The following is a 1,153,433-nucleotide window of genomic DNA, read 5'->3' as shown; positions in this document are numbered from 1 at the left end:
CAGGCTGCAAAGTCCTCCTATGTGGCCTAGCAGGGCTGCTCCTCCCTCGGGGTAGGGGGAGGGAGGTCAAAGAGCCAGCCATTGAGTTCATGTCAGAAACAGTCCCTGTTCCTCTTACTAGGGTACCCACTTGGATACTGAGCTACCATGGGCTACATCCCAGCAGGGGTTCTACGTTATAACCATAAATGGTCCTTGGTTGGATTACCAGTCTCATAAAAGACCCCTGTGCCCAGATATATTTGTTTATTTATTACAGTTTACTCACTTTGTATCCCAGCTATAGCTCAAACCTCATCCTCTCCCAGTCCCCCCCCCCCTTCTTCCCTCATCTCCTTCCATGCCCTTTCTCCAGTACACTAATAAGAGAGGTCCTCTTCCCCTTCCATCTGACTCTAGCCTATCAGGTCTCCTTAGGACTGTCTTTCATAATCTTCCTCTGTGGTCTGGTAAGGCTGCTCTCCCCTCAGGAGGAGGTATCAAAAAGCCAGCCACTGAGTTCATATCAAAGTCAGCCCCTGTTCCCCTTACTAGGAAGCCCATTTGGAGACTGAGTTGCCATGAGTTACCAAGTGCAGGGGTTCTAGGCTATCTCCATGCATGGTCCTTGGTTGGAGTATCAGTCTCAGAAAAGACTCCTGGGCCCAGATTTTTGGTTCTGTTGTTCTTCATGTGGAGCTCCAGACCCTTTCACGTCTTTTTATCTCCCCCTTTTTCCAGAAGATTCCCTGAACTGTGCCTAAAGTGTGGCTATAAGTCTCAACATCTGCTTTAATACCCTGCTGGGTAGTGTCTTTCAGAGGCCTTCTATGGTAGGCTCCTGTCATGTTCCTAGTTTTCACTTTCTTCGGATGTCTATTGCATTTGCCTTTCTGAATGAAGATTGAGCATCTTACCCAGGGTCCTCCTTCTTGCTTAACTTGTTTAGGTGTACAGATTTTAGTATGATTATCCTATATGTCTAATATCCACTTATAAGTGAGTATATACCATGTGTGTCTTTCTGCTTCTGAGATACCTCACTCAGGATGATCTTTTCTAGTTCCCACCATTTGCCTGCAAATTTCATGATTTCCTTGTTTTTAATTGCTGAGTGGTATTCCATTGTTTAAATGTACCACAGTTTCTGTATCTATTCCTCAGTTGAGGGATAGATCTAGGTTGTTTCCAGATTCTGGCTATTACAAATGCTACTAACATGGTTGAGCAAATGTCCTTGCTGAGTACTTGAGCATCTTTTGGACATATGCCTAGCAGTGGTATGGCTGGATCTTGAGGAAGCGCTATTCCTAATTTTCTGAGAAAATGACAGATTGAATTCCAAAGTGGTGGTACAAGTTTACATTCCCACCAGCAATGGAAAAGGGTTTCCCCTTCTCCACAACCTCTTTAGTATGTGTTGTCACTTGAGTTTTTGATCTTAGCCATTCTGATGGGTGTAAGGTGAAAAATCAGGGTTGTTTTGATTTGCATTTCCCTGATGACTAATGATGATGTGAATTTCTTTAACCGTTTTTCTGCCATTCTCTATTCCTCTACAGAGAATTCTGTTTAGCTCTGTACCCCATTTTTTTAATTGGATTACTTGGTTTGTTGCTGTTTAACTTCTTGAGTTCTTTATATATTCTGGATATTAGCCCTTTGTCAGATATAGGGTTGCTGAAGATCTTTTCCCAATCTGTAGGCTGTCATTTTGTTCTGACAACAGTGTCCTTTGCTTTACAGAAACTTTTCAGTTTTATGCGGTCCCATTTATTGAATGTTGATCTTAGAGCCTTAGCTATTGGTGTTCTGTTCAGAAAGTCATCTCCTTTGCCAATGAGCTCAAGGCCCTTCACTTTTTTTCTAAGCGGTTTAGCATGTCTGGTTTTATATTGAGGTCTTTGATCCACTTGGACTTTAGTTTTGTGCAGTGTGATAGGTATGGATCTATTTGCATTTTTATAAATATTCAGTTAGACCAGTACCATTCGTTGAAGATGTTATCTTTTTTCCATTGTATGGTTTTAGCATCTTTGTCAAAAATCAGGAGTGCGCAAGTGTGTGGGTTTATTTCTGGGTCTTCAATTCGATTTCATTGGTTCTGTTTCTATGACAGTATCATGCAGTTTTTATTACTGATGTTCTGTAGTACAGCTTGAGATCAGGGATGAAGATACCTCCAGAAGATCTTTTAGTGTAGAGGATTGAAAAAACAGAAAAATTTAAATTGTTTTAATCCACCAAAATAAGGAGTTTAACCTATGCTGGTCTCATCTAACAAGTACTTCTATAGGAACAAGTGCTTCTATAGGAAAAGTATAAACTATGGCACACTGGCTTTTTGCTAAGTTATTGGCAGAACGTTTATATCAGACACTTGGAGAAGTCCTAAGCAAGAATGCTTTTGGCCCTCTGGAGTGCTCATACCAGAGCATCTCATTAATCAGAGAACAATGAGATACCTCACAATTCAAGACAAAGCTTATGTTCATGCAGTGCTTGGAACTGATAGAGGCTTTTCAGGATGAAAATCAGGATAAATTCCAGTAGCCATATCACAGCAGAGTGAGGTGGACTGAAGAAAGGAAAGATCCTGAGAGATGGAACTTTGAAAATCTGTCCAGCTTTATTGGTGATCCCTGACCCATGCATGAGCAGAAATGACTGCAAGCAGTAGAGGCACCAAGAAGGATGGATGTGTTATTTAGCTCCTCCACAATAGATGGAATTTTCAGTGTGAATACCATTGACATAGCACAGGCAATAAATGAAGGAAGAAAGAAGGTTTGCCAAAGCAATACAATAATGCCCAGAGCTTTCATAGAAAACATTCATAATATTTACTATACAATTCAAAAGTACCGAAAATACAAAGAAACCAAGTAATAAAACTCACCTTTAAGAGAAAAGGAAATGAAAGTCAAGACTGTGCTTATAATGAGTAGAAAATCTCAGAGGAAATACAGATGCTATAGAAAACAAACTTAAAATTTGTTGAGAATATTATCTGAAATTTTAAAATTCACTGTGTTTGCCTTAAGAGAAAAATGAAGACGGAAGACACATCACTGAACTTGAAGATTGCTCCATAAAAATTTCCCAACTTAAAACCCCAAAGGAAAATGATTTGAAGAAAATAAAAATAATCTCAGATGTCTATAGAGTAACAGCAACAGGTAGAATATGTATGTAACCAGTCTCAGTAGGAGAGGAAAAACAGAGTAGAGCCAGATATTTGGATAAATAATGATCAAATTCCACCTTAGTTGTGTAAAAGGTAAAATTTATGATTATAAAAGTTTGATGAGATTCAATAAAGATTATTGCACATCTAATCAAATTTAGGCCTCCCTGGGTTAAGAGTTGAAGAAAATAATGAGAAAAATCTTTGAGGAAGCTAGAAAAAAAAAAGACACATTTTTACCAAGGAACATCAGTTCAAAAGACCTCATAGTTTCATCCGGACAGTAGAGGCCAGAAGACAGGGTCTTTTAAATGACAAAAGGTTTCAGGGAAAGGAGGTATAGAGGTGCAGAGAACCATAGAGCTTGCCAACCAAGCTTATAAAGCATTCATGAATCTAGGCAAAAATAACTATCTTTTCAAATAAAAGTCAGAAAAATAATCTATGCAATAACCTTGTCATTAATGTTGAAATTAAAAGAAAGCCATATGCACACTGAGGCAAAGATGGAAGGGTAGTGTTAGAGAAACGGTGCATCCTGTACTTACAATTAGTCTTCCTAGGAAAATATTACAAAAAGGTGTAAATTCATAGAAGAGTTGGTTGATTTCTCAGTAAAAATAGAAGAGGAGGAGGATAAGTGAGAGAAGGAGAAAGAGGGGGAGCAGAAGGAGGAGGAAGAAGGCGAAGGGATAGAAGAGGAAGAAGAGGAGGAAAAGAAAGGAAGAGGAGGAGGGTGGTGAGGGGGCCTAAAGGAAGATAAAAGCCTAGGAACTGAAGACATTAAAGCCTAGAACTAACTGGGATTTATTTGTGGAATAAAATTCTGTTTTATAAACCCACAGAGATTTTGAGCTTTTTTCTTTTCTGTGAGAGCTCCATTTATCATAATTAATCCAGCAATTATAACTGTCTTCCTCTTGATGAGTATCTGCCTGCATACACATATAAACCAGGATAAGCAACCTGCTTGTGACATGCAGTTCTGGCATACTGGTTTGTGTTTACTCGGTACTTTGAGAATTGGGATAACAATGTAATAATTTCCTTTTCATGTTTATCTTGTCAAATCAATCCTGTGTATGGATAGATGCAATTAAAATATGCTGTTGATACAATATAACAAAGTAAAAAGAAAATCTACTATATCTAAAACAATCATCTCAAAAGAGGATTTGTATTTCATTATCATTATTGCCAAGATAGTGTTTTTTGTTTTTTATATTTACCATTTGGTCTAAAGAGAATAGGAATAAAAATGAAGCTTCAAGTTTCTAAAATACCACAAAGGGTTATGTGGAAAGTGGGTGGCTTGTGAGTGTAAACAAATTCTTCCTTCAAAGGTCTATAATATTTAATCTTGAGTTCAGAGAAAAATCATTTCTTTTTCTATTGGTCATCTCATCTTCTAAATAATCTAAAGTTATTAAATTTTTGCCTTTTTTAAAAAGAAAAAAAATTCAAGTCCTGTAAAGGGATGGATATAAATCAAGCTTAGTAAATCCTTACAAGCTAATCAGTGAAGAATGTAAGCCGGGAAAGTTTACTCACCCATTTGGTTTCCTGAAAGAAGAGAAATTCAATCTTATCACGACTTATTAAGTAGAACTTAAACTACTTATCTATTGTCAGTTGAAATAAAAGTTAAATCCCTGACAGATAAAAAGTATAGATTTTTTTTTAAATGACTAACCCTCATCTCCCACCAAGCAGCTATAGCTTTTCAGTCAGGTCTAGTATTAAAATCTCTCCTCTTCTCTCCCTCCCCTTTCCTCCACTCCCCTTCTTCTCCCTCCCTTGCCTCCCTCCCACCCCCATGGGTTGGTTTCCCGTTGTGAGAATTGAGTGAAGTCTTGTACACAGTCAGGTCCTTTGAGCAAAGTTAGACTAGGAAGCTTATATGGAAAGGGAGGGAGTATGGGGAGGGGTCTTTTACACAGACCTAACTGAAGTGGACGTTTCTGGGCTCAGTTTGGTCAAGTGATATTTTGCTGCAAGCTGGGCACATGATGTTTTGCTGTAGGTTGGTGTGTAAGAGGCTACATGATGTTTTGCTCTCTCATGGGAAGAGAATGACTTTGGCCAGCTGAGAATATCCATGGGTGGATTTAAAGAGAGGACATATATAGAGGCCCAGGCAGAGTGAGATATAGCTTTTTTGGATCGACATTGCTGCACTGATCTTCATGCTTCCACATTTGACTTCAAAGAGAGAAATGTTCCAGAGAGCTTCTCTGGGCAATCACCTAAGTCTTGTGGCTTTCCCTGACTTCATGTTGCTGCTCCATGTTGGCCTTTGGACTGGACTACTGGTATCCTGACCATTGAGTCTGGTAATCCCCTAATGACCCATGGACCCTATCAGCCGGAAGTAGATAAAGAGGACTACAGTCCTTTTTTCTATTAATCACCTTCCTAAGATTGCACAGTTGGGGTTTGGTGAAAAATCTGAGCCTACACCTAATTGCAATGGAATGTAGAAAATGGTGATTCTGCTAGTAGATCCTATCTGTTGCTGAGTGTGGAAACAAAATCATCATTTCAGCTAAAGTTCGCACATTTTTAAGAATTTAATGCTTTAATGGATTATAAACCAGGTCTCATGTTTTCCCCAAGGCTACATCAAAGTGATAAACTAGAAAAAGCAAATATTAAAGTACATTTCTTGTAATAACCAACATATTCCAGAACAGAAATTCACACAATGATACATGTGGAATTTGACATTTATGTTATGATAATACATTAGAAAAAAGTCATCAGATGCAGTAGCTCAAAGAAGTACCTTGCCAATGTGTTTTACATGATGATTATGCTCTTGTTACCAAATATGTACTAAACATGTAAGGAATATGTTGATAAGATCAATAACAAATTACATAGTCTATAATCAAATGCTTTCCTTTTTTATTCAATAAATTAATGTTTCTACTATTTATACAATGTTTTACTGAAGATAAAGCAACTCCTTTAAAAATTTTTACTACATTAATATATCAAAATCTGTAAGAAAGTTTTAACCCTTCATTTTCCAGAGATTACAAGTAAGTACACAGAATTGCATATTCTAATGACTAGGTCAAATTAGAATTTAAAATGATATAATTTCCTAGAAATGTTTGATCCAATACCAGCATCTTATGTATTTATTTGACTTAAGCAAACCAGGCCATGTTAAAATTCATTTCAGACAGTTGTACATCAGGTCAAAAGAATGTTTATAGAAGTAGTTTCTCGAGCTGTGAACTATCAAATAAATATAAGTAGATAATATCCAGTGTGAAATATTGTATCACATTGAATAAATCAGCGCTGTACCTCTTACGTCCATGTGTCATTTGTTGTCTGAGGAGTTCCATCAAAATCCTGGCTGAACAGAAAGGGCATGGAACTCAGAGACTGGCAGACATGGAGATGAACCTTGGCATTGTTAGATACTATTTGTATAATTAGATTCATACTTAGAGACACCAATTATATAATTTGTAAAATGATGTTATGAGAATGATGATCATGATGATGATAATTATATGAATTGGCTTGGCACTTCAACAGAGCCAGTTCGGCTGGACCTGTATTGTCCAAGAGAGCCTTGCTACCACATTTGGCAAATGCTCCTTATAATTTTAACAAAATCTTCAACTTTAAACTCATTTATACTCCGTATAGCTTATCATATATATCAACTTATCTAAGCCATTTCACATCATGGTCAGGCCAAGGGATACAAATAGAACGGAGGGGGTGGAAAAGTCCCAGGATAAAATATGTCCAAGTCTTCCCACTTTATTGCTGGTATCTCAATAAAAAAAAAGCAAATTGCCAGCCAGCCCACCGTTATCTTGAGTCAGTATGGGATGGCAATGTAACACTGGTAAGACATGAATAGGTGGTATAAAATCCCCAGTGGATGACTTCATAGTCTGCTTCATTTTTCTTATCATCTTCGAACTCACAACACACAACCAATTTGTATGTCTCCTTTGTACTTTAACACCTGTTTTATCTAATCCAGTTCATTGATCCTGGACATGTCTTAATTCTCTCAACCCTAATTCTCTTTTCTAGCCAATGATGGAGTCTAGAAGTTGTAACATGTGCCTATGTCCTCTAGCCCTACAGCTTATTTCTTGTAAAATTGAAGACAATGTACTAATGACTGTCCTGCCAGCTCACAAAAGCAGGTAAATATATAGTGCCCGACTTTTACACTATGCCCCAATGATTGCCAAAGCATTTGCCTAATGTCTGTTGCTTGGGCAAATGCTGTGTCCTTTTGCTGTTTGAGGAATGCTGCTGTTTAATGTAGACAGCAATTTTTTTTCATACTCAGTTGCTCTGTCCTTGGCTGCTGTAGTTACTCAGTTCTGACCTCTGTTGGGTCATTAGTGCAGACTGTGAATTCAGCAAATGCTTCAAGTACATCCCCAGGCACTCTTGCTCAACCAACATCCTTAGCTAATCTAAGCTAATTTTCAGTCACTTTATTCTTCCATCAGTCATAATCTTTAAATGTCTGAGCCTAGCAAGGGTCACTTTTCAATTTTTTAGAGCCTATCTGCTGAAAGCTTTACCAACCGAGTGTTACAAAGAGCAGTTTCTAAGAAACAAAAGTAGAGCGCCCCTAAACAACTCAATGAGATATTTACAAACACTCCCAGTCAGCCACTAAATAAGAATGGACACATCCACACCACAGGTTAAACACAGCTAGAAACTATCAAGGTCCAGACCAAAATCAGCTATGCCTGCCGCTAAGGATGCAATGACAGGAATTTCAGGTAAAATTCAAAATACAAGATTACCAGCTTTCTGAGCATGATGTTGTTTTCTATAGCTTGATAGCAAATGTGGGTTTAAGTAAAAAATTGCTTCTTCCTAGAAGACTGCTGCATTATTTACAGTCTCTGAAGGCAATGATGATTTGTCCTCTGATGTTGGTTTATTTGAAATTGTGAAGCATTTTAGCCTGAACACATTCCAGGCTTTCACTGCTATCACAGTAGATTTGACTTGAGTTTTGTGCTTTTTTTGACCACAGCCCAGTCTAGGAATCCCTAAAATTGCTTTGAATCACAAATGGTCAAACCGAGAAAGACTAGTCACAATAACAATAGAAAGGAAAATAATTTGGGGTTAGTAGACCTGTCAAGAAGGCTAACACAACAAGCCATATGTTCTTCCAGTAGCCACAAAAGGGAGAGCTTGCTCAGTCTTGCTGCTTGTCTCCACTGCTGTACCTGGCCTGTCACTGATGGAAGGCTTTTGTGTTTGCCTACACTGTGCAAACTGTTTACCTTATGCTTGCACCACCAGCGCCATTTATACCAACGAGATAGGTGTATGACAATATTGCCTAAGAATATTCATTTGCATAAATAAGTATGGGCTTATTTATGTTACTACACAGTACCTTCCCAAATAACTTTCCTGGGCCTTGCCTGGGTACTGAACTACCTAATCCAAAATCCTCAATATCATTTATTCTAAGAAATCCTGGGCTAGTAGGATACTTAAGGCAGACAGTGGCTATCTCTTATTTCTAAAAACTATGTGGATTAGCTTGTCAGCTCCTGGACCCTTTTATACTTGGAAAGGGCAAACTGATATTTTCCCCTCATTCTTTCAGCACTGATGCCTCATCACTAAGGCACTACATGGGAGTGCCCTGTCCATCTCCAATAATTATATTCCATTAGATGAAACTGTAAATGGTTTTTACTTTCTAACAATAAAAGTCACGCTAAAGGCCCTATGTCCAGGTCTCCTTGGGCCTTACCTCTAGAGTACGCTCCACCTTTTCTCCTATTTTATCATGTACTTCTTCCTGTCAACTTCCCCCTCCTTTTGTAATTTTTTTTTATTTCTGATATACTTCTTATTTTCTATCTCTTGTTTTCTCTAACACTAGAGGCATCTCTGTAGAGAGTTTCTTGGAGTCTAACCCTAATTTGCTTTGTATAAGTGAAGGAATGCAGGAGATGACACAGGGTGTGTCAAAAATTAACACAGTGAGAGCAGAGATGGAAATGGTAGTCAATTGAAGCAGAATTCTTACTAGTTCATTTATGAGAATATTTGAAAATTCTTCCCTAAAGTAATCCAGTGGATCTTTGTTAGCTACAGATAATGATGAGAAATCCCTTCAGCTTTGACTCAGAATCCTCTAACATTTGATGTACTTTTTATTTGTCCCTCCAAGGCCTTAAATACAGAACATTTCAGCTTATATAAAATGCATAATTTACTCAAGTAATGATTATTTAATTTTTTCCTGTAACGTAAAATTTCAATGTCCTGTTCCCATTTTCCTTGTTCTCTTCATTTGGAGCAGCTTTTCCTACCTGATCTGTCATGTGCATTTTCAATGAGGCTCCCTGAGGTGGTAACAGTGATGAATAAAGGATTCGTACATTTGTCCTACACAGCCCTCGCTGATTTAATGAGAGCCTTGCCAGGGCTCCTAAATCAAGCCTATCATTTCTGAAAGGCTTTGATTTTTGTAAGCATTAATACCAATTACCATGTTGATGTCAGCAAGACAATGAAAGATCCAGGATAATGTTGGTCAAAATTATATTTATGGAAGAGAGAAGGATCGTGTGGACTGAGATGTCACATCAGCTTTCTCAAAGGGGAAGGTTTTTCTCCCCAAGAGAAAAACAGGAATAAATAAACTTTAGCTTCCCAGGAGAAAGAGAACACTACTATGCTTTGATTTTTCTTTTCATTCAAACTAGACTTAGTGGGACACAACAAGGCAATTCTAAGGACAGTCTCCAATTTCTGGGTCTGATTCCACTGAAATATATTAAGCCTTTGGAAGCATCAATCAGGAAACAGAGAATTGATTTTGGGCATTTGAGGTAAGAACAGAAATTATCCTACTGCTTTTTCCACTTCCTGTGTTTTTTCTTCTCCTGGCTACGGCCTGCTGTTCTGTCTCCTCACTTGTTTCTGTCAGCTTCTCCAGTTACTCATACAAGCTGCTAACCGTTTTGGCATTGTCTCTCACCAGCCAACACTGCTGTTTCCCCATGGTTGCCAGGCCGCCCATTCCCTTATTCCATCAGTCTCCTCTTCTTCCACCAGATAACCATGAGTGCTGTGGGGATTAACATTGTGTCACGGTGTGTATTGTTTGTGTGCTTTTCTGAAATACAAACAGGACTATTTTATGATGTGGGAAGCATAGAACAGACATCATCAGAAGATAGGAACCTTAGCAAAGATGACCCCTGTGAAAGATAGAACTCGGCAGAAATACAGAGGAACTTGAGCAGCAGTAGAGTGGAAATGTCCTTTGCCTTTCTCCATCTTTCCTCTGAAAACTCAATTGCAGGTTTGCCTCAGAGAAACTCCATGAGCACACGGCTGCTAGATTTACTTCCCTTCCAGTGGACTCCCTGTTGGCAGGTTCTCACCTATGATGGGAGGAAGCGAAGGCAAACCAGAGAAGTAGCCAAAGCAACAGGCAGAAAACAGGAGTTGAGCCTTTCATCACTCACTGTAATGCCATATGCAGAGCTCTAGCCAGGGGAAATGCTGACTCTTCCTGTTTCACTTTCCTCAGGAAACAACACTCAGATGCAAGGTCAGGGGATCGGTACAGATGTGGAATCATTCAACGTTGGGGGAGATTTATGGACTTTGACATATGACAAACAAGGGCTACGAATGCGGAACAGTGAAGAGTTCAAGAGTCAGAAAGATTCAGAAGCTTGTCTGGAATTACAGTGCAAGTTCCCAAATCTGCATTCTTGCTCAGTGCCACACATTTCCATCTGCTCAGGTCATCCATCTATGAGGAGATACCATCAGATGGCTTTGGGCAAGGCCTTGATGCCTGTGTAAGGATAACCAAGCGCATCTATATTCTGTAACTTTCTCTACCTGTGTCTGTTACTTCCTATCTGACTCACAAAAGTTGTTCATCCATGCCCCGGGAGCTTGCCTCTCAATATCTTCCTGGTAGTGGAGAGGAAAGAAAATAGTAATTGTAAAATACATATTGTGCTTGATTATTTAATGGTAGGTTTGCCTTTCTTCTCATGGCAAGACTGTAGCTCCCAAAGCATCAAGTATATTGTTTTGTGAAAAGTGTCTGGCTGTAAATGAAGAGGTGTTTACAAGAAAAAAAAAAGAAAGAAAGAAAGAAAGAAAGAAAGAAAGAAAGAAAGAAAGAAAGAGAAGGCTGTAAACATTAGACTTGACCCACAATTAAAGAATTATTTTTCAGAACTTGCTCTTATGGCTCTCTGGTTATGTTGATTTTTAGAAGCTTAATCAACTGGGAATACTTGCGAATGGCATTAGTGAACAGATCTTAGAAGTTCTATGTGGGGCAAATAAGCTGTGGGAGCAGGGAACTGGCCTGGAGAAAGAGTGAGGTGGACGCATGTCCAGACCCTGAACATCTCACCTTGAGACGGACAGGAGAAAGGGACTTTCTCCCTGTTCTTGGCCTGCATGCCTTGGTGCACATAGCTTTGCCTCCCCTACCTCTGCCACCCTTAAGGTAACCACATAGCCTGGTGGTCACGTTTCAGGCTAAAACTTTTTATTTCCTGATGAGGACATGTTCAGCTAGTCTCCGGAATTTCTGTCTATGCCAATGAAGCGTTCCCAGCACCTCAGCTCCAACTAATAATGTAAATTCACCCCGAAAACCACTGCCCATTTCCTCAGTGTTTGTATAGCCCTTATTACCCAGAATAAAAGAGAGCTGTTTTACTGAAAACCATCTCAGAGATGGCTTTTTTTTTTTTTGGCCCAGCATTCATTGCTGGACCAACATCCTGTTAATCTACCTTCTTAGTTTCATTCCTTCCAGCACCAGTGTGCAAAGATGTCTGGAAAACCCAGAGCCCAGAAGCAAACTCAGTGTGACAGTGACAGTTGTGAACAGACATATAAGATAAGTAAGAATTTGAATACAGTATTTTAAGGTAAGTGTATAGTGCACACCAGTACATCCAGCACTTTGGAAGCAGAGGTTGGGGATTACATTGCAGCATGACTCTTTGCCAAATAGTGGATAAAGTCAGCCTGGACCATCCTGTCTTAAAAAAAATCAATCAATTAATTAATAAATGGCAATTCACAGAATGAAAGGAGGGACATAAAAGACATAGTTTTCTTACCTTGACTACTTTGTAGTTTTGAGAGCAACACTATGCACCAAAGCCTTTTGGAATTTAGAAACAATCTCTTTTTGTTTTACTTCTATGAGATTCAATCAAGAAAGGACCCTGACTTATTGAACAGTAACCAAAATTGCAGTGATGAAACACCATGACCAAAACCAATCTATGGAGAAAAGGGTTTATATCACTCACAGTTCTGTGTAACACTTCATCATCAAAAGCAGCAAGGGTAGGAACTCAAGCAGGGCAGGAATGTAGAGATAGGAACTGATGCAGAGGGCAGCCATGGAGGGGTACTTCTTACTCGCTTGCTCATCATGGCTTGCTCATTGTGCTTTCTTACAGAACTGAGAACCACCAGGCCAGGGATGGCACCACCCACAGTGGGTTGGGCCCTTCACCATCAATCACTAATTAAGGAAATACCCTACAGCCAGATCTTATGGAGGCATTTTCTCAATTGAAGTTCCGTCCTTTTCAGATAACTCTAGTTTGTGTCGGGTTGACATAAAATTAGCTGGCCCAGGCCAATATTCTTATATTCTTTGACCTGACTTTTATCTGGCTACAGTTCAGTCCAGCTATTGTGGTGCTGGTTGCAGTGAAGACCCAACAAGACTCCATCCTGCTCCCAACACTGAGAGCAAAACAAGCATTCTGCAGAAGGGACTGAAAAGCTTGAGACATCCTGGTGGTCCTGTGTGAAGAATAATAAAGAAAAAAATCCCTTGTTTTGATTATTCTTTGGTGATTCAGTCTGTGGAGAGTCTAGTTGGAGCACAGCCTCAGCTTAGGCTATGAGTGAATGTAAACCCCAACAGGAGAGTCATCCCCACTTAGAGGGCCCGTGGTCTGGAGGGCTTGGGACAGTGCCTGTTGGTTATTTCTCTTTTCTTCCTATCACTTGACCTCAGATCTGCAGACCTTGTTGTGAGAAGTATAAGGTAAAATCAAAATCGAGAGACTGCTGTCTGATTTTTGACCAAAGAGGTAAAATGAAGACTCAAGGAACCAGAAAAGTATCAGGGGGATCCTGGAGAGGACAATATTCAAGAATCACTTTATGGAGTGGTACAGACATTTCCAGGCTCACTGCTCCTTACATTAGATCCTAAATAAGAAAGGAGAGAAAGGAGAGAAGGTTTTCTGTCAGTTCAACATAAGACAATCAGAATTCAAAGGCCCAAATCTGAACTCATGTTGACACCAAAGGACACAAAACACTAAAATAAGAAAGAAAGAACTGTAGGTCTGGAGATATGGCTCAGTGAAAAAAAGCTTTTCGCACATGAGAGTGAGAAACTAACTTTGGATTCTAAGCATACACGTAAGTGCCAGACAGATTGGCAGTCTTGCAGGTAATATCAGCACTTGGTAGGTGGAAACGGGACTCCAAGGCAAGCCAGATAATTAGACTCACCAAACGAGTGACCTTCAGGTTCAGTAAGAGACCCTGCCTCAGTATATAAGGTGGAGAGAACAAGGGTAGAAGACACTTCCTGGTGCCACTTCAGTTCCTGCCTTGAGTTTCTGCCACAGTTTCCTCTACAACTGTCGGCTGAAATAAACCCTCTCCTCCAAGGTTGCTTCTGGCTGTAGTCTACATCACAGCAGTAGAAACCTTCCTTGGACAGAAGGATAGCTACCATATGTGTAGACACTTAGAACTAGACAGCACAGACTCTAAGAATTCATAGAACAAAGAGAGTGTCTCATGAGAAATGAGAACATATTCTGAAATAAGTGAAATTAAAAAATTCTGCATTTTTTAAAAGATTTATTTATTTATTAGGTATACAATATTGGGTTTTGCATGTACACCTGCACACCAGAAGAGGGCAACAGATTTCATTATAGATGGTTGTGAGCCACCATGTGGTTGCTGGGAATTGAACTCAGGATCTCTGGAAGAGCAGCCAGTGCTCTTAACCTCTGAGCCAGCTCTCCAGCCCATGCATTTTATAATATGAGTGATGCAGAAATGAATGACTGTGGAAAGGGAAAACAATGGAGAGAAGTAACTGAAGCATGGTTCTTTAAAAGATGGATAATAATGACCAATATCTAGCAAAACACAAGATATGAGACAACACAAATGTCAACACAAGGAGGAAAATGAGTGGTACAGTAAATTGAAAAGAAGAATTCTAATAATAAAAATTTTAAATTAGCATAATACTCATGAACACGGATGATCAATTCTGTAGGCATAATGCATACCCCAAATTAACATTTTACCTTCGCCCATGACAAAATGAAATCAATAACTTGAGAAAGCCTTTGCTGTAGTAACTGAATTCTTAGTTTTAAATTATCTTTAAAACACAGTGACTTCATATAGTTACTTTCAAAAACCTGAAAATGATGGAAAGGCACTTTTTTTAAAGATTATGTTTTTTGAGGTCACTGTGACTGTGGCAGCAGAATCAATACTTTAAAATACAAGTAAAAAATATAATCAACAAAGTCCTATGAATTTAATCCAGAAACATTATAAAAGAATTATATGCAATAAAAAAAAATACTTGTTCTAGGAATCTACAAAGCTGCTGTATCTCTGGACTCCTGTGTGAGTTCACACAGTGTAAATATAACACTACATTGAGAGATTGTGTTAGTTACCGTTCTGCTGCTGCAATTAAACAGCATGACCCAAGCAATTAATAGAAGGAAGTATTTATTTGGGCTTATGGTTCCAAAGCAAAAGTAGTCCATCACTGTCACAGCGGGGAAAGAGGGTAGACACAATGCCAGTGTGCCTGGAGCAGCTGAGAGCTCACACCTCGAACCACAAGCCTGAGTAAAGACAGAGAAGTGGAAGCAGTGTGAGGTTTTGAAACTTTAAAGCCCACCTTCAATGATGCACTTCCTCCAGGAGCCCTTACCTCCAAACCTTTCAAACAGCACAGCCAACAGGGGATCGAGTGCTCAAAGACTATGGGGAGCATCTCATCCAAACCACTACAGGAAAGAAAAGGAAAGGAAAGAAAGGAAAAGAAAAGAGGGAAGGGAAGGGAAGGGAAGGGAAGGGAAGGGAAGGGAAGGGAAGGGAAGGGAAGGGAAGGGAAGGGAAGGAAAAGAAAAGAAAAGAAAAGAAAAGAAAAGAAAAGAAAAGAAAAGAAAAGAAAAGAAAAGAAAAACAATCATGTTGATCAATGCACAAACATTGAAAAGAAAAGAAAAGAAAAGAAAAGAAAAGAAAAGAAAAGAAAAACAATCATGTTGATCAATGCACAAACATCAATAGATAAAATTTAACTTCCATTTAGTAAAATGTTCTGAGAAGCCAGGAGTTGGGGGGTGCAGACCAATTACCCCTACTATTCAGAAGAATAAAGAAATTATGAACTTTGAAACATCAAGGCCCACCTGGGATACATAGCAATCTCAAACCAGCCAAGACCCTGTGCTAAAATTTTAGAAGTAGTGAGGATGTAACTCAATGATAAATTGTTTGCCTAGAATACACAAGATCTGAGTTCATGTCCTGTTACTCTTTAAAGAAATGTAAAGGAAAAGGAAAAGGGTATAGGTGTTTTCTGGTTGGTTGGTTGCTTGCTTGGTTTGATTTGGTTTGGTTTTCATTAGGTAGTGCAGGATGCCTGTAAAGTCGTGGTGATCTTCCTGTCATGGCTTCATAAATGCTGGGATTATTAACGTTAGCTGCTGTGCTCAGTCATAGTAATGAATTTTAATCTCATGAACACTACCCATAAAGTCCCTAAGACAGGAATGAAGCAAGGATACATACTCTACATATTACTACACTATGCAAAGTAAGTGTCTCTCAAAGGTATTCATTGCCTAATCCCAGAAACTGTGACTGTGTTAGGTCCTATAGAAAATGGAAATTAAGCCTACAGATGGCAATGGTCTTCCCAAACATCCAACCACAAGTTGTGAATCCTGTTTTCCCAGCAGGTCCCAACGTTGTTCCCAGGGTCTTGTTAATTGGAATAAAGAAGAAAATAAGTCAGTGACAGAGAGCAGTAGAAACAGCTGACTTCAAAGATGAAAGGGGGACATGAGCCAACAAGAGCTTGCAGGCTTTAGTAAGTAGAAAAAGAAAGAAAATTGATTCTCACTAACAGCCTCTAGAAAGGAGGGCAATGCTGCCAATACCTTGATTTTAGCCAGTCAAGACCTATTTCTCATTTCTGACCAGTAAAACTGTAATATAGTCTGTTAGCTTTCTTCAGGTACTACAGTCAGTCATTTATTACATCAGCAATAGGAATAGAATAGACTTATCAACAAAGTGATCAAAGATCAAGTCAGTGTAGTGAGGAAACATTCAGTATTTTTAAATTCAGATCTAAGTTGAAATAACTGAAATGTCTCTAATTGCAGATGTTAAGAGTCTGTGTAGCAAACCCAAAGACAACCCTAAGGACTACAGAAGAAACTTCAGTGGAACTAAAGATAAAATTTCTCCCCAAATTCATCTACAGGAAATGTAATTTTTGCATTCCTTTTAGAAAATGAAAATCTCAGCCAGGATTTTCTTTTTTATATAAACAAGCTGGTTTTAAATTCAGTATTGAACAGGTTAATGAAAAGCCAGAACACTTTTGAAAAAGAAGGAGTATGGAGAAATGACATCTTTTGGCTTTAAGACTTCTATAAAGCTGCAGAATCTAAGTCAGTGGAATATTGCCTAAAGGGCCAGCACATACGTCATTCATCCAATGCAGGCCAGCTAGATCCAGAGCAGCGCAACCTATCAAAAGATCCACAGCCCACTCTAAAGAGAAAGGATATTCAACAAATAGTGATGGAAAAGTAACCATCTGTGCCTTAGCTCTTGCTGGTACATCAAAACACCATGGACTTTTTAAAAAAAGTAGACACTTACTTCTCTCTGGCCCTAAGGCTAAAGAGTACTATAGCAAAGTGCCAGCAAGCCCAAGGTTCCTGGTAAGTGCCCCTCCACCCCTTTATGGCTTTCTGAAGGCTAGCTTTTATCTGAGTCTAAAGACACTCCTTGAAAAGGTCTCATTAAGAATATATGCTTCTATAATCACAGCACTTGGGAGGCAGAGGCAGGCAAATCTCTGTTGAGTTCAAGGCTAGTCTGCTCTACAAAGCAAGTCCAGAACAGCCAAGGCTACACAAAGAACCCCTGCCTGTGCTTCAGCATTATCATGGAAATATTCAGCTTAAAACAGTCCAAACACCAAGAATAAACATGTGGACAATTGAAGCTAAACTTAACAGTGTATGCAAAATATCCAATGAAAAGCATCATAGATTTAGAGACAAAATTTAAGAATATGAATTCTGTAAAATATAAGCCTTTTTGTCATGTGATAGAGAATGCAGAGTATGATGATGTTTAAATAAGAAACAATACATTGAATATTCTGAAATTTAAATGTTTTGTTCTGTAAAAGTGACTATTGGCTAGAACAAAGAGATTTAGTACAGCATATGAAAAGTTACCTACTAATCTGGCAAAAGGATTTCTATTTAAAATGTTTAATACTTTTAGTAACTTTTTGAGAATTTCATACATTGCGTTTTGGTCATATTCATCCTTCTCCCTAGATTTCCCCAGGATCCATCTTTCCTCACTTTTCTTTGTTTCAACTTTTTGAAACCCATCCACTCTAGTCCATGCTGCCCTCATTCTTTCAGATGTGTGGCCCTCCACTGGACTGTGCTTTACCTATCCTTGGCCAATTGTTAAAGACAATTAATTCTCTCTCTCCTAGCAGCTATCAGTCACTAATAACTCCTCAGTTCTACAGTGCTGGAACTTTGGATTGAGCTTATACAGGTCTTATGCTATCTGGCACCATTATCAGGATAAAATATATTTTTAAGAACTCGAAAACCTCAAAATAAGAAATCAACTCAACTGGTTAAAAACTAAACCGAGGATTTATGTTTTATGTGTACATCTTTTTTCTTTTTTTATTGCTTTATTTATTTGTTTTACATACAGATCAGAACTTCCCCTCCCTCTTCTCCTCACAGCACCTCTCTCTGCTCCCCTCCCCTCTCCCTGTGCCCTTCTCCCTTTCTTCTCAGAGGAGAAGACTTCCTATGGATATCAACCCACCTTAGCATATCAAGAAGGACTAGATATATCTTCTCCTATTGAGGCTAGACAATGTGGTCCAGTCAGGGGAAAGGGATCCAAAGTCAGGCAAGACAGTCAGAAACAGCCCCTGCTCCTGCTGTTAGAAGTCCCACATGAATACAAGTTGTACATCTATTACATATGTGTGGGGGGGTGGACAGGATTAGGTTCTTCCATGGATGTTCTTTGGTTGGTGTTTCAGTATCTGTGAGCTCTTATGGGCCCAGGTTAGTTGCTTTTCTAGGTTTTCTTGTGGTATCCTTACCTCTCTTGCTCTTTTAATCCTTCTTCACCCTCTTCCATAAGATTCTCTGAGCAAAACCTAGTGCTTGGCTGTGGGTTTCTGCAACTGTTTGCAGCAGCTGTTGTGTAAAGCCACTCACATGACTGTTATGCTAGCCTCCTGTTGGCAAGAACAGCAGAATATTAGTAGTGTCAGGGGTGGGCTCTTTCATGGCATGGAGCTTAAGTTGGGCCACTTATTAGTTGGCTGGGTTGAAGGTTTTGAGGGTGGTTTGGTGTCCTACTCCCTCCTCTGGAGGTCCCTCTAGGCTACAGGAGGTGGCCATTTCAGGCTTCATAACCTTCTCTGCTAGGAATCTCAGCTATGCTCACCACCATAGACTCCTGGGAGCCTCTTCTATCCCAGAGATGCCCCTCCCCAATGATTTCCATTCTCTCTCCCAATCCTTTCCCCTCCCTCTGTCCATACCTGATCCCTACCTCTACTCCCCTTCCCACCTCCCTTCCCATCCAGTTCCCTCCCTCCATCTACTTCAGACATTTATTTTATTTCCCCTTCTGCGTGATATTCAAGCATTCTTCCTTGGGCTCCCCTTGTTACTTAACTTCTCTGGGTATGTGGATTGTAGGATGACTATCCTGTACTTTATGGTTAATATCCATTTGAGGGTCTTGAGGTAGAACTATTCCCAATTGTCTGAGAAACCACCAAATTGATTTCATAGGTTAAACCAAATATTTAAATAAGTATTTTACCAAGGTGATGTCAAGCTATGATGGACATGCATGAAGACATTCAGCATTCTGCACAATCAGGGAAGACAGACTAAACCTGTATGAAGGCGCTCTACCCTTAGCAAATAACTAGAGTCCTAGAAATCATTCTTTCAAAGGCTGAAAGTATGGATTGCAGGGCTTTTGGAACCCGATACTGGGTAGTTTTATGTCAACTTGACACAAGCTAGAGTTATCTGAAAGAAAAGAACTTTAACTGAGAAGATGCCTCCGTAAAACCCAGTTGTAGGGCATTTTCTTAATTAGTGATTGATAGGGTAGGGTCACCCATAGGCTGGTGGTCCTGCATTCTGTAAGAAAGCAGGCTGAGCAAGCCCTGGGGAGCAAGCCCGTAAACAGCACTGCTCCGTGGTCACTTCATCAGCTCCTACTTCCAAGTTCCTGTCTTGATTTTCTGCCATAATGAACATCAATACGGAAGTGCAACCAAATAACCCCTTTCTTCCCCAACTTGCCTTTTGGTCATGATGTTTCATCACAACAATGAAAACCCTAACAATGACAAACCCTCATACACTGGAGGTTATTGATCAATGCCTACAACAAAACGCCACACATATGTTGGAATTCTGTATCCCATGAAGGATATGTTTGAAGATGGGGCCTTCTAAGGAAATCAATACCATTAAATGAGATCAGGAGGGTATGGATTAATCCCACAGGGGCAGTTACAGCCCCTTAGAAGAAATTCCGGAGATCTGTACTTTTCCATTTGTGAAGACACTAAGAAGAGAGAGACCTCAACCATAAACCAAATTGATCAGAGCCTCGGTCTTTTACTCATGAATACTAGAACCATTTTACTCACCGATACTAGAAAGTACGTCACCTAGTCTTTGCAGGATGTTCAGTTCAGTTCAGCTCAGTTTAGTTTAGTTTAGTTTGTGTTGGAGGAGGGTACATCTGGGCTAGTGAGATTTCCCACTAGGTAAAGGCAATCGCTGCATAGCCTAGTGACCTGCATTTAATCTTTGGGATGCACATGTTATTAGAAAAGAACCTACTCTGCCCAGTAAGCTGCCCTCTGACCTAGCCACGCATGCCATGGCATACAGCATACACAAACACATAAATAAACACATGCATTTTTAAACTTTGTTCATTGTTATTTTATGAGTATTTTGCCTGCATGCGTGAATGTTTGTGTACCACATGCGTACAGTGCCCAGGGAGACCAGAAGGCTGTGTCAGATCTCTTGGAACTGGAGTTACAGATTGAGAGATACCACACTGGTGTTGTGAACCAAACTCAGATCATCTGGAAGAGCAACAGTGCTCTTAATCAAAGAGTTCTCTTCAGTCATCCTTGGTTAATGTAGAAATAAGCGAAACACGCTTCAAATAATTAATGGATGAACAAACAGGGACATCTCTGCAGTGGAATAAGGAGAAATGGATTCTCCATCCATGCAATATCACGATAAACTGAAAATTTGAAAAGATTGCAGACTCCGTAGTTACATATTTGTGTCATGCTCAAAAAGTTACAGTTAAAATAGCAGGAAACATCAGATATCAAGAATTAAGCATAAGGAAAGGTTTTTTGTTTTTGTTTTTTGTTTTTTCCTTTACTGCTGTAGTTGTTTTAAGACCATAGAACTATGCTGTGTTCTGACTGTGGTACTAGTTACAGTAAATAATATGTGTAGTGTATTAAAGTCCCATGTTCCAACATCGCTCAGTAAGCATGGGAACTGTACTTTGCATTAACTGCAAAAATAAAGAATAAATCTCACTGCTAACAAATTAGTAAGATTTTACTAATAGTTGCCAAGCGCATCTCCTCCTGGCCTTTTGTGTGTGAATGATAATGTTCCCTATGGCTGGCAGTGCTCTGTGGCCAATGGGCTATGAATGAAACCAGCATGTACCATTTCTAAAACAAAATGGAATGTATTAGTGCATTCATCTAAGTTGTCTTGCTATTGCCCATTAAAAAAATCTCTGACATTTCTATAATCTCTACAAAGTTCTAGAAATTTTCTAGCCCAAATACTGATGTCATTGTCCTTGGACACTCTGGTCTTGAGGAAGACACTTCTACTAGGTTTGTATTTGTAGAATACAAAGGAGAAAATGAACAGTTTGAAAGCAAAGTGAGCAAGAATAAAATATTCCTTTTATTGGGTTTTCTCAATATTGGAAGCTCAATTATTTAGCATCTTCAAAAAGGAAGAAAAAGAACTGAGAAGACTCCATAAATTTAAGACTTGTGCCAAAGGGTCAGCCACTAAGCTTGGCCTTCACCCATCTGCAACTGAGACCTCTCACTGGAATGTAAAATAAGCCCCAAGGTGAAAGACCCACCTGAGACACAACACGGAGTCAGACTTGACAGTGGGTAAAGAAGCAAAGCAAGCAGATAACAAGGGAACACCACTGCCTTTCCTCAGAAAACCATGATTTATTCAGAGAGAGAAATAAAAACAAAACAACAACAAAAAAGCTGTGCAGGAAACTTGTAAAATTTCTCAAAAATTATTGAACTAGACTTTCTAAAATTTGGAAATGACTGGGATAAAGAGAGACTGTGTGATAAACTTTTTGAAATTTATAGTTTCAGAGCAGTCAAGTCCTGAGTGTCTCTCCCTAAACAAACCCATGATCAATGGGATATTTCTCAAAACTTATTTGAACAGAAAAGCAGCAGACTGAAAAGCTGCCTGGCTTCAGTAAGCATATGACCCAACAGCAACTTTCTGCTGTCTTCAGGATAAATAATGTGTAAAAGGCAATGTCAGAACTAGGAGCCCCAGTAAGTAAGGGGTTTCCCATAAACAGACTTCACACCAGCCCATAAAACATTATTTTGTTTAGATGTCTCCTACAGTGAGAAAACGTGGCTGGCTGCTGTTCTGAGTAACTGTAAAGTTAAGTGTGTCTTTTAAATGCATTGTTCTCAGGGCAAAAGGTGACACTTTCTTATTCCCATGGTGCCTATTCAATAAAAGTTAATAATTAGGCAAAGCAGAAGATCCCTCTCCCTCATTAGGAAAGAATGTGTATTGCTGCTATTTTTTTCCTGTGTTTATGCTGTATAGACAACACACACACACATACACACACACACACACACACACACACACATACACACACCTAGGAAGAGAGGAACTAACATTTTGTTTCAAAATCCTCCAAGTTGAAATTTCACTAGGTTCAACCCTAGATAAAGACCTATAATCAATTAATAACCGGTGGGTGCAGAATCCGTCTGCTCCAGGGGCCACCTCCAGATAGGCTACCCAATCTCAAGCATTCAGCTTTTAACTTACATACACATGAGAAACACTAAATGGACACAGAAGGTTGTATTCATATATGCATATGTCTGTATGCCCCAAGCAACAGTAAATAAGAAGATTCTGAGGTTGAGAGGGAGGACTCAGAAGGAGTTGGAGAAGATAGAGTACGGGTAGAAATGATGTAAATATAGTAATCATGTGAGAAATTCTCAAGCCATAATGAAACATTTTAAAAGACGTGCCCTAGTTGGGTATTGCGTTGAAGAACACAATTCACAACTATTTGAAAACACTGTTAATACATCTTTATCTCTTTGTGTGTGGAAGGCCAAAGTGTCCATATGTATTTCTGTCTAAACAACATAGAGAGCATCTTAAACATGGGATTAAGTTTCAGCATAGTGAATTATTCAAGACATTCAAGCAGTCTGCAGGAACGTAGCATCACAGCATTCTCTCAATGCTGAGGTGGAAATGAAGGTGTGTCTCTTTTATGATTAGATATTTGTGTAAAAATGAATTTGATTGTATTTTTATTCCAATAAATACATTAAATACAATACTCATATTTAAAAACCAAATTCCCCAAGTAAGCAAACCTCATTTCTGCCTGATGTATGGGTCGTTGTCGCTCTGAGGGCTGGAGTCCAGAGCTCCGAACTAGCAGACTTCAGATGGAGGAAGGTGATGTCATGAGAAGGAAGTGAGTGAGTCCTTTATTGAATAGAAGCAGTCAATTTACATTTTGGGGACTAGAAGAGAGACCTAGTAAAAGTGTGTCTCTAGCTGAAGCATACATGAAGAGGAATGAAGCATACATGAAGAGCCAAACATCCTTCTCCCCTGCTGTACTGTAGTGACCAGAGTAGCTTGTGTGCAGCTACAAGATGGTGGATTCTTAAGCCTGGGTGACTTCATGGAGCATAGATCTCACCCTCCCTGGCAGCCCTCCTCAGGCATGTAGGGAGACTAATGTCTTCAGTATTATATATGTCCTAAATTATTCTGGTAAGTTTCTGGTAAACCAAGAATCATTCTGACCATTCAAAGGAGAGAGATAACTAGCAGAAGTTGAAAAGACTAGCAAAATGAAGAAGAAAAAAAAAAGAATAAAACACAACCCAAGGGCCACAATCACAAACATCCAGTAAAAACGGCACCATAGTTCACAACAGTAATTGTTTTGCATGCTTCAGTGTTTGAAATGTGGAAGATAACCTTATACACTGCAGTGATTTGATACGAAATGTCATCCGCAGGCTAAGGTATTGAACACCTGGTCCCCGTTTTTATTGCTGCTGTTTGGGGAGGCAGTGAATCCACCGGAGGAAATTCATCATTGAGGGTAGGCTTTGGTAGTTCCTAGCCTCAGTTCATTCTCTCTCTCTCTCTCTCTCTCTCTCTCTCTCTCTCTCTCTCTCTCTCTCTGCTAATGCTGTGATCTCTCAGCTACTTCTGTCCTCCCCACTATCACAGACTGTCTTCTAGAACCACACCATGAAAAACTCTTCTTTCTATAAGTTGATCATGGCATTTTATCAGAGCAACAAAAAGTGACTCATAAGAAACACAGCTTGTTCCTGGGATATTTCCACTCCAGACTAGAAATGTGAACAGAACAAGCCAAGCTTATGGAGTGACTTTGTTTGATAAGTAACATGAGGGGGATATTCAGGATGCATGCCACTAACCCTGTCGATCTCCCGATTTTAACTTTTAGGCTAAATCCAATATTTATTAGCAAGTCTCTGCATTTTGCTTCTTTCATTTGGGCTGAATGCTTTCTCAAGTGAACAGAGTTTGTGAAGGAGAGAGCCGGCAAGCAGTGCCTTCTGGGGCAGACATTAGTTTTTATGAGGTTGGTGCAGAGAACTTTTTGTTTCATTTTTCAGCTTCTGCAACTGGGACTGTGTATTAGTTTCATTTTGATAGATGACAAAGAGATGTACAAACCACAAGATATATTTTTTGGAACACATTTGATAGAATAAGAGACCTTTTGCCCTTTTATATACTGCCTGGAAAAGTCAAATAAGACAAATATAATAATTTGTTGTCCCCAGACTTTGTTAAAGGAGCTAGGTTTGAGAGATAAAACTGTATCTGGTTTCTTTGTTCTCTGTTATGAAACACAAACATAAGACAAATTTATAGATCAAAGGCTACACAAAAGATGACATATCTGGTTTTCCTTCATAACGGATTTCCTGTTATGGTATAGATAATGTATACAGTCAGCAGGAAATACCGTACAATCTTGACAAGTTAACACAACAAAGCAGCATCCTCCAAAGATTTATTCTGTTTCCAAAATTTTCTCAGGAGCAATAACTCCTGTTGTTAAGAACTGAATTAAAGAAAAGAAAAAAAACAAAAAACAAAAACAAAAAAAAAAACAAAACAAAAAACAACTTTCAGAAAGCAATCTCAACATTCCTTGTTTGCTCTGCCTGAAGTCCAAAATCAGAAAGTAGAGGCTTTAATACGTGTGAAATTCTTCTGCTGGTCTAATAATAACAACTTGTTGGTAAATCTGTAATTATAGACAGGGAAACTCTGTGGACATGGAACACTGTAGACTGACGTCTTCACTTCCTGCTTACCTTCAGGATTTTTGCCTGTATAAACATAATAACATAGAGCAGTGTTTTACTTTAAAAAAATAAATGAAATGAAAGATAAATGAAATGTATCCAACATCATTGAATAGGTCACGGAGCACTGAGCATCACTCATGCAATCCGTCAGCTTCAGTTGCTTCTCAATCCTCAACAATCCTCCCTTCTAGAGTGATTCCAGGAAGCATCTCTAGCAGAGCAGAAGGCCTGACATCCTTACTGATTCAGGATTTGCAGTAATGATACCACCTCTTGCTTGTGCATCTGTCTTGCACTAATTTCCTCTTTGCACTTCTTTGTGTCCTAAAACATCAGTTATACAGTTTATGGATGTTTACCAGATGCCAAACATTGTTCTATATGCTTTACAGTAGACAATTTGAACCTTATTAAATGCTAGTTCCACTACTGAAAACCTGAAAAGGTAACCCGTTATCTGTAGGAAATTAGCTCTTGGTCTCCCACAGACACTGAAGCTCAGAAAGCCTAGTCTCTATATACCACAGCATGAGGGCTGGGAATGTGGCTCAGTCAGTTAAATGCTTCCAGCATTAAGGATGAAATTCCAGGTCCAGTCTCCAAAATATCAAGGCCTGCTGGTACTCACCTGTAATTCCAATCCTGGGAGATAAAGACTGGAGAATTACTAGAGTTTGTTGGTCTACACCATGTGATTTGGTGAGTTCTAAGCCTGTGAAAGACCCTGTCTCATAAAAAGAAGACATATAGCCCTAAGAAATGACTCCACAAGCTTGCATGTGTTCAACCAAAGGCAGGTGATAGTGTTCAAATGCACAGAAATGTACCACAAACACAGATAAAATAACAAAATAACATTTTCCATGTAACCTATGTACATCCTTCCCCAAATTTCAGATTATTTCTAAATTTCTTATGACTAGTAAAATATAAATACTATATAGACCATTATAACATTATTTATGGAAAAACGAAAAGTCAGTACACACTTCATACAGATGCTTTTTAAAAAGAGAAATATAATCCGTTCATACTGTTGAAGCCATGCATACTGAGCCATCAGACACCTTGGACTGACTCTTCTGTCTATTTACTTGTCACCTAAGAAATAAGGTCATCAAATGCAGAGTCACATACTTGCTGAGGTTGTAAAACTAGCAAGTGGCAAAACAAATCTTTTGCATTAGTGGCTGGACTCTGCGTTTGTACTCATCAGGACATCACACTGCCCAAGCTAAGTCAATGTTATCCAGGGGTTCGTTCCCCTATGAAAGAAAGAGCAATAAGTCAACACATAACGCTCCAAGGAAGAAGGAAACAGACAACTTTTCTCCTATGTTCAGACCTAAAAGTCTTCTAGAGTAATATGTTGTTGTTTCTTAAATTTCTGAAGCAGAGGAGGAAAATGAAAGAGAGAGAAAAAAAGAGCTAGAGTGGAAGAGGCAAGTTGGGCAGAGGAATCTGGAAAAGCATCAAGAAGAATCTTGGCAAGGTAAGACTCAAATCAGTAAGAAAAACTTATCACTGGACCACTTCAGACTTTTCTGTAGAAGAGATTTCTCAGAGAGGACATTGAGTATAGGTTAGGTAGGTTGAGAAAGACATTGCATTAGAAACTTACAAAAGAAATGAAGAAAGAAAGAAAGAAAGAAAGAAAGAAGGAAGGAAGGAAGGAAGGAAGGAAGGAAGGAAGAAGAAAGGGAGGGAGGGAGGAAGGAAGAAAGGAAAGAAAGAAAGAAGAAAGGGGGGAGGGAGGAAGGAAGAAAGGAAAGAAGGAAGGAAGGAAGGAAGGAAGGAAGGAAGGAAGGAAGGAAGGAAGGAAAAGAAAGATCAAGAAGGGAAAGAAGAAAGAGAAAGAAGAAAGAAAGAAAAAAAAGAAATAAAAAGAAAAGAAAATGCCAATAGAGATGGTTCACTGTTGGGGTGTAAGGAACAGCTTTGTGTAATTCTCCTGCTGTGTTTCTCTTTCCAGTAACCTTCAATCTGCAGTGGTCCTGATGAAGCATAAGATGGTATCTCTCTGTGAATCTGGGCGGTCAGTTCTATACAGGAGACATTATTCTGTGTAATTCTCAATATATTACACATTACCATACTCTCTTGCTCTGTGTTTATTAATATATCATGCATCTATGTGTTTATTTATTAATATATTATAGGTGGATTCAATTGTATTTGTGCTTCAGAGAGACATTACTTCACTATTTTCAAATAGCTCCTATGGCTTTAAAAGAGTGAATAGCTCCTTATTACATGACTATCACACACTTGACTTGAGAAAGTTAGGTTTAAAGTCACAATTTTGTACATAATCAGATCAAATTATAAAAAAGACATTACCGTATGCAATGGAATAGGATATTAGCTGATAGCTTCTAAAGTAGAATTTTAAACTGCATTATGTTCTTCAAATGTATTAACTATATCTAAAAACTTATATTGAGTTCTTAATTGCTTTTCAAAAGAATGAAAACTTTAAAACTTATCAAATGACTATAACTACATATCAAATTAATTTATTTTTTGCTGTATCTGAATGAGAAAGTAAAAATTGATTTATTCTCCTTTCCCAGAAAAGGTAGTCATTCTTCCCCGCAACTAGACAATATAAAGACAGTGAAAGACTTTGGAGCACTCAGTCTCAAATGAAACGTCTTCATCAGACCACTCCCTTCAACACTCAGCTATGCTGAAGAGGAGGTGGAAAGAGTTTCAGAGATGGTGGCTGACCCAAGGCAAGAGTCCAGGTAACAAAGAATTGACACACATGAAGTCACTGAGACCGTGATGGCTTGCAGGGGGCATGCATAGGTTCAGACCAGAACAAATCTCAGTCTGAGAAGGGGAAGTGGGTCACATTCCCACCTTAACCAAAAACCTATTCACAATTGATATCTTCTGGGAAAGGAAAAAAAAATCTGCTTTCTCCAAAGTGCCTCTGGTTATATCTCCACATTCCATGGCAGGCCCCACGCACAGGAGAAGTTGGCCAACACAAAATGGAACCCATGTTTATTTGTACATTTTTGTTGTTTTGTTGGGGTATGGTTCTGGTCTTGTTAGGTTTTTGTTAATTTGTTTTGATTCTTGGTTTTTGTTTTATTTTGCTCTTTTTATTTGGTAGAGAGAAAGAGAACATGAAGTTGAATGGAGCATAAAGTTGAGTGGTTAAGAGAGTAATGAAGACCTAGAAGGAATTAAAGGAGTGGAAGGAATATGATCAAAACATTGTATGAAAAAAATTAAAACAAGGAATCATAATTATAGCAAAAGACTGATTATACATGTTGATAATACATTTCTTTGTCACCCTGAAATAATTATCATATAGTCAAAATTAGTAAACATATATACATATATAAGATATACTACTATATAAATCTATGTGAATTTGTCTGAATTGTAGTGTAAAGGTAACAAATCAGGACACTTTTTATTGTGTAGCTATGTTATTGAAATACTCTCTCCTGAAATTAGCAGAGAGACTCATAAAACTCAGAAAGTTAAGGGGGGAGTGAATATGACCTGGGGAGGACAGGAGTTCCACGAGGACCAAATATATCTGGGCACACGGGTCTTTTCTCCAAACAAGGACCATGTATGGATGCAACCTAGAGCCCTTGCTCAGATGTAGCCCTTGGTAGCTCAGTATCCAACTGGGTACTCTAATAAGGGGAACAGAGACTGTTTCTGACATGAACTCAATGGTGGCCTCTTTGACGTCTTCCCTCTCCCCAGGAGGAGCAGCCTTGTTAGGCCACAGAGGAGGACTTTTTAGCCAGTCCTGAAGATACCTGATAAACCAGTATCAGATGTAAGAGGAGGAGGGTCTCCCTTATCAGTGGACCTGGAAAGGGGCAGGGAGGAGATGAGAGTGGGAGGGTGGGATTGGGAGGGAAAGAGGGAGTGGGATACAGCTGGGATACAAAGTTAACAAACTGTAACCAATATTAAAAAAAAAAAGAAAAAATGTAACAGGAAATAAATGCTTTCCTCCCTTAAAAAAAAAAGACTCAGAAAGTTCATGAAACTTACAAGGCTCAGGGAATTTATGAAAGTAGCAATTTTCTCAAGACCCCTTCCCAAAGTCACAAACAGAGCAAACAGTGGCTGGTGGGAGGAGACTCTCTGGACAAACCAACTACAGGTCCAGGGAGACAGGTTTTGTGAGCTGTTACCCATGCAGGGTAGGCTTCTCAAGATGCAGCTGCCTTTGAATTACGCTTGTTCCTGTAAGCCACCTTAATAAACGTGTAACTCTTACTGAGCTACGAGCGTGCAGAATCTCTTCTCTACTGTAGGTGCCCTACATAGGATGAACAGAGTTTGCCCTGGTCATCCTAGGAGACATCAGGGAACAGTAGTTACTCAGTTTGAACAGAATTCTTTTCTTTACTTCACTTTCAGAAGAATTCTGATTACTTCCTATTTACAGCTAATGTTTCCAGGACGTTCATCTCGAAAATGAAGAATATCAATAGATAATACCTAAATAGTGTATGTAATATTGCATCCTTTCAGGAGGGAGTTCTTCAATTCAGATCACATAGTTACGCAACACAACCATGTCTGGGATGTTTCTGCAGGTGTGAAGGCAGGCAGTAATCCATGAAGAGATAACAATGAACATGTGGCTTAGATTGACTTTTCCAGCCTGAATCAAACTTCAGGGAGTAGGATTCCAAGGAGTTATTGCCAATATGTTCAAACACAATATAATTTTGTAAAACATTTTCTGGTATACAAGTACATAAGGAAGCATAATTACAGAGAAACTCAACCTAGGGTACATATCATTTCTTCCAATAAAATGGGTGCTGGAAAAGTCTACTCATATTAACTAAAAGGCCTAGGGAAGGACCTAGCATGGTATTAGTCACACATATAGCTTAGAGGTCATTTGGTCTATTAACCATCTCTGGTCTTGGTTATGAGAGCTTTGGGGAGCGTCTGGCTATGTAAATAATGTAACGGTCATTTAGACTATTAGGCATCACTAGTCCTGGTTATGGGAGCTTGAGGGATCCCTAGATATACAGGTAATGTAATGTTTATTTATAGCACTAGTCTCCTTTGGTCCTGATTATAGAAGCTTGATATGGCCTGGCCAAATAGATAACACTATTAATTATCTCTAATTACCAGATTTCTGAAAAAACAGCTTATATATCCTTCCCTTTTGAAAGCACAGTCCAGGGCACTTACATTTCTGGTTCCCCTGGAGATCTGTGGGCACAGGACACTCATGCTTGCAACACATAAATAACATAATAATAAACAACACAGATAGTCAATAAAACAAGTACATGTCTGATTTTGTTATAGTTAGGCATACTTTACTTTATGTTTCCATGTGTATACTGCATCCATGCTATTTTGTCTGAACTGATTTTGCATCACAGCATCTATATTTCAAACTTGCTGCTACAGTTGAAGTCCAAAGGATGATATATATGGTATAAAGGATGATATATATATTATATATATACACAGACTTATATATATTTACATACAATATATGTATATATGTATGATATACACATACATATGTATATATATATATGTGTATACATGTATATGTATACACACACACACACACACACACACATATATATACCAGAGTTTACACCTGTTGAAAAAAAAAGCAATGGCCATCCTGAGGAGGCCTTGGGGGTACTGAGAAATGTGTAGCTTAGAGCCTCTCTGCCTACTCCTGAACTGCCTGATCATAAGAGAATACCAAGCTTACTAACACCAGAGACAACCAAATGGCTAGAGGCTAGGTTAAGAACATAAGCAACAAAACCTAAGAGTACTATACCGAGAGCAAAGAGCCTTGAACTCATTGGCACAGGAGACAACTTCCTGAACAGAACACCAACATCACAGGCTCTAAGATGAACAAGCAATAAATGGGAAATCAAGAAACGGAAAAGCTTCTGTAAAGCAAAGGACACTGTCATCAGAACAAAATGACAGCCTACAGATTGGGAAAGGATCTTCACCAACCCTATATTTGACAGAGGGCTAATATATAAAATATATAAAGAACTTAAGAAGTTAAACACCACCAAACCAAGTACTCCAATTTAAAAATGGGATACAGAGATAAACAGAGAATTCTCAATAGAGGAATATTGGATGGCAGAGAAACAAACAAACAAAAAAATGTTCAATGTCCTTAGTCATCAAGGAGATGCAAGTCAAAACAACCCTGAGATTTCACCTTACATCCATTAGAATGACTAATATAAAACACTCAAGTGATAACACAGGCTGGAGAAGATGTGGAGAAGGGGAACCCTCCTCTATTGCTAGTGAGAATGTAAGCTTGTACAACCACTTTGGAAATCAATCTGGCACTTTCTCAGAAATTAGGAATAGTGCTACCTCAAGATCCAGCATACCACTCTTAGGCATATATCCAAGTATCCCAGAAACAGAAAGACACACACATGGTATATACTCACTTATAAGTGGATATTAGCCATATGATATAGGATAAACATACTAAAATTTCTACTCCTAAAGAAGCTAAACAACAAGGAAGACCCTAGAGAAAATGCTCAATCCTCCTTCAGTAGGACAAAAGTGATAGACACTGGAAGCAGGAGAAGACAGGAAACAGGACGGGAGCCTACCACAGAGGGCCTCTGAAAGACTCCACTGATTGAGTAATCAAAGCAGAGGCTGAGACTTATAGACAAACTTTGGGCAGAATCCATGGAATTTTATGAAAGAAGGGAGAGATGAAAGATCTGGAGGGGATCTCCAGGAGGATACCAACAGAGCCCTGCCCCCTAGAAAAAACCCTGAGCCCTGGGGTCCCTGAAAAGAATGTTACCCTAACCAAGGACCATGCATGGAAAAGAGCTAATACCCCGGCTCAGATATAGCCAATAGACTCAGTATCCTAATGGGTTCCTTAGTAAGGGGAGCAGGGACTGTCTCTGACATGAGCTCAGTGGCTGGCTCGTTGATCACCTCCCCCTGGGGAGTACAGCCTTAACAGGCCACAGAGGAAGACACTGTAACCAGTCCTGATGAGACCTGATAGGCTAGGGTCAGATGGAAGGGGAAGAGGACCTCCTCTGTCAGTGGACTTGGGGAGAGGTATAGGGGGAGAAGAGGGAGGAAGAGTTGGATTGGGAGGAGATGAGCGAGGGGGCCACAGCTGGGATACAAATTGAATAAAGTGTAATAAATGATAATAATTTTTAATTTTAGTTTTAATAATTTTAATCACCATAAAAGGAGAAAACAAGATATTCTAGGACAAAATTAATTTAAATAGCACCTACTCACAAATCCATCCCTACAGAAGATACTAGAAGGGAAATTCTAAACAAAGAATGGATACAGAAACTGTGGTACATTTACACAATGGAATACTACCCAGCTAATAAAAACAAGGAAATTGTCAGGCAAATAGATGGAACTAGCAAAGATCACCCTGAGTGAGGTAACCCAGAAACAGAAAGACACTCATGGTATGTTTTCACTTATAAGGGGATATTAGCTGTATAATAGAGAAAAACCATACTACAATCCACAGACCTAAAGAAGCTAAATAACCAAGAAGACCTCAGGGAGGAAAGGCAAATAGAATAGACAATGGAAGAAGAGAAGGTACCGCACTGGAGCCTACCATAGATATCCCCTGAAAGATTCCACCCAGCAGTGGATCAAAGCAGATGCTAAGACTCACAGCCAAACTTGGGGCAGAGCACTTGGCGTCTTATGGAAGAGTAGTGGATAGTAGGAAGTGGAGGGAACAGGAGCTCCACAAAGAGACCAACAAGGCCAACAAATCTGGGCCCAGTGGGGCCTGTAAAGACTGATGCACCTACCAAGGTCCATGCATGGAGAGGACCTACACCCCCTGCTCAGACGCAGCCAATAGGCTGCTTAGTCTCTGTGTGGGTTCCTAGTAGGGGGAGCAGCAACTGTCTCTGACATGGGCTCTATTCCCCATTCTATAACTTTCCCCTGGTGGGGCAGCCTTGACAGACCAGAGAGGAAGAAGACTCAGGCAGTCCTGATGAGACTTGACTGGCAGGGGACAATTGATAGGGGAGGAGAATTCCATCTTTCTGAGGACTAGGGGCGGGAGATGGGAAAAAGAGGAAGGGAGGATGGGTCTTGGAAGTTATGACTGTGATGTGAGGTGACTAAATTTAAAAAAAAAGAAAGAAAGAAAGAAAAAGAGCACACCTGTCCTTTTCCCCAACGGTATCTTGATCCATGGCCATTCAAAGATAAAACACTGAGAATCGTCACCATTATATAATCTGGCCCACAAATGGAGGACAGAAGCTGCCTTTCAGAGTCTTTTGGGGTCTTCAAAGATGAGTAGGACTATTGTATTTCCACCTCTGTAGTCACAGGAGAGTTTTGATAGAGACCTACCAACAAAGTCATCTTAAGCTGTATCGTCATCATAAGAAGTCTTCAGAAAACACACATTTTAACCATTTGCTTAGCACCCATCTACTGTATTACATTGCATTACATGTATATGTTCTTGATGTGTTTTCTTTATGTAAAAGAATCACATAAGCTTTTAAAACGAACACACAGACTACTTAAAAGCATATATTTCATTTAAACACAATTCAAAGCAGATTTTTATAGCTAGGAACTGAGTATCAAGGCCATTTAGCATTTTATGTTTTCTTGTTCATTATCCTGTAATTCATCATCGCAGCCAATGTGCAAATTATGGAATGATGAATTTAAATATTCACTTTCTCTCTTTATGAGGTGAAATATTTACTTATTTATCCATTGTTAATTTAATCCCCTGCTAACCTTTACTAATATCCACTCATAAAAAACATTCCACAGTTACAACAATAAAGATCTAACTGGCTTGTCTTGGTGTTTCAGGGAATGTGCAGCCCTTGTGTGCAGCAGCAAGATGCTCTGTGGCTGGGACTGGAAAGGTGGGGTCTCGTGAGGCAACTCAAACGAGAAGAATAACAAAGCGCACTCCAAAGGCAGAGCATCCAACTTCCCTTAGCAGAGTTAGGGCAGTGTTTTATAATGTTGCCTCCGGCTGCCTGAGACCTTGATGATTGCTTATGAATCTCTTGTCTTTTTCTGGGAAAACATTCCAGTTTTTAAGTTTTATTCTTACCATGTGGCATTTAACATGAGTTTCTCATCCTGATCTGGTCTGATCTACTGAGCCCTAGTTAGCAGTGCAACACAAAACAATGGCTTCCAGTAAATTTTATTTGACTTATACCTATATCTATCTTACTGGCCTTCCTTCCCACTGCCTATTTGTCTAGCTATCTAAATATGTTTTGAAGAAAGATTGTTTGCTTCTTTTATCCAACTTGTGCTAATTAGACATTATTAGGGAGCATTGTCTTTCATAAATATGGTTCCCTTCTTTCCTGTTTTACATGGATATAATTTATAACATAGGTATGTCAAAAGAAGAAGTTTAAGAAAATAGTCTATTACAGGGACTGGAGATGTGTCCGGTGGTAAAGGTGCTCATGATCTCAGTTCCATCCACATGATGGAAGGAGAGAACAGAGCAAATCCTATAGGGACAGAAGCTGACGGTGAGGTATCTCCTTTCAGAATATCCTTTCAAACTTGTTTAAGTGCTGTTTTTCTGTTCTTTACTTCTGTTGGAAGGTACAACACAAAACACTGGGACTGAACACAGGAGACAACAGGAAGCAGGTGACTCATCCCCAACAATGTTTGTTTGATGGGTTTCCACACAAGTTTTTCTGATTGCTACTCTCTTTATTCTATTTCAGAGTTATCAGAGTCTATGATTTAAGAGAGAGCAGGGACTGGGTGTGTGGCTCAGCGTGCTAGAGAGCTTACCTAACATGTGAAAAGGTGTGAATCCAATTTCTGTCACCATTGAATGAGAGGGAGAGGAGAGGAGAGGGAGAGAGAGGAAGGGAGTCATAGAATTCCAGTATATATTGCCAGTTAGATTGTCTGTGTAACATGAGGGTGAGGTGTCAACTTGAAGTCACTGATGATTTGTATTTATTTGTTCTTGTCTTTTGAAAACTTATCAGCAGACCAGAAAAAAACCAAACAAACCAAAAAATTAAAATGAAGCTGGCAATACGAAGATTTGGCAGATTCACAAATTGGCAGGGATGTTTAGTTTGTTTGTTTTCTATTCAGGATTTTCAGAAATGACTTTCATCTCAACAGCCTCTGGCTATTATCATAGAAAAAGAAGGAATAATAGTTAGCATTCTGGAAATCTATTAGAATTATTAAAAATGCACTCATGGCAAAGACTCTGGGCATATGTACAAAATAAACACGTGAGCCTGCTACTGGGAAACTATTTTATGAAACCTCCATCTAATATAATCTCTCAAGTGGCCAGGACGAGCCCTGCTAAGGCTCATTATTGTCCCAGACCCCACAAGGGTGATGGCTTTTCCAAAACTTTAGACTCAACTCCATAGGAAACATTCAACTTTTGTTTTGTGAAACAGATTTCTGTGACATAATAAATGTACATAGCCTTTCATCTTTCCAAGTCCTTGCTAAAGGCTCCTTAAACTTGTAGAATCCTTAAGGATTCCAGGAGGAGTGTCTTCACTTCTAAATTTTGTCTTTGACTCTGATTTCTGACTCATAAACTTCTAAAATCTTTCAAATATACAGAGGGATGACTTTTTTTTTTGCATGCTAATAAGATGCCTGGTAGCATATCTAGGTGGCTGCAGAATAAGGGCCGATCACCAGAGAGACTACAGCATTATTAGAGGTTTGGAACTTGGTGGAGCTTTGCTGGATAAATTAAAGTCTGACATCTCCAGATAGTCATTTGTCAGTCGTGATGGTGGACTCCCTTTTCTCAGTTGTGCTCTGAAAGTCTTCCCTCCCCACCTGGGTGACCACAGATTTTGTGAGCCCTCAGTGCAGTTTACAGGTCAAATCCTTTCCTGATGCGATCTTGGTCCAGCAAGATCTGGGGATTCCTAGAAACGATCCACATTGCTCAGGATCTTAGTTTTCAGCAGTGACCGTCAATTGTACTTGGAGATTCCCCTACCCACAGAATAATTAAATACTGTGTTCTCCTTCTTGTGATAGGACCATGCTACTACATACAAATGAGGCACTGTATGACTATGGTACAGGAATCTGACCCCCTGACCCCAGCAAATCAAAGGCATTCACACTTGATACCCATTTCAATGCCCAGGGTTTAGAAATCCATAATTTCAAATAAACCTTTTAGCTGGTTGAGAATGCTGCATGATACCACCAGCCTTCCACCATGGCTGGCTGAGATTTGTCATTTGTCATTTATTCCTCCACCCTCATTCACCAGGATTGGGTTTCACCTGCAAGCTCACCAGGCACAGGCTCTGGCCCGTGCCTCTGCTGTGCTCAGCACAACAGCTTAACCAAGAGCTGTAACACTTTGGAATCTCCATAGGCGTTGGAACGCAGGAGTTTCCACTGCCGTCAGCAATACCATTCATAAGAGCTAGCTAACTGTAATACTCTGTGGAAAAAAAAAAAACTTTTCCACACCTGCCTAAGCCTAGCATGGAAGCCTCTCCCTAAAGTACTCTAGCCACTTCTGAGAGAAATGGAATGACCATTCTCCATCTGGAAGCTGGAGAATGGTGTCAAAATCCAGACCCCTCACCAAACAAAGAGCAACAGAACTTCAGCCCCTTGCTAAAACGCCTGAAAAAGAAAGGGTGCTGGATATATATCAGAAATGGCTAATAATTGATAAACTGTGCTTGAAAAATGAAAACCATATTAAAGTCCTTAGCACCATATCCCCAAAACTCCATTTTACAGCCCACAACTCTGCCTGCTTTCCTCAGGGCCCACTGGCATGAGGAACACCAGGTAAGACCATCAGTCCCAAGCCCGTGTCTGCCAAGTGCTCTTAATGACTAAACTGTGCCCCATCCCCTAGGCTCTATTTTCCTGCCCACAACTCTACCTACGTTCCCAGAAGCCATTCTGGCATCAGGAACTCCAGGCCACACTGGTACTAGGGACCCAGAGGCAAAGTTAGTACACAAAACCCCAACATCATACAGGCCAAAAAAAACCCTGGGAGACATGCTACTCAACTTGAAGACTCACTAGTCACCATAAATCCAGGCCACTCAGGCCAGAAGGCAGAGAGGAGACAGAAACCAAGAGAAAAACATTGAAAGGACATCCATCCAACAAAGATAAACTCAGAAATCAGCACCTAAACCTATAATTAATGACCACAAAACCAAGATGGCTAGAGGCCAGCATAAGATCACAATCAACAAGAGCCAAGACAATATGGCACAGTTAGGGCCCAGATATCTTACTAGAGGAATCCCTGAATATCCTAACACTGCTGAAGCACCAGAAAAGGACCTTAAATCTAATCTTACTTAAAGGTTTGAATAAGAATGCTGCCCCCACCCCCATAGGCTCATATATTTGATCGAATGCTCTGTCCACAGTTTGTAGAACTGCTCCAGAAGGATCATAGAGTCTGGAAGTATTGGGCAAGGTTTGTCATTAGGGCTGGGCTTTGAAGTTTCAAATGCCAATGTTATTCTTAGCCTCTCTCTTCTCTCTCTCTCTCTCCCCATCCCTCCTTTTCTACCCCTTCCTTCCTTCCTCCTCTGCCTCATGAATCAGGATTTAAGATCTCAGCTACTGCTCTAGCACCATGCCTGTCTGCTTGCTGCCCTGCCTCCCACTGTGATGACCATGGACTCTCATCCTCTAGAACCATCAGCCAGAATAAACTCTTTCTTTTTTATAAGTTGCCTTGTTTGTGGTGTCTCTTCACAGTAATAGAAAAGTAACTAAGGTAGAAGTTGGTTCCATAGAGAGGGCTATTGGTGCGATAGTCCTGACATGCTTTCTTTTTTAAAGAAATGTGGAAGACTTTGAGACTTTGAACTTGGAAAGCAGTTGAAATCTGCAAATTGGGCTTAATGGAGTCTCCTAATAAAAGCATGGAAGATAGTAGTACTTAAAACAATTTTAACTATGGAGGCCCAACTCAATAGGTTTCAGATGAGAATACTATCAGCAACTGGGCTAAATACCATTTTTATGATATTTTGATAAAGAATGTAGCTATTTTTCCCTCTTGTCCTAAAAATCTGCTTGAGATAAATTGAAGAGTTTTGAACTAATTTTGTTGGAAGAGGAGATTTCAAGGCAGCCTAATATTGATTCTGCTGCTTGGTATTGTTGATCATTTGAATGCAGGTCTACAATAAAAAAAGACTAAACATGGCAAAAAGAAATACAAAATGTATAGTTAGAGAGGAAAAAAAGAATAGTACCAGGAAATTTAAACTTGAAGACATGCTTTGTGCTGAAAGACATGAATGGAATGGATGAAAAGGGAGCAGAGCTCTTAGGGAGGGGACTCTCCTCAGCTAATTCTGCAACTTATGAAAGGAAGAGGCTTAAAGAGTTATCTCTTTCTAAACAACAACAAAAACAGCTTCTGCATATGTAATTCAAGGAGGGGGTCAGGTGCCATTCTAAACAGGTACCAGAACTTAGCAACATGGTTCATGTAGAGTCATGAATGATACAGAAGCAAAAGTATTGTGGAATCTTTCTCCATGGTTAAGGAGGAGAGCTACTGAGAACAGGTGCGGAGTCCCTACATAAAAGACTAGAGAGACCATCCTGTGATGCTGTAACAATAAAACCTGGATTGTGTCAGAGATGCCATGATATTAGAGGTGTCAGAGAGAGAGAGAAAGAGAGAGGGAAAAGAGCGAGAGTGTGTGTGCAAAGCCTGAAGGGTAGAGTCACATAGAAGTACATATATGATTTGAAGTTTACCTTGCTGATTTTCTGTCTTGCTTTGGTCCAGCATTTTCTCACTGTGTCCCCACTCCTCCCTTTGAGAATGTGCCAGTATGTGTGGAATTATGTAATTTGCTTTTTAACTTTGATTTTACAGGGGGTTACATTGTGAAATTGTCTTGAGTCTCAAGAGAGGCTTTGAACTTTGTTACTTTTAAACTAGTTGAGACTGTGAAAGAGTATAGGGACTTTTGAACTTGGACTCAATGCATATCACAGTATGGTATGGCTTCAAGCCTATGGGAGCCAGAAAGTGCAATTCAGTGTTTAGATTAAAATGGCCTTCAGAGGCTCATGTATTTGAATGTTTAGTCTCCAGTCGTTAGAAATGCTTGGGAATGATTAGGTGGGTGGTATGGCCTTGTTGGAGAAAGAGTTTGTCACTGGTGGAGGTAGACACTGATGTTTAAAAGTTCATGCTACTCTAACCTCTCTCTCTCTCTCTCTCTCTCTCTCTCTCTCTCTCTCTCTCACACACACACACACACACATATACTTTCTCCCTCCCCCTCCCCGATCTCATGCCTGTGGATCATGATATAAGCTCTCAGCTTGTTTCAGCACTATACCAGCCTGACTGCAGCCATGCCATAATGATCATGGCCAATAAACTCTTTCATAAGTTGCCTTGGTTATACTGCCTCTTCACAGAAAAAGTAACAAAGATAAACACTATAATTTATTATTTAGAGGGGTTAGAATACATTTTTAAATAATTTGTTTTAGGTTTCTAATACCACTGCTGATATAATATTTAAACAGGATCTGGATTTATAAAATCCTCAGTTCGCTCCTTAGTAAGTATATGGGTAAAGGGAAAAGAGAATTAAAGAAATTCCATAAAGACAGTTCTCATGGGAGATTCCTAGTTATTAGTCTCACACAGCCTCTGGTTTTATTTCTTCATTCATACTCTGTTTGCTAGTCAAATATCATTTTGACTAGTAAAATTAAAATTATTTTAGTGTTAATTAAAACTTCTGCATGATTTTCTTTTACCTAGTTTCTATCTTCTTCAACTCCTATTTTAAAGTTTATTTTATAATTTTCAATACAACATTGGTGTCTTTTTGTCTTTCTATGCACAATATCCAGAGTAAGAAAAAAGAAAGAAAGAAACAAAGAAAAGAAGAGAAAAGAAAAAAGAAAATGCTTCTCAAAATCATTTGAACTCCTTTGGCTTCCCCTAACGGACCCTGCCATTTAAGTATGGACACTTCATTTTCTTGTAATTATTGCCTCTGTCGCCTCAAATCATAACATGTCATGAGTTTCATTTTCCTCTGTTGGATTTATGGACATACTCAAGGGCTGAAAATGCACCTTCTAATTCTGTTGTATGACATGGAGCTGCAAGACACAGAATTGATGCTTTTAATTGTATTGGCATATAGCCTTTACGTATGAATGTGCATCTGAGAGCACAGTTTCCATACAAATTTAAGAGATCTAACAAACTAAGCGATCCGTGTCCAGGTGAGATTTTTTAGGATCTGGATTATCAGCACTATCAGAACTATTTCCACTTGTAGTCTCTCTCTCTCTCTCGCTCTCTCTCTCTCTCTCTCTCTCTCTCTCACACACACACACACACACACTCTTCCCTTAGCCAATGGCAGTTCCTATGTTGAGAGCCCACCTGGACCACACCGTTTCTTTATCTTGTCCACTGTGAATTGGCACTTGACAAATACTTGCTTTTGACTAATATGGACATTCCTCTAATGAACCTCTCTCAGTAAATATGATCTTATTGCAAGAAGCCTATTGTTAGAAATGGCATTTGTAAGGAATGGGTTGCATGGAATTTTAGTTTATTTTGTTATGTCACTTTCTGAGATTGTAACAGTTTGTGTTAGAAGCACTGTTGAAAGTCTAAGCTGCGCCATGTTCCTGTTACCACTTGAGTTTGCCTAATTTTCAGCATATGTAAGTTTATAACTGCCTTGCTCCTTATATATAATTATAAAACCTATGATAGTAAATCAATAGTGTGTAAAATACATAACAATTAAAGAAATTCCTACTCTTTAAACACTGACGAGTCCCACATATTTATAAATTAGTGCTCTTCTGGTTATTTTGTTTTCAAAGTATAGTAAAATTTTGTAGATTGTAATTATTCTATGTTTTAAAACACTGGAACTAATTCTCATTATCTCCATTTACTAGCTAGCCTGTCTTTGTGTGCCTGCATATCTACCCTTCCAAGTTTCCACTGGATCCTGCTTTAGACACCTCTAGGAAGTCATGTATTTTAGCTATGGGAGATCAGAAAGGATAAACACTATTTGTCTTTTGATGCTTGGCTTATTTCAATTAACACAATGTCTTCTAATTTTACCCCTGTTGTTACAAATAACAGATTTTTTATTTTTTTATGTTTATTACAAGTTTTCAATTTGTATACTAGCTGTAGCCACATCTATCATCCCCTCCCAATCCTACCTTTCCTACCTCTTCTCCTCCCATGCCTCCTGAGTCTACTGATGGGGGAGGTCTTCTTCCCCTTCCATCTGACCTTAGCCTATCAGGTCCCATCAGGACTGGCCGCATTGTCTTCCTCTATAGCCTGATCACCTCAGGGGGAGGTGATCAAAGAGCCAACCACTGAGTTCATGTCAGAGACAAACACTGTTCCCCTTATCCCCTTACTAGGGAACCCACTTGGAGATTGAGCTGCTATGGGCTACATCTGTGCAGGGGTTCTAGGTTATCCACATACGTGGTCCTTGGTTGGAGTATCAGTCTCATAAAAGACCCGTGGGCCCAGTTATTTTGGTTCTGTTGCTCTCCCTGTGGAGCTCCTGTCCTTTCAGGTCTTTCATCTCCCCCTTCTTTCATAACATTCCCTGCACGCTGCCCAAAATTTGGCTATGAGTCTCAGCATCTGCTTTGCTATCATGCTGGGTAGAGTCTTTAAGAGGCCCTGTGTGGTGGCTCCTGTCCTCTTCCCTGTTTTCTTCCTCTTCCAATGTCTATTCCATTTTCCTTTCTGTGTGAGGATTGAGCATCTTACCCAGGGTCTTCCTTCGTGCTTAGTTTCTTTAGGTGTACACATTTTAGTAGGTTTATCCTATATTGTATTTCTAATATCGAGTTATAAGTGAGGATATATCATATGTGTCTTTCTGTCTCTGGGAATACCTCACTCAGAATGATCTTTTTTTAGTTCCCACCATTTGCCTGCAAATTTCATGATTTCCTTGTTTTTAATAGTATTCCATTGTATAATGTACCACAATTTCTGTATCCATTCCTCAGTTGAAGGACATCTGGTTTGTTTGTTTTTTTCCAGATTCTGGCTATTATGAATAAAGCTGCTATGAACATGGTTGAGCAAATGTCCTTGTTGTATATTGAGCATCTTTTGGATATATTCCTGGAAGTGGTATAGCAGATCTTGAGGAAGCACTATTCCTAATTGTATGAGAAAGCACCAGACTGATTTCCGAAGTGGTTGTACAAGTTTACATTTCCACCAGCAGTAGAAGAGGGTTCTGTTTTCTGTAGAGAAAACAACTCTCCAGCGGTTGTTACTTGAGTTTTTAATTTTAGCCATTCTAATGAATGTAAGGTGAAATCTCAGGGTTGTTTTGATTTGCATCTCCTTGATGACTAAGGACATTGAACATTTCTTTGTTTCTCAGCCATCCGATATTCCTCTATTGAGAATTCTGTTTATCTCTGTTCCCCATTTTTAAATTGGATTACTTGGTTTGGTGGTATTTAACTTTTTGAGTTCTTTATATATTCCAGATATTAATTAGCCCTCTGTCAGATATAGGGTTGGTGAAGATTCTTTCCCAATCTGTAGGCTGTCGTTTTGTTCTGATGACAGTGTCCTTTGCTTTACAGAAACTTTTCAGTTTCATGAGATCCCATTTATTGATTGTTGATCTTAGAGGCTGTGCTGTTGGTGTTTTGTTCAAGAAGTTGTATCCTAAGCCAATGAGTTCTAGGCTCTTCCCCACTTTTTCTTCTAACCGATTTAGTTTGTCTGGTTTTATGATGAGGTCTTTGATCCACTTGGACTTTACTTTTGTGCAAGGTGAGAAATATGGGTCTATTTGCATTTTTCTACTTGTAGACATACAGTTAGACCAGCACCATTTGTTTAAGATGTTGTCTTTTTTTCATTGTATGGTTTTGGCTTCTTTGTCAAAAATCAAATATCTGTAGATATGTGGGCTTATTTCTGGGTCTTCTATTCAAGTCCATTGACTTACCATTCTGTTTCTATGCCAGCATCATGTAGTTTTTATTACTATTGCTCTATAGTACAGCTTGGGATCAGGGATGGAGATACCTACAGATGATCTGTTTTACATTATTGTTTCAACAGCTCTGGGTTTTTTTCTTTTTCCAAATAAAATTGAAAATTGTTCTTTCAAGTTCTATAAAGAACTGCGTTGGTGTTTTGATGGGAATTTCATTGAATCTGTAGATTGCTTTTGGCAGGACGGTCATTTCACTCTGTTAATCCTACTGCTCTGTGAGCATGGGAGATCTTTCCATATTCTAATATATTCTTCAATTTTTTTCTTCAGAGACTTGAAGTTTTTTTTTTTTTTCAAACAGGTCTTTTACTTGCTTGGTTAGAGTCACACCACAATACTCTATGTTATTAGTGGCTATAGTGAAGGGTGTAGTTTCCTTAATTTCTTTCTTAGTTCTTTTTTCTTTTTCATACAGGAAGACTATGATTTTTTTTTTTAGTTAATTTTCTATCCATTCACTTGCTGATGGTGTTTATCAGCTGAAGGAGTTCTCTGGTAGAATTTTTGGGCTCACTCATGTATACTATCATATCATCAGTGAATAGTGATACTTTGATTTTCTTCTTTTTGATTTGTATCCCCTTGATCTCCTTTAGTTGCCTTATTGTTCTAGCTAGGATTTCAAGCTCTACGTTGAAGAGAAAACGAGAAAGTGGGAATCCTTGCTTTTTCTCTGATTTCAGTGGGATGGATTTAAGTTTCTCTCCATTTAGTTTGATGTTAGCTATAGGCTTGTTGTATTTTGCCTTTACAATGTTTACATATATGCCTTGTATCCCTGATCTCTCCAAGACTTTAAACATGAATGGGTGTTGGATTTTTGTCAAATGTTTTTTTGGCATCTAAGGAGATGATCATGGGGTTTTTCACCTTCTGTTTGTTTACATGGTGGATTACATTGATAGATTTCTGTATATATCTGAACCACCACTATAAGCCTGGGATGAAGCCTACTTGTTCATGGTGGATGATATCTTTTATGTGTTCTTGAATTTGGTTTGCAAGTATTTTATTGAGTATTTTTCAATGGTGTTTATAAGATAGATAGAAGTTTTCTTTTTGTGTTGGGTCTTTCTGTGGATTATGTATCAAGGTGACTGTGGCTTCATATAATGAGTTTGGTAATGTTCCTTCTGTTTCTATTTTGTGAAATAGTTTGAAGAGAATTGGAGTTAGTACTTCTTAGAAGGTCTGGTAAAATTCACTGTTGAAACCATTAGGCCCTTGATTGTTTTGGTTTTTTTTTTTTGTTGTTGTTGTTTTTTGTTTTTTTGTTAGAGAGACTTTTGATGACTGCTTCTATTCCCTTGGGGGATATAGGACTGTTTAATCTATTTACCAGATCTTGGCTTAGCTTGGGTAAATGGAATCCATCAAGAAAATTGTCCATTTCATTTAAATTTTCAAATTTTGTGGCAAAGAGGCTTTTGAAGTAAGACCTAATGATTCTTTGAATTTCCTCAGTGTCTGTCTTTATGTCTCCCTTTTCCTTTCTGATTTTGCTGATTTGAATAGTTTCTCTCTGCCTTTTAGTCAGTTTGTTAAGAATTTGTCTATCCTGTTGACTTTCTCAAAGAACCAGCTCTTGGTTTCATTGATTCCTTGAGATGTTTTATTTGTTTCTAATTTATTGATTTCAGTCCTGAGTTTGATTATTGCCAACTGTCTACTCTTCTTGGGTGTGTCTGCTTCTTTTTTTCTCCCTAGGGCTTTCAAGTCTGCCATTAAGTTGCCTTTATGAGATGTCTCAAACTTCTTTCTGGAGGCACTTAGTGCTCTGAACTTTCCTCTTAGCACTGCTTTCATTGTGTTTCATAAGTTTGGTAAGTTGTGCCTTCAATTTCATTGAATTTTAGGACGTCTCTAATTGCTTTTTTCATTTTTTTTCCCTGACCAACCTCTCATTGAGTAGAGAGGTGTTTAGTTTCCATGTGTATGTAGGCTTTTTGTTATTTCTGTTGTTGGAGTTTAGATTTAGGCCATGGTTGTATGATAGGATACAGGGAATTATTTTGATCTTGTATCTGTTGATGCTTCCTTTGTGCCCAACTATATGGTCAGTTTTTTGAGAAGTTTCCACGAGGTGTTGAAAAAAGAAGTATACTCTTTTGAGTTTGGGTGAATAGTTCTATAGACGTCTATTAGGTCTATTTGAGTTAGGGCCTCTGTAGGTGTTATTATTTCCCTACATATTTTCTGTCTAGATGATCTGTCCCTTGGTCAGAGTGTAGTGTTGAAGTCTCCCACTATTAAGGTGTTGGGATTGATGCGTGATTTAAGCTTTAATGATGTTTCATTTAAAAATGCAAGTGCTCTTGTGTTTTGGGCATAGATGTTCAGGATTGCGATGTCCTCCTGGTGGATTTTTCCTTTGATGAGAATTAAGTGTCCCTCCTCATCTTTTTTGATTAATTTTGGTTTGACAGTCTATTTTATTAAATGTTACAATAGCTACTCCAGCTTGTTTTCTGGGTCTGTTTCCTTGAAAAAACATTTCTCCAGCCCTTTACTCTGAGGTAGTGTTTATCTTTGTTGCAGAGGTGTGTTTCTTGGATGCAGCAGAATGTTGGATCCTGTTTCTGGAATCAATCTGTTAGTCTGTGCCTTTTTTTATTTTTTTTGGAGAGTTGAGTACATTGAGGTTGATAGATAATAGTAACCAATGAATGTTAGTTCCTTTTATTTTGGAGTTGGTGGTGTTAATGTGTTTCTATGCATGTTTTCTTTGAATTCTTTGTTGTGGAGTTATCTATGTTCTGTGTTTTCTTGGGTGTAGTTGATTTCCTTAGATTGAAGTTTTTCTTCTAGCATCTTCTGTAGGGCTGGTTTGCTGTGTAGATATTGTTTAAGTTTAGTTTTGTCATGAAATATTTTGTTTTCTCCATCTATGTTGATTGAAAGCTTTGGTGAGATAGTAGTCTGGGTTGGCATCTGTGGTCTCTTAGAGTCCTGTGACATCTGCCCAGGCCCACCTGGCTTTCAATATTTCTGTTGAGAAATCTGGTGCAATTCTTATAGGTCTACCTTTATATGTTACTTGGCCTTTTCCCTTGCTGCTTTTAACATTTTTTCTTTGTTCTGTAGATTTAGTGTTTTGATTATTATGTGGCGTGAAGAGTTTCTTTTCTGGTCTAGTTTACTTGCTGTTCTGTAGGCCTCTTGTATGTTTATGGACATCTCTTTCTTTAAGTTGGGAAAATTTTCTTTTATGATTTTCTTGAAAATAATGTTTGGACCTTGCAGTCTGGAATCTTCTTTTTGGTCTATTCCTATTATTCCTAGATTTTGTCTTCTCATGGTGTCCTTGATTTCTTGGATATTTTGTGTTTTGAACTTTTCTGATTTTATTTTTTTCTTCGAGAGATGTATCAGTTTCTGCAATTGTATCTTCAACACCTGAGATTCTTTCATCTCTTGTATTCTATTCGTGATGCTTACCTTTTATGTTCCTGATCTTTTCTCTAAGTTTTCCAGCTCCAGTGTTTTCTCTTTTTGTGTTTTCTTTATTGATTCTAATTCTGTTTTCATGTCTTGTACCATTTCCTTCATCTGTTTGAATGTGGATTCCTGTCTTTCCATGATGGCCTCTATTTTAGATTCATTTCCTTTTCAATATGCCTCTACTTGTACCTATATTTGTTTGGCTATATTTGCCTGTATTTTTTTTGAGAGATTTGCTCATTTCTTCTTTACGTGCCTCTAATAACTGGGTAAGCTCACGTTTAAGATCATTTTCCTGTGTTTCCAATGAATTAAAATATCCATTGATTTTTGGAGCTGCTGGAGAAGCTATGATGCCCTGCTTTTTGTTGGACATGTTCTTACATCAACCTGTATCCATCTGATTATCTTTAACATTCCCTGGAGTCTGTACTTTAAACTGGATCTGTCTGTCTCTGGAGTCTGGATTATTCTTCAGGAAGATGAGAGAGGTCCACTGGTAGGAGAAGAATGTTGGTATTTCAGCTGTAGCTAAGGGATGAAGGTCACAGGTGCTTGTGCACAAGTGTGGTAGTGTGTGTGGAGGTGTGCCTTGAAGGACAGGGTGCTAGAGGGTGTAGATGCCTGGAAGGATGGAGTGTAAGTTCAGGTAGGGGTGCTGGTGCCTTTCACAGACACAATGCAGATGTGCAGGTGCCCTGAATGACTCAGTGGCCCATAGGCCTATTGTACTATCTTTCAGGTATTCAGATCTGTCTGGGTTGTACTATCTTGGCTCCAGGAATTGTTTGCCTGGACTCCACTGGGAGATCCACAGAGCAGGGGCTTCAATGTTGAGAACGCTGACCCAAGGATCCCTATGTTGCCTACAGTAGGGCTGTGGGTGTGAGGGATCTTATGTTGGATCTGGGGCTCTGCACACACTCAATTGAAGGTGCATTCACAAGTTCGCAGGCCTATGTGGAAAGCGCAGGGGTTACCCCTGTTCTCTAATCTCAGATTTGAGCCTGCAGGAGCAAATGAGAGTGAAGGAGATCCATCAGCTAAGTGGTGTCCACTGTTTGGCCACAGAGTAGAGAGACCCGTACTTGGGGCAGCTGCTTCTGCTGTTTCAGTCACCAAGCTTGGAGGCTCCTGCTTGGGGCAGTGGTCTCTGCCATCTATTACTGAGCAGGGAGGGTCCTGCTTGGGGCAAGGGGAAGTTCAGGAAGGTCAAATATTCACCACTCTCAGACTCCGGAGATGCCCATAGGTGACCTGTATCCAAACTGTCCCAGCTCGTGTATTGTCCCCTCTCACCCAGGAAGGCCCAACATGTCGATGTTCTGGCTGCAGCTGCCCCTCCACTCACCAATTTCAAAGTTTTGGATACTCTGCCCCTTAGATATGTGGTGCTGGTGGCCGCCATCTTGGATCACCCAGAATTTTTTTTTAATAGATGAAAAATATTACTGCTTGCTTCCAAGCCTGGGCACCTGAGTTTGATCACTAGGGCACACATGGACCCATTGGATTCATTTGTCTATTTGTTTTGTTTTATATATTATTGTTTTGTTTTGTTTTTTGAGACAGAGATGGATATAGCCCATCCTGACCTCAAATTCAATGTGGAGCCATGGATGACCTTGAAGCTCTAAACTTTTTCCCTCAATCTCATTACATGAATCTACTATCATAACACAGTTTATGTGGTTCTGGAGATCAAACCTAGGACTTCATGTATAATACAGAAGCATTCTATCAACTGAGCTACCTTCCCAGCTCTGATTTTGTTCAATCAGCTTCCAAAGACTTCTCCTTCCTCTGCTCCTTCTGGAAAACCCACTTTTATTTGGTTAATAATATTCTGTAGGTATTGCTAGCTTTATTCATTAATTTTATTCCTTTTTACCTCTTCATCATACTCTGCCTCCAGTTCTGTTTTTTGTTATTGGAGTAGAGTATCGATATGTATTATTGACATGTACTATTACAAGATGTGCACCATCATGCACAATTGTAATGTGTTTTTTTCCTGACTGTGTTATTTCAACAGACTTGTCTTCAAGTTCATATTTTATGATTTCTATCACTTGGTTAAATTTCTCATTCATCTATATGTATTTCCTCATTTTGTTGAATTGGCAATGTCTTTATTTGGAGGTATCCTGTTTCCTTGATCTCTTGTGCTTTATGGGTCTTCATTAATATGTACACATCTTGTGTAATGGCCACTTCTAATTTTATTAACTACATTTCTGTTAAATACATCCATTTAAAAAGATCATATGATACTGATGAAGCACATGGTTTGACTTTGTGAATGGGACAAAAGTGTGAATGCTGTAATTCTTTCAGATATCGTCAACATTAGCAAGTTTTCTGAGTGCTCTGTAATGGTACAATTTTAGTGTAGATTTTGAACATGTCTAGGATATGACCACAAGCCTCACCATATATACCAACCTGTAGGAACTCTGGGGATGAGAGCAATGTGTGTCTATTCATTTTTTAAAAATGTGTGATGGTACATTTTATCATATTTTAATTCATATTAAAGTCACATATGAACATACATGTTAGATACAGTTTTTTAGACACACGAGTTATGCCATATTCTAAAATTGACTTACCCTTTCATTTCTTTTAAAAAAAGGTGTGTTAGTTGCTGAGTAGTATACTGTGTATAGTATATTGTGTTAGGTATACAATTTTGTAAAAGTACCACAATTTCTGTATCCATTCCTCAACTGAGGGACATTTGGGTTGTTTCCAGGTTCTGGCTATTACGAATGAAGCTGTTTCAAACATGGTTGAGCAAATGTCGTTGTTGTGTACTTGAGCATCTTTTGGATATATGCCTAGGAATAGCTGGATCTTAAGGAAGCACTATTCCTAATTGTCTGAGAAAGTGCCAGATTGATTTCCAAATTGGTTGTACAAGTTTGCATTCCCACCAGCAATGGAGAAGGGATCCCCTTTTTCCAAGCCTCTCCAGCATATGTTGTCCCTTGAGTTTTTGATCTTAGCCATTCTGATGGGTGTCAGATGAAATCTCAGGGTTGTTTTGATTTGCATTTCTCTGATGGAAATCATGAAATTTGCAGGCAAATGGTGGGACCTTGAAAAAAAAATCATCCTGAGTGAGGTATCCCAAAAGCAGAAAGACATACATGGTATATACTCACTTATATAGACCTATAAGATAGGATAAACATACTGAAATCTATACACCTAAAGAAGATAAGAAAGAGGACCGGGATTAGATGACCAATCCTCACTTAGAAAGACAAATGAGATGTACATTGGAAGTAAGAGAAAACAAGTAACAGGACAGGAGCCTACCACAGAGGGCCTCTGAAAGACCACCTAGCAGTGTATCAAAGCAGATACTGAGACTCATAACCAAACCTTCTGCAGAGTGCAGGGAATCATAAGAAAGAAGGGGGAGATCCCACCATTTGCCTGCAAATTTCATGATTTCCTCCTTTTTGATTGCTGAGTAGTATTCCATTGTGTAAAAATACCACAATTTCTGTATCCATACCTCCATTGATGGGCATCTGGGCTCTTTCCAGGTTCTGGCTATTACAAATAAAGCTGCTATAAACATGGTTGAACAAATGTCCTTGTTGTGTACTTGAGCAAATTTTGGGTATATACCTAGCAGTGGTATAGCTGGGTCTTGAGGTAGCACTACTCCTAATTGTCTGAGAAAGCGCCAGGTGGTATCAAAGCAGATGCTGAGGCTCATAACCAAATTTTGAAATGGAGAGTTCTCCACCATTGCCATCTTTCCATAGCTTGGTAAGTCTCATCAGGACTGCTTGGATCCTCTTTCTCCATGGACTGACAAGGTTGCATCACCAGGGGCGAACGATCAAAGAGCAGTCAACCGAATTCATGATAGAGGCAGCTCCTGCTCCCCCTCACTTGGAGACCCACATGGAGCTGCCAATTGGCCACATCTGATCAGGGCATCTAGTTTTGGTGGGTATAATAGTCACAATTGGTCTCTTGATTTTTCTAAGCTTAAAAAACATCTGTTCAGGATCCTCTTGTCTCGATTGAAAAACAGGTGCTAATCTAATGGGCCTGCCTGTGAGTATAACACTGTCTCTTTTCCTTGCAGATTTTAATGTCTTTTCTTTGTTATGTACGTTTAGTGTTTTGATTATTCTTTGTAGATGGTGAATTCTGCTCCAATCTATTTGGTATTCTGAATGCTTCTAGTACCTTGATAGATAACTCTTTCTTTAGATTTGGGACATTTTCTTATATGGTTTCATTAAAAAATATTTTCTGTGCCTTTGACTCAGATTTCTTCATCCTGTATTCAGATTATTCATAAGTTATATCTTTTTGAAGTGTCTCAGATTACCTGGATTCATTGTTCCTGAGATAGTGTAGACTGCATATTAAGTTTTGCTTGAATGCAATTATTTCTGCCATGTCTTTAAGCATTGAAATTCTCTCTTCAACTTTATTCATTCTGTTAGTGAGGTTTACCTCTGACTTTTAGTTTGAATTTTTGAGATATTTTTATTTCAAGTTTTATTTCAGTTTGCCTTTTTCTTTTCCTGATTATTATTATATTATTATTTTTATACAGTTTATTCACTTTGTATCCTAGTTGTAGCTCCCTCCCTCATCTCCTCCCAATCTCTTCCTCTCTCTTCTTCCCCTATCCCTCTCCCCTAGTCCACTGATAGGTAAAGTCCTCCTTCCTTACTGTCTAACCCTATTTGCCTTTTTTTAGAGATTGTTTGTTTGTTTGTTTTGAGACAAGGTTTCTCTTTGTGAAGCCTTGGGTGTTCTGGACTCTTTGCAGACCAGGCTGGCCTCAACTCACCTGCCTCTACCTTCCAAATTCTGGTAGTAAAGGCATGCACCACCACTGCCCACTTAAAGACAAAACTTGACCAAAGAGACAAGTAAAATCCCAAAGTGTAGAGGCATCTGAGTATGATGAAGCATTGAGGGGACCTGGGCAGTTGTCCTGAACATTCTTTTCTGTTGTTGTTTTTTGGTTTGTTTGTTTGTTTGTTATTTTTTTTTGGTTGTTTTTGTTTTTCAAGACAATGTTTCTCTGTTAGCCTAGGCTGTCCTGGAACTTGTTCTGTAGACTGGCCTCAAACTCTCAGAGGTCCTCCTGCCTCTGCCTCCTGAGCACTAGGATTAAAGGCATGCATCACCACTGCCTGGCATTCTATTTTCACATCTTGCATTGTTTTTATTATGTCATAGATGGTGGTTAAGACAGAAAGGGACCTACAGCTGGACAACATGTAGAGCGTGAGACTCTGGAACACTTAGCCCTAAATGGGATGTCTATACACACCCTCCCAGTGAGTCTCAGAGATCTCTGTGGAAGAGGGAGCACAAAGATTTTAAGAGACAGCAATGACAGAGGGCTCCAAGGAAACAACATTTTCTAAACATAACAAGGATGATGTTAACAACATCACAACACAATATAACAACACAAGAACTCATAAAGACTGTGACAGCATGCACAAGACCTGCACAAGTTCAAACCAGACAAAATCCCAGCATGGAGAAGGGAGACTGAGGACAAAGTCTTACAATTAGCCAAGAAGTTATCTGCAAGATGGCTGTTATAAGAAGAGAAACCAGTTTTCTTTAACAGAGTAACACTGGGTATATCAGCTACATACCAGGACAAGTTCTATGGGCAAGAGTAGTTGGCCAACACAACATGGCATCTATTGGGGCTTATTTGTTTTCATTTTGAGTACTATCTGTAGTTTAGACTCTATTTTGTTTTTAAGAAAAATAAAGAATATTAAGTGGGGTGGGTATGGATGGAGGAAATCTGGGAACATGACTTTAATATATAGTGTATTAATTAATTATTAACTAGGCTTCACCATGTGTTAAAACAATTTGATTGAGCACTTAATGCATCATGAATTCCACATTTCCTTATGTTGTGTCATTAACATCTGACCTCAATCCATTGTTAAATATTCAATTGTACTGTTCGATAAATGATACAAAAGACTATTTACTTTTAAATGTGAAACTTAGATGAAAAATCAATACATACTAAAAGTAGAATAAAATAAATAAATAATAGTGGGTGAGTCCTTTGTCCATCACCAGATTTTCCAGTCCAGCCACATGCTTTCTCAGCTACCTTGCTGGTGTGGGCTCCTGTGAGAATTCCTGAGGGATTAACTCAGTTAATTAGAAGAATTTCCTAATCCCTGAAAACTTTTTGTCTCACTCATGTTATTGTGACCTGTGACAGAGACTGCTAATTGTCTGCCAGTATCCATTTCCTCTTTGATTATTAGGAGCAGAATCCCCTTCCTAACAGGCTTCAGCAAGGCATCTCAGTGCTCAGACATAGATTACATTCTTCTACCTATTTTGCAGTCAAGTGTGACTGTTTGATTGATTTCTGGTCAGTGATATTTGAAAGGAAATGATACTGTGATCTTTGGAATCACGTCCTTCAACAAGGAAGCTGTTTGCCTTTCTTTCTGCTTACTGGCCAGCTACTTTTATTTATTTCTGAACAGACCCAGTCTCCCATGAGACATCACCTTTCTTACTCTGAGAAATGTTCTCTTTTCCTAGATCACCAAAATTCTTATAAGCAACCACAAAAAGATGGCTCCAAGAATACCCACTCAGCTTGCATAATACTGAGAAGGATTTCTTGGGTTTTATTCCTATGGAGCCGATTGTTTCTAGCTAGCTAGATCATGAGGACAATGGACGAGTTAATGTGGACCAAAAAACACTTGCTACTTGAGTACTCTGAGGTTAATATGCAGGATATTTTCCTTAGATGAAGGAAGGTGACCTACCTATGAACTGTGATTAGAAAGTTCAACTTTGGTATATTTAAAGATTGGCTTTTTGTGCTTTCCTTGTAGTAAAACTTAGCGTGTATTCTACATTGAGCTACATCACTTAGTATTCAAATCTGCTCATGCTCTACCATACACTGGCTGAGCCATAGAACAAAGACAATTTGTGTTGGTTCTGTGAAAATATTGATCCTATCAGCATAAAGTTGGAGAAGTTGATTAACGACTTAATGATAATATTGAAGGCCTATATAACATCTTAGAAGAGTTTAATGCTCATTCTCTATGCAAAACTGACCAAATCATACCTGCTGATATAGTTTAAATTATATCTCATAAAAATATATGCTCATCCCAATATTGTGTGCTTGCAAATGTGACCCTACTTGGAATTATGGGTTTTTAAAAATGTACCCAGGCTAAGATGAGATAATTAGTGTAGAACCTTGCCCAATATATATTGCTTTAAGTAAAAGGAAACAGCATGTAAATACAAAACACAAAGCCCAAGTTGGGTATGAGAACAAAAACAGGTAAATAAGGAATTCAGCCCTAAGCTAGGGAATGCCGAGGACCAGATGGTCAACACCAGACTTTGGGAAAGGGAAGGAAGGATTCTCTTTCACGTATTCACAGAGAGCACATTCTGCCAATACCTTGCCTGAGGAAACTTACTATCCAGAAACTTAACGAGGTGTTGCTTCTCACCAATAAATTTCTTCCAGACATATTCAACTTCCCTCCACATGCTGCCTTGCTCATCTTAAAAGCATTTGTTTTTTGCAGCTCGCCCATGTTTTTATAAAGTTAACAGGTTAGAAAAAGACAGACTTGAAAATGAAATTTTAGCTCGTAAATGACTTGGGAAAGTTTCTTGAGTTCTCACTCCTCTGAAGTAAGTAATGACATAAAACATCAAAATGTATCATAACTCTAATCAAGAAAATATTTACTTTCTCCCAACTATCCTTGTGCATATATTAGGAACATACTTTTCCCTCCCACTTGTACCATTCCTGGAAAACAATATTTTTCCAAATTTTCTAAATTCAAATCCAATGTGTTTTCTAACTATGACTGTGAAGTTAAGTACATATTTTGTACTTAAAAACATTGCTTCTTGAGGTGTGTATGGTAGAAAATTTTGTGAATCTCAGCCCTCCAGAGGTAGAAGCAAAGGGAGAGGTAGGAATTTGGTCTGACTTCCGTCTTCCTACTTTGAGCTGATTCTAATGAGGCTGAGTAGGACTGCATTGAAACAAATTACATTTCACAGTTATACTCACTTAGTAAAGGCTGGCTAGCCCAACAAAAATTGAAATACGACTTAAAATATTGCCTTCACCAAGGGTTGACTCATATCGTAAAATAGTTGGTTCATTGCTGTTCTGGAACTGTATCATCATCTCCACTTGGCTATTGCTGGCCAGTAATGGATATGCACTTCAATTTCCTGTTCTTTCTTTAGTTAGGTAGTGATAACACAGTCACGAACATTTTATAAACAAAGTCTGTTCCTTAGATAAAAAGTGGATAGAGACTCAGAGACCCACTCATGCACACACTTAGGAATCTCATAAAAACATTAAACTAGAAGCCAAACTATATCAAATGTAAAAGTTAGATTAATTTAAAATTTAAAAGGAGTCTTAAAACATTATGAGACAAGGAAGCTCTGAAGACACCACCAAGTTCCGTTTCTTCTGGCCATCTAGTGCTGGCCATGAAGCCTGTCCTTCAGAGTAGTTTGTTTCCCCAGTGAGACTCGGTTGGACAAAACTAGATTTTTATTTGTAAGTACTTATCAACTGTATATAGTTTCTGGGTTAGACATGGGGTCATGTGTGCACTTCTTTCAGCTTTTGGAGCCCATCTGTTGCAGACCCATGTAGATTAGTTCCCCTTCACGCTGCCTCAGTTGCTAAGAGTTCCTATGTGCATCGATCCCACTGGTTTTAGAGGGCCTTGTTTGTTTTGTTTTGTTTTGTTTGTTTGTTTGTTTGTTTTTGGCTCTCCTTCATCCCCTCTGGCTCTTATACCCTTCTTCCTCCTCTTCCCTGATCCCAGAAAGGAGAATTTGATAAAGGTGTTCTGTTAAGGGCTGAGTGTTTCAAGGTCTGTCACTCTCTACATAATACCTGGCTGTGGGTCTCCATATTTGTTCCCATCTGCTGCAGGGGAAGCTTCTCTGATGATGGCTGAGCAGCATGACACTGACCTCTAAGAATAGCACAATGTTATTAGTAGTCATCTAATTGCTACATTCTTTAACTAGAACAGTAGTATTTGGTTTTCACCTAGGTCCCTTAGCCGTCTAGTCTCAGGTTCTTTGTCATTCAAGCTATGTCAGATGTATAGACTTCAACTGGTGGAGACTGCATTAAGTCAAATAAGATATTGTTTGGTTTCGTCTGCAAGTTTTATGTCACCATTGCTCTACCATATCTAATAGGCTAGACACCATTGTAAAATAAAGAGTTTGTGGCCAGCTTTGGCTTATGTTTCTCATTTGACAAATATAGAATACCTTCCTATATCAAAGACAATAACACATTGTAATGAGGGATCTATGTAAACACAAGCTTGGCTTCTCTATATTCAGTGAGTTGTATAGGTGTTGCTCTGCTTGCAGATAGGAGCCCAACTTGACTGCCATATGGGAGGCTCCAGCGAGCAGTGGATCAGTGGATCAAGATGGATGCTGGGACTTGCTGCCAAGCATGGGGAGGAGCTCCAGGGTCCTGTGGAAGTATAGAAGGAAAGATAGAAGGATCTGCATGGCACAGGAACCTCACAAGAAGACCGACAGAGACAACTAACCCAGACCCATGGGAGCTTAGAGAGACCGAGGCATCAACTCAGAAGCATGTGTGGTATAAACCTAGGCCCCCTGCACATATGTGGCTGATGGGTGGCTTGGTTTTTATATCGGGTGCCTGGTGAGTGAACGGAGAAGGTGTTTCTAACATGGACTCTATCCTTAACCCTAGTATGGCTGCTTTGCCTGGCCTCGGGGCATGAAGATATTCTCAGTTCTGATATGACTTGATGTGCTGGGGAGAGTTGATATGAGAAGAGGGGACTCCCCCTTTTCCAGGGATAGGGGCAAGAAGTAAGGGGAAGACTGGGAGGAGATGAGGAAGGGGGTATCCTTGCAATGTAAAGTAAATTAGAAAACAAAAATAAAAATAAATTTAAAAGAAAAAAGAACAGTCCTGTTCACTTTTGATAAGGGAACCTAAAAACAGCTAGTGTCCCTGGGTCACCTGGTTAGTGTGTGTACGTGGCAGGGGTCTGTTTCTAACAAGAACTCTATTGCCTGCTTTTGGATCACTTACCCCTGGCAGTGCTGCCTTGCCTGGCCTCAGGGGATGAGAATATGCTCAGACCTGATGTGACTTAATATGTTGGGGAGGGTTGATATAGGTGGAGAAAACTCGCCTTTTTTTTGGTGGGGGGGGAGTGGGAAAGAGGGGAAGGGAAGACTAGGAGGGGGTACCCTTGAGATGTAAAATAACAAACTGAAATGAAGAAAGAAAAGAAAAGAGAAGAGAAGAGAAGAGAAGAGAAGAGAGAAGAGAAGAGAAGAGAAGAGAAGAGAAGAGAAGAGAAGAGAAGAGAAGAGAAGAAAAGAAAAGAAAAGAAAAGAAAAGAAAAGAAAAGAAAAGAAAAGAAAAGAAAAGAAAAGAAACCTGCTGTTAGCCTATCTGTTTCTTTGGCTAGAGTCGCTGATGGCTTTCCAGGGAATGGCTGCTGGTGTTGGGAGCTGGGTTAATGGAATGAGTGGGGAACAGAAGTTTGGTGGACAAGGTCTAAATGATCCATTGGGGGTAGAATCAGAGAGAAAAGCCAAGGGTTAAATTTAGTAACAATATGAAAGAACAATCCTAAGAGATTAATTTATCAGTATACTAGACAATGAGTGACTATGGGGTGTCCAATCCTAGTTGGCACATTTACAGCACAAGCCCTATATCTAATGCTAAGAAAGCATAGCAGAAGAAGGAACAGAAAAAGTATAGTAGGCAGAGGACCAGGATGTCTACTGAGAAATAGTGTCCTCTAGACATGACGGGAATGTTGCACACCCATGAAACTCAACAATATGTTTGCCTAAAGAAGACCTGTACAATGAAAACATTGTTGACCACAACAACATCCATGCTAACTCTCAAAAAACTTTTAAGCATTTCTGAAATGTAAAGTGTTGGTTATAATTCACATCTTTGATCTTCTTTTTGAATCTCTTTTGAAGTGTTCAAGTGTTTATGCATTCCTGCTTCCCATGGAGATCACAAAAGGACATAGGGTTCCTTGGACTAGAGTCACAGATGGCTAGGAGCTGGGTGCTGGGAACCAAACCCCCAGGTCCTCTGAAAGAATAGCAAGTACTCCTAATCACCAAACCAATTCCCTAGCCTTAGCAATACATTATTCTTATCAATTAAACTGTTATTAAGAAAAACATCCCATCATACTCATTCATAGGCATAATTATTCAATAGGAAAAACTGTAGTTTCTCCAAGTTTTCTCTTCCCAGGTCACTTTGCCTACCTTGTTCATTCTATTCATTGTGCAGTGTCATGCATTCAACACCAACGCTCAATGGAAAGAAATGGTAATTAGAAAATGGTAACAAAAAGGTGGGTCCATGAGGGAGATGACAATGATGTGAAATCTACACCAAAGGAAGGAAGGGGAACCAGAACATGTAGCAGGACATCTAGGATGCAAAGTGTGTCTCTATCAGGATAATAAAGTCCAAGTAAGAAATCTCTTATATATGAATTAGGATAATGCTAATGCTTAAAACAAATTAATTAAAAACTATGTAATGCCTCATGCACAAGAAAAATTATTTCCTGTTTATATTAAAAGCAAATGTGTTCCTGATTATTGAATGGACAGCTCTCTCTGAATAAAGAGTTAAAATCTTAGTTTAATTCTTCATAGTTCTTGGTTTCTCCACCTTCATGACCACGGTGCTTATGTGAATAAAGCCACTATAAAAGCTAACATCATGGAAGATCATCCGAGGAAGGTTTGATAGACCATGTGTGTAAAGTGTAAGACAAGTATTCTATTGACACATCTGTGACCAGATGTCATTTACAAGTTAGCCCTGTAGCTTTGTAGTGGAAAACTTGCATGGCCCTTGGTTTACTCTCTACCATTGCCTGTTTCTCAAAAAACAAACAAACAAACAAACAAACAACAACAACAACAAAAACAAATGTCCCTCAACTGAAAAATTGATACAGACATTTTGGTACACTTACACAATGAAATATTACTCAGCAATTAAAAACAAGGAAATCATGAACTTTGCAGGCAGATTGTGGGATCTAGAAAAGATCATCCTGAGTGAGGTATCCCAGAAGCAGAAAGACATACATGGTATATACTCATTTATAAGTGGATACCAGACCTATAATATAGGATAAACATACTAAAATCTGTACACCTAAAGAAGCTAAGCAAGGAGGAAGTCCTTGGGTAACATGATCAAACCTCCCTCAGAAAGACAAACAGGATGGACATTGAAAGAAGGAGAAAAGAGGAAATAGGACAGGAGCCTACCACAGAGGGCCTCTGAAAGACTCTACCCATCAGTGTATCAAAGCAGATGCTGAGAATCTTAACCAAACTTTGGGCAGAGTGCAAGATACAGTGGTACCTGGAGAGGACAAGAGCTCCACAAGGAGAGCAACAGAACCAAAATATCTGGGCACAGGGATCTTTTCTGAGACTGATCCTCCAACCAAGGACCATTCATGGAGATAACCTAGAACCCCTGCTCAGATGTAGCCCATGGCAGCTCAGTAGCCAAGTAGGTTTCCTAGTAAGGGGAACAGGGTCTATCTCTGACATGAACTCAGCGGTGGGCTCTTTGATCCCCTCCCCTGAGGGGGAAGAGCAGCCTTGCCAGGCCACAGAAGAGGACAATGTAGCCAGTCCTGATGAGACCTGAAAAACTAGGGTCAGATGGAAAAAGAGGAGAACATCCCCTATCAATGGACTTATAGAAAGTGAATAAACTGTAACTAATATAACAAAAAATCTTTGGTTGATCTGATCTACATACAATGATTGCAAATAAATTTGAAAAAAAATGGGCTACACCCCAATATTTGTCTACAAAAGATAGAAACATAGTCTACTATATCCAGACAGGAAAAACAAGGCTTTGCAGAGGGGAACGGGGAAGGTGTTGGTTGTACATTATAAAAGGAAAAGTTCAAATACTTATTGCAAGAGGGCACCTCATGCATGCGTTCAGCCTGAGCCAGTGGCTTATCTGCAGCATGAGTACAGTATGAGTTGATACAGTGACAAATGAGATATTGTGGTGCATATTATCCCAGTGAATTCACTCACTGCTTTCTTGAAATGGAGGATACCCACATTGTTTTTTCTTTAACCTTGATGCAAAATAGCACATCCAGTATGACAATTTCCCTACGACCCATCACCATAGCGACATTCTGTATACAATATTTTATAGTACGTGCTTCTCTCTCTCTCTCTCTCTCTCTCTCTCTCTCTCTCTCCTCTCTCTCTCTCTGTTTCAGTTTGAGAGTAAAATAAAAGGCCTTGTGCTTCTAAAGGAGGACCACTCCATCTTCAAGGTCTTAGAACTTCTTTTAAGCTCGGAGCCAATCCATCAATGGATTAACTGAGAAACTGAAGACCAGGTATTCATTTCCTCTGGAAGGAAGTTAGCCCTCCACTTCTGCAGCGGCTATCATTCTCCTTTGGTGAAGGAAGATCATTTGAAACTGGGTTCTCACTGACTGAGTTGACAATGAAAACAAGTTAGCCCTGCTGAAGGGCTCAGTCTTTCATGTGCAGCTTTGGCCAAAAGGCATTTTACATCTCCCAGGGAGCATGACATTTTACCAATTTGAAAATACACAAGATGAATGCATACAGATTTACGTCTACATTTACTGCAAATGGTGCACATATGTTTTAACATGAGCAAATCAGCGGCATACCTGCTGTGTGATAGATTTTTTTTTTTTTCTGGGTACAGGCAACACTCACCTTAGATAGGGCTCTCACAACAGACCAAAATACAGATGTCAGCAAAGTCCAACTTGGTGAACCAGTGAGTATGACAGGGTGAGTTACAGGAATATAGGCAATGGAAATGGAATGAAAGTGATTCAAGGACAGCTGCATCACTGAAGCCCACCCTAGCATGGGTGACAGCTCATAAAAGCTGGAAACCTACAGGAAGCTCAGCAGGGTTGGAGAAAGTCCTTTCCAGGTGGCTCAGTTGGTCTATACCTACTCAAGACAGCTCATATGGTCTCTGCTTCTTACAGGCAGCTTCAGTAGTCTTCTTTGCAGTGTGGCCCTTCTGAAAGTGATGGTCGGGAGTCTTTACAGTTAACCCTTTGGGAGCAAGGAGGTCTAGTGAATCTGGTCAGTTTCAGGGACATCCTAAAGCTATTTTGAGATGATCACATTCTGTTAAAGAGCTTGGCTGAAGGAGGGAATAGTCCACTGTTGCTGCACAACAGTACCTTGCGTAGAGAAATTGGTAAAGGTAACAGCTGAATGAGTCAACGCGTGGAGGGCTGGAGAGATGGCTTGGCGCTCTCAAGTGCCTACTGCTCTTTTAGAGAACCCTTGTTCAGTTCCAAACACCCACACTGGATTGCTCACAACTACAGGTAAATCCAGTTTCAAGCAATTCCATGCCCTCTTCTGGCATCTGCTGACAACTCCCATGCACAAGGTCCTCATGCAGGAACACATACATAAATAATGACAATGACAATGATAATAATAATAATAGAATTGGGGTACTATAATTTCAATGGATAGTAAAAACAAAATCGAGCCTTTGTTTTTAGGCATCTCTCAATGTAAAATGACTCATATTCACAGATCCTTGTCACGGGTCAGATATATAAACTGTTTAGTAAAATGAAACTAATTTCCATTAACATTGCAACATAAGAATGATGAGAGGAAATAAGCCTCATATACGCAGAGTTTAGTGGTAAAAGAAATACAAAAAGATCTCCACATCCCACAAAAGGAATTCATACCTTTTAATTATTCATTCATTCAGTTAGTCAATAAATCTGTTGGGATCCTGTAGGGCTGTGTTCATCAAAGGGTAGTCTGTAAAATGGCAATGTGGGCATCACTTTTAGCTTGTTAAGAAGGCACCGCATTAGAACCCAACTCAGATTTCCTGAATTAGAATAGGATTTTAACAAGATCCCCAAGCGACTTTCATGCATATTACAGTCTGAGAAACCCAACACACCCTGAGTTTACTCTCTTGAGAGAGAGAGAGAGAGAGAGAGAGAGAGAGAGAGAGAGAGAGATTTTACATTAGTAACCATTTCTCAAAAAAAAAAAAAAGAAGCTGGAAGGGGTAGCTGTGGAGGTTCTCAACCAGACTGATGTGGCAATGGCTAAGGATGTTGGGTATGGTTGCTACTAAGAGAATACTATTGGCATAAAGTGGGTAGTGGCCTTCAATATTGTGAAATGCACCTAGAATGCACCAAATAAATTATCCTAACTAAAATGGCAAGAACATGAAGGTGAAAACATGGTTGTCAAAATTTAGATGGAATCACAATAATATACAGAATCCTGTTAAGACACATTATTCAGCAAAGCATAGTACCACACACCTGTAATCCTATAACTTGGCAGGATGATGAATAAGGATTATTGAGTTTAGTGACAGCCTGGACTATACAGTTAGACTATCAAAGACAACAAGAAGAAAAGAATTAAAGAAAGCTCAATAGGTGTGGCACTGAGCATGGGTGTTCTTGTTTAAAACCCTTGATAGTACCAGTATAGAAGCCATTCTTGCCATTTGAGTTCCAGGAGATGGTGAGTGGCCCATAGAGTTTTCTTCTTTATCCTCTTCATGGTTCTGAATGTTCCTGCATCCAGTTCACCTGGACATTCTCAGTCAGAGCTTCTCAAGTTACCTATAGTCCAAGATACATTGATACTTATAGGTTGACAGAAGAGAGGCAGTGAGATGCTTGCTGGGGTGGCTGGGAGCAGAGGTCAGGATTCAGGCAAGGCTCAGTAAAGAGAGAAGATACAGTCTTGTTGTCATTTACAGATGATACCAGATGGCAGCTAAATTCCGAGTCCAGACTGCCTGAGGGGCTTGCTAATTACAAGAGGTTTCAGCTGCAGGAAACACCCTAATCACCCCAGTGGCAGCTGGACAGCCCCAGGGAAGGCCCTACTGCCAGAAGGAAATCATGTTTGTTATAAAGCAGGATTTGAAGGGTACAAACCACTAGTGCAATTAAGACTGTATTTAAGAGAGAGAGAGGCTGTGGTGGGGATGAGAAGACGGGAGTGCCAAGGAAGCATCAGGGGAGACAGGTAGGTAGGATGAAATGAGAACCCAGGAGAGACTGGCTACAGAATCCAGGTCAGGCTCTGAAATATCCCTCCCTCCTGACCCAGAGAGCCTGGCAGAAAAGAACAAAGACTTTGAGATAGAATTTATGGCTTCCGCTTACCACCTGCTGTATGCTCTCTACTACTTGCTATTCCTTTCAAAGGAAAAACTATTGATTTATCACCTTTAGGAGGGTGAGAGGCATCTTCTACTTTGTTTCATCCGCTAACTGCCTTTCTTTGATTGGCAACCAACACTGAGATAATTTTGTTCAACTGGGTGGCATTTAGCAACGCCCTAGGACTGTGAATAAGGAAAAGCAGCAGGAAGGGGAAGGACTCCAGCAGCCGCTTGGAGGCTACATTCCAAGGTTTTGGGCATGGGCCAAGTTTGGGATGTGCACTTCTCCTGGCAATATGAATAAGAATTTCTGTAAATCTGGAGTAAATTGAAGAAATGTACCTAAATTTTTGAAGTTTTATACAGTAATTTATAGGATCTTTACAGTGAAAAAATTAGTAGTAAACATTCCTATAGAATTCTAGCTGGAAAACGATGCAGGCTCTTTACATAATTTTCTGAAGTGAACACAAGAACAGATCATTTCTAAAAAGAAATTACTGGTTAATAATTGACCTCAAACACATTTTTCCCACATGTCAAAAAGGCTTCATCTAGATATGTCTTTCTGCTGTCACCTCTCTTCCACTATCTCTCTACAATGCCTACAGGACCTAGGCACAGGTTGCATCTTTGGTATATTTTTGGTCTCAAGAAACAAGGAGGAAGGTACATGCAGGCCAAAATTAATGCACAGATGGGGACCTTTGGATGTTTTAACTGTTTGGCTAGCAGTGAAAATTCCCTTTCTGTTACTTACCTACTCCAATGATTGCAAGCCTCATAATTAAGTTCTAAAGTTTCCTTCTTATAAGCTTGAATAGCCATTCCAAGCTCAACAGCTAGATAAGCTTGGAAGTGACCACTCTATCCTAACCAATGAAAAGATGAAGAAATTGAAAATGCACTAGCCCTTCTTAAATCTCAAGTAAGGACACCAAACAAACCACTCTCCCCAAACTGACTAAACTAGTCTTGAGTAGAGAGAATCAGAACTTAAAACAGCAGAAACTCATGGCCTGAACCATGTCTGCAAGAATAAAGGCAAACAGGGGTACACAGACTTGAACTCTTAGCACAAGGACATGCAATAGTCGGAAAGACACAAAAGCTCCACCCTGCCAGCCTTTTATTGACGATGCATCCCTGTGTCAGCTTATTACAGACTCCCTGATCATTTTATTGTCATTTTTTTTTTAAATACTGAATTTGCAGTCTTTGGGTTGACAGAAAAGGGCACTCTTTATATAAAAGTAGTTCCTGATCTAACTTCAAGTTATGTAAGTCATTCCATACCTATGATCTATTGAGGGGACAACACTCTCCTATTAACGGTGTTTGACTGAGGTGGAAAGCAATGTCATGTTTTCCCATCAAGTCCTTGTGGTGAAGAATCTCTACAGAAAAGCTGAGGATGAGGCTAAGTTGATAATGAGCTTGACCTGCAAGTATGGGGACCTCAGCTGAACCTCCATGTGGTTGGGAAAAAAAAATAGCCTAGTATGGTGGCACAAGATTGCAATCCTGGCATGGTGTGGATAGAGACAGGCAGATCTGACAGGTGTGGATAGAGACAGACAGTCAAAATTGGATAGCTGGTGGTTCTGAAGTATGTAGGGATGTTTTATAAAATAAAACATAAATCATTCAGTAGTGACTCAAAAGTTGTCTTTCCTTTAATCCTGCTAACTGCTAGCTGACTAATCAGCATAACATATTTCTGTGAACAGAGACTTGTCTTAGACAAAACTAGAAGCAACAATGACTAGATTTACACTGCCCGGTGATAAGAATTTAAGAATTCTGTAAGAATCCTAAGGGATGGTATGACCAGAACAGAAACAGGAACAAGAGCTTAGCCTACAAAGACAGAAGGAGGAAGAAAGAAAGACAAGAAATGAAAAGAAGAAAAAGTGGCTGCTGCCTGAGGAATGAGTCTGAAGTCGCCCTCTGACCTCCAACATGGCACAAACATGTTTGTACCTGCGGGCATACCCAAATACACCCCCCCACACACACACACACTTTTCTATTCAAGGATAAATGCATACAATATGCCAAAAATCCTATGTTCTTCTGCTGTGTGGATGTATTTTTGCACACAAACCTTGCATACAAATTAAATCTCTTACCTTTGTTTTGTGTCCATGCAAAACCATCTCATGGTAATCTACTGCCTGCCACATTGTAGTCATCCTAGCTTGGCAATTTTGCAAAGTTATTGCCACAGTTGAAATTTTCCTGACAGAGTTCTCTCAGAACTTGCCCTCCTCATTAAATGAATCATGACTGCTGAATTCCTGCCATTACTAAACACAAGTTATCTTGGGAATTTTAACATTTCGTTAATCAAAACCCACATCTCACCATTATCTGCAATATTTAATTAAAAATATACCACACACAGCTATTTAACAATCTTGATATTTGAGGATAATTTTCTACTTTGAGTCATAGTATCATTTCAAAATTAGAATGGAGGATAACGTCTATCAATTGCCACATATACAGAGGAGTTAAAGAAAAGTTTTGAGCTAAAGTGCAGCTAACAAAGCTACAAATTTTAGGCTTTTTATTGTGAATTAAGTGGTATAAATGTAAGCTAATGACCTTGCATCATGGCTACGAATATGTGTTTTATTCTCTGTTCCTGTTGCTAGGCATGCCCTCTTAGCTAGAAGGTTGTGGTAAATCTTGCCTCTAGAACAGAGAGAATGTGTAATTCATCTTGCTATTTATTGTTTCAGACAATCCGCCCATGGTAAAAAGACCACAAGTAGGTTTACTGGTTTGAGAAAGAATAAAAACACAGGATAGTGTCTTAAGAGACGGAGAAATGAGGGAAGTCATTCCTAATGTTAGCTAGGTTCTGAGAGTTTACAGTAGATAACAGTATTGAGACTATTTTGTGGAATAAAACGGAAAGCATCTTGTGGTGACTCGAAGTTTTGTTTCCTGCCATTCCTTCAAAACTGAAAGATGTGTCTGCATAACATATTCCTATGAAGAGAGGCTCATCTTAGAGAAAATGTGAAGTGATGATGTCTCAGTTTTCACCGATCGCCAGTCAGAAATAGTTAAGAATTCCGTAAAAATCTTAAACAGGAGTGTGGTGCAGAACAGGAAGGAGAACACTTTTATGAGGCAAAGTGTGTGACACAGGGTCTCCGTGTGTTCATTTTCCCTCCAGTTTTCACTTATTCTTGTGAATTCTGATCTTTGTTAACATTCACATCTCTGGGTGTTTTTAGTGCTTGAACCTCTTTACCTCTAAGGAGAGTTGAGCGTGAAAGCAGAATAATTTTGACTTTGCACACATATGTCCACACATAACTTCCTAGACAACATGAGTAGTGCTATTAAAACAAAATCCTTATGCAACCTATTTAAAACGTGAATGGAAAAAGATAAAGGAGGAAAATCATGTTTTAAGTTCAGATCATCCGAACGTGAGTGGCATGCCTACCAGTTGGAGGTCAGCCCCACTGTTCCACTCCACTTCTATCTTCTCTTTGTCTAAAGTTGTAGGCAGTCTGTAACTGGCACTGACATAAAGAAAAAAACTCCCAAAGGACACCAGGTAGAAAGGTGGTGTGGATGAGCACCATGAAGCGCCGAGGCACTGGCCTGAAGTTCATGATTGCTCACTTTGTGACAAGAACTCTCCTACAAGTGTGCCTCATCTTCACTCAGTTAATACTCAGATGCTCTCACAGAAATTAGCATCACTGTTGTACTCATCTGACAGACAAGGAAACTGAGGCACAGAGAAGTAAAATGATACACCAAGGTGTGGAGTGTGATAGCTGTACGCCGAGGATTCCTGAAGCTGGTAACCGGAGGGATGAGTTATATTATTTATTTGAATTTATTTAACGGCACAAGGAGAAAATAAGATTATGCCCACAGGACTGTAAGTGACTAGAAGCAGACACAGCAAACTCAAGAAGGTTTCCAAAGTCAGCCTAAGAAGTTCTGCCAAGTAAACACAAAGCAGGTGATTTTTATCAGCTCTCATTTTTCTTTAGGATGTAGTTCAAATAAACCAATTACTTAGTTCCTGAAGAGCTATGGGGTCAGTTAACCTAGGTCGGTTTCTACATCTATAAAATGAGTACAGTAATAAATAATTCCTGTCTGGCCTCCTTCCTACAAGTTGCTGGGAGAATCTAATAGATAGAGTGCGGAGAGCTCTGCTGTCTCTGTGTGGGAGATACCTCTGTCCAGGTATTTAACACGCCTCCATTGAAAGCTCCAGGTTCAGTAGTTAGTCAGAGCTCCGTGTGGGTACAGCTGTGTCCCTGTTGATGATTTAGTGATAGCACAGCTGTTGAAAACCCACTGTGTGCCAGATACACCAAGTATTCCATCAATGAGAGCCCCCAGGAATCCTGTGAGGTAAGTTATAATACAGGGAAATTGAGGCATGGAGAGGTTACTCTGTCCACAGTGACACGGCGACAGCTAATGATGGAACGAGGAAGTTAAAAAATATGGCCTCAAGGATATGCTCACAGAAGAGTCATCCATGTGAAATGACTCCGTCCTCTTCTGGGAAGGAATTCTGTGAGGGCGAACCATGCATACCTAACTGTGATCATTAAGATCTTGCAACCATTTACTATTATCCAAGAGTTACTGCTACTTGTCTTATTCATTTTAATGGAGAGAGTACTGCATACCCGGCAGAGGAAATGAAAAGGCACATGCATGTGTGTGGTTGGGGGGGGGGGAGTCATGCAACCATGACAGCTTCTTACCTGGAGGCTGAGGATTTGCATTCGTGTCCCCATGCTTACAGAGCGAGTGTGCTCACCCACCGAGCCACCCCCAACCCTTAAGGGTTACCTCTTCATAACCAACATCATGTGGTGACACAAAATGGGAACTGATGAGAGAAAAAACTGAGTTTCTATGATTTTAGCTCCATTCTATGGCATTTGCTCAAGGTCTGCTGGCAGGAACATAACATGCATTCCATGCATACAGAGTTCAAAGTCCGGGAAGATAAAATACTAAAGAAATAACTTCAGCAAAACATCGCAAAATTTTTATCTAAACACCAAGAGAGATGCCTATGCAACTGTCTGCAGAACATAAAGAAACGGGAACTTTCACAGCACGCTGAGGAGACACGAATGAAAACTAGAAGGTTTAGATGAAAACTAGAAGGTTTAGAATCTTCTAAATCTTGACCTAAATTTTAGGTGAATTGTTCAAATTCACCAGCTATCTAGTTTTGGGGTTGATAACATGGAAAGAATGAGCAAAGGAGGAGAAAGACGAACAGTGCAAATGGAGCTACAGGTCAAAGGTCTTCGTTCAGCTTCTTCTTTTCCTCCAGGTCATAGTCCACTCACTGCACTGTCACTGTACTTGCTTACGTTTTTTTTTTTTCCCCTGTTGCTTTCTGCTCTCCATTTCTGGGACTCCTGTCCCAGATGTAATTTTGCATTGGTAGTTTTTGTCAAGTCTCAGATGTTGTCATTCATTTACTTAATAGCTTTTATCAGACATATTTTACATTTACAGAAAATCTACGTAGAAACTCTCAGTATGTTCCATTTGCCTTCACTCTCCATCCCACATACAATGTTATTTTCTTTGTTATTAGTCATAACATTAGTAATAACATATATACATTCTTTGTTATTAGTCATAAGGTCATATTGGCATCAGATTTCAGTCTTTGTTTTCATCATTCAAGGCTACATTAGAGTACACACATATGCACGTGTGCACCGTTACAGTATCTCATGAGATAGTTACAGTGCCTTAACAATACCCCGTGCTCCACCTGTTCATCCCTGCTACCACTGACTCTTTTCTATCTTCATAGCTTTGGTGTTTCCCGAATGTTGTACAGTTGGAACCATGTACTATATAGCCTTTGCAGTTTGACTTCTTTCACTTAGCAAAATATGTCTCCTTGTCACCTTGTAGCTTGGTAGTTCATATCTTGCAATTAATTGCTAAATAATAATGTAGATAGAACACAATTTATCCATATGCTCTGGAGCGGCATCCTGATTGCTTTCAATTTTTGACGATCATTATTGAAAGTCCTATAAATATTTGTGTGTAGGCTTTTGCATGCTTCCATTTTAAATTCATTTTGGAAAAAAAAATCAAGAGCATAATTTCTGCATAACCTGAATTACAAGTCTTCAAGTTCACAGTTATTTTTTTTTCTACCATCTGGGTCTCCAAAATTCAATAAATTTCACCAGAATACATAGTGGAGCCTAAAGAGGCAGACTAAGGGCCACAGCTGACTAATAAAAAGTGGACTAGAAAGCAGAACCAACACCAGACATTTCCAGAGGTAGTGGCAAGCCAGGGGTGACTTGACCCTCAGATAGTGACTGTTTAGTTTTCTTAAAGTACTTTAAAATATATTATTTGAAAACTTCATCTATTAATATAATGTATCTTGTTGAAAAGTAAATGTTTTTGCAGAAAGCAGTTGACTTTCAGGGAAATAATAGGGTTAGTGCTTATGGCACTAAACTGTAGGACTTATGGCCAGTCCTACAGAGGAGAATGACACCTTAACTCTGCCACAGCTTAGGTATCCTCTTCTGAAAGTTGCAAACTAATGCTATCCTCTGAAAGAAGGGTATATCAGTTTGTATGCACTAAAATATAAGAATGAAAGGGAAAAAAAGAAAATTCAATGACTTTCGACTCAAGCCCATGAGATTTTGTTTTCAGTTCAGATCTTTTTGTTGTCATTCTTCATTTAATAAGACATTATGTCATTTTCTCTAATTCTTTAGATGTAATTTTCTTTGAATATAATTATAATAGCTGGTTTAAAATATCTGCTTGGCACATCAACCATCTGTTACCCTGTTTATATTAACTGCTTTCTGGGCCATATTTTTTCATCTTTTTTTTACATGTCTCCTGATTTTTCTGTTGGAAGATAGACAGTTTAATCAATTCAGTGTAACAAATCTCAAAGTGAGTTCTTTCATCTTTGAGGCTTTTTATTTTTTATTTATTGTTATTATTATTGCTGTTGTATATTGCTTAGCGACTTGCTCAAACTAAATCTATAACATGTCTATTTATATTTGGCCACTGAGTTCTCATCATCTCAGTTGTTATCTAATAATTTGGACAGAGACTTCTTCAAAGGTCTTTATCTAGTTTGTTTCTTAAGCTTTGCTGGGTGGTCTTTGAGTGAACCATGGGGCACACTGTTAACTTGGGCAGCTTCCAATGCCACTGTAACCTTCACTCCCACCCCTGCTGAGAACGTCAAGGTTATCCAAAGGTGAAAGGTAGTTACTTTCAGATTTAGTATGTGACTAAATCTTTCTAGTAACCTGGGATTCTATCAGAGCATTTAAATCTCCTATGGACATCTTACACTAATCTTTAACTTTTCAGGTTTTTATTTTCATCTACCCTTTGTTTGCCTCCACTATTGTATTTGTGACACATATCTATAACAACAAACAATGACCACTGATTGCTTTCAGTAATTGTGTCTGAGACAAAGCTGTTCAACAGTAAGTGAGTTTGGACTTGAGTCAAATAAAGATTATGTGGAAGTGCAGCCTGGGAAGAGCTCCAAACCCAAACAGCCTAGCCAGAGCTTTCTAATCTGCAGCTTTGCACAGACACTTCCATTGCAAGGAAGTTGGATTGCTAGATTCCCACAGACCTAGAGAGAGGGCATTGGGAGTGAGGTGAATTAAGATACCCAAACACTCACTGTTTTTACTGGCAATTGGTGTTTTTCTGTAATGGGTTCATCTCATTCTTGTTTTTTGGTTAATGTCTAGAGCTCTGACTAAGTTGATTTGAACATGATTACAGTTTCCTCATGGTTTTCATAAAGTAATTTTTCAGAGACCCTTTCTACACCCTTGGAAGTTATTTTGTGATTACTAATTCTTATATCCAAATAACAGTACCCACATTTCACCTCCCCCCAAATTGTGTGGAATGATAAAACATATCCATGTGGAATATGAAAAGAAGCCCCAGAGAATATTGAGGCACCAAATGATTCAATACAGTTTAAACTACGCAAAGGACATCTGCTAGGATTTAACTTATTTGCTCATTTCTATGTTGCTCATTTAATTTTAGTTACTAGTCAAAATGTATTATTAAAATTGTCTTTGCTAAATTAACCAAAGAAATATATTGCTCCACTCTCAGCTGAATGATTGGAAATACATAGCTATCTTAATGTTGTGGTGAGACCCTAGAGCAAATCTCACGAGCAAGGGGAAACATACAAAATGGGCTTCCAAAGAGGACAACCTGGTAATTAATATGCTCATAAAAAAAGATATACTCACCGTCATTTGCCCTACTTCTGAAGAGCTCTGACCACGTCACCTCTAAGAATGACTTGTGGCTAGCTACAAATGGTCCTTTTAGAGGGAAAGAATGTATTTTACTTCATAGAGGAGCTAGACAAAATAGAACACTCTGATATTCACAGAGATCTCCAGAATAAAAATTAAGACATCTGATGTATAAATATTACAGTAATTATTTCTTTGCCTTGACCCCATGCTGACATGGTTTTCTTCATTGGCCTTCAAAACACAGCTTGAAACTGGTGTGAGGACAGCTCTTTCAGTATTGAGTTATAAAATTACCTCATTCATTTTTATCTAGTTGCTTGTAGAATTCTAGTTGATATCATCTTCAATTATTTGCATAACTCCTTACAGATAATGCCTTTTACTCTTGAATCTCACAAACCCCTCAGATATTAAAATATTGACATGCCATGGTTATCGCATGGCAGCCCTGCTTCTTGTGCACTGTGGAGACCAGCAGTTCACTCTTCCCTGGGCAGATATGTTCCAAGTCTCCAGTGGCTGCTTGGAATCATAGGTAGTACCAAATCCTATCATTTCATGCCTTTTCTGTCTTTTTCAAGACTTTACAATACATCGTACCTTAACTTCTTTTGTTTGAAGTAATATTTTAAAAGGTGTTATGTCTTTTTCTTTCTTCAAAATTTTATTGGAAAGATCTTATCACAGATCTTATCAACTCCCTCATATGACTGCTTTTCTTTCCCTGCTAAGTTGGCAACTTTCATCTTTTTACTTTGTAGGAACACTGCACAGCTCAGCTTTGACAGCATCATTGCATGTATCTTGAAGCAACTGGTAAGTGAAACAGGTTTACTAGAATACAAGCCCAATCAGAACGCTGGGTATGATACCTGAGACTGACGGTCAGGCAGCATATACAGCATATATGCAGAAGAAAAACTCATACTTTATATCCTGGGAGAAGTGGTGTGGGATAGTGAACGAGTTAATTCTGCTATTCTGAAGAGCATGTGGGGCTAGGAAAATGACTCGGTTGGGTAATGATGCTTGCTGCCCACCCTGACAACTAGAGTTTCATCTTCAGATCCTACGTAGTGGGTGGCAGAATAGAACAGAAAGGCATACAGCTTAAAACTGACTGTTTCCGGGATTTTCCATTTAATATTATTGGAAACCAACTGAACATGGTGACTATCACAGTAGAAATTAAACCTTCATAGAAGGGAGGATGAATTTTTACAGAAAACCATAAACTTGTGAAAGAGGCAAGCAAATTCTAGCCCTGAGACCAAAGATTATGGTCCACAGAAATAATGTCAGACTCCATTTTCAGCTTTGAGAAGCCTTTATGGAAGAGTAGAGTAAGGTATATACTATGATCACAGTTTTCTCTATTCTCTATGGAAGTTCTTAAGGAAAATCTTGATTGCTGTAATCCTGGCACTCAGGAGGCAGACAGGAGAATTACTACAAGTTTGAAACCAGCCTGAGCTATAAGAGTATCAGGCCAGCCAAGCCTTCATACCAAGACCTTGTCTCAAAAAAAAAAAGTACCAATCTTAATTACACCCATCATTATTGTCGTCATCATCTTTCTTCTTTTTCTTCCAACTCTAATAATGTGAGAATATGTGAGCCTACCAACTTGAATATTCGCTTCTACTCTCAGTAGAGAGTTAGGCCACAACTGAAGGAATAAGTAGCCTTAGAAACAGTATGGGTTTGCCAGCTGGACAGAGACCAGCAGCCAAAACAGGCTTTTACCCAGCTTCTGGAAGATATGAAAGCATTCAGACAATTTGAAGAGGCACACAAAGATACATGGAAACTGGGTGATGGAGCCCAGAAAATAAATCTAGATGCAAATTCAGAATAGAGAGAAAGATAGATTTTGGGATGGAAAGTCTCTTGACCTTCACTATGTAATTTTAAAATATGTCCTATTTAATGCTGAAATGTTCTTTTCCCTGAAAAATCTGCTAACACATGTGAAGACAAATCATCTTTCACCCCTTACACATTCAGTTCTCATCAACACGAGACCTGCTGGGGTTTTTTTAATTGAAGTTTTTTTTTTTTTCACAAGTGAGAAAACAGTATTTCCCAGCCTTTACATATTGAAGTATACTGGTGCGCCAGAATGTCTTCCCCCAAGCTGTGAAAAATGACTGGCTAAAAAGCATATACAATATATTTGTTCAAATATCAGGAAACTCATAAATTTGAAAGTATACTAATGAATTGGGGTGTAAATATAACGGAAAATGAGGAAAGCCACATGTGTCTCATGGCCACAAATTAATGTACTGTTCTGCCTTGTCTCTCTTTCTTTGCCTCATCTAGTCATGGTTCAGAATCCAAAGGAAAAAAGTAGACAGCCTTGGTTGAAGGATGACATCTATCCATGTCTGGGGAAGACTTAGGACCTTTCTAGTTAATCTCACTAAGCCCACAGGATTTAAAGAGGTCACAGCATAATGGAAATCATTACTGAAACAGAAAAGAAATGAAGTTGGCAGACAAAATGCCCAACATTGAGCAGCAATCCTTTAAAACTGACTTAAATAGAATTTCTTTTCTAAAAGTAAGAATTTATGGTAAATTCAGGATGATATGAGGACAGAGACATTCCAGAATGCATCCCTGAAAATCACTGCCAGCAGGGTAAATATAGGTATGAATGGAGTTTCAAGTTAAGTGACATATGTCTACAGTAGTGGGACAAATCAGTCACTAAAAACATGAACCAATGCAAAAGAACATGTAGAAGACCAATAAACTCATATTCATTACTACCCATGCAGACTTCAATGATCAAAAAGGTGATAGAGCCTATGGGTAGAGGAAAATAGGTAGACAGATGAGCAAGTAGAAATTGGACATAAAAGAAAAACCCTGAGAATCAATAAATGGCCAAGAATGGATAGCTCTTTCTTGAGTTAGAATACAAAGTAATATAATAGAACAAGGAAACAGGTTTTAAAAACCCGTCTTCACATGTTCTAGTTAGCAATTACTATTTCTGGGAGGAATCATTTTTGAATGCTCAAATTAGATAGCACAAGTATGATGATGCATGGGATAATTCATAGGGCCTTACAATATTTTCCTATATGTTCCACATGGAGAAAATTAGAACTTTACACCTGAGAACCAGAGCAGCTGCTACTGTAACCAGATGAGAACAGTGAACATCATTGGTAATAAGATATCCAAAACCATGCTAGGAAGATACCTCAGTGCTTGCTTTACAAGTTGAGAACCGCAGAACCCACACGAAAACCAAGCAGACATGGTGCTCTACCAGTAATACCAGCACTCCAGGAGGTGGAGATGGGGTTCCCCTGGGACAAGCTAGACAAGTCAGTTTTCAAAGTCCAGAATCAATGGGAGAAGTGACCACAGAAAATAAGCATATAACATGTACACACCTATGCATGTACATGCACATGCAAGAAAATTAAATGGATGTAAATCATGCACCTGTCAGTAAGAATCATTGGGAAGAGATCTTTAATCTTCTTGACAAAACTTTCAGTCTTAATCAGGTTCTCTAAACTAACTGGGTAACAAACAGCTAGCTTTCTGAAATACATGTAGAAAGATTCTTAAATACTATCAGATGATTATCTAAGACTCATGCCACCTAAAAGCAAATATGAGATCTTTTGTGAAATCCAGAACCTTGAAAAAGATACTAGGGGATGAATGAAAAATTCCACTATGTCTGTGGATAAGTTGATTGGGTTGTATCAGGAAATAGTGTATCAACATTAACTTCCTGGTTTGAATAACTAGGAATTTTACTACATACATGTACCAGAGGAACCAAATATAAGCAATATACATACTTAAAATGTTTTTAAAGCTCTAAATTAGTTCAAAAATAAATGTTTTATTTAATGTCCCAATTATAGAGAAAGAGTAATAAGAAACATAGATAGGAAGGGAAGGAGAGAGAGAGAGAAAGAGAGAGAGAGAGAGAAGAAAGACAGAGAGAGAAAGGAAGGAAGGGAAGGAGGGAGGGAGGGAGGGAAGGGAGGGAAGGAGGGAGGGAGAAAGGAAGGAAGGAAGGAAGGAAGGAAGGAAGGAAGGAAGGAAGGAAGGAAGGAAGGAAAAAAGGTGAAAACGGAAGAAATCTATATACATTTTCTGTTAATGTTTTATTTGTCTGTTAATGTTTTATTTGTTTTTGTTGTGTATCCATCTTCCTCACTCCTCACTAAAGCATTTCACACTACAGACAAGCTCTTTAAAACAGAAACCAAACAACTCAAAATAGGTTCAGGAAGTCCCTGAAACTGACCAGATTCACTAGGCCCCTCCCTTCCAAAGAGAAATCAGTAAAGGCTCCCTGGAGTCAATCTCGGAAGAACCAAGCTTCAATGAAGATCTTTGAAATCAGACTAGCTGCCTGGAAGAAGCCGAAGCCTTCTGAGCTGTCTTGACTAGGTATAGAACAACTGAGCCACCTGGAAAGTACTCTCTCCAACCTGTTGAGCTGCTTGCAGGCTGTGCAGAGTGCTCTAGGTGACAGCTTTTGTGAGCTGTCACCCATGCTGGGGTGGGCTTCAGTGATGCAGCTGTCCTCGAGTCATTTCTGGTCCTGTAAGTCACCCCTCACCCATATTCCTGTAAGTAAACGCATTAAACCTCATTGATTCAGCAAATTGGACTTAGATGATACCTGTACTTTGGTCTGTTGCGAGCTCTCTAGTGGGATGAGAAGACAGTGTTTTGCCCTTCCCCAGGAAGAGTCCCATTACACAACAGCTTTTGCAACTCCTTTCCTCTCCTCCAGATAAATAGAGAATGGATCAGTTGAAGCATCAGGTTTAAAACACTGGTATTCGTGCTTTCCTTCCTCATTTTCAATCTTCCTGTCTATCTCCTGTCACCTGGCATAGTGAGCATCATTGAGACTTCGTTTCTACTGGAGTGAGGACCATTCTCCACAGTACAGGCAGCAGGTGCATTTGAAGTGCAGGTGAATGGTCCGGTGTTGATTCCGTCTGTCTTTGCTGTAGCTCCCAGCATTCTAACAGGTTGGTCAGCTTTCTTCTCAGACTTCCGCTACTGCTGCTGACTCTATTTTTTCTTGGTCATTTCCCAGTGCAAACTGAAACGGTCACGATCCATGTGTCTCTGCTCACCACTGTGACTGCACAAACTTACGCTGCCAAGTGCATTTCTCATTCTAGCTAGTCATCTTGACACTGCAAAGCAGCACCCACAGCTTGTTCTAAGAAACGTATTCCTTGTCGCAGCTTTTAATTGAACAGCAACTTACAAAAAGAAATATTTTCACATTCACACTATACTAGTAATAACTTTTATTGATCCTCTAAAAAGAAACTCAATTTTTAAAAATTTTAGTTATTTTTTATCTTCTTTTCATCTCATGATTATGAAGAATAATGGTTTTATTTCACCACATTTTTTTTTCTCTAATGTGTCCCATTCCCATTTGCTGAATTAGTGCCAAATACTAATCAGGCTACATATATACAATCAAGCTAACTAAGCACATGATATGCAAAGTATATCTGTACATTTGAAGCCATGTCAACTGAGTTGCATTATCCGTAATGAATATGTGGCTATACAAAAATGAGATTCTGATGAACTTCATGACCATGGATTGATTCAAGCAACTTTCCACTAAAGAAAGGTAGAGGGATAATCAATCATGAGGTAGCAATGTAGATCTTGGAAGCTCGTAGATTGTCTCAGCAAAATTTGAACATGCTTACATTTCCTTTACAATGTTCACCAAATAACACTTTCAAAGCAGCTATCAAAATACTATTAGCCATAGGCTATTTTAAAGTCAGGAGGGATGATTTCTTAATAAAATAAATTATACTTATTTCCAATGCAATGAAAGTCTCCTACATCCATCTATACATAAATATATGTGCATACACAAAACATACATATGGAGATAGAGGCAAAGGGCGAGAAAGATTTGAATATAATTACACATGATCATGATTTGATTCTATTTAGGATATTGATAAGTCTGTTCTTTCTGAATAGTTGACTGTTACCCCAAGTGGGAACAGAGGATAGTGGCAATTGTGAAATAAGATAAGAACCTCAGATTTACAAAAAAAAAATAGTTTCTAAAGCAATAAAATACCTTCATTAATGATAATGTTTGGCCATTACTGCACAAACCCACCCTCTGTTAACTTCCAGTGATGGAGTTTTAGTATAAGGATGTGAAAACTAGTAAGAAAAATTAGAAACTTCTGTACATGTAGGCTTCCCAAAAACAAGAGTAATTTCACATTTTTATATTTCCATAGTTGCATGAGTAATCATAGTGGTGAAAGTGTTGCCATTCGTTTTACAACCCTGCTGTGGACATCTTGCCCTCAGTCTTCTTCCTTCTTGCATTGTTGGCTTTGCTTGTCTGCCTTAGTGGCTACTTCCGGTGTTTTGACTGTGTGTACATTAACGGCACTCTGCAACACCACAAGATTCTCACTGGTTTGTTTCCTCTGCTTCCTAATTTCCTCTGGATCGTCATGTCTTGCTAACTTGTCTCTGGGTAGCACTCCATTTCTGCATCACTCTGCTGTTTCTTTCTGCGTCTTTTATACTTAAGGCCCTACACACACCATCATCAGAATTGTATTTCACTTTGGATGTTCAGATTTGACGGTGGTCTCCTCATTTTTACCAATGAGTTTTCTGTAAGTGGTTGGTGTTTAGTTTACAATCATTCCAGGCTGATTTAGTGAGTGTTAGCACTTATAGGTCAAATCAGACGAGGCCTAGAAATTCCTAAAATGAAGAGAGCAGACATGGCAATTTCTCTGCAGACTCTCAAGAGAAACTTACAAACATGTTGCAAGGCTCGTCTATTCCATTTTATTTACCCCGTATATCATTATAAGTGCATAAAAATTCTTTTTTCTGTATCTACAGTTGTCTTTATATTGAGATCATTGGTGTAATGTGATACATCCAGACAGGCTCTGAATGTTTGTGGTAGCTTGCTGCTAAACAAATAAATGCTAACTGGTCTGTAGAACCTGGCAGATTTTGCTGTACCTTCTATCAGCTCTGCTAACCAGCTCAGCTAAGTAGCCTGCTAGTTGCAAAACTTGAACAGAGCCTCACACCCAAACACAGCCATCACCCACAAAGCCATCTGTGATGAATGAGATTCAATCAGCCTCTGGCCTCCAGGGCTCAAGATAACATTTCGGCTATTGATAATATCAATTTATAATTTAATTTCTGGTCCCAGCTCTTAAGAGATAAGACTGTTTGCAGAGCTAAAATCTAATCCAGTTGAAGCTATTGGGCAGGGCTCTATAAATTCTGATGGCCACAAGATGCCCTGGTTTCCTTAAAAACAGCTAGAATACATTTTATAAACTTGGGTCTCTCTAATGAGCAATAATGAAAATGGTACCACAGAATTTGATATCTGCTTATCCATTTATCTAGAGAGCGCAGACTTGTGGGTCTCACTGAATGTGCCCTTAAAAAGAGCGAGAGAGAAATACACTTGCTGACTTGTCTCTGGGTACTGCTGCATTTCCTCATCACTCTCATATCTCTTCCTGCATATTAAACAACCCCTAAATATAAGGATAGCATCAGTTCAAGAAAAAGGCAGCCTCCTTTTCAAGGGGGAAATGACACTGCATCTTTACTTGTTATTTGCTATTTGCTTTTTTTAAAAAGTTCTTTTTAAAATTTCGAGTCCCGCAGAACAACAAACAGACCTCATCATTCACAGCTGGAGATGCAGTTCCGAAGGGCCTGCCTTCTGTGCCTGTATTTAAGACCCACAGCTGCAGGCTCTGCCACCTTCAGGTCTCCTTGACAGTACGGGCCCCACTGCTCTGTGATTGATGTAGGCGTAGCCTGACTTATCAGGCAGTTCCTGACCCGTCCAACGAGGATAATTTTATTGCATGTCTGTTTAGCCTCTGTCTTGTGCTCTCTTGAAGACATCAATTCTCTCAGGTGAAGAACACAAATAAAATTTAAGAAATTCTTCCTCAGGCTAAGAGGTTAGGAAGCATGCCAAGATTTCACTGAATGAAGTCACCCTCTGCATAATCTCCAGGGCTCTGGCCATCGCTCACCGCCATGTGCTGCTCTTTGATTAGAGGAGAATTAAAGGCACTGTGGATTTACTCAGGGGTTTGATTGCCAGTCATTTTCTCCTCTGATCCAGAGTCTGTTTTATAGTTTAATCCCAAAATGAACTTTTGTCTTCTCTTTCCTTTGTCATAACACACACACACACACACACACACACACACACACACACATTGTGTGCAAGTGTTTATGAACCCAACTAAGTGACAAACCCAACTAAGTGATAAACAATAGGCATTTTTTATCTACCTCCTCCCCTTTGAACAAAGAACTTTTGAGAAACAATCTTTGCTTTTCTTCCACCAGTGACATGCAAAATCATTAAATAAAAATTATAGGGTGGTTTAGCCAATTTCTCCTCTCTTCTCTGAATTCTTCAAAGCCATTATCTTAGATTCTGCCAGTATGTTTACTCCCTATTTGCAGCTTCTACCTTTAAGGTAAAAACAGCAGAAAATCCATCATAGAATATATCCCTTGACATTTACCCTCCATCCTTCTTTCTCCAGCCAACATTCAACTCTATTACTCTAAAAACATTGTATTCTGAAATAATACAGAAATTCTTTGTCCATTTTCTTTTCTCTGCAAATCCAGACAAGGGCATATGTAGCATTTTTTGCCACTTAAATGTATATATTTTGGAAGAAAAGTAAGAATATAAAAAAATCAATATTATTTAAAAAAAACCAAAACTTTTCCTAATGTCAAATGCTGACTATAGTCTTTATGTAGAAATTAATATTCCTACCTCTTCACTTTAATAAATATGGTATTGAAATTCATGAAAACTGGCATCTATCTAGTCTTGTTTTAAGCCTGCCTCTCCCACAGTCTTCTACCTCAAAGGGATCCAGTTGAGGTACATATTTCAGGATAAAGAAACCCATGAATCTTTGCTCCTTCCATAACTACTAAGGAACAGGACAATAAGGAGTCAATTCTCTCTTGCCCTGTCTCTACACAGACAACTTGCACCTGGTATCACCCAAGCATTTGCCTCATATGTCCTTATTTCTTTACGTAAATTAAATTAGTTATAACCTGATACATAAAAACTTCATATGAGTGTCATGTGATGCTCCTGTGTATATATACATTGAATAATATTTAAAGCAGTCTAAATTTTATCAAATGTTTTTTTTCATTTTTTTCATTTCTTTTTTTTATTTTTATTAATTACAGTTTATTCACTTTGTAGCCCCCTGTAGGGCCCTCCCTCCTCCCGTCCCAATCCTGCCCTCCCTCCCCCTTCTCCACCAATGTCACTCCCCAAGTCCACTGATGGGGAAGGTCCTCCTCCCCTTCCCTCTGATCCTAGTCTATCAGGTCTCATCAGGAGTGGCTGCATTGTCTTCCTCTGTGGCCTGGTAAGGCTGCTCCCCCCTCAGAGGCTGGTGATCAAAGAGTAGGCCAATCAGTTCATATCAGAGACAGTCTCTGTTCTCATTATTATGGAACCCACTTGGACACTGAACTGCCATGGGCTACATCTGTGCAGGGGTGCTAGGTTATCTCCATGAATGGTCCTTGGTTGGAGTATCAGTCTTAGAAAAGACCCTGTACCAACAAATTTTGGTTCTGTTGCTCTCCTTCTGGAGCTCCAGTCCTCTCCAGGTCTTACTATCTCCCCTTCTTTCATAAGATTCCCTGCACTCTGCCCAAAGTTTGGCTGTAAGTCTCAGCATCTGCTCTGATACCCTGCAGGGTAGAATCTCTCAAAGGCCCTCAAAGGACAGGTAGGCTCCTGTCCTGTTCCCTGTTTTCTCCCTCTTCTGATGTCCATCCTCTTTGCCGTTCTGAATGGGGATTGAGCATCTTCTAGTTTTAAAGTGTACGTAGCATGATATCCATAGTTACCCTATTGTAGAAGACCACACCAGAACCTCTTTCTCCCATGTAACTATAACATAACCCATTATTCCAAGTCTCCCACCTCCCATCTACCTATTTCTTTCCAGATTAATGAATGTCAACACCTGTCTAGACATCAGCTTGATTTCCATTACCTTAAGACTTGAATTTTCTAGGGCAGAATGCTGCTGAGAAAGCTCACGTTTTCTAGCTCTGACCATGACTAAGAAATTTTAATTCTAAGGTGAAGGGTAAGGTAAGCATAGCTCAAGACTTCAGAGAACTTGAGTAATGAAGGAGGGAAATTGACAGACATTTTCTGGACTCCTGTGGTTAGCTGTCTACTGATTCTAAACATGAAAGAGTAGAAAGAACTATTATGTGGTTAGCCCCATGAAAGATCCCAGTTAAAGATACGAGTTTCCAACCATGCTTGGGGAGAATGTCTTGCTTCAATGGCTGTAAAGGCCTGAATGATCATGGCTGCATCATACTGTTGTGAGACTCTAATCTTGCATATATACCACAGGCAAACCAAGGAGACCAACACCAGAAGGCCTGCTAACGCTCCCATGCCTGCCCATTCCTTCAGATGATTCATGGCTGCAGCAATCCATGTTGATAATCCTGTGGCTAGTCCTGTGTCCACTCTGGTAGAATTTACTGTGACAATGGCCACTCTCAGCTGCTCCATCGTAGTATCGAATTCTCCAGTCCAATTACCTAAAATATAGCTTGACAATTGTTTAGACAGATTTGCAGCACAGGAAAAATTCTCATGTTGTATGCTAGTGACACAAAGTCCAGCATACTTTCATTGACAGCCAGGTTGAGCGATTTGCCATAGGGTATCAATTTGCTCCTGCAAGAGGTCAATCCTCTGATTGAACACCATTAAGCTTCCTTTTAGTTGAGCATTAATTCCTTTATGTACAACTAAGGCATGAGCTACATTGGCTAAATGATTATTCAGGGTCTGAGCAGTCTGCCCAGTATGACTCACATTCTCCCCAAGCATGGTTGGATATCATAAAAAGCTAAAATGATACGCTCAGGATGCGAGGCTAAGCACTGCACTCAGGGTCAGCCGCTTTCGACCCAGAGAAGAGCATGTCTGATTGCATGCAGGTTGATGCCCCAGGTCCCGCCTCTGAGAAAAAGGTATTGGACGGGTCTGATGCTCTTTGGGTGGATGACACCTAAATGAACATCGGTACAAAGTCCCAATTTATTTCTAATATCAGAGATCAGACCTCTACTCTTGCCTGATGCCTCTAAAACAAAAAGGGGGAACTGTAGAGAGCTGCGGAATGCTATGCCTTAAAGATGGAGCTGGTTTCCGCCTTCCACCTTCCCGATGGTGAGTGCTCTCTGTCAGGAACAACTCCACATTTGGCTAAGGCCGAGGATCTGGCTTGCTTCCATGTATGTGGACCTATCTGCATTGCCCACGTGGCACGCCTGGGTTGGCTACCCAGAGGCTCTTTAAGCTGTGGGCTGGCTTTCCCCAGGGTCCGAGGATTGTTCAAGGTTCCTGAATAAACTGCATTGAAAAAAAAAAAAAAAAACATTAGACCAAGCAGTGTTTTGCACTCACTCAAATGTGTAAGAGGAATAATTCACAGGTATTGACATGCTTCTAAGAAACCTAGTATGTTTTATAACAAAGCTTAAAAATATTGAATTTGTATAAAATTCCTACCTCTACCAAAATAAAATCCAATTCAATTACAATAAAGGAAAGCAAAAAAAAAAGCAAAAAAAAAAAAAAAAAAAAAAAAGATACGAGTTTCAGGATATGACGAGGGGGGACTAAGAAAGAAAAAAAGGTCAAGGAAGAAATGAAGATTGAAACAAATTTATAATTGGTTGAACAAGCTGATGAATATGTAAATGAACAAGTTAAATGATAGGAATTTTACATAAGTGCAGATTGAAATGAGACGCTCTACAATCTCTCTCTCTCTCTCTCTCTCTCTCTCTCTCTCTCTGTGTGTGTGTGTGTGTGTGTGCGTGTGTGTGTGCATGTCTATAAACATGTACTTATCAGATCATGGTACAGAACAGTACATTCAGACCTCACTGGATTGTTGGAAGGGTACTGCATAAGTACACACTGAGCTCTGATCTAGCTCTCCCAGCAATGAGGTTACAGGTGGCTACCATTGCTCAGAGTTTATGTGGGAGCTGGTGGCACAAATGCAGGCAGGTCCTCACCTCCTGCTTGTACAACAAGTGCTTTGCCCACTGAGCCATCTCTTCAGCCCAGGAACTTTTTAAAGAACTATAGGAACTATATTGTAGACTCCTCTAAACTAAGACCTTTGTTTTGGTTTTCTTGTGCCTGGGATCTGGCTTTGCACTTGAATGGCCCTGAAAGGCCAAGTCAATGGGATTTGGAGCAGTGTCCACAGGCTTTTTCTCACTGAGTGCTTTCTCAATGCAGAACACATTTGTTAATGTCAAATGCTGACTCTGTTCTCTAAGTGGAAGTTGATATCACTTTTATTGAATATGATATGAAGATAAGTGAAAATTAGCATCCTATTATTGGCAGGAAATCAGGGCCTGACACTTAATAAAGGAAGAAAATGAATGTTTTTGTTTCTTTCTGTGCATCCTCCCTTTACTTGGTGATCATAATCACAAGTGAGAGTTTAATATCTTAATATTAGATATATTTTAAAACTAAATATCTTCATAAAACGGACACTATTTTATACATCATTAGTGAGAGTATAAACTGAAACAATCTTAAGTCTCAGAGATAACCAGTAACTTTTGCCTATCGATGTCAATTTTAGAGTTATCTTCAATGTAGCATCATATTTATCCACAAAAATGTAGACACACATTTCTTTTAAGTTTTCGCTGAGAATAGTAGCATGTAAAAATAAAAATACTTTTCATGTTTAACAAAATAAATTTTATTGTCTAAATCGGTTCCTCTTTATTTGGAATACCATAACTGCAGAGAATTAAAGAGTAAAAAGCACAATGCACATACATTTAAGCTCAGAAAACAGTATTACCAAAGAAGTTAAATATGCACATACAGTTGTCTGTAAAATATATATTATATATGCATGTGTAAATAATATTGATGCTATGAAACAGCCATGGGGCATGGAAACAATGCCTCCCTTTAGAACATAGGTCAGTTAAAGGTCCAGTTGAATCAAGACAACACTTCCCTGTGAGATCACATTACAGGGTCCCTGTAAACTAGCCCATTAGAAAAACTGAAAAACTCGGGTTTCGTTAGCTCAAGGTTTCTCTCTTGTAAGAGACCTGCTGTGGTATAGAAGCGACGATGCACCTATCCCCTCCTGTGAAAATCGAGTCTCAGAAACTGGGTGAAAGCCTGCTGGATTATATTTCTGCAACAAAAACTATTATTCTCTGTCATAACCTAGAGGCTCCCTGACTTTTCAAAAGTACCAGTGAAAGGGTGGCAGGGTAGCTTTGCAACTTACAGTTCTTGACCCCCCCATACACACACACGCAAACAAACAGAGACAGAGATAGACAGTGAAACAGAGACAATGATGAGACAGACAGAGAGAGAGAGAGAGAGATAACAGATAACAGATAGACAGAAACACACGGAAAGGCATCTATGAATCATTTTTGTTCATTTGCAATTTAATAAGCATGGACAAATGTTAGGATCAGATGTTCCTTGCTCTACTGTTTGGTTTGCTTATTTTATTTGCTTGTTTCAATACAGTTTTTTATAACCTATTCTGGTTTCAAGCTAATGGTAGCCTTGAACTTCTGATTCTTCTGCCTCCATCTTTATAATGTTGGGAATATATACATTTATCATCATTCTCAGTTTTATGCCATGTTTCACCTTAATGTCAGGTTCCCTTACATGCTAAGCAAGTACTTACAATTTATCTCTCCCATGAGATAGAAACGATCCTTGACACTATTAGTGATACTCTCCTGTGCTTGTAGACAAGACTCTAGCAGAGTTCCTCTGAGAGGTTTTACCCAGGAGCTGATGGAAACTGATGCAGAGACCCACAGGCAAACATTAGGCAGAGCCAGCAGAGTCTTGTGGAAGAGTGTGGGTAAGGAAGGATAGAGGGATCTGGCGGGGACAAGGACTCCACAAGAAGACCAACAAGGGCAATTAACTGAGGCCAATGGGTACTTACAGAGACTGAAGCACCAGCCAAAGAGCAGGCATAGACTGGTACGAGGCCCCCTACACATATGTAGCTCATGGGTAGTTTGGTCTTCATGGGGGTCCCCCAGTGTGTAACTGGGGCTGTCTCTGACATGGATTCTGTTGACGTTTGTATCACTTTCTCCTAGCGGGGCTTTCTTGTCTGGTCTCAGTGGAAGAGGATGCTCTTAGTCCGCATGAGGCTTGATGTGCTGGGGTGGGTTGGTATGGGGTGCGGGGACTACCCTTTTTCTGAGGAGAAGAGGAGGAGGGAAAGGGAAAAATGATGGAAGGGTGGAACTAGTAGGAAAGGAGGGAGAGGGATATAATTGGGATGTAAAGTGATAAACAAAAGAAAGATAAAAATAAAGAATTTAACCAGTAGGTGCAATGTTAAAATAATATTTTGACAATAGTATTCCAGAGTGCTGGTTTCTCATGACAAAATGACTGGCAAAATGACATGGAAAAATGCTATGAGGCAGCTAAGTCATTTTGTCTGTTGGCAAGCTTGTGCCCTTTTGTCCTGTGTCAACAATGGCTTAGAGCTCTGCTTTCAGCGTGGAACCTCTTAAAGTCACACAGAATTCACGCAATCCACTGAGAACTCTTTGTGAGAATCTTGGAGTGAAGAGCTGTCCCAAAAGAGTGTAAATAGATCCCTTACAAAATGCCGCCTGTAGTAGCTGACAGGGAGCCGCTGCTTATGCAGAAAATTCAGGATTGGTAACCTGTTGCTTTGACATATAACTGATAAGTGATCAGTGTCCACTGGGAAGTAGTGCTGGAACAGGGCTACTTATAGATAGATGAGATGTTATAGTTGCTGTGGCTTTTAACGGTTGTAAACAAGGTTGTGTGCGCATATGCTCGCTCAGCATCTTTCTTTGGATACAAAATGATTGTGAAAATAGCCTTGTCCAGTGGGATCTCCATTTCTAGTTTTTGAAGAGGAAAGAAAGAAAGAAAGAGAGAGAGAGAGAGAGAGAGGAGAGAGAGAGAGAGAGAGAAAGAACAAGAGGAAGGAAGGGTTGCTTGGTTAAGAGTCCTACTAACTGCCATTTCAAGAGGATCTTGGTTTGCTCCCCAGCACCCACATAACACAAATCACATCTGCCTTTAACTCCAGTTTTGTGGGCACTTGCAGAGATTTGGTACACTTAAACATCCACACACATACACATAAATTAAAAACAAATAAAAAAATTTTTTTAAAGAACAAGAATTGACGTTTCCCTGTTTGTGAAGAAAAGGGAGAGAGACTGAGCTCTCTTTTCATGACTTTAGAGAGTGCACATAAGAATAAGGGCTTCTTTTTTAATTTCTAAAATAATTTTAAAGCAGCAATTCTTATGCAGCGTTGAGCAACAAGAAGAACCTTAAGTAGGAGCTGGTCCCGATGTGAAAGAGTTGATCATTGTAATTGATCATCAAAAATTCATACAAAGCCTGGCATGGTGGTGCAGGCCTGTAATCCTAGCACTCAGAGAGGAAGGGACAGGCTGATCAAAGTGAGTTTGAGGCCAGTCTGGCCTATAAAAAGAGTTAAGGGCAGCCAAAGCTACAAAAAGAAACCCTACCTCAAAAAAAAAAAAAAAAAGAATCAAACAAACAAACAAACAAATACGATTTGTGCAATTCTCTAGCGTAAGGGTTCCTCCTTCATATTCCTTTAGAATTTGGTTTGCTTGTCAACTATGGTTGCCAGTCACCTTGGTCATACATACTCCATGCTCATGAGTCTCTTGATGTCCCCAGGGTAAAAACTATTAGCTTGTTTCACCTGCATCCATTCTTACCTTCCACTTGAATCGCAGAATTCCAGTTTTATTTTTCATAATCAAAATAAGAGACTTTCCAGTGTTATTTGAAGTTTGAAGTGACCACTCATGTGTGAGTTTCTGTCATTCCTTCCCTTCTTCTTCCACAAGAAGGCAGACAGGACCCCTGCAGTGAGTGATCTTACCATGTTATCTTGCAGATTAACACAACCAACAGAGCAGAAAGAAGAAAGACCCTGGCTGTATTATCTGTTGTATCATTGTCACTTGCTTCTCACTGACTCAGTCTGCCCTCCTAGCACAGCTTTTCTACAAATTGTCTTTGATGAATTTCCTTAATGGATTAGAAAATTTCCAGTTTTAGAAAAGTTATGAAATGCCAGGATAAATAGAAAAACCTGTCCTGCCTGTAAGATGCACTGGGGCAATGGTAGTTCCGAGTTTGTGGTAGTGGCCACCAGTGATTGGTCCAACTTGAGACCTAAGCCTAGAGAAGGAGCTCCTCTATAACGCTGCCTGGATGGCCAGGATCTGGAAGCTGCATGGCTCAGAGACCTCAGGTAGAGCCAAACCAAACACAACTGATAAAAATGTCAATAAAGTGATTCCTAATGATACTCTGCTAAACTCACAGCTCAGTGCCCAATCATCCTCAGAGAGGATTCCTCCAGCAGCCGAGGGGAGCAGATAGAGCTAAACATTAGGTGGAGTTTGGGGAACCCTGAAGAAGAGGAAGAGGAAGGATTGTAGGAATCAGAGGGATGGAGGACACCAGGAGAACAGGGCTCACAGAATACACTAAGCAAGGCTGAGAAGGGCTCACAGAAACTGAAGCAACAATCATGGAGCCTGCATGAGTCTCCACTAGGCTTTCTGCTAGATACTGTGGATAGATAGATAGATACTGTGGTTTAGCTTGGTTTCCTTGTTGGACTTCTAATAGTGGGATTGTGGGTATCTCTGACATTGTTGCCTGCTCTTGGGTCCCTTTTCCTCTTACTGAGTTGCCTCATCAAGCCTTGATATGAAGATTTGTGCCTATTCTTTCTGGATCTTGTTATGGTGTGTTTGGTTGATAGTATTGGGAGGCCTGCTCTTTTTTGAAGGGAAATAGAGAAGAGAGTGGATCTTGAGGAGAGGAGAGGTAGGGGACAAATTGTGAGGTGAGAAAGCTGCAGTTGGGGTGTATTGTGTGAGAGAAGAAAAAAGAAAAGGAAAAACCTAGATAATGAAGGATAAAGTTATTTTCAACCATCAAAATGAAGAGAGTCTACATTACCACAAATGTAATAGTAACGAATATTTATTGAGTGTTTTCTTCAATGCTTGTTTTATTTTATACATGTCTAGGTACCGAGGAAACCTAAAGTCAGAATGATGAGAACAGGAGAAGGAAACTGGCTGAGTAGAGCAGCGACTCCTGAGATGCAGTTCTGAGAGAATGCACTTGTTAGACTCTAGGAATGCCAGAAGAGAATTCTGCTTCCTCATTATATCTTCTCCTGAAGGAACACTTCTGCTTGAAATCTATGTGTGAGATCATGGCTGAAACCAAGAGGATGCGAGTGGGCACATAATCCTTTTGCCACTGGAATGAATAGCTCAGCCGCTACATACCTCATCCCAGTTTCTGCCACTGGGTTTCTCAAAGGACCTAGACTAGAATCTAGTTGGAGCCCTACTTCCTAGGCTCTGCACATACTGTGTGGATATTCAGCTTTTTTTGTTTTTCTTTAACAAAGCACACTGAAACGAAATGCTTCTTTCTAAAACTCACCATTTGTGGACCATAAATCACATCCTTCAAATTTGAAAGACCCAGAGGTCACTGACTTATTTGAAGGTTTGTGTAACTGTGGGCATCTGGTACCCTAACTGCATAAAGCCTACACAGAATGAGATGAAAGCCTCCTTCATACTCAAAGATACCATCCTCCCAAATCAAGTTCCTAGGTAGGAACTTCAGTGAATGTCATGTTATGACATACATGCACAGGACCACAGAGGCTGGCTGGCATGTTCTATATTTCTTTCTTTCTTTTTAATGCTGTATACTTTTATATATACTGTATAAGTTATAAAATTTGTTGGAGTGGCAATCTTTAATATCTATCACAGTGATTAGATTCTACAGTTCTGCAGGAAAAGAAAGTGACTCTTATGGAATGTGTGTGCTTATGTGAATTATACCCAGTAAGGTGGAAATTAGAGGTAAGCAGACTGTCAAGAATATGAGAAAATTTTCTCTCTCTCTCCTCTCTCTCTCTCTCTCTCTCTCTCTCTCTCTCTCTCTCTCTCTCTCTGTGTGTGTGTGTGTGTGTGTCTGCTTCTCTCCCTCCATTCTTCCCTTCCTCTATATCACCAAAATGTAGATATCTAAAGATGATAATTAATCAAGTATCATGAGAGGCGGGCTTCCTTAACAGTCATCCCAATTTTGTTTGTGAGGAATTTATTTCATTTACTTTCTGCTATATTTCCTTAGCTTAGTGCCAGCAAGAGGTTTAAACTTTCAGTGTAAATTATTGAAGCTATATTAATATTACCCACTCTATTGAAACATATTAATTTCCTCTTAAAGCAGAGTCTTATTAATTTCAAGAAATGTGTGTTGTGGTTTCAGGTATCCTTTTTTAAATTTTTTAAAATTCTTTATTAATTACACTTTATTCACCATTTTCTCTCTGTGTGCACATGTGTGGATGTGGGATCCGTGTGGGTGTGTGCTTGTACATGTGTATGTGTGGGTACGCTTACCTATGCCTATGTGCTTTTGGTGGCCAGTGGCCGACATCAAATGTTTTCTTCTAGTCCTATCCAGCTATTGTTTAAGACAAAGTCTGTCATTAACTGAGAGCTCACCATCTAGGCCAGACTTTTAGCCAGCTGCTTCTGGGATCTGCCTGTATCCACCCTTCCCCGGGGCTGGGTTTACATGGGATGCTCTGCCTGGCTTTTACCTGGGTGCTAACACCCTAAGCTCAAGTTCGCTTGCTTCTGTGGCAAGCAACCCACCCACCGAGCCTCCCCTGGAGCCCCTACTTCTTCTTATTTCTTACCAAGCTCAGAGCAGTTTCATGTCCTACCTTTAGGAACATTAAGCCGTTTTCTAAGCATCAGTCAAATTTGTTTAAGATGACTCTCAAATTCTACTTTTTCCATGTAACCAGTCTGTCTCTGCTGCATTTATATTTTCCACATTTCCACCTCTCCTTTGAGGTTATATATCATCATGGCTATTGATTATATTTCTCATATCAAAAATTCTTCCCCAGTCTGTCGCCATCAATATGTATGGATTAGACCAGCCCTAGTAATACAAGATGTTTAAAGCCACCTCCGTTTCTATTATTTCCCAAATAACATAACCAAAATCACCTTTGCAAGGTGAAGAATTAATCAGAAAAGAAATTCCAAATGAGTTCAAGTGGAATCCATTGTCTATTATCTTGTTCAGAGAGACAAAACCTTTGTCTTACTAAATGCAGAAGATGTGACTTCTTTCTTCTGACAGTAGAAAGAATACACACAATTGCCAGAAGCACGGAGTGTTATAGTCTACTAGAGATGAATTTTATATTTGGGGCTTTGTTCAAATTCTTCAGCAAATGGTTTTAACAACATTGCCTATTGATGGAAGGTTTGATAGTTTAAAGCTTACTGAGATTTAATTGCCTTTCCTGTTAAAACTCTAACTGTGCTGCTTTGTCACCATATCGAGGTACTCTAACCCTCCCCCCTTTCTTTCGCTCACTCTATCTATCTCTCTGTATTTCTGTCTATCTATCTATCTATCTATCTATCTATCTATCTATCTATCTATCTATCTCTCCCCTTCCCCTCACATGTATATCTTATTCATTGTCATAAACATAGAATAGAAACAAAATAGTAGATTTTTCTTTTAGTTTTGAAGCAGGGCCTTGCTACCTAGCTCTGGAAGGCAGGGACTATGTTACAAAACAGGCTGACCTTGAACTTGGAGGGCGTTTACCTCCTGAGTCCTAGAACTGTGAGTATATTCCAACATTATGAAGTAGCATCTTAATAAATACTTGTTAAATGAAGAAGGGAAGGCTGGATGTAGTAATAACAGATAACCACTAGCAGACTCAGCACATTTTCAAGTATACAGTAAAAAAAGTGAGAAAGTTATACGCCCTGTATAGGAGCACCTGTCACTGTGTCGGGGTCATAATAGTGTGTCAGAGTTATAATAACATGTTGAGCATTTTCTACATAATAAAAATGAACCACGGATCTTTTACTCCTTTAAAGAAATTCTGCCATTTTCTGTATGTTCTGTATGTCTTCTTTTGCAAAAACATTAATTTTTGTTATGTTTTGAAGTTAATGTAATTCTATCATTACCATCTCTTCTATTTCTTCCACCAAACCCTCCTATAAATTTCTCCTTTCGTTTCTTTCAAATTCATGGCCTCTTTTTAGAAATTACTTGTTATTACATTCATATGTCTACATGTATATACATTTGCTCAGTCTGCATAAAGTTACTTGCATGTATATGTTTTCAAGGTTGACCATTTAGCATTTGGACTTGGGGAAGATGATTTCTCCCACTCTCAGCATTCCTTAGCTGCTGTAGTTGATTGTGTAAGGTTAAGGCCTCATGGATTTTTTCCTGTTCACATTAGTATGTCTACTGTTGTCTTCATACTGCTCATGTTTAAACAGTCTTGGTGGTGGGATTTAAGGATATAGCTTCACATTCCTAGAAAAAATAATATTATAGCAAACACCTCATTTCACTGGCCCTTATGACTTTTCAGCCTCCTTTTCTACAATGTTCCCTGACCCTTAGGTGTGGGAGCTGAATGTAGCTGTATCCATTGGAAGGCCTACAGACTGGGAAAGGATCTTAACCAACCCTATATCAGACAGAGGGCTAATATCCAGAATATATAAAGAACTTAAGAAGTTAAACACCAACAAACTAATTAATCCACTTAAAAAAAATGAGGTACAGCGCTAAACAGAGAGTTCTCAGTGGAGGAATATAGAACCGCAGAGAAACACTTCAGGAAATGCTCAAGTCCTTAGTTATCAGGGAAATAGAAATCAAAACCCTGAGATTTCACCTTACACCCATAAGAATGGCTAAACTCAAGTGACAATATATGCTGGAGAGGATGTGGGGAAAGGAGAACCCTCCTCCATTGCTGGTAGGAATGTAAACTTGTACAACCACTCTGGAAATCAATCTGGTACTTTCTCAGACAATTAAGAATAGTGCTACCTCAAGATCCAGCCATACCATTCTTAGGCGTATATCCACAAGATGCTCAAATATACAACAAGGACATTTGCTCAACCATGTTCATAGCAGCTTTATTTGTAATAGCCAGAATCTGGAAACAACCCAGATGTCCCTCAACTGAGGAATGGATACCGAAATTGTGGGTACATTTACATAATGGAGTACTACTCAGCTATCAAAAACAAGGAAATCATGAAACTTGCAGGCTAATGGTAGGAACTAGAAAAGATCATCCTAAGTGAGGTATCCCAGATTCAGAAAGACACACACGGTATGTACTCACTTATAAGTGGATGTTATACACATAATATAGGAGAAACATACTAAAATCTGTACACCTAAAGAAGCTAAGCAAGAAGGAGGACCCTAGGTAAGATGCTCAATCCTCATTCAGAAAGGCAAACTGGATAGACATTGGAAGAGTGAGAAAACAGGGAACAGGACAGGAGCCTACCACAGAGGGCCTCTGAAAGATTCTACCCAGCAGGGAATGGAAGCAGATGCTGAGACTTGTAGCCAAATTTTGTGCAGAGTGCAGGGAATCTTATGAAAAAGGGGGAGATGAAAGACCTGGAGGAAACAAGAGCTCCACAAGGAGGGCAACAGAACCAAAAATCTGGACACAGATTTTTTTCTGAGACTGGTACTCCAACCAAGGACCATGCATGGAGATAACCTAGAACCCCTGTACAGATGTAGCCCATGGCACCTCAGTCTCCAAGTAGGTTCCCAGTAATGGGAACAGGGACTGTCTGTGAGTTGTACTCAGTGGCTGGCTCTTTGATCACCTTCCCCTGAGGGGGTGGGGGAAATAGCCTTACCAGGCCACAGAGGAGTACAGTGCAGCCAGTCCTGATGAGACCTGTTAGGCTAGGGTCAGATGGAAGGGGAGGAGGACCTCCTCTATCAGTGGACTTGGAGAGGGGCATGGGAGAAGAGGGAATGAGGGTGGGCTTGGGAGAGGATGAGGAAGGGGGCTACAGCTGGGATACAAAGTGAATAAATTGTAATTAATAAATAAATAACTTTTTAAAAGACTGGATTCCACAATTCTGCATTGTAGTGTGTGTGTGTGTGTGTGTGTGTGTGTGTGTGTGTGTGTGTGTTTTCTGTAATGGTTTCTGTATGTTGTAAAGAGAACTCTCCTTGATGAGGAAAGTTAGCTGTGTTATAAGGATAAATACTTAGAATATAGTTAAGTAGTAAGCTGGTTTAATGAAGTGGCAGTTGTAGGGTGTTCACCAAGATCCATGATTTAATATCCAAGGATAGTTATCTAGGTTTCTGTTACCAGGAATAATTTCTTTTTAATTGAGATATCAGTGTTTATTACTGTAAAAAAACTTGATTAAGAAACTTAATTCAGTGGAGAGAAAAAATATTTCAGTATATCTCTGGAAGAAAAAAAAAGGTCTGTTCTTTACAATAAGAGTACATATCAAAACCTCTGTCAGCTCAAGTATTTATTAGAGCAGCAATAAGACTGCCACGCTGTTGAGGGTTGTGCAGAGGTATAGACACATTCCTGATATGTGGTATGAATCTCTGACATTCGCAATAACTGGAAGGAAGGCAGCAACTGGAAAGGAAGTTTCAGGATGAGGTCAAAGGGAGCACACGTGTTTCAGTTAGAAAATGTTGCTGAATTAGGAGGGAGGGCACCTGGGCACTGGTTCCAACTATTCAGCTACCTTGAAAAATTAACTTGTTTGACCAGATCTTTTGTAAATTAATTTTTTAATCTATGAAATGAAGGTCTTATATTATAGGGGCTAGCCCTAAAATTCTGTGTGCATTTTTCTCAAAGTAAATAAAATTATATCGTCATTTCAAAAACAGCCATGTCAGGCCATTGATGCCACCCGTGACTCCAGCTCCATGGCATCCAATGTCCTCTTCCGAACTCTACGTACACCTGAACTCATATGTATATCCTACACATAAACTTATATATACACACAGTTTTTTAAAAGAATAATTAAAAATAGTATAAAAGAACTATTATAGGAGAAAATGGGCTTTCAAATGAGAGAAGCATGTTACATAAACCTTAGTAATGCTCGTTGTTAGGTGAAAGAAATAAAGGTATTTCCTTCTTTATTCTGTACACAAACATGATTTCTAGGCAACCTAAAAAGTTCAACATGTGACTTCAAATGAAAATTATCCACACAAAAAGATAACAAAAAGTAAAATGGCATGCTATAACAGGTTTTGGGGTGAGAAAGCAATTAGAATTCATAGAATCAATGATGAAAATCCTTTTTAAAAGGACTCCTGCGGTCAATAGCATAAACATTAAATTTCTGTATTTTAAAACCTACAAAAATTAAAAGGCATATGGCATTCTGGAAAAACATGTGTCATATGGAACTGATAAAGAGCTTTTAATAATCAATAAAAAAGATATGCAAAAACTGTATCTTAAAAATGGACATGGAATATGAAGTGGAGTTTGCTAAAACCACAAAGTGAACCTTCCCTCAAACTTCAGGAGGAGAAAAACAAATAAAACCAGCAATGAAGTAGTTGGTTCCCCAATTTAGAATTGATGTTCTGTCTGCTTTATGTCGACAAGGGATCAGCAGAATAAGTATTATTTGACACTGGGCAACACATAAATCACCCCTTAGGGGACTTACATTTGCACTAAATATCAATAGCTTTAAAAATATGGCCTGCAGCCCCACTTCTAGGAATCTACACAGAAATAATTAGAGCAGCACATGAGATTTATGCACAAAAGTCCCCATTCTCTAATTTAATATGAACATAGAAATCAAGCAGCAACGGGAGAATATGATTAAGTGAATTATAACTTAACCGGTAACAAGATATCATGCATTTAGTCACTTAAGAAAAAAAAAAACAGTATTGAAACATGTTGTTGTAGATACATAATAGTGTTCAGTGGGGAAAAAAAGAGATAAACTGTTTTTGCAGATGATTTAAGAGGTTCAAGATTTATTTTATCTCTAATTTTGTTTATGGAGAGAGTGCTGCATGCATGCGTGGAGTACGGATACCCAAGGAGGCCAGAAAGTTGTGTCAGATGTCCTAGAGCTGGAGTTATAGGTGGATGTGAGCCACAGGACATGTATGCTGCAAACAGAACCCTGGCCATCTGCAACAGCAGTACACTTTATTAACAGTTGTGTCATCTTTCCGTCCCCAGGATGTCTATTATTAACAAGCATGACTCCATCTTAAAGGTTAGTTATTTTAGGTGTTGGGATCATGGCTTATTTTCTCTAATCTACACCTATAGGTTGTTCCCTTAGTGACCATGGCAAATTGATTCCAGAACCTGTCCCTCTCTTTGCAGTTTCCAAATCAATGGCTGCACAAGGCCCATGTGTAAAATGGCATAGCATATGCATGGAACCTCTGCATATCTTTGAGGTTACTTAAAGAATCTCTAGGTTACTTGCGTTGGCTAATATAAACTCAATACTAGAAAAATTGCCATAAATTTGAGGGTGAAAATGGCAAAAGTCAGCATATTTTTCTTTCAAGGGTGGACATTTCCCAAATATGTTCAATAAGCAAGTGGTTGAATCCGTTCAAGCAGAGGGATAGCAATTGTTTTGAAATGAGCCTGTAATGTTTGGCTAATGCAAGATACAACAGTGAGGTTAATAGAAGGGAAACAACCAACGTGATATAATGGAAAGTTTCTGGCCAGCGCTTCTTGCCAATAGGAAGTGTCTTTACTGACTTATTCATGAAAAGTGAGGGTGATAGCATCCAGCACAGGCAAGCAGACTCATGGCGTGGCTGTGCAGAGTCATTATTCAGCTTGCTGTGTAAGCTGACATGATCCGCATTCTAAGGACTGAGGACTCACCAATGGATTCACTTGTGTTGCCCTGAAAGTTTCTGTGTTGAAGCTGTAAGGCTCAGAACCTCAGATTATGGCCATATTTGGAAAGAGGGTTGTTATCTTTGCGATTAATTAGGATGAAGTCAGACTGGAGTACAGTGGGACCATAGTACACCATAACTATTGTCCTTATTAACAGGGATATTTGGGCATAGAGACATGATAAAGGAATTCTGGGAAGCCATGTAGAGAAGAAGCCCTTGGAAGAGAAAGGAAGTCATTAGAAAGATGCTTCCAGAAGTGATGAAATACCAAAGGTGGCTGCAAACCAGGAGTTTGAGGATAGCACAGAGATAGTCTTACTCTCAGTTTACAAAAGAAACCACTCCTTCTGACATTCATGTCCTAGAATTTAATTTAGTCTTTCCACAAATGTTCAACAGTACAGTTCTGTTTTTGAAGCCACCTACTTTGTGAGACTTTGTTACAGCAGGTGTAGGAAACCAATATGGACTCCACAATAATTGACATTTCTGTTAGGCGTCTTTGGCTCTGAAAGTTAAAGCCACCCTGGAGGGAAGTCTTTGCTTTGTTTAGGGATAGTCCTTGTATAATCACATGTCCATCAAGCATGTCCCCATGTCCATCACTTCATGTGGACGTAGGTATACCTCAACTAGGTCCTTGTCTCCATTTCCCCAGCTAGGCTTTTGTACAATTCCCATACTGCTTTAAAGCTCTGCGTATTTTTATGCCTTTCTAATCCATTTTCCTTCTAGCAGTTAGATTAATGAAAACTGGCCATTTAACCTTGTAACAGCCCAATTAAATTGTTTCAATACTTTTGCAAGGAAAATGAATCAAATTGTCAGCCTTGCCTGTGAGACTGAATACCTTGGTTCAGCTTATAAAGCTTGGTTCTAGCTTTGAGAGCAGCTCTCTCCAGAGTTCTTCCCTACATCCAGCCTAACTCCTAACTTTCCTTCATTTCTAAATCTGACATCTCTTTTCCAGCAGTCCTGAATCTAACACCACTCCATTAAATCATCACCTTTGTTTTTTGTTTTTGTTTTTGTTTTTTTGTTTTTTTAAGTACTGGCTAGACTTTACTTGCTCATTGGAGATTAATTTGACAATGTACATTTGTTCAATTGATCTTCAGAATGTTTCAGTATCAGAAAGGTACAGAGGTCTTTTCTATTTGGTTGTGTTCTATATTCATATTAAACACAATTCCTGATGTATTGTAATTAATTTTTAAGTGTTCAGTAAGCACTTCATGATAGTTTTAAATACTCAAACGTGATGGTAGCAAGATGACTCAGTAGTGAAGAGTACTTGTTCTTAAGACCCATATTCTGTTTTCAGCTCCCTGTGGAGCTCACAACTATCTGTTCTGCAGTTCCCGGGGATCTGAGACCCTTTTCTGGCCTCCTGGAGCACCAGGCACACATGGTGCACACATACATAGAGCCAGTTCACATACACAGAAAATAAAAATTAAAAGGAAATTTCAAAAAACTAAAATATTCAAACATAATTGCAGTTGTTTTTAGAACTGAGATTTGATTATTATTTTTATAGGGAGTAAAAATCTTTCTACATAGTAAATGATGATACAAAGACCAGATCTTTAAGTTTAGAACTATTGCTTTCTTTTTAAACTGTCTAGATTCTAGTCTGAAAAAAACTTAGTACAGTCAACATTTGATAACAATATCTCAGGACCTGTTACAGTGATACTCTTGGCTGAAAGACACGCATAATAATATAATCTTTCTCCATTGAAGCTTGTCTGTTTATTTCATCACCTGTCCTTCTGTTTTAAATAAGGACCCATCACTTTTTTTCATTTCTATTTCCCAGTCTGGTTTGACATCTTCTTCATGTATACTACTGAACCCACAATTTCTCAAAGAGACATAGTACCCAACTCTTGAAAAGAAAGAGCTGTTCAGAGGATCAAGGATTAAATCATTTAAGATGCAAAATCGGTTATGACATAGAAAACATTAGGTACAGCATGATTAAATTAACATTTGCTGAACATATACCCAAATGTCGCGTTGCCTTACCACTGTCTAAAAGGCTGTCATTGTGTTAGTATTTATATGCATACACCTGTCAGTAAGTTTCACTGCTGTTAAGGAAGTTAGGAAGTCTAGAAATAAAGAAATAGAAGAGAGGGGCAAAAATCCCACAAAAACAGGCTTGTTAACAAAATAGAAGCAATTAAGTTTCCAAGGTAGAAAAAAAATATTCAACCCAGTCTTATATATTTTATTTATGGAGTTTACATAAGTTCCCTTATTTCCTGGCTTAGTTTTCAATGCTGACAGTTTTATTAGTAATACTGAAAGATTTTGAACTATCATTCTATCTAATATTCTTACCAAATCTCCTTGTTTCCTTGGCAGAAAAGACATAAATTTTCACTGCCTATTCCAACTGAACTTTGAAGTGTAAAATTCTTTTTGCTTGGCCAACCTAAATCAGCCATGTAATGTAGCCCCTCTGGGTAATAATTATACCTGAAATATGCACCTGAGTAGAAGAAAGAAAAACATCTCAATTCATTTTCATTTAGTTTTATGAAAACTGACATGTATTTCTTGGGTCTCCTATTCAACGGATAACCCTTTATATTTCTCAAGATACTGACTTACTAATATATTCTTTTGAAATCTCTAGTCCTCAGCATAACATGCATGTGCATGCGCACTTTTTGTTTTTTAATAAATTAGCAAAATGTGTACATTACATGTCCTTTAAACATATAATCTATTGTTCTAATAAATATACTATTAAATCAACTTACAAATAGTAAACTTTTAAGTTTAGTGAACCACTTTCTGAAGTAGTTATTAAACATTTTGGACAAGGACTTTTCCTTCAGCATGAATGTCAGGAGATTTCCTATGTCCTCAAAATATTTGTATTCATTACAATAATAAATTGTTCATATGATCATCAATAAGGTAGAAAATTAATATTGATAAAGGCATTTCATCCATATTGGAAAAGCAGTTCTCCATTAGGCCATAAAAAGAAACTCTTGGTCAGCTTCAAGGCTCTTTTCATTATTTAAGGAGAGGATTAAAACTATACCCTCTACAGAAAAGCTGAGATGAAATTTCTTCTTGTTGATTGTTTTCAGTGTTAAAATTGACAAGCAATACGATAATTCATCTGTCAAACAGGATGTCCTCTAGAATAGCGGCAACAATGCACAAGGGAATGAAACACGTAGTTTCCCTATTGGGACCATCTGCTCATAGCCATAGTCTCTCTCGCTAATCAACCTGGACGACTGACCTACAGCAATGACAATAGCGCACACACGCCCCTCTGTTGCACCGTCTTTCCCTCTCCAGGGTTCTGGATTTCACATCCCCATAGTGCCTGGTTAAAAAAAAACAACCTATTGTTGCACACTCAAAGAAATTACACTCTTCCTTTCCCAGAGTACAGTCATGGCTCAGGGTCATGTTCTAAGTGGATAGAAAGTCCGGCCCAAATTCTCTTGTACAGTCTGTGGACTCTTCCGTACAGCCAACCCAAAGTATAAAAAAACAAAAACAAATAAAAATAAAACAGTAGTCTATTCATTTTATTTTATTAAATAGGATATTTATCTGTTTTAATTAAATAATAATGAATTTAATTAAATAAATGATGTTTAATTAAATAAATTTTAGTTTATCTCTTTTATTATATGGAATGAAACCTATAAATCAAGAAATAATCCAAATCCTACCTGTAGAAGAACTTCCAGAAATCCTTTTATTATACAATAATATATTGGCAAGAGCCAACGCTGAGAGCACAAAACTTCTGCTGCAATTTTTTAAATATTGCTTTTTAATCTCAGGACAATCACTTTATTTTCAGGTAAGAAGTTAATAATTTTCAACTTAATGTCAATTTGTACCTGTCATACATTTTAGAGCCTTGTAAGATTTGCTCAAAAGAGAGCATGTTTTTATCAATTTAGTTTTCTACCTTTTTATTATTTGCACAGTCATATCCAAGTTGTTCTCACCAGCTTAACCACAGTTGCACTATGGATCATTTATCCATAGTTTATTTATTCACTGGTCTCTAAGGATGTGGTCTACACAATCTTTAGTCTTCTTCCCTTAGACATGGTTTTCCAGTTCTCTTCTTTCAAGGAACAAGGCCCTTTGGGACCCCAATGTCTGACAGTCAAATTCACATGCTCTTTGAGGGGGAAGGAAAACAGTTAGCCACTCAACTACAATTCTACAGAGCTTCAGAAACAGTGATTCTTGCTGCTATGTGTCTATCTTAGTAGGTGTTCTGTTGCTGTGAAGAGACACCTTGACCACCGCAACTCTTATAAAGGAAAACATTTAATTGGGGATGGCTTGCATATTCAGAGGCTGAGTCCATTATCGACATGGTGGGATGGAGGCACACAGGCAGACATGGTGCTGCAGAGTTAGCTGAGAGTTCTACATCTGGATCATCAGGCAACAGGAAGAGAAAGACACTGGCCCTGGCTTGAGTATCTGAAAACCCCAATGCCATCCCCTAGTGACACACTTCCTCCCACAAGGCCATGCCTACTTCAACAAGGCCACATTTACTCCAAGGCTGCACTTTCTAATCTCTCTCAAGTAGCACTACTTCCTAATGACCACACCTTCAAAGAGTTGAGCCTATGGACATTCCTAGTAAAGGAGCACAGTTTGTTAGAGATTGCAATCAACAAAAGGTGTCTTTGCAGGGCTTCCTACCTCCCCAGCAAGTCTGAAGCACAAGACACAGTCCCTCCTAGCACGTTTCAGCCCTGTGAGAGCAAAAATCTGTGAGAGCAAAATCTGGTTGCCTTCCCTGCTAAGCCTTTTAGAAATACAATATTCTGGCCCCTCTGGGTCAAAAGCACAGCTTTCCAGAAGCTCTCTGCTACAAATCTTAAGAGTCTATTTAGAAACTTGGAAATCAAGATATTGGCATTTTGTCCTCTGTATTCTATGGAATCTCTCCTATGAGAGTTCATGTTAATGAAATAGCAGGGGGAGAGGGCACAACAAAAAGAGAAATAGAGCTTACGGAGAATCTCTGGGAACACAATGGAGCTCTTAAATCTGTCAGTCAGAATGCCTATTTAGCAGCTATCTGTCTCGTCACCTGCCTCCTCAGCCAGCCATCTTTCTCTAGAAAAAGGCATGTTTTTCTTCATTGTTTTGGTTTGAGTTTTACCCCTGAAGAAGTCAATCTGCCCATTCCTCAAATTCTAAATGGTTCCATATTTGATTTGCAGCTCCCTGTTGCAGACATTTGACATATCTGCCTTCACATTTTAGAGTTATTTCATTTTATTTGTCATTGAGTTGACTGGGTCACTTTGCTTCTATCTCCAATCATGAAGTTTTATATGCAAGATGAGCAATGTGTAACACGGGATTCTCTAGAACAAAACTTATAATGGATACACATTATATGAGGAGGGGCGGTAGAGTGGCTTACCACAATATTTGCTGGGTAGTTTAACAATGGCTGTCTTCATACTAAAGAGGCTGCTCAGTCCATGAAAACCTTAATGGTCCCAGTCTGGTACTGAGATATTGGAAAGTTGTGGGAGATATACTGGCCTTTAATGTTACAGTGGCTGTAGCAGCCAAAGGATGGACCAGAAGCAAACAGTAGGAAAGAAGGCAAGAGGGTAAAATGGAGTTTTCCCCAGGACTTCCTTATGTCTATGCCCTGCAGAAGGTACCACCTCTATTTCAATTAATATAATAAAGAATACTGTTCACAATACAGATGTTCTGCATGGGTAATTCTAGAGCTTCTCAAATTGATAGTAAACATTAGCCATCACACAAAATGTGTCCAAAGGCATATATTTTTATTGTGTAGCAAAATAGGGTTGTTTTCCTTGACATTTACTTCAGGTCTCAAACTGAAAAAATATTGCAAATATTGCAGTAATATCTGGATGGATTTGGACATACAAACCTTTCAAACATTCATCAAAAACTTGCTATAAAATTCTTCAATGTTCATTGTTACTTCTCTTTAACTATTCAGTTGATTCCTTTCTCCATCCTCATCACGGTTACCGGGGGACTAATTAAATGTTATCTGCAAGGAGCCACATAGTAAATGTTTTACGTTTTGCATACCATCTGGCCTCTGTTGCAACTACCAAGCCTTTGTGTAGTATGTCAAAAGTGTCTCAAAAACACATATATAAGTGGGTTCCATTGTTTGCCATTATTCAGGTCGTTAAGCACTGTTTTAATTATCTTCCATTGTCTAAAACACCCTCCCTTTCCAATTCATTTTTCTTTATTGATCTTAAGGGTTACCGCCGACATGACAGTATAAATATTATACTTATTTCTAAGCTAGAATTGATGATCTTTGGTAAAGACCCACTAGAAAGGAAAAAGAAATGGGACCATTAGGAGAAAAAGGTGTTGAGGAAGTAAACTCTTGCCGACATGACAGTATAAATATTATACTTATTTCTAAGCTAGAATTGATGATCTTTGGTAAAGACCCACTAGAAAGGAAAAAGAAATGGGACCATTAGGAGAAAAAGGTGTTGAGGAAGTAAACCTAACCACTCACCAGAGTGAAGACAGAAAACACTTTTGAAGAAACACTTTGAAAAGATGAGGAAACTTCAGCCATAAGTCAATGCATGGCCTGAAATACATTACGTGTCTTTCTAGTAATATGGGACACCAGTTGAGCACATTCAGAAAACTGACACACACTAGGTGGTCAAGACATAATTCATAGTGCTTCTTTACCTATCAAAATTCCTCAATCAAAAGTCTGAAACGATAGAACAAAATATAATTATTATATGATCCAAGAACCAGCTATGTGACCACTTACTGTCAACTTAAGTGAGTTTTGTTTCTGGGCATCTGAATAACATCCACATAGTGACAATCGTGTAGAGCAGGGGACCTAGAGACATAGTAAGTCAAAGAAATAGAGCAACTCAGTAATGAAGAACACAGAGAAGCTCAGTTCTTTCTTAAAGGAGGTAAAGTAAAACTGTATCAAGAAAGAAGTCAGTATAACTGCCTGGGGAAACGCTAAATTAGGGAAGTCACTCCAGAGGCTTGCCCATGTAATACATCCTCTCCACTTCTTCTATTGTGTTTTACATGTTAGCATGCAAAGTAATTAGTTTCTTTATGTACTTTGTGCTTATGTCTGCTCCCTTTATTCCTCTTTCTCCCACTTGCTAAACCTCTCTTCCCATTCTCCCCAGCAACCTCACTTCTGGTATCATATCTCACACAGCCCATTATCCTTTCTCTTGCACCTCCCTGTGGCTTCTGGTTTAGTGGTTTTATGGGGTTCCTGAGTATATGTAAGAGTGGATCTGTGACACTTGTGCCCTCTCTTGAGCCCTTTTCCTTCTGTTGCTCTATCTTGTATGACTTTGATGTGATAGTTTTTGTATGATGTGATCATATTTTATTTTTTTATGTTTTTAAAAAATGATGCATGCTTGAATGTAAACATAGCTACTAAGGTAAAGGGTAACCGTGGAACTGTCACTTACACCTGCTGGGAGATGGAAAACCGGAAAACCAGTTTACGCCAATGGAATGACACTGGGTATATCAACCCACTCCAGGGCAGCAGATCTCAGGCTTGGAGGTAACAAATAATGGGCTCCACAGCTTTTTTTTTTTTTTGGTTATGTTTCCATTTGGTTACAGTTTGGTGGGGGTTGTGTTTGTTTGTTTTTCTTTTGGGGTGATTTTGACTATTTTTTTCCTAGATTTTGGGCAATTTGTTGTGTTGGGCTTTTGCTTTGTTTATTGAGAAGGAAAGCTTTGGGTGGGTAGGGAGCAGATGAGGATCTAGATAAACTTGAGGAAAGAAAGACTATGATAAATACATATTTAAATGTAAGCATTGTTTTAAATAATAAAAGTACATTTAACAAAAAGCAAAGTCAAGTTATCCAGGCATGGAAGTACACACCCATAATCCAGAGTTTAAAAAGCTGACTTAGCAGAGTCAAACAATCAATTGGCTACCTAGTGAAACCTTGTTCAAAACACCAAGGGAAAAAGGAGAAAATGGGAGAGATTAAGTAAGAGGAGGAAGGAGGGATAGTGAGAGAAGTGAGAAAAGAAAGCAAACAAGAAAGGAAAATAAATGATCAAATAATATTTAAAAGCTACTCTAGCCATCTAAAAATCATTGCACAAATAGTAATGATATTTATTATCTACATGAGGAGCAGCTGTTAGCTTGTAGGAAGAACTAAGTGGAAAAATCAAACTATAATTTGACGGTAAGTAAATAAGCATGGGATTGTGGAGAGGTTATTTAATATAAGAATAGTTTAATGATATTAGGGTAAGATAATAGGAAATTTGTCTACTTGCCCAGAGAAACACCCTTCTGAGTGGATCCAGAGCACTATATGTTTTGCCTGCAATAGGTTCAAATTCCCACAAAAGAGGAACACATTTCTTGGGAAAACAAGTATGTGAGTCTCAAAGGTATGACCACAAGAAGGTTATTATTATTATTTTTGAGTGTTGTGGGATTAACGCTGGCAGCATTTACCTTCTATCAGCCTCTTTTTCTATGTCTGTATTGCTGGACAACCATTACTTTGCTAAATACATTTGTTGTTAGTCACGAATGTAAACTTGATATTGAGATCATATCTGGAATTAACTGAATAACAGAACTCTGGGCAGGTCTGTGAAGGCATTGGCAAAAAGCATTCCCTGAGAGGAGGAGACTTTCACTCACAACAGAAGTTTTCAATAACAGCTCAAATATAGAAAAGGTAGGTGAAAAACTATCATTGCTTTGCCTGTCTGTCTTTACTTCCTGTTGCTAAGTACATCCACTCTGTTGCTGCTACCAGTGCCATTATTTTTTATTGACAAGATCCCATATTCTGCAGCAGCTCCCTTGGAACCCTTCAGGCTCTCAGAACCAGTATGGGACTGCTGGCTCATCCAGTTGCATGCATTATGCAGCTATGGGGTTCTTCACTCCTCAGTGTGCAGAAAGTCATTATTGGACTACCTAGCCCCTGTTGTATAAGCCAATCTAGTGAATCTCATATATTTTTATTATACCAGTTATTAGATTTTTTTGTTATTTTAAAATGTTCTTTGTCTGGATTTATATATGACAGTCTACAAATACACTATATTAGTTTTTAATATTTTTAAATTTTTTAAGATTGCAACTACACTATTTCCTCTTTTTCCTTCCACAAAACCATCTCACTTCCTGCTCTCTTCCAATTTATGGCCTTTACCCCACTAACGGTTCTCTCCTCTCCATCCCTCTCTCTCTTTCTCACACACACACACATACTCACATATACATACATATATATTTATAAAGAAAGTACTATACAGGTTGAGAAAGTTGTATTTATTTAGGTATATAGAGTTTATATGTATATAGATATCATATAAGCCAGTCTAATAATTCTCTTGTATATAATCATTATATCAGTTGAATTCCTCTTGAGTATTCTAGTAAAGATTTTTATTTAAATGAGTTTTAATATAGACAATTGAGTTTTATTCAAATCCTGTAAGCATGGGGACCATTATTTACCTTTCCCATGGTTTTGCTTCTAAGTTTTTGTTGTTGTTGTTTTGGTTTGGTTTTTGTATGTTTTTTTGTTTGTTTGTTTGTTTTTGGTTTTTTAAGACAGGGTTTCTCTGCATAGCCTTAGTTGTCCTGAACTTCTTTATTGACCAGGCTGGCCCTGATCTCACAGAGATCCACCTGCCTCTGCCTCCCTGAGTGCTGCAATTACAGGTGTGCACCATCATACCTGGCTTGCTTCTAAGTCTTAAAGAATATTATTTACTCACTATGTCATGTGCTGTCAATAGGAACATCATGAAAACTGCCCAGGGACACAAACACACCCACTACACACATGGGATCCCTCATCTGATTAGGAGAATGGACATGTCGGAGCCGGCTGTGGGGGTCAGCCCAGTGGATTATGTTACAGCAACAGTGGCCTCCTTCCTCACCCAGTGTTTGCACAGGGACAGATACGGAGCTCAGCTTATGGGGTAGTTGGTGGAGTGGGGCATATTCAAGGCATTGGGCGGGGGCAGTTGTAAGTCAGGAGATCCAGACTCAGGTATCTCGGAAGTAGCAATTGTGTGGTGCAGAGGCCATGAAGTGCGGCCAGTGGGGAGATCGGGATAAACAAATGCATCCTGGCTAGGGACCAAGAGGAAAAAGAAATCAGAATCTACGGAGATAGTAACCGAGAATTTACATTGCTCAGTTTGGATATCAGCTTTGCAAGGTGGAAGATACAATGAAGAATGTAAGAAAGGACAGCAGCACATGCCTGCGTGTAGGCTAATAAATATTCTAAGCTTTTCACTTATAACCTGCTTAAGTGTGGACAGGTCACTGATGTTCACCAGCTCATTTGAAAAATGCTGACAATAAAACTGCCTCGCAGGGTTATTGTAAGAGCTAAATACAATGGTGCATATAAAGTGCTTATTATAATATCTGACACATAGGCTGCCCGGATAAAAAGCTATCACCTTTTTATCTAGTGTTGGAGAGTCTCAGTACAGACAATTGCCAAGGAGAATCACAGCTGCTGGTCTGAAAGTATACAGGTGTGTGAGTGTGTGTGTGTGTGTGTGTGTGTGTGTGTGTGTGTGTGTGCTTTTCTAGGTAAGGCTTATTTGATTTTTCCCATTTTCAAGAATGCCATGACTAGAGTAAAGATTGAAAATTATGCTTATATGAAAAAGATAATGCTTAAACCTTGACAAAAAGAGGAAATTTGACACTAATATTTGAACACACTGGTTTTCCACTGTTTATAAGTAAGTAGGAGTAATCTCAGGACATGTTGGGATTTAAAATTGTGACAATGCTATCTATCAACATGCTTGCTGCTGAAGAGTAATTACAGGGCTCTGGTTGGGCTAATTCCCCCTGTTGGTTTGGTCATGCATTGAAACTTCTCTGTACTGGGTTTACTTCTGTCACTGACACAAATTTTGAACTAATAATGGTCTATCCTTCTACTCAGGACAACAAATAATATCAAACTTACTCTATATTTTTCTGGTCAGAAAGCAGTAGTGACATTGCAATGAGAATATACTAATTTTTCAGCTAAAACGTGTTTTAAAAAACGTGTTTAATAGCATAGTATTTATATACAACTCTGATGTCATAGTGTATAAATTATGATGGGATATGCTGTATCATGAAGGCTGTAAATCTGGCCTTCCTTAACAGGACTGAAATAACACTTCAAAGTATTAAAAATGAGATTTTTAATTGATATAAAGTATGAAGCATATTTGAAATTAGAATATTTAGAATGAAAAGAAATTCATTAATATTTTATTATACTGTGAAGGCAACAAATTTAGACAAAAATATTTTTTGCATTTAAGAAGTCAATAAATTTTTTTCATACAAGTCTTTGACTTGCTTGGTTAGGTTCACACCAAGGTATTTTATGTCCTTTTCGGCTATTGTGAAGGGTGTTATTTCCCTAATTTCTTTCTCGGCCCTTTTGTCTTTTGTATACAGGAGAGCTATTGATTTTTTTTTAGTTAATTTTTTATCCAGCCCCTTTGCTGAAGGTGTTAATCAGCTGTAGGAGTTCCCTGGTAGAATTTTTGGGGTCACTCAGATATATATATCATCTGCAAATAGTGATACTTTGACTTCTTCCTTTCCAATTTGTATCCCCTTGTTCTCCTTCAATTGTCTTATTGCTCTAGCAAGGACTTCAAGAACAATGTTGAAAAGATATGGAGAGAGTGGGAAGCCTTGCCTTGTCCCTGATTTCAGTGGGAATGATTTAACTTTCTCTCCATTGAGTTTTATATTGGCTATAGGCTTGCTGTATATTGCCTTTACTATGTTCAGGTATGTGCCATGTATCCCTGATCTTTCCAAGACTTTAAACATGAATGGATGTTGGATTTTGTCACATGCCTTTTCAGGATCTAAGGAGATGATCATGTGGTTTTTCTCCTTCAGTTTGTTTATGTGGTGGATCATATTGATGGATTTCTGTATATTGGACCATTCCTGCATGCCTGGGATGAAGCCTACTTGGTCGTAGTGGATGATATCTTTGATGTGTTCTTGGATTCCAATTGCTAGTATTTTGTTGAGTATTTTTGCACCAATGTTCATGAGGGAGATTGGCCTGAAATTCTTTTTCTTTGTTGGGTCTTGTGAGGTTTAGATACCAAGGTGACTGTGGCTTCATAGAATGAGTTTGGTAGTGTTCTTTCTGTTTCTATTTTGTGGAATAGTTTGAAGAGTATTGGTGTTAGCTCTTCTTTGAAGGTCTGGTAGAATTCTACCCTGAAACCATCTGACCCTGGGCATTTTTTGCATGGTAGAATTTTGATGACAGCTTCTATTTCCTTAGGGGATATAGGACTATTTAATTGATTTACCTGGTCTTGATTCAGCTTTAGCTTGTAGAATCAGTCAAGAAAATTGTCCATTTCATTTAGATTTTCAAATTTTGTGCCATATAGACTTTGGAAGTAATACCTAATTATTGTTTGGATTTCTTCAGTGTCTGTGGTTATGTTTCCCTTTTTATTTCTGATTTTGTTGATTTGGATAGTTTCTCTCTGCCTTTTAGTTAGTTTGGCTAAGAGTTTGTCTATCTTGTTGATTTTCTCAAAGTACCAGCTCTTGGTTACATTGATTCTTTGAAATGTTTTATTTTTTCTCTAATTTATTGATTTCAGCCCTGAATTTGATTATTTCCAGCCGTCTACTCCTGTTTGGTGTGTCTGCTTCTTTTTATCCTAGGGCTTTTAAGTGAGCCATTAAGTTGCTTGCGTGAGATGTTTCAAGTTTCTTCTTGAAGGCACTTAGTGCTATGAACTTTCCTCTTATGAACTGCTTTCATTGTTTCCCATAAGTTTGGATATGCTGTGCCTTCATTTTCATTGAGTTCTAGGATTTCTTTCAATATTCCTTCTCTGACCCAGCTGTCATTTAGTAGCAAGTTGTTCAGTTTCCATGTCTGTGTAGGCCTTTTGTTATTTTTGTCATTGAGGTCCAGCTTTATTCCATGCTTATCAGATAGGGTACAAGGGATTATTTCAATCTTCTTGTATCTGTTGAGGCTCGCTTTGTAACCAACTATATGGCCTGTTTTGGAGAAGGTTCCATGAGGTGCTGAGAAAAAGGTAAATTCTTTTGTGTTTGGGTGAAAGGTTCTGTCGATGTCCATGAGGTCCATTTGATTCATGACCTCTGTCAGAGTCAAGTCAAAGACTTGTTTGAAAAAAATTTCTAGTCTCTGAAGAAAGAATTAGAAGAAGATATCAGAAGATGGAAGGATCTCCCATGCTCATGGCTTGGCAGGATTAATATAGTAAAAATGGCCATCTTACCAAAAGCAATCTACAGATTCAATGCAATTCCCATCAAATTACCAACACAATTCTTTACAGAACTTGAAAGAAAACTTCTCACCTTCATATGGAACAACAAGAAACCCAGAATTACTAAAACAATTCTCTACAGCAAAAGATCTTCAGTAGGTATCTCCATCCCTGATCTCAAGCTGTACTATAGAGCAACAACACTAAAAAAACGGCATGGTACTGGCATAGAAACAGACTGGTGGATCAATGGAATCGAAAAGAAGACCCTGACATAAATCTACACACTTATGGGCACCTGATTTTTGACAAAGATGCCAAAACTATTCAATGGAAAAAAGACAGCATCTTCAACAAATGGTGCTGGTCTAACTGGATGTCTACATGTAGAAAAATGCAAATAGATCCACACTTATCACCCTGCACAAAACTAAAGTCCAAGTGGATCAAAGACCTCAACATAAAACCAGACACACTAAACAACTTAGAAGAAAAAGTGGGGAAGAGCCTTGAACTCATTGGCACAGGAAACAATATCCTGAACAGAACACCAACAGCACAGGCTCTAAGAACAACAATCAATAAATGGGACCTCATGAAACTGAAAAGCTTCTGTAAAGCAAAGGACACTGTTGTCAGAACAAAACGACAGCCTACAGACTGGGAAAGGATCTTCACCAATCCTATATCTGACAGAGGACTAATATCTATTATATTTAAAGAACTAAAGAAGTTAAACAGCAAAAAATGAAGCAATCCAATTAAAAAAATGGAGTACAGAGCTAAACAGAGAATTCTCATTAGAGGAATATTGAATGGCAGAGAAACACTTAAAGAAATGCTCAACCTCATTAGCCATCAGGGAAAAGCAAATCAAAACGACCCTAAGATTTCACCTTTCACCCATCAGAATGGCCAAGATCAAAATCTCAAGAGACAACACATGCTGGAGAGGTTGTGGAGAAAGGGGAACCTTCCTCCACTGCTGGTGGGAATGTAAACTTGTACAACCACTCTGGAAATCAATCTGGCACTTTCTCAGACAACTAGGAATAGCGTTTCCTCAAGATCCAGCTATATCACTCCTAGGTATATACCCAAAAGAATCTCAAGTACACAATAAGGACATTTGCTTAACCATGTTTGTAGCAGCCTTATTTGTAATATCCAGAAGCTGGAAACATCCCAGATGTCCCTCTGTGGAGGAATGGATGCACAAATTGTGGTACATCTACACAATGGAATATTACTCAGCAATAAAAAAACAAGGAAATCATAAAATTTGCAGGTAAATGGTGGGATCTGGAAAAGTTGGTCCTGAGTGAGCTATCCCAGAAGCAGAAAGATGTACACAGTATATACTCACTCATATAGACATATATTATAGGATAAAATCTGTATACCTAAAGAAACTAATCAAGAGGGAGGACTCTTGCTAAAATGCTCAATTCCTATCCAGAAAGGCAAAGAGGACGGAGAAAAGGCATCAGAAGGAGAAAAGAAGGAACAATTCAGGAGTCTGACATTGAGGACCTCTGAAAGGCTCTGGCCTGCAAACTATCAATGCAGATGCTGAGACTTATGGGCAACCTTTAGGCAGAGTGCAGGGAATCTTAGGAAAGAAGTGGGAAACAGTAAGATCTGGAGAGGACAGGAACTCCAAAAGGAGAGCAACAGAACCAAAAATTCTGAGCACAGAGTCTTTCCTGAGACTGATACTCCAACCAAGGATTATGCATTAGATAACCTAAGACCCCTGCACAGATGTGGCCCATGGCAGTTCAGTATCCAAGTGGATTCCATTGTAATAGGAACAGGGACTGTCTCTGACATGAACTGATTGGCCTGCTCTTTAATTACCTCCCCCAGAGGGGGAAGCAGCAATACCAGGCCACAGAAGAAAACAATGCAGCCACTCCTGATGAGACCTAATTGACTAGGATCAGAAGGAAGGAACAGAAGACTTCCCCTCTCAGTGGACTTGGGGAGGGACATGAATGCAGAGGGTGGAGGAAGGGAGGGATTGGGACAGGAGGAGGGAGGGAACCACAGGGGGGATACAAAGTGAATAAAGTGTAATTAATAAAGAATTAAAAAAAGAAGACAAGAAAATATCTTTTTGTCAAAATTAATATTTTAAGTTCAATAGGAAAACATAAAATTAATGGACATTCGAACCTTCATGACTCTAGTCTATCAATGTATTAATGAGCCAGTGAAGAAAATATGTCTGATATTACATGGTTGGTTCAAAGAAAGCTCGGTCTGTTATTCATGGGATTACATGCTAAAGTTCTTTCTCCTATCCAACCTATAAATAGTTAATGCTTGTTTTGTGTCATTTTCATAAAATAATCTTGACAACTGTAGGACAAAACTGAGATTTATAAGGACAAAATTCTGCTTTCTGTGTGAGACTCTCACCGCAGGGGGTAGAACGGTACTTACAGACCTGAATTCCTTTTCAAAGGGAATGCCCATGGATGGATTCTGACACACACTTACATAGCTTTATCTGTCAGCATTTTACTCACTGAGCTTTCATGAAGCAAACTGAAAAACATAGATTAAGAGGAGTAAAATTGAACAACATTCTAGCATGTTTGTCTTTTGGCATAGGATTGTAAGCATTTTGCTGAAATCCTTTGCGTGCAATCTATGTCACTGCTAGTTTAGATTTCCATCTGGGCATATATCCGAAAAGTGCTCAACCATACAACAAGGACATTTGCTCAACTATGTTCGTAGCAGCTTTATTTGTAATAGCCGTAGTCTGGAAACAACCTTCAACAGAAGAATGAATACATAAATTGTGGAATTCAGTATTACATTTATATAATGTAATACTACTTAGCTTTAAAAACAAGGAAATCATGAGATTTGCAGGCAAATGGATGGAACTAGGAAAGATAATCCTGAGTGATGTAACCCAGAACCAGAAAGACACTCATGGAATATACTCATTTATAAGGGGATATTGGCCATATAATATAGGATAAACATACTAGAATCTACAGACCTAAAGAAGCCAAACAATAAGGAGGACCCCCTAGAAAAGATGTTTAATTCTCATTCAGAAGGCAAACAGGATAGACACTGGAAGCGGTAGAAGAGATGGGAGCCTATCACAGATGTCTTCTAAAAGACTCTACCTAGGAGGGAATCAAAGCAGATGCAGAAACTCACAGCCAAACTTTGGCAGAGAGTAGGAAATCTTATGGAAGAAGGGGGATATAGAAGTACACGGAGGGGACAGGAATCCCACAAGGAGAACCACAAAGCCAAAAAAAGCTGGGTCCAGAGAGGACTGCAGAGACTGATGCATCAACCAAAGACCTTACCTAGAGAGGACCTAGGCCCCCTGTTCAGATGTAGCCCATACGCAGCTCAGTTTCCATGTGGATCCTCTACTAAGGGTAGAAAAGATAGCCTCTGACATGAACTTGGTTGCCTACTTCTTGATCCAGGCAGTCCTGATGGGACCTGATAGGCTAGGGTCAGACCGTAGGGCATTAGGACTTCCTCTATCAGTGGACTAGGGAAGACAGATAGGGGATGAAGAGGGAAGGTGTGGGGGACCTAAAGGAGATGAGGGAGGGGCTACAACTGGAACACAAAGTGAATAAACTATAAATAATAATAATAGATTAAAAAAGAAAAGAAAAAGATTTTTGCATTTTTTTTCAGATTTCTTATAAACATTGTATAGCAGCAGAGATGGCTTGGCAGTCAAGAGTCCCTGTTACTCTTTCAGGGGACTGCAATAAAGCTAACAGCATCCATGTCAGACGTCTCACAACTGTAACTTTAGCTTCAAAAGATCTTAGGCCTCCTCTAGACTACATGCTATCTGCACACATGTATACACACACACACACACACACATACACACCTCAGAAATTATTTGACAAAAGATCGTGTAAAATGTGCAAATATTGAAATAATGAAAACCAATTTTAAAATATAAACATTGGCGATAGAATTTAACGTAAACTTTTAAAAGTCTATAACTTATACAGGAATTGTGTTTGCTGAGTCTATAGTGAACCTCTATTTCTTAGGACCATATATGTCATATAATGAGAACTAATTTAAAATTCCTCTAAGTTAGCGAATTCATAAACGAGACAGAACTCCTTAAAAAGTACCCTAGAGAAGACAGAATAGTTCTGTAAGAGGTATGTTGTCTAAAAGGCAACGAGTTCTACCCAAGTGTTTACATGCTCCTTACTGCAGTCCTCTTCAGTCATGAATATGTGTCATCCCAGGAGAGAATGGTTATTCTAAAATATATTTAAAAGATGTTGGAAATTCTCCAGAGACTGACATATATTATATTTGTTAAATAAACATTTTGTTTTTAAATTTAGTCATCAATATTACTTTAGTTGATGATTGGACTTGCCAAGAACCAAACAGCAAGTAAGCTTTTCAACTGTGAGGTAAGTTGAGGTTATTATTAGTCTAATTAGGAAATCCCTACCCAGTTGCCTGAGTGTGCCTGTGAGAAGTCATCTAGATTAGATCAACCTCTGTGCATGCCAGTAAGGAAGTGTCTGACTTAGGTTAGCCCCTACCTGGGAAGAATTATGTTGATTAATTTAATTATAGTTATTAGGTTAAGATGGGTTCTAGACTGCAAAAAAAAAAAAAAGGTTAACTGAGTACCAGCATTCATCTGACTATGTTTCTTCACTATGATCACAGTGTAACCTCTTCCTCTTGCAGTTATGACTTCTTATTCAAAATGTACTCTACCCTCAAAATGTAGCCCAAACACACTCCCTTTCCCTTGAATTGCTTTTGTCAATGTATATTGCCACTGTTACAGGAAAACTAATACAACTAGTAATCCAAAACTTTATTACATTGTAGAAGTTTTCTAATTTGTACTTGACTAGATTCTTTCTTAGGGTGTCCTTCTGTTTTTTAAATTTTTGTGTAAAGCCACATTTTCAACATCTTTCTAATTAAATTACCCCCTTTAGATACTCACATAATTTGTGTTCTGTTGTCATTTTCAGAGATGGCTTAAATTGAGGCCATCTCTATTCAGCCTGATGCCACAAACATCTGCTCTTTCATTGCAATATGCTACTTTTATGATTTTGTTTCAAGAATCCTGAGTTTTATTTACATGTGTCAGATTACAACCTATAAAACTTGAAGTGACTGCTTATCATTAAGACTTTCAAATGATAATAAGATATATACAGGCATATGCTAATAAATTCCCTTCCCATTATATTATCACCCGTGGCATACTAATTCCTAGTTCCTCTGTAATTCCACAGAAGAGAGGCAGAGACTGAGCAGAGGACAGTTTGCTTCAAACCTGTCTCTAATTTCTCAGTAGAGGTTAATTACTGTAGAGTTTGCAGTGCATGTTAAAAGGCATGAGTGTGGCATGAGGCCGATAGGGAAGGAGGCAGATGCATCTCTGTGACTATTGAGTTATTCAAATTAAGTAAGAAATACTACTTTTCGTTGCCTTAAATTATCTTCATATAGCATGGGTTACCTTTTTTTCTGTTTCTGTCTCTCTAATAAAAAGCTTATGATTCTCTTGCTGAAAAGTGAATCCTAAATGTTCCACCATACATTTGCTCAACTATGTTCATAGCAGCTTTATTTGTAATAGCCAAAATCTGGGAACAAACTAAATGTCCCTCTCCTGAAGAATGGATACAGAAATTTTGGTACATTTACACAATGTAATACTACTCAGCTATTAAAAACAAGGAGATCATGAAAATTTCAGTCAAATGGATGGAACTAGAAACGATTATCCTGAATGAGGTAACCCAGAGGCAGAAAGCCATTCATGGTTTGTACTCACTTACAATCTAATATTAGACATATAATACAGGATAACCATTCTACAATCCACAGACCTAAAGAAGCTAACAAGGAGGACCCTAGGAAGGATACTTAATTCTCATTCAGAAGGGCATATAGAATAGACACTGGAAGCAGTAGAAGACAGGAACAGGACAGGAGCCTACCATAGATGTCTTCTGAAAGACTTCACCCAGCAGGGGATCAAAGCAGATGCTGAGACTCACAGCCAAATTTGACTTGTAAAATCCTTCCTCAAAGTTCTCAATTACTTCAAAATCCAGGATTACAGAAAAATCCATACTTACTATTTTTATCTTAAGGAAGTTTTGTGTATATAAGAACAGGAGCTAATGGAGAGGCGATGCTGCTTACTGGCTTGTTCTCCATGGCTTGCTCAGCCTACTTCCTTAGAGGACCCAAAGCCACAAGCCCCGGGGTCTCTCCACTGACAGTGAGCTAGGTCCTCCTGCATGAATCATCAAACAAGAAAATGCACCAGGTCAATCTTGTGGGGGTGTTTTCTCAATTGCAGTTCCTCTACCAAAATGACTCTATCTTGTATCAAGTTGATGGAGGTAACATTTAACCTCCATCTTCAACCCTCCTCTGTAGGTTTCATATATCAGCCAGTGCCTAATTGAGTATCTCGTTTCAGGTGCTTTAGATGAACAATTGCCATTTAATCAATAAAAAGATCCCAAGGGAGAGTAAAACTTCTAGTTATTCTTATCCATATAATAAAATGAGGCAAACAATATTTTTTTAAGTTTTCTTCAAAACTACAGTTCTAAGAATATAGTGCCAAATGATGGCTTTCAGTTAGTAGTTCTTAAATGCTGAAAATATACTCAAACTGTTGGGCACTATGAACTATAATGTTTTTATGTAAGTGTTAAATCTTGCATATGTTGGATTTAACATATTGTGATTCTATTCTCATAATTGAGACTCAAGTGTTTTAAATGCATGCATATCAATCCAACACACACTCTTTCCTATTCAATTTTTTAAATTAACCACCTTTTTTTAGGGCAAAGACTTTTGCTCAATAGTAAGGAGTAAGGCCATTGCTTTTGTAAGGCCATTGGTTTCATCTCCAAAGCTGCAAAACAAATAAACAAAAATAAATTAGAATCTTCTTACCCACAGATTAAATTATTTAACAAAACCTTTTTTGGTAAGTGTTGCAAGAATGTGGACCAAGACCATTCAGGGAGTCTAGGCAATGCTCACAGCAAGCTATTCACAAACACACGGGCATGGAATGTAGCACCTGGAAAATTAAGACCTGATACCGGACGTACTGTAGAACAAAGTCAGGGATGCTGAAAAATCATCAAGCTGTGTGATAGTGACAGTGGCAAATGGGAGTTATGGAGGAAAACAAATTAAGACAATATCTAATACAATTATTTCAAAGCAATACATCTTACACTCAGGAGCCTGAGGCCATAGGCCAATATGTTTAAAGTTAGCTTGAGCTAAACGTGATATTCTTTCTCACGAAACAAATGCATTCTTTGAGAGAAAAAAAAAAAAAAAACACCTGTCATCACACCTGATTATTTGATTTCGGTCTTTCTGGGGACTCGCATGGTAGAAGATAATTTAATCCAGCAAGTTGTCCTCTGACCTCCAGATGCACGCCTTGTTATTCTTGCATGCATGTGCAGCTCACAACTTCTTGAAAGTCATATATCTTGTTAATGTCTCATCATAAAGATCCTATCCTTGCTAAAGTGCACTGGGGAAGAGAAAGTTAATTCATCACATGATCAGATAGATTAAATAAAACTGTAAAGATACGCCAAAATAATTTACCTACTTTATTTTCTGATTAAACTTGATATCAGAAAACACAGTGGAAAGTTCACTTGTACACATGCACAGCATTAGAACACAGGCTCTTTCTGTTACCTGACAAGCCTTCCATGCATCCTCTCTCCCTTGATCTGCACATCTGCTAATGACATTGCCAGGAGCCCAATGACAAAAAGCATTGGGCTGTGTTACTTTCCTTATTTTTACTCAATTGCTTTACCAGCCCTCTGGCCCCTTCCCAGTTGCCTGTGAACCATGAGGCCTATGACCCAGCCCCTCTCTTCCACCCCTATCAGGAAATCTTCCTGCAGCTTACTTCCCTAGGGTTCTTCCGATGGCTTTCCCCCTGCTGTCCATTCCACAGATTCAGATTGGAGTTCTTGTTTTTCTTTCACACACTAACTGTTCTGCAAATACCAAACATTCATTCCACTGCAGGGTATTTAAAGATTGTTTCCTACTGTAAAGAAAAAAATAGAGAGAAAAATAATATGCATAGTTTGACTTGTAATCCATAAAACTGATGAAGCAGAGAGTGAAAATATCAGACATCTTTTTCCTCCTTCTGTGTTTTCTTTACCTTCTTTATGTAACATTTCTTTACATTCTTCTTTATATAACAAAATGACTACTAATATTTTTCAAGTAAAAAAAATCTTTTTAAACTTTCATAATTAGTTAGCTTTTTCAATCCAGGACTGAAGAGCCATGCATAGTGGCACATGTCTTTAGTCCCAGTACCTGGAAAGCAGAGGCAAGAGGATCTCTGTGAGTTCAAGTCCAGCCTAGTTTACTTAGTACATTGCAGGACAGCTTGAGGTATATAATGAAACACCGTTTTGGTCAAAGAGAGAGAAACAGACAGACAGACATACAGACAGAGACAGAGGGAGACAGATAGAGAGAGAATGGTATTTAATGGGAAAATGACAGTATTATACTATCTGAAATCTGTCCATATTTGAATTAAAGTACACTTTGGGATCCATCATAAAACCTATAAAAATCAGGTACAATAGTAAACACCTGTAATCCCAGCACTCAGGAGTCTGAGGCAGGAGGATTGGACATTCTAGAATAAGTTGTCTTTTCCAACAAGAAAGTGAATCATGATAAACTAATTTTTAATCTTAAATCATGTGATAAGAAAGCAGAAAGGGAGGCCAACTGGAGGAAGATGGACAGACATTGGAGGAGAAGGTGGGCAAGGAATGAGCGGAGGCAGTAGGGAAGGCGATAGATAAAAACAGCACTCACATGCCTAGGAAGATGTCACAATGGCATTCCTCACTTTGTCTGCTAACCTTCAAAATTCACTTAAAACAATCATAGTTGATTTTTAAATGGAAAAGAAGCTTCTGATTATAAATGATACATAATTATGAATATTGCACTTTTATTTCTTTTTGAAAGCTGAGTAAGATTGTATCTGTAGTTCTAAATGCATTCTTAATTTTTCTGTTTTCTTTCTACTAAGTTGACTGTTTTGTTTTATAAGATACATAGTTAACATAAACATTACTTAGCTGAGTTTACTTATTCTATATCATGTATATATGTATATTTCAAAACATGAAATTGTTCATGGAAAACATACACAATTTTTACTTTTCAATTTATTAAGTAAATGAGTTGAATTTCTATTTGTGTTTTTCTAAAAAATGAGTGTATTCCTCACTCACAGCTAAGCTGGCCATGGCCTTAAGCATTTGACTACCTTGGCATTAGTCACAACTAAGTAAAGATGAAAAGTGCTGTGACCAGAGCAGCCCTCTGCTCAGTCTCCACGCAATATCTCCAAGTAATCAAAGACTCCCAAGAATTATAAAATGAAACGAAGTGTCTGGGAGCCTCTATCCTTAGTCGGAAGTGCCAGCGTATTAGCTGTTTATTGTAAAGGTGTGATCTGGCCTGGTGTTGCAAACACCTGCAAAAGGCTACGCAATCTGCAAACATTCCTTAGTGACGTGATATCATTCCCTGGGTGAAGCTGGTCTCTTGTTAATTTGGGATCACTGATAATACTGTACAATCATCTACAAATTGAAATCAAAATTAGAAGACAGCCATATAAATGACTTCGTAGAAATTGTTTGAAAAATCGAGACTTCCTAAAAGTCTGGAGAAGGCAGGCAGAATAACTAAGGCTTAAGAGAAGTCTTACTAGTAGAAGACAGGTGACCCATAACTTCACTAAATAGAACAGAATATTAAGATAATATCAGTCACATTGTTACTTAGCATATAGATCGATTCTAACATCACATAATATAAAGTCTCATTTTTTTAAAGAGTGAAATGACATTCAAAATTTATTTTCCCTGAACATTTATCGTGACATTTTGGTGGGTTTTTAATTTTTTTTATTAATTACAGTTTATACATTTTGTATCCCACCTGTAGCTCCCATCCTCTTCCCCTCCCAAACTCACCCTTCCTCCCTCTTGTCCACCCATGCCCCTCCCCCACTCCACTCCTTCTCTTCCTTCTGATCCTAGTCTATCAGGTCTCATCAGGAGTGGCTGTATTGTCTTCTGTGGCCTGGTAAGGCTTCACCCTCCTGCAGAAGAAGTGGTCAAAGAGCCAGCCACTGAGTTTATGTCAGAGACAGTCCCTCTTCCCCTTATTAGGGAACCCACTTGGACACTGAGCTGCCAAGGGCTACATCTGTGCAGGGGTTCTAGGTAATATCTACGAATGGTCCTTGGTTGAAGTATCAGTCTCAGAAAACACCCCTGTATCTAGATTTTTTTGGTTCTGTTATCCTCCTGTCCCCTCCAGGTTTTTCTATCTCCCCCTTCTTTCTTAAGATCCCCTGCACTCTGCCCAAAGTTTGATTACAAGTCTCAGCATCTGCTTTGATACACTGCTGGGTAGAGTATTTCAGAGGTCCTCTGTGGTAGGTGTCTTTCAGAGGTCCTCTGTGGTAGGCTCCTGTCCTGTACCCTGTTTTCTCCCTCTTTTGATGTCCATCCCCTTTGCCTTTCTGAATGAGGACTGAGCATCTTACATAGAGTCTTCCTTCTTGATTAGCTTCTTTAAGTGTACAGATTTTAGTATGTTTATCCCATATTGTATTTCTAATATCCACTTATGAGTGAGTATATACCCTGTGTGTTTTTCTGAATCTGGGATACCTCACTCAGGATGATCTTTTCTAGTTTCCACCATTTGCCTGTAAATTTCATGATTTCTTTGTTTTTAATTACTGAGTAGTATTTGATTGTGTAAATGTACCACAATTTCTATACCCATTCCTCAACTGAGGGGCATCTGGGTTGTTTCTAGCTTCTGGCTATTACAAATAAAGCTGCTAAGACATGGTTGAACAAATGTCCTTCTTGTTTACCTGGTCATATTTTGGATATATGCCTAGGAGTGGTAGAGCTGGATCTTGAGGTAGTACTATTCCTAATTGTCTGAGAAAGTGCCAGATTGATTTCCAAAGTGGTTGTACAAGTTTACATTCCCACCAGCAATGGAGGAGGGTTCCCTTTTCTCTACATCCTCTCCAGTATGTGTTGTCACTTGAGGTTTTGATTTTAGCCATTCTGATAGGTGTAAGGTGAAATCTCAGTGTTGTTTTGATTTGCATTTCCCTGATGACTAAGGACGTTGAGCATTTCTTTAAGTGTTTCTCTGCCATTCGATATTCCTCTATTGAGAATTCTGTTTAGCTCTGTACTCCATTTTTTAATTGGATTGCTTGATTTGTTGCTATTTAACTGCTTGAGTTCTTTATATATTCTGGATATTAGCCCTCTGTCAGATATAGGGTTCTTGAAGATATTTTCTCAATCAATAGGCTGTTATTTTGTTCTGAGGAGAGTGTCCTTTGCTTTACAGAAGCTTTTCGGTTTCATAAGGTCCCATTTGTTGTTGATATTAGAGCCTGTGCTATTGGTGTTCTGTTCATTAAAGACATCCTTTTTTATATGATGTGAAGACCTATAACATGCTATTAACAGTATAAACTTTAATAATAAACACCTCTTTTGAGGAAATATGCATATGCTAAAAATCGGGGATTTTATTCAAAAGACATTTCATAATCACAACTCCCACCAACTTCCCACTGCCAGTTCTCACCTGTCTTCACCAGGTCTGATGAAAGGAACCTAGGACTTCTATAAACACAAAGCTACCAACACAGTAGAGGAGCCTCTACTGAGTAAAAAATAAAAGGTGGGAACAGAAATAAGAAGGGAAACAGTTTCAAAATCAAAATGAATGACAGGAAGAAATGTTTGTAAGAGTTGTAAGTTGCATGAACATGACTGACAGATGAACAATGGACTAATTTGGTAATACCATGGTAAAGGTATTGAGAATCAAAAATCAGTGGAAGTGAAAATATTGGGTATTACTCTTCCCTGATAGAGTATCTTCCTCTCATATAATGTGTACTTTCTTTCATCTCTCTACTGAATCATCCTTTTTGCCTAGAATAACCTCTATGTTCCTTCCTAAAAAATACAGATCAAGCCATATAATCTACAGAATTCCCTGGATTAGAGTACTTCAGTCTTTAACTACAAAGTCAGTCTTTCATTGCTAGTTATGTTGTATTCCTATGACTGCAAGTTCCTTGTAGTAAAAAACTGGGTCTTTTGTCATAACCACATTGCACATTGCCTAAGAGTCAGCAATGAAACACTGGCCCGGACAGGGTGTAATATAATTCCAAGGCTGAAGCACCATCATTCTATAAGGTTGAGGAAATAAGTGGCATAATCTTTTGATCCAGTCAGAGGTGAGTCCTTCTGAGTTTATCAACACTTGAATTTAAGTTTAAGGGATTTTTTTATTCCCCTAAAATCTTTAATGGTGAATATTAAGAGTAATTTTCTCTCTTGGGTTTTCTTACTGTGTTTCTCCTTTGTCACTCACGAGGCAAAGAAAGAAAAATAGTAAATTAGTATTTTCTATCCTGTGCAGGTGTACAAATTGATCGGCTTTGCTATTTGCAGGTTTATTGTTAAGTAACCAGAGAGATGTTGAGGTCATTATCTGTTCTGAAGCGGGTTGCTTATTCTTAGTACTGTCTAAATTCCAGTTTAATGTAAATAAAATTTGAAGTTTCAAGGGAATTATTATGAATGATTGACAGGTTGTTGAAAATTCTCTTTACAACTTTTCTATAATTCTAAAGGAATTTCAGGACATAAAGTGTTTAATTATTATAGGCCTCTAGGCATGTTGGTAGGTACCTATTATCCTAGTACTTGGGAGCCAAAAGCAAGAAGGTTTACGTGAATTTGAGGCTAGCCTGGAATACTTTGAAAGATCCTATCTCAAGAAAAGGAAGGAAGGATAGAAGGAAGAAAGGAAAGAAGGAAGGAAAGAAAGAAAGGAAAGAAGGAAGGAAGAATGGAAGGAAGAAAAATGATAGAAAGGCAGAAGGAAGAAAGAGGAGGGGAGGAAAAGAAAGGGGAAAAGTATTACTGACGTCAAAGATCTTGTGTTTATAAATCTACCATGTTTATATGCTAAGACTATAATACTGGGTAATATGCTTGGGGAGATGACTCATGCTGTAGACACTTGCCGCCAAGTCTGACAACCTGAGTTAACCCCCAGAATCCACGCGGTGGAAGCAGAGAACCAATTCCTACAAGGTGCTCTCTTACTCTCAAGAGCACCCTGGCAGGTGTGCACGTGCTCACATGTGCACACACACACACACACACACACACACACACACACACACACAATAAGTGAATGTTAGAAAATAGAAACTAAGAAATGTGTAAGACACATTTATTAAAGCATTTCATCGAATTCATCTGAACGTAAGTAGGATTTTATGTAAAATAACTGTGTGTCTGTTTTAAAAGTTAACCAGGAGAGAAACTCCACTTTTTGCCTTTATAATCCTTACCCTTGTCTAGCTTAGAAGAGACATTCTGTCTCTTCATGTATTCAGTTCACTATGTGGAAGTGAACTAAATAATGCAAAGTCTAGACTTTTTTAAAAAGGGACATTTTACTAGTCCTTTTTTTAAAAATGATAAGTATTTTTCTTTGATTACCAAATTTTGCAAATGGTGACATATCAATTGTAATATTTTATTCTATTATACTAAAACTCAGTGTCTGGCATTCTGTTTGGAATGTCTTTTTACCACATTTTTATTTTTATTATCAAGTATCAATGATTTTAAAATAATATATTCACTTAGTTGTGCAGGCTTTCTAAATGTTAAAATTTTGAATTATAAGATAGAAGAGGAAAAGGTATGTGATAATTTATCTACCAACTGATCAGAAAAGTCCTTATGCATCATTGCTACTTCAAATGACTGCTGGCAAAGGTATGACTTCAAAATCCCAAGTGTTGCTTGAGAAGATGGGTTTTATTATAGGCAACACACACTGTCACTGTATCCAGAATGGACATACTTTGACTCATGAGAAAATACAAAATCACAGCCTATTAAACCATGAGCTCGAGAGCATAGATGGGGCCACATAACTGAATGTCAAGGGTTCATAAAAAATTGGCAACAGTGAAAGGCTTCTTAACACACAATCACCAAAAATTACTTCAAAGTCAAATAGCTGATGAAGCTGAAGTTTCTAAGGCAATGATTACTGTGATACACCATGTAAGTCACTATATTCTTGGTTGTGAACAAAGGTCATACATGCTTTAATCTGTGCATGACAGCCAGGCATTGACACTGAGCCCTGCCTGAGGTACGGTGCAGGTTCTAAGCTGTTTCTGAATTTCAGAATTTTTACTGTATGAACCATCTTTTCTGCTCTCATAGACACAAATGTTTAATTAGAGAAAACAAAGACACCATTTCCTTATCATCCTTCTTCAGTATGTAACTATCACGTTAGTATGTCCTTTCGATTTTTTTGTATTAGAGTGTTTGATTTTTTTTTTCTTTTAGCTCTTCTGTTTGCCTTTGTAAGTGGGTAAGTGGTTTGATGATTTGGGGTTTGTTTTTATTTTTGTTTTTGTTTGGTTTGGTTGCAGTTGTTAATACTGTCTCCTTGGATTGAAGCTTAGGGATTTGACTACTGTTTGACTACTGTATGTAATAGAGAGTTTCTTCACTGGTCAGGGATATTTAGGGTTCAAAGTGCCTCTTATGTTTGGATGCCTTCCCACCTCAGATTTAAGTACATTTCTGCTACAATTTTATTGAATAGACTTTCTATGACTTCAGTTTTCCTCAAGCTCTTTCTTTGTCCACATAGATTCTTCACTTTGGTGTGCTGATCATGCTACAGAGTTCTTAGAAGCTGTGGTCATGTTTATTTGTTTCTTCCAGCCATGTCTGACTGTGGTGTCTTTTTCAAACTTGCTTTCCATAGCTGAAAAGTGATCTTCTGCTCAGTCTATTTTATTGATGATGCTTTCCCCTGCCTCCTTCCACTTGGTTCACTGAATAATTCATGTCTAACATTTCAGATTCTTTTTCAAAATTTTAATTCCTTGGTGACTTTATCTATGTTACTGAGTTTCTTCCCCAAAGCTTGATTTGATTATATTGTTCCATTCATCTGCTTCATCAGATTCTTTCTGAAATTACTGATCATTTTTACCAGCAACTTCTGAATATACTGTCTGGCATTTTTCTCATTCGATGCATTTGTTCTACTTGATGTCAAAAGTTTTGTCGGGGTCATAGTGCCCGGCTTTTCCGTGAGTCTCTTTCTCTGTGGGTCTCTGTCTCTGTTTATATACTGGGTATAGTTCTCTTCTAGTTGTATGTGGGAGTCTCCATAGTGAGCGGCTTTAAGTAAGCCCTCATACCAGGGCTTAATCTCTAATCCTTATGAGAAAGGAAGAACACCAACAACATTAATTTAAGCCAAATACATATTTGGACTTTGCTGATTAAAGCCAACCACGTTGTCTCCAATTGCCATCGATAAGAAGCCCGCATAAATCACACAGAGTAAACTATGATGGTCCACATTAGTCAGATAAAAATAGAGAAAATAAGTGAATGAAAAAAGGAAAGGGGCATGGGTAGGAAAGAGAAGTAAAGGTGAAGTAAAATTATTAAAAAGCAGAATACAAAAGAATCATAGGAAAGGCAACGAAAGCAACGCAGCCTTGAGTCATACAGCTCCTTTCAAGACAGAACTTGGATATTTCGCTGTCAGGAAGGTGTAACATAATTGCCTTTGCTATCCATGATGTGTCACAAACCCCTGCATTTACCAGCATATGGGACTTTGCTAAAGCTAGAATTGTCTGAAATTCAATTCTCTTCTTACACATGGACCCCATTGCTTACCTTGTGTAGGTTTTAGCTGCTGCATGCAAGCGAGTGGACTGGTTTCTCTGTTTTGCTGTTTGGTGCCTATTTTCCTAGCTTTTCCTCTTGTCTTATGGTATCTTCAGTAGTGTCTGATGTCATTCCCCTCTCCGAGTCTTTGAAATAGAGTTTATCTTTTCTTTTTTCTGAGCTTTCTTAATCTTGCCAGCACCAGGTAGCTGTTTCTACCATGCTGTTATGCATGCCGCATTTTCTTATATTCATAACGTCTTTGAGGCCCACTCTAGGAAAGGAAAGGAAACTCTTCAACCCCACCTGTCATGTGGACAGTATGTTCAACATCACGTTTCTTTATGCACACTGAGCACTCTGGATAAAAGCTTTTTAGGAAGTGCAGACAGACCAGAAGATCATGTCCCCTGAACGTTCTTTGCCAGAGGCATGTAAGAGGGCACAGAATTGAACTCTCAAGGCTGGAACGAGGCAAAGAAACAATGCCTGGAGAGTTCTTGTCAGGAGTGTGAGCCAGAGACAGGTAATAAAACCAGCAAGCTCTATTTCTGTATCTAACAAAAATACCTATCAGAATAGTAAACATAGTTTTAGAAAGCTGAGAAAACATAGTTTTGCCAGAAACCGTGAGAAGAAAATTGTTGGAGGAAGTTCCTCAAAATAAGAGAGAAAATATACAAGATAGAAAATGGAATGCTAGAAATAACAAAAGTTAGTAAACATACCTACTTGCAATTTGTTAAGGTAATTTAAAGAAGAAAATTTTCACTCAAAAGATTAGAAAAGGAACCAAAATTATGAAAGTATCCAATTTCACTAAAATCAGCACAATAGGAATGAAAACACTAAGATACCATTTCTAACATATCAAACTGGCAAAAGGAAGCAGCAATACATGCCAGCAGTGTGGTGGATAAACAGGCACTTTCAAACAACTCATGCTTGTAGGTGTCTTTGGGAATAAGAATTAGCAAGATTTAGCAAAACCAGGTATAGATGTACATATATACATACATATACATACATACCTATAGGTTTTAGCAATCCCACTTTTAGAGATATAATCTGATATTATTCTTCCAACAATATGAAAAAAGCATATGCTCACTGTTACTTATTTTGCTGATTTTATTTGCAGGATAATGAAAATAAGTCAAGTACCTGTACAAGAGTACTGGCTACATTAATTATGATCTATTTCATTAGTGGAGGATTATTCTACTGTAAAAAGACTGAAGGTCCTTTTAAGTTATATTGCTATTTCCAGAATATATTGTAATGTAGAAAAAAAGCAAATTACAGAAGAATATTTGTAGGAATCTATATTTTATATGTAAAAAAGATACTAACATGGCCAGAACATAAAAGATAGATAATAACAGAGTATTAAGAATGTAGAGACACTGGAATCCTCCCACAATGCTAAAGGGAATGTAGAAATGATGCAACTGTTTTGAAAAAAGAATAGACTGGTAATTCCTCAAAAGGTTAAATATAGAGTTGTCAAGTGACCCAACAAGTCCACTTCTAATCATGCATTCAAAACCAACATGTAGTTATCTTCACAAAAACCCTGACCACAGATATGTACAACATCATTACTTAGAGCCAAACTATCCATCAAATGATATATGGATAAATAAAATGTAGTGTATCAATATAATGAAATATTATCCACCTATGACAGGAATAAAGTACTGATCTGTGTCACCACATAAATAATCTTTGAAAATGTTGTAAGCAAAATTGTCAGCTATACATCTGAATGTATACAAATTAGTCATTACCTATAGCTAATGCAGAGGCAGTAAGGAATGGCCAGTTATCACTCGTAGAAACATTTGCACAATCCTACAGTTATGCTGAAACTTGGAATCTAGATGAGTGATCATTGTAATAGCTAAATTATATCATAGATGCTATAATGCTCAAATAAAATTAAAGAACTATAAACATGAATATGTTTACTCAAAATAAACACCAAAAAAATGAAAATAGAAACTAAAGAAGTTCCAAGCCAATAGCAGGTGAGCAGGGAGCAACAGAAAAAAAGATAGAAATGTTAACGAAGGTGAAGATGGCTCAGCATTACTGACTGACTGTATACCAAGAATAAAGCTAACTCTGTAAATATTTCATTGAGTTATACTTTTATGTTCATTTAGGTAATTTCTCTGTAGTTTTTTTTCCTTGTTTGTTCTTTTGTTGTTGTTCAACTCTTCATCCAGTTTTAATATCAAGGTAAGAATTCTGACATCACAGAATGGGTTAAGCAGTGTTTCTTCCCCTTTTATTTTATGTATACTTTGGGAAACATAGGTTATCCAGAAACTGCTGAGATGGCCCAGTGGGTGAGGACCTTGCCACTTAGGCTAAAGACCTGAATTTGGTCCCCAGCTCTCACATTATAGGAGGAAATAACTGCAGTAAATAAATAAATGGGTTTTAAAATGTTCTTCAGAAACAAATATAGCCAAAGAACTCAGTTTTCTACCACAGATACATTTGCAGATCTATGTTTAGTGGTTTACTACTCAAGAAGGCACAAAAGTGCAGTCAGTCTAGATGACCATCAACAGATGGATGGATAACAAGGACGCAGCACACAGTCAACGGAGTTCTGTTCAGCTCTAAGGAAATTCTGAAATTCATAGACAAATAGATGCAATGGAAAACTACAATGAGTGATGCAACACAAACTCAGAAAGACAAACGTCTCCTGTTGTCTCTATATGGGAACCACAATTTTTCTGCATGCGTATTTGTCAGAAATGGGGTGTGGATAGAGGTCATGGAACTAGAAAAAGGTTCATAAGAGGTGAAAAGGCTTTAAGGATGGGCCTGGACCACAGGTGATGGGAAAGTGGGAAGGGAAGGGAAGGGAAGGTAGAAATGGGAAGCATAGCAGGGAAATGGGGGTGACATTCGGAGGCACCAACAAGACAAATTAATGTGTGGACACACCATAAGGAAACCGTTACTTTGTATTCAAATTTGAAAAACAATAGGAAGTAATTAAAACATATGTAATATAAATGAACTCCAGCTAGAAGATAAGGAAGGGTCCTGCCCTGGAATGTTAGCATTTGCCTCCAGGCAAAGGTTTATTGCTCATCAAGTGGTAAAGAGTGGATCTAGGTCTAATGCCCAGAGATTTCCAAGGTTGATCTTTTAATCCAGCTTTTAGTTTTCTTTACTCAGAAAACACCAACTGTGAGAAGCACAAAGAACTTCTTATTAAAGCCATAATACTACCTTTAGCGTATTTTCATGGATAGTTTTGATTCTTTCAAGCAAAATAAAAATCTCATATAACCACAAAATACTTAAAGCTACTTTATAGATAAAAACAATTAAAAATTAAAAATTATCAAAACTATACTGGTGGGTATTATGAAGGTCCAAAGTAGAATACAGAACAGTAATAATTTCCTTGTATATGTATAGCAAACCACACTGAAAGGAGTAAGAGAAAAGAAGGTACCTAAATAATTTTGAAAATCACTGTTTGGCTTATAGATTATATAACTAAAAACGTGGTTTTGGAGAGATGTTTCAGTAGTTAATAGCACTTGCTGCTTTTGCACAGGGCCCAGATTGAGTTCAGTACCTTCACCTAGCGTCTCAGAACTGCCTGAAACTTCAGTTCCACAGGGAACCCAAAAGAGTCTTTGGCTGCTGCAGGCCACCATACCTATGATGCAAATGCAGGCAAGCAGGCACATACAAAATCAATAAAAATAAATGTAAAGAATAAATGCATAAGTGTTCACAAATAATGCTTTCTGATTAGTAAACCTGTTTTTTGTTTTGTTTTGTTTTTGTTTTTACAAACAGCATGCCTACTTATTAGACAGATAGGTAAATACGCTGTGATGATAAAATCCAGGTCTTTAGTTGTTAAAGAAATCACAAATAGAAAACGTTAACCCCACAGCATCGTAAGAATGAAAGCGGTAGCAACTTGGAGGAAAACACAGCAGATAATATTCTCATGAAATGATCAACTTTGATAAGCCTTACGGCACAACATGCTGCGTGCATCATGATGCCACGGATCTCCACGGTAGGGCTGGATACTCAGTAAGGATGGAGCGTACATTGCGCTCACAGGAAAACGCCGGTCAAAATGGTAGGAAGCCTCTCCGTAGCACAACTGACCAGCATTTGTAAAAATTATCAGATCCAAAATGGATTAGCAATGATTAGAGGGAACTAATGAGATGTGTAAAGTAAATGCATGTGAAAATTCAGGGTAGAGTTTGAGATGGAAAAACATTTGTGGGAAAATTAATAAAATTCTGTTAACAATAAAGTATTATGCTAGTCAATTTCATTGTTTTGACAAATATCCTTAATTTTGAGAGGCTGAATGAAAGCATTCATGAATTTCATGAAATCATACATTACTTTTTACAATAGTTTATATGATCCCCACCATGCTGTTCATAGACTCACCTCTGAAGCTGTAAACAAGCCTCATGTTAAGTGCTTTCTTATGTTAGCAGCCATGATCATGGTTTCTCTTCACCGCAACAGAACAGTAGCTAAGACAAAAGATGCTGCCATACAGAGAATCAGTTTCTTTAGAGAAGTGGCCTGGGTAGATCTCCTATGATCTAGCTGATGGCCCGTGCATCCGTGCTCATACAGAAAGCACTGACTGGAGTGAATAAGTTATGAAACGACATGAAATTGAGAGATAAAGGTGATGAGGAGGTCTAAGGTGAGTTGGAGAAGGAGTGAGTGTGATTAGGATACAGTGTACAAAGGTGAAACTCCCAAAGGATGATGGAATAAAGTAGCACAAAAGGGAACAAAACAACAGGAAAAAGAATGTAAGGTTCTAAACAGAAAAAGATATAAGGAAGTGATGTTATATACAGTTAGACTGTGATAAAGTAAGGATGAATTTTCTTAATAATACTTAACAAGCTGCTAAAATAATACAACGAATAATGATCAGTAAACCAAAAACAGACTTTGAGTACTGAAAATATGCAAATGAAGCTAAAGAAATTAGGCCAAAGGGATTTTAAAAAATAAGACAAGCGAAACATCTAGTGAATTCTAATTATTTTACTAATTATTTTAAAAATGTTTCTGAGGATTTCATTTAAAAGACAAACTTGGATTTTAAAACAACACTTGGGAGCTAAGGATAGGGTTGCAGAGCCATTACGTAGCATGTGCAAGGCTGTGGGTTTGATCCAAAACATTGCAGAAGGCAAACCAAAACAGACAACATGCACCTAGAGCAGAGACAACTGCTTCCTATGTATATTTGATAAATCCAAAACACATATGTGATGGTTAAATGATGTTAAAGTGAACGTGAATGCAAGGTTGCACTCCCACCAGCAACGGAGGAGGGTTCCCCTTTCTCCGCATCCTTTCCAGCATGTGTTGTCACTTGAGTGTTTTCTTTTGTTTTCTTTGTTGTTTTTAAATTTAATTTTATGTATATATTTATTACAATTTATTCACTTTGTATTCTGCTTCAGCCCCCTCCCTTGTCTCTTCCCAGTCGCACCAACCCTCCTCCTTGTCCCCCTATGCCCTTTCCCTAGTCCCCTGATAGGAGAGGTCCTCCTCCCCTTCTATCTGACCCTAGCTTATCAGGCCTCATCAGGACTGGCTGCACCAGTCCTCTGTAGACTGGCAAGGCAGCACCCCCAAGGGTGAGGTGATCAAAGAGCCAGCCACTGAGTTCATGTCAGAGATAGCTCTTGTGCCCCTTACTAGGGAACCCACTTGGAGACTTAGCTACTGTGGGCTACGTCTGTGCAGGGGTTCTAGGTTATCTCCATGAATGGTCCTTGGTTGGAGAATCAGTCTCAGAAAAGACCCCTGTGCCCAGAATTTTTGATTCTGTTGCTCTCCTTGTGGAGCTCCTGTCCCCTACAGGTCTTTCTCTCTGCCTCTTCTTCCATAAGGATTCCAGTACTCTGCCCAAAGTTTGGCTATGAGTCTCAGCTTCTCCTTCAGTACCCTGATGGGTAGAGTCTTTCAGAGGTGGAAAGCTCCTGTTCTGTTCCTTGTCTTCTTTCTCCTACTTCTGATGTCTATCCTGTTTGCCCTTCTGAATGAGGACTAAGTATCTTCCCTAGGGTCCTCCTTGTTGTTTAGCCTCTTTAGAACTATAGATTTTAGTATGTTTATCCCATGTTATATGATTAATATCCACTTACAAGTGAGTATATACCATATGTGTCTTTCTGTTTCTGGGTTACCTCACTCAGGATGATCTTTTCTAGTTCCCATCATTTGCCTGCAAATTTCATGATTTCCTTGTTTTTAATTGCTGAGTCGCATGATCTTAGCCATTCTGATGGGTGCAAGGTGAAATTTCAAGGTAGTTTTGATCTGCATTTCCCTGATGAGAATAACACAGAATCAAACTTTTTTTTAGAAAAGCTGTAGTGTACATTACAGAGACAAGGTAACACTTGAGTCCAGCTCAAAAAAAAAAAAAAAAAAAAGAAAAGTCAGCGAAAAAAATTCTCAAAGAGAAATGAGCAAGCAAAATAGCTGCCTTCAGTGGACAGTGGGGCTGGTGTGGGGTTAATGGTAAAGAAAATTAGTACAAGAGTAACATATACTTTATGTAATCTGTCAGGAGAAGGATTGGAAAAAATAACCTGGAAAAACATTTAAAAGACAGATTTCGATAGTACAGTTTGAACAAAGAAACCACCAGATTTCTGAAGGAAAATGGAGCCTATAACAATTGGGTACAAGGAACAACACTGTTTATGTCAAGAGAAGCTTACACAAAAGCAATGACAGTGGTGGGGGTGGAGAGAAGAGACCCAGAGACCGTAGCCACGATTCAGAGGTAAGAGATGTTGGGGGTGGCGTTCATAACTTACAGGGCCCTACTGTGTCGTATGACAGCTCCCAGGGCAGAATTGGGTGTTGAGAGAAAGGAGGAGGTTAGCATCGCTGTAACAGCCGTTGATCATGAGTCTTACTAGAGCACAGTGTATCTAAACTGGATTGAGTTCCACCTGCTCACCCCAGACTCATCTAGTCATCTTCCATCAAATGTATCTAAGCAAACAGCACAGATGAGTGTATTTCTGAGTAACTGAGAGAGCTTTCCTTAATTTCCCTGTAACTTAATCTTTCTTCATTACCCTTTTACTGCTATTTTCTTCATTAGTTTTTAATTAAAATGTTACATTATTTTTCACAAATGACTGCTGGAATCACAAGAGGATTTTTTTTAACTTAATAATATCAGATGGTGTCCTCCTCTCCTTCTGTCTGGCCCTAGCTTATCAGGTATCTTCAGGATGGTTGCAATGTCCTTATCTGTGGCCTAGCACGGCTGCTCCTCCCTCAGGGGAGAGGGGAAGCTCATGAGTTCATGTCAGAAACAGTTCCTGTCCCCCAGGGGAAGAATAGGAGGGAAAGAGGGAGTGAGCTACAGCTGGGATACAAGTGAATGTATAAAATTATTTAAAAATTAAAAAAAAAGAAAAAAAACACATTATGTATCATAATGAAACTTTTATTATTTGAAATTAACAAATGCTGATAAACCTTAAAATCATAAAAAAATAATAATATCAGATGGTATCTGTTGTCTAAGTTCATCTTTGCTGCTAGAAAACAAAAGTGGCAAAAGAAACTCTTGGTTCTTTCATTTGCATTTATGTGAAAAAGACACGTATCTTTTTATAATAAACTATTCCAAACTGCTTGACTTTAGCTAGGTATCATATCAAACAATATACTGGTGAATTTTAAATCTTCTTTGGAGTCTTTGCCTTTAAGAGAATGCACTTTATATTTTTCTTACTGTTTACACTTTTTGTTATTATTTGGATTGATGGATATTTCTTTTTTTTTTCTTCTTCTTCTAATTTAGTGATTGAGATATATTGATGGGTGGAAAGACAGACAAATAGATGTTAGATAGATACATTGGTTGTTTTTTTTATTATTAAATCACCTTAGTGCTAATTATTTTTTGACAGTTCATTTATTTTATGTTTTTAATTCTTTATTAATTACACCTTATTCACTTTGTATCCCCCCTGTGGTTCCCTCCCTCCTCCTGTCCCAATCCCTCCCTTCCTCCACCCTCTGCATGCACGCCCCTCCCCAAGTCCACTAAGAGGGGTGGTCTTCTTTTCCTTCCTTCTAATCCTAGTCAATTAGGTCTCATCAGGAGTGGCTGCATTGTCTTCTTCTGTGGCCTGGTAATGCTGCTTCCCCCTCTGGGGGAGGTAATTAAAGAGCAGGCCAATCAGTTCTTGTCAGAGACAGTCCCTGTTCCTATTACAATGGAACCCACTTGGATACTGAACTGCCATGGGCTACATCTGTGCAGGGGTCTTAGGTTATCTCCATGCATAGTCCTTGGTTGGAGTATCAGTCTCAGGAAAGACCCCTTTGCTCAGAAGTTTTGGTTCTGTTGCTCGCCTTGTGGAGTTCCTGTCCTCTCCAGATCTTACTGTTTCCCACTTCTTTCCTAAGATTCCCTGCGCTCTGCCCAAAGGTTGCCCATAAGTGTCAGCATCTGCATTGCTAGTCTGCAGGGCAGAGCCTTTCAGAGGTCCTTTATATCAGGCTCCTGATTTGTTCCCTCTTTTCTCCTTCTTCTGATGTCCACCCTCTTTGATAATTCTTAAATGTCTCAGAACACATTTAATTATTATCACAGTCATTAATAATGCATTAATAAATGGCTAGATTTTCAACTATGCATACCCCAAATTTAATTTCCTTACTAGGCTAGCACAGTGCTTTTTATGCAATTACCTCAAACTGTTTTAAATATTAATATTGGCAAACAAATTTGTATAAATTGATGGGGAAATGCCAGTTTAACATTTAAAGGAGGATATATGAAAGAACCATTAGCCTTCTGATTTACAACTCTTTAAGCCTTTGGGTGAGTGACACCATTTTTCAGGAACATACCAGAATGACAAAGGAGACATGCTTATTATGCTTTCTAGGCTCTTTAGAAAACAAAGGGTGTGTGTATGTGTGTGTGTGTGTGTGTGTGTGTGTGTGTGTGTGTGTTAGTGCATGCAATTGCAGACATTCACAAACCTATGAAAAAGATAACATACTAGGTCTCAAGGGGGATAAATTATTAAGCAAAGGGGGCACAGGTGATGGCCTTCAGTGAAACCATGGTGAAAATGCATCTACAGTGTTCCTATAGTTGGAAACAAAGATGGTAAATGGCTAGATCCTTGTCAAAAGAACTGATATGCAGACAAAGCATTAAATAGTCTGAATTCCAAGAAGGTATCCTCCAATTCATGAAGTAACATTTTTAGTGAAAACAAGGATGCCAATGATAAAAGCCAGCTCAGAGAAGCCCCTTCTGAAGACCAGAAGGGAAAGAAATAAAGAAATCTATTTTCTATGGATTCAGAATATAGTTGAAGTAAATAACAATTCAAACAATAATTGTTTAATTAAACAATGATTGTAAAATATGTATCACTATTTATGCTTGTTTTCTTATGATCTGGTGATTGAAGTGTTTAGATGGATGGATGGGTAACTGATATAAACAGACAGACAGATAGATAGATAGATAGATAGATAGATAGATAGATAGATAAGCAGACAGATTTTAGGTAGATAGATACAAAGGCACTCAGTATTGATTTGAGTTTGTTTTGATTTGGTGCGGTTCCTTTGATTTAATTTAAAGAGGGGTTGCTATAGAGAGAACATTATTTTTGCTCTATACTAAATTAGGGCACCAGTGCTGTGTGACACAACTCAGTATTCAAGTAGCTGGCTTTTCTTGAAGAAAGAAAAGGCTCAAGTTGACTTAACAAATTCCATTTATTGAAGGTTCATTCAAAGCTCCATTTTCAGTTCAGACTCTAGAAAGTGACTTAGTTAATTGGAAACATTAAGAATCACCAAGGGTATAATTGCCCCTTTCATTTTGCTTTAGGAAAAAAGGAAAGTGATTTATCTCAGAAAACAAGAGCCAAGGGGCCTAGGAGAAAAGAGAATGAGAAAATTTTGGTTCAAGAGAAACATCAGGAAAAGCCTTGTCATTGACTCAAGAGTTGATAAAAAGCCTTTAGTGTCTCTCAAACACAATAGAAATTATAGCATGTCAAGAACCCACCCGCTAACAAAAAAATACAACCTATATTCTACTTTGGCAAACCAAGGATTCTGTCAGATGTGTCAGCTCAACCATGGTCAGTGCTTAAACACACACACACACACACACACACACACACACACACACCACATCAGGAATGAGGAAAACAAGTGTTGATTTTGTTGGGATTAAAATGCTATCTTTCAAAAGCATTATGCTTTATAAAAAATTTCTTCCAGACTGTGCACTATCTTGGAAACCTAGAAAATTTATTTATTTATTTATTTATTTATTTATTTATTTATTTATTTATTTCAATGTATTCACTCTGTATCCCCACTGAAGCCCCCTTCCTCTTCTCCCCTTATGCCCTTTCCCTAGACCCCTGATAAGGGAGATCCTCTTCCCCTGCTATCTGACCCTAGCTTATCAGGTCTCATCAAGGCTGGCTGTACATATTCTGCTCAGTTTCCCAGTGAGTTGCCTAATAAGGGATGAGGGACTGTCTCTGACATGACCTCAGTGGCCATCTCTTTGATCACCTCCCCCTGTGTGCCAGCCCACAGAGGACGATGATGCAGAGAGCCTTGATGAGATCTAATAGATTATTTTTTTTTCATCCAGAAATTTAATTTACATAAGCTGTTTTTTTTTTCAATGCAGTTTATTCAGGAACCTTGAACAATTATCTGACCCTGGGGAAAGCCAGCCCACAGCTTAAATAGCCTCTGGGTAGCCAACCCCAGCATGCCACGTGGGCAATGCAGATAGGTCCACATACATGGAAGCAAGCCAGATCCTCAGCCTTAGCCAAATGTGGAGTTGTTCGTGACAGAGAGCACTCACCATCGGGAAGGTGGAAGGCAGAAACCAGCTCCATCTTTAAGGCACGGCATTACGCAGCTCTCTACAGTTCCCCCTTTTTTAGACACATCAGGCAAGAGTAGAGGTCTGATCTCTGATATTAGAAATAAATTGGGACTTTGTACTGATGTTCATTTAGGTGTCATCCACCCAGAGTATCAGACCCGTCCGATACCTTTTTCTCAGAGGCGGAACCTGGGGCATCAACCCACATGCAATCAGACATGCTCTTCTCTGGGTCCAAAGCAGCTGATCCTGAGTGCAGTGCTTAGCCTCGCATCCTGAGCATAACATTTTAGCTTTTTATGGTAGCCAACCATGCTTGGGGAGACTGTCCTGCTTCAATGGCTATAAAGGCCTGAATGGTCATGGCTGCATTACGCTGTTGTGAGACTCTAATCTTGCATATATACCACAGGCAAACCAAGGAGACCAACACCAGAAGGCCTGCTAATGCTCCCATGCCCACCCATTCCTTCAGATGATTCATGGCTGCAGCAATCCATGATGATAATCCTGTGGCTAGTCCTGCATCCACTCTGGTAGAATTTACCATGACAATGGCCACTCTCAGCTGCTCCATCGTAGTATCGAATTCTCCAGTCCAATTACCTAAAATATAGCTCGACAATTGTTTAGACAGATTTGCAGCACAGGGAAAATACTCATGTTGTATGCTAGTGACTCAAAGTCCAGCATACTTTCATTGACAGCCAAGTTGAGCGATTTGCCATAGGGTATCAATTTGCTCCTGCAAGAGGTCAATCCTCTGATTGAACACCATCAAGCCTCCTTTTAGTTGAGCATTAATTCCTTTTTGCACATCTAAGGCATGAGCTACATTGGCTAAAAGGTTATTCAGGGTTTGAGCAGTCTGCACAGTATGACTCATGGCTAATGCCGTGGTGGTAGCTCCAACAGCCGCCAATGAGATGGCAGTAACAATGGTGGCTGTAATTCCAAGATCCCTTTTCTGTCTGAAGAGAGTCATAGCATGAGGGGCATCAACGGGCACAGGCACCCAGCGAGGCATGCGAGTAACCAGCTAGTAAATTTACTAGCATTCCAGCATTGGGCAAAAAAGCAAGTATCATTACCACAATTACTTGGCTCTATCTGGCTAATATTGAATAAAAATGGGGGATATAAACAAACAGGTGTGGGATTATAGGAAATATTATGAGAAGCCTTAACCCCCTCGTTGGAACATCCTGCATCAGTTCTAGAACTAGCAGTGGTGGTGTCCGAGGTCTGAGTAGGTTCAGGAGACCATTGCCCCCAGGGGCGAGACACGCTCCATGTAAATTGACTAACTCCATGTTTTCCTCCACTTTTGAAAGTCATTTAAGGTTCGTAAATTTATTATTTTTTCCCTTTTTTTAAATTTTTCATCAATTACACTTTATTCATTCTGCATCCCCCCATAAGCCCCTCCCTACTCCCCTCCCAATCCCACCTTCCCTCCTCCCTCTGCATGCATGCCACTCCCCAAGTCCACTGATAGGGGAGGTTCTCCTCTCCTTTCTGATCTTAGTCCATCAGTTCACATCAAAAGTGGCTGCATTGTCCTCTACTATGGCCTGGTAAGGCTGCTCCCCTTCAGGAGGAGGTGACTAAAGAGCAGGCCAGTCAGTTCATGTCAGAGGCAATCCCTCTTCACATTACTATGTAACCCAATTGGACTCTGAACTGCCCTGGGCTACATCTGTGCAGGGGTTCTGGGTTATCTCTATGAATAGTCCTTGGTTGGAGTATGAGTCTCTGGGAAGTTCCCTGTGTTCAAATTTTCTTGTTCCTTGTGGAGACCCTGTCCTCTCCAGCTCTTACTATTTCCCAGTTCTTACCTAAAATTCCATTCACTCTGCCCAACAGTTGCCCATCAGGCTCAGCATCTGCTTTGATAGTCTGAAGGGCAGAGGCTTTCAGAGGCCCTCTGTGGTAGGTTCCTAGGTTGTTTCCTGTTTTCTTCTTCTTCTGATGTCCATCCTCTTTGCCTTTCTGGATGGGGATTGGACATTTTAGTTAGGGTCCTAATAGATTATTTTTAAGCCACTAAATTTTGGAGTATTTTCCTATCCATCAACACTTTACAATAATGCTCTGTCATTTGTAACTGAACTAATGCAGAGAAGTGTAACAGTCTATAGTGTAAAGGGCCAGATGGGACATTCATAAGATTTCTGTCACAGCCAGCCCAATATAGCATGCAAACAATCACAGACAGGACACACACACACACACACACACACACACACACACAAATGGCAATGATAACAGTTGGTGTGGAAGATTTGGTGCTTGCCAGCCCCTGTTGTTGATCAAAAATATACATTCTACTTCCTGCAAAACTCAACTCCTTCTTTTAGTACCTGCCCTTCCCAGAGAAAAATATAACCCATGTTATAGTTAGTTAACTGTGCACAGGTCATCATATATATATTGCGACAGTATGGTTGCAGAAATCTAATTTTGTAAATCCCATGCTAGACTGCTATTGATTCTTCCATAATTACAAATTTGACATATCTCTAATGGCTAAACCTAAGGATATATTTGAAACATACATGTCCTTCAGTTATCATACTTATAACCCTACTACTTAGTCAAATCGCAATCCCCACCTCAGCCAAGACCCCACCCCCAGCATACTAGGACCAGAGGGACTCCCATGTACATGTGGTCATGAAAACCACCACTCCATCCATCAAAGCCTGTGAGGTTTCCACAGACTTCATAAAATCTACGTATGAATATGCTTAACTCAAGGGAAAGTTGGCTTCTCTGCTCAGAAGCTAGCCCTATCCTTAACTGAGCCCTAGCTTAGCCCTAATTTCAGAGACCCCATTCACACATTGTATCAGTCACAGTTGTCTAGAGGAACTGAAATACATATATGGGGCGATTTATTAGAATAGCTTACAGGCTGTAGTCCAGCTAGTCCAACAATGGCTGTCTACCAGTGGAAAGTCCAAGAATCTAGTAGTTGTTCAGTGTAGATGCCTCAGCTGGTTATCAGTATATGTCACAATCCTGAAAAAGTAGGCTCTAAGGCCAGTGAATGAATGGACTTGCCAGACAGAGTAAGAGCAAACAGGCAGAGAGATAGATAGAGAGAGAGAGAGAGAGAGAGAGAGAGAGAGAGAGAGAGCGCTTCCTTCTTCTCTGTTCTTGTTATTGGCTGCCAGCAGAAGGTATGGCCCAGATTATTGCAGAGAGCTGCTTATTTGTCAAGCTGCATTGTTGTTGCGCTCTCAGCAAACAAACAAACAAACAAAACAAAAACAAACATGTTTTCACCCTGGCCTTTACCTGGAGACAGGGATAGACAAGATGTTTTGCCAAAGTCCACTTCCTTTTGTTTGGGTGAGGAACACACAGACAGGTGGTCAAGGTAAACAAGTTTGACTTTTGGATAAACTTCATTGTATCAAAGTGCTTTGCTCTCACTATAAAAAAAGGGACTGTGAAATGAACCAAGTGCCTAGTTTCTATTGGAAGCCCTCTCGAATAGATCCATGTATAGTGTCTTGTTTTGTGTGTGTGTGTGTGTTTGTTTGTTTGTTTTCTTTCAGTCAGTCCTCACTCCCCACTCAAGAATTATTCGACTCTGCTGGTGGGCTCCAGCAGTTTATCTTCCCACCTCAAAAGACCTGTACTAAAGGTCTATTTTTATCACCTCAGGAAATTCAGATTAAAAACTGGTCTTCCCACGTGAAATGATTTAATTAAGAAAAAAAAAAAAAGTCCCTCACTGGTGTACCCAGGTGCTTGGGTTAATTTTTGTTAATTCCATATGTACTCAAGTTGACAAACAAGAATAGCCACCATACACATCAACACTGAGTTGTTCCAGTACTGAACCACAAGCACCATTTCACTGATCCCAAACCTGAAAAGTTGGGTAACAGCGAGCCGATATCTAAACACCTACTCAGAAAAGATGGGACAGATATCCGGACCCAAAGCTATCTAACACAGGATGCCTGGGTCACACCAAATCAATGTCTCCTCCCATATTAATGGCCTCTGAGAAAAGCAACTTAAATGAAACTTAAGACAGTGAACTTAAAATATATACATATATGTGTGTGCATGTGTGTATGCACATATATAAATGTATATACCTTAAATGTTTATATATTAAAATGTATATATATCATTTTATACAATATATATGTATATATGTGTACATATATTCAAGAGCTCAAAGAGGATATCAATAAATGCTAGAATGAAAAGAAGGAAAACACAGGCAAATGCTAGTATAAAATGAGGAAAATAATTCAAGATACATATACTGTTTTTAAAAGGCATTTTAAAGTTCACACACACAAAAAAGCTAAACAGGCTTTTGGGGTAAAAACAAGGAATCTACTATAGAAGCTTCTGTGTGTACCCACTATGTCAGCCTTACACCAAAGTACAAAATTTTATCAGCTGTTCTATTTTGTTTACATAAGACCATTCACCTGTCTATGGAATCTCCCATATGACAATGTTCTTCCCATAATGCAGAGTTTTTTTTTGCCAGACAAAAATAAAATAAAATAAAAACATTTTAGTCATCATTTTAATAACATTGCAACGAATTTCTTCTAGTCCTGTATTTTCAATTTTATTTTAGAAAAGTAAGAGCAATAGAATGGATTAAGTCAGATTGGAGATTTAGTTTGTTCAATTACATTGAAATGACTTCATCATGAAGCAAAGGTAGTATCTGCTGTGAGCTCAATAAATGTTTCCTGCTGTAAGTGTACAAGCAACATGAGCCTTTAGCTAAACTTCATCCTTCCTTGATGTTCTGAGTGCTGCCTCAACCTTACCAGAGATACCCTGTGCCAAAGTGTGGGAAATAGACCTGTGTTACCTGAAAAAAAAAAAAAAAGGAAAGTGGGAAATTGGTAAAGTCAACATTTCTGTGGAATATTCCTCCTGCCAGATCATTTATCTTTGAGAGAACTTCCAATGACCTCAAGGAATGATTGCAAATATTTCAGTCTAGCCACAAAAACTGCTCTTCTCTAGAAAATGCCTCATTTAAATTCTTTGATTCTTATTCAACAACTGTTTGATCAAGAAATTGAATTTTGGCTATGAAACCTTGGCTAGTCTTTACAACTTTCTTATAATCTATTTAAATATCACTTTTAATTTAAAGAGCACTAAAATTGGGATAGATGTCCCTGTAGGCACATGATACCACACCACAATTCTCTTTTTCTGCTGTTTTTTTTTTCCAAAATTACAAATTTAGAGCCACTTGTCTAATCAAACTCGTTCAAAATTTTCCCTTTCCACAAAGAAACACAAGCTTTCTTTGGTCCACCCAATGCTATATAAGGCACACAACCACAGAGAAGAAAAATCTGCATGCAATTAAAATCACAGTTCTTATGCAAACCAAAACTACCAGCTATTTCTGTTAGGAAAAAAAATGAAAACAAAAACAAACAAACAAAAAAGCATACTGTAAGTTTATCTTAATGTCTCAAGTAAGATAGATTTACCACCACTAAGTCTTTAGTCTTAGTATTCTGGTCTAGATTCATTCATCAGAATACAGAGTTTGCATCTTGAACCTGAAAAACCTAGACACATAAATATGGAGTTACTGACACACAGCTAGTTCACAGCTAGAAAAAGCTCCACTGCATACCACACAGAGTATATGCAGTATGTAACATTGTGGTTGCTGAACATCGAGAAAGAGACATGACTCTTTAAAAGATAGACTGTGTTTTCTTAAGTCCAAGAGGATTCTGTCCTAGCATTGTTAATAAAGCCAAAACCTTGAACAATACTATTCATTTAATATTAGCTTAAATTCTCAAGGTCGATAGACTAGAATGTGGCAACACGTGTAAACTTGGTTCCCTCTAAAATCAAGATTCAGTGGTAACTGTACTTTGAAAATTGCTCAGCTATACCCTCAGATAATCGCATTCAAGCTTCCAGCAAGTGAACATATTCTTAGCCTTTGGGAGGAAATGGTGACCTGTGTGGCAATATGCTTATGTTGACTGCCCTGGCTTTCAGATGCTTGGGAGACACTGTTAAAAAGAAGCTTCAAGGGGCAGGCATGGTAGTGCCTACATACCACCCCAGAGTTCAGGAGGTCAAAACATCCTGAGAGTACAGACCTTAGTTTTTTAATGTAAGTACCTTTAAAACTCACAAACAGAGATACAGGCACACAAACACGTGACATACACCAAAATGAAAACACATACATGTATTCACATGACCACACACACATGAATTAACTTATGCAAATACCAAACTATGTACAGGGTCTTCCTCATGTACAACCAAGGGCAAACATTTCTCCACACGCATGCACATATGTCCACACACACACACGCTCACATGAACACATATACAAATGAACATACAAATACGTGTGCACTATGCATACAGGCACACAATTATGTGCATGCATGTTCAAGCAGGCGCATGCACATAACTGTTCATACGCTCACCTGTTCACTCAAATGTGCAGACCTACGCAAGTGTCTTCCTATTTCTACATCATTCTTCAGCTCAGACTCTTTCAAGGCATAGCAATATGTTAAAACATTTTCTTCATTCCTCTCATGAAAAATTAAATCCACCTTGCACTCAGAATTGGTGTCCTCATTCCCAAACTCACACTAAATCCCAGGAATCTTTTGAACAGTGAGCTCATTGTGTGATGTCATTTGTTCCATTAAATTATCTTTTAATCGTATTTGAAGAATAATGATTTTCACAAACACTGAAACAACCATGATTTATGTAGTCCCAGATTGTATGATTTATTTCCAGTTGGCAAGTTTTATTAATTAGAGTGAGAGGCCGTTTGCCTGCAGTAACAATTATTGACGTGTACCCCTCAGAGGGTAAGCATTGTAAAAGAAAGGGATGAAGGTTACTATGCAGAGCCAGCACTGAACTCCTCAAGTCAACAGGTTGAGGGCTTAACTTAATCACTTCTCATGATAAGCCTCCAATTTTACAAGACAGTGAACTAATGATCAGAAAGTTTTGATAATTTCTTCTATATCTGATACCACATAAATAAAAATCAGTACTGTGAATCAAGTCTTCTTACCTCTAAAGCCAGTTTATATCATCATCATCATATTATCATTATTATTTATTTATTATTTATTATTTATTATTTATTATTGAAGACTTTCAAAATAAAGTGAGGCTAGGTGCAAGGGTCCTGAGAAAAATAATGTAATGAAAATGTTTCACAATAACTTTAAATTTCTGAGTAATTTATTTGCCATACTTGATTCTCTTTAAGTCTAATTTAGAACTACCACAATAGTTTGTTCAAGAGACTAGACAAAACACAATAGTGATCTGTAGTTTTATTTCTCCTGATTGAATATTTTTATATGTTTCTATAAACATGTAAGTGGCATTCTATCTGTTTTAGCTTTTAGCTATAGAATACAACTAGCTGATGCTGTAGCATTTCCCCATTCCTCCTCAATGCTCACTGGGCTCCAATTTGAAGCCACCATTGTATTTAGATGTGGCCAAACCACTGGGCTCCTGCCAGCGGGATGTGGGTGATCATGATTGCTTCATGTCCAGGCATGGACCACAGAATTTCTGGATGGGTTCACCAGAGCCCGTGAGAACCAAGTGTTGCACATAAGAAGAGTCTCTAAGCCTGAATTAAAAAATGATGGTGTGGGTCAGACAGAATGTCTGCACATACACCACGCCTTTTGTAAGAAACAGGCATCTGTCACACGAGTTGAAGTGACTGACTGTTCCACTCCATAGAAAGCAGGCCTGTCATACCACTTGTTTCAGTGTTGGAAGAGCTCTCTGCATCATAGCACTATTCTCATTTAATAATAAATATTAACTCTGTAATACTAGGATATTTATATATGAGGACGAATACTAATAATTTAATTAAGACATCATTTTTATGTTGTTCATTTTCTTTAGTGGAAAATAGTAAGTGAGTTATTTTATGTTAAAAGCTTACAGGAAAAGTAAAGACATATGATGTAACTTGCAGTCCATGATTTTTTTTATTTATTTTTCTCTCGTACATTACATCTTGAGTGCAGTTTCCTCTCCCTACACTTCTCCCAGTACTTCCTACCTCTCTTCTCCAGATTCACTCTTCTATTTCTCTTCAGAATACCAGGGAAATCAACCAAACATGCCACAAGTTACAATAAGACTATACACAAGCTCAGTAACCAATTGGTTTCCCAAAGTGAGGGGAACAAGGACTGTTTCTAACAGGAACTCAATGACTGTCTCTTTGGTCTCCCCACCCCCGAAGGGAGGAGCAGTCCTGTTAGGCCACAGAGGAGGGCTTTGCAGCCAGTCCTGAAGATACCTGATAAAACAGGATCAGATGAATGGGGAGGAGGTCCCCCCTATCAGTGGACTTGGAAAGGGGCATGGTGGAGATGAGGGAGGGAGGGAGGGACTGGGAGGGAATGAGGGATCAGGACATGGCTGGGATACAGAGTTAATAAAATGTAACTGATAAAAAAATAAAAAATAAAAAAAAAAGAAATGTAAAAAAAAAGACTATACACAAACTCAGGGCAGAAATCAGTAACTTAGAAACAAAGAGAACAATACAAAGAATCAATGAAACCAAGAGCTTGTTATTTAAAAAAATCAACAATATAGACAAAACCCTCTGCCAAGAAAGCATCTGAAAGACTCTACCTAGCAGTGCTCCAAAATAGATACTAAGACTCACAACCAAACCTTCGGCAGAGTGCAGGGAATCATATGAAAGAAGGGGAGTTTGATGTGGAAAGGATAGGAGCTCCACAAGGTCCAAACGTATCTGGGCACAGGGTCTTTTCTGAGATGGACACTCAAAGTCCATGAGAGGATAAAACCTAGAACCTCTGCTCGGATGTGATCCGTGATAGCTCAGTAATCAATTGGTTTCCCATAGTAAGGGGAACAAGGACTATTTCTAACATGAACTCAATGACTGGCTCTTTGACCTCCCCACCTCCCAAGGGAGGAGCAGTACTCTTAGGCCACAGAGGAGGACTTTGCAGCCAGTCCGGAAAATACCTGACAAAAGCGAGTCATATGAAAGGGGAGGAGGTCCTCCCCTATTAGTGGACTTGGAAAGGGGCAGGGAGGAGATGAGGGAGGGAGGGTGGGATTGGGGAGGGAATGAGGGATACAGCTGGGATACAGAATTAACAAAATGTAACTAATGAGAAAAATAAAATTATGGGAAAAAAAAAACCCTCTGCCAAGCTAACTAAAAGGCAGAGACACAATGTCCAAATCAACAAAGTCAAAAATGGAAAGGGGGACATAACAACAGACCCTGAGGAAATCCGAAGAATCATTAGGTCTTACTTCAAAAGCCTGTATGCCACAAAACTGGAAAATTTAAAGAAAATGGATTATTTTCTTTATAGATTTTATTTACTAAAGTTAAATCAAGATCTGGTAAACCGTTTAAACAACCCTAAATCCCTATGTAAATAGAAGCATTTATCAATAGTCTCTCAACCAAAAAAGCCCAGGACCAAGTGGTTTTAGCATAGAATTCTACTAGACTTTCAAAGAAGAACTAATACCAATGCCCCTCAAACTATTCCGTAAAATAAAAACAGACGGAACATCGCCAAACTCATTTTATGAGGCCACAGTCACTCTGATACCTAAGCCACACAAAGACTCAACAAAGAAAAAAATAATTCAGACCAAATTCCCTCATGAACATTGATGCAAAAATTCTTAATAAAATACTCAGAAACCATCTGGTCCTGAGCTTTTTTTTTTTTTTTGGAAGGAGAGACTTTTGATGACTGCTTCTATTTCCTTGGGGGATATAGGACTATTTAATCTATTTACCTGATCCTGATTTAATTTGAGTAAATGAAATCTATCAAGAAAATTGTCAATTTCATTTAGATTTTCAAATTCCGTGGCATATAGACTTTTGTAGTAAGACCTAATGATTGTTTGGATTTCCTCAGGGAAATGCAAATCAAAACAACCCTGAGATTTCACCTTACACCCATCAGAATGGCTAAACTCAAGTGACAACACATGCTGGAGAGGATATGGAGAAAGGGGAACCTTCCTTCATTGCTGGTGGGAATGTCAACTTGTACAGCCACTTTAGAAATCAATATAGTGCTTTCTCAGACAGTTAGGAAGAGCACTACCTCAAGACCCAGCTGTACAACTCCTAGGCATATATACAAAATATGCTCAAGTATACAACAAGGACATTTGCTCAACCATGTTCATAGCAGCTTTATTCATAATAGCTAGATCTGAAAACAACCCAGATGTCCATCAATGGAGGAATGAATACAGAAATTATGGTACATTTACACAATGGAATACTACTTAACTATTAAAAACAAGGAAATCATGAAATTTGCAGAGAAATGGTGGGAACTAGAAAAAATCATCCTGAGTAAGATATCCCTCACTCAGAAAGATACACATGGTATATACTCACTTATGAGTGGATATTAGACATATAATATAGGATAAACATACTAAAAGAAGCTAATGAATAAGAATGACCCTGGATAAGATGATCAATCCTCACTCTGAAAGGCAAACAGGAAGGACACTGGAAGAAGGAGAAAACAGGGAATAGGACAGAGGCCGAACACAAAGGGACTCTGAAAGACTATATCCAGCAGGGTATCAGAGCAGATGCTGAGACTTAGAGCCAAACTTTGGGCATAAAGTAGGGAATCTTATAAAAGAAGGGGGAGATAGAAAGACCTGGAAGGGACAGGAGCTCCAGAAGGAGAGCAAGAGAACCAAAAATTATGGGCAAAGGGGTCTTTTCTGATACTGGTAATCCAACCAAGGAGTACCAAGGAGATAACCTAGAACCCCTGCACAGATGTGGCCAATGGCAGCTTAATGTCCAACTGGGTTCTTAGTAATAGGAACAGAGACTGTCTCTGAGATGAAATCAGTGGCTGGCTCTTTGTTCACCACCCCTTGAGGAGCAACCTTACCAGGCCACAGAGGAAGATAATGCAGCCAGTCCTGATGAGACCTGATAGGCTAGGGTCAGAGGGAAGGGAGCAGGACCTCCCCTATCAGTGGACTTGGGGAGGGGCATGCATGAGAGGAGATGAGGGAAGGAGGGTGGGATCAGGAGTGGATGAGGGAGGGGGCTACAGCTGGGATATAACATGAATCAATTGTAATTAATATAAATATATAAATAATGCTCAGAAACTGAATTCAGGAACACACCAAAAATATCATCCACCATGATCAAGTAGGCTTCATCCTAGGGGTTTGAGGATGGTTCAACATACAAAAATCCATCAATATAATATACAAAATAAACAAACTGAAAGAAACAAAAAAACCACAATCTAGATGTCCCTCAATGAAAGAATGGATAAAGAAACCGTGATATATTTACACAGCAGAATACGTCTCAGCTTTTTAAAACAACGGAACCATAAAATTTGTAGGCAAATGGATGGAATTAGAAAAGATGATCCTGAGTGAGGTAACCCAGACCCAGAAAGATACTTATAAGTGGGTATTAGCCATATAGTACAGGATAACCATACTACAATCCACAGATTCAATCAAAGAAGCTAAGAAGCAGAGAGAACACAAGGGAGGATGCTCAAATCTCACCCCTAAGGGGAAGTAGAATAGTCAGGAGAAGTGGTTGAAGAGAGGGAACAGGATAGAAGAGGAAACACTGCGGGAATGAGGCTGGGGATCAGATATACTCTGAGTAGGGTGAGAGCACAGAGGCTTGCAGAGAGAAGAGCAACCATGGGTGGGCATCTCTTAGACAAGCCAGAGACCTGCCACAGGTTGGACTCTCAGGATGACATGTGTGACTCTAGCTGAAACCCCTGGTGGCAGGAGTCAAGGAGACTGGAAAGCCCACCCTCTAACCAGCCAGGACTTCCAGTGGATAGAGAATACCAACCCACCTACAAAAACTTCCTTCCAAAATTTACCCTGCCTCAGGATATGTAGGGGTTAAGATAGAGCAGAGAATGTGTAACCAATTGATGCCTGGTCCAACTGAGGCCCACTCCATGGGAGAGAGCCAACCCCTGGCACTATTCATGACACTCTACTGTGTTCCCAGATAGGAGTCTTGCATGGCTGTCTCATAGCGATTTTTTAAAGATACAATTCATCATATACAAATAAATATGAATAGTCATCTCATTAGTATACAAATTTCCTCTCTTTAATAAATGGCAAAATTATGTATATAACAAAGAACTATTTTAAAATAAATTTCTCTATCATTCAGAATCAAAAAGCAATATGCTATTTTACAGAAATCTTTTTGCAAGTAGATATGACCCTTTAAAATAACAAAATTTACAGAATAATAATGACAGAAGCCAATAATGCAATTATTTTTTCAGATTATTAAATATTATGTATTAGACACAATTTGTGTTCTAGGCTTCTATGTGGCAGAAGAGTAGGTTTGCTCATACCAAAGTGTAAAGATGATCAGTCCTCAGCATTAGAAGCAGACAGTGCTCCCAGTAGAGGCAAGAATTCCCAGGTACGCTCGAATCTTAGAGGAGCACTTTTGCCTATGTGGCCACCAACTGAAACAACATTATGAAGTGTATGACTGTGTGAAGATATAAATAATGTTCAAAGAAAATTATCAGGGGATAAGTACACATGATTGCAGAGGACTGGAAGTCTCACGGCAGATCCTCTCTACTGAAAAATCAGCAAAGCCAGTAACATGGCTCAGTCAAAAGCCCAAAGCTTCGGAACCAAGAAGGAAGATAATGCTATAATTATGCCTATGGATAAAAACATTAAATCTGCAGGAGATATTGATTCTGGAGTCCCAGAGTCCAGAATGCAAAGATTCTACAGTTGTCATGTTCATAAGGTGAAAAGGGTATCCTAATCCTGGGACAGAGGGAGAGAATACAAGACCACTCACCCCCTCTCTCCCCTTCCCTTCTTCCAGGGTCTTCTACAGTTGTATGGTCCCCACTCACAATGGATGAGAATGTATCTTTCTCTCTGACTTTGTATAAATATCCTCCAAAAGCAATCGTACGCAGATTTTTTTTTATATTAAACAGTCAGCTTAACACAAACCAATGTCACTTGAAAAAAGATTCTCAGTGGAATAGCCATCTGTATCAAGTTGATCTGTGGGCATGTCTATAAAAAATCATCCCACTTGCTAATATATAGGAGAGCCTTAACCCAATTAGGATGTTACCATTTCTTAGGCAGGTTGGTCCTGGCATGCACAGTGAAGCCAGTGAGCAAATTAGAGAGTGAGCCATCAGGGAGCATTATTCCACTGTCCCCATCTCCAGGTTCCTGCCTGACTTCCCTCACTGATGAATTGTGCACTGGAAGTGTAAGCCAACTAAACGCTTTCTTTCCCAAGTTAATTTTGTCAGTGTTCTCTCATAGCACCAGGCAGGAAACAAGAACATCATCTAACTAGGTATTTCTCAATGGAGCCAGCTTTTCACCTACAGTGAGCCATCATAGTTTAAGTATCTTCTTCTGAGTTACAAAAACAGGGTATAGTGTGTAACCAATGTTATTTGTATAAAGTAAGATAAAATTATTGAATATTGATGAAGTATCAAATTTGTGATATATCTTTTAAGTTACTATTTAGATGTCGATATTTTTAAAACTTTTTATAGATTCTTTGTGAATTTTCGCATCATGGATCTCAATCCCACTCATCTGGCTATTCCTTTGTACACACCTTCTGCAACCTCCCGCTCAAAAGCAACTAAGAATCTCTCTCCCTTGCCCATACCACTGCATGGCATAGAAGTGCTGGAATTACCTCTCCCATGCTCATGGCTTCAGGGCTGGTTCACTTGCACCCCACCATCAGAGTCAGCTCTGCTATGCTGCCCAGGCAAGGTGTAGGTCCCACTCTCCCTGCACCCAGTGAGGGGCAGGGCCAGCTCTCCCACACATTCCCTAGGGGTCAGCTCACTTGCAGTTCTTACAACCTGGGTCAGCTCTACTGTACCTCCTGGAGTATTGCATTTGGTAAGGGATGGGGCCAACTCTGCTTAGCTTGGTATGCTGAGGCCATCAAGAAGACATGGTCTGCATTGTAAGGACAAACATCCACTTCTTTGAATGAAAACAATAAAGGAAGGAAAGGTGAATATCCAGAAATGTAGACAAATCTGAGAAATTTAAGGATCACAGTGAACATTATAATCATGGCAATGTTGAATAGCCTTACTTTAGGTATTTTAGCAATTGGGTGATAGGTGTAACACTTCAATACATAAGAAAACACTAGCATATAAACACTATTATGTCCTACTAAATATTATCTAAAAGGAAATTTCCTATTTAATTTTATAGTATAATCATTTTCATCTAATGTCACAACATAAGTATCCATTCCCACAAAACAATGTAACTGAAGATCTAGCACCAAATGCTGTCACTAGACAAGAACTGCATTTTAACTAGAAATCTCTCTATTTTCTGCTTGATCAATATGGCAGAAAATGTGATGGCACTGTAGATCGTTGTGAGGTTTCTGACTCACAGATGTACTTTTCTTCGTGCAATCCTACTATGGATTTAGTTTCATACAACCAAACTAAATTAAAAACATACTAAATGCTGAAAAATATATACATGAATAAAGAGACACATGAAGGAAGTGATGGGCTAAATGAAAAAGTGTTCTGTGTCTTTTTGATATTTAGTTTAGTGGTGTACCATCATATTATGTTTTCTGATAATGTATAATGAATGTTTGCCTGTGGTTAGTATGAAATAATCATACCTACATGACTAAGATTTGGGTTTGCCGTCTAGGAAAACCCTTCTAAGCCTTCCCTGTGGAGTTGTGAGGCTTTCCTCTCAGGTTAAACCACAGGAGGATCTTAGAGCTTCTCCTCTTCCCTTCTGTCAGTAGAACAGGTTCATAATTTGGTCTTGTAATAGGCAGGCCGGTGAAATAGTTTCATTTTGTTAGCCATTGAGTTAAAGCATTCTTCAACTCAGGTGGCTTCCGGCACAGAAGGTGCGCTAGCAGATCTTCGTTCCTCATAACCTTCCCTGGAGACTCCAGCTACCTCAGCCACACCCACAGCAGTGTGCATCAGAGCAAGCAGGCAAGACTCCCTGCGGGAGAGATCACGTGTTCATGGCGCATCATTTATTTCTCCTGAACAGATGGGCTATGTACCACCGTCCCTATGGCACAGGGTGGCTGTTGGGAGCTGTTTTTAAGAGGACAGAGATGACGTGATCAAAAAGCAGGCAACATAGCCCATGCAAGAGATAATAGCTTTTTGTTCACTTTCCCCTGATGGGGCGTCCATACAAGGCCACAAGGGAGGAAGACAAACTCAGTCCTCATGTGAATAGGTGAGCTGGGGTGTCTGGATGGGAGGGGGCTCCCCTATTCTGAAGAGTAGGGGAGAAGGGACATGGAGGGTGGGACTGGGAGGAGAAGAGGGAGGGGCCTATGACAGCGATGTAAATTGAATTAATTTTTTTTTTTTTAAAGAAGGACAGAGATTCAGAATTCTGCCTGTATTCATGGGTTCCCTGATCTCAGCTGTGGGCGGTCAGCACTTCAGCCCCACACTGTTCTGGTGACATGATTTTCCAGCCACTGTGCTGGAGCTCTATTTCAGGTAGCGAAGAAATGCATAAAATCACACCCTTCCTTGCCAAGACTTTGGCCAAAGTCCATCTTCTAGAGTGGACGTTCTCAACCTTCCTAATGCTGCAACCCTTTAATACAGTTCCTCATGTTGTAGCCACCAACAACCATAAATTTATTTTTGTCGCTGCTTCCTAACCGTAATTTTCTTACTGTTATGAATTGTAATGCAAATAGCTGTATTTTCCGTTGGTCTTAGGTGACCCCTGTGAAAAGGTCGTTCGACCCTCAAAGGGGTCATAACCCACAGGTTGAGAACCCTGTCCTCTTGCCCATTAGATGGAGACTGCCCTACCTGTAGTCTGGCGGAAGTCCTCAGCAGCCCCCCACTTTCAGGGTTCAAATGCCATGTGTCAAGGCGTGACTATTCTTTTGGAATAAGTTATTCTCATTCCCCTTCTCCGCTCCATCCTTTCCTCCTCCCTTTATCCCCTCTTCCGCTTTCTTTCTCCCCCGTTTTAAAAACTGGCTGCCCTCAGCCAAATTTAGCATCAGGACACTATGACTTGGCTTTTAAAATTAGAACATTTTATTTTTTCCAGCAAATAAAGCTTTCTGTAGACATGCAATGAAGGTGCTGCCACTGTCTTCTCTACTACCAAGGGCTCCACAAAAATGGTATTAAATCCCAGATCCTTTAATGAACTGAGGAGACTTTACAGATAATTTGGCTCTTCAATTTAACTAAGAGTTTGAGTGCCCTGTGGCACAGCTTGAGAGCAGCCAGTTTTTGGCAGGGCAGAAGGCAGATAGGATTGCTCTCTCAGGCTAGCAGCTCAGGTAGGTCCTTTCAGGAAATGCAGTAGCCTCACCACCTCAGAGAGCACCTTCAAAGCACCAGAGCAGGAGCAATGCTAGCTGACTGGGGAGCACCTGCAAACCACACCAGTAGCCACGCTACCTTGGGGAGCACCTACAAGTCTGAGCAGTGGCGGCTCTACCTCAGGGAGCACCTGAAAAGCAGACCAGTAGCCCCACTACCTACAGAAGGCACCTTCAAATTCAAGCAGGTTGAAGCTTTCATTTTGCAGACAAGTGTTGAACACATTAATTACAAATTTTATTGGAAGAGTAGACATTTAAAAATGTATGACTTTCATATACAATTTCAACTAAACTGGGCACATTAGTTATTGGACTGAGCTTAAAGCTCTCAACAGGAATTTTTAAGGTGTCTAAAGTAATTATTTAAAACATGAGTCTGATCCTAGGAGCCTGTATTTCCGAGGCTTTACCACCAGTAGCTGGATGGTAATAGTAACATTTTTCTCTCCACAGATTTTCAGCTGGAGCTCAAGGCTTTCTCTAGCAGGGGCGGGTTGCCGTGAGTTTTTGCCAACTCTGATTGTACTTCCTGCCCTCTCTATTAGATTATGAGCAGAATGTAGACATGTCAAGCTTCTTTTATCTTGTTGTGTAGCAAAAACAAAAAGGGAAGTCATTAATAAATTTACTGGAGAATTATGTCAAAATTTAAAGTCTACATAGTTTCTCTCTGGAAACTATGACCTCCCCCTTCTCTGAGTTTAATCTTGGGAAAATCTGGTTTAAAAAGATATCAGAAAATCTCTGTCACCTCTAATATATCACTGAGCCACTGGGTCTGTAGGAGGGCCCCAGATCAAAAGACAGATTAGCAAAAAAGAACCTGATTAATGCGTGAATGCTTTATATGATACTTGGGCCTTCAGATCTATGATGTCCTAAAGGTACAGGGAAGCAAGAATGTTGCTGGTGGGAGGCCTGATGAAGAAGAGGGTCACCACAGCAAAGTCTAACCTAAAGGTCAATACACCAGGGGGAAGCTAAAGAGACTTAACTTGGTCAGACTCTTTTCAGCATCCCACTGTGTTCTTTATGTCCCTGAGGTTGTCAGGGATTTGGAGGATGCTCTGGAATGACAGTCTATAGCCTGCTTCAGGGGAGGATGGCAGGGACAGGTGGGCATGGCCTTCCAGCCTCCACTGCCTCCACAGTGCCCCAGTGAGTCATTTCAGAGTAACATACCCCGAATCCCGCCAAAGGCATGCCAAGTTACTCAACGTGCAGTGACTTTCTGAAGTCGCCCCTCAAACTCCCCTGGGCAAGTGAAAAATGTTAAAAGTACAGACTTTTAAACTGGGTAATATCTTCTTCGCTCTTCCTTATACTGGTGTATGGTTTGGGCAATTTAAGTGACTTTTAAATCTTATTTCCTTTTTGATAAAATGGAGATGGTGACGTAGCATATGTCACCGCTGTTTATTTTTTCTTTCTTTCTTTTACACCACTGTTTAAATGCTTGATCATAATCATAGTTGGTTCCTCATATATCTTGCCTGAATTTTCTTCATGCAGAGTACACCGATAGCAAAAAATTGTGTTATTTTTTTTAATCATGTTTATGTCCCTCCTTGCTGTAAGTTCTCGACCAACTCTCCAAAACTGGGCATTGGAATAACAAGAAAACCCTCTCAGAATCTGCTACTTGCTTACCCATCCCAAATCAGGTCCTCATCACCACTATTCTCCTTTATAATTCTACCAACTGCATTCTTCTCTTTCATAATCTAATCTTCAGAAAAGCTCCCATTACCTAAAACATCTTTTTTGACCCTAAGTAGCCTCAGACTAAATACCACCTTTTCTAACCCTTTTCCCACTCAGTTGTTACGTTCAAAACACACACACACACACGCACATATACCTCTCCATGGTGTTTTCATAACACACTGTAATAAACTGTCTCACGTTGACATTACTAATTAATTGCAGCCACATGTACTATGCGTCTGACATAACACCAAACATATCAGATATCTTATCACATCTTTTACCCCCAACAAATCTATGAGATACTTTTTTTATTCTTACTTTACATAGGGGAAGAAATATGCACTACCAAAAACATACAATGACAAATGCATATAGTTATTCCTTGTGACATTATACTTAATGGAAAAAAAAATGGAGACAATCCAGAAATCCAGGGACAGGGTTGACTGAACAGATTATGATACAAACACTAGAAAATACTGTTCACTCCATCAAGGGAAGAAGTACAATCTTCCTATACGTGTGTGGAATTATCTTTGAGACATTTTTTTTTAAGTAAAGAGCCTAAAATTGGCTAAAGAAAACTAAAATCCAATACTATTAAATTGTAAAAAGACAACCCTAATGATTAAAGAGGAAATATGTACATACAGTAACATACAGTAGTTTGGACTTATTCACTCCCACATTACCCTCTTTTGTTCACGCTTACCTCTCCTGCTGGTCCTAATTTTCTATATAAACAGTCCTTTTTCAACTTTTTTTTTTTAAACCAGGACACCACATATGAGAGAAACACGTATGATGTTCATGTTTCTGGGGCTCTCTTATTGGGCTTAACCTAATGATCTCCAGTTCCATTCATTTCCTATGAATGACTTACTTCCCTTCTTCCATAGATCTAAATACTACCTCACTGGTGCATCTAATGTTTATCGGGCGTTTATTTGGTAGACACCAGGGCTGATTCCATCATTTGACTATTTTGGGCACCGCAGCAGTAAAAAGGGTGTGCGCTGATATTGATTATGCGCACTGTCTATTCTGGAAGTGACACAGCAGGATCCTGTGGTAGTTTGCTTGTTTCGTTGAGATTTTTTTTTATTCTTTATTGATTCCACTATTTGCATTCTCACCAACAGTTTCTCAGGTTCCTTCTCTCACCTTCCTTCCAGTGTTTGTTTTTGATTTCTCCCTGATAGCCAATCAGAGCGGGTAACATCTGACCTCAATGTAATTCTGATTCATAGTTTCATTGATGGATCAAGATGTTCAATGTTTTTCTCGTATATTTATTGGAGGTAGTGATACTTATAAAGTTCATTTGCTGACTAGATTATTTGCTCTTTCCAGGTTTGTTTGTTTGCTTGTTTTGAATTCTTTATGTATTTGCAGTATCAATACACTATTGGATAAATACCTGAGAAAGATTTCTTCTCTTGGGTAGGCTGTCTTTTCACTCTGTTAACTATTTCTTTGTACTTCAGAAGCTTTCCCAGTTTGTGCAATTATTTCTGTCTTCTTGTAATTACCAGTACTTTTAGGGCCCTATTTGGAAAATCTTATCACCTGTGCAAAATCCTGAAGTGTTTTGTTTTTCCTGCATTTTCTTCTAGTGTTTTTAGAGTATGAGGTTTTATGTTAAGGTTTTATGTTAAGGACCTGTAGTTAATTTTTGTGAGAAATAAGGATCTCCTTTTATTCTTCTAAATAAGGATACCTAGCTTTCGCAGTGTATTTGCTGAAGAGACTATTTTCTCGAATGCTTGTCAAAAATCCAATGGCTTTGGCAGCATACACTTACTGGCTCTCTTATTTTAATTATTCCATTGGCTGTTTTGTCGGTCATTATGGCTCTGCGGTATAATGTGAAACCGAGAATTGTGGCACCCCCAGTATTGCTCTTATGCTTAGGATCGTTACAGCTTCTTAGGAGTTTTTATGCCTTCTTCTTGTAGGACTTTCTTTTCTACAAGAATATCCTTAAAATGTTAGTGGAAATTGCATTTATGTAACATTCAGTAATAGTCAGTATTAACAATGCTGTGTTAATATTGTGTATAAAACAGTAACAGTATTAATTCTGCTGATCCAGGAACATGAGAGATTTTTTCATTGTTCCATTATCTTTTTCAATTTCTTTTTTAGAGGTTTCTGTGTAGAGATCCTTAACCTCTTTAGGTTTGTTTCTAAATGAGTCTGTTTGTTTCAGGATATTGTGGGTTTGATTACTAACAGGTTTTGTTTCTTGGAGTGTTCATTCGGGATATATAGCAAATCTACTAAATTTTGTGTTGGTTTGTATCCTGCTGCTTTGCTGAAAGTGTTGCTCAGGTCTAAGTTTGCTGGTAGAGCCTTTAGGGTCTTTACTATTTATATCGTTTTTATTTCTATTTTGTCTCTTATTCTTCTGGCTCAGAATTTAAGCACTGCATTGAATATACAAAGAGATCATTGGCAATCTCTCTTCTCTCTCATTCTTTATTTTAGAGGAAATATTTTCAAAACTTCTCTGTCTCTTGGAGTATAATGGTGGCTCTAATTTTGTTTTACATTGAGGAACATTCTTTCAATCCTTCATTTCTTTAGGGCTTTTATCTTGGCCTTTTATTATTCAGTTAGCATGTCCTTGTTCCTGTATTTTCTGTTGCTGCTGATTTCTAGTTTAATTCTGTTATGACACACATAAATTATTTTCCTTCTAGGTTTAAGATTTATTTCTTAAAGTGTAACCTGTTTTGAAAAAAAATATCCACATGCTATTGTAAAGATCATGTATTTCTTCTTGAATGAAATATTCTTTAGTTATCTATTAAGTGTACTTGACCTATGAAGTAATGTAACTATGAAGAAATGTGTGCTTATTTTTTGTCTCAATGATCTGTTAATGAGAATAGACTGCTGAAATGATGCCCTAATATTATATTCTAATTTATAGCCCTTTTTGTCCAACAGTATTTGCTTTTTTAACTCTATGCTTCAATGTTTGATGCCTATATAATTGTAATTGTTTTGTGCTTATGATAGGTTGTTACCACTATCATGTGAAGTGGCCTTCATTATGCCTTTAAATTTTGTGTTGAAGTTTGGTTTCTCAGGTGGAAGCATACCTCCTCCTGTTTGGTTTGGTATTCCATTCACTTAGAATATCATTTCTCCTGTTTTGTTTTCAATTTGCATATCTTTCTAAATATGATAAGCTTTTGGCAAATAGCAAAAAGTTGGTCTCAATTTTTTTAATCCATTAAGCTAATCCACATTTTTATTGGGAAGTGAGGATCTTTTTCTATTAGGGCACCTAATCGATTGAAAGGAACTCACTAATTCTCCCCTTCTTCGTGTTAGAGATTTGCTGTCACGCTGCATGCATATGTGGGTAACACACATTGGAGTCATTGGGTTATAAAAACAAAAAACATGAGGTTGAGAAAGAAAATGAGGGAGTGTTAGGTCTAGAAAGAGCTAGGGGAAGAAGAGTTGTAAATTCAAACATGAATTTATAAAATTTTCAAATAATTAATACAAACATATTTAATTAATATTATTTTTTTCCAAATTCTCATTTGTTTAGCTAGCCTCGTATTGACATTTATTTCTTCCTGAGCTCTACTAATGCTGTATATCTTTTATTCCTTTTGTGTGTGTGTGTGTGTGTGTAGTGCTTTGACTACCATCTGCAATCCTAGTTTTACTGGTTTCGTTTATGCTTATCAAGAAAAGCTTTTCTTTTCTCTTTTGAAGGGTAACTTTGATAGCTACAGTAACCTTACTTGTTAGTTTCTTTGTTCCGAGTCATCAAATACATCCAACCATGCTCTCCTTTTCTGTAGGGTTTCCAAAGACAAGCATGCAATGTTTCTGAGAAGTTTGACTTTGTAAGTGACTCTGCATGTCTCTCTGGAGCTTTACATATTCTTTCTTCGTTCTGTACTGTTGGAATTTTGACAGTAATGTGGTATAAGAAGGAGAGGTAAGAGACTATCTAAATGAAAATCTGCTAATTTTGGAACCTGAGGAGTAGTTACATTGATGTTCATTTTGTAATTCTATATTTTGAATATTCCTGAAGTTATTCATTAAAACATTTAATTTGATTAACCAATTCTTGTATTTAGAAATGTTTTAGAAGTACTTATATTTTTGTGAGTTATAATTCTTCCACTAGTATATGATTCTTTGCACTGAAATAACATTTTTAATTTCATTTAATGTTGATCAAGTACATAAGTCAGTATATGTCACCTCTTAAGTAAACAGAATTATAGAAGGAACTGGCTAAGTAAGCTAAGGCACTGGACATAAAAATATGTGTGAGCCGGAGCAAGGCATGGTGGTACAGATCTGTTGCCCTTGCACTTAGTGTTGGGGAGAAGCGGGGTAGAAGAAGGTATGGCACTGAAGACCACCTGCCTCAAAGAGAAGAAAGGGTAAAAAGGGGAGTAGGAGAAGCCAAAGGGGAGGAAAGAAGAGAGGGTAAGGAGGGGGAATAGGTCCTAAAACCTTATTAGCTATTACTCCTGTGATTACCAAATCAGTATTGTCTAGTTTCTCTGAAGAGACTGCAGATGAAGTGGTGCCACACTCATTTAGTTTACTTAGGATTTTTTTTAATTTAATGGATATGATATTTTTTTTTCATTTTCTTACATCCCAAGGTTGCCTCCTCCCTCCTCTCTTTCCAGTTTTCCCCTTCCTCCTTCCTCTATCCCTTTCCCCTAGAAAAAGGGAGCCCTAATCCCCATATCAACCTTCCCCAGAACATAAAGTCACATCAGAACTGAGCATATCTTCATGCCAGGCAAGGCAGCCCTGCCCAGAAATAGTGATCCTAAAGCAGGCAATAGAGTCCATGTTAAAAACAGCCACACACATACACATACACACACACACATACATAAACACACACACACACACACTCGCTAGGCCCCTGATATGAAAACCAAGCTACCAACATGGCCATCCTGCCAAAAGCCGTCTACAGATTCAATGCAATTCCCATAAAAATTCCAACACAATTCTTTACAGACCTTGAAAGATTAACTTTCTTTATCTTTAAAGATAAACCATTAACTTCATATAGAAAAATAAAAGACCCAAAATAGTGAAAAGAGTTCTGTTCAATAAAAGAAATTCTGGTGGTATCAACATCCCTGATATCAAGCTATACTACAGAGTAATAGTAATTAAAACAAACTGGATGGTATTGGCATAGAAACAGACAGATTGATAAATGGAGCCAAATTGAAGATTCAGAAATAAACCCACATTCTTACTAGTACTTGATTTTCAACAAAAAGCTAAAATCATGCAATGGAAAAAAAAAAGCATCTTCAACAAATTGTGGTCTAATTCAATGTCTACATGTAGAAAAATGCAAATAGATCCAGGTCCAAGTGGATCAGAGTCCTTGACATAAAACCAGAGAATAAACCTATTAGAAGACAAAGTGAGGAAAATATGGAAGTCATTGTCACAGGAGACAACTTCCTGAACAGAAGAGCAACAGCATAGACTCTGAGATTGATAATTAATAAATGGGATCTCATGACATTGAGAAGCTTCTGTAAAGCAAAGGACACTGTCAATAGGGCAAAACGACAGCCTACACATTGGGAAAAGATCTTCACCAACCTTATATCAGACAGAGGGTTAATATCTAAAATATACAAAGAACGTAAGAAATTTAACATCAACAAATCAAATAATCCAACTGAAAAACGGGGTGCAGAGCTAAACCGAGAATTTACAATAGAGGAATCTCAAATGCCTGAGAAGCACTTAAAGAAATGCTCAATGTCATTAGCCTTTAGAGAAATGCAAGTCAAAGTGATGCTAAGATTCTCTAATGCACTAGTCAAAATGGCTAAGATCAAAAACTCAAGTGACAGCACATGCTGGTGAAGATGCGGAAAAAAGGAGCCCTCCTCCACTGCCAGGGGGGTGCAAACTTGGACAACCTCTCTGGAAATCAACCTGGTGCTTTCTCAGAAAATTGGGAATTGGTCTACCTGAAGATCCAGCTATACCATGCTTGGGCATATACCCAAAAGATGCTCCACCATGCAACAAGGGCATTTGCTTAACTATGTTCATAGTGGCTTTATTCATAATAGCCAGAAACAGGAAGCTACCTAGATGTCCCTCAATCGAAGAATGGATAACCTAGGCTTTTAAGAGGTCTCATAAAGGATCAACATGTATGATTTCAGTATTCTTGACCAACCTGAGTAATACATACTCTCTTTGAACTATCAAGTAAGACACAGAACTAAGCCCCAAACTAGCTATTTTCCCTAATGTAACTATGGCATAAGCCATAATTCCAAAGATCATAAAAAAAAATTAAAAATCTAAGGGTAAGACTTGAGATAGGTGGACACAAAGGTTCTTAGATATCCTTTTCCCAAACTTATTATTTGTAAAACTATTCTAAGTCAGGTACTGTCAATTGTGAAAATACTATCTAAATACAACTTGCTAAATGCTCCAGATAGTGATGAAATTAGTCACTCACTGTAGCTCTAATCAATAAATCGTTGTTGATTTATGACTCATGTATCACCTCATAATTGTACAGTATTTGACAGCTTACAAATCACTTACACATACATTACCCCTTTTTTCATCTCACAACAAGCCTACAGGAGCACTTAGATTATTAAGCTCATTTTATGCAGAAGGAAATCGCTCCACAGATGCCCTACAGACCTCACTGGGACTCCACTACTAATGGGGATGAGGACGGAGACCCAGCTATAGAATCTGCAACCTGCTATTCAGTCATGCTTGTAGAGTTCAACATGAAGAAGAGACGCTGACACAACCAGGACCTAATAGGACAGGACAAGTCTCCCAGTAATGCCTATTCTACTTTGTGAGGTATAAGCTAAACCAGTCAAATTCTTCCAAATAGTGCAAGACAGGCTTTCAGGAATCTTAAATCAAAGCATGATGATCCAGATAAATAAAGGAGAAATGGCTAAATGGCTTACCCTGTTTTATTGTCAGTGTTCTTAATTCCAAGAGCCACGCTCAGAGAAGCAGAGGCAGGTGAATCTCCGTGACTTTGAGGCCAGCCTGATCCACAAAGGGAGTCCAGAACAGGCAAGACTAGACATAGAAACACTGTCTTGAAAAACCACAATTTAATAAAAACAAAAACAAAAACAAAACAAAACAAAGAAACAAGAACAGATAATGCACATGTTACATTTGTTAAGTTTGCGTACTTCCTGCAAGACACAACAATGCATTCTGGAATGGTAATAATAGCTGCAGTGATGGTTTATATTGTTTGTCAAAGTAACAATATCTAGAAAAGCTGGAAACACATCTCTAGATGTGTCTATGAGGAATTATCAAGATTAAGTTAACTGAAGCAAAAGGACTCCACCCTAATTATAGGCAGCACCATGCCATGGGCTGGCTGTTAGAGTTTCTATTGCTGTAAAGGGTCACTATGCTATGGCAACTCTTATAAATAGGGGAGACTCCTAACTCCATCCAGCTTTTTTTTTTGATAAATTTTGTATAGAAGGGTGAGAATTAATACAAAAGAAAGTCTTATTAAGCCTACAGTTGCCAATTGCAACCATAAATTATTATCTGAGAGTCCTAATAACCCCACAGCCAATTCTGAGATGGACACATTACTTTGTTCTATAAGAGTGTCTTTTCTGTGCTTTCTCCATGTTCAATAAATGTATAGTCTTTGAGCCCCAAATTCAGCTTGTATAGTAAGTATTCTTAAATCAGTATTACCCCTTCCTGATTTATCTAATAAAATATGCTGTTCTAAATTAATCAATTAATTAATTAAAAAGAAAAAAAGGAAGAAACAAACAAACAAAGAAAAACTTTAATTGGGGCTGGTTTACAGTTTCAGAGCTTTAGTCCATTATTATCATAGTGGGGAGTATCATAGTGTCCAAGCAGGTATGGTGCTGGAGTGCTACAATTTGATCCACAGGCTACAAATATGGACTGTGTCCTACACTGGGCATAGCTTGAGCATATATGACCCCAAAGCCCATCTCTACAGTGACACATTTCCTTCAACAAGACCACATCTACTTTAACAATGCCACAACTTTTAGTAGTGCCACTGCCTATGGCCAAGCACTCAAACAAATGTGTCTATGGGGGCCATAACTGTTCAAGCCACCACATTCTACTCCATGACACCTTAGCCATGACATAATGCAGAATGCATTGATTTCAACATCCAAAGTCTTCATAGCCTATCACAGTCTCAACAGTGTTTAAACGTCCAAAGTCAGAAGTCTTTTCTGAGATTCTCGCAATCTCTTAACTATAATTCCCTATAAAATTGAAATAAAAAACATATCACATACTTCCAAAACACAACAGCATAAGATACACCATACTGTTTCAGCATAAGGAAGAGAGCCTAGTGAAAACTACTGAACCAAAGCAAGACTGAAAACCAGCCAAGAAAACTCCAAACCTTGCATCTCCGTGTCTGATGTCAAATGCTCTTCAGATCTGCAACCTGTTTCAGCTATGTTGACTGCAACATACTTCTTTCTCTTGAGCGGGTTCCACTCCCTGTTAGTAGTTTTCTTCCAGACATCCCACAGCTCCAGCATTTTTAACATCTTGGGATCTCTAAGGTAATTCAGGCTTCACCTTCACAGCTTCACACATGGAATCTCTGGGACTCCATACAGGGACACCCCTGTGACATGCCTGGCCTCAGAGATTTCCTTAGTTGAGGAGGGAGAGTCTATAATCCTTTTCTTCTCTCCTTGACTTCAAAGCCAGAGCCATGTGGCTGAAGGTGCCAAGTTCTGCTGTTTTCTAGGGCTCTTGTTTAACTGTATCTTCACCAGTTTTCTGTTTTTTATTTTTATTTTTTTCACTGTCTAAGCTTGGCTATTCTGGGACTTTCTCTGTAGATCAGGTTGGCTTTGAACTTAGAGATCTGCATGCCTTTGTCTCCTGGGTGCTGGGATTAAAGGGATATACCACTATGCCTGGATTTAAGCTTTTCCTTAAATCCTTTCCTTAAGATGGAAGCTTAGTTGGGTAGGATCTTACCCCAAGGTCAACACTCCCTTAATTCCATTTAATATCTTTAATATGTTTATTGCCTTGAACACAAGATTTAGATCCATTTCATTTCCCAAAGCTCCTTTAATCACCATCCCATATATTTTGTATTTTTCCTTACTCAACTTGCTTGGTTTCATCAAAACACTCTTCATAAGAGTGATGCAAACTTGTACAACCACTTTGGAAATCAATCTGGCACTTTCTCAGACAATTAGGAATAGTGCTTCCTCAAGACCCAGCTATACCACTCCTAGGCATATACCCAAAATTTGCTCAAGTACACAACAAGGACATTTGCTCAACCATGTTTGTAGCAGCCTTATTTGTAATAGCCAGAACCTGGAAAGAACCCAAATGTCCCTCAGTTGAGGAATGGATACAGAAATTGTGGTACTTTTACACAATAGAATACTACTCAGCAATTAAAAACGAGGAAATCATGAAATTTGCAGGCAAATGGTGGGACCTAGAAACGATCATCCCTAGTAAGGTATCCCAAAAGCAGAAAGACACCCATGGTATATACTCACTTATATAGACCTATAAGATAAGATAAACATACTGAAATCTATACACCTAAAGAAGATAAACAAGAAAGAGGACCCAGGGTACAATGATCAATCCTCACTTAGAAAGACAAATGGGATGGACATTGGATGTAGGAGCAAACAAGTAACAGGACAGGAGCCTACCACAGAAGGCCTTTGAAAGACTCTCCCTAGCAATGTATCAAAGCAGATACTAAGACTTATCACCAAACCTTCGGCAGAGTGCAGGGAATAAAAAAAAAAAAAAAGGTGGGGGGGAGTTAACATGACCTGAAGAAGACAGGAGCTCCACAAGGACCAAATATATCTGGGCACAGGTATCTTTTATGAGACTGTGTCTCCAAACAAGGACCATGTACAGATGCAACATAGAACCTCTCCTCAGATGTAGCCCTTGGTAGCTCAGTATCCAAGTGAGTACCCTAATAAGGGGAACAGGGACTGTTTCTGACATGAACTCAATGCATGCTCTTTGATTCCCCCCCTCCCCCAGGGAGGAGTAGCCCTGCTAAGCCACAGAGGAGGGCTTTGCAGCCAGTCCTGAAGACACCTGATAAACCAGTATCAGATGGAAGGGGAGGAGGTTCTCCCCTATCAGTGGACTTGGAAAGAGGCAGGGAGGAGATGAGGGTGGGAGGGTGATATTGGGAGGGAGAGAGGGAGCGAGATACAGCAGGGATACAAAGTTAACAAACTGTAACTAATATTAAAAAAATAAAAATTATTAAAAAATTAAAAAAGAAGTAAAAAAAAGAGTAAACGGTAGTAATAATACAACATAGTCTATACTAGGCTGTTTTTAGATTTCCTTTGCCAAGCAATGAGTCTAAATCTCTTTACCTTGGTCTCAGGCAGACTCTTGGGACAAGGGCAAAAAAAGCAGCGATATTATTCACCAAAATATTACAAGAATGATGTCTAGACAACATTAAATTCTTCTCCTCTGAAACCTCTTCCCACAGTTCAAATCACTATCAGCACCAATCTCTTTCATAATCCTACTAGTATTGCCCATTAAGCCCCCACTTAAAACATCCCACTGCTTTTGTAACCCAAAGCTCCCAAATTCACATTCCTTCAAACAAAAACATGGTAAGGCCCATCACATCAATACCCCAGTACCTGCCACGAACTTCTGTTTTAGTTAGGATTTCTATTCCTGTTAAGACACACCATGACCACAGCAACTCTTATAAAAGAAAACATTTAATTGAGGTTGGTTTACAGTTTCAGATGTTTAGTCCATTATCATCATGGTAGGAAGCATGTCAGATCCAGGCAGACATGTTGCTGGAGAAGGAGCTGAGATCTACAGGCATCGGAAGGGGACTGTTTCCCACACTGAATGTAGCTTGAGCATATATAAGACCTCAGAGCCCACCCCCACAATGACATACTTCCTCCAACAAGGCCACACCTACTGCAACAAGGCCACATCTCCTAATAGTGCCACTGCCTATGGCCAAACATTCAAACATGTGAGTCTATGGAGGCCAGACCTATTCAAACCACTGTACTGGAGTTCTGAACTAAGAAAAGAAGAAGGAAAGAAAGAAGGAAAGAAGGAAAGAAAGAAAGAAAGAAAGAAAGAAAGAAAGAAAGAAGGAAGGAAGGAAGGAAGGAAGGAAGGAAGGAAGGAAGGAAAGAAAGAAAGAAAGAAAGAAAGAAAGAAAGAAAGAAAGAAAGAAAGAAAGAAAGAAAGAAAGAAAGACAGGAAAAGAGGAGAGGGAGGGAGGAAGGAAGCTAGGTAGCTGGGCACCAGCATTCATTTCTTTCTGCTCCCTGGCTGTGAACGACCAGGGAGCACTTACTTTCTATGTAGCATTTTCCACACTTTCTTACCATGACTGAATGATCTTGTCAAACGTGAGCAACAAGAGTATAGTGTCAGTAGAGTGTCGGACACACGATGAAACACTGTAGTTAGTGTCCATGATGAACAAGATGTTCTGTAGGCTTTGTTTTGTTCTTGTCTATTTTCTGTGTGTGTGTGTGTGTGTGTGTGTGTGTGTGTGTGTGTGTGTGTTTATTTTGGGAAGGAGGTTGCAAGGGCAAAGAGCAGACAGGAGGAGATGGGGAAAGGAGTAGGACTGGGATGCATGATGTGAAACTCACAAAGAATCAATAAAAAGTTTTTTTGTTTTTTAAATAAGCCCCTCCTCCATGAAATTGTTTTCCATCACCATGTGTCACAGCACTGTGGGCAGTAACTAACACAGCTACTAAGACTATCTGGGTGTGATTGGCTGTACAAAATATATGTTAAGCACTATTCATTTTGGATGATTCTTCCTCAGTCCTTGAGATAATGTGTTTTATAGAGGATCAAGCTGAGAACTGGAAAATAAAAAGCTGCTTTATACAAGCAGAGTTAGTAAGTGGGACTAAAGCCAGCACTGTCAGAACTTGAGGCTCACGCTCCTTAACCAGAACTGCTTTACAGCCCTTCACTCTTTATGCCAGTAAGAGTACCCACCAGCAAAGATGCAGGTTTTTATGCTTCGTTTTCTGCGATCAGAAAATGTATTTAAATGGAATAATTCCTTTATTTATCTGACAGATTTATGTCATGTTTCTGCCCTGTACATAAAAATACATCACATGGATCATGCTACTAAAGAGTTGCTTTTCATTTGAGAACACGATGGAGAAAAAGAGTGAGAAAAGGAGGATGATTATAGAAAACAAGAGAGAAGATAGATTGTAGGAGCCAGAGGGCTCAAGGAAACCATCAGAATATGCCCCACAGAGCAGATAGGTGTAGAGGAATTTAAATCCAGCAACTTGGCTTCTCTGGCAAGGGAGCACATCTAAAGATCTTCTAGATCTACGTGATCCAGCTGGAATGAAGACACACCCTGGATTACAGTATGATCTGGCTGGAACACAGACAGATGCTTAGTAAACATCTTTAGTCCCAAACAGAGAAAGATTAGTTTATAGAAGGAAGCAGCATTGTTTGAAAGTGACATCTATTTGAGGGGCAAAGTGACGAGTCAGAGAGAGGATATGCCCAACTCCCATGAGAACAGCGCGGGAGAGAGGGGCTACTGAAAAGCAGTGCAGGGAGAAAGGAGGCCGACTTTTTAGCCAGAGAGGCAGGAAGTTTTTACTGGGTCCAGTGTTACAGGGACAGGTGGCAAAGAGAACAAGGTAAACACTTGTGAAGACAAAATGAGCAAGAGAATGAGAAGGAGCCAAAGGATTAGAACCTATCACCAGAGTTAGTTTGAAGCCAAGCAGAGCAATTCATTCAGAAACCAAGAGAATCAGTTGAAACCAGGTTGAATCAGTTGGTTTGGAGAGGACTTTGGACCAACACAACTGAGTTGAGTGAGCCAATGAGAGCTGAGAAAGAGAAAGTGTGAGCTAATGCCGCAGTGAATCTTGTAGGCTGAAACATTCTAGGAATAGGTTAGCAGACAGAGGCTGGAAGCTGAAGCCTTCAAGGTTCACGTTCACCAAAGGCCTTAATGAGGAGGTAGCTGGCATGTTTGAAAGCTGTGGTTAGAGCTAAAAGGAGGCAAGAACAAGGTGTCACGTATTCCTGTTGTTCCCCAGAGTTCCTGCAACCAGAAGGAGCCTAGATACATATCCTAAGAAGAAATACCTTAAGAAATACCTGAAGACTCAGTTTCCCTTTAACATCACTTCCGCGAGGCATCTGCTTTCTCTGTCTCCAATCTGGTGTCAAAGCAGTGAAGTAAGGCTTTTGAGAGAAGGATATTCTAAAAATATGCCCTCAATCAATCAACCCAGAATTCTTTAAAATCAAATCTGCATAGCTTAAAGGAGTGAATAGGATCAAAATAATTACAGAGCTCATGTTTTCTTTTCTCCTGAGTTAAAATGTGCAACTGAGGATCCCTAAGAGATTTTCTCCTTACCTAGTTTCCATGCCCCACCCTTATACAGACTGTCTATTAAGATCTGAATTTGTCTCAATCAGGCCCCAAGTCTAGACTGGCTGATTCTAAGGACTCACATTAGTGGTTATGTGTATTTCTCCAAGTGGGACCAATTGGTGTCATTTTCTACTAGGTTCTTCACTCTAAGAACTTCAAAATACTGGAGTCCAGGAACTGTTAGTTCATAGGAGAATGAGAAAAGTCATAAATGATACCAAATGCCATTCTTATTTGAGTGAATGGTAAAACTCCTTTGTGTCAGGTTGTATTTACTTATTTATTTATTTATTTATTTATTTATTTATTTAGGAAGTATATATATGTATATATTTATGTGTGTGTGTGTGTGTGTGTGTGTGTGTAACAATCATAAAAGAAAAAGGAGGTCATGAACCTGAGAGATAGAAACAGGGGTACATGGGAAGGGTTGGAGGGAAGAAAGAGAAGGGGGAAATAATGTAATCAATAATTTTAAAACAAGCTTCATTCTCCATGCTCCAATCGACTGAATTGGAATCCTTGTTCCTCTTCTTGCTACAGTTGCCTAGCCAGAGAGAAACTTCGCGTCCACACTTACTTCTTCAGCATAAATGACTACTGATCAGTTCAGAAATTTGATTAAATCAAGATAGAACTACGTCAGAGGCTGTATGTCAAAATCAGTTAATTAATGTTTAAGGCTTACTTAATTACTCCTGTACCCCGGATGTCCCCCATTCTTTTCCACCTGCATTTAGTCATGTTGCCAATCTATGCCTATAACTCACACGAATGTCACATTGCTACCTAACCCAGGCAAACATTTCAGTGCCGATTTCTCCACGACGGGAACTATACTCAAAAGACCAGACACAGGAAGTTGCAGTTTCCTTTTCCCTTTACACTGTCATAGTCCATGTGATCTGAGGCTTTGTAAAATAGAACTGTGAGTGTTCATTCCATTACTTTTTGTTAAAAAATATCAATTTATATTTGTGATAATGTTCAAATTAAGTTTTGGAAGTTTATTCTCCTTGATCTAAAGCACGATGATATATTTATTTTGTCTAGGATAATTTCTTACACACAAATATGCTAAATCAATTAATATACAAGTTAGATACTGGTTATTTTAATATTTCAATTCCAGAATTCATCTCTTGTCCCTCTCCCTGGGTGCATCTCAGTTTTCTTCATTTGTCTCTTGGGTATACTCCCTTGCATTTCAATTCTTCTTTTAGACCTGAGATTTCATCCTTAATCCTGCCTGTGAACTATGTACTGAAAGACAACTATGTATTAGCAAGCAATTTTTCACAGGAACAAATTATATCCCCATTATCATAATGTTGGCAAGGGTCTTGCTCTTTTTCAAATACTTCCCCGAAAGGATGCAATACCACGAGACTTCAGAGATAGAAATCACATGGTAACATGGGTAAGACTTCCTGCATCTTAATTAAAACATACTGTTTTGACATGCCCTTCAGATAATAAGCCCTAGAGCATCTCTGCTTGCCTGCCTGTCAATTCCTCCTTTCTATCCTAGACTTCAGAAAGTGAGATTGTTACCATATCTCAGCATGGATCTCTCACGAATATGTACTCACTGCACAGCAGTGAATATGTCTATGTGGTTCCAGGAAGTTGGACACCATTTAGAAACTGATAAGCACAGGCATAAAGTTGTTTCAGAAAAGGATATGATCAAGGACAAGGAGAGCCTAACACCTGCTTGAGTTCTTTGAGGAGTCTTCTTTAGACTGTAAGGTTCATCTCAGAAATTAAAATGAACGATGAAAGGGAATGAAAATAGATAGCGGTGCATAAACTAAATTCTCATATGTAGGGAAATTCTGTATATTAATGCAAACTACTGTATATATGAAATAATGAAACCTCAATGCATTAATGCAACTTGCAAAGTTGGCAAAAATTTTCTAGTAGTTATTATTTTATATGGTACGAATTGAGAAATGTGAATTTGCTTGGTCTCAAAGATTGGCACGATTGCTGGGTGTAAGGTGGTGTCTGCTAAAAAAAATAAATAAAATGTATTAAAATACTCAAAGTGTTGTGAAACAAAATATATGCGCTAGTCAAAATCTTTCTGGCAGTGAGTGTAAGTGCTGATTTGCTGAAAGGCTAGTATGGGAGTGGGGCGATGGGTCAGTTGATAGAGTGCTTATTTCACAAGCATGAGGACCCTAGCTCATCCCTAAACCCCACACTGAAAAAGCCCGGTGTCGTAACACAAACTTGTAACCTCAGCTCTAGGGAGGCAGAGAAAGACAGACCCTTGGGTCTTGGTGACCAGATAACCTAGCCTACTTGGTAAGTTCCAGACCAGTGTGGAGTAACAGCAGCTAAGGGCATCGCCCAGCACTCACACACTACTTACATCAGTCTGCGGGGGTTGCTCTAACCCTTTACAGATAAATTCAGGGCAGGTTTTGAGGAAGGAGGACAAAAGAATTTGGCAGTGAATGTCTGTTTTCAAATTTTAACACGAATGTTCAGAAACTGTAATTCTTTGCGCAATTCTTACAACCTAATACTGATTACTCCTTTGTAGGAGGTACCTATCCCAAATGTTGATATAAAAATTGCAGTAAATAATCGATATATGGTTCCTACCCTAGTGTATAAGACCTAATACAAGATCCCCAGAAATGACAGCTTTCCTTGCACTCTTAGAATTGTGCTTTTATGTGTGTATGTCTATCTTAGGAAAGTAACTAAATCTTAATCTGCTTTTTTTTTTTTAAAGTCTCACTATGTTTGCCTGGCTAGCCTGAAACTCACTATGTAGAACAAACTATCTTCAAATTCACAGAGATCCACAAAGAGTCTTTGTCTCTTTCATGCTGAGATGGAAGTCTAAAGAATGAAACTGTGGTGGCGGTAATAGTTCAAACAATTTTTCCAACATGAAGAAGACAGGTACATCACTATGAGACATCATCAAAAGGATGCTTCATTATTAATAAATATTAAAAAATAAACAGGAAGAATGGAAAAATAGTGGGTTTATAAAAAAAATCGTGGGAAACAAACTGTAAATAAATGAAGAGTACAGATAAATCATTTGGGTTTATAAGATTACTCAGAGACCTTTTCTTTGCTCTTACATACTTTTCAACTTCAGTTGTTTCCATAACTGACACGTTCCTGTTTCTGGCATGTGTTGAGAATGGATCCATGCCGCACTCTGTGATCGCTAAGGCACCACAGGGGAAACGTCCCCATGCCTCGGCCTCCTGGAGGAAAAATCAGCTCTACAGAGTAAAGAAACACATTGAAGTGGTATTAACAGGGGGAGTGAGGGAGAAGATGGAGTGTGGCGCCGCCGTCCTGAGGAAGGGGAGTGTTTCACAAGGACCTGACAACGAAGCTGAGACTGGAGGACTGAGCACATGCCAGACAGCAAGGCGCTCACACACTAGAGCATTTAACTGCCCTTTCTTCTCTAACATCTACTTTCAAAAAAAGAAAAGAAAAAAGAAAGTATGTCAGTTTAGGACCATACATTCTCAGTAGGATCCATAGCACCTTACAGTACCAGACATGAAGTCCTATGAGACAGCTGTGCACTGTCTCGCAGTCTATACAGCCCTGTTTTATATCGCTTCGAATATCTGGCTGTGTTCGGCATTGTTTTGGTTCATAGCAGCGTAAGAATAGCGTGCTTTTTTTTTTTAACTTGTCAAAGGTTAGGGTCATTTAGAAAGACAGAACGTCCATTGGGGGGAAAAGTGACCCTAGGAGACTGATCTGTATGGAAGTCTGTGGGCAGTTTTATGATTAATTATTGGAGAGAATACCCTGCTGTGAGCAAGGCTGTCCTTGGACAGATGATTTTGAGATGTCTAAGAAAGCGAACTAAGCAAGCGATGAAGCACCAGCCAGTAAAACACGTACCTCTGTGTTCACTGTCTTGCTTCCTCCATAGCTTCCTGTCATGTGTGAGTACTTGCCTCCCTTTACTTCAGTGATGTAATGTGATCTGAAAGTAAAGACGAAATGAAATAAAAAAAAAAAGAAAAGAAACTTCAATTACTGACAGAGGAGAGAGAAGATCTACTAACCAGAGATGTGATTTATTCTTATTATTGAAAATTCTGGAAATGTGAAGCAGCAAAATGTTCTTTGAAAGACAGGAACAAGAAGCAGGTTCTTTTTATTTTAATTTTTATTAATTACACTTTATTCACTTTGTATCCCCCTCTTCCCCTCTTCCCCTCCCAATCCCACCCTCCCTCCCCCTTCTCCACGCATGCCCCTCCTCAAGTCCACAGATAGGGACGTCTTCCTCTCCTTCCTTCTGATCCTAGTCTATCAGATCTCATCAGGAGTGGCTGCATTGTCTTCCTCTGTAGCCTGGTAAGGCTGCTCCCCCCTCAGGGGGAGGTGATCAAAAGCAGGCCAATCGGTTCATGTGAGAGACAGTCCCCGTTCCCATTACTGTGGAACCCACTTGGATACTGAACTGCCATGGGCTACATCTGTGCAGGGGTTCTAGGTTATCTCCATGAATAGTCCTTGGTTAGAGTATCAGTCTCAGAAAAGACCCCTGTGCCCAGAATTTTGGTTCTGTTGCTCTCCTTCTGGAGCACCTGTCCCTCCAGGTCTTTCTATCTCCCCCTTCTTTCTTAAGATTCCCTGCACTCTGCCCAAATTTTGGCCATAAGTCTCAGCATCTGCTTTGATACCCTGCAGGGTAGAGACTGTCAGAGGCCCTCTGTGGCAGGCTCCTGTCCTCTTCCCTGTTTTCTCCTTCTGATGTCCATACTCTTTGCCTTTCTGAATGGTGATTGTACATTTTAGCCAGAGTCCTTCTTCTTGATTAGTTTCTTTAGGTGTACAGATTTTAGTAGGTTTATCCTCTATTATATGTCTAATATCCACTACCCTGTGTGTCTTTCTGCTTCTGTGATACCTCACTCAGGTTCTTGTCACTCACAGGCACCAGGAATTTTTGGGTTTTCCAGCAGACCTTCAGAACTGAGATGAAATAAGTCACCCTCACAGACTAGGGAGTGTCCTCGTATCTGCAGGGAGACTTAATAAAACCTCAGAGGCATAGGCATCTCATCTTTCTCTGCCCTCATTCCGCAGCCACGGGGACCCACTAAATCACAGTCTCTGGTGACAGAGATTGAACTTGGGAACTGAAGGATAGAATCTACCATCTCAGTTAATAGCCTTCTTGTTAAAAATTTTACACTTGTGTATATTTCCATTTTCATTTTTTTTTTCAGAACAAAGTTTTGCTATTATTAAACATGCCTTTAGAGAATAATGAGTTTTGATATATACCAAGGGAAACCATTCTTTTCTTAATGTTACCAAATTAATAATGTTGTAGCCTTCAAAGATACAGGTTGTTAACTTAGTGAGATATTTTCAAAGTTTAAGTGTATCTAATTATAAGTATTTTATGTCCACAGTTTCTTAAGATAAATGACTCTTCTAAGCTTAAAACTGTAACTTCTAAAATTGTTTAAATTTTCCTCAGGTCAAAATTGTTTATTTTTCTCTATCTTTATGATTACAATTAGCTGCATCAAAGAGCACTAGCTATTTTAAAAGAAGAAGCAAAAAGGGGTGAAAATTATTTCTTGTACAGATGACTATTTTTTAAGGAATAAATTCGAAGAGATTTCATCGTTAAAATTAGCTATCCGTATGGAGAGGTTACATGAGACAAGCCATAAGTTATTATCTCTGCTGTATAATTCAATAATTTTAGTGGTTATTTTCATTGTTTTTATCTGGACACTTTAGGACAATAACCGGTGAGGGCATGGGTAGCAATTCTAGCTATCTAGATCCAAAATTGAATTTGCTAGGCAGCATTTTGTGTCAGTGCAGGATTTTTTGTTTTATTTATTTTGTCTTTCTTCTCATGAAATATATCACCATGGGTACATTGTTTTTCACCACTGTGTAAAATTTTACCACAGTCCTGTCAACTTCAAGACACATGAAGTTATTCATTGTTTGTAGGGTCTGTGCGTCAGGAGTCAGGCTTAGCTTAACTCAGTTTTCCATGCGGCTGATATCAAGGCAATGACTAGAAGGACTTTCTTTAGAAAACTTGCCTCAGGAAGCATTTAAGTCACATCCATCCTGTTGTGGAAATTCATTTTCGGTCTTTTCCCCTTTCTTCTCTCTGACTTCCCCTGCTCAGTCTCAAATGGATTCAACAATATGACAGCCAAAAGAAGACCTAAACGATGACAATCCCAAAATATGTGCTAACATAGAAGGGGGAAATTTCACATGCTTCTACCCCTAGTCAAGTACTACAAGCAACTAAGAATTTCTGATAAAGGGAGAATTAACCTCTTCCAGGGAAGAGCCTCTCATTGGTTATCCAACACAGAGAGGCCCTAAGCTGATAATGTGAGTCTTGAGTCTCACTTCTTAACAGCTATCAGTTGAAGGCCACTCTTCCATCTGGGTAGTCATTACAAAAGTTCTGTCACATCCTCCTCAGACAACTACAGGCCACTGAGACAGTCTGATATGATCTAACACAAACATGACCTGAAATCTCACTGTTTCCCATAGCCAATGTCTTCACACAACGCTTTCCCCACTCAAATGGGTTTTACATGGTGAAATGACTCATTAAGGGTTACCTCAAGGTATATCTACCAAAATCCAAAACTTTATACCTTGTGTTTTAATTTTTCCTTTACTGTCTTCTCTCTGTAATATTAGATAGATAGATAGATAGATAGATAGATAGATAGATAGATAGATAGATCGATCACTTGGGGTTAAGAAAAATAAGCAAAAATATTAGTGGACTATCAGTCCATGTGAAAAGAAATCCAGCTACAGAAATTATTCAAATGATCTTTGTAAGTTACTGGCAAGTTAAAAGAGGCTATATGGGTAGATCAATAGTTAAGAGCATGTGTAGCCCTTGCAGAGGACAGGGTTTGGTTTCCAACGCATGTTGGCTGACAACTCTCTTTAACTTGAGTTCCAGAGAATCAGATACCCTCCTCTGACTTCTGTAGACACTAAGCATGCATGCGCACATACATGAATGCAGGTAAAGCACTCGCAAAAAATAGGTAAATAGATGAAATCAATCTCCAATAAATCACAAAAGAGATACAGGTTCATAACTTATTATTTATGTACAATAGGAAATACTGATTTTATTAAGTTCCCATTAGATTTTTCTGATTATCAATTGACTGGAACTTTGAATAATCAACCACAAACAAAAATATTTAATAATGAGACTCAAACCTAAATAGGCTGAACAAAAGAGGTGGTAAGTCACAGATATAAGTAGAGCACGCATTTATTTTCCACCCAACATGTAGGCTGGTGCAAACTTGCTAAGGCAGCTTAGCTCTACAGAGTCAGTCACAGACTCAGGCTCCTTCTGATTGCTAACTGTGTCATGGTACTGTAAATCTGCTTGAACTAAACCAGGCCAGGGACATGTGTATATTCCAAAAAATAAGGTGAAATGGAGTACCAGAGAGTGAAGCAATGAGAACTGCTAAATGTCTGTTTGGTTGTTACAAAGTCACTCTGAGAGGCAAAGAAGCAATGAAACACAGTCACTAGTGGTACAGATAAAGGCCAGGATAAGAGTGAAAACAAACTGGAGGATACAGCAAGAACCCTGCATGACAGCAAAATTTAACAGAGCTCCAGACTTAGAGAACAAAATCAACTTTGAGCAACAGCTGCCCTCTCATTGCATTTCATTGTGAATCCCAGCTATCGCTCACAGCCGGGAGGTCAGCGTGAATCCCCCTTGAAACATACACATTTGATCACTTACAAAGCAGAATTTTTATGAGTTTTTCATAGAAGCCTTCCAAGATTTCTGTGATGAATAATCAGAGGATGTTGCGTTTCACAACTACTCTCTCAGGCTTCAGAGGCTGTCTCTAACGTTGGCTGCAAGAAGTCACTATATAAGCATTTCCTTCTTGGACCAATACGAGCCTATTTCTCTCTATGAAATAATGTTAGCGCTGTTCTTTTTTAATATAACTGTATGAAATTCTCTTTTTGAATATTCATGGCTTTTAATTTTCAAATTCTTAATTTCCCAAATTGTGCCTAATTGTGATTTACCAACGTTTTATGCTCTTCTTTTTACAAGTCTCATTTGGCTTGTTATAGGCAGTATAAGCAAACTTCTATCTCTAGATGCAAAATGTTGTTTGGAACAAATTATATCCTTTATAACACAAGTTTCTAGAAAAACTAGGCAGGAAGATGTCTTTCTTTTCTCCCTGACTCAGCAAATGTGTGTTTTCTTCCATTTGAATATTTAACTTCGTTAAATCATGTTTACATGTCCTAACCATTAACTGTAATGGTGATAGGCCATTTGCTCATGCAGCAGTGTGTACTGTACCAAGTCTTGTGCCTATCAAAAGAGTATTTTCAACTACAAAAACATGAAGGCACTGTGTACTGTACCAAGTCTTGTGCCTATCAAAAGAGTATTTTCAACTACAAAAACATGAAGGCACTGTGTACTGTACCAAGTCTTGTGCCTATCAAAAGAGTATTTTCAACTACAAAAACATAAAGGCACTAAGTTCAGGCAAGACTGAAAGAGTGAGTCAATATGAAAGAGAGAGGTGACAAAAAGGACTTTGAAATCCTATCATCAGTGACATGTGTATTTATATATAACACATGTGAATCGGGCTGTTCTAAACAGGCTCAAGAACAATGGGTACAGTGAACTTGGCATGTCTAATAGCCTAGTCTTCTAAGTGACTCTGGGAGGGAAGGAGTTTGGGTGCAGGTAAAGATAAAACTAAAGTAAAACCAGGTTTCCACGAGTGTTCAAAACCAAAACATAACCAAAACTGTTTCTTAACCAAAACTATTTCTTCAAAAGCATTTGGATTTAAAACATCATGTATAGGTTCTTTTGGCAATTACAGTAATCAGCTCCTTGCCAACTGCAATGCGCAGTGAACTTTTCTTAACTACTACTATGTAATTTACTATTACAGTGAAAACATGCTCTTATTAGGATGCTATTAAGTGAGTGACTGTACGAAGAAGACAAACTTCTCCTTAACTCCCTTCCATGCTATCACATGCAAGCTCCTGTTTTCCTCTCTGGGGTCTAGAATGCCACACCCTCCTAGAGCCTTTTGAAGACTCAGATCAAGCACCACCTTCAGGGACCCTAAGGATTTCAGCGTACTACCCGTTCTCACACATTCTGGGTGTTATAACTTGACCTTTACCACAAAAGATTTTATTCAAGGTTCTCTCTCATATTTGTTTTCCCAATTTGTGAAAAGGCCTGCATTTGACAAGGATTATAATCTGCAATACATTTAGATACTTTAAGATTAAAACACCTGGTGCATAATTATGTAACAAACTCTCAAGAAATACAAGCTAGTTCACTTCTTAATTAATTAGGTTTTAGATTTATTCATTTTCTTTTATGAATAAGTGTTTTGTCCCATGCATGCACACACACCACATGCACGCCTCATGCTTTCAAAGGTCAGGAGATATCAGGTCCCCTGGAATTGGAGTTACAGATAGTTGTGGACCACTATGCGGGTGCTGGGAATCGGATCTGACTCCTTGGCAAGAGCAGCAAGGGCTCTTAACCACTGTGTCATCTCTCCAACCCCTTATTAATCAATTTAGTAATTTCAAATATTTGTATGAGACTAGAAATGAAACACTGAGTTTATCTAATATTTGAATGAATGTATTACTTGCATTGAAATAGATCTGCTTAAATTGTCCAAGTAGCTTACCTCTCTCAGAAATAAACTTGCTGATATTCTGAAGTTCATGAGTACAGTTTTAAAAATCAAGGTTCTAATTTCAACTCTTCAAGACATAACAGTTACCGAAACACAGTGATAATTCTGACATGGATTTCTTTAGTATTAATTTCTTAAGAAGTTTCTGAAAGCCTTCTCAGTAAAAAGTTTCAGGAGCATTTGAATGAGAACCGAGTGTTCCCTCTGGCTTCTAGAAGGCTCATCACAAATGCTGAGGAGAAGATAACCCTAAAATAGCACTACTCAATCTACTTCATTTATCATACCAGGCTTTGAAAATGGAATATTTTTATGTGCTGAACCAATTTGATTTCTATGTATGATTTGCCATTCATATTTTTTTCATTTTCCACTCAAGTTTGATTTTAATAGTGATGATACATAATAGCAAACATGTGAATAAAAGTGATTTGGAATTTCAGTCATTGTTATTCTAGACAGAAACAATCTGCAACTTTGAAATTTTGTTATTAAAATTTACCCTGTGATAATACTAGGGAGAGAAGAAACTGGCTTTCTTGACTATACTTATTAAAGGAGTGAAGGTAGGTGTTGACAGCTTTCTGTGAATATCATTTCCCAGACTGGAGAATTCCAGATAGTAAATGCATTAGAGCATCTCCATTTTTTTTTTTTTATGTTCCTGCTTTGAATCTTCTAAGTACAGGCAGTACCTAAGAGGCAGGATCTCTAGATCTTAGGTTAGTCCTTTACTAGTTAATTGATGCTAATTTTATGAATGATCAAGAAATGCATGTCGTCTACCATTTAACATGGGAGGAAATGCTACCTCACTAACTGATCACAGCTCACCTTAAATTTTAAGCCCCAACAAAGTCCGCAGTCTAAGGGGGTGATGTACCTTTCTCTCCCCTTGCTATCCTCACATCCAGAGGACCTGAATACCAATGAAACCCTAGGTCTGTGCTCCTAGAGGAAGGTGCTCATGTCACCCTTCGGCTCAGAATTAGTATAGTAAGTAGCATTTTGTAAAGGGTATTGCAGGCATTCGACACATCAGTTAACTTCACTGCTTTTCACACACTGTGTCTGATCAAGACTTCATTGTAAACCTTTAAAGTGTAATTTCCCTCTACGCATTTTAATTGGGAGCGCTTGCTTAGAAGCTTAGAACTTTAGCCTACATCTTTTACACAGCACTTTCCTTCCCACTTTCTTCTGTTTTAAGTGTCTTTCTTCAAAACGAGTTCTTTCTATGGTGCACAGTTTCAACACTCGTTTTATGTTGTATGTTATGAACTGTAGCTCAAACTATAGTGGCCATCTTTTCAAAAGCTGCCACATATCTGGTCGTGTGGCTCAAGCCGCCCACCTGCCTAGAACCCAATGCAACCTTTCGAGTTGTCTTCATTTGCTGCTTTCCCTGGTGATTTATCTTCAGGCGCTACCATGGATTTTCATCATAGACATTAATTAGGTCAACGTGCTCTCCTCTAATTAAAGTAAAGAACTAATATCCTTTAAACTCATTGTCCTTTGATGTATAAAGAGCCTTCCGAGCACATCCTCAGAATTTAGCTCCCGGTTCTAACCTAATCTAAACTCCCTTCCCCGTGTTAGTCTCTCTTGATGGCCCTTTGTGGCATTCCTTGGATTCTGCTGTCCTCTCTCCCAGGACGAAGCCACAATGGTTTGCTCCTTCAATCACTCAGCTTCTGTTTGCATAGAGAAGGATTTATGGGCCTGAGTGCTGCATGGCTTCTTTTCCTGCTAAGAAATTACCTTCAAAAACATCTGTCTCAGCACCCCAAATGGATTACACTTTTAAACTCAGTATTCCCAAAGCATAAGTATTCTTTTAAGATACAGTGAGTTTGTGCCTCAAATTAGAATATAACTAATGTCTTTTTCAGTATCTTTTAATGTTCCTTACATGGATGAGGTCAAATGAATCAAGCCAGGATCCTCGGATAAAAATGAGTAGGGGTGAAATGTGGTGATAGGTGCTTATACTTTTCCAACTCACCATTTTCTTCACTCATTATCTAGGCCCCTCATAAATGAATTGCTACAAGCATTGCTGCCTTTGGCCGCCTCGTTGGGTCCATCCTCCTTGTAGTTTGTGCAACAACACACATAGATGTTTTCTTTCTCCATTTCACTCAAAACAAGCAAACAGAAAAGTGACCACATGGCTTTTATTCAATCAACATGACTCTGAGAAGCAAATGCACATTACACTGCCAATTGCTTGTAACAGCGTCACACTTTTTTCTTATTGACAGTAGCCATATCCTTAACGAGGACACTTAGAATACAAAGATTTTGCCAAAAAAATGTATTTTTTTTTGTTCTGTACTTTCAGGAAATGTGATGAAAGATAAATTAGAGTCAAGGAAATTTTTCTTATTTCCCTTATACCCAAGAACATGAAACAGCTCTGTTATTTGAACTTGGAGTTCCATTTCCAAATTTCACATGATGATAAACCTTGTTTTATAGAAGCCTCTTCACAGAAACATTTGTGACTTTTCTTGAGTGCTGTGTGCCTCTTCACTGTGAGCCCTGTGGTTCCATCCGGTCCCTTATGATGTGTGCTGATGTTATGATGTGTGCTGATGTTATGATGTGTGATGAGCTGTTGTCCCTTCATTTGCAGGTAAAGAAACCAGGTCCCAGGAAAGGGTAGGTAGATACAGTATTCACTCAAGTAAGTAATAAACGCAAAATTGGACCCCAGGCGTACCTACCCCACAACCATAGTCTTCATTCATGCAGTTTAATCTAGCTTAACACACTGATGGAAAGAGCTCAAATGGTTGTTTGAACAATGGTATGTCTAGAAATATCATGAGTGTGACCAATCACTAACCTTCTAGTAACAAAGCTCTGTAAATGGGAAGCTTATTTCAGTATTTTATATTCCAGTGTGTCTAAACCTAGATATAAGGCATGCCATAGGCTGTGGCAGGCAGTGATGGTCCCAAAAGTTCCCCAAACTCTCAACCTAAAGCCTAAGCATGTGTTAGCTGACAAGATTAAGGGTATGATTTATTGGTAAAGGGTGAAGTCATTAACCACATGAATAATTTTTTAATTTATTCTCTGAGAACTTTAAAGGAGTTTTGATCATGTTCACACTCCCCCCAAAACTCTTCCCAGTTATACTCCTGTTCCCATCTTACTGAACTTGGTATATTTTTCCACTTCTAGGCCAATGTATTCTGTCCAAATATTTTTGGGTCTATGTCCTACTACTGTACCAAGGTCAGATCATCAGGGGCTATTAGAAAAAAACAGATCCCTTGTTTCTCAGAAGATAACAGTTGTCAACAGCTCCAGACACAGGGTGGAACTCTATACCCATATCTCTCCATGAGGAATTTGGTCTGGTTTGGGTTTGCACAGACCTTTTGTATACTGTCACAGACACTGTGAATTCATACGAATTACATGAATCTTGTAAGTGATAAACCTTCCAGTCAATGGGAGATATAGGAAGGAAAAAAAAGAATATTAAAGAAAAGTACAGAAAGGTAGGCAGAGGTGGACTCTTATCCCTGGAAAATCAAGAGAGAAGCTTTTCCCCAGATGGCCCCAGGGAAAAAAAAATTCTCAACTTCATATGGAATAACAAGAAACCCAGAATTGCTAAAACAATCCTCTACAATAAAAGATCTCCTGGAGGTATCTCCATCCCTGATCTTAAGCTGTACTATAGAGCAACAATAATAAAAACTGCATGGTACTGGCATAGAAACAGAATGGTGGATCAATGGAAGCGAACAAAAGACCCAGAAATAAACCCACACACTTATGAACACCTGATCTTTGACAAAGATGCTAAAACCATGCAATGGAAAAAAGAGCATTTTCAATAAATGGTGCTGGTCTAACTGGATGTCTACATGTAGAAAAATGCAAATAGATCCACACTTACCACCCTGCACAAAACTAAAGTCCAAGTGGATCAAAGACCTCGACATAAAAACAGATACTCTAAATCGGTTAGAAGAAAAAGTGGGGAAGAGCCTTGAACTCATTGGCACAGGAGAGAACTTCCTGAACAGAACACCAACAGCACAGGCTCTAAGAGCAACAATCAATAAATGGGACCTCATGAAACTGAAAAGGTTCTGTAAAGCAAAGGACACCTTCATCAAAACAAAATGACAGCCTACAGATTGGGAAAGAATCTTCACCAACCCTTTTTCTGACAGAGGGTTAATATTCAGTATATATAAAGAACCAAAGAAGCTGAAAAGCAACAAACCAAGTAATCCAATTTAAAAAATGGGGAAAAAGAGCTGAACAGAGAATTCTCGATAGAGGAATATCGAATGGCAGAGAAACACTTAAAGAAATGCTCAACCTCATTAGCCATCAGGGAAATGCAAATCAAAAGGACCCTGAGATTTCATCTTACACCCATCAGAATGGCCAAGATCAAAACCTCAAGTGACACCACATACTGGAGAGGTTGTGGAGAAAGGGGAACCCTACTCCACTGCTGGTGAGAATGTAAACTTGTACAGCCACTCTGGAAAGCAATCTGGCGCTTTCTCAGACAACTAGGAATAGCACTTCAAGACCCAGCCATACCTCTCATAGGCATATATGTAAAAGAGTCTCAAGTATACAATAAAGACATTTGCTCAACTATGCTTGTAGCAGCTTTATTTGTAATAGCCAGAAGCTGGAGACAGCCCAGATGCCCCTCAACTGAAGAATGGATGCAGAAATTGTGGTACATCTACACAATGGAGTATTACTCAGCAATGAAAAATAAGGAAATGATAAAATTTGCAGGTAAATGGTGGGACCTGGAAAGGATCATCCTGAGTGAGTTGTCCCAGAAGCAAAAAGACACACACGGTATATACTCACTCATATAGACATACAACGTCGGACAAACCCACTAAAATCTATGCATCTAAAGAAACCAAGCAAGAGAGAGGACCCTAACTAAAATGTTCAATCCCCACCTGAAAGGCAAAGAGGATGGACATCAGAAGAAGAAGAAAACGGGAAACAACCTAGAAACCTGCTACAGAGGGCCTCTGAAAGCCAGAAAAAGAAAACAGGAAACAACCTAGGAACCTACCACAGAGAGCCTCTGAAAGCCTCTGCCCTGCAGACTATCAAAGCAGATGCTGAGCCTGATGGCCAACTGTCGGGCAGAGTGAATGGACTTTTATGTAAGAAGTGGGAAATAGTAAGAGCTGGAGAGGACAGGAACTCCACAAGGAAAGCAACAGAACAAGAAAATTTGAACACGGGTCATCCCAGAGATTCATACTCCAACCAAGTACCAGGCATGGAGATAACCTAGAACCCCTGCACAGATGTAGCCCATGGCAGTTCAGTGTCCAAGTGGGTTACATAGTAATGGGAAGAGGGACTGCCTCTGACATAATCTGATTGACCTGCTCTTTGATCACCTCTCCCTGAGTGGGGAGCAGCCTTACCAGGCCACAGAAAATGACAATGCAGCCACTCCTGATGTGATCTGATAGACTAAAATCAGAAGGAAGGTGGCCTCAGGGAGGGTCATGTGTGAAGAAGGGGAAGGAAGGGTGGGACTGGGAGGGGAGGAGGGAGGGGCTTATGGGGGGATACAAAGTGAATAAAGTGTAATTAATAAAATAAAATGAATTTTTTAAAAAAACAGCCTTGTCAACAATGTGATTTTAGTTCAATTTGTTTTTTGTTTTTTGTTTTTTTACTTACTCACAATTTTATTTGGTTTTATGATTTTTTTCACTTATTTATTTATTTATTATAATTTATTCACTTTATATCCCAGGTGTAGCCCCCTCCTTAATCCCCTCCCAATCACAACCTCCCTCCCTCTTCTACTCCATCCCCTCCCCCAGTCCACTTATAGGGGAGGTCCTCCTCCCATTCCATCTGACCCTAGCCTATTAGGTCTCATCAGGACTGTCTGCACTGTCTTCCTCTGTGGCCTGGTAAGGCTGCCCCCATCTTAGGGGGAGGTGATCAAAGATCCAGCCACTGAGTTCATGTCAGAGACAGTTCCTGTTCCCCTTACTAGGAAGCCCATTTGGAGACTTTGCTGCCATGGGCTACATCTGTGCAGGGGTTCTAGGTTATCTCCATGCATGGTCCTTGGTTGAAGTATCAATCTCAGAGAAGACCCCTGGGCTCAGATTTTTGGTTCTGTTGATCTCAACGGAATCTTATTTCTCTTTCTTTTTTATTCTTTGACAATTTCATATGCATATATGAAATATATATATATATATATATAATATTTATCCTGCACTACCTTCTTTTGGCCTTATCCTATCTTTTATGAATACCTCTTCTTTCTAAAATGGTCCCCTCCCACATACTTGATTTTTTTTTTATTTTAATGGCCTATTGAGTTCAGGTAGTGCCTGCGTAAACATGAGTGAAGAGGTATTGATTAGAGCATGGGCAACTTATCAGTGTTTCATCATTGATGAAAAATGGCTCTATGTCTCTCAAAAGGCATTGACTGTTTATAATGCCTCCCTCAGACATGATAGAATGCTGATAGGCTCCATCTTATGTAAATCTTGTGCAGGTCACCACAGTTTCTCTGAGTTCATATCCATGAAGGGAAAAAGACAGAAAAAATTGTGGACTGAAGAATGAGTGAGGAAGAAGTCAGAGAGTGACAACAATTAAAGTAAAGAATAATTTATACAGTTTTCTGAAAGCATACCTGGTTTGTGTGTATATGTATGAGAGAAATAGAGAGAGTTGCAGTCTCTATACTTCTGTAAGTTCAGCACTGTGTCCAAGTGTGTTATAAGGTCTAATTCTCAGAGTTGTGATACTTGGGCAACTATGAATCTCTGTTTGCATGACCCCTTACCAGAGTGTTTGTGATAACCCTGCCTTCATTTGTCTCTATTGCTTCTCTGAACCCAATGTATCAGTGTCAAGATGAGCAGAACAGAATGATTTCGGTGATTGAGGGTTCTCCTGACACTAAAATATTATGCAGAATGAAAAGAAAGCCAATATTAAAGCTTTTCACACACATACACAGAGAAACAGACAGACAGACAGGGAGACATAGAGGATAGACAGAGAGAGAGATCGAGAGATCTTTCTCTCAAGATGTAAGGTGCTGCGCTACAATATCCAAATTCCCTCGTCCCTCCTGCACTATGGCTTTGTTTAGTCTTACTCTGTTTAATGCTTTCTGCCTGTTAGCCTTAGGGACTGCTAGGTCACTTCCTGCCATTGTACTTACACCAGGTCATCTCCAACTGAGCCAAAATTACAAATGGCCAAAGGTCATTCTATTGCAATAGAATGAGATTGTTTTCAGATAACGTCCTCAGCCTGATTATGATCAGTGAGTACATTGAGAGTAGTGAGCGATCCTAGGCTGGAACTGTATGTAACATAGTCACTGCAGAACATAAGAAGGCTACTGGGGCTCCAGATGAGTGAGTGAAAAGGAAGCAGGATTATAATGGATGACTGAAAGGGAAGGAATCAGTGCATGGGAGAGAGCTGCCATGTACTTGTAAGAAAGAAGCTGCGCAGAACAGATGCTGCATTGCACTTTCGGCGGCCAAATCACCACAAGGTAAGTGTGACATTCTGGCATAATTGTGGATTTCTTCATCAGTTTTTCTTCTACTTGAGAGCAGCTGAATGTCATGGTGTTTGTTTTTAAGAACTATTTGTTGGGTGTGTGCACACATGCAGGTATCTGTGTGTAAAGGACAGCATTCATGGGTCCTGATCTACCTCCCACCTTCCTTGCTGAAGCAGAGTCTCTTTGTGCTTCTGCTCCACCACACACTCCATGCTAGCTGGCCCACAAGCGTCAGGCCAACTCTGCTTTCCTGGCCTCCCATCTCACTGAAGACATGCAGGACTTGCTGATACACAACACCACATCTGGCCATTTAAATGGAGTCCAGGGGTAGAAGCCAGGCTATCAGGCTTGCATACTTTGAACTCTTTGCCTGTTAAGTCATTTACCCACCCACATTGTGGAATTCCTTAACGTTGTTCACCAAAAAATTCTGGTTCTTGATCAGAATGCATGAATGGGCCTACTTATTTCTTGTCCTATAATCTCTGTTGGAGGTGATGTATTTCATCTACAGGCAGAAGTTATGATCATTGGTGCAGAGGGTTGGACACATAGCTCAATTAGCAGAGTATTTGCTCAGTATGCATTAGGGCCTGAGTTTGATTCCCAGCACTGCATGAATGAGCCTTGGTGGTATGCATCTATAATATTTTCTAGCCCTTGTGAGGTGGAAACAGAAGGATGGTCAGAAAGTCATGGCTGTCCTTGGCTACATACAGAGTATGAGAGCAGGCTTGGTCAAAAGAAACAGAAATTAGTACAAATGTACATGTTTCACCTATATTTGCCAACAACAAACTCCAAAACATTGCTGCATTGCCCTCAGCCATGGAATGATGACACTTGAATTAGGTCTGTAGTAACCCTGTGATACGCATGTCATATGAATAAGAAAGAAACATTTGTGGCGAAAAGCCAGTGGTATCCTAGGACTGTTTGCTTCCACAGCATAACTTATACTGACTTCACTCAAACAATGTATATCTATCTTGTTTATTTTTATTTTTAACAATCTATGAAAAAATTTAAACACCTAATCTACAGTCGAGTTATCGCAATGAATCCTACCAATTGAAGTTAATACTATATTTTCCTAATAATTATAACAAACTAAAATCTATATCTGAATATTATCTCCCAAAGCTTTGCCATGTTAGGTATTATGTGTATTAAGTTAATTAAATATAATGTCCATATACATGATAATTTTAAGGAAAAATCCTATTAGTGTCTACATCTTTTGAAAAATTAAAGATTTTTTTTTTTTGGCTTTTTTCAGAGGGATGTTGAGGGTCTTTTTGTTTATTTGAGTGTTTGTTTGAATCATGGAACTAGGCTATTGCTACCTCCTTCAGGAATCCCAGGATTTTTTTTCTACCTAAATGAGTAAGTACAGTAAGCTGAAAAGATTGGCTCAGTAGTTATGAGCATTTGCTGCTCTTGCAGAGGGTCTGGGTTTGGTTCCCAGCACCCACATGGCAGCACAACCATCCATAACACCATTCCAGGAAATCTGATGCCCTATTCTGGCCTCCAAAGGCACTGCACACATGTTACATTTGCATGCAAAAGGGGAAAACAGTCATACACATAAAATTATTATAAATCTTTTGTTTAAAAAGGCAAAAGAGTCATGGTATATTTACAAGTAAACCATGAGTTTATCACATTAAAGTCATTTTTTGAGACAGATTAAGAATACAGCCATACAGTATTTCCTTGAATGTGTCTTAAAAATCTTGATCTATTTAGATGATGCTTAAAAGAGATGAGGACAAGCACAATCACATCAACTAGGAAGAACATTGAATCTTTTTCATCATATTACAAATGATGGTCTTCATTTGTTATGTGAAAACATAACATGTGAAAGACATGAAGATATTCTCTGAAGAACTTCAACCTTCTCCATACTCAGCATTAAAAACTAGGTGTTTATTTTTGTGATGTTCTTGAATGCTGCCTAGAGATTTGAAAATAATTCTCTGGCTGATTTTAAATCATTCTGGTTTAACATGTGTCATCGATAAGGACAAATCATTCTGGTGTTTAGTCATCACATTGCCCCTCAGCCTTTAAAAGCAATTTCCATTTATAGAACGGAGTGAACCACTCTGCACTGTAGAAGCTCACTTCTTTTTATAATCGTTAGAGCCTTTGGCATGGCATGATGTTCATTTGCAAATTGTCTGCATGTGCTATTGCTCTAACTCATCTGTAGAACTGTAGGAGAACCGACAGGACGGACACAGAGCTTTCATCTCCTCAATGGGCAGACAGCAGTGTGGGCAGCAGGAAGAATCTGAGTGTATTTTGACAGGGAAGCAGTAGACAGTTCATGGCTACACTGAGAGATGCTGTGTATTTATCTGAGATTGAAAGATGTGTAAATCATAGACCCAGCAGAAACGCTTACACACCACAGTCACTCACCTTGTAAAAGTGAGTGATTCTGTAGCTTTTATTTGGCATCATTCTTTTGTAGAATTATGACCGCAAGAGCATAAAGTACCAACTTCCAACAGCTATGACACTTGCTTTACACCCTTGGAAAATTTCTCACTGCTTATCTGGCCATTCACCTCCAAGATGTTTCTCTTTATTATTTTCTCTAATTCCACTTTTAAAACTAGATATCTAGCATAACCAAACAGTCTTCATTTCTCTAATGAATGAGGAAGGTATCTTTCAAACTGTATGAGTAGGGGCCATTATTATATGCTTGGAGGGTACTGAACTCTATTCCAAAGTATTCTGAGATTCCTTATTCATTCTTTGTGTATAGATGAACCATTTCAAGAAATATTTTATCCTGAGTGAGGTATCCCAGAAGCAGAAAGACACACATGGTATATACTCACTTATAAGTGGATATTGGACATATAACATATGATAATCATACTAAAATCAATACACCTAAAGAAGCTAAGCAAGAAGGAGGACCCTGGATGAGATGATCAATTCTCATTCAGAAAGACAAACGGGATAGACACTGGAAGAGGAGGAAAAAAGGTAACAGGACAGGAGCCCACCACAGAGGGTCTCTGAAAGACTCTACCCACATGGTATCAAAGCAGAGGCTGAGACTCATAACCAAACTTTGGGCATAGTGCAGGGAATCTTATGAAAGAAGGGGGAGATGGTAAGACCTGGAGAGGACAGGAGCTCTACAAGGAGAGCAACAGAACCAAAAAATCTGGGCACAGGGGTCTTTTGTGAGACTGATACTACAACCAAGGACCATTCATGGAGATAACCTAGAAACCCCCTGCACAGATGTAGCCCATGGCAGCTCAGCGTCTAAGTGCTTCCCTAGTAAGGGGAACAGGGGCTGTTTCTGACATGAACTCAGTGGCCTGCTCTTTGATTACCTCCCCCTGAGTAGAGTGTAGCCTTACCTGGCCACAGATGAAGACAGTGCAGCCAATCCTGATGAGACCTGATAGACTAGGATCAGAGGGAAGGGCAGGAGGACCTCCCTTATCAGTGGAATGGGGGAGGAGCAGGGGTGATGAAGAGGGAGGGAAGGTGAGATTGCGAGGGGATGAGGGAGGGGACTACAGCTAGGATACAAAGTGAATAAATTGTAATTTATAAAAAATAAATAAATTTTAAAAAGTAATCAGAAAAAAGAAATACCTTTTTTCATAGCCTAGTATGTTCACATACAGATAAAATTACTTAATGAATGTAAAGATTTAAGAAAGAATCGAAACAAATTAACTGCTATTTATATGCCCTCCATTGTTGCACATAAAAACCTTAACAGCTTATTGGAGAACATCTAGTTCCACCATGGTCTTTATCAAGAAATGATAATTATAGTGGTAAAATTATGTTGAAGACACCCAAATCACCCTGAATAAAAGATGAAGTTATAGGCCACAGGCCAAGAGAAGCCCTACTTCAGTAAGAATTAGGAACTGCTTCATCCTTATAACTCTTCTTATGGACTTAATAAACCTTGATGTTCATTGTCAATGCCAATTTTCACCACTTCCCAGTACTGAGGGCTTACAAGTTCAGTAGAGGACATAGAACATCCCTAGGTTGTCCTAATCTTCACTGAGTATCTGAAAAGAGCATCATGGCTGCTTTCAATGATGGGGATGCCAACATGGCTGCCTTCAAAGATGGTGATGCCCATAGCAATGCAACAACCGAAAGTCCTCGGTGTGCTAAGATGTCCAGTAGAGCCTCTGTTGCTGGGCTCTATATTGTGGCGAACTTAATAATCTGAGTAATGTTTCCATCTTCTGCCCTTAACAGCAAATCACTTCATTCATTCATTCATTCATTCATTTTGTTTATTACTTACCAAGAAAGTAGTTAAACAAAGACAAATATGAGCTTTTTCTTTTTTTGGGTTTTTTTTTTTTTAAGACAGGTTTTTCTGTGTATCCTTTGCCGTCCTAGACTCACTTTGTTGACCAGGCTTGCCTCGAACTCACAGAGATCTCCCTGCCTCTGCCTCCTTGAGTAATAGAACTAAAGGTGTGAGGCACCACCAGCCAGCAAGGTTTCTTCTTTCAATAGGAGTTTAGTTACTGGTACCATTTCTCTCACTGATAATAACAAAATTGGTAGAAAAGTATTTGTTGTAATTCATGAAAATAAAAATGTAATAAGATAATGCAACATTTTCTCTCTGAAGCCTAATAGAGTCAGAGTGAGTTTGGTGTTCAAAATTGCTTTAACTAAAAAACATTGAACAATTTAGTTAAAAACTCATCAATAATGATTTAACCTTGTATGGACTAATGGTGCTGCCAAAGACCAGAATTCCAATTGTGAAATAATAAATAATTACTACCAATAAACCAGCCTAGTAAACCAATCTTCAACTTCAACCTTCAAACACCTTGATTAAAAAAAAAAGTAGAAATGACTATACTTTACGGGATTAGACACTGCTAAAGAGACCACTCATACACTGGAAAATAGGGAGTGAAGAATCACCCATACTAATAAACTGATTGAGTTAAAAATGCCTAGTAGAAAGGTCAGGAGAATACAGTGACCCAGAAGAATGGGTAATAAAAAGCAGAATAAATATTTCAACTGATATAATTAGCTCTCAAAGCTAAAGACAAACATTTCTATATGAATCAAAGCACATTTTTCTTAAAAACGTGCAGATTCAGTAAAAACATTATGAGTATTTGTATGTGTATGTGTGTGTGCATATGTGTATATCGTTTATATATGTATACATATATGTGTGTGTACATTTATACGTGTATATTCATGTATGTGTGTGCATGTGTATGCAACAATGTGTGTGCATAGTGTAAGTGCATATAAACCAAAAGTTTTTTTCGCATGAAATCTTGAGTTGCAGCAACTCTTCTACCATTTATAAGTTCTGGAGGTTTGCATGATTTCTCCTTCTTCCTGGGCTTAAATTTCTTTATCAAGATCACCATAACCAACAATAATAGAATTGATTATGTGATGTAGACATTCATGATCAACTTCTTCCTGGTGTACCCCACTTCCATAGCTCCACTACAGAATAACAGACTCTGCAGACTTGTTTGGTTAGAGTCAGAGTTCCGGCCCTGACTATGAGTGCTGCCCAAGTGCGTTCGATTCTCTCCACCTTAGTTTTCTCCTGGATAAAATAAAGACTATTTTAGCATCAAAATTTTAAAGTTATTTTAAATATAAATGAGAATATAAATAAAATATCTGTAAAATGGTATCAACAAATATGTAGAGAATAAACTTTAGAAACGATACATTTGTAATCACAACATGAAACACAAAACACGGTAATAAATCTAATTTTAAAAGTAATACACTTACACAAACACTATGAAATATTTAAGAGAAATTAAATTATGCCCAGGGAGAACTACACACCATGTTCTTGTTTCATGAGACTCCTCAGCAATTATCTCTAAATTAAGTTATAGCGTCAATGTAGGCTTCCCCCAAAATCATAAAATTTAAAACTTTAAAAACATTTCTAAATTATGAAGAATAACTAAAACATTCCTAAAGAAAAAAAACAGATGCAAAACAAAATTCATAAGTTTTCCAACGAAGCTACAGTAGTTCAAACAATGTAATATTGACACAGAGTAAAAATGGTGCAGGAAAGATACAAATTAAGCGAAGGTATACAATAGCAAGAACTAAGATCTCCAAAGCCAGTAGTACTGGAGCTGTGGAAGAACTGGAATCATGCTTCCTGCTGATGGCAAAACAAAGTAGAGCAAATGTTTTTGAAAGCTGTATGGCATTTGAGCATAGTGGGAGGGAGGGCATTCTTTAGTTTGGGGTTTTCAGTGATGGAAACTTCGTATTTAGTCACCTCCGAGGTGGTTTTTCATCTAGCAGTACCTGTAACTTATTCTGTTATCTCTGATACTACGTATGTTAACAAAGAGTTCCTGGAAGAGTAGCCTACATAACATAAGACATACTATGGAGAATTTTTTAAAGTATAAACTTCATCTCTTCCTGGGGAGTTGTGAATTTACTGGGGAAACAAATTACATACCTTCACTTGACAAAAAAAAAAAAAAGGAAAGTAGTATCAATGAAATGTGTTAAACAATTATACTAACTTAACACTTGGGATTGGGACCCAGTATAGTTGGATCTGGGTAATGGTTTCTGGATGATGTGGTCTCATAAGATATATCGAGGGATGGTGGGGAAGAGCACTTACATGGTTGGAATGCTTGCAATTAAGCTGTCATTGAGCGAATGAATTCTGGATACACATTTTGTATGGCTAAGGAAAGTGAAAACCGCGGGTCATGTTTAAGTTAATTTATGATGTGATTTGTTCTTTGAAGATGTTATCATTTATTCATAATATAGCTTAATCTGATTCTAGTTTAAATTATAGTTTATTCTTTTTATGATCATCTTAATCACTAACTAGTAACAGGCCTTATCAGACTCAAACGTCAATGATCAGTTATCTTTCTTCTAGAACATCCACATTAAAGTCTTACATAATTAACAATAAATACCATTACTTCAAATCAATAAGTCATCAGTTAATCAATAGAGACAGGTCTTAAGAAAAGATAGAGGGCAAAGAAGATAGCCTGCAAACCTACGATCTCCAAAACCTATCCTATGTGGGGAGAGGACCAATTTTCACAAGTTGTCCTCTGACATTCACTTACAAAGTGGCATATATCCACACAATGAAGAAAGAAAGAAAGAAAGAAAGAAAGAAAGAAAGAAAGAAAGAAAGAAAGAAAGAAAGAAAGAGAGAGAAACAAACAAAGAAGGAAACAAAGAAAGGAAAAGAAAAGAAAGGTAATAAAAGTTTAAATCAAGACACATGATAAAATGTATCTAGGTTTGAGGCAAATTAAATCATACAATAATAAATATATACTTGTATTTTATGCATCATAACTTAAATCAAATGCTACACTTCTTTTATCTAACAACTGTGAGATTGTGGAATGGAAAGAACATGACTGGAAATAAGTGATACTTTTTATGTAAAGCAAGTTCCTGAGGAACACAGGAGAAATGAGGCTGAGTCACCCGAGGCATCTACATAATTTCAGATAAGTCAAAAGAGGGATGGAATAATTCTGCACTGGATGTAGGGGTGGACAGTGAAAGTCTGTATATTTGGAGCATTCAGAGCCAAGCAACCTGGCACGTATATACGTACCATTACCGTATTTGCTTTTTAAAAAAATTAGTAGATAAATTTCCTAATATAGTTATTTGGGGAAGCCATGAGCCGAAACCTATCCATAAGAAGAAGCAAATTCCGTATGTTCAACCAGTTAGCTGTGTTCCTCTTCTAATCACCACTGCTGGTATTATTCTAAAATGGAGATGGCAGCATTCATTTTTCTTACAGCTGCCACGCAACTCCATAATCTTTGCAGAGGTAAAGTGTAACACTAGAGCTTTCACAGGACAGACCTGAGGAATTCCTGCCCCTCCACTCTGAGCAAACGGCATCTCCTCCCTGTATACCAGTGTTGAAGGCGTTCCCTGAGCTGATGTATTCGGCAAACTCAGAGCACTGACTCGCTGTGGTCCCACAATAAGACTTCATAACATCCTGCCACTTATTTTCTACCAAGAGAAACATCAGTGACCGTAACAGAACATATGACTGACATAACATACTTTTACATAATGCCGACTTTACTAAGCAAATATTATTGTATATAATAATATTAAAGTGTCTATGATCATTAAATTCTAACAAACTTATGTTTTATAATATATGACATTTCTCCAATATTTATTATCTTAGATTCTTGGACTCTCATGCAACTTGGGATAAGTTCCTTTGTTCTAGGAAGTCAATGATCTTACTCCATGCACCAAAGCAACTACTCCAGAACTTTAGAAGTAAAACAACAAGAAGAAACAGCTCATGGTATGTTCGGCAACCCATGGGCTAGAAAGAGAACACCTGAAGAAGGCTTGGTGTGCAGCCACACATGGAGACTAGGCTTAGAAATAAGTTTATCCTTAGTCATGGTGTCATGAAAGTAGATGTCATCACAGCCCCGATAGTCAACATGTAACTGAAATCATCCCAAGTGAGCAGCAGTAGAGAAGGTTCTAGCAGGAAAGCACACGTTGGTGTGCTGTTGCTTCAGCTTTCAAAGAACTCAGCATACTACCCACAGCCAGTAATTACGGTATCATAGCTATGCAAGTTCCTAAATGTCATAAGTCTAATTTGTATTCACCTAATTAGTCGTCATATTATAGACTACTTTTTCATTGATGTTTTGGTATAAATAAATAAGGAGTTATTAGAAACTGAAGCACACTGCCTCCAGGTAATTTCCAAGATCATTTATATGCTGTGTCTTCTTCCAGGTCAGGCATTTTTTAATGTAATTATTCACAATATGTATAGCAAGAGCTCCATTTATTATGCTCAATAAATAAACCGGGACATATTCTATTAAACCACAAAGTTTTAAGAAAATAAATTATCCTCAGTTATTAGTGGAAATGGGGTAAGTATCACCCTCATGGCTGTTTAGATTAGCCCATTCTGTCCAAGGCAGCACGAGCCTAGTCTTGGTAGATTGCTGAGTGTGTGGGAGGTATCTCGCTTCCCCCTCCTCTTTTCTCCTTTTTGACTACAGCTGTTTGATGGACGCTCTGCGAGGGAGGATGTAGTGTTTGCTTGATGTGTCGTGAGTAAAGAAAGTACTGCATTTTCAAATAAATGCCAGAAATCCCTTCTTGACAAAAGCGCTGGAAATGAACTCTGACTGTACTGGCAACATATACACAGATCGTGTCTGTGCACATAACACTTTGATTTCTAAATGACCAAAAAGTGTCCATTAGTCATCAATGAAAGATAATCCCCGGGAAAGAACTGATCTCAGTTTTATGTGCTCCCCTGCTGAACTGACATTCACACCTCTGAAGATGCTTGCTTTTTCACGTACTTGGGTTCTGTGACTGAAAAGTAAAATACATATGTAGTTAGCTATTTCTGAAAGGCACAATGAGAACATTGTGTCCCTGTAGGAGAGGCAGGCAATCCTTTCCAGTAAAAAAAAAAAAAAGAAAGAAAAGAAACCTAGGGATTTGGTCCATCAAAAATACCTGCTTTGAAATATTCACCCTAAATCAGCAATGATAAGAGTTCCTCTCCAGAACATGAATGGTGATCCAAATTCAAAGAACAAATCCCAAGCACAGTGTATAAAATTTCATTTTGAATAATGCCTGGTGTGGAGTTATTATCTGCCTTCTTTCCACTATTCTGAAAAGAGTTGATTCTAAACTGAGTGGAGAAGGCTGGGGGGAAAATTGAAGAAGATGGAAGGCTGTTTGAAAATAAAGTGCTGAGACTCTCAAAACCCAGCCTTCAATGAAGAGGTTCTTATGTCTCCTCAGTACTTGCTCTGTTTATTCTAAATCATCCAGAGCTTTCTAACAATTAAAGCCTGGAATAATTTAGTGGAAAGGGGTGATAGTGCTGTTAAAACTTTCAACACAACAGCACGTTTTGCATAAGTCAGGAAACAGTGAGTGTAGTACAGAAGGCAAGTGACCCCAGCCCTTCACATCCCACGCACTGGAGGGAAGAGGCAGCTCTCTACGGCTGTGTCACAGCCTGAGGAGAACCCCAGATTTTAAAAGAGGAAGAAAATTCGGCAGAGATAACATCCAGAGAGAACAAGGAAAGTTAATGATGGATAGAAATGTATTTTGCTATGGCCGTTGTAGTGAATCATGCCTGGAATCCTGGCACTTGGCATACTGAAGCAGGAGAATTGCAATGAGTTCTAGGACCAGACTGGGCTACATAGTGAATTCCAAAATAGCCTGGTATTTGGAGTAAAACCCTGATTTTAATTATTTTTAAAAGTCGCCAGGCAATGTTGGCATATCTTTAATCCCAGCACTTGGAAGGCAGAGACATGAGAATCTCTGAGTTCAAGACCAACCTGGTTAGAGAGTCTTAGCTTGGAAAAAAGGGGGTGGAGGGAGAGAGACAAAGAGAGAAGTGTATGTGTGTGTGTCCAAGATCTGCAAAGCAGAGTGGAGACTAAGAAAGGAGTCAGTGTAGCCTTCCTGTCCCAAGAGTACCTACCTGCTGGAGACAGGAGTGCAGCCAGGATTTTCCCTATGAAAACCTTCCATTGATGGTGTAAGGCCTACCTCTATCATAGACAGTAACCTTTGCAGACAAACAAATACACTTCCTCAGCTAAGACAGTACATAAAATTAACCATCCGCTTGGTTCTTCATGTGCCCTTGGATGATGTCTCCCTCTTTATTTTTTGTTTTGTTTTCTTTGACCTCTTTCTTTCAAGGTCCTTAAAGCATACACATTCTTGGTCTCAGGGACGAGTTTTCACTTGAAATCAAAAGTGCTCAATACTAGATATCATTGGAGCTAAAAAATACACTAGCTGCTAACATGAACCACATTCCTAGAACCTGGCTCTGGACTTGTTCTCCTCATGCAAACCTCTGCCATCAAATCTAGTAATGCAAGCTTCAGACCTTATCTCTTCAAAGATTCTTTGGAGTTTCGAGATTCTTAATATTTCATAACGAGTTTTTCCTTTCACTTTTATGGGTAGTCAGCATTTCCTGTGCCTCAATTTTTCCCTTTTGAAAAAAAATCATTTTCATTGATTTGTGATAATTTTGGTAGTTTCTAATCATCTTTAATTTTGATAATAATTGTACCTGATTACAATGCACCCAACTGCTTCCTCGTTTATGATACAGACATGAATGTAATTAGCCTCATTTTGAAACATGCACTGTACTTTTTGGCATAGCCAGACACACTCGTGCACCAAAGCCTGGTATCAGAATTGCTTTCCAATGGATGAGAATTTATTATTTTTCATGGCACCATATTTAGAGACTCTGCCTCCTTCAGGAAAAGCTCCCTGAACATTTCTAGGAGTCTTAGAAAGCCAAGGTCATGGACACGTAAGAACTTTAAGTGGGAACAGGTAATTTTTAACAAGCTTCTCATCTTCCAATGAGCAGCCTGACTCCCAAGCATAAAAGAAAAGAGAACATTGTATGGGCTCTTGCACTAGTTGCTTTCTTGTTGCTGTGACAAAATGCCTTGCAAAAGAAACTTAAGAAGCCCAGAAGGTTCCGTGGGTAAATATTCATCCTGTAAGGTGAGGACCAGGATCTAATACCCAGAGCCCATGCAAAACAACAAAAATGACAGTACCAATGTGTTGGCATGGTAATGCAGGTTTGAAATACCAGTGTTGGAAAGGTGAAGGCAGGGGAAGCCATTCAGCCCAGCCTACTTGGTAAATTCCACGCCAATGGAAGACCCTGACTCAAAAGAGGAACAGGGCATCTGCTAAATGAAACTACGGTTCTCTGGCCTTGATTCATGTTGACTCATGTGCATACGTAGGCATACGTGGCTCCGAGCTAGTTGCAGTGTCCAACTGGGATTGCTAAAGTATATTGCTAAACATTGTTAGTCTTAACTCCAATAATATCTGCTACACTTTACTTCAGCCACTCATTCATTTCTGTCTATACTGTGCTTATGTGTTGTAAACTAAATTGTGTGTTTCCCTCACCACAGTTTATATGCTGAAGTCCACAAGTGATTATTATATTAAAAAAAAAAAACACAACTTTTAAAAACTTAAAGTTTTTAAAAAGATGCCTGTGGTTAAATGAAGTCACAAAGATGGAGCCCAATTCCAATATGACTGATATAGAGAAGTGACAGGGATACACAGAGAGGAAACCCAAGTAGGGACAAAGGGATTCAGCCACCTGCAAGCCTGGGGCGAAGCCTGGGAGAAACCAGTACCAAAAGCACCTTAATCTTGGACACATAGCCTATAGAACTGCAAGCAAATGATTTTCTTAACTAAGCCTTAATTTTCTTATGTTGTTTGTTTGTTATAGATGTTCCGGCTGTCTCTCAAGGCATAACCTTTAAAACAATGAAGTCGAAACACTTCTCTTATTTCAACTGCCTATTTTCTCTCTCTCTCTTTCTCCTTACCCCTCTCTTTCCTCTCTCTCCACTGTCTTTCTCTCACTCTCTTTCCTTCTTTACTGCTTTCTTTACCTCTTTCTTCCTTTCTCTTTTTATTTCTCTTTCTTCCTTTCTTTCTTCCCCACTCAGCATAGTAAGGACTCCAATCCCTGAATATCATTGTCCTCTCACTTTCGTCTTTCTCTTTTGACATCCCCAGATGTCCACAAGGTACAATCATTCAATAAGAATTTTATGATCTTCCAGGTAACATTATGCAACCCCTGTATGCTAGTTTTTCTGGTTCACTGTGGCAGATTTCAGGGCAGAAACAACACAAGGAAGGAGACAACTATTTGTGATCACCGTCTCAGTGGGTGTCAGTCTGCCAGTGTGGAGAAGGCAAAATGGAGGAACCTGTGGTAGAGTCTGGTCGCATCATGATGGACAAGAGAGCAGACAGTGGGATAGGGCCCATGGACAGGTGTAATGCTCAAAGATCTACCCCAAGTGGCCTACTTCTACGAGCAAGGTTCTACTTCCTAAAAATAATTCAGCCTCCCCAATAGGGATGCCACCTGGTGAATAAGCATCCATTGCAAAGTGCAGGGAACAGGCATCTCAGATTCAAGATAACACACCATCCTAGACAAAAAAAAAAAGAAGAAAGAAAAAGAAAAGAAAAGAAAAGAAAAGAAAAGAAAAGAAAAGAAAAGAAAAGAAAAGAAAAGAAAAGAAAAGAAGACATCATGTGGAAACCTAAGACTATCTTTGCTAACAGCCTCCCCCATCCACCATTCCTCTTAACTTAGCCTGCCTCACGTTTTACTCCAAAACTCCAAACCTGGGCTGATATTGCTGCTCTGTGTCTCCTCTCCAGAGATCATCCTGCCAAATGCTATTGGAGAAAAGGACAGAAGTTTAGCTTGTCTCACTTTGGATTCCTGCTGTCCATGTTTCTGTTCAATTTCCTCTCCCATTTTCTCCAGCTTCAAATATTTCACTTCCAGTTTCAAACTCCATAAATGTTATCACCTTTCTCTGTCTTGAGTAGTGGCTTTGCCTTTTGCTTGCCATTGAATTATTGTTCTTTCTCTCTCTCTCTCTCTCTCTCTCTCTCTCTGTCTCTCTCTTCTTCCCTCCCTCCCTCTCTTCTTCCTCCCTCTCTCTCCTTCTTTCTGATAATGTTTAAAATATCTTGATGTTGGAGCCAGTGATATGACTCAGAGAGTGAAGGCAATTGTGGCCAATCCTGATTGTCTGAGCAGATCCCAGGATCCTCATGGTGGAAGGAGAGAACCAATTCTCAAGAGTTATTTTCTGACTTCGTACATATGGTCTGACATAGATATGTATACACACACACACACACACACACACACACACACACTAAATGTAGTAAGATTTGACCTTAACCAATTCCAAATAAGAGTCTTTTTCTATTAATAAAAATAAATAGAGAAAAAAACCTCTGCATCAGTTTCTAACAACCTTCTAGAAGATAAAGATGGCTTTTCTCTTGGTTCCTTGAATTCTTTAATGCCCATTCCTAACACTATAACTGCATATGCCGTACTATTTCACCAACAAGGGAGCAGTAAGCTGCTTCTGTGAAGTTCTGGGGCCTTTCCAGCAGACACAGGGTGTCCCTTGGAACAGCTAAGCTAAGCATTGTAGTCCAAAGACCAACATAAGTAGCTGACATTGGCTATACTTAAAACTCTATGGTCATTGGTTGACATCTAATGTAATTTTTTATAGATGACAAGTTATAACTTACCTTTGTTTATTTTTCAACCATCTAAAAATATAGATACACATAAAAAAGAAGCAGCCCAGATTTGACTCTTGGGCAGTAGTTTAACCCCTGTATTAAGATGTTTTTTTTTTTAACTACCAATTACTTCTATAACATCAAAATTAATAGGAAGGTCTTTCATTTTTTCCCTTGTCCTTGCCCAATACTGGTCCACTGGGCCATCCCCTTTCGAAGCATCTTCGCCATATTCTATACTCCCTTCCCTACACTGCCTTTTCCTCCTCTCCAATGTTAGTTTTTGTCTCTTCACAAGACCTCAGCTCCAGCTGCCTCTTCAGAATAACCTTCCCCAAACTCCTTTTTCTTCTACTGTTCTGCCCCACCAGATAGGGTCACGTATACTCATGGCCTCAACAATGAAGGTAATGTCTTCCTTCTTTGATCCTGATTTTCTTCTGAGCCTTAAACTCAGCCATACCTGATTTTTTCCTCTGGCTATGCCACTAATTTCAAATAGTACCTTCTCCATACAAGCCAGCACTGGGGAACAAAGCTGTCGTTATAAAGCAACGATGATATATTCATTTGTCTAGATTAAAAAAAAATCATGGACTGAAAAGATGGCTCAGTGGTAAGGTGCTTACTATGCAAGCCAGAGAACATGAGTTTGATCCTTGGAGAGACAAAAAGAGACAAGTGACAGCACTAAGTTGTCCTCTGACGCAGAACATACCCACATGAAAACACACATACAATAATGATAATAAGAATAATTTTTAAATCAAAGAAAATTCACAAGTTATCCTATCCTATGTTGATTAGATAGTCTTCTTTCTCTCTCCTCCCTACACACACAAACACACCACAAACCACACATACACACACTGTACACACACACCACACACACATACACCACATGCACACACACACAAATCACATACATACACAACAAACAGACACACACACCCCACACCACACTCCACACACACGCACACACGCACACGCACACGCACATATATTGCCGAGTCTATCTCGTCTACCTTGCTCCTCTTCCTCTCCGATTCTCGATGCTTCTCTTCACCTCAAGAGGGTACCTGCTCTTCACTACAGCCCCCACGTTTCCTTCGCTGTGGCTTCACACTGAGGTTAGTTTCTGATCATGAGCTTAGGGCAATAACAACTTCATACTTTGTGGGTCGGTGGCTGCCTTCCCATCTTTTGTTCATGTTCTCCTCCTGTCCCCACCATGGGCATGGTCCTTGGGGATAATTCTGTTTAACTCAGTCCTTAAGCAGTGCCATCTGCTTCTTGCCACGACTCTAACTGAAACATAAGCTAATCATGTTCCTCGGCCCACCCACTCCTATCCATTCCAGGCTGGGCTAGACTGACACAGCTTAGTCACAGATCTGACTGTAGGCCAGGGGCAACCTGGAGAAGCTTTCCAGATAAAGTCCCCTCCTCTGCATTTGGCTGACAAGCCTTCCAAATCTGTGGATCTGGCCCTAGCAGCCACATCAATATTCCCTTCCTTAGATGAAAATATTCTCTTGTTTCTCAAGTAAATATGGCTACTTGCTCCCCTCGCACCTACACCCTGCCCCCTTGCTTTGCATTCCGTGTTCTGCCTGTAAAACCTTTTTACTCTTTGGCTAAGCAAGTCTTACTTCATCAAGTGAAAGCTCGGCTCCTTTTGCTGTGGAGGTTCCAGCCCATACTGATCCTCCTCATCCAGTGGTCTGTGCAGTTGAAGGACCGGACACCAGTGCCTGCCTGCCTCTACTCCAAAATGAAATTCTTTCTGTGTGTGTCTGTCTCTGTCTCTCTCTCTTCCTCACTCTCTCCTTTTTCCCCTTCTCCTCTTCTTCCTCCTCTCTCCACTCTCCCATTCTCAAGTATATAAAAGTTCAAATGGTTCTGTTGCTCTCCTTGTGGAGCTCCTTTCCCCTCTAGGTCTTTCTATCTACCTCTTTTTTCATAAGATTCCCTGCACTCATTAAAAACAAAGAAATCATGAAATTTGCAGGCAAATGGTGGGATCTAGAAAAGATCATCCTGAGTGAGGTATCCCAGAAGCAGAAAGATACACATGGTATATACTCACTTTTAAGTGGATACTAGACCTATAACATAGGATAAATACATTAAAATCTGCAAACCTAAGGAAGCTAATAAAGAAGGAGGACCCTGGGTAAGATGCTCAATCTTTATTCAGAAAGGCGAATGGGATGGATATCGGAAGAGGGAGAAAACAGGGAATAGGACAGGAGCCTATCACAGAGGGCCTCTGAAAGACTCTACCCAGCAGGTTATCAAAATGTGCTGAGACTCATAACCAAACTTGGGCAGAGTGCAGGGAATCTTATGAAATAAGGGAGAGATAGAAAGAACCTGGTAGGGACAGGAGCTCGCAAGGAGAGCAACAGAACTAAAAAAATCTGGGCACAGGGGTCTTTTGTGAGACTAGTATTCCAACCAAGGACCATGTGTGGAGATAATTTAGAATCTCTGCACAGATGTAGCCCATGGTAGATCAGTGTACAAGAGGGTTCCCCAGTAATAGGAACAGGCACTGTCTTTGACATGAACTAATAGGCTGGCTCTTTGATCACCTTCCCCTGAGGGAGAAACACCCTTACCAGGCCACAGAGGAAGACAATGAAGCCAGTCCTGATGAAACCTAATAGACTAGGGTCAGATGGAAGGGGAGGAGGACCTCCCCTATCATTGAACTGGGGGAGAGGCATAGGTGAAGAAGAGGGAGGAAGGGTGGGGTTGGGAGGGGATGGGGGAGAGGGTTACAAGTGGGATACAAAGTGAATAAACTGTAACTAATAAAACTAAAATAAAAAGTTAAAAAAAAAGATTCCTTGCATTCTACCCAAAGTTGGGCTATGAGTCTCAACTTCTGCTTTAATATCCTGCTGGGCACAGGGGTCTTCTCTGAGACTGATACTCCAACCAAGGACATGCGTAGAGATAACCTAGAACCCCTGCACAGATGTAGCCTATGGCAGCTCAGTCTCCAAATACTGATCAGTCTGCAAATATCTCTGACATGAACTCAGTGACTGGCTCTTTGATCACCTCCCCCTGAGGGAGAAGCAGCCTTACCAGGCCACAGAGGAAGCCAATGCAGACAGTCCTGATGAGATCTGATAGCCTAGGGTCAGCTGGAAGGGGAGGAGGACCTCTGCTATCAGTAGGCTGGGGAAGGGTCATGGCAGAAGAGAGAAGGGGGGTGGAATTAGGAGGGGATGATAGAGGGGCTACATCTGGGATACAAAATGAATAAATTGTAATAAATAAAAAAAATAAAGTTCAAATGGGGGCCTTTGGGCCTCAATATTCCTTCCAGAAAATGACTTTTATTACGTGCAAGCCAGAGTCCAAGGACCAGTGATAGAAAGATGCCTTGGAGATGACATTCTCAGTAACTACAGTTCATGCAAAGGGAGACTGCGCTCATTTGAGATGTACAGATGAAAATGAGAAGTTGCAGGGACTGAAAAGATGCTTTCCAAAGATGTTGAGGCCCAGACATACATTAGAAATGCATTTTTTAGTTCTTAGCTCTGGGAATTTCATGAGGTATTTAGTATGTGTACACTACCTGCTTGTCTTTAAGAAAGTAGAAAATCAAGCATTAAAAAAGAGGTGTGAACGTTTACTTCACAAATAAGTTGAGCTGAGTACATCACAGCACATGCCTTTAATCCTGAGCACTTTAGAATCAGAGGCAGGCAGATCTCTATGAGTTCAAGGACTGCAAGTTCTAGTTGGAGAATTTCAGGACAGCCAGGGTTCCATAGAGAGACGCTGTCTCAAAAAAGATTCAAAAATAAAGAAGTTGATTTCCTTCCATCCACAGCCTGCTTCTTCGCTACTCTCCTGAGTGCAAGATGGAGGCAAACTCAGACAGAGAAAGGAACAAACAGGCACGTGGATAGTCAGAGGGAGGAGGAAATTGTCAGCAACTAGTGATGTCATATTACTGTTGCTTCCTAAATGATAGATGTGATTGCCCAACGGTTCTACATTTCACGATAGTTTCTCCTTTAGTAAATACTTTCCCCAGAGGCCGTGGGGATAGGTACAGAGTGAGGACAGGCACCAGATGCACCCCTACCCTAGCCGGTCCCCTCCTGTCCTCCAATTATACACATGGTTTCAGTTTGTAAATCACCATGGTAATAGCATGAAATAAATAACTTCTACAGTTCGATAGAGGGAAAAAACTCTGACAATCAAAATGAATAATTGGGAAGTAAGGGCTGCCGTACTACGTCCATCCAGATTGCTATTAATAAATAAATATGTGTACGGGTACCTGTCCCCGTCTCTTAGAGGAAAGAAGGACAAACTTACTCATATGGAGAAAATGGATTCATTGATTCAAATGCAGTATTTAAAATAAGAAAGCTGCCCTCGGGTCTAATAGGGGGCCTCTGCCATTTATACAAAATGATGCAGCACACTTCAGATAAAAACAAGCTAATTTCTTAAAGAAAAATTTTAACAAGAAAAAAAGATTTCCTCACAGGTTAGGGTTAAACATAAAAATTAGTGACTAAAGTGAAAACAATCATGCTAAGAAATGGTTAACAATGTCTTGCAAGGTTGGCCAGGGCAGGATTCATGAAGGGAAAGTCTTACGTTCAGTATTTTAGCTGTAACCTTGATAAAGAAAGCCAACAGGGGCTTTTACACAGCCCCTTACAAGCCTGTGTTATCCTTGGGGTTTCTGCAGCCAATGAAAGTTTGTCACGGTGATGTAATGCTCCTGAGTTGTGCTTCAGCCCGGAGTATGTGGTCACCGGGTCTCATGCCTGAAAGCTAGGTAAGTTTCTGAATCATATTTTTCTTTCCAGCCTGTTCCTCTGCGAAAACTAATTCCAGCAGAGAGATCGTTTGTTTCTGGTCTATTTTACTATCTCTGAACATTTTTTTAAACGTGGGCTGGGTTATTATAGAATTGGAAAGACAGCTGGTAAACAAAATGATGGGATCTTAGAGTCAATTTTCCTCTGTTATTAGTCTGAAGGCTTTTACTCCTCGGCAATTTGTCATCACTTCAGAGAAAAAAGAGCAACAAACATTGGTGTTTTATTTGTTAAGGGAGCCTCAGTCATTTAGCAAACAAGTTTTACTAGAGAGAGATTTTCAGGGAGATGGAAGAGATGTCTTTTGAAAGGTTGACACTGGATGTGGCCGATATCATTGAGTGAGTCTCATTGCACTGTAAGCAAAGTTTCAATATCTATTATAAATAGAAAGAAAGTACATGGATTTCATACTCCCAGAGTTTATCCTGAGAGAGAAAGAGAGTATTTAATTAAGTTAAAAACAATTTGAAAATAAGCCAAGTCTTTTTTTTTTTTTTTTTGTGAACCTTGGTAGCCTAGCAGACTATGACATTTAGTGAAAAAAAAAAAAAGTTCAATATAAGTAAAAAAAATCTACATCTAATTCATGATGCATACATGATGGAATATTCAAGCAACTTTTAAATTTTGTATAGTGTTTTTAAAATGTGAACTATATAACAAACAAAACCAATGGCAATGCCGCTTTTCCTTTTTATTCTATGATGCTCTGCAGATGTGGGGATGTGAAGCTGTTATTAATATCAGTCAGACCAGTATCTATCCTGGGAACAGGGAGACCAGAAACCAGTCACCCAGATAATACGTGACTGAGAAAACAATGCCTTAGTGGTTTCCTAGCATTAAGGAAAGAGGACCAATGGGAAAAAGAAGGGGGCTTAGCTACAAATTTTCATCACGGAAATATCTTGATTAGACCTGGGTCTAACCTCAGCTCGGACCCCTATAGACACAGACTCAGAGAAGGGAATCTACAGAGTATGGGAAATATCTGCTGTCATAACAAACAAAAAGCCAACGTGTTGGATAATTTCTAACAAGGAAAAAATGTGTTTTATCAAGTTCATTTGGCCCAAAGGCACATGGTTTTACTAAAACTTAACTTTCCTGCTTGAAAGTTACTCTCTTCTGCTGAGTTAATCAAGAACACATGGTGTCCACCTCACATATGTCCTTTCACGTTACATTACAGAAAAGTCGCCCATTTCTCTCCCATGTTTCCTAGATGGTTCCTAGCCATTCACCCTCCATACAGGAAATTAGTCACCCGTCATTATGTCACAGTTAAGTTATTTTTATCTCAAATTAATAATCTCAGTGCCATATAGTTTCTATTCTAAAATAAATCCTATTTAAATTAAAAAATATTAGTCAGCACAATGTAAATATGACTCATTTTCCTTTTATGAGCACAATTTTCCGTGTCATTGATTTAATAGAATGATTGGTCCTGGTAGAACCTTAGCAGATAAAACTCTACATTTCAGCAACATCCTGTGCTGTGCTTTCCAGTTCATAAGTTCTGAATGAGATAACATCACGCATGCACGGAGGCCCACAATGCCCTTGGATGAAGGGAATGAGGGACAGTGCTGTAGAATGACTGATAGAAAAAGCATTTCCATCAAAGGAAAAGAGTAAGGAGAAGTTGGGGAACCGTGACGACATCCCACAGTGTGGGATGAGCGGCTTTTCTGAGGCAGGTGTTATTTGTCCTAGGGTCCTTGGACTGCGCTTGTACCTTCAGCCCAGAGCTGCTGCGCATCCGTGTATGGCTCATTAGATTTGGGTTCCTGATACCCAGCAGGAAACAATAGAGGGATGAGCCTGAAGTAAGCACAAATCATTAGTCTCTCAAGTTGGTCTTCAAAGACGCCTGAGAGGAGTATGCTAGTGGCTCTACTTGAGCTAAGAAACTTCTTTGATCTTCGCCCTCACATGTAACTGTGCAGGAAAATTCAGGAATCCCAGTAGACAGTGCTCGTGGAGGAAGATGTTGGAGTGACAATCTGAAAGTCTACCGTGCCAATGACTGGGACAAGTTACAAATCCCTGTGACTACCGAGGACAGAGTAGGTCCTAGAGAATGCAATCCAGGGAAGATCTCTTGACCTGTTAGCTTTAACAGTGGTTCTCAACCTGTGGGTCATGAACCACCACAGAGGTTCTACATCAGATAGCTTCCTATCAGATATTTACATTGTGATCCATAATAGTAGCAGAATTACGGTTATGAATATATCTGGGCACAGGGTCTTTTCTGAGACTGACATTCAACCAAGGACCATGTATGGATATAACCTAGAACCTCCACTCAGATGTAGCCTGTGGTAGCTCAGTAACCAATTGGTTTCCCAAAGTGAGGGGAACATTTCTAACAGGAACTCAATGACTGGCTTTTTGGTCTCCCCACCCCCGAAGGGAGGAGCAGTCCTGTTAGGCCACAGAGGAGGGCTTTGCAGCCAGTCCTGAAGATACCTGATAAAACAGGATCAGATGAATGGGGAGGAGGTCCCCCCTATCAGTGGACTTGGAAAGGGGCACGGTGGAGATGAGGGAGGGAGGGAGGGAGGGACTGGGAGGGAATGAGGGATCGGGACATGGCTGGGATACAGAGTTAATAAAATGTAACTGATAATAAATAAATAAATAAATAAATAAATAAATAAAGAAGTAGCAACAAAAATAATTTTTTGGTTGGGGGGGTCACCACAACATGAGGAACAATATTAAAGGGTCATGATATTAGGAAGGTTGAAAACCACTGGCTTAGGACAGCCTAACTCAATGGTTCTCGGAGTCTGAAGGTTGTAGCTCTTTGCAAGACCAGCTAGAGACATGCAAGTTGGCAAAATTGAGGAAGACACGAAGTGAGGTACCGACTGGTAATGATCTATTGCAGTGGCCTTCTATATTTCATGAAACAGGTATTTGGTAAAGAATGCCCTGTTTTTGTTCAAAGATCTTTTTAACAGATTCTAAATACGTTAACATTTCACCCTTCTGTTCACCAAAAAAAAAAAGAAGAAGAAGATTTTTCCTCATTAAGTAACAATAAGTATTTTCCATAAATATACGCGGTTTGGGACTATGTAGTTCTTTATCCATTTATGTGATGCAAAGGTAATCATGTTGGCAACATGGTTAGAAGAAAAAAGTAGTAGGCAAAGAGAAAAAGAAGTTGTCTATGTCCTTCTCCCCGCCAACACCGTGCTGTCAATACTGGGAGTGGCACACTCCTCGGATACATAGAAATGTAGGGATGAGAGACATGAGAAAAAGTATAGGGGTTTATGATTGCCTTGAATAATAATTCCATAGTAAAAGTCCATAAGTTTCATACCATACTAAGCACAAAAGAAATGGTGGGAGCTGAGAGAATAAGGCGGCCATTCATTCCTGGAAGAGCATTTGGCTTTCCTTAAATTGATCAAGTCTGAGAAAACACAATTATAAAACAGGGAAAGCAGGGCCACACATATCCTAGTTTGGCAAAGATTGCCAAACCGTGTCCTGGTATAGTTGCCAATACCACTTCTGCTCGTCCTCAAAAGCTCATTTGACCTTCACAAATGGGTGACTGTGACACACAAGGCTGTAAATCCAAGTTAGCATTGGCTTGTAATCCCAGCCACTCCCAGAGGCAGAGGCAGGAGGTTTTCAAGTTCAAAGCCTGAGTGCACTTCTCTCAGAAATGAATTTTGAAAGGAGATTAGGGCAGGGGGTGTAGCTCACAGATAGAGTGCTTCCCAGAATGCACAAGGCCCTGGGTTCCAGCCATAGTAGTGAAAAGTAATGAGCTGAAGGAATAGTCACCAACCCAGGTACAGAGACTATAGTCGTCAGATCCACAACAGTAAATCTGTCAGTGGAGGAGAAAGAACTTCCATCACCTCGTTCTTTTAGAAGCAGTACTATCACCTCCCTGGGAGCATCTTGATTCTTCTCCTTCTGCCAGGTGGCTGTGAATCAGCCTGCGGAGGACTCACTCTTTCAAAACCTAGTACAGGCATGTGCCCATTGAAAAAAGGGCACCTGCTGAGACTCAGGCCGCTTGAGTACGAACCAGAAGAGAAACAAGGAGAAGCTGGAGATGGCCCATTTAGCAGCAGTGACTTGGTCCTTTACTGAGATGCAGACATAGCCTAGCCCTGTCGCCGGTTTCTTCAGCCTTCCTTTTATTCTGTAAATTTCTTCGTAGGATCTCAATAAGAAGCTAGTCAGAATTCAGTGTCTGCTGCTCAGACCAAAGAACTCACACTGATTCTATTGTCAATAGTCTGTATTTCTTACTGGAGGGAAGGAACCAAGGGACAATAAGGTGGCATGCCACACAGCACTTCCTTTTCCACCCTGTATCTAACCCATTGATTTTTGCGATTGAACTGGTGATCTTTCTCCATTGCATATCTCCCAATCAGCCTCTACAAATATTCACACAGAAATGGGTTTGCTTTGCGAAAGGTAATTACAGCTATAGAATTCGGAGCATCCAGCAGCCCGGGACCTCTGCTTCCTCCCTTACTTCTTAGGATGGTTCCCCTAGTGCCCCAGGGTCTGCGAAATAAACTGCTAAGCTTGGGTTTAAAACCTCGCAAACCAAATCAGCCTTTACAGATACACCCGCCCTTGGAGGTTACCTGCCAGTGAAACAGACTGTGTGAGGCTGGCCAGAAGTCAGCCTTGATTTTGGCAGGGTTCTCCTTTAAACCATGTGAAGCTTGCCTTCACGCCTCTGCGAGCGAGCAGGGCAGGAGGGGCCTGGAGGGGGCTGGGCGGTCACCTCACAGCTGCAGCATACCCTTGCTTCAGGTAGGGGGAACAAATGGAGGCTAGGGAGGGCAAGGCTCTCCCCTGCTATTGGTCAGATTTTGATGCAGCGCGCACTCTCGAACCGCCTGAAATACGGTCTGCAAAAGTCTGCACAGATGCTCCGCGCTGCAGTTCTTGAAAGGCAGGAACAAATTTAAACCGGCTTTTGTGAAAACAAATGACATCATTCCTACATACACTCAAAGGCTGCAGCCCGATGGGACATTTTCCCCCTATTCCTCCTTTGCTCTTCTGGGTCTGACTGCGGAATTCAGGTTTTTTTTGTGCTATGCGTTTTACTGGCTAAATCTTACAGAGAATAACCTTTCATCGCTGGCCTGGAAAAAATAAAAATAAAAACTATGAAAAAAAATAAGCACGTAAACGTTCATTTAAAATCACATTTCATCTCTGTGGGGCTGTTATCTGGGAAGAATTCTGCTGACCAGGAGAAATCAGGAACAACGTGTGTGTGGAGGACCATCATCATTGAAATCATGACACCGCCTTATTCTGTGTGGTGTTTATGGTACGGTCCTGAGAACTGGGAAACTTTAGGGTCAAGATTTCCCCGCTGGGGTCTTCTGGGATCACATTGTTAACTCCAGTGAGGTGGTATTCCTCATTGGAGTATCCTACCAAAAAAATAAAAGTCAGATGAGCCAGGGGTTTATTTTCAACATCTTGAAAACAGCAGAGGAGATAACGAAACTGCTTTTAAAAGCTCATTGTCACCTGGGAGCACACGTGACAGTCAATCTGCAGCTTTCCGAACCTGATTGAGATTTTCCTCTCAAGACATTATTTGCTTTATTCTCCTCCTAAGACAAACAGTGGCCCAGGAAGCGCTGCCCCTCCTGTTTGTTGACCTGAACGTATCTGTATCTGGAGGAGCACAGTGAATCAGGGCTCAAAGCTTGCCTCAACTTTCTGTCCCACCCCAGGAACCCATTAACATGAAACTGTATAAACCTGTTTCCAGAGCTAAGTCTGAGATTTGCATTTCTTTGTTGGGCGATGATTATTAAAAATCTTCTCAATCTAATTCTTCAATATTAACAGCAGAGAGCAAACAGACAGTGAACCTCAGGCCACCAAAGATGAATTTCATCTAACAAGTGATGAGAAATGACATCTCTTCTAAGGTAAGGCCAGGATGGATGCCTTCACTCTTCAAATCTGAGATACTTGGTTTGAAAGGGTGGTGGCAGAAACAAGAGAAACAAGATGACATGGCTACAGCCCCACCACCGCCACCTTGAGCCCGAATGTCACGTATTTGTTCTTCATTGCCACGTCTCTTTGAACTTCACTTTGCTGTGTTTCATAGCCCTGGTTGTATTCACGCCACAATGAAATAACTAGCGGCTACAGTGTAGACCTAAAGACAATTATATGCCACCAATAGGAACAATCTCTAAAGCAGAGATAGACTTGCTCATATTGAAGGACAGTAGGCTTTTCAGTTCAATAAATATTGGAGGTTACCTGCTAGTGAAGCAAATATGTGGGGCTGGCCGAAGTTCAAACTCTGATATTCCATCTTCTTTCTAGTTACCTCTTTCTTTCATTTCTCCCGAGCTAGGAATGTGGCATGTCCTGGCTACGGGGGTGTTGCTTCGATCTAATCACCCTTGAGCCTGAAAATTAAAAAAGAAAAACAGAAGTAGAAAAATGTAGAAAATAAGAAGAGGACAGATCCCCAGTTTTGCTCCCTCTGGCATACACACAGTGACTGTTTTCCATCAAAGCTGTCCATGACATTTCTTTATAAATCTATGCCACCAGCATTAACGGTGAGGTAGTTTACTTCAGAGTGAGCAAGTACTGGGGGATGTGCAGAAACTTACAACTCTTAATTTGAACAATTATCATACAATTTAAGACAAATTGAGGGGCTGGGTAGATGGCTCAGTTGGTACCATGCTTGACATGCAGACATGAGACCTGAGCTTACTCTCCAGAATTCATGTAAAACTCCAGACACATCAGCAAGAGCCTGTAATTCCAGCACTGGGGAATTTGAGACAGAGGGATCCCTGGAGCTCCTTTGGCAGCCAATAACAGTAACAAAGCTTGTCACTGAAGCAAGCTCCAGATCAGCTGAGGAAGATGCTCAATGTCAGCCTCTAGCCCCGCTCCCCACATACGCATGCGTATCTATTTGCACACATGTCACACACAGATAGATAAATTAATAGTACTTAGAGAATACAATAGAGATTCTACAGTTGATTAAATGTTTCTAAATAGTTAATAAAGTTGGATAGCCCATTACAGTTTATGAGGCAAGAAAATTAAAAGGCACTCAGGAAGAAGACAGAATAGACTTAAAACACAAAAAGCTACCTATAAAGCCTGGGTCAGATCACATTCTTCTTCCATTCAGAATTGGCTTACGTCTTCTCATCTCTTTCACAGAAAGCTCAACTCCTTAAGAAGCCCAAGACTGTCATTTGCTCTTTTTTTCTTCTTTCTATAGGATGTCAGCACCTCTCCTCTCCTTTTCAGTCACCCCGTTTCAACCACATAAAACTGGTTGTTTATCAGTGATCCAAAGCATGCATCAAGCTGAGGACCCCTACATAAACTAACTAGTATGCCTAGAAAACAGTTTGTCCAGATGAGGACACCCAAACCCCTAGGCTCCATGTTTTCAGTCAGTTCTTCTCAATATTATAGAAGGCAGCAGCCTCCATGATCAGTTAAAGAGATTTGCTATTTCCAATATTCGTGGTCTCAGTAGCTTTTATTATTTATTCCAGGACACATAAAAATGTCTAAAATCCTATACATTTGTTGATTTTCTGATTAGTTTATTGTCTGTCTTCCCACTGGAAAGCAAGCTCTATCTAGGAGTTTGGCATGGTTTGTGGTTCCTTCCCCAGTGTCCACAGCAATCTCCAGCGTAAAGAAGGGACTCAGCAAATATTTGTTAGATAATTACCCTCCAAAATTTTAATACTAAGGTAATTTTAGATTTCTAAAACCTCTTCATTTTCACATCTTCAGAAAAAGATTGCTTGACACTGTTCCCAAATCTTAAATCAGCGAAGTTGTAATTAGATATTTTTAACACTAAAATGTTAACTTTGAACTTTTTCATATTTAAAATTATATACCAGTGTGATACTTTCTGAACACAATCCCCTTTGATATTACTTTGTTATTTATCATATTGCTCTTCTCTCTTATTTTTCTGCTTAAGCGGGGGTGGGGGCAGTAATCAGAGGTCTTTCCAGCAAACTCTGATCCAATCATCTTTTTAAATTAGCTTCAGCCTGAATTTTCTTTGGCTACAGCCCCAAATGTCGTAGCTTCCCTTCTCTTAAATCCTGTTATAAATCTGAACATGTTTGTGGGTTATGGTATGCATGCTCTTCTAGTACCTATACAAACCAGAAGAGAGTTTGGGAAATTCAGATGTCTTCTTGTAGCTCATTGGAAGTATTTACTACAATATTTTTGGTCACCGTCACTCTGCTCTGCAGTAGACTAGTAACCGTGTCTAACGGAACCGTTACCCATCATTCCTCCTGTTCTGTAAGCTATTGGTCGGCTCCTGTCCTCCCTCAGCCTCTATTCTACTTTCTACTTTTATAAGACAATTTCCATAGATTCCACAGATGAGTGCAATCATGCATTCTGGACCTTGCTGTGCCTCGCGTATTTCACCGACGTTGAGGCAGTTTCTACAGCCTGACTATTCAGCAAACATACAGTAAACCTTTCGGGTTTTTGTTTGTTTAATGGCTATTTATTTCTTTTTGTGGTGTTGGTGTTTTGCCTGCACGTGCCTCTATGCAGCACATGGTGCCCCCAGAGGCCAGAAGAAGGCATTTAATCCTCTGAAACTGGTGTTACACATGATTGTTAGACGCCATGGGGTGCTGGTAATTGGACCCAAGTCCTCTGGAAGAGCTATTGGGGACCTTAAGCATCTCTCTAGCCCTGCAGCTAACGTTTCGATATACTGAGTTCACATCTTTGGTGAAGTGGGATTATAAAATATTATCATATTCCTGTTGTTTTATTTTTAAAAAGTATTTCAAACTTCTTAGTTTAATTGGAATCAATATTTTCTCAGTGCCCATTTGCATTGCCAAAGCCATTGACACTACACACTGAATACTCTCAACCTATAGCTCTAAAGTTCGTCTGTCCCGACCGCAGCTGTAACCACTATTCTACTTTTTCTTTCCCTGCAGGGAATTCTGTTCTCTCAGTTATTCTGCTTTTAGTCTTTGGACAACCACAGTGGATTTGTGGCTCTCTTTAAAATGATCTGCTATGAAGATATATGAACACAGAAGTTCTTGATTTTATTAGCCATGTAAATGATACTGTCAAACAAACAGGCTCATTCCCTTCCCTAATGGAGCTAAGCTGATATGGAGCTAGAGGTTAACGTAATTTCCTCTGTATTTCCGCATTTTTATGCTTTATTTTTATTAAGCGTAAAATTCTTTTTATCAAGAGCTCTAAACTGCCATAAAGTTCAGGACATCTTACTTCTCCATCTTCAGAAACTTCACAAACTAATCCCTACAGGCAGGACCTTAGCCTTTCTTCTCTTACCTATTTCCAATGGCCAGACTCCTGGGTCACCACTGCTGCTAACTGAACTTTTCACAGTGGTAGAGATGGCCCAGACTCACAAGTTCCGTACAGAAACCAGCTGTCCCATGGAGCACTCAAAGCACATAGGAACATGCAAAAGAGCATGTGATACCTGCTCAGTTTCATGATCAACATCAATCGGCACTTCTAAGCCCGTGTCCTTTTCTTTTCTTGGACACATTATTTGTTACCCTCAGACTTCTGTGCAGTTTTCTCAGGAAGTGTTCAGATGCTGCAAAAAGGTGTGATGTCTAACCCTCAAACGCGTATAGAGAGGCAAAACATGTTTATCAATAATACGATAGAGATAGAACTTCACGCTAGCACTCAGCCCTCTACAGTGCTTCTGCTGTTGCAGGAACAGACCCCATTTAATCCCCCCTGCTGACCACACTTCAGAAGTACTTAAAATGCATGGTTTCAACATGGTGACGCTCGAACCTTGATGTCCTGGTGGCTAAAATACAAATATCTGAGTCTCTAAAATGTAAAATCTCCTATTTCTATTGGTGTTTATTAATTATGATAATTTGACATTACTTGAAAATTAACCACGTTAACTGTGAATAAAATATAACATGTCAAGCTTACAAAAGAAAATTCACTCAACTTAAATTGTGTTAGGTGTTATGGAGAATGTTTTATGGGTTTTTTTTAAATATTTTTCTCTATATATTTATAAAAATATGTCTGCTTAGTGATTCTTTGTTGGGGAATGGGGATTTTTGAGACAGGGTTTCTTTATGTAGCCTTGGCTGTCCTGGACTCACTTTGTAGACCAGGCTGTCCTCAAACTCACAGAAATCCACCTGTCTCTGCCTCCCAGAGTGCTGGGATTACAGTCGGAAGCCACCAAGACTGGCTCTGCTTAGTGATTCTTACCAACATTTTATTTATCTTTTGTCCTTTGTATTGAAGTAGGATTCTTTCTGTACTGAGCTGTGTACCCTGACCGCACAAGGATACTACAATAGTAAACACCACTGGATCTGATGCTGGCCTCCAGCTGGACACAAACCTATGGAAAGCCTAAGGGACAGGCCAGATGCACACACTCTACAGCTCTACAGAGACGTGTCTGTTTTGCATCTCTCTCCTGGAGATACTGTGGGGTTCTCCTTTTGCAAAACAAACTGGAAACACAGCAACCCCATTCTCCTGGGAGAGCCGGGATCCAGACTCAAGTAGCAAAGACGCTCTTGGCTTTTATAACTCCCTGTTTATCTGTGGAGTATGTGCCCCTGTCTAAGCCTTAAGCTTAGAAACAATATCCTATTTGCAAATATTCTAGCATTTTTCTGATTTCAACATCTTCTACAGATGCCTGAATCCTGCAGATTTGCTGGGGTGCTAGGTATTTTGGGCTTGAGAGGTTTCCAAGAGATTAATAAGAAAATGTATGAATGATTTTTTTTATTTCTGTGAATAATGCGATGGAGAATTTTTAGGGGTATTATACTGAATCTATAATTTTCTTTGGTAGGGTGGTCATTTTCACAATATTAATTCTTCCATCCCATGAATGTAGGAGGTCTTCTGTCTTTCCATCTTCCAGTATGTTTCTCAAACTCTTTTTCAGAAATTTGAAGTTTTCATTTTAATGTCTTTTACCTCCTGGATTAGAACTATTCCTAAATTTTTTTTGAGGCTATCCTCAATAGGAATGGTTCCATGATCTCTCACTCATGCTTATTATTAGTGTATAAGAAAGCTATTGGTTTTCCTTGAAGTTAATTTTTTTATCCTGTCACTTTGCTAAAAGTGTTGATCATTTCTAGAAGTTTTCTGGTGGAATTTATTTTGATTCCTTATGCATGCTGTATTATTTATAAATGCGGATAATTTTACTTCTTCTAAAAGGAGCAAAAAGATTCTAGGAACTAGAGGCCCATGATGTCTGTTGCTAAATATTTTGCTCTAGGTATGGCAGAGAAAATGTACCCAGGAAACCCAAAAATCTAGTTTCTTAAACACAATCATAATAATGGTTACAAGCTATTGACATATCAACATGGTCACACTTTAATCTATGCTAAGGAATAATTTGCTCGCAGACTAAAGCAGCAAATTGCATAAGATAGTATACACACACAATGCTAAAATATATACACACAAATGCTAAAATAGGAAAAAAAAGGAAAAACCCACATTCAAACCCTTGATGCAACCATTATAAATTTGGAGCCATGCTATTCCATGCTATTGAACTTTCCAAGCTATCACTTCCCCAGTCTATGAAACACATATTATAACACTAACAGGGAGTGGTCAAGGGAATAATGCGATCAAGGTAATCTATACAAAACACTGAGAATGAGTCATGAAAAAAATAATTAGAATTTTCTAGAAAGGAAGAATGTGTAGTCAAAACTATTGGGCATGCTTTCAGAATAATTTCTGGAGACAGAAAACTACAAGGCAATTTTGTTTGTTTGCTTGCTTTTTGCTTTTTGAGACAGGGTTTCTCTTTGCAGCCCTGGCTGTACTGGTATTCTCTCTCTAGAGCAGGCTGGCCTTGAACTCAGAGACCCACCTGGCTTCTGAGTGCTGGGAATAAAGGCATCTGATGTGCATCCCACTGTGTTATAAGGACACAACGCAGCAAGTGCAACATGGAGAGCTATTATCCCAGTGGTCAAGAAGAACGTTAAAGAAAAATAAGAGTGGTAATATCTCCTCATTATGAATGTGCACCTGTTAGGATGGTGTGAGGAGCCAAGTCCAAGGGGATTCATGGAATTGAGGGTAGGAGGAGTCTTTCAATAAATCAGTCAAAAATGAAACATTCACAGAGGCCAAATAATGCATATGTCCAACCTGTATTAGTATACTAGAAAGGAAATGATAACGTGGATATGTTTTTAAATATCACTGTGGCTGCCACAGCCCAGGATAATGGAGCTATCTGTTTTCTCATCGACATCATATGGCAGCATCCTGAAATGTGGAGCAGTACTACCTGTCTTACAGATGAGGAACGTGTGTCTTGCACAAGCTGAGCAGCTTGTCCAAGGTCACAGCCCAAGAAATTGGAGCTGCTTGGATTCCAGCCCAACTGTGTCAGGCCACCAGGCCTATATGCCAACCTAACCTCTATTTTAAGCAAGGGAACCAGCAGGGGTCTTTAATCAAAGGGATGACCTCATCAAAAGTATTTTCTTAGAGGAAAATAAGGTGACGGGGTAAAATAAGGTGAGGAACAGAGGAAGGTAAGGACAGGGCTTGGGGTATGAGTTGGAGGTCATTGTAGCTTTGCAGAGAAAGATCAGGGCAATCTCAACTAAAGCAGCTCCTGCAAGGAGAGGTCTGGAAAACACAGCCTACAAGGCACTTTCAAAGGTTTGATTACCAATGAGACATGAACCCTGCTCAGAGTACAATCCCTGAGTCCAGATGCAGTGAGATGGATAGGGAAGAATCCTAAGAGCTACATTCAAAATCTTGATACAGATTTGAAATAGCAAAATCAACTTGAGGTGTTATGCCATCTAAATTCCAGATTCCCTCTGTTCCGAGCATAGCAGTCAGCCCAGCTTTACCTAGGACACTGTTGGAAACTCAAATCCTCCCACTTCAGATATTCTAAAACAATCTGATTTCATAAAAAGATTCCCATGACTTTGGATGATTATATACACTCCATAGCCTAAGTAACAGCCATCTAAAAGAACTGAAATTGAGCGTCATGCAGGAGGTATTTGTAAGCACACAACCAGTTAATTTTGAGACACAAATCTCTAAGCTTTCAAAAGCATTCTGATAAGTGATTCATTTATATTTATATGAGAAAGTTTCTAGAGCTGGACCTGTAGCTTAACAGTAGTATACTTCTCTGGAAGATACCAGGCCCTGGATTCAATTTCCAACATTTAAAGATGGAGTAGGGAGTATTCCAGGAGGAGCAACTAATGCAGCTGAAATATAAAAGGCAGATGTTCCTTCAAATTTGGTATTTTTAAAAAGAGTGAAAGATCCAAGCTGACTAGGTGGCATTTGAACTGTCCGTTTGGAATGTCAGCAGAGACGATGTTTCAGCTCCACATTATCTTATGTTGACCTTCATCTGTTGGGGACATAGAAATCTTGGAGTCTATCTGATCATCACAACTGACTCAGAGGGGGACAAAGTAGGAAAATCTTAAACAGTCTTTGACACTTATATTCTCCTCTCCATTAAATTTGTATGTGTGAATGTGTGCTGGGTTGAAAATGCTTAACATTCTTGAACTTACTTCCTGGATTTACTCTGATTCAGAGTCCCTAGATAAGACCCCATCATTCATAACAATTGGAGCTACGGTGAGTGTGTTTGGGAGAGGTGGGAGGGAAAACAAAACAAACAGGCTTAAGAAAGGAGACATCAGGTAATAGCTTCCACCCAAGGTTTGCCCTGCAACCCCTTCTAGACCATGGTCCAGTTTCCCTTCCTCATTGACTCTTAGAAACACTGGCTCCCTGTGTGGAAAGAATACCAGGACTATGTGGACTCATGGTCCTGTAATTTGGTCCTTATCCATGATGTGCAAAGTCTTATATCAATGGAGAAAAGCTTATTTACCTCTTAGAACTAGGCAGTAGAATTCAGATCCCCCTGAATCTGTATTAGTTATTGTATTACACACAGGTATACTGCAGACAGTAAACAGGTCAAAATAATTAGCCATAAAGAAATGTCAAGTAGTGAAGAGTGGTAACAAAGAAGCAGAGTAGAGAATTATGGAAAAGAGAGCACCAGGAACACCATTTTCAGCCGGTGTTAGGCCAGATTCGCCCATAGTGTTGATATTTTTAACTGAGAAGTGAATGAAGTCATAAGAGTAGGGTTAGTAGGCAAAGATTTCCAAACGAAAGGAACTGGCAAGACAAAATTCTTCAGGCATGTGTACAACAGATGTATTTGGGAAACCTCAAGAAGGCCAGTTTGGCCGCTGTAGAATAAGAGGGATACAGAGAAAATGGCTAGGGTGGAGGTAGATTGCCTAAGCCCTTAAAAATCTTTTGGATCGTAATGTTACAATAACAAATAAATTTTCCATTTACTGAGGCAGGTGCTACGTAAGTGAAGCATACATGGACTCCTCAGTTTACTCCTCACAATACTCATACACGTGAGAATTATCATCATCTTTCGAGAAATGTAAAGCTCAGAAACATTCACTACCATGGCCACGTTCCTAGGTACTGAGTGCTGGGAGTGGGAGACGAATGAAAAGCTGCTTCACATGAGGCCATCATATTCGCTCTCACGATGTTACTATAGGCAGAGCTCGCAAATCAAAATGCACATGCACCTCACTGGTGAAAATACTGTGAAGTTCCAGGCAATTCTAAATTTAACAGAACAGTAGAGATTTTTCGCCACTCTTCACCAAAATTAAAATTCACAGTTTTCAAATTTTACTTGTTTATTCATAAATAGTTTACAGAGTGGCAGGAATTGTCAAGGCATTGTCTCACAAAGTTGTTTTGATTCATCTTCCTTCCCCATCCCTCACTCCCATCCTCTAACCCCATCGTGTGCGCACTACCAACTCTAGAAGTCTTTTGTTCTCCTTTCCTGGCGTGTGGATTCTAGTCCCCCTTCCCAGCCTGGGTCTAGTTTCATGACCTGTACACAAAGTCACATCCTCCTATATACACACTTATGTTCTTTTTGTTGTTGTATTTTGAGCTTTTTGTTTTTGTTCTGTTTTGATTTGATTGTTTTGCTTTTTGATAGAAAGTCTCTCTGTGTAGCCTTTGTTGAGTTGGAGCTCTCTATAGAGATCAGGACGGCCTCTCCATAGAATCCCACCTGCCTCTGCCTTTCAAATGCTGGGATTAAAGAGCTACTCTGCATATGAGAGACAACATGAAGTATTTGCCTCTCTGAATCTGAGTCATCTTACCTATCACAATAATTTACAGATAACATCCATTTTCCTGCAAATTTAATAATTTGCTTTTGTTTATCATTAAATACAGTTCCATGTGTATTCCCTTTTTATGACCTTCTTGTCTATCTATGGAAATCCGAGTTGACTCTGCTTCCTGGCTACGCTGAATACAGCAGCAACAAGCATGGGTGCACATATCTGCTGTGGATACGGAGTCCTTTGGGTATATGTCCAGGAGTGGAACAGCTGGGTCACATGGTAGTTCTATTTTTACTTTTTTGAGGAACCGCTGCACTGATTTCCGTAATGGCTGCAACATTTCATCTTCTCAGTAGTGGTAAATAAATGTTCCTCTTTCCCCATATTTTTACTACCATTTGTTGTCAATTGTGTCTTCATTTTAGGTATTCTGATATGGATGAGACAGAATCCCAAAGCAGTTTTTATTTGCATTTTCCTGGTAGCTAAGGATGTTGAATATGTCTTTTAAAGATTTATTGACCATTAGGATTACTTCCTTTGATCACTCCCTAGTTAGTTCATTAGCTCATTTATTGATTGGCAATCTCTCTCTCTTTCTTTTTTTCTCTCTCTCTCTCTCTCACACACACACAATTTTTCTCTCTTTCTTTCTCTCTCATGTGTTTAAATTTTTTAGTTCTTTATATATTCTAGATATTATCCCCGGTCTGAAATACAGCTGACAAAGTTTTGTCCCCCAATCTATGGTCTTTCTATTTACTCTTTTGCTGTACAGAGCCTTTTAATTTCCTGTAATCTCATTTGCCAGGTTATTTCTTTTATTATCATGTGTCCTGTCCAGAAAATCATGTCCTGTGCTTATGTGCAAAACTATCTTTACTAAGTTCTATTGTTTCAGGTTTTAAACTCAGGTCTTTGATCCATTTTGGTTTGATTTTGTGAGAATAAGAGAGAAGAGGCTCTAATTTTTTTTTCTCCAACACTTCCACAACATTAATTGATTAATTAAGAGAAGAAACACGAGAATTCTGTGAAAACAAAAGCAAAGATCATGCATATCAAAACACCTCCAAAACTACAAACAGTTTTTTTTTTCTGATGAACATAGATACAATTTTCTCAAAAAAATGCTTACACACTAATTTGCCTACTAAGAAGATCATATCTGCCTGGAATGCCACCCCAGGAAGGCAGATGCAGTCAGGAGTTCTGTGCTAGGTGGAGCTACATGGGGAGATGCCACCTCAGGAGAAGCTGACCAAGTCAGCTTCATCACAAATATGTAAGGTTGGCCTAACATACCCAAAGCAATTAATGGAATACATCATATAAATAGAATTAAGGAAGGAATTACATGACCATTTCACCAACATATGAAAAACAAAACTATGATAAATTTCAGTATGATTTCATGAGAAAAGTCCTGAGTAAAATTCAGTATTTTCTCATTTTCATACTCCTGCCAGGGTAAGGACCTCAATGAATATATACAGTGTTCATACATATGTTTATTTATGGTACCAAAAGCCTGTGTTTATTAGCCTACGTCTGCCAGCTGGACTCCACATCCCAAAAGTCTGACAAGCAACCACCTCTCACATGATCCCTCACAAACCTTTCTCAAACACATGGCTTTTTCTTCATTGCTGCTGCTGCTGTTGCTGCTGGTGTAGTGTGTGTGTGTGTGTGTGGTGTAAATACAGTCTGTACCCATTTGGTGTTACTCCTATATGTATGTGTTGTTTAGGACTGACACTTGGGATTGGACAACCTCTCAGGAGGCTTGTCCCCAGAGAAGACCAAAGCTACCTCTTACGAGAGTGAGTCGTTGGTAGCTCCCCATCTAAGGGTGGAGCTTGTGAAAGCTTCCCATCCATATCTGAATATCGACATGTGTTCTCACATGTACATATCTTATTTAGGCAACCACATTTTCATGTTTTCATAGGTACAGCTTGCCAGTCACATATAGAAGACACACTCGCCAAGCAGATGCGTGCTGCTCTGGCTCTTATGATCTCTCCACCCCTTCTGTAATAGTCCTTGAGCTGTAGGTATAGGGGTGGCATTACAGATGAAAATCAAAATCTGCACCCTCCAGATAACCTCCCACCAGACTCTGAAGACAGTGAGCCATGGTGTACACCACTAAAGACCTTTCAGTTTCAAAACCTATTGCTGTTACCTACTTAACTGAGATGTAGATATTCATCAAATTTTGTGTGCTAGTTATGTCTGTGGTCACTGAGACAAAAGACTTGAAAAAGGCAGCTTAAGGAAGCAGAGCTTCATTTCCATTCATTGTTTCAGGGATGAAATCACTGATGGCAGAGAAGGCCAGGTAGCTGAGGCAGCTCTAGTAAGGGGAAGAGCTTATGGCATGACTTTTTCTCAGACTGCACTTGGATACAGAACCAGATTAAAATTAGAGGTGAATGCAACCTTCAAAAGCCTGTGTTTATTAGCCTATGTCTGCCATCTGGACTCCATATCCCATAGCTTCGATAATCTCCCAAAACAACAATATTTGGGGACCAAGTATGCAAACATATGAGTTTGCAAGCAGACATCTCAAACCCATCAAAACACTTAGTATTTTTTTTTAGTTCTTCCTAATTTGAATCAGTTTTGTTAATTTGTACACCTGTTTTTTCCAACTTTTTCAATAATGTATATACATATGTATTTTTATGTGTGTATATTTCATATATTTTTATATATGTAATATATGTTGTGTATATTTTATGTAATATATATATATATATTATATACCCAGTCAGGGATGTCTGCTGCAGACATATTCAAGCATTCTCTCTTCCATCACTCTCTAAGAAACACTTGCTTCTCCTTTGTGCCCATTAGGCGCTATCTGGTCCTTTAACACCCTGCCTTCCTCACTGGACTATTTAATACACTGTCCTGGCAGAGCAATGGCTTAACCTCTGTGTCTGCATTCTGCTTTACCAGCTAAGTGTGGACAACTGGACTTTGTCTCCAGTTCTTTGAGGATCTGACTTTGCCTGTCAAGGCTTGTCCTCAACCTCCCTCACCACCACAAACTCCAAGGCCTTCAAACACCAACATTTACCTCAGCCTCCCAGAGGCACTCCTGTCTCAGGCTGACCAGATTGACCCTCTCATTCCTTTAGTAGGCCGGTTAATTCCTAACTCATGAATAACTAATTTACCTTCACTTCATGATAGTATGATTTTTTTTTCAAGCTTGCAGGAGTTTCCCCAGAAAATCCCTGAGCTACACATTTTAATGACAAAAAAAAACTTAATTGATTTAAAAATCAGAGCCCCTTAGGACAAAAATAAACCATGCAGGTCCCCCTTTCTCCAATGGCCTCAATCCTACACAGAAGGAAAATTTAGATTTAGTGCTTTAAATAAAATCCTGTTCCGTGGAAGACTGGGTTATAAAATAAACAAAATAAGTTTGTTTTCCTATAGTCCAGTGGGAAGTACTGGTGCAAGGTGCTCTTTCAATGGGTGCGATCTATGAAGCATCCTTTCTCACACTGTCCCTGACTTCTTAGACGGCCCTAGGATCGCAGACCCTGTAGGTCATGTCTGAACTGTAAAGTCTGCTATACTTGCTTTCAGAACAAATACAATGTTCGCTTTCCAGCAGTTTATGGAGGTACAAAAACCGAAAGAAGAAAAAAAAAAAAAAAAAAAAAAAAACAAGCATGTAAAGAAACTGCAGTGCCTAAAACTCTCCAGAAATACTCAGAATGGCAGTGCCCTTAACCAATGAAACGTGAGAGTCAAGGCACACATTGTTACCATTCAGCAAATAATAAGAAGCAGGTATAAGTATGACGTCACTGAAAGCCGCTCTCATTGGCCATTCCTCTGTGCACTGGTTACTGTTCTATTTGTGGAAGCAGCAGCCTTATTCAAATTAACCTTTCCACACAGGGGGGTCAGGGTGAGTAATACACTCTGCAGTCCTTTCCCTGAAGGTGATGCGCTCTTGCCTTCTCTGCACACTGCCTCTGAGCAGGCAAAATAAAAATAAATTCAGCTGGGGCAGGGTTTCAGAGAGAGTCTCTGTTGGAATTAGATCAGGTCAGTTGAAAGAATCTGTGACTGAGTTACAACACATTTCTGAATCTTCTCTTTGCTCGCTCTCTCCTTCCGTCCTCCTTATTATTTCTCTGTGTCTCATTCTCCGGCCTTAACTGGCTGCAGAGACTAAACTTGGTAGGCCTCCAAAGCATCATTTGAGGGAGGAATGTCTTTGAATACTAATACCCCTGTCCTGTGCTGTGTAGGGGTCTAGCAGACAGGTCATATTAACAGATGGTTTTCTGAAATAGTGGAAATCCTCAGGAGAGTGAGGCTGATGAGATAATTTAATCACATTTACTGTAGGCTGAGGAACTGTCATTCCGTATCCTGTGATGCTTATGTAAGACAGGGCCTCTAGCTACATCGACGACACAGGGGAGGCACCACTGTCTTAACTCTAAGAACATTCCTCCAGCTTCACAGGGAAATGTCCGGAGTCGAGGCTAAGTTGTTGTTGTTGGATGGTTGGTTGGTTGGTTTACCTCTTTACATTTCTGTCCCATTGTCCCTTGTCACCTGTGAAGATCTATCATCTTAGACACCATGTAAGCTTTGCTTTTGAACTCCGCCTTGAAGAATATTGGCTGTGGTCATTGCATGCTTTCAGGTTTTATGGACATTTTTTTTCCAGGTCTTTCCCACCACTTCCTTCCTACTCCAACTCTCTTCCGCTCACCAGAGTCAAATCGGCAATGCCAGTGAGCAATGTCCACAGAAAGTGGAAGCTTGGCAAAGATAGTATTTCAGGTCAGAACACAAATTGGCTCATGCAAAGAACCGGCTATTGTCATTCAGTCAAAACGTATGCCTCCTAATAGTGGCGTTGAACGATGCCTTCTTTAACAGGTGCTGGCACCTGGAAGCACAGCGTTGCTGCACTACTCAGCAAAGACTGTATGAAAAAAAAATAATCAAAATTGAATGAAATATGAAAGAAAACAAGCGTTAGTAACAGCCTGGGGGGGTGTTGCATTTGGGTTGGGTTTGGTCTTTTTTTCCCCCCTGTTATTTTTAGTTCCTTTAAATGTATCTGGATGCTGTAGCAGCAGCTGGGCTCTGAAGAACGTGTCCACAGTTGAGCAAGTAGCCTGTGAGGATGGCTCCTGCAGGATGTTTTCCTGGGTTGTTTCATTAAAGAGCTCAATAATGCAGAAGGGTGAATGCAATGGGTGCTGGGAAGATTGTTCGCCAGAAAGGGAGCAGATGCTACTGAGAGACAGACAAGCAGACAGACAGGCAAAGGAGCAGAAAAAGAATGAGGCACAGGTTCAAGTCCTTCCACCCCAGTGCTCAAGGCCTCACCCTGCCCCACCCTGCAGCCTTCATGCCTTTTGAGCTGTTAGCTCCTCTCTGCTGAGCTTATGGGAGTCGACACTGATTAGAAGAGCTTTGCGTGTCTCTGCAACTCACAGGCATTAGGTTTCTTAACTTCCATATCTTGACTCTCTGCCCCCTTTCCTGACTAAGTCTACCCAGCCCTTCCTTTGAAATCAGACTGTTTCCTGGCACACCTAGCCAGCAACCCCACTGAGAGGAGCTGAGAGGCGGCGTTTTGACCTGGCACTGCACGTAGTCCCAGCTCCTTATGCCTGAATGCCGCATTGTTCCTGCGTTGAATGAAGTTTTGGAAAATGACTTTCAGATGTGAGCATCCCCCTCTGGGGCTGCTTTACCACCACCCCCACCCCCCTGAACTGCTTCTCTGACATTTGGAATGCCATAAAAATCATCTTTGTTTGGCTCAGGATGAAAACAGAAAGACTCGTGAGATAACATCTTAGGTGACATGGGCTGATGAAATTCGCAATGCTTCAGCTTGCGGCCACTACCACATAACTTAACTATTACCTTTGCCTGGCTTTAGTTTGCTTCTTACGTAGTAACTCTCCTTTCCATGAGGCTATTTTAGTCAGTGCCCACAAATTACTGTGACCTTCTTTATCTGAACTCTCATCAGAAACTGCCTAGTCCTCCTCAGCTTGTTGGGTATTTGGTCTCTCTCTCTCTCTCTCTCTCTCTCTCTCTCTCTCTCCCTCCCTCCCTCCCTCCCTCCCTCCCTCCCTCCCTCCCTCCCTCCCTCCCTCCTCACCCCTCCCCTTCAAACCAGAAAAGTAGCTGCTGAAAGCTGAACAGTTGCCATGGCAACCTCTTGGCAGCTTCCTCAGCGAGTAACAGTGTTGATTTCCCCGCGGGTGGGAGGGGTGGAGCTCTAAGGAGGTAAAGAAAGGTTACTGTGCACTTAGTTAATATGCAAAACCACTTACGCAGTGCCGGGTGAGCAATGAATAAGTGCAAACAAAGCCATGCTTGATCAGCTAACATGGACTTTGCACATGAGTACATCTGTCCAAGGATGCAGATGTTGTCTCAGATAGAAATTTTGCCATTGGACAGGAAAGGACAGAAGAGGTCACACTACAAGAGGTTAAACATGATTTTTGTAGTGGTTGGAGAGCATGGGTGAAATAAAGGAAGCAGGGTTTTAATTGCCTTGCTCTTTTTTTCTTTTTTTCCTTTGTTCAAAGGAAAACATAGCGATCTAAATTGCAGGATGGTGTTTTCCCTGAAAATCTAACATACTGAAGTTCAAGTTTGCATCAATTAAACTCTCTGTAAGATAAACCAATATGTTCAGATATATGCAAGTATAGCATAATTTGGTTTGAGCCTGAACAAAACATAAGGCTGAAGTGGCATCGTTCACCCCAGAGTTTACAGACAAAGAAGCAGTTTAGTAACTTAGGGCTGGGCTAGGGGGTGGCTAATGTTGAATCATCTGTCTTACTCTCTGTCTCTCAGTCTCTCTGTCTTTGTCTCTGCCTCCTCTCTCTTTCCCCATTTCCCTTTCTCTTCCTCCTTCTCTCTCCTCTCTTTCCTTCCCCAGCATCTTTCTCCATTATTGCCTTGTTTTAGTGGCCCCCTATATTTGATTCCTGGGGTCTAGTCAGGTGGGAACTCAGGGCCCCTCAGAATGTGCTGCCAGGTCTGGGCCCCCTGCTTGAGCAAGGGAAGGAGCAAACCGGCTAGCAGCTGAGGAAGCTCCAGCCAGCCCCTCACCCCCTGGTCAGCAGCGTTCATTGCATGGTAGAGAACAAGCAGGCCAATGGAATCCTGCAGCAGGAGCAGAGGTCTGCCCAGCAGGTGTCACTAGGGATTGAAAGCTTACCAGGCCTTTGGGACTGAGGCATGAGAAATGGCCATGTAATGATTAATGAAGCTTCTTTTCAAATATTTCTGAGAGACAATATGTAAGTTCTCTTTCAAGGGAAGTTATAAATGAAAGATAAAGCTTAGCTGAAAAAGAGATTCTAGACCAATCTCTCTCCAAGGTTCTTATTTCCATGCATGAGTCTCTATTCCAAATACCAAAAGTCAGGGACAGATGACTCAACAAGGGCACACTGAGTCCAGGAGTGGGAAAATATGCACCTAAGCAAGCACTAAGCAAGTATTATGATTCCTGCCTACTAGGTCAGCCTCCTGCCTAACCACGCAGATGCTGACTCCGGGGGTTAAGATCAAGGTGCACTTTAAAACTGCACATCTCCCAAGAGCCTTGGTGTCAATTAAGTCAGCTCATATTCTACTAGGGCTTAATAGTTTTCTTGACAAAGCTATATGAACACTGAGTTTCACATTTTGAAACTGCATTGATATTATTAACTTTCTAATTTATACACCTAGAATTATGAATATATGTATCTGTACATCATAATATATGCACATACATATTACATATAATGCACATGTGTTACATATATGTGCATTATTTATACATATATATTGCATATATATATATATATATTCTTCCCTAAGGGTTAAGATTTAAGTAAACTTTATCTCACGTGCATACTCTTTGACTGCTTCCCCTTTGTTTAGTCTTTCCTGGAAGAAAAAAAAAATTCATCATCAATTTCAGTAGATTTTTCTCTCACACTTTTCTTACATTGTTTCCCATCGTGACATTTTACCTGGTATTAATGATTTTAGAATTTTAATGGCTATATCATTTACATTGCTTCATACCTATTTTAGTGCATACTCATGTATAATGAAGAAAGTAACAGGAGAGAAAGAAGCAAGCGGTGGCCTAGCTTTTCCAACACTCAGCTTCTAATGATGCATTCATTAGTCTTGCTTACCTTCAGTTATCTGGGGGTACTTGGAAAGAGAGAGCAGAAAACGGGATGGAGTGAGGAGACTTTAAGCTTGGATGTCTATAGGAAGCCACCCTGTGACTGAGGGGTGCGACACCAGAGTACAAACCCTGGAAATGAGAGCCTCAGGACAATGTTGGAAACGGTCAGGGGAGTGCTCAGGAAGCGCTTGGTAGAACGTCAGTCAGTTCCCTTTCCCCATAATCCAAATAAAAATTTTATCACATAGACATAATCCTCCTTTGACACATTTGAGAAACGAAGCTTCAAAGACATTGTCCTGGGGTCACCTGGCACTGTGTAACCAAGCTGAGGCTAAAAGCCAGGAGCCTGCTCATTTCCACTGCTGATGTGAACTACAGGGCAGGAAGAAAAAAGAAATCCATGAGGCACTTAGGAGCAGCTCGCAAATGGTGCTTTGTTTTCTCTTCTTTCTCCTGGGAAAACCTCATCATTAGATACCACCAAGGGCATTCCCAAAACAGAACCCCCAGTCTATAGTTATGCGGTTAGGGCAGAGTTTTATTAAGCTCTTAGTAGGTCATTATTGCTCTCTGTATTTGATAAGGAAAAAAAAAACAACAAAATAAATGACTTCAGCAGGACTGATGTCTACAAGCCCGTTTTCTAACCACAACCTGAACCATTTCTCTAATCACTCTAATCACTAAAACAACTGATGTTGTTTTAATGAGAGCTATTGTTATTATGCATTATTAATAAAAATCTACCATTACTATTAATATCACTTATGAAGATTCTATAAAGAGCTTTGAGACTGCATATGCGATTAACAGGAAGCCAATTTTCCACAGAGTAAAAAAAAACAACAAAAAACAGGTAAGTCTAGCTGTATACATTTGATGTCATAAAAAATAAGCAGTCCAAATAAATTTTACATTCTCACAAGAAAAACCATGAACCTATGTGGAACTCTTTGTACTTCTTCATATGCAGAGAAATGTTGTGAGTTGAGAGAAATGTTCATGAGCCTCTAGTCCCATGGTTGTGCCCAGGGAATTTATTGGCTCTCATTTCAGAAAGTGCAGACTTACCCAAAAGACCATATTCACCATGAGTAAAAACAAGCATATTTCTGCTGTCAAACAGGATAGAGGATGTTGGCATAAGAAGAATGGTGTCATAATTCTATGACATAGTCTCAATATACTCTAAGGACTTCATTGTATGTTTAAGATCTGAGAACATGGGAGCTGTGCAGAAACCTGTTTCCTGTCCTCCCTCCAGTGATATGCCTGTCTCAAGGATCACCAGGCCCCTCAAAGCTGCCATCTTCCATAGTCTCCAAGTCTACTCTGCCTCTCTCTAAGGGAGGAATGAATCAGAAGCCCCAAGGGCCCAGCAAAGACTGGACTGGCAAAAAGTCCAGTACTCAGGGTTAGAACTATTGTAGTCTGCTCTCATTGCCTTCTACATGAGGGCCAAGCTCTGGGTCATCCTGACAAAATGAGACAATTTGTTCAACATCCTGAGGTGTCTTCAAACAGCTTCTCATGTTTATTCTTCAAGAAAGGGGGTTTGTTCCAGAGCTTCTGAAAGCTAAATTTTGTAGAGCATTTAAATATTTCTCCAAAACTATGTTTCTGGGTTTACTTAAAGGACTTGCTAAGCTTATATTTTTATCTGGCATTAGGCATTATGGTGAGATTCCAGAGTCTATGCAAGCTGAGGATCACAAAAAGTGAGGTTCGTGCTCATGAGACAAAACAACAGGAAAGGAAAGGAGCCTGCCTCCAAGCATGATGATCCGAGTTTATGCCCAGGTTTCTTAGGGTAGAAAGACTAATGTTAATGTTACTTTTATAAAACTGTGTTTCTCTCTTAACCCAGCTATCACACAAATAGCTAGGATTCTTCCATATTTGTCTAATAATAAGCTTCGGAACACAATAACTGAGCAGTTATTACTCTATCCTTAACCTGGCTTCCTCCCAGCGTCCATTCCAGAAATACTTGCACTTTGTAGCCTTCTCTGCTCCAGCTCCTACTCCATCTCTCATGTGGTTCAGTCTCCTACTTCCTCTTCTCATTCCTGCTCTGCTGGCTGGCAAAAAGTCCAGTCCTATGTTCTCGCCTGCTCATCGACTGGCTACAAGCTGCTTTATTGGCATATAAGGGGATAATTGGAGAGCAGAGTTTACACAACCTCCAAACAGGAGATTCTCAGAACAACAATTGCAAATAGATATGGGGGTGGGGGTACAGAAATTAGCATTTGAATTACACACTAACCTTATGCCTACAGACTAAGACCAGGACGAGTAGTAACATGTTCATTCATACATATACACACAACCATCCAGTCATTAAAATAAAAGTATTAAAATTAAAATTATTTAATTAAACAAAGATCATACAAGAACATAGACAAAACTTGAAGTTCTTAATGTTTTGAGGTAAGGGGGTTAAACTCAGTTCCTCATGAATGGGGGGTAGCTATTCTGCCATTGAACAACACTGTCAAGTCCTTTTCCCATTTTAACATTTATGGAGACAGAGACACAGGAGCAGAAAGTCCTGAAAGTAGTGGAGTAAAACCTCGATGATCCAGCTACAACCCAAGATCCCTAAATTTCAGCCCAATGCTTCGTCTCTCCATTGACGTCTCTCATTAATTAGGAAAAATTCAAAGCCCCTCAGAAGGCATGGCTGCATGTGAATATGATGTGAACTCTTTGCTGATACCTCAGAACTGACTTTTCTTCTGTTAATTTAAAAGTCTTGTATACACTATTGAAATTTGCTTAGCTTTTCCAAGTTGTGTCTCAGCAGGTAATGGAAATGAGCTTTTCACAGGAGTCTTGGACCATACGCGTAGCTCTTCCCCATTAGTTTATTGGGGAAAACATACTGTTTACACTAGCATTTCATGAAGAACCCTTGAAAGGCAGTGTGAGTATTAAATGACCTAGTCTAGAATGCTGCTTGAGGATGGCTTTGCCATGCAGGCTGCACTCTTTGCACTTCCTCTGCTTTTTCTAACTGAGTAGGTGAGGAGACTATGTACATTTTTTGTGTGGCAGGGTATAGAATTTATAAATCTGGAGACTTTGGGTAACTTCAAAATTAATATGCTTGCTAACCCACCACAGTGCATCAAAAAATGAGACATGTTTGTATTTTGCTGTAATAGAATAAAAAAAAAAACATAGTGAAAGTTAAAATGAGAAAATAGAACTCTAAGATGTTGGAATTATAAAACATTCCATGAATCATATTAATGCATCCACAGAATGAAACTGAGACCAGCAGAAGCATCTTGTCCTAAGCCACACTGCATCAGCAATAGGACTGACACCTTAAATGTCAATTCCAACCCCTGGGACCTGCCTGGACTCCATTATTCCTTCCGTGCCTTTTGGGTTCTTTGCTTCAGTCTGTGCTTTGGTTTGCTGGTTCTTCTCCCCATGAAGTTATTGTTTCCATACCTCCACATGCTGTTGGGGTGTCACAGATGGGTGTGAACCTCACAGAGAACCTCGGGGTAGAGGCCTCCTTCACACTGAGGACAGGGTGGTATGCAAAGATCTAAACATCACTGTCTTAAAAAACTTTCAACGATTAACACACTTCCAGTGACTCCGCCAGAAAACACTGGCAATTCCAGGCGGTATCAGCATGGAGAAAATCTACAGATCCAATTGTCAATATCCATAAACCACATATGCGCCAATGAAGAGCCCTGGATTTCTGTGTCTAGCAGGCAAGGCGCCCTCTTAATCACATCCTACCTGCTTAAAGTGTGCAGAATCTTAAGGCTGACTTTTCATCTAAGCTGTGAGCTCTGAAGATGAATATTAAATTAGGCTTCAGAAATCAGTGTGTGCTCCATCACAGAAGCACACTTTCATTTCAACCTTTAATTATGAAGCTGCCCCACTAGGAGCTCTGAGCTTGTGGCTGCCAGAAATTGAGTCATACGTGCGAGGGCTGCAGTGCGACAGCACAATCCCTGCCCAACCTCCTTCAGTCTCAGCCGGTACTTGACTGACCTCCTAAGGTTGACCAAGCTATACTTTTGAGATGTCCCTAGGTCTTCCCAGGCTGAGCTGTGATTTTAAAGGTATGTGCATGGAAGCAGCCTTGAAAAGGCAAAAGGAAGCCCACCTGACAAGCATTTCCGAGGAAAAACTCTCAGTTGCAGAAGCGAAGTATGTTAGTACGAACAATTCTACCTCTTCCTGAAGAGACGTCAACCAAGTTTTCATTTATTCCAAACTGCTGTGAGAAATATTGAGTTGTGCAGGAAAAAATATATTCCTTACCCACCAAGAAGATTGCAACAATCTTCCAAAATGGAGAGCATCTCGTAACCAAGTACATAGATCAAAGGCAGATTTATGTGAGCCACACAACTTGCTCATATTTCATGCTGCTCATTTTATAGCCTTCTTCTATTACCTTGACAGAAAAAAAAAAATACTTGTCTCCCCTAAATTTGGCTTCCAGCTAATTTTTAAACATATTTACAGTTTTGGTTAATATATATATATATATATATATATATATATATGTGCTATTGGGGTGTCATAGATGAGTGTTGACATCATTCACAGAGCTTTGGGATAGGCTCTCTCTCTCTCTCTCTCTCTCATCTATCTATATACATACACACACCCATATATTATATATATATATATATATATATATATATATATAGGTACTAAATTTTTGTTTATTTGATCATCTCTGATTAACTATACATCCCATCCCACATGTGGCTATGTCTTTCTCCATTCTGTCATAGGAGGAACATGAACCTTTTACAAGTCTACATTTTTAGACTTTCAAGGTTTTGAAGGCGAGACAGGCTGGTGTAACTTTAACCATTGTTCTGGTGACATTCACTGCAAAACTTACATGATGGCTAGTGTTATGTCAACTTGACGCAGCATGTGTCATTTTAGAAGCAGGAGCCTCAGTTAAGAAAAGGCCTCCACCGGGTAGCCTGTCATCCAGATTGTGATGTACTTTCTCGATTAGTGATCCATCAGGGAGGGCCCAGCTTACTGAGGGCGGGACCACCCTTGGGCTTGGGGTCCTGGGTGCTATAATAAAGCAGGCTGAGCAAGACATGATGAGCAAGCCAGGAAGCAGCAGCACCCTCCATGACCTCAACATCAGCTCCTGCCTCCAGGTTCCTGCCCTGTTTGAATTCCTGCTTTGATTTATCTCGGTGATGAACTGCTACTTGGAAATTAAAGCAAAACAAACTCTTTCTCCCCAAGTTAGTTCTGATAATAATGTTTTTATCAAGCAATAGAAATTTTAACTAATGTAGCTACAAACAAACTCTTTCTCCCCAAGTTAGTTCTGATAATAATGTTTTTATCAAGCAATAGAAATTTTAACTAATGTAGCTACTTCGTTGTCTTAACATAAAAGAACATGGTTTTCATAGTAAACACAATTTCTACCAAACAGACCTCATGGTATGACCAGAAGCAGCACCCACGCGAGTTATTTGAGATGATACTTTTTGAGTTATTGTTGGGCAGAGAGTGTTGTTGCTGGACATTTTATTGTTTGGGCATTTTATTTGAGACTATGTCTCCTTCTAACCCGCTATTCAGCCCACACGGGACTAGAACTCACAGAAAGTCTCTTGATTCTGCCATCATGCACTGGGAATCCAGGCACGCACCACCATACCTGACTTACACCTTTTAAAATATAGAATAACAAGTTTAGATTTTTTTTTAATTTAAAAAAAAAACTGGAAATTTAAAAGCAAAGAAAATGGGCAGAAAAATAAAATAGGATGAAGCATTGGCACACAAGACCTATGGCAGATCGTGGAATCTAGAACAAGCCTAATGAACCATCAGTAATGGATTACTGATGTCCTCTCAGAATAAGTTACAGGAGAGTATTCCAATCATACCAGATAGTGGCTAGTAGATTGTCGTTGAAGAGGATTAGCTAGCATATTTTTGAGTTTGTTTTCCTGGGGTCTTTTTCCCATAGTTTTGATAATTGTAATATTTCGTCAGAAGGGTTTTGTGTGGCTTTCACCACAGTTAACCTTTCAGAAGTCTCTTAGAGAAGAATACAGACAACACAGAAAAGTGTGTTTTGTGACCTTCAAAGGGTGGCTACAATCCAAATGCTCCCGTCCATTACAATGCTTCTTCCTAACAGCTTGCAGAAAAACGGGAGAGTGTGAGCAGAGATGGTGTTTGGATCCCAGAGTGATTCCCTAGAAGCGCCCTTTCCTTTGCTCTCCCTGACGCCCAAAGGCACAGTTTTCATCATTGGGATATGACTGACTGCTGACATGCTTGTCAGTTTCGTGCACATATTCTTTGTATTTCTTGCAGTTAAATACTGTCATAAGGGAAGCTCACTTCTCTGACCAGACCTTTATTGGTAAGCTAGGGAACTGATTTTTACATGTATTATGTCGTTGGCGGTTTCAAGGACTTTGTTTTGGGGAATGTGCAAGACAAAGCTGGTCAGCAGACTGTACTCATAAACATTAGATGTTGTCAGTCTTCAGTCATGAACTTGGAAGCTGGCCAGATTTCTTGCCATCTCTGTGTACCTGAGCTCTCAAACATGGGGTAAGTAAGAGCCAGGGAGCAGTGTTATCCTCAGGATGGGTGATTATTCACTGGATACAGAAGTAACTTAATACACAATGACAAATACTAATACGTTCAGCAACCACCCAGCATGGACAAAGATCTGCATGCCTATTTCTCCTCTAGCTAAGAGAAGAGCATGACTGTTCAAATCCATCCTCTTCCCATAGCACAGACCGAAGGACACTGTAACACTCCCAGGGCCCTCTGCCTCTACATCTCTCAGCGTTCAGAGTTTCCTCTCTTCCCACATATTTGTCCAAGCTTTTGATTCTCCTAGCTCTGCCCTCACCTGTGTTGCTCTAAGCCTTTGGAAGGAATTTAAGGATCCGAAAAAGCCCCAGACTAAACCATCTTGATAACACTTACCAGTCCCAGTTCTGTTCCCTGTGTGCTTTCTCTTTGAGCTGCTGGCGGGGGTAGGGGGCAGGCAGTCCTCCTCCCATGCTTTCCTCTCCTGTGTGTTTCTGTTCCAGCTGAACTCTCAGCCTGGACTGTCTCCACTATTTTTGTCCATTGGTTACAGACCTAATGTTGCCATTACTGTGCTTACCATGCTGAATTAAGCTCTGTGCTTTAATTACCCTCCTCAAAAAGCACTTATGACTGAAGGAAATGTCAACAAAATCTCTGTTTATTCCAATCCATTGTGAAAGATGCTGAATTGTGCTGCAGAAAAGTAGGATTTCCCCCCCCTTACCCACTAAAAAAATCAGACCATACTTTACAATGTAAAAGGTTGGGTTTCAGAAGCTTATTAACATTTCTTCCAGGCTGCCAAGAGTCTAAGCACAAAGGCAGGAGCCAAATATAATACTGTCAAGTAGAGTTGTTGAGGAACCCCTTGCACTGTCACATCTGCAGAGCACACTGTGACTTCCTACCCCTCAATGCTGTCATGGGAGAGTCTTTCCTCTGGGGCATTTAATGGATGGGTCGTCCTAAGAGAAAACAGAGATGTCCAAGGCAGAGATCCTTAATATTTTCTCATTTTATCCTCAGAAATTTTTAGATGGCTCAAGAAACATACTTCTATAAAATAGAGTTACAAATCAAATGTGCTGATAAAGATCATTAAAACTATTTTAAATAATTCTTTGATATACATATAATTTTACTATTTATTAAATTTGAAGATATATTTGCACACTAACAAAACATATGTGGTTACTTGGTATTACATGAAGGAGAAAATCTTGGCTGAATATTCAATATTTCAAGATGTAGAGTAAGCTGAGTACAGTGACACACACCTGTAATTTCAGCACTCAGAGAGGCAGAGGCAGGCAAATCTCTAACCCAGCCTACAAAGCAAGTTCAGGACAGCCAAGAATACACAAAGAAACCCTGTCTCAAAAAAACAAAATTATAATAATAATGTGGAGTATCTTCAGCATTTTTCAGAATTTATTGCTATTTTCTGTCACCAATGTTGAAAATGTTCTTTGCATAAATATATTATACAAAATAATAGAAGTATGTTCATGACTGTTTTAAAACTTTTTGCAAATTGTATTCTGATCTCAAACCAAAAACTCACCTAATAATTTTTGATAATATGAAGTCAACAACTCAAATGGCAGATTTTAAAAAAGCAAACATTCCAACATACTATAATTTCAAGATGTACTAATATGTTGCTAATGGTTAGATGCTATGGAGTGATGATCAGAAAAATATTAAGAAGTCTTAGTTTTCCATAATTAAACCATTATGTTGTATAACAGCAGAAACTTTACATGTACAGTAAAAGCACTGTAATTCATACCATACATCAGACTTGAATCTGAGCCATGGTGTTGCAGGCAGAATTCATTGGCGTTGTGTGGAGTGATGGCATGTGTATATAAAATGCACATGTTGTATGTTTAAGACCTAGGCTGAAGTGAAATCATGAGACGCAATATGAGTGAGCATTGCCAGACACATCTTGGATTATGGATTTGATTTGGAATTGAGTTTTTGGTTGTTGAACAATCAGAACCTTTTACTGTTGTTCAATGTTTTACAATCCCATGTTGACTTAAGCGACCTCAGATGGGATCCCACTGTGACCTCATGGTTTATGAAACTCCAGTCCCTATCTCCTTATCTAATGCACATGGGATGTAGCTAGGAGCTGTGTCCAGTTTCTCCCCTAGAATTCTCATTAGCTGGTCATCTTGGGAAGAAGTATTTCTTCTTTCTAGCAAAACAGCTAGATTCTCTCCCTTTGGTGGTAAAAAGTGAGGAGTCAAGGGGTGTGCATGTCTTTCTAGACATAACAGTCTAAAATAATTACATAAATGGACGTTTAAGTGAAATTCTGAAATATAAAAACAAAAGACAATGTGTTTTAAAGTGGGATTTTAAACAAACTACCATAAAGGGAAGTTATTCTATCAGGACCTAAGACAACAGCAAACCTTTTTATAAAGTTCAGAGGAATCCAGTGAGATGTGGGGGTGCTCATCTGTAATCTCATGCCTGGGGAAGTTGAGTCAGAAAATTGAGAATTCAAAGCTAGTCTGGGCTACACAGCAAATCTCTCACAAAATACGCACAAAGCAGAAGAAACTGGAAAAAGTAGGAATGGAAACTAGGACAGGTTTTTAGAGATAGTTATTGGAAGAGGGCATGCTGCTTACTCTGCCTTTAGTCAAGAAACCAGTTTTCAAAAGACAACTGCTGGGATTGAATATTCATCCCTAGCTCACTATTTGATACTGGCACACTGGTGCCCTCATTGTTGCTTGGCAAGAAAGTCTAAGAAGCAGGGCTGTAGGATGCAGAGTAACAGAACAAAAGCAAGCTGTAGCTGGTTTGGCATTTATAGACAGACCAGCCCTTTAGGAAAGGTGGGAGAATGATAGATGTAGGCAATGAGTGAACTGTCTGTCCATTAGGACAGATATGGCTAGGTGTGACCAAGAACAATTTTTGAGGGTTACCTTAGATCCTGATCTAAAATGCTACACAAAGTAGGAACAGACTTTTTATCAGAGATAACCTGGCAGTATTACCAAATGTCAGAGCTAAGAATAGAGAATAATCAGCCCAACCAGACAGAGAAGTCTTCAGCCATTGTGCAGGTCAAGAATGATAGGAAGTTATAGGAGGAGTGGAAGTCCACAGAAAACTGCAAGCAACTGTAACAGGAAGCATCCATGAGGCAAAGAATAGCTCCATGGAGAGCACAATAGTAAAAGGATTGTACAAAGCACCTTGGTCCAGCCTATCTTTACTCCTATCCTTTTCCCCACCATTGGAAGAGCAAGAAAAATTCACAAATAAGAGAAGAAAGATGAATCCAAGTCTTGAACTTTCAGAGTAGGCAAATCTGGATGTCAGTGGGAGACACATCAACCGGAAAGCAAAGGCTTTACACTTCATGGTATAGTTACCCTAATTACTAAGATGAGAGATCATTCGCGTTCTCTAAAAGTGAGGGTCTTGTAAAAGTATCCTTTATTAGTCTGTCTAATGTTGTCTCAGAGGCTTACTGCCTCTGTCTGTTAACCTAGGCCTAGTCCTGGAAGCTTCTAGCCTTCACACAATCTAATCTAGGCCTAGAATATTTTCAGTCTCTGAGACTTACTGATGAATAAACTCATCCTTTCTAGCTTTTTCTGAACTCTGATTGGCTGGGTCAACTCAGCTGTTCTGGCTAAAATTCCTCTCCAAACTGATTGATTCAATCTGGTTTCTCTTAGCCTCTGACTGAATTACTCTGCTTGGCCTCCAACAACTCTGGCAATTTGTTCTAATCTTCTGGCTCCTTCTTATTCTCTGGCTTCAACTGCCTGACCTGCACTGAACTTCATGAACTCACAAACTCAACTCCACTGTATTACACTGTCTCCCCACTCCTTTACTCTGAACTACATGAACTGACTGAACTCAGATCTGCATGCCTCTATTTCCTGAGTACTGGGATTAAAGGCAACTATCACCACTCCTGGACCTAAGCTTTTCTTTGCCTGAAAGTTGCTCTATACCAGGCTGGCCTTGAACTCAGCTGGGTTTGCCTCTGTCTCTTGGCATTAAAGGTGTATCTGTATTCCAGCAGGATAACACATATCCAGAAGGTCTTTGATATGATCTCTTCCTAGAGCAACCATGGTACTGGATTGAAATTCTAGTACCATTATTCTAGTTGTTGTTGTTATTATTATTATTATTATTATTATTATTATTATTATTATTGGTTCTTTTTTTTGAGACAGAGTTCCTCTGTATAGTCCTGGCTGTCCTGGAACTCACTCTGAAGACCAAGTAACAGCAATAGCATATATTGTTTTGGGAGTCACTTAAACTATTGTAACTAATAACTCAAATGGAAGTTTTTAATTTTTTATGTTTTGTTGTTATTTTGTTTGTTTGGGTCTGCTGTGTGTGTGTATGTGTGTGTGTGTGTGTACAAATACTCATATATATAATATACAATTTTAGGTAAATATAAACTGACATAATTCCTTGAGGTTTTATCAAACATCCTTCGTATTATTCATTTTTCCTCTGTCCCTTTCTTTCTGTACCTTATTCCTCTCCTCAATTAAATCCCTGTTCCCATTTTCTCATTTATCTCTTTATATCTTCTATACCCTGTTCTTCTCTTCTCTATCCTCATTCCATTGCCCCTATTTACTTTCTTGGTTATGGGGGGTGAGTTTTTTCTTTTAATTTCTTTATTCAATTTATATCACTAATAACAGCTTCCTCCCTCCTCTTCTCCCAGTCCCACTTTCTTCCCCCCCACTTACCTCTTCCCCTTTTCCTCAGAAAAGGAGAGCCACCCCCACCATCCCACCCCAGCACATCAAGTCACTTCAGGACTAAGCATATCCTCTTCCACTAAGGCCAGACAAGGCAGCCCAGAGAGGGAAAAGTGATCGAACAGCAGGCAACGAAGTCCATGTCAGAAACAGCCCCCATTCCACTTGATAGGGGACCCACATGAAGACCAAGGTGGCTATCAGTTACATATGTGTTGGGGTCCTAGGTCCAGTCCGTGTATGCTTGCTCTTTGGTGCTTCAGTCTCTGTAAGCCCCATGGGGTTAGGTTATTTGGTTCTGTTGGTCTTCTTGTAGAGTTCTCTACTGTGTCCTTTTATTCTTCCTCCTTCCCCCAACACCTGTTCTTCGACAAGACTCCTTGAGCTCTGCCTAATGTTTTACTGTGAGTCTCAGCATCTGTTTTGATCTGTTGCTGGTTGCAACCTCTCAGAGAACAGCTATGCTAGGCTCCTATCTGTAAGCATAGCAGAGTACCATTAATAGTGTCAGGAGTTTGCTCTCTCACATAAGGTCTGTCTCAGTTGGGCCAGTCATAGGTTGGCCATTCCCTTAATCTCTACTCCATCTTTCTCCCTGCACATCTTATGGGCAGGATAAATTTTGGGCCAAAGGTTTTGTGGGTGGGTTGGTGTCCCCCTCCCTTCATTGGAAGTCCTGCCTGGCTAGGAGGTGGCCACTTCAGTCTGTATGTCCTGCATTGCTAGGAGTCTCTGCTAGAGTCTCCTCCATATCATCCTAGGGGTGGGTGGCAATGTGGAGCCAGGCATGACATCTTGTAGTAAATGAGAATAGAGTGGGAGAGTAGCCATAATGAGCCTGCAGAGTGCCAAGGCCATCAGCATGCTGGCAGGTCCTGAGACAGAGACAGGTAAAGCTTATTGGAGGAGAATAGATGAGAATCACACCAGAGGCACATCCTAGGCTGTACTGTATGGTTCACCAAGAGGAAGCTGTCAAATCAGAAGAGAACAATGTCTATCTGAAGTTAGAGAATGAGGTCCTATGCTGATATAAAAGGACTTTGCTTCTCTGGTGATCAGCTTTTATAAGCATGAGAATTAGCTTACCCTCATAGTGGGAGTTAAGTGCAAAGCTAGAGGAAGAGAACATCAGATTCAAATAAGAAGAAGCCAAGTGGAAGGGAATGAAAATGGCATAAACTGATAGATGGGTTCAGCTGAGTCAAACTGACTAGGTTAAATCAGATTGAGTTAACTCTCCTTGTAGCTTTCATACACCAAACCCCCATCCTTGTTCTCAGTCTTGTTTTGTTCATTTAAATGACTGATCCTTGCATAACACTGATACAGATATCACCTCAGAACACAGAATGTTGAGGCTGTTATTTCAAGGCAGTGAAATTTGAGGGAAGTGCCCTCAACTTTTTCAGTTGGTGAAAATGGAAAATTATAGAAATGGAGTAACATGACAGACTGCTAGTATGCCTGAGCGTAGAAGTTCTTTCTATTGTTAAAGATCACTTTTTACACTGTTATTTATTATGTCATTATGTCAGACTGGCTCTGAGAGAACTAGGTTATATCAGACTGAGAAAATGGAAAACAAAATAAAGTGTGAACTGGGCATGGTGAGGCACCCCTTTGACCCCAGCACTTGTGAGGCAGAGGCAGGTGGCTCTCTGAGTTCGAGAACAGCCACAGCTGCACAGAGAAACCTTGCCTTGAAAAACCAAATAGATGATGATGATGATGATGATGATGAAGTAATGGCTCTGGAGAGCAAAAAGACTAAGTTCCTGCTAGAAACAGCATCTGGCTTTTTTGTTACTGTAGATCTGCCATGGAGGGTTATATATAGACTTCCAAGCTCAGAGGGAAACCCGCGTTGTTACAAAAGCCAGAAAAGGAGAATGCATTGAGTGGTGACTTGTGCTATAGCCTACATAGCTCACCCTATTTTATCTCCAAAAACACCATAAGAGATAATTAGCCTCCTACCATCTACGAAACTTAGCCTCAAACAGGCTAAACAGACATCATAGCAAGATATATCAGAGGCAGAGCTGGGACTGAAATCCAGATCTGTCCAAAATCAAAAGCCTCCACATCTCTACGTACAAGGATGCTCCTGTGAATAAAGAGCATGAAGCAATGGACACACACACACACACACACAAAGGATCCCTTCATAAAGTGGTTTATTATATGGCAGGCCTGACTTATAACACTGTATTCACAGAAACACTGTGATCAAGAGAAATATTAAGGTATCTTAAAGCAATAGAATAAACCTAAAAAATAAGGACTAATATACAAGACGTACAGATAATAAAACCTTACCAAAGAAATTGAAGGAGTGGGTTATGGAAGATGTATAGCACAGCTTTTAGCTCATCCTCCACACAACTTGGTTAAGTTATGAAAATCAAAAACCAATGAGATTTTTAAAAACATGATCTCAATGAAGTTTATGTAGAGAAAATAAGTGCACAGAAGGCAAATATTTTGAAAAAAGAGTAACATAAAGGACTCTGTCCAGCTATATTTTAAATATAAGTTAAGGTTCAATAATTAAAACACTTTTATATTTAAGCAAAAATAAACTTAAACAGATAAAATAAAAAGTCATAAATTAAAGCTGGATGTACATAAGAATTTAATAAGTTATATATTATATTTCATTAAAGTGAGCTTCTAACCCTGGAAAATATATTATTCAGCAAATAATTTGAAGACAAGTGATTATGCTATTTATAAAAATGAAGAACTTTTCGCTTACAGTGAAAGTTAGGTCACATAACTCCTTTACTTAAAACTCTGACAGTTTCCATCTCTCATGGTAAAGAGTTCAACTTCCCTTTAAGGCCCTACATAATCTAAGCCACATTTTCGCCTAAATTCAATTCATACTGGTCTCACCTTGTGTCATTATGCCTCAAACACTTTGACCCCAGTGCTGGACCTCAGGCAACACAGAAAAGCTGCAGGCACATGGTTCTCACATTGCTGGCTCCTGTGCCCCCAAATCTGTGCACGTCTTTGAGAACTTTCCATAAATGTAACTCAGTCAAGATGGCCTCACTCCATCGTGATTTTAAAAAGCACTAAGGAAGAGAGCATAGTGAAGTCATAAATGGGAGTAAACACCTTCCCTAACCACTCACTCACAGACCAGTGACTAATAAATTTAGCAAGATAAAGATGGAAAACATCTGTGAATTCCAACTATGACTAGACTTAAATAGCCAGTAACAGCTGGAAGAATAGTATTGATAATAGGCTCTGAGTAAAAGTTAAGTTCTTTGAAATAAAAAATTACCTCTATGACATATAACAGAATTACCAGTGCAAAGTTGGACAAAAGAAGGGCAAATAGAATCCTTGCCCATGTGTAAAAACAAGTGGCTAATATAGTGAAAAAGTATCCCACCTTATAGAAATGAATGAGTTAGAAAAATCTTTTTCCCCCCACACACAGCCAGGAGATGCACAAAGAACAACGTTTGTCGAGAGTAAGTGGGCAGCATGAGGGAAAATTATTTAAAAGCATGCTTACCTTTCGATCTTGGAATTTCACTCTCGGAAATTGACCAGAAGGAAAAAATTAGAGGCAAGTGTGTGTGTGTGTGGGGGTCGATTCATCTCCAAAGATATAATTAAAAAAAAAAAAAAGTAGTGTGCGACGTAAGAGGGAAAAAGGACTAGGAGGTGAGGCATTTCCTCCTCTTGGTGGGGGTAGGAGGACAAGAGCCATGGAAGCTGACTATGTCTAAAAGAGCACTAGGAGTGTGGGTACGTGCATGCGTGCGTGTGTGTGTGTGTGTGTGTGTGTGTGTGTGTGTGTGTGTGTGTGTGTGTTTTAAGGGCCATCTGGTAGTGGCAGCTGCATCACGTCTTCACTACAGCTATAAGAGGAAGCAGTGGGCTTAAGCTTGCACACAGGGATTTAGGTGAAATATAAGGAAGCATTTCCTTACAAGAAGCTTTGCAAACACCGGTATAAGGCAAAGAAGGGACATGTAATCACATTTCCAGAGGCCTTTGCCACAGAATGAATTTTTATCAAATTAAATGATTTTTTTTTTTTTTTTTTTTTTTTTTTTTTTTTAGTGCAGGTTTCCAAGAGGTAGGGTTTGGTCACATTCCACTCTGTATTTTAAATTGTGCTTTAATGTCTGATCAGCGTATTTGTGTATCATGCGACGGGAGCGCATGTCAGAATAATTTGTCTTCCGGTTCATTAGAATATCGCGGGATTATATTTTTACTCTCCATATAAAGTAGATGCCTTAGTAAAACTGAGGGAGAAAAATCTGTTGCCCACCAGCTGCTGTGCATGACATAACCGAGATAATATTTGAAATCCTCTGTGTGATCGCAGCTATTCCAGAAAACTGAGTCTGAAACCAATTTATTGACCTTCTAGAGGCCAAAGATACTATAGGTCTGCTTCCCAGTTTCTGGTTTACAACTCCTTTAGGTTTCTTGTGAATACTATTGCCGGGGTATTTTTTACTCAGCATTGAACACTATGATTATAAGAATTATTGGGCACAATCTTACTACAGTTCAGTAGAACTAGACACACCATTGTGAAGGAAACATTCACAGCTACAAGAAAAACATTTGTACACACTCATAAAAAAGCTGCATATCAAAACTATGTTACAGGAATACATTAATGTTCAGTCAATTCTAATACTTTTTTTCAAGGCAGCACAGATATATTTACCAAGGAAAAAAATGAACTCAAAGAGAAAGACTATAAATTGCTTATTTGGAAAGTAGAAAGGATATTACTGCATTATTTACAACTTAAAGACTCATATTTTCATATTTAATAAACTTCAAATATTCTCATTTTTCAAACAAACGCAATCTGGCATTGTTGCTCTAGGAACAGCATAGAAGCATAAGCCACACACACTCAAAAAAAAACTAAACCAAGCGTCATTTGAGAGAAAGCAAATGTTGCAGACTCCTTCCAGGAGACACGGAGCCTCCCTGTTTGTGGTTCCCCCGCCTCTTTTGATCTAGCTTGCCTAAGTTATGTGAAGATGATGTGAAGTGGCTCCTGGGGTCCCAACCTTTCCAGCTGTTCTATCTTTGTCAAAACTCCCCTTTGCCTTCTTTCTTCGCCACAGTCTTGTTTGCCTTGCTCAGAGATCCAGGCATCTGCTATATCAAGGACTTTTCAGCCTACACATCAGACCCCTCATTTGACTTCAGAAAAAAATTTCCTCCCCTGATTGCCTGAACTCAATCTGATGGCATTCTTTGGATCACTCCCTCTTCCTTCTGAACACAAAGCCTATTCCTAAGTATTTCTGGTCGTATTCTGCAAACTAGATTTTTTTTAATTACTTTTATTTTTCCAGCACTTGATCACTAAGTGCTTCATGGAGTCCTGTCTTTGTGCCTCACAGAGTCACATTAGACTTCCGTCCTCCTCACATCATCACATCCAATGTTTTACTTTGTTTTCAGGCTTTCGTGTAAAGTCCCATTCCTTCTCAAAGACACTAACATGACATGCTTCATGTATAAATTGACAACAAGGAAGTCTTTCTCTCTCTTTCTTTTTTTAGTTGATTCAACATCTATTATTTAAAACTCAGTATGTTTTGTATTTAATTTTTTTCACTTATTTATTTAATCAATTAACTGCCCAATCCCAGCTCCCTCCCTCATCTGCTCTCATGGGTAGAGTCCTACCCTCACATCCCTTCCCCCACCCCCTTCTCCAAAGAAGGTGTGCAGCCCCCATGTGAACCAACCCAGTCTGGCACCTCAAGCCAAAGCAGGAATAAGGATATCCTTGCCCACTGAGACTAGATAAGGCAGCCCAGGGAGGGGAAAGGGATCTAAAGGCAGGCAACAGAGTCAGGACAGCCCCTGCTTCCATTGTTAGGGGACCCACATGATGACCAAGCTGCACATTTGCTACATACGTGTAGGGAGTCTAGGTCCAGCCCATGCATGCTCTTTGGTTGGTGGTTCAGTCTCTGTGAGACCTCATGGGCTCAGTTTAAATAGAACAGTGATTTCCCCATCTTACCATTTGCAACATTGTAACAGCATCTTGCCAGAGGTTTGAATTTGCTCTTTAGTAAAGATCTAAAAAATAAATATAAAAGAGTGAATTTACACCAAGAGGAACATGATGGGATCTTAGTCTCCTCCTGCATGACTATTTGGCCATTATGTAAATAGCTAATAAACTGAGTATCCAAGTATTTAAAAACATGTCGTATTATTAGAAATAAAAAATAAATTCTAGATTAAACAGATTATATGCTAAGAGTCAATATAAAGAGATCACTAGAAGTTAAAAACAAAGCAATAAAGCAACTTCCCTACCAACTGTGCTTTTTGTGATGGTAAGGTACACAAGGGACGATATTCTTGGACTCTGTTGCACTAGGACTTGTAAAGGCCAGTACACAGGTAAATGGAAGTCACTGACTTCCGTAACAGCGTTTAGAAAGAGCTTATTCCATCCATGAGTTCTTTTCTTTTTCACTTCAGCCTCCTTTCCAGCTAGAGTCAAGTCAGCAGGCTCATTAGGACAACCACAATCTTCAGATCATGCAGAGGGTGTCATATGCTTGAGGAAACGAAACAAAGATCTTTGAACTTCCTTGCTATTACAGATAATGTACAGAGGTTTCCTACCAACATTCCTTTCACTTAGGAGAAAATTAATCCCTTTTTAATGCCATTGTTATGTAGGTGTCTGTGACTAGCAAACCAACATTTTTCTGACTGATATGGTCGGGGAAAAAAACACTTTCATATGAGGTTTTAAACAAAGATAATTTGAGAAGGTGCTGGCCAGGATTTTGAGTGAAACTTTCATCTGGGACAAACATCACATTATCATAGAGGAGACTTGTTATTGTTTCTTAAGAGGTTCTTCAGCTCCACACGGACCTTTTCTGTATGACATGAAAATAAAAAAATTGCCTTACTACTACTTGACATTTTTATTAGCTATTGATTATATGTTTTCTTAAAGAAAATTATATGGTTAGTGATCTTTCATACATGTCCAATGCTTACTTTTGGCTCCTACTAAGGTTTAATATAGTTTTTCTCTGTTATCCCTTATGTTGTTGTGCTTCCTGTTATACAAATATCAGAAAGCTATTCTAACCCAAGCAAAGGGGACATTTTCTGGTGTAATACAGGATGACTCTGCAATTTGAAAGGCAAGTTAGACAACGCAATTTCGATCCTTAGCACCCAGAGTGAGGTCACATCCCATATGAAGGATACAGTAGTTCCTAAGACACCAAATATAGAAAACAACCTACAGGCTCCTCTGCACATCTGCATTGATCCTGTTTTGTATTATGGCCAAACACTCGATAAGGAGTAATTTAAGATTACATTTTTGCTCATGGTTTGAGGGGATACCGTGCACCATGGTGGAGACATGCAGCAACAGAGGCGTGAGATTGCTTGCTCTTCTCTCCTCAGAATGGAAAGCAGAATTGCATGTAGAGCACGGCTACTATCCTCAAGGCCCATCATACCTCCCCTGTGTCATTACAGGGGAGGTATGACTCATTTGCTCCCATGTAGAGACTCCAAAACATCCCGAAAGAGCACAACTAGCCAAGAATTCCATGTTCAAACACAGAAGTCTATGGTGGGATATTATACTCTGAATCATAACAATATCTAATCAACTAACTATGAGCTGGAAGTTATCACTACCCTTTCAGGATCAATAATTTGCTATAATAACTCATTCAATAATTTGTTATAAAACTCATGAGTGTGTTATATTTACACAATTCATTGTTTATTTTTTAAAATACAAATTATCATTCTGGGTTTTATTTTATTAATTTAGATGCCTGTTTGTTTTCTAAGTGAGAGAAAGAAAGGATGTGGATTTGGGAGGGTGAAGAAATGGGAAGGATCAGGAAGGAGTAGGGGAAATGGAAACTGTAATCAGACTATATTGTATAAAAGAAAATCTATTTTCAATAATACAAAAACAAAACAATACAAACTAAAACCTATGAAATGAGGAGAGATATGTAGCAAGGTTTGAGGGTGTTCCAAACACAAACATTTCATGATTTTAGGCTGTTTCATGCCTCCTGCATGCATATATGTGGTTACCATACAGGCAGGTTCACTTGCAGTTTGGGTGTGTAGAGTCTTTACGGGGTTTTCAGTTATGTGTTCTGACTGGTTAAATCACTGGTCACATGGCTGAACTAAATCTCCAACTCCTCTTTCCTCACTAGAGGTAAGTGGACTGGGCTGCTATCATCGGATCTCTCTAATTATGTATTTCATCTTTCTGATTTCGTCAAACTTCTCTTGAGTCAGTATTGTTAGTCATAAGACACTGTATTAGCACAAACTATCAAGGCATGATCTAAAGGGCGACTATGACTACAAAAATACACACAGGAAACTCCAATGGTTTCTAGGTTCCCAACTAGTAACCAGGCTCATAATCAATCAGATTTTATAGTAAATAGCACAGAAGAACCATGCTCAAGAAATTAACAAGAAAGGGTTAGAGTTAAGTTCTTTCTAACATTCCATTCAGGTGGAATGCTCACCTGAAGACATTAGCCATCACTGTGGGATTTCCTGGAACCCCAGAAACTTCCTCACAGCAGATAATACATGTGTTGAGCACTGATTGGAACAGACACCTTTCTCCTAACAGGACCCACGTTAGACTATTTTTATTGTTTCTCCCAGATCCAATAGTCCTAGCAGGAACAGTCCACCGCATCCAAATATATAGGTCATGGCACACCTCTGGCTGATGGAAAACAAGGAACATTTATCGTTCTCAGGCTTCGTACTAAGACTTCCGCCTGAAGTGATGGAATTGCTATTATAAGAAACTGGGTCCATGGCAGCCAAAACATGACAATTTTCATACATACGAATCTTCCACTCACTAAAATCCATACGTAACATTCCCTTCTCTCAAAATGTGTTCCTGTAAGATATCATGTAACCAGTTTAAAACCTGCTTTTTAACTCATAAAACTAGAGGATTATCCAAAATCAGCACAAGCCCAACTGAAGGTCTCCAGTCTGGTCCTAGTGTCTATCTTTCCTTTAACTTTTTCTTCATTCTTTAAAATATCATTCACTCTCCAATCTATGTCCTTGATAAGCAAACAGTACCTAAAAGCTGAGTTAAAAATGTAACTGTGTATGCAAGGAGACACCAAATAAAAAGTCAGATACTATAGAAACTCTTCAGTTCTGCAAAATCATGAGGCTGACCTCATTACCCCTCCATGTTTTCACTGTCATTCAGTATCATTGCTATGATCACTCAAGCCCGTACTCATGGAGTATCAAAAGAGGGTAATGGAATATCTTTGCCGATAATCCAGAGGATCTCCTCTCAAATTTTAAATTTAATTATATTATGAAAACCTGTCAAATAAGATCACAGTTCTAAGGTCTGGATATTGGAAGGTAGACATAGATTTGGGGAAGGGGGAGCCATTAAGTCCATTACGGTAAATTTCATAGCTATCATCACTGTTGCATAATTAATGGGACCATTAAGCAAGGACTGAGAAAATTGGAAGAGATAGATGATTGACATGTAGAAAGTGGGTTACTGTTAATCCTGACTCTTAAGAGACTTCTCAAAAGCATTTAAATTGTATGTGAATGTCTTTCTTATATGTAAATTCAAAGAAGGTCACCCACTACTCTCAGACCAAAAGTCTTATATTTCCAAAATTTTAATCACCTGCTCAAACTATTAAGTTTTACTCACTACTTATATCAATATTTAAGTCAATTATTAACTTTTTCCAGGAGATAGACTTTTTCTAGAAAATATAGTTCTTTTGGCACTAACTGAGTTGAGTAGACAGTAAAGTTTCATAAATACATTAATGTTGGTCCCAGAAAATCAATATTTATATTTATATTTATATATTATATTTATAAACCAGGCTTTCTATAAATCTGTGTGCCTAACATCTACCTATCTATATGTATTATTTTGGTGAATAATCTCAACTTAAGTTTATTTTGAGAAACTAAAGTCACAAGTTCAGACATCTAATTGTTACAAAAATCAAGCAACGATTCAAGGAATGTTTCCTTAAAAAAGTAAAAAGAGAAAGTGAAAGAAAAAAAGGAAGGAAGGAAGAGAAAGAGTTTGCTGAAGAGTCTGAAGATCTAAATAATAGTAGAAATAATACTTGGCATCCTGACCATGAATTTGTTCCACAAAACATACCAATCTAAGACCAAACAATTCAAGCTTCATTGGATCTGCCGGGTGCTATGGACTGCCAGGTAGAGGTGCTTGTACTACAGCCTAGACTGGTTGCCAGGGGCTGTATTGATTGGAGTTAGCTAGGAGACAAAATCTGCAAGAGCAGCTGCCCCTGGGAACGCCACCTAATTAAGTTTATGATAATCTACTCTCATTCTCCAAGACCCATCTGTCTTCTGCATCAGCCTAATTGGGGACTTAAATGGAACTGTGATGGAAATGGCCACTCCTTATCCTTCCAGACATTGTTGCTAGAACTAATCTGTGGGATTCTCTACAACTGTTGGGTTTCTCTAGAAGAGTGACTGTTCTGGTCCTTTCCCTGAAGATAATATTTATAGATCAGAAGACACTTGAGAGTAATGCCCAGTTTTTCTGGATGCCTTTTCCTAGAATACACACAGAAAGGAGAAGGGAAATGAAAATGTTGCTGTAGAGCCCACTGTGCCTAATATAAGATGGACTTTGGTCAAATTGATTTGTCATCTGAACACTTTGGTTCTGCTCATGAGAAACCACCAGGCCATTCTTCTTAGCCAAAAAAAACTAGGCATTTTACAGACAGAATCCAAAAACAAGTGAAAGTTTACCTGTATTCTCCTTTTTAACAAATATTTATTGCCCAAAGTGACAAGTGAGAAAATAGAACAATGATGTCTCCTAATTTTGTAAACTTACCTTCAGACAAAGAAAATTTAGTAGAAACTATAAGGGGTTTTGTGAGTTTCCCACACACTTCCCATCTATAGGTTTCATGATCAATAAGTCAACGTTAGGGAAAGCAGAAACACCCAGCCTCTAGAGACCAACTCAGGAGCAGCCTCTGCACATGCCTTCCTCTCTCACAGGGTCTTTCACATTTCCACTGGAAAGAGCAAGGACATCTCAGCATCAGTGTTTCCTAGAAAATATTCTAAACACAATTCTTAACTATATGAAGTAGTGGTACTACTGGCTCTATCACTAAGTATTTCTCCGAGCTTTATTGAGGAGGTCATCTTCTGTTAGGGAAAATATCTATACATATTGTGACAAATAATTTACGTCAGCTTAACTTTTGTTAAGAATTTCCAGTTACCTAATCTACCTAAGCATAACAACTACTACACTCATTACTTTTCTGTTGTTGTGATAAAACAGCATGGCCAAGGCAACTTATAGAAGAAAGTTTATTTGGGATTACGGTTCCAGAAGAATAGAGTGTGTTGTGGTGGGAAGTCACTCCTGACTGGAGCTGGAAGCTCAGACCACACCTCCTTTACCACAAGAAGGAAGGAGAGGGACCTGGAAATGAAGGCAAGGCCATATAACCTCAAATCCCACCCCCATTGACACGCTCCCTCCAGCAACTCCACACCTAACTGTCCCCACCAAGAGCACCACCAACTGAGAAGCCTGTGTTCAAGTTTTCCAGGATATGAAGTCACTTCTCATCCAAAGCAGTACAACTATATTACATCCTCCATGAATTCAGATAATTGCCTTATGCCTCTATTTAACAAGAAAAAAAGGATTAGACTAACTTAAATCTATTTTTCTCTGCTCTTTGATTGAGCAGGTTCAGAATTTAGCACCATCTATTTTCCCCTTGGGTATTTTATTACATAAATTGGTAGATGGATTTGTTTGGTTATATAAACCTATTATAAAGATTGTCATCATAATTGACTCTCCTGAAAATTAACTCTAGTTATTGATTTGAGATGAACATGAAGGACAGAGGGTTAGGAACTGAAGGGAACCAGAACAAACAAGAGAGGAATGGCTCTCTAAGAAAAATAAAAAAAAAAGGAAGTTGAAAGATTTTTGGCATTCATCACTCCTTAAAACATTCAGATCTTTCCAGCTATCCCTAATGCAATATTCCATGCCCATTCTGTCCCATTTAATACTTTAACATTTCTACCCAAAACCTGGAAAGAAGATATACTAAATAATGTGCTGACTTGGCAGCCTGGGATTAGCCTTTCATTGTGTCTTACTTAGCTCATTCTGGTCTACAACTCTTAACATCAAAGAATTCTACCAGCACAACCAGGCATAGCCCTTGAGGTGAAGGTTTTTTACTTAATAATACCACATTTCTCCCCTTTCTGAAGGCCACCCAGTGTGGTTCAATACAGCTATGCCCCCAACAACTGAAGGTCTCCAGCTGTTGCTCACCAGCGGCAAGCTGATACACAAAGCCTTTTCTCCAGTGTCTGATGGATTCCAAGTGATGACAGAAAAGTTGACTGTTTCACTGCCCACCGCTGTATGTCATCTGTCCTTCACGAGCATGATGACACGTTTTTCTGCTTATAACTCCAGTTATGCCAGGTACAAACCAGACTCTCTCTTCCCTGAAGGAACACGCACGAACACACACACACACACACACACACACACACACACACACACACACACACTTTGAGCCTATATCCAAGCTAGCTAAGGCACTTGATTTCCAGGGAACATATACACTGGCCACAGAGACAAAACTCAAATTAGTTAGAGGAAATGTGTTGACTCTTCTGGAATAGAGGGAATAAGAAGCCATGGAACATGGTGTGGGCTTATTATGGAGCTGCATGGCCAGACCTGTGGTGATGGGGCAAAGTAAATGTCTATTCATCTTCACTGACCACCACTCTCTTAAAAAGAAAAGACAGAATGAAACTGTATTTTATAATAAATTTGGATTGGGGGACTAGATAAAGATGGACATTAATGCCATAGTACTAGAAAAGTAAAACATGGACTAACAGTACATCATAAGATGTTCAAGAAAGCAATGATCCCAACCTAATTCTTTATGTCCTGTATTATGGGAACCCACAGAGATTAATCTTTGCTTCATTGTAATGTATACAGTAGAGACAGGACTATAAACAAAATCCTTGAGCTTATCCAGTTTTCTTGAAAAACTCTGATTCTAGTTTTCTTATGGATAGTGAAAGTTAAATGCATTCATGATGCATTACTTTTTTATGTGTATGTGTGTTTTGTCTGTGTATGTCTGCGTGCTATATATGTAGTATCCATGAACACCAGAAGAAAACATCAGATACCAGGGAACTGAAATTACAAGTGGTTGTGAGCTGCCATATGGGCACTGGGAATCAAATCAGGGTCCCTTAGAAGAGCAGCCAGTGCTCTTAACCACAGACTCATCTCTCCAGGCATCTATTATATCTTGAGCAGTTTTATGATATAGAAGTAAAAAGCATTTCAATTAGAAGTCTAAAGAACTTATTTTAATACCAATTTTCTTTTGTAAATGAAAATGTCTTTGTTGATAATAATCACTGATTTAATGATTTGCATCTTAATGTTTTAACATCATTACTAGGAAGTCACTAGCTCTGAGGCTAGTCTTTGTGTTAGAAAGTTATTAAGAATCAATATCTGACATTAACATTTGAAAGTCTATAGTTCACATGCTATTCTCGAGAGGGTCCTCAACCTGAGTACAGCAAATATAACTGAGTCTGGGTGGTGAACAGGTTACTTATAAATATTTCATTAGCATTTACATTTTTCAGGGGTGTTTTTTTCTTTGTTTTCCTTGAACCCCGTGGAGATGTAACATGTCCCAGGACCTTCCAGTAAACATCAAAGTAGCACTGTTCCATCATTCGCAGCTACAGGTTCACTATAACTCCCACAATACCAAAACATAAAAGGAACAGTTCCCTATCATCCATTCAAATCCACTTGACCAATTCTTTGGAAAAAAAAAAAAAAGAAAAAAAAAAACAAACATGAACAGGCAATTTATTACTGAGCTAGCTTCTTCTCTGTCCTTACCAGCTAATTTCCAATACAGACTTTGGCAGTTCAGAACCGGAGACCAGACCATGCAAGAGAATACAAAAAGACACTCCCAGCAGAGAACAGCACACGCTAAGCAAGGAACGGAACAGCACACACAATAGTGCTACATGTTGTGCTAACGCTTATTGGCTCACGTCCACTGTCATGTAACTGTACAGCCCTCCTGGTTAGTTAGTTAAGAATAAGAAGTTCCTGGCAGGCATCGCTTTCCAGTCTATTTTATGCGTTCATTTTTTTAGGAAGACACTTGTCTTAGTTAGGGTTTCTATTGCTGCAACATAACACCTTGACCAAAAAGGCAAGTTGGGGAGGAAAGGATTTATTTGACTTAAACTTCCACATTGCTATTCATTACCAAATAAAGTCAGGACAGGAACTCAAGCAGGCAGGAACCTGGAGGCAGGAGCAAATGCAGAGGCCCTGGAGCACTGATACTTACTGGCTTGCTTACCCTGACTTGCTCGGTCTGCTTTCTTATAAAGGCCGGGATCACCAGCCTGGGAATGACACCACCTACAAAAGCATGGGCTTTCCCCTACTGATCACTAAGGAGCCGGTGCTCTACAACTGCCTCTCATAGAGGCATTTCCTCAACTGAGTTTCCTTCCTCTCTGATGACTCTCACTTGTGTCAAGTTGACCCAAAACCAGCCAGTACGATAGTATAGAAACTACAGTGCTTCAGAAATGAAGTATAGCTATATATGTTTCCTTATTAAAATGGATTTTAAACACCTATGAGAAATGCAAAAATAGGTATTAAATTTATACATAGTTATTTACATGTGTGTTTATCTGTTTTTGTATGTTTTCAAAAGAAGCTAAAAATGTGGCCTATTACTTCATAGTTTGCTACTTGATTACAATCTCTTTTGATCTTTTTTAAAGACAATACTCAAGAAAAGCTAGTAACTTTTTATGCATTTTTGTTTGAAGAATGGGACAAGTAAAAATTCCTATTTAATGCTTGAATAAAAATACTTTGTATTTTGAATGTTTTCTATCCATTCCTCCATTTAGAAAAAAAAAGAAACTACATATGTTTTGGAAGTTAAATCCACAAGAAGATAAAATATTCCAACATGAAAGTAGTGATCTACTTCTATTTGTTTTTTGAGACAGGGTTTCTCTGTGTAGCCTTGGCTGTCTTGGACTTGCTGTGTAGACCAGCTGGGCTGGAACTCAAAGAGATCCACCTGCCTCTGCCTCCCTGAGTGCTGGGATTAAAGGCGTGCAAGTGAACCTTTCTTACGTCTGTTGATTTTTTAATTGTACCTTTATCAATAAAACACATTTCAGAGATGTTATCTTTGTATAATGATTACTGATACTATTCTGTTCAATATTAGGCATTTTTAAAGCTCGTGTTCTTTTAAAATGTGTTGATTTTAACGGAATAACTTTTTGTATTAATTGTTTTCCTTTTCTTTCATCTCTTTTTAAAATATTCATAGCCACAAAATCTTATGCTTGTGTTTGCCTTTCATACCAATTGGCTGGTGGGTGGGACTGATTGTTGTTTTACAGTTATTTATTTTATTTCTGCACATATATTAAGCACAAATAACCAATATGTTAATATTTAAATATTTCTAAGTTTTCTCTTCACTTTTACCAATAATGTCCACTTTTAGTACCTTTATTATCTTTATTGATTTTGGAACATATTCATCTATTGTTTTATATTCAAATCCAACTTTATTAATGACTTTTTCTTAGGTAAATAATGTGTTCTATTTGAATTATTGCTGTAACTTATCTAGATAGGAACAATGAGCCTCTAAGATTCTAAATCATCACTCACCAAAGTGTGAGACAGAGATACAGGGCCTTGGAGTTATCAAGTTGATTTAATTTACAATCATTTTTAAGCCCCTACTATACGAGGTACACTAAATACAGATCTTTACAGAGGATGCAAGAAAAAAAGTTCCAGCATTAATATATTTACAAAACTCTTTAGGTAAAAACACGCTTATAAATATTAATGTCATATTGTTCATTAAAAATCTCAGTTACCTCAAGTAGCATAAACTACTCACAAAGCAAAGTCTGAGCAGATGATCCGTGCCAATCAGTAGGCCAGGTTTTAAGAGAGCGAGAAATCATATTGCCGAGACTCACGGCCTTCGGAGTAGACTCTGGAATCCTGGTAATCACAGATGTGCTGAGCACAAGCAATGTCAAGCATCACAGGCTTTTGGAACAGGCAGCATAAAAATCTATCCTAATCATGGGAATTGGAAAAGGCTGTTGGGGGCGAGTGTGTCTACATTCAGAAGATCAGGAAGAAAGGAAGGAGCGGACATGGTCTAAGGCATTGAGTTCAGCTTTGAAAGGGATAACCTGTAAGAAATATGTAATTGCTCAGGAGAAAAAAATCAACACATTGGCCATATTCCCAATGACAATCATTTAGCAAGGAGAGCATGGAGTGTTTGTAAATGACTAAGGGGCAGAGAACAAGCACAAGGAACAGCTTAGCAAGAATGAGAAACAAAACTATCTATGTTACCTTGTCCTAGAGGAGAAGCTGATGGGTGACATGGTACAGAGATGAGAATAATCAAAAGAATCTTTGCATGACGGCACTATTTCCTGTATGGAAGGTATAAAAAATATGAGAGTAAGAGGGAATTGAGGCTAGAAGAGGATTCCTTGCACAAATACACTGACTTGGAGTAGGGTGCTATGGCAGATGCTCTTGGTGTCCTGCCCAAACCCCCTTGGCATCTCCATCCCCATTTTCATACACACCACCTGCTACCTACCACAAGCATCTGTGACACTCCAGCCTTGGGCTTTCTCTGGCCACAGAAGCATGCCTGGCCTATCTGGGGCACAGGCCATAATTTGGGTGAGCTTACTCCATTAACAGGGGAGAGATGAGAAGCAGGATATTAATGCCTCAGTTGTCTTGTCCCAGCAGAGGGGCATCTCCTGAGCATGCTCTGCTTGGCCTTCCAGATGTGTCCAGCAGGGAGAAATGCCATGCCCTTTTAAAATCTTTCATTCCTCTTTCTTCTGCACTCTCACCTCCCAATAAACTACTCACACCAAGCCTGTCGTGCTATCATTTTTTGCAATAGCCCAGTCTGCGCAGTACAGTTACTAAGAACACTGGGGAAGCATGAAGAGTGTTTGAAGGTGGTGATGGAAAGACACTCACTTCTTGAGAGGTCAAGCTCTATAATACCTGAGCATCACTATACATATCAAATGTCCCTGATAACAAAAATGCAGCTTCTGAGCTGACTCCGTTTAGCCACCGTTTTACTTATGGAGCACACCAACACCACAGCAACCAACATGGTCCTGTATCAGCATTTACAAAAATGCTAGGCTTAGTGCTTTTTACATACCTGGGACCCAGTTACTGATTGATCTTCAGATTCTTTCGATTTCTTCCTAACAATGAGTGAACAGCCAGGGAGCCGGCAGAGTTCTGCATTGGTGAAGACCCAACGTCACTTACTTGGGTCATCCATTTTTTTATACAACAGAGCTAAAGTTCAGAGACTAGACACCTCTCCAAAAGAAGCACACAGAGGGCAAATGGAGGCCTAGGGACAAAAGCAGTTTTCCCAAGCTCTTTTCTATGCTCCTGCCCCCAGCTATCTGCCAACAGAGAAACCATCAAAAAGAATGCTGAATTGCCAATGTATACATATGTAGATATGGCAATGGACTAGATAAAATGCTTGAAGGAAGTTATCCTAGTAGTGATGAAGGAGCGGCATTTTATTTTCTTTAATGGTAACAAAGTGCTTCATAGGAAAGACATTTTGGTGGTGTTTCATAACAACTGCCCCAAGGATACTTATGTCCTAATATCTGACATATCTAGATGTGATAGGTGCAAGAGTTAGGGGAATTAGGTTATACATACAATGTTTTCTGCGTATGACTTTTTCAGATGTCCTTAAAACTAGTTATGCCTCCACGAACCACCTCTTCTGTTTTACCTTTCATTCTCTTTCCCTCTCTAACCTTCCCTTCTCATTATCCCCCCACCACTTCATATCACCTGTGTTCTTCTATCTTCCTTCCACTGAAATCTATTATTTTCGCATCTCAATCAATAGTCCTTTCCTAGTTCCCTGTGTTCTACAGGTTTTCCAAACTAAACACAAACACATTTGAAGGTTACCTGCTAAGATCTACATATGCTCAAGAATGTGACTCAGTATAACATTTTCCAACTTTATTTACCTGTAAATTTCATAATTTTGTTTTTTTTACAGTTGAATAAAATTCCATTAGACATTGGTACTACATTTTTATCATCTATTATATCATTTACAGATAATGTCTAGGTTTGTCAACAATGATACCTCTCTGAACATATCTGCTATCATTAAAAAGAGCAGGTTTTAGACTGAAAAATCATGACTTATAAGGTTCTAAAGCTTGACCTCTTTGCCATGTGATGTCTTGCTGGATTAGGACTGTAACTTAATGTGTGAAAGCTGCAGTTCATTACCCTCTGTTGATTAAAAGGTATAAAGTTAGGTGACCTTTGTTATTTATTATTACTATAGACAGAACTACTTAATATAAATAATAGCTGCTAGTGCTATCAGGGCAAGCATTCACTAGAGCTGAGAATTCAACCCAAGATCAGGAAAGCTGTACCAGAGCTGAAACCGGCAACAAAGACAGCTAACATTGCATCAGAATTTCATGAATATTAATGCAGTTGAGTTGTGGAAACTAATTTGTGTCCAGAAATCAGATGTGTAAAAGTACATTGTTTTCTTATTGCCATATAACTGAAATTAATTTCCCCAGGAAGCTCACAGTCTCTAAGGTGAAAAAACTTAATTTCTATCAAATCCCGTAGTGTATCTAAGTTTTAGGGAGGTCTTGTGGTGTGTCAGAGCATCAGTAGAGATGAACTCTGGATCTTAGTCCTTGGTCCATTCGGTTGCTGTGATGAAATTCTGGACAAGAACACATTTAGGGAAGAAGATATTTATTCTGGCTCAGGGTTTGAGGAGATGCAGTTCGCGGTTTCTGTGAAGCATGGCCACAGAAGCAGTTTGCAGCCATGCTGATGGGGCCTTGCTAATGTAGGTTTGGATCAGGAGCCTGAGCTGGCATAAGAAGTGCAGCTAGGCTATAAGCCTCAAAGTTCATCCTCCAACAATCTATGTCCTCTTGCTAGACTCCATGTCCCCAAACACCACTGCCAACTGGGGACCAAACCTTCAAGTACTAGAGCTTGTTGGGGACAGTTCATATTTAAACTATAACCTTGGCCATAATAGTCCATTCTGACTTTCTGTGCCATGTTTGTGTATTCTGGGGTTGTCTTAACCCCTGGTGAGTGCAGAGGATGGGAGCTTCAGAACTGAGACAGAGCAACTTGCCTAGAGGTCAATGTGACATTTCGTGAGTTCTTGCACCACAGGACAGCTCAGGGAACACACTGTTTTCCCAGTGCCTGATCAAGAGAATCAGAACTCCACTGTGTCTCAGGTTTGCAGTCACTTCCAGCCTGGGACTTAGGCCACGGGACAGACAGAAGGACTCTCTGAAACAACCAACCTCCAGGGATCCCACTTCCTCAGGCCACACATCTCCCCAAATACAAACCGTATGATTAAGAAGACTAATGATGTGTGATTATATATTCTACCAAATCCTGCCTTGAGTTTTGACCTCAACTTCTGAGAGTCCTCAAAGCCATTTCTCTGGTTTTTCAGTTCCCCCAATACTACCTGATTAAACAGAAAGGATGCTATGTATTAACAGCTGCTAGCCCCAAAAGCAGGTTAACCAACAATTACTATGTGAAACTATGCCTCAAAGGACAGTGAGACAAAGTTTAATTATCATTCTACCATTGTGTGTGTAATATAAGATCAAAATGTGATTAAAAATGGAATGGTGGATGAGAGTGAGTCTCTGCAAATGCAAAACCATTTCCAAAATTGCTTGATGACCATCATGAAATATTAGAGAACCCCTGCTCCACTAATAAAAGAAAAACTTAATACAAATAAACTCAGGGCACCAGCACCGCCAAGGAGCTGAAATGCCGGCCCTGCTCTGCTGGTCCACTGGGAGGCTCCAAGCAGCATTATCCCACCCGCAGTAATTTACCTGCTGATCTATATGTCCCCTGCCGGTCATTTCATTTTGATTGTTTTACTGCACCAATCTTTCATACAGTTCCTCCCAGACCCTCATGGTACTTGGGAACTTTTCACCCTCATAACAATGAGGATGAGTTCCAGCCTCTTGATTTGTAATGAAAAGGAATAGGGACCCACAGAGCACAACAGCAGGGCCAGCTGGGACTGAAGTGCAGGTGTCTTTATTTAAGGTATGTTTATTGTTCTCTTTTGCTTGTGTTTTTCTCTCAGTTTGTTTTTTTTCCTTAATGCATGGGGCCATCCTGATTCCAGTGCTAGCTATTATCAAAGATGTGTTGCTCTGCAGCTTGAAGCTGTTTTTTTCTCGACTTATCTAAGAGGATGAGGCATCATCTCAACAGATGATGACATTAAATGGAAGTCTAAGAACATTTTATTTGAATTTTATGGAAATATATTTATTCCCCCAGTAAACAGCAGCAGTCTGTGGATCGAGTTAGTTTCCCTTATGTAGCAATATCAGTTATGGAGAAGCATTTCTTAAGAGATAATTTCTAGACTACAAACACAATCTTAATTAAGTAGAAGCCATTCCGTGTAATAGACTCTACAAGTCGCAGCTTGGTGGATATCCTTCTCAGGTCAAAAATAATTTGGTAAAGCAACTTCCTGAAATGATATCCATTTTCTGTCTCACTATATCAAGCAATTGAGAGCTGAATGAATTTCTGATTAGTAGCCTGCTGTTAAATGATGCAACATAAAAGGCTAAATGTCATTTAATTGATAAGCAACTAAAACCCCAGCTATCTTTATACCTTCAGCAAATGAGTGTCCTTCAAAAACAATGATGTGGTCCTTCGCTGTCAGGACCAGAATCGACTCTGGCACATGCGAGAATTGGCACCCAAGTATTCTCCCTCAATACCTGGAACAGTCTCATATTCTCTTGTCGAGTAATATGTATTGAGCCTCTACCAGGGACAAGTGACCCATGTTAAGCAATTAAGGAGGTCTCAAGGGCAATAATATGAAATTGTCCCTTCCTTAAAACAGCTAAGTATTTTCATACATGGGGAGTTTCAATGTCATATTTATAGAAGCAAATTATGGACATTACAGCAAGCATTGTGGTAGCTCTAATTGAAACCACCCTAGAGGTACCAGTATCTTCTGTTCTCCTGCTACCTAGGCACCTGTGACACACGTCCCCAGTCCTAGGTGGGTGGGAGAAGCACTCCTTCTTCAGCAGGACCTCTCCTTCCCGCAGCCCCTCTGTGGCCATCTTTTCTTTCCTTTACTTACTGAGGTAAAACCTGAGCATTCAAATGTTGTTTCTTCATTGAGGGATCCTGAAAGGAGAAATGAGTCATGCGTACACAGGCACAAGATGGCATAGTTTAGCACCTAAACATAGGGAGTCATCTCCCTGCCCAGCATCTTGCTTCATTCCACACAGACTTGGCCATACTCGGCCTGGAAGGCTTGGGAACACACTTTAGACCTGTGAATTCATCAAAAAAAAAAAAAAAAAAAAAGGATGGATGGATTGTGATCTAGGGTTTTGAGGTCATAGAGAAAAACAAGTCAAACCCCAGCTTTGCAACATACCTGCACAGACGGCAGCTTGTAAATGTCCACAAGCCTTGGAAAGCTGCATTATAAGCTCTGCTTTTTGACTTTGGAGGCTGAAAAGAGGTAACAAATAGCACACTCCACACGTGACATGTGCGATTAGTGTGACACCCTCCAGCAGTTGTTGGCCCGTCACTCAAGCGGGTGCCTGTAATCTCACCCAGGGATACAAAGTGAATACATTGTAATCAATAAAAAAATAAATTAGTAATAATTAAAAAGATATTTCCTATAACACCGCGGCAAGCAGTGTTGAGTGATGTCACTAATACCTGACTGAGATCGGTGTGGTGGGGACCTGCCTACACACGCACTACAGGCAGTGCTGACTTTAGAAACCGCAGGGGCAGTGGTCTCTCGGCACCAGTGTCTGAGGCTAGAGCGCACCACATTTCCTGGGCAAGGCCTGCAGAGCCAGCCCCCTCCTCAATGACGTCTAAAGAGAAAAGGGCGCAAGCTAGCTCTGCCGCCGGCCCCAGCTAAAGGTCTCCAAGAAAGCAGAACCTGGACATCAGAATCAGAAATCGGGATCTGGGTTAAAGTTCTAAAAGCATCATTTCCAATAAGGTTTGTTAGCATGTAAGGGTTAAAGATAAAGATGTAAACAGAGGGACAAACAAAATCCTGGCACAAGAGCGTGCAGCTTCTGAGGTCCTTGGTGGTGAAGCAGATGCTTGCTGGAGTGAATCATTGCCACAGCTGTCAGTTGCAGCCTGGCCTAGCCCCATGCCGGCCTCCCCTAACGATTACCTGCCATCTGGGTTTTCAGCCACTCCCATCTGAGGACCAATCAGTAAGGCAGGCTAGCAGAACTAGAAGCTCAGCCTCTGCTCACTGAGTCTGGACAGGGCCCAGTTCTGTCTTAAGTCATTGAGCTTGGAGGTCAACAGAAGCCTCTTTGCCAGGAAGAATATTACATTTCAGGTGCCCTAACTAACCCCCATGTCACAGCCAGCTAGTCAGGTCAAGTTTGTTGAGCTTGGCCTCCTTTATAAGCGTTTCACTATCAGTGATTATTAGGGTTCAGAATCGAAATGAACTTCATAGGCCTGTTCTTTCACCTCTTGTCCCCCATCTGGGGGGGACAAGACACTGTTGAGAAGCTGTGGTGGAGCCTGGATGGCAGGCATAGGTCACTGGGGATGGCCTTTGACAGGTTATAAATAAGCGTTGGCTCCAGGCAGTCTTATATTTTCTGGTGCACCAAGAAGTGAGAAGCCTCCCCTGCAAGCTCTCAGCTCCCCAAGCTCAGCGTTTCTCCCGTACTTCCCATCTAACAATAGACCGCAAACCTGTGACCTGGGAGGCAAAGTAGATCTCGCAATGCTTACAGAGTGTAGCAACATCTACCTGGGGAATGGGGCAGCCCATAAGACGTTGGATCTTCCCATATCAGTTAACAACCAGGACAATCTCCCGTAGATGTACCACATGGGCCCACCTGATCAACACAATTACTCACCCAGACTCTCTTCCAGGGTTAGTCTCAGCTATGTGGGGCTCACAGTCAAAATTCAGTAGGGTAGCACTGAAACCCAAATGTTTTTGGGGACAGAAAGAACAAACACTTCCCTCAGTGCAACTTAGGATAATCGACCTAGCAACCACACATACAAAGCGAGAACTTGGTTCGAAACCAGACTTTGTGTTACAAAGTCATTACTGGACATGTCTCTAATTCCTTTAACCCAATGAAGCCTATAGGTCTCCTAGAACCTGAAAAATCACGCTCCGTTTGAGGTGAGTTGAGACACTCCGGTGCTGTGCTTCTAGGCTTCACAAGTCAGTACTCTGTTTAGTTCCAGTCTACATATTTGCCAGATGTCAGAAGTCTCTTTCCTCAGCTCCCACATAAGGACACCGGTAGAGGATATCCAACCAAGTGAGAGGAAAGTGTATTTACACTTTACTTGGGGGAGATGAGGAAAACCTTGTAGCATGTGTGTAATCCTTCCTTTCTTTCTCCACCTATACACAGGGCTGGTACATTCTGATAAATAACAAAAAAAAAAAAAAAAAAAAAAACTGATGACAGAGGAAAACTCAATTAACAGGACAAAGATCTCTCCACGATGCCCTTGTGTCTGATGTTTTTATAGAGTTCTCATTACAGAGAAATGCTGCTATTTCAATCCAGGTCACCGCCATGCACTGTGAAAACGATAGCAATGGAGAAGCCATGTTTTTTTGTAATTGTTTTTAGTTCAAAGCCGTTCAGACTGATCGATATCATCAGGACCATTTGCCACACTCATCTTATCTCATTATAAAAAAAAGAGCAAAATATCAAATATGTTGTTTTCTCCACTTTGTCTTTTTCTACAACTCTCAATTTATTTTCTTTGAAATCCAGAAAGCTCTGCAAGATGTTGTTTATTGCTTCCCACTACACTAGTCAGATAAGATAATTTTTATAGGATTCAACTTAAGGAGTCTCTTCTAAAATTAATGTCAGCATACCAGTTAATTCTTCCGAGTGTTTCAAGTGGTTGCCATAAGTAATTAACTTCTCTATCCTCATCCCACATCTTTTTTTTTTAACCCTTTGAACCACTTCATTAGCACTATGACAGTTGGGCATGCTCCTAACCCCCCACATACAGACAAACTTCAGCCAAAACACCCTGGTTTTCAGGTGCCATTTGCAGCAGGATGCTGAGACGGCCTCTTCTCAGAGGCTCCACAGACGTAGGTTTTTATTTCTGATGGAAACTCCACCAAAGTAATCCTCACCGTCTACGCAGGCTGTCTTATGAGGGACGGGAACTCACTTGTCACTCATGTTGACCTGGACAACTTCTCCCACCTATCAATGCCAGTGTTGGCTGACAAGCAGCCGTTTTCAGTTTTCTCTGACGCAGAGAGAGTGGTCCCCTTGTATTTGAAAGAAAGGTAAATGGTGCCTGACGTAATTTAACCATTGCTCAGAGAATGACAGCAAGGAACTGAGCTCATAGCTCTTGGCAACAGGAGACTAAACCTAGGCAACATGCTTCGGAGTGCTTCCACTTTGCTCTTCTGAAAGACAGGGGTGTTGTGGTAATTTTTAAAAGATGTGGCCTAATAAATGCTTATTGTTATGCTATAATTATTATGGTGGTATTGTCTAACCATCTATCAATCAGATACAGTCACAGACACATGCTGTATTTTATAAGCTAACCTTTAGCTGGGGCATTGCAGACATTAGCCCTCTAAACTAACTTTATCTCCCAGACCCAATCTTGAGCTACCTCCCATCCATAGTCCAAAAAATACTTATTAATGTTCTCCATCTCCTCCATCCACACTGATGCACTCCTTTCTCATGCTAACTCATGAAGACTCTCACCTGTCCATATCCTTCTCCTCTGATCCTGTCTCCTCCTTTCCTCATGGTCCCTGAACCCCAGCCTGTACATCCCAAACTCCACCCTCCTTTTCTTCTGCCAAATCCCAAGCTTTAGCATTTTTAACTAACCAATCGGCTTTAAATTAGGTGGAGCAAGGTTTACCCAACAAGGACAGGTATATGTGAGAATGTGCTCCTCTGAGAAGAAAAGATCTTAGCACTAAAATACATAGAACCAGGCTAACCCCCAACACAGCAAAATGTCATTCTCATAGAGGATCACCCACCCCTGACTTGGAGTAAAAGAACATTTCTCTTTCATTCTGGAACTACAAAGAAGAATTTGACCAACCACCTCCTACTGGGTGATCTTACCAGAAGTGCATAGAGGATACAGAATTGTTTAAAAACAGCAGGCGCAGTTTTGAAGTTCCTCACAGTTCCTCCGGTTACTTTGTTAGTGCAGATGAAGGACGTGTCGAGAAAACAGGACTGGCTATGGTGGCAGAGCAGGAGGCTTACGGCACTGCCACAATACCAGAAATTGAGAAAAAAGGTCTCCTGTGCAAAAAAAAACAAGCTCCAAAGAAAGTGTAAGGAATGCCACACACAGCCTTCTGCCAGGTAAAAGTGTCTGGAAATAGAAGGTAGGGACAGCCTTGCTGTAAGATCTAATTGGCTTTCTCCTCGCGTTTTCATACATAGTTGATAAAAAAATAATAATAATTAACTGTTACTCTTCCCTCTTTCTTAATTTGGTCTGTTCAAAATAAAACTGCCCACTTTTGAAATAGCATTGTATTTTTTTTTAATTTCACTCATTTACAGAATGTCCTTTGAGCGCAGGCATTCACCCTTCCTCCCTCCAGCTCTGCTATCGACTCCAACTCCATCTTTCTCCAAACTTCATGGCCTCCTTCTTTCCAAGAGATAATTGGTTTCTTTCTCTCTAAAAACAAAATCAAAACAAAACAAAAAAAGCCCTTTCTTCCTTAAAAAAATATGTATAGGTGACCACACTTTTCAAAATACCTTTTAATAATGCCACGATACATGCTATATTAATAAAACATGACAAAGTTATTGATAAAACAAGCTCTATAAAGTATGAAAATAACACTCCACCAGGAGTGAGAAAATGCAATTAAGCTTCACTGAGTGCCATTTGATTTTTCTAAGCCCTTCATGTTCTATCCAGTGATAAAGTATGTTGGGAGGGCTCTACATTTGTGTACAATGTTGACATTTCTAGGTCTCTCTTCATTTATTTATTTGTTTGTTTACTATGTTATTACTAATTAATTCAATTTCCATCTCAGTCATAGGCCTCTTCCCTCCTCTCCTCCCAGTCCCACACTCCCTCTCGAATTCTCCCTCCCATAGCCCTTAGAATAGCCTCCACCTTCCCAGGTGCTCCAGCTCATCTAATGAGTTCATTTTCCTCCCCTGTGGCCTGGTGCAGCAGTCCTATCAAAAGGAAGTGATCAAAAAGCAGGCAACACAGTCATGTCAGAGATATCCACCACTCCTCTAACTAGTGGGCCTACATGAAGCCTAAGATGCCCATTGGCTACTTATAAGTAGAGGACCTAGGTCAAGACTACACATTGTCCTTGGTTGGCGTTTCAGACTCCATAGGCCCCTCTGGGCCCTGGTTGATTGGTTCTATTGATCTTCTTGTGGAGCTTTTGTCACCTCCTCTTTTCCAATAGACTCCCTATGCTTCGCCCAATGTTTGACTGAGTCTCAGTATCTGTTTCAAACCTTTGCTGGGTGGAGCCTCTCAGAGGACAAATCTGGTAGGCTCCTGTCTGCAAGCATATCCAAGTATCGGTAATAGTGATAGGGATTGGCTTTCTTCCATGGGTTGGGTCTTAGGGTTGGGCCCTGTGTTGGTTGCTGGATACACTAAATCCTCTAGAGGAGAGGGTGAGTAAGATCCCTGAACTCATTGGCACACGAGACAACTTTCTGAACGGAACACCAACAGTTCAGGCTCTAAGATCTACAATTAATATATGGGACCTCATGAAATTGAAAAAAATTTCTGTAAAGCAAAGCTCACTATCAATAGTACAAAACAGCAGTCTACAGGTTGGGAAAAGATCTTCACCAATCCTACATTCAACAAAGGGCTAATATCCAGAAAACAGAAAGAACTCTCTTCATTATCACTAGTTCTGCTTTCCTTCCTTTTCTTTATCTTTTATGAAACTTCTCTCTCCCTCTCTCACTGTATCTCTGTCTGTCTGTCTGTCTCTGTGTGTGTGTCTAAGTCTACATTATTTCCCTAAAAACCTGAAAGTCCTCCCATGGCTCTATTTTTTTTTTTAAATTCTGATTCACAAAAGCAGGTATATAGATAGATGGCAAGCAGGTAGGTAAATAATGGAAATATACCTAAGTTATTGATTGATTGATAGATTAGCATTTCCTGTTCTAAAAACTTACACTCATCTTTCCATGCCTCTACCTGGGTATCTCAAATTTGCCTCACAGATTCACATCAAAATTAAAAACTCTCCTCTAGTCTTGTATCTCTCTGAACAACTAACAACAATAATAAATCAGATACTAAAATCAAAAAAGGTAAGTTTTCCTTGAAACTTCTTGTAAGCAGTCAGTCGGTCCCCTGGCTTGTGCATTAATTCTTCCTCTGTCACCCTGAGGCCTTTATCTCATCATCCAGGCTACCACCAGAGTGACTTTTCTGAAGTCCAGTCTTAAGATTTTAATAACAACATACACAGTGAAATTTTTATTTTAAAAATACATTTAATCTAAGTTTATTGCTGCCACCACCTGCTGACAATACCCCAGTATCTCCCCATCACCCACACATACTTCTCAAAGTGGACACCCGGTGCCCAAGAGAGCTGGCAGTATGCCGGCATAACTGAACACCCAGAGTAATCAAATTTCAATTCCAGTTGATAGCAAATTTCACAGTATTGCTTTAGTACACACTAGTAGAAGAATGAACAGGAAAAAAAAATCATAGAGGGAGAGGCCAAAGAGTTTTCAGTTGCAGTAGTTCACTCCAGGCCAAACTCTCAAAGCCATGGTCAAGGACAGAATGTTCTTCTGATGCTTCGGGATTGTTTAGACAAATGCAGAAGAAAACCAAGCCTCCTTACTGAAGCATTTGTAATTCTTTATTATCTGATCCACGTTATGACCTCGACTGCCCCACCCTCTTCTTCCACCCCTGTCCACCTAGAGCTTCAACCTTGGCAAATTACCTTTATATCTACTCACTGTTGTTCGTACAAAAAGGTGTGAAATAGGAGAGGGTATGGAATACGGTGGGGGTGATGAGTCATCTGTAATATAAACTTAGTGGGTTTGGTTGGAAGTAGAAAATGATGCTTTTAAAGTGATGTTTGGAAGAGTTATTCAATGGGCTATGCATTGAAAACCATCATCCATCACATTAAGATTTAGGCCTTTTAACTAGAGGGAGCCACTAGGTGTTCTGGGTAAAAGAGTGACAAAACTACCTGTCATTTAGATGTACAATGCCTGGCCTACATTGTGGCTCCTCTTGGTGTAAGTGAGAAAGGCAACAGCGCAGACTCCAAGCCACAGTCCGGATAAAACATGAAATTCTTAACAATTACCAAAAAGTCAACCTCTGGAATGTAAGCCACAATTTTACTCTCAGGGCTTGAGGTTAAAAGCAAAATAATTCAACCACAAAAGGAACTGTGATAGTGATTTATGTGGTGGACATCCTTTGTTCAGTCTTTTAGATACTCTGGTTAATGAAAGCGCATTCAGATTTTCTTTACCCTCAACATTTATAAATTTAAAACAATAAAACAGATCACAATATGTCATGGTGTAGACACTGAGTGCCCGTGATTGAGCTTCTGAACTGGTTTCAGGCATCTTACACACTTGCCTGTGCATTCTGCTTATGTTGTTTCTATGATGGCTACACTGCAGATCTATGCCAGATGGAGACCCTTAATGGTATATCAAAACCCCTATGGAAAGAAAGATGCCTTCTTAAAGAGTACTATGTCACTGTCGCTCAATACAGTTGCATCAGGAGGCTCCATTGCCACATGCCCAGAAGTTCTGTGCACACATGGTCTGATAGTCTCATCTCATTGTAATACATTGCATACCAACCTCTCTATTTTAGACTGTGCATTCCTCACAAACAGATAACAGCTAAGTGCTCTCACTCTGCATCCTGCCCAGGGCCTGACACATACAAAGAAAACAAAGCTCATTAGAGAAATATGCCACAGAATAAAATTCTCAGAGCAATCAGACCTACCACTCTGTTCTATCAAATACACATGTCTACCAACAACAAGGACACGCAAACAGCAGAGCCTCCTGGCACATGCCAGCAATCCCAGCACTCAGGGAGGCAGAAGCGTACAGACTGCTGTGAGTTCAGGGATAGCCTGGTCTATGAAGCGAGTCCAGGACAGCCAAGGATACACAGAGAAACTCTGTCTCAAAAAAAAAAAAAAAAAGACATGCAAACTCACTTCCTAACAAATGTCCATTCTATAGGTTGAGATGCACCTGCCATAAATTTGACTATAAAAACAAAAATGTTCATTCCTAATCAGTACCCATGTCATTAGCAGACATCTTATATTTGTAGGGAGATAAAGAATCAAACTTGTAAATATACAATTGTTTTGAAAGTTAATTCTCTGATAACACTTTACAAAATAAGTAGGAGACCTTTCAATGTTTCTCCTTTAAGGTGAGGGGAGGTTAGAAATTTAGCTGTGGTAAGAGCCTCCCCAATCAGCAGAAGAGTCTGAATTTGATCCTTGACACCAGGGAAGAAGAATAAAAAAACTATGAGGCTTTAGGTTTGCAGATGCGCTTCAGTGGCACAGCATGCTCTTAGTGAAAGACCCGTGTTCAGTAGTATATGCTTAGTGTGGACAAGGCCTCTGTGTTGAGCCCTCTCCACCAACATGCATCTGTACACTTCTTTGGAGAGCTGGGAGCTGAAGATAAGAGTAGGTGTTCGACTTTAACTGACCTTCCATTAAAATGCTTTTATTTATGTTAGGAAGAATTTCAACTTAAAGCAAAGCTAGGATATTATTTAAAAATATGAATATGAATGTGCCTGGCTTTTTTAATTTTTTCTTGAAACAAGGTCTCATGGAAACCATTCTGTTCTCTCAAACTCTGCTTAGTCCAGAATGACTTTGAACTTCTCACCCTCCTATCTCCACCTCCTGGGAGCTAGGATTACAGGCCTGTACCGCCTGTGTATGCAGTGGCAGGAAATGAACTCAGGTGTATTCATGCTGACCCTAATCCAACACTCTACCAACTGAGCTATATCCCCAACACATGCATGTATTTCAATATTTAGGTTCCTGAACATGTACTGTTTGCTCAAAGGAGAGAAGCCAAGTTTCCTGTTTGCCTCACCAGCACCTCAGTCTAATGCCTCAGTGACTTGAAGCAAGTATAGACATGAGAGCAATCATCATCAGAGTTTTGCTTTAATGGATGGATTAAAACAACCTCTGTGTCCCTCAAAGCTCTGGGATGGATCTGCTTTCATGAGTTGGCCAATACTCACAGCAGCTGTCTCAACAAAACCAGTGGTACAATGACCACAGAGGACATCTTGGTTAATTTTATTGCATCCAGAATGTGTTAAAATGTTATAATGGAATTATTATCTGTGCTTCTGTATGTATATGTGAATATGTGTGTCCTTACATGTAAAAGTATACCTTTACACTAACTTTAAACAAAGAGAAAGCTATTCATGTGTAGTACAAAATACCAAAATACAAATACATATACTTATATGTATGTGCATGTATAGCAAGCTTCAGCAAGGGAAAGAAATTTTCACAAAAAAAAAATTAGTCTTCAATGACAAATGAGAGTAGGAAAAAGGAGAGTCAGGGCTGGAAAGATGGATCAGCTAGTCTAGAAGTATAACAGATGCTGCTATTCTAGAAGTTCGGAATTTAGTCTCAGCACCCACATCGGCAGCTCACAGCTACCTGTTCCAACTCCCGGAAATCCAACACCCCCTTGTGGCCTCCTCAGACACCTCCACTCACATGCTCTCTCTCACACACACACACTTAAAACTGAAACAAGTGGTTAAAAATAAAAGCTGTAACATGAGTAACACTTTTTAGATGGTCTTTGAATGTATGGGTAGCCAAACAAATGAGTCACTTGTCCCTTTCTTTTAGAGAGACATTTTCCTTCCTCCAGTAGCCTTTCTTACCACGTGTCTCATTCTGTTAGCTTTGAAATGAGGACAGTGCTTCAATGTGGCTTCATACATTAAGGATTGGATATTATCCATTATTGTACATTTACGCTATGTCACACAGCGTTTAAGTGGATTGCCATCATAATCACATTTAAATGATGCAATTGCTGTCATCCATGTTTTACAGATGATAAAAATAAGGTCCAAGAAAAAAATTAGAGCCACTTATTTATATTCAGTCAGCTTTTGTCCATTGCAGTGCTCTGATTTTGGTCCAGATCTGTCTCATTTGCAAGGCTGGATCTTTCTCACCGTGCTGTGTTTCCTTTCAAAGACTCACCCCACGTGCTGTATTGAATATAGGGATTTTCTTTATCTATGGGCAATGTTTACTAGAGAGACGAAATACACATATACATACCATTTAAATGGTATTTTTTAAAATTGTTTTGATATTTAATATTATGCTTAGTTTAATAATATGCTTCAGAATACCTGAAGTATGTTTCAGGTAGTCATAACTATGATTAAAAAGAAAAATCAAGCAGGCAGTTCAGAGATTCCCCTTACATTCTCTCTGGCCTCCACTTTCTTTGTTATGAACCACTCACGTTAATTTGGTACATTGGCTACAACACACAGCCCAGTACTGATAGTTTATCATTTTTGCAGGTGTAGTGATATAGCAGCAACTGTTCATATCTGGTCAGATGTATGAGGGCGAATTTCATTTCTTCATTGCTAATCTTAATGGTAAGGTGCTTTTTAATTCAAACCCAATCTATTTGTTTCTGATATATGACAAAAACACTGAATGTTTGTTTTTGTTTGCTTTTTACATTACCCTCTTATATTGCAATGTTGCTCTCACCTATTAAGAAAATTCTTTTAAACATTACAACACATCTTTTATCACTGACTATCAGAGAGTGCCCAGAAAGTAGCGACTTCCTTACAAAAAGAATTTTCTCCACTTAGTTTTTTTGTCGTATATTTTGCACAATTCACATTAAAATTATTTTCTTTTTTATCTTTAAATATACTGTTTGCCAGATAAAACATTTCTATACATTTATTTCATGCTATTTTTAGTTAAAAATCGCCATGCTTTCCCAAACAACACTACATATTTAGAAACAAAGAAATTACACTTTATTATTATGGGCGATGAATATGAATGAGAAAATATGCTTTGAGAAGAAGTGCCAATAACACCTTTTAATCATCACTCACAAATACAGTCCTCGGGGCTCTCTGAGGATCTTTTTGCCACGGACATATGACACAGCCTTCTTCTGGCACAGCAGCCCCATGCAGAAGTGCTTTTCAAGACACCCATTGGAGAGAGGATTGAGAGTTACAGGACATAGCAAGGAAATGACCAAGCTGCAATGTTTCGTGGAAAAAGGTCTCACTACACCGATGGCTATAGTTGAAATGTGAATCTCTTACTTGTTCGTCCATTTGTTCCATTTACTAGGGTGTCCTTGTTTATAAGCCTGGTTCACAGTGGTCCAGATAAGAACAATAGCATAAAAGCTTCCTGGTGCTATGAAGAGGAGATACATTGTTAATTACCTTAGGGAGACTGTGTATTCTGTCACTGAAATTCTGTCACTCTTCTTGGAATGGAATGTGATTCTATTCTTATTGTTGTCAACCTACATGGAATGGAAAAAATAAAATTTTGGTGGCATACAAGGGATGTATATAACTTTTAAAGCTTTACAAATAGTGCCAAAATATTTTTTAAATTTTTATGTTTTATATTAATTACATTTTATTCACTTTGCATCCCAGCTATAGCCGCCTCCCTCATGCCCTCTCAATCCCACCCTCCCTCTGTCATCTTCTCCCACGTCCCTCTCCAAGTCCACTGATAGGGAAGGTCCTCCTCCCCTTCCATCTGACCCTAGGCTATCAGCTCTCATAAGGACTGGCTGCATTGTCTTCCTCTTTGGCCTGGTAAGGCTGCTCCCCACTCAGGGGGAGGTGATCAAAGAACCAGCCATTGAGTTCATGTCAGATACAGTCCCTGTTCCCCTTACTAGGGTACCTACTTGGAGACTTAGCTGCCATGGGCTACATCTGTGCAAGGTTCTAGGGATTCTAGGTTATCTCCATGCATAGTCCTTGGTTGGAGTATCAGTCTCAGAAAAGACCCCTGTGCCCAGATGTTTTGGATCTGTTGCTCTCCTTGTGGAGCTCCTATCCCTTCCAGGTCTTTCTATATCCCCCTTCTTTCATAAGATTCCCTGCAGCTTACCCAAAGTTTAGCTATAAGTCTCAGCATCTGCTTTGATACCCTGCTAGGTAGTGTCTTTTAGTGGTCTTCTGTGGTAGACTCCTGTCCTGTTCCTTGTTTTCTCCCTCTTCTGATGTACATCCCATTGCCTTCCTGAGTGAGGATTGATCGTCTTACCCAGGGTCCTCCTTCCTGCTTAGCTTCTTTAGGTATATATATATATATATATATATATATATATATATATATATATATATGTATGTATATATATATATATATATATTAGTATGTTTATCCTATATTTTATGTCTAATATCCACTTATAAGTGAGTACATACTGTGTGTGTCTTTCTGTCTCTGAGATACCTCACTCAGGATGATCTTTTCTAGTTCCCACCATTTGCCTGCAAATTTCATGATTTCCTTGTTTTTAATTGCTGAGTAGTATTCCATTGTGTAAATGTAGCACAATTTTTGTATCCATTCCTCAAGTTGAGGTACATCTAGGATGTTTCCAGATTCTGGCTATTACAAATAAAGCTGCTTCTAACATAGTTGAGCAAATGTCCTTGTTGTATATTTGAGCATATTTTGGATATATGCCTAGGAGTAGTATAGCTGGATCTTGAAGAGCCAAAATACTTTTGTTGATTCATCTTTAATCTTCAAAGATTAGAAATCTTCAAACCCAGACCACACCATTCTTTTTAAGTATAAAGTTAATTTTTCAAAAATTCAGTTTTGTTAGTTTGGGGCATCTATTCTGGTTTTCTTGCTTGCTTTTTGTGTTTTTGTTTGTTTGTTTTTTGTTTGTTATTTGTTTTAAGCAGACTCTCCCTATGCAACCCAAGCTAACCTTTCACTCCTGCTTCAGTCTTCCCAAGCATCACCCCTCAAACTATTTGTTTAATATCCCTTAATGTCTGAGTCTCAACTTAATCACCGGGCTCAAAATTCCATAGGGCAGTCTTAATAAATAAGATTATTTGATGCTAAGAACCTCATAAGGCATTGTTAAAATAGTCAAAAGTTAAGAGAAGCTGTGACAAATATTTTGCATATTTGTTCCTCTTCTTTCCTTTAGTTTCAATTGCTCAGTGATATTTTTTTGAGTGTCTTCTTTGCTCCTGTGAGCAACACAGGGGATAGGCAAAGAGAGCGGCATAGACCCTGATCCCAAGTCATCTCAGCCTGGGAGTTATTTTGAGTACATTTATAAGTAGAGATTGAATGAACCAGATATGGTTTACACAGGAGTGTATCATTCCAGGTAAGAACTCACAGTGTCACAGCAAGCTTGGCAGTAGTGAAAGTGTTGAACACTCAACAAAGAGTAGGATCAACGACTGAGTCCTGTATCTGGCACTGCAGGGTAAAATGAATTGGTATCCTTGCTGCACAAAACCAAAGCAATAGAATCAAGATGCTACACAGCAGAAAGCAAATCCTGGGGAATATTTGAGGACAAGGGCAACAGAAACAAAAGTATGAGAGATGAGCATGTTTTGTACAATCAGCCTAGGAAGCAATGATGGATAGACGCCCTGAGGCTGGACCAACAGGGATGTGGCACAGAATAAGATTGAGCCAAGTATGAGAAATGGAGAAGAAACACAGCTTTAATTCCTCAGCTCTGTGCAAAAGTAGTTGGTACCAATTTGGCTAAGGGTACAATAGGCACAATGTTTCCCGAAAGGCCTGGATTGATATGGACCACTCTAGCACTTGAAGGGATGACATGAAACATACTAGGCTAAAACACCTATTTATTAGGTACCTCCTCTGTGTCCGACCGACCTAGTTAATCTTCACCAAAATGAAATAAATAAAGACTTCACCATCTGGTTCTGGAAATGAGAAAAGTGATGCTCAGAAAATTTCAATTCTCTATCTACTAGATTAGACCCTCATTTTCCACTGTACTTAGAAGACCATAGAATCACACCTGTTTTCAAAGTGGTGAAACTCAGCCCTGTAAATACTAGGAAGACACGGATAAAATAGCACACATAAGAAACAGAACAGGATTCATTTCGGTGAGATTTTTCAGCCCTCTAACCAATCCTGCTGGTTTCCTCAGGCTGAGCCTGTTGTTACTGGCTCCCGGGCTCTTCAAGACCTAAGACGAAAATTGCCAACTTACCTTTTAAGTTTGGAAATGTAAAGAAGTACATATTATTCCAGATGACCTCCCCGTGTTAGCATGCGTGAACAATTTTCTGTAATTAAGATTATCATCACACAAACTTTCACTCTTTCAAGTCCTACAAGAGCGACTCTTTTTCCTTGCCATGTATCATCTCCTCCCACACTGCCTCACTTTTACAGCAGCTGTGCACAGTGGGGGGTGAAGGAAGGCACAGACCCCTTGCCCTAAGGTAGAACCACAAATAATGAATCCAGGATCAGAAGGCCTTCTGAGAGGGTGGGATTTTACACCCGAAGAGTGTATTCTTTGTAGGGTGTGGAAAGGTACTCCGAGGACAGACTTTCACCTGGGTTCAAAGCTCTGATTGCTCAACACTAAACCCCTTTGTACATTCTCACAGTAATGACAGAACTCTGATGATGGGCTCTCAGAAAGTAGGAAGGCAGGGATATTACAAAAGAACTAATTTTGCTCAGTTAATGAAGCCATCCCAACTAGCAAGTTCAAAGGATCGTTTGTTGCCTTAGTTTTGTTTTCTTAAGAATAGTGTTAAAATTGCCTCCATCTTTGCATGTTTTAACATGCGAAGTTCCAGAACATAAATATCTTTTCCCTTGACCTTTGCATGTGTGTGTGTGTGTGTGTGTGTGTGTGTGTGTGTGTGTGCACGCGCATGTGCATATGAGCAAATATTCCATGTGCTAAGGAGTCTCAGGATTTCATGATGAGTGTTTGAGCACTAGTACTTGGATTCCCTCGTTGTTTCTTTCGCGCACTAACAGAAGACAAGGAAAGTTGACAGAGTACTAGAATTCAATTTCACATTAGAAAAACAAGTGTGATGCACAAGCAGTAATGCAAAACATACTTGTAGCTTAGGTATGAAGAGTCCGGATTTGGTGGGAGAGTTCGTTTCTGACACATTTACCTTGTTTCCATTTGATTAAAACAGACTCATTGTAAAAGGGAAAATATTAAGTTCAAACAATGCAGGTGCTGTAGTATGAAGAAAACAAGCTTCTGGTCTGGAATCAGACAACTTAAACTCCCATATACAGGTTGTTACTGATTCCTGTGTGACCTTGGAAAGGGAGCTTGACCTTTCACCTCTTAATTAGTATTTCTTAATCCATAAAGTGATGCAATTGGTCTAGGGTATCTCAAAATCATGACATCCCATCCTAAAACCATACAGATATGTAACATATTTCATGAGAAGCTGATGCATTCATATTATCTCAGGGATCAAATGATGTAATTCATCGCTTTAGAAGACAATGTAGAGCTCATGCTGGATTGCTGCCCCCAAACACATGGTCCTCACCCCAGTCTAATCTGTGACCTTTTTCTAAGTCTTGCATCATTTCAACCACACAACATGATCTCAGGAGCTTCAGCATAGAGCTCACAAAGTGTGGCTATGTGTGCTACAGCAAGAAGTGGAAGACACAGGCGTTCTCAATTTCATACAATGTCACAGGTAAAAGGAGAAGAAAAACGACACGAAAATTGGTAAATTTACAAGTGTTTTTGCAGAAATAGCTGCTTTCATGGCAATCTGTCTCTTTTTATATCTTCCAAACACTAGAAAAGGCATTTCAAGTTACTGATTAACCTAAACACACTGATCTTTGCTTCTGTCTAAGGTCCATAGAATTTGGCTAGATGTCTTTTGTCAACAAAATACTGTTTTTTAAAATGCTTTTAAAGGACTGATTCTATATTATCCTAAGGTATCAGACCAATTCTCATTTGGATATATATATTGGATATATATATATATATATATATATATATATATATATATCCAGCTACCAGTTGAATATATATATATATTTCCCAGAAACTGGAAATTTCTAAAGGAATGACTTTTTCAAACTGCATATCCACGTTCATCATCAGTATGAAATATTAATGTATGTGGGTTACCCCTTTTCTCCTAATATTTTTTACTTTTAATGAAAAAGTAAGAGCCATGTGATGCTGGAACTATAACTAATGTGATTTCTGCCACTGTTAACGTTGGCTAGAATGGAAGAAAAGTAGAATGGCCTCTTCACAGCAGTCACTTTGACTACATATAGAAAAGATCTTTAGTAAGGGAATCAAAACTGATGAGACAAATGACATTGTTGTGACATATGAGGCATTACAATGTTAAGGAGAAAAAAAGGAGGTATAAAGAATGTATCTACCATTATTGTGTGACCACCCTGGAAGAAGCAGAAGGCTTCAGCATGGACTAAGAAAAAGAAAATAAGTCAAGGCAGCTCAGAATTTTGATGCAAAGTAAACGACCACCACACTAGCATAGGGCTTGATGCTGTGATAGAGGTAGAGCACTGTTCATCAGGGTTATGCTGGTTCTGATGTCTGTTTTCACTGAAGCCCATAGCTTTTATTAAGATCTCTTTGTTAATGAGCCCCGAGCACCATGCCTAATCTATGAACTCAGCAAAGATCACGTTTTGCACAGCCTGCTGGACACATTCGCAAGGCTGTCCAGCCTAGCAGGTGAATAGTCACATCCACAATTAAGTCACCTTCTCCTCAAAGCTAGACAGCTTCCCTCACCTCTCATCTTTCCACACCTGGTCTTCCAAGCCAAAAATATTCCCAACACTATTATTTTTTTTTCTTTATCTGGAAACTCTCTACTGACTAGCTAGGAAGTCCAGGACATGATCTTTCTTGCTCAGAAATTCTTCTTGAGACTGTCCTTCCAAGCCACATGTCTCTATCAACTGTCAGCTGAATGACTATGCAGGTCATCTGATTCTACTTCATTCTTTTCGTTAAGCATCCTCTACACAGCTCCCCCAAAGGACAGATTCCTGGCACTAATTTGCGTTAATTTTCAGATATCTATATATTATACAAAGGGGAAAAATAAATTTATAAATATATCACAAAAGGCCTCTTTCAATGTGGCCAGACTACAGCAGCTATTCATCATATGCTCGGCTGCAGTTGCATTGAGCTTCTGATCATATTCTACAGATGACCTTGAACATCATGCATGACCATTGCACATTCTACTACTCTGTCTTGAAAGTTCCTTTTCTTTACTGCCATCAGAATCCAGCAAGGCTATGGAGAACACAAATGCCTAGCAGCTATGGATACCTGCACAAGGCCTGCACAAGACTGGACCCATCAACTTCTTTCATGGATGAGGAGGTTCCCATGAGGCTTCATCCTCTCCTGTTAACCATTCCAAGTTAATGCTTACCAGCTGGGGGAGGAGAGTCATTATCTTTAGCCTTGCAGTCATTGGTCAGCTGCCTGGGCTCCATTGAATGACCCCCTCCTCTAAGATGACATTAGAAGCTTGAATCAAAATCACTGGCACAAAAAGAATTTTCAGAAAACATGAAAGTAGATGTGGGAGAAGTTGGGAAGAAAAAGATGTCCCAAGAAAAGAAGGGAGGATAAAGGGCGGCCATTAGGCAATGAATTTGCGATAAATTTGTATATATATGAAATTTTAAAACCATGTTAAAAATGAAATTTTTCTGTTTGTAATTTTAAATATTTCTTCATCTTTCTAGATATATAAAAATAATTTTTAGCTTTCCATAACAGAAATGATTTCCCGCAATATCCATACCAAACATTGCTCCTACCTTTTTTTTCTATATCACCCTAATTTTATTGCAACTTTATACCTGTTTATGCATCAGAGGCCTTTCAATAGACAACAAAACTCTCAAGGGTAAGAAACTGATTCCATTGACCTTTCTATTTCCCGTGTCTCTAATTAGCTTGGTAAATGGCATGTGTTCAATAAATGAATGACTGATTATCACTTCTGGATACTGTACAAATAAGTAATTACCCTTTAGAAATAATCACAATAAAGAACAGGGCCATACACAATAGTTCATGGAGAAGAAGTAAAAATTCAGAATCATCTGGAAGGATTGTTTAGGAAAAAAAAAATCTAACTATGCCCTTGTAATCAACAGAGCTTTGACAGGAGATAAAGGAAAAAGAAAGAAGGAAGGAAGAAAGAAAGAAAGAAAGAAAGAAAGAAAGAAAGAAAGAAAGAAAGAAAGAAAGAAAAAGAGTGGAAAGAAGGAAGGAATCGACATTTATGATAATGTAAAATCAAAAGTCTAGTATGGAAGTGAATTTAACTACACTCATTCACTCTGAACTTGGATCTCTCTCATAGAGATGGTAACTGGAACTTTGGAATAGAATGAGAGTATCTAGGGATCTGGTGTCAAGAGAGAAAACTGCATACATAATCCATGTTGACTCTCAAATTCTTCCTAAGGATTGCACAGCTAAAACATACTCCTGTTTGTTCACTGTCATGCATGTTAACCTCTTAATTCTGACATATTTTGTCATTGGTAGTCTGATTAATACACAATCAAGAAGAAAGCCATTTAATACTAGGGATGCTTTTAATTGGTTGAAATTCCCAGTTTTATTTGTTCTCGAATAAAAAATGAAATTGAAGAAAATACCAATGTTCTGCCTTTTCTGTTTTATCTATATTTCTTCTTTTCTCATTTGTTTGAGGAAGTGAAATAATTCCAATTACCTGCCAATTCTTAAGAAAAAAAATGTTTTTTCTGATGAATTAAACTGACATCTTTGGCATAATTATAGCAATATGCCTTCAAAATTAAACATATTCTTCATAATATTTGTTCCTTATACTAATGGATAGAACTAAAATGGTTTGAGAGAAGAGAAAATGTTACCAAATCAAAATAAGAAGGCACTTCTTTTCTAGGATTGTTCATAATTGTCTTCCCAATTACTTGATAGTGAGTTGAAACATCAAATTCCCATAAGTTACATACTGCAATGTGTCATGGATCTTATCCATAATAAAACCAAAGAAAAAGCTTCAAATAGGAGTAAAAGAACAAATGTTTCCTCTTTTTAAATCTCTATTGTTTCACATCATTTGTGTTGTATGGTAATCTTGGTGGTTGTGTGATTTAAAGAAAACTAACAGTTCCTGGACTTTATTTTTTAAAATGGGACTGGATATGAGAAATCTTATAATCAGAGATTTGAGCATCTAGAAACTCTATTATTCTTTTCTATCCCAGTATTAGCCCAAGGCCTGTGAGTGATTCTTGTTTCAATGAACACATGAACAAGGAAACAATCAAAGCTGCTTGTTCCTACAACTCATTTAGAAATGTTGCCAACTCTGAGCCATCATTGCTTCATATATATATATATATATATATATATATATATATATATATATATATACTGAATTACTGGGAATGAAGCTGTCAGAATATTGGTGGGAACACACCTCATTTTTACATATGATTCTTTATCTTTGCTGAAAGAGCAAAGTTCCAGAAAACAACAACAACAACAAAACAACTACAACAAAAAACTTTGCCTTTTGTCAGAAATGCCTAATGGAGGTGACAGACAGGAAAAGAGGGTTGCAGGCCTTCAGCTCTTCCTTTTGTGAGGTCCTCCTCTAGCACCTAAGTGTCCTCCTGGAGATGCACTGAGTTTAATCTCCCTGAAGTAACCACGAGCACCGTGTGTGAGAAACTCCACTGAAAGACATGATGTGTGGGTTTCATGTTCCCTCCTCCACAGATGGCAAAACATGAGAACAATAATGCAATTGAAATAGGAGAATGAGCACAATACAGAGTGACTGTCATCCTCATCCGACTACGGAGGTCCTGAAAGCACATTCCCAGCTCAAGACACCATGACAGAATCAACAGCACAGAGGCAAAACCCCCGCTCTCCAGAGAGACACAAAAGATTGGCCTAGACTGCTTTACATTGGAATATGCAGACATTGATGCACACTGGCTTAAATCTGCCAGCACACAAATAAGAGGAAGTAATGATCTCAAGCATCCTGGACCAGAGGGATGTCTCTCTTCCATTCCTGTCTGCTCAAGTGATAGACCTCAGATCTTGGATCCTTAATGTAAGAGACTGCCCATTGTTACATTTGGTCCAACTATTCTTTCTGGTAAAGTCGGAGGGATCTGGGTTAAATAAATGCAAATGCATGATAATAACTATATTTGGATGCAAAATCATATTATGCGAGTCTATGAGAAGGTGCTTTCAGAACATGGAGGATGAAACAGAAAGGTCATGAGTTCTAGGCCAACCTAGGCTACATAGTGAGACCTTTTCTCAAAAACAATTAGATTGAGGTTTTCCATAGATTGTGATATAATCTCTACCTATAAATGCTTAAGTCTTATGTGCAATATACTTGGTTTTATGATCTTCAAACCAAGCCATGCTCTATTATACTGGAAGGGTTCCACTATGCACTTGTTAAACCCATAACTGAAGGAGACTGAGATATTTAAAACATTATTGTTCCCTCATAACTTACCTTTCTTTCCTCTTTTCCATCTAGAACACCCTAGCCAGATGAATACATCCTGATTACTGTGCTCCCCTCCCCCTCAACCCCATTCTCCCTGGTCCTTCTCCTCAAAAAAGGAGGAGGTTCCCTATGAGTACCAACCTGCCTTGGTACATTAAGTCACTGCAGAATTCGGCACATCCTCTGCCACTGAGGCCAGACAAGACCAGTTAGGGGAATGGGATCCAAAGGAAGGCTTCAGAGTCAGAAGGGACCCTTGCTCCAGATGTTGGGGGATCCACATGATGACCAAACTGCACATCTGCTACATATGTTTAGGGGACCTAGGACCAGCCCATGCATGCTCTTTGGTTGGTAGTTCAGTCTCCGTGAACCCCATGGGCCAAGGTTATTTGACTCTGTAGGACTTTATTTTTAGAGTCCTTGACCCTTCTGGCTGCCTTATCATTCCCCTAACTCTGCCATATGACTACCTGAGCTCTCTCTAATGTTTGCCCGTGGTTCTCTGCATTTGTTTCCATCAGCTGCTGGGTGAAGCCTCCCAGAGGAGTTATGATAGGCTCCTGTCTATAAACACAGCAGAGTAACATTAATAGTGTCGGGGATTGTTTCTCTCCCATGGGATGGGTCTCAAGTAGGGCCAGTCTTTGGTTTACCATCAATCTTTGCTCCATCTTTATCCCTACAGATCTTATAGGTAGGACAAATTTTGGGTCAAAGGTTTTGTGTGTGGGTTGGTGTCCTCATGCCACCACTGGAAGTCGTGACTGGCTACAGAAGGTGGCCACTTCATCCTTCACGTCTCTGGCTTCTGGGAGTTTCAGCTAGTGTGACCCCACAGACTTCCTGGGACCTCCCCTATGCCAGGTCTCTGGCAAATTGCAGAGATGCCCCCCACCCTGATATCCATTCTTTCACCTGGCTCTCTGCCCCCCACTCTGCCTACTCCTAATCCCTACCTGGCAACTCTCCCCATCCCTTCTCCTACCCAGTTTCCTCCATCCATCTACCTCCAATGCCTATTTTATTTCCCTTTCTGAGTGAGATTCAAGCATCCTCCCTTGGGTCCTCCTGGTAACTTTGCTTCTTTGGGTTGGTTATCTTGTACTTTATGGTAAATATCCACTAAAAAGGGAATACATGTCTTTTTGGGTTTGAACCTCTTTTGAAATGTGTATGACACTACAAAAAATACACAGATATACACAGAAAGACAAAGGGTTGAGCCTTAGATTCTTCTTTTCTTGGCTTGCATGATTCAAAGCTTTGTTGTTGCTGTTGTTAAATTAATCAGTGTTAGCTGGGTTTTTTTCTCATTCTTACAGAGCAGTGATGATATTTCTAAAACTAAAAATGCATTTATTTTTATTGGATTTTTATTAAGTCATTCTTACTTTTTTTGGTGAGGGGAGTTTATAATATATGCCAGGCACTGTGTTAGACTCTGGGGCAATTTCAGAAACAGTCTACATGATCACTACAGCTGATGGTTTCGGGGAGAAGCAGAGTTAGTTTTTTCTGAGGGCCTGGTCAATAGTAGATAAACCAAACCCCAGCAAATGGCCCCATGGCCATGAGTATATGCATTTAGTGAGTTACTAAAAGCATAAAATTTTAAACAGATGATGTGGAGATATAAAAGGAATAAGGTAGAATGATGGTGGAACAAATGCATAAAACACATTTTATGCAATTCACAAAGAATTGATTAAAACATGCTTTTAAAATACAGTATTAGCACAGCAGTGCAGGTTCTAACGATCAAAGCAATGAAGTGACTTCAGAAACATATTTATGTACTTAAAAAAAAAAACAAAGAATTCAAACATTTGCTTTTTTCCTGCCTGTGAAACATGTCAAAACATTTCAACAAATCAAAACCATGAATTACTGTTCATAAAATGATGAAAATAATGTATGTTAGTCAACTCCCTGCTATTGTAACAAAGTACTCAAGATAAGGGTAAGTGTACAGTTTTGAAAATGTCAGTGCATGCTTAGTTGAATCATCTAGTGGGTCTGTGCTAAGAACATCATGGCAGAAGCTTATGGCTGAGTGAGCTGTTGACCTTTTGGAAGCCAGGAAGCAGAAAGGTGAAGAAGTGGAGGGTCTGAGATCCTAATATCACCTTAGGTCAAGCTTCGAGACCTCCCTTCTTTCCAGCACACTCTACTTCATCAAGTGTCCTCAGCTTCCTGTTATCCTCACACCAAGACCAAGCCTTTAACACATGGGCCTTTGGGAGACATTACAAGGCCAAACTATAGAACACAGGAATTTGTTCTAATGCCAAAGAAAAATCCAGATACCAATTTGCTGCCCTTCGGACGCTGGCTAATGTATAAATTTCTCCAAAATAAAATTAAATTGCTCCATATGCTAAACAAATTATTAAGTTAAAATTACAAAAATTGAGATCCTGGATAGGAAAGAAGAACACGAAGGTCAAATTATCCTCACACAACGAGAGGATAAGTGCATACCTGCAAAAGCACTCTTGCCAGCTATGTCTTCTCCACCAAGGTGCTATGCCACCAGGCCATGGTGTAAAGGGGAAAGGGGAGGACCCGAGAGTACAGTTAATTGAGCAAAGAGAAGTTCTCAAGAAGTGACTTGAGGGCTAGGCGGCTGGACTTGAGCCCTGCCTCCCTCTGTTTTGTGCCTTCTCAAGCTGTGAGCCCCCAAGAACGGTTCAGATTCTCAGAACAGACTCAGGTGGGAAGGTTCCCTGAAGCAACAAACTCCAACCCAAGCTGCTGTTTCCCGAAAGCATGCTACTGTGAACTGAGAGCACCAGCAAATAAACCTGCTTCCTGCCTGACCTCATGTGCACTGGACTGACATGTAGTTCTAGGTCATATAACCTGGGCTCATCAACCTGTAACAAAAAGGAATGTAATCCTAGTAATTTGTCACAAACACATGATAAAACGAGCATGCAAAGATGCAGTTTCAATGTGTTTCTAGTTATTGACTGGATGTTCTATAGTATCTTGGAAGCATGGGAAATATGTGTCCATAGAGGATTATTGGAATCACAGATGATGCATCCATGATTTACATTAGGAAGATTATAAAGGCTTTTTCTACTAATAGAAATATGTCTTCAATGTTATAATAAGTAGGAAAGGCAAAAAAAAATATGTTAGGAAATAGCATATTTCATTTGATCCAATGTGAGTTTAAAAGTACACATCTGACCTAAGTAAGTCTGCATATTCAAACAAGCTGAGATGAGTACAAAAGACTCTTTTGTCTGGGGTGCAGAGCAGTGGTAGGGTTGCATAGACTTTCTTTTATTTTCATTCTATTTAACAAGTTTTGCTTTATTTTTACTTATGGATCTCTCTTTCTGTGTGTGTGTGTGTGTGTGTGTGTGTGTGTGTTTAAGTGTTCATGTATGGAGTGCTGACAGAAGCCAGAAGAGGGAAGTGAGTCCCCTGGAGCAGGCATCAGAAGAGGTTATAAGCTAGTGCTCTTAGTGCTGAGCCATCTCTCCAGCCTTAGTGTCCTTTGTGTTCTTTCCCATAACTATGATCTATCTTGGCACTGACTCTCTTGAGAGTCCCATATCTACTGATACATTCCTGCCACAAGACACTTTTGCAGATGCCACCACGTTTAGAATCATCGTTTCATTTAGTTCCACAGAAGTGTGAATGAAGCCTTTCTGGAAACTGTTTCCTGTGTAGGTCTATCACCTGTTCACAAAAGTCACTGAGACCCTCCTGCACACAGTCTAGTCCCCAGAGGAGCCAGGCTCACTATTCTACCTGAGTCACACCTCAAGAGACACTGCATGGCCCTTGCAAAGCATGAAGATGAAAAAAAAAAAAAAAAAAACCACAGCTCAGACCAGGTGGCCACAAACAATGCATGGCAGTGTCTCACTTTCCAGTGCAGATGGACTCATATCTCATCCTCTTTTTTAAAAAGTGACCTTTGCTTTTTGCAGACCACCCGGGTTCCTGGGACTCGTTAAGGTCAAATTAAACCAAACTGTACTGGCTTGGCGTCATTTCTCAGAGCTTCTTAACCCTTGCCTACTATACTCCCTTGCATCAGTTCTGAGGTCCTTCACTTCCTCTGTTTTCATCCTCACGAAACAAGAACCCAACTGCAGAGAGAGCTAATCACATAAGAGAGTGGAGGGCACTTCCAAGAAACCAGAGCTCATATCCCGGGCTCTGTTGTCTGTTAGTTCACACTAGCCTGCAAATCCACCTTCAGGAGGTTACAAAGCCTGTGGGAACCTGCATTCGTAGGAACATACCAATACACACACTCATATTTAAAATAATAAAAATAAATCTTAAAGATGTTTTAAAAGATATAGTCAAAAGTAGAGGTAACCAATTCACAATCTATTATCACGAAAAGGATATTCTCTTTTTTTTTTTTTCCAGTTGTGATGAGAAGCACCCAATAGTAACTTTTAATCTCACGTTTATTTTTCAGGCCTGAAATTTTACCTCTCAGCTTTGCAGCAAGCAAAGCCTGGTAACAATTTTTGGAGTTTGTCTAATATAGACCCTGCCTCGTAAGCCTAAGGCTTCATTCCAATCCAAATATATCACTGTCGATTTACAGCCGGAATCACACGAGGAATTTGAGCGGCTTGTTGGATTGTTTAGTTAGAATATATGGAAAAGTTGAAGTTATACATTCCAACACATCGCTGTAAATGATGTACTATGGAAAATTCTAAGCAAGCATTTCAGGATATTCTTGAAAGTATATTTAGCATGTGGCTACAAAAAGAATAAAAAAAAAAGTCTCAGGGCATTCTCTGTGAGTCTCCTTCAAGGTATCCTTAGCCTCTGTGTTAGCAATGAATGACGTGTCAGTTCCCTTCATTTTGTGGAAGACATGTTATATTTTTAAAATAGCTGTTATTTCCAGACCTAACCAAAAAATATTAACATTCTGATAACCAAGGAAAATAAATAAATAACCTCTCCAAAATTTATGGGATTTGCTTTTTCCCTAGATGTTTTTACAAATCTCTGGCTATTTCCGCCTGAAGAACGAGGAAGAAACACATGGTAAATAAAATAGTTTTTTTTAATTTTAATAATTAAGATGAGGCCATACATTTCCATAGAGAACAGAGATTATCTTTAGTCTTTAATCTCTTTTCTGTCACCAGGGTTCAGGACTGTTTGCCGAGCAAGGTTTTAATTAGGAAGAACATATAGTTTTTGAAATGTTCCTGTTTAATATAAAAATCTATTATCTCTGTGCAGTTCTGTAGAGTGTGTATGTGTGTATATGAATGTGTATGCGTGTTATGGAGACTCAAGCTCGGAACCTCCGCATGGACAAATGCTCTACTGCCGAGCCACGTCACCAACACGGCAATTATTGCTGCTATTCCTTCTCACTTTTGGAAACTTAAAAATTATGTAATAATTCTAGAGTTCTAAGGCTGGTGTTCGAGGCATGTGCCTATTTCTCAGCACTCAGAAGGCTGAGGCAAGGAAATCAAGGGATCAGCCTGAGCGACTTATGGTCAGTATCAAGTCAAACAATTAAGTTTGAAGCTTCGTTCTCTGTTCTCTTCAGTATGTCTGGAGACACATTTTTATTAGAAATCAAAGCCAAATGAAGAGTCAAGAAGCAGCACCCTCTAAGACTCAGCTGGGCTTTCATGCTGCCCAGTTCCCAGGGATGGCTTTTTTTCCTCATGATCTGCACTGTTGGTACCCTCCACCCTTCTCCTTAGATTTGACCCCATCGGGGAAATAACAAATAACAAATATCACATGCATTTAACAACTCTCCATTCCAGTTACATCTTCTTTATGTGCTCCTGGACCCAAACCTGCGTAATCTCACTGGAACAAGGGTCAATAGCAATTTCTAACTAATCCTGCCTTCCAAATGAAAAGGGCTTTTCAGATTTTATAGTACATGTAGAATCTAATGTCATGTAAAATGTCCAGCGTCTTTTTTGGGTTATTTTTTCTTTCTTTTTTGTTTTAGCTTTTACTACAAATTAGTAGAATGCATGAATTATGTTCTTCTATTCTAGTAATATTTATTAATAACTTGCATATACATAACACTTATGCATAATATGTGAAGAATATTGATTAAACTCTACTTCTGTTTGCATCTGTGTATGAAATCTATGTAACATAATAAACAAAGTTTAATTATCCAGTGCTCTCTCTAGTACAGTACATTAATACAATCTCATGATTACTTCTAAATTTGTATTTTAAAGTACATAAACATATAAGCATTACATATCATAAACATATCAAACACACACATACAGAAAGAGAAGAAGAGAGAGAGCATAAAAGAAAAGGTTAATATGTTTGGATCAATCTACATTTTAAATTTCTATCTAGACATGACAAATGAAACACATTTTTAGCACCTAGGGCCACTGAAACAAAGTTAATTGGGCTTTTAAAAATATAACGACATACAAACAAAAGAGAATATCAATGACTCAGTGTGAGAAAGAGATTTCACACTTGAGGAAGATGTGGAATTTGAAGGAGTTACTGAAGGTTTAAAACACTGAATGTCAATACCAACTGTGTGGAGAATTCCAGACAATTTCCTTTGGGGGGGGGGTGATGTATCTGTTACCACAGCGGGACTGGAATGGGCTCCGGGTGTCACTTCCTGTAAACGCGTATGTGGAGTCACTGGGTTCTGGGGCGTTTTCTGTGTGCTGGAACACTTGCTGGCTTCTGCTGCTGACCCAGCAGAAGACCCTCCAGATGTATGAGCACCAGAAACATGGAATGGAAAGAACACCCACTAGCAGGAAGATAAAAGGGAAAACTGCATGTCTATATTCAACACACTCAGGCCACTTTTGTTCCCAGCCTTTGGGGGTTCCATCATTTATATGAGGTCAGGAATGTGTCTCCCAGGAGTAGAGGTGAAGAAGAAAACTGTTTTCTAGGAGATCTCTCCTTCAGAACATTCACATATAGATAGTGAGTGTTACAGAAAGAGACGGCGAGTTCAACACCTAAGTAGCCAGGTCCTCAGAAGAACCATTCAAGCAGGTTCCACACACAGAGAAAAGCCAGCAGGGCTGTGACCTTTTCTTAGATTAAAAATGTCAAAATTCGAGGAAAGCATTCAGTCTCAAAAAGGTAAAGATCCAAGCAAACACATGACTCAATTATCATTTCCTGGGAAGTTCAAATAAAAAGGAACGCAGAGGAAGCAATGTCTAAAAAAGCCAAACAAAAAAGTTAGAATGATTATCCTTGGAGACTTAAAAGAAGGTATTGCGGGATGAAATTATTACAGGATACAATAAAAAGAATATTCAAAGAATAATTTCATTTTTATTGCGAAATAAAAACAAAAAATGGGTAAAATTAAAATGTCAATGTAAAGAGATAAAGGAAGAACATTACAGGAAAACACAATAAAGAGATAAAATTATGGAACTGTAGAACACAAAAAATTATTTAAGGTAATTAAATCAATTCAACAATAAAATACACAAGACATCAGAGTTCGAGAGGGGAAAATAAAAGAGGGTGGTGTTTGTAATTCCAGCATCTGAGCAGTTCTTAGCAGAATGACTGGGGAAATGTCTCATTTTATGAATATCTCTATGAAACTTCAGTGCATTAGAGATAAACAGATGAATCCAATGAGCTCAAAGAGAAATAAATTATGAATAAAAGAATATGAAATGGGGATATCACTAGGCAAATCTACATCAAAGTTTGAAGCTAAGAGACAAAAAAGTGATGTCTTCAAATATCCAAATCATACCAGACTTCTCATCAGAAACTATGAAAGCCAGAAGGGCCTGGGCAGATGCCACGCAGACTTTAAGGAACCACAGATGCCAACCCAGACTACTATAGCCAGCAAAGCTTTCAGTCAACATAGATGAAGAAAACAAAATATTTCATGACAAAATAAAATTAAAGCAATATCAACACAGCAAACCAGCCCTAGATACTAGATACTAGAAGGAAAATTCCAATCCAACAAAAACAACTACACCCAAGAAAACATAGGATACAAATAATTTCCCAAAAAAAAATTAAAAGAAAACAAACTTCCTAAGAATATGTGTACTCAAACAAATTTTCTTCCCAAATAAACCATTCAACAATTGTTGTTGATCAACAATCAAGTATATGAAGATATTTTCAAGCATTCAAACCCTAAAAAAATATGATTATCCAGGCACATTATCTCCTGAAGTTCTATGGCTGAGGACCATATCAATGTGTCCTAAGCCAGAAGAAGACACTGGATCTTGAAAACAGGAACCCAGAATAGAGGAAGGAACTTCCAAAGTAGCCATGCAATAGCTTTGAAGAGAAACTAGCAACTGGGGAATGGAGAGTTCCAGAAGGCATGACTCAAGGGACCATTGGGAAGAGAGACGTAGTCACTGGCCAGACACTGTGCATGTTAACCAAACACAAAGTAAAATTCAAAGAGGACTTACTTGTTCTTAGTAAGGAGTGCACCATAATCATCATGGCATGTCAACCTTTAAAATCTAATGATGATGATGATGGAATTACAATTATGGTAGCCAAAATAAGATATTTTACAAGACAGAAATGATAATATGTTGCTTTGGGAATAATAAAGTAAATGCCAATTAAAAGCTCAGCAAAAGCCAGCCCTGAAGATACCTGATAAAACAGGGTGAAATGAAAGGGGAGGAGGTCCTCCCCTATCAGTGGACTTGGAAAGGAGCAGGGAGGAGACCAGGGAGGGAGTGTGGGGTTGGGGAGGGAATGAGGGAGCGGGATACAGCTGGGACACAGAGTTAACAAAATGTAACTAAAAAGAAAAATAAAATTAAAAAAAAATTTAAAATAAAATAAAAATAAAAGCTCAGCAAAGCTATTACAAAACATAATTTTGAGAGAAATAGGTAAAATAAGGCAAGAATGTTAGTAATTATTTAATAAAAAAAGATATGTACAAATTTGGAAATGGCAACATAGAATATGAAAAGATAAATGACCAAAAAATTAACCAATAGAAATAGAAGAAAAAGAGAATACTGTAACCAGCAATCTGGAGAGCTAATTTTCTTTTTTTAATTTTTTAAATTAATTTTTATTATTAGTTACATTTTATTAACTCTGTATTCCAGCTATATCCCACTCCCTCATTCTCAATCAATCCCACCTTCCCACTCTCATCTCCTCCCTGCCCCTTTTCAAGTCCCCTGATTGGGGAGGACCTCCTCTCCTTTCATCTGACCCTGTTCTATCATGTATCTTCAGGACTGGCTGCAAAGTCCTCCTCTGTGGCCTAGCAGGGCTGCTTCTCCTTTGGGGGGTGGGGAGTTCAAAGAACCAGCCATTGAGTTCATGTTAGTAATAGTCCCTGTTTCCCTTACTAGGGAAACCCACTTGGTTACTGAGCTACCACGGGCTACATCTGAGCAGAGGTTCCAGGTTATGAGAGCTAATTTTCAAAATCTGCTTTGTAAGATATGTCGCTGTTTATAAAATGTTTATTTAGATTATATCAGACCTTGGGAGATGGCTCAGTCAATAGGACTCCTGCCTACAAGAATGAGAACAAGTCTGATCCCTAGAAACCATTTTATAAAGCTTGATGTGGTGGCATGAATCTGCAATCCCAGTGTTAGATGAACAGAGAAGAGACAGGAGGATGCCTGAGCCCAGTCCGTCTAGTGGAGCCCAATGAGATACTCTGAATCAAAACATAAAGTGAGTCATGCTATTAAGGAGGAGGAGGAGGCTCCTCTAACCTCTACAGGCATGTACAAGTATGTACACACATGCCTAGTACATACATATGCACATGTATGCAAACACACACCAAAGAAAGAACAAATAAATAATAGTACTTCAAACAGACTAGAAAAAAAAGAGAGAGAGAGAAAACAGGACATAAGGAGGTGGAGAAAGCCTCTAATCATTATATCTTATTCTGTTTTGCAGATATATAGTGTGCACTGTATTGGCTCTTTACAATTTGGTGCAAAAAATCTATTGCTATAATTTTATTCTCATTGATTATAAGTGAAATAAAGAAAAAAAACAAGAGCACAAAAAAAGAAAATATAATTTATTTTAAAAGAAAAAAAAAAGATACTTCTAGAAGCCTATTGCCACCCTGTCTGCTTCCCTCTGGGGTATCCAGGTTCATTGTGCATAAGGGTAGCCTGGAAAGAGGAAAGTTTAGCCAGTTTAGCCGGGATGAGTGGGTGCAATGAAAGATCTTAGCTAGCATTGAGTGTACAGGAAATAGCCCTCTAGAGAGACAGCTTCAGAGAAACAGCTCATTTAATTGGAGAGAATACAGACTATTTAAGCCTTTGGGGAGTGGAATAGAATCTTTGGGGTAAGTATACATCACTGGAGCCCAGGTCAGGGAGAAAGCATACTACTGTAGGTCTCAAAATAAGATTTTTGGGGTTTAGACACCCCTCAACCTCACTCTTGCTCTGGGCTGGTTCACTTGGTTCTGAAATGCAAGAAATAAGTTATTGGGTAATTTTGCCATTGTACTAAAACTAGCCTGGCTATGAAGTCACCAAGCTAATCTTAATGGACTAAGATTATGAGCTAATCTTAATGGACATTGTTATTTATGTGGTTGTTGTTAAGTGAAATATTATACAACATTTAGCTGTAATTGGATGAACAGTGTAGCATGGAAATAGAAAAAATGGTATAAAGTGTGTGTGTGTATGCATGTATTAGGGTTTGTAGCTAAAGTACAGGATGTCCAATTAAATTTAAACATCAGATAAACAACAAAAAAATTTAGTACAAATAAGTCAAATGTAACACTTGGGTATAATTATACTATTTTGTACTTATCTAAACTTCAAATTCTTGAGGATTTTTTTTCTCTCTTAAATCTGGCAACTATAGTATGCATGCACAATTGTAAGACAGTGGAACAGAAAGCAGTACTTATCCTACAGGTGGGGTGGCGAATAACAATGAATACAGGTACAATACAGGCTGAAGCATCAAAGGGGTCACCTCTTCCTCCTTGGCCTTGTTGGATTACCTGTCCTACTTCAGTGTTAAGAACGGCAGAAGTCAGACTAAAACTGTGCATTACCTACTGTGCACACATATAATCCCAACAAGTCGTGGGAGCTGAAGGTAATCCTTTGATGCATGAGGACTTTAATGCCAGCCTGGAACACATTTGACCTTGACTCTTTAAATAAACAAATAAGGTCAGATCAAAATAAGCTAAAAAGAAATTGTGTCAATTATTAGACAGTGAAGGCTTAAAGGTGACAGTCACTTAACAGAAAGCCAAGGGAGAGCTGGATCCAAACAGAAATAACTTATGGGAGCTTAAAAAAGCAAATGGGTCACTGGGTTCCATGCCTGGAATGGTTAATTAACTTTGGGCCATGAAAAACAAGGGACCAAAACAGACGCACAGAAGCTACAGAAACTGCCTACTTCAGAAAGAGCTCAGGAACTCTCCTGTTGAGAATAGCAATTCAGCCATGATTCCTACTGTTGGTGTTGGAGGAGACACAGAGGAGGGAAATATCATGCTATCAAGGTTCTAAACAGTTTAACTTGGAAAACGGGCTGAATGAGATTTCATAGCACAGCTAACCAGGATATTTTGGGGCCATTCAGTAAAAACTGATTTTTAAATCTGGCAGGCTTTAGAGTCTTTGAGCAGGGTACATGTGAGGTGGAAAAAGACATGGTTGGGCATAGTTGAGGACCTCTAACGAGCTCCCTCACTTACCATCATTCTTAAAGACAAATGTGTCAGCAACTGAGTCAGTACGCTTTGGGACCACACAGGGAATTCCCGGTGCGTGTACTCTCCTTTGGCTTGACTAGACTAAAGGCATTCTCCACTCAGGTGCATTTGCAATTAGTTTAACAGCTAGATTCAGTGGTGTTGTGTGTGTTTGATTCCTTTTCTACATTTCTTCTTTTATTCTGCTTTAGACTATTGCCACCTTCCTCAAGTGATGATTAGAAAAGTTTGAATACAAGTTCTTAGCTATCATCTTCCATGAAATACTACCCAGTTCAAGTCATCTTTTAAAGGTATAAATCAGTTTTGCGTATTTGATAAAAGAATGAAAAGAACCTTATAGCTACATTCTTATCCTGCTTCTTTTAACTTTATTATAGCTGTACTTTCTGTATTGTTATTTCAAATCATTGTAAATATAGGCAGGTATATGTAATAAGACAGCTATCCTAGTTCACTTGTTAAATTGATATAAGCTAAAGTCCCTTGAGAAGAGAAAACTAAGTCTTGAAAGTACCTCAACTAGATTGGCCTATGGTCTGTGAGGCTTTTCTGGGTTATTAATTGATTTGAGAGGACCCAGTCAATTATGAGTGATGCTACCTCTGGGTCCTATAAGATAGTAAACTGAGAAGGCTGTGATCATGAAAACAGTAAGCAGCCTTTCTCTGTGGCCTCTGTATCAGCTCCTGCCTCTAGATTCCTGCCCTGAGTTTCTGTCCTGGCTTCCCTCAGTGATGAACATACAAGTTCTAAGACCAAAGGAACCCTTTTCTTCCCAAGTTGCTTTTGGTCATGAGTTTGATCACAGCGGTAGAAATCCCGATCAGCGTTAACACCTACTCAGAGCTTACAGTAAGCATTTCAAACAGATAAGCTACACAAAATTCCATCAAGTGCTTATGCTTAGAATTTACAGAACTGCAACTGAAGAAAATTCTGGGCTTGTAGGAGATGTAAGTTGTCCATCTCACAGTTAGTAAAAGATAAACCTGGGGTTCCCAAATCAAGCCAGAAATGTTTAAGTTGTACATTTATTTCCTATAGTGTGCATGAGAGTAAAGATTTTTAATTCCCTCATTTCTTGTGCAAAAATATTCACTCAGCTGTACTATATCATCCATATAGAGGGCATTCTCAAGCCAGAATTGGCTAAAGAGCTGGCCCAGGGCTCAGAAGCCTTGGTACTGATGGCTATTTTATAACTGAACATTTTATTTTCAAATTCAATATTTGTGTGTTGAGTATTTTGTAATTGAAATGACAACTTTTTGGTTTGTAAAATTGTTCCTCGCTGTTGAGAAGACACAGTCATAATGAAATATGCTCATATTCATTCCCCACACCCCAACTAGGACTTGCTTCATGCTGTCCTGGTTTGCTGCTGGTTGGTAGGCAGGAACAACAGGACACACTGAGTTGGTAGACAACTGTTCTAATAACGATGGCGAGACACGGCCTTTTTAAGCTCATTACATGAAACAGCAACTTTTCAATTGAAAAGAGTAAAGAGAGTTGGGTATCTGGCCCCCAGTGTTAACCTAGGAAGCTCGCTGTCATAGGAAGGGAATTAAGTGACTTTGACTATGGTTTGCATATGGAAGCCGACGCGGCAAGAGCATTTTCTGGCTGGCAGCTGTAGAATGCGAATAGGCTTTGTGTCCTTGTCCCTCACCGGGAAAGAGTTTTAATAGGTTTGCCTAAGTGAAAAAATTGCAAGTTCCCTAGAATTTGAGATTATTTTATAAATATTTTCAATTGACACAACACCTCTGTACTGCTACGTCACTCGAGATTATGTTTAATTGGATCGAGATGTAATCTTTTCCTGTGCTCAGCACTCATTCATGAAATCTTTGGAATATTTCTTTTTTCTCACAGCATTCAGGTGATTGAAATGATAGTGTTTACTATCTCATTCCCAGTCCAAAACAGAGCTCTGCTTCCTCTTTTTTCACGCATTTCATGTTTTTTTATTTTTTTTTTCTTATTTATTTCAGTCCTAGAGATCACGCCCAGAGCTTGAACATGTTACACAAGACCATGGTACCACTGAGTGACACAACCCTTCTGTTCATTCATTTTTGTTTCTGCCTGGTTTTGTCTTGTGGGTTTTTTGTTTGTTTGTTTTTTGTTTGCTTCTTTGTTTTTGTTTTTTGAGACAGGGTCTTGCTATGTAGCATAGCTAACTGTGAACTTGTATAGCACAGGCTGTCTCTTCAGACTCGTGACACTGAGCCTCTGCCTTCTGAGTGCTGGGATTACAAGTGTGTGCTAAAATGCCAGTTTCTGTAGCCTTTTTAAAGCCATCTGTTTTGTGGATTCTAACAGACATTCATATTACATTGAAATGTATCATTTGCACCTTCAAGAGATGTTCTTATTATACACTATAATATAAAAGTAGAGGCAGGAAATATTATCTCCTGGGTTAAAGTACTGTGACTATGACTTTCAGGACAGTAAAACAATATTTCTTTGGTATAGCAGTATCACTCTGAAACGCTAATATTAGCAAAATCCCAAACAAAAATATGAGTATGCTTTCAATTTCGTTGCACTGTTTTTCTTTCTTTAATTACATGTAATTAGCAATAGATTGTCCACCAAAAGTTCAAATCCCTAAGACAACAAATTGTAACATTCTGAATAGCCTATGGTCAAGGTCATGCTAGAGGGTTGGAAAGTCAGTTCTCTCTCAGGATTTCAAAAGCAGAGTTTAGACAGGTTTTGTAGACAAGAGATAATTTGTTTAATGTGTTTGATTTTAATAAATGAGCTCTGAACATTGACATTATTAAGGTAAAAATATTATCTTAGTGTTCCACACCTTTTGAACCAATAAATGATGATCTTGAATTTGTGAACATTCATGATACCAAAATTAAATTAGCTTCTATAAACTTAAAGCTATATCATTTTTCTTTTCTTCTTCTTCTGCTTCTTCTTCTTCTTTGTTCTATGAATTCTTTATTCTAAATATTTAGAACACAACAGTAAAACTTCAAAAATATTTGGGCAGGTTGTGGCTCATACCTGTAACCCTGGCACACAGACAAGAAGCTAAGAGGTTCAAAACAGCTTAAAATATTTAAAGAGACTCTGTTTAAGAAAGAAAGAGAGAGAGAGAGAAAAAAAAAGAAAGAGAAAAGTCCAGTTACTAAACAAAGTTTTAGCTCAGTGCTAGAATAGAATGCAAAAAGTCTTAGATTCACTCCTCAGAAATACACACACACACACACACACACACACACACACACACTGTAACTTAGTGATGAGTCAAAACCTTTTTTAAAGGTGCAGAGGGTTCACGGTTACACCAAAAGAATGTTTAAATTTTACTTCTTCGGTGGGGCATAGGACTTGTATTTTCTATTTGTCTCCATCGTTTCAGGTAGTAAATGGTTTGTGCTGGTTTAAGAGACAATGGTAAGACAAAGGGCGAACAGTCGAATCTGCATATGCCCTAGCGATTTGAAAAATGAATGGGCTGTCACTTGATCTGAGGATGGATGAGCTCCTCCTTCTGCCACATATGTGGCCTTCGATTTCCGTCCTGAGGAATGAAGACTATTATGTTTTCCTGTCTCATATGCCATGCTGTGCTTGGCTTAGATAAGGCGAGTGAAGCAGAACAAAAGTGCTAATTGGTATATTACTGGAGAGAAGGCACATGCCAAACGTTTGGGAACTTACAGACTGGCTTGTAGCTCAGAGCTGTTCTGGGTTTTGTTCTAATGCTCAGGATTAAGTGAACTGTCAGTGCGCTGGGAGGTGTCTGTCTTGCTGCCCATAGTCCTGTGTGTGGTGAGCAAGCTGCCTTCACGAAAAGCACAGTGTGGTTCACTCTGCCAAGTCTCACTGTAGCCTCATTTATTCTCATTCTAGAGTCAACACTTTCCATTTTGCTTGGGAGAAAATTAGCAATGCAGCTCATATCCCTGGGATCAGTGAATGGAGGGGAGGGATAATTTGGACAGATTACCCAATTCCTGTGAGTGAATAAGAACACAAAGAAAAGAGAAGAAGGAAAATACCAGAGTAGCCAGAGACAAATGGGCCACTCACAAGTCGTTGTCTGGAAGGTGGGGAATGAGAGCCTGGGGTAATTGTTTGAAACTGAAGGAGTCCTTTGTTTAATACTGTTTAAACATATTTAAGAAGTTCATAGCCTCTAGAAAAGTCAATGTTTCTTTAAGGAACATAGCTAGAGTTGCATAAAGCTTCCTTTAAAGGGGTGCCTTAAAGACACATAAGATACAATGATTGCAGTTGGTATTAAGAAGAATATTCTATGAGCCAACTATTGTAAAAATTTTAATGCATTCTAAAATAAGAAGGGGCCTGTAATAAATAAGTAATCAAAACATTTATTAGTATGTTTGTTTGAGAAATACATCCCTAGATTCAATTCTGTTTGAGTGAAATGGTATAGATTATAGTTCATGTTACTGAAATGTCTTGTGATCAGAGACAGAAAGCAGGGCTCAGATGAAACGTTTGTTTCATAAGCATGAGGATCTGAGTTTAATCCCCAGAACCCTCTGCAAATGCTGGCCATGAGACTATAGAGATGGCTCAGAATTAAGAGCTCTTTCAGAGGTCCTGTGTTTAGTTCCCAATATAGAGTGACTTAGAACTGTTTGCAACTCCACCTCCAGATAATCCAAGATTCCTCTGGTCTCTGAGGGTCTCAGCACAATGGTGCACACACACACACACACACAAACACATACACATGCAAACATGCATGCACACACAACACACACATGTACACAAAACACATGCACACACAAGACACACAGAAGCACATACATGCACGCACAAGTACACACACACAAATTAAAATATAACTTTATAAAAATGCCAGATATGACAGCACATGCTTGTAATTCTAGCATTGGGAGGTGGCCACAGAGGGATCCCCGTGGCTCGTTAGCCAGCGAGTCCGGCTTAACCAGTGAGCTCCAGGCTGATGAGAGAACCTGTCTCAAAATAGGTAAGCAGCTTTCCTGAGGGTGACATCTGAGATTTTCCTCTGGCCAACACGCATGTGCACACATGTGTACACCTCAATATATATGACAGACAAGGCACACACATGCACATTAAAGGAGAAAGAGAAGGAATCTGATTTAGCTGTCTTATTCCTAATTGTATCTTAATAGTAGGCGTTACTTAAGAGGTAACTGGAGAGCGAGTTTAGCTCATTTGCAAGCTATTGATTACCAGAACAGAGTTGGCACTTAGCAGTTTGCTTCCTTACTATAATCATAAGTTCCCTCCAATCTAGCAAGGAGTTTTCTCTTTAGGATCTACCATGAACTTCCCTGCAGTCTTGAAATTCAGCTAAGCTTTCCTCGGCTTCCCTGCCCAGGGAGGAGTTCCAGTGCCCATGTGCATTTAGCTCATCTGACTTTGGTTTGGTTTGGTTTGGTTTTTAATAAATAATGCAGAAAGAGCCCATTCCTTTCCTTTCTCTGTACCCATAGGGCAGTGAGCTCAGAAAGAAGAGTTTCTTATTAAGGTTTATGTGGCAACCAAGCCTCATATGTTCATATGTTGAGCTAAATACCATCATTATAATATATTTCTCTTTATACATTTGAGTAACAGAAAATATGGTGCATTTCAATATCCATGTGCCTGGCCGCATATCTCACAGTCCTGCATCATTCTGTCTGTGTCTTCAGACTGTCCAGGGAAAAAGTAAAGACAGTAGTGATCCTGGGTGAACAGACTCTTTCTCACGTGGTCCCAACATGAGTCACAAAGAACCCCACCTGAGCATATTTGTGCTGCAGGAGAGGTTGTCTGCCCTTCTCACTAGAGAGCATGAAGTTGCATTAATTCATCAATATATAGTTGGAAAAGTAAAGGTGAATTTTCTGCTCGTCTATTTCTGTAGACTATTTTGCCCTCTAACTAGTGAAGGTGACCACTAGAGAAATAAACACATCTAGATAGCCACAGCTTAAAAATATGAAGAAGGATACATATTGTTTTAGTTGCTTTTCATTTGCTCTGATAAGATGTCAGGCCCAAAGACAATGTATGGAAGAAAGAATTTATTGAGGGCTTACAAATTCAGAGGGTGAGTCCATGACCATCATGGTAGAAAGCATGATAGCAAGGAGGCCAGCACGGTGCTGAGGCAACTACTGTGAGTTTAAATAATCCCAAGGTAAAAAGAGAGTTAACAAGGAATGGCATGGACTGAAACTTCAAAGCCCATTCCTAGTAACACACTTCCTCCAACATGACCACGCCTCTAATCCTTCCCAAACAGCTCCGCCAACTAGAGAGCAAGCACTCAAACATATGATCCTATGGGGGACATTCTCATTCAAACAACACACACACACCCCACACACAACCATGTCAAGACTATAGGAAAATTACTTTCCAAACATAACACTGAACAATAAGTGGAAAGAAAACCCTTAGGTCACTCTCTGAATCTATCCATGCATAATGATTTACTTTTGAAGAGCTCCTGGCTTTGCAGAAAACTCCTTGCACAAAAGACTGGAGACTTCTTGGAGGGACAGTAAACAAAAGACCAGTGGCTAGCATGATGCTTCACTATCAGAAGTGGTTCCCAAACTTCCCAGCAGGCAGCAACGGTGTACAGTCAGTCAACTGACCCCAAACTCCTGGTTCCCTACCCAGAAACCTGGCTCTCTGACTCATCCAAGTCACAACCAGATTCACACACGAAACAGAATCTCCAGCGTGTTTCCATATCTTATGGTGCCTTAGAATTAGAATTCTTCTCAAGCAGTAGGGTAAATTTAAATGTGAAAGTCTAAAGGAATTTCTTGGGAAAAGATTTTGTAGTTAACAAACTTAAGGAGAGATGCACTGAGACAAATATAAAGGAAATGAAAAGAATCTTTGCAGATTTTTTTTTTGCATTTACCAAGAAAATGGTTTTGATCTAAGAATTGCAAACACCTCAATAGCTTTTCTTGTGCCAAGCGCTCAGCAACCAACACAGGTTTTGCAATGATGCTAGGCAGTGTCCCTAATCTGCAGATGAAGTCGTTAACTAGGATTTAAAGCCTGGCTTTTGTCATTTCTGAGTTCATTCAACAACAGTGACACTGAAGGCATCAGCAAAAATGGAGAGTGCCCAATAATTTTCCATTCATTTCCTCTGATGGTTCCATGATCTTCTTGAGTTTCTACCTCCGCTTTTAAGAAAAGATGATAGTCATGCAATACATCAAATTATCTAAACATTGCTTCTTCTGAGGCTCTTGAGGAAAATTTCAGAGTAGTCTTTAGTGAACACATATTCATAAAGTTCATTTACATGTTGGTAATTTGTCTCTTATATTGGTCTCTGGGACAGGCTGGATATTAAGTAGTTAGCTCCTTGCCTCTGTAACTTGAACACTAAGTTTCTTTCCTTGTCAGCCCTGTTTTTCTGCTGGAATGTGCTACATTTTAAACTTTCTTTGCCAAGAACAGTTACCTAGTATGCAACTTTGCACATGAAATAATATCATAACATTACCTGGATTTGAACTTTGCATATTTTGATGGCTGCCACAATCCACTGGAATTACTTTCAATTGTTTCAACCTAATGCAAAAGTTGGTTTAACATTCCCTCAATAATCACATTGAATCATACTGTTCTTACTAAGAGCATTTTAGAGGCGTGGATGCTTGATCTTCACTATTTGTGCTATTCACCTAGAAATATGAAGAAAGGGCATATCCGGCTTCAGCTCACTACCATCTGCTTGTGATGGATCTTATTCCAAAGAATAAGAGAGAAAGCCACCATTCTTGTGCAATAGATTAGGATGTGTACTCACAGGAGATAGCTCACAAATCGCCTATCTGCTGTTAGATTGCTACCTTTATCTCTAAATCTGCGTTAGTACTTACAAGGAGATAGTATCCCTTAGAGGCCCACATTCTTCAAACTAAAGATTGTCAAGGAAAAAAATGCAAAATGTGCCACCACTTCTTCCTGGAGCCCCATGTGCCCCATTTATCTATACTAGAAATCTAGGAATTTAAGAGTCAACCGCAATATTGTACCCTGGTTTGTTGTTGTTTTGCTTTTTTGTTGATTTTTTTTAACCTTCAAAATAACTTTCCTTCAAACTCCCGGAGCTCGGCACATGCTACACAAACACTCTACCATTGAGCTCTTGTCTCCAGCCCTCAAATTCCTTATTCCCCTCTCTTCCCATTTCTTTCGCTGACAAGCTCTTGGTTGAAAGCACATTATTTCATTTTCCACTCCTAAACTGGGTTAGAGCCAGCACGGGATTGCAAAGTCTAGCTGATGATTGATGTAGCACCGTAGCAGGCCTTCTGTGGCTTAGGTGGAGAGTGGTGGATGGGGAAAGTGATCTAGACCTAGAAAGCAGAGAACAGAGAAGGTTTATGGGTGGAGCCCTGAACTTTGTGAGAGAATAACAGAGAATCGGGCCTTTAGGAGTGTTCAAGCACAGGCGAGCTAAAGAGAGCAAATGCACAGTAATGGGGATGCTTTATTCATGTTAATTTATATATGGCACAACCAGAAATTTACAACTAGCAAAGACACGAAGGTTGGAGGTAGCCTCAAAGGCCCAGGGCTTAGATGGAGTAAATTTGTCAGAGTATGGAAGATGAACTAACTGCTTTCAGGATGGAACGGGATGTGTCAGGATGGCACGTGGATAGCGGTACAGAGTGGATACTACTCTGTCAATGGAGAGCTGCAACGATTTTACTTTTGAGCAATTCTAAGGAAATAATAAATGTCTGCCAACGTTGTGCTTAATTCAGTTGTCAACCTGATGAGATCTACAGAGATTCACTACAGTGATGAACAGATAGTCCTCTGGGCAAGGCTGTAGGGTACTGTCTTATTTAGGGTGATTGAAGTGAAAAGAGCCAGGCACTGTGAGGGGCCCAATTCCCCAGGATAGAACTATGGACTGTGTAGGAAGGAGGGGGCGAGCTGAGCACAGCCGATCTCTCTCCCTCTCTCTCTCTGCGTCTTGCCAGTTGATGAGATGTGACCAGCTGTTTCGGGCTCCTCTTTGCAGTGTCTTCTCTGCCTTAATGTATGGATTCCATGTGTTAGTGATTAACTGTGAATCACTAGTAATGCATTGGTGAAGGAAAGACAGAAAAACCCTTCCCCATGGAGCCACTTAACCAAGAGGAAGTTCAGATCTGACTTCTATACTTCATGCTCCCTGTGCCTCCGATCTTCTCTCTTCTGCATGAGTCTGAATCTGTGTCTGCCTCCACGCTGTTTTGTGAGCCCGTTTGCCCCTGTGTCTCTGCGTGTCTGTGTTTCATGACCTGTACGTCTGTATGCACTGCATGTACCCGTGTGATGGAGTTAGGTATACACATGTGCATACAGTGCTTGCTCTGTGTTTACTGAACATCGCAGTGAGCAGCACACGAAGGAAGGAATGCACCACTTTACAAAAGCTTACAGCGTGTTACGAGGGATTAAGTCACCAGCTCCAAAGGAGCCCGGCCGACCCAGATAACAAACAGCATTGTTTATCAACCACTATCCATAGATGGATGTTTTAACCATTATGGTAGATTTTAGGAAGTTGCTTTCAAATCCTGTTATTTCTACTTTCAGCAAATGATACACACTCAGCATTAGCTGTAGCAGGACCATTGGAAAATACATAAGCTACCGTTGCAGTTATGTATTAACTTAGGTTGTAAAAGTTGATTACATGGGAAGGCCAAGGCAGTAAGGTTGATTTTTTTTTTTACATTGCTCTCTTAAAAGAAATGTTAAACAGTTTTAGTACACAGTAGGCTAGCACTCTTAATTGTCCTCAAGGTGTATTATTAACTCTGGCTGTGGGGTACAGCAGTCTCTTACAGTGAGATATTTTCAGAATTGCCACAATTAGGATTGCATCTGTGAGCCCAAATAAACCCTTCTTTTTCTTAAATTGCTTTTGCCTCAGTGTTTTATCACAACAGCAGCACAAAGTAATTCAGACGGCTCCTGTGACATGTGAACATGTATACACACACGCACAAACATGCACGTGCCTGCATAGGCACTCAGACCTGTTTGAAAGAAAGGCTTCTAGTTATTAAGGGCATATATTTACATAGCAGAAACATAGGACACTTTAGTGATCATTCCTATTATTTGATTTTCTTCTTCTTCTTCTTCTTCTTCTTCTTCTTCTTCTTCTTCTTCTTCTTCTTCTTCTTCTTCTTCTTCTCTCCTCTACCTCCTCATTCTACATCCTTACTCTCATCTTCTTACTCTTCCTTTTTCTTTTTTTTTTCTCCCAATAATGTACATGTACTGGTCTGAAGATTTAAAGAAAAAGGAGAAAGAAAAAATGAAAAGACAAGAAGAGGTGGAGGAGGTGAAAGAAGGACAGAGAGAAGACAGGAAAGAGAAAGGAGGAGAGGGACAGTGAGAAAGATAGGGGGTGACAGCCAATGAAATTCACAAACACCGGAGCTGGCAGCCTGCCTCCACCATGATTAGACAGGCTACAGTGGAGAAGCACATGCTGTGGTCCCAGGTAGCCTGGCCGGAAGCAGATAAGGAAGCACGGGGCCACCATATGACTTGGCTTCAGAAAGCCCTTTCTGTTTGTAACCAGTATTCTGAGACCACTTAAAATCAGATCCAAAACTAATAGTTCCCACTGCTGAATTGCAACATCAAGCTGAATCGTCTGACATGCCAAGTTTCTACGGTTAAAATTAATGCTGTGTTTGGCAAAGGTTGTCACACGAGCAATTGGAGCCATCTGAGAGGAGCCAGAGGAGCCTGGCTTCCTCCACTCCTGGGTCCCTCCGAATTACATCTGCCTCCCAGACGAGTAAAATGAGGTACAAACCAGTCACAAGAATTCAAACGCTTCATTAGATCCTAGGATGTGCAAAATGAGAGCAAGGGTGTTAAAAGTGAGTATATCAGAAAGAAATTAGAGGAGTTGTCTTAGGAGTGAGTGTGCAGAGAGCATCACAAGAATACACAGACATGAACTTCCCATTTGCTTAACCAACGAATGGATCTGAGGAACTCTAATCACACTTATTCCAAGCTTGGAACAAGAAAGAAAACAGGGGCGAGGGGGTGCCTGCTTTGTCTAGAAAGGCACATTCTGAACCCTCAGACACCTAGAAGCCAAACTTGTGCATGTAACCAGATTCGGCTCACCTGCGGCACCCCTGCAAATGAAATCTGAAGTTGTTACAGGACTGTGGAAGACTGGGGCACTAAGGAATATCTCCTCCCAAATAATTGGTTGGGACACGGAACCTCTATCCAATGATTCCTCCATGGCCCTTTGTCTCTAACCAGTTCCCTACTGGGAACACTGGTCATGTGGGTCCGAGGATTTCTGTGCTTCAGTTATAACTCAGTGATCACTAGGAAAGCATCAGACGGCCAGTGTGGGAAAGGATTGACAGGTGAAGCAAAAGGCATTCCTAGCTCCTAGTATCCTACTCAGCTGTTCTAATTGGATCCTTACTTGGGCTGATAAACCATCGCACAATTATTAAAACTTAAAATGCTGTCTTCTGTCTCAAAAAAATAGATAGATAGATAGATAGATAGATAGATAGATAGATAGATAGATAGATAGATAGATAGATAAAAATAAAATGCTGTCTTAGCAATGCAGCTTGCTCCTTAACCAGGATTTGAATACAGTAAGCGGGGCGATCGATTCAGAAACAAGAGAGTCACATAAGTCTATCTTTTCCTACATAAAACAGGAGTATGTTAGTCGCTGTGACATTTCTAGTAATAGCAAATGAAGCCTGAAACTCCTGTGCACTCCTTTGAGCTCCTGAACTCTAAGGAAACCAGAGGAGCAGCCAGTGGAAGAAAAAGCAGCTCAGGGAGGCAGTAATAGTAAGGGAAACACCTCAGATTTGGAGCACCGAAAGAGAGAGTACAGCTGATCCACAAAGAAGGAGAGAGGGAAAAGCAATTTTTGAAAGGAGAGTGTGACTGTATGCTGCATGCCTTTAGGTTCACCAGCCTCCATTATCTCACTGTCAGTATGCATGCCCCCTCCCCCACTTTTTTTTTTTCTAAAGAGACTTTAGTGAATCTGATCTAGGCACTGGAGGATCCCAACTCTCAGCCCTTTTACACAGCCTCTTGTAAGTAGGTCTTACATTCTTTTCCCTACTATCTTCGCACCCTTCATTCCTTCCTTCAAGCTACCACAAAACTGTAAAAATAATATATCTGAACAAGAAGGCAGTCCAATTATTTGCCCCCAATCTGTCTCATGGCACCTAAAAACTGTGACGGTTGCTGAGGAGATAAGAAATACCTGTTCTCCCAGGTAGGGCATAAATGACAGACAAAAGAAATGGTTTAGTGAGCTACTGAGCTTAAGACCATCGCTCACAGGCACATATGCTAAGGGTCATTAGGGGAATATTAAATGACTCAGATGTACCACCACAAAGCCCACTCTACTGTGGGTGAGCATGCATCAACGCTGCATCCCCAAAGCACCCAATCAAACTCCACAGAGGAGTCAGGTATTCCCAGCAATTGCTTACTGATTATAATATAACTGTGGGGAGAGGGCTCATGAATCTGATAATTTTCTCAGTTCCCTGAGCCTTATACATCTCATGAGCTGCCTTGATCTCATGAGCTTTCTTTTTCTCTCCAGGCAGGCATGTTTCCATTTGGCAGAGGTAGCTCCATGCCATCACCCTTAGCATTCATGCCTCAGTTCCTGATATGTGTGAGTCTCACAACCTAGTAACTCTGTTAGCCTGGGAAGCTGTCTGTTAGAAGGCTTTGCCTCCGTGATTCGCCTTCTTCCTCTGGCCTGCCTGAGGGCGCTAGCCACCAGCAGTGAGGGTCAGTAATGGAAGACTGAATGCAAAAGGTCACTCCCTTCTCAGGAAGTCCTCCATGAGTAGGATTAGAACAGTGAGAGGATTTCCATTTCTCTGTCCTACAGCTTCCTTTATTGCAACAATCATGGGGTTTACCCACTTGAACACCATCTCCTTGTATGTTGGAAGGGTCCTTTCTATTCTGAAAATTCACCTTTAACCATCTCAAAATCCCCAGCACCCAGCCGTTGTAATAGTAGTTAATAAAATAGCTAGTGATCGTTAGTTGATGGACATCTCTAAATGTCACAAGTCGCTGGCAATACCAAAGGCCTTAGCTATGAAATCCCAGCTTAGGGTTAAGGAATAGATTGCCACCCCCTGTCCTCCACAGCCCTTTTTAGAAGACCATCAAATTTTCGTTAATGGACCAGTTTTGACTTCCCACAGGCACACAAACACACACACTCACATATTTGTCCACACATGCTCTCTCTCTCTCTCTCTCTCTCTCTCTCTCTCTCTCTCTCTTTCTCTCTCTCTCTCTCTCTCTCTCTCTCTCTCTCTCTCTCTCTCTCTCTCTCTCTCTCTCTCCACTCAGGACTCTCATCAATCAGCAATGTCATCCAATACTTACCTTACTCACCATTAGACTGCGGTGGCTGCACCCTGGTGGATAGACCCTCTGTGGCTCCTATCACAAACAAATTCTGCTTTATTGTCTCTTTAAGAAGTGTAACATTCTGCTCAGCACAGTGGCGCACACCTGTATTCCCAGTAATCAGGGAGGCAGAGGCAGGCAGATCTCTGTGAGTTCAAGGTCAGCCTAGTCTACAAAGCAAGTCAAAGACAGCCAAGGCTACACAGAGAAACTGGGTCTTAAGAAGAAAAGAAAAAGGCAAGGCAAGGCAAGGCAAGGCAAGGCAAGGCAAGACAAGACAAGACAAGACAAGACAAGACAGGAAGAAATGTAACATTCCAAAAAGTTCCCTTCAACACTTCAGCAAAGCTTTATTTACAAGCATTGCATACCTAGACATGACTTTCATTGTCGTCATGTATTGAGATTGTAGCAGGGTCAACATTGTATGCCCTACCTGGCAGTAGTAAAAGAAAATGTAGTTTCTTTAGTTTGTACATTTAATATTTAACCTAATTTTGTTCTCAAGCTTTCAAATTCCTTTAGATGACCACAGCCCAGTGAATGGTTTATACAATCTCTTTGGATTGTAATTTCGGGAATAAATACAGCCCTTTCCATTTTTTATTCACCTGTATGCCTACTTTGGTTCTTCGGTCTATGGAGGACTTTCATGAATAGGAGTTACAGAGAGAGGGGTCATGTCCAGGCCTCAGGGACAGACTATAGCTGGTCCTCATTGAGCTCTGGTATAATGTGGGGCCAACAGTCACCAAGTGTCCTGTAAGCTTGTACAGTTGAAGTCAGGGTCTAGCAGTTTTATTGACTCCCATACGGTTCTATCACATCTTGGTTGTCTGTAGAGCTGTAGGCCTGAGTGTCAGACAACTCCTTTCAGTCAGTAAGTCTTTTCTCCAGAACTTTTGTCCAGACCACAATAGAAGTCACTCTGTCTTGGGCACACTGCTAGCTCATGCATATTCCTTCCTAAGACTTTCCGTGTTTCCTGCTCATCAAACACATGTGACTGTGAATCCCTCCCTTGGTGCATGAAACAGGTATGTGTGTAGAAAGATGGAGAAGTGGCTGACAAACAGACATCTTCTAAGTCTTGAATGAGAAAAGGAAATAAAGGAGGAGGACATGCCTACTCTTGAAGCACGGGAAAGATTTTTATTGTAGAGAGAAGGGAGAAAGCAGACAGATGGAAGAGTCCAGAATGAATGTGGCTGGCAGACCAAACTGGACCATGAGAGGGGAGAAGGGAGGAGAGAGCAAGAGAGCAGTTGCCTGACCAAGAGAGGTGGCCTGGGCCAAGAGGGCAAGAGACTGGTGTCACCAAAATGGCTGAGTTATATAAAGATCTTGCTGGGAGAAAAGAAATGGAAGCTCTAAGGAGGGAGAGGTTTGGGGTAGTGGGTGGGGTGCCGGAAAGAGCCCCAGGTACAGAGGGATGCTGGAAAAGCTGACCAGCCTTCCCTTTGACATGCTAATATGCACTTCATTTAGCCAATGGTCCCAGGTTTCTGAGACCTAAAAAGTCTGACTCCTCACCAAGTCACTTATAACATACTCTCTAGAACATTTCTCAAACAGTTTATGTTGTTTCCTCTCCTACAAATCCTCATACCAATGTTTTAAAAAATGCAGTGAAAGTCAGTTACTAGGAAAAACCAAAATGACATACAGTACAAAACCCACTTTCCAAAAACATATTGATTTAAAAAAAGTAGAAACCTGGTCTAAGAAACGTAGCTTCAGAACTTCTTTCTCTGTCTCTCCTCTCTCTCTATCTCTGTCTCTGTCTCTGTCTCTCTCTCTCTCTCTCTCTCTTTCCCCCTCTCTCCCTGCGGATGTAGAGATCTTAAAAACGGGAGGCAGGATGGCACCTAGCCTGTACCCGTGAATAGCACTAGCCTAGAATGCGCCTGCTGGACTGAACACTTTTCCAGACACTGCCCAGAGCAGGCAGGAGCAGGCATTACTGTTGCAGAAGTCTGCAGCTTCCCCCTTACCGTTCTGATAGCCTCAGGCTGCCACACCCAGTTGTGTTTGCTGCCACACACACACCAGGGCTTTAAGGTTAAACCAGGAAACACACACAAGCACACACACCATACCACACCACACCTTAACTGCCTCTCTCGCTCTTGGCCTCTTCACAATTTTAGTACCAATTTCTGGTCTGTGCTTTTGGTATTTGGACAGGAAGTTTTCTCTCTCTCTCTCTCTCTCTCTCTCTCTCTCTCTCTCTCTCTCTCTCTTTCTCTCTCTCCCTCTGTCCTTCTCTCCTTCCCTCCCTCCATCCCTTTCATTCCCTTCTTTCATCCTTCCCTCACCAACATTTTAAAAGACTAACTCAGGAAAAAGCTCTGCTCCAGCTAGGAATATTTTTTCTAAGTTGGCTTTCAAAGTCAGAGCAGATCAATGCCCTCTTTGTTCCCCATGGTATCCGCCCTCCTCCCAGAGGGAGACCAGCCATTGACAAAATAGGTGGAGAGCCTCAGAGGCAGAAGGAATTCACGGGATATGAAAATATTCCATGAAACTTCTATTACACTAAAACCTAGGTAATAAAAAAAGAATAATTATGAAGGATTTTTATGACTTTGCATCAGTACTACATTATACTTGCTTGATAATTACATAAAATGATAATTTGGCTGGAAACCTTTACATATCCCTCTACGGTACACCTCTCTCATCAAGAGACAGGAAGAGTGTCCCTGTTGTGTTTCTTTATGGGGAAAGTAAAAAATAATATCACCACTGTAAAATAAAATCATGGAGTTAAAATATAAGAGTCCTGTTCCCCCCAACTGCTTCCATCCTCTTTTCCCCACCTCCAACGTGTATATGTAAACATCGAGAAGGGGAATCAGTCCTTGAGTGAATGATCCTTAGTTGACTCTTGACATTTTAACATCGATAGCAATTAACTTCTGCTTTATTTTTATAAAAACTGAGTTGCAGGGGTGAAAATCATCAATATTCTTATATTTCAAAAAGCCACAATTTTTTAATAATGCCTGAAAAATCATAATATGTAATTCAAAAAAGCTAGGTAGTTTTGTATACTTTTCTTTTTTGTTTATTATAACCTTATAATTAGTTTTGTCATTTTTCCTTTTCAATGGGTAATATATATCTGTAACTTACTCTAAAAACTATATATTCTACTTTTCTTTTTTTTTTAATTATTTTATATTCTACTTTTCTAAAACCTAATCCCTAACGCTTAAAGCTAAGCACAAGGAGGCATATTTATCTTACATTTTGAAAGTTTTGCTGGGAGTCAAGGATGTTGACGATGCAAGACAAATGGTCACTAACATAGTTAATTATTGGGAGTAAGGCCTCGACTTTCTCAAACTTCTATTGCATATCAAACCAAATTAATTCTAGGAATATCGAAGGCTACAATTTTTAATGCTAAACAGATATTACTATGCCTTTTTATATCTTTTAAAAATCTGCTCTGAGGTATCTTCCCAAATCCACACTTCAGAGCTTGGGGGAATTTAATGAATGGATTACTTGTGGGAATGTGGAAGCCTTGCAGAAGACAGCACTCTGTCCTGGAGCAGAACTGTTAGTACCTTAGTTAGGAAAGGACAGTATCACAGTATGAACCTCATATGAGGAGACCCTGCTTAGAAATACACACTTCTGTTATTTTTAAATGACATCAAGATTCATTCCCAGTTCTTACTCCCATGTCCCTTCTGACAGCCCCTGTGACTTTGGGTCAGAGTATGCTGTCAACCTGAAGTCCACTACCGTGCAGGGAAAGGGCCTGGGGAATGGACAGCCTGCCTTCACTCTGTTTCCTCTTTCTGCTCTCCAGCTGGTATTTCCTGTTGGCAGATTCTACCTCCAGTCAGTGGCTAAAGAAGCCTACTTAGATGTAGGTCAGAGTCCTAGTTTCCAGAGGAAGATGGGAATGTAGGAGAAAAACTAGAAGGGTAAGGCCGCTTTCTCGTGGAACGTGCTCTGAGATCACACACGTTTGTATATCTACTCTTCCAATGAGACATGTGCTTAAAAAGCTTAATGAACACAGTGCATACATATTAAGAGTAAAATAATTGGCCATACTTTTATCCATGAAAACCATAGAGTGTCATGGGAACAATAGTTACATCAACTTGTTATGGACTAAAATTCTTTGAGAAGGGGGACTCTCAAATGAGATGATTTCTCCCTAAGATTGGCAACTGAGGAAAGCTCAGAGAGGAAGAGGTCGTCTTCCTTGGGGAAGAACACACCAATTGCTTCCAGTGCCAAGTGATCAGCCCTGAAAACACATATAAAAGTAATATTATACAGACTAAACAACAGTATACTTAGAATACATATATGCACACAATAACCATGAGTAAAAAAGGGGGGCATGACACTGAAGAAGAGTAGGGGAGGTATATAGGAAGGTATTGACTGAGGAAAGGGAGGAAGGAAATTTTGTACCTAAAGCATAATCTCAAAAATAAAAGATTGTTTCTTTTTTTAAGATTGACTCTAGGCTTTGGTTTTTCGAGCCTCCTTTATTTGGGGTTCTTTAAGCCTCTACCTCCCTTCCAACCCTCCAACTCTAGGGAGGAGAGAAAGGTTAGTAGGGACAAGGGATATAGACCTCTTTAGATGTAGCTCCTTGGGGTGATTCCACTCTTTCTCATCAGGATATTCAGCAGTTCAGCAAACCTGCAGCAATGGCAAAGGCAGCAGCACAATGCAATCGGCAGACTAGCAACAGCAAAAGCGACAAGGATCAGCAGCAACAGCAAGGGCAGCAACAGCCCCCTTGAAGCATTCTCCATTCAGTGTCTTTCTAGGAGCATTTCAAAGTGACGCTGGACTATTTATACCTTCTCAGAGTCAATACCAGGACGTTTTTCAGCTGGCAAAAACCGTGCCTCCTGCACGAGGCAGTTTCTGGCTGACAAGGTTCACGTGCCTCTCACTAGGCTGTTATCAGCTATGGATAGCCTCTTCCCACACTTGGGATTGCAACAAAAACCTATCTACGTAACATAACAAAAACATCCACTGCAATTGACCTATATGCTAGTCTGTTAGGCATTTTTTTTTTTAATGATTGACGTGGGAAGGCACGGCTCATTGTGGGTAGTGCCATCCTTGGACAGAGAGTCATGAGTTATATATGAGGGCTTCGAGAGTCATGGAGAGCAAGCCAGTGAGAAGTGTTCGTCCATGGCTTCTGTCTCACTTTCTGCCTTCATGTTCCTGTTGTGAGTTCTTTCCTGATCTCCCTGCCCTCTGTGTTGGAGTGTGACCCTAAAGTTTTAAGATGAAATAAACCCTTGCCTCCCCAAGTTGTTTTTGATCATGATGTTTTATCAGAGCAACAAGACCCTAATTAAGACAATAGTAAACACTCCTTTTTGTGCTTTCATTACATATTAGTACAGCTAGGCAACATTAGTTCTAGTCTATGATTGTCACACATGAAACCATCACCTTTATATTCCTCTTCCAGATTGTAAAGTTTTCCTTTCCTTCCGTTTCTTGGTTCCTAAAACAGAAGCCAAGATTGAGATGAACAAGCTCACGTGTGGAGCTCTGAGTAAACCAATAAGACTCAACAAATAAGACTGGGTTTGGAAGCAAGCATGGAAGAAAGCAGAAAATTGTGTGTGAGCTTTCTTTCCTCAGCGGTCTTCTGATGCATAAGACAGAGCCCTGTCACTCTAGACAGGGCTGAGAAAAGTGCAGCTTCCAGACTTAACTCTTTGTGTGGACTCCTATGTCTTTGTTCACCCAGGCTCTGGAGTCAAGAGAGACCTCCTAAATGACAGGCTCCCATGTCTGATTTTCAGGTCATTTCAAAGATTCACCAAGCCATTCTAAATAACTGATTTTCTATTAAAACTAGCCACATTAAGTCCTGCTATTGTTTGTTTTACATATCTGTATGATAAACCTTTTTGGATAACACCATCTTGCTAGTCTCACTGACAAGGAAAATGGAACTTGGGGAAATGTACATACATGACGCATTAGGCAGAAGTGTCTACAATAGAGACATTGTTATTGTTCCCTTTCCAAAGCCCACACATGGCACGGTTCCAGAGTGGCCTCTTCACTCCTTCTCCTCGCTATACACCTACATAGTCAACAAGCTCTTCCAAAAACAGTAAGGCTTGAAAGTTAGGCACTGGGGAAGTTTGAGGCAAGAAGGCTTTTAGCTGAGAGGTGTGTCTATCAAAACAACTGCATCTATCTAAAGGCCTTAAAGAACCAAGCTTGTTAGCAACGCAAGTGAGAAATTGGCACAAGCCAAGGTGTGAAGTGTACGCGTGACAGCAAGCTGAAATTTTCTTTTGTTTTCTCTCATATTTAAGCTCCTTTAAATCTGAACCTCAGGTGTCAGATAGACCTCAGTGTTCCTGTGGCTTAACAGAGACTTTGAGCACCTGTCTCACAAACCCAGGTTTTGGAATCAGTCTCTTTTGGATACTGTATCATACATGTCTATAATAGTTCACTTGTCTAGTTAATCTATTCCTTTAGGAGAACTCTAAACGTGTGATAAAATACCTTAGCAATACAAAGGTGATTATAAAATATTTTAAAGGAAACAAAACAAAGAGTGAGAGGAAAATTAAGTGGCATACATTTTGATGTTTTCTTTCCAAAGGTTCTAATATTACATTGTCTGCAAGTTGAGAGGTCAAACACAGAAATTAATTCAAACTCATTATGTAAAAGGCTAGCTAGTATTCACAAGTGAGATTTCCGTTTGTGGGCTTTTGTGGCTAGCCTTGCTAATTCTGAGTAAACAAATACAACACTAAGGTACAGTGTTAGGGTATGAGAGTTATGAAAGGAAGTCAGGGCCTGAATGCTCCTGTTTCTGTGAATAAGATTAGGTGACCTTGTGTAAGGGTTTAACAAGGAAGCACACCTAGCTTGCTCTTTCGACTGCTGTCTCTTGAGGCCATGACATCCCCATTCCCACCCCCACAACCCCATCTCCCATGGGAAGATGCAGCCCTCACCAAACAACTAAATCTGCCACTATATTGATTTTTTATTTCTCAGTCTCTAGAACTGTGAGCAAGTAAATTTATGTTCTTTTATCATTTTATCAGTCTCAGGCATTTGGCAATATCAGCACAAGCTGACTAAGACAGTAACCATTAAGAAATCAGGAGATAATGAAGACCTTTTCAATGAATTTCAGATGTATTCACTTCACTACAGTTCCCGAGTCATGAATATTCTACTGTTCAAACAAAGCTTGCCTGTAATTTTTCCACTCCCAGGTTTCAAAACACTTTTATTGGCGATGTGTGGGTACAACAGGCTGTGATGCCATCAGCACTTTTCTTGTAGCTCCTCTTCCTTTATCTTCCCTTCTCTCTTCCTTCCCAGGTTGTCTCTACCTCCATCAATTATGCTTCCTAAAGGAAACAAAAATGAAGTAATTTCCTTACTGTAAATCTATACAGACAGTCTCCACAAAGAGTTTTAACTTTAAAATAATGGAAAAAAAACTTCTAATGAACCATTGTGTTTTTCACTTCTGTACCATAATCAATAAATTACTTGATACTTAAGTCCTTACAGCATAGTCTTTTACGAAATGATTTTTGCTGAAGTAATGTAGGCCAGTGTAGGTGTTCTTTAAGGTACAACAGGCTGAGAATTGATTTTCAGTTATGTTAGGGGTACCAAATGCAATGTAGAAGACATTATCCAACATCAGCTGAAAACAACTCTGTGTCTACACCCTTCTATAAATGCATAGCCAAGCAAAAGATCGCTGTCTACTTCCAATCACTATTTCTAAAAGGCTACCATGAAAGATAAGAAATCAAAGTAACATGCACTCACATGCATGACTGTTGAATGATGAACTAAAGATGAACTCATTATCATCAACACTTTCTTCCTGAGAGCTGGGACAGAGCAAAGAGTGAGAATAGACCTTCTGAGGGTCTAATGAGAAAGAGATGGGAGCTGAGAGGAGAAAACAAGAGATAGAAACATGATATTCTGTTCCTCCGCATCTTTACTGAAGGATGGAAGAGATAGTAGATGGGGTGGTTCTGAAAAAGGATTGACACAAAATCAGTCTTCCAGAAAGGGCTTCAAGACAATGGGAACCATTATTGGTGATTGAAGTAGGAGGACATTACAAGGCACAGGAAATTACACCAGAAACAATATGAGGGGGCCTTCATGGAAAATGCCTCCCCATAAAGTCTAGAGAGGAGTTTCATTGGGATGAGTACCTTAAAGTAAACGTAAGAGAGGGAGCTATCAGCATGGACCGGGCAATGGAGAGGTGAGAACCAAAGAGAAGGAGCCTTCAGAGAAATCTTGCAAACAAAAGGAAATATTTGACTCTTAGATCCTTTCAGAGATAGTGAGGAGGAGCATACTGGAGGATTTAGTTCAGCAGAGCTTATGTGACAAAAAGCGTGGAGGAGTCAAGAGTAGGAACATAAATTAGAAGCTGTAAAAGCTACATCACTTCTGAGAGACAGAGAGGGGTGGGGAGAGAGGAAAGAGAAAGAAAAAATACACAGACAGAGACAAATGATAGAAAGACAGAGAAAAGAAGAGGGAGAAGGAGAGGAAGAGAAAGAAACAGAGACAAGAAGGAGAGGAAGAGAAAGAAACAGAGACAGACAGACAGAGAGAAAGACAGAGAGAGAAAATACACAGGAATGTGTGGTACCAATTCTTCAAACTGGGAGATCTGACCTCTTAGAGTGACCAGAATCTTAAAGGGCCAGGAACATGAGCTGGCATTTAGTACCTCTTAGTAAACCTTTCTCAAAGGAAAGCCCTTTCAACCTACCTTCTGCAGAGGGGTGGGGCATGGAACTAATTTGAGAGGTAACAAAAGTAGTTGGGGTGGGGGAGAATAAATCTTAAGTCAGCATAATAGTCCTTCCTAAAAAAAAAAAATCTATGTATTTTAAGAGATCAAAAATTGATTTGAATCAATTTATATAGCTCACTGGACCACCCCAAATATCCCTGGCACAACAGTATATAGTACTAACAGCTCCTTCTTTATATAAACCATCCAGACACAGACCATAGCTATGTCATTGAATGGGCAGTTTGCTCCCATTTTCAAAATCCATGCGTGTCAAACTATCTAAACTCAAAGCAATGATCCTGATTTCACATGCTGCAAACAAAAACCCATTTTATCGCCTGGTAATGATATCTCTCACAATGTGAAACCAAAACATACTAAACATTCATAAATCACATTGCAGAGACAGAGTCTCAAATTCTAATATCTTTGTAACAGAGACAATGGGTGATTTTAGATACCATGAAAGTGCACTTTTTTTTTCCCAAACTAAAACCAGGAGCTGAAGTGATTTTTGTACCGAAAACTGGGAAATCTAGACTATCTTTAACTGTTTTCTAGGAATTTAACAAACTGTGGCTTTTTACACGAAGTAACCAGACAATGTAGTTTTCCAAAGGAGTTGAGTTGGGACAAGCAGTTATAAACTATAGTCTGGAAATATATCACAGGCTGCTTAGCCTGCTGTTAGTCCAGTATTGGTCATTTGTTGCTCTTTTCAGAGATGGAAGTAGGGGAGAAAAAGGAGGGAGAAAGGAAAGGAAGGAAGAAAATTTGAGCCATATTGAAAAGCATGTGTCTTGATTTGTTCAACTCTCTGGGGAAAAAAAAAATCCCTCCAGAGCCCCTGTTATGTTTTCAAGTTTTATTTATCATAAATTTGAATGTCTGATGAGGTTTTAAAATGGCCCATAAACCTAAAAGCCATTGACACTCAGTCAACACAGGTGATTTGAAATGAAAAGAGAAAATGAATTGGGTAATTCATCACCGTTCCTTTGAAAATTGAGCATCATGACATCTTGAGAGGAGAGGTTAAATCACTCGTGTTTTTAAAACAGAACCGCTAAAGGAAAAAAAAAAAAACAAACTTGAATGAGAGGGACTATGTTATAGACATTTTAAAGCACCTCCCACTGACCTAGCCTTTCCGATGCTTGTCAAGGGTGTGATTGTCAAGGGTTTTACGGAACGACTTGTTTTCCTGAGTCAAGGGCTCCATACCTCCTGATCCTTTCTAACTAAACCTGTACTATATACTAGAACTGTCCAGCCAGCCGGTGAAGACTGCCTCAGGAAGATGCTCTGAGGAGGATCCTACACCCTTAGGTTTTTTTAGAATAAAAATCCTTAGGGCAGGCCTGACACTTGGAAGGTAAATGTTTGCTGTGTGAGCACAAGGACCTCGGTTTGCATCCCCAGCTCCCAAATAAAAGCTGCTTGTGCCATCTCCCGCTGTAACCCCAGTGCAAGGGAATGGAGACAGGAGGAACCCTGGGCTCTCTGGCCAGTCAGTCTAGTCAAAATGGTGAGGTCCAGTGTGAGGAACTCTGTCTCGAGATGTAAGATGGGGCCTCTGAGAAGGTTCGGTTGATAAAGGTATTTGCTGCTGAACTGACAGCTTGAGTGCAATCACCAAAGTATACAAGGGAAAAGGAGAAAACCCACTTCTGCCCTCCACAAAGTGCACACACGCATGTGCACACGCACACGAGTGCACACACACACACACACAAATGCACACACACACACACTTTTAAAAAATATTAAAGTGGAGAATTGATTGAAAAAGACCTCTTAATATTTGTTCTCATGTGTGCCTGCAACTACAACACACACACACAATCCAGCACACACAAAGAGAGAGAGAGAGAGAGAGAGAGAGAGAGAAAGAAAGAAAGAAAGAAAGAAGAAAGAGGAAGAAAGAAGAGAGCTGAATCTTGCATGTGGAAGCACGTGGCTTTCATTAACATCACTGGATACTAGCATACAAGAGAGAAAATTGATTGTGTTAGAATACATTGAAGCCTGTTTGTTAAACAGAAATGGAAAGAACATAAATTTGTCTCAACAAAATGCAAAGATGCATTCAGAGCCTCAAACATATGGATTCTCGAGACAATCAGCGTGGTCAAGGAGGAAAATCCTACCTTGTGCTGAAGCAACAATACAGAAACCTCAGATCTGGCTACGCCAGATAGGAAATGATAAATCAGCCACCTGTGTGCTGTGCCACAGATGCCGAGCCCTTTGAAATCCCCTAGCTCACTCCAAAGCAGAATATACTACTTGTCACATGCTTCCCATAAAACCCTCTGAGAAAAGAATTCATTAGAGAGAAAGAGTTTCACACTATAATGAAGCAGACATTTATTGCTTTAATGACTGCTGACCTGGCATTTTAGTTACTTTGGCTCACATTAAGATGGCCCGAGTTTCTGACTTCAGAAGCTTAATGAGTGTAAGGTGATGTGAGTAGTGCTTTGTGCTTCCAGAGGTCACAGTAGCATCACCTTTGGCCCCACCACACATCTGGAAAGCCAAACATACCCGGAGGAAATGGTCTTTGCACGGTTAAGCCAGCAACTGTCACAACACAAGGACATCAGTCGTACCTTTCCTCTAAAGGAAGGAAAATTGACGTGGACATTGAAACATTGAACTCTAGCTCTTCGCTTTCAAAACTGTTGGTAGCCCTGGTTGAGTCATCAGGAAAATGTAAATACCGACAGTATTCACAGCCGAGGAAGATTTAATAGCTAGCTTGTATATGCATCTACCTGAAGCATGGAAGTCTCTTCATCAATGGGAGCAATGGTGACTCTAAGAACAACTTCCCGGCCTTCTTTCACATGCTAATATATTTATAATGAAGCAGAGTGTAAGGTCAGGAGCTGCTGAATGCCTAAGAAGCATCAGCAAATGGAAATTAGCCAGAAGAACAATCCAGGCAGTTTCAGATCTTCACCTCATTGTTGGCAAAAGGACTCCATTCACTGTTACCCCTCAAAGGTTTCAAAATACTACAGCACAAAGTTGATGTCTGTCATGCTTAAAATGACAAGAAAAGAATGATGTAACTTTGGTGTAAGTCATAGAAGACAAGGGAGATACAAAACATACTCTTAAATAATTTCTGCAATTTTTTTAAATTAAAAATATATATATATTTTTTTCTCTGTGAAAATCTTTGCTGAGCCTACAGGTGCCATTCTTATTCAAACTGCCACAGTCACAGTTTTGGGTGCTCTCAAGGCTCTACAGTGGCAAATGGCAGGGCATATGTGAGAAGCCACACACTTTGAACAAGGAAAGAGAGATAGGAGAAGGCCAGCTTCATTCCTTTTACAACCACTCTCAGACTTGGAGAGCTACGAGCGGTGACCCGTGGGCTACTTTCATCTCTTGTGCGCCCTCCACAACTACACAGAAACCTCCCCAAAGACTCCTCTACCTTTTAATGTTTCCACTCCTGGGACCAAGCATTTAGCACAGGGATCCCTGTGAGACACTCATATCATATTTTACCCATAGCATGCTGGGAAATTGACACTCAAATTCAAGAACCCAAAGCTCCATGATTCGAGATCCTTTAATTATCTAAGAACACAACTTAAACACGCCATTGTGTTATTAAAAAACTATCAGGGTCTGAGTCAGACATACCTTTAGAAACATGATCCTGTCTGTGGCACCACTGAAGAGAGCTACTTCCCCTAAGCTAACATTTCCAATAACTTTTTCCACAAAAAAGCTATTAGTAGGACTCACCCTCTGAAATTTTCTGTACTTCCTTGTTCCTGGCCAAACTCCTTCTATTCAGTTCTCTCCCATTATTTTACATCTTCTAAAATTCTCTATCATCTTCAAAGAAGGCCCATTACAGTTTCTTAAAATTTTATTAGTTTTTATTAATAAATATTTTAAATTTCTAATTAAATGTAAAATTTTTATTAAAATTCCACACTATATTTTGAGCATGCTTATCCCTTTCCCCAACTCCTCTTAGGTACACAGAAATTCACTGTAGTAATTTGAAGGAGAATGGCCCCCACAGGCTCACAAGGATGTAAACTCTAGCATCACATCTGCCCAGCTGACTGCTGCCATACTCCCTGCCATGATGGCCATGGGCCTGTGCTCAGAAACTATGAAGTTCAATAAACTCTTACTTCTACATATTTCTTTGGCCATGGTGTCTTACCATGGTTATATAAAGGAACTAGATAGTGACCCAAGAAGGAATTTTTATCTTTAAAGTTAGCCTGTGTCAGGTATTTCACTAGAGATGGAAAGCTGACTAATTCCTTGTTGCTGTTGTTTTCAGAAAACTACTAATATGTCAAAGTAATGTTTTTCTAACATAAGCAATCTATGTACATCCTGTCTAGGTGTTGCAAATTTGGTATGTATTGTATCAAACACAGTGTATTTGTAACTCCTGAGACAGTACTAAGTACATAGTATGTAGGTGATAATAGTCAGAATAGACAGAATAGAATCCACTGACATATTTATTAAAAATCTAAAAGCCAGGTACACAAACACTATACTCAACCCTTTCATTCTTTTTCTAACTCCAAGTGCACCAACAGGTCAGCAGACAAGCACCATAAGCTCTGTCTTTGTTATACACATATTTTATTTTTAAGTCAGAGCTGTTTTTTTTTTAGAAAATTCTGGTCATTAGATTGTCACCTGTCACTTTTGATGAGCAGTTTTAATAACGACTTTTTTTTATCTAGTTATACTGCTTTGTAATGACTCTCTGCGCCTTGGGACTGTCCTGGCGTAGGCTTGTCAGTATCCAAAAATCATAAAATGTGTCAGACTTGAAATCGTGTCAAAGTCAGACAGTGCCCGAGCAGTTTAGCATGTCACTGTCGGATGCCAGAATAAGGGCTTGCTGAGTCATCCTGGCATCTTTCAGGTGATGGGAAAATATTATACAACATCTCTGGCCCCCAGTCATCCCTGAGGCAAATCAAACCTGTGCAAATTAATTAAGTCATACTTTCGTTCGGTCATTTGTGTTTCCCCATGGAATTCTGAGTATTAAACCATTCCTTATAGGCTCCCCAATACCAACAACAAATGCGGTGAGAATTTACATGTACAAGAGAACTCGGAAGAGCCCTGACATGATGTCTCATCCAATAGTGAGCAAGCTTCTACTAGCCAATCAGTTTCACATGTTACAGTCCAGGAACCACTGACCAAGGAGGGACTGTAGTTTGTTCCTTGCCACATTGCTAGTGAGAGAGAACAGGATTTATTTCTATTTGTTTTTAATGAGCATACAAGGCAAAAAGTTTAATCATGGCATTTTCTCACATGCTTTATTTTGGTTGAGCCTCTTCCCCTGCTCTTCTCCCATCACCCACAATCTGTCTCTCCTCAGCAGACAGGTGTACAAAGTGTACACATATTTTATTCTATTCTCTTCTCTGAATTCACTTCTCATGTGTTGTAGTACACCCATTCCTCATCTTTTAAGTCTCTTTTTCTATTCTCATGGTCCCCTTTCTGGTTGTCTGATCTCCACCCAAATTCCATTTATCATTCAACATTACCAAATGTTCTTGATAGAATCTGAGCTGGTTTGACTTCTTGGCTCCTGTAAACAGAGCAGCAATAAACACAGATGTGCCAGTATCTCTGTGATGGGATCCAGTATCTTGTGGGTATGTAGATAGCAAGACATTGGTCGTAGATTGGGTCCTGAGCTAACAGACTTTACCCTTAAGCAATAATTGACTCTGCCTTCCAAAGCATTCACATCAATATTCTTGCAAAAAAGAAGGCAAAGTTTGGGGAGCCCCTTCTCTGAGCAGCCCATATATTTTATTTTTATGTGGTGTATCAATGGGAAAATAGTAAAAGTTAAGAGCACAAACTTGCTTAGCTAATCTCATTGTTCAATTTTTTTCTTTTTGTTTTGGTTTTGGTTTTGGTTTGTTTTGTTTTCAAAACAGGGTTTCTCTATGTAGCCTTGGATTTCCTGGACTTACTTTGTACACCTGTCTGGCCTCAAACTCACAGAGATCCGCCTGCCTCTGTCTCCCTGAGTGCTGGGATTACAGGCGCCTGGTTTCATGGTTAAATTTCAGTTCAGCCATTTACTGAGTATTATTACCCAAAGCTAGTACCTGCATTATATGCCTGAATCTCCAGATACTTTTAGTCTCTATGAATGTACCCTCCTTCCACTTTCAGAGAGTTTGCAGGCATGTGGTCCCAAGCTGTCATAGCTTCCAGAGCTACTCTGTGTTCTCTCTGGCCCGGGCCTCAGCTCTGCATTCCTTCATCTGAAAATCAAACTCCTTTGTCTACATGGCTCCTAATACGTATCCGTCTCAGAAAGGGCCAGTAGCTCAGTAAGAGTACTTGAGCCTCCTAAATGTTAATACAATTGCCACAGATTCACATGAGACTACAGGAATAAGAAAAGACATTTCCAGTCTCCCTGGGCAGGAGTTAGGGGTGGGAAGAAAACTGTTAGAACAACCTGAGAAGAAAATAGTTCTTAAGATTCTGTGTTCTATCGCTTCTCGGCCTTTTGGCTAAGATCATGTGTAGATTCTGTGTTCTGTTCTTTTTCTGGAAGCCTTGGAACTGCCTTATGGTTACTTCTTAAAGCATCCATTATCTGGGAGTATATTTAAAAACCTCTGTACACTGAAAACACGTCCTTAATCTCTGGTCACTGTAACTACCCAGCACATCTTGATGCTTGTCAGAGCACTCCACAGCAACCTACAGAGAACTTAAAAGGTCAGAGTCATTATCTGACCAGTGTCAGCTCCGTTTCCATTCTGAGTTAAAAGTCCCAGGACGATTATTTGATCCCTTCTCTCCTTTTCGCACTGGTCTTTGCAACAGCCCAAGTTCCTACACCCAAACCACACAGAGCCCATAGAAATAGTGTAACACCTGCCAAGGAAGGCAACAGCCAGATTGCTGATTATCAAGTTGGAAATGATTCTGTTTACTCACTACTCTGTTTACTGAGGTGCTGGTTGTTTTGCGGGGCAGCATCACACTTCATGATATCTAAAGCTTATTACTGCAGATTTCACACTGCTTAAGAGCACTTGGAGATGACAGAGAAGGCTGTGAGGAAAATATCTCTTACCCAATTGTCCTTTGCAGGCCAGGGATAGATATTTATTTGTTATAGTTTGTTTCTCAACACAGCTCAAAGATGGTATCAGAAAATGCACAAATTCTACCAGAATTCTTGGCTGTCTCTTGCTTGACCCAAAGTAGAATAAGCAAAGATAAACATCACAGAGTAAATAAAGTCCTGGTCCATTGGGCCACCTCCACTGACATCACCAGTACCTAGTATAGAGAGACACTTAAATGGACATTTTATGAAGTGGAATATTTGCATTAAACAGTGGTGTAAAATGAGTCTCAGCCTTTTAGTTCAGTAGGAAAAATGTTCACTGTCTCATTTATTAAAATAACAATTTATTTTCTGTTTTTAGATAAATACTGCCGTTTCTGTATATTAAAACTGATTTGACTGATTTAAACAGTTACAATAAAGAACAAATTAAAATTTGTTTTGTTTGGGCCTTCTGATCAGTAAGATGCTACTGGTTTTTGTGTTAGTGAGTGTTGAGCCTCTCAGTTTCAGGACATTGTTAAGTTCTTCTGTGAATGCACCACAAAGGCCAATGAGCCTCACACTAAGCTAGCTTGCACGATGGTGGAGGCTCCAGTAACTGTGGTTTATCTGAGCAAACTTGTGAATGTTTCATAATGGGAGAAGTATTTGCTAGAGGAAGTTCTCCTCAAAACATGATTTGCAAAGAATGTTGGTTACACAGTTATTGCTCAATGCATGGTACTGTGTTTCATAAATAATAGTGTTTGATGTGCCAAGATCTTTGGGAATTGGTCAAGTGGGAATATGATAGCCAACTTAGTTTTTATGATCCGGGAAACCCAACATCCTAATTTACCATATTCATTTAGCCACACACATTTCTAGGCTCTCGTAGAGTGTTTTTATCTTTATAAGTCAGTGAGCTTTGGGCTGACTGAGACTACATTTTAGTTACACTTTTGGAAAAATATTTATGATGGATTTTCATGTCAGATCCTGGGATTGTATGCCCATTTCAGTACCACTTAAACGGGAATGCAAGAATGCACTGCTGTATTTAATGAGCTCTGTTGGATGTGTACTGTGCATCTAATAATGTACTGGGTAAACAAAGATGGAACCATGTGGTCTCTCTCTAACACCTAGCAGGGGAAGAGCTGCTGAAATAAATGAAAGCGACAGCGTCACAACTGTGGCGATGTCACGGGTATGGAAGAGAAGGTACAAGTCCCCGGGAAGAATCAAGGAAAATGTCCAGATAGTGTGACAGCTATAACAGATGATTGCTGCAGCTTTGCTGTAGAACAGGCACCACGAGCTGAACTGCAGGAAATGCACATGGTACCAACAGCTAGCATCAACCCATATACACAGAGCATTGTATCCAACGGGAGGAATCCCCACTTGGAAGTTATTTGTAATCTCTTTTGAGAAACAGTACCTACACATGAGCATACACCCATAAGTAACTGTACATACTTCAACATAGACATATTCAAGAGAGAAGTGAATATTGTGAAAATAAGATAGTGAAGATGGAGAAAGCACTGTGGACTTAGCAGAAGGTTGATGGTAAACATTAGTAGAACATCCATGAGAGGAGAGGTAGCTGGCATGGAGCACGGAATACATTCTATGGATGTCACGGGCATAAGACACAGAAAATAATCTAAACCAGTTTTTTTTAAGCGGTAAAGGAAATGTGTTACATCAAATTAAACGTTGCCAGAGTAGGTTAGGCACTGTGGTGCTTGGTTTAAAAGTCTTGCTCCGTTCCAGTCTTTGTGACATTTTAGCTCCATCCTCCTCTGTCTCCAACAGCTTTGGGCTTTTTTTTTTATTTATTTTGTTTTTACAAGATGACTTTACTCAAAGCAGTAGAAAGGGCCTCATGATTTCATGAGGTTAAAATTCAGAATTACGCTTTGCAGGCACACTACCTGAGACTCATTAGTCTAGATGGGCCACAGCTAAAGGCTGAATGCTAATTAAACTGTCCCAGAGGCAGTCAGCTTCAGGTAAAAAAAATAAAAATCAGACAGTGGAAATATGGGGAAGACGTATCAGACAGGCCGTCAGTATGTCAGACTGTAGCTCATTCACAGTATATTTTTCTGCCCTCTGGGCAGTTGTCCTCAATCTTTACTGAACTGTACAGCAGAGACACTTCTTCCTATAGGTTGTGAATACTTATTCAGACTGTATACCTTGTGTGTGGCCGAGTACAAGCTTTAGGAGGGCAGGGTTATGTCTCGTTTGTGCTTTTATGACAAGTAAAATGTAAGTATTGCTGTGCTGTTTGACAGACAAGTACACAAGGACACTTGAGTATGATCGTAGAAGACACACAAAAAGGGCAAGCTGAAGATCTAGAACATTTGGTGCTTGACTTGGAGATGACTTCTTCAGGCACAACATTTTCCAAATTTTGTTCCCAGAGATACCAATCTCACATGAAGAGAGAGACAGAGAAAGAGTCAGACAGACACACACACACACAGAGAATGGTAAACAGTTTGGGGAAGACAGTTTAGCAACCTTTGTGAATACCTTGGGAGAATAGGGAGATGTAAGCATAGGGAGGCCCAAGCATCTCTGACATGCCCCCACTTCTCACACTAAGAGAAATGGCTAGTAACGTTTTGTGGAGGTGATGTTTTGTTTCTATAAGGAAATCATTGTAATGTGAGAAAGCCAAGAACATTCTTCTCCCTGTGAAGTTCTCGTAGCAAACAAGAGTGTTTTTCTTTCTACTTGGTGTCATACACAACAACTACAAGGGACTCTTTACTTAGCAGCCAGGAATGATGGGAGTGAGGAACCTGGTCCCAGGATTTCATCTTTGCAAAGGAACCAATAGGAAGGGGATCCTGGCACCTCCCCTAGCATTCACTCCAGCCTGCAGCATACATACAGAGGCAAGAAACTGGCTGAGTGAATTTGAACCCAGTGCCTCACTGTTGAGACCAGTTTGTTTTCTTCCCTGATAACTCAGGAGGAGTGAAAAAGGATATCCCGGGACATAAATGACTCTTGTTTTAAGCTTGTGGCTCTAAGGAAAATTTCCTGTTAGGGATGCCAAATGCAATAGAAGAAAATGAGGTCATTTTCTATATGTTTATTTGATTCTTTCTGAAGTACTAAATTGAGAGTTAAACTTTCATTGTGAACGTTTTTAAAGTACATACACAATCAGAAAGAATAGTGTGAGGCTATCTTTCAGTTTGTCAAGCATTGGTAATGACGCTTCTCAGTATGTTTTCACTTACATCCTTCACCATTATGCTTGTTTTCTATCACACTTTAGACCAGCAGTTCTCAACCTGTGAGTTTCCTGTGGCAAACCTCTATCTCTAATATATATATATATATATATATATATATATATATATATATACATATATATGTGTGTGTGTGTGTGTGTATTAGCATCATAATTTATAATAGCAAAATTACAGTTAGGAATAAGCAACAAAAATAATTTTATGATTGAGGGTTACCACAACATGAGAAATTGCATGAAAGGATGACAGAAGTAGGAAACACTAGCTTAGACCGGCCTGCAGATGCTAAGTCATTTTAACTGTGAATTCTGTGCTGCCTGTCTCCAAGAAAGCACTTAACAAACATGACATATGTTATACCAGTGTTGGCAGAGTCCATACAAAATTAAGCATACCACGTACCTGACTTCTTTTCTTAAATTTTACCTTCTGTCCTTGATTATTTATTTGTTGGAGGCTAAGCAAATGCAAGTTTAGAAATCACCACTTCTAAGTAATAAATATATTGTGTAATTATATACTTGTAAAAGTTATTATCCTTATGAATGATGCAGACTCCAAACCCTGTCTTCCAATTCCCAGGCATAAGTTGTCAAACTTGGTTAAGTGTGTCAGAAATGTACTGATACGTTTTCAAAAGGTCCAACTCTTGTATCTAGATTTTGGAGGGTTTTTTTTTTTTTTTGCCTTTATTGTTAGTTAAATTGACTTTAAACTGAGGTCATGTGACCTCACATATCCAACAGCCACATGTGTTTCAGTCTTGCCCATGTCCAGATGGCAAAGCTACTGAATGAAACAAAGCCTGGTAGTTTTCACAGCAAGATCGGACCTTCTCAAAAGGCTCACAGTAGCCATTCCTGTTTTGGAAAAGCTGCATGGGTCACTTCATTAGCAAAGACATGGTTTCTGAGCCTTTGTTTCAAAGTGATGAGAAAGGAAAGATGAACCGTAAGGAGAATTAGTCCCACAATCTTTCAATGCAGGTATTCCGATTGATTAAGTGTCAGAACAAGCATTTCCCTAACTTCAGTGCTCCAACCCAGCGTGTCTGGTGGCATGTTCTCTGCAATTTGTTAAGGCCCGTTGTCCGATCGAGATTGCTAAACACCCACTATTACCTCAGGTTTGATTTGTAGGTTGGAATTTTCCTCTATACATGGAGCTAACTGTACATTAGATAACTCCACAGTCCAGTTAATCAAAGCCCTAACTGCAGCCAGGGGATGTGCCAGAAATTCTCAAACGCGTGTGAAAATGACATGCAAATAGAGCTTTATCACTGTCTTCCAGATTTGCTACAACCACGTTGCTTCCTCATGCTGGAAACCTGAGAGAGTCCTCCTCCGTAAGTGACTCTTTCCAAGAGGAGGAAGGGAGCTCTCTTCCCTTTATGTGCACACAACTTAGGAAGTCATTCACCACAACAAGAGGATGACTGCAGGGACAGTTTGGAAGGAACAGGCTACAGACCTACAATCTCACTTCTTAGAACATGTTCCTGTAATTTTGAATTAGTCTCCACCCACTTTTGTCATTCTCTCATTTCCGTGGAGTATGCCATTTTCCAGTGTTGATTCTGATAAAGCAACCTTAAAATGTGAGTCACTGAAAAACTGGAATTTAACCAGCTGGGAGAAGAACCCTCATGTCAATATGTCTTAAAAATGGAGGTCAGGGAGACCTTAAATTACTAACTAAATGGATTAAAAAAGAATTCATACTCCAGACAGGTAGCCTCATCTTTCAGTACGTCTCCCAGGGAAATGATGGCACCATTTATTTTAATCATTTCGTTCCTACATCATGTTTCACACTTAGAGGAGCAGAGGTAAGATGTAATGCTGCTCTTCTAAACTGGCAATAATCAGTAACAGTGCCTTCCTTGACATGCTAGCGTTGTCAGAGAAGCGTCCATAGCTCTCTAAACAAGTCGACCCATCATATTTAACCTATGAGTCACATACCACATGCTTTTTTTCATCTCTGTTAGTGGCATTTCCCAGCCCCTGCAGCTGTCCAATGGGTTCTTGTATGGACATGAGACTTCCTTGCTTCTCCTCTCTTTTGTTTAGTCATAGCTCATGGGTCATAGACTATAAAGCCTTTAAAAGGAATGGACAAAGTGTTAGATCTGACAGGGCTGAAAGGCTGGATTTGTATGTCAAAGGGAAAGAAAAATCAAGGTCTAGAGACATTTATTATATGCAAAGTAGAAAGAGAAGATACGGTGACACTTAATGGCATGAAACTTAATGTATATAATAACTGTAAACTTACTGTTTGAGACTAAGTCAGAAATTGACAGGACGGGAGAGACAGATGAGCATTTAAGAGCATTTACTGCTCTTCTAAAACACCTGAGTTTGCCTCCCAGCACCCAGGTCAAATGACTAACATCTTTCACTCCAGCTACAGCGGGTTTGATGCTCTCTTCTGGCATCCACTGATAAACATTCATCCCCATGTGGCTGACACAAACACATAAATAAAAATAATCCTTGAAAAAAGACAGAAGTCATATTTTAAAAACAAATAGGAAACTGTAAAACTGAAAAGTTACAAGTTATTAACTATTGATATTCCTAAGGGTAGGGCATGCCTAAGGGACTCCAGTATTTTCACTGAGTTACTAGAGAAGCAGGCATGACCTGGAAAAGATTAAACAGAAGAATTCCCTCCAACAACAGGAATAGCAAAGTGTCAGCCTCAGCCAATAGACAGATGCACATCAAGAAATAGGAAAATTGTGTCTCTGAGAACTAAGATAACTGTCCTCAGGAGGCCTGTATCTCAGGTGCACAACGAAGAAAAGCAAGGGAAAACTCTGGTATTTCCAAAACAGAAAATGTCCAAATTATTAAGGCACACCCTCATTTCTTCAGTCCACTACATTGTGGCAAACACTGATAGAAGGTGCCGTTTTAGCCGCTTTCGCACGTTAAGAGAACTTCACATTTCTTTTTTTTTTTTTTTTTTTTTTTTTTGCGTGGATATAGTGAGAAAACAAAAACAGGAAAGCAAATAAAATTTCTTCAGCCATCCTTGCATCAGAGGATGCTGTAAAGATGCCTGGACCAAACTGAATTGGGCAGAGCTTCTAGAAATACTGTACAAGGAGCAGAAGCAGCCATGGTAGCTTCTCGCCCTTCAGGCCTCCCTCTCATCCTTCATGCTGTATGCTTCTGACATCGCCGCTGACCGATGACCATGAAACAAGTCCATCCATTAATAAAAATGGCAAAGCAGAGAGCAGAAGGAACTGAGTCCTCAGCACCATGGTAGAATCCTGTAACTAGTCTGGCATCCCCTGGCACCAGATCTTTTTCCTGAGAAAGTGTTTATTCTGGCTTCCTGTTTCAGAGGAATGGTTGGGAAACCAGAGTAACAGACGAGAAACCAGAGTAACAGACGGGAAACCAGAGTAACAGACGGGAAAGCCAAGGCAGGAGCAGGAGCGTCTTAGTCGCCGTTCTATTGCTGTGAGGAGATACCATGAGCAAAACAAACTTCGAAAGGAAATGGGGGCTGGCACACAGTTTCAGACAGCTAGTCCATGATCATCACGGCAATGAATGTGGCAGCAACAGGCAGGCATGGTCCTGGAGCAGCAACTGAGAGTTTGCACGGTGATGCAACAACCACGAGGCAGGAAGAAGGAAGCAGAGGGAGCTAACTGGGAATGGCATGGGGTTTCTGGCTCCACTGCCACATCCCGGCCAACAAGACCACCACTCCTATAACCCTTCCGGAGCCCTTCCACCAACTGCACACCCAGCATCCAAATAAGAGCTTACGGAGGCCTTAAACCAGATCGAGTAGACTGCCTAGTCAGATTTGATTTACAGCCAGGAAACTCCAGATTTCTTTTTTTTTTTTTATGTATAAAAATGCAACTCTTTTTTTTTCTTTTTTTTTCTTTTTATTTTTTTTATAAGTTACATTTTATTAACTCTGTATCCCAGCCGTGTCCCCATCCCTCATTCCCTCCCAGTCCCTCCTTCCCTCCCTCATCTCCACTGTGCCCCTTTCCAAGTCCAATGATAGGGGGGACCTCCTCCCCATTCATCTGATCCTGTTTTATCAGGTATCTTCAGGACTGGCTGCAAAGCCCTCCTCTGTGGCCTAACAGGACTGCTCCTCCCTTCGGGGGTGGGGAGACCAAAGAGCCAGTCATTGAGTTCCTGTTAGAAATAGTCCCTGTTCCCCTCACTTTGGGAAACCAATTGGTTACTGAGCTACCACAGGCTACATCTGAGTGGAGGTTCTAGGTTATATCCATACATGGTCCTTGGTTGAATGTCAGTCTCAGAAAAGACCCTGTGCCCAGATATATTTGGTCCTTGTGGAGCTCCTATCCTTTCCCCATCAGACTAACTCCCCTTCTTTCTTATGATTCCCTGTACTCTGCCAAAGGTTTGGTCATGAGTCTTTGCTTTGAAAACACTGCTAGTTAGAGTCTTTCAGATGCGCTCAGTAGACTCCTGTCATACGTTCAATGCACATCCCATCTGTCTTTCTAAATGAGGATTGATCATCTTACCCCATGTCCGCTCAATTGATTATCTTTTTTAGGTGTATAGATTTCATTATGTTTATCATAAAAATGCAACTCTTAAAAATGTTTAAAACCTCTAATCGCTGAGTAATAGTCCATTGTGTGGATGCGCCATAATTTCTGTATCCATTCCTCCGTCGAGGGACGTCTGAGTTGTTTCCAGATTCAGGAATAGAGTTGCTACGAACATGGTTGAGCAAATGCCCTTATTGAATGGTGGGGCAACTTTTGGGTATATGCCTAGGAGCGGTATAGCTTGGATCTTGAGGAAGCATTATTCCTAATTGTCAGAGGAATCACCAGATTGATTTCCTAAGTGGTTGTGCAAGTTTATATTCCCACCAGCAATGGAGGAGGGTTCCCCTTTCTCCACATTCTCTCCAGCATGTGCTGTCACTTGAGTTTTTGATCTTAGCCATTCTGATGGGTATGAGGTGAAATCTCAGGTTCATTTTGATTTGCATCTTCCTGATGAGTAAGGACATTGACTATTTCTTTAAATGTTTCTCTGTCATTCGATATTCTTCTTTGGAATACTACTCAGCTATTAAAAACAAAGAAATCATAAAATTTGCAGGCAAATGGTGGGAACTAGAAAAGATCATACTGAGTGAGGTAACCCAAAAGTAGAAATACACAAATGATATATACTCACTTATAAGTAGATATTAGCCACATAATATAAGATAAACATACTAAAATCAATAGTCCTAAAGAAGCTAAACAACAAGGAGGACCCTAGGGAAGATGCTTAATCCTCATTCAGAAGATCAAACGGAATAGACATCAGAAGTAGGAAAAGACAAGGAACAGGACAGGAGCCTTCCACAAAGGAGCTCTGAAAGACTCTACCCACAAGAGTATCAAAGGAGATACTGAGACAGTCTCAGAATCCTTATGGAAGAGGGAGATAGAAAGACCTGGAGGGGACAGGAACTCCACAAGATCAACAGAGCCCAAATACCTGGGCCCAAGGGGCCCTGCAGAGACCAATATTCCAACTAAAGACCACGCATGAAAAGGACCTAGACCCTCTGTTCAAAGGAAACCCATTGGCTGCTCAGTCTCCAAGTAGGTTCCTTAGTAAGGGGAACAGGGGCTGTCTCTGACATGAACTCAGTGGCTGGCTCTTTGATCACTTTCCCCTTGGGGGGTGCAACCTTGCCAGGCCACAGAGGAAGATGATGCAGCCAGCCTTGCTGAGACCTGACAAGCTAGGGTCACGTAGAAGGGGAGGAGGTCCTTCCCTATCAGGGGAATGGGAAAGGACATAGGGGAAGAAGAGGAAAGGTGGGTGGGACTGGGTGGAGATGAGGAAGGGGGCTGCAGTGGGGATACAAAGTGAATAAATTGTAATAAATAAGTATATAAATACAATAAAATTAAAAATGTTTAAAACTCAGTTTTTGAAATTTCTGTTACTTATTAAGGCAATATCCAAGTGTATTTCATTTATTAGTACACCATGCTATATATGGTGTTTATATGGTATATTTAGCTTATATATAATCATATACATATATACAATATAATAATATATAACATATTATATATTAAAATTTGATGGTGTAAAATTTTCTGAAGTATGAATCAGTTCCAGATCCAAAAGAACTGACTGGCATAAAATCTTGTAGTTATTTAGAATTTCTCTCTATGTCTTACACCACAGAAGCCCAGCTTTCCCGATGTCTTTTCCTCCATCAGCTCCATTGTGGCCTTGACCAAGTGGTCCTTACCTGATCTGTGACAAAGCCTCTTTGTTCTTTCAGTCTCGCATGTCAGTTTATATACACATCCACTCTTTATTGGATGTAAAACACAAGAGAGGATTTTAGGTGGAGAGCAGTGATGGCATTAGTAAGCTCATGTCATCAGCTTGGAATTTTCCTATTTAATGTCACCAGGTATCTTCTTGAGGTGTATTTACATAGGATCACATCATCCCTCATCTGAGAACGGAAAATGCTTCTGCTAGCCTTGAAGTAAAATTAAATCTTTAAGTTTCATGGAGAGTCTCTAGGAGAGTTAAGGTATGCCCGTTCTCCAGTCTTGTAGTGCCACCTTCCATCACTCTCCTTCACTCTCCTCTCGGGGGTTGCCGATTTTCAAGTTCACTGGGCTGTTAGCTCAGTAATGTGTATGGAGTGTCTCATGCAGGGAGCGCTAAGCAAAACAGTCATTCATAAAACGTATTCAGACATACCACACACTTTCAGACACTCCTTTCTACTTTACATATCATTTTGCCTGATGTTCTGTCCACCTTTCCTCCCAACAAGGCCTCTGTTCAGACTACCACTCAGCCCCGGAGGTGTGAGCTCTAGCTGTTTCGGTGTCACTGACAACAGATTATATTTTGTTTCTGTCACTCATATGCTAAAAGAGAAAACTTACAAAACTGCCGAGGAGAATTATTCATGCCTACACTCATATTACCTACAGTCAGAGGGCGAGAAAGTTTCTTTAGAATAGGCTATAATTGGTAGCTGATTGTAGCAGAATCGTAGGGATCTGAACTGTTCACCTATACCGTGTTCAGAGACAATGATAACATGCAATGAGCAGCTGCAATGAGTTTCATTTAATATTATTGTTTACCTAATCTGTACATTTAACTGGAACTGTTAACAAAATATACAAATATAAAGTTAGGATTTTCCTGAAGACTTATGAGACGTGAACTAGGACAAGCCTGATGTTCAGGAAACTTTAAGACGAAAGGTAAGAAAATGTACTATAAGATTCCTGGTTTGGAGTTAGAAAAAAAAAAGGAAATCAACCCCCCCACCCAAATACTAACAAAAATGAGCTAAAAATAAGAGAGAGGGGGAAAAAAACTGAATGTCTCAATACAGTCAAGTAATCAGTATAGTGAAATCAGTATATGAAAATGCAAGGCAAACCACAGGTAATAGCTGGGAATGGGAAATGTGAGTTGAAGGGTTTCATGCCTGAGGCATTTGGAGGAGAAAAATGTCACTGAGTAGCTACCGATTCAGAGTGCTATGAGGGCTGAGAATTACTGAAGGTGAGGGAGACAAGGCACAGTGTGGTTAGAATGCTAGCCATTTGCCCCCTTGGACAGACAAGTCTTCCAAAGTACTGATGGGATTAGAGGTAAACAGCCAGAATCTCTGTGTGACGGTTACCACTAATTATCAACTTGACACTATCTAACCTATCTAGACAAGCCTTGGGCACACATGTGAAGTATTAGCTTCTGGTAATGCCTGTGAGGGTTATGTAGATTAAGTTAATCTCAGGTCATACCGATGAGGAATTATCTGGATTAGGTTAGTTGAGGTGACAGGATTCACCTTAGTTTAGGAAGCATTAGCCCATGGGCTGGAGAAAAGAAGCTGATCAGAGTCTCTGCCTCTATACTATGGATGCATAGACCCCTACGACCGGGACTTTCCTCACACTGTAGATAGTAGCTTTGAACTGTGAGCCAAAAGAAACCCCTTCTCCTTTAAGTTGCTTTTGTCAGGTATTTATTACAACATGAAACATCAAATGAAAATTTCTGTGTTTATAGAATATTGTCTGTGGTAAGAAGTAGCAGGACTTGACTACTTTAAACCATCATAGGATATAGGTACTTACACAGTGATGGGAGATTGATGCTTTGGAAGCAACATTGGATATTTGCTTCTGCTAGCTCACTCTCACTCATGTACCAAAATCTAGTAAAGAAAAAAAAAGTTTGTTTTAACTGAAATGGTCAAGGAAATTGAATTTTGAGAAACACTAAGACTTAAATTGCTTTCAAGGAACTGTAGTGATGAGGGAGGGCATGAAGTCCTAGCCTTATAGTGGTGCTATTTACAATTTATAGCTGCTGGGAGAGGGAAAAGAAGGTTTTCTTAAGAGGATGGCCCCCAGTAAGTCATCTGTGCTCCAGCAGACAATGACACATCCAAAAAATATGGGCAGCACAAATTGGAGGTGACAGGCATAAAAGTGAAAAATAAAAAAGGACACAAACCTCAATCCCCATTCAGAAAGCCAAAGAGGATGGACATCAGAAGAAAGGGAAAACAGGGAACAGACATGGGCCTGCCACAGAGGGCCTCTAAAAGGTTCTACCCTGCAAGGTATTGAAGCAGACATTGAGACTTATGGCCAACCTTTGGGCAGAGTGCAGGGAATCTTAGGAAAGAAGTGGGAAATGGTAAAATCTGGAGAGGACAGGAACTCCACAAGGAGAGCAACAGATCCAAAAATCTTAGCACAGGGGTCTTTTCTGAGACTCATACTCCAACCAAGGACCAGCATGGATATAACCTAGAACCCCTTAAGAGTTGTAGCCCATGGCAGTTCAGTGTCCAAGTGGGTTCCATAGTAATGGGAACAGGGACTGTCTCTGACAGAAACTGATTGGCCTGCTCTTTGACCACCTCCCCCTGAGAGGGGAGCAGCCTTACCAGGCCACAGAGGAAGACACTGCAGCCACTCCTGATGAGACCTAATTGACTAGGATCAGAAGGAAGGGAAGGAAGACCTACCCTATCAGTGGACTGGGGGAGGGGCAGGGGTGGAGAAGGGAGAGGAAGGGTGGGACTGGGAGGGGAGGAGGGAGGGAGCTACAAGGGGGATACAAAGTGAACAAATTGTAATTAATAAAAATTAAAATAAAAAAGGACACAAAGTTGAGTAGGTAGAGAAAGCGGGCTGTCTTTAACGGTCATATTGCTGTGATAAGACACCATGAGCAAGGCAACTTATAGAAGAAAGAGTTTGTTGGGGTTTCTAGATTGTGAATGTGGGTGCGTGACCATCACACAGGGAGCATGGCAGTGGGCAAGCAGGCAGGCATGACACTGGGGCTTCCATCCTTATCCTTGTGAGCCTGTGGGGGGTTTCCCAGTCACACTCTCACAGGGAATCTGGGTGGGGCTGGGAGGAATTAGGGAAAGGGGTCAGGATCATGAAAATACACTGCATGCAATTCTAAAACAACCAAGAATTTCTCAAGAAATTGCAATGAGTCTTCTATGAAGATGATGGCATTTTTTTTTCATTATTAAATGGGATTTCACGAAGATGTAAAATATTGGAAGAGAGCTGAGCAGTAGGAGTCTGGCCAGAAACAAAGGAGTACAGAAAATCCTTGGCAGAAGAATATGGAGAGAACTGATAGCCAGAGTTTTCTTTCGGGTACAGATGACAGCCTGTGAGGCACACGGGAATTTGATGGCATTGAGGCTTTAAGGAAACACCAGGGATAAGAGCTTGGGAGGCTGGCTGGAGCTGAGCTACAAGTGTATCTTCAGAAAAAAAGTGGTGTTCTTCTTCACTGGACTTTGCTCTGAGCACGCATGGAAACCTTACGGGAAGTTTTTGTAATATCACTAACCCAGGTGGATTCAAGTTAGAATTCTACTGCCCCCAGATTTCCACCTCTCTCTGGCCACCTTCAAGGCAACTGCGGTGACTTCAATGGGTCTCATCTTGGGGATGCTTCTGTCAGCTTCACTCAGAGGTGAGAGTCAACAAAAGAATACAGGAAATTGTTCGTTAATAGAGTAAGATGAATTTCAGCTCCCACATTTGTTAGAAAATAGTAGTTTTTTAGGAGTATGCATTTTAGTATGTTTATCCTATATTATATGCCTAATAAACACTTACAAGTGAGTATATACCATGTGTGTCTTTCTGTTTCTGGGATACCTCACTCAGGATATTTTCTAGGTCCCACCATTTGCCTGCAAATTTCATGATTTCCTTGTTTTTAATTGCTGAGTAGTATTCCACTGTGTAAATGTACCACAGTTTCTGTATCATTCCTCCACTGAGGGACATCTGGGTTGTTTCCAGATTCTGGTTATTACTAATAAAGATGGTATAAAGATGGTTGAGCAAATGCCCTTGTTGTATACTTGAGTTTATTTTGGATATATACCTAGGAGTGGTATAGTTGGATCTTGAGGTAGTACTATTCCTAATTGTCTGAGAAAATGCCAGACAGTTTTCCAAAGTGGTTGTACAAGGTTACATTCCCACCAACAATGGAGGAGAGTTCCCCTTTCTCCACATCCTCTCCAGCATGTGTTGTCACCTGAGTTTTTGATCTTAGCCATTCTGATGGGAATAATGTGAAATCTCAGGGTCATTTTGATTTGCATCTTCCTGATGACTGAGGAAGTTGAGCATTTCTCTGTCTTTCAATATTCCTCTATTGAGAATTCTCTGTTTATCTCTGTACCTCATTTTTTAATTGGATTGATTGATTTGTTGGTGTTTAACTTCTTAAGTTCTTTATATATCCTGGATATTAGCCCTCTGTCAGATAGAGAGTTGGTGAAGATCCTTTCCCAGTCCGTACACTGTCATTTTGTTCTGATGACAGCATCCTTTGCTTTATAAAAGCTTTTCAGCTTCATGAGGTCCCATTTATTGATTGTTGATCTTAGAGCCTGTGTTTTTGGTGTTCTGTTCAGCAAGTTGTCTCCTGTGCCAATGAGTTCAAGGTTCTTCCCCACTTTTTCTTCTAACAGGTTTAGTGTGTCTGGTTTTATGTTGAAGTCTTTGATCCACTTAGACTTTATTTTTGTGCAGGGTGATAAATATGGATCTATTTGCATTTTTCTACATGTAGACATCCAGTTGGACCAGCACCATTTGTTGAATATGCTATCTTTTTTTCCATTGTATTGTTTTGACTTCTATACAAACTAAACAACAAGGAAGACCTTAGGGAAGATGATAAATCCTCATTCAGAAGGACAAATGAAATAGACATTGGAAGCAGAAGACAGGGAACAGGACAGGAGCCTACCACAGAGGGTTTCTGTAAGACTGTAAGACTCTACTGATGCAGGTATGGAAGCAGAGGCTGAGACTCATAGCCAAACTTTGGGCAGAGTGCAGGGAATCTTATGAAAGAAGGGGCAGATAGAAAGACTTGGAGAGGACAGGAGCTCCGAAAGGAAACAGAGCCAATAAATAAATAAATAAATAAATAAATAAATAAATAAATAAACAAACAAACTAAGCCCTGTGGGCCCTGAAGAGAATGATACCCCAACCCAGGACACTTCATGAAGAGGAAGGACTTAAAATCTTGGCTCATATGTAGCCCATAGACTCTGTCTCTAAGTGGGTACCCTAGTAAGGAGAGCAGGAGCTTTATCTGGCATGAACTCCATGGCAGGCTCTCTGATCACCCACCCCTGGGAGTACAGCCTTGCCAGGCCACAGAGGAAGACAATGCAACCAGTCCTGATGAGACCTGATAGGCTAGGGTCAGATAGAAGGGGAAGAGGACCTCCCCTATCAGTGAACTGGGGGAGGGACATAGTTAAAGAAGAGGGAGGGAGGATGGGATTGGGAGGAGATGAAGGAGGGGGCCACAGCCGGGTTAGAAATTGAATAAATTGTAATACATGATAATAATAAAAATAAATAAATTAATAAATAAATTTTAAAAAGAAAATAGTAGTTTTAAAAGTATGTTTTCAAATGGCTGCAAGGACAGGAGGAGCTCTTCATTTTCCTCTCTGCCAGTCCTCTGGCTGTCTGAGTTAGCACACTAACCCAGAGAGCTCCTATTTTTAAATGAAGGCAGACCTTGTGCTGGACATGTAGCTCAGTTGTTCAAGGGCTTGCCTAGCTTTCTGGAAGCCCCGTGTTCAACTTCTGACAATCCAGACACAGGCTGTGTTGATGCATACGTAGAATCCTAGCATTGAGGAGGAGGAGGCAGGAGGATGAGAAGCCCAAAGGGAACTTTTTGGAACATAGCAAGGTGAAGGTCAACCTAGAACTGCACAGCACCCTGTATCAGAAAAAGAAAACAGAGGAAGTACATAAATGAGGGAGACTGAGTTGCCACAGTTAGGAACCTGGCTGGGCAGTTGTAGGGCAACTGGTATTTTTCATTAATTAATTTATTTAATCACCTTACAGCCTCATTGCGGCCTCCTTCCACCTCTTATTCCCCCTCACACTCCCCTCACTCATTCCCCTCTGCTCTTCTCCAAAGAGAAGGGAGGCACATCCTGTCCCACTGAAACCAGACAAAGCAGTTCAGCTAGGGGAAAGGGATCCAAAGAAAGGCAAAGGAATCAGAGACAGCCCCTACTCCCGTTGTTAGGGAACCCACATAATGACCAAGCTACACATGTGCAGGAGCCTAGGCCCAGCTCATGTTGGTGATTCAGTCTCTAGGAACCCCAATGGGCTCATGTTAGTTTACTCTTTAGGTCTTCTTGTGGTGTCCTTGACCTCTCCAGCTCCTTTCAATCCTTCCTTCCCACTCTTCCACAAGAATCCCCAAGCTTGGCATATTGTTTGGCTGTGGGTCTCTGAATCTGTTTCTATCAACAGCTGGATGAATCCTCTCAAAAGACAGTTATGCTAGGCTCCTGTCTGCAGGCATGGCAGAGTATCACTAATCTTGTCGGGGACTGTCTTTCTCCTATAGGGTGGGTCTCAGGTTGGGCCAGTCGTTGATTAACCCTTCTGTTGCTTTTCAGCACTCGGGCTCTCAAGGGCATTAGTCTTAGTAGTGGTGGTAGAAATATCAATTGATGCCTTCTAGTGAGATTTCATGGTAAAGAGTAGGGCTATCTTAAAGAGGACTTGATTTGAAATGGCACATACATATCTCCCATCTAATTATGAGTTAGCTATCTGGGAATGATATGGTGGAAGGAGAACTCTGACTCCTGAAAGTTGTGCTTTGATGGTAGCCTGCTTGACTATACACATACAAGCACAAGTAAATGAGAGAATGAATGATAAAGTTAGAAAAAATAAGGAAGAGGGAAAGCAGGAGATTAGTAACAACAAATAAATGTGAGCCAAGAGAAAAGCTTAATCTTACAGGCCTGTCTTAAACAATTTTTATAAAGTTGTTTCTGCCCGAAAAAGAGAGAACCCCAGCTGGAAAAGATTGGATTATGGGTATTGCCTTTCCACCCAAGGTTATTGTTTTAAATTGCCTCAGGGTAGAGGTCATTAATCTGAGGTCTAGGAGGACTAGCATCATGTACAAGCCCCTGGCATGGAGTAAGGAATTCTCAGACTCATAGGCTATTTCTAGAAAAGATCGTTGGCTGTGTTATTAACCATGGAATTGACTGGAAACACCTGAAGCCTACTGAGTTCTTACAGGAATCGTATTACCAAAGAAAGCCCAAGGTTTAAAAAAAAATGGCCTGTGACCACTTAGATATTAGCAATTCCCTCAACTCCTAAATTTTCACCCACAGTTCATAAACAACTAAAGCTACGTAACCCTGGAAAACTTGTTTTCTCCTGTTCTCATCTTCAATAAAGGAGAGTTATGTAGTTATGGGTAGGGCAATTGCCATAGCCAATAGGTCCAGAATTTAAATTTCTAAAATACAATCGGGATGTATAACAGAACTGAGGCAGGATAAAGTTAGATGGTATAGGATTCATTCGTGTAGCAATTCAAGAACCTAGGCTGAAAGAGGCTGCACCATACTGAATTTGCGTAACTTAAACCAACCAGTATCTCACCAGTGAACTAGAAGTATGGGAAACACAAGTATATATCAGTGGTATTATGAGCCCAGCCAGCAAGTGCTGTGTGACACTTCCAGTAATATTCTAGGAGATAGAACCTTGTATTTGGTAACTAGAACCAAGTACAAGGGAGTCTTTTTAAAAAGTGGCTTTTCTGGGTCCTGAGGAAGAAGGGAACAAGTATTAAAAGGCAGATGACTATTTCTAGCCCCTGAGGAGAGGAGCACATCTACTCCTGATATGAAGTGGCATTGTCCGGTGGGAAGACTGTCCCTCTCTCTAATGCCTAGACAGAAAGCCCTGCTCTCATCCAACAGGACACGAGTGCTGAGGGCAAATGGTTCTGTCTGCTGCTTCCCAGTGCCCAATTTCAGAATCACAGTTGATGGGGCCAGCTGTTCCAGTGTATGTTGGATATGCTAGCAAGAAAGCTTTGTTCTGAGCTACACATTCCTAGACTGTGATGACAGAAATGAAAAATAAAGGACAAGAAATATCCAGTGTGAAACTGGGTATCAACTGATAAGACTGGGTCATCTTCGGCTAAGGAGGCATGGGGCATTTTGTGTAGATGTGAGCACATTTGATAAAATATGAACAAGGTACACAGATATTTAGATGTTTGTTGAACCAAGGGTGACCCGAAAGGGATACTCTTGATTGCTAATCTAACATCAATCCCTGCTTCCGCCTTTTAGGCAGAATTAACATTTTGTTCAGGTGACCTATTATACTCTTAATTATGCTTAATCAAAACTGCTGATCTCCCTCCCTTTGCCTGATAGAAGAAAAAAGCATGCCATGAAATTCTAGACATGGAAAGTGGGGGATGGCTTTAGCAAAGGATTTTCTACTTTAAAAAAGTGATAACCTAGGAATCAGTACCTCTTTTGTACCTGACTTTCCTGTACATGTATAGAAGATCCAGAGCTTTGACAACACTGTGACCAAATAGGATCTGAGCTGGGGTGAAGTCAACATGAGAATACAGAACAGAGAAAGGTGGGGAGAATGAACCTGGGTTGAAGCTGTAGCTTTAAGACAAGAGCTACTTGCATTAGAGTCACCCAACAAGAACCTGTTGATTTCTTTCTTACTATGTGCAGTGGTCCATTTTTAGCATTTTGAGTCATGTTGTCTATTCCTTTTAACCAAAAGTCTCTGTGCTGATCTATTCTGAGTTGCTATAACACAATACTACATATTATATGTAATAATAATACATAATAATAAATGTATTATTTTCCATACGTTTGCAGATTGGAAAGACATTGTAATCAAATAGAGAGGTTCCAAATTGGTTAGACATTTTGTCTCATGACATTGTGAAAAAGAGAAAGACAGCTGTTCTCTTTTCTCTCATCCCCATAGTCCTTCACACACACAAATTCAGAAATGCACAGAGAGAGAGAGAGAGAGTCCAAACAGGGAATTGAGTTTCCAATATATCAACTGTGGGAAGCACATTCAAACCATTGAACTCTCCTTGACTAATATTAAAAGATAATTTTAGTGTTTCCAATCCAAATACATGATATTATACACAGAGAATATCTTTTTATAGAAAATAAGGAGTGTCTTATATCTGATAGACATAGATAAATAGATGGTAGATAGATATAAAATATTCCTTTGTAATCAAACATTGCATTATGAACAATGTCAGCAGATAAAATTTGTGAGTCTGCTTCATGAAGGTAATATGTTTAGATTAATCTATGTGCACAGTGTCAATCAGTTCTCTTTGCAACTGAGACCACATATTTGGTAACTAGTGTCAGTAGTGTATGCTTGGTTATGGTGTGGACTGTGGCCATGCCAGAGAACTCACTGTCTTGACTTCCTTTGTATGGTGGGCCAACCATCAGACAGTAGACTCACTCAATGAGTAAGTCCTGCAACTAGAAAGGACTGAGAATTTCTCTTCAGGTTCTATTATACAGCAACTATTGCTTTGGATAAAGCAGCAAAAATAGAGACTTGCAGATGTGGATTACACAGTATTTAAAGATCAGTGTTTGTTTGAGGGGGTTATTTGTTTGTTTGTTGTTTTTAGCAACTGAGCATTTCCTGTGAATGTTTCTGAAGTCATTGCTGATAATTTTCTTCTCATTCTATTCTTTTATACTCTTCTTCCACCTTCCAATTATTGTGAATATATAATGATGAAAATAACTACTATAAATAATGCATTGACTTTTTATATCATGTTTCCAACAAAGAGAAAAATTCATGCTGAGCTGCAGGGAGAAGCGGGTAGCAGCTGCTGCAGTGTCTCAACAGGCTAAGATGAATGGACTGTTTGGAAAGAAGCAGTTTTTTCTCTCATCTGGAAGGAGACAGGAGGAAATGCACACAGCAGGCTTCTTCATGTTTCAAGGTCCCTCCCATCACTTAACCTGCCTTCTATATCTCCCTCCCCAAGGCCAGTCTTCTGGATAAATGTGTGGGACATCTGGCAATGCCAAGAGCAGTCCTGCATTGTTCTTCCTTTAAGGACCCATAAAAAAGACAGTAGGTACAACAGTGTAGCTTTGCCCAAGTTTTGACAGAAAGCATGATTAGTGTCACTGCTAAGTCAAGGCATTAATTTGATGAACGCTTTCCTCACTTTATTCTCCAAGTATGGAACATTCTAGAAAGAAGATGGGTTTTACAATCAAGACTTGAGCTAATGCTCCAGGCTTATTACTCAAGAAGCTTTCCACCTCTACTTCTAGGAATTTATCCCAGAACCACTGATATATCTCTCCCACCCACCCCATCACTGTCACTTTTTAAATTTATCTTGAGACAGGATCCCATTAAATGGCCCAGGCTTGCATAGCACTCATAATCTTCTGCCGCCCAAGTTCCTGAAATTAAGGGCAGGTGACAGTGACCTGGCTCACTTAAGTTCATATAGCTTTACTATTTCTAAAATTAAAATAGACACCTCCAAATATTTTATTCACTTATTTATCTTCTCGTAGGATCCTCTTTTGAACATTTAGACAGATAGGGAAAATGATATATCCAGTAACCATTTGAGGTACTTGAGGCAAACAGAAAATTTGAATGAAGAAAAGAGCAAAGGGTGTTAACTATACAGTTTGATGGAATGGCTGCAACAGTCATGCTTGTCAACTTGACACACGTGACCAAAAGGGTCAGCTGAGCAATCTCTTCCATCTTCTTGGGCCAAGGGCATTTCTCTGAGGCATTTTCTTCATTGCTGTTGGTGTAGGAGGGTCTATTTCCACTGTGGGTCGTACCATCACCAGGCAAGGGTGGCCGGGGTAGATAAGAAATGTAGCTGAGCAGAAGCAAGAAAACAAGCTAGTAGCCAGCACTCTTCCATTGTTATCCTTCAGTCTCTGCTTCCATGGTGCAGCTTGAGTTCTTGGCCTGCCTTCCCTCAGTGTGGGCTGTGACAGAGAAATATGAGACGAAATGCTTTCTTCGCCGCAAGTTCCTTTGGGTCATGGTGCTGATTACAGCAACAGAAAGCACAGTAACCACAGATTCTTCAACACATTGGAATTTGAGGTTTCTGGAGCCAGAGCATGAAGAGTAAAATGAGGTTGTATATTTGTAGTTTACATTAAGCAGGGTGACAATGTCTTACTTTGACAATGTATATCAGTTCTAGACTTCCAAAGAAATTCAGAACCTCTAAGCTTACCACGCACAACAAATAGGCACATATATTAAATACATTAAAACCTTGATTCATTGTAAAGCATTGTTTAATAGCCTCAGCATTAATAATAAACAGGTGAGTGCTCTTACTGGATAGAAATTAACATATACATCTTAACTGCACATATTTTCAGAAGCTGGGGTTGAAATCAGATAAAATTAACATTTTAACATCTTCGGTGGAAAACATCATTATAACACAATTATTTGCTTTGCTGTTCTTTGGGGAAGATCATGCAGGGCATAATTTCATTTTTGAAGGGATTTGGGAGATCATAAACATCAATGGCTCTGGATTATAGAGTCTTTGGCTATAAAATGTGCATGTGAAAGAAATTACACGGCCTATGAGGATGGATAGAAAGCTCTGTAACACTGGGTCTCACATTTGCTTTCTAGAAAAACAAACTCACCAGAGCATGTTTTGTTTTAAAGAATTTGATTCTCATAAAGGTGGGATGGAGAACGTACAGCTGTTGACCCCTCCGGTGGTGTAGCACAGCTGCTTTCCCGTAAGAATAATTAGCAAACCTGAAGTCGAAGCAAGCTGATCTTCCCCAAGTGATTTCCTCAACCTCTAAGACAACCTTCAGATTCACTGCACAGTTCAACACCATCTTTTGTTTTGACGGTGTAACTCATTTCAGTGGTCCACAGGCTTCATTTACTCAGCTGAAGGATGCCACGTGTGAAGAATTCACTTCAATGCCCTAGGAAGCTGCCCAAGGGCGAAGGCTGGACACGCAGCCTGCCAACCACGTAACGTCACTTTAAAGCAGAGAGTGATCTCTTACTCATCTTTTCGTGTGGTCCCCGCAGCTACTGTGCGCTCATTCTTACTCGCCTTTCAATTAAAGAAGATAACTCCAGACTGGAGTTCCAGTTCTGCCTCGTATTCGTTCTGGGTGCACAGGGAACTGACTTAATTTTACTGTTTTTCGGAGGCCGTACCTCGCATGTAACCCAGATGACTTGGAACTGGCGAAGGCTTCTGTCAACCTCAATCTTGACATCTCTCAACTTCTTGAGGGCTGGGATCACAGGTGTACACCACCACCCGTGGACCAAACTGTACAATATCTGTATAAGCTAGTGAGCTCACCCCTAAAACAGGAACAAGGTGTCTTCATGAGCTAAGTGCCTTTTACAATGCAGGCATACTGTAGATACCAAACAGCACCTGATGATAATTATATTATCTGAACAGAATTCTTACAGCCACAGTATTATAAATTTCACACTCAGATGCTACAGTACCATTGAAAGTCACAGATAGGGTCTATTAAAATATTTTCTTCTATCGTATTATTCCTTAGTAAGATGTTGGTCCATAATTTGGGTGAGTCGATAGCATTGGTGTTATTAAGTAGCCTCCAGTACCAGCCATTTCCCTCAAAACAATCCATAAAGCCTTCCAGAATTTATTTTACAAAGGGAGACTACCCCTTCCCCCAGGTGTACCTGTTTCCAGCAGTGACTGCTCTGCACTCTGTTTTGGCCAGCGAATGCACTGCAGCTGCCCCACTACAGGGCTGGGCTGATTTCAGCCCCTAACACTTTCCCATCAGAACCTATGCTGAGAATGCACAGACTCTTTTCTTTGGCTCATCCCAGAGACATTTGATTTTCCTCTAGGTTTATCTTGGATTACCATTGCCAAAGTGGTCCTGTTTCCCCAGATTAGTAAACCGCCATTTACAGGCAACTTTGTCTAATGCGAGCACTCTGGCAGCCTCCTAATTTGCTGGTTCTTTGTCATGAGCTATGGCAATTGGCAACGCACCTTATTCTGAACTGTCAGTGATGGCCTTGTAGAGAACATTTGCTGACATAACCCAGCCCTTTCAGCCTGACCGAGGTCAGATGTGGAGAGCGCTTTGATCTTGTCCCTGAGAGACACGTGGTCTCTGTGTTGAATGTCACCATTGGACTATTTCACAAGTTGTTGCACAGGGGTCGACAGGAGAGCCAGGCAGAACTTAAAATCTTCAGTGAACAGAAATACCCAACCACCACAGCCTCCAATGGCTGGCAGCCATGGTGCTGGCCGGGTACTTCTGTACGCTTTTGATTGCCTGTGCCAAAAGAAAGTTGTAACCCTGGCTCAGAATCCATGTTCAGTCAGAGCTCAGGGAGGACAGAAAGAAACACAGCAGCTGAAATACTGTCCTCTACTGAAGCTGTTCCTGTTGGATCACCTGCTAGAAGAGCAGTAGGCAGAGTATTCCAGGAATCAGTTACTATAGCCAGAGATGACCCAGCTACTATTCCGTTCTAGATATTTCATCTAGAAAAGACAAGTAAAAGCTCATAGGCTGAAAGCCAAGTCTTTTAATAAAAACACCAACCAACTTGGACAGGAAAATCAGTTTACTTTTGGTATAGCCGCTGCAATCAATTGTAAAAATTTTTGAATTTCAGTATTTTTTTAATAGATGTGGAGAACTGGGAATATAGCTTACTTGCCTAGCATGCCTGATACCCTCATATTAACCTGCCAATCACTTTATAATACTTCTATTTTTAACTCATTCATTTGGTTCAAAATATTCTTATGGTACTTCTGGAAATAAATCATTAAATGAATTATTGAGTATCTTGAATTCTTTTGTACTTTCAAAAATGATGTGTATATTAAGCAAATTGACAAATACCCTGTTTGTACCCACTTAAAAAGGCTTTGATATGTTGATAATGATAAGGAAAGACCTGTTACATTCTTTTGATAAAATGCCAGAAGCAATGAGGTGCAGTGAAAGGCAAAATTCAACAAATGATTAAATTTAAAATGGGATTAAGAATAAAGTCATAGTGCCTGATACATTTTAGCTAATTTGTTTAGTAATAGTTTCTTTCTTTTTTTTTAATTTTATTTTTTTCTTATCAGTTACATTTTATTAACTCTATATCCCAGCTGTATGCCGCTCCCTTATTCCCTCCCAATCCCACCCTCCCTCCCTCATCTCCACCCTGCCCCTTTCCAAGTGCACTGATAGGGGGGACCTCCTCCCCATTCATCTGATCTTGTTTTATCAGGTATCTTCAGGACTGGCTGCAAAGTCCTCCTCTGTGGCCTAACAGGACTGCTCCTCCCTTGGGGGGTGAGGAGGTCAAAGAGCCAGCCATTGAGTTCCTGTTAGAAATAGTCCTTGTTCCCCTTATTATGGGAAACCAATTGGTTACTGAGCTATCACTGGCTACATCCAAACAGAGTTCTAGGTTATATCCATACATGGTCCTTGGTTGAATGGCAGTCTCAGAGAAGACCCTATGCCCAGATATGTGTTCTTAACTCTTAAGTTGACTTCGCCACTTTATATATCTCAGACTCACCAAATTTTGTAACTTTCACTTTGGATTCTATCAACCTTGCTGTGATATAGAGAGAAGAGATAGAAGATAAGAAGTATGCCATTTCAAAAACTGAGAGGTTCTAACATATTTTCTTTATTTTCATGACTCTAGTTAGAAACAGCCCCTGGAAAACAGAAGTGTTTTCACTGAAGTTTATGCTAGTTCCCATGTACCTAATACCAAACCTCTAAGTCAGTTGTTTTTAACATTCCTAATGCTGTGACCCTTTAATACAATTCCTCATGTTGTGGTGAGCCCCAGTCATAAAATTATTTGTTCCTACTTCATAACTGTAATTTTGCTTCTGGTATGAATTATAATGTAAGTACCTGATCAGCATTATATATGATACAGGACCCCCAATGGGGTGGTGACCCACAGATTGAGAATCACTGCTTTAGGCTTTTGTCCCATCTGAAAACAAGGGAAGATGGGGTACCAGATGTTCCACAATTGCCTCATCCCCGAGATACTGTGGATAAAGATGCACATTCAGCCACATTCAGAAGCACTTTTTGCTGGAGAACTCGTATATGAGGTCAAAGGCCAGATAAAAAGGGAAACAAATGTTCAAAGGTAGAGTGTCAGAATGTGGAAGTAGAGATTAGAAATGATTAAAAGAAAAAAGAAAGGTCAAAGGTGAGCAGAGGAAAGAATTCAATACACACACACACACACACATATATGGTTTGTTTGTGTGCACTCACTCTGTGTAAGTACAAAGGCACAACATTAGCAACAAATATCTCTGAAGAGAGAGAATGGAAAAATGAAAGGGTTTATATTAAGCAGGGAAGAGAAGATGGGAGCCCAGGGCGTACAAATCAACAAAATAACATCTTTGGAGAAGTTGAGGGGAAAAAAGACAGTTACTCTGTGCATATTTTGAAGGAGTTTAAAGAAAAGTGTCAAAGTCTGTGAAAGCATTCTTTAAGTATCTTATTGTGCTATTGTGCATTTATTCATTTGTTTCTTTTTAATTATATTTTATTTTTGTTAATTTTAAAACTTAACCAATATAATAATGGATTTTATTATACCATTTCATTTCTATTTAAATTTTTTGAGAAATTTATACATGAAGGATGTATTTACATCATTTCCACTCCTCCCTCTCTCTCCTCTAGCATCCCTCACTTTCTTCCAAGTTCATGACTTCTTCTGTATCATGCACCTGTTTCTAGAGAAGACGGACTCTTACTCTCTTAACAATCACTGATTAGATCTTCATCTGGGAACAGTCTTATGAAATTTCCCTTATTGAGTTAGTGTGTCAATGGGTGTTGTCACTGCACAGGTCATACTCACGCAACTATACTTGAGGCGTGTTTTTGCAAGCAGCACCTCTGTTATGTCTGGCAGACACTGTCCAGCACGAGGCATCATGGTCGTGCAGTTCTTACGGTTATTCTGCTTGTCTTCCACAGTCTTCCCTGAGACTTAGGGACTTGTAGATGTGTCAGTTGTGGCTCTGCAACTCATGGTCACTTTGTTTTCAGCACTCTGACATTTTCACTTTTATCATATTCATACAGCGTTATCTTTCCCCCCCTTGTCCTGTTCAATCTCTTTTCTCTCTCCAAGTAGTCCCCTTCCTATGTTACAGATGTATGAGTACGTTTGTGTATGGATGTGTATGTGTATATTTTACATAGATTCCACTTGTAAGAAAAAAAAAAAACGTGGTATTTGCTTCTCTGAGTCTGGTTTATTTCACTCAACATGATGATCTTCATTTTAATCCTTTTCCTGAAGGAAAAAAATGACTAATTTTATTCTTCTTTATGATAGAATAAAGCATTTTAGTTATTTATCAGTTCATCTGTGGCTAGGTAGCCTGGCTGACTCCATGTCTTCATTACTGTGAAAAATGCCACAATAGACACGGACGTGCACATATACCTATTATATGCTTAGATTATTTTGTGTGCATACTCATTGTTCTGTGCATTAAATATTATAACTAACTAAAGAAGATATATAATGAAACGAAACTGAAAAATAATGTGTAGGCCAAAAAATGTGTGTGGAAGGGAAATTTATATAAAAATAATATGACAATAAATATGAAAAGAAAATGTATTAGGCAGAAAATATATTAATGTAGAATTGAGAGAAGTGTTCTGTTGACGTTGGTGATGGTGTTTGAACTTTGACCTTCTGTATCACCGAGGCAGGAGTTTTTCAACTACTACCCTTGTATGAGTCTCCCATCTCAGCCTCCCCACTCGCTCATACTATATTTTCATGTTGCCTGGCCTCTGCGTTGATTTTCTAAGGAGAGTGATCATTCCATTCCAGAAGGAGACCCCTTCTCTCAATTCTGTGTTGCAGTCTTGCATACGGTTGGCAGGAAGCTTCCAGTTTCCCTATCCTCTTGAAATGCTGCCTATGATTTGTTCTTTTAGAGTGTCTTTTATTTATTAAAAAGAAAACATCTACACCGGTTGACACATCCTGTTCTCCTTTCGCATGCCAAAAAGGTGGCCAGTAGTGAGAGGCAATGGAGTCATCCATGGCAGAAAGAGAAAGTTTTTTCAGAGGGTACGGGGAAAGCCACCTGAAGCAGGAGCTCCTAAGTGGTAAAGCTGGAGAACTCGGGAGCAGACCAAGGCAAGAAGCTACAGCAAGGGGCAAAAGAAATGGCTCCATGTGTATGAGCACTGGCCGCTCTCACCGAGGACCCAGGTTCAATTCCTGGCATCCACATGGCAGCTCACAACTGTCTCTAATTCCAGTTCCAGCAGAGGATCTGAGATTCTCACATATACACAAATGCAGGCAAAATGTCAATGTGCACAGTATAAACAGACATTAATCACTTTGAAAAGAAGATGCTACAGAGGACAAGTGAGGCAAATGCTAGGTACCAGGTGGGTGCCAGTGTACATCCATGCCAATGTCAAACATTTCTCTGGGAAGACCACTCATGAGGAGAAAAAAAAAATCTAATAGTGAAAGTAGATCCCCAAAATGCTCCTAGTGATCTGTGCTGTGGCCCTTATCTTACTCTCCATCTGGTGAAATCTGATGATACAGGAAGTTAGTATTTTGGTCATAACCAAATTGAACATAATGGAGGAATTCATGCTGTTTATAATTTTTGTAGAAATCTAACTGAACAACTGTGCCATACAGATTTCTATAGAAATGTGTGCCTTATAAATTTCTATAGAGATCTGACAGAACATGGGTTAATCAAAACGTCAGTCAATGTAATTTATCACTGAATACAATGTATACTTGGTCATTATTTCATCCCAGAATTACTAAATAATTTAAACAAAACATGATCTTTATTTTTTAAAAAAAAGTGTTTAGTTTTTAGTTCAAAATCCTCTGTAACTGATTTATGCAGAACTAATGTGCAATCTGCATTCTACATACACAGATACCTTAGATTGCACAAGTCCTTCAGTGACTTGCCTACCTGAAGGTCCTTAAACCTTCCTAGTCTTCTAATAGAAATGTGATTTTCCAATGGTTGATATCTCAGGTACATAGTCCCAGAAAATGACTCACCATTAGTCTACACTAGTCAGAATAATCTCATTTTCTTTTTGCAAATGACTAGACAAGAGGTGTCCTGAGATCTAGTTCTGGCCTGAGAAACATCGAAGAGAAGCCTGGCATTTCCCTTATAGCCTCAAAGGCAAAAAAGGCAAGAGCCGTTCCCTCCCAGTTTGTGAAATTTGTATACAGACATGATGCCTGGAGAGGCAGCAGCTGTCTTACACACAGGAGGCAGTAGATGAAAACATGAAAATGTGAAAAGCCCACTGTGCATGGCAAAGGTCAGAGTTGGAGAGTCAAGCTCTTTAGAGCTGAGGACATTTCAGCTGCTAGAAACGTCCAGACATGTAACTTGTGAAGCTGGATTGTCTCTTACTTAAACTCAAAAGCATTTAGTGTCTGGATAATATCTGGACTTGGCAATGATTGTATAACCTTCACTGTGTCTTTGAGGCCTCAAAAGAAATTACATCTTCAGTAGTCTAAGAAGCTATTTAAATGAAAACTCTCAAACTAACATTGTTAAACTAGTTTAGGTGCATTCTCTTGTCATAAATCCATACAACTCAAGCTTCACAAAGTTATTCTCTTTTCACAGGTTCACATGTTTTACTAAATAACACAGAAAAGAATATATGAGAAAATTAAAATAGGAATAAACATAGTGTTTAGAAATATTATTTCCATGCAGGTAGATGTCTTAGTGAATAAAAGTAATATTTGTACAGGCCTAATGATACAAATTCTATCCCCTGAACCCACATGTTAATTAGTTATTTGTCTATTGCTATGATAAAACACTATGCCAAATGGCAACTTAGAAAGCAAACATTTGTTTGGGCTTACGGTTTCAAAGGTTGAGTCCATAAGATGTGCTGGGAGCTGAGAGGCAGTTCACATCTTCAATCACAAACACAAAGCAGAGAGCCTACAGGAGCCCTGAAAGCCTGACCCCAGGGACATACTTCCTCCACCGCAGATCAGCAGGCTGTGCAACCTCTCCAGACAGCACCACCAATGGGGAAGCAGTGCTCAGCCACTGGGGAAGCTTTGGCTTTCCATCCAGAACACTATATAAAAGACAGATATTGTGGTCCACCTCTGTCATACCAGCAGCCCTGCACTGAGGTGGGAGGTGGAGACAGGAGAGCTCCCAATCTAAATGGGGATTTACAACGGCAGCCATAAGATGGAAGGAGAGAAACCATGGTCAAAGCTTGTCTTCCAGTCTCCACATGGGCACGTGGCATAGACCGTCCACACACAAAAACCAAGTGGATAAATATTTAAAAGTGAAAATACTATTTATATACTGACAATTGATCTGGAAAAGATCATCCGAGTGAGCTATCCCAGAAGCAGAAAGACGCACACGGAATATACTCACTCATATAGACATACAATATAGGATAAACCTACTAAAATCTGTACACCTAAAGAAACTAATCAAGAGGGAGGACTCTTGCTAAAATGCTCAGTTCCTATCCAGAAAGGAAAAGAGGATGGACATCAGAAGAAGGAGAAAAGAGGGAACAAGTCAGGAGCCTGACACAGAGGACCTCTGAAAGGCTCTGCCCTGCAGACTATCAATGCAGATGCTGACACTTACGGGCAACATTTGGGCAGAGTGCAGGGAATCTTAGGAAAGAAGTGGGAAGCAGTAAGATCTGGAGAAGACAGGAACTCCACAAGGAGAGCAACAGAACCAAAAATTCTGAGCACAGCGGTCTTTCCTGAGACTGATACTCCAACCAAGGACTATGCATGGAGATAACCTAAGACCCCTGCACAAATGTAGCCCATGGCAGTTCAGTATCCAAGTGGGTTCCATTTTAATAGGAACAGGGACTGTCTCTGACATGAACTGATTGGCCTGCTCTTTAATTACCTCTCCCTGAGGGAGAAGCAGCCTTACCAGGCCATAGAAGAAGACACTGCAGCTACTTCTGATGAGACCTAATTGCCTAGGATCAGAAGGAAGGAAAAGAAGTCCTCCCCTATCAGTGGACTTGGGGAGGGGAATGCATGCAGAGGGTAGAGAAAGGGAGGGATTGGAATGCGAGGAGGAAGGAAACCACAGGGGGGATACAAAGTGAATAAAGGGTAATTAATAAAGAATTTTTTAAAGCCATGAAAATGTTTGCATTACAACTCATAAAAATAACACAAGAGTTCGGCCATCTGTCAATGGTCTAGTTAGAACACAGCCCTTTCGGACCAAAGCTTTCTCTCCATATTACAATCACTTCCAACCAGAGACAGAAAAATTACCAGTTCTTAGAACTTTTTAACTAGAAAGCAAAGGATAGTTGTGGCTTGTTCTAAAATGTATTTCCCTGTAATCAAACATTCTTATTATTTCTTGTTCTTACTGTTTTGCAATACTCTATTTTTTATCTTTCTTTCTTATCTTTATCCCTTTCTGCATTTACCACTCTTTGCTTCCCTTTCTGATTACCTTGTCTTAATTAATTAATATGCCTGTCTCTTATCTCCAGACTCTCTTATCTCCACTCTATTAGCAAAGCTCATAAAATTTTACCAATTCATTTACTCACATTTTCTTTTTTTCATTGTTATTTGTGTCTTTTAAAAATATATAGCCCATGTTTTTGTTTAATCTCCTTTCTGACAACTCCTTTTATCTGAGTCCCACTCTGCCTTCTGCTGTTTTCTGAATTTAACTAAGGATCCCAAAGGACCTGGGCCTGGTGCTCTCATCGAGGCTCCTACATTCCATGGTGAGACCTGCAGGTCTCTGGCAGGTGAGGGAAATAAAGGCTGGCCATGTGCTGAGAAGGTGGAAGAGGGCAAGCAGGCAGAGTCTCAAGAGGCCAGTGAGAGGTGGAAACGAGAAACAAAAGGGAAGGGAAAGCCACGTCATTAAAGCTGTTACTTCACTCACAGAGAATAAGCAGCTCTGCAGGCTGTTAGGAATGGAATTGCAGGCTGGCCAAGGAAATCCGGTCTCCCTTCATGTAGGGATCAAACCTGAGGAGGTCAGTGAGAGGACAGAAAGAACCTGAGCTAGAAGTTAAAGACACAGAAGTGTTGGTCATCCCAGGCTGAACAATCTGTGTTGTCAAACAAGAGGGTTGATTTGGGGTATTATTCATCTAGAATGCTTGATGAGAAGAGGGCCAAGACTAGAAACCAGAAGTAGGGCAATACTCTTTTTGTCAGATTAATAGCTGTGTCTACATAAAAGTGTCATGGTTTTGTGCTGCAATCATAGCGTTTTAGTCTTCAGTGTTCTACCTTTCTATGGCATTTGTGTACGATGAATTCTACGAATTAGAATATTTTCTTAAAATGAACCTGTTAAAAATTTGGGCATGGTGGCACAGGCCTGTCATCCCAGCACTGTGTAGACACAGAATCAGAAGATCAGCAGTTCGGAGTCGGCTTTGACTACATTGTGAGTTCAATGCCAGCATGTGACACTCTCTAAAAATAGGAAGGGAAGCACTGAGAAAGCTCAGTGGGTGAAGAGTCAATCGGGATCCATCTCAGTGTAGTCTTCATTCCTTGTATGGTCACTGTGTGTTTGTATGTTCCTCTACAATAATAATCATGATGATGATGATAAACTTTACGTTTATACAAATTATTTTTATTTAGAGCCTACCTCAAATCGAAGGTAGTTTTATTTGAAAGCTTTAAATTTTTCCTTCTCAATACAGACCTTTATCAGAGAAATAAGAGATTTTTTTTTAAAAAAAGCTATCTTAATGAGAGTCCTCTAGCCAAAGGTGGGGTTGGCAGATGGTTCAGAGGTCAAGAATGCCTGCTGTGCTGGTGGAGAGCCCAGGTTTACTTCTCAGCATCCATGCGGAGGCTCACACCACCTACACCTCCAGCTCCGGGAGATCTAACACCCTCTTGTGTTCCTGCACCTGTATGGTACACATAAACTCTCGCAGGCTGAAGAAGCGGCTCAGCAGTTAAGAGCACTGGCTGCTCTGCCAGATTTCCCCGATTTCCATTCTCAGTACCCACATGGTGGCTCATCGTCATAGCTCTAGTCCCTGGGATCCACAATGGTCTTCTGGCCTTCACAGGCAACAAGCATTCATGCACAGATGTACCTGCAGAAAAAAAAAAATCCACACAGGTAAATAAAAACTTAAAAAATAAATAAAAAAAATAGCTAAAGCAACTACCTGCCTTGGGATTTCCATCTTCATGAGGCTCTCCCTAGGATGTACTGAGCAGAGAATGGAATCTGCACTTACCAGCTCTCACCGCACTGCTCCCTTCTGGTCAGAAAGTGGGCTGAGGTCTTAGCTTCACTCTGGGAGACTGGAGTGGGGAAGCTCATACCTGGTTTTTTGTTTGGTTTTGATTTTTTGGTTTTTGTTTTGTTTTGTTTTGTTTTGTTTTGTTTTTTGTTTTGTTCATATTCAGATAATCAGAAACAGTGGTGTATTTGTTTTCTTCTTTTCTTCTGTATTCTCTGAGCTTCCATTGCGTCCACTCATCTCAGGAACCCAGACTGCCACCCTACACCCCCTGCCCATCCCCTACAAGGTGCCTGAGAAGGAATCCAGCCAAACATCCTTTGGCAACACCTGTCTTCATTCACACAGCAGCCACCGCCTTTGGCCTTCACAGGTCACTTCCCTCAAACTGACATCTGTATGGCAAGATCCCAGACCACCCACAGGACCCTTTTTGAAGTCCCCAACATGTCTCTCTGTTCTGTTTTACTCATGCTCAAGCTGTACTTGCTTATTCCACCAAGGTCATGATGAAGGAAATGTTAAAGAGGAACTTGGGTTTAAATGTCATAAAGTTGAATAAGAACAAGCCGACAAAGCACAGAAGGAGAGGCAGCAGCCCACATAAGAATGAACTGGCAGTTCTGTAAAACTGGACTCTGCAAAACTTTTCCTCTCGTGCAAATTACAAGTCCATGCCACAAATTCTCTGAAGATAGTTGGCCTCTCCATGCAGCTTGACATTCTCTATTCATTCTTATTTTTAAATCACTTCTCAAGTAGCCCAGGCAGATCTTATGTTCATTACAAAGGTGAGGATAAGCATGAGATTCTGATCCTCCTTCTCTAACCTCCCCAGGTTTAGGCATGTGCCACTACGCCAGCTTTCTGCAGTGCTGAGCCTCAAACCATGCTATTGAGCATGTTAAGCAAATACTCCACCAACTGCGCTGCGTCCTCAGCTCCTCTGTTCAGAATATGACAGAAGGATGAGGATTAAAGTTAGGCCTGAGGTACAGATTGGGCTGTTTTGTTTGTTTTAATGGATCCACAGGACCATAAATTGATCGTGTCTCATCATCTCTTTCTTGCCATGTTTAGTTAGTATCTGACTCCACCACGTGACGGGCTCCTGCTTAGATCATAGCCTACTTCTGTCCCATCAACCTTGTGTGGCTATTGCATTGGACTAAAGATCCCCATCCCTGCCCTTTTCCCTCCAAGTTAAGTCACAGCTCAAGAAAACACATCAGTAAATGTAACCATTATTTTCCACATGATCATCTTCTGATCGATAGAATAATTTGATTGGGCAAGTGACTTCATCCTTGCTCTAAGGATCCTTAGGCTGTAAGCAAGCCAGTGTTTGAGCATATAAGCCAAAGAAGGTTTATTTTAGAAATCTGTCACTGAACAGTAATTAGGGAAAAAATAAAAGTACATGTCCAAGAGTATTGATTACAACATCCTAAATATCTGTAAAAGTTTCTAAATAAACCAAATATCCATTGACTAATAAATTCATGTAATAAATACTAGGCAGCCTTTAAAAGTATACAACTTTATTCATTGATTTAGAAAGTTCACTAAATCACTAAAGTTATTCAAGGCAAAATAAAAAAGGAAATTTAAAAAAAACTTCATATATGGCTTCATTAAAAATAAGTTTATGTGACATGCTGCCCTATATACACATAAAAATAAGAACTTTAATAAAAATATTGAACATTCCATCAATCTCCAAGTGGCATTTCAAGTGATCTTAGTCTGTATTTTTTTTTCTTTTTTTTAGTTTTCTAAGGTATGCTGAACTTTTTTTTTTTTTTTTTTTGGAATTAAGGAAGAAACTTAATTAGCTGTTCTTAATTTTTGGATAAGAAAATCATGCAGGTGTTAGAATTAGGTAGATGTCCCTCTAAGTTTTTACTCTCATAGCAGTTCATGTAACTATCCCAGACCTGTCATCCATGTTCTCCCCTCAAGCAACACCAAAGTTGCTTCAGAATATTGAGCAATGATCAAGTTTTCTAAGCTATTATCTGTTGTCTCTTTCCTTCTTCCCATCCCTTCTGTAGGCAAGAGTTCTTCCAATAACAAAACTATAACAAGGAAGCTAAGGTGAAAACATCAGAAAAGAGAGGAGACGAAAGACTGTCAGGAAGAAAGTATACAGAGATGCACACTCATATTTGTGTATTTTCATTCTGAAGTAATTATTATTTGTAAAAGTGACAACAGATTTGAAAAACTAAATGCCATTTTTCAAACTTTTGCTTCCTGTTCATTATATGTTTTCGTAATGTAAGCTTTACCTTGAAATGAAAGGCACTTAATTTTTAAGAACTGTTGATCTCAAGTTCCAAACAGGTCTATAAGCAAAATCAACTCTATCATGTGACAAAACATTATTCAGTCAACAAATGATTCTCCCTCCCATCCCAGCTCCTCAGGACACTATGAATGTTGTGTGTGAGAGAAAGAAAATCTTTAATTTTTAAAGCCTGCTGTTTACATTGGGGAATATGTTCTGCAAGAGAGTCACAGAGAGCAGGTTTATTGTCAAGTAACCAGCACTAATATGTAGTTAGTTGATGAGTCAGAATTGATTTAACTCCAATGAAAGACAATTTGATATTGTGTGTAATGGTGGTCACCTGAAGATGCTATGACACAGGAGTTCCTGTGTCTACTCCCAAGAGACACAACTTTCCCATTTATATCCAGAGTTTTAAACAAGACCCTGTGTCACAATATTAATACCATGAACAAAAGAACAGGTTAACAAATTTAAGAATTTTCTCACAGTGGTTAAAACAGAAACTCAGCTGCATGGAGCATTGTGGGAAATATTTGACAGATGATTGGGAATGCTTTCCCCAAAATGGGCAAAATAGTGTTTCTGATCTCAATGCTTTTCCAGAGCTCCATTTCCACCTGCCTTCCACCTCCCCCACCAAAAGGTAGACTCACTGTCCCTTCCCTTTGGCTTTTGATGGGGCTTCATAGATGTTTGGATTCTGGGACAGATGTTACATGGCTTCTGAGATTAAATCGCAAAAGTGAGCTGATTCCACCAGGACTTTGGAGCTTTTGTTTGCCTTGTACAGAGCCCAGTACCCTGAAGCTGACAGCCTAGAAACACACAGCAGAGAAAAGACATAGGTCTAGCAGAGAAATGCTGTGGTGGTTTGAATGGGAAAGGTCATCTATAGGCTCCCATACGTGAGCCCTTCATGTCCATTTGGTGACACCGTTTAGGTCATTGTGGGACCTTTAGAAAGGGTAACCCTGTGGAGGAAGTACGTCACTGAGACCAGGATCTGAGAGTCTATAGCCTGCACCTATAACTGTTGTCTTTCTGTTTCCTGTGTGGATGAAATGTGATCACCCTTCTTCCTGTGCCTGCCACCATTCCATTCCTTCCTTACCTTTGTAGGCTTCAGAATATCATCCAAGACAACCCGTTTTTCCTCATATTGCTTTTGGTCATGGTATTTTTATCACAGCAACAGGAAGTAGCTACGCCCAAGGCACAAAGGGGCTCTACTTGATCCAGTCCCAGGAAGTCCTATTACTATTGCCTCATCACAGTGTGAGTGAAGACATCTAGAGAGGACTGTAATCCATCAACCATCAGGGTCAACACACACACCCCAGAGGCCTCAAGTCATAACTGCCAAGACAGGCTTCTCCTGGGTTCCCGACAGTGAGATAATAAGATATATCTGTGTGCGTCAATCCAACGTAAATGATGGTGGCTATGTTAAGGTGCCAAGTTTAAGAGTTATGTGTGTCAGAGGAATGGGGAATAGAAGCCACTACCAAGTGAAAATAAGAAGCACATTTGAGAGAGGTTCTAACTGCGTTGAAATAATTTTATGATGCTAAAACATATAAAGCAGAACATCGAAATTTTACTTAAAAATTATTCAGGAGGCTATTGAACTTAAATATGGTGATACAACATTGTGTACCTGTGTGTAATTATCAAACATAAAAAGTTAATGATTAAGAAATATTTGACGAAGGCTCAGAGCACTGTTCGGTAATAGTGAGTGTAAGTCTCTGGACTCAATCTACACTGCCCCCAATAAATCACCGAAGAAAGAAACTATATCTAGATTTTTAGTCAGTGCCTGATTTTACTGTGTTGGGATCAGACAATATTTATTTTATTTATGTTTGTCAAATTTTCTTTTCTTTTCAGCATGCTAAGTAATTCATTTTGGTGAAAGGGACTTGAACACTTGATTGTATATTTGCTATATGAAGACCCAAATCTTGATATATATTATGACCCAAATCTTGCTATGTGAATGTGTGAACATGTGAAATATATCATATTAATTGCAATGTTTTAGTCTTTCAAATAATTGTTATCTGTGGGAAAGTGACTGTATTTTTAGTCAGAGTTCTCCGAAAAAACAAAACTAATAGGAGTCATATATCCGATTACAACATCATACAGGTTGGAAAAACTAGCAAATGGCATCAGCCATCTGCAAGCTGAGGAACTCTGGGAGGCCAAGGGACTAAGTCTAATAGCCTGAGAAACTTCAGAGACTGTGATAAAAGTTCTAGTCCCAGGGCAGGATGAGCTATGGGTGTATCAGCTCCAGCCGGGAAGCAGTGAGAAGCAGACATTCTTCTCTCCATAGTCTCTTGTTGCGTGCAGGCCTTCAAGGAAAGGCTATCAGCATTAGGCCAGGGCTGTCTACCCTGAGTCCATACGAGCAAAAGTCACTCCAGCCCAGAAACATCCTTACAGACACGTTAGAAGGCGATGTTTAATGTGTGCACCCACTACCTTCTGCAGTGACATGTCGCATGTAACAAAAGGTCTGGTGTTCCTAAATGTGTTGCTGCCCACGGCTTTTTGTATCTTTTAAAATTTATCTTTTATTTCTTTTTTGCTCCTTTTGGGTGTGGTATCGTGCATAAATATCCATATTTGTTATCTCTGCTGGGAATTGTGAACCATCTTAATTTTATTTAATATTGATTTACTTGCAACCCATTCTCTGTGATACTATGACTTTAACTTTCTATATCATTTTTATTTACTATAATAGTTCGGATGGGGAATGTTGGCATAGGCTTCTACATTTGACCATTTGAACCCAACCTTTATTTGCCTTTGAGTAAGAATTTTTAACCTATATCTCACATGTAGTATAGTTCTGGTCTTTCTTTAAGATCAGTCTAACCAGGAATGATGGCAGGCACCTTTAATCCTAGCACTTGGGAGTTAGAGGCAGGTGAATCAGTGAGTGCGAGGCCACTCTGTAGAATGAGTTCCAGGACAGCCAAGGCTACACAGAGTACCCCTGTTTCAAACAACAACAATCAGTCTAAAGTCTTTGTCTTTTTTTACAGAGTGAAACACAAGTGGTCTTTATTAAATGAAAGGTATCTTAATTCTGTCATTTACTCACTTAGTATTCATTGTGTCTACGATTCTAGGCATTAATCTCTCCTATATCCCCTCTGTGGTATATAGAAATGCTCAGTTCAAACCAGATGTGGTGGTACATGTCTGTAATCTCAGACCTCAGGAGGCTGAGGTGAGAGGATACAAATTCAAAACCAGCCTGGACTAGATAACAAGACATTGTCAGAAAAAAGAAAAGAGAGAGAGAAAAAAAAAACATGCCTTGCAGTAGTTAATTTTCTGTTGCTGTGTTAAAGCACCATGATGATGAAGCAACTTACAGAAGAAGCAACTTAGAAATCTAGAAGAATAAAACTGCATCATGGCAGAGAAGTGGGTATAGCAGTAAGTGGCAGGTGTACTGGCTGGAAATGGAGAAGGGAAATTATACCTTAACTTGCAACCACAAAAAGCAAGACAACTGAAACTGGAAATGTCAGGAAATCCTTATATTCTCAAAGCCGGACCCTCGTGACATACTCTCTCCGACGAGGTTTCGCCTCTTAACCCTTGGTAGACAGCACCACCAACTAGTGATCAAGTTTTCAAATGTCTGAGCCTATGGGGGACATTCTCACTCAAACCACTACAGGCCTGGTCTGAGGGATTCTCCAATTATACTTGAAAGACATAATATTTAATCTTTGGTTCACGCTTTCTTCTAGAAATATTATATAATATTCAAAATATGTTTTTATCTGTTGGCAACAATTTACTACTCTTTTGCGTATTTTAATTCTTTATTCTTTTAGTCGGAGTGTGCTAATTCTTCAGTGGTGATGTTGCTAAAGGTCATAAAGCCTTGTCGTCCCCAGGTCCCTCCATTTAAGACCTGGCACAGACTTGGAGTCTTCCTGCAGAAATGGGACTGTATACAGTTTTAGTTAAGCCATGCTTCCCATTCTATTTGGCCTTTCTGTTATTCTGATAAAACACTGACCAAAAGCAACTTAGGAAGGAAAGGATTTATTTGGCTTATACTTCCAGGTCAAGTTCCTTATTAAGGAAAGTTGAGACGGAAACTCAAGCAAGGACGTAGGCAGAAACCAAAAAGGAATGCTTTGCATTGGCTCACCATCTGACTTGCTCACTGGCTCCTGCTGAGCTAGCTTTCTTACACAGCCCAGGACTACCTAAGTAGGAGTGCTGTTCCCCAGTGGGCCAGTATCCTCTGTATTAATTAGGATGTAAGAAAAAGGCTGTGTAGATGTGCCCATCGGCCAATTCCGTCTGAATAATTCTTCAATTGAAGTTCCTTCTTCCTGGATGACTCTAGGTTGTATCAAGCTGACAAAAACAAAAAAGAAAAATTTACCAGCATGCCTCCTTCCCTTAGGTGAGCCAGCGGGGCCTAGAGGAGTTCTGGGATAGCCCTGCTTGCCAGATTCCTGACCTGTCACTCTAACAAGTGACACAGTTGATTTAGGTAGCTAAATCTGAGTTGGAAAGTCCCTTGGACTTCTCTCTACTTCCTCCTCTGGATCTGAGCCACTTTAACATGGCTTTGTTGGCAACTGATTATATATGAATGAACACTAATTTCTTGAAAAATAGGGTTGTAAGGCCTACTTTTTGTCCTTTCAATTTGTCTTTTTCTAAAAAAAAAAATTGCTTAAGAAGCACACATATCTTTTCATGTTAAATATCTCAAAGCTTATTTGCTTCCTAAGAACTGGAAAAAAAAGTAAAGCTTACAAAGACCCAGATCCAGATCACAATTTTATGCAATAAACTTTGTTACTGAAGGCTCTATATGATGATTAAAGGCCAGGTTCCACATTCCAGATATTAGAAAAGAATTAAATCTCAGAATGAACTGATTTAGATAAAACATGGCTATATTAATACAGATGCCCAATTTTTGCACTAATTTGTAATGAACATTCTGAAGAGGAATAAAAAGCAGCATAGAACCTTTGTTTTGAGGAGATTCTCAGGGTAACATACTCTATAATGTTGTTTCGTAAGACAGATCTTCCAGAAAGGTGAGCTTTCTCTTCCAGGACACAGGCAACTGCAGGAAAAAGCCTTCAGTCCAAATTCCCTTCCCATTTCCAGGATAACACAATAGCAACAGTATTATTCCAGCAGAGACAAAAAGGAAGGGAACAGGGGCATGACAAATATTGTCAACTTGAGAGAAACTAGTGTTACTGAAGAGATAAGGGATATCTCGATAATGTTAATTGAGGTAACAACCTTAGCTTTGACTCTGGCCCCATTCTGTGGGCTGGTGCCTTGAGCTGCATGAAAAGGAGAAATCCAGTTAGCATGCATCACTCTGCTTCCTGACTATGGACGTAAGGACCAGCTGCCTGACCTTCCTGTAGCCATGTCTTCCCCACGATGATTGAATGTACCCTCAAACTACAGCCCAAAACAAATGTTTCCCGGGCCTAGGGAAATTTCTCAGTGGGTAGCCTGGTTTGCTTTACAGCATCAGGGCTTGAGTTTGGTTCTCATACAAATCCAGGTGTGGCCATACAAGCCTGTAACCCTGGCACTTTGGGGACTCGGAAACAAAAGAATCACTGTGGCTGTCTGTCTGCTATGCTGGCCTCAAAAATTCCAAGCTCCAGGTATGGAGAGAGATCTTGGCACAAAGGAATAAGGCAAAGAATATTAGAACTGGCACCTGGTATCTTTCTCTGGCCTTTGTGAGTGCAGTGGCACACTCCTACACACACACACACACACACACACACACAGTAAATGAAAACTAAAAATTGAACCCTCTTCTCTCCGCAAGTGGCTTTTGTCAGCCATTTCATTATAAGAATAACAAATGCAGAAATACCCCACCAACTCAACTGTCACTTCTTAGTCATGGTGAGACTCGTGTTGCCTTTCTGCCATCTTAAAAATGTGAACTGTACAACTAACCTAATTTCACATGTAGAGAAATAAAATGTTAGGTTCTTGACCACCTAGGTTAAGTTCTATAAAGTCTAAGCCATGACTTGTAGAAGCATGTTTAGGATTTCAGGGAACATTTATGCAAAGCACACTTGAGTCATGAACTAATTCAAACCTTAGACATGACTTGGAGCAAGTAAGAACCATAATCCCCTGAGAGTGAACCTCAAGAAGTGATGGTAAGAGCTTTGAACAAATATTAACAGACAGCGCTGGGAAGAAAGGAAGTGGCAGAGAAAGTTATATTTAGGTTCCTGAGGTCTGACTGAAATGCTCAGAAAAAAGAGAAAGAAAGAGAGAGCAGGGGCTGGTGAAAGATAGACAAATATGGAAAAACTAATGCCATGAATATGTTAGCAGGCATAAGATAAACATTTAATAAATGATAGCTGTTAATTATTATTAAAAATATGTTATACCTTATCTTTCTACTTGTATTTGAACTTAAGCTTTGTATCGTATTAAAACAAAGGTATTTGAGATTCCTTTAAAAAAATCAGACATTTTAGAATGTGTTACCATTTAATCAGTTCACACACACACACACACACACACACACAAAACAACAACAACAGAAATATCTTTGGTGCTTAGCAATATAACCTTGGGACTGTGGGTGGATAAAATTCTGAAGGTCTAGGCTAATATCTTGGAAGGCAACACTCTATAAAATTTAAACCATGACTTGTGATTTTGTTTTAAAGAAAAACAGTATCATCTGCGTGCTGAGGTGTACATAAATTATTTGTAACAAACTGACAAATAAGTAATGAGAATTTTGCTTAATATTTGTGCCAAGCAGCCTGCTTCTAGAAATCAAATTTTTCGATGCAGCTCGGTAAGGTAAGGACCAGAGTCAATGGTTGGTGATTTTGCAGATTATTTTCATCCCAGTAGGAGCTTGGTTGTGTTGCTTTTCTCCATTAATGGACTTGCCATCAGGGCATCAATTTATATTCTAAAGCCAGTCCAACCTATTGCTTGAAACACACTGCCAAACATGATTTATCTTACATTATTAATCAGCCCTTTTCATTCGCCTAGAATGCACTGGGTCTTTACCTCTAAGTAATCTATCCCGTCACTGTTTTCAACAGATATCTTTAACATGCTTTTGATTAGTTAGAGCCAGTTTTATCCCGAATATTACTTACTCCATCATGTAAGGATATAACTTTATTCTTCCTGTCATTACTGTTATTATGCTTAAATTACACTGGAGGTAAGTGGTTTCTGTCAAATGGGTTTTCTGATTTGAGTACTCACTGTTTCAATCATGTCATACCTGAAATGTTTTAGGGTTTCCTTTGATTTTTCCCTTGGGGTAGAGATTCTTCTTAGTTTGAACCTTGCAAGATGTGGTGTCCTTGCTAAATATGTAATCATGTTTTATGTTTTCCTGCTTGGTTATGAGAAGTGTAACGCAGAATGCTTCCTTCAAGGATTGGAATGTAGTTCAGTATTTCAGTGGCAGAGGTTTGCCTATGGTGTGCAATACTCTGGGTTCCATTCCTAGCGCTAGAAAACAAAGTGAAAATAACAAGGATTAGAGTCCTTTATAAACTAGGCTTTCATGCTATCTTGAGACCTTGAGAAGGCTTGCTCTCCAGCTTTCTCTTGGCATATGAAAAGCAATTCTCATCCACACTTATAATTAAATGAGTTTATAATCATATAATGAACTGCAAACAAATTCAGCTCCTATTATGTCTTAAATCCTAAAATTAGTACCAGTATTTCATTATGACTAATAACGGCAACAGAATTTGTTTTCTTTCATTTTTGTGTGTAAAATAAGATCTGACTATGTAGTCCAGAATGGTCTGGAACCATCTAGCACAGGCTGGCCTTGAACTCACAACTCTCCAATCTGGGATCAAGTGCTAGGATTACAGGTGCACGTTACCATTCCCAGTAGGAGTTCTGTTTTTAAATTTGTGGAAAGAGGTCCCTCATACTGAAACACTGATATTCTGTGGGTAAGCGTGTGAGAGTATGTGGGCCGGAAGTATTCTTTGAACATAGAGTAGGTTTCTGTTCATCTGTTCATTCAAGAATTAATTCATTCCAGGGATAATGCTACATATCTGTTTTCCTAGCACTGAGGAAACCAAGCCCAAGTGTTGCCTGTGGATGGGGTAGAGGGAGATAGTTCAGTCAGGAGAGCACTTGCCGCACAAGCGTGAGGGCCTGAGCATGATCATCACTAAGCATGATCATCAGGACCATGAAAAAGGGCACAGTGCAGTGCGTGCTTCTAATCCCGGCGCTGGGAGCAGACGTCAGCAGACTCCTGGGGCTCACTAGTCCAGCTGCCAGGCTAACTCAGCCAGCCCATGTCCAGTGATGGAGACCTCATCGCAAACTATAGAGTGGGTGGCTCAGAATGACAACATCAGAGCAAACACACATGTACATGTGCAGACATGCACATACATGAACAGAGGAAAAAACGGAAAGAAAGGGCACGTTTTCACAACAGATATCTCAGGCACCCCTCTTGATTATGTGAATGCATCATGGAACAAAAATAAAAAATAAAAAATATTTCTCTTCACTGGATCACAACGCAGCAAAATGTAAAGAAATTATGTTTATTGTTCATGTGGGTTAACTGAAGAAAGAGAGAGAGAGCGAGAGAGAGAGAGAGAAAGAAAGAAAAGAAGAAGAAGAAGAAGAAGAAGGAAGGAAGGAAGGAAGGAAGGAAGGAAGGAAGGAAGGAAGGAAGGAAGAGATAATACTCTGCTATGAATTTGTTCCTTCAGAAACTCAGGCTGAAATTTTTTTAAGGTTTTTCATAATCTGTTTTTTTTTATTTTTATTAATTATAGGATATTAACTTTTTATCTCCTCCTGTACCTCTCTCCCTCCTCCCCTCCCAATCCCACCCTCCCTCTTCCCCACCCGTATCCCTCTCCCAGTCCACTGAAAAAGGAGGTCCTCCTCCCCTTCCCTCTGGTCCTAGCCTATCAGGTCTCGTCAGGTGTGGCTGCACTGTCTTCTTCTGTGGCCTGGTAAGGCTGCTCCCCCCTCGCGGGGAGGTGATAAAACAGCAGTCAGGCTGAAATTTTATTGACACTGAAAAGTGATGACCTTTTAATAATCCAACAACCTATTAAAAGTCAACGTCTTTCTTGAGGGATGGGATTCATTTTCATTGGGTCAGATTAAGCAGGTTGTCAGAAAGTGACGGTACCCATCATTCTTTCTCCTGCTTTTCCTCCCATTTTTTCTGTATGAGGTGAAGCAACATGGGGCCCTCGTGGGAAGCCAGGCAGATGATGGTGTCCTGCTCCAGAAGCGTAAGGCTAAATACAGCTCTCTCTTGTATGCGTTCCCAAGTCTAGGGTATTCTGTCACAGCAACAGGATGCCAGCCGCGACATGGGTGAAGTAAGAAGAGGATCCTCGGAGTTTGAAACTCCTAGCTTTAGGAGTTGTTTCTCCCAGAGGCCGAACTGGGACCCCCGGGATCCCATCCCCACACGTAATGGTGATGGGTTCTACTCAGGGCATCTCAAGCACTCCAGCAAGGCCTCTACCACACAACAAGCAACTGGCTCCAGTAGCAGACCCTCGTTCACCTAGAGCGGGCATCCAGCGCCCTCCTATTCAGGTGGAGAGCTCTCCACAGCCACACCTACCAGCACAACAGCTGAGCCCTGGTAAACAGGCACAGGAGCCAGATCCTCGCTCTCCTACTCTTGGCATTGCACAAAATACCCGTGAAGATCAGTGGTGCTGACCCTAAGAGTTCACTGGTGAAAGAGCAGAGAGAAATCTTTTAGACCGAAGTGTCCAAATAGGTTTCCTCCCCAGACCTTCCTCTGCCCCAGGAAACGCCTTTATCTTCAGATTGGACCTGCCTTTGGATACTCGGTTATCCCTTGATGACCAGTTGCTGCCTTGGAGCCAGACTGAACTCCCTTCCAAACCGGAGTTTCCCAAGAAGGAAGCAAAACAACCCACAGAGGCCATAGTTGAAAGCCAGAACTCAGACAAACCCTCCAGAGACCCCGAGACTCCTCAGACGTCAGTTTTGAGATTCCCCAAGGCTCCGTCCTTGACGTGTTTCTCTTGTTCCCTTTTTGTTTGGGTTTAGGTATTACTTCTCGGCTTCTGGTAATTTTCAGGCCCCTCTCTCTACATAAGCACTTAACATTAGTTCCCATAAAAAATAAATAAATAAACTTATGACCTTCTCCCCTCCCTCCCCCCCCAAAAAAGAGGTTCCTCTTTTCATATGATTGTCCACAAAAGCCTTGCTGATGGGGTGAGCAGATACTGCAGATACTGAAAGGGGAAAATATGTAATAGTCATGTATAAAGTCGAGGAACACAGCATGTAGAAAGCAAGGTAGGGGGCCTGGTTGCTCAGGAAATACATGAAGATAAGTGGGGGTAAAAAACAGTGAGGGTGGGATATAGCAAATAGGAACAGAAAAGCTCCAGCGAACACGGTTTGGTAATGATTGACAATTGGAGTGGACTTTGCCCATATAGTGAGAAAGGTCCTTACTGCGTGTGAGGACATAAACAGGGATGAGATGATGTAATGACAATGACATAAATCCTGATGTACCATTATGACTGTTCCTTCCCTCTACGTAAAACCCTGAAGAAGGTTTGATAATGAAGTCAATTTAAAAGGTTTTTGCGGTGATTCAAGTGGGAGAAGGACTGTAACACTGAAGGTGAGAGAAAATCAGATTGTAAGTATAATCTGAAAGTAGCAGTCAACAGGACTTGCTAAGTGGTCATCACTGAGCCCAGGACGACACTAAAGTTTTTGCCCTAACCATGGAGCAAGAGAAGGAATTTCTGTAAGATAAAAAGACTATGGAAACATCTAAGCCCTCCAGGACTAGGTAAGGCTCAGTGAGATGGGGCAGAGATAGGGAAGAGATTCAATAATGACCATGTACAGCCCAAGATTGAAATAACCAGAGAGCTCTACCCTGCGGAATACCTGCCATCTCAGTTGCCTGGAAGCTGAGGCAGGGGATTACTTAAATTGCAGTGTTAAGGGTCAACCCTGTTGACATACCCCCCCAAAAGAGAGAGAGAGAGAGAGAGAGAGAGAGAGAGAGAGAGAGAGAGAAGGAGAGGAAGAGGGGGAAATAGAGCAAGTGTTCTGGAAACCAAGAATGAAAATATTAATTTTGTTTTGCCATCAGTTAATGTGAGTTGTCACTCGGTTTTCTTGACTTGTCAGAGTTAACTGCTGCAGAAGGGACAAGATACTGAAGAGTAAACATGCCCGTTAGATTAAACAATGCTCTGGGTTTCCTCATGATCCGAACCAGTGCCGAGTTAGCATGTAGGCAGGGATGAAAGTCGTGCTGAATTGATTTCAAGAGAGTTTGAATAGTACAGGTAAGAAACCTCTATTTGGGGTACACTTTTATCACAAATAACATAGAAATTGGGGTGGGAGGCCGAAAGAGGCCTGTGGTCGGGGGGGAATGGTTTTCGCATTCACCTTCTGGGCCTGGGTGAATTATAGCCCGCTGAGTGCTGAGAGGAGTGATTCAGTGAAGGAAAGAGTGATGGTGCGGAAGCAAGGAAACAATTATTGGACCAAAATCCATGCGTGGGGGAGAAAATAAGGAATCTAGTGGTGAGAGTGGCGGAGTTGATCTCCGGGAGGAGCACGAAAGGGTGATCCTGGGAACACAGGGAGGCCAAGCTGTGAAAGACAGAGCTATTGGCTTCCAAGGACTTCTGTCTTCCTGGGACACAAGACACAAGGCTCTCAGTAGAGCATGCAGATGGGAAAGGGACGTTGGATGCTTGAGGCAGGGCAGGAGTGTGACACAGTTAGTAAACTGGATAAAAGGAACAGATTTTCTGGGCAGCGCATAGTCTTCCAAAGGATATTTTACAACTAACTTCCTGGGTTAAAGATTCCGAGAATATTAAAAAGCATGCCTGAAGTAGGGACTGATTTCAAATTTTGGAGAATGACTGTGTACCATGCGGCCCCGCCTTCCAGAGTTATAACTTAATAAATTAATATCCTTGCTATCCCACTTATAAGGCACAATGTCTAAATTAGATGAAAAAATAATACCAAGGTCAAGGATCCTAGGTGAAGATCCAGGGGGAAAACTCATTAATTGTTTTTCCTTGAAGCTCCTTGCTCAGGAACCATCATGGGAAAATATAGCGAGCCTTAATGACAAGTTAGACTGATGGAAAGAATGTGTCGAGATCCGGGAACACAAACTTAACATGCACAGAGGAGGTGGCCTTGGTAAATCTCCAAGACTTGAGGGCAAGTCCCCTGCCCTACCTGTGACTAGAAGATCCACGGTGAGAATACTTCTTAGAATTAGTCAGCTGGAGGCAAATTGGAGTTTCATTTCTTACAGACCGTGTGAGCTTTCTGTTGCCACGATAAAGAACATGACCAAAAGCAACCAGGAGAGGAAAGGGCTTATTCGGCTCACATGTCCTAATCACATATCATCACTGAGGCAAGCCAAGGCAGAACACAAGCTGGGCAGGAATCTGGTAGCCTAGTCCTTTCCACATCAATCATTATTCAAGGAAATTCCTGACAGTCTTGCCTACTGGCCAAACTGATAGTCTGTTTTCTCACCTGAAGGTCCCTATTGGTAACTTTGTTCTTTGCCATGATTAAATCCCTGACAAAAACAACTTACCAAGGGTTTGTGTCACCTCCTGATTGAGGACACAGTTCATCCTGCTGTCTAAGGCGTGGTGGGGAAGGCATGGTGGCAGAGATGTGTGGTCAAATTGCCTCCACTTAGGAAGCAGAGCACAGTGAATGCTGATGACGAGCCTGCGTTTCCCTTTCAGTCAGCCTCGGCCCATGGAATGGTGCTGTTCCAGTGCAGGGTAGCTTACACCATTCTAGAAACACCCTCGTAGACACAGCCGGACGTGGGTCCCTGTGATGATTCAAACCTAATCAAGTTGACAGTGAAGATTAACTATCCCAGTCACCTTGGAAACAAGTCAACCTCTGTAGGTCTCAGCTTTCCTCCTTAGAATCTAGGAAAGGATACACCTAGCTTTGCTGGCTGTTGTGGCAGACAGAGTAAGAAAAGACACAATAAAGGTTTACAGCATTGATTTTTTTTTTTTACACACATGCATTGTAACAAGAAAATGCGAAAACTGAGAGGAAATAGCTTTTTTTGAATGAAAACCTATGTAAAATTATAAAAACAGCATGGGCTCTTAATGAGTGGTGCAGAAATGAAAATTAAATTAGACTCTAATCCATTGCTCCTTAAGTCTTTAGAACCCAGGATGGCTGATCTGTTTTTCTTCCCCCAGTATTTTGACAGGCATACTCACTCTAGGCTTATCAGGCCCGGGTCACATCACCGCAGAAAGGAATGGCTTCTCTGGTTGGGGAAAAGAACACTGGCAGCACAGTGCTTTAGATCTGGACCTAGACTTTCCTTCGTGAGCAGCTATGGCTCCTGAGAGGAACTGACGGGGAAACTGACTTTAGTGGAGGTTCATGACCCAGTCACTCTGTCTTTTGAGCAGTGGGAAAAATCTGTCCTTCTGACATATTTATAACTCTGTGGTTAAGACGTTTGCTTAATGCCCTTTTTTATTTAAAGGTCTCTGGCCATTTCGACCTCCCCCTTTTATGTTAGACATGCTTTGCAGGCTATTAATGCCCTTTAAGTACCTTCTTTATACTCATGTTACAATCTGGACCTAACAACTTTCAAAGACTCAGACTTTGACAAAATTCCAAGATAATTATAGCAATTGCTTTTTAAAAGGGGGGGAGGCATGTTCATGTTAAAAATAAAAACCTTACTTTAGATTTGAAATTTCAAGGAATTTTATTTGCTTGTTTGCTTAAGACACAATTCAGAGACTTGTGTATGCTCAAGAAGAAAAGAAAAATAATTACATTTTCATGTAGGTTTCATATATGTTTGGGGGTATCTGTTGTTAAACTTGGACCTTGGTTCAAGACTAAGTTCTGAAATAGGAGGGGAAAGATTGCCAAATCCATGGGGAATTATGCATTTCCTTTTTAACTTTGATGCCGCTAGATAAAATAGCCCAATATTTTTTGGCTGCTTAATTACATGCTATTAAATAAAAAGATGATATTTGTAAGCAATGTTGGGGTTAAGTAATATAAATATTTTTATTAGCCAGTGATTGTTAAGAGATACAGATGCTCAGCATACGTGTGTGAATGAGTACACACAAGGGCACACACATGCAGACAAAGAGATAGAGTTACTCCCGGTGCGTGTGTCTAGATTTTCATAGCAGACCCGGCCATATGTTTCTTGTCGCAGTGGCTGCCCAGTGAGTTCATGCATGTGCATGACAGTTCTAGCAGGCAAGAAGGCGTGTAAACAATGAGCATAACTCAAAATGGAACAAAGAGGTGAACTGATAGCAAGCTATGTCACTTGAGGAAGAACATCAAACTTTTAATGAGTCATTTAAACAGGTGAACACACCGTATGATAATATAATCATCAACTGTGAAAGAGACCATAGATTTCATGTAAGATGTGAGAGCCACCTCCATTCTTTGACTCTTCTACCTTCGTTTATGGGAGCCTCTTTGTAGATGACAGGAAAGGCCTATCACGAACACATTGTGATAGATAGTGGTGAAAATCTGTGAAATGTTCTCTTGGTTTTATTATTTCAACAATAAAGAAGTACTTCAGGCATTCAAGTAATAGTAATAAGAACAGACAGCTTTTGAATTCCTCTTTTTTTTTAATCTAATAAATACAGTCTATACCTTCACTCTAGTGTGGGCTTGAGGTAAGTATAAAGAAGCTGGGGAACTGTGTTCATAGAGAAAATTTATATAGGTTAAAAGTCAGCTTTACATTTCACCAGACATTTTCTCCTAAGAAAATAGTTACCCTATTTAATTCAACAAGAAAAAAAATTGAATAATTGATGAGGATTTGTGAACTTGAGAATTGTAAATAAGACAGTATTTCAATTGAAACAGCTTTAAAATCACTGGGTAGACTCCCTCTGTTGTCATTATTTATACTTTTTTTAGCACCTATCATCTTCATATTCAAGAATAAAAATACTGGGCTTACTATGAGAATGAAAATATTATGATTCTCTGAAATTCGTCTCTCAGTGAGTCCAAATGTTCAGTGTTCAACCATGTGTGCATCTCTCCCGTATTACTCTGCTAGTTTCAAAGACTTAAAATACCTAATGGACAGCCAGGCATGGTGACACATGCCTTTACTCCCAGCACTCGGGTAGGCAAGAGGCAGGTGGATCACTGTGAGTTCGAGGCCAGCCTGGTCTACAGAGCGAGTCCAGGACAGCCAAGGCCACAGAGAGAAACCCTGTCTCTCAAAATAAAAATAAATGACTAAGTAAATATATCTTAAATAAATAAATATAGTAAATAAAAATACCTTATGGACTACAAACACACCGTGGCCATTGTGTATGAAGTAGGAAGGAGTGACACTACATTTTAACTTGAAAAATGCCTTAGTAGTTTGTTTCAATTCGAACAATATACAAATGTTTAGATGCGACAGTGGTGATTGATGGCCCCGTGTTTGAATGCTCTTGTCTTGTAATCATTCTCCTTTGGGGGAAGCTCTCATCTCTGTCACCATCTTGTAGTCACCAGTTAAGTTCATGAGATGTGTAGTCAGTCAACTGATTGGACTGTAAAGGTTGTTAAATTTACACTAACAAGTGACACATGAAAATGGTTTATAAAAAGAAATATAGTGTGCAAAATCCTTATAATTGTACAGTGTGTGTGTGCGCGCGCGCGTGCACTCGTGTGCATACATGTATGCAGGTATGCATACCTGCCCAGGGATGTGTGCATATATGTGTGTGTGTGTGTGTGTGTGTGTGTGTGTGTGTGTGTGTATGTAAGGTAAGGGATCAATCTCAGATGTACCTTAGCAGCCATCACCTTGTTTTTTGAGACATGGTCGTCTTTCTCTGGCCTGGAACTCACTGACTGATGCAACTAGTTCAGTGGCCAGTGAGTTCCAAGGACACTTCTGTCTCCGTCCCTCTGGCACCAAGATTACAGGAGCTCACCACTAGAAATGATTTTTCTAATTGTTGTTTTGAAGACAGAGTGCCATGAAAACCTCTAGGACTTCAGTTTCTGTACATACGCAATCTTAACATTTTTATTCACAAATATTTATTGAGTGCCTACTTCACGCTAGGTTGATTTCTGCACAGTGGGCTGCAGTAGGGAACATGATAGAAAAATTGTCCTTCTGGGGCTCCTCACACTGGCAGTGAATTGCAGAGGGACAGAAAGATTGTATACAGCAATAATAATGTGCTATATTAGGTGGTGATAAATGCTGCACAGAGGAAGGAAAAGGAACTAAAGAACAGGGAAGCTTATGGATTTTGTGAGTTGCAATAGGCTGGTGACACTCACCAGGAGAAGGTGAGCTGCCAAATGCTTTACATAGCACATGGTACATAGGAAATGCTAATAGATATTACTTTAAAATAGAGAAAGAAGTGGCATCAAAGGCTGATTCAGGGAAGCCTTTTTAATACTTTTCTATCATCCGTCTATTTATCATCTCTCTCTCTCTCTCTCTCTCTCTCTCTCTCTCTCTCTTTCTCTCTCCATCTATCTATCATCTATTTATTTGCTATACAAGGACTTTACTCTATTCGCCCTGACTACTTCCCTCTGGAATTGAAGTTAAAGCAAGATTATGTATAAAGTGTGTGAAGCGCTGACAGATAGATCATAGTGATGTGAGAATCATCCATAATCCTTCCCTGTCTTAAGAAAGGAAGGGAGAGAGAGGGGTTGGGGACAGGTACAGGAAGTAGAGAAAGAACAACAAAAAAAAAACAAACCAAGATTTAGAAGAAAACAAGAGGAAAGAAAGAAGTCTATTTAAGCATAAATTTGTCTTGTGCCATAGATGTGAATTTAACTGTGTACTCTAATTCGATGCTGGAGTAATTAATGGCAGATGTGCACCAAATCTTGGTAAATTTAACTAACTGGCTCTAAATATTTTTTTGGAAATAAAGTATAGAAACACGAATTTCTCTGGATTCTTCTTCTTGACAAAGGTCTCTATAATTTTAGTAGGGGACTGAACAATCACATATTCTAATAGGAAACAAACAACAGTTATTCGTATTGGAAGACACAAATGATTCTGGCACTGAAAGGCAACAGCAGCTGGTTGTGGAGGTGCAAGCTTGTCACCTCAGCCGTTTAGGGTGGGAGGGGCAGGGACACAGCATGGTATCCCACGGAACAAAGGGTGCCGCGCACTAAAGAAACAAAAAGAAAATAGTTTTAGTGGCATGCACAACATAGTGGGTCTTTGGAAAATTATTTTCATTTGCCTCTCAAAATGTTTTGAGGCCTTGTGTAATGCATGCTTATGGTTTAGTCTTGTAGATGAAGGCATATGAGACTTCATTAGATTTTTACATCCTTGCAGAGAAGGTGCAACCCTGTTGTACCTGGGAGTCAACTGAAATCAGTAAGAACTGTGTCAAAGGTGGGACAGTCAAGACGAGAAATCTGGACATGGTTTGATACCTTCTGGCTCTCAGGCAGTAGTTCACACGCCAATGCCTTACTAATATCTGAATCCGAAATGAAAAGGTAGTTAATATTTTAGAAGACATGGGTTTGCCTTCCTAATTATGAGTTTCTTATTCACCTTTTAAAAAGTAGTGTTTGCTCTTTCAGAGGCATGTAAATCAATGGTGTGGAAAGAAGAACCATAACCAGACTGTGTAAATTGATGAAGCAAAAGTACTATTCATATTTTGCCTTTGGTAAATCACACATGAATTAATTCAGAATTGACTACATTATGGCCTGTAGGCTTTAATAATTTATTGACCACATAGTGCGAAAGATGTATATTAATAAACATAACAAAGTATTTTAAAATATAGTTATGAATTAATGTCTTTAAAACAATGACAGGACTAGCTTGTAATTTTTTTTTCTTTTGTTGTATGCTATCAAGAATTCAGCAGAGGGCTGGAACAGTATAATGATTTCTGATTTAAGATAAAAGCATTATGTAAATTATATAGCAAAATACAGACACAGTTGGTAATTTCTAATTCCACTCAAAAGGCCCTTCACTGTGCCCACTACCTTGTGATTGGTCTGCCTGGAAAAGATATGTAACTCCAGTTATGATATTTATTTCCTATTTCATTATTCTAGCTCTGAATACCGAAAGAGAAACAGTTGATAAAGGTGAGATTTTCAAAGACCTGTGTAAGAGTCTGCCCTCAGCTTTGTTTCCATTTTTCTTGGTGTAAAGAGAGTCAAAATTTGAGATGGGTAGCAGAAAATGAAAATGAATGTATCGCTTTCAAGTACTGAAAGAATAGAAGCAGACTCTGGAGCTGTAAGAGCCTAGCTTTGGATTTTATCATTTCAAGGGGTGGGAGAAAATTTCTATCCCAGGTAGTATTTGTCAGTTTGGTTGTTTTCTGCAGATGAAAGGGATACTAAGCAATACAACACACTTCTTTCTCTTTTCCTCACTTCCTCTTTTAATTTCATGTTATTTTATTCTCAAGTTTTAAACTAGGCTTCATGTCATTCTTTATCTCTATTCTTTCATATCAGTCAGTTACCTAATTAATTTTAGCTTCAACTATGGTAGATCTAGTTAGATCTTTCTGACTATATCGAAACTAAAACCAACTAAAACTTCCTGAATTAAGACTTAAAATATGAGAAGTCATCCCCCACTCCTTGTTCCATGTACTCCTTCCCTAGAACAAGTTTCTTTGTATTGGGTAGGGATTTATGAGATCTCTTCGGCTGTTGCAACTTTCATTTTTTGTTCATTTATTAATTTATTTTATTTATTACATTTTTTTCACTTTATATCCCACCTGTAGCCTCTACTCTCATCCCCTCTCAATCCCATCCTCCCTCCCTTTTCTCTCCCATGCCCCTTCCCAGACCACTGATAGGGGAGGTCCTCCTTCCCTTCCATCTGACCCCAGCTTATCAGGTCTCATTTCAGAAATATTTGCATTATCTTCCTGTGTGGCCTGGTAAGACTGCTCTCTCCCACACCAGGGAGAGATGATCAAAGAGCCAGACACTGAGTTCATGTCAAAGATAGTTCCTGTTTCCCTTACTAGAGTACCCACTTGGAGACTGAGCTGCCATGGGCTACATCTGAGCAGGGGTTCAAGGTTACCTCCATACATGGTCCTTGGTTGGAGTATCAGTCTCAGAAAAGAACTCTGGGCCCAGATTTCTTGGTTCTCTTGCTCTCCTTGTGGAGCTCCTGTCCCCTCCAGGTCTTTCTATCTCCCCCTTCTTTCATTAGATTTCCTGCACTCTGCCCAAAGTTTGGTTATGAGTCTCAGCATCTGCTTTGGTACCCTGATGGGTAGCATCTTTCAGAGGCCCTTTGTGGTAGGCTCCTGTCCTGTTTCTCCCTTCCTATGTCCATCCTGTTTGCCTTTCTGAATGAGGACTGAACATCTTTTGCAGGGTGCTTCTTCTTGCTTAGCTTCTTTTAGTATGTTTATACTATATTATATGCCTAATATCCACTTATAAGTGAGTATATGCCATGTGTGTCTTTCTGCCTCTGTGATACCTCACTCAGGATGATATTTTCTAGTTCCCACCATTTGTCTGCAAATTTCATGATTTCTTTGTTTTTAAATTGCTGAGTAATATTCCATTGTGCAAATGTACCACAATTTCTGTATCCCACACCTCAGTTGAGGGACATCTGGGTTGTTTTCAGATTCTGGCTATTATGAATAAAGCTTCTATGAACATGGCAACCTCTTCAGAGCTTTATGATTTATCCAACAAGCTATGGCAGTAGGAGCTCCGCACAGCCCAAGCTCAAGAATGTCTCATTTATATTTCTAGAGTTCAAGGATGCAAACCTCAAGCTATTTTTATTTAGTGCCTTAAGGTTTTTTTGTGTTTGTTTGTTTTGTTTTGTTTTAAAGTACCTCACCATCAGCAAGAATGAAAGAAAAAAAATAGCACTCTAAGTATGATGGTGTCACTGTAAATAGTAACACATTTATGAAAAAAAATAACTTATAAGTTTCCACAACAGTTTAAAAAAAAGTTTAGCCTCATCAGTCACCAAAGTGTGTGTGGGAGGATGGGGGATCCAAAGCCTTACTGATAAAATATTGGCTCTTTCTTGGTAGGGGACATTGTTTTCAGTTTTGTGAGTGCTGAGCCAGCCAGACTCTGATGGATAGCTTAAAACCATGGTCACAGAGATAGTTCTGGTTAAATTTGGAGGGTCATGAAACAAAACAAACATGACTATGAGAAAGAGATTTGCAAGGATGGAGGTAGAAAGGCATAGCAGAATGGGCAACAGAATATGGGGCGAAGGTGGCCAGTCTGCATTATCCAAATGTGTGAAATTGCCAAAGAGAAAAATTAATTTCCACAAATAAAATTTAAAACTACCTCAGCAATATAACAGAGAAAATTATTCACCAGATTGTTTACACCCCTTTTACCAAAGAAGCTAAAATACTTCCTATGATGTAAGTACAACTGTAAAATTTTGGAAAAACATTCTAATGTTATGGGATACATTAGGTGAATACTGGCAACCTATTATTTAGGAAGGACAAGGAAGGCTTGAAGACAAGATGCAGACATTAATAAAAGTTGCAGTAAAAAATAATCCTTTATTATATGGCTAATATCCACTTATAAGTAAGTATATATTATATATGTCTTTCTCCTTCTGCATTATCTCATTCAGGATGGTCTTTTCCAGATCCATCCATTTGCCTGCAAATTTCATGATGTCCTTATTTTTGATAGCTGAATAGTTTTCCACTGTGTATATGTACTACAGTTTCTTTATCCATTTTTTCGGTTGAGGGACATCTGGGTTGTTTACAGTTACTGGCTATTGTGAATAAAGCCACTAAGAACATAGTTGAACAAATGTCCTTGTTGTATGGTGAAGCATCTTTTGGGTATATGTCCAGGAGTGGTATAGCTAGGTCTTGAGATAGAGCTGTTCCAGCTTTCTGAAGAAGTGCCAGGTTGGTTTCCAAAGTGGTTGAACAAGTTTGCACTCCTGCTAGCAATGGAGGAGGGTCCCCTTTCTCCACATCTTCTCCAGCATGTGTTGCCACCTGAGTTTTTTATCTTAACCATTCTGATGAGTAAGATGCAATCTCGGAGTCATTTTGGTTTGCTTTTCACTGATGACTAAAGACCTCGAGCGTATCTTTAAGTGCTTCTTGACCATTCGAGATTCCTCACTTGAGAATTCTCTGTTTAGCTCTGTACCCCATTTTTAAAACTGGATTATTTATTTGGTTTGTTGGTGTTTAATTTCTTCAGTTCTTTACACATTCTGGATGTTAGCCCTTTGTCAAATGTAAGATTGTTAAGAATCTTTTCCGAGTGTGTAGGCTGTTATTTTGTTATGTTGAGTGTCCTTTGCTTTACAAAAGTGTTTTAGTTTCATGAAGTCCTATTTATTAATTGTTGATTTTAGAGCCTGAGCTCTTGCTGTTCTATTTATAAAGTTGTCTCCTGTGCTAGGATAACCATACTACAATCCACATACCTATAGAAGCTAAGTAAAAGGAGGACCCTTGGGAGAATGCTTAATTCTCATTCAGAAGGGCAAATAAAATAGATGCTGGACATTGTTGAAGAGAGGGAAAAGGTTTCCTTCCATAGATGTCTTCTGAAAAACTTTTCACCATTGGAGGATCGAAGCAAATGCTGAGACTTATAGCCAAACTTTGGACAAAGCACAGGGAGTCTTATGGAAGAGTTGGGGAAATGAAGGATCCAGAGAGGACAGGAATGCCACAAGGAGACCAAACAGCCAACAAATGTAAACCCAGGGCAGCCTGCAGAGACTGATGCACCAACCAAGGACCATGCAGGGAGACGACTCAGGACCCCTGCTCAGATATAGCCTACAGGCAGCTCAGTTTCCATATAGGTCACCTAGTAAGTGGAGCAGGGACCGTCTCTGACATGAACTCTGTTGCCTGCTCTTCGATCACCTCCTTGAGCAAGGCAGCCTTGATAGGCCACACAGGAAATGGATACAGGCAGTTCTGTAGAGACTTAATAGTCTGGGCTCATGGGTTAAAGAGGAGAGCTCCCCCTTTTTGAGGGCTAGAGAACAGTGATGGGATGGGAGAGAGAGGAGGATGGGACTGGGAGGAGACAGGAGAAGAGGCTAAGATTGGAATGTAAAATGACTAAATTAAGAAAAAAAACCCCACCATATATATAATCCATAGTTTAGAAAATAATTATTGTGGGGACAGGAGGAGAGGTACACAACAAGAGTGACCACTAGGTAGCCTAGAGAACATTGGATGCAATTCTGTATCTCAAGCTAAATAGTATCTGGAAAGGCAGACCTTAAGACAGCATAATGTTATTTTATGACAAATTTCATCTTAAGAAAAAAAGACCTATCTTCTAATGGTCATTTCCTGTGTGATTATCCTTTGTTGGCATTTCTTAATATTTCTAAGTGTATGTAACTTTTTCGGGAGTATTTTAATTGTGTGTCATATTTTAGTTATCCTTAAGTTTTCTGCTGATGAGAGAGAGAGAGTGTGTGTGTGTGTGTGTGTGTGTGTGTGTGTGTGTGTTACTGAGGATTCGGAATGCTGAGTGGGCATTCTTAGCCCTGGCTACATCCTTGGCCCTCTCTTTTCATCATCTCTTCATGAATAGACACTTGCTATATCTTTTTCTACGACCTGAAATGAGTTCTGTATTTTAAGTCAATTATGTTCTTTTCATGAGGGTTTATATTTTATATTTCTAAGAGAGCATGGCATTTCCAATACCATATTCCCTAAATGATAGTTAAAAATTATGTTTCTCTCTAAGATAATACAGCTCCAATGTCTATAACCCAACAAACTGAGAAATGTTTAAAAAAAAACAAACAAATTTTCTGGGAATTTTTTTCTTTAAAATTGAGGAACTGAACTTTTACCTATACAGTACAATGTTATATAATTCTAATAAGAGTAATGCCAAGTGGTATGATTTACAAACTGCTTTTCAAAGAACTAAATGTGAGAGACAGTAAGTTTAGGTAAAACTTGGTATGTTAATAGCGTTTAAATGTAAAAACATTAAACTTAAAATTACCTGAAAAACATTGTTAGAATTAACGGCCAAAGGTGCTTACCAACACATTCTAAAAGTTTTGTTGTTACTTTTTCTGCACATATAAACAGAAATTTAAGCTTTCTGAGAAATTGTATTTTAAGCCACAGCATTAAAGTTTTATTTGCTATAATTGCTTCTTCTAGTCAACAATCATTAATCACTTACCATATGCAAGTCAGTGTAGGAGTGAGTAAAAAGAAAGTAAAGCGAGTGGTTAAGAGTTAAGGCACAGCTCCTTTGGCAGAGTACAGGGAATCATAAGAAAGAAGGGGAATTAGTCTGATGGGGAAAGGATAAGAGCTCCACAAGGACCAAATATATCTGGGCACAGGGTCTTTTCTGAGACTGACATTCAACCAAGGACCATGTATGGATATAACCTAGAACCTCCACTCAGATGTAGCCTGTGGTAGCTCAGTAACCAATTGGTTTCCCAAAGTGAGGGGAACAGGGACTATTTCTAACAGGAACTCAATGACTGGCTCTTTGGTCTCCCCACCCCCGAAGGGAGGAGCAGTCCTGTTAGGCCACAGAGGAGGGCTTTGCAGCCAGTCCTGAAGATACCTGATAAAACAGGATCAGATGAATGGGGAGGAGGTCCCCCCCATCAGTGGACTTGGAAAGGGGCACGGTGGAGATGAGGGAGGGAGGGAGGGACTGGGAGGGAATGAGGGATCGGGACACGGCTGGGATACAGAGTTAATAAAATGTAACTGATAAAAAAAATAAAATAAAATAAAAAAAAGAGTTAAGGCACAGCTCTTATTCTCAATACAATGTGTGTAATAGTTGAGCCAACTATAGTTAGTGGAAGCATCAGTATTTATGTAACAGAACACAGTAAGAAAGCAACATGTATTGGTGTCTATTTGACCTAGCATGTCTCATATTGGTCTCAAATTTAAATAGATAAAAAAAAATTCTGATTTCCTTACACACACACACAGGTAGGGGAGGGGCTTATACAGCAAATGAAATAATCTTCGCATTATGATAAAAAAAAAGTTCCAAGAAGGCAAAGAGAATGTTTTTAATGACTGGATAGGCTCTGCCTATATGTTTGTGGGGTGTCGTGCAGCCATGTTCAGAGAGTTCACAGGAGGAGAGAGAAAAAGCACTCAGTAAAGGCATCCAGTGGTGGCTAGGTCATGGTGGCCTGACTCCTTGGGCTGGAAGGCAGAATACCAGATAAGAAAGTCAAAACAGGGTCTAAACATGCCAGGATGCTGTGCTGAAACAGTTGTGCCAACTCCCAACTGGGCTTTGTAGATACAGGAATATAAACATAGTTCAGGCTTTGTCTAGGGTAGGGTGGGATGGATTGCACAGAAGGGGGCAGGAAGTTCAGAGCTGGGTGTCTGAAGAGGAACTGATGTTAGTGGCACTGAGGATGACAGGTCTGAAGAAAGTGTGGCAGGAACTTGGAAAAGTGGATGTCTAATACATGATGGTTAACCTAGAGAAACTCAAACCCTAGATGACTGTGACAAAGTTACAAAGTGACATTTTTCTCTCCCAGTTTTCAGACAGTTCACCATCCGAATCAAAATATCCTGCTTACTACATCATATCATAATATCACCAGCTGTTTGCATTTGTACTAGAGATTCTCAACGTGCCTTTCTCATTCTTGAACAGAATTCCCCTTTGTTGCACATTATTGCCAAACTATGACATGTGATGTAAAATATAGGCAGTGAAAATGTCTCTGTTCATGTGCGTGTTTAGCCCTGGGAACCAGACTGGTTGTTTTCTAAACTTTATTTAGGGCTGTGAAAATCACTTTTATTTTCACTTCCAGTTGATTCTAATCTTCCTGCAATGCTTTGATTCCTGAAATGGACTCATTTCCCCTAGCTCCACCCAGAGTTAATGTTAAATCACCCGAGAAGTTTGGCCTCTTTAATCCAAATGATTAACTACTTTTAATACACATCGAAGAAAGTTTTGACCATACAGAAATTGGTATGAGGTACAAGTTGAAACGTTTTAATACTATAAAAGATTTCTCTTATGGTCTTACTGATTTTTCAGTAAATTCCTACTGGTTAAGTATGAGATCTTTAAAAAAATGGGAGGGTAGGTAGGAATGTGTACTTTCATATTATTTAAAAACAAAAGAGTTGTTAGTTTGTTATGTAATTGATGTTGAGTCACTTATGTGCCTAGGAGAGTTTTTTTGCTTTCTCTTCTTTTTCTGAACATTGTGTTAGGTAAATAATATCCAATGTGAGGATCATGTGTAGCTCAAAATAACACATTTCAGCTTTTTTAGTATTTCTTCGGGTTAAAGACCAAGTAAGAAGTAGGTGAATGGGTCTTCATCCTTAGTCCAAAGCTTTTTGCTTTGAAACGGTATTGAAGTATCCTACGGGATTAGATTTCATAAATACTTTGAGTCCTGAAATTCTAAAATTTAGTAATTTCTCTCTTACTATTCTTTTACATTATCAGAATTGTACACTCTTGATTAAAAGGAACCTTGCTGTTTTTACTGTTCTGACTTTCCCTAGCCCTGAACACATATGGAGTAGAAAGACCTAAACAGCAAAAAGTACAGACAATGTTTCCTTGCCTCACTTCCTTCTGTTTACACTTTGAGGTTTTAAGTTCTGTACAGAGGCAGAATGTTATAAACTCCATTAGAAACAAATGCTTGCACAAGGGTGTACGAACACACATACACATTCACACGATCTGAATCTCAGTAACATCCATCCCTTTAAATTTTTTTTTTTTGTATTTGCTTTCCTATACTCGTCCCTGGTTGGCAGGCTTCTCCCTTCCAAACCTTTATTTATTTATTTTTTTCATTTTCCTCCTTTATAGCTGGAGAGTTGCCATATTTTAATATTTCTAATCCCTACTTAAAAGTATTTTTTTTTTCAAAATGCTGCTTACATTTTTTTAATACTTGATGTACTTCCTTCTTTTAACCACAAGCCCTATCCAGCCTCTAGATATTAACCTTGACCTGCCCTTAATTTCCTTCTCCCTCTGGAATGAGTTCTTGCAGATTAGTTTCAAACGTCATCATTTGACTAACACGCCCATGGCTGTTGCTATAGGGAGGAGGCATTTTGTTTTCCCGCGCATAGAGTCATTCACTATAGACTATACTGATGAACTGCGCCGGCACTCGGCTCTCTGAGAAAGCTGTTAGCGCAAGGGCTGCCAGGATGACATAATTTCTCAGAGCATCCTCCCATCCTTCGTTAAATTCACTCCCTGCCTACCCTAGCCCCACCTGCAGGGAAATTTTAGTGATTCCGGTAGAGGAGAGATTTTCCTTTAAATACTGCACGCTTGCTGGTATTCTGCAATATTTCAAACTTGAGTTTGCAAGCGTTCTTTCTGTCCGGAAGCAGGAGGGTGGAGAAGGGCTTCTTCCCAAGATCAGCTCAGGTTGAGGTTTCGCAGCTAACAATTCTTGGAACAGAGACCTTCCCTTTCCCCGGTGAACCAACCCTTCAGCCTCTCAGTCCCATTTCCTTCCTGGGTTCTGAGTCCTACAACGCCCAGCTTCCACTGTTTTCTTTTTTCATGCAGAGCTACTTCTCTGGAAGAGTGTACCGCACAAATTTCAGACACTTTCACGCTTATCTCATTTGTTCTTCTTCGAAACCTCAACACGGGGACACACTGTCTCCCTCAGTCCTGTTTTACTGAGGAGAGGACTCCAGCCGCTGATTCATCCTGTCCTGACTAGGACAGGGCCGCGCCAGTCCTCTTCGGGCTGGACCACCTTTCCCATTGGCCTCCTTCACAAAAGGAGCCAAGGGCAGAGCCCGGCCAGCCGCTGCCCCGCCTTTGTTTTCATTAACAGCGCACCTGGGCCTTAAGTGCTCAGCAAATGCCACGGTGCCACACAGATGTAGAAGCTGGCTTTTCCTGGCTCGAATTTGCTTTTTCGCTCTCATTTCCTGTTTCTCAGCCTCCCCACGGTTTCTCTTCCCACCCCATTCCACTCCAGAGAACTGCAAATTTTTCTTTAACACAAACTTCCCCTCGCAGCCTCCCACCTTCAGGGCGGTTTCCCACGCAGGGCGGGCTCAGAGGCACCGAGTAGGTGTGCCAGGCCCCGGGAGCCAACCCAGGCTTCAAGAAAGTGGTACCCGCTGTCCCCCGACCGTCAACGGCCGCCCGGGGCCAGCTCCGCTCCCGCACCCCGCCGGGCCCTTTCCGCTTCCTCCGCTCCCCGCCCCCGCCGACCCTCCCGGGCGGCCTGACCCCGAGTCCTCCCGGCCGCGGAGGGAACAGCAGAGCCGCCTCCTCCCTCTCCCCGCCCAGAATCCCGCGGATCCTGGGCTCGGTGCGCACAGGCGGGGCCGCGGGGGATGGCGTCCAGCACCGGGGACCGAACACCGACTCTGTCCCTACTCGTGTCCCCGCTACCCTGGCCGGGGTCCCGGCTCAGCCCGAGCCCTCCTTTTCCTCCCCGCGACCTCGACTTCCCCCGCTCTCCCAAATAACCGGCGCGGTCAGGCGCCCCCGGTGTGCCCGCGTCCCCGAGTGAGGCACACGCCCGCACCTCGCCCCCATTCATCCCGCCAAGGTGAATCTCGGCGAGCGGGGCGCCCCTGCCCCTCCAGCAACCTGAGACTCACTCTGACCTAAACAATGATCCCCCTCTCCCCCACCTTGTCACTGGTCCAGTCTCTCTGGCCCCGCTACCCTCGGGGCAACCCCCGCCGGGACCCCATTGTTGCCCTGGCCGCTGGGCGCCCGGGGGCGGACCCCCGCAGACTCCGCCGGCTCCGCCTACACCTTTCCAAGTTCGCGGTGGTTGAGCCGCGGGGACAGCTAGGGCGCGGGGACCCTCTGCTCGCTCGCCCCCACCCACCCTGGCTGCGGTGGGGAGTGGGCAAGGGCCACGCTGGCTGGGCGCTTTATTTGTCTCCCAATTCTCTCCCCGAGGCTGCCTAGGCGCGCGGTGACACAAAAGAGAGGGGTGCTTGGTGGCAGCTCAGCAGGAGTCTCTCCAATGAGAGTTGTCATCTTGGGGTTCCCCTCTCCGAGACCCCTGGAATCGCCCCCAGGCTGCGGCTCCGGGAGCGGCAGGGGCCATGTGTGGGTTATTTAGGGTGCCGCAGAGAGGTGGTGCAGGTGACCGGGTGGCGCGGCGGAGGCCCAGGGCCAGGGGCGGGGGCAGGGGTGGGGCGGGGTGGGGCGGGGTGGCGGCTCGTCGGACCCACCCCCCTGCTGCTGGCCAGGCTGGCGAGGCGAGGCGAGGGCTGGGCAGTGGGTGTCGCGTTCTACCTCTGCGATCGGGGAGGGGTTAGTTTCCCACAGGGGATTTCAACCATCACACTCAGAGCCCGCCTCCTAATCCTCCGGCGGAGCGGCTCGGGGCCCCATTTTATGGCAATAAAGCGACTTAGCGCCTGCTGAGCGAGCCCCTCCCCGCCGCCGCCCCCGCCCTCGGCCCCACCCCGGGGCTCGCCCGCAGCGGCGGGGCTTTGTTTCTGGGGAGGAGGGCTCGGAGCTCTTTTGTTTGGGGGTTTGCTGTTTTCACCCCCCCTCCACGCCCCACACACACCCCAACCTCACCCCACCCCGCCCCACCCCCGGCGCCTCTCCGATTTCCTGAGCTGCCGGCTGCAAAGGGAGGAGAACCGGCTTCTTGCAACCCCCTCGGCTGGGCCCCGGGGTAATTCGATGCGGGCCTGGCGAGGCTCCCCACGTTAGACCCGGGCTCGCGTCTCGGCAGCCTCCACCCACAGGCCCACCCTACATTTAGCGCATCATGTGATCCGGGTAAGTCATTTGCAAGTACAACAGTTCCCCGGGTTGCCCCCCATTCATTTCCTGAGAACTGCAGAGAGCAGCTGAGAGGCTCTGCTTGTGCGTGTGAGTGTGCGCGGGTGACGCCGTGTGCGAGTGTGTGTGTGTGTGTGTGTGTGTGTGTGCGCGTGTGTGCGCGCGAGTGTGCGCGCGCGCGTGTGAGAGAGAGAAAGGGCGAGAGAGAGAGAGAGAGAGAGAGAGAGAGAGGGGGACTCTGTGTGAGGGAAAGAAAACAATTTCTCCTGCTCTGCAGCTTCTATTCAGGTCTGTGCCGATTCCGTTTTTTTTTTTTTTTTAATCAAAATAAACAACCCCCTCCTTTTTTTTTTGCCATCCCAAATCAGATCTTATTCTCTTAACATGTTTTATTTTCCTTCTGTCATCTGCTCAAGTTAAATCATTTGGTTGGTCTGTGTTCTTAAACGGGGGGGGGGAGGGGGGGAAGTGTCGGGAAGCGGGAGGGGGTCGGGGTAGGGCGATGCTGTTGCCGAGCCTGGAGCGGCGGTCGGATTCGCGGAGAAGAAAGAGGGAGGTTACTTGTCCCACTCCCTAAACATTTTTTAAAGAACTTAGCAAGTAGCGTGAATTAAGCAAATGCTTTGCTCCCCCGGACTGGAATTGTTGGTTGCACTGTTCGCCTGACAGTTGCCAAGGATGAGAAATTAATCCCCAGGGCTGAATTGCTGGGGGAGGGGGAGGGGGAGGGGGGGTGCCGTGGAAGTAGTTGGTCCCCACGAATGGATGTGGACCGGGGCGGGCCGTGCGGGCAGTGTGTGAGCTCTGGAGAGTGGAGGGGAAGGGGTTAAGGAGGAGATAGCGTGGCTGGCACCAACAGTGGTCCTGGCGCTGTATTCATTATTGTCTCGGGTAGTAACGATGTGGAACTGTCACTCGCTACCCTGCCTGGTCCACGGGAGTAGCCAGGGGCTGGCCTGTGGCTGTTAATTTCAATTACGAAGGACCTGGCCGGAGTTGACAAGGGACAACTTTGTAAGGGCACCTGGGCCCGGGAAGCCCGCGGAGCCGGCCTAGGAGCCACTTCCAGCCCCAGACGCTCAGCTCTGAGTGGGCTAGGACTTGACCTCCGCGGCGTTAGTTGGTGTTCACGTTGTGTGCTCTTCGGGAGAATCAATTCTGCTTTTGTTGGGTAGAGAACTTTGCAAACTTTTACCTTTGGGGAAAAGGGTGGGGTGCACTCAACAGTTTCGCTTCTCGGTGCATTTGAGGCAAATGCTTGGAAAAAGTACCAATTCCTTTGTTATATGTCCCTGTGGCTTCCCAGCCCCCTCCCCCCTGCTCCTCCAGTTTTGCATACTTTACTAGTAATTGCCCTAATTCAGCTGATAAAAGCTGACTTTGTTGAGTTAAAGAGTATTAGTACAGCGGAATGTGGAATCTGGATAAACGGTTTCTGTGTTTAGTATTCTCGAACGTAACTATACAGATGGCTTAAATCTCCGTTTTGTAATGGATTGTTTTAAATAATTCTACTGGCTAATAGAATTCTTGACTGAGTACTAAGATATTTTAACGTGGCGTTAGCGTTCTGTCTCCCTGGAACACGGGGGAGACAGGCAGAGGCTCTATTTACATCTAGACAGTGTGCATCTAGTTGTTTCTTAGACATCTGCCAATCAAGTACACGTCATTCTGCAAATCCACCTCGGAAGCCTTCTTTCCCCTCGGTGGAGGAAAGAGTTGTTTGGATAAGTAAATGCTTTGAAGGACATTTGGTGGCTTTTAGCAAGCAGCAGCTTCTGATGGGAATAGGAGTGGTCACTTTGATGAGAAAAGAAACCGTCATCCTAGACACGCTTTTAAAACTGGCATTTAATTACCACAGGGGACCCCTCCTCCCTATGAAGAAAAAAAGCCTGCTACTAGGTGGTCCTTATCTGACGGCGGGTTACACTAAACAAACAAACAAAAACCAGGTAGAGACTGGTTATGCAAAGAGTATATTTTCAGGCTGGAAAAAAATTAACTGTAGACTGCTGTTAGAAATAGAATGTTTGAAGACAGATATTTCAGTTGCCTAAGTCACATCTGTATCGCTGCTGCCTGGTCAATCTTGGTACTATACTGAGTCGACGAAGCTCATTTGAATTTGAGAGAGCAATTTGAGCATTTGAAAATTGTCAGAAACATTTAATGCACTTAGAAAGAAAGGTTTATGATGCTAACTCGTAGTTAATGCAAAATATATTTAAACTAGAAAAATTAACATGTTTTCACATGAAAACTTAACTTATGAATTGCATATGTTTAACTACCATAGCTGTGTCAGGGTAAATAAAACATTCTTGTTTCATTTCTGTTGGTTACTGAAGTCCTTCAGTTGTCTATTACTTAATAAGGCGTATTTCAAAAAAGCTTTGATCAGCTCAACTTTATTGGGAATGTGTTCTATGAGTATTTGTTGAATGAAAAATTTTGCCCGCCCCCCCCCCAATCCCGTAGAAAGTCTTTTTCAAGAAACCATGTCCTCTGAGAGGCCATGGTCCTGGTCTAGCAGTTGAGACCTTGACCTTAGCAACTCTTGGCTGTTGTTTACTCCAGCTGCTGCCTCTGTGTGTTCCAAAAGCAAAGGTAGTACTTTCTCCTACTGGTGCTTGATGTTTGGTCCCCAGAGCATGTGCACAGCCTACAGTCTATAGTACCGTGACCATGCATAGGTAGATATATATGTTGCTCAAGAGTTTTCTTCTGGCTTCAGAAGGGGAAACACATCTTCAGAGTCTCTGGGAGTCAGATGTTGAGCCACGAAGCAGTCTGTTATCAACAAAATGAAATTGCTTATTTGAAATCGTGAGTGTTTTGTCTGATTTAACTACTTAGTCCTCCAGGCCTGTACTGAGGGATATCAATGGGACGTGTTGGTTCGTTTGCAGCCGTGAGAAACCTTATTCAGGGAGGTAGTATTTGCAATAGCTGACAACATAAACCTGTCCTGGGCGTTTTCCCCAATTAATACAAAATGAAAAGTATGGAATTTCCTATTTTATACTTAAATAACATTAAAATAATTCTATCCAATTGAGGTGCTAGATGATTGGTTTGTTTATATTTAGGAGAAGCATTCTTAAGTGTTTTGGGTTCATAAGTGTAGATGCAGTGTGTGTATATTAATACAAAGTATATAAGCCTGGAGCAGTGGTGCATGCCTGTAATCCCAACACTCAGGGAGGCAAAGGCAGGAGGATCTTTGTGAGTTTGAGGCCAGCTTGGTTTACAACTGAGTTTCCAGCCAAGGCTGTAGAGAGAAACCCCTGTCTCAAATCCCCCCGCAACCCCCGAAAAAAAGTATTTCTACAAAAATTGTAATGGCACAAATATTATTACTGTTGTTGTTATCATTATTGTTGATATTATATCCCTTGTGCTTGCATGTTGGTTAGTGAGCAAGAGTTAAGAATCTTCACATGAACACTGCTGCTCTCTTTTTGTTTAGAGAGTAACATTCCTTTTTATGAGTTCTGAAGTGAATTGCAGCTTCTGGCTGGACCATTTACATTTTACAAATAAGTACAATGGCAGAGTGGAAATACTTATATATTGGTGCCCCCTCCCTTTAATGTAACCCTGGCAGGACTTTAACCCTCTCTGTAGCTCCCTTGAGCTCCTGATCCTCCTGCCTCCACCTTCTGGGTTCAGGACAGGAATGTACCCCCACACCCCGCTTATCATATATGTGTGATTATATATTGTTTTCTTTCTTCAGCTTGTGAGTTATGCACAGCTTTTGGTTTTAAATGTGTGCAAAAATGGAAGGGTAAAAATATTGAAATTAAGTCACTGGCAACACCCTGTAACCACAGCCTTAACTCATCTACCACACCCACTCCGCTCCCAGAAGCAGAACGGGAGATGACAGATGGGCCTTGCCCAGTGCCTGGAAGGTCAGCTGCCTGTGGCTCTCACAGACCTGCTTGGGTTCTAACTCTGTGTGACCAGTCCACCCGAATTCCTTCTTGGGGGACACACAAACCACACCCAGTCTGAAGTCAGCTACTGAGGGCTTGTGGCAGACACATGCTCTGGATTACACGGTTGCTTTCTCTATATATTCTCAGTAATTAGGTTACAAAAGGATTCTTTTGGCTTCGGGTGTTTATTGTCACAAAGTGGCTACTTGAGTAATTATACTGCCCTATAAAAATTTGCTTTGGTCTGGCAGCAGATTTAAGGATATCCAGTGAATGAGTTATACTCTGATAGCCAATTTTTTCTTTTTGTTAACTTAAAGCCTTTTTTTTTTAACAGTTACAGATTTACATATAAACATAATTTATTTGGTTTTTTTTTTTAGAAGAACTTTTTATTTTTTCATGGTTTCATACATGTATACAATGTATCTTGATTATTTCTATCTATATAAGCTCTCTCTTCTTTCTTCCCATGGACACTCCCAACATACCCCTTTCTGTGTTTATGTCCTCCGGTGTGTGTGTTTGTGTGTTATATTCTTATCAGTTCTACCTACTGGAATGTTGACTGATCTGGTTGGCTTGGCCTTGTGCATGTCTTGTGCAGGTCTTGTGCAGGTAAACATAGCTGCAGTGAGTTTACACTGACATGTCAGTGCGACAGCCATGTCGTGTCCAGATGATTACGTCTCATAGCACTCTCTCCTCCTTCCCACCCTCTCTTCCTCCGTGTTCCTCTGCCTGGCTGGTGGCATGAGAGGGCAGGCTATGATGTAGCTGTTCCCATTAGGGCCAAGCACTCAACAGTCATTCTCTGCACTTCGTTACTAGTCCTGTAGTACATGGTTTTCCATATTCATTTTTCACTTATTAAATTGGTCCAAACAGTATTGCTGTCTGGATACCAAGAGAGTAGCAGGATCATCTTTGTGGCGGTCCTGCCCCATGCAACATGAGAAATCAAACCTTTGGTGTGCTCAGAGACACTTTTCTCCCCCACTGAAGGCTATGATTACTGCTTACTGGTTTTGACAGAGATTGTGTCCAAGGTACAGCAATGGCCATGATTTTTAGAGTGAGTAGCTTCCCACAACTCTTTGTGAGGGTGCATATCTGTTGTGTTTGTCAGATTGCTAATTATGCATATATTTAGAATTTATATTTAAGCGCATGTGTTCATATTCTCTGTATTGGTATCTTGTCCTCCCCACCCTAGCCATTATAACTGATAATCATGGTAAAATGTGACACACATATGTAAACAGGGGGATGCGTGGCAAGTCTTCTCAATCCGATTCTGCATTTAGAAAAATGGCATTTTCACTATGGGATTAACAAGCTAAGTCATAAGAGAATATAAAGTAATTCCTAAGAAAACATAAAACCCACCCTTTCTCAAAGAAAACCAAGATAGATTACATGTGTGCCTTTGCCTGAAGACAGACAGGACGGATTATTGTAAAACCCTGAAATGAAAAGTAAAGCTGTAATTTTTGGATCAGGTAGCCTCTAAGAGAGCACATTTTGTATAGCAAGCATGTCTCACTTTGAGTCTGCTTGTCTTCCTTACCTATTTGAGACGACCTTGGTGAAATTTTTTTATGAACAGTGGTGGGGGGTTACATGAGGTAATGTGGCTAAGAGTCACTCTGGAGAACTGTAAGGCCCTGGTGTTGTGACCAGTTTGACCGGATGACTGCTCTGGACCTCTCCTCACCCCTCTTACTACCACTAAAAACAACAACAAAAAATAGATGGACTGTCCAGCTTCCCAAAGTGACCATGGATGTGACCCCCGAGGAGGAGGCCTTTCCAAGGGTCAATAGAACACTGCTGACTGTTAATGGTCATGGGTTCCATGCCTTCCCATCCGACCAGGGATTTGCTGTGTGACCTTGAAAAAGTCAAGTCTTCAAAAAGTTGCTATGGAGCTGAAAGGAAAGTGGCCGAGTGTCAGCATGTGTGCAGGGTGGTTATCTGAGCTTTTCAAAACAGATATTTGTAAAACACATTCGAATGAACGTTTAGAGAAAACTGAGGGTGGTGATCAACAATGTTTGTTTGTGGAATGAATTCCTGTCGAGGTGATGGCTCAGGTTGTAGAGTGCTGTTGTACAAGCATGAGGTCCCCGAGTCCAGACTTGAGCGCTAACCTGTCCATAACTCCGAAGTTGTAGGGGGAGGAGGCGAGTGGGTCTTTGGAACTTTCTGGCCAGCCCTAGTCTAGCCAGTCAGTGAATTCTTGGCTCAGTGAGGGATACAGGAAGATACTAGTGTCAAACTCTGGTTTTCACACACATGAGCATATATGCATGCATAGTCGCAAGTACAAGTGCTCAGAGACACATGAATATATACAGGTACAACACACATTCACATATATACAAATTGTAAAAATTAAAAAAAAAACCTGTAGGATTTTTTTTTTTTTTGGTTTGGGTTTTGTTTGTTTGTTTGTTTTGTTTTTTCTAGACAGGGTTTCCCTGTGTAGCCTTGGCTGTCCTGGACTTGCTTTTTAGACCAGGTTGGCTTTGAACTCAGAGATCCGCCTGCCTCTGCCTCCCCAAGTTCTTTAGGGTTTTTGAGAAGTTTCTGTTAGTTGGTCAAGCAACATGTTTAGAGAAAAATCTGCTTCTTAAGTTTGTGATTCACTGTAGAATGGAGAACAGAACTGCATACCTTCCTCTGTTCTAGTCATCCAGCTGTGTCTCATACATGGCTTAGCATGCACAGTGAAAAGACATGGGAAGTCGTGGAGTGGTCATCGGAAAATTTATTGAACATGCATTATTTGTAGTCGCATTTTCCCATCATGTATGCTTCATTACACATACAAATTTGAGGGTATGAGGACCATTCCTTGACATTTCCCCCCAGCTATATTTTTACAAGTTAAGGGAACAACAACAAAGTTGATTTATTCTCTGCCTGAACACCACTTAACCATCTCACAAGAGCAAAGAAACAAGCTCAAATGACCTTCCCAGTCTAACTCATTCAGGCTCCTTCTTGTTGGCATGAGCGTCACTGTCTTGTTGTGTGGGATTCTATTTCATTTACAGCCTGCTGTTTTAGAATTCACTGGATTCCAGTCCGTGTTCTCTGGCTCTCCATGTGGGATTTCTGGTTGCTTGTATGCCTTGTTTTCTCCCAGTAACAAGCGCTTTGGGAGGAGAAAGAGCAAACTCTTCCTGGATACCTCACTGGCTTGTGACACCGAGCCTAAAGTGGGAACTAGGGTGGAAGTGCTGAAATACGCATTTAGAGGGATGATTTGAGGGGCAGTCCCCATGCCATCTATAACACGGTCCATTCGGTAGGCAAATATCCTGCCATAATCTTTTCCCTCCTAACCTAACTGTTCCTATCAGCTAGTTCTCTATTCATTACATTTACCTGAACTTGAAGAACAAGCAGAAGAAGAGGAGGAGGGGGAGGAGGAGGAGGAGGAGGAGGAGGAGGAGGAGGAGGAGGAGGAGGAGGAGGAGGAGGAGGAAGAGGAAGAAACCTTATTTGAAAGGAGGCCCTGTAGTGTGCCAGGGTCAAACAGGATAGAATGTAAAACATCAGACCATCTAGCTTCTAGCTGCTGAATCAGAGAAGTTAATTCTTTGCTCTTTCCCAGCTCCTGGAGTCAAACTTAAATGATGGCAGTTTTGGGTTGCCACCCTGATCAATAAAGTCTTGTTCTCTTGGGATTTTTGCTGCCTTTGGTTTTATTTTTATTAGCTCGGGGCTTGACTTAGAATGCTTAGAAGCTTTGCTTCCTCCCTGTGGATTCAAGCCTGTATTATGTGCATTGCCTAGATATATGAGGGTGTCAGAGTTGTGAGCTGCCATGTGGGTTCTGGGAACAGAACCCAGGTCCTGTGGGCAACAGCTGGGCCCAGTTTAAGGAAGGTCTTTGCTATTTAGCATTGGCTGCCCTGGGCTGGTTTTAATTGCGGAATTAACAGCTTCTGAGAAGTTGCAGCCTGCCATGTGGGAATTTAATGTGGTCACTAGATTATGTAAACCCAACCCCAAACAAATTATCTCAACAGAGTGGGCTTGAGGATCAAAATGTACAGAAGAGCATCCAGTAGGAAATTTTACATGTTTTTAGTGTTCAGTAAATGCTTGTGCTCCGGTGTATTGATGCCTTTCTTACAGGTAAATACTAACTGCACGCTAGTTTATGTCAGCTTGACAGAGTGAAAAGGAAGGAACCTCAGTTGAGAACAGGCCTCCATGAGATCCAGCTGTAAGCTGTTTTCTTAATTAGTGATTGATGAGTGATGGCCCTGCTCATTGTGGGTGCTGCCATCCAGGGCTGGTGGTCCTGGGGGAAAGCAGGCTGACTGGGCCATGAGGAGCAAGCCAGTGAGCAGCATCCCGCCCCCATCCCCATGGCTTCTGTTTCAGCTCTTGCTCCAGGTTCCTGCCCTATTTGAGTTCCTGTCTTGACTTCATTCAGTGGTGGACTATGGTGGAACTATAAGCCTAATTAACCCCTTCCTCCCAACTTGTTTTGGCCATGCTGTCTCACCGCAACAACAGAAACCCTAATGAAGAATTAACAGAAAATTAAAGGGGTTGTTCTTCACTATTCTTCCACTATAACACACAGGTTAGGCACGAGGCTTTACATATGGCATCTTACATAATAATATTCTCTTGGCAAACAGACGCTAGTTGCACTTGGCTTTGTGAAAAGTTGATGCCCAAGTACTCAGCCCATGGCTGGTTATGTGGTGGTCTGTAAAGTTACCTTTAACCCGCTGGATTTGATTCCCGACCATTTAATGGATGCATCTTCTGGGTTATTGTGTGATGATACTCTTTGGCTAAGTAGCAGCCCTTCTCCCACCAACACTGCCACGTTGGACAATAGTTTCAAAAATTGTTCTGAAACTTCTTTTTATTAAACAAACTGAATGGAAAAAAAAAGAGAATAAAGGCGTTGCCTGTACTTGTGAGCAACATGGCTTGTTATTTTGACAAGAGGCATTAAATGCTGAGAGTGATATATCTTTGTTTAATGGGAATAACTGATGAGTGTGAAAAAGACCAAAGTTACAGAACATAAGATATGTCTGCATTTTTAATCATTGTACTTAGCAGAATATATACTTTATGGGTTTTATAATTTTCCTTTGGTGTTTAGGAATAGACCAGTAAATTTTAAATCTGTTTCCTGGACCTTCACATAGATGAATTTTTTTAAAGGGTTTTTTTTTTAATTCTATTCTTTTTATTTTTTAAATTTTATTTATTTATTTCTCTGTTACAGTTTATTCACTTTGTATCCCCACTGCAGCCCCCTCCCTTTAGTGAACAAATATTCCTTGATATGCCATCTGGGGTTTATGCCATATAATATGTGTGTCCTATATCAAGTGATATACAATAGATGTATTTGTTTTATATTATTTCTGTTTTGCTGTAGATGTTGTACAGTGATTTCTGTCTTCCTGAATATTCAGTTTCATGAGCTACTCCATTTCCAACCTGGGCAGCTTCCTTACAAGACCTGGAGGGCTTCTATTCCTCAGTGCACTCCATATTGACACCAAACTTAGTACTGTCCCCAGATCAGTGTAGTCTGCTGCAACCCAGAGCCCCTGGCCTCAAACAGTTCTCCTACCTCAGCCTCCCAAGGAGCTGGAACTAGGCTTTACACTATGATTTTACTTTATGGAGTTGTTAGCAAATTATGGTCAGAGTTAAATAACGTAGTTATTGTAAATAGCCAGTTAGCTGTAGAGTGGAGATTTGAACCTGAGAATGCTCCTGAACTTTGCTCTAGTTACTTTTGTCTCCAATAAGCACTTAATGTGACATCCCAGAGCTAGTCTCATAGAATAGGGCAATAATGGTAATATTATACAGATAAATAGTGTTTATGGACTGCGTTATTTTATTGGCTATCGATCACTTTGGTTTACCACCTTTGCTACAGCATTTTCTCCAACAAAGAAGCCAGCAGTTTGTTGCTCCGTGTACTCAACAAATCACAAAGCCTAACCCCACAGTCCTTTAGAAGGAATCTTTTGCAGGCTAGTCCTTGACAGGGATAATAGTAGAGCAATAGATTCTGGATAATGCCTGTTCTGCCAGTAGATAACACTATTAAAACTGGGCCAGTAGTTAAAGTATCAAAACATTATTTTTGTAACAAATTTTGCACACCCTCAGTTTTGCACATCTGCTTTTTTTTTTTTTTTTTTTTTCCTTAAAGCTCCCTTGCATATGTAAGTACAGAGCACAATGCATATGTAAGTACAGAGCACATTGATGAGCTGAAAATTCAGCTGGGGAAGTAAAGCTGGTATAGAAAATTACAGAAGAAAGCTTGTGAGGTGCTGTAAGTTGCTTGAACAAAGTACCTGAGGAGGAGATCGTTTCTTGCTGGGAAATCAGAGATTTCAGGGTTTTAGTAGGTACATACTGAAATTCACACAAAGGGCTTATCTAGTTATTTGTTAGTGTGTGTGTTTTGGGTGTATGTGTGTGGTGGGGAGGCACATTCCATAGGTACCCCCGTGCATGTGGAGGTCAGATTAGAACATGGGGGAGTCAACCTCCTCCTGCTACCACGGGAGTCCTAAGGATCAAACTCAGGTCATCAGGCTTGGTGGCAAGCGCCTTACCATGAGAGCCAGCTCTTCAGCCCAGGTTTGTGGCTTTTGTTGTTGTTGTTGTTTTGTTTTTGTTTTTTTCATAGAAAAAGCAAATATGCACATGATAAATGCAACCCAAAAATATATTTGGCAGCTGTGGTGCTTTCTCCCTTATCTTTTAGAACTGATGGCTTTATTGTGTTTTGGCAAATGTCCTTGCTTTGCAATCTCACCAGAGTTTTTTTTTTTCCAAAATTAGAATTCTCTAGCATGTGCTTGGCCAGGAGGACATACACTGTTCTAATGAGTTTAGGGAAGGCTTGTTTGAGCTACAGAAATGAATGGAAAATAATGATGGAGCGATAAAACTTTAAAACTAGACTTTATTCAAACCTATCTCCTGTATGAAACTCTACTGTACTGGTTAAGGCACCAGGTGTGTAATTTCCTTAAATGATAGGACTTTGAAAAAGCCTTGACAAATATGTGTTTGTTTGTTTTTAAGGTAAGAGCAATAGAAGGAAAGACTTACAGGGAGTCCCAGTGCGTTGCAATGGATCAAGTGGTGCTGGAAGGCGTATTTGGAAAGAAAGCTTCAGGCGAGAGGGTGGTGCAGAGGTCACATTCTGTGCACATACATGGGTTCTTCTGCTTAGGTGTAAACGCAGAAAGCTCACATAATCATCAGATGTTTCATTTTGAGGGAGTATACTGTGAGATAGGTGAACTTTGGATGAGCCTTTGCAGATCCTCAGATCTCTCTCTCTTTTTTTTTTTTTTTTGAATAGTGAGTGCTTCTGCAAAGTTTGATATAGTTAGGCTGGCGTGCTGTATCACGCCGAGTCTCCGAGCTGAAGGAGTGACTGACGCTGTTGTATTTATAGGTAGCCTGGAAAGCAAGAGCGTTGAGCAGTGTGGCTTAGTGCCTGGTAGTTTACCAAATGGTATTAGTTTGGGCTTGATAGTCCTGTAAGGTGGCTGAGACAAGGCATCCATTTTATTGTTGCAGCTTTTAGCAGAAGAGAGGAGTAAGATAAACCAAAAAAGGGGACAAAGCTAGAACTGGAACTATGATTCCCAACACCAGTACAGCAGTGGTCTTTAATGTAGTATTTTTTTTTTCTGTTTTTCATTTCAGTCCAGCACTGTCTTTCCATTTCTTTGGCCTCAGTAAGCCAGACTTTTGAAAGACCACCTTGCACAAAATAGGTGTCCCCACCTACTGTGTGGCACATGGGAGGTATTCCACTAGTGTGTGATGAATTCTGATTGTCTTCTGAATTGTGTCCTGAGAAAACTCCATAAAGGAAATCAAGAGATCAGCCAGAGATTATCTGGAAGTGGGTGTGCATTTGTCCTGTGCATATTTACTTTTCCTATGGGAAAAAAAAAAACAAGAGAAAATAAAATAAAAACAAAGCAAAACAAACAAACAAACAAACCACCAAAAACAAGCCACTAACTTGGGTTGATGAGTCAGACTACTTGACTTGGTAAAGGAGGGGAGGGAGGTCGCTCATCATTGCCCCTTACTATGGCTCCTGCCAGGCGCTGACTCTGTGAAGGTCCCTAGAACATCATGAGCTCCACCCTAAAGGATGGATGGTGCAGAAAACAGCTGTGTCTAAGTCCACAGGAAAGGCCACGTTAGCATATTCTGTAGACCATCAGTGTACCCCAAACGTGTTCAAGATGTTTTGAGATTTATGTTTCAGCCTTTTAAAAGTACTTTCCATCTTATCAGATTCTGGTGGCTTTGTTTTAAGCAGGTTTTGCATATTTACTGTCAGTATGAACGCTACAATTTAAATGGCCTGTTTTTAACAAAACCACACACTGGTCGCTTCTCAGGCATCTAAATGAGACTTCATTCTCCCAGGACTGGCCCTTCACAGGAACGTGACTCAAGATCCACTGAATGTAAGCTCTGTCTTGCAGAAATTCCTCTTCATGGGGTGTATTCATTCTTGCAAATATGTCTTCCTCACTCAAGTGTGTGTTCTTAGGGCTGGAAGGATATAGTTGGAGGTTAGAATGTCTGCTGTTCTTATAGGGGACCAGTGCCCATAGTATGTAGCTCATGACTGCTTTTAGCGGTAGCTGCAGGGTATCTAGTGCCCTCTTCTGGCCCCTTCAAGTACCTGTGTACACACACACACACACACACACACACACACACACACACACACACACACTTAAAAAGTATGCTTATGTATGGAGACTTTAATATCCCCTCTTTTTTTTTTTTTTTCTTTTCTGAGCTCCTTTCTGTTTTATTTAGCTTCCCTCCACTCTCTGGCCAAAAGTAGTATTCCTTTTGTCCCTAAATTAGGCCACCAGCATGCTATGTATCTCCATAATTTCCTTCCTGTCTGTAGGTATTAGTAACATGTAGATGTGCAAGGTGTTTTGGTCACTGCTTCCAAGGAGATAGTTTTTCACTCTCCCACATTTCTTTATTTACCTAAGGGAAATGTTTTAAAGCAGCTGCTACAGAAGTAACCTATTTAAACAATGTAGTGTAGCGCTCAAATGTATGGTTAGTTCACATTCTCCTCTGCTACTCATTTACTGATTGACAACAGTTTATGTCTATGCCAGGAAAGCAAGCATAGAAGTATCTTTGGAATTATACCCCCATCACCCTATGGGATCTATTTCTGTGGGAAATACATTAGCTTCTTCTTCTGTTGCTAAGATAAAATAGCCTGATGAAAGCAATATAAGGGAGAAGGATTTTTTTGGTCTCACAGTTGTAGGCTAGAGTTCACTGTGGCAAGAAATGAAGACTACTGGTCACGTCCCATCCATGGTTAGAAAGGAGACAGGGGAGAGGGCTTGTGCTTAGCTAAGGTCCTTCTCCTAGCCTCCTAGCCTAGGGAATGGTGCCACTCACAGTTGGTGAGACTTCAGGACACCTAAAGGCAATCCTCAGCATGTCACCCAACATAGGCATGCCCAGAGGCCAGTCCACGAGGGACTGTAGGACTCATCAAGCTGTCAGTCAAGACTGACCATCCCAAGGGTATTATCCACTCAAAATCTACACGTGACTTCGGTTCTTATAAGAGTTAGGACATTGCTGTGTGAAGGATCTAAGGGTTCCCACCTCACCAGCAGCACAGTCAAGTACCCTTGCCTTGAAACCTCGGTAGCAGAAGTAGACACTTCTAGTCTGATAGCTGTAGAGTGGTATGTGCTTTGTACATCAATTAGCACTTCTTGATGGCTGTGACGCTGAACATCTTTCCATTGTAGGGAATTTGGGATTATCCTAAGAATTGCCTTTTGTGTGCTTTGTCCATTTTTTTCTACTCAGTAAGTTTCCTTTAGTGGAAATTTGTTACATAATATATCTGTCTGACACGTCCATTGCAAATAATTTCTCAAAACTTAATTGTTTCTCACCTTTTTTGTTAATATAACATGTGAGTCATTTCTGCCTTTGTCAGTCTCAGGGTCTTCTCCCTTGGTAAAATAGGCATGTCAGGCAAAGCTAACTTTACTTCAACAATTTGTGTGTGCTCTCTGAACGTGCATGTGATAGGAAGGCAGGGGTCTGTTTTTATTTCTAGATCTGTACTTTCTGTGTCACCGTTTTTGAAATATGATTTTTTTCCCCAGAGTATCTAAATTCCTCATCTGCCATATCATATGGTCTCATGTATCCTCTCATGCTGACATTCTTCCATTAATCATTTTCTTTGATTTACTCAGACATGCAGTTAAATGTAAAAGAATACCTAACCCTTCTTCTCACCTTCCTTTGGCAAGAAGTCTTCAACACCACACACCAAAACCTAACCATTATGATTCAAAATAAATTTCAGTTAATTATATGCAACCTGAGACAGTACACCTTTGAATGTTATTCATAGTGCATTTTATTATGCTGATTCACAAATGCCAATGCTTCTCTGTTTGCTCTTGTTTTTTTTTTTTTAATCTTTAGAAATATTTTAATATTTTACTCATGGTAGTAATTTCTCCTTGAATCAAATTTATTTTCCAAAAACACTGAAGGTTTCCAACTACTGTGTACTTACTGAGATTACTTTTAGTTTTCTATAACTTACCTTTAGCTTTCTGTCTGCTAGCTTTTGTAATAATGCATTTTGTAAAATTGATATTTTTTTCATTAAAGTATGAGAAAATTAATCAACAAATCCATTTGGGTTGAATTTTTTTCTTTTTAATTTAAAGCTAGATATCTGGAGCTGAGTGATGACTTAGCAGTGGCTTTGCTAGAGAACCTGAGTTCAAGTCCCAGAACCTACATCAGTAGCCCTCAGTGGCCTGGCCTGGAACTCTGAATCCCTGGGATTCAACCCTCTCTTCTGGCCTCCACACCCCTGCGCTCACATCCACAGACCCACCACACACAGGCAGCCATGCACACATACATTAAAACCATAAGTAAAACTATAAATAAATATGTATGATTGCCACACCCACAGTTTTAAAGTTGGTTTGTATAATCAACAGAACGCTTTAAATTGTAAATTCAGTTTGTATAATTGATCAGCATTGTTTTTTGATTGAACCTTCTCTTGTAGCTTAGAAGGAAATAACTTTTCCATTTAAATCATTGAAGGCATTAGTGTGCACACCTTCTTATTTTTCTGTTAATGTCCATAGGGCTAGCGATGATCCCCTCCCCTCCACACCCTGTCACCTATAGTAAAGGCCAGTGAATTTCCCCTCCCACTCCCTTCATGATTGATCTGGCTAAGTGTATCAGTTTTATTGAAATTATAACATGTCCAGCCTTTGGGTTTCACTGATTTTTTTTTCAAATTTATTTACTTTTTATTTTCTATTACAATGATGCCTTCTTTTTATTCTTTTCTTCCTTCTGTCTTTACAGGTTTAATTTATTCTTTTTTTATAGTTTTTTTTCTTGATAGAATACCGATTTGAGAACTTGGTGTGACTATCTTTTGTAAAAAGCCTACGCTGAGCATGGCTATTTTAAAATTTCATTTGCTATATCCGCTAAGTTCCATTGTGATTTCTCCATAGATTCTGGATTATTTATTATTATAATGTCAATATTCAGATATTTGAGGATTTTTTCCTAATATTTTTCTGCTATTACTTTGATTTCCCACGGATTTTTTTTACTTTTATTTTATTTTATTTACTTATTTTTTGTTAGAAAACATAGTTTATATAGCTGTAATCCTTTAAATCTCTTGCTGAGATTTGCTTGTGGGTCACAGTGTGGTCTATTTTGGCAAATATGACACATATCGAAAGAGTGCATACTCCAGGTGTGGTGGTGATTATACATGTTAGGTTACTTTGGTGAGACTGTGTTTAATAGTGTACGGCAGTGGTTCTCGACCTTCCGAAGGCTGCGGCCCTTTAATACAGTTCCTCATGTTGTGGTGACCCCAACCCGCGAAACTATTTCATTGCTACTTCATAACTGTAATTTTGCTTCTGTTGTGAATTGTAATGGCAATGTCTGATGTGCGGGATGTCTGATAAGCATCCCCAAGGGGGTCTTTGAGTTGTTAGGAAGGCAGCCCTTTAGGGTTGTGAATTTGCAGGCTTCTGTTTTACATCCCATCAGCCTTTGCTTTATGGGTTTTAAACCTGTAATGTGTACATAGACAGAAACTGTTACATTTTCTATATAAATTAACCTCTGTCATGTAGCGTAACCATTTTTCCTTGTTGAGAGCTTTATTATAGGTTGTTACATTTAAAATTCTACCTTTAACAGTTACATACTTAAAAAAACAAACTGTTGTTGATTTTGGGGATTGAAGAGAGACCCTAGAGGGATGCTAAGCAAGTGCGCCACCACTGCGCCGCCTTCCCAACACAATATCTGTGTTTGGTATAGAGCGCTTCGGACGTCATGTTCAGAGCAATTTCTGTATGATTACGTTTAGGTTTTTAACCTGGCACTTGTTTTTTTGTTTGTCTCGCTTTTCCTCTTGTTTCATGCCTTTTCTTGCCTTCCTCAGCTCAGGAGTTTTGTTTGTTGTTTGTATTCTATTTTATGGCCACTACTGGATTATTAGAGATCTTATCCCTGCATATTACTATTTAAATATTTAGTAGCCCCATAGCATTGACAATATACATCATCGATTTCTCTGTTTACTTCTTGTATGGTGTTGGAATCTGATAACAGGATACTGCCATTTGGTGCTGTTTTCTTCACAGAGTTATATATTATAAGTTACAGAGTCTGGGGAGATGGCTCCATCAGTAAAGTGCTTGCTACACAAGTATGAAGACGTGAGTTCAATTCCTAGCATCCACGTAAAACCTGATAGGATTGCACATGCCTGCAATCCTAGCCCTGGGCTGCAAAAACTGAAGAATTCTTGACCTTCCTGGCAAGCTTTCCTTACTGGCTGAATTCCATGTTCAGTCACACACCCCGTCTTAAAAATCAGCATGGACAGTGGCGAAAAACACCTGTGTGAATTTTGGCCCCCAAGTGCTTGCTCACCTGTATGCACGTGTGTGCATGTATACATATACAGGTATGCACAGAGTGAATAATCTATATATTGTCCAGCTACTGATTTGCTTTGGAATGCAAATCACCATGAAGAGAGTAAGCATCTGAGCCATGAAGATTTTGAGCATAATCATGTCTCTTTGCAATTCTAATTACGACTTTTCTAAGGAGTCATTTAGTTCTCTGATTTTTCCTTAGTCATCCTAAAGTGATAAAGCAGGTATTTCCTACCTGGCCTTCTCCTATCCGGAAGGCAAACAAGACTATGCTGTATGACCTTGTCTGGAGGCATGGAGGCATTTCTTCTTCATATTTTGTTTGGTCCAGACCACAGCCCTTGAGACAGTGTTGAGCCCAACAGTGTGGTTGTCCTTCCTCACTTAGCCTCTCTGGACATATCCTCATGGACATACCCAGTTTTTGGTCTCCCATCTGATTCAGATCTCCTTACTCATACATGTGTTATATGACCCAGTGTTTGCCTGTCTGCCTCTCTTCAGACACACATTTCTAACTCTTAAAAATGTCGCCAGTGAGAAGTCAGGATGTGTTTCTTTTTTCTCCTTCCTTCTCTTTTAATCACTGGGTTCTTTGGTGCACTTTTGGCTCTTCTTCACTCTTTATCTGTGTTGATTCACTTTTGATGACATTTTTATCTCTTTGTACGTCTTCAGAGAGCATTCTGCACGTACCTAGGTAATCTATTTTTGAGGTGACTATTTACATAATGGCTTATTTCTCACTGCTTCCTCTTCTCATCCATCCTTCACTGAGGTGTCACTGCTACTCTGATTCACTTGTTATTTAGTTAGAGTGATTCAGTATTTACATTAGGAAGACTTGGCTGATATAATTATAACAGAATCTTTGCTTACCCTCCAGTGGTCTCAAGTATTTCATAGATAAGTGCGTTGTCCTTTGGATTGATTTCCTTTTGCACCCGGGTTATTCTAGAGCGTTGATCCAGCATCTCTCTGGGCTCATCACTTGTAGTAATAAGTTTGATACTACTCAATTTGTTACCTTTCTATTATGTAGATATACTTAATCCTTCATTTCTTCTTTACTCCTTCCCATCAACCTCTCCTTTGATGTTCTTCACAGTGGCATCACTGTGTGATCTCTCAATATCTTTTCACTCCAAGGAAAGACACTGAGGTATGGATGAAGGCCTGCATGAGTGTTGTGGGGAGTTTTTCAGTTTGTTTCTTGACAGTGCAGGCAGATACTTGAAAATGATAGACTTAATATTTGAAATTGTTCTCTTCAAGGGCAAGTTCAGGAACAGCTGAAGGGAAGCCATCCTAGGTAGTACAATATAACCAAGAAATGGGTCGATGGTGGCCTAGAACAGATGAACTGCTGGGCTAACCAGACCTCAAGAGAAATAAATCCCTAGTGAAAACCTTGGGTTAAGTGGTTTTTCATGTGTGGTTGATACATTTCTAATGACAGTAATGGTAGCTTTTATATGGAAAGCTTGTTTGTTTCTTTGTTTTAATTACTTAGATAATTTCAGAATTTTGCTGGGGTATAAATTTATGTATATTTCTCATCAATCTTCTTTACTTCCTGGCGACTCTTTAAATCTTCAGACACTTGTCTCAGATAGAACATTGTTGTTATTGTTGTTGTTGTTTTCCTTCTTCTGGTAGTAAACCCAGGGCCTCACACCTGACAGTAAGCACTTGACCACTGAGCCAAGTCTCTACCAGAGCAGGCAATTAAAAAAAAAAAAAGCTATCTTTTGTCTCTTTTTCTCTCCTCTTTTGCTTCTCCTCTTTAATAGTATATTTAAACTTCCAGTTCTAACTCCCAGGTACTGTGTCCTTCCTTTCCTTTGCTTTTCTCATTTTTTCACCTTCTTTTTCTTCCTTTTATTCATCTTTTCTTCTTTCAAAAAGTGTATGCTATAGTTTCATATTTTTCTGTGACTGTGCCTGTGCATATGTGTGTGGATATGTACAGCAGCTATATCAATAAAGCCTCATTTTGATACATTTTTGCCTTACTCAATCTTCACTTTTTTCATGCATTTTGTAATTTTACTGATAAAGCTAATTTTAGTGATAAAACTAATCCATTATCTAATTTTAAGCACAGAAATCTTACTCTATCACTCTTGGGGATAAGGACTTTCTAAAAAGCCAACATAGATAAATCCACCTTATGGACTGAGCAAGTATGTGTGTCAAGACTTAAGAGTCCCAACACTGATCAATGTCTGTTACTTAGCTTTCTACTGTTCTTTTGTTTCTTAGGATATGAATCAAGTTCTATGTTGTCATGGAACTATCTTGTTTGCCTATGTGTCTCTTTGTGTGTGCAGTTTGCGTGTGTCTCTGTATGTCTGTCAGCCTGTCTGTGATTGTTTCAAGGTTTTTGACTTCTAAGACCATAACCATTTGAAGAGCTCAATGGTCATTTTTGGAGTATGCGTATTCTTTTAGTTTCTCTAATAGTTTTGCTCATGGTGAGACTATGGGGTTTTATACATCCTGTCATAAGTGGAAAGTGCCCTTCTTAGTGAATCCTTTCAGGGTTACCAACATACCAGCATCCTAACATGGTGCTGGTTGTGACTTTAACCTTGCTCACTTTGCCTGCCAGGTTGTTTCATTGTCATGTTGATTTTTCATACTTTAAGTCTGACCAACTTGAAAGACAGTGGTAGGGGTTAGGTATTAACTACATATAATATCTGGACTTCAATAAGCTTTCCTTTTCCAATTATTTACTTTTAAATCTGTGTTAGTATGGACACATTTATGCTTGTTTATGCATAGCATTTAATGTATCTTCTGCTGATTTTTCAGTTTGGGCTGCAGAATTTTTCAGGTTTATTTCCTTAAAATAACCTTTATGTGTGTGTGTGTGTGTGTGTGTGTGTGATGAGCACAATTCTACTTGCATTAATAGATTCTTCGTGTACATTCTGTTTTTTCCTACCAGCAAATCAGCTGTTGTGTTTTTACAGATCTCTGGTTCCTTTTGTTGGATAATGATACACGTAACTCTGGGTCTGGTTGCCAATATTCTCGCTGCTTACTAGGTTGGCTGTTGTTTTTATTGTTGATTGAAGTTGGTTAAAGTCAGTCTGTTTATCTATCTATCTATCTATCTATCTATCTATCTATCATCTATCTATATAATTTAGCTATCTGTCATCTATCTATCTATCTATCTATCTATCTATCTATCTATCTATCTATAGTAAACTGATAAATACGTGAACTTCCAAGTATTCTCTTTGCAGTTTGATTACTACATAGATTGTTCATAAGGTGGCATGCTGTAATGAAAGTAGGAAATGCAGAGTTTGCTCTGGCTTACAGGTGTCTGCTGTGTTTTCCTGTATCCTTCCCCTTTCATTGTCAGTTGTCTTGGTGCCTTGTGATGGTTTGGAATGAGGGCTGTTTTATTCTGAGTTCAGTCTCTAGATACATTGTATTGCCAGCACTATTTTGTAACTTGATGGATACTTTGATATTGAGTTCATTGGTTTCATAGTTACGGTAAACTTTGAGCAGAAAACAATATTTCAGCTCTAGTAATAGTAATAGTTTGATGAAGTTTTGGGATTGCTGTCTTAGGGTCTACCATTTGAAGAGCATAGCTGTCTGAAGTAAAGTACTTTGTGAAAAGTCTTGCGGTCTTTGACCCAATCACAGACATGTGAAACAGCTAATTCTCTTAGTATGTTTCAGTGTGCGAAGTATTTCACTTAAATCCTAAAATCTTGAAAACTATGCCTTAAACATTTGGCTAACTTTCCTGTAAGAGTGAATCCTCAATAGTTTGACTTTCTACCACTCTAGTAGAAGCACACATGCTGTAAAACTTTCATGGCCGTGTATAAAGAATTTAAAGAGACTGAAAACTCACGCAGAACAAATCTTTACACAATGAATGCATGGATGAGATAGTTCCTTTGTGAGAAAGGACATGAAACCCCAAGATTTTCCCCTCTAGGATCAAGGGGGTGGTATCCATTGGGCTATTGTAGGGCACTGTTAAAGTCGTTCTTAGCCCTCAGCAGGAGCATGCTGTGGAAGTGTTCTCCTGTGCCTCAGTGGTTCCTTTTGAATCAGAATATTTGAAGGAAATAAACTGGGATTTTCTTTTCAATTTTTCTTACTTTGGGCTTTTGTATCAGGCAAGTTTATTTAATTTAGATCCACGATTAGAAACATTTACCGCCTACTCACAAGACCCTTGCAAAGATATGTCCACACCTAAATTCCTGAAGCATGTGAATGTTGCATTATTTGGGGGGAAAAAGATTTTTGTTGATGTAAATTAAGAATCTTGAGATGAGAATGTTCTGGATTTTTCAGTCCAGAAAAGTTGAATGTCAAACATCTTTTAAGAGTCAGAAGGCAGAAGCTAAGTTTGTTAAGAAGAACAGTTTGGAGTGATGCTGCCACAGGCCATGGAATGTCAAGAAGTGCTTATGGCCAGCGGAAGCCATCAGAGACACAAGTAGATTTTTCTTGGAGCTTCCAGAATATATATATATATATACATGTATACACACACATACACACACACACACACACACACACACACACACACCCATGCTAACGTTCTCTAGAAGTGCGGTTATTCCAGTTGTCAGGTACAGAGATTGTCAGAATTTGCTTGGGCAGCTAAAGGAGACACAGAAGTGTTCCATGGGAAAGAGGAAGGCATTCTGCTAGATGATGACTCTCCAGGGTGGGACATCTACTAGAAATTCTAACTTGTACAAGTTATCAAATATATCATAAACCTGTACAGAAATTCAGACAGTAAAAATTTTTATAGACTATTCTGAAAGCACTGAAGGGTGCGGCCAACCTTGTTCATGGGGAAGACTGGAGGAGGCACCGAGGAAGAAGCAGTTGGTATAGGAGTGAGGAGGAGTGTCCTGAACAAAGAGAATCAAGGTGGGAAAATCACACACCCATTCCCCTTCACCCTGCGGCAGTCTCATGGGCCGCAGTAGACCTCAGTCCCAGCGTTTTCACCTCCTGAGAGTAGAGCAGTTTCTTGAAGACAGTTGACTAGATGCTGACATCTCTGACAACTGTTCCGGCTCTACAGTGAACATCATTCAAGAACTTTCAACTCTACCCACTTGCTCTTTGGTATCTTTGAGTCCTTCTGGCTACTGAGTATACTGTGACCTCAGAGACCACAATGAAAACAAACAAACAACAACAACAACAAACAGTTCCATTTTCTGTGATGAGGCCATCAGACTGTTTCAGAGGGGCCACATAAGTAGTGATGTTTTAGGGTTTACCAGCCACATAAAGATTTCACAGACACGTAACATGCACAGTTGCTTCTCTTTACATCACCTGCAGTTTCATATGATTCATAATACAATGTGGATGTTGCATACTAATAGCTTTGGTATTTTTTATGGGATAATGACAATGAAAACTGTTGATACAGTGTTAGCATCAGTCCATGTTAGTTTCAATCCATGGTTGGTTGGATTCTAGGATGCAGAGACCACACATAGAGAGGGCCAGCTTCTCTCTCTCTCTTCTCTCTCTCTCTCTCTCTCTCTCTCTCTCTCTCTCTCTCCTCTCTCTCTCATAAGTTTTTAAGAATCCTTAAAAAGTAAAAACAAAACAAAACAAAACAAATATTTTCTTATGGGGTCTATGTGTTCCATAAGCTGAAGTGCACTGCTGTGTTCTATGATGATGTATTAAATTAGGGGTTGCTTTTCAGTTTTATAGAAAGCCACATGTTGCAGCTGAAAAGAATAAATATTACTCATGAATAGTTTAAAATCTCACCCCAGGTATGATTGACCAAAGCTTGTAGCTGTCAAGTCTTTATTACCGAACAAGTCAGAACTAGACAAATGCTTACTTTCTCAGTAAAAATCTCTATCTTCTGAATCAGAGGAATGTTAGAAGGCACGTCTCAGACTACAGTAAAATAAGAGGAAAGGGGCGCAGGGCTTCCCCAGCCTCTTTAAGAGAATCTGTTGCTAGTTCAGTAACTCAGGGGAGTTTGGAAAGACCATCTTTCATTGGCACAGATGTTTCTCAGTATGACACATTACACTAAGTATTTAGAAACACTGCAACAAAATTGCGTTCATTGAAGTGAGTGGTTAACTGGGCATTTCCAGACCGCTGTCAGGGAGAGCTTTGTTATTAGATTGTGTGCTGGTTGGTTTTGACCAACTAGACACAACCTGGGCAGATATGAGAAAAGGAAGTCGTAATTTTAAAATGCCTTCATAAAACTGGCCTATTGACAAATTCGTGAGCTGTTGTCTTGAGGAGCGATCGATGTGGGAGGGCCCACATCGCCGTGGACGGTCACCCTGGACAGGTAGCCGTGCGGCCTGTGTAAGAAAGCAGGCTGAGGAAGCCATGAAGGCAAACTGGGCAGCGACACTCCTTCATAGCTGCTGCTTCGGGTCCTCTCTCCAGGCCCCTAACTCCCTTCGGTGATGGAGGATGACTGACGAGTTGTAAGAGGAAATAAACCCATTCTTCCCCGCGTTGCTTTGGTCGTGGTGTTTTATCACAGCATTAGACACCTAACTGGGATAGCTTGTCTTGTCGTTCGGATCCTGCAGTGGATCATGGGCTTGAAAATGGACGATGCCAGCAAGTTCTATTAGGATTCTTTTAAAAGTTGTTTCCAGATTAGTTGGTATAGATCTGAAAGAGCTCGTTCATTTAAATTTTTTTTTAAAATAAATGATGGTATAGGAAGATTTAATTCCCATAAAAACAAATATAAGTTGTCTTGTATGAAAAGCTGTATGCTAAGTTTCACATGTAGCGAGTATTAAGAGTACTTCAAGGGACATCTTCAGACTTCTCTTCAAAGTACAGAACTATTCCCATCTGTTTCCCTCCCCAACCCCGCACTGTGCACTGAGTTATAGAGAATTTGTAAGATTTGCTGAGACAAAAAGTAATTTTGGAGGGAAGTTAGGTCATTGAAATCTATCTGAGATGCAGATTGGAGTCCTCAGCAGCCGGTGTCTTCCTGTGGTTCTCTCATGTTCTATTTGTGGATTACAAATCCTTGCCTCGTACCCTGAGGCTCATTCTTATTTTAGCCACGTCTCTCACCTCCCTGGCCTCTCTAGCAAGATCCCAGTTCATTCGATTAAGTTGAGACCATGGAATTGCGACATTCTTCATGAGGCTAGGGGAAAAGAATTTAGGATCTTGTTTTTCTAGGGTCGGTTTAGTTGGTTATTTAATCCTCTGGGCACCCCCTCATCTGTAAAGTGGAGATGACATTGATTTTGTGTTTTCTGAGCAGTTACAGAGCCTTGTGCAAAGTACCATTTCCCTGCCCGGCACACTGCATGGCCAAGAGCTAGTAGCTGGTGTTATTAGTGGACCTCTCTATCCCAGAGCCAGGGGCAGAGAGCATGCTTGTTTCTGAAGTCAGGCTATGGTCAGAACTTTACCCCTGACAATAGCTCTGGAAATCCCTGCCAGAGGTTCCATGGGTGCTCTGTAGAGGGGTGGCCAATGAGCAGCCCTTTAAAGGGTGGGCCCCCCTTGCATGGGCAGAGGGGAGGAAAGGGCCATCCAGACACAGGAAGCAACTTGAGCTGAGGGTGAGGCAGGAAGTGCTGGTCCTGAGCCAGGCAGAGGTGAACTCTGGCTAGTTTAACACACAGAAAGGCTTACTCTGGAAACCCGCATTGCTCTTTAATAGCCTTGATTCCCAATTTTTCTTAAATTTGATGGCCCTTATGATAATGTTAGGTTCAAGCTTTACTTCTCTACCTGAGTCCTTTACTACTTTAACTTAGAGGCCTTAGTCACTTTAGTTACTACTGTCTAGAGCTTCTTAAATATTGTTAGGTCCTTTTCTTGTTTCTTTTATTTGTTTGTTTATTATTTGAGAGATACAAGTCTCACGTTGCCCAGGTTGGTCTAAACTTGATACTTAGCTGAAGATGCCTGGGAATACTCCATCCTCCTGCCTTAACCTCAAATCTCTTTGAAAACTGTCTCAGCTAATGTCATTAGTGCTTGCATATGGAATACATAGATAGATAGATAGATAGATAGATAGATAGATAGATAGATAGATAGATATAGAATATAAACACATATATATTCTGTTTCTCTAGAAACAGCCTATGTATTTTCATTTTTCTCCCAACTTTATATTGGTTTTAATAAATTTAACATCTTCCATAGTTTAAAGCTCTCAATATTTTTATATTTGCAATTATTACTGTCAGTGTCCAAAGGGTTTTTGTGGGTTCCTTGAATGTTCATTGGGGAATATTCCTATCATAGATCTCCATCGAGATTGACTGACATGTTTGTTGTATTAAGTAAGTTATTTCATTACTTTTTTTTTTTCTAAACTAAGAAAAAGTGACAAGAATAGACTTGGAGTTTTATCAAATATTTTTGAACTACTATATCATTTTCCTCAGAAATATTATGCTTTGACAGCATAGTTATTTGCTTGTAAATACTAGATTAGGAAGTCTCCTTTTTGAAAAGTATTTTTTTAATCTTATGGGATGAATGTCTTGTACATTTGTGTATTTCATATACACAAGCCTGGTGCTCTTGGAGACCAGAAGGGGGTGTTGGTTCAGAGAACTGGAGGTACAGGTGGGTTTGAGCCTCTTTGTGGGTACTGGGAACTGAACCTGAGTCCTCTGCGAAAAGAAGCAAGTGCTTTTTGAATACTGAGCCTTCTCTCAGGATACAGGAAGCCTGTCTTTTTCTATGTGATAGTCTAATTCTCATTGCCTTTTGGTGATCTGTTTTCTAAAAATTATTGTAACATTTGTTACCCATTCTTGAAGTGTTGGAAAACTTTTTAATCTGTTACTTTTTAGTTTTTAAAAATAATTTCTTGTCTGTTCTTCTGGCTATACATATGTTTTTCAGTGATTTGACCTTACCAGTTTTTCTGGTCCATTTAATTCAGTATTGGCAATTTGTATTACTTTCATATTTTTTGCTACTTTCAAAATTACTATAATAAATTTTAAGTTAATGCATAAATTGTTTGTAAGAAATTCTTATCCTTGATGTCATGGCTTTAACTTAAAATTTTTATTACATTGATTTATGTTTGTGTGAATGAGCATGTCAGGGTACCTGTATGGAGGTCAGAGGGCAACTTTTGGGAGCTGCTTCTCTCATAGTACCATGAAGATTCTGGGGACTAAGCTCAGGTCATCAGGCCTGGTGCCTTTGCCCACCGAATGATCTCATTGGCCTAGTTTTATTATTTTATTATTTTCAGATAGCAGATAGTTTAAAGCATGAAGAGGAATAAAAAATAGCTCTCTTTAGTCGGTATTTAGCATATCAATTCAACAGTATCTTAGCCTGTAGGGACTTTGAAGAGACTGCATTTCTCACAAGCCGGAATCCAGTGAAGAAATTTCAGTTCTGAGTCTTCCATTCGATTCTTCCCTGGCCATAACAAGCCCAACAGTCACAACTTCAGAACCCACTTCTGTCCCCATTACTGACCTTCAAACCCGAAGGATTGCCATTCCCACCTGTGTCCACTAATTCCCTTATGAAGATGACTGTTCACTGGATGGAGTTTCTGCGCCGCGCCTCTGGTTTCCATTCATGGAAGTGGTTAACTGTTGTAACTTTTGGCTGAAATCTGGGAGGAAACATTGATATCATTGGATCCCTGCCTAGAATCCTCAGATTCAGAATCCTGACAATGGAGGCACCTGCTGTGGTGAATGGTGGTGTCTCCCAACCTCCCATTTCACATGTTGGAACATATTTCCATTTGCTGTGCCATTAAGATGTGGATCATCTGGGTGGTAATTAAATCATGAGAGCTCCACTTTTGCTAGTAGTTAATGCCATTCTAAAAGAGGCGTAAGGAGAAGAGTGGAGAGACGCTTCCTGAGTAATTTGGTTTGGATGCATTCTGCGGCCATTGGGGAAATGGATTTGAGATGCTACCTATCATTTTACGAAGAAATACTCTCATCACCCTGGTGTTGAATCAAGTGTATAAATTAATATATGTTTAGCTTAATATAACAACCCAGGTGTTGAATATTATTCACGACCTTTTGTTTTGTTTTGTTACGAGGTGGTCTGTTGTTTTAAACAAGGTCCTTTCTGGTCTCTCAGGCTGGCCTTGAACCTGTAATCCTTGGACTTGAACGATCAGGATGACAGGGATGGTCCCAGTGAATGGCTAATGCATGGCCTTGCTCACCAAAGAAGTGCAAAATGCTGGTGCACACAGATTGTGTTTGCTTTAGGCATGCAGAAAATGTTATTATTGCTTCTCATGTAAATTTCTATATTTATTATTTATTGTTTGTTTATTTGTTGAAACAGGATCTGAGGCAACACTGACCTTGAACTCTTGATCCCCCTGCTCCCACTTCCAAACCCTGGAGTTACGTGCATACTTCCCTGTGCTTGGTTTTAAATAGTACTTGAAAATTTCAAAACTTGAAACATAGTGCTCCACTCTGGTCAAGTGGGATTTCGTCTGTAAAGTGTGCTAAGCGGCTCATGATTTTCTTATGTTAGATAATATTAATTTTTCTAAAAGTATTTTAATCGTAATTTTATATGTATTTAGAATAAATGTTTCTAAAAATTAAATATTGTAAATCATTTTTACTGTCTGTATGTCCAGCTTAAAATGAATATGGACTGATGTGGGAATGTCTGCATTGTGACTGATGTGGGAATCTCTGCATAGGACTGCCTAAGGCCTTGCAAGTATCATTAAGTACAGGTGAAGTATAGATGAAAACTTTAAAAGCCATCATGCATCAAATGTGATGATGAAATAAAATCAACTATGAGATAAACTTGCTTGTGACTATCAGGACAGTGCTTTATAAATAGCCTTTAATCCTTAGGTTCATTGTAAGAGCTGTAGGGACTGGATCAAGTTTGATTCTCTGTCTATCTCTGTCTCTCTTCCCACTCTCTTTCCTGACCTCTCTCCCTCTTTCTCCCTGTCCTCTCCTCTTTCTGGGTAGTATAGTTTTAACTAAAACTGGAGTCAAAATGTCCATAAATGGAAAATTCCAGAAGTAATTTTCAGAGTAGCATGAACCATTTTAGGTAGTATGATGAAATCCCATGCTGCCCAGCTCCAGCCTTCCTGGGATGGGAATCATTTTGTTGCCCAGTACCTGCCAGTATACCCATATACCTGCCGCGTATGCTACCTGCCTCTTAGTTTAGCCCTTCTCATTATCAGCTCTTGTCATATTGGCCCGAAATGCAATGTCATGCAACCTTGTTTTACTTGTTGATCCACGGTAGGAGGATAGAGGTACAGTCTGGCAATTTTAGTACAGGAATATTGCGAGAGTTCTATTGTGTTAGTTACTACTGTTATCTTTTCCTTTAACAATTCATAAATTAAATACCATAGGAATGTTTTGGGCAAACAAAACAAAACACAGTATGCACAAGGCCTTCCCCTTCCCAGTTTCAGGCATGCACCAGAGTCTTTGAACATACTCTGTGTGTAAAGGGATGTAGTATGTCAGACTCTTTCATGTTTTGTGTGATGTTGTTATTACCCCATCTCACATATAATAACATTGTAGTGTGTTTGTATTAGCCTTGTTTTTATCTTCCTTCATTAATCAGTTTGGTATTTATAAAACAAACAAACAAACAAATAATCTACAGTCTAGTTAAAGCTGGTTCAGGACAAAACAATTCTCTGCGTTGATATATAAATTTCATGGTCACATTTCCTAGAAAATATCCCTACTTTCAGAATTCTGAAATTGCTAAACATTTTGGTAATTTTTTTCAGGTAGTATATTAAGTCAATCTATTTAGGTAGTAATTTTAAGAAATTTAAAAATTCAAAAGTCATTTTAGTTGTTGATGCTCTGTGGCTTCTCAAAATAAATCTAACAAAGTTAGAAGTTGTCAAATATAACAATATGTGTATATGGACACATGCATGTTTATAAATTCAAATTCTAATACTAAGGAAAATAGTTTTGTTTTTTAATAGAAGGCTCAGGTAGCTGAGGATGTCTTCAAACTTGCTGTATAACTGGGACTCAATTTAGAGTTCTGTTCCTCGTGCATTATGACACCCATATTGGAAAAAAAAAAGTTTCCTTGATAGAAATTTACTGACGCCTGGTATATATTTTCAGCGTCAAAGTCAGACAAAATGGTAGTACTGTTTACAGAAATAAGAAAGCAGAAAAGTGTTTGGACACTGGTGGCACATACAGGAAGCACATCATCACACTTACACGAGAAAGTTGGGTCCCAGTTATTGAAAACTTGGAGTGAGCTTACTAAGCTAGCTGCCCATTCATTACCGCTGGTGTCAGAATGGTTAAGAGGACATCACTGTGGAAATTGAGTGTCTTATGCATCTTCATGAATCTCATTTTATGCGAATGTATATCAGACTGTAAGGTTATGGTTGAATAAACACTGGGCATTGCAGAGTAGGAGTTTAATCACTCACCACATAATCTACCTGTCCACAGAGAAATAAAGATGCCCCACTTGACACTGTCTAGAAACAAAATGTACAAATCACTGAAATGATGTACTAAAAATGTGTTCAAGTGCTATGACTCACGGGCCCTCAGAGGACCTCTTCTGGTAAATTTCCACGTGCATCTCTGTTTTGTTTTTTTCTGTATGGGATGTGTGTTTGTGGCTTAATAAAGGCTGAAATAAATTTTATAGTCCATTTTAGAAAGATAATTGTAACCACTTGGAAAATTGTTCTTGCCTTTCTAATATTAAATTTACTTCTCAGAATCTCTCACATTATTGGATTTCAGCTAACCTCATTCATGTGCTTCTAATGAGCTACCATTTGTTTCTGAGTCATTCTGTAAACTGAGGCCATGTGTACTTTGTTAGTGAGTTACATGCAATTTCCGAACTTTCTTTCATGCCCTTTTGGTAGAACAAGCCTTTGAAATTAGGCTCAGCTACACTGTGGCTTATCAGTATGTATTGACAGTTATCTTGGAGCCGTCTTTCTCATTTTGAGATAGGGTTTCTTGTAGCTCCGGCTTGCCTAAAACACCCCATAGCCGAGGATAACCCTTGTACTAACTGCTGGTATTACAGTGTGCACTACCATTCTGTCTGATTTTTAGAGAGATGATCTCAACTCTGCAGCTATGATCAACTGGCCTCTAAGCTGCTCTGTAGTTCAGGCTGGCCTCAAACTCCATATTCTTCGTTTCCCATCTCCTGAAAGTTGAAATTACGTGCTGAGGTTGTCTGTTTAGATTGGAATAATTTCATTTATTTATGTTGTTCTCAAGAAAATATCTACAAAGTCATAGAAATAGTTTGCTATATGAGGAGGCCATGCTTTTTTTTCCGCCCTAAAAGTGTGTGCTTTGTTCTTCAGAAGTCCCTGTGGGCTATCTGTAGGCTGTTGGGGAGTCTGTCTATATTACTAACCCTTTACCCAGTGTTCACCTTCTCTCCAGCCATCTTTCTGTGTTGTAGTGCAGCACCCTGGAGTAAGTGTTTTCCATCTACAAGATTTCTTAGCAACCAACAAACATCTTTGACCACACAGAGGTTTTTAGATCAATTCATCGTTTTAAGTGGTCACTGTGGAAAAAAAAAAGAGTCTAGTGATCTGTTCAAACGCTATAACCATTTAATTAATTAGGGGAAAAGTTTTGGATCGCTTTTTAACAGCTGGACGAAATTATACCATATCCTGTAGTCTTGAAATAAAAACTGTGAAATAGTTTTTCAGATCTCTTACTGAGAAATAATTTTCAATTGATATTGAATTAATTGCGGGAGTGCCTTCATTCTTAGCATTTCATCATGCTTTCACTGTTATGTCCCTTTTGTTTCATTGTGACTTTCATTGGAACATTGGTCAGCAACACTTAGACATTATATGAGTCTTCCCTGAGTGAGGCTTTGCTCAAATAACAACAACACAGGATTCCATTCCTCATGCATCCATTTAACTGCCAAGCTGTCTGAAGCTACCAGCCATTTTTCCGAATGTGTCTAAGGTGTAAGGGTAGCTCCAGTGAATGCTATGAGAGTTGGGGATGCCCAATGTGTATCCAGGGGTTCAATAAGACATTCAGGGTTGTCTTCTTTTGGTTGGGGAGTACCAGGTCTTGTTTTCGGAGTTAAGAGATTTTGTATTGTGAAGGCTTCATATACTTAGGGGAATAACAGGACAAGGTGATTTCTGAAAATCGTTGAAATATTTCCTTTAGTAGGATAGGTAGTTACTAGTGAGTAGCCCCCAACTGGCAGCCGTAATTAAACTCAGAGTCATAAAAGAAAAGACATCAAGCTGGCAAGGAGACTGTTGGGAAAGACAGCTTCAGAGGTGGCAGGATGGAGAGAGCAATGGAGGATTTGATGAAAACAACACAAAATTTAGTGTGTGTGTATATATATATATATATATATATATATATATATATGAACTCATCAGAGAATGAAAAAATAGATTAAAAAAATAACTGAAACAACTATGCATTTAAATCCATTAATAAAAATATGTCATAAAAATAGTCTTTCCTAAGATTTACAACTAACATAGTCTAAAAATTGAATTAAAAAAAAAAGGACCTATGGCATCTAGGATATGAGAACTTTAAGGCTCTGAATGCATTGTTATGTATGAACTTGTTCACCTGTTGCTTAGATTTTCTATTTAATATGTGGTTGCTGTATGATGATTTAATACTGCATAAACTAGCTAACCAAATACCACACTTACTATGAGGATTATAAAGAATCTATATTGGAAAAAAAAAGACTTCTTTTTATTTTTTAAATTTTATTTATTTTTTATTAATTACAGTTTATATACTTTGTATCCCAGTAGTAGCCCCCTTCCTTTTTCCCTCCTAATCCCACCCTCCCTCTCTCATCTTCTCCCATGTTCCTCCCCAAATCCACTGATTGGGAGGGGTTCTCCTCCCCTTTTCTCTGACCCTAGACTATCAGGTCTCCTCAGGACCTGCTGCATTATCTTCCTCTATGGCCTGGCAAGGCTGCTGCCCCCTCAGGGGAGGTGATCAAAGAGCCAGTCACTGAGTTCATGTCAGAGACAACCCCTGTTCCCCTTACTAGGGTACCCACTTGGCTACTGAGTTGCCATGAGCTACATCTGTGCAGGGGTTCTATGTTATCTCCATGAATGGTCCTTGGTTGGAGTATCAGTCTCAGAAAAGAACTCTGGGCCCAGATTTCTTGGTTCTCTTGTTCTCTTTGTGTTAGTTCCTGTCCCCTCCAGGTCTTTCTATCTCCCGCTTCTTGCATAAGATTCCCTGCACTCTGCCCAAAGTTTGACTATGAGCCTCAGCATCTGCTTTAATACTCTGCTGGGTGTAGTCTTTCAGAGGCCCTTTGTGCTAGGCTCCTGTCCTGTTCCCTGTTTTCTCCCTCTTCCAATGTCCATCCTGTTTGCCTTCTACTTGCTTTGCTTCTTTAGGTGTACAGATTTTAGTATGTTTGTCCTATATTATATGTCTAATAACTACTTATAAGTGAATACATACCATGTGTGTCTTTCTGCCTCGGGGATACCTCACTCATGATGATCTTTTCTAGTTCCCACCATTCGTCTGCAAATTTCATGACTTCCTTGTTTTTAATTGCTGAGTAGTATTCCATTGTGTAACTGTATCTCAGTTTCTGTATCCATTCCTCAGTTGAGGGACACTTGGGTTGTTTCCAGATTTTGGCTCTTACGAATAAAGTTGCTACAAACCCGGTTGAGCAAATGTCCTTGTTGTATACTTGAGCATATTTTGGATATATGCCTAGGAGTGTTAAAGCTGGATCTTGAATAAACACTATTCCTGATTGTCTGAGAAAGCGCCAGATTGATTTCCCAAGTGGTTGTACACGTTTACATTCTCACCAGCAGTGGAGGAGGGTTCCTCTTTCTCCACAACCTCTCCAGCATGTGTTGTCATTTGAGTTTTTGAACTTAGCCATTCTGATGGGTGTAAGGTGAAATCTCAGGGTTGTTTTGATTTGCATCTCCCTGATATCTAAGGATGTTGAGCATTTCTTTTAGTGTGTCTCTGCCATTTGATATTCCTCTATTGAGAATTCTCCGTTTATCTATGTACCCCAGTTTTTAATTGGATTACTTGATTTCTTGCTTTTTAACCTCTTGAGTTCTTTATATATTGTGGATATTAGCCCTCTGTCAGATATAGGGTTGGTGAAGATCCTTTCCCAACCTGTAGGCTGTCAGTTTGTTCTGATGACAGTATTCTTTGCTTTACAGAAGCTTTTTAGTTTCATGAGGTCCCCCCATGTATTGATTGTTGATCTTAGAGCCTGTGCTGTTGGTGTTCTGTTCAGAAAGTTGTCTCCTGTGCCAATGAGTTCAAGACTCTTCCTTACTTTTTCTTCTTAGAGACTTAGTGTATCTGGTTTTATGTTGCGGTCTTAAACAAAGACTTCTTTTATATAATGGTTCTTTTTTAGGATGTTGACCAAATATCTGAAAAGTACATTTTGGCCTGGATTAAAATATATGCATTGAGTTTTGATGCAGCCATTTATTATTCAATATGCAGATATCTAGAGCATTAAACAAAAAGAGTGATGGAAATTTGAGGGTGGTCTAGAGTTTTTTCCTTTCTTTTATGAATAAGTGTGAAGGTAACTTACAGAAGGTCCCAGAACTGATATCCCTTAGAGAACAGAACAAAGCTGGGAGTTGAATTTGCTGGCTCTAGGCGCAGATCTTCAACCACCATTTCAGTGCTTCTGGGTTTAGTGATGCTGATAATCTGTATCATTGTTTTTATCTGATTAGTTCAGCAACTTATAGCACAAGATTTTCCCCAGAAGCAGTACTGGGGCTTAATAAATATGTAGACCTTTCGTAGCCTTTAATAAAAACGTGTGCATTAGCCCACTGTAACTTACGGTTTTGAGATTTGAGTTTGGCACTAATGTATGATAAACAGAAACCTGAATTATCTTCCATATTCTAGCTGGAATGATAAGATTCTTAGCATCAGTATTTGTGGGTCTTTTATGGAAAGGTGAAGGCCTACTAAAGGTTCACCTTATAGTCATGTCTCAGTGTCTACTTGGTGGTAGAAGCTAAAGTAGCCTGTAAGAGAACATTTTGTCAGTTTTTTTTTCTCTCTTCCCTTATGTTTTAAATTTTGTATGTATCATTTGGAGAAAATGGAAAGCTGAGTTGTGATTAGAATTAGCATGCTTAGGTGATGCGGTCACATGAAACCAACAGTCCCCTCTCGGAATTCAACAGTCACATGCAGAGTTACAGAAGGGACACTAGACTGAGCTTTCAGAATGCCATGTCTCCATGTAAACCCTTGCAGATGAAGACCCGAAGTAAAAATGTAGCTTATCCTCATCAAAAACTCACTGAAATCCTCAAAGCAGTTTTTCCATCTTTGAGCATAACTTTTTAGATTCTATATAGGGATGAAATTAGTTCTAAACTCAATATTTTGTATTCAGTTGTGTTTACACAAGATTTCCCTCAAGTCTGCCTATCAATCTCAAGAGCCTTGGACTCCTCAGGCTCCAAAACATGAATTTGAAAGGTTGTAAATTATGGTTCAGAGAGCTCAACTAATTTACCAGACGTGGTGGGGGTGGTGGGGTGGGGATGTTGATTTGAATGCAGAAAACTCTGACTAACAAATTTAAGTGTTTTTCCTTCACAATGGCAATGCACTGTGTGGGTCACTTAAGAAACAGCACAGACCACTCTCCACCTGTCCGGAGCTCTGTGCACGTTTTCACTTTGTTTATTCTGTCATCCTTAGCAGAAGAGGAAGGCAGAAGCATTGGCGGTCTGTGTTATTCTTATTCTGTTATGCTTTCAAGAAGACTGGAAGGTAGTTTTTTTTTTTTGTTTGTTTTGTTTCTTCTGCTGATAAACAGGAACGGTGTGTGAGCGCCTAGGACACAGAGGAAAGTGGGAGTGGTTATCTGCCACAGGTGTTACCTACTTAGTTTCCTTGGAAACGAACAAGATTTACAAATACTGATTTTTAAAGGCTTAGAGGCTTTGTTTCAGCCACCAAAATAATTTCTCCAAAGAGATCAAGTCAAATAATTAAATCCTGAATGATTGCGTTTTGTTTAGAGTAATCTTGCACAATAAGAGGTTCTTTGAAGGCTGGATATAGTTCTGCCATGACTGTAATCTTCCCTGCTTGTCTTTGGCTTCGAAGGCTGGATGTGGCTTTACCATGACTGTAATCTTCCCTGCTTGTGTTTGGCTTCTTTCTTCTCCTCTTCCTACTTCCTTCTGGACATACTTGTCTTTCTCTCTTTTTTCACAACCCCCCTCCCTGTTTCCTCAGTTCCCTTATCCTCTTTATTTCACACTGGATAGACCCTTAAGGCCTTGAACATTTCAGGCAAGCACTGTACCTCTGAGCTGCACCATAGCCCTTGTCTTTATGTTCCGGAGTTGGAGAAAGCGACACCTTGTTTTTTTTGTAGCCATGTGTGGTCTTAATGGCCACTCTGTGGTTTTGTGATTACTGTTCCCAGCACCAGCAAAATGGCCAGCGGTTACAAACAATGGCAAAGATAACTGAAATGTACCTTTGAATTTAGTGATGAACTCTTCTTGTCCATTATATAGATAGCTTTTGGACTCTTTTGAATGCAGGCCCTTTCACAATTATCAATTTAACCAGAAGCTGAGATTTTGTAACTAAAAAGGAAAAATAAAACAAACAAAACCCCCCCCAAAAAAACCTTCACAAGCAAGCTCTAATCATTAGGCGGGAAACAAACAGGAGAGACAGGTATTGTCAAGGATGTTTATAAAAGCTGAGTTTCATCAGACCAAAACAGCGTGTGACATAATGGAAGAGGCCGGGAATCTGGACAGTGAGAGGATCCCAAGAAGGTATGGAAATTACTGGGCTTGTGCTCATGAGGGGAACTATATCCGCTTGACAATAGCAGAACAACACCCTCCTGAAAACAGCCCAGCATTCCCAGATCCTTCTGGAATGACATCTGAGGCTGGGGAGACATTGCTTAACATCCAGTGTCAAAAATGGCAGCTGCAGGAACTGAGAAGAGTATAGGTTGTGTGGGCAACTGGCAGTTTGTGATGTGACTTATCAACATTTCCCTTTAAAATTACACAGCACTGGAATTTTCTCTAAATCAAAAATTCACTCATCTCGGATGACAGCACCCAAGACTCAATGGATACAGACTTCTTATCATAGACCTGCTGAATTTCTATCCTGAAGTCCCATGTGGGGTTTAAAATCATATCTCAAGAAAGACCTGGATCTGTAAAGGAAGGAAATGAACTGATTTTTTTTTTTTGTTCTACTCAGAGATTTGAAGACTGTGAACTTTGCAGTTGAGAGGATATATGATTAGAGTATACAAAGTGCAGCTTTTATTATCAAAGCTCAGAAATCTATATTGGAATCAAGTTTGCCTATGGAAATTCAAAGCCAGTATAAAAAAAAGTGAGAGAAACAGTAAGTCTGAGCAGAAGTGGAGCAGGCAACTTCTGAGAAGCATCTGACTTGGAAAATACCTAATTTCACAACTCATTAATAGTAAAAGATGGATCTGGAGTGTGTGGCTGTGGGAAACAAACAGTCACTGAGAAATTCCTGTGTGCCAGACATTGTTTGTGGGGACTCTCTGCCGAGTCAGCCCTCTTCCTGCTACATGAAGTGTGTGGCTAGCAAATAAAATGGGTGTGTATTCTGTGACTCGTTTGGGGAAATGTAGAGTGTCATGGAAGCCCAACTGTGAAAGTCCCATCCATCATTTATTTTGCACACGTGCACATATGGGTTTTAAAATCAAGTAGAATCATCTCTAAAAACCTGCAGATGATAATCTTTCTTTTTCCTTTTAATAAAATCACTGTCCTCTGCTTTCTCAGTTTCCCAGAAATAAGATTAAGGTATAGCTAATTTGGATGCATGACTAAGATTATAAACTTTTTTTCTCCTGTCTGTGCTTGTTTTTCTCTCTGTATGCACGTGCATGCGAGGGACAGGTGTTTATGAGTATAGTAGACAAATCCCAAAGATAGGTGTATACCATATTTAAAATGACGCATTCAGAATTGCTACATAAATACTTACATGCATACTTGAATAACTTAAGTACAATATCATCTACTTGTCATCTAGCCATTTTTTTTTATTGTTTTATATTAGTGTGTGTCAAGCAAGCTCTGAAAGCTTTGTGGAAAGCAGTCATCTCTCAAGTGTGAGTGACTTTTCAGTTGTTCAGTGACGTACAGGTTAAAATAAAAAAAGGCTAATTGGTACTCAAATAAGAGCTGTGTTCACTAAATTTGCATTATTTTGTTATATTGATTATAGCCTTATATTCTCTTTATATGTATACATGTGTACATACACATATATAATATCTACTTATGCAATTTTTGTCAATTCTTTACTTTTGTGTAAATCCCTAGAATCAACACTGAAATATCTTCTATACTGTAATATAGGCTAATGTTATGTTACTCACAATTTATAGCTATTGTGATTGCTTAGAATTTAGTGTGTTTTTTTATCAAGTAGAACCGTGTTGCCCCATCTGTAAGTTAGACATTTCATCTCTTCCTCTTTTATCTGAAGTACTACATTCAGACTGTCAGCTTCTTAGAACTAGAGTTTAGATAAAATAATTGAGCTTCAAAAAAAAAATGATGGGGGCTGGAGAGATGGCTCAGTGGTTAAGAGCACTGTCTGTTCTTCCAAAGGACCTAAGTTCAATTCCCAGCACCCCTATGGCAGCTCACAACTGTCTGTAACTCCAGTTCCAAGTAATCTGACACCCTCACACCAATTTACATAAAATAAAATTAAATATATATATATATATTAAAAAGAATGAACTTGTGCCTAAACTTCTGGGTGAAGCTTTGCGACACTATTCAGCACACTTGAGGACAATATATTTTTCCATTCAGAAACAGCCGTTTCAGTATTGCTGCCTCTAAGATTATTTTTCTGCTCCATTTACCCACTAATATTTTGTTTCCATTCATGTGTGGATAGATATTTGGGTTGTTTCCATCTTTTGCCCATTGTGAAGTAGGCAGCTTGTGAATGTTTGTGTACAAGTTTTGTGTGAACACCTCTCTTCAGTTATTTTGGGTCTATCCTAAGCAGAGAGAGTGCTGCATCTTGTGATATTTCTATGCTTATGCTCTTGAGTAGCTGTCATTCTGGTTTCTTGAGGGGTTCTTCCATTTTCATTTACAGCAGCAGTCTGTGGAAGGTTCTAGTTTTTCCACTTTCTTGTCAATGCTGTTTCATCGTTACCCGCTTTCTCTTTTGATTATAGCCATTCCAGGGGTTATAAGTAACATCTCATTAGTTTTGATTTGCATCATCCTAATAACCATTTATGTCCATCTTTTTCTTCATGTGCTTGTGAGATCTGTGCGTATCTTCTAGGGATAATTGTCTATGTAAGGCCTTTGCTTTCCCTTGGGTTGTTTGCCTGTTGTTGCTTAGTTGGAGAGAGGTTCTTGATGCATTTTCAGGAGTAAGCCCTATCAAAGATAGGGTTTTGAAATACTTTCTTTTATTCTGTAGGTTACTCGATTGCTGGTATGCTCTTCTTTGCAGACGTTAATTTTGATGAAACCTAATTCATCTTTATTTCCAGTGAGCTGATTTGTTTTAGAGAAGTTTCTAATTTACTGCAGAGTAAAGGGAAGTATATGGAAAGTTCTTGTATTTCTTGTCCACATATATGCATAGATTTAGCTGCTGTCAGCATCCTCCACCAGAACTGTATTCACTGTATTCAGTGAGCATGCATCAGCATATCCTTATCATACCAACCATTTGAGTCTTGGTGTTGTGCTTCCCATGACTTTAGACAAATTTAGGTTACAATATATCCACTGTTAGCGTTAGTATCATACAGAACACTTTTCTTGCCTCAAGAAAAGTTTGCATTCTCTCCACCTATTTCTTCTTTACTCTGCACTGGCTCTCTGGGAACCATTCATCTATTTACATTTGCATTCATCATTGTCAAAACTTGGAAATAATCCAAGCCAAATGTGTTATATGAATGCATAAATAAACTTTGAACAGGTAGATAACGAAGTTTCAGTAAAAAAAAGAAAAAAGTGGCTGTCAATCTGATGAGACATGGAGGAAACTTGCATCCCTATTTCTTAGTGAAAATGGTGGTCTAGCTCGCTGTGTGATCCTCTGCAAAGGCCACATTGCAAACACAGTGGAAGTATCATGTCACTATTTTTTTTTGTTCTTAGTTGTGGACTGGGTTTCATATAAAAAAAAAAAAAAAAAACCTGCCAGATTGAGGTCATGAACATGAATTCCCTAAAATTTTGGACAAGAATTTTGTCTTAGTTTTTACACTTAGGCTTTTGTTCTGTTTTGATGGAATCTGTAAAAATAGTTCAAGATAAGTACCTGCCATCATGCTCCTACTTATGAAAATCCATCTTCCCCAACAGCATTGGTTAAAAAGACTATTCTTGGGCTGTAGGTGCTACATGGAGGCCCTGGATTCAGTCTTCTACAGTTAAACGTGAGATGAGGCTAAAGGAATCTCAAACTAACTATTCTTTTTTTCTTTCTGGTTAGCTTGACAGTTTGTACAAAAGTCTGTTGACTGTCAACACTTGATATTACTACTAGTTTCTGGTCCACTGGTGTGTATCTTCATTTTAGCACCACACACTCTTATTTGTCAGTTCTTCCTTCTAAGTTATTTATTTATGGTTTGTTTGTTTGTTTTAAAGATAGGGTCTTATAGCCCTGAATTCCTGTGGCCAGGCAGGTCTTGAACTCATCACCTGCCTGTTTGCTGTCCAGACTGTGCCACTACACTGATCTCTTAACAGATTTGAAACTAGTTAACTTGAACTTTCTTTAGTTTTTATTTTTGATGATAATTTTGGCTTTCCTGGATCTCTTGTAACTCCATATAAATTTGAGGATTAGCTTCCCCCTCCTATACCTTTCCATCTCCCCCCTTCCTAGAAGCTGGTCTTACAGGCAGCCACCTCTTGAGCATGCCAGTTTCTAAAGATTAATAAACTGGGCTTCTGGTATGATTGCACTGAATCTGTAGCTCAGTTTAGGGGATATTGACATTTACAATATTAAGTCACCCAATCCAATAATATGCTTGGTTTTGTTTTGTTTTTACTTACACAAATCTTAGTTTCTTTTAATCATATTTTATATTTGTCAGGGAACAAAATTTGTAGTTTCTTTGGTGAGTGTATATCTGCTGTTTTTCGAGGTTATTGTTAATAGCTATTTTCTTCATTTTATTTTTGGACAATTGCTGTAAGTATATGGAAATACAGTTTTCTTGTTTATATTGACCATGTATTTAGAAACCTTGCTAAATTCACTTATCAGCTGGAAGTAAAATGTCTGTTCAATTCCTTAACATTTTTGTTTACAGGCCCATATTATCAACAGCAGTTTTACTTTTTCCTGTCCAATCCAATGACCAATGACCTCACTAGAGTTTCCAGTACACTGATAAACTGAGTGGTAGAAACAAGTATCCCTTTGTTTTCCTTCTTCCCTGGTGAGGAGAGAGCATGCGTCTTTTGTCATTCACTGCAATAGTAGGTGTGTTTGTAGATTTTTAGTTCCTGTTGTAAATTTTCTTTCCCATTTCTATTGTAAAGAGAGTGGCTTTATGAAGAAAGTCTCGAATCTTGTTAAATATTATTATTGCATCTCTTCATATGAAAAGGTGTTCGCTGATTCTTTTTCAGATGTTAAACCAACCTTGCATTGTTCGGATAAGTCACACATGATCATAGCACACAATTATTTTTATATGTTGCTGAGTTTAGTATGTGGGGCAATTTGTTTATGATTTTAGAATAGTTTTTGTTCACATTCATAAGAGAACTGGTTTTCTGGTGATGTCTTTGTCCTGATTTCCTTCCTAGAAAGGGAAACTCAATTGGTTGGCCTGTGGGCAGGTCTACAGGGCATTTTATAGATTCCTAATTGGTGCAGGAGGGCCCAGTATAAGGGGGCGCAGTGCCATTCCTGGGCAAAAAGCATCTCTGGGATATATAAGAATAGTAGCTGAGGGGCTGGAGAGATGGCTCAGAGGTTAAGAGCACTGATTGCTCTTCCTAAAGGTCCTGAGTTCAATCCCCAGCAACCACATGGTGGCTCCCAGCCATCTATAATGAGGTCTCGTGCATACATAATAAAAAAATTAAAAATTAAAAAAGGAATGGTAGCTGAGTGTGAGCCTGGAAGCAAGGCAGTAGGCAGCATGCCTCCATGCTTGTGCTTCAGTTCCTGCCTCTAGGTTTCTTCCTTGGCTTCCCTCGATGATGGGCTGTTACTTGGAAGCAGAAGAAGAAATCACCTGTGTTCTCTGCACGTTGCTTTTGGTCATGGTTGTATCCCAGCAGTAGAGAAACAAATGAGAGCAACTGTGATTCCTCAGGAGTGGTTTTGACATTTCATTGTGTTTTTGCATTCATGATCTACTATCGTCATCATCAACGCTCTTAGAAGTAAGAAACGTTGAATTAATGTTGCCATCTTCATATGCCAGAAAACAAATTTGGGTATTGAAAAAAATATCGTTCTTAGAGATCTTTTTCTGGTGGCAGAAAACATCTTCTCTCTTTAAAATGGCAACCCTGTGCTCTTTTGCAAATCAGTTTTGCACATTGAGGTACTGTCTGGACACATATGATTTCTTAATGACCCTTTTGTTCTTTTGTCCTTTGGTATGCCTGAGTTGAAAGATGGCAGTAAGCATTTTCTTTTTAACCAATGTAGTTGTTTCTATGGTTTACTAAATGCCTTCAAGAATGGTCCTTATTATTAGCAGATTTGCTAAGTAGTAAGAATTGGATGATAATATTTGGGCTCAGCTCAGCATGTACCTTTCATGAAATTTCATCAGACACATTTCATAGGGTGATGCTGAAAGAGTAGAGGGCTATGCTTTTTGATCTCTGGTTTGTTGGTTACCAGTCCTTCCTCCAATCACTTACTTACCCATGTCAAATTTCTGGAGATTAGAGACTACTAGTAAAATCTCCTGTGGGCCATGTCCCTCATCAGTGCAGTCTTCTCTAAGGATGCCCTTGAGTACCATAACTCATGGCTCCATCTTTCTTTGCTAATCAACTTTTTGTGTATTGATTGGGCTTTATTGATAGCCCGCTTCTGGTTATCTTTCCAAAATGAACCAAGGAACACCATGTAAATTATGTATTAGTGTCTTAGTCTTTGGAGATAGTCTCTGACTGAAGAACTTGGTACTTTCTCTGCTTTAATATTAACCACCCCCAACGAGGTTTCAGGAACTTTGATGTGACTTGGCATCACCTGCTTAAATGGTGGCACAACTCATCTGTCCTGCAACACTGAAAACTCCTTTGGAGCAGGGAGCAACTCATTCTGTGTTATCCCAGTATCAGGCACATATATCAGGCATATAATTGGGCCCCAGATATTATGATCACACCTCAGTCTGTGTTACTCTAGTATCAGACACACACATTAGCATATAATTGGAGCCCAGGTATTACGCTGAATAAATGTTGAGTCTTTAGCGCATAGTATGCGGCTAAAGCCACCTCTGGTATCATGAGTCTGGTGAAGCAGAAGGCTCTGTACTTTGACAGTCTACCCCAGTCTCATTGTGCCTGATGGGTATCAGCTACTTTCATGGGTGAGACAGTCTTCAAGAGTGTGTGTTTTAAAGCCTTTCTGCTGCCTTGTCTCTGACTTACACAACGCTCTCTTGTCTCTGACCTGTCTCTGACCTACACGGCTTCTGAAAGAGACCCAGGGTTGACTCAGTCACATGCCCATACTGGTGGCTGAGGTTTCTCATCCATGCGCTTCTGTTGTCAGAAATCATGGAGTTATTGCAGCTTGTCTGAAACTGGCTCCTTGGGTTGTGCATTCTTTTCTCTGTTCAGCAGGATGCATTGTCACAGTGAACTCTTGTTCTCAGAGTCCTGGTACAGTGACCCTCATCCTCAGTGACACATGATTAAAAAGTTTCTAGACAGCAACACATGTTTGGAAGCTACAGAAGAAAGGCTAAGACTTCCAAACAAAAATGCTAACTGATGGTCATAAGTCTCCTTCAAAATGAAAATATTAGTGGTTGGGGAAGAATCTTTCAAACAAAAATTGTTTTCCGAAATCTTAAGCCATCATTTCACACTAACACGAGACACTTAAAACTATATCTTTATGGAATCATCTGTATAATTATGCATAAAGATCTCAACCAGCATGAAAGTAAAATTTTATTAATTTCCTGCAGTTTTAACTTTTTGGAGATAATCATATGCTTAAGTTAAGGGTTAGGAAAATTCTAATCCAATAATTACACTTTTGCTCAGAAGACTCATTGTATTTTAAATTTTTTAGTGTTTTGCTGACAGCATACACCAGAATTGCTTAGAAAATGTAGTAAAATCCCAGAGAACTAAGTCAGAATCTCTGAAGATAGTGCCAGGCAGGCATTTGACATTTTTATCAGGGTCTCCTTTAGATTTGGCAGAGTTTAATGCACTGGCCCTCAGCTCAGTCCGGGACTGGGAAGGTCTGAGCTGAGGCCCTGTAGTCACCTTCAGAGCATTTCTAAGACCTCTGTACAGATGTTTCCATTTGGAAATGGGAGAGATCTCAACAGTAGTAGCCTCGAGGAGGTGTGGCTGCTCTTTAAGTCAGTTGGTGTCACGGGTGCTGTGTAGCAAGTGCTTATGGGCTGGTGTGAGCAGGACACCAGTGGGTGTGCTGGTGGTGGTGCTGGTCCTCAGCACTGCTGTGGAATTTACCTGCAGAGGGAATTCCGCACCATTTTTTATTGGATTGTTTTGTGTGTGTGTGTGTGTGTGTGTGTGTCCTGCTGTATCATTTTTATTCCTTTGAGACAGTTCCCCGCTTTCCCCTCCCCGGGGGGGATCACATTTTTTAACTGGTCTGGTTTGCCAGCAAGCCCCTGTGCTCCTCTTTCCTCTGCTTTCCCTCCCCCATGCCTGCAGGTGGCCATCCCTGACCTTTGATCTTGGTGCTAGGGTTGCAGATTCAGGTCTTCATGCTTCCACAGCAAGCACTCTTACCCACTGAGTAATCTTCCCATCTCCCAGACTATGCGTTTTATGTTTGCCTCGAGACATAACTTTATGTGACCCTTGGGAAAAATCATACGATAACTCCAGGTACATAGAATTCTTTCGTGAAATGCTTTGAAAGAACTGACAGTTAGAATGTTAGTTTCTGTCCTCCCCCCTACCTCGTGTGTGTGTGTGTGTGTGTGTGTGTGTGTTTCTTTCTCTATTATGTTTTATTTAGCCTTTTTTTTTTCTTCTGTGGTGTTTGGATCTTACTCTGGGAACCTGTTGCCTAGGCTTCCGGCCTTACTTTTCCCTTTTCTCTTGATGCTTTAATTAGTCATGGTATATATAGTCTATTATTTTGGGCCAATAACTACCACATTGTTTAACATTAATCTTAAAAATAAAATAAAAAGGCTTTCAAGGAACAGTACTGGAAAGCCTTGATAGCCCTTTGCTGAATGTTTTCATGAGCACATTGACTCTCCAGAAAGAGAACAAAGTTCTCATCCCCTGTTTTTCTGGCTCTTTGTATCATTGGCTCAGAGAGTTTTATTGTTTGATGGAGTAGATAAAATTCCTCTGATATTTCCTACTTAGTCTAAATTTGGACTACATGTAGAGTGGGGTTTTTTTGGAGGGGAGTAGTTATTGTTTCCTAGACCATATATTTAAACACCACCCTAAAGCATACACAGAACACTGTTTCTTGTGTCTAAGAATAATGTGTTTACAGAGCAGCGGGTTGGGTTTCATTGACATCTTTGTAGCCAAGCACCTACCAATGTTCCCATAAGCCAGTCAGTAAGTTCTTGATATTTGTGTTGTGGTTAAAACACACACACACACACACACACACACACACACCATATCTATTTTAAAAAATGATGAGAAGAGCTTGATTTTGAAAAAGATTATTTTTGAGACAAAGTCTTACATAGTCAGAGCTGGCCTTGCACTCTGAACTCACTGCTTAGTCAAAGATGATTTTCTGATCCTACTGCTTCTGCCTTCTAAATGCAGGGTTATAGGTGTGTGCTCAGGTTTACACTGTATTGGGCAGGTGGCTGTGGAAGTATAAGAAAATGAACTAAGCAGGAGCCTGCAAACAGCTTTTCTCTGTGGTTTTTGTGTAAGTTCTGGTTTGGGTGCCTGTACTGTCTTCCCTTCCTGATGGACTGTGACCTGAAAGTATAATCCAAATAAACCCTTCTTTTCTAAATTTTGTTTTTGTACACATGATTTTATCATTAGCAACAGAAAGAAAACTAGAACATTTAGTATCCTAAACATTAGTTAGTGAATTGAGTCTAAATTATTAGTGAATTTCACATATTTGTTCCATGTGAAAAAGAAGGGTTTTTTTGTTTGTTTGTTTGTTTTCCATGTTGCCATTTTAGGATCTGCTCATGTTCATGATTTTCTCCATTCCCCCATTATCACTCTCTCTCACCTGCCTGCATTTTCTCTTCTAATGACGTCAACTCTAAAACTCTCCTGCCTGGTTCAGATGCCACCACCTCTAAGAAGCTGTCAAAGTTGGGAAAGGATGAGGATGAGGAGGTACATGGTAGATGGTGGAGAAGTTAGGGGGAGGCTCTTCCCACACTAGGGAAAGCCTCTAGGTACAGGCTTTTGTATATAAAAATGCATCCAGTTGATTCTTGTTGAAATGAGTTCAAGTGGGTTTATGCAAATTGCTATTACTCCCTAGGAGACCCTTAACAGAAGGCATGCGCACTCTGGAGGGGAAGCCTCTGAAGCTAGAGCAGTTGAATGCTCTGTGTATACCTGTGTACTTTGCCCAAACATCTTAGTGTCATAACGTAGGCAGTGATAAACCTTTTCCCTTTAAGTTACTGGTCTTCATGGTGTAGTTTTACATTGGGTCACATTATGGAAGTAATCTTTCTTTTCTTTGTAGGTACTTGTCATAGTTTGCTTTTCTTTATTTAAAAATAATAATTCTATTGTGCTCTTAGTTCATTTCTTTCTCTAAGCACCAACCTAACAGTCGCCTGAAGGTCTGTTAGTGTTGTCTCCACCCCTCCACCCCAGGCTTTGTTTGCTTAATCATGGAAAAGGAAAACTCCTTTCCTTCTTTTGAAGTTGGGTTCTGTGCTTGCAGAAGGGCCAGTTAAATCACCAGCGATAAAAGTTTTACTGACAACCTTGGATGTTCCCTGACCCTTTGCCAGAAATAGCAAACTGGATATTCATCTTGGACAGAAACATGCACACATTCATATTCACTCAAGAGATCTTGTATTTGGTTGTTCTTCAGGAGCGACATTCACCTCACAGTGTGGGGTCTGTAGTGTGGAGGGTTAGCAGTTCCCTAGGGTTGGAAGCAAAAGGGTTTGGGGAGGAAGGAAGTTTGTGCCAGATGAATAGAGAATATTGTGTTTTCTCTTTATTGGCAAACTGTTTAAATTAATATGTAAAAATATTCCCTACATACTGATAACACAGTGTAATTTCCTTAAGATTAGGTTTTTAGCTTACTCACATCTTTGGCCAAGCTGGAAATAATTTTACTTTGGAAAGAGAACAGCCTATGAATATGTGAATGAATGTATGTTATAACAACATATGCAAGATGTTTTTGTCCACATGAATTTGCTTTTGAAGAAACAGATTGACAACATACTGCTTGAGTAAAAACCTGTTACTTTCTCAGCCTTAACTCATTTGCAAGATTTCAGGTATGTCTAGACATTTTTAATTTTCAGGCTGACTCACCGATGGTGCTGGGAATGAGATGCTGTAGTCTATCCAGCTGAAATTGGTCATTTTAATAATTAAGAGGACTCGCTTTATGACAGTGTCTGGCAGGAGCGGAGAAAAGGAACTGGTTGCTGTGAAGGGGCGCAGGAGGCCTTTCATGTCCTCATTGTCATGTTGTGCAACCATTACCATCACTTCTCTCCCATCTCTCTTTCGTCTTGTAAAACTGAAGCTCTGCAGCTATTTAACCAGGAACTCTTTCTTCCCCCCAGCTCCTGCTGACCACCTTTCTACTTTCGTTGCTGTGGGTTTTTACCATTCTAGACTCTTTCATTAAGAAAGATGTGTGTGAAGTTGTGTGAGTTTATGGGCACCCCATGTTTGCAGAAGCCTACAGAGACCACAGAGGCATTCGATTCTCCAGAACTGAAGTTACAGCCAGTTGTGGGCTGCCCAGAGGATGCTGGGAAACAAACTTGGCTCCTCTGTAGGAGTGTGCTTAACTAGGCCATGTCCCTAGCTCTAAACGTCTTTCTTTAATGAACATGTACAGAGGATGTTTTCTTCACCTTTCTTCTCTACCGTTTAAGGTAATTTAATGTCCAGTAGTTTACACACAGGGACGGCTGGGTGTGATAGCATCTGTACCTAGGGGGTAAGGAAGGAGAATGACATGGTAGAGCTTGCTTGTGCTTACATAGCTAGATGTTGCAAAAAAAAAAAAAAGAAAAAGAAAGAAAGAAAGAAAGAAAGAAAGAAAGAAAGAAAGAAAAAGAAAGGGTTTTATAATCTCAGAAACTTATTTCCAGTGGAGGTTGATTGGGTGATTTTTGTGAAGAAAGAAATGATTAGTGGGAAAACATCAATTTAGGGGTACCCTCATGATTTCCAGACTGTAAATGTTTTAATTTAACTGAGGAATGCAGAGCTATTTGGCATCATTAATCAGTGCATTGAAATCATCACTCGGAATGATTCTGCTTCATTTATTTTGTGTCAGAATGCTTTCCACACAATAATAGAGAATAAAAGTACATCATTAATTACAGATGAGAGGCTCACGTGTGTAAGCATATGTGTTTCCACTGTAAAACAATGAGAAGAATTTAACATAATTCTTACAAAAGAGATGGTTTAATTAAATAATAGTATTATACTCACTGTGATTTGCAATCATACCCTCTAACAGTTTTGAGGAATACTTAACCAAGTTTGATGAAACAGTGCCCAGCTGATACCATCTACCTGCAGATGAAAAGGTGTTTTATTAGTATGGCTCTCTGTCTTTTGGGTTGACAGTTGCCATGTTTTAGAGAAGAATGAGGTGGTTCTGATATGGATCACTTTGCAGACCGGCACTGAAATGTATGATAAGGGAGATGCTTGTAGAGAGGTAGGATTTCACAATTAGTGTTTTCTTTTGGTTCTTCCCCATCAGAGTAGACCCTTCTTAGATCTGATAAACATATTCATTGAAGTATCAGGGTACAGAATCAGTGTGTAGAAACTGCCAGTTTTCCTAGATACCAATAATGAATTTCCTGGGAATAGTCAGGAAAAGAGTCCATTAACAGTTGCATATGTTAAACAAACAAACAAACAAACAAACAACCACAACAAAACACCCAAATGTTGTACACTTAAGGTTAGCCAAATATGTTAAAGGCCAGTGTGATGGAAAAAAATAACAAAATGAATTTTAAAAAAGGAGAAGAATAGAAGATGGAAAGCCCATATTGATGAATTGGCAGAATTAATACTGTCAAAATGGTTGTATAACTAAAATGACATATATAACTCTCAAATTTTCTGTTTTTCACAAAAATATAAACAAATATAAAAAAAGCTATATAGAAACAGAAAAATAGCCTTAGGTAGCCAAAGCCATCCTGAGCAAATGTAGCGAAAATGGAATTATCATAATACCTGACTTTAAACTCTACCATAAAGCCATAGTAACAAAATACTAGTTCAGGTACCAAACCAGATGAAAACACATTATCCAGGAAAAAGCCCACCTAGCCATAGTCATTTGGTGCGTGACAAAGGGACCAGAAACATACATAGGAGAAAGGACTCTCCAAGAAGGGAAAACAGTAAAACCATAGGCAAAATGCTAGATCCCATCTCTCCCTCTGCACACAATAAAACTCTAAACGAATCAGGCCTTAATGCAAGACCTGACACTTTGGAACCAGTAAAGGAAAACACATGGAAACACTTCAGGATTTCTCAGAATAGGGCCTTAATAGCTCAGGAAATAATAGCAAAGATCGACAAATACAGTTGCATTAGATCATAAGCACCTCTCCACAAGAGTAAGGAGACAGCCTAGAGAACGGGAAGAGAACTTATCCACAGAGGACTCGTATACTGAATACATGAAGATCACAAAAGCGCAAACTCTAGGGTCCTAGAGAAATGGCTTGGCAGCTAAAAGGGCTGGCTGTTCTTGCAGAGGTCCTGAGTTCTGGTCCTTGTGCCCACATGGAGTCTCACAGCTTTCTGTAACTTCAGTTTCAGGGAATCCAATGACCTTTCCTGGCATCTTCTAGCATTGCACATACTTACATACAAAAAGAGAAAAGAGTCATACACATAAAAATAAAAAATATTATAAAATAAACACCAAATGAACAGATAATCCAATGACCAGGTGGCCAAATTAACACCACTCTTATCAAATGAAAAAAAATAAAATCCCCACAAATGTCCAATAAATATACAGAAAATCTTGAACATCTGTAACTATGAAGGAAATGCAAATAAGAGCGATGTTGAGATCCTGCTTCCTGTCAGTGAGAATGGCTACCATGAAGGAAGAAAACCAACAAAATAGCCACAACAACAACAAAAAAACTCAACAAACTGCAAGGGGTAACAAGGATGTGAGGAAAAGGGATGTGTACAGTTTTGATAGAAATGCAAATTAGGATAGCCACCATGAGTATTAATATGGATATTCATAAAAAAATAAGATTTGAATTGCCATGTGATCATCTATATACCAACTGTATGTATTACACCAAAGAATCAATGCGGACATTTTTACAGGGGAAACACCAAACCTGAGTTTATTGCAGCATTATTCAAAAGAGCCAGGAAATGGGATCAACCTTGGTACATGTCAGAGGATGAATGAATGCAAAACACATGGCTTGTATACACAATGCTCTTTCATGTAAAGAAGAATGAAATTGTCATTGCAGAAAAATTAATGCAACTCAGATCATCTTAACTGCAAAGAACGGTCTCAGAAAGACACATGCTGCAAGGTTTCTCTCATGTGGAATTTAGTGGGCAAGATGTGAAAGTAAAAGGGAGACCATCAGGGGGTATGGAAAGGGAATGGGTGGAGAAATGAAAGGGCCCCACCCGTGGTGACTATGGGTGAATATAATAAAAAAATGTTATATGTGTATGTGAGAACTTCGCACAGTGATATGCTAATAAAAATGAGAGAAAGCCCCCACAACTCCAGTGTGTCCACATAAGAAGCTCTGAGACCTCCTGGACTTCCCTGTGGCTATTCTTTCTCCCCTCCTTTGCCATGAGTGGCAGAGACCCCTGCCCAAAACAACGCCAACCAAACAAAATTAGATGCTGAGCTAGGCATGATGGCACATGTACGGGACAGGAATTCTCCCAACCCCCCAGTGTTTATTGTAAGGTTGCAAAATAGTTTGTTTCTTCTTTAGTCTAAAGGGCAGTTGAAAGAGGTGAGGCCAGCAGGCTTAATTTCTGAGTTTAATGATTAGTAAAAGACAAATAGGCACTTTGTGAAAGAGAAAATGCAGATGGGAAATGCTAAGCAGTTTAATGCTCTAAGCAAAAGTGGGTGACTAACCAAGTTTTTGAGATTCTTAGAGAAATTAATCTCTGGAAATTCATTCAATTCATTCTTTTTGTTGTTATTTTTAAAGCCATTGCACAAAATTTTTATGTGGTTTCTCGCACATCACTTTGACTTACTTTTTTCTTTTTTCTTTTTGGTTTTTATGAGACAGGGTTTCTCCGGGTAGCCCTGGCTGTCCTGGACTTAATTTTGTAAACTAGGCTGGGCCTCAAACTCACAGGGATCCCCCTGTCTCTGCCTTCCCAAATGCTGGGATTACAGGCGTGTGCCACTGTACCCGGCTTTGATTTATTTTCATAATAAATTTGTGATGTATACCTTTTATAGCTATTTTTAGTAACTTACCCAGGCATGGTTATCTCACAAACGAAATGGTGGAGACCTGGTACTCAGAACTTCCGGCTTTTGGGCTCCTTCTATTTGTGTATAGTGCTTCACATTCATGATTAATTAATTTAAGCACATGTCAGCCTCTGCTTACCAATTATGACATCATTAATGACGGTATTTTAATGTTCATTTTCATACCTTTCAAATATGTAGATAATGGTCTATAAAAGTGGTTGAGGGCAACATTATTTAGATACGGGATGCACTCTTGACATCAGAACAGTTAAAAGGTGAGGAAAATAAATACTGTGGAATACTTCTAGTCCATGCTTGCATGTGTCTCCTCCAAAATTCTGGCATTGAATTGGTGTTGATGATATTGAAGGGATGGTTGGGTTTTGAGGCCTGCTCCTCATGAGGTGGCATGAAGGACCTACATCGACTTTGAGCCATGTTCTGATGACTTGCTCTTCCATTCTCACACCTCCTGAAGACACATTTCTCTTCTCTGAGTTGCAGCCACCAGGGACCACCTAGCCAGCAGAGAACATAGTCTATTAAATGACTGAATCGGCCAGTGCCTTGATCATGGACTTGGGGCTTCTACAAGGAAGCAATTACATTTCTGTTCTTTATAAATTGCCCAGAATTGGGTAGTTTGTTTTAGCTACATAGATTAGGACACACAACTGTGAAAATACTTGCTGGGCTGCTTAGTTTTTGTCACCTCGACATAAACTAGATTAAGAAGAGGAGACCTTGGTTGACAAATTGCTTCTGTCAGATAGGCCAATAATCGTGCCTGTGGGACATCCTATTGAGTAGTGACTGATAAGGGGGCCAGGGGCAGGGCACTGTGGGCTGATGGTCCTGTGCTGTATAAGCAAGACGAACAAGTCATGGAAAGTAAGGCAGTAAGCAGTGTAAGACTACCATCTCTACCCCAGTCCCTGCCTCCAGGTGCCTGCCTTGGGTTTCTGCTTCGACTTGCCTCAAAGATAAACTGTAAGCTATAGGCCAGATTAACCCTTCTCTCCCCAAATTGCTTTTATTCAGTGTTTTATCAGAACAACAAAAAAGCAAAGTAGAACACTTCTATTTTAAATATAGCTAAGGGGTAATTTTTTAAAACTTAAAAAAAAAATCATATGGTGAACAATTGAGAGGTCATTTATACATTATGCAGTTTATGTAGTCCAAACCCATTATCTTGTCACTTTTAGTATAGCCACTGAGTTGGGCAACAGCATAATTAATTTCAAGACATTAAAAAAAAAACCTTTCTTTAAAAAGTATATGTGGTATTCAGGAACATCTGGCTTGTTTTCAGTTTTGAACTACAAAGAGAAGAGTTTAAAAGTATAGGTAATTATGACAAAATCTCTCAATTAGTGTCAGAATTGTGCTTGCAAACCTTTCATTACATTGTGATTATTTCTCAGACCTTCAGAGACAGTTTCTTTCTGCTGCTGGGCCGTAAGGAGTGCCTGTGTGGACACGTGGCTCTTTTCATGTTGTTGGGTCAGCGTCCTCCTGCTTCCCTGGTTGTGTTTGTAAGTTTAGTCAGGAAGGAGAAGCTGATATTGCATGAGTCTCATACATTGTGTTGAGAAAATAAGTGAGTCTTAAATTACTGCTTTACGTTATTAAATCCACAAGGGATAATGTACAGTTTTCTTGGAAGTTTGGGGTTGAGGATAAAACTGAGAAAGTAGAGCGTTTTCCTAGGTGGTCCCAACATTCTGGAGCTGGAGGAGGGAAGATCCGAAATTCACAGCCATCTTTAGGTGTATACAAGTCTCAGGGAAGTCTGGCATACAAAATACCTTGCCTCTAAAAGATTAAAAAAAAACAAAAAACTGTAATGGAAACTTGAAGCTTGTACTTAAGCTGCTTTATCCCTCTTACGATTTGATCTGTCAAGAAAAGTGACTGGTTCAATCAGAAGCTAGTTTACAAGTGGCGAATGAGTTCAGAATAGATCAGTAGCAAACACCACTGATAGTCACTTGCTGACCAATTATCATCTGCCTGTGGTACTTACGCTAAGTTCTCACCCTGTAGGGGTCCCAGTCTTGCCTTCTTTTATCATTTATTATGTGCTTATTGTTTGTCCCAGCACTGTTTTATATTCAAAGAATATTAATGTAGTTTGGAATCCTTCTTGCATTTGAGTTGGCAGAAGATGCCTGGTAAATATTTGTTGAATCGAATGGCATTGCAGCTGAGTCCTCCTGGCATACTGCTGAGCTGTGTGCCTTGGATCCTTTGTAGAAAGGCTGCTGCCTTTTTGGTATCCAGCAGCATTCCAAGCATAGTGTGTCAATTCCTCACTTGTTTGTCTCTTTCTCCTTTCATATTCAAGGAGATACCAAATTTGACCAGGCTTTAGCCTTCAGGGCAAATTGGTTAAGAGTAGTAACCCTTCAATCATAGCTCAAAGGCCCACTTGAAACCCACCAACTACAGAATTTTGAATACTAGTAGGGTCAAGTTAGACAACAAAGAGCGAAACAAGAGTCTAGTGGGTCTTAAGTCAACAAAGTTAGTCTCAAAGCATCTACCGTGTTTGGAATCCAAACTCCTATTTGATCCTGAAACCTTTTGGTCTGTGGAGGCTGGTCAGAGGAAGGCATGCTGTGGACATTGCTGGGTAGGAAACAGAAATGTTACGGCACAATGCTGATGTACACATCCACTTTAAAGAATGAGAAATCAGCAAAGGGTGAGGTTTTGTTGCTTTTAAGCCAGTTTCTTTCCATAGTAGCTTCAGCTTTTCTAGGCTCTCAGCACATAGAAGAAATACCTTCCAAACAGGAGTAAATGGATCATATGCCTGGGTTATGTATGTTGCTGTGGTGAGCTTACTGGCAGTAAAGTGGGAGATGGGAGGATTGCAAGGTTTGTTAACCAGGCATTACTTCCCCTTAAGTCTAAACTGGCACAGTCAGCATGAGTGGATTTGTGTATGGAGAGGTAAATGGAATTAACTCAATCGTGGGGAATTGTTTCCAGCAGGCAAGGGCGGCTGTGTTTCTCTCTTAGGTCTTGCATTGGTTTGGGGACCATTGAAGATGATTTTTCGGTTTCACAGATGATTTGTTCTGTGGACATGTGTGCATGTGCCTTTTAAGGCTCCTGTTTGTTTGGGAACCTCTTAGTGGCCAAGGGAACGTCCCTGTGGCCACCATTAGAATACAGCTTTTTAAGTTCCTGTCCCCAACTCAGCAGCTGAATTCAAAGAATCAGCAGAGCCTAGTGACTGTTGACAGAGCATTTCCTTAAGCAGGAGGTAGCAAGATTTGGAACTTCCCATGTCTCAAATAAATCTGAGACTGAGGGAAGTGCAAAGGTCAACATTGCTGCCTGAGAATCCCAAACCCTCCCCCAATCCACGGCAACTGGTTCTTCAAAAGAATCTTTTTGAAAAAAAAATTTTTTTAATTCCTTGAAAGTCTTATACAGTATATTTTGATCATAATCACCCTTGTTCCCCCAACTCCTCCCAGAGCTACCCTACCTCCCTACCCACATAACTTTCTGTTCTCCTTGTTCTTTAATCCCATCCAGGTCAGCTTGTGTTATTCAGATAGCCTTGGGTATGGGTCGTGCACTGAAGTATGTTCCACCAGACTTAACTTTCTCAGCAACTATTAACTACCTATAGTTCCCCAGCTATGGGTAGAACTTTGTGCTTTTCTTCCTGCCTCCATGCTGGGATTTCGTCTGGCTTAAGTTTGTGTAGGTCTTGTGTGTGCTGTCACAATGGCTGTGAGTTCAAATGTGTAGCTGTCCCTTTGTGTCCTGACAACATTGTCCCTTTGTGGTATTCCACTGCCTCAGGATCCTAATCTTTCCACCCCCTCTTCCACAGTAATTTCTAAGCTCTGGGGAAAGCCTTGTGATACTGACAATACATTTAAGGCTGTGCATGCCACAGTCTCTGTTCTCTGACTGTGGACCAGTTGTGGATCTCTGCTTCTTGCTATCTGCTTCAAAAAGAAGCTTCTCTGACGAGGACTGAGAGATGCACTAATGGATGGGTTTAATAAGTCACTGGGAATCAGTTTAACACTATGTCCATTTAGTGGAAAATAGCATTGGGTTCTCCCCTAGGGGTTGTGCCCTATCTAGCCGTAGTCTTTTGGCTCTGATGATGATTGCTAGGTATGGGTTTCATCTCATGGAACAGGCCTTAAATCCAATCAGAAAGGAGTTACTTCCATGACATCTGTGCCATTATTGTATGTGTGGCTGTATCTTCTCTGGACTGTTATTATTGTCCCTTACCACATTTGTCACTGGATAAGAATGATGATTACACTTCTCCTTTATTACCATGAATAATACCTCTGAACACTATGAAAGCTAGCCAGTAAGGATGAAGTTTTGAGATCAGAACCAGCTTGGTGAAAGAATCTTATGTTTAAACGGGAACTGCTTCTCACCTATTGTCTGTATCCTTCCCCATACACACACACACAAAACCTCCAAAAGGTAATAATGAATTAATTATATAGACACATCATCTGCTTATAGATAATCTTGAACAATGTGAAGATGTGGCCATACAAAGTTAGCTAATTGAAGAAAATTAAGTTTCAAAATTTGTAAGGGATATTGTAGTGATTGTGTGTTACCTCGTTTTCTCTTTGCACGTGCTATTTCTAAGAAATGTTAATTTCTTGTATTTATAACCTTTGATATAACTTTTCTAAATTTTATAAAGATATTACAACTATTAAAGACATAGGGGCTTGCAGAAATCCATTTGTGTCTGTTTCATCATCCTCGTATTTTCACTAATTTTTCTTTTAAATTATTCGGCATGTGCTGTGTACAAGCAAGATGCAGCGATTGCTTCTGTGGTCGCTGCCTTAGTGATAGTTGATGTGTTCTCCCTATTCATTTACAGTTGCAAGCAACCAAGACTGTATACCTCTCCACAGCCCCCAAAGAACACATGAGTATCAGAGACTCATCTGTTCAGAGGGCTGTGAATAAGTGATTGCTGAACGCTTAGCCTTAAATATACATATGTACATATACACATAGGCATACACACACACACACACACACACACACACACACACACATATGTATGTATGTATGTGGCCAATTGAGAGAGGGCCAAAACAATTTCAGAGCCAGAAGATGGGGAAGAGCGTCCCAAAATGCTGCCATCTGGATCTGACCCTGCAGTTGCAGCCAGGAACAACAGAGCTGTGTGTACCTGTGTTGGATTGAGCCCTCTGCCTTTCTTTGGTAGATAAAGAAGGTGTTTTATGACTGTTGCTGGTGCTGGAGGAGGCATCATTCTCTCCAATGTAACCACTGGGGGGACAAGGTGGTAAGAAGAAGGGATTCAGAGGGGAACGAAGGAGGATGCCAGGGGTCAGTGAGGGGCAGAGTATGATCACAATGCATTCTATATGTGTATGAACTTGTCAAGAATAAGAGAAAGAGCTGCATGGAGATACATACTCGGATCAACGGTTTTCAACCTGGGGTTTGCAGTCCCATATCAGCTATTTTGCTTATCAGACATTTACACTATGATTCATAACAGTAGCAAAATTACAGTTATGAAGTAACAATGAAATGATTTTATGGTTGGAGGTCACCACAACTTGAGGGATTGTAGCTCAGCATTAGTAAGGTTGGGAGCCATTGGGTTGGATCCTTAGTAAAGTGGGATATAATGGGATAAAGGTGAGTGGCAAGGCACTGTTGTCATTTGCTTTGTTTCCAGGTAAACTTAAATTTCTGCGTACCTGTCTGCCATGGAGAAGAGTTGATGGGAGTTGGGGAGGGGTCCTCATGAAGACTGAACCCTAGTGTTGCATTCCATCTTCTCTGCCAAATTCTTGTGGCAGATTATCTGATTGTTCCCAGAGGAAGGGGAATTTAAGAGATGCTGCTGATTCGTTACATGGTGTTTTATGCTTTTCTGTCAATATGTAGAGAATTGCTCATTCTTTCCCATCAACCTTGATTTAAAATAATAGCAATCACCACCACACAGGATCACACCACAGCCAATCTTGTAGCCCAGTGATGGGGCTTGGATCTTAATTTCTTTTAACTCTTTGTTGTCAGATCTCTTTTAGTTCCTTATTGATTCACTTGTTAAAACTTCATGATCTATAACAAAGTTTAGTCTTACAGATTACAGCCCGAGGCTGTTGCTGACAACAGTCCCCGCCAGCCATGTAAAATAATGATTCATTCCCTTTGTTTTATTTATATTTTCCTCAGGTTTAGTGTAATGGTCCTGAGGTAATGGGCAAGTTGTAACTCGGAGTCCACCTATTATTTGGCATGTTTTAGGATGACAAAGGCTATGTTGTTTTCACATGGGGACCCCACCTTGCCAGGTTTAGTAATTGTAACCTTTGTCACAGTAAGATGTGTTGGCTAACATCATCAGCAGCAACATTTTAGCTCCACAAAGGCAATGGTATATGCTTCATTTCCAGCTCTCTTTGGTGATGCCTATATTTTGTTACTGTATATGTGCATAGTATATGTATGTGTAAGAGCATGTTAGGAGTGATAATTTGTATGAATGGCTTCCAGTGACTAGTGGTCTCCGGCTGTTTTGTTGTTATTGTTGCTATTGTTTATTTGTTTCCTTATGTTGTGTACGTGTGTCTGTAGAGTGTCTGTGTATGTATGTATAGTGTGTGTATATATATATATATACATGCATGTACGTGTATATATGTATAAGTATGTTTTGGGTACAAGCACACACGTGACATACGTGGAGGCCTGAGTAGAATGTGGATTGCTCTATCATTTTCCAAATTTTTCAAAATTTGTTTTTTTGTTTGTGTTGAGATAGGTTGTGTGGCTGGAACTGGGTCTGGGCTGGCAGTCATCAAGTCCCAGCCATGCTCCTTGTCTGTCACAGTTCTGGAGGGTAAGAGCAGGTGTGGGTACATCTAGCCTTTTCTGTGGGTGCTAGCATCCAAACTCAGGTCTTCACGCTTGCAAAGAAAGTGCTCTTACCCACGGAGCCATCCCTGCAGCCTCTCCTCGGCTTATTAATAGCTCTGCCACCCGGGAGACTATAAACTGAAAGCAAGCATTTTACTCATAGCTGTAGGAAAGGTTACAGTCTTGCTATCAGCCCACACTCCTGCAACAACAAGGTCCCCCCACAGGGAGGAATTGCGTCACATCTTGAGTATCAGTCTGGAAACCGGGAACTTCCCCAGCTGCTTCCCCCTGTCTGTCCTCCCCTTGCCTGGCATTTCTACCTCTTTCACATCCTGCAGAGGGCCAGTCCTTTGGTCCTGAGGCTGTTGCTGACCACACTGCTTATGGTCTGCCCCTTTCTTCCAGAAATGTTGACATTTCTGTTTGCTTGTTGTCTGTTGTTAGTTGTGAGTTCTGAGTCAGGGTCTTGCTGTGTAGGCCAGGCCAGCTGTTGGCTCTCCTGTTATATATTTTAAAGAGCCCTCCTTTACACTGTTTCTTTCTCTAAGAGAGAAACTTTCCTTACTCTGTTTTTAACTCAGCTAAAGGAGAGCTCTTCGGGAAAGCTGCTCTCTGCTATCTTGCCCTCCATTAGTTCTCATACCCATCTGTGCCACCGCTCACGTCCTGTCACATAGCCACCCCAGTTTTCTTGAACCTTGACTTTAGATAGTCAACTGTTAGTTATTTATTTCCTCCTGGATTTAATATACAGCATTTCAAACTCATATTCCCAACTGGGTTCTTTATCTTCATTTTCTAGTGTATAATATCCCTGAACCTGGTGATGGTGTGTTTGTGATTTCTATTCTATATCCTTTTATCTCCTTTCTGTCACCGAGTCCTATTGATTTTACATTTCTTAATATTTGTCTTGTATTATTCTACCTTTTATTTCCTAGACAGTTTTCTTTTCAGAATTGCATGAATTCTCTCTTTAGATTTCCAGCAAAATCACTATTACGAACATGGTACCCTTACTTCTCTAGACCATGGTATTTTCCTGTCCATGGTTGGTACTATTTCTTATTTGCAGCACTGACTGTGCTTAGAAAGTGAATAGATTAATTTGCTATTTTTTGTATCTGTAGTCGTGGGCATAATATCTTGGACATAGTGGGTGGGGTCACCCCTAGACAGGCTACTCAGGGTTGTATAAGAAATCAAACTAAGCAAGCCAGGAAGCACTATTCCTCTGTAGGCTCTGCTTTAGTTTCTGGTTCCATATTCCTGCCTTGAACTCCTATCCTCATTTTCCTAAACTATGGACTATAACCCTGTAAGATGAGATGAACCCTTTTCTTTCTGAGTTGCTTTTAGTCTATGTTTAGCACAGTGACATAAAACAAATTAGGTCATGTGTTATCATTCTTGATAAAATCTGACTTCTCTGGAATGTTCCTTGGTTCATTTCTTAAAAACAAAGTAAAGATTTGAAGCTATTAGTGATGTATTTTTTTTACATTGTTGTGCAAATATGCACACCTTACTCAATAGCAGTAAAAATATTGTTTTATAGTAGGTTCATCTTGGACCATTTTCACTTGCAATCAACTTGTTTTTCATAGATAAGTCTGCTACTTTTCATTTTCTTATTTCACAGCTTTTAGTAATCCTTCAGTTAAATCCTGTCATTACAATATGATATTAGTGAATAAACAGGTTTGGGATAAAAACTACTTTAATTATGGTATGCCTCCGCTGATGGGAGCAGAAGTTTCCCATCTGTCAAAGGAGCCACCTGCTTGGAAATATTCCAGGTGCATCAGTCAGTATGATTTGTAAAGGGACTGGAGATCATTGGCTAATCTACACAGTTGGCAAAGTGTCTGCTGCCTGTAAAGGATTCTACCATATTTGCTAGACTGATGCTAAAAGGATGCTTCTCTCTGAGACTTGGCATCATGGTAACTAGACATCTTAGTCCAGACTTCTCCTCCTGCCTGTGCATTCTTCCTGAACATCATTCATAAAGATGCTAAGCACCCGTCTCCTGGACATCTTCAAGCTTATAAAGCCGATTCCTCGTCATTTATCCCATACTGGGACCATCTCAAAGTGTGACTTTTAAATCTACTCGTTGGTTTGGATCTAGTGTGTTTGTTACTTGGCATTTTGTTGTTATGACACCATCCCCAAGATGATAAGGTTTTGGGGATGAAGGCTTATTTTGGGGTCATGGTTACAGAAGTTTTAGTCCCTGAGTGCTTGGCCCTACAGGTGTGAGTGTGAGGGCACCATGGTGGAAAGAGCCTCTGCTAGAAGGCTGTCTTCCTCAGGGCACTGGATAGCAAAGGAAAAGGAAGGGGCGAGGCCAGAAACAAACCCTTCAAAGGTTTAGCACAGTGTCCTGACTTTCCTTTGCGAGGCCCCACCTCCCAGAGTTTCCATCTCCTTCCCGTAGCCCCAGAGTCTGTCCAGACAGCATTGAACATGGTCCGTGGGGGTCATTCCCCATCCAACTACAGCACATTGTAACTGTAGTAGGTAGTCTACAGTCTGTCCACCGTCAAGGTGAGTACTCAGCTGTACTATAGACTTAATTCCTATTGTTTTGAAAATTGAACTGACAGACATTTGCTAGTTGGTTTCTTTTATTGTGTGGTGCCTTACGGTGCACATTTTATGTTTGCCTCATCATCAGTTGACTCTACCATGAGTCCTTAATACTCTGACTCTCACAATGCAACTTAGCTTTTTTTTTTTTTTTTTTTTTGCTGTAGGTATATATCTGTTTTAATAATTATTTTTAGACTCATTCTTAAGGTAATCACTGAGCTTCTTGAACTTATTTCATACTTAGAATTCTTTTCTTAAGAAAGATCAGGGAAATCATCATTTCATACTTCCGCCTTTATTTAATGAAGCAACATCTTTTTTAGTTGGCCTTGGAGAACTTTGCAAAGATAGTCAACTTCTTTCTTGGCAAGCTAGATTATTAGTTTGTTCTTGACCCACTAAACTTTGAAAGTGTGTGTGTTCCTTGACAGAGAGCCCTCATTCTATTTTCTGAACCGTGTTGATGAGAGAGGACCTGATGTAGCTCAAGCTAGTTGCTATGTAGCCAAAGAGAGCCTTGAATTCATGTTCTTCCTGCTTCCACCTCTCTAGTGTGCCACTATGCTAGACTCTAATCTCAGTGTTTGTAAAGCAGTTTGATGTTTGCATCCTTGTCTAGCGTGTCTCCCAAATATCTGCCCAGAGCCTGCTCTTTTTGATCCTTATCTTAGGCAATAGATAAGCTCTTTAAAATGGACTTCAAAGTACCTGTGGTTTATTTGTTTAAAGCTGAACCTTTCTCCTTGAGAAATAATGCCTCATTTTTAAGAGTTGACTTGTGACCTTTATAGCAGTCTTTCAAGGCCAGAGAGATTAACACCTCCCAAGTCAAAGGCCTCTTTTCCAGTGAGCAGCTGTCAGTGAGGTTTACCTAAGAAACCTCAGTACAATGCTGAGATGTGCATGCTCAGTATTGTATGTCTCATTATTCTTCCTGTTTACATATCCTCATTGAAACAACAAGTATATTACCCAGAGGATCATAAAAGTGATGCCTCGTGGTTCGGCAACAAATAAGACCTTTCAGTATAATGCATGTACGAGTGGGTAATGCTCACACTTGATAAAGAGGAATAATTTATGGTCAAGTAAAAGTAGGCGAATCTCATGGTACATCTAGGTTAAAGAAGAAAGCAAAGGCTCACAGCACCCCCTGCATGGTTCGGGAGACTCTGGAAATTTACATCATACAGTCTGCAACTGCAGCCACTGGGCCTTGCGTCTCATCTTTGCATTTGCATCTTAGTCTGTTCTGCAGGACAGCAGGCCTGACTGAACACACACAGCAATCTCTGTTTGTGCCCCTCCCTGTCCCTGCAGGGCCTCCAGCAGGTCATTTAGTCTCTAGCCAGAGCTCCAAACCCTATTGCTCATTCACATCCTGTACCATATGGGCTCAGAAACTGGGAATTCATCCTAGGACAAGGACACAGAATCCAACCCGATTTCTGCTTTTATCCTTACCTTAGCTGCCCTCGGTGGGAAAACAGTACATGAAAAGCACCAGTCTTATCCTCAGCAGGGACTGAGCACCAGAAGCCATCGTCCTCGGATGCCTGTGTTCTCATCCAGTGTCCACATTCGTCATCGGTTTCATACTCCCTGGGAAGTCATAGATGCATCTAAGTCCAGGTGAATTGCCCGAGAGTATGCAATAATTCCCAGAGTTTTAGGGACACTTCGTTTACACTTGCATTCCTTGCTTTGCTTTGTGAGCACACATAAGGCTTTTTTACATGTACACATGTCAATAGAAGTGTGCATATAAATGAGAAACACGCGTACTTATGGATGGACAAATCCGATCCTTAGTAGTGTGGAGTATGTCTGTGAGGTGTCACTGTATCCAGCATCTGTATCCACCACGAGTACAGTGTTGGGTGTGTATAATATGTGGAGGTAGGACGGTGAATTGCACATATATGAAACAGACACTAAGGTAATATTGGGTTTGTCTGAGTCATGAAGACAAGTATCATATGTATGTCTGTATAGATGAGAATACAGACTATATATATATATATATATATATATATATACAGAATATATATTTATGTGAGAATATAGATCAGATACAGAATAATATGCTTATATGTATGTGTGTGTCCGGCTTAGGAAACAATAATGGGGAAAAGGCAGGTTAAATCAAAGTTAGCATTGAACCCCAGATGGCCATGTAATAGTTATGTGGCTTTGTAATTTGGCAGGAGCCACTCAACTGTTGGCTTTATTAGTAAAACCTGAGATTTTTAAGTCTAATGAGGGTCTTTTATGGTTCTAATATTATATGTTTGACCACTCAGTTTATCCTGTCACTGTGTGGATGACTTTGTTTATAATAACATTTTATAATTGGCCTTCGGTGCTCACACTCAACACCTGTCTTCATTAGTGCCTGGAGCAGGGGCAGGATAACTCTTAATCTCCTGAACTTTCCCCCAAGTTACAGCCAGCCTCTCCCAGATTATTTCCATTACTGTTCTCTTTGACCAAAAAAACCATCCCAAGAAGCAACCTGTGGGAAGAAGAGTGTTTGGGTGTGTTTTAAAGAGGGAGACAGCCTGTCATAGCAAGGGAGACATGAAGGTGGGGGTATGTCATGATTGCTCACCGTGGATCCAAGGTCAGGAAGCATGAGCAATGGCTACCAGTGCTCTGCTGGCCTTCCCCATTCATTCTGCAAACCCAGCCCCTGGGATGGTGCCAGTCTGTAATGGACGTTTTGTCTTCTTTGTAAACTCAGTTGTGCTGTTGTAAATATGTTTCTGTTTTAATCCCAAGTGTGGGATTTCAGTTGGGCTACAGTTCGTCCACACCTCTTAATTGTTAATTGTGCAGAGCATGGCTTTTGCCGGCTGGTAATGGCCTTCCACATGCTTCAAGGAGAGGGGTTTGTTCTAGGACCCTGAGAGTATAGATATGAGAGCTGGGAAAAAGAAGGGGTGGTGTTCAGTGTTAGTATGTGTCCTGTAGCAGTTGGTCAAGACCAGAGACGCTGTGGCGGTTTGGAGCTGACAGATGGAGAGCAAAGCTTCAGGGAGAAGGGCCGTGGAGGAGTCTGCTAGCTCCCTGTGCGGTTGACAGAGATTGGTTTAGAGCCTTAAAAGAACTCCTTGACCCTAAACAGCTGGGAGAAGTAAAGGGGTCTGGGTCCTATCTTCCCAGTAACCTTTTCTCTAACACGTAAGGACTGGTAGGTTGGAAGGGAAGTTGAGGCCTAAATGTCCCACATAACGTAGAGTTTTAAAAAGGAGAGCTACAGCACCCACCTTCAGGATGGGTCTCCTCGCTCAGTCTGGAGCTCTCATGGACATACCCATACACTTGTTTCCAGGGTGATTCTAAATCTAGTCTAATCGATAACGAAAACCAAGCACTACCACACGTTAATGTAACAAGATTTCAGGAGCTGGGGAATGGCTTAGTCAGTAAGGGGCCTGCCAGGAAAGACTGATTCATGCCCTTGGGATCTCCAGTACCAGCAGAAAAGGACAGGTGTGGTGGACAGCATTTGTAACCCTGAGGTGGCCGGGAGCGGGATGGCCGACAAAGCCAGCTCTCCAGAGCCTGATGGTCTGGTCAGCAATGTAGCCAACTGGCAAGCTCTAGGCTCAGCAGGAGAGCTGTTTTCAAATGAAAAGATGTAGAAGGACAGAGGAAAGACCCAGCACCGACCTTTGGCTTACACACATACTGTGACTGCAGCTGTCCGTGTAAAAGCTATGCACAATACTTAGCTAAAGAGAGGACTCAGTGAAATTCCTTACCTCTATGTGTTATGTATGTGCAAGTGTGTGAAGGCCCGAGGTGAACCTTAGGTGTAACTAGGAGCCATCCCTCTTGTTTCTTGAGACAGGGTCTCTCACTGGTCTGTGGCTCAGTAAGCTTCTTTCTACCTCCTGTGTTGGGAGTCTGTGCCTGAGATTTTTACTTGAATTCTGGCCACTGGGCTCAGGTCTGCATGCTGGCACAGCCTGCACTTTACTGACTGAACCATCTCTTTTCAGTGCCTGGGTGACATTCTTAAGGGCCTTTTCAGCATCCAGTTTGTCTTTGTGGACAGGGCTTCCACCATCTTCGGCAGATGCTTGCTTGTAAAAGCGACACATTGGCGCAGGACTTTTAACGATTCCCTGTCTTGTGAATTTTCTCTTCTTCGCTGGAAGGTTCTCTGTGATGTTTTGATGGGTATATATAGGTGAGGGGAGAAGGCTTCCCATCCTGGTGGTTGTAGGAGGTCATCACTGTAGATGCTCAGAAGCCTGGGGTAGTTGTAAAGGATGGAGATATGCCAGGAAGAGAGCATCGATGGCTTCCTTCCACTCTTAGAGAGAGTGATTGTACCCTTTCAGAGCAGCCATCTTGAACCAGTGAACCACATTTTCTCATTAGCTCCGTATCCCCAGTGTCATATGGGAGGCTTTTCTCTGGGTATAAATCTTGTGTCCATAGGGCACTGAAGCAGTTAATCTAAATGCTCTCTCGGACTCAAAGTGTAGTGCGAACACAGCACTGAGTTATGACTCTGGACCATAAGAAAGACCTGCTTTTTCACAGAATATCGCCTTACTAATGCATGATGGATTAGAAAAGGAAGTGAAAAACTCTGAGGGAAAATTCTGAATGCTCGCATAAGATTTGGTTATTTGATTGGGAAATACACTGTTTTGTTGTATGAATGCCTTATGTTGATTTCCTTTTTAATTTTGTAGATTATGAGTCTGTTCTGATGGTGACGAACGGTGTTCTAAAGCCCTCTGTCATCTTACTCTGATCAGCACAGGCCGTTTCTTACCTTGGTATTCTGTGTGGACATCTTCCCTTGTGGCACCAGAGGAAACAGGAGAAATGAGCTGTTAAAAGTATGGCTGATCATTATCCCCAATAATTTCGGTTGGGGTATTTGGCCCTCTAATAAAGGAAATACAAATGTGTTATGTAAGGTTAACTTACCTGGTAGTTTTAATGTCCTTGATGTTCTACGTCAGAAATGATAATGCAGTCTGGGTGCTCAGTTTTGGCTTCCAGTGACCTCTTTTTAGCTTGAGCCTTTTAAAGGCATATGGCAAGATCTGCACGAAGTTTGCGCTGAATTGAACCTCAGAAAGGAAATGTCTTTCAGAGTCAAAATGAAACCAAGTATTCCTATTAGGGAGCAATAAGGAAAGAAACAAATAAAAAAAAAAAAGAAAGAAAGAAATCCTCCGCTCAGGAGCAGGCAGTGCTTGCCTTCTGCCAACTGGCCCGTTTGTGAGAACTAGTGAAGTCATCAAGCCTGAGCTATTTTAATCCTGACACGGCGGGTGTGCAGAGGCAGCTGGAGGTGCTGTACAGAGGAAGCACAGAGACATTTTCAGAGGCAGAAAATTTCCCTGCTGACTGACAGCATCCCCGCTTCACACCTCTTGCCTCTGGCACCTCTATAAAACCTGAGGGCTTGTATGATGGCTCAGGCAAGGATGGCATGGACTGGATCTACACCCAGCCCTTAAAGGAGACTGCAGCTTTTTCCCCATTGGGAGACCAGCCCTGTCTGCCATGATAAGATACTTGAGTAACAAATATGGTGATGGTGAGATGTGGAAGACAAATTATTATTGATTTGAGGCAGGGGCTCAGGTGTCCTCCACTGGCCTGGACTTGGTATGGGCCTGAGGCTGTCCTTTAACTTATCATGCTTTTGCTTTTGTCTCCCAAGTGCAAGGATTACAACCATGTTTCACCACTCTTGGCTTTCTTAGAATTCATCATGAAACCCATAAGTTTGTCCATGCTAGACAAGCACATTGCCAAATGAGCCACACCCTAGACACAAAGAATTTTGAATTTTTCCTCTTCTTTGTCATACTGTTTTGTTTTGTTTTAACTACAAAAGGTTGAAATACAAGGGCAGTCCTTTGCTGATACAACTCTGTAGGAGTAATGAGCAAATAAAGGAAACAATATGCATACACACATATACATATACACATACATGAACACACACATACACACACAACAAATTGAATACTGTAATGGACACTGAATCACTTCATAGGAACCGGAAAGTAGAAAGAAAAATTGGAAAATTTTATTTAAATCCTTATCAAAACATCTCTAGGAAAAAAAAAAAGATGTTTGTAACCCAAAGTACATTTTAATTTTCTATGAGATCCTCCTTGTGGGCTTTGTCATCAATGATCTTTAAGAAAAAGAAAAAAAAAAAAAAGGAGGTAAATATTTGATGGATTACAGATTCCTCTGCCGGATGCTGTTTTAACCGCTGGTGACATGATCTAAAACTGTAGGCACAGCTTCTCCATCCCTTTAGAGACTCAAAAAAGTTCAGAAACGTCAAGCAAACAGAGATAAATTTAGAGATAATGAGATTGCATTCCGAGTGTAAGAAACGAACTCCTTTTCCGCCCCGCCGAGGGAAGCGTTTGTGTTGTAGGGGCAGGGCATGTTCTCTGATGAGACTCTGCTTGCAGTAGAGAATGAAGCAGGCAGTCTTTCGGCAGCAGAACATTCGGGGGTCAGGGCGGCGAGAGCTGCCCAGGCTTCATTTTGCAGTGAAGCCAGAAATAAGAAGCTGCTTTGTGTGTTAGAAAGAGGGCAACCACCATCTCAGACAACTGTGGCGATTCTGAAGGCACTTTCATTCTGAGTAGGAGGCCCTAGTGCCAGCCAAACAGAACCAGCCCCCAAAATTAAGTACAGTTGTTTCCTTTAAGCTTGAATGGTCTTCCGTTTGCTGATCAAAGTTTACGCTTAGGAAGACATGACCTTTCCATCTCTTATTCAAAAGTGGTGGTAATCTTAAAGCTGTCATATGAAGGCAAGGCATGAATGGGCACGTGGTCTTGGTAGATGCTACAATGTGTAGCACAATACTCCCAGTAACATAATCTTTATTCTTAGCTTCCTTTGAATTAGCCCACAAGACATTTATTCAGAGGTCACTATTTTTTTTTTCCCCTGGATAGAAAGAGATCAGAAGAGTTAGGGGTTTGCTTGGCTTCTAAAGTAGTGTTCTTTCATTTGATCAAATCCAAGGTAGCATTTGGGGCATTCACAACTCCAGATGAAGAAACTGAGACCCGGGGCGTATTTTTATCTTCTTACCTGGAGTCCAGGCATCATGGGAACTTGATTCAGTAAATTCTAGTTGAGGCTGTCCAGTAACTGGCTTGTCCCATTGTTGGGAGAAATTTGGGCTAAGTCTAAGGTTCTTATCTGAAAGCTTACCTAGACCTGATTTTCTTCTTTTACTTGTGTTTATAAGGTTCTTGTAGTTCCTGGTTCTTGCTGAAGCAGTTAAAAACTAGGATCTAGAACCATGTATCTATCACGGAAATCCAACTCCACCCTGGTTACTGCGAGAATGAGACATATCGGAGCCCCAGTCCCCTCATTTACAAGATGAACTTAACAATAACACGTATGTAAAGTCACCCTTGAGAGGTTTGGAAGGAGGAAGTCTCAGATGCCTGGTGTGGTCCATGGTACAGAAAAAGAAGCAGCCTAATGTGAGCTGTTGTTCCAATGAACAGTTAACTTGTCTTATTTCATGTAATTCATTGTTTTTTCTGCATATGTGTGTGTGCCTGTGAAGGCCAAAAGAGGGTATCCTAATCCCCTGAATGGGAGTTGCAGTCACTTGTGGCCTGCATGTGAGTGCTGGGAGCTGAATCCAGGAGCAATAACTACTTGAACCGCTGGACCAACTCTCCAGACCTGAGAATTTTTTTCTCCAGTCCTGTGGCCCTACTTCAACATTTTGTTTCGTTCTAAAAGTGTGGGGACAGTCAGTGAAACTGGGGACCAAGGTAGATATAGTCAGCTCATGTGATGGTTCTCTTCCCCCTCACCTTGCGTACTCTAAACTCATTTCTCCTCCGAGCGGCTGCAGTGTGGGAATAAACTTCAAAGAGTGGAAAAGCTGCAGCACACATGTCAAAGAGCAAGGAGTGGGAGCAGGGCTCTCAACTCCAGTGGCAGCTTGCTCACGGTCATATCGCACTGGGCTGTCTCTTCCTTTCACAGCTAGCAGTGTAGGAGCGGGATCTTCTCTCCTCAATTCTCATGTCTTCTCCACTCACCTCCCAATGTCTAAAGACTGGTTAATGTGGTGCTGGGGATAGAACCCAGAGCTTAGTGCGTGCTAGGCAAGCATGACTGAGTTACAGCCCATGCAGGGAAAGTTTTTTGGGGGGGAATATGCAAATGAGGAGTGGGTTGCTGGTCTCAGGGCCCTAGAGTGTGCTTTCACCTTGACCTGGCCAGCTGGCTTGCACTTTGTACCTATCTGCCAACACAGTTCCCTTCTCTTACCCTTTCTTTCTTTGTTTCTCCTTCTCCTCAACCTCTTTTTTTTTTTTTCTATCTGTTAAGACTGTTGAGTAGACTTAATGAAAATAAGGGAAAGTGTAAAGATCAGAAGTTCAGGAACAGAAGCACCTACCATCAAAAATTGCAGCGTGTTTTTTGAAAGGTGCCTCATCAGGTTCCAGCAGCCTGTGCCTGGCAGGTCACTGTGACCAGTCAGTTCTCTCCCTCATTCTTTGTGCAGCTTACAAAAAGGAAAAAAAGAAGAAGAAGAAAAAAAAAAAAAAAAAAAAGCTGTTCTCTAGGCTTCTCCCTCCACTGCAGCTTTCTCTGGCCCTGTGCTCAGATCCAACTCTGGGCCTCCTTGGCTTCTCTAGAGACATATTATTAATATTTCCCCCAGGTCTTCCCTTCTCCGCCTTCTCCAGGCCTCACCAGGGAGGTGCACACATGCACATTTATTTTTCCATTGAAATGAATTTCACCTCCTTTCTCCTGAACAAGTCAGACATGGATTCAAAATATTTTTCCTTTCTTCTTTTACATGAAGAATTGAAGCCAAAGCCAATTATGGTTAAGGCAAGGTTCCAGTCAGTGGATTTTAGGTGAGCTGGAGTTGGTTATAGTTTTTGAAAAAAAAATAAAAATTACATTATGTTACCTTAATGGTATCATTGGAAACACAATTTTCATTTTCACACATTGTTTTTCTAAGCCTGTTCCTAGACCAATGCCTAGGAAATAGGGAGATTTCACATCACGTCTCTGTGCTAGGAGCTCTTCGTGTGCAATCGAGTTCTTAAACTCAAGGCAGCCTGTTGCGTGATTTTACAGCCTGTGTGGTAGAAGTTCAGTTCTTCACTAGTCACACATTGTATGCGGTGTGATTAGTCCCCCCGTAAGTAGAACCGTAAATGAGCATTAGAAGGCAGCCCTTCCAACCCCGCGCAGACACTCAGTACCAGATCTCCTAACAGATGCCTCAGAAAGAAGTGACAGCCTGCTCAGTGGAATTCAGGTTACATGTATGTAACATGACTGACAACTCCTGTCCCAACATAGTGGTTGGTTTTCTTTTCAGATCATGGGGTGCCTTCTTTCCTCACTGTGTAACCCAGCATTATGGAACCCGCCACTGTGCAACACATCTCTGTATAACCTGTCACCATGTAACCCTTCACTAAGTAACCCGTCACTGTGTAGCCCATGCTGGGGCTTAGAAATCATCCCATGTCTCAGCCTGACCTCAAATTCTCAGCCATCCTTCCTGCCCTGGTCTCCAGAGTGCTGGCATCACACAGTGCCTAGTTCGGTAAATTTGTCACACTTATTTCTTTCTTTCCCTCCATCGTTGTTTCTTCTTCTAGTGAAGGATCTGCTGTGAGAGTTTTGCTTTTCCTTTAAGGGGCTATAAACCAGTGGGATGGATTCAAGAAATAGAAATCTAAGTTGCTAATTTATTTGATGATAAGGCTACAAGTCATTTCGGTGAGAGCAGAAAGGGCAGAACTTGACATATTGAAACTTGAAGTGGGCTCTCTTGGTGGCTTTGTTTCAGAGTCTCCCCAATGTACTTAGCAGTGCTGGCAAGGGCTGATGTCTTGAGACTTGAGGAGTTTTATTCTCTTTTGGATGCAACATGCTCTTGAATACGGCATGTACCTTGTCTGTTTCGATCTTGCTGGCTACAACATGTGAACTCTTTCCACTGTCCCTCTCCCTTCCTGAAGAGGCTTCGAAATGTGGTGCTTGGCAGTGACGTTTTGGACCTAGTGTGCCATCATCACGAAGTGCAAAATGTTAATGAATCTTGTGTTGCTTTGATGCCTAAACGTTCAGTAACTCGAAGTGGGGGTCCGGGTGCGTAGAGTAGACTATAGTTAAGCTCATGTGTGATTTTAACATTAGACTTGAAGTGTGTGTGTGAGAGTGTGCATGAGCATATACAGTGTTTGTGTGTCAGTTCCTGTGCATGTGTGTACCTGTGTGCGCATGTGTGCATGTGCTTGTATTTGTGTGCGTGTGTGTGTATTTGTGAGTATACATGTATGTGTGTATGTGTGAGTGTGCATGTGTGTGCGATGTCTTAGCATGGGTGCATATGTGCCACAGGATGTGAAAGTTAGCACATGACTTTGGAGTCAGTCCTCTCCTTCCACCTTCATGGTGGGTTTCAGGGATCTAACTCAAGCCTTCAGGCTTACGTTGTGGAGTGCCAAGAGCTTTTACCTGATGAGCCATCTGCCTAGATCTCATGAATGATTTTTTTAAAAAGAATATTAACATCTTTATTTTTATTAGAAGATGAGATATAAGTAGTTTTGCCAAAATAAGTCATGGTTCAGAGAATGGAAGCTGATGAGGTTAACATCAGTAGTGAGATGTGCAGGAGATCCTAATTTAATAAGCTCAGAAGCCCTATCTGTATAGGATCCAGTACCAAGGGGCACCCGGAGCCCTTGTTTTCAAAACTGTGTTCTCCCCTGGAAGTTTTGAAAGTTTTCTTGTTTATAAAACAAGGTGTTTGAATCGGAGTTTAAAGGGTCCCCCCACACTGTTTTCATCACTTTAGAATCAAGCCTGTGCTCTTTTTAGCCTGCCCCTTCAGTCAGGATCTGGGGGCCTGGGACAAGGTAATTGAGGCAGACCAAGCTGAATGGGCTTGCTGTGGGAACTTTGATGCTGTTTCAAAAGTACAACTTCTGACTAGAGCCCTTGTTTAGCCTTGCACCCTCTCTGAAGCTGGGGACTTGAGCTCTCTGTGTTTCCTCAGCTGTTCTGACTGGCCTGTTAGCTGCCATCCTTTGGAGATAGCAATGGATTTGTATGTATTTTGTTTAGTCCCTCTGTAATAAGAATTTTGAAGCTGTGACTAGCACGAAATAGCCATGGAAGACATCCTGGAGCCATTTCAAATGTAACACGCCCTAAGCCCACTGAATTTGATGAGCTGTGAACAAATGTTTGCTCTTTTGGGGATTTTTGCAGACAAAGTAAAAAATCAGAAAAAATTGAAGTGGATCTGATCCTACACTGTAGTGTGTCCGTCAGTGTGGTATATACACGTGTAGTGTACACACACACACACACACACACACACACACACACACACGGATGTGCATGCTCATGGAAGCCAGTGGAGAAGGTTGCGTGTCCTGCTCTATCACTCTGGTGTCTTGAGACAGAGCCCCTCACTGACTCCATAGCTACCCTATAGTCGTCATGCCCTAGGAGTCCTTCTGCCTCCCACACGCCCAGAGCTGGTGTTACCGGTTCTATTGCTGCACACACCTTCTACTCCCAGCTTTCAGTGTGGGTGCTGGAGTCTCAGCTCCGGCCTCTGAGTACAAGCACTCCGGGCTCTGCCTCCAGCCTTTGAAAACATTTCCTGCTTCAGATATGTTCACCTGACAATTCAGACCTACAAGCATTCATCCTGTACTGGTTCAAGCATCAGCCGGTGCTAAGTCCAGTGTTCCAGGTACACAGTGTCCACCCTTCACAAACGTTTATTCTGGACTTTAGGAGAACCACGGGGTGGGGGTGGGGCAGAATGTTTAATGCTTAACCCAGTGCTTAGCTTTGCCTTCTGGCCCACTACGTCCTCATTGTCTGGCCCCAGAATTCTTCTAACTTCTTTGTATTCTCTGTTTCCTAATGTATAAAATAATGATGTAAATTTGAGCTCATGGTGTCGTTGGGAATATTCAAACCCTTATAGTTGTCATTGATAGTGATAGGGGAAAAGAGAGAAAATGATGGTATTTTTCTTTATTAAGATTGCTATGGTTAACAACAGAGGAGATCTGTTGTATTTCAATGTTACTACACATCATACAAAGTGTATTTAGAATACTGGCAGTTTTTCACTGTAAATAGCAAGTGAGTATTTATTTATTTATTCATTTATTTATATTATTGCTGTGAACATTTTATCCAGGTTTACTTATATGATATTTTAAGTATTAAGATGCTAAAGTGGTGGGGGTGGTGGAGGTTAATGAAAATGGAAACAGAAACCTTGGCCCAAAATATACAACATTTGAATATGAAATTCAACAAGGAAAATAATTTTCCCTTAATTATTTTTAGACATTAATTATTTTTTGATATTATAGCAATTATCTAAAAGCAGTCCCTCCCAACGTACACTAAACTTGAAACTAGAGTCATGATAATTAATGCTACAGGTTTGATACATCACCTTTCTCCAGGGCTGGTGGACATTTGATCTGCCACGTGCGTCTGTAATAGACTTGGGTTGGGAGCTCTGGCTACACAGCGGAAGCAGCCAGAGAAACATCTGGAAGTTTTAGGAGGAAACAAAGGTGTTGACTGGCAGAGACCAGAGGGGGTGAGAACCAGCTAGTAGCAAGAAAGCAGAGTTGGGAGGCTTACTGGGCAGCAATGAACCAATACTAGGCACAAAGGAGAGAGCTATGGGTCCTTGCCCTTCTTACCTGGCTGTGGTTAAGGGGGAGAAGGACAGAAGCCGAGAGGGGTTGACCTGGTCTAGAAGCTGCAATCCTGGATTCGATTGAATTGGTGCTTAGAATGATTGCATGGAATTGCTGCTGCCCTAGAGCACTGACTTGAAAACGCAGAAAACTGCCGTGGAAATTTGCTCCAGGGTACTATTTTTCCCAGGTAGTGCAGAACCATCAGCCTCAGTGTTTACCTTCCTCACTGGGCAGCATGGACCCAGGTACCTTTGGCTCCCATGGCTGTGCCTTCCATTTTTAGCACATTTCTGATACTTGTGTTACAAACACTTTCCCTCCCTTCCTAGGCTGTCCCTTTGCTGTCTTGACAGTTTCTTGCTCTTGAGTTCCATGTATACCATTTTTCTACTTTTGCTTTTGTTGTTCCTGCTTTTGGGCTTACATCCAGAGTTCCATGCTTGGAGCTCTTCTCTGTTTTCAGTTTTCATGGTTTTCACACTCTCTTAGATCCATTTGATCTAATCCTTTCAGTGCTTTCAGAGGCAAGAGGTATCCTGTCACACCCACCTCTTCGAGATGTGGCTTCAGCTTTGCCACGTTCCCATCTCTCCCCCGGGGATTTGCTGACAAAGCCTTCTTCTCCAAGGTTTTCTGCTTCCTTAGCTCGTGGTTGTTTCCTTTCTTGTATAGTCCCTTCTCTGCTAGCCATGTTACTGTATGAGAGAAAGTTTCTTGGAATCTAGTGTCTTCAGCCAAGTCTGTTCATACATGCTGCACAGTGTATCTGGTTGTCCAGGACAAGGGCTGGTTTTCTTTTGGCCTTTGGAAGCATTCTTTCACTGTAGTCTCTATTTGGATGCTGGTTTCACCATCCTTTTGTTAATTAGATTGTCTTCAGCCCATCTTCTCCAGAATCTTAGTAGACATGCCTTATTCAATATGCCTTCTTGTGCCTGTTTGCACCAGACTTTTAAAGCTATCAAGTGGCCTCTGTCACAAGTAACCTTAACGCCTTCCTTTCAAGGATAAAAAAAAAAATTCATATATAGAACTCTCTTCTACCCAAATTGAGACACTTTAGAGTTAAGATTACAAATGATGATGGTGGATGCATCGGAGGACAGAGGACTAGGGTACCATTTTCTTCAAACAGTACCTCTGCAGATATTTATCACAGCATCCTGAGTTTGAGTAAGGAGAGCATAGGGGACAAGAGGATACTATCTAAGTTATATTGTCCTCTTTTCCATTGTTCCCTTCTGATTTTTTATTCAGATGTTTGATATTTAGGGTCAAGATTTTAGTTTTCATTCTCATTCTTCCTCTATAATTCCCCCTTTTATTTAAGCATCTTCTGCTTCCTTTCTGAAAAACAACAAAACAAAAACCCACGCCATCACTGACTTATCCATTTCTCATTGTCTCATTTTTTTATTGTAATTTCTAATTTCTGGGAACATTTGTAATGGTAAGAATCCTCATCCTAACAGCAGTCTATTTTACTTGTTGAATTCATTAAGGGATTCTGCCATCGTCTCTGGTTGGGCCATCAGTCAGCTTCCTGGTTTTGCTGAGCTTACCTGTGGGCTTCTGAGAGGGTCCCTGAGCAGAGCAGGTATTTATTGAGACAGGAGGCATCTTAGGCTTTATTCTGTGGCTGATTGGCTTCTCTGTAGAACCACCTTCTAAACTTAGAACTTTAAAAAAACAGAGCCAGAGGGCAAGTGTGTACCTTGGATGGGCAGTACCTGGATTCCGTGGTCCTGCCACTTCTTACTCCATTCCCAGTCTGAGCCCCTTCCCCTACCCTGGGTAAAGGATCTCTCAGTGAAAGTCTCTGTTTCACTCTATTCACAAAATAAGCTTCTGGTCTTCTGGGGTCTGGGAACCCAATCCTCTAGGTGAGTTCATTAGAGTAGGGGCCTTATTTATTCTTAGATGCTAACTCTTAACCGTTTCCTCCATTTGCAGAATCAGACATGGCTGGCTGTTGCCTAGATTCTGGGGACTTTTATTTGTTGAATAAGTTATTTTCAGTTTCCTTTTTGATCAGCTTAGCCTTATTCAGTTTTCTAGGGTTGTCAGATCATTTATTTACCTTTCATGAGTCTGTTTTCTGTTTTTTTTTTCTTTCCAAAAAAAATTAATTTTGAATTTATTGACTCATTTTTCATTCTCAGCCTGAACAGAAATCTATTACCTGCCCTTGTGTTTGAACTGGGGAAAGGGTGAAAGTCAGTGTTTATGCTCAACCTGCTCTTTGCTCAGAGGCCAGCTATATTCCTGTTGTCTTTCTGAGTTTACCTTTCTGTCAATTATTTATCCATATGTTTTTCTGTTGGATTTCTTGTTTGCCCCTCCACCCCGAATTGCGTTTCCTGATCTAGTGTAGCTATTTTAATTGATTCTTAGGTGTGTATCATCGTGATTGCGACATCGGAGCACATGATAAAGCTCTGCTCTGAAAGTTTTCCAAGCACTGCTGGGTACTGCTATGGTTGGCTTCTATACAAGCGTCATTACTGCAGGGGATTCCTAGCACATACATATCATAAATGATTTAGTGCTTTGTGGTTCTGGGATTGAAAAAGCAGCCATTGAATGATTATGAAGCATTTGATTTATATTTGTTCTTTTGGTTGGAAAATACAAAAATTCAACTCTTTCAGGCTGGTTGTCCCCTACTCTCTGCTTTGACCTTTTTAAAAATTTATTATAGGGTTTCTCTTTGTTAGGATATACGTGGATATACATTCTATATAGATGTCATGGTAAAGTGGACATCTTCTCTTCTTTAGATATAGACAAGTAAGTTCTAGTCAGTGGGTTAAAACGTGGGTGTTGAGTGGATGTGAACCTGTCTTTAAAGTCATGTGGTGCGTATAAGCATCACTGTGCCACTGGTGCCCCTGCTAGCCAAAGATATTTTTTTCACGTTTCTGTTGCTTTATATAATGCAATATTTTGTAGTGAAAGTAGATATAACCCAGTTTTTATCTGATGAGTTTTTTTTATATCCCATGAATGGTATACTGTTATGCATACAAATAAATTAGATTTTAAAAGCTAATCCGATGCATTCCTTTTGGCTCCCTGTCTCATCTTTTTTTTTTTTTTTCCATTTTTATTGTATGTAATGGAGATGCAATTGCTGGATATAAGCTAGTATATTGACTTATGGGGGATATGGCCAGACACAGGATGGTCGAGCTGTGAACTGAGTTATATACCTGGCTTCCTTGAGATGGAAGAGTCCAACTTCTGTGTCTGCACTTGACTGGACTACCTCGCTGGGCACTCTGTCAGATAACCGCTTCAGCTACACCTCCGTCCATCTCAGTTTGTCGACGTATCCAGCTAACCTTGGCCATTTCAGTCAGTTCAGGCTCGATGAGTGGAACGTGGGCTTGCGGTTCAGGGTTTTGTGGAACAGGGGTATCCAAGAAGCGAATCTGTTCTTAAGTATCCTGCCTTCTGCAGTTTCAGTAGCTTCCTTAATCTGTGTCTTGCTTTGCCTTCCTCGGGCTTTGCTGCTGCTGTTCGCTTTCTTCTGGCCTATGGAAACATGGCAGCAGTGCAGCTGCCAGCTGCCTCCAATTTCCACAGAGAAGATTCTACTCTCAGGGAACAGCTACTTCCTGAAACTTACAATTGGCTTGCTAACTTCTTCCCTAATCCTATCAGGCTGACAGGGAGGATAGGCAGGCTGCTGTGCCCACTGAAGGCATAGAGAGAAGAGCTAGGCTAACCCTGACACCGGTTAAACAAAGTTCCTGTGGCCTGGGAGAGGACTGAGTTGGAAAAGAAGACATTTCTCCGTCCAGTTGTGTAGTGTGCAACTATTGCATTTCATCTTACTGACTTAAAAAACGATATATATGTTAATTTTCTGATTCATTTTTCTCCATGTTTTAGTAATCATTGTTATAAAATGCAATTAATGTTCAAATGAATGACTTCTGCAAATCAATAATCACAAAGAAGTGAATGATAAATCACACATAGAGTGATACAATAGGTAAAGTTAAATGTTAACTGTGAGTGAAATCTTGTAAAGGAGGATAGTAAGAGGGTCAACAAGAACAGCTGTGGTTAAAAACTGATGGGTTTTAAATAGAGACTAGGGTAACTAATAGAGCCGGGGTAACCGAGCATCCCTGCTCAAGAAGTGTAGTGTACCTGAGCAAATAGTCTCAACCACACTTGAGAAGGTGGCCTTACAGCGTTCATTTTTCGTTGGTGCCCACGTGCACATCTGTGCATGCAAACATGCACACACATCGAGCCTTTCCCGATGATGCTGTCCAGTTTACTCCTGTACAGTAGGATCCCTCACTGAAACAGAAATTCCTTGCTTTAGCTAGGCTCCCTGACCACAGAGCTGCCAAGATCGGTGTGTCTCCACCTCTCGATTCTGGGGCTGTGGGCCCACGTCTCCATCGCAGTCTTTTTTTTTTTTTTTTTATCAGTTACATTTTATTAACTCTGTATCCCAGCCGTGTCCCGATCCCTCATCGCAGTCTTTTTACACGGGTACTTGAGGCTTGAACTCAGGTTCTCAAACTTGCACAACACGTGCTGTTACCTACAAGCCATCTCCCGAGCTGCATTTCTGATTTGTAACCAATTTCCAAAAAAAAAGCGCTTTCCATCCAAGGGCCTCACCTACTGACAGAATTTTTCTCAGCTTTTTTATTATTAATTAATTAATTATTTATTTTTGAGACAAGGTTTCTCTGTGTAGCTTGGGTGTCCTGGAACTTGCTTTGTTCACTAGGGTAGCCTAGTCTACAGAAATCAGATTAAACTGACTCTATCTAGTTTACTCCTTTCCTGCCTCAGCCTCCCTGTTATTGGTATTAAAGGCATATGCCACCACCACCTGGCTTCTTCCCCTCCACCCCCCAATGGCAAAATATATCTCTACTAACCGCACAAACAGAAATGGAATATGTTGTTTCTTTTCCAAAATATGTCCCCTCCCCTTTTTAACATACCGCCTGTAGGTTTTTCAACAGAAATAAGTCCCTCCCCTTCATAGAACTGTGGAAAAATGCAACAGTAGTACAGCAAGTGGTTCTGAACTCTGCACTCATTTCCATGTCACTGGAATCTTCAATTGGGAAGGTATATTTGTTCTAGGCTGTGAATCTTTTAACTATGGTTTATCTTTGTGCTGATTGCTTCAAGTCTTACCCCAGCTCCCGTTTCTGTTAGATATCCTCTTTTGCTGTATCATGTAATGTGGGTGGCCACAACTCTTTGATGCCTTTTTGGCTGTACCATGGTCAGACTGTGTCCTGTGTTTGATGGCTGTGCCAGTGTGAGGACTTCTGACTGGGACTTTGTACAGTGCCTCTCAGATGCAGTGGGCTTGGTGATAGTCCCATGATTACATCCGGGGCTGCCGGTTTCTGGGGGCGGGGCTACATTCAAGGGCAGCATGCCTTAGCTCTGTTGCCTGTTAAAACCGAACTTGCTGGATTTTTTCCATTTTGTTTCTTTCCACCTCTGTTTTGTGTGTCAGTATCTATTTTATTCATAGAATGTAATCTAATACTCTTAAGTATGGCATTACTGCCACTGTTGTGTGCTTTTTTTTTTTTTTTTAAATGATTTTTAAAAAAGATAGCAGTGTTGTTCTTTGGGGCACTTGAAAATGCTACATACTCATCGCTTGTACATCTTTTCCCTATCCCTGGCATCAGCACTTTCTCCAAGCAGCTGTGGCTCCTCTTATTGGAGAACGGTATTAGAACCCAAGATCTGAGTGCTGGCTGTGCTTATTGAGGCTGGGTGGTGCCAGGCACAGGCCCTTATCATGCTGTCTTTCAGACGCAGAATGACCCCTCCTTAGTGACATTTCTATTCCAGGAAGAGGAGGGGTGGTGACCGTCCGAAAATGGAACAAGGGCCACCCATGCTTCCTGGTAGTTTAGGCCCCCCTCCCACCCCCACTTCTTTGGAGAGTGAGAGCCTTTTCTTTCTCTCACTGGGAGTTTTGCAAGGTGGCTCGTTTTTTATGGACACCCTGATGAGTTACTCATTTAAGGGCAAAATGTGAGGGAAGATTTGCTAACTGTGACTGGGGAAGTTATTTATTGATTGCCCATATTGTACGTTTTCTCTCTCTCTCTCAGTTTTGTCAAAGAGGCATAGCAGTTAAAGATGGTGAGTTAAGATACCTGATAAAACAGGATCAGATGAATGGGGAGGAGGTCCCCCCCATCAGTGGACTTGGAAAGGGGCACGGTGGAGATGAGGGAGGGAGGGACTCGAGGGAATGAGGGAGCGGGACACAGCTGGGATACAGAGTTAATAAAATGTAACTGATAAGAAAAAAATAAAATTAAAAAATTCAAAGACAGAAAAAAAAGATGGTGAGTTAACGTGCACTGTATATTGTTGTTCACAGTAAGAATGAATGCAGACTTAGTGACAGAATTGTCCTTTACGTAAAGATAGCATGCTTTCTGTTTAATGCATTTAGTACTCTCCCACATGTCTTCCAGCCCACGCAGAATTGCTGTGAGGCTCTGCCTAATGTGTTCAAACTAGACCCATTGTCCAATGTTGTACGAATTAAATCTTTCTAGAAAGCATAAACATTACCTTGAATAGAGACGTACACATATTCTTCAAGGAGCTCTTGCTAAAGGGAAGGACATAGACTCAGTTGTGGAGTGGACTGTTTTAATCCCTCAGACTTAATTAATGGAGCACAGGAATTCAGCCTCCCACTCCTTCAGTTTCTTTCTCCATTCCCTCTCCTCCTCTTTCTCTTTTCACTGTCTCTGTTTCTGCCCTTCTTTGTCTGTCTCTGTCCTCTCTCTCTCTTTCTCTGTATCTCTGTGTGTTTGTCTCTCTTACATGGACAGATTTCCATCTGTCTTTCCATTGGGGTATGTAGGGAGGCTGATGCACGCACGGTGCCAAGAGCTCACACCTTGAACTGCAAGCACAACTGAGAGAGTGAACCACAAGTGGCTCAAGTCTTTCAATTCTCCAAGCTCCACCCCAGTGACATTCTCCCCCCACCCCCACCCCAAAGACCACACCTCCTAAACCTCCAGAAGTGGAAGTACCAACTGGGACCATGTGTTCAAATGCCTAAAACTAGGGGGAACATTTTTCATTCAAACCACCACGGGCTCAGTTTTCTAGTTCTCTCAGTTTCTTTGCTTCTTTGTTATTACCAACAGGATGGCATCATGTCAAACCAGCAGGAATTACGTTTGTCCTCCTAGGTTTTCGTCAGCACTACTGCATTCTACTCCTGTGAAGCATTTCAACAGATTAATTTTTGATGTTTGAAATAATTCAGTCTGTCAAAGGATGAAGGTCCTAATTTTATTTTCCCTTTGGCCATTTATGGGGTAATTAGAAAAGGATGAGTGGACTGAGACCCTCATTTAATCCAATCTTTCAAGTTTACAGACTTACTGAAAACTAATATCTCATGAATGGATTCTCAGCTCAACCCTGTGAAGAGGTTTTCCAGTCAATTAGACAGATGTTACTTATGTGCAGAGCCTTTAAACAGTAGATCTGTTATTTCCTTCTCTCCTCCCCCAGTCTTTAGTTCAGGCTGCATCAAACACCTGAGACTTCTTTGTCAACTTTTTGCATGTTAGGATCACAAGTATGTGCCTTCATACTCAGCCTAGACTTCAGCCTCCCTCTCTCTCTCTCTCTCTCTGTCTCTCTTTCCTTTCTTCCTTTTTGATTTTTGATTTGGATAATCATATGTAAGATCTTGATCACCCTTGAATCTGTTATTTGCTGGCTACTTTTCTAACCTCAGGCATGTTCACATCCTAGAAAAGCTTCCTACTCATCAAGATTCATTGTGCTTTCTCAGTTTTAATTTATGCCTCAGTTAATGCTTTCTCCATATTCACTTAACTGCTTCATGAGCTCCTGTTCTATGAAGCACAGGTCTTATCTGTTTGAGTGAATGACACATTGTAAATATTTAACATTACGTATTTATAAGCACCTTCTGAATTATTTTATTAACTTTTTAACATACTTATCAAGTCTTACTTAATTTATGTTCATATGCAAGAAACCATTAAATCTTTCTGTCTACTTATACTATGGCAGAGGTAAGATTCTCGGAGCCCAACTCATAAAGTATTCAGGATAGTAGAGTTGGAGGGGACACTCTCCTTGCTTTCCTTCCTTTTGGTAATACTTGGTATACTCTGTCCACTTGGCATCATTATTATGGTAACAACAGGAAGTATTGCCTGGCCGAGAAGTGGAGATATATGTTTTCAGGATTATGTTATATTATATATTTTATATTTATATGTTTATTATTTTATATTATATCTATTATATATTTATTAACATTATTTATTATATATTTATTATATATGTTATATTATAATATAACATATTATATATTATATCTATGTTTTTAGGATTGAATCTTCATGTAAATAACCCTTGAAACATTAGCTGTTAAGAAGTAAGCCAGTAGATAACATCATTCCTAATACTTAAGTTGTGATTAAAATCATAAACAATACAAAAAACGATGAAGAGCACTTAATCTACATATCTTTACCATATCATGTTTTATATGCTAAAGATAAAACTAATACTGCCGTTTCTCCAATGATGAAATTAAAGCCTAGAGAAATATGTTCCTGTATACATTCACAGGTGAGTGGGCAAGGTAAAATTGGACCATAGCACTCTGACCCAGAATCTCTCTTTCAAACCTCTGCTGGTCTGCTCTGTGGATTTTTTTTCTTTGGGCATCTGTGCGCACATGGGAAAGTGGCGTGTGTGTGCTTACTTCAGTGTCCAGATTGCTGAGTCACTGTAGCTTCACTTTGGGATTCCTCTTTTATTAGTTCGAGGTATTGGTGAGTATTAAGAAGAGTGATTACTGTAAACAGATTAACTGTTAAACAGACTTTTATATATACACTTTTTCCTTTGATAATAAATCTTAAGAATATTGAGTGCCAGTGCCTTTGAGTATATAGTTATTAACCCATATCTTTTGTTCAATGTCTGCCTGATGCACAGAAATGACATGAGGGCAAATGAAATGCTCCTTCTTTTCTCTGAATGCTACGAGGATAAATACTTTCATCAGTAATTAATTATACTATAGGAGTACTTATGCTACAAAATATGCAAAGTACCATGGGTGCTCAGAGATAGCAGAGAAGTGGCATGGATTTTCCTGGGGAAGCCGTTGTAAAGGAATTGGATCTCTGTCCACAGCGTTCAGAGGTAGGAAGTGAGCACAGGCGCAGATGAGGAAAAGCCTGCTGTAGTGCTCTGTTGTGATTGTGTAGTAAGACCTACGCTGGCATACTGGGAGAAAGCATTTTAGAGGCATGCATGAAGTTTTAGTGGGTTTTTATGTAATGCCACTCTGGACAACAGTTAGGCAATGTAGACAGGAAAGAGGTGACTCCAGCAGTCAATCTCAGCTAATATTTATGGGACCTGTGAAGAACTCTTAGGATGGGAATGATGTGAGTGAAGAAGGGGTCAAGGTCAATAGAAAGCTTTTGAATGGAGGAGAGTGAGAGGGTAGACAGAAATGAAGAGAAATTACTGTTTCTTCTGGCCTGCTTTGTTGTGACACTTGGTGCGGGGGATTTTTGATGACCTCAGCTATTGGCTTGTACAATTTAATATTGTGTTTAAATGTGTGGCGAAGAATTGGGGACACTCCCTGAAGATTCGTGGCAAAGTTTCCTGTGTATTGTGTTTTCGTTGTACTAAATGATGCCTACTGAAAGTACCTGTGAATCTTTCAACGCTTCAAAGTGGAAAGTGCAGAGGATTTGTATGTGTGCTGATGTTGGCATCCAGCCTGTAGTACTAGAAGTTCATTTCTTGGCTTGAGGTAGGATTCTCATTGGGTCCAAGAGCTGAAGAGCTTAGGCCAAGACCCCAGATGTTCTGCCTTTCTCAGTCTTTTAATGGTGACTGGTCATATTGCATGGTTCTGTTTACCATATACAGATAGTATGGGCCACACTTTTTTCTCTTTTGTGGATGATCTCTATGAGAGAGCATAAATTCTGACTGCCTTGAATGGTCTTTGCCCTATTGTTTGGTTCTAGAGTGGTACTTGGTTGACTTGAAAAAAAAAAGTGAATTGTTGGTGAGTGCTGCCAGTAGTCTGTGTTTATTATATTTTTCCTGTATATTGGTGCCTGTGACAGATAACTTTTGACCTAGGAAATACAACTTTGAGGGGTATTTTACTGACTTGTTTATTTGGAAATGCTGGGATCAGGAGTCCTGTCTATATAACTCATTTATTATTCAAGTTATACGTGTGGTTGAATCCTTTCTGTGAGAATGTCTGTTTATAGGTTACTCACTCTGAACAGTCATAAGCTTGTTTGAACAAGCCATGCCATACACATCTACCAGTGGAAGGCACTGTTTCATGTGAAGTGTTTGTACCACAGTTTCTGAGTGACAACTGAACTGACATTATAACGTGGTCCTGTGTATCCATCAGCCATTTGGTGGAGTCAGTCATCTTCAGTACAGTGAGTACCTGAGCTGAGGATAGAGATGTGTGTGGAAATACTATATTTGTCTTAATTGTTTTGAAACTTAGTACTTTAAATCTCTCCTCCTTCCACTTCAGAATGATTCTCTGAGTAATAAGTCTTTAATGAATCAAATCTTAATAACTTTATTTGCTTTTGAGTATTTTATATGGTTATTTTTTCTATAGTACTTTTTATATATTATGTTAGAAATATAGATCCCAAAGAACTGACTAGAATAACTTGGCAGAAAAATGGAAGTATCAAGATATTGCGAATTGTAAATTAATCAGAAAGAAAGATTGAGTATCTTTTGAGTAGGAGGACATACTAATTAGAAATTAAATTATTTGCTTATTGAACACCTTCCCAGGAAAGCACAGATTTTGCAAAGAAAATCCATAGCTATATTTTTGAAAAACAGTATCTGTTCTAGGTTAATAGTCTTACCAGTGAAAATATTTGTTAGTAATGCCACCTGTCCCCCTAGGCTGTTTTCACTCCTAATCTATTCATGTTTTGAACTATGTGGTAATTTAAGTTTGGATATATATCAGAAGATAATTTAAAAGAAACACTGAGCATTTGCAGTCAGATACACTTCCTGTTCCTAAGAAGAGTCTCTGGCTGTTCTTTTCCATTGGGTCAGAACAACTTGAGCAAAAATTTTCTCCCCAGATCAGATATTTTAGTGGTGTGATTCTTAGGTTGATGTGACTATTTCATAATGATCGTGGGGCATTTGTTTTGTGAGCTGTGAAGGGGTAGTGATTGGCCGTTGTGTTTCCTTCAGAGTTTGACCAGGACACGTGGACCTTCTGAGACCTTTTAACCGGGTCCTTTACTAGCTGTTTCCACTGTTTACGTCCTACAGGAACAGAGGACAGAATCAAAACCAAGAAACTGGCGCTGGTACACTCTGCACAGGTGACGCAGAGAGCACTGGTTTTACGTTCACCCACGTGTTTGTGACTATGCATGTAGTTCACCCCAACTTCATCCCATATATAAGTTTGTATAAATGCCAGAATCAGCCTATGGGGTTTATGTTTTAAGTCTTCCGTTCGTTCAAGGCTTTCTTGAACCACCCTTAAAAGCTTCTTTTCCTATCCTTAAGCCATGTCCTAATGGCCCTAACGTTGCACTTTGGATTTCACCCGTGACATGCGAAAGATGTTTCTGCTGAGAAAGAGAAAAGAGCAGTGAGTGCGTTTGTTAACCATTCCCCAGTCCCTCGGTCTTCTCTGATCCCGGCTACTCTTCTGAATGTGCGACGGAAAGAGCTCCATGTACAGTGTGCACTTGTCCGTCAACGTCCTATGTAGCGCAGTGCCATACACAGTGAGTTGGTCAAATGAAAAAGTTTGAAGTAAAAGAAGGAGAAAGATGCCTAGAGGTTTGTTTCTTGGAGTCAGGATTGCTGGTACTATCAGAGAAGAGCCCAGTCCCGAGAATCACAACTGCTAATCCTCACTGTATTCATTACGGAGGAGATGTGTGGCTTCACAGAACATCGGTAGAATGCTAAAAGAAAAAAAAAAAACAAATCAACACCCACCCAGTATTTATTTATGACATAAATACTGACAAGTACATTTTAGGAAAAAAAAAATGATCTTCTGAGTAAAACCTTGGATTTGAGTGCTCAATGAGTTTGAGTTGGTATGGTTGGGGATTTCGTGTGTATAACCTTGCTGCTTAGATGGAGGCATGCTGTAGGCTTCTGGGTGTCTGCATATGTGACCATGTTCTCATCAGGAAATCCATCCCTTGGGCTGAAGACAGCATCTGAGGTTGTGTATATGCAGATAAACACAGCAAGAATCTGACGTAGAAGGGGAAAGGTGTTTTAGCTTTTCCCGAAGGAAATTGTTAAGCTTTTAGAAATGACACTCTTCCATGTCACACAGATGAAAATAGACATGTCAGTTTACACAGGTTATGAATTCCTAATGCTTGACTGGTTGGTGAGGAAGAGTCACTGCCAGCTTCTACTCTCTCACTTACTCCTTTAGACATTTCCCAGTGCTAGAGGATCATGGGAGGAAGGTCTTGGGAACCTTAACTTGAGTTGTGCAAGGACTGTCCTTTCCCACTGATTCAGCTGTTCTGTCTCCCTACCCTTCCTTCTCCAGCTCCCACCACAGAGCTGCTTTTAAAGCAAAGGAACAAGAAAAACCTGTTTCACTGAGAAAAGCATTCAGACATCCTCTGGATAGGGACGGTCTGCCAGCTCCTCAGGTTAGAAACCTTCAGCCCGTCTTGGAAGTACTCTGTCCCCTTGGTCCTGTTCCCGTGTGCATGTGCTGTGTGCTAACAGTGGATCTGGGAGTCAGCGGGTGGGCGTGGGGCCCTCCAGGCTGGGTAAGTGTCAGGCACAGCCTTTAAAAATAGCTTGTTTTTCATTTTAGGAACATAACCTCCCTGTTCCATTTTGTTAACAATGAATTTTTAACTCTTACATTGGGTGCTGTGTTTAAAAGTCTTCATCTTCCTGGAACCAACAGTCTTTTTTAGAGGATTTATCTAGTGGGAGAAAAAGAGATGTACCACTAAGGCCAAATAATAGGTCAGGGTAAAGTGAGCGAGCATTTGGTACAGAGTATTGAAGTGGGGCTTGTGGAGGGACTACCAGTGATTACTTAGTCTGATTAGAGTGAGAAATGTGCACATGAGCATATTCAGAGGCGGGCACTGGGATGGAACCACTTGTATGTTGGACAGGGTCGGACACGCAGGGCTCAGTCTTCTAGGAAGTCAGGGCTTCCTAGACTTCTTATTTCAAGTTGAGTTCCTTCCTGGCGTACGAAGTCCTGTCTGACATTAAAGGCATGTTAGTTCTTTCAAAAGTAATAATTGTAAAAACACTTTAAAATTCCAAACCTTTTTTAAAAAGAATTCTTTTGTATACATTTATAAAACCGAGGAGCATCTAGAAAGATGTGGCTCTTAGGCATTTTCCAGAATGGGAAATGGGGGTTGGGAGGATGTCTCAGTGGACAAAGTACTTGCCTTGCCTTGGCTGGCTGGGTGGCACCCATTTGGAAGTCCACCACTGGGCAGGTAGAGACCGAAAGATCCCTGAGATTCTGCTAGCTAGCCAGTAAATCTAGTCTAATTTTTAAGTTCCAGACCAACGAGAGGGCTTTTCTTTCATCTTTCAAAGATGTACTGTGAATTAGGAACACACACACACACACAGGAGAGGAAAGGGAAAGGGAGAAGGGGGAGAGGGCAAGGAGGGAGGGAGGTAGAGGGAGGAAGAAGAAGGGAAAGAGGGAGGAAGGGGACAGAGGGAGAGGGAAAGAGAGAGGGAGGGAATAAGGGAGGAGGAGGAAATAATATACCAAGGCTGCTAAGATGGCTTTCTTGTAGGTGGTAGAGGTGCTTGCGACTATATCTGGTGACCTGGTTGAGTGCTTGGGACCCACAGGTGGGAACAGAATATTGCAAGTTATTCTCTGATCTTCACAGGAACACCATAACGCATGCCTGCACCCCCCCATGCACACAAACACACATAAAAACATACTTCTGTGCATGACTCTTCTGCCTATATATATGTTCGTACACCATGTGCAAGCCTGGCACCCGAGGAGGCTAGAAGAGAGCATCAGCTCTCCTGGAACTGGAGTCATATGCTGTTGTGAGCTACCCTGTGGGTGCTGGAGTTCTATCACGGGTTCTCTGGAGGAGCAGCCACTGCTATTAACCACTCAGCCATCTCTTCGGCTGCTTTTTAAATATTTTAAAAAAGAATGTAGCAAATTATTTAGGATAACAAATACATTTTTCATTCATCGCATTGGGAGTGATTTCTTTTGTTTTTGTTCTGTTTTGGCGAGAGGATTTCTCTGTGTAGCCTTGGCTGTCCTGGGCTTGCTTTGTAGACCAGGTTGGCTTTGAACTTCCAGAGATCAAAGTGATCCTCCTGCCTCTGCTGCCATGAGTGCTGGGATTAAAAGCATGCACCACTATGCCTGACTGGGAATGAATTTTTAGCTTTTCTAAAACTTAGGATACATTGGTTACTTTCACAGAACTATGTTTCAGCTTTTTATTTGGCTTAATGTAGATTGTTTTTCTTCGGAAAACAAATGAGATCAAACAATGATACTGTACCTTGAACCAACATCCCAGACCCTCCCCCCTCCTTTTTGTTTCCTTCCTAACATATTTATTGAGCCACTCTTGAGTAGAGTCTCCTACTCTGGGGATTTGAAAGGCTCATTACCCTCACCACTCTTCTGATTAATCACAGTAGCGTAATGTGCAGGTATCCCCAGCCTAAGTTGGAATTAGAAATTTTCAACTCTGTGATTGTGTGGAGGTGACACAGTAGAAACCAGAATTGAGGTTTGGTGTTTTCGTGGCCCAGCCCCAGGCAACACTGTGCTCTGTGAAGATGCTGATTGGTGGTGATGGCCCTTCGCTCCCAGGCAGCTGCTACACCATGAAGGGAAGCAGCGCGTCCCGAAGGCTATCAACTGTTGCAAACAAGAGTGTGTGGCAGGCGTAAAATATGCTTTGCACATTTCAAACAGGCAGTATTTTCTACTTCTGATTTTGTCAGGTTTTAACTCTCCCACAAACCAGAGACGACTTAAGTCCTGAATGGTGACCTGCACGTTGGCTTTCATGAAGAGTGTCTTTAGGGTGTTCTACACTGGGAACTTAAAGCTCCTTCTGTGTTGCCTTAATTCTGATGGTCTGCCTAGTGTTACAGTCTGCAGGTCAGAGGGAGTTATTGAACGTTGGTGATACTATGCTTTATAGATGTAGTTGGGAATGTAGCTCAGAGGGTGACGGCTCCCTAGCATGCACTCTATCCAGGACTCAATTTCTAGCATCACAGAAGCCAACAGCTGAATCAGCATAGTGTGCACAGGATACTGCAGTAAGACTAAGTGGTTTCATACATGTTCAATGGACACAGGGGTGCAGTGACACACCCCTGAAATCCCAGCACTTAGGAGAAAAGGGCAGGCGGATCTCTGTCTTGGTCTACAAAGGAAGTCCAGGACAGGCAAGAGAAACCCTGTCTCGAAAAACAAAACAAACAAAAAACAAAAACAAAAAAAAGAAAAGGAAAAACCATAAAACAATACAAAACAAAACAAAATTCTTCAGTGGCCAAGAACTTCAAGAGTTGTCTCCAAACCCAAAAATCATAACTTTCAAGGAAATCGCTGTATTTAATATGTTAAAAACAAAACATACTTTAAAAATTAAAAAAAAGGATAATTTTGATGGAAACCTATGAACTGGAGAAACCACTTACAATGTGGCGGTGAACATTAATATGTTTCATGAAGAAGCCTCAGAACTAGAGGGAGGCAGCCACTGAGGAAGGTATGAAAACACTTAAAGGGTGATTTCACAATAAAAACAACTCAACGTTGAACACATTATAGTTTAAACTCTTAAGTGCTTTTGAAAAAAAATCGAGGAAATTAATACAATTATATCTTTTTCTTTTTTAAACAGACGTCAAGCCTTTACTTAATCTCAAGTGTTGCCAGAACACAGAGGCGTAGGAGGCAGCCTTAACTAGCCAGCTGTGTGCACAGAAGCTGGCAGTGAGTGGTCCAGTCAGGGCGAATCGCTGAAAAGCTTAGTTGACATATAAGCCTGAGTGATGAGACTAGGGTTGCACACAGGCTAACTGCGTGTGGCATTGGGCAAACATTTGGAGAAAGAGAAGCAAGAAGCTGACAGTCGTGAGCCAATGAGGTAGTAGCTTAGGGTGTAGAAAGCTGTCCTCCAGTACCCTGAGCTGATATGCCTAGGAGCTGGGAAGGAGCAGGTGGCCAAATTGGTGCTGTAGGTATGGTCTGGTGGGGCTGGCTCAGGAGGGGTAAGCTGAGTTCTGTCACAGAGAGGGTATCCACCAGGAACTACTTATGTTGAAAACTTTTCAGATCAATTCACCTGAGTATGATGAAGACCTTCTCTGTGGCTTAATTATACTGGTGTACTGAGAGTTTCTCCTTAGTGCATATAGAGGATTTAGGGAAAGAAACATATATATATATATAATGTGTGCATGTCTGCAGAGGGCAGAGACTGATATGCAGTATTGTCCTCAATTGATCCCCACTTTGGCCCTTCCACAGGGGTCACAGATCACATATCCTACATATCAGACATTTAAATTGATATTCGTTAACAGTAGCAAAATTATGGTCTTGAAGTAGCAATGGAAATAATTTCGTGGTTGGGGCCACCACAATATGAGGAACTGTATTGATAGGTCACAGTGTCAGGAAGGTTGAGAACCACTGCTCTAGCATATGAAAAGTTCTTAATCATAAAAGCGTGTGTTGAAGGCACCTGTCACCCACCACCTTAGGATCTGAGCTGGATTCCTGGAGGTCACATAATGGAAGGCGAGACCGGGAAGTTCTCTCCAGGTCCACAGACCTTCCCTCCTCCTCTTTTCAGTATTAAAAAGGAAAGATTAATGGGGCTTTGGAAGTCATTTAGTCTTGATTCCCACCCTGGCTTGGTACCATATCTTTTATCCTGGCTTCTTATTATCTGTCCGTCTGTCTGTCTGTCTGTCTCTCCCTTTCTCTCTCCCCCCCTCATTGTTGGCCTTTTTTTTTTTTGCCTAAAATGGAGGATAGAAAGAGAAAAATGAAGACTGAGTTAGTTGTCTAAGCTAATGTTAAAAAAAAAGCATATTTCATCTGTCGAAAGAGTTTTAAATGAGTGGAAATTTGAAAAGCACACATTGTTTTGACAATTTGTACTTGTTAGAAAAAAAATCATGAGATCCTATTAGATCTTAATATTTGTTCCAACGAATCTTTTAATTTTGTGCAACTCCAAAGTATATGTAGCAAGATATAAACTGTTTTGTTACTCTTTTATAATATAAACCTTGCTGCCAGGAGAATGATGGACTTGTGATATCACAGGCAGCATATTAAGAATGAATGCAACAAACAGTGAATTCTGGTGTGGCAGAAGATCACAGGTGTCCTGTGGTAATGATTTAAATCATGTTGATTGTTTTTGTTAGAAAACTGATAACCACTCTATGGGCTCCAGCTAGAATCAAGGCTGCTGTCTTTGGTCACTAAAAAAAAATTAAAAGGACTTATGATGATACTTTCTCATAAATTTAAAATTAAAGTCCATCCAGTTCTTTGTACTTGAGATTACCTGTGTTTGATTCATTTGCATAATATATGTGATATTTAATGTACAGCATATTGTTAAATACAACCAGTGGTTTAGAATGATACGGAGGACGTGATTTGTATGTTAAGTAGAAAATATAATGTATGGAGCCATTCAAGCCATGAAGTTATAAACCGCGGTAAGAAGTTATAAATCACACAAAAGAAATAATATTGACAGAGGAGAGCTATTTAAGGAAAACATTATTCAGAACGTAGATAAGAATGTTGGAGAACACAAAGATGAGGACTGTAGAACCTGTACAAGCTTGCTGAGCAGTAGTGGTAACGCCTTGGACATCATCTATTTTCCCACCTGCTCTAGCCTAATTAATTTTTGTTAATTCCAGGCGAATACATAGCACTTTGGACATACGTGATATACAGTTCTTTTTAAAACACAGTATACCTTAGGTATTTTAAAGTAAAAAAATCTCACTTTGGGACCAAGGAATTTCTTGGTAAGTAAAGGCTCTGTCTGGCTGCCAAGAATAACAACTTGAGTTCAGTTCCAGAGATCTACAAGTTGGAATGGGGGCTGACCCCTGAGAGCTATCCTCAGTCGTCCACATATTTGATGCTGTCCATGAGATTCCCGTTTGGATTCTGATTTCAGCTTGGTTTTCATGCCTGTGCTATTCCTCAAGGTTATTACTTTTTTTTTTTTTAATTCATTTAAACAGGCTGCTTCCCCTATGAGGTCAGCATTAGATGAGAGAAACAAAGTTTTCATAGCTCAGGAGTAGGGGGGTTCCAAATAGAGGATTTGGCAGGCAAAATAGATGGGGTTACAGGAGCATAACATAAGCCTACCCATTAGCCCTAGCAACCTCCTGAAGCAAAGACAAGGTTGCAAGGTGGGCATGACGAGGTAATGATGACAAGGTAGTCATAGGTGATCATATAACCTCTCCAAACAACTTCTTAAAGTGAGCCTTTCTCACCTGAAGGTAAGGGTTACAGTGCCTGTATCTATGTGACACTTGGAGATTTTTAGTGAATCTGGGGAAAACTTTTAGTAATGTTAGCTTAAATGTTACCTTTAAGAGACTGAGAAGTGCCAGAACTATCTTGCTTGGTAGGTTTAACATATAAAGCTGTTCTTCATGAGCTGCTATAAGCTTCTAGAACAATGGTTCTCAAGACTTCCTCATGCTGTGACCTTTAATAGAGTTCCTCATGTTGTGGTGACTCCAAACGGTAACATAATTTTGCTACTGTTGTGAATCACAATGTAACTATCCGTGTTTTCCAAAGGTCTTAGGCAACCCCAGTGAAAGGGTTATTTGACTTGCAAAGGGACTTGACCTACAGGTTGAGAACCATTGTTCTTGAAGCGATGCTGAGTGACCTGAATATTGGCAATGGATTAGAACTGTCTGTCTTTAGAAACTCAGTTAATTGGAAGGGGAACAAACGGGTGGAGCAAGGGACAGCAAGTTCTGGTTCTAATTCTATCAGTTAGCGCTCCACAGAACTCATCTTCATCACCTCCGAATTTAAGAATTCAGTTAATTGTTGCTCCTAGAGCCTGTGCTGTTGGAAAAAAAAAAAAATAATTCAGTTAATTCCCCCTTTAAGGAAGGATGTTAGATCCTCCTTTTCTAGTGAAAGAAATTGTTGTTTAGGTGTATCTGAGATTGATCCTGTCAATGAAAACTGTCTGAATGATGGAGAGGCAAAACAGGAGGAAATTTATGTATCGCTGCTGCCCTGGGCTCTTTTCAGCGTTTTCTCTGACATTCTTTCTCTTATCCCAAAGACAAAATCCTTTTGTCCTTCCCTTCTCATCTTTTCTTTCCTGTGGTGACCCATGGGTGTGCTGGTTAAAACAGCCTGTTTCCTGTCCCCCTTCCCAGATGTGACTGTTTCTAGCCTGTGTGTCCAAGTCTCTTTAGGTTATTTTGATTTATAAGTAAGGCCATCAGGATACTTAGATAATTCATTACAGTCATCTCACACATCATTTTTAAAATTAATTTATTCATATTACATCCCTGTCATAGCTCCCTCCCTCCTCTCCTCCCAGTCCTACCCTCCCTCCTTTTTCTCCTCTCTCCATTCCCCTATTCCTTAGAAAAGGGAAGTGCTTCCCCAAACCCACCCCAACTCATCAATTAACAGCAGAGCATCAGGACTGAGTGTGTCCTCTTCCCTGTGGTCTGATGAAGCATCTCCACTGGGGAAGGAGAGGAGTGATTTAAAAAAAACAACAACAACAACAAATCAAAACAAACAAACAAACAAATAAAACAGGCAATAGAGACCATGTCAGACAGGGATACCTCCCACTCCTCTTTGCTATGGGACCCACATGAAGACTGAGCTTTCAACCCAAAATTTCCCATGCCTCCAAGATGTGCAGGGATAATGTTAGAGCAGAGATTGAGGGAATGTCCAAAGAATCCCTGGGCCAACTTGAGACCCACCCCATGGGAAAGAGCCAACCCCTGACACTGTGAATAATATTCTGCTTTGCTTACAGATGGGAGCCTAGCATAGCTGTCCTCTGAGAGGCTCCACCCAGCAGCTGATTAGAACAGATGCTGAGACTCACAGCCAAACATTGGACAAAGCATAGGGAGTCTTGTAGAAAAGTGGGGAGAAGGACTAGAGGTGACAGGAGATCCACAAGAAGACCTGCAGAACCAACTAAGCACCAACCAAGGACCATGCCTAGACTGGACCTAGGCTTCCTACACAGATATAGCAGATGGGCAGCTCAGGCTTCCTGCGGGTTCCCTAGCAAGGGGAGTGGGAGCTGACTTCGATATGGACTCTGATGCCTGCTTTCTGATCATCTCACACATCTTAAAATATGCCCCTGAGTCAGTTCACTGTAAAATTTTATGGAATAAATTAAAAGTCACAAAAAATACAGAATGTTAAATAGCTTAGGTCAGCCTGCCTTGCTTCTGTCTGTGGCAGCACCTACCTTTCCTTTTCACCTTTCTTCCTTCAGCAACCTTAAACTTGACCCCGACTCTGTACTTAACCACAGTCCAGAAGACTGAAGAAATGGTGATCTTAGAACATGAAACCAGAAATAACAAAATAACAACGGGTACCTAAAGGATTGGGTTTTTCTTTTTCTGCTTGTTTGTTTGTAGTTTTGGAAGGGGGATAACTGCCTAGAGGGACTGAGAGGAGGAGTTATGGGCCTCAGAAAGCAAAGCTCTTCCTACATCCTGACTGTGGATTGGAGAGACTCCTAAATAAAGATGCATGCTAACAAAGTTTAAGAGTGATGGTGGGTTTCTGAGATGACCTAGTCCATTATTAGCTAATCTACATGCGCACTTTGGGAATTATGAGTGACTTTTACTACAAAAATAAAAAAAAAGAAATAATGTATCCATTACATGTTGTTTCAAATTCTTCTAGCTTGAGGATAGATAAAGGTAACTGAGAAAGAAAATCCAATGTGATTCCATAAAGAGATGTAATGAAAGTGATGAAATGATAGAAACGTTCCTTTTAAGAACAGACTGGTATTTGGGGAAGATTTTTCTGTACAGGAGCAGGGCTTTCTTAAAATGCTAGGGTTACCTGATTGATTGACAGTCAATCATATATCCTCCACGGAACCTTGGATGCATGTGATTCCTACCTGGTCTATACTGTCCCAATTTGTAAGCTGCAGTTTCCTGAAGTGCCCCCTTAGCCACATTGCACTGAAGACTATGGAAATGAAGTCTGTGGAAAGCATGAGCCAGGGTGTTGGAAGTTTGTACTCTAGGGATGTTAACTGTTAGTAATATTAGCGATAATGGCAAGTTCTTTTAATATGTCATGCATTACTGCTGGTTATTTCTCTTCAGCTTTGTAATTAGTCATGCAGTGTGATGTTCCCTTTTTAAAACAATGAAAATGCTCTTTTCTTCTTTCTCTCTCTCTTACTGATGTAAGCTTGGAAAGTGGTGCTATCTCGGACTCTGAAGCACTTAGCCAGCCGTGCAGAGAAACTGTATGATCACAAGAGGAGTTTAGCTCTGACCTTATTCGTTACTGTAATATGTTAAAGCAACTGGGCTATTTAAAATCTGCATTATTTTAAAGCATTCGGTAATTTAGTTATATATGTGGAACATCTTTCAAAACGTTATAGAAATTATGACATCAATGCAATTAGGATGGTTAAAAAAACCTTACTCAAGCTCTTACGTCACAGTTAGGGAGCAGATGCTTTTGGCTGCTTAATTCCTTTTTTATGTGCACAGAATTTTTACTAATAAACACATGATAAGCAGTTTTCTTAAATGAGCTGAGCATAGTTACGATATCATTGTGCATTACCTTTATAGAAACTATAGTTAAATTGCACATATTTTCAAAATGGATTATTTACAGTTTATATGTCACAGACATATAAAGGAGCTCCCATTAGGGAGCTACTTATGTCCTTACTCTTATGTTTTTCTGTTTGTTGTAGAATTAACTCATGACTATATTACGGAGCCCAGGATTATTTTTTTTTTCTTTTTGTCTTTATCCTTTCAAGATCATTGATAATGCTAAAAGGAGGATGAAAAGGGGTCTTTTTTTGTCATTTTGTAGCAGTGGCAAAAACAGTATTAATTGTAAATAATGAGTTGAGTTAATGTTGGAATGTTTCATCTTTTTGTATGTATCTTTCTTTAAAAAAGAAAAAAAGGAGGCTGGAGAGACGGCTAAGCAGTTGAAGCAGCATTGTTCTTGCAGAGGACCCAAAGTCCATCCCCAGTACCAATGTCAGCTCACAAGGGCCTGTACCTTCTGTCTCAGGGGATCGGATGCTCTCTTCTAGCCTCCATGGGTACATACATGTATGTATACACGTGGGATGTGCTCACCACGTGCATATGCACACACACAAAGGGGGACACACATGCGTGCGTGCACAAAGACACAGAAATAAATACTAAAGTAAATCTTAAATAGAAAACAAGAGAGAGAAATAGCCTTGAGCTAGGTACTCAGCATATCAGTATAGGATTGAAGCCAGTAGATGTTATGTCTTGGAATAGTCTTGAGCTATTAATAGAGTTGTAATAGACTACATGTTAGAAGTGCCTTAGAGAAGAGCTTCTTAATGCAACATATGAATTTTACTTTCTGGTGTTGAAGATTGGATTGAGTGCTCTGCATATGCTAACCATGCTCCTCCACTGAGCTGTGTCCCAGTTCTCTTCCTGTATGCTCACTATTGAAAGTGCTTTCAGCAATGCCGGAGCCTTTGAAGTAAAAATAAAAAGGACAAACGCCTTTTAAACTTGTATTTCCATAATTTAGGTTCAATCATCCATTACTTAACATAATACTTACTTCAATCTCATATGATTTGAAACCCAAGTCTCCAACGAAGTATTAAAAGCCACTGTTTTATATTTTATTAACACTTAAAAATAGCTTTAGGGAAATCTGTTTCTTTATTGTTATTATTATTATTTATTACAATTTATTCACTTTGTATCTAGCTATGGTCCCCTCCCTCATCTCCTCCTGGTTCCACCCTCCCTTCCTGTACTTGCTTCCTCTCTCCATATCCCTACTTTGGTCCACTGATGGGGAAGTCCTCCTCCCCTACTATTTGACTCTAGCCTATCTGGGCTGTCTGGATCCTCTTTCTCTGTGACCTAGTAAGGCCACCTTGCCAGGGTGAGGTGATCAAAGAGCAGGCAACCCAGATCATGCCAGTGACTACCCCTGTTCCCCTTACTAAGGAACCCACATGGAGACTGAGCTGCCCATGGGTTACACCTGAGTAGGGCATCTGGGTCCTCTCCATGTGTGGTCCTTAGTTGATTCATCAGTCTCTGCAGGACCCCCTGGGCCCAGATTTTTTTTTTAAACTCTGTTAGGCACCTTGTGGCACTTCTATCCTCTCCAGGACTTTCTATCTTCCCCCTTCATCCATAAAATTCCCTGAACTCTGTCCAAACTTTGGCTATGAGTCTCAGCTTCTGCTCTGATACCCTGCTGGGTAGAGCCTTTCAGAGGCCCTCTGTGGACTCCTGTCCTGTTCCCTGTCTTCTCCCACTTCTGATGTCTACCTTTTTTCCCTTCTGAATGAGGACTGGCATCTTCCCTAGGGTCCTCCTTGTTGTTTAGCTTCTTTAGGACTATAGACTTTAGTATGTTTATCCTATATTAAATGTCTGATATAACTGATTATATACCATGTGTGTCTTTCTGCCTCTGGCTTACCCCACTCAGGATGATCTTTTCTAGTTCCATTCATTTGCCTGCAAATTTCATGATTTCCTTGTTTTTAATTGCTGAGTAGTATTCCATTATATAAATGTACCACAGTTTCTTTATCCATTCTTCAGTTGAGGGACATCTAGGTTGTTTCCAGATTCTGGCTATTACAAATAAAGTTGCTATGAACATAGTTGAGCAAATGTCCCAGTTGAATGGTTGAGCATCTTTAGGGTTTATGCCCAGGAGTGATATAGCTGGGTCTTGAAAGTAGCACTATCCGTAATTTCCTGAGAAAGCACCAGATTGAGTTCCAAAGTGGTTTTACAAGTTTACACTCCCACCAGCAATGAAGGAGGTTTCCCCTTTCTCCACATTCTCCCTCAGCATGTGTTGTCTCTTGAGCTTTGATCTTAGCTATTCTGATGGCTCAGGATCATTTTGATTTGTAGGGAAATCTGTTTCTTAAGGGTTTTTTGTTTGTTTGTTTGTATGCTGTGTCATGTACACATTTGTGTGTGTGTGTATGTGTGTATACATGTGAATTCTGGTAGACAGAGATCTTTATTGCTCTCCTCTATTTTTTTTTCTTTTTTTTTTCTTTTTTTCTTTTTGAGACAGAGTCTCTCACTGAATGTTTATCCTGATGGTTGGTCTAGGCTGGTAGACCAGGGAACTTCTTTAATCCATTGGGGTCCAACTCACCAGTGCTAGAATTGCAGGTACAAACCACTCCACCTTGGGTTATGCATGGGTGCTGGGGATCTGAACATTTCACCCACCGAGCCACACCCCAGCCCTACCTTAATTTTTATAAAACCCACTACCCAGTCTCTCCCTCCTCATTTGTAGGACATTGAAAAAACAATTATAGATGTGACCTCTACCTGACTTCTGCCTCTGAGAGAAACTGTAGGGCAGTTTAGTAAACAGACATGCAGTCCAGTGGGACATCTTTGAGATGGAACATTAGATGATGGGAAAGGAGATGAGTATTTAGTGGAACAGGGGTGCTGTGAGAGCTCAAGAGAAGACAGGCTGGAGGAGATTCAGGAGGAAGGCAGAAATGTGGAGGGGAATTCTGAGTTCTTTTTGTTGTCTGCCTGCAGGCTTTTGTAACCTGTGGGGCAGGTTGGACTCTTTCAGTTAACTGTTAGGCTATTCATTGTGTGACTGTACTTTTGCTATGTTAACCCTGCTTCCTTTCTCTGTGTTCCCTTTCTGTTCCTCTTCTGTCTTTGATTTTATTTTTAAGAGCATCATCCTGTTCCTTGTTGTCTCTTTCTACCCTGCTGGTGCCGTAGCCTTAACCCAAAGTGTCCCTCCCCATGGTGTGAAGATGTACACAGGAAGCTCTGGCAGCTGAGCGACCAGGGCACAGGTGGGAGCTTGGACTGTGTCAGTACCTTCCAGCCTGCCATAGTTCTGAGGAAGGAGGAGGGTTGAAAACATTGGGAATTGCTGTAAGCACAGTCCAGAGCACACGCAACAGAGGGAAGACCAGTGCTCAGGGTCTGCTCTATATCGGCCGTTGTGAGTGGCATTAATAAATAATGGAGTTCCACCTTGCTATTTGGTTATTTTTGAGTTGCAATAAAATTTTCAAAATTTACTCATATTTTTTTTAATTAAAAAGCATCATTTAAGAGGTTTTTGTTTTTCACAGAATGGAAAGATTTCTAATCTGTAAATGTTCAAGATGAGTAAAGCCTGGTTTTGATATTCAAAAGTGAAGTGTAGGTAAATGTGTATATTTTATATAACCAGCTTGAGAATATGCACACACTTATGTAAGTTATAAAGATGAAAACTCTTTCTCCCCAAGAGATATTCCTCTTCCAACCAAGGATCATGCATTGAGATAACCTAGAACCCCTGCACAGATGTAGCTGATGGCAGCTCAGTGTCCAAATGGGCGCCCTAGGAAAGAGAACAGGGACCGTCTCTGACATGCACTCAGTGGCTGGTGCTTTAATCACCTCCCCCTGGTGTGTGTGTGGGGGGGAGAAGAGCAGCCTTACCAGGCCACAGACAATGCAGCCAGTCCTGATGAGACCTGATAGGCTAGGATCAGATGGAAGGGGAAGAGGACAGCCTCTATCAGTGGAGTGGGGGAGGGGCATGGGAGGAGATGAAGGAGGGAGGGTGGGATTGGGAGGGAATGAGAGAGGGGGCTACAGCTGGGATACAAAGTGAAAAAATTGTAATAAATAAAATAAAAAAGAGATGTCCTTCTAACTATCATTGTATGTCCCTCTGACTATTGTATTTTTTCAATTATGGTGGAACCAGATATGAAATTTTCCATTTTAACATTTTCAGTGCAAAGCAGTTGTTCTTTAAGCAGCCCGTGACTTAAGGGAATGTTGGTGAAGCTTTATTAGAGAATCACGGAGCTGAGAATGAGCTGGCTGCAGAACTTTCACTCCCTTGGGAACTAAAAATGACAAAGTCAGCCCTCCACGCACACATATCCCTGTCTTCAACCCTTCTTTATTTGCTACGTACATGTTTGGGTAATTGGGATAATGCCACATTTAAAAATTAGTTTTTCTCTCTCATGCCCAGATTTTTCTTTCCCTCCCCCCTCAAGGTCATGAAGGAAAGACATTTAATTTCCCTTCATAAAGTTAGTTTGTAATCCAAGTACAGCCATTCCTGGTGAACTGTTAGGAAATGGATAATTGTGGCTATAGTTTAGACCAGTATGGTTGTCAAAAAAAAAAAAAAAAAATCAAGTTTCTGGGTTCAGATTACTAAAAACTTAACTGTTTTATTAGAAGAATCTTAGCAATATTAAATCATTTAAGAAAATACTATTGCATTTTACCAAATAGTTTTTTCAGCTCCATTGTGGGGTCTTTACAGATGACTGACCACTTGATAACTATAATGTCTTTGAAAAAGAGATGCCTTTTGTGTATACTGGGGTTTACAATTTAGCTGTAACTAAAAGCACTTGACCATGTCATCCTTTGAATCAAATACTTGTTATTTTGCTTTATGAATTGATGAAGTGCATATTGTTTTGTGTCAGTGGCAGCTCTTTTTAAAAGAGAGTAAGATAGTCTTTTACTTTTAACACTTTATTAGCATATGTAGCACAAAATAACGTGAAGGCTTTTGTGTGTGTGTGTGTGTGTGTGTGTGTGTGTGTATGTGTGTGTGTGTGTGTGTGTGTGACAGTTTTATACCTGCATTTATAATGTACCCTGGTCACACTTCCTCTGGTTTCTGGGGTTGATAACTTGGAGGGTCTGAATTCCCAGAAGTCCCTTCATGCCTCTTATATGTTAGTGAATGGCGATTATGCACTGAGTGGCTCTGTGATCATGAAGTGACAAAACCTTGACATCTACTTGGAGTGTTTATTGATTTTCAGAAATTACCCTGAAAAATCCCTGCCATCTAACATGTGAGAGTCTACCAATGTTCATTGGTAATTTTTAGCACAAGGAAGCATAATATTACAAATGACCTTAAAGCTGAGGCAGGAGATAGGCATTGGAGGTAGCATTTGAACCCTCTATCTGAGGAGATTAGTGAAGGAGCCCCCTTTTTGGAAAATAGAAGTAATTAGGAAAGAGTGACATTTGCATAAAAGAACTTCCTTTGCCACCTCTGGAGTTTTTTAGAAGTAAGGGTTAATCTTACCCTTTTATTAAACTGCTCTAAGCTTCTTTCCAAGGATCAGAGCCAAATTGAAGGATTTATTTCCTCACCTGGCTTTAAATCATTGCTGTCAAACAAGTAGGCAAAGAGAGATACAGCCCCCTTCTGTTTTCAGTGTACTTGCATTCGCTCATGACTTCTAAAGTATTTTAAATTCCCAACGGAATCTGCTTACTTTCAACTCTATTATATATAAATTGTTACCTGAATGGGTTTTCAAGAGATCAAAGAAAGTGTCAACTTAGTAAATAGAAGAAAAATTTTGAGCTATGTTATGAAGAGAGAGTTATTTATGTTTAGAAGTTAACATGGTTAGGAAAACAGTGGATTATTAAAGGCTGAGAAGTGTCAGAGAGGTAGGAAATGTGGTTTTCTGAAGAGTCACAAACATCTGAACTCTTTTGAAGCTGGAAAAACTAATAGAAATTAATGTGGTAATGAGGATTTTCTTGCAGTTTTAGGTCTTTTAGGCAGACTAGCTCTCTTGGCTCTATTCATCAGGACCAGGTTTGGCTCAACCAGATGGTTTTGCCTGTCCTCCTAACAATATTATTAATATAACAGTACTGTGTCAGTATGTATAGTTATTTAGGATTCTTAAGGCCAAAGAAGATGAAAACAATTATGAGAGCTCATATAACATGTATCCATGGCTTTATCAATTTTAATAAAAAAGGTTTTGCATCCAGTATCCTCATGATCTGGTAGCTGGCTGCTACCTTCATTATCAGGGGCTTGTTATGCATCAGAAATAAATTTGTGAGCACGACACATGAACCTGTATCCCGACAAGACAAGTCTTTTTTGGTTACTGGAGGCAGAAGTTTTCACTAACTTATACCTACTGTGTGTAAGTGTGCAGACCTTCTCTACTGGGTAGGAATCCAAGCCAAAGAGCCATGGTGCATTGAGTGTTTTCCTAGTTACATGTTTGGATGCAAAACTGGAATTAAAAACTACCAGTTGAAGTATGCTTAATGGAATATATGTTAGAGCTGATATGGTAAAGTTCATTTCCTCTATAACGCCAACTGTTAGAAATGATACTACCATTATGTGGTACTTTTATATGTTACATACATGTACAGAAATGTTTCTGTTTGAATCTTTGAATATTTAAGGGTATTGTGTAGCACTGATAATATAAGCAAGGGTTTGAAAGCTCTAAGACATGAATTTCTTTGTATTTAAGTCTGAGGATTGGAGAGGCCTTTAGTACATTAATGGTCCTGAGCTATCTTGGGAACCATTGGGACTTTAGCCCTGCTGTATGTCCTTCTTTCTTCCCTTCATTGCTTTTTTGAGGACCGTAGAAATCAGCCCAATAGTGCCTGTTCAAAATCAACAGATTTGCTTCTGTCACTGATGCCCATCACCACCTTTCCTGACCCACTTGATTCAGTGGGAACTCCGCATAACTCATTTCCTTTTTATAGTCTCTTGCGTGTGAACTGGTTTAGAAATGCAGGGTTTTTAAGATATCTTTGTTTTTTAATAGCTTAGTAGTATTCCATTGTGCAAATATACCCCAGTTTCTTTATCCATTCTTTGGTTCAGGGACATCTGGGTTGTTTCCAGTTTCTGGCTATTAGGAATAAAGCTGCTAAGCTTACAAGCAAATGGATGGGACTAGAAAAGATCATCCTGAGTGAGGTAACCCAGAAGCAGAGAGACATGCATGGTCTGGACTCACATATAAGCGATTTTCAGCCTTATAGTAGAGAATAACCATTTTATAATTCACAGCTCTAAAGAAGATATGTAACCAGGAGAACCCAAGGAAGGATGCTTAAATGTACTTAGAAGGGGAACTAGAATAGACAACTGAAACAGTTGAAGAGAGGGAACAGGACAGAAGCCTAGCATAGCTGGCTGATGAGAGGCACCCAGCAGCAGATCGAAACAGAAGCTCAGACTCACTGTGAAACACTGGGCTCAGCACAGGGAGACTTGTGGAACAGTCGGGGAAGGATAGAAGGGAGGGAACAGGAGCATCACAAGAAGACCAACAGGGCCGACTAACCAGGGCCCTGAGGGGCTTGTGGAGACTGAAGCCAACTAAGGACCATGTATGGACTGGACCTAGGGCCCCTCCGCAGAGTAGCTGATGGGAGCTCAGGGTTCTTGTGGGTCTCCTATTAAAGGGAGAGGGAGTTGTCTCTGATATGAACTCTCTTTCCTGCTTTTTTTTCTTTTATTTCCTCCTTGTGAGGCTGCCTCACCAGACCACAGACAGGGGAAGAGGATGTGCTCAGTCCTAATGTGGCTTGATGTGCTCAGCTGGGTTGGCGGTGGGGTGCCTCCCCTTTTCTGAAGAGTAGGAGATGGGGTAAGGAGTAGAGGGAGGTGGGGTGGGTCTGGGAGGAGAGAAGGGAGGGTGCTATGATTGGGGTGTAAAGTGAATAAAATCAATCAATCAATGTGGAGTTGTTGCCAGTGTAGTGAGCTAAGATAAGGCCATCCTGGAATATGGGCTTTTAATGCAATAGGGCCATATTCTCACTGACTCATAGGAAATGAGACAAAGTTCAAAGTGATGTGTCTACAAGTCATGGAACACCGGTGATTGACTGCAATACCAGAAGCTGAAAGAAGGGTATGAGACAGATTTTCTACTGTCTTAAGAGCAACTACAGCCCCTCTGATGCTTCGAGTGTGGCCTTGAAGCCTTCTGAACTCCTAGTTTGTGAGACATTGTTATGACAGCTCTCATAATGGAGCCTGCCTGCCAGGATGTAGCAGATACTAAGGGTAAGTTTATCCGTGTCAAGTCCAGTCTCATAGGAAATGTGGAATTTTGGTCTTTCCAAAGGATAGATGATATTAAAAACTGTTAAAGATATGCATGTAAACTGAGTTTGGTGGTTCATACCTATCATTCCAACATTCAGAAGGCAGAGGCAGGAGAGTCTGTACCTTAAGAGGTAAGCCTGGGCTGCAGAGGGAGTTCCTTGCTTGAGTTGCATAGGGAGATCCTGTCTCAAACAAAACAAGAAAGAAGAAAGAAAAGATGAGTAGCTAAGATATAGTTCATTGGCAGAGCTGGGCTGTTCAGATTGGGTCTCAGAGTGGCCACGGTAAGACTTACAATAGCTTTATGCTTTGAATTTAGAATGCAGGCACTTCATGTATCTCACAAAGAGATACATGAACAGAGATACATACACAGAATGTATTGAGAGTTATAATAGATTAAGTTGGATATTGGCGCGTACACAGTTAAAGTCAAGTTGGGAAATCTTGGAAGCAATGCTAAGAATGTTTTCCAGCCTCTTTATAAAATCATATATGTGTGTAATATAATAACCCATATGTTATTCTAGCACAATATATATATTTATCATATGTAATCACACTTCTATCCAATTAAAATGTACAGATTATTAACCATCAAAGTGATGCTTATATACTTTGAGCCCAAAGTTTTGGTTTTGACTCCACCATTGACCATTTTTGCAGCAATAACAGCTCAACCTCCTGACTTTACTAGGGTAAAAACTGTCTTATGCCCTCTTGTTCTCACCTCAGAGTTGGTAGTCCTAAGAAAGAAGCAAATTCACATTTGCCTTTGGCCTTTTCCTGTTTCAGTCTGACAAACCACGACAAAAAAAAATAATAATAAGCATTTGCATGCCGAGACCTTGCAAGGCTTATAATTTTGGACCTGTAGGAAAGTTTTGGATTGAGCTCAAGGCACTGAGAATAGAAGGTTATAATTGAAATGTCAGCAAATATAACTTTTAACAATTGCAGTCAATGCTGTTGGAATATTAAACATACCTGTTAACTACATTTCCTTTCTTCGGTATATAAATTTTAATATGCATTCCATATCTCTCCAGCCACATTTCCTGTATCAATAGTCCCCTGTGGCAATTTTATCTTTGAATACAAACTATTCTTGTTCAATATTTGAGTTGTGATAATGGGTTTTATTCTATAAATAACAGCATTGGTAGCTTACATTAAAGGAGGAATAACTTTACCTTTTGCAAGAACTAAGGTACTTTATATTCTAAATGGCAATTTTAATGTTTTATTCATTGCCAGTAAACAAACACAGGGCACTCAGTGAAGACTATGCATGAGTGAGAAGTGGGCAGATCTCCGGCGGTGTTTGCGCTATGTCTTCCTTCCTCTGGGCTGGCATGCCTGAGCTGCTGGAAGGTAGTGTTCCCTGCCCTTCTAGAACATTTGGAAAGCACAAGTAATACTTGAATAGTCATCTAAAGGGCCCAGAGCTGAAAAGAACTCCACATCATGAAGAAACCTTGAAAATGATTTATTTATTTGTATTTTAGAACTAAACTAATTTAAAAGGTTCTTGTCTTGTCTGAGCTTTTTTTTTTTCCTCCTTCCTCCAATAACCTACATCCTAAACTTTTTCTTAGAAAAAGAAAATTATTGCAATTGTGTGGTTGAAACAGCCTACTTGGGGGGGGGGGTATTCTGAATCTCCCGTTTCACTTTAAGTCATATGATTTCGAGGTGTGTTCCTGATACATTCTTTATTTCAGTATAAATTCTTGAAAGACTATAGAGAGACAACTGATGTTTCGGGAGGAAACACCAGGTTTTGCTGTACCGATTTATGTTTCTCTTGGTGCCGCAGTGCAGGGTCGCCAGTAAATCTGGAGTCTATAGCATGCAGTTTCTTTGTCCTCACGGATATTTGAATCTGAAAAGCTGGGTAACCTATGGCATGCTTGTGCGCAAAGCTGCTTATAATAAGAACTAGATATTTCACAAATGGCTGCGGATTCTTTGTCTTGTTTTGACATACGTCCTGAGCAGCGGTTGTCAGGTGAGGTGGCCTCCTCTGAGGGACACTCAACACCATCCTTGCCTCTTGTAGCCTAGTTTGACTTCCTGGACCCACTTGTTTTGACTTTCTAACTCCTGGGGACACTTAGATTGGTAACTTCCTGAGTCAGTGGGCCCACAGCCTTCAAATTAGGATACCTCGGGCTCATTACAGGTGTGTAGACTGCTGACTTCCTTAGGCAAGTGGGAGTGATGTAAAACGTGTGTGGGAATTGGAATGATTATGCTTGGCTTGGTACCCATGGAAGTCCCAAATCTGAGGGTTCAGAGAAGCATTTTAGAGAGGAGCTGTAGAGAACCATCAGTATTTAAATTCTTTTACATTTATTTTATTTTATTTTTATGTGTAGGTTTGTTTTGCCTGTATATTTATTTGTATGTACACTCACCACACGCATGCCAGTTGCCTTCAGAGGCCAGAAAAGGGGATCAGTTGTGAGCTGTCATGCAGTGCTGGGGATTGAACTTGTGCCCTCTGGAAGGGCAGCCAGTACTCTTACTCACTGAGTTATCTCTCAGCCTAGGGAACAGTGCCATTTGAAGGGCCTTCTGGCAGTCATGGGTAGTAAATTTGAATGCGCTTTCTTGTACAGTCCCTGCTTCTGACTTTCCAGATGTTGATTTCTCAGTGGCTCGCTCCCTTCTGGACACAGCCATATTTACCTTGTCTGGTGAGGGTGGTCAGGATGACAGCTGCTCATCTCTAACGTGTCCTGTTCGAGTAGGGCAGGAGACTTGTAAGAGCTCGTGTGTTTGACAGCACTGACCCCATGTTGTTATTTATGGAGAAAAAAGGAATGACTAAGGAGAATTGGGAGGTTTATTTTTGAAGTACTGCTAATTTCTAGGAAAGATATGAAAGTTGCAAAATTCCTTAAGCACACAATCATTCTCTACCCACTTTGATGAACATTGTGAATATTGCATACTGTGTCAATCAATTCATTTCCTTAGAGGAACGTTCAAGGAGAGTCAAAGGAGTAGCAGGAGGACACTGAGAGAGAGGATGAAATGTTATCATTAGTAGGTTTGACATTTTGAAATTAGGAGGGTTGTCTGCCGGAGTTTCAACAGAACTGTAATATAACATTCCTGGCTATGTTCAGGTTAATGATCTTTATTGCCCGGCGCATTTCCCATTAGCAGTGGAGTGGCTGTGTGGTACGGAATAGGCTACATTTTATTTTCTCAATTGAAGCATAGCTATGCCGCAGGACTTAACAGTGAATCTCGGACTGGATGCCGGGTTCTATTTTGGGCCCTCTGAGACTCGTTTGGTTTTAATAGGCTATGAGGATTATGGAAAGTCCTTGACACTTTGAGCCAGTCATGGCTGTGCATGAATGAGCCTGATTTGGAAGACACATGTTTCAGTTCTGAGATCACTTTGTAAGAGATTTCGAAGAACTAATGATTGATAATCTAGTGAGATAAAAACCAGGTACCAGCAAGCAGCAAATACATTTTGTACAATTATAGCTCTCCAAGGGGCAGGAGGCTATGTTAAACTAACAGTACATGTTATGATACATTCATTTATGTCGAGATGCATTAAATGCTAGATTAAACGAGAAAACATGCCTTTTGAGATTCCAGGCGACAGCGCAGACATGTCATAAAGGGCTACTACACAAAGTATAAGAAGAAGCTTGGGAGATTCCCAGTGGGTGGGGCAGAGAGTTGAAAGGTTGGTCCTTGATCAAAAGTTCCCAATAGAAATGTAAGTCATACATCTCACTTAATTTTAGATTCCCCAATTGCCCCATTAAAAACACACAAAAACTGAAACTCATTTTAATACCACAGTACATTTATTCCATTGTATTTATATAGTACAAACTATAGTCTCTACCTGTTATAAGCATAAATGAAATACTAAAAATTATTTTTTACAGGATCATCAAAATCATAATTTCTATAGAGTAATGTCTTTGGACCAGGCCTCTTACCAATGTGTGGTGGACTCACTGGTTACTGAAGTAGCCACAGGGAGTAACCTGTCCCATCTTTAGGGCTGTCCTCAAATTTTCTAGTGCTCTGGTTCAGGCCTTCCTAGCAATTGAACAAAATCTGATGTACTTTCTGAAATCTGGCAGTTTAAAAAGAAAAAGAAAAGAAAAACTAGACTGGATTTAAGCGAAAAAGGAAGGAAGGAGTTGAAGTGTCTGATTCAGTGAAGGAAAGATTAAAGTTTATGTTGAGAGTAATCAAGGAGTGATTCGCTTGTTAGGGAGTCAAAATGATTATCTCTAGGAGGCTGTGAAACAGGGAGCAGAGAAGTCACAGAAAATCAAGGCTGATTCTAGGATACTTTAAATTAGTTAAAATAAACCCAATCTCTTCCTGAGTAGGTGCCCTTGTGGATAGCTTTCCAGAGGGACCTTTACCCTGTGTGTTTACATGATTCCCACCACATTGACGTGAAAATGTGAGCCAACCTTCAGTGGCTTCGATTTCTCTGTGGGAGTGTGACGTGTTCATCTATGTTTCTAGAAATATAATTATCGGTCCACTTTCTTTACTGAACATGAGTTAAGCTGTGTACAGGGTCGGTTGATTTTCTTTTCTGAACATAGACATCTGCAATTTCTGTGGCCTAGCCATATTCTTAGTTCCCTGTTTGAAAGAACAAAGTGAAATAAGTTAAGAGCAGCTTCACCAAATGCTTTTGGCATTTGGCCTTGCTTACATACTCCAGACATGGCGGGCTCAGTTTGAAGCACGTATTAATTTGTCCATGATGTGGATGGGGAACAATTAAAATTTACATGGGCTGCGATGAGGTCTGTGTAACTTGGCAGTAGGCAGACCAGACTGAACACCGAAGAAGGCCAGATATGACTCAGTATCCAGAAATCAAGAAAGTGTAAGCTAATGCAATTGCCTCTTATGAGCTCTGCTCTGAAAATCAAGGCCTCGCTTTTCAGTGTATGAAACTGTGGCACTTGTGGGAGTTTACATTTGGAAGTGTTCACATGCGCTTAGGGTTTCTTCAGTAGTGCTTCTGAGGAAAGACCTATCACGAACAAACACCACAGCTCTCTTACACTTTCATATATGCTCCACTCCACACATAGAGACGTGCTGCCTCGACAGAAACAAAATTAAAACCAGTCCCCGGCTCCTGGCCCTCAGCATGGGCTCCTCAGCAGGGGTCTGAGTATTGTTCTTGGTTCAGGTAAGGATACCCAATTACTTGAGGGCCCTGGAGCAACCATGAGATTGGCCACACCTGTAACTATATTCATTTGTTATCCAAAGGAACGGCACTGTGTATATCGGTGACATGTAGTTGTGGTGGGGATGTGGCCGAGAAGCAGAGTGTTCGCTGTAGTGCACCAGGCTCTGGGCTCAATAGCCAGGACTGCCAATCAATCAGTCAACCAAACAATCCATCAGTCCAGTTCTTCAGAAACACACCACGTCTGAAGTCAAAAGCACATTCCTTTATTTGTGTCTTTAGTTCTGTTCTCCTTTCTTACCCATCCTGGCCATCAGGCACACCTCTCTTAAGCAGATCACAGCCTTCAGCATCCATCCAGTGAGAGGCAAGGTAGGAAGAGGGAAGAGAGAATGCACTTTGCAATCAGACAGCAAGCAAGCAACTTGCAATACGCGCTCTGAGGTTTGAGAGCTGTCAGATTCCCTTTCTTCACCCGTGAAGTGGATGTTAATATCCCTTCTTCACAAGGTTACCTCTAGGATTACTTAAGATAATTCGCATAAAGCACTCACCACACAGCCTGGCAAGGGCCTGATTTATGGATTGCGTTTTTACTGCTGAGACACTACGGTAAACAATAAACTCCTTTAAATCACACAAGACAATGTGACAGATACATTTCTGGGCTGCTTCAAGTGGCTGTGGTGAAACTGGAGGGAATGGAGTTATTTACAGTCTGAGGTGAACTCTGCTTTAAAGCTGTGCTTTATTGAACTGTGTAGGGAAGGAATCCCCACCCTCTGAGCTCTCCAAGGCCTCTAGCGCATCCTCCTCAGCTTTAGAGGGTCATTCCGTCACTGCTGTATTCTCAGGCTTTTCTGGGAGATAAGGAGGACACTTCCCTCTGTGGTTCCCCATTTTCATATCCTCACAGTGCCAATGAGGGAGAGTTGAGGAGACGTGATAGTTTTCAGCTGACACATTAGTTGCACAGGGTGCTCCTGTCCAGAGCTGGTTGGGAGCTGCTGAGAATGACATGAGTTATATTTCACGAACTCATCCACGCAGAATTAGAATTTAAATACTCCGCTGACCAGCACTGGTTTACTTCACATTGCATCTTCCTTACAGATTCGTGCATTTAAAAAGAATGTAGCACTGGAGTCCACACTTTATAAGGAAGTTCCTTAACTTCTTAGGAAGTTGAAACTCAGAAACTTAAACTTGACAATTTGTACATGAATAAGGATGAATGGCTGTGTTATTTTTTCCCCTCTAGCTAATTTGACATCAGCTTCACTAGTCAGATAATACTATTTGTGGATATACAATATTGTCGAAACACAACCCCCAAGCTTGTCTGCTTTAGTGGCTGTTCTGGAAAAGGGATTTGGGAAAGAGATGGAATTCAAGATGGCTTTCAGAGTACGTGCTAAGAGCCCCTTCCTGTTGAACACTTGTCCTTCGGTGATGGTGTAAGGGTGAGCTTTACTGGGCTGTGATAGAGCTTTGGAGTTATAGATAATATGCTGTAATCAGGGAAGTTTGATGAAAATTCTGAATTTGTCCAAATTCTCTTTCAGGAAACTTTTTGTCTGAAATTTTAAAAAAAATGTGCAAAATGGCTAAAATGGGTGTTCTTTGGTAAAGTTTCACATCCACACACCAACCATCCAGATTAAAAAAAAAAAAATTAAGACATTCCCATCCGGAGAACCCTGTTTATGTCCTGCTCCTATCACTCCAGCACTAAATGCTGCCAGTGCTTTGACTTCTTTGTCTGGCTTTGATTCCACATACTTGGAGCTAAAATGTGTACAGCTTTCTACTGTAATGTGTATGGGCTTGTATGTTGGTATGTGTATTTTGATGTGTGTTCATGTGTGAATGTGCATGCGGACACACCAGGGCAACATCAGTCCTTCTCTGTCCACCTTCTCTGATAGCTTTGTCCACCAGGCGAGCTGGTCCACAAGTTTCCAGGGATGCTCCTGTCTCTGCCTCCCATTTCACCGTAGAAACGTGGCCCAGACTCAGGTCCCCGAGTGTCCACTGAGAGCCTTCCCCACTGAGACACCTCTCCTGCCCTCTAACCCGTTTTGTTTTCTTTCCCATCGCAATTCTGGATTTTCGTCTGTGTTTTCTCACTGCGCAGAGTTGCGTCCTTCTCACTGCCGTACAGTGTTTCATCAGCGTGTCAAGCCAGAACCTGTGTGACTGTCCTACCGTCAGGCTCTGAGCTGTTGGCAGCGCCTCACTAGTTCACGTAGTGCTAACTAGCATATTCTTACATGTTCTGACTTTGTAAATACACGAACTCATTCACAATTAAAAGAATAAAAAACAAAACTTGTTTATCTTCCCTGGTAGTTCTGGAAGTGGAACCTGGGCCTTATGTGTGAGCCTGTGTGAGCAAGTGCTGTGGTACTGAGCTACAAGCCTCAGCCCTCACTCTCCATTTTATTAGTTTTATTTATTTATTTATTTTGCAAGTTCTCTTGGTATCTCATTTTATGAACCTTTGACACAAATCATGATGGGTGGTCTTTTTTATTTTCTAGTTGACTGATTTACCCTTCAGATCATATCTGTATCCACCTTGATTAGGCTTTTGTGTTACGATACTGTGAGAAATAGCTTAATTCACCCTCCCTCTGAAGTGCTATTCGGTTGCAGGACAATATCCACTCCATTAGAATCACCCATAATTATGTGTAGATGTAATTTTTCTAGATTTGAGTATCAGTTTCTAAATTGTAATTATGAGAATTCTGTGATAGATGTGGCTATTCGAGAACCAGTGTTCCCCCAGCTTAGTGTGTGCGTGTGTGTTTGTGTGTTTTTTAAGACAGCTCGGCTATTTTCAGTTTTCCCTATTTCTACTTTAAATTTGAAATAATTTCTCCAAGGTGTCTTGCTCTTCTACTCCTCCCACCCCTCTGGGATTTTTGGTTGGGTTTATATTGAATGTGTAAATCAACTCGAGGAGAATTTTAATCCAGTGTATTCCCATACTTTTTTTTCTTTTTCTTTCTTTCTTTCTTTCTTTCTTTCTTTCTTTCTTTCTTTCTTTCTTTCTTTCTTCCTCTCTCTCTCTCTCTCTCTCTCTCTCTCTCTCTCTCTCTCTCTCTCTCCCTCTCCCCTTTCCCCCCCTGAGACAGGGTTTCTCTGTGTAGTCTTGGCTGCCCTGGACTCACTTTGTAGACCAGGCTGGTCTTGAACTCAGCAGAGATCTGCCTGCTTCTGTCTCCCTGAGTGCTGGGGTTACAGGCCTGTACCACCATGCCTGGCTTCTATTTAATTCTTTAGTTCTACTTTTTAAGCTTTTAAATTTGTAAAATTGGTTTTATTATTCAGTATATTGATTTTTTTGTATTCTTAATGTGCCTTTAATGACTTTGCTAAATGTGTCTGTTAACTCTAATGCCATTATTTAGAGTCTGCATACTTTTGACTACATAATCATGTTTACCATGTTTTCTAGGAACTGTGAATTTATTTTTCTATAATCTATTTTATTATTTATGCTTTACAACACTGGGCAGACCTTCTGCATGAGCTGAATTGAGATAATGACAATAATTATTCTTGTCTTTGTTTCTTTGAATTTCCTTGGGGAAAGCTTTCATTATATCATCATCAAACATGATGCTAATAAGTGTTTCATGAAGGCCAGTGTGCTTGCTGTTCATTACCTGCACATCACCTCTAGTGATGTTTTAAAAACTAGTCTATTTCTGTGTTTTCTTTTTTAAGGTGGATTGTTTTGTTTGGTTTTTGATCATGTGGCTGGTTTTCTGAGAGGTTCTCCCTTTAGTAGAAACTGGGTTTACCTTGAAATAAAGTAAATATATTCCAGGTTGGCCTTCAGGTTTTTAATCTCCTTGCTTTAGCTTCCTAAGAACTGAGATTAGAGGACATGAGCCACCATGAAGAGCTTGAAAAAAAATTTTTTTTTCCATCTTAGTGCTGTTTTTGTGGCTTGATGAGGAGATAATGACAGATGATTTGACAGGAGGCAGAGACGAAACCTCTCCCAGTGGAAGGAGAAAATTTTTCAAACTTTCTGTGAATACTGAAAAAAATTGAAATCAACTGTAGATGAATGGCAAAACCTTGACTGAATGTAGCGCTGTGAACTATTTTAAACCTCAGTCTTGTTTCTCATGTGCACTGGAGAAAATCATTTGAAGTAGAGGGGCTGACAGTGGTCCAGCCTGCTAAAAGAGGCTGCATGGAGAGGCGTTAGCTGGAGGGGAGACAATTGAAGAAAACCAAGTGAGATTTTTGAAGGAATATGCACTATGGTTTTTATTATATGGTGATGAAATATCTTCAGTTGAGTCAAAAAGCATGTCACATCAATTGGATGTTGGTGGCATCACAGACTGAAATGGGGATCTTGGGAAACGATTTTCCTTGAGGGAAGAGTGATGACTGGTTTTGGAAGTGGCACTGTCCCTAGCATTAGGTGGGAGACTGTAGGGGGCGGTCTTGGTGCCAAATCTCCAAATCTATCACAGTTCCAGACACGATAAAGCCCTGAGTGCATGTTAAAGGAATCCTTGATACCCGAATATAAAATGTGTAAAGTGTATGTTAGGTGAGTCCATTAGGGAGTTATCTAGTCATCTCACAAACTCCGCTAGGTGAACATCCAGAGGGGACAAACACTGAGACCGACTGCACGTGATGGAGTAAATGAGTGACTTAGAAGACAGCACGTGTTAGGGGGAATTGTGAAAAGTTAAGGCAATGGTGACAGTGGCAGAATGGGGGTCGGGTCTGAGCAGTCACTGAAACGGAGAGGAGAAGCTCCAGGTGATGGTATCTGCAGGGTCAAGGACGCCCCAGCTGTAAAAGCATCTACCTGTGGGTGACGTGGATGGAAGTAGATTTAATGATCTGACATGACGTTTCTGAAGAAGGACAGAAATTGATCTGTATGTATATGTAAGTAGTGCCAGCCCAACATTAATATAGAGAGATAGAGGAGTTTTCTAGGCTGACGAAGAGTATGGGGTAAGACTCCAGAGCCAAACAAGAGCAAATGGAAAAGAATAGCTGCCCAAGGCCTTGGTCTCAATCTCCCTACCCCACAAAGACCTGTTTCATGAGCCCAAAAGTTGAAGGATATTGAGGTAAGTGATGAGTGAAACCAAAAGAAATATCTTCATGCGACTTAGCAATCTGCAATCTTCTGTACTGAAGGAAACGAACATATTTTGAATAAAAATTGATGCTCCCAGAGAGCTTTAAATAGTGTATGGCCTGTACTTGTGTGCACGTGGGTCCATTTGCAAGCTGTCCGGATGCTCTTTTAAAGTAAAGCTGGGCAGCAGGTTCCTGCGCACATTTCACAGCTGTCCTGCATAGTTTTGTGTCAACTTGATACAGCTTGAGTCATCAGAGAGGAAGGAGCCTCAACTGAGAAAATGCCTTTGTAAGACTGGGCTATAGACGAGGACATTTTCTCCTTTTATTTATTTATATTTCTCTCATATTTTATAGCCCCACTGACGTTTCTCCTTCCCTCTCCCCCCAGCCCACCTTCCATCTCCCCCCCAATCCTCTCCTACTCTCCATTTTCCTTCAGAAAAGGGAAACCTCCCTTCTTAGGGATACCAGACATAGCACGTCAAGTAGCACTGTACATTTTCTTAGTGATTCATTCTCGGTGAGGACCGTGACAATTGTGGGTTAGGCCAACCTTGGCCTGGTGGCTGTGGGTTCTCTTATAAGGCAGGCTCAGTAAGCCATACGGAGCTGGCCTATAAGCAACACCCTTCGATGGCTTCTGCTTCCGGGTCACTGCCCTGCTTGAGTTCCTGTCTTGACTTCATTGATGATGAACTTCAATGTGAAAGCATGCGCTGAGTAAACCCTTTCCTCCCCACGTTGCTTTGTTCGTGGGGTTTCATCCCAGCTCTAGTCCCTCTAGTTCGGATTGCTGGCAGATTGTCAACTATATGGTTTTCCTGAAGTGTGGTCTTTGCCTCCTTCTTGTCCAACCTCTAGGAAGTGATGAAGCTATGTGACAGCACCTAGACCTGGATCTCTTGATGTCACAGTGCTTTCTCACTGCATAGCTGCCACTCCAGCTCCTCAAGCACTCCTTGAGGTACTTTGAATCTCAGTGACAGGCAAGGGTGTGGAGGAGGTATAGAGAGCATCTCATTGGGGATTTTATAGTTCCTTGTATTTCCGTTAATTTCTTTATTTTTTTCATTTTTTAATATAAGTTTTTATTTATTACAGTTTATTCGCTTTGTATCCTAGCTATAGCCCCTCCCTTATTCCCTCCAAATCCCACCCTCCCTCCCTCTCTCATCTCCTCCCATGCCCCTTCCTCAGTCCACTGATAGTGGAGGGCCTCCTCCCCTTCCATCTGCCCCTAGCCTAATGTTGACTCTTGAAAAGCATGAACTCTTTCTACATAGCTTTTCTTATGACGTGTATACTCGTTATTCTGTTAATGTACTCAGACAGTTAAATATTATTATTCATGTGATTTCCTCAAGAACTAAGAAAGGACCGAATGTGGCTTAGTTTGTTTGTATACACTCGCAGCAAGAGTTATGAAGAGTTACTGTTTTGAATGATGTCTTTAAAATTAGCTGCCTATGACAGCTGACTCAAATACAGGGCAAAAAATACTTGTTTGAAACATGTTTTCATCCTGTTATATAAAGACAGCCATTTATTTGTGATATGAAAAGTTAAATGCCATTTGGGTCTGGCTTTGTGTCTGGACGTTTCCGCATGCCTGCAAGGCCAGGCAGAGGGAGATTTTCATTAAATTCATAAATCTTGGTTTTTGTGTGGGAATGTACACAAACAAATTCTACAGTCTTAGGAAGATCTGTGAACGCATACACAAAAAAATTAAGGAAAGCATTCGTTTCTCATTACAGAAGCGGCTTTCAAGATGTTAGCTTTACTTGCTATTGAGGGAGATTCAGATGATGTCAGATTTGCAGCATGATTTTGTACTTGCTGGAAACTGTTTTTACAGCAATTGTTTAACTCAGAAATACTTCAGGCTTTTTGAAGGGAAAACACGTACTGGCTTGCTTTTTGGATATCTCCGATGAATGAAAATATCTTGTGTTATGTGTTCTGTGAAGGGGTTATTCTAAAAGCATCCCTCAGAGTTGTCTCGGGCAGTACTGACAATAAGGAAGATATTGTCATCACTTCTTGTACTTCCTTCTCTGCGGTTCCATATTCATAAACTGAGGATAGTAATTCTACCTCCCTGTACACTGTGAGTAGTAATATAGGTGACTGCACAGCTGAACTTGTAGAAGGTTCTGGCACGCGGTGGAAGGATGTTAGTGCTGAAGCTAACACTACTTATTGCTCTTGCTTCTGCTGTCGAGAGCTGATGGCATTCCAGTCAGTGAATAATTCAAATTGAGTTCTGTAGCTAACAGCTTTCCTGTCTTAGAGTTCCAGATACTGTATTTTGGTGTATTTAAGGAATTCTTGAAAAACCCAACGTGATTTTTCTATGATCCTGTACTTAAAACAGAAAGGTTATTTCAGTTGTGACAATTTCTTAATGGTTAGGATAGAAAATAGCCTACAGGATACCTATGTGTACGTTGAATCTTCAGTTTGGGGGTTTCAGTTTTACTTCTGTTTAAATAGACTTTTAAACTCTCAGCTTGGCATTGCATATTTTTTTTTCTTTCAAGTTACCACAAAGTTTGTTACATACTGATAATTTGATGACATCTGCACAACTATCTCTATTTGAGAAAATTACTATTTATATCTCCACAAAAATTTATCATTTCTGTGCTGTGAGGATTTGTGTTAGTTTTCTGCTGCACATCTGGGGCTAGCTAATTTGTAAGGAAGAGAATCGCATGCAGCTCAATTGAGGAAGTTAAAGAACATGCTCTTGTCATCTACTTACCTTTCGCAGCGTCCCACTGGCTACATCACACTGGATGGAATCATGATGTCATCACCGGGAGTAGACAGTCTGACTCCTTTGTAACATTTTCTGTCTAAGAACCAATCTCCTCCATGAGCAGCATTCCATGACTCAGTCATCATTCATGGGGCCACATCCCACCTGTGAAAGATCTCCCTGCTTCCTAGCACCACCACACTAAGAATCAGGCCTGTACCATTGAAGCACACTAGTACACACTCACATCAAAGCCAAATCCCAGCAGGAAAGCTTGAACTCCTGTAGTCATTTGAAACATAAGTTATTACAGGCTTTATTTGTAAGTTATGTTTCAAAAAAAATCTAGAACTAATGTTTTTGTCTCTTAAAACCAACAGAGATTTTTTACCTTGTTCCTACTTCGTAACCTACTCATCCCTGTTTCATTCTCCATCTCAGAGCAACCTTTTCAGTTTGCACAGATGAGGAGACTGTGTGAGGCTTGTCTTTCTGTGCCTGCTTTATCTCACCTTCCACAGTTTCTTTTAGTTGCATACACATTGCTGCAGGCGATAAGGAAATGAAAATACTTGCCCGCTCTAGGTTTACGGGAGTCTCTCTGTGCAATATTTGTGACTGCCTTTTCAGATGATTTTGACGTTCCCTGGCTGCTTAATTTTCAAAATCACTTTATTGTTCTCTAGTGAACTTTGAGATAAACTTCTGTAACTTAAGCATCTTTGGCATTTATTTCTGATCAGTTTGTCATCAGTGTTTGCTGTTTGAATACACAAGCCTGTCCACTCTCTTTGGACATATTGTCATTGATTTATATTTAAACCATAAATTGGAAGATTTGTATCTGATGATCAGAAATGTTAGAAATATTAAGTCGTTATGGAACCTAATAATCTATGAAAATAATTTAAGTCGGTGTTCATACAGTTTTGTTATAGTTAGCATATATTATGTAATTTCAATATAAGACACAATACAGCAGGAATCAGGCCAAAGGTTTTGTTGTTGTTTGTTTGAAACATTTTTCCTCTATTAGAGTACCTCTTTTCGTGGGACAGGATGATCACTATAGGCATAAGCTCATAGATTACTCATTTGTATGTGTGTGAGAGTGTGTGTCTTTGTGAGTTAATGTGTGTGTTCTCAAAATCGGACCAAATCTACTACTAACCAGCCTCTCTCCTTGTCTTAAATGCTATTTGCTCACCATTTGCCTTTGATTGTCTTCCTCTTTGAAGCCCCTCCAATTTCCTTTCCTTTCCATATTCTGTTCTTTCTTTGGAGTTTCCATGGCATCACTAAGTATGGTATTTTTATATAGCTGAATACTGAAGATAATCAGCTATTTACACTGTAAAATATGGATATACATTTTAATTAAACAGAATAGCTATGTTTTATGCACCATTTAATTGATACATGTGAATCAGTCTAGTCAATATTAAATATATGACAGTCAATCAATGGCTGGTAGATGTTATAAAAACTGTTCCAATTATCTGTATTTGGCTCACCTTTGCTGATTATAAACTTCTTCAAACTAGGTGTTGAGGGCTGTCATTGCTCATGTCCTTCTGTGAGGGCTAGTTTTAACTATTAACTTGACCTAGCCTAGAATCACCTGGAAACAGCATCTTAATCGAAAATTATCTGGGTGTGGACCTGTCTGTAGGGGATTGCCTTGATTGTTTATTGATATGGGGTTCCCGGTGCACTGTGGGTGGAACCATGCCTCAGGCTGAGATTTCTGAACTGAGGGGAAAAAGCAAGGAAGCAAGCAAGCAAAGAAATAAGGGAGCAGCACGGATACGTTTGTTTTACTTTGCTCTTGACTGTGGGGGTTAGAGGACTAGCTAGCTCTGAGTTCTGCCTCAGCTCCCTACCCTGATGGACTGCAAGTTGGCAGTATGTTAGTTTGTTAAGCCCCTTCAGCCCTAAGTTGTTTTTTGTCAGGGTATTTTATCACAGTAAAGGAAATGAAGCTAGGACCTTTCCTGGCCTATGGGTGACTCATGGATGAATGAGTATCAGTATATTTACCATCCAGTTTAGACGACTGTTAGAGTGACTTTTATCTCCTGCTTTGTGTCCGCTGTTAGGACATAGTTGAGTGCATCCTCTAATTTCAGCTTTTTGAGGGTCTTTTTTTTTTTTGGTCCTTATAACAAGAATAAACATTAGTAAATCATTTCACATTTGTAGCAACTATATTTTGATCCTGTGTTATATTTAGCTATGAGAGAAGTACAGTGTTGAGCAATGCATTTGACAATATATTAATTTGCTCATCATTGAGAGATGTTAATTAGCTGTGTTTCTATTGTGATAGCTCTCTAGTGAGGACAAGATCATGAGCTACATGGGACAGAGATGATGGTGTCTATTTGCACATACTGGGTTGATGGCTCAACCACTAAAGCATGAGCAACCCAAGAGAAATTTACTACTAACAGGGAATCCTCCCGTTTCTGTATCACTGTGTCAAAATCGTACCGGAACATAGTATCCAGCTTTTTTATCCATCTATCAAATTATTTCCTAAAAGCTACTTTGTTTAAACTTCCTTGGGTTCAGGAAGTGTGAAAAGGTTTAATATGCACACATTTTAAAGATACTGCATCTGATAATTTTTAATTATTGCTAAATAATTTAAGAACACCAGTTTCATTTAAATGTCAACCGTAATTAAGCATGTGCCATCTGATTTTCTACTCAGATGGAATGTTGCCCCACAGTTTCATAAATATTTGTTTAATTTCACATGAATTAATTCAAAAATGGATAAGAGCAGCGTATTTTAATCAGCCATTGTGATGGGCCAGAAAAATGTTATTTTGTAAGCAAACTGTTTGCTATGAATTTGCATGGCCTTTATCTTGTTTAGTGTGGGCAGATTACAGTGTGAGTCAACAGTCAATGGGAAGCCCAAGTGTGCATGCTGCATACTGAGGGGACTTACTTCCTATCTGTATGCCATAGAGGTTTAGCGTATAAAATCTGAACTCTTCACCCCTTCCTCCTTGTAGCCATCTTCCGACACTACCTATGGAAGTGAATTATAAACCTAAGTATATAAACCTTAGGCTGCATTTCATAAGAACTAAATATTTCATAACTGGTATGAATTATTTGCTCACGACTATTCTAATTGGCTTTCAGAATGTTAACTTTGCCTTTCCATGATAGCGAAATCTCACAACGATGCTGTAATTGTATATGTTTTGGAAGTTAACATTCCATGGCTGGGAACCCTGTTCTTTCCTTACCTCCATCAGCTTCCTAAAGACTCCAGGGGTTTTAATACCTCCTGCCTTACACCTAAAGTACATCCTGACAGAGAGGATTAAGAAAGGGGTGCCAGTATTCTTCATCCTTTTGTGCAGGCTTCCGTGTGGCAGTAATTTGTTTTGTTCCGTTTGGGGCTAGGGGTGGGACAAAATATAGGAACACACGTGGAGGTACTCATGTTCTTATGTGCCGGGACAAATGCCACATGCTTCCACTTTGTCACAACCTAAATCACATAAATTAGACACACAAGGGCCAAATGTAATCATCCTGTCAGTCCTTTGCAATACAAATCAGCATTTTGACTGTGCAGTTCACCGATAAAATGGCAATTATCCTTGAATATAAGCGTGGCACAAATTACTTCTCAGACTGTTACATTGAGTACAATCTATGCAAAAGGAAATGCTTAATTCATTTGCTATGGTTACTTTCTTTTCGGGGTTTGTTTGTTTTCTGGGCTCATGGAAGGGTGAAGAGCAGCAGAACGGAAGTAGAGAAGAAAGGAAGCAGCAGTTTCTGTGTCCCTGTCCTCTGGCTTCACCTCTGCACACCGAAGGTGCTTTTCCACAGCTCCTAACAGCTGCTCGAGCTGCCTTCTCAGCGGCACCTCAGTTCTTAAAATGTGTTTGTCTTTCTGTGTTATTCTCATCATTTTAAAAAATAGTAAACTCTTCTTATGTGGGAGCAAGGTTTTAGAGAAACAAAACTGGAAAGGGCGTTTTTAAACAGATGATCCCTAATCAATATATATGCAGTTGCAATGCCAAGGAGGTCCTTACTGAATATTGGTTATTAATAACCTTTGAATTCCATTTCTTTTAATGCTTTGAGCTGCTGAATTTCTTAGGGATGGAATTATGAACACCACATCAAAGTGTGGGGTGGCACCCTCATCCTCCAGTGTCCCCAGGGCTTGTCTGTAGGAAACATACAGTCATGGTTGAAATTCACATTCAAGAACTCTGTGTGAAGCGGCTCAGTCCTCTAGTTCTCAGCAATGTTGAAGTGGAGACAGACTTCGTGTATTTGGTAAGGAATATTGGCAATAAAGGTACAACAAGCATTTCTAGAGTATGAATTATGGACTACTTGGTCTTCTGTACATATTATGGACATTCTCTTTTCAATTTACAAACCAAACCAAATGCAGTGTGTGTTGCAGGGGTGCAGGAACAGACCCACGAGATCGGTTTAACAAACAAAGAAAAAGAGAATATACATGGAAAACAACTCCTGATAGTCCTCAAAAGTGTTTTATGATTGATGCTTTACATTTTGCTTTTGTATCTGGACCTTTCCCATGATGCCACATAGACCTTCTCACACAGAATATGCCCGTGAGAGTCTGAAATTTTATATCTAATAGAGTCCTTGCAGTTTCTGTATTGCAAATGGATTGCTCAGTGAGCAGGAGAGGGGTTGGAACTTTAAGCAGTGATGTGTGTGTGTGTGTGTGTGTGTGTGTGTGCATGTGTGTAGAGGAAAGGACAGAACATTATAAAGTAGGCTAGTAATTAGAAAATATGTCCCAGTGACTTTTATTTTGCTTCAGAGTGTTAACATTTATACTCAGCAGGGAGATAAATTCCTGTTCATTCCTGTTGTGAAGACATCTCTCTTCACACAGGCAGATTTGCTGGTCACCTGTGACCGGGGCTTAACAATAGCAGAACTCTCGTTTGCTTCACTTCAGAGGACAGCACTTGTCCCGTGGAAATCTACTTGTCTCTTTTTGGCAGTACATAGTACTGCGTTCTGATATTCAGGAGTTCAGAGGAGAAACAGTAGGTGTCACCTGTCACTTAGCAACAGGGATTCTACTTGTATCTAGCATTCCCCTTTAAGTCAAAAGAGCTCTAAACCATACCATTTAGATTTGCATTTCTCTCCAGAAATATTTAGATTAAGCTTCTAATATTTTTGGTTTCCAGGGTATTCGCTGTGACAGATGAAACAGAAATAAATGTAAATAATAAAAACTCAGCTTACATGATGGAAACTTTAAAACTCAAAGTACAAACTGGGACCTATTATATATTCTATCAGATTTACATGCCCAAAACCTGCCTGTCAGGGTCCCTCATCAGCTGTTAAACTTATGGTAACTGAATGGAATATGTATATAAACCTTTATTACTTGATTTCTTTTCATCAGTACTGGAAAACGCAAGACCACAAGTAATTGAAACAGTCACTTACAAACTGCAGTCTCGAAAACTGAATTCCAAATGGGGTTGCTGTAACAGCACTAGAATTCAATTTGCCTGAAACAGAACAACCAAATTACCTTTGAGCAGAGAGTGGAATACCCTGAGTCGTCAGATGTCCATAAACACACCCAAAATGTGTTTCTCTGTCTCCATTTCAACAGACATAAAGGGACTTTCAGGAGACATAACAACAAGTGGACATTCGGTGCCGAAGTGCTTAAATGCATTAAACTGTAACTTTTAAAGGTTGAGAACCTAATAGAGGATTGAGCTGTGATGGAGTGAGGACAACCCGAAGTAGAGAGAAACATTATGTCAGGACCCTTGAAGGTGTTCCAAACTGACTCCTTATTTGTGGATGATATCCCGTTTTGTTATAGCCAAGGTTATATCTATAGTCCATGGTGTAAAGACTGAATTCTGCAGAGGCTGGCCAATCCCGTGTTTAAATTCTAAGGTAGAGAGGGAGGGAGAGAAAGAAAGGAAAACTGATGACCTGGAGGCTGTTCTGGTGCTTGTAACTACTAAAGAGAAGCAGACACAGCTGTACTTTCTCCTGCTCCTCTTGCCACCAACACACATTTCATTTGTGGTTTCTGGAAGCACCACTTTTGTTGAGAACAAATGTAAGAGTCTTTCCATGTCCTTTCCACTTTCTCATGTCTGTATTGCTGAGAACAGTAACATCTTTCGCTGTCCTTTATCTAACGGCAGTGTAGAACACTTCTAGAAAACAGGCAAGAGAGTACCAAAACCAGTGTGTGATGAGGCTTTAAAAAATCTCTATAAAGGTTTATTATAATTACTTTAAAGTATACACACACATGTGAGGATTATGCACACATGTGTATGTAAGGCTCCCCAAGGAGGTCAGAGTCATCAGAAACTTCTGCAGCTGGTGGACATCTGGTGTGAGCTACCCAACTTGGGTGTTGGAGAGTAAACTTGGGTCCTCAGCTCCTTAAAGCAGTGAGCCATCCCTCAGTCCAAGAGTATTTTGTTGGTTGGCTTCTTACCTTCCTCCCTTCCTTCCTTCCTTCCTCCCTTCTTCTTACCTTCACTTTTAAAATAAAGCCAGGAAGAGCTGTGTTCATAGTACATCAGACACATGGACATCGAACATTTTGACGTGTACACTAACCCAGCACAACTCTATCCAGTACCGTAGGGAACTGACTACAGCAGCGCTGTGGTGAATTGTAGGCGACTGTTTCTGTCACTCTGCTTCATTTTCAGCTCGATAACATTACTGCTGCTAGTGAGCTACTGCAAAGTCAAAGAGAAGATTCTCTGGAGGATTGATATGATTCCCAATCACCAGATATATATGTATATATGCCACATTCAGTGGCCGTTCTGCTGAGCAGTTTAGTCGGTAGTGTACCACAAGAACATTCTCAGAAGTTTCTGTAAGGCTCTCCAGAGCCGGATGCCACCAAGCTCCACGTGCAATGACATACCTCACACCAGGTGGCTAGCGATGCTCCGTGAGAATGGACACAATTATCTTACTGCCAGAGAAACATGACTCAAGCATCTATGTCCTTGACACAAATACCGATGAATGGTACATTATAAATTATCATTAGAAAAGTTGCCTACGGGCTGGAGAGATGGCTCAGAGGTTAAGAGAACTGATTGCTCTTCCAGAGGTCCTGAGTTCCATTCCCAGCAACCACATGGTGGCTCACAACCATCCATAATGAGGGCTGGTGCCCTCTTCTGGTATGCAAGCATACATTCAGGCAGAACACTGTATACATAATAAATAAATAAATCTTTTAAAAAAAATTGTGCTTTTGCACAAACACCTTGATACATCATAGACACAATAAATTAAAAAAAGAAAAGAAAAGCAAAGAAAGGAAAAGAAAGGAAAAGAAAAGAAAAGTTGCCTATAGCACACCTTCAAAAAAGAGAACATGGATGGTAGTAAGAGCCAACTCGGGATTTTGCTGTCCCCAGCACAAAGTTTTTTGATGTAGCCACTGGCACTCAAAATGTCTCTGCTTTGTGAAGATTTACCCAGTAATTTCAGAAATCTATTTGGCAGAGATAAGTAAATTGAATTTGGAAATTGACGCGAGATTAACGTTGCTGGAAATGAGCCATTTTTCTATTTCTTATCATGCCTTGGTTTTTAAAGGGATTTGGGAAACAACATACAGGTCCCTCAGCATGAATAAAATCTGAGACTCATCTGTTCTGTCATGTGACCTCCACTGAACAGAATCTCCTTTTCATTTTACCTGCTAAATATTTCAGCCACTGGTTAGAGAGTGCCAATTCTTATGTGTATGGCACTTACGATTTTATAGATTGCCATGTAAACATTTCTTCAGTTAGAGCCGAGGTGGGAGTCAGAGCAAAAATTATTATCATCATTTCCTGCCTCTGCGGAAAAGAAAATTGGACCTCCATGATACTGGATGAGTTTTGAAGGGTATGCAGCCAGTAGCTGATGGCGCTGAGATTAGAGACTCGTCCCCATAGCCCTACCGCCGTCTTCCCTTTCTTTCCTTCACTTGTGCTGTTTAAGAGCATGGTATGGAGGCTCGCAGGCAGAGCTGGATCCCGAACAGCTTCTTAGGAGTTTGAATTGGGGAAAAGCGAAATTCATATCATCTTAAAAATGAGGCTCTCTCCAGCTTTAAAACGTCTCAAGGTTTACATTTAAACTGTACTGACTGTGAGGGTAAGTGGTAAGATTAAGCCATAAAGAATTTCACGCTGAAACTTGGGACAAAAATGTCAGGTATCCAGAGCCCTGGAATTACCTGAATTGTTTTGTTGGGCACAAAATTGTAAGTTCATTCAGTTCCATCATAGTGCAATGGTATCTTAAAGTAGTTTATGTGCTCAACCCAAACACTGGGATTCTGAATTGAATCCTCAAATTTTGTAAAAATGTGTGATATTATGTTATGTATAGTTTACACAGTTTAATGTTTAAGTCTGCAGACTGAATGCATAGATTACGTAATTAAAACCTAAATTACTTGAGCAGCAAATCCACGTAACAAACATAGACTGAAACTTTATGTGATTTTTTTTTCCCTTTTAGCTTTTTGTGTTCGCTTCCTTCCTTCGTTTATTTTACAGCATTCATTGACCTTATAACATTCTCTGGGCCCTCTGTTTGGTACACTGGGAGTCAGTGGTGACAGAATGGCAGCATTTCTTTCTTCTCCCTGAAGAAATTCACATTGGCAGGGATGAAATCATTAGCAGGATGAGGATAGCAAGGTGACTGAGGTCCCCTTAATAGTGTCCCTTCCTGGTTAAAGTCTCCCATGTTTGTCCTGGGGTGAGTTTGAGGACATATCTTTACCTATTACATAAAAGTATCATTCAAGCTAACACAGGTTTTGGTTCATAGAAGACTTACATTAAGGATATTTTAGTATTATTGGAGATTTAAAAAATTAGTTAAAATTACAGACTAAATGATGGACACACTGCCACAACGAAGTATTAACCATATTCTATGAAACACTAATATGTTTAAAATCACTGGGGAAAAAATTCATAGCGGATGTCTTCTGGCATCCGGAGAATTTCACTTGTAGATCTCTAACTCTATGCCGGAATTCAAGGATGCCCAAGTCCCTGTGGTAAAATCGTGCATAGACACAACCTGTGTGATCCTCTTCCTGTGCACTTTGATCAGTAGTTGGGTCCATAGGTGCATAGGTGTGAATGTGTATTAAAATGTGAAAAAGCTACAGAGCCTTGTCTTGAAATGTACAAGATTGTAATAGGTGTTACAGAATCTCACCATTCTTCAAAGAAGTTGGAACTGATTGGAATAAACGCCCTCTGGAGACTACAATGGGCAAGATGTGCTTGATGACATCACATAGCTGATGATTTTCTGTGCATTTTATGGGATAATACATTATGCTTTTGTAATGCAAAGTGGCGTTTTATTCTGAATTGCATGAGGCTATTTCTCTTCTTTCATTAATATTAAAATATCGCATTCTTTTGTTAGTAGCATTTCTGGTAGTATAGTAAATTGCAGTTCACATTGGGAGTATCTCTAGAGACACAGCAAGAGGTAGGGTAGGGATATGAAAACCAGATGGCCTCTCATCCCAAGACCATAGACTGGGTAGGCTGCACAGCACTTCACTGAGGGCACCAAGAGGGTTCTCATTCTGTGTAGACGTTCGGAAACACACATGGAGAGCCAGGCCACTGCCACAGCTCAGGGCATTGGCAGGGACTCGGTAGCGTTAGCTGCAAGGCATGTCCCCTCTTGGGTGTAATTCCCAGCCCAGAAAAGGAAGGACGACTGTGCCTAATAAGCTGGCTCCACCGAATGCCAAAGAAAATTTGTCTCGCGAAATGGAAATTCTGAAGCTGTTTATGTAATCGTGAGTGAATAAATAGAAAGAGGTCTAAGGTAGAGCCAAATGGGCTAGGTGGCCTGTTGTGTTCAGCATTCTCCAGTCCAGAAATATGTACTGTATTTGGTGAAATCCAGGTGTCCTGGGGATTTATGGCTTTTTACTAAACAACATAAATATTTGTTAATATGATTTTAGGAAGTGACATGCTTTGATTTAATATTTTTAAAAAGTGTTTTGGTTATTGGATAAACAGCAGAGCCTCAAATTTAGCCATATGAATTATTCTGTACATTTTTGTCACTTTCATTTTCTCAAAAAAAATATTGGAGTTTTAAAAAACTATATAGGTTAATGGAGTAATGGACTTGAGGCTCTAGCTTACATATCTGAATTCTTCACATACAATAAATTCACACCTAACCCAGTGATGGCCATTTTCTCCTCAACCCACCCCCTCCCTCTGCTCCTTCCCTCTTTAATCCCCTCCTTCATCTTTCTGTCTCCTGCCTAGGGCATCTTCAGAGTGTCAACGCTGATGGGGCTTCCTCTGTCACCTCATTCCTTCAGGTGGATCCACTCCCTGCTTTTCCCAATAAGGAATGTTGTCATACAGAACCGACTCTCACGACAGCTTTTGGTGTGTTTCCCTTGCAGGATCAATGTGACTCTGGGAAACAAATGGATGACTGAATATCCATATGAAGAGGAAAACCATAAAGGTTGGTTACCCAGTGTGACTGTTGAGTGGGACTCCTGGAAGTCCCTAGAGCATTTCTTTGCCTGAATGAAAGAGAGGTCAGTCAACACAGTTGCCACATGTAAAGCATAACTGATCTTTCTGTCCCTTTAAATATAAAGATATTTACGAAGAGGCAATTGTCTTTCACCCTTTGTGCAAGTATGCCATCATTTTTGTGGTGGTAGGGTGGCAACGCCTCATGTATCCTAGGTTGGTCTCAAACTCACTGTGCACTGAGCATGACTGTGAACTGGGGATCCCTCATCTCCCTGGTGCTGAGGGTACAGGAGTGTATCTGGTTCACTTGGTGCTTAGGTTTGAACTCAAAGCTTCATGCAGGTGAGGCCAGCTTCATACCAACTGAACGAAAACTCCGGCCATTAAGCTTGTATTTCATGAATCAAGTTTTTGATGAAGATCAAAAAGGGAAAAAAAAGTCATTTTATAATGACAGGTCACTGAGAAAAAAAAGTCACATTTTTACTTAATATGCAAAAGCTCCTATAAGAATACTGTAAAGCTAATACATGACCATTGTCAAATAAAGTTGTCTTTGCCCCTGGAGTATCTTTGACTTTCCAAATACAGAGGCAGCCTAGTTGGAAGGTCAAAATCCATGAGTTTCAATAATAGTCCAGTGCTTGGCATTATTTTGTTTGTGGGGCTTAAATGAGCTTTTCCTGGTAGCTATAAAAACTCTAGATAATAATAAGAAAATTAGAACATATTAAATAATCTTCATTTCATAGAGTTTTAGAGAATCAGGAGAGCCAGTACAGGGCTTTATGGCTCATGGCTCTTGTGTTGCTGTACAACACCCAGAATTCATTGCACTTCTTCAACTATCTTTACTCTTTTCACATAAATTTACCTCAATAGGTGTCTTCCCCTGCCAGCCCTTTCTCACAGGTCCTTATAAATGATTTTCCATATTAGATATTCCTCTTTAGATTGGCCTTCTTCCATCCTTACTGTTAATCTTTTTCTTTCTTTCTACTGTATCTGCAAAATTTTCAGAGAGGGGTTAAGGAGTCAGTAGTGGTAGCCAGGAAATTTATGGGAGAATTGACAATATTTTTCTTCATATCCTCACTATTGCTGCTGTGGGCACATTTGCTTGTTGAGGACGAGCAGTGCCCATGTGACTTCTTGGGACGTGCCAGTCAGCTGGCTTTCTGTGAAAGGGGAAGAGGTATGGGTCCTTCCTTCCTTCCTTCCTTCCTTCCTTCCTTCCTTCCTTCCTTCCTTGCTTCCTCCCTTCCTCCTTTCCTCCCTTCCTCCTTTCCTCCCTCCTTCCCTCCCTCCTTCCCTCCCTCCCTTCCTTCCTTCTTTCCTTTCTCTCTTTCTCAGTGTAAATGCTCCCACTGTGATTGGCTTTAGTAGTTTACCAGCTGGGTTACAAGATTCCTTAAGATTTAACATTTGCCTTTAATGAGCTGTTGAGGAGTGGAGTCTAGCACCTCATTAATAATTCCATTTCTATGCTAATGTTAAAAATTATGCCTTGAGACCACTGGGATAAAACTAGTAAATTTACATATTGTTACTTTACCTTACCTGGATGTGTTACTGAAATATATATATATATATATATATACTTTTATTTGAATGGATCAAGGTTAGCTTTGTGAGTTTATAATTTTTGGCAGTGTCATTGTTTTGTATCTGTCATCTAACGATGACAGCTGAAGACGATGACGACGAAGCCAATCATCCTGTCAGTCCTAGCCCTGAGGGTGGAATGACAGTATGATTGACTGGAATATGCTGTATGAGAGTCTTTCCAAATGACCACGCCTCTTGGCTCGTGGTGTTGCTCCTTACTCACGAGTTCCAGAGTCTTTGTGGAGGGATGGAGCAGTGAGCTTTTGATGATCATTTACTCGATTGTTTGGTTTGTTTGTTGTTTATTTGTGTTTGGTCAGAGCACAAAGCTCTGTTGGTAGAGAACTATGCAGGAGGCCCTGAGTTTGAGCCAGTACTCCATAAACTAGCTGTGGTGACAGCATGGGGAGGCAGGAAGAGCAGAGTTTGAAGTCATCCTTAGCTGTATTTTTAATAATGGTTTTCAACCATAGTTTTACTCATTGTTCCTTGTGGATAGAAAATATATTGACACTTGCTTTTAATCTCATTTGAAAGCTATGGCTACTTTGACAGCATTTGATTCAGGGAGAAAATTGAGGTGTTTGAAAATTTATGTTTGTTTTTTTAACTTTAAATATATCGACAAGGTCAATATTACAACTGAGTTTTTAAAAATATCATTTGAAGAAGTGTTCCTGCCATCTGCATAATTGAAAAGGGATTTGAATAGGGCTCCTCCAGTACTCTTGAACAGCTCCAGCTTGCCAGTGGTGATAAAGCCTTGCCAAGAGCCACAGAATATCATGCTGTGCTTCTCGGCCTCAGTTCTAAAATGCAAATAGCCTGCCTGGGATTTGTACAGTGTCTATTGTGTCCAGGAATCGTGGTTTCAGGACTGGTGTTCATCCTACTTCTCATTAAAAATATACATTCCCATTAAATTCCTCCGTATTCAACTTCATTAGGCTTGACTTTTCCCCTCCACTATGGGTCATTAGAAAACATCAAATAAAATTTCAAAAGATCCCAATCATCCATGGTGCCCTGCTCACAAACACTGTTATCAGGCTGGTGTTTACTCATGAATGTGTTTCCACAGTTGCTCCCACAGTGACATGGTGGCTTCTGTGGATGTGGCTCCTACTCTCCTTGATTTTCCAGGAAGTCATGTTTACTTGATGTTTCTCAGCAGCTGGCTTAGATTAGATGTTTAAAACGCAGACTTGCGTATATATTATTCCTGCTTATCAGAGCCCAAGTTAAAAAGTCTTCATGTGACCCACAGCTTTTTCAACTACTTCAGCGCTGGGTGATGTGGATTCACTGCATGTAGATAGCAAGAGGACAGTAGCTAGTTTTTCTGCCTTCAGTGCATACCAAAGAGTTTGCTTCACAGCGATGGGAATGTACAGTGTGGCTAATCTTTTCATCATGTCCCCAGGCTTGATCTTCAACAGGACAAAGGAAGGTGGAACCCAGAGTTTCTTCCATCTTGAACTTGGTAGCTGTAGGTGCTCAGAAAGCCATAGGGGATGAGAATGAACCAGGACCCTGTACCTAGGCTGTGCTACCTCCCTTCAGTGTAGCTACCTGCTCTGTGAATGTGGAATCAAAACTAGGCAAAGCCTGACTCTTCATCCTCTCATGTGATCTGGGATTTTTCTCTTTGTGAGTTCCAATGATCTCTTCTGCAAAACAGAACTAGTACCAGCTGACCTACGTATTTTTTTCAAGATTTATTTTGAAGTGTGGGGTTATTTTGCTCAGTTAATAGAGTGCTTGCTTAGCATGCATCCTAAATTTTGATCCCCTCTGACCCTGCACTCCATAAAACTGAACATGGTGGTATTTGCCTGCCTTCTCAGCACTGCAGAATCAGAAATTGACAAAGTATAATTTCACTTCTCGGTACCAAACATTCCCAGGGCTGAATCATCCTTAGTGGTCTGTTAGCTTGAGTGCACACAGTGAAGGTGGAAAGCTGAAATACAGAGGAAGCTTGCCTCCCTACTTTCATCTTTTTGTTGTTGTTGTTAAATTCCTGACCAGGAAGTCAGAGAACTATTCCTAACCTAGCAACTCAGTAGCTTCTTAGATTATTTCCTAGATGTATGGCTTTGCATAGTTTTCCTGGGATCTCTCAGAAATAGAATCAGTTTGTCTGTCAAGAAGTAGTTATACTTAAAGTAGACCCTTTTTCCTCTCCCTTTCCTTGGCCATGTGAGAGTGTCTTGCATTTGTCCTGGATTTTACACTATGCTTTATCTAACTTCCCTTTACTCCCTGTACGTACTTGCCAATGAGCCCTTTCTTCTTTATTTTCAGTCAAGTACTTATCTTGTTATTTTTTTTTTTTTTTACTCCCAAAGTGGCTTTTCATCTCTGTGGCTTGTCATGGCTTTGTCTGCTTGCTTTTGTATCTTTGAATTATCTTCTCTTTTGTTTGAACCCAGGTACTCGTTCCTGGGTCTACACGTCAAGCAATTCCTTGAACTTTTTATGGAGATCCTTTGTCTTGTGTGCATGCAAGTGTGTGCGTGAGAAAGAGTTATTTGTTTAAATTTCTCATCGTTAGCTTGGATCCCCCTGCGAAGTTTATTCTTCACCGACCTTTTGCTTCTGTCTCTCTTAATTTTGACATTTACTGCTTGAATAGATAGTTTCCCCTGCGCCTATCCCCTGATTATCAACATTTGTACAGAATAAAATATTTGCCAAAGTGCATAGTGAGAAGGGGTGGGAGTGATTGGGCCTGGAACTGAATTGTTCAGATCGTTGATTTCGGTTTGTTTTTGTAAATGTGTTCTAAGTGGAGATCTCATCTCCAAAACTTGTGGACAGAAAAGCCCTCAAGATAAGCTCATCCAGTGGCACTCCAAGGACATCCTCTTGGTGTGGGTTGCCAGGGCCCTCTGCAATATCCATTTGTGTGTTCACTGCTTCCTCACCACTTTCTCTGCTTTCTGAGAATTTGATCTGTGTTCATGTCGCTATGACAGATGTTTGTTTTAATTGGAGAGTAACTGGGTAGCCCTTTCATAGCTCTGGTTTGTATTTTTAGGAGTTTGTGTTTTTCTCAAGGTCTGAGGAGGTATGTGTCACCTCTTGGGGCATGTCAGATTTTGTACGATTTGACAGTTGTACCTTGACAACCATTGTGTTCCTTTCTGTGCTTTCAGTAAACATGGAATTCTTCTTTATTTTGGGTGTGCACATGAGCATATGTTGTAAGACAGTATGTATGCATCTGCACATGAAGAAGCTAGATATTGTTGGCAGATGTATTCAACTGCTTTCCACTCTGTCTCTGTCTGTTTCGGTAGGTTTAAGAGGAAGGTGTAAATGTTTTTTTCATGACATTTATTCATCTCATCCTAAGTGAGCCTAAAATGTAGTGGTTAAAAATACAGTTTTGAAGTCTGACCACCATTTTAATACTGGTTCTGCCCTAGCTTAACCTTGGGTGTTTTTTGCTGTTGTTGTTTTAGACAGTCTTACCCTGTAGTTTTGGCTATCTTTGTACTCACTATGCAGACCAGGCTGTCCTCAAACTCTTAGAGATCTTCCTGCCTCTGTCTCCTGAATCCTTGGATTAAAGGTCTGTGCCACTGCCCACCCCCCAATTTATCTTTGTCTCTTTTTCTCAGTCAATTGCTATGCCTGTGAGGCGAGGCTAACGATTATAATGGAGCCTACTGTTCAAGTTGTCTTGAAAGTTGAACAGAAAGGTTGAGAATCTCAACTGTTGGGAAGCTAAAACCAGAAGATCATTAATACAGGAATTTAAGACTAGCCTGAGGAACACATTAAAAAATAATAAAACAATCTGGGCTTGGTGGTACACACCTGTAATTCCAGCACTCTGGAGGCAGAGGAAGGAGGATCTCTTTGAGTTGGAGGCTATCCAGGTCTACAAAGAGAGTCTAGAACAGCCAAGGCTGCACAGAGAAACTGTCACAAAACAAAACACAGAATAAAACAAACAAAGCAAAACAAAAAACAATAAACCAAACCAACAGAAATGGAAAAATGAAAGCAATGCACACTTCCTGAGAGTTACTAATACTTAAAGGAATAGTCATTTTAAATACAGTGATAATGTATGAAATTCTTAAAATAAATAAATAAATAAACAAATAAACAGATAAATAAATAATTTAGTACTCTAAGTTTTGAGGGTTTATAATTTTATTTTTTTAGTCAGTTTGGCTTTAGGAGCATTGCGTATTCAGACCAGTATTTGTATTTTGTCTTCCGATTTACTAATGCACATGCTGGGATGGGATGAGCCAGTTGTCCTGCTTTTATGGCCATTTTTGTTGGGGTCTGACAGGGAAGAGGGGTATACTCTGCTGAGAAGGAGCACATTTACTTGGGTTTCTCCTGGAGGATATCATATTCTTGGAGATGGTGCACTGATGGTTAGCACATACATTATCCATTTTTTTCAATAATATAAACAACTTTTTCATTGAATTTATTTGGCAACTTCATACATATACATAATATATGCATAATGTATTCAGATTACTCTTCCCTATCCATCCATTCATTTATTTATTTAGCTATCTATCTATCTATTTATTATGTATACAGTGTTCTGCCTTCATGTTCACCTGCATACTAGAAGAGGGCACCAGACTGCATCAATCTAGATTGTTGTGAGCCACCATGTGGTTGCTGGGAATTGAACTTAGGACCTTTGGAAGAGCAGCCAGTGCCCTTAACCTCTGAGCCATCTCTCCAGCCCCCCATTCTTTTATTTCTTATCCTCCAATCCATCCCCTTCATTGCCACTAGTCCTATTCCTACAGTCATAGCCTTTTTTTTTTCTTTTTTTGGTGGCCTATTTTCCTTAACCTATGTGACCATTGGGTTAGCATTGTCCATTGGATCATGGTGGGGTCAAGAGTATGTGCACAATTAATGGCAACAATTCCCTCTCTCCCTGAATCTATCAGTTAGTAACTAGTTCTGTAGGGAAGGGTGGAACCCTATGAGCCCAATTTTCATTGATGCCTGGTTGATGATGGACCCATCTTGTACAACCTAGTTAGTGCATGCATTCTCAGGGTCTGTCTTAGTCAGCGTTCTGTTGCTGGGCAGAGACACCATGACTATAGCCACTTTTATAAAGGGTCAGCTTATATTTTACAGTTCAGAGAAGAAGCATGGTGGCACACAGGTAGACATGGTGATGAAGAAGAAACTGAGAATTCTACATTCAGATCTACTGGCAGCAGGAGGAAAGAATGATGCTGGGCCTGGCTTGAGCATCTTGGAGCCTCACTGACACACTGCCTCCAAGATCACCTCTACTACAACGAGGCTGCACCTCCTAACAGTGTGCTACTTCCTCTGAGCCTGTGAGGGCCATTTTCATCAAAACCACCATGGGATCTGTGAGTTCATGATTGCAGTGGCTGAATCTTGCTCAGGAAATGACATTCTTCAGCCCTCTCCCCATCTTCCTGCTTGTAGCCTCTTTCTGCACCCTCCTCCACAGTGTTCCCTGTGCTATAAAGGGATGATATAAATCCCGTTTAGAGCACCCACTCACCACTTCGTCTTAGCAGTTTGGGTGTCCATGAGTATGTGTTAACCACCTTTCACAGCAAAGAGAGGGTTTTATGGTTGAGGCTGAGTATTGCCTGTGTCTGGAGAGCATCTTGACACCACGTCAGTTGTACTGCAGAGTTATCTGTTCGAATTAAGGCCACACATCTTGTTTAGATATGGCATTAAGTAGACCAGACCAGCCAGTATCTTTCGAAGACATTTTCTCCCTCTCTTCCTCCTCGTCCTCTCTCGGTAATAGGTTTGTTTCCTTGCACTTGATCATAGAGGTTCGTAATGTGATCTTTATGTCATCATGTGTAGAGACCTGACTAACATAGCCTCTCTGTAGTGCCAGATTATTTGATGAGCAATCATAAAAAATTGTGTAGCCGTTTTTTTTTTTTTTACATTGAAGCATTAAATAGTTTTAGTTTAACAAGACCATTGTAATGGTAGAAGCTTAATGTGGTGGGTTTTGTTTGTTTGTTTTGTTTTGTTGAGGAAAGGTGGTCATTGAAATAGGGACTTACTGCATCCATCAGACTTTGGACTTGAGTGATCCTATAGGTAAGAGGCACCATGCCTGATTTACATATCTAATTTGTTCGATGTGGATCGAATTTACACATTATTATCATTATCATCGTGCTGTGTTTTGTTTTGTTTTTTTAAGATAGGATCTCATTGTGTAGCCCAAGCAGGCTTCAAATTTGGGATTGTTCTCCCTCTGGCTTCTGAGTCCTAGGATGATGATAACTTCGTTTTCTTTACACAAGCTGATGCCAGCTGAGAATCTTATTGTTCTCTTAAGGAGCATTTTGCTAACAGAAACACAGATAACAATTAACTCAAGCATGGGGTACAGTCCTTCATCTTATACGTTAATTCATTGTTTCAGTGCACTTTCCAGCCTAGTGGAAGTCAGACTTACACATATTGTACTCTTAGAGCCAGTTAATTGTTAACCTTCACCAGTCTGCATGTGCAGTCATGTCAATGCCAAAGCAATTTTCCACCAACTGTTTTCTGTGGCATTGTAACTGGTCACCATACACTGGTTCAAACGGGCATAGATCTATTATCTTGGGATTATAACAGTCAGAGGCCTGAATGGTCTCATGGGCCTATACTAGGACAGTGCCAAGGTTCCTTTCTGGAAACTGCATAGCAGCATTCCTTTCTTTTACAGCTTCTGAGACAGCCTGTACTCCTTGGGCCTCAGTCTCCATGTCCTCAGCTAGCTATACTGGGCTCTGTATCACATGTGGCGTCCTTCTGACGCCCTTCCTCTGCCCTACCTTCATGGAAAGGACCACAGGGATGGCTTTGAAAGTGAGCTCACTGAAGTGATACACACCACCCGTCTTTTACAATCAGAAAATGAAGTGCCATTAACTCTTGGCTCAGCAGCTGTCCACGGGAGATAACAGGTATTTGAGGGCTAGGGCCTCATCCAGATTAGGGAGAGCCTTCAGATCTCAAAGTTTTTCCCCTAAGGAAGATCTAAAGAATTCATTATAAAATTCGGGGAAGGTTCCATGTAGCATTTAAAGTTTGTCGCCACAGAGCAGACAGCTGGGATGTTCAGGGGAGCACAGTCTGTGAGGGGGAGTTAGGTCATATGTAAACCTTTGTTTTGAAGAATTAATCCATTTAAAAATACAATTAGGGGGAAATTAAACACCTTGTAAAAAGGCAGGACAATAAGAACATATTTCTAGCAAGATAACAATGTTAGGGTCCTAATAAATAAGAAGGAAATAGTGGCAAGGGAGTTTGGTGGTCAAACCTTGTTGAAAGCCCTTCCTTCCTGCTGTGTGTACTGATAACCACTGGTGAGCACTGTCAATTCTCCCGATGCAAGCCCATCTGTTTGCCCACTCCGGTTGAAGCATGGAAATCCCAAGGGCTGCTGGGGGAATCTTCTTACATATCCATTTGGAAATCCAGATACTGTGTGACAACTCATCATTTCATTCTCTAGTTGTGCACATCACCCCTGCCTTAGTATCTGAAGTTCAATGCCCACTTTGTTCTTGAACTTGCTACCTGAGCATGCCTGGGTAGAGATGAGTGGCTGCTGTGGTGGCCTCAAAGGCTGATGGTTGGATGCATATATGACAATCCATACATGTATTGCCAGTAGATGGTTATCTACAGTGGCCTCATCTGGGTCTATGGATAACTTCCCTTTCAGGGACCCTGAGCCTCCATGTGCATCAAAAGTAGCAGGAAGGCCGAGGTGACATTGAACATTAGCCATGTCACCATTAGGAATCTGGCTACTTCGTTTGTCCCCTGTTCATTTATATTATAGAAGCGACTTTTAGTTGTCAGAAAGAAGGAAAGGCAGTCTTGGACACTTGATAATGTTTGGAATAATACCCAGAACTGAGGGTATTGCAGTGAAGATTTCTAGAGTACTGCCAGCCCTTTGCTCTTTCAACTGTGGATCCTTAAAATCATGTTCTGTGGAACGAATTCTGGCACCAATTCAGTGTTAGTCAGGGATTCATTTATTTGTTTATTTCTTCTATCTATCTTTGTTTTGTTTTTAGCTTTTTGTTTGTTGGTTGGTTTGTTTCTCTGTGTAGCATCCCTGGCTGTCCTAGAACTCACCTTGTAGACCAGGCTAGCCATGACCTCACAGAGATCTGCCTGCTTCTGCCTCCTGGGTGCTGAGATTAAAGGGGAATTAAAAGCATGTGCCTTCACTGCCTGGTTTATCATAATGGCAGCTACTTAAAATGTGAAGGACTGTCCCTTGTATTGGATTTGGGGCAAACTGAAGTCTGCAGCACAGGAAGCTCAGGAAAGAGGGAAGAGTGCACAGCATGGAAATGAAGAATGGACAGGACACAGGAACTGCTCACTCTTTCCCAACCTATAACCTTGGTGATAACTGGGAATAGCCAGATAAGCAAGTGCTCTTTAGTGAGTGAACCACATCTTGGCCTAAGGACCTGATAAGCTGATGAAAGCAACTCAAAATGTCTTGAGGCACTTCCTTCCCTGCCTTGGCTTGGACAGCAACATTTTAATTACAGCATGTGTGAGCTGCGCCCAAGGTCTTGGGTTGATCTTCCCAAAGGGAACACACAAAGCTGCTGTTTCCATTCTGCCTGCTTGATCAGCAGAGAGGCTCATCAAACCCAGGAGCTGTGGAACTGGGCAGGGACAGGACTCTGGGGAGTGTGGCTAGGGCTTGGCTCAGTTGAAACCCTTGGTGTCTGCAGGTATGCCCTATCCTGTCGCTTCATTGCTTTTCTCTCTGGTGGTTGAATGCCCCCTCTCCATCCTCTTTCTTGCCTGGAGATAAGACCCAGTTTGATCCTCACTGTTTTCCACAGACCTTTCTTTCTATTCCCGCTTGAAGGCCTGGCCATTGCTTCAGCTTGCAGCAGAAAGAACTCTGCTGCCAACTGAATGTGTATCTACCCTTTTCGTGACCATGGCTACTGTACGCTGGAATCCCATCTTCCTAGGCCTAGTACATCATGTTCCTGACTCATCACAAGAACAAAGACCTTAGAGGCCTCTTCTTTTTCATATTTTTGTACTTGACTCAGTCATTGCCATCTGTTGTTGTAGGGACTACTCTGCCCCCTGTCCTCTGTCCCATGATGATGTGGACCAGTGGCTCTCAACCTTCCTAATGCTGTGACCCTTTAGTACATTTCTTTATGGTCTAATAACCCCAGCCCATAAGTTTAATTTCAAAACTGTAATTTTCTACTCTTATGTCATAATATAAATATCTGACATGCGGAATATCTGATATATGACTGCCATGAAAGGATTGTTTGACCCCAAAGGGGTCGTGATCCACAGATTAGGACCTACTGCTGTAGATCCATCAAATGCAGAGGGCCTCTGAAAGGCTCTACCCTGCAGGGGATCAAAGCAGCTGCTGAGAATTATGGCCAATCTTTGGGCCGAGTGCAGGGAATCTTATGAAAGAAGTGGGAAATAGTAAGACCTGGAAAGGACAAGAGCTCCACAAGGAGAGCAACAGAACCAAAAAATCTAGGCACAGGGGTCTTTTCTGAGACTGATACTCCAACCAAGAACCATTCATGGAGATAACCTAGAACCCCTGCTCAGATGTAGTGCATAGCAGTTCAGTGTCCAAGTGGGTTCCATTGTAATGGGAACAGGGACTGCCTCTGACATGAACTGATTGGCCTGCTTTTTGATCACCTCCCCTGAGGGGGGAGCAGCCTTACCAGGCCACAGAAGAAGACAATGCCGCCACTCCTGATGAGACCTGATAGATCAGGGTCAGAGGGAAGGGGAAGAGGACCTCCCTTTTCAGTAGACTGGGAGAGGGACACGGGTGGGGAAGAGGGAGGGTGGGATAGGAGGTAAGGAGAGAGGGTGGTACAGGGGGGATACAAAGTGAATAAACTGTAATTAATAAAAATAATTAAAAAAGAATACCAGTTTATATGTTTATATATTTATTCATTTGGTAACGTAATACATGTGTGCAGTGTGTGTGCGAAGGAGAAAGGGAACATCCACACCCTCAGTGTGTGGCTGCTTTGTGGGTTTTCCTCTCTTCATTTTCTGCAATTACTATGCTAATTTAAAACTGAATTCGTATGTTATTCATAGTTTTTGAACCCCAGCAACTCCCCAAACTAAGACACTTTCTATGGTAATTCTTACTCTAGACTTAGTTCTTTCAAGTGGTGAGCAGTTCTGAAGATTGACACCCACGTACAGATAGAAAGGATGCAGGCTTGTTACTTGTTGAGTGTGGCATGTTTGTGCTGACGAGTTCCTTTCTACTGTGTGATGCCTTCATTCGGAAAAGGAGAAGGTAAGAGGCTCTAGCTGCTGTCGAGATTTGTCATTTCTGTCTGTAACTGATTTTATCCATCTCTGGAATACCGCGGGACCTGCACAAGGTTGCACAAAGTTACAACCAAAAGGCAAATATCTAATCGCTATTTTATGACACTATTTGTACATTTTTTTTTTCCTCAAAGTTCTTTAGGGACTGGAAAATCTCCAAGAAAGAAGTTAAGGTGGAGGTGGCTCTCTCAAAAATATCTGTGTGGGAGGGCAGGAACTGATTGACAATTAGGCAGAGAAGCAGTGGGCATTGTTTACTTGTTCAAAGGAACTGGATGGTAGGTTCATGTTTATAGCTCTCTTGGTTCCAGCGCGAGACTTAAATGCCTCTGAAATGTTAACTTGTCCTTGGTGGTGACTGCGGCTACTTCTTGCTTCTCAGTTGTAGAAGCTAAAGACAGCTGAAATAACTGACCTGCCCTTGGACCATTCCATTGCCCACTAGAGTCTAAATAGTCCAAGGCAAAGAAAGAAAAGACTTCAGGGTTTCTGTGTTGTAGCTCAGAGTGAGACTTCATCTCTCCTCTCATCTCCTCTTGCTGTTTGGCATGACTATTCCTGAACTGCTTGTTTTTCATTCTGATGGAGGCAATGCTTATTACTTACAGTAGAAAACTCCCTTAGGCTTTGTGGATGAGAAACTGGCTTTCACCGTGGCTCTGCATCGGCAGGACTGAGACACTATAAAATCCTAAGAAAGCTCTAAGAAAGCCCACATACCATTGTGGGGTGATGGAAACTCATTGAAAACAATGGCTCACGTACTGCCTTTTTTATGAAGGAGAAGTGTATTCTGGCTTACAGACTGGTCTATACCTGGAATTGCCTGGGCTGAAGAACAATAACTACCAAGAGGTTCTTCTCAGTAATGATGGGCTTTCTGAGCATGAGTCCTCAAGATGGAAAACAAAAACAAAAACTGGAGTGATGAGAATTATCTCATTCAGTTTGATGTTAAAAATAGGAGAGAACCAATCAATAAAAATGAAACTCATGGTTCAAAGATATATCTGCCCCACAGTAGATTGATGGGTTTGGTAGAAAGAAAGGCACAGCCGTGGAAAGGTTACATTTGAGCAAGTGATCTTCACTCCTACCTGTTTGTGAATCTGTTTCTCCTCAAATGAAGGTACCCGATACATATCTTAATGGTTATTTGGATAAAAACGGAAGGTGCAGTGTGAACTAGCAGGATGCAGACAAGGCTAGGGAGTCGCTGTATACTAGCAGTCTCTGTTTAGGAGTTGGGGTGGGAGGGTGTCCTTTGGAACACTGGAGTTTATTTACTTAAAGTACAGGATGTGCTTGGTGACAATTCCCTTTTGTCCAGCTAAATTGACATTCATTTTACATAGAACCTTTGTTTCCTAAATTGATCATTCTCTGGATTCCCCTCCTGTGCTTCTTCCTGGGCTTTGGTATTGTAAATTAACTTTCGATTCTTGCCTTAAGAATGAAATAATTGCCTGTGTTGTTTGATAAATACAGTCTTCATCCTAGCCAAGTTAAGTCGTATGTTTTCCAAGATCAATAATTCTGAAAATCCTTCTTTTACCAATCAAAAGATTAAGTCTTTGTAGTTGAAAAAGCAGGTATAAGTGTTTTGTGTAAGTGTTTTGATAGACATGGAAAGAATGCAAGCATTTAATGTGTGAGTTGTAACAAGAATAACAAAGAGAAGTGAAGAGCTGTTTTTTTCTAGGATTGAAAAAAACCTCTTGAGTTGTTCTTTGTGGTCATGTGGGATTGTGTGTACATTGGGGTCTGTGATCCACTTTGGTTAATTTTTGTGAAAAACATACTTTCTGTCTCCCTTCCCCCTTTCTTCTCCCACTTCTTGCCTCCTTCCCTTACTCTCTCTCTCTTTCACTCCTACCCTCTCTCTCTTCCTCCTTTTCTATCCCTCCTTCCTTCCATTTCCTCTCTCCTCCCTCCTCTTTTCCTTCTCTTCCTTTCCTTCCCCTTCCCTTCCTTCCTTCCTTCCTTCCTTCCTTCCTTCCTTCCTTCCTTCCCTCCCTCCCTCCCTCCCTCCCTCCTTCCTTTCTTTCTTCCCTCCCTTCCTCCTTCCTCCCTTTCTTCTCTTCCTCCTGCCCTCCCTCCCTTCATTGTTAACATGTAGCTGCCCGTGTTTTTATTGCTTCTCTCCTTCCACTTTGTGTGTTCTGGTGACTAGACCTTGGAGCCAGTAGTTAGGTGGCGTTGGCTGGGCTCAGTATGTTAGCTCTGGACATGGACATAAAGAGAAGCTCATTGTATGTTTCCAGGGGAGAACTGACAGATGTGCTGATGGAGTGTAGCACAGAAGGGAATATGTGAATGGTGAAGTTTCAGGTTCTACCTTGAGTATTCTTGAAATGGTCATTTGTCAAGTTTGACGTACTAGGGAGCTACGCTCCTAGGTTCGTTTTGTAACCACTGCATTTATTTTTCAGAATGTTTCTGAAGCCTTATTTCATCTTGGCATTTTTTTTCGAGACAATATGTGCAGTATAGTCAAGGCTGATCCTTCTTGGTTTTACTCTGTAGTGGGTTGTTTTTAAATTGCCTCAGCCTGCCCAGTAATAGGGTTCCAAAACTATATCACTGGCTGAAGAGTAGCTTTTATATATATATATATTTGCATTAGAGAGGGTAACACTAATCCTCACATACATCAAGATAAAAATTATATATATATATAGATAGATAGATAGATAGATAGATAGAGAGAGAGTGTTGGTTATTTTCTTCTACTGTGTGCGTATATGTACATTCTAAGGAATCAAACGTGGGTTATTAGACTTGGAAGCAGATGCCTTTATGCACTGAGTCATCTTACTTGCCAGGATCCTATGATGTTTTATCATTATTTACATACTTAAGCCGTTATTTTAATATTTCATTTAGGTTTTTGTCATATGAGATGGAGTTGGCTTAGCTCAGTGTGTTAGTACCTGATATGAATATGAAAAGAAGATTATTATATGTTTCTAGAGAAGAACTGACAGATGTGGTGATATATAAGTATATATATATGTATATATATATTTGTGACAGATACCTATGAAAATACTATTATCCAGGTCCATGCAATAATTCAGAAAGTAACATACGAATCTTTTGCTTGGCTTCTAACCCTAAGTGTGACGTATTGTCTGTGTCTCTGAACTGAGTTTAATAGTAATCACAGAGGAATGCAAAAATACTTATTCCTACTGTGTGAGAAGAGCTTTAGTGAGAGAAGTCCAGTCAAGTGCTACCTGACGTCTCACCCCATCCACAGGACGTCGTCCTGTGAAGTTACAGTAGAGCAAAGTGTCCTTGCAGCTCAAACACTCGGAGGCTGTGCTAATGTCACATCTCAGTGCGTAGCCCGTGTCCTTATGGTGAAACTAGTGTAAGTTGGCCCACCGTGCTGCCAGTCACTTCAAACACTCCATTGACTTTCGTAGGGCATGCGTTCCGTAATGATGGTGAATGACGTGGTGCTTGTTTCTGTACTTAGTGAACTTTGCACTTTATCATGACTTTAGAGTGTGATGACTGAGGGTGTGGCTTGTACCTCATGCATCCATTGGTGCTCGCAGGACTCATGATTCCATCCCTGTCTCTTGGGCTTGAATTAATCTTGTGCTGTTTTGTTCCTTGTGGCGTTAGGGGCAATAGGCTGTAGAATTTGTATCAGACGTATAGTCTCTTTATGTGTGCAACAGACAGCACCTTCTAGGTGTGTATGAGGCTGTTCTTTGCTATTTGTGCAACAGTGAAATCACCTGAGAGCTCAGAGCTCAGAACTTCACCCCAAAAGTCACACAGAGTGTACCTAGTTTTAGAAGGACGCATAGTACAAGCACCCAACCCAAACATTGTGAAAATGTCTAGTGAAGAGACAACATAAGCTGAGCTCTAAAGGTTACCAGAGCTAAGTCAGAGAAAAGGTTAGGTGGTATGGAAAAAGACATAGACGAGAATGAAACAATGGCCTGGTTGAGGAATTAAAGTCTTTAAGAAGATAAGTTTAACAGGTACTGTACAGTGAGCAGATTTTGAAGAAATTTCTAGAAAAATATTGACAGGTTGGGATTGCATTTGGACATAAAGATGTGTTAAAGAAAGAAAGAAAAAAGGAAAGAAAGAAAGAAAGAAAGAAAGAAAGAAAGAAAGAAAGAAAGGTGAAGTAAGGATTACCTGGTGGAGGATTGGTGTTGGAGCCTTCATTTGGGTTTAGATTCACTTGGAACGTGCAGAGAAATGCGCTTGTGTGGATCATATTTAGGAGATGAATTAAGTGAAGGTTTAGTTGTTTAACATGTAGGTTTGAAGACAAAAATACGTTACAAAGGATTTTGAGGTGTGGCTGGATATTTGGGCAATCGAGTTTGCAGAGCAGAAGCCAATTTTTGTTCTGAACAGCAAAGCTTCTAGAATTAGATTACTCTCTTTGAACCCAGGGCCTCAAGGCATTGTAGGCAAGAGCTTCAACAATGAGCTTCATTCTAAGCACATAATGTTACTACAGCATGCATAATATGCAGTTGATTGGAACTTCAGATTTTAGATGCGTATGCCTACCTCATGAATGAAAGCATTATGTTTTCTGTTGAAATGGGAACATACAATAATAAAACATTAAAATCAGTGGAAGTTCAGTTCTTCAATTTTAAGATTTCCTCTTAATGATTTGTTGAGAAATTAATAAACATATTAGTCAACTGCTAGCACACAATATGTAACTTGACCCCTTGAAAAAGTTATAACTTCATGTACTAGATATTATTTTTTACCAAATGATACTTATATTTAAGTTAGTTTCATTGCACGCCCCTGTTTTTCTTTTCTCCATTAAAAGATTTCTTTTAGTGTATTTCTTGGCCAACTAGGTTTCACTCTGAATTCACCTTCAGAAAAAATCACATAAATCTTAATTCTCTGAAGTATTTTGTGTTTCAGTGTATCTTCAGTTACTTCACCTTCTCAAATCACATTGACTTAATAATAAAGGGACTGGATTACATCTTCCCTCAAAATTTTCCAGAAACTTAATTTCAGTTTAGATTCTTCTGGTTACAGTGTTTATGTTAATGATCCATTTGTTTGGTTTTCACTGTTAAATAGCTTATCCTATGAATGTCTTACGCTTCCATATTCCCTCACTTCTTGTGTGTTTAAATGTCTATTTATTTATGGTAGTATTTTGCCTTGTTCTAAGATTCTTGGGTCCTGCTTAGAATTCTCAAACTGTTGTTTCTCTGTCTTGAAACACTGAATGCTCCTAAGAAAAGGTTGGAGCCATTTTGACTTCCCCTTCATGGATGGAAATTGCTACTATGAACACCTGCAGAATTTTTCCTCCGCCTTGAAGTTTGGTAAACTAAAAGTAGATGGCTCTCTTTGAGTCATCCCTCATTAGTTTTTCTTGGAGCTTTGTTGGTTATTTTCATCTATTTGTTATGTCAGAGAAAAGTTCATACTATTATCACTTCAAATATTTTTTCTATCCAGCTTTTGGATTGCTTCTCTTCAATAGCAGAACTTTCCTGGCTTTGCTTATGTCTTTTAACCTTTTCTCCATAAAAGAGTGTATTTGTCTTTCTTCTTTGCATTCATTCAAAATGAATTAAGCTCTTATTCTACCTTAACAATTCAGCTTTCAAGTAGAATTGACCTTCCCTGCCTACCTTTTCTTCCCTGTTTTCTTCTCCCTCTTCTTTCTTCTCCTTCTCCCTCCCTCCCTCCCTCCCTCCGTCCCTCCCTCCCTCTCTCTCTCTCTCTCTCTCTCTCTCTCTCTTTCTTTCTTTCTTTCTTTCTTTCTTTCTTTCCTTCTCACACAGGCACACACACTTAAAACTATGACTGTATCATTTCTCTGTATTTCAATCATGTCTTCTCATTTTCTTATTGCGTTAATTAGTTTTATTTATAACTACTAAATTAACAGATTTGGTCAACATATTTTAATGGCTTCTCAAAGTCTATTATTTATGTTTTCTTTGAGTCTATGTTTACTGGTTATCTGTTCCTTAAGGTTAATTTTTTTAAAATTTTTATTTATTAATAGTTTTTGTTTTTGTTTTTTTTTTAAATTATTTATTTATTTGTTTGTTTATTTTTATCAGTTACATTTTATTAACTCTGTATCCCAGCCGTGTCCCGATCCCTCATTCCCTCCCAGTCCCTCCCTCCCTCCCTCATCTCCACCGTGCCCCTTTCCAAGTCCACTGATGGGGGGACCTCCTCCCCATTCATCTGATCCTCTTTTATCAGGTATCTTCAGGACTGGCTGCAAAGCCCTCCTCTGTGGCCTAACAGGACTGCTCCTCCCTTCGGGAGTGGGGAGACCAAAGAGCCAGTCATTGAGTGTGAGTAGGTCAAAGGTACTTCTTAGGAGTCAGTTCTTCCAGTCCACCTCTATGTGCTGTTTCTGAAAGCTACTTCAGAGTGATATCTAGACGACCAAGAAATATGTTAAAAGACATAATCTAAATGGAACCTTCCAGGATTCTTCAGTGAGACAGTTACAGTGGTAACAACATTCACAAAGGGTGGAAGTTTTGTGTCCGGTCTTCAGCGTTAAATAGCAAAGTCATTGTGTGTGTTTTCTGGGGATTGATCTTCAGTTGTCAGGCCTGCGCTTTCGCTAACTAAGCCCCGTCTCTGGGTCTATGGTTTTGCTGTGGTTGATGTTTTAATCCTCCTGTTAAATGAACCTTTCTGATTCTCCACTGCACTGAAGTGGGTGTTCTCATTTCTCTGGTTCACTTGCTCCCCTGTAGTTCTGTGGGATGTGGACATATCTGCTACTTGTTTCAGCCTCACCTCAGCGTGGGCAGCTCCTCTGTTTGCTTTGACATAGGATTGCTTAACCCTCCTTTCTTTTTGGATGTTGTAGTTTAGACCTGTTTCCCTTGTTGCCTATAAATTGGGAGTTGCTTACTGTCTGAAGAGTACATTGATACTTGTTTTGGGAGGTGCTGGGCAGGGCCATTTTTTGGTCAAGCACAGCTCCCATAGAAAGAAGTTCTAAAGCATAAACTCTACTTACAACGGCAGGAAACTGCCCTGCACCAATCATCTGAGTGTCCTCAAGTTGCTCAGTTTTGTTTGGTTCCGCTTTGGTGTTTTGTTTCAGTGGCTTTTCTCTTTACCACTATGAGCCCCATTGCTTTGATTTTTTTTTTAAATCGGAATTTAAATTTTCCTCATAGAGGAATTAAGTATTTAAAAATCACCATGTCGCCCATAGGAACATTTTCAGTGTTATTTTACACATTTCCTAGGGCAAAAATCATTCAGAAAGCAAAAGGAGCTTTCTAGTCTCCTCTTTGAATTGGCTATTGCAAAGTCGACCTAGAAATAAATACCCATAAAGGGCCCCTGGTTTAAATTATCCCTCCTTTGGGCTTTCGGACTTTCTGTCAGTTCAAAATGACGAGATATTTATACCTGAGGTACACAGCTGCAAGAACCCCCCTTGGCCAGTGCCTTTCGGAGCCTCAGGCTTTCCATGCTCCCTCCCTCCCCTCGTGGTGGTGGGATGATCATTGATACTGAGATAAATCTGGCTGTCACTTGGGCAAATATACAGGTCTGTACTGTGCTCTTGGTGATTCATTAAGTCTTTTGAGGGCGGAAGGGCAGAGGGGGGTCACACCAGGGCAAGATTTCAGCTGGGAGTGTGTCACCTCCTATCGATTTACCAGTTATTTGTTTCATTTACTTTTGAAGTTGATCCACTGTAGCTGTGATTACTGTGAGCTCTATCGGAAACACACAGAAATATAAATGGAAATGTATAAATTTACAAGAAACTTGACATTGGCCTTGGTGTGGGCTTATGATGTTTACCTTTTCATGCTGTTGAGGTAATCCTCGACACCTCTGAGATAATTGAGAAGGGAATTGTTTTTCATGGTGTGTATTCAGATTGACTGAGTATAACTGTGGATCCCAGCACTCTGCTGCTGTAAATTATTATTCAACCCTGTCAATAATTTTATTGATTGGATTAATTATTAAAAATTTAATTTTAAACTCATTTAAAGACCTTACAGGAGTCTTCAAAACATCAGAAGAGGGAAGTTTTGTATCCTATCCACTGTTTTTTAATCCTGATGAATTAGAACTTTTATAATGATGAAATAATCTTCAAAGTCTTACACAGTAATTATGTTAGCAGGGTGATGTGATTTTATGTTTGTGCATATTAACTTTCTTCCTTTCTCAAAACATGATGGTTTTCTTTGGCTTTCGACTTCTTTCCCCTTTTCATCCTTTGATTTTTTTCTTTTTGTCTGATTTAGCAAACGTTTACAATTGGTTTATTTTATTGAGTTGTACTCCTACTCAGTCTTCGTGAAAAACAGAAAGCAAGCAAACAAAATCATTTAAAAACAATCCCTCCTACTCCCGTCTTTGAGTCATTTGGTATGCTCAGCTAAAAATTCCGTTAGCTCTCTTTATTCATAGTTTGCATTACCTCCTGAATGTAGTGTACATTTTCATTGTTAACTGAAGTCATACGTAAACTGTATTGGTGTTCGGAAACTGCCTGTTTCCTCATTTAGAGCCTCAAGAGAAATATTCACCAGACAATTCTTAACTGGAGGCCTCAGAGGAATTGGACTTATGGTTTACAGATGAATAACTTTTCCTGTCTTAGAAAACACTGTCATGGGAGAGTAACTAACCCAGGAAGGGTGATCACACATCGCAGCACTGAGAGGGGCATCAGTAGATTTTCTGGTATTCTGCAAAGCATTATGGATCCACTAGTAGTTGCTGCTGTGTCAGATGCTCAGCTAGGGGCTTGGTTGCAGAGTTTATTTTGACGAGGAGATTCATGTATTTGGATAGCATTATGACTCTTCCCTCAAATTATTACCTTCTTAAAAACGCCTTTTGACTGTGTTTGTGATTGATGACTTATTAAAAGCCTCTGACTGCTAAAGGGTTTGATTTATGATCTCTTAGACCTTCGTTCCCTCTTTGCTGTACTTTTTCATATCTGCCTTTGGTTTGATATGATCCACACATTCTTTAAAACTAGCCCATGTTTTTATACCTTGCCAAGTTCTGATAAGTTTCTTGTCATCTATAATTTATGCTTTAAACAATTAGCGGATTGTAAAAAATTAGCTTTCAAAGCCATCAACAACTTTTCTATTTTCTTTTTAAGGACACACTTTTTCAGTCAATATTGACCTTTTTTTTTTTTTTTTGCAGCATGTGCAATTTTGTTTAAAAAGCACCTCTCACCCTGTTTCTGTTTCCAACTCTTCATTTAACCCATGAAAACTGGATACTTTTGACATCATATGCACTGAGAAATGCTTTCCAAAGAAAACATTTGTTAGAACACACCAACGATTTATTTGGGTACATCTCAGAGCTTGAACATTCAATTCAGCTGCCAGTATGTGCTCTGTTGGCTAATGTTTCTCCAGTGTTTCCACATTTTCATAGGCTAGCAGCCAAGTTGTCCGACAGTCTGGTACCTCATGGGGGTGGAATTAGGTATGTGTACTAGGAGTTGAAAGCACCAAAATGCTTCTGTGTACAGCCTACTGATGTATGTTAGAACTGGCAGAAATTGGCCCCACCCACTTGGACTCCACCCATAGTCTGTCCTTAATGGCTTGAGAAATGCTTGAGGAAGCCTGTGAGGATCCCTCACAACAATAAATGATCCAAGGAAATCAGAATTTTGGCTGCTTCTGAGGTAGTCAGAATTACTGATATGTTGTTGCTGTGTTAAGTTATATGATGACTGGAGCTGGAGAAATGGTTCCTTGAAGAAGACCACTTGCTGATTTCCCGAGTCCAGTTCTCAGCCCCCAAGTCGGGCGCCTTAGCATAGAGACAGAGCAAAATCACATGTGCAGGATGCTTCATGCAGTTTAAAGCATACCACCACTTTATTCACTTGATTAACCTTAAAAGCAGTAGGAAGTAAATGCTAGCTCCAGCTCACAGGTAAGGAATGAGTCACTTTAGGAGGAAGTATTGCTGCTGTGACTTAACTCCTCCTCCTCTTCAGACTCTGCCTTCTTTGTTCACTTTGTTCCACAGCCAGGAACTGGAGCCCCAAAACACATCAGGCATTTCTGGCCTCAAAACCAGGACAGGACCAAGGATTCTTCATCCTACTGCCCAGGAAATGAGTTGAATTCACAATCTCTAAAGTTCCTTTTTCATCTCTGTGTTCTGTCCTCAGGTGGTTACTTCTTCAGCATGGTGAAGGCAGAGAAGTCTTTACGCATCTGTGCTTGAATGATGGCTTGAATGATGAGTAGCAGTTTTTCCTTGAAGTGGGGAAGGAAAGATAATCCCCCAAGACAAAATACACATGGGCATGACCTGAGGTGTAGAAGTATAAATTATAGTAGTACTAGCCTGTTATTGTGAACACTGGAGGTGAAGTTAATTCTGTGGCCTGTTTTTCATCAGTCCTATTGGCTATAGAAGAAGTAAGAGAGAATTATATATAGCAATATTCATTGCTTATAATGTTTTCTTCTCTCTCTATATGTTCATATATCCAGACTATTACATGCAGTATTAATTTGGGTTAGTCATGGCAGTTGTATAAATGTATTTTAGTCTTCCTAGAAGGTGGTTTGGCATTCTGGGCCTTCACTAATGTGGATCCTTATTTCCTGGATACCCCTTCCCTGGTCCATAGTATTAGTCCTGGCCCAGGAACAGCCCTGTAGTTGCTTTATAGCAGTGTATTTCCAAACAACAGAGCAGAACACACTGAGAATGAGTGTCATAAACTTTAGAGATTGTGGTATATATAGGGAGAAAAATATGAGACATGACGAAGGCAAATGAATGTTCTTAAATACTTTTTATTTTATTGTTTTTCTTTTTTGGTTTTTGAATTTTTCTTTCTTTTTATCTTTTGTCACTCTTCACACTTGTTAATTTATGAGAAGCCAGAGAAGATGTAAAGATGGGAAACAAGAATCATGTGATGGGAGAAATATAAAAATACAGTATGTGGAAGGAGACAAAATAAGTGCAATAGGGAGACCATGCTCTTTAGGCATGATTCTCTAGAGCATCAGATTTCAACCTGTGGGTCACAACCACTGTGAGGATTGCATATCAGATATCCTGCATATCAGATATTTACACTGTAATTAATAACACTAGTAAAATTTCAGCTATGAAGTAGCAACAAAATAATGTTATGTTTGGGGGTCACCACAACATGAGGAACTGTATGAAAGGCTTGGAGCATTCGGAAGGTTGAGAACCACTGTCTAGAGGAAAGAGAGACAGCGTGGTAGAGGAGGAGAGTCTTCCAAGTTCTTTTTTGTATATGTTTGTGCATGTGCACACGTTCAGGGGTTTGTGGGTACACGCTTGTGTTCAGGTGAACATGAGTGTATGTAAGTGTGTGGAGGTCAGAGGTCAGCCTCAGACATGGTTCCTCAAATGTTGCCTGCCTCATTTTTAAGACAGTGTTTTTCTTTGCGTCTTAATAAGCTCATCTTCCTGTGTCATCCTTCCCAGAGCTAGGATTACAAGTGTACATCACCACATCCAGCTCTTACATGAACTGTGTGATGTCCTGTTTCCTGTCAATTGGTACTGGCTTTACCAATTGACCCGTCAGCCCAGATTTCAAGCTCCTTTTTAAAAATATAGGATTTATTACTTTTAATTATATGTATGCATATACATATACATAGATGTATATATATATATATATATATATATATATATATATATATAGTGTGTGTGTGTGTGTGTGTGTGTGTGTGTGTGTGTGTGTGTTCATGTACATACCCATGCATATGAGTGCAGGTAGCCAAGGCCAATGGTATCAGATCCTCTTGGAATTGGAGTTATGTTGTTTGTGAACAGTCTTATGTGGGTGCTGAGCATCACACTCTGGTCCCCGCAAAAGCAGTTAGCCACTGAACTCTCTCTATGTCCTAGATTCCAGATTCTTCGGGATGATCACATTGAGTACCTAACAGTAGGAAATCACCTGTTCACAATTCCAGAACATAAAAACTGAACACATGTCCCCGTCCCAGGATTTGTAGAAATAATTCTTTATGTCTGCACTGTGCCTCATATTTTCTAAAGCATCACACTATTGTTTGTTTATTTTTTGAGAATTTTTTAATTAATTACACTTTAATCACTTTGTATCCCCCATAAACCCCTCCCTACTCCCTTGCCGGTCCCACCCTCCCTCCCCCTTCTTCACCCATGCCCCTCCCCAAGTCTACTGATAGGGGAGGTCCTCTTCTCCTTCCTTCTGATCTTAGTCTATCAGATCACATCAGGAGTGGCTGCATTGTCTTCTTCTGTGGCCTGGTACAGCTGCTCCCTGTAGTTGTGGCTAGCTTCAAACTTCCTATACAGACTAGGATGGCCTCCAACATACAGAAATCCACCTGCCTCTGCCTCCTGAGTGCTGGGATTAAAGGTGTGTGCCACCACACTTGGCTTATAGAACACCTTTTAATAAAATTTACCATATATATATAGGTATCAACTAAAATAAAGAAAGGCTTCTTGTTATAGTCTTCATTTTGCCATTTGTTTGATTGATTTGCATATATTATTTGGGAAACTAAAACAGAACAAGTTAAGATCAAGGTATAAAAAAAGCAGACATGTCATTAGTAGGATATTTGTTTTCCAGAAACATTATTATTGTCTCTGACCTACAAAAAAAAAAAAAAAAAAAAAAAAACAACACCTAAGAATGACATAAGTATGACCTCCATAAAAGACACAAAGATGCTAAGGGCACAGCCTTGCCACTTATCAGGGCAGTGTGCTGTGTGTTTCTTTAGATGTTACTTTCCATGCACATCTAGGCAGTTTGTTTTCCTGGTTTCCAGGTTATACAATAGATAAGAAGAGGCCTGAAGGAAAGAACTCTAGGAGTCACCTAGTTGAAATCCTTCATCTCGGGTCCAAAGATGTTAAACAACATACCCAAGCTCATCCAGCCAGGAATGATTACCCAAACATACATGTATCATGGTGTACCATCTCTTCTGCCTCAGGACAGAGCAACATCTATACTGAGAAGTCACAGCCTGACATACTCTAATATGCCACCCACACAAACTCCAGTCTGGTTAGTTAGTGTAGACACACTTCAGTGGCTCCTGAACTCATCTCTCTATGCAGCGCCGCCTGGTCATCCATCTTCCTAATTAGTAGCCTGAATCATCAATAAAGAGTCAACTTATGTCCTTTACTCCTCAGATAAAATAGAGTAGGGATATTTTTTTTCAAATTCTTCTTATCCCGCTTTAAATTTGTAATGAAAAGAGCAGACTCCTCAGAAAAGTTCACTATAAAACAGTCTAAGAGTACTATTTAAGTGTGACTTTCTGATAATGGGAAAGATGTCTTTTGTGGCCAGATTATTGGTTCATCAAAATGCCAAGCCTTAGATGTTTGGTCCAGAGAATAACATACTTTAACTGTTGCTCTTGTTTGTCAGAGAACTTGCTTCTGAAGCTCATGGCCCTGTTTTTCCCATATTAGAAATCTGGCTGTCAAGAAGAGAAGCCTGTGTTGTTTAAACTCTGTTTTGGTAAGGGCTGGAGAGAATGCTTGGTAAAGTATTTGCTGCACAAACATGGTGGCCTTAGTTGATCTTAACACCAGGCAAATAGTGGAGCTGCTATGGATAGAGGTGGGGAGGACTCCTTGGGTTTGTTGGCCAGCCCGTTTAGGTGAATCAGTGAGAGAGTCCTGTCCAAAAAATCTAAGAGGGAGAGCAGTTGAGGAGGACTTTAAAGTCTACACACATGTACACACATACTCACTCATCAAAAACAAACAAACAAACAAACAAACAAACAAACAAACAGAAACTGTGTCTTGGAACATGGTCTCTAAAGCACCAACTCCATACACACCATCCTGTCCCTCTGGCTTTGAATACTGGCCATGCCTTGTGTCATTTTTACTTTTTGACCACATTCTGTAGCCCTGACTGAATCCTCCCTGGTATTTCTGTGGCTCTCTTCACTGACTCCAGTTCACGTTCTCAGTGTGAATAACCTTGGAGGGTATCCTAAGTTACCAGTCTTTGTTCAACTGCTTTTTCTCACACAAGCCCTTCATTATATCTTCCTTTGATTAAGGATAAGAACATTATTCCTAATCAAAAATTCATTCAATTATGTTCTTGTGTAATAGTACATATGTGCTCACAGGAGATACCAGAAAACAAGTTTTAGAGACCTTTTCATAGCAAAGGAACTTAACATCTTCATTTGCCTTTAAGCATATTCAAAGAATAATTTTGGTCACCGTCATCATCCATTGTAAAAGTTTTGGTAAACATACATAAGATTTTAATAGGTACCCCCATTTTCTTCGTATTGTGATGAGACATTTAAGTGGCTGAAATAAATTACAAATTTTCTTTTTTTCTCCATTCGTGTGTATGTATGCTTGTATGTATACTTATACATGTATGTGGTTACATAATGCAGGTACATGTGTATGTTTGTGTATGTGGGTGTGGAGACCATGGGTCGATGTTTGATGCTTTCTTCAATTGCTTTCAACTGTGCTTCTGTGCTGGGGTCTCTTGATCAATCCGTAATTTAAGATTTGGCTCGTCTTGCTAGCCAGATCGCCATGGGCGCCTCTTGCCTTTATGTCTCCAGTGCAAAGATTAAAATTGAACCACTATGCCAGCCTGATTTTTATATGAATTCTGGGTATCTGAGCTTCTGTCTCTGCTTGTGCTAAGCAGTCTGCAGAGCTATTTCTTCAGAACCTATGCGTTTTCTTTTACGTGGAAAAGTCAGTTGGATGAAATTGAAGTCACTGCATTGCACAATATTAACTAATTCTCAGTGGTATTTGTGGTTAATGCTCAAGCCAGTTGCTGGGCACATATATGGAAGGTCACTGGCTTGCAGAGCTGGGTGGATGATGACCGGGTTACTTTCCCTTGTAGAGGGTAAAGGATTGCAGAGGATCAGGGCAGGCTAAAGAATTGACTACTCTGTGTGTCAGTGAGTGAAAATTGTATTTCGGCTTAGTCTTTTTGCACATGAGCTGCAGGAGGCCATGGAGGTCAAGACTGCATTCAAGCTGTGCTCAAAGGAGAGGGCGCTACCCTTTCCTTACAATCTCCCAGGCAAACAGATTCTGTGACCTCTGTGGACTGCGCATTTCAGAGCCTCACCATGGCACTTGGAAGGAGTGCCTCTCAATCCCGTTTCTAATCCTCTTTCTTTCAGACAGTTTCTTTGAAAAAAATTACTTTTTGTTCACTTGAGTCTTTTTGTTGAAATAATAAATGTTCATTATATGCTCGTTAGAGAAATATGAGACAAGAAAAACAAGGCTGCTGTCATTATGTGTGTACCCAGGCTGATAGGTAAATACTTATCTTCTGTCTGTATTTATATTTTTATATTTAAGAGTATATAGTATATAACAAGTTTTATATAATAGATGGTATTTTGGAAACTGACGTATGCCTGTCTACACTAGGCATTGTTATATGTTAGTGGACACATTTCTGTGTCATTTGAAGTGGGCATCTGTGATATTTCAACTACGTGATCTTGTGATAATTTATTTGTTCACTGTTCTGTTTGGGAATATTTAGGCTGCTTCCAATACTTACTAAATTATGAACAGTAGGAAAATAAATATGATTCTACACATTTTCGTTTATTATCTAGGATCATTTCCAAGAGTTGGAGTCTCTGGGACAAAAGGCATATATATTTTCATGGTTTTTGATAGATTCTGCCAAATTGCCTGCAGTCAACAGCTCCACCCAGTAGAGCAGGAAAGTGGCTTGTTCTAATTACATTGCAGCCACTGAATGGCTCAGAGAGGTTGCTCACTGCTGCAAGATCATCATTTTCCAGCTTAAAAACCTGCTGGAACAGAGGGTTAATAACCTCTGATGACATTCCATTCACCCTAGGCCTTTTTATGAGAGTTGAAAATTTTAGTATGTTTACCCTTGAAAGAATAGAAATGATGCAAAGGGGAACACGAGCGCAATCAAATGTGGGAGCGTTTTCTGCATCTCCTCCCTTGGGAGTAGTGGCCCTCCCGACTGTTCTTTCAAAGACTGAAGGTTCACCAAGCAAGAGCCATGGAGACAAAGTACAAGACCTCTGAATCGGGGACAGTCTCCATCACCTGTGCTACCTAGGCCTGTAGTGAATTTGTCAGAGGATAGAATCTTTGCATATTTTAGGTAGAGAGATGATGTTAATGAAATTTTTATGGAAGAATGAATAAATAAGCCATCAGAAATAAGGAATACTTTAAAAATAAAATATCTTAACTGAAACACGAAAAAATTTCCCCGAAGTCATTGATCTTACATAAGTATTTGATAGGCTTGGTGTCTTAGGAAAATGTGCTTTTACTGGTGGCAGTATTTGTTTAACTATGTAACACTTAGTCCACTGATAGGGGAGGTCCTCCTCATCTACTATCTGACCCTAGCCTATCAGGTCTCATCAAAGTAAATAAATTGTAAGAAAGAAAGAAAGAAAGAAAGAAAGAAAGAAAGGAAGGAAGGAAGGAAGGAAGGAAGGAAGGAAGGAAGGAAGGAAGGAAGGAAGGAAGGAAGGAAGAAAAAGATGACTTCAAGAGAGAGGTATGTCAGAAGCTACAAAGGAAAAGATTTCAACAAAGGATAATTTGACAACAATGAGTAAAGAATAAATAAGAAAATGTTTAAATTGTCTAAATAAGCTCTTTCTGAACCTGATAACACGAATTGAAACTTTTCCAAACAGAAGTCTGTTAACTTCTCTGTTGTCTTAGGAATGATGATGAATTTCTGGACTAGTTACCCAGAACACATTCAAGACAGCAACAAATAGGAAAGACAAATGAATCCATTCCCACTATTGAAACCCAAAATAAAATGTATTTTATGTGTAAAAAAAAATATATATATATATATCATTGAAAATATGGTTTCTTGTGTATGTGTGTTTGTTTGTTTACAGTTTGAGGGTATAGTGCCTCAGAACAAGGAAGTCGAGTGTAGGTCGCTGGTCATATCACAACAGATCCAGGATGCAGTGTGAAGCCAGCTACTTTGTCATTCTTACGAGGTCCAGGACCTAACCTGAGAAATGATACTGCCTGCCTACATCCAGAACGGGTTTCTTAGTTTAGTTAGCTTAATGAAGATAATCTCTCACAGGCATTCCCAGCAGCTTCCCTAGTCTACATAACCCCACAGAGCTGTGCCAGAGGCTTGTTTCCTATGTGATTGTGATTTTAGATCCTGTCAAACTGACAAACAGTATTACTCATCACAGCAGGGAGGCACTTACAATCCTGTCTTGGCTATTGACTTCAGTTTAATATTATTTACTAGGCTCTTGTCAACATTATCATATCAGAACATCCTTACTTCTCCTCTTACAACTTACTCCGATTCCACATTGTGATATCCAGACAGTTTGGGAATGCTCACTGATACTAGGATGGCTTAAGTGTCTCAGAGAGTTTCTGAAATTGTATGGTACCTTTTGTATATTCACCGCCCTCTGCCTTCACTGGAAAGCTTTGCGAGGTGTCTGGTTTCTGGGCTTGCCTATTAATATTTATGTTTGGGGACAGAATCTTTCAACAACATTATGTCTGTTATGTTTATCTGTGTGTGAGTGCACACACGCCATGGCACATGTGAACAGGTTAGAGGACAAGTTTTGGAAGGCAGCTTTCTCTTCCATCATATATGTCCCCAGGATCTAGATCAGGCTTTCAGGCTTGATGGTAAGTGCTTTTAGCTACTAACCATCTCCTTGTCTCTAGGTCAGCTTGTTTGTCCCTGGTCACAGTTTGTGGAGCTGTGGAAAAGAACCAGGCACCTACAACTCATTGTCACCTTCTATCATCTCTTGTCATGACCTACCATCTTGATCGAAGATTTTGAATCCTATGCAATTAAATATTAGATATCCATCACAGCATCTTTTTTAATAATTTTTATTTTTGTATATTAATCACAGGTGATTTACTTTGTATCCCAGCCATAGCCCCCACTCATTCCCTCCCAATCCCACCCTCCCTTCCTCATCTCCTCGCTGCCCCTTTCCAAGTCCACTGATAGGGGAGGACCTCCTCCCCTTCCTTCTGACCCTAGCTTATCAGGTATCTTCAGGATTGGCTACATTGTCCTCCTCTGTGGCCTAGCAAGGCTGTTCCTCCCTCAGGCGGGGGGTCAAAGAGCCAGCCATTGAGTTCATGTCAGAAATAGTCCCTGTTTCCCTTACTAGGAACCCACTTGGATACTGAGCTACCATGGGCTACATCTGAGCAGGGGTTCTAGGCTATATCCATATATGGTCCTTGGTTGGAGAAGCAGCATCTTTTAAAGAACCTGTCAGAGCTCTTTCTGTTTGCTGATTTTATTGTTAGTCTAGGCACACAGATTGATCTTCCAGCCCTATGTGTATCAAACTGATACATCAAACTGATGTTTTTTTCCTATTTGTCATCAAGGAGTGGGATTTTCCCCAATTATTTTGTTTGTTCACATTTATGAACCCATGAGTAGATGTGAGCTTCTGACTTGTCCACTGATCCTTATTTTAGAATAAATTGCTTGTAGAAATATAAATAGAATGTTTCCACAAGATATGTGTTAACACTTCTGTTTCTTGTTTCCTGTTTATTCAGGGTTATCTAACTGAATACTTATAATGAGAAAAAGTTATTGATTGATAGTCTCAGTGGCATGTAATTACTGGCCTACCAGAAGTTTCTTTTCTTTCTTTTTTTTTCTTTTTTCCCATTTAGCAAAAGATGGAGATAAGCATGATGGTACACCTGTAATCTCAGAAGTCTAACACATGTGTGGGTGAGGCTGGCATATGCAAATCCAAAGGTAGTTTGGCAACATATTTAGATCTCCCGTCATCACCAAGCAAGGAATTATTTTGCTCATCACTTGTTAGTTTAAAAGATAATTGATAACCAGAGTTGGGGAGATGACTCATTGGTCAAGTGCCTGCTTGGCAAACAGGTGGACGTGTTCGGATCCCCAGAGCTAAGCATGGTAGTGAGCTCTTGTTACCCCAGAATTCTTATGGTGAGATAGGCGTCAGAGACAGGAAAAATCTGAATTAACTCGAAGGTCAGCATGCCTGGCAAATGCAGCAGGGAAAGGGGACTGTCTCAAACAAGGCAGAAACCAAGAATGAAGACCCTGGGTTGTTCTCAGGCCTGTACATACAACCATGGCACATGTGTAACCATGAACATGAACATGCATACATGCACACACACACACACACATGCATATACAGATCGTGCACACATACAAAGATACATACCCATATCATTCACAGACACTCACAAAGCTAAGAATTTTTCAAAATATAGGTTATTGACAGATATTCCCAAAGCATTATTATAAATCTTGTTCAGTTCCCTAGAAATTGTAAACGTTCATGCTTAATTAAAAAAAAAAAAACATTTACATTGTCAGTTTGAAAATGGGAGACACTTAAAATTATCATGAATTGAGGGAGAATTCTAGAACTCAGAACCTGTGTTCTTTTCGTAATACCAGACATCTTCTCAAGATACAAAATTCAGTCATTACTGTTAGCTCCTCCCCTATATTTCCTATGCTTCTGCTATCCCACGGTGTAAAAGGGACTTCTTAATTTTTTTTAATTTGCATTTAGTCTTGTATCTAAGGACTCAATGCACCAAGTTGCGAGTTCCATTATTTTCAGGAAAAAATGTACTGGATGCCGAATATTTTCTCATGTTGGTTAATACTCCAACTATTAACCAATCCTTTGTAGTGGTCTTCACAAAAGGTTTAAATTTAGTGTGCAGTCATAAAATTGCATTTTATTTTCTTCTATAGGTAAATATGAAACATAAAATGTTTATGTGATATAAAATAGTGTGAGAGAGGTCACCTCTGAACTCTGCAGCAGTACCCACTCCTTTGAATTAATTTTACCGACTTGGCAATGGTGCTCATTTTGAGAAAGCAATACTCTCACATTTTCTTGTTTTTTGTTTTTTTTTTTTCCAGGATGAATAATAATATTTAGATTTCTATCTAGGTTTTAAGCTGTTTTTGCGGATCACTTAAATCAAATTTCAAATTTAATTTGCAAAGGACGTTCTTTTTAAATGGATGAGCTTTGTTTTCAGAGACCAGAGGAAGAGTCACAGGGAAGCAGGGCAGACAGTTGCATGGTCCCATCCCCCTGCCTGCCCTCCTCCCACCAGCCCTCCTCAGTGACTATTGCAAGGTGTTAGAACGGGGTGACCGTGGAACAGTGTACCATCGCATGCCGAGTCTGCAGTTTGTGTCAGGTGTCCTTCTTCAGGTACATTTCAAGGGACTTGTGAGACACACAGCTCCCCTCAAGTTCTGTATTGTGCCTCTTCTCCGCTCTTTCTTCCATGTTAACCCTGGTGACAGTGGTGGTCTCGCCATCTCCATGGTTTAGGTCTTTTGCAATAAGTTATACAGTCAGCATCACTCGGTGTGCAGCCCTTTCAGGGTGCTTACCTTCACACCGTGACTGTGGTGAAGGGTCCTCCATGTCCTTTTAGGACTTGGTGTGTGTGTGTGTGTGTGTGTGTGTGTGTGTGTATACGCATGCATGCGTGCACATGCCACCATCGGAAGTCAACTACTGGAGTCAGTTCTGTCCCTCCACCATGTGGATTTTGGGGATGGAACTTACATTATTACACTTGGTGACAAATGCTGTTACCCACTGGACCATTTTACCAACCCACTTGATGATACCTTTGTAGCGTAAAATGGTATTCTTTAGGCTGGAAATGTCACAGTGTGTCCACTTGCAGATGGAAGGCCATCTTGGTTGTGCTGCAGTTCTCATTTTGGCGGTTATGGACAATGTGCTGCAAATGCTGTGCAGGCAGTTACCAAGGGTGTGATAGCAGAATCCGGTGACCATATCATTTAGTTTTGTATGAAGCAGCTAGCTAGTCTTTCCATAGTGAGTTCATTCCCACCTTTAACAAGTCAAAACGCCTTTGCTACTTGTTTGCGTGATGTGGTGCTTGTCCTCATGATGGCTTTATATTTTGACCAGTCTCATTACTGTATCTTATTGTTTTAATTTTCACCTTTCCAGCCATATAAGATGGTAAACATTTTTTTTTCATGTGCCTACTTGCCATGTATCATTTTAAGTAAGGTATCTGTTCAGGGTTTTTGTCCTTAAATACTCTTAACAATCATTCCTTTTATTAAACAAATGCTTAACTTGCAAAAAAATGCCAATCTCAGTGTACAAATGTGTGGGATCCCTTTTGTCTTGGCCTCTGTAGATCTTTTAGCTGTGTAATATCCAGTTTGATCAGTGACATTCAGATTTTCCTGCCTGGGTGAGAGAAGGAGAGGATGCCGGTTCCTAAAGTTATCTTTGCTCCGTGTCCTTCCATCATTCTAAGTCAGGGTCAGGCCTTGCCTTGTGACCTTGCCATTCTGATGGAGCTAAGAAGAGAGCTGACTTTCAGTTTTAGTCCCTGTTCATTGTTAGGAACTGTGGCGACCTCTAAGTGTCATGCATGCTGCCAAGGAAACTGAAGTCTCATAGGATTTTTTAGTTTTTCTAAGACTAATCATTGGTGAGAACCTATTTTTTTTTTCTGCACTAACTCTCAAGGAATTTTTCTTAGATACAGTTTTCAATATTGGAACATTATCTGAGAGTTTGGCTTAGTGATCAGAGGTCCAGGGTAATGAAAAGTCTACATAAGCACAGAGCTTTTAGTTGTAATCATTATCAGAAAGTGTCATTTAAAAAATCTGACATGTGTCAACCATACATAAATATAAAGTATATCAATGTGTATAATTCCCCAAAGAAGAATGGAAAAGTTTGATTTTCTTTTATAACTAGCAAATTGATTAAAATGCTGTCCTTGGTTACTCAGTAGGAAAGAGAAATGGATTTGGTCCTTGCTTTCTTTTCTGTCACAACTGCAAGTACTTAGTGTAAGCATCCATTGAGTCTTCTGAAACATGGAGAGCTTATGTCATGCCCAGACTAGACATCATTACAACCATCTCTGCATCACAGTGATAGTTGAAAACATCCGTTGAGAGTCTATTTGACACAGTCTAGCAAGATTCAGTGCATCATTTGTTAAATATAACAGAGACGAGAGCTCCCTGGAGCATTACTTGCAGGGGTTTTAGGCTTGTCCTCCTTAAATTGTGTAGTAACATGTGTACCTGCCATGAAGAGTTTGTGGCATTGCTCATTCTTCTGGCTAAAGAACAGAAACGACTCTCCTACACTTTCTGAGTGTCAAGCTGGATGGGAAATAGGATTTCCATCCTCATCATTTGTTTTTTTCTTGTTCCTTTTCTTAAAAAAAAAAAAAAAGCCTGCTTGGCGCTTTTCATACCTCAGATTTTAAACTGTCACACCATTTCTTTTAATTATGTAGAAAATAAATGAAATTTTTATGATCAAGAACAACAAGGGTAAACAGAAAATATGTTAAAACATAGCAGTCCACATTCTGTTCTGCTCCACTTCTGAGCATATCAGCTAGCAGGTCCTCTCCTTCTTCTTTCCTCCTCTCTCATCCAAGAAGCATTGCTCTAGAAATTATGGGAACATGGGAAAATCTTGTATAAAATGAAGACTTTTCATCGCTTCTTCTGAGAATTTACTGTGTGCTCCATGCTTTCAAAGCCTAGTGTGGAAATACGCTATGACCCCACGCACCAACCCATGCTGTCCTATCACTTAGATTCTGAATCTAGTGTAAGGTCAGTGACAGCACCTATGAGGTATGCATGCTGTGGTAGCTTGGAACAGTCACAGCCCTGGAGACAGAGCATTCTTAACACGTAACCTGAGCAGAATCATGGAAAGCGGGTAGGACAAGTTAGTAAGGACTCCTGCCTCAGGGCGGGATGCGGACTCTGCACACTGAGATTGGTGCCGCCTCCCTTCACTGTATGCACATGATGGCGCTGTCTTTGTCTTCAAGCTTCCGGCTCAGTACTTCATGCCTCACGGGAAGGTGCCTCTGGAGTCCATTGTTGGCTTTCCAGAGCAGTGTGTGGGCTTCTATGACCTTGTGTCCACATCAGGAGGCTCTCTCTCTCTCTCTCTCTCTCTCTCTCTCTCTCTCTCTCTCTCTCGTTGCAGAGGTAAAACAGACATCCCTTCACTGTTAGACTGCCTGTCATTTTCAGGGTCTTGGGGAGGTCATATAACTGGCTTTAAAGTAGTTGCTTTGAACATTCAAGATAATTTTATCTTCTAAAATGGATATGGTAAAATAAGTTATTTAGGGATAAAGAGACTAAACCAACACTACAAAAACAGTCTCTGTTTTGTTTATTGGTGTATCTTAACTAAATGAATTTGTGCCTGGCACTCATTATGTGTTGGGTGAGTCAACAGGAACACATGAATGATGTGGTAAATAAAAAGCAGATGAAACAGTAGCGGGACACGCTGAGCAGTAAATGCTACTGCTTTCAATTAGGAAGTACATGTAGCATCCTCATTATTGTGGCTGTGTTGCAAATGCCCTCTCTAATCACCCATAAATGGGAGGTCTCCACTGCATTGTCCCCTTTGCCTACACTTGCAATTCGCAGTTTGGGTTCTTGCGATGGTACCCTTTGTACCCAAGAAAGAGGCTCAGAGCATGGGCTCCTTTACCCGGGTAGCTTTGTGATTCTTACCTCGTCCTGTCTCCTCTATCTGGATTCTGCTGGGACTAGTCCCTGAGCAGTAGCCTTCCCAGTCCTGCTCCTTGGGTGAATCTTGCCTTTGATCTGCTTTCAAGGACCCAGTCCATTTTCTACGCTATTTACCCAATATCAAGGGCATTTGATGCTTGAATGCTACCCTTGATGCTTGAACTCACATTCTGGACATCTGCCTGAAATATTGATAACTATGCAGGAGCATTGGTCTCCCCCTCTAGACTCTGGTTGCTGGTGGCTTGATACTTCTCTTGCCAAGGTATTTTCCTAGTCTCTACTGATTCCTTCCCTCCAGCTCCTGACTCACCTCTCATGGGTATCCCATGATTTATTAATTAAGTAGAAAAGCAGTGAGATGATTAGAGAGGAGTAGATGTCCCACCTGAATCTTATCACAAGATCTGCCCAATCTGACACCCTAGATGTGTTCTTCAGCCTATGAATGACAGTAATGCCTTCCTGTTAAGGTCTGTATTAAGGCTGAAATGGGCAGTGCTGCTTGGAAGCTCAGATGCCATTTTAACTACCTTGTGCATGACGAACCAAAGGGAAGAAGGCATACACTTGTTTGTGTGTACAGCCAGGTGTGTCCTAGTGATGGCTCTGCATCCTTACATATGTGCTGTGAGGTGGTTTTGTCATGTGTGAACAGAACATCATAGTATGTAGACTTGTCGAAACAAAGATAGCTACCACCACTAAGTGCTATAACCTTTGGGACCAACATTGAGCTGCAGTGTGGTCTGCAAGATGCTGTGTGGTCTGTGGCATCATTGAGGCCCTTTGACAATCACATTTAAGATTCCAGTCCAAGTGGTATTGGCTGCCCTCTTAAAAAGCATCCATTTGCAACTCAAATAAGAGCTTCTGTTTTTCACAGCTGCTTTAGCAACTGTTACTTATAGGAAACACTTCTAAATATTTGTGTAAACTGTATTTTGTGGGGGCTTAGCTCTTGACTGCAGCAGGCCGCCGGCTGACCTCGCTGTAGTTGTGCAGCACACATGTTGTTGAGGTATTCTTTAGGAGAGTACTTCCTTATGGGATTTGTGTGGGAAACATTTTTGCTTTTGAGTGTGAAGACAGGTTTTTTTTTTTTTTTCAGCGTACTGTACTCACAAGTCATAGAAATCACCAATGGGTTTTAAATTAAGAGAGAGCTCATAGTAAGTGAAATATAGTTCCGTAAATAAAATATAAGTCATAAGACAGGCATGTTGGTGTACCCTTGCAATTCCATAACATGGGAGGAGAAAGCATGAGAATTGCAAATTCTAGGCCAGCCTTGGCTCTGTGGTGTGTGTGTGTGTGTGTGTTCATTACTAAGTGCAGGCTTTAAAGGGATGAAATATGAAAAACTGGGCTAGAAGCTAAAAGGCCAAAGTTTCCACTTAACATGTTTGTGTTATGTCTGTTCAGGTAGATTGGGCAGTAATATGTCTTCTACAAAACTGAGTTCTAAGTGAGGATATGGGAGCATAGTCAAATACACACTTAATGTTAATCTTAGCAATTATAAGTGGAATATGATTTGAATGAGCATATGTCCTGTGTATGAGATATGTAATATGATATCACTCTATTACTGGAATGCACTCTATATTGTGAAAATAAAGAGCAAGCTGCCAAGCATGTATTTAAAAAGGAAACATTGCAGATGAAATTACACAGAGCTCCTGGCTGCTGAAACCAGGATGGGACTGACTGGCTAAATGAAGTTGAGACATTTGTAGACAGAGACATACTCTCAGTCAGCTAAAAATATATTCTAACAATTTAACATGAAGAAATGTAAAATAGCTTTGAAATGAGAAGCTGGTTTGACTTAATATTATTATTCCGTAAAACAGTGATGCCACCAGTCTCCGAAAGTTTCACATGCCTGAGCAACTGAGCCTTGGGAGGAAGGGTGACTGAGAATTCAAAACCCCCTTCATTGGACCTTCAATAAGTTGCTCATATTTGTTTGACATTTGTGAGTAGGTTGCACATATTGATAAGGAGTATAAACAGGCAGGGAAGTGGGTAAGTCAAGTGTCATTTAGAAAGGAGAAGTTTGGGATTACTCACTGGGTTTGTAGCAAGATGCCATTGTACAATTGTGAGACCTCAGGAGCTTTCATTCCTTTGCTTCTTGGATGCCTCAACGTTGCTGGTAGCATCATTTCCCTGTGTTGTTGTGAGCATTAAATGAGCATCCTATGTACAGGTCTTAGCACAGTATGGTCCACAGGAAATGTGCAAATAGTAGGCGTTTCAATTGTTACCAGAATGATGAGCAAAGTGCTTGTTTCATTCCACCATGTTCTATGTTACATAGCAATTGAAATTATTACCCGAGTAACAATTCTATTCACACACTATTCTGAGCTAGTACTGTCTGAGTCATTTACCCAGAAGAGAGGGAGTACCTCACGGATTCCCTTGAGTTTTGGCACAGGTTTTGCAATTGTTATCTACTTATTAGTTGAATCAGCATATCTATGGTGGGATCTGAGAAAGCAAACACTGTTGTTACTCTTTATGTTTAGTAATGTGGTAGAAATGTGACAAGACAGGAGAGGTCACCTTCTCTGAGCTATTGTTCTATGCAGAGGCTCAAGTTCCTTGTAATCTGACTCTGTTGCTTTCCCTGATGGATATGATACCCACTGGATGGTACTGTGAGCATCTAGCATGCTTGGCTTGGAAACCTGTAAGAATGTGCTATAAAGTGTTGGCAACAGTCTGGGGTAGTACATCCCGAAGCACCTATCAGTCCCTGACATCAATTTTCAACGTGACATGGCTACATGACTGAGGTCTCATCATCCACAGAAATCATGAAGAAGATATGTGTGCTTAAGCAAATGCATCCTGTACCATCAGAGAACAAAACAAACACCAGTAGGAACTTTCTGGTTAGGAAGTGCAATCCAATATAGAAATCAAACAGCTCAGTACCTGACTGACCAGACCTTTATTCTTCCAGTTGACTCACAGCCAGGAGGAGGGAGAGGAAAAGGGCTTCACTGTGGGGTTGGAGGGCAGGTTGTAGATGCTGACCCAGGAGTCACCCCCATTACATGGATGTCTGAGTCACTGTCACTGCAGTTCAGTCCTTTTTACTGCACATCAATTCTGAGTATGTCGAAATGCTTGGACCAGTCACCCTGTACTCATATGACTTCTGACCAAGAAAACTGCTGTCTCTTAGAGAACTATGGCAGAAGTCTTACTTGGCAAGTAGATAGAGCCAAAGCAGCACTCTCATTAAATTAACATGGATTTGTATAATAGCCAGCTAACAAATATTGTGTTACTTTTCACATTAATTGATAAAATTCACTCATAAGAAACAAGCTCTATTCACTGTGAATGAGTACATGTTCATATATGTATAGTACGGTTCTAGTTCTGAAGAATGTATAATGTTGAAATGTTGATTACAACGTAAGTGTACAAATAGCACCAGGGCACCCAGAGTGATGGTGACATCATTTTGTTTACCTTTTGGAAATCGGTGCAGCTATTGATTCTATAGCAAATATGTTTCAACTGAAATCATACCAAGACATGCCTGACAGCAACTTCAAATGGTCAGGACCTATTATATGTTTACGATCTACAGTCATCTGACATCCTACGTGTCTGATCATGCCTAGTGAAATGGGTCTTCCAGTATTTTAGAAGGGCAGCATTTTCAATGCTATCTGATTACCCGACAGTATCACCTCTCCTATGCCTCCTTGATGGTTGAACACGTTGGGTCTCAGAGCTCCTTAAGGCTGTGAAGTGGGGTTAGAATCCTGGGCGTAGAGATGAATATGTTTCATTTGTGAAGGCAGCAATGTTGTCTGCACTAATTATCAATTACTGCCCTGACTGAAAGTGCTTAGCTATGGAGGCTGTGTTCTGCAGCTGCGAACATTGCTCTTTATGGTTGTGGCTGGGCATGGTCCTGGAAAAGCATAGAAGTGGATTACTCCCAAGGAAAACTTGACTTCATTAAAAACACACACACACACACACACACACACACACACACACACACACACACATATGAAAGTAAAGTGTACATTTTGACTTGACTATTTGCAGAATTTTAAGACCAACAACGGAAAGAAAGAAAGAGAACCCTGTGAAAATATAGTGATTTAAATGTGTTAAGTGGACCATGGACCCACTCAGGTTTTCACAACTTACCAGTTTTTAACTTCAAAACCCTGGCCAGCTTGCATTTTTTTTTAAAAAAAAAAAAACAACTCATGAGTGAGTTTATCACAGCTAGTGGGGACAGTGGTTAGAGGACAGCAGCTATAAATTGGTCCAGAGCACTAAGAGGGACATTAGCCACTAATCAGATTCTAACAGTTCATTAAACCTTCCTTTCCTGCAGTCCTCCCTCTCCGCTCTACAGCTTGGCCCAGCCTTCCCTTATAAGGTGTCTTCTTCCCTTCTCATCTGGGCAAGGCTGTGCTGGGGTAGGAAGCTCCTCCTTCACTGTCTACCAGCTAAGCAAGCTTGGGAGGCTTTGTGAAGGGAGATTCTCAGACCCAGAGCGATGGCAGAGGGAAGAAGGCAAGCTGAGCGGTGGAGGGCGACCTGGCTAGCTGCAGCAAGGCATCCTCTGAGTTGCTGGGTAGCACTCCAAACTGGAGGCCACAAAGTGATAAGTTTCCTTCTGAGAATGGTGCTCCGTGTGCACCTCCCCACCCACTTGGAGAAAGGATTTTAAGCTAAGTGGGGAATACTGTAACTGCTTTTGTCTGGATTAGTTAGGATTAGAAATGCCCCCCCCCCCCCCAAGTAGAAAATGTGTATACTTCTGAGGGAAAAAAAGTGTGACAGGAAATTGTAATAGTCTAGGGGATGTGATATTTTTCTCTGTTCCTTACAACAAAAGGGGATTCAGAACGTTTTCCTTTTTCTCCTTGTTGCTTTCTCAGAGGAAATACTTGCCATGAGAGGCTGTCTAAGTTGTCCTTCTTAGAGTATTCAAATATGGTCAAGAACTGAGCCGCAGGGAGCCCTTCACTGCACCCTGTTGGTAGAATTGGGTAATAAAATCTCTAACTGGGATTTGTTGGAGTGGAGATTTTATTGAACTGTTTTCATGCAAACCAGATGCCTGAAAAGTGAAAACATCAAACTCTAGAAATCATGCAAAGCTTTGTCGCTCTGTAGGCAAATAGTTAGGAACTATTATATGTATAGGCACACACAGATTTGGCATAATTTGCAGATTAACAAATTTTATGGTACATGTTTCGTTATTTGATAAAATTCACTCATAAGACACAAGTTATACAAACCTGGGGAAATGAATATTTATATGTGCGTAATACACATTTATGCATGAATATGAATAATGCTTTCAGTATACCCACGAATATGTACATACCCACTTGGTACGGTGTCATGTTACCTCTGTAAGGCCACTGGGCCCAGTGACTACTCTGAAACGTCAGGTTCAGTCATGTCAGCTTCTAAATTTTGTCGCCATGCCAGGTTAAAGCTGTCATATGTGAAATGTGTCTTTTTAGGAGCCTCGTTTGGGCCCCTCCTCTGTGGCTTTCTCAGTGCCTTTGTAGATGGCTGATTCAGAAAATGCCTAAGGCAGAGAGAATTGGAAAAATAAAACTTGATTTCATCTTCTGATCGACACTTGAGATTCGTTGAGCCTCTTTCCTTTAGAGTTGATAAACTGAGTCAAATGTGTACGAGAATTATAACAAAATGTTCTTTATTGATGACTTTTAGCTATTCACTTTTAAATTAAAACTTGCATTGGTTGTTTTTAAAATAGTTGCTTGGGGGCGGATATGTAGAAGTTTTTATTTGCTCAGAATCTAGGATTCTGCTCAGAATTTAGGATTATATTTCCTTGTTTTGAGATTATTCAGGATTCAAGAGTGTGAGGATTATTTTTATCTGACTTTTCCATTTATGGATCTGTACACAATACAGCCTGTAGAGCTAAGGACAAGAAAAAGAACCTTGCTTTCTATTTCCTCCCACTACTGGGAAGGTGTGATAAATTTTCCAGCCCCGTATAAATTAATGTAATGTTTCCACACTGCAGTTTATTATAGCCTGACCTCCAACCCAGAGGTCAGAGAGTCACATTGATTCGGTCAACGTCCTAGTCATTATTTCAAGTGAAAGTTCAGAGAGGGGGGTAATTGGTTATGCTGATATTCTCACTTAATTATGCTCCATTCTTTAAGAATTAGGTTAGCAGTACTGAAAGGATGGCAATGAGAGAAGAGTACACAGTGGTGTCCTCTTCTGGTGCTTCGGAACTGACTCTTACCCTTTTTTCTATTCTCAGAATCTCAACACTCTTGAGAACAGAATGCTAATGCTTGATGGGATGCCGGCAGTCAGAGTCAAAACAGAGCTTTTGGAATCTGAACAAGGGGTAAGCAAATCTTCGCAGACGCCCTGCTCCTTCTCATGACTGTCTGCTCACTTCAGAGCAGTGTCGTCACTTTGGTCTGCTGCCTAAGGAATCACCTGTGTGTGCCTGTGGTCCATTTTCACGCACTTGCGATGTTGAACAGCAGCATCTCCCTTCCGGAGTGGGTAACATGCTGAGGCTGGGTGCTGACCTTATGAGACCCCGATGGCTGAGTTAAAGTTAGTACATGAAAACCTACTGAAAGCAAAGCAAAAAGAAAGTGTTTGAAATAAGCTGGGAATATAACCCTTCAACATGAAGCTGTAAATTAGGAAATGACAGAGAACAGGCATGGGAACATTATTGTTGGTTAAATGGATTATTTATTATTATTATTTGTATCCAGACCTCCTCCCTGTTTTTATAATTCTACCAGTTCTAGGAGGCTGATGAAATTGGGACAGGTAATGTGAAAAGCACCCAAAAGCAAAAGGAAAATTATTTAGCAATACATGACTAGACTCATGAATTAATTTACAGATACAGTCTCTGGGAACACAGATTTCATATGAGAATATGTAGGCTCTTTTGTCATTGATAGCATTTAAAGCTTTGATAATCAAAAACATAAAGCCAGTATAACTGATTACAGTGGTGTCTCGCCATGACATTTAAAGGAGAAATTGCTTCATCCCTGAGTGCACACTGTCCACACACCTTATGACAGTGCCACCACTTAGGCAGCACAAAAAGCTGACAAGTAACTAAATTCATCATTTCTGCCTTACTAGTATATGCATTAATAAAAGAAACCAAAACTAAACTTTAGTAAATAGTAATTCAAGTAATTAGTACTTGAAGAATACAAAGAAAATTTAAATGTATATTGCATCTCATGAATATAGGATAAAAATCAGAGTGGTTATGTCTGTCTGGGGCCTCTCTTAGGCCGCTGAGCTTATGGACCTATAGTAGCCCTTAGGTTTCCTTCAGTAACTTCCACCTTCCTCTACATTATGAGCCCATGTGCTGCATCTCATGATCTTTTCTCCTTCAAACACAGTGCAAGCCTCTGTTTGGAACTGGTTTCTATCCTGGCCAGGGATCTTACTTCATCTTTATGTCTGGCGTTGAGTTTTGATCTTACTTCATCTTTATGTCTGGCGTTGAGTTTTGTAACCCTGAAATGAAATGGGTAGAGAATGCCCATCAGTAACAATCCTGAAGCTCTGTGTTGGAAGAAGGACTGCTCAATGCTGAGAGAGTAGAACATCATGAAAGAAAAGGAATTCACAGGACGGGTGTTATCTGTTCACAGATGAGGTTTTCTGGAAGAGTTACGTGTTCATCTGTAGCTTTCAGTCAGGCTCACTAGGTTGACCTTCCTGATCTTCCAAACCATGTAGTTGGCATTAACTTTGATTAATTAACCTAACAACAGGAAGGATTTGTGCTATTTTTTTAAGCATCCTGTCTTAGTTCATTTCATAAAATCTAAACTCTTGTCATGAGCTTAGTAAAATGAATCTCTGTGTGATCTCTTCACACTACAATATAGGTAAGAGAGCATTTCATGCTGTTGGGGGAGAAAAGGGAAAAAGGCATTCTGTCTTTTTCAGCATTCTCTTTATTTCGTTGTACTTTCTTTAACACGAACAACAATAAATCTATTAAAACCATACATGTTAGAGCAAGAGAAAAACTACAGAAACTCATAAGCTATGATGTGGACCAGGGGTCAAAACTAGAGGTCATTGTCACCAGCCTGATAATCTGCAACAATATCCAAGGAACTCTTTCTACTTTTTGGTCATTTTTCTTTTTCAAAGTAAGGTTTGCATGAAAGACTCAGGGTGTTCAGGGAATAAAAGCCAATGTCCACAGAGTTTTATAGTGAATAGGAATTGTACATCACATGATTTATAGAAAGTTTGTCCTTAGATGTGGACAGGAAATAATTGTGGGTTCCTAATTATTAATTAACTCATGTTCATTAAAATCAACTTTCGTTTTTGTGAGTGGCACTGAATGTTGATACTCTAACCCCAATTTAGCTTGGAAGTGGTAGAAGGAAATAGAATCTTTATTTTTTTCTTCAGCTTTGTATGTATTTCTAGGCTCTTTAACTGGTAGAATCATGTTTACTGACATGATTTTAGTGATTTTCATTTTAGGCTACTTTACTGGATTTTTCACAAGAAGTCATAGGATGCATTGTACATATACCATGTGATTTCTGCCTCTCAGACTTATTTTTAGAGAGAGTAAAAATTTTGAAGATCTTTAAACCCTTATTTCACATAAAAGTTGATTTAATTTTAATTTGTCACAAAATATAAATATGTTAGAGAAATTTAAGTGAATGCCCGCACATGCAGTTACGGGGTCTTGAAGAACATGCACTAGGTACAGAGAACAAATGCTGAGGGAACCTGTCTGTGTGCTAACAATGGATAAAGAAGCCTAGGGTTGATGCCTTCATCAAATCTGTAGCAGCCACGTGGCTGCTAAGATGCTCAGATCAAATCTAATCAGCTGATCATTGGCTTGATTTGTCTTCCTCACATGGAAACCGTGAACATGCACACAGATATTGCACGCTCATATTCCCACAGAGGGGCGGAGGTCTTTGTCTTGTAGCCACAGGAACTGAATAGGAATAGCCATATATCGGCACCGGCTCTGTCTGTTCAGAGTTCCAAGGCTCCTGCTTTCAGTGGTGTTGAAGATTAGTGTATTGTCCTGTGACTTCAGTTTCCTTCAAGCTTGTCCTAAGACAGGACATGCTGCTGAGCGGACGGCAGCCAGGGAACGCACACTTATGATAAACTTCAGGGGCACAGCAAGGAATGAGGGAGAAACGTTGTCCGTGACCTCTGGCGCACATACCCTGCTGTTATAGGAGCTTCCCAAATGCTGCCAGCCTTTGGATGTTCTGACGTGTTATTAAGCAAAGGAGGACAGCAGGAAGAGAGTTCTAGAACTATCATACTAGAGAGGAGGCTGAATGCAGAGAAAGGGGCTGCCTCAAAGACATAAAATACGACCTTATTCCTGGCCCCGCAGTTTATTGGCTTGAGTGACATTAAGTGGCTCCTTCTCATCTCTGGACTTCTCTGTCCTCATCAGTGCAAAGGGGGTGTTCTCGGGGGCGATCCCACTTCCCAGGCTTCCTCTGATATCTTGTGATCTGAGAAGGTCAAGGGGTGAGGGAGAGCATTTCTGACAGTAGATTTAACTGTCATACTCCAAAGCTACTTGTGCGTGGAAGCAAAAAACGCAAAGAAGTTCAAGTGAGCACTGTGTGAGATCAGGTGCCTACTGCATCCAGAACCAGGTCTGTCCAGCATGCCGAGTCTTTCCCAGCCCCGTGGTCCTTAGCAGGGGAGTGGTGTAACCTGTCTGCCTGCAGTGGGTGGCTGAGAGACAATTCTCCCTATTGTTATCCTGTATAGTTGCTCAGTTTTCCTGACATTCGGTTTTGCTTTTAGTAAAGATTTCATCATCTAAGGGACTCTGCAATTAAACAAATACCTATAAGGGAAATCTCAAATTGTAGGCCTCCTCCTGCCCTTCACCCTCATGGCCTTGAACTCACTCTGTAACTCAGGTAGATCTTGACCTTTCAGCCTTCAGAGTAGCTAGGATGGCAGGCCCGCACCACAGAGCAGAGGTCCTGATGAGCATGTATATTCTAGACAAGGGGAGAAAGGGACAGCGGAGGCTTGCTGATTTCCTTTGAGACAGCTTGCAAGAGCACAACATTCTGCAGGACACTCATAGCCCAGGGCTGAGGGCACTTCTGTATCACAAAGACCTGATGAGCACTGCGCAGCAGCCATAATGGAGGAGACCTCTTGCTTTATGGTCCTCATTATTCTTCATCATCTCAGCCCAGGAGCTCATGAATAGGCAGAGTTCGATAAACAGTGATTCTTTCAGATGCTGTTTATTGTAAGCGAGAGCCTGTTTGCCACCACGGCACAAGGGAGACGGTTTTGAGACCGGTGCTGTTTTGAAAGAGACCTCAATTCTTAACGCTTCCTAAAGACAGACAGACACAAGTGGCGTAGCCGAACCTGGAGTCTTGCTATGGAATGTTTGTTCAAGGCAGGCGCTCCCATCACGATTCAGCAGCGCTAGGGAACAAAAAGCCAACACCAAGGCCCACTTCTTTCCTTGGGTAATGTCGTTGTTTAATTTTACATTAAATCTTTAGTGTGCGTCTGTGTGTGGAGGCTTGGTTAGAGATGGTTACCTTAATGACGTTGTCAGAAGTGAAGATGAGGCGTTTATTAAAAATGCCACTCGTGCTGCCCTTTAGCGGGGCCTCATTATTTCCCCTCCCACTGTGGAACAGGGCCTGGCATTGATAGCAAATTAGTAGAATCATCTTAGAGGTATGAATTTGCCTATCATTTCATAGTCTCTGATGACCCACAGCGGAGATCTTTTGATCTGTAGTGAAATCTTGGTGTATTAGTACCACGGCTTCAAAGTACAGCCAGATGCCGTGATCTTGGTAATATGCAAAGTCTTTTTTTTTTTTACGTTTCCAGAATTCATGTTTTTTGAGACAAGATATCCTCTACTAAAAATGCAGAGTTGGTCTGAATTTAATAATGTCAGAATGGCCAATAAATGTATTAATAGAAAGAATTGAAAATCAATGAGCTGTGATAGTAATTAAAGATAGCACCCAAGGGAAATATAACTGGAACACAAATCGTCTCCCACAGGGCCTGCCCCAGGCACCGGAGGAAGTTGGTAATTCTGTTTCCTCCTCCTTCTCTTTTGCTGGGGTCTTTCTCCTTCAACTTTATTCCTTTGTCGGCCACAGTCCTGGGCCCCCGCCCTCCCTTTACGCTGCAATGGCTCAAGGTTCCCAGAGATGACCAGCTGCACACCCGTTAATGAGGGGAACGGAACACGTGATTCTGTCGGAGAGACATTTGCATTTTTATAGGGCCAGTGCATTAGAGAAGGGAATATTTCTTAAAGAAATCGCGTGCTTTGAGGAATTTCAGGGTTTCCAGTACAAGCAAATTAACCTTCCCAGAATTTTGAGCTTGTGCCAGACTGGGATCCAGCCCTCTTGCCCTTGCAGTAGCAGTAGACATATTTGTACTGCGAAGCAAGTAATTTCTCTCTGTCTGGATATGTTTGCCCGCTGATACAGTTTATGAAATATCCTACTTAAGCCGTGGAGGAATTTTCTTCTGACCTGGAAGGATTAACTGCTGTGGGAACTGACTTCCCCACACAAACACCTGGAAAGCCAAACACCGCAGAGGTCCTGTTTTTCACCTATTGTGCAGGAGGCAGTGACCCTCAGGATAAGAGCAAAAACAGAGGAGCTGTGCTGTCACCTCCCTGTGACCTGGATGTAGCATTAGAGCTGGGAAGCAGGGAGAATTACCCAGCAGGGCCTGCGGTGTCTCCACGTTAAGCAGAGAATGGAATCGGGAGAAGCAGTGATAGCTGTGTTGAGGGGAACGGTGTAAGAGTGTACTGGGCCTTCATAGAGGTCACCAAAGCCTTTGGCTGGGTAATTAGCTTTCTGCCAAAGAAGGAGGGCACAAATCTACCATTGAAAAGGCCAGAAGCCAAATGATGCTCGGAGCACAAGGTCTACACAAACCGAAATGGCAAGCCCATCTACAAACATGGGTTCTAGGACAGCCCAGAGAAGTCCCGCCTTAATGTTGGATTTCAGACTAGTTAGTCCCAGAACCACGAGACGTGTGTTTGCTGTGACCAGTCTGAAATCAGCCATGGAAAAGATCAAAAGGGTGTGGGGTTCAGCCCTGTTCCAGAAAAACAAACAAACAAACAAACAAACAAACACCCCAGACGAAGTCACTAAACTGTACACTAAGTAAACTGAACAGGACAATGTCTGGCCCCCAGCCAAACTTGGTACACGTTCAGAGAAGGAGGAAATCCAGATACATACACCAAATGCACACGTGGGTCGAGATGTATCTAAAAATGACAGCAGTGACCTTAACAGTCCAGGATTTAAAACATCTCTATCATCTCATAAATAGGCTGAAGGATTTGAAAGAAATTTTAAGGAAAAAAAAAGCTATAAAAACTAATTAAAATTACTGGAAATGAAAAGATTTGAATTTTTAAACATACTATACTGCAGAGTGTTGGCTATAAACACATAGCTAAAGAAACCGTCTAAAGTGAAGCTCAGAGAGGACTAAAGCATGAAGAGCAGCCTTACTTGCAGAATAACATGGAGTTGTCTAACAAAGGTGCACCCGTGCTTTCAGGGAGTTGGCAAACAAACAGAACTCCCCCAACCACTGTTCAAATACAGTGGAAACTAGAAATTCACTAATCTCGAAAAGATGGCTCAGTGATTAAGAGCACTGTCTGCTCTTCCAAAGGACCCAGGGTCAATTCCCAGCACCCACATGGCAGCTCACAACTGTCTGTAATGGCAATTCTAAGGGATCTGACATCTTCACACTATATGCACATAAAATGATATTAAATAAATTATTTTTTAAAAATCTCGAGAAGTTAAGAGAACCCCGACCAGTGGGAATCACAGCAAGCACAATATCCAATTGCTGCAAATAAGAGAATGTCTTAACAGCGGGCAGAGGAAGGGTGAGCATGGGGCACATGTTGGCAAAAGGAAGTGCCACAGGAGAGTAAGCAGTGCAAGAAGGGAGTTCCCGAGGCACGGCTAGTTTGAAGTGAAATTCTTCCACAACCATAATGAAACAAAACTTAGAGAAATAACAAAGAAGCAGGCAAAGGGGGAAAACATACCAAATTCATACGAAGAAATAAAAATCAAACTGCACAGAACCAAGTAGAATGGAAACTTCTTCAGGCAGAAGGAAAGGGATGTTAGAAGAGAATTTCAGGTGCCTGAGAGAGGCTCCGTGATTCTCAGTGCCTATGGCTATTGTAGACAACTGACTTGTGGTTTCCAGTAAGTGGAGCTGCTCATGACTGCCTGTAACTCCACCCCAGGATCTGATGCCTTCTCCTGGCCCCCATGGGCACTGCAGCACTCATGTGCCCAAACCTACCTACTCACATACACATTTGCAAATAATTTCAAATAAAAGAAATTTGGCTGAGCAAATGTCCTTGTTGTATACTTGAGCATAGGATATATGCCTAGAATTGGTATAGCTGGGTCTTGAGGTAGCACTATTCCTAATTGTCTGAGAAAGCGCCAGATTGATTTCCAAAGCGGTTGTACAAGTTTACATTCCCACCAGCAATGGAGGAGGGTTCCCCTTTCTCCACAACCTCTCCAGCATGTGTTGTCACTTGAGTTTTTGATCTTAGCTATTTTGATGGGTGTAAGGTGAAATCTCAGAGTAGTTTTGATTTGCATTTCCCTGATAACTAAGGACATTGAGCATTTCTTTAAATAGTCATCTGCCATTTGATATTCCTTTATTGAGAATTCTCTGTTTAGCTCTGTACCCCATTTTTTAATTGGATTACTTGATTTATTGCTGTTTAACTTCCTGAGTTCTTTATATATCCTGGCTGTTAGCCTTCTGTCAGATATAGGATTGGTGAAAATCCTTTCCCAGTCTTTAGGCTGTCATTTTGTTCTGACGACAGTGTCCTTTGCTTTACAGAAGCTTTTCAGTTTTATGCGGTCCCACTTATTGAATGTTGATCTTAGAGTCTATGCAGTTGGAATTTTGTTCAGGAGGTTGTTTCCTGTGCCAATGAGATCAAGGCTCTTCTCCATGTTTTCTTCTAACAGATTTAGTGTGTCTGGTTTTATGTTGAGGTCTTTGATCCACTTGGACTTTAGTTTTGTGCAGGATGATAAATATGGGTCTATTTCGTTTTTCTGCATGTGGACATCCAGTTAGACAAGCACCATTTGTTGAAGATGCTATCTTTTTTCCATTATATGGTTTTGGCTTCTTTTTAAAAAAATCATTATTTCTAATAACCAGAATCTGGAAACAACCCAGATGTCCCTACTGAGGAATGGATGCAGATATTGTGGTACTTTACACAATGGAATACTACTCAGCAATTAAAAACAAGGAAATCGTGAAATTTGCAGGCAAATGGTGGGATCTAGAAAAGATCATCCTGCGTGAGGTATCCCAGAAGCAGAAAGACAAACATGGTATATACTCACTTATAAGTGGATGTTAGCCATGTAATATAGGAAAAACATACTAAAATCTGTACACCTAAAGAAGCTAAGCAAGAAGGAGGACCCTGGTAAGATGATGAATCCTCATTCAGAAAGGCAAACAGGATAGACATTGAAAGAGGGAGAAAACAGGAAAAGGACAGAAGCCACAACAGAGGGCCTCTGAAAGACTTCCAGCAGTGTATCAAGGCAGATGCTGAGACTCATAGCCAAACTTTGGGCAGAGTGCAGGAAATCTTATGAAAGAAGGGGGAGACAGAAGACCTTGAGGGGACAGGGGTGCCACAAGGAGAGCAACAGAACCAAAAAATCTGGGCCCAGGGGTCTTTTCTGAGACTGATCCTCCAACGAAGGTCCATGCATGGAGATAACCTAGAACCCCTGCACAGATGTAGCCCATGACAGCGCAATGTCCAAGTGGTGTTCTTAGTGAGGGGAACAGGGACTGGCTCTGCCAGGAACTCAGTGGCTGGCTCTTTGATCACCTCTCCCTCAGGAGGCAGCAGCCTCACCAGGCCACAGAGGAAGACAATGCAACCAGTCCTGATGAGACCTGATAGGCTAGGGTCAGATGGAAGGGGAAGAGGACCTCCTTTTTCAGTGGACTTGGAGAGGGGCATGGGAGGAGATGAGAGAGAAAGGGTGGGGTTGGGAGGGAATGAGGGACGGAGCTACAGCTGGGATACAAAGTGAATAAATTGTAATAAATTTAAATAAATAAATAAAATATTTGAATCTAGACAGGGAAGTGTCCTCCTGCAATGGTAAGTTTGGCTAAGTTAAAAACAAACGTTTCAAAATCTTTTGAGGCATGGGAGGTCATTTGAGGCTGTTCAGCAGTTAAGAGCCTTAAGAGTTCTTCCAGAAATCCCAAGCTCCCAGCACCCTTTTTGTAAGTCCCGTTCCAGGGGATCCGGAGTCCTCATCTGGATGCTACGTGCACTGTGCACGTACATCTACCTCTACAACTTTTAAGAAATTAAAAAGAAAATTCTTATATTTGACCCATTTAAATGAGTATGATAATGAGGCCCTGTGGCATGGGATGCATAAATGACATCATAGAGAGGAAGGATTGGATACGATACACAGCTGTAGGTTTCTCCCACTGCATGAAAAGCGTAGGGCATTTGAAGTAGAAGCGTGAGAAAGAAAAGCGTGTATTGTAAATCCAGCTGCTGTGCGCACACAAAATTTAACAGTCGGATAGCGGATAGTGTGACAGCTAATCACCATTGTCAGTGTCACCGGATTAGGATTTATTTTGACACACCTCAGTGGAAACCAGGGGGAGTTTCCAGGAAGGTAGAAGAGGAAGGGAAATACCCCCTTTATGTGGGTGCCACCCTCCAGTGGAGGCCCTGACAGAATTTAAAGGGAAAATCTCCCTCATTTACTATGCTGTTTCCTGGTCCACTGAGAGTTGGGGAGTCCAAGCCATACACTCTCAGTGCCGTGAATTCTTCCCTGCCTTCTCTGCCGCATCCTGGCTGCCATGATGGAGTTTACACTTTCAGACCCGTGAGCCGAGTGTGCCCTTCCTTTCACGACCTGCATTTTCTTAGGGATCTGCTCACAGTGATAAGAAAAGTAACACAGTAAAACAATAATGAACATGAGCTAGAAATACTGAAAGACTATGCACTGTCTCTAAAAGAAAGAAAGCGAAACAGCGACAACAAGAACACCCAGGGAATGGATCAGAAAGGTAGGAAACAGTGAAATGGCAGACATTACCTGAAGACATTCATGTTTATATCAAATCAGAAACGGTGAATTTTTCCACATACTGATTAGAGTAGATTGTCTGATAGGAGATGAGACCTAGCAACAGTCTATTCATAGAAAATATTCAGATATACAGGCATGGATAATTCAGAAGGAAAAGGCAATTAAGATAAGTGATACTTTGGGGATCACGGAAGGGGCGAGACATTCAGAGCAGGTGTTTGTGGGTAGATGTTCATTTTTGCAAGATGAGAAGAAGTGAGTCGACTCATTTCCGATATTGTAAACTTGCGTCTCAATATGATCCAGAAGGTGCGTTTTACATTCTCCATCAAAATTAGGTGTTTTTAAAATTTAAAAACAAAACAAAAACCAGAAGAAAAATAAAAGGTGGGTTCATATTATCTTGAAATTAAAACTGTTATTAGTTTAGACTATACTCTTCCCCAAACATAATACTTTAATAATATTTTTTTCTAGAAAAGGAAAAGTTTTGAGGTAGAAAAAGTTAGAGCAGCTACACATTAAGTAACAATAAAACAGGTGCCTGTGTCTTATCCAAGAATGTGAGCAGAGATTGAACGGAGACCTGCAGGATGAAGGAGCTCAGCTCAGGAGCTGAGCATAATAGTCTTGAATTGCTAAAACCCACAGTGCCTCAAGTTGATAACATCTCTCTCCATAAACAGTATTGCAGAGATAACTGTGTCTAAGATCAGAACACCAGTAATGAGGACAGAGTGGAGGAGGGGCGTGTCCCTGTCCTAGATGTTGAAACCTTCCTTAGTATAAGCTATCTGTCTTTGTAGCTCGATTGTTCAGGTTATTGTAACTAATTATCACATTGGTTGGATATAAAATCACTTCAATATTGTTTTAGTGTTTGGGAACTATCTAAAGCAGATTACATAAAATTTTTTAGTTTAGTTTGGTCCAATAAATGCAGCTTAACTTAAAGAGGTCAAGACATTGCATGTAGTCTGCTGTGACTATGACCTGCTTTGGAATCACTGTTTTTTAACAACTGTTTCCAGGGTTTGTTTGTTTTTTTAAGAAAAATTTTACATTCTCTCTCTCTCTCTCTCTCTCTCTCTCTCTCTCTCGCTCTGTGTGTGTGTGTGTGTGTGTGTGTGTGTGTGTGTGAAGACTTCTTTTCAGTTGTCAGAGGATATAGAGCCCAGATGATTCATGGTCATCATGCTTAATTTTTACTTGTGAACTCTCCACCCTAAATTTCATCGCCATGTTTGTGTTATGACTAATGTTCTTTTTCAGTGAATCTGTGAAGTTAATGACTGAGATAGTTCATTCACTCTTAGAGCCTATGTCCATTTAAAGAAGGTCATCTGTTTGGTTTTTTTGTTTTTTTGGTTTTTTTTTTAGAATTCTTTTTTTTTTTTTCAATGCAGTTTATTCAGGAACATTGAACAATCCTCGGACCCCGGGGAAAGCCAGCCCACAGCTTAAATAGCCTCTGGGTAGCCAACCCAGGCGTGCCACGGGGGCAATGCAGATAGGTCCACATACATGGAAGCAAGCCAGATCCTCGGCCTTAGCCAAATGTGGAGTTGTTCGTGACAGAGAGCACTCACCATCGGGAAGGTGGAAGGCAGAAACCAGCTCCATCTTTAAGGCATAGCATTCCACAGCTCTCTACAGTTCCCCCTTTTTGTTTTAGACGCATCAGGCAAGAGTAGAGGTCTGATCTCTGATATTAGAAATAAATTGGGACTTTGTACAGATGTTCATTTAGGTGTCATCCACCCAAAGAGCATCAGACCGTCCGATACCTTTTTCTCAGAGGCGGGACCTGGGGCATCAACCCGCATGCAATCAGACATGCTCTTCTCTGGGTCCAAAGCGGCTGACCCTGAGTGCAGTGCTTAGCCTCGCATCCTGAGCGTATCATTTTAGCTTTTTATGGTATCCAACCATGCTTGGGGAGAATGTCCTGCTTCAATGGCTGTAAAGGCCTGAATGATCATGGCTGCATCACACTGTTGTGAGACTCTAATCTTGCATATATACCACAGGCAAACCAAGGAGACCAACACCAGAAGGCCTGCTAACACTCCCATGCCCGCCCATTCCTTCAGATGATTCATGGCTGCAGCAATCCATGTTGATAATCCTGTGGCTAGTCCTGCGTCCACTCCGGTAGAATTTACTGTGACAATGGCCACTCTCAGCTGCTCCATCGTAGTATCGAATTCTCCAGTCCAATTACCTAAAATATAGCTCGACAATTGTTTAGACAGATTTGCAGCACAGGAAAAATTCTCATGTTGTATGCTAGTGACACAAAGTCCAGCATACTTTCATTGACAGCCAGGTTGAGCGATTTGCCATAGGGTATCTGGGGGGGGGGGGGGAGCAGCCTTACCAGGCCACAGTAGAGGACAATACAGCCACTTTTGATGTGAACTGACAGACTAAGATCAGAAAGGAGAGGAGAACCTCCCCTATTAGTGGATTTGGGGAGTGGCATGCAAGCAGAGGGAGGAGGGAGGGTGGGATTGGGATGGGAGGAGGGAGGGGCTTATGGGGGGATGCAGAATGAATAAAGTGTAATTGATGAAAAATTTAAGAAAAAAGGGAAAAAAATAATTTAAGAACCTTAAATGACTTTCAAAATTGGAGGAAAACATGGAGTTAGTCAATTGGCATGGAGCACGTCTCGCCCCTGGGGGCAATGATCTCCTGAACCTACTCAGACCTCGGACACCACCACTGCTAGTTCTAGAACTGACGCAGGATGTTCCAACGAGGGGTTAAGGCTTCTCATAATATTTCCTATAAGCCCACACCTGTTTGTCTATATCCCCCATTTTTATTCATTATTAGCCAGATAGAGCCAAGTAATTGTGGTAATGATACTTGCTTTTTTGCCCAATGCTGGAATGCTAGTAAAGTTAGGTATGCCCTGGTTACTCGCATGCCTCACTGGGTGCCTATGCCCTTTGATGCCCCTCACGCTATGACTCTCTTCGGACAGAAAAGGGATCTTGGAACTACAGCCACCATTGTTACTACCATCTCATTGACGGCTGTTGGAGCTACCACCAGGGCATTAGCCATGAGTCATACTGGGCAGACTGCTCAGACCCTGAATAATCATTTAGCCAATGTAGCTCATGCCTTAGTTGTACATAAAGGAATTAATGCTCAACTAAAAGGAAGCTTGATGGTGTTCATCTGTTTGGTTTTTAAATTTCAGAGAACATATCGTTTTTATTAAGCTCTTTTAAAAAAACTGAAATAATTTTTTTAATTGAAAGGAATTAATCAAACTATGGATTTAAGTACCTAGCTCCATTGGCCAAATCAGTTATAACAAAGTGACAGTTAAAGCCTCTAGGATAATGGATCAAATTTTGTTGTCAACATATATAAAAGACTAGTGTTAGGCTCCTTTATGATGCCTTATGCTGCCTTTCTGTTGGCTGAGGATGAAGTGGAGACCTTAAGATGAATGTTTGCAGTGAGCCATGTATTTGTTCTTGGCAGTTTAGGTACCTGGTGATATGGGCTGCCTATGTACCGGATCATATACCCATGGGTAACACGGCATCTGTTAAAAATGAAGATCCTTAATGTCTATTATCATATCAGTCATAACACAGACACAGAGTTTCAAATTTCATTTACTCTATAAATTTTATTTTCAATGGTGGCCACAGATTTTTACATTGCTGTCTCAGAAGCAGATGGAAGTGGAGATTGTGGCCAGATTTTCTTTGTGGTATTACTGTTGAGTATATTTATATTCATGATCATATTCATAAACACATTACATTAATGTGTTTCATATGCAGTGTCTAACTGGAACAAATGAAATTCATATACGTAATACTTAGCACAGGGCACTATTTTAAAAAGCCGTTCCAGGGAGGGAGGTCATGCTATTCCTGGCTGTAGAGTATTTGTCTTGTTCTCTGAAATATCAAGAGACTTTTGGAACACACAGAGAGAGAAAGAGAGAGATAAACAGACAGAGACACAGAGAAACAGAGAGAGAGAGAGAGAGAGAGAGAGAGAGAGAGAGAGAGAGAGAGACATATCCAAACATACATGAAAATATCCCTCTTGACTTAAAGTGGTCAAGATGGGATCTGTTGTTTATAAAGTGAATGTAGGGATATGTAGGCAATATATTTATACTCATATGTCTTCACTTTTCTGAAAATTGTGTCAGGTTACAACCCTAGAAGTTTGCTAATGAGGAGAAAGTCAGGCCATATGTATGTCCTGAGCAAGCTACCTAATCCTTCAGCCTCATTTTCTTCTACTGTAAAATGGGGCTTAGAGTATTACCTAGCTCACAAAGTTTATAGGATGAAAGGGAGTTTGAATGTCTAAAGAGTTCATATACTGAATTATGACAGATGCTGTGTATTGTTTCAACCTGCAGGTCCTGTCTATTCTCAGTTCTTTTATTGCTGTCTTTTAGATGGCAAGTTCCAACACAAACAGCCTCTTCCACAAAGCATTTCCATTGATGGCCTTCTTCCCTGTGCTGTCAGTGAATAGTCACCACCCAGCAATTGAACAGTTAAATGAGCTCAGTTCTGTCTTCTGTTCATTAACTCTTCTTAGCTTGGTTTCAGTTTAATTTATTAACCAACCCTCAGAAGTGGGACATATTATTAGGCATGGGTCTGACTTGAAAGCTCTGTGATTTTCCCAAGGGCCATCTTTGTATTAACTTCTCAGTAAGAATATTGGGAGGTGAACGAAGGACATGATGTGTCCTTGATTCTGTTTGCTTGGCCATGTTTAAAATCTTACCCAATGCCCTTAGTCTTCTGTAATCATGTTGTAATTGTGATAGCACCTGTCATTAGCAATGGCCATGTTACTTCAGGGTCACATAATACCCTTGTCAGAACCAGCTGTGTCCTAGGTTACTAAACCATTGTTTACCAGATCCTAGAAAATCCCACAGTGAGAGAATCACAAAATAATGTTTTTAGACTTTGAAGAAATATTCCCGTTATTGTATTTCCTGAGAAATACCTGTTGACATCATATTGTTTGCAGATTAATTTAATGGAAATACTTAAGTTATCTTTAGTGTTGAAAAGTTCTTAGTCCTATATAATATGGCTAATATCTGCTTATAAGTGAGTATATGCCATGGGTGTCTTTCTACTTCTGAGTTACCTCACTCAGGATGATCTTTTCTAGTTCCATCCATTTGTATGCAAATTTCATGATTTCTTTGTTTTTGATAGCTGAGTAGTATTCTATTATATAAATGTACCCACAATTTCTTTATCCATTTTTCTGAAGAAGGACATCTAAGTTATTTCCAGATCCTGGCTTATTACTAATAAAACTGCTATCAACATAGTTGAGCAAATATTTTTGTTGTATGGTAGAACATCTTTTGGATATATGCCTACGAGTGGAATAGCTGGATCTTGAAGAAGCACTATTCTCAATTTTCTAAGAAAGCACCTGATTGATTTCCAAGGTGGTTTGTACAAGTTTGCACTCCCACTAGCAATGGAGGAGGGTTCCCCTTTCTTTACATCCTCTTCAGCATGTGTTCTCACTTGAGTTTTTGATCTTAGCCATTCTGATGGGTGTAAGATGGACTCTCAGAATAATTTTGATTTGCATTTCCCTGAAGACTAAGGACTTTGAACATTTAAGTGTTTCTCTGCCATTTGATATTCTTTTGTTGAAAATTTTCTATTTAGCTCTGTATCCCATTTTAAATTGGATTATTTAGTTTGTTGGTGTTTAATTTCTTGAGTTCTTTATATATTTTAGATATTAGCCCTCTGTCAGATAAAGGGTTGGGGAAGATCCTTTCCCATTCTGTAGGCTGTCATTTTGTTCTGATAACCTTGTCCTTTGCTTTGCAGAAGCTTTTCAGTTTCATGAGATCCCATTTACTGATTGTTGATTTTATAACCTGTGCTGTTGGTGTTCTGTTCAGGAAGTTGTTTTCTGTGCCAATAAGATCAAGGCTTTTCCCCACTTTTGCTTAAATTATATTTAATGTGTCCAGTTTTATGTTGAGGTCTTTGATCTACTTGGACTTTACTTTTGTGCAGGTTGATAAATATGGATCTATTTGCATTTTTCTACATGTAGAAATCCATTTTGACCAGTACCACATATTGAAGATACTGTCTTTTTTCCATTGTATGGTTTTGGCTTCTGTGTGAAAAATCAGGTGTCTGTAGTCATGTGGGTTTATTTCTGGGTCTTCAATTTGATTCTTTTAATCCACTATTCTGTTTCTATGCCAGTACCATGCTGTTTTTATTACTGTGGCTCTATAGGACAGCTTGAGATCGGGGATGGAGATACCTCCAGAAGTTTTTTTATTTTTCAGGATTGTGTTAGCTATTCTGGGATTTTTGTTTTTCTGTATGAATTTGAGAATTTTTCTTTCAAGGAGGTCTGTTAAGAATTGTGTTGGTATTTTGATGGGAAATACATTGAATAAATCTACAGACCCAAAGAAGCTAGACAACAAGAGGGACCCTAGTGAGGATGCTTAATTTTCATTCAGAAGGCAAACAGGATGGACACCTGGAAGGAGCAGAAGAAAGGGACCAGGATGGAAGCCTACCATAGAGGACCTCTGAAAGACTTCACCCAGCAGGTGGAGCATCAAAGCAGATGCTAAGACTCACAGCCAAATTTTGGGCAGAGTGCAGGGAGTCTTATAGAAGAAGAGGGGGATAGAAGGATCAGGAGGTATTATGAGAAGCCTTAACCCCTCGTTGGAACATCCTGCGTCATTTCTAGAACTAGCAGTGGTGGTGTCTGTCTGATGCTCTTTGGGTGGATGACACCTAAATGAACATCAGTATAAAGTCCCAATTTATTTCTAATATCAGAGATCAGACCTCTACTCTTGCCTGATGCGTCTAAAACAAAAAGGGGGAACTGTAGAGAGCTGCGGAATGCTATGCCTTAAAGATGGAGCTGGTTTCCGCCTTCCACCTTCCCGATGGTGAGTGCTCTCTGTCACGAACAACTCCACATTTGGCTAAGGCTGAGGATCTGGCTTGCTTCCATGTATGTGGACCTATCTGCATTGCACACGTGGCACGCCTGGGTTGGCTACCCAGAGGCTATTTAAGCTGTGGGCTGGCTTTCCCCAGGGTCCGAGGATTGTTCAAGGTTCCTGAATAAACTGCATTGAAAAAAAAAAAAAAAAAAGAAGGATCAGGAGGGAACAGGAGCTCCACAAGGAGACCAACGAAGCCAAAAAATCTGGACCCAGGGGGGCCTGTAGAGACTAATGCATCAACCTTGGATTGAATGGAGACGGCCTAGAAACTCCTCCTCAGATGTACACCAGAGGCAGCTTATGTGGGTGCCCTAGTAAGGGGAGTAGGGGCTGTCTCTGACATGAACTGGGTTGCCTGCTCTTTGATCATTGCCCCTTAGCAGGGGTCCTTGCCAACCCGCAGAGGAAGAGGATACAGGCAGTTCTGATGAGACTTGATAGACTAAGGTCAGCTAATAGTGGACTCTCCCTTTCAATGGACTACAGAAGGGGGATGGGGGAAAGGGAAGGAGGGTAGGACCAAGAGGAAGCAAGGGATGGTGCTACAATCTGGACATAAAGTGAATGAATTATTTAAAAAAATTAATTAATTAAAATAAACTAAAAGAAAAAAGAAAAGACAAAAAAGTACTTATTCTGCTTTCTGAGTCTAAAGAGGGGGAAAAATGGCAGCAGGGACTGCCTTTTGACTTAATGTCCCTGATAGAATTCAGACTGCTTCTGAGGGTGTTAATCTCTAGTATTTGTATCAGTTTGTTGAGGAGATAAGCAGAGGACTAGGAACATGCTTCTGTAAAGAATAAATTGATAATGCAGTCACTCCTTGGAAGCCCAGGAATGTGCAATAGCCATTTTGGACTACAGCTCAAGCCGAGACCCCTTAAGCACAATCTAAATGTTTTAGCCATCTATATGTTTCAAGTGCTGGTGCTTATACACATTAGGATTCTCCATAGGACTATGAGTAGATGAGTCCTTTGTCTAATGGCATAGAATGCTCTGGCATGCCTTAGTGTTGGCACGCAATTTAGGGAGAAATGGAGCTGAGTCTTACCAATAAAAGTTTAGACAGATGTAGTTTAAAGGTTTAAAAGAGACAATAGAACAATCTTGATTCTGTGAAAGTGGTATGAAAGTGAATTCCCGTGTATGCCCACAGCCTCTCCTTAGCCAGGCTGCCATCTGATAACAGATACTTTTTTAGTAAAAGGGGAGAGTTATCATTTTGTTTTTCTAAATCACTTATTATTGTTGTCATTTCTTTTGTGTGCTTCGGTGTTTTGCCTGAATGTATGTTTATGCACCATATGCATGCAGTCCTCATGAAAGCTGGAAGAAGACACTATATTCTCTGGAGTTACAGATGGTCGTGAACTGCTATGTGTGTGTGGTGGGAACTGAACCTGGGTCCTGGAAGAAATGCCAGTCCTTTTAACCACTTAACCACTGAATTATCTCTCCAGCCTTTATTCTTTCATTTTGACTATAGAATCCTGTTATTTATAATGTAGAAGAATAATGTTGGCCAAGTATTGATTTTCAGTGGCATCAAGGAAGACACTCCAAGGCTGGTAAATGGATTCCTCTTTCTCCTCCTTGTGTTCCTGCATATACAGCTCTTTACTTCTGAATTCTCAAGCCTGTTCATTTTAGAATGCATTTAGATGAAATTGGAATTATTGATATTTGTTCGCATAAAAGCTGTGCTATAGCTAAGTGGTTGGACATTTGGACTTCATGCTTCATTCCATTTCAGATTTCTTATGCCATTCCATTTGTCTCATCCGACTTCGTTATAGTTCTATGTAGCTGGTTTGGGAATAGGCCAGGGCCTTCTCTGGATCATGGATCTTATGGAGCCAGACAGTCCAATGCTGCTCTTTGATGCTCTTGGTTGACTTCAGAAACTGGGAGAGTCTCTGTATTTAACACAAATCCTCAGGACTGTAACTGTGCACCGAATTTTGCCTGATTTCCTCGTAACTGCAGTTGTTTTGCTAATTGAAGCTCAGAAACCACATGCGCTTAAACCCATGCTGCTCACTCTGTGACTGTAGATTGGGGTTTGAGGGGTGGAGGTCTACTCACTCTGCACAGTAAGTTATTGTTATACATTCTGCCTAATAAACTCTACTTATTTATCAAAATATACCAAAGTAACACTGAAGCAAAGATGCAGAGGACTCTGCAAACCCAGGAGATTATGTATGCAGTTCAGCCTTGGGCTGTTATACTTCATTGTAGACTTTCTTGTTTAAAGCGTTGACTGTTCTACCTCACCTCTCCCTGAGGTCATGTAGCCGGCTAACCTTTGAGGAGGGAACAAGGCGTTCTCTTCAGTGGCTTAGCCATCGAGAAAGAATCCATGGTTCTATAAACAGAATTCCCTCCGTGCTTATGTAGGCAACTGTAATGAAATGTATTAGGTCATTAAAAAGAGACATGGAAGTAGGAGGGTAATGCCATTTGGAAAATATGGTCAAAATATATTAGGTACATGCATGAGAATGTCAAAATAAAATCCATTATGGATAACACGTGCTTACAAAACACAGTGAAAGAGTTTACCTCACTGTTCTCGAGAATCCTCTACACATTTGTATGCACATGTTTCCAAGCACCTTCTGGAATATCATCAAAGGAGGCTTATATTCATTCATTGAAAGGCCAGAATCTAATCAGATATTGTGGTCATCTTCAAAACGCAATCAGATAAACAAACAAAAACAGAAATTTCTTCCTCCCCAGGGAAAATACACTTTAGCATTTATGTGTATCGAGTGGTCCTCATACTGATCTTCCTGTATGTGGCTGATGATCAGTTAGTCCACTACCAAGTTAAGTTGGTGTGAAGAGATGTCAGTCTGGACACTTGAAGTCTGGGGAATGAAGTACAGTGTTTATCAAGTCACAGTCAGCAGGAAATGGCTGCCTGGTGTCCTAGGGTCCACCGTAGATTACCAGAGAGTCTTGGAGAATATGAGATAAACAGTGTAACAGAGATGCCTGAGAGTGTGCTCTCTGACAGCCTATATCCTGTCTGAATAGTAGTTCAGTGGGGCACAAGGATGACAGGGCCATTGGTTAGATGTTCCACAATTTTCATTTTTTATTTACATTATTGGCATATTGTCATCGGCATAATATATAATAAAATGCTTAGGGGAGTAAGGGATTAAGAGAAGATGAGAGGGAGTGATGAAAAGAAGGAGAAAGAAGAGAAAACAAGGGTTCACCAAAGTACTGAGCAAAGACAAAGGCATGGCCAGGCTGAAGATTTTGTAAGGCTAATTGTGTAATCCTGGGACTGTGGAGAGTGGCAAGGTTACAGGTCCAGAGACAAATTATTTCAGGCTGTCTCCCCCACCACTTACTAGCCTTTCACAGTCTACCTTTGTGTTTAACCTAAATACTTTAGACTATTACATGAAATAATTTTGAAATGTATAAACTGTTAAGTTTCACCAGCTCAGAGGCCAGGTATGTCATCAGATACGTGAGGGATTTCTCTGTTCTCCTAAAACGTGTCTATTTGATGTTCCCAGCAGCATATTTTAAATCCACCCTTATTTATGAGTTCCATTTTTCAGGATACAATTGTTATGATAGAGTTATGACGTTGGAACATGGTATTTGGAGGTACCGGAATCTGTGTACCTGGGACATGGTCACTCACACTTGGCTTCAGAATAAAATACCATTCTTCTGTCTGAGGTGAGCTCTCCTTTGCAAGGCCAAAAAGGAAAACTCAGCTTTTGGGTGATTCTTCCGCTTAAGCTTTCCTGCAGGTCCCATTACAGACGGAGCAAGTGTGGGCCCAGGCTCATTTGCTCTCTGCTGCCTGTGACTCCTGGGGTGTTACTAGCAACAGTCACAGAAGCTCTTTTATAGAGGAACAGTGGAACGTGTGGCATCCTGCCTGTGGCTCCTGCAGAAGTCTGCCTCCAGGTCTGGTCCTGTTAGAGCAACCAGTAAGCAAAGCAGTCCTGTGATGCCTTATGGAGGTCCCCCCCCCCCCGCCCCCAGTGTCTGAAACTCTTCATAGAAGCATGTAAATTCCTGAATGCCACACAACTCCTTTAAATCTCTATGAGAGTTGTGAAGAAATTGCACCCTAAGTGGTGCATTAAGTGTGACAGGGAGAGGACTGTGGCACTTTCTCCAGCAGCCTTTGAATTCCTGCAGAGCCACTGAATCTCCATTGTTCTGACCAGAACTGTATTCCAAGTTCCAAGGCCATTACTAGTGCATCAGGAGCTCTGTTCTTAACTCTGTCTTTGAAGCAGTAGTTCCCAGTTATTTTTTTTTCTTTTAGTCATTGACATTTTATTTTACCTCTTCTCTGTTAAGAGAGTGAATGACTCATTTAGAAGTTAAAAAAAAAAATACTTGAGCTGCTTAAAATATTGATGTTCTAAGTGCCATAACTTGGAAGAGGAGGCATGAAAATTGGCATTTAAATGATGTCTGCAAAGATGCCTCATCTTTGCTATAGCAGAAGAGCAGTGATTGGAGTGAGCCAGTCTGAATCAGAAGTCATCTCTGAAGGGCTCTAACTCGGGGCTGTGGTGTCTGACTCAAAGCTACCCCACAAAGGGGCTTTAAGGGTTAATACTGTGCTTCCCAGGCCAGTCAGAAACCTAGGATAAGGATTTTTTTGGAGTATTTTTCATAAGAAAAGTTGCCTCATTTCTGATTTAAAAAAATAATAATAATAATTTAAAAAAGGGCAAAAGGGAGCTTTTAGGTCCCTGATGTCTTAAGTAGTATATAGAACAAATGTACGCGCTCTCAAGAAGTGTTTGTTTATCCTGCCCAGGAATCTAAAGCTGTGTTGCCATGATGCCCTGGGTTACAATGGAGAGATGCCGTGATGTGGGGCTGAAATGTGTGAAGCATCGGTTTATGAAATCAGAACCTCTGTAGGACTGACAGCTTGTACTACTGAGGGAAATGACCAAATGGCCACACCCAGAACTTTGTTCGGGATTCACACTCAAAACACGTCAGGCAAAGAAGGGTAAGGGTGTAGATCCGTTCACGCAGTCATTCATACATCCGTTCAGTCAGGCGGACACGGCCTGAAATCCAGGCTATTACAGTAGTCGAAAATCCTCACATTTTACATTGTTAGAAAGCCATGATCACCTGAGAATGTCCACACACGAGACAGAGACCAGGAGGGGAGGGATGCATGCATGTGTGTGTGTGTGTGTGTGTGTGTGTGTGTGTGTGTGTTTGTGTGTGTGTGATCGTGTGCAATTAAAATCACTACATTTCCTGGTAAACCACGCACATACAAGAGAGTTCACTAATTCTGAGGCTGCTCTTTACTGTGTAACCTTTAGCTGTGGTATCTCCTTTGATTCTTAAAAAATGAGGAGTGCGTGTCCTCCTTTCCGAGGGCAAGGAATGGAACACAGCTGAAATAACCATAAACAAACAAACAAATAATAAAGGATAAATCGGTGTCATCAAGAAGGTATATAGTATGGGTTGCAATAGGGGTGTTATTTGGTTCCAGATGAGACACTTTTAAAGTACTTGAATTTCTTCAAAACTAAAGCTAAAAAAATACGTGTTAGGGGTGCTTTTGAGTGGAGTAGGGCAGCAAGTGTCTATGACCAGGGTTTGGTGACATCCTTTAACGTGGACTACTGCATTTGATTCTTATTGCAGCTTCATTTCTAGCTGAAGAATTCAGTCTTAGAATGTCTTAACCAACGCTTTGGACATTCCTTTCCAGTGTCTACACACAGTGGAAAATGATGGCTTGGGTCTATTTTGTAGTCATATTAATGAGAGAGTGGTCTTACCTGTGAGCCCTGGCAGCTTGTTTGCGGTATGCCTTTGCAATGCTCAGTGTTGCCAGGGGAGAAGGATGACTAGGAGGGAGCAGCTAGACCTCATCACCAGGAAAGCCTACTTGTTAGCATTTATTTTGGAAAGGATGGAGAATTCTTCCTAGTAGAGGAATCTTTAACTTTGAGGGCAAGTAGGGAGACAACCATGGGGGAACAGAGTCATTAAACCCTGTGACAACTTTGGATAGACTTAAAAGCTGAGTAGACAGGGACAGCTGAATCTGCCCAATGCTTTGGACTGGGAAATGGAGAAAAGGAGATTTCAAACATTCTTCAATACAGTTACATCCTAGTTCTTACTGTATTGTTGAGGTAGGTGACTAAACACCGAAACTGCTATTTAAATACTCGCCTTGCCTTTCTTTGAACAAAGTACAGCTCTGTTTCACCCAGAAGGCTGCTTGCCCACACTTGGCCTGCAGTATATGTATTTTAAGATAAATGCACAAACAGATGCATATTTCACATATATTTATTTGCATAGCTGGGTATAATTACAGATATATATATAATACATATATAAATATATGTGTTCTTTATGAATATTTTAATTACATACCTTATAAGATCTATACATATGCATGCACATACACATCAGATAATTCAGATACATGTTATGTATTTGCACATAAATAATTGCACACACACAAACAGCAAATGACTGTGCTTTTCTAAAATTGAAAGGAATAGCGGGGCAAAACGGATCATTAAAAAGAAGCTAAGGGTAGTCTAGAATGGAACTACTGCTTCTGGGCTCACTTTTTTTTACACCAACTAAGGAAGTTGAGGGATAAACAGAGAAGTCTGTTGTAAGAGTGACCTACTTTCATATCATTTCTATAAAAATTCAAACTATAAGGATTTAGCAGAGACTGTTGGATGGTGCCCCAGACTTCCTAGGCGCCCTTAGCTTTGGAAATGAAAACAGTGCTTTCCAGCACTCCAGCCCACTGGAAGGAGATTTGTTTTTCAAATATACTTATTATAATATCCAGATTTCTGGACAAGTTCAAATGAAATGTTAAGAACTGATTCCTGACAGCATGGCATTATGGAATAGTATACAATGTGAATAATATAGTTAGGAATTCAGAGGGAGTAAACCACCAAAAATCAAATAGTATCTGTGAGGGCAAATTGTGAAATGATGCAGCCAGTCAGCTTGGACTTATTTTTTTATTTTTTGCATTCTGGATTTGGGATTTAGAGGAAGGTGGGTTCCTTTATTATATCAGCATGAATCAACAGTCTTGAAAGATCTAAAAAACGCTCTAGAAAGATCAAGAAAAGTACACTAGGATGTCTTCAGGGCAGTGTCTTGCTGTGGAGATTAACATTCTGCTGTTGTGTTCCCCTCTCCCCATATTGATATGAGGTGATGGCAATCATTCTAGAAAGATTCGTGCTAACACTGGGGAAACACCGGAACTCAATTTCTGAATGCGCTTTCCAGTTCTGAGTCTCCTAGTGGAGAATGTGAGGACCTCCAGCAACTCGAGCAGCCCCTCAGGAACACAGGGCTTACATGTTGGCACCAGATCAGCTTGTGACATTTGTCAGCTTCCCTCCAGATTCAGACTGTTTTTGAAAGCAGTCAATCCATAGGTATTAATTACTGTCTTTTTGATCCCCAGGAGTTTGGCAGCACAGCCCAAAACCGGAATTGGGAGCAAGTAAGGCAGAAATAAAGAGCCGAGTTGGGACAGGGTGGAGGACAGCTCTGTCTGCAACTTTTCAGTGGCAGTTAGGGTTCTGTTAACACTGCCAAGATCCGACAGGAGAAACTGAGCATGGATCCAAATGCAGAACGAAGGGGTAGTGGATAAATCCTTGGGTAACTGGGCAGTTTTTCCTTTACAGACTGGGCATCTCTTTCAAAGTTGCTTTTGTATTAAGAGCTTGTATCCTGTTGACCTGGAATCATGTATGACTCTCATCTCAAAATCTGAACTTCTTTGTGAGTCTGTCCTTTGTTATGAAGGGTTTTCACATGTACCTAAATAGGTCTGGTAGGAACTTGTGTGCAGTACTGGAAGATGGGTGAGATGGGTGAGAATGTGCCTTAAGGATGGAAGTATTTATGTAGCTTATTTACGTCGTCAGCTGGGGAGTTGGATTTTTCTAGTAGCAGCTATGAGAGAGCAAGAGAGAGAGAGAGCGAGTAACGGAGAGATAGAGAGAGAAAACCAGAGAGATCAAGGTGGTGATATTGCCATGGAAACGAGGATTTGTGTAGGAGGAAGAAAACTTGCAAATAGAAGTTATATTAGGGGAAAATGATAGAAAGGAAACTATATTAATTTTAAGTTTTGATCAGTTATAATTTTGTTCTCTATTTTATTTATTTAATTTGTCCACCATTTACTTGGAAACTACCCTGTTAGTCCTTTTCACTCAGTATTGTGAGTAAACTGCATATAATGGTAATAGATTAAACTGGATTAAGCACTTACTCATTAACTCATATGTTACCAGACTAACATATCTGACTTAGCTAAACGCTTATCACTCTAGTGGATCAAAATGATGCTGCTTTCATTTCCTACTGTGAAAGATGAACTCAGCAGATGTTATTTATTCCATTTTACGTGTATTAATTAGCACTCATTGTATGGACAAGGCTCATACCCAGGTCTCTGTACACGGTAGGCGAGTTCCTCTTTTCTACTCACATCTTAACTTTGTTCTTTTTTAATGTATTGCTGTGCAAGGCATTGGATGCTAGATACTCCAAGAATGCAAAATAATACAATCATCTCTGGCACAAAGGGAATTTACACTCAGGAAACTTGGAAGGGTTTAAAGAACCCACTATATAAGAACCCAATGTAAAGAACATACATTGTTTAATGATGAGGACTTATTTGCTTGATTCAACACTGTTAACAGACTTCATTTTATTTCTGATCACCTCTTGTGGGCTATAACTGTCTTCTTCCTTCTCTAAAACACTGAATCTCTAGAAAGAAAAGCATTAGTGTGACAGCTACAGATAAATGACACAACACTGAATATACACCAAAGCCTGCTTCTTAATTCAGGTGTTTTAGGTTGCCCTAATGTGTGTGTCACACACTGTAGAGATTAGTCCGAAAATAGAGAGCTTTCACAATAATGGGTTTGTGCATGGGGTCATTATGTCTGGCTTAGATGACCTAGGGACTGCCAGGGCAATGACCATGTACATTGACCTCGAATGAGCTAGTCTAAGGATGCCAGAAAGGACGTGGAGACTTACGAGGATGGAATGTGTAGATTCCATCATAAGAATGGTTTCTTTTTCTATGTTGAGTATTAGAGTATCGCTTACACTCATTCTGGGACAGATAAATAATTGGAAGGCTCAAGAAAATGGAGAGTTTTCTCTTAAGTTAGAGCCATTCAGATCCCAAGTACACAACCTATGCCAGCACAGAATAATATGAATTTTTTTAATCTCCTTCAAACTTTATCAGTAACAAGAGATCTAATATGAAGGCTATGGTATGACATAGTTGGATAAAAGAGTGGCCAAGAATCCTGTGTTCATGCTCTAACCTTTAACATGATTGCTGACCACATTTCACTGTTTTGTAAATATGCTTCACATCTAATTGAAGAAAGGGGTAGTTCAGCTAAATAGAAATAACAGTACTATCCTGGGAGCTTAGAACCATTCATCCACTTACAGCCTGGAATACTAATGTCAAGATGCAGGCATTCTGATTCCTCATCTCCCATTTCTTTGTTAAATATTAATATATTAAATTATATGGCCACTGCTTGCCATGAAAGCTTAAGCTTCATCACTCCACCCATCAAAATTAAATGATACTACTTAAGCCTTGACTTAGGAAATAGCTTATGGATTCTAATTCTTCACCACCTTGCTTGGAAGGCTCTTGTTTAAATATTGTGGTTGTAGTTTTACAGGTCGAGAATAGGAAGCAAAGGCAGTGGCAGGATTTATTTGCATTGACCTTATATAGCACAATGTGTAGAATATTACATTCAACATAGTCTCATGAATGCACCCACAATGGCTTTATATTGTCAGACTTAGGGCTCCCGAAGGGTGGGTGTGGGCAGAGGATGCGGACTGTGTGTTTCTTCTGCTATAGCCAGACACAGACTTCCCAGAGGCCTCTTATCTCTGGATAAGTTGCAGCCAGTTTTGCTCAATAAATAATTTCCTTTTAATGAGGTATTATTTCTATGAGTAACTATGTAAGACGTTAGTCACGGGAAGATAGTGTGCTTTTGATCTAACTGGTTGTTAAAGTCAATCAATGTATGGCTTTTAGATAACTGTTCTTTCTGCAAACATTCAAATTTTGACCATTGTTTAAAATGATTAACTTTTAAACTTTGGTATTTGTACATATGTATGAGTCAGCTCTTCTGCAATCTGGAATACTGTTTATTTGCCTGTTTCCCATAACAAAATGGTTCCTAATTATGATAACTAAAACACCTTAGCTACCATAAAATAGATGGATATAAATAAGAAGAATATCAAACACAGACGTAATGGGAACAGAGACTGCTGTAAGCATTTGGAAGGGAAGTGATGCTAGCAGGCGAATGAGCTCTCCAGGTTACTTCTCAGGTCCTGGGAGAAAGAGAGATTTCTGAAGGAAAAAAATAATCATAGAAAAGAGGAAGTATAATTGTGCTCAAATCACCTAACAGGAAAAGTAAATCCTGATTTTCAACTATCTGCGGTTTCTAGGGGTGGAGGTGGGGACTTTTAAGTTCGAAATTTAAGAGCAGAAATGGACTAAAAAGAGAAAGAAATAAACAAGATTTGTTTGCTCTTAGGGGGAAATCGCAAAATGGCTAGAATTGTGAGCAATCAAGACTACATTATCCCTCCCAACCTTCCACAAGGCTCCCTGCACTCCACCCAATGATTGGTCTCTGCAGCTGTTTCCATCAGCTGCTGGCTGGGGCAACTCAGAGGACAGCTAGGCTGGGCTCCTGCCTAGGAAAGGGGGGACTGGGAGGAGAGAAAGGAGGGGGCTAAGACAGAGATGTGAAATGAATAAATAAAAGTACAAATTAAAGTATACATTTATATATAAAAGATGCATTTAAAAAGACTCTGTTAGAAGATGTTCAGGAGGAAACTCAGTGCAGTGGTACATGCCTGTAATCCCAGTGCTCAGGGATGCGGAGGATCACTGTGAGTTTGAGGACAGCCTGGTCTACAAAATGAGTCCAGGACCACCAAGGCTACACAGAGAAGCCCTGTCTCGATAAACCAAAAATCAAACCAAAACCAAATAAAACCAACAACAACAACAAAACAGTATCCCTTCTTCCCCCCCCCCCAATAAAAAAGAAAAACCCTGACAGAAAACCAAATCCCAGATGTTCAGGAGGGTCTGGCCATAAGGAAACTTTAATAGATAAATGAAATAAGGCAACTAATCAAGTTTCTGAAATTTGTTAGTGAAAAGGTTACAGTGGTCTAACGTGATAGAAGTGAAGGACAGAGAAATATCTAGTGTGCACATATCTGTAACCACTAGGCAAAAATAACTAGTGAACTATAAGTAATATCTCAAATAATTCTAAGAAAATGCTGATTGAAGACCTCAGTGTAAATATTTCCAGATATGAGGGAAGATGTTTCTTTCCAAGTTTTTTTTTTTTAAATTTTAATTATCATCGCCATCATGTACCACATAGTAGGGTGTTTTTAAGAATACATGTATGCAATATACTTCAGAAAGTGATCAGCTTTTAACCTGGTCTTAGCAAAATTAAAGAAAATTAAAGATTAAAAAAAATCCATAGCTTGCTGCTGAGGCTGTCAAACTATATCCTCTGCAACTAAAAGATTGGATTCTACATGTTTAAGGATTTATTACTTGTATTTTATGTGTGAGGGTGTTTTGCTTGCATATCAGTTCCTGGACCATATATATGCAGTGTCTGTGTAGGCCAGAAGAGGGCAGTGGATGCCCTGGGCCTGGGACAGGCAGTGGGGAGGTGCCACGTGGTGCTGGGAAACTTGCCCAGATCTTCTGCAGAAGCCCTGAGTGATCACAACCCCGTGAACTACCTCTGTAGCTCCTGGTTTCTATTAAAAATAAAAATAAAAAAGTTGTAAAAAAAAAAAAATACATGACACGGAACATGTGTGGCATATAATGTCTAAAATATTTGCTGTCTAAAACTTCAAAATAATGTATATGCAGATCCCTTAGGTCAAACCAGAAGAGAAAAGAAAAGGAACATGTAAAAATGGCTGCAATGCAAACCTCTAACAAATAAAGTATGAACCGAGGATTTTATAACCAGCCGAGCTCTTCATGAATTATCAAAGTTATTTAAAACAAACGAACAACAACAAAACCATTTCTATGTGTTCCTACGCTCCAGAGTTCAGCAGCCCATCCCGAGGGTCTAAGCAGAATGAGTTTTGGTGAATGAAGAGCACACTGGGTCACGTTTGTCACTGTGTTAATGGTGAACATTTGAGATGTTTTACTCTGAAATCTAAACTTGGAAAGATAGATGGGTGTATTAGTGGAATAACCTATGTAAATGAAAGTGAAGAGGGCAGCCCTTTTATTGGTGTTCACAGAAGTAAGCCAGTGAGCTTTGAGAATCAGTGGGGGATTCACCACAGAGTAGGAGAGACTACAGTGAAATTCATCCAATGCATGGGTATGCAGCAGGTATAAAAGATTTCTTACCAAACATTTGTCAGTCTTCTTCCTTTTAAATTTACTTATTATTTTTAATTTCTATCTATCTATCTATCTATCTATCTATCTATCTATCTATCTATCTACCTACCTACCTATCTATCTATCTATCTATCTATCTATCTATCTATCTATCTATCTCTATCTATCTTTCAAGTTCTGGGATTGTAATCATGTGCTACCATGCCAAGTGTTGCTTATTGCTGTTAACAGAGAAATATGTATAATGCTGTTTTGAATATAATCAGTGTAAATTTATGGGGCCATGGTTAGCAATCTGGTGTACACTGCTTAGAATTCATAGTTTTATAACTTCAAAAGGTAGTAGCTAAAAGCCCACCCGAGGTAATATTTACGAGTAAAGCAGCTCTCCAAATATAATTAAAATGTAAAATGTGTTTTATTTGAATTGTATAAGAGGCATATTCTTTCTGCCAAGTTCAAATAAGTTCTTGTGGTCGTTGCCAACAGAAATGTCTTCTTTCCTTCACTAAGAGCATCAAAGTCCATTGCTCGGGGAGTGCTGGGGGAAGGACAGCTTGTGTCTTAGTGGTCAGTTACAAAGTAGGAAGGAATGGATTGTCTTACCCATGCCTAGTCCTGAGGGTGCTGCTCCTGCTGCCTGGCTGCCGACCACCTGGGCAGAAAACATTAAGCTGAATGGAGTTTGGACCATCACTTTCACTTGATGACAGAAATGGAGAAAATCTGAGGGAGCAGCCAGGATTCACACAGGTGGGCTATGTCTCTCAGGGGATGTTGCAGTTGGCTTTTCTAGTATTTTCTCAAAGGTTGGAAATTCAAAGTTGTCTGCTAAGTTCTAAATTAATGAAAGGAAAAAAAAATGATATGTTGAAAGAGAGGCAAAAAAAAAGACTGTATGATGCTGGAAGGAAAATGCAGAATAGGAATAGTTCATGCATGCCACTAACACTGTGCTTCTTGGTATGACAGTCAGTTGAAAGAGGGACAGAAACTGGGTGTCCCTGGGTGCTGAAAGAGCACCCAGGCTGAGGAGGGGAATAGATGTGTCACAGCAGTGCATTCTGGGATCTGGGAAAATGAAGCTTGCACAAAAGCTGGCCCATCAGGGGACAAGTCTTCAGGGAGGTTTCAGGACTCAATGAATGAGATAAAATGCAGATCTGTATATCTAAAGAAGCTAATCAAGAAGGAGGACCCTGAGTAAGATAATCTTCATTCAGAAAGGCAAACAGGATGGACATCAGAAGAGGGCGAAAACAGGGAACAGGACAGGAGCCTACTACAGAGGGCCTCTGAAAGACTCTACCCAGCATTGTATTAAAGCAGATGCTGAGATTCATAGCCAAACTTTGGGCAGAGTGCAGAGAATCTTATGAAAGAAGAGGGAGATAGAAAGACCTGGAGGGGACTGGAGCTCTACAAGGAGCGCAACAGAACCAAAAAATCTGGGCACAGTGGTCTTTTCTGAGAATGACATTTCAACTAAGGACCATGCATGGAGGTAACTTAGAACCCCTGTACAGATATAGCCCATGGCTGCTTAGTCTCTAAGTAAGTTCCCTAGTAATGGAAACAGGGGCTGTTTCTGACATGAACTCAGTGGCTGGCTCTTTGATCACCTCCCCCTGAGGGGGGAGCAGTCTTACCAGACCACAGAGGAAGACAATGCAGCCAGTCCTGATGACACCTTACAGGCTAGGGTCAGAGGAAAAGGGAGAAAGACCTACCCTATCCATGGACTGGGAGAGGGGCATAGGAGAAGAAGAGAGAGGGAGGGAGGGGATGAGGAAGGGGTCTACAGCTGGGATACAAAGTGTATAAACTGTAATAATAAAAGAATAAATGAGAGAGAGAGAGAGAGAGAGAGAGAGAGAGAGAGAGAGAGAGAAGCTGGAAAAGGATCTGAGAGAGTGAAGGCATGGCCAGTCTTGAATAAGTCGCTTGACATTAGAGGAGGAAGGTAATAGTTGAAGAACTGATAAAAAGATTGAGTGTGGGGGGGGGGCTGGAGATGTAGCTCTGCTGTTAAGAGCACTGGCTGCTCTCCCAGAGGACCTGGGTTCAATTTCCAGTGCCCACATGACAGGTCACCACTGTCTGTAACTCCAGCTCCAGGAGTTCTAACACCCTCACATATGCGGGCAACCATCAATTCACACAATATAAAAATAAAATAAATAATTTAAAAAAACAGGCATGGTGGCTGCTAATCCAGTAATTCAAGGAGGCAGAGGCAGATGTGAGTTCGAGGTCAATCTGGTTTATAAAGTGAGTCCAGGACTGCCAAGGCTACACAGAGAAAGCTGGTCTCCAAAAATAAAAACAAAACAAAAAGTCTTTGATATAGGGTAAATTCTTTCTCAAAAAGGAAAGAAAAAGAAATGTAGAGGAATTTTCATCATGTAACCAGGCTGATCTGGCAAAAGAAAAAAAAAATCAAATCCACAGACCTTCTAGGTCTATGTGACCTGGCTAGAGTAGACACACCCTTAGTCCCAAACAATGAAAGTAAAATGAGTTTATAGAAAGAAACAGCCACATTTGAAAGGGACATCTAACTGCTTGACAAAGTTACCAAGTTTAGAAAGATTTGACAGAATAGGGTATGCCCAACTCTGACAAGAAGAGACAGGAAAAAGAGGAGACTTAAGAGAAAGGAGGCAGTTTTACCTGGGAAGTTTTACAGAGACAGGTTGGAGAGAACAAGCTAGACACAGGTGAACAGAATTGAACAGAATGAGCCCCAAATGAGAAGGAGCCAGAATATTAGAACAGATTGCTAGAGTTAGTTTTAAGTCAAGCAGAGCATTTCAGTCAGAAGCTGAAAGAAGTTTCAATCAGTCAGCTAGGAGAGGATTTGGAATCAGAAGAGCTGAGTTGAACCAGCCAGCCAGGGTTCAGAAAGATCTAGAAAGGGTGAGCTTATTAAGCAGTAAGCCTCAGAGGCTGAAAACATTCTAGGCCTAGATTAGATTATAAAGAGGCTAGAAGCTTCCAGGACTAGGCCTAGGTTAGCAGACAGAGGCAATAACCCCCCGAGACAATAATTACATCTGGCAAATAAAAGTTACTTTTACAAAGAAACCACAGTGAAGTTTGGATTGGATACATATTAGTTCCCTGGAACTACTTTAACTAACTGTCACAAACCTTGTATTTTATTTTTAATATTTTTTGAGATTATAATATAGTGATGTGATTTTCTCCTTACCAGTTTTCCTCTATATGCTCTGCACATTATGTTTTTTTTTCCAAATTCATGGCCTTTTAAAAATTGTTGTTACATGTATATGTCTGTATATTATATTTCTATATATGTGTATATTCCTAAATATATAAATACAACTGCTTAGTGCACATAATGTTACTTGTACATATGTTTTTAGGACTGACCGTTTGGTATTGGATAACCAGTTGATATGCTCTTTCCTGGGGAAGACTATTTTTTTCCATCCTCAGCGTTCCTTAATTGCCTGTCATTCTTTGTGTAGCATTGCCTCAATGAGCACATATCCTTCCACCTCAGTAAGCTCTACTGGTGACGTTCATGTTTAGGCGCCCACACCGGAGAGTTTTTATGACATTTCTAGGGGATGCAATCTCACAGAAAATCCCCTGGTACTCTAACTCTTAAAATCTTTTCTCACCGTCTTCCTCCGTGCTCCATGAGCCCTGAGCATGGGGGTGTTTTGTAGGTGTAGCCATTGGGACTGGGCTCTGCAACTCTTCGTTTTGATTGTTGTGGTTTTCTGCAATGGTCTCTGAGTATGTAGCCAAGAGAAAGTTCTTGAAGGAGAAATTAGGACTCCACTTACCTGGGTAGACTTTGAAGAAGGATGTTGGTGTTTTAAAGCAACAGAAACCTACCCATCACATTAAGATGTTGACAGGACCTGGCTTTCTCTAGAGGAGAAATTGTTCCTTGTTTTCCATCATTTGTCAAAGGACCCATGATGTCCTTTTTTTGCTTGCACATACATTACTCAAGACTGGGTGTTGCAGTGTGTCTCTTGTTCTTGCCTAAGGACATTGGTCATGTTGGATTAAGCACCCTTTGTATTCCAGCATGACCTCATCTTAGCTAATTACACTTGAAATGACAGTTTCTATATTACATCGTCTGAGGAACTGAGTGCTTGGACTTCGACTGATCATTTCTAAAGATACAGTCCAACCCAAAAGCAGCATCTGTGAAGGAATATTAGCATTTCTATTTTCATCTCACAGTTGCTTCAAAGAAGGTCACCTACCCAGTGGGAACTTAAACCGTGGGCTGAAAAACAGGCGTAATTTTTAAAGTGGCCTGTGGAAGGAGAAAAGCAAGCAGGAACATAATGAACGGTAAACATGAATCTCTCTAGCAGCCTTCATTCAGGAACAATCAGGAGCATTTGTCTGTGGAGCTATGAAAAGCTCCTTAGAAAGCACATTTCTGGAGTTACTGTGAGAGAGAAGTGAACGGGTAGGCCTTCAGCAGGTCTTTGTGGCAAGGGGGGACAACCTTGTGCTAACTCATTATACCTCATAGAAGCTTAAAGGAGCGAAAACCAGTTCAAGTGGCAGGGCATCCAGCCTACAGAACAGAGCTTCATGTTCAAGGTCGCATTTGCTAAGTAGAGCCTCAGAAGTAAAGCACAGCAATACAACGGGCATTTGTGTGATTGACGCAGGAAAGGAGAGCTTTGGCTTGCCCGTGTCTTCTTTTTTACATCTTTTTCGTGTTTCTGTAATTCCCAATGCAGTTGTATTATATTGCAGGTGCACTAGAATATACATAGACTATTTCAATATGGATGATTTATGTGTCTCCTCTATTCACTGAAATGGACTGTATGTGTATTTATTCAGGGACATGTCTGACGCTCGAAGCCACACTTCACTGTTGGAACAGATTTTTAAAGTAAAAGCTATGAAATTTAAACCAAATATTCTCATCCATTCATTTAAAACAATGTCTTATACCCTTGCCTCTTATTATTTTATTTTTAAAACTCACTAGTAACACTGTAATTGAACAACAAATTATAGTTGTATACATTGGGGGAAACAATATGATGTTTCTTATATGCATAAAACAGAATAATTAATAAAGTTTAATTACTAAATCAGTCATGAAACATGCCCAATTTCATAGGGAAACATTTGAAAGTTATTCTCTTAGTTAATTTGAAATATATAATACATTTTCATTGATTTTAGTCACATTTTTAAATACTATAGTTTTTTTTTTTTTTAATTTTAAACCCTTTGATCAACAACTTCCTATCTCCTCACCCCCAAGCACCTTAACTATTTTATGAAGTTTTCTATTTCTGAAGATTGGGGAGCTTAAATTTATCACTGCATAATTCAGTTATTCCTATTTGCTAAAATACCAGTTGATAATATTTAATTAATTTAATAAGGACCAACACCAGACAATCTTAATTTTATTTGATTTTATAATTTTACCTTCAGTTTTAATGATAGATTTTTCTCTGTTTTAGTAGACATTTGTCAGAAAGTAGGATGAAGTCTGCTTTTACTTCTATCAAATGTGGAACCTTGACTATGGGGCTAAGATGTGGTTGTTTAAAACTAGAGGATGTTATGATTAATATCAAATAATGAATATGGAAAGTAATGTAAAATAGGTTGTATTAATTTGCAGTACAGACAGACAGGGATAAGCACGTTGAGAATGTGGGCCAGGTGTGAAGAATAGATTCTCCCAGGCGTGGACTTTAATTCTAGCTACAGCCCTTATTTGATATAACCTCCGTGTTCTCCTGCTTACTGTCTTACAGGAGGAGCTAATAACTTCTTTTGTTTGTTTGTTTGTTTGTTTCAAGGCAGGTTTGTTGTTGTTGTTTTCGTGTGTGTGTGTGTGTGTGTGTGTGTGTGTGTGTATGTAAACCTGGTTGTCCTAGAATTTACTCTGTAGTAGACCAAGCTGGCCTTGAACTCAGAGATCCACTTTCCTCTGCCCCTTAGTACTGGGATTAAAGGTGTGCACCTCAACCACCACCAGAAAAAAATTTCTACTCATGTGGTTGAATTGTTGGATGCATCCAAGGAAGTGAATTTTAAAAGTCAAAAACTTAAGACTATACATTTGTACTGAATTTTGCAAGTATAAGATAATTTTATTTTAAAAACTGAGAGAAATTCTGTGTATAACCAAGCAAAACCAAAAGGGGGAAAATGTTTTTGTTTTTGTTATTGTTTAAAAAACAAAAAACAATACAAACCAAACAAAAACAAGTTAACTAAGTAAGTTAAGCCATTCAGAAGAATTAAAAGGAGGGCTGAGGATAGAACTCAGTTGGCTGTTGTCAATTATTAATATTTATTATTGATTTATCTTTTAGTTAAACAGTGGTTATTCCTAAGCCAGTTGTAGACCCAAATTACCACAAAGAGACTAGGATTTGTTTAATTAACCTAGAGTACAATGTTGGGCAATAGTTACTCCATCCTAAACCTCCAAGCCCACATAGTTTCCTCCCATTCAGAATTTCCACATTATACTTGCCTTTAGTCATATCTTAGGTCCGGTTCATCTCTACTCCTGATTCCAAGTCCTCTCCTGCTAACTCTTCTCCCTCTTCTTCACTTCCTTCTCCTCCCCTCTGGACCAGGATGTCCCACCCTATTCACTTCCTTGCGCAGCATTGGCTGGTTGTTTGACAATTACAGAGAACAAATGGTGACATGTTTACACAAACTTGAGACAGGTGATGCTTAGCATAAGCATCACAAGCAATGTCTGGATTGAAACCAGATAGTGGGGTAGAGAAATCAGCATGCGAATGAACAAAGGTAAATTGTATACATTCCACAAAAACATCATACCAAGAGTTGACAAAGAACTTGCTTAGACTACGTGGAGCTATGGACTTGGCTCACTACCGATGCAAAAAAGTAGATGTTATGGTGTATGCCTATAACCCCTGCCTTCAGTGGAAGAATCATAAGGTCATAAGGTCAAGGTCAGTCTCAGCAACAGCTAACAGCTTCACTTTGAAAACATGGAATATCTTCATCCAGTACTCACTCATGGAGAAACTAGATCTTTGAACATTTGAAAGATGTTTTTTGTTCCATGATATACTTTATTTATAGTTCAGAGATAATATGAACTTTAGAAATTGCAGAAAGCTATGCTGGCATATATGCGAGGTAGTCAAAGTCTCATACTTAGTATTATTGTTTGAAAAATAAGATCTTTTGGACTACTGCTACTAGAGAGACTGCTTACTTGGCCACTTTTGCAGAGTTTTGCTTGGGAGTCCTTGAATAAGAAGGGTCAAAGGTGATAATATTTCCATGTACCCTGGAAAGATTTGTCATTGTGTGAAAGAAGCCACGTGTAACTCCTGGATTTCCTCATCAGCAGGTTTCCTGGTGGGTCCGTTTTCCTCTGCATGCACAGTGGTAAAGAAGGCTCAGTGTCTGATGGCTCGTAGATAACCATGAACTCTTATCTTGCCGTAGTATATGCCAGCCACAAAGCGTAGTGACAACGTTAGTAAATACGAGGTAACAGTGGCGTCACTAATGTGGGTAGCTGGTAGGAACCTGTGAGAAAACAGATTGAGTGGGTCATCGGGATGCCTCTGGCTTTCAGTGAGTACAGGGATTTTGTTCAGAAGGGAAACCAGAAACGTGCAATGGCCAGCACAGCACAAAGGGAAGAGAGTATGGCTGGGTGCACAGGTGCCGTGTGGCCTTCGCTAGACGGACCCTGGGTCTTCTGTACATTTGTTCCACCACCCTGGAGCTGAATCTTAGGATTGAAACAAGTGCCCTTCCTGTTTTTGAACCTTAGATGAAGTATTGTATTACTTCTAGTTTTGAGTTCTAGAAGTTAGGAAGAATGCAGAAATAAAGTTGAAACGAGGATGTTTCCAAAAGAACAGTAGATTGATCTAAGTTTAAAACTTACCAGAACTTAGATTGGTGCAACAAAGAAATTGGTGGGATATGGTGAATGCGGGGCAACTGGTGGATAAAATTCGCACTGGGCATGAGGACTTGAAGAGCCATTGCAATGTGGTTACAAAGAGGAATTACAGGTAGGTGTAAGGTATAAACTCACAACTGAACAATAGGCAAGAAGGATGAATTAGCTCCTCTGAGCTACCAGCTATTGTATTTCAGAGCAGGATTGATGTCCCTGATTAAGAAGAGAATATGAACTTGACTTCTAGTGACAGATGGTCTTAAACAACCTCTTTGATAAACACATTTTAGTGGGCTAGGAGGGGTAAGTGCTGAAATCTCTGAAAAATGAGTCTTCTCCCTCTCCCTTACTCAATAGAACAAATGGACCTGAAAGAACCGAGATAGTGGTTGTCCTGGCAGCGAAATGTATGAAAACACTGCTGGGTGGATACCAAGACCTGGGAAAATCAAAAGGAAGTTGGTTCTGAATGCCCACCACCAGTACTAACTGAGGGCCATTGAAATGGGCTGCTGTTTTCAGGACTGCGGCAGAAGCAGGCAGAAGTTGGCTGTCAAGCACCACTGGTGATTTTCAGGATTTGAGTAGATTAATACGAAGCAGGCAGCAATCACCAACTTCATGAGGCTTCCCATTTTATCTGAGAGCCAAAAAGTAAGATGCAGAATATACTCAGGAGTGTTTCATAGTTAACATTTGTTGTCAACATGACACACCTGAGAAGAGGGAACCTCAGCTGAAGAACCGCATCACTTTGGCCTCTGGACTTGTCTGCTAGGCATCTTCTGAATTGCTAACTGGCATAGGAAGGCCTAGCCCACTTTGAGCAGTGCCATGCCTAGGCATTTCAGCCTGAGCTATGTAAGGAAGCCAAGCAAGCCAAATGAAGCAAGCCAAATGAAGCAAGCCGGTAAGCCGTGGTCCCCAATGGTTTCTGCTTCAAGTTTCTGCCTTGAGCTCTGGCTATGGTTTCCCTCAGTGATGTAAGCCAGTAAAGCTCTTCCTCTCTGAAATTGCTTTGTTAGTTCTTTTTATCACAGCGACAGAGAAGTTGACCAGAACTCCCGATATTAGAGTTACCAAGTATAGAAAATGGAATGCGCACACATATTTAAAGGTCTAAAAGGTGAACCACAGAAATGAACAAGTAGTGAAATGACCACGAGAATTTGAACCTCCACAACCTGTGCTATTCCAAAGTGGAGAACAATGTTTCAGAAATAAAACACGGAATAGTAAGATTATAAAGCAGATAAGATGTAGCTAATGAGAAAATTGGTGAACTGGAAAATGCATTGTCTTAATTCAGCTTCTTATTGCTGTGATAAAACACCATGATTAAAAGCAACTTTGGAGGAAAGGGTTTACTTCATCTCACAGTTTGTAATCTAGGGAAGTCAGTGTGGGAACTAATGAAGAGGTCTTGGAGGAGGGCAGCTTAGACGTAGAAGCTTGCCCTTAAAGGTTTGCACAGATTGCAATACAACCTCCTGTGGGCGAGACCCCTCCAGCATCAATCATTAATCACTCTAATACCAATACAGTCTAACGGAGACATATTCTCATTTGTGGTTCTCTCTTCTCATATAACTCTAGCTTGTTGGCATCAAACTGGCCCAGAACATACATAGTAAACTACATAAACGGTAACAGAAGAAGGAAAAAAAAAATAGATGAGGCTGGAGAAATGGCTGAGGGTGAAGAGCATATGCTGTTCTTCTAGAGAACCCAAGGGTGGCCACACTCATGTGGAAAACACTGCCATAATGATGCCTAATGCAAATCAATAAAAATAAATCTACAAAGCAAAAAGGAAACATGGTAGACTAAAAAGCCAAAGGTACATAATAACAGACCTCGAAGATGGTGAAAGAAAGACAATGCCAGTATCTGTAAGCATATTCTCATTGGGGGAAAAACACTCATGGAATACATGAATTCAAGGATTTAACATATACAAAATGTCTCAACTAGGATAAAAAATAGTTGGTATCGGGGAAAAGATATTTTATTTCTTCTTAGAGGTCCTTAAAAAAATAAGCTTTAAAGGAGGGAAGGGGCTTCGTTCAAAGATGTAAAGTGAATAAATAAGTTTAATTTAAAAAAAGGCGTTAATTAATGTATTTTTTAAGAGGGTTATCCCAGTCTCTGGTTCTAATGACCTTTCTATTCCTTCTTCTGTGATGTTTCCTGAGTTTTGGCTGTAGGGCTTGTGATATGTAGTGTTGGGAACAGGCACTCCACAGTCAGTTTCTTTCTCTGACCAGCTGTGGTTCTGCATAATATCCTCCATCTGCTTCAGAGGGAACCATGCTAATCTGTTGGTACAAAGGTGAGTATTCCCTAGGCAGTTTGGTACTGTATCAATTCAGCAAAATGGTAGTAGTTGGTTTTCATCTAGGGTGGTGCACTCTCCAGCCTTAGCTAGGTTTACAGTACCAGGGACTGGTTCCCTTCCATTGAGTGGGATTGAAGTCCAATAAGATAACCATTGATACCCCCAAGATATTGGTATAATGAGTACATTCTTTGATGGGGGCCATAGGATGAGATATGGAAGTAAGGGGGGTAAAATAAAATGCATTATACTGAGGCATGAAATTCTAAAACTCCTGGAGTTGGTCAAAAAGCTGTGTGTTTGATTGCCAGAATTGTGTTGCAAGATGATGGTTTGACTTAATGAAACTAGTGATGATAAAGAGACACATGATACATGTTTGAATTGAAACCCAGTGTCAATAAATGAATTGTCTAATGAAAAAAAAACAAACAGAATAAGGAAAAGGTGAATGTAGTGGCTATCTGAATTTTTTAATGGCATCATGCACAATGAGAAAATAGGGGAAATAGGGCTTTGGATAAAACAATTACATTGGGGTGATGATAATAAGCTGATATGAATATTTCACAAGGAAATCCCATTTTGTGAATATTAATTGTTTTCTGATGGATGTTTATAAGAAAAACATCTAATTTAAAACTTTATTTTATCATATATCCAGAACTGACAGGATCAGGGTTGATTTTAGTGAGGCATTTCATCATATAAGCTATCCACTCTATACTGCAGGGGTAATAATGGAAAGGGAACGGTACAGCATAAATCCCAGTACTAAACTGACTAGAAATTACCTTTTTAGAATAGGAGTTTTCTGATTAACATGTTAGCAATGACATGAGTACAAGAAGTAGTCCTTATAGAAATTCTTGGAATTGGGCACAGATTTGCCGATTTTACTCTGAACTGTGTATTTGTGAAGCTAGTCGGCTGTTACTTCCCAGCTTAACATTGGAACAATTAACCACACATGTCTCTAGAACCGTATCTGAAGAAAAACAGGTTGGAATTCCCTCAGATCGAGGCTAGGCAAAAAGGGACAAAACCTTTCACTTGTGGAAAGTGAGACATAACTCTGGGAATCACAGGTCATGGAGTTACAGAGGAGAAGTGGTGTGCTGTGGGTTAAACATGAGAAACGAACAGATCACTATAAAGGAGAAAATACTCAGTACCTGTAAAACTACGTTCAGACTTTGGGGTTATAATACTGCATATTAACAAGCATGCATTAAAATAGGCTTTAAATTTGTATGTGTGGTAGAGCTAATATAGCCATAAAACAAAACAAATATGCAAATTAAATGGTATCAAAATTTCAGAGAGCTATACAATTCAAATTAACATCCCATTAGTGGTGGAGAATAATTCTGAGGTTTTTGGTTGGTTGGCTGGTTTAGTGTGGTTTTTGAGACAGGATTCCCTGAAGCTCAAGCTATCTTAGAACTCAGTGTTGCTCAGGGAGGCCTCTACTTCATGGGTACCTTTCTGTCTCAGCTTCTCCACTACTGGGATGGTAGTCACGCTTCATCATGCCTGGCAGGCGATGATACTTTTGTTGAATATGAAATTCTTTCACTACCAAAGGTAAGTGGTGGCCAAAGCACAGGCTTTTTGAGTAACAAACCTTGATTGCTGAGTTCTGTATGTTTGTGCTACCCAACACTATGTTAACAGTCACTGCACAACAGTTTGACCGTTGCTGTCAGTTTGCCTGTGCTGAGTCCTGTGTGTCTCTGTGAGTGTCTTCACTGTGAGTGTGTGCCGCTGCGAGTGTGTTCACTGTGAACAGATCTCCACCCTCGTCCACCTAAACCAGCCCAAGATGTCAGCACATATTTTAAAACGCTCTCAATACAATTGGTTGATGGTTAATCTTCATTTTCAGCTTGAGTAGATTAGTAAGCATCTCTGGCCTTAGTCGGGTGTGTGTTTCAGGGCATTTCCAGAGAGGTAAGAAGACCTACTATGATCATGGGCAGCCCCATCATGTGGGCAGGAGTCCCGGGATGAAGGAAAACAGGAGAAAGAATGGCAGCGGAGTGTGGTGTGTCCCTGCCTGAGGAGGCAGTGTGATCAGCACCTCACGCCTTCGGCGCCATGCCTTCCTGCCAGGGTGGACAGTCCTCTGCACCTTTGTAAGCCAAGCAAGATGCTTTTATCTTTAGCTCTACTTGTAGGCATTCTGTCACAGCAATTAAACCAACACACATGGTTATTAACCCCCTAACAAACTCACAGAGAGAAGGCACGTGGTGAAGATTTTCTGTGTTAAAATTATCCAGATTACAATCATATATAAAATATATTAAATATATGTATTTATTTAAAATTATAATGGAAAAAAATCAACCAATACTTTACTAGTAGTAGCTAGGATTTCTGATTTTATATTCCTTGGCATTTGTGGACATAATTCTTTCCTACCTTGAACTAATAGAATTAAAGTTGTATAAACCGAGTCAGCTTAAAAAAAATACAGAACAAACTTTCCAGAAATTAGTGTAGTATTCTGCCTTCAACAGTGAAAGTTTCATTCACTATAGATTAAAAAAAAAAATCTAAGAAAAATAAATTTCAGCAATTTGGGATAAAAGATTTTATGTAAATCAACCTACAGTTGCTTTCCCAGAAAACAATATATTGGGGTGTTGAGGTGTGATGAGATACAAGACTATTATCAGTGAACCTTCATAGCAATAATTAACACTCTGCTCCTTTCATTGTGTGTCATGGATTATCTGGTGGCTGTGGTAGATGGTTCTGATTGTTCACTTTTCTCTAGTTTCATCTGCTTTTCTGCTGCTGTTTTTTTGGTTTGTCTGTTGGCTTGCTTGCTTGCTTGCTTTTCATTGCTTTCTTTTTCATTGCCCGTGTTGTAGTTGTTATGGAAAACATTTGACCATGATCTCTGCTACTGTGTTCACATGATTCCTCCTGTGCATTAATTCAAGAACACTGAGAAAGTTTGAAGCTTCTGGGGGCATTAACTTTTCCCCACATCATAGTGTTAAACTTGACCCCTTTGAGAAATTTGTGACTTGATATTCAAATAAAGTTTCAGAAGTAAATGCATAATCCCATCTTGAAATTGGCTTCAGGAGGCAGCTCCCTTATGCTGAATGCTAATGTGTTTTTCCAAGGCAAGCTAGGTTGTTATCCATGTTTTCAAATACTGTATCAAACATTCTTCACATTCTTTTATTATTTTTTGAACCAGTCTGCTTTCTGGCTTATTATTTGTGGGATGTCATAATCAATAATAGATTAGACTGTGTGGTTAACTTTAATGTTTATTACCCATCTCTTGATATGTGGATTCTGCATCATATCTCAGCATGTCTGGCATACATGGATGCCACACCCACACAGGGCCTCTTAACATTATGGTACTGTTGTTAAAATTCATGTGTCAATCAGACACCAGCCAAAATAAGAACATATCTTCCTTTAGATCCTGCTACTTAAAAAAATCCCTGTTAGCACAGCTGAAAAAGTATGCCTTGATTTGTGGGTCAGTGTTTTTGTTGTTTAAAAGTACTTATGATTTATTTCTGGTATGTTTAAAGGAGCTGATCAGTGCAAAGCTTCTGTGTTCTGCCAGAATAAACAAATAGAGGATGTACAGATGGGTACCTTCCCTGCCCCAAAAGAAATGGTGTTGGCAACATAAAAGTGTCGTGTTGTGAGACAGGACCTATCTTTAGGTTTCTCTGTGTATTTCTCTACTCCATGGAAAGTAATAATGCTACTTCATGTCCATGACCATCATCTCAGTGTTTATAGCCACCTCATGAGCACATATATATTAAGAAATGTATTTAAGAACAGCATGGAAAACCTAGAAGGAAGAGATGTTATAGATTCTGATTTAACAAGGATTGATTGCTCTGAGGAGGGAAGTTGACTCACTGTTAGCCCAGATGACACTTTATAGAGTGTTCTCTGTAAATGTGGCCAATATACTAAATGAAGACCTAGAGTAATGCTGTCCTGAATACCTAAGGTTACGCTGCAATGAAGACCTGAAGTAATGCTGTCATGAACTCTTGAGAAGAGCACATCTAAGAGGCTGATGAAATCACTCATCTTCCTAAGCTTGGTGTCACCTGGGTAAAAGGAAGCAAATGGCACCTTCTCCCAAAGTGGCCTTTTAGAAGTAATTGGGAGAGTTTATATGAAGTGCCCTTTGGAATGCCTGTCAGTGTGAGTGGAATACAGTAGGTAACCCAGAAACCCAGGGCCTCCCTCAAAGAGAAGAACATTAGACACTTTCCAGGCTCCTATCTACTGTCTGAAGACATTCCTCTCCCATGCTCTCTGTCCTGCTCCTCAGGCTGTGATCTGTGCACACCCAAGCAATTGGGATAGTAAAGGTCCAAATACTTTTTACAGCCAGCTGGGGTTTTATGTTTGAGTGGCCTTTAAAAGAGGTGTGTTTAAAGTATAAGTAACATGTGAATTGTCATATTGACCAAGTTGCATTTGGTACCTACGGTCCCAAACTATATCTGATGTCCACTGAAAGTATTTACAACTGTATCAAATGAGCTTTTGTCTTTTAAATGATGTTTTATTATAATATTGAGAATTCCACACAGTGTTTTGGTTGTTTTCACTATCCTTCCCCAGCTTCTTCCAACTTCCCTCTACCTCCCTACTCTCTCAACTTCATTTTCTCATTATCTCTTTTTCTCTCTCTTCCATAGACTTGGGATCTTCCACAGACTATATTAGGTATATTGAGTATCATTCCATTGAAGAAAGCTGAGTTTCCTCTCCCAGAAGCAATCAGGTGTCAATAGTTCCTTTGCCAAGGGTGGACTTGATGCTCACCTCTCATCCTCCCTGCTGGGATTTTGTCTGGCTTGAGCTTGCCCAGGTCCTTGTGCATCCTCTATAATCTCTGTTGAGTTACAAACTGGCACTGTTAGCCATTAAATGCCTCAAGGAAGCTCTTTGATTCTTTTCATAGCTCTCTTTGCAGAACACCATCAGGCCTGGAAGGGTACTGTGATCTTGGAATAAAGTGATAATGATGGAATAAACAAAAGTGGATTAATATGTGTATTTATGATTTTAAGAATAAATTAACTCATAGCAGATAGCATCATGACAAGAACTTGAGACAGACACACACATACACATACAGAGAAAGAGAGAGGGGAGGGAGAATGAATATGATAGGACAGGAAGCTAGAAAAGAGGGAGGGGCTTCTTAATAAGCCCAAGTCCTGAAAAGTCATACCACCTTTGAACATTGCCACAGCTGAGAGGAAGCTCTTGGAGAGCACACGTCAACTTTACATAAACCATAGTATTAGGTTGAGACTTGACTTGTCCTTAATACTTATTTATTTGTTTGTTTGTTTGTTTATTGAGATGTGGCAGCAGAAGGAGGTGTAGTTAGTTACTTTATAAGTTTTCAAAGGTGAGTCACAGAGGGAGTTATTATCTTGCTCATTGTCTCACAATACAAGGATGAAATAGCTGTTAGGAGCGTGGGTGGGTGTTCTCATTTGGGAAAAGTGTAAGCAGAAGCCAGGGCAGGGCATGCCCAGGGATGGTCAGGGAAGCCAGTCTGGTGACCAGATGCAGAACACTATCGTAGCCGCTTTACCCACCACTCTCAATGAGTGATTGTTAAAACTCTGTTCGTTCTGGGTTGACCCGAAGAGCCGAGTTTCCTTCTGTCACAACTGTGAACCACACTAGTACTTGAATACATCTTAGATCCCAGAGCTTAGGATGAAGAAAAGGAATATGGTCCCTTCTTTGCTATTCTTTATTTCTCAGCTGCATTGGCAGGGGTTGAGGTGGGTGGAATCTCACATGAAAACCAAGGGGGCAGGAGCCTGTTAGTCAGAAGCCGCTGTCATTGAGATTCATGTTTTTCATTGTGGGGACTGTTGTAGAGCTGTGGACAACCTGGCATTTATAACCAACAGGACAGAGGGAGTTATCCTATAATTTGGGCTAACATATGCCCCCCTCTTTCCTTCTCAGCATGTTAACACGAAGGTGATGTTTAGTATTGAGGACAAGGTGGCCTGAAGATATTTCCATGGCAACAGAGAGGCCCCTCCAGATCTTTGTCTTCTGAGGGTGATGGTATTTATTAGAGGCTGCCTGTTCCACAGACTGTAATTATCATTAGGTAGCGAAAGGTGGTCGAACGTGGGTGGACTGCCGACGCTTTCTGACTGATTTCTTTAGCACAGCTTTGAAATAAATTTCCAAGGAATATTAAGAACCTGAGCCCATTCTTCTTGTCTCCATAGGGGAAGCTGTAGCTAAGTATGGGGTGTTTACTGCATACGGATGGGAATGAGCGCAGAGCATAAACAGCAACACAGAAACACACTAAGAGCCATCAGCCTGTGTATGGTTTTACTGTGTATTCACTTACACTGTTAGAGACCCCTGTGATTTTCTTTAGGGGAAAGGGCACTTCAATCCAGACAGCCTTTGAATTAATCAGATTGTCACCGTTGGAGCATTTTCCAAGCACAAAGCCTATGAATCAGATTTATCTTCGGCTTTTACGGCTAGAACTTAGAACTTCCAAGATTTGTTTTTTCCCTGGTTCTTGGCATCAAGTTTAAAATGAAAGGCCAACAGAAATCTCATCCTGATTGAAATGTGAATGGGAATTTTGTTAACAGTCATTAAGACCACATCTAGTAAGCCAATAGAGTTTCATTAATAAAGACTGTGTTGACCTTTGACTGATTTTGGGAGCAAAATCGTTACTTCTCCCTCTTAAAAAAATGACTTAATTGCTATGCTGCTCAAGCCTAAAATATTTTACTACATAATTACATTTTCTAGGCACTTGTAAGCTATGTTTCACACTCAGTGCCGTGTGCACAGAGTGTGATTTCTCACAAGTGATACTGTAATGCAGAACTCCTTATTTGGAAACCATGTAATCATTCCATTAACACAAGCAATGTAGGATGAATGAATCCCACGGAAGTTTAGAACTGGGCTGTCATCCGTTAGGTTGAAAAATCTTCAAGGTTTGAGGTGTGTTCTTATGCTTTGCAGCCACTTGTTCAGGTAGTTCTTGCAGCTACCAATTAATCACACTTAAATGGGAGTGGTGAGCAAAATGGTTTCTTTCACACATTGAGTGCTGCATAGCAGTGTGGATGAATTTCTCTCTTTACACGTGAGGATCTGTGTAAGTGGATGCCAGCTCTGCTCTCGGAAGCCATTTGTGTTGCTGAGATATTTTCATTTTCACGTGTAGACTGGACGTCTTACTCTAGCCACCTCAGGCAATTTCAGTTTCTTTCTTTTTTTTTTTTTTTTTTTTTCAATGCAGTTTATTCAGGAACATTGAACAATCCTCGGACCCCGGGGAAAGCCAGCCCACAGCTTAAATAGCCTCTGGGTAGCCCACCCAGGCGTGCCACGGGGGCAATGCAGATAGGTCCACATACATGGAAGCAAGCCAGATCCTCGGCCTTAGCCAAATGTGGAGTTGTTCCTGACAGAGAGCACTCACCATCGGGAAGGTGGAGGGCGGAAACCAGCTCCATCTTTAAGGCATAGCATTCTGCAGCTCTCTACAGTCAGTTTCTTAAAGTTATGATTTTTGTGTATTTTCTAACTTCACTAAACTCACATTCCCACTTTTAAGTTCTCAGATGTTTTCTGTAACTTATTAGTGACCTTGGATTGTGAACAGAAAAGTTTTAGAGTCGGTTCCACGTATCGGTCTCATTCAGCCCAACTGTATTCCCTTTCACCTTCCCAAATGGCTCTGAGAAGGGATGACTCCTTAGAGTTTGTGTTTATGCTGTGGTGTCTGTTTTAGGAGGCTGAGGGAGGAAGGACTTGGGGCATCTCCTTTTCCTCTGTTTAATGGTTGAACATGTAGGAATAGGAAAGAAGACTCCAATGGCTTTGAGACTGGTTGGCCTGGTCTAACGCTTTGTTTGTGGCCTAGTGCTGTCACCTTCTCCATACAGACTATGTCACCTTTTAGTCTATTTTCTTAGAGAACCTGTCGGAGCTTCACAGCTTAGTCGGCTGTGGCCCCTGGGGCCGCTGTCACCATCCCCCTGAACAGAGTATCCCTGCATAGTGGACTGCTGAGCCGTTCCACCGTGTAGCATGTGGAGAAGCTAGAGCTGGGGTGCCTGTTCTCCACTCACCTCCCCGGAGTGTTATCCACCAAGTCACATCCCAGGTCCTCTCTCTTGGGCCAGCCAGTCTTCTTTCTGTATCGAACTTAATCCTCAGCACGATCAAGTCATCATAATGCCAGGAAGGAGAGGCTGTGCCCTAATCTCAACCCCTCTTTTATTTGTGGGTCTCTAACTTTTCTTTTCACATTTTTAGATGATAGAGGGAAAAATCAATGGGAAAAACTGCTTAAGTGCATATTTGGCTAAGGACTTACAGACAGTACTTTTTCTTTTTTCAGGTCTTGTCCTCTTTGTGATAGATTCTAGTGACACCTGTTTAGAATAAACACCTGATTGGCACTGTGCCCCTCACCTAGGCAGGTGACTTAAGACACTAGTATTGTTTTCTTTTTATTTTTTTTCCTATTGTTTTTGTTATGGATTAACAGGGACTGCACAATTGTTACAGGGAGCAAAGCCTTTTCTTACACATTTTAAAGTATCCTGAAGAAATGGCCTGGTCCTCTATCTTTACAATATTTCCTACATAAAAGTGGCATATTGCTGTCTTCACTTTTGTGTAGTGGCTGTCCTGGCTAGATTTTATATCAGCTTCATGAAAATTAGAGTCATCTTAGAGGAGGGAACCTTAACTGAAAAGATGCCTGTATAAGATCAGCCTGTGGCCAAGTCTATGGAGTATATTCTTGATAAATAATTGATGTGGGAGGGCCAGGCTCATTGTGAGTGGGGCCACTTCTGGGCAAGTGGTCCTGGATTGTGCAAGCAAAGCAGGTTCATCCTGCCATAAGGAACAAGCCAGTAAGCGTTACTCTTCTATGGCTTCTACTTCAGTTCTTACCTGCCTTGTGTTCCTGATCTGATTACCTTTAAGGATGGATTGTAATGTTTGAATGTAAGATGAAATAAACCCTTTCCTCCCCAAATTTCTTTTGGTCATCATATTTAACCACAGCCACAGATACCATGGCTAAGACCGTGCCCATCTCTAGAACAACGAAAAACATCCTCTAAGAAACCTCTGATGAAGTTTCCCCTGCTGGAGAGAGATAAAGAAACCAGGAGTAGAAGGCAGAAAAAGCAAGATGGGAGGAGAGGGAGAGAGAGAAAATAAATATTAAGCTGATAGTCACTTTTGCACAGGATGATTTACTCTTTGACTATACCTGTAGTCTCCTTTTTTTTTGCCAGGCATAGGTAACAAAAAGGGGGAGAGACGTTAGCTTAGGCTGCCACTGGAATGGTTTAAAGCACAAATCCTATGATTCTGATTCATCTTCGGTTTTTATAGCTAGAGCTCAGTTTAGTATGAGGAAAGTAAATGTTTTCATGGGAAGAATACATTACAAAACAAACAAACAAAAACAACAACAATCACAGCTTCAACAGACCAGGGTATGTCTTCTGGAGCAAGTGAGGTCTGCCTGAGTACCTGGGGGAGAAATAGAGCTAGGCAGTCAGAGAGAATGAGGTTGCTCACTGCTCCCTGGAAGAGACAACTGTCCTGACAGAGGGTCAAAATGAAGAAAGAATGTGGAACCTGAACAAACTGGAGCAGAATGAGTTCGGGGATCATAGATGTGGGCTTCCTGGGTTTGATGACAATACATAGAAACCAAGCTTCAAGAACAGCTAGACCCTTGTCTAGACTGGATTTGAGAGCTATAGAGAATTGCTGGTATGTTGACAGATTATAGAATGAACAGGCAAGGATGCTTCCCTAGAACAGTTATACATTTGCTGTGATAAATGGGTAAAAGGAAGAAGTATCTAAATGGATACAATTTATCATGGAGAAGGCTCTATGGATGGCAAGTGGAAATTCTAGTCAAGATGACAGTGATTCTGAGTAGGGCAAACCTATGGAAACTAGAAATGGAAATGGGTACAAGAAAGGCTAAGGCTCAACTGAGGATATAGCTTTTCCTGCAGAAATATCAAGGTCATGAAACTAAACTTGTTGGTCAGCTTGGTGCTTCTATGATATAAGCTTATAACCAGAAAAGATAGCAGATCTATAACATATATCATATATATGAATCCATTTATTCATATATATGTATGTGAATTTTATTCCATTATTAAAAAAGTAATTATGGTTAATTGCCTGAAAATAGATGCTAATGGTGGCCATCATACTAAGCAAAAAAGCTAAGTTGAGAAAGACAAATAATGCCGTTTTGTCTCATATGTAGATCCTTTGTACACGCACACATACATATATAAGAAGAGAGTGTGTGTAGCAGGAAGCAGGAGAGTGTGCAGAGGTGAACAGGATGCAAGCACACAATTCACAGAAATGGAAATACATGTGGTGGTTTGAACAGGAATGGTCCCCCTAGACTAGTGTGTTTGACCGCTTAGCCTATAGACAATGGCACTCTTAAGAGATGTGGCCTTGTTGGAGTAGTGTGTCACTCTGTAGGTGGGCTTTGAGGCCTCACAAGCCCAAGCTACACCCAGTACGGCACACAGTACCCATCTGCTGCTGTAACAACACTGGGCTAAACTTCTGACACTGTAAGGCAGCCCTAATTAAATGCTTTGTTTTATTTACTGTTTGTTTTTTTTTTTTTTCTGTATGAGTTCCATCATGTTGTCTCTTCACGGGAATAAAACCTCAACTAAGACAATATCTTAATAAAATCTATCACTCTACATAATGAAAAAAAAAGAATAAACTAGCAATAGAGAGGGACTTGGAAAATTCCTTAATTTGTTGCAGAAATCCATGGATGACAACAAGGTGATGCAGAATAAAGATATGCGGTATGCTTGGAGAAAAATGGTTAAACTGGAGTGGTTTGGGACATGAAATCACTAGCATCTGAGGCCTGATAGGTTGAAGGTGAGGGAAGGGCTTATGTTGAAGGTCAGCGGGGGCCCCTAATTATGAGGTACAGGTTCTGTCTAGGGATGCCAGGTAGTTTGATACTGCTGTATACAAGCCCAGAGGGCGCTGGAAACCTATATCTGAACGATGTAGATGATGGACACTTTGCATGTGAATGCGGATGTGATCCCTGGGATGCTAAGTAAGTACTTTAAACATATGGCCTTTGGAGGCGTACTGTGCTCAGAAAGCTGAACTTATGATAGTGTGGTTGGTTCACTCATTCGGATAAGAATAACAGGACCCTGGACTGTTGCTGTGCTGAGTCCTCACTCAGCAAAGTGGACAGCCTTCATTGATTCAGTCCTTCTCCCGTCCTAAAGACTTACTGAATGTTCTTGGTGTACTTTACCTTTGGCACTGTTCCCTCTTTTCGCCATCACTCGGGAATAAAAAAGGTCACTTTTGCCAGGGGATGCAAGCTGAGAGTGTTAAGTTTGATTGTATGAAATTATTTTGGCAATATTCATTGTGGTGATATTGCTTTTTGAGACCAGATATGAAATATGGGGGAAATCTTTGTGTGTAATAACTTGAGTTTTGAATTTTAAAATGATAAAACATAGAACTAATGAAGGGAAGTTTTCAATGGTTCATCCAGATAATCTTGTGATGGAAAACTGCAATGGGTCATTGTTTCAGAGCATGGGGGTGGGGACCATCATTTGAATCCACATGTGTGGATTTAAATCACTGTCAAAAGAAAAAAAAAAGATATAGGTTTTAGAGGAAGTGAGGAATATGGAGAGAATTGCTCTCTCTGACGTGAGCGCTGAGGTTCGGATTAATGGTCCCAGCCACCCAGACGTTAAAGTTGCCTCCAGGAAGAGGTGGCTTAGATGGCAGTATGGGCTCTCATCTGTCCCAGCCTGCTCCAGTCCGGCAGCCTTTACATTACACTCTGGTGCATAGGGTGAACTGAAATTGTTCCAGTTTCACAGTCAGCTCCTCCTGATGCTTTGAGGAGATTTGGAGGTTGCCTGATTTACTGTGAGGGCACCCACCAGCCACTCTCAGTGTGTTGTAGACTTTTAGAATGCACCAGTTTTCTCATTTCACATTTACATTGCTTTTGGGGGAAAAAAATACATTCTCAGAATGATAATTTGAGAAGATTTAAAATTACTGAGTTGGGACCCACTTGTTGATGTTACTTAACAATCTGAGCGATAGTGAACTTAAGCTTGTCTTATAGCAGATTAATATGATATTCGCTGCTTCTCGTGAGCGTGAAGCACACTTGCGAAGTGTGCTTGGGACCTGATTCTTCCAAACTTATCTTCTGCTGTAGGCTTTGCATTCTTCTCACAAGGCTGAAGCTCTTTCTGCTGTACTTGGGAGGCCACCCCTTTCCCCTGGCCCACCCTAAGAACATAGCTTTTCCTCAGTAGCCACCTCATCTGGGCGGCAGCTCTCACCTAGGACTGCGGACGTTGGTAATGCGATATCAACTCTCCCTCTCTCCGTTTCCACCATTCCACTTAGGTCAGACTTTCATTGTCCCCTGTCACTCATTCCTCCCTGGTGTGTCCTTGACAGCCCTGTGCTCCATCTACTGCCATCCGTTCCTGATTAGACACATGGCTCATGATTCATGCTGTAACCTTTCTCTTCGATGTCAGCATATCTGACCACCCACACTGAAGTCGCTGGGACAGCTGGCAGATATCAAAGCACCTACTTTTCCTTTTCTAATGTTTCAGGGTTTAAATATAAGTTCACAAATGAAAATTTCCATTATATAAACCAAGTATCACCTGGTGTTTAGCATTAGAGCTTGTGTCCCGGCTGCCTGGAACTTCTGGCACACCACCGGAAACATCAGTTACCTCTCCAGGCTTTCGTAATTTGTTTTCAGTGGGTAACAAGAGCAAATGTTTTCTAATCTTTTCAGCACTCTAGGGTCTCTTGAAGCTGTAAGACATTTGGTTTATTATGCAGAAGTTCGACTTTCAGTCCCATGAGACACCTAGAACCACTCTGAATGTGGAACCTGAGTAAAGGAAAGGATTTGGCGTCACAGGAAGCAACTGTTCACCACCGTGTCGTGATGTAATCTTACAAAGAGTGTGAGGCGCCTCAGAGTCAACCCTGACAGCAATTGTATGATTCACGAAGGGCAGAGCAAAGAAAAACTTGCATTGGCTGGCTCTATGATAGATTTTATATATGCATTTTATGTACATATATTATATATGCACAAGAAATTATGTAGATAAACTAAGAAATGCAGGTGGATCAAGAAGAAAAGGGTATAGAAGAAAAATTAAAAGAAAATCTAATGTTAATCTTCTAAGTAAACTTGATAGCATTTAATAGCCATTCCCTTTTAAAAACATCAAAAACTTCTAATATTACAATTGGCATTTTTTGCAATCAATATACATAATAAAAAGATAAAAATTAAAAAGTTGCATTAAAGAAAAAACCACAACCCACTCGTACAATTTATTATTGCTTTATTTTTTCTTTTGTCATTTACTTTTTATTATTACAATTTATTCACTTTGTATTCCACTGTAGCTCCCTCCCTCATCCCTTCCCTAGCCCCTCCCCCAGCCCACTCATAAGGGAAGTCCTCTTCACCTTCCCTCTGACCCTAGTCTATCAGGTCTCATCAGGACTGGCTGCATTGTCTTCCTCTGTGGCCTAGTAAGGGTGCTCCCCCATCAAGTAGAGGTGATCAAAGAGCCAGCCACTGAATTCATGTCAGAGATAGTCCATGTTCCCATTACTAGGGAATTTACTTGGAGACTGAGCTGCCATGGGCTACATCTGTGCAGGAGTTCTAGGGATTCTAGGTTATCTCCATGCATGGTCCTTGGTTGGAATATCAGTCTCAGAAAAGACCCCTGTGCCCATATTTTTTGGATCTGTTTCTCTAAGATCAACAATCAATAAATGGGACCTCATGAAACTGAAAAGTTGTGTAAAGCAAAGGACACTGTTGTCAGAACAGAACAGCAGCCTACAGATTGGGAAAGGATCTTCACCAACCCTATATCTGATAGAAACACTTAAAGAATGCTCAACATCCTTAGTCATCAGGGAAATGCAAATCAAATGAGCCTATGATTTTTCTTTTTTTTAAATTAATTCATTTTTTATTAATTACAGTTTATTGACTTTGTATCCCAGCTGTAACCCCATCCTTCTGCCCCTCCCAATCCTACCCTCCTACTTCTCCTCCCATGCCCCTCCCCTAGTCCATTAATAGGGGAGGTCCTCTTCCCCTTCCCTCTGACCCTATCCTATCAGGTCTCATCAGGACTGGCTGCTTTGTCTTCCTCTGTGGCCTGGCAAGACTGCTCCCCCCTCAGGGGGAGGTGATCAAAGAGCCAGCCACTGAGTTCATGTCAGAAACAGTCCCTGTTACCATTACTTGGGAACCCACTTGGACACTGAGCTGCCTTGGGCTACATCTGAGCCAGGGGTTCTAGATTATCTCCATGCATGGTCCTTGGTTGGAGTATCAGTCTCAGAAAAGACCCCTGCACCCAGAATTTTTTTTTCTCTCCTGTGCAGCTCCTGTTATTTTTAAGTGTGTGTTTGTTTTTTGTTTTTGTTTTTTTTGATTGACACATGTGATATAAGACAAAACTATGGGAGAGGCTGGAGCTGTGGATCGCTCCGTGTGTATGAAGTGTTTGTTGCACAGCACAGGTTTCTGGGTTCAGATCCTCACATTAACATAGAAAGCTGAACACAACAGCACCTATCTGTGATATTGTGCTAAGGCAATTCCATAGCTGAGCTCTATGCACAGTGAGAAAAATCGTCTTAAAGCAAACTACGTATACACATATGTGTATATACGCACATATTTGTAAACAATTACATACAAACATCTATAAACTTACATATGATTAGTTTCTATGTACATGCGTGACAGAGGAAGAAACTTAGTACCTGGCATCTATCCCTGTGCTCCCTTCCACAATGTGAATAGCACAACGCAGGTGCACACACACAAAACTACACATACAACCACACAGAACACTAGATAAAATTTAATGAAAGTTCTAGTTTGAGAGAATTTATCAATACATCAGACTGGGAGGAAAGTAGTTAAAAAACCTTAGTAAGAGAAGAATGCTAAAGAAAACAGTGTAAGCTTTATTCTGACTAAATTAAAAATAGAATGACATTCATGATGACAAACTATTTTGAGTGACCAAAGATAAACCTTCAGAGACTAAAACAGTTGTCAATACTGAGTCGTCATAGGGACGCTTAGAGCCTGGTAGGTTCTGAAGATTGGGCTCTCTGTGTATTACTTTCCGCGTGTCATTGCCTTGCAACTGTGACACCAGTACATGTACATGTGTGTGCTGGTCTGTGGGCATATGTGCACACTTGGTTTGGAGACATTTCGAAAATGGTCTTGTAGACTGACAGTTTGAAATCCTAAAGCATTATTATTTTCTGGGTGTCTCTGTGTTATACTTCCTCTGCCCCTTTTCTACCAAAAAAAAAAAAAAGTTTGCCGTGTTCCCAGGCTCATATACTTCCCAAGTTCACAAGTTCACAAGTTCAGCCAGAAAGGTGAAAGAAATGTATCAACCAGGAAACCAGTCCTCTTTTTGTCTTGCTGCCTTGGCCAGCACTCTTTGGCTATGGCAGCATCTGATTACAAACCTCTTGATGCAGTTGTTTTTCAGGGTTCTGTCAAGTGGGGACAGAATTGTGTTGTGGCAGCGTGCTCTCTATTCTTTCACTTCTGAGGATGAGGCAGCTTTTTGGTATGTGCTAGACATGAGTAATGATGCAGTGTGTGTCCCTGAATGGGACATTATCACCCCCTCCAGGGCTCAAGAAACATTGTGGAAGGAGACAGAAGGAATGTTAGAGACAGAGGATGGGAAGATGAGCAGCAAAAAGATTTCTTCCTTGCATGGCATGGCCCTTGCCCTGGTGACTTCACTATGGTTGTGGATCTTTGCACAATTTGCACAAGATCTACATGAGTGTGCATTCAACATTTCGCCAGGCATGAATAGGAAAAGAGCCCCTGAGGTCGTTCCCTCCTTGAAGGACTGTTGGAGACAGCAGTTGTTGGGGAAAAGATATTGGCATCCTCAGCGGCGTAGCCACTGATAAGTTCCCCTCTCTTCACTAAATAACTTCTCACCAAAGGAAGAAACTTGTAATTTTGGGCCGTATGCGAAGACAAGAAAGTACGAGGGGATCTTGCTAAAAAGAGCAAGAGAGCGAGGGAACAAGAAATGGGAATGAGGGATATAAAGAACAAAAACCCATTATATAAATGTATGAAACTGTTAAACAGAAGAACACATGAAGTAGGTTTTTTGACTTTTTCTGCTTGCCATCCCGGCTCCCATTTCTGTTTTGACTCTCCAGCTCTGTTACCAGCTTCACTGAATTTTTTTGTAATCAGATACTAAGCAAGGCACTTGCTTTTTAACATGGAATTGCATGGCGTATTATTGTCTTTTCCTTTACCTGAAAAAAAATCTTTACAGGATAATAGCTGGTACATGGTAAATACTGGCTCAATACTACTGATTGAATGTTCTCTAAAACTATGAAGCCGGGGGAAGGAATGAACAGATCAGACAACTTGGAGATATTCAGGCAACTGTGGCTAATGAGAAGATGCACACGCTATACATAATTAAATTAGATCTGTGGATTGTGTTTATCTAGTCATTAGAGAAGAGACTCAGATGGACTCCTTGCTCTGACCCCGTGCTAATTGGAGAAGCGCATAGAGGTGTGGGTCGGGATGGAGAGAAGACCTTGTAGTCAAAATAAGAACTTAGGGGAAGAAAGAAAAAACAAACAAACAAACAAACAAACAAACAAACAAAAAAACCAGTTTGTCCCAATGTTGACTTTCAAAGCTTCTGAACAGGGAACAGATTTGCCTTGGCTAGTATTTTTGGTACTTTTATAGCAAAACAAAACCAAACCAATATGTTCTTGTGATGAGAAAAATTTAAAGTAAATTGTAGCTAACAAAGAGTAGTTTGTCAACCTACCTCTTTTCGCAAATGTAACCAAGGTAATGGCTTATTGTTACTGAGACAATGGCCTGCGCCTGTATTGAGAATACGAAAATTGTGTGCTGCCACCAAAACTGGTTTTCGGTCCCTTTTCTTGTTAAAGCAAGTTACTTAGTGTTCATCTTCTAGTTGTCCCTACCTCTATGCCTGTTCATTGTTGTCCATTTGTTGTGGTAGCTGTCATAGGGATACATCTAGATCAATTCCTTGTCATGGGAAACTTGATAGCTGATATTGGCTTAAGTCCAAGGAGGTATCAATCAACTTGTGCAAACTGAGTAGAGTTTGCGGTAATTTTTGTCCCACGATGTCAGAATATTTTTGTTTTATTTAGAGTCCTGATTATTTATACTGATGTTGATTCTGGTATCTTAAAATCATCAGTGAAATTTCTTCTGTGACTTGAGGGCAGAAATACCATCTATTGCTCCAAGGCTCCAGAGTTCATCTGCAGATGTGAGGTCACCTAAGTGTTTTCCCAAGGCTGTCTTCTACTGGTGTCATACTATTTGCATGGGTTCTTTGCTTTTAAGATTTATTGCGATTGTTTATGTATGGGGATGTTTTTGCCTGGATGAATGTATGTCAGGGTACCATGCGCATACAGTATCTGTGGAGGGCAGAAGAAGATGTACCTACTTTGGAATGTGTATTACAGAGAGTCGTGAGCTGCCACATGGGTACTGGGAACTGAACCCAGGTCCTCTGCAAGAGTAATAAATGCTCTTAAACACTGAGCCATCTCTGCAGCCTCCACAGAAACTTCTTTAGAAAAAAAAGTTATAGGACGACAGCCAATTTCTCTCTTTCAGTTTACATGTACACTCTAACAGGACTATGAACAGGAAGAGTGATTGCTTAGACCCTGATTTTGGTTAAGATGGTCAGCAAAGTGCTTTCTTTTCTGAACATCTTTGATTATAATTATTTTAAAGGCTCATTTGTCCAGAACTCATTATTTCACAAATTCTTAAAAATTATATTTCTTCAGTCCATTTTTTTTTTTTTAATTTTTGAGACAGAAGTACCTCAGATCCTGAATTGTGAATATAAAAAAGCTGGAGTGGTCTTCCTTTGCCCCCGTGCTAATGTATTCATGTGCTCGGAGAAGAGAAGCCCAGAGGAGTTATGCTTCAGGTCATTCTAGATGAGTGAGGCAACTTTCTTTGCATAGCAATGTTTTGAGAGACGATCTTACGTTCTGAAACATGTCAAACTATGTTTTAAATAGCATTTAATGTTTAATTTCAAAATGTCTTTTGTTCAGTGTTTCTTCTTCATGTTGTTGACAAACCCGCCACCCCAGTTTTCTTTCTGTTGCTGTGATTAAACACCTTCACTTAGGGGAAAGCAGCTTAGGGGACTTCCGTTTGTTTTCTCTTACAATCCCAGAGTGTAGCCCATTGTTTGAAGGAAGTCAAGGCAGGAACCAAGGATCTAGTTACATCATGGCCACACTCAAGAGCAGAGAGAACGAATGGCTCTTTCCTCGTTCTGGTCTGTTTGTGATTCAGCCAGCTTTCTTTTATAGCCCGGGGTGCAGGCCGTGAAACGCCACTCATTATTGGACTTGGTAATTGGTGTAATCCTACATGAATTAACATATGGTCCCTCATGGACACATGCACAGGGCACTCTGCTCTGGACAGCTCCTTCATGGATATTCTCTTCCAAGGTGACTTGAGGATGTGACAAGCTGGCATTTAAAACTAGCTACCACAGCTGCCCATACTCAAGAAAGTACACCTGTGTGCCTGGCCATATCTTCTGAAACATTAGCATGCTCTGGTAATAGATTTGCATTCAGCTTTCTGTTGAAAACATGCCTGTGCTTTTGGTTTTTTTTAATTTCATGGGATTTATTTTTTCTAAAATATTATAATATGTATTGGGATGGTCTAGTGAAATTCATTAGGTAATTAAATACAACAACTGAAATGCTAAGATGTGTTTTTTTGAGATGTTTGGGATGGGTTTGAGTGCTTTTGAGCATTAATAAGACATGGGATTAGGAAGTATTTAATCTACTAGTGGTTTTTTTTTATCTCTCTGTGGGGTGTTAAAAGACAAAATTTTATCAAAATTAATTTTATACATTGAACTGGCTCTTACTTGCAATGCCAGAGCCATGCAATACCTCATCCCACAAAGTAGGGTTTGCATTCATGGGAAGTGAACAGGAATGGTTCTACGTGGAAACGGGCTGACAAGAACAAAAATAGAACAAAAAGTAAAAAGACACTGCAAAATAATGTTCCTTAATGGGTTAAAATAGAGAGGCCTGGCTGGTCTGGCTGAAATTTCTTGCATTTTGGCTGTCCTCAAGGGGGATGGTGATTTTTAGATCAGTGGTTATATTCTGATTGGGTTTGTTCTGCTGTGGGCCTGTGGGAGGCAAGGCCAGCACCACGCCTTTCCAAGAACAGTGTTTAGCATGACAAAAGCCATTAAAGTGTCTGCTGTTATTTTTAAAGTGCTCATAAAAATTAAAATCTCTATTTTTTTTCTATTGTAATGTTTTAAATTATAGAAACCAAATCTACTTATCACTATATAAAGTAATTTTAAAGAATGATAACACTAAAAGGGTTCTTTGATTAAGGGAAATTGAGGTAATAAATGAATTTCTGTGCTGTTTTTATGAAAAGTATTTAGGATTTCTAGTCAGAAGTTTAAGCAACTTTGTAAGATTGGCTCTTTAATGCGTGGTGTTAGAGTTATTTTGCTGCAAAAATTTTGAGAAACAGTCCAAAGGAAAGCTTGTAAAATCCATGACCTTGGATTAAGTGAGGCAGAAGATAATGAAAACAGTTTCGTGGGTGGGAGTAGTTCAAAGAAAATTAGTCATCGTTTATCTGATGATAATGAAGTTGAAGTAAGAATAGATACACTCCAACTATGGTCATGGACAAAGATCATGTTCTTGTGTGTTCTCTACTGCAGATATATTCAACATCAATATATGCCTCATAAATCAAATGGCAATAACTTTTTAACTTATTTATCTAGAAGACGTCTCATTAAGAAGTCATCTGGAAATTCAGTGTTTTTTTGTCATACAAATAAACATGACCATACTGATTTGCAAAAGATACATCTACAAGCTGTTTAAAAAAGTTATTCTTAGTGCGCCTTATTATTAAAAATAACAATTGATTAAACTTAATGCTGTTTATTATGTAAAATGTGGACCACATTAGTATGATGATTAAATATTTTTTGTTTTTGATTTGACTTCTAAATTTGTTTTTTTAATTCGTTGACCTTTCTGATTTCCTGATTATTTAAAAATGTATAAAAAGCTTCAGCTATTTAATGATATTCTGAGCTCCTTTTGCTTAAAAGGTAGTCTTCCAAATGTTGAAGTTTTTATTTTCACAACACATTTATCATTGGATTCTTTACAGACATCTTTTAGCATACCAAGATTAAATATTTTCTATTAAATCCCAGTACTTGGTTATTGAGATAAACAAAGAATTGCCCCTCAGAGTCTCAGTTTTTATGGTGAGATTCTTCAGAGAAAGTTAGCTGTCTAGATTTTTAACTTTTTAATAGGTGAGTCACTGTGCAATAGACAAACAAAAAGTATTGTTAGATAGATATCGTGAAGTTGACACTAGCTCTGCTCGAAATTAAACATGCCAAAGAACAATGGCAAATCTAAACAAATAGGTCTGGCCCTAAACTGATCTCCGTAAAGAAGCTGTCCTGTTTTGATGTCCTGCAGGAGATTTTTGTGAACAGTTTCAGAACTTTCAGTAGTAGTTTAGTTTAGACCATATTTCCTAAGTGACCTTTTCAAATGCAGGAGCCTTTCTAGTTAAGCTTTGTGGACATAAAGGAAGAACACAAAACTTGACAAGACACAGAAAAGAATCAAGTTCTTGGTCCCCAGACACGTCCCCGAGTCTGACAAGATTTCTTACATTTCAAATGAGTCAGAAAGAAGGGATCATGAGGCCCAAAGATACTGGTTTTCTGTAGATTGGTTCATTCATAACTGTACAAATGAGACAAGCACGTCTCAATTCCTTCCTCTTGTCTTTAAACAATCACTTACCATACTGTTTTTAAGATACTGAGATACAATTGCCTCTTTTTAACAAGTATAGAAGAAAAATGTATTATTCTGCTGATCAAACTGTGTATGAGACAGTGAAAGAAAGAATTATGCTTAACATGAGAGGTGTCTTTCTTTGGTGCTTTGAATGGCAGGAAGATTAAATTTCTCCAAAGGCTTTTGTAATTACACTACAGCCGTAATGACTTAACAAAACTATTATAATCATGAAAGTATCAAAAGTGTCCTAAAGTCATCTTAATCTAAATTATTTTTCTTTAAAAATTATAGAGTATTTTTCATGAGACTCGTGAAGACTGTAATCAGTCATGTGTGTTTCTTACATATAAATGAAATCAGTGCATAAAGGTCAGGGTTAAATACCGCCTTTTCCTGTCACGCTATGAGAGAGCTGTGTCAGAAATCAGTTTCTCAGTCACTGGAGTAAAATTCAGAGACTGTCAGATAAATCTTTTTCTGGAGGACATAAGGGTTTTAAAGGTCTTTGAGAGGAAGAGATAAATAACAATTTCCTTGAAACACAGTGAGAAATATTAACCTTTTAAAACCATGAAGGTACTATTTATTTATTTATTTATTTATTTATTTTTGCTGCTAATTGTAATTCCTAGTGCTGCCTCTGACTTCGAATATTCTGTCTAGATTCAAACTGGGCACTTATGCTTGCTCAGACATGAGTTTGCCACCACTGTGTTGTTGAAGAGACTGTTTTCTAAGCTGTTGGTGGCTAATCCTAGGAGTGTGCATGACAGGAAGGCTCAGGTGAGTAGTTTGTTGTCAGGCCTTGCTGGGGAATCTAACTCAGGCAGACGCAGGGTTAAGCAAGCACTCAAACTCTGAGCTACACACATCCGCAACCATAGTGAGTAGATTTCATATGGTAATAAGTAGCAAAAAAAAAAAAAGTTCTTTTTAACTTCATGTTTCACTTGTGGCTGACACAACAGTGACCTTCCTTAAAAAGAGCCCTTGCTGAAAGGATAGGAGCTCCACAAGGACCAAATATATCTGGGCACAGGGTCTTTTCTGAGACTGACATTCAACCAAGGACCATGTATGGATATAACCTAGAACCTCTGCTCAGATGTAGCCTGTGGTAGCTCAGTAACCAATTGGTTTCCCATAGTGAGGGGAACAAGGACTATTTCTAACAGGAACTCAATGACTGGCTCTTTGACCTCCCCACCTCCCAAGGGAGGAGCAGTCCTGTTAGGCCACAGAGGAGGGCTTTGCAGCCAGTCCTGAAGATACCTGATAAAACAGGATCGGATGAATGGGGAGGAGGTACCCCCCATCAGTGGACTTGGAAACGAGCACAATGGAGATGAGGGAGGGAGGGTGGGATTGGGAGGGAATGAGGGAGCGAGATACGGCTGGGATACAGAGTTAATAAAATGTAACTGATAAGAAAAAAATAAAATTAAAAAAAAAAAGAGCCCTTGCCGTGTGCCATACTGCTACCGATTAATTTGTCATTTAGTTACTTCCTGACCGCAGATTAGGAACCACTGAGCACAGTATCACATAGAAGTAAGCCTGGTAAGGTTGCTCGCCCCTCAGGGGGCGGCGATCAAAGAACAGGCCACTGAGTTCATGTCAGAGACAGTCTCTCTTCCCATTACTAGGGAAGCCGCTTGGACACTGAACTGCCGTGGGCTACATCTGTGCAGGGGTTCTAGGTTATCTCCATGCATGGACCTTGGTTAGAGTATCAGTCTCAGAAAAGACCCCTGTGCCAGATTTTTTGGTTCTGTTGCTCTCCTGGTGGAGCTCCTGTCCCCTCCAGGTTTTAGACCTAATGAGTTTCGTCCCTCTGTGAAGCCTGCTCTCCTGATGCACACGGAGAACAGACATGTCAATGGTAACTACAGAAACAGCGGCGGGCACCCATCAGAAGCAGAACTGCTTCATGGAGCGCCTGACTCATCTCCGTAGGTGTACTAACTTTCACGCCCATCGTTACTAAAGGTCAAAGCATAGGTATTATCCTCCGTGCCCACCTCTGCGTCACCCTCTACATCTTTCTGCCTGATTCCCACCTCCAGAACGACTCACTCCATATTCTCTGCACCCTCCAACTGGCCTCTCTGCATTCCACTAGTACCTCTTTAAATATTTTAACATTAGCAAAAAAAAAAAAAAAAAAAAAGTCCCCAAACCTAAAACTTCTCAGCATCTTTCTTTTTCCCTTACAACAAACATTACTTGTCATTCTCAGCTTAGGGCTCTCACTTGTCTACCTACCTAGAGTAAGAGATGAGAGAGAAGGGAGACGGAGTCAAGGACAGCACCTAATTTCGTGAGCTTAGGTGGATGTAGATGTCACTGATGAGCGAGAAGAGGTGGATTTCTGAAGAGGCAAGTGCTGCTTTTGGCTTCTGAGGTACTGAGAGAAGAACTTGGTTGCCCCTGTAGCTCTGGGATATGTGTCTGGAGACCTTTCAGTGTAATTGACACAGCGTCAAGAGAGCACATTGTAGAGTGAAATGGGAAGGTTCTGGGAGTGTGAACACAGCAGGCAAAGTCAAAAACACGAAACAATGGTGGTTCCACCATTCAAAAGGAAAAGATACTTAAGGACAAAGTGATCCTTCAGCAGTGTGAGACATCACTGAAGCATCGGGACAGATGAAACATTGACAACCAAGAGGTCTCAAGTGGCATTAACGAGAGGCTTCTCTGTGGTCACTGTTGCAGCCATTAGCCACACATGGCTGTTCAAGTTAAATATACACTAAATCAAATTAATTAAAAACTCCCAGTCGTATCCATCGCGCCTCAAGTATACTGAAAGCCTCATGGGTGAGTGTCTAGCATACTGAACGATGTAGAGAAGTGGAACATTTCATTCTATACTGCAGAATGGTCTGTGGACTACTGAGCATGCCTCAGGCAGGCACAGGCTCTGGGTGGGCCCACGTTCTTTTGTCACTTCAGACTTTTCTCAACAAAAGGGTGCAATCAGAAAAAAATGACCTCGGGATCTTTGTAGGCAGTGATTCAGCGTGTTGAGATGAAGTGGCCCTTTCTGGGAGCAGGGAAGACAGAGAGTGGTTCACTAGGGGAAAAGTGCAAAGAGGGCTGTAGAGATCTCTGGTTTTGCAAGCTATGAGAGTATCTATCACAAATTGATGTTATTTTTAATCATTAAGTCTGGTTGCTTTCTGCAGGGACCCCTATTGAAAGGCAAAATACCAGGATTGTGAAGCCTTGTGTAGGGTAGCCAAGTAGTCCATAGCAAGTAATCTTTCAGCTGAGGAAAGAGGAAAATAGAGACACAGCGTGGTTTGGTATAGTGCGTTTAATCTCCAGAATACAGTTAGCAGGTCACTGAAGCTACTATCCTCTTTTTCCTCTTTTGAGAAGAGAGTTCAGTTAAGAAAAGAGACTGGCAGGTGAACTGTTGTCTGCATCTTTAGAAACCAAGTAGGGTTTTATCACAGGGACCAATCAAAAACTCAGACACCCAACCTGAACTTCAGTTGGGGGTTGCCACCCCATAGCAGCCGTTTGCCAACTATAGTACAATAGCAACTTGGCGTAGAGCAAGACTGTGGTTTATCTCAGTTATTATCACAGAGCGCATGCTTAAACTCAAATAAAAAGTGTTTCCCAATAGCATGCTGAAATGAGTTGACAATTTCATTAACTGCAGGCAAGCACCTTCCTTTGATCACATTGTCTTTTATAATTGAATTACATTCATGGCTGTTTTCACCCTGGCCTATCAGGTCGTTAGGGAATGGTGGGTGTACCTTTGCTGTACCCTGCAGTGCCCTGATCAGTTTTTCAACTGAGAATAGTACAGTTTGGGCTGAATTACGTGCTATGTGACTGCTGAGGGATCGTTTCCAAGCCAGCAACATTTCTGGGTCTGTTTCCTTTTTGCATTTGATATTATGGTCTCCTTCCCTGTCATATCTCTTGAGTGCACAAATATAAACCAACAACGTTTTAAACATGCTTTACAGTCTTTCCAACTAACTGTCATCCTGTCTATGTGAGTTAGGCAAGGCAGTAATTTGGCACAGTTGTTTGTTTTGATTTTTTTAGTGCTCTTGCACTCATTCCGAAGGTTCACATAATAAGAACCAGGGCATTCAAAAGAGAAGATGTGGAGGTTGGGGAAATGGCTCAGCAGAGCACATACTGCCAAAGGACCTGAGCTCAGTTCCCAGTACCCACAATGCAACTCACAATTGCCTGTTACTCCACACAAGACAATCTGACAGCCTCTTCTGGCCTCTACTTACTGTCAGCTGCACTCACACACAGACCCATATAATGTGCATCGTTACAAATGAAATAAATATGAAAGAAAACTAATGACCACAGCATCTTAAAATTAAAATATAACACAAAATATCATTTTAAAGAAGGGAGAGCGAGACTTTTAAGGTTTTGGCAGACTCAATTATTTGTATTACTCATGCAAATAACTTTTGGCTTTTAATGAATTAACTGATGTTCATATTGAAGTTGCTTCTTAATTAAAATGATGCACAATAAAGCAAAACCATTTCTTTTAGTTAACAGCTCCCTGCAAACTTTAGCATGAGTTAAAAAGAGAGTGATACAATGTTAAAGTCACCTGTGGTCCTTCTCTGGAAAAGGGATTCATAGTTCAAACCTCCCACAAGGACTGTCATGATAAATTAAACACTCAGCTCTGATGGTTCTCTTCCTCCCTCTGCCCCCTCTGGAAAGTAAGTACATTTTTATTTTATTTTTATTTTTTTATAATTTATTTTTTTATTTTTTGCAATTTATTCACTTTGTATCCCAGCTGTATCCCCCTTCCTTATCCCCTCCCAATCCTACCCCCTCTCCCTCTTCTCCTCCCATGCCCCTCCCCAGTCCACTGATAGGGGAGGTCCTCCTCCCCTTCCATCTAACCCTAGCCTATCAGGTCTCATCAGGACTGGCTACACTGTCTTCCTCTGTGGCCTGGTAAGGCTACCCCACCCCCTCAGTGGGAAATGATCAAAGAGCCAGCCCCTGAGTTCATGTCAAAGACAGCCCCTGTTCCCCTTACTAGGGACACCACTTGGACACTGAGCTGCCATGGGCTATATCTGTGCAGGGGTTCTAGCTTATCTCCATGAATGGTCTTTGTTTGGAATATCAGTCGCAGAAAAGAACTCTGGGCCCAGATATTTTGGTTCTGTTGCTCTCCTTGTGGAGCTCCTGTCCCCTCCAGGTCTTCCATCTCCCCCTTCTTTCATAAGATTCCCTGCACTCTACCCAAAGTTTGGCTATGAGTCTCAGTATCTGCTTTGATAACCTGCTGGGGAAAGTCTATCCGATGCCCTCTATGGTAGGCTTCTGTCCTGTTCCCTGTTTCTCCCTCTTCTGATGTCTATCCTGTTTGCCTTTCTGAGTGAGGATTAGCATCTTACCCAGGGTCCTCTTTCTTGCTTAGCTTCCTTAGGTGTACAGATTTTAGTATGCTTATCGTATATTATATGTCTAATATCCACTTATAAGTGAGTATATACCATGTGTGTCTTTCTGCTTCTGGGATACTTTCCTCAGGATGATCTTTTCTAGTTACCACCATTTGCCTGCAAATTTCAGGTTTTCCTTGTTTTTAATTGCTGAGTAATATTCCATTGTGTAAATGTACCACAATTTCTGTATCCATTCCTCTGTTGAGGGACATGTGGGTTGTTTCCAGATTCTGCTTATTACACATAGAGCTGCCACAAACATGATTGAGAAAATCACCTTGTTGTATGCTTGATCATATTTGGGATATATTCCTAGGAGAGGTATAGCTGGATCTTGAGGAAGCACTATTCCTAATTTTCTGAGAAAGCGCCAGATTGATTTCCAAAGTGGTTGTACAAGGTTACGTTCCCACCAGCAATGGAGGAGGATTCCACTTTCTCCACATCCTCTTCAGCATGTGTTATCACTTAAGATTTTGATCTTAGCCATTCTGATGGTTCTCGTTTTACAGAGGACAGTTGGCAGAGACAGTAATTCTTTAGTGGAGGGGAGAGAAAACTGAAGTGTTGGTGTGACTGCTGTGGAAAGACCTGGCCGGGGTTCCTGGAGGCAGTGTACAGGGGCCCTGGCCTTGGTCTCCTTCCGCTTTTACTTATCATTATGTAAATGATAAGGGACATTAATGTGGAAAACTTTGCTTTTGGTTGAAAATTTACCAATATGTTTCTAAGGGAAAAACATCAACATACTGGAAACACTGATTTTTAGTGTTTATCACTGGGCCTTCTGGTTCCAAAAAATCCAAATTTTGATGTCAATGTCCTATTTTCACTATACTCTCAACAGATGACATAAAATTACTTATAAAATTATCCTGTCTTCGATTAAACAATTTAAACTATAAAATCAAGTTCTATAGGTGATCTATGTCAGACAGAAAGAGTGAGACAGAAAGAGTGTCGTTTGAAACATACTTCAGTAGCATTTTCTAAATTCACTCACTTGCTTTGAAATACGATTTCATTCCTTCCACACAACACATCTGTTATTATAAGATTGTTTCTGAGACCTAAGTACACGTGGTTGTTTCATTTGCAATTTCATTCCAGTCTCTTTGCCACTGTATTCTGTGTGGCCATAATTTGTGTCACATGTCAAAAATGTAAAAGTAAAATATAAGAGGAATGTGAGTGATCCAGGAAGATCAAGTTCTGAAAACTCAAAAACAAAACAAAAGCCTCTCTGAAATGTCAGGGTCTGTCTGGAGAAGTTTACTGAGGTGTCAGTGGTGGACAGATAGGTAGCACAAATCAGAGAAGCCCTGAAGGCAAGAGGAGCTGAGCTACTGTTGTGCACCAGCCCAAACCCGACACCCCAGATCCTGGTCCTTTAAGCTGTCACGAAGGCAAAAATGAAATCCCACCAAGTCCTTAGTTCCCATTTGAGTTTGGTTGACTTTCCTCCTCTGCTGTTTTCTGAGGCACCGTCTCTTTGTGGCCTGTATTGGATCCGAGCTGACCTGCTGCCCCTCTGTGCCCAGGGCCAGCACCACGGGTGAGCTGCAGCAGGTCCAGCAAGCCCTGAGCTTCAACCTTTTCATTGTTTGTTCTCTGGACAAATCGGGCCGTTTGTTTCAGGTTGTGCCAATAACACAATCGAGCTATGTGTTTATTTCTTTAGTGGTATAGAGAGAAAGTAATGTATGCCTGGATTGTTTTCTACTCTCTGTTATCACTCCCACGTAAAGATTGAAAGAGCATTCGTGATTTTGTGCTAGCATCAGACCCACATTTCTGAGGTGCAGGGAACTGGATGCAGAGGTGTGGAACAGCATTAGGTTTGTTGGCAGGAACTTTGCGGACATATTGATAAACTCCAATATTTGTGGGGTTTGTGACAGGAGAGTTTTGACTAGATTTTGTGGAGTAAATTGGTTAAAACTTGTTTCAGGAGTTATCATTAATTGTTCTGCTAACAAAGTGAAATAATTATTTTGCTGATTTTAAAGTTTATAGAAATTTTCATGGAAACACTTTAAATGTTCTTTTTGAGAAAATACTATTTGTTATGTTGTAACATAAATATGACTTTATATTGTTGTAAATAATGACTTATAAATCTGGGTAACAGAAGTGGCATAGTGTTCCCTTTCATTTCTACAACATGCTTGATTTCTGCAGAATTTTGACTTTGCAGTGACCAAAACTTGACTTGTTAAAAATCCCCAGTTATGGAAAACACCTAGCCTTGACTTCTGAACAGCACACGTGTCCACATATGCTCACACACGCACCTATGAACATTCTCTCTCTCTCTCTCTCTCTCTCTCTCTCTGCTAAATCTGGTATTATAATAGAGAAAAGAGTGAAAAACTCTTGAGGTTCATGGACCAGCTCACAAAATAACTAGAACAAAACCAAGGAATTGTCAGCAGCACACAGAACAAATACTTTCTCAATAATTTAGATGTGAAAAAACACTTTAAAATAATCTGCACTCTCCCTTCTCAATTCCATTTTTATTTACCTACTTAAAATAGTTCCATGTCCTGTCCAAAGGCAGAAGTACTTTTTATGGAAGAAATACTAAAATTTTAAGGTTAAATTTTATGTCTGTATGACTCTTGTAGGAGAGAAAAAAATTGCTCATTTTTTATTAGCCTCTATATAATTTTATGTGGTCATCCATAGAGAATGCATTTTTCTATTGTGAATAGAGACTGTGGGATAGATAATTTAGTTAAATTTACTTTAAGTCCGTGCTTTTCCAGGCATAAAGTCCATGTAACACTGGTTTCCCATTAAGACTTGAGAGCTACCCATTGAAACTGTTCTAGATTTGAAGGTCAAGGGGAAATGCCAGTGGAGTTAGTACTGTTTTATCATGGGGTTCTTTGTGATAGCTAAAATCGTACAAGTAGCAAGTCTATTGCATGTAATGCAGTTTTAGTAGCCATCTAAGCATCTCTTTGGTGAGAGAGAAATCTCCTGATTCAGAAAGGAAGATACAAGAGCTGTTTGTGTTGGATAATTATTCTGTGTGCCTGGCTGCCACTGTGGCACAGGATAAGGTGAGAGAGTCTCTTAGATTAAATTCAGGAGAAGCTAACTAAACAAGCACAGAAGTGGATTTGGTCATTATCCCACGAACATTTACCAGTAATTTTTTTTCCTTTATCTTTTGTTGTGTACACCTATAATTCCAGCATTCAGAAGGCTGAGACCTTCACCTGTGTATCAGTGCATGTAATATGATAGTGAATTGTTTGGGAGAGAATATGACAGCATCCCTCTGAGGAACAAATAGGAGCTTTTCCACTCTTGTTGCTTACATTATATATGCATACTTACAGAAAACTACACCGATCATGTCTGTTAGAGTTACTCTTACAGTCTACACATTATGGAAGGGTGTTTGGCTTGTAGTTCAAATTATGGGGAGATAACAGCATTATGGGAAAGTGTTCTGTTTGTGGTACAATTGTGATAATAAATGTTTTGGTCATTTGTTCTTTATAGATAGTGCTACTTTAGCACATGGCTGAAACAGGCACATCCATAAAGCTACCTTACAACAGAAGAACAATAGAGACCTCTAGATACTCTCGTACATGCTACGTAATACTTTCCCTTAATTAACGAAATCTTACATACATACATGACTTATTATGAACCCATAAATTCAGATTGCCCCAAGATACTGTTCTGATTAAGATCAGGGGTCATGTATGGGCTGGAGAAATTGCTCAGTCAGTGGTCAAGAGTACTTATTGCTCAGTTATTACTTGTTGTTCAGTTCCCAGGATCCAGATAGCAGCCTTGTTAACTCCAGTTCTGACCTGATGTCCTTTTCTGGCCTCTACAGGCACTGTGCCCGTGTGGTTCACTGACATACATGGGAGGCAAAGCACTCATACACATCAAATAGAAATAAAGTAAACCTTTAAAAATAAAGCCACCATGAACTTTTATAACAGCAACAATAAATGGTTGACTCCATACTCGAACTACAGAGCTGAAACAACAGAAGCAAACAAAAGAAAGTAAAGGCAATTCATTCTGAGAGAATTCTAGGAGACCAGGGAGGTGGCTGAGTGGGTAAAATGCTCGAGGTCTAGGTATGAGAACCTGAGTTCACATTTCCCAGTGAGCACACAGAAGTAGGGCCTGGCATCTTTTACATGTGTGTAGCTCCAGTGTGAAAGTAGGCATGGAGACAGGTGGACTTTGGGGTGTTGTTGTTGAGATTTTCTAACCCAAAGAGTGAGCTCTAGGTTCAGTAGGAGACAGCACATAAAAAATAAGACAGCAAGCTTCAGAGTGAGATACTCAAAGCCAGCCCGTGGCTTCTAAATGTAGGGATGAGCACAGCAGTACACACCACACGCACACACACATATACACACAGCCCATACACAGACACACACACACACACACACACACACACACAGCCCATACACAGACACACACTTCTAAAACAGTAATGCCTCAAGAAGAAAAAGAATTATCCCCAAAGGGCAATCTAAAAAGTAAAAAAGAATGATGACAGATAGTTGGTACATATTTCATAAATTCACATTTAATTTCTTTCTAAAACAACTAGTACTGCTCATTTGATTCATTTGGTTTTTTTTTTAAGAGATCACACTAAAATTTTAAACTTTATAATGGCAGTTATTTATGAAAATAAACAGTAACACAAGTAGAATTCAGAAGGATAGCAAAAGTAAATTAAAGAATCACTGATGGTAAGAGAGGTAAACGAAGGCACTAGGAAGAATTTTGGTCTGCCCCCGGGAGTCTTGCCTGCTTGAGCCCAGGGCACTTGCCTTGAATAATCACTTCAATTATTTGCTCAGCATTATACCTCTGGGTACATTATGTTCAAAAGCACAGTTGACTTTAAGAAAAGCCCGAGTCGGCCTTCTAAAAGACACAAGTTTTCTCAGGCTAGTCACAAGAAATGCCTTAGAAGGGAAGAGTTGAAAAAAAATTCAAATCTTAGAATGTATAATCCTAGACCATCACAGTGCAATGAGCCCGGAGAGACCCTCAGAGCAGATGGAGACCAGCCAGGCTGAAGTATGGACTAAAATGCACTTCCTGAATCCTGTGAGACAGAATTTTTGTTATTTTCTGAAGCCAGTAGGAGTGTTACAGTTTGTCTCTCAGTAATACAAAATTAAGCACAAAAGACAAAGGGCAGGGGATTGAATTTTAAGTTTAATTATATGTAGTTTTCAAGGAAAAAATGTAAATATAAGAACAAAGTTGAAAGTAGAAGGTCCATGACTAGACTTGACTTGGTCATTTCATTCTGTTTTAGGGCATTCGTATTTTAGTACAAAAACAATAACTACAGGAGAGATATTTCAGCATCATTTATCAGGACAACATAATGATTGTAAACTCACAAACTACTAAAAATAATAGAAAGAAAACGAAAAGAAAGATGGAGTGAATATAAATATTGAAATTCCTGCTCCTACATGGAAGTACATTTCATTTCATATTCTTGGTTATTGACTCCAGCAAGAAAACATCGTAAGACTTAGTAACAATAAATGGAATAAAAATGCATAGAACCCTGCATCAAATAAACTGGATGAAAAAAGATCCTTTTAAAGACTTGCAGTAGTTGTAAAACGGAGCCAAAAAATATGCCAGAAAGTAACTTCATCCATCTTCTAAAAATTCCTGTCACCCACACTTTTTAACTACTGCATTTAATAAGAAGACAATACCATTAAAAACTTTACACTGGAATTTAACTTTAGAAATTACTTCTAAGACAGATAAAAATTGTAATGGAAATTTAAAGATAAAGTACAAAATAAAATATTATGTATCAAAGTTGGTTGGGTGCCATAAAAATAATTTTGACAAAAGAGAAATAATAGATATCAGAAAAACACCAAGTATAAGCATTTATTATACTATAAAACTTACCTGTGTTTATCATGTTCTTTTATATATGTCAGTAAGTCTATCCACATTCTCTTAAAAATAGCCATTAATTGCATGCAGAAAGGGGGGGGGAGTGTGGGACCAGGAGGGGAGGAGGGAGGGGCTTATGGGGGGATACAAAATGAATAAAGTGTAATTAATAGAAGTTAAATAAAAAATTTAAAAAAAAAGAAAAAAAATAGCCATTGATCAGGCATCTTTCTAGTTTGGGCAATGATCTTGCTTATTTAAGTATTCTTTCAACAGCGAAGTTTAAAACTAAGACCTAAACAATATTCAAATTATTGTTAGTTTTTATTATAAATAAAATAATATTTTTATTATTGATGTAATCACTCAAGTATAGAGATGAGTTTGGAAAATATAGTGAGACCCAGAGAATAAATGGTTCTAGATACTTTCAACTTTATAAAAGCCAAGAGTTCATTCATTCATTCATTCTCTGGGTCCCACTATATTTTCCAAGCTCATCTCAAACTCCTAGGCTCAAGCTATCACCTGACTCAACCTCCCAGGTTGCTGGGCCCATCTTGAAAAGTTTTAATCTTCAATATTTCTATTTAACTAATAACAACATTTCACTGAGGTTTTAAACCAATCACTGAAAAGTTTAGAGCTCTCATTTTAGTAATAATAAAATTATGAAGGTGATGTCCATTCTCTCATATAGTTTGGGTGACATGAACTGGTAGTCCTCAGTGCTGAGTGTTAAAGTAGGCCATATGCCTGGATGGTGGACGGTACAATGGAATAGGAAATGTTGGACCCATCCTCCATCAATGATTCCTTTTTGTTTTCCTTTTCTTTTTTTAAAACAAATACATTGCTCTCTGTTGAAGATAATAAAATTCTCATTTTGAGCTTATTTTAGTTCACAATAGGCTGACATCAGTCCCGTGACATTTTTCTAAATAATTAGGTTTATAAAGGTTGAACTTTATTGTAAAAAGAACATCATGTGACTTATTTTACATGAGTACATGGATTTCTAGGAAGATGATTTACAATCTGTTCTAGTGTCTTGAGTGCATAATTGCTTAAACTTATTGAACATCCTGAAAATGTTTCACAGTAGAAATTTCTATAGTCCCTTCCCCCAGACCCATCCAAGCTTTCTTTCTTTGCTGAAAATATGAATAATATACCCATATAGAATTGCCCACTGTCTCCATCAAAATTAATACAGCTAGTGTCCATAAAGTATTCAGGCATTCCATAAATACCTTATCTGAAATCATCATAGCGTGAGCCAAAACTCAGCCATAAAAATTCAGCACCGCCACTTCCATAATAAGGAGCCCACAGCTCTGCGGGCTGCTCTTGACCTCATCATTAAGTTCCCCTGTGAAGAGCCCTCAGCCTTACCCCTTCACTGCCAGGCTTCCCTTTGGTTCCCTGACTTGCTCTTTCCAAGCAAGTTCACTCGTATTCATTTGCATATTTAGTGAATTATTTGCTTCAGTGCTTTTTTTTTTTTCTTTCCTTCTGAGTGGTACCATATGTCTACTGTTTGAATGAGGAATGCCCTGGGCCTTCTTACACACCAGAGTTGGTCTTTTTAATCCATCACCAATACCAATTATTTTTAGATATTTAAAAGTAATATAATTCACTGAGAGTTCAAACTCAACATTTCCTTTCCTCTGAGAACAGTGTACTGAGTATTTTCATACAGTGTCCATTTGTCCTGCGACATAGATGAACATCGGTTCACTTAGGTTTTATTAGGAAAAATAATTGATAACCATTTCGACTCAGAAAAGCTTTATTTAGCTTTCAGCAAAACCCACAAAATAAATATTAGCATGTATAACAGTAGAAACCTATCAAACGGTAACGTGGGGCTTTAGAAACTCATTCCCGGTGCCTTCGTGGCACAATGTAATTATGGCCAGTTCAGATCTGCTACCTAATTTGATTCTGGGTGTTTATTTGAGAAGCATATGGGTTCTCACCATTGGAAACACAGGAGCCATCCTGTGAGTATCCTTTTCTTCTTTTTTTTTTTTTTCGATAGAAAAACAGAATTTTGAGAATGACAACCTATCTAAAATCAGACTAATGATGAAATGATACGAATTTTAACTGCTTGTAATAAAGCTTTGGGAAGAAATTCTCTTTTTTGACCTGGCAGGTGGTTCTCAAGGCTTATTCATGTTTCTGCTTTTCTCTCTCCTGCTTATTTTTAGCAGCTGCATCTGCTAAAGTGATTTCTTTACTACTTACTGAATTCTCATTTAGAAGAGGGGCAGAGGTGAGGATGGAATTGGTAAATTGATCATTGATTAGCTTGTTTAAACAGGCCATTAACAAATGGCCAAGGTAATAAAAATAGTCATTTAGATCTGTTGCTGAATCCATTAGAACATTCTAGGGTAGGATGATGTAATTAGTTTTCACTCTAAGTTTTTTTAATGTGATTCTACTTACCATTTATTATCACACACACTTACTTGACATAATAAAGATGCTTCCTCCAGGCTTAAAACTGTAACAGTACAGCAGATGGAATGCTTAAGAGAGGAAGGAGCAGACAAGAGGAGAAGCAGCAAGAGCTGAGAAGGTGGCTCTGTGGCTGAAGTGCTTGCTGTACAAGCATAGAGACTCAGGTTCCAATCTCCAGCACTCAAGTAAAAAACAGGGAAATAGTTTACCTCTGTCTCCAAAGCTAGCGATGAAGAGATGGAGGCTCCTCAGAACTGACTGCCTGGCTCTACCCCAAACTGCAAATTTGAATCTGCAATTCCAGACTCAATGTTTGGAAAAACACGGAGAAGCCGTAAATGAGGTCGACTGCCATCTTGCTCTAATGAGCACACATGTCTGAAAATATTTGGGCAAACAGGGATGCCTGTGTACTCGCACCAACAGAAAAGGGCCGTCTCAGATCAATAATCTTGTCCATTCATTTATTTCCACAAGAATTTCAGTGGAAATAATAGGTGGAATGCAGCAGGCGATAAAATCAAATTTCTATTCTCCTGAAGATCCATTACATTCTTCTCCTCTGACAGGGCACTGCCCGTAGTTGAGCAAGGGGCTTTCGCTTCTGCAGTGGTGGCTCTTGTTTTTCTGAACCATTTTGTTTTTTGCTTGTCAGGCAGTACTTCACACTGGCATTCCATTGTTTGTACTATTTAGTACCTCCCTACCTAGTCAGGAAGACAATCCAGTAAAGTGGAGTGTGACAGTGTTTAAATGCAGTAAACCAGGCAGCCCCAGTGGATTGCAGCCATAAAGAACCGAATTCTACATGACTCAGTAGCTTATGGCCCATTATAACCAGCAGCTCCTTCTTCTCAGCCACTGCACTTTTACTTCTACTGATGGGGACCACAGTGTGAAGAAAGTGCCCTGCTTTATCCTGGGTGAGGACTTCGCTCCCCTGCCATCTTTCTATCTCAAAGTCCCCCCTATTCCTAGTTCATGCACTCAGGATTTTGGTAATCTACAAACTGTCTGACAACATCCAAAATCCAGAGTGTTCAAAATACCTTGGAGACAAGAGGGTTGATTTGGCTTACGTCTCCACATCACAGCCCATCGCTGAGAGAAGCCAGGGCAGGAACTTGAAGCAGAAACCAGGGACTGCTTCTTTCTAGCCTCCTTAGGCCCATGCCCAGGGAATGGTGCTGCCTATGGCAGGCTGGGCCCTCCTGTAGCAATTAAACAATCAAGACAACTTACAGACATCCCCCTAGTCCAGTCTGGTTTGGAAAATCCCTGACATAGAGGCATATAGATTCAGTTTTGGAGACTAGACAGATAAGAGAATTTAGACAAACTGTCCCAGGCCTCCTAAGGAGTAGGGCATTTCCATTCATCTCGTATAGCACAACAGGACTAAACACTCCGTCTTCCTTCATACTAAAAGATGTGGCTTACATTAAGAATGAGAAAGTCTTTTATCCAAAGCTAAAATTCTACCATAGTAAAGACAGGTATTTATTCATTGAAAGTTAGTAATTAGTTTAGGCAGGTGAAGCAGGGGAAAATTATAGAATTATTCTCTGTTTATTGATGGGGTTAATGTTTATTGCATGTCTTCCCAAACTCTGCTCCACTAGTTATGCTCACAGTCTTCTAAGAGATATATATGTATCCACTTTAGCATATGGTTTGAATATATCCTAACAAGTGGAAAAGTTGGTTAGATATATACCATATTATGGGATTCCAGAAGGAAGCTCCTGACTGGGCTGACATGACTACCTGAGTACTTCATGTCAGAGGCTCACTGAACCACATCTGAAAGATGTATGTACACTTGGGAAAATTTGAGTGTTGAGGGAAAATAAGAGGGAATTATGTGCAGCATTAACAAGGTATGAAAAACCCAATGTGTCAGGCAAGTAAGGAGAGAACTGTCTGTCACTGGAAGGAAGCAATGAGAAGGACTGTGAGGGGCAGTTTTGGACTGTGGAACTTCATCTGTACTCTGCTGGGGAACCAAGAGCGATGATTTAAGTGAATGTCACTTCTCTTATTTATGATTCTTTCCAACACATCTCTCTACTGTCTCTTCTTACGATTATGTAAACCACCAAGCATATCTGAACCGCTGACCACTCCAGGGATTCCAAGCAGTCAGAAACGTAACAATTAAATTCTTAGGTAATCTGTTGAAGGGATAGGCACAGGTGTGGGTTCGTCTCCCTTCCGTTCTTATGAGCACCTCTGTGAGGGAGCGGAGACGGGAATCCGCTGCTCTCACCATATTGCTGGCCTACAGTCTACTAACTCAGCCTTGCTGTGCTGAGGGGCGTAACAGCTGTCACACCTAGGAGGTGGCCTCCATCCATCCTCTTCTGCCTCCTGACACTTTTGTTGGAGATCAAGTAAAGAACCAGGTCTTGAATAGCCGAGATTAAGCAAAGCAAGTAACAGGAGCAGAGCAGTCACCGTGTGCTGTCTTCTTCCTCTGAGGCACAGCCATCAAATGCTATACAGTGTCCCAGCACACGGTTCCACATTGCAATATCGAGTTGAATCTTAGTCTTTTCTTTCTTTCTTCTGTTTTTTTTTTAATTTTTATTTTATTTCAGTTTATATACTTTACATCCTGAGGGCACCCTCTCCCTCCTTTCCTTCCAAACCCCCTCCTTTTTCCTTACTCCTTTCCCTCCCCCTTTCACCCAGAAAAGGAGAGCTCCCTTCACCCCCATATCAACCCGCCCCAGCACATCAAGTCACATCAGGACTAAGCATATCCTCATCCCCTGAGGCCAGGCAAGGCAGCCCTGACAGGGAGAAGTGATCCAAAAGCAGGCAGTAATGTCCATGTTAGAAACAGCACTCCCTCCCCTTCCACTCGCCAGGCGCCCCATATGAAGACGAAGCTCCCCATCAGCTACACATGTGTAGGGGGCCTAGGTCCATACCATGCATGCTCCTTAGTTGATTCTCAGTCTCTGTAAGCTCCCATGGAGTCTATTCTTTTTTAATTAATTTATTTATTTATTCACTTTACACACGGATTGTAACCTAAGACCTACCCCGTGGAAGAGAGCCAGCCCCTGACACTATTAACAGTACTCTGCTATGCTTGTAGAAAGAAGCTTAGCCGAGCTGTCCTCTGAGAGGCTCCACACAGCAGCGAATCAAAACAGATGCTAAGACTCACAGCCAAACATTGGGCAAAGTGATGGGAGTCTGATGGAAAAGTGGGGGGGGGGGGAGAATAGGACCTGGAGGTGACAGGAGCTCCCCAAGGAGATCAACAGTGCCAACTAACCAGTGCCCAGAGGGTCTTGTAGAGACTGAAGCACCAACCAAGAACCATGCATAGTCTATTCTTTCTTTCTTTCTTGTTTTTTTTTTGTTTTTGTTTTTTTTTTTTTTTTTGGTCTCCACATTTCACCTGCTGTTTTGTTTTGTTGTTGTTTTTTTTTTTTTTCAGATTATTTCAGTTTATTTTCCATTTCATTACCTTGAGTCCCTTCCTTGAAGTATATCATGAGGAAATTATCTAGTTTAATGAAGGCTTTAAAACAAGGGGCAGGGGAAGGTGCGTAGTCTGGGATAGTCTGCTCCGTAGATCTTTTCTGGTAGTAGTTTTCAGCCATGACTAGCAGGAACTGAGAGTTCAGGCCTTCAGTATAGGCAATCAGTGAGGCTTAACATTCAGCTTGTTTTGTGGAAACTCCCCTCCCTTTTAGATGGAGCTCCTCACTCTTTACAGGATTTGGATTACATGACTGTATACATCTTTATTAAGTATTTCTATTGGGTTTATCCTTAGTCCTAAGCTAGGAAAACTGCAGCTTCAAAAACTGGTATCTCTTAATTTTAAACTGGATTAGAAACTATTGCTCCACGTGGACAGCACTAAGTTCTTTTTATAATCTTTATTTTCATGATCTTTATTCAGTACTGCCTTGCACAGTACTTTGCTCATATTTTCCTTTGTTTTACTGTGATTATCATGACAAATATTCCTGTATTCCTGACTTTGGCATATGCTGAGTAATAAACATGTTTGTCCTTATGTGTGTGCAAGTCTCTCTCTCTCTGTGTGTGTGTGTGTGTGTGTGTGTGTGTGTGTGTATGTATGTGAATCTCTGTGCTTGAGTATGTGTATGTGTGGGAGATACCTGTGTGGGCATACATGTGTGTGGAAGCCAAAGGTCAATTCCTAAGGAGCCATCTATTCTGTTTTGGAGACAGGCTCTCTCATTGGCATGGAGCTCATTGAGTAGGTCAGGCTGATGAGCAGGGGAACCCTGCCTCCCCTTTCCCAGTCAGCGCTGGGACTGAGTGACAAACTTTGCATTGATTGATAGTGTCTAATAAACAGAATTTTCAGCCGATACTGGTCTAGCCACCAGACTAACTTCTGAACTCTGTCGTTATTTGAAATCCTACAGATGGGATGTTGTAGTTTGTCACCAATGTTTCCCTTGTGTGTGTTCAGTGAGTACATACTCCTATATTTCAATCTTTTACAAATAAATGTCTGTGTTCTGGCCTCTAATTCATTCGGCTTATTCTTTCTCTTTCTTTCTTTCTTTCTTTCTTTCTTTCTTTCTTTCCTTCCTTCCTTCCTTCCTTCCTTCCTTCCTTCCTTCCTTCCTTCTTTCTTTCTTTCTTTCTTTCTTTCTTTCTTTCTTTCTTTCTTTCTTTCTTTCTTTCTTTCTTCATTCCTTCCTTTCATTTATTCATCTATGTATATATGTATGTATGTATGTATGTATGTATATATGTATGTATTTTGAGGTCACATCTCATTATGTAGCCTGACTGTTCTGGAACTCACTATGTAGACATGCTCACAGAGAACTGCCTGATTCTGTCTCCTGAATTCTGGGACTGAAAGTGTATGCCATAAGTCCTGGCATCATTGGGAGATATTTTCAATAATATAGTGTTGTTTATAAGAAAATGAAGTATAAAACCAATGATTTTTTTTCCCCCAAAGCATCCGTCCTTTTTCCTAATTCTAAGTCAGACTGCTTCTGACTGGTGAAGGTATTGAGGTATGTCATAGATTATCACAACTAACATATAACAATATAATGCAGCTCACTATTGCAGCATGGATATGAAAGAAATCGTTTCCTACGTGATGGTAAAAGGAAAATGCCACCATTTTATAAATCAGGACATCTTTGGTCCTCTTTAGGATCAAGGAATGATAACTTGAGCTTGAGTTACTGTTCAGAGTTTCAGTTTCAGAGTTTCAATGGCTCTTGGCCATTTTTTTTGGGGGGGGATGACTTTTACTTCCTTATTTATCTTATATAGGTATGATGAGTTACACAGCATGGATGAAGACTAATGGTGTCATTCAATTTAATCCATTTATACCATATATTAATAATTTTAAAAATCCTTACGATTCTAGAGAGTTAGTTTGACCAAAGCTCATTTAGAATGAACACTTAGAAGGGACTGATAAACAAGTGGTTGTCCTTAACACCGGCCACTCATTGTCAGTCTTTGTCTTCATGTAGGGGTGTTTCTCTGTTCAGTTCTATCTTAGAACCCTCTGCACTTTCCCCAGAAATGTATTCTCAAAACTGTGAATTCTGAAACAAATGATGCCATCAGTATAAAACAAGGAACCATGTCTTCCAGTACTTAGCTTTGACAGCTGATAGTTGTTAGACTGTTTTGATCATAATCTTACATTTGACCTTTCTGTAAAACATTGCAATTTATTCAGTAGTAAGGCGCCTCTCATTTTGTGGAAGCCAAACTGATACAAACTCTCAGACTTTAGTCTTTCTAGTTTTAGATCTAGAATGAGATAGATAATAACTGTAATTTTTAAAAAGCCACAACCAACCTCTTACACTGACTTAGGCACGGTTCATTCAGTAGTTTAATTTAGAACACCTTTGCCACATAGCTGCTAGTGTCAGCACCACTTTCATAAGTACAAGGATTGGAATTTATGAAGAAGTTTTCCTATGTTCACAGAATGAAGGCAGAGCCATCACACAGACTTATGACCTATACAACTTATGCCCTTAATTCTTCAGTAGAATTATCTGACTGTTCTCCATCATTTTAGTTAGATCTATTACATGCTTAATAAATATGAACCACAGTTTTACTATTAACTCCTGATTATCTCATCTTTATTTTGATTCTATGAGAAAATCAATGCCTCTAACAATCCAGTTTCCCTTTGTCATCCCCATGTGTCTGGCGTGTTCTTTCCCACTGTCAATTGGCCTGTGTTCAAGAACTACAAATGGATTTTAATATGAGCCTGTGGGGGGGGTACAATTATGGTGATAAATCTGTGGGAATCATAAAATAAATTAAAATCCCTACATAAATGCTTTTTGGATTATCTGTCACTTGGGATTACTTATGCCATGATCTCCTCTATGACTGTAGATAATTGAATGTTGGCTATTTTACTGCGACTGCAAGTTCTGATGTTAAGGAGAAAATGAAGCATGTAAATAGGAGTTTGCCTATTTACTCGGTAATTAATTTGAGATTTCATCACAGGAATCATTTAAAACTTTATCTCACCGGAACTGTACCCCTTTTATTTGGATGAGAGGGGTGATGAATGTACCTGCCTCTTCTTCTTCAGTTTATTCACTAATAAACAATCCAAGAGTTTGCAGATGTTGTTTGAGAGATAGAAGGGAAACTATTAATGGAAAAATAATCTTACTGAGATACGTTTGTGAAGTCTCTGAGAGCTTTTACTTAACCCATGAACCGTTTCTACTTTATTAAATGACACCGTGGACATTGAGTTACATGAAACAGTTGCAAAAGCGATGGCAGCGGCATCACCTTGTCTTGATGTGAAGATGTATATGTAGATAGATAGGTATATCACATATGATGTATAATGTATATATGTGTATATACATTTACAAAGCAGACACCAGAGTCAGCATCATACTAAAGCTGTGGATTTCATAGTCAGAATTCATTGAAGATTGTTTGAGTAGTATCTACCTAATAGAAACAGTGACATTTTTCTTGACCGTCCCATTGGGGGTTCTATGTATAAAGTATATGACTATCCCATTTTCTCCATTGAGGAGCTGTAAGGAGTAAGAAATACATTGCTGTGCATCTTATGTATATATGTGTGGTGTTATCCCTGTGAAAACAGTTCATAGGTGTAGCTTGGATTTCTGTAACATTAGATATTTCATGGTCTTTCTGGGTAAACACACACTAAGTGGATTTGAAGAGTGCCCAGAGAACTTGTGGCTTAGGCTCTCTTCAACCCTAAGCATGCTTAATTAACACAGAATAACACAGAATCACACACACACACACACACACACACACACACACACACACTACCACTCTCTGCTTCAATGCTTGATGCTTGGCTCCGGGATGAACTCAGGTCTTCTGGCATGGCAACAGGTGACTTCCCAGTGAGCAGTCTCAGCTTTCCTGCCTTCCTTTTGATTTTTGTTTTGTTTTCTTTTCAGACAGGTTCACCCCAGGTAACCCTGGCTGGCCTGGAGCTCGTCATATAGACCAGGCTGCCCTTGCACTTGCAACAATTTCTCTGTCACTGCTTGCTGAGTGCTGGGATTACAAGCATGAGCCACCGTGCTATGGAAGACCACCTACTTTATAAAATCTAGGGTTAAAACACTCTCCCTTGTTTATACATGTCTTTGTCAGTGAGTGCAGGTGGTGCAAGGGCCACTGAATCTCAGATAGTGGGAGAGGGAAAGAAATGCTTCTTTCAGGATAAGGGTTAGAAATCCTTTTGTAACATCCTTAGATGGGCCTTAGTGAACATCACATATAGTTAATGCTATACTATCTGTAGTGTTCGCTAAGCACTTATTGACTAACTGTGAACGCTTTTTATCAAAACAGAAAAGGCTTTGGAGATGCCTGGCTGTAGAATGCTGATGGTACTTTCTGAAGCACAAGTGTAGTAAGAATCATGGTTTTAACCCACTGTAGTGACAGGAATTAGAAGCCGCTGTGATCAATTATACTTAGCTCGCTTGTTTAGCTTAGTTTCAGAGGATAGACGGGTGCACACATTAATTTCTGTAGAATATTCATCCCACCAATAAAAACCTGATGGTAGTAACTTCCATGGCAAATTGGGCTTCAATGGGGTTCCTGATATTTCTCATCATAATAAAATTTGCTCTTTCCTCTGACAATGCTGTGGAACCTAACACACACACACACACACACACACACACACACACACACACACACAGAGACAAACACATATTATTAAAAACAGTAAACATTATAAAATAATATCCTATCAATTTAGTTTCTGAGATTAAGATTTAGATAAAGGGGTGTTCATTAGGAGTCAATGCAAATGCGATTCATAAAAATTATTATCAATATTTTACAAAGAATATAACGTATTTTCATGAAGTTACATAGATTCACTTCAGAAAATATAGTAAAATATCTCAAAATGAATTGCAATCACCCACATATCTTCTTAATGAAAAAATCATTAAGCTAGAATTTGTTCTGCCCCTTTTCTTGTTTTCATATGTAAACAAAAAATGTTTTCTGGGGACAAAATTCATTCTTCAGATCAACTTTCGTACAGTAATAATTGTCCTCACTTAGCACTATCTAAAATATTTTTTTTGGCGTTGAATGATATACCTCAGACTTCCCCAGTCACTGGGATCGCAAATGAGGCCTCGATACCTAAAGCCCCATACAAACTACCACAGTTCTGCTCCTGTGTCCCTCTACTTATCTAGATCATTGGCCCGTCATTCCTTGTTCCCTCCAGGTTTTATACCCAGTCTTTTGCTGTACTTTTCACCACTATAAATCAGGCAATCATTAAACTATTTTTGTCAAAAATCTCAAATTGACATAAATGTCCAAATATAATTTCTTGGGGTGATTTCCCTTGTCTCCTATTTTCCTAGTAAGAAAGATTTATAACCAAAGTGAATGTAGAAATGATTCAGTATTTTAACAGAATACTTATAGTCTCTTGATATATTAGTTACTAAAAAAATTAAGAAATTACATTCTGTGAGGAAATACATATGTTAAATTCAGATTTTTTTATATTCTAAGCAGGTCCAATGTTTTTTCCTTTTTTATTTTATTTTATTTTATTTTATTTTTAATTAATTTATTACAATTTATTCACTTTGTATCCCAGTGCAGTTTCAAATTTTAACATTACTTTGTTTGTTTATTTTGGCTTTTTGAGACAGGGTTTCTCTGTGAAACCTTGTCTGCCCTGGAACTCACTCTGTAGACCAGGCTGGCCTTGAACTCAGAGATCTGCCTGCCTCTGCCTCCCTGGGTGCTGGGATTAAAGGCGTGTGCCACCACCACCTTGCAACATTACTTATTTTCATTTTGTGCATTTAAGTGCATGCAGGCATTTTGTGCCTACATGACTGTCTGTGCACCATCTGCATGCACTGCCCACTGATGCCAGAAGAGGATAGCAGAGCTCCTTGGAACTCAAGCTACAGACAGCTGTTAGCTGCCGCGTGGATGCTGGGAACTGAACCTGGCTCCTCTGGAAAGGCAGTCAGTGCTCCTAACCACTAAGCGCCTTCTCCAGCCTCTCCCAATCTGTTTTCATGCACAACTTCAGTGTCTTGTCTCTTCCCTGCTCTGCTCCTTAAACTGTCCAGCCAACTTTGCAGGACTGTACCATCTTGATTCTTGCTATTTTGATGGAGATGTAGGTTCTGTTGGGGTCAGAGGGCATGGTAGCTCTGAGACCCCTTTTTTTACACAGTAGCCGAAGACACTTATTTGTGTAAAATTGGAAAGATTGTACATATGTTTCCGTCCAAACACAACAACTATCTTTAAAAACTTCTTTCCTGCAGTGGCTGCCGACTCTTTGTACTCATTCCACAAGGCTCCTGGCCAAATGTGCCAGTCTTCCCCTGACCTCAGCTTTTCTCTTTTGCTGTTTTGTTTTGTGTTTTCATATTTAGTTTTAAAAACATTTTCTCACCGGTGAGCCCTCAAAGTCCACAATGGCATTTGTTTAAGGGTGGCAATTCCAAACACTATTGAATTTTTAAAAGCAGACTATTTAGGAACATAGTTAGAAAGGCCTCTGAATATCAGGTCTTAAGAGGATAGGAGAGGGACTAGAGGGGAGAAAGGCACTGGGAGAGATGCTTCAGAACTCATGGATATTTTAGGACATTTGTGAGCTAATTTTGCAGCATGCCTGTCTCCATTTATACTCCCATCCTGCAGCATACCAGTTGCCATTACTCCGTGTGTGTGTGTGTGTGTGTGTGCATGCGCGCGCATTCACGTCATGATGAAGTGTGGAGGTTAGCAAACAACCTTAGTGACTGGTCCTCGAGTCCACTTTGTTGAAGATGGGCCTCTGCGTGGCTTTGCTGCTGTTTGTGGGTAGCACTGGCCCTTGACTTTCAGAGACTCTTCTGTTACTGCATCTGATCTTTTCACAGGAGCACTGGCATCATAGATGTTCCTGCTGCTCCCTGTCTAGCATTCTGTGAGTTCTGGGCTTTCAAACTCAGGTCCCCATGCGTAGATGGCAAGTGCTTTAACCCGCACAGCCATCTCCCATGGGCTATATGTCTTGGGCTCTAATGTAAGCTACAGATTATAGTTAACATTGTTCAAGTGCAGTTATTACATATGCCCATTGTGTCAGACCATTGCGAGATGTGGATAACAAGAGAAATCACGTATGGAAAGAGCACGTGCATTCATGTAATCCGCCCAGTTATTTTCCAGTGAATTTGCACTGACTACTTCTCTCCCTATATGGAGCCATTTAATTTCCTTCTCAAGGCTTATTGCTCCAGCTAGTACTTTGAGCACAATGTTGAAAAGGAGTGGTGGAGTAATGGGCATCCCTGTCTTGTTCCTGAGTTTAGTGCAATCCTATCAAACTTTTAACCAGGATGATGTTGGCTGTGGGTTTCTTGTGTACTTTTTATTATATTGAGTTATGTTCTCTCTAGCACTTCATTTCCTGGGACTTTTTATGATGAAAGACATGTTGAATTGTCTCAAAAAACTTTTCTGTATCTGCTGAGATAATCATGCAGCCATTATCTTTAAGTCTGTTTATGTGGTTTATTATATTTATTGACTTGCATATGTTGAACCATATCAGGATAAAGCCAACTTGGTCATGATACATAATCTTTTTGATGTATTAAAATACAGTGTACTCATTTTAAAAATAATTTCAATTATTTATGGTTCTGATAATCTATTATTTTATTATTTCCAATTCCTAATCAAATACTACTACCACAACATTTGTAGATTTTAAAGAGGATAACTTTATCTTTTCCGCTAATAACTAAAACTACATTGGTTACATTTGTTCTTACTATTAAATGGATATCGCTTTTCAGCAGGTATTTTAAGATATTAAAGTTTCACTGGACATAATAGAAAAGGGTATTGTCTTGACACTCTTTGTGAAACTTAGTTGAAAAATGATTATTAGATAGTAGAAATAAACCAGATTTCTAGGTTTGTTTTTTTTTTTTTTTTTTGATATACGATTCTATCTTGCTTTTTACTGCTGTGATAAAATACTAAATGAAACAACTTGGACAGGAAAGGACTCACATGGCTTTCATGTTACAATCCATCATGCAGGGCAGCCAAAGCAAGAATTCATGGCAGGAACTGAAGGCAGAGACCCTGGAGACATGCTGCTCACTGCCTTGTTCTCCTTGGCTTGCCAAGCTAACTCTCTTACACACCTGCTTCCTAGGCCTGGCAATGTCCACCTTGGGCTGGGTCTTCCTACATCAGTTAGCAATCAAGAAGATGCCCCAGAGCCATGCTCACAGGCCAGGCCGGTGCAGGTAATTCCTCATTGTAGGCCCTTCTTCCCAGGTGTGTCAAGGTGACCCTGGGCTAACTGTAAACAATACTTCTTCTAACTTGACCAGATGGAAAGAATTTAAGTGGTTTAAGATTCAGAACAACTTAAAAGCCATAATCTTCTTTAACAAATGTAATCCGTAGTCTTCAATTAAGTCATGCTGCCACACGCATTTCTGTACTGTTCATATTTATATATAATGTTGACATTCATTTCTGAACGTGTTTTTCCTCTTTTTGGTATTTAGGGATGTCTGCTGTTAATTTGAGATTTGGATACGCAAAATCTCCTCTTTCTCTTCTTTCAAGCAGCCTCACAGCACACATGGCCAGGCCACAGTTTGAGAGTGCAGTCAGCTGTAAATGTTGATTCTGATTGAGTTGGGTAAATGGTGTAAATTATGACAGTCCTGTGCTAAAAGTCCTCGGAAACATAATGACTGTAAAATAAGGAAACAGTTGGGAGCAGTTGGAATGTTTATACTAAAAGCTTTTTGAAGGTTCTTCTCAGTTGAGGAGTAAAATCCATTAAACATAAACAAAAGCACAAGGATCATTATGTTGTACTTATGTTATGGATTTTCTTATTTACGTTCTGTACAGTGTGTGTGTGTGTGTGTGTGTGTGTGTGTGTGTGTGTGTGTGTGTTTGCCCATCCACATATGCCAATCACAGGGCAACTTGCCTAGCAGATTCTCTGTTTTCATCATGTGGATTCCAGAGATTAAAAGCACAGTGCCTTTATAGCTGAGCCAACTTGTCAACCCTGTTGACAAGTTTTTCTCTTTTTAATTAATTTATTTTATTCTTTTCTTTTTAATTGGTTTATCTATTCACTTTACATCCTAGTCATAGCTCCCTCCCTCTTCTCCTCCCATTCCCACCCTCCCTCCCCTATTTTCCCTCCCCTTTTCCTCAGAAAAGGGGAGCACCCCTACTGGTCCATTCCAGCTCATCAAGTCACACAAAGACTGAGTTCATCCTCTTCCCCTGTGGCCTGGTAAGGCAGTCCTGTCAGGGAGAAGTGATCAAAAAGCAGGCAACAGAGACCATGCCAGAGACAGCCCCCGCTTCCCTTCCTAGTGAGCTCACATAAAGCCTGAACTTTCCATCAGCTACATCTGTGTAGAGGACCTAGGTCCAGTCTATGCATGGTCCTTGCTTGGTGCTTCAGACTCCATAGGCTCCTCTGGGCACTGGTTATTTGGCTCTGTTGGTCTTCTTGTGGCGCTCCTGTCACCTCGAGGTTATTTTTCCTTCCCCCTTCTTTTCCAGTAGACTCCCTGTGCTTCGCCCAATGTTTGGCTGTGAGTCTCAGCATCTGTTTAGAACTGTTGCTGGGTGGATCCTCTCAGAGGAAAACTCTGATAGGCTCCTGTCTGCAAGCATGGCAGAGTATCCTTAATAGTGTCAGGGGTTGGCTGTCTTTCATGGGGTGGTTCTTGGGTTGGGGAAGGCATTGGTTGGACATTCAATCTCTGCTCTATCTGTTCTGTCTTGATCCCTGCTGGTCTTGTAGGTAGGGTAAGTTTTGGACTGAAGTTTTTGTGGGTGAGTTGGTGTTCCCCTTCCTCCAGTAGGGATCTTATCTGGTTAGAGGTCATCTTCTTCAGTCCATGGCCCCTGCTACTAGGAGTCTCAGCTAGAGTTTCTCTCATATCCTCCCAGAGACATCTTCTTAGGTCACAGAGATGCCCACACCCACACACCATGTCTTGAAGGAACAAGAAGGAAAGAAAGAAAGAAAGAAAGAAAGAAAGAAAGAAAGGAAGGAAGGAAGGAAGGAAGGAAGGAAGGAAGGAAGGAAGGAAGGAAGAGAAAGAGAAACATTAGATGTGTATTATTTGAAGGGTCACTTCTTGCATTTTCAACCAAGACATTGACACGAAGCAGTTTACTTAAATATTGACTCAAGTATGTCACCCTTACACACAGTAGGTAACTTTGTCAGCAGTTTCAGTATCTGTTATCAGGGCAGGACAGTGTGAGTCATTTTCTGTTCCCGTAGTGAATGATATATTAGAGAAGTGACCGCTGATCGTTCTTCAGTATACTTTATCTCTTCCTACTTTTATAAACTTATATTTTCATGGCATTTGTTTCTGTCACCCTGCTATTGAACATGTGAAGAAGACAAAGCTCCAAAAGCAGGTCAGCTTAATGAGCACCAGGCCCTACGCAATAAAAAGTGTAACAAGTAGACTGCATTTTCAGTAAAATAAATGCACAGAGAAGATTGAAGTGTGTGCTTTCGCAGCAGATGGAGAACAGTGGCTTTTCCACTGGGAGCAAAGTCATCAGCCAGAGTTTCAGGGTGCTCACATCAGGTATCCCTCAGAGGAAAATCTGGGCTGAGTAGCTATTATGAATACAAAAACGGCCCTTTATCTAAAATGAAGTCTAATTTACAATAACACAGTATTAAACAGCAAATAGGTACGGCTTCAGTTTGGTTAATTTTTGAAGGAAGTACAGAATGTATATTAAAGACTTTATAAAGGACTTTAACAATTTTAAGCACGTGCATACACCTGAGTGAAAATGCCCATGGAGACCACAGAGGGCTGTGGAGGCTCTGGCTCTGAAGTTGCAGGTGGCTATGACCCACCTGATGGGAGCCACTGAAAGGCACGCACCCTCAATGCTCAGCAGCTCACACCCTCACTACTGAGCAGCACACACACTTACTGCTGAGACACCCCCCAGGCCCCAGAACACACATTTTCAGTCACAAGTCTTAACATTAAGCCAGACTCTGACCTTCATAAAACCAAATTACTGCTGTGATAGAAGATAGATGAGCAACTATGCTCTTTGTAGTTCTTTATATTGTAGCATTAAGAAGTCGAAACAATCAGATAAAATGTGTTTCAGCTAGGATACAGTGGGTTTGTTTGTTTGTTTTTGGTGGATCAATCAGACTAATTTTTTTTAAAGAGTTAAATAACCAGGGTATGTTTTAACCATCTGATGTGTGTAACGTGTGTCGACTTGCTTTGCAAGGCCTGTAGCCCAGCAGTGACTCTTCCTCAGTCTTGCACTAGAATACACTGAATTGTTCAACTCTCAGACACTTTGGTAATAGGTTGGCTTTGTTTGCAATTTTTACTTCCAAGAAGAAAGAACTCTGGTCATTTGCTTATCTTTTTACTGCTCGGAGAACTTGATGCCATCAGTTCAATCTTCACAACAATTTTACAAGTCTGGAACTAAGAACTCTTTTCTATTCTGAAAACCAGAAACTTTAGAAAATTCAAGATGACACTGCTTATAAAAAGTAAGCTGGGTTAGGTCATCAGTTCAAGTCTTTGGAATTCTTTTCCTAGTTTTATTTTCTTTTTGTAATAGTATTTCAGAACAGCCTAGGAAAGAGACATGATGTTGGGCAAATTGTTTTCTAAACATTTCCTAAAAAGTTAGTTTGAAATTATTGCTCATATTTTTTTTGTAAAACTGAAATAAAACATAATTAATTTAAATGATTGATATAGTTGTTAATATGCAATTTCTGTGTAAGACATCCCTACAACTCTCTCATCCTATTAAAGGTGTAACAGGCGCCATATACATCTTGGATAACAGTTCATAGCCAGTTATTTAAATACCCTTTAACCAGGACACTCCTATGTCCTGAGGGGATTTCCAAATGAAGGGTGTTGTCCATACATAGTTGTTTCTTTTAAGATTTGCAGGTGATTAAAACACAGAATCTCAATTAAAGATGCTCTATGTTCCCTGGCAGGCCATAAAAAGATTCAGCTGTTAGTAATGGCTGGCCGAGGGAGGGAAACCTTTCTAGGCTCTCCAGGAAATAACACGTGGGAGGCTTGGGGCTCCTTTGTCCATTCCTTCCACAAAGTGTCTACAGCTGAAGTTTCATTTTAAACTTTTTTTTTTCAGAAGAAAGTTGTTGATTAGCAAGACTCAGCTGTGTCCCTGCAGCTACTTACGTGAACATGTCACTAGGATGCTATGTATAACATTTTATCGTGAGGATTATGGTGCATAAAAACCAAGTCTCTGACATGAGAAGAAAATAATAATGCCCTAGGTCATCCTGCTTGTGTTTAGGCCTGCACACAAATTTCCCGGGGTGTGTGGAGTACATCATTAGACTTATGTTGCTGGACTTTTGTGTGTATTTATACTATTATTTTCTAAAACATCATTAAAAAGTTGAAATTTTACAGTGGACCTTTCCACGGTGTAGGATATAGCCTTTTGGAAAATGAAACGTCATTCCTCTTTGACAAACATCTCGCACTCCTGTATATTGCTTGTGGCACTAGAAAGTGTGTTGTTCTCATTTGACAGTGAGAATGTAATGAGAGTTTCATCTTCCACACTGGGGGAATCAACAGGGAAACTCAACTTCTATGACAGCTTGCCAAGGCAAAATCTTTTTGTATTAGAAAACCACAAATATATCTCAGTCAATACTGCTGTAAGATGTCCATGGCTGTGTCAAGAATTTAGGAGTTGTTGATGAAAGGTGAAACTTCTCTGTGCAGTTCTTTTGTTCTTTTGAAAGAAATGCCTCTTGTAAAACCTACAGTCTTCATTTCTCTTGCCTCTTTGCTGTCCCTTCCCCTTGGAGGCCTGCCCCTTCCTCTCCCTTTCTTCATGTGCTCCCATCTTTCACTTTGCTCTCAGGCTTTCTCAGCACTCTCTCCATCTTCTCTGTTTCCTTCTGTTTCTTCTCCCTCCTGGCAGTCGACTCTGTTCCTAGCACCTCACTCCAGCTTCCCACTTAGAGATCCAAGCCTCAGAATGAATGTGTTTCAATTTGCCACTTTTGGAAAGCAAGGAGATAAATACCCAATGATGATTCCCCTGGGGTTGAGTCTTGTGGGTCTTTTCCACTTCTTAAAAGGAGGAAGGAGGCTCTATTATAGATATTTAGAGGCCTTATCCTGTAACATAGCTGACTTCACAGATAGGTCTGTGCAGCCCAAAGCTGGAAGTACCGACAGTTTTATCTGCCATAATGTTATGTGTCCAAGAGATTAGCAATGGCTTTTGGGATAGGATGCACTGCCAACAGTGAAAACAAATGAAGGGTCCCATGAAGATTTTTATTGTCTTGATAAGGATAGGGCATTATTACTTAATAGACAGGCTTCATTTCAACTGCTGCATAATAGAGACGAGCCACCGTGTCTCTCTGTGATGTTTGTGTTTATAAATCCATGCACAATTCTTCAAGGTTTATGTGTCCTAGTTACTAGACTGAGCACAGGTGGAAGCTGGGTAGTTTTTGGGTGTCTGGGAGGAGCTAGGGATTTTCTGTGTTTTGTCTTCATAGCTTCTAGTCTATTTAATGGGCCTGAGAAGAAGTCCTTTTCTGATGTTTCTGTTGCTGTACCATGGCACTTGGAAGAAATATTTTCCTCAGTTGGGAATTGGTGTCATGCCAATGGTGGGCTCTCTTCCACAATACAGTGAAGTTAGGGCACCTCCTGGAGCTCAGTGATTCCTGATGCCTTGGAAGCCGCCACTTTACCTAAGCTCCCTAGGTCCTAATTCTTTTGTCATGATCTGCCAATGCACTCTTTCATTCCTGTTAGGAACTGCTTCTACAGGGATGCAATACTCCCCAGCTCCCTTTCGGTAAAGGCCTGTTTTTATGTGAGGTAAAAATAACCATTGTTTCCAAATTAAGATTCTCAAATTTGTCTACCACGTAACGAACCAGGGATGTGTGTAGTCAAGGAGATTGGTACTGTTTAATGATTTATATTTTGGATCATGAACCAGTTGCTATCTTAGAAAAGCAATATCAACGTGGGCTTTCTGTGTATGCATGAAATACTGATAAGAAGCAACTCACATTGTCACTGCTAAGAAACAAAAACCCTATTGATGATGCTAAGAATAAACATACTATTTTAATAGGAAGAGTGATAATGTCTACAGATTTGCACAAAAGTAGTGCAATTGATGGTCTTTGGGTGTTTGTTTGTTCCGTAATGTGTTTAGGATGGCTTATAAAATTGTTTCTCAGCTTTAGTACCTAATGTGCAAATCCTATTTAGAATTCCATACAGGAGGTCTTGCAGATCAGCCACCTTTTATAGTTCTAATTCATATGCTTTTGCTGGCAACCGTTTTAGCCAAGAAGAGGGAAAAAAAGCATGAAAACATCAACCCATTTCCCTTTCATTCGATCTGGTGCCACTGTTGATTTGTTTTCTTTCTCTTTTCATTGTGGCTGACTAAAACGCCCTTTGCACTACTGCCTATTGTATGCTTTGAAGAGAACTATAATTTATATTCTATAATGAAAGTTTTTAAGAACAATGTTTCTTTTAAAAGCTTTAAATGCATCTTCATGTTTTCAGGAAGAATAGCAAATGAAAAAAATGAAGAATGAAATGACCAACTTAACATAATTGTTGTTCCCATACCGTATGAAAGCTGAAAATAACGATTTGGGCTTTTCATCTAATAGAATAATACTAATGTGAATGTTGACCTGGTTAAATTAGATGTAGCAAAATAGTCTGCTGCTGTCTGGTTATCTCCATTAAGGCTCTACGGACACACTCCAACAGAACAAGGGCCAAGAAGTATGCATTTCATAAATACTTGTTTAACATAGGAATTAATAGGTGTATGTTCGTGACCATTTATCCTATGCTAAGAATGTTAGTGTGTTACTTATTCAAGATAGGAATTAATAGGTTCATGCCCACTTATACTCTGCTGAGAATGTTAGGGTACTAAGCCATAGAGTGTTTATTATTAAAATTTTCTCATTAAAACCTACAGGTGTACAAATGAACTTAAATAAAAAATTGTCATTTTTATATTAAACAAAAGTCAATAAACAATTTAAATTTTCTTACATGGGATTTTCTGAAAACTGTTTCCTCAAGTTTAGGTGTCCTAATTGTGTGCAGTTTCTTAAGAAGTGAAATGTTGCAGGCACTTATTGTTAAAACCCAGCTGTTTCCAATGTTCTAACTCCGGGAACTTGATGACCAGACCGGAGAGCCTGGAGAACTCGGTGGGCCTTCGACTGCTCTGTACGAACGTGCGTTAGTGCTTGTGCCGAACATGAGTGTAGAAAGGTCACAGCGAGTTTCCCCAGATTGCTGCTGGATGATATTTTGCCTCTAGACCAGGATCTTGTTGCACATGGGTAAAACTGCAGAACTCCAAAGCTGGAGAGAGCGTTTCAGCTCATCTAAAGAAAACCCTCACTGCTTTAGAACAAGACCCCGAGACAGACTCCTAGTGCAGGACCAACTCAGAACAACAAAGGGAGTGTTGTGACTAAGCAAGTCCTGTTTACACAGTCCTAAGTGATGCTTTATGCTTAACACTCCGAGGCTGTCGTTTGAAAGATTTTACATGAATTTTAGTGATCGTTTTTTACTTTCACTTAAGAGGTTGCATATTTGTTTTTACAATAGACTGGAAATGTCCTCATGTGAAAGGACTTCCATACTCTGTAGTATTTTGCACTTTTAGTTGTCATTGTGACTGTGACGGTTAAAGAAAAATTCTTGGAATATTTGAGTGAATGAACAGTGTCCCACTGCAATAAGCAAAAAATTAATACGCTTTCAAATAGGTCACACATCTATTGAAATATGTCATTAGTAACGATAAACCTGTTTCATTTTCTCCCCGCAGTCCCCAAAAGCCCAAAACTACCCCGATATGGAAGCTGTTCCCCTCTTGCTAAATAATGTGAAAGGGGAGCCTCCGGAGGACTCACTGCCTGTAGACCACTTCCAGACACAAACTGAGCCAGTGGACTTGTCCATCAACAAAGCCAGGACCTCCCCTACCGCAGTTTCCACCTCGCCCGTCTCCATGACAGCGTCTGCCTCCTCACCCTCGTCAACTTCCACCTCCTCGTCTTCTTCCAGTCGTCCAGCCTCCTCCCCCACCGTCATTACATCAGTATCGTCAGCACCCTCCTCGTCAACAGTGTTATCTCCAGGACCCCTTGTTGCCTCTGCATCCGGCGTGGGCGGCCAGCAGTTTTTGCACATCATCCACCCTGTCCCACCTTCCAGCCCCATGAACTTGCAGTCTAACAAACTCAGTCATGTTCATCGAATCCCTGTGGTGGTTCAGTCAGTGCCGGTTGTCTACACAGCTGTACGCTCACCCGGAAATGTGAACAACACAATTGTTGTGCCGCTCCTGGAGGACGGGAGAAGCCATGGCAAAGGTAAGAGGCCTGAAGTCCTGGTGTTTTTCAGCACTAGAGAAGACCATGCCTTTTTCAGCTAGACCGTGTGCAGACTCTGTGTTCAAAGAGTTCTGTGTAGACCCCTGCAGGACCTCCAATTGGCCACTCTGAATAGATCACTGCTTGGAGCAGCTGCTTTTCTGTGGATAGTTCCCTTAGCTGTATTAAGTCCACATGCTGAGTCATTTAGTGTCAGGTTTTCGATCTCTTCATTTACAAAGTAACACTTCCCCTGAACAGTAAAGTGGGAAGGGCAGCCTTAATTGTGAAATGAAATTATGTAAATCCCTATAGACCCTGGTCATTGTGATTGTCTTCAGATAAATAAGATTTTTTTTTGTAGTTGTTCAAACTTGAACTTTTAAAATGATGGTAATATAAAATTCCGTAAAGATGGATCTCATGAGATCTAGGCACTTATTTCTAAGGGCCTTTTAAGTTATTTTGATATTAAAAGTGGTTCAGCCAGGTGTGGTGGAATCTTTCATTAATCACAGAGCTTGGGAGTCAGAGGCAGGTGGACCTCTTAATAGTTTGAGGCCAGCCTGATCTCTACAGAGAACGCCAAAGTAAATATAATGAGAGCCTGTCTTTATTTACTGCTCTGTTCATGGTGAAGACACATCATGTCCAAGGCCACTTACAAAAGAAGCCATGAACGTGCGGGCTTGTCACAGTTTCAGAAGTTTAGTCTAGTTGGAAGCATGCAGGAGTTGGAGGGGGCTTTACACCCTACTCCACAGGCAGCAGAGGGAGCCCCAGGGACTACCATGGACTTTTGAAACCTCAAAGCCCAGCCCAGCAACATTCCTCTTCCAACAAGGCCAGGTACACTACAGCAAAGCCACACCTCCTAATCCTTCCAATTCTGCGAAAACAGTTCCACTCCCTGGTGACTAAGCATTCAAAAACTATGAGCCTCTGGGGCCATTCTCTTTCAGACCACCACAACCTGCCACAAAGAGAGATGTCTACCTGTAAAATTTCATATAGATTTAGTTTTTAATTGTTTTCGAATTAAGCTTCTATTGTTTTAAATAACAGGGTGAGTTATAATGGAAATATTCCAAAGTGTAGTATTAATGGTCCCTCTAGGTTTTAGGAGATAAGAAGATACTCTCTCGCATGCTCATGTGATGCTATCTAGTTATTTCACTCATTATGGTAGTTAATACAGCTGTAGACAGCGTAATAGTCTACTTATAAATGATTGGTTCCCACAGGTTTTAATAGAAAAGAAATGGAAATCCCATAGACTGTGTCTTTATTCTTTCCTATATACAAACACAAATGCTAAGCCACCCTTCTGAAATACAGAATCTCACATTATTGACTTATTCTCTATGAAACTGAATGCATATTTGTGTATTTTGTCTTCAGAGGCCAGACATGATGCTGGGATTAGACTTGCTCAATATTGCTTTTTGCTTCAACACTGTGTTACTACTGAGGCCCATGATTAAAACATGATCAATGAATGCATAAACCACTGTCTTCTCATAAAATGCAGGGAAACATGGTTGTTTTGCTTCTGGTAAAAGATAGGATTCAATATTGAGAGATGATATATTATTGAAAACTTGGCAGGCTGTTTATAAACATCTATATAGAGCTGTGTGTTTACCACTGGAAGTTATTATTTTATCAATATTAAATTTCTTCCTAGCACTCAAATAAGTTTCACCTCCCCTCTTTAACAAAGTTAAAAATCTCCTGATTCAGGAGTTTCAGTCTACAAGTTTGAGAAACAGACATTCCCTGCTTTCTCTAACACTCTCTGTTGCTGTGGCCCGTGGGCCTTGGGTTCTCACACCCTGCCTAGGGGTGTGTGTGTGGGACGGGGGGAGGGGGATGAAGAAAAAACAAACACAAGATAGATACACACACAGTGAAGCTGGGATCAGGTTGGATTTTCCTAACACCACCAACCTGGATTGGGCATGTTTATTAGGGACAGTTCAGTGGGAGGAATTGGATAGTCACTATTCTCTGTGAGTGGGCAGGCTCAGGCTGTAGCCATCTGAGGGGAGGAAGCCACAGTTGCTAGTCAGTACACAATGACCAATCATTGATAAAGACTCAGACTCTAGGAAAGCTTTGCCTATCATCTGGAGCCAAACCCATATGGTTAAAAGCTTAGCCAGTTTCTCATGATTCCATTGGCCTTGGAGTCTGTGATATGGACGTGCCTGTGCCAAAACACTATTCACTCACTCTGGGGGGCTTCCTCCGCCCTCTACACTCTGTGTCATCTGCTGGCATGGAACAGGAAAGTGGTCTCAACAACACTATGTACTGAAATAGTGGAGGAAAAGTGGAATTAGGGTGCTTTTTAATGGATATTTCTCATGCTTCACCCTTTTGGCGTTGCTCACACCTCTGGGTAAAATGAACACATCTCTTTCGATAAAAGTAACACAACTGGGGGCGAAATCAGAGACTTGTTTTACTTATTATCCAGATCTATAGTTATAAATTGTCAAGAATTGGCATTTAACATGTACCAAAGCATGCGCGCAAGCACACGCACACACACACACACACACACCATAATCCTATATGTGGTGGCGGCACACACCTTTAATGCCAATATTTGGTAGGCAGAGGCGGGTGGATCTCTGTGAGTTTGAGGCCAGGCTGGTCTACAAAGCTAGTTCCAGGACAGCCAGGGCTATACAGATGTGCATCTGTGTGTGTGTATGTATGTGTGTGTGTGTGTGTGTGTGTGTGTGTCTTTGTGTCCATAGTAGACTCCAGCGTCTCTGCAGTTTCATAATTCTATCTGTGTACCCATGATACAGTCCAGTCATTCTACAGTGCTGCTTAAGGGGAACCACTTTCTTCACAAAACTGATTAGTAAATATTTTAATATTGATTCTTAGATTTTTAATTCAATTTTGACTCATCCATAAATAAGCACAAGAGATGCCTTTTATTCATCATCATCATTTTATGGGAGAGGCATTTTATATTCAGCATATAAAATATATAATATATATATATGTGTGCATACATATATATATATATATATATATATATGGCTAAAATTCAATTTTTTGGAAAATGTATAATGCAGCAGCCCTTTACAACTTATGCCGTCATTTGGTCTCTGTGTTACTTGTTACTTTCATGTAGTATGTTTTATTTCATAATTTTTATGTCACAAATAAAAATGTACGTAATCATAAGCTCAATGAACTGTTCTATGGTTTTTTGAGATCGCAAACATATGCGATAAAATCCTGCCTCTCACACTTAGAGCTGTAGAAGATTATTTTCTTGCTATTCATTCTCATCAGTGAAGCAAATGGGGCCAGAACATGATCTACCCTATCATGGAGGAACATAGTACAGATGCCTAGCCTTTGGCCAAGAATCAGCAAATATCTGCATTTCTCCATTATTACTTTTCTCCTAAGTATTACAAGCAATAATCTACACTACCTTTTTTTTCCACTCATAAAACAGAAAGTTGATGGTGGTGGTGGTACACAGGGAAGAACTTGTTGAATTAAATAGCAACCCAAGAAGTTGATATGGTACCACTTTCCGAAGTTGCTAACACAGCAATGATAAAGGATGAGAGATTAGTATGAGAAATCATCTGGAAACATCCCATTTTAAAATTTTTATTACTTCATATTAAGTTTTTATAATCACCATATTCTACAAATATTGCTATAGCATTTTATAACCTTTTATTGTTTAACTGATTAACTAGAGGACAGTAAAAGTGTCTAGTGGAAAGGTTTGCCTACCTCACAGAATGAGGAAAGGAAAGGGCATTTGGGTAATTCTTCAAATCGTTATTTTGCACTTATGCAGCTGGGTACCGAGCCAGCACTGAAATGGCTGAGAAATAAAGCAGGTTCCTGTTTACCCTCCCACTTAGGACTTTTATGCTTGGTGTGGATGAGCAAAAGAAACATACCAGAAGGAAGCTAGTTTTCCAAAATGTTGAAAGGTACAAAATAGCACTCATCGGAATTAGGCGAGTTTACTGGCTAGTTATTTTTGACATTGGTAGAACATATGTATATGTGCTCTGTGACAGAGAAGCTGATGGCACTGCACATCGCATGACATAAAGGATTGTGAGTGTGCATGTCCACAACTAAACACAGGGATCACATGGAGCAAGTCACGTGTTCATCCAGGTGTCTGCTAAGCACTGGTCAGCAGCAGGCATTATCGCTGCCGAGTAGACAGTGTGAAGTGGGGCTGATACCGGTTCTCCCTCACACTTGGTCTCTCCATCCTGAAGTCCATGGGCCACATGCAGCTGAGGGCAGCTGGGAATACAACCCAACACAAACACCGGAAACATAATTAAAACATTGTAATTTTTTTTTTTTTGGTATCGAAATTGCATATTCTTGAGCATGAATTTTATAGTTGACAACGTCACCTTGCAGTGTCACGAGGCTGGGTATACCTGAAAGTAGATGGAAAAATACCAGACTGGAAAAATCAGAGAAACAAATACTTGTTCATTTTGGTTAGAATTGGACTAAAATTTATAAAATGTGAGCCAGTGACTTCTCCAGTAAGAAGATAATTAGAAGTAAATAAAATTGTGTTTTTTGACTAAAAGTATTGCCCTGTGGGGTGGTTATATGTGGGAAGAAAAAAAATGTCTTCCCTGCATCTCTCCATAAAAGGATGGAGGTCAGGGCTTGAGGAAGGGGAAGGAGTGGGTTGAAATTTTCACCAAGAATGCTTGAAGAACGGCAAAGGGACAGGAAAATATTTTCTGAGGAAGCTGGAGCCTCAGCTCATCCAAGTAGAAAGGATACTGGCCTAGAGGAATGAAAGGTGTTAGACAGCCCAGAGTTTGTAGGCATCACAGTGGGACCCTGGCTAGAATGTGAAATAGGAAGAAGGCTGAGAAATGTTCGGAGAGGTTCAGTAAATGAAGGCAATTTAGAGTAGAGCTGTGAGAGCGGACATGTGTGAGGGCTACTGAGGACAGGCAGCATGTACCCTCTAATGTGAGGCTGGGGAGGTGGGGGTCGTACTTCTCGCCACGGAGAAGAAGGTTTTGTGGCTGTAGAAAGTGTAACTACAAAAGGGTTGTCTTATCTCTAAATGGTAACTCCAGGAATTTCGGTCCAGCCTATGAAAAGCCGTGCTATGTTTCCCATTGTTTTGTTGTTTTTGTATAGAAAATGTGATGGATGAGTGTATGTCAGGTGTTGTAAGCGCTACAGATAAACAACAGGACATGGCAAAGTTTGCAAGAGAAGGGTTCACGCAGGTGTAATCGAAAAAGCCCTTTGAAAAATCATCTGTGCATCTAATAACTGGAAAAGATAATTGCAAAAAGATCTGAAGGCTCAACTGAATGCCGCCTGTGTGGTGAGGAACAGAATGTCCTGTTGCCTGGCATGAACAACCAGTGGACAGGAGTAGAGATGAGCATGTAAGAGACACTAGGGCCAGAGTGGGGGTAATGAGACCCTTAAATCCTCGGGTGGCTTTTGTTCTAAATATGATGGATATTTGTGCTGAAATAAGTCATAATCTTCAATGTTATACAAGAATCATGGAGCCATTGCATACAGTAGAGAATGTGGAGCAGGAGTGGAAATTGGGGACTGGCTGGGAACTACTGCCAAATGGATCGGAAGTGCGTGTGAGGAAAGGTGGGAAGGAAGGGCGGCCTCTAAACTTGTGGCTGAGCTATTGAGCAAAAGACGCCATCTTTCCTAAGATGGGAGGAGTGCAGTTGAGGAGGGAATTCCTTTGGGGTGCGCTATATTCAGCATAACATTCCTGTTCTACCTTTAACTAAAAAGCTTGAAATGGTAGTTGGACAAAAGGGGGCAGCTTGGAAGAATGCATTTGGGATCCATTAGGGTAGAGGAGGGATTTGTTGCTTAATCATGACTACCATGGATCATCTTGGATGAGAGCCAAAACGGAAGGATAGGCATGAAAGCCCAGCCGAGCAGTAATATCCAAAGTTTTATTTTGGGGTGATTGTGTGTTTTTTATGAATACCTACATGTGGTGTGCATGTGTGTGACCCAAAGTTGATGTCAGATGTCTTCCTTGATCACTCGTTATTCTATTTACTAAGACAGGGTCTCTCATGGAACACAGAGCTAACATATTCTAACTAGCCTAAACAGCCAGGTGATCTGTGGGGTCCTTTGTCTCTGCTTCGCAACCATGCCTGTTGGCTTTTATGTGGATGGATTCTGAGGATCCAAACTGTTCTTCACACTTGCACACAGGCTTTTCCACTGAGCCATCTTCCAGTCCTTATCCAACCTTTGACATCATGGTAAGACATTGCTATCTTCAAATGTATGGGCCACATACATGACTACTCTGGCCTGCAAGTAGGACACACTTCAGAGGTTAGGAAGAGGTACCTGAGGAGTCAGGAAGGGAAGAGAAATCCAGGAGTGCTGATCTGCTGGAAGGCTTTGTGGACAAGGTGAGGGCATCATGGCTAGTATGACAAAATAAATAAATAAATAAATAAATAAATAAATAAATAAATAAATAAAGAGGTGCTTAAAGGAGGGACTTCCCAGGTACTAGTAAATGCTGCTCAGGAGTAGAGTAAAAGGAAAACCAAGAGCTGTGGTGTTTAGGGGTTAGATAGTTCCTTGCTGATGAGAAGGTTTGTCCATGGAGTAAAAAGACAAAGGCCTGAAATAGGATCTTGTTCAGATGGGAAGTGAGGAAAGTGAGACTCAGTCTAGGGAGTGTTTTCCTGAAGAGCTGTGGAGAGAAGCAGTGATACTGGGGCTTTCTCCATGAAGAGACTTACAAAGAATAGCGAGTCTGTGTGCTCTTTAGAATAATCCAGTAGCGAGTTGAAAACTGGTAATTGTGGTTAATTATGTAGAAGGGAGAATTACAATCTTCACTTGCACCCAAGGGCTTCTTCTCTTTTGTGAAGTCACCTGTATTTTATAGTAATTAATTTGTATTCTAGCATTGATTTGTTGTATTGACAAAACTGTTAGGACAGAGATGCAAGCAATAATGATCTATGATTGACAAGGTAAAGCCTAACAATAAAAGTTAAATAAAGCACAGGTTCCACTTTCAATTGTTGTTGTGAAGACCCAAAGCAGTAACCTGGGATGGTCAATGCAAACCACAAGAAAATTAAGTAAACTATGGGCTCTCTTGATAATGTAAATGATTCTAGAACCAATATGAATAAAGATCAAATATTTTCATCACTACCTTTTGGAGTACACATAATATTTCAAAGTAGCAATAAACCGCAAATTACTCATTCTAGTTTCCTAAAGGTATTTTCAACATTTTAGTATTGGTAGATAGTAGGTTTTAGAATTCAAGATAATTAAAGGACAGCACTATGACCAGTTTCAGAAAATCCAGCTAAGGCTCTAAAGAACATAGACTTTTCTCCAACATCCAGTACTGAGAAGGTCTTTTCTCCTTCTAGCAAGAGGAAACAGGTGACCTTGATGCCCAGGAATAAGGCAAGGGTGTAATTGACCAGTGGCTTTGAAACTGACAGAGCCTGAAGAGGGCCAGTGCAGCTAGGGAGGCTAAGGGGGGCTGTGTGTCACTGTGGGACAATTTTCTTTCCGGAGTACTTTCCCTTTCTTCCTCATTATCGTATATAGATTGTCTGCTGTCTCAGTGTGTTCCCCTCACCCATGATCTTTTCCTCTTTAGCGCCTGCCTTCCAACACTCAGCAGTCTGGGTGACAGTGATGAAGTAGGTTATCTAGGGGGAAGGATCCCAGCTCCCTTTTCCTGCAGCCCATAAAAAACAAACAAACAAACAAACAAACAAAAAACATTAGAATGTAGGAGAATTCTACAAACCATTTTTTTTTATTTCATTGAGGCTTCTTTGTTAAACTAGTGTGATATTATGAACCATAAGTATGTTATTCATGATTTCAAAAAGTGATCAGATCCTTGAGAATAAAACATGTTTTTTAAAAAATAGGTAACTACAGCAAGTTGATTCTGCCATAAAGAAACTAACAGAGGAAAAGGATCCGGACAGTCCTGATGAGACTTGATAAGCTAGGGTCAGATTGCAGGAGAGGAGAACTCCCCCTTTCAGTGGACTAGAGGAAATGGATGGGGGGAAGAGGGAGAGAGGGTGGGACTCAGAGGAGATGAGCGAGGTGGCTACAATCTGGATATAAAGTGAATAAACTGTAAAGAATAAAAAATATATAAAAGAAACTAAGTCAGTTTGGATGCACGTTTCTTTGGTCATTCTGTTTAGATGTGGACACACTGAAGAAACCACCCCCATATCCGCCCCCATCCCAAAATACTGCTTATGTTCGTAGAACCCATTCAGAGGAGTCATGGCCACAGGCAAATTTGTGATTTCACCCTCCCCCGTTTTTGTCCTGGGGGCTGTTGCTTTTCTCAGCAACCTACTGGAGGAAGCTGCAAGTCTATTTCAGTCTTCTGCCGTTTGTATCTGTGGAAGGAAATATGGTCACCCAAGTGACGGTTGTAGAGCTTCCTGGAGGAGCTGACTGTAGCTGCCAACCCACTGAGTATTCCCATTCCCATTTCATGGTTTAGTTTTTTGGTTTTTTATTTGTTTGTTGGTTTTCGGTTGTCAGCCAACCACCTGTTGACATTGATTCCTTGTTTCAGGTCATGGTTCTTGTCACACACTTGACTCTTCTGTCCACCTTACACATGACTGTCATCTTTTAGTTCACCGTTCAGTGAAATCCTGGTGTCATCTGTCCATAGGACCAGAATAGTCCCAGACAGCTGACCTGTGCTTATGTGTGCAGTTGTCTCAGCTTCTGAGAGACTGCTTCCGTCTCCTCGTTTGGTAAATGTCTTCTACTTACTCTGTTTATATATAGTAGCTAATCGGTGACAGATTTCTACTTTAATTGTCAACTAGATTTGTGTGAATAGACCGAGTAGTTCTATCCTTTAGTTTCTGTTTTACTGTTCTTTATTGGAAAATGTTCCTGGAGTGTTGCTATCCTTTGGTTTATTATTCTTAAATAGAGACATTAAGAAGACTAGAGTGTCAAAAAAAGGCGAGGACTTATTAAATAATGAGAAAAGGGCAGGGAGTCCATGTTCATGAAAAATTTAACTAGGAGTTTGGAATGCTTTATTCTCTCTGGATAAATTGCTGGCTTATTGCTCTTTTTTTTTCACCCTGGATTTCAATACTGAATAGAAACTTAACTATTTTTTTTTAACTTCTGGGTATGTATGTAAGGTCGAATAGATTCCATCCAAAAGTTGGCATCTTGTACTCTTGTTTATCTGAAACCTCTCCAATCCGTAAGTTCCCCTGCTTCATCTTGCACAGGCTGATTTGGTTCTTAGATTTGATGATGTCTCAGAAAGGGCACATAAACTGTCTGTATCACTCTCAGAGATTAGCAGAAGAGAGAAACCTGTCGGTAAGCATTGCACACATGGAGTAACGCCAGCGAGGAACTTTGATTGGCTTCCCAGGTTTCTGAGCTAATTCAGCAATCCAGGCAAAGGAAAAAAGACAAGATAGAAAGGAACCAGCGGTCCATTGGGGCGGTCTGCTTGAAGAGGTGGACCTTGCTAAGGGGCTGAAGAGGGAGACAAATCTATTTGTTAGGTAAAGTATCTCGGGATGAAGCTTGTCAAAATAGACTCTAGATTCATTCTGTTAGAACGTATTATTAAGAGCTGTTGAATAAAATAGCCTCCCATGCCACATTCATTTGCCCGGGACAAGTTTCTCTCATGGCAAAGGGTTCTAATTCATGTTTCAATAGATTTCTGTCTAGAATGTCCTATTACAGTAATATAGTATCCAGATGGACTCTTCATTTTGTTCCCACCTTGTAAGTTCTCTATGACATTTGGAATGCAGAATATTAGGCACTCAATTTTTATTTTACCCACTTAAGGTAATATTACTATATATTTCATCTTCTGATTTCGTGTAGTCCTGGTAGGGCTGTGCACTAGAAGAATTTCATCTCCCCATCAGATGTAGTTATTTATAGAACTGTTGACATTTAGGCATCTCCATTCACTGCAAGAAATATGTACTTATTATCGGACAAAAAGTCGTATGTTTAGCAAACAGTTTGCTCAGTGACATATAAGGCCTTGTAAGAACAAATTTGAGAATGGGGACTATACTATTCAAACGGCGAGCTTGCTCCAAGAATCACCACAAACAATGCTTTAAATTGGCTTTTTAATAATTTACAACTCTCTGGCTGTGCTTTCTGCTCCTCACCTTTTTTGGCTCCCTCAGTAATTTTTCTTTCTGCTCCAAGCTATGTTACTATTGTCTAAGATCTTTCCCTCTGTTTTCTATTCTTAATGGAGAATTGATTAAGCGATATTTTAATTGTATTCTTTAGTAAAAAAAAAAAATCTAATTGATACTAGTCCATCTATTAGTGAAAGAAATGGCAGCAATTTACTAAGCAATGATCACACACTTGATTCTTTCTCCAGACACCGTGATGTGGGGTGATGTTACTTTGAGCAATGACCAGGTATGATTTTTATAACCAGATGGCTTGACCATATTTTATTCACCTAAAAATCAACTCATTTGTTCAACAAATGCTTTACATTGCTGCTTACATGGCAACAATGTCCACCACTACCAGCAAGGAAAGTTCATCTAAAAGGAAGCAAACTTCTGAAATGCCAGCTGTCGTCTACAATACACGGAAACAGTGTTGTGTACATTGTCAGCATTTCCTGTTGGGAAGACTGGAAATAAACTGAAAATTAGCAATTTTAAAGAAGTAAAATAGAATGGAATAGGTTAAAAATAAGTCTGAGGACATCAACCAAATAAGTATTAATCCGTGAAATGTGTTGATTAACCTGCTTACATGCATGTATTTGTGGTGCTGGGATCTCAGAGTATGTGCGTGTGGTGTGTGTGTTTGAGTGAGAGGTGTGTGTGTGTGTGTGTGTGTGTGTGTGTGTGCGCGTAGTGAGTCAGGCTGAAGTGATAGTCGTTGTAGGTGTATCCTCCCTTGCCTTGCTGGAATGTTTGTATCTTACTATAGTGCCAGTGTTTGAAATCAGAGACTCCCTGGGAACTTTCCCCTATCTTCTCTTTTCCTCAGTTCTCTTTCCCCTCCCTTCATCCTTCACTATTTGGCATTGGGTGTGGGAGTGGGACAGGGTTTCATGTAGTCCAGACTGGCTACACACTCCTCATGATCCTCCTGACTCCACCTACTGAGTATGGAGATTGTCCCTTCTACACTTTTTGCCCCCAGCCTTGATTTCTCTTTCTCTTGCGAATCTCACCAAATCTTCTGTCTCGAATTGAGACTTACCTGGGCTAACAAAGTCTTTGTGCTGCCACCTAGTGGTAGAATCTTAGAAAAAACGTACACAGAAAGCCTCAAGAGTATGCTATGATTAGATGCTTTTCCTAGAATGGCCCCTGGATTTTGCCAGCTGCCTCAGAGTCATAAGAAAGCGCTAGAAACTGGATAGAATTTTACAGTAAAGTTAAATTTTTAAGTATATGTAGCCACTGTATAGTGGGTATGGGTTACTCACTTTCCCAATGGGGAAAAAATACCTAGTAGCATGACCTCTAGTAAGAATAAGTGCATCGGTTGACAGTTATATAATTTGTATAATTTGTCATTGCTATAAACCTTTATTCCAATGACATAGAACATTGGGGGGTAAAACAGAGATTTTTCACAGAAAAGGGAGGGCCGTGAACTCTCCAGTTTAAGCTGTATTTGTTCCTTATCCTCCGACACTGTGCAAGACGCCAGCAAAAGCTCAGTAAGTAGATATTTATAAAAGAGGTACATGAACATGAGAATGAAGAAGAAATATCGGGGTAGCCAGTGCAATTGTTTTGGGTGAGGTGTGAAGGAATTATGTGGCCAGTACTGATCGGTAGTCTCAAACTCCGAAGGGAAAAGAGATCTTCCTTTGCATTATGACTCAACATAAATTCTACCAGCTTCTTCCAAGTCAGTCTGTTTCCTTTCCAATGAGCATGCCTTGTATCCCAGCCATGTACCGTGGCTCTCCATGCTGCTGCACCACCTTTGTCCGTGCAGAAAGGGCCTTGCATAAATGTCTTGGTTCAGTGATGCTTTTTCTAGGAGGCACATACCAAATTGGAAAGCCACCTCGTCTCTCTCTTTCTCTCTCCATAACTTCTCCGGCTCTCTCCCTGCCTTATCAAGTGCCTGGGACACAGCTTCCAAGTTTTTGTGGAGTATGTGCCTACCATCCCCGAAGCTTCTCCTGATTATGCCAATGGACCATCGGGAGTCCTCTGGGAGGAGGTATCATTTCTACGCTATCCTTGAGCTTCTTTTATTCCACAGTACTTAGTTTTGAAAAATAGCATATTAGGTATTAATTATAGGTAATTGATATAATGGAGGCTTTCATGATTTCTGGAGTGGAACTCCTGTGAGCACAAAATATTTTTTAAGGTTTCCAAAGGGTCATAACGAAAAGTTTGCACTGTATGAAGATTATAGTCAGTCCGTTCTTATTCTTTTGCTCAGGAATATATTTTGCCTGTGGACATAGGATAAAGAGGGTTTTTTAATTGGACACAGATAATTAACAGAATCAGTGATGTTTCTTATATAATATATAAAATGGTTACACCAGGTTCACCTCCCAGTCAGGGTGAAAGAAAGCCTGTCTCCTCCTGCACTGCAGTTTAACCACATCAGCGTTGGCTACCATAAAATCTAGAAGCTCTGGAGTACGGATAATCCCACTATAAACTGTAATAAAAATTACCCTTCCACACTCAATATTCTCTCCATTAAGTTCATAGACACTGTCTCTTTGTACATAAAGTTTTATGAAATAAATCGACCAGTACGCCTGTCTTTACCAGATAGCAAGCTGTTTTGATTTAAAAGCCGATGACGGTACAATCCGTTTCTCCATGTTTGCAGTGCATGCTAAAAACATAAATTTTCTTTAACAAACCGTAAGTCGAAGGAAAATGCTCCTCTTACTCGCACCCTGCATTTAAGTATCTCTTTGTGAGAAAGAATCAATGATGTATTTACCATGGTCTGGCCATTTGTGGCGGCCATAAAAGGAAGATTTGGTTCCCCCGGTTCAGATCTCTGGCCTTAAAGGTGTATTAAGTAAAAGGAAACTCAAATCTCAGTGAGCTTTGGGGGATTGTCTCAAACCTTTCTGTGTTTAGGAGGCATTGTCAATTTCTTGATGGCATTCTTTGTCTTCTCTGTGCTAATCCGTAGGCTCCTCTAATCATCTCTGCTGTGGTCTTTGTCAGAAGAGAACGCTTTAAATCAGCCCTCTGTGAACACAGGGACCTTTGAAACAGAGGAAACCTTCTGGGGCCCCCACTCGTAAATTCTCAAAGAACATTACCCTGGAGGAAGTCGTCAGGCGCTAATGAAGGTAGAAGAGGGGACAGTTGAGGTGAAAGCTGAAGGAGCATAAAACTCCAGTGTCGGAGTAGGTAGGGTTATGTCAGACCAGGAAAAGAATAGGCGGAGAAAACAGAACTGAGGGTGTGTACACAGCATGGGGGCAACTTTGCTGTGTCTCAGCGCTTTCCAGTACGTGTGCGTATGACATGCACTGTCTGTGCCCTCTGCAAATCTCTGAGTTCACCACAGCGCCGAAGGCTTTTAACTCGTATCTTAGATTTATTTCTTGTTCTCCATCTGACTATCATTTTCTAATTGTGCCTATGCTGAACAGGTAAATGAACATGATGAGGAAAAAGTATGTGAAAGGTATATTTTGCCACCCTTATTTTTATTACCTGGGCCCTCTGAAACATCTCAATAGATTTTTAGGTATTCCCAAAAGCCACAAGAAATTGTGGCACTTCACTTCCTGTAGGTTTCCTTACAGTAGGAAAACAACTCTTGTTCAACTCTCATCATTTTATTTGAAACTGCTGTACACATTAGGAGAGTAACTTTTATCTGTTGGGACACTAAGGGCAAAAGGTAGGGGGCAGAGGAGATGTCAACATTGTTATCAAAGTAAGAACTTGATTTGCCAAAGCAAGGACATTCAGGGTGGGAATGAATAGCTCATTCCTTTGTCCCTGGAGATAGTACGTTAAAAAAGTATCATAACTGCCTGGTAAGTAATAATCATTAGTAACAAAGGAATGATAAATTGCTGTCAGTCTATTTGAGAAAGCAAATTATGTAATGGATCTTATTGATATATTTGTTAAAATTATTTAAACTATAACCTTTGATGACCCTATATTCTTGGTCAGTTACATATTTTATCCTTAAATCCCCCATAACTACCATTGCTGTCAATTTTTCATCGATAAGAAAAGAGAGAGCTCTATGACCCAATCCCTTAGAGGCTTAATTTATAAAGAGTAGCACCTTCAATTAGATCAGATATGAAAATATGAGATATGGGCATTTTAAAATCACTTGGGGTTTTGGTTAAGGTCTAAAATTTGCGATGTATACAATCTGTATTTGTAGCAGGAAATGTGTGTGCTGAAATATGAACCACATGATGCAATCCTGTGTAGCTAAGTATTGACATTAGAGTGTGGTATTACGTGCTTTGGTCTCTCCAACATCTTGCAGCATGAGCACAATAGCCCCAAGCTGTAGGTTAACATTTCTAGGTGTAGGAAAATTTTGTCAAAGTGTGGTTCACTGGGTTTCAGAGAACGACATCTGTGTCATTTTTAGACATATCTGGTCCCTGCCTGGAGCTCTTTTGAGGAGGAAAATGGATACAAAAACACATACATAACACAGACATGCCTGTTGTATCTTGCCTCATCCTGATAGTGGTTATTTTCCAAAAAGACCACAAGGGAAAAAACCCACAAAGACACAGCCAACATTTAATGTTACTATTATAATAATATTTATTTGTCTTAGATTAATGAGTTCAATAAAATCTTGAGCACCAGCCAGTAGCTGATCATCGTTAGGACATTACACTTGCGGAATCATCCGAGCTCATGGAGCAGATGTTTAGAAATGCTTTCTTCAGATTTGAAAATAAATTTTCAAACACTCGTGTGGCTATGAAGACTCGCTAGCTTTGTAATAGGAGCTGACATCTTCCGGCTCTGATTTCAAGGTCGTTTCTACATTTTTGCCATTCCTTTTCTTATTTGTCAAATTTACCAACGTGTAAGAGACATTGCCTGCTGTCCAGTGTACAGGCATCATGCTGTGCACTAGCACATTTTACTGTATTCCTCAAGTCCTTGTTTTCACGGAACATAATCCACTTATCATCTAACAAATGAGTGGAGGTCCGTGATGCGCTCTTTAGTGGTGTTATTGTGCCCATTGGTATAATCTGCAGTAATCAAGGTAGTATAACCTCCAATTATGTGTTTTATTATCTCATTATCCACCTTGAAACTAGTACAACTATTAGCAGGCCTATTTTTTTCTTCCTTGGCCAATTGTGATCATTTTTAATGTTAATCACCATCATAAGCCTTTGGTATTTAAAAGCAAACACCATTTCAATGATTCCTTAAAACAAGTTTTCGCTGTGTAATGATGTCAAATCTGATAGAAATGAAAGGTGGTAACTTTTTCCGTTTGTAAAGCTAAGCAAGCCATTGAATTGTTACCACTTTTCCACTTCGTGATCTATTTTATAAACACTGGAAATGAAGTGGTTCTTCATAGAAGCAAGGGAACACTATTATATACTCAAGGTAGTTGACCGCATCTTACTCCATAAGAGACATAAGGAGCACCTGCCTCATTATTATTGTTCAGTTTGTAATGGAGCTGATATGTAACTGTCTAACCAGCCAGTTTACTTAGAGGGGCCTTTATGTTTGAAAACTCCATAATATAGTGCCCACCACGTATCTGGACATGTTAGAATATAGTTAGAGTAGAACTCTGTATTGTCCCTTCCTTAGGCTTGTGTGTATTAATCTAAATACTCTCACATACATAAAACCATATATTTACCATATATATATGTTCGTACAAAAATATGTTAAAGAAATTGTCACATTTCATAAACTGAAGAGTTTGTGGACTTATTATGAACCTCTTAAATTTTATGCCTTATATTGTGCCATTTAAATGAGGGCAGGAAAGCTTGAGGTGGCTCGGATCTGTAATCACAGGGTTGGTTACAAAGGCAAAGGGACAAGGATTCCAGGACCCCCCTCAACTATGTACCTAGCTCAAGGCCTTCCGTGCTTTGTGCGGTTTTATCAAAAATAAAACTATCTTTATGTCTGTTAGTGAAAGAAATGTGATGGCGACAGTGCCAGCTCATGTTTTTGGCTGCTGTTGGATTCATTTCTCCAAACTAAATAAAACTTGAACTACCAGATTAAGAAACTGAGAATCAGTCTTTAGATTCCGTATCTTCCACTGAGATAGGATCTTGCTATGTAATCCTAGCTGGCCTGGAACTCTTTCTCTAGCCCAGGCTGGTCTCAAACTTGTGGTAGTCTCCTTGTTCAGCCTTGTGCATGCCAAGATTTCAGGTGTACATCACCATTCCTGGCTTGATTTTTTGTTTGCTTGTTTGTTTGTTTTTAACTTTTCCTTATACAAGAATTTTCACATTCTTTTCCATTCACTTCAATTAGTAGCTTAACTATTTCACATTCTGTTTTAATTATATATATGTACATATGTTGTATATATGTATATACATATATAGTATTTATATGTACATATATAGTGTACAAACAGTACTAACAACAAGCCCACAATGTAATAGTAAATCACACCAAAGTACATAACCCAGTGAGACAAGTCTGTGAGACAGCCAAGCGTAAGCCTGTTATTTCTTTAAAATTGTGTTTGTTTTTCTCTTAAACAGGCTATCACCCAAATAGTTGAGACTCTGTTATATTATTTGTTTACCAAGCTCTACAGCACAATCCTGAGCAGTTATTGCTCTATTGTTAATCCTCTAAGGTAATCTGCCTCTCTCCCAGTGTTAATCCCTGAGATACTTGTACTTTGTGGCTTTCTCGGTTCAGATGAACCCTCCTCTCTCCTGGACTTCTGCCCATGGCTGAGTCCCCTACTTCCTCTTTCTACCTCTTCCTCCCCTGGCTAGCAAGATGTCCAACCCTCTTTTCTCCCCTGCTCAGTGATGGCTGAAAGCTGCTTATCAGGAGACAATTTAGGAGCAGTGTTTACACATCATAGAGACAGGAGATTCTCAGAACAAGAATTGCGAACAGATTGGCGGGGGGTACAGAGATCAGCATTTGAATTATACAGTAACCTTGTGCCCACATACATCCAAAGATGCGGGGTAGAATGGAAGAGGCCACAAAGTCAGAAGGTGGAAGGGAGTGCTTGGGAGGTCAGGAGAGAGCTGCTTCTGAGGAAAGCCTTGGTTACAGCATCTACACTGAAGCAAGTTTAAAGGTGCAAATCCCTAAACTATGGAAGAGAATAGTGTCTTCTTAAAGGGGAAGCAGAGTGTTCCAAAGAATGGATAAGTTAATACAATCCAATGAAGGACATATAGAAGTGGAAATGCAGCGTGAGGCATATTCACAGATGCGGTCTTTATAAGCCGGTGCTCGTCTGTCTCAGAGATTTATCTTGCCGCATTTGCTTGCTTGTTTGCTTTCTCATGTTGGTGTGATTTATCCCTCTCAGTGTGGGCTTGTGGTGGTAGTGTTTGTCCACTATATATGTAGTTAGGACAGGAATATGTGTTAACGAGCTGTAAATTGAGACAGGCTACATGGGTTACATACGCTGTGAGCTCAAGGAAATTGCAGAAAGTTGCAGTAGGTAGATAGCATTGAAATCTGTATGTGAAGGGATGGGTGCACTGAGATATAAAATAAGTAGAAATATTGGAAGAATATTTCTAGGAACCAGCTGAGAATGTGTGATGGCCTGGTCAGCAGCCACTTCAATAAAACAAATGAATTTTAAGGGTGAGAGAAAAGGTGAATCTAGACAATTTCCTAGGTTCTTGTTTGGGAAATGAAAACATATTGGAAATGATGAATGGAAAAATATTTAGATTAAAAGACTGCACTGAGAACTTCAACCAAGAAGCAACATTGAATTAAAAAAAAAGTTGACAAAGCAAGAAATTAGACAGGAATGTAAGTACTCGGAAATACATCAATATGCACACTGAGACAAGAGCAGATTGCATTGCAGTACTCGCAGAGACATCTAGAAATCTGTGAACGTTAAGGGATATGATGGGTCTCAGAGTGCAGACAGGCTAACATACATCCTCAGGGTGACGGCAGAGTGGGGACTTTGTCAAGCAGGACGCCCACAGAACACTTCCTGGGATGCTCTGTGCAGGAGTTTAAGAACAGCGGGGACTTTCAGCCTCAACACATGCCAGGAAGACAACGTGGCATTTTCTATGAAAATAAAGCTCAACAAACCATAAATTAATTTTTTTCTACATGTATAACTCATCCAAATGTGCTGAACCTAGAAATAAAGAATGCACTCTCTTGACTTCCACTCGTGGCCTCATGCTTGACCTCATTCTCCCGCTCAGCTTCCCATGATACCAAGCAGACTACAGCTTGTGCCTGGGATATTAGATAATAGTGAACGGCTTTAGAGAGTAGAATGATGTTTAAATGTGGCAACATTAATCTGCTATGTGGCTACAGCATGTGCACACATCAGTGGGAATATAAATTGGTTCAGCCACTTTGAAGAACCATTCGGCAGTGTGCGTGAAAGAAACTACATCATAATTTTCAGATTTATTCTGTGTAGCATCTTGTTATAGCATTTCTGACCATGAATATTTTGAAAACTTAATTTTCATTATGAAAAAAAGATAAATAAAAGCGGTCCATTCAAAAATAGTCCAATTAGAGTGAGACAGTGAAACACAATGAGACAATGAAATGAAAAAGTACAAATAGATTTCACATGCCATGTTGAGTAAAATAAAGCGAATTAGAATATGATATTGCTGTATGTACTTTGCTAAAAGAAATAACACAAATGCTGTTGGTACACATGAAAAATATGCAGCAGAGTTTAAGTATTGGAGCCCATGTTAAATGGTTCTTTGTGTATTGTTTCTTGTTTCAAGGTTAGATAAATGGATATGAGAATAATGGGAAAAATACTGTTTATGATTCGGATTCACTACTTAACTGAATTAGAGAGGCATCCAGACAGTACAGAATCAATGCAGCCGGGGGCTTTGGATTTGGTGGGTTTACTACATAAGGCACCCTGGAAGCATGTCTGCACTCCTGACAGCAGGGAAAGCAGCTTGGATTATAATGAGACATCTAAGCTCTCAGATCCTTTCTGTTTGGCCTCAGGAACAGCCAGAGTTTAGTGCTGAGGAAACCTGGCAGCTGAGTTTGAAAAAAGTAACTGGGTGATGTTGGGAATATAGAGCGATGTGTGTCCCGAAGGTTAGCCGCGTGTGAATGCCACTGCTCTTTACCAAGGAAGATTCTGTTTTTCTTGGTTATGACAGCAGGAAACAAACAAACAAACAAAACCCCAGAATGAAAGTTCTATACTGGTTTACATCTAGATACATGTACCAGGTGTTTTCCCGGGAAAGCCCAAGACTACACTTTCTCCTCTTTCCCTGTCTTCTTCAAAAGAAAACACTTCTCACAAAATTAAGATGAGTTTCACACAGAAGCTAATGCAGACCATTAGTGGACACAGGAGAACAGGAAAAACTGGTGTATGCCTCCTCTGGTGTGTGCTCCAGCCTAGCATTATGATGCAATACAGCAATGTTCTCAGAGTGCTTGTTGATTGACCTGGTCGGTCCTGACTTGAACACAGTACAACCGGCATTCACATAAAACACTCTGTTAGTGAGGGTTCCATAGAGAAACAGATGGACAGAATTAGAATGTATGGGATTTATCAGAGTGGCTTACAGGCTGTGGTCTGGCTAGTCCAGCATTTTCTGTCTCCAGACAGAAAGTCCAAGTATCCAACAGGTGTTCAGTCAGTTGGGCTAGATATCTCAGAGAGCCTTCAAGTACACCTCAGAATCCCAAAGAAATGGCCTGTAATACTAGTGAAGGAATGAACTTGCCATTAAGAGAGGGCGGGGGCAAGCAGGCAAAAATACAGGAGCCCCCTTCTTTTGTGTCCTCGATAAAGGCTGCCACTAGAAGGTGGGTCACATGGAGTTAAGTTGACAACCAAGAATAGTCACATGAGTCCACCCATTATCAACCTGACACACAATCATATCGTCTCATGTTAAGCTTTATTCCAAAATGAAAACAATGGCCAATTCATAATTATACTAGTGAGCATATATGCCACGTGTATGGGTGCCTGAGGAAGCACCCAGCAGAGGGTGTTGGATTACCTGGAGCCTGGAGTTGTGAGTGGCCTGACATGGGTGCTGGGAACTAAATTCTGGTCCTCAGGAAGAGTGCTCAGTAGTCTTCCCAGACCCTTTATGTAAGTTCTTAAAAGAGGCATGGAAAGAAGACTTGCTGAAGAGATTTAAAGGGAAATGGTACCATGATTCACTGTGGCACAGTACAGCTGCTGATGTCATATTTCTTGTATCAGAGCCTCTGGTTTGGTAGACAAGATCTCTACCTTTGAGTTACACTACCTAGATCTGTTTGTTTGTTTGTTTGTTTGTTTGTTGAGACTAGTTATTGCTGGCCTGGTACTTCCTGTTGTTGATCAGACTGGTCATGAACTCATGGTCGTCCTGGCTGTCCTCCTGTTCTAGCCTCTTGAGAATTGTGATTATAGGTGAGCAGCAGCATACATGGAGTCTAGCTCTGTCTTTTATACTAAATTAGCACTTACAAAGCCACATGTACCTTGTGCAGCTGCCAGGGAAGCAAAGGTAAGAGCAGGGTGACGATTCAGCTCCTTCTTACGCATTTCTCGCATCTGAAACCCGAAAGCCTGCCACAATTCAGTAAGACTCTTGATCTCAGTCACTGTCTGAGATTTGATTTCACCCCATCCATAAGCCAGGCAATACAGACAGGACAAAGACCAACTACATAAAGGCAGGAAAGAGAATGAAAAGGCCACGGATTGGCGGCTGCTGAAGTCTGCGCGCTGCAGATGGAAATGAGTTTGGTGAGAGAGTTATTCCCCACATACAAGCACCTCACGTCCCCTTTATCATTATGTGCTGTAGTGCTTCTCTGCCTTAAGTGGATACAGTTTTAGATGAATCAATGAGAACTGATTGGCTCAGCTGTAATAGATGGCCAGGTGGAAAGTAAGTAGGACAGAGTGCTGTACAGAGGGCTCTTTGAACTTTAGGGGTGCCATGCAGAGTGGAAGAGCCTCCTTATCGAGGGAGTCTTTATGTGTGTTTTTTAAAAACTACAAAAGCCTTTCTTCTCCAAGGTACACTTCCAGGAAACATAAGGCAATTGAGAATCTATATTCATTTTGTTTCCACCCACAAATAAGTTGTTTTAGTCACACTTCATTAAGAAAAGAAAAAAAGGAATCCTTTGTCACTTCTGATGATCTCAACAAAATCCAGTTTTTAAATGTTATTGTAAATGATTATCTTTTTTGGCTATTCCTAGGTAGTAACAGCTTTGATAGAATTGAGGCATATGGGGAGATATTGAAAATCATTTCCTAAAAGGAAAGACAACCCTACTAAATGTAATTTAGCTAAAAGTAAACAAAAATTATGAACATTATCATTTATATAGTACTGTGGCCTATTCAAACCCCAAATATAATATTCTAAGACTTTACAAAGTCATAGACATGTAAAGATTATAACTTTCCATAAATTATGAACATTATCATTTATATAGTACTGTGGCCTATTCAAACCCCAAATATAATATTCTAAGACTTTACAAAGTCATAGACATGTAAAGATTATAACTTTCCATAAATAAATGTTAACTTAAGAGCATAAGACAGCATGTAACTTTTAGGTAAAATATGGATTAGCCATTTCTATCCTATTGTGGCAGAAACTCCTGACAGTCTGTAGCCACTATAGTCGTTTTTAAGTAGAACTTTACACTAACACCAGCCTTTTCATCAGCACACATTATTTTCTGTGCTAAGAAAAGGAGTATAATTTGTATGGCCTCTCTCCCCTCACAGAGCAGACAGAATAATGAAAGATGTAATATGCATGTTTTCCGCTAGAGTTGAAAATAGGAAGCGAAAAAGTATCACAAAAATACACAAATACAGAGTATAAATAAAAAGTATGTTTTTTTTTTTCAAAGGGGTTATTACATTTAGCTAGGGGAAGACTTACTGCATGTAATAGAGGGAACATGGATTTTTACTAGGTTGATTGAACGTGGAAAGACGTAACACAATAAAGATGGGTTAAAAGGCATCCATGATGAGACTAGGAATGAATGAATAGTTGTAGAATGGTTTGGGGGGCTGTCAAACCTTATTTATTAGAAGATGGGCAACATTCAAGTGTTTCAGAGTGAAGAAGGTTTTAGTAAAGGCTTGTGCTCATTGTTTCCTAGACAAATCTTATAGGGGCAAATGGGTGCAGTGGGATTTTGACGATATTCAATAAGAAAAGGAGGTAGGGGTTCTAGGAAAAGCTGCAGGTGAAAGCAAAAGGAAGTAGTAACTGATTCAATAGGGAACTGTTAGAGTGAGTTTAAAGGTGGATCATGTAACTGGGTCTTCCTAAGTTGGAATCAAGAAATATGACAGAGGGTGGGACTGGAGACCATTTTGAATTACTGGTGTTGAAATAGTGGGATGCTTGGAAAATGAGCTGGAGTTTAAAAGTGAGGTGACAACTGAGAACATGCATCCAGTAATCATGAAATTGTGTGGTACCATAGGAAAGCTTATCAACAGAGAAATGGAAAGAAGAGGGAACAGGTAATGATGCCTCTGCCAAACCAACGTACCCAGGCAAGGATGCAGAAAATGGCCCAGGAAAATGTAGGACATATGATCACAGGGATGTAGAGCACCAATGCTTAGTAAGAAGTGCATGAAACTGTCTCAAAACACCTTTTTTTTTTTTTATGGACGACTACATGGATTTTGTGGCAATTTCTCTTTAGATCATGATACTAAAGTGACAAAATTTAAAAATAAATGAGAATATATGAGTAAAATTTTATGCACCAAACAAGTGGCAAGTCACCCATGCCTTAATGTGCCCATCCTTTGAGCTGTGGAAGGGAGAGACATTGTGGCAGGAAGAAACTTTTGTTGCGGGCAGCAAGCAACAGTGCTGACTGTCATGCAGAGGGCCAACTGTATTGTCATGGAGAAGTGGACCCTCTTCTTTCATAAGATTCTCAGCACTCTGCCCAAAGTTTGGCTATGAGTCTCGATATCTACTTTGATACCCTGCTGGGCAGAAGCCTAATATCCAGAATATATAAAGAACTCAAGAAGTTGAAAAACAACAAATCAAATAATCCAATTAAAAATGGGATACAGAGCTAAATAGAATTCTCAGTAGAGGAATATCGAATGGCAGAGAAACACTTAAAAAAATACTCAACATCCTTAGTCATCGGGGAAATTCAAATCAAAACGGCCCTGAGATTTCACCTTACACCCATCAAAATGACTAAGATCAAAAACTCAAATAACAACACATGCTGGAGAGGATGCGGAGAAAGGGGACCCTCCTCCATTGCTGGTGGGAATGTAAACTTGTACAACCACTTTAGAAATCAATCTGGCATTTTCTCATATAATTAGGAATAGTGCTGCGTCAAGATCCAGCTATACCACTCCTAGGCATATATCTAAAATATGATCAAGTATAAAACTAGGACATTTGTTCAACCATGCTTGTAGCAGCTTTATCCCTAATAGCCAGAACCATGAAACCACCCAGATTCCCCTCAATTGAGCAATAGATACAGAAATTGTGGTACATTTACACAATGGAATACTACTCAGCAATTAAGAACAAGGAAATCATGAAATTTTTGGGCACATGGTAGGAACTGGAAAAGATCATCTTGAGTGAGGTATCCCAGAAGAAGACACACGTGGTATATACTCACTTATAAGTGGATATTAGACATATAATATAGGCTAAACATATTAAAATCTGTATACCTAAAGCAACTAAACAAGGAGGAAGACCCTGAGTAAAATGATCAGTCCTCATTCAGAAAGGCAAACAGGATGGACATCAGAAGAGGGGGAAAACAGGGAACAGAACAGGAGGGTCAGGATAGCTTTTCTTGCCATCATGGCTAAGGATGCCACCTCTCCGAATCCCTGACTGTGTCACCAGCTTCATTTTTGTTTGTTTGTTTGTTTTGTTTTTGTTTTTGTTTTCCTCTGTGGCTCTTGAGTGATCTAGTAATTTATTTGCTTACTTGTTTTCTCACTTATGTATGTAATACTTACTGTCTATCTCAACGCTGCCACAATGCTCACTGCCAGTGTGGAGCTGGGCTTTAGCCCGCCAGAGTCTCTGCACTTTTACCAACACTCAGAAGGGTACCTGGAACCACTTACTATCCTGTTAGCACCTGTTGACTCAAAACGTAAATGGATGTTTGGATCAAGAGAAGTATCGTCCTTGATAAATTTTCTTATGTCTGTTGTGCTTCCATTAAGTTTTGTCAGTTCAGGAGTGAAGAGAGTGAGATGTATTTCAGTGGAATATTCCCGGAGACGGTGAAGGATCAGAAAGTAGTATTTCATCCTGTGGTTGAAGAGCCAGAGTGCATGCTGCCAGGGTTATAGGCATGATGACTGCTGAGCACCAGGCTGACTATGCCCCAGGTTGTACACATCACTTATCTCCTAAATGTCTGTACGACAATAGGAGAGGGATGAAGTGAGGATGAGCAATGTGAAATCAATTGCCTAAGGTCAACTGCTCGCAAGTGATATGGCCAGAAGTCACTGCATATTTTCTGAAGCCAGGTGTCTGTTTCCGTGCTAGAGTTCTGCACGTTCTTTCTTGAATAGTTCCTGCTTAGACTGTGTTGGGGGACGACCTGCCAGCCCAGGAGCCTGGGCATTCCTACAGCATAATCCTCCACAGACATTTGTGTCCTTTTATGGCCCTTCATTTTTGCTTCAACAGCAGCTCTCCTGGAGGCCAGCTTTTCTCTAACTGAACAACTTTCAGCCTTGACAGTTAGTATGAGTTACTGAAAGAAAAATACAGCACGATGGTGCCATGACCACTACCTATCCAGGAGCCTCATACCCCTGCCAGCTCTGCCCCAATAGTAAGGCAGGGGGATTCTGGACCTCTTTTTGAGACCCATTCTTTGCTTTTGAGGTGATGCTCATAAGGAAACTGAGGGTTGTATGCACATTAGGCAAAAGGTTTGCCACGGAACCATATATATCCTCTAGCCCCTTGTTTTGTTGTTGCTGTTTTTGAGCACGTTCTTTCTTATGTTTGGAGGTATGTGCAGATACTGTTTTCTTATATACATTTAATAAGAGGACTCATGGAAAACTTCGTGAACAAAGGCATGAATGGCCAGGTCACCTTTGCCGGAAGTGTATAATTTTTTTTTTTTTATAGTATCCAGGCTAGGGAGAGAAGATATTGTGAGGCTGCGAAGTGTGTCTGTGTCAGCCCGCTGTTACACAGGAAAGAAAGAAGTTTTAGCATTTTGAAAAGGGCATAGAGCTTTGCCTGTCAGCCTCACAAGAGGCGCCCAATGGTCTTCCTGTCAAGTATACAGCTTAGAGAAGAGGCTGCAAAGGGTTTGCTTTGGAGGTAGCATCCCCACTCTGCCCCATACCTGAGCGATGCTGAGGCTCCAAGATGATGCTTCCCACAAGGAAGCACGTGGAAATATACAGGAAGTGCTTTAACTAAAGAGCAGAAAGTACAGAGGATTGTGGGTAGTTTCGAGTCCCGCTTTGGCGTTTGTCACTAAACACAGGATGGTCATTGGCAAAAAGAACAGGCAGGAGTAGGCTGGCTTGCTGTTGTTTGTCTACACTGCTGAAAAGACATTATCGCCCTTCAATGAGATAGATGAAAATAGCAACTGTTTTATGTGGTCACAGTCCCATGGGTCAGAAGTTGGAATGGGTTAAGGTAGACCATTTTCACACTGGCCTCATCTGGGCATGCCTGGTCCAGATGTGGTCTTCTGGTGGCAGGAATGTGAACAGCGAATGAAACTCCGATAACTTACCAGCTAAACAGTGCCTCTCTTCTAAGCCTCTTCAAGCTCCCTCCCACAGCTACTCGCCCCTCAGAACAGGATGTCCAACAAACACATTCTTTTCAAGCCCCCCCCCCCCTTGTGTTGCATTAACTGATGCGCTTTAGCCACAATAGACCACAGAGTCCAGCAGAGCCACTGTCAAAAGCAGCCGCCTTAGGGTGCGGCACAGAACAGTCTGCACAGTCCTGATCTCCCACAGATGATAATTGAAAATCAGTCTGCTCAACTTCACGTGTCGGGATTGTCTTCCTAGGCTTTGTCAGAACAAGTCCAACTGCAAGGGACCAAGTTTCTCCAAACATCCCAATCCATTTTTCCAGTTTCAAATATGTGAAATCTTTAATATGGGGGCATTTGTGTGTGTGCTTGCATGTTTAATAAGGGACTGCATCTTACCATGTAGCTCTTGCTGGCTTGCAAGTCACTTTGGAGGCCAGGTTGGCCTTGAACTTAGAAATCTCCTTGTGTTTCCACCTGTTGAGTATGAGAAAAGGTATATACCGCTACACCAAGCTCAAAGATAAATTCTTTGTTCTCTTAACTTAGAGAACTCTGAATGTATGTATACGTGTGAGTTTGTGTGTTAGAGTAAGTGTGTGAGAGAGAGTCAGGAAGACAGGGAGGGTGGGGGAGAGTGTTTGAGTGGGAGAGGATATGTGTGTTCTAGTTGCCCAGGAAATGTTTGCATTGTCCTACATGAGTGCTGAGAAACTTAGGGGATCCTAACATGGGCTCAAATATGCAAAGACTAATGGATGTTAACCAGATGAGATGTCCCTATTCCATGTTTAATAAAAATAGCGTAGAATTATGCAAGTATGTAGATAAGCTAATCATCTGACCTCATCAGCAATGCAGATTTTGAAAACGCCTTTCTGATTATTTTCTCAGCTTGGCTGAGGATGTGAGCATGAAGAATCTCCCAGCATGGTGGCAGCAGATGTATTTCATAATATTTATTGAAAATATTGGAAAGAAGTCCTCAAGCACAAGCCTCCCGAAAAGTACATCCAAACAGATGACTTCTTTAGCATATTTTATACTGAAGTTTGGCTATAAACAGCACACAATCTAGATGACTCGTGTTACAGTTCCCCACATTTTGGGGATGTTTCGTACAGCTAGGCTTGCTTGACCTTCAGCCTCTTGCATAGCCACCTCATCCCTCCTCTAGTTGTAGGTGTCTGAGAACTCTGGCTGTTCTGGACAAAATGGCACCATGAGAATACTCTCTGTTCTTTAGCTGATCGTTTCATACCTTAGCAAAGGTATCATTGTATACAATGTTTCGGCAACTTTCATTGGTCAACTATTGACATTTCAGGCCCATATAGAAGCACACAGTGAGGAGGTGGAGGCCTAGATGGATCTGCCATTAATTTTCTTGGCTGGGATTTTCATAGTTATAAGCAGTCATTAGATGAGTCACACTGGAACAAATCAAAGGAAACTAGAGGAAAACATCGGTGAATTCCTGGCAAAATGCTTATATCTTTCTTGAGTCCTTATGCCTTCCAGCTTGAGAGCTGGTCAATATCTTTCCAGCATAGCCATGGGCTGCTAAACAATGTTTCAGTCAATAACCAACAGCGTGTACAAGAAAAGTCCCCGTCACACAGACTGAATCACTTTGTGCCTCTGTAGCCATAGCCATCTTCGTTTGTGTAGCACATTCTCTAAAGTTTGCAGGAAAATGGATTCACTTAAGGGCACAGTAGCCAGAATCTGTGCCACTAAGTAACATGAGAATGACGTTGTTTGTAAGTTTGATTAAACCAGCTTGTCGAGTAGAGCCATATGAATCTTAATAATATACGGTAATATACCTTTAGAGTAACTAGACAATAATGCTGTGTGTTACCAGCTCAAGATAGACCCCCAAGCTTCACACTAAGAAAATCTGCATCATCCCACTCCGGAGGTGTCTTTAACTGATCAGGTGGAAAAGCTCTTTGCTGTTGTTGTCATTGTTTATTTATTGGTCCTGTGGTATGTTCTGCTTGGTCATAGTGGTTTGTTTGTTTGTTTTGTTTGTTTGTTTGGTATTTTTGTTTGATTGTTTTGTTGGTCCTGTGCTATGTTCTGCTTGGTTATTGGCATAATCCCTGGCATGTGAGCAAGTGAACTCTGTATCTGAGACCATCCTCAGCGCAGTGTCCCAAGACAGTGAATTGCTTTATTTGAGGACAATGTTAGAGAAATATGGTGACCCAATGTGTATCTGTGTTTCCCTGTCAGTGACTTTGAAACGAGGACATATTTATTCAACTGAACACCGTATCGGAACATGTCTATTTTCCTAAAATCTTAACTCTCTAGGTAAAATTATCAATCTTTGCACAGTTGAAAATTAGAGTGATAAATTCTTCATTGTGGATGACTGACTGTCCAGAGTATTGTAGAATATTTAGCAGGGTCCTTGACTTCTCATCTTCAATATAGCAGTAACATCCTGGTAACCCAAATTGCACCCCACCTCGCTGGTCTTGACAGGTAAAGTATTTCCAGATACTTCCAGAATCACTGGGTGGAGAGCAATGAGGAATTTGTCCACATTAAAAGACTGCTATTGCAGAGGTTTTGAATCAATTTAGATGATGTTTACCAAGCAATCCCCTTTCACAAGGCGCATTTTCACGTGCATGGACGAGAGGCAGAAAATGTGTCAGCCACATTAGCATTCTCCAGATGCAATGAATATCAACTCCTTCAGCTAGATATCTGTGCAGACCCTCTAGGGTTAGTTTTTTTAGCCACATTATAAATATTGTGTACAACCACAAATTGCCTGATCCTGGGTAAAACATGGTAAAATATCAGCATTTCTTTGGGAGTTCATGATGTACAGCTATAAAAAAATTAGTTGAAAAATAAAAAGGTATCTTTTTGCTCAATTTTAGCCAAATGTCATTCTAACCGTAATTTTCAATACGCTTCTATCCAACTGCCATTGTAATCATGATTTGAAAGGTAGTTGTACCCAAATGTCATTATAACCTTGATATGAAGTACATTTTGCTTTCCTTTGCAAACAATGGTGGTTTGGGAAGCCTTTCTTGGGCACCTTTGATGAATGATGATCTGAATTGGAGCTGAGTGGGTTAGGTTAACAATTGTGTACAGACTTTTTTTTTTTTTTTTTAATTGGGGCGGTATGCGTGTTTTCCAAGACAGGAAAGCACAGAAGGCAGTTTTAAGCAGTAGCTAAAGCTACGCATGGGGGTGGGGGGAGGCAGAAAAAAGTCTGTGTGGTATTACATTAAATTCCTCATTGAACTAGTCAACAGGGTCAGAACAGCAGCTTCTTACTTGGACAAGTTCATGGTAGGAGGAGAATCAGATTTGGAAATGTCTATTTGAAAGCTGCAGTCATGATAGAGATGAATGCACTCTTTTCAACACAAGTAAACAGATACCAGAAATGTTTGATGCTTCTACCTCTGCCGTTTTTCTGTAGTCAAGTTTCCGCTCTCCCTGAAACAGTGATAATCTGTAAGACAACAATTCACACACACACAAAAGGAGAAAAGCCTGAAATTTTATTTTAGTCATGTGAACCTTGTTCTTCTTTTAACCTCTTCTGAGAGCATGAAGCAAGTGATACCTCCTCTACCTCATGCCGTCTCTCCTCCAGGGAAAGTGCTAGTGGCATGGCTGGAGGTCTGGCAGCAGAAGAAAGCAGGAAGAGAAGCCGGGGGTGAAACGGTTACTTAGGAACTAGGAACTATGCAATTAGCTTTGACCTCGCTTTGTGGGCAATATCACCATTTACTGACTCTGGTGGCTTCTGTTCTAGGCACATGCCTGGAACTCTTGGGATCTGATGTAGATATTGTGTTCATCACAGGAACAGTCCATAAGATGCTGGTCCCTTTAGCGTCTGGGAATCTGTTTGCGGGAAATGCACAGGAGAGTGATTCTGTGCTCGATGTCCGTCCAGCTCGAAGTCCAGTTCTGCACACTAATTTTAATTCATTATATATGCCTTTTCTTCCCAGCACAAATGGACCCCCGAGGCCTATCTCCCAGACAAAGTAAAAGTGACAGTGATGATGATGACCTGCCAAATGTGACCTTAGATAGCGTTAATGAAACTGGATCCACGGCCCTTTCCATAGCCAGAGCAGTACAAGAGTAAGTACCACGTTCTCAGGATGAAATGAGCATTGCAAGGTGATCGATGGATAACGGAAACTGAAGCATCTCTGGTTCCCCAGGCATGCCGTTTTAGCTCTGAACTGGCACACGTGACTGTATCTGTACATTTGGCCTGCACTCTTTGGGATCAGTTTAGGGAGAAGAATGGAATGTCTCAAAAGAGTGGGGAGGTTTTGTTCTCTTAGTTGTAAGACCTGTATGTGTCCTTTCAATCACCCCTTTGCACACTTCCTTTCTGAAAAACAAAATGTTCTTTTTGAATAACAGTGTCCAATTATCACCATCATTACTCGTCTATAAATTTAAAGCAATAGAATGTTTCAAGTATACTTATTTCAGTTTTTATTATGATTTTTTTTAAATAGTGTTTTTGTTTAATTTTGGGTTTGAAGTATGTGTGTATGCTCACCAGTGCAGTACTTGTGGAGGCTAGAAGAGGTCATCAAATCCCCCAGAGGTGGCATTACAGGCAGTTCAGTATGAGCTGCCTACCCTGGGTACTGAGTCCAGGTACGCTGCAAGAGCTTTCAAGTGCTTTTAACCACTGGCCATCTCTCCAGCCCCTCCTCACCTTGCTTTGGTAGAAAACTACAGCTTTATGGAAGACTTAAATTCGGAAGATACTGTGATAGTACTTTGGAAAATAGGAATCATGCACACTTATTCCATGGGATTTCCCCCCTCTCCTCTTTGTTTTCTTCCACTCTGACCTCAGGATTAGAAATCAATTCTTGCTTGTAGAATAAGCTGCATTTGTATTTTTGCCAACTCTAGCTAGAATACAACTCACGCTAGCCCATGTGTATGTTTCTGTGTAATGTTATTTTTGACCTTGTTGAGAGAGAACTGAAAAACGGTGTGTATTTAAAATGTGTAATTCACTGATGTGATCCGCTTCAGTACTGTGAAATGATCGCCACAGTCAACTTAAATAATGTCCCCATTATCTCACCAAGGTACTCTTTTGTTGTTTCTGTTGAGAATCTTTAAGATCTACTTTACTTTATTTATTTTAAGTATGTGGGCACTTTGCTCGTACGGATGAATGTAAGCACGTATGTGCATGTACCGCATGCGTGCCTGGTACCTGCAGAGGATGGGATTGACGCTTAACTCCCCGGAACTGTAATTATAGATGGTTGTGAGCCACTATGTGAGTGTTCGGGATTAGACCCTGCTCCTCTGTAATACCATCAAGTGCTCTTAATCACTGAGTCACCTTTCCAGAGAAGAGCTAAATTTTTTCAGATGTCAAATGCATCTTTTACCCATTTTTACTTGAAGGTCTTTTGCCCACAACCCAGCTCTTGCCACCTACAACCCTGCTCTGTTTTTTTCTATGTTCAACTTGTTTAACTCCAGAAGTTAGTGGTAGCTCTTTCCTATGCTTTAAGTTTCAAGCTGCAATATTTTGTGTAAAAATGCAAATCTTCGTCCTTGAAACTATTCTGAAAATTGTGTGTGCATATTAAGGGAAGTTAGATTTATTATTCATGTCAGTGTCTTTATTAAAAGTTTAGTAAAGCATACATTGAGCTTCTATCACCTGGAAAGCTGTACAATTTCTGGATCCATCAATATTAATTCACCACCCTTCAAGTCTGAGTTTGCATGCAAGCATTTAAAACTACAGAGATGCTTTTGGATAAAACAACCACAATGTCCCCCCAAAAGCCTCTCAAGTGTAGAGATACTTTGCAAGCTGTTAGTAGTATGTTGAAGAAATTTGAGTGTAAAACCAATGTACGATCCATGTTAAATTACAGAAAATTCCTCAGCATTCATTTTGAAAAATCAGTTGTGAATTTGTCTTCTGGCTCTTGGATTAGGAATTTCTCTTGAATTCCTAATGACATGTAATTGTTTCATTATTAACATCTCTTTCATCTCATTCTTCATGCATTTCCATCTTTATACCCAGTGTTAATTCAAATTATTAAAAACATCAGTTTAGCATGTAAGTTATGAGCAGATTTCAAAGGATTTCTGAGCGTGTCTTCATTTTCTGTACTTGTAGACCTTTCCTGAGACTATTGGGTAGAGGAGGATGCTTGGAGACTGATGGTGAAATCTGAGTTTTCTATGTAGTAGACAGATGAGTTTTCAAACCCTGGGCAATGAATTTATGTTTTGTCTTTCCAGTTAGAAAGCAGTGGAGCTCCGGTCTAAGACGCACCCAAAAGTTTGCCCACCTCTTTGCTTTTCAGTAGTAATACAGAGTTGGCCATGGGAGCAGACAGATGTGTAAGGTTGAGGACATTCAAAGAGATTGACACGGGGGACAAGAAAATGGCTGTGCTTTTTGTTGAGGGCTCCTCGCTGAACCACAGAGCAGATATCTCCAGCTAAAGCTTTTTGTCCCCATCCTGCTTAGTTCTTTGTCAACTTGACACAAGCTAGGGTTATCGTAGAAGAACCACAAATGAGAAAATGCCTCCATCTTATTGCCTGGAGGCAAGTCTGTGGGGTATATTCTTGATAAATGGCTTGTATGAGAGGGGCAGGCTCACGGAGAGAACCGCCACCTGTAGTCCACAGTGCTATGAGAAAGGAGACTGAGAAAGCCGCAGGGAGCAAGCCAGCAGGCAGCATTTCTCCCTGGCCTCTGCCTCTGCTTCTGCTTCTGCCTCCAGCGTCCTGCAGGGAGCTCCCCGTGACTTCTCTGGATGATGGACCAGAAGCCACAAAATGAAATTAAACCCTTTCCTTCCCACATTGCTTTTGGCCGTTGTCTTTTTCACAGAAATAGAGATCAAAATAAGAGAGTTCCCGTACTCATTGGGGTACTGTACTGCCTTGTGTGTGCGCTGCCGTGTTGACATAAAAAAATACAGTTCTCATCTCAAACCGATGACACGGTTTATTCTGTAGCCAGATATGGGAGACCCCAGCCCAGGAACAGGTTCAGGTTAGCCTTAATTCCATTTGATAGTAATTTGTATAGTAACAAAATGAAGGAAGTCATGAGTCAAGACACTTTTGAAAGATATGGTTAGGTCCATCAGATAGGTGGGGTAAAGCAAAGTGAGGCGGCCTCAGCTGTTGGCCTCAGATGGCTTATAGCAGCATTCTTAGCCTTTTGGTTGATGGAGACAGGGGTTCTGCTTCTACATTCCAAAAAGTTTACCTAACAATCACAAAATGTTTAGGCCACCTATAGAAAAGGGCAGTAAATGCTTATGAGGCTGAGAGGGTACAGTGTGGCTCAAAGTGATCTGGCTCTGGAGCCACAGCATTCCAGACTCTCCAGTCACTGAAGGTCAGATCTGCTGATCAGACTCACAGATAGTTCGGTGTGAGGGTGTGTTTCCTTCCAGGAGCTTTTGTTCTCAGGCAGTGTAGCTTGACTGTTAACCTAATGTCTTGTTTTATTAGCATTAGTAGGTATCGAATAAGCCTTATTGTGCTAACAATTCTCCTCCTGGTAGTATTCATTTTATTGGTTGTTTTAAGAGGATGTTTTACATTGAATTTGAGATTTAAAAAATGATTTCTTCTGATTGGATACATAGAAGTTGTTAGCCAGCATGCACGTTCTCCCCAGAAACCCAGACGAGTCTTCAGATAAAAAGAATGCCCTAAGGCCACCCCAGTTTATGTGAATTTACTCAGCAAGGACACTGATCAGTATTCTTAAAAGGAATACTTCAGCTCTTCCCACTGAGTAATCTGACCCTCACCCCCTCATCAGTTGAGTCAGTGAACTTAGCTAAATTGTAAACAGCAGCCAGAGCAGGTCTCACAGATGGGCTCTTTCTTATTTTAATCTTGTAGACAGAGTGTGTGTTAGCAATCATGTACTCAGTGAAAGAGACAGACTTTGGCATTCCTAGAACATCTGTTTTGTCTCTGTCTCAACCCCCAGGCCCCTGCCCAATGGTAAAATAAGGTCATTTCTCTTGACAACTGGGCAAACATCATTATGAAGTCAGTGTTTAGAGGATGGAAGGTAAAGGCACTCTATCAGGGCAATTTTTTGTAATTAATTCTAAATCTAGACAAAATAGCGATGTTTTTGAAGGAGGTAAACTTTTGAGTTTCATTTTGGTTACCCAGAAGTTACTCACTTCTCCTCTTTCTTCTTTCTCTAAATTCTGCACATTCTAGATCCTTTTAATGTATATAGACTAAATGTGAGCAGCATGTGAAAGGGCCCATCCCAGAGAGATTTCTGTCCTACCCAGGATCAAGATGGAAGAACAGGACTTGAAAGAATGATCTCAGTCAGGGTGAAGCTGAGGAGGACAGGTTGAAGCTTTGGAGTGAGCAGAGGAAGATGTTTTCACTAGCATCCTGACATCTGTCCCTGTTAAAATGAAACAGTTTTTAAACAGCTTGTTGTCCATAACATTCAAGCTACTTCCATCATTTTAATGTCTCCCTTGTCCCATTTTATTATGTGGCTTATGGGAAACACGACTCATTGTGAAGAAGCCAACTGGTGGATTTCAGAAAACAAATAAACTTACGTTTGGTACTTCTTTTGCATAAGTGTGCTTTGAAAGAAAATATGGTGGCCAGTTAGCCCATGTTTCCTGAAAACTTTCCTATAGTTAGTCTACACATGATGATACCTTCTTTAGAAACTGCATTTCTTGATACAGGAAAGTCAGAAATGTCAAGGGGTTTTTTTTCTTTATTTTTTAAATTCCAAACTTGTTGAACAGTCAACACGCCCTTGCTTTCCTTAATTTCCTCTGCTAATGTCTTTTAAATCACACTGGAGAACAGGGCTAGAGATGAGCGAGAAAAGGAAGGAAGAACTATTATGGGAGTTTACAGTTGGCAGATTCTCTGAGAACTCCTACCGTTTTCCTTTCATTTGCCCCGTGGTCCTGCCTTTACCATGTGGAGAGAGAAAACAGAGGCGTGCAGTGCTTTATGCTCTCTCTAATGATCCTACAGAAAGTCGTTTGCTGAGTTCCTAGTCCAATCAAGACATCTGTCCTTGAGGAAGAGACAGCTGCAGCACCTGCTTCTGTGCTGTGCGTTAACCTCAGAACTATAACTGTCCCCCAGTAAGCCTCAGCATAGGTGATCTAACTGTATACTTTCTGTCCTGTAAACTCATCTTACATAGGATGTCGTCAAGGGAGAAAGAATTCTGTCAGGTATATTCTCAGATATATTGTAAGAGGATTTATCATCTACAGCCCCATGCATTATGTAAAAAGATGAAGAAATAAAATGCAAAATATTAGAGTGCTTTTTAAATAAATGTTATCATTACGTTTTATTTTAAGAGCTACTGCTGGGAAAAAATATGATTGCAGGTATACTTCAGTATAGCGTATGTGCTGATACGACTAAGACTCCCAAATCACGCTTTTTATAGTATCGCTTTCTGCCCAGCTGTGATAGGAAACAGGGGAGGGCTGAAAGGAAGCTATCTTCCACTTTCTCTCTTCAGCTGAAACGTTTCAGAATGTTTATGTCTCTTCTGAGCTGCTAAGTGTGGGTAGACTGGGATGGACGAAAAGCCAACTCATGTTGGTTCTCTACTTTCTGATAGTTGAAATTTTCAGGGTCGGCTCTCAGAATCCTCCCAGTCCAAGGCTCTATTTGATGAAACTGTGTTTTTAGTTCATAATCCTAGTAAGATTTGGAATACTTTCAAATGCCCACTTCAGGTCCTACTAAGAGATACATTTGGGCAGAAATGTTTAGAAAATAAGGCCAGCTGCCAGTGGCCGCTGACCAAATAACTTGGCTTGTGTGCCAGTGCTGATGGGTAAGTAAGGGAAGCAGTCACACTTGCCCGGTAGAGGGGATGCTTTTTGAAGGCTCTTGAAGAAAGTTAGAATAAACAAAGAGAGAAATAAGCCCTGATTTATTGAGAATGGTTTCTGACTAAAGTCTAAAGTACATGCTTGGCCAGCGCATCAACTCAGCAGTCTGCTAAGACTGAAAAAAAAAAAAAAAAAAACAAATAGCAATGACTTCACAACTCAGACCCGAATATTTAAGAGCAAGATGGAGACCCTATGTCCACTTGCAGCCCCTTTTATCTCCTTTGCTAGAACAGTCTTGGTCTCTCTTTAAGCGTAAAAAATACAATTAAGTCTGACTAATTACTTATTATTTAAATAGGTTCATAGATTACCAAATTAAGCCATGTATTCATAAGGCAAGCCACTCACTCATTCGGTCATCCCTTCACTCATTCGGTCATCCCTTCACTCATTCAGCCTTGTGTGTCATGTTGGAGACAGAATGACTCATAGCTCTTGGCTATGAGGAACTCTGATAAAGTTATGCTCAGTGCACTGGAGGAGACATGTGTCAGACCTGCTGCTGCTGTTACAAAACTCCATCACAGAAAGCAACAGGGAAGGTCACAATCTGTCACAAAGTGAAGTCAAAGGAAGGAGCTCATAGCAGGGCCTGGAAGTGGGAATTGAAATAGAGACCTTGAAGGAATGGTGCTTTGGGCTTGCTCAGCATGCTTTCTTGTAACACTCGGGGCAGCTCCCTGAGGGGAACACTGCCCACAGTGAGCTTGCAAAAGGGCCAGTGTGGGGAAGGGGGCATTTTTCCCAACTGAGGTTCCCTCTTTTCAAATGACTCTGGCTTGCGTGAAGCTGACCAAAAAAAAGGGGGGGTGGGGAACAAGGGCAAGGTATGAGAACAAAGCCCTGGACAGCTAAGAGTGGCCCGAGAGAGGCAGTAAGTGCAGAACGCTAAGGCAGAGGCATTCCGGAATGACTAGCTGTCAGTCTCAGTGACCGGATGAAGAACGCACTTACAGTTCCTTGGTTTCACAAAGGAAGCAGAGTTCTTCAGAAGCCAGCTGACTGTTCTAACGCTATACTCCAGGGGAGGCATCAGGACAGAATGACAATGTCTCCGCTTTCTTTCTTTGTCACTTTGCTTTCTCTGGCCCTCTGGCCCTCTCCCCTGGGTCGGTCTGTCTTTTTAAAGGGAGTCTATAAACAGTTGTTTAAATTCCCACCTAAATCATGCAAAACATTTTTTTTTCTTCAAGTATTTGTTGTCAGAAAGGCTTAGGTTCTTGCAATCTAGTTATGTGCACATGCAGGCATTTCTTCAAATACTTTCTAAGTTGTTTAAAAACAACACACACACACACACACACAGAAGGAAAAATGTCCACATTACCACGAATGTTAATCATTACAGCAATAATACACATTTGTTTTGGGGATACTCTTTTGAAGGATCCAGCCTGTCTTCCATTTTCTTCAGTGCATAAAGTTTCCCCAAGGAGTTGAAGCTGTCTGCTGTGCTGCAGTATCTTATTTATCCTCAAGTAGCCATTAGGTACTTTTCTCCCTTAAAAGATGTCACTTTAGTTCCAGTGGCTAGCTTATCGTTCGAAGTTCTTGGTGTGAATTTTTGCGATGATTAAAATCTGTCTCTAAGGTGTTACAAAACTATTGTTTTGCTAGAGTGTGGGGTGGGGGATGGATGTATAAGCTATGCAAAATACTAAAAAAACCTCAATTTTACTTAGCCTTCCCTACTTAGCGTAGGGAGTGAATTATCTTATTCTTCTGTGACATAATCACTCCTCAGTGATCAATTTAAAAATAGAAATAAGACTCTTTTTACTGTTGTTGTTGTTGTTGTTTTTCAAGACAGTGTCTCACTGTGTAAACTGGCCAGGCCTAGAACTCATGTAGACCAGGCTGACCATAAAAAATCACAGAGATCTGCCTGCCTCTCTCTGCCTTTCAAGTCCTAGGATTCAAGATGTGTACCAACAAGACTAACAGAAATCAAACGTTTTAAAGAGAGAATTTTAACAAGGTGAGGTGTTTCTTCACAATCATCTTAGGATTTGGGGGGGTGAGGGAATCTGAGACAAAAAGGATTTGCTCATAGTTTGAGACCAGCTTGGGCTGTGTGCTGACTAAGAATCATCCTTTAAAATGCTAAATTAATTCATGAAAGGATATATATGTGTGTGTATATATATATATATATATATATATATATATATGCCTATCTACATAGTTTCTGTAGTTTTTTATTATTAATTACACTTTATTCACTTTGTATCCCCCCATAAGCCCCTCCCTCCTCCCCTCCCAATCCCACCCTTCCCCCCATTTCTGCATGCATGCTCCTCCCCAAGTCCACTGATAGGGAAGGTCCTCCTCTCCTTCCTTCTGATCTTAGTCTATCAGATCACATCAGGAATGGCTGCATTGTCTTCTGTGGCCTGGTAAGGCTACTCCCCACTCAGGGGGAGGTGATCAAAGAGCAGGCCAATCAGATTATGTCAGAGGCAGTCTCTCTTCCCATCACTATGTAACCCACTTGGACACTAAACTGCTATGGGCTACATCTGTGCAGGGGTTCTAGGTTATCTCCATGAATAGTCCTTGGTTGGAGTATGAGTCTCTGGGAAGTTCCCTGTGTTCAAATTTTCTTGTTCTGTTGCTCTCCCTGTGGAGTTCCTGTCCTCTCCAGCTCTTGCTATTTCCCACTTCTTACATAAAATTCCATTCACTCTGCCCACCAGTTGGCCATCAGGGTCAGCATCTGCTTTGATAGTCAGCAGGGCAGAGGCTTTCAGAGGCCCTCTGTGGCAGGTTCTTAGGTTGTTTCCTGTTTTCTTCTTCTGGCTTTCAGAGGCCCTCTGTAGCAGGTTCCTAGGTTGTTTCCTGTTTTCTTCTTCTTCTGATGTCCATCCTCTTTGCCCTTCAGGATGGAGATTGAGCGTTTTAGTTAGGGTCCTCTCTTTTGCTTAGTTTGTTTAGATGTACCGATTTTAGTGGGTTTATCCTATGTTGTATATTTATATGAGTGAGTATATACCGTGTGTCTTTTTGCTTCTGGGACAACTCACTCAGGATGATCCTTTCCAGGTCCCACCATTTACCTGCAAATTTCATGATTTCCTTATTTTTCATTGCTGAGTAATACTCCATTGTATAGATGTACCACAATTTCTGCATCCATTCTTCAGTTGAGGGGCATCTGGGTTGTTTCCAGCTTCTGGCTATTACAAATAAAGCTGCTACAAACATGGTTGAGCAAATGTCCTTTTTGTGTACTTGAACCTCTTTTGGATATATGCCTAGGAGTGGTATGGCTGGATCTTGAGGAAGTTTCTGTATTTTTTATATATTTTAAATGATGTACATTGTGTGTGTGTGTGTGTGTGTGTGTGTGTATGAGTCCTTTGCCCATATGCACATATGTATACCACGTATGTGTCTGGTACCCTTGCAGGCCAGAACAGAGGAGTGAATCAGATCCCTTGGAAATGAAGTTACATAGGGTCATGAGTGCTATGGGAGTGCTGGCAACTAAACCTAGGTCCTTTACAAGGACAGTATATAGTCTTAAGCAATGAGCTCTCTCTTCAGCCCTTCGCTTTATTTCTTTGATTACGAGATTCCAGATTACATCATAGATGGAATTGAAAAGTCGGTGTTTTACTTACCTCGAAGTAGAGACTTGTTTTTCATTCTGTTCATAATTTATTTTAGTGTTGCTCATTTCTAAGAATTCATGACAAAGGCTTGGTACTTCATGTGGGTCACACAGTGCATGTCAGAACTTTGTGTCTTGATATTGCTATATGTTCAGTCTACAATCACATTGCACAGTTACTTAAAGTATGTGCCTTATACATACATGTATACTCTAAATTAGTGTCTGCAGTAAGTATATATGATTGTTTTTCATGCATTTTATATGTGTTGACACAAATATTCAATGATAATGGTGAAATATTAATAAACCTCATTACGAGTTCCCAGAACTGTTCATCATTATTTATTGGTATACTCAGCAAAGGTACAGATGACCAAACCTAGAAAGTAACAGTTGAAGTGACAGAGCTCACCATGATACAGCCTCCAGATGCTCTGGACTGTATATTTTTTCTGCTACCCATGAAGTACAGCCATTGCACCGTAATTTTATCTGAGTTTTATCACATTAACACACACTTAAATATCACTGAATTCATTTACTTTCGTGCATCATATGAAAGCAAAGGATCAAAGGATGTGTTTTCATGAATGGTCTAATACCCTGTACAAAGAGTGTGTGTGTGTGTGTGTGTATGTGTGGTGTGTGTGTGTGTGTATGTATGTGTGTGTCTATGTATATGTAAAAATAAAGACTGAACAAGAGTGAATTTTATGAGACTGGCATTTCACTTGGTCTTTTCTCCGTCTGGTTTTCACAGTCACATAGCCACAGGTCTTCAGCTACCTGACCTTAAACAGTCTGACTTATCCTAGAAATTACATTGTAGATCACATGCAGTTAGCATAGTAAAAATGTCTGCAAAATTTAAAAATATTTCTGATAAATATAATATAAAATTACTATTATGTGGAAAAGAATGTCAAACATTGACTTGAACTAGGATAAAATGCTCCCAATGTTTTCTTTTAAAAGTATCCAATACATCATTTATATTATTTTATTTCCAATTATGGAATTCAGAAATATGGGAGTACTACATTAAATTCATGTGTCTGTACTTTAAAATTAGCTTGAAAGCAATTAAGTGTTCTAAACTAAAATGGTTATTTTATCAACCTGATTTTTAATATTAGTTGAATAGTTCTGTATAAAATTCTGGCCTCTCTTAATGTGAGTAAAATCTCATGACCAAAGCCAAATGAGAGCAGAAATATCTTCCACTTAGGTAAAAAGGGAACTCGGGAGAAGAGTGATGAAGAAGCTAACATATGTGAAAGATAAGAGCAGTAGCCCCAGTGAATAGACTTACTCCTTTTTTTCTAATTTAGCTTCTTGAGTTTTAGAAAATTTTAGTAACACCCTGTTATCAGTGTCCCAGGAGTTCTCATAACCCTCCCTAGACTCTTTAGTTGCATATATATTTTAAAGATCAGAAATGACTAGTATCCTTATTGATTCTTGACTTTATCTTCTAAATCCTGACATGGTTTATACTCTTAGAAAGGATTCATTAGATATAACGCAGTGGAATTATTAAAATGAAAAGCTTAGCAAGAGACCCATTCTATCTGCCTTAGCAAAGTCTGGGAAATAGAGTTACTTTCCATCTGTAAGTGCAAACTAACCTTGACTAACCTCTTCTGGTAGAAAAAACAACAGATCTCACTGGCTTCAAGATTTATGCAGCTATGGGTTGTAACAGTAACAAATACAAATAATCATGAGAATGAACCTGTTGTCCAGGCCATTGAAGACAAAAATCTGTGACAGATTTCAATGACCCTTCAAGAGAAGAGTGCAGTCATTCTGTTTTGTCTTGTGTGTATAAGACAATCGGGAGAGACAAAAATGAAATTCATCCTTATGGTCAAAGTAGCCATTGTCTACAGCAAATATAAAAGCAACTTTAAAACATTTCATTGCATATAGTTATTTTTGTGGTGTGTGTGTGTGTGTGTGTGTGTGTGTGTGTGTGTATGTGTGTGTGTGTGTATGTGTGTTTGTGTGTGTATATGTGTGTGTGTGTGTGTGTGTGTGTGTAGATCAGGGGACACTGTGCAAGAGTTAACTCTCCCTTTCCACCATGAAGTTCCTAGGGATAGAAGTTGGATCATCAGCTGAGGCATCACACCAGACTTTAAACTAATTTAAATTTACATAGAAATACATTTCTGCATATGTAAGATTAAATGTAAAACAATAAAATTGTGAATATGACTTTATTTTCAAGCAGGAGATCAAAAAGTCTTTTGGTTTTATTCCTGGATATATTTCATTGTTTGGTTAAAATAGTATTTTTACAGGCTTATCATCCAGGTAAAATCAGCAAGCCAGTAAAGGTTTTATAATGGGAAGAGTATCCAGCAAAATTAGAAATCACTCAATGGAAACAAAATCATCATGAAGTTGAAGTTACACTATCCTTTTAGGCCTGATTTTGAAAATACATTTCTTTAATAGAAATTTGAGCTTTGGCTTTTACGCCTTCATTTTTACTCAGTCAGATTTCAAATCAGCAGCTACATTGAAAGAAATGTAAGGTTTCCAAAATCTTGCCACGTATCTCTTTAGCAGACCCCAGTTATACTTACATATTTAAAAGGCTTTGGTAGTAAATTCTTAGTTGCAAAACTGAATAACAGCCTAATCGTATGCCCAAAGCATCAGCAAGAGTTGTTGGAAGTTGTTGCAGTAGATCAGAGAGAAGCCTCTCTGTGCACGTGCCTGGGCTTTTCCATTGGCTTCTCAGCTCCATGCCAGTAACCACAGTGTCGGGTTCAGAGGGCAGTGCTTTATAATTATCAATTTGTTCTTACTTAAGATTCCATGGTGCCTCTTAATAGTTCTCGAAGGAGTGATGGCATCTTACAGACCCGTGGAAGTGAAGTGATTTAATTTGTGTGTTGTAACTAAGGACACTGTTCGTTCAACATGAAATGCCTTTTCTGCCATGGGAACCAACCACGCTTTCTCGCCTACTTTCTGGAAGAGGAGAGATTATGATTACCATTTGAGGAGGAACTGATACTTTTTGTGAAAACTGGACTCTACCAGACGCAGTGAGAGAAAGGAAATAAACACAGCTTTGACCTGAATACAGTGCTGTCAACTGTCTGTAGCTGTTTTCTCCACTCCTGCACATCAACCAACTGGGAGTCAGATATATATGAAAATCAATCATGTTTGTACTGAGCAAGTACAGATTTGTTTTCTTGGCATTATTTCCTGAGCAATACAGTATGGTATCTGTCTCTTGTGGATGTCCACTGTATGCTGCGTTGTAAGTAATAAATACAGTGTGTAAGGGAACCAGAAAATAGAGGCACATAAACTACACCATTGGGTAGAGTCAGCTTGAGCTGCTGTGGATTTTGGCATCCATGGCAAGGATTATGGAACCAATCCCATAAGGTATCAAAGGATGATTATGGTCACAGGAGTGGGTGATAGCGTTGCTTGAACATCCAGAGCCAGAACTGAGCAGGGAGGACCAAAAATGCATAAAGGTAGTCAGTGGCAAATCAACATATATTAGTTTAAAAAATATTCTTTACCTGCAATAAATCAATTTTAATGGCACATTTCATAAAACTTAAAAATCACAATGCCCTCATATAACCAAACAAAATTTTTGTCATCCTGAACTACGCTTTCTAGTAAATTCTTTTCCCACTCTCTTGTGTCACTGGTTAGTTAGTTCTGGGTCTTTGTGAAACCACATGTGATCTCTTGTTTTGCCTTCTTTCACTAAGTGCAGAATTTCTGTGATTCTTGCATGTCGAATATTTCTAAGTAGTTAGTGTTAAGTGTAGATGTAGCATAATTTATAAACCACTCACTTATTTTTGTGTGATTTTTTTCTCAGTTTTGAAAACATTTGTGTCTGTGTGCATGCATAGTGGTGTGTGTGTGTGTGTGTGTGTGTGTGTGTGTGTGTGTTTAGGTCCGAAGACAAATTGCTGGTGTAGATGGTCTCCTCTCACCCTATTGGTCCCAATCATTAACTGGATCACTCTTACAGCAAGCAGTTATCACTCTTAGAGCAAGCAGTTGATCGCCCTGAGCCATCTCACTGCCGTGGTTTGGTGTGAGACAGGATTGGCTATATAGCTCCAGCTGGCTGGGACCCAGCCTTCTTCAACATCCTACTGGCCCGTTTACCTTCTGATGAGTTTTGGGCAATTTTCTACCTGGGACTCTAAGGAAGGTCGTACTGACAATTGCATGCAGTTAACCAGGTCATATGCCTTCACTTCACTTAAGGGCATGTTCGTTTATAATTTCGGCAAGAACCAGGTAATCCCAAAGGTGCTGTATCCCTCTCCACTCCCTCCAGCAGCTCCATTGGTGCCACATCCTTAACTTTTGTATTGATAGTCTTTATGCAATGTATCGTAACAAAGGGTCTGCTCAATTCAGAGATATGGAGGCCAAGGAGTCTGTTTTGAATAAAGCCATGGAGTGAGGAGACAGGTGAAGGAAGAATAGTTAATCAGTGGACAGACAGAAGGAGCTTAAAGAAGTTAAGAAGACAGGCCCTATCCTTCTGAGGTTGGGAGAATTAAAGGGAGAAGTCTGTCCCACTTAGCAAGCAAGAGTGACGAGGTGTAGCTCAGACTCAGTTATAAGCGCTTTACTTCCACCAGGATGCCCCAGACTGAGAAGGACTTGTGAGTGGCAATTCGGTAAGTAATTCCATAAGTTGTCCGAAAGCATGTGCAGAAAGAAAGAAAGGCAGCCAGTGTAGTGCCAGTCATTTATGTAGCGCACACTTCTACAGGGGGGACGAAGTGTGAAAGGTTCTTCAAGTAATTGTGTCGGAAAGAACATTTCTTAAAATTCTTTCATGGATGCAGAATAAATATATTTGTCTGGTCTTTTTCTGGATACATCACTGTAAAAGGAAATTATGGTGTTTGTCCATTCAAAATGACAACTCTCGGGATCTTATAAAACTGACATTTACCTGAACCGTTTCTACCTCTTCTTCACTGTTTGATTTTCATCCTACCTACAACGTCTTCGTCTTCTTATCCACACAGGTTTTGGAAGTCTCTTTTCTTCTTCTGATATTTTAACTTGTAATGTGAGTAAATATTTGTAGGCTGTAGACCCAAAGTGTTGATTGGATGCTGCCTTACCTTGAAGAGAAGGAGCCTTTCTTTACCCAAGCCTTCGTTTGCCTTCATCACACCTTCAGCTCCACGATCTGCCCATTGATCATTTGGAGAAAGGAATGTCCTAAAGCAGTGTTCAGGTTGCCGTGCTTCCAAGATGCATAGGTACTACATGGTTGTTGATATGGCATAGAGTTAGCAATACAAGATCAAGCTTCCTGAAGGACCCAGAGACTCTTTCTCAACTGCTCTGAGAGATTCGTTGTTCTGTAACCAACTGTTCGTAACCACATGATGCTTACAGAGCATCTGTCATGCATGAGACCCCATGCCTGGCTTGTGAAAGAGACAAGTGGAGGACATCATTTATCAAGCCGGGAAAGCTTTCCCTGTCGCTCACGATGATAACTCTCACATGTACAATCAAAGGAAAGTTCTGAAGAACTAACTTCTTCCCATTATAGTAAATTTGCATTCATAAAGCAAACCTATTTATCCAGCACTCAGAGTCTGAGAAGAAGTTACTAATATAGAAGATCAGGATAGGTCCTCATCATGGGTATGGAAACGAGAGTTAGGATTATCTTCGATAGCTAAACAGTTTGGGGGGAAAATCATCAGTACTTTTCTTTGTAGAGGATCTGATCATTCTAAGATACAGACATTGGTGGTTTTGAAATGAGCCCTAGACAGAATTGTAAGATCTGGTTCTTTTCAGGAGGCAGGGAGGAATACAAAGAAGGAAAGGCCCCCTTGGGTCATTATGAGCTTAGGGTCACCACGTCCGGGGGCAGAGAACAGAAGCATTCATAGTCTAATGGGGTTATTTCTGTAATAAGTTCTTAGTTTTGTTGGCTAGTTCAAGACAAAGTGAACTTTAAACATGGGAAGGTTAACCTAAACATAGCTTGTGTCCTTCTGCATTTTAAATATTTTCTACATTTTAAACAGTGGTTCTCAATCTGTGGGTCATTACCCCATTGGGGGTCCATCAACCCTTTCACAGGTGTTACTTAAGACCATCTGAAGATCGGATATTTACATGATGATCATAAAAGTAGCAAACTTACAGTTATGAAATAATTTTATGGTTGGGGGGTCATGACAACAAGAGAAACTGTATTAAGGGGCAGCAGCATTAAGAAAGTTGAGAAAGAAAAGTCTAAGAAAAGTTGAATCTAAGGGCAGAGATTAGAGAGATGGGCTCGAGGTAGACCTCAGTGAGGGAGCGTGAGGGCCTAAGATCAAATCCCCAGACCTGACATAAAAGCTGATCATGGCCATTCAAGAGCCTATAGCCTAAGAGCCTGTGGCTACAAGTTCCAGATTGCTGCCATTTTGGCCCTTGATTCAATGAAGGGAACAAATTGATAGAGCAGAACAATCTATGTCCTTTCATCCATGCTTGCCAGGTACACACATTTGCTGTGTATGCACCATACACATAAACAAATAAGGAAATAAAAAATTCACTGATCTCTTAAAAGGCCAGGAAAGCATGCTAGCAGCGGGAAGAAATCCAGTTTTTGGAATTATTTCCTAAGGGGAACTTCAGGACATTTTGAAGCTGAAATCACATCTAAGTATGTCAACTGGACCATGGGCTAGCTGACCAGTGGTTCAACTAAAATATAAATGTGAAAATGATTCTGCATATACATTTTGATTTTTTTAAATTAAACTGATTCTTACTTATTTGGCTCTATTTGTCTGTATGTTCAGCATGTGGCTGCAGTGTCCACCCAGTCCAAAAGAAGTCACAGCCCCTGAAACAAGATTGTGGGTCACATGATGTGGGTGCTGGGAACAAACCTGGGTCCTGTGGAAGAGCAGAAAGTGTTCTCAAACCACTGAGCCATCTCTCCAGGAAAGCTGGCTGTTTTAAAAGATATATTTTAGATATGAATGATTATATGCTTGTAATCTTTGAGACTGCTTTCCCAATATTTGGTGGAGAATCATTCCCAGAGGTGCCCTGAGGAGTGGATTCTGCCCTGTCACACTCAGGCAATACAACCCCAAATGTTACCTCATTTCTCTGACCCCCTCCCAACCAAAGAAAATGCAGACTTTACAGTAAGTCATCTCCCAGATCCTATCCCCTAGTCTGTTACGTGATGTAAACCTACATGAAAGTATGGAACCATCCTTGGTGAGAATAACGTCTTACAGCTGCCTGTATCCTTTGCAGTCTGTCCCGCGGTCCAGGTGTGTTCTGCCCTGGCAAGGTGCTCCCTGACTTTCTGAAGGAATAGCTGCCTTTAAGCAGGAAATGGATACTATGACTCAGCTTGGCTCACATTTGTACGCTTGTACATTTGTTCCTTAATAATCAGCAGCACAAGAATTTAAATGAAGTTTAGAAACAAGTACCTAAAAGTAAAACCACTATGTATAATGATGCATAATGTTTAATATTAATGCTGGTTTATAAGTGAGGCAGTGAAAGAAATTCAAGCAATTGAAACATGAGAAATACTGATAAACTAGCAGGCAAGCTAGTTCAGCAGGTAAAAGTCCCTGGTAAACAGTTGATGACCCGAGTTTGACCCCGGGAACGTGTTCTAGAAGAGAACCAACTCTCGGGGTTGTCCTCTGACCTCCACACATGCCATGGCATGCACACAAACATGCAATACAAAGGAATGAATGATGCTAATAGCGAATACAGTTGTTCAGGGAGGGAACTCCACTTCAGAAAGTCCATTTGCAGCCCCAAACTATTGTCATTAGGAACAGACAAAGGGCTTTGTCAACTATAAACTGTCAGAATGAGAAGACTCGAGTGTGATGTCAGCAAAGGAATTTTTTAAATGATGTTTTGTAGAAGTGTCTAGGATTCATTATTTTTAAAATTGCACATATAGCACAGTGATATGCAGGCAAGCTTCCTACAGTTTTATGAATTCCCAGCCTATCAGCACACTGATCTGTACTTTCAGGTTTTTCTTCTCCTCCTCCTCCTCCTCCTCCTTCTTGAGACCAGATCACAGCCGATCTCTTCACCTAACTCAGGAGATTCCTGGGGGAATGTAAGAATGTAAGAATTTACCATGGTGCCGGGAACACAGTCAAGCCCCAGCTCCCTGGTACCACTGTTTTTATTGCACGCCATTGGTTAGGAAGGTTGTCACTTTGCACTAGCTCTTTTCAGATGTGTGCATGCAGATGTCCACTCACATAAAATGGCACAGCTGAGTACCTTCCTAGAGCGCCCATGTGCCAGACTGAATTAAACATCAGGCCGAATGAGGCATACATGTTCAGCGTGTGCCGGAGGCGAGTGCCTGTAGTCATGTGTATGACAGCAAGCGGAGGCCTGCACGTGCAGCTCAATCACTGTGTGACCAATCATCTGTTCTTATTTTCCAGTGATGATAATAATGGATAGCAATGTACACTTGTGTTATAAATTGATTACTTTGAACCCTGAATATGCTCTTGTGCATACATGTGCAACGTTTCCGTGTTGGAAATATAGATCTCAAGGGAACATCTCAGTTAGTTTTCATATATGCCACTGAGTTGATCCTCATATAGACTAGCGTATAGAAGATGTTTTGAGACCTACATGTTTGCTTGAGTTGTTCTATCCAGGAATGATCTATGTGCTTTAGTAGTTCCCCACCTAGTGATAATCTGTATTATTCTGATACTCACAGGCATCTCCGAGTGCCACACTGATTCCACTCAGCTGTGAGTTGCAGTGGATTCTGACTCGTTTATACGCCTTAATTAAAACAAAATGCAAGAAAAGTGGGCTGCTGCCATGAAACTCTTAAGATGTTAATGTCTGTTAAAACATCTTTTGTTACTCATAAAATTCATTTTCATTCGTTTCCCCACTTTCATTCATAAAAATAACTTTAAGAATTGCTTTTATCTTTTAGTACTTTGGGATTGTGCACTAGAACACACTGCTTTAAAAGATCCCCAGATCTAGCAGGTTTCCTCCAGGACATGAGTATCTGTAGGTTGTGTGTCTGAGCAAAGGAAACACATGTGATTGTGAAATGGGTGGGAGCTGCTGACCGTGTGCAGTGTGAGTCAGGAGCTTGCTCTGCCATGTTTGGTACATTCTTCCAAGCCAGGAGCCATGCTAGCGAGCACCATTTCTGAGGACATTCCCGAATGTTGCTAATGAACTCCAGTTCTGTGTGGCTGTTGCGTCATCAGACCCACAAGGCTCATAATTCCACAACAGTAGCCATGGCATTTGGTTTGACAGTTGGAGGAAATACTGTACTTCTTTTTACTTCTCCCCTTTGCTATGTCAAAGGAATCTAGGAGGATGGTTTACATAAATGTATGCAATATGATGTAACTGAAAAAGAACAACCAAGCTGTGGTGGTCTGAATGAGAATGGTCTCCGTAGGTTAGTATTTGAATGTCTGGTTCCCCGTTGGTGGATTGTTTATGAAGGATTAGGAGGTGTGGCTTTGTTGGAGAGGTGTGTCACTGGGAGTGGGCTTTGCTGTTTCAAAGCCCAGGCAAGGCCACGTCTGTCTGTGTGCCTGCCTGCCTGCCTCTCCCTCTTTCTCTTTCGCTGTCTCTCTTTTTCTGTTTTTGTGTATGTTTCTCTTTCTCCCTCTGCCACTTTTTATGCTTATGAGTCGGATAGCAGCTCTCAGCTTTGCTCCAGCACCATACCTGCCTGCCTGCTGCATGCTTCCTGCCGCGATGCACTCAACATCTGAAACTCTGAGCAACTCCCAATTAAATGCTTTTATTTTATAGGTTGCCTTGGTTACATTGTCTCTTCACAGCAACAAGATAGTAACTAAGACACAAGCAAACAATGCAAGGACAGAGAAGATAATGCAGGAATATTTGAACAAATACGTTAGTTAGATATGTTAGTTCCTAGATCAATAAGGCATATTCTCCTGTATACTAATTAGAAGCTAGAGCTAAGTTTCATTCATATATACCTGAAAAACACATCTCTTAGGATTTGACCCCAGGAGAATACGTAAAACATTCTCCGATTAAAGGGATAACAAATCCTTCTCTCCTGACAGTGTATTTAGAATGACAGTCAATGTGGCAATAATAATAATAATAATAATAATTCAAAGAAAAAAATTCATAGATTGCATTAGAATTCACTATAATGTCCCTTATTTTTTATAAAAATGTTTTAATTTCATAGATGATAAATCATAGCTCTTATTATAATGTAGTTTTAACCTACATTTTAAAACCCTAAATTATAAAAGGAATAGTTTGGCTTAGTATTATAATTAGAATGACTATATGTAATGAAAACTTTGAGTTATTAATTTAAAGTAAACTAAGGATTATCTCTGAAAGAAACAAAGACTTTTTAAAATGTGTATCTCAAAGATATTATGGATTACTCATTTGTTTTGATTTTGATGAGACTTGAAAGGAAGTACTTGTATTGGCTTTTCATAATTTTAACAAATTCAAGCTAGTCAATTTATGAAGAGGGTTCTCTCGACCCACAGTTTGAAGGTTTAATAGACTGGCATCAGTGTGTGGGGCACATGGTAGCACCTTATGATAGAGCATGTGTTGGAGTAAAACCTCTTACCTCCTGGGCATGCTCCCATTGACCTGAAGACTTCTCACTGGGCCCCACTTCTTGAAATTCTACCACTACCCAGTAGTTCCATGCTGGGACCAAGCCTTTGGTCATTGTGTTAATAAACTAAGTGAGAAAGAGATGATATGCAGCACTTTGTACCACATGCACCATATCCTCCCTTGCCTGTGATCCCAGAAATCTCATGGAAGAGATGTCAATATCCTGCTTCAGTGCTGAGGAACCTGGAGTTGAGCAGGGTCAGTAACTTACACAGAGCCAGAGATAGAGCACTTAGCAAGGGTCCAAACCCAGCTCCATCTAACTGTGAAATCTTTCTATTTCACTCTAAAAGAATATGGACTCTCTGAGTCCCTGTATAGCCAGATTCTATGTTCAGAGCCCCACACATGGTATGTGGTCTAATCCTCACTGAATTCTCTCAGAATTCTCATTTCTGTCAAGTCTCTCACATCCTCGGGGGTGCGGGGTCATTAATAATGCAGATGTTGTCACTAAGATTTCTGATCCTGCTGGGACTTCCGTGAAGACCAGAAAACATGGGAATGCCCTCACACACTTGCTCCAATAGTCCGCCTCCATTGAAGGCCAGGGGTTGACGCTATTTGAAATGTTCTAGAAACCAAAAACAAAATAACATAAACACATTTTAACAGAAGAAGCAAAATCCAATTTAAGAAAAATTGGAAAGAAATGATATGGAGAAAGGCATCCATGTGCTTGATCTAAGAGTGCAAGGTGGGTTTCTCGGTGCCCAGGGAGGACCCACCCACTGCAGAGCTGTGCTAAGTGGTCATGACAGAGCCTAATTGTCCTAACACACATCTGCTTGCAGGTGCATTTGCAATGTGGAGCTAGTTGTTGTTTTCTGCAGACCCTCATTTTATCTCTTCACTGAGCTCTGTAAGAGGAAGAAGAAAAGGGACAAAACCACCCTCATGAAGGGCCTATACATTTGGATTGAGCTAGTTCTTCTTCACTATGCTTCTGCATCCCTTATTCTGAAATTTAAGATTCAAAACCAGTTCAGTCAAATGAGTCCCCAAAAGACCTATAATTGTCAGCACCTGCCAGATTTTCTCTACTGATCATTTCAGCAGGGAGGGAAAAAAAAATGTGTTAGAGGAGCCAAGAGATACACAGCAGACTATAATTTTGTAGATTATAAGTTAAATAGGGAAATAACTAAACAAGAGTGATTTATAGAAGGAGGCCTAAGAAAGTGATGAGAGACTGAGCCAGCTATTTTGCTAGCTAAGAGAGTTAGTCAGATGTTTTGTTATATAAAATACATGTGGACTTGTATGTGACGGGCTGAGATGTCAGCTGTCAGCTCCCTCTCATCGAGGTAGCTTTGAGGTTCTTCAGCTCACCCTACCTCCATCTGCCCCCTGATTTCCTTTTACATTTAAAATCACTGGGTATTTCTGCCTCCAGAGAGCCAGGAATTTTTAAGTGTTCATTGTAGCCATATCTTGATTAGTCCCATAATGAAATGTTATGTGATGCATATTTTTTAAAATAATTTATTTTTCTTCATTTTTCCTAAAACGAAATAAAACAACAACAACACCAAAAAGCTTCCTATGACCAGTTTCATTGTATGGTCACCTGATCAAAGTAGTGTATACTTGAGAACAGAAGTGCCCAGAGAACATCCCCTAGAGCTATGCCCATGAGTTTACATTCACAACCTATCTGGGCATGGCGGCTCATGTTTGACATCCCAGCCCTTGACAGCTTGAGGCAGGAGGATGACTGTATGTTGAAAATCACCCTGGGCTTCATAGTTAAATTCAGTGCTAGCGTAAGGCTGCAGCATGAGATCCTGTTTTTAAAAATTCATACACATGTGACTATAAACACACATACAGAAGTAAACAAATTCCCAAACTGCCATGAACTACTACTAACTCTAATAATGATGAGTTACCCAGTTTTTCTAAGCTGATATTTCTTTGTTTGCTTTTCACCTTTAAAATGATAACTGAAATCAGCAGTGCTTGGGTAGATTAACTAAAGCAATAACGATAAAATATTTAGGAGAGAGCATGGTAAGTAATAAGTGATCGAGAAAGAAGCAGTTGAGTAACTAATGTGCCGAGTGCTTAATCAGCTGAGTAAAGTGTCTGTCTTTCTGTCTGTCTGACTGCCCGTATACCACTGATTTGGTAAAGTAACTAGAACTTACCCTAGTAAGAATACAGGGGAGCAGTGTACTGTCTAATGTTATATAAACTTGACACGGCTGAGAGGAGGGAGCCTCGATTGAGAACAGTGCCTCCAGAAGATCAGGCTGTAGGCAAGCCTGTAGAGCATCTTCTTAATTAGTGATTGATGTGTATAAGTCCAGTGCATTGTGGGTCAGACCAATCCACAATAGGGGGTTGGTAGGCTGGTGGTCCTGTGTTCTCTAAGAAAGCAGACTGAGCAAGCCATGAGGAGCAAGCTGGTAAGCAGCACCCCTTCATGGCCTCTGCATCAGCTCCTGCCTCCAGGTTCCTGACCTTCTTGAGTTCCTATCTTGATTTCCTTTGGTGATGAGCAGTTATATGGACACATAAGCCAAATAAACCCTTTTCTCCCTAAGTTGCTTTGGTCATGTTGTTTCATCAAAGCAATGATAACCCTAAGACAAGTATCCACATTTGACCTGAGAATGAATCTTGCTTTTTTCATCAGCCCCATGACCTTGGATAAGCTGTACACTTTTCACATCTATCTCATCATCTATATATTTGGTTGTTTTCAATGCAGCCATGTGGTTGTTTCAGGAATGAGACAGGAAGTGTGCCAGGTTCAGTGTCGGGGAAGATATTAGGTACTCAATAAGTTACAGGTGGATATTAAAATTTAGAATCTTCAAAAATGAAAATTACAGAGATTTGGTGCCAGTTTGTATGTGTGGATATGTGTTTGTATGTGTGTTTGGGTATATATGTGTGTGTGCCTGTCTGTGAGTGTGTGGATAAAGGATCTAAAACATAAAGTTATATGTGAAAATATATTCTCTGACAGTGTACTGTACCCTATCTGTTTTGAGGAGATACAGGAGAAAAGGCAGCTCCTTCCTGAGGTAGCATGAGGTGTGTTTATGCCAGAGCTGGAGCTCATTCTGTGCTCTGGTCAGATAACCAGTCAGAATGGTGTTTCCCTGGGTGAGATGATGTAGGGAAAGGATTTTGCAGAAAGGTGGTATGTGATAGCACTAATGGGTCAAGAACAGAATGCGAGAAACTAGATGAGGGGAGTCATTGAATTTAGGAAAATGTTTTAGGGTTCATACTTGACTGATAATAGAGTCGTCTCTTAAAATTTATGACTGAAGTGAGTTATTAAATATTGCTGTGCAATCCAGAGAAGTCAGTTCATAAGCCTGGCAAAAATGCCTCCTCCGTTCCCTGCCCGGCATTGAAATTCTAGACAAAAGTAGATGCCACTCTCTCTTCCCGGATGCCCCAGGAGCACTAGTCTCTGCTGTTACTCTTGCTGGAAGACCTCTTTTGCATGTGACCTCTCCCTCACATACCACATGGGTTGACTTCTCATGGATTAGCTTGATGGAATCTTGTTCACACACAGGCACAACTGGAGTTGGAAGAGTCTCTGGGAGAATGAAAGTTTTTGTTTCAGGAAAACAGTGGAGCAGGCATGAGAATAGATACTGAGTGAACCAGCTTTCAGCATCTGCTGATGGCTTCATTTTATTAGTCTGGTGGACTGTCAAGAAGGAGGTGGACATGAGGTAGTCCAGGCGACATAGTAACCAGTTCACTTAGCAAGACTGTGACAGCAGTGAGGAATGAGGGAGGATGGAGATGTTTTGGAGTGGTTCAGCAGGTGCTGCTGATTCAAAGGGATAGGAGAAATCAACAGTAGCTCCATGGCCCCACAGTCAAGTAACATGAATGAGACTCACTTTATCAATAGAAATGTGGGTAGTTGCTTGGAAGAAGATTCAAGATAAATTTGGCTCTTAGATATAAGTTTGAAGAAAGAGTGAGATATACAACTGTATAAAGGGGCTAGGAGTGAAAAAAAATGAATTCGTGTAAGATTTAAGCCAAAGATAAAACTTTGGGAGAGTGTAGCCTGACTACCTCAGAGGGTACCTATGGAGAGTAAACAGGGAAGAAGAGCAGGAGCGAAAGAGGGAGATGGTGAGAGTCTTAGATGCTAGACTGCCAGGGGAAGGTTTGGACGGCAGAGACATGGACCCCACGAAGTGTGAGTTTCAGCTCTAATATACATTGAGTATTGAATCAAGAACACTATTACAGTGATCTTATATGGAGTTGAAATCAGAGTAAAGTAGATGTTACATTATCAGATTTAAAAGAGGGGTGGGGAGAAATGAGGAGAGAAATAGCAATATGGGGAGGGAGAAGCAAGTAAGGGTAGAGGCTCAAGCTGGAGTCGTGGGGAGCGCTCACTGCAGAAGTTAGTGCTGAAAGCATCTTAGGTCATGGCAATGGCAGTTTTTTGAAAAGGGGATCTTCCATCCTCTATGTGTCTGAAGGCCAAGAAAAAAAAAAAACCTGAATAACAGAAGTTGCTTAAATCAGACACCTATCACAAACAAAAATGTTGGTTCCATGTGAAAAGATTGACAGTGAAACACTCAGTGCAGTCAGCAGTGTTCTGCAGGCCTGTTACGTTGGATATGGATTAGAACTGGCAGAAATGTAGCCTCAGCAGCTTAACACGGTAGGCAGGGATGAGGATGTGGCTGTGCTATACCTGTATCCAGATGAGAAGGCAGCATGCTCAAGTTCATGAGGATATTAAGGCGCTGGCCTGATAGAGATATAATAGTGTACAACTTTATCTCCAGATTGCGTAGCTGCAGGAGAGTACAAGGAAGAGTCACACAGATCTTGTGAGACGAAACTGTTACTCAACAGTAATTCATATGAAGAAAAGAGAAATTGTCTGTCATTCAACCCTTGAGGTGATGCTGCTACCTAAAGAAGCCAGACTGCAACGTGTCCGTGGCATGCTTGGCTTGGCGGAAAGTTTCAAATAAGGATGGACACTTGCGTTCACCGTAATGATTCATGTGTGAGCAGCTGAGAATTTCAAGGTCTCTGCTCACCCACTGCTCAGCATTCAGAATACAGTAGATCAGTCCAACTGACCCTCTTGTTTTTCCCACGGACAATCTGACAATGCTTTTGTCAGCGCAAACTCTGATTAGAAGACGGCAAGTGAAAGCGTCTGACAGAAAGTTAGTAAATGTTCCTGACTCCCCTGCCAGCTACTCTTTTGATACATAATCAACACCAAATGGGAAAATATACAGACTTAAAACTAGAGGCACTGCTCAACCTCAAGGTCCTTTCTCCAGTCAGCGCGCGCACGCGCACACACACACACACACACACACACACACACATTCTAGGATTCCTGCAGAATGCTAAGAGGGATGGCTGTTGTGATTTAAGTTTGTCCGGCTACTTGGCCACATGTTGTAAGACTTTGGTTAGTTTTTCTAAAGTAAATCATGAAAATACTTTTTAATGAATTTCCTTGTTCTATACATTTTGGGAGCTAGCTGTGTTAAAACGGGCTGCACTGGAGCCCTTTAATTTTTTAGCCCAGTCAATGGTAGGACCTAGACAAATAGAATGTCAAGCCTGTTATTTATTGCTCTTAGCTAGGTTAAGAGGAAAGGTAGGTACTGAGTCATGGGGTAACAATGAGCACAAGGCACCAGTACAACATGGAAACTAATGAAAACAAGAGTGCCAAACTAAGACTTGTCTCCCACACACAGAACGCTAAGCCTTGTTCTGAATGAGAGTAATCCCCTTTGTGAAGAAGAAAAGCTGAAACCCAACTGAGTAAATTTCACAGCCGATGAAGTCTGGAAGTAGTAGAACCTGGATTTGAACTGAGGTGTCTGGTCTACTTTGTTTTTTGCCATTGTTTGTTTGTTTGTTTGTTTGTTTGTTTGAAACAGAAGTCTTCTGGTGACTGGATGGCCTGGAACTCAGAGTGTATAACCTGGGCTAGTTTTTTTTTTTTTTTTCCTCCTGCCTCTCCCTGCTTCATCTAATACAGCTGTGAGCTACTGTGTCAAAGAGTCCACTCCAACTGAAGTACCTTATAGCTCAACCCTCTCACTGAAATGTCGTGACCTTTGAACTCTCTACCTTTAAAGTTCTTCAGGCAGAGATAATATCTTAGGCATTTGTGAATCCCAAATGCTTGGACCTAGAAAGCAGTAAACCAAAAAAAAAAAAAAAAAAAAAAAAATTCAGTTGTTATTTTTGAACCCTGAGTTATAATTTCTGTCACTTGTATGACCAGCCTAGTCTTAGTGTTTGCTTTCTTAATCTTCCAGGGTAGGAATGTAAGACAGATTTTTTAATTTTAGCATTGTCTTTTAATTGTGATCTGTATGTTTAGCATTTATCAATGTGCAATTTTATGCCTGTTGTTTTAAAAATGTTATTGTTTATTACATATACTTTTGAGTCAGTTCAATTTAAAGTTGTTCTTTCACATTTCTGTATCTATTTCATGGACTCTGGAGGATCTTGTTTCTTTTTCTTTTCCTTATTAATTCAGTTTACATCTTGGTCACAGGTCCCTCCCTCCTCCTCTTCTCCCAGTCCCACCCACCCTTTGGCATCCTTCCTCCTCTTATTTCCTCAGAAATAAGAGCCCCTCCCCCATCCAGACACCCCAGCTCACCTATTCACATGAGAATTGAGTTCCTCTTACTCTCCTGTGTCCTGGCAGAGCGGTCCCATCAGGAGGAGGTGATCAAAAAGTGGGTAACATAGTCCATACCAGAAATATCCCCCACTTCCCTGACTATCAGGCCCACATGAAGCCTAAGATGCCCATTGAGCGTTTATAAGTAGAAGCCCTAGGTCCAGACCATTCATTGTCCTTAGTTGGTGCTTCAGACTCCATAGGCCCCTCTGCGCTCTGGTTGATTGGCTCTGATGGTTCTTGTTCCCTCTTTTTCCACCATTATCTCTGTCTATTCTATTTCCCCTTCTGATCGAGATTTGTGAGTCCTCAGCAGGATCCTCCTTGTTACTTAGCTTCATGGGTCTGTACATTGTAATATGTTTATGCCATACTATATGACTAAAATCCACTTATCAGTGAGTAGATGTCATGAGTGTGTTTCTGAGTCTGTGTTACCTCACTCAGGATGATCAATTCTAGGTCCATCCATTTGCCTGTAAATTTCGTGATTTCTTTGTTTTTAATGGCTGAATAGTTTTCCATTGTGTAAATATTCCAGAGTTTCTTTATCCATTCCTTGTTGAGGGACATCTATGGTGTTTCCAGATTATGGCTATTAGAAATAAAGCTGCTTTGAACATAGTTGAGCAAAGGTTTTTGTTGTATGGTAGAGCATCTTACAGGTGTATGCCTGAGAATGGCATGCATGGGTCTTGAGGTATGGCTATTCCTAGATGTCTGAGAAAGCGCCAGATTGATTTTCAAAGTGGTTGTACAAGTTTGCACTCCCACCAGTAATGGAGGAATGTTCCCCTTTCTCCACATCCTCCCCTGTCACTTGAGTTTTTGATCTTAGCCATTCTGATGGGTGTAAGATGGAATCTCAGATTCATTTTGATTTGCATTTGCCTGAAGACTAAAGATGTTGAACATTTCTCTAAGTATTTTTCCACCATTTGAGATTCCTCTAATAAGAATTCTCTGTTTAGCTCTGTAGCTCATTTTTTATTGATTTTTGGTTTGTTGGTGTTTAATTTCTTGAGTTCTTTATGTATTCTGGATATTACCCTTTGTAGAATTGCTGAATACTCTTTCCCAATCAGTAGACTGTCTTTTCATTGTATTGATAGTGTCCTTTGCTTTACATAAGCTTTTCAGTTTCACGAGGTCCCATTTATTATCTTGTTTTATTTTCTAAAGCAAAAAAGCTAAACAATAAGGATTCATTAATGGGTAATTTCCAGTACTAGTCTGTTTTATAAGCCATCTGTTTTTAATCGAAGACTACACACTTAGACAAACTAATAATATTTTGTAAATTCTTTCTGTCTCCATTATTTAAAAGAGACTATCAAGATTGGTAGATTTAAATATTACTTAATTATATGTTCTTAATTGTATGTTCTATCTATATTTTCTACTAGTGGTGCTTGAGAGAGAATAGTTTCAACAAAAACATTGTAGAAATTTAATAGATAGCTTTATTATCTATGCTTCAAAAGTACAATCTCAGATATTGATAGTGGTTTCATATGAATAATTCTCACTTTTGGACTTAGGACATAAGAAAACCATAAAAATATAGTACATGGGAGCATGAATAATAAATTGTATGATTATTTATCCCAACGTAAAGCAGTTTTTCCAATGACCTGATACAAGTGGAATATCCAGCGAATTGACTCATTTCTGATGCTTCCACCCAGATTTTCTCAGGTCAAGGGCTCAGTGTCCAAAGATGTAGATGCCAGTCAGAGCCGATCTGAACTTCTTCAACTATAATGTGTGTGTGTGTGTGTGTGTGTCTTCCTGTCTGTCTATCTCTGTGTGTGTCTGTCAGTCTGTCTCAATGTGTGTGTCTCTGTCTCTGTATCTCTCTCTGTGTATGCATGTATATATGTGCGTGTATGCATGCACATACATAAGGTTAATCCTCACTGAAACAGATAGCAGACATGGCTGAGTCATCAACTGACATGAACTTCTGCCTGGCCAACTATGCTGGGTGGTGTGTGTGGGTGTGTGTCAGTAGCAGGGGGTGGGGAGAGATGCTTAATTCTCGCAGAAACCCGTCATTGGCCTGATAGTCTTAGAACCTGGGGAAGTCTTTCCTTCTGGTGACTGGTTTTGTTGTTGTTGTTGTTTTTTGTTTGTTGTTGTTTTTAAGCACTGAATTCAGGCAGTGCATGTGGAGTGAAAGCAGATAAGACAGAGTGTGGTCCTGGGCTGCCAAGGTTGCCCCAAGTGTGTTCACCCACCCCTCAGCTCCGCTCACCTTTCCTGTAGGATGGAAGGTGAGGTAACTGAAGTTTCATTGGGTAGTCAATCGCCGTTACGTAATTGGCTACTGCTGTTGGGATTTACTCTCTGCTAGCTACCCCTTCCCGGAAGTTTGATCTTATGACTAAAAATGTTAACCCTTTCTGGTGACGAGTACCTATTTCTAAACCTATTTGGGCACAGTACCGTGTGTCAGTTGTTTAGTATGAAGTGTGATGATAACAAAGACACAGCAAACATTTAGAAAACTGTAAGAGTCATAAGAGATCTTCAATCCTGAGAGAAGAGTAAATACATATTTTATTGTGCTGTAGACATTTAAGCTATATTATGAGCAATATTTTGGTATGACCGACTGACCCATCATAGTACTACTGATGCTATTCTACTTGCAGACAGCATCATTTTTGTAAAGATGAAACCACGTCACTGAATTTTGCTATGAGCTGTTGAATCTTATCTCCACACAACATTCTAGAAAGCAGAACTGTTGCTTATAAAATAAACAAAGAAAGTTGTCATTGAAGAGTGTGGCAGAAACCATGTCAGCCTATACTTGACCTTCAGCTCACGTGTGTGACCTCCTGTGGAGTCTGTAACCGCCGCAAAGCATGCTCTTCTCACTTACAAAGTGGGAAGGATGATATTCACGCCACAGGCTGCTGAATGGACCCTGAGACTGCCGGGTCAAACTCAACACAGTACAAAGATCACAGCAAGCTCCCTCTTTTACCAAAATGCCAAGTAATGGCTCAGAATCATGGAGAGTCGTGAGATATGCCGCCTGTCTCCTAGAACTCAGATTCTCGCTTAGGAACATTTCCATCCTCTGTTTCCAGTGACTACATCCACCTACAGAAAACAAAAACAGAAAACACTCAGTGGGTCTTGTTTTGTTTTATTTGGTGTCTGTGTCTGTCTCTGAGTCTGTGTGGTTTAAAGGTAAAAGGCCAAGGGGAGGATGGGAAGGAGGAGGGTATGCATTGTATAGATCAGAGCTTCGTTTATTATTATTATTATTATTATTATTATTATTATTGTCATTACCTTTATTGTTTTTACAGTATAGTCCCTTTAAGTTCATATGCACATCAGCCCTGTTATGTCTGCAAGGTGCTGCTTCCTTGGAATTGTCCACCGCATCTGGCTCTTTACGATCTTCCTGCCTCATCTTCTACACAGATCCCTAAGCCTTCTTTTCCCCTCAACATTTTTAAATTTTATTTATTTATTCACTGCACATCCTGAAGGCAGCCCCTCGCCCCAAGCTCTACCTAATATTTGGCTGTGGGTCTCAGCATCTGTTTCAGTCTGCTGCTGGGTGGACCCTCTTGGAGGACAGTCATGCTAGGCTGCTGTCTGTAAGCATAGCAGAGTATCGTTAATAGTGTCAGGGCTGGCTCTCACCTGTGAGGTGGGTCTCAGGTTGGGGTAGTCATTGTTTCTGTATTCCCTCCATCTTTGCTCCATCTTTATCCTTGCATTTCTTGTAGGTAGGGTAAACTTGGGGTCAAAGGTTTTGTGGATGGGTTGGTGTCCCCATCCCTCCACTCTAAATCTTGCCTGGCTAGGAGGTGGCCACTCCAGTCTTCATGCCCCCTGCTACTAGGAGTCTCAGATAGGGTCAACCTCACATCCTCCCAGGGGCCTATCTGCCACAGGTCTCCAGCTTGTCCCAGAGATGCCCTCATTTCTCGATTTCCCTTTTTTCTCTAAGCTCTCTCACCTCTCCCCACATCTGATCCCCACCCTCATTCCCCTCTCCACACCTTCACCCACTTAGTTCCCACACTCATCCGCTTCCGAGGTCTATTCCGTTTCCTCTTCTGAGTGGGATTCAAGAATCCTTCTTGGGCCCTCGTTACTTAGCTTCCCTGGGTCTGTGGCTTGTAGTATGATTATTCCGTACTATATGGCTAAGAATTACTTATAAATGAGTACATACCAAATGTGTCTTTCTGGGTCTGGGTTACATTACTCAGGATGATATTTTCTACTTCCTTCCATTTGTCTGAATAGTTCATGGTTTCCTTGTTTTTATTACCTGAGTAGTAGTCCATTGTATAAATGTAATACATTTTCTTTATCCATTCTTCAGTTGAAGGGCATTTGGATTGTTTCTACTTTCTGGCTCTTATGAATAAAGCTGCTGTAAACATAGCTGAGCAAATGTCCTTATTGAATGGTGGAGCATCTTTTGTGTATATGCCTAAGAGTGGTATAGCGTGGTCTTGACATAGAGCTATTCCCAGTTTTCTAATAAAGTGACCAGTTGGTTTCCAAAGGGATTATACAAGGGCACAGAGGAGGAGTGTTCACCTTGCTTTGCTGTCACTTGAGCAAAGACAATAATAAGACAACTAAAGGAGACCGAGTGGATACAAATTGGAGAGAAGGAAGTCAAATATCACTTTTCACAGATGATATGATAGTATACATAAGTGACCCCAAAAATTCTACCAGAGAATACCTTCAGCTGATCACTGAGTCTTGAGGAGAAGAGTTTGATAAAGACACTGATACAGGGCTGAGCATTCCTGGGCCTCTCACTGTGCGCACATTGTCAAGTTGTGGGTCTCTATGTTAATCAACAGCTACTTCCAGAAAAAGCTTCTCTGATGAGGGTTGAGTGAGGCACTGATCTATGGGTATAGCGATGTATCATTAGTATCATTTAAGTCCCTGAAAAAGATGAAAATAGACCTCCCCCAAAGTTCAGCTGTATTGCTCTTAGGCATATGCCCAAAAGTCTCTACATCTTTTTACAGAAATACTTGCTCATCCATGTTCATTATTGTTCTATTCAAAATAGCCAGAAATTGGAAACTGCCTAAATACATCAATAATAAAAATGTGGTACCTTTACACAATGGAATATTAGTTTGCTTAAAAAAAAAAAAGGAAAATTTCAAGCAAATGGATGGAGCTAGAAACAATCATGCTGAGTGAGGTAACCCAGACCCAGAAAGAAAATTACTGCATGTTTTCTCTTACAGGTAGATGTTAGTGTTTAAAAATGTGTGTTGAAAGAAATATTTAAAATGTATTTCACTTAGAATCTACATAGGTTATATAGTTCATAAGGACCACAGGGGAAGAAGGCAACTTTCCGAAGAAAAGGAAATAGAATACACTGTTATAAAGGGGTAAAAAGGTTAAGAAAATAGGTGGATTAATTGAGGGTGGAATATGGGAGGCACAATTAACACTGAAGGCCTTTTGAGGAGCCAAATGGAATCCCACCACTCCAGAAGCTTCCGGGATTGATCAAAGAAATTTAAATGGAACTTCCATAGAATGGAGGAGGCAATGCCCCACTTATATATTATATGCTACCAAATAAAAATCTCCACTACCAAAAAATGGGTTACATCTCATTGAATTGTTGGTCAAAAGGGTACCATAGACCAACCCCAGACACACAAAAATTATGAGATATTGCCAGTGCTATTGGATGAACCCTATAACCTGACAGTAAGGACCTACTGCTGAAGAGACCACTTAATTATGTCATTGGGTGTGGAGAAATCAATCTAGTACCTACCTAAAAGTTTGACCCCTACTGACTCGCTCTGATCCCTGCTAACTGTAACAGTGATTTGCCTATAAGGTATACTGGTGATAGAGTGGCACAGATGAGATCAGAGTGACCAACCACTTGATGTTGGCTTTAAAGCCTACTTCATCAGATGAAATGCACACCTGACATTTTTCATGAGGTCAAGAACCTGATGAGCCCTAGCAGGGCTTCTCTTTTTTAAATGAGAAGATTTATTTTATTTTTACGTGTGTGTGTGTGTGTGTGTGTGTGTGTGTGTGTGTGTTTGCTTGAAGAGGCCAAAATAAGACATTAGATTCTCTGGATCTTGGGTTACAAAAGGCTGTAAGCAATCCACTTTAGATGCTGGGAACTCTCATTCTCTGTAAGAGCCGCAAGCACTCGTAACCACTAGGCCATCTCTCCATTCCCAGCACAGTTTATTAAATACTTTTCATCCTACCCTTTCGCTTATGAAAATTTGACCCAAACCTTGATAATTACAATATTTAAAATAGATATAAAATAAAAGAATTGGCTCAGTTGTTAAGAGCACTCTCTGTTCTTCCAAATGGACCCAGGTTCAATTCCCAGCACCCACATGGCAGCTCACAACTGTCTATACTGCCTAATTCCAAGGGATCTGACACCTTCACACTAATGCACATAAAATAAATTATTAAAAAAATAAAATAAAAGAATTACTTACTATTAAATTATAGGAAGTTGTTTATAAATACTTTAGTATTTCTTAAACTAAACTTTCATACTAATGTGATAGATGTCCTTGTTTGCTCTTTGTTGCAGTGATAAACACTGTAACATAAAGCAACTAGGCAGGTTACAGTCCATCAGGGCAGGAGCTGAAGCCGAAGCTCTGAAGACATGGTCCTCACTGTCCCCCATTAGGCTAGCATGTAGCAACCTTTTTCATAAGAGTCCAGACTACCTGCCCAGGGGTTGCCTTACCCACAGTGGGTTCAACCTCTCCCATCACTCAACAATCAAGTAAATGTCCCAGAGACATAACCACAGGCCAGTTCTGATCCATACAACCCCCAAATGAGACTTCCTCTGAGAACTGCAGGCTATATCAGTGTGACAGCTGAAGCTAACTAAGAGAGATTTGCATGTTTGTTTTTACATAAAGAGTTAAATGTTGGCCAAATATTTGATACTGTCAGATGTAGAGCATCTTTGGCATTTTTCAGAGTTGATCCGTATTTTGATTTTTATTATCACCGATGCTGAGAACACTCCTTCACATACATATGGAACAAAATGTCAGAAGTATATTTGGGGCCCTTTCAGAAATGCTAAAAATTCTGTCCTAATCCCAAACTAAAATTTGCTTGACTGTATGTGAAACGCCAGCTAGTGAGTCAAACTGCAATTTTTAAAATGAAAAAATTCTAACACAGTACAATCCCAAAATATCAAGTTGATATTTACGTTCGTGGAATGACAGCAGGAAAACTTTAAAAATCTGTTTCCCATAATCAAATCATTGTTTCCATAACACAAAACTACTCTGTATGTAGTAAAAACACTGCAATTCATGAACTCCTGTAGTCTGCATGGACTCCGAGCCTGGGTATTTCTCATTGGTGACATGGGGCATGACAGCCAGCGTGCAGTGCGCCACGTGCATGTTATGTGTCCAGAGTCAATGCTCCAGGGATGTCTCACAGTGCAGGACAGTGAGACAAGTGCCAGAGACACCTTGTGTTTATTACATGTTTGAGTTTGCACGAATTCTTGGCCACAGTGCATTCATAAACTTTTCATTGGGACCAAAGTTTTCTTGACCGCCTCATTGCTAGTCAGCCGATGTGGGGCCATGACCACTTCTTTCTTGCACCGTCCCCTGCTTGACATTCGCTACTGAATCCTTGCCTGCTGCTACAGAATCTCACAGAGGACGGTACACTGGGGAGAGAAGATTCCAGCACCCTCTTCTGTTGTCATCGGAGCCATTGCACCGCTGGGCTGCACCCTCACAGTGACGTCTTTCTAAGGTCCTCTTTTGCTCCTGACTCACTCTTCACTGGAACATGTAGCCATCCGTGTCTAATTGGAACCTTATGCTGTGATGGCCAGCTTCAAGCTCACACCATCAGCTTAAAGGGACTTTTGTCTCTCGTGACCTCCCAAAGTTAATCAGTGTTGGCATTCACTGTTGCTTATGTGTTTTGTAATCCCCCTTGTTCAGTTACTTGAACCCCATACGGGGTCATAACCTACCCTTTGGGAAACTGCTCTAGTTATTAATCCTCTTATTTCTAGCTGTCCTCCTACTGTTTCTTGAGTGCTGGGTTATCTGCTACCTGGAAACAACTATGGAAAAGATCACATATTCTGAAATTTATTGAGTTTAACCTTTCTCAAACTGTTATCTGTTACCATGTATTCACACAACTAAATCATTGTCATTTTAAGGTCAAGACTCATATCCTAGATTAATATTACCAAATTTGATTGGTGAGTGTATTGAGCGAAGCAGTGTCTCATGCATTTTAATCAGTTCTTTCTTGTTTATCTTTCTTTTAATTATGTCAGTGACAGTGTCCCTCATCAGCAACCAAACCAAGGATGCAGTGACCCATAGGAAGTATTAATCATTAATACTTCTGCATGTGTCACTGGGTTAGTAGAAAAACAAAATCTGGGATGTTTTTTCTTAGAGGTAAATGCTGTGTCTCCTTTGGCCTGAGCTGCACCAACCATAGTCAGGAGAATACTGATGGCTGGGAAATCCAGCAGAGCAGGGAGTGGTGAACTCATCATGACTTGAGTCATGATGTTCAGTGGCTAAAGCCCTGCCTCATTTTGCAGGCATGTGTGGAGAAGCTGACTGGGGTTTATTCAGTCTTGGTGGTGGGCTAACCTGTGGTTCTCCAGATATTCCTGGCCAGTTTCCCCATGCACCTTTGGCCCTGTGGGGGTGATGGAGATGTTTGGCAGCTCATAACTTCAGATGCCAGACTCCAAAATTAAGATGTCTCTGCAGTTCTGTGTGCACATAAGATGCTACCTCGAAGCTCTCCAGGCAGCGTGGCTTGCTGGTATTGGCAGTGACAGGACTACCACAGAGCCGCCTATGGCTCAGAGCTCTCTGTGAGTCAGAACTGAAACCGACTCCTCAACACTGTTCCCGTTGACTTGTTTAGAATTCACGTAAATAAAAACAAGGCAGGAATCAAGATTTCTATGCACTCGAACACGCACGGCAAAACCCTTTTTTTTTTTTGTAAACACATAAATAAAGATAATGATTACATTTAATTGCCACATTGGGAGTTTCTAGCAGTTGAGATTTTATTGGAAGCAAAATGTAAACTGTATTTTCCCCCCATTGGCGATGATTTATCTTTAGAATCCAGCTTATATCATTTCTATTATATCTGCGAACCAAATGATATAAAATTATGTCCTACTCAGAGGAAAAAATATGACTTTAGCACCTTGTTGAAAGAATGCTGAATTCGAATAGGTTGCAATTTAGACTGACAAAATACCTGAATTATCTACTTTGTTAGCTCTTCTTTAAACCCAAATGAGGCCTCTCAAAATTAATGCAGCCTGACAGCAAATGCATCTGGAGTAGTTCCTCACTACCTATTCCTGTTACCCACAGAACCCCCCGAAGAAAAGGCAGTGCCAGTGGGGCTAATGGAATAACTACCGGCCAGGGTTGCTGCCCATTCACAAACTTTCTCCGACTCAGTCTGCACTAATGGCTAAATCAAAGTATTTCAGCGCACGGAATAAAAGCCTGGAATCTTAATGTGCCACATACGGGACACTGGAAACTAATGTCAGGCATTATGCCCATGCAAAGCCAAGCAGAAAATTGAAAGAATTATCAGTGTCTCAGGGCAAGGCAGGAATTTTGGAACCGTATAACCTACGTGAAGGTCAGTTCCATAATGCAGTTTGAGTTACCCTATAGACATAATCTGAAAATCCCCCCCCCCATCCTCAGCATTATTTTTATTAACCTCTAAAAATGGCTTCCTCTCTTCCTTTCTCATTCTATTTTATCTACTACTCTGCAGCATGGCTTCTGTTAGTAACTCTGTCCTACCTACAAAACCATAAATGGGTTATAATATGATCGATTTATTTTTAAAGCATACACATAAGGTTGCCCTCTTGTATATATATCCTGTGTTTGCACACGTAGAATGGATGTTATCCATAATAGCAAACTGTTGGGGGAAAAAAAGATAGAGCAGTGAGATAAACATGTAAGAAATAATTCCTAGCAGATTTTTATTGCTTGAGTTCTTATCCCAGCAAATGCATGGCACCTGAAAAGAAGTCTTATTTTGAGATAACTTTAGAACTTAAGAGTAACAAAAGAACATAACAGCATATTTCTGTCACTTAATTTCTCTAAACCTAGTGTGTTATATAACCCCAGTTATCCCATGCAGGAAATTATTATTGCCTCAACGGTTGACTAACAACAGACCGCACCTGCATTCCACTAGCATTTCCACAGTAGCCTTGGATTGCTCCGTATCTGAGGAAATATTTGTGTTTGCATTGGCTTTCAAGTTCAGTGTGGCTCCTGGGCACAGGTGCCACGCGCGAGCCAAGTCAGGTTTAAAGAAAGCATCTCCCGGGAATCCAAACCTTTCCCTCGGTCCGCATCACTGTCATTCACCCTCTCTTCCACCCTGTTCCATATGTCCACATATGCTTACACACACTTATTTTTAGGATTATTTTTCCAGATTATTGGAAAAATAGTCAGAAAAATGGAAAGGTTACCATCCTGGTTTAGCATGTTCATTTTCATCTGCTGAGTAATACTTAGCATAATCCTTAGTCTACTCTGCACTAGATAGCAGGGCATAGTCCTGCATGAGTAGTAGGAGGAAAGAAAAAGTAGTTCCCAAGTTTTCATCAAGTAGTTGTGTCTGTAGATGATTACACTCGCAGGTGTTATGAAGGATGAGGTTATGGGGATCTGTGATACTTAGGTAAGATCTGGTAGGAGGAGTTGGGAAGAGGAAGGATAGTTGGCACTCAGAAGAGCTGAGTGCCAAGCAGCATTGATGTACTCAGGAAGCTAGGGGTGACTAAAAAAAAGAAAAAAGGTGAAGAGAGGTGCTGAGAGGCACAGCATGTGCAGAGGCAAGGGGTTGAAGATAAGAAAAAGGGGGCCAAGGAGGGCAGATCAGAAAAGGAGCGGGAGTCAGTATTATAGAAGAGAAAACTGGAAAGGTGGATAAAGGCCTGAACAGACACTTAGGCCAGGTTGAGACATGGGCCTATTTCATGAGCACTAGAAGTCACTAAAGGAACGAAAGAAAAGAACAAATTTGCCCTTAAAAAAAATCTTTACCATGGCCTCCTCCCTGAACACTAGCATTCATGGTCCTGGAGATGCCACGCAAGCTGCCAAAGGAGTGAGGCAACCAACAGTCTTACCTAGCTATGGTGCCTGTGAACCACGACAATGACCAGCATTCCATGATAACCTTAAGAGTGCACTAGTGGCGTGTACACCTTGGTGGTAACACACATCTCTCTAGTTAAGACCTGTTCAACAAAAGGGAAATAATACCTAGTCCTGGAAGCTTATTCAACTACCCAGCCTTAGTGAAGTCATGGATCTTGTAGGAGAACCTACACTTTCCTAAAACTACGTCATCTCTAAGAACATGCTAAATATTTGTCCTTATACCCACAGGTAGCTGTAGTCCTCACCCCTCATCAAGGAAACTTCTCTTTGCAACAGACGGAGACCATTACAGAAACCCACAACCAATGAAAACGCAGAGTTGTAGACCCTGCTCCCAAAGGATACATCTAAACTACAACTCCTGTAGCTAAGGCTCAGGGATCATTGTGGAAGAGAGGGCAGGAAGATCATAAGAGCCAGAGAAACAGGGGAAAAAAAAATATGCTATAAGATTGTATCTCCTAGTAATGTCAGAAGCTACACCCAGAATTCCTTAACAACATGACCGCCTAAACATGAGCTGAGCAAAGGTGACGCCAGCAGATGTTTTAATGTGAAAGGAGGAAAGCTCATAAGACCTCAGCCAGACACAGGCACCTTGGCATGCTGAGAGAAGGATATGGTCTTCCCTAGGCAAGAGCAAACCAACGGCCTACTCAATACAAAATGGTCAGCCGTACACACACACACACACACACACACACTCAGAGAGAGAGAGAGAGAAGTCACATTATATAGACTGAACAGATTGTAATTATAAATTTAGGAATATATATATATATATACACATACATATATGTGTGTGCTGTATATGTGCATAACAGCAATAAAAAGACCATAAGTTTGAAGAGAGTAAGGATGTGTATATGGGAAAAATTTAAGGGAATGAAAGGAAGGGTGAAATGATATCATTATAATCTCAAAATATTATATTTATTATATATATTTAAAGGCACTCTGCTCATAGTGCAGGAAATGGATTGCCCAAGAGGTCTAGGGCAAAGTGCTGCTTGGAGGAGTAGGTTAAAATGTGAGGTAGCTGTGTAATGAGGGGTTAGTAGAACAGAGGTTGCTCCAGAGATGCGCACACTGTTGGTGACTAGGAATAGTAGGAGGCGTTCCCCTGGAGATCTCTCCTGGGTTTCTGGATTCATTGACAGAATTGCTGTTGGTGCGATTTATGCTCAAGGCTCCACTCTTTTCTTGGGTTGGTTTGGATGGCTTCTAGTAACAGCCTGATCATCTCTTACTCCTCTTGGTGTTGGCCCTGACGTCCTGTGAGACAACAGAATTGAGCACTGAAACATCAGCCTTGTGTGAGAGTCTCTTGTGTTCCAAGATGTCACATTTCCCGGGATACTGAGCCCAGGAACAATACAGCGATACTGCTGTATTTTTCTCCTCCCATAATTGGATCTCTGGGAAACTGGAAGCTCATTCATATAGCAAGGATGCTCACATCTCCAGTTCCCTTCTTCCCATTCTCCGCTCACACCTGTCCTGTGTGTATCTCTGACAGAAACTCATTGTAAATATTTCTTTACCTTAAGGGGGGGGCGAGCATGTGTGCATGTGTGTGTGTGTGTGTTTGTATGTGCACATGCACACATATGGGGGTCAGAAGTTAATCTTCAGTTTCAGCCCTTACTTTCTACCTTCTTCGAAGCAGCGTGTCTTGGTGGCCGCTGCATACACCAGGCTAGCTAGCAATGAGCTTCCGGGGATTCTCCTGCCCCTGCTTCCCATCTCTGTGTAGGAGTACTGGGATTGCGGAAACATGTAATCTTGGTTTTACGTGGGTAATGGAGATTCAAACCCCGCACTCCATGCTTGCACAGCGATGCTCTGTCCCATCACTAGTAACCTTTCTTTAAATCAGGAATGTGAAAGGAACTTTTATTCGCCTGTCTGTTGTTGCAGAGGCCCACTGCCTCCGTCTGCTAACCTAGGCCTCGTCCTGGAAGCTTCTAGCCTCCATCTAATCTAACCTAGACCTAGAATGTTTTCAGCCTCTGAGACTTAACTGCTTAATAAGCCATCTCTGGGCTGGCTGGTTCAAGTCAGCTGTTCAATCTGGCTTCTCTCTTGACTTCTGAATTGCTCTGCTTGGCCTCAAATGACCTCCAGAAATCGTTTCTAATCTCCTGGCTCCTTCTCATTCTCTGGCTGGTTCTGCCTTCACCTGTGTCTAGCTTGTTCTCTCTCTCTCTCTCCAACCTGTCTGTTACTGTCTCAGTGAAAACTGCCTTCTCCCTCTCTCTGCATGCCCCTTGACTAGTTTTCCTTTCCTCTCTCCTCTCATGAGAGTTGGATATATCCTATTCTGTCAAGTCTTTCTCTGATTCATCCCCTGCGTTTTCTCTGTCACTCAAGTAGACATCACTATCAAACATGGGTGCTTCCTTATTCAAACTAACTTTACTTTCATTGTTTGGGCTACCACACTTTGACCTACGCTTTTCTTTACCTAAAACTTGCTCTATATCAGGTTGGCCTTGAACTCAGAGCTGCTTGCCTCTGGCACCTGGATTAAAGGAGTATCACAGCTGTATCACATGGACCTAGAAGATCTTTGCTTGCAATCTCTTGCCAGAGCAGCCATGTTCTGAATTAAAATTCCCCTAGTCTGAACTCTCCTTTATTGGATGTGTCGGCTTCTTTCATCACTTAGCTCAGATTCTTAGGTGTTATCTATATATTGTTACCTAGTTTTCTTACTGTACCACATGTCAATTATTCTTACAGAATGCTGTGTGTGTGTGTGTGTGTGTGTGTGTTTGCACAGTTTTAATGAAAGCCTTTGTGGAGAGACATCTCAGTCTAGTTTTAGCTGCCCAGAGATGGTATGGTACTGTAGGGGGTACTCAGACACAGCATGAATCTCTGACTTTACCTCTCCAGTTCTCAGCTGGGGGAGGAAGGCAGGAGCTCCTTTTACATTCTGTCATATTCATGAAATCATACAGAGGCTACTTAGAGCCAGTCTACACAGAACCCAGGCGGTGTGAGCCTCATTTTGATGCCTTTTGATAGCCTCATTTTGATACCCTGACCAAACCACGTACACACCGCCTGGTGATATTAATACCAGAATCAGCACAGTAGCCACATGGATCACCAGGCTATCTAGCAACACTGTGTATTCTGAAACTCACTTGTAGCCCAGGCTAGCCCCAAGCTTCCAAGCCCCCAGCCACCACTGCTGGGATTTGCGCTTGCAGGTGTGAACCAGCATACCTTTGTTAATTCTAATTTGTTCAGAATCCATCCTCTTCTCACTTCCGTCTTCCCACCACCGTTCCCCTGTGCCATCTGAGACATTATTGCTGCAGCTTCCAAATGCTCTTCATGAGTCACATTCCCTTGGGCCATCCTCTGCACCACTCACTGCCAAGATGGTTTTTCTAGTTTGTAAACCTGACTGTACCATATCTAATCACAAAATCCTTTAGTCGTTGTCCTTTAATTCTTTTAAGTCAAGCATTTAGCATGCTACATGAGACCCTTAATCTCCTGCCCCTCTAGGCCTGTTAGCCCCCTTCCTGTAGGTCACACCAACAGTTCACACTTTTGTCTATCTATGTTTCCACCCTTTGGTGCATTCCTGTGTCTCTAGAATTCCTTTGTCCTTTTCCTTAACTGCAAAATGCATCCTTTAAAAATGTCCTTCATCTGCCCAGCTGGGAAATTCCAATGTCTACTCCATAGCTTTAGTCTTATGACCCCATGGTGGCTTAACGGTTCCTGTCACTGCTCAGCGCAGAGCATTGTGTGGGCTTCGTCTCTGTGCACTTACTTGTAGGATGGGCAGCCTGAAGCCAGGAGCCTTGTCATCAAGAGCAGGTCCTACCTCCAATATACTGCCACAGCATGTAGGAATCTACAATACCTTCAGAGGCCAAAGACATTACAGGGAAACACCCAATTACTCTTTACATTTAAATATAAAGGAGAGGCATCCAGGCCATGCTGGCTAAATAAAAGAGATGAACAATCCCCAGGTAGCCTGAGCAATAGAGCAATGTTGGCATTATCCCACAGCTCCTGCCCTGGATCCTATTTTGATAGGCATATGCTGGAGCATCTATGTTCTAATGCCATCTTCACATTCTAGTTCGCTTTCCCTCAGATATTTCTAAAAAACTTATCCTTTGACGGGACCAAATTGTTCACCTCTCAACGTCATTCACTTTCTTCCCCTGAGATGGCTTGTTTAGCACCTTTTCTCTGTGTCTTCCCACCATTGTACCATTGTCTGTCTCTGGAAATTGTCCTTCCATCCATCTTTCCTCCATGGAACCTTGGCACTTTATACACTGAATTAATTCTAACCTCGCTTTGCTCCTATGGATTTGTAACTTCGCCTAGTTCCTGTACTTTGACTCCTTTGCTAGCCATCCGTTTGTCTCAGCTAGACGGTCATTGCTGCTCTACGATGGCAGTGCCCCATCATGGCAGCCACTAAGCATTGTCTGCTGGACTGAACTCATTACTTATTTACTCATGTTCTAGGTATGAAGATAGATACTTTGTAAGCCTGTGAAATAGATCAGAATTAAATTTTAAAGCTTTATGTCTTCATTTATTAATGTGTACTTGGACAATGCATGTGCCAAGTCCCAAGGGTGCAGTGGTGACTTGTGCAAATATCACCTTCGTTTTTCATTCTGGAGGTTAGGGTTCAGCAGGAAAAGAGGGCTTCCCATACCACTGCTTTTCGTTGAGTGTCTACTTGGCGCCAGGTAGCAGGGATATGACTGTGAACAATGAAGCTTTAGGGTGATGTTGGAGAGACAGGTGATATGAATTACACACGGTTCCAAATGCAGCCTTTGTTCAGCCTCTGTAGGGCACCCTGTGGCATGAGAACTAAGAACATGCTGTGGGTGGCCCCTGAGAAGCAGGCATCAACCACACGTGCCAAAGGAGGTGTGGGCAGGGACATCCAGCGATAGGAATGGCAGTAGGGTCGATGGACGCCTTGCAATAATGCACCAAATGTCGTGAGATTTGCAACCTCTGTAAATACGCAGCAGAAATGAATGTCATTATCCCTTTCTTTCTGTTGTGTTATGAGTGTGTCCTATGTAGTATGTTGTGTGTTGGGGGTACATATCCATGTGTTGCATGTGTGTGTAGCCGCCAGGGTTCAATAGCACATGTGTTCCTCCATCATTCTTCACCTTAGTTTTTGAGATAGAACTTCTCACTGAATCTGAAGCCCACGGGCTTAGCTGTGGCTGTGTCCACCTGTCTGCCCCTCAGTCCTGAGGTTTCCTGAGCACACTGGGGGTCTGAACTCAGGCCTCCATGCCTTTGTGGCAGGTTTTTACTGAGTTATCCATCTCTCCAGCCAGGCTGTGCATTTTAACACAGTTCACTGTAAACTTTCTAAGGGTCTGTAGCATCTAAATAAGTGTTACAGTAAACACAGAAAGCAATGATCCACGTGGTGTTTAAGCTCACCCATACTGATGCCTTTGCGTAGGAGAGGATGTCAAAGATGGTCCTAAAAGAAACATTTAAAAATATATGTTGGTACAATGACAACATATATATGGATGACAGTATCATAATGAGATCAACTGTTCTGTATACTAACTAAAAATATTATATATTATATTATATTATATTATATTATATTATATTATATTATTATATGTACACACACAGGTGTGTGTAAATATGTATATAAAATTTTTGGCTTTGCTTAGTGGTTTGGCAGTACAAACCAGGGGATCACACCTAGTCATGAAATGCCTACTTCTGATATCACCCATATCCTTTAATACATAAAATTTCTAATCAGCATCTAATCACAGATAGGATTTTTTTTAAACTAAGAATAAAAAGGGCCCACTTTGTTTGATGCTTGTACATTCTTTATTTGTCCAGGTGTAATGTGTATCTATTAAACTAACATCTGGGCTAGTCTAAATACTCATGAGAACTTGTTTCCGATGCTTTGAATATAAGAAAAAAGCAAAACCAACCATCATTTCTCAATTATCTTTCATACGTTTTGCATAAAAACATGCTGATATTTAATAACTGTGGGTTTATTTCTAAGTCCTCAACAAATGCAGTAAAGTGCATTATTAAAAGGAGCCATTTGTGTAGTTTGTAGGTGAAAGGGTGAAAGTATATATAACAGAAGAATCAGACAATGGAACAGCAAGTATTTATATGTGATTTTGTAGGTATTTTTAAGAGCAATCAAACATCTAATCACACTGGAAGAGTGATGCCCTACCAGAAACTTTTCATGCTCTGTGAAGTAATTTATTCCAACCTGTTCAGTATGCTGCAGTGTCTCTGACCCAAGGCATGAGAGCCCAGAGAGTTAGTGTGTGGGGTTTTCTTGCTGTTGTTATTTTGTTTTGTTTTGTTTGTTTATTTTTCAGATTTCCTTGGTGTGTACTTTATCTTAGTCTGTCAGTAAGAAACAGTCTCTCTTACATGGGGCAGCCTTGTCTGTCATGCTCTCATTTCCTGAGGTGACTCCTTCCTTCCTCTCTCCCCGGGGAAAGAAACCCTGGTAATTGTCCTCTTTTATGCATACATTTCATGACACATGGACAGCTCTTTGGCAGTGTGATTTGGCAAAATGGCATGATAAAAGAGTGACAAATGTGTAAAAGGCAACCCAGCAAGACCTAACTGCTCTGAATCCTATGTGGGTGGTAAGATGGTGAAGGTAGCCATGCTCAAAATGTTTTCAGCTGATAACAGAATAAGCATCAGCAGGGGAGAGAAAAGGACTTAGGAAAGTGCCCTTCCTCCCACACACCACAACACACTTGGGGCTGAAAGACTGAGCAACGGAGAAAGAGAAAATCTTAGAACATGGTCACTGCTTCGGAGTCAAGAAAGCTGCCGAGGGAAGAGCAACAAGTCATGACAGTGTGGGATTTGAAGATTGATAATTAACCAGCAGATTTGAAAACAGGGATGGCACGGATGAGTTCTGTGGCCAGGGTGTGGCCGGGGGACTCAGTAACTGAGATGTTAGCTGCATGATGTTGTATGACATACCGGGGCCGGGTAGATAGCCTGGAGGTTGAATACCTGAGGAGCACATGCAAGGTCCCGTCTTCAATCCCAGTACGGACAAGAACATTTTAATGTGTTTGTTTGGTTTAAAGCACAAGCAGGAAGAGTATACTGTAAAACACCTATAACAGTATAATTAACATGTTTGCGGTAAACATGGATGCCTGGATGCCGCTGAAAGCACAGAAGGTTGCTTACACCAATATCCTAGGAGCATGTGACACGATGGTGGCTGTGATGTGACCACACGATAGGACTCTTTTAGCCCCCTTACAGACTCCCAAGAATGTGGTCCCGTGTGTGATTCCCGTATCTGTACAGCATCCCTTGCGCAGGTGAGGGTACTGAGATATGGGTCGATATTGCCACCTGCCTTCGATGGCAATGTCGCCAGCTGGCAGCACTCTGGTTTAACCCCGGGAAAGTTACCTATACGTTTTGCCCCTCGCATTGCTCGGTCTCGGTTCTACCTGATGCCATATAGTTGCCACAGCTTCCTTTCAGTGCGTGTCCCACCCCACAAACTCATTCGGGGTTCATAATTTGTCGGGGGCCCAGACTCCACGTGCCGCCTTTTACTGCCAGTCATCCGCGTAGCTTCCTGGGGACACTGAAAAGCAGAGCCATCATAGTCTCTTAACTCTAACATTTAAGAGAGCAGGTTCAGTACTTGGGGAGCAGGTTCAGTACTTGCACCCAAAGAAGGAAGAGTCACTTTTACATTAAAATATAAAAGAGGAGCACGGTGGCGCATGCCTCTAATCCCAGCACTCAGGGGTGCCTTGGCAGGTGGATCTCTGTTGGTTGCAGGGTAGCCTGGTCTTCAAAGCAAGTCCAGGACAGCCAAGGCTACACAGAGAAACCCTGCCTTGAAAAACAAAACAAACAAACAACAAAAAGATATATATACATATATATAATCAAATCTAGCAAGAAAGCTAAAAAAAAAAAAAAAAAAAAAAAAAACGATGCTCAGAACTGAGTGAAATTATAAACATGCCTGGGGACCCAGATGAGTCAGTATGCATAAACAGAACAATCGGTGTACAGAGCCTCCGTGGAGCGACGTCCATCTCTTCTATGTGATGTAAATCACCCTGTGTGCACAGTGATACCCCACCTAGCAATCAGTCTGTAGAGAACATTGTCAATCCCTTATGTTATGCAACACCAGACGCATCCTTTGCTTCTGCCTGTCTTCTTTCTCTCTCCATATCCAGCAGTTAGTACAGAGGCCTGAAACCCTTAGTTATGGAACAAAGTGGCTCAGGAGTAATGGAGCCCCTATGAGGTCCGAGAAGAATAATGAACATGCCCAGAAAGCTTCCTGCCTAGATGCAGGTGCAGAAATCGGGAGATCATGAATAATGCATGACATGCAGATTAGACAGTTTGTGCTAAGGTTGTTTTGTTGGTTTTTGTTTTTGTTTTTGTTTTTTTGCGTCTGCTACCTGCCTGGCTGCTGTATGTGGGAATTGGCAGATAGCAGAGGAGCTAAAATTTAAAAATGGACCTCACCCTTACTCGGCATGCCCTTTTTGAAGAAATGAAAGTTTAAGTGATAACTGATATAGCCTGCACTTTTGGGTGAAGCAGGCAGCCTCAGAGGGAGAAGATATTTCTCCATGCATCTTTTGAGTTTAAGAAATGTTAGAATTATTTGGTCATGCACATAATCAGAAGGGTTTTCTTTCTTTTTTCTTTTTTGGTTTGGTTTTGGTTTTGCTTTCATTTTTGTTTTCCCCCTAAGATTGCTAAGTCATAATTGGAATTATGCATTTATAGTGTTTGATCTAGGATCACACACTTTTTTTCTTAGAGATACCAATGTCTAGAATGCTTTGTAATCATGGAAGAGTGAACCCCTCACCCCCTCCCCTCTATACACGTGAGTGTGAAATGGGCAACAAGGACACCACATACTGTGACCATTCAGCTTCAGCTGTTAGAGTTGACCCTGTGGAACTTTCTGGTGTCTGTGTGCTTTTAGGCTTAGGGAGGACACAGTTAATGGTTAATGGTTTAAAGGACTTAGTGTGTAATAGAGAGCCAAATCCTTGGAGCAGATGACATCTGGAAATGTACTTAACCCTTAAGACCAACACCTCAGCAAAGGCCTAGGAAAAGTCCCTGAGGTTTTCCTTTGGTTAGTGGCCTTATCTGGTTATCTGGGGAGTCTCACTCTTTGGCTTGGGTGAGGATTTGGCTCATCGTGAGGATTCTATTTCAAGAAGTCAGGACAAAATGAGTTTGGCTACCCTCTATGCCAGTCTTATATCTCTCTCATATGTGTATCCACATGTGAGGGAGATAAGTGTGTATCTTGAGATGCTGGAATAGGAGCTGGCTTTCATTTCTAGCTGACTCTGTCATTTCCACCAGTCCCCAGTTTGGACAGCTGCCAAGACCAACAGGTGATCCTTGTAGCTGCCTAACAGCAGGAAGTGAGCCTTGCCTGAATGAGGCAGTTCAGCAGAGGGGCTATCTGGCCTCCCTCCATCTTTCTGAATAATTATCACCCTTCCCCCATGCAGAGCAGAAAATCTGTGCGGAGCAGCTCAGCTGTAGCCTCCATTGAGAAGCCTTGGGAGAAAAGGAGTGTTAATAAGGGGTGTTGGAGGAAATCAGCCATCAAGCTCAAAGTGCAATCCAGCGCCAGGTTTGAGAAGGATGGAGGTTGGCCTGGCAGAAAAGGCTGGCTTCATGTATTTGTTTTGATGTGATTTTCACGGAGTAGCCGGGAGGGGCTGAAGTTCAGATAGACCTCTGACTGCTGGTTGTAATGGAGCCTTTAGACCAATTAAGATAATATTGTTTCTTTCATCCTTCCTTGATTTCCTCCCCATTCTGTTTTCCTCCCTCCCCTTAAATAAAAGTAATGTATGGGGTGTGAGGAGTGAAGATGACTCAAGCTAAAGGAATGGCTACATCTCAGGATTCTTAGGTGAGCAGTGAGCCAGCCACAAGGTAGCTGAAGTAAGGCATGCAGCTCTGCCAATTGGTACCTTGCGAAGGAGAAGAGGCTCAGTCGCTGGCCTCTGATTGGAGAATACCAGAAGCTCCTGGAAGCTTTGAACTCAGACCCCCCATGACCCCAACCCCAGAAGCTTGGAAAGCTCTTCATGTACTTCTGTTACCTCCTGAAGTTTTGAATTCACTTTGCCTTCCCCAGCTCAGCTATAGAGCATAAATTCCAGAATGCCTGTCTCCTGGAAATAACTATCCACCCTTGTTTCCTGTCTTCTCCACACTCAACCCATTCCTGGACACACGGATGAAGTCCTGCTGTTTTCTTAACTTTTGTCTTTAGAAATTGACCTAAATAATGGCTGCTTCTCTGACTCTTTGTGCAATTTCTGTGGGAACAGACATAAGAGGGCTCCCTGAGCACAGGTACCATGCCCTCCAAATATTTCCTGCACTCTTAACCCCAGGTGAAGATTACATCTTCTGTAACCGTGTCTTCTGCTAAAGGAGTAAACTGGTGGTCCTGCTTTCAGGGCCTTCACAGTTAATATATGGCACCTTGTTACCTTGGAGAGATAAATAAAAAAGCCTTCAGGTTAGCAGGGACAGGAATGTAATGGCATCTGTTTACTAAAAGATGGTCACGTTCACAGAGGAGAAAAAATGGAGTAAACCTAAGAGTTCATTGATATAGCAGATACTGTCTGCTTTCCCATTTGCAGTGAAAAATATGTTTTCTCAGTCACTGACTTCCTCTTGTCTGTTGACAGGGTACATCCGTCCCCAGTATCCAGGGTCCGGGGAAATCGAATGAATAACCAGAAGTTTGCTTGGTGAGTACGCAAGTTAATTTATAAATATTTGTCAGTCTTTTATTGCTGTGGGTGTTTTGTTTTGTGTAGTGAAGCGGTGTCTCGTGAATCCCAGACTTGGAATAAGCAAACAAACAAACATTGACAGAGTTCCTCTCCTGTTCAATCTCTTCAGTTACCAAAAAGACTCTTTGCAGTATTTCCCCCTTACAGATGTACTGAACTTCCGAGCATCATCCAATTCATCCTTAAAAACATGGTTCCTTTTTCATGTAGGACTTCTTAACTCGGACTTTCCTTAATGGTCACTTCCAGAATCTCATGAAAACTTCTAGTTAATTAATCTGTTTATTAAATTACTCTTCAGATGATCTTCCTTCTCTCTGGCCTTGACCTTGAATATTATTGACCTTTTTTTGGAGGAGCAGGGGCAGGGGGAGACAATACAAAGATCTTTGACAACTTCTTGGATAAAAGTCTAAGCGGAACTTCCTAGAAATGGCATGATGGTCTTTCAACCACAGGGCAATTGATAAATGATTCTTTGAGGAGCCAAATTAAAGGACTTCAACAATGTTTTATGTGAGACCAAGAAAATAGATTAATATTGGTTCAAAAATCTGTTTCTTGATATTGCTGCCCAAAATTAGCTTTTCAATTCATAATATATCATGGAAAAGAAGATAAAAGAAAGCAAAATAAAAGAACTGAGCCATGCACTATGTTATTTCAAACATGATTGGAAATTCATAGATCTTTTCCTTATGATTTTAGATTACGCTTAGAACAGGATTTTGATTGGAAATATGATTTTTAGAAAAAAATATGGAAGGTTGAGTGCCAAAAATTCAGCTTCAATATTAATTAAATTCCTAAACGAGGTTTGTTTTGCCTTTTTTTTTAGAAATAAAAATGGCACTTTGAATAGTACCTGATCAGTTTGCCTCCATTCCCCATTAAATCTAATTAGCCCTCACAATAGCCTGGTGTGCTTGTGAAATATTAGGCTTTGCTTTTTCAGAGAGGGAAATGGAGCAGAGGATGAAACCTTTTGTTTGGCTGCCCAAAGCTTCGGCATTCCTGATGGTCACGCTTAGTCATTAAAGCGTGCTGTCCCCTGTCAGACCTGGGATGAGGAAAGAGCAACAAAGCCTTGAGATACAGGATGAAAGCAAGGGAGAGGCCAGTTCCAGCTTGGATGGCATAATGTCTGTATTCCCTCAGTTGAAGGTACATTATACCAAAGAAACCCTACTCCAGGAACAGAGAACTTGAGACATTCAAGTGAGCAACCTGAGCCAAAGATCCTAGGGAACACTGGCGGCCCTGAGATCTGGTTTCAACCCCTTTGCTCTGAAAAGCTGAATGGGAAACACTACATAGATAATACATTGCCTTTCTCTCCTTTTTCCTTTCTATACAAGAGGTAAGGATACTTTGTTCCTACCAAATTGTAGCATGTCAGTTGGTAGGTTTCAGCTATTTTACCTCTAAATAAGTGATCCGCAAAAATAGCCAAAAGGGATTTTACTGCTAGCCCTGAGAAAGTTCAGCTCATGTTTATTTAACAACATTTATTTATGTCCCAGGCACTGTTACAAGCACTAGATTAGAAAGATAAATAAAGCATGGTTTGTATCCTCAGAGGGCTGACTGCCTTATGGGGGAGGGGCTGTGTGTGTTTCTGTGACAGACAGTGAATGCTCTTAAGTCCTGATACTCCCTGGCCATTCACGCTGCTGTTACATGCATGCTTACATACATGTATGATAAGCGTAGATTCTCTAATGCAATGTAGATGATACATGTGTTTGTCGTGTGGTGTTCATAGAGATCAGTGATCACCTTTGTTTAAAACCAGTTGGAGAGTTGCAGTACTGAGGGGAAAATGTATAGGAAGAAAGAGACCTAGAAGTCAGTTCCAAAAACTAGACCATAGTGCTAGAGCTCTTGCCTGGCACACTCAGAAGATCTGGATTTGACTCTCACTGCCGGAAAAGAAAAAGAAGAAGAAAATCCATCCCAGACAAGAAAACACTGGAGTAAAGATGCATTGTTAGTAGGGAAAGCAGAGAGATGAGCTACTGTGTCCTTTATAGATGCCATCGGACGTGGAGGAAGATGGAGACATTTGTAAATTGATCCTCACAGGAGCACAGATAGATTTAATAAATAAACTTGTTTGGTCAGGTGCTAGATAAAATGCCTATGATCTATACTACCTTGAATTTTCCTTAGGTAAATACTGTGATTCTGGTGTGTGGATAAATCACCCAGCAAGGAAGAAGCTATGAATCATCCCGCATCTACTCCTAGTGACGTGATAAATGGTTGATACTTGGTTGTGAAATATTGGCTGTGAAAGTTTCAGAAAGCTTAACTACCCATCTCGCATCAGTGAGAACATTCAAGAGATATTTACTCTCCTGAAAACAGAGGGCAGGCATAATTTGTAGAATAAGATGTCAAGTTCATCACTAGCTTGGCTCTGACTTCCGTTAGAACCTCAAATAGTATGCACGAGAGTTAAGAACTGTGAATTTGTGCATTTGGGCTAGCAAATGCCCCAACCAGTTAAAGAAAATTAAAAGCCATAAATAATGGAAAGGCTTGAACTTCCACTGTGGGGTTAGGGATAGCTTGCCCCGGTAGGTTCTGGAAGGCAATGCCTGTGCCTGACCGCTCCTAAGCCAGTGTTTATTATTGAGTAAAGCAAGTTTAAATGTTTTCAGTAGCATTTTTCTCTGCATAATGCTGACACGAGGAAGTTGTCCACTAGCCACTTTCATGGTAGTGCCACTCTGGAGGGGAAGAAATATGTGACCACAAATGTCTTTTCAAAGCAAGCATCTGCCAAAACCAAAAGAAAATGTATTAACATTGTATTCACGTCCAGGGATAGAACCAGAGGTCCAGGGCTTGTGGGGTCCAGGAACAGATGTTTGGATGCAGCCAGGTGTGAGTTGTGTGTTAACACCCAGGGATTAAGGAATGGCAGAAAGACCTCCCTACAAGGGATAGAAAAACAGCAGTAAGAGAGCTTGGGTCATGATCTGATTCATTTCATAAAGTGCCATCAGAAGAAAGTGGCCCCATCTGTGTCACTGCCTCCCGCTGGGAAGTAGTTGCTGATTTGGGGGTTGTTGGCTTTGGGCATGGGAATTTCTTTCTCTGTATCATGTGTCAGACTTTTCTCTCTTTCACCATGGCCTTCACGAGGAGTGTCCATTAACTCCCAGAGAGGAGAGGGGAAAATAGTTTCCTTTCTCGATCCCTTAGGTTCATTGGCTGAGACCCTGCCAATATGATGGACAAGAGCGAGGCCATCGTGAGCCACCCAGCATGGATACTGGGATACAGACTCGGGTCCTCTGCCAGAGCAGCAAATGCACATAACTCCCTCGGCCATCCCTCCAGCCCACAGCTGTGTCTTTCTGTTTGCCGTTTGTCACACAGACTCTTAAACCAAACTGCTCTGTTTTAGGGTGTCTTGTTCTGTTACCTTTCACTGTATAAATTTTTCATTAGAACATTTACTTCACTTTCTTGGACATGGTAATGCAGGAAAAAAAAATGTGATCTTCCAGGCAAGCAGGGCTGGTTCCCTACTCACAAACTGAGTGTTAAATTCTGTTTAACTCATTGTAGGCGTGTTTGCTGGAAGCTGTTCTCCGTTAAATTCACGGGAGAGAGGCTTTCTGAGGCCGAGCTCTACCATTATGTTCGCAAAGGTACAATACAGATAGGGAATCTGTGTGTTTAGGTGGGTGTGTATGGAAGAGCAGGACCAGGATGGGCTCAAACATACACTAGGGTTGGCTTATGCTGGGAGGATGCTCAGGTATGTGATCACCCCTGTGTATGCGCAGCCTTAGATTTCCACATGTTCTGCTACCTCTGTTTCCCCACACACACACCCTGCCCTGTTCCTAAAGGTCTAAAAGACCTGGGGACGTTTGTCATTCTTCGGTTGTGGTAGTGTTTGAAGGGAATCTCTGGATCACATGCCAAGAGTTGTTGCATGGTGCCCCATAATTGAGACTTCATGGTTTGTTTTTTTGTTTCTGTTTTTTTTTATGCTGACATAGAAAATGAGGCATTTCTTCTCATTAATAAAAATTACCTCAGTAAAGCAGAAGTAATTTTCTCCATTGGATGTTGCTCTCACCATCTCAATTAAGATTTTTCTTTCACCAGTATGCCTGAGATTGCACAGACACGGAAAAATCCCAGTGTTAATAGTCTCCAGCCAAACTATGCATTCTGGATTGAATCCCATTTAACATTTGAATGTGTACAAATGTATGTCACAAGTTTTTACGGAGGGCAGGAAGTTGCTGTTCACACTTGGGTGTTTTACTGTTGGAAACCTGCTGCATGAAGCTTAAATATTTATATACGTACAGCTGCAGATGTGACCACTGGCGTCATGGAATCTCAAAAGGGGTGAGGCTCCAGTCCTTTTATGCCATAAAAATAAGATGAGTCTTTCTTGAATAAACCTTTTCCCATAATAGAGGAAGACACTGAGGCTGTTGCTTCAAGAAACTTCTCAGAAAGGTGATGTAGGATCAGCCGTCTAAGGAGAGACAGAATATTTTCAAATTGCCAGTTTCCAAGCTGTAAGCATCATCAGTTCAGGACAGCTCAGTCACATTGCACGTGTAGAAACAGGAGACCCCAACAAAGGGATGGAATGTTTCAAACCTGGACAAGTCTGTGTCACTGTCACCTGTCCAGTAGTCTTTCCGCATGTGGCAGTTGTCTACCAATCTGGGAAATGGGGAAAGACCTCAGGGTTGTGTGACATCCATTCATTACAAAGTAAGCAGAGGGCTTTGCCTAGGAAATTCCCGCTGGAGTCAGATCAAGCCAGCAGGAGAAATAGGGATGGTGATGCCATTGCTGTTCTCAGCAGACAAGCAGCAAGGATCCTGCCAAGGCTTTCACTCATTGTCCTGGGTGTTCTTACAAATTCCATATATATGGGCAGTACTGTTTGTGTCCCTTTAATTATTTCTTGACTTATACAACAAAGGATAGGACATTGCGTGTAGAGTTTATTATGTGACAATTCCAGTTGCATGAATGCCTGGCCGTTTGTGATTGTTTTTTCAGCCCCATAGCTTGGTAAATAAGTCTCAGTGAGCCTTTCGGTTTGGTTTGGAAGAAAGCTTTCTCCGGTAAATAGGCCACAGGTAATGTAGCTGGCAAACCTGTTTGCCCTCTCACCCTGGTTTCCAATAAGAAGGATGCCTCTAGGGGAAACTACGTTCAAATACCTCCAAATCCACAGCTATTTGAAATAAATGTTTCAATACGGGCTCACCCAGCTCTATTTGTTTATTTATTTATGTTTATTTAATTAGTTTGAAGCCCAAGCTGACCTCAGGTTCTCTGGCCTTCAGTCCCCAATCCCTCTGCACCAGCTTTCCTGGTCCTGGGGTTGTGAGCGTGCACCACCACATCTGGCTTAGTTAATTCATTGGTAACTTCATCCACCTCTTCAAATTTAGCTTGGTGACACGTGTGCTTAAATTCTGTGTTTCGTCTTCAGAATTGATTTTATCTTAAAAAAAAAAAAACAAAAACAACGAATTTGGTTTAAATTTTACCACAAAGGCAAGAGCCCTTTGTGGTAAAAGCAGCAACTTGGTTTTCATTCATTCCTGTTGACGTCAGCTGATTTGGTCTCTGATATCTCTATAGCCCCAGTAAAGATGCTATGGCAAAGAAATTAAGCTAGGTTATCTTCTGTGGTTATTTCCCTAATTACGTGGGGATTGTGGCTTTAAGATCACGCTGAGCCATGAAGGTCTCCAACTCTGAGATATCTTTTTCTGTCACAAGTGTGTGAATGTTTTGCTTTCGTCAGCCTCTGGCTCGGGACCATTAGAAACGTAACACCGCAGACCTTCTATAGGAACAGGCAGCGCAGCTTGCCAGCCCTTGTTTATTAATGTCATCTGGTCACTGCTGTAGCCAACATAGGTGTAGGCCTGTCAGGGTATAGACTGCCAAGTCTAGGTCTACCTAGAGGAGAGAAGACATCTGTCTCCTACAAGGCAACGAACAGCACAGGAAGAGTCCTGCCCAGGTGTCTGCTGGTGTGCACGAGGCTGAGGGCCGCGTGGTGGCATGTGAGAGCAACACTGGTGAGGTATACCGAGGTGAGCTCTTTGAAGCAGAGGACAGCGGGCACCGCCACATGTCCAACATCTCCGTCACGTACAGAGATGGCCGAGTGGCACAGCCGCAGCAGGCGTGCACACGTGGCAGCAAGACCTGATTTCCGATTTTGCCTGACGTGTTGAAAAATGCACCCCTGTCCCATGGCTGCTAGAGGAAGGGGACGTGGGATGGAGTGTGGGAACATCTTCCAGAAGCAGAGAGAATTTTTATCTGTTGAAGGTAATTTTGTCCCTTTTTTTCTCTTAGGTTATGGGAGGGTGTTTTTTTTGGGGGGGGGCTTCATGTGCATATTATTTCTCTTTTTATCAGAGAAACTGTTAAGCTAAATAAAATTTGGGTTTTTTTGTGGTTTGTGCAAAAGAAAAAAAAAAGAATACTGTGATGAAATCTGCACAAGTGGTGTTATTAACATATGCCATGCAGAAAGCAGTATGGTCCAGTATGAAACTATGTATGTGTTCCATATAGTGGCACCATTCATGCTTTTTTAGTGGTGTTGTGAGGCAGGGTCTTGTGACTGAGAACCTTTTTTTTTTTTCTTGAGATAGGGTTTCTCTGTGTAGCCTTGGCTGTCCTGGATTTACTTTGTAGACCAGGCTTGACCTCACAGATACTGCCTTTTTTTTTCTGCCTCCTTGAGTGCTGGGATTAAAGGTGTGCGCCATCTTGCCCAGCTGAGAAACTTATTCTTTTATTATACTATCCAACAGAAATATTCGCCTAAAGAATTGGCTATTGCTTCAAAAACAAAAACAAACAAACAAAGAAACTAGAGCTGTGTTCCAGGTACGTGTTTTAGAGGAAAACAACTAAAATGGAAAGCCAATCAAAACTCTAAATATCTATAAACATGCTCGGAATAGCGCTTACAGTAATACTCCAAAAGACCTACCAGGAGGAATGGTCCTTGGACTAGCAATTTTGTCTTGATCGGCACTCACCACACCCTTATACACACACAGGGGCTTCTCTGTGGATACAAGACAGCAGAGGGACCAATTTCAAAATAAATCATTTTCACATTATTATGATGGATCTGACCACTGGTTTTTTAAATAAAGTTTCTTGATTATTTCCTTAAAACTAATTATTACATGTCTTGGTGTAGCAAGCATCCTAATAATATTATAAGTATCTTTTAATGTCTTAAAAGGGCCATAGATGGTGCGTTTATCAAGATATTTACGACAACTCAGTATCATTGATTTCAGCTATACAAATTCACAGTTCATGAGCTGCCCATTGTTCTGGTTCCACTGTCCATTCTTCCGAAATCTACTGACCGTTGCGGGGGGGGGGGGGGGGGCAGCATTATCCCTTCCTAAGTTTTCATTCACTTTAGCCGCCTTTATCAGATGGGAGTCTCGGGATAGAGGTCGAGGCACCTAAGTGGGTCTGGCTGCCGTTGGTGAATGGGAATCTGGGGACATCAGAGAATGGCGTGTCAGGAAAGCAGATGAGGAACCCAAGGCTCAGAGCAGCAGGCCAGGTCCAGAAAAAGGGCTTAGTAGGGCTGCTCTGACCCGGAAGGCCTCCGTACAACACATTGCCCGCCAAACTCAGAATAAGTCTGTCGATTGTGGGTGATGGAATTCAAACTGGTTGTGTCCAGGCCTGGGCCAAGGAAGGAAGGAAGGGCCTGAGAGTTGACAGGACTAAGACTACTTCAGGAGGAGAGGGCGAGGGAAGGGAAAGAGTTGTTTCCTGAAGGAAAGGGTGGCCTTAGTTGCAAGCCACAGAGAAGACCCGTAGGCAGGTACCTTCAATTTTTCTTTCTGCTCGAAACTAGAAGTGACTATGAAGGAAAGAAGCGCTCAGGGTTAGGAATTCAAACTTGAACAACTGCCTTGGGAGGCTGCAGTTTCTCATCTTTTTGATGATACCAAGATATTATTCCATCGCCAAATAGCTAAAGTAAGTGACTTTCTCAAGTGTTACTCTCAGTTATTCAATGACCAGAACAAAAGGATGCTCTGGCATCGTGCACGAGGAGCCCTTCCCACTGAGCTCAGAGGGTTTCATCCTAATCACCAGAATCCTTCTCTTGACTTCCCATAATCAAAAATGCCTCCTTTAAATGGAAAACACGCATTGTGTTGGTACTAAAATGGGCAGACAACAGCAAAGCCTCCTGGGAGATCCATAAAGCCGTAAGCTTGGGTCTGGGTATACATTGCCTTTAACCCCCTGCGTGTCGGTAGTTCTCACGTCAACAAATGAACGTCGGGCCCACACTATTGCAGCCTCAGCAATGCGCTTAAGAGAGCACACCTCCACAGGAGCACCTTGAAAGAAAATGCTTCATAAACCCAGATCTTCACACACCGTCCCATTTCAGCTTTATATAAAAGCAATCTCTTTCCTACCGCCCTGGTGATTCATTGACATGCCTAGTATTTATTACAGCCCCTGATGAGGCTGTAATTTACTCCAGTTCTCTTGGGCCTTTGCTTAATTCAAACAGTTTAGAATCCTGACCTCTACGTATGTTTAAGAACGGGTACGGTTCAATACGGTCAGTAAATATGTGTTTCCGAAAGGGTGCGCGCCACATCCAAAGAGAAAGGGAGCTTTGCAGGGGGTAATGCGGTATTTGCCTCAGTTTGCCCAGAAGGGTGGCACACTGTGTCCTTGTCATTTGTGAGCAGGTAGAACCGCTCCCCTGAGCTATGAAGTATGGAGAACGTCTATCAATAAACCAGCACATCAGCTTACAATCTGTAAAAACAACAATAACTTTCACCACCAGTAGGGTGAGAGTAATATCCTTGCAAAGAAATGTCTTCAGTTCCCTCTGTTTTCCCGTTCCTCTAATCATTTCCTCCAAAGTCTGTACAGAAAGAGAAATCCTACTTTCTTGTTGGAATGGAGAGAGAAAAGAAAACACTGCTGTTATTTTTCACTGCAGGTCTGAATTATTTGGTGTTGTTTGCAGAGCCCTGTAGCTTAACTAAAGAATGGACTGATGTCCTTCAGTGAAAGTGATTTACGGTAATCTTCCCCAAACTGTGTAGTCTTTATTTGTGAAAGACAAGGAAGTCTGGAATTACATTCGAGAGAGGAAACAAAGGCCACGGACAGCCGTGTTAGGAAAGAGAGTTGCTGCCACCTAGAGGTGAGAGTGGGTATCGCTAGGAGTGCTGTAAACACACTGATGTCATACAATCCCAAAACTTAAATGCAATCCAGCGACGTCATCTTCAGCTCTGAACAGGACTGGACTCATTTGCCCTTCTACCCTCCATTAACTGGGACAGTACCCGCATAAGATTGTGGTTGGTCTGGGTTTTTGTTTTTGTTTTTGTTTTCTATTTTTGCTCTCTTCAGCCTTGTTTACGTTCATGGAGTTCTAAGTCCCTGAAAGTCTTAGTCTTCTAAGTCTTAGCCTTAGCTTTCTAAGATGCTTGGAAGCTAGTGGCAAACGCCTGGCTATATTTTTTTAAATGTCATCCTAGGTTTTCCACTGGTGATGCCCCACGCTTCATCAAATTGTGTGGCACTTTTACTTTTTCCAGAAACAGGGCAGGAGGACAGGAGCAGGGCAGGGCAGGGCGGGGCAACCTGTGTGGTGGGAGCCCAGGGTCCTGCAAGCTCGACCAGAGGAGAAGACTCTGAGCCTCACCGGGATTATGAGGAAACCTACGAGAAGTTGATGTAATCAGAGCATTTAGGGGGAAGAGGCAAGTGTATCCAGGGGTCTGAGGACAGCCTATGCTACATGAGAATCTGTCCAGAAAGCTAATACATGCATGCATACATGCATACATACAAAAAACACATACAAACAAAAATCCCTAGAACCAAATGCAGTGCCACCCTCTAAAGCAATACAGTTTGGGCCATTGTTGTTTTGGTGCTAACTCAAAAATACTGTTGGGAGGTTCTAGATGGAAAATGTTTCTAGATGAGGCCACCTGGGCTGCCAGAACCTTTCTGGTGTCGCTCTGTACAGGCTGTCCTCCTCTTTACCAGACTGGTAGATTGCACGCCCTCAGGGAATACTTTTCTCACCGCGTTCACAGGAAGGTGCCTGCCTGCGCACTACAGCCAAACATGCTGGCATGGAAAAGTGAGAAAAGGAAAGCCGACGAGAAAATATGTGTGAGTTTACACACCTTCTTTCTCCAGCCCTGAACAAGAAACTTGATTGAGCCTTGTTTATGATGATGGTGGTGGTTTTCAGGGCAGAGAGCTGTCCCGAAGGACGAGGGGACACCCCCCAACATCCTTCAGCAAACAAGGAGAGCAACGCTGGTGTTCATTCCATGTTTCTGACGGACCCTTCTTTTCTGCAGAGGGCCTTCACTGAATCTCTTCTCTGCCGAGTGGCTACTTGGGGCATTAATTGCCTTTTCTACTTTCCCCTCCCTGTATTTAATCCGAAGCTACGATTTAAGGGCTTTGATTCTGAGTCACCTAAAAACCCTGATCACTTTGAAAACCTCCTTAAAGTTCTTGATTTGCTTTGCTTTGCTGTGGTCGTGTTTGAATCAATACCATTCCTACATTTCCAGCAGATTTCATTCATTACGTACTCATTGAAGATCATGTGCCGAGCCATCCACGGGTGTACAGATTTTAGTATGTTTATCCTATATGTCTAGTATCCACTTATGAGTGAATATATACCATGTATGTCTTTCTGCCTCCGGGACACCTCACTCGGTATGATCTTTTCTAGTTCCCACCATTTGCTTGCAAACTTCATGATTTCCTTGTTTTTAATTGCTGGGTGGTATTTAATTGTGTAAAAGTACCACAATTTCTATATCTATTCCTCAAATGAGGGGCATCTGGGTGCTTTTCGGGTTCTGGCTTTTATGAATAAAGCTGCTACAAACATGGTTGAGTAAATGTCCTTGTATAGTTGAGCATATTTTGGATATATGCCTAGGAGTGGTACAGCTGGATCTTGAGGAAGTGCTATTCCTAATTTTAGGAGAAGCGCCAGATTGATTTCCAAAGTGGTTGTACCAGTTTACATTCCCACCAGCAGTGGAGGAGGGTTCCCTTTTCTCCACATCCTCTCCAGCATGTGTTGTCACTTGAGTTTTTGATCTTAGTCATTCTGATGGGTGTAAGATGAAATCTCAGGGTCGTTTTGATTTGCATTTTCCTGATGACTAAGGACATTGGACATTTCTTTAAGTGTTTCTCTGCCATTTGATATTCCTCTATTGAGAATTTTCTGTTTAGCTCCATACCCCACTTTCTCATTGGATTATTTGATTTGTTGCTTTTTAACTTCTTGAGTTCTTTATATATTCTGGATATTAACCCTCAGATATAAGGTTGGTGAAGATCTTTTCCCAATCTGTAGGCTGTCATTTTGTTCTGACCACAGTGTCCTTTGCTTTACAGAAGCTTTTCATTTTCACGAGGTCCCATTTATTGATTGTTGAACTTAGAGCCTATGCTGTTGGTGTTCTGTTCAGGAAGTTGTCTCCTGTGCCAATGAGTTCAAGGCTCTTCCCCACTTTTTCTTCTAACAGGTTTAGTATGTCTGGTTTTATGTTGAGGTCTTTGATCCACCTGGACTTTAGTTTTGTGCAGGGTGATAAATATGGCTCTATTTGTATTTTTCTATATGTAGATATTCCAGTTAGACCAGCACCATTTGTTGAAGATGATGTCTTTGGGTGGACATAGAAAGAGGAAGAAAATAGGGAACAGGACAGGAGCCTATCGAAGAGGGCCTCTGAAACACTCTTCCCAGCAGGGTATTAAAGCAGATGCTGAGACTCATAGCCAAACTTTGGGCAGAGTACAGGGAATCTTATGAAAGGAGGAGGAGATGAAAGACCTGGAGGGGACAGGAACTCCACAAGGAGAGCCACAGACCCAGAACTCTGGGCACAGGGGTGTTTTCTGAGACTGATACTCCATCCAAGGACTGTGCATGGAGATAACCCATGGCAGCTCAATGTCCAAGTGGGTTTCTTAGTAAGGGGAACAGGGCCTGTCTCTGACATGAATTCAGTGGCTGGCTCTTTGATCACCTCCCCCTGAGGGAGGAGCAACCTTACCAGGCCACAGAGGAAGACAATGCAGCCAGTCCTGATGAGACCTAATAGGCTCAGATGGAAGGGGAGGAAGACCTCTTCTATCAGTGGACTGGGGGAGGGGCATAGGAGAAGAAGAGAGAGGGGGGGAGGGGTCTACAACTGGGATACAAAGTGTATAAACTGTAATAATAAAAGAATAAATTAAAAATTTAAAAAGCAAACTTTTGATCTAGTGAAGATTACCATGGCAGTAAGTTGAGCATCGTGATGGGGATAATTACCCTGATGAAAATGTGACAAAGATGTGACTAGACACGTGGAAACAACTCAGGAGACTGGGTGAGACCAGGCCTCTTGAAGAATATAGTGTAGGTGTCCCTGGAAACTGGCGGAAAGAAGGGGACAGCTGCACTTGGGGATGGAGATGTTACTCCAGGTGCTAGAAACGGCTCCCACAGAGGCCGTAGGACTGGAACACGCCTGGAAGGTTCAGGTAGTGAAGACACACAGGACAAAGCCTGAGAGGCGGGGGTAGGCAGCGGGGGCCAGGGGTAGGTTCTGAACAGGGGAGTGTTGATGCCTAGCATGTATCGGGACAGAAAGAATGAGAGGAAGCAGGAAGATGAGTGAAGAGGACTTAGTTGTGGCTGCCTCAGGCAGGCAGTTATTCTTACTGGGTCTTCAGGAGGATCCATGGAGAGAGAACAGTGAGCGGCATTAGGATTTGTGTGGGAGGTGGCGTCAGCAATTGCCGAGGCCAAGAAGTAAGGAAAAGAGCGGAATCAAGGGTGACGCCCAGCTTTTACTTGCCATGGTGGTTGGGAGCTTTCTGTGTCTTTGCCCCTCCAAAAACTCTCCACAGCCCGTTGGAATGGTGCTCTCTGTCTGCAGCATGTGGCCAGCCCAGAGCTCTTTGATCAGATACCCAATTCAACTAAAAACGAATCTTAGTACACAAGAGCCACGGTCCAAGCCTCCTGCCTCCTTTTCTCCCCGAGAGAGGATAGTCCTGAAAGAGCCGTTGAACTGATTGGTCATACCCTTCAGACTCATACAATCTGTGTCTTTGCCCATGTCCCTTCCTGTAAAATTTCCCATTTCCATGGAACCTACGTTTCAGCCACATTCAACCTCTTATCTTGTCCAGCAGTCTTCACTGCCAATGAACCCAGTGCTGGCACGCTCAGCTTAAGCTTTCTCCTCTCTGAAAGACTTCCCTAGAATATCCACACCACTGCTTCTCCCCATTCTGCCTTTACACCACTCTGTGAACCATGCATGTCATCATGCCTATGGCAGGGGACAGAACTTCAGTATGACATTCTTCCCACCTTCCCTCAAACGCTAAGTCCCTCCCATATGGGTACAGTCCTTCCTCTATTACAAGAGAGGGATGAGCCACAATGGGCTCAGGCCACACTGATCACTGAAGCCAATGCACCCCTTAGCATCTTCGTCTCGTCAGGGAAGGCTGAAGCTCAGAAAGTTCAAAAACAGTTGTCCAAGGTTGCATAGCAAATCAAAATTCTCTTCTAACTTTGTTTTTCTTTTTTTTTTTCTTTCCATTTTTTCAGGACCATTTTCCATCTCTTTAAAAGTACTGTAGGGGGCTGGAGTGATGGCTCAGAGGTCAAGAGCACTGGCTGTTCTTCCAAAGGTCCTGAGTTCAATTCCCAGCAACCACATGGTGGCTCACAACCATCTATAGTAAGATCCGGTGCCCTCTTCTGGCGTGTAGGCGCACATGCAGGCAGAGTGCTGTAGAATAAAGAAGTACTTTCTGAAGAGCAGAGTGCTCAGATTCCAGAAGCAGTCCAGGGTTCCCTCGTGTTAGCCTCCTTTAACCATCACTTGCGCAATCGCTGTTCCTTTCCTTTGTGACCACTGCACTTGACAAAATGCCTGAAGCATATGGTGGGAAACAGATCAGCTAGGAGGGACACTTGCTCTGTTGCTCTCTGATTATGCAATGTGGGACCCTCTTGCCTGCTCCTGCCTATTTACTTTGTAGGGATAATCTGATACCGAATGAAGGGAAGGTTGTAGAAAAGGACTTTATAAGCCATAGAAGGCAAGTTAGTACAGCAGAACTCCGTGGGATTGTTTCTTTTAATTTTTCTCTTAAGTGTAACCTTTATGAATGCCTTAACAAAGCAAACCTTCAGTAAATTTCCTTTCTTTCCTTGTTTCCACAAGCCACAGGGTCTGACCTCACTGCTTCCCTCCCCCTGCCTTTTGGAGACCTCCCTTTCTCCACCCGATCCTGATTTTCATTAGTGGGCTTGCAAAGGAGCTCTGTCTCTTTGCATCTTCTCTGCCCAACAGTTCTTCGGGGCTGAGTAAAACAAGCTTGATTCACAAAAGCTTGCTTTTCATAACTCCTTGTAATTAGTATGACAAAGAAAATTCTCCTGCTGGATGAGTGTTGTGTGGCTTCAAAAAAACTTCTGTGTCCTTTGAGTATATTAATTTAATGGGTTTGTTTATAGTCTGTATTAATGGATTTGAAAATTGACCTTGTGGTTGTTATTGTTGTGGTTTCCAAAGCGCAAACACCCTCTGACATCGTAGCCCTGAAAATAGGATTTGGAACATGACTTAAGTGCTGGGTCTGGGGTTTAACAGGATTAATGTACATGTTATTCTCACTTGAACAAAGGCTGTCTTTGCTCTTCAGCCCATCAGCTTATTCAACAGGTGCTGAAATTTAAACAGCACCGAGATAAGTACCAATCTATGTTGATATAAAGAGTTAAATCACTCTTTATATAATAACTCCAAGAACTAAGAGACTAGAGCCCAAGAGCCCTGCATACTAAGTGCCTGTGAACCTGGAGCACACTGCAAAGGCCTTTGCAATGCCCAGGCATAGAAGACAGTTGAAAGGAAGTGGCCATCCGAGAAAATCTAGTGTTATAATTGGCCACAGAGGGAGCTGTAGTCTCTGAAAGCAATAAATGTAGATCCTTATTCTCCAGTAATTATTTTAATACCATTAAAATTGGCGTGGGTTTCACTGTCTACAAAGAACACCTGAGCAGCTTGGTGGTTAAAGACAGGAGTCAGAAAGACAGCTCAAATCCCATCTGCGGTTGACCTGAAGCAAATCTTCAGTCCCTTTACAACCATTTCCACTGCAGGAAAATATAACGAAAACATCTTGTTGCTAGAGCTGAGCAGAGTAAAATTTATGTGTGTTTGCTGCTGTTCAGCCAGCCGTACCCAAATCCTGTAGACCACAGGAAGCTCTTCCTCACAGCTCTGGAGAACTGCGTGGGTTCTTCCTGGCTGGCAGAGGGCCTCAAAGTGAAGAGAGGAAAGGGGAGCCCGTCTTCCTTTATTTGTAAGGACTTAAATCCATCCATGGGCCCACACTTACGGCCTCATCTAAATATGATTGTCTCCCTGACGGCCACATCTTCAAACATTGTCACGTGAAGGGAGAGGACTTCTCTCTGTGCACTTAGGGAAGAATAGAATTTCAGCCCATAATCATTTTAATTCAGGTTAAAGATGTGAACAGATCAGGATCTCTCATGCTTGTGACTCTGCTTATTAATAAAATGTCAATTCTTAATTATCAGTTTGCCGAAAGCTAATCATTGAAATATCACTTTGCCTGACTTTGCGTTCTCCGTGACAGAGGAATCTAATACAGGGCTGGAAGCCGGACCTGGAATCGATAATTCACTCCCAGGTGTGCCTGGTTATATTGCTGGTTAATAATTCATCCTCTGGAGGGAGGAGGCAGTCCCCAAAGTCCTCAGCCCTCCTTTCTATTACTTCTCACCCAAACAAAAGCAAATAGGCCTGATTGATTGCACCAGAAACAGAGTGTGTACTCTTAGAGCCATTTTCAATAATACTTTTAAATTCTTTTAAATTTTTCATAGTATCAGTTGCATAAATACTTTCATTATTGCTTATAGCCATCCTATGAGATGTCTTCAAAGATGTTATTGCCTTAATCTTTAAAATGAAAAGAGGCAGAATAAAGTAAGGATCAGTCTACTGACTTTTGTGTTTCACTTTTTATGTCCTTGCTATAACCTTACACAAAGTATTTAATATATCTGCTCCTCAGCTTCCTAATCTATAAAATGGGGCTTCGTAATAATATCCATCTCATGATTCTTATGACACTAAAATTCCTGTATCACATGTAAGGTCTAGGAACAGTATTTAGTACAGTTAGTAAATTTTGATCATCGTTCTAAACAGATACAAAACTCTTTAATACAATGCTGCCGTAACCAACACATAGCTAATACAGCCCTCATATAACTAAGCTGCCTTGACATTTCTCTGAACCTCTTTCTCATTAAGTTTTCTTTCATTTAAATATTCATGTTCTCCAGAGTTCTATCTCATTTACATAGTCTCCCTGGATAAAACCCTTCTCTATAACTAAAGTCCACAGCCCACTGCTGGAGACAATCTAGAGTCATCAGTTTCTCTGAGTCCTCACCACATCATTCTGTGTGTGCACATGAACGGATGTGGATGTATGCTCCTCTTAGACCAGCATAAAACCTCACATGTAGTGGGTCACAAATACTTGAAGGGGACAGGAAGAATAATGCACTTATTGAAAACAGACTGATTTAACCAGTTTGCAACACCATGACTAAATCATATGCCTAGATCCCTCTTTACTTTTAGAATGGTGATCTTAAAGGAAACAGAATGGGTTTTTTAAATGTTTTTTTTTATTATTATTCACTTTACATCCTTGTTGTAGCCCCATCCCTCCTCCCCTCCCAGTCTCACCTTTCCTCCCTCTTCTCCCTTCCCTTTCTCCAGAAAAGCGGAGCGCTCTTTCCCATCTACCCCAGCTCATCAAGTTGCATCAGGACCCCTCATGTCCTCTTTCCCTGTGGCCTGGCAAGGCAGTCCTGCCAGAGGGAAGTGATCAAAAAGCTGGCAAGTGAGTCCGTGTTCGAAGCAGTCCCCACTTCCCTTACTGGAGGACTCACATAAGGCCTAAGCTGCCCATCTGCTACATCTTTGTAGGGGGTTTAGGTCCAGTTCCTTCATGATCCTTGGCTGATGCCTCAGTCTCTGCAGCCCCCTCTGGGCCCTGGTTAGTTGGCTCTGTTGTTCTTCTTATGGAGCTCCTGTCACCTCCAAGTCCTTTTCCCTTTCTACTTACTATTCTCCAAGACTCTGTAAATATCTCCCAATGTTTGGCTGTGGGCCTCAGCATCTGTTTTGAGGTGCAGCTGGGTAGAGTCTGTCCCCCATCCCGAGGCAACAGAAGGTTTTAAGACTCCAAATTTGCCCAGCGGAAACACTTAGGTATTTAGAGGTTGAGCATGTCTTGCGCACCTACTGTGTGCAGGCATTTGTGCTAGTGCCTGGAATGCTGAAGAATCCCCAAGAAGTTTCTGTCTTCGGTGGCGGCCACAACTCACCCTCTCAGGAGTCATTCGGCAGACTTGCACCCCTGCGTGCTGACGTTCAGGGAGAAAAATGTCGCCTGTCCTCAGAGGCAGAAGTTTCTATGTTCCGTACCTATTTGATGTCTTCAAACCCTTTATCTCATGTGGCTGTGGGAGCCAGGCTCGTTCAATATAATGGAAGTTGGGATCAAAGTAACTTACGTTTTTAATTTTCATTTCTGTTTTAAGAAAGTATGTCTGTGGCAGTTGCCTCTGCACCTTTGTAGTTCTCTCCTCGTGCACCTTAAACATGAGCGACAGCAGGATAAGAGTGGAACCAGTAGCTCCGTGGTTGCTTGTCCTAGTATATACTCTCTTAATTGTGATCATGCTGTATTTCCATTTGTTGCTCTCATCTGTTTGTCTCTTACCGGGCCCATGCTACTCAATTATAAAGTGTCCTTTGAATGCAGATTTCCGTAGGGTCCTGGAAATCCAGATAGATTAAAGGCATCAGACATTCACTTACAGCTGGTGCTGTAAGCACGCAGCACATCTGCCTTCTTAGCAGAGCGTTAGGATCCTCGAAATGTAAAGAAGATTCATGATTTGTCAGGCAGCCACAAACTGATGTTTTCCACAACTGTTGATTCAGTTGTATAAGTGCATAACCATGACTTTCAAGCCTTCCAACTGACTTGAGTGAATAAACACAAAGACCAAGGGCTCAGAGCACTCGCCCACAGGAAACAGTTTTAAAAAGCAGAATCATGGTTCTGATGAGGACTCTTTGGAGACAGGGTCTCCCATTGAGCCTGGGGATCTGGAGGCTTGTGTCTCTACAAGTACCTCAGTGTAGACAAAAAAAAAAAAAAAAATCACTGCCTTTGTTGTTTTTGCATGAAGTAAGTACTGTCACTGTCACAACCAGGGCAGAACATAATTTTTGTTAGATACATGTTAGGAATAGTAATAACTACATCTGGTGCTAGAGAGATGGCTCGGTAGTTAAGAACACTGGCTGACCTTCAAAGGTCCTGAGTTCAATTCCCAGCAGCCACATGGTGCCTCACAACCATCTATAATGAGATCTTATGCCCTCTTCTGGTCTAGTGGCACACACACAAGCAGAATACAGTATAAATAATAAATGCATAAATATAAAAAACCATAACTATATCTTTTTGTAAATATATGTATTACAGTTTTATGTGTTTGAGCTTTGTGTCCTTTAGCCCAGTTACTTAAATGTCATGTGATTTTTGCATACTGGGAAACCAGAGCTGGCATCAGGACAATAGACACAGCCCCTTTATCACTTATAAACTCTTTCAGAGCTACATGGTCTTAATCAGGCCTGGGCAAAAACAGTGTCACTTCTTTCCTACCTAAGGTACATTCTTCTGTTGACTATCAATTTGTGACATCCATTCTCTTATGTCCCCAAGAGTCAAAAGCATAACAGGCACATGTGCACACCCTCACACACACACACACACACACACACACACACACACATGCAAACACACACACTCACAGGCACACGCATGCACACACATGTTTACTGCAGCCCTTGTCTCCCTGACACCACCCTGGACCCACCACAGCTGATCAAAGTTAGGAGTGTCCTGCTCCTCACCCCGATATATGAAGTCTAACATTCTCTCGTGACACATTCACAGCTAATCTTCGGAACATTCCCATCAGGTATCATTGACCTATATGTACCTGTTGTCAGTGATTGATGGGAGGGTCCAAAGTAGAGTATCTGTTGTCTATCACAAAGGCCCTGGACAGCCATCCTGTACATCACTGTTGGGTGCAGTGCTGGATCTCCTAACTGCCCCCAAGCTGCACAGAGGCACAGTGAGCTTCCTATCTGCACTTGGAAAATTTAAGATCATATGCAAGCTGTTTTATTTATATTCAATGATGTCACGGATCTCGGCATTTGGGCCCCTTTGAATTATGGAAAAATATATAGAGGGGGCTTGACATACATAAAGAAATATCCAGATTAATGTGAAAAGTTACTAAGGTTCTCGAAAGGTCATTTCAAACCTGTCACAGAACTGTAAATTAATGTCTTCTATATGGAATGCTTAAAATGCAACCCTGCCTCGGGCTCTCAATGTATTCCACTCTCAGGACTTTCTCCCTTACTGAAAGCCATAGCTGTCTTCACGCCTGGTCCTTTTCCCCATTAGCACAGAAAGACTTCAAAACACAAAAGGATGATTATGTAGTTATAGATGGTCCTGAACCATGCTGGTCCCAAAACAGAGTTTTAAAATCTGGTTCTCGTATCAGCTTTTACGAAATATACACAATAGTATCACAGCTTGTGAGCTGTAAATGAAGTATAATATAAACCTTATGTCATCTGGACAGTTTTGTAGAAACCATCAGGAAACACGTTTCCATGTAATTATAATGGAATGAGAGACTGTTCTTTCTAGTGCTCTCCCTCTAATTTCTAGATACATCCAATTTGTTCAATAATTATATAAGTCATAAGGCAAAGTTAGAGTCTGCCATGATTTTGGGATCTTAAAATGTAGTCTGTTTTATGTAAGATGGCATGGATCCAGCAGCAGAATTTAAGTTCTAATGTCACTTGAGGTGGCCCAGTGGGTAAACGGTCACACAAGCATGAGGGCATGCATTCTGTCCCCAGCGCCCACAGAAGACCAGGCCCACTGGTAAGGCTGCTGGGTGGAGTTAGGTGGCTCCCGACAACTTGCTGGTCATCGGGTTTGGTAGAAACAGTGATCCCAGGGTTCAGTGAGAGTCTGTCTCAAAAAAAGAATTAATGAGGTAGAAAAGCAATTGGAGAAGACATAACAGTGTCAAACTGTGACGTTTACACTCACCCATACTGCAAATTTCATATAACATGCTCTCTCTCCTTCTCTCTTGCTCTCTCTCCCTCTCTCTCTCTCTCTCTCTCTCACGCAAGCTAAATAAAAACAAATTTTAAAAACAGAATAGTCAATCCTGAAACAATGCTCTGTCAGTATTTTTGCGTGAAAAGTGCAGACCTCAAGGCCTTCACAAAGGGATCTGCCAAATCCCTCACTCCCAGCTCACTTACATTTTGTCTAGATTTGTGGAAATGAATAGAGTACTGTCCAGAGCCGAGCAAAGGCTCTGTGTGATGAAGCCATGTTCCCAGGCTCACGCTGCTTCCTCCCTCCTCCCTTGCAAGCTTGGGAAACTGTAGGAAACATCCAGGGCTTTCTTCAGAGGACCAGAGGAATGACGTGACAGCCCAACTTTTCTCGCTTGTGCCAGAGGAGCAAGAAGCAGTGGCTTTCCTCCAATTTATCGAGGAGTGTTATAAAAGGCTAAAGACCTGTGGGAGCCTAGTTCAAGTCCTCCATGGGCAGTTTATTAATACATCCTCCGACTGTAATGTTTTTTTTTTTCTCCTGCTGGCACTAGGGCTCAAAGCAAAAGCCATGCACATGCAGGACAAGCACTCTGCCACTGACTTATATCCAGGCCCCGCTGTAATGTTTCCTTTAAATTATATCTCATTTGAAAATAGCTGCTCTCTCATTTCATATTCTCCCCACAGTAAGGGTTGATGTTACTAATATCTGCTGCCTGACCTCATTCTCTTTAAGGTACTTAATCTGCCTCAGCTTTATTTCTCTCATCTGTAAAACAGAGATAATAATGTCATCCTCTTAGAATTGGGAGAATAATAAAATGATGCACGTAAAATATTTAACATCGTGGCTAGCAAATGTTAAATTGGTGTATAACTGTTAGCCCTTATTAGCTCCTGTGATTTGAATACGAAAACGTTCAAATGAAGGAAATACAACCATTTACAATGCTCTAAATTGAGGATGAAATACATTTATCTTTTCACTCAGGGTTGACTGAGGTAAGTCTGGCAAGTAAATTGTAGCTTGGTTCTGTTCCTTGTATTTTCTGCTTTTCCATGAAAAAAAAATTATATCTCCCAAAGAACACCTTAAATATCCAGGACAGTTCCCTGCAACTAGTGCAAGGATCAGAAGTATCAGCAGGTACTTCCCTTTGATCTAACGGCTATTTTTAAATACCTGTAATTTGGGGGTGGGGCCGGGGACATGGCTCAGCGGTTGAGCACTTGCTGAGCAAAACTGAGAACCAGGGTCTTCTCAGAATCCATGCAAATGCCCATTGGGCATGGCAGCCTGCCGATTATTCTAGATATAAAGGGTGGAAACAGGGTATCTTAGCAAGCTGGATAAGAAGACTGGCTGCATACAAAAGATTTCCATTTGAAAAACTTACCCTTATGGAGTAAGGTGGAAGAGCAATCAAGGATGCTTTACCTTCACTTTGGACCCCCATGTACACAGGCATCCACATGTGTCTGCATCCCCCAACATGTGTTGCCCCCACACACACAAACTTGCATGTAAACACATTTTAAAAAATGGCTGAAATAAAAGGTACTCTGCGTTTTACTATATTTATTTGCTGACTCTACTGAACAAGCAAACAATAGAACTCAAAGAAGGGTGAGCTCATTGTATCAGTGGGCTTTCCAACCTTGGTTACCAAGGCTCTGATGCCGAGAATGAGGGATCCCTTGTCCCTCCATGCTCCTAGATTTGTGGCTGATGGTAACAGGAAAAGTTTTTACATTCTTACACACTGGTGGACGGCCAGAATTTAGGGCTGTGCCCTCCACAAACAGGTGCTCAGTAAATGTCTGTGGAGTTACGTACAAATGACCAGTTGCAAGGCCTGAGGGCAACGAAGGCCTTACTTTACTTGGTCTTGCGTGGAGCAGTACCTGGTTTGTTTAAAGTCAGCTTCTGCAGAGAAACCCTATCTCGGGGGAGGGGAGAAGCAAACACAGTCAGCTTCTAAGAAGAGTGGAGCTGCTGATAAAAACACATGCATAATGGAAGGTCAAGGATAGCAGTTGGGCCTTTGTGTGTTAGCCCTGCGTCCTTGAAGTAATCCAAAACTGTGACCTTGATGTTCTCAGGATTCTGTGGCACATGGTCTAAATCTGATGGCGGGGACGTAAAAGAGAATGTATTGCTCAAAAGGCCACAAAAAAGGCTGGATCCAGTGGGTCGCAGACGTCTCTGCCATTTTCCTTTGGGTATCTCGAAGCAAGGTTTCCTCTGTGAAGATGACCCGGTAAGACTTGGAGGCCACAGCTGTGTTTGTTCGACGCAGCTGTTTTAGGTCTAGACACACGCGTGATGACGAAGCAGCCTTGTCAGGCAGGCAATCTGTGCATTAGACCACTTTGTGGTGTGCCACAGGCAGGCTAGTGTGAGTCCCTGCTCGCTTCCCTGGGCCTTGGCTTTCCACTTCTCTAACAGACAGGCAGGTTGGCTTCTGTTCTTGGAAATAGCGGCAGTGTGAATTATAACTTAAAATGAATGTTTTATTTTAAAAAAAATCTGTGGAGGATGTTCAACTCCTCAGCGGACTGATGCCGTAGAGATAGAAATGAGGATAAATTTCAACACGGGAGTATGTTCAGACATTCTTTGGCCCACCCCACTTTACACCTCGTGTTTTGTTCTTGTTCCTGGACTCTTAAGTCCCGTCTTCCGCTTCTTATCACTGGGTTGGAATTTCCATTCTGTGACTCAACCTGCCCTGCTCTTCTCCCTGAGAGTCCTCCGTGTGCAGGGGCCTCGGCGTGACAGTTCGCAGGCACATTCCTGAGGATTCTCGGAGGGTATTTCTGCCATGCTCTGCCCATTCCTGTATCTTGACGTGGAGGAACATTTGGCAGAGGGAGTTCAAACAGTGGCTTTGAAACCACAAATCAAACCCCGACCTCACTTCCTGAAACTGAAGTCTGTGTGGTGTGGCTATCCCTCAATCACCCTCCGTGACGATGGATGAAGCAGTGACTGGTTCTGTCCAGGCTGCTATAAATATACTAGATCTGTGCCTTACAAAGCACAGACGTTTCTCTTCCTCTGTTCTTCAGGATGGAAAGTCCAAGATCAAAGTGCGGGGAGGTTTGTTTGGTGCTGGAAAAGGTTTGCCGTGGAGGGCCTCACCCTCTGATGGTGTCTTCACAGAGTAGGAGGACAGAGCAGCTCTTTGGAGAATCTGCACAGGCTGAGGTGTCACTCACCTCACATAGTCACTTACATGGCTTAATCACTTGCAACCAGAAGTCCTTCACCTTGAGCATTGGGATGCCCAGCTCTGAATTTGGAATGCACAGGAATCACCTCGTAGCACCCTGCCGTCCTCACAGCGGTCTGGTAACTGAAAAGGTTTTGTTGCCCTCTAAGACCGTAAGTGTAAGTTGCACACTCTTGGTCTAAGTCCACCAAACTCAGTACTGTAGTGTTGCTGGGCTGCTGGATCCTGCCACGTCAGCTCCAGAGGGACTCTGTCTTTGGGCACACCCCCAGTTTTCAAGTGATACAACCTGAGAGCATAACAACATGCCCACCAAAACAGCCACTTTGAGTTGGAAGCAAAACAATTTGTGGAAAAAGCAAAATTGTCCAAGAATGTGCTAACCTTAGATAAATGTTTTTGACACTGACAAGGCTACTTCTCCGACTATTTGTCATCGTCCCTCGCTGAATTCCAGAAAGATTCAGCGGTTCTTTATAGTCTGTGATGTTACCAAGGTCTCCAGAGAGCTTCAGGTAACGGTAAGTAAAGTGAAAAAGGAGATGTGTACTGGGCGTAGCGGTGCACCCCTTTAATCCCAGCATCCAGGGAGGCAGAGGCAGGCGGATCGCTGTGAGTTCGAGGCTGGCCTGGTCTACAAAGTGAGTCCAGGACAGCCAAGGCTACACAGAGAAACCTGTCACAGAGATGTGACAGCCATGTGTGACGACATGTGGTTGCATCAAGAATCCCAGCATCTGTGAGGCAAAGACAGATGACGAGCTCATAGCCTACCTGAGCTACCTAGTGAGATTGTCCCAGAGAGAGGGGAGCAGAGGAGTGGAGTGGAGGGGTTGGTTTTCACTCTTTACTACTGAATAATATTCCAGTTACAAAGGTACTGTGATATGTTTACCCCCTCGCCCCTGAACTGAAAGGCAAGTTATCAGCTTTCAGTTTGGTCTAAGTAACAGCCCCCTGGCACAATCAGGCGCTGACCCCCCCCCCCCCAGAGCTATGAGTGAGACTGGGGACAAAGTGGTATTTTTCGTCTCTAATCTTTGTCACATAACAGTGATTTCCTACCTTTTCAGAGATGCAAAGCTCTTTAAGTTCCTGAGTTTGTACCTGCCCTTCGACATCCCACGCGGATTATATGACATTGGTTCTTAAAACTGAATTGCAGTTGAGCACTTCATGCCATTTCCCATGAGCTGAACAACGGTGTCCTGATGTATTCCCACCCCAAGCTCCTCATATACCGCCTTCAATGCTTTGTGCATGTTAGCTAGCTCACTCCTCACCACAACCCTTCCAGACAAGCGCGTGTGTTTATTACATTTCCTAGTCGGCTAACGGAAGCAATGAGGCCATAAGTTATCACCTGGCCAATAAGATGTTGGACAACAAGATAGGCAGGTCTAGGCTAGCTGGCTGCGGCACCAGGCACTTGACCACAGACTTCCTTCCTCCTAAAACAAATGGCAAGCAGACCACAGTCCACAAGTCAAATAGTTATGAATGGAAGCTGATAGAAAGTCCCCGTGGCTGATTTGAATATAGACTGCAATCTTCAGAATGTCTCAATCACAGAGCCCCTTTAGGGCGACAGACCACTCTGCTCTCTCTCTATCTCTTTGTCTCTCTGTGTCACACAAACACACACCCTTGAATAGAATATGTGTGATCATCCCATTTGATGTCTATATTACTTTTGTTATTGGTTATTGATACTGCTTTGCAGAGATATCCATGTTCTCCTGAGGATGATTCCCAATTCTAAAGATCAGATATGGTGTGTTTTACTTATCTCCTTTCAATGAAAAAAAAAAAAAAAAAAGCCCACAGCTACAGACTGAGACATAAATTTGTATTTTACCATCAATTTAAGAAAATTCGATAACTTGAATTTTATTTATGAGGGTCTTTCTTACAGCTGGCAAAGTGTAATTATTTGTGTCACTGGCTTATAGTCCCATTTCAACACCAAGGTGGCGGGCAGTGGTGGCACATGCCCACCACTTGGGAGACAAAGCAGGCAGATCTCTGAGTTCAAGGCCAGCCTGGTCTACAGAGTGAGTTCAAGGACAGTCAGGGCAACACAGAGAAACGCTTGTCTCAGAAAACAAAAACAAAACAAACAAAATCAACACCAAGGTGAGTTTGGTCAGCTGCTTCTCTTCTGAAGGGCTCTGACAGGATCTTTTTTTGACAATTTCCATATTCTTTAATCTTCTAGCTGAAAAAGGGGGAAAAAATGGTAACACGAGTTAGAGCTAAATGAGATGTCTCCATATCTTTCTATATATAAGTAGTATTCCGAAACTGACATGGAAAGCATCAAAGCCTTGCTCTTCTACATTAAAATATGTTTGAATTTCCCTTTGAACAAGGAAAATTAAACTACGAAGTAATATGGACTTCGTATATGTTTCACAGTCAGTTCATGGTGAATTGTTCTTCATTATTTGATGTCAGTCTAAAGCAGCATAGGCGTACAGACAGGTGGGGTTTGAAAGGCAAGAAGGATAAGTTCACTTCTTTCTTATTTTACACATGAAGAAACTAGAATCTTGAGTCTTGAAATGCTTTATCCAAGGTTGGATAAGAATAACTGCCCTCATTGTTGACATTCATGGTGAAGGACTCTGGAAGAATGTTATAAACAGGCTGTCACAATAGCTCGTAAAGTAAGTTTGAAGAATAAATAAATATGGCTGTGGATGAAACCTCTTCAGTTTGTGATTCAGAGGAAGGCTACAGTGACAGCTGAAGAAATGAGAGGACATAAAATTAATAGGATTCCCCATGTTGCCAGTAATACATGGGCTACATTGAGTACCCAAGTGACTTTGTTAGGTTTATAAGCCCACAGCTTTTGAAGTACCACAGAAGTTGCCCTCGGGTACCCTGGAGAGAAGACAGAAGAAAAAAAAAAAAAACCAGGTGTTGGTCAGAAACGAGGGGAAGAGTTATCATGAATTATCAGATACATAGCCTGCCTGCCTGCTTTCCTTTTCTGTTTCTTTCTTTCTTTTTGTCATCTTTCTTTCTTCCTTCCTTCCTTCCTTCCTTCCTTCCTTCCTTCCTTCCTTCCTTTCTTTCTTTCTTTTCTTTCCCTTTTGTTTTTGTTTGTTTGTTTTTGACACAGGGTTTCTCTGCATAGCCCTGGCTCTTCTGAAACTCACTCTGTAGATCTCTCAAACACACAGAGATCTGCCTGCCTTTGCCTCCCAAGTGCTGGCATCATAGCCTTTCTTTTTAACTAGCGCTTTGATACACTTTTTAGTTAGCATGTGATGAAGAGAACTGCAAATCAAATAAAGAAACATCATTTGTGGCTCTAAATTTTTTTTTAAAAAATGGTGAAAGCTGGGATGGTTCTAATAAATATATTTATTAGTATATAATTTTCTACTGATGACCACTGTTGTAATGTCACTCTGTTTCACAATGAGCATTTATACTTAATTTTTTCTATTAGTAGGTTCTGTGAATGGGCATGTCCTTACATTAATGATGTTAAACATGTTTTGACACAACCACAACATACCCTACTAATTACTCCTGACAACCGGCCTGACAGCCAATGCCTGTAATATTACCTGAGAGCCATAATATGCATTATATAATTTGTACAATCCATAAACCCAGCAAATATTTACATATAAAGTCCCTGCATTCAAATGACTGTTCGCATATATATCTGTTATTATATAAACAAAAAATAATGGGAGTATTTTTAAACGGCGAGATTCTTAGGGCATGGGTCATTGTCTCAGAGTCTCTTTAGTGCTTTAGTTCATGTTAGCACCTGTAAGAATCAAGTAATTATTGTGTTGACAATTAGGTCTGAGTTGGGAGAACAGAGGATAATTTATAGACACTTCAGGTGCCTTTATTCATGTCAACGGTCTTTGGAACAGCTCTCAACCTCCAAAGTTTTTCCTTTGAGTTACAGTGTAGGCATTTTAAGGGCTGGAAGTTCTTCAATAGAGAGTGAGGAGGTTCACCACGGGACCTGCTGCAAAGGTGGCAGTCTTAAGAGTAGCGTTTAATGGCTGGTAGATGTACATGCAATTAGAGAATGTGATGCTAGATGCCTTCTTAAGCTGGGTGACACCGGTGCTCATTAAAATACAATGACATAACACTCAGGAGGCAAAGGCAGGTGGGTCTTGTGGGTTTGAGCAGCCTGGGCTACATAGTAAGATCTAAGCCAGGCCTACATAGAGAGTTCCTATCTCAGACAACAATGACGGAAAGATACTTCTCTAGTTAAAATAGAAAGTAGCATATTCAGAATATTGTCACAGGGCTGTCTGCCAAAGTGTCTATCACTATGTCTATACTCCATGTCCCTTAGTTTTGGCTGGACCTCTTAGAAGAGGTCTGAAGTCCCAGATACTTGAACAGCTTAGGCAGGAAGATGTCAAGTTCAAGGTCTGCTTAAGCTACCCAAGGAGTTCAAAATCAACCTGGGCAACTTAGTGAGAATCTGTAAAAAGTAAAAGGTGCCTGGTAGAGCCCTCGCCTTGTATACACAAGGTTCAGTCTCCATAAAACTAAACAGCAGAGGAGAACAGTATCGATCTCAGAGAGATGTTCTGAAATTTAACAAAATGGTCTTTATGAAAGAGGTGGCCCAGGGCTTGGCATCACTAGCCAAGTAGTCACCAGACCAGCTAATGATCCTCTTCATTGGCTGCTCCAGAGACACTAAATTTTAAGTGCATTTCTAGTGATCAAGTGCCTTTTGGCCCCCTCGGTCCTTAAACTGCTGCTCAAGTGGCTCAAATAGTCTAGGATGACACCTCTTTTTCCTATACCTCCTTTATGTGACTTCCCTATAGTCAGGACTCAAGTCTCAGCACTTCCAGGTGATTTTCTGACCTCCCCCTCAGTCATCCAATCATGGTTCATCCTTCTGAATTTCTCTAATGACCTTGCACAACTATGGTAACACCAACTCATTTTGTACCTTGTGTTCACTGATGTCTTTTTAGTGACACGTGAGAATGTGCCTGTTCATACTACTAACTAAAGAATGTATCTGTTAAGGTAAGGCTCTGGGAGAGTTGTTATCTGTATGCTCTAAATCACTCAGTATGGCGTCTCTGTGGAAGGTGATTTATGTGGCATGAATAGATAAGCAATAAGCTTTTGGATGCATTCAGAGCATCATGGAATGGCCATCTCACTGTTTCCTTGGCCAGTTTATTCATCTGGATTCCTGGATTGGGTTCTCTCTTCAAAATGCAAATATAAAGAGGAAGAAAATGAAACACCCTACAGAATTTTGTAAAAAGTAGACATAATGAGCATTAAGCTTTCTGAGGTTCAGGTGAAGCCTTCACAATATTATTGTTACTGATCTACTGATCAGCAGTAGATCTTTGCAAACTCCACCTTCTCCCAAAGAAATATCATGAGTTATTTTATATTTGGCCATCAATGAATCTTTAGGCATCTATTATGAAAAATTACAAAAGCAAATTAAATTCTTTGGAGACAAGACCCTACTATTAAGCATGTGTAGCCCTATAAACCATGCTCTCTTAATAAGAGCATTTACAATATACACAAAAGTGAGTGAATATAAGTCCCCTCCCCACATGGAACAGACATGCTATGGAGAAAGACTGATGATCAACAAATAAATGCCTGTCTCACCTTAGCAGTGATGCAGGATAGAAGGTCAACTAGAGCAACAGGCAGTAAGAAGATGCCAGGAGAACTCTTCTGGTCAGGACCTGAAGAAGTTCCCCTGGAAGAATTGATGTTTTGTTAGAAACACAATGAAGTAAAGTGACCCTGAAGCCATGTGACGATGTGATGTCTAAAGGGAATGGAGGCACTGAGCAGAGGAAGCTGGAGGGGTCGTGATGGTATCCTGGATTTCTTTAGGACTTGTAGGGACAGCAAAGCTGAAATCTGTTCTAAGTGATTGGAAAGTACTACTGTTTCGATAGACGATACAGGAGACTATATCACAGCTATTGGCATGGCATCATTTTTAATGGCAGATCTTAACAGGGGTATCGAAGCATTGAACCCCATATGTTTTGCTTGTAGGAGTGTGAAACTATACAACTTCTGTGAAAAAGCCTGGTGGTTCTTCCCAGAGTTAGACAGCTGACACTTAATACAAGTTGGGTAGCTTCCCTACAGATTACAAATAGAGAGTCTCAGTGATAACGGCAGCATTCTTCATGGTAGCTAAATAGTATATACAATCCACATGGCCACCAGTGAATGAACGGGTGGATAAAGTGCATTGTGTAAATAAGACGAAAATGTAAAGGGAGTATTATTTGACCTTGAAAGGGAACAAAATTCTGACTTGTGCTACCATGTGGATAGGCAAATGAAAGGATAAATGTTGCACAATTCTCTATGAGGGAAATACCCTAGAGTAGGTAAGTTCATAGAGTCAGAAGGCATGGTAAAGTGCTGGGTCTGGAGTCCAGCACAGAGAGATGGAGGCCTAGTCTGGAAAACTGCCATAGGGAAACTATCAAAAAGAGAGAGGATATGAAGAGAAGGATTAAGGAAAAGAAGAAAGGAAGAGGAAAAGAGGTAAAGGAGGGGAAGAGAGATAAGGAGGACAATGGAAAATCCCAGAAGTTAAAGCAAAAGAGGAGCAGTTAGTGTACAATGGGCGTGTCTGCTGAGGAGGATGGGACGCCTCAGAAAGGTATGTGGAGAGTGGCTGAAGCATGAATATTCTCAGTACCACCAGACTGTACACTGAAGAGTGCTTTACAAATTAATTTTATGCTGTGTAAAATTAGTAACATACCAAAAAAAAAAAAAAAAAAAGACTCAGGGTGGATGTCAGTTGATGTAGCAGGAAGCTAGACAAACAGGGAGTGTATTGGAAGTACTCTCATTTGAGATACATTCGGTTGAGCACCGAGGAACTGTGGACAGATTGGAAGTGGTAGAAAAGAATAGTCATGGAGGAGTCTTGTGTTTGTTTCAAACTGTCAGAAAAATAATGGTCATTTTATAAGACGGAGGAAGCTGAAGAAGCAGAGTTTGAATCTTCACAGTTAGTTAACCCAGGCTAGCCTCAAAGTTGAGATTCTCTTCCCTCTGTCTCCTATGTTCTGGGACTCTAGGCATGTGCCACCACGTCTGACCCTGGGCATTTTATATTAGATATGCCCACTTGACACACGAATAGCGGATCAAACGCTGCATCTCATTTGGGAGACAGAGGCCTTGAGATGCATAGGTGTGGCTTTGAAAAGATGGACAGTGAATCCTACTGTACGGAACACGGGAATGATGAACAAGGTCACTCAGGGAAGGGGATGAGGCACAGAAGAAAAGTGATCTGAGGAATGAGCTGGGGGGAAAACAGCCTGCAGAGGTCTGGAGAGGAGCTGTGACAACAACTTGGAATACATCTCCTAAAATTCAGCAGGTGGCTGCAAGCCACTGGTCCAGGTGCTTGGGTAGACACATTCTGACACAGCTCTTCGTATCTGGACTCTTGGGCATGTGGCTTGGATGACTCATCTGAACGACCTTGTTCAGATGAGGTTCGTAATTAGCATGAATGGCACAGGAACCTCCGCCGTTTCCAGATACCCGTGTACCCACCTAAATGAATTGATTGTCATAAGCCTTATTCTCTCTAGGTCCGTGCAAGCCCTAGGTATTACTGTCTTATAGGGAAAGAATCCAAAGCATACAGGAGCTGACAGTTTTCTAAGGCATGCCCACAAATAAGTCAGCAAGATTCCTGGTTCCGTAGATCTTAGGTTCCATCGTCCTGACTGTCTACTAGTTCAAGCTGGAGTGGCCTAGAGAACACTCCGCAACCTGCCTCAGGCCATGGAAAGCTCTCAGTGCCTGTTTCTTTCATTCCCATGGCCTTCCCTACACAAAGTGCATCTCTCTGAGGTGCGGAAAAACAAACTCCTATAATTAAAACCAATCAGAAAAGCAATCACCTAGTTCATCAACTATGTAAACTACCAACCATAAACTCAGCAATATCCCTGGAAGAATTTAATGAACGTTAATTGACTGAATAAACAAAAACTATGCATTTTCACTCTAATTTTCTTTACAAAGTACCTGGCCTTTAGAATTATACATTGGATAGTGTTTAATGAAATTCCATTACCATTAAGTTTATTTTATGAGCTTTCTTTGATAAAACCCATTCAAGTTATCCCTGAAAATGCTTCTTTATTACCTAGTTTATATGACTCTCTTAAATTATTACTTGTCTGGGAGATGAAAAGAAAAGGCTGCCCTATTGTCTTGGAGACATAAATCTACTGTTTACATACAGGGTAATTTTTCTCATTAGCTTCTCCCATGATGTCTTATTCCCTGTGGCTCAGGTTAATGACGTTACTTTAATCTTCGTCACTCAAGCTAACCTACCTGAGTCACTTTTCATTCCCCATTACCCAGTCAATCACCAACAAGTGACAGTGGCTTAGGAGATACCTGGGAAACTGTCCCCTCTGGTTCAGATTTAAGGACATGACTTTGCTTCAGTCATTTCCTTCCATGGAAACAGTAACTGGTTCTCAGTAGTAAAAGCCTTAACTTAAATCACTTCTTTGCCAGCAAATCCTGCTCTTATAAGCCAGAAGTTCCCTCCTGAACCTCATCAAGTGAAGATAAGAACAAAAGCATGACACTTGGTCAGATCCTGGAAAATGACGTCTCCTTAAGGAACCATTTAGAGTCCATTTGACCCGGGCTTGGTAGTCTTGGATACGCTCGGCCCTCCCTAACCCATTCATCCCATATGAGTCCTGCATATGAGACCCTTTGGTGTCAAGGTCAAATATGTAAGTTAACTTTTCTTCGTAATCATAAGCTCCCTCTTCTCTTCTGCCCACTGCTTACCACATACACATTAACTCACAAAGATTCAAGACTCATTCTTTGGTGTCCTCCATTAAGCTTGCTCTGTTCTTTTCGGACAGAAAGTAGACCCTGCCTCCCTTGATACCCATTGTGCTTGATTGTAACTCTCTTTATCACATATCTTTTTTATGACATATAATTATGATTTGCATACATAATAAATTTGAGAAAATTTTATTATCTTCACAGCTGGCATCAGAACCCTCTACAGCAAAACCCTTCATGTGGAAAGTATGCCCTTAGAAAGGCCTGCAAATGGACTGTGAACAGAAGCTATGCACCCCTTGGCTTAGATCTTTCTCCCAGGGATGTGGTCCTGCTGCCTATGCCAAGGGAAGGAGTTTATTGTTTTCCTCGTACATATACTTGGCATGGGATGAGGGAGAAACCAGAGACATGATGAAAAGGAAAGTACTCAGGAAAAAGAAGAGAGCCAGAGGCTGGGCTGGACCGTCAGAAGCACAGAGGAGCCAAAAATATTTCATAAGTAGAGGGAGCCCCAAGGCAGAGAGGAGGAGACTGCAAGAGAATCTCAGACTCTTAGTTGTCGGGGGAGGAGAAACAGCCAGGAAACACTCACATGGCCCCATGTGGTTGTGTGGGAGATGCCAGCTGAAGAAGGTGGTGTTTTTAACATCAGAATTAATGCTGTAGACAGAGATAGCCCTGAGAACATAAGCTTCTTGGAAGTGTACGAATTGCCTGACTGTCATATATTACCGGAGATTTGCATCATATTTCACCTGTTTGGGGTAGATAAATAACCAGATGTCTGTCACACCTCATTGCATTACAAACTCTCTGATGATGCTTTATGCAGACACCTGCTTTTCTGCAGTAGACTCATGGGAAATAATTGAAAAATACTTATAAGTGACTAGGATTTTTACTATGGTCTTACTGATAATCTTAGCAGGAAAAGGTCAAGTGAAGAAATTAACAGGGCATAAAACATTTAATCGTCAGTAAATACGGTAGTTACTGTTTTCATCTTACTATAGAAAAGATTCTCTATTTCTTCCATAGGAGAGATGGGATTTAGGAAGAGAGATGTGGGCCAGAACTAATAAGATTCATTGGCCAAGTGCTTAGCAATTCCAGGCACCTCATTCTTACCTAGGGAGACTGCCAATAAGAATTATCTACACTGCCAATCTTTACATAGTTTTTGTGGTAGACTCCAAAGTGTATGTGTATATAAATAAGCCATTAATACATTGCCCGAGTGTTTCACAGTGGTCGCTGAGTGCACTGTTAACAGTTCAGAACATGTTGAAAGTTAAACAATATCAAACAGTCCTTTGAGCCTGACAACTATGGACAGTCTCTTGGGAATAATGGAAGATAGTGAAATTATGAAAGTCAATAATCCAGACCTCATTTAAAACTTGCAAAATGCTTACATGACTTTTCTTTGTAGCTGAGTAGAGGATGGGCTAGGTCTGTGCATTTGGTAGGCTGCATGACCCCAAGACTTGAATAAAAGGAGATGTTCTAGATGATCAAAGACATGTCAGAAACATCAACTCTGAAGAAATATCTAACTGCAGAATGTATTTGAAAACAATGGATAAATATTTACCAAGTAATACAATGAGCCTGATTCTAGATGAAAAGAAAATGTGAAACTCATACTCCGGTAGACCAGAATACTACCTAGATACCTCAGTACTAGAACCAAAGACATCACAATTAACTCCATCAATGTAAGTTACAGCTACAAAAACCTGCAACAAAACCCCAGTAAACTGATCCAACAGTGTGCAAAGGATTGTATACTATAACGAATGGGATTAACCCAGAAGTGAGGCTTTCTCAGCATGAAAACCAGCACAACATACATTAGTAGAAAGAATGACAGAAGCCCATGATTGTCTCTGTATGCGGAACAAATAAATAAATAAATAAATAAATAGGCATTTGGCAAAGTCTCACATCTTTTCATGATGAGAACACTCATCACAATTGGAATCCAAGGCCATGTCCCCATCCTCATGAGCACCAGGCATGAATGAGTCACATCTAACAGACAAGATGACAGCATAAAAGATAACATAGATGACAGGCTGAAAAGATCAAGACAAAGATGTCCACGTTTACAGCCTTCACGAAACAGTTTAGCCAAGGGCAATTAAAAATTTAATAAATCCAGATTACCTCCATTCACAGTTGACGTGAGATCTTCCACAGAGATAATCCTAAGGGAATCTCCAGAAAACTGTTAGAACTAACAAATAAATTCAGCGAAGCAGCAGAGTGCAGATCATTGCTTAAAAATCTGTTCTATCTCTGTACCCTGGCAGTGAGCACTCTGAAAATGAAATTAAGGAAACAGTTCCAACAACAATAGCATGCGATAGAAGGAAAAAACCTAGCAGTAAAGCTAACAAAGGAAGTGAACTTGAGAAACCAAAAAGACCTAGTTTAAAGCATTTTCAGTGGGAGGTGGAGGATGGGGATGGAGGCTGTTTGGTGATGAGCCGGATAACCTGGGTTTGATCCTGGGAGTCCTCGTGGTGGAAGAAGAGTTGCCCTCAGGCCTCCATGCTCACCATGGCAGGTGTGTCCCCGTGCAAACGAATGGATGGATGAATAAATAAATAAATACAGAAATCTGTAAAAATGAGCTTATGAAAAAAAAACCCTGGATTCATGATTGGAAAAAAAAAAAAGTAAGATCACAGTACTCTAAAAATATGTCTACATGGCTGGAGAGATGGCTCAGTGCTCAAGAGAATTCGCTGCTCCTGTAGGCTCAGGGTTCTGGTTGAGTTCCCAGCCCCCACACGATGACTCACAACTGTCAGTAACTCTGATTTCCAGGAATCTCTTGCCCTCTTCTGGCCTCCATGGGCCCTGGGTGTACACAATCACCCGTACAAACAAAACATCTAAACACAGAAAATAAATAGCCAAACAAACTGGTCTGCAGATTTTATGTGTCCAGATTGCAGCCAAGTTTTTCTTTTGTAGACATTAGTTAAAAAAAAAAAAAGGAAGGAAGGAAGGAAGGAAGGAAGGAAGGAAGGAAGGAAGGAAGGAAAGAAAGAAAGAAAAGAAAGAAAGAAAGAAAAGAAAGAAAGAAAGAAGGAAGGAAACATAGCTTTTTATGGAAAGGGTGAATAAATTTGGGAATTGATATCTCCTCTTTCAAAATTATCTCAAAATTATAAAATTATAATGGCTTGGTACTGGGATACTTATACATGCACATATCAATGTCATATAAGCAGATTCCAGGAGTCAGACCTTCCACTTATGGTAGGTTGGTTTCCACAAGAGTCAAATCAGTAAGGAAACGGTCATCTTTTCCACAAAAGTACTGGGACAAGATCTGTACAACACAATACGAACATTGGATTTCTTTCTTGCTGCTTTTGTTTTGAGACTAACCATCTTTCCAGCCCAGATTCTCTTTCCTCTCACACCATGTATAAACTCAAACTGGATCCCAAATTTAAATGCAAGAACTGAAGTGCAAAGCTTTTCAGAGAAAGAAGGAAGGAATCTCTGAGATGGCAGGGTAGTCAGAGCCGTCTTAAACACCATGCCCGACACATACACCACTACATAAATAATGGACTGGACTTAATTGCATTTTAAAACATGTAACTTCAGGATGTGACGATATAAAGAAATGACCCACATAAAATATTTGCAAAGTATCTACCGGGTAAAGTCCTTATAGCCAGAGCATACAAAAAATCTTTCAACTCAACAACAAAACCGCAATTTTAAAATGGACAAAACACTTGAAGCAGACATTTCTCTAACTGAGATATGTACAGGGCCTATGGACATTCAAAAGGATTCTCAGTATCTTCAGTTGTTAGAAAAATGCCTTGCAAAATCACGTTAAGATCATCCTAGACCCTGCATGTCTAGAACTACAAAGACAGACAGGATGCCTCATGAGAATGTGGAGAAACTGGGCCTTTCTTACAGTGCTGGAGATATCCCGCAGCAGCCGCTGTGAAATATAGTCATCAGTTCCTCAGACAGTGAGAGCAAATGGTATAGAAGTCCTATTCATGGGACAACCAAGAGATCTGAAAACATTTCGATATAAAAATGTGTAAATGTTCACACATGTCAAAGAGCAGAAGCACCCATCAGGTACACACACACACACACACACACACACACACACACTTTCAAAAGAAAGGGAATGCTAGTGTTGTTGAAAATAAGCCAGGGATGTGGCTCAGCGGTCCATTAATTGCCTACTGACCTAATGTATGCAAAGCTCAGTGTCCAACCCCTAGGACTGAAAAAGAAAACATAGATTTTTCAGTGTCTACCAAACTTACAAAACTGTGATAAATGAGAAGCATGAAAAACCACGCAATGTTGTGTGTGTGTGTGTGTGTGTGTGTGTGTGTTCAATGTCAAGAAGAGACAAACCCTGAGACAGGAAATAGGTTTGCTGGATAAGGACCCCTAGTAAATGTGAGGTTTTCTTTGGAGGTGATGACAATTTTTTGGATAGTAGAGTGTTGAGAGTGTACTAAGTTATACTTCAGAGTACCTTTTATGGCTTTTAAATTATGTCTTCTCAATGTTCCCATAACCAAAACAGGGAGAAGGATTCAAATTTTTGGAAAAGCAGAACATATATTGGACATTGGGGTCAACATGACATTACTCTTAGTTAATCTGCATAGAGCATGTTTAATATTCACTATGAAGTATGAATGTAAAGTTTGGGAACCTGAACACCAAAGAGATGAAGTGTCCAAGACACAATATATAATAAATCACGAGCTGTGTATCATACCTATGTGTTCAGTCAACAAGTCCTGTACAGTTTCTTCTATCAAAATTAAGATTCTTGTTTTCTTTAAATGTAATATAAGCAGCTTATTGGCCATAACATTTTAAAGGCCTGCAAACTGAACATGCAGCAAAATTCCCATGCTTTTCTCCCCTTCTTGTTTTTCTCCTCCATTTTAAACAGCACCTGATTTTTGTCTTGCATTTATTTTCTTGTCTGTTAATAGATCAACTAGTTAGGATTTCATAATGTATACATTTTAAAAATCTCCCCAGAAAACGCAGGAGACATGGCTCATCAGGTGTGTAGGTGACCCAAGTTCAATTCCCAGCACTAAGAACACAACAACCTACGGCTCTATCTCCAGGGAATCTGTGACTCTCTTCTGGCTTCTGTGGCCACCCATATGCGTGTAAACACACAGAGAAAGACGTGCATGCGTGTGTGTGTGTGTGTGTGTGTGTGTGTGTGTGTGCACAAGCAACATAAAATAAATCCTTAATAAAAAATGCTATATAAAATTAATACCTTGAAGTTTTTGTTCCAAATTGTGTAACTAGAATGAAAAATAAGCAAACAAAATCCATAGTTTGTTTTGCTTGAGTTTCCTAGCAACCAAAACAACAAAAAAAAGTACACATTGTGAGACTCATAGTTCTATCTGATGAAGGCAAAGAATGTCAGTGTTACCAGACAGCTTTCTCATGACACTAAGCGAGGTCCTAGTTGTGAACAGGGTCAAGAAGACAGATCTCTGACTTGGACAGCTCTCTGCCACCAGTTAGCTGTATGCCCTTGGAATAATGATTAATCTTGAAAAGCCTCAGTTTCTTTATCTTCTAAATGTCTTCCAAGTATGAAATAAGAGCATAATAACATACCGTCCTACTGTAGCAGCATTAACTTGACATATTATTTGAAGGTTAAAGTTTTCATGAAAGGTGGAGGTAGTGGGAAGCAAGTAAAACATTCTTTCCTATCCGATGTGAAAAGTTCTGGTTTTCTCCAAAATGCAGATCTATGACCGTTTTGTGGTAGGAAAGGTAGGTATTTGTGGCACACTACAGTCATCTTAGTGACAGAAAAAATTTAACGTGGAAAACTACCCAGGAGTTCTCCTTGGTCTTGTTATTTATGTAGCCTCACATGAGCAATAAAAGCCTTTCAATAATTTATGTAAGCCTAAGTGCGAGGTGGTTCGCTGACACAGTTTCAGCCTGCGTCAATAAAACAAATCTCTAGTGTGACATAGACCTGCTTAATGACCAGCATAAAATAGATGCAAACTTGTTTTGATGGTCATGTCAAAAGTTTTATTTTATGGCTGTGTTAAAATACCGCGCTAGAACAGCCTATGTGAGAGATACTATATTTGCTTTAATATTTAAAATGTGGTGTCTCATTCTATCCTGTCTTTGTCTGGGTACATACACAGAACCGCCTCATTGGTGGCTCTGCCTTCTAAGAAGATCCTTCTAATGTGGAAAAATGAGCTGTTCTGCACAGTTCTGTCCGAGAGCAAGCAGTGTTCTGATGACCCAGGCCCCTCCCTGCTCTTCAGTCTTTCAAACATCTGCTGCTAGTAAAGAGATATGTATGAGATCATGTCATCATGCTTCAACAGCTTAAAACTAAGCTATCAAGATAAAAAGGTTTATTTATTTCTTTTTAATGATGGGGGCGGGGTCACTACCTGTGCCCTCAGAGACCAGAAGGGGGCATATGAGCTGCCCAGTGTGAGAGCTGGAACCAAACCCAAGTTCTCAGTGAGAGCAGCATAGAGTCTTAATCACTGAGCCATCTCCACAAACCCAAGAGAATTAATTTTTTAAACAGGCATGACTCTAATCTCAAAAGTTCAAAAAACATGTGAAGAAGACCTAGGTGAGTGGGGGGGGCTCCCCCTTTCTGAGGAGAAGGGGGAGAGAAAGAGGGTGGGAGGGGGGAAAGGGAGAAGAGGAGGGAGGTGGCTGCAATAGGGATGTAGAGTGAAGAAAGAAAGAAGGAAGGAAGGAATGAACGAAGGAAGGAGGGAAGGACCATGTAGATAAGAAAGATGTAAAGGTCTGCTTTTCCATTGCTCTGTACCTCAGTGGTTGAATGCTTGCCTACAATGCAAGAGGTCCTGGATTGAATCTCTAGCACAACAATAAATAAATAAGGCTGAATAAATAAGGCATTAGGAGTCAATGGGACGAAGGCCACAGTGACTAGGGCAGGGCTTGCCTTAAAGGCATTTGGATTAAAATAATTACCTATAATCCTACTTTGACCTAGAAGGTTTGTTTTGCTTCTTTTCTCTTTAAGTTCCCATGATCCACCAAGCTCCAGCTCCTGGCATAAAACTTGAGTGTTCTGAAGAATCTCTGTAGAAACGTTCCTCTAAACATTTAAGCAGATTATGTGTCTCCGATGCTGTGGGCGTGTCCTGCATACTTCAGAAGTTCATATGAGTCCAGAGTCACGTTTCACCTGGTGTTATGAACTGATTTGGGAGGTGGAGCCTTTGCAGTGCATAAAGGGTTCTCACAGAAGTTGCGGGCTGAATAGATGTCGTTTGTCTACAAGAGGTCTTTCTTACGTTGTTCAGAAACAATCCTTTCAACTGCCAGTCTAATTGTATCATAAAGGTTTGATAATAGAGACAAATCAGATTTGGTACCACTGTTGATTCCGTTTCTTAAAACTTTTTTATTATCTTTACACTGTTTTTTCTTTTTCTTCTATATACACCCTTTTTCTCACCACAGCTTAAACATGATCTAAAACCTCAGCCTATGGTAATTTTTAATATATGAATAGTCTAGAAAACAGTGTGGGGAGGCGCCTCACAGCAGCTGTTACAATGAGGTTAATCAGTCCTTCAGCTTCCCAGGGGACTCACTTCTACAGCCCTTATCTTTCTGTCCACTTCGTAAGAGGTTGTGTTTATTAAAATAAAGCAATAATTACAAATACATTGAGGGCATATTCTGTCCATGCAGAAAACGTCAAGTTAAGTTCGAACGCATGAGACTGCTTTGTGTGGATTTAGACCAGGTTTCGTTCTCAATGTACGCATTCTGGGAGAACTCAGATTCTAACATGAAGTGGGAAGTGTCTGAGTCACAGCTTCTAGAAACAGTGACAACTGCTAATCTTAGAATTTTGATCGGTTAGGAAACTCAAGCAGCAAGGAAGGCACTTCCTGGATCCAGTTTGGTGGGAAACCCAGGATCCTGATCCTGTGTGTGAGTGTGTGAGTGTGTGCGTGCGGGTGGGTACATGCGCATGAACACGCCCCGGCTCAGTCTCATTGGATTTATGTAAATTCTGGTTTACTTAGAGCCTCCTCTTGGTCAGTCCAGCTTTGACTCTCCAACTTGGAAGTTGTCTTCTTAGCTACTGTAATTCTGACTTTCTGTGGTACTCACTGTCTTGTTCTGTATAACTTCGAAGCAAACATCAGAAGTAGGAGAACATGTACGCTTTAAAACACATCTCCAGTTTCCTTACGGTAACTTTATGGTCTGGCCCAGTCCAACTCTGAATTTATTTTGGCAGCCTTGTAAGTGAACCTCAGTGGCGGGAGGGCCTTGACTCATCGTGCTTCCTGACTCATGCCACTGTGGGCCTTTGCCCTTAAACAAAACTGTCCCTGGGAATGAACATACACCTAACAGCAACTTCAAGAGAGTGTTCAGGAGGGCATTGCGATGGCTTTGTGGGTAGAGTTCCTTGCTGCCACTCCTGGTGACCTGAGTTTATTATCTGGGACCCAGGTGGGTGAAGCAAAGAACCGGCTTCCTCAAGTTGTCCTGCGACCTCCGCAAACACACCATAGAATGAACTCCCATACACAACCAACCAATAAATGTAAAAATTAAATAAAATGCTGTGTTAGACAGAATAATACCAACCTAACCCTATGCCTCTTCCCTATAATTCTCAAATGAACAATGTAAGCCTTTGAGGTAAGCAACACTCATGAATGTTCCTGTGTGCTGTCGCCTCACAGAACTGGTTTTGAGCAGAAAATTTAAGTGATAGATGTTATTCTCTTGCCTTGGTGATGTGCTTCATTGCTTTTTGACATCTTGTCGAATGCTGCTTTGTAATGCCCATTGCATCTTCTCCTGACGTATAAAGTAATGGGCAGCACTGAGCTCCAGGGTCAGTCGCTTGAGTCCACATGCTGACGTGGCCTTGACTGTAACTCCGGATATCTGGGCCTTTCCTGTGGGAGAGGAGATGCTACTTGCTGTGCTCCTCAGGGTGGCCTTGAGAATCACAGAGAAGAACCTAACGCACACAAAGCATTCTGGGAATATACACTGTCATCGGTGTCCTCGGCAATGCTACTCTGTGTGTGTGTGTGTGTGTGTGTGTGTGTGTGTGTGTGTGTGCACATGTGTGTATGCGTGTATGTATGTTTGCTGAAATACTGTCGATGCCAGAATTTTCCAATATTTGAATACTGTCGATTCCAGTTTTCATGTTTTGATATGTGTGACTTCTTAGCCTTGAAAGGATGTCCTGGCCTTTTATTCTGTTTTGTTTCCTTTCTTCCTTCTTTGCTTTCTAGCTTTCACTCCTTTAGGAGCTCCAGTTTCAATAGAGGGCATCTCATCACACCGAGGTCACCCGTGACAAAAGGTCATTTTTTACCAGCTTAATTGATTACAGTTAACCCTGTTTTTTTTAAATGGCAGCTATGAACTGCCTTCTGTTTAAATGGAGCTGTTTCTGGATGTGACTTTCCTAGCCTCTCTGGATTTAATTCTAATTTAACTTGCCGCTTCAAGCCTTATTGTGCCACTGCTGAAGCCATGATTTGTTTATTTGTTCTCTCAGGATCTAAAAATTACTACAGGGGCCTTGGAAGCTCCTCAGGCATGTATCAACTGCCCTGAGCCGGCTGGCCTTCTGGAAAATAGAGGGCAGATGAAGTTACTGGTTTAAATTTTATCTATTATCTATCTATCTACCTACCTATCTATTTATCTGTCTATCACTGTTATTGATGATAACGGTGGTGGTATGGAATATGTATAATGGGGTTCATTCATATGCCACAGCACATATTAGGAAGTCAGAAGACAACTTTGTGGAGTTGATTCTCTCCTTCAACCTTTAAGTTTGTTCCAAGGATTGAACTTAGGTCTCTATGATTGCACAACATCTGTCTTTGCCCACTGGGCATCTGGCCAGCTGCAGCCACTGCCCTTCTGATGGATTTAGCACATCAGAACTTAAAAACACAGCGCCAACAGCCTTATCTCGGCAATTCTGAACATACAGAACATATTACTAATATCGTTGAAATGAGCTCGTGCCTGCAGTGTAGCTCTCGCTCACACATTTACGTTCTTTTACAAGTCCAATCTGTGAGGCACCAAGTCAGCTTGGATCCTCGGTGCCATCTCACCAGAGGGCACATTGCTCTGAAGGCATGGTCATGAAGGGTAGAGCAGAAACACTCAGAGGATATTGACAGCCTTTGAGTGCTCGTGAGAAGCCCCGTCGTGAGACCCCATGGGGAAAGGCTTCTGGGGCAGCATCGCTCATGCTCCCCTTCCTACTTACCCGGATGCCTGCAAGAGAGGATGTTTTCCACTCAGCAGCCGCCTACACAGGCATCACTGTGGACACGCCATGTTTTAGAACGCCAGGCTCCTGAACTGCGGCAAATACAGTGACCTTTACATGCATGTGTTTTGTGGGTCGTTAACCCTGAATCCCTGAAATCCAGTCCCATTTAAAATATGAGGCTTGAGGGGAAAAAAGGGGGGTGCAGAGGAGTGAGAACGGAGTGTCTATCCTCTGAAGACTCAAGAATCTAACAATCAGAGGAGGAATAATTATTCAACACAAAATTATAAGTGAAATGATGCAGAATACCTTCCTTATGACATATTTCTTAAATACCCATAACATCCAAGGCTGTAAAAAAGTAAAATTACTAGGTACCAGTACCTTGACAGCGTGGTACTGAACTTGGTCATGGAACTGGCCCAGCTAATTCCCTGTTATAATCCACCTCCAATGCCTGCCAGCTAGGTTACACCCTGGCTTCCGGGCAACAGCGGTCCTACATAGCACTGGGTTGGCCTAGGTTCTTGCTGTGTTTTGTTTTGTTTTGTTTTTTAAGGTCTTCTTTATGCTTGGCCCTCTTGGACCACAATCCCTCTACCTTCCTGCAGAGAGAGCCAGTAGGTAGCTCTGAAAGGGTCAGCTCAAAGGGTACTTCCTCTCCCTCAGCTGACAAAGCCTGTGCTCTTGAAAACAGGCCAGTAAGGACAAAGGGAGCCATCCAACACTCAGAACCAGCCTTACAACATTCCACTTCTCACGCACGCACCTTTGAAAGGCACTTTACATTTTATTTTTGTTGTACAGATTCCTTTACATGGCAGTTCTTCATAACATTTAAAAATATTATGCATCAGAATGGAGAAAACCAGAGACTAACGGCTGAGTGGAAAGGATGTCCACTTAATACGCCTTTTTCCCTGATTAAAGTCAAAACTCCATAAAGCGGTTTCTTCCAGCTTTACAGCCTCTGCTTGTCTTCTGTGCCTGCCACACAGGTAACTGGTGTGGATTCTGTCACAGACATGTTTCACTGGCCCCTTAAAGAACATTTCTAAGCTGGGCTGGTTTCAGACTTATTCTTACTTCTCATCGTATACACAAATTCTTAGCAAGATAACTGGCTAAAGTCAACCACAGGCAAAAGCTGTGTCTGGCTCTGTGTGGGATGACATTAAAATTCTATATGTTAATGTGTAGGAAATATTTTACAGAACTGTGTCCTCATTATAGACCTTAAATTTTAACTTAATGGAAACAAACACTACCATTGTCTCAATTTGTGAAAGATGTCAAACAACACACAACACTATAGAGGACTTGCTTTTATAATGCTCCTAGAGCCAAATTCTATATTTATTTTCCTGGTCACATACTTAAGAAATGAATGGCTTTCACCGTATCGCAGCACACACAGTCTTTCTTGTTCACAGGAATCCCACTAAGTGCTGGAATCACTTCGAGGACGGACTGAAGCTGTTCTTTCATGTTGTTTTGACTCTTTTCACAATAGACTCCTGTCCCAGCAACTGAATCAATGGCGTGGAAAACCACAAAGCCACGCTGATTGATAACGAAGGCTTTAAAAAGTGGCCTTGCCAGAAGCACAGCCTGTGTTCTTTTACTCTAGTGTACATCTCGAATCAAACTGTTTGAGGCTTGATAAACAGAATTTATTTTTGATCTTAACTACTCTGAAGCTTTGGCTCACTAATCTGCTATTTGTAGACAAGAAAATATACTTCAAAAAATAAACATGAGCATGCTAGAAGGAGACGTTGGAAAACAGTTGGCTGGAGTCATGGAATAGTTTGGTATCAGAAACAGTCGGTGCCTGTTTGTCACTAAAGAGATGCAGTTTTAAAATACAAGGATGAATGTTTGTTGGACCTCTGTTATAATTCATAATTGAGGGGTCAGCAGACTATGACCTGTGGGTAGTTATACTATTTTATTTTTGTAAATAGAACTTTATTTGGAACTGTGCACCTTTGCTATCATATGGTCTATAGCTGCTTTCACGGTAGACTTTTAGAATTTATTAATTACAGTATAAGACTTCATGATCCTTCACTTTGAAATAAAAGAGTCTCGATCTAATCCTTTGCAGAAAAAGTTAACCAATCCTTTCTCAAAGTTAAAATAGCCATTGTAAAAATTGCAATTACTTTATGTGCTACGAAAAAGAAAAACAATGCCAGCTACCTGTAATGATCCATAACAAAATTGTGTCATTGGCATAGCATTACTGTTGACGTTTTAAAAACCCACAGTCATATTATAAATTTCTATCATTGCAGATCTGTACATATAACAGCGTATTTAAACATATATGACATGAAAGTAGGTATGAAGCTGTGTAGGGGAACAGAGGGCACTAACAGGAGGAGGGTGACTCTTGAGAGAGGAGGTGGGTACAGAGGAGATGTTCTGGCCATCCAGCATGTAAAGGAGACCTATGTAACACAGTGCCATGGACCGTGGATACATAACAGTTTTAATTGGAAAGATCTAAAGGAAACTGACAGCGGCTTTTCCCAGGAAGGAGAAGAAAGGATCAAGACGATGGTACAAGAACATAGGGGCATCTTTAGCTTTGTGCTCAGCTTTTAAAAGGGCTGATTTGTTTATCAAAGTGCTCGCTCTCTCTCTCTCTCTCTCTCTGCATTTACTCTGCGCAAGGGGTGATGTCTGTGTATAAGTGTGCATGCCTGTGCCATGGCATGATCATGGAGGAAACATACATGAGTAGGTTCACAAGTACTTGTGTACTAAACACCTTTACCTGCCAAGCTGTCTCACTTCTCCGATTCGCCACCCCCCCAAATAATATTAATTTTGATGTTGAAAAATAAGTAGAATAAGTAACTATGAACACATAAAGACATCTCAAAACAAAAACATCAAACCGGGGTGGGGGGTGGACAAAATGTCGGTCATGGTAAATGTGTCTTGTAGCAACAAGGGTGATTGTCTCTTTATTGTATTTCATTATGTTTGTTGGAGAACTTCATGGGTCTCTAATACAAAGATGACTCATGTTCTTTCTGTCTCAATCAAAAGAGATTAAGGTTTGAAAAAGGTACATATAAATGAATTACCTGACATTACAAACTAATCCTGTTTTTCTACTGGGCATTAAAATGAAACAACACACAAGTCTGGGCCAAACTTTGTAGTTAAAGTCTTATTTCTTTTTTTCTCATAATAGTAGTACAGCTAATCTTTAAAGACAATGCACTCTATTCCTCACCACAAGAAAACACCAAGTAGGAAAAGTTAAATATCAAATGCATCCCTCTGCACAGAAATTGCTGGGCATGAGTCACCATGTTGATGTGCTGGTGCCAATTCTTTCGCCCTGACCTCAGTTGTTTTGAGATGTGCACTGGGATTTTGCATGGTCGTTTAATGCCACATGCAGCTCAGATGCCCCTCTTACTAAATATGTTTGTGCTGACGCTGTCTAGAGCAGGGCTTCCTAAAACATTCTCTAGAAAAACTATTTAGACATGCAGGACTGAGATGTTAATTTAGTACTGACAAGAGAGATTTGCTTGGTTTTAGTTTAGGTTTGCTGCATTAGATTGGCTTGGCAGGTTTGGGGCTTTAGAAACAGGTCTTATTATGTAGACCAGGCTGGCCTCCAGCTCTGGCTCCTCCTGCCTCAGCTGCTTGAATGCTGAGATTATATGCTGGTGTCTCTGTGGCTAGCTTGTTGTAAGCATTGTTTCTCTTTCCCTGGAACTCTCTAACCAAGAATAGCCATGCTGCTATCTTTAGCCGTTGAGAAACATCCAAGAGACGAGAGCAGTGTGTACTGGTCATGGACTCCTGAGGCTGCGGAGCCGAGACCACGCCCTCAGCCTGCTGGGGTCCCAGGGGAAGGGGAAGGGCTGTGCTTCTCACCATGTCCCTCCACCCTTCTTTTTCAGTTCAATCTCACCATTTAGCATTGAGAGCACAAGACGCCAGAGACGATCAGAATCCCCGGACTCCAGGAAGAGGCGCATCCACAGATGTGACTTCGAAGGGTGCAACAAAGTCTACACAAAAAGTTCTCACCTGAAGGCACATCGGAGAACACACACAGGTACAGCTCCCAGGGGCGTCTCTTTGGTGGGCAGGAGGAGCGGGAAATGAGAACAGCTCGTCCTGGGCTCATTAGTGCATGGCGGCGTTCTGAACACGTTGACTTGACTTCATGCCTTCTGTCTTGCCTACACTTTTTAAACGCTGAGAACAAAATGGGCTGATCAACCTAGCCACTTAGTAATTATGTCATTCATAAGGTTTAAAAATATTCACTGGGTACCTCAAACAGGGAGCTGAACAAAATTCCTCCTTTCTCTTCCCTAAGGCTTACATCTCACCTGCTGCCCCCTAAGGTCATGTGTGGTCTGTTTTCAATACTCTTCCTCTTTGTTGTTGTTTTGTTTTTTGACACACAGTTTCTCTATATAGCTCTGGCTCGAACTCATTCTGTAGACCAGGCTGACCTTGAATTCAGGGAGATCTGACTGCCTCTACTTCCTGAGTGGTTAGACTGAAGGTGTGTGCCACCATGGCTGAGCAATACTCTTTCTCTTAAGTAGGAGAGAAAAAAACTAAAAACTCAAAATTTATATACGTAAAGCAGGACTGATGGTATTTTTAAAAGGAGTGCCATAAAATCCTCTTTGGTTTTTCTTAGAAGTTGTTGTCACAGAGGGAAGGAATTTTTAGTACTTACAGAGAAAAGAAATTGATACTACAGGCAATTCACCATTTTGTCACAATTTCAGCTATCCATCCTTTCATGCATGTATGCCCACCCATCTAGAAAGCACTGTCATTATTAGCCACTGGTCCCATCTTTCTTTGTGCTGTGTGGCCCTAAGCTGGCATGCCCTGGGTTCCTTCTGAGTACCCTCAATGGGAGCTACTGGCAAGGAATGAAGGATGGGAGAAGGACCCACTACCATCTGCTTTCCGTAGACAAGGGACCGGTGCCAGTGACACTCAAAGAGGCAAATGACACAGGGAAATAGTCATTCATAGACTTCCCTGCTGAAACAGGTCACAAAGAAGCAAGTCCTGTCAAGTGCCCATCGCTGACACAGACCTGACTCCAGCATGATTCTCTCACGGGAAACTTCATGTGTAAACAGATTCCTGTGTAGCTGTGTAAAAAGTATTCTCCATCTTAGCAAAATCATCACACAAGGCAAGCCACTTCCCAGATCAAATTGTAAAATTACTTAAACTGGCCCTCTTCGCCATTTTTTTTTTTTAGCCCACATTACTCCATCTGTTTGAAAAGGCAGGGACTGGAAGCATTCACCATGCCTGCTATCTACAGGGTCTGAAAATGGGCATAAAGTGCTGTGAGTTCACGAGTTTAACCGGAGTCAATCTGCTCTCGCACCCCTGAGCATATCTTGTCACGTCAGTTATTATTATAGCTCCCAGGGTTCCCAGCTGAGTAAGACTGTTGGTGACCCCAGCCAGCCCCTCCCCAGCAGCCCGCACAGAACCTTCTGGTACTGGGAGATCTAGCCTGCAGGAAGTAAGTGTTCTGTCAGTACCACCTCGCTTTCTTCAAGCCCCGTGGCCAGAACCTATGACATTTAGCAGTGGCGTGTTACCATCAAGTACTGGTGGCAATAGCTTTTATTGTTTTTTTGGGGGAGGGGGCATGAATCTCTGGGACACCCCTGATCAACAACTAAAGGAGAAGTATCCCATAGCTAGAATTGAACTTTTGGCAGCCTGTGACTTCTGGGAGAAACATCATTTCCTGTGGAGGGTAACGCCTATTAAACAGAGGGAATGGCAGTAGCCTGTGCTGTGGTAGGGGTCTCCTGCCTGTGCTCCTGGCCAGTAGCCCCTGCCTGGCACTGGGGTCTTCGTTAGCTAGTCTAGAGTGGCTCCTGGTTGCTTCTCAGTGCTTCTCCTCTGCTTCCGGGCCCTTCCCCCTTTCTACTTAACTCTGTGTTGCTTCCTCAACTTTGACTGCAAACTCCGTCAAGCGAAGTTCTCCTCTGTTTCTTAGGCACTCCTTTTAGTTTTATGGTTTATTGATTTACTGCCATTCTGGGAACTGAACCCACAGCATTGCACATGCTACCAAGGGATGGACCACTGAGGTCCATTCACAGCCCCTTGGACTGTTTTTAAATCACACTCCTAATCATTAAGGCAAAGAAATGAGCAAAAAGGCAGGAAAGGCCACAAGTATCTTCCATTAGCAGATCGTGAACAGAAATCATAGCAGGAAGTGTGTTCCAGCCATAATAGTCACTGATTGTTATTGGGCAATTTCTCTATACACACACACACACACACACACACACACACACACACACACACACCGAGAGAGAGAAAGAGAGAGAAATTGTCTTCAGTGAATCATCACGTATGTTGAGCTGTTCCTCTTCTCCTCGAGCTTTGTGGAATACATATGAGCCCCATTTTCACACAGACACACCCCTATTCTGTTAATCCAAGTGACACATAGCAAAAGAGAGGAGGGTGTTTAATCAGGTATGATTAAAGGACTTATTTCCCCAGCACTATTGGATTTCATCTTACAGGTTTTAACATATACTATGGGAGTAGAAGAGACGTCATTTGTTCACCATAATTCAAAGCAACAAAAACATTGACTTCTGGAGCTGATTTAATGGAGCTTGAGTTATTACTAAGATGACCTCACAGACTTTGAAGGTCGCAGTGCCCCGGTCCGTCATAACACAGTGTGTTTTCTAATTTGAGGGAGCCCTTGCCTGTCACTCTCACATGGCCAAGTCCCAGCTTTAGTGTTTTCTCCACGCTTGTACATCCTTCTTCTCGATCGGTCCACAAAGCGACCTGGTAGCTGCAGCTGTCAAGAACGTTTTCTCGTACAAGCACTGTTGCCCCAACACTGGGTGTCCCACCTCTCCTTATAGACTACCAATGACAGCTTCTTTGTCAGCAAGACACTGGGTGGACTCTGGAGGGAGAGCCTGTTCCCTTGCAGTGGGCATGCATCTCTCATGGTGGCGTTTGGGGTTTCCAGGTGGATGGTAATTCCTCGAATGATCACACTTGGAGGTCAGGAGATCGATCAGGCTCCCACTCAGACACTCCCAGTTTTGACAGCCATGGCTTTCTAGTCGCATACTAACTGTCTTTACAAAGTCTGTGTTCCTTGTGTGCCCAGGGAGGAGACATTTATCAAAGTCTCTTAGTGTATACAAAATACGTTTAAATCTCCTGGAAGTTAACTCTGTCGGGTCATCTAAATCAAGGGATTTCACCAGCTAGAGCTAGTGTCGAAGCTAGCTTCTGTCGAAGATAGAAATGGATTTCCTTCAGACCTAGACTTGTGATGTTGGAGCTGTCCCTGGAATGATGATTCCCTCGGGACTAGTGTTGAGGCACCATCTGGTAACACAGGACAAACTTGCTGCAATATTTTCAGTCAGTATTTGTATTTTTCCAGAGTAGAAAATAAATATCAAAAGCCACTGTTTTTTATTTCATTGTCTTGTGTTGAATATCAACACACTGAAGGAATCTGAATGCCCCTCCAGCCATCTCTCCTTCATCTTCTCCATCTTTACCCGTTAATTGATGGGCCGATTGAACATGACAAATGCAAAGAAAATGCCCTGAGTTATAACCCTAGAGACCTTCTTCTGCCAGGCTCTTCTTTTAAATAGCTAGCTGTGTCACCTCCAGTCTCTTATCAAAACATCCTTCCGAAATTCTTGCTCAGACCCCAAAATGTAACAAACCCGCCCATCCCCTTAGCAGGGACTTAGTTGCAGCCAGCCCTCTGCATCCAAAAGCGTCTGTATCCGAAGCATCCAACTGACCTGGGAGTGTACTCAACATCTGTGGGCTTTTTCTCGTGGGCACTCCCTCAGCAGTATGTAAGACAGCTTTGGGAAGCATTTGCATTGTATCATGTATTGTACATCACCAGACCTTATCTGGAGTGTACAAGGAGATCTGTGGAGGTTAGATGTAAATCTTTCACTGGTTTCTATCATACACCTTGAGCGTGTGTGTGTGTGTGTGTGTGTGTGTGTGTGTGTGTGTTCCCTACAGGGAAAGGGGATGGGGCAAGAAGCTGTTTTCTGAAACTAAGGGATCCCTCTAGTCTGTGCAGGCATACCGTCTTGAACTGATAGTCAAGTGACATTATTTTCAGAAAAAAAAAAAGAATAAAATTTGATTAACTTGTTGTAACTAGTATCAAGGGATCCCAGGCTAACTTATAATTTATAATTACACACAAGATTTCATAACCGAGTGAGTAAAATGTAATCAACACTCGTTCTATAGAAATGCAGGCTGGCTCACATGCTTTCAATAAACATCCTCTTAGCCTTACCTTTGCTTCAGGCATGTGAGTAAGATCCTTATGTGTGACCAATAATACTTAATGTGGAGTTTGGGATTATAACAGATGACTTATGAAATCCCAGCACGCTATGGGAGGGGAGCGAGCTGCAATGAGAAACTTTCTTCCAGAGAGACACAGTAACTACCCTGTTAATGCTTTAACTTTCTGCACTTTATTGGTGTCTGATCAGTTGAGTATTTCCTTAGGACTTAAAATGTAAACATTTATAGGGATACAGAAAAAAAAAGATCTTTTGTAGACATTAGCGACAAACACACAGTTGAAGAGGAGCTTGGGAGTTCACATGTAAGTTAAAAATAATAAACTGTGTTTGTTATTGTGCCGATTATGTAATAGCACGGGTATGTGGGCAAGCACTTTGAAATGCTGTCACTGTAGCAACACCTGTTGAGGCTACATTGTTAAAGGAATGTTACAATGGAGAAAATGTAGCTAGAGCCACATCACAGTTTTGCCAGCAGGCCTATTGTTCATATCCTGTAGTGGGCATTGGGTGTATCTTCCATACAATGTGTGTGCATATATGTAAATGAAAATGAAGAAGATTTAAGTTAATGGTTTCGGATTTGAATAATGAATAACTACTGTTGATTATCTTCATTTAAAGATAGTACATGGCATATTAAATTATCCCCAGTGTGCATCTTATTTAATTTTTTTAATTATTTTTTATATTAGTTATAGCTTATTCACTTCGTATCCCAGCTGTAGCCCCCTCCCTCAACCCCTCCCAATTCCACTCTTCCTCCCTCATCTTCTTCTATGCCCCTCTCCAAGTCTATGGATGGGGAGGTCCTCCTTCCCTTTTCTCTGACCCTAGCTTATCCAATCTCATCCAAACTGGCTGCATTGTCCTCCTCTGTGGCCTGGCAAGGCTGCTCCCCCGTCCAGGGGAGGCAGTCAAAGAGCTAAACTCAGTGTGCCCTTTAAAAGATAACATGGCGTCATTTAGAATGCTCACTGTGGTCTAAAGCATTGCTTCTCAAAGGGTCACGAACCCTTTGGGAGCTGAGCTAACTTCCCACACACCCAAGACCATTGGCTAACACAGATATTTACAATACGGTTCACAACAGTAGCAAAATTGCATTTCTGAAGTAGCAAGGAAAATAATTTTCTGGTTGGGGCTCAGCACATCGTGAGGAACTGTATGAAAGGGTCGCAGCCTCAGGAAGGTTCATTTCTACAGTGCTGTGCTGTAACACACAGGTGCCACTAGTCATACAACCACTAGATGGCGCACGAGACTCAGATGTTACAGCTTGTCTAGGTGGGAAACTTGATTGCCCTCCTGCTGTGTGTGACATACTAAAAGGAACTGTGGCTGTGGGTGTTCCACAGAACATTTCAGTTTAGTGATGAATGAAAGGCAGAGTTCAATTTCAAACCAGGTCTGTCAAAGGAATTTCAACGTATAAATCTTTTTGTCTTTTAAATGAGTTTAAGGATTTGAAATATCTCATGGTATTGTGCCTCTACCACAAATCTGGGGCTTGATAAGCCAGTCTATTTATTCTCATTATTGTTTAATGATCATTAAAATTTATATGAAAAGTAGAAGCTGAGATAGATACACTTCTCATGTGTAAAATAACTCATATCAGAATTTGGGGCGTCGGACGTTTAGTTACGGATGCTTGAAAATGTTAAGCAGCGATGATCTAACAGTCTATAAAATCTGTTCTTTACGTTTACAAATAGAGGAAACCGCACACTAATTAATAACGCCCCCAGCGAAAGGGGCATGGCTGCACCTGGACCGTTGGGTATTTATAGGTCACAGGTGCTGGCTCACTTGAAGTCCACGTACACAGCCGCTCTCACTCCCACACACGGCGGCCCTGAGTGGCTGCGGGTCCCTCAGAGCCTCGCCCTTCCCAGGTCTTACAGCAAGTCGTGCATTTCTGTCTTCTAAATTGACATCTCTAATTTTTATTTGATTGGATTGGGTTGGATGAGAGTCTCAGGTGGCCGGGGGAGATTCTGTGTCAGCTGCAGGTCTGGCACGTGGGTCCACCTTCAGAAATGGACAGTGCTACTGTCCTGGTATTTGTGTCTTTAAGGCCTGGTACACTGAACTCCATTTTTGGGACCTCCACCCTGCTCCCCCACCCCCACACATGTGCGCCTTCTCAACTATAAGAGGATATGCGAACTAGTGATGATGGGAAGGTATTGTCTGAGAACTGATGTTTTCAGGGTAGAACCTGGTGTGTACCCGGTAAGTCCTTTCCAGAGAGCCCATGAGTGTGAGCTGCTCGGTTGTCTTGGTCTGTTTTCTGCACTATCATAGACTAGGCAACTTTAAAAGACATGGAGTTGATGGTGTTTTATGGGCCTGGTTCAAGGCTGCATGACTATGTCAAATAGTGGCCTTCTTGATGTTGAAGTCGTGAGGTGGCTGGCACAGGACAGGGCACAGGAGTGTGGGAGGGGCTTAGCCACACTGGCTTTTATAGCACCCCCACTTTACACACCACACACCACTTACCAAGTCCCAGGCATGATCGATCCTTTAGTCACCTGATGAAGCTGTCAAGCCTTCCTGTCCCCTAATGCCTCATGGTGGGATTGCATTTCAACACAAATGTGGATTTTTTTTTTCTTTTGGTTGTTTGTGGTGTAGGTCAGGGTATAAATAATACTCAAACTACAACAGAGTGTGCCGAGACATTAAAAAAATGAAATACGAAATTTGAAGTGAAGAAACAAAGGTTTGCATCTATCTTTTGTCCATAACTGGTAAGCTTGAAGCAGCCACCTAAGGTGCGGGAATCTCAGATTTTCTTTTCTAGCTTTATACCCAGATGCACTAAGTCTCATGAAGTATGTATGACTCAGTACATCAGCTTTATAATCCAGTACAATACAGTGATAACACATCACAGGCATTCGGCAATTACTTGCTGAAGTAGGTCCAGCTCTGCATGTCATTGTGAGCATATGGCTGTAATTAAATGACTTTACTTGGGACACTAATAGATATAATATGTGTAGGTTTCAGTTGTTTGGGAGTGGAGCTAATCATTATTTAGTGAGCTCGGTGTGTTGTCATTATAGTGAATAAAAAGCTGCTTATATCCTTACTGAGATAGTTCAGTTTTCCACTTGAAAAGGTCCCTGTTGGTAGGCTGAATTCAACAAATATTGGCTGAGCATTTTCTGCATCCCTGTAGATTGAAGGGCAGAAAGAGTGATAGTCCATTTTTGAAGAGCTTACCCATGGCAGAGTAGATAACTCACAAGGTAACCGTGAAAGAGCAAGCATGCAGTCATGCAGCCGTGAGGCATCCCATTCCTCAGCTGGAATAGTGCACAGCTCTCCACAGGAGCCTGGCTACGTGCAGCTCATTCTGATATTCTCCTCCAACCTGCAACGGCCTGCCTACTTGACTCCTTTCTTCCTACTTGTTCAGCCAATGCCTTCTATTCCTTTTCCAAAATGCCTCAGTGCCTCCTGGCTTGTTAAGGTCTTTGACCCCCAATTGCTCCCCGAACAAGTGGGCAATCCATTCTCCAGGGCCCTCCAGTATGTGTTACCTGATATCATCCAGATATGATGGTGGAAAGGAATGTTGTGTGGGAAAAACTGAGGCAACCGGAACAGTCATGGCAGCTGATCAGATGGGAGGATGAAGGAGAGCAAGGCTGAGGCAGGTGATCCAGTGTGTGTGTGTAGTGTGCTTGCACACATGGAGATCTCACAGGGAGGGTGCTGATGCTTCTCTGTCCTAGAAAATCAAGCACAGCTACGCAAGTGTGTTAGACATTTTCATCAGCTATGGAAACCAGGAAAGGAGCCAGGATATAACACCCAGCCGGGGTCAAGTATTGAGAAAGCAGTACAGTTGGAGTTGAGGCCCTGGCTGCTCTAGGGTCTGTGCTCTTGTCATTCCACCCAGTCTCTGGCAAGCTCACAAACCTGCCAGGCTGATCTCCTCACTGGGGCCACCACCCCATGCTTGCCTGGATGGCAGCACATCCTGCTTAGCATTAGCTCCTGGGTGCTTTAAAGTGGCAAGATGGCAAGAGAGGTAACTTCTGGTGTGTGTTTGAGGCTTTTCAGGGATGAGTGGCCCATCTCCCCACTCTACAGAGATTGTACTTGTTAGAAAACCAGTGAGAAGACATGGACCAGGAGCAATAGTCACTAAATAAAACCAGACAGGCAGCTCTTGAGTGCTTGCTTGCTCGGCAAACAACTCCTTGCATGCTAATGAATGAGATGTAAAAATGAAGACAAGAGGTTCTAAATCTGGTTGGTGAGACAGCTGAATCGGCAAATATCTCCTATGGGTAGGAAAATAGCAAAGGGAGAAGATAATTTGTCTCTTCAAGTAGCCATGGTGGCACAGAGGGAGTATCAGTGACCAGCCTGATGGCCATCTGCCTTTGCAAACAAGAACTTCCTGTTGCCACCCAAAAGGAAGAAACCTCTGCCTCTATTTTCAATCTAGATTTATACTGATATGCTTAGAAAATGTTACAAATATTGTACTGTCTTCACTAAAGGGAAGGTTGTTCTCATGACCCATCAAAAGTTAATGTCTAAAAAAAAACGATTGTGCCTGAGATCCGTGGTCATCAGAATGCCCATACTTGTACAGGTTTGATTGAACTTTATACTAAAGGCTGTATCTGACTTAATTGCTGTTTTTAAAGCTGATCTTTTACATGCACTTAAAAGACTTGTAAAAACCACCTGCCAATGGATGTCTTTGTTTAATAATACATTGCAAAGTGAATTTTGCTTCTGAATTTTATTTATGTGCACACACACATCATCAAGTTAAAATTACTGTGAGATATTTATGGACATCCTTTCATTTTGAGCTCAGTTTTATCTTCACATTTATCAAAATGATGTGAAGAAAAGAAGGTGGGTGAGCTATCCCCAGCCTTTGTATCTATCTCCTCATGGTCTACCTGAGAATTAAACATTTTGATTATTAATCACCTGATCCTGAATGGTAGGAGTACTTGTTACTAAAATAGATTTTTTTGTGATCTTTCATAGAATCATTAAATAGTACTTATTACAAGGGTAATAAAGAACTGTGTTTTGGTGGGATATGTATTCATCATTAAGGAATTTGTGAAGGGTTTGTGATATTCATTTCAATTAGCTCTTTATAGCTGAGAACAAGCTTATTCCCATAAAGATTCAAATAATGTTCACCTGAGTAAGAACGTGCATGGCCAGGCAGCTAGGGACAAAGCTCAGTCAGGAAAGTGCTCATTGCACATGCAAGAGGCCTCAGAATCCACATAGGAGACAAGTGCAGCAGCAGGCATGGTCAGCACTGGGCAGACAGAAACTGGAGGATTCCTATGGCCTCCTGTGAGCTGGCCCAGCCGAATCTGTGAGCTCCAAGTTCAGGGAGTGACTGTCTCAAACAATAAGGTGGCAATGGGGATGGAAAGGTGGTCAGGTGGTTAAGAGTATTTAATGCTCTTGCAGAGGATCTGGTCTTGGTTCTCAGCGCCTACAAGGCAGCTCACAACTGTCTCTGACTCTAGTGCCAGGGGATACTTTCCTCCTGCACTCATGGAGTACACATAAACTCACACGGGCACACACACACAAGTACATATAAACATAACAAATAAAAATTCTTAAAATTAAGGTGGAGAACAATTGAGGAAAATACTTCAAACAATATATTCACACGCCAAAATAGATTACGTTTTGTTAACTCTTGCATGTTGTGGGCTTTATGTCTGTGTTATAGTAGTTTCGCTCAATTAATTGTTAGCACAGAGCTCTGCATTAGGCCCAGGGGATACAGGATGAGGAGACGCCAAACACGTTCAGCATCACAGCGTTCAGTTCAGTGACCAGGCAAGACAGCCTTCCGCCATAGCACAGAGTGAGAAGAGTCTTAACACAACCATGCTTCGCCCACTGTGGGGTGGGAAGACCTGTGCAGATGAGAAGATAAAATCATGAAAAATCATGGGAAATATTTATGAGGCAGGCAAAAGAAGAAACCGAAGGAAATGTAATGAAGGTGTGCCAAGATGTGATGATCTTTCAGAAAGACGCCATGCACAGAATCTAGCATTATAGAGCATGCATGTAAACTGAGCACTCCAGGAGTCAGTGGCAAGAGGAAAACCAGGTCAAAGCCAGCCTGAGTTCATGATGAGACCGTATTAAAAAAAAAAAAAAAATCTCCAAGTTGATGTGGAGATCCAGGATAACAAAGCAGTCCTGAATAATAAAAGCCTTGCTGGAGGCATCAACATCCTGATTTCAAGTCATACTGCAGAACATGGTAATAAAACAGTATGATGCTGGCAAATAAACAGATACATTAATCGAGCAAATAAAACTGATAACCCCAATGTACGTCCAGCCAGCCGATTTTTGACAAAGACAAAAATACACCTTGGAGAAAAGAGCATCTTCAACAAGTGGTGCTGGCCAAACCGGATAGGTACATGCAGAAGAATAATTCTAGATCCTTACCTCTCACCCTGCCCAAAACTGACTTCTGATGGATAAAGGACCTCAACATAAAACCTGTTACCCTTTACTATAAAAATCTGAATCAAGTAATGACCCTAGCTGCAGCTGCTGTACCAGATGTTGGGGCCCTTACTTGAGCAGATTAACACATCTCCTGGTACATAGTATGCAGCTATTGATGTAGCAAATGCCTTCTTTTCAGAACCTGTCCATACGAGCCACTAGAAGCGATTTGCTTTTAGTTGGGAAGGCCAGCCATATAACTCAAGGATATATTAACTTTCCAGCCCTCTATCATAACTTAGTTTATAACTCACTTGATCTCTCTCTTCCACAAAATATCATATTGGTCCAGTATGTTGTTGACATTATGCTGATTGAACCTAATGGACACCAGGTAGACACCACTTTAGACTTGTTGGGCACACACACACATCAGAGGATGGGAAATAAATCCAACCAAATCCCAGCGGCTTCTCTCTCAGTGGAATGCTTAGCCAGCCAGTACTATGGGCCATGTCGAGATACTCCTTTTATGGTGAAGGCTGAGTTATTGCACCTGGCCTCTCCCTCTACCAAGAAAGAAGCCCAACAGTTACTGAGCCTACTTCAATTCTGGAGACAGCACTTCCTCACTTGGGTGTGTTACTCTGGCCCATACACCAAGTGACTCGGATATCTGCTGGCTTTGAGTGGGACCTTAGGGGGAAGGCTCCTCAGCAGGTTCAGGCTGCTGTGCCGGCTGCTGTACCACTTGGACCATATGATCCTGCAGACCCAGTGGTACCTGAAGTATCACTGGCAGGTAGGGATGCTGTTTGAAGTGTTTGGCAGGCTCCTGTAGACGAATCACAGAAGAGACCTTTGGCCTACAGAGAGACAGCTCTTGGCCTACTGTCCGGCCTTAGCAGAAACTGAATAGGCAATAGGCCAACCTAAGCTTCCCAGCATGAGGTAAGTATTTTCTGACCCACCAAATCATAAAGGAAGATGTTTATAGCAGCAGTCCATTATCAAAGAGAACTGGTATATACGTGATCAGGCCGATCAGGTCCTAAAAACACAAGCAAATTACATGAATGCCTGTGGTTTCTGCTCCTACTGCAATGTCATCTACAGCCATGCATGTACCTATAGCCTCATGTGTCCTATGATCAGGTGACTGAGGAAGAAAAGACTGGGGCTTTGTTTACCGATGGTTCTGCTGGCATCAGCCAGAAGTAGACAGCTACAACTTTACAATTACTTTCTGGGTACAACCCAAAAAGACACCAACAAAGGGCAATTTTCACAGTGGACAGAAATACACATGCTCCTACATTTTGTTTGGAATGAGGAATGGCCAGATGTGTTCTTGTTCACTGACTCATGGGCTGTAGTCAGTGGATTGGCTGGATGGTGAGGGACTTGGAAAATTTTCATGACTGGAAAATACATGACAAAGACATCTGGGGAAGATGTGTGTGGATAGGTCTCTCCAAGTGGATAAAGGATGTGAGATACGTGTGTTCCCATGTAAATGCTCATCAAACGGTGACTTCAGTAATCAAGTAGATAAGATGACCCAGTATATGGACAGGCAGCCTCTTTCCCCAGCCATCCCTGCCATTGCCCAATGGGCCCATGAACTTGACAACATGGGTTGTCATTCACCAGCACTGACCCGACTACAGGTGCCACTGAGCACCAGCTCTTCCAGCAGCAGAGACTAATACTATGCTCCAGTCATGCCACCATTCCCCAGGTGACCATACAGTGACTGCTCTGCTGTTCTTTGGTTCCAGGAAGGACCATGCTCCTGACAAGAGATAAACAGACATTCTGCTGAACTGGAAGCTCAGACTTCCCTCTGGCCACTTTGGGCTTCTGATGCCCTTAAACCAACAGGCTAAGAAAAGAATGGCAGTGTTAGGAGGGATGCTTGATTCTGATTACCAAGGGGAAAGTGGATTACTTCACCAAATGACTGTGTCTGGGTATGGGAGATCCTTTGGAGTGTCTCTTGGTGCTGCCCATGTCCCGTGATTAAAGTCAAATGAGAACTACAACAGCCTAATCCATGCAGGATGACAGAGGGCACAGACCCTTCAGGATGAAGAGTGTAGGTCACCCTTCAGGAAAGGACATGTTGAAATGCTTGACAAAGGTATAAGAAATACAGAATGGGCAATACAGGAAGGTCATTATAAATACCAGCTAAGGCCATGTGACCAGCTGCAGCATCAAAGATTATAATTAACATGAGAGTTTCTGTCATATTTCTGTCAAGAATTAGTTTGTTCAGATATTCATGTTTCTCCCCTCAATTCTCTTATCATGTAATATAACATCAATTCAAAGAAGGTCTGTTATCATATTTAAGTTTTGAGATACTGAAAGGCAACCTTCAGGGGGCATTGCCTCCTACTCTAAATTTATAATGTTTTTGCTATTGTACAAAGAGTAGGTAGGCATAATTATGACCTGGTTAAATGTATCATGCATTGGGGATTGGATGTGAGATACTATATCATGTTAGATATAATGATGGCCTGGTTATAATTTCCATTTGGAAGTTAAACATGGCATAAAGAGATACGGTTATATGTCAAGCTGACAAGGAGTGAAGCTGTGATGGCTGTTCTTGGTTGTTATCTTGGCTACACCTGGAATTAACTAAAATCTGTTGGCTGGGTACCTCTGTAAGGGATTTTTTTTTCTTAATTAAATTATTTGAAGTGGGAAGACCCATTTTCAATCCAAAAAAAAATTTTTTTTGAGGTTAGACGATATACCTTTAATCCAGATATTCTGAGGTAAGAAGAGCCCCCTTTAATCTAGGCCAAACCTTCTGGTGGCAGCCTATCCAAAGGACATGGATGAAGGAAGATTTTGTTCTTTGCCGTTGGCTTGTGCTGGCAAGTCCATTCCTTCACTGGCATTAGAGCCAAAATTTTGGGATGTTGAAGACATGTATGCACACACACACACACACACACACACACACACACACACACATACACACATCTGAGGCATATTTCTGAGAATCTATATAATACCTGGTACCTTTAACTCTTAGAAGAGCAAGTAGGGAGTACACTTCAATTTATAAACAGAGGAAAGGATTTTCTTCACAAAGCCTGGTAATGCAGGCATTATAAACAATTAAAATTAGGATCTCACAAAACTGTGAAGCTTCTGTACAGCAAAGGACACCATTATTTCAGGAACAAGTCACTCTATAGACTTAGAAGAAAATTTTTGCCAGCTAAACATCTGACAGAGGGTTAGTATCTAAATATAGAAAGAACTCAAAAAACTAAGCACCAAGGGGAAAAACAAAACAATTAAACTCTAGGGCATGAAACAAAACTGTGTGTTCCCAAAAGAATAAATAAAAATGACTGAAAAACGTTCTTTGAAATGTTCAACATCCTTAGCCGTCAGGATAATGCAGATTAAGACTACTTGGAGATTTCATCTTATGTATAAGATTTCTTTTTGTTGCTCAGAATGGCTGAGATCAAAAAGGCAATGCAAATGAATGCTGACACGCCCATAGAGGAGAGGGAACACTTATTTGCTGTCGGTGGGGGTGAAAATTGCTATAGCCACTATTAAATTAGTGTGGTTGTTTCTCAAAAGGTTATAAGGAAATTTGCAATACACTCCACCTATACCACTCCTGGGCATATTCCCAAAGGACTTTATATTGTAGCACAAATACTTTCTCGTCTTTGTTTATTGCTGCTGTGTTCACAATAGCTTGGAAATGGAAACAGCCTAGATGTCCAGCAGCTGATGAGTGAATAATGAAAATATGGTACGTACTTACAATATAATACTATTCAGCTGTAAAGGCAAATGGAATTATGAAATCTGCATGTAAATGGTCAGAGCTGGGACACATCATGCTGAGCAAGAGGTAAGCCAGACTCATGAAGACAAATGCCACATATGCTCTCTTACATATGGATGCTGGCTTTGAATCTTTAAACATGTCTTTTTAAATTTGAGTACCCATAGAAAGCAGGAAATTAGTGAGGGGTCCTAAGAGGTATTTTAAGGCAATGGAGATAGAATGCAGGTGGTAGGAAGGAAGAAAGGAGAATAATGGAACAGGAAGGGTTAAGTGGAGCGAGGGCTGAGAGGGTGTGGTAGAGGGGGAGCATGAGGAAGAAGTGCTAATGCTGAAGATCTCTGGACAAGCCTCCCAGAAACCTACTGTGGTAACTCCCTAAAATGTGTTCTTATGCTTGTATGTACCATAGCAGCCTGAATTGGGGGACAATGCCTCTCCCAGATGCTTTAGGCTGTCAGACGAAAATTCAGTGCCAAGGGTGGGCTACTCTTTTGGAGCTGTTGTTCTGTGGGTTCCTGCAGAACTCCCTCTCAACCAGTACAGGCCACTGTCCTTGTTTTTATTACCTTCCAAAACTTGATGATAAAACCCTGTTGTCGAGGTCACCGCATGTTCGAGTCATAGAACATGGAGGCATCAAGCTGGTACCTACCCGAAAGCCTTGTCTGTACTGGCTAACTTTCTTATGAGGTCCACTGCATGATGGTTCAGTACAGGGCAGATGTGGTGCACAGTAACAAAACAGTTGAAGCTGAACCTGGTGACAGTTGACAAAGCCTAAAGAAAGACAGAGCCCCCTGTGGGTCTAAATAGAGACAAGTGCTGACCAGACAGTGGGAAGCCAGAGCTAGCCCCTGTCATAATCTTGATGGGACAGGGGGGAAAACGGCTTCCCTGCTTCTTCATAGAAGAGTCTCAAAAAAAAAAAAAAAAAAAGATCTCTACACCCAAAGACATTTGGGACGTGGAATGGGTGTAGATACGGTCACCCCCTTTTCTGCAGCATTAGAGGAAGAGGGGCATGCTGTTGAGGTGGCAGGTGCTGAAGGAGTTTTGGCCATCTGAGATGGCTTTCAGGCCCATGGGTAAAACTGTCTTATAATGTTTCTGGTACCTAGCTGCAAGAGTGGGAAGCAGATACTTGGGATCTCCATGGTACAGCGGGAGCTGTGAGGGTGAGGAGAGCTGTGTGAGAAGAAAGTCTCAAAGCCTTGGTACACATTTATGTGACAGGTTAGAGAAGAGGCTCTGCAAAAGAAACGGAAGCAAAGGGAAGCAGACACACAGGCAAATCCATGTTGACACCTCGTGGAAACTGAAACTCAGGGCCAGCCAAATAAAACAACATCCTTTGACCTTGAACTTTTTGCTTTCTGTAAAGTAGATTTTATTATAGAATATTTTCATGCATTAATGTTTGCTTTCTGGGTGAGAAGGCCTGACTGTGTTAACATTACTTTCTGTCCTGTAAGTCGTAACTCGGGCTCCTGTCTGCCGATCCAGTTGCGACCAGATCTCCTGGCTTATTGAAGCAGTAAGCTGAAGTGGAGAGTGGCAGTGAAAGGGGCGGAAGGCCTAACTGAAGTGGGGTGCTGCAACTGCCAGCTTAGAAAGCTGTCAAGGTCAAATGCTGAAGTCAGGAAGTCACGCAGAAAGAGGCCTGGTGTGTGGAAAGTATCACATGTTCTAGAAAATGCTATTTTATCAAGGGTTGACTTTAGAGAATGGCCTTGGGAGGACACAAGGGCGTCAGGTTTTTTCACACACAATGGAGAAGTAAGCCCCTTCAGGGGAATGAACACATTGATTATTTGATTGAATTATTTAATTGATTATTACACATTGATTATTTGATTGAATTTCCAAGATCGAATAGATGGACTGCACATATTATATAATAGGTTGGCTCAGACAGCTTTGTACCTAAAATGTTTTCAAAAGCTAAAATTGGTATCGACCTCCAGTTTGCTGAACACTTTAATTTGTTCCTTAAAAATAGCAAACAGAAATATGGCTCAGAGGACCTGAGCGCTAATTCCCTAGGACCTAACTAAAAAAAAAAAAAAAAAACTTAAAGGCGTTGGCTTAGTCTAGCCAAATCAGTAAGCTCTAGGTTAAGGGGGAAATTATGTTTCAAAAAGCGAGTTGGAGAAGCTTACTGATGTCAGCCTCTGGGATCTACAGGGGCTTGTATCAGTGAGCACACCTAAATACACACAGACACAAACACACACACACACATCTTCACATGCCAATCAACAGCAAACAAGATGTATTTCTAACTTTTTATTTATTTATTTACTTATTTATTTATTTATTTTTCTTCCCAGTACACAAGAATACCTTGAGTTTCGTAACCATAAGATTAAACACTCTTCAATCGATCTGCAGTTTGGAGTTTCACAGCTTGTAGGACTAGACAAGCCAGCATTTTAGTGATGGGGAAACTGCTTCCTAGAAGCTGAGTTCTACAGCCCGGACCTGGTCGCAGGTTGGAAACTGAGCACATGGTTGGCTCGGTTTTAAAGCTCCAGGTAGTGTGGGCTGCTTTAACTCCTGAAAGGGTGTGTGGCCTAGACTATCCCTGGGCAACTCAGAGAAGCTTGTCCTGCCAGCTCTTTCCTGGTCACCCAGTTTCTATTTCCTCGTCCTGAAAGTACCTAATTTCCTTCCCGATCTAGAAATCTGTGAACTTTCATGAACTAACGTAACAGAAACCAGAAGACAAGATAGGAATCTTGGTTGTCGTTTTTTTTTTTTTTTTTTTTTTCTTAATTTCCCCTCCCCCTCTTTCTTTCCTCATATGCAAATACCATTCCTCAAGTGAAACAGATTGTCATAGCAAATATGTTGAGCCCTGAATGTAACGAGGCTCATTTGTCAGTGTCTGGGCCCTGTACATTTGTAAAAGTTAAACAGGGACATATTTCAAAAATGCACTTCTGAACCCAGAAAATGCCTGTGTTTCCTGTTGCTAAGGGTGTTCCTTTTCAGTGGCTTGAGAAAATAACAGAGGAGCCGCTGAGAACAGGGTGTTTTGTTTAAAATGGGCCTTTGAAATGGCACATTCCTCTAAGTATATTGCTCACACGTCATTTTCATATGAAAGAAGCACCTGCCCTTTGTCTCAGTCCGCATTTACCTCTCCGCATTTCAGGTGGTGAAATGGGAGGCCCTGAAAAAGTGGTTCTGTGTGGTAGGTTCTGGGATTCCATTCAATACCTGGTGTTTTCTTTAGACCTTATTGTGCCTTCTGCTGGGTAAATGCCACAGCAATGTGCTGAGCTACTCTTAATCCTGTTCTTTAACCAGAATGGAAAGAGACAAGTGTCTCATAATAAATCAGTTTGTGTTGACTTTTTCAAGACAGAAAAAAAGAAAATCTGATCTGAGTTCTTATTTTATCAGGGCACCTCATTAACAACACTTGGGAGCACAGGGGCACAGACAGACTGTGAAGGCTTAGGAAGCTGCAGCCAAGTGCTGGAGTAACAAAATGATGCTTTTCAAAAGTTGTTTTTGTTGATGAAGGGGTGGAGGCAGTAGTGGGGTTGGGGGAAGGGGAAGGATGCTTAGCTACAGGGCACACGGGAAGGTCAGAGGTCAACCTGGTGGCATTGATTCTCTCAACCTTCGCCTGCTTTGCAGTGAGGTCGCCAGTTGTATGTTAAGGTTTGTTAGCCACTGAGCCATCTCAGCAGCCCCCAGATGTTCTCACCCCTTTCTGGTATGTTTATTTTTTTTTCTTAAAGATGATGCTGAAAATGTTACCTTAAAATATGAAATATAACAATGAAAGAAATGGCTTAAACAGAGGCTAAACTTACGTAAAGGGGTGGCATAGCATCACCCAGCTAGCCACCCATCACCGACTTTGTGGTTTTTGTTGTTGTTTTCTTTTTTTTTTTTACATTTTAACTTTATGCCGCAAAAAAAAAAAAAATATTACATAGCAAGACTTATTGCTACCGCACTGTAGCAAACTTTTGCCAATAATTTCATTCTCTTTCACAGAACTAACATAAGAAATCAGAATCAATAACAGTCTGATGTGGAAGTCACAAATTCCAGGCATTTTGTAAAACGCTTAATATTTTTTGAAGGTTTTTGCCTGTGGAGGGTTACATTTGTATTTGTTCATTGTCTAATCCTTTTTTCTATATGGAATAAAAAAGATAGAAAGGGAGCCCACACTTGGGAGGGAGAGGCAGATGGATCTACTAGTTTGAGGGCAGCCTGGTCTACAAAGTGAGTTCCAGGACAGCCAAGGCTACACAGAGAAACCTTGTCTCAAAAGAAAACGAGGATATGGGCTGGCTCTTTGATCACCTCCACCTGAGGGGGAAGCAACCTTACCAGGCCACAGAGGAGGACAATGCAGCCAGTCCTGATGAGACCTGATAGACTAGGGTCAGATGAAAGGGAGGAGGACCTCCGCTATCAGTGGACTGGGGGAGGGGCATGGGAGGAGAAGAGGGAGGAAGGGAGGGTGGGATTGGGGGGGGATGAGGGAGGGGGCTACAGCTGGGATACAAAGTAAATAAGCTATTAATAAAAAAAGTAAATAAGCTATTAATAAAAAATAAAGTAAAAATTTTAAAAACAAGGATAGATAGATAATTTTAAAAAAAGAAAGAAAGGTAAGATGGGCCTGCAGACCTGGTTTGGTGGTTAAGAGCTGCTCTTCCAGAGGACCCATGTTTGACTCCCAGCACCCACATGGTGGCTCTCAACCGTGTGTACCTACAGTCACAGAGAATCCAGCTCCTTCTTCTGGCCTCAGTGGGCACCAGAAAAGCATGTGCCGCATAGACATATACACAGACAAAGCAATCCCTCCATGTTAATAATTTATTAAGAAAGAGGCAGGCATGGCATTTTTGTTTTCAGCACATTTCCTGGGAAAACAATTTGGCATAAAATATGTATGGGATTCTGCTACAGATAAATTAAACTTGAAGGAAAACCTGCTATTCCTGAAGAAATTAACAGAAATCCTCTCACCGTCAGCAGAGTTCATCTTCTTGAAGAACAGAGGTATAAGAAACAGAGCAAACAGCTGTTGATGTTCATCTACTTTTACTGGCCAAGCCTATTTTTTGCTTTGTCTGGTTTAAGACAGTTTTGTTCTCTAGCAGGACTATCCTGGAACTCTCTTTATATCCAATAATAGCCTCAAATGTGGCACAAATCTTCTTGCCACAGCCTCCCAACTGATAACCTTCCAGATCTGAGCCACTAGGTCCAGCTCTGAGCCAACTCTTTCACAGAAACAATTCCATTTAAAATTCACATACCATTCTGTTCTTGCCACTGCCTGTCTTTGAAAGGAAAACGTTCGCTTCATTTACCTACATAAATAAAAATATATCCCTGTTTTATATTAACAAACCAGTTGCAAAAGCATTAGAAGCTTTTCCAATTGCAAACAAGGTTGAAACTAACATAATTCAATATTAATAGATTTATAGGCTTTTTAAAAATTCTGGAACATAGTACATATTAGATGATCCAGTATTATGATTTGTGAATTATAAATTATATGTCAACAGCATGGATCTACTGGCTGGAATGTACATTTTTAACATCTCAACTTTTTAGAGATACTTAAATCTCTTTTACTTTTAACTGTTGGTTCATTTAATACTCCCTTTAAACAACAAAAGTGGTTAAAAAGCCAGAAACTCAAAGTAGTGACCTATAGTAACAGTGTGTCCTGTTGTTCTGATATACAGAGAAAATTGTCCAGAAACTGAATTTTTTTTGGTTTGAAAACCCATAGTTATCAGAAACAGAAAACAGGACATGGCCTTAGTTAGCTTCACTTTCTTTGTTGTATGAGCATGTTGCCAGGCAACAGAACTTCTTCAAGTAACACGAGGCAGTGAACAACCATTTTGTCATAAGAGACCAAGTTTTTGTTTTTATTTTTATTTTTTTGAGAATTTTATACACGGTACTGCTTTTATCTCACTTCTACTCCTTCTATCTCTTCCAACTCTTCCCTTGCCCCAATTAAGTTCAGGACCTTTTACTATTTTAATTACTTTAAATTTACTATTTAATTTGCTTTGTTACACAAATTACTATTGTGTTTGTGTGTGTGTGTGTGTGTGTGTGTGTGTGTGTGTAGTACATCCTACTGAATCCGTTAGTGCTGCTATGAAGGGCCGACCATGTGCCACTGTTCTTCCTGCAGAGACACTCCCCCTGGCAGGAACCTGATGCTCCCTCTCAGCAGTCCCTGATTACCCACAGCCCTTCATCTCAGGGTGGAGCCATGTGGGGTCCACCCCGACCCCTATGCATATTGGTGTGCCCACTGGTATTGTTACTGTGCAGGTCTTGTTTACCTGCTCTTGACATGAAAACGGAGTATACAGTAAGGCTTTAGAGCAAAGACGATAAAACGGGAGAATCATTTTCATCACTCAAAACTTATTGGCACACATTTATATGTAGGTTAAAACACTGGTTATCTCTTCATGGTATCACTAAATTAGTCTCTGATTTGGTAATGTGTGTCCTTTAAATTGTTTTAAAGCACAAACATAGACATTATAAATGAACAGTAGTGCAGTAGCGACTAAAATTGTTTTTATCTAGTCCTAAAACCCGACTAGTCCAGAGATAAATCCATGGCTTATTGATTTTTCTTAATGAAACTCTTGTTTGAGGTAGACAAAACTGGTGCCTGTTTCTCCTTTGAGTGAGGACAGACAAGAAGCCTGTCTACCCAGAGCACCATTTCTCCCTATTGCTTAGGAGTTGAGCCTTTAAGTTTAGAGAGGGGTTGAAGATCCTGGCCTTTGGTCGGCCCTATTTATAAAAATTTAATGCAAAGACTGGCCAATGAGACAACGGAACGGTGGAGATGATGAATATTATATATACGATGCTTTGCTTTTTGAAGAATTAAAAAAAAAAGCTACAATTTATTTATTTATTTTTTTTTTTTAAGAAAAATGTCCTTGGGAGGTCATGTGTCACTTGGGAAATTATGCCTACTCTTTGCCTCTCATCCTATCTTCCCCTAAGGGAGTCCCCAGTTGATGATGCTTCCATGGTGCTTTCATTGGCTTTCAGTAGCTGTCTGTGAGTGTTTGCTCTAGTACCGCTGACACCGGTTCCCTTGTCTTTCCTGACTGCTTTTCAGCCGTGCACTGTTTACTTGTTCCCCATGGAATGGGCTCAGACAATTGCTGACAGTTGTCACTGTCCCAGACATTTCCCCTAAAAAAGAAAAGAAAAATCCTTTTGACATCTAAACTCCCATTCTCTGACCTTCCCCGTGTTGACACCCCTTCCCAGGTAGAAAAGCCACTGTCATTGTTCACGGTGGCCACTTTTCCTGACTGTAAGAAGCAGCTGGAGGTGGAACAGGACTCCAATTCTGATGCAGTGCCATCTTCTCTGATAGCCAGCTAACATCCGGAGAGGTATTTCCAGGCACATGCCATCTGACCCCCACAGCCTGGAGGGAGGCGGCCAAACTCTCCTAACGGTTGTAAGGGATCATGAAGAAACTTTTAAAGTCTGGTAGAGTTGAGTGGGTCTTATAAGATAGGCATTCATTTCCTCTTGTTCAGATCTCTCCATTTAAATTGTTAGGAAATAACATGTCTCCAGACACTAAGGGACTATGGTTATATGATCTCACTAATACATGCAACAAAAGGAAGTTTATCCTGTGAAAAATGGAAGAGCAGGGGAGTGATTATCAGAGAATTAACAAGGTAGGAATGGGAGGGAGAGGAGGAGGGAGTTGAGCAAACTGCTAAGTTACAGGTAGATGGGCATTGAAAGCCCTACTGTGCTGATGCACAGCTGAGTGGTCATAAATAATGATATCTCAAATTCTTAGATGAAAGGATTCTGGAAGTTTTCCCTGTGAATGTCTGGTAAGTGAATAGTTAGATGTGTTTAACCTGGTTTAAACACTACACAGTATGTACACACATATAATATCACACGATAATAAAGGTAGACACCAACAGCTATCCGTTAACACAACAGTATTGGCCAGTGGAATAGCTCATGGGGTGAAAGAACTTGCCACCAAGCCTCAGAACCCGAGGCTGATCCCTGGATCCCTCAGGGTGGAAGAGGAGAACCAAGTCTGTCAGGTGGGCCTTTCACACCCACGTGGGTGCAGCTGCATATGTGTGTACTCCACACACACCCAGAGTCACTGAAAAGAATAAATAAATACATACATACATACATACATAAATGCAAAAAACAGTAGGTATATTTTAGGTGAGATGGCTCAGTGGATAAAGGACCTTGCCATTCAAGCTCGGTGGCCTGGGTTCAGTTCCCAGAATCCACATAAAGATGGAAGGAGAGAAATGACTATGAAGTTGTCATGGCCTCCACACAGGTATCGGTACTATGGCATGTGCATATATGTATACACATTATAAATACACAATAATAATAATCATAAAATCATATTTCAAATGTAATTAGTAAGATAATGTATTATATCTCAACCTGGTGGCTTGATGAAAAAAAAGAGAACGTATTTTCAAATAAATAGTTATGTTAGAAATGATAAAAGAAAACAGCAGTATCATGTGTGTATGACTGAGGGCACTTTTGACATTTGAATTGAGGCTCTTATTTTGAAAAATTTGATATCATTGCCAAAAGTATTCCACTCACTGCTCCACCCCAAACTAGCAATGTACAGTATAGACCCTAGTTGAATAAATAAGCATATGTTTAAGAAGCTGACCGTATGCAGAAGTGTCCATCTCTTAGGTCTGGGTTTGTTGGGCTCTCTATAGAAAGCCAGGTGCTACATGTTTTAGAACACAGAAGGCCATGTGTTTTGTGCTGTAACTGGCAAACATTGCCTTTGCTGGTAAACAGCCAAAACAACATAAACAAGTTAATATAGACAAGTGCCAATAAAAACTTATCTGCAGACACTAATGTTTCACTCAGTATTTGCAAGTATGAATTGTCCTGCTTTACAGCTTTCAATCAACCTTTAAATATGTACAAATGGGGACCACAGTTGACCAGTTCCTTCTATTTTTTTCAAGTGGAAAAGGCATAAGTACCATTATTAAGATGGGCAAAATAATTGTGAGAAGAAAATTGTAGACTATATGTGCTTAAATTAGACAAGCAAATCCAGTCCGCAGGTGGCATGCAGCCTGTCTGTGCTTTAGGCCGTATCATCTCCTATGCCCTGGAAGGTGGGCCTAGACCTTCTTGCCCTAGCTGCCCTCATCCCGTCAGCTTCACAGGTATGCATCCATTCTTTACCCTGCGGTGAGGAAAGGGTCTATCTAGCTTGTTCTAATCTCAGCTGCTACTTCCTCACCAGGACAGACACGCACATTGACCCACACACAACTAGGCAATTTCAGCAACTTTTCTCCCACTGAGAGGAGCCTTTCTCAGACTTTCTGAATAGAACAGTGAAAGCACGGGCATACAATCAACTAGTAATAAATGGACCTGGGTGAGATGCTCAATCCTCACTCAGAAAGGCAAACAGGACAGTCATCGGAAGAGGGAGAAAACAGGGAACAGGACAGGAGCTTACCACAGAGCGCCTCTGAAAGACTCTACTCAGCAGGGTATCAAAACATATGCTGAGACTCAGAGCCAAACTTTGAGCAGAGTGCAGGGAATCTTATGAAAATAGGGGGAGATAGAAAGACTTGGAAGGGTCTGGAGCTCCACAAGGAGAAGAGAACCAAAAAATCTGGGCACAAGGGCCTTTTGTGGGACTGATACTCCAACCAAGGACCATGTGTGGAGATAATCTAGAACTCCTGCACAGAAATAGCCCATGGCAGCTCAATGTCCAAGTGGGTTCCCCAGTAATAGGAACAGAGACCGTCTCTGACATGAACTCAGTGGCTGATCACCTCCCCCTGAGGGGGGAGCAGCCTTACCAGGCCACAGAGGAAGACAATGAAGCCAGTCCCGATGAGACCTGATAGGCTAGGGTTAGAGGGAAGGGGAAGAGGACCTCCCCTATCAGTGGAGTGGGAGAGGGGCATGGGAGAAGAGGAGGGAGGGACTGAGAGGGGATTGGGAAGGGGTCTACAGCTGAGATACAAAGTGAATAAACTATAATTAATAAAAATACAATTTTAAATAATTTTTTAAATGTTCCTTTTGAAACTGAGAAGCTTCTACACAGCAAAGGACACTGTCATTTGGACAAGAGAGACAGCCTACAGGATGAGAAAAGAGTTTTACCAACTGTCTGTCCAATAGAGGCCTAATATCCAAAATATATAAAGAACTAAAAAACTAGATAACAATAAAACAACTCAATTTTAAAGTGGAGGGTACAGCTCTAAACAGAGACTTCTCAAGTGAGAAAACCCAAATTGCTAAAAAACAAAGACAAGTTCAATATTTGTAGTCATCAGAGAAATTCAAATCAAAATTACTTTGAGATTTCATCTTATACCTGTTATAATGGCTAAGATCAACAGAACAAGTGACAGCTCATGCTGGTGAGGGATGTGGAATAAGAGGAACATTCATCCATTGCTGGCGGGAGTGCAAATTTGTACAACCACTGTGGAAATCAGTGTGGCACTTCCTCAGGGAAATCAGTCTACCTCAAGATCCAGCTATACCACTCTTGGGCATTTACCCAAAGGATGCTTTATCCTGGCACAGACACAGTTGCTCACATGTATATATTCATTGATCTAGGCTTAGATTTTTTTTTTTTTTTTTTTTTACTAAACCTACTTTATTTAAGGTTCTTTAGCATCTTTACCTCCCTTCCAACCCCCTGACCTTAGATAGGAGATTAGTAGGGGAAAAGGCTGTAGATTCCTTTTATGTACTTCCTGCTGATTAGGGTCAATGGGGCCTTTAGGGGATTACCCAACTCAGTCCATTATGATACCAGCTGTCCAGTTCAAAGGCCAACACAAAGAAGCCACAAGACTCAGTTGGAAATTCTCTGGAATGCTTCTCTCTGCAAAGTCAAGTGTCAAAGAATGAAGATCAGCTCAGCGATATCCATCCAAAAAAGTGATCTCTCACTGTGTGTGGGCCTCTATATATCTGCTCTCCTCGGACTTCACCCGTGGATGTTCTCAGCTGGCCAAAGTCATGCCCCTGGCAAGAGAGAGTTCAAGCAAAACATCACATGCCCTCTTACAAGCCAACTTCCAGCAAACATCAAGTGCCCAGCTTGAAGCAAATCATCACATGACAAAACTGAGTCTTCCAAGAAACTAGAAACTTTCACTTCATATTTATGTTCTACCCAAAATAGCCAGAACCACAGAGGTTAGGTATAGCATAAGGGACTAAAAGGGACATTTAGATCTTGCTAGGAAAAAGAAATAAAATAATAACTATAGGTATATGGCAAGGGACTAGATCAGAAGAATTGATATCAGGGTATCAGGAGGGAGGAGGGAGTGACAGCTGGAATTAAGGGCCATTTGAGGGGTGATACAGAAGCTTTGTAAAATCCATACATGTATAAAAGCAATCTAAATTGCAAAACAATAAGGGAGATGGAACCTCAGCTAGGCATGTCTTGTCACCAAATGAAGCTTCCAGTTGTGGTATTGTTACATGTAATAGAGTTGTCCAGAAGGGTCTCATGGGACACCCCTCCCCAAACAACCTAGATTGTTGTCAAGTCTATAAGCTGATCTTCACAAACTGACAGCAAGGCCTCATTGCAAAGGACAACGTCTACACAACTCATTGAACACAGAGAAGTCAAACTCAGCTCTACATGCTAGTGTCTTTGATATGGGAAGTTACTCTTCAGGCTACCAAAAGAGAAATGGAAACACCGAGCCAGACACAGCCCCTTTGATTTACAATGATGTACTTCTGCCTACAAAATATGCTAGTGCAATGGTGGCATAAATCTTGTCAGAATAATCAACCAATATTTGGTTTGACTTAAGGCCCACTTCACCAGATGGAATCCATGCCTGATGAGACTAGATACCCTAAGGACTTAGGGAAACACCAAATATTAATGTTCTGAAGAAAAAAAGTAGCAACAAAACAACTCCTAATGGCATTCTTCTATACTCATAGATCAGTGCTTTGCTCAGTTAGCATCAGAGAAGCTTCCTCCTTCAGCAGATGAGAACAAATATAGAGACCCACAGCAACTAGACAGAGAGACACAGAGAGAGAGACAGACACACACACACAGAGAGAGAGAGAGAGGTGCCTTGGGAAACTCAGGCCTAAATAGGATGTCTCCATAAAAATACAAATAAAAACCTCCTCCCCCTTCAGGGCTCAGAGAATACTGCTGAAGAGGAGGCTAAGAGCCAGAGGGGGTGGAAGACGCAAGACCACAATGGTATCAACCCACACATGAACTCACGGAGACAGGCAACATGGGCACGGCCTGCAGGGTCTACACTAGATGGCGTCTGATAGCTGAGAGGAAAGGGGGACACATACCCCTCGATGCAGAAGCCATCTCCAATCGATAACCATTTGCAAAGGAAAATTCAGTTTTCTCAAAGGGAGTCTCACTGGAGAAACAGTCTTGAATACCCAGCAGAGCGTTGAACTGAACAAAAAATGAACTCAACAGCATCTTTGGTGGCTCCTTCCTTCCTTCCTTCCTTTCGAATTTTATCATATTTTTATTTTATTTACATTCTTTTCTTTTTACTCTAAAGGTCTTTTGTGTATATATTATAGCTTCTAGTTTGGTATTTATATGGGATTCCTGAGTGTGTGTAATGGCTGGATCTTTGTGTCTGTTTCTTGTGTCTTTTCTTGAGCTCTTTTCCTACTGCTTGTTTGTTGTGTCCTATTCCAATGTGTTTGTTTTTGTTTTATCATATTTTATTAGTATCCTATAGGAGTCTTTATTTGCTAATGAGAAACAGAATGGGAGTGGATCTGGATGAGAGGAGAGGTGGGGAGGAAGTAGGAGGAGTAGAGAGAGGAGAAACGTAATCAGGATATATTATGTTGGAAAGAAAACAATTTTCAATGAAAAGGTGGGGGAGGATAAAAAGAAGATCCCTTCTCCTTCCTCCATTTTGACACTTTCTCTTTTTGTGATCCCAAAGCACAAGCCACTGCTAGGAGATGTCTCTAGGTGACAACCAGTTAACTCAGAGTGGCAAAGGGGAGAGAACACTGAAAACGTTTATTTATGTTGTACTAAGTGCAGAACTCATACAGACAATAAGAACATGAGCAACCTTGAACGTAAATGCATGTTTTTCGCTGTCAGGGATATGTTCTCTTCTAGATCGTCACTTCTTTGTAAGTTAGACACTTGCCTGGTTTGTATTTGCTTCATTTCCTTAGAACTCTGGTCGGCAAGCACATGCAAATACGTGTTTTGTCTCTTTGGAACAACTGGAAAGAATTAGAAGTTGAGGTTTTTGGTCAATGCATCAGGATGCTTTTACTTGAATGGATCCTCTCAGAGTATTGTGGTGCTTCCTGTGGCCACAATTAGTGCCTCAACATTTCTAGATTCCCTGCATCTGAAACACTCACTCTCTCCTGAAAGGGCCACTTGATCCTAAGACCCAACACTGACTTAACAGTTGAATTTAAAAACAAATGTGCATTCTAGTTTGATCACATTTTCCCATGTTGGCTTTTAAAGGGACTGTAAGTTTCCTGTGCATTTACTGTTGCTGTCTCTCTCTCTCTCTCTCTCTCTCTCTCTCTGTGTGTGTGTGCGCGCGCACGAGTGTTGCATACACACTTCTGTTAATTCACCCTAGAACTTGCTTAGGACCTAACCTAGGTGCTAGAGACAGTGAAAGCGTGGCCCCTGTCCTTTTTAGAATTCAGCAGCTATAGAGGAGACAGGCATCAAAGTAAGGTCATTATATGTTGTGTTAGGGACTTAATTGAAGTAGGATTTGACTAAACAAAGGAGAACTGACTGTGTCTGAGGAGGCAGTAGTTCAGTTGGAATAACAATTATCTGTTCCTCGGTAGCACAGTGAAAGGTACTGGATTCGGAGCCAGGCACACCCTCTTACCAGCCCTTGAGTAATTTACCTGGCTACTCTGAGCATCCCTTGTCTCACCTGTGAAGCGGGGGATTCTTTGCAGCACAGGCTTAGCATCAGCCGCCTACCCAGTCCCCATTATAGATCCCTTCATTGCAGTCCATTGGACAAATGGGGCGGGGTGTGGGGGCAGTTCTGTGAGGTTGCGTGGGGACAGGGCTTCCATTTGGACCGAGAGCTAGGAAAACTGTGCACCTAGGTCAGCTATTGTCCGCCTCCCACTGGGAGCCCATTTGGACAATGGATGGGCTATCTTTTCCCAGCACAGGCTTTGGAGATTTTACTGTCCTTACAAGCTGACTGAAAGGCTGGGTCAAGTTACACACTTCTTGAGACTTTTTTTTTTTTTTTTTTTAACAAGGGCTTTCAGCGTTTCAGTCTGGCTTCAGGATTCCTCCCTCTCAGTTTGGTTCTCCAGTCTTGAAAAACGTACTTGCTTGCATCCTTGCTTTGGCACTGCTAGGCTATCTAAGATCTCCTCCTAGGAGACAAGCACGATGTAGATGTTTGTGGGTAACGCATGTCTAATGTCTGGGTTGTTTTACCTCGTAATGAAGTGACGCGGATACCCCGAATGACAGATAAATGGACATTATGTCCTATACAGCCTTACAGCCCTGAAGTGATGCATATTCCGGAGGAAAGGGGGCCTATTAAAATGTAACTAAGTACCCATTACTGTTCTCTGTGACTCGAGCCCGAGTGTTTAGCCCACCATGGTGCCTTGTGACAAGCAAACCACATAGCAATTACTCCTCAGCCACACGTGTGAATGTGAGCAGCGAGAAGGACGAAATTGAAAACTCACCTCTGCGCCCCCAGGGGCCCTGGTGGGATGCTAAGGTTTCCTCACAGAGACCTGCCAAATGGAACACCCATTGACGGCAACGCTTTCCCAGCATTCAGTGCTGGCTGGGTTGTCGCAGAGAAAGGATGGAGCCCCAAAGCTTGTGTGTCTTTGTCTCTTGCAGGAGAGAAGCCGTACAAATGCACGTGGGAAGGCTGCACCTGGAAGTTTGCCCGTTCGGATGAACTGACCAGGCATTACCGCAAACACACGGGAGTGAAGCCATTCAAGTGCGCGGACTGTGACCGCAGCTTCTCCAGGTCAGACCACCTGGCGCTGCACCGCAGGAGGCACATGCTGGTGTGAGGACGGCTCCGGTCCAGCCGCGAGTGAGAGCTGGGTCTCTTGAGGAGCTACTAACTCAGCAGGGCTGAGCTCCCTCTACAGTGTTAGCGTCAAGGGCACCGCCATTCCCACGGTGCCTGAAACCAGAGCAGGAACAAGAAGGAACCAACCCTTCTCCCTTCGGCCTGAAGGTAACCCCCCACCATGACCACGCGCGTCAGAGAGCCCTCTGCGGTCACGCTGGCCTGGGAGTCCAGCGCCTCGGGTCCTGAAGAGACAGGCATTGTTTTCCATGCTATGTCCTCTGCCATTGAAAAGATGTTTGTAGCTTGTACATTTTCCGAGCTGGCAGACACTCTGCTATCAGCCCCTTAAAGGTCTTCTACCACAGATTGATGGTTAGAGAAGGCCTTCTCAGTTTGGAGGATTCTTCCAGGCCCCCACCCCCACCCCCACCCCCGAAACCCCTTTGACAGAAATTTCAGTTCCTATCTCAGTAAGCTAGACCACACATCCAGCCTGTTACCAGCAAGCACCATGAACTAGAAAGGGAGGGGCCGCTGGAGATGCTCCACCACCCCAAAAGAAAGGCGCACGGAAGTAGCCCTCTGTGCTAGCGATGGCAGACCTAGATTGTGCTCACGCTTGTCCTCACGCCATCCCCTGAAGAGAACCAACATGGAGTCTTCATTTGTTTGTCGTTGCTTGTTTTTGTTCCGTTTCGATGATGTTTTGTTCATCCGTTCCAGCAGAGGGGCAGAGCAGTTTCTCAAAGGCCAGTCCTGCTCTTCCCTGGCGTGGACTGGCACAGGTGTTCTGTAGTTGAATAGGAAGAGCCTGTCTAAAAATAATAATAATAATAACTACTGCCCCACTCCAAATTGCAGTGTTCTGTCACCTAGGCATCATTTCTTCCTGCCCTTAGTGTTTGATTACAAGGAATCAAGGGGGGGGGGGGGCTTTCTTAGACACACTGGCACCAAGGGAAGAGGCGGGGCTGCCCAGGCAAAGTCAGTGAACATGAAAATGAGACAAAGCAGAGATGAGGAGAAAAGCAATAATGAATAGAAGGACTTTCCTACAATAACGCCACTGAGGACTCACATTACCAGTTTTCATACTTCCTAAAGGGATTGTAAGAAACACCCCGGCATTTCAGGTGTCTTAGTTACATCCACGGCACTGAGGTAACCTTGCCGCTGTTTGTTGTCCTACTTGCTTGAGTACCACAATTAAAGACTATGCTCCCCTCTCCTTGTTCAAAAACAGTTATTTGGTGACTAGAGAGGCAAGGGAGGCAGGGCTGAGGATTTGCCCTTTGGCCAGTGGGTCTGTTTTGCTTGGGCATGAGTGTCCCCATGGAAAGCCTGCCCTGGTGCTACTTCTCCAGCGCGGAGAGGCAGAATCTGACTCTCCCGTGGATTCTTCTCTACACATTTCACATTTTAAACTCCCAGAATCCTCATGCTCCCACACTGGCATCTGCAGGGACAGACCACCTGCTTATCCTGGGAGAAGGATGAGAGCAAAGCCAGGTTCCACTCCTTCTCTCAAATGATGAGCCTTTTTGTATCTAGCAAAATATACAGGAAAAGCAATACATCCCCAACAAGCACTCTGTCCAAAATAGTATCATATTTTTTTGTCCCCACTAAAAGCTGCTATTTTCCCAGCTTTATGTGGCAATTGGGTTTGGTGAGATTTTTGTTGTTAAGACTTTTGAATAGCTTAAATATAAGAGGTCTCCAGTGAAGACTTTGCAATATATTTCAGTGTCACGCTTGATTTGGGGAATTGCACAAATCAATTTCATCATATTCGTAGCTCATTTTTAAATGTCTGGACATTCTAAAAATGAGCTCTAGTGACAGAGTTATCCTTTATAGTATTAGCTTCTAATTTGGATAATTGTTTTCTGACAATGCAAGCACTATTACCACTACAAGAAGAACCATTTCTGTCGGACAGCTTCTATGGGAATTCTAAGAAATGTCCAAGCAAAAGTATCATGATTTACAGGTAAATTCCCAGCTTCAAAACTATGCGCTCTATATTTTCTGCCAGGTCTGAAAGAGTTATCAGGCAACTTCCCTCTAACAAGGGCTGTAGTTCTATTGATAAATGACTTGAGCTATAAAGGTTGGTACCCACCAGCCAGTAGGTTTCCTTTTTTTTTTTTTTTAACCAATTGAAACATTTTTTTAATCTGTAATATATGCACTTCCTACTCCTCATTGCCTATTATCATTCAGAATAAACACAGGTTTCCTGATGCATGCCAGCGTTAGTAACTGACCAGGGCAAAGGACACAAACCACAGCTAACAACCACGGTCTCCCCAGGCGCTGGCCCCAGAGCCTCATTGGCAGGTAGTAAGGGAAGTATAGTTTTGGCTTAGTTCTGGCCACTCTCATAAGAGCCAATCCTTTACCCACTAAGAGACATCTGGCAAGTTTTACAGGTAGAATTCATTGAGCTGTCAGGCAGGGGAAGCTTCCTGAGTGACATCTTGATTTAAATTTAGCACAGAGCTAAATGAATTGCACCTCTCTAGCAGAATAGGGAAGACTTGGGGAAGGGAGCTTTCCCCCTCGCTCCCAATAAGTGGGAAGCAGATTGAGATGGTAAGGAAGCCGATAAAACCTGCCATCACTACAGCATTCCCCAACTTTTGACACAGTGATATTTTTAGAAGAGATGCAAGCACAAGTGCACAAACACATCCTAATCTGCTTCAAGAACTGAAACTTATTTGGAGCTTCTCTGGGGAATGTAAGCAATCCTCCTTGGTGAGTTTCCTCCATGTTTCCTGTATAAAAGAAAGTGGTTTGGGACTGAGGGAATGGTATGTCCTTATGCACAGAAGAGCCTCCACCCATTTCATATGTGTGTCCAGCTTCTTGAAAAGCACAGTATATGATAAACTATCAAAAAAGGGAAAGAATCCTAACAGGCTTCGCAGTTTGCTAAGCAGAGCGTGCTTTCGGTTCCGAGTTGAAGTGGTTCAGCTTGCAGCCACAGTGTGTGTGCTTGGGAATGCCTCAAGTACACAGTGGGGAGAACTGAAGCCTGATGAGGGAGTTCGGCTATTTGAGGGTTTTCAGAGAATCCCTTAATATTCCAATCTGAAGTTGTTTCGAGAGAAACTCCCCATTCTGCTCCAGCCTCCTGCTGTCAACTGCTTTGAACACTGCTTGATTTTAAGTTCTTTTATGGCATCTAGAAAGAGCTTCCTGAGGGCTATACCATGGAGATTATACAATTATCTTTACATAACGCATAGGGCGTTTGTTTTCAAAAGTTGAGCGTTGGTTCCATGAGTAAAATAATGAGCACCTTTAAATACCACTTCAAAGTTTAAAAGGGAAATAAGAAGATGAGGTAGGGGAGAGGGCTTTCAAGATGCTTCAGTGTTTACAAGTGATGGTTCTAGGTAATTAGAAAAGCCATGTTCATCATGGTTGAAATTTGGAACAGCTCATGCAATGACTGTGTTCATTTTTATACAACTTATTTAACTTCAGATTGCCATTTGTGTCTGAAATGGAAATGTCAGTCTGTACTTTGAGATGAGCTCATTAGAATGATAACATGTATACGGGAAAAGATGCAGTATTCCTAAGTCTGTGCTTTGTTTATTATATGTACCAAAGCTGCAATTGAATAAATCTGGTGAGAGGCGAGGCCTTCGGTTGTATTGATATTGCTTTGTTTTGTTATTAGGACTGCCTAGAAGTGTAGCTAAGATGTAGTTCCAGGGTTGTCTTACTGCTTTTATAGTGAGGATTCATAGACTTGAAGCCGTGTTAATACCAGCACCCACGCAGTCTGCATAGAAAGGCTCAAATGTGAACTAATGCTGATGAACCACACAGGCCCAGGAAGCCTTAATAGTCACAGTTCAGAACCCGCTCTCAGACCTCGCCCCTTCCCATTGCCTGTAAGTTTATCACGGAAACGTACGCCGTCGGCCAAATCTCTCCCTTTACTTTTCCCTCCACACCCACAGGGTTGTGGGTCCCGTCGAAGTGTTTTCAACTTGACCTGGTTGAGTTGAGGAGAAAGATTTGGCCAGTCATGTCTTCCATGTTACATGTCCACTTATTCCCACACTGCCTTTCACTCACCTGGACAAACACCCCCAACACATGCACCCGAGTGCACATGCCTTGTATATGCAGCAGCCAACAGGCTAGGAAATACCAACACAGAACTTTTTTAAAGAAGTAATTTGTAATGATCCATCCTGTGTAGAAATGTAAGTTATTACCTGACTAGAAAATCAGCTTATAATACTATGTAACTTTGCCTGCATTTTATAGTTAAGAAATGTATATAAAAATTTAAAATGCTATATTTTCACAATTTCATTATAGAGTAATGTCTGTCTAGCAGCCCATGCCCATTGGTATTTTAAATATGCTAAATACTGAGCAATTGCAATAGAAATTCAGATTTTCATAAGAAAATTAAAATAGAAGGGTACTGCATCTTTAAATATAGAGTGAAGCTATTTTACTGTATTCGTAACATATGTGATAGTGGAAAAACTATTTTCAAACACGCAAATTTTACAGAGGTTGTAAATAGTTTGATGACGTATGTTGGGGGAATCTTCTAGTTTTCATCACAATAAAAAAAAAAACACTTGTTCAGATATGCCTTGTGTATGGATGATACACATAATTAGGGATATTGCCATGGGAACTGGTCCCATTTGTTGGCGTTCTTGGTGCTTGGTTAGAACGGAGTGGCCACTCGCCAACAGCTTAGCCAGAATAGTTTCAAACTCAAATGAAGTAAGTCATGTTTCCAAACGTATCCGGTTTTTGTTTGTCTGTTTCTGAGAAGGGAAAATTGGGGACTTAACTTGTTCTAGAAAGAATCATCTAGCAATCCTTCTTTCTTCTCACTTATCTTCATCCAGAACAAAATGGTTCTCAATTAACAAAATAAAACACAGGTGTTTCTTCTTGTTTAAACTCCAGAGGGGTTATTTTCTGCCGTGGGTCCGTGTTAAGTGTATGCATATGGCCACCTACTAAAAGAATGTGCAATGGCAATAGGAAAAGTTAATGACCATTTTTTCAGAAATGAATTAAATGCTAAAAGTGCCTGTCAATGAAGATGACCAATGAGATAATCCTATACTTTCACACAGCAATAATTCTTTATCATACTTGGTTTTTTTCCTACACAGTTTGATACACACAGAGAGAGTAAATACATGCACATAGCCAATTAAATCTGTTCACACAAACCCACAGAAAAGGGCTTTCAACACTTTGAAGTATAACCAACATTATTTGCAATTCCTTTTAATTTTACTTGAATATAAGCAGACAAATATAGAGAATAATGTTATCTGCAGTGTACACGACAATTATAATGTTCAGATAAAATTTTGACTGTGATGTACCTCAGACTTATGAGAGAGCGTGCATAGCTCAGATAGGCTTGCTCAGTGGAAAACACTGATTCAGTGCTTAGAGCAAAACTGGGATTTCTGTCTGCCTTATCTCACCCACTTAGATCCATGCACAGGTCCTTCTTCATGTGCCTCATTTTCTTTTCGCCTAACATATCCTCATATCATCAAGGACCATTTAGAGGTGAGCATTGACAAATTACTCTTCCCTCCCCACAAAAGATCTTCTGATACTTGTGAAGGCCTTCAGGCAGTTATTTAGTTAACCCTGACAGTTACCTCATGATGGACATTCAGGACATTCAGAAGTTCGAAAGTTTTTCTCTATAATTATTTTATGGCTACAAGTAGAGTCATGGGTTGAAACGAGTGGTAAGACTGTTAATAGACATGAACCTGGCGTATTTCCTAGCCTGGCTATTTCAGAGCATGCATTCACCTAGACCAGGTATTGGGGCTTCCAGCAAAGCTATACTCTCTCAGACCCAAGCACTCGACAGTTCTTAAGGTGTGGCTGTGAATAGTCCAGCAGGTTTTAGACAGCATAGTGACTGCATTCTCCAGGCCCCGACCTCAGCTCTAGAAAGGCCTTCCACAATGTGCTCTACTCTGTTTCAAAAGAGAGGGGTGAAAACAAATGCAGCAGGAGGTAGAGCAGGAAAACCAAACAGGTGCCATGTCAAAGCCCAGCTTGTGTTCCCTGGGCCCACTAAAATCAAACCTTCTGACTTCCTTCTTTCTCCATGTTGTCTGAAAGTGCTGAAGTATCGCTCAAGGTTGAAAGCACAGTGAAAATGGTAGCTGCTCCTTATTGATGCCACAAGCTGACTGCTTCACTGGGAATTCTAGTGTTACCTCCTGGCTATACAATCACTCTCCCCTTCATGGAAGGGAAACTGAGGCACAGCAGGAATGGCTACAATGTCCACAGGCACAGAACAAGTCAAATAGGCAGAGTGGGAATACACGGCCTCCTGGTTGGGCAGCCCATGTTTTATCTACTCTAGTGCACACCCCTGTTACCTGTTTCCTGGCAGCCAGAGTCCTCGTCTCTAACTCAGTTTTGTTATGCTAGCCCTGCAGTGGTAAAATTACAGGACACAATCTAGCACCTAATGTGGCAATAATACAAAGGATTTGAAACCAGAACCTTCCTGTAAATTCACTGATAGGTGGTCATTCTAGACAAACATCGAACAGAGATCTCCCTAAACTTGTCACTTTGTTTCAGATGTTTTCCCAGGGCCCCGAAGATCTGCAAAACCCCTCATAATTACTACTACAATTTAGTTCTGATTAGTAATCACCTTTTCCCTAATAGACCTACCACAATCTGTGAAAGTCCACACCTCCATAGAAATGCTTGTCAGCTCCAGAGCTCATTCTTACAGGTGTTCATGTGTAGTGATGTCACCATCCAGAAGACCAGTGGGCTTCCTTTCCAGGGCTACTTAACAGCACTGCCTTGGAATGTTTTAAATAGTCCCATAAATAATTTGCTTATGGTATTGTTAGTTTGAGTTTTATGTGAGGAGCTATCTAACATCAGAGAAATGTCTAACGTCAGAGAAATTAAATCCCTCCTTGTCTGCATAGAAGAAGGTCTCTGGCAGTATTGATTCATGGAAGCGCTAATGGACTTTGAAAACATTAAGAATACCATTTCTCAGAGCGTTTCAGTTTCTGAAAATGAATCTCCTGAATTATGAGCTTTCTCCTTGTTAGTTGGCTGGGGGGAGAGATAAAAGCTGTATAAACAACTTCTCTCCAAGCTGAAAGCAAGTGTCTACGTCCACACCCTCCTGTAGACTTGAGACTCCTGTCACTTAATTGAGTTTCAACAACTATTTCTCAAATGACAATGCCACCACTCTGAGTGGGTTGACAAGAGATGAACAGTGGCAATAGTCACATCAATAACGTTTTTTCTTTCTGCATTTCATCTCTAGAAATTTGAAGTGTTTCAGTGACTCCTGTTGTGAATCATTCTTTTTCAAAGGCAGGTTAGCCAAGTCTTTGACAGAGATTAATTTTTGTTGAGAAATGAGGTTTATAGGAGAAAATTCAGCTCCAATTCTACTAGTAAAAGTGTCCAGGCAATCAAAAACAAAAGATATTTTAGGAGTATTTTGACATCTTTCTTTTATGTTCATTTTGTTCTCCAAAAATACAACATTAAACATTACAGATAATTTATTTTCCTCCTACTCATATTTCTAGCTTTCCTGTGGCAGAATTTTGTGATTGTATCAAGACCATAGAATATATTTTGTCCCTGAAATTGCTACATTCAGTGGGTATCATTGAACTGGGCACTGGTGCCTACATGCAAGGCTCTTTCCTATCAACTTGTCTGTGTACAATTTGTTGTGTCCAAAGGCTCATCTTTGAAAACCACTGTCTCCCCCCTGTGAGATGGCAGTTGTATTGTTTTGTTCATGTCTGTGTGGGACACATTGCGTCACGTGGCAAACCAACTATGGATGGATGTGAGCTAACCACTTAACAAAACCAGCTTGAAAACATTGTCTTATGTATTATGTCATCCTGCCTCATAATGCAATTGCGTGTATCATGACCACCTTTTCCAAAGAGAAACCAGCAAATTCATGTTTGTCCATAGGAGGATATACTAGGAATTGTCTGTGCTGTGAACGGATGAGAACAGACCACCTTTAATATACCCACCTGCCACTTAAAATGACTTAGTTATAATTAGTAGCAGTCTAGACATTGCTCTTGGTGTGTGGGGCTCAGTGCAGATGTCATAATCCCTTGAATAAATCCCCCAGTCGTATCAGAAAAAAAAAAACACACGAGAATAAAGAAAAAACATCATCTTTGGCCAAATCAAGCAGGCATCTCTTTGCTTCTCCTCAACATGTAGCTCATTACACACGGTGATTGGACCATAAGATATTTCTGTGTAAAAATATGAAGATGTCATTTAGTTATTCTAGGCTGGAGGCCTCTGCACAGCAAAGCAAATGGATGGGCTGCTTCTGATTCATTTGTGTGGATGGAATCTTACAAAGACTCTTGGGCGCATGACCCAGAGTTAGAGTGCCCAGAGGAGAGCCTACACATTAAAAGATAAAGTCCCCAAGGATGCTGGCAAGCAAATGTGTTGAGTTCTTACATCTTTGTTTGGTTTTTCTGTTCGGAGTTTTAATTGCAAATGAATTTATTTCTTCAGCTTAAAGATCTAATTTCCTAATAGTTTCCTCTGCATTTATATCTTCTGTAGTGTTTAGGCAGCTCCTGTTATAAGTTTATTAATATTATGTAAGTGTTGTTCTTGTATTTATGTATAGTGTATGTATTGTAAATATACTCAGAGCTTTTTCTTTGTACTGTAAAATGGTGATTTTTTTTTGCCCTATGATAATGAAAAGGGAGACTCTCCTAATGAGGTTCTCTCAGAAGATTATTCCAGTCTATTCTCAGAGATTTAAATGAACAAGTGTTATTGTTTTTAATGGTGTCTCAGACATATTCTGTTGGTGCATTGCTTTTCTGTATTCAACTTTCCTATGAATTGAGCTGTGAACTGAAATAGAGTTTAAACCTTTATCTGTATGCATTTGTATAATTATCTGAATGAAGGCATGAAGGTTAAATAAAGCATTTTGTATGGAACAAGACTCCTTAATTATTACTAAGGCTGACTCAGGCACTTTGGAAATCATAGTTATTAGCCATTCTAATTAAGCCTTTGTTAGGAAAAGTTTTACTGCTTGCATATAGTAAATTGAAACCCAGGAAAAGATAGAATCTGTGTTTTAAAAAGAATGAGATTTTTATTTTGCAACAGCCATCACCTAAGAGGAAATTCCTAAAGCTTTCATGATTAGCAAAGTCAAAGGTGCTCCAGAAATATCATGTGATACAAAGGATGAATCTCTCAGAACTCAAAACTGAATCTCATGAGTTACTACTTCTTCAGACTTTATGTGTCATGGAATGATCCACGGAGCATGCCGAGGCTAGACGGTCCCTATGCTTATAAGAAAACTGGATTACTGAGGAGTTTGAAAAGAAGAACATTCATAAATAGACTAGCTTTAATAATTGCTAAAATAAATTCATGAAAACTGTTTTTCTTATTACTTAGTGTACCTCACATACAGATCTAGAAAAATATATAGCTGTAAATTATACCTAACAGCATCTTCAATATTTTGTATTCATTTAAAAATCTAGGATTATGAAGTTGCCATATTCTGATGAATATGAAATGGAAATGAAAAGATAAGGTAGTCAGTTTAGGCAACATTTCCAGTCAGTCTACTTGTAGGATCAGTTTCCTTAGCCACCGAAAGAGGTAAAAAAGATGGGAGGTGGTGAGTGAGAGATTAGATAATTAGGAATAATGGTGATTAGAAAACATTCACTAGATACCTTTTATTATGCACCCACAAAAACATAAACCCATCAAAATATCCTTCACACTCAGCAAAGAAAATCAGAGATCCAAAGGGATTTCAGATCCCTCTTCCATGGCCTCAAATCCTTTCTCAAAAGAATAGTGAGTTTTGTGACATTGTCCTATTACATACGGAGGAACTGGACAGAGCCTGCGAGCTGCACCTCACACTCTTCAGCATCAAAGCCTGCCCCTTTCATGTGTGCAGGAGCTGGGCCACCACTGCTTTTTTTTTTATTTCCAATTCTTTTATTCTTTTTTTAATTTTTAATTATACTTCATTTACTTTGTACCCTCCCTCTAGTTCCCTCCCTCCTCCCTTCCCAATCCCTCTCTTCCTCTCCCTTCTCCACACACTCCCCTCCCCAAGTCCACTGTTAGGGGAGGGTTTCTTTTTCTTCCTTCTGATCCTAGTCTGTTAGGTCTCATCAGGGGTGGCTGCATTCGTTGTCTTCCTCTGTGGCCTGGTAAGGCTGCTCCCCCCTCAGTGATCAAAAAGCAGGCCAATCAGTTTATGTCAGAAGCAGTCCCTGTTCCCATTACTATGGAACCCACTTGGACACTGAACTGCCATGGGCTACATCTGTGCAGGGGTTCTAGGTTATCTCCATGCATGGTACTTGGTTGGAGTATGAGTCTCAGGAAAGACCCCTGTGCTCAAAATTTTTGGTTCTGTTGCTCTCCTTGTGGACCTCCTGCCCTCTCCAGCTTTTCCTATTATTTCCCACTTTTTTAATAAGATTCCCTGCATTCTGCTCAAAGTTTTGCCATAAGTCTCAGCATCTGCTTTTCCAACTCACCACTTTCTTCATTCATTATCTGGGCCCCTCATAAATGAATTGCTACAAGCATTGCTGCCTTTGGCCGCCTCGTTGGGTCCATCCTCCTTGTAGTTTGTGCAACAACACACATAGATGTTTTCTTTCTCCATTTCACTCAAAACAAGCAAACAGAAAAGTGACCACATGGCTTTTATTCAATCAACATGACTCTGAGAAGCAAATGCACATTACACTGCCAATTGCTTGTAACAGCGTCACACTTTTTTCTTATTGACAGTAGCCATATCCTTAACGAGGACACTTAGAATGCAAAGATTTTGCCAAAAAATGTATTTTTTTTTTGTTCTGTACTTTCAGGAAATGTGATGAAAGATAAATTAGAGTCAAGGAAATTTTTCTTATTTCCCTTATACCCAAGAACATGAAACAGCTCTGTTATTTGAACTTGGAGTTCCATTTCCAAATTTCACATGATGATAAACCTTGTTTTATAGAAGCCTCTTCACAGAAACATTTGTGACTTTTCTTGAGTGCTGTGTGCCTCTTCACTGTGAGCCCTGTGTTTCCATCCGGTCCCTTATGATGTGTGCTGATGTTATGATGTGTGATGAGCTGTTGTCCCTTCATTTGCAGGTAAAGAAACCAGGTCCCAGGAAAGGGTAGGTAGATACAGTATTCACTCAAGTAAGTAATAAATGCAAAATTGGACCCCAGGCGTACCTACCCCACAACCATAGTCTTCATTCATGCAGTTTAATCTAGCTTAGCACACTGATGGAAAAAGCTCAAATGGTTGTTTGAGCAATGGTATGTCTAGAAATATCATGAGTGTGACCAATCACTAACCTTCTAGTAACAAAGCTCTGTAAATGGGAAGCTTATTTCAGTATTTTATATTGAAGTGTGTCTAAACCTAGGTATAAGGCATGCCATAGGCTGTGGCAGGCAGTGATGGTCCCAAAAGTTCCCCAAACTCTCAACCTAAAGCCTAAGCATGTGTTAGCTGACAAGATTAAGGGTATGGTTTATTGGTAAAGGGTGAAGTCATTAACCACATGAATAATTTTTTAATTTATTCTCTGAGAACTTTAAAGGAGTTTTGATCATGTTCACATTCCCCCCAAAACTCTTCCCAGTTATACTCCTGTTCCCATCTTACTGAACTTGGTATATTTTTCCACTTCTAGGCCAATGCATTCTGTCCAAATATTTTTGGGTCTATGTCCTACTACTGTACCAAGGTCAGATCATCAGGGGCTATTAGAAAAAACTGATCCCTTGTTTCTCAGAAGATAACAGTTGTCAACAGCTCCAGACACAGGGTGGAACTCTATACCCATTTCTCTCCATGAGGAATTTGGTCTGGTTTGGGTTTGCACAGACCTTTTGTATACTGTCACAGACACTGTGAATTCATACGAATTACATGAAGTGTAAGTGATAAACCTTCCAGTCAATGGGAGATATAGGAAGGAAAAAAAAAGAATATTAAAGAAAAGTACAGAAAGGTAGGCAGAGGTGGACTCTTATCCCTGGAAAATCAAGAGAGAAGCTTTTCCCCAGATGGCCCCAGGGAAAAAAAAATTCTCAACTTCATATGGAATAACAAGAAACCCAGAATTGCTAAAACAATCCTCTACAATAAAAGATCTCCTGGAGGTATCTCCATCCCTGATCTTAAGCTGTACTATAGAGCAACAGTAATAAAAACTGCATGGTACTGGCATAGAAATAGAACGGTGGATCAATGGAAGCGAACAAAAGACCCAGAAATAAACCCACACACTTATGAACACCTGATCTTTGACAAAGATGCTAAAACCATGCAATGAAAAAAAGAGCATTTTCAATAAATGGTGCTGGTCTAACTGGATGTCTACATGTAGAAAAATGCAAATAGATCCACACTTACCACCCTGCACAAAACTAAAGTCCAAGTGGATCAAAGACCTCGACATAAAAACAGATACTCTAAATCGGTTAGAAGAAAAAGTGGGGAAGAGCCTTGAACTCATTGGCACAGGAGACAACTTCCTGAACAGAACACCAACAGCACAGGCTCTAAGAGCAACAATCAATAAATGGGACCTCATGAAACTGAAAAGGTTCTGTAAAGCAAAGGACACCTTCATCAAAACAAAATGACACCCTACAGATTGGGAAAGAATCTTCACCAACCCTTTTTCTGACAGAGGGTTAATATTCAGTATATATAAAGAACCAAAGAAGCTGAAAAGCAACAAACCAAGTAATCCAATTTAAAAAATGGGGAAAAAGAGCTGAACAGAGAATTCTCAATAGAGGAATATCGAATGGCAGAGAAACACTTAAAGAAATGCTCAACCTCATTAGCCATCAGGGAAATGCAAATCAAAACGACCTTGAGATTTCACCTTACACCCATCAGAATGGCCAAGATCAAAACCTTAAGTGACAACACATGCTGGAGAGGTTGTGGAGAAAGGGGAACCCTCCTCCACTGCTGGTGGGAAGGTAAACTGGTACAACCACTCTGGAAATCAATCTGGCACTTTCTCAGACAACTAGGAATAGTGCTTCCTCAAAATCCAGCCATACCACTCCTAGGCATATATCCAAAAGAGGCTCAAGTACACAATAAGGACATTTGCTCAACCATGTTTGTAGCAGCTTTATTTGTAATAGCCAGAAGCTGGAAACAAACCAGATGCCCCTCAACTGAAGAATTGATACAGAAATTGTGGTACATCAACACCACTGTTGTTTGGCTTTCTCACGTCTACCCTGTTGAGACATTACTGAGGGGTCTTAGAAACATCTCTTTCTCTACCACTAAAAAAGCCTTCCAGGTGCTTGCCTGGGAATGACACAGCAGTTTAACAACTCACTAAGAGTGTACGGTTCTAAAATCTGATGCAGTAAATCAGTTGGTTTTTATGAATTTTTTTCCCCAGGGTGGGGAGCGCGTGCATGCACCCATGCACACACACATGAAGGTTAGAAGGCAACTTTGTGGCACCATTTCTGTCCATCTACCGTATGTGAATTCTGATTATTCCACTTCTATTGCTGGGCACATGCGTCAATCATCTTTACCTGCTGAGCCATGTCAATGGTCCCAATCAGTCTGATTTAAAAATATATATACGTATATATCTATTTTATTTTGTCTATTTTATTTTGTCTGCACTCATGAATGTGTGCCACCGGAATGCCTGGTACCCATGAAGGTCAGAAGAAAGCATCAGATCCCCTGGTGCTGGAGTTACAGGTGGCCGTGAGCCACCAAACAGATGTGAGAAAACAAGCCCAGGTCCTCTACAAGAGTTTTCCAGCCACTCAACCAATGTGGTTTTTCACCCAAACAATGCGATTTTGCTAAATTTGTTTGCAATACCTTTAGGGGTAGCATTTTTAGAAATGGTCCTCCAAAACAAAAACTGGTAATGACCCTAACCCATCTAGTTACTTCATTTTGGATATGGTCTGTTCATAAAATAGGAAGTTGAGTATTAGATTTATATATCATCGGCTTCATTTTCGGCCACAGGAAATGTTCTTTAAACCATAGGAACAGCTAAACCATCTCTTCAGCCTTGTTTGTATTTGTGCTTCAGTCCACCCCTCGACACTGCATCGTCCAGGAGGCCAGTGAGACAGGTCTTATAGAGCACATTAGGAGATGTCTTCTCTCCTGATAATCTGTGTGCTGAGATTCCTTCAAGCAGGTGATTCCTGGACATTTCAGTGATGGAGATGGGAGGCAGAAAACTCAGCAACTTCCTCAGGCCTCAGCTGGACTTGGGATGTCTGGACATATGATTTTTAATTGAAGTCTTGATGGCCCCATTGTGCCTTATGGGCTACAATTATGACTAGAAAACAGCATCATGGAACAGTTAAAAGTAGAGAATGTGCTTACAATTCAAATGCCTTGGGGCCTTAACACACACATACACATTCAGTACCAGGAAAAACGTAGATGCCTAAAAAGTTATTTCAGTCCCCAGTGGCCACTGAGGGATTTCATTGTACATAGTTCCTTGTCTTCCCACCAAAGGCTACATGGTTTTCTGCAGCACAATGGATTGCTTGTGCTTTGTCCCTGTGCTGTCTGGATTTAATATATTTCTCTCCCCACAGTGTAATAAGTATAATTTACGTCACTTCCTGTTTAGTCTAAATTTACCAGTGAACGCCTACACAACATACACTTGAGTTATTGTACATTTCTAAAATAAATTGCATTTTCTTTATACAACTTTCAGATGATCTTTTCTTGTTGGTAGTTTCACTATGGTGAGAGAGAGAGAAAGAGATAGACAGATAGAGAGAAGAGAGTTGTACAAGGCCATGATGACATCAGCAATATCAGACAAGTATGCTAACAACAGACTGATTCAAGAAAGCTACAGAATTGTTTAAATAGGTACATGGCTATGAATCATCATTTGTCTTACCATGACTATGGTTTTATATATAAAACTGCCAACCATTGTCCTGTAAAGAATAGCATGATGCTAAAAGGGTGTGTCATGAGCTACTGTGGTACCTAGTTCTCAAATCTCCCACTCTGTTGCTAAGTTACAAGCCAGCACAGCATCCCAGTGGAAGCCTTGCTATCCTCTTAGACTGCTCTATTCCCTTAGGTATGGGCATAGACCAGGCCATGCAGTGGATTCCATAGAAGGTTAACCACCATTGCTCGTTCTCAGGGCTTTAAAATAACAGGCTAGTACCACCTATTGGTAAATTAGAGTCTACAGATCTGACCCAGTCTTTGATGACTAATTTGGAGTTTTGTAATAGTGCAACAAATACAGAATCCTTAAACTTCTGAAATAGGTGATAGTCTGTTGGAGTCACAAATAAATACATGGCAGGAGAGAACAATCAAGTTTCAACCTCATAAAAACTATCCATCTCTTTAGAGACAGTCTTTCATTGGACTAGAGTTTACCAACCAACAAGACCCAAAAATCCTCGTGTCTCTTTCTCCCCAGCATGGGGATGACAAGCCTGTGCCCTCACACCATATTTTTGTTCCATAACATAATCGTCTCTGTAGTGATATAAACACATATTTGTTGCTTTTGTTCTTCTGGAAAAACCCTACTGGTAATCATATATTAAGTTTCTCCAGCTCCTGCCCATCTTCCTCACCTCAGAATCTTACCTTCTTTTCTACATAGCCAATGAGGACATTTTTCACAACACAGAGATCTCCTTCCTTCTGAAAATCCTGGTCCCAGCTGCAGTTTGGAACAGAGGTGCCAAGGTCAACCTCACGAAGGATGTGACATGACACATGACCATAACGGCAGCTAAGGGTCAATTAAGGGTTCAGATTAGGTGACACGTTTTGTGGTAGTTGCTTGCTTCCACACAAAAAGGATTCCACTGAACAGCTCCTTTCTCTTAACAACAACAACAACAACAACAACAAAAATCAATCTCCAGATTCTTAAATTCTCCTGGGTGTCCCAGGTTTTTGTGTAAACCCTAAGATTTAATGTCAGATTTTTAAATTTTCATGTAATTGCTGCAATTACATATTTAAGTTACATGATTGGCTTCTCGAAGGCCAACTTCTCTTAGATATTGCAAGTTAATAAAGCACTAAATATGTATTAATTTCCTATGTCCAAATACTAATCCTGCAGTTTTCATTCTCAAATATCCCTATGCTCACTTATAAATGGTTTGGGATCCAAAGGAAATAATTTTGAGATCTCCTGCAGATTGTAGCTTACCTTCGCAGATGGTTTGAGTTGTGTAAGACGGGAGTTTTCATGTGTGTCACTAATACACCATTTGCAAAACAGAGGGGAGATGCCAAAAGTTGGAAACAAGAAGCCCCATTTTAGAACAAAGAATAGGAATCTACAGCTTAGCAATAATGATCATGTATTTGTATTCCTGAGTTAAACTATTTTTTTGGCTTTGGGGGTGTTGTTGCTATAGTTGTTGTCATTACTGTTTGTTTACCTAATGTCCCCACATCCTCGGGGAAGTTTATAGAGCTGCATATACACAGTACAGTTCTGTTTGATTGCATTTGTGTGCATTTCATTAGTATATAAAATGGTATGTTCCTATTTCTGTAGACTTTTGAATAGAGCGGAATTTCTCTTTAAGATCCTTCCTACCTAGCAGAGCTATATAGTCCTTATCGGTAAGTGGTGGTGGCCACATATATCTGTGACACTGATTTTTAACTTGAGGTACTTTCCTCTTCCACAGGACAGCTGGGAATGACTGAAGAAATGTCCGTTCCTCATAGCTGGCAGTAGCATGTTGCATGGGGATGTCTAGTAGCTAGAATCCTGTAATGTAATTAAACTTGTTACATTGCTGGATAAAGTCCTCAAACTAGATAGTTCTTTTATCAAAAATATCAAGGATGAGGAACTCAGGCCAAGTTCATGTTAAGGATATTTAAGCCTCATCAACAATCAAATATTATCCACTATTCAGGGGTGCAAAAATAGTCAAGTAAATCATGGTCAAAAGAAATAATATATGAACATTTGGAAAACAGCAAATATTATATGCTTTTTAAACTATGGTCAAACATCTGTGTTTGAGAAGACTCACTCTGATGGTTAATCATGGTTGCCAACTTTACTGGAAATAGAGTCAACTAAAAGTTAAACCTCTGTAAGGGTATTTCCTGGAAGGATTAAATCAAGGGAGAAGACCCTCTCCCAGAGTGGATAACAACCCCTAGTTGTGCCCCAGACATAGTTTGAAGGAAAAAAACAATTGCTTTTTGCCTGCCCACCTTTGCCCTTTGATGGCGAGTACTTGTATTCTGCTGCTGCTGCTGCTGCTCTTCACTGACATAAAAACAGAGCTTAATAGCATTCCAATGTGGACTCAAGATTAATGGCTCTCCAAGGATTCTCTAAGCCTTCAGCAGCAGATTGGGACTGCTGAGACATCCAGCCTTCGGCTGAACTGATATTGGTGCCCATCCTTCCCAGAATGTAGACAACCATGTTTGGACTACCCAGCTTGTATTATATACACCAACATAACCCTTCCCATTTTGGTGTGTGTTCATTATGTCAGTTCTGTTGCCCTAGAGAACCCTGATGAATACAGCCACATTCTGTCTCAAGTTTTGGTGCCCGAGAACATACTGCTCCCTTACTTCTGGTGTCTTTTGCTTGGTGAATTCTACTCTGTTCACTTTCTCCTCTCTGAGTTCCTCCCTGAACTGTTTACCAACCCTGCAATGAAGTGAGTGGTATCTGCTCTTAGGCTGTAAGCATGCCCCAAGTATTTATACCTGCAAGATTCTAAGGAACCATTATGTTATCTTCTTTGTTAGATTGTGAGCTGTTTGACAGCAAAGATTGTCTCCTTCTTCATTTCTTAGTCCAGAGAGCCTGTTATGTGGTGAGAACTCATTTCCTATCAAGGTTGATAGCTATGCAAATGATCCAGTTTTGAGATAGGTTTTTAATAAGGAAGGTAGAAAAAGGAAAGTTGGAAGCATATTCATGGAACAGATCACAGATATTCAAAAGACTAAATTCCAGAATTTGGACTTTGTTATCTAGGCAATGAAGAGAGTAATACAATGTTAATGCTAAAAAAGGATGTTTTAGTAATTTAAAAATGTAGATTAGATTTTAAATGCATTTCCACACTCCACACTTATCAGCACATTATTTTCTTAAATAAGGAGTGTATAACATAATTGATCACTATAAATTTATTCAGGGCTGAAGACGTAGCTCAGGGGTCACAGTGTGAACTCAGCATGTGAAGCTGGAGGTTGGCTCCTCAGTAGTAATACTAACAAAATACTAATACCAGCTATTAACAATACTAATACTCAATCACTCAGTGGAAGAAAGTGATTGAACTGCATCCCATAATTATTCATTGGAATTTCTCTACTTAAGTAATTTATGATAACATTTAAAATTCCCTTATCAAAACTTAGAAGCTAGACTTTTTATTGATATCAAAGTACTCTATGTGAAATTTTCAAGTATCCAAAAATCTAATGTACCATTTTCTCTGAAAGTTTACTCTCTCTACAGGAGACCCCTACTCTAATTAGCATCCTATTCCTAGTTTAACATGTTTTTATGCTAATTAAGAAACTCTATATCTTTCATGATTTTGGTTAGTAACACTTTGACTTTTTTTTAGTGGAATAAATCTTTAATAAAATAATTGAGATGGAGGCAGGAGTTTACGCATGTACATTCAGATGCTCTTGACATTAGAAGAAATCAAGATTAGCAGTGTGTGTCAAGTAGTTATGACACACTAGTGCCATAAACCTTGAGGCAATGATTAAATTCGGTGCTTATAATCTGTTCAGTGAGATATCAGATAAAATGTCGAACAGTCACAAATGTCATATACATACCATAGGATTTTCATTTTGCTCTGTAAAATGTACGTAGAAAGAAGACTAGAAGATTAGAAGACAAAATACTCAAATGCCCATGCTAGCTATCCATGGCTAGTGGAATGACTGATTGCTACTGTAAATCGTTATTCTGTGCCTCCAGATGTTATGTTATTAGTATGCATTGCTTTAGAAATCAGAAAAACAACAACAATAACTGCAACCGAAGCTGTGTCCTCAGGTTCGGTTTGGTCTGGGTCTTTCTCATCCATCCACATGGCTCTGCAATAAGGACAGTGGTGTAGCCCTACCTATTGCTCATGACCTCTCCGACAGTGGCAGCTTCAGAAACACGTGGATAAACTTCCCAGAGACTTTATGATTTATTTTATTTTATTATTGGTAACACATCATAAGGTCTATAGTTTCAAAAGGCTCCTAGTACTCCTTTAGTGACAATTTGCATCTACACGAACTTCACCTTTCAATATAAATTTTCAATGTATTACAACTTATTCACTTTGTGTCCCAGCGGTAGCTCCAACCTCATCCCCTCCCAATCCCACTCCCCCTCCCTTTCTCATCTTCTCCCATGCCCCTTCCCCAGTCCACTGATAGGGAAGGACCTCCTCCCCTTCCACCTGATCCTAGCCTATCATTTTTCATCAGGAGTGGCTGCATTATCTTCCTTGGTGGCCTGGTAAGGCTGCACCCCCCCCCTCAGGGGGAGGTGATCAAAGAGCCAGCCACTGAGTTCATGTCAGAGACAGCTCCTGTTCCCCTTACTAGGATTCCATTTGGAGACTGAGCTGCCGCAGGCTACCTCTGTGCAGGGGTTCTAGGTTATGTCCATGAATGGTCCTTGGTTGGAGGATCAGACATCTTTCTGAAGGAACATCTTTATGACAATTCACATTTGAAAAGTTCTACTTTGACATCACCCATACCTTGCATAGAAGTATTTAGAAATGTCTTTCACATGATTATTTCATCAGATTTAAAAAAAAAAAAAAAACAAACAAACTATAAAAGCTAGCTAGGATCACAGCTGGTATTCAGAATTTACTGCAGCCAGAAAACAGTCTTTTTCAAGTAAATTAAGACCACGAACACAGCTCTTCCTGAGTAGCTGAGACTGTAAATGTTCTAATCAGAAATGCCTTCTCTAGACCCAGAGTATCCACAGTAGCTTGTGCCACTGAGCATCCAGGACCATGAAGACCTGAGTCCCCAAGGTGAGTCCTCTGAGCTAGGGCAAGTGAGTGCAAGCCATCTCTTGTAAGTGTTGTTTGCTTTCTTCTTTCAATATGAATGCATTTTCAGTATGAATGTAGCATCGTCATTTCCTGTCTTTTGTGAAGCGTTCTGTGGTATTGAAATCCCTCAGCCCAGATGGAAACTAAAATAGGTTTGCAATTCCTGCTTTTTCTTTTTCATGCTTCGTCTAAAACTGTAACAATAGTGTTTTGTGACAGGTATAGCCACCAGTTTGCTGACTGCGTCCTCTGACGCACTGTGGCTTTCTGAGTCTGTAATGAACATCTAACCGTGAGCTGGTTATTGTCCACCATAACCTTTGACAATTTCTTGTCCCTTATCTGGAGGCTATGATTTGTGAAATGCTTGTCACTCATGCAGGGGGAAGGGTGGCATTTTCTGCAGCTCTCTAACTGGTGGGGGCCGAGCACTTTTATTAAAGACTTTTAGACATTCAAAGACGACAAAGGAAAACTTTAGACGTCTCCCTGTTTGATCTCGTGGTAGTCTGTGTGCGGAAAGACTATCAGCAGACAGAAAGCGGCATAAAGTTCAGAATGAGATAAAAGTGCAAATGGAGAAACTCAGGCATCTGTAAAGCCCTATAAATGTGCTGACCACAAGCTGCCTCTTTGTCTGTACACACAGGTGAGTCTCAAGGTTAACTGCTCCATAAAGCCCTATACAGGCACTCGTGTTTCACCTCTTAACTTCCTTATCAACTCTGTCAGGGGGCTCTGCTGTCACGGTCTCGCTTCTTTAGAATGTATTGCTGTTGAGAGCTTAGAGTCAAGAAAACGCCACTGCCCTGTTGGTATCAGCTCACAAATGTGGTTTGTTCAAGGTAAATGTAAAGAAGATTAAGTGTACAGTCATGTGGTTAATGATAGGGTGAATGTAACATATTTTTTAAAAAATTTCGTATTGAAAGAGAATAAAGTAATTCCCATCTTGGAAACAGATCCTTCTTCGTGGTGCCGGATATGCTAGGTAAGTTGTTATGAACTGTGTCTGGGGCTCAAGCTTAACTCAGAAACTCAATAAAGGATGTTGATGAGCTGGAGCTAGATAGCCTTAGTCTTCATTGCAGAAGGTTAGTACTTAAACTGTTGACACTCTCCTGAAGACCAAATGGAGGGGAAGGAGGATGGTCCACAGTTACCGTTACTAGCACTTGTTTTGCAGAGAGCCAAAGTTCAATATCCAGCACTCACACGACCATCCCCAACTATCCCTAACACCAGTTCCAGGGGATCTGATGCCTTCGCCCAACCTCCGGGGCACCAGGCACACACGGCAGGCAAACCACCCATACACATGAAATGAAATAAATCTTAAAGAGAGAAAAAAAATTAAAAAATGAAGGACCAAATAAATGGAAGCCATTGGTTGGTTACTGGGTTTGTCCACAGAGTGATCTCAGAATCTCTCTTGCTTGAGGAGATGCAGCTAACCCTGAAAATCACGATGCTACCCAGGTGTAGTGATGGGAAGCTGACCCAGGAGGCACACAAACTGCTGAGGACAAAGTCAGCCTGCCTCCACAGGAGGCCAAGTTCCGAAGAGTCCGTTCTGCCACTACCACAGCTCTGCGTGCTCTCCGCAGCGAGCACGAGGCATTTGTCTGCTTTGTTTCCTAGAGTGGAGAAGGAGCGTGTACTTGCTCAGCCCTCTTACTGCACCCAGTGTACAGAAACATCAGTTTTCAGTCAGATCCACAGTAAAGGCTGTTTATCACCGCCATCACCTTAGACAGGCCCCGGAGCCATCTCCTCTTCAGTCTCACCAGAGGAAATGGTGTGCTTTTGCTTGGAGTGTGGGCATAAAGATTTGGGGATAAAGAATTACGTCTCTTTAGGTATGAGATGGTACCTGGCTTTAACCTACATAGATTGACAGCTAGCCTTGTTAAATGGATCATCTAAGAATCTGTTGTTGTTGCTGTTCAAACTCCCCATCCTGACAACTATATTTTCTGTTTGTTCACTTGGAGTTTGAAATTACACATTCTATTTTCTTTACCTGCCTAAGTTCCTTATCACTTAACTGCAGAAGCCTGGAAGGGCAAAGGTCACAGGTTAATATGAACGTGTCTGGAAGCTTGTTGTAAAAAGCAGCTTTGGATGAAAAGAAAGCATGTAGACAGCTGAATCACTGGCTCCTGCGGCTGCTCTCCATCTTTGGCAGTTACCAGAGTCTCAAGATAGGGAACAGGGAACTTGCAGAGGTGCATGGAGAAGAGATAAGAATGCAGGGCAAACAACCTTCACCTAATTTATGGTTTGCTTCAGGAACACCTGTGTTCTATTCAATAAGAAAACTACAAGGCGTATTGTTAAAATAACACATCTTACTTGAGGTTTCTGAGTTCATTGGTCCTATTTACTCTTGACCTCTCAAGTTTGCTGTTAGGCTGGCAAACACTACCGAATGTGGGCACTTAAGTAAAAAAAAAAAAAAAAATAGAGAAGACTGGAAATGCAGAGGCATGAGTTGAAGAACATAATGTATTTTATTTTTTCCTTGAAATTCTGTTCTTTGCTCTTAAAGAATATAAATGGCCCCTGGGATGTTGGTTAGAAACCAGTCGGGCTGACAGATATACAAAGAAAAACTTTAAAAAATATCACTATCACCTTGCCAGGCTATCTGTATGGATTGTACTGTGTGATAAAGTGGGATTCTTGTAGCTGAATAAGCCACCTGAAACACCTGTCCTTTGAGGAGACACATTTTTCTTCCTTATCTTGAGCAAACTGCTAGCTACAATACCAGTTTGTTCCAGTTCAGAAGGATGAATCTTTTTGGTTTGGTGAAGAAATTCCATGCACGATAATATTTTTTCCTTGTACACAAAGCGTACACTTCCTTGGCATACAAAATCCAGTGCTGCCAAATGTCTCCTCCCTATATTAAACAGAACACTTATCTAAAGGAACTTTCTGCCAGTTTTGGCCGGTTTTCTCAAGGAAACCTATTGGTGTCCTTTTCATCTATTAGAAGAACCTTGCTACAAGCCTGAATATACTCATAATGCACTCAAAAGCAGGAGACAACATTTGGGAACCATCCATCGCCTACTCATTACAGCAGTTCCGTTTTTCACTGATGTTGGGTTTATCTGCTTAGACATCACAGGACCGGAGCCAGAAAGATGGTTCTGCAGTTAAGAGCTCATACTGCTCTGGCAGAGGACCCGAGGGGAGTTCTCAGCACCTCTACCCAGTGGCTCACAACCATCTGGAACCAGCTCCAGGAGACTGAACATCCTCTGCTCGCCTTCATGGGTACGTAAACGTACTGCATGGACTCACACGACGGGACGACACCTATATATATGCATTATTAGAATCAAATAAAACCTTAAAAATAGAAAACCATGCTACTGCCATCCCATTTCACGTGTGAGAAAGCTGACGTCCACAAGTTTAACAAGTTTGTAAGAGGTTGTGTGATTAGTAGGTAGTGCTGGTACTCAAGCTCGTGTCTTAACTAATGTGTGCTAATGCTATGTGTGTGTATGTATATATACACATATATATGTATACACACACATGCAATGTGTGCACACACATACATAATGTTTACACACACACATCTTCACCAAAACAGAAAGGTAACAACAAAACTTGTTTTGTAGAGTCAATGAGCACATAAGTTTATACTGTGGAGAGAAGGTTCAGGATTCAACAGGGTTGAGAATAAGTCAGGTCCAAAGACCAACCATGTAACCCTCTGACTTTGTTGATATGAGGGTTGTAGATCAGATCTTCAGGTTCTTATCTTAAGAGAAAGCTGGGAGGCTTCTTCCATGGATGACATTTAACCAAAATAAGATGCATGAGTTTAGGGTTTTGTTTATTTCTCTCTTTTACCCTGTCTGTGTACAAAATATCTTCATGGCAGCTCTCAGGAAAGCTGAGGACCATATCTGGAGCCACTACATCTGTTTTCCTCCCTGAAGTGTTATGTTCGTTTAGTTGCAATTTCTTGTCTAAAGAGAATACATGTCTAAAGAAACAACTGAGATCAGCTACCTCACACTTGATCAAACTTGTATATAGGTTGGTTCCTGGTTTTAGCAATGACCTTTTGTTTAACATAAGCACGAAAAAAACTCTGGACGAATGTAGATTAAAAATCTACATAAACCTGGATGTAGCCACCACAAAATATCGCTGTGCAAACATGATAAAATGCAGAAGTAGATCATTTACATTCAATGAGTAACAAGGTATTTGCAGGAATTAGCTGTCCCTGACCAGCCCAATCTGATCTTAAAGCTTAGGGTTGCTCTTTATTGACGTCTATAAATAAACATTTCTGGTCTTAATGTGTCCTGGCTCAGAACTCAGCACACAAAGGCCTAGATTTTATAGCTGTGTGCTACAAATCAACCCTAAGGGAAAGAGTGATCCTTTTCTCTTGCAAGTGAGCTTTCAGTTTGGATCAATTATTTGTTGATCATGGGTGAGTTATCCACAAAGCGGCCCTTTGTCTTCTGTTATTTCAGGTCATCTTTTGGGGGGTTTTCTTTAAATTTTTATTTTTAATTTTAAATTTCTTTCTGTGTGTCTCTCTTTCTCCTGTGCGCGCGTGTGTGTGTGTGTGTGTGTAAAGAGAGAGAGAAAGAGAGATTAAGCTGTCTGCATTTAAGTACAGTGCCCACATTCGCCAAAAGAGGGTATCAGATTCCCTGCAGCGGAAGTTACAGGCAGTTGTGAGCTACTGGTGTAGGGTGTTAGGAACCCAGCTTCGGTCCTCTGCCAGGGCTTAGCTGCTGAGCTTTCTCCCTAGCCCCGTCTTTTGGGACTTCTCATTACTTTCAACAGTACTTATTATTCTGGAGTTGGAAGTCAAACTATATTTAAAGGAAGAGAGGTCTGTGTGGCTTGTGTGATATGTCTCACTATGCAGTTTCAGATTTGTATTTAGGAGTCCTAAAGCAATGGGCCTAAAGACACTACCCTTATATCTGGACCAGAATTTGATCAGCCAAGATGGCGGCAAAATGCACCATTATTCTACATGGGATCTGGGAAAACGTGAAGAGCTCTTGGCTCCTATTTATACAACAGTTATTATGCACCCTAATGGTTAAACACTGTCTCACCTGATCCTTATACATCCTCTGGGATCAACACTGCCATACCTGTGTTACAAGGAAAGGCCCTGGAAGTGTACGGAAGTCAGAGAGACACAGTGAGGAAGGAACAAAGCTAGCCTGGCAACCCAGCTCTTAGGCATGCCACTGCTATACACAGCCAGAGCGCTGAGCAAGACCCACATGCACGCCCCTGTAATACTCCCCTTCTTCATTCAGTGATCAGCAATGGTTTTAACTAAGTTAACTAAGTTTACTTAATACCCATCCCTTTTTTTTTTTGCCCGTAGCACTTTCATGTTTTATTTGGGTGGGGGAGTGTGGAGGTTAAAATCCAAGGAATTCCTTTAGAAAACATTTCTTGGGAGACTTCAGTAAGTATGCTGAGAAACCATTACAGCTACAAGTGTCTTATAAACACTTAGATCCCACTTAAAAAGCATAGATTGTGTTTAAAGTCAGGGGATGGAACAATGTGTGTGATGGACTTGGCACAGTCAGAAAAACTATCATTGTACGAGAGAGCATGACAGAAAAAAAATTAAATGGCAGAAAACAGTGTGAGAACTGTGTGTGTGTGTGTGTGTGTGTACTGACCCAAACTTGGTGAACATAGAAAGTTCATGCAAAGAGGAACCCAATGTAATAAAGTTTGAGGGGAACACTAACCTGGTTTAGAAAAAGAATTAGAAGTCTTCATGGTTTGGGGAAAAATAAAAAAAAGAAAAGTAATTCAGTATGGCTACAGTATAGATCTAGCCTAAGTATATGAAAATTAGACCACCATCCAAACATGGCTGTCTAACATTACCCAAACAAGGATGGCACCAACAGACATGATAACATGGAAGGGAGAAAGCTCACGAGACCTCAGCCCTATACAATAATTACAGGCAAGTAAGGAATGCTCAGAGTGGAAGGATACCCTTCCCCTATTAGTCTTCCCTGGAAGTATGGAAGGGCACACCAACTGGTAATCCAATACCAAAAGGTCATCTCTGAACACATATACACAATAAGTAACACAGTGAGATGCTACACACATCTCACTCACATATTAGAACTCGCATAGGGTGGGGTGCAGAAGCAGTTTCGGAGAAGTCTGAAACCAGCTAACTAAAAGTACGAATCGATATTCCCAGCCCTATCTTCTAAGTCCGTTTCTGATTTCATAGGCCCAGCATAGAATGCATCTCTCTGGCCTTCTAGTACATTCAAGGTAACATGGGTGCTGATGGGGCAAGCTGAGGGGCCTGTAGCTGAAAGGCAACCATTCAGGATCAGAGCCTCTCAGAGAAAGCTATGGCCGCCTGGGGATCTTTTTAAGGGTAGTTACTTATCGTCACTGTAGGAAAATACAAAGAAAAAGCAACTCAAGAAAGGAAGAGCTGCTTTTGGCTCAGAGATCAGAGGAGCAGTCCCTGTGGAGGGTGTATGCAGGGCATACAGGCGACTTCTGGGCACACTGGATCTCCTGCCCGAGAGCAGGGCAAAGTGACCATCTGTGTTCAGCTAGCTTTCTCCCTTCTGCTCAGCCCACGACCACAGCCCGGAGACAGTGATGCCCACATGTATGCTAAATCATTACATCCCGACTACCCAAATGGAAAGAATCCCTTCGTACAGGCATGTCCGGAGTCCCCCACCCATGCTGATTCTAAATCTCACCATCTGGAGACTCAAGAGTGGCCATCACATACAGATTGTGATTTGGCTTATCTGAGATGGGGCCAATCAGTTCTTTGCTGATGTCAAGACTGCTGATCACTTGAGGATGCTTTTGAGTCCAAAGAGATAAGAAGAAAGGGAGCTGGAAGGTCATGGGGAACTATGTCATTGAAAGTATTGTCCTCGTTCTTGCCATCAGTGGAGCCTTCGGGGTCCCCCAGAGGCCAATCTGCTGGCTCGGTTGTCAGGTGAACACTACTGAAAGATGGTAGGAACATTAAGAAGCAAGGCTAGGCCAGGTCTGAAGGTCACTGGGATACTGAGGGGATACTGAGGGGATACTGAGGCCTCCTCCTTGCACTCTTTCTCTGTTTTACTTTCCCACCACGTGACCGCAGTTTTGTTCAATCACACACTTCCTCCATGGTGTGCAGCCACAGGCTCAAAGCAATGCGGGTCACCCTCCCTCCCTTCCTCCTCCTATTCCTCCCTCTCTCCCTCCCTCCTTTCTCTTCCTTTCTCCCTACCTTCAATCTCCCTCTTCAGACTAGAGGGTCTCCTCTATGTAGCACAAGCTAGCCTCTCTTGCCTGAGCCTCTCATGTGCTAAAATTAAAGTAGTGTGTAAGTTATCATATCTTTTCACCCTAAAAGTTGATTTGTTTCACATATGGGTTATAGTAACAGTAAATTATTATTATTTTTTTATTATTATTATAACAGTAACCACATGAGCCAGCACTTGGAAGAACTGTGAAGAACCACAGCTCTTAGGGGAGAACTGAGAAAGGGGCATCCATAAAAGAGACAGAGTGGAGCTCAGTTGGTCAAGCGTATACCACGCAAGCATGAGGTCATGAGTCCAGCTCTCCAGCACCAGGTAAACAGACAGGTGCCGCGACATGTCTAGAATGATGTGTGCAAGAGGCTCCTTGGGGCTTTCCGGGCAGCCAGCTAAACGGTGAGCTCCAGGTTGAGAGAGAGGCCCTTTCTCGAAAACTGGCATGGAAAGTGACTGAGATTGATACAAGACATTGACCAAAGGTCTCCATGCATGTACACACAACATGCACACTCTCACACACGTGTGCAATCATGCATACACATTGACAAAAAAAAAAAACAAAACATGTTAAAAATAGAAGAGGTTGACGGACCAAGGAGAGAATTTCATAGTCTGAAATAGAAGAAAATGTTGCAGATTCTGACAGGGAGTTTTATGATGCTCACAGATCCAGGGGCAGCAAGGGATGGGGACCACCTCTCCTTCCTAGACTTTGATTACAAACCAATACGGCTGAATTAAAGACGGGCTGACATCAGCCTCTAAGCAGAGGAGCAATGGAGTGTGGCTTTCCAGGCAGCGTGACAAGGAGGACCCTCGCTGCCTCAGCAATGCTCCTTTGCTCATCTGGATTTGCGTGGCTTCCTCTTGTTCTTGCTATTTTTCTTTTTCTGCCCTCTCAAGACTTTGTTTCTGTCTTTTCTTTTCATTTCCAACCTACCTTAAATCCCTGCAATATATTTTCTCCCTACATAAGAATGCAGCATATTAATGGATTAAGTATGTGGTGAACTCTGGGTCATTCATAGAGTTTCCAATAACTCAGATAACCCAGGGACAATCTCTGTCGCTTGCAACCACACACTCTGATTGCTAAAGTGAGAGATTGCCTCCAAAACTTAAGGATGCTCACATAACTCGTGCCCCTAGAAGCAACCTCAGAATCAAGAAACATTTGACCAACATTGATCAGAGGAGGCAGAATTTGACAAGGGAAATGGGGAATGATAAAGCAGGGGCAAGAAGAGCTCAGCCAATCCCAAACTCCTATAGAGATAGGGATGTTTATTGGAGCTGCCTAAAAGGCGGGGCAAAACTTGTCAGTGCTAGAGGTGGGCCACTCAGAAAAGGGGGGGGGGGAGGCATGATCTTGACCATTTCGCAGCATAATCAGTTTTTGAAAGGTTGTCCTAGCATGGGCAGCAAGTGCATTCTTACAGAGGTACCTGAACAACACAGTGGATTTCCACAATCTTGACATTCAACATCCCCAGCAATTACACAAATAAAAAAAGGAAATGAGATAAAAGGGTTAAGTCACTGCAAAGCACAACTGTTGTTTACAGTTAGAAAGATATTATATATAGAAACACACAGCGTCTGAGAGGCAGTGTTTCCTTGATTACTTGATTTGTGTCAACACATCAAAACCAAAGGCTCTCTTCAACATCAACCGAGTAAAGTCAGGAAAAGATGCAATCTATGATAACAATAAAGTCTCCAAATAGATATCAAGGAATACATTTTAAAATTATACTAAGTGCTGTGAAGGGATTTGAAACCATTATAAAAGCACAAAAGAGATACATAAATGGGCAACATCTCATTTTCTTTTCTTTTCTTTTTTTTTTTTGTTTAACATCTCATTTTCAAAAAGAGAAGATACTGGAAGGAAGTTTTAAGATGTCAATTAGTCTGAATGTTTGATACAATTATAAGCAAAATCCTAGCATGATGTTTTCATTAGACTTCACAAATTATTGCTGAAATCTAAAAGAGAAAACAAAACAAAACAAAAATGTTCAAGAACATCCAATTCTAGTTCTAGAAAAAAAAAATCTTATAACAAGTAGTGACAGGAATTAAACCCAGGCGTTTTCATGGAAGCACCCACGTGTTTAAAGGACTAACAAGTGATTTCATCAGATTGGAGAGATGGTTCGGCCCTTAAGAACGCTTGCTCCTCTTGAGGGAGATCCAGTTTCTAATACCCACAGATCCATTCACAACCATCTGTATCTCCAGTTCCAGGGAATACAACACTTCTTTCTGGCTCCTACAGGCAGAAGACAAGCACATGGTGTATAGACACATACATACATGTTTGAAAAATATGTATAAAAATATGTATAAAAATAAAATCTTTAAAAATAATTCAATGTTCCACCAGAAATCGAAACCATTGGTAATGGTTCTGAAATCAGAGCATTCCACAATGATATAAAAAATTCATTATCCTTTTTGTAAGCTTCCATTAAACATACCCAACTTTATAACCAAATTATATTTTAAGTAGTATAATGAATACAAAATAACTGACAACAGATTGGGAAAGGTACTTTCTGACACACAGGGGAAAAAGATTGTTACATAGACTATATTGTAACTACACAATATGTAAATCAGTTTTATTTTAGAAAACAAACATTTCCAGCTGTACATTTCAGTACTAGGAAGGATCTTGAGCTTTAGATTGGCCTTGTCTGAAAAATAAAATAAACAAACAAAGCTAAAAAACACCACCAGCAACAATAACAAAACAAAAAAAAAAAAGAAAGAAAGAAAGAAAGAAAGACAGAAAGAAAGAAAGAAAGAAAGGTGAACTGAGTGTGAATTGCCAGAACAGAAGAGATATGGAGAAAAAAACAGTATGATATACAAAATTATCCTTCCTCTCATCAGTAACTGGAATACCTCAGAATCAAATGATATGAACGTGCTTTCACACCTGCATAAGAGAAAGTGAAAAGTTTGACATTTATCAATCAAGTAAACAAGCAACAGAATTTTTTTTCTATATACCGAAAGAATAGACACTGAAGAGGTAAGAATAGGTAAGCTGGGAGCTAAATGTGCATGATTTAAAGATAAAATGTGCACATACCTCATATTTCCATGTATCCTTCAAGAGCCATAGTTGTCAACTAAGTGGCTCATTAGATTACATCTGGGGCTTTTAAGAAATAGTCCTACTGTCTATGACATGAACTCAGTGGCTGGCTCTTTGATCACCTCCACCTGAGGGGGGAGCAGCCTTACCAGGCCACAGAGGAAGACAATGCTGCTGGTCTTGATGAGACCTGATAGGCTAGACTCAGATGGAAGGGGAATTGGACTAGGGGAGGGACAGAGGAGAAGAAGAGGGAGGGAGGGGGGAATTGGGAGAGGAAGGAGGAGGGGGTACAGCTCAGATACAAAGTGAATAAACTGTAACTAATAAAAATAAAATAAAAATTTTAAAAAGGAAATAATCCTATGGGTCCAGAGAGATGGCTCAGTGGTTAAGAGCATGTGCTGCTCCTCCAGAGGATGGGTGTTCCACTCTCAGCACCTACACGGGAGCTAGCTACCATCTGTAACGCCAGTCCTTTGAGGAGCTGATGCTCTTTCTTGCTCTTTGCAGCTACTGCATTCACATGTTGCACATTCATTCATGCAGGCAAAACATGCAAACACATATAATAAATGCACTTTTGGAAAGAAAGAGAAAGAAAGAAAGAAAGAAAGAAAGAAAGAAAGAAAGAAAGAAAGAAAGAAAGAAAGAAAGAAAGAAAGAAAGAGAAAGAAAGAAAGAAGAAAGAGCGAGAGAGAGGGAAGGAAGGAAGGAAGGAAGGAAGGAAGGAAGGAAGGAAGGAAGGAAGGAAGGAAGGAAGGAAGGGAAGGAAGGAAAGAAGGGAAGGAAGAGGAAGGAAGGAGCCATAGGCATGCTATTTTAGTTGGCTTGGGATAAGACCTTTGGGACTCAGAAGACAGAAGAATTTTTTTTTAATTTACATCATGAATGCACCCCTCCCTCTCTCTTCCTCGTCCCACCCTCACACCCCATTCTTTTTCCCCTTCCCCTTCTCCTCAGAAAAGGGAAGGCTCCCCTCGCTTTGCCAACCCACCCTGGCATATCCATTTGCATCAGGACTAAGAGCATCCCTTTCCACTGAGGCCAGACAAGGCAGCCCAGCTGGGGGCAGTTGATCTAAAAGCAGGCAACCGAGTCTATGGTTGGGAAGACAGAAGAATTCTTACAAGAGCAGGCAGGCAAACCAGGTACTCATCAACATGGAAATCTCTGAACAAATGGCGACATGTGTGTGTGTGTGTGTGTGTGTGTGTGTGTGTGTGTGTGTGTGTGCGTGTACATAGAAATTAATGTATATAGAAAGGAAAGGAAAGGGAGCTGCAGCATGTTTGCCTGGTGACAGAAAATGGAATGATGGGGCAGGTATGGAAGTGTATCAGTATGACTGACTGTTGGAGCCAGGCCCAGACAGTGGGAGCACGCATGAGGCCTAATCACAGGTAAAGGACTCAGTTTCCACATTCAAGAGGAGAGCATCTCTTCTACTTAAAAATAGCAAAACATCCAAGAATAGATATGCACATTCGTTCATCTGCCCCTACCTTCCCCAAATTATTCTGCATCACCGGCAGCTAAATCTGCAAGAATTCGGGAAGTACATCCAGGAGGGAGATCTTTGCCCGGAGTAGTCTGTCTCCAAGTGTAGGGAATTTAGTTTGCTGACCGGTGGTAAAGAGGGAGACAGCAGTTTGCAATAGCTTTCATAGAATCCGAGAGTATGTTTAATTAATTTTATGTTCTTCCAATTCAGCCAGTTAATTTGGTAAAAAGTGCTTCCAGTTTTAACAGTTAGCATTGAATTTTCAATTTTGTTTCTAGCTCAGAGCCAAGTCTGTTGTCAGTTGTATTTTTATCCAGGAACTGACATTTTGGAAACAATGAGGAGGACAATCGGTTTGCAAAGGACTCCATTTCTGCCACAGCACAGCACGAGCCACACAGATGTGTCTCAGAATGATGCCACTCTGCCAGCTTTCAGAGCTCCTCACACAGTGACGTCACAATCGCTGGCAGATGAAGGAAGATACGCTTGGGGAAGGCTGTTGACACTCTGAACTGCACTGGCACTTTTTAAATGGGAGCACTGAGGATGAGTTGAGGCAGAAGCAGGAGCAGGATGGGAGCCACTCTTACTGACTTCAAACTGAGGCCATGTGTCTTTTTCCGGGGCTAGACAAAAGGTCTGAGTTCTTTGAAGAGGCTGGCCAGCTGCTTATGGATAGGATACATTAAGCAAAAGATTCAATTATGCGACTGCAGTTTGTAAAGGGCTGGAAAAAGAGCAACTGAGCTAATTTTGGCACCAGCTACTTTGTAAGAAAACAAGGACTATGAGAAATGGAAGATCTGAAAACATCAGCTCACTGGAGGCCCATTATCAGCTGCACATACAGCTACGGAAGGGCTTGCATGCTACACCTGCAGCATTGTGTGAGATAATTGTTTTATTCTTTGCTCCTTAGAACAAACAGACCTCCCAGAGAGTGATGTGTGTTCTTATTTTTATAATGGATTTATGGACTCAAAGTATTGAATACCGAGTTTTCTGTGGGTTACCAAAAAGGCACAGAGGGATGCTCCAAGAGACTGGTTGTCGGAGACCAGGCGCCTTGTAGCCAAGGAAATGGACTTAATTTAATCCAGGTGACTGGCTATCCAACAAAATCTTTTCTTAATTAGTGGTACCTTGACCTCTTCTTGTGGAGTCTCTTTCATGATCGCCATTTCTTGTAGCTAACTAGTTGTATTTTCCCACACAACTTCCCACAGTTTGATGATGATAGAAAGTCTGCTGAAGAAAACAACTTCCTACAATTTGAAGTGCATCCAAGTGGCTGACAAGAATTGTAGCTGCTCTTGGCACCAGCTATGTGGAGATGATGTTTCCCCCACAAGTTAAGACTGTAAAAGGAATTCTTGGCTCCCTAAGATCGGGATGTGCCTTCCATCTGAAATATGGACAATGTGATTCCAAGATGATCCCAAGATTCTCTGCCCTGATATGATCCTCTACCTGAATGAGGTGCACATTATTCAAGCTATTTGTCCAAACAGTAATCTAGCTATTTCTGTGAAGAAATTTTCCAGTAGCGATTGAAGTCGTTAATCATGTCACTTTAGGTTAAAGAAATGATTCCAGGTAAGATGGCGAGAGAACGCAGAGAGGTTTCTAGTGGCCTTAAGGAAAGAGAGTGCCACCTTTACTTACTTACTTACTGAATGCCTTAGTCTCAGCTCTGAGGAACTGAACTCTGCCAGTAACAGTGACACTTAGAAGAGGGTCAGCACCTTAGATGGGAACAGTGAGGTGAGATGTCTACACTGGCTGCTCTTGACTCCGAGCCGACTGAGCAGAGGACCTAGGGAGCCTGCAGCTGGGGCTCTGTTCCTGTGGAGTGGGACAATAGCTGTGCTGCTTTGGTGATGGTGACAGGGGTAGTGCTGTCTATTGAGTCCAGGGCCACACACTTGCTAAGCTTATGCTCCCCCATCCCTAGCTCTCCCTCTCCTCTTTTGAGACTCTGGTTTGAAGAACTTTAATAAATGGGAACTAACAGAACAGTAGGGTGCTGGTGTGGTTTCTTGACTTGGAAGCAAAATGGTAACTTTTCATGTGGTTTTGAGTTTCCTGAGTGTGTGGAACCTACCTCCACACAAAAGTTCCCTTTTGAAGCAAACAGCTTCAAATGATCGGGTCCACAATACTACGGACTTCCTGAGTAGTAGAAATGATAGAAAAATTAATCTGTCAGAATTCTCAGCTGATTTGGCCCACATGAATGAGGCTCATGGTCCAGTTCACTTCGCACACACACCCATTTCAGCCTTACTAATAAAGCAAAATGACTCAAAACAACATTATGATAGCGTTAATCTTGAATCCGTGCTGATTTAAATAACAATTTGTTTTCAATTTCAGAAACCTTGCCTACTGATATTCTTGTGACAGACCTAACAGCTAATATCTCCTCTATGGCCACATAGATCTGGGAAAGCGAGTATCCTAGTTACTTTTTGGTTGTGACCAAAAAAAAAAAAAAAAGAAAAAAAAAAAAAAAGAATTTACACATGCACACACATACACACTAAAAGCTGTAAGGAAACAACACTGCCAACCACATACAGAGATGGAAACATGAAATGATAGCATAGGCACCAGCATCAACACTAACAGCTAGAAAGGCATGCAGTGATACATTTCAAGCTTCGACGGTAAATAACTGTCAGCTAAGATTGCTCTGCGCAGCAAAATTATATTCCGAAGTAAGAGAAAAGGAAAAATACTTCCAGAAAGGAAAAATACTTCCAGACAGAAGACAAGCACATATTAGGGCAACTCAGGACAACTAAGATGGCACCACAGGAAATTCTTAAAGCAGTATGACACGAGGGAAGAAGAAATTCACAGACAATAAAGCAGGAAAGAATTCATTCCTTGAAAGCAGCAGATGAACAGAAGAGGCCTAGGAAGGAATCAGCTGTGTCCAGCCCAGCAAGCCAGCAAATAGCCAACACTGTGAGGAAAAGAAGAAGAAACGCCAAGCAAACAGCCACCCTGAACTATGGACAGAAAAATGACAAGTAATAACAAGGATTTGGAAAGTGTAACCTTAAAGGCAAAGAGCCTTGATGCCACCAAGAAAAAGACACAAAATAGTAGACTGGATTAAAAATGTAAGTTCTAACTGTTTATTTTAAAAAAATACTTAGGAAAGATATCCATAAATTGTGAGTCAAAGGTTGAAAAACAAATATCAAGTAAATAAAAACTGCAAATAGCCTGAAATAACGGTTCTCATATCTGATAATTTAGACTTCATACAAAAATTGGGCAAAAAAGATAATAGAGATCACTGCATATTCGTCAAGGGAGCAATTCACTATGCTTGTCCTGTTGATGTTTATGCTCTAAATCCCAGTGCCCCCAATTTCATAAAAACAAGCACTAGAGGTCATAAAAGACCCCAGAATCATGACACAATAATAGCAGTACACTCACTTTACTCATACATCTAGATAGATCTTCCAAATTAAAACTGAGCCAGAAACTTCTTATCTGGTCTATACAATAGACCATCTGTACCCAGGAGACACCTACAGACAGGACCTTCCACCCAGCAGATAGGCGTAAGACAGTCTTCTCGGCAGTACATGGAAACTTCTCTAAAATTGACCACGTTATAGGCCACAAAAGAAGCCTTAATAATTCCAAAACCTAGATAATTCCCTGTGCTTTGTCAGACCAAGCTGGAATAAAACTAGACATCTAAAGCAAGAAGACCCTCAGAAGGCACACAGATACTTGGAAACTGAACAACATGCTTTTAGATGGATAATAAGTCGTTGAAGAAAATAGGGTGGAAGTTTTAAAATTTCTAGAATAAAATGAAAATGAGAGTGTAACCTACTGATTGCTGTGGGATTACAACCATGGCAGTTCCAAGAGGAAATTTTGGAGCTAAAGTTTGGATCACATTAAGCAAATCGGAGAGATCCCATGTTAATGCGCAAGTCCCTAAAGGAATCCCTAAAGGAAGCAAGAAGCAGCCGAATCCAAATGCGGCAGAAAGCAAAAATAATAAAGACTGGGGCAGAAGTTAATGAAATAGAGATTAAAAGAGCAATGCATAGAATTAATCAAAGAATTGATTTACGGATAGGATGAACAAAATTGACCAAACTCCGGCCACACAAACCAAAACAGAAAATAAACTCAACTTAATAAAATTAGAGATGAAAGGGGAGTCATTACAAGACTCTGATGAAATCCAAATTATCCTCAAGGAATACTTTTAAGACTTATATTCCAAATGTTGGAACAACCCAGAAGATACAGCATATTTAAAATATAAATAATATAAACAAAACCATAATAAGCAAAAAGATCGAAGCAGTAATAGTTTCCTACAAGGAAAACCTCAAGGCTAGACAGACTTGTTTCTCTAAATTCTACCAAATAATTAAGAAAGATTGAACACTGACTCTTACAAACTGTTCCATTAAATAGAAAAGAAGGAATCACTATAATGTAGTTCTAAAAAACTAATATAACTCCGATACAAACCTGGATAACGACGTAACAACTCTAAATAAAGAACACAGAATTTTACATTTAAAATTAAATTTAAAAAAAATTTGCAAACTGACTTCATGATCCTATCAAGAAGATCACATATCATCATAAAATGGATTTATCCAAAAATTCAAGGTTGGTTCAAATACACAAATCAGTCTTATTGATAGGCTTATGGATGGAACTGGCATGGCCATCTTGACTATGGCATAGAGGCAACGTGAATCCAGACACTCTGACTGCAATCCAATCTTCTTTTGGTCTCTCGTGTTGTGTGCTTTTCAGCAGGGTGGCTTTAAGCTTGAGGCATTGGGAATACAGTGCAGAAATACTGTCATTTCTTCCCACCAACTACCAGGATGCTCCTAAGTAATTCGAAATCTCAAAGAAAAACTCAGTTCTCATAAAAACTCGCAGCTATCCGGGTCAAGCTCTTCTCTGTGGTATAGGGTGGCATGGCACTGTCCAGTGTGTTTCTTTATGGAGCCAGTTGTGTGCTGGCCTTGCCACAGAGAAGATAGCAAAAGCAAAGACTTGGAACCCTTTCCAAGTTTCAAGGCTGTTGATTGACACTGACTCACGCGATGTGGCATTCCTGGTCTGAGAGCTGCTGTTCTTGTTCACTAATGCAGGGCTGAGTGGGCCACTTCATCTTCACTATTCTCTTCTGAAAGGTGAGTTACATCCCTCTCCCACTCCTAGCTCTGTGAAGATCAAGTTCATGCCTGCAGGGCAGTGTCCACCAGGACCTGGACCAAAGTATGTTTTTCTTGACAGACCTTCACCCACTTGAAACTAGATGGAAAAAATAAGCAATCAACACAAAATAAAGCGGCAATGTATTCAATCAATGACCATGGCTTTCTCTCAGCTTCATTCTCTCTATGGCTGCTTTCTAAGCTATTTCCTCTATCCTCACTCCATGTAGCCAGGGAAAACTTGTTTTTCCCCTATCCTCACTCCATGTAGCCAGGGGAAACTTGTCCCTTACTTACGATCAACCATTTATTCTTTTCTTTTTCTATCCCTTTCTCCATACACTATCCCACAATCCCTTCTTTTGGTCATGACTTCTGTACTCTAGTTTAACAGGTCAAAAGCTAAACACATGTGAATGTCTGATATATTTGCAAAGCCTGCCTAGCGTGTCTAGAACCCAGGGTATTACTGAAGAACTCTCATGCAGAGGGAATTAGAGGTGAACTGATAGGAAACTATTAATCCCACAGTAACAAATGCAGATTTTAGTGTAGTGAGCTTTTGAGGGCCTCAGAAGAGATAAAAGAGAGGACAGATGTGTACCATACAGGAAGGTGACTTTGGTGTTAATGACAAAGCTAGATAAGAATAAACACATGAAAGTAAGCAGAAACTTCTTGTGATCCTGGGAGCTACGGCAATGACCTGATCCAAAGAAGCGAAGCGGAAATGAAAGAGACAGGATGGAAACACGAAGCACTTGCCAGCCTGAAGGCCGAGATGTTGAATATTTATAAAATGTCTTTCGCCATTGCAATTAAAGGTCCACATCCTAAAGATAACAAGAGAACACATCCCCATACTCAGATCAGACCTCCGAGGTGATAGCTGTGCCATCGTGTCACACTGCTGAGAAGGCTGAGAGCTCTGGGTGTGAGCTGTGGTCAGAGAGAGCAGGTGGGGTAGACATCACTGGGGCAATGAAACTGAGTGGAATGGTCTTGGTGACACAGATGAAGATTCTGCCGAGAAGAGGGGCACAGGGGCCACACCAAAAGCTTCGACAGAATGGGGTCAAGAGGGTGAAAACGGGAGGGTGGAGAAGTGAGAAGAGGCGTCTAGAGAAAGTTCTCTGGCCTTTGCAAGAGCTTTAAAAGATATGACACTTCAAGCACAATGAAAGCTACTCTGTGTCTCCAATTCATTTATCACTAAGTAGCGTAGCCATACTTAGACATGTAAGTTAACCTCTTTGTTGTTGTTGTTTTGTGGGGTTTTTGGTGTTTTGTTTTTGTTTTTGCTTTGTTTGTAATCTATAACTTTGGCAACATTCCCACCTCAGCCTTCTGAATGCTAGCATTACAGGCAAGCACCACCACATCCAGTTAAATATAGACTCTTCTTAGCCTTGATTTTCTTATTCTTAAAATGGGCACAAAATGATGTACCTTATGATGCTGTCATAGCCTTGAAGGACTGTTGAAATGCACTTGAGTGTTGACTGCCTATAGACTTTAGAGCTTGTCAGTTTCTTTTTACAGATTATGAGATGGGAAATGGTGGTGCTTTCAGGGAGTAACTAGGGAAAGGGGACTATCGGTGAGCAAGAGAGGGAAAAGCAAGAGACTGGTGATGTTCAGGGGGTGCTGTTACACCCCCTAGATGAAAGATTTGATCATTGATAGCCCTCAGGAGAGGGACTTTGCCTGGATGCATGGTTGAGAGCAAAGGCAGAGAGCAGAGAAAAGGGACGTTTATAAAGCTGGCTGTGGCATGCGCAAATATCTTTCCTCTATTCTTGCCACGTAATCCTCTGTCTCCCCAAAGCCGAGAGGCTTCTTAAATAAGAAGAAGACAACTTCACAAGACAACTTTATACGCATCCTTGCTCGTTCTGCTTCCTCTGGTACTGGTACCCAAAGTCTTTTCTCCTTGTTTGTTTTCTGCGCCAGAGAACTCTCAAGCAGGTATTCTGATGGAGGTTTGACCGCAGGAAAGCCTATGTCATATCTAGTTCCCTAGGGTTCTTTTTAGAGCTAATAGTTATCACTTTATACTATCCATGTTTTCCTTTTGTGTTGATATTGATATACACCTCTCCGCCGTGTAAGGAAGACTGAGCATTTTCGTTTGCATTGAACACAGCGTGAGAAGGTATAGCCAGTCCAAGGAAATTCAGCCATGATATCAGATGACCAGCAGCTTACTCCTCTGTTGTGTCTGGTGTACAAACATACATGCAGTCAAGACACCCATACACATAAAAATTAAAAAAAAATAAAATAAAATCTTTGAAGGAAATAAGTCTTTTTGGTAGAGAAATTGTGGAGACTTCTACACCCTTTTTGATACAGGATTTATATTCTAAATTATATCAGCTTTCTTTACAACATTTCTTATTCAAAACCAGAGTTGGATTGTTTTTTGTTTTGTTTAGCTTCAAGTAACAAACTTTTCAGATATAAGTGGCTTCTGAGGGGGAAAAAATCTGAAGAAACAATGGATACCATTGTGTAAGTATTTCCAGAAACAGCCGATTAGTATGAAGTCTGCCAAGCTGAAAATAACCACAGATTTTGGCACTAAATAGTGTTTATGTAGACAACAGTCAACAATTGCATTCTTGCATGAGGAGAGGTACAGAGACAATTCTTATAGAAAAACTGGACCTTCATATCAGGTATCATGTGCTCAGTTTCAGGAGAAGGCGCTTTGCTCTCCCATCTGAATATGACATCTTATCAACTTCCTTACACGTGCCTCTGGCTAAACAACTTGGATCTAAAATATAGAGTCCACCTTTTGAAACTTGGCATAGAGTCTGTGTTATGTCATAGTGAGGCGCATGGGGCTACTGAGCTTTGAAGTACTCACTTATCCAACATAGGAAGAGCCAATAAAACCTTGGTTTTTGTAACATGTAAATTTGACATGTGTTAGCTCACATCTCTCCCTAAGACTTACAGAGTACAACCATGGCCTAGAGGGTACTAAAATGCTCACAAAACATTAGCTATTGTTGCTGTTGTTGTTATCGTTTTCTAAGATGAAAGCGAGAGAGCTTCATTTTGGACCAAGAAGTAATAAAAAAAAATGGATGTGATTTGTGAAGAAGAGACATGGGGAGATTGTTAAAGACAGGCAGGGCTCATAGACGTTGATGTATATCGGAGTCAGCTCGAGAGCTTGTAGACACACAGACTGCTTGGCCTTGTCCTACTTCTGAGAGTGCATCTTGGGAAAATAGTTTGCCTTTCCTTTTTATTTCCCAAAGGTTTTCTTTATTTATTTTAAATTCACTTTACATCCTTGTTGTAATCCCATCCCTCCTCCCATCCCAGTTTCCCACTCCCTCCCTCTCTCCCCCTTTCCCCTCTCCTTTTCCTTAGAAAAGGGGAGCCAGTTTGCATTTCTAACAAGATAACATCCCTTGCTGCTGTGGCTGGTCTTATGCTTGGGGCAGCTCCACAGCCTTTCTTTCTCTTCTAGAGAAGGAGTTTGATGTCTGTCATTGGCTTGAACGAACATGGCAAAGTAGATGCTGCTCACCTGTTTCCTATTTTTACACGAGGCTGATGCTTCCCATCCAGTGGACTTTAACTAATGTGCCACAAGCTCTCCTAGGTCCTCTCCACTCTCCTGGAACCAAATGGGCCAAATGGCATTAGGCAAATAATTGCACAAACACAGCATTGCAGAGTCTACAGAATAAAAGAACTTTTGTTTTCATATTTAATTTCTAAGACAGATAATGAAAATGCTCCAAAATCTATTTTTAAAGTAAGGAGAAAGGTACAGAATCAGGAATCTTAATGCTGGTAGAATTCTTGCAAATCACCTTTCTTATATTCAGAACAAACTGAGTTAAAGGAATTCCTCAAAGTCCTAGGAGTAACTAAAATCAGAGTGGAAGTAGACTTAAATCTCCTTTTTATATTGGCTGGTAGCTGAAAAGAGGATCTTGGTGTTTTATAACATATATGCTATATATAAAGCTCACCAATTTTATTTATTTAGAAAAAGAAGAGACCTAGGAAGCATTAAAGATAGGCTTTCTGTCACTCCAATTTAGAGTACTGTATGATATTTTTAAAGCAATTACTATTTCTCTTGGTGGCTTGGAAGTCAGCCACCATTTGGGTTGTATCATTTGGTGAGTGTTTTACTTCTGAATATTATGATACGTTGTCAAGAGGATGCCCAACTCTCTTATAGAGCTGTACTCAAAACTATTCATCTTTTTATAATTGTACATTTTATTGAAAAGGGTCCATAATTTCTGGAAACAAGTTTCCATAATTTTAATTCTTTTGTAAGCCATCTCTTATCTTGTATACCCTAAATTTGTCTAAAATAAATAAATAAATAAATAAATAAATAAATAAGTCTAAGTTTAGAGAATGCAGGCTTGGCTGTGAATGCCAGGCCATTTCCTAACCACAACAAAAGCTAGTAGTGGCAGCCCAGTGTCACAGCCTGTTTTGTCCTTTCTCAGTTTTCCTTGTTAAACAAGAAAAGAGAAAGACCAGCCAGAGAACACTATTCCAAGACATTGAGATGTTCCTTATGGTCAAGATTTACCCTGGGAAAAGCATGTAAAAACAGAGCCCATGGGCTGGAGAGATGGCTGAGTGGTTAAGAGCATATACTGCAGGGGACTGAGGTTCAGTTCCCAGCACTCACATTAGGCAGTTCACAACTGCTTGTTACTTCAGCTCCAGGGAATCTGGCACCTCTATGAGCTTATACACAGACATATACAAGTGTTCATAAATGATCAAAACAAAAAAAAATTATTAAAAACATGGTCTATCACACTGAAAAGTTAACCCATCTTGACTTTTTATTGTAGAATGACTGGTTGAGTTATTATATGTAGTAAGAGCCATGAGGTAACATTTAAAACTCTGGAGAAGGTATATCAGCAGCATTAGTGTCAGACATAAATGATCCTTACTCTTTGTAACAACTCTTAAAGCCAGGGCTCTATAAAATCTATGTGAAAAGAAAAATTCCAGAGGAAAAATCTAGTCTTAATAACAAGATAACTAAAATTTTATTAAAAAACAAATATGAATTATTATTAACTTAAAGTGCACACATTTATCCTAGTATAGAATCTTATTATTTAACTTCTTTTTTAAATTTCAGACTAGGTTTACTGTGCTGCCCAGACTGTCTTTGAACTTACGGATTTAAGCAATCCTCCTGTCTCAGTCTCCTGAGTAGTGAGATTGTCAATGTGAGAAAATGCATTTAGCTCTGATGCTTGTCTCTAAACTATGACATGAATGTTTTATTGTATTGCCTCCTTTTGATGGTCCAGGAAACTTTATGTAGTATGAAGGAAGAGAAGAAATTGCAAAGTCAAAAAATTCTGTTCCTGGCATTGGTGTTTCATAACCCTAGATCATGAATGAGACAGAAGACTAGAGCAATTGCTCATTGAGGAAATGATGTAACTGTATTTTAATTAAAATTAGTTTAAAAAAATTCCTGCCCTAGGCAAAAGATTGTCTGGGATGAAAAGGGAGAGAATCTCAAAAACCAGAAGCAGCATTTAGAGATTGTGGTTTCTGGGAAGGGACCTGTGACCTAGTTCTCTGAAGCTGATGCCTGGGAAAGTGTGAGCCATGGAACCCAGGATGCAGCTGGAGTGCCCAAGGACAAAGCAGATCCGACTTTCTGGCCTTTGCAGTGGAGACTCCATCATGAACGGACCTCATGGCAATGAGAATGCTGGGCTAGACGGACCCCAGAGTTCACCGCTCTGCTCGGAAAAAGATAATGTGATTCCTACGCACCCAAAGAGAATGCACCCAAAATAGCAATGAGTCTAACAAGATGGAGAAGGATGTGTGAATGCTATCTCTCCTTCCAGGCCTTGCCCAGGCCAAACACCATGTGAGTGCCCCAAACTTCAACCCAATAATCAAGAATAAGATGAGTGAGTAAAAGCGGTAGGACACCCTGGGTTAGCTGAAATCAAATCTTCAAGATTTGGTTGCATGGAGAACAAAAATAAACATGGAGTTTAGTTAGAATAAAGAAATTTCCTGTACAAGCATTTATAAGGACTTTCTTTTTGCCTACAACACACAAATTACTGTTTGTTTGGCATGGATATATTTTTCCCAAAATGAAAAATAGTTCCATTTTTTTTGCTGAGTTTAACTCAAAAGTTAATGTGCTCCAATTAGTTGACATGTAAAAAAGCCTTTAAATAACATTTTAGGAAACACGGTAACTCCTCTTCCAAATGAAAAACTGTTGTGAGGAACAATTTCTATCTTAAAATATTTTAATGTAAAACTTGTGTTGGTACTGTGTTTTGGATTTGAAGACCAAATCATCCCCCATACATTCCCTTCTCACATCCTGTGCTAGGAAATTTCCAGAAACTCTTGTTGCAGTGAGCCGCCCCCCCCCCCCAGAGAAGACCTCCCAGCTTCCTTTGGGACACGCCCCTGCTGTCAATGAACTTCATTCTCATTTTCTTATTTTAATCCAAATTGCTCTTCCCAGTTTTCACTCTTATAGTTTACACATTTCAGATGTCCCTGTACTTATTCCCCAAGGCTTGCAACTCACTTCCTGCTAACTAATGCATGATTATTTGTAGCTTCTCTCTCTCTCTCTCTCTCTGTTTTTTTTTTTCAAAAAAAAATGTTGGGTTCAGCTCCTCCACCGTACATGGGGGATGTTGGGCCGTCACATGGAGGCCTTGGGCTCGGCTGGGCTCCATGACCTACTGGCTCTGGGTCTTTAGGCAAACTATTCAATGTCTTTATGCCTTACTTTCCTAATTTACAACATGCAGATAATAGCTCCTGCCTTGTAGGATCACGAGAAGTAAATGTCTCATGTGTGGAAATCTCATTGTAGTTTCTGTCAAATACTGATCAAGAAATGCCAACTGTCACCGTTGTGTGTCCTGAAAAAGGAACCTGTCATCCCTTTTCCATCCACAGATAATCTTTTTCTTCTCTTTTTTGCTGTTATTCCTTAAATGTGTATATTCTGAATGAAGTACTCATCATTTGCTAGCTGTTTTCAGTTCTATAGACTTTAATTAGATCCATAACATGTACCGAAAACCACAAGAGTAAGGCAACAGAATGAATGAACTGTGCTCTCCTTTCTTCATCTGACAGTTCAGAAGAGACCCAGTTAACACTTTCACAGTTGCACATGTTGAATTGGGAGGGTACACTGAAGACTAGTCACTGAAGGCCTCTTGGTGAAAAAGAATTGATATGAACCCTGAACCAAGTAAGGAACACTGGCAGGCCTGTCCAGAAGGTAGGAAGGACCTGAACACAGAGAGGAACAGCATGAGGCCATGGTGTGTTGAGAGGAAAGCACTCAATTGAACGTTTGTGGAAACCAGAGGATTGTGGCCTTGAACCTAAACAGAAGTTGTCAAGCAAGTTCTCAAATTGTCACATAAAATATGCCTTATCCTCCTGCCTGGACGAATATATCTTCACAATATTCTAGCAAGCTGGGCTATAATTTAGAATTCTAGAACTTTCTGGAATTCAAGGCTCAAAAGGTAGTGGGAAGGGTGAGCTAGCTCTTAGCCCATGGCCCGATGCTGAGCTGAATATCCATATCCCTGCAAAGTTCATGTGGTTCCTTTGACCACTCTTGCAATACTCCTCAGAAATGGACCCTTTCAGATAGAGGGTGGAGCTCCAGTGATGGAAGTAATGTCCTATAGACAGACCTGACAGCACCTTGATCCAGACTTCTCAACCTCTGGAAGCGTGAGCAATAAATGCCTGTGGTTTAAGTCACATGGTCTGTGGTATTTGTTATAGCACCTCAAACAAAAGGATACACCCACCATCACTTTTCTTAAGTCTGCCTCCACAGCGCAACCACATCTCTGGAAACGCTGTTAATATTTGTCACTTGGCCAAAATACATCAGTCTTGCCCAGAAGTACTATTGAGGCTACAGAGCATAAACTCAGGGAAGTGACCTATGCCAGTGTTGAAAAGACTTTGGGCTGTTTTCCAGGGAAGCTGGGATACCAGGCATCCACAGCATGGAGCGCAAATGAGGAAGCATGGCTTCTTAGAAAATTATTCTACTTAGCTACATGATTCTTACTCTATGATGAAGACCAAGAAACCAAAGCTGTAATCTCTTAGTCTCTAAAGATCAGAGCTGGGGACATGGCATATGCTCTGATAAAGGAATGGTACTGATGGCAAATTTTACTTCTCCAATATGACAACAATGAGGAAAGAGGCAGGGTAAGGTGGCAGTGGGGTAAAATGTTTGAGATCTAGATAGGAGTCAAAGCCATGTTTGTTTGTTTTAGGAGGAGCTGGATTTTAATCTGTTAGGTATTTGGGATCCTTAAAATGTTTTAAAGAGTTTCCACAAAGTTCTCCTAGAAAAGTACGTTATCAGTTTTTGTTTCAAAGATAGTCTGAAGACCAAGAGACTGAATAAGACAAGGGTAGAGGAATGTGTTTTGGAACAGTTTGCCAAGAGATGAAGTTGAATTCTACAGAGCCAAAAAAATAGCATAACACATGTTCTGGAGGGGAAAAAATGATAGTATTGTTTATCGTTTGGGGATGAGAGTGGGAGTTTATGTGAGATGGAAGACAGAGAGGGCCAGTGGATGGTTCCCATGCTTAGTTCCGTGGTGATGTGTTAGTCTTCTATTGTTGTAAGAAAGTACTGCATGCTCAACAGCTTAAAACAACACCAATTTATTCCTCACAGTTCATCTCAGCCGCATCCCCTGATTAGAGTCTAACGAAGCTGAGTGCTGGCAGAGCTTCATCCCTTTGGGGGAGATCTGAGAAGGAGTTTGCTCTTGAGTTCATTCGAACTGAGAAAGCATGGACCTCCATGCTTTAGCACTGAGGTCCCATGTGATGACTAAGAGCAATGTTTTGGGCCCAGGGACAGCACACACACACACACTCATTATATTCTTCCTACGTGGCCCTTTCCCATAATGGACGAGTGTGTTCCTTTGTGCCAAACCTTTCCACTGGATCTTTATGCTTCATTTCTCTTCTGTATCTCTCCCCTGCTCCCTTCTGTGTTCATAAGGACTCATGAAATAGTATCCAGATACCATTGAATAATCTTCTTGTGTCATGGTATTTAAACATAATATCTCATCTAGAAAGTTCTTTGGGTTACCTGATGCCATACACTGACAGACTTCAAGAATTAGGGTTAGACATATTTAGAATATTCTTTTTTTGGTAAACAGTAAGAAAAAAAAGAAAAAAATTCTGTGACCAGACATCCCTTGCCCAAGCACAATCAGCTGGCTGCTGGCAGAAGTCTAGTGAGAATCTAGTTGTCTTAATTTCTGGTGCAGATCCAGATCCACGATCACATTATTTAGAAAGTTTCTCATTCTACCTCCCCAACACCAGCCAATTTTTTTTTTCTATTAAGTGTCTACTATTTTCTTAAGTCTGTGTGACTACAAAATAATGTGTCTGTCATAGTTTACCTGTCAACTGTATACAAACCTACAGTAATGGGTAAGGAGAACCTCAATTGAAGAATTGCCTGGACCAGATTGGCTCAGGGCCATATCTGTGGTGCATCTTCTTGATTGCCAACTGATACAAGAGGTCCAGCCCACTATGGGCAGCTCCGTCCCTAGACAGATGGGCTAGGACTGTATAAGAATTGTAACTGAGGGTGAAGCTGGGAATAAGCCAGTATTCCACAGTCTCTGCTTCTGTTCCGGCCTCCAGTTATTTACTTTGAGCTCCTGTCCTGATTTCCTTCCATGATGGATTGATTGGGACCTGGAAGTGTGAGCTAGATAATCCCTTCCCTCTGTGAACCGCTTGTGGTGTTGCCATGGTGCTTATCATAGCAACAGAAAGCAAACTAGAACAGTTAAGATACAAATCTACAGCACAGTTTTTGTTTGTTTGTGTCTGTCAGATGTGTTCACCATTGAATCTCCAGCACTGCCAACTGTTTTTGGTACACAGTAAATGTCAATAAATTCCTGTTGAATGACTAGGAGTGATAAAATCCAGCCAGAAAATGTAGGCCCTCTGAAAAAAGAAACATCACAATCAAACCTCTTCTCAGTTTTCATATATAAAATATGTTCACTTTTCCACTTATTCTTTTGGCAACCCTTTTGATTTAAAACATGCATTTGCTGTACACCCATTCAAATGAGAATGTCAACATCTACATCAGCAGAGATGGGCTGGCTATTCCTAGATGATTAAATTGCATGGGCAAAGTGAGCCATTTTACCCTTCACTGGAAATACATCTTCCATGAGTGGTCCTATTAAAATAAATCAGCAATATTAAAGTGGGATTTTGTTTTACCTTAACATACTAATGAACATTACCGGGGCCAGCTGAACATTTGCCTATGTTCCTATATTCTACAGAGTTTTGACTATAAATCTTACCTGTGATTGCCTTCCCTGTCATTCACAGAGGACTGGAAATAATTCAAGAGGTCATCTTGTCTTACCTCATCTTTAAATCATACATGTACAAAGCACATTCACAAAATTAGCTGCGTAGATAGTTTTTAAAAAGCCTCTGAAGAACACTGCTCTTTGAATCAATGCTTCAAGTTTCATGGCTATTAAAGTCATGCTGTGTGAGGTTTCTTTGTATTTCTCATTAGTATTCAAATTTTTTTGGATTTAGTTATCTTTCACATCAGTGGACAGAAATGATGAAAAATAAGCTGAAACCAGGGGCACAGGCTTGTAATGCCAGTCAGTTGGGAGGCTGAGGTTGAAGAATCATGGTATTGAAATCTGGCTGGGGAGTTTAGTGAGCTCCTTCCTGAGAGGAGTCAAGGGGGCTAAGGATGCAACTTAATGTTACAGTCCTTGCCTGCCGTGCAGGAGGCTCCCTCCATTCTCGGTACCACCAAACAATTCCCAGCTCAGCTTCTATTCCCCAAGACTTTTTTTTCTTAATCAGTTGACTACAGGTACATTTTCGTTTGTTTGTTTGTTTTTTCTTGAGATAAGATCTCTCTGCATATCCCAGGCTGCCTTCAGACCTGATTGTCCTGTCCCTGCCTCTAAGGTCCTGGCATTCCAGGCATGTGCCACTTTGCCCAGTTTGACTATGTCTTCTTCTGGGTTTTATCTCCTGATCTCACCGATGGAGTTTCACAGTGGACAGAGTGTTTTACTGGAGTCTAGTTAGTGATAGGTACAATGAACAGGTATCTTCCCTCCCTGCATATAACATCCCCTGAAAGACAAGCATTTTCTTCCTAATCTCTGCTCTTCCTGGGGTGCACTGTGGCTTGTCGACTGAATTCCACCCACAGAACCTTGAAAGGTTTATGTGTGCTTTGATGGGAATTAATAATCCCCAAAGAATAAAAATAATCGGCATAGGTAATTTGTTAATATCCCATTCAATATCTAATTTCTATCTTTTACTTGTTTTTTTTTTTGTGGGGGGATGGTGGCTTCCCATTGTCACAGTGTGTGGGAGCAAATGGTCACAGACCGAACAGGAACAATGAGCAGGAAGGGCATAGTAGGCTAAGGTCCATGACAGTCTTCAAGGGTCAAGCCTCTGCTGCCAAGGACTCATATGTAAATCTCTTCCTGCCACTCAAAGACCCTCTCACTGGGGCCTTGCTCTCCTTAAGGTCCCAACTCATAAAAGCATCACTCTGGGATCTGAGTCTTTGGTTGTGATGGGCCTTTGGGAACACAGAGAGCACATCTGAAACACTGCACCTGGTATAGAAATAATATTTAGAGGAAAAGGGAAAATGTGTAGGGGAAACTTAGAGTTTTTAGAAAGTTGTTATGACATCTTTAAATTTTTGTGTTGGTCCCTTGAGGGACAAGATGTAAGGGCTTTTGTTATATAATAAGTGGGACATTATTTGATGTGAATACAGGGAAATCTGTACATTAAAATTTGGGGGGGGGGATTGGAAACATGGCTCAACAGTTAAGAGCACTTGCCACGCAGTCACGAGGATGGGAGTTCAGATCCCAATGGCCATGTGGCAAGCAAGACCAGCATCCAGAGCTCATCTGCAATCGCAGCTCTGCATGGTTCGGAGCTCTCTGGGGCTTGCTGACTTCCGGCCTACCTGAGACCATGCAAATACTCCGTTCTCAGAAAGACAATGCCTCAGAAAAGACTACGCGGAGAGTGGAAGAGGCAGATGGTATCCGTGCACACACATACAGGTGCCCACATCTGTGTAAACACGCTAGCACAAGCACATACACACACAGGCAACTGAATAAATAGAGGACCAAAGAGAAGGCTCAGCCGCTACGAGTATTTGCTGCTGTTGGAGAGGACCTGAGTTCAATTCCCAGTACTGACAGGGTGGCCCGCAACCCTTTACAACTCTAACCCTGGGAGATCTGATGCCCTCTTCTGGCTTCTGCAGCCACTGCATGCATGTCGTCACAGACCACTAACTCCCACACATGAAATACAAATACGCATCTTAAATAAATAGTTAAGCCAAATGTGCCAGAGCCAGAAAGCCATAGTAGTGTAGAGCTGTAATCTCAGCCCTTGAGAACTGTTCCAAGTTGAAGGCCAGTAGACAAACTCTACCTAGTGATTTTTAGGCCAGGCTTGGCTATCCAAGGAGACACTATTTCACATAAAATGTAAAACTTCCAGAAAATACTGGCTTTACTATGTAAGAAAAAGGATTGTCTCTTTTCTAACTAAATACAGCTTTCTGGTTCCAACAACACTGAGAAGACTGCATAATTGTTTTATTATAATTACTTTGGTAAGCCTTTACATTCTTCCTCTAGGAAGTTTTCCTGTATTTTGCATATTGTTGAACAGTTAATTCTTGAAAATTTTACTTCTATCCAACATTTATAGTTCATCACAGCTCGTGCCCAGACTTCCTTTCTTTGATCCATCTTCAGGGCTGTGGGCCCAGATCTAGAGTGTGATTAGTTATCAAAAATACTCTTTTGGGAAATCTAATATACAGTCTCTTGATGAATAATATTACCCCTTTCAATATTAAGCTCTTCTCTATTAGATAAAATATGCATTGCGTTCTTTTGACACTATCGTGGCCACTTTGCCTAATGCATATTCAAGCACAGTCCTAGCGCTCTGCAGAAGACGTGTAAGGAGGAAAGATGGAAAAGCATACCACATTAGAGAAGTACGCTATTAACCCCCGTGGAGCATGGGGTAACATACTGCTAGCTATTTCTTACCGTGTCTCATAGACTACTCTGCATCTATAGAGAAAGACCCCATGGCTTTCTTGTATTTTCACATCTCATGACTGAGACTGTGGAAATTTAGATTACACAGAAGGAAAACAAAAACAAAACAAAAAGCTTTGAAACCCAAAGTATTGGTTGGACAGAAAAACACCTTTGTCCTGCTGGTAAGAAAGGTAAGAAATTTGGGATGAGGGCTGGGAGCAAGAAGGGAAACTGGGGAGGGACATCTCTTTGTCTAGCTGGAGGCCTGCAACAGGGTAGGCTCCTGGGAAGATAGGGGTGTGATTCTAGCTGAGACTTCTAACAGCGGAGGACATGAAGACTGAAATGACCACCTCCTAGCCAGGCAGGAAGGAGGGGAACAACAACAACAAAACCTTTGATCAAAAATTACTCTGCCTACAAGAAGTACAGGGATAAAAAGGGAACAAAGATTGAGGGAAAATACAACCAATAATTGGCCAACCTGAGACCCACCCCATGGTAGAGAGAGCAAGGCCCTGACACTATTAATGATGCTCTGCTAGGCCTGCAGACAGGAGCCTAACTTGACTGTCTGGGAGGCTCCAGCCAGCAGTGGATTGAGACAGATGCTGAGACTTGCAGCCAAAAATGGGGCAGAGCTCTGGGGGGGGGGGGGGTCCTGTAGAAATGATGGGGGAAAGATGGAAGAACCTGGAGAGGACAGAAACCTCACAAGAAGACCAACAGAGACAACTAACCTAGTCACATGGGGGCTTACAGAGAGTGAAACATCTGCTAAGGAGCATGCATGATCTGGACCTAGGCCCACTGCACATATGTGGCTGATGGGCATCTCAGTCTTCACATGGGGCACCTGGCGAGTGGTGGGGTGGGGTGCTGTTTCTAACATGGACTCAATTGCCTGCTTTTGGATCACTTCCCCCTGGCAGCCCTGCCTTGCCTGGTCTCAGGCGATGAGACTATGCTCAGTCCTGATGTGACTTTATGTGCTGGAGAGGGTTGATATGAGGGGGGGGGCTTTATTTTCTGGGGTAAAAGAGAGGGGGAAAGAGAAAGGAGGGAAAAGAGGGGACTGGAAGGAAAGGAGGGAGGGGGCACCATTGGGATGTAAAGTAAATAAACTGAAATTGAAAAATTGAAAAAGAAATTTGGGATGATATATCTCTTTCTCAATCAACTAATATTCCATAAACATTTTCAAAGATTTTTTTAAAGGAAAAAGTAATGAATAATTTATTTTTGGAAGAGGAAAACATGTGGGTCTATATCATCTGAAACAGGGAAATACTTACTTCATATTGATTTAAATAAAATGACTAGCAGAGTATGACCTGCATCTAGGCCTTGAGTAGTTTTGAAAAGTTGGACTCAAACATGGTATCTTTAACAGTGGGCATGGCTGGAAAGAGATAAGGCTGGTTCTTAACAATTACAAGTGTTTTTAATTGCACCCTCTCAAAGTCTGTGACAGCCAGAGATAATTGGGAGATGGAAAATAAAAGTAATATAGACATTTGCACATGATCTGTTGAATCCTATAGTCAACCTGTCACTTCTTTCTTGTTAGTTCTTCTTTATACCAGCCAATGTCATCTGGGAAGACAGGACCTCAGTCACCTCTAACAGCATGGCATTTAGCAACTCTGTGGTGCATTTTTTTTTTCAATAATGATTGATATAAGAGAACCCAGCTCTTATGGCTGTTGACAATGGGGAAGGTGATCCTGGGTCTTATCAGAAAGCAAACTGAACAAGCCACGAAGACCAAGCCAGTAAGCAATGAACGGTCGTCCATGGCTTGTGGTTCAGTTCCTGCCTTCAAGTTCCTTCCTTGGGCTCCTGCTCTCCCTTCTCTCAGTGAACTGTGTCCTGGAAACTTTAAGACAAAATAGACCAAATACCTTGCCAAGTTGCTTTGCTCAGCATTGTATCCCAGCAAAAGGAAACCAAACAAGAACACCATATAAATCCCAACAACTTTCTATATCTCATTCAGCAGCTAGCAGGCCTTATTTCCTAAGATTTGTGGGAAAAGTAAAAGGGAAGGAAGAAACGTCATCCATGTAGACAACAACATTATGGTTGAACAGGAGAGGCTGCTAGCACAGTGAGGTAGCAGCAGACCCTTCGCTGCTAATATACGCGAATTTCTCTTCAGATGCCGAGTATGTGATGCTCAGCGTCGATTTTGGAAAAAGCTTACCAGGGGAAAAGTCTTATGGTTCTGCCAGAAGTAAAACCTAAGCAGATAAAACCTAAGCTGAAATAATACTCTCCCTGCCCATCACAGGGAAGTGAAAGGTCTTCAGATGGAACATTTGATACAGCACAGTGGATTTCATGTTGGAGGTAAAAACTTGGAGGGTTTGGGCATCTGTGCCTCACTTCTAGGAAATCCCCTACCTTTCATAACTACAGTCCCTCAGAGCTTAGAGTAAAATTAAATAGACCTTATGTTACAGACTCATGAGAGATTTGGGGTTTTGTTGACTTAATCATGTTTGTCCATTCTGAGAAATGGCTATTAATCTCTTCAAAATACATCGAAAATGTTTTCCTTATTTCCTCCCTTTCTTGGCTGTTCTCTCTATACATGCACCGGGTTTTTTTCAATTAAATAAGATAAAATCTCTCCCTCTGTCCCTCTCCCTCCCTCTTGTTCTCTTACTCTACCCTCTGTCTTTCTCCCTCTCCTTTTTTACATGCCTCCATGAGCAAAAAAGCAAGCCTCCATTCGTTTTATCTTTCTGCTTTACTCATTGCATTGGAGCCTACATTCTGCAATAAGCACCAACAGTGTTATCAGCACAGATAAGGAAGCAACATTTACCACCAGCCTGGCCTCAGAGATCTATCTTATCTCTTTTCTTGTAAGTATCTGAACCTTATTAAACAAAACCCCTGTCCTTGACCATTGGAAATGATTCCAGGTAAATCTGCACCTAAGTATCTCTCCACTAAAGGTGTCTCTGATATTCTGACTCCTTTCTTCTGCCCTGCACTACTGGATTGGAATAATAATAAAACATTTCTTTCTTTCCACAGTTGCTGAGGTGAAATGTGAAGAGAACACATTCTATAAAAAGGGAAAGTACAACCTATTTTAGGATTGTTCTCAAGATAAGCGCACACAAATGATGGCATTCACCTGTGAGAGGGAGGTCTAACCGACTCGGATACCCCTGCTTACGTAGGAGTCTTGTGTCTCTCAAACAGAAATCGAAGCACTCTGGCACCGCTCTGGAGTGGAAGGATACTGACTGTCTCATCCATCAATGGGACTAGATTGGCTCAGGAGGTGAAGATCCAGGAAAACATGCAAGAACATTGTAACATGCCTCTCAGATAGGAAAATCTTAGCTATCACAAGTTATGATGCTTGGATTCAGGCGCTCTGGGTTTATTTCTGTCGTATGTGTTTATTCTATACTATTGGGATGTCAGCAAAGCCTGTGCATCATGATTAAATGACAAGCAAGATGACTGGCACACATCCAGAGACTTGGACCTACCACAGACCAAATACATTGTCTTTTCCAAAATTGTACCTACTCCTCCAAAAGAGGAAAGTTAGAGTTCTAAGTGAACACCTGGGAATGAGACCTCATTTAGGGATGAGGCTTTTAAAGGAGCATCTGAGGTAAAATAAAGGCGCTGGGATAAATTTTAATATGACGTGTATCCTTATACAAGGAGAAACTTGGACGTAAAAGCAGACATGCTTAAAAGGACAAGAATATGAAGAAATAGTATCAAGATGGACCAGGGACAGACCAAAGAGGGGGGCCATTTGAGACTGTTCCCTCAAGCCCTCAAGCTGGACTGACCCTTAGCCTCTCCTTTTTGGACTTTCAGACTCCAGGCTTGTGAGACCAGAAGTGGCAGTTAGTTGAGTCACCCGTCTATAGTACTTTGCTATAGCTAATTTAAATAAATAAGACAAGGTCCCTTTAAATTTTACCCTTATAGGTACCCTGCTTCCACACAGATAAGAAATTGGTATTGTGTGCACCATCATCTATTTCCATGGAGATGGGGAACAAGTCCCTTGGATCCCGACATCTATTGCAAATATTGCAAATATTGCAAATATTCTTCCTTGTCTGTGTGGGAAAGGACATGGGGCAGAGGCTTATATTCAGGTCGCTCATAAATGAGTAGAGTCTAAGTAACCCTGGATTCTCTCTTGTCCCTTTCCTTCTCTAGCTAAGTGTAGCTGGGGACTGACTTAATTGCTAGGATCTCGGTACATATTTGCTCTGCTTCCATGCTGTTCAATCTTCTCCACAGGCCGAGTTCAACAAGCCCACCAAACATGAGTGCCTCCTGATGATGCAAAGTCCTCACCTATAAAGAATAATAAGCTCTATAAGGAGCAGAAAGCATTGTGTGGTGGTTAGAGCAACGGGAAGACGGAATGTGGAAGGCACACAGCCCGTGGCTGACATGCTGGGAAGCCCTGTAACTATGGCTAGTGCTGTCCTAGCCTGGCATTGCTTTGGAATTACTAGTGGGAGCAATAACCACCACTTACCACTACCCACCAGGAAAAATAAAAGGCAAACAGGCTAAATCTAATGAACTTAACCGGTGATTATTGAACTAGATGACTTTATTCATTACTCATTCATACATCTGACCTTTTGTTTTCTTGCATCAGGAACTGAACTGAAGCACATGAACTCCGAGAGTCAATATCCCGCCTCAGAAAACCTAAATGCTCCTTACACAAATTTGTCTTATGGACAAAGGAAGAAAATGCCCAGCTGTAATGAATCAGAGAGCATAGGGGTTTTCCTGATTTCTGCAAAAGTAGATTATGCTTGCGTGGAAGTTTTCAGTTTGAAAGTAATTGCGTACAGAAACGAAGAAAAAATAGAATTCAATACATTCTGCAAATCTAAGCACCTGTACCCCCCCTGCTAGATGACCCAAATCACTTCTCCGTTAGGTTTCAAAAACCTTCCCAGAAGACGAATGAATGCAAACATCACCGGACAAGTGCCTCAGAGTGCGTGCTGAGCTGTGTGCTCATAACGGTCACATGATTTCGCGGATTTCCATAATCAAATTGAAATGGAAATAAAGCAAGCAATTTTGAATAGAGATGAAACAGCGAAGAGAAGTTCTGATGAGTTTAATCTCCTCGGGAGTAACTTCAAATGCAGGTACACAGCTTTGAAACACCCCCCCCACACACACACACCCCTCAGAAAAGGAGTTTGGAGAGTTTATTCACTTTTTGTTTCAAAATAAAAATACTAACTAGAATTATTAGATAACCAATATGTTTTATTTTTCATTTTGCTTCCTGGGTGTAGAGAAAGCTCTTACTTAGGCATCTGTTCAGCAGGAAGTTAGTCCCTAAGTGCAGCGGACTCTGCCACCACGTAAGCGTTTAAGAGCGTCACTGGTGCTGGATGAAACTTTCTCAGCAGCCATGGATGGTAGGTGGCCCTAGCTGAGGATGGCATCTGAGTGGCATCCTGTAAGATTCTCACACCAGGGGAGGAACCCCCAAAACCTCTGCTCCTCTCTGTCCTCTGCAGCCTCAAATTAGGCACCTACCACATGAGTAAATCTCAAATGCGGTACTTTTAATCTTTGTTAAACTCTAAAGGAACTTTGGTGTTTGAGTTTCTCCATATATCACTCCACGACTTCGAAGTAAAGGCTTGCTTCCTTGTGGAAATGTCTCTCAGGTTACAAAGTCCAGAAGAGCCGAGAGGCCGGGGCGGGGTGGGGGGGGAATTCCGATTTATATTTGGTTCGCTGGTGTGAGTGAGTTCAACAACAGTTACATTGATCAGATTTATGCCTGTGGGAAAGTTACCTGAGGTGGAATTTTCACCTAGCAGCGCAGGCTGACTCTCCAATTGGGGAATAAATAGTTCTTAAGAAATCCTGGAGGTGAGTGAGAGATCAACACACATGAGCTACAAAACAAACAAGCAAACACCAAACCCTGCTTTTCAGACCAGGTCGCATTGTGTTCTGCCTTTCTTCTGCCTGGGATGGAGGAGGCAGTAGAGCCCAAAATGCAGTGTCCTCCACAGTACTCCAGAGGGTGGCGATTCCTGATTGGGCTGGAGTTTCTACCAACAACCTAAAGAAAAAAATAATGTTACTCAAATTTTTGCTGACTTTTTTTGTTTGTTTAACAAGGCGACTTCCCTTTAGCTACAAGAGCATTTCTGGCATATTTAATGGCAATGGGTGCACATTGGCTAAAAACACCTAGAAAGACTGCATCATAGTTTTACTGTGGGAGGAGGTGCCTTATGACATTTTATTTTCTACCTTCCCATCCTATCATCCTGACTGTCAGTGTTCCTTCTACCTACTCACCCTGCCCCATCGCCTTTCCTCCCTCCCCCTCTCCTTTCCTTCCTTCCTTCCTTCCTCCTCCTCCTCATTTATTAAAAAGGCTCATATGTAGCCCAGGCTGGCCTTGAGCTCACTGTGTAGCCATGGCTAACCTTGAATTTCAGGTCCTTTTGCTTTCACCTTTCATATCCTAGGATAATAGGCATGCCTCACCACATCCAATTAATGAATTTTTTTTCAATAGGAAAACATAAGTTAAGGGTATGAAAGAGCCCAGAATAGAATGGACTTAGACACAGTGATACCAACTTAAAAACCATATGAAAAGTAAACGATTTAAGCAATGCTCGTAGACTTCACAGAAAGCCCTGATGGTGCTCACCCTTCTAACTGTGGGACAGAGGCTTGTTACATGGCAGGTTTTGGAAGCCAGCAGCTAGAGCGTGTAACCCAGCTTTGGTACTCAGTGTGTGTTCCTGGGGAGGTAGTTGTTTTCATGGAGCATTGGTTTGCTTCATTAGTCAAATGGGTACAACAAGGGAAACTCCCATTGAGGCCAATTGAGAGTGTTAAATTAGATGATGTCTATTATGTCCTTGAGACCCTGCTTAGTGTACAGTAGGGGATAACTCAGCATTAGCTGCTGTTGTTGTTCAAACACACACAGGACACAGGATTATTAGGAATATTCCTGACTTCCCTAATAGAAATCACTAGGTAATCTTGCAAAAATATATGTAAAACAATGTGCAATGTGTATGATAACCTTGTAAAATATATGGTAGTATTTTCATGACAGATCTCAGACTTCTAGAACTGTCTGTGAAATGAGAGAGATTATTTCTTCAGGAGGATGTCTAGAAGACCAGAAGGAATTCTGTACAGTGGGAATGATGCTTGTATGACGTTTGTTGCCCATCATACAAAATTTAGATTTCTCTACGCCCAGTGGTGTCACGGTTCTTTTATAGCTCCTGATGTTTAGTTGTTACTCTGTGGCAAGTAAGAATGAGCTACTCAGCTTCAGTTTGCCTATCTTACTTAAATGGATCCCGGAAGGCAGTGTTTTGTTATTTATTCGTAATACAATCTCACGTTCTCGTTATTTTGCATAGCACAAACATGTCCACATTCCTTTAAGTTATAGAAAGTCTAAGAGGTTCCATTGAGACTCTAGGTGCTCAGGACAGGTCTGAGCTTCTGCAGTCAGGCCTTGCTAAGCATAAAAAAACAGACGTGGGCCTCTCCTTTAAACACATGAACTTCTCAGGCATTTTCCCTCTCTCTGTTTTTAGTAAGCCTTTTCCAAGACACTGACAGAGCCTTCAGTTTCTGAGCTGACACAACTGCTGAACTGTATGAAACTTGTACAACAGTAACCTGCAGCCCAACAATGTTTAGGATGAGGACAAAGAAGTCTTAATTTCTGGTCCAAGAGAATCACCTGTAATAGCCTGTGAGAGAGTGAGGCCTGGGGATCTCCAGTTTTAGAGAAGCATTGGCTTTAAAGAGTGAAACCCTATTTTAAACTAAAACAAACAAACAAACAAAAAAGAAAGAAAAAGAAGAAAGTTGGCATTTGTTTTGATGATTCTCAGGTGGATCTGAACGCACCAAAAACAAACAAACAAACAAACAAACAAACAAAAAACCAAGAGAGGCCATCAAGTATGCAGTTTGAGAACATAAACATCACTCAATTCGTTTTATTCATTGAGCGAGAGTGGAAGTGGAATGCATTCATATAAACACTACTATTCTCTTTAAAAGTCTTTTTTAATTAAATTTTTATTTTTTTATATTAATTACAGATTATTCACTTTGTATCCCAGCTGCAGCCTCCTCCCTCATTCCCTCTCAACCCCACCCACCCTCCCTCATCTTCTCCCATGCCCCTCTCCAAGTCCACTGATAGGGAAGGACCTCCTCCCCTTCCATCTGACCCTGGCTTATCAGGTCTCATCAGGACTGGCTGCATTGTCTTCCTCTGTGGCCTGGCAAGGCTGCTCCCCCCTTGTTGGGGGTGGGGGGATCAAAATAGCTGGCCGCTGAGTTCATGACAGAGACAGCCCCTGTTCCCATTACTAGGGTACCCACATGGAGACTGAGCTGCCACGGGCTACATCTGAGCAGGGGTTCTAGATTATCTCCAGCCATTGTCTTTGTTTGGAGTATCAGTCTCAGAAAAGACCCCTGTGCCCAGATATTTTGGTTCTGTTGCTCTCCTTGTGGAGCACTTAATGAGACTTTAACCCTGAAGAAATCCAGGGACAGCACCAAACCTGTTTCCAAACCAGCCCAGCAAGTAAAAGCCTGAACATGCTCCACTCTCTGCAGTCTTGGCCTTCAGAATGGCCATGCTTCTTGGACAACAGGAAGGCTTCTCTGTGAGCCATGACTTTGAACACCTCCCAGAGCCTATCTTGTGCTTTCTGAGATCCAGTGTTACCAGGAACAATTAGCCTGCTTGCTGTTGCTTCCTCCCATGCCCCCAGTGGGTACCTGGGACACCACTGCTGGCTGGAGCTTCCACTGGGTGGCCTTTCCTCAATCCGCTGAGGGTGTGAAGCTATATGGTCCCTCTTTCAGCTTCCTACGTTTAGTAGTTATCAAAATAACGTAATTTGCCCTAAATGGAGAAGCCTGGATCAACCAAATGCAAGCTTCCTTGCTTCTCCTTGCTTCCCGCACCAGGGCCCTGCTGGCAGTGCTTAGGTGAGGGCAAGCCACTAGTAATGAAAAGTCTTTAGAGACAAAACAAAACTGGTTAGTTCAACTGATTATCTTCTGTGGCCTGAAGCCAGGCACACTAGGCGGGTAACCTAAGCATGAGTGTTGTAAGTTTTAAAACCAATTACAGATTACATACAGGATGTTCTTTTTTTTTTAACCCCTATGCTTCTTGGAATAAAATCATTGAGAGAAGTCTGTTTTTTCTTTGTTCCTATTGTTCCTTTGTCCTGTTTATTTTCAGTCCTCCTAGTTTTACAATGTACACTGATCGTCTGTTTTGTTTTGTGTTCTGTAGTATTTGGTTTCATTTACCACCATCCTGTACGAGGACTCCCCCTCCAAGGGCAGAGCAATATTAGGCCCACGGCTGTAAATAATTAAGGTTTCACCTTCAAAATCTTAACTTGTTGGCCATGAGACAACCTCTCTTTGTCTCACTTTCCTCACATAGAAAATGGATCTAATATCTACCCTGTAGTTTCCCTGTGTGGATTTAATAAGTTGATGTATACACTAAGCAATCATGGAGCTTGGTAGGGAGTTGACAGTAAATAAATTTTAGGTGTACTCATTTATCAAATTGTGAATCACCTAAAGACTATTGATTGAGGAGAAGTCTAGAAGCAGGAGCCCACAGAATGAAAAAGGAAAAGGAAACAAAGGTATGGGATAGAAGGCTATGGTTCATATTTTTGTGCCTGTGGGATTTCTTTTCTGTTTAGAAATTCTCCTCTGGGTAAAAAGATGTCCTAATTATAATCAACATATAAAAGTGACAGCAAATGGACTTGCTGCACGTTGTGTCCTTACTGCCCAGAACCGAATGAATAGACAGTAGGTATTTCCTTACCAAAGACTGTTGGCAGTACAGTGGGGTGCGAGGAACTGTGAGCCTATTCTTGAACTTAGCTTGAATTCCTTTCACCAGTGGGAAATATTAGAGCATTTGAAGAGATCAAATCGGAAGTTTAAGGATACTTTTTGGACAGCCCTACAGACAAGCAAAAGCCTGCAGCGAGAGGTGTTATGCCCATACGCTGCCCAAATGAGAGTGTCACCAAAAAGCAATCAACGCAAGACTCAGCTTGAGAGGCAGTTGACATTCTGGGTAATTACTGAAGTGCACCCTGGGTAGTCCCCATTAATGTAAACTGCATTTCCATCATTGTGCAGCATTAAATTAAAAAAAAAAAAAAAGAAAGAAAAGAAAAGAAAGAAAGCAATAAAGTTATAGCTATTAGCGAAGCTGAATTGGAATGCCTAGAAATGTCAAGGAGATCTTAATTGTACTTTATATAATGGTCTCCTAGGCTAATAAGATATGATCTAAAACCATTAGGTATGAGAAAGTAAACATTTTAAGAGCCCTTTTTTTGCCAAAGGCTCTTCATCTTTATTTGACAACTCTCGCTTGGCCTTGAGGTAAGCTCTGCAGTGTTCTGAAATAACAGATATTGTTTGTGACAGAGGCAACAAGGCCCCGCGGTGGGAGCATATGCAAAGATAGCGCTGATGGAGTAAGCGAGTCCATAAATCTGATTCTTAAGGCTCACATCACTACTTCCTGCCTCCCGCCACGGTCAGAGTGTACACAGGTATTCTCTGAAAGCTGTTAGAGTGTCATGTAGCATGCCATTCCGAAGTGCTGAGAAACCACCCTTACCCTGCCAACCTTCAGAATACATAAATCTATTTAACCTTCGAAGGCATTCTCTCAAGGTCAGAGCCTCGCCGACCGAAAGCTGTCTGCCGGCTGCCTTGTTCCTTTGTGTGAGATCTTTGAGCGAAGAGCATACAGGACTCTGAATGGCTGCAGTTTTTTCAGAGTGTTCTTACAACCTGTCATGACACAGTTCAAACCCTCATCCTCTATTTCTGGCTCAAGGAGTGTACTTTTTCTCCTCACTTCTTAAACAGATGCTTCAGCTAGAAAGGGCCCCTGACAACTATTTGCAGTTCAGTTCTGTTTGTAAACACAGCATGGAAATCGTTGTCAGGACTTGTGGGCTTTGGTTCCAGGGTGTCTCAGTCTTGTGTGTATTCTGGCAAGCGATGGGGTGCTTCTTTGTACTATGGTTTCCCTATTTATTATTTCACCATTAAATGAAATTTGTACAGTGTTCTGGACACCTGCACAAATTGTGCTGTTTCTAACAGATATTAAGATGCTGTTTGTTTAATCTACTGTGAAGACAGAGTAGGCGCTCCTTAATGCTGGTTGGGTAGTGTTTGCTAAGGTGTTCTTGTTTCGTTAAACATTAGCTCTTTGGGATTAGATGTTACTCTTGTCAGATAAATTTATGAAACCTGAAGGCAAACAAAGGTAAACAAAAGCTTTTGCCAAGGGACTTCTCAGAGCCCTTAATATGCTAATCAATTATGAGTCCCCTCATTGTGCGGTGTATGGTGTTTTCCAAATTACTTACATAGCATTTGGAGGGACAGCCCTTTTTTGGAATGAGAAGAAAAAAATATTTAGCAAGTGTTTAACAGAAAAATAACTGATGTTAGAAGTGCAGTTGATAAAGAGAAAGCATAGTATTGGAAAGTGCTTCTGAGGTTTGAGATTTTGTTTTTGTTTGTTTTGATATTATAATAAAGGCTGCCTTAGTTGATGTCTTAGGGTTTCTACAGCTGTAATAAAGCACCATGACCAAAAGCAACTTGGAGAAGAATGAGTTTATTTAACTTACATTTCCACATCACAGTCTGTTACCCAAGAAAGTCAGGAAGGGAACACAGGAACTGAAGCAGAGACCCTGGAAGAACACTCTTACCAGCTTGGTCCCCTGGGTTTGTTCAGTTTGCTTCCTTATATACCCAGTACCACCCCCTCAGGAGTAACACCATCCACAACGGGCTGGAAACTCCTACATCAACCATTAAACAAGACGACGGCCTGTGTCTTGCCTGCAGACAATCTGGGTAGAGGTATTTTCTCAGTGGAGGTTTATCTTCTCAGATAACTATCTTTATCCAGGTTAACAAAAACAAAACAAAACAAACAAAAACAACCCTCAAGCAGTACAGATGACCTACACTTGACCACCAGGCCAACCCCTTATAGTTTTATCGAACACAACGGTTGAAACATATTGTTGGTGATGTTGTGTGTCAAAAAATTATGACATGGCAATATTTCCATGTTTCAGCTTAATATGAATGTCCCTCACTGATTAAAACTGTGGGGCTTAGATAACTGTAACCTTTCCCTCGCCACCTAAAGCATGTTCATTATCGTGAACTGTTTTACTTCCAGATGTTTCATGACAGCTGTGCTGGTCCTCATCATCACATTGAGACAGGAGAACAAGAGCGAGGCCCAAGAAAGGCAAGTGCAACCTGCAAAGTGAGCTCACTTGTCAATCATGTGTTGAAAACAAAAATTGAAAAAAGAAGTAGGAATGAGATTTTATCAGATTTGGGCAGAAAAGAAAGCTCTGAACATCTACTGATAGAAGGTAGTTCATAAGCACTCATTCACAAAGGTAGAAGTGGCTAATTGTGTTGGGTATAGGAGTGCCCTGAATGTGTTTGACATTGTAGTCATTGAGAACCTACAGGAGCACAGAAAATACTGTCCAGTGCTGTCTCAACCACCGACCACTCAGTGGCTCAGAATTCAGAGTGAGTCTTGGCACAAAGGTAAAAGTATAAGAATAAACTCTGATTTTCAAATAACACAACCATAATATGGCCTACTATAACTGATGGCTTTTAATTAGCCAGAAATAATATAGAGTAACTAACAGTCCTTGGGGGCATACAAAAAGAAAACAATTGCAAAATGATTATTTTGTTAAATTCAAAATATTACAGATACATGAAGCGTTTTCCTCTTCACCGCCACTAATAAGAAAGCAGTCATCTCTTTTGAGACCCTAGGATCTTGGAACCTAGGCCAAAGTGAGTCTGGCATTGCCATGCTGGAATAAGAAGAAAATGCTGATGGCAGGTGCCATGCACTTCTGAGTGCGTGTGGCTGGAACATTCCGGGGACACTCGGGTTTCAAGCTTCCCACCTCAGGTATTATTACTGGCTCAGCTGCATCCACATCAGCCAGGAACCTGCTGGAGCTCACACTCCACCCTGGGCCCACCAAGAATCCGAATCTCAGTTTGAACAAAACGTCACATGAACTGCACGCACAGGGAAGTTGGAAAGCAGAATCCAGTTCCTGAAGGAAAAAGAACCTGTGGTAGGGGGTGGGGAGACAGGACAGTTGGTAAAGTCCTTGCCTTGCAAGCGTGAAGCCTGAATCCAGTCCCTGCAACCACACAAAATAATCTCAAAAAAAAATATGTATAAATGTATAAAAAGTCAGAAAGCAAGTACATGCTTTAAAAAAGAGAAAAAGGAATAATGAACCAGGCATGGTAGCAAGAGCTTGTACTCTCTTCACTGGAGAGGTAGAGACAGACAGATCCCTAGAGCTGACTGAAAAATTAGCCTCTCCTACTTGTCAAGCTCCAGGACAGTGTGATATTTTTGTCTTAACAAAAGGTTGAACTGCACCTTGCGTATGACACTTGAGATTCCACACATATCCTGACACAAATATACATGCATACACACACACACACACATACACATGAGAGTGGCCTGAGGGTCATTTTGTTGTTTGTTTATAAGGAGGCATAGAAGATGGGACTTGGTGACAAGACATAGTTAATCCCTGCCAGCACTTGGGAGGCGGGACTAGGTAGATCTTTAAGAATCTGATTCCTTCTTTGGTCTACATATTGAGTTCCAGGTCAGCATGGCTATATATTGAGGCCTTGTCTCAACAACATGCCTCCGCCTCAAAAAATAAAATAAAATAAAGGAGCCATATGTTTTGGACCTTAGTATTGAGGGGGACAGCAACCCTGTTTCTCTGAGGAAAAGTAAAGTGTTGATAGACTGTCAGCTGTGTGGGGGCTGCGGCTAAGAGTCACGGAAGTAGGGCCGGTCATTTAGGGCCGAGGTGGGGACTGCATGAGCAGAGAACACCAGTTAGGTTTGTAGACCAGAGTTTCTCTTCTGAAGGCTCAGCAGTGAATTCCATCTGACTCACAGAAGCCACCCCAGAACAGTGCCAGCTAGGCCAGAGTCCAGCACTTGCACTGACCCATCCACCGTCTTTATCCTCAGCTACCAACAACCCCTTCATTTGTCCAGCACAGATAGGAGGAGTGAACTCACCTGATGACATCCAGAGAATTAAGTAGATTTGACCTAGCTGAAAGAGTGCTTGTCAAATCAAAGATTCTTGGTTTGTGGTAAACCAGCCTGGGAGAAATTAGATACACAAAGTTATACTCTTGGTGTCACTGAGCAGTTTTACAGCCCATGCTCTTAAGAATCTTTGCCATAACAAACCAGCTTTAAAAATCAGTTATATTGTATACTCAGAGATCATTTCTGCCTGCACAATACACTAGATAGAAACAATTTTTAAATTATTATGCAGTATATTAGAGGTAGAATTTGTTACAAGAAAAACAATGTAAAAACAGTAAAATGGGAGATTTGGAGTGTGTGTCTAGATGTAGGTTATAGTATCTAGGATAATAAGAACAATGGTCATGAGACTTAAACAGAAAGTTCAAGAAGATAGGAGAGGTATCCAAGCAGAGATATTTCGGGAAAGAGCATGTAGCAGAAGAAAACAAGATATACGGAACATAGATTTAATCACTAAATATTGCACACCCCACAAATACCTGTGATTCATCTTGTATCTAGTTTGAATGGTTACAGTGTAGACGAGAAACATACCCAGAAATGGGTAAGGAGCTCTGCTTACAGTCGCAGTAATGACAATGAGAATAATATTGACTGTGATACCCAGCGTGGAGGGATCATGTCTTAGGATAGAGAAGGATGTCTTATCAAGAAAACTTAAAATATCAGTGGTTGGTTGCAAAAAGAGAATAAAACAACAAAATGTTCTTCATACAAAGGAGACACCTTGTTTCTCTGAGCGCCTCCTTTCAAATACACCCCTGAGGCCCTTGCTACTTCTATTTCCAACTCGGTCTTGACATGAAACCTCCATAAGCTCAGCAGAGGAAACAGAAAACTCCCTGCTTCCTTACCTTCTGATCCTGGAAGTGATTGATTCAAGGCACATTTGCTTGAGTTCATTGGTCATAACAATGTCACGTGTTTCATCCTAATGGTCGAGGATTCTGGGAAACACAGTCTCTGTGTTCAGGGAAAACAATAACAGGAAATAAAAAGAAGCACAGCATTGTTTCTGACTAGAAAAGAACGGACAGGCAGTGCCTGAGTTTGTGGCAGGGCCAGTGACGTCTTTCTTAGTACGGGTCCTAATGAAAAGCCATTTTAACTGGCTTTTAAAGAAGTGGACTGTGCAGGTCTAATGGTGCAGCCAAGTAATCCCTTCAGTTTGAGAGGCTGAAGAAGGAGGTCTGAGAATTCATGGCTTGCTTGTAAATCAGCTTAGTCAACACTGAGAACTTGTGTCAAAAAAGGAAAGGAAGGAAAAATAAAATAAATAAATAAATAAATAAAATTTAAAAAAGGGAAGGAAGGAAGGAGGGAGGGAGGAAGGAAAACTTTTAATAATTTAATAGGAAGTAAGATTTTTTTTTTAGTTTGATTTGGTCTGTGTCCATAAGTAAAGATCAAAGCTTTGGTATTTGTTCCTCTAGACTTCATTGCTAACATCAAAAGTACTAAGTACAAACTGTAAATCAACAAGTACGTAAACTTATAGAATTAAGGGATTAAAAACATTGACCTGCACCAATCTGAACACTTGTTAGCATATTAAAGATTTAATAAGGAAAGATATTTTTTAAATGCATAGAAAGTCCAACTAATAACTAATGACTTAATTTATCCATGCCTTTCATCTACTCCCAAAGCAGCCATAATTAAGGACTGATGATGTCATCAGCTATAATAATAGGTCTGTTCCTATCTCACTTTCAGCTCTGAAGTTGGATCCTCACAACAACCATGAAGGACCAGAAGGCGTTATCCTTGCTTTGCAGATTAGGACATTAGGATGCATAGAGGCTATGAGAGCAGCCTCAGGTCCCAAGCCTCCTCCTCTTCTTTGTTGAGTCTTTAAGTGGTTTGCATGTCAGAGTTACTGTGGTCTCATGAAATGAACTGAGCAGTGTTCCTCCTTTGTCTGTTGTGTGGAATATTTTGAGGATTATTTGGCATTAACACTTCTCTGAATGTCTGATAGAATTCTGCACTAAAACCATCTAGCCCTGAATGTTTTGTTTTTGTTTTGTTTTGTTGTTTGTTTGTTGCTTGGGAGACTTTAATGACAGCTTTTATTTCACTAAGGGGTATAGATCTATTTAAATTGTTTGTTTATCTGATTTTGATTTAACTTTTTACTTGGTACCTATCAAGAAAATTCCATTCCTTTTAGATGTTCCAATTTGGTGAAAAACAGTTTATAAACATTTCCTTATGATTCTCTGGATTTCCTCAATGTTTGTTGTTATGTCCCCCTTTTCATTTCTGATTTTGATAATTTGGATATTATATCTCTGCCTTTTAATGAGTTTGGTAGAATAAGGGTTTGTTTACCTTGTTGATTTTCTCAAAGAACCAACTTTTTGTTTCATTGTTTCTTTATATTTTACTGACTTCAGTCTGGGCTCTATTATTTCCTGCTATCTACTCCTCTTGAGTGTGATTACTTCTTTTTGTTCTAGAGCTTTCATGTTTGCTGTTAAGTTGGGTACATGAGATCTCTCCAGGTTTGTTTGTTTGTTTGTTTCTGTAGCTACTTAGTTCTATGAACTTTCCTCTTAGCACTGCTTTCATTGTGTCTGACAAATTTGGATATCCTGCTTATGCATTTTCACTGAATTATAAAAAGTTTTTACTTTCTTTGTTTCTGTATTGACCCATGTTTTTTATTCATTAGGGAGTTATTCCGTTTCCATGAGCCTTTTTTTTTTTTTTGTAAGCTTTCTTGTAGTAAATTATAAAAGGCTGTTGGGCTATATGACATTTATTATTAGCCCTATGATTATCACAGCAGTATTATTTAACCTGCCATTACAAATAATAAGACACAGATACATGTTAGATTTATAATTGCCTTATTTACTTGGTCCAGGCAGATATTCCTAACCACACTGTCTGAATCACCTTACCATCCATTTCCCAGCCCCCATCCAATGCCATCTTCCTTAATCATTATATCTTCCATCCATATTCTTATAAATATTTGCTTTTATTATTCATCTGGGCTTTTTCACACCCTTATTGGAGTCCTTCCTCCCAGCCCCATATGTTATCTTCTCCAGATTGATGTGTCATGGCGTCCTCCTTCTTTCTCTCTTCCCGTCCATCTGTTTCCCATGATCCTCTCTGTCCTCCAAAGCCCAGGAAACTTAGCCATGCCTACCCCATTCTGCCCTGCCCAGGTATAGGCCATTTAATGAGCCAATCAGGTATAATGTTTTATGCAGGTTTACACAAACAAGGATGGGTGTATCCAGCGGGCAGTAACATGATCTTGAGTGCCAGTAATTAATATTAGACCAATCTTCAACACTCTTTGTTTTTTTTCTTGTTGTTGATATCTAGCTTTAATCTGTGGTAGTCTGATAAGATTCAGGGAGTTATTTCAGTTTTCTTGTATCTGTTGAGACTTGGTTTGTGTCCAAGTATGTGTTCAATTTTGTAGAAGGTTTCATGAAATACAGAGAAGATATACTCTTTTGTGTTTGGGTGAAATGTTCTGTAAATATGTTAGGTCTGTTTATCAGGTTTCTAATGTGTGTTTCTTCCAGTATGCCCCTGTTTAGTTTTGGTCTGAATGACCTGGCCATTGGTAAGTGTTAGTGGGGGGTCCTGAAGTCTCCCACTATCCATGTGTGGGGATCAGTATGTGATTTAAGCTATAGTAGTTTTTTGTTTGTTTTTGTTTGTGTGTGTGTGTGTTTAACATGGGTGTCCTGTGCTTATGGCAAAGATGTTAAGGATTGAAATGTGGATTTTTCCTTTGATGAATAGATAGTGTTCTTTCCTCTCTTTTGAGTAGTTTTGGCTTGTAGTCTATTTTGTTAGATACTGAAGTAGCTACCCAAGTTTCCTTCTTAGGTCCATTTGCTTCGGATATCTTTTCCAACCTTTTACCCTTGGGTAATGGCTCTCCTTGTTGAAGTGTGTTTATTGGATGCAGCAGGAATGTGTCTCCAGTTTTCACACCCATTCTGTTAGCCTGTGTTTGTTTGTTTGTTTACTGGATAATTTTGAGAGATATAAATGAGTAATGATTGTTGATTCCTGCTACTTTGTTGATGGTGGTGGTGTATGTTTGTGTGTGTTTCCCTTCTTTTGAATTTGCTGGTGTGAGATCATTGCTTGTGTTTTTATGGGTGCAGTTAACCTCTTATGATGCTGTTTTCCTTCTAGCACCTTCTGTAGGAATGGAGTTATAGACAGATACTGTTTTCATTTTATCTTATCATATTACTTATTCCATTTGTTGTGATTGAAAGTTTTTTGGGGGCATAACAATCTGGGCTGGCATCTGTGATCTCTTAGAGTCTGCAGCACATCTGCCCAGGCTGTACTAGCTTTTAGAGTCTCCATTGAGAAATCAAGTATAATTCTAATAAGTCTGCCTTTGTAAGTTACTTGGTCTTGTTCATTTGCCTTTTAATATTTTTTCTTCTGTATACTTAGTGTTTTGATTATTATATGGTGAGGCAGCTTTCTTTTCTGGTCCAATCTATTTGGTGTTCTGTAAGTTTCTTGCACTTTGATAAGCATCACCTTCCTTATGTTAGGAAAATTTTCCTCTATGATTTTGTTGAAAATATTTTCTGGGTATTTGAGATGGGATTCTTCTCCTTCTTCTATTCCTTTTTTCTCCCTTGGGTATAGTCTTTACATAGTGTCCCAGATTTCCTGGATCATTTGTGTCTGGAGATTTTTAGATTTAAATTTTCTTTGGCTGATATATCCATTTCTTCTATTGTATCTTTAACGCCATCTCTTGTATTCCATTGAGAAATCTTGCCTATGTAATTCCTGTTCAAATTCTTAAAATTTCCATTTCCAGAGTTTCCTCAGTTTGTTTCTTTACTGATTCTACTTCCATTTGGGGGTTTTGAGCATTTTTATTCATTTTTTTCAGCTGTTTATTTGTGTTTTCTTGGATTGCTTTACAGGATTTATTCATTTCCTCTTTTAGGACATCTATGATTTTGCTATAGTTGGTTTTAAGGTCTTCTTCTTATGCTTCAGCTATGTTGGAATATTTGGGGCATACCATGGATGGATAGCTAGACTCTAGTGAAGACATATTGCTCTGGCTGCTATTGATTGTGCTTTTCTGCTGGCATCTAGGAATCTCAGTTTGAGGTGAATATGGGTCTAGGTGCTGATTTCTGGATTTGTCTTTTTTTGGTGGGTAGGGGATTCCGCCTTGGTTTCTGTTTCCTTTCAGGATTTTAGGAGACTGTTATGACTGTGTGTTACTCATTTCCTAGCCTGATCAGTTGATGTGTTCACAGGAAATGCCTGCTTGTATTGGAAGCTGGTATAGCAGGATGAATTAGGGGAGGGAATGTTGGAGAAGAAGGCATTTGTGATCCCTTGGGGATGGGGTCAGAGAGGAAAGAGAGACCATGGTACTTTTCCGGCTACAGAGCTGGCAACTTGTTGGTGTTGGGGTCGGGTACGAAGCAACAAGTTGGCAGAGGAAGGTTCGAATATCTGTGGAGATTCAAGGGCAGGGGAGGTTACCACTGACTCTGCCGCAGAGCTGGTGGTGATTCTGGGGGAAGTGGCTCTGGGAAAACAACAAGTTTCTTTAAAGATGTGTATTGCCCTTTTTTAAGTGAGATACACCACCTCTTGCTTCTGACTGCCTGACTTAGTTTGTGTGGTATTTTGCAAACTTCCCTTGTGATTAGGAGCTATGGGCCACAATGTGCTGGATTAAGTGTGATTTTCTAATGAGATTATGGAGCTTAAGAAATAATATCAATGAGAAGAACAACTTCAAGACGTGCAAGAGAAAGTATCTGAATGACAAATAGACGATCAAGGGATTGATTGGAAAGGCCGCCAAAATGTGTGGCATCAAGAAAGAGGCTAGGAAAAAGAGATTGAGTCTAGTGAAATATAGATGAAAACTAAATGACTTCAAGAGAAGAAAGACAGACAGACACAAAGGAAGAAGGGAAGGAAGGCAGGAAGGCAGGAAGGCAGGAAGGCAGGAAGGCAGGAAGGAAGGAAGGAAGGAAGGAAGGAAGGAAGGAAGGAAGGAAGGAAGGAAAGGAAAGGAAAAAAGAGAAAACGTGGCTCAATTATTTGTTATGGGGCTCATTTTATTCCATACTAAAGTCCTACTTAACTCTTCTGGCTTCAAAATGTGTCTTTGGAAATAGTAATCTAATAAAGGTGATCACAGTAGACTGAGCTGATCTAATCTAACTGTTGTCCACATAACAAGGGAAAATATACACACAGGTGTGACAGAAGACTATGTGAAGACATGAAAAAAAAATGAGTGTTTCTAAGCAAAGGAAAGTGGCCTCTGGGGGAATCCACCTACTATTGCTTGATCCCATACTTGAGTCTCCAAAATTATTTAAAATGAGCTCCTCCTGTTGGTTACCTGATTAGTAATATGTTGTTATGGCATCCCTGGTAAACATAACATTTGAAACATTGGCTCCACTCTGTGACTGAGGCATTTTTAGGGATTTCTAAGATATCTCTTCGTTACTCTTGTCTAGATTTGTGTTTGGAGCTGATAGCAAGCTCCCTTTATATATAGGCCATGGCTCCCTAGATATGTTTTTTGAGATGCTTTGAAGACTGAGTATGTACTCTACAGTAGCCTATCTCCAACAGAGGATCATGAGCTCTTTTCATATCCCTCATGGAATCTGTACAGGTAATGACATTCACGCTCATTAGCATGATTACTTATTCTCTTTATGTCTCTTAACTAATCTCCGGCTTCATTTGTTTCTTCTCCAAACCTGTTTCTTCTTTCTAGCCAGTCATGTTGGCAGAGATGATAAAGGCAAATTTGAACATGACCAAGTTTGTAGTCTCTCAAAAGTCTTTCAAAATTGGTGTATACATAGATATACATATACTTAGATGTACATACATACATACATACATATGCAGTCTTTTGAATTATTGTTAGTTTTCTTTTGACATGAACATAGGCATATCTAGTCTAGAGAGATGTTTTATTTTTCTGGACTATTTATCTCTTATCTTTTATTTAGTGAAAACATGGATCTTAGAGTCAAAACATTTGCAGATCATTTATCATTTTTGTGAACTAGGTAAAACTGCTTAATATAAGTTTCTTTGTTTATAAAATGGAGATTTAGAAGACCCTGTGTTATAAGGAATGCATTTCAGAATTACAGTTAAATTATATGACATGGGCAAAATACTTTATAAATTATGATTTCTAATATCATAAGACTTTTCTTTTTGCATTGCTCATATTATTTGATACATGGCTTAAGTTCTGAATTCAAGACAGTCTTAGAAAACTGGCAGTCTCTTTTAATCATTTTTATCATTTTAAAGAAACATTTTATAAAAATTAAAACATTAAATAAGTATTTAGGGAAAAATCTTCCAACATGTCAGTCCTTTGACTCCTAAGAGGAGTCAACCAATATTTCTCACAGATGAAAATGTGTAAAAGTCTGTGTGGCAGGAAAGGGGTTCTGTGGATCAACACCAGGGCGTGGTGAATCCTATGCAAGTATTCTACCACTGAGCTACCTAACAGCCAACATTGGTTCTTCCCTATCACCATCAGCCCCCACTCCTCATTCCCCACCAAACTACGGGGATTCCTTCTTTTCTGGGTTGTTTATCTATCTATCATCTATCTATGTTCTACCTGTCTGTCTGTCTGTCTGTCTGCCTATCTATCTATCTATCTATCTATCTATCTAAATATCTATCATCTATTATCCATCTATGTTTTTGTTTGAAATAAGGTCTCACTGTGTCGCCTGACTGGCCTGGGACTAGCTGTGTAAATGAGCTTAGCTTTAGGTTCGAGAGCTCTATCTGCACACCTGTGTTTCCCAAGCACTGAGAAGAAAAGTGTGTGTACCACTTTATCCAGTCCATTTCTGGGCCATTTTTAAATGAGAAAGGTTTGCTTGGATTCATATTTCTAAAGTTCAGTGCATGGAGCGGGCCTTTTTTCTTGGTGAGGGCCTTCTGCTTCTCAGCACAAGGATGAGAGTAAACAGGTAAGGAGACATAAGCTTAAGAGAGGAAGGAGAGCATAACGTCTAACTCACTGGTGTGGTGAAGACACTAATGACATTAATCCACTTATCAGGGCTCGGCTCTATTCTCTAGATCCACGTATCTCTATGAGGCCCAACCTCCCAACAGCGTTGCACTGAGAAATCATGTTTCTAGCACATTAATTCCAGGGAACAAATTCAAACCAAAGCTAGAGATGTCTTACTGAATTCGTGAAAGGCATCATGGCTGGGTAGAAAGAGCCCATGTTTTGCAGTGAGTCGGAGTTCAGTTTAGTGCTATAGCTCTTCACTCTTTAGCACTGGCCTACTTCCCAAACCACACCTCACTGTGTCTCCACCTCTACAGATGAAGAAGTAAACTAATACAGAACTACCCTAGGAGTTCTGTTATACAATACACATGCAGGGTCTCTATAAACTACATATATGTCACAAATTGATATTTTTGTTGTAATAATATCCTGTATGTGTCTCATTACTGTCTTCCCACCTAAACTTTCACCAGGTCAATTTCAAATACTAACGGCAAGGATTTCTTCCCCACCTACTGAGTTTACAAGACTGAGGTAAAGAGTAAAAATGCAAAGGGGCAAAGATGTGCTCTGTACAGGCAACCTACAGTCTACTTGAGGACACAAAACATCAAAAAGATGACACAACATGCCTTTAGAAAAGTAATGAAATAATACAGAGAAAGGAAAAAAAGAACCAAGAGAAAGGAAGGAAAGGGAAGACAAGACTTGTGTACAAAGGAATGATGAAAGATCCTAAACACTGGAGCGCGTATCAAACATCAAAAGTATGAGTAGATCAGTATCTGCATGAGAATGCAGTAAATGTCAAATCAGTTCAACAAAATGATAATTGATATATGTTTCCCCATTATTCTTACATGAGGGATGTACTCTGAAGACTTGTTACTGTGAAATAGAATTAATTTATTTTCAACATAGCTGAAACTATCCATTTTATTTGCCTATAGTGCTGATGATGCACCACTAAATATACACACAGAACGTGGGAAATGTCCTTAAGCTACAGCGCCAATCTGAAGGCTTTGTTCCCTTTCAGTCGCATTGAATGGTGTAAGCACGTGATCCAACTGGACTAAGTCAATGGAAACTCATTTCTTGTTGACACATAGCTCTATTTCTATAAACTGTTTCTTGTTATTGAAATTATTTGTCCAGGTTCAAAAAAAAAAGCATCTATGGCTAAGACAGTACTTATTAAATAAACCTGGTTTGACCACATTCAAGAGGTGATTCAGCTGAACTATATGGCATGAAAACTCCAACACAATAGTCCAAATCTCTGAATTCAGCTACATAATCAGGGTGGGGAATTTATTGCGGGGGCGATTAAAAAATACGTCAGAGAAATCATGACCGTCCTTTAATTACTCTCCTTTGTAGTGAGCTTAGATCAATATCAACTGTTTGTTTTGTTTGAGATCTTTTCTTTTCCCCTCTTAAAGAAGATATTGCATGATCATGCAAGTGCAAGAACTAAGGGAAACTCACAAGTGCTTGGCAAGGAGAGGAAAAACATGATTTTATAAAAGTGCCACATGTTTGGTCCCTGCAAAGAAAGACTTGGAATGCAAAACACCTAACCTACCAGAGTGAGAGCCAAAACCAGATTCTCTTTTGTCTAATTCTTACAGAAGGATGCTAAACTCAAAAAAAGGGGGGAAGGAAAATGGAAAAGTTTGAGGTTATGAACAGACTGGTGTTAAATTAATTTTCTTAACGTCCCTAATTTTCTTAACGTCCCTATTGTGGGCAGCCATTCAGTGTCATGGCTTAATTAGTGCCACTTTTCATCTTTCCCTGTGTTCTCATCGTTAGTGCCAAGTGTTATTACTATTACTGTTGTTTTATTTTTTGCCAATGAAAATAAGGAAGTGAGTATGGTTTTAAAAACAAAAGATGCTCCAGGAGCAGAACACAAGTTCCCGTCCCATGCCAAGTTGGAAAGAACTTATGGAAGAGAAAGAAAGCACCTTTTGAGGGTGTACTCTGTAGAGGGCACACCCTGTGATCTGCTGGGGACCGGTTCCCTGTTCCCCAACTCTGAAAACACAGGCAAATAACATCCCACACTTCTCTTTTGAGTGTGCCTACCTCTGAGGTAAGAGTTCTGTTGTGGTTGGAGTGAAAAACATCCCCCCTTATCTGTGCTTGTGTTTAAACACTTGGACCCTAGCTGTGGTGCTGTTTTGGAACTCTGGAATTTTAGGATGTGGAAGATGTCAGTCACTGGCATGGGCAGTGAGGGTTTATAACCTGGATCTACTTCCTGTTCTCTTTAAGACACAACCTGTTCCACCGAGATTCGAGGAGGTTTGTCACTGTGGCACACTCCTGCCAACATGGAGCTACCTGTCACCATGCATTCCCTCTGCAATGGACTGTCTCCTCTTAGACTGTGAGCCAAAATAAACTTCTCCCTCCTTAAGTTGGTTTTCTTCTTGAGGTGATGGGAAAAGTAACTAAGAGAGTCCTTTAGATTCTTTTGAATAAAAAAATGGATACACGATTTGGAAGAAAATGCACAAAACTTTTAATATTAATGTTAATATTATAATGGGCATAGTTCCTCCTCAGGGTTGCAGAGAATGTGTTCCAGATCATCTTTCCTGGGCTTTTTATGTGAGGGAACCACTTTCTTACACCTAGTGGTAATGTAGCATTGAAAATGATCATGATAACACAGCGTTGGGTCATGTTATCTAGACTTCTCTGGGCCAACACATATTTCTCTCATGGTTTTTGTGGCTTCACATTTTTAAACCCTTTGGTAGGTAGGGTAGTGAAAGTTAAGAACAGGACTCTAGAACATTTGAGGCTTGAGTTCTTGCTTTGACACTCACTGTAATGTGAATTAAGCAATTTAACTGAGCTTCTTATCATTGTCTTTCTTCTAATGTAGTTCTGAAGGATGAGTATATGCCAAAAGTGGTAAGATAATAGGCCAATAATATGCAGTCAATCAATGTAAGAATTATTAGTATTAATATGTGGTACACACTGTAAAATCAGGTTTCATTTCAACGCTCACATTATAGTGAAGAATTAAATCCACCTGTGTGTGGAGACATGCCATTGTCTCCTCCCTTAGAGTTAATCCACATGGGCCAGCTGATCACTTGGCCAAATGACCACCCTCCCAGGTGGCTGATGCTCTTTAAGCCGTGCTAAGGAGAATGGGAGAAATAATTATCAATATACATGAGATAGGAGAGTTTCTCTTTCCAGAATCTCTACTTTTACTGCTCCAGGGTGGTCTCTGTTAGATCTGCCTGACTTTACTCTGAAGGGCACAATCTTTCCTTTGTCTTCTTTGCTGTCCTTTTTTTTTTTTTTTTTTTTTTTTTTTTTTTTTTGCAGGATCGGGGTAGAAGTTGCTGGCTAGAACTTAACTGTGCTTTCTCAAGTCTTTGGGTTTGTTTGTTTGTTTAATTCTTCTTTTAAAGTCCCCCCCTTTCTATCATATGACTGCTGGTCTATGGTGTGCCTGACTTCCGTACTGGCTGAGCTTAAACAGCACAGCCTTTTCTTTTCTTCTCATTTTCCTCTTCTGGCAGCTGTCAACATTTACAGCTTTGTTTTTCTGTTTGTTTGTTTGTTTGTTTGTTTGTTTGTTCTAATCATTCCCAAGCTTCCTTTTGAATTTATTCTTAAATAATTTTATTAATGAGATTAACAAATAGCCAGCAGGAGATGCTCATTTTTACAGTGACATGTGACAGCTCCGGTGTGGTGGTCCCAATTTCTGGTAACATTCTGAAAATAAAATGTTTTCTACGTGATTAAGAATAAATAAAAAAAAATTGACAAAAATTTTGTAAATTACTCCAGTCCTTATGTACACACACACTGACATTTCCTACCATAGCAAAGTAATGTAACTTTAAAATTTGCTTTTATTATTGTTATTTTTTTTTGATATGTATGGGTGTTTTGCTTACATGCATGTCTGTGTATCACATTGTGTGCTGGTGCCTGTAGAGGCCTGAGGAGGGTGTAGAATCTTCTAGAACTAGTGTTAGAGAAAGTTGTGAGTCACCATGTGGATGCTGGAAATCAGACATGGATTCTCTGGAAGAGCAGCCTGTGCCCGTATCTGCTGAGCCATCTCTCCAGCCCCATCTTTTCACGATCTTGCAATGCCTCTGGAAGTTCTTCTGAGTAGGAGTAAACTTTACAAAGCACCCAAAAAGCATCGTAATTAAGCATCAATATATAGGCAGAGTCGCCAGAAGAAAAGCCGGTAGGACCCGGATCTGGAAGAGCAAAGAGCAGAGCCGGGCCACAGAGTATCCTGGCATTGGCCTGTGATGGTGGCAGCCAAGTCTTAGTTAGTGGTTAATGTTGGAGGGCTGATTGCGCTGTGGGCAGCAGGATCCAAAGGTAGGTGCTGTATAGCAAAGTTAGCATACAAGAAACAGAAAGCCAGTAAACACAATACCTCAATGGTTTCTACCTGACTTTCTACCCTAACCTTTGTAAGTGATGAAATGTGTCTGGAACTATAAAATGGAATAAATAAAATCCTCCCACATGCAAAAAAAAAAAAAAAAAAAAAAGTAGAAAGAAAGAAAAAAATAAGAAATATGTTAAAACCCACGTTTTTCTGTTGGCTATCTTTTTAGTTGTATGTATATCTCGTGTACCCTCCCATATAATATTCCTTTAAAAACTAAAACATCGGAATGCACCTGTCTGGGTCCATTATCTTACCCTGTTCTCAAGTCCTTGTATAGTCATAGCTTCTGAATATGAGCTTTTGATGCATTTATCAAAAACTGGAATTTGAATTTATTTGTGTAGGTGCTCTAATAAAGTCTGGGTACACTTAGAGCACAACCAAGATATACATATTCAGACATTTAACTACTTTGTTTGATAAAGAAGAAAAAATAATTAAAGTGTGGATGAAGCTCAGTAACAGAGCAATTGCCTAATACACCAAGGCCATTGGTTAATTCCTAACACCATAAAATAAAATGTGAAATTAATCAAATATAAAACTGAGATTTGAGGAGCTAGAAAACATACATCAAAGTAAACCCATCTGGAAGCTAAAGAGACAAATTTGGGTATCTAGAACCAGAAAATAATAAAGTTAAAAGTGAGTAAGTACTTATAAATAAAGATTGCTGAAAAGGACAGGCAAAACCTAATCAAGAAAAGACATTAGAGCTTTAAATATTTAATATTCTGAACAATCTAACTTCTAAAGATGACCTGACTATGGATGGACTGCCTAGAACATAGAAGCTGTGGTTTTAATCCCAACCCCACTGGAAAGCAACACTGTCATAATTCTCTAACATGTTTAATATTTGATGAAATATATAATTTTACTAAAAAAAATATAAACCGAGAAAGTGGAAATGGAGAAAAGCTAAGACAAGTACAACAAAAGTACAAATAACCACAATAGGAAAGAACAAAGTGACCAAAGAATTATTCCCTTGTCCATCCCTCCCAGGGGTCTCGTGGTAAACAATTAGGAAGAAATTTTTACAATAAACAGTGTTCCTAGCATTCAAGCTATTATAGATTGCATAAGGCTATGGGCCTGGTAGTTCATTCATTACTGTGGCTAGCATAGTCTGCTATTAAACTTGATGAAGACAGCAAGCAGAAGTGTGAATAAAGAATACAAAATCATAAGCAAAAATTAGCAAATTCCCCAGAGCATTAAAAAGATTGGGTTGTTAAAAGAGTATTTAATTTAGAAGTTCAGTGAGGTCTCAACATTAAGAACTTTCAAAACCTTATTATCTGTATGAGTACTGAATTTAGATGACCCATGTTTTTCCTTTAACTGTTCCTATATCCCCCTGTTCCTTCTCAGATTCATGGCCTCTTGTTTTGTAATTATATTGTTTTATGTATTAGTAGAATTATCCACATTGAAATGACAAAAGAAGCAGAAGATATTTACTATGTGCAAGCTAAACCACCTTTGATAAAACTAAGCACTTTTTTAATTTCAAATCAGACTGACATTATTATGTGGATGGTAAAAAAAAAATAAACTTAAATATGATCATGCTTACTGTCTTTGCAATGAAGTATTCTGGAGAGCTAGTCTATACAAACAACACACAAAACCAAAAGCATCTCATTGCTTTAGGCACATAAACTACACTACCTGGAAATGCCCGAGAGAACCTTTGGAAAGTAAGTCTAATGGTGAACTTACCTCAAGAATGAAGGCCGACGTAAAATAAGACAACTGCCCAGTGAGCCCCCAAACATTCAGAAGTGGTCAGAAGCATCTACGACTTTATAGATGTGGGGATAGTTGAAAAGAATGAGCAAAATATGAAAAAAAAAGTGTATTGTAATTCAAAGAACTACAAATTCAGCGGAAAAATCTAAATTGGCAAAGAGAGAATACAGTACACATATGCATTGGTTAATGCCACAAAGCAACTGCTCACACACCATTTGTAGAATTATGAATAAATGCCAATTTTCTGGGGTATTGCTGAACTTCATTTTAAATTCACAAGCGGGCATATTTTTGATATAGGAATATCCAATTAAAAACCTGATAAACCAAAAAAGGAGACCAAAGATACATATGTGTGTGTGTGTGTGTGTGTGTGTGTGTGTGTGTTTTGGTAATCAGAGTACACTCAGTAAGAATTGGTTCTTTCTTTCTATCCTGTGAGTCCCAGGGACTGAACTAGGTCATCAGGCTTGGTGGCAGGTGCTTTTGTAGTCTGAGTCATCTTGATGTTATGGAAATATTTATCAAAGCAATATTGAAAATGATAAATATTTTAGTTAAGTATCCATCAGTAAAGATTTGATGCCAAACAAATCTCAGTGAACTATGCAGTCATTAAGATGTGTGCTGTGGAGACTGTTTAGTGAGTTGGAAAGATAAGCAAACATATATACATGCTATACACACACACACACACACACACTGTACTCTCAGGAGGGCTCAGTCACTTTGTCTCAGTCTCCCTCTCTCTGTCTATCAGGCTTTTATTGATATGTATGAGAATTGGGATTGATCTGGGGGAATCTTAGCTAATGAAACACTGACAGTCAAAAGAAAGAAGAATAAAATGAATGGGAATTGGAGGTGACTTGCCTTTCCCATCTTCATTGAATCTTTTGAGTCTCCTTTGGAGAGATGAGTAGAGAGATGCTTTATAGGAGACATTCATGAGCAGCCTTATGGTCTTTACCATTATCATCACGGTCTAACAGGCTTGCTGCATTTTAATGTGTGATCATTTCCCCTAATTCTGAGTGCAACTTTCTGTCCAAGTGGAGAACACAGAAAGATGTTGGGGACTATGGCAATGTGCTTGTCTCACAAGCATGAGGATGTGAGTTCAGATTCCCAGGAACCATGTGAAAAGCCATGTGTGGTGATGCAAGCCTGCAGGTCCAGTATATAATGGTAGAGTCAGGAGCTAAAACATAGGAGGTTGTCAGTTACCCAAAGTAGGTGCTAAGAACCGAAGGCAAGACCCTGTAAGAGCAATTCTTTTCTGTTTGTTTGCTATTGTTTGTTTTGTTTTGTTTTGTGTAGCCTTGGCTGTGCTGGACTTGATTTGTAGTCCAGGCTGGCCTTGAACTCACAGGCATCCACCTGCCTCTGCCTCCCTGAGTGCTGGAATCACAGGTGTTTTCCGAAGCACTCAGCTTATAAGAACAGTTTTTAACTGATGTATCAGCTCCACTTTTCAAGGAATATTTGCTTAAGATATAGAATTCTAGGTTGAAAAATCAGAGGTGTTCTTAGGTTTTAATAAGAGACTTTCTAATAGCTAGTGTTTGTAGCCAGAGTTTGCTTTGTGGGTTCCTTTTTCTCTCTTCCAACCTTCTCTACCCTTATTAATCTCCTAACATTAGATAGAGGGGAAAGGGAGTCAACTTATCTTTAGACTACTTTCTGATGATTGGGGGCATTGACTTCCCTTGGCAAGACTGATTTTCTACATCAGGATATTTAATTTCTTCTTTTGTTCATTTATTTATTTATTTATTTATTTATTTATTGCACAGCGATTTGACAAACAGCAACTAACAGCATCCAACCACCAATAGCATCCAGCCAATAACAGCAACAGCAACAAATCAGTCTCTCAAGGCCCTAGCATTTATATATCCTCTGAAAAGTTCCCAGACTTCCAAACATCACACACAGAAACTGTCTGCAGCTGGCAAAACCACACCCCTGATAAAGCATGATGCAGACCTTAATCACCTGCTGTGAAGCAGCCTCTTGTCCACACACCTGGGATTAAAATGAAACCATATTTCCATAACATTTCTGTGTTTCTTTTTAAATACAAAATTCTGATTACAAGTTTCCTTTTCTTGAGACTCTTTCTTTTAGTGTTATGAGGATTTGGTCATTTTACCATGCCATGAGTACATGTGGTTTTATTAATCTCTTTTGAAGCAATAACTTGAAGCAATAATTTTGTTTGTCTTAGAAAGCTGTATACCATTTTTATACCAATCTCTTTTTCTATCATTCCTATTTTTAGAAGCTTAATTACATATAGGATAATATTGACATTGTTTGCCATTTCTGTTACCCATCCTTCTGTATCCCTTCTACTCACCTTTCTCTACTTCTCAGCATCTTTTTCTTTCCTGGGTACTAGTTCACTAATCTCTTTTTAAAATGAATTTACCGTAGTGTTTTAACCAAGTACACAGTGTTACTTCTCTGTATTGTTTTTTTTTTTTTTATTAAATTTGGTATGCTTTTCTTTTTTTCTTCTCTTTTTATTTTTTTAATTTTAATTTTTACTTTTTTCACAATTTATTCATTATATATTCTGATTGAAGCCTCCTCCCTTAACAACTCCAATCCCACCCTCCTTCCCTTTTTTCCTCATCCCTTTCTCCTAGTCCACTGAAGGGGGAGTTCTCCAGCTCTGCCATCTGCCCATAGCTTATCAAGTCTCATCAGGATTGCCTGGATCTTCTTCCTCTGTGGCCTGGTAAGATAATATCACCAGGGACAAGTGATCAAAGAGCAGGCAATCAAGTTCATCACAGGTGCAGCCCCTGTTCCATTTACTCAAGAACCTACCTGGAGTGGATTGAGACTGAGTTGACAATAGGCTAAATTTGGTATGCTTTTCTATTTCAGAATTTTTATATGAATTTAAGTCTATTTCTGAAATTTCCTGTCCTTACTTGAATGTATTGAATGTATATACTCACAATTACCCATAATTTTATATCTACTCTTTTCTTATATTTCTTTTATAATATCTGGTGATTTTGTTAAGATATTGTCATTATCTAAATTGAAATGCATTTCATAGGCTCATTATTTGAATGAGTGCTCCCTAGACTGGGGTTTTATTTTGATGGCTGTGGAACTTTTAGGATGTGGAGCCTCACTGGCAGAAGTATGTCTCTAGACATGGGCCTTTGAGAGTTGTGCTTGCTTCTGGTCAAGCCTTCTATCTTTGCTTACTGCTCCTCTGTAATGTAATGTAATGTAATGAAAAGTTTCCATAGGATGAAATCTCCCTGTCCGTGTTGCCATGATGGACTGAAATCTCTCTGAAACCATGAGCTAAAATAAACCTTCTTCTCTTATATATATATATATATATATATATATATATATATATATATATATATATATATTTTGTCAAGCATTTGGTTACAATACATTAATGGAACTAGCAGAGTTGTGGGCACCATTTATGAGACCATTTATGGAAGGCTCTTTATAGGCTTTCTGGAGAAGCGGGCAATGCGATGGGATCAGATCACACTAATCCACATTGGCATCAAGATGATTCTCTGCTGAATTCTCTTCTATCTCATTCTTCCCTTAATTCTAGGGTGTAGTCTTTCTAGGTCGCTGCTGCAAATCCTGGGTGTTAGCAAGTTCTATAATATCTGTTAAATTCTGGACCTCAAATTCTGCCTATCCAAAGATCAACACTGAATTATTTAGAACTCAGATGGTTTTATAGCCTACTTGTCTTCTTAGTGTATAGGTTTTTTTGAAAGTCTTCCTGAAAAAAAAAAAATCTGCATCAAACAGCAAGATTCCTTAAAAATAACTTATTTTGTGCTTTTATCCTTTAAGATCTTGTTTCTTCTAATCTTGGCTACTCGTATAGCCTTGAATTCCAACTTTGGTCTCATTAGCCCCTGGAAATTACTAAAAACTCCATTCAACTCCTTTGCCAGTTAAACTCATATTTCTGCTCAGCCTTTTAACTCTAAAATATTCTTTACTTATAAACCAGAAAAATGTCTCCAAGGAAAAGGAAACATGAAGTCCTTGGTTTACTTTCTTGTATTTTTTTAATAACTTGGATTTCCAGTTCATAGCAGTATTGGAACTTTTCTCTGCCTTTGAAAAGGTATTATGTTTGTATTGTGTTCAGTTTTCAAGTTAGTTGGTTTTTAGAAGAACATTCATCTGGTACAAAATAATCATTTACATCAGGAAGGAGATAGTTTATATTTCTACTATACCCCACTACTGTTAATACCACTAATCTACTTTTGGCTCTTCCTTCAAAATATATTCAAATTCTGCCTACTCTGTTATAAATCTGGTACAAATTACCATCACTTTCCACTTTGTTACAGAAAGAGATTCGATATTTTGTCCCTTCTGGGCTCTTGTTTTCACAGTCTACTTTCAACATTAAAAAAAAAAAAAAAAAAGAGCTATTGAAAAGTTAAGTGACTTACTGCACAGAATACTATTATTGTCAGTCAATTTCACCTGAAGAAAATTCCAAAGCCTTTATTTTTGTGTACAGATTGTATTTTCCAAAGAGATCCATAGAATGTCTCCTATCCTTTGTATTTTTCTAGAGCTTTGTCATTCTACAATCAAGAATATATCCAAAATATGCTAAACCATGCTTGTAGCAGCTTTATTCATAATAGCCAGAATCTGGAAACAACCCAGATGTCCCTTATTTGAGGAATGGGTATAGAAATTGTGGTACATTTACACAATGGAATACTACTCAGCAATTAAAAACAAGGAAATCATGAAATTTGCAGGCAAATGGTGGGATCTAGAAAAGATCATCCTGAGTGAGGTATCCCAGAAACAGAAAGACACACATAGTATCTACTCACTTCCAAGCGGATATTAGGCATATAATATAGGAAAATCATTCTAAAATCTATACACCTTAAGAAGCTAAGCAAGAAGGGGGATCCTGGGCAAGATGCTCAATTCTCATTCAGAAAGGCAAATGGGAAAGACATCGTAAGAGGGTAAAAACAAGGAACAAGACAGGAACCTACCACAGAGAGCTTCTGAAAGACTCTACACAGCAGGGTATTAGAGCAGATACTGAGACTCCTAGCCAAACTTTGGGCAGAGTACAGGGAATCTTATGAAAGAAGGGGGGAAATAGAAAGACCTGGAAGGGACAGGAGCACCACAGAGAGAGCAACAGAACCAAAACATCTGGGCCCAGGGGTCTTTTCTGAGACTGATATGCCAACCAAGGACCATTCATGGAGATAACCTAGAACCTCTGCTCAGATGTAACCCATGGCAGCTCAGTGTTCAAGTGGACTCCCTAGGAAGGGGAACAGGGACTGTCTCTGACCTGAGCTCAGTGGCTGGCTCTTTGATCACCTTCCCCTAATGGGGGAGCAGCCTTACCAGGCCACAGAGGAAGACAATGCAGCCAGTCCTGATGAGATCTGATATGCTAGGGTCAGGTGAAACAGGAGGAGGACCTCCCCTATCAGTGGACTGGGGAAGGGGCATGGGAGGAGAAGAGGGAGAGAGGGTGGGATTGGGATGGGACTAGGATGGGGCTACAGCTGGGAATAAATTGTGAATAAATTGTAATAAATTTAAAAATTAAAAAAAAAATAGAGCTTGTGCTTCTTGTGTAATGTTTGTATTAGCAATCAGTGGAGGGTAGAAGACCATGCCTTCCAAGGCTGATCACATAGCTCCCATGTATTTCTTCCTTATGCTTTTGGAAAGATCACACTCGGGAGCCAGGCATCCATTAAAATAAATCTCAAGACCATATAGAAAGTGTGTAAAGAGAAGAAACGAGCCCTATGTTCCAAAGTTCTAGATGAGGTTCCAGATTACACAATACTACCAATTGCAGTCATGTGGTGACATTTACATTTTAGTAGATGTTCCAGACTCTTGTTATACTGCCTATAACATATGAATTAAACAGACACCGTTTCCACAAACCCCTGAAAAATACAAGTCAGTATGCAAAATATACAGTGTTATAAACCACTAGTTTAAAGGATGGCCTATTATATTGAAATAAGTAATTGGGACATGTGACCCTCAACTGATAAGGGTTAAGGATGTAACTTACTGATAGAGCAATTGTGACGCATGTGTGCGGTCCTATTTTCAATTCCCAGAACTTCAAAATACAATTACCTTCTGATACAATGTCCTGTGACCTTTTGAAACTCACTTCTTCTACATTTCTCTTCCCGGTTTGAATTTTTGTTTAAATGTGCCAAGCATTCCGCTACCTCGGGACCTCTAATGACTGTTCTGTTGTCCTCTTGGAATAGTTCTCCCAAGTTTTGAGCCTAATCTCTTAACTTCTTAACGTATAAGTTCAAATACAACTTTATGAAAATTTCTCTGACTTCATTTTCTACATAGCACTCATCATTAACTTAGATATGTATTAATTTTAGTCAGCTGTACTTCTTCAAAGCAATATAAATTACATGGGAGGATAAGAGTTTTGAGAAAAACAGCAGACAATTAACTTTTTTTTATAAATAAGTGAAATTATTTTAAATTTTGCTTTGCCAAATATTTTTGTTTTATATCTCAATTTTGGTGCACACACCCATGAAAGGGTTAGTTCACATATAGACATCTGCAATTCCTGTAAAATCTTGATCTTCACGATATAACTACCAATCTGAAAAAAAAAATCATTTGCTTTTTCAAGCAAGCATATGACCATACATTTGGCTCTACATCAAGTGTGCAAGTTTCTTAAGATCAGACTGTACCTACTAAGTCTTGGAAGTGACCACTGATCTGATTTCACATTTCCTTGACCACTCTATTTACTTCCCTGGTGCCATGTCTCCTGCCCTGACAGTCCAGTAGTGTGATCGCTTCATTTCCTGATTTTTAAGAAGTATAGATTGCTCAGTGACAAAAAGGGATGTTGTGTCCAACATGAATAAAAGTAAAAAGAGAAAGAAAAAGGAAAGAAAATGACATGACAGCTCCTAGGTATGGTGGAGGAGAAAGCTTATTGCAGATATGTGGAAGAGCAAAGCCAGAGGCAATGGCATCTGAGAGAGTCTAGAGTGGTCACAACCCTGAGGAGGAGGGAGAAGAGAAGAGAGAAGGGTTAGGTGGGGGCAAGGTGAGGCAACAGGAAGCCAAAGGGACAAAAGGGCTGGATATCCAAAATGGCTGAATTATATAGGGTACAGCAGCCCAGCCCCCAGGGATGGAGAGTTCATGGTTGAGGGGAGATATGTCAGCTGCACCCTCTAACAGGGGGATGCTGGGAGAACTTGTATGCCAGGTCTGCTTTAGTATGTTAAATGGGCTTCCTCAGCCTTTTGTCTTTGGTTTAAACTTAACATAATGTAGACAAATTAGAAGGAAAATAGAGAATAAGAGGAAATCATGGGGAAATGATTGAAGTTTCCTTTTCTCTGGCAACCTCAGCTGACAAGAGCCCTTCCTATGGAGAACAAAGTGTCTCTTTCTGCAAAGATTCTGAAAGCAGATCTTTGTTTACCTCCAAAACTGCTGTTCTATATCTCACAACCTTATTGTAGTTTTACAACAATTTATAATCAGAACAGAAGAACAATGCTGTTAGGTCAATGAGGTGTAAAGCATGAATAGAAATCATTTGTGTCAAGTCTTGTTTCATTGTACGCATGATTTGTAATTTGTTGCTAGGTGTGGAAAAGGGAATTTAACATGGAGAAAATGACTAGACTCTTTTAATTTTGCTCTTTTTCATCTTTTTTATTTTTAGTTTATTTTTTATTTATTACAATTTATTCACTTTGTATCCCAGCTGTCACCCCCTCCCTTATCCCTTCTAATCCCAACCTCCCTCCCTCATCTTCTCCCATGCCCTTCCCCTAGTCCAATGAAAGGGGAGGTCCTCCTTCCCTTCCATCTGATCCTAGCCTATCAGGTCTCATCAGGACTGGCTTCTTTGTCTTCCTCTGTTGCCTGGTAGGGCTGCTCCCCCCACATCAGGGGGAAGTGATCAAAGAGCCAGCCACTGAGTTCATGTCAGAGACAGTCCCTCTTCCCATTACTATGGAACCCACTTGGACACTGACCTGCCATGGGCTACAACTGCGCATGGGTTCTAGGTTATCTTCATGAATGGTCCTTGGTTGGAGTATCAGTCTTCAAAGAGACCCCTGGGCCCAGATTTTTTTGGTTTTTTGCTCACCTTGTGAAGTTCCTGTTCCCTTCAGGTCTTTCTATCACTCCGTTCTTTCAGAAGATTCCCTGTACTCTGTCTAAAGTTTGGCTATGAGTCTCAGCATCTGCTTTAACATCCTGCTGGGTATAATTTTTCAGAGGCCCACTGTGGTATACTCCTGTCCTATTTTCTGTTTTCTCCATCTTCCAAGGTTTATTCTGTTTGCCTTTCTCTTAAATTTTTTTTCCAGAAAATATTTGTCTTTGGCAATTAGCTCTAAAAAATAAGAGATGGGAGAATCATAGAAGCCAACTACTTAACAAATCCAAGCATGACTGCTCAAAAACGCTGTTATTTCTAGTGTCTATTTCTCATAAAATGTGGATGGCGATTTATTTAACTAAAGTGCTTTCTACCATAAATAATAACAAAACATTTCAGATTTGTTTCCGATTCTTCACTTACTGTGTAGTTATGGGGCTGCCAAAAGGAATTTTCTCTTGTTCTTGTCCTTCTTATCTTTCTAAAAGTAATCTGATGGGTCGAAGGACGTTAAATACAAAAAGATTATTGAGAGAGTTCTGCCAGCTATGAACCAAGAAGTATTTCCATCTTAGACTGTTGTAATTGAAATTAGCATCATGTTTGGTTTCTTGTTTGCGAGACAGAGAGTGGAGCTGGATGGGTGGGGAAACGGAGAGCATCTGGGAAGAGTTGGGAGAGGGAAAAGTGTGTTCAGAATGTATTGTAAGAAAAGGTTTTTTTTTTTTTTTTCAATTAAGGCAAAAGAAAAATTATGAATCTGAAAAGAATGGAGCATGGCCAAAAACACAGAGATAATACAATACAAGGCAGACATTTGAGAAGGGAACTTTGGTGTAACTGAAGAGTTGTCGCTATACTTAAGAGCAGAGCCTGCAGACACAGGGTGTCTACTTACCATGTGAATTTCAGAGCTACTAGAGTTTAGAAATCGTGTGTGGCCCTTAGATTAGCAAAGCATTCTGCTCATGCATGCTGTCCTTTAAAAAAAAAAGTTTCCACGACAACTTTTTATCGGGGTACATGCTGTCTTTTACTTTGTTTTAAGATTATTGCTTAAAATTTTTTTCACGGGTTCTAGTAATTTGTTTGAAATAATCCCTTCAAACTCCACAGTTCTTTGGTTTAGGCTTCAAATGGAGAGGCAGGAGACCCACAGACGCTCTGTTGAGCATAGCGTTAGTTCACAACGGCAGTGGTTTTCTCACTCCCCACTCCTGCCTAGCATTTCGGGAGCACTCTTTCTCCAGACTGAGAGGCTGTGGGCAGTCTGTTGACAAAACCTCTAATTTGACAAAAACTCTAGTTCCGAGTTTCCAAATCCACCAACTAAAGAAGCATATTTTATGTGTTTATTATTATCATTAGCGTGTATGTGTACGGTGGGGGTCAGAGGTACATTCGCCACATGCACCTGTGGGGGTCATAGGACACCTCTCAGGAATCAGTTCTCTCCTTTCTACCTTAACACGGGTTTCATGGATGAACTCAGGTCATCAGCCTTGTGTGGCAAGTCCCTTTACCCACTGAGCCGCCTCTCTTCCCCTAGAGACTCCGCTAATGTTCTACAAACTTTCTTTTCCTCCATACTAACAATACGTAGAAAACGGACTAACTTCCATAAGAGCTGTGTGGAGAAAAAAGTCCTCCTAGGAACCACTTAAAAAAAATTATTCATGTGTGAGTGCGTAAGTGGTGAGAGGGGCACTCAGACACAGGCGCCCAAAAGGCAGAGGAAGATTCCAGGTGTAGCGCATCTGACTCCCAAATCGCTGGCAGGTAAGCCGGCCACTCCTAGCTCTCCGCGTAGGTGTGGGGGACTCAACCTCGGGCTCTCACACTTGCACAGCAAGGGCTTTTACCAGCAGAGACAGCTCCCCAGGCCTTGGGTACCACTTTCTCCGCTCCTCCCCAAAGGTTGGTTCCCTCTGCTGTGTGGGGTGTGCCACCACAGATAATAGCTCTTCTTTGCAGCCGCACCTTCGGTAAGGCTGGACCACTTCCCACTTCTTCACATGGCCAAGGATGGCTGGAACCCTCTTGGAGTACCGCACATCCAGGGTGCCTTTATTCTGTGGAGCCCGCCACTGCCGTGTAATTCTCAATAAACATGCCCACAGTTTTACTAAGCTACATGGGGAAGCTGATAGACAAGATATGTCAAGATCGGAGAGTTTTAATAGTACTTGACACTATGATTCCCTAGGTGGTATTTTTTTTTTTTTAGCTTGTACTGAGCCTTTAATTTCCTTAACGTGCCTCAGCAAGGGCAAGGCAAGAGTCCTTCACTTCCACCGAGAAGTGGTGGCCTTACTTGACTAGAGTATTTGACAAACAAGTCATAGTTCACCTCAACATTCTTCCCTAAGGTACAAGAACAAGAAGTACACCGCGTCCAACAAAAGTCATCAGGTGTCCATAGTTCCACAGAACAGGTATGCAAAATATGTTGTGCACACACAGGTACTCTGTGATGTTTGCCCATGTGTGTAAATACATAGGAATGTATTTACTGTAGAGGAGTGTGTGAGTGAGTGTGTGTGTGTGTGTGTGTGTGTGTTCTAAAAAGCGCTTTGGAAATGCCATTTGCTTTTCCCTCACTGCTGTCCCAGACTATAGTTACACTTAGATCTCAGAACCAGGCTTTGAGCTTAGATCTCAGCTCTAACCCACAATCAAGATAATAAACACAGGCCGTGGGGACAGGAGGTCAGAGTACAGAAAAAGAACACCCCCCTTAAGCTTGAAAAGAGGTTAGTCTCTGCTGTTGTGTGGAAAAAAATATCACTTTGATGAGTTGGTTTGCTTCTCTAGAAAATAAGAATAACACTAATAATAATACATATCCGTATGTTTACTGGTAGTGTACTCAAACTAAACTCCAGTGCTTAGAAAACTGTGGAGGTTTTTTTTGTTTGTTTGTTTGTTTTTTTAACTTAGACTAATTTGATCTCCATCCTAGATTCTTCTAAGGCTAGACAGTGATGTAGTGTTCTAGATCAAATCAGCATTTTCTTATCAAATGGTGTAAAATCTCGTTAGACAGATTCTCAGTACCATTTGGATAAACTCTCCTCTTATTAGCCCGAAGGGTATTTTCAGGGAACCGCCATGTGAGGTTCAAGTGACTTAGTAGTGGCAAAGGGGAGACTGGGTCTGATTGGGTCCTTAATGGTTGAAGGTACATCTTGAAAGTTGACCTGTTATCTGCTGATCCTGGTTTGGTATCCCTGAAAAGCCTACATTTTTGCTGTCAAGGTAATATGCTTAGGTAATTTGTGAGCTGGTCTCTCAATTTGATGAAGCCTAATTGTAGTATCTTAGCACATAGCTTCTCTCACTTACTTTACGGGCATCATTGTGACTTCAAATCCATGCCTGCCAACTCTTTACACCGTGGCTTTGGCACCAGTTTTCTGGCATAACAAAATACTTAGATAACAGCTTTAAATAAGGAAAGATGTAATTGGGCTCATTATTTCAGAAGTTTCAGCTCACGGTCACGTGGCCTTGCTGTTTCCAGGCCTGTGATGAGGCAGACACAGCGAGCGAGCATGTGGAGCCTGGTGGCTATGGAGCATGGGAAGAGAGAGCCAAAGGGATCAGGGACAAAATTACACTTCAAACTTACGCCTGCAGCAACATACTTCCTCCAACCAGGTTCTACCTCCTGAAATTTTTTCCACAGCCCAAGAGCCATGGGTGTGTCCATCATAGCTGAGTACTGCTGTATTGAGGACCAAATGTTCAAATGATGGGCTTTTGGGAAACACTTTATACCCAAACCATAACAAAGGGATATTTCAATACAATGTCTGTGCCTTCGTTCTTATTCATGCCATGCTTATTCCTAGAGCACACAGAAATTTTATTATTATTATTATTATTATTATTATATAAATGTAGGTTTATTGGGAGCAGCATGGGGGAGGCAAACTTGTGCTGGGGAGTAGGGAGAACAAAAAGAGGGGAAAGGGCAAAAAGGGGCACACACAGAAACTTCAGGGTTTTGTAAATTCTGCTCTTGAGCCTGTCCTATTTGTGTATTCTTATCCCCTGCACATTACACTGTGCTTTGCCCAAAGACTGGTGAAAGTTTTGCAAGGGAATTTCCTCTGTAATTCTAGTGGGCAGCTAGGCAGAAACCTTCTAATCTAAGACTGACTGGAGAGACTGTTCTCCCCTCACAACAATGCCTGTAAAATAAGTGAGAGAAGCCATGTCTTAAGATACTACAGGTAGGCTTCATCAAATTGAGAGACCAGGTCACAAATTACCTAAGCATAACACCTTAACAACAAAAATGCAGGCTTTTCAAGGATACCAAACCAGGATCAACCAGGATCAAAAGAACTCGATCGCATACAAATGCACACCTTGGTTTTATTGAGCCACTGAATTGTTTGCAAGAAAAGTGGAGCAAATGTACTTGCCCATCAACTCAGACAATGCTGTGAGGTTTGCTGATTGACCCATGGAAAAACGCTTGGTATTATTCCATCGCTGAAGTGCCCTGTCACCTTGAGCAGGCTCTGTAACTGTCTGTTCCTTAATTATTTACCATCTGTTAGATGGGAACACTTCCTTCATGGTTTATAAAGATTAGATAATAACTATAAAGTAATTTCTAGAGAAAGCTCTTGGCAAAAGTGTAGCAGGGGTAGATAATAGTTTATTATTAACTGACGAAATGGGATCAAGCTATCCAACTCATGGGAAGAAGGACCAGCTAAGAGATTCTGAGCATCAATCAGGTTGAGCAGAAGTATGGATCAGTAAAATTAGGATGAGCAAATACGATGTTGTGTAGTGCTGTGCTGAAATTATCACGCCACAGAGACCTCTCTAACGTTTTGGACTAGTCTTGAGGGACTCACAAAGCTTAAGAAAAGAAGAAGAGAAAAGGAATCCTGCCTTAAGCGTAAACACTTAGGTTTCCGAAAACTGTTTAATTAGATGTAGAAAGTAGAAGGCTTATGGAGGAGTTATTCCTCCTACTAGCCTGGATCTCTAAGACTGATCGCCAGCCAGGAAAGAAGGTGTTGAGAACAATGCCCAGCAGGGATGCTGCCCTTTAGAGCTGGAAAATTTGCCCTTACAGTGGGTATGTCCCTGTGTGTGATTTTCCAGCAGCAGCTCTTTGAAGGAAAGGGAGCTCCCTTGAAGGAGATGAGGTCATTGAATCAGAAACAAACTGCGACACTTGACCTACAAGTGAACTTAGATTAGGGAGTAAGACTCCAGATAAAATCACCCCACTGAGAGCCAACCAGGAAAACTCCATCGGAAAAGTGAAGATACCATGTTCTTACAGGGCCAGAGACTAATTGGCCTGCACATTTAGCTTAAGAGAGTTCCACTAAAGGCATAATAACTATGGGAGCATAGATGTACAGGGCAGACTCCTGGGAAAATCCACACATACAGGTGTGTGTTGTAGGCGTGTTTTGCAAGATCTCCATGTGATTATGTTTTTATTTAGATATAGAATCTGTTCTCTTTTAAAGGAATCCTATTGTGAATTCTTTTGTAATGAGCAGAATCTTTGACAAGGAGAAAATTACCAACCAATTGGCTTTTAAGGTTGTCATGGTTGCTTAAGGTGTTAAGAGTTGTAAGAAGCCTTCTATACTGGAAAATATAATTAATAAATATTTATATGGGTTCCTACTGCATGTAAAATTTTGTGTTTGGTTTGCACAGCATAAAAGAACCAGTAAAGCATCATCTCTCATGGAGCTCACTATTCAATACAGACAATAGTCTCTCTATGAGTATTACCTAAAAAAGAGCATAACACTAAATGTATACAACATATATTTTTAAAACTAAGATCAAGAGAAAACCATTAGCTGTGTGAAACAGAGAACATGTCTCCTGAAGCAGGTAAAACATAAGATGGACCTGAAAAAGTGAGTAATTACTTATTAAACAAGTCAAAGAAGCAAGCTAAGGCAAAGCAAATGCAAAAACAATAATGTCAAATATATATATATATATATATTTGATATATATATATATATTTGATATATATATATATATATATCAACCAAATCCAGGGCTTTGAAACTCATTGTGTTTTATGTTGGAAGAGCATTTCAGGGTGGCTGGATTATGAAACTGCATCATGGGAGTGTGGACTTGGGTGCGTCTGCCATGATGAGTAGTTAGTTACTTCCCTCTATTACATAGATAATGGAAGATCATTAACTGTTCTGGAGCATGGGAATGGCATCATTAGATTTGTGTTTAAAAATAATTAAATGGCAGTGTGGTGAATGAATTGCAGAGAGGGGAGTATGTGAACAGGGTAAATGAAGTACTTATTTAGCTAATTGGATAATGTGCAACACTGAGTAAATTTATAAATAACTAAGCTACTGAGTATGAATTGCTGATTACTGTTGTGGATAAAAGAATGGAAATGATAAGATCCGTGAAAGTGTCAAGGGCCTTAGGAAACAGCAAATGTTTTGGAGATAACAATAGCTGTGAACATCTATTGCAAGGATAGTTTGTCCTGGGTGTTATTATGTGAAATGCTTTGGATTTAATCCTGGCAATTCTTTAAAGAAAAACAACCGTCTAACAGAAACTCAGGAAACCGAGGAGGCACAATGGTGCTTGCTGTGATCTCACAATTTATAAGTGAAGAGAGGAGATGAATTCTGTATGTCTGCCTCAAGTTATTCTCTTGGCTATAACTACACATGAAGGTGATAAATCTTATGGAAGTTAGAACATAAAAAGACTGAAAATTTATCTACAGTCACCATTGTGGAAGCGTCTTTTGCAAACATCAGTTTTTCAACATGTTCAATGATGTTATGCAAGATAGGGATAACATCAATAAAACATGAGGTTAAACAAAAGAATCAGTAATCATGCTCTCCATTGCACTAGACTTATGAGCTTTCTCCTACCGCAAACATCCAACAAAACATGATAGAGTAGGTGAAATTCCCCAGATCATAAATCCCTTTTATAACCTCAGCTATTGCGGGGCTCAGTGTCCCTGAAACATACATTGAAAGGTGCTGGTGGACACATCCTACTTTGGAAACTAGATCCCAGAGCAATGGTGCTGTGGATATAATGGGAAATTTGGTTTGGGCATGTAGAATGTCAAGTGCCTGGGAGCAGGATTCAGAATAGAACACTATGGATTGAGTCTTCAGAGATGGGTAATAATTGGAGGTGCGGCTGTGCTGATGTCCCATGCATCATATGTGGCACAATGAAGACAAGCCTGGTGACAGTGCAAAGCTTATCAGAGCACCAATGCTGGAGAGGAAAAACATTGGCACATGTCAGATGTGCCTACACACATGAGCCGTTTGTATAGAGCTCAGCCGATGTTTAGAAGAAGCTTAAATCTAATAATAGTTTGTTGAATTATTTCTAAACAATATGTTTTGCTAAAGTTTAGCATTCTTGAATGTAAAATTTAAATCATATTCTTCTAGTGACCATGCTTTCCCCACTCAGCTAACCAAAATGGGTTATTAATTTCTTTGTTTATGAAAATATTAGCCTGGTTGATTTAAGGAGAGATGGCCTTAAATAGTCACAGAACGTAACCCTCCATGACTGTGTCACATCGATTTAAGGAAATACTATCAGTCTCTGAGTGTGAATGCAGCCTTGAATTTTCAACACGAAGTCTCCTATTAGTTTAGTCCATGGCAACAGAGATTTTTCTCAAACCAAATAGTTCCAGAAGGATCTATTTTAGCAGCAACATCTGTGAACCATTCTAAAGAGTTGCAATAAAAAATAAAATCATATAATATCTGAAGAGAAATAAGAAAAGCCAAATTGGATTCCTTTCTGGAAAACAAGCTCAAAATTGTGTTCTAAACCTACAGACTATTAGAGGGGAAAGGTACAATAATATCATATTTAAATGATTTAAAAAACAAGGTGTGCCAGACAAGGACACCAATGAGTCCTAGATTTTGTAGAGAAGGACATTTCCAATGTCAAGGGCGATGTTGACCTAAAAAAAAAAGCTAGCCCTACAGACCAAGGGAAGAAAGCTTAACTCATTTTGTTTGCTCTCCTTACCTCCCTCCAGCTCATTTTATAGACTTTTTCTAGGTGAGTACACCAAAGTACAGCTTTTGGCCTTGTTGCTGTTGTTAATTTGTTTATTTGTTGGTTGTCTACCCAGTGGATCTTGAGGTCCAACATCAGGGGCTTGAATATTTTGGGGCTTCATCAGACTTTCTGATCTGGTCTGGTCTGATCTCTGCCCGTCCCCCAACACACACACACACACACACACACACACACACACACACACCTTAAACCTCAACCTCTTCCCATCCCTTTCTATGTCTTTTTCTTTATTAAAAAAAACACAATGTGTTATTAAAGCTTAGCATATCCCAAATGCTATCATTTTAGAATGTTACCAATATAAAACACCATTAATGATATATTTTATATACGAGTAAACTTTCAAAACCATACGTTTATTTTGCATGCATAGAACATTTTGATTAACACAAACGTGTTTGAGGGCTCAGGAACCACCTGGGGCTGGTGGCTTCCTTGTTAAATGTTTCTGCATTTATTAGTATATGGGGAGACTCTTCAGCTTTTGAGAAATAGTTTGAATGATTTTTCAAGTTTTTTTTTTCCAGTCATGGTAGAAGTTTCCTAACATAAAATTCACCGGTTCCCACATTTTTAATCGTACGGTTCAGTAGCATTGGGTCACTCACAACATTATTGCGGCGGTTACCGTTATCCATTTCCAGAACTTTAGATAGCCCTTGGTAACCTCTATTCTACTTTCTGTCTCTGCAGATTTTCCTGTGTTGAGCAACTCATGTCAATGAAGCTATGCAACATATGGCATTGTATAAATTGCTTATTTCCTGGGTTCCGGGTCTTCAAAGTTCATCCATGTTTCTCTGCTTCTTGCTTGAGAAATTCCAGCTAACTCTACACTTGCCAGTCACACACAAAAGCATGTTCTGGGAAGCTTTGCTACCTTGTCCCACTTTCTTACATTTTTTAAACAGCTTCCCAGTTCCAGCCAGAGCTAGATCTCTCTACAGCTTTGCAGGCCAGCTGTCGGGTGGCAGAAAGATTCATGCAACCTTGAGTCCACCAGTCCTCAGTTTCAAATACTGTCTCTGTGTCTTAGCTGAGTTTTCTCTGTAAATTCTTTAGACCTGGCTGATCTTCAATTTTCTTATCTTTAAAATGTAGACAGGCTGTCATGCGCAGCATTCCTCAGCACTCTGCTTGGCACAGAGGCCTCAGCAGACACCAATCCCATTTTTAATGGAGCTTAATCCCAAGCTTGCTTTCCAAATTGCTGTATATCAATGCCAAAGACTAGAGAAAAATGACTTGCATTATCCAGTTGTGAAGTCAATGAAATAAATAATATGTATATAACAGTAAAGTTCCTAGCAAGGAGCTCAGTAAATGGCCGCTCTGTTGTTATTGTTTACAAGTATGAGCCTCAATAAGAAATGGCTTGCGTATGATTCATCTTTGGATACCTGCCAATGTTTAGCTGTGTTTAGTTGATGTTCAACAATTCCTCAGGGCATGTGAACCTCCACAGGGCTGGGTGAGACTTGTAGGGTAAGAAATCATGGTTCCAGCAAACCAAAGACAGGTGAAATAGCAGTATTTCTTTCTTTCTTTTTTTTCTTTAATTTGGTTATTTTTGAGACAGGGTTTTCCTGGGTAACCCTGGCTATCCTGGAACTCGCCTCATATACCAGGCTGACCTCAAATTCAGAGACCCACCTGCCTCTGCCAAGTGCAGGGATTAAAGGGATGCTCTGCCACACCCAGCTGGCAGCATACATTTCTAAAAGAGGTAAAGAAGAAGTACCTGTAAGCTTAGTGACCAACTTAATACCAGAAGAGGTGAAAACAATGTCTTAAGTTACCTTCTGGAAAAATAAATGCAGACTAGACTCCTTGGCCTTTTGGCTAAGATCAAGTGGATTATCTGTTCTTATCAGTTAAGTGCGTGATGTGACCTCTGTCCAAGGACAAAAACTTAACACTGGACTTTGGAACAGAAAGATGGAATGGAGTGTGTACATTTCATTCATCAGTCTGGAAGTGTGATTTCTCCGGAAATGGTCCACACCCTCAGTGGGCTGAAAAAGAACTAGGTTAACAAAGGACGCATAATATAACCTTCTACAACCAACTTAACAATGGTTAGGTTCAAAGGTCAGTAATGTGAAGTTGTGAGCATCCACCCTCTAGTTCCCAGATTCTATCCCCATTAAACAATTTTCTTCACTATCTAACCAGCCTTGGGCCATTGCCATTTTGTATTTTGTTTTAAAGGAGAAAACCTTTTAAAAAGAGAGGAAAAGGACTTTCAGTGATGAATACTTCACCCTTCATTTCCACAGAAGGTTTAAAAGAGATAGAAAGCAGAGATGTCATATCATATGCAGCCTGTCACATGCTGAGTAAATGAGACTGAAACTTGGAACAGGCAGGTCCTCGGCTGGGAAGCCAGAAATGAATGTCAAGTCCTGTCTAGGAAGCAAGGGGAGGAGCAGTTCCGGAAGTCCTGGCCTGCCTCTGGGTATTAGAAGAGACACGGGCCAATAGCTAAATTAAGGTTGATATCAGATCCACAGTCTGGAGGCAAACAGGAGACACCAATCAGAAGACAGAGAAATGGAAAAAAGGATGGAGAAGGAAAAGTCAATGAGCACAGTTCTTATGTATACATCTGACTGTCACGGGCATGTTTTAACGGTCTGTCAGGAACTTCCTGTGTCATGCGAGGATGGGCAGACATCATGATCTAGGTAGACTGAAGGCGGAAGCAGATGAACGAGGAAGCCGTTATATTCACCCTTGACCAGCTGGCGCTGAGAACTGAGGCTCATAAATCTTTTTGTCTGATTTCATCAGTGTGAAGATATGACTTGGGAGGAGAGGAGGAGAGATATTGAGAAGCATGAAACACAACAGGATTTGTCAAGATTCCACCCACTTTCAGATGAGCCTGCTGGGGAAAGAAGGTACTTAAGGAAAACAAAGGGGAAACAATCCAAACCCCCAAGCTTTTCAACTTAAAATCATTAATTCCAATGTTTAGTCCATCTCCACCCTTTCTTTTTATAAACGACCTTTGGCTGGTCCAATCTCCTGGACTTTGGCTCCCCTTAGTATCAATTTCCTTATAATTTTCAGGACTTTGTATATCAAGCAGATTCATTGAATAAAACCAAATATTTTTTTTATTCTTCTATGGTGACTATTTCAATGTTTTGACTCTCAAACTTGTTCCACAATCTTATTCAAAGTTGTCTCCCTGCTGCACATATTTGAAAAGTAAGATTAGCCCAATGAACAAAGCGAAATGAAGTTTAATAAATCATCTAGCCACTGCAAAAAAAAAAAAAAATCAGTTCCTTGACTACAAAAGACTAGAGAATACATTTCCTGCTTCAAAGCACAGCTATGTGACCTGTAGTACCTGCAGGCACTTGGGTAGGCGGGACATAGAACCTCCAGTAGATGACAGGCTGAGCAGACAAATGGGAAAGGGCCTTATTCATTTGACAGTAGTGAGACCAGGGATGCAGGGATGCCTGGGTATCCATTTGCCCATTGTTCTTGGACCTCGCAGTCTAATGTAGAATGGAGGAGCTGACACCCTAATGTGGAAAAAACAATGAAGAATGAAGCATGGTGATAACATCCCATGCATGAGACACTACAGGATGATGCTAAACACCAAGGTGATAATGACAGAGTTAGAGAAAAAATGCCCAGAGAGGAAAACTCAGTTTTTGTTTTCCTTCTTTTAAAAAAGTGAGCAACCATGCATGTATGCTTCTTCGTGCTGCAACACCAAGCTTCTGCTGTTGCCTACTGACAGCATCACGGAGCTCAGGCTGTGGACCAGTCGAGGACATTGAAGGTCATCTTCCCACTTCTCTCCATTGACTCTTCTCCCTCCTTGCCTAATGTCCTTACTTCCTCATCCTCTGTTAGTGCCTGAGTTTTCTATTTCTTCTCCAGCCAATGTTGACAAGTTTATTTACTTCATGCTATCAAGTTTAGGACCTGATAGCATAAAATCAAGGTGTTGCCACAACTGCATCCCTTCTAAAGTGTTAGGAGGAGCATCTTTTTTGTTGTTTGTTCTTTGTTCGTTCGTTCGTTTGTTTTGTTTTGCCTTTCACAGCTTCAGGAGCCTGATACATCCTTTGGCTCCCAGCCCACTTCCCCAGTGTGCAAATTTAGTGATGTAGCACCTCCTTGCCCCTACCCAACAACTCCTTTTCTTTTCCTGATCAGCGTTGAGAAAGCTTTTCCATTTTTAAGGATCCAAGTAATCTTAGAGACCAACTGAATGGCTGAGGATAGTCTCCCTGGTCTCAAAATCATGTCTGAAAAAAAAAATGCCGTTTATTCCCAGGTTCTGAGGATTGGGGTACAGTTAGTATTTTGCCTGCCATGTTGGGAGAGTACAGCTTCAGGTTCTATATGGAAGAAATGAAGCCTAATCTGTCCAAAGCAGGCTTTCATCTCAGCTGCTGGCTAGGAGGATTGTGAACACTGTGTGTTAATTCACAGTCATGTTTCGCTGGCTGATATGGTTTATAGTTTCTTGTAGCATTGGATGGGAACTTTTAAAAGGGAAACTCTGGACTCTGGAGATAGCTCGCTGGGTAAGCAGGAGAACCTTTGTTTGGTCCCAGCACCTATGTAAACAGTGAAGCATGCTGTACAGGCCTGTGACCCCAGCACTTGGGGGCAGAGACAGACGGTGCAGGAGCTCGCTAGTCAGCCAGTGTAGGTGAAAGGGTGACGTCCAGCTCAGTAAGAGACGCTGTCTCTGAGAAGTAAAGTGGAACATAAAAGGGGAAGGCACCTGATCTGTCCCCTTAGCCTCCAGAAGCCCATGCACACATGCACACATTCATGACCACACACAGACCCTCCCCCCACCCCCACACCGCAAAGAAACCTTTAAAAAGTTGGATTTCTGCTGTTGTTGGGGTAGATACATACTTTTTTATTTCAACTAGACATTTTTCTTTAAAGAAATTGTATAGTGGAGATGAGGAAGGGGGAAACTAAAACTGAAAAAAAGGGAGAGGCAGTGGCCACTGTTTGCTTTTCTCCCTTTCTGGCCTCTTTGTGTGTTGTTGAGGTGTGAGCCATTTACATGCTAATCCAGCCCTTTGCTGGATGTAAATGGCTGTGGACAGGTTGACAATGAGGAGCCCAAGCTTAGAATGGAAAGCCTATTGCTTGTTCCCTCCCTTTACAGACCGATTTTTCATCATTTATCTGATACAAACAGCTGTATTTGACTAAGTCTGGTACAGATTCCCAAGTCACTTCCTAGCGAGAAGCCGATGCCTGCCCTCGCACTCGGATCTGCACTACAGTTCTTCTCCGGCATATCGCCTCCAGCTCTACCTTAACCCTCACGCTTAAGTATGTGCTTAATGCTTTTCTTAATAAATGCAAAAATTTTTAATCAAACAAAATCATATTTTTTTTCTAAATTCTTATTTCTTTTCTCCCTCTGCACCGACCTTAGGAACGAACATTCTGAAACCCATTTCAGCCCTGAAGCTCTGCGGGGCTTGTGGTATATGCCCACAGTAGTTACAATTGACAAGAGGCAATTTATGGGACCAAGGGCTGAGTCTTGGCTGACAGTTTGAAAGCATGCAGTCCACGGTGGCAGGGAAAGCACAGCAGCAGGAGCTTGAGCTAGCTGGTCACGTTGCATCCTCACACAGGAAGCAAAGAATGGCTAGGAAGTGGGCCTAAGCTGTGATACCTCAAGGCTTCCTCCTGACCCCCACAGTGACCCACTTCTAGCAAATTCTCTAACCGTTTGAAACAGCAGCACCAAGTAGGAACTGTGCATTCCCGTGCATGAGCCTATGGGTGACATTTCCTATCCAAACCACAGTAATGCTCAGTGAATACTGGACTGATGAATGAATGCTATCTTAACAAAGTGGCTCAGCTGTGATTAGCATCATATTGAACAACACTCACAGTACTAAGCCAAGCTTTGCCAATTTTCTAGGTCTTTGTGTGTTTTGTTCCCTTAATCTTCTCAAAAATCTGTAAAACTGCTATTCTTCACTCTATTTCAAGACTAAAGACTTCAGGAAACTTGGCCCCGTGACACAGCTAGTAAGAAAGTCAGTATTCACAGCAGGGTCGGCCTGATACCAAAGCCCATGGTTCTTTGTGTCCGTTTATCTGCTCCCTTGCTCCTGCCCCTTGTGTTTCAGTAGAAAGCTAGGATTAGGTCCTGGTGACTAACCTCTGAGTTTAAGACTATAATGGCAAGGTGAGGAGAACAGCACCAAGGGTCTGGAATGGTCTTGGGTATAATTATGGGCAAGGTTGGTTTTGGAATCCACCATTTCATACTGTCTGTGTTTAATTCTCTTGATTGTGCTATAATGATCATGTGTATTATTCAGAGGGCCAGATGAACGCTTTTGGTGGCTATAAATGCCCTCTTTATGGATACCTCACCTATTCACTTTTCTCTGTGTATGACTATATGCACAAACATTTTAGTAAATACTTTAGAAAGGAATCAAACAAATTGCAAGCTTTGTGACTGGATCATGCTTGGGTTAGGCTTTTAGAGATCTGACATCATCACCACAAACCCTGCTGTATATAATTTTGATTTTTTTTACGTCCGTAAACTGTAGCAAAAAAGAATCATTATTTTTTTTTTATGATTCCTAGGACTTTTTTTTTTTGAAATATCAACTTAAAAGAACTTCTCTTTGTGTGCTTCTGGGTTGTTGGTGACTCCAGAAGTTAACAGTGGGCCAATTAGTGCCTCAGTGGGCTTTCCTGTTAAGAACACAGAGCCCCCTCATTGGCTAGGTGAACTATGAACACAGAAGCCTCTGGAAGCCATCCTGGTATTTATTTTTTTTTTTCTGCTCATATCACTTGTTCATGTTAGAAAAGATAGATTTGTGTTATGTGGTCTAATCGTTGACCTTCCCCTACTTCTTTCACACTTGTTTGATGCTTAACTGAAATTTGGGGAGGATTTATATCCTTACACTTGGGTTTTCTACCAGTATATTCATAAACTTCCCTTTTCCGTGGAGTTTTTAAGATGAATAGCAACAGGAACAGAACAAGCAACGAAACCTTCCAAGTGGCTTACAAATGTCATGAAATAATTTAGCTATGCTGATCCTTTACATGTATGTCTGATACTCTGTGGTAGTTATAGAAATATGTAGACATATGACCATCCTTGCTTAGAAATTTACAACCCCCCCCCACTCATTGAAAGATACTTTGAATGGAAACTGATTGACTCAAGAGCAGTTATTGAGAATCTCTTTGACTGAAATGAGGAGCCATGTTAGGTACTAAACACACAAAGATTAAAACTGTTCTCCAAACTGATAAGTCAAGACACTTATCAGTTGGAAATCAGCAAATCATTGACCATTAATTTCCTTGGGCAGAGAGATAAAATTACAATTTTCTTAAGTACCCATGACTTCCTAATTATCTGTATACCTATCTTGCTGGTAAGTCACATACGGAATTCTGGTGAGAGTTTATAGATTTGTAGCTAAGCCAATATTTAACTCTAAAATAATAAAAAACACAGCAGTAAAAACTGAATTGGGCTAATTCGTGGTAATTAATCTCTGGAGTGTTATCTGAAATGTTATCTGCCCACACAGAAAAGAAAATAAAAGAAATGCATTTGCCAAGAGAGAAGGAAGTGGGGGGATGGCAGGAGCAGAGCCCTGCGTTTTGATGATGATGTGCTCTCTTGTGTCCATCTGCTAACCTAGGAGCTGTGCTGTTTCTTCGTAGAGGCGATGCCCTGAGTGGTGTTCCACAGTGATGGGTGAGAAAGACTTACAAGAGTGGATGTTAGAAAGGTTTGAGAAGAGAAAATGGGAAGGGTGGGGTATGAGAGGTAGCAGAAAGTGAAAATGAACAAATAGAGTGAGGAAAGAGAGGTGAGCAAAAAGAAATAGTGAAAACAGGGAAGGAGCTGTATGGACACCAGTGAGACACAGGAGGAAAGTAGAGGGAAGCTAGCAATGCGTGAAAGTGGAAGACATCGGAACATTGATCTTCTCCTTGTTTTACAAACATCAAAATTGATTTTGCTCAATGAAAACAAAACACAAAATTGGAAGACGGGCTTCATTGAGAAAGAATAACCCAAGAAACAGTTCTTTCCCCTCAGCGATGGATTCTGTCTGCTGTTGCCACTGTCAACTCACAACCCAGTCAAGGCACATTAATAACAAGGCATCTCCCAATCCTAAGCAGGGGCACTGCATCTCAGCTACATCTGGAAGCCAAGCAGAAAAGCTCTACCCTACAAGATGTCCAGGAGGTGATTCTCTGCCCTGCTGTCTGAACCCTGATCCTTGGCTTTACTTGAAACACTTCAGGAATAAACCCAGTGAGGCTGAGGCTAAGGTTCTGTGGCTGACCAGAGGTTCCTCTGCTCCTTACCAGGAAAACTGAAGCCTCATGCAGAGGAGCTGAGAAAGCCTGCCTCCCTCTGCCTCTGCCTTTGAGAACACATGTATCAGGTACTGAATAGAACAACTTGATCATTAAGTCTCTTCCTGAATCATAACACAAACACACTTAAACACACACACACACTATAAAAACTGTCCAAAGAGTGTCTCAGATTAATTTTAGATTGTACATTAGACTGTCGGTGTTGGAGAAACGGTGTTAGCTGTAGGGTAAGTTAGTGGAGAGAAAAAAGTATCCTCGATTTTGTCATTGTATGTTTATCTCCAAAGCTATAGAGTACTAAAATTTAAAAACCAACACTATGTTGTCCAAGTTGGCATGCCTCAACTCACACCAATCCTACCTCAGACTCGTGAGTACTGCAATTAATGGCATTTTTCATCATGCCTGGATTACAATCTCTTAATTTTCATCAAGAACAAACACCTAAGTTTTTATATATATTTTCCAGAGTACAAAAACAGAACAATAGGCTTTGCTTAATTAAAGCTGCTAGCTCTGGGAATAGGGATATGAAAATTTCACTTTGATTTTCAGATAGGTATGGCAGGGATGTTGATGGTCAATTCTGTTATAACACATGAGAAATTATGCTCAAATCCCTTTGATTTCAATTGCTTATGTCACTGTGTTCAACAACACCAGATGCTGTAGCTTATTCCCTTCAGTCTTTGTGTCTGTGGTGGTCAACAGCCAGCTAAGTGATTATGTTGTTTCTTCAGTGGGATTTTCTATTCACTAAATGTCTTCTGATATTTTGCATGTTTAGATTTTATAATCTTTAAACATTAATCAAGAGGTTCTGAAGCATTACCCATTCATGAAAAAGAGACTATACATTTAATTTAATTATCCTCTATTCTTTCTTTTTTTAAAAGAATTATTTATTTATTGTATATGAACACTTTGTTTTCATGCACACCAAAAGAGGGAATCAGATTCCATTACAGATGGTTGTGAGCTGCTATGTGGTTGCTGGGAATTGAACTCAGGACCTCTGGAACAGCAGTCAGTACTACTTAACCACTGAGCCATCTCTCCAGCCCTCCCTCTATTCTTTCTTTATGCGAGCCAGCTTTCTGTTCTAGGTTACTATCACCCTGTATCATTGTGTGTGCATGAAGATACTGTTCAGCTATCGCCTTGAGCATAGATTCCTTTGAATAAACTTGGAGGGCCTAAATAAAAAAATAAGTAAATACCGGCTGTGGGATACCTCCCCCCAGAGTTGTTGGTCAGAGGTATCCTGGAGACCCCTAAAATAATACAGGCTATTGCCACTGTTCTTGGTTGACCACCAGAGCTTGATGGCGAAACCATGCTGATGAAGATACCATATACATTGATACAGGACATGGAGAGATCATGTTGGTATTAACCATCAAGCTTCTTCCCCGCCTTCTAGCTCTCATAACACTGGAAGGTGCTCTGCAAATGGCGGGGGAGAAAGGTCTGCCCAGCTGTGAATCCTGTGAACTGTGATAAGACGAGCCTAGCAAAACAGCTACATAGGTACAATGCTGGCATGAATGTTATTGGCGTAAATGACTGCTTTCTGATTGCATTTGAGGCCCACTCCACAGAGGGTGATGTATGCCCAGAACTGCAAATATAAGCCAGGACACAGGGTCAGGGAGCTCACAGGCCCCAGGAATGAACCTACTACTATTATTTTGCTAAATGGACATAGTATCATATTGCTTTCTAACTTTGTATCTGTCTATTTGTCCACTCATGCAGCTCTCAGAGCAAATGATAGTTAACCCAGTGAATGATAGTTAATGCAGAAACTTGCAATGCTCAAAGTGCAGAGAATAAATAACTATGTAACTCCTAGTCACAAAAGGAACATATATCTCGCATCCCATCCAGGAGGCATTACAGAAAAGGAGACAGAAAGATTGTTAGAGACAGAGGTTAGGGACAATTGGAACAAGCAATGCCTTCTAGATGTGACAGGACTAGGGTGCTCATGAACCCCCACCAGCATGGTTTCCTGCACAAAACCTGTAAAATGTCAAGCCAGTCAACTCTATAATGTAGAGTGGAAAGGGGCTCACGAGCACCACCCCTGACTGAGCAGCTGTGGGCCATTTATGGTTTCTGTGGGAGAGTGAGTCAGTGAAAAGAATATGGCTTCCAGTAGGTTGACAAACTCATACCAAGAGCACACAGCACACATACCATACACACAGCACAAATTAATGTCAAAGGGCTATTAAATTTTTCCAGTGAACAACAGAGGAGAGAAAATTGGGTAGGAAAGAGCAAAGGTTAATTTAGAAGAGCTCAAGAGGTGGTGGGGGTGAATACTATGTACTATCGAAGTAGACTACATAAAATTTACAAAGAATGAATAAAGTGTTTACGAAAACTTAATACAATCTGATTTGGCTTTGGGGAATACTATTTTAAATGAAAAAGAGAATAAAGTAAGCATTTGGCCCACTGGCTGTTTGCAATGTAATAAATAGCATTCCGTGTCAAGCTCTGCACGGCTTGCAGAGGCTACAATATGAGCATTCACATTATTGTTTGTGTTAATCTTTCTCACCCAGGACACATATTCTGTAGCAGCTATAACATCTTTAATATCTTTCAGTAATGTTACAATTATTGCTCAACGGTCCTACATACTTTTGTTACATTTATATATAAGTATCTTATATTGTTTGTTAATATTAAATTATACCTTCTCATTTTGGGATTACAGTTATGTGCCAATACTCTCTGAACTGCTCATTTGTTCTGCTTTCCTGTAGAAGAATTTTAATTCAGAATATGGCTGCTCTGGCAAGAGATGACATAAGAAGACCTTCTAGGTCTGTGTGATCCGTCTGGAACACAGACATGCTTTTAATCCAGGAGACAGAGGCAAGCAGATCTGAGTTCAAGGCCAGCCCGGTGTAGAGCAAGTATCAAGGTATCAAGTAAAGAAACGCTTAGGTCAAGGCATGGTGGCACATGCCTTTAATCCCAAACAATGAAGGATAAGTTAGTTTGTAGAAGGAAGCACCCATGTTTGAAAGTGATATTTAATAGAGTGACAGAAAAGGTGACGAATCAGGGAGAGTTGACAGAATGGGATATGCCCAGCTCTCACAAGATGAGAGAGGAAAGGGAAGTTATTTGAGGGGCAATACAGAGAGAGAGGAGCCAGTTTTACTGGGATAATAATAAAGACAGGTTGCAGAAAGAAGTCAGGTGAAAACAGAATGAGCCAGAGAATAAGGAACCAGAATATTAGAGAAGAATGATTGAGTTAGTTTGAGACCAAGCAGAGCAGTTCAGAGGCCAAGAGAAAAGGTAGATTGAATCAGCTGGGCGAGGAGTTTGAGCCAGAACAACTGAATTGCACCAGTGAGCCCAGAGCTCAGTAAGAACAAGAAAGGGTGAGCTTACTAAACAGTAATTCTCAGAAACTGAGAACCTTCTAGGCCTAGGTTAGACTGTACAGAGGCTAGAAGCTTCCAGGACTGTGCCTAACTTAGCAATAATCCTCTGAGACAACAATTGAAGCAGGCAAATAAAAGTTACTTTTCAAATTTCTTGTTGTTTCAGTCCTCTATTAATAATCAAATCGTCCATAATGATAGCAAGCTTTTTTTTCTATCTTGTCTTGTGGTAGAAAAAATTCCAGCTTAAGTGGTTTTAATGGTCAGCTGTTTAATGCTTTCCAATAATATATGGTATCTGCTGTGAATTATTTGAAATATACTTGCCATTGGGAGAAAGAAAATCACTCTCATTTCTGGTTTTCTGAGAGTGTTTATCATCACAGAAGTTACTAAATTCAGTCCATTGTTTTTCTACAGGCTTTAGGATTGTTACATAACTTCTTCTTTTTTACTTTTTTATTAATTACAGTTTATTTAATTTTTATCCCAGCTGTAGCCCCTTTCCTCATTCCTTCTCAATCCCACTCCCCCTCCCTCATCTCCTCCCATGCCCCTCTCCAAGTCCACTCATAGGGGAGGTCCTCCCCTTCCCTCTGACCCTAGCCTATAAGGTCTCATCAAAACTGGCTGTATTGTTTTCCTCTGTGGCCTGGTAAGGCTGTTTCCCCCTCAGGGGGAGGTGATCAAAGAGCCAGTCACTGAGTTCATGTCAGAGACAGCCCCTGTTCCCCTCACTTGTATACTGAACTGCCACGGGCTACATCTCTGCAGGAGTTCTAGGTTATCTCCATGCATGGTCCTTGGTTGGAGTATCAGTCTCAGAAAAGACCCCTGTGCCCAGATTTCTTGGTTCTGTTGCTCTCCTTGTGGAGCTCCTGTTCCCCTCCAAGTCTTTCTATCTCTCCCTTCTTTCATAAGATTCCCTGCACTCTGCCCAAAGTTTGGCTATGAATCTCAGCATCTACTTTGATACCCTACTGGGTAGAGTCTTTCACTCTGTGGTAGGCTCCTGTACTGTTTCCTGTCTTCTCCCTCTTCTGATGTCCATCCCGTTTGCCTTTGTTGAAACTATGTGAAACAAATGCTTTGCTAGGCTTGGCTTTGTTTAAGAAGTTTATTTCTGAGGGCAAAGGAGACTGAAATCCCCTTTCTCTTTGTGTTATCACACTTCTCTACTTCAGGTATCTCAAGATCTGCATGAATACTAATTTCAGCATTCAGGAGTTGTTTCATGTGAATGGAACAGTTAGATATGAAAGGGATGATCCAGCACATACCTGGCATGTGCACACATACACGTGTGTGTGTGTGTGTGTGTGTGTGTGTGTGTGTGCAGAGAGAAAGAGAGACTCAGCTGTATTATATTTGTCATGAGTCAGTTTTGATAAGTTCTTTTTTCCAGGAAATTGCTTATTCACTCAAGTATGCAGATTTATGAACTCAAAATTACTAAGTCTTTTATTATTATTTTCTCTCTAGGCTGCATCTGCAGATACGGCTCCTCTCTTGTCTGTCTAATATTTTTCCCCTTGAGAAATCTGACCAAAGATCTATCTCTTTTATTAGCTTTTCAAGAATAATCTGTTGATCAGGTGTTTTTCTCTAAGGTAACAAATAGATTTTCAGTAATTACTACTCTTTTGTTTCTTCTTTGCTTCATGCTGTGTTTCTCTCATCACTTCATGCGGTGGATATACAATTCATTAATTTTTACTCTAACGTAACATTTAAAGTTAAAACTTTACTTTCTGCTTTTGATGCTTCTCATAAATACTGATGTATGGGTTTAATATTTTTCATTTCTGATTTCTAATGTGTTTTTTCATGTATGCATAGGTGTATCTGTTCTGTGTACTAGTTTCCAAATAGAGGTTTTTGTTCATACATATTTCCATCCTCGATTTATAAAGTGTGGTTTAATCAGAAAATCCAGTTACCCAGAGAAAATCATGATTTCCGATTTGGATGAAATTAGAATGTTAGCTTGCTTGATCCAAGTCCAAACTTTATACATCTGCTACATCCCTGAAAGAAAAAGAGAAGAGTCTACGTTCTTCTCAGAAGTGTGGAAGGACTGGGGATATTGCAATGATGTGGTAACACCCTCTATAAAAGGAAAAAAAATCCTTCCCTCTAGGTCATCTGTCAAGCACCTGTCCCTCCCCTGTCTCAAGATGCCCCAAATGCTGTCTTCCTGTGGGTCAGACGCTCCTTGGTTGCAAATTTCAAACTGTTATTCCTCGAATACAAACTTCAGGGTCATAAATAATTTCATATTCTTTTTATCCTTTAAAAATCTCTTTGAAGCAGGCAGCTCTTATTTGTTAGATGGTTAGCACTTGGGAAATGGGTTAAGATCAGAAAGGTCATTTGGAGAGAAAAATAAGAATACTGATTTGTCAGTAACTATTCTAAAATTTCTATAACTTCAATTGTGGGCAACAAACTAAAAAAAAGTACAAAAGTTACTGGATATAAAGGAAACATTCCATGGCCACCCGGCTGTGAAGCAACCACTTTCGTCCATTTGCATTCATGCTGAAAATATGCTTAGTCATCAGTGGAGGATCTTGTTTAACAGATTAGGAAATTGAGTCCAGGTAGACTTAGGAATTTGCCCTTATCATTATATCTTGCTCTCAGAAAAAGCTGAAGTGGGATGCAATGTTTTTCTTCTCTCACCACTCTGCCATACTTGAAAATTCTTGATAAAGCTCCTAGCTGAAGATATCAGGATTTATTTTTCCTCTACTGCTCAAAATTTAGCTTGTAAATATCCTGATGAGCTTTAAACTTGGCAGAATTGTGAATCTTGCAAAGAAGAAGGAGATGGAAATTTTCCATACTTGTTGGATCATCAAAGACTGGAATTAATGACATGTGCTATTGCTAGAGACCCTCAGATCCTGGCAGTATGATGTTAAATGTTTCCATTTTGTTAGAACATGAAGCAGGCTTCTTTGCTCATGGGAGCAAGTATCAGATGTGATATGAGATCAACACAGAGAACCTCAACAGCTGGTACAAATAAGATAGGAGGCTATCAGAAGAACAGCCAATAATGACAACACTCAGCACAAAGTATAAATCAACTTGTAAGCTGATGGTGGAAAATGAAATATCAAGTGTAATAACTCATGGCCATCTGAAGCTATCTTCTGAGACATGATAAAAGCCTGGAGGATCTTATACTTGAACTGTTCACTTTGTGAGTCTTTCCCCAGGCCATGAATGAACCATGGGCTATGGCAGTAGGTAGAGAAGATGGTGGCAGTCCAGTAAAAGATGGGTCACATCATGTATGTCTTAGCATATTAACTCATCAAAAAGCCACTATACCACCAATGGGCATTTAAGTATGAAGTAATTTTATTGCATTTGAATGTTTAAATAATCACCTGGGCTGAAGTGTAGATAATTAATTAGCAGTGTGTAAGAGCCATGACAGAGAAGTCAGATAAGAAACTTTTTTTTTTTAATTCCAAGCTGGAGAGATGGTTCAGAAGTTTAGAGCACTGCCTGCTCTTCCAAAGGTCCTGAGTTCAATTCCCAGCAACCACATGGTGGTTCACAACCATCTATAATGAGATCCGGTGCCCTCTTCTGCCCTGCAGGTGTACATGCAGACAGCATACTGTATACATAATAAAGAAATAAATCTTTAAAAAAAAGAAAAATAGTTTTCTCTTCCTCTTCCAGGCAGTTACCAAGACTATAAGATTACAGCTTGCCTGCCATGCTGTTTTTCCTGAAACATATCTATATCTATATCTATATCTATATCTATATCTATATCTATATCTATATCTATATCTATATCTCCATCTCCATCTCCATCTCCATCTCTATCTCTATCTCTAAATACTGTCCATGACTTAAATTCCAAGTTAAGACAGTAAACAAAATCTAAACTGATACAGAAGTAAGGGTTGCTGCAGTGTTTTTTTTGTTTTTGTTGTTGTTGTTGTTTGTTTGTTTTTCCTGGCCTTACGCTCCTGGAATAAAGATTGGTGAGACTGAGAATATATTTCCAAATACCGAGGCCATATAGCTAAGCTTTTCTCTGGGTAACTCATAACTTAAAATAACCTATTTGTTCTAATCTATATTCTGCCACATGGCTAGTTACCTCTGCTCAGGTACCATGCATCTGTCCTCACATCTTGCCAGGTAAATCTCCTACACCTGGCTCTATTCCAGAATTCTTTCTGCCTGCCTTCTATTTCCTGCCTCAGCTATAGTCCATTAGCTTTATTTTTTAACATGTGATGCTTCCATACAGACACAAGAGATTCTTTCTACATTTCAACATTTTAATCTGATAAAAGGCTCTTTTTTATAATAATAGCCTGTATACAATAGTAACAATTATGAAACAAGCATAAAAACTATTAGGTAAGATTTATATTCACAATGCTCAGTTAATATGTTTTTGGCAACCTTAGAAAAACATCCTATTATCTATCTTATCTTAGTGAGTTCAGAGTTCTGTACCTAAATCATTTTCTATTGTAGCTTATATTTAACAACCTTAAAAAAAACAAAACCTGCAACAGAGGGTGGAACTGAAAAGTGAAATTTGAGAGAAATTGAATTTTGGCTGTGATCAATAAAAGAGAAAGAAAGGGAGACCAGTGTAGGAAACCCAAGTATGAGCCTGAGTTATTTGGTGATGGTTTCACCAACTTAGTCATTAAGATAAACAAGATAGGAGGAATATTTCTATTTGGGAGGGCAAATAAGGGCTCATTTTCAAACATGAGTTTGAGTTTTCCTTGCTGTAGAGAAGAAACTGACCTACAGAAGTACTTACCTACAGAAGTATGAAAGATCTGGGCCTATATATGGGTTAGATGAGGGCAAGAATGAGATAGGTGTCTTTGTGAGAGTATGGTGAATAGAGGAAGGTAATATACGGCCCTCACCAAGTAACAGTGTGTGTATAAAATACCTTAAGAAACTGAAAATCCAGACAGGTAAGTCTAAACAGTGACAGAAAGTTTAGGGAAAAGTAGTGTTAAATTCCCCAGAGAAGTCATGAGAAACAGGAACTGAGGCTGGAAAGACAGCTCAGTGGGTGAGAACTCGTGCTACGAAAGCATGATGACCCGAGTTAAGTGACCAGCATCAGGCAACAAAGCCATGCACAATTTTATGTTACCTGTAACCCTATCATTGGAGATGAATCTGATCCTGAGAACTCCTTGGACAGATAGCATAGCCAAAAGGGCAAGCTTCTGGATCAGTAAGAGACCTGGGCTCAAGGCAACAGTGGAGACAGAGTTAAAGACACCAAATCCAGCCAGTGGTGGCACATACCTTTAATCCCAGCACTCATGAGGCAAAGGCAGGATGATCTCTGTGAGTTTGAGGCCAGCCTGGTCTATAAAGTGAGTTCCAGGACAGCCAGGACTACACAGAGAAATCCTGTCTCAAAAACAATCAAACAAACAAACAATGAAAGACACCCAATGTGTCTTCCTCTGAACACTACATGCCCTCATGTGCATACAACAGAGAGAAAGAGAGAGAGAGAGATACTGGTACTGAGAACTGAAGCTCTATATGCTGGACTCAGGAATTCAGAGTGTGATCCATAAAAGAGGAAATGGGTGAGTGAAAAGTAGGTAGAATAGAAAATTTAACGAATATGGTAAAGCTTGTAAAAATCTAGAGAAGGAAGAGAAAGGATAAAATCAGAGAACTCTGAGTTGATATGGATAAACCAAAGTTTGCTATAGTGATAATCAGGATGTGAAGATAGAGAGACAGACATTATTTGTGCCTGTACCAAGCTTGCCCATGCTGAACCTCCAGAGCTCCTTCTTCCTCATTGCACATGAACCAGGCTGACAAATCATGCTAACAAATACTAAACTATATAATTACTATTTTGCCAGTTACCTGGATCATTATTATCCCATGCAGAACATGTCATAATATAATGAAATTCTCTATTTTATTAGGTGAAACATGCAAGTCCTATCCAGAATTCTGTCACATGTCATTTTTCCCACATACCAAATCAAAGTGCTGTTCATCTAAAGTCAGAGGCCAGAGATGATCTGTCATGACCTTGGGATCAACTCTTGTGGTTGTGCCATTTTAAAGTTTCTGACCATTGTGCTTGATGAGGAAAACTACCTCTCCAGAGTGAAAGGACAGATGAAATTGGAGGTCAGCTTATGCCACAAACACCACTAACTCACACTTGGGTGAGACAAGGTAAGAAAAGGAGTGGGTTCCTCATCCTTCCATTGTGTTCACTTTTTCTTATCACTTTGAAGCTTTTCTCTCAAACATCACACCCCTTCATTCTTCTCTTTCAGTTACAATTTTTCTTTTGTCTTTTATTGGACTTATAAATTAAATTTAGATTCATAAATTTAGACTTATAAATTAAAGGATAAATTTAAGTCATTATGATTGTTGTGCTTTGATGGTGCCTTCTTTTCTTTGGATCTCACTGGGACTGACCTCACAGTGAGAAATGAGCATCCTTGTGTTTCACACATACCATGGGGATATGCAGCTGCCATTTTTACTGCTCTGCTCAGACAAGGCTGCCATATGTAATCTACTCTTGATTGCTCATAGTTTCATGGACTTGGTCTCCACCACTCAAACTCACTAAGATTTTTCTCTGTATGTACAGAATTGTCACTCGGGTGAAAAGGACTGAGTCTTAGATTGTGAAGGAGTTCTCTTGGTGTTCATATTGTAAGAAGCTTTCTTATGAAGGGAAAACTATGAAGTCATGAAAAAATATTTACCATGCTCTACTTAACTCTTGGCTTGTGTATAGTTCTGGCTCATAATAGGCACATAAAACATGCATGTGGAATGATCGAATAAATGATTATTTGGGACTGTCATTATTGAACTATTAAAAACATATTGAAGTTATTTTATATATCACATCATTTCTCCAAAATATTTATTGTATCTTTTCACATCATTTTCAAGAAAGTTGGCTGCCTTGTAAGATTATTTGTTATCCTTGGTTCACAATAATAATCCTTTAAATTTATTTATTTGATGCCTGGAACCTTGTGCATAGTTCATGGACTTGTCTTCAATCTTCTGGCCAAGTACGGGAGTATCCTGGAATTTCGTTTATTATACTAAGTCTCAGCTACAGTTCCCTTCTTACCTCTAACATCCAACCCCAAAGTCACACAATCCCATCATTTATCCCCAGGATGCAACTTAGCATGTGTTTGTTTATTAACTGATCGTCCTAAGCCCTCGGGAGCTCAGCAGTAGAACACTGGAAACGGATAGCATCTATGGAGGTGCGTTGTCCACAGAATGAACTTCAGCCTGCTATTTTCATAAGCCTCCAACCTCCACCCGCTGACTTGAAATCTTTTTCAGCTCCGGGAGGGCCAGATGTTCCTCACCCTGTGTGCTCTTAGCCACTACTCTGAGCCCCAGAGAAGGAAAGGGAAGAAGCATCCGCGTGCACTGCCAAGGGTGCTCCACCAGACCCAGAAGCCTGAGAATTTCACCCTGGGGAGAGAAAGCAGGAGCTGCCCAGCAGGCCTCACCTCCCACCACGGGAGCTTGTTTTTAATTGTTCTTTGAAGAGTCTTTCCAAGTATTTAAAGCCTTCTCCACCCACTCAGGGCAGGCCTCCCCGGACCCTGCTTGCAATCTTGGTTTCCTTTCTGCTGCCTGTTCTGGGGGTTGTGAGGCTGTGGGCAGAGCCTCCCCACTCCCTCTTGTAGAGATAGTACACGGCTGACTCCAGATGTGGTGGTGACAGCCGATGTGTTTTCCGTGGCAAGCATATAGTGGAAAGTCACTTATCGTTTTCAAAATACTCCTGGGAATTTGTGTCAATGGCGCCCTTTCCCTGATGAGTCGGAAATGAGCATCTTCTGAGCAGTTTCTGAGCGAATGTGTCCACTTAGATTGCTAGAAATACTACTCCAACTGTCATTTGACGAAAGGATGAACTTGTCCACAGGGGTACATTTCTCACCTTACTTTTAAACATTTTCTTTTTAAAATGTATAACTCGGGGTATGTATTTGTCTCTGTGTTGGGGGAGGTGCTTATGCCATAGCACATACATAAAGGTCCGAAGACAACTTTGTTGAGTCTGTTGGCATTATACAGCTTTATGTGGGCTCTGGGGACTCAAAACTCATCACCAGGCTTGTGACTCCCTGAGCCATCTCACTCGCTTCTTGCATTTTCAGTTAGACTGGATGCTAATTCGAAACTTGAAGCCCGGACCTGGCACTGATGCCTTTCCATCCTACAACCATCCACGCACCCTTTTCATCACTATTTTCAGATAGGAAACTTGGTGATACTCTAAGTGGAAAGTGGAAGAGCTGAGGTTTAAAATCTGATCTTTCCAAATCCAAGGCCAGAAGTCCTTACCTCCCTGGAATGCTGTGGTAGAAGACAAAAGAGCTCAGTGGTACAGTTATGATTAATGGATTTTTTACCTAAATAAATAATATCCTACTAGTGTCAATTAATCACTCAATTTTGGAGCTTATGTAAGTTGCCACTGAGGTTAAAGCTGACTTTTTCAGAAGAGAACATATTATTTATCTTGTCTCTCACTTTTAAATATGATGGTTTGCACTAAAATGTATCAGGAGCACACGCCTTCCTTCTCTACATCTTTCTCACAGCCTTGGTAGATGCTAACATCTGATACAACCACTATACAACACTCAGAAATAAACTGGTGATAGTACAATTGCACTATTGTCTTGATTTGCTCTCTGCTGCTGTGGTAAAACACTGTCACCAAAAGCACCTGGAGGAGGAAAGGCTGTGGCTTACACATTCCTGTCACAGCCCATCATGAAGGGAAATCGGGGCCGCAGGAACATAGGCACAGGTACTGAACATTGGGGACATGGAGGAACCCCTGCTCACTGCTGTTCTTCACGACTTGCTCATCTTGCTGACTCGTACAATCCAGGACCACCTGCGCAAGGGTGGCACTCCCCAGAATGGGCTCTCCCACATCATCACCACACAATTCATTTCACCATGGGCTTGCCTAGAGGCCAATCTGACAGAGGCATTTTTGTCAGCTGGGCCTCCCTTCTCCCGGATGGCCCCAATAGCTTGTATCACGTGGACAAAAACTAACCAGCATTCTAATTTATGGTCCTTATTTCAAGTTCATCACATGCCTTGGCCATGTCCTTCCAGGGAACAGAATTCAGTTCTCACACTCTATTTAACCAACTCTGTCTTTGTCTCCTACCACCTAATAGTTCTTCTTCTTTTTTTTCTTTTTAGTATTTGTTTCTATTCGTGCATGTATGTGTTTGTATGTTTATATGCCCCAGGGGTGCAGGTGCCTTTCGAAGCCAGAAGAAACCACAGGACACCATCCAAGAGCAATGCTCACTCCTAGATGCTGAGCCATCTCTTCAGCTACCATGAGAGTTCCTTAATATTTCTGTTTCATATGGCCTTGACACTGTGTGTATTTCTAGACAATCTTTAATAGAGTGCCCTTCAGTTAGGGCCATGTATTTTTGGCAACAGTCCTACAGAACTGATGATACATGTTCTTTATTGCATAATATCAGGAGGTACATAATGTTAATCTGCTTCCTCATTGGTGATGTTGACCTTGATCTCTTGGTTGAAGTCATATTTGGCAGTTTTCTCCACTGTAAAGCTGCCATCTTAAATATCTGTTATTTAAAGTTAATCCATCTTATAATCATTTACAGTGATATCATTTAAGTGTTATGACTCTTGGTGTCCTCAGATATTAAATAGGTCAAGCAGTCAGGCTATACCCCTCAGTGGTGTGAGGCATAAAAAGACATAGTATGTGCCTTATAATTTATGAAGATATGCAGTTTGTCAGCTATGTTGAATTAGATAAAAGATGAGAAGTCACAGATGGACAGATTAACCAGATTTCATATTGTGTTTTTATTTGCTTTCAGATTTTGCCTAAAAACATCTTACAGGAAAGATTTAGGAGTTAGTCTGTATTCGTGCATGCAAGAATTCCATAGATTTCCAAGAAATGTGCTCCTCCCCTCTGTTTTCAAGATTCTAGGGCTTCTGCTAAGTCTGAGATTCCGTGGACCTCTTATTTAAATTAGCCAACATAAGGAAGAAATCATCGTAGGTTTGGGGATTGTCCTGAACAATGTAACGTTGTGATTTCCCTGTAGGTTTACCAATGCGAAGGTTTGGTGCCAGCTTCGTTAACACGGCAGTACAAAGCAGCTATATGCTTTTCTATTTCCAACCGAGCATTCATGTGACTTGTTAGTGGAAAGTCCAGTATCTCACTCTTGAGACCCAACAAAACATCCTCCTCCCACACACATCCAGACTCTTTGTTGAAATGTTAAGTTTCAAAAGCTAAAGGCTTACTGAGGCCCCTTGAGAGAAGGAGCTTAAGATTCTCTCTGCTCTTTGCACTCTCACAATGATATTGTAAAAAACAAAACAAAACAAAACAAAACAAAAACAGTTCTACACCATGTCACAAAAAGATATTCTTTCTGAAATGAGCCCCTCGTACCTCAACCAGAGGGAACTATGTCCATGCTGGACCCAAAGACAAATGTGATCTTAGTCACCTTCCTTCCTCAATAGAAGCAGCTTCCCTGTGGTGGAGCCCAAGGATCACTGCCTCTCAAATCACATTCCTCTTGTTACTATTTTATTTTATTTTTGTAAATTTTTGATGTCTTTTTTGCAGAATTTAATCTACTCATCATGATCCACTCCAAGAGGAGAGCAGTAACTAGAACCTCTTTCTCTCTGAAATTTCTAGGTTTCTTATGCAAACTCATTAGGCCACGAAACATGTCCATCATCCTCTTCCTGCTGGCAAGAATGCTGGTAGATAGTCACCTTGCACTTATGCAAGGAACTCATTCATGGCATTCTGGAAAATCCGTCAAATGATGATGTACCACGCCCACTGGTATGAAACGAATAGTCCCTGGAACTTCTTACAAAAATATATAATTAAATGTTCAAGCCTCAGATACACCTGACTGAAAAATAAGGCTCCACTTTCCTTTAAAGTTCTGAAAAGATTACCCTGCATCCTAGCTACTTACTTTCTACAAATCAGTCACTTTCAAAGTGTCTCTGGTATATTTGAGATAAGACAAAGGAGCTTTCACACATTTGCTGGGGTCCCTCTTTTCTGCTTCTTGCTTGGGTGTATCTCCCCGGCACTTCCCTGAGTCTGCGTGGATGGCTCCAGGAAAATGAGTCCTGGATTGGCACAGCTGTCTCCACTGATGGCTCTCAGTACAATCAGACTTTGGCTCCTGGGTGCATACATATCTTTCCCAAGGGGGATTACAGGTGGCAGTTTTATATCGTATTTATTTACAATTTATGGAAATCAAAAGGAACTCTCCAGGAAAAAAAAAATATTACAAGTTACAGCATAGAGACCTCAGCCTTAAGGCCGGGACAATATCCTTCAAGGAGTCACTAAGTGATCCTTCTGTCTTCCTCCTGGCCTGATAGCATATACAAAAGGACAGGCCACCAATCTGTTCAACCGGTGTGTCCCCTAGCACATCGCCCCTTGGACACTGCGAGGTTTCAGAGACAGGCGACACATTGTCCTTTCCTAGACCAGAGGATAATGCAAGTTCTTACAAGATCTACCCCTTCCCAGGAAGATGGGCAGTGAATGAGCCACTGCTTTTAGAAGAAACCACAATGTGTACCTCTAGGGGTGTGGTCTGGCCTGAGCCTGACTCACAAATGGCAAGCCATCTTTAACGCTTTTCCCCCAAATCTAGTTATTCAGTTGTTGGCAGACAGTAATCTTTTGACCCTCACTGAAGATGAGCGTATTTCTCCTCTCTGCTAGGGTAAGATGACGATCAAGTCTACACAGAAACAGCTTTAGCTTTCCTTAAGGGACAGTTTTAAAAATCAATCGCCATGGCTAATCAATAATAAACCTGGTTAAAGAGAGAGAGAAAAAGAGTAATTTAACTCTATCTTCCTTAATAGGCAGAAATTTTCACTTTTAGTTTGAAACATCTGAATCTAATTTATTTCTCTATGCTTAAGTTTATGCTTAAGGACCAAGATGAGCTAGTGTATCTTGTGTATGGAAACCATGCTTATTATGGGGTTTCACTCAGTCTGCTGGGCGAATATGCACCTCCCTCCCTAAAAGTAGAATGGTGGCTTGCAACTTTCATATAATGTTTACCTATATCTGCATTTATTATGAACTTTTTTAAACATAAATTTCAATCAAAGAACTGAATTTCACAGGAAAATAGAATGAAACTGGCCCTCAATCTGGCCTGGTCACTTTCATTCGTCCATTTATTTGAGCAGCTCTCTCATGAGTTGACCTCCTGGAAGCTCAGTGGTCAGTAGTAAGTCAGGGTCCTTAGCTACACAGAAAGTTCAAGATTCAAAACTCCTGACATCGGGGTAGAGCTCAGTGGTAGAGCATTTGACTACAAAAGTCCTGACATACCTTGGCAGGATCCCCATGCCATGCAAGTGTGAGTACCCAAGGATGCCTACGGAAGGGAGGTTCACAGAAGGGCCAGCATAGCCCGAGTATTCAGCGAAGCAGAGGTACTCAGTATAGTCCTTGCTGTCATGTGACAGGGGTGGGTGATGGCCTCTGTGGCTCTCAGACTACAAAGCTGTTCAACACTGTGATAGTCTTGGCAACATTTCATGGAAGTTACAATCCTAAGAAAGTTCTTGGAAGCCAGTTTTTTTTTTTTTTACTTGTGTGAAAATGGTCCCTACACAAAAGTATGGTTTCTGGACAAAAGAAAATCAGGTCTGTTTTGTTTAGTTAATTTTAAGCATTAGAACTCTTATTCTGCTTAATGACATTAAAAACAGACTAGACAATAGGGGTGTCATTGGCCGGCAGACCTTTAACCCCAGCACTTGGGAAGCTGAAGCAGGAACTCGGGGTTAGTTTAGGCTATATAGTGAATTTGAGGGCAGGGTGGACTACATGAGACCCTGTCTCAAACAACTAAATGAGACACCAAAAAAAAAAAAAAAAGATAGTTTGTTTTTCAGCTGATCCTTTTTTTAATTTTTTTTTTTTATCCAGAATCATACATTGTTTTAAAGGAAATTGCATGGTTCATACAATTAGTCTAGAGTGAACTGTTTTGCTTGCGATTTATGTTTATAAATGTGAAATAGGTCTCTTCATTACTTTCAGGTTTTGTGATGTCTCGGCAAAATGCCATTATCTCCTTAAAGGAATCTGTGCTTCCATCACTGCCTGCTCAGAACGTCCTTCAGTTAAGCAGCCCTGTGTTACCTCATTCACTGATGCTCCCTTGACTCAGCCCTAGCTCATCTTCTTCTTATTCTGACAGCTTGTATCATGCTAAACAATACATGCTTTTTAAGCTTCCATTAATTCAGTCTTGTTAACTGTATCACAAGCTGAAATGGAGCATCAAATATTGGACCTCTTTGTACAACCCTGAGTACTTTACACCGTGCTTAGCAACAGAGGGTACTCAGTAAAAGACGCTGAACTGATTCAGGAGGAATACAGAGGCATTCACAAAGACAGGCAAAGGACACATAATGCATTTGCTATACTGTCTAAGAAACAACCCTTTGGCAGGTGACAGAGGAAAAGAATGTGGAAATTGAAAATCCCCTATCTCTAACCAGTATACAAATTAATAGCAAAGAAATGGGTTTGTTGTTGTTGTTGTTTTATTCCAGAGTGCCTTTCTAGCCAGGACCTGTTTACAAAAGTTAAGTCCATTTTGGAGGATATAGTTTTATACAAAAAAATCCCAGACTTCTCTTGAAATATGTTTTTTAGGCTAGTTTAAAGCCACCAAGTTTCTCTATTGGCTCAAAATAACCTCGGGGAAGGGCACAGGGGAGGTAACAGACAGTCAAATTTCTTCAAAAACGAATTGGGTTAAGAGGGCTTGCTGGTGTCACTGTGGGCTTTCTGATATAACTGATTTTAAAGCTTCAAAGTACATGGAATGAAGAGAGGGCGGGCTAAAGGCAAATGCACATAGTTTTATTCATAGATACATACATGCAAATGAGATACTAAAGTCATACAGCTAAGGTAGAATGAATTTCTCTAAGATGAGCTTGCTCGTATTCTCTAGTATTAGAAAACCACACTAGAAGATGCTATGAGAAAATATTGTCACAACTGGGTTGCAAGCCCATTTCTAAAATTATCGCCATGTGTCTACTTCAATTTCCTACCACAGTCTCTGGACTCAGAAGAGGTGAAGCTTAAAAATTATTTTAGTCATCCAGTTCATACAGGACTTCTTTCAATAAGATCATGTTTGTGTTTCCAATGTAAATGACTCAAACCAAAAAAAGGGCTTTCTTCCAGACAATTTCCATATAGTGCTGGTAGTTTGTCGCGGCTTCATGTTTTAAACATGAGGCTGCTGCATAAGAAATTTTCTGTCAACTGAACAAGTTCAATGGAAAATTAAAGACTTATTTTCTTTAGAGGGCGAAAAAAGAAGTATGACAGTTGTTATAAATAAATATGCAAATGTGCTTCCCATTGCCAAGATTTCCCAGAGAAAGCTTCAGTACGCTGAGACAATAGGCCACCTCCAAGATCTCTCAGCTCCCCAAACCTGTGGTCTTTCATAAATATTAGCTGAGCAGATGTATTCGGAGAAGCCACCCAACTGACCATCTGATCTCAAAACAATGTGCCCTTAACCGCTTCTGGGAAAGTCCAGCCTGACACTGATTAGAGGTTGGACGTAGTAAAAATGAACTGAGGTTTCCCTTGACTTTGCCTACATTTCCACTGGAAAGGGGCTTAGTAACTGTGCCTTAGCAAGGCTTGGTAAGAGTCAGATAATAAGAAAGGAAATTTAAAATATTATTCCTGTGCATTCCTAATGGAAACAAAAAAGTTTTATCATAATCATTTATTTCATTTGTTTCTCCATTAATGTCTCTCCCCAAAGGCTAATTTTATTAAATGACTAGGCCACGGTTCTATCAATCAGAGCTAATTATATACTTTCTTTCCTTTTTACTGAAAGCCAAACCTCATCCCTTGCTGTGTGAGCAAGTATTGTGACATTTTTAATGTTTCTTATTTATTATGTGCTTATTCACTAGTCACTAAAACCTCACCATTTCTCACCAAAAGGGTAGAAATGGCAGACATAGCAGATATGATTAATGCTTTTCCGTGATAATACTTAGAGACACAGCCAGACCCTACTGTGAATCCTCATCTAGCTACCAAAAGATGATTTTTAAAAAAGCATCTGAAACGCACAGGAGAAATAAAAGCCTTACAGGACACACATGTCTCCTTTCCTTCTCATAGGCATCATGAGGGTCTTTGTAGTCATTTTTTTTTCTTAGTTATATGTGCTTTGTCTCTCTCACGTTTAACCTTTATTGGTATTTTTCCACTTTTGTAATGGAGATGTTTCCAGGGAAAACCTCTTTTGAAAATAAGGAAACCCAGTGATTATTTGACCAGCTGGCTCTCCCAGTTGCCCGCAGGTAGACTGAAGTGTCAACGTGCGTTCTGTACACGTCCAGCATTTGAGAGGACCACAGCCGACCTGTTTCCGGTTTTTCCCTGAGTACCTCCGTACAAAACCATCTCTGCATCTTCCAGACAGAACGAGAACGGCATCGAGGAAGAATATTCAGGTCGGTGAGGTAATTGAGGAAATGTCATGGCAACTGAAATGAAAATGAGCAAGCTCCGAGCTCCACATGCGCAGGGGCCAGCGACTCTGGGGGAAATCTTTCTGGTTGCTTTTTGTTGCGATTAGACTGCATAATGGGGCTGCAAATTGTATCCAACTGAAAGGGAATTGACTCACCAGCAGCAGGTAATGCTGAAGCAGACAAACCCTGGGAGGACAGAGGAGCTGACGAGAACCAAGCAGAACCTGTGCGTGCACGCAAACCTGCACACATTAACTTCCTCTCCCGTCTCTGCCAGGATAATGCTTGGAACTCATTTTAAAACGTTTGGAATAAAAAGTTCCTGTTAACTTCCCATTACTCTAAGCTGCTTCATGATTTATTTATATATATATTAGGGTGCAAAGTGATCTGAAAGACCTTGCCATCTTATTCTTATGACTCATGTTGCCCAGGACAGTAATGCGATTAGAGGGTACTTTCCAACTGTTTGTGGGCTTCAGAGAAGGGACGGGTGTGTGCATAATGCCATGGCAGGCCCTTCTTATGCCAGACACTCTAGTACTCTTTTGTCATGTTTTCTGTGAGGTACATTAAAAAAAAAAAGTATCATCTCTTTCAATGCCCAACTTTTCCTACAGCGCCTGGAGATTGGTAGCTTGGTGGGACACTTTTCCAGTGACCTAGGCGGTGTGTCCCATCCTCTGGAGGATGAGTGTATCCTGGTTTTCAAGTTTAATGCCAGGGACATGTGCTAATGTGGGCCTTATTTTCTCCTCTCGGTGGTGGGCACATCACATGGCTGTTTATCAGATGAGTACAAATGAAGTCACCACACATTTGACACAGTTTGCCCCTTCCCTGACAGGATATTGGCACACTCCCAGACACAGTGGCAGAGAGCTCCGTAAAATCAAAACTTTCCTCAGTGAGACAGTCTCCCAAACTAGCCTCATTCTGCTCAATGCGCTCACAGTTCATTCTAGAATGTGAAAGAATGAAAAATCAAACATCTGATGACAGATAATTTCACAATACATAAATTTACACAAGATATTCTTCTCAAGCCATAAATGGCAAGAAGAAATCTCTTTAAAAAAATCTTAGAAAAAAAATTATCCTTAAGAGCCTCTACCTTTTTATGTTACTATAGTAATAAAATCCCAACCTGCTCAGGCGACTTTCAAAGCAGGTCAGAGCTTGACACTCGCTGTAAACCCCTAAATACAAAGAAAACCGTGTTTCTTTATTGGAGTTCAAACTCTAGAAATCTGACAGCTCTCAGAACTTTAAAAGAGACCGAATCGACTGCTATAAAAGGGAAAGAGTCTTGACAATTTTAATTCATGCAGTACTGTAACCAAAGAGACGATTTGGTGATTTATGAAGGGCATGTTTGTAGACTGGGTTTTGGAATTTTTGCATGAAAGGTGAATTTGTGCACAGAGCGCTCACATCTTCAAAGACCTGTGAGTCTGGCTGTGGGTACATGCGGCATTTAGTTTGGAAATATATGAAAGAAACAGTGCTGTGCCTTAAGAACATGTTTGAACTGTCAATTTGTTTTGATGAGTAGATGTTGTGGTGTAAGGGACTTTATATGTGCTGTTCTTTGTATCTGCATTTGAGGTATCCATCTCACCGCCTTAGAAGCTTTCAGAGAGCTGAGATTATGGCCTATTAACACACTACAAAGGCAACTCAGCCTCTAACTTTTTCAAATGCTGCTTTGCTTTGTTCAATGACATCGCAATTCTGTTTCATCTCAAATGTATTGTGAAAGGCATAAAAAGACTATGAAGGAGGCCAATTATAGTATAGATTCTAAAATGGCTGCCTAATTCTTGTTCTTCAGGGAAAAGAGGGAGGAAGGGAGAGAGAGAGAGAGAGAAGTGATGCTTTCTGAAATCAAAAAGTATAATGTAATTGAAGATTTATCCAGAGCCTAATGGAAAGGTGGTAGGTGAACAAGAATGATTGTGTGGCGTGTTATGCTGTTGCTAAAGACGTGGCAATCAGCTTACCACTGTGGCAGCAGTGTCCCCCAGCTTCCTCCAAGGTCCTCCTTTCCATGTCCACCTTCCTCTTACCTGGAAAACTTACTCTGCTAGAGCACCATCTCTTACTGAGACAATATAATAGAGATGTACGGATTCATAATTTTCACCTTTGAACCCCAAGATGTGTTTTCTTTTTTTCTCCTTGGCTGAAGTATTAATTATGCCCTAGGAAGCTAGTGCAGTGGAATAAGATAGGTTTGATGGGTCCCGTGACAGGCCTTTCTTAATGCTTGTCAAATCATTTTATCAGTTATCAGTTGTTTGTTGCTTGGAACTAGCAAGACTTGTGAGATCAGAGAAGAGGATGAGGCCCCGCTCTGAAACACTGTTTTGGTGTCTGAAGCAAATGAGAAGTTTTGAACCCTAACCTTCAGAGTTGGTGAAACGAACACTTTGCCTCGTCACACAAGAAGCAGGCACCAAAACTACAACAATTAACATAAAGAAATCCAATGGATTATTTTTGAAAGTAGGAACAACTGCATAGTATCCCAGAAAAAATTAAAATTTTAAATAAAAGCTACAGGATTATTTTCCCTTTTGCCTCGAGCTCCAACATGACATGTCATGGGAAAAAGCACTGTATTCTGGGCAGAAGGGTGCTGTGTGGAGACAGTGCTGGGGGTAGAACCCAAGGCATACACACAAGTGTCTAACCACTGAGCCACAACCCCGGCCTTCTCACAGTCACTTCAAGGTTTTTGTATAGCTCATCATGAATGATTTTCTTTTCCACAAATTTAACTTAAGAATATATAGTTGTTACTGAGATTTTTGTTACCCCCTTTGCCTGTGAGGTAAGTGACTCATGCTGTTCATTCTGGGTCCAGTTCTGCTGCGAGATCAGTGATGATAAACAGGCAAAGAGGGAAGAAAACCTCGTGTGGGGAGGACAAGATGATGAAAATTGCTTCCAATAATGTCGGATCATTAAGACTGAGTTTTCCCAGAATGATAGACCGATAAGAAGCACGAAAGAGAACGGTAGGTCAAAGGATTTTGTTATACATTTAGAAATTCTCACAGCCACAAGAGGGCATCAATCAAAACCTTGGCAGAGTATGCACTCCCAGAGAGCACAGGGAAGCATATGGAGAGAAAACAAAAGGAACTAAGGACTAATCTGAACCCGTGAGCTCTGAAGGATAGACTCTCCTCTGGCGAGCTGCCCCATGCAAAGCACAGTATGTTCTAGAACAATGGTTCTCCGACTTGCTCGTGAGGTCTCTTCAAAAGGCAGATTTTTGCATCTACTATTAAAAATCTTATTTCAGCAGACCTAAGGAGGAAAATGAAAAATGTGCATGATTAGCAAGTTCCCAGAATGTACTGATACTTGTGATATCCAGGAACCAAGTGTGGAAGTACAGGCTAGAATAAATACATAAAGCTTTACAGCACAACACCCTAAAATTTATGCAGTAAGATGCCCTATCGAATCGTATCAGTTTTTATGACTATTAACTCTTCAGGAAGAAACAAAAGTAGTAATTCCATTTCCCTTCTCAGGCTAAGCAATGATGATGGTGGGTAAAGCTGGCTGGAGTGGGATTCTAACCAGGACATGGCAGGGATATCACAGAGATGACTAGATGACTAGAGATGACCTAGTCCGAAGGTAGGGAACTTCAATTAAAACAAAATGAATCATTGTAAGGGACAATGTGAATCTTTGGCATTCTGGGCTGAAGAAGAATATTAACCTGGATCCTGTGACAAAGAAAAAATATTTTGCAGGGCTGGTGTTTTAAAATTTGATAAGAAAAACAACCAGAATCCTAGGAATTTATTTGATTCTGAAGAGAATAAGATCCATTTGAACAAGCAACACGAATCAAGCATCACTCAAAAGTAATCCTACTGTTTCCCCTTCTTTCATAAGATTCCCTGTACTCTGCCAAAGGTGGGCCATAAGTCTCAGCATCTGCTTTGATAGTCTGCAGAAACAGCAAGATCTGGAGAGGACAGGAACTTCACAAGGAGAGCAAGAGAACCAAAAAATCTGAGCACAGGGGTCTTTCCTGAGACTGATACTCCAGCCAAGGACCATGCATGGAGATAACCTAGGACCCCTGCACAGATGTAGTCCATGGCAGCTCAGTCTCCAAGTGGGTTCCATAGTAATAGGAACAGGGACTGTCTCTGACATGAACTGATTGGCCTGCTCTTTCATCACCTCCCTCTGAGGGAGGGAGCAGCCTTACCAGGCCACAGAAGAAGACAATGCAGCCACTCTTGATGAGACCTAACAGACTAAAATCAGAAGGAGGAAAAAGAAACCCTCCCTACCAGTGGACTTAGGGAGGGGCATGTGTCCAGAGGGGGAGAGGAAGGGAGGGATTGGGACGGGAGGAGGGAGGGAACCACAGGGGGGATACAAAGTGAATAAAGTGTAGTTAATAAAGAATTAAAAAAAAAAAAGACATTAAAAAAAAAGTAGTCCTAACTGCTAGGAAGGCTGTGTTATATGACTCAGGAAGCTTTCTGAAGTCTTTCAATTTGCTTGTGACTGAAAACATTAGGACTACCTGAAGGTTGATCATGTTTGCGTAAAGCGAGACTTGAGGAATGGTGTTGCTGTCTGGGAAGCTTGGGGCCTTTATAAATCCCAAGATAGTGACCGTAAGCCCCGAACGCCACTGAACTAGACTTCCCTACCTTACAAAATGAGAAACTAATTTGACAGTTGTTTGAATTAACAAAGGGCATATGTGGGGCATTGACGTTCAGAGTGTAATGAGCAACTCATCCTTTCTCAGTTAATAAAGACAATGTGTTAACACACTAGAGTGATCCATAGCGTCAGCTTGACACCTGTTGGCTTAGGGTAATATATAGAACTGGAGTTGTCTGCCTTCCCCCAAGAATTTACTGAGAACCCATCTGTTCTGTTCCTCTGCCTTGAGCACGAGGTGGTACAACCTGTTTACCACACTGCAAAGGGTGGGTGAGTCAACCCAGAATTATATAATAGTTCGAAGTGTGCCAACGATGCCAGAAGCAAAACACAAGGTCCTCTCATGATTGGACGTGGTGCCTTGATGGGAGCGCAGCATAAGTGAACATCTCAGAAGGCTGCCTCAGCTCCCTTTACAGGGCTACAGAAAAGAGAGAGAGAGATTCACAGGATACAAAAATGATCCATCAACTGAAATGACTTGGCAGAAACAGGGATTCCAAGCCGGAGGGTGTGCACGCGCAGTTGAAGCCACCAGTGTGGCATGTAGAAAGGGAGAGTCAGTGCAACAAGTTCGGATTGAGTGCTTTATAAAGGAACCCCCAGGAGCTGCCCGCCTGTTTCTCCCACATGAGAACACAGCTGAAAGGCACCCTCTGTGGATAAAATGGGGCTGTCACAGACAGCATATCTGCTGAAGCCTCGGTCTCAAGCTTCACAACCTGCAGAATGAGGAGAAATAAGTCTCTATTGTCTGTAAAATCAGCTTTTAATTCAGCAGAGGAAATTGTTGTCTTGGGGCCTTCCTGCCTCTGCTAACTTAGGCCTGGTCCTGGAAGCTTCCAGCCTTCAGACAATCCAATCTAGGCCCAGAATGTTTTCAGTCTCTGAGACTTACTGCTTAATTACCTCACCCTGTCTAGTTCTTTTTGAACTCTGGCTGTCTGGTTCAACTCAGCTGTTCTGGCTTAAATTCCTCTCCAAGTTGATTGATTCAAACTGGCTTCTCTCACTTCTGACTGGATTGCTCTGCTTGGCCTCAAACTAACTCTACATATCTGTTCTAATATTCTGGCTCTTTCTCATTGTGTGGCTCATTCTGTCTTCACCTGTGTCTAGCCTGTTTTCTCTTTCTCTATCTCTGCAACCTGTCTCTGTACAACTGTCCTGGCAAAACTGTTCTTCCTCTTTCTCTCTGCACTGCTCTCTTCACTGACTCCCCACTGACTGCCAACTGAATGACCTCAACTCAACTCAACTGTCTCTCCCTGCACTTTCTGTTCTCCTGAGAGTTGGGCACATTTTATTCTGTCAATGAGTTTCTCTGATTTGTCACTTTGTCTGCCACTCAATTAGACATCACTTTCCAACATCTGTGCTTCCTTCTACCAACTAACTTTACCCTCATTGTTTGGGATTAAAGGTGTGTACTAAGGGCGTGTCTGTATTCTAGCCAGGTCACACAGACCTAGAAGGTCTTTGGTTGTGATCAGAGCAGCCATGTTGCTGATTGAAATTCCTCTGCAACTGTTCCCGAGTGGCTAGTATTTTGTGATGGTTACGTGGAAGGACAAAGGCTGAAGGTAAGCCACACACATCTCCGTCTTCAGTAGCAGGTGTCTGCAAGGGGCTAGTGGGTCTGATCTCACCCACCATCTAAGTGTTGATGAAACCTAGCAACGCTCATTGGTAGACATGTTTCTGGTGGGTGCTTTGAGAAGCTAGCAGGAATGCTTATAAGTTGTCATGAAGAATATACTGCTTACAAAACTAAAAAGACTTAACATTAGGCCATTTACAAAAGGTTTTTACTATGCCTTATTTTTCTAAAAATGAGGTGAAACAAGGGATCTACACTTTCTATAGAGGCCTTGATTATGACACATTTGCATTTCGATTACATCTTAAAGTTTGGGGCACCATAGTATTCCCATGAGTAGATTTAGAGGGAAATATCAATATTCCTGACTGGGAGAATACAGTCTCTGTCTGGTGGTGCCTTTTCATCTGTTTTATAGGCTCTGACCTCAGTAATTGCTCACAAACGTCAGAGCGTCCTGTTCCTTTAGCTGAATTCCAAGCTGACCGAACTGCTACAGTGTCTGACCACAGTTGTCTCATAAAGTGATGCATTGCTGTTGGGCCCTGCCTGGCATAATTGTATGTAGGTAAGAGGAAAACTTGGCAAATTTGTCCCCTCACTCCCATGCCCTGACTTTCCTTGTAAATCTCAACTGCAGTGGTCAGCTCTTAGTTAAACCCTGACCTTGTTTAAAAAAATAAAAATCTGAAAGTCACCCAGTAAAGTGCAAAGAATATCAAAGTTGTTGAAACACCAGCAGCTATGTCACATAAATATCATTTTCTTTCATTCATTTTCCTGTTGGGATATAAAGACACATAATATAACAACAGCAAATTGGCTAGTAGCTTTCTTCCTTAAGAACTGGTGGTGCAGGGCTTAATCTACAACTCCAGAACTCCTCCACCAAAATCAACCAGAAAGCTCAGTAAAGAGCAGATCCTGAAACTATGTTCTTAACTTGGATTATATCTGGACTTAAGTACCAGGAAGGGTCATTTCTCAAGCACAATCGTCCCTTCATGACTCTTGTGTTGAACGAAGTTTGGAAACCACTGCACTATGCTGTGTGCAGGTGAAATGGTCCTTCCGAGTGCACTTGTGCCTTGATGAGCAGGCGAGCAGGCTGGCCATGTTCACTCTGATAGGTATTAAGTGGTCCCCTGATTTACTACAGAGCCAGGCATTTTCTCACCTCTCTATCTGATTGAGATTGGTTTTTGTGTAAGCTTTTCAGAGTGTATAAGACACAGACACGTGTACATGTATTTTCACATTAACTACACAAGGCCTATTATCAGGTAATAGTACATTCTGGGAAAGTCACCAGTTTCTTTAACTGTGAAAGGAATGCTTTAAGTCAAGCATGGAAGCACACACCTTTAATCCCAGTGCTCAGGAGGCAGAGGCAGGTGGATCTCTATGAATCCTGGGCTGGACTGGTCTACATATGGAGTTCCAGGACAGCCAGAGGTATATGGTGAGACCTTGACTCAAAAGAGAGACAAAGAAACAGAGAGAAAGAGAACGTTGATAAAGCCTATATCAAAATGTTGGAGGATAATGTACTTAAGTTCAGAGTATGCAGGAAATGGCTAGTAAATATCAAAAGTTCTTATGAATATCAGGTGAGAAAGTTAAAGCTTGGAGATTGGTTTTATTTAATAGATTGGTTATAAATCTTTTTCTCATTTACACATTTTAATTAATTTATTTTTTATTAATTACAGTTTATTCACAAGAGTCATGAAGGGACGATTGTGCTTGAGAAATGACCCTTCCTGGTACTTAAGTCCAGATATAATCCAAGTTAAGAACATAGTTTCAGGATCTGCTCTTTACTGAGCTTTCTGGTTGATTTTGGTGGAGGAGTTCTGGAGTTGTAGATTAAGCCCTGCACCACCAGTTCTTAAGGAAGAAAGCTACTAGCCAATTTGCTGTTGTTATATTATGTGTCTTTATATCCCAACAGGAAAATGAATGAAAGAAAATGATATTTATGTGACATAGCTGCTGGTGTTTCAACAACTTTGATATTCTTTGCACTTTACTGGGTGACTTTCAGATTATAGTCACACAATATGAACTTTTATAATATTTGAGAAGTTGGATAATTTAATCCCAACTAGTATAGGAAAGTCTATTCCAGAGCTCTGTCTCCATTATGCTTCGGTATTTATTTTATTGGCATCAGAGTGGTCATAGCATTGTAGGGTTCCAGTTGGATTAAATTAAATTGGAGACATTCCCATCATAGATTTAATGGGATTTTTTATGTGGCTTGCAATTACTACTGTGTAGAGTTATAGTCATAGCAGTCCCAAGACAAGATTAGCTTCCAAAAATAACTCTACTGACCACTTCCCTCTGCCATATGGCGCTGTGATGTACAACCATGCATGCTAGGGTTCATGCTATCTTAGGTTGTGCTTCAGTGGCAAGAACTGGAGGTAGATATACACCCAGCGGAGGTGAAACTAGCTGTTAATTACACAGGACTGGAAGCTAGCCCATGGCAAATTGTTGCTGACAGAAAACAAGTCAAACCATGAACAGAAGTTTCAAGTCTCAGTGATACAAACTAGAAGTTGTTTCTTGTCAGAAATGCACTCGGTCATACAGTGTACACAGCACACAATAACTGTCTCAAATGTTTCCCTCTCTGATAAAAACTGATCAAATTAGAATTCGTGAAAAGTCCTCAGGTCCCAACTTCTACATCACGATAGAGTGGCAGTATGGAAAGGAGGAAGAGGAAATAAGTGCTTGTTGAACACTGTGTTCATGCTCCCTCCTGCAGGACTTCCCAAAAGCTTAGAAAATAAATATTCTCCAGAGGCCTGGGGGTTAAAGGTTTGACCCTAGAGTGGTACCACCAAGAAGACACTGAATCTCTGAGACATGGGACCCAGAAGGACATTTCTACATCTAGGACTCTAACAGATCCTGGGGTCCTGGACCTGCCTCTGTCTTTTTTGCTTCTTGGCCCTGAGATGAGCAGCTTTGCTTCATCATGTTTGCCTTCCAGATGCGCCTGCCATGGTGCACTCCCTTGTCTTGGACCCAAGGCAATGTGGCTGATGTTTTAGGTGCTTGAATCTCCAAAAAGATGAGTTTCAAATCAACCATTTGTGGGGAGGTGAAGGGGGGGCTTATCCCCTATACTTTATTATAATGATAAAAAAGGTGATGACCATAGATCTATAACAAATTATAGATATGAATTAGAAATTAAATATATATTCCTTGAGGAAAACCCAATTCCAAATGGCTTTACTGGTGACATTTCTCAAAATTTTAAGGAAGAAACATGTTGCTTCTCTCTAAATTCATTCAGAAGATAGAGGAGGACCCCAAGGTCATTATTACCCAAAGACATCATAAAGTGGAAGTTATAGGACAGTGTCCCTCATGGGTATAGATGGAAAATTCTTTAACAAAATAGTACTACCAAACCAGAGCCAAAATTATAAAAAGAGAGAATATTTTTCCAAAAAGTGCAAGATTGATTAAGGATCTGAAAGTCAATAAAGGACAAACTAACATGATTCTAGTAAATGCAACAAAAACAGCAGACAATATCCAACTTCCATCCATGAAAGAACATGTAACAAACTAAGAACAGAAAAGAAATCATAGTAGTGACTATTTAGAGAAGAGACAGACAAGACAAAAACACCAAACACCTACATCATACTGAATGGCAAAGGACTGAGCACTTTCTCCCAAGATAAAGTATAAGTAGAGATTTTGATGTTCATGATTGCTTATATAGAAGTTTCTAGGCAGTGCAATAAGGCAAATAATTAAAAGTACTCAACTTGGAAAGAAAATAAGAAAGCTCTCTTTATTGCCAGACATAGAAAATACGCTAATCTACAAGTGCATGCATGTACATGCACTTACCACGTGCACACACACACACACACACACACACACACACGCCAAAACAACTATGAAAACTAGCGGGCTGGAAGATGTGCCTTAGTTAACGTCCTCTCACTGTGATAAAGTATCGTGAACCAGAGCAGCTTAGGAGACATGGGGTTTATTTGAGCTTATTGTTCTAGAGGAGATGCAATGCATCATGGCAGGGAGGTTTTGGTGGCAAGAATGTGAGGGAGACCATCGCATTTCAAAAGCAGTCTGGGAGTAGAAAGAGACAGGAAAGCAGGCAACGTTACAAAACTCACCTGAAGTGACATACTTTCTCCAGCAAGGCTCTAACTCCCAAAGGCTCCGTCACTTTCTGGAATAGAGCCACCAGCTGGGAAACGTGAATTTGAAGACATGATCCTGTGGGGACATCTCACATTCAAACCACTTCTACCATGCCCAGTGAAAGAATCCTGGGAACACCTGAATTGTCTTTCTGTTCTCACAATTCAGAAAGACAGAAAGCCACTGTAAAATAATGAAACAATGAAGGATTATGCAACAAAAACACAGGGAAAACTGCTTTAAATATTTGTTAATCAGTTGCTACATAAAAATATTATGCTAGTCTTCTCATGTATGTTTTGGGTATCTTTGATCACTGTGGTGTTTTCTTTCTAAATAAATCATTGCTACATTTTTTGTCCATAATAAGTATTATCTTTCAGAAAGTCCAAAAAGTCATATAAACTTGGATTTCACAAAATCTACTTCCTTCACAACCCTTTCTGGAGGAAGAAATTATTTTTGCTTTACTACATAGCTTTCTTGATATAATCTGGCATCAGAACATAATCTGAATTAAATAACAGTAAAAAGTATATCCTTTCTGTGAGCCAATATATGCTCTAAATATTTTCCATATACTAAAGCATTTGATCTTTACATTGGTCCTGTGAGAGAGCTACCATGATCATTCCATTTTGCAGATGAAAAAACCTGGGCAAATAGTATAGTAACTTCCTATAGAAAATTGTAAATGTAGGCAGATTATCTAACAAATCTGTTTCCTAGATGACAACAAAGTCTCTCAATATAGACTTTATACGTACACACATAAACAAGAATACGGGTTTTATGTATATAAGCTCGTGCGTGCGTGTGTGTCCTGGAATTAGGAGTTCTGGCTGAGAGTGATCACAGTAGAGGGTGATAGCTATTTGCACACACTATGTTCAGTTTTCTGCAGTTTTTTGTATGAACATCTTGGAGTTAGTAGGATCAGACCCACATTTTGCAGTGCAAAACAATAACAACAGAGTGAGGTCCGTGGTTACAAAGAAATTTAAGAGCATCAAGAGACAAACTGACACTATTAAATCAAGAACAGAACTACAGAACTGTCCAAAAAAAAAAAAAACCCTCCAATTTCAAGTTGCCACTGTCACTTGTTTATGAAGTCGGGCTGTCACGGAGAATTTGGCCTCTAACTCTTGCTGTAATCTCTGCTTCCCACTAACTTATTCTTAACTGACCATAGAAGCAAAGGCTACCTCTATGCATGATCTTGGGCCCTGCTTTGTTATGCTTGTCAGCTTGGGGAGAAATAGCCATGCCCACGCAGTAGCTACTGCTGCTGGGGAAAACCAGAGTCTGGCTATGCAGGCACATGGGCAGAGTTGGAGGTTAGACGTCTTCCTTTTGTACCTCTCTTAACTACTCACCTTATACTTTATTTTTAGCAAGAGAACTTAGGTCACCAAGATTGATGCAATCAAGGAAAGTACCACGTGACTCTACTCATCCTTCCTTTGACCCAAACCCAAGTTATTCTAGCTATGGTAGTGCAGTACTTTCAAGCACCGTTTATTAAGTGCTTTTACTAGAAAAGTGTGTGTGTGTGTGTGTGTGTGTGTGTGTGTGGTACTTGATAGCATTTGAACTTTTCCTTATGTTGGAAAATTTTGAGAACTTATGTTGAGGGAGGCTGCTAGTGCTCTGGTCTAAAACTGTAGACTGATAAAGAGCCTCCACCTTTTTTGATCTGTCTTGTTCTTTGCCTGTCTGTATTTCTTAGCCTATGACCTATATATAGCATGGAATTAACATGTAGTCTACAAACAGATTGAATAAATAGCTGTCAACAGGGCTAACTCTATCTTCAGAATGTCCAGCATGCAGAGGCACTGGCCAGACCAAAAAAAAAAAAAAAATCCAATTCCAACCACACAAGGTGCAGGCCACAAAATGCGGTCAGGGACTGGGGGAAGGGGAGGTGCTGGCAAGAGAAAAATTTCCAGAACATTTTCATTTAGAAACACGCTGTAACTTGTTGACTGAGGTAGCAACCTTATCTAGGGCATGCATTCGGCAATCTGGCACAGGTGACAAAACTGACAAACACAGGCAAGAAACTAGCACAACATTAACTGTAAATTGGTTGTGATTGAACATTTCATGTCATCAAGGGAATAGAGGCAATGAAAGAAAAGCCTTATTCCTCTGCAAAGAAAAGAACTGCTGTCAGAAAGGGTCTAGGAAATAAAGGAGAAAAAAAATGTCTTAGGAGCGCTCACTCTGCATTTGTAAAGTACACATTGTAAAAGGAAAAGGGAAAAGAGGCTTGATTCTGAAACTCTATTCAGAGTAATTTTGTGTAAGCTGTTCACTAAGGAGCAAGATTGAACCCTAATCAGCCAGCATCGTCTTCCAGATGGCTCTAAGTGTGCCTCAATCTGTTTTTAAGAGAGAGTGGGATGATTCCTCACTATGAGGAATGGCACAGATTGAGATTTGATCAAAGGATTTTGCCAATACATATTTATAACTTGAAAAGCACTCCCAGAGCAGTTTGTGAGGGCTTTCCCTTTACCAGTCTCTCCATGGCATTTGCTGGCTCTTGATTTATGAGATGATAGCATCCTTCGGTGGCATCCTGGTTGTTGAGTGGCTAAATGGCAAGGCCACCTTTTTAATGTAACAATACGTCATTAATTCATACTTGTAGAAGAAATGCAAATAAAGAGATCACACCCCCACAAACAAAGGTATACCAGATGGAGAACCGGGGACCAAAGTAATAAGCACAGCTAGTTTGACTGACTTCAGTGAAAGGCAAAGAGTCCCGCCTTTGCAAGATGACGTGAATGCCTCTGCAAGACTGGACCCTGTGGCATGTCCAGCATTGTGAGCAAGGTTGGTGGTTGTTCTTATAAACACAGGAGCAACAAGCTATCTAAGACAATCTTCCGTGTCAACAACGGCATTGCAATTGCTGAAGAGATACTAAAGATTCTCAAGAGAGGATTACTGCCCCTTGAATATACCTATTTCTCAGGCATGGAGCCACAGTCCTGGAGGCACGCAGGTGAATAAAGTAAGATGTCCTGGCTGCCACCTCACCTATATAATTTAGTGTGGATGATTTCATTACAGTAGCACCTGATGGAAGTTATTGTTGGGGCCTCATTTTGAAGAATACTTAAGCCAGACTTGCTATGAGAGAAAAAGCTAAGAAGCATGGATTTAAAAGATTAGTCCAAATCAGCCATGCAGAAGGAATGGATGGACGTTCAAAGATACAGGCATTTGCAAAAGGGGAGTCCAAAGAGTGACATGATGAATATGTGGTTGTTTAGAATATAGAGTTGGCCATGGGTGGGCCATGGGGGTGGGGCTGGAAGGGTACATAGGACAGCAACCCCCCCATCTTTTTTTTTTTTTAATACTGAAATATGGAAGTGCTCTAACTGCTACATGCTCAGAGATCAGCAAGGAGCAGCCTCTGCCCTCAAGGAGCCTGAGTCAGTAGCCAGTTCTCAGGGGCCTGATGTAGGTCAAGTCACCAAGCATCCGTATCTGTCAAATCACACTGTGATGTCCCACAGTGATATTGAGAGCTGATTCAGAACTGCTTCCTAATGAAGGATGGGCAATCTTTCTTTCATGTATGTGATTTTTAATTATGCTACCCAATTAACATGTATACAAACTCAAACAATGTGTAGAGCAGATTCTCAAATGCTCTGTATTTAGCCAGCATTAAGAAATGAATTTGGCAGGCAGTGGTGGCGCATGTATTTAATCAGAGGCCAGCCTGACCTACAAAATGAGTACTGGGGACAACTAGGTCTACACAGAAAAACCCTGTCAAAAAAAAAAAAGAAAGAAAGAAAGAAAGAAAGAAAGAAAGAAAGAAAGAAAGAAAGAAAACAAAAAGAAAGGAGGAGGAAGGAAGGAAGGAAGGAAGGAAGGAAGGAAGGAAGGAAGGAAGGAAGGAAGGAAAAATGGAAAGAAATTAAAGTGATCCAGTGATCTGGTGGCCAGAGAACTGGCTTACTGTTCTTGCAGAGGACTGGGGTTCCATTATCAGCACTCACATGGTGGCTCACAACATCTGTAGCTCTAGTTCTCAGAGACCTGGAATTCCCTTCTGGCCTCTGAGGGCTCCTGTGTGGACATGGTCCACACATGAGTCACTCAGATGCACACACACAAAACTAAACATACAAATCTTTTAACAATGCACAGAAAGTTATCGAGAGAAATCACTATAACAATCTCTTTTGTCTATTAGAGCTATTAGGTAGATGGAAATGCTACCAGAGATATTCAGGTGATTGTGCTAAGCTAACGTTACAGACCAAATCACAATTTGTACTAACCCTTTCCTTTGATTTGCTGATCTTTGGAGCATAAATTCTTTGAGTAAAGTGCTAAAACAAGTTACCATTAAATATCACTTACAACAATAACTTTGAAAACCCACCCAACTAAGCTAAGTTTCCAAATCTATGATCACAAAACTTTCAGCCATCATGGAATATTTCAGACTTGTGTATACCATAGAAAATCTTTACGTGGAGCAAGTGAGTTTATGTGTATATTTGTACCATTTTACAAACATGTTTTCATATGTCAATAGTTAGAGAAAGATTGAGGTCTATTAAATATGTTATTTTTATATATTAATTACAGATTGTTACAAATACAATTATAAGATAGTATAAAATATTTTGATCCTAGAAAAGAATCCAAATTTTGCAAAGATCTACTTAGATTATTTTTCTGCAAGTAAGAGAGTTTTTGGTGTGCATGTATGTATGTGTGTTAATGTCATTATTATTACTTGGTTGTAATATATATCATTATAAAGATCATTTTCAAACAAATGTACAACATATCTGAAAAATATAGTCAATCCTGGCAGAATCTCAGCTGGTATGTGTAACAAGCCAATGTGGTGACATCAGTCTATCAGGAATGTCCAACCTTTCGACATTGGGACACGACATTGGGGTCTATAAATGTTTTAGGCCACGTTCATAACTATCTTGGGACACACATGTACCATAGGCTGAAAGCACCTGAGTAATGGAGTCCCACAAAAATCCTAGGGCTTTTCAAACACAAGGGAGAGGAGAAGCAGAGTAGGGGCCAGATAAGATGTGGCAGAAGAAAAGAGGAGATGATGAACAGAGCACTCGGTTGGCGAAGAGGTTGGCTAAGAAGAGCAAAAGCTGGATCATAAGTTCAGCTGCAGCACCTTTTCTTGGTGACACTCTCTGATAAAGCCGTCAGCATCTTCTCTTGCTGCAAGATGCTGCTTTCATGCTGTTTTTTAAGGTCTAATTACCCTGTGACTCATCGCAAGCTACCTCTGATTCCTTGTGGAAGTAGGTGTGGTGTGAATAATAAATGAATTGACTTGCTATGTTTTACAAAAAAAAAAAAATAGATCCCTTTATAAATCAAATGTTCTTTTAAAACACACAGACATTTTCCTGAGTAATGTGTCCTGCTAGACCTAAACCCTTGTCAGAATGAAAAACGGAATTTTCTGTGTATGGCAAATAGTAAATATTAATTGTAACAATAGTAGCAGTAATACAATCATTATGGGCCTGAGATACCTTTTGATGTCAGGAAATCAGTTCAGTTAAAAATCACTTTATTTTCTGCTGGCACAGAAAACTGTGGGGATGGGAGCAAGAGATGAAGCCATAGCCACAATTTCATTTTGCTTTTGCCTGGTGCAGAGAAATTTTATTAGCACTTTGGAAAGTGAAGAATTATTTTTGTTTGTTTGTTTGGTTGGTTGGTTTGATTTTTTTTTTTCAAAACAGGTTTCTTCTGTGCAGTCTTGGCTTTGTAGACCAGGTTAGCCTCAAACTCAGAGAGAAACTCGCCTGCCTCTGCCTCTGTGAGTGCTGGGGTTACAGTCATGCGCCACCACGCTCAGCTGGAAAGTGAAGAATTATTAAAGAAAGTTTGTCTTGCACGAGGGACCTTGCACATCCTTGGCATACAATACAAACCTGTAAAAACATTAGAAAAACAAACAACAAAGAAAGAAGATCCACCTCGTAACAAAGACATTTCAGATGTCTTTGAGAAGCAGCTGTGAGCTCCTGTGAAAAGAACAGAGGGCAGCCATTCCAGGAAGAATGACGAACCTGACTACAGGACTATCCACTTTGCCTTCTAGCTCTGTAGTTACTTTACCAGCTCTCCCTCCTGACCCATCCCTAAAAAATCTGGGTTACTTGGGGCTCTAGCGGGCCCCACTTATCATCTTACACTACAAATCAGTCTTAAGCAATTCCCTCCACACCCATAAATGGCTTGATTCCCATCTTTATGCTGATGACAACTAAATATGTATCTGTAGCTCCAATCTCTTTCATAACTTCAGCTGAGTATAACCAAATACTTCAAGACATCTCAGCTTGGTATCTCCCCGATACCTCCAACTGAACATGTTCAGAACTGCATCTTTCTCCTTCTTACACGATTCTTCTGGTTTTTTTTTTTTTTTTTTTTTTTTTTTTTTTTTTGGCTCCTGGCACTCCGATTCCCCAGGTGCTCATATCAAAAACTTCTACTCATCTTCAACTTCTTTCTTTTGTTCACCCACACTCCCTATAATTTGCCTGGTCCTGGGATGGTGGTATCTGGGGTACGTCAGGAACTTACCTTCTTCCTGGGCCCTGTTGCTTCTACATCACTCTCAACTACAATCTCTATGTCCCAAATGATGGAACAGCCATTAGCCAGCAGATGGGGAAGGGTGAGCCAGGATCAAATCACATGGAAAGAACACATGGTAGGATTGAGAGCCAGAGGCTAAAGTATGGAGCCCAATACCAGCAGCTACAGAGTCTAGCCATATCTGAAAGCTGTTCATACATTGAAGGGGAATGGGGGCAATGTCCACCGCTTCTAAAAACCCGTTTGTCTTAGGTCAGAGTGAAGCTCTCTATAGTAATGGTGTAGATTTTGAATGAGTAGAAAATGAGGTCTTCCTTTCCTGGTTTCCAGTAACCTCACATAGAAATTTGGTTAAAAAAAAAATGTGTGATGTTCTGGCTCAAAGACTCACAAAAATTAAGGTGGTGACTAAATGAACCTTATTTCATTATTTGAGAACTATTGGCTTATTACTTTCATCCATTTATCTTAGTGTATGTTGAATATTTTCTGAAGTTTTTTTTTTTTTTTTTTTTTTACAGTAAATAAGGTGATCTTGTATGTGTTCATTTGCTACCAGGACTTTATCTGTTGTTCATATATGTATATGCATTCTGTGGAAAGTCTCTGTGTGCATGTTTCCTGGACATTGTAATATTTTTCTGCTTTCATGTACGTCTTGAGTCCCTGGAAGTCTCTGACTGGACCATGGTTAGGAAGTCTAGTCTAGCAGCCGCTCCAGATCGTAGGGAGATTAGGGTTCTAACTAAATCCTGTAGTTCAGGAAGTGTTTCTCATGTCGATGTGGAACAGTTCTACATTTAAAACTGAAGAGGGTTTTGAGACACAACTGATAGTTATTGGTGCAGTTCATGTCAACTGAGCATGTCTGTTTTCAGAGTGGCCCTTATGCCAAGAACACGTAGACCTAGTGCCTTCCCTTAAGTGTTTTGGCAACACACTCTGGTAACACGCGCAATCCACTTCCATAGGTCTGAGGGATACATAGGCTGTGCTTAACCATATCTACACAATGTCCTGGGTCTTCTGCTCACTGAAGAGAATTGTTTGTTTATATTTTTTAAAAATATATATTGATAAGAATATTTGTGCTGATCAAATCAGATGCTGAGACTCACAGTCAAACATGAGGAGGAGGTCTGGGAGTCCTGTGGAAGACTGGGGAGGAAGTATAAAAAGACCTAGAGGGGACAAGAATGCAACAAAAACACCAAGTCACTAACCTAGGCCCACAAGGGCTTACAGAACCAGAAGCACCAACCAAAGAGCACACATGGACCGGACCTTGGCCCCCTACGGATATGTAACTTATGGGCAGCTTGACCTTCATATGGCCTTCCTAGTAAGTGGAACAGGTGTTGTCTGTGACATGGATTCTGTTGCCTGCTTCTTAATCACTTCCCCACAGCGGGGCTGCCTTGTCTGTCCTAGGTGGATTAGGATGACCTCAGTCCTGATGCAACTTGATGTGCCAGGGTGGGTTGGTGCTGGGGGGGAGGGGGGCTTCCTTTTTCTAAGTCGAAGGGGAGGAAGGAGAGGGGAAAGAAGGTGAGAGGGTGGGACTAAGAAAAGAGCAGAGAGAAGGCTATGATCAGGATGTAAAGTGAATATATAAATAAAAAATTTTAAAAAGGATAATCATGCTTAAAAAGAGGAATTAAAAATAATTGCTTATTTTGATTATATTTATATCACCTCATCCATAAATAGGCAAAATACTTTAGATCCAAGTAATATTTCAACATACATACTGTATTGAAAAAAGCAAACTTAATATCTTTTAGTTTATGTATATAACAATAAACTGATAATCACTATAATATACTGATAGGCCTAAAATTTTTAATTAGAAAGAGAATTAATAAGGAATAAAGGAAACATATCAATGAAGGAACTAGTAACTACAGACTGAAAGAAAATTTGAAGAGTTATAATTTAGGAAAACTTAACTCCATATAAGGAAAGTCAAATACCAAAATAAGGGGATGGCTTTCCAAGAAACAAAGCTTTCGTGGGACCAGGGACAAAGAAGTCATTCTACACTGAGTGTGTACCAAACCAGGCTGATCCACTTGCCAGAGTCACCACACTAGACTAACAAGATACGCACTGCCAATAAACTCCCTGTACATCTAACGAGTGCCTAACCCTCAATAAATATTTGTGGAATGAAGGAATCGACTATGCACAGACAGCCAGTAATTAGCTTTGAGAACGAACTTTTTGAAGTATTCTCCTTTTTCGAACACCAGCCATGGTTTCTGCCAGGACCTCCATCTACAACAATGTTATAAGTTCTCCTTGCGTTCAGCCCTGCCATTAGGCTTGGTAGGAGCATTTTATCATGACCACATTCGTACATTTCTAGCCCCAAAGGGAAAGTAACAGAGTCCATCCTCTATCACATCTAACCTCAATGGGTTATCAGTTCATCACAATGATAGATATTAATGCCCTGGGAGGAAGTGCAAGGACAGTGACATCCTTTGACTTTGGTTTGGAATCTGGGTCACCGTGAGTATTCTCCGTGCATAGTTCTCTAAATCAGAGACTAAATTTCTCTAAATTTCCTTGTCCGAAATTTTAGTGCTTGTATAGTTAAGACAGTTCAAATGACCTAACAACTTCAAGATAGATACTATCTCTGCTGTGAACAGCACTGTTTGCTTAGCCTGATACTTGGTTACAGGAAAGAGGCGTGGGGACCATGCCATCAGAACATAGCAAAAGGACTTTCCATGTATTCGCAGCTGTGAATGAGCAAAAGGAAAGGAGAAGTTAGATTAAATCAGCCAAGAAGAATTGCATCAGATCAGGCAGAAGGAAGAAGCATGACAGCTGGTCAGAGACCATTAGCAATAGAAGGAAGGCACACATCTCATCATTTCAGGGAGGGCAGTTGCTCTCTGTGTTTTATTATCTGGCTTAATTAATAGAGAGGACTGGAAATCAAGACAGCTTGATTCTCTCCCCATCATTTGAATGCTTTCACATCGCTCTTTCTGGCTTCAGCTTTTTAAGACAATTGACCACAACTTGATGAAAATATCCTCTGTGTGCAGTGGTGTAAGAGCCCAGCTCTGTAGGCACCATTAAAGAACAGGCACTCTAAGCAAGTCATTACCGGCTAAGTACTTCTTAATTCAGAAATCAAGGAACTAAACGCGGGCAGGAGATTTAAAAGTCCATAATGATGTCAGTTTAAATGAAGATTCTGGAGTTACATTGTTTAAAAAAAACAAAAACAGAAAACCAAAAACTTCAGTACTCTGTTGTTCAACAGCTACTTAGAAAATTGGGCTCCCTACTAAGGGGAACAGGGACTGTCTCTTTGATCACTTCCCCCTGACTGGGGAGAAGCCTTACCAGGCCACAGAGGAAGACAATGCAGCCAGTCCTGAAGAGACCTGTTAGGCTAGGGTCAGATGGAAGGGAAGGAGGACCTCCCCTATCAGAAGATGAGGGAGGGAGGGTGGGATTGAGAGGGAAGGAGGGAGGGGACTACAGGTGGAATACAAAGTGAATAAACCGTAATTAATATAAAAATTAAAGTTAAAATTAAAAAAAATTGGAAGCAACGAGACAGGAAAAGAAGATAGCTCATTGGCCAACACTGGCTCTGGTAGAGATATTTTTTCTAGAGAGGAAGTTATCACCCCAATTTTCTTATCTCAGCTTTTGCCTCAAGAACTGTAGAACCTGAAAATCAGAAGGCGTTTCAGGATCAGGTTACCAAACACCTCCAGTTGCAACCATGATCTCTATCCTCTCCAGGTGACAGATCTGCAAAGACTACTTGAGGGCACACTACAACACTTGAGGCATTGTATGGTATACTATTACCTAATACTAATCTGGGACATTTCTGGGAAGTCTTACTATTTTTATTGTTTTAAGTTCCATATGACATATGCAATGTGACTAGAGGCTGGGTCTTGATGAGTAGGGTCATAGCTATCCCAAGGCTGGTGTTAACCCAAGCTTTGCTTCTAAGGACGTGAGTCTTCTACATGATGGGATCAGCCTTGTAGGGATTCCTGGCCCCACAGGAAAGTCTTCCTAGACAGTACAATTTTAGGGACAGACTAAATGTGGTCAGGAGTCCTACTGTATCTCTTTGATACTTCCAAGGTTAGAAGATTCTGAGTTATATCTGGTAATCCCAACTAAAATCCAAAACCATGTGGAGGGTTAAATGCCTATAAACTGCCTTGGGGAAGCTGCAACCTAGCATCATCCATTCAACCTCATACTGCCCCTTGCAGACGTGATTTGGGTGCTTGCAGGACTCTTTTCACTCCCCATCAGTATCGTTTGTGGAATTAACTGCCCATTTTATAGATGAGGAAACAGAGACCTTTTGCAAATGAGACAAGACCGTCTCTCAGGGGAAAGGCTAAATCAAGAATCAAACCCCAGCTCTTCTGACTCTTTCCAAGGTGTTGCTGTTAAATGGAACAGCTGTCTTCAAGATGCTAACCCTGGATTCGCTCAGGTTCTATCAGGGAGCAGGGAAGTGTTCACTGTGAAGAGAACTAAACTGGTCCATCCTCATGATACTGGGACAAAACACTATTCTCGAATGTGGGACTGGGATTTCAGACATTTGGGGGTTAAAAAGTAAATGTCTCTTTCCCATTCTCCCTCACCCCCCTGTCCATCTCCCTCTCAAAACTAACCAACATCTTGGCATATTCTAGGCAAGTACATTATCACTGAGCAACAATCCCACCCTCGAATTAAACCTTTCAAGAGAGTTTGACGGGGGATAAACAGGACGCTTCTTATAAAAATTAGATTTCAGTTCTCAAAACACAGCTACTATCCACTACAAAATGCTCCCTCTCAACCCCGTGGTGCTTCTCCTGACCCAATTCAAGAAGGGAAGAAAAGAAGTCTAGGGAAGAAGAGGAAAAGTAACTTACAGGATTCTTTGGTAAAGAAAGAAAGAAAAAAAAAACATCCTCCCTAGGTAGACCTGTTCTCAGAAAAGGATAGGAAGAAGAAGAAGGAGGAGGAGGAGGAGGAGGAGGGGGAGGAGGAGGAGGAGGAGGAGGAGGAGGAGGAGGAGGAGGAGGAAGAGGAGAAGGAGGAGGAGGAGGAGGAGGAGGAGGAGGAGGAGGAGGAGGAGGAGGAGGAAGAAGAAGAAGAAGAAGAAGAAGAAGAAGAAGAAGAAGAAGAAGAAGAAGAAGAAGAAGAAGAAGAAGAAGAAGAAGAAGAAGAAGAAGAGAAGTCTTGAAGACTTGGTGAGCAAACTAAGATTGCCTGTTGTTTTATTGCTTCCATTAAGTAAAGATTGATTTATAGTCACAAATGCTTTCCAACAGATGGAATTAAACTTATTCTCGGCTGAACGTGAATTGCTTTATCTGGGCTGAACATGAATTGCTTTATCTGAGAATGAATGTTTTGTCCAGGGCTCAAAAAGGGATGATTTGGGGATGGAGGCAATGGTGAGTCATATGAGCAGGCAGAAGACAGATAAGGCAATTGGAGGTAAGCTGAAAGAATAAATCAACCTTTCTTTGATACATCTTTAACTAACAACAATATATTGAGATATGCAACCACCATATCTTTAACAGCTCTGGTGATCAAGTGTAAGTCATTTTAGGGGGCTGGAGTGATGGCTCAGAAGTTAAGAACACTGGCTGTTCTTCCAGAGGTACTGAGTTCAATCCCCAGCAACCACATGGTGGCTCACAACCATCTATGATGAGATCTTCTGGCGTGCAAGTGTACATGCAGACAGAACATTGTATACATAATAAATAAATCTTTAAAAAAAGATATTTTACAGCTCAGGAACTATGCTTCAGAGTTTTACTAGGTGCTTAAGGCATTAAATGAAAATGATGAAGATAGAAAAGACAAACCTCTTTTGCTTTGCAGCCTGCCTAGCCAGGGCACTTGGATTATGGTTTGGATTCCAATTGCTGAGATAAAGATGGTACAGGTGACACAAGCCCTTGAGAAACTCACTTATCACCCAGCTGAACCTCCGTCAGATTCCGAATGCTCCTCAGTACAAATGCTCTCAGTTACCATAGAACAAATGCTCTGCCACAGAACCCTCCAAATACTATTGTTTATCTATTTATGATATAAATATTTTTCTTTTCTGAGTATCATAACACCAAAAAAGTGCTGAGACACTCTTTTGACATGATTAACAAACACCATAAAATTAGTTCTGATACTTTAAAATTAAATATTTCTAGTTCTGAGACTTTAACTCAGAGTGGAATGCATATATATGTGTTATCTGTATATATGTATGTATGTTTGTATGTATGTATGTATTGGTTAGGAGAGATTACAACCTCAGCTGCTCCCATGTTTCCTGCAAACTAGAGAAATCCTGCCACTCAGTCATCACTCAGTAGGTAAAACATTGCATATGCTTTTCCCAGCACACTTTCAAGTAGGATAAAAGGGTGCGATACACGAATCCATAGCACACCTCTGTTCCATCTCACAGTCTTGGAACAGTTAACATCCGTGGACTTAAAGTTTATTAAAAAACAATAATCAAATGACACTGTAATATAATTGAGGTTCGACCTACAAGAAAACAAAAGAGTTGGCTGTTGCGGCACATGCCTACAATTGTAGCACTTCAAAGGCAGAGGCAGGGAAATCCAGAGTCCAAAGCCTGCCTCGCTCACACAGTGAGTTCCAGGACAGCTTGAGCCACAGGAAATCCTGTCTCAAAATTAATTAATCAAATCAGTCAATAAATGTTAAAACACAGAAAGCTGTAAAAGAAAGCACATGAAAAACCAACCTGAACTTTCTGAAAATAACATGTCATAGAGAAGGATACTTAGCAGTTAGATACATGTATAACAGCTAAATGTGTATTTGTGTATTAAACATAAATGTATTTTTAACAAGTATAAACACTTGAGATTTTTTTTCCAACATCAGCTCTTTAAAAAGAAGAAAAATGCAATGCCCGAGAATGTTCGTCCTGTTCGTACCCTGGTGGGTAAGCACACAGACCAGCATTCTGCAAGGCCCATCAGTGCCTCTGCCTCTGCAGAGTGGATAGCATGGCGTTCTAGGGTTACAATGATAATTCTACTTTTACCAAATTGAACCGTGCAGCATTGTGAGAGCTAAGGGCCATTCTCTTGGAGGTTACATAAAAGAATGACGCTATATTGAATAACCTTCAATTATTCAATTTCCTTCCAAGGATAGTGATCTCTGTTCTAGCTCCAACAGTGGGTCTGAGACTAAATAAGAGAAACTCAAAAAAGAATAGCAGCCAAGGAACAAATAAATTGGAAACTGCAAGTACTTGATCTGTTTTTTGGGGCCATTCCCTTTGGAATATATGCTCTAAATATATTTATGCTCTAAATATATATTTATATAATATACATGCTCATATATATATATATATATATATATATATATATTTTCACCTTTCTCCCACCCACTTTTTAAACAATCAAAAATAACTCTGGATGTTGATGGCAAATCTGAATGTTCAATTTTGAGGGACTTGAACACTGCAGATAAGAAGGTGACTAGCAAGCAGAGCAGCATGTCACCTGCAGCTGCTACAAACTTTGGGCCATGGCAACAGAACAGAGTGACTAGGTGACCCAGAACTGTCTGACAGCCAGTTTCCTAAAGGGACCTGAAATGGAAGAGAGCAGCCGAGTGTTCTAGAAACACAGCATCCTGGCAACAATGACACCTGCTCCTGGACCTCCTCACGCAAACTCTGAAAAGACTTCCTGTTCTCTGCAGCTACCAGATGTGAGCTGTAGCATCAAGCAAAACAACACTGCTTTAAGGCGTGGCTCTCAAGTCAGCCATGTGTGTCTTACCCAGCTTTAAACTGAGGGTGTTTTGTGTTGTTTTGTTTTGTTTTGACTAATGATACCTCCCAAGTACTTTAAGTTTGATCTCTAGTTTCTCCTTACATGATGCACTACAACCTAACTTGTTATATAAACAGACCACCCTGGTACAGCCTAACTTGAAACCTACAGCAGGCAACAATGACAAGTAGTAATTGTTCAAACTACCATCAAAGATAGCTTCAAATAATCCGGCAGTCTCTGTACCTCACTTCCGGCTTTTCTGATACTTTCTTTTTCTTATTTTTTTATTCCTTTTTCCAGCTATAAAAATAACCTTCTGGGAACTTCATTGAATCTGTAGATTGCTTTTGGTATGATGGCCATTTTTACTATGTTAATCCTGCCAAGCCATGAGCATGGGAGATCTTTCCATCTTCTGATATCTTCAATTTCTTTCTTCAGAGACTGGAAGTTTTTTTCATACAAGTCTGACTTGCTTGGTTAGGGTCACACCAAGGTACTTTATGTTATTAGTGAAGGGTGTTGTTTCACTAATTTCTTTCTCAGCCCATTTGTCTTTTGTATACAGGAGGGCTGCTGATTTTTTTGAGTCAATTTTGTATCCAGTCATTTGGCTGAAGGTGCTTATCAGCTGTAGGGGTTCATTGGTAGAATTTTTGGGGTCACTCAGGTATACTATCATATCATCTGCAAATAATGATACTTTGACTTCTTCCTTTCTGAACTGAATCCTCTTGATCTCCTTTAATTGTCTTATTGCTCTAGCAAGGACTTCAAGAACTATATTGGAGAGATATGGAGAGAGTGGGCAGCCTTGTCTTGTCCCTGATTTCATTGGGATTGATTTAAGTTTCTCTCCATTTAGTTTGATGTTGGCTATAGCTTTGCTGTATATTGCCTTAACTATGTTTAGGTAAGTGCCTTGTATCCCTGATCTCTCCAGGACTTTAAACATAAATGAATGTTGGATTTTATCAAATGCTTTTTCAGCATTCAAGGAGATTATCATGCAGGTTTTTTTCTTTCAGTTTGTTTATATGGTGGATCACATTGATGGATTTCCGTATATTGAACCACCCCTGCATATCTGGGATGAAGTCTACTTGGTCATTGTAGATGATATCTTTGATGTGTTCTTGGATTAGGTTTGCAAGAAGGGAACTAGAGAAAATTATCCTGAGTGAGGTATCCCAGAAGCAGAAAGACACACAGGGTATATACTCACTTATAACTAGATATTAGACATATAATATAGGATAATCATATTAAAATCTGTACACCTAAAGAAGCTAAGCAAGAAGGAGGACCCTGGGTAAGATGCTCAATCTTCATTCAGAAAGACAAACAGGATGTACATTGAAAGAGGAAGAAAACAGGGAACAGGACAGAAGTCTACCACAGAGGGCCTCTGAAAGACTACACAGCAGGGTATCAAAGCAGATGCGGAGACTCATAGCCAAACTTTGGGCAGAGTGCAGGGAATCTTATGAAAGAAGAGGGAGATAGAAAGACCTGGAAGGGACAGGAGCTCCACAAGGAGAACAACAGAACCAAAATATCTGGGCACAGGAGTCTTTTCTGAGACTGATACTCCAAACAAGGACCATGGCTGGAGATAACCTAGAAGCTCTGCACAGATGTGGCCCATGGCAGCTCAGTCTCCAAGAGGGTTCCTTAGTCATGGGAACAGGAACTGTCTCTGACATTAACTGATTGGCCTGCTCTTTGATCACCTCCCCCTGAGGGAGGGGGTGAAGCCTTACCAGGCTACAGAGGAAGACAATGCAGTCAGTCCTGATGAGAGCTGATAGACTAGGGTCAGATGGAAGGGAAGGAAGACCTCTTTTATCACTGGACTGGGGGAGGGGCATAGAAGAAGATGATTGGGAGGAGATGAGGGAGGGGCTACAGCTGGGATACAAAGTGAATAAACTGCAATAAATAAACAAATAGATAGATAGATAGATAGATAAATAAGGCTGGGATTAAAAACATGCCTCAATTAAAAACAAAAAACCTTCTGGTATGATAGGACAAAACATTTGTAGCTACTAGTTAGCAATCGTTCCCTGTTCTGGACTCAAAGGTAAATTCAAAGGCTGCAAAACTAGATTTGCTGAGACTGTAGCCTTAACACCAGACACAACAACGCACCATACCCAGTCTTGAGGACAGGCATGGGAGAGGTTTGTTCGGTGGTAGACATCTGCCTCTGGTTGGTTGCACGTGCCTTGCCTGGTTTCACACAGTGGCACTTACGCCAGAGGGGGCTTCTACCATGCAGTAAAAACAAAGCACGTGGTTTAAAGTGGAAGGCCCTGTAGGATGTGGTGTTCTAAACCATGATTAGATGGCAAAGAGAGGCAGGTTCGGAATTTATAAGAACGGTTGTATTAGAACAATGTTTTCAAGTTCAAGCTAGGGTCAGTAGAGTTTGCTAGATATGAGAAACATGGAAATAAATGTTCCCTCTCTTTTCCAAGTGATTTGAGGAAAATATTCACTCCGAGAAAGCACTCCCTTATGCTTCTCAAGATGAAAAGAAGGTTTCTATTTATGTAGTATCCAAATGTCCTGGTGAGAAGCAAAAACTTATTTGTCCAACACGCTGATCCTACCCACCCATATTGACTCATGCACTGTCTCAGATGGGCTTAGCAATCCGGAATCTTTAAAAAGGAAAAATCACATACTTTGTTGATGTTTCTTCCTAGATAAGTACTTATTCTAACTTTTGTAGCTTTGCCGGTTTTTTTTTTTCCTACTTCAACATGTTACTTTTAAAAGCTTTCTTTCTTTATTGCTAATTTCCTTCTTTCCAGGCTCATTTGTACAATATGGTATGTGTGTTGGCTTGAAATTTTGGAGCAGAATTTATGGACCTGCTATGGTTCAAATGATATTCTATTTTTGCCTGTTTTATTTTTGCCCAGGCTTGATATGTTTTATGAGGTTCTTGCCTATAGTACTGGCATCCGTATCTGCCATAACCAAAACTCTCTTATTTAATATCTTTGCAAAGCTTGAAATCTAAGTGTTTTCTTCTCTTTTATGAGATGGTAAAGCTTGTAATATTTTAAAAATATATATCTGGAAACACTTCCTTCCTCATCAGAGTTTGAAAAAAAAAAGTTCCTTTGGGAGTCTTTAATTGTGTGTTTTGAGGGTAGAGAGAAGAGCCCACAGTGGACTCTTCCCTCATCCGGTCCATGATGATCCTTTGTGCAGCTATAGGAGAAGGACCAGCTGAGTTGGGAGAGGAAGGGTCTCTATTCCCCAAAGCCTTTACCTGCCTGATCTCCTGTCTGCCCTGGTAAAACAAACAAACAAACAAAGAAACCTAACTTCTTCCACTCTGGTCTTCTTTAGGCTTCCCACTCTCACAGTGAAAACAAGGCATTTATGAGGCCTGGGATATCTTGACAGACTAACTTGATTTTCCCAGGAAACCTGAAAACAAAGAACAAAATTGTAAAGAGGTTTGGAGCAAGTGGGCAGCTGAGAAAGATGGGGGCCAATGTTGGTGGAACAATCATATTCACACACCATCCCACAAGAGGAAGCCATAAGCATCTTGATGATCCTCAGGAGGCCCTCCATGGGGCCGCAGACTGCCTCTTGCTAGCTCTAAGGCTGTGTCAGAAGCTTCTCCAGAAGCAACTGAAGAGATAAAAGAGGCTCTTCAGCCACTGAGTACTTTCTAATATGGAAATGGGGTGCTGGGTTAGCCCGCTAAATCAACAGGCCCACATTTGTTGGCTGGAGGTTGGCCTGACTCCCCTTATTTTATTTTTATTTTTATTTCTATTTTTCACTCCGTACATGTTTTCTCACCTGGAGAACTTAGTTGCAGTGTTCGGAGCAACACTGCTAAATTCTCCTGACATTTCAAAGCTTTCTCCATCTGCAATCATGGGTAGCTGGTATAAAGCTTTCTCAGAGCCATCGTTTCTAATGCTTCTGTCTCCTTGTTTGTCTATGCTTCTGTCTCCTTGTTTGTCTATGCTTCTGTCTCCTTGTTTGTCGTCCATTCTTCCCTCCCCCATTTCTCTATACTCTGTCCTTATTTTCTTTATAATCCCATATTTCGTTTTTCTTTTTCATGATGCTGACCTTGGAAATCCCTTATCAGGGATCCTAGCTCATTTTGCATAGTTTATTTCCTTTGGAGAGAAAGTATTAGAGATAACCAATTGGTAAATAAAAATCATGTTCCTCCAAAGACAAAGTATTTCCAAAAATATTTTTTTAGAGAGGTAGACTTGGAGGAGAGATTTTGTTTTGTATTTTTGGGTTTCAGAAAGGTTTTTTTCTATTAAATATTTTGGGTTTCAGAAAGATTGTGCTTTATATTTGAGGTTTTAACCATTTTTTATATGTTAGGAAGCTGGCTTCTGAAAACAGCAGCATCCTAATCAAGCGTTGCCTGACAAGATACAGCAGAGTACTCATTGTACTAATGTGAAAAAGATGAATGACACCTAAATGGGTTTTCTTTGCATCACACACCATGGTTAAGTGTTTCGTGTGCATTTGTCACTGCTATTAATGTAATCACATAAAACTTTCTCTTGTTCTCAAGTGCTTTTAAAGTGAGCTATTTGAGCTTTTGATTCTGCAGGTTTTCCTTTTTCAAAATTAGCAAAGGTAATGTGTGAGCCCCGACCATCCCCTCCCTGCACCCTGCCTTTTAATGTAAGAGCAGAAATAAAGAAAAGAATATGGTAGATGATGGAGAAAATTGAGGATTGCCTGTGTATCTTCCAAGGACGGTTGCTCGTAACTGTAATAAAAATATCCTGAGAGGATCGTAAAGAACGTTGCAAGTGTGGCGAGCATTTTCTGTGTTATATAATATTAATGGCAGCTCATCTACACAAGCTTTCCACACAATTATTCTTCTACTGTGTTTTCCCTCTGCTGCTGGAAGTCAGCTACCTCCGAGAGAGATTCTGGGCCTGCCAATCAGGAATGCCCCTTTCCCAGGAAAGCTGATTCACCTGAAGACACGCTAAGGAACCGAGAGGAATAATTATCCCCTTAATGAGATAAGGTAGTTACCCTTCCCAGAAACCCCTCCCTTGGTGTAGCCACTTACACAGACTCTGACATGCAGACTGTCTGCTTTTCTGAGTTACTCGAAAGAGCATAACTTTTTTCTTCGCTCTTTTCCTGTGGATACAATTCAAAAGCATAAGCATGCTTTCCCTGATACCCTGGGAGATCTCACGCTTTTTCTGACCTTCATGCTTAACTTAAGAGGCTTGCCTTTCTCTCAGCTGTCCACTTCCAGACAGTCGGATTTTTCAGCTCGCCTGCGCAGTTGCTTACCTCTCAAGCACTGGTAGAATTGTTCTTAAGCTTCCTTTCCAGTCTGTTCCTTAACTGTGTTATGAAATAGATTAAGAGTTCACCAAAGGGAACCTTAGTTTCCACAATAGCAACTTGCCTCTACCATTTCCGGCACCACGGCCTGAGACAAATTGCTCTATCTTTCTAAGCTGCAACACCTCATGTAATACCCAATTTATAGGGTCCCACTGAAACAACGCATACAAAGCACGTAGTCAAGAGACTGGCACCAGCTTGCTCCAAAGACGGGAGTTTGCTATGCCTCCATTCTAACTAAGTGCCAGTAACTTACCAAAAGTACACCCCCCCCTTTGTTTCTTTTGCGGGGGAGGGGCGTTGGTGTTGCAGATGTCCTTAGGTCCCTTTCCTCAGTCATCCTCCACCTATTGTTTGAGTCAGGGTCACCAAATCTAAATTATTAGTAGTTTCTCTATTTTAATTTCTGAACCTGACGCTCACCGCTGTCTGTCCAGAAAGCTCCAGCGATGCTCTTGTGGCTCCACCTTCCGAGTGCTGAGGTAGATTAGATGTGCGCCGCCAGCCAACACTCAGCTTTTCCCGTGGGTCTTAGGGGATCTAACCCGGGTCCTCAAAGCATGTAAAGCAATCGCTTTACCCACAGAGCCATTACGACATTCACAACCAAAAGTACTCTTGAAAGTTCTTCAGACTTTCTTGCTAGGTTACATCTGAGGGGCAGGTTCGTTTTTATTTGGTTATGTTTTAAATTAAGAATTGCTCAGTTTAGAGCAAATTTATAAAAATTTATAGAACGTTTGAACAGAAAATACAGAAGTATTCCTGTTGGTCTCTTTTATCCTTGTCCTGACCAAGTTTCCCCCATTATTAATTTTTGCAACATTGTGGTGTAGTACATTTGTGACAACTGATGATCAGTCTTGGCAAGTGCTGATCTTTCATGGTCTCCAGTTTTTGACTTTTCTAGAATTTTTATATAGAGCCATAAAGTATGCGTATTATTTTCAGACTGACTTTGATCACTTCACAAACTCATTTTAATCTGAAGGCTTGATACATCGCTTACTTCTATTCTTATATAATATTCCATTGTCTGGAGAAAACACAGATTGTTTATCCATTCATCTACGGAAGGAAGCTTTAGTTCCTTCCAAGTTTCAGTGTAAATGAGTAAGTCTGCTATCAATAATCATGTGCAGGCTCTCCTGCAAGGGCATACTTTTTATTCATTTGTATTAACGCTGCAGAGCAGAATTGCTGAATGGTATGATAAGAGCATGTTTAGTTTTGTAAGAAACTGCCAAACTTCTTCCAAAGTGACTTTGCCATTCTGGACTCTCACCAGCATTTTTCAAACATTGAAAAATTCCTTGGGTGAAAGGTTACATCTCTATAACTAGGTACAAACATTTGCTACTCTTTGAATTTTGTTTGCATTCAAAAGTTAAGGTTATTTGAATTTCTAAAAGACTAAAACTTAACATTCCATGAGTTCCAACCATCTGGAAGATAGTTTTTTCTATTACAAAGAATAGAATGGTCCATGTGGTTAAAAAAATTCTTACAGGCATGATAATGTCAACAATATATTAAAAGAACAAATTTTTTTACTTAAAATTCAATCCAATATTCACCAAAACAAGGGTAAGTCATTCATACAATTTGGCAATCACAGAGGCAATGAGGAAAAACATCTCTAGTGAAATGATACTGTTATATGGATAAATCTAAGAAGAAATCAAAGGAGAAAAAAGGAAAATAGAGTGTGTGTGTGTGTGTGTGTGTGTGTGTGTGTCTGTGTAGCTACAGTTTTATTTTCTTCCTGAGGTAATTTTAAGGTATGATATTTTCAATTGAATTATGTTATCTTACTGTGACTCTAAACCAATGAATGGTATGTCATAAAAAAAGTACATATTTTATACCCTTCCATGATGTCACTTAAAATAAGGTGATCCAAAAAGAAAGAAGAGGGAACCAGGGGGTGACTATTTGGTGATCATTTTCTGCAGGAGGGATTGTCTTTGGGAGGTTTTTGTTTGTATTTTCCTGCAGTTTGAGTGGTATGGTAGGCCGATTTGGAAAGTTTTCTTAATAACTTTGATGGCTTCTCATGCAAAACATTGACTGTTTAATAGGCTAGCTTTCTGATGAGCAGTTATCCAAGAAGTCTATAATTTGGCATGAGTAGCAAGCAATGGCGTGAATGCTCAGCTCTAAACCAGAGATTTCTATCACTCCCTTTACGGCTCAGGGAACACAGAGGAAGACGAGGCAGAGCGCATGCAAGATTCAGAAGACAGGAAGAAGAGTGTTGAGACGCTATTTTCTGGGCATGATATCACTACTGCAGTCTCAAACCCACAGTAGCCACAGTTGTCAGCATTGCATGTGCTCCAGACTGGACCTGCCAATAGCCCCTAATGCCTTCGCTGGATAGTTCCATACCTGTGATCACGTAGACGGCCCTGGTTCATCTCAGTGGGTAACAAAACCAAGAGGTGTGACCATGGGGAAAGTGGAGGGAGGCCAACAGAGGTGATAGAGAGATGATAGAAAGTTTTGGTGTGGGTAATCAGAATGTATTATATACACATATGAAAATGTCAAAGAACCAATTTCATTAATTAAAAAATAGTCCCATATACTCTGAATAGACAGCAGATATGTGTACTTTTGTGGGCCAATAGACAGAGGATCAGGGTAAAACTGGAAGGAGACAGTGGGACACCAGAGGCAGAATAGCCAGTACTCTCTGAGGACTCCAGGAAGGACAAGAAAGGACTGGAGGATCTCATGTCAGCATCATTGAAGGACTGTGTCTAACTGGGAAGAAAAACCCCATGCACATGGCCCCTCCATCTGTCTCCACCTTCCTGTGAGACAGCACACTCTCTTCTCTTTTATCAGCTTTCCTCTGTCAAGTCTCTGGAAGTTTCTTTGGTCTCTTGACCAAGCCAATGACTGGAGACATGATTCCTATCCAGATGACTGGGAAGCTGTAAGTTAAAGCAGAAACAGATTTGACAGGAAAAAATATGCTGGAGCAAAGATAAGGAGATAAAAATCCCCAAAGACTCTGATTTAAGAAGATAAAAATAGGGGTAAAGCAAACAGAAAGCAAGAAAAGTCAGCTGAGTAGCGTCTGTTCACAAGTCATGACTAAAGAACTTGTCACTCCTGTTACACACGAAACCTCCAAAGTCTTACAAATTCCTATCGATTGGCAAAAATGAAAGTGTAAATTTTTAACCTCTGTCTGCGGGAGATGATCCAGGTGGTTAAGGGAGGAGAAGAAAAGCCGTGCCGGCTGGGTCTGTTCCCAGCCCTGGGACTTGGCAGCTCTCAGAGTTTCACTCAAGTTCTCAGGTCAGAGGGATCAAGTAGAAGAGGTGTTCATGTAAACACGCTGCGCTTTCCTTGAGCAACAAACACACTCTGGTTGTTTATTTTAGATTTGTAAAAATGTTCTCATAGCAGTAACTTCGGGGTCCACCACCGCATACAGACTGAGACTCAGCAGAGAACACAGCTCTGGATGTCCACTTCTGGCTTGGAGCTGGTTCGCTAACGACGTCTCCTACACAGAGTTCCCTCATTGTCAATGAATTTTAAAATGTTTAGAACATCCCTGTCCCCCAACAGATGTAGCCTGAGAAGGGGATGAACCGTTTTAATGACTCATAGTAGATTGTCTACTAGAACTTAATACATTTCCTGCCGTACGTACTTCTTAGAGACCTCTCTTGGAAAGTTAGGCGATTGTGTCCTCTGCAAGTGTGTGTTCCTTTAAGCAAGCTTATCCTCTAGCACTTCTGTTGATGAGTGGAGTTGGAGAGCTAATCTTAGCAGGGCTCTTCACTTTACTCTGTTGAAAAGGAAGGGCCTCTGTGATTACTCACCTGGAGACATTGTACACACACACACACACACACACACACACACACAAAACAAAACAAACAAATGACAAAAAAAACCCACGCATTAGAACCCTAACACTACTTGTTTAGAAATGGGAATCTGAGTGAGGTAAAGCCTCATAGGAACATTTTCCATGGTGAAGACTTGTCTCTCTCTAGGTGCCGTCCCTACCTTACCCAAGTTAGAGCCTCTAAATATTTTCTTCCTATTCTTTAAAATTGGCATTTTTGTCATTCACTTAGGATGTAGTAAAGAGAGATGACATGTTTGTAGGGAAGCATAAGGATCAATACATGGCATGAGGGCTGTTTTAAGTGAAGTTACCAAGGGTGGGGTCGAATGCTCTGTTCTCTGTGACAACTCACTCTCTTTGGAACAAATAAAAGCAAGTAAGGAGACTTAAAACGAGTTTAAGGCAACCTGCAACCACATGCAAAATAATACAACATGGTCTTCAGATGGGAAAAACTTAAATTCGAGACTAAGAGGGAACCAGGAGAGGTTTGATAAAGGTTTGATGATTTTTGGATATGTGAATTTGCCCAGATTCTAATGGCTTGGAGGCAGAAGGAAGAGAATGCTCATGCAAGAAAGCTGGACAAATTCAAGACATGAAATATACATCCACATGCACAGCTTAAGTAGGAGAGGGAGAACTAACTGGAGAATGACTACTTCAAATATATTTAAAATTAGGTTTAATTAACACAATTTATTAACTTTTCTTTCTTCTTTCTATCGGGGCTTTGAACTTTGAATTCTAGAAATCTACTTGAGGCAGATAAAATGAAAAAAAAAAGATTTACTGCATTAATGCTGAGGGACACATAGACATCTAAGGGGCTTCAGAGAATCACTGGATACACAGATGGGCACTCGCAGACAGACTCACCTTCCACCAGAAAGAAATCTGCACAAATCTTCACAGGAGAACTGCACAACCACACTGTCTCCCTGTCAATACATTAGTGATACCTGTCTGTTTCTCCTTTTGCAGCTCCTCTTTTTCTTCTGTCTTTTCAGATTTTTCTCCCTCTCAGTCCTCTCAAGGATGTGATAGAAAACATCATCCAAGAGTTATAATATTCTTATCATTCTAGAATGACACATGAATATCTTTTTGTTGCTGTTTTTTTATTTGGTTTTTCAAGAAAGGTTTTCTCTGTTTATCCCTGGCTGTCCTAGAAACTTCTGTAGGCCAGGATGCCCTCAAACTCAGAGATAAGCCTGTCTCTGCCTCCCAAGGGCTGGGATTAAAGGTGTGTGTCATCCAGGGAGACTTGACTATCTTTTCTATCCACTAATTTATTTATTTAACAATCAGGGCTTCCCCTCCCTCCACTCCTCCCAGTCCCTTCCTTCCCCCCCCCCCCCGTCCCTTCCCTTTCTCCTCAGAAAAGGGAAGATCCCTCCCCTCATGGATATCAACCTGCCTTGGCATATCAAGTTGCAATAGGACTGTTCACATGTTCTTTTATTGAGGCTAGACAAGGCCATCCAGTTAGGAAAATGGGATCCATAAGCAGAAAACAGACTCTGCTCCTGCTCTTGCTCCTGCTCCTGCTCCTGCTCCTGCTCCTGCTCCTGCTCCTGCTCCTGCTCCTGCTCCTGCTCCTGCTCCTGCTCCTGCTCCTGCTCCTGCTCCTGCTCCTGCTCCTGCTGTTAGAGGTCCCACATGAGGACCAAGCTGTACATCTGTTACATACGTGTACGGGGCCTAGACCACCCCATGCATGCTCTCTCATTGGTGATTCAGTCTCTGTGAGCCACATGGGCCCAGGTCAGTTGATTCTGTAGGTTTCCTTATGATATCCTTGGGCTCTCTGGCTCCTTCAATCCTTCTCCGCACTCTTCTACCCAATTCCAGGAGCTCTGCCTAATGTTTGGCTGTGGTTCTCTGTATCTGTTTTCATCAGCTGCTGGCTGAAGGCTCTCAGATGACAATTATGCTAGGCTCCTGTCTGCAACTAATAACGTTGAAGTGGGCTCTCTCTCATAGCATGAGACTCAAGTAAGGCCAGTCATTTGTTGGACATCTCCTTACTTTCTGTTCCCTCTTTATCCCTGCACCTCTCATAAACATGAAAAATTGTGGGTCAAAGGTTTTGTGGTTGGGTTGGTATCCCTATCCCTCCAATGGAAGTCTTGCCTTGTAATAGGAGGTGACTGTTTCATGTTACATATCTCTATTGCTAGGGAGTCTTAGCTAGGGTCACCATCACAGAGTCCTGGGATTTTCCGTTGTTGTCCTAGATTTCTAGCTTGTCTCAGAGATAGATGCCCCGCTCCCCACTGATCCAGTTCTCTCTTCTACCATCTTCCCCACCGTTGATCCCTCCAGCTCCTTTCCCATCCCCTCTCTCACCCAGTTCTCTTTCTCTCCATCCACCACAGGTGTCTATTTTATTTCCTCTTCTCAGTGTGATTCAAGACTCCTCCCTTGGGCCCTATTTGTTACTTAGCTTCTTTGCGTCTGTAGACTGTAACATGGATATCCTGTACTTTATAGATAATATTCATTTAAAAGTGCGTATATACCATCGTTTTAGCTTAGAATTTTACCAGACCTTCAAAGAAGAGCTTATACCAATACTCCTCAAACTATTCCACAAATTAGAAACAGAAAGTTTATTGCTGAACCCATTCTATTAGGCCACAGTCACTCTGATACTTAACCCAGACAAAGACTCAACAAAGAGAATTTCAGACCAATTTCCCTTATGAATATTGATGCAAAAATAATGAAAAAAATATTCACAAACTGAATCCAAGAACACATTAAAAAACATCATCCACCATGATTCACTAGGTTTCATCCCAAGGATTCAGAGAAGGTTCAACATAAGAAAATCCATCAATGTAATCCACCATATAAACAAACTGAAAGAAAACACACACACACACACACACACACACACACACACAGACACACACGAACATTTTATTACATGCTGAAAAAGCCTTTGACAAAATCCAACACTCCTTCCTGATCAGAGATACAAGACACAACCTATAGGCAATAAAGCCTATATACAACAAGCCAATGGCCAACATCAAATTAAATGGAGAGAAAGTCAAAGCAATTCCATTGAAATCAGGGACAAAACATGGTTGCCCATGATCTCTGATCTATTCAATATAGTACTTGAAGTTTCAGCTACAGCAATAAGACAAATAAAAGAGATCAAAAGGATTTAAGCTTTAATATTGTTTCATTTACGAATGTAGGTGCTCTTGTATTTGGGGCATAGATATTCAAAATTGTGATGTCCTCTTGGTGGATTTTTCCTTTGATGAGAATATACTGGCCCTCCTTATCTTTTTTGATTAACTTGGGTTGAAAGTCTATTTTATTGGATATTAGGATGGCTACTCCAGCTTGTTTTCTGGATCCATTTGCTTGAAAAACATTTTTCCAGCCCTTTACTCTGAGGTAGTGTTTATCTTTGTTGCATAGGTGTGTTTCTTGGATGCAGCAGAATGTTGTATCCTGTTTCCGCAACCATTCTGTTAGTCTGTGTCTTTTATTGGGGAGTTGAGTCCGTTGATGTTGATAGATACTAGTGACCAACAATTGTTACTTACTTTAGATGTGGGGTTGGTGGTGTCACTGAGTTTCATTGTTTGTATTCTTTTGGTTTTTTTTTTTTTGTGTGTGTGTGTGTGTGTGTGTGTAGTTATCTATTTCCTCTGTTTCCTTAGATGTAGTTGTTTTCTTTGGTTTGGAGTTTCCCTTCTAGTAACTTCTGTAGAGCTGGGTTACTATGTAGATATTGTTTAAATTTGGTTTTGTCTTGGAATATTTTGAATTTTCCATCTATGTTGATTGAAAGTTTTGCTGGGTATAGTAGTCTGGGTTGGAATCTGTGGTCCCTTAAGGACTGTGTGATTTCTGTCCAGGCCCTTCTGGCTTTCATAGTTTCTGTTGAGAAATCTGGTGTGATTCTGATAGGTCTACTTTTAGAATTTTTAGAATTTTTTCTTTGTTCTGTAGGTTCAGTGTTTTGACTATGATGTGATGAGAAGAATTTCTTTTCTGGTCTAGTCTAAGATGATCAATCCTCGCTTAGAAAGACAGATGGGATGTGCATTGAACGTATGACAGGAGTCTACTGAGCGCATCTGAAAGACTCTAACTAGCAGTGTTTTCAAAGCAAAAACTCATAACCAAACCTTTGGCAGAGTCCAGGTAATCAGAAGGGGAGTTAGTCTGATGGGGAAAGGATAGGAGCTACACAAGGACCAAATATATCTGGTCACAGGGTCTTTTCTGAGACTGACATTCAACCAAGGACCATGTATGGATATAACCTAGAACCTCCGCTCAGTTGTAGCTGTGGTAGCTCAGTAACCAATTGGTTTCCCAAAGTGAGGGGAACAAGGACTATTTCTAACAGGAACTCAATGACTGACTCTTTGGCCTCCCCACCCCCAAGGGAGGAGCAGTCCTTTTAGGCCACAGAGGAGGGCTTTGCAGCCAGTCCTGAAGATACCTGATAAAACAGGATCAGATGAATGGGGAGGAGGTCCCCCCCTATCAGTGGACTTGGAAAGGGGCACGGTGGAGATGAGGGAGGGAGGGAGGGACTGGGAGGGAATGAGGGATCGGGACACAGCTGGGATACAGAGTTAATAAAATGTAACTGATAAGAAAAAAATAAAAAAAATAAATAAAAACCGAAAAAAAAAAGAGATCAAAAGGATACAAATTGGAAAGGAAGAAGTCAAAATATTGCTTTTTGCAGATGATATGATAGTATACATAAGTGACCAGAAAAATTTTGCCAGAGAACTCCTACAGCTGATAAACGCTTTCTGCAAATTGGCTGGATACAAAATTAACTGGAGACTTGAATATCTTAACCCCCTTCAAAATTGACTTCAGGGCCCTTGAGCTCTCCTGATTTCAGGGTTAATCCTTGGATGGGTAAGGCCAGACTCCTCTAGACCTGGCCAGGATGGGTTAAGATGACATTGGAGACTGCCTCTGTGGGTCAGTGAATGTGTCCAAAAGTGACTCACAGAGAGGACCTCAGATAACCCGGGTACCGGTTTGGATACTGTACATTGTATCTAAATCCTAATCCTATTCTTAAAATTTCCATCCCGAACTCCACCAAATTAATGGTTAAAATAGCTGTGAAGCATATCAAGAATTATACTCTGCTAAGACAGTATCGGAAAGCTTGACAATACAGTTCTCAGTCTTAGTTCCTACCCAATGCCTCCAGCACGGTAGTCAAGCAGGTGGAGGTGCCGTGAGCCCTGGAATTGGAGGATAGGTATATGACGCCTCTGCCAGCTACTCATCCATCTTCTTTTCAGGAACTCCTCATTCGTATGCTCCTGCCTTTACCAAATAACTTGTCCAAGTCAAGCTGATTTTTTAATGGCTAGACGTAAAAGTGAAAGTAAAGCCCACACATCAAAAAGAAATTAAATCAAATGGTAAGTGTTCTATTTAGATAGGTGGGTTTTTTTTTTTTCTGGAATTTGTTCTTGATTTATAGGAGACGTCCATTTAAAAACCAAGCATGGACATAAAATGAAATTTTTTATTCTAATAGATTTTTTTTTGTTGTTGTGTCTGCTATGATTGGGGGTGTTTATAAACCTTGTGAAGATTATATGAAGTTTCTCTTCATCATAATAATTCTTTCTTCTTCTGTAGTAATAGCAAATCCACTGAATGGGCTAAGTGTGGCATCATGTTAATGGATACAACATGAATCCATTAAATCAATACACCTAGAAGGCCAGAGCAGATGTGATGGGTGTCTAGAGTTGTGGGTTTCATGTGAACTGATTCTGACACTAACAGTGAGCTAAGCTCATAAGCCAAAAGTCTCCTGCTCTGCTTTTGGGTCAAGATTTTACTCCCTCCCTTTTCATGACTCTAGACATGTGGGCCACTCATGTACCAAAACACTGGAAAATTTAAGTAGGATGGGCTCCTGTGCACTGGGTCTATCTTAAGTCAGTGTCATAGAACAATATATACACATGCACTCACAGACATATACACAGAAACACACTCTCACACATGCACACACACAGAGACACACACCACACACATGCCTCAAAATAAAATTTAATTTTCCAAATGATGAAAAATATTAGGATTCATTTTAATGTTACATATTTTTACTATGGAGAAAAAAATACTAAACATTCATGATGGAGCTGTGGAGATCCTATGAAAAAAGATAATCAATTAGCAGCCTGGAGCAAAAGTATGATGGTCACTATATTTTATATACATAAAAATAAACCCTTAGACATCTTCAAATAGACTCTGTTCTTTAGGATCTTTATTGGCGTGTTCAAAGTGAAACGAGTTATTTTCTGTCTTATGTTTCTCAATGCCCCAGCATGCCCTGGGCTTGGGAGTCACAGAGCGACTTAGAATTGTTCTGTGAATGGGCAGGTATGTAAGAGGAACAGCTCCCAAAGCCTGGGGTCCACACTGAGCATTCTCCCAGACAACGGGAAACCGGGTAGTAAAGACAAGGAGAAACTGACACTTCAGACAGAAATGACTAGTCTGTGTGTCCAAGTATCTGAAGCAACGATGATGGAGCCTCGAGGCCTCAAGGAGGTACAGGGAGGTGAAACTTGTACTACAAAGTTGGTCCTGTGGACAAAGAAACTCATTCTTTGGTTTCCCACCACAACCCAAATGCCTGCCTAAATGTACATTGCATCTTCTCAATTCATAGATGTTGACTGAGTAAACAAGGGAAAGGTAAATCTATGCGATTCAATACACAAGATGAATAATTCAACAAATGCTGGAAAGGTTGTAGAGGAGAAGAGCCCCAGGTCATGGCCACTGGGAATGTAAATTAAGGTATCTGCTACGGAAATCAGGATAGGGGTTCAAAAGAAACCAAAACCTGAAGACAGAACTGCCATATGACCTAGATACACCACTCTTGGATATACACCTGAACACACGCTCACAGTAGCAAGAAATACATCCAGATTAGACGTTCAGCAACAGATGAATGAAAAAGATAACGACACACACATATATGTATTAATATATATGTATATACATGCAATGGCACTTTACAAAGCCTTAATTCAAACAAAATCATATTTACAAGAAAGCTAAAACAATTTAGAAATGGTTCTTTTAAGAAATAGCTATTAATCCAGACTCAGACAGGTATCACATCGTCTCTCATATGCTGAATCTAGGTTTAAAATTATTTGTATGGATCCATAGTAAAACATGGGTGTTTCTGTTATGTCAGCTTAATGTGTACCTCATGAAACAGAACTTAAAAGTATCTGACTCATCAGAGTGTTCCTCAGAAAGAAGTTGTGCTGTACAAAAGAACTTTTGCTTCGTCTTCCACCATAATGAGTATGTCTATTATTTCCACAGTAACCTAGCTTCCATTAAGCGTAGCTGTGTCTCCCACATTTTCTTCTGTTGCCTGAGTATAGTTCCCTTTATAAGAAAACATTTCAGAAATATTACCGAGTAAAATATATAATTGTATTATAATAGCAAGTATGACTATTCCACTAAGCATATTTCTTTCCTCTCCCCCCCCCTTGGTTTTTCAAGACGGGGTTTTTCTTGGGTGGCCTGGACTCACTTTGTAGACCAAGCTGGCCTCGAACTCACAGAGCTCTGCCTGCCTCTGCCCCCCTGAGCACTGGGATTACAAGGCATGCACCACCTCACCCAGCTAAGCATATTTCTGAAAGAATACTGTTTTCTAGACTTGGGGAAAGACCTGTTGACAGGATTGAACTCCTCTCCGTAACACTTGACTCTCTCTACCCTGACATGACTCAACCTAGTAACTCAATGGCAAGAGGGGCCGTGAATGGATCACTTCACTTAATCGAACTGGCCTCCACCTTTCTTAGAGTTGATTATGTTTCTTTCATAGTTGCACGTGGTTTCCCCTTTATTACTAATTGCCACTTTTACTTTCCAAATTATGGTTGAAATTGCAGCGCATCCTAAAACTATTGGCCACACAATAATTTCTCAGTTTTTACTATCTTGTGAATATAAGCCTCCTCCTCCTTTTCCTCCTCCTCCTCATTTTCCTCTTCCTCCCCTTCCCTCCTCCTCCTAATTTTCCTCTTCCTCCCCTTCCCTCCTCCTCCTTCTCCTTCCATCTTGCTCCTCTTCCCTTCTCCTCTTCCTCCTCCTATCTCTCCTCTCTCATTCTCCTCGTCTTTGCAATGCTGAGAGTCAAACCCTGGGCCTTATAAGTCCGATGCAAGTATTGGCCATGGCACTACATCCCCATTGCTTTGTAGTGTTTTCAGCAAGGCTAGTGTTTTCTGTCACGGCTTCTTAAATTGTGGCTCACTACCCCACTGAAGAAATGAATGCAAGAGTTAGGGAAGAAATGGCAACAGGAAAAGGCTTGTGAGCATACAACTACCAAAATTTCATTCTGAACCAAGCAAGGCCTTTCTCCCAGTGTTTCAAACTGTGGTTTCACGGCAACCCTGGTTTTGAAAGCACAACAGGGACACCTTGAACTGCATATGCTTTCAAGCCAGACAACACCAACCAAATAGGCCAGAGGAAAACCTTGGCATAGATTTGAGACTACTGTACATTACGTGTTTTATTTCCTGTACTTCTGCTGTTGTAGAAACACAAATGACTTAATTATAGAAAACAGAGGCTTTGGCTACTTCCCTACCATTATTCTCCAGCATGTATCACATTAGCGTTTTTTTGGAACTTATTGGGACAGAGTGCGTGATTAAAAATTGATGTTAGAGGGGATGGAGAAATGGCTCAGTGTTTAGGAACACTGGCAGCTCTTCTAGAGGACCCAGGTTCAATTCCCAGCACCCATATGCCAGGTCACAACTGCTTGTAATTCCAGATCCAGGGGCTCCATGGCACCAGGGATACACGTGGTGAACATATATACTGATGCAGGTGATTACCCCTACACATAAAACAAGTCTTTAAAAGTAAAAATTCAGTTCTGATATGTCTTTGTATTAAAAAAAAATTGTTGTTAAAGTTGTTGGCTTAAGTTTCATTAAAAAAAAAAAAGTTCAACAGCTGGGTATGGTGGCACACTCCTGTGATCCCAGCACTCCAGGAGACAAAGGCAGGTCTCCTGTCTCTGTGAGTTCAAGGCCAGCCTGATCTACAAAGTGAGTCCAGGACAGCCAAGGGTATACAGAAAAACTCTGTCTTGAAAAATCAAAATGAACAAACAAACAAAACAAACAAACAAACAAAAAAAGAAATTCAACATATTTGGACTTAGAATTAAGACAGAATTTCCAAAAAAAAGTCAAAAATCACATTAAACATATTTCTGCCTGTTTTACTACATATTTATACTAAGAAGAATTCTGAAGTCAATAACTATAAATTCAAATTATCAATCAACTCTGAGAAATGAAGATACTCTACATCCTGAATTATCAAACATTTTTTAATTGTTTTAAATTTTAAAATTTTTTATTTATTAAAATTTATTCACTTTCTAGCCCAGCTATGGCTCCCCCCTTATTTTCCCCCAATCTCACCCTCTTTCCCTCCCTCCCTCCCTCTTCTTCCCCTATGCCCCTCCCCTAGTCCACTGATAGGGGAGGTCCTCCTCCCCTTCTATTTGACCCTAGCCTATAAGGTCTCATCAGGACTGGCTGCATTGTCTTCCTCTGTGTCCTGGCAAGGCTGCACCCACAAGGGGAAGGTGATCAGAGAGCCAGCCACTGAGTTCATGTCAGAGACAGTCCCTGTTCTCCTTACTAGGGACCTCACTTGAAGACTGAGTCTATGGGCTACATCTGAGCTGGGGTTTTAGGTCCTTTCCATGCATGGTCCTTGGTTGGGGTGTCAGTCTCTGCAGGGACCCCAGAGTCCAGGAATCTTTTTTTGTCTTTGTTGGTCTCTTATTAGAGTTCCTGTCCCCTGGAGGACTTTCTGTCTCCCCCTTCTTTCATAAGATGGCATGAACTCTGCCCAAAATTTGGCTAATAGCCTCAGCTTCTGCTTTGATACCTCAATCAGTAGTCTTTCAGAGGCCATCTGTGGTATGCTCCTGTCCTGTTCCCTGTCTTGTCCTGCTTCTGATGTCTATTGCATTTGAATAAGAATTGAGCATGCTCTCTAGGGTCCTCCTTGTTGTTTAGCTTCTTTAGGTGTACAGATTTTAGTATGTTTATCCTATAATATATGTCTAATAACCACTTTTGACTGAGTACAGACCATGTGCTTCTGGGTTACCTCCCTCAAGATGATCTTTTCCAGTTCTCACCATTTGTCTGAAAATGTCATGACTTAACCAAGATTCAATTAATTCTTTTACATGTATTCTCTCCCTGTGTGTGCGTGTGTTTGATTCATGTGTATAAATGAAGGCATGCACCTGCTGTGCTGTGTATGTGGAGGTCAGAGGACAACTTCCTGGGCTTGAGTCTCTTCTTCCACCCTCGTATGGGCTCTGGGGATCAAGTTCAGGTTGCTAGGCAAATGCACCAAACATCTGTATCCACTGCGTCATCTCAGCAGTCCCAAGACTCAATTTTTTATGTAAAGATAAACACGTTTTGCTTTTGTTTTTAGTAAATGGTGAAATTGTGTGTATGTGTGTGTGTGTGTGTATGTGTGTGTGTGTAAGAATCGTTTTAAGAAAAGGTAAATTTGGGGTTGTATACCCATTTTTTTTTATATTATACTAAGGATCATGCAAAAATTTCTTGGGTGAAAAAGGATCATGAGCAGAAAAACTGAAGAAACTTTATTTTACTTAAACTATATAGCATCTTTCATAGCCGGCATTTGATAACTGTTTAGTGTTATCAGTTAAAATTGTTTAACAGTGTGTTTTATATGAGTCAGTATTTTTTTTCTCAAAGTTGTATTTAAATACAGCCAGAGTCTAAACACCAGAGAGCTTGCCATAAGGTGATGTATCCCACATTTCACATAACCAATTTTTCTCCATACTTGCGAAGTAGGAGCACCTAAGAAGATCTGCTCTCAATAAGCTTTGTCCACCCCACTGAAGAAAATCAAGTCTCCATCTCTCAAGTCTTGTGGTTTTTTTTTTTTTTTTTTTTTTTTTTTTTTTCTAATCTCTGCTAAAGTTGTGGTCTTGGTGTCACATTGGGTCTTTGCTAGAGGTATGTGCTCTGTGTTTATGAACTTTGGGACGGGTCTTTCAGAAACTGTAAGAAGATGGTTGTAAGAAGACAGCTGGAGTGGATGTGGGCCTCAGTGACAGCAGGTTTTCAGGAGCCCAAGCAGCTATAGCCTCTTTCCTATGGTTTTCTTTCCAATAGTTTTTTTCCCTGTCACTGTCCTCCTGAGGAGATCAGAGTCATTTCTCTAATGATGATGGCTTATAATTAAGAAGTGCTTCCCATGGTAGCTGTGGCCTTACGCCAGCAATTTAACATTCATAGCACCTCACAATTTAACGTACGGTGATGGTTTGGACTTGTGGCAGAGACACACATACTGGGCTCTATCCATGTCTCTGGCCATTATGAGCTTTGGTCAACTATAAAACACAACTGCCTCAGTTTTTAAAGTGGAACAAAAATCAGACTGGAAAACATGATGATTTGACCCTTGGAAGAAGGTAAACAAATTAAATGTCATGCATTTTCCCCTTGTTTTCTCTTTTTTGGGCACCCTAAGGATAGGAAGTCCAGAGTTCAAATAGTGAGCAAAAGTCCTTTTGTTCCCAGAAACTCCAAAGTTGTAGCTCAGGGCAGCACAGCCCCTGGAAATCAAGAGAATGACTGCAGAGATCCCCTCGAGAGGCTCTGGTACCTTCTGAACCACACAGTGACCAGAACAAAGGATTACACAATCAGCATACAAAGCAAATTTGGGAACAGAGAGCCTGCAGAGAGATCTGCACATCCAGGTCCTGGATAGATGGAATTTGGCATTCAACTCTTAACGAGTTAACAGGGCTTTGAACATCTTGGACTTTCCATTGAAACCCCAGAGGGCCACACCTTAAGACACAAGCACATCCCAGAGCAAAGATCAAAACTGAAACACACTCATCCTAAGAGCCTCAAATTAAAACTAAATACTGACAGGCTCAGGGTAATCCGTGGTAATTTAACCGCCTGCTGTAAAAAAACCTTAAAAAAAAACCTTCATTGCTTTTTACAGGAAATGAAGAATCAGACTCTTTAAGGGTATGGTCAAGAATCATCCCATGTAAATTTCTCTTACCAGAAATATTACTCGTGAGAAAAACAAAGTGTTTTTAATAGTTGCGGGTTGGTTCAACCAGAGACAGACACAGAGGCCCTTTACATGTTGAAACTGGTGGCCAAAGGCTTTAAACTAAGCACATTTAAGGATCTTCAGGAAAAACAATGAAGAGATGGAGGAATTTAGGAACTATAAGAAGACACTAGGAGGGGAAGAAATAGTGTATCTGGAGAAAGAAAACGTAAAATATAAAACCTTTTGTAATGTGCACAATGTGGAGCGATGGCTCCGTGTTGATGCATACTGCTGCTTTTCCAGACAAACACAATTAAGTTCCCAGCACCCACATCAGCTGGCTCACAACTGCCTGTAACATCAGCTCTAAGGGACCCCAGGCTCCTTCTGGCCCCTGAATGACCCTGCACACACACAGCAAGTACATGCAGACAAACACAAAAAAAATACAAAATTTTTTAAAAACATCATGTTTTCAAATGAAACAATAGAAAGTTACAGGTCAGTAAACTTCAAGACAGGTCAATCGAAATTACTCAGACTGAAGCCCAGAAAGAAAATGATTTAGAAATCAAACAGAACTTTAATAAATTACTTATCAGTGGGCAACACTCCGAGTGTTCAGACCACCGGTGTACTCCCAACCCAGCTCGAGATAACATTCTTTACATGAGCTCTGTCTTGATGTTCAGAGCCTAAGAAGCGCATATTTTTCAGGAACTAGTATTTAAAGCAAGATAAGTTCACGGGAAATAAATTAGCTGGCTTTGGTTAATTTATTTTCTCATAATTTGTTTTATCCCAAGATGAGTGTGGTGCTAGGTACTTATGACTTCAACATTTGGGAGGCTGAAGAAGGAAGTTTGCCAACTTTGGGGCCAGCAGGAGATATGGAGGAGACTCTCTGTGTCATAAGGAAAGAAAGGAGGAAGAGGAGAGAGTAGGAAAGAAGAAGGGAAATTATTCCCTAGCTGGGTGTCTCCTGGAGCTTTCTCCAAACAGTCGGCAGTGATGGATGTCATCAAGTTTTGGTGCTCTGTTCATTCCTGCTTTGGCACCCATTAGCCACAGTCTTCATTGTCCCATTCCATCTCTGCCCCCTAGAGAGACAACTCTAAATTATGAAAAACACAAGGGAAAAGGCAAAACCAAAGTCCTTCCCATGAGGGAATACAAGCATGGCAAACACAGATGTCTTCGTCAAGTTGAAGAAAGAAGGAGGAAGAGGATGAGGAGGCAGAGGAAGAGAAGAAAAAAAAACTTGCTAGTTTCTTTGATGGAAGACCTCTGTTTTGAAAATTGCTAAACCTGAGGGTGAAGAGATTTATTTTAAAGCCCCTTAGGTTCTCCCGATTCCCTCTCAGGCAGCCTGTTATGGTTTTTGTTATTGGAACTTGCTGTTTACTGATGAAAGGAAGGAAATCATCACTGAAGACCAGTCTCAGAAACAAACAATGCCACCAAGCTTTGGAAACTGATGGGGACAAAAGTGTTTTTCATGTTCTTGCTACTTCCACTGTATGTTCAGAAGCAGTTCTTTAAAAACAAACTAATCAACCTGATGATTCAATAAAACTCCTGTTGTGATATAGAGTTTATAGAGTTTGCTTTTTGTGGTGCTTTGTTTTGTTTTGACTGTTTGAAAGGGTCTGAAGGAACAAGGAAGTCTCCAGTCTATGAAAATACACTAGCATTCACTAAATTTTTGAAGATGTTATTCATTTTAGGAGACAGTGACATTAAAATGCTGTTTCTGTTTTTCTATTTGTGGGATTTTAAAATTCAGCTTAGTCCAAACACCCTTGCATAAAGAAGCCAGTAATTGGTTCATTCATTTGCTGAAAATTTACAGTGAGTCTTTACCAGGCCTGCCATGTTCCAAACACTGTATAAGGCATTGGGAGACAGACACAAGAATGTCAAAGAAGAACTGTCTAGAAGACGGTCAGCGAGAGCTGGGAGCGTGATTTGCGTAGCTTGGAGAAAGGCCTGGGTGTGGTGGCACACACTTGTAATCCCAGAACTTGTGAGGTGCAGTCAGGAGTATCAGAAAGTCAAGGCCCAACCTCTGCTACATAGCAAATTTGAGTCCAGCCTGGGGCACATGATAGTGTGTCTTAAAATAGAAAGAGGATAGGGAGAGTGTGTGGGAGCCTGCAAGTGAAAGATCACTTTCAAATGTGACATTTGATATAACAGAAGGATCAGACCAAACAAAGACAGGATGACACCTGCCCGCAATCTCAACATCAGGAGACTGAGGCAAGAGGATCTTGAGTGTGAGGCCAGCCTGGGAGAGAACATTTTGGAATGGCTTTCCCGTGAATTTAATGTTAACGGATTCAGAAGGTTTACGCAGATCTTAGTTCACAGAAGACGCACAATGTCAACATTCATGCCCCTTGAGGAGCACAGATGTGGCACTGTTTTGAAAGTAAAGTAACATGTTAGAGGTTAAGCATGCCTGTCTTAACATTTAACCTTTTCTGGATCCATAGTAATTTGCTAAAACATCCTATAAATAAACAAGCCAAAAAGAAAAATAAATATCTATAGGCTTAAAGTATAGTTTCTGTCTGAATTTCTTCCAATATTAAAAAAAAAATGGAGTATATTACAAAGTAGATTTTGGCATCGGTTCAGTAACATACACTTTATAAGCTGAGATAAAATCAAACACTTCAGATGGAGACGACTAGAATTAACAACACTGAGGACATCAGTAGACAAACCTGTCACAGATTTCTGGTTTTGTTTGGCATACATTAGGAGGTGCTTTTGGATTTTGTCTTGGCACACGTTATGAAATGGTTTCGTGTCCTTCTTATTTACTTTGAATTGGTTTCTCAGCGAGCGCATGCTGCTTAAGAAAACAGGTGTCTCTGGACAATCCCTGGGAGGCATTGTTTAAGTTTAACGTGATTCGCTTAAGAAATCAGGGGAATGTATGAACACCTTGTTTTGACACAGGTTAGCAGATGATGTTTACTTGGATTTAAGTAAATGGTGATTTGTCATATTTAAAAAAAAAAAAGTACCCATGACTGTTACACCAATCTGTTGAAACTTGTCGATGCTCTGAAACCACTAATGATGTAATGCTTCGTGCTTTGCAGCTAGAGGGCTTTAGGAATATAGAGTAAAATCTGCAAATCATCTTAAGCCCTTAGCCTATCATAATAAGTCTCCCCAGTGAGTCCAATGGGAGTAACGAGAATAAATACCAAGGGCATCCTGAAATCTGGAGGTTGCTTGTTTTTCAGTGCAAAGAATCAAACTCAGGGCCAGACGCTGCAAGGCCAGCATCCCACCACCGAGCTAGCTCACATCCCTGATTGTACTTTTTTTTTTAAATGAAAATTGAGAAAGGAAGCATCTTGAAAGTCCCTTCATTTCTCCCCTTACAAAGGTGCTGACACAGTCCACGCATACACACACTGATGTTACCGAGCTACTTGAGTGCAGGTCTAAATGCCTTCCTCAATTCGTGTTGCTTCGGACAGAACAAGAAAGCCTAAAACATGAGTGTCCTTTAGAGCTCGGCATCACCCGATGTGGGCTACACTTCAGCATGAAACACAAGAGGAATTGTTTACTTTAAACCCTCCCCCCCCGCCCCAACTAATAAAGAATGATCAAAGCGACTTCCTGGGATTAGAGTTAAACACTAAGTAAGAGTTTATCTGGGCTGTGGAGACGGGCATGTGGATGGCGAAAATTCAGGCTGCCTCTATCTTATGTCTGTGGCTCCAGACTGGCCATGCTTCTTGCCTGTTTTTCAGTGGGAGAGGAAGTTGGAGGCACAGCTGTCAGTTGGGGTGATGTGAGGGGCAGTCATTTCTGGACATCTTCTCGGTTGTTGTGATTAACACTGAAGAGGGCACAGTCTACACCAAGACAGGCACACCCTTCGTCTTTCAGCCTTCCCCTTCATCACAGCCCATGATTGACTTGGAAGATGATCTTCAAACACTGTCTCTCCTCAGAAGGCCCGGTGACCTTTGATGTTCCTCTAATGGACAGTGCTGGTCAGCGGGCTTCACTCTCTCCAGTTGGAACTTTTTTTTTAAACCTCCAAACTCTGAAAATATATGTTCAAGTGCCTAAAAATACACAATACGACTGAATGCATTTATAAGGATAGCATGGGTAGGTAATAATGATTGGTCTTCGGGCAAAAGAAAATGTGAAATAATTTTTATTTGCTCTGAGTGTATCTGTGAGGTTAGGATTTGGCATTTCCTTGTGGGAAACCTATTATGGGGATGTCCTGCCAAGAAGAAGGAAGGAGGAAATGAGTGCCCCACCCCAGAACGACTGTATGGAGGGTTTTATAAACACTATTAAAAATAGCTTGTCTGATGATAGGATCAATTGACCTTCAGGGATATTTCCTAATATCACTTGCCATGAGGCATTAGTTTCCGAATTTGCGTGGTCACCAGTCTGAGGGAGTCCCACTTCGCTCTTCTAGAATTTCCCCAAGTTTGTTCCCAGCTCTGCTATAGTTTCCAGCTCTCCATCCAAGAGACTTTGAATCAGCAGCACCATTATGTAAAGAGTGCCGGTCCTTGACTTTCTGCACCCTGGAAAACTCTAGGGAGGTTATTTTTCCTTTTCTTTTCTTTTTTTTTTTTTTTTTTTTGGTGGTGGGGGGTGGGGTGAGAGTGCTTTGTGAATTTTCCTCGGTACACCCTAAGCACTCCGACAAGAAGAGATTGCTCTTTCTGAGGAAACATGACTGATAATTTTGGGATAACTCTCCAGTTAAAGTGTAATTATCATTCTCTAAATTGCAGAGCAGTGATACCTTGAATATCAACTGACCACAGCCCATATTCTAACACTGTAAACCACAGCTAAAATGCAATGTAGAAATGGGTGTCTGAATGTTCCTTTACTAGCCTCCTTTGTTCTTACGCATCAAGAATATACTCTGAACTTCAGGAAGTTCTTTTTTAGTCTTTGTGATACTATAATAAAATATTATAGACTAAGTTCATAATTGACAGAAAATTATTTCTCATAAGTCAAAGGCTGAGAGGTTTGCGATGCGGGCACTGGAAGATACATGATTTAATCACGGCCTCATTCCTGACTCAGAGATGGTGGTCTAGGGTTAGCAGCCTCGAGTTGTTTCCAGGGAAGAGCTCTGGTCTCTTCGGCCCACTGAAAGGATGCTCACCCCACTCCTGAGTTCTTCGGCTGCATGGCTAGATCACCCTGCACCTTCAACGATGGTGACTATATTCCAGCATGCAATTGGGGTCAGAACATAAATACTCAAGCCGAACTGGTCTCCCAGATGGCTTTGCCTTTTTCCATTCTCAAACTCACCCCTTCATAGCTACAACAGATCTCAAAGTTCTGTCTAGTTTGGATGAATGCAGGTCTCCCAAGGGGAGGACATGTTTATTATGATTTCAATTCACTGTGATACTTTATCAGAAAAATATAATTTTATTGAGGTGAAAGCAGAAAATGGAAGAAATGAATGTTGTTATTATTATTTCCACTTACCTCAAGAAAGCAAAGCTGCTTTTTTGGGGGAGAGGGGTTGATTTAAGTCATTATCACATACAATTGTGTTTGGCTTAACTTGCTCCAGCATCAAGGTCAGCACAGAACAGTTCCTGTTGCAGACCTCAGCATGTGTTCACATAATGAACACATGTTCTGTCCATGTGAAGAAAATACAGAGATGCCTATCCAGACTAACTAAAAAAAAAAAAAAAAAAAACTATCTTAAGTTGTGCCACGAGGAAAGAGAATAAGATTTCTATCACAATGCTGTTCTAAGTCTGAGCTTTCGCTTAACCTCTCATAAACTAATTCTTCACGGAAATACATCAATCAGCTGATGCTGTTTAGTCTTGGAGCATTATATTAATCATCTGGTGGAGGAAATTAATTTTGCTTCTTGTTCATAGGTGTAAGGGCTAAAAATAGCTGGAAATCAGGGCAAGTTTCGGAGCTCTAAAAGCTCCAAATTGGTGTAGTGATGAATTCACGTAATAATTTTCCTAATTATTTGCAGCATATCACTTCGTTTCCGCCCAGGATAATATAGATGCCTGTGATTTCGTCAGAACACTGTTGGTGATTATTCATTGGGCAATCTTTATGCCAATGTGTTTGCTTTAATCCTAGCAGTATTTTTATTTTCATCGCTATAGCTGGTGTGTGTGTGTGTGTATGTGTGTGTGTGTGTGTGTGTGTGTGTAGGTAAGAGAACAATTTGTTGGAATCCTTCCTTCCTTCCTTCCTTCCTTCCTTCCTTCCTTCCTTCCTTCTTTCTTTCTTTCTTTCTTTCTTTCTTTCTTTCTTTCTACCATATGGGTCCCAAGAGATTAAATCAGGACATCAGGCTTGGTGGCAAGTGCCTTCTCCCTTGAGCCAGCCATCTTGTCAGCCTGCTTTATCCCAACTTGAATAGTTTTAACAATAGTTTTTTTTTTTTTTTTTTGATCATATGGTATGCTAGCACTGAAATAATGTTTCAGGACACAGAAAGTCAAGAAAACATGGTCTTTGGTGTGTAGAAATGGCTCAGCCATTTGTAAGAAATCGCAATAGGAAGGCACATCAGAGGCAAACTTAAGAATTAAAAACAAAGCTGGGAGTGGTGGCACAGTCCTATAATACTCAGGGAGACAGAGGCAGGCAGATCTCTGTGAGTTCGAGACCAGCCTGGTCTACAAAGTGAGTCCAGAACTGTCAAGGCTACACAGAGAAACACGGTATAACAATAAAAATAAAAATAAAAATAAAAATAAAAATAAAAATAAAAAACAAACTTTGGACTGAGCATTAGTGGTGTACATACTCAGGAGACAGAGGCAGGTAGATTTCTGAGTTTGAAGCCAGCCTGGTCTATAGAGCAAATTACTGGACAGCCACATGACACAGAGAAACCCTGTCTCAAAAAGAAACAAATGAAAAAAAAAACTTTGGGAAAGATTTTCTCAGGTGATACTGGGTTAGCTGAGCTTTAGAGATGGGAGAGAGTGGGGTGGTGGCATCTGGTTTTCTTAGAATCAAGACTTTCAGAAACATAGCTTCACTTATAGTTAGCAAATAGTTCACACACCCAACATTATAATTATTGAAGTAGTTTTTCAGTCATTGTACATGAAGATCAAGTCACTCCAAACTGCCTTTATATACATCAAGAATTTGAATAGTACAAACACTAGACTTTTAGATACACGAGGCATATCATTTATTCAATCTAATACTGAGATATGCACAGATTATGGGTTCTCTGGCATCATAATTTAGCTTCTCAGAGCATGGATCTTTGCCTTGTATGTTAGAAACAACTGATCTTTGGCATGAGCAATGGAGGTGAGAGGCAAGGATGGTAAACTACTGTGATACAATGATGCAAATGACAGACCGAAGCCGGGGCAGGTACTCAAGCAGAAACTCTGGAGGAATGCTGTTTACTTGCTCTCTAGTTCATATGCAGCTAGCTTTCTTATACAACCATGCCCGTCGCCTGAGGATGGCGCGGCACACAGCAGGCTGGGCTTTAGGCCCTCCCACATCAACCACCTCTCACAGGCCAATCTGACAGAGGCGGTTCTTCAGTTGAGACTCTCTCTTTCCAGGTTGATTCTGGGTGCTGTCAACTTGACAAGGAAAACTATGCAGCACAGTTTGCTCTTCATTTTGGAGAAGGCGTTAAGACACTTTATGAGCACATAGTGACATGATCCAAAACACAGCTTACGAAAATTAATGCAGTTTGACATGCAGTGACTGCCAGAATGCCTAACTACACAGCGGCTCAACATGTCGATATTTGTTCAATAACTGGAGACAACTGCAAGAACAGTTTCGCAGTGTATAGGAGAGTTTATAAGTGCCAAGTCTGGGAAGAAACTGAAGAAACAAACTAGAGCACTGGAAGGGACAGTGAGTGGCTTGAAGCGATGATCACGGGGACCCTTCTCTTCAGGCACAGGAGTGGAGGCCACTCACTGGGCTTAACAAAGCATGTCATCGATAAAGAAGGCGAATGTTAACAGTATTATGCCAGAAGTATGACAGTCACTTCGAAGAATACTTGGGCAACTGTGTGTATGTCTTCTCAGGCTCAGCAGTGACAATAAGAGGGCTCTGGGTATGGCATGTGGGGTTATCACTGTGGTGAAGACAAAATCCAAACATCGCTGAGGTCTTTGACCCAAATATAAATAATTAGGAGCGATGGTCCATCATGCTGGCAATGTAATCTCAAGTAGTTCCAGCAGAAAAAGTACTTTATACTATAACTTAGTCATTTTCCAAATGTTCGAGATATTTCCACATTTTCAATAGCAATAGTTATTATTAAGAATTTTATTTCATTTATTTATTGTGTGAGAGAGGGAGAGAGAAAGAGAGAGATAATTATAGAGAGAGCACAGTGCATGAGTAAATAAGTATACATATATATATATATGAGCTGGAGAGACACAGGTCAGTAACAGGTATCTTCCTCAATTGCTCCCTACCTTATCGTTTGAGACAAGGCCTCTCACTGATCCTTGAGACTGCTGATTGGATTCTCCTGTCTCTCAGTCCCCAGCTCTGCTATTGCAGTTATAACACTGCTACACCCATCTTTTACATGGGTGAACAGGCCTTCATGCTTTCACGGCAAGCCTTCCACTAACTGAGCCATCTCTCAAGTACAAGAATGTTTCCAAATTAAAAGAAGAAAATTTTTAATTATGAAAACATCAGCAAAAAAAAAAAAAGTGAGGGCAGGGCAAGAATTTGAATGGCAGCATTGCTAATGAAATATTAACATTTATGCTAGGGATCTATGTGGTTTGCTTTGTTCTTTGGCATCAGGATGTTGACAGGTTTGATGAGACAAACAGAGGAACCCAATTTAGAAATAGAAATACAACTGAAACCTGTTCAAAACAATGCACCAATCTCTCATGCAGAATTTCTTGGATGGTAAAAAGAAAATATTGGTGAATAGTCTCCATGTTTGCCTTCAGAAGGTGGACCACAAGTGCCTCAAAGGTCAAATGGCTCTCAGATACAAGAGCAGGTGAACTGGCTGTCAGACTTCACGGCAATGCCCTTCCTTCACAGACACCAGTTTTCAATTACTAGATTCCCAGTAATGCTGGGCTCAGCTGCTCTAGGAGACTGAGCCCTCCTTGTGGCTGCAAACCACTGCAATGGGTTTCTCTGGTGCAGTTATCATGGTTATACATCACCAGTTGCACTGTTTACACTCCTAGGTGTGTCATTACCCTTCTGTAGACATGTGTTCCCATGAAAGGTTTCAACAGCAGTGGGGGACCTGTTCCTACTTGTTATCTAAAGAGGATTAAGGGAGGTGAGTTGCTGAGGCTGTTGGATCTGATGGGTCAAATGTGTTTTGAATATGGCTACCAAGGCAGATGGCCATCTTGGAAGACGAAGCAAATAGGGCGACAATCAGTGTTAAGAAAGTGTTACTGTTTTAGTCCATTGTAAAATCCCAAACTATGTGATTCAGTAGCATTAATATTCCTGCCATAGAAGACAGTTGTAACCCTGCTTAAGCACGCTGATAAAACGTTTAATCAAATAATCATAACAGGTAGACCAAGAAGGTTATTCCACAAACAACATAAACAACAGATTTATTTTTGCTAAAAAAATACATAATATAATTATAGGTCTTTAATCATCTCAGAGAATATTGGAGGTGATGACAGAAATTAGACAAAGACAATATGCCCGTCTCTCCAAAGAGAGGAAATATTCACAGTGAACATCAGGGCTTGGAATTCAGACAATGAATGGATTCTGTTTCATTGCTACCTCGTGACCATCATCAAGCACCTCAGTTTTTCATTGCTACCTCGTGACCATCATCAAGCACCTCAGTTTTTCCTTCTGTTAAATGGGAATATGGCACATTGCAGGGTTTTTATAAGGACTAATGATTATACATTTAATAAACTGCATTATTGTTTTTGCTTACTCATACCTGGTACTTAGATTACTATCTGTTACTGCTTTTTAACTCACTATATACAGACTACATTCTAGCCTAGTAAGTCTCTTAACTCAAGGCTCATAGATGTTACACAATCATCAAAAGCAAAAGAGACACAGGTTTAAGAAAAGGTATAAATACAGGCTTCCCTAGCCTTTCAAGTGGCGATGTATTACTATTAAATGATTTTTTTTAGCTGCCTTTTTCTTGAATTTATGGCTTAAAAAAATCACATCCTAGGAAGTCTCTAATTAATTAAAGGAAAGCTGGATAAAGAGCTGAGTATAGAACCTGTCATCCTCTCGGCGAATCAATGCAAATAAGCAACATTAAGGAGCTTTTACAGTCAACTGTGATAATAGTCCTACCTGATATGTTAAGATCATTTATGGTGGTTGCCTGTCTTGGTTTGCCTGAGCACTCACAGTTTTGTCCTGCCATCCTGGTATGGTTGGTCTACTCCTTCCAAAGGCATGGCAGTTTTAATGACAAATACATCTGCTCTCAATACAGCGTTTTTCACTTAACATTTCCCCGAGAAGCTGGGGGAAACAGTGCAACAGGAGGTGTTGATGATTTCATCTGCAAGCTCAGCAAGCTGTCTAGTTTTGGAACAAGACTCTGGCAGGTTTGGATAGGAAAAATTTAAGTCAATATTTTGTTGGTGGATCATAGCATGGGAACAAAGATAAACCAAGACAAAAATCAATTTTAATTAGAAATATTTTTATGTATGTGTATGTGTGTACTCTGACTTGTATGTATCTCATGTGGGGGCAGGTACCTAAGGAGGCTAGAAGGGGGCATCAGAACCCCTGGAACTAGGGTTGATGATGTTTATGAGCCAGTTGATGTGAGGGCTGGGAACCAAACTCAGGTTCCCTACCAGAGCAGCAAGTGCTCTTAGCCATTCTTTCCAGTCAGAGACTGAAATACAGGACCAAGAATTGGCCCAAGCCCACAGAGGATTGAGCCACATTACTGGGGAGCAGGTTCACTGGCAGGCAGTTACTAGTGGGCAGGGAAGGTATGTCAAATTTGGCATTAAGTATATTTCTACTATGCTTCCCCCTCCCCCAAAAAATGGCTAAAAAATAAAATATAATCAAAACCTACTTGGGTTTCTAGGAAGTAACATCTGTAAAATGAACTTTTATTTACCTATTTCTGCCTTGTTCTCCTAACCTAGGCCTGGCTCTGGAAGCTTCTAGCCTCTGTACAATCTAGCCTAGGCCTAGAATCTTTTTAGCCTGTGAGACTTCCTGCTGATTAAACTCACCCTTTCTTGTTCTTACTGAGCTCTGAGCTGGCTGGGTCAACTCAGTTGTTCTGGCTCAAACTCCTTTCCTAGCTAACTTACTCAATCTGGCTTTTCTCTCAGCCTCTGAATTGCTCTGCTTGACCTCAAAATAACTCAAGCAACCTGCTCTAATCACCTGGCTTCTCATTCTCTGGCTCAAGCTCCCTTTACCTAAATTCTCCCTCTCTGCAACCCATCTCTCTATTGCTGTCCTGATAAAACTGCCTCTTTTCTCTGTATTGCCCCTCAAGTAGCTTCCCTTTTTCTCTCTCTTCTCCTGAGAGGTGAATGTATCCTATTCTGTCAAGTCTTTCTCTGATTGGTCACTTTTTCTGCCACTCAATTAGACATCACTTTCAAACACGGGTGTTTCCTTCCACAAACTAACTTTACCTTCCTTGTTTGAGGATAAAGATGTGTACCACCACACTTGGATCTAAGCTTTTCTCTACCTGAAATTTTCTCTATACCAGAATGGCCTTCAACTCTGATCTGCTTGGCTCTGTCTCCTGGATTAAAGGCATGTTTGTATTCCAGCTGGATCCCAGACATAGAAGGTCTTTGGATGTGACCTCTTGCCAGATCAGCCATGCTCTAACATTAAAATTCCTCTACAACCATCCATTCATTCATCTATCCATTCATTCATGCTAAAGGTGGGGCCCAGGATGACTGAGGTGCATCACAACAATTCTTTTTACCTTTTATTTTGAAACACGGTTTTGCTAGCTTTTCCAGATTAACCTTGAGTTCCCTTTGTAGACCTTGACCTTGCAGGCTCCTTCCTTGTTTTCTCTAGTAGCTGATATTATGGATCTGTGACACCAGGTATAGCCTGGGAGGTGATTTTAAACAAAAAATGGTGTAAGATCTGCCATGCCCCAGTTAATTTTAGTAGGATTCACCAGTTAGCTCACTATGTTGGAGATGAGTTCATTTTATAGAATCGAATGAGGGTGCTGCATGGAAAGCACACAGTGTCCAGGAAAGATTATTTCTTCTCCTCTCCTCCTCTCTCTTCTCCACAGTTCCCACACTATTTGTAATACTTCCAAAGAATTCAGAAAAAAAAATGGAGATTATGCCTTCTGACAGCTTAAAACAGATTTCTTGATTTAAATCTATTTTAATAACTTACATAAGTTATAGAAATAGTTTAGTCAGTTTAAACATTATTAGCCTATGAAGTAAAATATACTATTTCTATGACGTCCTTATATACATTAATCAGAACTCCAAACACTCTACTTTTTAATATCATCATTTATTTACTCAGCCTTACTTACCAGGAAAGACAAAATGGGTGTCTTGGCATGAAACAAAGACACAGAAAGAACAGAAGGTCGCCAACACCAGGCACTGGAATAAAGACTTTTAAGTGTAATGATTCCTAGGAAAGTGCAATCACATTGTGATCATGAATCATGGGTATTTCTGTCTTTCATGGACTTGTCATACATAATCTCCCAAAGTTTAAAAAAAAAAAAATCTGTCAACTTTGTGTTTGAAAAAAAGGAAAAACTGCCACTTTTAACAATCCAGAGTCTGTTTTCTCTTTAAATGTTCATCACAACGTAATGCTCAAGTAGTCTTACACCTATTTCTTTAAAAATGTCAGTTTGTAAGGTCTTTCAGAGCACGTCAGCAGAAGAAATAAATCCTTAAGGAAAGAGTTTATAGATGTGACTAAAACAGAATGAAGTCTGTAAGAAGAAAGAAAAAACCACAGCTGCCTAGAAGCAACTTTTCCGAAATCCATTTTCGATGAAAGGTCAGTGTGGTAAGAACTGTTCTTGAGTTCTCATAGTCAATTACACTTTTTCCAGTGGAAACAAGATTAGAGGGAACTTCCATAACAAGACAATCAGATGGCAGATAATAAAATGTATTGAACCTCATTGACGGTCAATGAAATTGGACCCAAACATGAAACACAGCATTTTCAACCAATAGACTGGTGGAAGAGCAGTACTACCTGTGTTGGGGACAGGAAAGGAATAAACACATTTTATTTGTTGGTGGTAAATGTAAGTCAGCAAGGGCTTCCTGGAGAGGAGAATGTAATAACTATTTAAAATGTTACTAATGCCCAGACAGGGAAACCCATATTCAATTATCTCCCCTCGATAATGGAGTGGGGATGGGCATAGGGCATGACAAAAGGTTTTGCAATGAGGTTTCATTGCTTCATGAAAAGCAGAAGGGGCCCAACAGATTATCCGAATAAAATTAATTAAATAAAGATGGTGCATGTGCCTGCAAATATTTTTAGTCCTGAGGATGCAAATTTGTATTTTGTTGACATACAATAGAGCCAGTATAGAGCTGGAGCTGTGACTCGGTGGTTAGGAGCACCTGCTGCTCTTCCGGAGGCTCCAGTTCAGTTCCCAGTCCCCACAGAGCTCACATTTACCTGAAGCTCCAGCTCCAGGATATCTGATACTCTTTTCTAGCCTTGGTGGACACTGGATACATGTGTTATACATGCATGTGCTAACACACACACACACACACACACACACACACACACATACACAGATGCACACACAAATAAAGAAAAGAGTATTTTTTAAGCCTGTTTTCTTTAATTGAAAATGTTAGTTACCAAAAAATTGGGTTCATAGCTGGTAGAATGTTTTTTGACAAGATGTAGGATAGATAGGATGAAGTGATACTTCAACTTTCTCCTTTATGTGGGTCTATAATGTCTAAACTATTTATAACCATAATAAAATCAATAAGAGTCTTATCCACTCAACTACCCACTATGAAAAGGGAAATGCCCTGGTAAACACTCGAAAAATTTTAGTTAGGTGGATTTGAAATTTGATGCCCTGAGCAGAAACACAGCCACATTTTTGTATCCTAACACAAACATAAGTGAGCACCATATTGGACTTTGTCGGCCAGTCACAGGAGGAAAGTACATTAGGGGACCCGTCACTCTAACAAGGCTCTGACATCCTACTGCCAGTGTGGAAGAGCTCTGTGGAATGGCTGCCGTTCTGCGGTCCCTTCGCATCCCAGACCTGATGCTGAACACTGGCATCTCTTGGCTTTCTTCTCAGCCCTGTTTCCTCTTATTTTTGAGTGTGAAGGAAAATTTTAGGAATTCAGGATAAAGAGGAACAAAGGGAAATGGGAGGCAGGAGCCTGGTGATGAGCGTAGAGACCCTCCTGGGCCACAGCTTGGGGAACAATACCATCAGACCCATGGTGGGATTTTTATCTGTGTGTGGGGGAGAGGGGAGAAGTCACACACACACACACACACACACACACACACACACACACACACACACCAAGAACCCAAATGCCTGTCCTCCTGCTCCATGTTCAAATATTTCAGTCAAAACATGTAACCTAGAGAGAGCATATGAGCCAAATAAATACACACAGCTTGCTAAGTCCCTCACAAAGGGGCCCTTAGGGTTTCCCAGAAACTCATGATCAGAGCTCCTGGCTCTTCCACTGAAATGGTTCATGAAAAGAAGCTAAATATGTTTTCTTAAGAAGCAAGTCAATGTGTCAGAAAAATATGATTGTCCTAATCCAGTTTAACTTTTAACCTCAATAAATAAGCAAGAGAAGTTGCAACCTGAACCTTTCTTAGAAGCAATGTTTCTCTTCCTCGTTGTTCCTGACGAGGCTTTCCTTTTATCCTGGGGATGAAGGGATATTATAATTCATCAAGATTTCATCCCCACAGGAATCTGGACACCCCCAAAACGGGAATAGAAAAAGAAATCATGAAACCTATTTTCAAAAATATTTTTTTGACAAAGCACGCACCCATCAGAGTTCAACCTGGGAGGAGGGCAAGGGATTTATACCAGATCTTCTGCCAGACTATCTCTCCTCAGGACCAGCAGGGTGGATCACCTTGCCATGTAGCCCTGATTAGCTCTCTTCACTGTTCCAGGATCCTACAAGAAGTGTTTGGACTAGCCACCTGTGGAGACAAATGCCTCAAATCCCAGCACTTAGGAAGTAGAGACAGGAAGATCATCCGCAGCCATGTAGTAAGTTCAAGACCAGCTTGGGCTACATGAGACCCTGCCTCAGTTACTTTATTCATAACTTACAAAGTTCAGTTCAGGGCTGGAGAGATAGAAGGCTCACCCGTTAAAGGTTAGGTTCAAAACCAAAAATCCAAGGTTCAGGTCATTGTGATACACAGTGAAGCAGAAGTATGAGGAAGAGAAGGCATAAATCAACATGCTTAAAATGATAAACTAGAAACATAGTGAAAAAAATAGACACATCAAGCAAAGACTAGGTTGTAACCCAGTGAAAAGTGTATTGATTACATTTTTATGATCTTTACACATATATATCCTTTGTTAGTATAACCTTGCAAGATACATATTCTTGCAATTTGTAGCTGGAATTTGTACCCTTCTAAGGGTGTCTTTTGGTGAACCTGTATTAATTCAAATGTAAATCAACCTAACGTTTTCCCTTTGGGTTAGCATATCTCTACCCTGCTTTGGATATCTTTGCTAACATGGAGGCATGAATCTATCCATAATTCATTTACACTTTCATCTTTTTTTTACCAGTCCGTTCAAACTTTGGAGCAATGGAAAAGCTTTTCTAGAGGGAAAGGACCAAATGTGCTACATCTTGATTTAAAATGGAACTTTCTAGAAGAGGATAAGGAGGAAACTCATAGGCCTGTATGTCCCCTGGACTTTGATACCCTTCATTTTTCTAGTAGGGTATCTGTATCTCATCCTGTTACTTACACAAATTCTCTTTCTCTCGGCTTTTTCTTGACATGTCTTCTCCATTCTCTCCCATTAACACACTCTGTTTCCATCCTGCCCAGCTTTCCAAGCAAAGGTGGACCCAGGATGCTTGGAATGGGCTAAAAGGTATAGTCCTGAGACATATGTAATTTGGAAACCCCTTTAAAAGATAAAATAAAGAAAAAAACAAAATTCACTGGTGGTAAATGTGGCAAATTTAAAAAGGGCTCCTAGGCCCTGGTTGGGGCCAGAGCAGGTGGTGTTCCTCTTCCACCAGAGGTGGTGATTTCTGCCAGGTCACAGTGTAGTCTGCAGCCTGAGAAGGCAGCTTTGTCCTCCACTCTTCACACTGCTGTACTCAGCAACCTGGAGTCTGGATACCCTTTTACCATGGTTTTTACTTCATTCACCTAAAGCCACCATTCCTTCACCATGCATGCCATGCTCTCTCTTTCATCTTTCCTCCTTGTTTTTAACCACTCTCCTCTTCATTCTCAGCAACCGTTCTGATCTGGGCTTCTGGGCTCACTTAGAACCACTTCTCTTATTCCTGTCCTCTAACACCCAGGAGGAAGATGAGTCCAATGTCACTGCCTTCTAGTTCTTCAAAATTAGCCCTCTGATCCAGTCTCCCTCTAGCTACCACTTTGATTTCTGGCTTGCTTTGCCACAACCCCTCTCACATGGTCTTTCACAGTTATTATCTTTCCTTCCTGTGTTGACTAGTAGCTATAATCAAAACACCCTAGAGAATGACTCCAAGTAAAGTAAGATTTATTTTGGGTCTGTGGTTTCTGGATTCAGACTATGGTTGCATGGCCCCATGTGCTTAGGCACAACATGGCAGTAGGTATGGAGAGTACAGAAAGCCATTTACTTTATGGTAGAGCAGGAGTAGGCCACAGGAATATGGGAAAGAGCTAGGGCAAGCTCCATTCTCTCATGGATATGTCCCCAGTGACCACTTCCTCCAGCTAGGCCCCATCCCGTAATTTTCACCTGGCCTAATAATGTTTCCATATTGTGAAACCCTCCTAAGGTTAGCATATGTAGTAGGTAGGAACCCCCAGGATCTAACTGTTCCCTCTCAGGCACACCCAGAGGTGTGCTCTACTGGGCTTGGTGTGTATCAGTACAATCAAACTGATCATCAAGATTAACCATGAAATTTCCTCATCCCAACTCCATCCTCCACCCTCTGCAAGTCTGACAGGTCTTCTCAGATCAGCAATGGACACCATGTGTCCAAAAGCACTCATGACTTCATCTTCATCTTATTTTTCTAGCAGTGCCTCACACTGTCTTTAAGTGGAAGAGGAGCAAGAGCTGAAGATGAAATTTTAAAAAGAAGAAAAAGAAAAAAGACTGACATGGTATGAGACAAGGAACCTCCAAGGATGCTGCTGAGTTCACTTTCTGTTGGGTGCCTACTACAGTGCAAAATTTTCCTTTTATTTAATTATTTTTATTTTTATTAATTACAGTTTATTCACTTTGTACCCCCCCATACCTCCCTCCCTCCTCCTCTCCCAATCCCACCCTCCCTCTTCCCCACCCGTGTCCCCCTCCAGTCCACTAATAGGGGAGGTCCTCCTCCCCTTCCTTCTGACCCTAGCCTATCAGGTCTCATCAGGACTGGCTTCATTGTCTCCTTCTGTGGCCTGATAAGTCTGCTTCCCCCTCAGGGGAATCACCTCAGGGGGAGGTGATTAAAGATCAGGCCAATCAGTTCATGTCAGAAACAGTCCCTGTCCCCATTACTATGGAGGCCACTTGGGTACTGAACTGCCATAGACTACCTCTGTGCAGGGGTTCCAGGCCATCTCCATGAGTGGTCCTTGGTTGGAGTATCAGTTTCAGAAAAGAACCTTGTGCCCAGAATTTTAGTATCTGTCTCTGTCCTTGTGGAGCTCCTGTGCTCTCCAGGTCTTACTATCTCCCACTTCTTTCATAAGATTCCCTGTTTGGGCAGAGTACAGGGAAAATTTTCCTTTTCAAGTGGTTATCAATTCTATGTTGCTACTGGATTATGGATGGGAGGCATGTATCAGCTCTCCTTTCATCTCCAGGACCCCACCTGGTGCAGACCAGTTTAAGCTGGTTCTTATGCGTGTTGGCCTTGCTGTGTTTAGAATACCTTGTTTCCTTGGCGCCCTTCATCCCCTCTTGTTTTAACACTTTCTGCCTCTTCTTCAGAAGAAGTTCCTGAGCCCTGAAGGGAGTGATTTCATGAAGACATTCCATCTAGGAGCTCAGTGCTCCAAAGTCTGTCACTCTGCATATTGTCTGACTGTGGGTCTCTGTATTTTTCCCCTTCCCCTGCAGCAGGAAACATCTCTGATGATTGCTGAGAAAGGCACTGATCTATGAGAATAACAGAATGTCCTTAACAGTCATTTTATTGCTACATTGGGGAGGGGGCGTGTTTTCTTTTGTTTTCTAACAGTAGTATCTGGCTTTACCCCAGGTCCCTGGGCTATCTAGACTCAGGTTTTTGGTTACCCAAGCAGTGTTAGGTATGGGTTCCTTCCCTTGGAGTGGGCCTTAAGTCAAGCCAGATACTGGTTGATCACTCCAACAAGCTTTGTACCACCATTGCACTGGCATATCTCTCAGGCAGGTCACCGATGTAGAGCTAAAGGTTTGTAACTGGATTTGGTGTTTATGTTTGTCCTTGCCTGCAGAGTACCTTGCTGTGCCAAAGATGCTAACATTTAGGGGTGAGGGACCTATTGATGAAAACAACAATACCTCCATGTTCAGTGAGTTGTGTGGGTGTTGTCAGGCAATGGGGCCTAGTCATCAGTTTGTGGAGAACAACCTGTAGTCTTGGCAACAGCCTGGGTTGTTTGGAGATTCCCATGGGGAGCTCTTTGGCCAATAACTCAATTCAATGTAACCTATCCATGGTACTGGAAGCTTCATTTGGTGTAAGAGATGTCCAGTGGGGCTCTCGCTCTTCCATTATTTAGCAGTTTCATTTAGATCTCCTTCACACATGTACCTTTTTCAGGAAGCTTTTACTGTGGAAGGTTTCCATAGTACCCCTCAAATGGCCCTTAATTTTTAGCTGTCTCTCCAGGTGGTCTGTTCCTATCCTCTCCTTCCTTTTCCCTCCCTGCTTGATATAGTCCTTCTTCAATGCTGAGCCAAAATAAGCTCTTCTCTCTTCCTTTTTGTAAGAGATTTGATTATAACAACAAGAAAAAAAAAAATAACTAATACAGCAGTGGACAAAATTTTCAAAGACTGTTGGCTTGGCAAAGATATAAGCCTTAGAGCAGGTTTACAGATTCACTAACTAGAAGGTTTTCAGTGAGAAGCTAAAAGCAGGAAGTACACATTGGTAAGTTAGGAAATGTGAATTAGTTAGAGGTGAACACCAATGATCTACAGTAGATCATTAGCCGATAAGAACTATTGTCAGAGGTAGGGCAGGGCAGGAAAATAATACCCATATGTGTAGAGCATTTCAGTCTCCCCAGTGAGTTTCTCTGGCCAGAAGGTAAAAATTTCCCTTGTTTTGCAACCCCCTTTCCACACTATTTCTCTTTCTCCATCCCACCCTCACCTCCTTGTCTTTATTTATCTTCTTTTCAACACCATTGGCCTCATTGTACTCTCTACTTTTAGCCATTCTATCAGCAGATGGTTCAATGATTCAGTGGTTCACCAAGGGTAGGCCCTACCTAGAAACACCAGGATTATGGAAGAATCACCTAGAACTATGTGTAGCAATAGGACACACTCCAGATTTAGCCAGAATGGAAGTCTGAAAGTGAGCACAACAGTCTCCTGTTATCAAAGGCACAGAAGTATTGATGTGCCTTAAAGTTTGGTGGCCATTGCTGCAAACCTCATCCGTGTTCTGAGCTTTCTTGCCAGTTTGATGTCTGATATTCCATGTCAGAGCTGGGTACCTGAGCATCACGTTTACCATCATCTTTTGCTGTTTCCCAAGCTTCCCAACTCCTCTTCTGCAGCACCATCACTTTTCTTCATCTTTCATTAAAACTTGTTCGCAATGTCTGCTTTATTCTAATTGGCCTGTGGAGTACACTGGATTTTCCTATAACTCTTCTATAATAAGATTAGTTGAAAAATCTTTTTCCTATTATGCATGCTGATTGATTTATTACTATTATTTGTGTTTCATCTTCTGGGAATCTTCTTTGCCAATTTATCTATTTGAGATCTTTGCATTTGTGATTAATATTGGAGCTTCTATACTCTGGAGGTATAGATTCAGCTGATCATAGTTTTTGAAAATATTTTCTGATATGGTTGGTATTTAAATTTTGGGCTTGTTGAGTGCTAATAGAACTTTCAAAGTTCTGTAATCTAGCAAACTGCTAATAAATGTGTGACTTTATCTAATATTTTTCTCTTGCTTAGTAGTTAGAAAATTGATATTGCTGCAGAGTTGACATTAATTATGTATTGTGTTTTCTGATGCTTTTCCATGACTTAAAATACATCTAAATACATTTCCTGGATCTTTTGGGTTTATGATATAACCCACCATAAAGCTAGATATAGTCTCAAATACTTACTAATTAATAATTGCTTTCTCTAATGTTTATAAAATCTCTTTTTTTTGAGAGAGAGAGAGAGGGAGAGAGAGAGAGAGAGAAAGTCACTAGAGTATAAAGGTTAAGAGGTTAGGATGTGGCTTGTGGCTCCAGGATCCAACAGGATTTGGTACAGCTGTGGCATTAGCTGATGAATCTGACTTGGGAAAGTCAATTTACCCTTCAGTTCTTTCACACCTAGCACTGTCTTTCACAGAGAGTCACAGAGAGAATAAAACAAGAAATTTCAGAGTCCTGCATAGAATAAGTGACCTATAGTCACTATCTATCATAAGTGAGTACAGTCACTATACCGACCTATCGTCGCTATAGTAAGTAACTGGCTGTGTGGCATTTCAAAATTCATTAGGTTCCACTTCTGGCTTCTTTTACCATCAAGATGTACACCTATTTTGGTTATACTTTTATGTGAGTTTATAAATTATGTGTTATTTTCTGGGTCTAGGCTGTCACAGTGTGTGTTTTTTTTTTCTCAGCAACTTTTGCTCAGAAATCATATATAAAATACTCGTGTTAGCCAACTGGCTTTATCAAGCAGCCTGGATACTAGCAGACTGACCATAATGCCACTTTCGAGAGGAAATGGGGAAGAATTCAGAAATCTCCCTTCTGGGCTGGTGGGTCTTTGCAGGTGAGCAGAACACAAGCACAGTACTAAAGAAAGCTAGTTTAGGCAGTGCAGGGAACAGGGGGCCAGAGGCTCAGCTGAGGGGAGGTAACAGCACAGTGAAAGTCCAAGAAGAAGCCAAAAGGCAGGACACAAAGGTAAGAAGAGAAAGGGGTAGTTCAACCTGTGTAGCTCCTGCCACCTCTGTGACTGGAAATGGATCCAGACTGGCAGTCTCTCAGCTTGGCTTTGTTCCCACACAGCCAGAGCTATGAGAGACAAGTAAAGCATGCGTTTAGTCCTAAGCTCTGTTCTCTTGTGCTTAAGTTCTTAAATGCAAAGAGACTGACTCTTTTTAATTGGCAAGGTATGTAAGAAATTATGTTTCGCTCTACAACTTTATCTCTGCTTCTCATTGGTTGGTACCACACAACACTTTTCAAATTTATATTTGCATGAATTTTTAAAATCCTTGTACCATTTTCAAGCCCAGCTAGGGCCCCTTGACCATTATTTCAGCATACTCAACCATTTTGGCCTTGCTCCATGTTTGAAATTATGATTTGCGTTTCCCAATAGATTTCCACTCAAATTACATCTCAGCTCCTAACCTTTGTTTTACATTGCCTAAGAGCACAGAGAGTTACCTTCGAAAAGGGAAGATGCATATTGCATTGGAAAACTATGCCGTGCCTGGTCTTTGAGTTTGCCTTAAGGCCGATTTATGCCACTTAAAGTAATCCAGTATGCTCTTTGGTAATTGAAATCCTCCATTACCCTCTCTCTCCAGCCCATTTAAATATTTGTTTCTCAGATGCAATTACGTCAGGAGGTGAGCCAAATGGTTTGGGAAAGTCATGGGCATTTCCACAACAAGACTGTTGGCTCCCAACCAAAATGTTGGCTCTTGATCATAATTCTAAAGCCCAAGTTTCTTCTCTGTGATGTTCCTGCTTATCAATCTACCTTCATCACGATCCTAGGACAATGCCCAGGAAATGAGTTGTCCACTATTCTGGGTAGAAAACAGTAGGAAATATTACCTCAGAGTTTGTCATTTCTTGATGTCTCACTATAAAAATAACTTCTCTTTTGCTATTGCCCTTAGACCTCTTCACATCATGGAAACAATATCAAATATGTGTACTTATTTTAAACCTCATGATTACAATTTTAAATAGGACCCTGTTCCATATTCTTAAGTATAAAAAGATATTTTTAAGATATTAATGGAACTACGAAATTTCTGTGCTAAATCATCAATGGTACCTTTTGAATGTGTTTAGACAAATGTTTATTGCACATATAGAATGCTGCTGGGCTGCTGAATGCAGTCTAAATAATTCAGTGGTATGCACAAAGAAAACTAATGATTCCGTATGCTAATAACTATTTAATGGAGAGCTTTTCATTAAGCTCTCAAAACTAACTAATAAATCCACATTCAGATGATGCAATGCAGTTATATTTAACTGTAGAACGTTCCTTAAATGCCAGATTTCAAATGTGCTTCTAAGTAAGTGTCCTTTTGAGGACTCATTATGACTATTCCCATCTTCCTTCAAAACAAACCCATTACTGATGCTCATTTCCCTTCCTCTCCTGGCTTCTGGCTGTCAGATTTACACCTCTTCCAACCAATGCTGTCTTGGCCAATTGCAGCAATATCACAGCCAAGAACAGGGCGCTCAAGCCCAACAGACCTGGGCAGAGAGTACTAGCAAATGTTTTCTTATGGGGTCCTCTCAAGAATCAATCCCAAATGATGATACAGGTGAGATTTATAATGACCTAATATAATGAAAAAAATTATGGGTAATCACTGATTTAATATGTGATTAGCAGTAGTCCCACTTTGTTCAAATTTAGAAGGCCATAGAGCTTAGTCATTCAGACACATATATCCCAGCAGGAAGATAAAAGTGAAGATGCTGTTGTAAGTCATCATTGAAACTTCTGTAGCCCAGTAAGACCAAATTATAATTACTATTGAAAATTAGTAAATTTTGTGTTACAAATCTCCTCAAAGGATGCACATTATTTGAACACCAAATTGTATGTCAAGCAGACAATACCAAAATATTTCACATACAACCTCAAGTAGGAACATACGTGCCAGTTAATACTGAAAAGCTGTGTGATGTGAGCATGGGTAATGTGGGCTACTGCATCTTTGGTTGAATGTGTTGTCACTTTCAAAATGTCACTGGGGCCAAGCTTGATCTCCAAAAATAATGCCACCATCTAGTCACTAAGCATGAGTTTATAATAAACATTTAAAATTCAATCCATAATGAATCATCCAGAAAAGAGCCAAATGTATTTCCATAAAGAATCATCTCATGCCATCACAAGAAAAGGTGAGAGAGAGAGAGAGAGAGAAATGTTCTGAGAGAGAGTGAGAGAGGAGTTTTAAGTTTGGTTGAAACAGAAGTTTCATTCCAAAGTTCTAAATTCTAATCCTTTGTGGGCTTGAGCAAATGTCTCAGTGCAAGTTGGGAATCCAAATACAAATCTTTCAAAGTCCACATTCTTATAATTCAACTTTAAAGATCTCTGAAAATAGAGATGTCATGGCCTGGCTATCAAGTGCCCCCACAAAAGATCCATGAGCTACTGGTCCCCAGCAGGTGGATCAAATCATTGAAGGGTAATTAAATCATGAAGCTCTGGCCTAAACGGCGGTTAATCAACTCTTTGCTTCACAATTCGATGGCATTGTTGGAAATGCTGGAAGAGTTCAGAGGTAGAGACTCGGAGGGGCAGCAAGTCAGAAGTAATTCTTTTTGACCTGCCTCCCTAAGGAAGTTCATTCCAAAAACAATTACGGCACATTCTTACGATTAAAAACAAAATCCCAGCCCCAGAAAAGGACAAAAATAATTTAAATTCCCCATTTTAGATGAGTACTTGTCCTATGAAGTATGGAATGATTTAAACCTCAGTTCCCAGAATGATGAATGGTCCGCCCGTTCTCTTTGGCAGCTTTAGGTAGAGAACGAAACACTGTGTTTGATCATTACACATGACTATTATTTATGAAGAAAACCCACATTGTTTTCTCTTTTATGTGTCTTCTCATTCCAAGGATGATCTCTGACTCTGAGGTGGGAGTTTTGTAACTTCCCTCAACAGAAACTGCTCCAGGGAAAATTTAGAAAGATCATTGGGGAAACTGACTTAAAAAAAAAAAAAAGCTGAAGAACAATGAAGCTAAAATATTCAGGTAAAAGCAGGAAACACATGAGACCGAGTTTCAGAGAAAAATTCTGGTATAGATATGAAGGGCGGAAAAAAATCCTTGGGTAGGCAGAGAAACTTCACTCGAATTAGATCATTATCATTTAGATACCCTGAAGAATCAGGTGTAAAACAATGTCTTTTCATGAGCTTTGCTTGAGCCCTGTTATTGTCCTGAAGGAGAGGTGACTGCATTGCAAATACCTCACCCATCACACAGACCTTATCCTTACCTTATCCTTACCTTAATTGAACCAGTCCTGTGCCAGGCCCTGCACTGTATACAGACATAAGTACAGAGAGTTTCATCATTAATGAGTGTACATACCAGATCAGAAATCATATATCAGAAATTATAGTATAGAGAGGTGGTCCAAAAAAATAAAGCTATAGAATGATTGAATGATTAAAGAGGAGAAAAGTTAATCACAATTCAACTTTGGAGAAAAGTTTTGAGTCAAATATTGAAGACTGAGTTGGGATGCACAAGTGGATCTGGACAGGCAGGATGAGGATTCAGGCAAAGATGAAGGCCCAACAGACTGTGATTGCATTCATTATGGCTGTACTGGCTCCATATCCAACATGTTCTACATGTTCAACATATCCTACATGTTCCAAGTAGGATATTCAGATTCAGACCACGCCAGATTCAATAGCCATGCCTTGGACCACATCAGAGTCTGTAGAATGCAGCTTCAAAAGGAGGATTTCCATCGGGCCTGGGCTCCACAACTCTGCTTTTTAATTGGTTGTAGTTTTTTCTGTAGTGGTCTCCATCTGCTGCAAAGAGAAGTTTCCTTGATGAGGAGTGAAGACTGCATTTATCTGTTGGTATAAGCACATATGTTTATAGATTGGTCTTAAGGATTTTGCTAGTTTGGTAAATTAGTGGTTGTAGATTCTTCTCCAATAACCACGGCTTTACCAACACTGAGTTGTTAGCTGGGTTCCTATTTCCAGGCTTGTTCCTCACTACCTGAGCAGGTCTTAATTCCAATTAGAGCAGTTGGTTACCACCGAAGTATGTGTCATTCTAAATGGCCCTACTCGGTGCTTATATTGGTTCTTTGTCTCAACAGTGTGACAAAATACCTGGGAGAGGAGACTTAAAAGAGGAACAACTTGACTTAGCTTGTAATTCCAAGGGAAACACCCATAATGGTAAGGCATCGGGAGCACAGATAACTGGACTCGGGGTGGCTGGCCACATGGCAGAATCAAGATGCAGACAGCAGTACATGCTGGTTTTCATTTAGCCTCCTTCTTGTTATGCAAACTAGAACCAGCCACCGCCTAGGGAATGGTGCTGCCTACATTTAGGGGTGTTCTGCTTACTCAACTAAATCCAGATAACCTCTAACAGACATGCTCAGAGATTTGTCTCCATGGTGATTTGGGATCCAGTCAAGTTAATAGTCAATATAAACCATCAAAGTATAATGTAAGCAACAACGGGTTCAAAAATAAACAAAGCAATGGCATGATTAGACGTACATGATTTTTTAGATTTTTTTCTCTTTTCTTTCTTCCTGTATGTTGTATATGCATGTGTCCATATGTCTGCACATGTAGAAGTGCAGGTCCACATGAAGGCCAGAGGTAACATCCAGGGTCCTCCTCAGTGAGTCTCCAGATTACTTTTTAGACAGGGTCTCTTAATGAACCATCAATTCTGCTGGCCAATGGTCTCTAGTGACCTGCCTATCTCTGTCTTCCCAGCAATGTCATTAGAGGCGTGTACCCCTGGGCATCGCTTTTATGTAGGGTTGCAGATCTGAACTCAGGGCTTCAAGCTTATGCAGCAGACACTTTACTGACTGAGCCAAATCCCAACCCATTATTTCACTCTGTGACTTTAAAATTCTCATAATACCCTATGACAAGTAATCCAACAGCACACCATAATGTAATTACCTCAAATAGATTACATTTTAAAATAAATTCCAAATTTTTATTTATAATCCAGTAATTCAAATTTTTAAGAATCAAAACATTTAAAAGGTTATGCAATGAGTTACCCAAGTTTGAAGCATCTATTATAAATATCTGTACCAAACAAGTCATCATTTCATTAGTTCTTTGAAATATAGCTATGACTCTTTATTTTCTTGTATAAAGAGAGGTTTATTCAAAGCTCTACACTTTGTTTCTTGTTAACTTTGGAATATGCCTTAGGGTACCTTCCATATTAGTACATAGACTGTTATAGCTTTCTTGCATTCATAAGTAAATATACTTGAGGTTAGATGTCTGGTTTGATAACAAAAAGTGTGTTTAATATGCATGGGGCCCAGTGCCCAATTCCCAGCACCTCAATAACTAAATAAGTGCTCTGGTTGCAATATAAGAAAAAAAAATGTTGGGGAAAACAGATATAAGAATCTAGGCAAGAAACAGTAGCCCTGAAAGAACATAAAGCTTAGATTGAGGAACTAATGAAGAGCTAAAGTCAACAAAATTTGATGACAAGAAAAGGTAGATCATGAAAGAAACAAAGACAGGGGTCAGAGGTTTAAGGCACTTGCTACTTTTCCAGAAGACCTGAGCCACATTGGCTGGCTCCCAAACTACCTCTTTCTACAGCTCCAGGGGATATGACGCCTTATTTTGGGCTCAGAGCATAAACATGTACACACAGAAAGACAAACACACATGCACACGCACATAAATAAAATAAATATTTTTGTAAAAGAGCCAATTGACGAAAGAGGAATAAGGACTTTCTGACATTAGGGATTAGAGTAGCTTTTGACAAATGTGGTTGTTTCATACACATGCAGACATGTAAGCACAAACATACACAGGCCTATGATCAAAAAAGTCTTAAAATTTTCCAATATGCATTGCCATGTTAAAAGATAATAATATTCCAGGGCTGAAGATACAAACCAGCAGATCATAACACTTGCTATGCTTGCAGAAGACCCAGGTTCAGTTCCTACCACCCACACGAGGGCTTACAACCCTTTGTAACTCCAGTTCCAGAGAATCCAACAATTCTGGTTTCCTCTGCAGCCACTGTAGGCATGGGCTGTAGATAGACATGCAGGCAAAATACCTAAAACAAAAATGAAAAATGAATTGAAAAATCTTTCTTTAAAAAAGTTAGTAACAGCCGGGCTTGGTGGTGCATGCCTTTAATCCCATTACTCAAGGAGGCAGAGGCAGGTAGATCTCTATGAGTTCGAGGCCAGCCTGATCTACAAAGCAACACAGGATAGTCAAGGCCCCACAGGGGAACTCTGTCTCATAAAAAAAAAAAAAAAAAAAAAAAAAAAAAAAAAAAGTTAATAACATCATGGAAGGTTTTTGCTGCTATTGTTTTGCTTTGTTGCTTTGTTTTTGTTTGTTCGTTTTAAAAATACATTGTTAAAATACACACCAAGAAATACTGACTAGAGCTGAATCTCTGCTCTGGAGGTCATTTTCCTTTAAATATTTTTTCCCAAAAAATGGAAAATTCAACTATCAAGGAAAACATGCTCAGTAAGAGGCTAGCCAGCCCACTAATATCTAGACCATGTCTGGGTATCTGGATATCATGATGTGACGGCCCTGATGACCTAAATCTATCCCCAAGGCCTGTGTCTTCCCTTTCCTGTTCTGACTTCCTCTAAGCACTGCATACTCACTCTCTGGGATCCACATTGATAAGCAGCGATAAATAGGTGACTATGAACACGTGGAAGAAGATTTGAAAGACAAGCTGTTGTAGCAAGCAAATATACTTGAGAATCTTCAGAGTGGAAATGGCTATTGGAGAAAATACAGAGACCGTTGGAATCCCTAAGCAGGCATCTCTACGGCCAGCCCCAAGGGATCTGACAAATCAGATATCAGGCATCTGTGAAGCCACCTACGCATGCTCTGGGTCACGTTATAAGAGAATTCAAAGCTCCTCTTGTCTCTCTCTCTCTGTCTTTCTCTGTCTCTCTCCGTCTCTCTCTGTCTCTCTCTCTTTCTCTTTCTTGACATGCCCAGAGATGGTCTCTGTGACCCCTTCCCCCTTCCCCTTAATAAACCTTCCAAGTGGAACCAGTTGTGTGGCGTGATTTGTGAAACCACCGTGTCATTCTGTTGCACAATCCTATCAGAGGCCAGAGACTGGAATACACTCCTCTGACCCAACTGTATCATGTAAAGATGGTGAAAATTCTGATTTCAAGCATAACTTCCAGCCCACTGATAATGTGGGTCTGTCAAGTTGTAAGACAGAATATATTTAAGTTAGCTGTGTGTTGGCTTGATTTATTGTTTGTAAATATCTAGACATATGGTGTATGAGTCTCTGTTAATATTCTTGAGCTAGATCCACAGTTTCTTGGTTAGCACATATGGAATAATTAGCAGCCAATGAGGAAGACTGAGAAAGTAACACAGGAATGAAACATTTTTAAACAACGTTGAGAAAAAGCTAATTGTTCAGTCAGTAGCACACTCTCTTGTTAAAAACATCCTTCTGGCAATTGAATTTACAAAAGGATAACAGGAACACAGAAAATCATTCAAAAACTCAAGCTCACACAGTTAGTACTTGCTAGAGATCTTTGGGATCAATTAATTCCCAAATGATGTTATTTTGCTACCTGAAATTGGAGAATAATGAAATCCTTTTGCAAAATATAAAAGAAGCATTCCCCTAAGACAAATGTATGCTCATGAAACCTTAAAATTTGATTTTGTTATTTGAGCCTATAAATTATCTCCTGATATATATCTGAAATTTCAAAAGTAAGCTGAGGTCTGCCTCTTAGATACAATTATTTTGTTGAAAGCATACACCGAAGTAGCCTATGAAAAGCCACAGCTTAACATCAGAATTATGATTTATCACTCAGTAAACTATCACAACCATTTAGTTTAATAAATATTCAGGAACTGAGAAAATCACATATACATTAATAAACAATCATCAATAGAACAAATCAATCATTAATACAATAAAATCAATAATACGTTGATAGCTAGACCTGAAAAGCTTAAAATTATATGACATAAAACTTCCTTAGCTGTTGTGATATTCAGTCTTCATTATCAACTTAGTTATGAGGAGGCTTGCTTCCAGAGAGGTTTACCTGAGGAGGGAAGTCCCATCCGAAATGTGGGTAGTTCTGTTCCGTGGACAGAGGTCTCAGACTCCATAGGAGAGGAGAAAGAAGATAACAACATGGGCACCAGAGTCCGCCCCTCCCCTCTGCCCCTTGGAGCAGATACAATAGACCATCTTCTTCACACACTCACTGCCATGCCTTTTATGTCACAGTGGACTTCACCCCTCTAAAACCATGAACTAAAGTGATCCACCACTTTTTGTTTTTCGTGTTTCAAGTATTTTGTTATAGCAGTTGTTATGAGTTTGCAATTCTAACATCTGTGTCATGCCCAGATGATGGCATTTTGCTGCTCTTCAACTCTAAGTCTTCCAGTTCTGCTTTCTTTGCCTCTGATTAAGTCCAACACTAGCATTTTTCCATAGGTATAAATATAAATATTTAAAAGGCAGGTTGACAGCATTTTAATTTACCTAAACAGTAATATTAGAATTTTGGCCTTTTAAATGATGATGGAACTACCAATATTTGGGGTAGTCTTAGCAATAAATTTTGAATTATACAATGGCCATGAGCCTTAAAACAGGCAACAATTGAATTTTTAGGGTTAAAATTGTATGTTTAGGTATCAAGTTGACTAGGAGTAGTTTGATGCTTGTTGACCTTCATGTCATCTTTACTGGGTCTGGAAATGCTTAACAATAGATAGTGATGAATTTCTAAGTATGTTAAATAAAATAAGTTGAAATATTTAAGTAGGCTTTAGATTTTTGAGCAACTTATAAATCACGTTTCAGGGCACAGAGTATCCATTTGGACATGGTGCTACATGCCTGTAATCCCAGAACTTGGGAGATAAAAGCAAGAGGGTCACAAGATCAAGGTCAGCCTCAGCTGGTGAGCTTGAGGCCAGCCTGGACTACATAAAGTACCTTTTACTTGTTCTGGCAGGATCAAAAAATGGAGGTTGCCACATATACATGTGCCTGTGTGCATTGAATACACAGGTCTCTGAAGACATCATAGACTAGCCAGGGCCACCCAAGCAGAAGCCTACTATAGCATTCATTTTCCTAGAGTCTAAGATAAGATTCACTGAGAAATCCTGATTCTAACTGGGCTCGGAATTAGAAGGATATGTGTGAAACAATGCCCCTTCCCCCTCTAGATAGTGACAAGTAGGACCTTGAACTAAGGCGAGAGTATCACTTGACTTCCATACTTAGTGCCAGGCAATCTGAGGACTGTAAATATCCACCACAACCCAGCACCCCTCATCCTTGAAATGTCCAAGTTCTTTAGACATCAGTGAAAAGGATTGTACCCCTGGGACACAACACTACATTGTGGGAGCAACCACGGAAGACTTCCTCGGAGCTTGAGAGCCACTGGTCTAGAGAATGCCCCCAGGAACGATAGCCAAAAGCATCACAGTGGTCAGGAAAAGATATGAAATGTTAGACATAGCCTCTGGCACTGGAGCATCCATCATTTGTTCTCCTCTGGGGACGTCAAGGGCAAAAGGAATTGGCTAATACCACAAGGCAGCTACGGCATTTAGAGACTCACGAATCACTCGTAAGGATTTGCAGAGATCATTGTGGTTATCCCTGTGGAAAACCAAACCAGGGTCTGTTTCCTATTTGTAGGCAGTCTCGGAACATGAAGACTTTGGTATTTACTATCAATGAGGTCATGCATGCATCATCTGGAGCACTTTAAAATATGTGTAAATATACAATTAGATACATGCTACATAATATCCAAACAAGCACATTGTGGCTACATACACTGTCATAGTTCACTTTAAACACCTCATCTCTTAGACTCAAATAGAAATATTTGACTTGAAGCATACCTTTATTTCATCTTAATATCACTTTAAGGAGAATGCATACTATACGGGTACCTGTAAGATAAATCACTCCCTGTACTTAAACTGGTTTCCACCTGCTGGGCATGGTAAAAGCACCAAGTAACTTTTGTGTGGACTCTACCCTTATGTACCGTACAATCATGATGCACTCAGTGATCCACTTCAGACTTTTTCATCAAAATCTCATTTGAAACATACTGTTTCTGCCTGTTTATTTTTTATCCTAAGGCAGCCAAATAAACCATGCCAAATGGAAAAAACAGGGCAAGGTTCACTATGAGCTGTGCTTTGCCCCAAGGTTCCATGCTTAGACAGGCTGCATGCTCCACGGTTCTCTGAGGCCATCATCTTAAAATTTATAATAATATTTTGAACAAGGAGAGCTTACATTTTCACTATGCATTCAACCCTAAAAATTATGTAGCAAGTTTGGATCTGTGTGTAAAAAAAAAAAAAAAAAGTGTTGCTTATAAAAACAGGTTATAGTTGCATTTGGTGTAAAAACATACAGAACCAAATATTGCATGGGAATTTGTCTTAATTACTTGTTGCTTTCACAAAAAGAGCCTGACTAAAGCACCTTGGGGGAGAAAGGGTTTGTTTTGGCCCATGGTTTGACGGTATACCCATGATAGCCAAGAACTTAAGACAACAGGAGCTTGAGGCATCTTTTCACGTTGGATCCACAGTTAAGAAGATGAGTGATGAATGCTCATGCCCTGCTAGAACTCTCTTTTATTCAGTCCAGGAACTCAGCTCAGCTAATAAGGTGATCTAGTTACAGCAGAATGTCCCACCTCACTTAAGCTAGTCAAGATAACCCCTCACAGTCACACACCCAGAGACTCATTTCTTCGATGATTCTAGATCCTGTCAGGTTAACAAACACTTAGGACTTATAAGTGGGTCTGAAATGTCATATGGAATGTACTTATACTAAAAATTAATGATTGCTTATCAAAACTTCAACGGGTTATCCTGTGTCTTAGTCACTGTTAATATTGCTCTGAGGAGTCACCACGACCAAGGCAACTCTTACAGCAGAAAGCATTTCCCTGGGACCTTGCTTGTCGTTTTAGAGAGTTATTACATGATCACCATGGGAGGAAGCAGACAGGCATGGTGCTGGAGTATAGCTGGGAATTTGGCATCCTGATCTGCAGGCAGAGAGAGAGAGGGAGAGAGGCCCTAGGATGGGCTTCCGAAACCTTAAGCCCACCCTACCTCCTCCAACTAGATCACACCTTCTAATCCTTCCTAAACAATCCAGGAAGAGGGAACTAAGCATGTAAATATGTGCATATATGTCAGCATATATATGCAAATACATGAGCCTGTGCATGCCCTTCTTCAAACCACCATGTACCGTATTTGCTAAATCTCCATAGATCAAAGAGAGACAAAAATCCAGCCTCACTGCACTTACTATTCCATACTCTCTCGCTTCCCAAGAGGTTTATACAAAACTGTATGGCCCACATGTCCAGCTAATTGCTCACAGCTTAACTTCGAGGTTTCCTATGAACGCAGAGCTTCAAGGACAGAATCTGAAAACTTGGACATCACTGAAGTGTCCCAAACCAGATGAGTGATGGAAAGTCTGCCAAAATGTTTCCTATGGAATTTCTAACTTAACCACTGTGGTCTAATCCCTATGCTTATTTTAATTACCTACGTGGACTTTTCTTTAGATAGACGATTCATTTGAAGATGACCCAATGTTGGTCACTAATGAACTCACAGATTACTGTCACAATTCTTAATCATACCTGCTCTGACTTTTATCTCTACCATGTTCTTAAAACTTCTCTCTCAAAACCCCAGAATTCTTTTCATTTCCAGTTCAGCAGCATTTTCTCAATCTTTCTTCGGCTTCTTCAACATTTGCTCTGCTCCACCTGATCTCCTTCTGGCTCCTCTCCTCTTGTCTGTCTCCTTGTTTTCCTCAGCATTTATGCTTAAAAGCAGGCAACCCACTGCTTCTACAAGGGACTTTGTTAATTTGTGCCCTCCTCTTCCTCCTTCTCCTCCTCCTCTTGTTCTTTCTCCTCCCCCTCTTCCCTCCTCCTCTCCTTTTCTTTTGCAACTCATCCTTTGGCCTCATCCAACAGCATTAGTGCAGTGATGTTGTCTTGACCTCATTCCCCAGAGCAGATGGTTATCACTCCTGCCAGTTCCACACTCAGTGGCCTCATGAGAGGAGAAGTTCGGAGGACATTGTGAGTCTGGACTATCTCTTCCTGGCCCCAGTATCTGCCTGTCTGACCCTTAACAGAAAACCGCTGCCTATGTGCAGAATGCAAGACCTTCCAGAGCCCCCCACCTCGCCTGCAGCCTGATTCCTCAATGCACGCGGGTTCTTTGTTACTCTAACGAGGCTACCCTGTTCTGCCCCAGTGACTCAGCTCCCTACTGCTCTGCCTTCAGTCACACTGTGCATAGTGCTCCTCTGTAACGCCTTCCCTCCAGCTTCACTATGCCCTCTCTCCTTCAGTCACTTCCCTGGCACTTTTCAAGTACCAATTTGCATCAAGGTTATTTGTGAACTTCTCTTTTCCCTTTCCAAGAATCCGAAAGGGCTTCGAATCATGACGGAAACATTTTTTTGTTGTTTTGCAGTGCCAAGGCCTCTTGTATGCTGCTCTATCATTCAAATAGTGGGCAGCAACCCTAACCATTTTAAAGAGTATTGTCTATCTCATACTTTTTTTTTTAGTCTCCAATTTAAATGTTACAAGTACCAAATTACTAAATTTAGTCAAATATAAAAATCTCATATTTCATCGTGTACCTAGGATGAAATGTATTTGTTTAGAAAAGTTGACTGAATCTCTTTGATCACATAATTCATTCGGAGAACTGCCAATCTATTCCTTTAAAGAGGAACTCTGCCTTGCTTTTATTGTGAATTAATGATTGTTCAGGGATAGGAATGGGACTCTGTTTTAGCTGCAAATAGAGAAAGTCAGGACTTGATCATGTAGATCACAACTAACACACACACTTAAATTTCTCCAACAAATATTAAATCCCTCTTCTATGGAAGAGAAGAGGGATGTGTGTTAAATCACATTAAAAAAAAAGAACTTGGAATTACGAGAAAATAGAATCTCTTTCTCAAGTTTTGTGTGCTAATGGGATTGAAAAGAGGCTGATTCGTGTAAAGCAACTCCTATTAAAGCTTAAAATGCATTAAAATTAAATAAAGGGCTTCCTTCAAGTGCACATATCATTTACATTTGGGTAATAAGTGAATAAATGCTTCCTTTACAGAACTTTCCCCTGGTGCGCTATGGCCAATGCCAAGTATTGATGTCTTCAGTTTATATGGAGTTTAATCAGAGAAGAAGAATCTTAAAAATCCATTTGCTCTGCTCTCTTAAAAAAAAGTCTCAATTGTATGCCTTTGTATCCATTTACTGATAGTTTCTCCCTTGTAATTTTGTGTGTGTGTGTGTGTGTGTGTGTGTGTGTGTGTGTGTGTGTGTTCCTGCCCTAGGACAGGTAAAGCGGAGAGCATGCTAATTATTTGTTTGTTATGCTGTTATATCCACACTCATTCAAAAGAGGATTCCGCTAAAGTGTAGGGTATTCTGCAAATTAAAGGGACCCAGCTACGTTCCATGAAAGCACCGCGTGCCAGGAAGGTTGAAAAGAAAAACTGTCAGCCTGAGCTTTAGCAATGCTCTTGAGAATGCTAACTGCTCTTAGACTTAAGCGCAGGAGACGTAGCCTTCTAGGGAATTTACTCTGCACTGTCTCTGCGGGCTCACCAACAGTTCTAGCTCCGGGGAAAACCTGAGAGTTCTCCAGAAGAGGGAAACACTGCATGTTCCTTACACAGAAGAGCCTACGACCCCGAATGGCTGGAGCGTCTTCATCTTTCAGGATGGGAAGAATGCCCTCCTGAGCTGGCATTGTTCCCCACTACCGACGAGATGGCACTTTTCAAGTCTTAGTTGTGGGAGACCTGCTCCCACCCCCAGCTCTACTGGCCTAGAAGCATTTCCACACATCCAGCCTGGTGAGACAAGAATGCTAGTGAAACTAAGAAAATGGTGCTTCACTGGGCAGACAGAACCTCCTCTCAGAAGAGTGGTCCAGTAAGCCTATCAAAAAGTGGACTGTACGTAGCCCACCCACTTCCTTGTCCACTAGCCATCCTTATGTAAGGTACAGCCTATTCGCACAGTAGCTCTGGCTTGCACTCTTCATTGTTCTCCCTGCAAGTCCTGGGGACAAAGCAGTAACCTTTGGACGTATCTATCAAGCTGGCTATCTGCAGTGATGAGCAGTGCCTTGGTAACAGTACATTAAGTGCGATCTTTTGATAATAAGCCCCCTGATTACAGCTTCGACTCCCCAGGCTGCCATATCCTGTCTGCTTCAGACACGTCATTACCAAGGTTATAAGCAGATGCGTCCAAGATAAAGCCAGACTTTGGGATGACTCCCAGGCTGGTTTATTTGTAAGACGCGTCAGAAAATTTCTCCACTGGATCAGATTATTTTAAGCCTGTCTTGGGTGACTTCATGTTACAATGCCTGCTTACTGCAGTCATCAAGTCCTTGAACAACCTTAGGTAAAAGTTCACTGCACTCTAACATAATTCCAGGGTATTTCTCAATATGAGAAATGAAAAACAAACACCTGGATAGTTATTGGCAGGAAATGTATATAGATTTGTATACTTTAGCTACATGCTGCAGTTGCATTTCTTTTCAGGAAATCTGCCAAGCGGATCTTCTCTCATGTCTGTGGGGGAACGTGTCCCTCTTTAGGGACAGCCTTCCAGCCACAAGACCCAGAGAAAGCCTTATGCCTGGAAAGAGAAACCTTCTCACAGATGGGGAAAAAGGGAAGCTGGAATTCCTGGTGGCTGGCTGCAAAATGCTGAAGAAGCAGGAACAAAATGAGAACGGATCCCTTAGAACCCTCTCTGCTCCATCCTTCACCCAGGCCTAGGGCAGTAAGTTTTCAACCTGTGTTTGCTGAATTAGGTGCTAGGGGACACTGGTGTTCCATCAACTTGCCAACACAACACCAACCAAGGGTCCAGTTAGTTAAGATAAAATATTTCAGCTTCTCTACCAGATGATTAGCCCGTGCCACGTGGGTCAAGCTGTTCTCAGTTTTCAGCATAATGGAAATGTCTATGGGTTCAATGGGAAAGTACGTGCTTCCTTATCCACGCATGATACCATGGGTTCAACACCCAATACTGTAAGAAGAGAAGGGAGAAAGCAAACTCCTATGCCCACGTGTACCTCACAGCAAAAGACATATTCTGATAAGTTAATTATTAAAAATAGCTATTTAATTTACCAAGATTGTTGCTGTTATTAGGGCCACGCTGGTTCCAATGGGTTAAGCCAGATCATCACATTTTATAAACTTCCAACATGCAGTGACACTCGCCTCTTGGGATGAGTCTCCTCAGACTGAGGTGCTGGTTTCTGGCTTATGGTTCAAGCCATTTCCCTGACTCACGGAGGGTGGAGTAAAGCAACAAAGTCCTCTGGCCCCTCGCTGAGTTTTTCATGTTACTGGGTGATTTTGCATGTATCGACTGACCACAGGAGGTGCTAGGGAGAAGCCTGGTTTATGATTTCCACCCCACAATGGACTTTTATGTAGTCTCCAACAGCCCTCACGTAAACATGTTAGATCAGAGAAAACAAATAAAACATAAGAGTGTCGTTGAATGAAGGAAGCTTGGAAAGGTAGGCAAGGAGAAAATAGGGCAGTGCCAGCTAGAACACTGCCCAAAAGGAAACTCCACGAGCCAGCACCTCTGCAGCCCAGGTACATGACATACCAGCTGCAATTACTGCCTGTCATAAACGGATGCAAAAACTCTGTCCAGACACAGTGCAACAAAGCTTCCATTGTGCACGGAAGTATACAGGGACATAAATATAGAAAATGAAATGCTATCGCTGTTGAAAGAAGATATGAACCCTTTGTGCTAGCTTTCTGACCTTGGTAATTGAGTTTAGACTTAAACCTTCTTCCTCTTCCACAACCTTGACTTTTATAGAGCTGATGGGCTTTAACACAGGAGCCACCCCCCACCCCGTTCCCGGCTTCCATAGAAGATGTACTCCAAGATCCTAATGGCACAAGAAAAAGTACCAAATTTTCTGTAGACTATATCATTTCCTATATATAACTTGAGACTCTATCGTTTCCTATATATAACCTGTGATAAACTTGAGTTCATAAATTAGGCACAGCAAGAGATTAAAAACAAGAGTATAATGGAAAATTGCAGCAGCAGCATCACCTTCTTCTTCTTCTTCTTTCCTTCTTCTTCTTCTTCTTCTTCTTCTTCTTCTTCTTCTTCTTCTTCTTCTTCTTCTTCACTACTCTTTACCACAGGGCCTTTGTTGAATAAAATGAGGGTCATTTAAACACCAGCACAGCAACAGCATGACAGTTATCTCAACTCAGATAGCTTCAAGTTCCAGGCAGCATGTGGGGTGAGATGGAGTGCTAAAACATGCCACTAAGAAAGATACACAAAACAAAACATATATTGTTTATTTCTAGAATTATTATTTCTAGAATTTTCCATGTATTATTTTACCTGAAATCTCATAAAGCAAAATTACAACTAAGGATGTACTTTTGGAGTGCCACAAGGAGAGCAACAGAACCAAGAAATCCAAACACAGGGGTCTTTTCTGAGACTGATACTCCAACCAAGGACCATGCATGGAGATGACCTAAAACCCCTGCACAGATGTAGCCCATGGCAGCTCAGTGTCCAAGTGGGTTCCTAGTAAGGGGAACAGGGACTGTCTCTGACAAGAACTCAGGGGCTGGTTCTTTGATCACCTCCCCCTGAGAGGGGAGCAGCCTTACCAGGCTGCAGGGGAAGACAATGCAGCCAGTCCTGATGAGACCTGATAAGCTAGGGTCAGAGGGAAGGGGAGGAGGGCCTTCCATATCAGTGGACTTGAGGATGTGAGGAGATGAGGGAAGGAGAGTGGGATTGGGAGGAGATGTGGGAGGGTACTACAGATAAGATAAAAAGTGAATAAACTGTAATTAATAAAAAATAAATTTTTAAAAAGGATGTACATTTGGACAAGGAACATATTCACACAGTTATTTCAATATAAGAATTCTCTTCTATGAAAGTTGAGGTGGATCCAAAGAAGGCTAGAAATGAATAACAATTGAGAATTTATAACCAGGTTCAAGAATGTAAATAAATAGTAGATTTTCTGTGTGGTTTTTACTTCAATCTATGTTCATTTCTAGATATAGCCATTTAAAATTAAGAGAAGTTTCATTTTGAAAAGATTGGCTTTTAGTAGATTGTTGATGTAATGGTTGCACATACTCAAAATTCAAATAAGGCCAGTTCTTAAATAGCAAACGCCAACACCACATAAGGTGAAAAGATCGATCTATCATCAGCTCCTTTCAGACCCTGCCTCAGGGGAAGGAAGAGATGACTGCAGGCCTACTCTGCACATGCCTGAACCTCAACAGAACCCAGTAGAGACATTTGCAGACAATAGCAAAGAATTAAAACTCTCCTCTGTACTTACAGGGACAGGTAAATGCTTACACATGCACACTGTGAGAGCATCCTCTTCAGCAGCAAAGCTCTCTGGCCTGCTCTTTTGCAGCCTGGGCACAGGAGAGCTGGGGGAAAGTGGTTTCCACCCTGGTGGCCTCCTAAGTCAGTTCTCCCAACTTGAACCTTATCATGCTTCACTTAGAAAAACACTGCAGCCAGTCCTGGTGAAACCTGACAGGCTAGGGTCAGATAGAAGGGGAGGAGGACCTCCCCTGTCAGTGGACTAGGGTAGAGGCATAGAGGAAGAAGATGGAGGGAGGGCAGGAGTGGGAGGAGATGAAGGAGGGGGATACAGCCAGGATACAAAAGTAAAGCAATAAAGTATGAAAGTGACAAGACATTTCATTGTGAGTTTTCCTTAAAACTAAAAGAAGCCCTTCCACAAATTCAGAACCCACAAATTTAGTTTTGCAAACATGTTCTATACAAATCTTACTGTTTTGTCCATTGATGCAAAGCAGAATTTCGGAAGCTCTTTTGCTAGCTCTGTACAGTTTTAATATCTAAATGTGATATTAAGTTTCTGTTGTAAAGGCTGTTAAAATTTACTATTAATTATCTTTTAATAATGCTGCTGTTATTCGTAAACAAGCTGAATACTCAAATCACCACACAGAGAGTGGGTTTATTTAGTTAACCTAGAACACAATGCTGGGCAATAGTTACTCCCTCCTAAACGTCCAAGCCCTCATAGTTTCCTAACATTTAGATTTTACCCATTATACTTGCTTTTTGTGAAATCTTAGGTCTGGTTCATTCTCTCTCCAGCTCTCCTCTCTCCTTGCCCTTTCTCCTTCCACTCATTTCCTGCCCTCTGGCTCCTCCCCTATTTCCTGTCCTCTGGCTCCTCCCATTGCTCCACATTGTGGTTAGTTGCTTTATTTTGACCTGTTTACACAAAGTTGAGACAGGATGCTTAGAATAAGTATCACAATGCAATATCTCGATTGAAACCAGAGAGTGGAGGGGGAGCATTTGAATGAACAAGGGTAAGGTGTATACATTTCAAAAGAACATTATACCAACAAGTTTCTCAAATTAAGTAAGTTTGGATACATTTCCTTCTAGGTAAGCATCTTAGAACTTCTTAATAAACATTGTTATATTCAAATGTTTATTGAAAAGCCACTTCTGAGTAGAACCTATTGTTCTCTGAACTTCTGCAATAATAAAATCTCTAAGGGGAACACTTACACCTACCTGGAGTAGTAGAATCAGCTGTAACACTCTTTTTTTTTCAGACTATACTGTTATTTAAAGAACCGTAAGCATGAACCACTACAACAATCAGTCCCACACCAAGCAAGACCATAGTTTTTATGAAAATGGGCTACATAAATATCACTGCACATTTCCATTCCATTGAGCATCCATTTACCTTATTCTTTGAAAAATAATACAATAGTAATAATTTTCTCTTAATTATTTGCATTTAAAGCCTTGAGTACAAAGTGTATTTTAAAACATAAAACATTCTCCCACAGAAGAAGGGAGAAAGGATTGAAGAAGCCAGAGAGGTCAAGGACACCACAAGAAAACCCACAGAATCACCAAACCTGGGCTCACCGAGGCTCATAGAGACAGAACCGCCAACCAGGGAGCCTGCATGAAACCTGTTGATGTTTCTATGGGAATCCTAACAGAGGAGGCAGGGCTGTTTCTAATGTTGTCGTCTGCTCTGGGGACCCTTGTCTTCTGACTGGGTTGCCTTGTCCAATCTTAACATGAGGGAATGTGCCTGGTCTTATTGCTACTTGATATGCCATGTTTGATTGATATCTCTGGGAGGCCTGCCCTTCTCTGAAGGGAAACAAGGGAGGAGTGGGTGGGGGTGAAGGTGGGGGAAGGACTGAGAGGTGGGAAAGGAGGAGATGCTGCTGTCAGGATACAATACGTAAGAGAAGAAGTTAGTAAAAATACAAATTCATAAACACTTGGAAAGGGGATATTTTTACTTCTATGAGTTATGTCTCGGTAAATAAAATTCTAACATCAAAAAGACATTCCCGTGCTGGTTGTAAATGAGTGAAACTGTGATTGGTGGGGGAGGGGCACACACGTGTGTGCAGGTGGAGGTGTGACAACCTTCATCGATCACTCTCCACTTTATATATTGATGGAGGGTCATTCACTTGAAACCAGAGCTCCCCAGCTCAGCTAGTGTAACCAGCCAGCTTGCTCTGTCAATCCCTTGTCTCTGTTCCTGAATCCTGGGATTATAGGCAGCTCACCTTGCCTACCCTCCATTTATGTTGGGAATCTGAATTCTCTCTGATCCTTATGCTTATAAGGCAAGCATTTTTTCTGCTGAGTCCTTCCACTGAGTTTCCTCCTGTGACTTGTTCCAACAGTTGAGGTTCTTTTTTGAAATGTTTAATGATTTACTTACTTTTATGTACATTGGCCTTCTGCCTGCTTGTATATGTGTGAGAGGGTGTCAGTTCCTGAAACTGGAGATACAGACAGTTGTGAGCTGCCAAGTGGGTGCTGGGAATTGAACTCTGGTCCTTTGGAAGAGCAGTCAATGCTCTTAACCACTGAGCCATCTCTCCAGCCCCCAACTGAGATTCTTAGAAGTTTTGCTTCTCCTGATTGAAATCATATCATCGTAATAATCTGAGATGTTTTATTTACATATTTTCCTCAAGATTTGACATTTGGAATTTGAACTTCATTATAGCAAATATTGGATCCACATGCTTACCTTCTTCATTATGACAGACATTTCTGCTTTCCCGAAATGAGCCTTCGTACACATCCCTGCTCTATCACGTGACCAGGAACACCTTCTGACCGCCATTAATTCTTCTGAACTCATGCAACTCCCTGTCCTAGGGTGGGTCTCTTCTAGATTATTTTAGCCCTCAGAGTTCCAGATCTGGCTCCAGCCTTCACTCTCAACACAACTCAGAGAAGCCCTCCGTCACCTGCATCACCTCCCTCATCTCCAGGACAGAGCTGGCCTGTTGTCCAACTTGTTGCCTCTACAGTTTGAGAGGCAAAAGCTTTCCTTTAGTCGGTCATGTAGGATCACGAACCCATTAGCAAATTAATATAGCGTTTCAAGGAACATCTTTAAAACGTGACAGGAAAGGTTGGGATTAAAAAGATAAGGGCTAGAGCTAATGGGGAAATGCCTGCCCTAGGCTGCCAGCTTGTTCAGCCTTTGTGAGAATCAGCAATATATATTTTATCTCTCCTTAGTAACTACCTTCAATTTGGCAGCTACCCACTATAACACATTCTGCCTGAAGATTTTGGTAAAAATGTGCAGCAGAGATTTTTGAAAATGCAACTCGACTCCATTTCACCTTTATTTTTTCTTTTTCAGTTTTTTAATCTTAGTACCCGCTCCCTACCGGGTGCTTAGTGAGTCTCCAAGAACCATTGAAAGGATAGAGCTGAGCATCATTATTGACTGTTTCCTCCTCACATTCTCTGTTGAGCGTGAGTGTTGGAGACTCACAGTGGGTTCCTATCAATGTAAATCTCTAAGATGGTACAGACCAGATGTCCAAAGCCAATTATTTAAACATGCCAGGCAATGTGCTACATGATGTCATATGCCATTGGCTCTCTGCATCCCTAGGATCTATATCCATGGAGGCCATCAATTAATGGAAAATGTTTGGGAAGAAAGTATCTAAATGTCTGCAAATATTTATGTACCAAAATTTCTCTGCTGTTTACACTATATTAGAGATTCTAACTAATCCGGAAATGTTCAAAAGTATACAATGGGAGGGGTTGGCTTGATACAAATATTTTCATCTTTAATGTAACAAAACTGAACACCCACAGATTTTGGTGTCTACAATGTCTTGGAAACTCATGGATGCGAAGGTACCACAATATACACACACCTCGTTGTTACCACACCTGTGAGACAGATATTGTACAAGCTTCCCTAATGACTAAACTGAGGTTCAGAAAGTTTCCTTTAGACATCTTTGACAAGCACAGCAACACATACCTCATAGTCATAACAGGGCCTGTATATACCACCAAGGCTTTAGTTAGTAACTTTGCAGTAACAGTTTTCTAAACAATTACATACTTTTCTTTTAAGAAAAGAAGAGTGGTTCCTTTTTAATAAATAAAAGATTTCTTTTTTTAAAACTTAGCTTTTATTATCATTATGTCTGAGGAGAGAGAGAGAGCAGGCATATGAATGCCATAATACCTGAGTGGAGGTCAGAAGACAACTTTCAGGAGTTGGCTCTCTTTGTCCACTGTAGACTCTGGAGCTCACATTCCAACCATTAGCCTTGACAGCAAGTGCCTTTATCTGCTGAGCCCATGTCACTGGTCCCAAGGTTTTCTCTTTCTATAAAGAACTTTTAAACTTGATAGAAAGTTTTCTCTTTAAAACTGTGTGACAGTTTACATCAGAGAGAGAATTAGATGTGATGGTCATATGACTGTCGGTAGCTACAAAGATTTACTACTAATCTGTGTATAAACCTTCAGCTAGAGTCCTCTTTTTTTCTTGCCTTAGTGCATGTGTCTGTACGAGCGTGCTGCATGTGTGCCTGTGGGTGTGTGCCCACACCTGTGCCTGTAGAAGCCAGAGGTTGGGGTCAGACCTCCTTTTTTAAGTGCTGTCTACTTTTTTTTTTTTTGAGACACTATCTCTCACTGAACTTGGACCTCACAAATTCAGTGAGACTAGCTGACCAGCAAGTCACTCTCCCTCTAACAGTGTTGGGATTTCAAGAGGATGCTGTCGCTCCCAGCTCTTACATGGGTGCTATGGAGCTCACCTTTGGTCTTCAAGCTTGTGCAGCATGCACTTCACCAACTGAGCCCCCAAAACACTCCCCTCCCCGCCCTTTTTTTGATGAGATGTTCTTTGTATGTGTAGCTTTTACAAAGTCATTATTTCCGAGAATGAATGATTTCAAATTCTGAGGCCCACTCCCTCATGCTGGGTGCCTGGTACTATGTCCAAACTGGGGCTACTTCTGAATGAGGTTCATTTTGTGTGGCCTTTGACTTTCTTTCTTTTTTTTTTTTTAGAAAGAATGGCAGGGATGTCATTTTCTATTACACTTGTAAATGCAGTCTGGGAACACTGAACAACGGGACATCCGAAAAACAAACATAAGTTTCAAAAACACATCTGAGCGTGTCATTCAGATCAAAGCGCTGAGTGATGTTTTTGCTGGGCACGTCTTTTACATATCAGAGTGTTTGTGCCTTGTCGGTCATTCCTTTGGACCTGTCCAGAGGGCTATGATAGATGCATGCAAGGTCTTCCCTTCTCCTAGAAATGAACTAGCAACACGAGAGGAGGCTTTAAAAAGACAGTTACTTCTTCATGGCATCAACCCATTGACAGGACCCCTTTTACGGCCTCTCTATCATAACCTCACAGCTGAGTACATTAGCTTGGTAATTGGCCCTTTAATTAGATTTGTCTACATGGGTGATTGCTTCCTCATGATGGTAGTCATGGTGACAGATGTCCTTTGGCCACTGGGTCCACAAACTTTAAGAACGGCGGCAGGTAGTATCAAAGTCTTCTATTTCTATGTCACAGTTTCATCTAATAATAGGTATGCTTAGTTTTATGTCACAATAGACCTGGCTAATTTGAATTTTATTTTTCTAAAACTTCAAGTTGCTCAGTGGGGCTGACTGACTCCATTTGAGTCAGTCTCTGCATGGCCTTCCTAGGAAAGTTCACTGGGGCCCATTGTTTGCCATATTATTGACTTAACATTCATTAAGAGACTCATAAAAACTTACTTCCTGCATGTTCAGGGCATAATGTTTAAGCTGTAAATATGGCAATATGGGTGTAAATATTGGCTTAAAACTCTTCTTTGAGTCATTTATTTCCTTTATCTTATTGACTCTCCATCGCCATTCTTTTCTGTTTGGCCTGGCCCTTTCCCAGTCTCCAAATGTGCTTTCTGAATTCCCAGTGGCCATCTCATTGGGATTCTTCCCGTAAGAGTCAGGGGGCACCAAGCTCGGATAGTTTTTGTTCTCACTCTGTTCCAGACACTCTGTAGCGGCTGAACATGAGGACGGCACTCCACTGGGCTGGCCTTTGGCTCTTGGCAGAGGATAGCCTTTTCACTGAGGGAATTCACTCTGCTTCATGGGTCTCTAATGTTTGTAGAGATCTCTGTGGAAACAAACATTCAGAGAGTCTTTGTAGACAAGTCCAGGAATAATTAAGGCAGGAGACACCTACCTCTTTCCTTAAAAAATGCAGGTTACACTTAAGGACTCCTTAATTGATTCACTTATGAAAATGACTGCTTTTACCAGCACCTTTCCTTTTTCTCTTAAACTGAGGAAAAAAAAAAAAACACAAAGGGAAAGTCAACTGAATCGGGACAGAAATTCATTTTTACAGCTGAATAAGCTTTGTCTCTGGTTGTTTTAAAAATGAAATAAATGGAAAAATATTTGTTGGAGAATAATAAACACACCCAGGTATTTGGTGCTATTGTAAGGCTGGGTCTGATAGTGAAGTTGCTCTGTACGACCACCTGTGTTTCTTGGTTCGAGCCCAGCAGAGCTTCAGAATTTGTGTAGTTGGGTTCAGTCCAGCAACCTGGCTGCATTCTTGGATCTCTTACTCTACATGAGGCACCAAGATCTCTGGAAACTTTAACAAAAACATCAACAACTGGAAGAGCCAGTGAGCCTATGGTTTGACCTCCGGCTACACACCCTTACATCAATCTATTTCTAATCTTCTGGCAAATTAGTTCAAGGCAGGGGGGGCAACCCAGGGGTACAGCTGCTCGATCCCCCTGAGGAGATGAAGAATCCAGACTCACCCCCAAGCACATATTTAAATGCCTGCTTTTTAATCTGTTTCCACTTGGCCATATGGATACCTCTATTATAACTTGAAAAGCATCAAAGAGAAAAGCAACATAACCCTTGTAGCATTCCATTATGGAGCCTAATAAAAGGAACACAACTCTAAGTTACTTCAGAAGCAAGCTAATAAACTTCTTCTCAAAAGGAAGGAATTTATTCATCTTCAAGAAAGCTTGTGCTTCAGCCCAACCATCCAAAATGCATCTTTCAAAACAGAAGCTGAGGAAGGAAGGAGACAAGTGATCTCTTTTCCACTTGTCCTTTTCTTCACTGCAAGGTGATTTGTATATTTCTGAAGTAGCTCTTTGGAATAGTTTTACTCGAGTCTCCAAAAGTTTGGCAAGTTTAGCTACTAGTATCTAAAGAAGATGATAAAATGGCTCTCTCATCTTTCATATGTGGGAGACTACATTATACATACATACACACATACATACACATATATATGTAGATAGATAGATAGATAGATAGATAGATAGATAGATAGATAGATAGATAGTTGATCTGATGACTGAGTCAAACAACCTCAACTTAGAGCTTTGTCTGACAGAGTTCGTGTATGTGATTTTGGACAGATCATGTGAGCGAACCCCTCAGTGCTCTTAGGTAAAAGAAAATGACAGAGTAAGATTCTGGATCGCCACAGTGCATGAACACATGGGAATAAAAGTATCACTAAAGAAACTTTATGCTCTTCTATATTTTAAAAGCATGGTACCAAACAAAATAGAGTTTTATGGCAGGATTGCTCACAGTTTTTAACACATTAATCACCACTATAAAGGTGAAATTATATAAAGCAATAGCTAAATTGTCATGACCACAGAACCCTTGTTTTATGATATCAGCAGTATGTCATAATCAAAAGTTCCATTTTGTCCCGAAGTGACTAATCGCAGATTGGCCTGTATACAAAGGTCATTATCACAGTAATTATCAATCATCTCTGCATGCTGTATTTCATGGGTGGATGTGGAAGTACGGAACAGAGCAGGCATGTAGGGAGTGTATTCCTGTTCTTGTATGTTCTCCATATGTGGAGGGAGAGGTCGTCTGTACGTGTATGGCCTTGGCTGGACAGATAAGAAAGACTTGAGACTCTTCAAGCTGTGCAGTGGTGTTTCTCGCTGTACACTGTCTGTCTCCTGCCTTTCTTTTGAGATAATATGCCATCTAAACAACTAACAATGTCTGTGCTTCTGTTCAGTATTTTATTTGCCGCATTATCTATTATTTGTTTTTCAGAAAACAAAATAAATACCAGTTTAAATTAGACATATTTATTTTATTATTTTATGTATATGAGTGTTTTGCCAGCACGTATGTGTGCCACATGATTGCCCAGTGGCCATGGAGGTCAGAAGAAAGTGTCTGGTCTCCTGGGACTGGAATTATACACCATGGTAAGCTTCTATGTGTACCCTGGAAATTAAACCCAGGTTCTCTGTGAGAGCAACAATCGCTCTTAGGCTCTAGCCCAAATACTTTTTTCTCCTTAAATCTTTAAATTCATTGGATCCAGTTAGAGCCCAATTCTCTAACTAGAATAGTTTCCAAAACCCTGTGTTTATGTTTGGTTGGCCCATTTATGTTTCTTTCTCTTTTGTGATTATAACTCAGGCACCATTAGATAGAAAAGTAAGAACAACAATTAAAAAAAGAATGTTGCCAATGACAACTTGCTAGCATATCTTCTTTTCCTAAATTGAAAAAGGGATAAAAATGGCCCAGGGCTACTGTGTGTATACAGCAAAGGGTATAAGGTTAATTACCTCTAAAGTTGAGTCCCATTTTAATTATAAATAAAAAACACATTATAAGTATCTTCGTCAGCAGTTCTTTACCAGTTTTAATGTTCAAATGTAAGTGAAGTTGTGCTGTAACTTATTTAATGTGAGGCTGTCAGAAATCTTTCTCTTAATCCTGCTGCTAGCAACATTAATGACCTGTCCCTTCAGCTACTACTGACTGAACCCTTCCCTGGATTTGAGCAACACCATACTCTGTGGCATCCAGAAGCCACAGGATTGCTTTGGTCAGTGGCTTTGGCTTAGACTACTGCTAAAACTGCATTTCTAAAACTCTTCATTCACACTCCCTCCCTCCCTTCTCTTTGACCAAGGTAAGACCTGTAGTGTGTTCCAATGGTGTTCTCTCTCTCTCTCTCTCTCTCTCTCCACCAGTACATCTCTTATATGACTAATCATATGCTGGTTGTTGCTTTAGAGAGGACAGATGTTACTATCAACCAAGTACATATTATTGGGAACTTAGACTGCTTTACTTTGACATTTTTGTTTTTTAACAAATTTCACTGCAATGAAATTTTCCATAAGAGCTGATATATGGAATCCAAGTTGAGGCACTGAATAGACTGGGTTTTGTAATGCAGGTCTGTACTTTCAGAACTGTGAGGCAGAGGCAGGAGGATCAGAAGTTCATGGTCATCCTTGGCTATGCAAGGATTCAAGGTCAGCCTGAGGTATATGACCTTCCCATCAAAGAAACAAAGAAAGAGCTATAGTTCTTACACAAACAGTTCAGAACATTTATATGTGAACTAGAAAGCTACATTCTAAAAGTTTTCCCACTTCTAGCACTTTTCTCCGTTGAGTTGCTTACACATTTTCTTAGGGATATTTTATATCTCTGTGTTTATGTGGATGTGGTTGTGTGTTATGTATGTGCTTGAGATCTTAACTCAGGCCCTTCCACTCCCAGCAAAGGCGCTCTGCTGAGTGACTCACTTCCCCAGCCCCATTCTGAGTGGAGTTAGAAGTGTTTTTCCACCTACTGAGGGCCTTAAATGATGAAAGAACTTTTGAATTTCACTAATTATTAACACAAGTAATCATAAACCCTCAAAAGGTAAATCCTACAGAAGGTAGAATTCTACAGAATGTGGAATTTACCCACAAATCTCTCCTATATTCACAGACAGGCTATCTTCAGAAAATCCCATACACAGACTAGTAAACTGAAGAGGCAAAATGAAAAGATGTATCTCCTGGCTGAAATCCTCTGGAGTCAATCTTATTGAGGAGCAGCTCACTCTGCCGCTAACTCTTGGCCAACAGCTCACAGAACCTGGCTAGTGATAGCAGAGGAATTTTGTGTGGGCTTGCGTATTCATTTACTTTCCAAAATAATCCCATCTGTGGGCATGCAACACGCTCTATCTGTTCCTGCTCATTAGGAGACCAGACTCGAGCAAACGTGCTCATTGACTCCTCAAGCTGGGTCCTGAGGAATGAGTCATCTATTCCAGTGAGCCCCACCAAGTTTGGAAATGGAAGACCCACACATGTCCTCTGAGTCGCCTGTTTTAATTTACAGCGTAGGAAAACATAATATTTTATTGGCTTACACTAAATCAGGCACCCAAAACAATTAGATACTTGGGGAGTAGGAGCAAATGAGTGTTTTAAAGCTCAGCTGTAATTTATTTTTATTGATTCGTCAACCCTTGGGGGTCAAGAAGACAATTTTTCCAGTTTTAAGTAAAGTAGCCCCTGTTAAGAGATATCTTGTAGAATTCTCACCTTCCTGTACTGAGTCCCAAATAAAAGGCGAGCTTACAAGCGTACGCTTTAAGGAAATCGCTTGGAATTTATGCCATTTTCCCATACAAAAAATGTTTGTTTTCTGTTCATTTTTACAGGCAACTGGTGGTTAACTACTGTATTTTCAAGTCATAATGAAACCCCAGCTAAGCCCATGATGGAGCTGTGAGGACTTACAAAGAAGGCTTGGCCCTCCAGCCTTAGGGTCTCCCGGCCTAGTGCAAACCAGAACTGAAAACCATTTAGGTCCATTTAAAAGCTCCCAAGTATCAACTGCCTTTTAAGGGGCACTAATAGAGGGAGCTCTGCATTTGCATTACTGACTGGAGCAAAACAAAGGAAATGAAGCCCTGTGCCTGTTGGGAGGATCAAGGCAGGAGGCAGACTTTCAGAAGATCACATATTAATTTTCCCCGAAAGTGCATGCTATTTTATCTTTCAGTGTATCTCTTTGAAGCAATAATCTACGAAGATTAGTGTGTTAATATCTTTACAACAAAGTCTTCCATTTTGACTAAAACTTCTAGTCCATTAACAATAGAGGGGTGGAGTACTTGCCCGTGTGTGTGTGTGTGTGTGTGTGTGTGTGGTGTGTGGTGTGTGTGTCTGTGTGTCTGTGTGTCTGTGTGTCTGTGTGTGTGTGTGTCTGTGTGTGTGTGTGTGTGTGTGTGTGTGTGTGTACAAGTGGGCACTGTGTTCCTTTTAATTGTGTGCAAGTATAGCTAACAACCTGCTTTTTGGCATTCAGAATAATGTCATTAATGCATGAAATAAAGTCAGTCTGTGTAGTACCACAAAGAATGCACAAATATTAGTTTTTATATGATCAACTAAAGCACTTACATTGAACTTTGGAAACCAAGTGATTTCAAAGAATGTTGTCTCTATTTAAAAGTATGATGGTTAAAAGGGAGGGGGGACTGGAGAGATGGCTCAATGGTTAAAAGCACCAGCTGTTCTTCCAGAGGGCTCAGGTTCAATGCCCAGCACCCACATGGCAGCTCACAACTGTCTGTAACAATTCCAGGGGATCCCACACCAGTGCAAATAAAATAAAAATAAATAATTTTTTAAGAAGCATGATGGTGAAACACATGTGGTTTTTATCTATGTTCACAAAAAGCTAACGCACATATGACGAATGTAGGCCCTCAGGCATCCAACTGGCCCAAGAGTTTGGATTGAATGAGTTCATGTTCACACTAAACTGTAACACTAATGTGCAAAATTAAATATCATATTTATTCCAAACTGGATACATTTTACAAGAAGGGAAAGTTTTTGTTTGTGGTGGCAAAACACTGGCATCTGAAACAAACAATCAAAAAACCTGTGCTGCTCTCCAGAACGTCTGACTACGTCAGAGTGTGTGTGGGAGGTTGTGGGGAATGGATAGTTTTGTTAATCAGCTGACCTTAATATTAAGGAGATCACCCCAAATTTTCTGGCTGCTTCCAGAAGATTCACAGGCATCCCTTTTGTGGTATGGTATGTATGTGTGTATGTTTCAATGTGTGCTGGCAAAGATGTGTGAGGGAGAGAGACAGACATAGAGTGTTTTACTCAGTTGCCTTCCATCCTAGGTATTGAGGTAAGGTCTCAGAAAATAGTAGCAGTGTCTATATACTTATTTTAGCCAAGGAGAAATCATTTGCAGCTTCTAACTTCCCAGTTATAAGTTCATGTTGTTTTCAGCCACTCAGTTTGGGGTAAGTTTTTGTAACAGCAATAAGAAAAAAAATTAATTCCATGACTTGAAATGTTCAAAAACTGAACATGTATGTGTTTATGTGTATTTTATGTAAATACATCTCATGTATGTGTGTGTGCCCATATATTGTATTAATATATATATGCACGTGTGTGTTTCTAGTGAGTGCTATTAAGTTTTTTTTAATTATAAAGACAGATTAAATTCTAAATTCAGTTAAGAATTAACATTTTTATTAACACTAATTTTATTTAAATGTTAATAATAAAATAATGACTAACTTCATGGAAAATTGCTCAGAAAATTTAAAATCTTACAAAGTGAATGATTTCTGTCATTTTCAAAATATGTATTGCCTGGCGTGGTGACGCATGCCTTTAACTCCAGCACTTGGGAGGCAGAGGCAGGAAGATCTCTTTAAGTTTGAGGCCAGCCTGGTCTACGTAGTGAGTTCCAGACAGCCAGAGCAACATAGTAACTCTCCCTCTCTTTCTTGCTCTCTCATTCACTCTGGCTCTGTCCTCTCTCTCTCTCTCTCTCTCTCTCTCTCTCTCTCTCTGTCTCTCTCACTCTTGCTCTCTCCACATATGTATGTACGCATATATTTGTGTGTGTGATTGTGAGTGTTGATTCACATGCTTTATGGCAGGTTCATGAATGCTATGTTCTAAGTTTCCTCCTTGTTGAGGCAGAGTCCTTCTTGTTTATGCCATGTGTTTGTACTCCAGATCACGAGATTCCAGCCAATTCTACTGTCGGAGCTGGAGTGCTGGGACTACAGACTGTCACCACCACATCCAGCTTTCTCTATGGGAACCAGGTGATGTACAACTTTTCAGGCTCATTCTTCTGCTCACTGAACCATCTTGCTGGCCCATCCCCTCCCTCTGAGGGGAGTTGTCTCTGGACTGATAATGGTGGCTGCTGGTGGAAGGTTCTTCTAGAACTACAGCTCAAGAAGTGAATTGCCTGAGTTCCTCCCGATTCAGTCACTTATTGGATGTGTAAAGATAGATATCTATTCCGTCACATCGGGCCTTACTTGTTCATGTCTGAAGTACTAATAGCCGGAGTACCTGGCTCCTAAGATAACTAAGAGGATTAAGCAGGAGCAATAATCACTCATGAAGTGCTGTGTATTACTCCTTTATTTAAGCCTAGTCAAAATGCTATACATTTTAACAAATAATAATAACCATTAAATTGTAGGAATGTATCTCTATTTTGAACAGACAGAGCATTTCAGGCTAATATCTTTTGACCTACATTCTTACTTCTTATGAAGTTTGCCCCGGTGTCTTATAAAAAACTGTTGCTCCACAGCTTCTAGTTTCTTGCTATTATTATCATTCATTTTAAAACCCTAAAATTCTTAGTAAAACTGTGACTCATTATATTATGATTGGGTAAGAAAAAGTCCAAGTTTCCCAAAATTGTAAAAGATAAAGAAAAGCAGTGTTAAATTCTCAAGTCCTAACAAATTCAAGGAATTTTCAAACAGAATATGTGTAAATTTTCTTAATTGTTAAGAGCTTCTTAACCAAACTCTAGAGGTGTTGTTGTTGTTTTCTCCAAATTCTGTATTTTTTCTACTGTGTTATGATGTCTTGAATTCTGATGGAGAGCTTCCATGTAGTTCACTCACTGGTTGGAACTAAAAGTTTTGTATGGCTTGAAGAAGGCACGCACACACACACACACACACAAGCACGCACACAAACTAGATAGCATAAAAATGCCAGTTTTCTTCTTTACAAAGCAGGACTAAAGGACTTGATTTGAGATTGTAGTCAAAATGCAACAGCCTCAACTGCTCCCTAATTTGGACCTTTCAATTCACTTAACAACTAGAAGTGGTATCCATTTTTCTGACATTACAATGTAATACCATCGAGAAAGTCCACACTTGAAAAAAAGAATGACAGAGTTTTATTTGTTTGTTTCTGTTTCATGTTTCTCTTAATGTTTGAATGGGTTTACAGTTTTTGTTGTTGTCCTTCATAGTTTTTTGGGGCAACGTGTGGCCTCACAAAATAGACACCCTTAGACAGAAAGAGTTGATAATCAAACACTAAAGTATTCATCAGTGTAAGACATTCTGATGGTCTCTCTTGCATCAATCTCAAGAAAGGGAACAGAGGAACACGGGTCTCCAGAAGTGAAGTAGCTGGAAAAAAAAAATGAGTGACCAAAAATGAAGAGATGAAGACATTGTGCTCATCTTCTCTCCTAGGATACAGTCTTGTCAGGTGGCCAGTGTATTTGCCACAGAATCGGTGCCTTATTCCAAATAGGCAGCCATTTTCCCACACCTTCCCAATAATACAGCTATGAAGGTCTTGTCATCCTCCTGTCCCGTTTTACAAGTGAAGGCTGAGGCTCAAGTTGGTGAACAAACTTGCTCAAGGCTCTTGTAATTTAGTTGAATGAGGATCCAAACCTTAACCCATCAGATCCAAACATTGTTCATTCTCCACCACCACCCCAACTTCTTCCCAGCATGATATGCTCCAGAATGTGACGGTGTGTTGAGCTCTAGAAAAGGCTTGTCAAGCTGATGAAGAAACATGAGAAGAAAGTATAAGGGAAAGAAATTCTCAAACTAGTGCAACTGTTAAAGGAAGGAAATCAAACATGTGTAAGACTTACGTGGGAATTTTGTACCTACTGAGGATGTACATGTGATGGATAGAGAAAGGAACAGAAGACCTAATAAGACTACGTGCTGGAAGTTAACAAAGATCGTTTTGAAGAATAATTTCTCTGAGGAAGTAATGGAAACCATGAGAACAACGCTGCAGTCTCTTTGAAACTAATAATAAGGATAAGAACAATTCTATTTTTCAGTTCAGTGAGGCTCCACTATAGGATGCATGGGATTTATAATTAACACAAAGCTACACAGCACAGAATAGAAGCTAGACAAATGTTCACCAATGTTCTGATGAAAAAAAAAATTTTTTTTGGTGGGTAAGAGCACTGGCTGATTTTCCAGAGGATCAAGGTTCAGTTCTCAGCACCCATATAGCAGCTCACAACTATCTATAGGTCCAGTTCGAGAGGATCTAATGCCCTCCTCTAGCCTCCCTGGGCAGACACACACAGGATGCACAGGCACACATGCAGACAAAACACCCATACACACAAAATAAAAAATAAAAATAAAAAACAAACAAAACCAGTGTGGCTTTAAATCTCACTCCCCAATAACTAGCCTTGCCTCCTGAGTTACCTTTCTCTCCTCTTTCCAGTAACCAGATCACCATATTATTAGCTCTCTCATCCTCTCTGCCACCATCCCCATGACTACCACCACCACCACCACCACCAAGCTCCCCAGGCATATCAATGTACTGTTGTGATTTGTAAGGCTTGAGTGTTGCCTCTGGTGAAGACGGGGCCCTCGTAAAGCAAACACTGTCCTTGTCTTCCAAGAGTTGCTTCACCTGCAGACTCCACCTGCACTTCTTTACTTTATTTCCACTGGTGTTTGCCTGCCAGCTCTTCTCCTTTGACAGCTTGCTCCCATCTCCTTACATTTGTGTTGACACCGGTCTCTACTTCAGGTGCTATCCCTTCCAAGCCAACAAAATCCTGAGCAAGCACTGTGCTCTCCAAGAAGCTTTTCACGAATCCTTCCGAAACTTCAGTTTCTTTATCCTAGCCCCTTTAACCTGTGTGTCCTTTAAGTGGATTAGCACTGGCTGCTTTCTATTCTAATAGTTTATTCATCATAGGAAAAGTTAACAAATCCTTGTTGATGGAATGAATGAATAATCCAATTTGTAGTGATCACAGTCTAGCCTGCAAGAGTTAGCTGCCTGTGTCTTCTGCTGGAGAGGGAACACAGGCACCAATGCCTATTAGCAGCCTCCCAGAACTTTTCACAGGAAACCTTACAAAATAGACACTCGAGCTAAGTCTTCTGTTCAAGGTGTTCAGAAGAAGTGGGCGTTCAGTGCTTAGGTCTAAGCAGGATATCAACATCTTCACCTCCAGGGCTCAGGGAACACCACAAAAGAGGGAGCGTGAAGAATATCAGAGCTAGATGACCTGGAGAAGTCTGAAATACTACCTCTGTACGAGACACGGCTGCTGCGATCACGGCAATCAGGAACTCAGAGCAACTGTGGTTGCCTGCGCGAAACTGGGCCTGCCAGCAGTCAGTCATGGATCTAGGGAGGGGCTCGTGGGACCCTATCCACCCCTGGGGAGCTATCAGTGGATGCTAGGAGAGGGGGAACATTGTCTTCTGTGGTGTAGTGTCAATGAGCCCGGTGGTTCCGGAGGATACTTCTCTACCCATATTTCTACGGATAGCCCCGGTTAAGCTCAGTGTGTCACAAAACAAAACTAAAAGACTATGAATATGGGTAAAGGACTTAGCTATGGGGGAGGAGGGATGACTGAGGTGGGACAAGATAACAGAAGATGAGGGAGTGAATATAAGAATACATTCACTCACTTGTATGCAGTTATGAAACTGTCTGAAAAATAACAGCAACAAGAAAAAAAGCCCAAAGATAGTATTCTGAAAGAGCTTTGGAAAAGGAATGCTAAGAAAAGTTCGGCATATGAGACTACCTTTAGCAATAAGGTTAAGGAACAGGTCGATGTTACTAAGCTAGACTGAAGGTTTGGAATTCACTTCTGAACTGAGAATGGACACTGCTGCCACCACCCTGGAGGGAAGATGAAGAGGTGCTGGTCGGGGCAGGTAAGCTGGTTCTGTAGGTACTCTATACAGTTCCCCTCCGGCCTCCACGTGCCCTGACACATGCTCGCCCGTATATAGATATTGTGAACATATAGATACACACATACACACACAACAACAATAGTAATAAATTTAAAAATAAGCTTTGGGAATTTGATGAGGTCATCTCCACAACTCCTCACTTGATGACACTATGAAGTGATTTGAGAGATTATTATGAGATTGCTTTCCTCTGTTGTTTTCTTGAGACCCCTATGCCTCCCCAGGATCTAAAGTTCCAGCAGGAGATGGAACCGATTTGGTATAATTAGTGACCACACAGGGTCAGTCCTTGAGAGTCCGGTTGCTTTAAGCGTGTTAGTTAGTTGTCTTAGGTTATTTTCATTCTCTTATTTGGGTACATAAACATGACAGTAGACATAATAAATCCCTGCTTGTACAAAGCTATAAAACAGAAATGAAAACATCTTTAAATTTTTTGATGAAATGAAAACATCCCAATCTAAAATCCAGATAAAGAAATAGAAGGTATTCCATATGACTATTTTGCCATCACGGGCTATGGCACAGAACGTGTGTCCTCTTCCTAGATCTTGTTCCTACTTCATTCCGTAAGCAATTAATGACCCCTTCATGCTAAGCCCCTGTGACAGGTACACACCTTTCTTTTGTGATGCTTTTTAATTTTTTCATTTTGTTTTATTCCTTCGTTTGACACAAGGTCCTCCATGTTTTCTAGACTGGTCTCAGACTCTCCATTCTCCTGCTTCGGCCTGACCAAGTGTTAAGATTGCAGGAGTGTGCCCTGTTTACTGTAGCTAAGGGCGGACATGTGATCTATGGTTTCTTCTCTGTTCATATCTACATTCATGCTGCCTTTTCATTTACGCCTCTTTCAAAACGGTGGCACAGTCAGTTCTCCGCTCTCCAGGCGAATTCTTGTTTTGCCCTCCCTCCTAGAACAGAGTGGACATGCAGCGGGCTGAGCAAGTAAGAGGTGACTTCTGTGTCACGTGGAAAGCAAGTTGCTTTTCCAGCAGTTCTTGGCTCCAATTGCCGCTGGGGTAAAACAGCCGGTTGTGCTTGAGCTTGAGCTCCTTGGGGGCTCCTGGAACCTTTGCTCCCAGCTGCAGCAGCGAAAGGGAACAGGGCAGCTCCACCTGCTGCCATCTAGTTGTTTCCTGGGCTGTCAAACAGCCTGCTGCTTGCATTCAAAGAGCATTTTCACTTCTAGTTCTCCAGTCACCTCCAACTCTGGGAACCTTCCACCAGCAGCTTATTTGAGGGGGTAGCAGTGGCAGAGCGGGGGCGGGGGGGAGAGACACCATGGACAGACTACTATCAATAATATACATATTTATTTTCTTATTTTAAAAACTTAGAAAATAGAATGGTTAAAGAGGACACCTTAATCACCCTTGAATACAGAGATAGCCACTGCCAAGATTTCATTGTATCTTGCCATCTCGTTATTCTTATTTTTATTGTTTATTCTTTTTTTGTTCATTCATTTATTTACTTTACATCTCAACGGGAGCTTTCCAGCCTTCTTCTCCTCCCAGTCCTTCCCTCTCACTTTCCTTGTCCCCTGCTCCCCTCCCTTTCTCCTCAAAGAAAGGGAGAGCTCCCATGGATATCAACCCACCTTGACATATCAAGATGTATTTGGACTGGGTGCACCTTCTTCTATAGAGACTAGAAAAGGGTGTCATTTTACGGGCAAGGTTTCTAAAGGCAGGCAACAGAGTTAGAGACAGTCCCTGCTCCTGCTGTTAGAGGTCCCACATGAGGACCAAGCTGTACATCTCTTATATATGTATAGGGAGACTAGGTCCATCCCGAACATTGCTTTCTGCTTGGTGGGTGAGTCTCTGTGAGTTCCTATGGGCCCAGATTAGTTGATTTGGTAGGTTTTTTTGTGGTGTCCTTGACCTCGAATGCTTCTTCAGTCTTCTCCCACCCTTTCCACCCCTCCATCCCCCACTCTTCCATGAAATTCTTGGAGCTCCACCTAATGTTTGGCTGTGGGTCTCTGCATCTGTCTTCATAAGCTGCTGAGCAAAGCCACTCAGATGACAGTTATGCTAGGCTCCTGTCTGCAAGTAAAGCAGAATGTTATTAATAGTGTCGGAGGTGGGCTCTCTCCAGAGCATGGGACTCATGTTGCACCAGTCACTGGCGGGCCATTCCAGGGCTTTCTGCTCCTTCTTTATCCCTGCACCTCTTATTGGCGGAAGAACTTGTGGGCTGAAGGTTTTGTGGCTGGGTTGGTATCCCCATCCCTCCACTGGTAGTCTTCTCTGGTTACGGAAGGTGATTGCTTCATGTACCATATCCGCTATTGCTAGGAGTCACCCTCATAGATTCCTGGGAGTTTCCATTGTCTTTCCAGCTCATTCCAGAGATACCCACCTTCCCTGCCCCCCTTTGATTCCAATTCTCTCCCCCACCATCCTCCACACTTGATTCTTCCTGTTCCCCTCCTTTTTCCCTGTCCCACCCAGAGCCCTCCCTCCATTCACCCTCGATGTCTATTTTATTTGTCCTTCTCAGTGAGATTCAAGCATCCTCCTTGGGGCCCTACTTGTTTCTTAGCATCTTTGCGTGTGTGGATTGTAACACTGTGATCCTGTACTTTATGGTTAATATCTACTTATAAATGAGTGCATACTATGTTTGTCTTTATGGGTCTGAGTTATGTCACTCAGGATGATCTTTTCTAGTTCCATCCATTTGCCTGCAAATTGCATGATGTCATAGCTTTTAATAGCTGAGTAATAGTCTATTGTATAAATGTACCATATTTTGTTCATGCATCGTTTAGTTGAGGAACATCTAGGTTGTTTCCAGTTTCTGGTTATTATGAGGAAAGCTGCTATGAACATAGCTGAGCAAATGTCCTTGTTGTACGGTGGAACATTTTTTGGATATATGCCCAGGAGTGGTATAGCTTGGTCTTGTAGTAGAACTATTCCCAATTTTCTGAGAAACCACCAGATTGATTTCCAAAGTGGTTGTACAAGCACTGGTTATACAAGCAGTGGAACCACCAGCAATGGAAGAGCATTCTTCTTGCTTCATATCCTTGCCACCATGAGCTGTGGCTTGAGTTTTTTATCTTAGCCATTCTCACGGGCATAAGATGGAATCTCAGAGTCGTTCTGATTTGTGTTTACCTGATGACTAAAGATGTTGAACATTTCTTTAATTGCTTCTAGGCCATTAGAGATTCTTCTGTTGAGAATTCTCTATTTAGATCTGTAACCCATTTTTTCAATTGGGTTGTTTGGTTTGTTACTATCTAATTTCTTGAGTTCTTTATATATTTTGGATATCAGACCTCTGTTGAATGTAGGGTTGGTGAAGGTCTTTTCCCATTCTGTAAGCTGCTGTTTTGTCCTTTTGATGGTGTCATTTGCCTTACAAAAGCTTTTCAGTTTCATGAGGTCAATTTATTAATTGTTTGTCTTAGAGTCTGAGCTGTTGGTGTTCTGTTCTGGAAGTGGTTTCCTGTGCCAATGAGTTCTGGACACACTTAGGGTATCCAGTTTTATGTTAAGATCTTTGATCCACTTGGATTTGAGTTTTATACAGGGTGATAGATATGACTCTATTTGCATTCTGCTACATCCATCCAGTTAGACCAGCACCATTTGTTGGAGATGCTTTCTTTTTTCTATTGTATGGTTTTGGCTTCTTTGTCAAAAATCAAATGTCTATAGATGTGTGGGCTTACTTCTGGGTCTTCAACTCCATTCCATTGATTAACCTGTCTGTTTTTATGCCAGTGCCATGCAGTTTTTATTACTATTGTTTTGTAGTATAGCTTGCAATCAGGAATGTTTATAACTCCAGGAATTGTTTTACTGTACAGGATTGTTTCAGCTATTCTGTTTTGTTTTGTTTTGTTTCTTTCCATATGAAATTGAGACTTGTTTTTTTCAAGGTCTGTAAAGAATGTGTTGGTATTTTGATGAGAACTGTATTGAATGTGCAGATTGCTTTTGGTATGACAGCCATTTTTTTTTTCTGTTAATCCTACTGATCCATGAGCATGGGACATCTTTCCATCTTCTGATATCTTCTTCAATTTCTTTCTTCAAAGACTTGAAGTTCTTATCATACAGGTATTTCACTTGCTCTTTCTTCATTCTTAATGTGGCATTGGAGAGCCCATGCCATTCCTGCCTGTAATGTAAAGACATGATCTTTGTGATTGTTTGGTGGGAAGACATGAGTATTTAATATGGTGCTGAAAACTTCATCTAAAGAATCAGATAAATCTGAACATTAAACATAGCTTTAGAACTTTCTTTGATGTCTTAGTTTCCTTGTACAGAGGGAAAAAATATCTGTGGCTCAAACATTTCTTACTCTGTAAGATTATTAGAAAGTTTTAAAAATTTGAAAATCAGCAGGCCTTATCTAAAACAAGCCTCCAGAACTTTGTGAAAATTAAAATGTATTTTAAATTTTATCTTAACTGGAAAGTATCCCATATTTTACCAAATTTGGAACTCTGAGGTAGTTTGGGATCTCATACAAACAATAAGATTAGTATATATACCAAAGGTATAGGGCTAACCAGACAATTGTGTTAACATTAAGTAAATCAGAGATCAGAGCAGTAAATATTTGAGCAAACTTTGTGTCTCGGGCATAAGGTGACTCACAACCTCCCACAAGTTCAGACAAAGTCAAGCTGAGGAAGAAATCACTGTTTTCCCAGTTACTCAGCAAAGCTTAGGGGAAGAGGTGAAAACAGGGGAAGGACGGGCCTCCACTGGCTGACAATAGGTGGCATTTCCAGGAATGAGGCTTAAGAATTAAAGAGAAAAGGGAATTGATTAACTTGTTTTGAATGGGCAAGACATTAGGGGGAAGTGAAAAGCACCTAGGCTTCCTTTGCCGACAGGTTTGCGCAATCTCTCTGAAAAGTTTCTGTCACTCATCCACTCAGCCAGTGAACTTCTAGATAAATGTTTTATTAGCAACTATCCACTGGGCAGTGAGTTCTGAGAAGCTGGGCATCCAGAGCAGGCTGGGAGATTCTGACAGGGCAGATCTGCCTTAGGGCACGCCTCCCTACGAAAGGGCATTTGACTAAACAGCTGTCTCCTCCATGTCCAAAATTACTGATTCTGCATGATAAAACTCGCTTTGCCAGTTTGCACTCTGCAATTTGGCAAAAGTCACCAAATATGGAACCTTACCCATCACCAGCATTCAAAACATCTGACAGCCCTGAGGTCCTGGCTACTGCCTATGCAAGTTCCTGGGCATTCGCTTGTCCACAGGCCTGCAGAGCACACCGCAACACACTCACACATACATACATACACATGCGCACACATACAAACACCCACGCACACCAACATCGCACATACACACGCACACACAGGTACAAACACACACTCACATACACCCACATGCACACTCACACATACACACACATAAACACACACACACACACACAAACACAGATGCAAGTCTGGGAGTGAGCAAGGCACTGAGGGAAATGTGGGTACAAGCAAACTATCTTGGGAAATCAGCACAGGATTAAAATCTTGCATGAAGGTCAATATTCAAACAGTTACAACGAATATTTGTTCTTTTCTATGTGATGAAATGACATCAATATACTAAAATATTACCTTTTAGGGATTACATTTTTGTTCTGTTTCTATCAAATAGCTGATATTCTTTTATAACTATGAAATGAGGAAATGCTCTCATGTTTTAAATGTGGACACAATGTTGCTGTGATTCTTTAAAAAAAAACAAAACAGCAATTCAGAATTGTTTCATGGTAAAACTGAAAGCATCTCCCCTTGCTAGTGCCTGAGTCACTCGTTTCAGATGTATTAGTCATATTCCTTAAGGCTGAACCTTGTTTTATTAATTTCTGAAGTTTTCTTCTCATACAAGGGTATCTGGAGTTCTGCAAGAGCGTTAGAACAAGATCAGGCTGTTCTCAACGTGACAAATTATACGGTTTCTATGTGAACATTGCCATTCTTCATTCAGAGTCAGAAAGCATGAGAGCTGCGATGACTCACAGTTTCCCGACACTGGTAGAACTTGTTTGCTTCTCCAGCCCCTGAAATGCCATCAGAGAAGAACTTGATTCTTCCCAAGGACAGGCAAATTCTAGAAGATTGCTTTCTAGATAAAGGAGTTGGAGCTAACAGCACACCACGTCGGTGTAAATTTAACAGCACAGCTATCACACTTGAACGCAGGAGCAGGGCTGAGAGAGCCTTTTGCTACCCGCTAGGCTGGCTTCAGAAAAACCATTCTTAAGCTTCCTGAGATGTTCAGAGGCCAAAATATCTTAGTAATGCTGAGTTCCGTGAGGGATAGCAAAGTCTTGTAGAGCGAATCTCAAACCACCGAGTAAGGAACAGACTCATCAATAGCATGGCGGGTCTCTGCCCACTGGGAAAGCATGGGGACAGTCTACCCTCCCCTGACTGACTGAAGCTTTGCCATTTTCCCCAGCACCCTCTTGTTCTCAATGATACTATGTATTCTTCTATTCTACACGGCTATGACTTTCAGAACCACAGTCCACCTATCCAAATCAGCAAAAGACAGAGTACACGCACACTTTTTAAAGTTTCCAAATACAGCTGATGGCTGCTAGGGCAACTGGTGGGTTTCCCATGCCCTAGTGGATGATGCCATGTACACGTGGGCAGTACTAATTGAAAAAAAATAAAATAAAATAAAGGTGGCTGGAGATACGGCTCAGTGGTTAAGAGCTCTGACTGCTTATCCAGAGGACCCGGGTTCAGTTCCCAGCATGGCAGTTCACAACTATCTGTAATGCTAAGAGCTGACACCCTCACACAGACACACATGCAGGCTAAACACCGATGAACATAAAAATTTAAGAGAGAGAGAGAGAGAGAGAGAGAGAGAGAGAAGACGTGTAGAGGAAAATGCGAAGGTGAGGAGAAATTGAGGAAGGGAGTGGCCAGACAAGATAAGATACATTGTATGCATGTACACAAATTTCCAAAAACATATTTTGAACTTTAAAAAAAAAAAAGTTGTTGAAGAAAATAATCTAGAAAATTCTAGGGCAAAGCCCATCTATGGTATAGTGTTTACCAACCTTAGTTTCCCGGGCTAAACTGATCTCCCCACAGAAAATATACCCGGCCCTGTGCACAGCTGGGCCATCTCATTTCTTTTGTAAGCTTGTCAAGACTGACTAGGAGAGGATGGGTTTGGACAAGAAGATCATCCTCCTACAATCTACCTACAGCTGACAGGACCCTCCTCAGCCTCCTGGGCTTACTAAGTGTGAAGCAAAAACAAAGAAGTCATCAGCCCCAAATCCTTTCTGAAATGGGAGTGGGCAGATAGATGTAGAAATAAACAAACAATTGCTAGGAAGACAACCACAGCAGAAGGTGAAAATTAGAAATGTTGTCAGACAAATCCCATTGCCTCATACTGACCATGTGCACTGCATTCAGTTTCTGCAATGCTCAGCCTGTTTGTCCATCATCACCTGGAGGAATGAGGGCTTCACAGACGGTTTTTCTAAGGATGCACAGCTGTAGAGGCTGTATGGTGACTCGCTCAGGTGCCCAGGACGTGGGCTACCCTGCAGACCTCAGTTTTCTCCCACTCTGAACTGCTCTATGGACCTATGAATGGGATTTGCTGTCTTGGAAGGAATGGAGAAGATAGAAATGGGTTGGCCAAAACACAAAATCACAGGAGAGGCCATGGTCCTTGTTGCCATAGCAATCACAATGGGAAGCCTTTTAAAGGATGGGCAGGTAACTAGCCTGGTAGCATGCTGTTGACCCAGATCTTAAAATCAGAAAATACTTTTAGTAATGTAATTCAAAAAAAGGAAGAAAGAACTAAAGAAAAATGAAAGTAAATGAAAGGCAAAGATGTTTGTCCTTCATAAAGCTGATTCACCTTCATACTTAGTAATCAATCCAAACTGAAATGTAGTGACAGCTGGACAAGTCCCTCAGCCCTCAAACACTGGCAGTTACCAAGTCAGAGTAGAAAGAGGGAACATTTACTGTGTTTATTTCCTGATAATAATGGTAGGGAAAAATCCTATTTTGGAAAATATAAGTAAAAACATACATAAATTTAAAAAAAACTTAAAATAATCAAATTTATCTGGACCAAAATAATTAATTTGGATTTTTTTAATTCAACAATGATGGATATGTGGCAGATGTATGAAATTTTCCAAAAGACATTTAGAATTTTAAAAATTGTTGAAGAAAAATATTCTAATTGTTCTAAGGAATAGAGATTCAAAAGTGATCAGCAACAACTGAAAAGTCTTAAGACCAGTGTGCTGGCATGTGTCTGTAAATTTTTTTAATTTTATTTATTTATTTGTTTATTATTTATTTATTACAATTTATTCACTTTATATCCCCGATACAACTCCCTCCCTCCTCTCCTCCCAGTCCCACCCACCCTCCCTCTTCTCCCCTATTCCCCTCCCCTAGTCCATTGATAGGGGAGGTCTTTCTCCACTTCTCTCTGACTCTAGATTAGCAGGTCTCATGAAGGCTGGCTACATCATCTTCCTCTGTGACCTGGTAAGGCTGACCCCCCCCCCTCAGAGGGAGGTGATCAAAGATCTTTCTAGCCACTGAGTTCTTGTCAGAGACAGTTCCTGTTCCCCTTACTAGGGAACCCACTTGACACTGAGCTGCCATGGAAGCAGCCTTTCCAGGCCACAGAGTAAGGGGAGGTAATCACAGAGCCTGCCACTGAGTTAATGCCAGAGACCACCCTAGTACCCCTTACTAAAGAACATACTTGGAAACTGAGCAGCCAATGGGCTTCCTCTGAACTGGGGGTCTATGTCCTCTCCATGCAAGGAACTTGTTTGGAGTATTGGTCTCTGCAGGTACCCCTGGCAATTAAAAACAAGGAAATCATGAAATTCGCAGGGAAATGGTGAGAACTAGAAAAGATCATCCTGAGTGAGGTAACCCAGAAGCAGAAATTCCCATATGGTATATACTCACGTATAAGTGGATATTAGACATATAATATAGGATAAACATACTAAAATCTATAGTCCTAAAGAAGCTAAACAACAAGGAGGACCCTGGGGAAGATGCTTAATTCTCATTCAGAAGGGCAAACAGGATGGACATCGGAAGAGGGAGAAAACAGGGAACAGGATAGTAGCCTTCCACAGGGGACCTCTAAAAGACTCTACCAACCAGGGTATTGAAAGAGATAGCCTAACTCTGGGCAAAGTGCCAGAAATATGGAAGAAGAGGGTGATAGAGAGACCTGGAGGTTGCAGGAACTCCATAAGGAGAGCAACAGAACCAAAAACAAACAAACAAAACAAAACAAAAAAAAAGTGTCTGTAATTTTAGCCCTCAGGAAACTAAGGCAAAAGAATCATAACTTCAAGTCCAGTTTAGATAAACAGTAGTTTCCAGAACAGCCTAGACTACATGGTAAGACCTTGTCTCAAAGAACATGGAAAACCAACAAACAAGGATGAGAAAAACTAAAAGAAGAATTTGTTTAGGAAGGTCAAGTGTGAAATGACTAGAAGTCATCCTCATGGGAGACATAGAGACACTGCAAACAGGTATATACCATGCATGTGTTAATAAAAACATGTGGTGCTATGCCCTGCTCAGTGTCTTAACATCTTGGGAGTATTTCTCTTAATCATAAATGTTGAAAACATTGTTTTTAAATTTTTGTATGTTCTAATTCCATGTGTTATTTTCACATCTATATGTAACTTTTAATTTTTAAAAAATCTTTCCATTTGATTGTTTTTTTACAAAACAAATTATTGTTTTTGACAGCATCTGATTCTCGAGGTAAAAGGTGTCTGTTGGTGCTTAACTTCCACTTATCACATTTTTAATGAGTTTAAACCTCTCTACATAAGTTTGTTTCTCTTTTGAATTTTTCTTCTGTAAAGTATTCCCTCACATAGTATGAATGAATTGCTTTTGATATTAGTAATTTTTAAATGTTTATTATTGTTTTATGTGTAGGCAAGAAGAAGGCATCAGATTTCTTGGAAGTAGAGCTACCAACAGTTGTGTGCCTCCGTATGGGTGCTGGGCCTCAAAGTTGGACCCTTCGGAAAAGCAGCCAGTGTTCTTAACTCCTGAGCCATCTCTCCAACCCCCTAAAAATAAAATTAGCTTTAAAATAATGACTCTATTAATAGAGGTGGTTAACAAGCACTGTATATATCATGTATTGTATTAGCCAATTTTTACATTCATCATCACAAAATTATCATTAATACTCAGTTTAGCCCTGAGAAAATGTGATACTGAAAGATGTGATGGTCTGCTTACAATCATACAACTCATCAGTTTGGGGACAGGGTTTGAATCCAACCAAAGCCCATACAGAATAGTCACAAAACCTTTTTAGAAAGGACCAAAGTGCCCCCCTCCCTTCCTGAAACTCACACCTATCTCTTTGTTTGTATCTTTGGTAGATATTTGTTTTCTGAACTCCAGAACAATCGAAACAATTGGGGATCTTGCCCTGAGCAATCATTAAGATGCCACTTACACTGTGGGATCAAAGTCTCACCCTGACAAGTGGGTGTCTGTGCCTGTGGCGGGGAATCTGGAGATGCTCACACCAGGAAGAACAGACCAGGAGTTGAGTGAGGAGCCCAGCAGGTTGTACAAGGTCTTTGTCAAAGCCTTGGGAAGATTTTGTTTTCTCCAGGTTCTGGGCAGAGAGGCAAAGCAAAGACAACAACTTTCCCAAACACGACAGAGCGATATCAAGCCAGAACATTTCCTACACACTCACACTACTTCTGGGAACCAACAGCGTCATTTCATCCCAGTGTGACCATGAAAGTCTTTAGGATACATGCATATCACCCTAGGAAAACTGAATGTAGCAAGGGTAAACAGGGCCTGGGGGACTACTACACCTTGGCAAAAGCCATGAAGGTAGATGGGGGTCTCCTTGGGGCATCCTGTCTTGCAGGCTGGGAAGAAATGGGTGGGAATGATAAAATCTGCTCCATGGACAGGGAGATTTAAGCCTCCTCTGAACACCAAAAAGCCCCGCAGTTTTCAAACCGTTGTGAAACCTCTTACTAGTCTACCTTAGATATCCAGGAATTAACAGAATAATTATACTTTTTATTGCGGAAGTAGGTAGCATTTGATCAACCTTATTATGTGCCAGGTGTCATACTGAGCATGCTGTGTAAGCTATCTTCCTTAATATGAGTAGTCTTTAGAAGGTACATGCCAGCCTACTGTCCATTTCACTCTTTCTCCCTCCCTCCTTCCCTCCACTCCCTCCCTCCCTTACCCCTTTCTAGCAATTTACCTAAGATAGCATAGGCTTGAAACAAATCTATATCTGGGTCATGGCAAAAAACAAGAGCTTAACTATTATGCTTCCTCTTCTGAATCAGGAAAGATACTTTTTTATTATTATGTTTATATATTAGCACACTTATAACATACAAATCTTTATCAAGTACAGTCAAGTACTTGACTCCCATTCTGCCTTTCTTTCCTGGTAGTATTTATTTCTTGTTTCAGTTTTTAATCTGTTTCAGTTTTAATCTCGGCTCCCATTCTGCCTTTCTTTCCTGGTAGTATTTATTTCTTGTTTCAGTTTTTAATCTGTTTAGTATTTAATCTATTTTGCTGTTGCTTCTGTCTGATAGTCATTTTTTTTTGAAAACTTCAGGAAACACATAAACAGATGAAATAAACCATTGTTTCATAGATTGATAGATAGAGATAGCAGATAGAAAAACACAAATATATCCATCCATTACTTTAATATCCAAAAAATCAACAAATTAAAAGGGTATATTTACAGCCAAATTTTAATTTAGCTCTGAAGTAAAATGCTGGGTGCTCAGTAACCCATCCCATGCTGCCGCGCTGACCAAAGATAGGAAGTGGAGCATAGAGCATACCTAAAATGTTTAGCATTTATTGCTACAACAGAACTGATCCTGTCTGTTGCAATTCTGACAACATAAGATAGAGCAAATCTCCATGAAAGCTCTCTGTCAGCACAAATGATTAAGGCCTTCACCATACATGTTATTCATGAGCACCCCTGAAAGCAGAATGCCCACTCACGATGATCAGTGAGTGGGTCAGCCTGAATCATGACAAAGAATGCACCTGACTGAATCATCAATTCCACTTCCTGTAGCACCTGGTTTTCCTTGGACCACTGCCACTCACAAACGGCCCCAGACAAAGCTTGTTCAGCTTGTGAAATCTGATAAGGTCACAGCTAGAGGTAGTGTGGTAGAGAAATTCGCCAGAGCTGGGACAGGAATCAGGAAATCCATCCCTACCTAAAACCAATACAACTATATCCATAGAGTTTTATGGTATAGTTTCCAGTCATTTAGACAAAGCCATCGAATTGGGGTACTGGAAAGCATAGCAGGAAACAGCTAATGTGCGTTCAAGTGAGTACAAGGGTTATTACATCTCAACGCGACTGACGTACAATGTGTCTGATAAATGTGGCTTTTGAACTAGTGAGTCATCAATCCCACTACTGTTCTCCTATGAAAATTACCCTTGCTATATGGCTTCAGGGTCACTCATTACCTCCTTCCCCCAAGCACTGACCCATTATTCTCATGTCTGCCATCCAAAGCAGTGACTCTTGTCCGTGAGAAACTAGGGGAAAATAATGAATTGAATAAGTATATTTAAAATTGTTTTTGGAGGCTACTGAGATGTCTCATCGGGTAGGGACTTGCCAACAAGCCTGTAGGCCTGAATCCATTCCTGGGACCCACATGAGAGAAAGAGAGAACCAACTCTCACAAGTTGCCTTCAGATCTCCAAATGAGTGTGCACGAAACAAAGAAAACACATTTAAACTTTTTTGAAATCATATTTTGTTTCAGCTTTCATGAGGAAGAAAGAGAGAGAAAGGAAGCTACTCAGTAAATCTCTACTTGTTCACATTCACCATGCAAATAATACACAAGAAGAAGAACCCCAGTACGATGTGCCATCACTGCAATCCATCACTCAAGACGGTTTGCATGGTACCAGTTCACAGGGACTGAGCTATCAGCCAATTATAATGAGAAAGTCAACCGTTGAGGAGGCTGGAAGTTTTAGCGGGCGAACCTATCATTAAGCAGTATGGAAAGGAAATCGCTATCTGCAGGTTGCTTTGTGAGGAATGTGAATCGGAACACAAGGACTGATTTATCTTTAAGGGCATGAGACACCCTTCTAACAAAGGAGTCTTAACAAACTGGTCCTGATCATTCCCTACCGCCCCCCATCTGCCTATTTTGGCTCCAGAGTTGATGGCTTTTGCTACAGAAGAGACTTACTTTCTCCCGTGTCAAGAGAAGAAGCAAATGTTTGAGATTCCAGATACCGAGTTACAAAAGCACCATCACGTTCTAGGCTCTCATCCTGGTTTTCCTTCTCAGAGTCCACTGAATTCTCAATTGTTCCCAAACTCTCCATTCACCATGTGTAGATGCAATCCTATGCGTTATGCGAGCACCATCTAATTCTGACACTAAGCGAATTAGTGACAATGACAAAGGAGGGAACGTTTGTCATTGTCACAGGGCACCTAACGGAAGTAACTCAAGAGAGTTTATTTGGCTCACCGCTTCTAGCACACAGTACATCATGATGGGGAAGGCTTGGTGTCTGGATAGCTCCATCAGTGATGCTGGATTCTTGTGGCAGCAGCTCCTTGCATCTTGGTAGATTAGGAAGCACAGAACTCAGTGAGGAATGAGATGCAGATAGAGCCGCAAGGCCTGGCCCAGTGGCCTGTGTCAGCTAGCTAGTCACCACGTCCCCAAATGTTCTATGGTCTCCCAGAGCAATACCATTGCCTAGTATTGGATAGGTCAAATATGTCAACCTGTGGGGGATATTTCAGAATCAAACTGTAACAGAATGTTAATTTTTAAAAATACAAATCTTGGGACTGGTGTGATGACCCTGTGGTTAAGAAAGTGCCCAGCACTTTCAGAGGACCTGAGACTGAGTCTCAGCTCTTGCATCTAATGGTTCAAAACTGCCTGTAACTCCAGCTCTGGAGGACCCAACACCTCTGATAAGCACCCCCAACACATAAACACATATACATAATTTAAAAATAATAAATCCTTTAAAATGAAGATACGGGTTTGAAATTACTGAGAGATCCATTATCATCTTTCCCATGAAATTATGGAAGCTTTTAGCTTCACTTTAATATCAACCATCAGAAAAAATACCCCCAACTCACTAGACTGTGCCCATTTCTGACATTCACCCAATGCATTTATTTATTATGCGGTGTATTATGCTTAGAAGAGTATACACATGCAATCAGAATAATCACAAACCCCTCACGGGTCTTTGCTGAGTTGACCTCTTGGTAAGGCTTACTGAAACTGAGTGCCTGACCAGCCTTCCAAGGCACTCACCAGAGTAGCTATGCATTGGAGCTCACAGGAAAGCACGTGGTGAACTTTACTCATGACCAGTGACTGCATTGCCAAGTGGACTGTGCCTGGTTTGCTGTCTGCTCCTTTTCCTGCTTTGTGGACAGATTCTTATTTACGCAATCATGGAATGTAAGTACCAGATGAGACCTAAGAGAATCCCAGTTAAGCCTTCTGCTCCAACCCAACACCACATCAGATTACGCAAGGCTTATTTCTTCAGTTTTTACAGATTTCCTGGAGCAAAAACTCACAATTGGTAACTTCTCCAGTTAATGAAGACGCTCTTTCTGGTATGTAAGTATAAGATTTCTTATAAGAACTTCAGGCCATTTCTATTTCTGATCTCTATGGAAACAAAGACCAATTACTTAGTTCTTCAACAAATAACATTCCATAGGATTGGGAAAACCTCAATTATCCATAATTGTTTTATTCCTCCAGTTACGTTTCCCACAATCCTTTAACTTTTTACTTCCCAGCATTTTCATTATCTTTGTTTCTCCCAAGTTGCATGATGTACTTTGTAAATCCTGTGTAAAATATGGAAAGATCAAATGATACCTTGCCTCCTAGGTCATGAAATTGAGAAGATGTTGTGTTATATATTCACTTTAGGAAGAATATGAAGCAGCGTGCTGTCTGTCCCTTCGTGGCTCTGTCTCTTGTTCAAGTCCAGCTTGAACTTACTGCTTTTCAGAACTTGCCTTTCTTTAGGTTTGGGCTATTTAATTTTCTCAGATACGAATCATCAGTCAACCCAAGAAAAGGTGTCTCACCTTCAACTCAACTTCAGAATTCTTCCAACACTCCTCAAGTCATTGCTCCAGCAGGGTAAGCCAGCTGAATGCCATGCTCAGCATCAGGACGGTTTTCAATAGCCTTTCCGGATGGTGAGCACTGCCAGGAATAGCTCCAGGTATGGATTATCACTGTCATGCACACCTTTGTATCAGGAGTTCAGCGAGTGATTTTAGTAATCATGTTGAAACAGAACCTTAAAATGAGAAATTTTGCTTGGGAAGGGCCCTTAAAATAACAAGTAAAATAAAAAGAGAAACGTCTTAGGATGATCATAACCTGTAGTCATAATCGCAATTTTTTCCTGAAAATTCTTGTAGCAATGATTAGATGAACCTAAGGGATTGGAAAGGCAATGATTCAGGAACCAAGATAAGAGCTACCATGAGGAAAAGATTAAACTTGGTTTTGTTCAAATGCCACATTATTATTCCTCCACACACGAGCTCACCCCATATTTTGAGTGCCTTTAGATCATAGGTCATCATTGTAGGTCACATACCAAGAAGCTGAGCCACCCAGTGCCCAGAAGCACAGGCATTGGTGTCTTCTATAGTTGACTACTAACGTGGCCACTTTAAGGGTTCTGTGAAAACTATATACATTTTTTGTGACCCTCAACTGCCTTGCACACTTCTTCCTTTTGAATGTGCATTTTACATTTACTCACTGCATGCCAAGCATTTTGTGTAAATTCTTTACACACATTGACTCGACAAATCTTCGTAATCATCCAATGACACAGAAGTTATTAAAGCCCTTGCTCATACATGGAGAACTGAAGACTTTGGAATATTACCGAATTTCCCACACAATAGGAAAATGAAAGATTCGGGCCCTAACCTTTATGGTTCAGGCTTGAACTCTGCTTTTAACGGCCACCGATGGAGTTGGGATTGAGACCGTTAGATGCAAAAGCATGTATGTGGTACGGGTTTTGGGGTTGGCATGCATGTGTAGCCATGGCAGTCGGGGTAATGATAACATGTGTTTTCCAAAGTATACAGGTTGTGGCCTCTGAGGGTGTGGTGGGAAGAGGCCTTGCAATCAGTAGGGGGAGCTCTTTGTTCTGACTGTGTATTTACCACGCACTCCACCCATCCTAGCTCCGCCTCCTCCACTACTGTCCTGGGAGACATTAGATACCAGTATATCAGCTGTTAGAAAGAGATTCCATCAGGTCCAAATAGATATTTTATATAATGTGCATTATATAACACTCTATTGTGTGTATAATGTGCATGATAACCTTAGATACTTCTACAGTTAACTCAATAGTATTTGAACAGAATCTATGGAGAATAATATTGCTCATTTTGTGTCTCTATATGGTTGACTGAAGTTAAATACAGGTGCTATACGAACAATTGTTGAGAATAACTGATAAAATCTATTTTGCCATATATTAGAGTTAATATAGCATTTAGTTTAAAAGTAATTGTGCTTTATTTTTAATCCATTTCAAAAAGCGTTGTCATAACACAATTTGAGTGAGGTTTGTCTAGAATAATTTTAGCCACCTAACAGGTTAGAAGAGGGAAGCCAGAGAGATCAAACAAAATTAACCACATAAGGGAAAGTTATTACTAGGATCGGGGATTTCTGGATTTTTCTCTAGTTCTTCATCATGGCAGTGCCTGGCTGTCTCTAATTCTCTGTTAGTGACCTTTGTTTCCTCTTTTCTTCCTTCTTCCTGGTCCTTACTGATGCTTCATGCCACACTGTTGAGAGTCAGGGTGATACAAAGGGAACAAAAAAAAAAAAAACATGAATTCTGACTCTCCCACTTACTGGCTCTTTGAGGTGGACAAATTGTTCTGTTTTGGTTTGGTTTGTGGAGGATGCTGGATGGAATAAATAACTTGATTCAGGTAAAATGTCTAGAGCACTTTCTGATCTTCAAAGGGATGGAACAATTCTGAAGGAATTCTCTTTTCTGTCCGCCCTTTCTTGTCCCTTTATTCCTTCCAGCACTTATAGAATCAGAACACCACTAAATGAGACATTTGTGAGGCCAAGGTTTACTTAGGCTTTCAATTGCCAGTATGCTACTAGACGCAAAAAGACTCAGGATAGCCGCCAAGAGCCTCAAAGGAAAAGAGGAAGAGCATACAAGCAGAGCATCTGCCGTCACCTGTGTCATTGATACTGTGTCCCTCCACCCGAGGAAAGCAATCATTTACCCTCTTCCTTCTGCACGGTCGTACGGCCCATAGATTCTAAGCAGTATTCGGTGCTTACTGCTGATGAGTAAAAATATAAAAATATAAGTGAGTTAGAAATGGATTTCAGCAATCAAAGCCTATCCTACAAAACCAGAGACAACGAAGAGAAGGGGGAAATCCGGGAATGTGTGATAAGGAAGGGGCAAAAATTCTCTTCATAAAGCATTCATACAGTTGATAAAACCATCACATTTACTGGACATAGAGCTACTGATGTGGCATAACCACATCTGAAGGCGCTAGATCTGTACCACCAACTATGTAGACAGTGAAACTGAGCGACTGGGATGTGTTTTTTTTTTCCTCCTTTGTAATGGTATTACAATACAATGTTTTATAGTTTTTTTCATCAAAATAATCAAATATCCTTTCTTCAAGCAAGGCACTCAGTGAAAAGAAAAATAACAGGGCTGACAAGAGACACACATCTGACCCTTGCGTTTGCTTGTCCTTGAACAGCCTTCTTAGCTTGTTAGTAACCTCCAGTCTATGCATCTATTAATGGGAATCATGATAATCATGGTTATCGACCCAGTCTCAAGGCTGCTAAAGAATGACAATGAAAGAGTAAATAGAAGTGTTCTATAATATTATTCCTACAGATATGGGGGGGTAGAGAAATGAGAACAATTGGGAGTAAAGTACAGAAAGGCAGCCGGTTGGTTGCTGCCACTAGCAGGCCATCTTCCTGTGTGAGTAGACATCCTGCATTCGTGCCCAGCATTGCACATTTTCCCTGGGACTCAAGTTTTTTATTCCTTTTGGGACCAGGGACAGTGATTTACACATGAAAGAAACGCAGTTAATAGCACCACAAAACTGCTTTTAGAAACTGCAATCATTTCAGGATCTTTGGCAAATGAAGTTTACATATTATTTGTTGGTGGAAATGAATTTAATCACAATTCCTTTATAACACTAATTACTGACCCCATACCCATAGCTGAGCATTCATTGTAATAACACTGCATCTTGTACATTTTTTTCTAGCTATACAATACAGTATATAGAAAAAAAAAACATGTAATTGGGAGGAAAGGGGGAACCCTGGGTATCATTTCTCCATAGACATTGCCTACTTTGTTTTTTGTAATAGATCTCTCTTTGGCTTACAAACTAGGTATGGCATTCTGGGATTATAAACAGATGCCCCCATATCTAGGTTTTCTCAGAAGGTTTTAACACAACTTCTGAGGACCAAACTTAGGTCATGGTGCTTAGAGAACAAGCACTTCATTGGCTGAACTCTCTTTCTCCAGCCCCTTGTCTTTCGGAGATAAGATCTTACTCAGAGTTCAGCCTGTCTGAAAATCTGTTATGTACACTACACTTCCCTCAAACTCACATTTATCTACCTGTCTTTTACTCACAAGTGCTGGGTTGTCTTCAATAGTCCACCATCACAGCTAGCAGAAAAACATAATTCCAAATAGTTATAATTTCAAAGGTGGAGTGGAATTAATACAGTGTCACCGTTGTCCTCCTTTCTCATTTATATGATGATTTTTAGGTAGCCATGCGTGTGGCCCACAGTGGTTGCCCCTTGCCCTGTGTTGACCCACCAGAACTCAAAATGCAGAGGTCACACCTTCAGTTACCAGGTAGACCGCTGATGTTGATAGATCTGTACTTCATATTGACATTCCTATTTCTCTAACAAAGGAGGCTCCTCATTCAAGTCATCCACTTAATTTGCAAAGATCTCAGAAGGACTCTATCCCAGCGCTGTCAGACACTTTGGTATTCCTTGCGAGAGAAAAGACAAGAGTGCAAACGGCACTAGTCACTGATGAAAGAGCTACGTCTGAATTTACCTATCAATCAACTTAGGGAAAGAACAAAAAGAAGTTTCACAATGTGAGCCTACTCACCTCAGCCTTCTCTTGTTAAGGGCCACTTACATACTGTCCTAGGACACTTGCCTATAGACCCTTTGCCTGGTTTGCATGGAAGCTAAGAGCCTGGACAAGGCCAGGAAAGCTAGAGGGAGTCAGCAGAAAAGGCTACAAAACACACATCTGTACTTAGCAGATTCGGGAATTTTTAAAAAGCATGTCAAAGTATCTCTTTAAGGAGCTTTAATCTTTTTCTTGTGCTAAATGCCACTGCTAACCTTACCGTCACTTCAAAGAGAAGGCACAAAAAAGGCTAAAATGGAGTAGTTGTAGCAAAGCAAAGCATGCAACTCAAGAGACTCTGGCTTCTTTCACACTTTACTTAAATCTGAACTGTCATAAAGTAATCTCTGAGTTACCATGAGGTATTAACAGGAAACCCAGTGCAGGCCCAGGGCATCTAGGTCTACACACGTGAGCTGCCTTTCTTGCTTGTGCTGCCAGATTGAGGCCCTAGAGTAAAAGAGAAACTTGTTTCTTCTTTATCCTATTAATATTCAACTCACAGTACAAATTCCACAGCGCAGCCTTTCAAAGACCCCAGTACGCACAGAGATAAACAGGGCAATGGGGAGCTGCATGGTTAATTTCCTTTACAAATAGTGGCAAGGAACCATTAGTGTTCTGGAGCTCATCCGAGCAAAGCTAGGAGATGTTGAGCCAGCGGGACAGATGTTACAACAGTAGGCAAGTCTAGAGGGTTTTTTTTTTAGTTAGGGCCCCGCACAATCTGACCAGGTCCACTCCACCATTGAAGTTAAGGGCCTACCAGGAGTATTTGACAACTTGATGACTGAAAGGCAAGAAAAGTCTCTGGCCAGGCCCCTGCCCACTCCCAGCCCAACCTAAGCCCTTCCCTTCAGCATCTCCGTAATAAGAAAATATGTTTACTAACATCCAGTGACACCCAAAGAACTGTCATATGAGTCACCACTGTCATTAAACACCCGACAGTTGGAAGGTGTCATGTAACAAGATTTATTTAATATAGTTCCATTTTGTCATTATTAAAGTAGACCAGGTGATCCAAAGTGAATATTATTGCGCCAACTTCCAAAAAAAAAAAAAAAAAAGGAAGGGAATATAAAATACAGGAACAACTTTCTTGAAAATGGATTCAAGCATCCTTTTTAATTAGATGGTAAGAGAATGAGTTGATGCACCCAAAATTCATGGAAATTCTATAAGCTCTAGGTTATCAGCGATGGTTTTTTAGAAAATCAGTGTATTTTTTTTCATTAATTATTCTTGTTTAGTGAGGATTACCAAACTTTATGGCCTTCCTCCTTCCTGTCCCTCCTTCCTTCTCTCCCTCCCTTCTTCTCCCCTCTCTCCCTCTCTCTCATTCTCCCTCTCTCCCTATTGCCCTTCGTTCCTTTGTTTTGAGACAGTATCTCACTCTACCAATTTTTGTCCAACTCTTGACTAGAGCAATCCTCCTGTCTCAGCCCCCTGAATATCTAGGACTAGCCACTATAACCAGATGACAATTTTAATCATAAACAAAATGCATACTCCTAAAACTCTGATGAGGATGTCTTGAGCTCTGAAACAGCAGTAAGCACTTTATAATGTTGCTATTCCTTGTGGTCCCTGTAAGTTATCAAACCATTATCAGGCCTTCAAGTTCAGAACATGTCAAAGAAACAGGTAAATTTTAAATTACTGTTTACCTAATTACATTCCCAGGAGGTTTTGTTTGGATTTATTTTGTTTTATTTCCTTGATGTTACCTTGTCTTCTTCTAATTTGTCTTTAACAAAAGCATACTTCAGAAAAGTCAGTGTAAGATTGTGTTGGTGGTTGTGGTTGTTGGGATCCTAGTAAACACAGGAACACTTCAGATCTGTGGAAGAAAGGTGGAATGAAGAGTCCAGGCTTCTCTGTGCTGGTAACTAGCCATAAGGGCCCTTATACTCCATGAATTTCAGGTCCTTCCTCAATTAAAGAAAGGCATAACAATAGCCAACTCCTCAAATGCCCACATCTTAGGATTTGTGATAGTTAGGATGGAACTTTTTTAAATGCAGTTCTTTGAAAAGATAGATTGATGAGGGTCAGGAGTCTGTATTTCACTTATCAATGCCACCAGCCAACGGAATGACTAAGCCCTTTCGAATCAGAAGGGAAGACAGAGAAATTAAGGTTTTAAAAGCTGAATGATTTCATGCAAGCTTACCTATTAACCTTTCCCAATCTCAAATTTCTTGTCTAAATTATGAGAACACTTGACTAAATAATCCCTGGACTCTTGGCTCTAAGTTTCAGTGCTTTGGTATCAGGTTATGAAAATGTTTGGGGATCACTTTCTTGGCATTTTGGCAAAAATTAAGTGGAGAAATGTTTGGGGACCAATGAGATGGTTCTGTGAGTAAAGGCACCTGGCCCGATGATGCAAGCCCATCAACATCTGGGCAGCCTTTGAAACCAACATGCTGTGGTTTAAATAGGAAATGTCCTCTGAAATGTTATGTTTTGACACTTGGTCCCTGGCTGCTGCTGCTGCTGTTTGAGGAGAGTATGGAAACTCTGGAAGGTCTAGCCTTGTTAGAGGAAGGCTTTGGGAGCTTGCGGCCTCCCTTGACTTCCTGTTCTCTTTGTTTCCTGTGAGTGGATGAAAATGTGACCAGCCTGCTACCTGTTACTGTCACCATGCTTTTTCTAACAGTTGCCATACCTTCCCAATCACAATGAACTTCATCTCGGTAAGTCTTTAAGCTAAAACAAACCTTCATCTTTCTGAAGTTGCTTTTGGTCATGGGTTCTTATCACAGTAACACAAAAGTAATTCATATACCATGTAAAGGAGAAAGGAGAACTGAACTCACAAAGTTGTTTTTTGACCACTATATATTCTCCCTACATGGACACCATGAGAGAGAGAAAAAATAACAATAGTAGTACTTGTTCTTGTTGTAATGATGATGATGAATATGTTTGGCCATTTCTCTTTTCAAAGTTTGCCATATCACTATGATAGTCCAGTAGCCATTTTCCACGCTAATCATTGTGAAAGATGATTATCAGCACATAACTTTTTGATTTATTAGTCTGTTACTTTTCAAATAATAATTTTCAGGTGTTCCCTGACAGGAAAAGCAAATCTTGCCAAAAAGACATCTCACTCAGTGATCATTTTAGTAAGTATTCATGGGTTTTCATTACTTTCTTAATGATGACTAAATCTTTGACCAAAGCATATTCCACTTAAAAAAAAAAGAAGAAGAAGAAAAGAACGAAAGAAAAAAAAAAAACACTTGCCTGCTTTGTGCTTCTTTGCCTATAAAACTGTGACTATAGATACTTACCTCCATTATGGAAGGGCTTTGAAGATTTATGACATTTGCAAGGTGCACTGAGGTCCTGGATGGAAGGCGCTCCATCTGTTACAGAGTGTAATTAACATTATGAGTTTACCAAAAGAAACATAGGAGTCATTGTTAAAGAGCATGATGGAGGCTGTCTCAGCCTTTAGTCATAAGACACCTCTTATGAAAAGGAAGGTAATAATTTATAGAAGCCTCTAAAAGTAACTTGGTTATGAAAAGAGTTACTTGTTTTTAAACTCAGCCAAGACTTTTCATTAATTAGAAGAGTAGCCTTCATAATGTATTCAACAAACTCTATTTTTCTTAGCTAATAAGAGAAAAATAAGTGTCACACTCTTTAAAGAAAACGATGGAGTTCATAAAATTTAGAAAAGGTGATATTCATACAAATTACGCAAACTCTATTTTAGGAAACCACAGTATCTGGAAGTTTCCATTCCTTTGGTCAAGAGTGGAGAGAGGCTTCTTCTACCGTTTTTGTGTGCTTAGGCCCCCGAACTATGTCAGGGCAAGGGGAGACCACTCCAGGGGTCTAAGCCTGAATGAATCACAACTAACCCCAGCACCTCTCCAGGAGTCAAGAAAAGCTCTGGATAAAGACCCCGAGATCCCCAAAACGATCCTCAGCCAAACCTTCCTGATATCTTAGGCCAGTGTCACACACCTCGAGGAACTCAGTGAAGGCTCAATGCTGCTCCTGCCTCTGCTGAAGCTCGCGCAGCTAACAGGGGGAGTGCTTATTCTGATGTTATGAGTTGAACTCACATGAGCCTTCGCTGGCAGTCTGACGCCTCCATCTCCAAGAATACTGTACAATACAAAAAAAAAATTGTGAATATTTGTTCTTACTCTAGACATGTACCTTTTTTAGGGCTGAAGGAGGGTTCCAATATTAAAGACACAAATAGACAATGAAAGCAATTAGAAGTGTGAACGATGAAAACAATCAGCAATGTAACACACACCTCTCGTTCCAGCTACACTGGAGAGGCTGAAGCATGCTGTCTTTAAAGAAAAGTAAAGGGCTGGAGAGATGGCTTAGTGGGTAAGAGCTCTTGCTGTACAAACATGAAACCCTGAGTTTGGATCCAGCAGCCATGTAAGACAGCAGATATGAGTGCATGTGCCTGCAACCGGAGCACTGTGTCAGGGAGAGACAGAAGCTCACTGGAGCATGTGGCTGCTGATAACCAGCCTAATCTCGGTTCAGTGAGAGGCTGTCCCAAGGGCATAAGGCAGAGAGGGATAGTGCCGGGTGTCAGATGTCACAGGCTCAGGTACAGACACTGGGAGAAACATGTCTGACTCCACCTTACATAAAACACACATACAACATTCATGCCCTACAGCCACAAAAAAATGTTTAACTGATAACTTTTGAGTAATTAAACAGTCTTTATTTAACAACGTATTTTCCAAAGGCATAGTTTGAAATAATGAAAATAATAGAATGAAAATTACTACAATTGGTTCTACTTATTAAACTAATGTGTATGATCCCAGTTTCTGTAAGATCACTCCAATGACGGGCCTGGGAGAAGAAGGAAACCATAAAAAGGTGACATACAAACCTGTAGGACAGTGAAACTTTTGTATATGATTTTAATAGTGGACATTGGACATACCTTTGTCAAACCCCACAGAAGCAGGCAACTTGGCGAGACATGATGTAAACAGACTCCAGTTAATAAGCTACCATTGTGCAGCCGTACCAAACTATAAAACAATGTGAACTTAATGGGAGAAACTATTGGATTGCTTATTTCTTCTAGAAACTAAAAAAAAAAAAAATAGTTAATTAAAAAATAAAACCATTATGTATTCAAAAAAAAGGAAGAAAACCTCCATACTACTTACATATACATCCAATTTACATAAAAGGAAGCAAACAGAAGATTGTATTTAAAAAAAAATACTTACAGCACTTTACCACAGAAACAATAATACAAAATCAGGCCTGATTATGACTACTTCTTTACTCGGTGCATACTAAGAAAAAAAAAAAAAAGAGCTCTTGGTTTATTCTGAACCACAAAGGGAATTATAGTTTTAAAGAAAACATCAGAGATGGCGACCATAAAATTCAGATCTCGATCCTTCAACCCCAAGCAAAGTACAAAATTATTTTATGTCATATCTATATAGCTATGAGGTTGCAAGGGAAAGAGAGTACGGTCAAACAGACGACAAAATTCTGTGTGAGAGATGTTTTTTCTACTTCCAACATTCCGGGAATCTCATAGAGCAGAACTGCACTATCACAGCACAGCAGAAGTGACGCTGTTTAGGGTCGGTGGCCTAGAGCACATGGTTATAGGTAAAGGGGAGCCATGCAAGGCTCTCCATCCTGACTCATCTCGACAGCAGTTCACGTAAGCTACCAGAGCCAGTACCAACGACAAAACAGAAATTGTGTCGAAATGTTGGCTACCAGAGTCGCAATCCTGAGAGGCTTGTACTGACTGTGTTCATGTGGAAAGAGATGCCTTCAAGATCTTTTTCTAGGTAGTACTGGTCTTGGAGTTTGAGGAGTGTCACTGCAGAGTCACTCAGGTGTGATCAAGCCACAAAATGAAGAAGAAGAAGAAGAAGAAGAAGAAGAAGAAGAAGAAGAAGAAGAAGAAGAAGAAGAAGAAGGAGAAGAAGAAGAAGAAGGTGTCATTCCACCCCTCTCAGTTTACACAGGAAAACATGGTGGCTGAGAAGCTGGGGTAATATGCCAAGACAGGTCTCACTCTTAGCTCACTTCTTCCCGGGCCTCAGGCATACCTGCTCCATGCTCCATCTCTTGACAGTGATTTGGACAATAAGTCCTTTCCACCATGTTATTTACAGTTCTACCATTGCTACTTTTCTTGAAATTCCATCAATGACACCACTGACATACTCATTTTCTCTCATAAATATAGTCAAGTGTTGTTTCATATAATGCTCCCCCCAAAAGAAGACTTTTGGGGAAAGTTTATACAAACTATTTTATTTAGTCCCTATGTCAAAACTCAGTTTCATCGTCCCTGTTTTCATTGTATAAAGGGGTATAACAGTGACTCAGCATGAGGACCTGAGCTACCTGAAATCACACAGTAGACGAGGAAGCACAGTCGTCACAGCACCATGCCATTAGTCATTGCTCTTCCTGAAAGGCCCCATCTCTACAGAGCTTGCTCTATATTGTTTTCCAATGGTTTCTGACCAATAGCCCACATACCCTTCGTGTGGCCTCCTTGAATTCACTCATTCTTCATTCACTCCTTTTGTTCTTATACTCATTTCACTCACTCATTCATTCACCCCCTTAACAACACAGTCAACAAATGAGTGTTGAACGTAATAATGTAAACTAGATTCCTGGCAAGGCTCTGAGCAAATTATAAATCGAGATGTAGTTCCTTCTCTCAAGAGATTTACAAGTTTTTCAGAAAATCAAACAAATACCAATCTGATTAAAATCTTGTTAAGTATTACAAAGGAAAGCATAAGTGTTTTAGAAGGTATGATATCACCTGATCATGCCACAATGCAAGGTGACCAACAAAAGTTTGAATCTCTAATTTATTTACTTATTTACTTATGTTAATTGGCTGTAGCCTCTTCATAGACAGCTGAAACTCACCGATCTTATATGTCACTTATGAGGACAACACTCTCTACTCCTTTTGAAGATGTAACTAGCTGGTCTAGGAAATTCATTGTGGTACTGATATGCTGGAGGGAAAGCATGTATGATGCTACCTTCTGAAGACCCTCTTCCCAGGTCAAAGGAGATAGCAAGCCTGCCAGCATCTGCAGACCTTGCCCCATGCTAGGGGAATGTGAGGCCCCATGGGGTAGGAAAACGAATGCGCTTCATGCCTCAGTCAGCTGCCTCCTTTATCTTTATAAAGGTCATTCCCCACTGCGATCTCTGTCAGTGTTGGCAATGCAAAGATGTGACATTATGGTACGTTCCAGACCTGCTGTACGGCCTATAACTAAAAGAAAGCCCCAGAGGAAAATTACAGTGACTCACTTTAGTGGTGGAGACCTGAGACTACCTTTTGTAAGAACTTCATGGAAGATCTTCATAGTTATCTCTTGGCCCTGGGCCACCTAATGAGATAGTCTTTATTAGAGCCATAAAAGACAGATGTAACCAGAATGATATTGATCAGCCAGCAAGCAAGATGCCCCCCAGGCACAAGTGGGAGGTAGCAGCAATTTAATTCTAGTGTCTCTCTTTGAGAGACTCCATAATTACAGCCATTTCATAGGTGTTCCCTGTAGAATACCCCTAAGTCTGCATTGTAACGTTTCTGTAGTCACAACAATATCCTTACTTCCTAATCGAAACTTATGTAGTCTTTGTAACCATCTGTCTAAAACTTATAGCCATACTTGAGCTAGATATCATATCAACTAAAAAGTTTTCCAGTTCAAGTATATTCACTGGAATAGATGGATACGGATATTTTCATATAAAATGTCCAGACTTATCTTTCAGGGTTTTTTTTTTTTTTTTTTTTTTTTGGACCTCTTTTGTCTTATGACTAACATGAAGAATATGTTGGCCTACGTGATTTTTTTAGGTTAATATAAATGGTTTATAAATAATCAAATATTATGGCTTCCAATGATATGTTTCTCCCTCCAACACCTCCCAAGGCAAGCTAGCCAGTGAGATATTTTATAACTACTCTTCCTTCTCCAACTCTCTATTCCCTTCATAGCTTCTCTTTCACTCTTCTACTTTTACCTCTGTCCTTCCTTTACACTAAAACTTTCCTTTGTTGCTAGAACCGCCACTTCTTCTATGAGTTACTCAAATGCATCCCATGTGTAATACATGTCAAAAATGTACATATTCTGTTAGTTGACTGGAAGAAAGTTCTGCTACGCCTCAGTTGATGGGTTTTCATCTTTTCTTTAATTAGGAAAAAAATCAAACATACATAAACAATACAGAATAATATCACGGGCATTCATTTGCCCATAGCTCAGACTTACCATCTGCTAATGTCTCTCCATTTTCCACAAATCTCTTTTAAGGAGGAGAACTTCACAGACCCCGTCAAGCACCCTATCTTTAGCCTGTGTTCTTCCCTAGGGAGAAAGGATGTTGTTCCACTCGTGTTCTTTGGAGGTTTTTGGTTTTGATTTTTAAAGATTATGTGTGTGTGTGTTTGATGGTAGCGTATATACATGTGAGTGTAAGTGTCCAAGGATGCCAGAGGCACCTGATTCCCTGGAAATGGATAACAGATAGTTGTGTTGGGCCCTGAACTCTGAACCTCTAGAGCAGTACACAGTCATAACTGCTTAGTGCACCCTTCAGACCCCGTTTCTTCCACTTCTATCTCATATGTACTTACTCATAAACAGAAATTAAAATTTGACGACATCAAATGCTGTGTGTATTATTTTATCTATTCTACTCAGCACACTAGTTTCTGGCGCCAGCTCTGTAGAGAACACGAAGAACCAGTTAGTTCATTTATGTTCTTATTTCCATTTTGTGAACATACCATAATTTACTGACTCATTCAGGATTAGGCAAACTTGAGTAGACAAACATATATCTACGCACTTCCAATTGTGTACTTTTACAAGCAGCACTCCCAAGAAATATCCTCTTAAATACTTCCTTACACATGAGAGTTTTCCTCAAGGACGGCTGTGTCTGTATACACTGGGTTGACAAAAAGAAAAACTTAAAGGAAAGTTACAAGTTATATAAATGACTAATAATTAATATATACAACATGTAAGAAATTCCTAAACATATAAGAGAGAAGCAGATGATCCAATGAAGTTCATAAATTTTATAGATTATAGTGTTATCTGAATAAAGATGAATGTCAAATAGATGTTAAGTATTAAAAAATATGTCCGACCCAGCAGTCATCTAAAGAAATTGAAATGAAAACGAACACATTCTCAAAATGGATTACTATTTCATACACATCAAAGTGATCAAACTTAAGAACCTTGAAGAAAGAGGCTAAGGCAAGGGTTATGGGACTCTTTTATGGAAGGATGATGAGGTGACTTTCTCTCTCTGCAGCCTGGTAATTTCACACATAAAATAAAGGTGATCTGTGAGAATCCTTCAAGCCCCAGTATTTTCACGATCTCTTCCTATTTGATCAAGCATGATTTTGCCAGAAATACATTTGGAGATACGGAAGAAAAAAGAGAGAGAGAGAGAGATATTATTTGTCTCATTCATTAAGTCAGGCTCGGCTAGGATGGACCTATCTCTTTTGGTGTGCATGTGTGTGTTTCTGCTAAAGCATTTATATATGATGAAGTAACTATCAAGTCACTGTCATTGAAGGAGTTATGGTTTATGGGAGAATGAAAATAGAAACTCCTCAAAGGACAATCAGACCCACGGAAATAAATGTTGTGGTGTGGAATTGCAAGGGGTAATGGGAGGCATTGTCACTGGGTTGACAAACTCAAAGCCTTCCTTAGAAAGCAGCCCCATTTAATGAAGATTTGCAGGCACGCCAGGTAAAAGGTATTAGCAATCACAACCACACAAAAGCTGCAAGCCAAACATAAGGCTATCCCTCCAATTTACCTCCTGAGGTAAAAGAGAATTTGAAAGACCTAAAAGATACTCAGTAGCTGAAACAGAAATGTTGGAGGGAGAAGAAAAGAACCCAAGAAGATACAGGCTTTGTAAGCAATACTCAAGAGTTTAGATTTTATCCTGAGAACAGGGGGAAGCCATGAATAGCTTGGAGGAGAGTGGAGAGTTGACTCATAGCCCAGAACATTCACTCTCCAATGCTGAAGACAAGACAGGAGGCAGGAGGGAGCGCTCCTATCTACTAAGTTGTATGGCCCGTATCCAAAGCTCATGCAATGAGAGCAACAGATCTGGAGAGGAGAGAGAGAGAGAGAGAGAGAGAGAGAGAGAGAGAGAGAGAGAGAGAGAGAGGAAGAAATAGAAGGAGAGAGCGAGGAGAAGGAGGAGGGGGTGAGAGAGACTCTATAGCCCTGCTTTAACTAGACAGGGAAGGAGGTGGAGTCGGGCATGCTTTTAGGTATACGGCTTCTTAAGCGATGTGGTAAAAAGATGATATTCACACAGCAAGTCACAGGTCGCAGATCAGTGACAAGTGTGAATCTCATGACCCTGTTGTGCAGCTTCAGTGTGAGGTGTCTGAGATGTACCTGATCGCAGATGCAGTCGGATAAACGACGCTGAAGCCCTGGGGGCAGTATTGCCTCCAGATTTTGACTTGAGAATAACCACCATAGAACAGGGAGTTGAAACTGCATGAGTAAGCAAGATTATCTAGCTAGAACATCTAGAGTGAGACTTAAGGACAAGGAAACTGAGACGCTATCAGAGCAATAGGAGAAAACAACAGAGTGCAGCTAGATACAAACACACACACACAGGCACAGACACATGCACGTGGTGGGGGACTACATGTATGTACAAATATAAATGCAATAAACAACAAGATCGACAGTTTTACATGAAGTTTAATAGAATTGTCTGTTTTTCTTCAAGTTTGATCTTAACGCTGATGGCTTTCAAGGAAGTCTCATGATGGCTTATGGAATTAGCCTCTCCTAGCATTGGATGAATGCGCGGTTATACCTGAGGACTATGCTAGTCTCTAGAGAATCTGTTTGTAATTTTTGGCATCTATCAAGTAGGGAGGGCACTTGTGGCTTCAACATGCTTGTTTCTCACATTCCCATTGTCTTCATGCAGGATTCAGGCACCAACCAACTCAGTGTGTAGTACGAAGCAAGAGCTGCCAGGCAAAGCCTTGAGAGAGGTAAGCAAAGCTCCCTTCTTTTTTAATTAATTTATTTTTAAAATAAATTACAGTATATTCACTTTGTATCCCAGCTGTAGCCTCCTCCCTTATTCCCTCCCATTCCCCCACCTTCCTCCTTCATCTCCTCCCATGCCTCTCCCCAAGTCCACTGATAGGAGAGGTCCTCCTCTCCTTCTGTCTGGCCCTAGCCTATCAGGTCTCATCAGGACTGGCTGCATTGTCTCCCTCTGTGGCTTGGTAAGACTGCCCCCCCCCCATCAGGGGGAGGTGATCAAAGAGCCAGCCACTGAGTTTATGTCAGAGACTGTCCCTGTTCCCATTACTAGGAAAGCTCCCTTCTTAGCATCCTTGGAAACTCTGAAAATGCAGAATGCAACAGCCAACTTAGGAATGTAGCCAAACATAGGGCTATCCTTCCAATTTTAGAAGAAAAAAAAAATAGTCGAGCAATTAGAAATTGTGCTGGGCTCTGGCACAAGATGTATCAAGTTCTATTGCCTTGTGCAGTGTATTCTTCCCTCCAAGGAAAAGGGGGCCTGGGGAAATCATTGCCTGCTTCTACCTTCTCCCCCCACTCACAGATTCTCAAAGCGGGACCGTTTACTCTCTGATAGCTTAATCGTCTACGTACTCACCAAGCCCATAAGTCACTGCTCAATTAAAAATTAAGTATGAAAACAGAACAAAATCTCCGGGTTTCCCGGGTCACCTTGCCAGCACAGGTTGCCCAAATTGCAGAGACGGTGACTGCAGACACACTCCTAGTAAGTGTGACTTAAAGGTTAGAGCGACAGAAAGAAAACAAGAGCAAAGCAAGAAAAGATGGGGGTTGGTGAAAAATGAGTTTCCAGGGACAAGGAAATACAGTCCTCTGTCTCCTGTAAACATTTCAGACTGTAAGAGGAAAAGGAGGAGAGAACAGCCATGTATGTCAAAACATTGTCACTTGAAGGCTATGCTTTAAAAGATTAAGAGAAAGAACCTTGCAAGCACTATATGCAGAAAACTTCAGTCATGTTTTCAAATCACTCCCGAGATGAGGTGCTGAAAGGCCCAGAGGCCGGGGATTTGTGCATAATCGGATCATTCAAAAACACAGCAATGACTGCCAGAGCAAAGCACAATGTTCACTTTTGAAATCACAAAAAAAGCTTTGTTTTCCGTAGGCTGAATTGACTAAAGCTTAGTTTCAGTGAAGCATGGTTTTGGTTTGGGTGTCGTTATTTAGCTTGGCATCTACCTCCACGGGAACCTTTTTCTTACTTCAACTGTTGTTTTTCTTGTGCTGCTACAACTGTGAAAGTTGAGGCAAGATCCTGATGCTACATATTCGAATGAGAAAGGCCTCCCCTTGTTTACCTTTGATTCTGATAAAGCCAGTGGAGGGAGCAAGGGGTCTCCATTACTTGCCAGGACTTGAAAAGCTGATAGTTGTAGGCCTTGTCTCCTCAGCAATCTGGAAAATCAAGTTTAGCTCGTTTGATCAAAGACCTTGGGAGTCAGTTGAGAACACTTGCATGCAATAACTGTAGATACTGTATACATCAGCCAGCCAAAGGCCAAAAAGCCAATAGCCCTGTGAGAGATAAAGGATTATGTATGTTGTGCTTTCGAATACCAAAGGATGGAATTAGCCATTTTAATATGACAGCTAAGGTTTGTACTGATTCGACATTCAGACAAACAAAATAGTCCAGATATTAACGATTTAAGTAGTGACAATTATAAACAAACAAGCAAACAAACAAACAAACAAAAACTTGTTTCTGTCCGTCTGCAGTGTGGAGCCACTGAATAAAGCCACACTTCTACTGACGGTTAGCCCAGAGAGAGAATAGTTTTATAAAGTTATAGAGTGAGATTGCCCCCCTCTCTCTCACTCTCTCTCTCTCTCTACATCCTTTTTCATCCAAAACGTCTTGCTACAACACCTGTACAGACAAGATGATTTTGATTGAGATTGATCTGGTAGGGCCTAGCTCACATTCTTTCTTGGACGTCCTCCTTTTGGGCAATTCAGTCATGCAAGAAGAACTAGACCCTTTTGCCAAGACATGATTCCCTTGGTCAGAACCCTGTATGTTTCAACATGTGGAATTAGGAAAACTAAAACTGAGAAAGAGTGATCAGGTCACTGGGATGATGTTACGAAACAACCATCTAACTGAGTCTCACAGGCTTATTTCAAGCCCCGTGATTTTATTTTTATTGATCTTGCTCAAAAGGAAGATGACTTTTATGCGGGGCGGGGCCGGTAACTCAGTTGGTGAAGTGCTTGCTCTGCAGGCCTGGGGAGCTGAGTTCAGATCCTTAGCACCTCGGTGAAAAGGTGAAAAGCCAGTCGTGGTGGCACCTGTAAGCACAGCCAGAATAGGGAGGCAGAGGAAGGGTGACATGGCCGGCAGATCTAGCCAAACTGCTGGGTTCCCGATTCAGAGAGAGACCCTGTCTCAGAGCAAGGTAGTGCGGTAGAGGAGGACAGGTGATGACCACCCCCGGCTTCCACATGCATGCACAGGCACTGGCCCACACATTGTTTACATGCACACGCACAACACACACAGTATCATCCTTACCACAGCTGTAAGCTAAACTCCTGTACCTTTAGCGAGCATGTTTTAGAACATGTTAAATCACATCCTAGAGGGCGAAGCGCTTCTCGCCCGCATGTGTGTGAAGAATACCGCGTCTGACTGAAAGGAAGACTGTTAATTCTCAAAATGGATGCAAGTTTTAATTACTTCTTAGAATCCCTGTGAAACAACTGCTAAGAGGAACTTTAAACACACACACACACACACACAGGAGAGAGAGAGACAGAGACAGAGAGGGGGAGAGCACAGCGACCCAGCATTAAACTAAATTACAGGTGCCGCGGTACGCTAGGTAAACGAATCTGTCAGTACAAGTCACTGGGCGCTGTAAGTGGTGACAATGATGGGCAACGCGTTCTTCGAGTTTTGTGCTAATTAAAAACTACGTCGTTGCTAAGAATCAGTGTATTAAAAACATACATTCTTATTAAGCATGTCCCCGGGAGTTAGAAAGACGAGAGGTGGCTCTCAGGTTTCAGGGGCCTATTATTAGGTTCTCAAAGTATTTTCTTAATCACTTGCGTTTTTTTTTTTTTTTTGAAGTCCATGTCGAGTAAACAAGGTCTGATTGTGTTCTGAACGGCCATCGTGGGCCTTTCTTTTCTCCGGGTTGTTTTTTCTTCCCACTCCACCAAATTTCACTTCTCGGAATCAGGACCTGAACCAAAGTTAAACATCATAAAGAAATTTCCTCAGTATAAAAGAACTTTTTATAGACTGAAAAGCATTATTTTTTTACAGTGTAATCTACATTTTTCTAAGGCCTGGTGGAAAATCCCTGATGATTGAATGGCACTTAAAGATTTAAGGACATGCATTTGCCACCAAGCTTCGAAACTCCTAGGGGACAAAGGGGAAAGCAAGGTGCTAGTTTCCCTTTGTCTCAAGAACAAAAGATCGCTTTTAGGGACCTCATGATCCTGGGCCTCATTTGCTGTTTTGGCTCTCAGTTCACACCACCCAGCAAGGAACAGTGGCAGGCCCCGCTAGCTCCCTTGACTCTGTTCCTACAGGCTCTCTCAAACTCTCTGTCCTTGCTATTAAGTCCAAGTCCTTGTCCTGCCCATACACGGGTGCAGGCTTCAGAGGAGTCCAGAAGAGGCTGTCAGAGCTCGCATGGCTGGGGTTTCAGGCAGCTGTGAGCTAGGACTAGAGTCCTGGGAACCAACTCTGTCCCCTCCAAGAGGTGGAAACGCTCTTCACGAAAGAGCCATGTTCCAAGCCCCAGCACATTATTTTAACTTCTTCTCTTTTTTTTTTTTTTTTTTTTTTTTAAGACAGGGTTTCTCTGTGTGGCCTTGGCATCCCCGACTTGCTTTGTAGACCAGGCTAGCCTCAAACTCACAGCAATCCTCCTGTCTCTGCCTCCCTGAGTGCTGGGCTTAAAGGCTTGTGCCACTCCACCTCGCTCGGGTTTATTTTCATTTCTCAAGCCTAATTTTTCTGAACAATATCTTCATCAAACATTCTAATAAGCCCAAGATTTCACAGGCCTTTTCACTTCCCTTGGCTGGGACACAAAAAATCCCTTGTCAGTGTTCCAACAGTGAATGATCTGGACCCTCATCCTCAGAGCATCCCTGTCTCTTGTTTCTGGCTCATGAGGTCGGGAATTTGTGCTTTGCACCTCAGAGGGTTTTTTTCTGAGTGACTGAAAATGAGGTGAAGTTATAGGTGACTTGCTCCGCTTGTATTGCCCTGACAACATAGAACATTGGAACATTCTTGCTCGTGTGCAAAGGGGAAAGCCTTGAGAGCCACAGGTGGGGTGACCTCTTCTCACTATTTAGGGAGGCCCCTCCGGAAGCCCCCCTCACCCCTCACCACCACCCCCATCCTCCCTTCTTTAGCCAGAGCATCCCACCACTTTCCACCACTCTTCTGTTCTGCAGAACCCAAATGGAAAAAAAAAAAGTCAACTAAACTTCAACTTGAAACAGCAAAGGACAATAGCAACATTCTACCCTCCTTTAGGAAAAAAAAAATCCTTCCTAAAGAGATTGGTCAGTATAAGGGACAGCAAAGAAGTCTCTGTTTACTCTTTAGATTATAGCTAAGTCCCGAGGCTTGACAGTTTTGTTGTCGTTGTCTTTTCACAGACTCACCGCCAACTGTCTGCTTCCAGTTCACTATTTACAGACCAACCTGTGGCTGGGCCCAGCGAACACTAGGGCTGACCCTTGTAGCTGGACCTCTTCACTCATGGATTGGCTTTCAGTCGGAAGCCATTTGTTCATTTTCGCATAAGATAATAATAATAAAAAAAAATGTTCTGTGGATATCTGTAACCAGTACAGCTTTCCACATAGCACACGTACCAGCTGAGCATTGATTTTCTCCAGACACGGACCCCTAGGTGTGGTGGTGCTGAGGCGGGAGGGCCTCAGTCTGGCCAGCCTGGGCTACACAGTGAGACCTCGTTAGAAAATAAAGCAAGAAACAAAGACACATGCACAAAAAGGGTAAAGCCGCAATTATTTAAATAAGGCTTTCTTTATATTAGTAATAGTTTCTTTTATGTTATAATAATTTTTTTCAATAAACATGGTGAACCTAGCACCAAATTACATACTTCAGCTTTGTTTGGCCATAAATTCCTATTTACAAGCTTATCAAAGACATGTGCATATAGCTAGTTAGTCCTGAGTTTTGAAAGGTGAGGAGAAAGGACCTCAGAGGTCATTTCAGGCATAGAAAAGGGTCATGATCAAACCAGGTCACGAAACCAAGTCACGAAACATTTCCACTTAAAATTAAAAACAAACCAACAAACCATCAAAAGACATTTTCCACCTCCTATCCATCCATACTGTCAATGCCCTGTGTTGGTCATATCTTCATCAAGGCTTCCTGGCCTTCAGACTAACATCCTCAGATCCAGTTTCTAGCTCTCAATCTTTCATCCCAGGTAGATTCATTTCTAATCATTCCCTGCCGAGAGTCCATGCTGGGCTGAGAATGTGCTCAGCAATAGAGTCCTTGTGAGCCTGTGGGAGGCTCCAGGTTAAATCCTTAGCACTGCTGAAACAGTGAGATTGGGTCGGTTGGTAAGAAAAGGGGGGGAGGGGTTGCCTTGCAAGCACTGTGAACTTAGTTCAATCTTCAGAACCCATGCTGACAAAATCCTGGGGGTAGGAACATGTGTTTGTAATGGCAGCACGTGAAGACAGGTAGATCCACCAGCCTGCCTAGCAACAATTAGCCAGTGTCAGACCCTCCGGCCTCCACACACGCGTGCACCACATTTGTCGGTGAACACACAGGAAACATAAGTGTGCGTGCATCACACACACGGTATGCTTTACTACTCTAAAACGTTACGATGAGATAGATTTCACCATCTTGTGGCTATACTCGGAAAGCCCCTAGTTTACTCTCTGCCATCGTAAGTTCTACTCACACAGACTCTGCGAAGCCTTCCTGACTGCTCTGGGTGAAATAAAAGGCACTTACTCACCTTTGTGCCCTCACAGCTTCGGTCTCAGCCGGACTTAAATATCCTTATCTCCCCCACCATCCCCTACCCCCACAGACCACAAATGTCCTGAGAACAGGAGCCACGTCTTACCAGTTCACAGGCACAATATTATTGCCATGGTCTTTTGCAATGCAGAAAAGTTTAAGCCATTCAAAATGCTGTGAATGAAAATGACTCCCGAGAATTGAGTTCTCCGTTGCTCAGTGTATTGAACTGAATTGAGTAAATGGTTACTAAATGAAAACAAAACAAAAACAACTAATAATTTTATCTACATAATTATAGCTAACCCGATACAGGTGAGTACTCTGCAATTCTTATTGTTTCCAAGTCTCAACTTGCTGTTGGATCATTGGTAGATTTCCTGACATACTTTTTCACATTACTAGGATTTAATTGTGGAAGAATGCGATCTAGCTGCTTCGCTTACTGTCAAAGTCGTCCCTTGGTTTGATAATATATGCAGGAAAGGCTCTGCATTGGTTTTCCTTTGCAAGTGAAATAATTTCAGTTTTAGGGCGAGGTGTTTCCTTTTGCCTCTTGATGCTTTTAAGTTAAAAAAAAATCATGGTCTTATTCTCACACAAAGTAGAAAATTGTTTGGAGATAAGTGCACCTTACATTGCATTAACTGCACTCCCTACCTAAAATAAAATTCACATGACCTCTAGTTAGACAGTGAGAGGTTTGATACAAATAGTTTTATTTACACTAAACTTTGAGTGGCTTAAACTTTTCTGCAATGTATAAGGCCATAGCAATAATAGTGTTCCCAACAAGCTGTGGCTGACAGGAAGTAAATAAAATATTAAGCAAATTTTACTTATCTTGGCTTATTTCCTTGATGGAAGTAGAAGAGACTGGGTTTTCTCCTTTTTGTTGTTGTTGTTGTTTTTCATAAGTGCGGTACATTTGAACCAATGAGCCAGTTTCCATCACTAACTCTCTGCACCGGCCCTAGTCTTGTTCCCAAGCCACTTACATAATACACGATTCTCACAATCAACCAGCTCTAGGCCAGTGAGATGTTGATATTCATCTTTACAGTCGACTGTACAGGAATTGCTTCTTAGGCTGCAAAGCAAAACTCATACATGGCTAATTCCAAACAGAAATGAAACCAAAATAATTAATGGGCAAGCCTTCCTAATTGACATTCTGATGAAAATATGGACTCTAGACTGGAAATATTCTCTCTCTGTTTCAAAAACTTTTAAGAGTCCTTCTGCTCATTGAATTATGGTCCATCAAAAATCTTACTGATTGTCATCTTTCTTTTGAAACAAGAGCAGGCTATAGATCAGGCTGGATTCAGACATATGGAGATCCTTTTGCCCTAGTCTTTCAAGGGCTGTGGGTATAGGAGTGTGCTACCATATCCAGCACAGTTGAAAGGATACTTGACCAAATTTGTTTTCAGATACTTAACTTGTTTTCTTGGTTACTGCTGTAAGTAAGTTTCTCATTAGAATAAATATTTTTGGATAATGGTGAGACAGCTCAGATAAAGTGCTTCCCAGCTGTGCAAGTCTGAAGTTCTGAGTTTAATCTCCAGAACTCGTAGTGGTGACAGGAGAGAAGTGACTTCACAAAGCTGTCCTCTGACTTCCATATATGTGTCATGGGAACAAATTTAAGTTCTTTGTCTGTTTGTTTCTGTGTATTTTTCAGGCATACTTTCACTGTGTAGCCCTGGAACTTAATCTGTAGACTAGACTGGTCTTGAACATAAAGATCTGCTTGCTTCATCTCCCAAATGCTGAGAATAAAGGCAGGTACCACCACCATACTTTGGCTGAATTTAAAATATATATATTTAAAGTATCTTCTATTGTGCAGAAGAGAAATTTTTCTGGTGTTTTTTGGAGCAATCCAAAAAATTTGAAAGCTGATAGGGCTTTTGGTAATAAATGTTCCTCATCTTAAAAAACACTGTTTCAATCACACATAATACCTTCTAGTGGATCAAGAGCAACTTTTATCAGACATCTCAAAATAGTGCCTACTATTATTATTTTGTTGACATTGCTCCTAATACATAGATGCAGGATTTCATAGCTCCAAATGAGAACATGTTTGACCTTTGAGACACATCACTTCACTAATCTAAAGCGTACACAGTATGTTATTCCCTATTCTGCTCATATCAAGACTTATCAAAAGAAGTTTAAGACAGGCAAAGTCCTTGACCTCTGAGAAATGATTAGAATCGTATAAAATAAAGAGCATTGGCCAAGGTGCAGAAAAGTAAGCTAGAGAGCTAGAATAAAGGCATTTGCTCCTTGGAGTGCAAACTTTTGGGGACTAATCCTCTGGGTTGTACAAGCAAACCAACAAAAAACAGGTAGCAGTGGAAAGAACCTGTTGAGGAGCAGAAAGAATTAGGTGTGGGGACTATGACCAAAGGCTGAGAATAGCAGTCTGAGGTGGTGGGGAGAGCAGCACTGTCTTTGCAAGTAGTAAAACTGAATTTGCATCCGTGCTCTGGGCTTACCCCTGAGCTTGATGCCGGAGTTTGTGTTATGGGCCTAGGCAGAGGATTTGAACAATTTGAATTTTCACTGATGAGATTAACACGTGTAAACCATAGCGCACTTTGAAAATGTAAGGTAAAGCCAGTGGGAAATGCCTGTGATCACAGCCCTGCGGAGATGTGAGCAGTAGGATTAAGAGTTCATGGGTATCTTTGACTGCAGAGAGAGTGTGAGACCAGCCTAATACAAATGCAAAATTTGTATTAGCGATTTTTGCAATTTTATTAGCAACATTATTAATAATTATAGCACAGCATTCTCCTGTTTAAAACATTCCAGGAACAAGTCAGGAGCCTGACACAGAGGACCTCTGAAAGGCACTGCCCTGCAGACTATCAATGCAGATGCTGAGACTTATGGGCAACCTTTGGGCAGAGTGCAGGGAATATTATGAAAGAAATAGGAAACAGTAAGATCTGGAGAGGACAAGAACTCCACAAGGCGAGCAACAGAACCAAAAAATCTGAGCACAGGGGTCTTTCCTGAGACTGATACTCCAACCAAGGACTATGCATGGAGATAACCTAAGACCCCTGCACAGATGTAGCCCAGGGCAGTTCAGTATCCAAGTGGATTCCATCATAATAGGAACAGGGACTGTCTCTGGCATGAACTGATTGGCCTGCTCTTTAATTACCTCCCCCTGAGGGGGAAGCAGCATTAACAGGCCACAGAAGAGGATAAGGCAGCCACTCCTGAAGAGACCTAATTGACTAGGATCAGAAGGAAGGAAAAGAAGTCCTCCCGTCTCAGTGGACTTGGGGAGGGGCATGCATGCAGAGGGTGGAGGAAGGGAGGGATTGGGACAAGAGAAGGGAGGGAACCACAGGGGGAACACAAAGTGAATAAAGTGTAATTAATAAAGAATTAAAAAAATAAAAAATAAAACATTCCAGGGACTTCCCTTTGCATTTATAAATAAATAAAATCTAAACTTACCATGAATAAAAAAAAAAATTACCATGATCTACACACAGTTTCCAGACCTGCCTACTGTCTAGCTCTAGCTACCTCTGTTGCTCTGTTCCTGGGGAGCACACACATCCGTAGTCCAAGTTCTCTAGGACTCCTTGATCTATTTCTTCTCTGTCTCACCTTCATCTTCTTCTCCCTTCTCCTCTCTAGCTCACTAAAAAGATCTTTGCATTTCAACTTAAACATGTCAAAAAGGACTCACTCACCGGCCCGCCCCCTCCCCCGACTCACAGCAGGGTCCCATTGTTCCCCAGATCCATCATATTGGGTTTCCTGCCAGTGGCTGCCCTCATCTGAAACTACTTTTCTTAATGATTCGTCTCTAGCTCACTGATTGACTCCTGGATCAATCTTTCTCTCCACTGCATCTCTTTCATTCCCATTGAGACACAAAACAAGAGTGTCTTGACCCTGTCTCTGTCTGTTCGGCAGCTGTTTGCCTGACCTCCCAGGGCTTTGAGATGCCTTCTTTTCTTTCCGACTCTGTTTTCTGATTCGTCATTCTCTTTTGAACTTACTCCACTCAGGTCTTTGTTAGCTTTGTCTCACTGTGAAAAAATAATCAAAGCAAACAACTTAAAAGAAGAAAATAGTTGGTTTTGGTAGATGGTTTCGGAAGCTTAGTCCATCATCAGTTGGCCCTACTGTTTTTAGGGGAGTGGTGAGGCAGAAGATCATTGTCCTGAAGACCAAGGCTGCTCTCCAGGAAGGCCAGGAAGTAAAAAGAAACAGATAGAAGACCTGGGTTCCAAGAGCACACGCCCAGTGCCCTAACTTTCTTTCACGAGAACTCACCTCCTGGAGTTACACCCCTTCCCAACCAGTGGGGAACTAAAACTTCAACCTATGAGATTAAGGGGACACTTGAATTCGGAACCACAATAGGGTCCCTGCCCCTATTTATCAGTGGCATCAATGAGCACTTTACCAACTCCAATAGCTAACTCTCAGCTGCCATCTGCCTTTGAAGTACCATTTGACAAATCTGAGCCTCTCCCTTTCCTTAGGATGTTTACTTCCCTTGGCTCCCGGGAATTGATTTTCTGTTAGTTCTCCTATAACCTCATAGGCTGCATTTGAGCTCCTTAGTTAGGCCTTTGCTACTTTAAAGATCAAGAGGCCAAGTTGAGTCTCCATGTCTCTCCTAGTCTACACTTACTGTCACCCTATTCAGTCCTATTGCTTTACTCTCTGTCGCCTGTGTGCTAATAAATTCTCGATCATTTTCAGCTCAAAGATAAATTTACCCTACTTGAATGTTTCAAGACAACTCAAACTGCATAACAAACCACCCAAAAGGTAATGGCTTGAAACAATCACCCTTCCTACAGTGTCCTGTCATGCAGTGTCCTGCAGGAGCCACGCTTCAGTGCGAGATGTCAGATCCCCTCCTCATGCTCATGCGAGGTTTTGTTTTTTTGTTTGTTTGTTTGTTTCTTTTTTGCTAGAAGACAATCCAGGCTCTGTCCCCACAGCACAGTTGTTTCTATTATCTAGTCTTTTGGGTTTTTTGGTTTTTGTTTTTGAGGGGGTAATTATTTAGATACCTAATAGTGTCTGAATAGATCTTTAAATGGACTAAAGATCTTGAGGAACACATGGCTCTTTTTACTATTTTATATTATGTTACGTAAGAAGCATGAGCCAGAGGCAGGCAGATCACTGTGTGTTCGAGGCCAGCCTGGTGTACAGAGCAAGTCCAGGACAGCCAAGACTACACAGAGAGACCTTGTTTTGAAAAAAAAAAAAAAAAAAAAAAAGCAAAACAACAAACATGAGACACTGAGGCAACAAGTGGGTGACTTGTCATAAGCTGTAGAGTTATGAGCAGAATTAGCCCTGGAACTCGAGGGTTCCTGAAGTAATCTTCTCTCTGATAACGAGCAGGGTCTGGATATAGGCATTTGGATGTCTCCCTGGATGTCAGCTGTCACAGAAATGCAAGCCGAGAAGTGACCGCCCCATCTTCTCCTCTGCCCAAGAATTTTGTTAAAGAGAAAAATGCAGTTTGGCTCTTCCTGCCAATTGAGGCCAGAGAACCCTTCCAAACTGCTAGGCATGGACTTAAAGCTTCCAGCAGGAAGAGTGAGGTGAAGGCAGGTTTCCTGAAATGCAGTTCATGCCCTTAAACCACTATAAGTTAAACTATGTATTCTGACCTCTTTTTTTGTTTGTCTTTCTTAAACATCCCAGGGGTTCTCTTCCCCTTCATTACTAGTAAGGGTTTCTTTGTCTCCTATTTTCTTGAAGCCTTGTCTTTCTGAAATGTTACATGTGACAGTATTTATTTTGGCTTGCCAATAGTTTCCCTTCAGAGCGTCCTTCCAACATTTTGTTCAGTTAGTCAACTTGCTAACTCAGGATGTTTGAAGATAAAATGTTTACATATTGGACATATGCTGCCATGGCATGTTCTCGTTTGGGTGACTTAAGACTTTATTATTCTCTAGGTCAGTTCTTTATGTTTCCTAACTGTACTTTCTAGCCAGTCCCACGTGTTGCTGGGCTGACATCAAAATATTCTAAGGTGTTGTGTCCTGCCGTCTTCTGTTTCTTCTTCATTTCTTCTCATTCCACCTGATCAGGAAATACCAGTTTTTCTGCTGCTTCATGGGATAGTTCATCACTGAAGGCAAGCTTTCGCTTTAGCTCCAGTTACCTTTAACTTGTCATTGCTCTGTTGACGTGTTTCAAAACTCTGTGAGGGGATGGCAGCGCTATCGCCCTCCACCACAGCTGTGTGTTCCTGTCACCATGCCTCCATCTACCCCGCAGCACTAGACTTCTTCGAAGTCAATGAAAGTCGCAGTTCCAACTAACACGGCTTTCTTTATTCAGGTATTCTGTATGGTGATGTCCGCCTCCACGTGCTCACTGAACCTAGGCTTGCTGAGTTAATTAACTCCTGGGCTCAGCAAGAGACCCGTTTCAAAACCTCAGGCGGTCAGTGATAGAAAGAGATATCTAGATATCAACCCTTGGCCTTTACATATAAGCACATATAGACACACGCACACTTGTACACACACAGACATGCACACACACACACACACACACACAACACAACACACACACACAGGTGTGCAAGAATGTAAGACATGGAAATATTCCATTTAGTACCCAGGGCTCTATTGATTCACTTAGAAATTGGCCAAAAGACTAAAATGATCATGTCCTCTAGTTCTCATTACCACGTTGCTACTGGGCTTTCATCTATTTACTCATTTCACCCCGACCTGAGCTCAGTTTCTCCTTCATTATCGTGGTGACCTTAGTTCAGAATCTCTTTCTTCCCCATGAGTCTTCTCTATAGCTTCACTTGCCCTTAGATGGCACCTTTAAATCAAACCTCCACCGAACCCCAATAGATCTCTTTCTAAGTTGAATTTCTAAAATTAATCTCTCCCGCCTGGCCCCTCCCCCCACGGTTTCTTCATCCTCCAGAAGTTTCCTCAGAAAACAGTTTAAGCCCTGGTGGCTGTCCCAGCAAGCCCTTTGACATCTGTCTCTTGCTTTTCCCTCCAGCCTCACTGCTTTGTACACCTTTGCCTGCGCATGCCCATGTTTCTAAACCTTAGGAAAGTACCAAGCCACTGCAAGCTAGTGCCCTCTACAATTTGACTTGCAGTACACAAGCATACTCAAACCTTTAAGCACAGTCAAAGGTACACATACACATGCAGGTCTTTCTGTGTTGGCAAACAAGCCTCTAGTATGCATTGCTGCTTGCTGAATCTCTCTCTACCTGAGTTTGATATCTCCCAGGAAGCTTTCCCCCTTTACAAGTCTTTTGCTTAGAGAAGAAAGGGCCCTTGCTCACAGCAAGGGGGTTATTGTCTGATCACCAAGCTCCTAGGCCCTCTGCCCATCTCTGTAACACCAAGAACAAATTCCTGCTGTTTGTCAGATTTCTGTGGACTTACAGACAGGAGCTTCCCAAACACCAAAGTACAAAACTCTGGTGCAGAGACAGAATAACGTCATCACCATAGGGCATTCAGTGTGCTTGGAAACAACCACGTTTGTGAGAGGCGTAAATGTAAGGTTCAGTAATCCTTTCTGAAGAGCAATCACAGTTTTCACGTGACAACAGCAAATGCTTGCTCTTCGTTTGAAGTTTGGAGAGGAAACACGTGTAACCACGTCAAATGCTGGCATCTGGATGGAGGGCCAGTCCTTCCCTTCCACGCAGCCACTGTCCAGGCACACAACAACAGAGCCAGCTTTGGCTTCCTCACTTTCCCAGGTCATATATCTTTACCATTAGTTGAGATTCTGACTTAATCACAGAAACCCATCAGCTCACTTAATCCTTGGCAGCTTTAGCTAGCTCGGCATGTCCTGCAGGACTCTGTACTGGGTTCAGCACCATGCTGAGCCTTTACCTAGAACCCATTGCTCCTCTTTTCTCACGACACTGGAATGCAGACAGGCAGTAAAATGACCCAGGACAGCCCCATGCATCCTTAGCAAAGGGAGTGGGGGGCATTGAGGGGGTAAAGAGCACTTTCAATTACCTCCTGCAAGATATCTCACACCTCAAGGGTGCTCGAAAGTAGTTTTTTCTTCTGTTTTTAAAGCAATATATTCCTTAAGAGTGCTCGAAAGTAGTTTTTTCTTTTTTTAAAAGCAATATATTACCACTCTCATGTTGCAGCTGTGAACACAGAATCCAGAAGTGTTTTGCTTAAGTGACAGAACCTGGATATAAACCGACATTCTCTGGACTTAGGCTTTCCGTGCCATACCAGCTGCTTCCCTGAAAAGAGGGATGGGCCTTTTGTGACAAGGTTAGTTTTCAGGAAACAAGACATCCAAATGCAGAAACTGATTGTCTTCCAATCTGATAGCCTTTTTGTGGAATAAGTAGTGGAATGAATTGCTCAGAGAATAGATCCCACTTCTTATAACTTCCATTTATTTCTGTTCCCCTAGTGAATATTAGTCCAGTGATGGGGTCTCTCTAAGTGCTAGGTACAGGTTTTTTGTTTTTGTTTTTGTTTTTTTAGAAAAGGTGTTTTAATTCAATGAATAGACCAGGGTGAGGAAATAGACAGTAATAGGTGACAGCAAGGTAACAAAGTCAAACCATCCCTGAACCTTCATTACATACCTTTGTAATCACAGATGTAAACCTTTCTTCCAACATTGCTTTAGGATGAGGAGCGATGGACATGAAGCAGATTGCCCTTGTATTATCTCAGCTGATATCACATGCTCATACAATCCAGGGACATCCGACAGAACTCGACTGTTGCAAAATGCAGAAGTCTCTATCTCGTGGCATCAGAGATCAATACTTCACTGGCTTTTTGTTGTTGCTTAAACATTTCCTCCAGGTAGCCCTTTGCGAACATTCATTCAGCAAGACATCTACCGTGTGTGCCACAGTGACAGGAAATAGAAACCATAACAGACACACACGCTGGGTTAGCCCTCCCAAATTGAGCATTCTTACATCTCCGCTGCCTTTACCATCGCTTCCCCAGACCCCATTTTGGAACATAGCAACAATGTTTTTATTTCAAAACTGGAAGTTCGGCTACAGTATGCCTCTACTTGGTGTGTCCCAATGACTGCTCATTGCAAGCATGACAATGAGTTGCTTTCCGTCACTTTGAATCTCCACGTCTGCATTTTTCCCTATAATCCAGGTTTGCCAGAAACAATCCCCCTCAGAGAGCTTTCTCTGGTGACTCTTTCTTAGACAAATACTGCCATGCTTTCTTTCCATGCTTATTAGCAGTGCTATTAATGCATTAAATATTTTAAAACATTTATTTATTCCCAACACTATAAGGTCAGGCCTTTAAATATAGGATCATTTTGTTGTTGTTTTGTTTTGTATGTGTGTGTGTGTGTGTGTGTGTGTTTACTTTGTCACTATTGTCAAAGCCTTCCTCAGCATGGTACTTAATGAACTTGACGAATGAATCAAAGCAGAACACATTTTTACATATTCACATAAAAGGGTAATAAGAACAGAAAGCATCATGTGGGATGAAGTCAATCAGCATTCTAGCATGTAGTGGGAAGTGGTTCACAAGCCCCCACCCCTGAGGACATACTGGCATTGATGGTTTCTGGGGAAGGCAGAAGAAGTTCTCTTTAAAAATATGGCTCTTGGGAGGCCAGTCACCCTCCAGTGCGTGGCCCCACACCCAGGAATATATGGACCGCACAAATTAGAGTCTATGGGTTATTAAGACAAATAAAAAAAGGGCGTCGGGAAAGTAGGGGTGGATCATAGAACTCAGGGGGAGGAGAAAGGTGCCAGGATTTTGTACCGCCTCAGTAAAAGATCTGATTGGGGTTTCAAGGGACTGAGGACATGATGGACTTGCACATAGACAGAGGAGCTGGGATTGGGTAGAAAGGGTTCTCTGATGGAGAAGCCATAGCATCCTTGGAAGTTCAGCGTGTTCATTAAAAGGTGTCAAAGAGGAGGCAGCGTTGTTGCAGACAGATAAGCAAGGAGGTAGGGTTATTATATACAATTGAACAAGGAAGCAGGGTTACCAGACCTTGGTAGGAGCAATCTCTGTAGGAGGGCAGTCTTCAAGCCATAAACATTCAGAGGGAAGAAGCCTCTTAGCCTCCCTCAGGGAAGGCGTTCCGTTTCCGCGGGTGTGAAGCATTAGGGTCCTTGATATGGACACACTCATGTCAAACGATATACATTCACTCAGGACTTCATACTCCCCCTTCAGTGGAGGGTAAATATAACCAAAATACTTTGTATGAAATTCTCAAAGCATTAATAAAATAGTAAAGAAAAAGTTAGAAATCACAAATACCATCTATGCCATGACCTTTTTTTACGTTGCATTTTTAAAAATTTTTGTGTCAGTCTTTTACCCTCTATTTTTATATTTTTGTTGTGACTTTAATAAAAAACAATAATGCAGTTGCTGATTCTTAAGTGACGGCCTTGTCACTGTAAACAGAGAAAGCTAAGGCAACATTTTCAGTGTTCCTAACCAAATATTAACATAATTATTATTTGCCCAAACAATGTTTCTTTTAGGTCTTCCTAGTAGATATATGTTTCTAAATGCTTGCAAAGAAACGTTCAAGAGGAAAGATCTGAAGAGCAGAATTGGTTTTTAGAGCAGCAAACATCTACACATCCTTCCAAGGAGAATGGGTCACAGAGGCAACAGAGGATTGGTGAGGCTTAGTGGTAGGCTGCTTATCCAATAGGCATGAGATCTTAGGTTTGAGCCCCCACACCAAAGAAGAAGAAAGAAGAAAAAAGAAAGAAAGAAAGAAAGAAAGAAAGAAAGAAAGAAAGAAAGAATTAACCATTCCATCAATTACAACAAAGGCATTAGAAGGAATAGCCCATCTTCAAGATGGATTTCTGCAAAAACAGAAAACAGTACTTAGAACAAAGAAGCTGATGGTTCAGTTATTCACATAAACGTATTCTGTTTATTAAAAACGAACCATAAAACCTATCTGTGCTTGCATATTTGTTCATATGTATGCAGCAAAAGATCTGGGAGGTTCCTCATTGAATTGCTAATACTGATTACTTCTGACAGGATGAGATGATAGAAGTGGAGAGGGCATGAAATGGAACTTTGATATGTTAAATACTGTGATATTGACTGAATCTGAACTTTCATTATCATAACTCAGGAATGAATCTGATTCTAATAATAAAGGATAGTTATCTCACATGGTTACAAATTAGCCATGTGACACACTGAGTTTCTATTAGCAAAGTCAAAAAAGTTCCAAAATACATTTCAATGCAATCGTTTTTAACCTATAAAAGAATGAATATTGAATAACTGGAGAAGTGGAAGGTAGAATATATCAAATATTCTATAAGGTGCTAGAATTTGAGCTGGGCATCAAAGAGGATTTTTTTTTTTAAATAGCAACAGTACTGTTATTGAACAAGGATCCTTGACATAGCATATTCATGAAAACATTAATATGCATTTCAGGTTCACTTTTTTTAATTAGAAGTACTACATGCAAATATGAGGAAAAAATAACACAGAAGCTTTTCAATATTATATTCAGAGAGTTTCATTTTATAATGAAAGAAATTGTCAGTGGTGTCTAAGATAAGCTTGTCATAAAATGTTAGCATTAACCATGACATTTCTGCCCAGTGGGCAACCCTTGAAAGTCACTGATACATGTGGATACACCTCACCCAAGACCAAATAAAACATGTAGAACTTGAAGATGATTAAAAAAAAATTCTTGAGGCTCAGAGAGATGGCTCACTGGTTAAGGTGGCTCAGTGGTTAAGAGTACTTGCAGCTCTTGAATATGATGATGTTCCCTAGAAGCCAGCTTAACCTTAAGTTTTGAAACAAATTTCAGCTTTATATAGATAGAATTTATATACCATAAAATTCACACACAGTGAATATTTTGTTGTAGATAGCATTTTATTATTTTCCATGAAGGGGAACAGTCCAAGTTCCCCAGCATCAGACATTGCATTAAATACATGAGTCGTCTTGTATATCCATAGCCATGATACAGTTTAATTTACAAAGCAGATCGAGTTAAGAGTTCAATAACAATTTACTATTGACCTTAACAACCTTAATATACATTTTTTTCCTTTCTTATTAAGTCCAGAATTTTTACCTTTTCACTTAAAGGAAGCACTCTACAACATGCCTTTGGCAAATTCAAATTTCTCGCACTATTGGCCTTTCACTTGGGGATCATTAAGAGAAATAAAGGTGACTAGAATGTAAGCACTGTCACATGGCTACAGTCAGTCTGACAGCCATAAAGGCTACTAAAGGGACAAGTGGGCAGGTAGCATACACATCATGGACACAGAGGGATAACTGATCCATCAGAATCAGGCTTCAGGATTTATTGGAAATCCCAGAATAACACAAAACTTACAACTTATGAATTGTATTTCTGGAATTTTCTCTCAGTACTTTCAAACTTGGCTTGGTTGCAGGTAACTGAAATCACAGAAAGTAAAGCCAAAGATAAGGGAGTGTCTATTGTATTTCTACATGACCACAATCAGTTGCAGAACATTTTTATCAACGAGAAAGAAACCTTCTTCCCATATAACATTCATTATCCTTCTCTCTCCAACTGTAAACTTTGCAAACATAAGCAAAGTAGCAATTAAAGGAAACCAGGGAAAATAAAATGGGAGAATAAGTGAAAGAGGCTCAGGAAGCATTAGTGATTGGCAGGAAGAGGAAGGAAAATACAAGCCGATTCACAAGAGGTTGGGGAGACTGTAAGTAGGAATGTTTTTCAGTCCGCATCCATATTTGAGCACATCTCCCTGTGAACCAATAGAGGTGCATTACTCAAACTGATAGAATGCATCTTACAAAGTAGGAAACACATGGCTATCATGTAATGACATGGCTAGCACTTCAACAACACTCTATCACAACCTCTGTAAGCATAACTTGTCAGAAAATAAAAGGGAACTAGCCTGCCAGACTACTGCCATGGTTCTGCTGATGAAAGCCAGAGATGATTTCGTTACTTAGGTACTGAGATTTCAGCTTCCCACTAAGACTCATTTACTGCATCCCCAAAGAGGTCTCCAGTCCTGAGGGGTTAATCAGATTCCTCCACCATTTTTTATGACACTGTCAGGAGGAACAATGGGCATAGTTCAAGCTTCTTGGGGCAGGACTGTTTCTTGTGTTTATACACTTCGCTCCTTCTTCTGATCCAATAACCAGGAAAGATCAGTCCAGGACAAAGGGTCACAGAACATTGTTCCGGCATCTTAGCCTTCCAACCCCACATGTCGAGAGAACACACTGAAGTTACTGTCAGCCCGCCCAAGCTGAGATTGTACTCGAATGTTGCCAGCTGCAATCAAGCTCCCGTCACCTCAACGTTTGCACCTTTCAAGACAACCGAAGTCCAACTGGAGAGATAAGACAGTGAAAAACACCGAGCCATAACTTTTCCACAGGCCTGATTTTCCCAGAGGCGAAAAAGACAAGCCGATGGTACTTTCTCAACTCTTGTGATAATTGCTACTGGATGGAAAGAGACAGAAGTTTGTGTAGCTGGAAAAGCCTCCACACGTGGTAGAGGTGCCTGTAGGTAGCAATTGTTTGGGAGAGTTCCTTCAAGGACTGGGTTGCTAGGTGCCTGATAAATACAAACAAACAAGATTGACTATAGAGGAACCGAGTCTGAACATGACTTCTGGGACAAGGAAATCAATAAAATGCCAGTCAGTGAGGTCAGAAGAATAAGCTTAAACATGCAGAGTTTACTTGCATTCCTTTTTTTTTTTTTTTAAAGAAGCGATTACACAAAGACAGGCACAGTGAGAACTCACTGGCATAGAAAATGAGAGACGGGGAAATGAGAGGAAGTTTGTTTTAAAGGTGAGGCTAAAAGGAAAGGGGCTGGCCTGTGATACAACTGACCATGAATTTGTTCCTCTGCAGTTTGTTCTGTGGGATGCCCTTGTGTCTTCCGTACACGGGTCATCTGCTTGGAGAAAATCTGCACTGTGGGAACTGAATCAGGTTCCTGCTGACTTTGTATAAGACTCCAGGAAGATAGATTTGTGCACAGCGCTAGCTTGGGTGGCTGTATTCTCACTAGAGGATTCACTATAGTATCCAATGACGTTGCAGCTCACTAGTGTCTGAGAGAGAGAAATGCCTTTCCTAGGCAGCTTGGTCCTCAAGACTTACCTCAGTCATATCCCAACCACTACCCACTCTCTGATGGAAACTAGCTGCTTCATCCTAAACTAGGATAAATTCACTATTACCCCGGTAATCGCCTATCTAAAACAAGAGCCTTATACTTTCCTTCTTTCTCAAGGCTCACCAGCTCTTGAGTCCTCTTGGCTCAAATGACTCTTTAGCCCAAATGATTCTTTTTGCCCTGATAAGTAGTCTCCATGGTTTGATTGGCAGACTGTCTTGTTTTTCATTTTATGGTTATGTGTCTTATCTCTCCAATCTAACTATAAACTCCTTAAGGTCAGGGACTGAGACACATTCATTCGTGTTTTTATATCCTCAGGGCTTAACATAATGTTCAATAGATGTTTGTTACTAGTTTTTATATGGATGAAAAAAGGACAGACACTCTATCAAAGAAATGGCAGTTGCTAAAACAAATGTAAAGCAATGGCTGACATTGTTCCAATTTCAACAGGAGTCTTTCCTTTACTCAGCTGTTCAGAGAGCCAAGGTAACACAGATATGTCATACTCCACAAGCGGCTTTCAGTGTCAAGGTAAAGACTTCCATTTCAGCCAAGTGGAAGGGGGAAAAAGCAGAATTCCAGCACCAGTTATTTTCCTTTGATATGTGAAGAGGAAGTTACATACATCACTACTGAGGGCATTGTTTTCTGTAGGATCTAGCTGCAAGGGAATCTGAAAGCTATAGTCAAATTAGGAACTCAATCACATTTCAGCTATGACTCTGTTACTGGGGGAGAAGGAGGGAGAGAGGCTTTAGTGGGCGAGAGTCATCCTTACTACAGACAATCGGTATATCTTCCTCACCTGCACAACTTCACTTTTTCAATTAATGAGAATGTATGCTTCATGCTGTGCTAGAACCAGCCATCTTGTGTGGTATAGGCACTACCTAGAAACTCCTTGTTGTCCCCAAAAGAATCTTAATTCTTTAGGAATCACATTTTGGGACTTATTTAGCATCACTCTCCCTTTCTTCCACCTCTCTCCATCCTTTTAGTAAGAAAAGAAAGCCCCTGTCTTCTTCATGTATAACCAAGTAGCATTATTATCCACAGTCTAGGACAGAGGAGGACCAGCTCTGTTGCCGAAGGTCAAAGAGGTTGGGATATGTCTTCCTCTCAGTTTCCTGTACATGTTTCTGAAGCCACACTCACTATAGTCTATAATAGATGTACCCAGACCAGTGGCCCCAGTTCAGCCACCCATATTTGAAGGCAACCCATTTAGTACTCAGTTTAATTCAATTCTAAAACAGCTATTGATTGCATAAGACTAAGTGGATACAGAATTTTTCTAAGCCAGAATTCTTGACCTAAACTTATTTAGAATCCCATGAAAGAAGGAGGTATAATCAACCAATGCCGGTCAAAAACACAATAGAGTCTAACTTGAAGTACAAGCAAAGTACTGGAAAACTCAGAGCCCGAGGAAATGCAGTCTATGGAGGCAGCCAGGAAACAAGGACATAGCGAAGTGAAAGCTTTTCCGCATTTCCTCGAGGTTATGGCATGGGATCAGGCCCTCAGTGGGTTAGTAGAACTTAACAAGTGGCAAGAAAAAGAGCAAAGACTCAGGGGTGCAACAAACGTGACTTCTGTTAGGGTGGAGGAGGGCGTACAGATATTTGGGTGAGAAGTACATATGACAGGAGGGCTTTCAATGCAAAGGCCTCCTCTGACAGGATGATGACTGGAAGTGGCTGAAGAATGTAGGGGCTTGATGAATTCCTAGTGGAAGGAAGACAACCCACCCCCCCATGATTGTGGAAGGAAAAGATGACAATGGAAAACACAAGCCCTGTGACTGCTAGCCAAGTGGTGTGCGCTTCCGGGTTTGGACGTAGGAGGAAAGTCCTCTTGTTATCACTGCATTGCAGGGTAATGACAGGACTCACACTGTACGTGCTAAGTCAGAAGGGATTTGACTCCCCCCTGTGCTAACTGCAGAGCCAGATCTCCCTGCCAGGAGAACCCCTGCTCTACGCCCCTGCTCACAGTGACAGTAATTCAATCTGGACACACCGAGGGCACTACAGAAGGATCAAAGGAGACGGTACGGGCTGGGGAGATCTCTCCACGTAGACTGTAATTTATAGGAGTCCGAGACTGGAGGAGGGAAGAGGATGAGAATTCTGCTTAGTCACAGTGAATCTTGAGTGTGTGGAAGGGAGAGCTATGAGAGCATCAAACCGCCCCTGGGGGCCTACAGTCCCAAACATTAGAGGAGCACATAGAGAGGCGAGTTAGAGGGTTCACATTTGTGGGATCTGTGCCTGTCAGCTAAGCATGGGAAAACCAAACAGTATGTGAATGCACAAAGCAGAAAAGCAAGTAGCTGCCTGAGCGAGCTCTCATCAACCGATTCAGAAGAAAATTTCAGCTTGATTGACTAGCCTGCATTATACCGACAGCAATAAATCTCGCCAAGCAAAATTTGGTTCAGCTTTAAAGCTGCGCTGTGTGCTATCACTTGGAATACCAAAATATCCATATATCTTGAGAAAGTATCGAAAATTATGTTTTTCCTTTCGTAGACTGGAATGTAAAGTACCCACCAGATCTTCCTGGATGGCGCCTGGGTGAATACAGTCCTTGTTATTTCACATAAGCTGCTAAATATCCAGTTGAATAAAATTACGGGCTCTTTGCACATGGAGTTTTTCCACTTGGTGCCTAAACACCAGGGCAATAAATGTGACTCACAGCCTTCTGTTTAACAAGACAGGTATACTTCCTGCAGTGGCATGGAATCCTGACAAAAACGATTTCTTTGTGCCCTAAACCAGGGGGCTACCGGGAATGAGAAAGACAGCCCTGGGTTAGGGGATATCTCTCTGTTGGCAGAGTGCTTTCCTGGATTTGATCCCCGGGACTTGCATAAACCAGATGCCTGTGATTTCAGCACTTAGGAAGTGGCAGCAAGAGTATCAGAAATTCAAGGTTGTCCTCTCATGACCTAGAGAGCTTAAGGCCAGCTAAGATACATGAAAAGAAAAGAGAATGAGAAAGAAAGAGGAGGAAAAAAAAAAGTAAGAATGGCTACTCTCATGTCTGGCCAGACAAAGCAAAACCATCTGTAGATAATGGAACAGAAACTGCTGCTTTCCCCAGAAATGATCTGCCATGCCCATTTTACAAAGGCAGAGCAACGTCTCTCTTTAAATTCATCCCGCCTTCCTGGAGTGTGAATGTCAAGTTTTTCTGGTGAGCCACCTGTGTCCCCTGCTCAGCAACAAGTAAAAACCAAAGGGTGAGGTTAGAGAAAAAGCAAAAGCAGAAAGGCATACATACGTACATACACACAGAGCAAAGAAGAGGAAAGAAAGAAAGAAAGAAAGAAAGAAAGAAAGAAAGAAAGAAAAGAAAAGAAAAGAAAAGCCCGAGTGTTCCTTTATTCAGCTTTACCAACCTCCTCACCACGTAGAATGAACAAACACCAGTAAGACATTGAGGTCAACCACTTCGTCAGCGCTCAGAGCTGCTGGGTTACCAGGGAGGCGATGTGCCAAATCAGAACGCATGACCTTTCGGGGTATAGAAGCTAGAACGTGAATTAAGCTCATATCACTCAAAAAGAGCTGAATGCATCTGAAACCAAAGCACACTGTCAGCCACCTCCACTCGCTCCAGGCACTGATACCTTGATTAGCTATGCAAGAAGCTACCTGCTATTTTAGAATTATATGAAGTCACCTCCGGGTATCTACAAGCTTCTCACGCACAAGGGCCTGACTCCCTCCCCCTCCCCCTCCTTCTTGGCTTCTTGGCCACATCCAGGTAAGTACTATATCACCGAGCATTGCATAAGCTGTCATTAAGGCAGCTTGCCTGCTCACCGGAGAACCAGTCAGCAAACAACAATGGCTTGTTGCTATGTAGCCCCAAGATGAAAAGACACTGAGCGCTTGGAGGGAGGAGGACAAGCATGCCCCTAAGAGATTAGCGGGCCAAGGGGTTAGTCTTTAAGAAAATTCAGAAAGTATTTAGAAAATAACCAAGCACTTTGATGTGTCCCATCTTTTTGGAAAAGAAGTTACCTTCTTTCCCAAAATAGTAACTAAAGCTATAGGAACAAAAGCACAGCTCACACGATAAGCATCTACAGGAGGAAGCTGCCAGCGCACAGAGTGTTACGGGCACCGCGAAACATGTTTCTACCTGAGAGACACAGATTCTATTTCGATACTAGACTGCTCAAAAACATTTCTGCATGAAAGTGTGATCGTGAACATGAGGGACTGACAGCTGAGCTCTCAGAAGCCAAGGTTAACAAGGGCTTTTGTATACTTTCCCAAATAAATAAGTTGCCACAGCTCACCTTTGACCTGTGCTGTCCTTAATCTTTCAGCCTCAAGCTTTGCCCGGGAAGGGTGTAACAATTCTGGCTAATCGAGCTTGTGCCAAAAAGAGTGCTGAGTACTCACAACAGCTTAGACCGAAACCACCTTAATCACTCACCTTTCATCTTCTCAGATTTCCAGTGTAACGATTCAAACTGTGTGTAGACTTCTCAGGCTCCTCTCCCTCCCTCCCCCCAACTTTCCCCTCCCCGCGCACCTCAAGACTTGACTATTCACGTGAGAAAAAATAAAAGTGCCAGATTTCTGTTTCTGCTTATTCAGCCCTAGCTCCTAGTGGCAGTCACCAAAAGGACATCTCGGAACTCAGGGTTCCTCCTGGCTTGGAGTCCTTCACAATGGGCTGCTGTGCCCTGTTGTTAACAGGTAAGGTCTGAAAGTCCAGTTTGCCTTGAGGCCTTTAAAATAAAATAATAAAATAAAGTAAAGTAAAGTAAAATAAAACAAAACAAAACAAAACTTCCTTTACTCCACATGCGATTATGAAGCATGGAATTTATATTTCCAGCTGCAAGAAAAAAAAAATTCATGCAACTAGATCCTTTTGACCGGAGGTAACTGCATGTACCTTAGAAACAGGAGTCTGTCTAGTGCTTAGTCAACGGAACAGCAGCACCCTCATCCATCTGTGGCTTACTGAGACATGGGTGAACCCAAGCAAGGCAGCCTTCTCAGAGCCTGGCCTGGATGGCTGGAGCCAGGACTACAAAGTGAGATTAACCTTTCTCTTTGGGGCTTATGAAAGTAAAGAAGTGAACTAAAATTCTAGGTTTCACCACTGCAACAGGAAGATAGCCTGGCTGGTTAAAAATTCTGAAAATGGATGCCATTTTGGTTGCGTAAGTTATAAAAAAAAGAAAAGAATTTACAATTTTGATGGGTTTTGCTACATTTCAAAACTTCAAATGTTTTAGAGAGGGAGGTGGGGAATTGGAGACTCTTCTGCTGGGAATTGGTAAATTGCCAGGTGAGATTTGTGGTCCAGAACAAAAAAGGTTGACCGGCACCTGCCCCCTTCCCAGATGGACTGTGATTCGCTCTCAGGAGGGACAGGCATGGACATTTCTGTAACACCGGTGACCTGGCTGAGAAGCCTCCAGCGGTAGCTCCGTCAGCATTTCCTCTATCAGTATGACCTCAGCCCCAGCAAACAATCTGTGAGTTTGTCTGAAAGGCTCCCCTTGTGCCTGGAATCCAATAGAACACGTTGTCATTGGCTAATTCCTTACGTACTGGTCCTACGGTATTTCCTCCTGGTATACTCAGTTCTTCAGTGCATGCTCCACCACACTGGAAAAACACCAAAAGAGGAAGCCAGCCTCCGCTTCCCTCTCCCTGGGTAAATACATTCTCATTAGAAACAAGTAACCGGCATGCTGTCGTTTGATGACTGCCTTCGACTGGTGAAGCCACAGCATAAAGGGTTGCGGGAGGCTCCAAAACACTGATTCCTCTTGTCTTCCTTGCTGTGTATTTTTATAGCGCATGCGCGTGCGTATTCATGCCGGGGTCTCACACGCCACAGTGTGTATGAGGAGATTAAACGATGGCTTTGTGGACTCACTTCTCTCCTTTCGCCATTATGTGGGCGCCAGGGATTGAGGTCAAGCCATCAGGCTTGTGAAGCGAGTGTCTCTACCCACTGACTCATCCTGCTGGTCCCCCTGTTCGAGCTGCTTCGCTTTCAGGTGGACACTGACAAACGATTCCACGGAAGACACACTTCCAGCCCTGGGAGCCCACTATGGGGTCTGTCCAGGTGCCTGCTGGTCGTCTTCGCACTCCATTTAAAAACAAACGATAACCGAGTTTTACACCTTTAAATGATATATTGTTCTCTTTTTCGCAAAGTACAGAGAGACATCGTAGATTTGATCAGCAGCGTTTTATTACAAAATCAACAGGCAATAACTAGCAAGGTGACTCATGATGAGGTGTAGAGCTGCTCTTGGGCTATCTAAAAAAAAAAAAGGAAATTTTTATTAAAGTCCAGTCTCAGAGAGCACACTTCTAAAAACTCAGAATTTATTAAAAGAAATCACTCAGTCTCTCTAACGGTATGTTCCCTTAGAATCTGATTTTCACCAGACCTGCAGGAACACGTGATCATATTAGCCCTGTCGAGAAGATCAGGTCAGTTCTAAGAGCGGAATCGTGCCGTTCTCCACTCTCTCTTTATCATGAAGCAGCGGGGGTTGAGCCGCAAGTGCTTGTTATTTCTGAAGACACACTCTCGTATAAACATGGGAAGGAGAGCTTCTCCAAGGTGACACTGGTTAAACACAAGGACCCCGAGAAGGGTCGCTGAGGAACGATGGGGTCTCCCCTACCCCTACAGCATTCTCTCATGTAAGATGTCGCTTCCCCACTTCAGACTAATGGGAAAGGACCTGACCAGAGCCTGAAAGGAGAAGAAACTGCCATTAGGTAAACACATGCTAGCAGGCGTCCTTTCGAAAATGGATCGAGTGTCTTTAATCCTGTACCCTGGCCTCCAGAGGATTTATGGCTCTTATTTTCTTTTCTCTCTTTCCTTGTGGGGCTTGCCAAAGTAGACTTCATCTCTGCCTTAAAGCGTGCAAACACAGAGCTCTGTCTTCCCTGATGAATCAAATCTGTGCCAAGTGCAAGCTGTAATGACAAAGTTCTGTGCCAAGGAAAGGACAAGGTGATAGAAAGACCAACAGAAATGCCACTGTGTCCCCTCAACTATTGGAGCTTACAGAATTAAGAGTTAGGCCAATGTCCCCTTCCATAGCTCACAATTGTCACCTGCCCCAACTCTCACTCTGTTATAATAGAACAATGTCACCAATGTTAAGACTGGTTTGTTTTGTATGGCATTGGCCTGTGAGGTTCTTCTGGTCTTCCACCTTTGTTTCTGCTTCATGATGAGCTACTATGGGCAGACTGTAACCCTTCCCCTCTTTCACAGCAAGCCCCCTAGCGTTGTGGCTAATTCACGTGGCTATCACACAGTGGCCTTCATTTATGAACTGTTCTCCATCGCTACCTAATAACACCCCCCCACTTCATCCACCCCACCCCCGGCCATCTAGGGGTTCACCCACCAACACTTCCACCTGTCGTGATATGAACATATAAATTGTAAGCAGCTCCTCCCCTTTGTCACTCTTCTCATGCCCATGATTACCAGGGAGACTTCCAAATTTCTCTTTGCATCCCTGATAATGCCCTCTGGGTTGCAGAGCAATGCAGTGACGGTACTGTTGGACATCTTCACAGGAAATTTTGCTTCCTCTCTTCCCTTATGCCTCGTCTTTCTTTGTGGGGTGCAGTGTGGCCATTGCCATGAAGTCCATAGCTGTGAAGTCTTCCTGTCTGCTTTACTTTTCCTATGAAACTCCTATCCTACCTCCTATTCAACACATCAAAAATATCCATAGAGTATTTACCCTGCACCCAGAAGTATTCTCTGGTTTGGGGTACACGGACTACATTGACGGGGGCCGGGGCAGGGTAAGAAAAGAGATCCCTTACATTCTGAAGTTCACATGTGAGTTTTAGGAGATCACACACAGTAATGGTGGTGATGGTGGTCGAGGTGGCGATGATGATGATGATAAATAAGCAATGTAGACAACTTCTTAGAAACTGAAGAGAACAGAAGGGGGAAATGTAACTGTAAAAAAAGAAAAATAAGATCATTGGGAATTTCCATTGCAGCTCGGATCATAGTGTGCCACAGCTCAGTCCTTCCTCTTTTTGTCTCTGTCGTTGCTTCTCCCTTGGTGCGCTCAGTGAGTCTTTCCTTCAAAAACTGTGTACATACTGGCAAATGATTCTGAAACTTCTTTCTCTTGAGAGACCGCAAATGTGTATAACCAGTTCTCTACTGAAAAACCACCTCTTGGAGATCATGCAGACACTTGCTGAACAGTGATGGATGAAATTTTAAACAAAGGAGGAAGATAAAACCCACAGAGAGATGGTGGTCAAGCTTAACATGGCTTTCTGGGTACTATAAGTGTAATCCAAACAGATTTTTATAGAGATATGAGTGGCTTAATTCTATATGAATTGTGAAGGAGGATCCACCAAGGTTTCTGTTTGTTCTGAAATGGTTTTTGCTTTGTAGAAATGTTATAAAACAAATATAGAAAGAGTTCCCTTAAGTCTTTCACACAGCTTCCCCCAGCGTTACCTTGTATTCTTCTCATATAATACTCAGGAACATAAATTATAGATTGCGTTCAGTTTTTCTATGGTTTTAATTCATATATACACTATGGACTTCATTCTCTTTGTCCCCCTGTTTTTCCTCAGAGTTCTTCCCGGGTGCCTCTTTCTCTTCCAGGAGCTCGTGCAGCCTTTAGAGGTTGTGCGTCTTAATTTCCTTTGATCTGTTTACACGGATGCTTAGTGTTTTCCTTGTCATATGACCAGACACTTTGGATGACTAACATTCAGGTGTTCTGTAGTTTGCATCTATCTTTAGCAAGATGCTATAAAATATAGAAATAATGTAGGTCTTCAATACAGCTCACCAGAATATATCAGTGTATTTATCAGCTGGTACAATTGGCTTCCAATACCTCCTGACAAATTAAAATGTGAGGAGCAAGAGAATAAGATGAGTTAATAATGACTTAAAGGATTTTATTGTGTGAAACTAGAATTATGAATTTATCCATTGTGATAGATGCAGGACTAGACAGGTATTCATATTTGAACATATGGAAGTTGGATGTACTAGCTACCCAAGAGCAGTTTGCAGTATGGAACTGAATACATAACTTTAGGATTTAGGAGACAGGTCTTATAAGCAAAGTTAAGTTAGGAACTGTCAGCATGTATACTGTTGCCAAAACTGAGACTAAGTGTTTGTACCGAAGGAGAAATAGAGAACAGAGGAGTAAAGATGCAGACTGTGCCCTGGGACATTACAAAAGTATCATATTGGAGAGAAGAGGAGAAATCACAAACAATATTTCGAATAGCAACCACTGTGCTGGTGAAATGGCTCAGTGGGTTAAGGTACTTGCTGCCAGGTCTGAGACTCTAAGTTTAATCCCCAGGGCCCACACAGTAGAAGGAGAGACTGACTCAGGCAAGTTGTTCTCTGACTTTCATGTGTACCATGGCTTGCATGACCACATACACACACACCACACACACACACCACACACACATACACACGCACCACAACACACCAAATAAATGCAGTTTAAAAACACAAACAAAACATCAAACAAATTCTTATTATGGTTTTTCCTCCCCAAATCCTCCAAGGTGCTCTTTACCTTCCCTTTCATCTGAATCCACACCCTTTCTGTCTCTCATTAGAAAACAAACAGGCACTAGAGTAATAATAAAATAAAATAAGACAAAAACAGACAAATTGGGATAGGACAAAACAAGCAAACAGAAAATATTTGAAGAAAAGGCACAAGAAATACACATGGACGTAGAAACACATGTTCACACACACACGCAGGCATCATAAAAAAATCAAAATCAGACGCCATAATATACACACAAAGACAAAGGACCTGTAAGGTCAAAAAGAAAAAGAAAAAAACATCCTGGCAAACTTTGTTGTTGGTTTGATTTTTAAACTACATTTTCTGGCTTTCTTATGTCTCTTTCTCCCTTCTCCACACCAATCCCTTCCAATATCTCAATACCAGGTAGGAGAGAAAGAAGGTTAGTAGGGACAGAAGATAGAAGATGTAGACCTCTTTAAGCGTAGTTCCTTGGGGTGATTCCACTCTGTTGTTTGCATATCCAACAGTCCAGCAAACTAGCAAACAAGCAACCCCCATACGCAGAAATCCAGAAATCCAGCAATAGCAAAAGCAGCAACAAGGATTGCCACCAGCAGCAGCAGCAGAGGCAACAGCAACCTCCTTGAAGTATGATCGGAAGCATTTCTCTCTAGGAGCGTCTCCAAGCCCTTTGTCTCTCAATGAGCTCCTATTTATACCTTCTTAGAGTCTGCACCAGGATGTTTTCCAGCTGGCAAACACACATACACACACACACACACACACACACACACACGAGGCAGTTTCCAGCTGACAAAGATCACATGACCTTTCCTGAGTTTGTTCCCACATCCCACACTTGGGATTAAAACAAAGTTTCCACTACACTTTATGGTACTAATAACTTAGTATTCCAGTCTCTCTCTCTCTCTCTCTGTCTCTCTCTCTCTGTCTCTCTCTCTCTCTCTCAGCTGTGGGTCTCTGTGTTTGTTCCCAACTACTACAGTAGAAGCAGCATCAGTAGTAGCATAACAGAAGATGTGAACTTGGGAAAGGGACAGATTGGGGTGTCCTGGAGTTGGAGAGAGACACTGGAGAGTGCATATGATCAAAATGTGCTGTACACATCTATAAAAATGTTCAAGGCAGAAACAAAATACAATATTTTTTAAAGGTTTTGTGAAGCAAATAGAGGCTGAGCTTGTTTGATTAGATGAATGCTCTTCCCATGGCGCCAGGGTGAAAAAAAAAGTGAGTTTTGTATTTAGAAAAGAAAGGAGTGAGTTTTGTATTCCGAAACAACAACAACAAGAAGAACCTAAAAGCTCTTGCCACATGAACAGACTTCTAGAAGAATCCTAGTATGATGCTCTTTGGAATGTTTACTTTAATACTAATTTAGAGGAAACCTTCAATTAGGTCATTAAACCAGATGGTCATGACACATAGATCTGGTTTTCCCCCTTATGTCAATGTTGTAAATTCGCCTGTTTCCAGTGTTTTGTCCTTGGCCAGCAATGCAGGTTTGACTCCCTTGAGTGAGGGAATAGAAAGGAAATTAATGAAATCTGTAACACCAGTGCTCGAATCCTCTATATTAGGAGAAATGAGTCTGGATTCCATCCAGTAAGATCATTAGTTTTGTTTTCTTCTGCCTTCAATTCCTGTGCACCAGGAGAGAGAGAGAGAGAGAGAACTAAAAAATTAACATGTATCATAGACAATCTCTGTATCAGAAAGGCAATTTCTGTAGTCACCCCATCTGCAGGCTTTTGGGGTTCAATTTGATATAGCTTCTCCATCGATGTTACCTGGCAACACCAGCATTCTTACTGTTAATCATGACCTAGGGGAACTGTAATATAATCATTAAATATATTCACTTAATGCAGCAAGTACTTACTAGGGCAGAAAATTGGAATAACAGAAAATTGGAATAACATACTTCAGAAAGACTTGGCACAGGGGATAAAATTAAAAATAATTTTCTAGCTAACTAACCAGTCTTTATTTATCAAATCACTGCAGTTCGTGACAGAAGATACCGTGAAATGATACATATTTGCTTAAATGGATTAAATTTTGTGAGCATTCATTTAGTGCCAGCTCTGTTGATAATTGCCAGTGGACCAGGAACTGCGAATATAAAATAAATACAAAATAGCCCTGTCATTTGGGAAAGGGCTGAATAAAATATAGAATACAGGATAAGATCATGTTTGCAGGATCAACAAACTAAGAATAGTTTTAAGGTTTTGAATGGCTGCATGAAAAGAAAAAGAAGAGAATTATTTCATGATATGAAAATTATATTTTCATATATCTATATGTGTACATTTTGTGAACAGGATTTTTTTCACTTCTTAATAAGTTTTTGACTTTTTGTCTATGAATGCTTTCAGTGTGATGGCTGATTTGCAAGGATGATATAAGAGGACCCTCTTGGCTTATAAGGTCCTGTAAGGAGAAGTTTGAAGAAATTTGCTTTCGAAGCTTAACTGAAAATGGGATATTGGACATTACATGTTTCATTTTCACAGGAATGACTCATGCTTTAGCAGACATGAAGTGATAATGGGAAAGATATTCCTTTTATTTGGAGAAATCTGAGCGTGATGGGTGTGTTTAGAAACAGCGAAAACAAAGAAGATGAGGAAACTGCTTGTGAGCTGAGACGTGGCAGTCATAGAGCATGGGGACAGAAGATAACAAATTAACAGTGTCTCTTGAAGAAGTTCAGAAGGGAGCGGAGGAAGAAGAGGAAAATGGGATTAAGGGAATACATGAAATCAGATTAGGGTTTCAGAGCCACTCAAAGATCATGTATCGTCCAGAAACAATGGTGATTATGGACTGAAAGTACAAGTACCTGATCAGATTTGAGCTTTAGAGGATGCTAGCAGGAGTCTAGAGAAAGACGAGAGAGAAAAAAAAAAAAAAAAGAGGCAGAGGGGCTAGCTAAGGAGTTACAACAACCGGGGTTAGACCAGGGCATCTGCTCTGGGGCAATCAATCACAGCAGTGGGGTGGAGCAGAGGCACGTGAAAACATCTAACTAATTGAATTGGGAGCTAAATTAGAGAGCGAGGTAACATGCTCCCAGGTCGAACTGGGTGGTGGAGGAAACATCTCCCGAAAGAGTCTCGTTTTGCTGAATGCGTAGCACCAGGCTTATGGAAGATCTGGGGTTCAACGCCCACCATGTGTGCACTTGTTAATTCTCCTAAACACAGTCTAAAGGTCGACGCCGCCGCTGTTGGATTTTAAGATGACTGCAACCTCTTGTCTCTCTCCATTCTGCCCCAGGATGGGAAACGATAACTGACGCTTTGAAGACAATAAATATTTCCCGAATGAACTAATAAAGAATTGCCAAGAGGCAAGACAGGAAGCAAAGAGACATAGGTTTGGAATGCTTCAGTCTTCGCACGTCCCCGATCAGTGAGTTTAAGACAAGAAGCTTTATGATAAATGTGAGACTTGAGCGCATGGAGAGTAGGACATCAGCTCCAACCCACGCTCAGTGCTCATTTGAGAGACCTGATGCCTTTAAAGGTCAATACCACAGAGGCAGTGAGACAGGGCAGCCAGTGAGTGCATTCCACTTAATCTGCTAGAGTACCCCATCCAGCTGCTGCTTCTACTAAGTTCCAAAACAAACCTGTTTAATTGAGCACATACTGCACACCCTCACAAGCTAGATTCCCAGGTCACTTAAAAGACTGTGTGGCCACAGTCTTTCAGAATCTGTAAAAGAAGGAAAGAAGGGACAGGAGATAACTCCAAAGCTTCACTAAGTGACTTACCGTCTTCTATCTCATAGCACTTCAATAAAGGAAAATTGTCAAATATTTTAAAATCCAGCAAATACCACCACCAGATTTTAAATTGAATTTAGGAAAGAAAACAAGTATAAAATGCTAAGGGCATTGACCCTAGGATGATCTCTAAATCCAGATATCTATTAGTTGTACCACAATTCAGTGCACGGACTCATTGCAGCCTGTGGGGCCGTTGGGAAAGGGAACCGAATCTCCATTGTCCATGGCTAAACTAGTTGAAACTGCATCACAGAAGGCCGGTAGAGCTTAGATCTTCTCTCCCCTGCGTGTACCTAAGATACACGTGGCCTATTTTATGTAAAGTGTGTTTGCTTAATTTTTAAAAATGAGCGCATTACTGGGGGAAGTGGACAGTGCTCCACTGTGTTTACTGGGAGGCCAAACAACCGTGGGAATGAGTTTTCTCCTCTTACTTCAAGGCTCCTGGGGACCAAATTCAGTTCATCAAGCTTGGCGGCAGCTACCTTTGCTCACTGAGCCATCTTGCCAGCATAGAAATTGTATTTCAATAAATACGGCAGTGTGGTGTTTGTGAAACACTGTCATGTAATTGAACCCACTTTGACATTGGAGGTCTTAATTCGCTCCCTTTTCCTGTACATTTTCAAGAGGAGAATGTTATTCTGCGCTTCTCTGATGCTGACTTGGCCACTAACTAATTTCACTTAAAGTATTCCATTCAACAAGTCTACCATGAAATTCACTTTAGAAAACAATATATTAATTATCTCTAAATGTTACCTGGTTCCACAGGCAATTTCAAAAGCTATTCATTTGTGGATCATGATCAATTTTGTGTAACCAGTCAAGCTGTTTCTCTCCTGAGTTTCAGCTGTGCAAGGCAGGCTGTTTCCATGGGATTTCCAAATGTCTTGCAAGCAACAGAAAAATCTGCTAAAAATTGGTCCGACATTTTCATTCACTTTTTTCCCCCACTGTATACACTTTCACGCACATTGATGTGCTCCTCATAGGCAATCCTCTTTTCAGAAAACAGTACCACCAAATGGCTGGTTGCTTAGGTAGGCAACCTGTGAGTTATCTCTCTCCCTCTATGCCCATTACAAAGAAGCAATGGATTATTCCATCCACACAAGTCCGTCGGGGTTTACCAAATCCCGATATAACTTAACTTCGAAATGTCTCTTAACTCAGTCTCCTTCTCAGTAGTTTGCTCCATCACTTTGTTTCAAGAAATGGCCTCCAGGACATGGCCACTGCTTCAGTCTTGCTTCTTTCTAGCCCACTCCCCACAGCAGGGAAGAAATCTGCAAGGTTGGTTGTGTAAGAGGATACTTGAAACCCCTGAGGGGTTTTTTGTGGGAACAGAATAAATTGGAGACTTCTATTTGGTTGCGAGGTCCCTGCTACTTTTGCTTTATAATTTTGGTCACTTTCAGTCCTTAGTAGGCGTCTGTCACTTCCCTGGAGTACTGACAGGGTCACCTCCCTATCGCCCAATCTGGTCTCTCTGGATCATTCTTCTCCCCTTCCCTCCTCTCCTCTCCTCTCTTCTCCTTCCCTCCTCTCCTGTCTCCCTCTCCTGTCTCCCTCTCCTGTCTCCCTCTCCTGTCTCCCTCTCCTGTCTCCCTGTCTCCCTCTCCTGTCTCCCTCCCCTCCCCTCCCCTCTCCCTCCCCCTCTCCCTCCTCCTCTCCCTCTCCCCTCCCCTCCCCTCCCCTCCTCTCCCCTCCTCTCCTCCCCTCTCCTCCCCTCTCCTCCCCTCCCCTCCCCTCCCCTCCCCTCTCCCCTCCCCTCTCCCCTCCCCTCCCCTCCTCTCCTCTTCTCTCCATTCTTCTGCTTTACCTTTCTCACTGGCTTACTCCTCTTTTATTCTTTCCATCTTTACCTAAGCACCCACTGTTCAAGGCTACCTTCTGTAATGTTTCAACAAAGTCACATTAACACATATCTCGTGGCCTCCCATATCAGACAGGTCATCACATGCCATTGCCATTATTGGCTGTGTTCTATCCCCCCTGCTATGAATTTCTTCAGACAGCCTGTCTATCTGATTCCCGACTCTATTCTCAAAGTCCCTCTGGTACAATGGCTGCTTGAGAGCAGATGCCCAATGACAGTAGAGTAGTCAGGTAATTGCCGAAAGCCCCTTTAGCTCTAAAGTTTGTCTTTGAGTTAACCAGCTCAGCTAAATGCTACAGTTCAACATAGACAGAAAAGGCCAAACACTTCCTGACTTGGAATGGCAAAATGTATCCTAATATGACTTACCAATGAAACCTATGCTCTTATATACATATTTCAAGCTCCTCTACATGGCCAGTAAACAAGGCAAACGTTCAATTCAAAGTGTTTGAAGGTTGTCTTAAAAGTTATTTTCATCAGATAAAATACAAAAATGAAAACCTTTTATTAATTATTAAAGTTAATGAGTAAAAATACAAATACATAAACACCAGGAGCTAAGCCCAAAGAAATAAGGGATGACTCAATTGCATGTAGTCCAGAAGGAGGCAAAGTCAGGCCGTCACAACAAAAGTCGTAAAGCTGTTGTTTCAGTGAAGACTGGCTGGAAAAGGCTGTAAAGGGCCTTTCCATAAGGAAGCCCACGTTGTGTGCTGTGAATGTTACAGCAATGGTTTAGGCAATGGTCAAGATGTATGACAGCGAACTGCTCTGGGTACACTCCATATCAGTTGTGCTACGGACAGCATGATGGGCCTGCGGGCCCCACACCAGGAGCTGAGGTTTGACTAGGAAGTGTCCCCTATAGCCTCATGTATTTGCACTCTTTTTTATTTTAATTTCATTTGTATATTTATTTATTACTATTTATTCATTTTGTATCCCCGCTGCAACCCCTTTCCTCATCTCCTCCCAGTTCCACCCACCCTCCCTCTTCCCCCCCTATGCCCTTTCCCTAGTTCCCTGATAGAGGAGGACCTCTTACCCTTCTATCTGACCCTAGCCTATTAGGTCTCATCAGGGCTGGCTGCATCATCTTCCTCTGTGGGCTGGTAAGGCTGCACCCCCAGAAGGGGGGGGGTGATCAAAGAGCAGCCACTGAGTTCATGTCAGGGACAACTCTATTATCCCTGACTAGGGAACCCACTTGGAAACTGAGCAACTAATGGGCTTCCTTTGAACAGGGGGTCTAGGTCCTCTCCATGCATGGTCCTTGGTTGGAGAATCAGTCTCTGCAGGGACCCCTGGGCCCAGGTATTTTGGCTCTGTTGTTCTCCTTGTGGAGCTCCTGTTCCCTCCAGGTCTTTCTATCTCCTTCTTCTTCCATAATGTTTCTGGCACTCTGCCCAAAGTTTGACTCTGAGTCTCAGTATCTCCTTTGATACTCTGGTGGGTAGAGTCTTTTAGAAGTTTCCTGTCCTGTTGCTTGTCTTCTCCTACTTCTGGTGTCTATCCTGTTTGCCCTTCTGAATGAGGGTTCTCCTTGTTGTTTAGCTTCTTCAGGACTATAGAGTTCAGTATGATTACCTTATATTATATGTCCAAATCCACTTACAAGTGAGTATATACCATGTGTGTCTCTGCTTCTGCATTACCTCACTCAGGATGATCTTTTCTAGTTCCCACCATTTGCCTGCAAATGGTGAGTGTTTCAACTCTTGACCCCTATGTGCTGGCACCGTTTGTGGAAGGTCATTGAATTCTTAGGAGACTGGAACCTCGCTGGAGGAAGTGGATCACCTGGGTGGAGTGGAGGGAGAGATTTGAAAGCCAGACTCCATTTCTCACCCAGGCTTTTACATACTGACAGTGGATATGATGTGACGTTAGGCTCCTGCCACTGGGCCACCACCAGCGCAGTGATGATAAGCCCTAATAAATCCTCTCTCTTTTAAGTTGCTTTTGTCAGGTGTTCGGTCACAGCAATGAGAAAAATAACTAACATAGCATGCAATTCAGGTGCCTGTGAAGAAAAGACTTTGCTTCTAAGTCGCCGGTATAAATCACTGCCCAACTAAACATCTTGATTAATGAAGCCAATGAATCACCTGAAGTGCTGCTGTCATAAATCAGTGAGCTTCTCAGGGCTGAAAGTGCTGTTAAGACTCAAACAGGTCGGATCAGTGCCTGCCAAATGCAAAGGAAACACACATGCAAATCTCCACAGTGTTACTTAAGATGACACAGGGCAAATATTTCATCTCCAAAGCAAAATCTAAGTTAGCTCACTGACTATGGTGTGTGAGGTCACTTGTGCTTTTTCCCAAGCACCAGGAAAAAAAGGTTTCTAAATTACAGAATGAATTTCACATTTACATACATTATTATCTTTATTTCAGGTTCAGTGAAATATCACATTTGTGGTGTTTGTTACAGCCTTTTAATCAGCTCAGATATTACATTTTTGCCCTTTTGATTTTTAAATATAGTGGCTTTGCTTAGAAGAACTTAAAAGTATAGGAAAACATTAAAGTTATTTCAGAAATGTTATAGATTGGCTTCTTATATGCAAAACAGTATTGAGGCTGAAGAAGTAGCCTCTAAAAAGATGGATGTTAAAAGCCATGTTTGGTGGTGTACCCCTAGATGCCCTGCACCCAAGAGGCTGAGAGACAGGACAGCAAGTTCCAGTCTAGGCTGGGTGTCAGGGTAAGACTCTGAGGTGGGGCAGGGGCGGAGCATGGAAAAACAGGCCTCTGTCATTTAAGATATTTTAAAGTGGTACATTCTTGATTATGCCTGAGAAAGCCCAGAAGGCACAAGTAGCTTATGTTACAGGAAGAAATGACTGAAATGCTCGCTGCCCTCACTCCCACTGAACTACATTATCTCTCTCTTATTCAATAACATTCCAGTACCTAAAAGAGGATCTGACACATTGACATTGAGTTATTGTTAGATAATAATATTTTACTAAATGAGTAAGCATCAGGCATTAATAAATATATTTATAAGTACAATGATACAATATCATTTGCTTTTTAAGGAGAATAAGAAAAATGTTTTAGTATTTTAAAGACAAAGACAATTGTACATAAATTCTAATGAGATAAAACGAGGATAAGACAAAAAGAATCAATGGGTGAAATTTTTCCAGAATTGGTAAAAGACAAATTCTTTGATATAAGAAGTGTAATAAAGATCAGGCATAGCAAATTTAAAAAAAAAATCTACACAGTGGTGAATCAGAATAAACCTACAGAATACATAGGAAAATGGGAAAACCTTAAGATCAACAAAAGAGTAAACACAGGAATCATAAAAAAAAAAATCAAGAGATACATGGTTTTGTTTTGTTTTTGTTTCCTCTGTTGCCTACAGAAAAGTGGTAATTACCTTAACTGCTCACTTATCAAGGCAAGAAAACAGTGATAACTTTTAAACTAGAATTTCCACTGAGAAATTTAAGTCTTTTTCAGATACAGAAAATTGGTCTCTGATAAACCTACTATAGAGCAATTTGTGAAGATGGTCCTCAAAGATAAAAGCAAAAATCCCAAAGGAAGCTGTGAAGCATAAAAACAGAGAACTGTAAAAAGGGTGAATCTGATATACTGTTTCAAGGAAACAGCTCCTTTTGTTTGGCAGATTCTATGTATTGTTACTTCAGTCATCATTTTATTAATTTCTTCCCTGATAGTTCTAATTTCTTGCCACATACTGAATTGTTCCTCTCTTGCTTTCTTTCTTCCTTTCTTTCTTCCTTCCTTTCTTCCTTCCTTCCTTCCTTCCTTTCTTCCTTTCTTTCTTTCTTTCTTTCTTTCTCTCTTTTTTTCTTCCTTCCTTCTTTCCTTCCTTCCTTCCTTCCTTTTATCCCCACATTAAGACATTGAGTTGCATAATTATGTGATTTGTTTGGGATCTTCTGGTATAACACTATCCCAAAGTTTCTAATAAGTTGTGCTTTCATTAATTGCTTCTAAGAATTTTTAAATTTTCTCTTTTATTTCTGCAAGGACTTACTGGCCATTCAAGAGTGTGTTTTTCAGTTTCCTTGTATTTGTGTAGATAATGTAGTCTTTCTTGCTATTTATTTCCAGTTTATTGCATTATGATATGATGAGATGCTAAAAATTATTTTTACTTTTTTGTATTTGGTAAGACTTGACTTATGACCTAGAATGTGACATTTTAGACCCGTAGGTACATAGGCTCCTAAGAAGAATGTATATGCTGTGTCTTTTGAATGAAATATTGTGTCAAGTCTAATTGACCTATGGTATTGTTAAACTTGGTCATTTGTTGACTTTCAATTTGGACGGCCTTTCTAGCTGTGAGAGCAAAGTAGTCAAATCACAGTACTGTTGTATCAGCCTCTATCTGACTTTGTGACCCATAATGTTTGTTGTAAGAAACCAGGGCCTCAGTGTTCTGTGCATGTATCTATAATCGTCACATATTCTTGATGAATGCATGTTCTGTAATCTGCAGCGGCTTTCTTTATCTTTCCTCTCTAATCTATTTTATCAGACACCAGAATATCTGTACCGACTTGTTTCTGGCTTCCATGCTTGATTGTTTTCCATCCTTCGGCTCTCAGACTGTGAATATCTTTACCAGTGAGGTATGTTTCTTTTACAGAGAAATAGTTGGATTTGGTCTTTTAATAAGTCAGCCAGTCGGACTCTCTTTACTGTAAGTTGAGCCTACTTACATTTACAGTGGATATAGCAATTGTGGTTGGCAGTTATTTATTTTAGGACTTGAAATATATCATCCTTTGCTTTCCTGGCTGTGAGGGTAACTAATGAGAGGTATGATGTCATTGTGGTATTTCTGCTTTTTGAGAAGAATTGGTATTTGTCTCTTATAACTTTAAATATTATTTGCTTTGTGCTTTTTACATAGTGACTATAACATGCTGTTGAGAGGTTTTCTGCTTGTGTCTATTCAAGGCTCTAAATAACCCTTGGATTTTTTGTTTAATTTGTTGAGTTTTTTATTTCATGTTGACTACCATGTTGTTGAACACTTATTTGGTAATGTCTTTTTGAAGTTTTAAATATCCCTTCTGGTCGAATGTCACTACCTTTGGGAAATTATCTATTATGGTATCATTGACTAAATTCTCTGTGCCTTTCGTATTTATCTCCAGTTGTTCTATTCCATAGATTCTTGTGTTTTTACAATATTAATTTTGCCAATCTATGAGCACAGGAATTCCCTCCATCTTTCAGAGTTTCACTTTCTTTCTTCTGTGTCTTAAAGCCTGCGACTTTCTTATGAAAATAGCTACGTTTCTAAATGCAGACTACAGCTTGAACAAAATCCCCATTAACCCCAATGGCATTCTTTACCAAACTGAAAAAAAAAAGAATGTTGCTAATACTTATATGAAAATGTAAAATAGCAGAGACAGTACTTAGCAGAAAGACAATCTTTGAAGAATCATAAGACCTCACCTGAATGTATGTTATAGAACCATAGTAACATGGCAGCATGGTTAGTGGCAGAAAAACAGACATGTAGACCCATGAAATTCAATAAAGGGTTAGAAACAAATGCACATAGATACTGCCAACTGATTTCTGGCAAATGTGTTAAAAACACAAATTAAAGAACCTTACCGTTCAGTGTTAAAACTAGATTTCCACATAAGATCTGAAACTTTAAAATTTCTAGGGAAACCCCTTCAAGAGTTAGGCACAGGCAAGGGCTTTTTGAAAGGTGTTCTGACAGCAAGGGAAATAGATCTTGACAACAGCTAGAAGAATTAAATGAAATTAAAAGGCTCTATAGTGACCAGCAAGATAAATCAGTGGATAAACGGGCTCACTATGTAGACTGATGACTCAAGATCAGTCCCTGAAGCCCACATGTTGAAAGGAGAGAACTGACTCCCACAATTTGTCCTCTAACTTCTATTGGCCCACTTGAATACAGCACACACACACACACACACACACACACACATTTGTGTATATATATATATATACACAAGAAGCTTTTTTCTGTATATATATATATATATATATATATACAGAAAATGTAAATTAAAAACTAAGATTCTGTGCAGCAAAAGACACCATCAGTCTACAGAATGGAAGAAGAAAATATTTTCCAAGTGCACACCAGACAGGTGATTAATATCTAGACCATATAAAGAACTGAAAAAATTGAACTTCAACAAAACAAATTATCCAACCAGAAAAATGGCCCAATGAACTGAATATCTAGTTCATATCCAAAGACACTATACTACTTGTCTTTAAAATATACCAAGAAGATATATTCCTCAAGCAATATAGTCTTCTCATAAAAATAGACACATTGTTCAAGAGAAGACAATAAACATTACACAAAAAGTATAGACACTTATAACCAACACATTTTCAACAATGGCATCAAAACACGTGTTAGGGAAAGAGAATCTTTCAATAAATGATGGTAGAAAACTGGGATGTATACATGAAGAAAAGGGAAACTAGAACTCTTTCTGTACTCACAAAAAGAAAACCAATTAAAAATAGTTTAAAAACTTAAATATAATGCCAGAGATTATAAAACTACTAGAAGAAAACATACAGGAATTCCCCAGTGGTATAGGAAAGGGCTTTTATTTTGTTTTGTTTTTTTATGGTGCTGGTTTTTGCTCATGACAATTTCGAAACCACAGGCAACTAGAGGCTAAATAGATACGTAGGAGTCTAGACATGTCATTTAGTGGTATAGTGCTTTCCTGCCATGCACATCTGTGTTTTACATATATGTAAACACACACACACACACACACACACACACACACACACTCACACTCACACCTTTTAAACTTATTAAGGTCCTTCTTAAGTATTGTGAACTTGCTTGGTTAAATTGTTATCAGGTTTAAAACACACCATTTTTTTTTTAAGAATAATACATGACTAAGCTTTTTGTAAAAACATAAGCAAACTTTAAGTATAAAAAAAAAATTGAGTGCTAGAAGTCAGTGTATTTACCCAGAGGTTTTTACTTCATGAGCTTTTTTCAGTTTGCATATGTTCATAACATGTGAGGCAACACGAGTCTTCTTCCTCTCATACCTGTGCATCCTGGAGCTTTGAGGGAGCAGAGTTTTTTGCAAAGTCTGGTAGCAACAATATCTGACTGAATTCTGTGTGGGTTATGTGTAGGTTAAGGTAAATGCAGCATGTGGGGGAGAGGAAAGAGGCAAGAACATGAGTGTCTTTGAGGGAGCGTCAGGCAGACTCATTCTGAAGATGGGGTCAATGCCCAGCTCCACTTCGCAGAACTTGACAAGAAGCAAGTCCCTAAAAGTTACTAAGCTTCTGTGTCCTTTTCTCTAAGACAGGGATCATGGACATCTACACAGTTCCTGGAAGACCCCAGGGACATAGACATGTGACTTTTTATAGGAGAGTGGATGGCTAAGAGAAACATTCAATGAGTCATCATCATCATCACCATCATCATCATCATCGTCAGAATCATCTTATAAAGCAGTTGGGGCCTCATACATAGTCACACGGAAAACATCACAGAAGTAGTTCCCACAAGATTAGCCGTGGCTTCCACCATTAAAAGGAACTATATTCTGGGGTCATTCTCTATGATTCATAAAAATGTTCACACGGACAAACCTAGATTGTGGTGGATTCAAATGACATGAGAGTTTTCATGTAATTATTTATCTAGTCACTTTTACGTGGAGGCTACATCCTATTCTATATCTCCCAGAGAGACAGGGTGATAAATTGACAGGAAGGTCATTATTTGGCACCTGCTGTTTCTAATTCAGTATCCTTTTGTTGAGGCTATCACCTGAATCTCCATGGCTCAGCATGAACTTGAAATTTTTCATGAATACAATACTATAGGAAACAAAATGCATTGATTCCAACATCATTAACAGAGATGCAGTACATATGTGTATACTGTCCCAAAATAGGTCTTTGACAAGAACAACATACAGTGAAAAAAAAAAAAGTGGAACCAAGAAGGGTAACAAGATACGCAGGCAATTATAAGTTGGGAATTCCTTCCTTCCCACACTTGAGAAAATACCTCAGTGCTTGGATGTCTTCTTCAGGTTATCAACATACACACACACACACACACACACACACCTCTGGAGATGGACTGACCACACGGCTTTGGGATGAATGCATGGTGGTGGAGACCTCATCTTAAACATTGATGATGGAAATTCAGCCCATCCTTACCTTCTGTAAGAAACCAGGAGGCCTCAGAGTGGACAATAAAAATGTAAATAAAAAACATGAAAGTACATGGAAGTTTTCAAATATTCTCGAGCCTTTCCTCTCCCAGTATATGTTATTAGGAAAATAAAACTCTAAACTGCAACTTGAAAAGTTCTCACACATGGTTCCTTGAATTTCCATCCATCCGTTCTCCAGCATTTTAGCCACAGACTGTCAAATCCTCCACACCAGCCAGAGGAAATCAGTAGGCACTTTGCTTTCATTGTGGGATGAAATGTCTACCTGGAGTCACAGCCTGTGATCATTCATGTAATAATGTCAGATCCATTCTTAGCTGTTTGAACGTGTCCACCCACCTCAAATGAATCACCATCCCTAACAAGGTTGCTGAGAAGCCTGGTGCTATAGACAGCAGAGAAACTGCTGTTCCAAGGGATTATTTTTTGCCCTACCAGGAGCCTTCCCCCGAAGAGTGATGTAGACTGAGGGTCTACAGAAAGGGTCCATGTGTGTATGCAGTTGAAGAACCTAGAGGAGAAGTGCAGATAGCCCAGAAGAGGAACGTCGGACATAGAGTGTGAGTCTAAGTTGAGCAAGAGGAAGATACACCTATAAGGCCAAATCTTGACCCTACAGGAAGCACCCATTGATGATTTTCCTCCTCTCTGGCCTGCACACTGTCTTCAGTCTATAATCTTGTCTATAAACTGTCCTCAGTCTAACACTACAGTGTGGGAATTTTCTGTTTTCCTCCTGTGCTGGCTAGTCTTGGCTGACAACTTGACAAACCAAGGAAGAAGGAACCTCAACTGAAAAACTGCCTCAATTGTATTGGTTTGTGAGAACATCTGGGGGGGGCACTCTCTTGATTCCTAAGTGATACAGTAAGGCCCAGTCCACTGTGGGGAGTATGTGCCTTGGCATGTGGGACTGGACTGTATAGGCAAGGCAACTGAGCATAAGCTTGAGACTAAGTGAAAAAGTAGTGTCCCTTACAGTTCCTGCTTCAAGGGTCTGCTTCTGCATTGAGTTTCTGCCTTGGCTTCTCTAGGTGATGAGAACCTTTAACCTGTAACATGAAATAAACCCTTTGTACCCAAGTTGCTTTTGTTCAGGGTGCTTATCACAGCAAATGGGAACCAAACTAGAACACATCTCTAAACATCTAGGCCTGAATTAAGACGTTTCTTCTCTTCATGGACAGTACTCTCTACCAGGCTCTGTGCCTGCTGGGATTAGGATATGCACACTGAGTATAGCTGAGCTGATCCAGGCTAAGCTGTGATGTTCTGTAGCGACGATGGATTAAATTTATTTTCAGATTAAAATATTTTTTTTATTCAACATGAACTGATTAAGTTGTAACATTATGGCCAGACAGTGGTGATGCACGCCTTTAATCCCAGCACTTAGGAGGCAGAGGCAGAATATCTCTGAGTTTGAGGCCAGCCTGGTCCACAAAGCCAGTCCAGGAGAGTCAAGGCTACACAGAGGTACCCTATCTCAAAAAAAAAAAAAAAAAAAAAAAAAAAGAAGGAAAATGTCATAGCATCATTGTGAGTCGGAGAAGCTCTACATGATGTCCAATCTAGAGTTTAATTCAAATAAAATACCGACAGGCCACTCAATTCATCTTAAAGCTTAGAGTTCCATTTCTATTGCATATTTCTTGCTAAAACGGTAAAAATAACATTTCAAAAATATGTGTCATGAGATTGAATATTCTCTAATATAAACTACCTTCAGCTCACATCTATTGACACATGCACATCCTTGCCTGGTTTAACACATGCCTTTGCCAGCAGCACGACAGATATTTCTTGCCTTAGGTTTGGATAATTATGATGGCTGCTGCTAATTGTTTTTAGACTCTTCCAGCCCTGGTTTCTGTTTTAAGCAGGAGGAAAGCCAGGTGTGGTACACATTAAAAAACAAACAACAACAACAACAACAAACAAACAAACAAAAACATGACTTTCTGATTTACCCAGGAACCCTACTAACGCAACAACTGTTTGTTTCCCAGAAAGCACTGTAAGTACATAATCCTGAGCAAGCCTAGATGGTATAAACTGTGTAAATTTATCAGAATGCTTGGAGCTGTAGCTCGCTGTAAGAAGTGCTCCTACTGAGCAGCCTCAGCTACCAAGCAGGTGCTCCTCCAGAAAGTTCTTTTCATGATGAACCCTTCAAACCAGGCTCAGAAACAGAAGAGCCACCTTATATTAAGATAATGGGACTAGAAACACACGAGCATATTTTAATTATAGCTCATTAAATGTTGCATTAATTTGTGGACAAACCCACTATGAATATTCTTATTTAAAGTTAAAAAATAAGTCATGGAAAATCTGGGCTCCTTGCCCGTTGTTGATGGGGAGCTGAGATGTGTAGTAGCTACTGGGCAGAAAACTGATTTCTCCAAGGCTGGGACATAGACGAGCTGAGAGCCAGCATTTCCACTTGGAGACGCGGTGCCCAAGACCAGTCAAAGTGGTGCCTAAATGCCGTAACAGGGTGCTGGGTCTTAGGATCCCTCCAGGAAATTCCATCCCGGAATGAAGAGAGGTCACCCACAGAACCCTGGCACCAGACAGAAAGACTCATCTCCCAAGAGGGGCAGATGCACATATTGCCTGGCTCAGTCCCACATTTCCTGTGAAGTTTGAGGGTGTTGTGATAAAAGACGAAGATTAAGAACGCCCAGTGCCCTTCTCCACAGACTAGTCAAAAACCGTCTGTTCCGTGCCCCATTTCTCTATAGATGATCTCTCAGTGGCCTCTCTGTCTCTCGTCTTCCTCTTCCCCACACCCTGCCCTCTCTGTTCGGGAGAGCTCTGGATGCTTCTACGGTAAACAGGTGTGGAGATTGACAAGATTAGGCCTGAAAGTAACTTCCACTCTCCGGCACTCTCCATGTTGCATTTATTCTACAAGAATCAAAGCAAAAGTAAACAGAATAACACCCATAAGATATACAGACAAGATGCTACAGGACAAACCACATGTAATTGGATAATCACCACCATAACCATGAATAGCAAGCAGTTGCAAATCATAAAACACTTGTTTGCTGTGGTCCTCTTTTCTTTTTCTCCCATTCTTTCGCTCTATTTTTTTTTTCACGGAAACAAAAAGTTTGTTTTTCTTCCACAAACACTGGTTTGTGGCTTTGAATTAACTTTTTTTAAAAAATTCTTTGTGTAAGAAGGTCAGAGTGACTACCCACCCAAGTATGAAACAGTAATAGTTTCCGGCATGGGAAATTTGATTAATTAAACAAAAGAAAAAGAAATGAGACCACCTTGTATCACTGAAGACAAAACAAAGAAAACAGTGCATGCTTCCAGCTTTGAAGACAAGAGGAACTTTGATCCCTTGGCATGGGCCTGGGAGGAAACACTATGGGATGTTTGTTTTCCCCACACTTTGAAAATGATTTCTTATAGCCAAGAAAAAATGAAGCAAAACAACACCCGACAAAAACTGTACACAGAAAGGTAGGCGGCCCATGGGATTATCTTACAGCAACCTGACTAAGTTCTGCCGGTTCCCTAACTCAGACTCTGATAATTAAGGTTACATAACAGCAGAGCTAACAAGGAGCCGAGCCAAAGAAACAATATTTTGCTCGGATCCATGGCGACGTCATAGTTGCCATGCATATTGAACAAGCTTCTGAAACATTAGGTCATATTTACCTCATCAGGTGAGATAAAGGGATCGGAGCTGCAGGTCATGAAAGTCTAGGAGTTAATGGATTTTATTTTAAACTCACTTCTCATTTTTCCAAATAACAAAATGACCTCTAAATTTCATTTTGTTTTCAAGGTGTGTGCATTTTTTTCGTTGTAACATATTTGCAGTAATAGATCACGTCGGTTATTCTGGGCTGACAAAAGAGCTTGATTTTTCTCTATGAACACAGAATCTGCCTTAGAGAGGACTCCAAAGCTAAATGTTTCTTGCCTGATTTCAACAAGACATCTAAAGTCAATTCATTCATATCTTCTCAAGAGAAATGTTAAAAGAGATGTCTTTTTGCATCAAAAAGTATGTGTATGTACCCTCAAAGTCAACAAGCTTGCCTAGGAGGTTAAAATTATAATTCTGTTGATCCATCTAAGAGTAAACATGTTTTTCAGATGTCAGCTTTTAATAATAATATTTTTTAAAAACTGTTTTATGAAACTTAGTTTTTTTTTTTTTAATGTGGGAGGGATAGTCTGTGGGTAAAAGGTGCTTGCTGCCCAAGCAAGAGGACTGAGTTCAGATCCCAACATACATGTAAGAAAGCCAGGAGTAGCCATGCACATTGGTAACTCCAGAGCCATGGGGATGCACAGTGGACGATCATGGGCGCTTACTGGCCACCAGGCAGCCTTTCTGAAAAATGGGGAGTTGCAGGTTCAATGTAAGAGCTTGTGCCAAGGGAATAACACAAGATGTGATAGAGGCCACATGCTTCTTGGCCTACACACACATACACACACACACTCAACACACATGCTCGTATGTGCGCCCATGCATACACCTAAAAGTTGAATGAGAATCAAATTGGTATCATAGCAGAAACTATTCTCCTCTTGGAAAGAAAATGGAGAGCTTCCTCATGGTAGAAGAGATGCTTAAGGCATGAGGGTAGGTGCCCAGGCACTAAGAATGTCTACCTAGGCAGAATCGTGGTGCTCAACCAGATATTTAGGAATAACATGAGGCCTTTCTTCTCGTCACCATGAAGGTAGGACTGTGTCTTGTGACATCTGATAGGTACCAGAGACCAGAGATACTAGCCAGCGTCCTACAATGTAAAAGAGGTGCCTAATACCAAAAAAGATTATCCAAACCAATATGCCAAAAAAGCTGAGGCTGAGAATTTTCCAGTCAGAACACTGTAGGACACAAATCAGTACACTGTCCCTTAAAAGCCGGCTGAGAATATTTTGAGTTTTGCTAGTTGGGTTTTGCTACAGTGAGTGTCACAACTATCCAATTCAGCCTGTTAGACACAAACCCAGCCACGGGAACGCTGCGTGCTTACATTTGGACTCTAGTACAGTCCAGTTTACAAAATCAGGTGGCTGGGCCCAGCTGATTCTCCTGGCTGGGTTTGTTTCTCCAGATAGGACCATTCCCTTAAATTCTTATATCTAAAACTGGAAATTATTGTAATTATCATCATGTGACACTTTGATAGAAGTCTGACTTTATGAGTCACATCTAAAAGTAAGAAAAAAAATCACAAGTTCTAGCATGAACATTCTATCAACAAAATGAAACTCGAAGTGTTTTAAATTTATTTTTAAAAGAAAATGCTTCTCTGGTGTTGTGTGAAATAGATTTAAAGACTTAACAAAACGTTCTCCTCTCCTGTCCTCTGAAAAGTAAGACAAATGACTGCACCCAGAGATACGTGCACACTGATTCTCTAAGCCAGAGATTCTTGATTTTTTTTTTTTTATTCTGGTTTCCTCCATAGTTCCTTGAACTGTCAACAGCGAGTCTCAAAGATATTACATAAGCGTGCTGAAATATATGCAAAATGCTGTGGCTGTATACATATGGATATTTTTGTGATGTTCTTATGTTCCTAGAAATGCAAAATCCACTGCTAAACTACTCAAGGCCATGTATGTTTCCGGCATGAACCACCCTGAGGGCCCAGTAACTGAACTCACAGCCAGTGAGCAGGGTTGGTTCTGTTGTAGACTACACCAGCGGTCAGAGACTTCAGCATCATTTCCAACGAACCACATGAACCGTGCCCTGCAGGTCAGGTTGTGTTCAGTTTAAACACACAGCAAAGGCACAGGTTGGGAGCTAAAGTTTTATTGTCTTCCTAGTGTTTAGTTCTTTTAACTGTGTCTTGTTCGAAAAGGCCATATCAGAAGTCTTGTGAGGCTAAGTCTATATAGTGACAGGATGCAAAGGATTTTTTTTTGTTTTCTTTTTAATTTTTTTTATTTATTGCAATTTATTCACTTTGTATCCCAGCTGTAGCCCCCTCCCTCAGCCCCTCTCAATCCTGCCCTCCCTCTCTCTTCTCCTCCCATGCCCCTTATCCACTGATAGGGTGGGGGGTCCTCTTTCTCTTCCTTCTGACCCTAGACTTATCAGGACTGGGTGCATTGTCTTCCTCTGTGGCCTGCTAAGGCTGCTCTCCCCTCAGAGGGAGGTGATCAAAGAGCCAGCCACTGAGTTCATGTCAGAGACAGCCACTGTTCCCCTTATGAGGAAACCCACTTGGCCTCTGAGCTGCCATGGGCTACATCTCTGCAGGGGTTCTAGGTTATCTCCATGAATGGTCCTTGGTTGGAGTATCAGTCTCAGAAAGGACCCCTGGGCCCAGATTTCTTGGTTCTGTTGCTCTCCTTGTGGAGCTCCTGTCCCCTCCAGGTCTTTCTATCTCTCCCTTCTTTCATAAGATTTTTCTGCACTGTGCCCAAAGTTTGGCTATGAGTCTCAGCATTTGCTTTAATATGCTGCTGGGTAGAGTCTTTCAGAGGCCCTCTGTGGTAGGCTTCTGTCCTGTTCCCTGTTTTCTCTATCTTCCGAAGTCTATCCCATTTGCCTTTCTGAATGAGGATTGAGCATCATACTCAGGGCCCTCCTTCTTGCTTAGCTTCTTTACATGTACAGATTTTAGTATATATTATATTATATGTCTAATATCCTCTTAGAAGTGGGTATAACATGTGTGTCTTTCTGCTTCTGGGATACCTCACTCAGGATGATCTTTTCTAGTTCCCACCATTTGCCTGAAAATTTCATGATTTCCTTGTTTTTAATTGCTGAGTAGCAGTCCATTGTGTAATGTACCACAATTTCTGTATCCATTCCTCTGTTGAGGGCCATCTGTGTTGTTTCCAGGTTCTGCCTATTACAAATAAAGCTGCTACGAACATGGTTGAGCAAATGTCCTTGTTGTTTACTTGAGTGTATTTTGGATATATGCTTAGGAGTGGTATAGCTGGATCTTGAGGAAGCACTATTCCTAATTGTCTGAGAAAGTGCCAAATTGATTTTCAAAGTGGTTGTATAAGTTTACATTCCCACCAGCAGTGGAGGAGGGTTCCCCTTTCTCCACAACCTCTCCAGCATGTGTTATCACTTGAGTTTTTGATCTCAGCCATTCTGATGGGTGTAAGTTGAAATCTTAGGGTCGTTTTTGTTTGCATTTCCCTGGTGACTAAGAATCCTGAGTATTTATTTAAGTGTTTCTTTGTCATTTGATATTCCTCCATTGAGAATTCTCTGTTTAGCTCTGTACCCCAGTTTTTAATTGGATTACTTGATTTGTTGCTGTCTAACTTCTTGAGTTCTTTATCTACATATAGAAAAATGCAAATAGATTCATTCTTATCACCCTGCATATAACTAAAGTCCAAGTGGATCAAAGACCTCAACATAAAACCAAACACACTAAACTTGTTAGAAGAAAAAGTGGGGAAGAGCCTTGAACTCATTGGCACAGGAGACAACTTCCTGAACAGAACACCAACAGCACAGGCTCTAAGAGCAACAGTCAATAAATTGGACTTCATGAAACTGAAAAGCTTCTGCAAAGCAAAGGATACTCTTACCAGAACAAAAGGACAGGCTACGGACTGGGAAAAGATCTTCATCAACCCTCTATCTGATAGAGGGCTAATACCCAGAATATATAAAGGATGCAAAGTTTTTAAAGTAAGAATGTCTATGCTCATACTTATGCCCAGGAGGCTAATGGGGGAGAACTGTGAGTTAGGGGCCTGCCTGAGTTGTGTAAGGAGAGTGTATCTCAAAGAAGAGAAAAAGAAAGATGGCCAGACAAAGAAGACATGGAGGGATGTAGCGTAGAGCCATTAACAGGAATGTTTCTATGGCAGTCCTTTCTATACCATGTCAGACGTGCCAATATATTTTTGGCAGCTTTATTTCCTAATCTTTAGGACTGAAATAGGTGATTTCTGCATGACTTTTTCCTTATACTCAGGATTTATCAGCGGTCTAGTAATCAGTCCACAAACATTTACTAAATCTCCATTGTGAGCAAGGCATTTTATTAGGTGGTACGGTGAGTCACAAGTAAGAGTTTCGCCTACTGAATCATTAACCTCACTTCCTGTATTAAGTGTGCCCTCTGAGAGGCTCTTCTATCATCTGGCTGCAGTAATGGGCTTATGAAATCAGACTTAAATTATAGCTTAACTAAAGAAAGTCCCCAGCAGCCTCCTCAGAATAAGAAAGCAAAGAATGAGAGAAAGAGTGACAGGCAGAAAGCATGGGAGAGACAACGGCTACTTCAGTGAGAACGGAAGTGACTTACTATTACCTTCTGGCTTTACTAAACACTGGACTTAGGTATTAATGAGGAAAATAGATGGAGGATGGAAAGAAAAGCTGTGCAAAGCTTCAACAAAGGTCACTAAACTCCTGGCATGGGGACAATTGGAAGGCATCCTTTTCCTAGGGGAAAGAGGATAAAGGTATCTGGTGAAAAGAAAGAGTGAAGGATTTCCCCTTTAAGATTCACTATGGTCAAGCCAAAGCAGTGACTATCAGGTTAGAACCCATCCTTTAAATATCATTGAGTTGAAAGATTGAATTGGCTTGGTTAGGGAGCCTCTAACCAAGCCCTCTGCCCCACAAAGCCAGAATCCAAATACTCTCTTTACTTTTCTTTTTTTGCTTCCATAGTGCGAGGTTAAGTTGCTGAGTCATCATGATGCTGAGTGAGGACAGAAGCATTCTTTAATTCATGGAGCATAGCTTCATCTTCCTGAAGCAAACAGGAAACAGAATCGCTCAAAGCAGTGAGTGTTTAGTCTCTATTTTTTGCAGTTGTTACCATGCAGTCACAAACAGAAATCGATGATGAAAGAATGAAGTTAATCCATCCATGCAATATCCTTACTCATTTCCTAAGTTCTGGAGCTCCCTAAAGCAATGAGAGAATATAATTTCAAAATATTACATTGCCGGTTGGTTTTTAAGCTGTCAAGCTCGTACAGGCACATAAATCAGAACGTATTCAGAGAAAAACAGCAGCTGTTTGCATTCTCTAACCACGTAAAATCATCTTCTCTCTTCTACGCCACAAATCCTCAGTCATTTCATAAATGTGAAAGCTGTAAAAGAAATTGAGATCCAACATCTAGGTAGCTTATAGACCCCAGTGTGCTCCGAGATCTCAGTGCTATTTATTTCCATAGCAATACAGCTTGTGGCAAGGAATCCAACTGACAGGAGGCAGAAGCAGATAGAAACCAACCCTATTTTATTAATTTTTTGTTTTGCATTATTTGAGATAAGGTATGGCCAGGTAGCCTAGACTGGCTTCAAATGCAATTCTCCGCCCTCTACCTCCCAGGGCCTGGGATTATGTATGTATGCCAATGCCTTTGGAATTTTTAGAATTATCTTTCTCACCGAAATTTCATTCAAAGCTGTTCTTCTAATCAAAATTAGGATCATGGTGGAGATACCTTTAAAAAAAAAAATGTACAAGTGTTCAAAAGTCAGCCCACTAAGAGGTCCTCACTTGAGAGCATTTTTTTTCAACAGACTGTATTCTTTTTGGTTTTACACTTTGACACCTTGTCAGCTTGCACACAGTTCAGGCACATTAAGTTACCTGGTTCGAAGTGTCATCAGACTGAGTTTGTCCAAAAGATACCAAGGGAATAAACAAGATATTGCTGATAACAACTTGTTTCATGGTGCTTCTTTTAATTCATATACTTACTGGCTCTGTTTACACCCTTGAGAGCTCAAACACAACAGACCCGGAGTCTGTAATTTTCACATAGACCACAGCTCTCAGCATCCTTTGTGAAAAACAGAGCTTTCATAATTACTAGCCGTAAATTCGGGCTTTTTTTTTTAAATCATGGAATATACAAGTATGTTGATGACATTCTCCTTTTGTATTACTTTTGGATGGAAGAAAATTATCACTTTTATGGAATACAAGGGGAAGTCGCCTTACATTAAAGCACCATAAAATATATAGTCAGAAATTTCCAGTATCACAAGACAATAATTTTGTAAACCATTGGAGTTATAATAAGATATCAGGATTGAATTCCAGTTAAATTTCTATGCAAATTAATATAATAAAGATATTTGGCTTTAAGGATGCCTTTTGACCATTTTTAACCTATTAATTTTTGTTGTCGTTGTTGATGTTATTGAGTTGTGCTGCTTATATATTCTGGATATTGATCCCTTGCAAGACACAGAGATATTTCGTTTTATAGATTATGTCTTCAGCCTATTCTTTTGTTGTACAAAAACCTTTGAGCTTAATATAATCCCTATTGTATGTTTTTATTTTTGTTGTCTGTGATCCCAGAGTCCTATCCAAAAAACCCTTGGCTATCATCATGGCATACAGCACTACTTCTGTGTTCTTCTAGTAGTTTTTAATAGTTTGGGATCCTGACATTTAAGTTTTTAATTAATTTTCAGTAGGGTTATGTTGATTTGGGGTTTTGGGAGGATGTGTTTTATTTTGGTTTGGTTTGGTTTTGGTTTGTTTGTTTGGTTGGTTGGTTTTGTTTTTTTCAAAACAGGGTTTCTCTATGTAGACCTGGCTATCCTGGAACTTGCTTTGTAGGCCAGGCTAGCCTCAAACTTACAGAGATCCTCTCAAGTGCTGGAATTAAGGGCATGTGCCACCACGCCTGCCTTGAGTAGGTTTTTGTATGTGGTGAAATATGAGGGTTATCTTCATCCTGCAAATAGATAACCAGTTTCATCAGCATCTTCATTGAAAAGACCATCATTAGTATGTGTCCCTTACTTCTTTGTGAAAGTCAGTTGACTCAAAATGTGTAGACAGTAGCTCCATGTTTTGTATTCTGTTGACAAGGATGTTTTGGAAACTAGCCTGAAAATTATCTTGGGATAATATCAAAATAGTGAGTTAGTGACTTCTGAACTACAGCTTAATTGCTCTGCAATTTCATGATCATTCTTGGTGTAAGTTTAATTTAGGATACAGAAAACCCTATCTATCTATAATGCAAAAAAAAAAAAAAAAAAAAAAAAGAATATGACTTGAAAATCACTAACATATGCCAATTGCTTCTTGTAGTTTTCAGGTGTGTGAGTAACTTGGGGTATAGTGCATGTTGTGGCATACCTTAGAAAGTTCAAATGATGACTTCATAGAGTCGGTCCTCTCCACTCACATCTCTTTGGGTTAAAGTGCTTCCAGAGCAAGCACCTTTACCCACTGAGTTAAATCACTGGCCCCAAGACTGGTGTCTTTCCTTACTGTCTGTTACTTTTCTGGGTCCCCAGAAAAGTTTTGTGATGTCTCTTCAGTGGCAAAGCTACGGTTCGATTTGGCTCTGTGTCCTTGGTGACTTTATCTGTATTCTTCTTATGTCCTGCTGTTCAAGCTCAGAGAGTATGCTCCTGTACATGGATGTCACATCCTCAGCCAACAACACATGAACATGGGGCCTTCTGCTGCAAAGCTCTCTCTGCTGAGGTTTCATTCTGTAGTTGATTGTCAAACAGTTTAAAAATCATTGAGGGATTAAAAAAGTGTGTGTGTGTGTGTGTGTCTGTGTCTGTGTCTGTGTGTGTGTGTGTGTATCGGCTTTTGAGACAAAGTGTTGATATGTGGCCTTGACTTTCTGGCTCTCCTGTTTTGGCCTATCCAGAGATTAGGATTATGGTTAAGGACCACCACCCTCAGCTTTTCATTTCTTTAATACCAAGTTCACATTGTTAAGACACAGGGTCAATTCAAACGATGTCTTTTTCGAGATTAATGTTTTGTAAAATATAATATTTTTCCATTCTTACCAAAACTACTACAGAACATTTTGTTAATATGACTAAGGGTTTTCACAGAGAAGCTTCAACTAGCTACCCTTCTTCTTATTTACCTTCTGGTGATTGTTTATTGCCTCTTACATCTCTGTATGTCTGGGTCACGTGGGAGCTTATTGAAAGGCCAGCTCTAACTCAGTAAACCTGGAATAGAGATCAAAGTCCTGCACTTGTGACAAACTCTATGTGACATCAATACTTCTGGTCAACAGAAAATGATAGAGTAGGATGAGCCTGGAGCAGACTGCAGCCAACTATTTGCAAGGTCCAAGGCATAGGCCTCTAGACTGTAGTGGGCTGACAACCAATCCGGAGCAGTCTGGGACAACAGAAATACAATGCAAGTCACAGGTGTCATTCTAAACTTGCAAGCACTTGCATTAAAAAGTGATGATAAAAGAAATAAGTGAACTATTTCATTAATAGGCATTATTGAATCTAATGTATACATCATGGTACTTTTTATGCAAAATAAATGTGAATGTTATTAGACATTTTACCAGGCCTCATATTAATATTCAAAATCAATATTTTGAGAGGGAAATAAATGAGAACAAGATACAATAACTCATGTGGGAAGAGAGCATGCTGAAAGCTATTAATTTGCATGATAATCTAAAATAAACAGCCAGATGTGGCAGCCCATGTACTTGGGAGGCAGAGGCAAGTAAATCTCTGTGAGTTCCAGACCTACATGGTCAACACAGCAATTTCCAGCACATCTGAGGCTACATAGAGCAATCCCGTCTCAAACAAACAAACAAACAAACAAATATAACCAATGTGTTGATTATCCTGATGGAATGATTACATTTTTATCAACCACTTTTCTTGAGCTCAATTTCCACATATTGGCTACTGTATTGGATACACAGATCTAGAAGAAAAGGCTTCTTAGACGTGTTATATCTCTTTGGATCCTCCCCTGCTGCCCTGCCCCCACCCACACATACTCCATACTCCGGTCACATTTAACTAGCTCTGTTCCTGACTACGTTGATCTACTTTGGAATGCCCTGCATTCATTGATACCCCGTCTCAACACCTTACTCACTTTTCCTCATACTGATGCAACTACATTAGAATGCCATCATTAGGAAGACACTAGATTCATGCCACTAAGTGCCCACAAAAAAGAAAAATTCGGAGAGATCCCATACTGCTAACCTAACAGCACACAAACATTCTAGAACAAAAAGAAGGAATCACACCCAAAAGAAGTAAATGGCAAGAAATAAATTAAGGGCTGCAATTATGTATACATAATTTTATTGATTATATATATAATATATATTATATTTCACTGATTCTTTATATATATATACATAAATAAAAGATCTGGTTCTTTGATAAAATTTATAAGATTGACAAAGTCTTATTCAAATTAACTGAAAGGCAGAGTGAGAATATCCAAATTAACAAAATTAGAAATGAAAAGGGGAACAGAACAGCAGACACTGAGGAAATCCAGAGAATCATAAGGACATACTTTAAAAACCCTAAAAGGAATGAATACGTTTCTCAATGGATGCCATTTATCAAAATTAAATTTAAACAGACATATAACCCCTAATGAAATAGAAGTAGTAATTAAGATTATACCAACCAAAAGAGGCGTAAGGTCAGATGATTTTATCACAGAATACTACCAGACTCTCAAAAGAGAGTTAATGCCAATATTCCTCAAATTATTCCACAAAATAGAAACAGAGGAAACGTGGCTCAATTCATTTTATGAGGCCACAATTACCATGATACTCAAACTAATATAAAAACTCAACAAAGAAAGAAAATTATAAACCAGTTTCCTTTATGATCATAAATGCAAAAATCCTCAGTAAAATACTTGCAAACTGAATCCAAGAACATACCAAAAAGATCACCTACCATGAACAAGCAGGCTTTATCCCAGAGATGCACGGATAGTTCAACGTGTCAATCAATAAAGGTAGTCCACGATATAAACAAACTGAAAGACAAGGGGAAAAAAAAGACATGATTACCTCATCAGGTGCAGAAAATACCTTCATGATAAAAGTCCCGGAGAAATTACAATATAGTGGTGTCCTATCTGCGAGATATGCTAGTGCAATACTTGTGCAAAAGAATGGTCCAGATGGGAAGAGTTGAAGATGGAAAACTGTAATCAAGATACATTATATGAGACAAAAAGCTATTTTCAATAAAAAAAAAAATTGAAAAGAAAAATATTAGATGCTTCTTATCAAGAAAATTGAATTAATGTTATGTGAATAAAAGCTGCTATTAATTTTTCATATTTCTGCTTTAAAATAAATTGATGAGTTAGTTTTTATTTCATTACTAACAAGCTATTATAATATTAACATGTATTCTAAAGGGTTTTTTCCTTTCCTTTATGTTCTGTGTAAAAAGAATTTTTGTCCACAAGAATTTAAATGTATTTGTTTATCACCATAATATCTCTAAGGACATTGGATGCCATTGCTCATAGCTAGTAATCATGAAATCTAAGACACCTCCAGGAGGTTAAATGATCTTTCTATCAGCTCGGGGAATGTATTGAGGATTTCATTGAAAGAGGGTGTGGAAATAGAACAAAATAGTATTATTCACGGCCTGGAGGAATTAAAGTGTAATTGATTTTTAAGTTAATTTCAACTGAGATAACTTTTGAGATAAAGAAGTGGCAGGCCCCAAACTTGATAGACTCCAAAGCCTCTTTGAGCTTTGAATTTAATTCCACCTTTAGTCCCTGAGAATAGGAGAAAATTGCAAGCTCCCAGGGCCAGTCTTTCTCTTATAATGATCATGAGATTTCCTCTCACATCATAAGAATGGCCAAATAAGATAAGCTTTGGTTTGCAAAATTTTCCTTGATGATTTTATTTCTAGGATGTGAGGTATATTTTAACAAAATCAGACCTTCAGACAACAGCCCTGCTTCGAAAGACTGGCTAGGATTTTGTGAACTCTTCCCAACGTGTGAGTAAGATGATGCGCTGTGAATCCAAGGAGATGCGTTGAGACTTGGAAATCATCGTGATCCTATGAATCTGGCCTCAAACTGTGCTATTTCCCCCTTCCTGTACATTTCCAAGATGCTTGAAAGACCAGAATCTCTAGAGATGTGGGTCACTCAGAAGTCATTTTTCACAGCCCACCTACCTGCTTCCACTGATTCTAATCTGTGGGCTGGGGAGGAACCACCAACTCCAACAGCTTCCGGTTCTCCCTTTGCAAACTAATACTACCTCTGCGCAAACCTCCGTAAGAATTAAAGGGGAGAATGTATTAAATGAATGCTTGGTACAGTTTAGCAATGTAGTCAGAATTCTATATGCCCTTCCATTTAATTCCCTCCTTCCTGCTAACGGGTTGGTCCCTGGAGCTTTTTTCCTACCAAGTATTGTTTGTTCTATAAGCTTCTTTGTTTATTGTTTCTCAATGAAACTGACCAAGGGTATTTGGCGGTGATTCAACCTCAGTCCACACAAGGACTGCCATAGATTTTATAACTGCAACATCAAGCTTAGAGCCTCTCTAGTCAGGCCTGGCTGTCAAGGGACTTTTCTCCCTTCATGCTAGCTTCATGCCAAGGAGAACACTCAGAAAGACTCCTATTCTCCTTTGCAATTTGTAGAAATTTGAGATTCATTGCTTCTTTACAGTTTCTCCTGAGATGCCTTTACAGTGTTGGTTTCTGCTGGGCACTGGTTTTTACCTGTAAGCCAAGCACTCAGGAGCCTCACAATAATTCACTTCGAGAAAGCCTAAGCACATAAAGAGTTCCAAAATGAAAGAGACAGGGACAGGGAGAAAGACATAGACACACAAAACAGAGAAAGGGAGAGCAAGACAGATACACAGAGAGAGAAAGAGAGAGGAGAGAGAGGGGGTAGAGAGAAGAAACACATACCAAGCAAAGGATATGTTTGCATACACCATTTCGCAAATGTTGAAGATGCTATAGAGTAGGACTCTTCGGGGGAAAAAATAGGAAAGGTGGAAAGAACAGAGAGAGAGAAGATGGAAGGAAGAGAAGAAGAAAGCTGGTTTTGCGTCCTCTTTCACTCTACTAAATCGGAACCTCCAGGTTTTAGAAGTTTATGAATATGTTTTTAGGAGACATTCCAGCTGACCATTAAATGTTAACATTGGCATATAGAAAAGAGATGGCTGTAGATAGAGTCGTCAGAATTCTCATGTTAATGTCCTGCCTACTACGATTTACACAGAGGCCAGAGAGTCAGACAAAGCTACTGTGCTACCTTTTTGTGGGGGACGGAGGGTGCTGATGTCAACAACTACATTGCTACTGTTTTCTGAATTATTTTCTTGTCCTTGAAAGCATTTCTGCTCCAACGGTGTCTTAGGACTGAACAAGCTCTTACACAGCATCTAATCAATCTCTGCTTTCATAAGAAAACTTTCCCTAAATCACTGGCCTAGCGATACCATATGTAAGAGGGGAAATGGCTACAAGCTCCTCCTTCCCAAGATAAAGGTTTTAACCTTGCTGCCTCCACAAAGATGCTGCAGAAACATCTTCTCCAGTCAGAGTTATTTCTCCCTACAGCACCCATGGAAAAGAACATTTTCCTCTTCTTCAAAGCTTGAGTATATGTCCCATGTCACAGATTAGGATAACAGTGACTCATTGAGGAAAGCTTCCTATGGAATGCAGATTTCAAATACATAACTTTAAAAAAACAAAAAGAGGCATTATTTTTCACAGTGGACTCACCAGGTTAGGGAATGATTTACTTTGAAGTGCATGGGGCTATTAGGAGCAAAAGTGAGTTGCAAAAAGGTAAATGATTGCCAAAGCCGCGGGGCTGTTAATTCACAGTCTTGTACTGGCGACCCATGACTGGCAGATAGCACAGGAAGTCCGCAGGATGTGTCATCACTGCCAAGCTAGGAAGAAGCAAGTGTGCTGGGGCCACTGGAATAGTGATCCCCTCCACAGTCACAGCTCTGGAATTTATAAATGTATATCCACAAGTACGTGAAGCATTATGCTTGTTTACTTAGCTTGGCTTCATACTATTACTGCTCTCATTTTTATTAAGAAGTGGTTTGATGTTCTGGAGCTTGAGTCATTAAGTCATCGCCATTATCCTATCTGGGTCACTGGTCGTCTTCGCTGCAAAAGAAAAACACAAATCGTTGTTTCAAGAGCGCATGCCACATATTTTCCATGTCCTAAACCCTCCAGCCTCTCTTGTTTTGTCCAGGGATGATTCGTTCCAAAGAACAGCACGCTGCTCAGAGGTAATCAAACTGAAGCAGGAGGGGACCAGGGCTAGTACTCTGAAGACATATCCATGATGGTTTTAGTCATCTGACATCCTTAACATTAGGCTCCGCTTCCTCGGCATCACTAAAATGTTTTATAAGTAAACGTGTAGTTGAAGTGGATAAAAAACACCCCAAGTCTAAATCATAGAATTTACACACGCAAATACACAAACACACAAACATACTTCCCATTCTTACTCTGCACAGAATTGGTAGCCTATTATTTTTGACTCTTCATTCCCCTTTAAAAGAAGACATAAATAAAACATGTCAGGCAGAATGGATGCCATCATTAACCTAAGCTGCTCCATTCTTAAGAGTTTGCCAAGTCATGAGTGACTGTAGTGTGCGTGTAAAAAGTGTCCCTGCTTATAAATAATACATCCAGTATGCTCCTTGTCACTTCCCTTTTTTAATTTCCGTACTTTTCATAGCACATTCATGGAAATGTCTAGATTACCCTTTGTGTTTCCTGAATGACTGAAAACTCATGCAATAAACAATCCAGGCTCTTAAAAGTCAAGGATTATTTGATGCCCCTAAATGAATGGGAAGAAAGTAGCTTTTCACCTTCAACCTTGACCTTTTCTTAGAGTAGTGTGTAGGCTCAGTAAGACAGGAAGAGAGGGAAATCTACATTTACCAAGGGCTTCATGTCATGCATACGGTTAAGGGCCTCAACCGCAGCTCCTGTCTTTGTTCATGCCACCATGGAATGACAAAATTATTATGCTTCCTTACCAGATAAAGAGCACAGGCTCAGCGAGGTAAAAATGGCCCTCTAAAATTATGAAACAGGAAGTATAGAAAAAAAGGTCAAAATAGAGATTGTGGCCTCCATAATTCAAAAGCAGTGCATTTTTTCCACACTTAAAAGGTGAACATGCAGCCTAGTGTGGTGGCTCACGCCTTTAATCCCAGCACTTCAGAGGCAGAGGCAGGCAGATCTCTATGAGTTCAAGGCTAGCCTGTTACACAAAATGACAGGCCTACACAGAAAAGGCCTAAACAAAAAAAAAAGACTCAAAAAGTAACAACAACAAAAGGAACATGCTTTTCTTCTTTGCAAAGAGATCATAGGTTGAGTCTTTCCTTCATCTACAGGACTTTGTTCCCTGTTGTGGATTTGGATTAAAATCTGTCTCACTCGATTTTCCAGAAGGAGAAAGAGAATTAGAACCTTGGAACTGCAGTTTACAAAAACTCAGTAAGGTCCCTTTTTGAAACCCCCTAGACTTAAACAATGACCGGGTGCACGTGGAGCCTACTTATTCTCCTTAGCAAGGCAAAGACAAGACAGGCCCACCCACAATCACCCCATGAAGATCTAACGAGAATTTCAGAAGTATGTTTGCAAAATAGTGTGGGTTGAGCTTATGGGGACGGTACAGAATGACACTGACCCAGGTACCATGGTCCCTTTCTGTCCTCCAGAGCCTAAGCACATGTGAACACACTTGACTGTTCATTGGGTATCATTGACCCTTTTGCTGCTTAGACAGCTGATGACACTAGAAACTCAGACATCCCCCATCCTAATACACTAGAGGCCCACTGAGTGCTGGGCCAGAGAAGGACATCTCAATGTAGCTTTTAGGTGAAAGCAAAGGAATTCATAGATGCAGGCCCTATTTTTCTTTCACTTTTAAGATATGTCCTTTGACATCTTAGTGAGTTTCCCAGAATCCTGCAGGTGCCTAGTATAAATGCCATACTTTAAACTCTGAAATCCAAATGACCTAATTTTGTATCCTCAATAAACAACTCACTAATGAAATGAACCTGAGTCTCTATGACCTCATTTGTAGACCGGGAATAACACAACTAACCTTGCAACATTGTTTTGAGGATTAGACATAATGGACATAAAATACCTGGAAGACACTTAAGTAAGAGCTTGTGATCCTGGCTTAGTTGTTTCAGCCTTAAACACCACTCAGACATAAAATCTTAAGCATTTAGAAGGATATTGGAGGCTCATTTTAGCAGCCTTCTCGGTGTATTAGTACATTCTCCAACATTCTTGGTAAATACAGTTTGAGCGCTTTCTGCTTTAAAAGGCTGGGAGCAGTAGGGGATCACAAAGCAAAAATAATACATCTGTTTTCAGCTATGTAGAGAATTATGGACACTCAAGGAACATTATTCAGAGGGACTCATATGGCAGGAAGGAAAATCTGGAGGAGTTTTGAGCAAGGAGGATTATTAAATCAAGACCTGACCACCTAGGCCATGAAGTACACTGAACTTGGGGAGAAAAACACATTACTGTCACAGAGCAGAAAATTAGCAACACTAGAAAATTCGTGTGTATTTAGCTGTCCTGGAAAGTTCACTGCTCACAGTTTGAAGTAAAAAAAAACTTTGAAATTTTCTTTTTTACAGTTACGAAAGAAACTATCAAAATATGGAAAGATTTCATCAGATATTCAAAGATTGTCTTTATCTTGTGGGGGGGTGGCATTATGAGCGGTTGTGTCCAATGTGTATGCTGGAAACCCAATGTGGGTGCTCTGCCACATCAGGAAGTCTCTTACCTGTTCTTAAGAGTCATCTCTTGCTGGGCATGGTGGCATATTGCCCACCATTTGATTCCAGCACTTGGGAGGCAGGTGGATCTCTGTGAGTTCTAGGCCAGCTTGGTCTACAGTGAGAGTCCACGATAGCCAAGGTTATACAGAGAAACGCTGTCTCAAAAACAAACACAACCCAACAAAAACAAACACAAAAGAGCTGTCTCTCTCTAACCTCTATTGTTTGATTTTAGTACCATTGTTGTTATCCTCTTGCTCTACTCAACTTAGGAGCTGTGCTAGTGGGGACAGCAAGCTCATTGTAAAGAACAACAACAGAAACTAACCTCAGCAGACATTCTGGGTTGGTACAGCTACTCAGCTGGGCCCAAAAGAAACTAAACCAAGGACAAAGTAAGAGAGCAGTGGTGACATATGTCCCACAGCAAACACGCTTATCTCCAAAACTGTGGCCATTAGCTTCAGGCAGTGTGACCATCTCTGAAGAAAAATGAAACTGATCAAATCATGTGAAGAATCTGAATTTGTGCCACTTAGAATTTGTTCACAACTATGTATCCAAGTGATTAGACAGTATTAAGGGAACTCAACTATAGCTAAACAACTGTCTACATTATCTACAAAGTGGGCTTTGTTATCAGTATACAGTTAATTGTTTCTTTTTACTTTTACTATATTTCTGTGTATGTGTGTATGTATTTATTGCTGATGTGTGGCAATAAACTGCCTGCTCTGAGTGCTGGGAACTGAATGCAGCAGGTGCCTTGGAGGGTAGCAAATGTGCTTAACCATTGAGCCATCTCCCCAGCCCCAGTTGATTGTTTCTTATCCATGCACAGGAAAAGAAAGTTAAAAATGTGAGCATGACTTTGAATATATATTCTTGTAGTCTATTCAAAATACTAACAAAATGCCAAGATGGTGCTAAAGAGTACTGGTGGTAACACACATAATGCTGTGGGTTTCATTTTAAGTGCTTCAATAGAACCCACCAAACAAAAAAGCATCAGAACAAATTCTAAAAAGAAAAAATGGGGGGGGGGAATATTCTATCAAAATGTCAAAATTTTTTGGACTGAAAAAGAAGATTTGTAGAATGAATGTAACCCTCTCATCAGGGCCATTGTGAAGAACAAAGGAGATAATGAATGCAAATGGCTTTGAAAACTGAAGCAAAGTTTGTACACTGAAGAGTCCACAGGGGCCAAAAGGCAATACAGACATACGACCCTGGCTCAGCATAAGGATAAGGACAGAACAGTTTATAGCTGGTTCTGTACTAATGAGAAAAAGATGAACTATGTCTTCCTAGGATCAATGGACCAACTTCTCAACTCACAGAAGTCCATCTTCTCACTCTGTCCTCACAGGGCGGAAAGGCGAATCTGAGGCCTTTATAAGGACATTGACACCTTCTTTGGTTTCTGCCCTGTTAGCCAGGTGAGCTGCCAAAGGCTCAACCTCCTCCCACCACTTTAGGGATTAAGTTTCAACACGGGTACTTGAGTTGGGAGACCTCAACTTTGGTCTCCGGCACCCATCCTCTTCTTCTTCAAGACTGTTCTCCTTTATCTCGCATGTGATTTCACTCTAATGCACTGTTGCATCTTTACTGGTCTCAATAACTCCTGCATAAGATTCACAGTACTCAACTCAGAAATAAACTGACTTTATCAGTGAAAACCACACCCATCAGCTGCCCGTCAAGGATGCATGGAGTATGGTGGCACACATTGGCAAACTTCAAGCTTCGGTGGCTGAGATGGGAGCATCACGAGTTCTCCATGTAACCAGTATGGGCTACATAGATAAACTCTGATCTTTACAGGGGATGAAGACAGGCAGCACATGGCAACACCATCAGTGAATGCTGGCCAGTGGTGCGGGAATGTGTTGCCATGAGGCAAAGCACAGCATGAGCAAGAGAGTCACAGTTCCCATTCATTCCCTCTCCCACCTCCTGACCCAGGCATGGTGCCTCTTGAGATCACAAGGTAAGGGTAGATCAGAGCAAAATAGAAAGCTTTCTGCCAACAGACTATGGCGGCCATATCGGTATTTCAACTGATAAGATGGCAGATAATATTTTTAATTATTTGCTAAGTTTCTCCTAGCGTTACCCTGATTCTCCTTCTTCAGTCATTCTTTTATTTCTGGATTTGGGCATACCATATATCCTATAAGTGCAGCAGACAGAACTCTGGGAAGGATATTTAGATTGCCTTGCTTTACTGTACACTTTGTAAAATAAGCAAGCATCCTGAATGGCTCTAGTCATGGTCCACACTCTCCCACCTCTGCTCCAATTGTTAAGCTGACTCGGTTTCACACACCAGTGCTGTGTCTTGGCTCCTGTGGACTTTTCACTTTGCAAGCTCGGCCTCAGAGCTTTTCAAAGCCCTTTCACACACACTATTTCTCTTGCTCTTCATGGTGGACCTCACAGAAGGCAATAGAAGCTATTATCACTCTCCCCTTTCAGACCAGGAAGTACAGGTTCATAGGGGTTGAGGTGTTCTCTGAAAGTCACCACATAATTCGTACCTGGTGAGGCTAGAATCATTTTTTTTTAACCATAAAACATTGCCTTTCTTTTGAAAATGAAGAATGAATGTCTCTCAAACACCTCTCTCTCCAGTGCTTTCAGTCTTCATACACAGTTTTCAGAATATTAAAAGCCATGATAAATAAAAATAAAAATAAAAATGCATAATAAATGATGGAGTAATTGTAAGAGAGAAGAATACTGTTATGACTGTTGGCTTAATATCGTCAATGAAGCCAAATCACATACTGTGAATAATTCGAGGCAATGTCCTAGGCAAACACATTATGAGAACTATAAAAATGATGTATTGGCATCTTAATTACTCAGGCATGTGTGTTTTGTGGACAGATTCCCAATCCCAGCCAGCTACCTTCACTTATCTTTAATTGTCAAGTGCAGTTGTCTCTACTTAGAGAAAGACAGAAACAAAAGAGATCAAGGCAGGGGCCTCGAAAACAATGAGGGCCCCTGGAAATGTTGATAAATTGATTAGTCACGGAAAGCGAACCCTGAGTACGTCAACTTTCTGGGCCCAGGATCACATCAAATAGCTGTTTTCATCACCATTGAAGACAAAGCTGGTCCCTTGGTGGAGATGACTTAACTTTTTTTTTTTTTAACCAAAGCTCATTCAACAGCCTATAAAAATTACTTTTTAGTGAAATCTGAGTGCTTTAAAAAATTATGCTCCAAAGCATTGGCATATCGAGATCAGGTGATCTTGATCTTGAGGGGTACCCTTTGAAGGTATGTACCCCAAGAGGTGGAGTCATTTGTCACTGACATTTCTTAGAAATGCTGGTCCCCATTCATAATAAAAACCAGACGGGCCTATTCTTGGCTTTGTATCTCTCCAGACTTTGAAAGCCCTGGTACCTGTTTTGAAGCTAGACAGCTCCAGCCACATGGCCCTCTACTCCTGTTGCCTAAACTTTAGACTCCTCCTGTTCTCATCATCAGTGGTAATTCAGACCTTGTTGAACTTAAAGTGTAGGTATTTACTCTTCAAAGGAGTGGCTTACATTTCACCTCAAGCAAGCTTCATGAGAAAAAAGTTAAACACTATGATTTGTCTTAAATATACATATGTATATATACATATATGAATATGTACATGCAGATATATGTATACATATTTAAGATAAACTATAATGTTCTATATATATATACATATATGTGCATGCATATATATAGTTACATATATAATCTCCATTTCTTGGAGATGAAGAGCATGCACTGCTCTTGAAGAAGGTCTGAGTTTGATTCCCAGCACCCACATGATAGCTCACAACCATCTGTAACTCCAGTTCCAGGAGAAGCCAATGTGTCTTCTGACCTCAACAGGCTTCTGCAAGGATTGCTATTCATGAACTCATGTGAGCATATACCTATATACTTGAAAATAAATGAATAAAATTCTTAAAATATAAAACATTTACATTTTTTATGATATTTTACAAAGTTGAAGGCTAGAAAATATTGGCCTTGAGGGGCCCTTACAATGCCATTTTAAAAAATATTACTGAAATTTTAATTATTTTTATTTTATGTGCATGAGTGTTTGCTTGCATGTAGGTCTATGCACCGTAAGTGTGCATCACCAACAGAGGCCAAAAGACGGCATCGGAACCCTTAGGACTGTACTTGCAAATGATAGGAGCTGTCATATGGGTACTAGGAACTAAATCTAGACCTTCTGGAAGAACAGCCAGTGCTCTTAATTACTGGGTCATCTCCCAAGCCCCTTCAATGTCAGCCTAATGAAAGAGATAACATATCAAAAAAAAAAAAATATTGGGTAGACTACAAACAAAAACAGTTTTGTTTTTTTTTAATTTAGGAAATCTGCAAGTGTCCTGGAAAGTCAGCCATGTGAACATCTTTCTTAATGGCACAGAATTCACTACTAAGCTACTTAGGTTCAAAGCTTTTCCTTTTCCATGCCTTGTTCAACGGACACTTATGGAGAAAGGGAAAGGGAAGAAGCGACAGAGAAACCAGCATCAGACTTTGTCGACTTTATCAGTTTAGATTTATCGCCAAGACACAGGGGAAAGTTCTGAAACCATCACGCAGTCACACTTGGAATTAGCACTGTAAATAAATAACAGTGGCTGCTTTGCTGTGGATACAGATTTCTAGTCATGAAACTATCCGATTTAAACATGCCAGGCGAGCAAAAGTGGGCAAAAGTGACTACGGCCAAGGCTGACAATCTGAGTTCAATCCCTGGGTCCCACATGGCAGAAAACTTCCAGAAAACTGATTTCTGGAAGTTGTCCTTGGACCTCTACATACAAGTGTGCCCACACACACACTCACACACACAAAGCAAATTAAAATAGAATTAAAAATAAACATCTTATAATCAAAATTAGATATAAAGGCTGTATTTAAACATGGTATCACTTACTGTGTCATTGTTTGTTTGTTATCTTTAGTGTGTGTGTGTGTGTGTGTGTGCATGTGTGTTATGTGTAGTTTTTGCACCTATTCTTGCTCATAAAAAAGCTAGAGGTTTCCCTTAATTCTTCGTACCCTATCTTTCGGGACAGGATCTCTCAGTAAGCCTGGCTAGGGCAGCCGGCTGATCACTCGCCCCTGGGATCAATGTTCCAGATCTGGGGTTTACAGACATGTGACACCACACCTATTTTTTAGAATGGCTGCTGAGGGGTCCAAATTCAGGTCCTCAGGCTTGCGCGGTAGCCATTCACTCACAGTTTCTCTCCGGCAATGGCTGAGTTACTCTTTGAAAGTGTATTTATTAAGGAGTGCTTAATTAAACAACATGTAGGACAGGCTACTATCTGAGCAGCATTTTGACTCTCCTGATGAGAAATCCTTGCGCTTAATGATGAGGAAAGATCTGCCTTTGGAACCTCGAGTCTATGTTCCCTGAATGAAAGATGTGTTTATTATCAGCCGAAATCCGGAGGTTCAACTGTCACGGACAGACACACACAAGCCGCAGCACGGAATCTTCCCTGAGATGGGCAGAGGACTCGACGGGCCCCCGGAAATTTTATGGCCTGCCTTGGCATTGTTAATTTCAAGGTTGCTTTAGTTCAATGTGAGTGTTTTCTCGTTTTTTTATGAGTCCCATCGTGGGCTACTGCAATGAGCTTTAGGGTGGGGTGGACACAGAGTTGTTTTATAGCAATAAAGGATTATCTTGTGGAAATCTGTTTCTTCCTTACTTATTTTTTACTGCTCCCCAACACTGACTCAAATTTACAAGCGCTCATTCAGACCTCTCTTAAATCTGTTCTGGGAAAGATTAACTTCAAACACAGACATTGTAATGGGTGTGAGGCACAGGTCTGCCAGCAGCCATTTTTTCATCTTCTCAGCCACATCACATCCCTACCGTGGGAAGAAAAAACTTAACGTGATACATTGAATTTCTCGTGGCTTTATGGTATCAACTCAGAATAGAGCTGTGATATTTGCGTCTAAATAGTAGTAGGATAGGTTAAAGTTGCAATTACATATTTTTAGCATTTACCTCCTTTTTTTTTTTATTTATTCACTTTACATCCCGATCAATTGTAGCCCCTTCACTTGTCTTCTCCTGGTCCCTACCAACTGACCCCAGCCTGTCCAGTCTCATCAGGACTAGCTGCATCCTCTTCCTCTGTGGCCTGGTAAGGCACTGGCCCCAGGCAAAGTGATCCAGGAACAAGCAACAGAGTCTGTGTCAGAGACAGCCCCTGCTTCCCTTACTAGGGCAGGAGAGATGAGCAGGGCCTTCATCTGAGCAGGGGCCTAGGTCATCTCCATACATGGTCCTTGGTTGGTACATCAGACTCCACAGGCTCTTCTAGGCCCAGATTTATTGGCTCTGTTGGTCTTCTTGTGGAGCTCCTGCCCCCTCCGGATCCTTCTAAGCCCAGCACCCTCCCCCCACCACACACTTTCGTAAGACTCTGCACTTTGCCCAAAGTTTGGCTGTGAGTCTCAGCATCTGCTTTGATCCCCTGCTGGGTGGAGTGTTTCAGAGGACATCTCTGGTAGGCTCCCTTCCTATTCCCTCTTGAGGAGGAAGATGTAAAAATAAAGTGGGTCGCTGGTCATTATAGTAATTCATTCTCTACAATCATTGTAGAGAAAGGGGTGGGGGACCGGGATAGGTAGAGCCAAGACCATGTGCAGCGTAAGGGCATCCCCAGCCACAATGAATTCAAGGCTACACAGGGCTCTAGGGAACTCTGGCATAATGAGGAAGGGAATGATAACCACCTTCCTATGTCTAGAAACGCCTACATTTAAGCCATTCGAGGTAGTATGAGCTCTACTCTAGAAACACCACTGAGCATCTAGTATATACACACCATAAACTAAATCCTAAATCTCATTTAGTAATACTCCCCAAATTCACTTGCACTTCCAGCAGCACAATAAAGGGCACGAGCTCTTGAAACCAGAGGGGAGACCTGCTTGATGAGCTAGATTTTGCTGCAGTAACAAACAGCCCCACCATTTGCTTAAATAATTTTTCAAAATCTACTCCTCGACTTCTATTTCTTGTCCATCAGAAGTTTCCTGGAGATTCTAGTGAGAGTTATCAACACTCCAAAATCCAAGCTGGTAGAGAAGTCACTGAGAGAAATATTATGTTACTTTGGAGAAAGGCTGTTAGCTTTGGAAGCCCTCAGGTCCAGAAATCGTTATCTACAGCCAAGCACCAACCTAAGGACCAAAGAGTCATCCTGCCTAGTTGCAAGCTCTCTATGGATTCCACTTACTACTTTAATTACTTCATCTTAAAACTATTCAGATTGTTCATGCTATATAAATCCATTGCTGTAAAGGTAACATCTAAAACTAACATCTAAACTACCAAAGAAGTTGACAACCAGACAAAAATTGTATGCAATTTTGGTGTATATAATGTTCCAACCATGAGGGATCTTTTCAGACATGCAAAGACTTTTGTTCTTTATCTTAAAAGCAGGGCTGACATCATTTAGACTAGCCTGCAAAGCTATCAGACCTTGACTCTGAAAATATCATTTTGTTTGCCATGAAGGAGTGAGTTTAGATTGCACTGTGCCTTTTAAGTCAAGTGACCAGTTAAAGGGCTGAGGAAATCCAGAGATGATGACAAAGTCCAATCAGATTTGAGAAAAAATGTAAAGTCAAGTTAAAAAGATTTAGTGATTGAACACGGAGGTTAAGGAAGGAATCTAGAATGTTTCTAGTGTTAGGGTTTGGCTAACACAGCACAAAGACGATAAAGGAATTGTTGATTAAAGCAGGGCAATGATGGGGAGTTGGCTCAGTTCATAAAGGGCTTACCCCACAAGGATGAGGACCTGAGATGGATTTCCAGAACCCAAACAAAAAAAAAGCCAGGGCTGGAGCATGCACTGGGGACAGAGGTAAGGAGGTCCCTGGAGCTTGCTGGCCATCTCTAACTTAGGGCAGTGACTATGAGGCTGAGTCAAAGACCATCTCAAAAAACAAACATAAAAACCAGGGCAGACACTTTGAGGGATCACTGAGGTTGGCCTCAGGCACACACACACACACACACATGTGTATACACACAAAACAGAAAAATAAAGAGGGGGAGGGGAGCTGGGTATAGCCATAGTGGGTTAGACCTGTAGGAACCATGCATATGTGCATACCAAACAACCTTGGGAAACACCTTTTTTCCATTTTAAGTCACTATGGCTCAAGTGAAGTGAGATTCATCCATCAGCTCATCCATCTGGCTGATTTGGAAATGGAGATATCACCCACAAAGGTCCAATCAAAGGTTTTCCTGCGGTCATTCCCCACCTCAACTTTTAAGAAAGGTGCCTGGGCTTTCCACTTCAAGATCACAGGACAGGTCAGTCAAAGGGTGCATAACCATGAACAGCCATTATAAATGTCACAACAGAATGACTGCAATGAGCACACTCGGAGAAAAAGGCAAGAGAACCTTATGCGAGATGTCTCCCCATTCAACATAAAGCAAAAGATCCTACTTCCGCTTAAGCTGTCTTAATAGGCCTTGTGTCACTTCCCTTTAAGAAAAGCTCATCTAATGGGTATAGGGCATGGCAAAAGAGTTCAACTACTGCGAAGTAATTGAACCATTGGGGACCCTTTAACCATCTATCAGATATTAAAAGAATTTCTATAGGAGGAATTTTTGTCTGGATCTCTAAGCTTCCCTCTGATTGTAAGAGTCTGTAAAGATGTACGGAGTGTGCCTCAAGAAAACTCCTCCCTTCTCATGGTGAAAATACTGTAGCATCCTTATTTCTTCCCCTGATTATTGCCCAGCTTAAAGCAACTTAAGAAAGAAGGCAGGAGCTACTGCTAGCTACAGAACCTACGTTGACCTAACACCACTCTTAGAGAATAGAACAAGAAACTCCACGTTTCTATTATTGCAGCTAACTTGAGAATACCAATTCTACATGGACGGATGTATAAAGTGGGATTTCTGAATGGATGCATGAATTTAAAAGAGATGAAAGAATACTGTTAAAAACAAACAAGAGGCACTTGCCACCAAGCCTTATGACGTGGGTTTGAGCCTTAGGACCTACAAGGTGAATGGAAGCAGAAAACTGACTTCTGCAAATTTTTCTCTGACCTGCAAAACCACCCTTCTGCCATGTGTTCGTACACCACACACACACACACACACACACACACACACACACACACACACACGCATGTGCACAGACAGTAAATGTAACATAATATAATAATGTATTGTTTAAAAGATCTAATGTGCCAGCAGCCGTCATTCAAACGTCAGCATGCCAGGTGGCAAACTGAACAGGTGTGCATATCAACTTTATCTCACAGTAGAGACTCCACTTTCCCAGCCTTCTGTGGATGAGATATCTCTTCCCCCTGGGCATACACCCTTTTGAGGTTTGAACCTTTGCTTTAGTCGTGTTGGGATGTCTTCCCATTCAATAACATCTCTCCCCCATATCTAGTCCCGAGTTTTGCTCTCCACAAATACTAAATAAGTATCTACCAAAAGCATGAAAATGTAAAACCCAGAATCTTCTAGAATATTCAGAATCAGATGTGCTTATCAGAAAATCACACAGATGTTCTTGCAACAAGCAGGATCCAAATTAGTCATTCATGATTTCTGCTGATCATATCAGAATCATGGTCTCTGTGTAGCGTCAGCATCACCTCTCCTGGCAGAGAGAGAGAGAGAGAGAGAGAGAGAGAGAGAGAGAGAGAGAGAGAGAGAAAGAACTGCCTTCAGAAAAGCACCACTGCTTCCCCCTACTCCCAGGCAATATTTAGAGATGGAATAACTTGGGGGAATAGACCCATTTAACTGTAGATGGATCCCTATCGTGATCCCCCCCCCGTGACTCCTGGGGAGGCCCATGTGGTGCCTGAGTAAAAAGCGTGTGTGACAGTGTTTCAAGTGTTTGCTAGTCCACAGAAACAACAAGTGTGAGCAGTAAGCTCCTCTGACTCAGCACAGATGTGTGCTGGGTCACCCACCTCTCATCGAGGGAAACCAAACCTAGTCAGCACCAAACAGGTGTAATCACCCTCCCTTTAATAAACGTGTGTGCTGGAGTCACAGCCCTATGACACCCTGATGAGATTGTTAGGGAAATGACATGAATTTGACACAGGCGAAGATGAATGCAAATCAGCCACAATGTGGGAACGTTGGGGTACTGGAGAGCAGCTCTGATTTCACAAGTTATTCCCCCGTGGGGACGGGGACAGGTCAGTCTGCAGGAAGAGGCAGAACTCTCCTCATGTTCCTCTAGGTGTTTTTGTGGAATGGTTAAGGGGGAAAAGAAAAAGAGAAAGAGCAGTGGGAGTAGATTCCTACTGGTAGTTAGGAGAGGAAGGTAAATGAGAGGAAGAAGACACCAATAAGAGAGAATGCAGCCATCTCTTGCATTTACCCAGAAGCTGTGTTGTTTGTCTGTCTCTTTGTCTGTTGTTTTGGTTTGGGTTTTGTTTCGTTTTGATTTTTTGAAACAGGGTTTCTCTGTGAAGCCTTGGCTGTGCTGGACTCACTTTGTAGACGAGGCTGGCCTTGAACTCACAGAGCCCTGGCCGCCTCTGTCTCCCCAAGCGCCGGGATTACAGGCGCAAAGCACCACAATTGGCTGTGAAGTTTTGTTTGCATCTCATATATAGATACTCATTTACACATTTTAAAAATATGTTTTACTTTATAAAGTTTGATGCCAAGCTGAGGATGGTAGCTCAATTTAAAAAAAAAAAAATAAAATTACCTAGGTAGTGTATACATGAGGTCCTGGGTCAGTCCCCAGAAGCCCACACCTACGCAAAAGTACACGATGGGATAGACTAGAATAAGAATTGAATAGAATGAAATAAATAGAAAAAATAAAAATAAAGTTTTACTTTACCCACAGGTGGCAAGGACATGCCTGTAATCCCAACACTTGGAAGTCAGAGGCAAGAGGATCATCCTAAGTACAAAGCTAGACTGCTCTATGGGGCAATTAGGCTAACCAGAGCTTCATAATAAAACTCTGGTTTCAAGTGAATGAAAGAAAGAATGAGGGAGTTGGGGGAGAGCAGAGGGGGAAGAAAGAACTGACCCAAAGATAGTTTTCAAATGTTCTCCAGACGGATAATAAACACTGAGCATGGGAGCTGCCTAGCGTGGGGGATAAGAATTTGAGCTCTGCAAGTAGACCCTCCTGGTGGCTGCCACCAGAACCTCCCCCTTACCAGACCCAGGAATTTTGGCACACTGGGTAAGCCTGAAAATGCGCGATTTCCTCACTAGTTCATTAAAAGTAATAATACCACTCTTAACAGATTTCAGTAAAGGTCAGATGATAAAATGTGCGCAAAAAGATTAGCAAGAACTGGTTTTTGGTAGCCGGTCGATAAATGATAGCGGAATCGCTGTAGAGACTGTGGATGTGTTCACAGACTTGAGACAAAGCAAGCTTAGTGAATGTCTGTACTTTCTGCCTGGGGACAGTTGACTGCGACTCTCTTTCCTGCTGTCTTCCTAAATCATCAAAGCCACGTTCAGGGAACCCGAATGGCCTGCAAGTGCCATTTAGTGGCTGTAATTGCTTTCTTGATTATAATTAGTTACAATTCTGTTGCGTTTACATTTGCATTGCTAATGGACCCTTCACAGTGGACTGACATTTAGGTTGGTTTTGAAGACTTAAAAACCTCACGAGTTTCCATGGTGAGCCCCCAAAAGTCAGAAATTAGAAACTGCTCGAGGAAAATGCACACAGGAAAGCACCCATCATGGTCCTTGCAAAGGAGCCTTCTGGCTGTCTCAGCACTAGCATTAACTTGTAATTATTGCCTTAGACCAGGAAGCAACTCAATGCCATCTGAAGCCAGTCAATAACAAGCCTTTAGAGAGCATGAGTATGAGCCGAGTCCAAGCCCCTTCCCAATACCTGTGGAGACCCTGCAGCAACGTGTCCCTGAGCCCTTTCTACAGTCTACTCTAGTCACACGTATGTAAACTCATTGGACCGTCAGGGCCACCCCGTGAGCTAAGAACTGTTTGGATGCCCATTTTATGAGTGAGAAAACTGAGACACAGAGACACACAAGGAAAGACTGATGTGCTTGCTTAAAGTTACACAGCCAGCAATGGGCCTGTCGGTATTCAATACACATGTTTGATATGGTCCCTGTGATGTGCAGTCTTCAGTGTGACCACTAGGAAAAGCTGTTCTACTTAACACTTCAATGGAATTCGGAGTCACTGAACTCTGCTGTTAAAAACTGACGGTTCCCGTGAATCATTAGGCCCAAATGTGCTAAAAACCTTCCCCCGGCCCACATGGAGGAGATGCTTGGGGGCTGCAAATTACCTGAGAACAGGCAGTTTAAGGAGAAAGACAGGGCTTGTTCCAGTGTGTGTGTGAGTCACTCAGCAATGAGTAACTCGCAGAACACGGAGGTTGGGTATAAGTCAGCACAAGAAAGGGGTGGGTTTTAGGGCTTCTGTGAAAGACATTGTGTGGATGGTTGAAAATGCTTCCTAATGCTATAGGGGCAATAAGCAGCTTGTTTCCATGGCAGCTGAATTGGAAGGCTCTTTGGAGAAAGGCTAATGACAGTTATAGTTTCATGATGTAGTTCCAATGAGTCAGATAAAGTTTAATTCTGCTTCATCTGTAGCTAGTCCTGGGGGTGTGGCTAAGTCACCCATACAATCACTGTTCAGGGGAAAAGTATCAACAGCTTTTATTATGCCTATAGTCCCAGCTCTCAGAGGGCTGAGACAGGAGGATGAGGACGACAGGTCTGAGTCATAATGGGTTACATAGTGAGTTCTGGTCTCAAAGGGTTAAACCAGTACCACACAGGTCAGATTAGCTTTAAGCAGTGTGCATTTGTAATGAGTTCCTAGTAACGTGTTTGACAGTCATTTTCTGACCAAAAATTGTAACTACAATCTGGTGGTAATGTAATATTTATTACAGGTAGTTCCTGGCTCTTATGAACTATAAAATAAATATTTGTTTAATGAATAAGTGAGTTACTGTAAATATCAAGTTCTTTCATGTTGCTAGAATGAAAAGGCAGGTTTTAATACGTATGCTGCCATCACTTACCTGAAATAATATTTTTAAGTTCAATACGTGAACAACTATGATGGGAATTACATGAGGATTACTGGAAATTTAAGTACCGATAGGGAAAATCTATGGGATTTTCATGGGAGAGATACCGGTGTTAGCAAGCCATTCTCAAACCCACTTGGATTAAATCTCACTGTTGCATTTACATATCCCAAATACATGGATCTAGATATTTATCTAAGGCTAGGTTCAAACAGTCATGAAGCAGAGATGTCCAGTTTTGGCCTTCGGTAAACTGGAAACAAACAGTGTCACTTAAAGTTCCCTGCAGCAGCATAGGCATAAGGTTGTTATGTAATTCAAATGCTGATTTCTGTATTCCCCATATCTGGTTGCAATCTTTGTTCTAAGAGTCTCCTGTCTCAATTTTGTGTAAACACTGCTCCCCAGTTATCCCCTGAAAAGCCAATAAAGTAGCTTACAGCCAATCACTGAGCAGGGGAGTCTAGACTTCCTGCTAGCCAAGGGAGGAGGAGTTAGAAGAGGAAGTAGGGGATTCAGCCATGACTAGATGTCCAGGAGACACCAGGAGAGAGAGCTCAGCCTACAAAGCAATTATCTCTGGGATGCACTCTGGGAGAAAGCCAAATTAGCTTGGAGAGTTAAAAACAGAGAATTAAAACTGCTCAGTTATTGTGTTGTGAAGCTTATTATTAAACAAACACAAAAGAGTCTTAATTATTTGTGTGACAGGTGGGTTAAGAGAGAAACTGAGAAACAAGCAGTTATATAAAAATAACTTTAACGCGTCAGAGAACGTAGTACACTCTGAGTCTGAGTGTGTAGCTCTGGGAACTAACAGCGTCAAATACAGGACAAGACCAACTCTCCCAACCCTGGCCATCCATCTGGGGGAAAGCGTACCCAGGCCCTTAGGAATCAATGGTGCCCAGCCACACTGGGTCAACCAACAGTTTTCTGAGAAACGCTGAAGACCTTGAACCCTCAGAGCCCATGTGGAGTGGTGCTTCTGGTTTCCTATCTTGTCCTGCTCCAGCTGGCTCTATGACTGTCTCTGGCAAACTGCAGCTTTTCTGAGAGCAATACTCTTCTAGGATGCAGTTCTAGCCACACAATTGAGGGCCACTGATAAACAAGCTTGCCAGGATGTAAGGCATGAGGATTCTTTCCCACCTTCGGGCTGTGCTGTGCTGCGCGTTCCCAGCACCCGGCCTGCTATTTGAGCATAGTATGAACTCAAATATTAACTGAGTTAGTGAAAGATTGAAACATTTTCTCAAAGTATCTCCTTCTAGTATAATAGGTTTTGGGGGTCTGCTAAATGCATGCTACAGGAGAGCATGGCAGTTTCTACTCCTGTTGTTCATTGAATTGATGAAGGCTATCTTGATAGTCAAAAAAAAAAAAAAACAAAAAAAAACAAAAAAACTTTTACCAGAGGCCCAAGTAAAACACAACTGTTATGTAGATTTTGGTTTTATCTTTTGAGACAGATATCTTTCATGTATCTCTGCGTGGTCTCACACTCACTTAGTGACCTTGTACTGTGTACAATCTTGCCATCATGCCGAGTTTGTCAGGAATTGAACCCAGGGCTTCAAGCATGCTTATACAAGCAGTCTGTGAACTGTGCCACGTTCCTAGTGCAGCCTTCAAATGAACAAATTTGTCTACTAGATCATGAATGACTCAAGGCTGTGTTGGTCATTATTAGCTTAGCAGGTTCCAGAGCTTGGTTAATGGAGTCTTAGCAGGTAGGGGCTGCCAAATACGTATATTCCTGGGGTCCACTCATATACATTCTGACTCAGTAGATCTACTTTGGATCCAGGGATCCACTTTGTTCTCATTGGATGGCAAGCATTCTTTGGCAGATGGCCACTGAACCAGGTTTGATAAATCTTAAGCGTGGGGCTGGAGAGATGGCTCAGAGGTTAAAAACACTGGCTGGTCTTCCAAAAGTCCTGAGTTCAATTCCCAGCAACCACATGGTGGCTCACAACCACCTATAGTGAGATCTGGTGCCCTCTTCTGGTGCCTGCCTGCGAGCTGAATGCTGTATAAATAATAAGTATCTTTAAGAACAACACAGAATCTTAAAGGTGGCATTCAAAAGAAAAGAGATAATTTGGAGGTGCCAAAGTCAATGTCGGAGACTTCGGGCTGTGCCAAGGGCTGGCCCTAGTGGGGAGGCATAATTAGTGTGGGTAAAGTGATTTTATATCTTTGGGTGGAAACTCATGTGAGCATGCCAAAGATCAATATTGTGTTTCGTCTGAGATTCTCCTGCCACACCTTTCAAACTGTGACGACGGGAACAAAAACAAGCCTCGGCTATTTGGTTTCATCGGGCCCTGTTTCTTATGTATCTCCTTAAAAATCGTGAGCGCATCGCTGCACCAAGCGGGCCTTACGAGCATGTGACGGAGGAAGCTCAACAGCAGATGTTCGCTCTTTGATCTTTTTCCGTAACTGTCCTTTCCTCCCTCTCTTTACCTCAAAAACAGGCTCAATGCGGGAAATTTCTGCTAAGCCGCCAAAGTGCCTCACATCTTTCCCTCTCAACATGAAATCCCCTGAGTTCCAGGTAGGAAGGGGGAAGCGCTTCCATTACCATCATCCTTCATCTGGAAGGAAGCAAGTGTGGGCCACAACACAAAAGGAAAAGCTAATCTCTGGGGGTGGGAGGGCCGGGTGGGGGTGGGGGAGGGGGCTGCCTCTGGTTCCTGCATCTTTTTATGAAAAATAACCGACGTGAGAGCCTGGCCACAGAATGGCACCAAGGATCTCACACTGGTCATGCTCACTGCAGGGTGTTTGGCCTTAAAAAGCACACGTGAGTTCTTGGAGTCTCCTCCCCTGTAAAATGGTGAGCCTGATCAGAGAATGCGGCAGCTGCGCCGCAAGTCAACCTTGATAAGTATGTGTGATTAAGTCCTGCTTTCAAAGTGGAATCCAACAAGATACAACAGAACAGAATCAATCACACGGGCAGTTCTTATCTTCTAACAGAGGGAAGTACGACTGCAAAGCATTCAAAAGCCGTGTCTATCTTCCATACAGTCTAATGAGCTTGTAATGAAGCTGCAATCGCAGACCCAATTCAAGAAGAACTGATCAGCCCTTTGATCTCATTGAACATTCCTCCGCATTGAGCTCCGCCATCTTGGCTTTCTTTGCAAATAGTTGATTCCTAATCAGGAAGAAAGGGTGTGGACAGGGGGAAAGAAGAAAGCGAGTATTTCTTTTTACAAAATCTTCCCTGCAAGCTCAGTGGAGTAAAAGGAAAAAAAAAAAAATTCAAACTCCTTTTAAAATAGTGCATTACAGATTAAACTAACAGATTACCAACTAATAAATAGACCGTAGCTACAGAGGGACCATAGAAAATTTCAAAGAAAGTTTCCCAGCCCCTAGAATGCATTATCCACTTACCGAGGAAAAAGTACTAACATACCTGAAACATACAGAAAAAAAAAAAATGTTAACAAGTATCCTTCACTACAAATACTCCTTCAAATAGCTTTCAAAAGAATCTAATAATTCCTGTGATGAAATAACAGAAGTTGTAAGTAAAACCTGGGTTTGGGGCTCCATCCGGTATCTCAGACCTCCTCCATCACAGAAAGCCAGATCAAACCACTCTTTTCTAGGGACGTTCTAAGACGCTATTCAAGATTAAAGTTCAGAGATAGCTCAGAAGGCACTTTTAAAACTGTGATTTTAAAACCTTCCAAAGGGCAGTCGGCTTTTTAAAAAGAGCCCTTTAATGTGTTTTTGAAATATTTTGTAACATCTAAAGAAATATTTTTCAGTTGGAAAGGATAGCAAACAAAGATTGTTAATGACAATTTTGCATTGTGCTTGAAATTTTGCTTTAAAAAAAATTCCTATGGGTTTTGTCTTCCCAGAGATTTTTTTTTTTTAATAAAGAAAAAAAGCAAGGTCCTTATAATGGCAAACTTGTTCCAAGATATACAGCTTAAGAGAAATATGGGAAAGGAATTATTTTTCTCCAAAATACTTTCCTTCCTTCTTGTCTTAAATGGTTATTGCGGTAGGATATTTTTTTTCTTTTCTCCTGATGGAATAATAGACTCTTATTTCCACAAAATAAACTGTGCAAGCAATCAAAAAAATACTTTTCTAATGGAAGACAGAGAGAGGGAGGGAGGGAGAGAGAGAAACCTATTCTCTAACAAAAACAAAACAACAATGGTCTCTAGCTCTATAGTTTGTACTCAAATGGGAGAAAATAAAATAATCTTTTAACATGATTTTACTGTCGAGAAAATAACGCTTTCACTTGCACATTTCAAAACATGTACCAAACAATTACAAAGTAGAAGGCCAGAAAATGAACACTTCTTTGCACCCTTGCCTCACTGTGCCACTGACAAAAATGATGATAAAACCGAAAGTCTTTCCTCAAGTGAGAAGATGTGTCTGCTTGTCCCTGGATACTAGGACTTCTTTTCCAGCTTTGTTTTCCAACAGGTGATCAGGACATTTGACCACAAAAGCTAGCTGTGGTTACAGTTACAAACTAGTCTATTTAGTGAGTACCTAATATATGGCAGATGATTACATGATTTCAAATTCAGTCATCACAATGCCCTACAGAGATAAGACACTGAGCCCTGACAGGCAGAAAACTGAGGACCAAGTGCTTGAAGTTGACCCTGATCAGATGACCATAAACAAATCCAACACTGGAAACATTATTTCTGGCTTGGAAGTAACAGGTCGGCCTCCCTTCCCTCTGCCTCCCCATTCCCATCACCTCAGAGTGTCCACACGTCTCCAGGATCTTCCTGTCATGGAGAAAATGAAAACAATTCTTATGACTTGTTAATGATTTAATGTGTTATCTATCCAAGGACCATGCTGGAGAGAATAATATTTAAACTTGAGTCTCATGCGCTAATACTTCAGAACATCTGGAATGCAATGATTTATTTCAAGGCTGAGGCGAAGCTTGGTCATACCCTGGTAGGGCCACCACATTGTACAACTTCAGAGTAGGAAACACGAGACCCTACAAGAGCTGTTGAAATTGGAGTTGACATCACAACTCTGGACCCAGTTAGGTAGCTTTGTCAAAGCAGACCCCAAGGAATCCTTGGCATTAGCTACTTCAGAGACCCCACTGACGACCACAGGCTAGCGTCTGCTTGCTTTACACAGGAAAACATTGAAAGGCATCTACGAGTTTACTAACTGCTCTATCTATCATTGGCAGACTTTTTTACTTTGGAATTCCAGCTTAACAACTAGCCAGGGCCCAGACAGGCTTGCTAAGGCTGACGCATCATCCAAGGACTATGCATGTACTGGATCTAGACCCTCTACAAAATATAGCCTATGGGCAACTTAGGCTTCATGTGGATCCTCATAAGGAAAGTGGGAACTGCATCTGACACAGACTCTCTTGCTAGCTTGTTGATCACTCTCCCCTGGTGGGACTGCTTTGCCAGGCCACAGGGGAAGAGGACATGCTCAGTCCTGATGCAACTTGATGAGCTGGGGTGGATAGGAAGGGAGCTCCCCTTTTCTGAGGAATAGGGGAGGAGGATGAGGGAGGAAAAAAGGGTGGGACTGAGAGTCAAGGAGGGATTGGGATACAACCAGGATGTAAAGTGACTAAAAAATAAATAATAAAAAAGAAATTACGGCTTAGATGGTAGACAGAATAAAAGTAGGGGAAGAGCCAGTGTAGAAATGAGGTGTTTGTTGATTTGAAGTGAACAGTTTGTTTGTTGAAGTTGAGGTGAACAGTTGAGTCTTAAAAAAAAAAATCACATTGCAATTATGTGGTAGCTCTGAGGATTAATCTCATGCATCAAATGAGATTCATACCACAGACTTGGAGAAGAATCACCATCCACTTACCAGCTGCAGTTCTCAGAATAATGGAGTGGATTATTTCATGCCCAAACTTTCCAGGTCCATAGTCAGCCTCCCATGCTTCCTGGATACAACCCTTCCTCTAGGTCAGGGAGCACATGTGACTTTCAGAAGGACAGTGTGGGACAGTTCCCTTCTGTCTCTTCATTGCACTTCTGTGGCATAGCCATCTTGGGCTGTGCTGCGATGGCCTGAGTCTCTAGGGAAGAGCTTTGGGATGGACTGATACCAGGTTCCCTCCCTCAGGACAGAGGAACTACAGCACCGTAAGAGCTAATGTGGCAGGAAAGAAGGGGGATGACTGCCCTGCCTATGTGTCAGTAGCACCCTGGGCTTCTTCACCCAAACCACAACCCCCTCCTCTCCTAAGACCCTTCTTGAAGACAGGACTCTACTGCTTCAGAAAAAGGAAATCCAGCATATCAGGTTGCACAGAGAGTCCCTCAGCTCCTGAGAACTCTACAAAGTGCCCGAGAGAAGTTTCCACATTGGGAGAGCCATGCTTAACAGATCACTCAAGATAGTAATCATAATGATAATGCCCAATCTAAAACTGCTGTGTAAATCACAGACAGCAAGGCACAAATGTTCATCAAAACAACTCTATTTTGTGAAAGAATGAAGCAGATGCTGGGATGAGCATGGACACAAAGCTTAAAAAGCTGAAGAACCTATATTTACAAAGGATTTGAAGTTTCTGTATAAAGTATTATTTTTCTGTAATGCCATTGTCTGATTGCTCCTCTTAGTGTACAGAGACTAACTGGCCATTAGAACGAACCACTTTTAATCCTCTTTGCTATGCTTACTCTATAAAGGATGCCAGCACCAACTTCCTTATTGAGCGAAAGGAAAACAAAAAAAACAAAAAAACAAAAACAGAGTGGACAAGAGCTCTTAAAAATAGAAAGGTACTTTATCTCCCTATTGTAAATGGTGGCATATAAACACCCATGACTTCTTTTTTTTTTTTTTTTTTCAATGCAGTTTATTCAGGAACCTTGAACAATCCTCGGACCCTGGGGAAAGCCAGCCCACAGCTTAAATAGCCTCTGGGTAGCCAACCCAGGCGTGCCACGTGGGCAATGCAGATAGGTCCACATACATGGAAGCAAGCCAGATCCTCAGCCTTAGCCAAATGTGGAATTGTTCGTGACAGAGAGCACTCACCATCGGGAAGGTGGAAGGCAGAAACCAGCTCCATCTTTAAGGCACAGCATTCCGCAGCTCTCTACAGTTCCCCCTTTTTGTTTTAGACACATCAGGCAAGAGTAGAGGTCTGATCTCTGATATTAGAAATAAATTTGGACTTTGTACTGATGTTCATTTAGGTGTCATCCACCCAAAGAGCATCAGACCCGTCCGATACCTTTTTCTCAGAGGCGGGACCTGGGGCATCAACCCGCATGCAATCAGACATGCTCTTCTCTGGGTCCAAAGCGGCTGACCCTGAGTGCAGTGCTTAGCCTCGCATCCTGAGCGTATCATTTTAGCTTTTTTTGGTATCCAACCATGCTTGGGGAGAATGTCCTGCTTCAATGGCTGTAAAGGCCTGAATGATCATGGCTGCATCACACTGTTGTGAGACTCTAATCTTGCATATATACCACAGGCAAACCAAGGAGACCAACACCAGAAGGCCTGCTAACGCTCCCATGCCCGCCCATTCCTTCAGATGATTCATGGCTGCAGCAATCCATGTTGATAATCCTGTGGCTAGTCCTGCGTCCACTCTGGTAGAATTTACTGTGACAATGGCCACTCTCAGCTGTTCCATCGTAGTATCGAATTCTCCAGTCCAATTACCTAAAATATAGCTCGACAATTGTTTAGACAGATTTGCAGCACAGGAAAAATTCTCATGTTGTATGCTAGTGACACAAAGTCCAGCATACTTTCATTGACAGCCAGGTTGAGCGATTTGCCATAGGGTATCAATTTGCTCCTGCAAGAGGTCAATCCTCTGATTGACCACCATCAAGCTTCCTTTTAGTTGAGCATTAATTCCTTTATGTAAAACTAAGGCATGAGCTACATTGGCTAAATGATTATTCAGGGTCTGAGCAGTCTGCCCAGTATGACTCATGGCTAATGCCGGGTGGTAGCTCCAACAGCCGCCAATGAGATGGTAGTAACAATGGTGGCTGTAGTTCCAAGATCCCTTTTCTGTCTGAAGAGAGTCATAGCATGAACACCCATGACTTCTGCTTGAGCATTCTTAGTAACGGGTCAAGAATGTTTTCACACTGTGGGAATTTTTTCAGAAAGTATGTGCAGGGCACAGGAAGAGGAGCAAGACCAAGAAGCACAGTTGAACGTATGTGGGCTCCACCAGGAAGCAGAACTAATGACAAGAGAAATTCCCACGATGCCATGCAACTCTCCATTCACCTCAGAAATCTACTGTGATAAGAAGAGACAGGTGCAGCTGACTCGCACACCCTTCTGTCCTTATGGGTGGACACACAGTTGACAATCATCTGTAAAGTCAGAAGGGCTTTGCTTGAACTGGAAAGGAGGCGGAAGTGAACGTCAGGAGGATCTTCCGCAACACATTGCTAAGCAACCAAGAGACCAGGGAGAGGTTCGTGGAGGGCCCCTCGATCCTAAACACTCCCGTAAAATTTGACCCCACCTTAGTACAAAGAGTGTCAACAACTATGTGCCCTTGCTCATCTCTTAAGTAGAGTCACCCAATGGCCAGTTTGTTGTGAGCCACTGGGAGACTTCAAAGTCTTCACAGAAGGAGTATTGAGTATACCTGACAGCCAATAATCCTGTCCTATAATTTGGAAATTGAACCTATCCTCCTTTCAATAAAAAAAAAAAAAAAAACTTTCATTTTATTTTTAATTGTGCTTAACCATGTGGATCTGAGTGGAGGTATGGGCACATAAGTGTAGACATTTTTGGAGGCCAGGAAAGGCCACTGGGTCCCTTGGAACTTACATTACAGGGAAGCTGTGAGCCATTGAACATGAGCAGTAAGAAATGAGATGGCCCAGCAGTTGAGGGAACTGGCTGCTCTTCTGAAAGGACCAGGTTCAATTTCCAGTGCAAATATGGCAGCTCACAAATGTCTGTGACTCTGGTTCTAAGGTATCTGACACCCTCATACAGACATATATACAGTCAAATCACCAATGTTCATAAAATAAAAAGAGATAAATTACTTTTTTTAAAAAAAGAGTAGTACACTCTCTTAGCCTCTGAGCCAATGCCACTCCAGGCTGCTCCTTTCAGGTTTTTCATAAGACAATCTTCTCTATGTGGTTTGCAATTCAGCTGAGCTCCCTTTCGTGTCAAGTATACAGAGAAAAGTGGTTCTCTCTACAGGAGAGACACTGAAATAGTAAACAAATACATTAGGATACGTGATGAGTGCTACAGAGGCACAACCAGGACAGAACAATTGTGTGGGCTTTTAAATCTCCTTGGGTTCTATTCTCAGCACCTCAGACCAACAAATAAAAAGGCAGGCAAACCAGTATCTTCCCGAAATCCCTTTGTAAAAGAGTCTGCTTTGACAGGTCACCGATGGCATCCTGCACTGCAGCGTTTACTGTCCTATCTGTGCCCTTCTTTAATTTAGCTAGATTATAAATTAATGCCTCCTTTAGTCACGCATCCCATTATTTAGGGAGCTACTGTGCTTACGATGATTTGTCTCTTGATTTTTCACAGCATAAACTAATACTTTCCTGAGCATCAAGCTATCTGGAAGGTTTCAATTCTTTGGGTAGAAATATCTGACTCTTTTACTTGTTATTCTAGTCTCAGCTCTTTGGAAAGAATTCTACAAGAGTTCGGGTATGACATCTAAAATAAAAATAAAAACCACCTTACTAGTTCAGGGAAATTTTACATCAGCATATCAAATTATATCCAAATAGCTAGTATGAAAATCGCTACCCAGATTTCATAGCATAATCAAACAATAACAAGAAGGGAAAAAAGGTCCTTCAAAATATGACTGAGGTAAGATAACCAACAATGTTTATCTTCCCCTGAGCTATTGTGATGATTAATAAGATAATGTTCACAAAGACTTTGAAGGAGCAATGTAATGTTCTTTGAAGCATTATCATTTTTTTATTAATGAGTTTTGACTCTGACAGCTGCCAGTTGCACTGCAGCCATGGTAAGCCTGATGATGCCCCACCGAAGGAAGAGAAATAAGATACAGGAGAGCAGCTAACACTTGCTCTGGGGGAAAGCCAGTTCCTGCTAGGTGTGGAAGCTGTAGGTAAATCATTGACAGAGTAGCAGGCAGGGCCAGATACTGTTAGGATGGCGGGGAGGGGGAGCTACCATAGAATAAAATACACCTCCGATCCACAAAGAAATAATGCAATCAGAGAGCCCAGAATTGCCTGCACAAAAGTCACTTGACTTCCATTGACTCATTCCAACCAGAACCATGTATCCAAAATACCATGCACCTCTATCTTCCAGGCAAGGTGTGGGCATCCAGTATCTTGGATCTCAAAACAGATGTAAAATCTTCTGTTTTCAAGAGTTTGGCTCTTGGGGGTGGGGGAGGGAGTAGAGAAGAACCAGGCTGATACTTAATGTTGGAATGCTACAAAGTACATGAGTTCCAGGACAACTAGAGCTGTTACACAGAAAAACCCTTTCTCAAAAATCAAACAAAAAAAGGAAGAAAGAAGAAGAAGGAGGAGGAGGAGGAGGAGGAGGAGGAGGAGGAGGAGGAGGAGGAGGAGGAGGAGGAGGAGAAGAAGAAGAAGAAGAAGAAGAAGAAGAAGAAGAAGAAGAAGAAGAAGAAGAAGAAGAAGAAGAAGAAGAAGAAGAAGAAATATGTGTAGCACAGTGGGACAGCTCAGACAGAAAAAGGGCTCCATTCAAGAAAGCTTGTGTCTTAAAGGACAGGGCAAAGAAAAACATTCCAGGTAGAAAGAGCTTCTATCACATAGATACTAGGAACAGTGTTTGCTACAGTTCTGCCTGTGACATCACACACAGTGACCCTGGAGATGGAGGGGAGGGCTTAGCTGGCCACAGGAAAAGGTAGGGCTGGGCTTTGGGGATTAAGATTTATTCTAAAGGCTGTGAAAAGCCTTTGAACCTAAGATGGTCTTTACGATTGGCAGGCTTGTCTAGTGTTAGCTTGAAGTTCAGGCAGTGAAGTCTGGGCTGGGAGGCCATTCAAGACTCTATTGCAGTTGTCTGTGTGGAGTACCGCAAAAGGCTGTAACACATGCAAGAGAAGGAGCATCACATCTAGAAGCTTCCAAGAGTGGACACGGGACAGGCAGAGGTAACGTCAAGAAAGACCATCCCAGGCTCATGATTCGGGTCACAGGTCAGTGCAATCAGAGAGAAGGGAAGAGCCGAGAGGTCAGCAAACCATGCTTTTCTTCTTGTGTGTTCCGCAGCCTGTTGACAGACCTCAGCACTCAGCCTGTCTCCAGGGAACCTGTGAACCTCAGTCTATGTTGTCCTGTGGGAAGGAAGAAAGTCCAGGAGAAAGGGCTGTCCCAGGAGGAAGAGCTTCGGCCTCCCTCTGCCTCAGAGCAGGCACTCCCGGGGGCTAAAGGAACTTTACAGACAAATTCAAACAGAGCCCCTGCCACTCCCCTTTCAAATTCCTTAATGGAACTTGAATGAAAAAAAAAAAAGGTTCACATGAAGTTCAGAAAACTTTAAAGCACCGTTTAATGGTGGAAGCTCAGCAGTAAGAATTTCTTTATTTCTTACTCTATTTCATGTGTAGAATATTAACTTTAATGTGCTCAGAACTGGGAATTTAACAGGTTATACTTATTTATATTTGCCAATTAAAATGTGTCAATAGGAGCAAATATCTAGAACATCTTCAGAATAACAAATATATTTCCTTGGCATAAACAATAAAACATGAAGAAATATCCCAATATAATTTTAAGGCTATTTTAAACTAATAAAATGTCCAAAATTTTTAAAGTTTTAAAATAAAAAATTTGGGACACCATAACTTAAGAATTTATCATATTTCCATGAAAAATAAATAGCATTTGTGGAGGAACTCAAATGCAATTTACTAAAATTTGATTTAGTATTCTCTAAAGTAAAAAGAGATGTGAGGAAACCATCAAAAGCAGTTAAACCTGCCAAGTTCTGTTGTGTTAAAATATGATTTAAAACATTAGGGAAATTAAAGTTGTGTAAGATATGGGAGGCATGTTGCAAAATATGGAAAAAGGTTAGCCAGGAAACTCCAAATAAAATAATACATACAGCACAGACATGATACGAAACCCCACCTCCTCCTATCTGGCCAGATATGCAAATTAATTTACTAGTTGGATGGGGTAGGAGCAAGGCTAATGTCCAAACTTTGTTGCCAAAGTAACCAAAAATCTTAGGGCAGCAGTTCTCAACCTGTAGGCTGCAACCCCTTTGGGGTTGAATGAGCCTTTCACAGGGGTTTCCTAAGACCACCAGTAAACAACTTACATTACAATTTATAGCAAAACTACAGATATGAAGTAACAACCAAAAGAAAAACAGTTTTATGGTTTGGGGTCACCACAGCATAAGAAATTGTTTTAAAGGGTCACAGCATCGGGAGGGTTGGGAACCAATACCTTAGAGGAAGACCATTATTAGCAGCTTCAGGGGTTGCAGTGGCCCTGAGCTTTCCGCAAGAACACATCAGAACACATCAGAACATTTCCTTCTTGCACCGATAGACTCAACAGAGTCAGAGGGAAAGACATACTCACTCAAAGAACATTAAATAGAAAGCATTAGATGACTTCTCTGGAATAAATTCAGTGCTCTTCATTCATCAATCAGAATTTATTCGTGGCACTCAGAAGGCAGAGTCTATGAGTTTGAGGCCAGCCTGGTCTACAGAGCAAGTTCCAGGACAGCTAAGGCTACACAGAGAACCTTGTCTCAATAAACAAACAAACATACATACATACAAATAAATAAAGTTGCTTAATGAATAGCAATAATCAACACAAACATAATCCATTTTCTGATCAAATACAGACCACAGAATCATTGCCTTAGCAAAAACTCAGGGCATTTAAGGAACATTGCCTATGTAAACCAGGTAAGAAAGAAGACCCTGCCATTGATAATAGTGTGGCAAAACTACTGACCCACCCCTACCCAAACTAGTATATGTCTTATTGGTCTAGTAAACAGTCTCACATCATTAAAGAAAGATACGTAAAACAATTTTCTGAACTTTGTTCATGCTGTATTTGTTTTCTATAACTGCTATTTTAAAAAGTTGAGAGTAGCTTGAAAACATGAATAAGCCAAGAATTCATGTTTTCAAGCTACTCTCAACTTCTTGCCTTATTCGTGTTTTTAAGCTACTAAAAACATGCAAGTACGAAAAGTCCGAAGTGCAAATGTCTGCCATGCATCTGCTAAGGCCATAGGTGCAAACTCACCCTTCCTAGTGTATGGTGGAAGACCTTGACTCCTTGGCAAGACTCTCTATCTTCATGCATCATACTTTCTGTATTTTGGGACCCAATTTTTCCCTCCTAATAAGAATTCCGAGCACATCAGGTTAGCATCCCTCTTAATTCTGATGGTTAATATTGATTGCCACGTTGAGAGAATCTACAGTCACCTAGGAGACAAATCAGTAAGCACAACTTTGAAGAAGGTTCTAGATTAAGTTAATTGAGGTGAGAAGAACCACCTTAAATGTGGGTGTGGCTATCCCCATGGCCTGGGGTCATGGACTGAACAAAAAGAAAGAAAGAGAAATCAGATTAAGCATCGCCATTTATCTCTCTCTGCTTCCTGAGTGGAGACACAGGATGAGCCAGGCCAGCAGACTGAACAGGGCCATGTGTGAGAGCGAGGAAAAGACATGGGAGAGCCAGAGGCCAGGAGAGCAGGAACCAAGAGCAGTGGCCAAGAGGACAAGCTACCAGTGTAGCCAAAGGGCCTGGATTACATGAGAATCAGAGGAGCTGGGGGAAGGGAAGCTCAGCCCTGGGCTGCATATTTTAAGGTAGGGGAGAGGTATGCCAGCCAGGATGACTCTGTAACAGGTACTGAGAGATGCTGGGAGAATTTGGAGGCCAGGTCTGCTCTAATATGTTAAAGGGCATA

At 40.5% G+C, this 1,153,433-nt stretch overlaps 1 protein-coding gene, 2 long non-coding RNA genes, 1 other non-coding gene and 1 pseudogene across 10 annotated transcripts; 4 read left to right on the top strand and 1 right to left on the bottom strand.

The window, feature by feature from the left end:
- The first annotated feature begins 210,925 nt into the window (after positions 1-210,925).
- Positions 210,926-816,081, top strand: Klf12 (KLF transcription factor 12). Of its 5 annotated transcripts, none has more exons than XM_060391529.1 (8): positions 210,926-211,007; positions 513,994-514,058; positions 556,114-556,203; positions 650,465-651,011; positions 681,124-681,259; positions 730,171-730,233; positions 777,080-777,237; positions 806,851-816,081. In XM_060391529.1, the coding sequence occupies exons 2-8, from the start codon at positions 514,038-514,040 to the stop codon at positions 807,030-807,032; spliced, it is 1,197 nt and encodes a 398-aa protein (XP_060247512.1). In that variant the 5' UTR covers positions 210,926-211,007; positions 513,994-514,037; the 3' UTR covers positions 807,033-816,081. The 5 variants fall into 5 exon arrangements, with proteins under 5 accessions (XP_060247512.1, XP_060247511.1, XP_060247510.1 ...); XM_060391528.1 differs by lacking the exon at positions 210,926-211,007 and adding an exon at positions 386,102-386,655; XM_060391527.1 differs by lacking the exon at positions 210,926-211,007 and adding an exon at positions 386,681-386,946.
- LOC110556029 (cell division cycle-associated protein 3-like) lies at positions 367,219-367,824 on the top strand (annotated as a pseudogene).
- LOC132656522 (uncharacterized) lies at positions 436,308-453,443 on the bottom strand. The gene is made up of 3 exons (XR_009594286.1): positions 452,200-453,443; positions 448,711-448,848; positions 436,308-438,236 (listed from the first exon to the last, which is right to left on the bottom strand). It is a non-coding gene; the product is annotated as an uncharacterized LOC132656522 (long non-coding RNA).
- An 88,300-nt stretch (positions 816,082-904,381) lies between the features above and the next one.
- On the top strand, positions 904,382-904,567 carry LOC132656699 (U2 spliceosomal RNA). The gene has a single exon (XR_009594412.1). It is a non-coding gene; the product is annotated as a U2 spliceosomal RNA (small nuclear RNA).
- Positions 904,568-1,046,903: 142,336 nt separating this feature from the next.
- On the top strand, positions 1,046,904-1,067,941 carry LOC110561964 (uncharacterized). Of its 3 annotated transcripts, XR_009594285.1 has the most exons (7): positions 1,046,904-1,046,978; positions 1,047,070-1,047,139; positions 1,047,588-1,047,765; positions 1,054,861-1,054,907; positions 1,056,074-1,056,141; positions 1,062,811-1,062,877; positions 1,067,574-1,067,941. It is a non-coding gene; the product is annotated as an uncharacterized LOC110561964 (long non-coding RNA). The 3 variants fall into 3 exon arrangements; XR_009594283.1 differs by lacking the exon at positions 1,046,904-1,046,978 and having other exon boundaries at positions 1,046,998-1,047,139; XR_009594284.1 differs by lacking the exon at positions 1,046,904-1,046,978 and having other exon boundaries at positions 1,046,998-1,047,139; positions 1,054,847-1,054,907.
- Positions 1,067,942-1,153,433: the final 85,492 nt, after the last annotated feature.

Source organism: Meriones unguiculatus, chromosome 9, assembly GCF_030254825.1.
Source record: "Meriones unguiculatus strain TT.TT164.6M chromosome 9, Bangor_MerUng_6.1, whole genome shotgun sequence".
Lineage (NCBI taxonomy): Eukaryota > Metazoa > Chordata > Mammalia > Rodentia > Muridae > Meriones > Meriones unguiculatus.
Note: the sequence above shows the minus strand (reverse complement) of the source record. Positions and strands in the feature narration are given on the sequence as shown.

Excerpts from the sequence above, each read along its gene's own strand:
- Klf12 (XM_060391529.1), top strand. The coding sequence starts at position 514,038 with ATGAAGAGGAAAACCATAAAG. Across the intron at positions 651,012-681,123 it reads CGGGAGAAGCCATGGCAAAG|CACAAATGGACCCCCGAGGC; the intron begins GTAAGAGGCCTG and ends TTTTCTTCCCAG. Across the intron at positions 777,238-806,850 it reads ACATCGGAGAACACACACAG|GAGAGAAGCCGTACAAATGC; the intron begins GTACAGCTCCCA and ends TGTCTCTTGCAG.